The 1,152,770-nt window shown below is 46.2% G+C and overlaps 7 protein-coding genes, 3 long non-coding RNA genes and 3 pseudogenes across 38 annotated transcripts; 8 read left to right on the forward strand and 5 right to left on the reverse strand.

Annotated features, from left to right (window-relative positions):
* The first annotated feature begins 3,052 nt into the window (after nucleotides 1-3,052).
* LOC118609076 lies at nucleotides 3,053-3,172 on the forward strand (annotated as a pseudogene).
* A 19,838-nt stretch (nucleotides 3,173-23,010) lies between these two features.
* Nucleotides 23,011-208,374, forward strand: FAM107B (family with sequence similarity 107 member B). Of its 3 annotated transcripts, XM_016134397.2 has the most exons (5): nucleotides 23,011-23,421; nucleotides 92,025-92,082; nucleotides 198,394-198,577; nucleotides 205,121-205,271; nucleotides 205,670-208,374. In XM_016134397.2, the coding sequence occupies exons 1-5, from the start codon at nucleotides 23,011-23,013 to the stop codon at nucleotides 205,784-205,786; spliced, it is 921 nt and encodes a 306-aa protein (XP_015989883.2). In that variant the 3' UTR covers nucleotides 205,787-208,374. The 3 variants fall into 3 exon arrangements, with proteins under 3 accessions (XP_015989883.2, XP_015989885.1, XP_015989884.1); XM_016134399.2 differs by lacking the exons at nucleotides 23,011-23,421; nucleotides 92,025-92,082 and adding an exon at nucleotides 140,274-140,334; XM_016134398.2 differs by lacking the exons at nucleotides 23,011-23,421; nucleotides 92,025-92,082 and adding an exon at nucleotides 166,078-166,561.
* A 44,172-nt stretch (nucleotides 208,375-252,546) lies between these two features.
* LOC118609288 lies at nucleotides 252,547-252,665 on the reverse strand (annotated as a pseudogene).
* Nucleotides 252,666-335,916: 83,251 nt separating this feature from the next.
* On the forward strand, nucleotides 335,917-858,329 carry FRMD4A (FERM domain containing 4A). 10 transcript variants are annotated; one of them, XM_036227032.1, is made up of 25 exons: nucleotides 335,917-336,192; nucleotides 336,624-336,750; nucleotides 687,721-687,786; nucleotides 726,264-726,358; nucleotides 737,079-737,171; nucleotides 746,815-746,899; nucleotides 758,722-758,778; nucleotides 759,731-759,753; nucleotides 770,041-770,124; nucleotides 775,081-775,146; nucleotides 775,378-775,435; nucleotides 778,530-778,616; nucleotides 800,358-800,434; nucleotides 804,851-804,989; nucleotides 810,316-810,457; nucleotides 826,690-826,823; nucleotides 830,270-830,392; nucleotides 831,847-832,075; nucleotides 834,372-834,428; nucleotides 836,846-837,083; nucleotides 837,943-838,110; nucleotides 839,637-840,508; nucleotides 842,631-842,727; nucleotides 844,767-844,838; nucleotides 855,146-858,329. In XM_036227032.1, the coding sequence occupies exons 2-24, from the start codon at nucleotides 336,706-336,708 to the stop codon at nucleotides 844,834-844,836; spliced, it is 3,105 nt and encodes a 1,034-aa protein (XP_036082925.1). In that variant the 5' UTR covers nucleotides 335,917-336,192; nucleotides 336,624-336,705; the 3' UTR covers nucleotides 844,837-844,838; nucleotides 855,146-858,329. The 10 variants fall into 10 exon arrangements, with proteins under 10 accessions (XP_036082925.1, XP_036082923.1, XP_036082912.1 ...); XM_036227030.1 differs by lacking the exon at nucleotides 844,767-844,838 and having other exon boundaries at nucleotides 335,918-336,192; XM_036227029.1 differs by lacking the exons at nucleotides 335,917-336,192; nucleotides 336,624-336,750 and adding an exon at nucleotides 577,142-577,451.
* Nucleotides 799,118-799,980, reverse strand: LOC118607818. The gene is made up of 2 exons (XR_004952863.1): nucleotides 799,884-799,980; nucleotides 799,118-799,245 (listed from the first exon to the last, which is right to left on the reverse strand). It is a non-coding gene; the product is annotated as an uncharacterized LOC118607818 (long non-coding RNA).
* LOC107504841 lies at nucleotides 848,931-856,132 on the reverse strand. Its single transcript, XR_004952862.1, has 4 exons — nucleotides 856,019-856,132; nucleotides 852,484-853,650; nucleotides 850,916-851,226; nucleotides 848,931-850,385 (listed from the first exon to the last, which is right to left on the reverse strand). It is a non-coding gene; the product is annotated as an uncharacterized LOC107504841 (long non-coding RNA).
* Nucleotides 858,330-868,856: 10,527 nt separating the features above from the next.
* Nucleotides 868,857-907,100, reverse strand: PRPF18 (pre-mRNA processing factor 18). 4 transcript variants are annotated; one of them, XM_016134403.2, is made up of 11 exons: nucleotides 906,896-907,099; nucleotides 892,031-892,108; nucleotides 891,889-891,915; nucleotides 889,236-889,340; nucleotides 887,367-887,480; nucleotides 882,404-882,550; nucleotides 881,199-881,267; nucleotides 880,006-880,146; nucleotides 879,808-879,879; nucleotides 877,733-877,888; nucleotides 868,857-869,510 (listed from the first exon to the last, which is right to left on the reverse strand). In XM_016134403.2, exons 1-11 carry the CDS (start codon nucleotides 906,959-906,961, stop codon nucleotides 869,430-869,432), a joined length of 1,056 nt encoding a protein of 351 aa, XP_015989889.1. In that variant the 5' UTR covers nucleotides 906,962-907,099; the 3' UTR covers nucleotides 868,857-869,429. The 4 variants fall into 4 exon arrangements, with proteins under 4 accessions (XP_015989889.1, XP_015989890.1, XP_015989887.2 ...); XM_016134404.2 differs by lacking the exon at nucleotides 891,889-891,915 and having other exon boundaries at nucleotides 906,896-907,098; XM_016134401.2 differs by lacking the exon at nucleotides 868,857-869,510 and having other exon boundaries at nucleotides 876,271-877,888; nucleotides 906,896-907,100.
* Nucleotides 907,101-932,094: 24,994 nt separating this feature from the next.
* On the forward strand, nucleotides 932,095-932,212 carry LOC118609139 (annotated as a pseudogene).
* Nucleotides 932,213-942,504: 10,292 nt separating this feature from the next.
* On the forward strand, nucleotides 942,505-1,017,758 carry BEND7 (BEN domain containing 7). 8 transcript variants are annotated; one of them, XM_036228173.1, is made up of 9 exons: nucleotides 942,506-942,810; nucleotides 945,099-945,182; nucleotides 966,737-967,039; nucleotides 970,098-970,220; nucleotides 973,693-973,958; nucleotides 984,373-984,598; nucleotides 1,004,337-1,004,456; nucleotides 1,012,046-1,012,099; nucleotides 1,015,618-1,017,758. In XM_036228173.1, exons 1-9 carry the CDS (start codon nucleotides 942,750-942,752, stop codon nucleotides 1,015,677-1,015,679), a joined length of 1,299 nt encoding a protein of 432 aa, XP_036084066.1. In that variant the 5' UTR covers nucleotides 942,506-942,749; the 3' UTR covers nucleotides 1,015,680-1,017,758. The 8 variants fall into 8 exon arrangements, 7 of the variants coding, with proteins under 7 accessions (XP_015989897.1, XP_015989898.1, XP_036084066.1 ...); XM_036228174.1 differs by having other exon boundaries at nucleotides 1,012,049-1,012,099; XM_036228176.1 differs by lacking the exon at nucleotides 1,015,618-1,017,758 and adding an exon at nucleotides 1,013,749-1,014,891 and having other exon boundaries at nucleotides 942,507-942,810.
* A 64,092-nt stretch (nucleotides 1,017,759-1,081,850) lies between these two features.
* On the forward strand, nucleotides 1,081,851-1,101,783 carry SEPHS1 (selenophosphate synthetase 1). Of its 4 annotated transcripts, none has more exons than XM_016134415.2 (9): nucleotides 1,081,851-1,082,169; nucleotides 1,084,988-1,085,257; nucleotides 1,087,058-1,087,161; nucleotides 1,088,987-1,089,094; nucleotides 1,090,056-1,090,210; nucleotides 1,092,032-1,092,122; nucleotides 1,094,232-1,094,331; nucleotides 1,098,052-1,098,264; nucleotides 1,099,861-1,101,775. In XM_016134415.2, the coding sequence occupies exons 2-9, from the start codon at nucleotides 1,085,065-1,085,067 to the stop codon at nucleotides 1,100,073-1,100,075; spliced, it is 1,179 nt and encodes a 392-aa protein (XP_015989901.1). In that variant the 5' UTR covers nucleotides 1,081,851-1,082,169; nucleotides 1,084,988-1,085,064; the 3' UTR covers nucleotides 1,100,076-1,101,775. The 4 variants fall into 4 exon arrangements, with proteins under 4 accessions (XP_015989901.1, XP_036084071.1, XP_036084072.1 ...); XM_036228178.1 differs by having other exon boundaries at nucleotides 1,082,011-1,082,169; nucleotides 1,090,089-1,090,210; nucleotides 1,099,861-1,101,783; XM_016134414.2 differs by lacking the exon at nucleotides 1,081,851-1,082,169 and adding an exon at nucleotides 1,082,762-1,083,003.
* On the reverse strand, nucleotides 1,100,369-1,109,983 carry LOC118608703. Of its 2 annotated transcripts, XR_004953148.1 has the most exons (3): nucleotides 1,109,894-1,109,968; nucleotides 1,109,562-1,109,674; nucleotides 1,100,369-1,104,450 (listed from the first exon to the last, which is right to left on the reverse strand). It is a non-coding gene; the product is annotated as an uncharacterized LOC118608703 (long non-coding RNA). The 2 variants fall into 2 exon arrangements; XR_004953149.1 differs by lacking the exon at nucleotides 1,109,562-1,109,674 and having other exon boundaries at nucleotides 1,109,894-1,109,983.
* Nucleotides 1,109,984-1,110,068: 85 nt separating this feature from the next.
* On the forward strand, nucleotides 1,110,069-1,123,851 carry PHYH (phytanoyl-CoA 2-hydroxylase). 3 transcript variants are annotated; one of them, XM_016134417.2, is made up of 9 exons: nucleotides 1,110,069-1,110,324; nucleotides 1,112,899-1,112,956; nucleotides 1,113,970-1,114,080; nucleotides 1,114,692-1,114,860; nucleotides 1,117,190-1,117,271; nucleotides 1,118,920-1,119,101; nucleotides 1,120,853-1,121,002; nucleotides 1,121,579-1,121,710; nucleotides 1,123,521-1,123,851. In XM_016134417.2, the coding sequence occupies exons 1-9, from the start codon at nucleotides 1,110,123-1,110,125 to the stop codon at nucleotides 1,123,572-1,123,574; spliced, it is 1,140 nt and encodes a 379-aa protein (XP_015989903.2). In that variant the 5' UTR covers nucleotides 1,110,069-1,110,122; the 3' UTR covers nucleotides 1,123,575-1,123,851. The 3 variants fall into 3 exon arrangements, with proteins under 3 accessions (XP_015989903.2, XP_036084073.1, XP_015989904.2); XM_036228180.1 differs by lacking the exon at nucleotides 1,120,853-1,121,002 and having other exon boundaries at nucleotides 1,110,090-1,110,324; XM_016134418.2 differs by lacking the exons at nucleotides 1,110,069-1,110,324; nucleotides 1,112,899-1,112,956; nucleotides 1,113,970-1,114,080 and adding an exon at nucleotides 1,114,142-1,114,516.
* Nucleotides 1,123,852-1,140,600: 16,749 nt separating this feature from the next.
* Nucleotides 1,140,601-1,146,057, forward strand: UCMA (upper zone of growth plate and cartilage matrix associated). 2 transcript variants are annotated; one of them, XM_016134420.2, is made up of 5 exons: nucleotides 1,140,601-1,140,702; nucleotides 1,141,030-1,141,098; nucleotides 1,141,201-1,141,293; nucleotides 1,144,996-1,145,094; nucleotides 1,145,600-1,146,057. In XM_016134420.2, the coding sequence occupies exons 1-5, from the start codon at nucleotides 1,140,645-1,140,647 to the stop codon at nucleotides 1,145,692-1,145,694; spliced, it is 414 nt and encodes a 137-aa protein (XP_015989906.2). In that variant the 5' UTR covers nucleotides 1,140,601-1,140,644; the 3' UTR covers nucleotides 1,145,695-1,146,057. The 2 variants fall into 2 exon arrangements, with proteins under 2 accessions (XP_015989906.2, XP_015989905.2); XM_016134419.2 differs by having other exon boundaries at nucleotides 1,141,030-1,141,293.
* Nucleotides 1,146,058-1,152,770: the final 6,713 nt, after the last annotated feature.

Below are 1,152,770 nucleotides of genomic sequence, written 5' to 3' on the forward strand. Positions count from 1 at the left end.
GATATTGCTAAACTTATGAATCAGTAGGCCTGGGAGGGGCCTGAGCCTCTACATTTCTAAGGCCCCTGGTGATGCCCATGCTGCTCCTCCATAGACCACACACTGAGTTGTAAGGGCCTGAGTCATGATCCTGTGACTGATTTAATTTTGTCTTCTGCCAGGCTCAATCAGTTAAGTCTATGATAGAGCTGAATATAACAATAATGACCAAAACACAAATGAACAACAATGAACTCACTAGAGTTGATTCTTTCATGTAAAGGAAGTCCAGAGGCAGCTAGTCCAGGGTAAACATGGCAGTTCCAGAGTTATTAGGGATTTGGCTCTTATCTTTTGGCTTCACATCCTGGTGGTGGGTCCCATTCTTCACCGAGGTCCGAGGTGGCTGCAGGAACTCTGTTCCAGAGGGAGAAGGCATGAGAAGACCTACCTCTAAACTGAGCCAGCCTCCTTAGGGCAGCCTTCCCTGTTCCCCTCCTAAGTCCTTCCACCCTCACACTCACCCCTGAGTCCATGTCCCACTCAACACTCTGCCTATATAAGTTCTGCTGACCAGAACTTAATCACGTGCCAAAACCTAGCTGCGAGGGAGTCTGGGAAATACTATCCTTTGGTTGAGTTCATTGCTGCCCAAATAAAACTGGGATTTTTTTTTTTTTCAGAGAGGAAGAAGGTTGAAATAGTTTTTGGCCACAAGCCACCTCTGCCACACTTTTTTGCATAAACTTTTCCTTCCCTTGAATTTTAGTTATAATTTCTGGTTATCTTACCCTAAATAACTCTTCCCCTTCCTTGCTATTTACTTCCTTCATAAATGCCTACAGTTATGTCTTTTTCTTCTTTTTTGGTTTAATAAGAAGTAACTATATTTTTTAATTTTATTTTAATTTTGAATCGCTTCCTCTCTCATTGTGTGCATGCATGCATTTGTGTGTGTCTGTTTACTCAAAATTCAAAAGCATACATGACTTAGAGAGACAGTCCTACAGAAGTGACAAAACTCTGGGCTAAAAACTTTCATTTAAATAGTATTGGTCTGGGGCAGGCATTATTCTCGATCTACTCTAGATTTCAAAAATCACGCGAGATCTTGCTAAAATTACTCTAAGCAGATGGTCTACTTTCATTCCTAAATACTCATGGGAGACTAAGTATAACATTTAGAGCACAACTTAAAAGTTGTAGTTCTTTATTTGAGTATGGGTATCTGTAATCGACATTCCACTGAAGTGTTCAATTTAGAACTAGCTTGGCCTATAGAACAAGAAGAATGTTTGACTATCAGATCCCTAAAAAACAGCAGAGCATTCTGGGATTCAGAGGCCCTATCCATGGATTTGGGCAGGTCTTGGTAAGTGTCTTTTCTAAGCAGATATCTGAGTTTTTATCCTTCGAGTCTCAACCAGAAGAAATGATGGGCAGGCGCCCGTTCTTTCACAGTGTGTTTGAAATAAAACAATTCCGCCAAGAGAGACAGAGGAAAGGGAATGGGTAGGATGCATTATTAAGTTTTATGTTTGTGTTTGGTTTGCTTTTCCCTGACAAAAACTTTGAGGATTTAGGATTGTGTGGGCACCCCTGGTGGTGAAACCTGAAAACTCACCAGGATTTAAATTAAAACTTGAATGTGTGAGACTGATAAATTAAAAATGTAAATGTGAGCATCAGCAGAAGTAAGGTCGTTAGCCGTCAGTGCAGGGGATCCGTTGTAGGGCAGCATTTCTTCCAGCTTTTCCTGTGCTCCCCCTGTGCGGCTGCCTTGGTGCTCTCCGTACACCCGATTCCCTCCCAGGGGCGCTAGTTTACTCATGTGCTGTCTGGTTCTTCCAAAGTTTGGTGGCTGGCCTGGCCAGGTAACACCCCTGGTCTGGCACGCCGTGCGTTTTCTGTGAATGTGTATCTGCTTATTAAGGGGCTGTGGCTTAACTGTTTATACTGTGTCAGAGATGAATTAACCAGCATTTAGGACAAAAGAGGGAAGAAAAAAGAACACATAACGACCTATAATACAGGCCCTCAAGCCATTACCAAATACTTGGAGCTAAATATTCTTGGAATTAATCTATTTTTTTTCAGATCCTGTAAAGACAGTATGGTACATAAACAAGTCATAATGTCCTGGGAGCTCGGGGCAGCTCCCTGTAGCAGCCTCCCAGAAACCCAGATCAGGTTTTGTCACCAGGAGAAGTCCAGCCAGGTTTTGCTTGTCAAGCAAATTACAAAAATCAAAAAATGAAAAACAAAAAACAATCCCCTCCCCTCGCCCCCCACTTATTCTCAGACCTTTTTGGACTTCTGAATCTTGGATGAGAGATTGTGGCACTGTAATTCTGTAGTTATGATCATTAATTTAGACTTTGGGTCTTCTATGATGAAACCTCTACCTCCCCTGGACTAGCCTCCCTTAGACAGAACTTCTTTCTCCTGGAAAGGTGATGCAAAGCTCTGGGGCGGGGGAAGGGAGTGGGGGAGGGGATCGGAAACTGAGGACTCCAGGTGCCTGGCTTCTTTCTCTGGCCTCACGCCTTCCCAGGGCACGGTGCAGGCTAAGCCTTAAACACTCACGGAGGAACCTGCTCGGTGCAGGCTAAGCCTTAAACACCCACGGAGGAACCTGCTCGCCATGCTGTCTTCCTTCCGAACAGGTAGGTCGGTTGTGGTGACACTTCTCTCTCTCTGGACTGAAAGTCTGTTCAGACTCTGCAACCAATTGCCCGATAGCTGCAGCATTTACAGAAGCCGTTGTTTACAGGGCTCTTGCCTTTTCTCCTTTTGAATTTTTTAAAACCTATTTTGGAAAGAACAGATCAAATGTTGGCGCCTTCGTGATGGAGCCGTTACAAATACGTTCTGAGGGCTGTGCAGTTTCTAGCAGGCAGTGAATTTGCTCGCCTGCTAGATATCATCTAAGTGAGTGTGTTCACCCCAGGAATTCAGGTGTCCCCTCATTTACCAGTCTTCCACTGTCAGCCAAATATTTACTTCTCATATATCTCTATGCTCCCTCAGTCCTAAATTATAAGTTCCTTGTTTCTTTCAGAATGAGTCCAGAGCCTAAGGCCATGCCACCCTGAATAAGCCTGATCCCGTCTGATCTTGGAAGCTAAGCAGGGTCGGGCCTGGTTTAGTACTTGGATGGGAGACCAAGTAGGAAGATTAGGTGCTGCAGGCATAAATACTAAAAAAATAATAAGGGATTGTAAGCTGACAAGGTCCTTGCAATCTGTGAGGTTAACAAAGGGTTGCCTTGCCTAAAAAAAAAAAAAGGAATGAGTCTGGAGTTTTCTCCTTTCCAGATTATATTCATACGTGTGTACTTTTGCCATCCCAGAAAGTTCTGTGTCACAGCACCTTGACCTTGGGCTGTAAGTGCTTAAAAGCCTGGGTCAGACCCTGACTTTGCAAATGACCTTTGCTTTCTCTAATACAGTTTACTGGCGGTTCCCCAAAGTTTCATTCTATTGGAAAATCTTATTACTGTAATAGTATCTCGAATAGACAAAGACAGAAGTAGTGATAACAAGATGGAAAGAGTATTGAATTGGAATTTGCATCCTGGTTTTGCCTACGACCATCTGAGAAGAGCCATTCAACTTTTCTGACCCTCAGGTTTTCGTCTTAGAATGCAGCTAATAATGTCTACCTAAACGGGTCATTGAGAGGACTAAACGAAAAAATACACATAAAATATGTAAGGGTGCCTAGCTCAGCGCGGACACCTCAAGAGAATTAGTTGAATCTGAATGGCACTTTTCTTGTAAAGATTTTTATTGTCACAGCACTCTATGTGAAGGTGTGATGAGTACTGGCTCATTTTACAGACGAGGAAGCGAGGCAGAGGCAACATTTAGTGACTTGCCCACCAAGGCCCGGAAATGAATTCAGGTCACTTGACTTCTGGATTGGATATAACTTTTGGGTTGAGAAAGTCAGGGCGAGAGAGTCTGATCATCTGGAAAGTAGGACTTGCAAGTGATCTTTTGGAGGCTGGCACATTTACACCTTGTGCCTCTGCGTTCTTAAAGGAATGGAAAGAAACAATCAAATAAAAATGACTGAAATGACTGAAAGTGATTGGAATTCAATAATGAATCATGTTCAGGAATGACACTTGTGATCAGCAGGGGGCAACCTCTTTATTTGGGGTGACTCAATATTTCTGGAGCATCCTTTAATTCTACACACCTCTATGATGCTATTGCATCATGTGAGATGCAGGGGAATTCAGGTCAACTGTCTTGTCCAACAAGTATGATGCACATGTTCTTGGATGTTTTTATTGCAGCCACATCTATCAATTCTCTGGGAACGCCTAGGAAATTTACTCATCAGCCTATGTCTCTAAAATGCCTATTAAAACTCTTGAAAGTCAGCAAAGCAGAAGAAGCACTTTGTAAGTTGTGCTGTATTTGAACTAGTTTGACTATTAGTAATTTCCCCATCTGTCTTCCTTTTTCTGTTAGGCGAAGAAAATAATATAATATGATACTCTATTGTTCTTTTTCGAAGAGTTGCTCTTCACTTGTTAAAACTGTTAGAAAACATAGGGGTTGACCTTTTCCGATCTCATAGCAGTTTTCGCCATTTTCAAATAACCTATACGTATTGGAACACATTCTGAAATACAGCTCTCTCTTCTGGAGGGAGGGGGAAGTATGTAATAGAATGAGAAAATCAATGAGTATCTATGGTTGTGCTTTGTTTAAAAGCCTATTTGTGCCTTCATTTGAAACCTAGCTCTTCATGAGTAAATACTTTACTAAAAAACAAAAGCCACTTAAATGCTTTTACTAATCATTATATTAGTAAAATTCTTTCTGTAGCTGTAAGAATAATGATGATTTGATAACTGAATGTTTTTAAAGTGACCATCATGTGTGATTTGAGTCGAGGGATAATCGGGGCAGTGGCACTTACCAACTTTTTATTCTAAGATCTTGACTCTTTGATGACTAGGAAATGAACACAGGCAGGACCCCTGGGAGACCCTTTTCCTCAGCTTCACTTGCCCCACTGTACGAAAGCACAGGCCTCACAAAGATAACCACACACAAGCTCACCTTCTGTTTATGCACGTAAATCATGCCTTATACATCCAGTGATTCCCAAGTGATCTGGGGTTCAGTTTTGCAAGAGAAATGTCCATGACTTCAAATGCTTGTCCTGGTCCAACCTCTGCTCCTGCTGCGCATAACGTCGTCTCCCTGGGATGTTGGCATGGTGACGGCGCCAAAACGCCTCCACCCCATCTCCGTCCGCGTTGGGAAGCTTACGCGCTTTCGTGGGCGCCTCTCCCACTTCGGTCTTCTGTCAGAATAGTGACACGCATGCAGAAACTTTGCTGTTCCCGAGGAGTAGGTCAAGGGAGAAACTGTTCTTGAGCAACACACACAGCAGACAAAACGGTTTTGCTGATTATGACAGTGCCTGAATAAGCTCACGCCTGCGCGCGTTTTGTGCAACGTTCACAGCCACGGGATGGGGGAAGAAACTGCGGCGCCCGGCGCCCATTCCTAAGCACGCCGACAAAGAGGCCTCCTAAATTAAAATAAAATACAGTATTAAAAGTGAGAAAGAAATACGACATCTTGAAAATTTGCGAGTGGCACTGCCAGACAGGGCACGTGAAAAATTCAGACCTCACCGAAGGGTCTTACTGATTTTGTCCATCAGCAAAAACCTTGCCTTGAATTTGTCATTATTTTGGAATACTGGGGTAACCCAAGTCTGAGGGTTTTTTCCCCTCCTACATGCTGACTTTAAGCATATGATCTTATCTAGTAGTGACAGTTTAAGAAGAAAATAAATGTTTTAAAGAATATTAAGAATATTAAGTTGCAATGTATAGCAACTTAAATATCTTCGGATGGGGAGCTGGTATAGAAAATGATAGAATTATCGAAATAAGGTAATTGTATGCAACAATGAAAAAACTGAGACAGATTTATCTATCCTAATGTGGAAAGATCACTGGGATGAATTTTTGAGAAAAAAAAGACAAAGCAAGTTGCAAAACAGTTTGAATAACGTGATCCCAGTTAAAACAGCAACAAAACTCCTGCATATGTACATAAGTGTAGCAAAATGTCTCAAATAATGCTTCTCTCTCCCCTTCTCCTTTTCTCTGTCTCTCAGATTGTCTCTGTTTCTCTTTCCATACAATGCAATATTTATTTATTTCTGTTAAAAGGTGGTGTTTAATTTTATCGTATACTTTTGTGTAATTTTTTACTTTGAAAATAATTTTAAACTTAGAGAAAAATTTTAGTTTCGGGAGTAGTACCCGGAAGTCTTATATACTTTCCCTCAGTCACCAACTGTTAACATTCTACCAGGTTTTCCATCTCAACCATTTGAAATTAAATTGCAAAAGGTGTGATGCTCCATGACCTCTAAATACCTCAATGTGTGGCTCCTTAAAATGAGAACGTCCCCTACGCGGCCACCAAATTAGGAAAGTGTGCCTTGTGTGTATGTAGCTGGTGTGTCTCTTTAACCATCTGCAGTTTGGAACAAGTTATTTAGTCTTATCTTTCGTGACCTTCGCATTTGTAAAGTACGCAAACCAGTTACTTTGAAGAATGCCCCTCAGTTCGGGGGCGTCCGATGTGTTGTTATGATTGGATTCGGGAATGTTATGAGAATGTCACAGAAACAGAGGTGAGGTCTTCTCACTGCACGGTATCAGAAGGTACATGATGCCGATTTAAGCTAGGACTGCTGATGTTGACTTTTATCATTTGGTTAAGACAGTGTCTGTCAGGTTTGTCCACAGTAAATTAGTAAGTACTTTGTGATGGGATATTAATAAGTATTGATAAGTATTCATTAAGATGTTAATAAGTATTTTGCAGGGAGATAGTTTAAGACTGTAAATATCTGGTTCCTCATTAGACCTTTATGCATTAATTTTGGCATCCATAGTTGCTTCTTACTAGATCCAATTATTATTAAGATGGCAGATAAATAATTATACCACGCTACCATTCCTTCTACACTTATTAATTGGTATTCTCCTATAAAGTAGAGCTTTCTCTTCTTATTTATTTATATCAGTATGGATTCACAAATTCCTGTTTTATTGAATGAATTATAATCCATTACTAGCATTATTTACTTTGATGCTCAAACTGGCCCAGATTTGGCCAGCGAGAGCCTTTTCAAGCTCCCGTCCCCAGCGGTCTTTGAGAACTTCCTCGTTTCCTACCATGAGACATTCTAGGTTCATCTGATACTTTCTCTGCTCCAGCCTTGGAATCAGCCTTTCTCCACGGAGCTCTAGTTCCTTTCGGTTAAGAATTATATTTGGAAGTCAAGCTTTAGGCATTAAAAGACCTTGGTGCTACCTGGGTGCCCTTGATTCTGGGTCCTCTCAGTGGGTAGAGCTAATACACACATATACATTTACTATATCTCTATCTCTATCTCTATCTCTATCTCTATCTCTATCTCTATCTCTATCTCTATCTCTGTCTCTATGAATTTCAGAGACCCTGTGTTCACGCCAACGCTTCCCACTGCAGCCCAACATCACGTGACTTATTCCAGTCTTCCCTCTGCCATATTTGTACCTCCCTTCTTCATCAGTGGGAACCCTGGCTCCCATCGTCCTCCATGCATTTGATTAGTTCTTCTGGATGCAACCACTCTCCCAACCGTGCTTGCTATGTTCTCAGCCCCAGTGCTTCTGACTCACTTCGGCCAGTGCAGGTCCAGAGCCAAGAGCTCCCCCCAGCTCTGGTGGCGTGCCAGCTGAGAGTTCCATGCCCGTGTTGTTTTGAATGAATCTGGACTGTTTTACTAAGGGGCTATACTCCACTGCTTAACTGAGAGGTCTCCACAGACAGAATGTCAGACTTGCACCGCTGGCTGGAGCCTGCAGTACGACAGCCCCACAAAGCAGCCGGCGAGCAGGCCAGGGTCTACGCTTGCGCCACGCGGACAATGCACCATGCATTCCTCCTGGTGGGCACTTCTGTCTTGACAGCTCCTTCCTTCCCAGGAGCAGAAGGCCAGGGAGCAGGTTTCCTCACTCTTAGATCACGAGTCGCCTGCTGCGGAAGCCGAGGAAGCTGGCCGAAGTCCCAATGTGGGGGAAACAGCAGTGCAGGCCTTTTCTATTCACGCGCTGCTGCACGGAAGCGTCTCTGGGCTAGGGGCTTGGGAGAGCGAATGTGGCTCCAGGATGGGGCATCGTCGCCCCAAGAGATGTGCACACACTGAGTCATGGGCTTCCCATCGCTTCTGTCCCGACTTCGATGTTGGTGCCAGTTCACCGGGCTGCTCCACTGACCATACGCTTGGTCATTTTGTAAATATTTTCTCAACGATTACGTAACACTCTATTTGTGCCAGAGGAGGAAATGGGTAGAGAACAACATGTAAAAGTTAGCTTTTTTGTCCTCAGAATTTTTACCCCATAACCAATGAAGGATACCAGTCCAAGTTCAAGTTGGCTTGGCAGCCCTTCAAGTAGTTCCTCTACGGACCCACTGATCTTCCCATTACTTATGTCCTTGCTTATCGAAACTCACCAGTCTAGGGCCCAGTTCTGGCGCTGACGTCGTTATATTTTCATTCGTTCAATAAATATATTAGTATGTGCTAGGTATTCTGACCAAAATTTGTTCCTCACTGTCTATGAGTGGTTTGAAATTTCACTCTTAGATATTTGAGACCTTTGTGTCTGGAAGATTTTATCCACCAAAAAGAAAGTGTGTGATTAAAACATAAATAACTTTTGAACTTTTTCAGCAAATGCGTTGCTGTGTATCAGCTGAAATAAACTCTGTGTGAGGCCCAGATGGAGGGAAGGAGGACAGGAACATATCAAGGGAGACGACGACAAGGGGTAGGGAGGAACTGAAGCCAAGAATCACCTCAGCGGGTTTGCTGGGCTTGCTGGTTTCATCACTTAGCAAGTATTTGGATACAGCTCATTTCTTTACCTTATTTAAATCCATCAGGCCTGCCTATACCCTTACTTCCTTTCTCACCAAACCCTGATGAAATCTGTCTCTGGCTGCCTCCAGCGGCATGTGGCTGGAGAAAGGCACCCAACCATGAGGACTGTCCCACATCGACTGCATGAGTGTCAACTGCAGGAGGCCTCGGTGTGCCTGGCGGTCCTACCTCGTTCCCCGAGTCGATGAACACTGCTGCTCCCGGAGGAGGTCATTTCACACCTTCTGTTCTTTCCTAAGTTTCCAGCACCTCCTCACTGGTCCTCCCTCTCAGGTGGTGATGACCTTCATTCCAACTGAGGAAACAGACGTGTCCACAAGGGAACATCCTCGACTTTCCCTGTCAAATCTACCAACGCTCTTGCCTTTGGACTTGCACACTTTGCTTTCTCTGCTGCTACAAACGAGCAGCAGTCCGTGCTCCCTTCTCACCTGCACCCCTCTCTCTCCTGCATCTTTGGGTTCCTCCCCTCTCTGGATCAATCCCATTACATCCACATATGCTGGTATCTTTTTTTTAAATGTTTAATTGTGATGAAATACACATAACATAAAATTTACATTTTGCTATGCGCTGAATTATATTCCTCTCAAATTCAGATGTTGAAGCCCTAACCCCCAGTATCTCAGAATGTGACTGTTTGAAGAAAAGGCCTTTAAAGAAATCATTGTGTTAAAATGGGGTCACTAGACTGGCCCCTAATGCAATCTGACTGTTTTATCTTCTACCAAACAACAAACAAAAAACAAATCCTAAACCCCCCAAACGATCACCAGATATTGTTTCATATTTGTTTTCTTTTATAACAAAATATCTTAAGAGTTATCTCTACCTCTTTACCTTCAATTTCCTACACTATAAGACAATGCCATATTATCTAAATATGTATTTTAAAAAAACAGGCAAGAAGCTCTCTATTCTATATTCTTATGTGTTTCAAATTCTCCCCTTTGCTCAGAGAGATGATAGATTCTATACTGTGAACTAAAATTTGAACTGTAAATTGCTCTGGGGAGAAGGACTGAAAGTTATGTGAAGTGTTTATTTCTGATATGGCATTTTTTCCTATGTAGTTCACATTTTCTAACTGAATACATACATTACTTTTATTAAAATATGTCAACCAGAGTAACCTGAGCAGGTAAATTGTGGCCTCATCTTGCTTTCTTGTTTTTCCTTTATATCTCTTGGACTTAAAAAAAAGTAATGTATGTTTTATTATTTTTAATAAACGGAAATATTTTCAAAAACTAGCACGTAAGAGAAACAAGTTTGTACACAGATGTGATCTTCCAACCAGCAGATGGCAGTCTACTGAGAAATCTTCAAAACACATTTGGTCTTTCGTTAGGTCAATAGTTTGCTACTCCCTGATTATTCCTCACAAGTAGCAGATGCAGCCTGGCTGTCCAGTCTTCTCTCCAGCTGTGCCGGCAGATAGAAGATGCTCGGGAGAGTAAAAATAACAGCCAGTAAAGGCTGAGGATAACCGTGATATAATAAAAATTATTAACTTCTGCTTGGGAATTTGTTTTTAAAATTTCAATTTCTGGTTAGTTGTGAGTAAACATAAAAAGCCATTCAGTAGTAATCTTAGTTGTTGACATTTTTAATGCGCTATCAGTCATTTCCTGCACGAGCAAATGAAGTATATCAGGTATAATTTGCTTGTGGAAGCCGAGCATTCTGAAATGGTCTATATCGATGTCAATTCTCATGGCACTGCACTGATGATGTACATGCAAAAACCTAGGTGATAGTGCGCTTTAATACTAGATCCTTTAAACCTTTGAAGTCGTTTGTTCTCAGAAGTGAAATATAAAGACTATCAGGAAAACTGTGGGGTTCACTAGATCGAAAAAGTTTTCTGTGTGGTAGAAATTGAAATTCGTGATCTTCCCCGATTCATGTCAACGCGCTGCATTCATTTCCCAGGGCTGCTGTCCCAAAGTGCTCCAGACCAGGTGGCTTAAATGCAACAGACGCGCACTGTCTCACAGTTCTGGAGGCTGGAAGTCCAAAGGCCAGGTGTCGGCAGGGCCACGCTCCCTCTGAAGCCTTTCGGGGGAGAATCTTTCCTTGGCTCTTCGGATTCTGATGTTTGCTGACAATCCTTGCTGTTCCTTGGCTCGTAGGGGCATCGCTCCGATCTGTGAACATCACATGACATTCTCCCTGTGCCTGTCTCTCTGCCTCTTCTCCTTCTTTTAAAGACCTCGGTCACACTGGATGAAGGGGCCACCCTAGCTCAGTACGACCTCGTCTTTACTAATTACATCTGCGATGACCCTATGGCCAAACAAGGTGACATTCTGAGGTCCTGGGGGTAGGATCTCAACACATCTCTTGGGGGGCGGGGGAGGACACAATTTAACTCATAACACATATTAATGAAATTAACTTTCACGAGTTTTCTCCGGATCTACGCAAACACATTCTCCGTGTGTCCTCCCAATCACTGCGCCCAAGAGCCCCGTTTCCTTTAACTGGAGGGCGTTGGAATTAGGTGTGCTCACCGCACCAGGATGCCACTGCTTCTAGGTCCTCTCAGTGGCACGACTGAGGACTATATATGTTATGTATTATACTAACCCACGTATACATATGGGTTTGTATAAATTTGTTTCAGTACTACGTCTCTGGGGGTACCCCTATATCTACTATATAGCAACTCTGGCCTTCTCTTCTCTCCTCCCTCAAATTACTCTCAGATTGTCCCAAGGTCTCCCAGGAGCACGCACGAACGATGCCCTGCGAAACCCCCTTCGGGACAGAAGCTCTGGTTCTTCCAGCTGCCGGGAGTGTAAGTGGCTTACAGCTCCCAGGTCAGCCTCTCTCCCAGAACCGCCCCCTGCTGAGGAGCTGCCTCGCTCCACGTCCTGCTGCCTTTCTGGGGCAGGCTGTATTCAATACCTAGTCAGTGTCGGTGTATCGAGGCCCCCTTTGCCTGAGTTTGGAACAAGTCCTAAGAGCCGCCCCGGCTCCAGACCTCCTCGCGGGGTCAGCCGAAGCCTTGACGGGACCGCACTGCGGTTCACCTTCTCCCTTTGCCCAGTCCCGTGGCCGTTATTCCTCAACAGAGCTCACTCCCAGGAGCACTCCTCGGTACACTTTCCCCATGTGAATCTCTGACTCGGAACCTGCCCGTCCGGGAACGCAACCTGACCAGCGTGCTGCCCAAGTGGTTCCAGGACACGGGCTCTGCAGTCGAGCTCCGAAGGTGGCCCAGCTGCAGCCCCGCCACGGTCAAACGTGCCCCCCGCGTGGACGAGGGCTCAGAGGCCAGTGGAAGGAATTGCACTGGGGGAGGCGGTGCGGTCGGTGTTTCAGACATTTTTGAAAAGGGAAAATTAGTAATTATAAGGCATGTGGAATCGGGTAGCTATTGCTGGAGAAAATCAATGAATTGGAGAAGACAATGGAAGTCTGATAGCGATTAGTTTTTTCTTTTTTCCTCCCTCTCTTCCTATAATTCTCCCTCCCTTCATTGTTACTCCCTGTCTTCGTAATTTCTTTTCGATTATTTCCAGTGTTCTCTCTTTCTGGAATTTCTATTCACCAGATATTGAACCTCCCAAGTTCATCTTCTCACTTTCTTTTCTCTTCTCATTCATTTCCACATTTTCCTCCCTCCCTAGACCCAAGCTCAGAAACCTTCGGACTCAATTCCTCCGGAAAATAACTCTAGCCTTCCTTGGAGGTGGGAAGGGAGCAGTCCCCTGGCTCCCTGGACTAGAGAAAGAACATCGTGTCTAAGTGCTAATTAACAAATTATGAAATTATCCCTCATTTTCCCCAACCTCCAAATTACCTGGTGCCTCCTGTTTCTGAGCCTTTGAGAGGGCGGTGGAGGGGCAGTTCCGTGGAGAAGAATTAGTTTATGATCTTGTATTCTTTTCAGACATGGGGTTTCAGTCCAGTAAGACCGTTATCACTCTCCCTTGGTTTCCTTTTATATCTCTTGTCTTCTGTCGTTCTCCTGCTTTCCTCTTTGGCCTTATGGATTTTAACCCTTGAAATGGTTGGGCCTGCAGGGGGTAATCAGGTTTAGCTGAGGTCAGTGTGCTTGTAGAACCAGGATGTGACACCATGCGGGGGCGCGGTGAGGGGGTGACCACCCCCACCCGGGAAGAGTCCGGCCGGGAAGTGAATGGGCCGGAACCTCGGTCTCACACGTCCCAGGCCGGCGCTACGGGAAACAAACGTCGTCTGCTGGTCGAAAGTCCCAGCCTCTGTTATTCGTTATAGCAGCGGGAGCTGAGTAAGACGATTATTTCACTGTTACTTTAGTTTAATTCTTTTACTGTTATTTTACTACTCTTCCGTCATTTAGAAATTTGCATTAGTGCTTTGAACCAAATCCGGAAACACCCTTGCTTTTTATTTCAAATTCGATTTCCCTTTATTTAACACATGAGATCACACATGATGTTTTATAACCTTTAAAAAATCACACAGCATAATGATTAATTTGTGGCCAGAATGCCAGGGGACCTGCCCTCCTCATTCCTTTGTCGCCACCTGCTCACAGTCTGTCTGCAGGAAAACAAGAATGGCTAACACAGCTGCTCCTGAGGGAGGGTGGGGACTGGGAGGGGGAGGGTCTAGGTCCTAAGGGAGGGGGGATGTGAGTACCTGGGGGAAACTACTGAAAAAGGACAAAAGGCGTGAGGTTCAAGGCAGGTGCCTTTCACTGTGAAACTGCCAGAGCAAAACGTGATATCTGGACCGTATCTGTAGATTAGACATCATAATGACCTGGGATGGGATGGACTAGCCACAGGCGGAGGATATAATTCTATTGGTCTTTATTAACTCATTGGCATTGTCCCCAAAGGCTACCGATTGTTCTCATGGCCACTCCAGGGAGGAAGAACATACCCCTGAGTGGCGGCCTGTGGACCAAGAAGAATGATGATGAAAGGAGCTCAGAAATGGGCATATCTGTGGAATCACCGAGTCCACCCAAAGATCGAGGGCCCACTGAGGGAAGCTAATTAGGAACCTGCTAGATCAGTATTTCCTCAGAAGTATTGATGGAAGCGATAATGATGTCAATAGAATTCTGAAGTCTGGAGCTTTGCTGAGCATCAAACAGCAAAGGTCTGCTTTTTTCAGCCTCCCTGATGCATCTTTTTTAATGTCGGCTGCATTTTTAGGTGGAAAGCAGAGAAACTTAACTTTTGCTCCCTAAGGAAGATCATGTAGTAATCAGCTAGAATTTCTGTTTGAGGATTTAAAAGAGGAGTAAAGAAATCTGAAAATGTGAGGGTAGGGCAGTCTTAGTTCAAGGCACATCCCGTGATAGTCGAATCTAATTTTGCAACAAATTTGGGCATTTTCAGTGGTCTCGAAGTATTTGAGAATTTTTTACCAAAGGAAAAAACAAAAAGGAAAGTATAACCTCATTTTAAATTCACTTTGATTTTAAAATAAATAAAATAACTATGTGAAATCAAACAATGACAGTGTTCTTAGCCTGATCTAGAACTACAGCTGTTTCTGGGCCTTACACCTGAGTGACCCACTTCATGCCCCTTCCCTTAGCATTTCTGTCTTGGTCAGGTGACTGTCCATCCTCCAACCCTTCCTGCTACTTTCAGGGTCTGATACTAGACTCATGAATTTCGTTGTTATCGTTTGTCTTGTTGGGATGGGAGCTGAGGCCCTAGAACAAAATGAAGTCCCAGAGTCAATCCTCCTGGGACAGGAACTGATTAGAAAGGGAGCTCTCAGGAGGGAGAGGGAGCTCCTTCCCCTCTCAGGGCCTTGCCTCTACTGAGTCTAGATGGCCTGAGGGGTAAGACGGTCACTGCCACTTGGAGACTAGGCAGGAAGGAGGCAGGGAGGAAGCCCTGGGAGACCCTGAGGGGTGATCTGGGGCTTTGGGACACTGAGGATGATGATTACCTAGCAGCCAGTACCAAAAGGAAACAAAACAAAAGACTTTTTGAGAGGTGCGATTCCTTTTTGTAACCAGTAAAATCTTCTCAAACACCACTATATGTTGTATACCGCAGGGTTCTCCAGAGAGACAGAACCAATAAGATAGATAGACAGACATATGAAAGAAGAGATTTATTATAGGAATTGGCTCATGCAGTTGTGGAGGCTGAGAGGCCCCACCATCTGCCATCTGTCAGCTGGAGACCCAGGAGAGCCAGTGCTGTAATTCAGCCCAGGATCGAAGGCTGAGAATCGGAGAGCTGAGGGTGTAAATCCCCATCTGAAACTGAAAGCCTGAGAACCAGGAGCACGGCTGTCCCAGGTGAAGCTGCGTGTCTCTCCTCAGAGAGAGCAAATTCGCCCTTTTTGTTCTATTTGTTCTGTTTGGGCCCTCGACTGACTGGCTGATGCCCACTCATACTAGGGAGAAGGGTTCTTCTTCTCTTAGTTTACTGATTTAAATGCTAATCACAGATACACCCGGAAATAATGTTTTACCAGCTATCTGGACATCCGGTAGCCCAAATGACACATACGAACAACCATCACAATCGCAGACTAGTATTGGCTGAACTATGGAGGAGAAGGGGCCAGGGGTGGCTTTACTTGGGCTGGATTTGTAAAAGTGGGGGGGACAGTGCCTCCTGAGGCTGCTGTATCAGGGCAGGGATGGGTGGGATCGCCCAAGGGGAAGGTGAACGTCAGGGGACAAGGGAACGGGCTGTGCGGTCAGCTATCCTTCTCACACTTCATTACAGTGCTCGGCACACTCGCCCACACGCTGGCCTTTGAGCTCCGGGAAAGCGGGGACCCCATGTGGTTTCACGCATATCCCCATAGCAGCACTTGACTCAGGATCTGCTGTATTTGGGGTTCTTAATAAGTGTTGTTTAAATAAACGAGTTACCGTGTTAGTGTTTCCCCTCCAAGTTCTATATGGAAAATGACTAATGTTCTCAAGGAATTCTGATGATGGCACGGAATGACTTCATTCACTCTCCGGCGACTGACGCCAGCCCTGCTGATCTTCTCTTTAAAGGGGTCATTTGAGCCAAATCTTTGACTTTTATTTGAGTCTCTGTCTAGAAATGCTCACGCTGGCGCTATGTCACTTTGGGCTGTTTCTATGTTAGCATTTTTAAATTAAAAAATTAATATATGCATATGATTAAAAAAAAGTCAACCACTACAACAGGGTATATCATGTCATTCTCCCATGCTAAATGTTTAGTATCTTCTCTCCAGGGGCATATACTGACTCTTTGGGCATACTTTCATAAATCGTCTCTATAAATATAAACACATACATGATTATATTCATATGGGCATATTTATAGGTATGCATATGTATTTAATAACTTGTTTTTCCATTTGCTTTTGTCATTCAAAATATATCTTGGTGGCATCACACTTTCTGATTTCAAATGATACTACAAAGCTACAGTAATCAAAACAGTGTGGTATGCTCATAAAAATACATATAGACCAACAGAACAGAGTAGAGCACCCAGAAATAAATTCTCACATATATGGTCAATTACTATTTGATAAGGGAGCCAGGAATATTCAATGGGAAGGGATAGTCTCGTTAATAAATGGTGTTTGGGAAACTGGATAATCACATGCAGAAAATGAAATTGGACCCCTATCTTATACCGCTCACAAAAATTAACTGGAAATGGATTAAAGACTTAAATATAAGACTCAAAACTGTAAAACTCCTGGAAGAAAACATAGGGGAAAGCCCCTTGACATTGGTGTTGGCAACGATTTTTTTTTGGATGTGGCACCAAAAGCACAAGCAACAGAAGCAATCAACAAGTGGACCTGCATCAAGCTAAATGGCTTCCGTACGTCGGACGGAACCAACAACAGAATGAAAAGGCAACCTACGATGGGAGAAAGTATTTGCAAACCACATGTCTGATACGGGGTTAACATCCAAAATACATGAAGAATACATAAAACTCAGCCACAAAAGAACGCAATCTGATTAAAAAATGGGCGGAGGAACTGAATAAACATTTCTCCTAAGAAGACATACAAATGGCTAATAGGTACATGAAAAGGTAGGTACTCAATATCACTAATTACCAGGGAAATGAAAAATCGAAACCACAATGAAATATTACCTCACACCTGTTAGGATGGCTATCATTCAAAAGACAACAGAGGACAAGTGTTGATGAGGATATGGAGAAAAGAGAACCCTTGTGCACTGTTGATGAAAACGTAATTTTGCTTCAGCCACTATGAAACAGAGTATGGAGGTGCCTCAAAATATTAAAAACAGAACTACCATCTGATCCAGCAACCCTGCTTCTGGGTATACGTCCAAAGAAAATAAAAACAGGACATGGAAGAGATATCTGCATTCCCCTGTTCACTGCAGCATTATTCACAACGGCCAAGATATGGAAACAACCTGAGTGTCCATCAACCGATGAAAGGATAAAGAAGATGTGGTATGCACATGGACACAATGAGATATTATTCGGTCATGAGAAAGAAGGAAATCCTGTCATTTGCGCCAACACAGACAGACTTTGGGGGCATTACGCTAAGATAAATCAGGTAGAGAAAGACAAATACTGTGTGATCTCACTCATATGTTCAATCTAAAAAAAAAGCCGAACTCAGAGAATAGAATGGTGGTTCCCAGCGGCTGGGGTTTGGGGAAGAAAATTGGAGAGATGTTGGTCAAAGAGTATAAACTTCCAGTTCGAAGATGACGAAGTTGTGGGGATCTAATACACAGCATTGAACGTTCCTAAGAGACTGTATCTTGAGTTCTCACCACATACAAATGCACGCACACATTGATAATTATGCAGCGAGATGGAGATGTTGGGTAATGCTATGGTGGTAGTCATACTGCAGTACATTAGTGTATCAAATCGGCATATTGTACACCTTCAGCTTACGCAATGTCGTATGTCGATTACAGTGTGCATATTCTCTCTCTCTCTCTATATATATATGTATATATATTAATCATGATTTTCTATATTGCCACATGTAAACAGACCTCATTCCTTTTTTTAAAAAACAAAGCTATATTAAAGTAATACTTGCACCTGATTTAAATCACTAAACCATACATAAGGGTTTACGATGGAAGAGAATCATCTCCTGCCTCACCCCCTTACCTCTAGCCCTGCTCCCAAAGGCAACCTCTTATACCTAGTTCTGTCTTCACTTTTTCTCATGGATAGCACCATATTATAAATAACATATTTATACTTCTGTTTAATTTATTGACTTGAAATATTATCTATGACATCCTGCTGAGGATCTATCCCACTAATATGATTGTCTCGATCAATTTTAGACATTGTTTATTAATTTTCTAATAAGATAGGTAAGCATTTAGCTACTTACTCCATCCTATCTCCTCCTATGTCCTTCCATCTCTACTTACAATTCCCCCTCTGGTCACCTCTGGGGCCTCAAAGACTATACTTAAAAGTCTGTCTCTCTTTGCATCAACTAGAGGGAGCGTCTTCTCACTCTGAAGCACAGGAATATTAATAAGCCCACCCTTCTCTCCACTTGTATTACCCCCTCCACAACCATCTCTTCATCTTCCAAAATCTCTCAGCTCTCCCTTTGTTTTGCCATTGTCAAGCTGATAACGTTTTCATTCTATTTGTAACCACGAAGAAATCTTCTATTACTTGCTGGTACCTGCTGGTACCTAATATATATATGGACTCTTTTAGTAGCAAGTGACCAAAATTCAACTCGAAACAAATGAAGCAGAAAAAGAAATTAGTTTGCTCGCATAATGGCAAAGTGTAGGAAAAGATGCAGCCTCACACGAAACTTAATCCAAATATGTTATTAGGACTTTGTTGCTCTCTCTCTTCCATCTCTTAAATTTTGCTTTCTGTTGGTACCATTCTGAGTAAGTTCTCCCTTCAAGGAGGCAAGATGTTGGCAGTTTTTACAGGTTTTCACTCTTTCAAGTTCAAATCCAGTAAATCCAGTAAGTCAAATTTGGGGATTCATTCTGATTGGAACAATGTGTTCTCATGCTCAACCTGAACCCACTGCTGGGAGCAGAGGACTGGGTATGCTGGTTACCTGCCCCTCACCTCTGGAACCAGGACTGGAGCTCTACCTAGAGCACAGAAGGGGCTCCTCCATCAGGAAACCAGGGTGCTGTAATCCAGAGAAAGGAGGAAAGGAGGCTGGGCACCAACATAACAAATACCCATCCTCGACCACAAACTCTAATGACTTCAGAGTTCTGTTTACATAAACTCGTGAGCTGAATGAGCAGAAGATACAGAGAGTGGTGGTTCCTGTGATCTAACAGCGGCGCAATAAAGTTTTGAAAATGTCATTCGCTAAATGAAACACTGCTGGAGGACTAATTTTGCTTGAGAGCCACCGGTGTGCAACTATTGGTCTTTATATTAATTCTGAAAGTTAAAAAATGCAAATAGTATTTATATCATAATAGCTACATAGGCAGTTTTTACGGCAGAGTGAATTACTGTTCTCACATCATCCAGGATCCCTGTCATGACTACTGACTGCAGCACACAGATGACCCTGGTACCCGTCTGCAAAGATTCTGCCTCCTTGCTCTCCGCCCGCTGCTCAGAATCCAGCGGCACGTCAGTTTGCCACATACTCATACCATACCCTGAACGGCAGATACTGCTGCCTGCCCAATGCCACTGCCTCGCCCTTCCTTGCTAGGATCTTTTGTTTTCCTTGGTTGCTGGCATTGACGTTGCAATTCTTCTCAAATGTCTTGCGATCTATTTGTACTTTTACAAGAGATAGGAGTTTGAAGCTTGATTGGGAACTCCGTGAATGTTGGTGGCATTTATCCACTGATCAGTTCATTTTAAGCTAACAGGCAGGGAGCTTTCTGCTATTATGTTGGATCCTAAATAAAGACCAAGAGGGTCTTTACTTTTGGGGTATTGACATCCATATTGGCTACTCTTACTAGTTCATTAGACAGTTCATTAAACAGTTGATTTAAAAATCGATTAATTCATTAGTTTAGATAAGTTTAGATAAGACCCTGACACCACCTTAATTTTTATTTTACTTATTCATTTATTAATTTTAGTCATTTCATTCATTTATTCATTTTATTTATTCACCGTGTAGCAGATGGAGGAGGATATAGGAAACTTCTGACTTCCATATTCAGACCTTCAGTTACTCCCACATTTTTCAACCTACTCTTAAGTTTCACCATCCCTGCCAGCCAACTCAAGAGTTTGCATGGGATTCTACTTAGCATGCTGGCCATTTTTCTTTCATTAGTTAATACTTTATCTGCTTTATGTTCTATGGAATTTGTTGTTTTCTTTTATATTAACGGCCTATTCTCTTTAGCGTTGTGAATTTAAGCCTTTAAAAGAAGCCCATTACTACTATCTTAATGGTTCCTTAGAAAGCAGATGATATAAATATATGTGCTTAATTAGCACATCATATTAAACCTGAAGTCTCTGCATCCCTCATTTTAATAGCTGTATAGTAATCAATGGTATAGATGTTTTTTTCATATATTAACTTGTCTTCTACTGATTGACAATAAATTTTGTGACTCCAAACACTGCTGCCGTGAACATTTTGGACATACCTTTATGCACATGTATATCTGAGGAATAGATTCCGAGAGGTAGAGAGTTGAAGGTTGGCAAGTCCCTCTTTGGAGTGTGTGTGTTTTTGGAAAGTGATATTGTATAGTGATTAGAAGCGTGAACTCTGGGGCCAGGCTGCCTGGGCTCATAATCCTGGATCTCTTCCTTAGCATTGCTGTGACCTTGAGCAAGTTACTAAAGTTTCTCTGTCTTGTTTTTCTAATGGGTGGAAAGGAGAATTAATAATATCACCTTTCTCCTAGGGTTGTAAGGATTAAATGAATTAATTTGCTGAGATTCACTTCTGATAATAAAATCTCAGTAACTGTTATCTGTTAATGGTACCATTCTAAGTCAGACTTAGCAACCACACCAGTTCAAAAAAAAAAAACTCACTATATTTGGTGGGCTGGAGTGGGCACTCTGGTTAGTGCTCCCCTTTGGGGAGGTAACGTGGTGCCCTCAGCAGGGCTGCAAACTGGGGGACAAGAAGAGAGATACAGCTGACCTTAGGGAGGGGCTCAGAGCATTCTCCCCTAGTAGTTACTGAATGCAGCCACGTGACAGCTGCGCTGTTAACTGCTTTTCCCTCTAGTTCTAGACAGTGCTTGGCACATAGATGAATGAATAAATGAAAAATGAAGCCAGGTTTAAGAATTATTTTTTTCATCTCTTTAATTCATTCCTGTCATCCTTAAGCCTTCAATAAAGTCTCATTAACCTTACTTGCAGCCTAGCTTTACTGCAAGCATGCTTGGGAGGGAGGGGACCGAGGAAGAGGGGCACGTGAGGGAAGTGTCACTGAGTCATCCTGCCTGAGTTCAGGGTAGCAACCAGGGCAGAAGAGAAGTAAGCGCAATTCCTGGGCCTTCCTGGGAATACCTGTGCAGAATCCACCAAGAGCCTGGACTTTCTGCCACTCTGCAGGACTACCTGCACTTAGGTATGGAAAGGAGACCTCTCAAGACTGGGAAGTCTGGGGTGTTTAAGTTAGCCCAGGGCCTGCTACATGGTAGCCTCTAAGTAAATGGCAGCTTTTTATATCTTATTTCTAAATTTTGGTAAGAACAAATAAAGTCTGCATCTGATGCCATATCCACTCTTCCTCAAGTCGTACCTGACTTTTGCGTTATGGATGATTGCCCGTTCAAGTCCTCGTCCCAGTACAGCTGTTAGGTCAGCAAGGTGATTATCAGGTCCAATGAGACTTGGAGACCAGATAGGGTAGCAGGGATCATGGGCTTTCGATCGACCCTCCTCAGGAGCATAATTTTGCTTCTTGAAAATTTCAAAGAATTGGTTTCTGCCTCTGTAAAATGAGGATTAGTACTATAATATCTACCATCTGTCTGGGCTTAAGAGCACATCTTGACATTAAATTAAAAGAGAGAGCAACCGAATAAATTACAATGGGTAACAGGTCCTGAAATTTTGACCCAAAGTCACTGTTAATGGTAAAACCATTACAGTATTATATTTCTCTAACATTCCTAGCAGATGTTTGGCTACGGAAAAAAAAAAAATCTTGATTTTGAGTACTGTCTTAGAATATGGTTACATATTCATATATTAATGTCTTGAAAAATAGAAGATCTATGTTCAAAAAGTGGTTATTTTCTGAAATTAATAAATGCAATAAATGGACAGAGCACATATTGACACACATAAAATACCTGTGTTAATAGCTCCATTTGGCTCTTTTTTGTTGTTGTTCATTTTGTTTTTTGGTGTCACTGAAAATGAATCAAGAACTTAGCATGAATAGCAAAAAAGAGAATGAACAAAGACACATTTATAGTCATCAGGAGGGACAACATGGAGACTGAAGCCAGGAAGCCTGTCTGGAGCCAGGAGAGCTCCAGAGATGTCCCGATGGTATCAAACCCCAACGTGGATCTCTCCGGACATAAGATTCCAGTCTACCTCTAATTTTAATAATGAAACAGATGCCAAGGTCGAGGACCCTCTTGGGGTCTTCATTTGTGATGGATATCTGGGTGGTGTTTGTTTTGTTTGGGGGAATAAATATTTGAAGGGAGTAACCGAAGATGGTTATGCTGCTGTTATGATGTTATTGATACACAGGCTGACGCTATTATGGAGGATGCTATCAGGCTACATTATCTTTATGCCTCCAAGGTAACCTGAAGCAACTGTCTATTGACGTGGCACTACCTTACACTGAAGCGTCTGCCCGGCTTGGGGACTGTAACCCAAGCCAACCACAGACAGCTTTCTTTAGCCACTGACAGCATCAAGGAAGGAAGAGCGTGAAATCATTCGGGATGAATGCTTCCGAAGTGGGAATTAGTGGCTGAGTGACTCTCATGGAGGGTGGCCTTGCCATCTTCAGACCTATTTAGGGGCAACCACTAGAAAGTCTCTTCAAGCAAGGAAACAGGAAATAGTTACTATAAGGAAACTAAAAGTGATCAAAAGAAACTTTTCTTTCCCCTCTGAGCTTTGCCATGTTTCACTGCAGGTCATGTCAACGTGGAAAGCAAGGGTCGCCAAAAGACTGAAATTTCCATCTGGAACGATGCACCCATTCCCATGCTCAGCCCTGCTGGCCTGTTTTGGGAATACGAGGGAGACTGCTCCCTTCGACCAGCCCAGTGCAGCCGAGGCTCATTCCACTGTCTATGATCAGCCCGTGGCCAAAGCGGGCCGACATCCAAGTCACCCAAGAGGAGAAGGAAGTTCAGAAAAGAGGCAAGATTCCAGCACCCATTCAGAGAGAAATGGCAGCGCCAATCGGAATTCAAGTAACCACACTGCTGTCCAGCCTACTGGGACCTCTGAGGATGGGCCTGGGTCCCTGGATGCTGAATTGGACTGTGAAGTGGCTACTTTTGAGGCTCCTATCCCCAGAGCATCAATTATTGAGATGCCAACGGTGAGTATTCCCGATGCTATTGTAGGAGGAATGGTGTTGCAGCAGAGTGCTGGCCATTCGGTGAATGCTTTCAGGGAACAAACTTGTTTAACGTCATAACTGCATAAGACATTGAGGAAGTGTGTAAAGCGTTTTAAATTCTCATAAAGTTCTCAAAGGATGTAGAAGAAGGCGATGACAATATGCATTGGGGCCTTAGTAATGACCAATATAGGCCTTTAATTAACTGCCCATGGTGCTTCAGAGCCAACTATGTCTCAACAAAAGATTAAGAGTAATATAATCTTGGTTTTTAACTGGTCTGTGAATTTATTCATATGAAAATCCACACTATGAAAAGTTGGGTTATAGAATTTAAGAAATCGTGTCTATGTTAAATGAATCACATGATATCAAAATAATACGGGAAATTTGGACATGACGATCACTGTATGCTTAGCAGTAAAAGAGGAACTGACTGATACTACTGCTCATAATATGGAAGTTTCTGTGATTGTTTTCTGAGACTTAAAAGCAGGAGAATGAAGTTATTTGAAAAATATGGTGCTGCTGCATCTTGAGTTATTTATCTCGTTTCTTTGTTTTGGTATTACTGAATTTTAATTGTTGACTATTCTGATTGAATGGTGCTGCACAATCATTTAAAAATTCATGATAATTCCAATTTAGGGAGGCAGTCTAGAGCCAGGGTTTCTTAAATCGCATTTTCCAAAGATACTCCCTGAGCAATTTTTGGTCATATTTCTGGCCAAGTAGCTTAGGACCAGACTTATACAATTGAGAAGTCTTCAGGGATCCATTACTAAGATATTCTGATTTTTTAAAAAACATTTTTTTCATCAAGCTTAACAAATCATTTTTGTTTGACTTGCTGACTTGAATCCAAGAAGACTCATTAGCAATGAAAACTGCCAAACAGTGAAGACAGGGTTAAAAGATAATTTTAAAAAAATTTATTTAACATTTTACAAGCTTATATTAAATAATTAAATGGGCAGAGGATTTCACCAAGCCCTGTGTTATAGCAAGAACTATAATGTTTTTTTTTTTCTAGCAATACTAAACCGAATCCCAAACAAAACCTAATACATTTGTTCAATTTTCAGTTTATACTCATACTCAGATTAAGATATTTTTAGTAGTACTATAGTTAGCTGAGTGGACATCAAAGCCAACTTTATATTTGGTGCATATTAAAGGAACTAAGGTGTACTGTTTTGAATGAACTGGGAGGCATTCTGTTGAGTAGAGATTATAGTAACTCAGGACCCACCTTATATTGCAAAGTATAGCAGCAACTATAGAGAGTTGATTTGATTTCATCTTTCTGTTTTAGAGGCATAATAAGGCCTCAAGGTACATATGTATATTCAGAAATAAGCAATTAAATAGCATGATAACATCCATATTTGCTATCCACTTGGTAAGAGCTAACCCACAGAAAGACTACGGAGGTCAACAAGCTTTACAAAGGAATGAGACATAATGCAAGGCTGAATATAAATGTCCCAAAAAGAGACATGCATAGGACGGATCGAAGGAGGCTGGAGGGTCTGGAAAGGTACATTGCAAGGGAGGTGGAATCTGAGATTGGTCTACAAGGAGGGTCAGGATTTTTGAAAACAGAGATAAAGGAGAGGACATTGAAGTAAAAGGAAATTGTATGAACAAAACCATGGATGTAGTGGAAGGTAGCACAGGAACAGGTTCATCAGATTGGCTAAGTTGGAGATACCTGGGAAGGCAGATTGAGGCCACAAGCAGGATGTCTTGAATGCTGTAGTGAGAAGTTAATTTATTAGGCGGTGGCCAAGCTCTGAGAATTTTAAGCAGAGAAACGCGTGCTTGGGTTTTCACCCTGGGATGACATACAGGTAGAGCCACATGGGACGGAGAAGAGTTGGGAAGACTGCGGCCGAGAAGCCACTGGAATGATCCCAGCCCAAGCGCATCTATAAAAGGAACAGCAGGAAGGTGAGGGGAGGAGGGACCCCCATCAGGTAACGGATGCAGTAGTTGGCTCCAGGGTCCACACTGGCAGTGATGAAATGGAAACACTGCAAAATCGAGTGCGGCGTGTGCAGCAAGAACAGGCCCTGTGGAGAACGGGCGCTCAGTCTAGTTCATGCGTGAGAAACTAGCATGTACAGAATGCCCGCTGCATGCCGGCCATTCTTCTAGGTGCTTTACGTGGAGTAGCCCATCGAACCCTGGTCACAGCGAGGTGCATGTTCTTATGACTCCCATTTTACAGATGAGGACATTGACAGAGAGGGTAAGACACCTGTCCAAGGTCACAGAGGGAGGAAGCGGTAGAACCAGGACTGCAGTCCCGTTCTGTTTGATTCCAAAGTCCGACTTCTTAATTGTAACATGCTTCTACCGCTCGTTTTTATTATTTGTGTAGTGTGTGAAGATTTATAATCAAATATTCATAGGTGATCTCACTTGACATGCAATCAAATTTAAATTATATGTAAGCGTATCTGTGTGTATAATAATAATAATTTGCTTTTTATTAATTTGCTTGACCTTTTTCTACCTTAGTTTCACGGTGTGTACACTTTCCACTTTGCATCCTGTGATGACAGGCTTTGTTGATGACAGTGTGGGATTGCTTTGAGATCTTCTGATTAAAAGTGCCATAGGACTGCCCAGATTTTTCATTACCTAGTAATTTTGTCATGACATGTTTCCCTTCATCAGGTGATGAATGGGCTTCCTCTGTTATAATCTTGCCCCGCAGCAAAAACATTTCCCTTTTGGATGCGCTGATCTCATCATTTAATCTGCCTTGGTAGAGGCAACAAACAATACCTTTTTTTTTTTTTTTCCTGAGTTCAGCCTCAGGATATAACCATAGCTAAAACATGGGGATGAGTTAGTCCCTCTATCCATCATTAGTTGCCTGGTGTGCAGACAGAAAGATGATTCATTTAAATTTAAGGTAGAGAAGCCAAGGCAAAGTTTGTGTGTGTGTGTAATTATACACACGTGTGTCTGTATTTATAAAGTGCTGCCGATGGTCTTCAACCTTTCTGTGGCCATCTCTTCCCCATTCCAGGCCTGAAATCAGGGTGATGACAACCCTAAAATTGGAATGTGTCTTCTCTCTTACATGTTCTGATTATAACTTTTTTTGTTTCTGAGTAGTCTTGCAGTTGAAGCGTCTTATAATCGGTGGGATTGTAGAGCCAGTGAAATACAGAAGTGTGCTGTTCATTGTCTGAGCCAAGAGTTCCTGTGTTCTCACTCTGTGCCAGGATGGCAATAGCTCTGGGGAAACAAAGATGATTAAGACACAGTCCCTGGAATTGCTTACATTCTCGTGGAAGACACAGTTGGGTAAAAAGGCAGAGTCAATGCAGGAAGAGAAGACTGTGGCTCAACTTTGGATGCCACAGGACGCTATCGTCTTAGCCTCGGGAAGACAGGGAAGGCTGAGCTACATGGAGGAGAGGGGTTTCTACATCGTTCTTTTATAATTTCACACGGGACCCAACACTGCACCCTTCCCGGGTGAATGGTACTGGTTTTCTCTCCTCTCCGTGCCCGCTACTGAGGTTGGCAGAGTAAGAAAGACACAGTTCCCCACACTAAGCAGTTTTAGATTAGTTTGATAGTTTCAGAAAGTCTTTCTATAGCAGTTGTATGTTTTTATCTTGTTCTTACTTCAACAAAGTAGCCAGCCGGCCTGACTTAGAAAGAGAAAGTAACTGTGGTTTGGGAAATCATCCCTGGGTATTTTAACTAGAAGTCAGTTTTACTGAAAGAAAGGGAAACAGGACCCATGATGGAGTCGACAATTGCATTGCTTTCTATAGCAGGCTGGTTTTGCCTCCAGACTAAGAAGTGGTAACCAGACTATTTTAGAATCCACATGGTGGCTTGGACCAAGCCTCACAGGCTCAGGCAGTCACTATTTTTGAGTGTCTGAGACCCAGCCATCTAGAAACGGTTTTATCTTTCCCTACGAGATAGTCTCTTGATAGCCACACTTAAAAGAGCCTGATATGTAAATCAGAATGCTGTTAGTTGTAAGCCTCGAGGACTGTCAGGGTAGGGCGAAGCTACGATTTTTCTCCACGGGAAAATTACACATAAACGGAAATGAGAGCCAAAAATTTGTTGGAGATTATAGACTCAGACGAAGGGGGAGTTACACTTTTTTTATTTTTATATATATGTAAAGTATGCATAACATAAAATTTACGATTTGAATGATGTTTAAGTATATGGTTCTGTGGCATTAAGTACATTCACATTATGGTGCAACCGTCACCACCGTCCATCTCCAAAACTTTTTCATCTACCCAACGTGAAACTCTGTGCCCACAAGACACTAACTCCTCCTTCTCCTCTCCTCATCCTCTGGCAACCACCACTCTATTCTATGTCTCTGTGAATTTACCTACTTGAAGTACCTCATGCAAGTGCAATCACACAGTATTTGTCCTTTTGTGTCTCGCTTATTTCATTTAGTATAATGTCCTCAAGGTTTGTCCATGTTGAAACATGTGTCACAATGTCCTTCCTTTTTAGGGCTGAATAATATTCCATTAGGTGTACATACCACATTTTGTTTACACATTCATCTACTGATAAACACCTGGATTATTCCCACCTTTTGACAATTGAGAATGCGATTTTGAACATGGGTATACAAATATCTCTTCAAGATCCTGTTTTCAATTCTTTTGAGTATATACCCAGAAGTGGAATTGCTGGATCATAAGATAATCCCATCTCCAATTTTTCAAGGAACTGACAGACTGTTTTCTACACTGGTTGTATCACCTGATATTCCCAATGGCAATATACAGGGCTCCGATTCTCCAGATCCATGCCTCCACCTCTTGCTTTCTGCAGTTTTTCTTTTGATAATAACTATCCTAATGGGTATGAAGTGGTATCTTGCATGATTTTGATTTGCACTTCCCTAATGATTAGTGATGTTGAGCATCTTTTCATGTGCTTATTGGTCATTTGTGATCTTTTTTGAAGGAGTGTCTATTCTAGGCCTTTGCCCATTTTTTATTGGTTTTTAAATTTTTTGTTATTGAATTAAAAAAGTTCTTTGTGTATTCTGGATATGAACCTCTTGTCAGATATATGATTTGTAAATATTGCCTCCCATTCTGTGGGAAAATACTTTTCACTTCTGTGATATTGTCCTTTGATGTACAAAATTTTAATTTTGACAAAGTCTCATTTATTTTTTCTTTTGCTGCATGTGCTCATAGTGTCATATTTAAGAAATCTTTGCCAAATATAATATCATGAAGATTTTTCTATATATATCCTAAGAGTTGTATAATCTTAGCTCTTACATTTAGGTCTTTGATCCAATTTGAGCTAATTTTTGTAAATAGTGTAAGGTAAGGCTCCAAATGCATTCTTTTGCATGTGAATATCCAATTTTCCCAATACCATGTGTTTAAAAGACTGTCCTTCCTCCACTGAAGGGTTTTTGGCACCTTGTGACAAATCATTTGACCATACATGTGAGGATTTATTTCTGGGCCCTCTATTCTATTCCATTGGCCTATATATCTATCTTAATTCAGAACCATACTTTGATACTGTAGCTTTGCAGTAGGTTTTGAAATCAGTGAGACCTCTAACTTTGTTCTTTTTCAAGATTATTTTGGTTATTTGGTGTCCCTAAAAGTTCCACATGAATTTTAGGATGGGTTTTTCTCTTTCTGGAAAAAAAATATAGGGATTTCGATAGAGGTTGCATTGAAACTATAGTTCACTTTGGGTAGTACTGACATCTTAACAATATTCAGTCTTCTAACCCATGAACATGGTTTGTCCTCCTATTTATTTGTGTCTTCTTTAATTTCTTTCAGCAATGTTTTGTAATTTGTAGTACAAGTCTTTCCCCTCTTAGGTTAAGTTTATCCCTAAGTATTTTACTCTTTTTGATGCTATTGTAAATAAAATTTTCTTAATTCCTTTTCAGATTGTTCATCGCTAGTACATAGAAATGCGATTGATTTTTGTGCATAGACTTTGCAATTTTACTGAATTTATTAGTTCTAATCACTTTTGTGTATGTGCTTGTAGACTCTTTATGGTTTATATATATAAGATCATATTATCCGTGACCAGAGATCATTTCATTTTTTCCTTTCTAATTTGGATGGCTTTTTTTTTTTTTTTTTTGTCTAATAGCACTGGCTGGAATTTACAATACTATTCAACAACACTGTGTTGAATAGGAGTAACAAAAGTGAACAATCTTTGTTCCTGGCTATAGGAATTAAGTTTCAGTCTTTCACCATTGAGTATGATGCGAGTTTTTCATATATGGCCTTTATATGTTGAAGTTGTTTCCTTCAATTCCTAGTTTGTTGAGTGTTTTTTATGATGAAAGCATGCTGACTTTTGTTAATGCTTTTTCTGTATCAATTGATATTTTTTTCCCTTCATGCTGTTAATATGGTATGTTATAGTAATTTTTTTTTTTTTTGGTATGTTGAACAGTCCTTGCATTCTAGGAATATAACCCACTTGGTCATGGTGTAATCCTTTCCATATATGGTGTAATTCTGTTTGCTAATATTTCATTGAGGATTTTTACATCAATAGTCATCAGGGATACTGGTCTCTAGTTGTCTTGTACTGTATTTGTCTGACTTGAGTGTCAGGGTAATTCTGGCTTCATAGAATTGCCTCCTCTTTAATTTCTAGGAAGAGTTTGGGGACGACTGGTCTACCACATTTGGTGGAACTCACCAGTGAAGTCATCTGGCTCAAGGTTTTCTTCGTTGGGAGGTTTTGGGTTAATGATTCAATCTCTTTACTAGTTTTAGAGGTCTACTCGTATTTTCTCTTTCTTTATGATTCTGAAGAGGAGCTACTGAAATATGGTAATTACAATCAAGATCATCACTTTTAGAGCACTACTAATAGACTAGGCATGGTGTTAAGTGCCTTACATGGATTAGCTCATTTGATCCTTCTAACCCTTTTTATGTTAGTTCCTGATAATTCCAATCAATCCTCTGCTCAAAACCCTCCAATATCTCTCCAGTTCTCCCAGTACAAGTCAAGTCTTCACAGTGGCTCACAAAGTATCTCCTATTACCTCCCTGAACTCACCTCCTTCTGCTATTCCTTATGGGGAAACTAGGACTTGAGCATCTGATTCATTTCCACTCTGTGGGTAACCCTTCCAGCAGACTCAGAAGCTCAAGTCAAGAGGTCAAAGCATGACTTCCTTGGGCAATGCAGAACTCATGCTATCAATAACTAAACAGCTGCTTACTCTGCTCTCCTTGTCTAGGCTCCATGCTCATCCTTCCTCTTTTCTTGGCAGTCTTTGTTAAAATCTGAGGTAGCTTAATTAACTGAGCTTCAGCTTCCTTGGTTATAATAAGATTCCAGCCATGCTCTCTTGAAAATTCATCAAGGCCATGTTACTTCAAATTTGGTGTTAGACTCCCTGGACACCTATTAACAGAAAAACTCTTGGGGGTGTTCACCTCTACCGGCAACTGATCTCATTCAACAAATTGATTTTTATTTTCAATGTCTTATAGTTGTTTGGAAGTAAAGCCCTGGGAGTAGAGGGCAGTGCTGCTTAGAAGCATATTATAACTTGTACGTAAACATCTATCACTCTAAGTCTGCATCCTCCTTATTTGAGCATTATTGGGGGGGGGGGTACAACTCTGCTGGGTTGCATTTCCATTATCTAGTACAAAGAGTTTTCCTGCATTTTTTTGGGGAATGAAATCTTCCCTTCTTTTTCCTATAGGCCCTAATAGAAGAGAACAGAATTCTAGGCTACCTATAAAAACAAATACTCTATTAAGGAAGCTCTCTGCTAGAGAGATGGCTTGACATAATTTTTTAATAGAAAGTAACTTACAGATCCATGCAATCAGATGTTCAGATGTTAGTATTCTAGTTCCTTCTCATGCTCCTGAGCATTCTAAGTCCTGATAATTTTTTTTTGCAAGGTTTCTATTTTCAAAAGATTTTAAACACAGTGGCAGGACAGTGCATGACATATCCAGTGTACTCAGACAGGAATTTTCCAGTCCAGATATTCAGTTGCATCCCGACTAGGAAAGAGAAAGTCAGCTTCTTGGCTTCTCTTAATGTGAAATAAATAGTCCTCATAAAACCATGAACATTGACATTGTACAGCTTTGACTAGTGGAGACTGTCCATAAAAGACTGCAGAGAATGGCAAAAATGTGAAATTATCAGACAATGTAGAGCTGAGGAGCACATATGTTCCAAACTAAGAAATAAAAGTTGATTGTTTAATTTCATCCAATTTTAAAGCATCGTTTTCAAGTGAAGTTACTCCTGCATGTACAATTCAGATAAATATGATAAATATATTCTATGAAGCTGTTGCTATGTCGGAGGGAGAAAGGTACAAAAGGAAGAGGTCGACCCACTTCGGAGCAGCATCTATTTCTAGCTCATCAGAGAGAACGTGGCAATCTGCCCATGACCTAGTTGATCCTTTGCCCTCTTTAATAAAAGAGGAGGGTTTACTTTGTACATACGCAATGGCCTGGGGTGTCTAGCCAAAGAACCTCCAAGGAGATTCCATTCACCTGCATCTGTGAAACTGGAATTTCCATCCTCTGGATTATGTAAGATGCCGTTGTGCACCAGCTAAACAACAAAGTCCAATATTCCATTCACTGGAGATGCTATAAACTTTAAAATTTCTAATGTTCTAATAACCACAAGGGCTAGTTGAATGAATGTGCAATATCAGTCATGGGAAGTTAGAGGGGTTTTTTTGTATGTTTGTTTGTTTTTGTCCTCCCCCCGACACACAGCAAAGGACATGTGTTAAACTTATCCAAACTGCCTTAGGTTTTGCACTCACATTTTCTCCTTTCCAAAGAAAATAACATTCATCTAGTTACCATTTTTTCCAATATGAAGTTTACACACTTACTTTTGTATTCCACACCGGGGGACCGGGGGAGGTGACGGTTTGGAACTCCGAGGCAATCAGAAGGAGGGGGAGTCTATATAGGGGCAGGAAACCTGCTATGGAAAGTATTTAAGATTTTGTTGTGGAAAGCTGATGGGTGGGTGAGTGTCCCACGTTCAGTTAAGAGGAAAATAACAACTCAGGCGATTATTAGAGCCCAAACACATAAGCACTATCTAGTTGTCCATAGAAAAAAAAGAAAAGAAATTGCCCCTTAAATGGGCCACCTGCATGAGGAGAGTCAGTTTCTGTGACTTAAAATATCAAATCTCAAAAAGATGTTTCATATTATTTATTACTAATAGTAATTAATGTACTACAATTTGCAAATAATAAACTGAATTTAAATTTACTTTTCATATAATACAATGCATAGTCTTATGAAGAATTCAAATGTGATATATGTATACTTGTAATTAAAGTTAATTCGAAGTTATCTGTTTTTTAAAAAATCACTCATATACGGTCAAGTAATCTTTGCCAAATGCACCAAGAATATGCAATGGGGGAAAGATAGTCTCTTTAATAAAGAAATGATGTTGGGAAAACCAGTTATCTACATGTAAAAGAATGCAATTGGACCCTTATCTTATGACATACACAAAAATCAACTCGAAATGGATTAAAGACTTAAATATAAAACCTGAAAGTTTCACTCTTTTAGAAGGAAGCATAGGGGAAAATCTCCTTGACATTGGCCTTGGCAATGAGTTTTTGGATTTGACATCAAGAGCACAGGCAACAAAAGCAAAAATAAACAAGTGAGACTATATAAGTCTAAAAAATTTCTACACAGCGAAGAAAATAATCAATAAAATCATAAGGCAACCTACATATTGGAAGAAAATATTTGCTAACCATGTATCTGATAAGAGGTTAATATCTAAAATATATAATAAGGAACTCATCCAACTCAAAACATAAAAGCGAATAACCCAATTAAAATATGGACAAAGTCCCTGAATAGACATTTCTCCAAAGACATATAATCGGCCAATGGGTACATGAAAAGATGCTCAATATTAGCAATCATCAAGGAAACACAAATCACAACCACGAAGAGCTATCACATCACATCTGTTAAGATGGCTGTTATCAAAAAGCCAAAAGATACAAAACAACAAGGATATGGAAAAAAGGGAACCCTTGTGCTCTGTTGGCGAGAATGTAAACTGGTGCAGACACTATGGAAAACGGTATGGCGGTTCCCTGAAAACTTAAAAATATAACTACCATATGATCCGGCAATCCTACTTCTGAGTATTTACCCACAGGAAAATAAAATCACTACCTTGAAGAAATATTTGCCCTCCCATGATCACAGTGGCATAATTCACAGTAGTGAAGGTACAGAAACAACCTAAATTCTAAGTGTCTGTCAACAGACAGATGGATAATGTCATACACACACACACACACACACACACACACACACACACACGCACAAATATTATTTAGCCTTAAAAAAAGAAGTAAATCCTTTTTTGTTATTTGTGGCAACATGGATAAACCTGGAGGATATCATGCTAAGTGAAATAATCCAGACACAGAAGGACAAATACTGCATGACCTCACTTACATGTGGAATCTAAAAAAGCTGAACACATAGTGACAGAGTTGTTTGCTAGGGGTTGGTGGTGGGGCCGATGTTGGTCAAAGGGTACAAGTCATAAGGCAAGTAAGTTCTGGAGACCTAATGTACAGCATGATGAACAGAGTTAATAACAACATGCTGTATATACTTGAAATTGGCTGAGAGTATACATCTCAAGTGTTCTGACCACACACACACACAAGAGGTAATTATGTAACAGGATGGACATGTTAATTTGTAAATTACAATCATTTTATACATACATCAAAACATCATGTTGAACACCTGAAGTATACACAATTTTTATGTGTTAATCATTCCTCAGTAAAGCTGGGAAGAAATATCCCTCTCGGCCATGTGCTTTCTGGTACACTGGCTCGAGAGGGAAAGGAGGAGGCACGAAAGCTGGGGAGGTGCCGGCCCCGTTCCTGAGCGATGGGTGTGAGAAAACCACGCACACAGAGGCCAACCGAAGGGGGATCCTGTCTCAGGAAGCTCTTGGATGGGAGCGCTGGTGAATGTAACCAGGGATAACTGTTCTTTTTGACTGAGCTGCGTGTTTTGGGAGAGATACACTTGAAGCAGTGATGGAGAAAGGAGAACAGTTGAATAGACTCTGGTACTTAGCGAGGCGCTGGCTCTCCCACAAGGCTCTCATTCCTCAGCCCTTGACAAGGATTCCAGGACGCCTGTCTGCAGGAAGGACAGTCCTTTTGACTGAGTTTCTGCCAGGACTCATGTGACCTGGATGTGTAATACTCGAGTCTCTGTAGGAGAAGTAATTTGGTGTACTGGTGTTGCAAGCTGACCTGAGTTAAACTGGCCCACATAAAACAGTCCAGCAAACACTGGCAGCCGCCAATAATTAGAGGCAGGTAGGGGCCACACGTCTGTCCACCCAACTTGCTCCCTGGTGATATGTTGCAATAAAGAAAGTCTCACATGAATTCTGCCAAAATTTTTGGGCAGGCAGGTACAAAAAGAAGCATATTTCCCGATCCTGTATGCTAGAGAAGTTTCCCAACTTCTGTCCTTTTACACAGGATCCCTTTGCACAAATAAAATGAGATATAGGAATGTGACAATATTCTAATGGCAAAACCAGTAAGCTTTCTAGTCAGAGGGGATGAAGGACTCTTAATGTGGGTCCAGGACCCAATGGAGTTCAAGATCCAGGAAGCTACTTTAAAAGTACTGGACTTCTGAAGTTGCCGCATTCTTATACTTCATTTTGCAAAGGCAAAAATGCTTGTCAGCCATGTACTTGAACACCATTCGTTTCAAGAGTAAAAAATTACTTCTAAAATCTCTTACACTTAAGTAGTGAATCCTCTGGTTCGGATTTAGTTAACCTCATTGGAAATATTTGCTGTAGCCACCTATGAATGTAAATGCTTGATTAGGGTCCCTCAAATCCCAGCTAGCCACTTGTGAGCATTGACTCCAAAACTTTCTTTGTTCTCTGGAAGGAACATAAGGAAGAATTTGCTTGAACTTGGCCTTAGCACATTGTTAGGTGAGGATGGGATGCTTGGTACCTCTGTAGCCATCCTGTGAGTCTCAGTAAATAGAAGTGAACAGTTGATCTAGAGATGGCAGAGCAGGAAGGGTCCTTGAGGATGTCATGGGGCCACTTCAAGTGCACTGTCCTTAGGGTATACATACTGAAAGTGCTTAACCGAACTGTTTAAAAATTACAAAAATGACAAACTGTTCCAACAAGGGTGATCCAGACCCAACTATCCCTGGGAAATCTCCAGGTGGTATGACAGCCATTTCAAATTCAACGTGTTCAAAAATGAACTATTTTCCCCCCTAAACCTTCCCCATGTATCACTTAGGATGCTTTTGGCTGCAAGAAACAGAAGACCTTACTTACATTTAGACAATATGGAAATGGATTACCTTACTTAAAACAAGCCCCGCGGTAGCGTGGCTTCAGGATCGATGGGTTCAGCAGTCCATCGAAGCCACTGCGCATCTACATTCTTCCATCTCTCCGCTCAGCCATCCACTATGCTGGCTTCATCCCACGAGCGGTTTCCTCTGTGGATGTGAAGCAGCTACCAGGGGCAGCTGGGCCACATGCTTCCTCCCTCCCCAACCTCCACGCTTTGGACAACTCTTTCTCTGTCCCCATCTCTGACACTACCCCGACATCCGCTTCCAGGATGATGCCCTCTCCTGGAGTCCCCTGGCACTTGGGGTTTTCTTCAATTAAAGCACTAGTCAAACTGCGCCTCTTTGTGTGTCCGACTCTCCACTAGGGCAGCGGTCCCCAACCTTGGTGGCACCAGGGACCAGAGTTCCGACTAGAATCTAATGCCTGATGATCTGAGGTAGAGCTGAGGCGGTGATGCTAGCGCCGGGGAGCGGCTGCAGACACAGATGAAGCTTCACTCACTCACCCGCTGCTCACCTCCTGCTGTGTGGCCTGGCTCCTAACAGGCCACGGACCGGTAGCCGTCCTCAAGCCCGGGGGTTGGGGACCCCGGCACTAGACTGTGAGGACCTTGGCAGCAGAAACTGTATATTTATTTCCTTTTATCTATTATGGGTAGCACCTAGAACTATGCCTGGTGTGTACAGGGCACTTAGTAAATGCTTATTAAATAAACGATGAATCAATAAAATCAAAATCAGGGGAGAGGCTTATGATACATGAGCCTTCATATTTTCTTATCACTTAATCCTTGTTTGGTATTGCCAATATCTTTGTGTCCTACTCATTATTTTAGAGATAATGGAAATAATTTAAGACCACGCCAGTGGGTAGGGGACAACGTAATTGTTTCCCCTTGAAGAATGAACCACTTATTACTCCGGTTTGAGACCGAAGGCCCAGAAGAATTTATTTGGCAGTGAACTCAGCCAGAGGAAGCAGCTTCCTGTCCACTGTCCCCTCAGTCCATCCTCCAGAACCTCAGTGGATTTCCCACCTGGCAAGGAACTGATGTTCTGTTCTGCTTTATGTTCTGTTTTCCTATTTGAAAAATGAGGGTAATGAGAGCTTTTATGCTTTAGCACTGTAGTGCAAAAAAATGACTATGTATACAGAACTTTAAGCATCACAGGAAAAAATATAGACTATTAGTAACATAAATAATGATGCCATTAAAATGGGAGCAGAAGAAAACAAAGGGATGCATTTATCTCATGACTCTGTGACTCTAATGACAAGTGGAAAGTATATAGATAATGTTGTTCCCTTCATAAAACGCTGAGCTGTATTAAAGACATGGACAAAGATGGTTTATATTCCCCCCCTCCCCCCAATTCTGGCTTTATAATGCTTTTGGTTGGAAAAAATCTTTTTTATGGATTTGCAGATAACTCAATGTCTAAAAGATATTGTTAGTTAATCTGATTTAAGTATGGAACATATGAATTTGCACTTAATGGCTTACTTTCTAAATCTGAGACAAGAGCCAATGACTTACATATTACCGTTATGTTAGAAGATGTTAATGGGGAAGAAAAGAAACTTGATATAATGAGGAACGAATAATTTCAAGTGAAGTGTCCAGCAGGTTATTTGGTCTGTGCTTTCATAACGAGCGAGCAGCCTGACTTTGAAGGTCTACAGTCTTCCTTCCTTCAGTCCCCAGTTCGGCAGACTGTGGTGGGGGCTGACGTGTGCCGGGAGGTACGGGGCACGCCGCGGGGAACGAAGCACTAATTTTGCCTTTGAGTTGCTTGCTGTTAAGACAGGAGTCAGGCAAATCAATGGCTGCAAAATGAGGTGACAAGTGCCAAAGTGGCAGGAACACCTATCTCATTTCTATGGCTAAGCGTTAGAAGCATTTATACAAGTATACGCACTTTTTTCTTTCTCATCCAGTGACATTTCCAAAAGCCCTAATTTGATCGAATATCGGTTTTTCATGATCACAACCTCAAATTTCTCCCATTTTGCTGTCTCCTAACTCCCCACTTCCTTGCAGCCCTTTATCAGCCTTGACTTCTTATCGCTTGACTCATATGTGTGCTTCAGCATTTCTGCTGTCAGAGTCTCTATCTCCCAGATCATTCATTCGTTCGTTCATTCATTCATTCATCTGTTCACCTTTCAATTGCTGTTTCAGAGACTATCAGTTCTGGGGGAAAAAAAAAAACAGATAAGATGTATTTCCTTCTCTTAAGGTTGCCATCTGCCCACAGAGATAGAAACATCCACAAGAGCATGGTTGCCACGACAGAAATACGGGGTGCTAAGAAGGGGGGCAGAGAATCGATGCCGCACGAGAGCGGGGCCTCAAGGCTGAGAAGGTGTTCGCCAGGTGAGCAGGGCAGAGAAAGGCCTTCTGGCCAGCGAGTGGCTGACAACCTGACTCCAACAGGCTCACACAGGAAGGACATGTCTTGTCCCACCTAACTAGCAGTCCGGGGCCTGGCTGCCTTCAGAGTTTAAGGAAGAAGCAAAGAAACAGAATGACAGGCAGTGTCCGCTGGTAGCACCTGCGGGCTCTCAGGCAGACCCTCTCACTGTCACAAGCCTGTCCAGCTCCCCAGGGCATATATTAATTCATCATAAAATAGATGACAGGATTTTTTTTTCAATGAAACTTTTATTAAGAAGTTAAGGAAAACGAAACAAATATTTAAAGTGTTTAAATGAATGTTTACAGGGCTTAGATTTGCTGGCACTGTTTTTCTTTCGAATAACCTTGCAATGCATGTCAGCAACCGCAGCAGCCCAGCCCAGACTTTCTGCTTCAGATGAAAGTTCTGTATTCCTTGATTCCTCAGGGACCAGGCTGCTGGCACGCCCTGCAGATGGGGCCGGTGCCTAGGCCGGGCGTCCAGGGCAGGCTGTGCCTCGCTCCACTCCTGTGCCTTGCAGACATTCTCGAAGAGGCACCAGCACTTGTCTGTCTCCTAAGTGCCTCCTTGGCTTCAGGTCTGAGAGATGAGATCTTCTTGTCCCGGGCTAGTTTTAGAATCCACATTGGCTTGAGGTGTTCACTAGCCATGTTACAGCCGGTTCTTCACTTTAGAAAGAATTTCACCTGCTTTTGTGGGACACCATCTTTCCTGCGTGACCGTGGGAATTACAGTCACTGCCTCCAGAAGCCAAAAGCGCAACCCCTCACTCTGAGTTCCGAAGGCTCCCTGCTGAATGAACTGCTAGGCTGCTGACTCCTGACTGGGGCGGGGAGCGTCCGACTCACGGCTCACGTGCAGGACACAAGTGGGTGACGAGTCCTAAGCCAAGGTTGACCAGCAATCCCTGGCATGGCGTTAGCACCGTCACCACTGTCGTTTTGGATGACGGAGGTGCTCTCTGAGGCGTGATCTTTCAGAAATTCATTGCTAAGTTTCATAGCAAGAGAATTGCTTAACACACACAGTACCCAAAGCAAGACGTAATTCCCATCCATTCATTCCTTTATGCAACGAATATTTATTCAGAGCATAAAGTGCAACCAGGCGCTGTTCTAGGAGCTGCATATCCACCAAGTTGTGAAAACAACAGCGCTGTGAAGTTTCTGACCTACCAAAGGAAGTAGAAGCTAAATAAAATGAATTAAATAGTATGTTATAGATAGTAAAAACTGCGGAAGTAAAAATTAAGGGAAGGGAAAGTATGTAAAATGTTGGGGGTGAGTGGGGGCAGGAATTCTGAAGAGGGTGAGGAGACAGGATCTCTCTCCTGCGCCAGGCTGATGGCTGTCTTAGTTTGTTTGGGATGCTGTAACAAAATACCACAGACTGCGGCTTATAAACAACAGAAAATTTATTTCTCACTGTTCTGGAGGCTGGAAGTCTGAAATTGGGGTCACAGCACGGTCTGATTAGGGCTTGTCTTCACAGTCAGACTTCTCACTGTACCATCACATGGTGGAAGAGAGAGGGAGCTCTCTGAGGTCCCTTTTTAGGGGCACTAATCCCATTCTGGAGGGATCCACCCTCATGACCTAGTCACCTCCCAAAGGCCCCACCTCCAAATACTACCGCATGGGATGAGGGTGGGAAGACAGAGCATTCGGTGCACAGCGGTACCGAGTTTGTGTTCCTGCTCTGCTGATTGCTCATGCTGTTAACTGACGAATAGTTCTATCGCATTTTCTGTCCCTGTTGTTCTAGACCACGGCTGCATCTAGAATTATTTGTGGCGTTTTTAAAAACCATTAACACTAATGCTGATACTATTACTCCGAGAAATTTGTATTTAATTGAGCAGAGCTGGGACTCCTGTATCAGTATTTAAAAAGCTCTCCCCAGCAGTTCTAACGTGCAATCGGGTTTGAGAACTACTGCTCTGTCTCAAGGAGACTGAAACATTTGTGAAAGTCACACGCTAAGAACTGGCTGACAGCACGCCTGTGAAATAGACCATGACATCACGCAACAGCCTCTTCAAGTTCATTTACCCTCAAAATGTTCTGAGATCCTTAAGGAAAACAATGCCCATTAGCAGGTGTGAAGGACTCCTAGTAATTTCTCTGTAAAGTGAATGGCAGAACAAAGTAAGAAGGGAATAGGAAGTTTCTGTGATATCTTAAGTGTTTTTAAACGACTCTTTCACATTCAGTAAGTCATGCCTTGTCAAGTCGCCTTTGAAACTTAAAACAAAAATTGCCCTGCCTATCGGCACTTTATACAGCTTATTTCCCCTTTCTTCCTGCATATCAATGGCATCCTTCAAATTAAGCTCAAAAGCAGTTATATCCTTGATGACTAATTGGAAATCTTTTCCAAACTCATTTTCAAGTTCCACAACTTGTATCTCTAAGAAAGAAGGAAGCAGGGATGACAGAGTAAAAAGCAAAAAGATCTGGGCCCCCAGAGGTGTTATTGAACCATCCCTATAACAATCGCGCCTTTGGAGATAATATATACAATTTTATCTAAACCAATTAATTGTTAAGAGTAATTTTCAGCTAAAAGCATCGTATCTAATACAGGACGACTTTACCATCTCCATTTGCAGACATAAAACTGGGTCCGAACTGGGTTAAATGGCTAAAATCACACAGAATTTTGTTTGAAAGCAAAGGAAGCTTATTACTCTTTTACTAGTGGTGTGTCTGTCTTCTCTATGAAATTTTCTTTGAGAATATTTGCCCCGGCTATCAGAAAGCCCAACAGTAGGTAGTGCCCGCAGCATACTCTCTAGCATTCCGTTATACACTGGGTCATGTTGTTCTCTAATTGCTTTTTCAAAGTTCATCTTTGTCCCCAGCTAAAAGTCAGCTCTTTGAAGACGAATCCATAGGTCCTCTGGCCTAGCATAGCTTGGGACACACAGCAAATGTTGAAAACAGACAAGAAAAAGTGGCTGACACATGACTGAGTTTGGATTGTACTGATAACATTAATAATCTAATTTTATGGGGATAATATAAATAATTAAAAACTGCAGTCTTTTTTTTTCCTTTTAAGAGAGGCTGTCAAAAATTCATGCTTGATGTGATTAATAATAAAAGTATAATAACAAAAAAAAAAAAAAAGGAAAAGGAAAGGAAGGACCATGAGGTTTGGTGGAAAAAAGAAAGAAGAGACTGGTGGGAGGGCTTTATCCATCCTTCTTACAGAACTAGTTCCTGCCACATTATTCCAACTAGAGGTCATATTGTTTCCCCGTCATCTATAGACATCATCAGAAAAAGAGTCTGCCTGCTGTAAGACATCCTCAGTGGTAAGGTCTTTCCTTTAGTTGCTGAGATTTTTTTCCCCACGGTTTTCACTGCATAACGTAACATTTTTGAGGTCTTATTCACACATCACCATCTCTCTGCAGAAGTCATTAGGTAGTGGTTTCTCAGATCCCCAGGATTTCCCTCTCGATTTCTTGATCTTCATCAGGGGAATTTTGGATTTGCCCTATACGGCTCATAGAATAATATATCAGAGTTGTCTGGGGAAACAGAACCAATGGGTGTGTGGGTGTGTGTGAGTGTGTGTATGTGTGTGTGTGTGTGTGTGTGTGTGTATCTATATATATCTTAATATCTATCATCTATCTATCTTCTATGTATCATCTAGCGAGAGATTTTAAGGAATTGGTTCACAAAGCTGTGAGGATCTGCAAGTCTGAAATCCACAGGCCAGGCCAGCAGGCGGAAACTCGGGGCATCTGCTCTCTGCAGGCTTGAGGCAGAATGCCTTTTTCTTCGGGAAACCTCAGTCTTCGCTCTTAGGCCTTTGATTGAGCGGATGGTGCCTGTCCACATTATCCGGGGTAATCTCTTTTACTGAGAGTCAAACTCCCGCTCAAACAACTGAGGAAAGGACAGCTTTCACTACCGAGAAGTCCAGAGGCAAGGCAGGCTTTGCAGTGGCTTCATACGCTGGCTCAAGGACGGTACCAAAGACCAGCTCTTTCCACGTCACCTGCTTCTCAGTGTCTCTTTTCCTTTCTTTTCTTTTTCCTTCTTTCCCCCTCCTCCCTTTCCTTCCTTTTCCCCCTTTCCTTTATTTATTTATTTTTATTTTTTATTTAAGGCTGGCTCCCTTCACAGTCATTGCATGGCTGCTAGTAGTTTTTAGGGCTCTCGTATTCTGTTCAGCTGGAGGAGAAAGACTGGCAGGAGAGAGCATTTCTTCTCCAACCACTAAACCAGCCTTGGACTTCTCTTATTGTCCTGATGTCCAAGGAGATGGAACTATACTGCTTGGTTAGACAAGTCAGATCCCACCTCTGGAGCTGGGCCGGAGGCCGTCCTACCCACAGTGCCTTGCCGTTTCTTCGGAGAGGGGCACATGCGACTCAGGGGAGGCCCAATGACCTGAACATACATATTTTAGAAATTGCTTGGATTTATTTCTGCTTTAAAAATTTGATATAAAAATATGTTAGTTGGATTCAAGATAACTTCTTCTAGCTATTACACATATGGCATTTTATATGGGGGGAGGAGGATGTTGAAAACTTGAAGAACGACTCGCAAAATACTTTCTTTGGTTACCAAAATGAAAAAGTAAGCATACGCTTTTCCCTCTTTGAAGAGCAGTAAAATTCCTCTTTGTCACTGAAGAGTAGATATGAAGTAAAAAATCGGAACAAAAAAGTCATCTGTTTCCTCTTGTTTTTCTTCCACTCATTCACATACAATAAATATAACACGGATACAAAGAAAACTAAAAAAAAAAACTCTGTTTTACCATTAAGTACTAAATAATTACAATGGCTCTTTACAGTAAATCTAGAAGTGCTTTCTATATACAGTGAATCTTGCCCCTGCGTCAAAAATTCTGAGGAAGACCCACGCATGACTGAGGTGTGGAGGGGGAGAGAATTTGTTTAATGTACTCTCCATGCCTTCAGCATACTGGGGCTCTGTACTCCCGTTATTAACTTCCAGTTCCTGCTGCCACCTGGTTAGGAGTGTGTGTGCATGTATACATGTGTGCTTGTGTGCTTGTGTGTGGGTGTGTACAGGTACTGGTCTCTATTACCACTCTTTATTACTACCTACCCTTCGATAATACCATAAATAGCTTTTGAACTAGAAACTTGGTGCTTGGGGGCACTTGTACTTTTTAAAATTATACTTGGGCTGATAAAAATTGCCCATTCTTATGTTTCCTTTTATACAGTATGCTCTTAGAATGGCTGAATTTACATGAACCTTATCCACCTTATCTTACAATCATCAACAGATACTGTCACACACAGAGGTCCCCACACATGATAGGATTATACACCATGGCACAAAGTTAGTTCAATCAGAATTGGCAGCTCATGTTCTATACCAAACTCTTCTTACTACAATCCAGGTTTCCTGGAAGCTAGACACCTTTGCATCTGGACTTGGTCCTGGGGAGGAGGTAACGCTCTTGTCTGAACTTTTTGCAAGTGGAATGGGAAAGGGACACCTTTGTGGTAAAGTTGGGACCCGTCCAGACATCCTGTCCCTTCTAGGGGCTCGGTGCCAGGATGGTTCAGAGGGCCACCTTTGAAGAGATGAGTGAGGAAGAAACTCTGACGTCATGGGGATTTGCCAGGCAATGGGTTGAGTGCCCTTTTGCAGGCATCACTTTTCAGGCTGCAGCAAAAACAGGAAGGAGGGATGGTGCCCTTTCAGAGCAGCCTGGACGGCTCGGTGTCTCTGCAGGAATCCGCTGCATCGGCAGACAGGATATTGGGAAACCTGCAGGCTGGGAATGACATCAGCCTGAAGTGGAAAAATCCACCCTGGCCCAGTAAATATTAAAGGAAGGAGACCGGTAGATATTTCAGAAAACATCTGGAACCCAGAGCAAGAGAGAAACTGTGTGTTCAGTCTCTTTTCTAATTCCTTTCATTCTTTTCACAGCCTCCCAATCTTCACAGTCACTGGGGAAAGCTTTCTGGTCCTCTTTCTGACCCTTCACCTTCTTTGGAGGTGGGAGTGAGAGCTCGGGGCAGGTGGACTTCCGTCTGGGTATGTCACAACATTCTTTCAAGAACGCGACACTTCCTTGCCCTCTTGTCCCTGCAGCTCTGAGCACAGACCAGGGCAGGGGGACACCCAAGAGCAACTCGTAGAGCATCTGAGGATGGTCTTGGGCAGGGGTCACCAACCCCCAGTCTGTGGACTGATACTGGTCCGCGGCCTGTTAGGAACTGGGCCACACAGTAGGAGGTGAGCGGTGGGTGAGCCAGCCAAGCTTCATCTGTATTCTCAGCTGCTCCCCAGCGCCAGCATCACCGCCTCGGCTCCACCTCCGATCATCAGGCTTTAGATTTTCATAGCTCCGGTCCCTGGTGCCGAAAAGGTTGGAGACCGCTGGCTCAGGGAACTACAGACATCCCAGGCCTTCCCACCCTTGTTCAAAGGCTCAGCTTATCTTCTCACTCCACTCCACCTGTCTCCCTTCGAAATTCTGCCCAATGCCTGGCATTTCCCTTTTCAGGGGCAGTTCCGCATCCTTACAGTTAAGCTCAAAAAGATGCACAAAGAACAAGCTGTGCTGTCAAAGCCTGCTCAACCCCCTGTGGGGCAACGGCCAGGTGTTGGAGGTTATTCAAAAACTAAATGGTGTCCCAAAACACTCTTTCGTTTTAATAGCAAAGTGAGTTTCTTTAAAAACCCATATTTGTGGGTTTGCTTGGAACCTCCTCTTGCTTGGGAAGGTGGGAGGTGGGGTCTTTGTGTTTGGATTCAACCTTCCCCAGGGATAATAAGGAGGTGAGGGAGCAGATGCGCACATTGCATCTGCCCAACTGGGGCTCATCGCGCTCCTTCTCACTACCTAGTGGATCTCCAACAGCATATGGGGCCGGTCCCTTAACAGATGTGCTGACACGACACAGAATTCATGCAGGAAGAGGACCTGCTCCTAGTATCTGCAGACTGCAGCAAGGGTAAAGCCTGAGGCCAAGGTCCCTCTTTGTACTGCCCCTCCCCAACCCCAACTCTGTCTTGCGCCTCGAAGGGCTTGTAACACATGTCTGCACACGTTAGCTTGCAGGTCTTAATTCTGTCCTGTCCCACCCCAAAGAGCCACCCTTTGAATCCTCTTCGCGACTACAGGTGTACGCCCCTGCCACGTGGATGCTCAGGAGTACGGGCCTGGGGAAGAAGTCTCCACCTGGCGTGGTTGGGTTGGAGGATCTGAGTGCCTAGCGCCTGGAGCATGGTCCGGACGGGAGATGGGTGCCGCGTGGGCCCAGCCCCTGGCCCAGGGCTCCCTGCGTGGGATTCCCTAGCGCAAAGCAGCGGTCCTGGCTGTCTGGGGGTAAGGGCCAGACTCCGGGCCCGGCAGTTTCCTGCCGTCCTGAGAGTGTCAGTGACAGCCGTGTGCCATGTTCGTACTTTTCACAGCCCTGGACGTTCTCATCTTCGAAAGCTTTACAGTGCTTTAGAAATGCCTTTCTAGCAAATGTCATTTTTTTTTTTTTATCTTTCCATTGTGATGCAGCTCCCTTGGTTTCCACAGATGTCCTATGTCCCGAGATGTGGTTCAGGCCATGTGGTCAGGAGCTGTCTGGGGAGGACGCATTTAGAAGGCACTCGTGAAAGAGAGCAATTCGCTTCCCCAGAAAAGGCCTTGGAGATGCTACCAATAGCTTTTCATTCCGGCCTTGCCTCCGAATTGTCCTCCTGGCCCCAGGTGGTTCCTTCCTAGGTGTTCTCTTCACATGAGCGGTCCCCATCTCTCAGAGTCCCCAAGTGCCCCTGCTCCTCAGGATGATGGTGTAGATGCCTTGCCCATCACTGGCTTCCGTGATGGGACTGGAGCTTTCTTTTCTTCCCTCTTCCCTATTTTAGGTTTCGCTCCTTCAAGGTCTAGCCATGGGTGTGTTCATGGCTGTTAATGATCCCTCGGATTGTCATAAGCGGTTCTGGAATTATGCCTTATCTCAAAGACGTGACTGCTGGTGATTTCAGGCACTGCCGCAGAACAGCAGGAAGGGGATTATTGGGAGGACTGGGGTTCTCGGTGCCTCTGCTCTCTGGGATTAAAGAGACCAACAATGAGTAATTGTCCAGAGAGCGATACCGGCACATAGCAACTACTGTCCTCGAGACTCATTTCACAACTGTGTGAAGACCTCACTGTAACTGGGCAGTGAACTTTGGCCGTGCCTCTGTTCTCATATGGCCACTACATTATTCATTTGGCCGGGGAATCAGGGTGCTGGCTAATGATGATGAAGCTTGTATATTTTACTTAGATGACCTCACAGTCTAGCTGTGATCTACAGAGTAGATTTAACAGGAAGGAGGAATGAGGCGCTAGTATCCCGGAAGCCAGGCTGACAGACAGGGGACAGGGGTTGGGGTGGGGAGGGTGCCAGGGGAACGCTGACATCTGAGGATGTCATCATGCTGGGGTGCTGAGAGACCACCACACCAAATCATGTGAGCAGGGAAAGGCCGTCCAGTCACAAGCTACCCTGCAGAGTGTCACTCAAGTTCCGAGTCATCAGACGAGCTGACTTTTAAGAGCTGGCAGGTCATGTGATCTGGGCTTTCGTTTCTTCTGAATGGCACTGTTCTCTGTTGTACAAACACAGCCATTCCATCTCAGCGATTCACCCTTCTCAAACAGGCTGGCTGGAACACAACTGAAGTCTCCAGCCCTTAAACCGGCCCCATCTGCTAAACTCTGAGCATGCCGCAGGGCCCGTGGGCTTTAACTCCGAGACAAGCATGCGGGATTTTTTTCTTCTTCTTTTTCGTTTTTTTTTTAAGGAAAGTTACTCCAGATCCCAAAGGTGTAATCGGATCTATTCTCACACCTTGTTTTGAGGAAGGACAGGGGTAAAATCCAGGCCAGCTGGCATCTGAACAAGCAGGTCACGCAGTCCCACCGGGATGCACTGCTGTGGCTTTGATGTCCCTGGAATTTTACCTGATTTTCTTTGTGCTGCATCTTGGTGAATCGCTGTACCTTTGAAACCTCTGAGTACTGATCAGAGTTTGTAGCTGCAAGCAATGGAAATTAACTGTGCTGGATTGAAACAAAATCGATCATAGGATAGCTGAATAGTTTATAGAGTCACCACAGGGCTGAAGAATTAGGCTCGGGGCTGCATAGTCTGGAACCACATCCCCTACCGCGCTGCAGAACTGGTCCCATACAGACAGTTCTATGTTCACTGCTAGCACGGATACCGTACTGCTCCTCTCATTCTGCTGGCTCTGGGTATAGGCTGGCACCACTGATGTTGCTGGCCCAGGAAGGCAAATTTACCTAATGGCCTCTGTTTCAGTTCCATCTATTTTAAGCCACTAGCTTCCCATTCAAAGCCTTGGAGGCGGGGGGCGAGCATCTAATTACAGAAAGTCAGGGTAGGGCCTTCGCTGCAGCTATAGGTAAGACTGGGCTAGTGAGCCACTGATGTCTTCAGCATCAACAGTGGGAGGTAGGCTCTGCCTCATACTGGCACTCAAAGTGAGGAATTCCCAGGACAGGGGAGGAAGGCTCAGATATTGAGTGGCCAAAAAGAGTGACGGATGTCCACCACGCTCTGTTAGATCGAACCTTGACCTTCATATCCAACTTGAAGATATCCATTTATTCAACATACATTTATTAAGCACTTATTAAGAGCCAGACATTGCATTTGCTTCTGAGAATATAGAGATAAAAGAGAATGATCTTCTCAAGTAGCCCACAATCTAGTTGAGAAGGCGGAAAAACAGAGTAAGAATGGCACAGGGAGTGCTTTGGCAGAAGCAAGCAGTGGGATACCTCATCAGAGGAGGCGACACATAAATTGAATCTTAAAGAATAAGTGGGAATTGCCAGGGCAAAGGCGAGTGAGGGTGTTTTAGGATGAAGAACTTCATTGTGGTTGCGTATGCTCACTAGGAGGGACCTGGTGAGGGGTGGGGTGGAGTGAGCGACAGGCAGACAGAACATGAAAACTCTGCATGCCTTATGTAGGAGTTTAGATTTTATACCGAAGAACATGGAGGATAACTGGGGAACTTTAAGAAAAATCATTTTAGAAACATCGCTTTATCGTGGGAAGGCAATTGCATGGGACAAAACTGAAGATAAGGAGATGACTTAGGAAGTTACTGTAGGAATCTAGGGAGAAATAATGACAGAGAGATCCAAGAATAATATAATTTAGGAGATGCTCTGAAGGTAGAATTGACAGGACTTGGTAGCTGGTTAAATGTGGGATCCATAAGAGAAAGAGGAGTTACAGATGACTGCAAGCTTAATGGTTTGGGCAATGATGGAGAGAGCGATATCACAGTCTTGGGAGGGAGAAGATGTGTTTGGTTTAGGAAATGCTGAGTTTGAGGTGCCTACGAGGCACTGGCTCAGAGATGGCCAGGAAGCAGAGGGACATTAGATCTGAATTTCAGGAAAGCAGGCCAAGCTGGAGACCGAGGTTGGCCATTGTTGAGGTCACGGAAGTGTCTGGGATCACTCAGGGAGAATCTAGAGTGGGCAGAGGGAGGAAGGAAGTCCAAGGGTACCACCTGGGTGTGGATCAGCAGCGTTTCGAGCAAAGGGTAAAGAGCGCCTGTGAAGGAACTAGGAAAGGTCAAACGAACGAAGGCAAGAGGAAAACCAGAGGTGTGTGCAAACTGAAGGAAGAGCGGCTTTTAAGAGGGAGGAAGTAGAAAAGGTCAAGAGACACAAGAACTAAAATGTGCCTCTGATGTTGGTAGCGAGTGCGACCCCCACGAGAGCTGTTTCACAGGAGAGGTGGCCGCAATATGGCAGTGAGTCTAGGAGAGAAGGAAGGTTAGACGGTGGAGACGAGGAGTGCAGAAGGTCTCAGGAAGTTCGGTTACGAGAGGCAGGGCCTAAGGGGTGGTATAAGATCTGGGGAGGATTTGCTAAAGTCTGGCCATTACCACCTTTCTAGAATTTTAATTCCTGGTCCGATACTGATCTTTAAATACATGCAATCTGTAGTCCCTCTTTCCTTTCTCTCCCATCATCTCAGCTGAGAATAAAAAGAAGGGTAACTCACTTAGCATTTAACAAAATATTTAGTGAGCGCCTGGCATATTCCAGGCATGGTTTTAGGTTCGCGACTGAACAAAACTGATGAGTGTTACCCTGATTAAGCTCAGATTCTCCCGAGTGCGACACAGCAAATTAGTAAATCATATAGTTGGTAGTGATGAACTGCTAAAGAATAAAGAAGTAGGCAAGAGAAGAGAGGCTGGGAGTGCCGACTGAGTGACACGCAGTTGACATGTCACATGGTCTGTGCAGGGGAGGCCTCGCCGCCTTGCTCCCTGGGTCCGACTGTCTTGACGATCTGCACAGGATTTTAGCTCCCGCCTTGCTCTTTCCATTCCCTGTTCTCTATTCTGAGTCCTGCCCCTGAGCCCTCGCCTGGCACCCTGATTCTGGCTGGCATGCTGGCTGCCACTCTTCTGATCACCAGAGCCATAGGGAGCCCCAGCCTAGTACTGTCTGCTTGTTGGAAAATCCTAATATCCTCTGCTGACTGCTGTTGGTCCTCAGTCAGGTTCTGTCACAGTTGTTGCATGTCATTTTGTGGCCACCAAACTGGATTTCTTCCCAAAACCTATTGTGACTTTTTTTTTGTAAAGCATAAGTAACAGAAAACTAACCCGAGCTTGCTTAAGCTAAAAAGAGAATGTGTTGATTTGTAGCTGAATAGTCCTGGGAATAGACTAATTTTAGGCATAAGTATGACGAAGGATGTCATAAAGGCTGTCTAGCTTTTTTTTTTTTTAAAGACTTTTAGAGCAATTTTAGGTTTACAGAAAAATTGAGCAGAAAATACAGTCTCCACTTATCTCCTCTCCTTCCCTTCCCTGCCCACAGCTTCCCCTATTACTAACATCTGGCATTAGTGTGGGGCATCTGTAACAACTGATAAGCCAACATTGAGACATTATTATTAACGAAATCCCTGGTTTACATTAGGGTTCGCTCTTTGCGTACCTTCTATGGGTTTCCACAACTGGATAACGATGTGGACCCAGCAACGTAGCATAGTACAGAACGGTTTCAATGCCCTAAACGCCCCCTGTGCTCCGCTTATTCAGCCCTGCCTCCCTCCCTCTCCCTCCCTCCCTCCACCTGAACCTCTTTGGGCTTTGCCTTCTCCAGAATGTCGTGTTAGGAACCACACAGTCTGCAGCCCAGGCCCTTCCCTATCGACTCCTGTCACTGGCAACATCACTTAAGCTTCCTCCGCATCCTGCCTTGCGGGGGCAGCCCACCAGTGTTTAAGCCCGAATGCCAGCCCGAGGCGCGGACGTACCACTGACGTTTATCTATGCGCCTGTCAAAGCTTGGTTGTTTCCAATTTGGGGCAATTATGATAAAAGCTGCCATAGATGTTTATGTGCAGGTTTCCGTGTGAGCAGGGGCTTTTAAATCATTTAGGTAAATACCTAGGATCATGACTGCTGCATAGTATGGTAAGGCTATTTAAGACAACCTGGGGTCTGGAGTCAGATGTGAATTCATTTATTACCTTAGGAATAACTTGCTTCGTTTCCTGTGTTTCAGCTTCCTTAGCTATAACAGGGAGAACTCGTCCTGCCTTGTGGCTGGACAGCCGCATGCAGAAGTGCAGTGAAGTCCCAGCGAGGCCCTGCAGGGAGCTCGTTTCTCACCAAGCTGGCCCAGGGCACGTGATCCACAGTGGCGGCACCAGCTGCTACTTAGTGTCACGGGAGCGGAGCGCCTAGAGATGGAGCTTTTGTCCTTGAACAGGTCTCGCCCCGGGGAGTTCAGCTTTGCAACACTGCCATGGGTCAGGGGAGCCGATTACTTCTTCAGATGGAGAAAGAAGAGAGACGGAGGCACTGAGCTGGCGTCTGGTCTAAGGAAAGCCAAGACGCTAGGTGGAGATGGCAGTGCCCCTCGGGGGTGGACCGGCCTACTGGCCTGGGGAGCATTTCGGAGCTTGGGAAAGATAAACGTGTCTTAGCCCATTTCCCTGTGGAATAAGATGCTATTTCTGATGAAGGAGTGCTTTCCTTCCTTCTTTCCCCCTCTCTTCTCTCCCTCCTACTTCCCTTTTCTCTCCCTATCATCGCTACACTGTGACATATGAAAATATAAACCATACGAGGAAAATGAAAGGGCCTATTGTAAGGCAGGATGAACGGATCCCCTTTGCTTGTGCTCAGCGCTCAGCGCTCAGCAGAGACGAGGTCCTGGCCCCGCGGTGCTCCGGGAGCCCCTCCGGCTCATCTGTTCGTCTGCCTCCTTCATTACTCCTTCCCTTGTTCCTGTCCCCTGCGCGCTCACTGCACTTCACACTCCTCCTTCTTTCCCAGGCGGCGAGGTCCTTCTCCAGGCTGTCGACGAGGCGACCAAGTGCTGGCTTCCCACTGAGTTCAGGGAAATGACACCGTCGAGGCCCCAGTGGGCTCCTCGGCGGCTAAGTCACAGCATCACTCCGCATTCTACTGGTGACGCTCCCCACTGCATTCATTTAAGATCTATTTTTAGATGACCCTTTCGAAATTACAGCATTGACTGTTCTGAAATAACACTGCATGCTTCTGAGTGGAAATGAATCCCAGTAATAGTTACCTCTGGCCAGAGTTAAATTTTGAGAAATGACCACTTAATGATTTATGATGTTTGTACTTAGTAAAGGTTCTTAGTGTATCTTGGACTTTTAAAAAATAGCATCGATCTATAGAAACAGTACAGGAGAATTAAGTGATAAAGGTTTTTTTTTGTGTGTGTACTTACTGTGCTTACAACAAGTACTGTTCAATTTAGTGCAATAGGAAATTGGAAAATATACAAATGGGCAGAGCCTTAATCATGAGTCTATAAGAAAGCTACTCCAAACAGTTTGGCTCATCCCTTAGACTTGAGATGGGGGGAGGGAGAGATATAGTCATATCATTAGGCTGAAAATAGGTTTAAAAATTAATTTAAAAATATTTTTTAACTTTCAGAAGCAACAAAGTAGAATAAGAGTTTTGAAAGTCTACCACTCATTTATTTATTACCATCTCTTTGCTGTTTTATTTATCCTTCTATTAATTTATCCATTCATTCATTCAAAAAATATTACTTATTAGTGTCAAAAACTTAGCTATAGAAAATAAATTTATCTAGGAAGTCGATCGTGCTGCTGAACCACTGGCAGGGCACTTGTTAAGTCCAAGTGCATCCCCAGTTATTTCAATGTAATCTGGATGTAAATATGTTTCTACTGTGCCAAGACCTCTAGTCTCCCCGCCACCCACCAGATTTTCTCGCCGCGTAGCTTCTTCCCGTTGCTATCCAGCCTGCATTCTGGGGCCTGCACTTCCAGCGTTCTCTTGCCAACACCCTCCACGCCATCACTTCTTGAATGAAGTCTGCGCCTATCAGACTTACAACTTGAATCATTACAACCATCTCCTTTCTCCAGTTCTACACGTCAGTTTCTCAGGACTGCTGGGGGATGGTGCAATCGGGCCACCACTGTCATTAAAGTCGTCCATTCGTTCTGTGTGGCAGGCACGGTGTTAGCACAGGTGTGGCAGTGAACAAGACAGATGGATTCCGTGTCTTATGGAGCACACATCCTTGTGTGGAAACACACAATCAGAAAGAAAAAAACATACCAGACAGCCATAATTTCCTTGCAGGTAATGAAATTACACTTTTGTGAAAGCCAGTGACCAAACGGCTATACCAGATCAGGTGTTCAGAGTTCTCTCAGCTTGGTGGCTTTGGGTTGGATGCTGAGTGAACAGAAGCAGCGGTCATGGTCACGTGCTGATGAGGGGAGGAGCCTCCCTGGCTGAAGAAAAGGGGCGGTGCCAGCACCCTGGGGACAAGCTCACTGTGCTGAAGAAGGGGGTCCGGAGCAAGCTGGCGCACTGTGGCACTGTGCGCGAGAGGTGGAGTTTCAGAGCGGGCAGTGGCCAGATAAAAAACAGGGCTTTGCGAGCCAGGAAAGGAGTTTGGACTTTACTGGAAATTTGAAGCAAGCAAATAGTATGGTCTGATTTCTATTTCTAAAATCTTGGCTGCTATGCAGAGAGGAATTGAGGATGAAAGTGGAAGGAGAATTCTGGGAGGTCATGTCCGTGGCCACGCGGTAGGGTGACTTAAAGAGGGGGATGGAAGGTGAGATGATACTTAGATCTGGAGCTGGAGTAATTAGGGGCGCGGTGATGGCATTTATGGATATAGGAAAATTCAAGGTAGATTTGAGGGAAAACATCCAGGATCTCCCAAGATTCAGTAATTTCACTTCTAAGAATACACCCCACAGAAATTAGTGTTTATAGCCACCAAGAGACATGTATGAGAACGTTCCTAGCAGCTGCGTTCATAATAACAAACCGTAAATAATCTAAGTGCCCATCAAGAGGAGGATGGATAAATACCTTGTGATATATTCATACACAGAGTACGCACACCAATGAAGAAGATCGAACAACTGACACACACAACATGAAAAAATCTCACAGACATCATGTTTAGTGAAAGAAGCCAGACTCAACTTATATAAAGTTTACCAGAGAGTCGCCGGTGCGGGAGGAGGGAAGGAAAAAAATTTAAATCATTTCTTCAATTAAAAAAAAATTTATATGAAGTTCAAGAACAGAAAAAAACTAATCAGTGGTGACCGAAATCAGTTTGATTACTTCTGGAGGGGCAGAAATACTGACTGGGAAGAGAGGCAGGAGGAAATTTTCCAGTCTGCTGGAAACATCTGAATCTAGGCGGCTGTTGTACAGCGGTGTTATTCATTGAGCTATATACTTGATTTGTGTTAACAAATTATACTTCATGTAAATAATACCTCAATTTAATATTATATATGTATGGATATATATGCACACATATGTATATATGGCTATGTTATTAGATATATATTAGAGATCCAAAGATGTCATTTAATCAATTGGATAAAGTAGTCTATAGTACACCTGATCCTGTCTGATCTTGGAAGCTAAGCAGGGTCGGGCCTGGTCAGTACTTGGGTGGGAGACCACCTAGGAAGACCAGGTGCTGTAGGCACAAAAAAAAAAAGGAAAAATAAAGTCTATAGTCCCAATAAGATGTTAGGGTTGGAAAAGGATTTTTTCTCAAGTTAACTTTATTGAGGTATAATTTATATAAGATTCATCCCTTTTAAGTATATAATTCAATTATTTTTAATAAGTTTACCCAAGTCGCATAACCACAATGCAGTTTTAGAAAGTTTCAGAACATTCTCATCACGACACTAAGGTCCCTCATGCCCATTTACACTTAGTCTCTGTTCCCACTCTGAGGTGACCACTAATCTTTTTGTATTCATAGATTTGTCTTTTCTGAACATTTCACGTAAATGGAATAATATAATATGTGGTTTTTGTGTCTGGCTTCTTTCACTCAGCATAACGTTTTTGACATTCATTCACAATGTAATATATATCAGCACTTCATTCTTTTTACTACTGAATGATATTCTATACCATTGTAATGTCACATTTTATCCATTCAACAGTCGATAGACATTTGAGTTGCTTCTATGTTGTGGCTGTTATAAACAATGCTGCTATGAACAACCACATACAAATATTTGTTGAATGTATGTTTTCATTTCTCTTGGGTTGACACCTAGGAGTGGAACTGCTGGGTCCCATAAACTAAAAACTAACTTTTTAAAAAAACCTACCGAACTGTTTTCTGAAGTGGCTGCACTATTCTTCATTCACACCACCAAGGTCTCTACATCCTTGCCAATGCTTGCTATTGTTCACCTTTTTTATTACCATCATCTTTCCTACTGGGTATAAAGCAGTATCTCATTGTGGTTTTAATTTGCACTTCCATAATGGCCAATGATATTGGCTTCATAGGAAATAAAGATGTGAGACACATGGGCATAGAAATACTAATATTAAAAATAATATTAAAGTATTATTAAAGACCATAGGGCTGGATGAGATCACCTAGGAAGTGTGTACCGAGAGAAGAGAAAGTAGCCAGGACAGAGTGGTGAGTTCTCTAAGGTGTCAAGGTCAGGTGGAGGAGGAGCCAGCGAAAGTAGTTACAAAGGAATGGCCAAAGACTCAGAAGGACAATGTCCTTAGCCTTCTAAGAGGTCTCCAGTCTTTCAGTGCACCCTCCCCATGCCACGATACTATTCTCTGTAAAATGTAGATGTGACCGTATCAGTCCCTCCTTAAAAGTCAACATCGAATCCCTTAGTTGGGTATCTAAGACTTCGCATGATCTGATCCCACTTACATCTGCAGCCCTATCTCTTGCTACACTCACACATTCTAGACCACAGTAACACTAGCCACGCCCAGGAGTGTTTTGCTCCTTTCTACTCTGTGGCTTTGCACATGCACTTCCCTCTGGGGAGACCTGTCTTATCATCATCTCATACCATCTATTGCACCTAATATAGTTGTTGGCAAATGATCTGCACTCAGAAATATTTATTGACGAGCTGAATACATTAATCAATAAATAAAAATCGTGAATGTGCGTGTATGACTTGCCTTCTTATTGAAAAACTTTCTTGGCTGTTTAAAAATTTTAATCAGTCTTGCTGTCAGTTACTCTTTTTTCCTACTTATTTGTTGATAAAAACTAGTACTTAAATGTTACAACGATGTTTATAGTGTTTTCCATGTAGGCAATAAATTAAAATAATCACTTCCAATTAGTTTTAAATCTAGATTTCTGGGAAAGATAAGGTACGAAACTGAAAAACATGAGAATCATAAGGGAGACACGTGAACTTGGCCTGATCACTTCCTTTTTATGGGACCATTTCTTCATTTGAAAACAAGAGAATAAACCTGATGATCTCTCAGGTCCCTTACAGCTTCTCCATTTTAAGGCTGGCTATTATGACATATTCTAGAGGCCCGTACTAATGCTTTGCCAAAGAGAGGAATTTTTTTTTGCGGACTTCTATCTTTGCTGTCTACTCCTTCTCCACACCACTTCCCTCCACCACAAGGCATCATAACTAAAACTTCTTGTATTCTGTGGCATTTAACCTATAATCATGCCCTACATTCCTCATACGTTTCCTATAACAGTAAAATATGGTAATATATATAATAGCACTTTGGGGAATAATAGAGTAATATGCAAATATTGAATGTTAACATTACTACATCTCCTTGGGAGGGACTCTAGGATCCTAGTGACGCTGGACAATCATAGATCCATAAAGCTGACTGAATGACAGTCTAGTCCACGCCCTGGTTCAGAGAAGCTTTGCAGAACACTAGCCACTCTTTTGCTTTAAACTCTTTGGAAAGAAGTCTTCCCAATCTCCCTGAACACTGCACTTCAATGTCTTAACCCCTTGTGATTAGGGAATTCTTCCTAGAATCATCCTAAAGCACATTGTCTTCTGCCCAAAATTGTCTTGCTTAATCTTTTAATGATACATTTCCCCCCAACAGATCTGGAATTCAAGTTCTTTCTCCTTTACTGGGCAGACAGATATCTTGAAGAGTCATCTAAACAGCTGTCACCCTGCTTTAAGTCAAGGCCACCCCTGAATAGCTCCAACAGATGTATAACTGGCCCATCATAGCGGGTTATCAGATATTGGGGAGATGAATTCCACTTATTTTTCCCACCAGCATGCACAGGACTTCAGAGTGATTGAACACTGAAATACAACCCAATTTTGCAATACAAGCCTCCAGACAGCAGGTGGGGGACATCTTGCTGGACACCAGCCTGTGTGGCAGCCAACACTGACTGGCTGAGGACTGAGCTGACTTGGCAGGTTAGACTGGAACAGATGGGCTTCCGTGTGTCGAAGGGGGAGATGACGTATATTAATTTGTTTCCTGTGAGGGATCTGTAAAACTGTACCCCCTGCATTTCACTACCAGGGTATCAAATAAACTAAAAGCACAGAAATTTAAGAAAATGCCACCAGCAGTGCTAAATCTATAGACTTAAGTTATCATTCAGCTTGAGAAATGAAGACGTGTACTAACCTTTGGGCGCGGGTCCTACTAATTCTTTATCATCACTTTTATGATCATTTAGTAGACACTTCTTATTCCCTCTCCATCTGGATAGGCCGATGTAAGAAAAGTGCAATTGGGCTGTAGCTGGGGTCTGACAATGTTAGTGTCTGTGAGCCTCCATTTGTTACCATGGAATCTTGTCAGCTTGACCTTCAATTCATTCCTCCCCCGCCATGCTCATGACTTATAAAGCAATGATACAATGGATCTTTCATTCTGTGCATGGGGGGACACTTATTCTCCTTGTTAACATTTTACTCTCATTACAAATTGATGAGTATTTTCGGTGAAGAAGACTCTACTGACTCTAGTTTAGGTGTGGATGCTTTAACAAACCTAGGCTCACATTTATATGGGTGTGGCTAGCAGTCCATTCATTTGAGTCAATCGCCCAAGTGATGACAACATTGGTTCAGTACCAGTTGTCTTTGCCAAAGTCCTGTAAAAACACCAGATGGCCAACAACTCTTTACAGGGATAGTTAATTTGATGTCAACTGGATTAGGGGCTGCCCCAGTTTCTGGTGAGACATTACTGCTCAGTGTGTGAGGATGTTTCTGGATGAGATTAACGTTTGAATCTGTGGATTTAGTAGAGTGCTCTGTCCAGCATGTATGGGCACAGAGAGGCTGAACACAACAAAAAGTCAGGGGAAGGAGGAATTTTCCCCTTTTATCTGCCTCACTGCTTGAGCTGGGACATCTTCTGCTCTTGCGCTAGGATTTAAATCATCAGCTCCCTTGGTTCTGAAGCCTTTGGACTCAGACTAAACTACACCACAGGCTTTCGTGAGTCTCCAGCTTGCAGACAGCAGACTGGGGGAATTCCTGGCCTCCATCACCGTGTGAACCAATTCTTCATAATATATGTCCTTTCATATTCTATTGATTCTGTTTCTCTGGAGAACCCTGGCTAACATAGGGACATTCACTGAAATTAATCTGAATGGTTTATGCAGTTAATATAACCAAGTTAAAAATCTATTGAAGAAGAAAATGTTGATAAGCAGTGTGGTTTTCTGGAAAGAACATTAACTCTGGACTTAGACTTGGAATTGAACCTTGGCTCGGCTACTTACTTGCTATTTGATCTTGCGTAAATTGCATAGCCTCTCTGAGCCATAGTTTTCCTATTTTTAAATGGGAATTCTAAAACCCACCTCTCAAGGTTGTGAGATAAATAAGTTAGATACTACAAACTGAATTTGCCATAGTTGACCTTACCAGTCTTATAAACAAAATTTCTCCAATGCTATGTATATCTACTCTAATATTTCAAGAGCCCAATGATATATAATTTGTCAGAGTAATTTCCTGGTTTTGACAAGCAGACTATTGTCACTATACCCTACATTTAGGAACTAGTTTGTCATCATGGGTAAAACAATACTATCTTGGTAGATACCAATTTTGCTGAACGTATAAACTTTATTCAGGTATGTATGAAATGATGGCATTTTGTTTAAAAAATGCCTTATATATCTCTGAGACTGAAGTTGAAGGACCATTTAATATTTGTTGATAAAACCGAATCAGATTCATTTAGGGCTATTTGATTTTGAAAAGCTGGGTGAGAGTGACTGCAGGTACTACAGCTATAATCTTTTCTGTGACAGAAGTTGGTGTGATGGCTGGAATAATTAAAACGCTGTATGTGATTTGAATAATTTATTCTAGCTCTGAATGTCTAATATTTTATATTATATAAAATGATATTATATTATATATTACATAAAAATTAAATTCAACTATAATGCTAATATTATTAAATGTCATATATTACTAAATACTAGTTTTAATAATAAAATAACAATTTATTCAATGGTACTTCACACACAAACATGTTTCTATCAGTAAGAATGATATTTTGGATTAACTATGTCGATTATAACATAAAATATCAAGTATATTGTACTTCCATATTTATAATGCCTTACATGTTTATATAGCACTTTACAATTTAGATACTTTCACACACATTTACTTCTTAAAATAGCCCTCTCAAATAGTCTAGGCAGGTATTATTATCCTCATTTTGAAGTTAATGCCACTTATTAGGGCTCCAGCAAGTGAAATGATGTCTAGTAAATGGCAAAGCCGTCACTGAAAACAATTCTTTGGACTCCTGGTCCAATCGTTATTTTCCCACGACACGGCACTGCCTCCCTGACAAACTGATGAATTGTCCATCTCCGGGGGAGACTGGTTTATAGAGGAAAGAAATAGATGTGATTTGTTTCCTTGCTCTTGCTCATGGGTTGTTCAGAATGAAGTCAATACCTGATGAATAGTGATGTCCATGAGGAGAGCTGGCTGTTTTAAGGAAAATGAACTCAGAAAACCAGTCGTGTGACTGAGGTGGTATAGAGAGGGTAGTGATAGTTAGGTCATCACACAATTTGCCATAGAAACTGAAAGGGGTTATTATTAATAATTACATGGGGACAATAGGGGTAAGCCGGCACTGGCCCAGGGAAACCAGATGTTTAGTCACTTTAGATATAACAGTATCCAGGGAGTAATATGGCAAAAACAGAGGAGTGTATGAGCTGAGAAATAAATTTTGGGAGTAAAATTTTTAATTTACTTCCTCTCTCCTGTTGGATTGAGCTCCCAAAGGGCAGGCATCTGTCTTGTTCTTTTAGTGCTTGGCATCTACTAGGTGCTCAATAAATGAATCAATGAATTGACTGATATTTAGGTAAAAATCATTCCTAAAAGAGAACATGTTCAAAACACAGCTGGAAGCGAATACAGTTAGTGTTATACGATGGCTGGGCACTTTAGAAGCATCTGTGTCCTCCTCAGCTAATTGCTTTGCAAGCTTATCTGTGATTCAGAGTTTTACAAATAAATCGCCATGCACTAAGAGGGAAATAGGACCTCTCAGCCCAATATTCTAGCCTATGAGGATACATTGGGATGGGGAAGCCGTTGACACAGAGAAGGAATGTGTTTCTTGAGGCCCTCAGTGATGGATAGCCCACGTAAATTACCCCTGCTGGCCCAGCTGGGCTTCTGCGCCACGGAATTGATACCCTGGGGTGTTTCTTGTCTCCTTTCCCTTTCATTCCTATTTAGTGTGTTTTGTCTTTATGTTTCTCACTGGTTTTACTTTCAAGTTATGACTTCTACCACAGGCGATTAAAAAGAACACACACGCACATAAATGTAGGCATACACTAAAAACCACACGACGGAAGAAATAACCAAAGGGGAAGAAAGATAATTGTTGACTGTTCTTCAGAAAAGTTGATGGACTGAAATAAGTTTTGATCAATGAAACATTTTTGGCTAAAGAAAACAGTGCAAATGCAATTGATCTTAAAAGATTCAAATAATAACCCAAGCATGGCTTGAGCCTAGATCTGAGACTAGCTTACAACTGTTGTGTTGGCTGGATATTCCCTTTTACTTTTTGGGTTATTCACTAGACTTCCTTGCTCCATAACTATATGAGGATGGGTGTAGCAGTGAATGGGGTGGTGGGGCAAGAGGAGAGGATGAGAATGAATAATGACTGATGAGAGAGGTTCCTAATAACTGAAATGCTTAAAACGGCCCATTTTCCTTTGCTAGAGATTATTTCATCTACTCGTATCTGTTTAGAGCGTTTATATTTACACGAATCTTCCTAAAATCACTTTCTAAGCTTCTTACTTAAAATTAAGAAGTGAGGTGAGCTGCTAAAGCATGGAGGTTCAATTAAGTAGCTGTGTGTCCACGTTTTTCCCTAGAAGCCCCAGGAAGAGAGTGGGGAAGTGACTCAATGAAAAGAAACCTGTTATTAACGTAGCCACTACAGTGGACAAGCAGAGTGTAACAGCACAGGGAGACTCTGGGAAGTGTGTGAAATACACGACTTGGCACGATCCCATTAAGGGTTGGGGCAGCTGTGGTATTAACAAAGCATCTCCCAAGAGTTATCAGCTCAGGGCTGCTACGAGGAGCTGTTAATTCCCTGGTCCTACTGGCCTGCTGTGTCTCAGGCTAGTCTGCCTTAGCTCTAGATGCCCTATGGCATGGACGCAGCTACTAACAGGTGTGAGTCCAGGCTGGAACACACTGTCAGTCACACTGAAGATCTGAGAAACATGGCTCAGGCTCTGTGACCAAAGCCCAAAGCATGATGGTGCTATTTCTGGAACAGCATGCATCTGTTATTGAAGATCAGAGAATGGTCACTGTTTAAAGGATCCCCTTATGCAGGAGGGCAAAAGAGAGCAGCTGATAATTTGGGAAGCATGGAAGAATCATTTAATCTACCCTGGTCCTCTGTGCAGGGTCAAGCCACTTGCAGAAAGTTGCCTGTCCAGATTTCTAGCTGTCATGTGGGTAGACTTTGTTTCTAGGGGGAAGCACGACACGGTTGTCCTTAATTTTGGAATATCACCAAAAAATTTTTTGCCCCCAGAGATTTGACAAACAGCTGACTGTCCTTCCGGTTTAGTTCCGTGTTGTTCTCCAGCCCCGGATTTGGGCGTTGTAATGGACTGAATGTTTGTGTCAGCTCCACTCGTGTGTTGAGATCTTAATTTCTAATATGATAGTATCAGGAAGTGGGGCCTTTGAGAGGTAGTTAAGTCACAAGAGTGGGGCCCTCATGATGGGATTAGTGTCCTCATAAGAAGACACTTGAGAGAGCTGTCTCTGTCTCCGTTTCTCTCCACCCCCCTCCACCATGTCAGGACACAGTGAGAAAATGGTCATCGCAAACTAGGAAGCAGGTTCTCTCTAGACACTAGACCTGTGGGCACCTTGATCTTGGAATTCCCAGGCTCTAGAACTGAGAGGAATAAATGTCTGTTGTTTAAGTCACCCAGTCTATGGTATATTTGTTATTGCAGCCCAAACTGAGACAAAAGTTTGATCGAACATAAAATCCAGAATAAAAGATATTCTATGCTTCATAAGCCTTTGAGGAGTAGATCTCAACCTCTTTCTTGGTCTCCTTCTCTCTCTTACTGTCTTTAAGTGACCCCTACGTGTCTTTAATTTCGAGTAAAAATTCTAGCCTCTACAACACCAGCTCAAGGGGCCTGGCTCTGCGAGGAGCTAGACACTGCCGAGGGTCTGAGTTTCAGCTGTTTTTGCAAGGCTTGTGGGTTTACAAACACGAAGACCCACCCGAAGGCATGTGGCCCTCAGGTGCTGTTTCTCGCCCCTCTAGAGCTGGGTTTATTTTTGTGGAAATCTAAATCACATGTTTCTGTTTCATTTACACCACATTCCTACCAATGTTGTTTCCTTGCAACCTTTTGAAGTTATGAGACCCTTAGGGATAGATTCTACAAATGTACATTTTTGTGCTTTCATTTTCAAACTAGCTTTAGAAATGTTCATGCTTCATTGTTTTGGGCCAGAAGAGACTGGAGTCTTTGTGTGTTTGAGGCCCAGGGACTTTACTCTCCAGATGTGGACGAGTTTTTTCATCTCATCTCCTCCTTTAGCCTTCTGCCTGTCCTCACTGTTACTGGGCTCCTGGGGATTTGTGCGAAGACTAAGTGAGGGTTTCCTTTTTGGAGGGCTCTGGTCTAATCTCTTCATCTTAGAGAATACTCCTCTCCTGAAATTGAAATGTGAGCAGGCTCTAGATAATTTCTACAGTTGATCCAAAAAATTCACAGTGGAGCTGGTGTTCTGTCATACTAAAAGATAAACTATCTGAGTACATGGAAAATCTGCAAAACTAGGCTAGCAGCTTTCTGTGAGTGCCTTGAGGCTACAGACTGTATTTTATTAACCTTTATTCTACTATATTCAGACAGTGTCTGACATATTGTAAGTACCTGATGTTTAAAGAATGAGTAGATGACTACTCAGTAGATAAGAGAGATCTGTATAAACATATGTGAGTGTAAATACATATTCGTGCATGAGCTCATACATGTTAATCTCTCAAATGAACATGGCCTGATAAACCCAGATTCTAAAATGAATCAAGGAGCACCTTTTTCTTTTTCACTATTTAGGAGGGAAAAAAAAGACGTTCTCCCCCTACAATGCTGCTGTGGTCTGAATGTTTGTGTCCCCCAAAATTCATGTGTTGAAACCTACCCCCCAAGGTGATTGTATTGGGCAGTGGGGCCTTGGGAGGTGAAGAGGTCATGAGAGTAGAGCCCCATGAACGGAATTAGTGCCCTTGTACCAGAAGCCTCACAGAGCTAGCTCATCTTCCACTACGTGAGGACACAGAGAGGTGCCTGCAACCTGGAAGACAGCCCCCACCTGAGGATGCCGGCACCCTGACCTCAGACTCCCAGCCTTCAGACTGTGAGAACTAACTGCTGTCATTCACAGCCACCAGAGCTGTGGTAATTTGTTATCGCAGCCTGAAGAGACTCAGAGAAATGCTTAGCGTAAAAGCAGTCCAAATTATATAAATATTCAGGGTTTGTCAACGTGAGAAAAGCTGAATCAGAATAACATTAGCTGCTGAAATAAACACTGAGCTTTCAGAAGTTTAACCCTGTAGATTTTCATTTTTCACTCGTAAAAGTGAGCAGGCAGAAAGATCAGGGGAACAGCTTTGCCACCTTCAGCTCCCTGGGGGTTATCTACACTCCAGCCAAGAAGAAATAAGCGCATGGAGGAGCCCCATGAAGTTTTATGAGCAGCCCAAGACGTGGCATTGCTTCGGTGGACACGCCATTAGTGAATGCAGTCACATGGTGGCACCCAGCTGCACAGAATGTGGTCCCTGGCTGAGCAGCACTTCCCAGTGACAGCTCTACCTAGGGAAAGAGAGCATGAATTTTGGGGAACTGTCTGTCTCTGCAACAGAAACCAAGAAAAGTTCAGCCCAAATTCCTAAAACACATAGTGAGTTAAGTTCCCTCTTCTAGCGTTAAGAAGTCCTAAGAGGCAGGGCTTGGGAGTGGGTTGTCCCTAGCGACAAGCCTCCCTCCCTGCACAGCCCCTCCAGCGTTGCAAACACTGAAGCAAGAGGAAGCGTGGGTCCATCTTTTGTGGGGGGAGGGTGTGTGTATGTGGGAGGAACTGTTCCCTCTGGGGCATGAACAGTGTCTCATGCTCAATGTTTCTATTTAATAACATTGAGAAGTACGATCTAAGTTCATTACTTTCCTTTTTTTTTTCTAGGAAATTTTTTTAAGCTAGTGAAAATTCAGAGGATAAAGTAAACTTTCTATAGGCCTGAATTTTCAAAATGACTCTTGATGATTCTACGTCTAAGCTGATCTTTGAACTCACAAGACTCTGATCTTCTTGAATATTTGACAGAGAGTGGTAACTGAAGGTGGTCGCTGTCGTGGTGGTGATTAGACTCTAACAAACTTCCTTTTTGCTTCCTACGCAAATGTCATACACAAATGTCAAATAACTTATGAAATGTAAAAGAGAAACACAGAGCTCATATGTGGCCAAGTGTGTTAATAATAAAAATTGTTAAAATAATGGTGGGAGCTAACTTTCACTGTGCACCTCCCAAGTGTCAGGCACTAACTTAAGCACTTTACTTAGATGCGCTATTTGTATCTTTATAAGTTAAGTACTCAGGATCATCTTACAGATGGGAAGATTAAGGTCTAAAGAGATTTAGTAATTTGCTTCAGGTTACAAAGTAAGGAAGCATAACCCCACTCCCACCTACTTCCCACAAATGATGGAGAAATGTACACTGACGCCGATTCTATGGGGTAACTGGAGAAAAAGGCTCACAGAACAGTAGACATCTGGCATTAATAAAATATAGATTTGTTTTGCCACGTAACATTTTTCTTTGCTTGTTTTTTAAATTGGGCTACCATGTATGCTTTATACATTAAATACCTTTCAAAGCAATTTAACTGCATTGTTCAGTCTGAGGGAATGAGCTGGTTAGTGTGAAGAGATCAAATGTAGTAGCTATTTGCTGTCATTTCCATGGAAATGAAAACAGAAATTCATTCAGAGCAGTAGGAACTAAAAGATCTGTCGATTAGCACAGGACACAATAGGGTATTCCTTTAATGATAAAAACACTCAATAAACTAAAAATAGGAGGGAACTTTATCAACCTGATAAAGAGCATCTTTGAAAAACTCATGACTAATGTCATACTTGTGGTGAATAACTGAAAGCTTTTGCCCTAAGATCAGGAATGAGACAAAAATGTCTGCTCTAGCCACTTCTATTAAACACGGACTGGTGGTTCTAGTCAGGTCAAGTAGGCCAGAAAAAGTAGTCAAAGACATCCAGATGGCAAAGGAGTAAGTAAAGCTCCCTATCTGCAGGTGTCATGATGTTGTATATAGAAAAACCTAAGGATCTACTGAAAACTAATGTAACTAATGAACACGTTCAGTAAGGTTGCAGAATATAAGATAAATATATTAAAGTCAATTGTATTTCTATACACTAGCAATCAACATTCCCAAAATGACATCAAAAAACTGATTCCTTTTCTAATACCATCAAAAAGAATTAAATACTTAGGAATAAATTTAATTAAAGGTGTAATACCTGTACACTGGAAAACTACAAAATATCATTAAAATAAATTAAAGAAGACCTAAATAAATGGAAAGACATCCCACATTCATGGATTGGGAAACTTAATATTGTTAAGATGGCAACACTTTCCACACTGACCTATGAATTCATCACAACCCCTATCAAAATCCCAGCCCCCTTTCTGTGAAATTAACGAATTATCTTGAAATTTATATGAAAGTGCAAGGGACCCAGAACAACCAAAAACAATCTTTAAAAAAATGATAAGGTTGAAGGACTCATACTTTCTGATTTCAAAACTTACTCTAAAGCTACAGTAATCAAAACAAGATAGTACTGGCATAAGAACAGACAAATACATCTATGGAATAGAATTGAGAGTTTAGAAATAAACCCTTACATTGATGACCAATTGATTTTTTTCTAACAGCCATTGATTTCTGACAAAGATTTCAAGAAAATTCAATGGAAAAAGAATAATTATTTCAATAAATGGTGCTAGGACAATTGGAATGTCACATGCAAAGGATAAAGTTGGCCCCCTATCTCACATCACATAAAAAAAAATTACCCCAAAAAGGTCAAAGACCTAAATGTAAGAGGTAAGATTATAAAATTCTTAGAAGAAGATAAAGAAGTAAATCTTCATGGCCTTGGAGAAAGCAATGGCTTCTTAGGTATGACACCAAAAACATAAGCTATAAAAGAAAAATAGATCGATTGGACATTATCAAAATTAAAATTTTTTATACTTGAAAAGATTCCATGAAGAAAATGAAAAGACAGCCCACAGATTGGGAGAAAACATTTGCAAATTATATATCTAATAAAGGACTTGTATCCAGAACATGTGAATAACTCTTGCAAGGATTTGACTGAATATTTCTCCAAAGAAGACATATGAATGGCCACGAAGCATATGAAAAGATGTTCAATAGTCATTAGAGAAATGCAAATCAAAACCACAGTAAGATACCACTTCACATTGGGATGGCTATAGCAAAAAAGATAATAACAAATATTGACATAGCTATGGAGAAACTGGGATCTTCAGACACTGCTGGTAGGAATGTTAAGTAGTACAGCTACTTTGGAAAACAGATTGTCCCTCGAAATGTTAAATATGGATTTTCCATATGACCTGGCAACTCTATCTCTAGCTATGACTGTACAAAAATGCATGAATGTTTGTAACAGTATTAATGACAATCCAAAGTGAAAACAGCCCAAATGTCCAACTGATGAATAGATAAACAATATGTAGTATATCCATACAATGGCGTATTATTTGGCAATAAAAAGATGAAGCACTGAAACATGCTGTAATGTGGATGGACTCTGAAAATATTATGCCAAGTAAAAGAAACTCGTCACATAGACCACATATTATGTGATTTCACTTTTATAAAACATGAAAATAGGCAAATCTATAAATACAGAAAGCAGATTAGTGTTTGTTAGGGGTTGGAGGAAGGGAGGACTGGGGAGTGAATGCTAATGGGTATGGGCTTCTTTTGTGGTTGATGAGAATGTTCTGGAATTAGTGATGTTTCCATAACTTTGTGAGTACACTAGAGACCACTAATTGTACAGCTAGAAACAAACAAACAAAAATGATGTAAAAATATTTTTCTTTAAAACTATTAGATATTCCATAAAGGAGGAAAAAAGTGGCACAAACAGCATTTGCCAATGAACTCTAAATTCTTTGGATGATTCTGTTCTTTAAAATACTTGCCTGAAGCCTTCTCAGGTTTATTTACGACAATGGTGTCTGGTAAAATTTTGAGGGAATCGTTCTGTTTGTTATCATTTTCTCTTATTTCCCAAGTGGTCCTTCAGCTGATTAATGAATTGGACCTGATAAGGCCCAACGACTTTTTAAATTTAAAACCATCTTTTTACTGGGAGCAAGAGTGCAAGTGGGAAGGTGTTCTGGCACAGTCAAGGAATCAGCTAGTTACTTCGTTTTGCAGAGGAGGGCACCAAGACCAAGGAGACTGTGACTTGCCTGCAGTCATTTGGCTAGCTGGAGGAAGGGCCCCACCCAGGCCAAGGTCTCCTTCTCCCAGGTGAAGGCATGGCCCCACCCCACTTTCTCTGTGGGTGCCCAAATTGTGGGGTTCCAGAGGGGAAGACAAAGCCCACACTATGGCGGTTCAACAGACGGAATTTAACACAAACGACTGGTGACAAAGATGTAAGAAGAGCTGAAAAGCCTGTGGGGCATGGCGAGGCAACCCAGAGACCAGCAACGGCGAGAAGCGGCCACTCTCCCTGCGGCCAGAGGGGAAGGAGGAAAGAGACGGTGTGAACAAGCCTGGGAGCCCAGGAGGAGGAGGCTGCCGGGAGCTGGAACCACGGAGGAGACACGGCTGATGCAGGCAACGCCGCCTGAAGCAGAGAGCACCGGGTAGCAAACGCCTGGTCTACCCCCAGCCCACTCTGTGCCTCCCACTGGCCATCTCTAGCAGGCAGCCAGTGAGCGAGGGAGCCTGGAAAACGCAGTGCGTGGAAGCTGCAGAGAATCAGAACAAACAGGCAAACGACCTGTATGGGTTCCCAGAGGAAATTACTAGCATTTTTGTATCTTTTATTCACCACAAAATATTTACATTAATTGAAATCAAAGACTCTCAAGGGAAAAAAAACCCACACTGACGGCAAAGTATCATTATGTTGCATTAGGACATTTGTAAATACCATCATCTTACTATGAAGGCCCGTCCCTCCTGTCACTAGCTAATGCCACGGGATGGCATTCAGGTGATGAAGGCGACGCGGACCCCAAGAAGACCTACTCTCTGGTTTTACTTCTGTGTAAATAAGTACAACATCAGAAATGTTGCTTCATATTTTGAGTATGTTTCCTTATCTGCAGATGAAGCAATAAAAAGTTTTGGTTCTTGCTACCTCTCAAGAGGCTGTGTATAATAGGGAGGCACACACGAACAGAGTTCGCATTATCACTAATCGACTCCACCCACCACAACAATCCAAGCCAGCAGCGCCACAAAATCCTGTTTGTTTTCCCACATCCCACTTCACAAAAGCCAGGCAGGTTATAAATCGAGATGCGCGTTGTATATTGAGGGGCTGATGGAGAACCAGTTAGGTCTATATTTACCACTGGACACTAGTCTTACTGGGGGAGTTTTGACTTGAGGATGGTTGATGCCTTCTTCTTGCTACTCACAACATCATGCTGTTATTGAATCCGCAAGGTTGGAGATTCAACCATATTCCTTCTCCAGGATACAGGCAAAGACTTCCCAAGAACTAAAACCAACAACTCATCAACCTTGCATCAGCTGAAAGGTTTCCTCCAAATCCCTAAGACCCATCCACGTACCAGGAGATTTCTTTGGGTTCTAAGGAAAAGTCCCTTCATTATTCAGAAGAGATAGAGCAGTGTGCCCCAACTGTTCAGCTGTCCATCACGCAGGATGCTCAGAGGGGGGTTTGCTCTTTTCCTGAGGCCTGGTTTGGGGCTCAGCCAGGACTTCACAGCAGACCACACCCTTTCTGTCTTACCCAAATGCATCTCTTTGACAATAGCAGTGCTTTATTTGGCACCCACCATCTGCAAGTCACTTTAAACAGTTAATTCTCAACTTAATGAGACCCTGCATAGTGGCAATATCACAGCCATTCTACAAAGGAGAAGACTGAGGAGAAGTTCAATGATTTGCTTGAGGAGGAGCGGAGATTCGAGCCCACGAGTAGCTGATACCAGGACCTGTGTTCTTCCCACCTCGCCACCGCCGTGCCTGGCACCACTGCGAGCCATCTCATCGCCATATCCCTTTTCTAGCTCCCTCTCCCTGGACCGGACCTAGTGACCACTTCTAGCGAACAGGCGATGGAAGGGTCAGTGTGCACTTGTGAGCAGCACTGCGACCTCCTACTTGCTCTTTTCTGGAGCATCTGCTCTGGAGGGGAAGCCAGCTGCCACATCGTGGGGACGCTCAAGCAGCTCCGTGCAGCGGTCCCCACGACAAGGACCTGGGCCTCCTGCCAACGACCAGTGAGGACCTGCCCCGTGAGGGAGCCGTCTTGGGAGCCACTCTGAAGCCCTTAGGCGACTGTGCTCCCAGCCAACATCCTGACTACAACCTAGCACAGACCCCAGGCCACAGCCACTCACCATAACCACTGCTGAGTGACCTACAAACACTCTTTATTGTTGTTTTAAGCCACCAGACTTTGGGGTAACTTGTTACATAGCAACGGAGAACTAATACGACCTCCTAAACTGATGTTCTTATCTTATTTTTTTATCCTACTGTACTTTTCCTTTTTTTTATTTCCTGAGAGATTTCATCAATTTTATCTTCCAGTCTTTTAATTTCAGCTGTCATATTGATAATTTCTGATGGTTCTTCCTTGAGTTGATTCCTTTTTGCACAAGTCTATCATCGTTTTAAGGATCTCCTTTATCTCTGTAGATGTTAATGATTTTTGCAATATATTCTCCCCTATTCTTTGTACCGTTCTCCTCAACTGTCTGCTGAGCCTTGCTTGTCCATTCAGATCTAGAAGAGAAGCCAGAGATGGGGCTCAAACACTCTGCGAGCTCTTTTTGCAAATTAGTGATTTCAGCACAGAACATGTGGATCACTAGCTTCTCATTGCAAACATCCCAACGTCAACCTTTAATGTTCTTTTCTCTGGTGTAGGTACCTGAAGAAGGGTCTTCTGACTGCTGGCCTTGAGGGTAACCTGGCTATACGGTAAATGTGATGGTTCAAAAATTTAGCACAGCACAACTCAGGTGAAGTGTAGTTTATCTCCCATCGTTGATCCAGCTCTGCTTCTCTGGCCTCCAACACTGTTGTAGGAAAGGAAGTGAAAACTCTGTTTTTTTCCAGGTTAAGTCCTAATCTGGTCAGTTTCTTTGGATAAGGTCTCCTTCCTCAGCCAGTTCCTGAGAATGAGTCTGGGTTTCCAGAAGGAGGGGTGGGGGTTTTGGATCTGTGGGCCTCCATCTGTGCCCTCACTGCCCTCTGATGAAGACTGGCAGGTCTGAATCTATCCTGGGCCTGCTGAGGTGTGACAGTCTCTTATGGCCTACTGAGCCATTTTGTGGTTCATTTTTCTGGATTTCATGGTACTAGCCATTGGTATCTTGTCTTAAAATCTCAGCACACTGTTACCTCTGTGTCCTGAACCAAGGACACCAATCTTCTGTGCCCATACTGAGGCACACAGAGACTTGTAAAGTCCCTGAGCTAACAGAGACTGTGGGGGGCCAGGAAAATGGCCTCAGGGATCCCAATAGCCACTTCCTACCACCAATGCTGAGCTAGCCGCACCCCAACCCCATGGGGGACATGGCTGAGTAAGAACCGTCTCCAAGATGCTTGCAGGAGCCCCTGAGCTGGGCAACCGTAAACCCTGAAGTTCTGCGCTTTCTGTTCAACCCATTTAACATGTCCTGATCCAGAATGCTGGTGCAGAACAGGGGACACAGGACAGCAGCGCCTACCAGGCTCCCCGATCCCGTTCCTCACTCTCCAGAAATGGCAGCAGGTCTGTACTATTTCTTCCTACTCAAAGACTCTCCCTGTGTCACAAATTCCTCCAGCCCTAGATGGCATTCCCTACCCCCTCTCCTTGGGGCCATAATGGGGACTATTACAAGGAAACTTTTTGAAGTCCCATCAAATATTTTCAAAATGTGCAACATTATCCATACTGTGAACTGAAGCTCCTCACAGCTGAAGTGTAGCTGACATTTAGGGAATTGCCGGGCCGAGCGCCATGAACAACACGGAGGTGTATTGTCAATTGTTGAGAGCGAGTCATGTAATAACCCATTATCTCCCTCACAATGGTGTGGTTCACTTAATCTGCTCAGCCAGAAGACAGCATGGATTGCGTGAGATTCTAGGCCTGTCCGAAGAATAAGCAGTGCAGGGAGTCCAGTCTTGGGGGTGGTGGTTTCAGGGGGCAGGGCCATCCCGAAGCTCAGCAGCCAAGACTGGGGCTGCAGGAGAAGCCTGAGTTCAGGAACAGAAGCCCCCTTGGAGATGAGTGGGTTACCACTAAGAAAAATGCCCGAAACTACAGCCCAGGGGAATATGAGTATTTTTCTAAAACAAAGCCCTGGCTGCATACTTTTGAGAAAAAGAATTTGGGGGGTGGGGAACACTTCTCAATTGAAACTCGGACCATTTTGTTCCTTAGACCTTTTCACAGTAAATCATCAAGCCCCGGACTCACTACTATACCAATGGTCTTGGCTTCCAGTCAGTCCCCCCTATTTTGGTGACTTCCTAAAGTACCTATAAACCTGTGCTTTTATTAAGTGATACTGACGGGCTAGGGTTGAAAATCCTGTCTTCCCAACTTGGTAAACTTGGGGGATTTATTGCTTTCTGGCAAGAAGCTATGAATGTAAGCCTCAGACTGCTCCGGGGAAAACCATGTACATGACTGGACACTAATCAAATCAAAATTTCTGGCGTGGGGCCTATGCATTGCTATTTTTAAAACACTCACATACATACGTATATGAGTGGAAAGTACGGAGTTCCCATGTGTCCCCTCCGCCCTCCCCCACCCCCACTTTCTACTATTATTAACATCTTGTGTTTAGTGTGGTACATTGTAACAACTGATGAGCCCATATTAATACATTATTATTAACGAAAGTTCATAGTTTACATTAGGGGTTCACGCTTTGTGTTGCACATTCCATGGGTTTTGACAGATGTCTAATGACATGTATCCATCGATACAGTTTCATGCAGAACAGTTCACTGCCCTAAACACTCCCTGTGCTTCACCTAATTCTCCCTCCCTCTTTTGAACCCCTGTCAACCACTGACCTTTTTACTGTCTCCATAGTTTTGCCTTTTCTAGAATGCCATAGAGCTGGAATCATGCTGCCTTTTCAGACTGGCTTCTTTCACCTAGCAACCCATATTTAAGGTTCCTCCACATCTTTTCAAGGTTTGATAGTTCATTTCTTTTTTTACCTGAATAGTACTCCATTGTCTGGATGTGCCGCCATTTATTTATCCATTCACCTATTGAAAGACGGTTGCTTCCAAGTTTCAGTTATTCTGAATAAAACTACTGCACAAACATTCATGTGCATGGTCCTGCGTAGACTTAGGTTTTCGACTTATTTGGATAAATGTTAAGGAGCGTGACTGCTGGACCATGTGGTAAGAGCATGTTTAATTTTGTAAGACTCTGCCGAACTCTCTTCCAAAGCGGCTGTGCCATTTTGCACCCCTGCCAGCATTCGGTGCCGTCAGCGTTTTGGACTTTGGCCATTCTGCTAGGTATGTAGTGGTATCGAATTGTTGTTTTAATTTCCAATTCTCTAATGACGTATGATGCCAAGTATCTTTTCATACGCTTATCTGCCATCTGCATGTCTTCTTTGATGAGGTCTGTTCAAATCTATTGCCCATTTTTAAATTGGGTTGTTTTTTTGTTTTTGTTTTTGTTTTTGTTTTTTATTATTGAGTTTTAAGAGTTCTTTGTATATTCTGAATACAAGTCCTTTATCAGGTATGTGTTTTGCAAATATTTTCCCCCAGGCTATTGCTTGTCTTTTCCTTCTCTTGACAATGTCTTTTGCAGATCAGACGTTTTTAATTTTAATACAGTCCAACTTCACATTTTTTCTTCAAACATACTGCCAGGGTTAAGAGCCGATGCCCAAAGAAAAGTGTAAATATGGCCTGGCTGCATTTTTGTTTCACTACTTATCTCCAAAGGCTGTTTCCCTGGAAAATTCAGCTCCACAGATCACGAAATAAGTGGAAAATCATTTTACAGCCCTTTCTGCAGACATCTGTCTGAAATGCACATGAAGTCATGAAAAAGGGAAATGGTCAAGTTGATCTGGGGTTCAAACCTCCTATGGTGAGGAGACTAGGCAGCCATAACAAAGTGACAGTAAGACAGGAAAAGGAAGGGAGACTATGGGAACAGCATGCCTCAGCTGGACTCTATCAGCAATGCTGGGGGCTGAAGGCTCTGCCATTATTAGCCATTAGCACGTGATCTGCCTTCCACAGTCTGATCTGAATTTGTAATTTTTTTTTTTCTCATAAGCTTGCTGTCTCCTCCACAAGATGGGATTCACTGAGAGACTAGTAACTTCTTTCTAAGTTACTTAAAAAAAAATCTAAAATCTATGACTATTTCACTATTAATAATGACAGAGGGTAGAGAGCCATGCTTATGAATAGGAGAACACAACTTGGGCCCTCCTACTTACGGCAGTAACATGGCTCCTCAATCTACCCCAGCTGCTGCAGCTCACACAGTTCCCCGAGTACCAACACTGGCCCTTGGGGAGCACAGCTCTGGGAGCAGAGCCTTGTCCTCTGCAGGTATGGGTTCACCTCTCTTCGACCTTGGGGACACCCTGTTGGTGATCATTTTCCCTTTCGTACTGGTTCCAAGCAGAGATCTCTGGGAGGTACCCAGAAGCACAAACTTTCTGAGCTGCTGCACGTAATGATCACCTCATCCAGAGGTCTGGACTCTCTGTGTCCTTACGGAGAATCTCATTGTGGGAAGAATTGGGGGACGCAGATGAAGAGTGGTTATGACAGCTTCTGAACTCACGTAAGAGGTGGCTGTGATAGAATCAGAGCTAGGCCATTTAAAATCATCTTCACTCCTTTTCATTCAGGTAAAATAGACAGAACAAATTTACCACTTAAGCCATTTTTATGTGTACGGTTCAGCGGCATTAAGTACATTCACATCATTGCGTGACCACAACCGCCATCGGTCTGCAGAACTTTCTCATCCTCCTGAACTGAAACTCTGCCCCCATTACACACTAACTCCCCATTGCTCTTCCTTCCCCCAGGTCCTGGTGCCCACCACTCTATTTTCTGTCTCAATGAATTTGCATATTTCAGGTACTTTATATAAGTGGAATCATGAAGTATTTGTCCTTTTGTCTGGCTTATTGCACTTAGCATGTCTTTGAGGTTCATCCACATTGTAGCACATATTAGAATTTCATTCCTCTGAAAGGCTGAATAATATCTCAGTGTCTGTATGGATATGTATCTTTTCATATTTAATAATGCTGCTGTAAACATGGGTGTACAAACATCGGCTTCAATCCCTGCTTTCAATTCCTTTAGGTACATACCTAGAAGTGGTATTAGTGGGTCATATAGTAATTCTACATTTGGTTTTTTGTTGCTTCTCTCATATTGTTTTCCGCAGCAGCTGCACCATTTTACAGTACCACCAGCAATGCGTGAGGGGTCCGATTTCATCACACCCACACCCACACTTGGGTATGTATAGATAGATAGATAGATGACAGACAGAAAGACAGACAGACAGTAGCTATCCTAATGGGTATGAAGTGGTATCTCATTGTGGTTTGATCTGCATTTCCCTCATGATGATATTGAGTATCTTTCATCTGTGTATTGGCTGTTTGCATATATTTTTTGGAGAAATGCCTATTAAAGTTCTTTGTCCATTTTTGAATTGGGTTGTTAGTTGCAAGAGTTCTTTATATATTCTGGACATTAATCTCTTATCAGGTGTATGATCCGCAAATGTCTTCTCCCATTCTGTGGGTCGTATTGTTTTGATTTCATCTTAGGTATATCCAGTTTAATTTTAAACATCCCAACTGGACTAGAGACAGTCAGGGACCTGTCTCTAGGAAAACCCACCTTTCTGAGGATGGGCTATACTCTCTCAATGTTTTGAGAATAAATTGAAAATCACTTGTTTGTGGATTCTCTTATGACATCCAGCATGTTGTTAGCCGTCAGTTCAAATCTGTTCCTTTTTGTTGGATAATTTGTTTATCGTGTTTATTTTGCACAGAAGTTTACCCAAACTTTGACAAATTAGCCTCTCACAACATGGACAAATGTAGGAGAAAATAGTGATTGGATTTTTCCATTTAAGCCTTAAAATCCCTAACTCCTTATTTGGGGACTTCATTCAATCATCTAACATTCTTTGAGGATCAATACATAGGCCATGTGGATGTGTTATCTCTGAGCACAGGAAGGGACTCCTACCATCTAGAAAATGGGTGTAATGATGGCTGCTTCTCTTAAAATATGGTTTACGCAAAATGCACAGGGTTTTCTTAGGGCCAGCTGGGAAGAGAACTTAGCCTTCTGTCCCACATTTTAGCATTTCTCTTTTCCTCTCCCCCTTCAAAAGACTATGTTTTAAAACCATCATGCCTGGTTCTCTGCTCAACCATCTCTGTTACTACTGAACCTAGAAACCAACCAGAAATCATAGGCTCGGATGTCCAACTGACTATGAATGTCAACTTTAAAAAAATCAAGGCAGCATTTTTGAAAACAGGACGACTTTAAAACCAAACCTGACATCAAGCCCTGATGTAGGTGTGATAAATGGAGTATTTTCCTTACTGATTACTAAAGCGGAGTTGGTCACTACATTTCATTAGAAATGAGTCAGTATCATTTTTAAAAGACTATTTTTTGTTTTGTGTTTTGTTCAAACTCCAAAAGATATAAACTTTACTCTGCTATGGGGGAGCTGGTCTTCCAGGTGTGATGCATCAAACACATGACTTTCTATTGTATTTTTTAAAAGATAATAAATTCAATTATTAAATCAAAGCTGTTATGGAAAAAGAGCAACATTAAAACACAAGGTTAATTTAATCACATCTGGCCAAGGAAAAATGCTGAGCAGAGGTCTTTTGTACACACATACACATATTACTTATACATATAATATTGTGTACATACATAAATAAACAATGTATCTCTCTTTGTTGCTTAAGAATTACATTAAATGCACTTGTTTGTGGGACAATTGTAAATACTCCTACATTTAGTTATCAGTGTATTCCCTATTTTTCACTTGAAAAGAAGAACTAAAAACTATTTCCGCAATATTTTTTTGGGGCGGGGGGTGGGCTGCTATTGCTAGCAGTAGGAACGCTAGATCTCTAAAAATATTTGTTTTAAACCATTGCTAATGTTGTGATAATTGTTTAAATTCTATTTTGTTTGCTAAGAAGTACATTTGAGTGTGCTTAACTACCCCTTACACTTCTTAAGCCCTCCATGGGAAAGGAACTGCTACACTGCTCTCAAAAGGCCACTGGAGTTTTTGTTTGTTTTGCTAGTTTACTGTGTAAAACAAACTCATAGATACAGACAACAGAGTGGTGGTTAACAAAGAGGAGAGAGAGGAGGGTAGGGCAAAGTAGGAAAAAAGGGGTCAAATGTATGATAACAGAAGAAAACTAGACTTCCGGTGGAAAGCACTCAATAGAGTACATAGATATCAAATTCTAATCTTGTACACTTGAAAATTACATAATGTCATTAACCGATGTTATCCTAATATATTTAATTTTAAAAATAAATTTTTTAAAAAGGAGAAGAGACCACCAGAGAGACAAGTTCGCAATGGGCTAGTGTTGCAGAATGTCATCATTATGACACCACACGATTCCCTTTTCCTTCACCCTTTTTGTTAGAGGAAAGAAGAAAATAAAAAAAAAATCCTTGCCTGGGGCCAGCCTTGCCTTCTGTCTGGTCTCCCTTCGCTGTGTAACACGCGGCCGTGGACATCCTGGATGGCCTTTGCATTTGTTTCTGTTCCCACATGCGATGATTCTGTGAGAGACAGGAAAACAGGTTCGGAGCTGTTGTTACCGTTTCAAATGGCAAAAAAAACCCCAAAACGAAATTTGTTATAGAGAATGAAAAGACATTAGCACAATGTAGGGGAACAGGAGGTTAAATGAGGACATTAAAGAATGTTTTCAGAGAAGTGGTTTAAAATCAGATGAACCCAATTCTTCCTTCCATAAGAAAATGGCACTAAAGAGGGATTTTCGAAGGAAAACATGCCTGGATTTCACTTCTGGTTCTTGACTGGTGTCCGCTTGAAGCGCTGGCTGGTAGAGCACGCAAAACGCCGTGTTGGGAGCGAGGTGGGACGTGGGTGCGTGCGCGTGCGTGACAGCGTGAGCGTGCGTGCGTCTGTGCGTGCGCGTGCGCGCGTGCCCTGGTGCTTCCTGCAAGCCACGTGAAGTTTACCTGGTTGCTTTTTGGCGCCCGTCCCCAGTGCCATTTTTTCCTCCTGCTTGTAGCAGGCATCCAAGTGACCAGCTGGGCCTGCAGTTCCTTCAGAGCTGATGAGATTTCAAAGAACTTCGGCTGTCAGAGCTGCCAGTGGGAAGTGGAGGTTAGTTTTCTGGGAATGAGAGTGTCATTGTTGTTTGTGGCAGAAAATGCATGCCCTGGGAAACTGCAGCAAATTATTCAACATGGGTCCTGCTCAGGATACAGAGATAAGCCCAGGCTGGGTTTTTTAGCTTCCACCCCCGCCCCCAGCCACATTTTTATTGTCATTTCAGAATCAGGACATTCATCTTTTTATTGGATTGTGTCTGATGTCGGCACTAATTACTCTCCCTACATTAAATTCTCTACAAACACTGAAATGCCCCAAGGCTTCCATATGGAAGTAAGCCATCCACTCCATTTTTCTTGAGTTCTGAAAGTTACAAGCCTGGGAGCCAGGTGCTTGCTCTTTCATCCCCCAAGGTACTCTAGAGGATACTAGGAGTTTATTGTGACAGGGTTTCCCTCCAGCTTCATAAATTGCCCAAAGAAATAGCTCACCTTCAAAGAATAGTCTCTTCACTGGGGATTATTTCTCAGCTGTCGATTTTCTCCTGGATTTTGCTTGACCTCATTTTGCCAGCTACTCCCTCTGCATCACAATTGTCATTACTGCTTTTTTTTTTTTTAAAGGACTCTTCACTGTCCTCCCCACTCAAAGGCTGTCCACACGCCAATCCAGTCTGCATACTGTTTCCAGACTAATCTTCCAAATGGGCAATCTTTATGCTCCACTGCGGGTTTCCAACAGCCTTGCAAATTGAGTAGAAAGCCTTAACCGTGGCACTCAAACACTGTACAGTGTGTTCAGCCTATTTTCCCTCCCCTACAAATGCCCTTGAATGGCCAGAACCTGCCTTATTATTCTCATCACACACCATACTTGCCTTCTATCATCCACTTAGTCAGCAACGTGTCCTACCTCCTATCTCTACCTGCTTCACAGTTATGCCCAGTTTCCATGCTCCAACTTACACCTATTTCTGTCATTAAGATTTTGCTAGTTCCTCAAAGAGACGTGGTTCTGTCCTTCTCAGAACCTCCACAGCATGTGCTCCTGCCACTTTTTCGATGATCACATCTACTTTGTATTACAGGTAGTTTACGTTTCTGTCTTAGCCTCAAAGAGGGCAGGGCAATGCTTTCTAATTTGTAGTTGCCTGAAAGCTGGGACACTAGTTTGTATACAGTAAGCAAGCGTCAGCAAGTCGGCAGGAATATGGGGAAATGAACCCCATGCTGAAAATCAGACAGATCTGGAGCCGAATATTAGCCATATGATTTTGGTCAAATCACATAACCTTTTTGAGCTCTCTAGCATACCCAAGTATAAAGTGAGTGTGATAATACTTTTCTCAAAGGGCTGCTATATAGCTCATGTGAGATGATATATACAAAACATCTATTTAAATTATAAAGCACAATACACATATAGGTGTAAGCAGTAAATATTTGGTGAATTAAATTTAAAAGTTTGCAAATAGTTTCCAAAAATCTCCAAGGCACAGGCATTCTAATTGCCCTCCAGGTTTTGCGTTAGCTCCAGCCACACTTAGTGTTGCTTCTTTCTGCTTTTACTCAAATAACTAAATCGGTTGATTCTTCCATCACTAAATTCGAAAGACACAGGGAACTGCTCACAGTAGATTTTTGCTTCTCTCCGAGAAAATCCACCATGACTTAACTTGGTTTAGGAGTACTACTGCATGAACCATTTGTTTACATGCATTCTAAAATTACCGTGGACATATTTTTAACCTTGGTATTTGTGTTTCAAGGTCCAAAGTTGAATTAGGGCTCGGCCAGTGTGCGGCAAGTGGCCCCACAGCAATGAAGGTGCAAAACTGTAGAAATAGTCTAGGTAGGGGCACATCCGGACTGATGTAACAAGCTCTGCAGTAAGGGGAGACAGCTGCTGCTTACCCTGAAGCCCACAGGCAACCTGTTTTGCAGACGGATAAAATAGCTTTCAAGGGCATCCTTCCATTTTTCCTAGAAGTGAAGGCATCGTAAAGTGGCTTTTTTCATTTGCTTCTTCCCAGTTCCTCTAAAACTACTGAGAGAGAGAGGAGAGAGGAGAGGGGAGAGGGGAGAGGGGAGAGGGGAGAGGGGAGAGGGGAGAGCGAGGGAGGGGAGAGAGGAGAGAGAGAGAGAGTGTAAACATAATTCTGGAACATAGTACTTTATAAATTATTGGTGCCCGAATGCACATTTGGCCTCTGATTAATTCCCGGGCAGGCATAGCACGTCTTCCAATTCCGCGCGCACGAACCCCTGCGTTATTTCAAAACCCCACGGTACTTGCTCTGGAAATGATTCCAGATTCCAAGGCACGGAAATCTGGGGAAACAGCCCACTGCCGTTTCTGTGACTCAGTTGGGTTTGGAGAATGTAGGGTTGGGGGTATACAGTGGGGAGGAGAGGATAGTTAACCATGAAAAAATGAAGGAGCGCGGGGACCAAGGCAGCCTTTTCTAGCTCCTTTTTTAAGGGACCAAGATGTTATATGCTTTCCATCCACAGCCTCATCTAGAGGCCCAAGAGTGGGATTGGCTCCCATTTCAGTCTTAGGGCTGAATATCTTTTTTAATTTTTCCTCCCTGCACCTCCCCACCCCTTTCTCTCTCTAGACTGTCAATTTATCAGCCGTCATCTAAATAAAATTGTTAGGCCTGGTCGAAGAGTGGAGGTTGTGGACACAGTTGACTGGGAGCAAAAGTGAACAGGACAGAAGGGAGCAGACTGTGACAGTCTTCGGAGGAACGAATCGCTGGGACCAGTCATGGTGCTCCTGCTCACAGCCAGCGGGCCCGTGGGCTTGGGCTCCCCCATTCCACACTTGTCTATGAAGTATACTGATGAGTTGGCAAGTGCAACCTGCATTCAGAGCCAGCTGCTGAATCCAGGTTGGATACCTCTCTGAGATTCATTAACAAGGCTAGGGACCACTGGACTTTTTGTTATGGTAAACACAGGCAGACAGACACAGACTGATTGGTAGCTGGGATTCCATTTGATAAAAGGCTTAATTAAGTCACCCACGGCTGGGTTGAGTTGTTAGATTTCCAAACAGCAGAGGGCCGTGGGGAAGGCTAACTACATCACTGTGACGTCTGTATGGCTCTTCATAGTCCCGTGTGCTAAATGACCTCTCTAGGTTATGTCTAGCTCTAAGATCTATAACTCTATAAACTACTTCTATTTGCTATTGCTCACAAAATTCACAGACCACATATTTTATTCTCCCTTGGCACATAAAGGATCAGAGAGGTTAATTGAATCACCTAGGCCCATGCAGCAAGCCAATGCTCATTCTAAAACCAAATTTGGGGAATTTGAAGCTCAGGGACCCACTGCCTCACCTTCTTTTATTGATCAGTTACATACAGCAAAGGTAGGGCAAAAATGTATCTAAATTGATGCTTCTGAGAGTGAAAAGGGACACCATTAATGATCATCTGGGACATCAGGCATAAACCGTGATATATGGGTACTTCAGGTGTAGGGGGAAAGTTAAGTAGGTTTTTATGAGGGCATCAAACAGGCCTTAAACTTGAATTCTTCAACATTTATGGGGCGCTTTAAATTTATAAACATTTGTATTGCTTGCCACTCATAAAATCCACCTGTGTGATTAGGCTGGCTCCCTTGTACCCAGAGGAAGTGCCTGGTGAAGCTGCCCACCCACCCCCTGCCCCAGTGTGGCGCATCTCAAGTAGAACAGTCTTAAGGTTCCAGTATGTCCCTCACCACCCCTCCCACTAACACGCCAATCTCCACTACTTCCCCAAAGCAACAATTATTAGGTGGTTCAAAGGGAGCTAGGGCCTCCGCAGAAACAAGTCTTTGGTGTGCCCCGGGGTACATCTCGTGCGGCTAGCCCTTTACCCTTCTTTCTAATCCTTCTTTCTCATCTTTCTAATCTAGTCTAATCTAAACTACACTAAGCTAATCTAAGCTAAGCTAACCTAATCTAAACTAATCGTTAGCTGATGCCTGATTCTACCACACAGGATCAAAAGGAGACTCCTGTGAGGTTGGTTTCCCCAGCTGACTCCTCCCCGTGTGGATGTAATAACAAAGGGTAAGCCAAAATTGCAGGATGGCCCTTTGCCTGCAAACCTGTAATTGTCTCATTCACCAAACCCCCTCTGGTCTGGCTGTGAATTATCTATTCCTGGAAGAGACAGTGAAGTAGAGTGGGTTAGAGCAGTGGGCCTTGGATGTAGGCTTGGGTGTGAATTGGATATAGACTTGGGTTAGTAGATGCTACTGTGACTAGGTGCTAACATTTTAAGTCTCTGTTTTCTGTAAAATGAAAACCAGGCCTATTTTATAGGGGTTTTCATGAAGAATAAATTAAGTATTGTACGTAAAGCTTTCAGCTTGCTGCCTGGCCCATAGTGAGACTTTGTCATCATGGCCAATGCCTTTGACCCCAAAGCCGCAGACTCGCCACTCATCAGGTGGGCGAGAGAGCTTTGCTCAGAGCATAACCTGCAGAATGCAGAGTCAGTGCTTGATCATGCCTCAGACAGTCTCCACTTGAATTTTTCTTTTAGAGACTTGGAGGACTAAGCTAGAAAAGAGTATAAACTCAGAGTGCAGATTGCATCTTACTCATTTTCCCATTGCCTATAGTTATTGAAATTATATTTTATGAACCCCAAATTAAAATAGTCTGACCATTGCAAAGTCTCATAAAATCCAGGAAGTGTAGATCCTTTACCCATTGTGCTTTTCACATAGCTTGCCCTCATGCACGTCTGTGGAATAAATAAATGAATGAATCATGACCACCATCACTGGAATATATGTATGTATATACACACAAACACATATATATTTACATAATTTTTTCATCCTGCTCTCCCTGATATATCTGCTATTTGCTCTGTCACTCAAGGTCCCAACAGGAAACAGGTGGTCCTCAAATTAGAATAATTTAAGGAGAGCTTAATAAAGTGACTGTTTACAAAAGTGTGGCTGGGGTGGAGAGGAACCACAAGGGACATTCTCAACAGTGGACATCGCTGCTTGTTGAATGACAATGAAAAAAGGAAGCAGGCCTGCCATTCGACTTGGTTTTCTAGATGAAAGCCCAGATTCGACCCCTTCCCCAGAAAGCACCTCTCCTCTCCCTGAGAGCAGACCAGAGCAGACCCACAGAGAGAGGTGGGAGAGTCCTGGGGAATCCGAACATCTGGAGCGTGTGGGCAGCGGCCGTGGGCTGCAGAGGACCAGCAGGAAGGTGGGTGGAGGGTGCTCAGACCAGGGAGTGCTGTCTGGAAAAAGGCCACATTCATTGTAAAGGAGCTTTGGGCATTGCTTAAGTTGACACTCAGACTCGCAGTAACTGCCCTCCTCTTCCCTGAAGCTCTGACAAAGAGATGCTGAAGCAAGCAGCACGTATCCTGATAGGCAGGGCAGAGGCTCTGACGGGCCTGGAGAGGCCGAGCAACCAAAAATCTCTTTACCAGACTTTTCCTTTGTCGGCGTTTAGTTTCCTTTTGGTAGGCCGTGTGCATTTGCGTGTGTGTGTGTGTGTGTGTGTGTGTGTGTGTGTTTATGTACACACATGTTTTTATGTGTGTGTATACCTTTGCGTTTATGTGTGTTCGTGCATGTGTGTATATGTGTATAAAAGTTTGTGTCTCTGTGTTTGTGTCTATGTGTGTGTTTGTGTAGGTGTGTATATGTGTGTTTGTGCATATGCATGTGTATGTATGCATAGTCTAGGAGTAAGTGGTTCTGTCAGGCTATATCCAGGAGAAATATTGGGCAAAAAGCATTTATAGGCAGAATGGGAATGGGAAAGGGAATGGAAGGAAACCACCCTTGGCAGCACCTTTCATTATAACCTGCCTCCCCACCCACCGGCACACACACCTCCTTCTCCTCTGGCACTCCCAGTGGACTGGAAACTGTATGGTTGGCCCGCAAACCATAAATATTTGCTGAGTGATCACTGTGTGCGGGGTGACAGAATTCTCTTCCTTGTGTTGATTTTGCATTGGGTGGGTGCTTTGAAGCAAAAGATAAAAATACCGACCTCTCCTCTCATGATGATCTCTTTCCAAATAACAAGAATGTTGACGCTTCTGTTATTCCGAAGAGCATGGCGTGTTTTCCCTGCGCTCTCCCTTGCTGCTCTAGAAGCACGTCCATGACTTTGGGCAGGGCCGCTGTCATCTCCATTTTGTTAATGAGGAAACGAAGCACAGGTAGGATGAACTTGGTCAGGTTCCCATTGTTATGTGGGACTGGAAGACGGCTCTTCCAGCTCTCATTTTCCCCCAGACGTCATTGCCTTTCTAAAATGATATTAATAAGGATTAGTGGAAGGACATTATTTTTTCATTCTTTTATTGGTATCACAACCTGAAAGGCGAGAGCTCTATTCTGACCCAGGGAAGTCCTGAATCCATTCTAGGAGGCTTCCCAGGTTTTCTTAAGCATAGGTCTTCGGTGAGGGAAATTTCTGAAAAGCCATGAGTTCCATGATACTATTGTACTTGAAAGAACTGGTGCAATTACATTTAAAAAATAATGTTGCTTTAAAAGTCGCTTTAAGAGGTATGTTTGGTCAGGACCCTGCATGTTGGTAGAGCCTGGGAGAGGCCAGGACAAGAGGTTGCTGGCTCCCTCCCTCCTTCCCGCCTCCTCTCCCATTCTTTGGCTGCCAATGAGCAACCCCAGTTTAGCATTTCCCCCCGCCCCCCAGGACTGATACAGAAAATATTTTAAGCTCATTTGGGCAGTTAATAAATAGCACGTTATGTCAATTCAGGCTTCAGAAAAATCAGTTGAATTTTGGTGCTTGAATCTAAATTTCCTGACCATGGCTTCTGACTTCCTAGAAACATTTAGGTTTATCCAAAAAAAAAAAAAAAAAAAAAAAAAAATCCACCTTCAAATTTCCACTTTTTTTCTGGAAGGTTCTACAGGAAAACAAAAGAGTTGGGTGCCACTGTCTAGGGGTGTAACCTCCTCATAGGCATAATTCCAGCTTCCATAAATGTCATGGCTTAGAATAAGTTCTAAAGTGAGACTGGTCAGGATATGGAAACCAGACCTCAGATCTGAGTCTCTGACAGCACCTCTCCTCCTCCTCTGCTTTTGATCCCTAACTAGAGACCCCTACTACCTGGTCCCTCTGCCGGAACTCTGAGGGACGGTTGGAGAAAATTGGAAGGTGCTCTTTTAATGGCTAGCGAGGCAAGCATCTGGCCTTGCCTCTCTTTATACTTGTGTGACTATAAGTCTTCAAGTTGCTCATGTGGAAAATGAGTGTGAAATGAGAAATGTTTATATTATGTTAGTCTCTGCCCCTTATTCCTGGCACAGAGCTCCTAAAACCCTTGTAAACAAGGATGCTAGGAGAATCTTTGTTCTAATGTTTGGTCTTTGGCCCCAGTTCTTGATATAGAGCTCTTAAACATTTGTAATTTCCTAAGTGATAGGAGCATCTGACACAGGGCTCCTAAATGTCCTGGAATTTCCTGGTTGCTAGGAGTGACTTTTATTCTGAAGAGGCGGTTCTGGGTGCGCTCCTGGATGGGGGCTGGTCACCAGAAAGACCAAACCACCATTAGAAGCTTGGACATTTAAGATCCCACCCTCCCACTCCCCCTTCTCCTGGGAATGGAGTTTATAATTGCTCACGCCCAGGTGAGGAAGCCAACATAAAGTCCCAAAAGGGTGGGTTTTGGAAAGCTGCTGGGTTGGTAAACACGTCTCCACATCCCAGATCCATGGAGACAGAAGCTACTGTGCTTGGGACCCTTCCAGGCCTCACCTTATATGCCACTTCATCTGGCCGTTCATGTATCTTTAAAAATACCCTTTGTAATAAATTAGCAATAGTAGCTAATAGTAGCTAGTTCCTGGGTTCTGGGAAACACTCTAACAAATCATTAAAATGAAGGCGGGGATGGTGGGAACCTCCAATATGTAGCCAAATTGGACAGAAGCTATAGCTGACCTGGGGACTTGCTGCTTGTGACTGGCATCTGAGGTGGGGACGATCTTGTGGCACTGAGCTCTTAACTTATGGGATCATGACTAACTCAGGTTAGTGTCAGAATTGAATTGAGTCGTGGAGACCTGACTGCTGGCGTGGAGTTGTTCTGTGTGGGAGAAAACCCCATACGTCTGGTGTCAGAAGTGTTGTGAGTGTGAGTGGAGGAAAACTGCATTTTCTAAGGTAGAAGGGCACCTGTTCTGGCCACCATACAGAGCTATCGAAGGACAGCACTTTTCAAATTGAGGTACTGAGTAGAGATGAGGTATTACTACTTCATGAACTGATATGAAGACAATGAAAACTGGTGCCCAAATTTCCAACAAAAGCTCTTGTTCACAATGTGTATATGAAATCCTTTTAGCACATTCTTTCTCAAACTTGCACTGTTTTCCGGGGATATTTGGGTGTCTGCCCTGCAGTGCTTGAAGGCACGTGATATGCATGCATAGCTTCCTGAAGTTTCAGTTTTATGAAAAAAAAAAGTTGGAGGAGAAAATTTTTTCTTTAAAACAAGTATTTTCATTCAACAAGTATTTATAGAGCACCTGTGGAGTAGAAGTCATTGGCAGCCGAAGAGCCATGATTCTCTCACTGGTCATCCTTGCTGCTATAACTATCATAGCCTGGGCAGGTGAAGCAAACGTCATTCATTTCTCACAGTCGAGAGGTTAGGAAGTCCAAGTTCAAGGTGCTGGCATATTTGGTGTCTGTTGGGAACCCACTTCTTGCTTCATAGACAGCGGTCTTCTTGCCATGTCCTCCTGGTGGAAGGGGCAGGGGGCCTCTCTGGGGCCTCTCTTACAAGGGCACGAACCCCATTCATGAGGGCTCCACCCTCATGACCTAATCACTTCCAAAAGCCCCACCTCCTAATCCCATCACCTTGGAGATTGGTATTTTTCCAGCATGTGAATTTTGGAGGGACACAGCATTCAGACCATAGCCATTATAGGCAACCAGTCTGACCCCTTCTGTTGCCCAGTAGTTGGAGAGTTTATTTCAATCCACATATTTTTGCAGTCATTTTGTAACTCTAAACTTAGGACCAGCCTCTTGAATTACAGCCGTAAAGATTGTGTCAAACTTTCCTATGCTCTTGGTTCTGAAATTTCCACCATGTGAGAAATGTTGTTTTGCTCTGTGGGTTTTTTTTTTTTTTTTTTTTTTTTTGGCCCGGGGTTCTCTAAACCTTGAAACATACAATGGTCCGCTTTTGAAATAGCCTTTCCTAATTCTGAGGGGCGATCACTCATTCCTCTGTACGGGCTATGTTCTTCCTTGCCCAGAGTCTTCTTCAGTTAGTCCTGCCACTAAATATAGCTATTTAATAGCTAGCTGTTCTTTCCGCTTGAGATTATATTTTCTATAAATAACACTGGCAAGGAGCAAACATGAAGGAAGGCAGCATGGCTGGCGGTGAGGGCAGGCACTCTGACCCAGGCAGGTGCCGCGACTCTTGCCCCACTTAAAGGCATGCATGCTTAGACAAAGTCTTCGCCCCTCCAGCGCCCCTTCTGTATAACGGGGACACAAACATCAAAAGCTTTTTCAGTCTTTCCCACGAGAGTGCTCCCTATCCAGGACTCCATGTCCAAACTTCCTTGCTATTCTATAGTCATCCTAAACATTTGTACCAGTTCTATGTACCTTTCCCCGATGTACTGAAATTTGTTTTAATATACAAATCATGTCTTTCCTCCCATATCCTTGATTGAAATTCATGTTCCAGAAAGGCTTTGCATACCTCTAGCATATTCCAGCATACCTCCAGGAAGTACCTATAACTTTACAAGTGCGGTTATTAAAATGACACTCGGGTTGCAAATATTCGGCAGGGATGCGTAAATAAGAACATGATGGCTGTCAAAATATTAAAACACCTTTCCATCGACTGGTAAGTAACTGCTTCCAAGCCTGTGACTGGCGTCCGTTTCTCACATTACCTCTCTCCCCAGACCCTTGAACTGCATGGTCCAGGCACTAAAGAGACCTTCAGGACCCTTCCTATTCTGATTAGCTGGTGGCCTGCACCATCCTTCCTGTTAAATATTTTGACTATCATCCCACATTGCATGTAACATATATGAGGCTCCTGGCACATACTCGGCATGAAATAAGCAGTAGGCATTTTTAGTCCTGTGGCTTTGGGAGTGTATATTTTGAACGGCACTGTGGCCAGCATCCTTCCCTCCCCCACTCGGGACCCAGCCCTCCCTCCCTATCTCCCGAGGTTCTGGTGAGGCTTCCAGTTGCAGCACCAGTAGCTCTTGAGATGGGCGGTGATATAGGTCCGAAAAATCCCAGTCCCCATTTCCTGGTAGGCATGTGCCTGTGACTAGGAGTAAGTACTTGACCCAGGACAGACCATTCAGAGTCCACCCCTAGACTACAGGCTGTAAATGCAGGGACTGAGACGTTTCTTATCCCGCCTTGAAAGGCACTGTTCTGTGTACTGGGGTCCAGAGACACTTCTCTGAAGTCTGAATGAACTGAAAGGATGTGGTCAGAGCTTCTAGTGGCCCTGACCACGTAATGAAGGAAGAGCCTGAGGACTGACACACAGGCAGAAATGGACGAATGGAGGCGATGAGAAAAAGAGAGGCCCTGATGATATTGTCTGGGTACCAGACCCAATTTCCATCCTGGTCAACAGTGATTCTCAAACCTGGGTGTGTATCGGCAGCACTGGGAGAGCTAATGAGGAATCCTGAGGCCCAGGCTCGTCCACGAGTGACAGAGCTGAGTCCTCTGTACTTCTGCCGTCTTCCAGGTGATTTGGATGCACACCTGGGGTCGAGAACTACAGCCTTACAAGCATGTGATCCCGTGCATCTCCTCTGTTGCCGTAGTTACTTAGGTTTCCTGTAGGCAGAGATAAAGAAAAGCAGTTAGCCCTCTGGGGCACCAGGCAGACAGTGAATGAAGCGAACCTCTGGTCCGCCCCAGTCTCCGTGACCTTTGGTAGCTTAGTGAATTGTGGTTTTTGCTCATAATGAATATATTCTCCATGGACTCAGTGTTGGCCAGAGTGAGGGGAGGAAGTGGCTAAGACAAGAGTGACACCTTCCATCTCTGGGGCTCCGCTGCACTGCAATTACCTGACGGACTCTCCCTGCCTTGCCTTCCCCTCTGAAACCCCAGCAGTAGCCTGGGCGCTCCCGGCTGCCGTTCCTGGCCACCCCATGCCTTTCCCGTGTGGCCCTGCGAGGCGTGCCAGGCCTCCTTCTCTTGTAAAGTATACAAAACACCTTGGCATTAGTCCTCAGAGGAAACACGACAAGCCCAGTTGTTTGCCACATTTTAATAGCACCTCGGTACATCGTCCCTGTCACATTCCACTTAATTACGTTGTGCAGTCCATCATGGCGCGTGAGGTACAGAAGTCAATAATCAACGCACCCCACTCCCAGCTTCCCAGAGCCACGGTATCAGTTGGGACTCGTTCTGTTACAAGTGACAGACAATCTGATACATAGAAGTGGTTTTGATTTGAAAAAAATCAATGTAGCTTTTAAAAAATAAAAAGGAATATAATTGCTGAGAAGTCCATGGTTGAGCTCGCCTCAGGCATGGCTGGATTTGGTTCAAGTGATAATATGAGGACTTGGTATCGGTCCATCTCTTGGCTCTGCCTTCCTTTATGTGGGCCTCTGTCATGGCTGCATGTGATAGAAGTAGCTCCATCCCTCACAGTTGTCTCAGGTTCCAGAATCAGTGGGTAAGAACAGGAATCATAGTCCTAAAAGTCCAGAGAAAAAACTCTCATTAGCCCTGGCTGGGTCATGTGACCACTCTAATCTAATGGCAGGGAAATGCAGTGGACTGATGGGCATAGCCCTGGGTCACATGACCACTTCGAACCAACCTCAGGAAAAATTGCATCACTCTGGGTCACATGACCACCCTGTACCAATCACTGGGGATGCACTGGATTAGTGGTATAGCCCTGGGTCACATGACCACCCTTGGAGTAGGGGCCTGGGGGCCTGTGCAGGGCATGGAGTTGGTTTTATAGGAATTACAATTCATTAAGAGTGGGAAAGGATGACTTTAACGAGGAAATTAGGACACACTTACTAGACAGAGTGAGTAAATGCCAGGCAGTAAAATCAACAGCTGTCTACTACAGTTGGACCGTTGTCATTTTATATTAGCTTTGTTGGGAAAAAGCCAGTAAGAACAAATTCAGAAAATCACAGACTTCCACTGAGAAGAAACATAAGAATCTAAGGAGCTCAGCCTTTTTTCTCTAAATAGAACAGAGTTTATACTATCGAAGACAGATGCTTGTTTATTCTGTGCTGAGAGCTCTCCAGCCCAAAGTATTCCAAATATCCTTCCATCTGCAGATGATTCTAGGGCTTTGCAGTTTTTACTAGTTAATGAGAAAATTGGAGGAGGGGCAATTTAAGAAAAAGTAATAAATATGTTTGGAGGAAAGCTAAAGGGCTAAGTTATTTCACCATTCTGGAATTTAGAGCAATAAAAAAGTAAACAGTTTTATTGGCTCAAAGGAGAATCCTTTCATCTATGAAACAACTCTATTTGGGTTACTTTGGCATCTTGGGAGACTTTCCCTGTGGCTCTATTATAAAATAGCTTCTCATGTTTTTATTATATAATGTCTTGTTGGGCCTCATGCCCTGAGAAATTATTTGCTGCACTTAGTTGCTGTGCGATGGAGCTTTTCTATCATTTACATGTCTTTTGGTATACTATTAATTTACATCCTCTCCAGAAATGTAATTTTGAAAGCAATCATTATTAAAATTTCTTATAACATAAATTTGAGATAATTGGACTGAAGGCGTGTTTACTCAAATTGCTCATGGCAATACAATTCGATGGGTTTCAAAAGCAGAACAGATCTTTAGAACTGGTCACCGATGGCGAACATTTGAAGATGATTTTTTATCACTGGGAAAACATTTGTTCCCACAGAACAGGTGAAATCAATTCTCTGATAAGTTGATACTGATAATGATTTAATGAAACTAATCTTTATGAATTGAAAAGGACATTTAAAAAAATCTCTCTAATTGAGCTTGAGAGACTGGTGGATTCTCAGCACCAGAGATGAGATATTACTTAGAAACTGCAAGCTTAGGACAAACTGGGGAGTGTTCCTCTGGTGAGTGATCCCAGTTTTTGAGTTCCATTCTTCCACTCTGTTTACAGAGTAGCTTCAGGTATCATTCATGGAGCACATATTCGTATGATTTATTGTGGTCTAGACTATCTTCTCTATCAGGCTAAATTCTTAGGAAGAACAAAGTATGCAAAGAAAGTGTGCCTGCCTAGGAAGGAAGCTGCTTAGGCAGTTGCCCTCAGTATAATTCAAAGAATGCTATAAGGGATCCTGCCTAGACATTAAGGTCCTGGTATTCAACCAATATCGTTCAGTGAAGGAAAAAATAAATGAAGGAATCAGCATAAATTCATCTTGCAGACAAAATTACATAAGCACCTTGTACACATTCCTCTCACTCCTAGCTGGGTCTGCTTTTATCAGTGCTATAGCACTGACAGTTGTCATTAAAGAATATCATTCCAGAATCCAGAGAAGAATGTGTTCATCCAGAGACAAAATTAACTGTGAACTGTGATAGAGTTTTCAAGAGAACATGAAATCAGCTCTTTGAATTATGAAAAACAAAAACATAATTCCCTTTTTGCATCATACCGGCAGAATTTCTATCTTACTGAGAAACCCACCACCACTATGTCTAGGTAACTGACACCCCCAAACATACTAGTCACAGAGGGCCCGTGGGTTGTATTACTCCAGGGGCAGCATTTATAGACACCACCATGGGTACGGCACCCTGCAGTTTGCAACCCAGCGCCCGCATAGCTATTCTATTCAACATCCATTGTTCATTTGTTACTTGTTTAAAGCCTAAATTTTTAAAAGGGCTTGATCTATTTTTTTTTTCAGATCTCGATCTCATATAATTAGTAGGTTTGCAAAAAGTGATGCCGTGAATGCATGCATTATTTTGACTTTCTCTCTCTTTTTTTTTTTTTTTTGGTTTGTGGGCGGGGCTGGAACTCAGGAGGAAGATGAATCCCGAGAAGAACCTAGATGCCTCCAGTTGGAACAGAGGACGCCGTCAGGTAGAGTGCATTTCATGTGAAGCCTCCTTTCCTGAGCTGCTGTTGAGGACAGCAGGGCTCACAGCATCCAAATGCTTTGCAGATTGCAGTGGAAAGTCTGTATGCTCCAAGTGATCGGAAAGATGGCTAGAAATGTCACATGTGATGTATTCCAGGCATAGCATCTGGACAATCTGGTCATGACGCAGAAAATGGCCTTTTCTCTTTTTTTCATTGATTATAATTCTTGATGAATACATACTTTCAATGAAGTAGATGATGATAATGTTGAAGAAATTTCAAATTCTATAATACTAAAATAAGAAGCATAGTTATTCACCGATTACCTTCAAAATGTTATTTAGATACATATGCTGAGTTTTTTTTATTTGTGTATAGTTAAATATGCAGCTTTGTTGAGCTCTTTACTCCATAACAAGACTTCCTATGAGATAATACAGAAAGAAACTAGTGATGAGTGAGTTTATAACTTTGCTTCTGTATGATCAATGTGATCAGTAATGAAAATGAGATATCATGGTCATAAAAATAAACCTTACTTGAATTGACCTAACAAGAATGAACGCTAAACCTTAGTACTCTCAGCTGCTATTTCCCCATGGCTTTTTGTGTAGTGCTTCATGCGATTAGAGGTTAGAAGAAGGCTCCACATGTGTCTGCTGCTAGTGGAGGCTCATGGTCTTGCGATTCAATGGAAACCAGGGAGCAGTACTAAGAAAATGGAAACAATAACAAAAAGAATATGCAAAGTGAGATGGGAAAGGTTGTACTCTGCTCTGATCTAGATGGAAGAGAATTAGCAATTAACCAGCTCCTCCATCTCCCTCCACACCCCTCCCGTGTCTGTCCCCACCTTCAGCAAACATTGCTCTAGTTTAGTGCCCCCTTGTAGGACACTCTCCCCTTGCAGATCCTTGCGTGGCTAGCATCATCTTATCAATCAGTCCTCAGCTGAACTGTCCAGGCCCGTGGGCCACCTTATCATTCCTCCAAGTTACTCTTCATTCCATTGCCCATTTTTATTTCCATTTTTTGTAACACTTATTATGAACCAAAATAACTTTCTATTGATTGGTTTATTTACCAATTGTCTCCTAGAAAGTAGGGGGACCTTGCCCATCTCCGTAGCACCTTGGACAGTGCCTGGCACATGGCAGTCATTCAGTAAATTCTTCCCGAGTCCCTTGTGTCCACAGTGCACAAGGCATTCTCTTTCTCTCCGTAATGGAGATGAGAGTGGGATGGGCTCGATGCGAGCCAACTCCATGCCTATTTTGGATTTCTGGGATCTAAAAGCGAATAAGACATGATGCCCGCCCTCAAGAAAACATACTACGTCTGAGAGACAGGCAGGGCTGGAGCGTGAGAAGCAACGCGGAAAGATGGGTGCAGGCAGAGCGCTGCGGAGAGCCCTGAGGACAGCCCGCTAGACCCGCGTGGGGGAAGCGGGGTGCGAGAGGCCTCCCGCGGTGGCGATCCTCGTAATGCGTTCCGGAGTTCGAAAGTGGGCATCGGGGGGCAGAGCTGGAACGTGCGTATCATGCCCTGAAAATTGTTCCGAGTGCCACTCTTGCACACTTACTGTTGATTTTCAGTTCCACAGCTAGAGAAGGCTGGAATGATGGCCATTGCTGGCTCAACGCAAACTTGGCCAACCAAGTGACTTTGGGTTTCCCCGTTGTGGTTATAGATGGTATTATTTGCTCTCTTGGGATCGTGGCTCCTAGGTTTTGAGTATATTTGTTCACATCGAAAGCCTCGATTGGCCACATGTTGTAAAGGCACCATGACTCCCCAAAGCTTTTCTAAGACATGGGTTGACTTAGTGAATTCTACCATGACACCCTGGGATGAGAAATCGGATGCTCCATTTTCAAACAGTCTGCTAAGGTCCCTAGGCCATCAGGCCCTTGGAGCATGTTATTGGAAATCTGGTGTAGCGATAAAGACGCCCCTCAGCCAAGACATTTAGAGTCGGAGATCCCAAAGGAACATAATGCCACAGAAAAGGAGGGACACGGTTTAGTTAGAAATCTATACTTCCAATTTCCTTGTGATTGTGTTATGTGGTTTTAGATTTTGAATTGTGAATAAATGGCTTCTTTCCTTGTTTTCTTTGAAAACACCTAATAACCCTCTTCTCCAAGTGGAATTTAAAGCAGAAAATGAGGAGCTTCTCATGATTTCTAAAAAAATGCTTGGGTCTACTGACTTTAGGGTGCGCTGTAGAGTCCCTCTTCTTTACTCAGGACGCACTCCAAATGTGTTTTTACACCGTGATTGTAGTAGACTCGTGCCTCTAGTTTTAGTCCATTCGATTCAGATCTACAGTATTTATTAACCATTCCTTGAAATCCTGTTCTGTATAAGTTGTGTACTAGATTATTTGAAAAGTATGAACATATAATACATTAACTTACAAAATGTTCATTGAATGTCTACTACATGCTAGTTGCTGTGCTGGGAATTATGCTTCACGTAGAATGGTAAATACAGACAGACATGACTCCATGTTTCTTGGAGCTTGCGGGAAAATGACAAACATTGCCATTATACATACGATAAGAAAATACAAATTATAGAGAAATTATAGTCTTTAAACAAGTAACGTAGAAGTTATAGTTAAGGCGGGGTGCTGTGGAAGTCTTGCCTTCCCAGAGCTCGTAGTAAAATAGAGTCTGTAAAACATGGACGCAGAAAGCTAAGACTCAAGACAGGATATAGTGTGGCCTAAAACAGAGACAGGAGGAGGGAGGAAGGGGAGTGCTAAAGAGGTGAGAGAGATTCAGTTTGGGTGGTCGGGGAAGCTGTTTAAGAGATCGTGGCCTATGAGCTGGGTCCTGAAGGATGGACATGGAATCCATTCGTGGAGAAAGACACATTAGCCAGGGTATGTATGGAGTGAAAACCAAATACTGTGAGTTGAATCCAAAGTGATATCTCTTTGGAGTCTGGCCCATTTTTTGACTGGTGACCCAATCCTTAGGCATCGGTCACTTTATCCTGTATCCTGAGGTCTGTAATTTACACTTGCAGGACCCACCCACCCAGGGGGTAATGACAGGTTGATTAGGAATGTGTTTAAACTTTGCCACTGTCATTACCTATCCTTTGCTCTCTAATGGTTCAGCGTCTCTGTACATTTGAGTTTTTTTCTGTTTTTTTTTGTTTTGTTTTGTTTTTTAGTAAGTGGCCTGCCTGTAATAGACAGAAGCCTAATGCCTACTCAGGATCAGGTGACATTTCCTCTTGACTTCATAGACATATTAGCTGAGGGGATAGGGTAGCCCACTTATAAGTCCCTTTTAATGTGATACAGTGCGGGGTGGCTGTCGGCTGGTGCTCCACTTCAGCAAGACCTGCAAGGGGCAGGTTCATCAGATGGACAGTGTACCTTTGCCTCCCGCCTGCCCCCTCCACGCCCTGCTCCTCCTCGGTGGGGTCTCCTCCTTAGCACATCGGCCCCCAGTTTCTCTGCCATCAGAAGGACATGCAATCAGGCACATATACCTTGGTACAAATCATATCCTGTGTTGCCTCTGCAGATCTACCTATGGAATGAAAAACATTTGGTGGCTCTTAAAGAGACTTGAAACATCAGCAAACTGGTAAAGAAGAGGGGGCTTTTCTAGCTGTAGTCACAGTGCATGGTTAGCCCCTTTCTTGACCCAAGCATAGGAAGGCCCAGAATCATGGGGACAGTCAGAGAAGACTCTGTGCTCCTTAGAAGCTGTGTCCATTTACAAGTGATGTTGGATTCTTTATTGAGAGGTGCTGTTTTAAGGATACAGTGCACCCTTTTGATATAGCATTCAATGTAAAAACAAAGAAAAAGATGCAAAACTGAACCTGGGCTGTGCGCAGGTAAAGGAAGAAAGAGGTTATAGCCCCGTGAAAGGCGGCGATGAAAGTGGAGGTATCGTGGAGGAAAGACGTACGTGCTTAAGCGTTCCTTTGATGTGCTCGTGGTGCTGTTCATATAATAAAGAAACAAAAAAAACAGAGATACTTTACTAAGAGTTACAAGAAGAGGTTATCATTCCAAACAGAGATAACTGTATGTCTGCAAGAAGGCACAAATTAAAGCTTGACAACACAGCCCTCTGGGGATGAGACAATCTTTGGGCCTAGCCGAGGACAGGAGAAGGAGCCAGTTTATGTGTTCTCACCGGGTTTATGCCTCGTTTTTCAGCAGCTGCTCTGGAAGTTGTGAGACTCACCCCCTCTTAGGTCTGTCTTTCCGCGGGCAGTCATTCTTTCCTTTTTGCCTTCCCATGGAATCTGTTCCCTTCCCAGAGCCTCGTATGGTTACTGTGACATTCATTTTTAGAGAAATTTTATGATGAGACTTCACTTAATCTCTTTCTATTCCGCTGAAAGACCCTTGCAACAAGCCAAGTGTCACACATACATACAACAAAAGCCTGTAAAAGGTATCACTATTGAATAAGATTAAAATTGAACGTTACTTTTTTGGTACAGAGACTCAGGCTTATAGCTGACATAGAGAAACACAGAGATCTTGCCCATACTAATCTTATTTGTAGCCAAAAAAAAAAAAAAAATGATATAGTACCAGTTTTCTAGAGAGAAGGAGATGAGCAATCTTTCAGAGGTGGCACATCTTAGTTTAATTTATTCATTCATTCCCTTGTGGGCAGGGAGACTGATGAATGGGTCAGCTATGTTTTCTAGAAAGAATTTTTTAAAAAAATGAATTGCATCCTTTCTGGTGGCTCTGTTTAAAAAAAAGTAAAATGTGTTTTTAAAACGTTGGCTCAGTCTTGCCATTTTTGTTGCTATGCATTGATTTAGAAGCAGGCCAAGTAATTTTGAATGCTGAAATATCTTTAAATGTGTTTAAAATTCAAGAAGACTTTGTGTCATACTTACTAGCTTTTGGGCTGCCCTCAAACCTGTGCTGTCAGGACCCCAAAGTACAGCACTTTGATCAAAAGAGGGGAGAATCCTAAAAGTCGAAGCCATTTTATCACAGTGAAAGCGTTTCGTCAGCACGTCCTCTGCTTGCTAAATGTCGCCCAGTGCCGAGTGGAGCCCAGCACACACAGAGTGGGCTGCCTGCCTCATCTGCATGCAGTCACATTGTCATTTCCTGTGGTTTGTAGATTTCTCAAGTGTGAAGTAACGAGCCCCAAACGGTTAAAACTCTTCAACTAAAAATGGATGCAACGAGGGGGGAAAAAAAAACATATGTATTTTTGTAACCTTTATGGGGAAGTGAGACCAGGGTTCCACCAGCAGCAGCTTAAGCCATGCGGGGTTACCGTGTGTGTGGGGCCGGCCCCCTACAGAGGTCAGCCTTTCTGCCTCCAAGTCTTGAGAGGCGACAAAAGGAGACCCATTCTCTGATAATTCAAAGTATCTGCTTTTACTTTCTTGACATAGTAGAAAATTCAAAATGAGGTTTCTCCCCCAACCAACTGTATTGCAGTCTCAGCCCGCTTTGATTATGCAAAAAGTTATCTTCCTTACTGATTTTTCCAAGGCTATGGCCAAAAAAATGAATAGAAAACTGTTCAGTTAGGGAAGTTAGAAAAACAGAAGAATGTTTTACTTCCTTTTCCTGAATTTACTTTCTTTCCATCCCCTTCACCTTGGAACAGACAATCCGAGGGTTCTGGGAGGCGTTTTATGAGGGACAGTGTTACTGGAGATGTAGGTGACTTCCTGTGTTTGATGTTTGGTCTGCACGGCTCACGTTCCCACCCGCCGCTGGGTCTTTGTTCTCAGTGAGGCTTTTCCTGAACACCTCGAGCAGAAATGCAGCACCTCCTTGGGCCTCTCACTTCCTTGCCGTGCCTCGCTTGTCTGAAAACCACTCACCGCTGTCTGGTACTCTAGCTCCTTGACTTGCTCTTTGTGGGTCTCCCCTTCTAGAAGGTAAGGTCCACAAAGGCAGGGGTGTTGGAGCATTTTTATCTGCTGCTGCACGCAGAATGAATGCTTAGAACAGAGCCTGACATATAGGGGCGCTCAGTATCTGTTTGTGGGTTGAAGAATGTATGTTTGGTCTTTTCAACTCTTGCTAAAGCAGTTGGATCAATCAGAAACGGAACACCGAGTGTCGTTCTCTATTTGTTTTCTTCCCCCAGCTCCTAGCACAGTGTCTGAAATATGGAAGAACTCAAAATAAGTGGTTGTTTGACTGAAGTACACATGCACGCATGGATGATCGAGTCTGGCTTACGACACGGCTTTTGGCATAAAAACTGTTATTTGGTTGAGGATGTAACAAACACAAAGCAAACCATGCTAATCCCTGGGGCAGACACAGTCTCGCCTTCAGGGAGCTAACTGAGCTTTGTTTTTTAACTCCCTGAAGGTATAGTGAAGGGTTTCTCTTCTTTCCCTTCCCTTAAGAGGAGGACAGACGGTCTGAGGGCTCCTGGGAGGCCTTTCACTAGAGAAAGTGCTGGTGGGATCGTAGGTGACTTCCAGCACAGTTCTCATCCCTGAACTCCTTTGTGGGACTTCACCATCACACTTTTATTTTAGTTGAAGGAATCCCACTACTTCATCCCTCCTTCAAAGAATAATGAATGGAGGTTCCTGTCATGTGCATTCTTCCCAAGAAACGAAGGCGGCAACCTGCTGGATGCAGGAGGCTTACCTGAGGAACACAAACCTGTGAAGGTGACATATTCTCTGTTCCAAGAACTAAGACACCACTGAACAGGAAGCCATGGGCTCTAATGCTCCGACATATTCATAAAGAAGAAGATGTTTCTAGAACTTACTTACAGATCCTGCATTATCAGTGTTAGTAGGAAAACAGTCTCTTTTTTGGGCCTGTGTTGGACTTGGCCTAGACTCTGAGGCGCTGTTTCTCTGGTGCCCGGGGTGGGAGGCAGTGGGAGGTGGCCGGGGAAGGCAGCAAGGCCACGCTTCCGGATGGAGGCGGAGGGGCCCTTCCTGGCCCGCCGTTAAAGATGCTGCTGTGTGCTCCCAGCGCACTGCCATTTTGCGTGGAGAGGGTGTCAGACTCATGAAGCCTGCTTTCCACGGTCAGCGCCTTCCGAGGCAAAGTCCCACCGTGTGACGTTGCCGCCCACCTCAGGGTCTCCGGAGCTCGGTCTCTGCGGCTTCACCTCTCTCCACGGCCAGAGAGCTAATTGTTTCCAGACTTTTTTTTTTTTTTTTTTTAATTCTGGAAATTCAACAGACCACTTATTGCTCGTAAATGGGAAAACAGGAATAGAAATTAAAACGAGGGTTTGGTTTAGCGCGCTGTGTTCGGGTTCACCTAACGGGGAGTTGATCAGCGGGGCGCCTGCGACTTGACGAGGAGCCGAAATGCACCTGCGGAGCAAACGTCTCGTTCTGATGTTGTGCCCACATGCCACCATGAGACACCTGCCGTGAGACACCCCGGTAGCTCACTACTCTCCATCCAGTCCTATGCCTCCGTAGCATAGTGAAAATGGAACCATGGAGCTTTCCAGAAGTCGATCCCGGTCTTCAAGCGAATCGGTTACCAGGAATGAAATTTTCAGCGTGTTGATGCTTGGAGCAGAATGGCCTAATTTTTGTGAGTGGGTGCCGCAAGATAAATTTCCGTGCTATTTCACTTTCTTTCATGATTGTTTGTTTTTTTTTAAAGTCTGTTGTTGGGCTTTCCTGCGAATCCGTCCGGGGAGAAAGGACGGCATGACTGTGCAAAGCAGCAGGGGTCGAAGCAGCACGTGTACTAAATGACGCTAACTCTGAAGGACTGTCCTTAGCCGTTTCCATCCTCTGCCCGCGCCCACTTCTCACTTCCTTTCCGCACACGTGCACAGGAAGTTGGACCTTGTGTGGCACGGACGGGGACATCGGGGTGTACCTCGCCTCCCTTCCTCGGGACCTGGAAGGTGAAAATCATCATCTGGAAATTCCAGCTGCTTATTGTCACAAAGGCTCTTAGGAGAGAGAATGCGAGGTGTTTCAGCCTCAGAGATTGTCCTGTTGTCGTGGCTACTGACCCGTGCTTCCCTGCAAACGTGTAAATGCAGTGGCGTTTTGGCCCCACAGACCGCGGTGGTCAGCGTCTTTGCTCCCCCGCGCTCCCCACCCGCATCTTGGCTTCGTGGCAGCCACACCTCCCCACGCGCTCGCAGGCCCCGGTGGCCCAGCCGCCGCTCTGAGGTCAGCACACAGGAGGGGCCGAGGCAGGCAGCGTGGTTGAAAAGACAGTCGGGGCTTGCCCTGGGGTCGTTTTTGTACAGCGCCTCACCTAGTATTGAGGAAAATATTGCTGTCTGTATCAAGAATGAGGGGAGGCTGCTCCAAAGCCCCCCAGGAGTGGCCCTCAGGCCGTCGCTGATGGGACTTGGTGAATAAGGACCCCTTCGGGGGGGCAGATGTGGAGCACGTTCTCCTCAGGCTCCTGGAGTTGCCCCAGCAGAGCTCGGCCACAGTCACCCACAGAAGTAGCTGGCAAGACAAGGCCCCGTGCTGGCCGCTCATCCCATCTCACCAACCCCCCTCCCCTTCACCTCCACATCCACTGCTTATTGGGGGAACTCAAACCAAGAGAGGGTCCCTTGGCACAGTCACCACATCAAACATACCATAACATATTTAAAAGCATCAGTAAGCCGACTAAGATCGCAAAAAAAAAAAAAAAAGAAAAAATTCAAAAAGAATTAAAATAAAAACCCTAAATGCAAAATAGCGGCTTTGATTACTGCCACATTAAGTGGTGAGAACGGTGGCCTTCTTAAGCTTCCTAAAATCCTCTGTCCTTTTCTGCATGCTGTGCTCTAGCCTAACGTGTCCCTTGGGGAACGAACGGTGATTAGTCGGAAGGAATGGGATTTCTCCCTCTTGAAGTTGACCACTGCGAGGCGTGTTTGCCATATTCCGACTCAGGCTGAACACGCTTGATTTGAGTTTAAGAGTGGATTTGAATCACAGGAATAACTTATTCTCGATTCCCAAATGTGGGTCTGCACATTCAGCCTAATTTCTGACTGGATCTCTGTGAACTTGAATACCCATTTATCCTGTTTTGAGCTTGATTTTTTAAAACAGTTTTGGAAAGAGCACCTCAGGTTCCTCATCCTTCATCACATGAGTGATGAAAGAGGCGATAAAATACAACAGTGAAATGTTGATGAAGACCGTTCTCTTAACGAGTTATGGCTGAGGGCCGATATGCAGAGTACATTCCACACAGATATTCAGACACAGTGACTAATTCTGAAAACCTGAAAGGTACTCGTAACCGCTTATGACTAATGTTAAAACAAGGCAAATTCAGCATGTACCCTGTGTTTTGTTTGGCCTGCAATTCTTAAATTAAAAAAAAAAAAATTGGTTGCCAATGTTTAAAAACTGGAAAATGTCCTGTGAGAATCTCTTGAGACATCGTAAGAACTGCTAACCCAGGCCTGTGTTCCTAAGTGGTAGGGGGAAAAAAAAAACTCAGCATGCTCTGCATCCTTGCAAGGCACTCTCCCATCCTGCCTGTGGTCTGAGGAGCAGGTAAGATTGTGTGGGGGCCATTGCTATGGAAACCGGGCAGGAAATGCTAACATCAAGCTGGGTAGCTCATACCTAGGCCAGTGATTTTTATACACTTCCCCAAAGCTCCTGCAGTTACCTTTTCTTTTTTTCTGTGTAAGAGGCTAATACTATACTATTCAGAGGCTTCTCATTATTTCAGTAATAGAGCATTACACACGTTTTTGCAACTAGCAACAGGTACCACCAGGAAACGGCATCGCTTAACGGACAGGTGTGGCCGAACAACTAGAAGAAAAGTTCCAGCCAGCACCTCGACGGCTTAGGGCATCGAAGCCTCTGAAAAAGCTGCAGGGCCATGAGCTTCTTCTCTAGCCCTTCTGCTTGCACAGGAACTGAGAGGGCTACAGCAAAGGCCTCCTGTTGCTGCCCATGCTCGGCAGGACCGATATTCTTCCCTTTGTGAGCGTTTGCCCGTCTGGCTGTGTGCCCGGCACCTTCTAGATGGGCGTCAATCCAGCATGACCCCAGTACGTATAATAATAATCATGGAAAATTTCAGCTTTCCTATCCAAGGAGAAACTGACGAAAGGGACAAGCTGCCCTTGGCCTTTTTTCCGAGCCATAGAAGCAGAACAGTTCAAGGACTCAAAAAGCCAGGTGCGTTTTTTGAAGGCCCAATTCCAATAGCCGGCCATAACTGTGAATACTGTGGCGTCCGTTCATTTGGTCACACGGTTAATTTGTCCTTGTGTCTGCGAGCATTTATAGAGCCTGCTCTCTATGCCGGGCACCGAGAGAGGGCCTTAGGTCTCGGCTTTTTCTTTTATGTTCAGCCATTGCCTGTTACTGCCCTCAGTCCGAATAGCCATGTTTCCAGAAGTTTATGCTTTACCATTTTTTCTGGTTTGAACTCTTTTCATAGGTTCACAGTTTGTAGTTCCTCCCAACAACCTGAAAAGGCTTAAAGAAAATGAATAATTGTATCACTGTAGGTGACAACTTTCTCTGCTCCCTACCACTTACAACCCACGGATTGTACACTGAATTAATCTGGTCCAGCTGCCATCTGTGATTTGAACATATTCAGGGTCAGATTATCTGATTTGCTATTTTCCAACATCTGAACACAAGGCATCTGGTAACCACGCTTGCCTGCTACTCTACAATAATACGAGCTAGCTTTTATTAAGTATTGCAATGCATTAGGCACTGTGCTAAGTGCTTTATGTGAGTTTCTTATTTAATCCTCTTAACAGCCTTGTGAATAGGTACTCTGTTATTTCCACTTTGCAGATAAGAAAACTTAAAAAAAAAAACTTTAAAAGTTAATTTATCCCAATATAGGCCCGGTGAGTGTACAGCCATTTCAGCGACTCTGCAAAAATCAGTTTGTGTTCTGGACAGAGTTGAGCTTCTGAGCAGTCCCATGCTGACAGAGTGGACTCTACATCTCTCTGATTTGAGCTCGTTTATCAGCAGGGATCTGAGATCTGTGTCCTTGAGAAAGCCTAACCCCGCTGCCTTCCCCTAAGGGCAGAGTGCTGGGGTAGAACGGCTTCTTGGTATTTGCCCAGAGTATATAAAGTCATACTTTGATTGAATCGAAGATTTGGTGAAGTTGAGTTTCTGTTTTAAATCTGCTTTCACTCTGTTAGAAATTATGTTTAAATCCGGTGGAATCAAAGATAACAAAATTCCCCCAAACTTGGCTTTTCTTTCAACTGTACGATTTATACAATTTTTGTTGACAGAGTCAACATCCATCCTGGCTTCAAGTTTCAAGGTCGTGTTTGATTCCTTTCCATTTAATCTCCATGTCATTCTTATTGAGTCTCTGCAGCATTTCTGGTATCTGTTTCAACTTTTCTGGTCCTGCCTTCAGCCTCCAGGTTAGGTCATTATTTCTTCATCGCCAAACTAAGTAGTCCTTGACCAACACGTATCTGAACTGTGCAGGTCCTTTTTTCTTTTTTTTTTTCCAATAAATACTATAAATATATCTTTTCCTCCTTATGATTTTCTTAACAGTATTTTCTTTTCTCTACCTTCCTTTACTGTAAGAATATAGCGCATGATACATAAACATACAAACTACATGTCGTTTATGTTATTGGTAAGGCTTCTGGTCAACGGTAGGCTATTCATAGTTAAGTTTTGGGGGAGTCAAGTTATACACAGATTTTCATTTGCGGGGGAGGTTGGTGCCCCTAACCTCTGCATTGTTCAAGGGTCGACTGCATTTTAATGGTTTCCTAGCTGGCGTTTCTGCCCCTGGCTTTACCTGCTGTTATACATCCTACACATCACCTTCAGAGTGACGGTTCAGCTGTTAACGTCACATCTATGCTTAAAGGTCAGGGTAAAATTCTACAGTCTCGATGAAGCTTTGAAGTACACATCAAGAAGTAATCTCTCCAATGTCTCTCTTGTGGCCGATAATTTCCAGTTACATGTGGACATGTCATATCCCTGCCAGTTGTTTATTTAGTATTCACAGTCTCTCCTTTGGCCGCAGGAGCCCGATATTGTTGGGCACACCTACGAAGCTACATTTCCCAGCCACTTTTATAGATTGAGCTGGCCAGCGATATCCAAAGTAAGTCATCAGGGGATGTATTAATTCATTTCCCCCAGAAGTAGATCCTGAGACCGGGTTCCAGCACAGCTAGTTAACTTTGTAGGAGGTCTCAGGAAGTGCAGATAGCAGAGAGGGAAAGTGAAAGCCACGCGAGGCAGGCAGCCATGCAGAGGCTGGTGACGGAAACAGTCACTTTGGTGACTGGAGTTTCATCCTGTTGGGAACTCCGAGATGCACCTCAGCTACTGACTCTTTCAAGTTGGGGCATTGCACACTGAAGGGGTAAGAGCAAGGAAGTATGGCTGGGTTTTTAATAGACTTTATTTATTTATTTGTCTATCTATCTATCTATCTATCTATCTATTTATTTATTTATTTTTAAAGCAGTTTTAGGTTGACCGTAAAATTGAGCGAAAGGTAAAGAGATTTCCCACATACCCCGTGCCCCACACATGCATAGCCTCCTCCATTATCAACATCCTGCACCAGAGAGGTGCATTTGTTATGATGATGAGCCTACATTGACACGCCCATAGTTTCTATTAGGGTTCACTCTTGGTGGTGGACATTCTATGGGTTTGGACAAATGTGTAATGTCATGTATCCACCATTACGGTATTCTGCAGAGTATTTTCACTGCCCTGAAAATCCTCTGTGCTCTGCTTGTTCGTCTTTCCAGACTCCTCAACCCCTGGCAACTACTGATCTTTTTATTCTCGGCACGATATTGCCTTTTCCAGAATGTCATGTAGTTGGAATCGCGCAGTATATAGCCTTTTTGGATTGGATTTTTTTTCACTTAGTAATATGTATTTAAGGTTCCTCCAAGTCTTTTCATGGCTCGATAGCTCATTTCACTTTAGAACTGAATAATATTCCATTGTCTAGATGTGTCATAGTTTATTTATTCTTTCACCTGCTGAAAACACCTTGGTTGTTTCCAAGTTTGACAATTATGAATAAATGACTGTAGACATCCGTGTGTAGGTTTTTGTGTGGACTAAGTTGGATAAGTTTTCAGCTCCTTGGGGTAAATATGAAAGAGTGCAATTGTGGGACTATGTGATAAGATTATGTTTAGTTCTGTAAGAAACTGCCAGACTGTCTTCCAAAGTGGCTGTACCATTTTGCATTCTCACCAGCAATGAATGGGAGTTTCTATTGCTCCACATCCTCACCAGCATTTGGTATTGTCAGCGTTTCACATTTTGGCCATTCTGATAGGTGTGTAGTAGTATCTCATGGTTGTTTTATGCCTGGGTTTTTGGGGGAAAAAAAAGTTTTAATTTTTACTTTGAGCATATATTACTTTTTAAAAATTTAGTTAGGTAATAAAATGAGGGAAAAGCTAATGATTTAAAGGTAAGTGAAAAAAAGTAGGATGTAAAATTGTTTACTATAATTACAAATACAAAACAAAAACTGATGCATGGCTTCATCATAGCTACAAAATGTAGGAAAAAACCAGAATGCTCACAGTAGTTGTTCGCCTTCCCAGTCCTAGCTCCTAGTACTCCAAGTGTACAATAAATATTTATTGTTCTTAAATAAATATTGAGATTGGGGATGAATTCATCTATTTTCCAAATTCACTATAATGAGATGCTGTAAGTTTCATAATGAAAAAAAAAAAAGCAACTATATACAAGTAAGACTGCTTTTATAGCCCCAAAACAATAACATGGGGAAAGGGGCTTTAGTGTTGTTCATAGAAAAGATGTCAGAAGTAGCTCCTACTACCATAGGGCTTCTGGAAGACTCCTTTAAGTGAGCACACCCTTTCTCCTTCCTCCCATCTGGAACAGTGACAGTGTATCATGGTGGCCATCTTAGGCCACATGGCAAGTGTGAGGATGAAACCACAAGTCAAGGATAGTGGAGGAAAAACACACAGCACAGGACAACCCTGGGTCTCTAGTGACCATAAGGTCACCATACCAACTCTGGACTGCCTCCCCGAAAGCTTCTTTTCTATGCAAGAACAAAAAATAAACACTTCTATCTCATTTATAGCATTCTCATTTGCAATACCGTCATTCGTAGCCAAACCCAATCCTCTCTTGCATTTTCCTTACAAGAGTTGGAATCTTCTTGAGGCGAGGATTGTATCTGTGCATTTCCGTCTTGATCAAAGCACTGCACACAGTACGCATAAAACCAAATCCTCAATAAATCTTTCTGAAATGAAGGAGACGAATTCATCAAACTTGGGCAACTAAGTGTAAAACACTGTGGCGAATGATTTGGGCATCCAGAGATGAATAAAACCTTGTCTCTGCTCTGAGGGAACTGATAATAACGTAGCGTGTATGTGTGTGCATATGTTGTCACTGTTTGCACCCACACCTGGGTGGACAAAGGGGCGAAGGGGTCAGCTCTTCGTCTGTCTGAACAAAAGCCGGAAGCTCATTTTCTTCTTCTTCTCAGATCTCGGCATCCTTGGCTCTTCGGCGTCTCCTGGAAAAGCTGGGTCTTGCCTGGTATGACCATGACGTCTGAGCTTTGAGAGCTGTTTCCTTTTCCCCTACGCCTAAGAAAGATTATTCTAGTGATATCTGAATAGCTCGAGTTAGCTGTGTGTGAGCACAGAGGAAGTGGTTCCCTAGCAACGGGCGCCTCTGAAAGCCTCTTAGCACTCAAAGCTTCTCCCTGCTTTGTGTTTTCTCTGTTGCGTGTTGGCTGTCAGCAAATGGCCAGAGAGGCTGCACCTGCTCTGAATTAGGGCGGTCAGTTAAGCTCCAGCAGTTAAGTTTTACTAAGTCGAAGGGCCCTGTTCCTCTTTTGGTTAAGCTTCCTCATGAGGTCTGGCGCCTGTTTTGCCCCTGGTTAGACCGTAATTACCTCAGATCATACTTCCTTTTTTGTTTTTCAAATTTTGACCAGAAATGGAAAATACTGAGACACCTGAAGACAATTTTAACTGTTTTTTTTTTTTGAAAACAGTAGTTGTTGCACTTTTTTTTTTCAAAGAGCTAAATCTCTTAAGAGAAAGTTTATTTTTTTTCCTAAAGAGTCCATTCTCACCCCATTCTCACTTTGTTTTTCCACAAAGGCCATACAAATTCTTCAGTCCTTGTATTTGTTAGCATCTCAATACACAGTTGAATACACAAGATGGTTGGGGAACTATCTTCTTACAACCGTTGCCTCAGTCTAGCAAAAACAGATTCTAGAGGTGGTCATCCTTACCGGGTCATTGGTCCTGTCCCTGTTCAGAACCAGTACCCTATTTGGGTCCAGAAATGCTGGCTGGAAATGCCTCAAATAGTGTGGATGAGAACAGTAACCTTAGAGGAGACGGTTGTACATTTTTTGCCTACCAATCAGCTGGTGCGGTGAATATCTGACCAAGCTGCTGCTGGTGCATGACAGCATGCGGCTAATTATAATTGTGCGGAACAGCCCCTAGAGTTCTTGTCATCTATACCTTTTAAAATATTTTCGTTCACTCATTCATCTAACCAACAAGTATTCGTAAGTGAGTGTGTCCTATGTGGAAGGCATCATTTTGCGGCTTGTGGGAAAAACATGAATGCCCCTGTAACTTTAGGAAGGTCTCAACTTAAAAAAAGGAGGTAAGATATGTACCCACGTAGCTAGCGAGCAAGACCATAGCCTAAACAAAGATAACGGTGCAGTTATACATGGTCTCTTTAATCAGTTCTTTCTATGAGGGGCAGTGGTGGAGGGCAGGGTGAACCCGACTTTCTGAGTAATCCGCTAGAGCGAATGTGAGGGCAGAGAGCTGAGGAGTTACATCTGTTCTGTAGATAAACAGAGGGTCTTTAAGACTATTCATCTAGCTCTTTCTATTAATCTTACATGTATTAAAACAACAAAAGGAAACAGCAGGATCCCCTGCGTCATAATATTTTGTTTGCATCCAAATGGCTATTTTTAACCAATGTTAATAAGTGCTTGACATATGTCAGCCCAAGTGACATAAAACAGAAACCAAGAAGAGAATTTATCTGGGGTCTGGGAAAAATGGAAAATAAATCCTAGCTCAGGGGAAATTTGAATTGCCACTGTTTATCATGTTTCTCCGCCCAGCATTATTTTCCATTAGTAAACGAGAAAGGAAGAAAAATGCATCTCAGGAGCCAAACCCTCTGGGAGCCAGGCTATCTCGTTAATAGCCATGTTCCCTCACAAGCTCGGGAGTCTATCCAGGGTAGTACACACCGTCATGATCACGGTCATGGTTAACCAGAAGAGATGAGTTCTAAGTCAAGGAGATGTGGAGAAGAAAGCACCAACCAAAATCAGACAGCCACGATGTGTTCTTTCTCAGGCTGGCTGAGAGTAAAAGGGGACAGAATCTAAAAGCCATTCTTAGTGCATCCAGGTGACAAGCCTTTGGGGATCATTTCAGACTTACTGAAATAGCCACTGCCTTCTGTGCAGTTGACACCTGTTTAAGATTGATGAAGTGGAGAATGCGAGACAGGCAATAAAGGAGGTTTTGTAGCCAAATGAGTGATTTACACACCAGGGCAGAAAGGACAGCGAGGTCCCAGCCATGAAAAAAAAAACTTAAAAAAACTAAAAAAAACCCCAGATCTCCCATGATGCTTGGTAAACATGTACCAGGCTGTATTAGTGAGAGCCTCCAGAGGAGAGGTGGGAAAAACCCAAGATCTGCCAGGTAAGATGGCAGGCTGGAAGTCCAGGAGAGCCGATGGTGTGATTCCAGTCCAAAGACCGGCAGGCTCAAGACCAGGAAGAGCTGATGTTTCAGTGTGAGTCCAAAGGCAGGAAATATTTTCTTTTACTCAGGGGAGAGTCAGACTTTTTGTTCTAGTTGAGCCTTGAACTGATTAGATGCAGCCGACACACAGTAGGTAGGGCAATCTGCTTCGCTCACTCTGCTGATTTAAATCTTAATCTCAACCAAACACGCCCTCCCAGAAACACCCAGAGAAACGTTCAAGCAAATATCTGGACACCCCATGACCCCGTCAAGTTGACACACTGCACAGGCATATGCCACCTATGCCCATTCAAATAAAGTAAGGAAATTAATATGTATTGAGTCCTTGTTAGACTCTATATGCCCATACTTATAAATAAGGGCTAATTTATTGCCTGCTCGCACAGCTGGGCACGAAGATGATGTGAGAGGGGATATGTAAAGAAAGACCTCTCCTGTCTGTCAGACAGGAAGAAAGATTTCTGCGTTTTGTAAACATGATCATACCGATGTCCATGTTTATATAGCATTTCTTGTAGTGCCCGCACAATCGTTTTATCGAATCAGCCGTTGAAATACCTTGACACAGGAGGGGACAAATAAAACTTTCACTCTACATGCATAGAAACTGAGTCACAAAGTAAATGACTTGCTTAAAATGGCAAATCTGAAGCAAAACTAAGATGAGACTGTCACATTTTCTGGCTTCTAGCGTAGAGGAGACACCAGCCATGTTTGTAAGATTCATGCCTGATGATGTATATGGTGCCGAGGGGCCTCGGCAGGGGAAGGCAGTGTAGGCAGGAGATCAGGGGCTTCCCAGACAGGCCGGTCAGCTGCGGATCCCGGCTCCAGCTTTGGGAAATTTTCTTAGCTGCAGAATACGATCACAAGACCCATCTCATCGGTTTTGTGGGAAGATCACACGATGTCATGTGTGGAATGCACGATGCCGAGTACACGGCAATGGACTAAATAGTGAATTAAGTGAGAACGGTGTCGAGAAGCTAGTAAACATTCAGCAAACGTGAGCCATCATCATTACTATTGTGTTAATGATGCCGATTCCCAAATACGATGCCCTCTCCCCACGTAGCTCCGCCACGTCACCGTCACTGCAATAACCGGGTTAAGCAGATGGAGGGAGGAGACAGGACAGGAAGGCGCAGAGGGCGAGGAAGCACCCTTCCTCCTGACGCTTGATCTCTCTTCCTCGTTACTGGCACCATTAGGTCATTTCCAAGTAAGTGACATTTAAAAAAAAAATAGTTTTTAAAACCTTACAATGGACAACTGTTTTCTTATGTCTTTGCCCAAAGTGACTTTAAATCGCCCTCTGAAATTACTTCCTGGCTGCCTGCAGTGGCTGCTGAGGTCCAGTTCCTGAGGGTCAGTCATCTGAAACTGGGTGGCTTTACACCTATTTGTTTAGCCAAGTCTAGTGCTCAATGAAGCAATTTGTATTTTTCCAAACCAATGTTGGCTTGAATTATTCAGAAGTCTCATGTGGCAGAGGATCTCAAACTCCCAAAATGTGTTTTATCTATTTAACTATCAAAAGTGGCAGTTAGTGTGTATATACATATATACATATATATATACACATATATATACGTATATATGTGTGTATATATAATACATATATATGTATATATACACACATATATACGTATATATATGTGTATATATATGTATATATATATGTATATATATACACACACACACACACACACACACACACATATCATATGCATAATATAATGGGGGCCATTACAAAGATTCAACTTGCTTATTTATCTACCTAGGAAGAAACTGCAGAGTGTGTAGGACTTTGTTGATGATTAATTATATTATTTAAGCAAACACATTTGGTTAAAGCACATTTTCCCCTTCTGCTAAAGCTTCTGGTAAGGAAAGCTAAGTAGTCTCTTCATTTGCGAGACAAAAGAACATTCATCTAGTAGGATATAATAGAACCGGCTTAAATCCTTCGAATCTAAGCCTGCTTGGAAATGGAAGCAAATTATGCAGGGTGAAATCATTGCAATTGGATTGTAACTCCTTTATACCAAGTTTTCTATTTTAAAAAAGAATTGGGAAAATGTCAGAATGGGGCGTTTCCTTTGGAGGGAAAGGACTCGCCAGTAAACTTTGAAGTATTTTGTCTCCTCTGGCCCTAGTATCACTAACTAGATGTGTGGCCATGGGCAGTTCGATGACTTATCTCATCTGAGCATCAGTCTCCCTGTCCTTAAATTAAGCGATTGGAATGCATTATCTCTAAGGCCCTTCCAGCGCTAAAATTCCACAATGCTAGCTAGCATTTGTGCAAGGTGCCATCTTAGGAAATTCAGCAAGCAAAAAGAAAACGTGCCGGTTTCATTTGCACTTGGAGGAAAGCACCCCATTATCACCTAGCGTCTGCCACCCAGCTAGGTCCTAATCAGACTCACGGGAAAGCGCTGCTTTGGTTCCCAGAAACAGCCAGAGAACTAAGGCAGGTGGAAGTCTGTCTCCCTTGAGAGATGTGGCTCCAAAGAGCATTCACCTAGGATGTGCCTGTGAGCAGGGGAGGCAAATGAGAAGGACAGACGTCCTTCCGCGATTCTGGAGATTCATGCGCACATCCATTCAACCAGCCCTTGTGGAGAGAAGTATGTGCTTAATGGTTCAGGATCCAGAGTCAGATGCCCTGGGCTCCAATCCAGCTTCCACCACTTCCGGGCTTTGTGGCCTAGAGCAAGCTACCTGATTTTGCAGCTTCCTAATCCGTAATCCTCATCTCAAAGACTTGTCCCGAGGGATAAAGGAGTTAATACCTGTAAAAATATTGGTAACAGTGCCGGGCACAGAGATGTCATTCAGGAAGTACTGTGTGTTCCTTGTCTAGTTCGATGCAGACGGGAACTCAGAGATGTTACTCTGGACAAGATAGCAGTGGTCATCATCACTGCTTTCTTATTTTCTTTGCAAACAGTTCTTTGAGGAACAAAATTGCTCAGGTCCAGTCCAAAGGTTATTTTACCCTGTTTTAACTTTCCAAAGCTTTGAGGGGTCATCCACAGAGAGGTTATATTTGAACTTTGGAAGTAGTTAGATTTTCTGTAGGAAGAATATCAAAGAGCGTGATGCTTCCAGTTTGACTGGAAACCTTTCACAAGTCCTTTCATTTCTAACCATACAGAGGACTTTATAACCTGAAAGCCATCCGGTTTGAAAATAAACAAACATGAAAAAAACAACCTAAATATGCTACATAAAAAATAGTAAAAGATTTTTTTTTCGTAAATGCACAGCTAATTGTTAAAGAAATAATGGAAATTCTTAGGGGCCAAAAACCAAAGAGGCAACTGAAAACCCAGTGGTAATCATGTAAATCGATGCTGGGCAGACGGTCTTGGAAATCTCGGGGCTCGGATTTGATGCCCATATGAGTAGGGGGATGTGTTAGTTATCTTTTGCTGTATAACTAATTACACAAATTTGACTAGAAACAACCCAGATATTTTTTATCTCACAGTTTCCGTGGAACAAGAGTCTGAGCTTGACTAAGTGTCTTCTCCAGTGGCCATGATCAAGGTGTCAGCTGGGCTGAGGTCTCCATCGGGGAAGGAGCTACATTCATTGGCAGAATTAAATTCTCTGTGGTTGTAGGACTGAGAGCTCCAGTTTTCTCCTGGTTGGTGGCCAGAGGCTGTCCTCAGTGCCATGCAGGCTTCCTAATACATGCAGCCCCCTCAAGGCGGCTTGCTGCTTCAAAGGAAGGAGGTGGCTCCAGGAGGGTGGTACTAAGGTCTTATATAAAATAATCGTGCACTCACGTGCATGCCACTCCCTGTGCCGTAGTCCATTGGCTAGGAGCAGTCATAGGCCCTGCCCACATTCGAGGAGGGGCTATCACACAGCGGGGGTGACCACCAGGAGAGAGATTGTAAGGGAGCATCCCAAGGATCTAACCGCACAGGGCTGAGCCTGGGCCCTCTGAGAGGCATGGTGTTGGAAATGAGCCCCCTTCATTCAGCCAGGATCTTGAGGAGCTACACCCTCGTTTAAAGGGAGATACCATGGAAATCTGTCTGTCTTGGCAAGGACTGTGGTGGGGAAAATACCTTCTCCTGAGAATTCATGATCACAGGCTATATGATGCATGCGTTTGAGATTCAAGCTCATTTCAGAGTCCTGTGACTCTCCAAGTTGAAAAATGACGATATAAAATATCCTAGATCAGTAAATTCTCAGATACCTGGCAAAAACAAATGGAAAACTTCTTTGGAAGCGTGTGTCCACATCCTTTGAAAGGATATCCACAGTTAAAACATCATTGATGACGAAGTTCACAGTTCCAGACATGAAACTTGCAAGGAGATCATTCATTATGAGTTAGAGGTAGCAAGCGGTCTCAAGCAGCGGAATGAGGTCTCCAGAATTTGCAGAAAATGATACGTGTTAGGGGCTGAATTGTGCCCCCTTGAAATTCATATGTTGAAGGCCTAACCCCCCAGTACCTCAAAATGTGACGCATTTGGAGGTCGGGCCTATAAAGAGGCGACTAAGTTAAAATGAGGCCTTCGGAGTAGGCAACAACCCAATCTGACAGAGTCCTTGTAAGAAGCTGAGGCTGTAAGACGCAGACACTCACAGAGGGAGGACCACGTAAGACACAGGGAGAAGGCGGCCTCAGAGGAAACCAACCCTGTCAACGCCTTGACCTTGGACATCTGGCTTCCGGAATGATGAGAAAATAAATTTCTGTTGTTTAAGCCACCCAGTCTGTGATATTTTATTATGGCAGTCATAGCAAACTAATATAATACAGAAAAGGCTAAAAAATAAGAATGTTAAAAGTTACTAAGAAGGAAGAAAAAGAATAAAAATATAAGAATTAGACACAATGTCTTAAAGGTATAATTCAACTATAGGAAAAACGAACCCAGTCTACTTTATAGTACTCAGGCTCCAGGCTCCTTCATTTCTGGGCATGTGAGCTAAGACTGCATCTTTACCATCTTTGCCTCTTCCCTAAGTTTTATTTATGGCCCACGAAGTGGTATGAAGACCAACCAGAAATGTTTTAAATTTCTTGTGGGAAGTATAAGAAATATGAGGTTAATCCTGCAAATCAAATGTCTGTGGAATCACTACCTTCTCTGATTGCCTTGCGGGGAAAAAAAAAAAACTTGTCAGGTTTTCAATTGAAAAATTATAATTCTCAGATTTGGAAGTTTATAAGGGATTTGTCTGCATTTATCCATCTATTCATTTGCTCAACAAATATTTGGTATGCTCTCTTATAATGTTATTTAACGTAGTTTGTTTAATGAAAAGTAATTTAGTTTTTTGTGGATTGGGAATTAGCTGGTCCGTTCATACTTTCATTCATCGATAAGTTAATTTACTTCATATATTTAATTTAGTTAATTTGTGAAGGAATCAACAAAATAATTTCAGTCATCAATGAATTCCTCATGTTTATTCCAAGGCACTGCAGGATACCGGAGTGCCTTTCGAACTTTCAGGTTGATTAAGATTTGCTCAGGATAGTTTTAGCGTCAATTGTAGCTTCTTGCATTATTATTTGAAATCCAGGAGTCCAAGTGTAGTATATGTCCAGATTCTCTTAAAGTATTGTGTGAAGATTCTCTTTTTTATTCATCACAATGAAAGACCTCTATAAATTACTCATGATCTCTTGAAGGGGGGGGGGTCTTCATTCAATGAGGTGCTTTTGACTAGCTGTGTGATTTTAAATACGTTATTTATGCCTAAATGGGCCTCCAGCTAATCTATGAACCCCTCTCCTCTCCGGCACTCTTTGTCGTCCTACACCCCTTCTTCTCTGTCCTCTGCTGGTCTGCCACATCCTGCACTTCTCTGTTTCTATCTCACACCAACCTAACTTCCCTTTCCCAGCCTTTCCCTAAGGAACACTGCCTTTTGGATTTCCTTTCCGTAATAAGTTTTACATGAGGATTTCTGAGTCCTCTTGGAGGAGATCCTGATCCAGGAATCTGCACTTTTCTTCCTGGGCTTAAGACCCATGCAGTCCTACAGGGACCTGAGCTTACAAGGGCCCTGCCCTGGGCTTAATGCTTTGTTGTGGCCATTTTGAGTGCTTAATCAATTTTTCTAACAAGGAGCCACAGATTTTTATTTTACCCTGGACCCTATAGGCTATATAGCCAGTCCTGCAGTAGAGAGGGTGCTTAGTGAGTCAGGAGTTGTGCAATTCACAAGGAAAAAGGACCTATCAGGGCTGTTAACAACATCACCGAAATAGGGGACCAGGAGGTTGGGGGGGGAGGGTGACGTGGGATCGCCTTTCAGCAGTGCTGTTTTCCCCTGGGAATTTCCTTAAATTAGGTCGAAGGGCACAGTGCTAGTCTTCTCGTAAATCAATCAGGGATGTGTTCAAACGATCCTAGTCCATTCTAACCTACTCACAAGGAATCTCTGCCAAATTCTAGAAAAAGAATCTGTCTCTAAAAATGGATTGATTCTAAACGTTGTGCACATGGAATTTTCACACTGGTTCATCCGTATATAGGTGACCTGATATAAAAGACGGACAAGTTGATCCCAGGGAAACCACAAGCAAAAACTTGTCCTGTAGAAATAAAAAGTGACGTGTAGTTACTTTCCGTGGACGTTGGCTGGAAGGAGGTGTCGTGACAGTGGTTCAGGACAGAGGACCTGGGTGGAGAACCTGGAAGAGGGGGTCTGCTGGAGAGGTGTCAGCGTGGTGTCCAGGCAGAGAATGGGGACAAACATCGAGATTCCTGTGTGAGGAGAAAACAAAGGAAAACAGGCGAGATAATTGCAGACTGCCTCGGAAAAGAATTGTCTGTGTCGATTTAAATAGACTGGTCTTCCTTATGATCTAGACAGTAGAAACAGGCAGAGCTGAGGTTGCCAGGCCATACCTTTCTTTTTGCTTTGTGTTCATTGTTTTGTTGGCTCTCAATAAATGTGAAATAGTAACAAGAGGCCACGAGGTAAACCATTTCAGACAGACTAGACTGCATTATAATTCATGGAATTCCAAACAATCGCACTCGAAGTCGAAGTCTCTTTGTTGAGGCTCTTTTAATACGCAGAACTGACTGCTTTTGAAGAGAGTTCATTTCAAAACATGATTTTAAAAACGAGAGCTGAATAAAATATAAATGTAATATTCACCTCTGCCCAAGTGCATTGTTTTGTCTCTTATGTGTTGGGTTTCTTTGGGAGCAGTGGGCATTTATTTGTAGGCAGTCGTATATTTGGCTAATGATTACTGTGGTCAATCATGCCGTTCAGATATATTTCTGTAAGTGTATTTCCATTGTGTCTTTAAACCTGAGGGCAACGCGATGGCGTGTCGAATTCGACAACCAAGTTTTACGTTGCATATGGAGCATCAAGTGCTTATTTTAATACGAACCGATGAAGTGAGCAAAAGAAGTACATTTTGCATGTTTTCTTGAAAGTCATAATTATTGCACTGAGCTTGAGGTACAGAGAACAGGAAATTCTGCAGCCAAGGAAACCTCCATCCACACACAACATCCTGTGGAAGGAGATAAAACTCCATCAAAGAGACTTATATGGTCCACATCACTCATTTATGGTGTAACCTCAGGAACATACATATGTTTTCATGTAGCTTAGATCAAAAGGTTGCTTGTACTTGACCTGCATTTTTTAATATTAATACTTTAAAAAGTAAATTTATTGTTTAACAGGGCTAATATTTGCTTTTTTTTTTTTTTAATTTGAAACTTGCGTACTGGTAGTTTATTTAAGTTTTAGACAAAAACTCGATGCCTTCAGTGGCCAGGAAAGTAACAGAAACTATGAAGCAACTGTTTTTGTATGACTATTAAGTGGTGGAGACTGGCTTAGTGGAAGTCCTACCCAAGGCATTCAGTCTGTTTTGTATTTTTTAAAGCAAATTTAAAAGTCATGATTTTTCCTTAATTTTTAAATCTTGTTTTTCTATATATAATGCCAATACATTTTTAAAAATCACTTTAAAAGCTCTTCCATCCGAAGTTCTCCTAAATTTTTAAATACTGTTTACAAAGTATGTTTTATTTTGTCAACTTAAAAATCATGAATCTACATCGATTCATGCCAATTATTAATTTGGACAATACAAACATTTCAAATACAAGGCACACACAATTTAACACAAAAATATGAATATTGCGGATTGCATTTACTTAATCATCTTTAGACTTAGTTTTAATCTGACCTGGAGTTAAAATAAACGTACCCACCACAGAACCATGTTTATTTCATTTTTCTTTCCACGTATTTTCTCCGGGCATTTTTGGGAATACTCTTCCGAGGAAGGGAATCTCCATCCAAGTGCAGCGGACCTTCTTGGAGACCGAGCCGCATGTACGTGGGGAGATGGGGAGTGAACTGGAGAGCCACAGGCAGCCAGCATAATTTTTTCCCCACCAATAGACTGCCTTATAAAGCCTCTAAAAAAACTGAGGTGAAGTTTATGGAACATAAAATTAAGCATTTTAAAATTAAAAAATACAGTGGCATTCAGCACATCGGCAGTGTCGGGCAGCCACCCCCTTTATTTAGTTCTAAAACATTTCCATTCCTCCAAAATCAAGCCCTGTGCAAACCAAGCCGTTACTCCCCACGACTCACTACCCAGCCCCAGGGTAACCGCCAATCTGCTTTTCTATATCTATGGATTTACTTACTCTGGATATTTTACATAAACGGAGTCATGCGACGTGTGATTTTTATGTCTGGCCTCTTTCTCCTAGAATGTTTTTGAGGTTGATCTGTTGTCGCATGCATCAGTACTTGATTCTTTTTACGGCTGAATCATATTCCGTGGTACGCGTATACCAGAATTTGTGTAGCAGTTCATTCATGGGTGGATACTCGTGTTGTTTCTACCTTTTGACTATTGTAAATAATGCTGCTATGAACACGCCTGCACGTGAATTTGTGTGAATTTTTGTTTTCAGTTATTTCGGGCATATCCCAACAGGTGGAATTGCTGGATCCTATAGTAATTCTACACTTAGCTTTTTGAGGAACTGAAAACCTGTTTTCCACTGCCGCTGAACGATTTTACATTTCTACCAGCAGTGTACGGGGGTTCCAACTTCTGGACATCCTCACCAATACTTGTTATTTTCCATTTAAAAAAAATTATAGCCATTTTAGTGCACGTGAGGTGGTATCTCATTGTGAGGTATTTGCATTTCCTTAATGACTAATACTGTTTGAGATTTTCTTATTGATGGCTTATGCCAACGGGGGACTCCAAGTCGATATTCTACATCCTGGGCCATGCTCATTTTTTTTTCAACTGTGTCCTCTGATGAGGGCAAATGATACCACGTGACCTTCTTGCTAACCTGGATTCCATTCCCCATCTTTGCTCCACAACCTCATCGGACTCGGCCCGTCTGTTTGTTTCATGCTTGCCTTTGCTCGGAATTCTTTTAACATTCTATCGGGCAGAGCTGCTGCTTGAAACGGATATATCTGGGTGACATCCTTTAGATTCGGCATGTTGCTCCTGTCTGTTTAGTGGCATGGTCACCGTCTAGTCATTCTAACTATAATATTCTAAATGTAATAATATTAAACATATTGGGAGGTAGGAAATTTCAGGCTGTGATAGAAGTATGTTTTAGTAGAATCAGATTGCAATACTTTAAGAATTAATAAGCATTTCTTTAGGAAATTTTCCTTTTTAATCATATGACCACAATTTAGACCTCACTGCTTAAGTAATGGCAATTTACCTAAATTGCCGGGGTGGTTACCGGTGCCGAGGGGAAGCAGGCCCACTGGCGCCTCCCTTATAAATAGCCTGTCTGAAGCCCACCTTCGGGCCATGATCATATCTAATTAGGAGCTTCCCGGGAGCAGAGAGATGTTGATTGGGACAGGGAACATAGCCAGTTGGTGCAGAAGAAAATCCAGATAATAAATAAGGGTTTATAACGTGATGGCCCAGAGCTAGCGTGAGGTACAAACGGCTCATATGGGAGTAGGTCAGAAATGAATTCAGGGGCCAATGATCATGTCCTCAGCGGTACTTTTTGTGTATGGCCCAAAGAGCTTTGCTGAGATACACGGAGACTTACAAGATACCTAAAGCTATAAAACCATCCATCTCAAATGCTACAGTCCATTTCCATGAAAGTCAGGACCTGTGTGATAACTATGACCCCAAATGAAAACCCGAAACGCAGAAGTCTTGGGGGCGAATATTCTCTTCAGCATTTAAAATCCGAGATCTCCAGCTCTTGGCCAATCGTGTGGTACAAGGGAAAATTCTGAATTTCCCAAACATAAACAGCATTGTTATTAGTGCTCCTCTAATGAATTATATGTCGGAGACAGAGGAGAGGGGAAGGGAATCTCAGTTAATTCATGCTACAAGAAAAGTCTTGTGCAAATCCACGGCTAGCAGTTGACCAACCCTTAGAAAACTAATTAAAATCATCACCATAACAGGAGATGGCTTTTCTCTTCTCTTCTGCTTGGGCAGCTTCAAAACAACCACCGTCTTAAAAGAGTCTCGAGTGTACTTTGAGGGGACCTGGTATCTCCAGCCTCCCCTTGGCCCTAATGAGGGAGGAGGATGCGCTTGGCTTTGATGTACAGCTGTAGGTTTTCTAATGAGCTAGGCAAGAGATCAGATTCCATTAGGACGTCTCCTTTTAAGCCTTGATTATTCAGCAGCCCTGTTGAAATTAGCTGTTCATTTATCCATGAGCAGCTGCATGCAGGGTTGGATGGTTTTGCTTGTAGTATCAAACTGAATGGATCTGGGGTAAAGCACTCCTGAATATTTATTTAACTCAATTATTCCTCTGTGCTGATTTTTTTCTTATTCTAAGCAATAGCCCTGGATTCTGAAACTACTCGAATTTCACCCTAAAAATGACCGAGAAATGTGATCTGGATTGTAAACGGCAGCTCAGTTCTAACACGAGGCAAATCCTTTCTGTCCCTTACGCCTGTTTCTCTTCCGCCAACATTAATGCCTATTTTGGCACATCATGTCACAGCTGCAAAGCAGGGCTGGTCCCTCCTGTTTGCCTGTTCTTGTGAGCTCCCTGCGGGGCTGCCAGAACAGTCACATTCATGACCGTCAGGCCCCGGCAGGGGCAGTGACAAAGTCCTTCATTCAGAGCAGGGGCTGTGCTCTGCTCACTGTCCTCAGGAGGTATGTGGGTTGGGATGAGGCTCTGTCAGAGGGTCAAAGAGGAAGGGATGAAGGATGACCCCGAGACGGGGTGCCAAGCTGGAAAATTGGCAGGGATGGAAGGGATCCTCTCTCTTTCTCTCTCCCGCTCCCCCAACACGCACGCGCACGCACACACACACACACACACACACACACACACGATGTGACATTCTTATCAATGGAATTATTGTCACGCATGGTCGTCAATGGGCCGCCAGGAGTGCAAGTGTTTCTTCTTACTGATCAAGATAAATAAACTTCGTTCTGAACGTGCTTTTGGTTTGTAAGATCTCTGTGTTATTGATTTAGCAGTCCCACTGCCTACATTCCCCCTACATTGGTCAGCTGCTTGAGTTATTTTACCACATTTGTCCTTAGCGGTGGCCAAGCATGGAAAGCTACTCAGGGACCGTTAGGCTCCTTGGGAACTGACCCCGAAGTTCTTTGTACTTCGAGGTAAATCGGGCTAAACGAAACCATAGCCCCATGGGAACTGGCCCTGCCATTGCTTCTCCGGCCTTTTCAGCCAGCGCCGGAATGGCATCCACACTTCTCACGCCTCCCGATGAGTTCCATGGCTGTGTTCATTGTTTGCATAACCACAAGGTTGTTCGTATTGTTAGTAGGCCTCATTCGGAGCTTCCAGGGTTTTTTAATGATCTTCCATGTGTTTTCTGAATTGGGCACCAACCCTACCTGCTTCTACATTGTTTTCTCATCACTAGGAACTGTTTGGGGCCGTGTACCATGGAAGTTCATGAGTCAGACAACTGATAGTTTACAATGCTCCATTATTCAGAAGAATGCCTCGTAACCGATGTTGGCAAGTTCATTAAAATGTGGTGCCTTCAGCAATGTTTAGAGTTCATGTTGAGAGAGATGAGTTTGACATCTTTGTTCAACAATAGAAAAATGGACTGTCTGGTTTGCCTTTAACGTGCAAAGCCCAGCTGCGAGATATTTAGTACAAAGTCTGAATTTATCATCACTCTCCATACGTGTATTTGTTCTGCGTCTGTGCCCATCTCTTTATCTCTGTGCTGTTCACCCTCCTTCAAATATCCCTGCCTTTTCTCTAATAGATGTCCTTTTAGCAAATCTGGACTTAGCCACCTGGATTAACTGTCACTCCAAATCCCCCTGTGAGATGTACAGGGTGAGTCCCAGACACGCTGGACTCTTGCAGCCAAAAGGCTGTTCTCTAAACACTTCTGCTTCTACTGATTTTTTTTTTTTGATTACTGAAAATAAAATGTGTTGGCTTCAAACGTATTCATTCCAGTTTTTATTGTAATACTGTGATGTAATTCAACATTAAATGAGTTCACAAGATATGAGCGCCAAAAGAAAGAGGGTTGTTACTGTGAAAATCAAATCAATTGCTCAGAAAGAAATGAAGACGGTCTTCGTGAGACAAATGCTGTCAAATTAGGTGTGGGCAAGAGGGTCGTATAAGACATGTACTAAATACCAAGGAAGATTCTCTGCTCAGATTGCTTTACGATCCCCTCCGCACTCTGGCTCCCAGTTAAAGAAACAAACTGGAAATGGTGTGCTTAATGCACTATGGGTTTGATTTGTACAGGAAAGAAAACAAAGGAACTCCAATTAGAAGGTTTATGCTTAAAAGGAAACCTTGGCCCTGACATCAACTAAACTGGTGAACAAATGCCCAGTATATGTTTAGGTAAAATTAGGTGTTGAAGGCATCTATTATTTTAATAAAACTTACCTTTCTAACTGACCATCTGCCTGACCCAACAGCTAATAAGAGGCTTTCTGGTGCACAGACCCTTTATTCTAATACTTAAGTGCAGCCTCCTCCAGGAAGCTTTCTCTGACTGTCCTCCCCAGTCTGTGTTAAGAATTCCTCATCCTGGCTCCCAGCTGTTTGTCCGCCACAGCATCTTATGAGGTCATAACTGTTTGCTTGGCTGTCTGTCTCCTCCCCTGGGCTGTGAGTTTGCGGAGGGCAGTGAACTTATTTTTAGTCTCCATATTCTTAGGTCCTAAAACATCGATTGGCCCAGTGTGGATGCACAAATGCTCATTAAGTGAACTTCAAAACACAGACTTCATTAAAGCGTTGATGGAATAACCAAGATAAAAACAAAACAAAACATGCGTATCACTTTATGGAAGGACGTGGAAAAACTGTTGGCGTAAGGGGGTCTCCTCTCTGATATTTAAGATGTGTTACGTAGTGAGCTTAAAGAGAAACCAACCTGAATATATGTTCTATTGTCAGTGCGCATTGTGTTGACGTCTCCTCACGGCAAGATACTTCTGTAGGCCTTTTCCACCCTGAGGAATTTCCCCTCTGCTTTCTTTTAACTCCCCCTGTGCTATGTTCTGTTTCCAGCCGCTAAGGAGCAAGCTGGAGTACAGGGCTGGTGCCACCCCGTGTTGGCTGGGACGGCCTCAAAGAATCCGAATCCTTGTGTTTCAGCTTTTGTTTATTCTTCCTCTCCCCCACCCCAGCCTCAAATCCACATATGCTGCTAGTCTGGGAATCTAGGGGAGTTCTCAAAGGCCATGTATCCTGTTTCCTTTAATAGACTTCCAGCCTAACTAAGCTAAGCATTCACTTCCTTTTCGTCCTTTAAATTCTTTAATTCCTTGGTCTTAACTCTTTAATCAAATGTCTTGCTTTAATTTCCCCTTGCCCCATGGCATTCGGCTTACGTCTAGCCACAAAAGGTCCCGTTTCCGTATACGGTTTGAAAAGTGGCCCACAAGAAAAGTTCACCCGAAGTGAACGTTACGGTTTGAACACCTAAGAGCTTAGGACCCAACAGTCTGCAGAAGGAGTCAGTCGCAGAACACAAGTGACGCAGGCAACGTTTAACAGAAAGATTTAAAAATGAATCGTTTAATGTAAGCAGCAGTTTGATGGGAGCTGTGTAAGCATGCACACATGGAATTCAGCCTCTCCTCCTTCCCCTTTGCTGTGGGCACGGCCTCTTTTCCTGGAGGGCCCTGAACGGAATGCCAGATTTTCAAAAGAGAACCTAAGAAATAAAACTCTCCTTTTTGCAGATGACACAAGCAGCTACATTAAAAATGGGGTTCTCCAAATACTACCAGAATTAACGTGAGAGTTTATGAAGTCCATAGGCTATAAGGTCAACATACAGAAACCAATTATATTTTTTATATACTAACCATAAATAATTGGAAATCTAAATTTTAAAAATATATTTGTAACGGCATCGACACCATGAAATATGTAGGGATAACGTTAACAAAGTATTCGCAAGGTTTGTATATCAAAAAATACAGAACCTTGTTTTATTTTTAATTAAAAATTTTTATTTTATTATTTTTTACAATTTTCATTATGGTGACATTGGTTAACAAAATCCAGTAAGTTTCAGGTGTACGATGCAACCATAAGGCATATATATACACACATCGCATTGTGTGCTCACTGCCCATAGTTAGCTTTCTTTCTGTCACCACATATTGGACCCTTTCTGCTCCATCCACCTCCCCACTGCCTGCTCTCCCCTTCCCTCTGGTAACCACTACTCTATCGTCCATGTCCATGAGTCTCCGCTTGTTTGTCCTATTTACTTGTTGCTTTTAGGTTTATATCCTAAAAGCATGATCATGTGCTTTTCAACTTTTTCTGTCTGGCTCATTTGTTTAGCGTGACTATCTCGAGGTCCATCCATGTTGTCGCAAATGGCAGTATTTCATCTCTTCTTATGGCTGAGTAATATTCCATTGTATGTATGTACCACAGCTTCTTTAACTAATCATTTAAATATTGTAAGACATTTTGGTTGCTTTCATGTCCGGGCCACTGAGAATAATGCTACTGTGAACATTGGCATGCAAATATGTTTTTGGATATGAGTTTTCAAGCCTTTGAGGTAAATACCCAGCAGAAGGATTGCTGGATCATATGCAATCCTTTGTTTTTTAGGAACCTCCATACTGCTTTCCATAGTGGCTGCACCAATTTGCAGTCCCACCAGCAGTGTATGAGGGTTCCTTTGTCTCCTCATGCTCTCCAACACTTGTTATTTATTACTTGTCCTGTTTATAACAGCTATTCTAACAGGTGTGAGATGGTATCTCATTGTGGTTTTGGCTTGCATTTCTCTAATAGCTAGCGATGTCAAGCATCTTTTCATATGTTTGTTGGCCATTTGTATGTCTTGGGAGAAGTGTCTGTTTAGGTCCTCTACCCATTTTTTAGGCTTTTTTGGTTGTTGTTATTGAGTTGGATGAGTCCTTTGTATATTTTGGATATTAGGCCCTAGTTGGAGGCATTGCTTGTAAATATATTTTCCTATTCGGATGGTTATCTCTTTACTTGTTGAAAGTTTCTTTTGCTGTGCAGAAGCTTTTTAGTTTGATGTTGTCCTATTCATTTATTTTAGCTTTTAGTTCCCTAGCCTTTGAGGTCAAATTCATAAAATCCTCTTTAAGTCCAAGGCGCATGAGTTTAGTTTCTATGTTTTCTTATATGCAATTTATTGTTTCAAGTCTTATATTTAAGTCCTTAATTCATTTGGTGATAGCCAACAATCTAGTTTCATTCTTTAGCTGGTGTAAAAAGTACAGAACTTTGATGAGAGAAATCTAAAAAAAAAACGAATAAATGGAAAGATGTAGAATACTAATGGATTGAAAGACTAAGTATTAAGATGTCAGTTCTCCCCAAATTGATCTATGGATTTAACGTAATCTCAATTAAAATCCCAGCAGGTTTTTTTTGGAAAAAAAAAAATTGACATGTTGATTCTAAAATGTATGTGGAAAAGCCAAGAACCTGGCATAACCAAAATAATTTTGAAGAACAAAGTCGAATGATTCGCAGTGCCTGATTTTAAGACTTAACAGTAGTCCCCCCTAAAGTTTCACTTTCTACAGTTCCAGTTACCCGTGGTCAACTGCAGTCTGAAGATATTCCATGGAAAATTCCGGAAATAAATTCGTAAGTTTGGAATTGCGAGCCGTCCCGAGCAGCACGCTGAAATCTCATGCTGTCATGCTCCCTCCTGCTTGGGACGCAGATCACCCCTTTGTCCAGCACGTCCATGCTGCCGAAGCTCCCTGCGCATGCGTCACATCGGAGCCATCTCGGTTCAGACGGACTGCTGTGTTATCACAGCGCTGGCATCCAGGCCACCCTTGTTTTGCCTAACGATGGCCCCAAAAGCACAAGACAGCGAGGCTGGCAATTTGGATATGGCAAAAGGAAGCCGTAAAGTGCTTCCTTTAAGTGAAAAGTTACGGCAGTTTAAGAAAACACACAGTATATATAGGGTTAGGTACTGTTCTTGGGTTCAGGCCACTGGGGTGGTCTTGGAACCCATCCCCCACAGACAAGGGGGAGCTCCTGTGCTGTAGGGCAAGACGAATAATACAGTGTGGTATTGATGAAAGGATAAATAGGTACATGAAAATGAATAGCACATTCAGAAGTAGACCCACACTTACCGCCAGCAAGTTTTGCCATTCCGAGGCTTAATCGCTCCAGTTCTCCACCTCCATTGCCACATGACCATATTCTTGTATCCCCTGTTTCTGTGTCCCTTCCCCTCGCCTTCTAAGGACACCAAGTTATATCAGACTAAGGGCCTGACCTGCTCCAGTATGACCTGAATTGATTACATTTCTAATCACTTTATTTCCTAATAAGGTCACATTCTGAGGTACTGGAGAGTTAGGACTCCAGCATATTTGGGGGGGGGGCACTTTAACTCATAACACCATAAAACCCAACAATCACACTCCTAGGTATTTTTACCCAGGAGACATGAATAATACATAGGTCCTCACAAAGACCTGTATGAGATGTTTATAGTAGCTTTATTCATGGTCCCCCTAAACTGGAAACGATTCAAACATTCATCAACCATACATGAATAAATTATGGCATATCTACACAACGGAATATCACTTGGCAGGACCAAGTACTAATACATCCAAGAGCTTGTATGAATCTCAAAACAAAATAGGACCCCAGAATCTTTGAGTTCACTGTACGCAATCTGTATAGTAGACTCTTGAACAATGGGGGTTAGGGGCTCTGACCCCCAAGTTGTCAATCCTCATATAATTTCTAATTCCCCAATAACCTCGTTGTCCCTTGGGACCAACAGGGGATTCAATCCAGCACCTGAAAATCATTGGATGCTCAAGTCCCCTATATAAAATGGCATAGATCAATACCCTCCCCATCCAAGGGCTCCCAACCATGGATCAAAAACAAGTACAGCTATTTATTGAAACACATCTACATATAAGTGGACCTGCGACGTTCAAACCCTTTTTTCCCCAAGGGTTAGCTATATATAAACTATAGCTAACTGAAGGTTTCTAAAAAAGATTGTTAGACATGGTAAGGTTAACTGAAATTAGTGAATGTCAGCGTGGCTTTCCCTGGCTAGAAGTTGGGAGAGGAATTCTCTAAAGAGTCAGGGTCTGTACTTTGGGGGGAATGTTCCTCTGATAATTACAGGGAGCAGCCCTTAAGACAGTCTGAGACTTAGAAAACCTAAATGCTGAGCAGCTGTGGGGCCCAGACCCGGCTCCTGAGTGTGCCAGGATGTCCCCTTTTCTCAAATCTGCCCTCCTGACAGCCTCCCCCACCCCCGCCCCCAGCCGGGTTGTGTTCTGCCTTCCCCGCGCACACAACTTGTGCTAGGGTTTTCGTCCGTCTTGACTTTAGGCTTGTTTTCTACATTCGTCTGAAAGCAAATACAGACAGCTACTTCCATGTTTCCTCAATTCAAAACAAAACCAAACAAAACAAAACAAAAAACCATCAATTGTGACATTATGATATATTAAGCTTCAAATGCCAGAATGGACGATGTTATCTTGAAACATATTGACATATACCTTTTTAATTTTCAGACTGTGTCTTCTGAATGAGTTGGCTCCTTCTTGAGCAAGACCAGGGCTCGCTCTCACTTCCTGTTTCAAGTTTAGGAGACATGTACCTCCCCCAGGAAAAGGGCCCCAGCCTTCAGGTGCAACCCCCTTCTCTTTGCAGATACTCTTATCTTAATACGCAACAGGCACTTACAAGGAACATGACAAGAGCCCCACGCATGCAGCAGGAAGCTTTGTTTCCTGAATCTTTAATTCACGGCGAAAACCAGGGCGTGACCTTCAAAAAAAAAAAATCTTAAAATATCCCACGTCTTTTTCTCCCTGCTAATTTCCTTTTCCTTCCCAGACTCCCTGTTTCCTCTTCTTCCCTTCCACCCGCCTCTCGTCCCCTGCCAGTCCTTCCTCTCCACCTTCCTCCTTTCCTCTCCTCTTTCTCTTATTGTTCCCACGCCCCTTCCTTGTCTTCCTCCTGCCATGCTCACCGGCTCACCTGCCCATCTTATTTTTACCTTGTTTTCCCCACTTTCCCTGTGTTCCTTAACTATCGACTCGAATGTATCTTTCATTACTGCAGTTTTTATTTAATAAAGTTTTGCGCTCTCCAATAAACCTGGAAGAAAATCTGCTACAAATTCGCCAACAATAGCCTCACCGGGTCCATCCACGTTTTTATACCAAGCGGGTCTAGGGGAGGAACAATACCCTCTATCAGGGTCTTGGTGTGATTCCAGCTCATGCATATGCATATTCCCTACCTCATTAGTAGTCTCCCAGGCTTACTCTGTGTCATGGGAGAAATCTCCGTTAAGACGATACCCCTTGTCTTTTTATTTGCCTCGCTATTTTTTGAAGCACACATTTCCGATCGCTCCACAGAACTGCTAATCAGGTTCTTTTCCTATGTATAAAACCGAGTCTTAAGAACAGTTATTCCAGCAAATGTGCAATGTGCCCTAGGTTCTGCTTGATCAAAATTCCCAGTAATGATACCCAGGTCTGCCTTTGTTTTTTTAAAATATCATCTCTGAGGACTTTTATATAACATAGCAAGGAAATCTCTAACATCTTTTAGGATTTAAAATAACTGTTATTATAAAAATGTTCGAAGGAATAAACTGTTAAGCTAAGGTTCTGGAGGGTAATTATTTCATATAATTGGAAAGTAATATTTTAAATAATTCTGTCATACCGATGGCTCTCTCATGGTGCTAACCACTGAAAGGATGACATCGTTGACTCTTGCCTGTCTTTAAGATTTACAAGGTAATTAGAGGAAAAATATGTCTACAGAAATCCTAATGCACAACGGAGAAGTTTGTTAGCTTCTCAAGTGCTTTTTAAATTTTAACTTATTCATCTCCCAAATCTAGCTCACTTCTTTGCACACCTAGATACCTCATAAGTGTTTTAGACAGATTAAAAGTGTATTAAATATTATCACAGTAAAAGAGAGGAAGCAGTTAATCTAGATTACAGAAGTCAGGCAAGGCCTCCTGATGGAAGTAGAACTTGAGCTGAAACTTAACGCGTGGGTAGGATTTGGACCCGTCGATAGGAGGGGGAATCGCATGCTGCCAGAGGGAACGGCATGGCCAGGCTTCAGGGGTGGGAGCAAGCGTGTGCATGCCACAGTGAGAAAAAATCGGCTGGAACGGAGCGTTCGCTTTAGCCAGGTCAGGGCTTAATGATTAAAAGGCCAATAAGGGTAATCATTAATTTTCTCCGTACAAGATCATTCCCATCCGTTTACAAAGGGCATGACAAGCATACACACAGACCTCAGCATGCCATTGATTCCTTCCATTTTAAAAAGAAAACCAGACAATTTAAACAGAACCTTTCTTGGTGCTATATTCTCCTGCATCCACTACTGCCCGAGAAAAAGGTGCCTATACCCGCTGCCTCCAATTCCTCTCCTTCCATTCTTTCCTGCAGCCCTCCCCAAAACCCCACCCACCACTGCTCAGCTCCACCAGTGACACTGAGGTGGGCCAATCCGACAGTCAGCTCTCAGTCCCCACCTTACTGGACCTGCCAGCGAAGTTCGAGACAGCCGGCCACTCTCTCTCCCCTCCTTGAACTGCCGGCCTCACCTGGCTTCCCAGACCCGCACGCCTGGTTTTCGTTCTTGTCGCTGGTCATCCCTTCTCAGTCTCAGCCGCTGGTTTCTCCTCATCTCCCCGCCTCCCCATGTTGGCGTGGCCCAGGGCCCAGACCTCAGTCACTTCATTAGTGAGACGCGCAGTCCTCTGGAATTCAGTATCATGTACCCACTGATGACTCCTAAATTTATAACTCCAGCCGGGACCTCTCCTCTTAGCTCTAAACTCATAGCCAGCTACTCATTTGGTATCTTCAGTTGAGTCACAAAGGGCATCTCAGACTCGACATACCCCGAGCTGAACTCCTGATGTTTTCTCCGAAAGCCCCTCAGAGCTGCCTCCTTCTCAGAAAAATGGAATCCATCCTTCTAGTCCTCAGGCCCAAAACTTTCGACTCACCCTTGACTCTTTTTCCTCCCATTCCACGTCTAACCCAATTGCAGATCCTGTTGGCTTTACCTTCAAAATATCCACAGTGAGAATGTTTCTTATCACTGTGGTTCAAAGCACCACCTTCTCTCTCCTGGATCAATGTAACAGCCTTCTAGCTGTTCTTTCTCCTTCTACCTTTGTTTCTGTGGAGTGGAGTCTGTTTTTAACTAAGCAGCCAGGCAATCCTTTTAAAATGTGCGGCAGACCAGGTCTCTGCTCTTCCCAAACCCCTGCAGTGGCTCCCTCGCTTGCATAGAGTAAAAGCCAGACTCTCCCTACAGTAAGTAGCCTGCATGGCCTGATGTGATCTGCCCCCTCCCCCCACCGCCCACCATGACCTCTCAGACCCCAGCCTCTATCACCTCTCCTGCTCACGCTCTCCTATGGCTTCCAGCTGTGCCTTGAATTTGCTCAGTGTGCATGCGTGCACCAGCCTCCAAAACTCTGCACTTGCTCTTCTAGCTGCCAGGAGAGCTTGTCCTTCAGACGTCTGCACAAAGAACTCCCTCACGTCCTTCAGGTGTTTGCTCCAATGCCACCTTCTCAGAGAAACCCGCCCTCGCCACCCTATTTAAAATTACACATTTCCACCACCGCTTTCTATCCCCTTTCCAGCTTGACTATTATTTTTTTCTATAGCATAGTAATAACGAAGGCTAGCTGACAGACTGTAAGCTTTTCTATTTTACTTTTCTCCTTCCTTCCTCCCTTCCTTCCTTCCTTCTTTTCTTTTTTTCCTGTTTGATTCCCTCTCCTAAAATTTACATCCTCTAATAGCAGGGATTCTTTTCTGTTTTGTTCACTGTTGCGTTCTCAGGGACCGGAACAGTGCCTGAAACAAAGAATGTGCTCGAGAAATGCTTGTTAAATAAATAAGTGAAGAAATCCCCCATTTTACTGTTAAGAAAACTGAATCTTAGAGAAGCTGAATAATTCAGCTAAGGTCACTCAGCTTGTAAGCAGGGGATATAGGACCCGAACTCACATCAGTTGGACTGTGGACCGAGTCGCTGTGTATCACGTGGCCCTTCTGGTTGGCAAAGCAAGCCATCTTTATCTTACACAAGGCATGGCACTGTTCTCCAAGGCATTTTTTGTTATGTTATTTGATGAATTCTCTATAACATGAAAAATTTGATTGTTCCCATTATTGGGAGTCATAACTTGCTCAAAAATAAATAAGGATGATAAAAGAACATTAATTGTAAATCAACATGTCACTTTATAGATTACTAAAGGCTTCATTTGTATTTTGAGAAGACAGGAAAAATCAGAAATCAAATTAAATTTAGTCTACAAAGTCGTACAGTAGGTTAAAAAGTTCATGAAAAAAATATTCAGAGTCCTTCATAACTTGGCTTATCTATCTTCATCCTACACGTACAAAGAAAATAGCTAATTAGGAAACAATCATCTAGACATATATTTTGATATTATTCATAAAAAATAACATTTAAGAGTCAGCTCTTTCTAAATTCTTAAAAGTCTACTATTTCTGAAGATATGTAATGTGCTTCCTTCAGATTATAATTCTGATCAGCAACTACAGTTCATTTGCAAATGCATTATTCTATAAATTCCCTCTGCCTCTATATGTTCAGCTAGGATTAACTCATTAACATTGGCTCCTTAGGACAACTGTTTAGAGGGGAAAGAAAACCGTTTCTTTTTTAAAAAAAAGATTTAAAAATGCTTATATTTAAAGCGTATAAGATGCTGATTTTACATATACATAGTAAAATGATTACTACAGCCAAGCTAATTAACATATCATCTCCTGACATAGTTACTGTTTTTTTTCTATGTCTGGTGAGAGTACCTGAAATCTACTCTCTTAGCAAATTTCTAATATTCAGTGCAGCATGATGAACTCTAGTCCCTATGCTGTCCATTAGATCTCTGGACTTATTCATCCAGCCTAACTGCCACTCAGCACCCTTTAACCGATGTCACCCAGTTGCCCCTAGTAACCATCATTCTGCCCTCTGGTAACCGCCATTCTACTCCTGTTTCTATGTGTTCAACATATTTAGATTCTACTTATAAGCGATACCATGCAGTTTTTTTTCTTTCTGTGTCTGGCTGATTTCATTTAGCATAATGTCCTCCAGGTTCATTCGTGTTGTTGCAAAGGGCAGGATCTCCTTTTTAAAGGCTGAATAATATTCCATTGCACATATATATATATGTGCATATATATATATATATATATATATATCACAATTTCTTTATCCACTCATCCATCAACAGACGCTTAGGTTGCCCCCCATGTCTTGGCTATTGTGAATAATGCTGCAGTGACCATGAGGGGTACAGTTATCTCTTCAAGGTACTGATTTCATTTCCTTTGGATATATACCCAGAAGAAAAGCCACGGGTCTGGATCTGAGGCGGGACGCGTTGGACAGTTTGTGCTGGACTGCCTCGGCGGACGTGGCTTGCTGGTGCTGTGGCCGGAGCGATCGAGTCTACTGTGAGGTGCCGTTGGCAGGAAAGCAGTGTCGTAGATGTCTGTTCAATGAGGATTAAATACGTGTGATCCAGGCAGAATCTGATAGAGGTGGAGAGGAAAATGTAGATCTAAGAGAAATGACAGGCTAATGGCTCTGTCATTTTTGTGACCTCAGTGGATCTGGATCCTGAGAGAGGTAGTAAAGATTATGTTAAAGATGTAGGCCCGAGATGGTCAGGGGTCCTCTCGAAAGTGGGGCGTATAGATGAGTAAGGAAGTAAAGAGTGAAAAGAGAAATCCCGCTTTTCACTAGTGACGCTGATAAACTGTCTCTCAGAAAGATTGAGAATACCTCTAGCCAAGCTAAGAATTGTCATTAGCAAATCATTCTTTTTTAAAAAATTAAATTTATTGGGGTGACATCGGCTAACCACAGTATGTAACTTCCAAGTGTACAGTTCTATAACACGTCACCTGTCTGTTGCCCACCGCCGGCAGTCTAGTCTTCCTCTGTTTGACCCCTTTTGCCCTCTTCGTCAAGCAAATCATTCTTAAAATCAGTGTCCAGAGTACTGGTTCCTCTTATTCCGTGAGAAAATTTAGATTGCTGATCCAGTTCCTTGAAAGTTTATGGAACTCTCTGGGTTTTCTGTATCATTCCGAGTCAGCTGTAATAAGTTGTCTTTTTCTAGGAATTTTTTTCATTTCATCTAAATTTTCAAATAAAATCGTTCATAGTGTTTCTGTATTCTCTTTTTTTGCCTTTGAGTACCTATAGTTATGTCTTCATTTTCATTTCTAATAAATTCTTTTTTTTTTTTTTTTTACTAATTCTCTTTGTGTGTCTTTTTCTATCTGTCAGAATTTTGGACAGAGGATTATCAATTTTATCTGTCTTTTAGAGAAAAAGGAGGTGTTTCCATTATATTTTTGCATTCCTTCCTTTATTCTTTTAAGTAGTCATTTATGCACTGATGTAAATGATAGCACATGGCTTAAGCAGTTGTCGTAGACAGAAATGATTTGGGAAAAGCAGGTGCCCCTCGAAGTATGGTCTGCTGCTCTGCGTCTCAGCTGTTGACTTGCAAAGGGAGGGAGGTCATCAGCGCGAGCTGGAATGAGGACAAGGCAGGTTGTTCCGAGCGAGGACAGTGGCTGTCTGAGAGGGGGTGGGTAGGATTATAAAACATCTCTCCAAACTGCCTATAGCTGCCCCGGAAGGACTCTCTAGACTTTGCTCATTCATTCCTTCTCTCTTTTTCTTTACGAAGTAGAAATCTGTACTCATATTAACATTGTCCAGCTAAAGCTAACATTAGGTTGACTTTTCTTTCATGTTAAATTTGGGTGGAACAAATCGAAGAATGTTATCGCTGGAAAAGCCCAGTAATTATTTGCACTTCAAAGGTGTGGGTGATATAGTTCTCTGAGCAAAGTTAATACGTAGACTTTCTCTGGCAAGATTTAACTTTAGCTGCAGCTTGGACTTGCCTTGTAAAGTCAAAATGGTCGGAGCAGGCCCCCTCTCCAGCCAAGCCCGAAAGCGACAGGAACACCATTGGTGGCGTAATTTTCATATAGATATACCTTAGTGTTTATACATGTATATACACATATATATGTATACTAGAGTGATGTGATTTTTATACAGAAGATTATATGTCTATATCTAAATTCATATCCGTATCTCTATCTACGTCTTGCTACAGAGTCATTAACGGTTAAATCCAGAGGAAACAGTGAGTTAAAGATCTTGTCGGAAGCCACAGGCCCAGTTGGTAGCACAGCCAGGATCTCTTCTGCCCTGGCCTAGTCTCCATTCCACTACCACATGCACTTATTTCATTGCATTGTTTAAAGGGTAGGTAAGTATGTATAAATGGCATTCAACTAGTTATTACCAATATAAGTGTTTTTTAAGGGATACTTCCTGCTAATAGAATTGTGTGTATCTGGAATGTATATTAGAAAGAAGGAAAAAAAAGTTGGAGCAAAATATAGAATGTTCTCAGTGAGTTGGTCATTTGTTTTATATATTAGTTATTCGAATTAGGAAACATAGGAATTACCTTTATTATCCTTAAATGCAGAGATGGTTTGTTTACTCATTAATATCTATTATTATTTTTGACAGGATGAAGGTGTGAGTATTTTCCACCCTCTCTTTGCTTTTTGAGACTTCAGTTTTAATCTACAGGAAGACTCACAGGAAATCCTTTTTTTCTGGTTTTTGATTTATGTAAAGAAAAAGACGTAAAACTCGGGTCTTTGCATCACTCAGTAGTTGTTTATGTGACTAACAGCTGTTTCTCTTGATTCTCAGGTGATATTTAGTTACAAATTTGGATCACCATTTTGTGGAGTCCCTTTGATTTTAAAATTATGAATAACAAAGAGCAAGTGTTTTGTAAAAACTAAATTAAGCATTTTAGGCAAAACATATATTAAAGGTTTTGAAATGAAAACTCCTAAACAGTGTGCACTTACACGATGAACTCTTGCTCTGGTGGTGGGTTTGCAAAACATTTCGTGGCGGATAACTAAAAATATTCATTTTTATTATTGGTACTATTAGCATATTTGATGAGATTATTCCATTCCTTTGCCCACAAATGCTTATGCCAAGAAGTTATTTTAATGTAACAAGATCTTGCTTATAGCACATTCTTTAAAAAAAAAATTTATTAGTTTCAAGTATACAATACATTGGTTAGACCTTTATGTAGTTTGTAAAACGATCCTCCCCTTTTTGATTTGGGTATATCATTTCGATCCTTTCTAAGTTCTACTAATTTTAAAAGGTACATACATACTATATTTGTTTGGCAAGTCATACATCTTTTCACAAAAATATTCCAAAAATGAATTCTATAAGTCTCTACATTGAAAAGCATTATCTTCATGGGTTATAGAATATAATGCAACAACAGTGCAAACTAGTTGAGCAAAATAAAGAAAATGCTATTATATTATGCTATTTAAGTGATAAAATTAGTGTGCCATATTAAATATGTCTTTCCCTATCTTTTAAGTATTCAGGTCATCAGGATTTAATGAAAACTTACTACCTATTGAGCTGCATGGGAGCTAGGATATTACCTGATCAGAATTCCTTTTTGGCCTGGCTTTTTCTGATTTACCTAAGTAACTGATGAGCTTGTATGTGATACCTCCCCAAGGCTCCCATTTTCTGTCTGCTCTGTCATTATATGTTTTATACTAAGGAACATCTGTCTGTCTGTCTGCTTTTGGTCCATCTATTTATATTCCTGATAGTGTGGTGGGCAGAATTCTAAGATAGGCCCCAAGATTTCTAGCCTTTGGTATACACACGCCTTCTTGCAATCATTTAATCATACAATAATCTAGGTTCTGCTATGAATGGATTTTGCAGATGTAAAGAAGGTCTCAAATCAGTTGACTATAAGATAGAGGTTCAGAGTGGGCTTGACCTAATCACATGAACACTTTAAATCTGAGTGTAGAGGCAGAGACGGAGGGAGGCAGAGATTGGAAGCACCGGAAGGATTTAATGTGCCATGGCTGGCCTGATGATGGAGAGGACCACGTGGTAAAGTATGTGGACAGTCTTTAGGAACTGAGAGTGGCTCCCAGTTGATAGCCAATAAGTCCTATAACCACAAAGAACTAAACTCAACCAACAGGACCTCGAGCTCCAGATGAGACAAATCATGAGTCCTGCCAAATTCTTGATTTTCAATTTGGGGTCTTTGAGCAGAACACCCAGCCAGGGAGTGCCTGGAATAAAGCAAGGATGAGCTAATATATGGGTATTATCTTAAGTTGCTAAGTCTATGGTAATTTGTTATGTAGCAACAAATAACTAATATATGGATGTAGAACCTGGCCAACCTAAGCTTCTTGAGTCCTAAAGCCTTTGTTGTTCCTTTTTTTTTTTTTTCCCCTCCTCTCATTCTTATTTGAAACCAAAGGGGAGAGGGGAGTAGAAACCAAGTATTTATTTTGCTCTGTCAATTTAGGACGTGAGGCCGGAACCAATTTATTGAATCTGTTGTGGGTTTTAGGTTCACTCACAAAGGGCTTTTGGCTTGTTTATAATCAGGATGATTCCCCCCGAGACTACCGTTATCACCTGCCCTGGTCGCCCTCCACTTTGTACTTCCACAGCTCAGATTCAGGGGAAGATTGTTTGCAAAGATGGCCACAATGATTCCTCCGATCTTAGCACTTCTAACGTGACTACCCCGTCTCCCATCAAGGGGTAGAGTCCATTTCCCCAAACCGTGGATTTGGGCTGCCTCCCTGATATTTTGAAGGACAGAATGCAGCAGAGTGACCCTGAGGCTAGAATTGTGAGGGGGCTTCCAGCTTCCTCTTTCACTTTCTTGGGCCCAGCTGCCCTGTGAGGAAGTCCCAGTGAGTCTGCCGAGAGCCGTATGAAGGGCATCCGAAGCACACAAGCAGATGGCTCCAGTCAACATCTGGACTTTGAGGCCACCTGGGACAAGCCCGTCCCTGGCCCACCTCCCAACTGACTGCAAATGCAAGGCAGAGCCTAGCTAAGACCAAATGGAGCAGAAGTGAGCTGCCCCAGCTGAGCCTTTTCCAAATTGCCAACCCTCGGCATTATGAGCCAATCATTCATTCCTATTTCCAGCATTACATTTTATGGCAATTTGTTATACAGTAATAACTGATATAGATATTTAAAAACGTGACTTTAAAAATATGATTTTAAAATGAAAACTTTCTCTTCGAATGGGTTATCTATTCAAGCATCCATGTACACCATGTGAAATTTAAGATACAAAAGAGTATACACATGAAAATAAATCTGCCTTCTCTAAGGCTTTGTTAAGTTTTTCCTGTCTCTTTGGAGCACTTCAGGATGGTGGTTAGGGCATCAGGCAACAATTTCAAGATTATGCACAGGGAAAATGACCGAAGTAGGAGATAAAAACAACATAACTTGTTCCAAATTGCTTTGCTTTGCTTTACTTTATGTCCCCAAATATTCGGCTCTGCCTTCTTCAGTTTTCTGTAGGAATGAATTAAAAAGGCCCCCAAAATCCAAAATTAAGGGTAAGGTTAAAGCTGAGCCTGCGAGTGACCTCGTGGGTAAGTGTTAGAGGATGGAAAATTATTGTGTATGTTTTCCAGTAGTGTGAGACTAGAGAATTTATTACCGATGATGGGTAAAGTGACTCGAAGGGTTATTCATAGAAGTATTTTTTTTTTTTTGTCTTGTATTTGGAGAAAGCAAGTCAGCAAAGGCCCCCTATGCTCCTGATACACCATGTCAGCTCGGGAGCAGAAAGCCGGGCAGAGTACTAGGTACCTGGGCCACTGGCTCACCTGACCTTTCCTGGAGTTCTGTCCATAATCAGAATTTGGAATCTACAGGACATCAGACTTGGGCTGAGAATTTGGTGTCACTTGGCATAGCCTTGGGGAGCCTCGCTGCACCCTAAAAATCCAGGCTTATTCATTTGACAAACATCTATCATGCACCCACTATGTTCCAAGCGCTTTTGGTAGATGGTATGGATACAAACATAAATATCCCTTTGGTCCATAATCTTAAAGTTCTTTTTTCTGGAATCTACCCACAGAGACTCCAGGAGCCCCAAACAAAATCGGATACTTGATCCTACATAGATCAAAATCCCCTCAAGTTTCCTGAAGAATGTGAAATATTTAGCCCCCAAAACAGTGGACTTAATAAATGGGTGTTGTTGTCCTGTCTCTTAATGAAGCGTTGACTCAAGAAGTTCAAAGTGATGTTTGATCTCTTATTATTTTTTATTTAAAAGAAATTATGGTTCCCGATAAAAAGGGAAGGGCCATGGCTGAGAGCCTGTGGGCACTTCTACTCTAGACTATGGACTAAGCTGCATGTTTGTATTTCTCTCAGAAGGCAGGGAAAAGGCTGTGTGGTCATTTATCACATCCAGACACTCTGCCCACTGTCCCGGAATCATAGAAATTTGTCTAGGCTCATTTGTGGGTTAGTGCTTCTCCAAGATTAGAATCTTGAGTTTAATGCATGCCTCTTGTGTTAGTCTGCTTGCGGTGCCACAACAGCGGCTTAAACAACAGACGTTTATGTTCTTACAGTTCTGGAGGCTAGAAGTCCAAGATGAAGGTGCCAGCATGTTGGTTTCTGGGGAGACCTCTTCTTGCAGATGGCTGCTTTCTAGCTAGGTCCTCACATGGCCTCTTCTCTGTATGTGTAGAGAGAGAGGGAAGGAGGGAGGGAGGGAGGGAGAGAGAGAGATCTCTGGTATCTCTTTCTCTTCTTATAAAGCCACGCATCCTACTGGATTAGGTCCCCAATCTTATTACCTCATTTAACCTTAAATACCTCTTTAAAGGCCCTATCTATAAATAGTCACGTTGGGGGATAAGATTTCCACATATGAATTTGTAGGGGACACGATTCACTCCCTAACACTTCTTATATGACCTTATATGACAGACTGTGAACATATGTAAAACACAAGGATATAAAGATATCAAATTCTGCTCCAGGAGGGCACACACTTACACTACAGCACGATAGTTATAAGACTGCACCGGGAGTGAGAGAGACAGAAAAGGCCCATTCGGTTTGAGGTGGAGAGGGAAGTCTGAGCCCCAGGTTCCTCTGAGAGGAGAGGTGTTTCTTGGGGTGGGGGGTTAAGGTATGCTAGGCTGAAGGGAGGCTGGGGAAGAGCGTCACAGGCAGTCTTCATAGTCACAGTGCAGGGCCATTTAGCAGACCTCACTGTGGACAACTGAAGCCCTAGGTGTTCTGGGGATGTAGGAAGAGCTCATGGAAGTGGTCAAGGTTATATCAAGAAGTACGTTGCCCTTCGGGGTACTGTACTAAGGAGTTTGGACTTGGGCGCCTCCTAAAGAGGTTTAGGCAGAGGAAGAACCCGAGCATATCTGCATTTGGGAAGTTCATGGGAGAAGCAGCTTGGAGGAAGAGTGTGAGAACAGCGCCACATGTAGTGACAGCCTCAAAGGTCAACCCCGGCCGTGCCAGTGCAATGGGGATGGGGCCTATCTAGGCATTCTGCGGAATGCACAGGACTTGGAATTGACTCCTGTGTGAGGGGGGCAGTGAGGGGAAAATCTAGGCCGGATCCCAGATTTGGGGTGACGACTGGAGAACCCATTATCGTCAAGACTAGAAACAGCACAGTGCAAGGATGGGGAAGGAAGGCAGGCTGGTGGAAATGTCATGAAGTTCACACAGGACAGTTTCTTGGGCTGGGAAGAAACTTCTCTAAATGCTGTGGCTGGTGATTCCACCCCTCAGTGGGCCTCAGGGGCTTAGGGGTGGCTGGCTCTTAAAGGGCGGTGGCTTTAGAGCTTCGGAGTAAGTAATTTGTTTATTGAAATCCATAATTGATATGACTTTTGTGTGAGCATGACCTAAGCTGTTTTAGTCAGAAAAGCTTCCCGATAAATAAACCCTTATTATCTGTTTCCAAGAAATTTAAAATGCTTTTCATCTAAAATCCATCAACCTGCTGACCATTTGTGACTCCGAAACAGGTATCTCCCATTTTGGTACCTGCTGCAATTCAGGTAGGTGGTAATCAAAGAGCCTTAGGGGTTGGGCAGAGAAGCAATTTGCTGTGACACCTGAGAGAGAGAGAGAGAGAGAGAGAGAGAGACAGAGAGACAGAGAGACAGAGACGGAGAGAGAGACAGAGAGACAGAGAGAGAGAGAAAGTTTAATAAATCCTTTCCTAGCACGCACATTAAAATCTTCAACTATCCTTTGATGAGCAAGGGAGGGGAGGAATATGAATAATTTCTCAAGTCACTGCGTTTTAATCTCCTGCTTGAAATTTGTACAATTACAGCAAATCTGTTCCCTTTTCCCTCCTTGATTCCTTTTGAGTTTTCTTCCATGACTTATTGGCAGGATTCCAATGGGAAGAGTCATCTCCGAGCGTCACAGCCGTGGAGTGGAGATGGAGGCCAGACATCCACTAGCCACCTTCGATTTCCCCCCATTTCTCTCTCTCATCTGGTGACTTAGGTTTTTTCTTCCAACATTCCTTCTCTTTCGAGAGTTTCAGAAGCCAACCAAACTAAAGTTAACCGAAGGAAAACCTCCTGGAACCACATTCCCGGCTTGACTTTTCTCCGCGCTGCCGCGTCGCGGAGCGCAGTCCACGCAGGTCGCAGGGCGGGGAGCCGGGAGCCCGAGGCCAGCGCGGCGGGGCGGGGCGGGGCGGGGCCGGGGGCGGGGCGACGCGGCCTGGCCCCGCCCCCGGCCCGCCCCGCCGCTTAATTCGGACGCGCGGGGCCGCGGGGTGTGAAAGAGCCGCCTCGCGTCCGACGGGCCGCCGCCGCCCCGGGAGCCGCCGCCTGCGCCGCCGCCGGGCCGCCCCGAGCCGCCCCGAGCCGCCGCCGCCGCCCGCAGCGAGCGCCGGCGCGGGAGCCGCGCGCCTTTGTGCGCGCGCAGAGGTGGGTTCGCCGCCTGCACTTACTTTGCACACAAAGACTGCGAGCTCGGGGGAGGCGGGGTGCCCGCCGGGGAGACGGTGCGGCCCTCGCCGCGCCGCGACCCCCGGCCGCAGGGTCCCCCGCGCGGGCAGGGCCCCCGGTCGTCCCCTCCCCGCGGTGCAGACCGGGAGGCGGGGGTCGCCGCGGGCCCGAGAGGGCGGCGCGCAGGGCGGTGGGAGTGCGGGGCGCGCCCGTCGCCCCTCGTCGTGCCCGGCGAGGGCGCAGGACCGGGGCGTGGCGGGGGCCCGGCACGGTGGCCCCGAGCCCGAGGGTCGCGGGGGAGGCGGGGGTGCCGCCGGGGAGGGGAGCGGCGCTGCCTCTCCGCTTGGCTTATTGTTGCTTCCTCGGCCCTGAACACGGAGAGACCCCGCCTGGAGCGGGGATGCGCGGGCCGCCGGCTGCGCCGCACGCGGCCGGATGCCGAGCCCTGGGCGCCCTGCTCGCCCCTCGCTCGCCCGGGGCGGCCGGACGCGGGCCCCGGGGCCCGACCGAGGCGCCGCCTGGGCAGACAAAGGAGGGGCCGCGGGGGGTTTGCCCCGCTGGTTTAAAGGTGACAGTGGCACTGCTTCCAAATAGTATGTAAGTAACTTTTCCATTTTGACACTTCTCCGCTCCTTCTGCGCCAGTGAACCCAGTATCTTAGGTGGCTTCTGCACCCCGAGAAGTCCTAAAAATTTGCTTTCCCGTTTTCCCCAAGCATCTTCAGGTCCCTCAGGGATCGCAAAAGCACAGGTAGCTAAGTTTTAACATGCCGTGTAGGGGATGGTAAAGCCCCTTCTAAAACGTGAACAGGAATCCTCTTTAGAGGATACATTGCACATCTTACTCTCTGCATCAAGGTACCTTTCCCTTCCTTCCCCCTGAAGTTAGTGCCGGTAGAGCAAAGTTCCTTCTTGATTAGAAAGGGTGATAGTCAAGCATGGTACAGAAAAACAGGATGAAGCCTGCTAGACTTTCCATTCTTAAAACTTGTGTGGCTTTCTCGCTAACAGATACATTAGTTTTCTCCTTTAGCCATGCTCCCCCTCTTACCGCTTTGGAGATTTTAGCTGCCCGTGTTTTGAGTTGAAATAGTATCTGGGGTGCCTGTCTAGAGATTTCTTAGTGCTAGTAGTTTCAAATTTAAAACTTTTAAGTATAAAATTATATAGATTTAATAAAACATTGGAAAAATAGAGAAAGGAAAAGTCACTCATGCACCCAAGTACCCAAACATACCCCGAGGATGAAGGTATGTATCTTTGTTTGATTTGTGGCCTGGCAACCCTGCTGTGTGTTTGTGTGTGTGCGCGCACACATGTTTGTGAATAAATGAGGGAGTTACTGATTCTTCCTCTTTACCAGTCACGTTAGACTAAAATATACCGAATAATCATAGTTCTACTGTAGTGGTTTGCTACTTTTGCACAGATTAATGCCAACAAGTTGTTTGAAATAGTTTCTCATATCCTTGAAAATGACCACTTTAACAGAAGAGGAAAGGAGGAAAGGAAAAACAATGTAGGTTCCACTTAATTGGGAAGAATAGACTGACAGAAGTTTTATGGACCGTATTTGGATTTCAGCAGTATTTTGATTTGACTGTTTTTAAATAGAAGTCAATCTTTTAGCTTTTAAAATATTTAAAAAGTAATATTCTGAGATTCATAGGAATATGTTAGAAAGACACTCTTTTTGTGGAACAAGGAATAGCAGTGATTTTACAGCTGGGTGCCTGCTTGCTTCTGTTCAGCTTTGCATTGAGAAAGAAAATAAGAGGCATTTCTGTGAGTCGCGAATAGTTTCGATGGTGTGTGTTTTGTAGGGGGAAAAAACAACCCCCCAAACAGCCCATTGTTCAACTACAGATTTAGCCACCGAATGCTTTTGTCGTCACATATTTTTATGTTAGACGCTTGTAAAATTTTCGGACGTTTCACTTCTCCAGTATGCCAAGTGAAAAGAGGTTTTGGAGACAACTGTTCAGAAGTAGATACATCGTTAGGATGATGCAATACTTTTTGAAGTTAGAAGAAATCAAGGGAGGAAGTGGTGGTTATGTACTGTCAGGTGCAATTCTTTGTTCCCGGCCCTAACTTGGGGCTTCTTAACCTGCGTGCACACTTGGGCTGCTTTTCTAATGCAGTGATGACCTGTAAGCAGCTGCGTGAAGTGTGTAGTCTGCTGTAAGGATCAGCATTCCTTCCGAAATAATGGTACGTTTCTACATACAAAAGTCAAAAGAAGCTCAACTAGGAAATACCAGAATCGGAATGTCTGAATCTTATTTTTCAACCCTCCTATGGCCTTGGGCTGTGTAAGCCACACAGCCAAACTGGACCTCAGGTCAGAGTCTAGTAGCTTTACTCTTTTTTTTTTTCCTGTAATGTTGCCTCTCAGAGAGGAGAGAAAGTTTGGTCATTGTCCAGTGTGATGGCCTTCTTATGGCTATTTGTGATGGCCAGCCTCCTGTCCCTTGGACTGGAGAGTTTATTCCAGTTTATGCTTGAGAGAAGCATTATTAGAAGTCGTGATTCCTCAACTGTAGTGGTGTGGTCATTGCCCTTTCTCCCTCCTCCCCCTTTTCCTCCTGTTGATTTCTTAATTGTTTAAAATATCACAAGTAAAGGTGCAAGAGAGTTTTCCTGATTTGCTTTGGGGGTGGTTGAGGGGTGGAAGACTTCTCTACAGCAAGGGGGAATGTGGTAGGTTATTAATATGGCTTATTGTTAGTGTCCTGTCTGCCTCTCCTTCCAGAATTCTCTGTGTAAGTGTTTTGAGAAAGTGGGTCAGGAAGTTTGGTTATTTGCAATCTAGATTCCAAGGTTTGTGGACGTCCCCAGATATCTTGGGTGAGTCGGCACCCCTCTTTAAGTCTGGAGAAAGTAGCTGGGGCACCGACCTACTTGGCATCTCGCTTCGGGCACGCGTCATGTGGGGGAGGCTCTGCCCTGCCAGTGAGCAGGCTGTGGGCAGCACAGGGCCGTGTAGTGCTGGGGTGACCCACTGAGACGTCTCTGCATTTGTGTGATTTCTTTGTCTAATGTAGACCTGTTTTTGCTTTACCTTCTTGAAGTAAAACATTTGTCTCCCCTTTTGCTTCCTAGCACAGGAGGTGCTGGGCCTTATCCATCCCAACTTTTGCTTATGCTAAGTACTCAAAAACTCAGCCAAAAGGCATCACGCTTTTACGCATTCGATATTATTGATTCTAGTACCGTGTCGGTCAATGGCTTAGGTTGCCATTGAGTCCTGGTAAATCGGCAAAGGGCTGGTTCTCGGCTGATTGGGGAAGCTTTGCTTTTCATTCACGCCTTCACTTAACATTTACTTAGAGTCACTTATGTGCCAGCAGTAGCCTGGCAATGGGTATACTGCATTCGACGAGACCGATGGGGTCCTTGTCCTCATGGCAAGACAGGTGAGAGAGATATTTAAAGAGCTGCAGGAAATTCCACAAAAATTGTGCAATGATAGTTCTGTTAAGAGCTGTGAGGGGAAAACAGCATGTTGTGAACTAAGACATCTTGGACAGGATGATGTAAATCAGAGCTAAGGCTGCAGATTTGGTTTCCGACCAACCGACCAACCCTGAGGTGAAGGCCTGGTGGAGGGAGGGGCGGGGGAAGGAGCAGGTTTGCCCGGGGCTATTCCTATGAGATCGAGGAGGTGGGACCTCACTGAACAGGTGAGGAGACTGTCGTCTAGAGGAGGGGCTGGGGAAATACGATTTGTTCCACTGTTCTCACTGAACATAAACCCCGCGTCCTGAGCTAGCTGGTCCATGGGATCCCCAGAAGCGGAGGGCCTAGGCGAGGCAGCAGGGGCCTGACCACATCTGTGCCCCCCAGAGGTTCTGCTGCACCTGAGAAGGTTTGACGAAGGTTTGACACAGGTCTGTGGGGAAATTGTGGGAAGGCACATTGAAGAATGTATTTCAAACTCGGGTGAACTGTAAGAGGGAAACTGGGAGAGAGGCAGAAAAAAGGAGTGTCGCTTTGAGCCTAGGCGAGCCCGTTAGCGGTGCGGTTCTCCCAAGGCCGTCTCGCAGGGTGGAGAGTGGTCACCATCGCCTGCGCTCCAGCGTCGTTTGTGCTCGGGGCGGCGGGACAGGGGCATGGTTTGGTGACGGTAATGTTCTGTACACACGGCGAGACCTTGGGGCCCCGGGGTGTGAAGAAAAGCCCCCCAATACAGGCCGTGAAGTGGCAGGAGCCTCTGGGCTCTCTGCAGTGGTGTTCCTGGTTGTGCTCTTGAGTCGTAAATCCTTAGCAGCCCTTAGTCTGGGATGTCTTCAGGGGGGAATGCTGAGGCACGGCAGCCTTCTGGGCTGAGTATGTGTTGGGACGTCTCCTCCAAAAATCAGATAGAAGAAAATGCAGGTGGGCCAGCTGTCCGCAGCCTGGCCGGTTCTAGGTATGTATAGTCTGGAGGCTCTTGTCACCTCATTCTCTGTTGTTTTTTTTTGTAGTCAGTGCTGACTTATGTCACACTGGAACATCTCCAGGGTACAGCCCTACTCTGTGCCAGCCCTGCTCTAGAGGGATGGGATTGGGGCACCTTTCTTAATGCGGCGCAGGGGCACGATTTGGAACTTTGAAGCCAGCCACGTCCGAGTTCGGGTCCAGGCCCCAGCACTGCGACCTGGAGCAAGTCACAGAACCCGTGGCGGCGCTGGCGCTCTCATCCGTGAGCTGAACTTCGTGAGATCTGCCTCCTGCAGCATTGTGAGGGCAAGTGCAAGGCCACGAAGCCCCGAGCACACAGTCCCGACACAGCCAGCCATGGCATTGAGGCCGTTCAGCCACTGCCCATGGCTTTTAGCTCAAATCCTTAGTAACCTGGTAGCTGCAGTGCCGATGTGCCGATGAGGGACACGTGGGGAGCTGGGGACTCCCTCCCTTCTCCCCTCACCCAGCGTCGTAAAGGTGTCCTGGCTTGGATATCGGAAATGGCGTGTTTTATTCTATTCTAGGACACGAGTTTTGTCACAGTGAAGTGTGTGGGAGGGAGGGCTATGGCACCGTGCTGCAAGCTTTTCCGTGTTGTTATTAATACATGAAACACACAGCACACTGTGAGAGGTGAAGTGAAAACTCGCATTTTATCCAGGTTTTCAGGCCTCTGGGCCCGATGCATGCTAATGAGATTATAAAAAACTGTACAATCATAAACTCCTGCCGTATACATAATCAGAAGTTATTTCTGAATGTCTAATGTAGACATTAAAATTCCTATGTCCTAGGGGAAGTTAAGAATGTCATTGTGGATATGGATATGTAGAGGGATTTCCTTTATAATATTCTTTTCCCTTGTAATTTATTGTCATTTATAATAGGCAAAGCTGTGGTCAGGGTCCTTTTATTCCCTTTCCTTTTTTTAAACAATTATTTTTATTTTTTCCCCCCTTTCCTTTTTAAATGGATGCCCAGAGTGGTATGGTGAGTTGGAAAGAGAGAGGCCTAGTCTTTTTACATTTTCAGAATCCTAGGCCCAAGCTCACCATTAATTAGTCTATGATTTTTGAGCAGAGTGTTTGTTTCTTCATCTATGAAAAGAAGATGATCACACTTGCCTACCTCTTAGAGTGTCTTGAGGGCGAGATGAAAGCTTGCATCCTTCATAACCGGTGGAGTTGTCGTGTGTGGGATTGCCCCAGGATTCTAAGGGCATGCAGGACACCCCTGTAAGATAGGGGTGCTTCTTTGAAGGTGACAGGAGGCAGGGTGCAGAGTGGTAAGGAGAATTGGTCACGTCACCTGTTAGGTTCCCGCTGTGGTGGGAACATTAGTTACTCTGCGCTCGGGGAATGGGCACGTCTTGGGGACTCGGGGTTCCAGCTGGGTCAGTCAGGTAACCTAGAAGGGCTGCCAGATTCTCATCTGCGAAATATAATAATAATAAGTGTAATAGTATTATTTTTATTATTACCAACTAACAGTTCTTGAGCTCTTCCTGCCAGGCCCGCGCTGCGCTCAGCGTTTTATGAGATTCCTTCCTTCATTCGGCCAGGCAGTTAGTGAACTTTCCTGCGTGCCGGGCACTGTGCCAGGGGGTGTGTGGCTGGGGCGGTAGGTGGGACCGGCAGAAGCCCTGCCGACGTGGAGTTTACATTCATGGGAGGACAGTGTAAATAAATCCATAGATAATATGATGCCAGGTAGTGCCTGTGCTGTAAGAACTATAAATCAGGCCACGCTGGCGTCTGGTGGGGGGGGGGGTGACATTATAGTGGAGCGAGGCCCCTCTGAAGAGGAGAATTTGCTCTCTGAATGAAGCAGGGGCTGAGCCTCGCTCCCATCTGTCCCTGCAGAGGCAAGTGCAAAATCGCGGCCCGGGGTGGGCGACGGACGGAGCTAGGGTGTGGGGAGGGACGTGAGATGGGGTCCGAGTGGGGGCCGGGTCATGTGGGGCCTGTCGCCCATGATCTGGACTCGGCCTGTGGGGAAACTGTGGGGGGCAGGGGTTCTGAGTAGGGGCTGGTAGAGATCAGACGGGCCTTGTGGTTTGTCCGTACCCCTCTGGCCTGGCTGGCAGCTAAAACCGTGTACGGGGCCAGAATGGAAGCCGGGGGACCTGTCGGGGGCTTTTGTGAGCCCCCGGGGATGTCGCCATGACCGGGATGGCGCTGGTGAGAGGCGACTGGATGGATGCCTGGTACATTTGGAACCTGGGGCCTTCTTCCGTCTCCCGGGGGAGTGAGAGGGAACGGAGTCGGGAGTGACCCTCACCTCTTTCGCCTGGGCACCTGGGTGAAGGTGGTGCCGCTTATCGCCATGGGAACCCGGGGAGGGCGGTGTAATGCTCACGTTCGTGCTGTTGTGATTCCCATTCCACAGATGTGGAAACCGGAGCGGGGCTTGGCACAGAGGTAAGGAGCCTGCCCCAGGGAGAAGCCGGGTCAGGGTTAGGGCCCAGGTCCGGTCCTTGTCCACACCTGCCGTTCTCAACCGTTTTTGCCATACCCTGGAAAAGATATGAACCAGCTCTCGTAACAGATTGGGCTGAAAATACCTGTGCAGACACTTTCGAAACACGTCTCTGTGTCTCTCTGTTTTTAGTGCAGCTGTCCTGAGCTGTAATTTACATACCGTACAGCCCACCCATTCCAAGTGTAAGTCTCGTCATTGTCAGTGAATTCGTGCGGTTGAGCAGCCATCACCCCAGTCCAGTCTTAGACTCTGCAGTCAGCTCCTCTTCCCATCCCCAGTTTGGGGCAACCGCTAATCTTTTTTCTGGGCTCTTGAGTTTTACCCTTTCTAGAAATTTCACGTACAGCATGAGAGAATCATACAGTCTGTGGCCTTTCGTGAGCGGCTTTGTCATTTCGCAGAATGTTTTCGAGGTTCATCCATTTCAAGGAACATTCTCTTTGTCTTTGTCAGAAAGAGATGAGCCTTAGATGCTGGTGAAGACACCAGCATTCACTGAGCACTTACTGTTAGGCCCGGCATCGTTCCATTCGTTATCTTCTGTAGTCTTCCAGGGAATTCTGTGACACCATTTCTAGCATGGAGAGGCTAAAAAGCTCGCCCAGGTTTATAGAGCCGGGATCAGACTTGGGCTTTCTCTCTGTGTTCCCGTAACTCTGTGTATAAAACTTGCACTATTTGTCTTTGGGAAGGGCTTGGAATCCCAGTTGGAATAATCCATTTGCCAGGTAAACCTATAATTGTTTTTTTAAGGAGAATATTTGTATTGCATTTTTATTTTGGCATCACTCTGTGGAAATTTTAGTGTCTTAAAGTGATCCATTTGTGAAGTAGTTTTCTTAGCCATAGTGCGAGCATGGTCCCAAATAAAAAGCACACAACTGTCATGTTGTGCGTTGGAGTTGTGTTTTAAACATTATATTTACCAGAAATGCCATTTTTGGGGTATGAAGTATCCCAAGGCTATTGCCTTATTAATGGATGGAATTTAATTAGGCATCATGCATTTTTCATGATGTTTATATATTTTATATGAACATATTTTCTCCTCTAATAATTCTGTATTTAAAAAGTATTTTTTCCTGTTCACATGTAATCCATACTGAAAGATTTCATATTCCCTGTTGCAGAAGGAGACTTTGTTTAGTATAAATATCTGAAAATTCTGAAAAGATTTTAAACACCTCAGATCTCCCAGTCTGTATTTTAAAAAGATTATGAAGTAATTTGGTAAAAGCGAGTTATGTAATTTTAGCCTCTTTGGAATAAGGGCTGACTTTACTCCAGGATTTCACCCTTGGTCTCTGGTAAGGCACTTTTTACTGGCATCACAGCTTTCTAACTCTAAAATAGAATTATGGCATCATTAAACTAACTCTTAGAAGAAGCGTAGCACATCTTTCATTTTTAGAGATTTTTAATTATAGTCCCAGTTTCTTAGTTCAAAATAGCAAATAAAAAAGAAAGCGGCTTTTCATTTTAGAATAGCTGGTTTTAAGAGTAAAAAATTAACAGTATTAAATTTTGACCTAAAAAGATTTCCCTCGAATCTTTGTTAATCTCTTTATATGGTTAGAACCACAGGGCAGTCTGCTATGTTTTAAAAGATTAACTAGTGACATGCCAGGTCTTTGAAATTGGTGTGAGGTGACAGCCATTGTTCTAGGCCCACTGGACAGTTCCCGGAGCAGCAAGTTAAAAACCCTATGACCTGACCTAGCAGCTTTGAGAAGGTAGGACCTGGGGGCGGAGGCAGAGGTTTCAGAAGTACACTGCAGAAGCCGTGTCTTTAGTGGCCATCGGACTCTGCTTAATTTGACTCTTTGTGGCCTGGCTGGACAGCCGTGCAGGCCACCAGCATGCAGGGCCCAGAAGCGGGGAGCAGGTCCGACATGTTTCTCTCTGCATTCCCGGCCTGCTTCTGACTGGCACTAGCCTTGAGGACAGAGGATGGATGCTATGCTGGAAAGCCAAACCAAATGAGATTGTCATTGCAGGAGGTGAAAATTAATGGAGCTGTGTATGTCAGATGTGTGCCCTTTAGGTCACGCCTCAATTATATATAAAAATAAAAGGCAGACCAAAAACTAAGCAAGATGAAATGCTCTAGGGAGTCGAGGAGCTGGGCTGGATCAGCACTCAAGAATGTGAAATGTGCGTTACACCAGGCATCTCTCTTTCTTCTCTCCCATTTCCTGGGTACCCTGCTCGCTCAGGTGCTCATTCACCTGCTCAGAGCAGTGGTTTTTATGTTTTTTACATGAATGGATTTCAGATGAAGCTCTTAGCTGCTAGAAACCTATTGGCAAAAATTGCTGAGAGAGGAACCTGTAAAGTTCCTCTAGATAGACCCAGAACTGCCTCTCGTTCTGCCAACCACAGTTCCTCTGACTCTTCTTAGCTGAGAGCTTCCCCTTCCTGTGCAGGGGTATGGCCCAGTTTCCGCCCATGGGCGCTGCCTCTTCACCTGGGGTGCAGCCAAATGCGCAGGTCCAGAACAGCGGATGTCAGGGCTGCGGGAAACCCAGATATCCGTAGAACCCCCCCTCTCCCCCGCATCGGCTTCACCTCCCTTAGCTTACAGATGTCTTTTGACAGTTGGTTTTTCCAGACCAGGATCTGAACAAGGCTCACACAGGGCGTTGGGTTGCTGCACCCCTGGAGGCTTCTTAACTCCAGGTTGTCTCTCCCTTCCTCACACTTTTCTTCCCGTGCTATTGATTTTTTGGAGAGTCAGGTCCGTTGCCTTGTAGCATGTCCCACATTCTGGACTTGGTGGATAGTTTTCTCTTTAAACCTGTTCCACCAGTATCTGCATGTCTATAAACAGGAAGTTAGCACTAAAGCTTGATGAGATCCCTGTCCAGCTTTTCGGGCAGGATTAGTTTGTTAGGGGTGGTATTGTGTACTACTTCCCATTGCATCATCTCAGGGAAATGTAGTGGTATTGAGGTTGATCTTTGGGTTCATGGGGAGGCAGCTTGCTCCTTCCGTGGTGAATTTCCTCGCCCACCTTTCTCCTGGTGTCTGCCGGCATTCATTGAGGACTATTGCCCAAAGCAATTATTTCGTTAGAAGTTGTTGGTTCTTCTCTCTTAATGAGCATGTTGGTAGAGTTGAGAGGAGATTTAAACTGGCCAAGGTGTCAGAGAAACTGTCAACGTTGATGTGACTTCCCCAAGTTACATCTAGGGCAGAGGTCCCCAGCTCCTGGGTCGTGGATGGTACTGGTCCGTGGCCTGTTAGGAACCAGGCCACGCAGCTGGAGGTGGGCGGCGGGCGAGCGAGTGGAAGCTCCCCACTCCCCAGCGCCAGCATCACCGCCTGGGCTCCACCTCAGATCATCAGGCATTAGATTCTCATAGCAGCACCGGTTCCTGGTGCCAACAAGGTTGGGGACCGCTGCTCTAGAGAATTAATAGAGAAGCGACGGTCGGCCTGGTTTTATATAGGCATCGAGACTACTTCCTGTCATTAGAGCTCATTACCATTTGCACAGTCTTCGACAGATATTAACTGTGTTAGGTTACTTTCGTTATTGCAAGTCTTGTTTAGCAGCAACGTTAGATTCTATTTATGCTTATTCCATTGCTTACGTGAGTAGCTGGCCCCCACCTAAATTAAGAGATTATTAGGACATGGATTTATGAGATAGATAGAATTCTGCGTGATGCTGCAGACCGTAACAGTTTATCTCTTTCAGTAACTTTAAAATTTCCTGGCATATAAGGGCATTTATGCACCTTCCTTCCTTGTAAAAGAAAAAATAAGTCATTGATGAGTGTAGAAATACAGGTGCGGAACGGTAAATCTAAAACAGTTTGGTTTCTGTTCCGCCAAGAGGAGAGAAGTGGACCTCTGGCGGCCACTCTGCCTTCATTGTTCAGATCGGAAAGGGTAGATTATTGAGTGTTTCCAGCAGGAAGTAATTGAGAGTTCCTTTTCAAGGAGGGTGGTGATAGCAAATGAATTTAACTCATATATGCTCCATCATGGCCAGGCGGCCCTCGGAAGCACTACGCCAGCGATCCGATTTGGGGACAGCTTCAGCATGTGGGGGCCACTGAAATGGAGGTAATTGACTCTTTTTTTAATCGCAGGCAGGCCTTCCTTTTGCCCAATGTGTTCCCGGAAACCACGCTGTGAAAAGGATCGTCACCGAGCAGGGTCTAGGATTCCTGCAGGCAGTGTTAGCGGTTGTGCTTGTGACCACGCACTCGTATCAGAGGAGTCGTGGCCATGATCAGTAAGTCACCAAAAAAGGTCTGGAAACCGGAAATCAAAAAGAATTCAAAATTATAAACTACATTGCATTGTCACAGAGGATTTGCGCTTCGAGAAGCCATAGAGATCACCTAACGGAGACTCCTCGTTTTTTGGTGAATAAGCCAACACTCAGACGCGGTAACTAGCTTGCCCAAGACCACACAGCTGATTGTGAGTAGAGCTGGAGCTAAAACTCATCCCAGAATAGCAGTCCCCAGTACGTGAGTGTTTCTTATGCACCTGCTAAATGCTTTACGTGCATCGTTTTTCTCATTCTCACCTTGTGACGTGGGACCGTAACTGACTTTATTTTACTGACAAGGACGCTGAGGCGTAGAGACTTATCCAGGATCACACAGAATCCAGATATACCCACTACAAACAGTGCGCTTAGCCACTCTACGCCACTGCCTTTCTCTTCGCCCCTTCTTTCCTTCCTTTTTTTTAATTATTATTTTTAAAAACTTTATTATTCCTTATTAAAAGAATGCCTAACTCCTCACAGTTCACAAACATTGCCTTTCCAGGGCCTCCATATCCTTTTATTAAACTTGCTAGCTCGAATTTCTTATAAATAAGTGCTTTACTGGAAAGTGACACACTGGGTATGATAAATATTTAAATAATTGGTCATTTTGTTTGGCTTCTTGGCATTTAAAAGACATTTCAGATGATAGATGGTTCAGGACTCTTAAAAGATGTCTAGCTAGATTTGAACTGCTAGCTTTTCTTTCCATAAGTACACTGTGCCAACCCAAAGCTTAAAACAAGTAATTCCTTTGGTCTTTCTTTAAAAAAAAAAATCACTGTCTATCCTTTAAATATTGAAAACATCACCAAGGAACTGACTCGTGGTCTGGGAAGCACAAGTTTCGTACATGGGATCCCCATTTTCTTCTCCTCCCTCTCTTCCCTCCTCAGTCTCATCCGGGCAGTGTGCTGTGGCAGAGGTTTCATGAGGCTGTTTTGGGGAGGAGGTATGTGAAGGGTGACGGGCAGGTATGTGAAGGGTGACGTGAGAAGTCAGCCCCCTGAAAGCAGAAGGCGTCTGGTGATGGCGTTCTGAGCACTGTCGGCCTCTCGTTCCTAAGACTGGTGGCCTCACCTTTTTTCCTGCCCACACAGAGCCTGATGCACATGCCACAGAGGTGGTTATTAGACTCTGTGATCTGCGTCAGGAGAGGGGGAAATGTGGGGACCCTGGTCAGGACCCAGGGAACATCCACTCGGACGTCTCCTGTACCCTGGGCCACTGGTGACTTGAAACGATTTGCGATAAAACATAGTTGGCTTCGCAGCTGTCCACGCATATGCCCCAAGTAGGTTTTTTGTTTGTTTGTTTTAAATTCTTCTCAATTGCAATTCTTCACGAGCTTCCTGTTTCATACTTAGAACTGAAATCGTAATGACTGGATGTAACCAAGACTCTCTCTCTCCCCCTCCCCGTTTGTGTCAGAAATAAAACCGCTTGCACACGCAGCCTGGGACATGTTGCATACATGTGCTTCTTGCTGAGCCATCGCACATAGCTGACTAATTTCGAATTCTGACTATTTATAGCCTCTTCAGAGTAATTGTAAGGCGTTCTCTGTACAAACATCCTGTAGTCTAACATGACTTTTTAAACGGAGGTAAATTATTTCTTTTTGACAGACGGATGATTCATTCGATAGCCCTCTCTAAATACACACCCCACTGTTCCGCTGGTGTGTGGCTGTCGCCATCAGACGGAGCCCTCGTGTTCCCAGCAGCAGTCATGAGGTTGAGTCGGTCCTGAAGCCTCATCCTACACGGAGCTCTCGGCTTTCACAGGGGAAATTGGAGCTCAGGGATGCTGATGAAACCAGCTCTTACAAAGCTCCTCACTGCACATCGAGAGCTACAAGTCTCTTCTGATTTCTAATTCGGTTCAGTTTCCTTTGCTCCCCTGCTTCGCCTCCCCCTGCAAAAGATTACACGCAAAATCCAAGACTTCCTAGGTACTGGGATGATGGTGATGATTTTAATGCAGAAAAAATAATAGTGTTTTTTTTTTTTTTAAACACAATCAGTTATCTTAAAAAACTGTCTCTTTTTGCTGTTGTTGTTGTTCTTAATTCTTGTCCTGGGACATGTTAAAAGCATTGCTTATTCATACCATAAACAAAAGCCTAGGTATTTATTTAAATGTATGAGCACTATCTCTGCTGACCGTAGTCTCTTCACATTTTGATATGATTTCTTTCTAAATACGTAAACATATGAGCATATATTTCTCTAAATAAATATGAGTTCTTTGCATGATTGTGGGAGGATGCTTCTCACGTTACCATGCCCCCAAAAGCCTTTTCCAGTGTTTGCTGTCGTTTATTAGTTCTAGCATTGGCGTGCTGGAAAGAACACGAAGCTTATTTTAGATGGACCTGGTGGTGTGTGGTAGGTTCTTTTACCTCTTGGAATTCAAGTTTTCTCATGTCTGCGATGTGAATTTAGGCAGATGATACAGGTGAAGCACCCAGCCCGGTGCCCGCACATAAGTTAACAAAGCTGGTGCCCCCCTTGTGTGTGCCGCCCCCATGACGGGCCTCTGGGTGGGACGTCAGACGTGGCTGGTTTCACGCACCCGGTGGAACAAAACCGCTCTGCTCCGTGAGGGCTCGGGCGAGAGGCTGTCCCAGTGGGGATGAGTGCCTGCTTCACCTGCACCACCCTTGGGCCTCCGCTGCCAAGTGCTGAGCACGACCCAGAGGCAGAGATGGGGCGGGGGCTGGGTAGGGAGTGGGAGGCGACGGGCCGGAGCTGGAGCTCCGGGGCCTGATTGGAGAGTGGAGGAGAGACCGCTGGGCTCAAAGGAACATCCATCCGATGGCCGTCGTGGTCAGCTCGGGTGCTGTAACAGACACCGTAGAATGGGTGGCTTAAACAATAAACGTTTGTTTCTCACAGTTCTGGAAGTCAGAAGGTCTAAGGTCAAGTGGTTCATGGATTTGGTGTCTGATGAGGACCCACTTCCTTGTTTGCAGGTGGCCGTCACATGGTGGAGAGAGACCATCTTTCTTAGTTTCTTCTTATAAGGGCACAAATCCATTCACAAGGGCTCCACCCTCATGACCTAATCACCCCCTAAGTCCCTCCTCCATGCTGGGGATTTGGGCTTCAACATATGAGTTTGGGGGAGATATAAACATTTGGCCCATAGGAGTGGCCCAGGCGAACGCAGGCTCAGAGTCTGTGGGCAGGCAGGGTTCCTGGAAACAGAACATGTTCCGTGGAGGAGGTACATTTTCAGTGGCCAGGATGGAAGTGAGAAGAAGGGTGTGATTAGAAGTGAGAGTGAAGCTGTGGGTCAGGAATCTGAGCCAGCAGAGGAGAAAATCGGGTCAGTAGGTCACCAGCAACCAGGAATCCACAGCGAGGCCAAGTGAAGGTTTCCGCCCAGTTCATTAGTCGGTCCGTGGCCTCCTGCAAACGCAGGAGCTGGTCGCTGGGTGGGGGCACCCCGCACGCCCCAGCTAAAGGGGTCCAGGATCAGCGGTGCAAGGCGGGAGAGGGGCCCACCTGGTCCTCACAGGGCGGCTCGTCTCCTGTTTGGGCGCGGTGTCTCTCTTGTCCAGGAGTTGGTGGGAGAGCCTTCACCCACACCGCACCCAACCAGACCTGGTCTGGTTGATAACCAGGACAGCCATCCCACGTCCACGTCCTTGCTTGCAGATAGGCGTCGGTCGTGTGTCTGAATAAAGATCCTAATAAGAGGTTTGACCCAGCTGAGGTTCCGTGGTGAGCCCAGCGCTTACTGCCCGGGCAGGGGAGCGTGGCTGTTGCCCCGCTTCGAAGAATGCTCCGCGTGACAGCTGTCAGTGTTTGTGTTTTCGGGGACCGTTTTGCAGTGACCCGCTAGAGCCGTAAGCTTCAGTGTAGTCAGTCACCCCAGCAGCATCTGTAATTGCATCTCTGCCTGGGGTTCTCAGGAGGCAGCTCCTCGCCTGGGGCTCCCCGGGGTGCTGTAGCCCCGCCTAATTAGCAAGCACCTCAGTGGCAGGGACCCGTGAGAGCGGGGGATGGGAGAGAGGAGGGAGAGGACACTTTGCCTCCTTACTGGTGAGCCTGATGAGAAGGGTTTGGGGAAGTCTTATTTCAGTTCCTGGAAATCAGGGCATGAGAGAGGGGAAGTAGGTGGGGTGGGGTCAGCGTGGCCCAGGGTGCCATCCGGGCGGGGCCATTAATGCACCGGAAGCTGATGTTCTTCCTTGACCGTCTTGGTTGGGGTATCCGCATCGCACGGGACACTTGTCGTGCGTTGAGACTGCTCTGTTGTGCTGAAATGAGGTGACAGACTTGGAGAGCTTGAGCGCCCCGCGATGAGGGGGCAGGACACATTACCCCCCCCCCCCGCCCCCCGAATGTGCTTCCGCACCATGGATTGCTCGGCGGTCACTTCATCACGGACAAGTGGTTGGAAACCGAGGGCGGTGGGGACAGTGTCTTCTTAATCCCGTCCCACGGAGAGTCGATGCCTCTTCCTGAGTCGCCGCTGACGGACCGGATTCGGACCCTGAGAGTTGCTGTCTGTTTAGATGGGGCTGGGCTGGGTTCAGTCATACAGTCACAGAGCACGTACAGAGGGCTTGGCCTCCTCAGGCTTCGTCCCACACTGTGCGTCAGCATCTGAGCTGTGCAGGAGTAGCTAGGAGTTCCTTTTAGGGGGCATCGTTTACTTCCGTTTTTGTATCGTTTTCGTCCCATGTTTCCTGAGCTTAAAACCCTCCTCAAGAACTTGTCTTGAAACACACACACACACACACACACACACACACACACACACACACAGAACAATAGCAACAGATCCTTTTAGGGGAAAGCATTGTCTTGTGTTTTCCGCTGCGTCCGCAGACCCTGGATCCCAGGAAGCGGCCGCGCGGTGCACTGCAGAGCCCCGGCCACGTCCACACACAGGAGATCCGCCGGCGAGCGGAGGGCCTCGCGTGGCCGCATTGCGCTTTCCTCTTGCTGCTGCCTTGCGGTGTGGCCCTCTGCCCTCCCTTCGTGGCGGCCGATGCTGGCAAGTGGACGTGTGGGTCGCTTGGGCTGAGCTTTTTCTTCCTCCCCCATCCCTACCTACCCTGTCTTTTGGTTTGAGTGGGGTGGGGTGTCAGGTCACAACTTCCATGACCCTGTTTTTTTTAAAATAAATAAATAAATAAATAAATAAATAAATAAGTAAATAAATAAATAAAGCAAATGGAGAACTATGCAACAAGGTCGTGAACGCAGGTGAAGGAATGTCGGGGAAGGGCGGCTGAGGGGCGAGGGAGGGGGGTTAGAGACGCACACCCAGGCGGGTGGGCCCGCATCCTGTTTTCAGAGTTCTGTGGTCCGTGCTGTGGTTCTGCCTTTCACGTCACTTGTCACAGAGCAGCGGTAGATTCCTCCCCTCTGGCATATTTCATTCTGGGTTACACGTGTCTTCCTGGAGTCCTTTCCCTGGGTCTTAAATAACACACTGTCTTATTAGCTGCGTGGCGAAGGCTACGTCCTCTGCTCTGTCCCTGAGTGACTTTCCCCTGCCCCGTTTCTTTGAGTAGAGAGGTGGGGTGACTTGGCAGCCTCTGGAGTCAGACCACTCAGGCTCTCCTTCTGGGTCTGCAGTCGAATAGTTTTATCCGTAAAATGGGCGTAATAATGGTGCACACTTCATAGAGTTCTCCAGGAACACAGCAATGCCTTAGCAACGGGCCTGCAGAGAGGAAGCACTCGATAAAATGTTAAAAATGTGGGTTTGTTGTTGATGAAAACATGTACCTCAGCACTCTGGTGCTGTTCTCAGAAGAATGTTATCTGTCTCCTGAAGGCGTGGTCATTGTCTGATCTCTCATCGCGACCAGAGGGAGCCCTTCGAGAACGAGGCTCGCGTTTCTGGGCAGGGGGTGACATCTGAAAGTGTCCCAGAAAACCTGGATCCCTTTGGTGCCTGCGGCAAGGAGTTGGTGGTTAATGTTAAGCTCTAGGGTTGAGGACAGCTCTGGTCTCACGCATTCCAGCCTGGCGTTGTCACTGCTCTCGTAAAGACTGTGTGGGCAGCGTGGCCAGACTGAAACTGTCGCCCCAGGCGAGCATCCTGCACAGCCTGACACAGCCCTCACCTCCCTGGGGCGGGCCTTCTTTACGGTCACGGGGCGTCGATCACGGGAGTGTGGACACCTGCCGGTGAAGCCAAGGTTAGCCGTCCCCCGAGACTCCCCCGGTGGCTTTAGAAGGCTGAGCAGGGCATGTGCTCTAAGCATCTCGCAGGCCGGTCGATGTCCGCTAGGTCAGTGTGGAGCTCTGAGGCCTACGTCAGCCGCGTCTTCAAGAGTTGAGTGACTCGGAAGCCGGTCTCGCCTGCCACCTCCCTGACCTAGTTTCCAGCCACTTTCCTTTCGCTGGTTCTAGCCATGTTGGCCTCTGTTCTCTTTTTCCTAAACAAGCCAAGCACACGCTTGCCCAGGGCCTGTGGGCCTCTGCAGACCTACCGATCCCAGATACTCGGAGGCCCGGCCGGCGTGCCCCTGGCCTGCTGCACCCTGACACCTGCTGTGTGTCCTCCTGACACCCGAGCAGATACACCGCCGATATCGTGTGTGCCCCTTTGTTTCCTGCCTGTCTTCCTGCTCCCCAGCCTCACCACTAGGACATAAAGTCCACAAAACCAGGGACTTACTTGTGCTTTGTTCTCTGAGTGGCTGCTGTAACCCCAGGTGTCCGGTCACCAGGTGAGGTGACTTCTCATCCTGTACTTCCAAAGCAGCACAGGTAAGCTTTCTTCAGTCTTTAATCTCCAAGGATAATAACTGAAGCTGTCTTCCCGATAATGAAGGAAATATTTGGGGAGAGAATCCTGCAGAATACATTAAGGTCCATCTTGGTATGAAGTCATGTTTGGGAGGCCAAATGTGAGGATCAAGTTAGCATTTTCTTTGAGTGAATTAAAGTGAATTAAAGGTCAGTGAATTAAAGGCCAGGCATAATCCTATGCCTTTGTCCTTTAACGGTTGTTTTTTGTTTGTTTGTGCGTTTGTTTGTTTTAATAGAAAATAGCCGTGCGTTCTATGTACTTTTATTTGTGGGAAGATGAATAAAGGATATGGTTTGCTCATTGTTTCTTATGTAAGGTCCCAAGCAGGGAACTTCTTTTAGACCCTCAAGCCATGTGCCATGATATTTTTTCTTTCTCTTGAGAAGGAAAATGGGATGCTACTTTTTTTTCTGATAATGAAAAGTATATAACTTTTTTTTTTTTTTCCTGTCCACTAGGAAGTTCAAAACCACATTTAATACTCCGATCTGGGGATTATTTTTGTTCGACCATGTCACACTTTTGCTGGTTCATTTGTAGTATTCTAATTCTGTTTATCTAGTTGTATACGACTTTTATTTTGAGGCACCCCACATCTTCTCTAGAAAGAACTGGAGAATTGACATATCTCCCCTCTCTTCTCCTAATGAGAGGTATTGAGTGGCCAACTTTGTTTTGAAATTCAGCGTGTTTTTACTTTGATAATGCTACTGAGAGAAATATCTGTGTTTGCTTTGGTAGAATTTCCATTTCTTTGGCTAATAAGCCCGGGGAAGCAGTTCTAGATCAATTGCCAGCGTGAGTAGATAAGTGGGCACTTATAAATAATCATAGTGCAGTCTTGAGGTGAATATCTCACTGGCTTTATCTGGTTTATTTCAATTGCAAGATTTTGGTTATCTTGTAGTTGAAGACTTTAAAATAACTGTGTATTGTCATAGGAAAACCAGATAACTGGCTTCTGACTATTTAAATACAGTTTCTTAAGCATTGCTGTTTCCAAAGGATTTGGGGTTTTTCGTTCAGTAGCTTAATGCCTCCCCGCGTTGGGTGATTTACAGTAGTTGCCGTGGACGTTTACAGGGAAAGCTTAAATAGCTAAATCTGCTTTCGAGACGCTTACATTCTAATAAATTAGTTTCCAGAATTGGTGTGTCAAATTGGTAACTTATTTCATAAATAATTAAGGAAATATCTTTCTCCTTAGTCTGTTTACTGAACTGAGCTTAATGCTTAATCTAGTGAGTAGGTCTTTTCTAGGTGTCTGTTACTGGAGTTTTCCTGAGGGACCTGTAGAAATTAATAGAAAACCTCTTCTGAAATAGTAGCATTTTTCTTTTGTTCAACAAGCATTTCTAAGTAGATAATCCTTTCTGGCGGTGGAGGGTGCATGTTGTGTTTTTGGTTTATCAGTGGTTCCTGTGGGGTACTGATCCTAAATGAAGAATGTTATTATTTTATGACTGGGACCTCGGCCGCTTCGCCCCAAAAGGGACCCAAAAGTGACCCAAAAGTGAACCATTTGACAAGGAATCTCCTGGCAAGTCTGAGATGGATTTTTTTTTTTTTCCCCAGTGAGGACATCCGAAGGAAATGTATATCCATAATAGGGAAGGAACTTGTTTATTCTAGATTTTTCTTTACTGTAATTCTGACATCAAGGAAATTACCCCACGAGGTTTGGCAAAGTAAAGATGAATAAAGTGGATTGAGTTTATGGACTGTATTAATTCCACTGATACTTACTAAACTCCTGCAGAAACACCCAGCATCCTGGGCACAGATGAGTCTGCAGGATATTTCTCCTCGGGGGGATTACATCTGATTAGGGTCGTTGGGTGCATGCTCCAAGTTAATAGGTATGTTAGACCAGGTAGCGGCTCACTCTGTTAGAGGTAACATCGATCCCGTTTTGCTTAGTGACCTTTCCTGATTGAAAGAAAGCTTTATGCTTCCATGTACTAGATCTGGTCCTAGGGTCTGAGAACCTCATGAAACCTGATATAAACACAAAAATAGGTGTGAGCTTTAGGGCTGAGTTCAGTTGGGAAAGAAAGCATTCTTAGGTGGGCTTAGTGGTAGTACCCTTAATAAAACTCAGTTTAACTCATTGTATTTCCTGGCCTGCTGCAGCCACAGAAATATTTATTTCCTGGAAATGTTTATTTGGAGGAAAAAAGACTTTAATAGTGTAGTGGTATGTGACTCTAAGACTGTGGATTTTAAGTAAATACTTTTATTCTCATTTGTGGTGAAAACATCAGTCCTACTTAACCAAAGTTCCCACTGTGGACATGTGTTATCATAAATAATAGGTTTATAGATCTGAGTTTATAGGGCTTGGCACTTGGGGAAACCAGACCTGACATTAGGGTAAGAGAACAAGGCCCCTCCTACCCTCTTCAGAGCTAAATTCCTTAGATCTCAACTTAAAAAGCAAGGGCAAATACTGTGATAATAATCAGCATATCTTTGAAATAAAAGAAGTTTTTGAAAAGAAATAATTTTCGATCAAAAGAAGCCTTGAGTAGTTATACTTTTTGATCTACGGCTTGAAATCAGTGCTTAATTTCTTCTTTTTCCTAGTTGTTAATAGAAGTTACACATTACTGATCTCAAAATACTTTGGGAAGATTTAACCTAATAAGATTTCTTTTCTTTGTTAAGTGATCTGATCATTTCTGTTCTTCTTAACACAGTTTGATAGTGTTCTCAATTATTTCATCAACAAATATTTTTTAAATATTGCCGCTTTCTTTAATTTTTGTAGTCAACATCCTCATTTCTGCTTTATAGTTGGAAAAAAACCAAAGATTCAGTACTTAGTGTACTGTAACTTGAGTCCACTATTAGGATTCTAATTGTTTTAGGAAAAAAACACCCAGTCTTTCCTCCCATCTTTCCTTTACTCTCTCAGCACTGAGACTTCCGACACCAAGGGCGTAAGACTTTTTCCCTTCATACTATTCTCTGGGACACCAGCTGGGAGTCCTACAGTTTAACTCCACCCTGACACTATCTACCTGGAGACGGTGTCAGATCCCACAGGTTAAGGGCTCAGTCCCAAGAGACTGCCTCTCTCCCCTTCCACCCTGCTTCAGACGCCAGTCATGGTTAATGGGTCCCTGGGTTACTCACAGCTTCTGTCTGACCTGGCTACGAATAAGAGGTTCCCATGACTCGGTGCTTAGGTTCAATTAATTTGCTAGAGCAGCTCACAGAACTTGGAGAAACACATTTATGAGGTTATTAAAGGTAAAAGATACAGACGTACAGCCGTAAGGTGAGAGCTGGCAGGGTCCCGTGTGCAGGAGCTTCCGTCCCCGTGGATTTCGGGGTGCCTCACCCCCCCAGCACGTGGATGTGCTCTCCAGCCCGGAAGCTTTCTGACACCTGTATGTAGAGGACTTCCATGGAGGCTTCCTCACGTAGGCAGGATCAGTTACTAACTCAGTCTTCAGCCCCTCTCCCCTCTGGAGAATGGGCAGGGGCCAGGGCTGACCAAGCTTTGTACCGCGGCTTGGTCGCTCTGGTGACCGGCCCCCACCCAGGAGCCATGCAGGAGCCCACCCAGAGTCGCCTCTTCAGAACACAGGATGCTCCTAGTGCTCTTATCACCAAGGAAATTACAAGGGTTTCAGGAGCTCTGTGCCAGGAACCGGGGTCAGGGACCAGTATGTGTTGTTTTCTGTTGTCTTGTGCGAATGCTACAGAATGCCGCTATCAGTATTTCTTCCTAGTTGTGCTGATTTCGCTGGTATCATGTAGTATAGAAAGCCTTCCTTTTTAAGGGACATTTTCCAGTTGTTGACTGTTTTCTACCTCAATGTTTGTTTTTTTTTCTTTATTGTGGTAGAATATACGTAACATAAAATTTACCATCTTAACCATTTTTTAAGTATATTATTTAGCGGCAGTAAATGTGTTCAAATTGTCGTGCGGCCATCACCACCTGCCATCTCCAGAACTTTGTCTTTCCAAAAGGAAACTATACCTGTGAACACTTCACTCCCCATTCCCCTCCTCACACTGCCCCTGGGAACCGCCTTCTACTTTCCGTCCCTGTGAACTTGGCTATTCTTGGTGCCTTATATATGGGGAATCACACGGAATTCATTTTTTCTGTGATTTTCTTATTTCACTTATTATAAGGTCTTCAAGGTCCATCCTCATAGCAAGTGTAAGAATTTCATTCCTTTTTAAGGCTGAGTAATATTTCCTTGTACGTCTATACCACATTTTGTTTATCCTTTCATCCTTCAGTGGCTCTAACAGTTTTATACTGTGGGTCACAGTCAGCATTTTAAAACAAAATGCAGTAGAGAATGTGCCCAAATTAGGAATCAGTACTGTTTTGTGAAATGTATGTTTTTTATACTTTTTTTTATAGGCAGAGTAGAGTTGAATTCTTAAGTATCTACCAGGTTTCATGACACTTCATGTCGAGAGCTGCACAGTCTTTCCTGTGTGATGGGAGGGGCAGAGTGTGAACGAAGGAGCCGGAGGAACTGGTCGCTCGTGCGCCTACTTTTTATTTTTAATATCACATGTCCACAGTGATACACTTGGAAGGCATTCAAGTGAATCAGACGTGCGCCTGACAGCGTTGTTTATAAACAGCTTCCAGGGTTTTCCGTGGAGCCTCCTTCTCCCGCAGTGCCTTGAATGACACAGGGCCGCGTCACGGGGAGAGGCCTGCGTCTGCCGCGTGGCGAACTTGGGACCAGAGTTCAAGTGCATTGTGGACCAGATCTGAAGTTAGCTCACCAAATCTATGTCTTGTGTATGCCTCTGCAGTTATAATTTCACACACTCTCCTTTGATCTAGGTTTGCTGTTTCCTGTTAACATAGTAACAACATCTAGAACTGGAAGGAAGCTTTTGTGGTGGAGAGTGATGGGCCCTTCAGCCCAGAGGCACACAGTCGGGCAGAATTGGGATAAGAGCCCCAGGCCCTTTTTCCCCTGACTGGCTTTTCCCCACTATATTAAACGCTTACCCCCAAATAGAAAACTATCAGCACGTTTCATGAGTGGACTGTGATGTCATGAATTCTGAACCTCGAGAATGTAGCTTTTAGTCGTCTTGAAGCCCACACACTGTGGTTGTTATGGTGGTGGTGTAATGATTATATTACAACTCAGCCTCCTGTGGTTGGGGAGGTTATTCATAAGTGGGAAAGGTGACTGGAGCAGGGTCAGGGTGTGAGTGTTGGGCTTGGGGCGATGCATATGCAGGCCTGGGGAGTCCCACTCTGGCGCATTTGAGCTGTTTACATATATGTGTTGTCACAGTACTTGATGAGGAAGCTGATTCAGTGGGGGAAGTGTTTGCTTTTGTTAATAGATTTCAACTAATGCGAATAGAGGAAAATTGCTTTCAAGCACGAGTTCGCACATTCTGCTTGTGCTGCCAGAGACAGCACATTGCATTGGTCTGGAAGGTCTGTAACTGGTACAGAGTTGTAATAGTTTGTTGTCCTTCATTGTTTGCCCTCGTTTCTATGCCTTACGAAGTTGCTACATCATGTTGCATTGGCCTGGAAGGTCTGTAACTGGTACCAGAGTTGTAATAATTTGTTGTTCTTCATTGTTTGCCCTCGTTTCTATGCCTTATGAAGTTGCTACATCGTGTTCCATTGGTCTGGAAGGTCTGTAGCTGGTACGGAGTTGTAACGTTTGTTTTTCATTGTTTGCTCTTGTTTCTATGCCTAATGAAGTTGCTACAGTGTCTCCTTTTGAACTTGAATTCTGATTTTTTTTCTTTCATTTCCAGAAAGTGAGCTTCTGGGTGGGGTCGGGTGGTGGTGGTGGTGGTGGTAAATTCTTGTTTTTAGGTGCTTTTCTTCACCACCAGAAGGAACCACTGCTTTTGGGAGGTGCATTCTTAATGTGCTCTTTTTTATTTGTTGCCTTTAACGAGGAGCCTGCAAATATCCAAAGAGGGTAGCTAGCGTTCATTCTCTGTAACCTTTTGTCCCTTCTGCCTTAAATAAGTGACAAGTGTGAGGCAATTTCCTCGGCATATGTTTTTTTACTCCAAGATGATTTTCCAAAACTTTGTCTATGATTAAAGCATAAACAAGAAAATGTGTATCAGAGGTAAGAATAAGATGGGTCACTGAATAACATAGTCCTTCAAATATGTGAACTGGAACTCGTGGGTTTAACAGAACAGCAGACCTATACAAGACTAAATCAGAAGGCACATTTTGTTATAGTGTTGGACATCATGTCTTTGCCAGGGGGAGAACTCTGCAGTAGGCTGCCTCATTTGAAACCATCAACTCTTTTTCTCCTAAGATTTCTTCAAATGCCCAACCATCTCTGTTATACTCTGGATGAATTGCTCTTTGCTTACTTTTTAAAAATATCTTTTTATGTTAATTAAGTTTTCGCTCCATTATTTTATCTATTCAGTGTCTGGACTTTTGATGATTAAACTACATTTCCTTTAAAGATATCCACTTCTGGTAAAATGTGACTATTGGGTGAAAATTATACAACTGATATGTATTTTGAAGTTACTCATTTTAACAAAATACTACTTGATTTGAAGTTGATTTGCTCATTGGCTTCACTTTCTCCCTAGTAGTAGTAGATATAAAACACACACACACACACACACACACACACACACACAAATATGTGATAACAAAACACTGACATGCCCTCAGTTCAGTTTGCTTCCCATTCCTTGGCTGGGTTTCTGATGGGCCCTGGCCGGCCCAGTCTGCATGACCGTGTGCTGGGCCCAGGCTGGGGAGTGTTTGACGATGCTGCTCCCCCAGCACCCGGGGAGCGCACTGGTGAGACGCAGTTCAGGTTCCCTTCATGAAGCCCGACCTTGAACCGACAGGCAGGGCGGAGAGAGAGAACTTGCGGGCCGTGTGAGCGAGGACGCAGATGGCCCTTGACTCCCAGGTTCTAAGGGTCCAGTAACGATCATGTCTCCTCGTGGCATGTGAGCTTACTGTCCTTTTTGTTGGGTTAGAGCCCTGCACTCTCAGGCTTAACTCTGTCTTTCTCAAAATGTGAGAGCAAGGTTGGACTGAACAGAAGTACTCAAGTGGTTGGGTCAAGGGGATCTTTTTGCATTTTGTAAGTAATACAAAAAAGTTTTGCTGAAACAATATGTTTTATTGCTGGTTTTCATAGGGCATAAATCTCCAGATGGTATAATCTAAACACATACCCCCTCCCCCCAGAAAGCACAATTCATCACGACACAACACAGCACATACCCTCCCCTTCTTCCTTCCATGGTGATAAGATAACTTCAGCATTTTATTGTCAAGAAATATATTTTTATACTTTATTTCTATATTAGTTACTGGTACTTACATCAGCAAATCCGTGAGGATTTTCTGGATACAGTCATACACATTATTATGAAATGTGAGAGATCTAAGGAGCATCTTGGGGTCGGGCAAAGAGTCGACTCTCAGAACAAAAGTGATTATTGTGAAACAGACACCTGAGAATTGCATCCCAAGAAGAAAGGGCTTTTTTTTTTTTTTTTTTTTTTTTTTTTTCATACGAGGACCAGAGGGACCCATTCTGGAGCTTGGGAACTTTCTAATCTCTCTTCTTCAGCATAGACACACATCTTTATGCCGAAGAGCCATCTCGGTGTGTTACGTGACACCTACATGTATGTCCCACAGACACCGTGGGGCACCAGCTCCCCTGTGCTTGCCGCTTAGTGTGCCACCAGCCACCCACCGTGCAGGCCACCGGGGGTGCGCCTTCCACCCCTTCCCACTCCGCCTGCATAGCTCTGTGGGAGCCCCCGCCCCAGGACTCCTGGGGCTTTCCTCCTAGGACGGCTCTGTGCTTCCCCTTCTCGCCCTGGACTTCCAGACTTTTCCACTGCCCCATGATGAGCCAGCGTCTCCCCGGGCCGTCTTCCCCTCCTGGTCCTGGCTGACCCCGGCCGTGAGTTCGCTGCTGTCTCAGGCCCTGTGAGGGCAGCGCGTGCCCTTGCCACTCACGGGACGGGGCCCTGCTTCCCACGGCCACCTTCCGGTCCTTACCCCTCTGCTCCCTGCCCCTGGAAGGCTCATTTCAATCAGATTCTCTGTCTTCTACTCCTCAGTGCTGCCATTTACTGGTCATATCTCCTCCTCCTTTGAAAACTTGGGCCCCTGAAAAGTGATCGTCTGCTCCAGGTGTCAGGATTCGTTAAACAGCAGCCAAAGGTGGGTGACCAGCAGTCCCAGTTTGCCTGGGACTGGGTGGGGCTGGGTGTGTGTGTGGGGGGGATTTTCAGTTTTAAAACCTTCCCAGTTTGCCTGAAATTGGGGCATTTCCCAGGACACGAGACTTTGAGTGCTCAAGTCAGGATGAGTGGGTCCCCCCACGGGGTCGCTGCTCCTGATCTTGTTAATGCCAGGAACTGCTTCTGCCCTGCTCCGAAATCCAGAGATGCCGCCTGCCGGCCAGAACCTTCTGTCCTTCCGGTTCACCCGACAGACTAGAACCTTCTGTCCTTCCAGTTCACCCGACAGACTAGAACCTTCTGTCCTTCCGGTTCAGCGTCAGATTTCCGCCCTTCCAGCTCCACCCCCAGCCCCCTGGCCCCTGCGGCCACCTGCGCGCCAGCCGCCCTCGCCTCTGCTGCTCTGAGTCCGCGGCCAGCCTGTGCCCTTCTCCACACACCCGATTCCCTTCCGTCCGCTGTCACGGCACATCCCAGCGCGGAGGGCGGCGGCCCCTCGTCCCCACTCCTGCTCCTGCACTGCCACGTTCTGTACCCCGGGGAAGGTCACACAGGTGCCATTACATAACCCTGCTCCCCGATTTCACCAGGGCCTCGGCGCTGCCCGGAAATGAAATGTTTTCCTCATCGGCAGCCTCGCGTTCCGGAACGACTGTTTCCCACCTTCTCAATACTTCACAGTCAGCCCGCCCTTCCTACCTGCCCTTCGCTCTCCGCAGATAACCGCCCACTACGAATAAAACAGCCCCGAAGGCTGTTCTCCCTTCTTCCCACGGCTGCTGCCCATCCGCCCGCTCCTGGATCCTCTTCTCATTTCCCTGTCTGTGTGTAGTGCAAGGGGTCCCCGCTTCACTTTCTGAAAACCACGTTCGCTACAACCCTCCTCGCCCCACTCCCGTTTCAGTCTGTCCACCACGCGCCTCGACTGGCTCATTTCCCCAGTTACTTCTCAAACCAGTATATTCTTGTTTTTTTTTTTTTTTTTTTTTTTATCACAACCACTTCACTGAAACTGGTCTCAGAGGCAGAATTGGCTACACAATGTGCAGGGCCACATGCCAAATGAATTCCTCATTCAGGAATTATGAAGACTTTCCAGCCGGTGACAGCAAAGCGTTAAACACTTTCAGGACCCCCCCCCCCCCCCCTCCCCCCCCCCGAGCATGGGGACTGCAGAGGTCCCAGGCTGTGAAGCCAGCCACGGGGAGGTCATCCCGCTTGTTGCTGAATCCGGAAGGCGTTTCTTGTTCTCTTGCTTGACCCCTCAGCGGTTTGGCTGAGAACTTACTGCTGTTGAGAATTGTCGTCCTTTCTGGGACATGTTTCTCTCTCTCAGTTTCGGAGACTGTGCATTCCCCTGGTTTTCTGGATACCTCCCTTCAGTCTCCTTTGCAGGCTGCTCTTCTTTACCCACCCTTTCGTATTTGGGGGTGGGGGGGACACCTTTACCACTCCACTGAGGAACAGCAGCAGTTTGCATAGCTTCAGTTGCGCCTGTGGATTCTTGGCTCCCTGATGTATGTATCTAGCCCGCATCTGACCTCCACGCTCAAGCATCTACGTCTGAGTTGTCCTTTACTTTATAGGTTCGCTCACACGTTTTATGGACATCCGCAGTGCGGCGTCTAAAACTGATCACTGTGTTTTCTCTGATCCGCCAAGCTCCTTCCTCCTCAGTGCAAGTTTGGATTTATGTAACTTATGTATTCCTGCTGTTGAGCTCCTTCTGGTGAATCTAAAGCCTGAGCTACCACACGTCTGTAAAGGGTCTCCCCGTATTTCATCCGGGTTATCGTCCGGGTCCTCTGCGGCCTCTGCTCGGCATCCTGGGCTTCCTCTGCTCATTACTCTCCTTCGTAAATGTCTGCTTCCCCATTAGAATGTCCGCATCATGAGGACAGGGACTTTGTTTGGTCACTCACTGCTTTATCCTCAGTGTAGAGAAGTGTGCATGACACCTGCTACATACTTAGAAAATAGTATTTCAGAGAGGGAGCTTTTGTTTTATTTTCAACCTGGTTTGGGTGTGATAGTTTTGTTCCTTCGTAGCAACTGGATAAACAGGACAGTGGCATGGTAGAATTCCTGTTCTTGAAATCCTAGGAATGTCCGTAGTGTTAATTGTAGTGTTAATTGTAGTTTTGGGCCTTTTGATTGCATTGTTGATTAGAAAATAAAGTTAAATAGGAACCAAATGGGTGTTCTCTTATTTCCATTGAGTTCTGGGTACTGGTAATTGGAAGCAAGCCTGTGTCATTTGGCCTGCAGAGTTCACAGAATTGCTTGTGTAATTTTGGTAGGAAGAAGTAAAAACAGATGACTGTGACAATAAGTGTGTGTCAGGTACTATCATCTGAATCATTCTGTTCTTACCCAGATATAGTTGGGTAACTTTATTTTTTAAACCAAGAAGTGAATGGGTAGCTGTGGTTAGAGATCTGCATATCTGATTTTCTGGGGTCCTTGCAGTAACTGCTTTAAAAAGTGTTTGGTAATGGAATGCTTCAATATATTATTTGGAGACCTCATTATTTAGAGAGTAAACATGGGTTACAAGAGGAAGGAGTCCATCTGAGGAGACAGTGCAAATCTATAACAGTTTTGGGAGCAGTCTCATTTTAAGCAGATGTCAGTTACAAGCAAACAAAATAATGCATGGATTTACTTAACTTGTTAAAGAGATCTTTTTTTTCTATAGCCTAGTGGTTCTCAAACTTTTTGGTCTCAGGACCTGTTTACACTGTTGAAGTATTTGAGGCCCAAAGAATTATGTATTTATGTTGGTATATCTACTGATGTTTACTTTTTTTAGGAATTAAAATGGAAATTTAAAATACACTTAAGATGAACAAAAATAACATTAAATCCATTACATATTAATAAGACCATTTGTAATGAAAAAGAGATTTTCCAAAACAAAATGGTAGTGAGATGACATTGTTTTACATTTGTGCAAGTCTGTCTAATGATTTTTTTAAAATGCAAAACAACTGTTTTCCAGAATCAAAAAAAATTGTTTTAGTGAGAAGAGTGGCATTGTTTTACCTTTTTACAAATCTGTTTCATAATCAGCTTTAATAGAAAATGACTGGGTTCTCATAACTGCTTCTGCACGGTCTGTTGATAGGTTGTTTTGGTTGAAGTGTCTGCAGAAAATCCAGGCTCACACAGATTTGTAGTTGGGGAAAGTCAGGAGCATTGCAATAACCTTTTCAGATAATTATGGATATTTTTGATTGATGCCACACCAAAATTTGACAACTGGTAATTTCTTAAGGTTAGATAGATACTGTGTGGATTTTGAAACCATAACAATGATGTTTTCCTACTCTGTTACATTAAAATTCATTAATTTAGCTTGCATTTTGAATAGGGCCAAAGAGATATTTGAGTCAGTTATAACACATTAATTTAATGGAATATTATGCAACCATATTTAAAAAGTATTTTCTCACAGATGAATGCTTACAAATTTAATAAACAAATTGTCTACTCAGTATGACCCCAATTTTGGTAAAAAATGAAAAGAGGTGTGTGTATTAATTGAAAAGAAAATATATTAAAATATGGATTATGTTTAGTGATACATTTATATATTTTTTACACTTTTCTGTATTTTCCAAATTTTATACAGTCAGCATATCACTTCTCAATCCAAGCAAAATAAGTTTTAAAAAATACAGAAATAAGTGTTCCTTTTAAACCATTTCCTTCATCCATAGACCATTTATTATAAGTAAAACCCCAGTACTTAAGTGGTGACAAAGATATGTTTTCTCCCTCCTAAAGTTTTTTTTTTTGTAAATAGACAAATGTACCTTTTTTTGTGGCTATTTTAACCCCCAGAACTTTTCCTCTTTATTTTAACAGCAATCAGTTGATTTACTAGAGAAACTTTATTCAAGACTTATTCAAGAAAAGCTTTAATTGCTCAACTTTATAGCAGAGACATAATTTGTTTTTCCTCCTTTCTGTTGCACCTCAGGCAAGTACTGATTCTTGTCTAAGTAAATGGCAAAAAAACCAAAAAAACAGTGATACTAGAGCTCCTCTCCTAGTGTACAAGTATCTTGGAAATTAGCGAGTAGCTAACCTCTTGGTGATTGCGTCTGAGTCATTTTGCCAGTGATGTGAGTGTGACCCGTTTCTCTTTACAATGTACGGCTGGAAGGTGAAGTGGCTTCAGAGAACTGCAAAGGGCAGCTCACATCTGGGCAGGAGCTCCCTGCTTTTACCCCTGGATTTAAAAAGGATGTTTGCTCACTGTTAATGTCGCTGACACAGTATTGTCCTAAAGTATTGTTGCTTCACGGCTTTTGTCCTGTTTGTGGACAGGAATCCAAATCTGCTGATGGTCTGTTTTCCTGAACAATGGAAGACTCCATCCTGTTGGCATTTCTTTGTTTTATATTCCGTATGATATATTTAAGTGGTTATTCAGATGTCTGCAGAAGCTACAGAGCATCCACGAAGCAGGAAATTGGCAGTTTCATCCCCTCTCCTTATCATCTTAAGGACGGGAGGACATCACTGTGACATTTCCAACTGAACAGCAGTTCTGGGGCTTTAGTTCATTTGTTAGCCACATGTTTGCAGCCTCTCCAAAGACTGTGTACCAAAAGGCACAAGTCACTTTGAAATGTAAATTGTGATGGCAAAGGACTAAACTTCCCATTCTAATATTGTCCTACACGAAAAGACCATTCTGTCCTCTGCTAAAACCACTTGAGAATATTCTCCTTGGGGGCATCCCCAACGGTTAAAGTCATCATTAAATTTGGAAATATTCTAATGTAATTTCCATCAGATTTTATGAGTTGAACATTTTGGAGGCTACGAAATGCACTCCAAATAAATCCAGTGGCCTCTCTTTATTATTGAAACCACCCTTTGCATTTGCTCCTTTTACGTAATAAAAGGCTGGATGAGGAAGGGCGTGCAGAGTCCACTAGGGAACGGGGAGCATTATTATCACCGTGTTACCATAACCGTACACCGCAGCGGTACCCTTGCCTGCCTGCGACGCGGCAGATGAAACCGGAAACCCTCGCCCCAGTCTGGTTCCTGACCACCCCCCACCGTGCTCCCTGTGCGGCGGCCTGGGCTCTCGGGTCCGCTGGCCCCTGCCTCGCCCTCTGCACCTGCCGGTGGCTCTGCCTGGAGCGGGACTCTTTCCTCACGCAGCACATGGCCTGCTTCCTCCAATACCATGCAGGCGCCTGCCGCTCCTTGATGAAGTCGTCCCGGAATATCCACAACAGCACAGCCTGCCGCTCTGTGTATTTCCTTACTTGTTTTTTTTTTCCCCCATAGTACTTATCAGTAGCTGACATATTCGTTTGCTTGCTTGTTATCTGCCTACCCCCCAAGAATATAGGCTTCACACGGGCAGGAACTTCGTTTCTTCATTTCCTTTGCTGCCAGTTCCACACTATTTAGAACAGTGTCTGGCATTTAAGAGAGACACAGAGTAAATACTTGAAGAATGAACTCACCAGGCTGTCCCTTTGGGCCACCGTATGCAAGAGTGCATTTGCTCTCCGGATGTTACACCCGTTTTGAAAGGCAGGCAGCGAAAGGCTTGTTGTAGCGTAGCTTGACTCAAATTGTGCCAAACCCTGTGCCGCTCATGCAGTTGACGGTCAGATGTTTAGAGAGCGAAATTCCAGGTGGACGTCCAGGTAGTTGGCTGTTTATGCTCCCGTCTTCTGAGTGCCTCCCCTAACAGTAATCTGCTCTGTAGGTGGAGAAAATGGGCGTGAAAAACCGGCGAGGTTGGCAGAAGCAGTTCCGGATTCCTAAGTTGTAAATAGTGGGCCCCTGGCATTCTTCGACGTGAGTTTCGGTTCGGAGCGGAAGCGGTGTGCACAGCCTTGACCAGATCCTTGCTGAGAGTAATCAGCGTGTCAGTCGTTTATCGCAGGCTCAGTCGGAGAGCTGATGGCAGAGGTTCCTCCGCGTGCCTCAGACAGTGTCCGTCAGGCCTTACGCGTTCTCAGGGACCTGCTGCACCACGTCTGGTTTCTGAGCCCTGCGTTAACTCTCCTCCCGCCAGCTCATCTTACCAGACGAGCCCTCCTTGCTGCAGGCTGGTGTCTCCATCTCTCCCAAGTGTGGGCCCTCGGCGCTCTTGACAACATCCTGCTTGGTCATTGCTGACTCTGTCCCGCCAAACCCTTCTTTCCAGCCTTGCCTCAGCGAAGCTGTCGCTCTGACTAACCTGTCGCTCCTGCTGTATATACGATTGAGTTCTGAGTCAGAACATGATACTAACATGTTACAGATCTGGGTTTGGTTTTTATCATAAGAGTAAACACTTAAAGGGATTCTTGCTCATCTTTTATATCCTGTGAGCCTATGATGGACATTCGTTCCAAGTGAAAAAAAAATTATGAAAGAAAATATAAGAAATCTAATACTGATGGGGCCAACTTTTGATTTGGGAACACTGCGGTCACTCAGTCTGAGGATGTAGGGCGCATAAGGGGCACTGAGCCAGGATCGTTTGATCGTCTGGGTCGAGCTGTCAAGTAGGGCAGTGTGTTGGGTAGCGCCTGGCCGGCCAGATGAAATGAGAGCGGGCAGGCAGGGGTTGTGGATTAGAAACCTGGAGATTGTGTGAAAAATTAACGGAAGTAGAATTTTTCAGTCTGGGACAGAGGACGCTGGTGTTTAAAGTAGTACAAGTCCCTTCAGGTTAGAGAAGGCTCTTAGCAGTTCCTTCAACCCAACGTAACACTTCTTTGATGGCTGAGTGAGAAGCTAAGGTATAAAAGGACTCAAGTTTAATACGACTGATTGAAATTGCTTGGGGGAACTTTTAAAAGGTACTAAAGTTCCTATTTCTTTTTCTTTTTTTAAAAAAATTTCCCTGGTGTGGTTTCCACTAGAATGGGGGCTCCTTGGGGGCAGGTCTGCCAGGGTTGCCCGCCCTGTGTCCCTGGTCCTGAGGGCTGGCCCAGAGGCGCTCGGTGGAGGTCAGACGGCCAGCGTCTGGTTCATCTTCTTCTCCCTGGGGAAGGAGGGAGAGGAGGCGTGTGGACCAGGTGGCTCTTGCAGCCCCTGCCATTCTTCCCGCTTTACGTGGTGGGCGGGGCTGGTCACGATCAAGTCCCCTTTGGCGGCTCTCTCCTGAACCTGGGCTCCAGTACTGTTCTCGAAGTTCCAGAGGTGATTCTGATAATGCTGGCCAGGGTTGAAAACCACAGCTGTTGATTGTTTGAAGGAAGGTGGAGCTTAACCTTGGCCAGTGGGTTCACGTGTAAGTAAACAAAGTCAGTGTGCCCTTTGGCAGGATGTTATTTTTCTGCTCTTCAGTTGGACCCGTACGACTCAGTAGTTACAGGGGTTTTCTTCCCCTACATCTTCGGCTGCTGCTTTGGGGTTCTTTTCACATTTAGCTCTTGGCAGCTAATGAGATTTAAGCTCTTTGGGCACATTTTTATTATACTTGGCGGAACATATCATCAAGGTGTTGCTGTGGTTTAGAAGTTTGGCAACAGAGGGTGGGTGGCCTCCGGCTCCCAGCACTGGCTTTAGACTCTTCCTGCTCAACCCCCCACCTGCCCCGCAGTGTTGCAGCCCACCCCGCGCTCACCAAAGCCCACTAATGAGCATCTCAGACCCCGCATCCCAGTAAGGAGTACAGGGAAACCCGGATGAGGTGGGCGGTTGCCGCTCGGCCCCTGTGTGTGATTCTCTTCCTGACAGTTCTTGAAACTTCCATCCAATTCTGGTCACTTCCGGGCTGTGTAATCATTCAGACTCTACTTTGTACACAAGTTACCTTTCAAAACGTATGCATTTTGGCATCTCTAGAAAGGTAAAGTTATTTATCTTTTACACCTCAGGGTGAGATAATCAGGGGACTTACCTCCTGACTTCTAAAAGCTGGAGAGAGTAAACAGGAGTTTCAAAAATGCATACAGATCCGCACGAATTGTGGGTGCCTCAGTGGGGGAGTTCAAGGACATTCAAGGGCACTGGGGGACAGGAATGACAGTGGGAGGAGTCAGGAGGGCATTACCTGGACTGAGGTAGAGTGGGTCAAAAGATGAATGTAGTTTTTTTTTTTCTAAAACATAAAGAAAAAGTGATTTGCCTAGCCCCGGAACAGAGAGAGACAGCTCGCTCTGATTCCACCCTCCTCCTGTGCTGTGGACTGCCTTTAGCAGGGGGTCAGGTACAGCACAGAAGTGAGAGCTCGGACCTCGGGCAGGTCACCCCGTTGCCTCCGCTGCTCCCGCCAGTAGCGATCACGGTACCTCCTGCATAGAGCCGTGCTGGAGGGGAGATGCGCTTTGTTTAGAGTGGTGCCCAGAGCTGCTTTAATCTGCAGTAAGCACTGAATGAATGTTAACTCACAGGAGGAGTAGAATGTCTGCAGGTTGCCTGGGAACCAAACTGTCCCTGATAATATAGTTTCTATTAACAAATTTTAAACAATTGAAAAAAATCCCATTGTGAAAAAAAGAGGTTGCAGTAGAGCACAGACCCAACCAAAGTGGATATTTAGTAGGGAGAAGTAGAAAGAGTAGAAATTAATTTTACCTAAGACCAGTGAGAACAACTGTTTATTTGTACCATGACCAGTTTAGGACAAATGGAGAAGTTTCTGGGCTGTGCTCTTTGTGCCGAACTTATTGGGACATTGACTTGCTTTAGCAAATGCTGACTGAATACGTAGTAGCTTCTGTACACCGGAGGTACCATGGTGTACGAGAGAGAAATGGCCCTGGCCCTCAGCTACATATCTAGAGGGGAGGTGACCAAGTAACATGTACCCAGCAATAAACGAACGGGACAGTTCCAGACTGTGAGAGTTGGGACACCAGCTTAGGACCAAGACTGATGGCCGAGGGGCCCAAGTGAATGGGGTGGTCTGGGAAGGTGGCGTTTAAGTAGTGAGTAAAAGGACGAGGATGAGCCAGTGGAGGGAGACTTGGGATGGGGATGAGCTGGGAGGGGGGAGTTGCGTGTGCGGAGACTCAGCCAGGTAAGAGGTGAAGGAAGGCCTGCGTGGCGGGAGTGCCGGGAGCAAGGTCCGGGGAGAGACTGCGCCAGGTGGGAGAAGGAGGCCCAGGTCAGATCAGGGAGGGAGGGCGGGCTGTGTCGGGGGTTTGGAGAAGCTTTGGAGGAGGGACCTGACCTAGTTTACATCTGAAGAGAATCCAGTGGGAAGAAAGGGACTTCTAGGTGCATGCAGGTTGCCTGGTTTGACATTTTTCCATTCAGTAACAAAAACAGTGGAACTGCCTTTTTGGCCAGAGAACCGTTGATATCTGGGTATATTTGAGAAGTTTAGTGCCAAGGTGGCCTTCTGAACTTTTATCCTAATTACATGGTAGCTGAACTGTGGAGCCTGGCCGGTGGTCCATAGGGATTTCCCTCACGAAGAGCACACAGTAGGTTGCTCATGGAGCCAGAGGGCCGCACAGCTCTGTTGTGTCAAGACCAGAACTCTCGTTCATTCGGTCAGGGCTGTGGCAGATGAGAATATTGTGACCCTGCCAGTATCTGGCATGTCGAATGCTGACTGGATTTATTTCCTTTTCCAGTCACAGCATCCCGGCTGAGCCAGGAACGATCCAGAAACTCTGTGATCAGTACTCGTAGGTCTTCAGTGCTTTGGGGAGGTGTAACCCTGGATTACTGTATTGTAAACTTATGATGTCAAATACTTTCAGATCAGTCGGTTCTGACGATTGGGAGCGCTCTTTGGAAGGCCATTTTAAAGTAATCGTCATTCACCAAACTGCTCTTTTCAATGCTGGCTGCTGAGAAGGGACTGTAATGCTCCGTTGCTGTTCTCTGTGTCCTCACTCTGCGAGGGGCTGCATTCAGACACAGGCGTTGATGTGGAGCTCTGGTGGGTGGTAGATCTCTTAGGAGCCACTCTGTTATTTTGTATTTCAGCTCTAGACAGGTAAAGGGCAGATTCTGCAAGTTCCCTTCGTGGGGGATGGGAGAACAGGTGTGGCTTCAGGAGGCCTGTGTAGTGAAGCTTGACTGTGGTGCCTGGTAGGGAGGGAGGGAGAGGGGTGGGGGGCAGAGAGAGACAGAGACAGAGACAGAGACAGATTGAGAACACGAGGGACAAAGTCTGCAAGTTTTTATCAGACTGTCCTGACTAATGAGAGCCTCTGATCTGGGGCTGTTTTCTAACCAGGCATTAAATTATGTTAGTGGGAATGACATTAATGATTCTGAGTTTGTAACATCATCAGTACTTAATTTAATTCAAATAATAGATGTATTAGTAAATCTACTTTTGTTAGGTATTATTATTTCATCTGGTAATTAGTTCCATAATTAATTTTTTTTTCCCAAAAGTGAAAAACAAGCATTGTATCTCTTCAGACTATTAAATAGCTATATAACAATGTCCTGTTTTGTGAACATTTACAAATTCGATTTATGGCATTTAGACTTATGGGTGCTTTTTTTCCAAGTCAAGCTTATGGGTTATATTCCCCTTTGGTTTGGAAAACTAGTGATTTCTCAATAGTCAGAAGGTAGTTTCTAATATAATAATTAGTGATAGCTGTACAATATAAAACAAAGAGCTACCATTCCGAGCAGACATGGTCTGCTGCTGCTATGACAACTAACAATTTACGCCTAACATTTTTGCTTAACTTGTTCCACCTTAGGGGCACACGTATACAGTTTTTATATGTTTTTTATTGTTGTTGTTGTTTAAATGACCTGATTTAGTAGTTAGGGAATGGTATATTTTTGGCATGTTTCTCACCATCTTGATTAAATTAAGTTGGTCAATGTACTTAATCTGTTTCCATTGACCAGACTATCTCTGTGCCTCCATTTACCCACGTGTGTGTGTGTGTGTGTGTGTGTGTGTGTGTGTGTGTGTGTGTGTGTCTGCGGTAAGTAAACGGAAGGGAAAGCATTAGCCAGTTAATGTAGCCGGGAAAGAAAGGGAGACTGTAACTCTATTTTGAAAAATTCTGTCGACACTTATTAGCTACTTGGTACTGGTACTTCCTGTTTCCAACACTGAGTTATAATGCAATCCTCCCTCCATCCTGAGATTGTTTATTGCCTTCGGCAGGATTCCTGGCATATTTGAGGCCCTGCCCCTCTAATTTCTACCAGATCCTCAAGCCACAACTAGCCCAAGCCATCCACACAGCACTACCCGCCTGTCTCTCTCCTGCCTTCATCCTGTCGGTGGTAAAGACTTTGTCTGGTAAATAAATTTATCCCTAATGATTGTTCCAGGGCACTCCTGCTTGCCCTCTGAGTCCTAGCCTTTATGGCGCTCTGCCTGTCATTGTCTTGGCTTTGAATTAAACGTGACAACTCCACCCCGTCTTGTAAATGTTAGCACCCACTTCCCTTCCTTTAGCAAATATACTTATGATGGGTGTTATGTTACTCATACCTCCAGTCTGATGAGAGCGGTCATGTTTCCTGAGGTCAATGAAAAGTATTCCTAGGAGAGGTATGTTTGAGGGGTGGGGCAGTGGCAGGGTAGAAGGAAAAAGATAAAGTTTCTGACTCTGAACAATATATAAAGAAGTTTCTGCCTATAAACAGATGAAGCCAGCTTACCTGAGATACTTTTGTGACCTGTACTGGTGGCAGCTTGTGTTACTGGATCATGGTGCTGATGAGTCCTTACATGCCATCCAGAGATAGTCATGAATCCATATAACAGCCCTGAGAAGGAGAGATAAGGACACGAGGCTAGAAGGCCATAAGATCCCCTGTAAAGGTTTTGAAATGCGTTGGCCTGTGTTTGAATTCTGGCCTTCCCATGGGTAATCGAATGAATTTGGGCAAATTTCTTAGACTCTCTGGCCCCCAGAACCTACCTCAGAGTGTTACTGTGAAAATTCAATGAAGTAATGGATATGGGCATTTAGGACTGTGCTAATGTTATTGAGTAGTTATTTTGAGTGTTTTTATTGTTGAACTCAGGTCATGCAGCCCGTAAGTGGCAGAACCGGGTTTGAGTTTCTGAGGCCCTAAAGTCTAGATTTTTCTGTTCTATACTGCCATCGCTGTTGCTAGTCTCTTTTTTTACCAGGAATTAAAATAGATCAGTTCTTCCTTTTCTTAGCATTTCCTTTGTGGTGGGGATAAATGGCCTTGGACTTTTTGGTTCCAGGTACTTGGGACTGGAGAACTTCCTTTTACTCATTGTTAACTCTAAGTGGAATTTGGTTCTGCTTCTTAAAAAATTATATAAACAATTATTGTTTTGTTATTAAGAACTGTATTATGAGTTACACCGTAATTCTTTTAAAAAGGCAAATGCCATTGAAATGAATTTTAAATATCGATGTACAATATCATTTTATTTGTGGAAAGAGAAACTATTGAAACTGCTTTTAAAAAATAAAAATATTAAGAAGGGGAGAAAATATTTTCTGGGTCATCTCTATTTCCCACCTTTCATCACAGCAGAGAAAAAGCCTTACCTAACTAAGAACAAAAAACATCCTCTAATCTTTAATTTGTATTCCTTTACTAATTCACAGATGGCCAGAAGGATTGGAGGTAATTCTTTAACGATTGTAGTAAGGATGGTTCAAAGATTCAGCACAAGAGAAGATGATGGCTTTAGTATCATTACTAGTAGCCCAGTAAAACTTTTTAAAGGTTATGGTTTTTAAGTGTTTTCTATTTTGAAGGGATAATGATGATTTGACAAATAGCAGCCAATCCTATTTGCATTTCTGTTGGAAATTTTCTCTTGCCTGCCTTTAGTCTTCCGAGTGCTGCCAAGTTATTGTGGAAAGTTTAAATAAATGAATTAGGGCAGGATTTTCCAAGCTGCATCCATTAGTGGGTCATAAAATCGATTTAGTGGGTCATGACAAGCGTTACAAAAAAATGAAACAACGAAAACATCAGAGTGTACAGCATATAGTAGAAGCTGTGCGCTGCTTCCGGAGACTTTTATTTCAGTTACTTTTAGTGTACGTGTTGGGTCTCTGTGTATAAAGGGGATTACAGACAGCATAGTTTGGAAGCCATTGATACAAGGTAGCTGAGAAAGTTTACCCACTTTAGAGCAAGTCTGGGCACAGTAGGAAAGTGCCCTTCGCGTTGGGTTTTGTGTGTCGCTATCAGACAAAGTGAAATTCAGGAATGGCAACACAGAGACTTCTTCCCGGAACTAATATATTTTATAAATGGAAAATAAGCTTTATGATTTCCATTTTGAAGATTTGTAGATGAAATTAGGAAAATAAAGTGAGTGTCCTTCCCAATTAGCATGTCACGCATGTAGATTTAATATAAGCTGAATTTAAAAATCTTAAATTGTAATCCCAAATACTTGCAATCTTATTCAGTTTGACATTTGTAAGATTACAAACTAAAAAGTAGAGAATTTATTTCCAGATTTTGTTCTTTGAACTCTGAATTGCCCTGAACCTTTCTAATTTTTCATGGCTCTTTGACTACATTTTACTTTGAACACTTAATTTAATTAAGCACAGCTATCTTAATTAAGCTTTAGAGGTTAGTTTTTTTTGTTTGTTTGGTTTTTTTTTTTAGGCATTAGGGAAGTAGTTGGCTATCTTGATACATCTATAGTTCCTTGTTAGGGAATTATTTTATAATTGTTCTTCCGGAAGCAATTAATGATTTCCTTTATAACCAGCTGTAAAGAGTGGATAAGTTTTTATTTGGGATGTGTCGACATGTCATTTCTCCTTGATCTTTTCATTTAATTAAGTTAACCATTAACTCTTATTTGTATGGATTTTAAAACAGATAACTATTAACATAAAGCCCTGAACTTTTTGACAAGAGCTGTGAGAGAAGTCAGAGCTAATCGGAAGTTTCTGGAAGCTGAGTTCTCGAGTCATGGATCCTATTGCAACGAAAGAAATGAGAACATTTAAAACTTGAGTAACTTCAGGGAGAGGGAGAAAAGCAGAGTTCTCCATTTCATGTGGACCTGGTGTCAGGCATAGCGCTTACTAGGTATCAGCCTGTCATGTTCTTTTACTTAATCCGATTGCTGCTATATGATTTAAGTAGTTCCACGATGTGTCAAGACTTGGAGAAAACAATATCTGACTGTAGTATTATGTAGTAACAGATTCAATTGAAATGCCAGAGTGAGTAACCTGATAGAGGTTATGTCGGCACTTGGGGCAGAAGTGTCATCTCTGGTGGCTAAGGACGTGGGGCCTATCGACAGACACAATGGCAGGTGGTTTGAGTCCTGTATACCTGGATGGGGGCAGGAAGGAGCGATCGCTAAGGCTTTATATTTTAAGAGAGAATTTACTTGAAGATGGAAGCTACAAAGTAAATATGAGACAGTAGTCATAAATTCATAGTAAATATTGCAGAAATCATAAATTATCCTTAAAAGCATCCCGTTTGAATGAAGATGAATGAAATCACTCAACTTCTATAGGATCTAGATTCTGACTGATATATTTATTCCTCATCACTAAAATTAAGCTATTATTTCTCTCAGGCCTCTATTTATGCCAGAAGTATATGAATTTTTAAAATCTTGAATATTTTCTAAAACAGTGAGCCTCCCTGCCATTCCATTAAGGAGAAAGGCTTTTCAGACATTGTGGCACCTAATGTCTGCTCGATTCAGTGCAGGCTTCTTGTTTTTAAGCACTGGCTTTTCTGTGTTTCTTGTTTGCCAATTAGGCTGCTTTCATTTTTTCCAATTCTCATTTTCCTCTGCCCGTTACCGTACATACAGATAGTCGGAGCTTCAGCACAGCTCCACAGAGGGTGATCAGCTCAAGATTCTGGGTCGGGTGTGCCTACGAAATGGGGGTAACTGAAATGACTCCTTATGGCTAGTCAGTCTCATGGAGCTGAGGGTGCTTTGCTTTTGTTTTTCTGTGACTCTGTGAGACAGTCTGTGGGAAAATGGTAAGGCCTGTAGCCTTAGAATGACAAGCCTCCGGAGGGAGTTGAATTAATGTGCAGAGGTCAAGCAGAGAAAGTTACGAGTCAGTATAGTTTACTCCCTATTCCGGGGCCCACACCTACCACAAATGTGTTTACATTTGAACTTTTGCCAAACCCTCCTTCGTTTAAAAAGGGAGGTTTTGTAGAGATGGAAAAGCTAATGCTAAAAGGGTTTCTTTCCATTAAGAAGTCTGTCTTTGTTGCTTATTAAAGCTTTTCATTATAGATGCTGTGAGGACTAAACACTTTAGGAACTTGTCATGGCTGTAGTTTCCCTTTCGGCTTTGGAGCTGAGGTCCAGACTAGCTCCATGATCTCACCCGGGGGAGGGGGGGGGGGGCGGGGGGCACGTGCGCCTTGTCAGGAGGTTGGAGTGCCTTTGAAGGCAGTTGAATCGAGTGTGTGTCTTCATCTGTTCAGGCCGCCATGACAGACGACTGTAGATTTTGTGGCATAAACAATAGACATTTAGTTCTCACCATCCTGGAGGCTGAGAAGTCCAAGATCAAGGTCCTGTCTGATTTGGTCCCAGCTTCCTTTGTAGCTGTGGTGGTCACATGACACATTTCTGGCCAATGAGTGCGAGGAGGCCCCCAGGGGCTTCTGGGAGTGCCCGCCCTCCCAGCTAAAATGAGAGGCTTGTGAGGCAGGACTTTCCCAATGGGCTATTCCCCTTGGAAGTGCCAGGGGCAGAGCAGAGCTGGGAGAAGAGCCCAGGGCCCCGATGTCGCCACTGGGCTCTGAGACAGTCTTGGGCAGGCCAGTCCTGATTCTTGTGTGAGGTGCAAATGAGCCTATGTGGTTTTAGTGGCTTTTAGTCAGGTGGAGTTAATGGGTCCCAACACAGCCTCGCGATGTAGCCCGCGAGGGAAGCCTGCCTCCTTTTGGATCTCTGAGACCTCCCCGGGCTTCCCACCCAGGCAGGTACACACATCATGCTGTATTTGTGGGGCCCGCTTGTCTTCTCCGCCAGCTGTGAGCTCTGGGCATCTGGGGCCACGTTTAACTCGTATCTGGATCTTTAGGGCCCAACCCAGAGCTCACACAGAGGAGGGACACACGATGATTGTCTGAGTACACAAATGGGTACTCGCGGTTCTGGTCTTGCTGACAGTTGTTGGTTTAATGTTCCTGCCTGGGTTTTGTTGTCGTCCATAACAGGAGCGTCTCTCTGTTGTTCACAGAAAGCCCATGAGAAACCTGAAGAGAGGTAAACGGGAAAACAGACTTTAATTAGAGGTACCTGGGCTGTGTAAATAGCTGCTCTCTGGGGCTTAGTTAGAGCCAGACTCCTCTGAAGACCCAGACGGAGGAGACATGCCCCATTTTCATTGTGGAAGCAGAAATCAAATACCAGTCCATTTATATTCTTATAATTATGAAGCATTTTAGCCATTTAGAAAAACATGTAACTATTGTTTCTGGCATGAAGGTGTCCTTTTTGCTTTGAGTGAAAAGTGAAGTTTTCCAGACAAACTCCAGCAGTGAAACAGTTGAGTGATTGGAAGTCAGCATATCCTTCCCTAGGAACAAAGCTGTTTGATCCAAAATATGGCTGACATTTAACAGATTGAGATGAAAAGTTGTAACATGATAGTATTATTGGCTCTTATTTTATTAGTAAGGAAACAGACCCAGAGAAGTGTTAAGTCAGGATATAGGTTTGTGGGCCTTTTATTTGAGGTTCTTTCTATTCTACCACATTTTACTGTTAACTTATTAAAATGAAAGTGTCAAATCCTATTAGCCAGCAGCCACCAGGAACACATGTGTATCAAAGTGAAGGTTCATTCGTTTAGCTTGCTGCTTACGGCTGGATGGAGCCCAGGACATGGGGATTTTCTTGGAAAGGCAGAGTTTGGCTGGTGCTTGTGCTGGGTGATTTGAAGCCGGGGCTTAGGGAAATGGGGCCAGACCTGGGTTGGATGTGGTCAGGAAGCAGGCACAATTCAGTGATTGAGTATCTTAACAATTTTAATCTAGGTGGCAGGAGATGAATGTGGGGGTTCGAGTTGTCACTTAGTAAAGAATAAGCAACCACACATGTTAATGGGGAAAGGGGAATGTCTGGTCATTCTTGTGGTGGTGGTGTGGGCTTGTCTTTGTCCCATTCACAGCATTCTTTATATTCTGATGGCAATATTGGGGTCTGATTGTCAGTAAGTTGGTCACTTTTCCAATAGTTTGTTATTTAATTATATCCTGAATGCTGATTCTTGAGGGAAAAATCAATTTTAATAAGAAAAGGATGAAATAGTAAATGGAGAGTCCAAAGAGTGTGTCTGAAGTTACTGTGTCAGAGCAGTCACTGTTTTTTTTTAACATTGTAGTTGCTCAATGATAATATCTCAAGTTAAAAAAAAAAGGCAGACGAGTAGTTTTTACTACGTCGACAGGCTTTTTTAAAATCATCACAATGACTTTGTACCCTTCTGGAATTTGGCAGGATATAGAAGCCCATAGAACTGTGGTACCGTTATTGAAGTATACTTGCAATTTAAATATGTTATCTTCAGAGATGCCATCTAGTTATTGATCACAAGGCATTGTTAATGGTTGGCGATAGTGTCAGCTTTCCCCCCAGCCCACCCCCTGTCTCCCCTATCAGTAGAAAATGAAAAAAAATCAATGTAGAAAGTTCAGCATAGGAGTCAGAGGTGATAGAGGCTGTGTGGTATCGTGAAGTGTGGGCAGAGAGATACTTGTTCTAGTCCAGGCTTTGCTACCTTCGCTGTGAACTTAGCCAGGTCATCTGCAATAATGGCCTCAGTTTATTCATCTGTAATCACGAGGATGTGGAACAAATGGTCTCTGTGTTTCTTAAGTTTCTGTCCATAAGTCCTGTTGAAGATTGTCTCCTCTTTTGCAAATATATGTTTGGTTGCTCAGTTAGACTAGGTCATAACTTTTAGGGACATATTATTCAGCTCTTGAAGACAGGCATGTTTGAGGGCTCTGAGAGCTTAGTCCAGCTAGAAAATGTTTCTAGTCCGTGTAGTTTCCTTCCTCCTAGGAGTAACCAGGCCTACATTAACCATTTCCCAGTCCATCCGCTTTGAAGTTCCCTGAAAGGAATGACTGAGGTATTTCCTCAGAAAATAACGTATAATAAAAGTACTAAGGAAGGCCTCTTCATTCAGAAATTTCCAGTTTGGGAATAAAGCCTGTTAGCATTTATTAGCAAATTTGGATTTTGTGAATGAATATAAAATAGACAACTATAAAAATTTAAGAATTATGTGCAGGTTTATGAAATAATACAGAAACCAAAAAAGTAATAGAAATTGATCAAAAGCTGCATAATTTCAATGAGGGTGGGCCACGTGGTTTGTAGAGTATGTTTATAGATGGTCCCATGATAGTTTCACTTTAGTTGGCAATAGCAAGGCCTTCTGTATTTAGTCGGTATCATACTCCACGCTGTCACTGGTGGGCATTAAGGCTCCTGCTAATGTGGGCTGGTATGTAATGTGCTCATAAATCTAAACATGTTTTTATAGCCTTCAGAGGTGTTAACCAAGAGGTATGTCAGTGGCAGCGCCAGGGATAGTGCCAACCCCAGCCCCTCCCCTCCAAATCAGTAACTGTAACAGCAGCGCTAAAATGCTACAGAGAAGAGGGAACAGTGGGCGGGATGCACCTTGCTGCCGGTTCAGGGGAAGAGCTGGTTCAGGGGAAGAGCTCGAGCACACTTCCGAAAACTCTGCGGGTTCATCTAGCGAGGCGCCAGCGCAGAGGGTTTGAGAGCGTCGGTCTGGACCTGGCTGTGTGGTGCCGCCACTCATCGGCTTCGCAGCCTTAGGCGAGTTACCTAGCCTCTCTGGGCATCAGTTTTCCCATCTGTACAGTGGGATGAATGTGAGTGTCTACCCTATCAGGTCGGTTGTGTGGCACTTAGTCAACATGAGAACAGACGTTGCTGGGCCCACCTCCAGCGATGCGGACTTAGGAGCTCTCACGTCCAACATTTGCGTTTGAGAAGCTCTTTGGTGGTGCCGATGCTGCTGGGCCTCAGACTACACGTTGTCTAGCTTCTGTGCGCACAAAAGCACGTACTAGAAAATAAAGGACACGCTGTTTTGGAACCTGATGTTTTCCTTCCATTTGATACATTGCGACTATTTCCCCTTACATTGTTTATTCTGATAATATGATTTGAAAGCTGCATTGTTTTCCCTTATTAGAGAATCAGTGGTTTCCTTTTTTACTCACTATCATAGATCATAAAGTATTCTTGTCCATACATTCTGTGTACATCTCTATCCCCTTGGAATAAATTCCTGCAAGTGGAATTACCAGCTTCAAGGGTGTTTACGTGTTTAAGCCTTTTGTGTGTGTGTACATGTTTACTGCCAACAAAGTCTTCAGAAAGGAAGTAGCAAAAATTTATCTTTTAATGGAGTAGTCTGAGAGTAGACAGTGATTTTCTAAACGTAAGAGAATGAGGAGAAAAAACTGCCATTAATTTTACAAAACTCCAATGTATTTGGGCTTTGGTGGGAGAAGGCAAGAAGTCTGTCTGGATTTATAGAGAAGACAGAGGTAGATCAAGAAAAACTTGGTGGCACTGTGGCTTGCTTTCAGGGTAGGTTTAGGATTCAGACCTGAATTAATATAATTACGGTCACACACACACACACACACACACACGCTAGGTATAGTTGATTTTATATAAGGAAGAATAAATAGTACTTCATTTTTATTTATCAGCTATAGTATCTTCATGATTCTTGGATGTGGGATCTAGAAGCCCCGTGGACCAGGAGTTTTGGTTTAATAAAGTCTAGCCCACCCTCCGGTCTATGTGAACATCTGTAGCTCTGGGCCGAGCAGTTGAGACTTTCTATGGGGACTTGAAGTGAGGGTGGCTGCCCCTGGGGAAATTCAGAGTAGATGTCATGTGCAGAAGTCTGTGGTTCCTAGGGACGGGTGAGTAGGAGTGGAAGCCGAAGCGGGCTGTATGTGGACCGTAGGAGGAGCACTCTTCCTAGGTTCTTCTGGCCCTAATGGTGGGTCCAGGGCTCTGTAGCCCTTGGCCCTAAGCTGCTGTGGTGGCGACAGCTGATAAGCCGGATTCTTCTGCATTATCAGAATGTCAGAACTAGTAAGGGATCTCAAAGGCATGTGGTCCAGCCTTCTCTTTTTACAGATAAGGGAGTAAATAATTCATTATGTTCAATTAAACTTCACCTTGTAGGTTTTTAAAATCAGAGTGTCAGCCTTGCAGCAGAAGTGGCTGGTTTCTCCTGCCTCACTCTGGAGGAGCTGAGCTTTTCAGAGTTGAAATGGTCCCGTGGTAGACAGCAAAGCCGACAGCGAGGTGCCTGTGGTGCTTTTGCTCAGCCTGGGGATGCCCAATTGATTTAAAACCAAACCTGCAGTAACCCCATTACAGAAACCTCACTGCACCCCCCTTCAGATTGGCACACTCCCGTGGTCCCCAGACTTCAAAGTAACCTTGGCTATAGGGGAGTTGTTTTCTTGAGCCAGTCCCATGTTTTCTATAATTTACACACGTTAGTGCAATTAAAAAAAAAATGGTTTTCTTCTTTTAGTTAAAAAACGTGACAAATATTTCTTTTAAAAAGCAGCACCTGCTCTGAACACCAACTGAGGCTTCTACCACTGGGTGACACTCTTAGGCCACAGGACACATTTTGCTGGTAAAATTAAGGATGCTTGAACTTCAGATCTCATCAAGCGGTGTTGTGTTAGAGAGAAACCTGAACCGCTTAATGGCCATCTATCAAATGTTACTAGATAAGTGTAATTTATCAGTCTAAGGCAATTTTAAGGCCAGTGAGTTTAAGGGGATCAATTATTGGAGAAATCTGATAATTGGTCGGCATTTCAGTTGCTTAGAGGTTTGTGCGGATTAATGGGTCGCATATTAATGAAGTGCTAATTACTTCCCAGGACTAGATATGCAAGCCAGTATTTGTGTTTATTTTGCACCAGACAACAATCTGAGTTACCTTTCTGTGGCGAAAGACTCCTGGCTCATGCACAGCAATTAATGTTATGGACTTTTAGCGAGGGTTTTATTGGGCCATCCTATTCAAGAGGGAGCATAATCTGGTTTACAAACATGGGTGTTTAGTTCCTCGTTCTGTATCCAGAGTGGCAGGCACTGTCTCTGACTCCTTCTGAGCTTCAAGAGCAAATGAGGACAGAGACTGTGTTCAAAGCACAAGCTGACCTCCCCTGACTTTGACCCCTTCTGTAAATCTGAGCTCTATACTTGACCTTGAGTAGCAACTGGTCAGATTTAGAAGAACAGTATGTGGAAAGCACACCACGATGTTTCTGGGGATAAGAAATGAGTGAGTTTAATGTGAGGGGTAAGAAAACTTCCAGTTTTAATGGAAGCAGACAGAAGTATCCTAAGGGAAGTATTACCAGTGTCCTGTGGGCATGGAAAGGAGGGGAACCTCAAGAGGAAGCAGGAAAGGCTTCATGGAATGAGTTCCTTCATTTGGGATCTCTCATCCTTCAGCGCTCGCCCCATCCTTCGATACGCCTTTGTGGAGTGCCCACAGTGCGGCACAGCATGGTGCTGGGAATGCCGTGGGGAGGAGAGCCAGGTAGGCTGCTGGCCTCCTTGGAGCTCAGCCAAAGGCACTACGAGTCGGTGGCCCCAGCTTTCTACTAGTTCTTTTGTGTCGCCCAGTCACTATGTGGCTACTTCTACTTTGTGTGTGTGGCTTTGCATGAGGCATGTCTCAGAGCTGTGGGGAAGGGACTTCATTCAGTCACAAGTCTCTTCCCTTCCGAAGGGACCACACATCTGCCCTTCAGACAACATGGAGACACATGTAAAACTGACTTATGATAAGTGGTGTATTCATGGGGGGAGGGAGCATCAGGTAAACTCGTACTCAGTCGTCCGGACGGGAGGGAGATGGAGGCTGAGGGGTGGCCACAGGAGGACTCGTGGGGAGGTGCGCTTCACACTCACGGTGGAGATTGCTCACCTGGTGGAAGGGTTAAGAGCGTATGGGGCTCCAAAGTCAAGACAGGAGAGCACAGAGCTAGGGACTTGTTCCTGGAGATCTGTTGTCACCGAGAGATTGAGAGGGAGGAGGGCCAGGAGAGGGTTGTCCAAGGGGCTGGCTTTCAAACGGAGAAGGAGATGGACAGTGGTCTCGAATTCCAGGGAGAGGCTGACGGGATCGTACCCTAAGAAGCCAGGAGCCCTGGCAGCCCTGAGGAAAACCACTGGATGTGGACTGTTTCGTGAGTGGGAAGTGGATGTTCATTGCACGGGATTCGTTTTCCATCATCTGTTTCTGTTAATGATCCCGCGGTGGCTTTTTGTCCTTGGCTGCCTCACAGATTACAGCCCGGTGGACAGGCCTTGAGGGCCAGCGCACAGGACCTTTTATCTGCAGGAACATCTGCCCCGTGGGTAGCAGTTGGTGAGGAGGGTACTTGCTGGGGCCATTCCAGGTTGAAATAAATATCTCCAGATGCGTCCATTTTCTTGGGAATAGGCCCACGTGCCTGTGTTTGGTTGAGAAACCATCATGCGCTTCCGATAGCACTGAGCAGATGGGGACGTACGAAGCCGAGACGCGAGCGGGCCCTGACGCCCTGCTGTGGGCTGCCTCCGTCCAGCTGCCGCACGTTACCTCCCACTGCGTGAGGCCAGACATCCGGTCGCCCTTTCTCCTCTCAGACGTGGGCTGCTGTCGGCCACGGCTGAGCGGCATCTCTCTTCCCATCACTCACCCTCACAGACTTAGGGTCCTGTTGTAGTCTACCAGGGATTCTAGAATCTTCCCTGGAGGCAGAAGGAGGGAACGTGCAGAATCCCTGTCTTACCTGAAGCTCTAGGACTTGGTTAGGTGTCCGAGTGAAAAAGTTCCCAAGGATCAGCCTGCCAGGACAGGGGTGCTTAGTTGGCTAAGGACGCTGTAGGATTCTGGTCACCCCTTTAACCGTGTTCACTTCCTGCCCCCACCTAGCACCTTGGTGAATTTTTTCTTGTTTTGTTTTGTTCTGCCTACAGCCTTTTTTTCCTCACACTACCAGTGTATCTGTGTTTATGTTTACATCTTCTCCTTACATTTTGTCTTCACACTTTTAGAAGTTAGCACAAATATCCAACTTTATAGCAAAACCAGATTACTCAAGAATTGTTTTTCCTTATTTATTTATTTATTTATTTATTTATTTTTAATGTTTACTTTGACTTTGAGCTTATTTTGGGGCAATATTGAAAACTCCTCTTTTTAGCAAACCATTGGACTTTCTGGGACGCTGGAAGACAGAAGGGCTTCAGTTGCAGGATTGATTTGCTGGTTTCCATGGAAAGCAACCCAAACTTCACTTTTTGACCATCAGCATCACCTTTTACTGGTCCAGCACTCATGGGATCTGGGGTCCCCAACTTCAGTATAAGCACACCCTGAGACCCTGCTCCCGTGTTTGCTTTCTGGATGTCTTTTGTGTGAATTTGAGTAATTTTTTTGTGTGTGTGAGTGTAAATGAATTCTTAATAGTATAGAAACTCGATTTTAAACATACAGAAGCAATAAATTTTATGTTTGATAGCATTCAAGTGAAAGGCAGAAGCAAAATATTTCAGGGCTTTTTTATCTGACCTTTACCCATTGCTTATCTGCCTACACCTTTCCACAGCCATGAATTGAACATTATTCAAGACATTGTGCAAAAAGATCTTGCCTATTTTGTGTTTTGGCTTTTTGGTAGACTTGTTACCCGCCAATGGGTCCTTAGTTCAGATTTCACCAGGGCCGTGGGAGGTTAAGTAAATTGTGAGCAGTGATATGATTTACTTGCTGTTTGAAGAGTGAAATGTTATATCAGGCTAAACTTGGAGGTATTATGTTTTTATAGCTTCCTCATATTCCTCGTATAATAGCTCTTTGCTCAGAATAGTTGTTTCCGACAGATCGTTGAGAAATCAGAGCGAACACAGGTAAGAAGACCCAAGCAGAGAGCCTGGGGGATCATCAGGATTTTCAAGACCTTGGCGGCTCAGGCTGCAGGCTCCTCTCCGTGCCTTGGCCTTGCCTCTCGCGGAGTTCCTTTCTCTCCCTGTCCCTCTCTGTCACCCGTCTGAGCCCAAATCGGAAGAATGAGCAGAGACCGAGCTCGGGTTCATCTATTACACTTTGTCTGAACTAGCATACTTGTAATGCATGGCCATCCATTTTCAGTTTCACGGGGTATTAATTAATGGGGAGTTAGGTTAGCGAATTGATTTGTTGAGACTATTTAACTGTCTAGTTTATTGAACATCTGCCGCATGGACAGGTCTTGTGTATGGTGAGTGTCTTCTTCTGTAAGTTTCCTTTATGGCTCACAGCAACTCTGTAAATGTAGGCGTGCCAGCTCCGATTTACAGTTGAGGAAATCAAGACTCAGGCATAGTAATATGGGCAAAATCACATAACTGGTTAAGGGACATGGCCAGGACTCCGATCCAGGATAGATGGTCTTTAATTTAAGCCTGGTGCTCTTCTCCATTATGCCCCGTTACTTCTCCTGGTCCGAATGAGGTTTAAAATGGGTGAAAGGAGACAGCTGTAATAAAGTAGCAGCAGCCAGATGGTCTCTAGATAGTAGGTTTACTAGCTGTTTAATATGTACCACTCCTATTGAGTCATACTGTACATACAGAGGGCAGAAGCCAATAAAGTACGCTGATGGGTGAATTTTCAGAGTGACTACACTTACGTAACCAGAACCTGTGTCAGGACACAGCACATTGCCAGCACCCCGGAAGCCCTCGTTATCCCCGTCTATTCACTACCCACTCGCAAGATAACCGTTATCTTGGCATCTAACACCAAAGGCTGGCTTTGCCAGTTTTCGAACATTATATACCTGGATTCATCCAGTATGGACCCTTTTTGTCTGGCTTCTTTTGCTCTTTGTTACAATTGTGAGATTCAGCCATTCTGTTGCTTGCAGCTGTTGTCCGTTCATTCTCATTGCTGCGTAGTATTCCACTGTGTCCGCACACCATGATTTATTTATCCGTCCTACCGATAATGGACATGTGGACTGCTTCCAGTTTGGGGCCGTGATCAATAGTGCTGCTGTGAACATTCGCATATAAATATTTATGTGTTTTAAAGAAAATGCGTCCTTCCCACCTTTTAGCCTCACGTTAATATGGTCTGCAATATGTGTTCTTTTTTGGGATTATTAAACTATAATTGTAGGTGGTTTTCTACAATATTTTGGAAAGCTAGAGAAAATCTTCCTGTTAAAATGAAACCCAGTTCTTCCTCCCCATTATCCCAGTCCAGAGAGTGGAATGCTTAAGGGCATCCCTTTGGAATTAGACCCAAGTTCAAATCCTGGGCTTGTCCCTTAGTAGCTGCGTGACCTTGGGCATCAGTAAGAGTGTTATTGTTTCTAATTATTTTTATTTGTTGCCAATGACAGTACTGGTAACAGGACATTCATTGAGGATTTACTCTCTCAAGGCACTGCAGTTGGTATGTGTTTCTCACTTCTTAATAACTCTATGAGATAATACGCCATTCTTTTTTTAACTGGTGAAGAAACGTGCCAAAATGCACACGTGCACAGTACATAGGAAAGCTGGGAATTTAGACCTAGGCAGCGTGACGTGGCGCCTGCGTTGTCGAAGCTGCCTGAGCCTTCTTCGTAGACTGTCGTGGATGATAACCCTACCTCCAGCATCACTGTGAAGGGTAAAGGATGGGCAGAAGCCCAGCATCGAGGGTGGACCTACAGTACAATGCAGAGAACAGATTCCTTTCACAGTGTATCCGTAATGCTTCTGCTGTGTACTGTTACTCACAGTGCGGGGGGTCCCAGGATGTGGCATCACTCACTGCTCTTCTCCTGGGTGTCATTATAAAAGGGGACACTTCGTTATTTGTGGAGTCATCGCCACCTGCTGGTTGGTCTCAGCCTGACCTGGGGCCAGCCTATCTTTGATACTGGCTCGTGTTCTGTCTTCCTCTTTTTTTCCTCTGTTCCCATGTTCTAAATATGAAATTTTGCGTCTTTTTTTTTTTTCCTAAAAATACATTTTTTGAGGGATGAAAAAACTGATGAGAAAATGAGTTTGGTATTTTCCCAAGAGCGTCACAGTTTGGCATTTGCACAGCAGCAAGTTTGCAGCTAATTCCTTGGGTGTTTGGCGGTCCCGCAGGAGCGGGGTGGGGCTGGGCAGAGTCAAAACAGTCACGGTTCTGCGCTTGCGCATCCTTCGTAAACCTTAGTTTAGGCTAGGGGCACTTGTCCAGTGCCCCTGGGTACCAGATGACGTCACAGTCTCCTGATCCAAGACTGAATTTTAGGATCGCCTTGGGGCCAGGCGAGTCAAGAGTTTGTCAGTGAAAAGGCTTTGCTGTTTGGGAGAAATTCCTGCTCACTCTCTTACCCTTTCTCTTCATGGCCGTGGCCATCCTTCCGCTTGGGAACCGTGGGAGCTGAGGCCAATGCTTGGGGACCCAGGGAGGGGAGCCTTTCTTTCCCCTTCAGGCTGACTCAGGCCTGAAGTCTCAGTGGATTTTCAGAGGATTGCTAGAATCTCTTACAGACAGCCTTATTTTCAAAAGAAGTCGATTATTAATGTTTCTAGGTTCAATTAGATTTTAAATATTTAGGTAAACCTGAAACTTAGAATAACCTCTAAAGCTGATTTTTAAATCTCATAGGATGAGATTTTAAATTTTACCATTTTTATGTGCAAATATGCTGATAAACAATGGAGCTAAAATAGTTTGATGGGAAACCCAGATGCAGTGCATGTTTAGTAGCCCCGTTGTGAAATGTTTCCGCGGGGATGGTTCTCCACCACCGGAAATCCATCAGCACAAAACACTCTGCCTAGGCACGGAGCTGGGCCCAGAGTGAATTTTTGAAATGGAAAAAAATAAAGAACAAAGACCCCAGATCCATCCATGAGGATGGGGTTTCTTTATCTCTAGGAGAGGAGTTTAGGATTAACATCACTTGTTGATTTGCAGAACTGAAAAGCAGAATTCTAACGGGTGGCGTTTTTCAGTGTGTGCTGTAAGTGTCTGTCTAAAATGCAATTCTGCGTCATCATTCATCTGCTTAATATCTTCCGGTGGGTCCCCTCCACCTCGGAGTAGGCCCCAGCCATCAGGCCTGTGTTTTCTTGCCACACCCTTCCAGCCTAGCTGGGGCCAGCCATTCAGAACTCCGCGTAGCACTTTTAGCACTTTGAAGGTGCGAGAGCCCTTTTTACACTTTCCAGAAGGTTCTTCATGTGTGTAGCACAAATGGGTCTCCGAACCATTGAACGTTACCAGTGAGAAGGCCCGTGGGTCATTTAGTTGAACACTCAGTTTTTTGAAGGAACCAGGCACTAGGGAGGGTTGTGTGCAGGTTTCCCAGACTGCTAACCCTGAAACACGGTGGCTGGGCACAGAGCGGGGCAGAGAGCAGCTTCGGCTGACAGAGTTCGCACAAGCGTGCGGGGGGCCGGGGAGGGTGGTTAGACAGCACAGCGGCCACTTTCGTTCAGCCCGTTCCTAAAACCACACTCAGCCGAGGGGAGGCCTGGTGGTCAGGAGGGTGATTCGGCTTTGTGCAAATTTCAAGACAGTTTTCTTTCTCTTACACTGAGTCAACCCTTGTTTTTGTTCGTTGATGTGATACTTAAAAAAAAAAAAATTGCTTTATGAATCAGTCACTTGACCAGGGGAGTGGCGATGACAAGAACGTCTTCATGTTTTTTTCCTGGAAGAGTGCTTCTTGTCGTAATAATAAGCACCACGTGAAAGTGCTTTTACTTCCAGACGTTTCTGTTCGTCTTTGCAGTCAGGCTCCTGGATCACAGTGAGCACACGGCCACCCCCCATCTCCACGTTCAGGGCTTTACCTGTCGCTGGAGGCGCTGCACAGTTCAGGGGCTCCCTCTACTGGTGGTTCAGTGTGGCTCCGTCACCTCTCTTGAGTCCTGTTTATTGACCCGGACCAAGGGGTCTGAGGAATGTGAACAGAAACCAGACGTGGAGGTCAGAGAGCTTGAATGCAGCTGGGGAGTTAGGGAAGCCTCGTAGGGGATGCGCCGTGTTTCTGGATGTGGCGGGGTGAGTGAGACTCGGCTTGTGGCTCCCAGGGTGGGTGGGAAGAGGATCAGCACCCCGGCTGGAGGGAACGGTGCCGTCGGGGTGCTGGTGGGTAGGGCAGGGAGGGCGCGGACCCGGGGGCCAGCGAGGGCGCTTTTCCGATCAGTCGGAGGGGGGACGTGGGAGGCGCAGAGCTCCGTTAGGGTCAGAGTGGCGTTTCCCAGGCCTGGTGCTGGCGAGGAAGATGGCCGGCAGAGAGGTGACCGGCCGAGAAGATGGTCATTTATATTTGGGTGGTTACTGCCTTATGTTGGTCATGGCTCTGGGGTGGACAGTTCCTGAGAAGTGACCAAAACCAGCTCCCAGATCCTTCTCCGGCCGCCCCCTCTCCCGTGTGCACACAGTGTCAGAGGCTGCTCCTGGTCAGTCACACCCTCCTCACTGAATGACCTTTCCCGGGCCTCAGCGTGGTCTAAAGCATGAGGCGTGCAAGGATTCCTTCAGCCTGCTCCACGGGCGGCTTAACGTCCATGCACTTGACTCAGGCCAAGGGGCTTCCATGCCCTGCTCCCCAACTCCAGCTGCGAAGAAGGGCAGACTGGTGAGAAGGAAGGAGGAGATGTCCGTGCCTTTATTTACAACAGAACTCCAGCCACTCCGGTGTCTGCTCCTCTCCGACAGGCGACACAGACTGTGAGCTGTCTTACGGCACTGGGAGGAAAGGCTTCCCAGACACCCAATCTAAAGAGAAATCAGAAACAGAGACAAAACCAAGCTAGACCTTGTCTCCTAGCCTCAGACCTGAAGCCTTTCATTCTGCACACTGAAAGCTCAACTCGGGGCCCACGGCATGTCTGTCCCCCGGCGCCGACCTCCAGGAAGGACTGAGTGGGGGACATCCGCGTTGCTTCTACTTGGGGGGATAGTGGGAGTGGAGCGGCAGAGGGTGCGGGCTGGCGGGAGGAAGATGGGTGAAGCGGGGGGCCGCGGAGGTCAGGTCAGTAAGACAAAGGCAGGAGTCGCCCAGGCTGTGAGCACTGCCTCGGCCGTCGGGCCATCCCCGCTGAGGTGTCCAGCAGGCATCCCAGACTCAGCCTGTCCCGCAGGGCCCTCCCGATCGCTCGCGTCCGCTCTGCTCGCAGCCTCCCCATCTCGACAGCACTAAGCTCCTCGTTGCCCAGGCCAGGACCTCAGAGGCCTCCCCGATTCCTCTGCGTCTTCCCCGCCTCGTCTCGAGTCCGTAAGAAAATCCCTGAGGCGTTACCTCCGAAGCACGTCCTGATGGGGGCGCTGCAGCCGTCCGGCCCAAACCATCCGTCCCCCGCGTCTCTGTGCTCGCCGCCTCCCTGCTCCTTCCAGCCCGCTTCAGGCCGTGCTACACTCAGCTGGCATGATCTCTGAAAAACACGAGTCAGGTCTCCGTACTTCTCTGTTCAGGACCCTGAGTGGCTCCCTGTCGTCCCTCACGGTAAAGGCCAGAGACCTTACAATGGCCTTAGGTTCCCGCCTCATCGGTCACCCCGTCTTTCACCCCGCCACCCAGCGGTTACTTCTGTGTCCTCACGGCCACTCTCTTCCCTCCGGCCACACTGGCTCCTTTGCTCTTCCTTATACCCATCAGGAACCCTCCTGCCTCATGGCCTTTGCAGGAGTGGGCTGCGCTCTCTGTCTAGAATGCTCTTTTCCTGCGAGTCCGCAGCCCCCCTCCCCAACTGTAATACTGACCTTAGGATTTAGTGATCTGCTTTGATTGAGTGTCATGGAGATTACCCGTGGTTGGGAGCCAAGAAATACATCCTTTTATGGAAGCGTGTAGGCTTCTGTGTCTACTGATTAACTAGAATGAAACCGCTGTTGGCTCTTAAAGGCAGTTGGGACCGCAGAGAGATGTGTACAGTACATTTCAGATTTCAACCGAGGGCCAACATAGTAAAGTCAAGCTGGCTATGATGGGATCGCTGAGCCACCGTATGCGAGGTTTGTAATTCTCCATTTGGTGAAGGTGGAAAGCCTTCTCTTTTAAAAGATCAGTGCAAGTAGCGTTTAAGGAATGTTTGGTGTAATTTGTTACACGTGTATTATTACTTGATAATTTTCAGCCTTGATTATATATTTATACCTAAAATATTTAAACAAATGACATAGCTACAGTTTTCTTATTTTAGTTGACTTATTTATTCTTTGGATGGTTATCTTTACTTTTACATTAATTTTTGAAAGATTTTTTTACATAAATATTAAGCATCATAATTTGGTAGATAGATAGAACATAGGTTTTGAGATCAGAGGACATTCATTTCCATTCAGTTTAGTTTGATCTTTACGCTACTGGCAGTATTAACATAGAAGAGTTATTTTTGTTCTATGTTTTTGACTATAAAGTGAAACTTCTAGTTCTTCTGCTCTTAGCATTACTGCTAGAATCAGATGTGATCAAATGCCCACAATACTGTGTGCAAAGCACTGGGTCATTGTTGGCTGTCACTTGGGATAGCATTTTCTATTAGATGCATTAGCATTTGGCAATGTTTTAGGACAGTTCAGAGATTCAGAAAAGCATCGTTAATGACTTTGAAACCAAAACTCCTGCTGGTAGCTAATGGCCACCGCACTTGTTTTATTTTTGTTGTTGTTGTTTGTAGACATCTTTGTTATTTCCCAGTGACCCCACCACCACCACGCCAGAGTCCGTGGAAAGCACACCCCTGTGTTCTCGCCTTTGTTCACCCCTGCCCTGTGTGTAAACACACATATTTGCACGTGTATGTTTGATTTCATGGGCAGAAATAAAGATGGAACCTGTCTCCCATCTTGGAGCTGGTTCGTGGAAGATCTCTCCACTGTTTCTGTTGAGTACAGATTTGATTTGGTTCAACATTTAATCCAGCTTCTGTCATGTGCCAGGCACTTTGCTGGACCGGGGTTTTAAACTGGAAAAGAGGTGGTTTCAGCTCTTTGTCAGGAATAGCCAGAAACCTGTGCTTAGCCTGTGTTAGGACGCTTTTGTGACAGACGTACACTTGCACTGCTGCTGGGGCACCAAGGGGCGGTCGTGACTGTTCTCTAGACTTCCGGAGCTGGGGCGAGGGGCAGTGCTGGGCACGAGTCTGTTCATGTGGGGCTCGCTGGTCTGTCTGACACCACATCTCCAGCAGAGGTGTCTGCCCAGAGAATCAGTCAGCATGCCCTCTGGACTTTCTAGGGAAGGACCAGTGTCAAGTACTCTGTGCACATAGTCAGACCCTGCATCATCTGATTTTTAGTTTGGAAAATAAAGTCATCGTACAGGGGTAGGGAAGCATCAAATGGCGCATTAATTATGAAATATCTGCCAGGCTTGCTTGGGGGGCAGGGCTGCAGCCTTGGGGTCTGTGGCAGTTGGATACCTTCCAGATGGACCCATGGCAGAAGTTCCAGCTCGATGCTCAGCCAGACATGTTCCTCCCAGCTCTAGTCCCCAATGAGTGTTGATTTTTTTCTTATCTCATTAAACGTAACGTAGTTTCGCAGAGCACCCACTGCGTGTGGGGTTAAGCTTTAGATGTGGTGGTGGGAAGCATCCTGTGTGACCTGAAACTCAAGACAATGGGTAGTGACCAGAGCCAGGCCACGGGGCGCTTCACGTTGGTCACAGGCAGCACGGGAGAAGGCGGGCACCCTTCCCTCTCCTGGATCCCCCGGCTCCTTTCGCAGAGCTTCGGCAGAGCTGTCAGGGAAGTGGGGAAGCGGACCGAGAGGGGTGGCGTGTCTGGCGTGTGCGCTGTGCAGGCCTCTGCGTTCGCGCGTGACGTCCTAGCAGGACAGACCACTGATGAGTCTCGTCTTTCTGTTTCAGATAGTCCATTCGAGGACCCCGACCTTAAGGACGCATATCTCATTCCCAGACACATCATGGCTGAGCCAGACTATCTGGAAGACGACAATCCTGAGCTAATTAGGCCCCAGAAACTTGTCAACCCCGTGAAAACGTCCCGCAACCATCAGGATCTTCACAGAGAACTTCTTATGAATCAGAAAAGGTGAGGCGGCTTCTTGAGCCAAGTTTTCCTTCGCAGGTTTCTAAGGAAACTAGATTTAATTTGAATTACGTTTGTGTCTTGAACATGGTTGAGGCTTTCTTGTTCCTTCTAGCATCTCTGAGCCAGGACAACCCTGTCTACTTCTCTGTCCCCTTCTCAAGTGGGCACATTTTAAAATTTGGATGGAAGGGTCCGGATAGAAGGGCAATGTTCTAAGCCAAAGAGAAATACATTATTTCTTAGATTTGTAAAAATTCTGAATTTTCCCCTTACATCTGAGAACATGTGGGAGTCAGATATAAATATTGCCCACTTTAGTATTTGTTGAGTGGTAGGAAAAATCTAGACTTTACAATAGTTAAGATCACTTTTTCTTGTATCTTTCTCAGTTTTTAAGTAACGTTTTAAATCATCACTATCATCATTCGTATTATTATTAATTGTTCCGGAGAGGAGCAAAACATCGACCTTCAATTTCCTTTGTAAACCATTTATTAGTTCCCCGTGTCATAAACAATTTTGGATGTTAGGTTGGCGTCCTCTGTTATTTAAGTGATGCTAGCCAGGTCCGGTACACCGGGAGAACAGAGAACACAAAGTTGCTGTATTTGTTAGGGCACAAGCTTACTGTCTTTACTAAGCTTCATTTAGAACTATTTTCAGATCTTCCGAATGAAACCGTTGATCTGAATTATGAAGCTGTCTTGATCACTCATCTGCCTGCTCTTTGCTAAGCCCTGGTAGCTACCCATCAAACTGGAAGATGCGCAGACCAAGTTGAGCATTAGGGTCATGTCCTTGAGCAGCGGTCCCCAGCCTTTTGGCACCAGGGACCGGTGCTCCTCTGAGAATCTAATGCCCGATGATCTGAGGTGGAGCTGGGTTGGTGATGCTGGCACTGGGGAGCGGCTTTGCTAGCTCACCCACCACTCACCCCCTGGTGTGCGGCCCAGTTTCTAACAGGCCCCGGACTGGTATTGGTCCATGGCCCAGGGGTTGAGGACCCCTGTTTTAGAGGGAAGGCCTAATTAAAAATGATTTTTTAAAAAATAAGGGATGTGGGGGCATTTTTAGAGCAGTTCTCCTTCCTGACTATATCTCTGCCAGGACTCGTAACTCCTGTCCCAGGGGCTCTTTGTCAGCACATCCTCCCTTGAGACTGTAGGGATGTGATTAATGCTTATGAAGTGAATGCATGTTTGATTCTTTCTGAATAAATGCTCAGTTTCTACCAGTCTTTGTCACATAAAAGAAAAAAAATAGGGATTTAGTGTCATCATGCCCAAAGTAAAACAGGACTCCTTGATTTCCTAAATAGGCCACAGAGTTGGGCAATGATCCTGCTTGGGAAACCATGTCTGCATTTGGGTGGAAAGACCAAAAGTTTAATGTGTTCCAAAATAGACTTAGCTACATGGTTTTCTGAACTAAACGGTTTTCTGATTCTCTTTGCTTCTTGGACCTCAGTTTTCTTACCTGTGAAATGGAGGTATGAGAATGAGTTGATCTCTAAGAAACATTCTAGCCGAAACGGTATTTTTTATATATATATATGGCTATGAAAAGGCTCCCAAGTCAGAACGGAGTAGGCCAAGGTAACACCGAAATTGGCCGTTAACTGTTTTCTGAATTATAGCCTACAAATTATTCTGCAAAAATTTATTTAATAGCCTTGGTCATAGTTCTTAAAAATATATAGGTTTGTGCAATTGAATGTTTCCAAATTTTCTATGATAGACACTTCCTGTGAAAATGGACCCTCCTCTCTGTCTAGCTCTGGACCTCGCCTGCTTTATCCAGTCGCCCCTCAGCCAGGCCCAGGTCAGCTGGTTCAGGAGAATGCGGCATTCCCGCAGGCCCCCGGGTAGAGAGGGTGTGGGCCTCAAGGCCAGAGACAAATGGCGTTATGCTCTTGGACAAGTCCCCCTTCTTGAGATCTGTTTCTTCATATATAAAATAGGAATAAAAATATCTTTCCTATAAAAATTAAAGTAAATAATAACATGTATGAATGCCTATTCAAATACCTGGCGTATGGTCCCATCCATCGCTTCTTTCACTCCCCGCGAAATATTATCTGGAAATTCCTATTTCTTTCCACCCTTTTTCTCGGAAAGTTTCTGATCTGGCTTTAATGTAGAAATACATTTTTTTTAAAAAGTAAGAAAGAAAAGGTAGGTTCTGAAACCTAATGAATATATGTATTTCATTCCATATCTTTAGTTTGTTCAAGGTAAAATCTTAGTCTGGTTAAGTCTTCTTATTAGAAATACAACTGGTTTTAGAGTGAACATTTCTCTTATTTATCTTCTATAACATATACTTTTAGAGAGAGAGGGGTTTTTATTTCTAAATTTTAATGCCAAATGGGAAGTATTACAACAATATATATATTATTAAATAATATATATTATTTATTATTAAAGAATAATCACACTTAATTATTGGTTTCTACCATAATGAAAGTCTTAATTATTTTCCCGTAATTTCCCATATTTTATTTTATTCAGTGATCTTTCTAGTAACCCGGTGCATGTTATCGTGGGGTTACCCTAATTTGACGTGTGAATAAGATAAAAATCAGCGTCACTGGCTAAGGACTCTTCTTGAGATCTCACAATCGTATTTTGGAGTAAAAGGCATAGACGTAAACGTAGAATTAAAGGCAGTTTAAAGGCAGAGATGAATCCAATACAGTAAGAACAAAAGCGAGGAAAGGGGTAGGGACGGGAGAGGGAGACGGAAATGAGGCCCACACACAACAAGCTCCCCATGGAGCCCTGGACCTTTTCCCTGCAGAGCCGCAAGCATGGCTCAAAGCCCTGTGAGCAGTGAGTTCAAAGAGCTTTTCAAGGTCCTTTTTAGAGATCATAAGATAAAAGCAAGAAGTCACTGCTTAGGTGAACAAATACTCTACTGATAAGTATTCTGAACTCTCACATATGTAATTTTGCTCCTCTATTTGCCATCTTTTGGACCCAGCTAAATTTCAGGTTAAAAGTCTTTACCTTTTGTTCACAGTTTGCCACTAGGTCCGATATGAAGACCTTTTTCAGGTTCTCAGTTTCGATAGGTATTTCCAATGGCATAAAAAGGCAGATTTCAAGAGGCAAGGTTTTTTGTTTTTTTGTTTTTTTTTTTTTTGCTTTTTTGTTTTTTTACTATTGAAAGATCAGTGTTTAAGGGGCCTTAAAAAGTAAAAGTGTTTTTAATATAATTTAGAGAGATTCTAACTTCTTTACAAAAAGTACTCTTTGAGAGCAAATATAGAATATTCAGGTATTCAAACGCATTCCTAAAACTGGTTTTTTGGCTTGTACATTTCAGTCAATGGTTTCTAGTGCCTTGAGTTTTTAGTTGATCTTTATTTGGCATACTTTGCTGGACAAATATTTTTTCAATAAATACTAGTTGCTGTAGAACATGGAAAAACATGGGCAATTGTGATAGGTATATTTACATTTGAATCCACTCAGGTAGAAACGGTTCAGGCAAAAATGTAGACAGCGTAGGCCAGACCGGAAAATTCCAAGGTCCAAGGTCAGAGACCAAGGGCTTGAAATCCAAATCCCCCCTTCCCCTCCACGCTAAGAAACGAAGCAGGCCAGATGTTTGGCTCTGTGGCAGGGGAGCATGATCTGTCAGGGTCTGAGCCAGCCTGGCCTCTGGCTCAGCTCTTCCCGGTGAGGGGGCAGTCTCACTTTTATAGGTTCAGGTCCGTCTGGAATGGAGGTGGAGGCAGAGTGATGTGGACCCTCCAGTCCACCCCGGGGTGTAGTCAGTGGATTATGTGGGAGCTGAAACATACCTTTAGAAGTCGTCTGTACATTTCATCACTGGTGGTGGAAATATAATGGTGGTGGAAATATAAAGTCTTGCATCTTTTTTGGAGGGCGGTTGGCAGTACACGCATCAGATATAAAATGTGCAGAGGCTTAGCCAGCAATTCTGTGAATGTAGCCAACAAGCATTTTTATAAGAGTGCAATTATGAATGTACAAGGAAGTTCATCTACACATTACTTTTATTGGGGAACAATTGGAAGTGACCCGAGAATGCCTATCAGAGTGGGAGTGGCAAGGTCATGGTGCTTTCATGCTGTGCCGCCTTGCGCAGATAGTAAGAATGAGAAAGAGCGTTTGCCGAAGACGCAGACAGTGCGGAGGAGTCTAGACTGCGCCCTGGTCCCAGCGGGCAGGGCCTCTACCTCGTTCAGCTTTAGGAGCCCCGGTCCCATAGGATACAGTATAAGTGGTGCTCCCAAGCTCTGTTACCAGGGAGAGTTTCGGTGTGCTTTCTCTGTTTTGCACGTATGTATATGTTACCTCACTATTTTTATTTTTATTTTTTTTGCAGGGAGCATTTATTAATTTAAAAAACCGGCTTGGCCCACTATCATAGTCACAGCAAGGAGGCCTAGGCTCAACTGTTGATCTCGAGTAGTACAAAGCCATCAGGACTTGAGCACCTGTCAGTCCTACAGGGATTGAGAGTGCTCATTAATTATACATGTCAACTGATTAAAGAAAATCAACCGTTGTCCTGCACAGAACAGGATTGTAGTTTTGATGAAATTCGGGGACGCTCATTTCCGTCTGTCTGCGCCCTCTGCAGTCTGACCCAGTTTTAGATGCAGAATCATCCAGGCGGTACTCGTGTGACTTCCCACTCAGCACAGAAAATTAAGCGATCCACTGTGATAAAATATTAACCAAATTTGTAGGACTTCTCTACTGTTATAAGTGAAGAACATTTATCATGTAAGCACCATTTCCTGAGCTTTCTGTTACTAAATATTTTATCTTACTGCTATCATGGTGTAAAATCTTTGAATAGAAAATGAATACGATACATTAATTAAACCCATTCATATGTTGCAGTAGAATGTCAGCTTCTTGTGTCATGTATCAAAGTTTGTTCAATAGCTTTTATATAATCCTGAAGAATTTAATAACAGTTGAGGTTAATTTTGCCAGTGAAAAATAGGGAAAGAAAAATGTTCGAAATTTAAATTATGCAGCTAGCTAAATCCTTAATCCTAAAATTTAAATCCCTTAATTCTGTCCGTAGTGCCATACTAAGGCTTTTTAATAGTCATACAAACGAGTGGGTCTTCACCCAGATTATTTACAAAGTTTCCTGTGTTCAATGACACTTAGGTTTATTGTGAACAAAATACCATCAGCAGCTTTTATTGTGCTGATTAAAGATTTAATGTCCAGGATAGCCTGTCTCGATTTTTGTCCCTCCCCCCATGCAGTCTTATTAATTGTGAAACCATAATTAGATCACAGAAGTAGCCCATCTCTTTTTGTTCACCGGAAATTTGACTGAATTTAATATTTTTCCTTTTTTCTTCTTTTGAAACCAAAAATTTTGGTAATGAAAATTGGCAAAGTAGAGACGTTATTTTGACTATGTGTCCTTTATCTTAAACGATATATTATACTGATCTTTATTATGTAACAAGCTGAAAAAAATTATTGTGATTTAAAAAAATACAAAGCTAGGAGCGATGCCAGAATTTTTTAAAGATTATAACTCAATAAATGAGGACGTGTGATATTGAGAATTAGTTTACAGATGTGATAGCGTGAACTTAAAAGAGACTGAGACAAGTGTGAGGTTGAGATTCTTTTAGCCAGAGCACGCATTTTGGAAATTATTTGACAGTTATTCAGGTAACTCTGTGTTGATCAGTTAGTTCCATTACTTGATTAAAGCAGTTTAGAGACTCACCACCGAGGTAGACGCCTCTGATGTACAGACTGGCGGTTGTCATGGGCGGGAAGGTGCGTAGGCCCCTCTCAGTCCGAGGCCCAGCAAAGCATGAGTCTAGGAGATGGCTGCCCAATTTATCTCTCGGGAATGTAGAGCTTCCCTGGAGCCTGACTTCATGCATTATCAGTAGTCACCCACACATCTGAAATGACTGAGCTGCAGGGAGCACTGGATTGGGAGTCAGAGGGTCAGAGTTCTCAGTGACCGTGACCTCAGGAATGATGAAACCTTGAACGTGCCCTTAGATGTGCAGCAACCCTCTCACACATCTGACACTTTAGATTTTGAACAGACTGGCTGCTCTCTCAGCTGCCTTTAGCGCGCAGCATCAAGGGCTGGATCTCAGGAAGCTTTCCCTAAGACTCCAGGTGGAGTCGTCTCGTCTCCATCTCTGTGTCCATCGTCTCCGTCTCCATCATGGGTGGCCGTCACGCCCATCACATAAGCATGCCGTTCCCGCCTCGCCCAGCCCATCTCGCCCTCACTAACGTCCTTCGCAGAGCCTGGTATCTGGCACATAGTAGGTGCTCAGTATATTTCGGTCCAACGAATGGATTTTACTCACTCTCGGAAGACCCTCCTGCCCTTCCTTTCACACTCGTGAATTTCTGAGACCCCTGGTGTTGACCGTTCACCGACCGGTAGTAGGTGTCACAGTCATGCTCGTTTCGTAGACCCCTTTTCTGTGGCTGATGCCTTCCATTCCTGAAAGATGTGTCGATTAGATTAAAACTTCTGAATTTTGTTAATGCTTTATTTCAGGGGTCTCGCCCCTCAGAACAAGCCAGAACTGCAGAAGGTGATGGAAAAGAGAAAACGAGATCAAGTGATAAAGCAGAAGGAAGAAGAAGCACAAAAGAAGAAATCTGACTTGGAAATAGAGCTATTGAAACGGCAGCAGAAGCTGGAGCAGGTAGGGGTCCCTGGGGTGGAAGTGGCCCTTTGTTACTGAGATATTGTCGACATACAAAGATATGTGTGTATTGAGAGTTCAAAAACGAGGGAATTTCAGCTTCGCTGAGACCACAGGGCAACTGCGTGTTGATCTTAGGATCTTATGTCCTGAGCCTTGGTTTTCAGATTCTCGTCGTCTCCTGGTGTTGCTGACGTGAGCAGCCGTCGGTTGCGGCTCGTGTGCACTTACCCCAGGACGTATATACACATCTATATAATTCTTTTGAAAAACAACTCGAGACTGGAAGAGAATTTCTTCCATTGGGAAACAAAGTTTTAGGCACTTGGAAAAAGGAGGAATGTTTTGAAAAGCCTCTCAGTTTGTAAATAACTTCCCTTTTTCTGAATTTTATTTAGCTCGAACTTGAGAAGCAGAAATTGCAAGAAGAGCAAGAAAACGCCCCGGAGTTTGTGAAGGTTAAAGGCAACCTTAGGAGAACAGGCCAAGAAGTGGCCCAAGCCCAGGAGTCGTAGGCCAGCGCCGTGGAGACTGCGCGCCCTCCCCCACGCACTGGGCCGTGAGCAGGCGCCTGCCCACCGCAGAGCCCCTGGGAGAGTCCCATCCAGCGGAGAACTGCTGCTTAAAAACGCTTGGCCTTGGTTCACCCGCGGTCCAGCCCGGGTGCATCAATTACCTGTGGCTGCTGCAGTTCCTGTTCGCCAAAGGACATTGACCAGCGCTCACATTGGGATAATGGACCTGTGTTCAAAGACCTAAAAAAAAAAAAAAAAAAAAAAAAAAAAAAACAGGAAGAGGGCACTGGAATAAATTCTTGAGAGAGTTGCACTACTTGGTTTTTCTTCCAATCCAAGTTTAGTGGGGGCACAGAGCCTTTTTTCTTTTAAAACCTAAAGGGAAATGAGTTTTATTCTTCCTTGAATCATCTGTGAGATAATTTAGATAACACAGAAATGCTTTGGGTATGTTACATCCAGTATTTGTCAATTCTATTTTGAGAACCCCCAAATTTTCTTGTTTAAAATATCCTTTCACCCATATTAGGGTTCACACCCAAGAACGTTGATATGGAACACAACTATTACTTTTGTTGACATCAGTAGGGTGAGAAGGTTTAAAAACATGTAAACAAAAACACATTAACAAAAATACATAAATGTCTGTCTTGATCTTATTTTAATTCCTTTTGTTTATGCTCCATGGTAACATTCCAGTTCAGAGACGGCACATAATACAGATCCAGTCATTGCGTTAATAACTGTTAAGGGTTTTTGATTTTTTAAAAAATTTCTTGCTGAGCTAGTCCTTTTATCTGAAACAATCTCCTCATCCTTCGGAGACTAAAAACTAGCCCATGTAACCCAACTTCAGTGTCAAAAGTCGAGGGCTCAGACCTTTGATCCCTCCTAAGAGCAGTGTGGGGGACTCCCACTGGAAGCAGGGCGAGGAATTCTTTGGGTATTTTAACGTGAAGCCCATGTAGATTGGTCTCAAGGAGCCCTAGTTTGAATGAAGACTCGTAGCATCTGTCCGTGTTGAATATTATTAGAATCCACACTTTGAAAATTTCTGGGTATTGGTCACCTGCTTGTTGCCTTTTTTTTTTTTTTTTTCCTCGCGAAGAAAGAGTCGTTCTCCACTCTCTTAGCTACAGCGACGCTGTCGAGGACAGTGACACCATGACCGCTGCGCTGCATCGCAGGAAGCCAGAGGCAGAGGGGGAAGCTGCTCCGGTGCCGTGCTCTAGCCGGCGCGAGCTCAGTGCCAGCAGAGCCCTTGGGCGGAATTCCCTTCTGCTGCTGGTGCGGGACCTTCCACGTGGGGTGGTCTGGAAGAGTGTGTGTGGAGTCAGTACGTCCTCCCTCGGGATGATTCAGCCGGTAATTCCTGTATCGAAAACTCCTCTAAAGGCTCGTGGGAAGCTGGGTCCCAAGCTTTTGCATCCTTAATAAGCATAGTAGAAATGGGCTTTCTGCAGCAATGCATTAGTCTTTATTATAGTTGACCATTAGACTCACAGTTAGTCCTCGTGTGAGCAGGGTAAAAATAAAACGCGGTGATCGTGTACTGCTGGTTAGAGAACGTGTGGATTACACCTGGAGCAGACTGTTTCTCTCATCACCAAGTGATGAGAGAAGGGGGTGCTTAAGATAAAACGTTGCTCTGTAATGGTTTGCTTTTGAAAGATGGAATGGTAACTGTTTTCTTCTATCGTTTTTCTTTTTGAGAGAAGAAAGTACATTAACTGATCATCTTGAAAATACCTTTCTGATTGCACATTGACTGGAGTTCTTTCTTTGTGTGTACATGGACGAGTGTGAAGTTTCAGGACTGGCACATACATAGCCTTTAATCTAACTACATGTAAGATCTTTAGATTCTATAGATTCTATGTCCTTGAAGCAATTCTGTCACTAGGTAAAATTCTCAAGGGCCCTAACAGGCTCTTTTACAAGGACCAATCCTGTTCCTAGAACTTTCCTAAAATTCATTCTTCAGTGGGAAACAAATTACAAAAATATTTCCCTCTCAATCTCACAGATCTGCAAAATTATTTGTAGCTAGTAGTACAAGGTCTGGCCAAAAGAAGACTTGTAAATAGGGTACAGTGATGTCTTACGCCTAAGTAGGGAGGGTGTGGGAGAAGTTCCTGGAAGCCATCAAATCTGCCGGGCTCACGGGCCTGAGTTTAAAAAGGCGCCTGTTCCCCACCCCACCTCACCCCCATTTTAATACTGTACAGTCCGAACCCCCGGGACTCGTGAACATCCAAGCAGGTTTTGTGCTCTGAGCCACTTTTTGACAAAAATGGCTCCATTTTTCCACTCTGTGGTTTTCTTAAAATAGTTGTTTTATAATCTCTTAGTAGTAGTGTTGCTTTCTAAGCTATAACAGTTGACTTTATTCTTCTACTCTGAAAAATCTGGTTTGAGTGTATATAATATATATAAAAGGAGCCTTAATGGATTTGTTTTCATAATTTAATATTTTTTTGTATTTGCTCTTGTATAATCGTTTTTAACAGAAGGTATTACAGAATCGAGGGTGGAATTCTTAGAACCAAAGTTATTCTTAATAAAAATCGCCACACGCTTGGATCATGCAGCTGTGTTGGATCTGCTTGAGTCGGATGACTGGGACTGAAGGGTGGAGCGGAGCTGCATTCAGCTCAAGGGCTAGAAGGCGGTTCTAGGGTCTCTCTGAGTGACTGTCCTTCTGGACAACCTTCTCCCTAAATCAGTCCTTTTGCTTTGTGTCAGTCAAAACAATTTATTATGTTGAACAAATTCACGTTAAGGTATTATGCTACATGTTGTATAGAATATGTGTGATTTTAGCAGCAGCTGTCAGTGCAGATCAAAGTATTCTGCATTTTAGATAGCTCGGTAGGACAGTGGGAGTTTTTTTTTTTTTTAGGAAGGGCCATTTTTTAGTGCTTGTGAGCTAGCACACATGGCATATCTGAAATGTGACCATAAAATTATTTCGCTAATGCAACTAAGTTAATGTTGGCCTCAAAAAAAGTTACTTTGGGAAGCCGTCTTTACTATTCCAACCCCAGGTTATTATTCGACTTAATCACCCAATGCCTAGTGTCTTTGGACTCTTGAAAAATCAAATCTATTCAGGGCAGTGAACATTTGCTGTATCTAGGGCCAGTGCAGAGGACGCGTTTCAAACAATGATTCCAACAGTAGCAGCATCCCTAGAATAACTAGGCAGTTTCCCAAGGTGACAGTTTCCAGGCTGTCCACTTCACTGGGCCACTATATATTTATTTGTTTCTTATAGTAGTAGTAATAGATTTGAAGGAAGACAGGGCAATTCATGTGTTTGGTAAGACTTAACATGCTATTGTACAGCTAAAAGAAGTATTAGAATACTACTGGGCTTACCTTACTAGTATTAGAGAAACAAATAGTTTTCTTTCTAAGGCCTCAGGGCAAATGAGATCTCGATGAACTAGCCTCACAATTACAATTTCTACTTCTTTTCCTCATGAGAAAAAGCCGTCTGATTATCAACTGGGGGTGTCTTGAATGCCTCCCCGCTTGCTCCTAGGTTTCCTAGCAAGACGGTAATTGCCACTCTCCTCGCTGGTAGAAAGGGTGCTTGGTGATTTCTGGAAAGTATGCTGATGGCTGCTGGGGTGTTGTTGCTTCCAAGTCTCTCAAGGTTAGGAAAGATATTCGTGTGTGTCAGTGTAAATACGTATTCATGTCTTTGCATTAATACTTTATAGCTATTGAAAACCATAAGTTCGCATCAGTAGCCACAGTTGTAACCCAGAAGCACATTGTAGCACATTGTTCCGCTTTCCATGTCTGTAGCCAGCTCCCTTCTCCAGCAGGGAGTCTGGCTGCCACCCTCCTCCATGCGCACATGTATCCCCTGAATCATCTGGTCTGTAACGCATCCATTCCCTGACTCTGCTCAGCCATCATCCTCGCCCTGACCTTGCCTGGCGGCGTTCTGACTGAATTAATTATTCAGGAAGGAAAGAAGAAAACACCATTTTTTCTTGAGCGTTCTGAACATTTATTGTGAATTTCATTAAATCGCCTCAAACAACTTAAACTGCAATTACAGATTTAGGGCGCCTGATTGTGTTGAACCTTTCAGACTCCTCAGACAGCAGGGGAACCGTGCTTGGTGTGTGAGGGCTCTCCAGAGAAACAGAGGCAATAGGAAATAGCTATAGAGGAAGCACACGCATATAAACATATGCAAAACAAGATTGACCATGAAGGATCGGCTCACGCGATTCTGGAGGCTGAGCAGTCCCACGGTCTACATCTGTAAGCCGAAGACCCAGGAGCGCCAGGTGTAGTTAGCCCGATCTGGAGGCCCGAGAACCAGGGGAGCTGATGGTGTAAACCCCGACCTGAGGGCAGGAGACGGAGAGCTGGGGACCTCCCACCCTCCTCCTGTGCTCCACGGGCCCTCAGCAGACTGGCTGATAGGCATCATGCTGGCGAGGGCCATCTGCGGAGCCGACTGGTCAGCTCAGATGCTGCTCCCACTCGGAAACGCCATCCAGGGACACCCAGACGTCGCGTCTTACCCGGGCGCCCTGTGGCCCAGTCGAGTCCACACATAGAAGTAACCGTCGCAGTCGAATGCAGTCATCGACACATTTAGGAAAATAAGTCTGTTTTACAAATCAAATTTTGAGCTTTGTGTTCAATAATTTCTTACTTTAAAAAGACTTTTCCTACTATTATGGCCTTATTTATCATCATATCCTACTAGGGATTCAGTTATACTTTATTATATGTCCTGGGCTTGTTGTAATCTTACCAAGCCTAATGAACTCCAAGGGCTTACTCTGGTAATCTGGGTTGTTGGCCCATTTTTACTTAGGACATGGAGCCTGGTGCAACAGTCCAAGCTGATTCCGCCATGAGCCACAGGCCTTGGGTAAGTTCTTTTAAATTCATTCTTGCTTCATCGTGAGATTTTAAATACCTCGCTATTTATATTACTTTAAAATTTTTTTTTTTTTTTTTTGAAACTGGGTGTCTTTCCCAGAAACAAAATATGCCTTAATTATGCATGGGCAGCATTACCTAGCTCATTGTCCTCCATTTATATTGTATTGTCCATTAGTATTATTAAAAATTTAGGTGTGCCTTATCGATATCTTATATATAATTAGTAGGATCTGATTGGGACAAGAGTCATCAAGTCCGTGTGATGAATTCTTTGGTTTGAGACATTTGCCTGTGTAGTAACAACATACTGTTGTTGGGTCTTTTTAAATTTGTTGTTGTTTGTCATCAACTGGATTCCTTTTCTACTTGGTTATTATGTGACCACTGGTAGTGATCAGTCATCTTGTACTATAGTTTTCTAATTTCTTTATCTTTCATATTTCTTGTGTTTATTTTTTCCTGTATGCATAGCTAGAAATAAGCACATGGCCATAATTTATGAAAACGTTTATTCTTAATAGAACAAAAAAATATACTCATATACAAATATTCCCATATACATAAATGATAATCATCTTACTTTGTATTACAATTCCTTTTTCTCTGGGGTATCATGAATCTGTGGCCTTTCATAGATTTCACTTAAAATTTTCATCTCTTTTTTTTTTTGGATGCTCAGAGTATTATAGCTTGGCTAGTAGAAGCTCCTCAAACTTATTCCTTTGTTTTTATTTTTTGAGTTTTATAAAGTGTTGCTTCTAACAGGAAAGCACCCTTAGTTTATTACAACAGTAGGTTGTTTCAGACCATCTTTTTTTGTCTCCTGACATAAGGCATAGGACTATGTGCCTTTCAAAGAGTCCTGGTTCTTCTTGTTGGAGAAGAGAAATAGTGGTTGTACTTCTAAATATTTACTGAGAGATTTTCTTTTAAAATAAGTATTTTCAAAGGGGAATTGCCTGACCAGATAATGAAAACACATTTTCAAGAAATAGTCATTTAACTGGGCTAATTACTGGCCCAGAATAGACATATAGATCATGAAGCTGAATAAAGTCCAGAAAGAGACTCATTTACATATTGAAATTTATGATTGTGGTAGAATTTTATTTCAAATCAATTAGCAAAGGATAAACAATGGAAGGTTGTAGGGTTCTTAGAACCAAACAAATATGCATTCATCTATGTAAAACACATGTAAGACTAATTTTTACGTTTATTAAAGTGTTCAGCATAAGAATAAAACTACAGAAGTATTAGAAGAAAATAAAGGGGGATATTTGGATATTTTTCATAATCCTGGGAGTGGGAAAGACTTTCAAGCAAGGTATCTAATCCAAAATCTACAGTGAAAAAACTGACAGATTTAACTAGTGGAAATTAATTTTGCATGAAAAAGGTTAAAAGACAGAAGACTAAGATATACCACATATATTGCAGCAAATGAATAAAGCTGTATTACATGCAGAATGTCTATCAATGTCGATCCAATAAAACATGAACAAATATATAACAGGCAATTCATAGAAAAAGAGATACAAATGGCCCATCAACACATGAAGAAATGCTCAGTCACTAGTATCAGGAAAATGCAAATTAAAATAACAATGAGGTACTTTTACCCAAGTAGTCACAAAGCAAAAATTAAATGATTAATAGCCATTTTTGGTGAGGGTGTGGAGAAACAGGTACTAATATTCATACCTTTGGTGAGAGTACAAATTGATAAGGTCAACTTTAAAATGTGTATGCTCACACTGATTAGAATGGAAATAATGAAAAAGACAGTGTTGACTAGGATGCCGGTGAGAATGGGAACAAGTGTGGCCACGTTGTAAAAGTCTGGTGGTTTCTTACAAAGCCTCATGTGACACAGCAACACTCCTAAGTATACACCCACGAGAAGCAAAGATATATATCCACACACAGTCTTGCACACAGACGTTCATGGCAGCATTATTCGTGACAGCGAAAAAGTGGAAACAACCCAAACATTTACTAACCAGTGAATGGATAAACAAATGCGTGTCCATGCAACAGAATATTATTTGGCCATGAAAAGGAACGAAGTACTGAAATAGGCTACGACATCAACAAACCTTAAAAACATGATGCTCAGTGGAAGGAGACGAACACAAAAGGCGATATAGTGTATGGCTATGTTCATATGCAACGTCCAGAATGGAAAAAGACTATCGGGACGGAAGGTAGATTCGTAGTTGCCTGTGGCTGGGGACAGGCGTGGTGGGCATGGGGAGTGACTGCAAATGGGCACAGCTTCTTTTTGGGGGGTGATGGAAATCATTTAAAATGGGATGGTTGCACAATTCTTTTAAGATACTAATAATCACATTGGTATGAATATACCAATGCCACTTAAAAACGGGTACGTTATTGTATACAAGTTACCCCTCAATAAAGCTTTTAAAAGGCACGTATCCTTCGATATACATTTACATTTCTGAGAACTTGGTTTTTGGGAATATTTATGCGCACAAAGATTGTCGTTCCAAGATATATTTGCAGCATTTCTCATAGTTTCTCTTAGAAACAACCCATCTATCTATATGGTAGTTACTAGATTAAGTTCAATACCTCCCTATTCCCATAATACATGTCTTGAGAAATGATGAGTATTCTATTATTCTACATACATAGAAGACTTTGAAATGATACTGTTGCATTAAAAAGCTGCAGAACCACACACATAGTATAATCTCATTTACATGAAAAAAAAAAGTATGTGTCTTCACACATGCATATGAATGCTTACACATAGGACTGGAAGTTTGTCATGCCAAAAGTGAGGGAGGAATGGAATTGGGGTGAGAAATAAAGGGGAGGGGCTTCTGTGTTTAATCTGCATGTTTGTATATTGGAAAAATTTTGTGCAGTAAGTGTGCCCTGGTAGAGAAAAAGCTTGGAAAATATGTGTGCTTCATGCAAAATTATTTCTTAAAATTTAAGTGCTGTTTACCTCATAGTCTGCGTGCAGAGTGCAGGTGTGGTGAGAAATGGTGACACTGTGATTTCGATGTCCCCAAGTAACAAAGGAAATGTGAGCCCGTTTTAAGGAACCATCCAGAATCCAGTTATTATCAGCGCACAGACCTACAATTGACAGAAAGTCAAAGAGAAAAGGGTCCAGTGAAGGCATAAAGAGCTCAGACCCCAGCACTGCAGGGAGGAGCTGCGACTCTTTGCTCACACTGGAAGGATGGAGCAGAGACCTGAGCAGGGCCCCTGGCCTGGGACCCAGGTGCAGCCATCACCATGGAAACAGCTCCGCCTTCCGAGTCTGTCCTCTGCTGCTGGAATTCGAGGCGATGCGGTTCCCGGATTGCTTTTTCCTGCTATCATTTTCGTTGGCCAAGGCCAAGGTGACCGGGGATGTGAGGAGATGCAGCTCGGTAATGAACTGGTGCCCTGTGTGCCGGCCTTGGGGGAGCTCTGGGTTGGCCAGTGAAGGCCTTCCTGGCACATGGTCGCTCTTGGCCAGTGGTGAAACTTCTATTGACCTTCTCCCTGGCTTCCAGGTGGAGTCTTCACCATATTAGAATACGTTCATCACTCTTTGTGCGCCTTCTGGATGAACGCGTAAGTCATAAGCTTAGAGAAGGAGCCAGCCACGGACTGACCAGGCGATGGCCCTTTCGGGGCGGGCTTAGGCTCGAATGAATTCACAGCACAGATCCCAGGCGGCCGCGAGGCCTGCTCTGACCTCACTGTTGGGCCTGAGGCGCACTCACGTGGGGACCGCCCTTGTCATTTGCCCACAGCGATTTGTCCATTCAAGAAACCGTCGCACCTGTTGACAGCCTGGTGCCGACGAAGATGGCAGCAAGACGACTAAAAACGTAGCAAAGCGAGACGAACGGTGAGCCAGAATCGGGGTTCCTAGGTAGCCCTTTTGGGGCTATTAGCCAACCTAAGGCCGTGAGAAGGAGAAGATTTACTGCGTACACTCAAATGAGCACAGACTGTTTTCTGGCTACTGTAAACTGGTTTTTATTGGAGGAGCCGTCCCCGTCTGCTGCTTGCCCTTTCCGCCCTTCTTTCCTCCCTCACTGATTTCTGTGTTTCTCGAAGATAAGCAGCCAGGTCAATCAACTAAAACTGCTTGCACAGTACGTTTACAAGATATCTCGCTAGGAGCAGGTTCCAGCCCTTGAGGTCTTTATAACCTCACTCAGAGATAAGACGCTGCGCGGGATGTTAATAGATTATAACAAGCATTAAATAAAATAAAGCGCCACGTGAACACCTAGCAGATAACCAGAGAGGCAAATGAGGAGAAGAAAAAGACACACCGCACGGCTGGGCCCAGCAACGTCCTCTGAGGGAGGCCGGGGACGTGAATTCGAATGGAGTGTTGAATGCGGCTCTGCGCCTCGATCTTCCTCTGCTTACAGACTCCTCCTCTTTAGGGAATAAGACGGGGACGGTTTGAAAACCCAGGTTCTTATGCGTGTCAGTAATAGGAGGAGGCATGACAGCCGCTTTGCCAGGGAGCATCCATCGTTGTTAGTTTCCAGACGGCGCCCTGCCGTGCTCGAGGTTAGGCTACGGGGAGTTTAGATTTGCTTCCTGCTGTGGTTTGCTGTGGCTCCGTTAAAAACGGCCAAGTGGCAGGCCGTGCCCCCTGCGCCTGTCTCTACATGGTTGGCACGCAGGAACGAATGAGGTTCTGGGAGACAGGCACTTTGTGTCCAGGCTCTCGGTCCATTTTTATGCCGATGCTCAGCGTTGGGAATACAACTGAGCAAAATCGTTTTCAGTACCTGCCTTTTTGGAACTTAAAATCTAGTGAGGAGACAGAAACGATTCGTAGAATGGTACAAACGCGGAGAAAGTGACAGCGAGGGTGTGTGCTGCAAAGCCCGCCGAGGAAGCAGAAGCCCAGGCGGCGAGGGTGAGCAAGTCACCAAACGAATCGAGAAACTACTAGACAGGCGGACAAATCATGGACACATCTGGCTGGAATGACGCAGAATTGGCCTTTGTCGTCTTCCTTTTTTTAATTTTCAGGCAAGGGAATTTAACCTATAATCAACACTCGGATGATCCCAAATGCAGGCTATTTATTTACTCTTACTGATAAGCTGTTAGTCTTAAAAATAAGTCCCCTCCTCATTCTCAGCATGATTAATTAACTCGCCACCTTCTCTTCTCTCTCTCCTTCCTCCTTACATAGTGAAACAAAAAAAAGATATCTTTGCTGTTGATGAAAATTATTTAGCCAACCCAGGCAGTGAGGTGTCCGGAGCCAAGAGAGACCCATGCTTTCCTAAGCCCTCCCCTCCACACCTAGGGTGTGCTCACACTTTATTTATTGGGTGTCAGCTTACATTTATTGAGCACCACTGTATGCTGGTCAGCATGAAGATGGAACACGAGTAGGACAAAGCGCCCTTTCTTGAGCTCGTACTCCTTGGAGGCCCCGCAAGTGAACAGTGTCCCCGACATGCAAGGAGCCTCCCTGTAACATTGGCCTTGACAAAGATGAATGTGAAAAGTGTTGTAGGCGCCGTGAAGGTGCGATTTACAGGAGTATGAGGGAAGTTCGAGTCCACATGTCACCAGGAAACACCATGGTCGTCTTGATGAGTGTCACCATATGAAAACACCCACAGGCTCACACACCTGTTGTTTGTGTAAGAGCAAAATACAGCGAAGCCAAAGCCGACGGCCAGCTCCAGGGGCTTGGTGCTTTTTTCACTAGCTTGGAACTAATAGCTGGACTGATTCTCACAGGCCGACAGCCTGAACTGGGAGGTATCAGGGGCTGGCTGCCTTCAGTGGAAGTGGTGTGTGTGTGTGTGGGTGGGTGTGCGTGTGTGTTTGGGAGGAGGGGCTGCTTCCCATGACCAGGGTCAGATGGAGTTCACGTTGTGTGTTGGTTTGGCGTTTTGGGGAAAGTCAGTGGGCGGTGGAGTAAGCTCGGGGACAGAGGCTGCGTCTGGAAGCTTCGCCCCACCACTTTCTAGCCTCGTGACCCCGGCGGAGTGACTTCTCTGGCTTCAGCTTCCTCATCTGAAAAATGGGGATGATGAATGTGTCTGTCTCACTGAGTTTTTGTACGCGCTAAAGGAGTCAATGCACATCAAGCGTTAGCGATGCATCTTGCGGCTGTTTCTTTATGTTTGTTATCTGTGTGTTGTGTTTACGAGGTCTGGGCAAGGCAGGGCTTGGTCATCAGAGACCCGTGGGGGGTGGGACATCTCTAGGGCCGTGTTGCCCCCAGAATGGCTGCACAGGACCAGGGCGACCCACGTGATGAGCCATAACACCTACGCGCCCCCAGACTCCTCTTCTAAAAGCCTGCAGCACTGACCTTTAAAATCCAGCCACAGTCGAGATCTGTTAAAGTTCCAGTGTGCCGTTACCTGGGGAAACGTGACAGACACATCCGCCCGCTGCCGCTTAGCAGAGACCGTCCCTCGATGCTTCCTCAAGCACTGGGAACAGCCAGGATGATCCCTTTTGGCTTGGGAAGAGAGGAGACGAGGCCAGGCTGTGAGCAGTCTGGCTCGAGGGCGCCAAGCAGGAGCCCCGAGGAATCGGGAAGAGGAGGTAGGTGGGGAGGGATCGGATTGCGTCGGGGTGAGGGAGAGCCTCTGGGGTTGGAGGCTGGAGTTTGGGGCCGAATGCCTGACGCAGAGTAGGTGCTCACTAAATATTTGCTATTAAATGACAGGTTCTGGAAAGAGGAATCTTGGGCATCTGCAGGCATGGGCTGTCACCAGTGAGCCCAAGGCTGGCTTAGTTCAGCTGAAGTCGGGGGCCAGCAAGGAAGGCAGGCGGGTGGTGTTGCTGGCCCATTCTAAGGCCCCAGTGAAGCCTCTTTTCCTGCTACAGCTTTAATGATGGGCCTCTAGGAATCAAGCTTCCCCTGGGGGTGTCTTCAGTGATGGGCGAAGCAGCCAAATGCACCCTCTTTCCATGCCTTCTGCACCAGGAAGGCTGGTCACATTAGACTTTTGCGAGTTGGGATTTGACACTTTGTGTTGGGAAATTTTAACCCACAGTATCAAGTGGTTGTGAGGCTTAAATAAAACAACAAATCCGAGCCCTGGCTCAGGGGCTGGTCTTAGGACCCTCCGTGCAGGGTTGCGGTGGCTGCTGTTACTGTCCTTAAAATGGTGCGCGATGCTGCCATCTAGTGTGCATCAGCAGAACTTCGTTCGCTTTTTTTTTTTTATTAAGTTTATTGGGCTAACGTTGGTCAATACGATTACATAATTTTCAGGTGTACATTATAATTTGACATCTATATATTCTATTGTGTGATTACCACCCAGAGTCCAGTTTCCTTCGGCTACCATATATTTGATCCCCTTTACCCACTTCGCCCTCCCCCTACACCCCTATACTTAAGCCCCTCTGTGTCGTCTACCTCCCCACTCCTCCCCCGCCCCCTACCCTCTGGCAACCACTAGTCCATTGTCCATGTCACCGAGTCTCTGTTTCTCCTGTTTATTTGTTGCTTTTAGGTTTATATCCCACATATAAGTGATATCATGTGATTTTCACCTTTCATTTGCTTTTTAATTAGAATTGGCATTCATTCATTATTACTGCTATCACGTACTCAGTTGGTCTTAAATTTTTTTTTTTTTTTTTTTTTTTTTAGAACACTTATCTTCTGTTCTTGGTCTGAGGTGAACTAATGTAAAGCAGACCCGTCAGTCCGATAGGACAGGTTCCTGCATGAAGAGAAAAAAGCCCTCTTTTCCCGTCCTGGGGCAGCCTCCTGCTGCGGAGCCGCGTGCCAGTCACCGGCATCCTGATGTCCGGCTTCCCCCCTCTGTGAGATGGGCCAGCCGACCTTTTCCTGCCCACAGCCCCGTGTCTTCGTGAGGGTCGCGGTTTCGCCCACTCGTTCGTGGGCATCACACCTTTCCTCACGCCAGCTACGCCGGGCTCTCCTCCTCCATCTTCCGCTCCCAGGTTCTCTCCTTTCGCGGTACTGGCGGGTATCTCCCAAAACAGATCTCAGCGTGGTACTGCCTCGCTCAGAAACCCCTCCCTTGTCGACGGAACGAAGTCCGATTTGTCTGTCGTTGAGGCTCTGGCCCTTCACGCTGGCCGGCTTCATCGGGCTACTTACGGTTTTCCGAAATAACAGCAGGTGACCTCCCCCATGTGTCAGGTGTCTGCCAAGGGCTTTTTCTGTTAATCTTCACAATAACCCCAAAGCTACACCCTCTTCTTACCTCCTGTTTATCTGTGGGGCGGAGATGCAAAGAACAGACCTGATAGATGAGTAACTAGCTGCACTGGAGCTCAAACCCAGGTCCACCTGATGGCAGAGACACACCCGAGCCCCGAGGGCACGTGGCCACATTGCTTCCTGCCTCTGCGCCTCTGCTCCTTCCCCCGCCTCACGTCTGGCATGCTTGCCTGCCCACAGCCACCTGCCGAAATCGCATGCATCGCTCACGGTGTGTTGTAGACGTTTGCGACAGTCCCAATTGTCGAATGAAGGTTTGCCGACTTGCGGCAAATGGACAGAGGAGGGGAAAGCGTTGTGCAAAGAGTAAAACATCAGGGGGACATAGGCCAGCAAAGATGCTTTTAAACTTTCTTCGTAAAATGTAAACAGATCGAGAATAGGACGTATTCGTTTGTGCCTGAGCGTTTTCTCCTTTCTGATTTTAGGCCAGTTTCCACACCAAGTAAGGATTACTTCTGCCCTTTATATCAGAGGTTCCTACGTGGGGAAATGTTCTGTTACTGAGAAAAAGATTTGAAACTATCCTACATAGACTTTGCATGAAAGCAGGGCTGACCTTCCTCACAGAGCTTTAAAAAGCTTCACTGAAATGACTCCACCGGGGGCAGTGGGTGGGGAGGATCTCCACGTGATGGAAGGGATGCCAGCCTAGGAGTCAGGTGGTTGGTCATAGCTGGGCTCTGCTCCTTACTGGCCGACTCTCACTAACCTCAGTGGAACAAGGGAGCTCCCTAATTATTTCTGCGGTCCGTTCCAATCCTAGGACTCTTAGAGTCATATCTTGGCTCTGCAGCCTCATTAAGTGACTTGGAGTCACTTAATTGATTTTGGAGATTGATTTCCTTGCCTATAAATTGGGCCTGATCTAACTTATCGGAAAACGGTGGGGAATGCAGAGAAATATGAACGTAAATTGCTTGTGCAATTTAAAATCGAATGAATGTAGGGAAGAATGACAGCACATAGAAGGCCAGAGGTAAGTTAAAAAGGATAGATCCCTGGCGGTGGCCAATTTTCTCTTTTTGGAGGATGAGTTAGGTAGGTTAAACCCGAAATCGCTTTTCTCTGGGGTGAACAGTGTAGCGTTTCTTAAGATACAAATTATAAGAAAGATATGAGTAAAACGATAATTGACAAAGGACTCACCTCCAGAATGTATATAGAAATCTTATGAAATAATAAGGAAAGACAAAGAACCCCATAGAAAATTGAATCAAAAGATGTCAACAAATAGTACACAAAGGAAGGAAAACTCAATAGCCAAAATAATCCATGAAAGGTGGCCAGCCTCATTAGTAATTATAAGAATGCAAATTAAAATCATAGTATAATACCATTACAGGCACTCGAGATTTGAACATTTTAAACAACTGATATGTTGGCAAGAATATGGGGTGACAAGAACTGCTACACACTGGGCGGGAGGAAATGCCATTGCAACACTTCACAAAGTGCCACTCTGTGTCGTTGAATAGTGCGCGCTCTAGGACCTGAGAATTCACTTACGTATGGATGTTGTATTAGATTTCTAATGCTGGGTAAAAACAACTCGCCACAACGTAGCAGCTTAAAATGTCACACATTTATTAGTTCACAGCCCTGTAGGTTTGAAATCAGACGGGCTTGACTGGGTTCTCTGCTCGGGCTCTCACGAGGCCAAAGTCACGGTGTCAGCCGGGCCGGCCTCTGGTCTGGAGTCTTAGGGAGGAATCCACTCCCAGGCTCCTTCAGGTTGTTGGCAGGACTCATTCAGCTCCTGGTGGATTTTGGGCCAAGGTCTCTGTTTCCCTGTTTTCTGCTGGGGTGTGTGTATGCGGGGGGCTTACTCTCAGGTCCCGAGCCCTCTCTTTAACCAGCAATAGTACCTCAAATACTTCTGCTTCCTACCTCTCTGACCTGTCCTTCAGGGGCTGGCTGGAGAAAAGCCTGTGCTTTTTAAAGGGCTCATGTGGTGTGATTAGGCCCCTAGGGATAACCCGCCTTTTGATTAACGCAAAGTCTCCTGATTACCAACCTCAGTTACATACGAGAAAATCTCTCTGTCATCACGGGTTTGCTGTCTCCTCTCAGTCACAATCCCAAGGATGAGAATGGGAAATCTTGGGAGGCATTTAGCCAAACACGAGAATGTCCATAGCCTAATGTTCCATTCCACTGTAGGGCAGAGGAATGAAGATGGAATCCATCCTGTGGAATCTCTACGGTAGAAATAAGTGAACTGCAACTACATTCACCCACAGGGATGAATCTCACAAACGATGTTAAGCAGAAGAATTCATCACGAGGCCGTGATTACCGTTTGGCTCCTTTTATGTAAAACGCGGGCAAAAATGAGACTGTTGCGTGGGAAAATGCATTGCGTTGGGGACGCACTCACATTGCGGTCACCGCGTGAAGAAGGGGAGGGAGGCCGTGGGTCCACGGGCCGTGCAGGGGTCGGGAAGGAGGACATGCCCGGGACGCAGACGCCAGAAGCGTCTCCGCTACTCTCCCCTGCTCCGCGCCTGCGTCCTGGCGTCACCAGCGTTTGCTTCGTAATTATTCGCGAGGCAGATGAGTGCTCGATACGGCCTTCTACAGGAGGAGACGGTTCGTGCGAAAAGCGTCTCAGAGCGTGAATTTTCAGTGAAACCTCATGATCGTCGTTGCAAGAAAAGCCTTGGTCGCTTAGAAGAAATTGGACACTAACATACGTGGAAAGGAACAGGAGGCCGGGAGCTATAGTGCCAAGAAGCCAGGCAGGAAGCTGTCGCAGGACGTCGGTCTTAAAAGGAACGACGTCCCAGTACTCTGCAATATACTAACCAGCATTCCCAGTGGGTTCCAGCAACCACCAGTATGCACTGGCACCGATATGATTTTATTGTTTTAAGGGACAAAGCAGGGAGGGGAGGGAGATTTAGGACTCATGAATCCTGCAGCCAAGGGATTTAGATCAGACTTGCTTTACCTTTTAGTTTTGTGAAATCAATAGCCCTGCCATCAATTGCATCGAATGCATATTGGCCTTCCTTCCATGTTTGTCGCTACAAACCCGAGACCCCTTGTCTTGGCTCCTTTTACTGGCCATCTACCGTGAGGCTAAGAGAGTGCAAGCCTCTTCTTACAGGGAAGTTCATGGCATTTCCCTGGAAATCTGAGTGTCTGGCCTGCTGATGGCTATTTCTAAGCCCTCTTATCTTTGATTATTTTTCCATTCTTGAGTTAATTCAGTGGACGTCTGAGAGGCAGAGGCTGTAAATGGCCATCCTTAGAGGATTCTAAAAGGGCAGTCGCAAAATGGCAGGCTCGTTATAATAAGTGTATGCTGCTTATTCGAGGGTAGGAACACTGATTTGGGTGTACAGAGTCTTCTGTTACAATATGTTTGTTAAGAAACAAAGCCCGTTCCCTTCAGCGTGCCAAGCGCACGTCCCCAGGGCCGGGCTGGGCCTCGTCCCAGGCGCTCGCACAGCTTACCCCCTCTTCACTCAGTTCTCTGGCTGGATGCCCCCTCCTTAGAGGGGGAGTTCCTGAGCACCCTTGCCCTCTCTCTCCTCCCTTGCTCCCCCCCCCCCACCCTTAGTGCTTATCACGCCTTGACATTGTATTATGTGTTTATCTGTTTGCCTTTCGCCTTTTCCTCTCAGTCAGGGATCATCTCCCAAAGGGCAGCGACGTCCTCTGCCAACTTCTCTCTCCCCAGCACCTAGAGTGATGTCTGGCACCCAGGAGCACCTGTCGGTGTTTGTGAACGTGAAGACCTGTGACGGTGGAGGAGGGCGATTGTCCAGCTGGAGTCGCTGACCGGTAGCCCTCATTCCCCTCTCTGTAATGTCAGAGTCACACAGCGATTTGCCTTGAACTTTTAGTAGTTTTTCTTTACTGGATAAAAAAAAAAAAAACAACAAAAAACTTGGCATTTCATTGCACAGTAATAAATTGACATTTTGGTTAACATATAAGTCTTCTGCGACATTGAGTCATGAAGCCTGGGCCAGCCTTCTAGGTGTCTGGGGTGTCCCTCTGAGTATAACCTTTTGTTTGTTAGAACATAGCTTGGTCTGGCTGCCGGACGATCATTCAGACATAATAAGGCAATACAATAGTTCCCAGGGGGCGCGTTTGGTTGGTTTTGTCCTCGGCTGACATGATTTTATTAATACCAGCAGTCACCCTTTACCATTCTTTTATTTTCCGGTACAATTAATGGCAAGCCTCCGGATGAAAGGAGCTTTATAATAGAAAAAGATCATTTCAATCATGCTCTGACTCCCTCCAGCTGCCTGTTCAAATAGAAACTAACTGCCCCAGGTGTGTGTGCATGTGGGGGGGGGGGGCGGGGAATTACCAGGTGTAGAATTTAAGTGCTGACCTTCTGGAACAGTGTTTGGGCAATGGCCGGCCGTCTCATTGGCACGCTGCAGGTACTACTGGTACTGAAAGTCCTCAGGAGAAAGACGTAAACCAAGATAAAGAAAAGTGACCAGGAAGGAAGTGACAAGGAGCCGAAGAGGTAGAGAGGGGGAATGAAAATGGGAGAATTGTTTTTGTTGCGAATGGACTATCGCGATGATAGAAATTTGCTGGCCGACCTCAGCGTGAGGCCTCCTATCCGGAGCATTGACCACAGAGGGCCAGGACCGGTTCTCCCTTTTCTGTTGATTTCTGGGGATAATAACACAGAAATGCCTTGAAGTTGCCACGGTCGCTCTGGAGAGGTTCGGCTCTGGAAAGGGCACTTCAGAGCACAGGCGCGCGGCTGTGAGGGGCTTCCAGTTTTAAAGGACCGCTGGTACCGGCGGGCAGCCATGTCCTGATGCTAGCCCCCGTGCGGGAGATGCTCCGTGCAGACTCTGGAGGAGGACTGAGACTCGCTCAAAGCGAACGTTTTTGGCGAAAGCAGTGTTAAAGGAAAATCCCTTCTCTCACCGGAAATTCCAGACTTCCCTCTTGGTTTAGCTCTCCCCGTTGGCACCAAAACCAGATGCGATGTCGACTGATGAATGTTAAGGTTAAAAACCCGGGCTTGGGAGTCTGAAAAACCCAAGATCCCCTACTCGGTAGTAATACGAACTTCGACTAACTGCCTAGCTTCCGGGAACCTCGATTTCCTTACCTGTGAAATGGGGAGCTTCTCTCACATGGGTCGTCAGGTAAGGGTCTTAGTACCAGGCCTTGCATGTTTCTAAATGGACAATAAATAATTGTCTCTAATGATTACCATGGTTACGACGATAACCATAACACGGTGATAAAATAACGGGAGGACATTTTAGCCCACGCAGACTTGATTCCAGATCTCCTGGCTAAATTCTCCCAAATCAAATTCAGGAACCCCCTCAGCAGTGTATACTTGTGATCAATACAAGCTGGATGTGATTAATACAACCCATCTTTCTTATAATCTCTGGTTATAATTTAAAAATGGAAAGCTTAGCATATATCGTCCTTCCTCAACCTTCCTCCAGAGACCCGAAGAAAAGCCTCTAGATCTCCCCAGGGGGACCCTCTGCCTTGGTTCCTCTATAATTTCATGGTTCTCACTCGCCTTAAGCAGAGTCCCCAGAGCCCTGAGCTGGGTTCTGATCGGGGGAGCCATCCATAGTGGCGCTTGCAGAGGCCGGGCTCTCTCCCCAGAGTGTGCTCCACTGCCTCTCTGCCTCATCTTGCCGTCTCTGGGCACTGCTACTCATCTCTGCGTGTCAGCCCAGCCGCAGCGAGTCCTCGGCTCTGGTCCCGCCAGGCACCCGATGCTGCACCCTGTGCGTGGCTCTCGGCTGTGCTCAATTCACGGTATCGTGGGTGGTGGGTGACCTGTCCCCTTCCCCCACTAGATAGTGCATTTCTGAAGGTTCAGACTGTGTCTTGTTCCTCTTGGTGGCCTCTCTGCAGGACCCAGGGCCTGAGAGCAGAAAGTACTGAGCAAGTCAGTTGAATGAACTGATGAACGCGAATCAGTATCTCATAGGAGAAGCGGGACGCAAGCGCTAACCTTTCTTCCCATCATGCCCCGTGGGAAAGCTCGCTCCAGCCGGACCTGAGCAGCCCTGTGCTTTCCCAGCTCCAGCTTGCTCGGCCCTTGCCCTGTGCTGGGCCCGGCATATCCTCCCTTGTTTCCCCTGCCTGTCCAGGCCCTCTCCACCTCCGAAGCCCTGGCCGGAAGTGCTGCGGTCTGCATATCATTCAGTCCCACGTGTAATGTGTCTGCTTCCCCTGATCTTTTACAGGCTGCTGAGGGTGGAGACCGTCTCTTTCCTCTCTGTAGTTTGGCGCCTAGTTTAGTGCCTGGAACGTGGGGTTTATTCCATGAATGTTCAATGAGTGTATAACTGAAAAGCATACACTTAGCGACCTCATTATTCATTCTGGACTCATGCGCTACTGGACTCTTGGTTGCCTTTTCATATCTTAGACTGCTTGAAATTACCTTTAGTGCCTATCCCAGGGCCGAAGATTTAATAGGCCCTGAATGAATATTTTGGGTTACCGAAGGTTTTCTTTCCTTCCTCCTGTGTGTTAGAGCATATATTTTTCTGTTCTTAAATGCATTAGAGTTATTCCAGAAGTGAAAGACAAATGCTTCCTGCACACATTTACATCGAGGCTTTCTCAGAGAAACAGTATTGCAGAGATCATAGAGAAGTGAGTAAATACAGGAGTAGTGTGGCTGAGTGTCAGAGAAGCAGTTTGGCACTAGAGGTCCCTGTGTCCATCCAAGGGCCCTGCCCAGGATCTCCGTCAGCGGCTTCTGACTTGGAACAAAAACTGAGGAGCTGAGGAAATGCGAACCAGTACATTCTTTGTGGCACCGCAAATTAGATCTTAGACGTCAGGCCTGCGCCGCCGAGCCTCTGGACGGGGCCACAAGAAAAGAACTATTTTCTTCCCCCACATCCTAAGACCCAGTTCACTTTTATTCTATTTATATCTGGCTCTTGAGTTCGCCATGTGACGCTGCTCGGAGCCTCTAATTTCACCCCCATCTGGGAGGCAGCCTGGGTCTGTGCGCCAGTCGCACACTGAAACATCACGGCGGGATGTTTACGTGAGGAGTGACGCTCCCCGGTCCTCAGGGCAGCCTGTCAGGCGATGACATCGACTAACGAGTGTGATCTCCTTTATCCCAGGAAAAAGCAGCCCATGGATTGGGGGTGGGGAGCACTGTGCCTCACAGCAGTGCAGACTCCTCCTGAGGGGTTTTGGGGAGAGCGCGTCCCATGGGGCATTAGAAGAGGCCAGTCGGATGCGCTAGGAGGTGTGATTTCCTTAGGAGGCCAGCAGGTCCTGCCGCTGAGGGCAAGGTGAGCCGACCAGATCCAAATGGGCAGATGGTAGTTGGCGTGTGTTAAGTGGACAGGTGACTCCTGTAAGTGCAGGCTGACTTAGGTTTAGTGTTGTGATGTGGGCTGGGCCACCAGAGTGGCCTCCGTATGCACACTAACTGTAGCAGGCATGAAGGGGATGGGAATGAACTCAAGGATCACCCTGGCCTTGGAGCCGAGGCTGGGCCTTTGCACCCCTAGCGTCAGGCCTCCCTACCCCCACAGCCATGAGGTAACTGCATTATTCCCATGCAACTATCAAGTGCCGGAGAGGAGAACCTGGGCAGTTATGTTATTTTTCCCACCGAGTATCAATAACTTGTAAGACAACGAATCAGTAGAGGAGCACTGGGTAAGAGCAAAGGCTAAACGTTGCTTCTGAAACGAGAAACGAAGATTTAACTTGTTGGGAAATAAAGGCTAGGAAGAAAACCTTTGAGGAAATAAGAAAGTCAGGTTTCGGTGTTGGCCGTGGAGGTGGAGCCGTGGAGAAGACAGGGCGGGAGGTGGGGGATTGCTCGTGGCCTCTCGGTTGCTGAAGCGAACGCCACTTGTATGAACTCCCAAGGGGCAGCGCTGCAGGGCTCAGGAAAGAGCCTGCCGGCTTCTCATCTGCAGCAGCGGGGCCTCCAGCCCCACCCCAACCCCACCCCGCAAGCACCCATCCCTGCCCTCCATGTCTCTGGCAATGCATGTAGTCACCATCACAGGACTGGGGAGGAGGCCTGTGCCGGCCTTGGAAGGGGGCTCTGGGCCATCTGACCATGAGATATTGGGGTCTAGAATTGAGGGCACAAGCTCTGGGACTTGGGGGGGGATCCTCTCAGCCTAGTGAACCCCACCCAGGTAGAAAGAAGGTGGTGCTGGGGGATCTCCAGGTTTCTATTCTTGGTCCCTTTGTCCCTAGTTCCATGTCCAGTGGTCCCTGAGCCGGGGCCTTCCCAGCTCAGGGCCAAGGAATAGCCCGAGACTGACCTAAGCTTCATTTTTCTCACATCCAGTGGCTGAGTCTTTGAGGATTTTTGCCAAATCCAGAGGCTTTGGCCTTGGCACAGGATGTGTGTGGCGAGGAGACGGTAACCTAGCCAGTGCTCGGTCAATACGAGCTTTCTCCTGGGGCAGAGTTGGGACCTGGGTTGGAAGTGGTAGAAAATTGTGCGAGTTCATGGTGCAATTCCACGTAAGTGCTGGCATCCTGACTTGTTCCAACGTGATCTTTGAGTCCTCTGAATGGGTTTTACAACCGGAGGCCAGACGATGACGATGACCATGGCATTGCCCTTAGCTGGGAGGGTGAAGCGGGGGAAGAACCGAGGGTGGGGGCGGGGCGGGGCGGGGACGGTGCCCTAGGCATGTCTGACACCTCGGTTTCAGAAACACCCTGCCAGACTGTAGACAGGCTCGTTTGCCAGCCTGGAGTTCTGCTTAGGGTTTTGGCAGGGCCTCAGGAACTGGGAGGGAGGTAACGGTTTCACATGTCGTGGGGGGCTCCGGGCTCACCCCCCCACCACACGGAAGCCACTCAGGAAGCTGGTTGCGAGGTGCAAATCAGTGGCAGGGAGGGGCACCAGCGAGTTGCGAAGGCTTGAAAGTTTGGGGAAAGAAAGCGCAAAACCTGACAAGGGTATCGGTTCGGGAGAGGCGATATGCAGCCTTGGATCCGGACCGGCTGAGTTTTCTCAGCATCTTGTGTCTGGTTCGGTGACCGACGTGTACAGCCTCCTCTGCCGTGCGCGCTCCGAAGTGGAATCCAATTAACCTTTCGCGGTGTGTCAGCTGGGAGGCCGGAAAGCGCGTGTGCCCCACCTAATTCGCCGTTGTCACGATGGTAAGAGATGAAAGCGTTTTCAGGGACCTAATCATCATTGTGTTTTTATAGCCTGGCAATTAGCTTCTCGTTTGGGCTGGAATCTCCAGGCGGGGCTCCCTGTCACGCCTTGCCTTGCTTCTGAGCCGAAGCCCTCGCCCTCTGTGCGCTGGTTCTGCGGGTCCCTGGACCCATCCCACACCCACCCCCACCCAAACCCTCCTCAGTGTGTTTACAGCAAAACAACAGTTAAGCATCAATAACAAGAATGTCGGTTTCAAAACATTGCGATCACTTTTCTCTATGAAATGCTTTTCTTTGGAAGAGGTAGGGACTCTATTTTGCCAGTAATTTAAAAATTTGTTATTTCTGGGAGATTGGGGTATTCCGGTTATAAATTGCGATGTATCCAATCATTCCCAAACTTCAGTGGCTTAAAACAATATTCATTTTATGGCGACTGTATCAACTTGCCAGAGCTTTGGTAACAAAGTACCACAGACTGAGAGGCTGAGACAACAGACAATTTATTTTCTTGCTGTCCCGGAGCCCAGAGGCCGGAAGTCTGAGATCAAAGCGTGGGAAGGGTTGGTTCCTGCCCTGCGTTCACTCCCCGGCCTGCAGACAGCCGTCCTCTCCTTGCATCTTCACAGAATCCTCGCCGTGTGTGTGTGTGTCTGAGTCTTCATCTCTTGGTATAAGGACACCAGTCATATGGGTTTAGGGCCCACCTAGTGACCTTATTTTAACTTAATTACCCCTTTCAAGGCCCTTTCTTCAAATATAGTCACGTTCTGAGGTACTGGGGCTTTGGACTTCAACTTAGGAATTTGGGTGGGACACAAGTTAGCCGTAATGGTCATGAATGTACAGTTCGGATGGAGGTCAGCTGATGACTTCTTTCTGCTCTCAGCTTCTGGGATGACTAGACAAGTGGGAGCTGGAGCACCGGAGGCCGCCGAGACGTCTGTCTCTCCGTCGTTCCTCTCCCCACATGCCCCCTCCAGCGCTGGCTGTTTCTAGGGGAGCCCGGCTTCTTACGCGCTGGGTCAGGTGGCCAAAAAGCCAGGCAGATGCGGCAGAGTCTTCACGCCGCAGCCTGAGCCGTCGCCGCGGTCTGTTCTCCTCCTTCTTGCCTCTGCCAGCCTCACCTGGGTGCTTCTCACCTTCACTCACCTTGCTTCTCCCTCCTGACCGGCTCTGGAGCCCTGATCTCTCAGTGTACCCCGCCTATTTCGGTTGGTCCCGCCAACATTTCTAGAATGGCCCTCGCAGGCCAGGCACAGTGCTGGGGGCCAGGGGTGCACAGATTGTTTCTATCCTTCACCATGTCGGGGTCCAGGACCCACAAACAGAGTTTGAACATGTAAAGGAAATTCCGTGGAGTACAGGAGGCGGCCTGGGGAGGGGTCTGCGGATGGTTCGCTGCCCAGACCCCTAGTGCCGTGTGGAGTTCGCCAGGCAAAGACTGATGGAGAGAGCTTGCAGTTGGCATGGGGCACAGGCTTGACCGAGGTAGCGAGGTGTGTGGACGCCTAGGCACCGCGCAGTGGAGTTCTGGAGGGAGAGGTGTGGGTGCGAGGTGGCAATGCTGAGTTGCAGGGGCCAGAGGGCAGCTAGGGGGACAGCTAGTGGGGGCACCCAGAGGGCAAAGGAGGCTGTTAGTTTTGTTTCACACATGTCACTCTGGGGGCTGAGAGGAGGGACTTGGTGGTGGGGGCGGCCAGACACCGAGAAATCTGTTGGAGATTCTTAGGAGACTCCAGGTCATTGCGAGTGGGACCTAGGGCAGTGGTCATGGCCACGGGAGAAGGGAAAGATCTGAGGAATGTTTTCGAGCTAAACTGGCAGTGCTTGGCCGCTGGCGTGTGTGTGTGTGCATGTGTGTGTGTGTATGGTGTGTGTGCGCGCGAGTGTGTGTGTGTGTGTGTGCGTGCTTGTGTGTGCGTATGTGTGTGGTCGTGTGCGTGTGTTGGGGGCACGTCCAGGACCCTACTGTCTTGCCCACTTTCACCCAGACGTTCCTTCCGTTTGTCCTGCCCACTACTGTTCTTTCTGGAAGAGTCCCTCTGGCCCAGGCTGCCTTGCTGCCCCTTCAGCCAAAATGCCCCTTCGGCAGGACACCTATCCTGATTCTCAGACGCAAGAGGCTGATCCCCTCACCAGGAAGCCGCTCTTCACCCAAGCCTCCCACTAGTTGGATGAGCCCCTTGTTGCATCCTTTCCGCTTTAATTTAAATTTGCAATCATTTAATTTACAATTCCGTGAGTGTTAAAAAAAAAAAAAAACTTATTCCGACAGAGAAATTCATTCCAAGCGGTTTATTTATTTATTTTTTGTGTGGAGATTTATTGCTTCTTTCATCTTTTTTTCTGAATCACCTTTACATTTTAGAATAATTTTAGGTTTAGGAAAATAGTTGCAGAGCTGGGACAGAGTCCCCATATATCCCTCACGCATTTGTTTCCCGTAGTGTTATCTTATATCAGCATGGCACATATGTCAAAACGGAGGCATCGAGTCTGGTACATTAGTATTAACTAACCTCCAGGCTTTATTTGAACCTCCCCCGCGTTGGCTTTACGGCCTTGCTTTCTGTTCCGGGGTCTCATCGACGGAGGATGCTGTGGTACCCCCAGCTGCCACGCCTCCTTGGTCTCTTCCCGTCTGTGACCATTTCTCAGTCTTTCATTGCCTCCTGATCCTGACAGTTTCGAGGGGTCCTGGTCAGGTATTTTGTAGAAAGGCCGTCCACTCGGGGTTGTCTGAAGTCTTTCTCATTCAGCCGAGGCTGTGGATCTGGGGAGAAAGGCTGCAGAGGCGAAGTTCCCTTCTCATCCCTTCGTCTCCGGGGTACGTGGCACCCACGTCGATGATGTGGCCTCCGTCCCTCAGTCACGTGCTGTTTGCAAGGCGTCTCCGCTATAGAGTTGCTTTTTTACTCTTGCCCTGGTCTCATTTTTTGGAAATGATGCAATTTGTGGGTTTTAAAATGCAGGATATTGTTACTTCCTTCTGTCTCCAGGGGCTCCATGCGGAGCTTGGTGATGGGTGTCGCTTAAGCAGTCATACTCCTGGGCTTAGGCTCTAAGTGACTCGAGGGCGATTATAGCATCTTTTGAGCTCCAGGTGTTCCTAACCAAGCACTGAGTCACGTGTAGCCATGTCCCCCACGGGGGACAATGTGACATGCGGCACAGATCACGAGCCTCAGAGTCAGAACTGGCTTCTCATCCTGGCTTCCCCATTATTCGCTGTGTGATCTAGAACAAATGACTTAGCCTCTCTGGTCAATTTCCTTCCCTTTAAAATAAGATTCCTATAGCCCCTGAAGGCAGCTGAATTGGGGTTCACCTCTGAACTGGGGGAATTACTATTTGAAGTTCTATCTGAATTGGGAGAATACTCTTTGTTTTCCCTCTCTGCATTGGGAGAAGCCATTCTGAGTCAGAACTGATTTTCTTAGTATTTCTTCCCTGTTGCTGTTCAGTACCTGCATCTACTTATTTTTAAAATAGACACCCCTCATGATAACTTTCGTTACACTTCCGCTTTGAATATTTTGCCTTCACGTTTCCCATACATGCACATAAAGGATCTCTGTGGTTGTGGTTCATCATCTGATCTGGATGTAAAGGAGGGTCTCGAGACCCAGATGTCTATCTGAATGTGGGAAGATGACAGGTACCCTCCAAGAGGAAACAGAAGGATGCTTCCTGGCCCAAAGTTGAGAGTGAAGGTTCTAGAGAAACACATCCCGGATTTCGTCTTGCACACAGGACATGGGCTATGCAGTGTTGGGTTTGCTTCTTCTTGAACAAGTCTTGATCAGGATGTCCATGGATATAGGTATCCATGGTACAGTTTCCATGATGTCCAGCTGACATAGCACAAAATCTTGGAACACCGTGGCCTGATAAATTTCGATCTTTAAATTACCTTAGGACCCCACAAGGCTCCTGCTATGAAATAAAGAGTCCCACTGCCATGACAATGATCACTTGGCAAGGTTTTCGGGAGAATTAAATGAGTCTTATTTCATTTCTATGAAGTGCCTGGTACCTGATAAGTGATAAACCAAAGTTCATTTCTTTCCCCTTATAGTCTTTCGATAATTTACGGTCTTAAAATAATTTCTTAAAAAATTAGATTTTTAAAAACAGTAATGCTACTTCCCCAGCAATCTCAGAGATTTATTTTAGGCTTAGGCACAGTTTACAACTCTGTATAATAGATGAACCAATGAACCTCAGTTTAGCAGAGGCCAAAATAGAATAACTACCACAAAGGGATTTGAAAACTGACTTGTGAAAAATTCTTTCCATGATTATAGCAACCGTATTTTTTTTTTTTTTTTAGTTGAGTGGAAAACAAGTCACAAGAAAGTAGGTAAAATGATTCCCAGAGAAACGATAAAATCCATAGAGCAGGACAAGAGGCTATTCTTTGGACTGCCAGCGGAAAAGAATTAACGCCATGGTCTGCCCTGAATCCAAAGCACAGCTTTTGGAAAATAAAGATTTATGATCTGGGTATAAATAGTGACGAATTACTTGGCGATACATGTTTTTCTGGCCCAACCTGTCAAAAGCAACGAGCCGTAGTCTGTCCCAGAGTTCATCTGGTGGCAAGCATTCCCTATAAAATATGGAAGCGCGTGGAACACAATTTGTCTGAGTCTTCGTACAACTGTCCTCCAATTACTGTGCTCCTGTCCCTGTCATCGCTGAAAATAAATGGGCTGATAATTACAGCCTCAGATAAGCCTCATAGCCTGCATTTTCCTGGCCGTCGCCAGCCTGTGTCTAATGGGGTCACATCGGGAGTTGTCGCCCAAATTTTATTGTCTCCTACTAATGCCCCCTGGCATCTCTGCCACCCTGTGGCCTCCATGTCAGTGTGGGGTTCTCCCCACATGTCTCAGGGGCTCCCTAGGGCACGCCTCACTTGTCCCTGAATAAGGCTGCTCCTTGGCCTACTGTCCTTGCTCTGGGCAGACAGTGTCCCCCTGGGCACATCTGATGTCCCGCTGTTTTTCCTGAGCCTTACGGTCTTCCACGGGTACCACCGCATCTCTCTCCGGGCACCGCCCCTAATATACTGCCTGGCGCCAAACCCGTGTGGTGGTTTGGGGCAAGATGGGGGAGCACCAGCACCTCTCTTCGTTCCTCTCATGTCGTGTGTGCCTGTGCATCTCGTGTGCCATCTGCCATGCGTGTGCCATGGAGCTTCGCAGCCATTGTAGTGAAGCAGCCTGTCTAATCTGACTCGAACTTCCTTTCTCCCTCAGACCCATCTGAGAGCCCGTGTACCCTTCCTCCAACCCCCGCGCCCCCTGCCTGCCCCCTCCTCCCCCTAGAATGAGTTCTCTCCCAGGAAATGCCTCAGTGCCCAGGGCAAACAGCGAATCCGTCCCACCAGTTAATCGGACAAATTCGACAGCTGTAAATCCCCAGCCGAGGCTCCAGCTGGGACCTGCACTGCATTCCGTTTTAATGACAAGCTTGCGGCCCTTTTGCAAAGGTGTTCATGGTACCCGTGAGTCCCTTCTTGGAAGGGGCCGAGATGAGCCATGCGGACTCTGGGGCGTTGTGGCCCTTCTCCTGGCCGCCGCCAGGGCATGCGTACCGATTGCGTGATCCCTTGACCCTGGCTGTGTTGCATTATCCGCCCCCACCTGTTTTTGCCTGTGTCTGGCTGGCCCTGTCACGAGCGCTGTCTGTGTCCTAGGAGAGCCGTCACGAAAGTGCTGTTCCTGCAGGCCGTTCTGAGGAAATGTGAAGACAGAGTGCCTGCATGACATTTTCTGATTTATGTTGCTTTTTAATTAACTTTATTTACATGTCTGACTTCAGAGAATAGTCTTTTAAAAAAAAAATTATGGATAGGGGAATTGAGAAAAAAATCCAGGAAGGTAAAAAAAAAAAAAAAAAAAAAAAATCTCTGAGCCACGCCAGGGTGTCTTTCTTAAAGTCTTCAATGACGCCCCTGGGAAATGAACTTGAAGCAGAGGTTGACAATGGAGAAGACGTTAGCCCCAAACAGACCGAAACCTGTTTCCTGCCAAAGGCTGGGCGCAGTTCCTGGGTTCTAGCACGGGCTGTCTGTCTTCTTCCGAGATCACTTCCTGTCATGTTGTTGGTTTTCACGAGCCCTGAAGGACACGAGTCCAGGTCACAGATGGCTGGTCCCAGTGAGTCGTGTCTCCATCCACTGGGTGTGGATGATCGATGAGTGCGTAGGGAAGACTGCCCTTCACCTTTCCAGAGGTTCCCATGGACCCAGATACGCCAAGCCGAGATACAAAGAAATCGCGTGAACCACTTATGATAGCAGAAACAGAGATATTGTGTGTGTGTGTCGAGGTGGGGGGGACCCCAGAATACCAATATCTCAATAAATAGCTGTTTTATTTTTTCTGTGTTTACTTATAGTATAAGAAGCACAAAAAAAACAAAACAAAAAAAACCAACCCCAAAAAGTAGTTGATTGAATGAATGCACTAAAGTGACTAAACACACATGTAAATAAAGCTACTTAGGTAAAAAGCTGTTGTTGCTAGTGGATCCCCCTAATTTATTCAAAAGGATGAAAAAAAATGAATTGAGAGAAATCTATATTATTTTTACACATCCTGACTGAGTTTTTGTCTCAGAATGAGGGATCTTACACCCTTTTATTTTTAAAGGAAAATAATCAGTTTATTGCTTGTAAAGAACTTTTTTTTTTTTTGACTGTAAAAGCAATATACACATATGGTAGAAAATCAGTAAAAATAGGAAAAAGAAATCGCCGCCAGGTGATTTTTTTTTTTAAATAGCGTCCTCTTTGCGCACGCGTCCTTGAAAAACTACATTTGGTGATATTCCACCGGCAGTGTTTACCCCTGGCCTTCTCACTCATTACTATTTCCACGTCATCTCCTCGGCGCCATTAAGGATTCTTTGAGGGCCTCGTTTTAACTGGCTGCATAATAGTTCATCACAGGTAAGAGATTCTCCTACTGCCGAACATTTGATTCCAATGTTCGTTATATAAACATCTCTGTAGTGAACAAAACGGCGCCTTGATCTTTGCTTGAGTTTCAGATAAATTCCTCAGGGAAGATGCTTAGATGTCCCGCTCTTAGCGTGAAATTGGACACTTTGTTGTTGTTGCTTTTAATTTTAAAATTACTTTTCTTATATTTTGGTGGTTATCATAGCTTTTACAACATAAAGGAGGTTTTACTTCTCAAATCCTCATTAGTAATTGATCCTTTCAGCTCTTTTTTGGATAAAACAAGGTCCTTAAACACTTTCTTAAATTTAACCTTTTCCCAATTCATATACTATCATTTCCATATATTTTAATTCTCACTTTATTTTATATCCTGGAAAACTTTTGTTTTCAAATAGTCAAAATTTATTCATTTTTCACTCACATATTTACCTGTTTCAGTGTGCTTCATTCTTCTTGCAACTGTGAATGTTACCTGGGATCATTTTTCTTCTTCCTGAAGCACTCCTTCGATTTTTCGTAGTGCAAGTCTGCTAGTGATAAATTCTCTGCTTTTGTTTGTTTGAAAATATCTTTATCTCACTTTAATTTTATTCCATTGGACATAATTGCGAGTTATTTCATTCCCTTGTTTTCTGTCTTTCATTTCTTATTTTTCTATCAGTCTAACTATTGCTTCTTGAAAGGTAATTTGCCTTTTTTTTTTTTTTCAGGCTGATTTTAAGATTTAAATTTTTACCTTTTCCTTTTTTTTTTTTTTTTAACTAATATGTACCTAGGTGAGGATTTCTTCTCACTTTAGAACTTGTTTAGCATTTGTAGGACTTGGATTTATGACTTGATATCTTTTATTAGTTTTAGGCATTTTTAACCAAATATTTCTTTTCTTTATTTTCTTTCCAATCTCATTGTGTTACTCTAAATACGTCATATTAGATCTTCACAGAGTAACCTATGTTTCTTCTACCTTCTTTTCTGTATTTTATAGCTTCTCTCTGTGGTTCACTCTGGATAGTTTATTCTTAGCTCTATTTTGTTCATTAATCCTTCCTTTGTCTATCTAATGTGCTATTAAACCCGTCCTTTGAATTTTGAATTTTGGTTATTGTATTTTTCATTCTAGAATTTTAACCTGTTTGTTCCCTTTTTCATTTCAAATAGTTTCATACTCTCTGTTGAAATTCTCAATCATGTTGTTTATCTCCCTGAAAACTTTTACCATAAAGTCTGGTAGTAGTCGTCTCTTAACTACAGTATCTACAGTCCTATAATTCTGTTTCTCTTGCCTGTTACTGCTACTCAGTTTCATTCATGTCGTCTTCGATATTCATTCATGTGCTGGGTCATTTTCGATTGTGGATTTACAAGATTATTTATAGAAATAAGATGAGGCTTAGGGTGATTTTATCTTCCTTCGCCAGCAGGCTGGACAGCACTAACCATCTGAGAATTCTTCGATACATTTTCAGGGACTATGATTGCCCTGAGGCCTAGGAGGTCCTCCACCGCTCCCCATCACACTACTCCTAGGAAGTAGTTCTTTTCAGTCTGACCCCAAGAGAGGGGATTCACCAGGACGTCCTCCCTGTTGGGCTCTGGACTCTAAATCTTTTGCTCAGTCAAAGGCAGTGCTCAGTCTTTTGGAGATGGCCTTAGAAATTGGCAAACAGTTTTAGGGGACCTCAGCCTGAAATACCAACTGATGTCCCCAAATCTCTGTCTTCTCCCAGGTCCCAGCCCAGGAATTCTTCATTCTCTCGTTAGCTCTCTCCTCTCCCACCATGGCTAGGAGCAGAGCTGGGAGCACCCTGGTGCAGATGGGTCTCTCCACCTGCTTTGTCCTGGATCAGCACCGGGAAGATACATTGCAGAAAATCCATTTTACTGTCTGCCTGAAATAACATATCTACTTATATCTTGAATTTTAAATTTTATTGTTGTTGTTTTTTTCTATCTTAAAGTTAAGTCTAGTGAAATCCCATCCTCGATGGTAACGTCTTCCTGCTTGTGTTTTCGTCAGGTCAGAGTCATCGGATCTGCTTTAAGTGCCGGGGGGAGGGGAGGCGGGAATCTTCTAGTAGGGCTGGGTCCTTTTCGAGCCTCATATTTATTTGGGGGAGAATACCAGGTAACGACCCAGGATAACTAAAAGGGGAAAGTATTAGGCCAAAACCACAGCTTCCGTTATGGAAGCCGGTCATCACCCTGGTGGGTCTCCATTCTGATCCCAAAGCACCTCTGCCTTATTTTGTCCCCACCCATCAGGTAGACAGAGAAAATAACCACATTATCCAGAAAGGAATAACACATGCTTACGTCTCTTTGTTGCTTTTTACCCCTGGGGACAGCACAACATACTTTCCAGAAAACCACATTGGTGATACCTTAGCCACAGTCTCACAAATTCTACAGACATTCGGGCCCAAGGGTGCGGAACTGCCCACGATGTTCGGGTAGGCGGGACCCGACTCCCTCCCTCACTTACACTTGATGAAACATCCGGCCGTCAGTGGGAATGAAGAGAAGAAAATACAAGTTGGAGCAATCGCATTTTCTCATTCTGCTTGCTTTTCTTTAACAGTGTCTATTCAGGGAGAAATGACCACGGGGCAGCTGAGAGCTAGGCGGGGTGGAGAGGCTTGGCCACACCTGGGGAAGGCCGGTGGGATTGTGTTTGAAGAGTGATGCTGCTGCAGCCAGCACTTTGGCCTCTCTGCTGCCCGCACATTCGCTCCTGGCCTGTGGCAAGTGCCTGGTGGTAGGTGGGGCGGTGTGGTGGGCGGGGCACGCTGTGCAGGGCGGAGCACGTTCTGCAGGGCAGAGCCGGCCCCGCTCACGCGGCGATGGGAGGAGCGTCGTGGCGTCGTGGCAGAGCTGTACCCGCGGTGCCCTGCATCCGTCCCCGGCCTGGCGCTTGGCCCGCTCTCCCCGTCCTGGTTTCCCTCCTGTCCCATGATGACTGTTCGTTGACTCGAGTGTAACCCCTGCAGTGCCAGGTGCCACGCACATGTCACCTGCGTCTAGGCCCCGGCTTCTGCCGTCTGCCCCTCAGGCAGGCAGGCACCATGCTACGTGCTGGGGCTGTGGGAGTGAGCGAAGTGCTCCCTACTTCATGGGATTTACGTTCCAGTGGGAAGGGACTGGTAACAGATGCGAGTGAAAGGTGTGGTAAGTGCTTTTAAGGAACAGCAGACTCACAGGGGGAGGGCCTTACGGACCGGGAGCTTCCTACAGGGCCGCGGGGAAGGACTCTGATAAGGCCACCTGTGAGCAGAGACCGCGGGAGGTGGGGGAGGCGGTGTACCTGCCGGGGAGACAGGTGGTCTAAGGGAGTCCATGGTGCAGTGCCATGAGGCCATTGCAAGATCCTGGATTTTACTGTGTGAGATGGGAAGCCACATTGTAAGCAGCTCCCTGCGGCTACTGGCTGGAGAAGCCCCTGGCTGGACACGGGCAGCCGCATGTGGGGAGGCCAGTTAGGAGGTTATTCTAGTAGTTCTGGAATGTTCTGGGGATCAGCATCCAGTGTTAGTCCCGAAGTGTATTCTTTCCTGTTTGAATCCCTACCTCTCATCGATTCTCTGGTGTCTGAGGGTTGACCCCTTCCTAGGGCCTGGGCCTTGAATGCTCTCTTTAGGTAAGTTGCCTGGAGCCTCAGCACTTCCTTTTCTTACCTGTCCCCTCTCGCCACCCCAAGGAGCCAGCCTGTCCCTGGAGCCCAGGCCTGGGCCGGGCACTGCTACCTGTCCACTTCGCGGACACCTGAGTCCTCCCTGCCTCCGGTGCCATTTCTTATTTCTTATATCTAAGAACATCAAATTATAACAAATTCTGTTTGGGATATTTAAACTCAAAATAACGTTGACGTTTTAATCCACCTGCTTTTCAATACTCTGAACTACTTTAATATTCCGGAAAATGTGAGATTAAAATTTTCCATACAAACCTGTGGCTAGAGGTACTGTTTTTCTCCTAGCTTCAGGCTCCAGTAAGAGTTGACACTGGATATCATGTCTTTATTGACAATTTTGATAAGTTTTTCATCATGAACATGTTTACGTTCACTCAGATTTTTTTAAAAAAATACCGCAATGACATTATTTACTTTGATTCCTGGATTTTTCAGCATCTTCTTCTATTTGGCATCCTGGGTGACCATTTGCCTCCCCGTAATTCCAACCCTGGCGGAGGTGGGGGGTCAGCCTGGTGTAGCAGCCCAGATGCGGGAGGCGGTGGCTCGGGCCAGGTGCTGGACGTGGGCGTGGAGAGCATGTTGAAAGGTGTGAGTGAGCAGAGCCTCGCAAGGCAGCAGCGTTCGGGCTCCTTGTTGCTATGAGGGCAATAATTTACTGCTCCTTACTCTGTCTTCTTTGGTGTTGTGGGGTTAGGACGTAGTTTCGCTTGACTAGTGTAGTTTTGGGAAAGCTGGGTTTTGACATGGCATATTCATTTTTCACGTTGGGCCAACTCTTTTTATCCACAAAGCAGCGATTTTCCTTTAATGTTTTGGATATGGAAATAGGAAGGAAATATATCGTGGAACTCCATTCCCCTTTATCATAGTCAGGCTATGCGGACTGAATAAATGCAGCACCGAAGGCAGCTGATTACAATCACGTCAAGGAAATAATCCATTCCATTAAGACCTGCACTATAAATAAACCATCATGGCTTCCATTGCCTTAAAGGGTCATTTTCCATCTGAGACCCACAAACGTGGGTGGAAACTCAGCCCACGGTGACTGCTATGAGCCTCTGACGAGTGACTTTTATTAAGTCTTCCTAATTTTAAATAGCGATACGTAAGGGGTGTAGAATAATGATACTCTGAGCATAGTTCCTGTGGCATGGATCGGGACATATTCTGATGATCTTTTTTTTTTTCCCCCTGAATGTCTCATTAATTTTCTTTCTTTCTTTCTTTTTTTAAAGGCAGCTTATTCTAGTTTAAATGACAGGCTCCCAGGGAAAGAGCATGTGCAAATGATCTTTCGTTAGAAATGAAAGGGCATGTCACAGATGCCTCACAGAGTGGGGTGGTGAAGAAAGCATTCACTCTTCACACGGAGAAATAATTGGCTCTGAATTAACCATGCGATGAAGACTAAAACGTGATTTCCAGGCCAGGGGTCCTTCGGGTACCTTCTGTTCCTGGCACAAGACAGGCAGGGCCGCCAGGCTTCCTTCTCTCTCAAGGTGCCAGGTTGTGACATGGGACATGTTTTGAATCCTAAGCGAGCGTCGTATTTGGGGGCCACAGTGGCAATTACCAAATTAACCGTGACCGTATTCTCTTTGACTCATTCGGGATCCAGTTTTGGCGCTAACGACCATCAGTACCTCACATACAGTGTCTTAGGAGGACTGGTGACATGAAATGCCTCTCTCTATTACATTTATTCAACAAACATGTGTTGCGTGCCCCCAATGTGCCCCTAATGTGGTGCTAGAGCTGGGGGCTAGGGGTGAAAGTACAATACCTAAAAGGACATTTCATTACACACCTGTGGATTTAAAACCTTAGGGTGTGTTTTTTTGAGTGGATCTATTGAATCGTGCTTTGTAGAGAGAATCCTGGGATTCTAGATGGCACAGAGGTGCCTGTCGTGACAGCTCGGGCTGCTGTAATGAAGTAGCACAGACTGAGACTTAAAGAATAGATGTTTACCTCTCACGGTTCTGGAGGCTGGAAGTCCAAGGTCAACACGCTGGAAGATTTGGTCTTAGGAAGGGCTCACTTCTTGGCTTGTAGACAGACGGTCACCGTCATGCTGTGTACTCGGGGATCGCTCTGTGGTGAAGAGGGAGAGAGGAATCTCTTCTGTCTCCCCCTCCTGCTATGAGGGTACTCATCCATCACAGGGGGCCCTACCCTCATGATGTCCTCCAAATCTACTTTCTCTTAAAGGCCCACTTCCAAATACCGTCACATTGAGTGAGGGGTAGGGCCTTGACGTATGAACTGGAGGGGCCACATGCATTGAGCCCATAAGAACCCCCCTCAGAGGGGGACCCTGCCCAGGAATCACCTGGAAACAGCGGGGGTGGGGGGTGGGGAGTGGGCGGATCCCTGCCCGAGCTCCTAGAAACCTGCAGAATGGAGGGGGCACTGCTCTGGGGGCGAAGCCCCTCCCTCCCTCTGCCCCTCGGTCCCCCCTGGGCGGGCCTGTGGGCAACTTCCAACCACAGGGAGGGGCGACTTCTCCCCAGCCGGGCCTGCTGAGGGCGGGAGTCCTCGCTCCTCCTGCCGAATCGGGGTGCAGTGGGACACCGCTTTGAGGTGACACGTATCAGCTGCTCACTCATTCCCTCACACCTCGCCTCACTCCCCCGGACCACTTCTTGGCTAGTAAGGACTTTCACCGCCCTTTCTCCTTCAGCTGTATTTCTGAGAAGAGAGAGCTACTCTGTCATCTGTGACAAGGAAGGGGCCCTTGCAGAAGTGAAGCTGCCCCCTCCCCCCCCCCCCGCCCAATTCCCCAGCAGCAGGAGCCTGGGGTCCCTCGCCAGCGCGTTCTGCCTTCCGCTGCCCCTCCCGACCTGTCTCCTAGATACCCCCCCCCCCAGTCCCTCGTCATTCATGCGTCTTCCTAGGAGCTGAGCAAGGCCCGCGCCATGTGACCGGCACCCCCCAGTGAGAACGGCGGGATCCTCGTTTTCTCTCAGCGGCTGTCCTGCCTGCACCCGTGGGTGGCCGTCCCTGCTGTGCGTGCGACAGCGCCAGAGGGCGGCCCAGAGGTTCGCTGCGTGAGGACGTGGTTCCGTGTAAAAGCCCCGACTCTGGGCCCGGTCGCATGCTCTTCGGGCCGCCTCCAGGGCCCTCACTGGCGAAAGCGGAGGGTTTCACAGGTGCCTGGGGAGCCAGGGCGCAGACCTCGCCGCGTGTTCGCGTCTCCGCCAGCGCGCCCCAGGCTGCGGCTCTGGCCGCAGATTCCTGCGGGATTTACAACAGTTCTTACAGCAGAATCCTCTCTTCAGATAGCAGAGGTAGAAACTGTACTCCCAAGTACTGTCATCCTCATCATCTGGGGAGCCTGTATTTGCAAATTCGCCCACTTGCTAAAATTTATCTGTAACCCAAAAGCCAATACTCGCTGTCACTGACCGGTGTGCATAGATGTGACCATTTCAGCGGCCGCACGTGCATGTCCCGGCTAAGGTTGAACAGGGCTCTGCCTTTTTGTTTCAGCCTCCTGGGGAGATGACCAGGAGGTGGAGCTTCGGCTCAGGGGCCCACTGGCAGGGCTGGCATCCCCACCCTGGACCCTGACAGTGGGCCGCCTGGGCAAGTCACGTGACACTCTGAACCTCGCCTCTCTTTTGTAGAACAGAAAATCAGAATCTACAGGCCGAGCTGTTTTTTAGGAATTAGGATTATGATCTTTGTGAGTGTGCATGTGTGTGTGTGCATACATATACTTCCCCTAGAAACAGTAATCCAAAATTCACGGATATAGAGTTCAGGTGACTTTAGAGAACATAACCATGGAGAATAACCAGGGTCAACTAGAAACCAGAGGCCGAGTTGGCCAGGAGCCCTGGTAGCTGACCTCTCGACCTGGACGTGAGTATGGAGAACCCGGCTGGGCAAGGCCTGGCCCGTGACCCTAAGGAGCCCCTCTGTGACTGTTAGGCCAGGGGGCTGGACACCCCTAGTCAGAGGGACAAACTGCCCAGCTCGAGTAGGGCAGGACATGCTCCTTCCTGAAGATTCCCCACAGCTCTTCTAGGGGGAGAGGCTAGGCAGAATCAAAGGACCCAGTTCTACCCGTGTGGTCGGGATACCTGATCCAGAAGTCCTCTGCACTTGGCTTTCTTCTCTGTTTCCTTTCCCGGGATGAAGGGTGGTCGTTTGAGCATTAAATGTCACAATGTATGTGTGTATGTGTATGTGTTTGCACGTACATGTTCATGTGTATGTGTATGTGCATTTGTGTTTTGTGAGTTTGTATGCATTGTGTCTCTCTGTATCTGTTTGTGTATGTGTGTGCACGTGCATTCATACATGCGCGTTTATATGTGTTATATTTCTCTATGTCTGCATACGTGTGTGTGTACACACATGGGTGTTTGTGTATGTGTACATTTGAATGTGTTTGCGCATGTGTGTTTTTGTGTTATGTGCACATTAGTATATATCATCTCATATTTATGTTTGTGTATGTGTTTTTACATGTGTACAAATACATTATTACATGTGTGTGTATGTGTTATGTTTCTCGATATCTGCATTTGTGTTTGTGTGTACATGCATGAGTATGTATGTGTATATTTGAATGTGTTTGTGTTTGTGCACGTGTGTGTGGGTACTTGTGTGTGTGTTGGAGGTGGGATATTATGATTCAAGGGGCAAAAGTGACCAGGACAGTGGTGAATTTAAAAGCAGAAGAGAGACGTGAATGTCCAGAGTGAGGCAGCTTCCATGGCTAGAACTGACTTAAGAGTCGTCAAAATCCTTTCCTATGTCAGTGTTTGAACCACCGCCCAGATGGCGTCTTCTGCGTGATCAAAAGGAGTCAGATTCCCTCCCCTTCCTTTTATCGTCAGCTTCTCTCTTCCCCGTGCACCTTTCCCTCCCCGGCACTGCTTCCTCTGCCATCACCCCTCTCCTGCCCAGGTCCCGAATGGGTTTCTTTGCCAATCACTGTGGCTTTAAAGCCAGCTCCGGCCACATGTCCCTGCCCTTGTGCCCAGCCTCACTGTCCTATTTTATTTGTAGAGAAGTGAGACCTTCATGCATCCCCAGCCACCCAGTGGGGGCCGAGGGCCAGTGGCGCCAGGTCCCCCTTCCCTCCCGTGGCTCTGGGAGCCATCCCTCAAAGCTAACCCTGCAGGAGACAGTAGGGGTGGCCAAAGGGCAGGGCAGGAAAATGAGCACATCCAGCATCCTCCAAGGAAGGCATCCTCGAATGCGAGGACACCTGCGTCAGCTCCACGGTGTAAAGGAGCCACGTGGGGTACCGTGCTGACGCGCCTTCATTCGTTTTTGATGTGACAGGTTGGCTAGAGGGGGCTGAGGCTCGGCTACCATTCTGAGGGATGGATTAGGCACCTTCAGTGCTCATTCTTTTGCTCGCTCTTTTAACTGATGGCTCATCACTGAGTGCCTACCTACTATGTGCCAGGCACTGTTCTAGGCGGTCGGGACCCTGGACTCTCCCACGACTCGGTCACCCAGGATCACCAACTGGCCTTGGAGAAAAGGACTGTGTGTTTGAGACCAACAGAACACCCTACTATTTGGAGTCCTCACTGACTGCTAGGAAAGCCCGTGGCTCAGGTCTCCCTCTCCCTCTCAGCACCCTTCTGGGTCAGGGTGTGTCTCTGGGCTGCCAGGGCTTTGGGGGTGGTGATCGGTCCCTCTCGTCTGGGAAGGGACCGAGCTGACTGTCCCCAGATTCCTCACGCTCCAGCCAGAGTCACTTGGCTTCTGTTTTATTTGTTAGCAATTTGCCAGACTTTAATGGGCAATAAGTTTAGAGTGTTTGTTTGTTTGTTTGTTTTAAATTTGTTTGTTTCACTTTAAAGATGGAAAACCCGCTAGCCTACCTTCTCAGCTTCGTATTTGGGAGCAAATTATGTGTGACTTTCTATCACTGCCTCAGGCTCAGCCAAGGAAACCCACTCGCTTTGTTTTCCCCTTGTTTTGTCTGGGGGACAAGGAGAGTGATAATTGGTGATAGCGTATGCAGAGATCCCTTTATATATTCCAAATAATTTTATATACGATATGTCTTTAGATATCTGTTTCCTCTCTCAATAATGGGGCAAAACAATGATTGCAGTTTCCGGAAGAAAGAAGCCAAAGTTTAGAGCAAGTTAAAATGGATGGTTTCTGTGTGATGATAGAGCAGGGCGCAAGAATATATTTCTTTAGCACAGTCACATTATTAAAAAAAAAAAAAAAAAAAGTCTGTATAGATTTGGGTCTTCAGCATATTAATAATTAAACGGGGTAATCAGATAAATATTGCAGTAATATCCCCGTCCCTTCTTCTTTTCCTCATGGACACGTTGACATTTTGCTATCCGAATGGCTGACAAATCTGTTTACCACTGAAAAATAAACTGCTTTTCTAACCCAAAGGAGCACCCAAGCAGTGTCTGCTCTTATAAGAAACCCTAAGATATATACTTTGATTAAAAAAAAAAAAAAAAAGTCAACAAAGGGAAATACTGGGCTTTTCTCCTGAATGCTGCCAGTAGCCCTAAAGCAAAGGTTGAGACCACGAGAAATTAAAAACGACTACAGAAAAATCCCCAAACCCCACAGCACTTTGTACCACAAGGTGCTGACGGTATATTTTGTACAGAAGCAAAACTTTTTTGATAGATCTAAATTTCATGTCTGTTTATTTCCTCTTTCATTTGAAAAAAAAATTTTGTTTGTGCTAATTTAAAAATTATCATGATACGGTTCAGACGAAAAAAAGATCATGTCCTGTATCTACGGTTAAGATGCAAAGGGTCATTAACAGCCATGTACTGTCATGCAGCTTAAGAATACTATGAGAACTTTATGGTCATAGCTCCTTCTTACAGCCTTCGAGGATAAACACTATTTTGATTTTTGTGTTCATCACGCTCTTGCTTTGTGTTGTAGTCTTAATTCCTAAGTAGAAATCCTTAGACTAGATGGCCTCCTTTTGTATTTTTGACCGTTACATGAACAGTATCCGACTGTTTTTATTCTTCTGTGCCTAACTTTTTTTTTTTTTGCATTCCATGTTTCTTAGAAAAATCTATTGGTGTACATAATTGTAATTAGTTCATTGCAACTGATCTGTAATATTCTGTAGAATAAATGGGTCACAATGTATTTATCCATTTCCCCGTGAAGGACATTGATTTCAGTGTCTTTGTTTGGGGTTTTTGCATGACAAACAGTATTGCTAAGAGCATTCCAGGGGCATGCTCCCTGGTGCTCCAGGGTGAGTGTTTCCAGGGTGAGTGTCTCCTAGGCTAGACTTGCAGAGAGTCTTTCAGTGTGTTCATCTTCAGCTTTACCAGATGATGTCAAATTGCTTTCCAAAGTGATCGTAACCATTTACACTCTTAGTAGCAGTATATAAAAGCTCCCCTTGTTTTGAAAACTTGCCAACACTTGGCCTTTTAAATTTAAAACGTTTACCTTTTTGGGGTGCATAAACTGATATTCATGGTGTAGTTTTAATTTGCATTTTCTGGATTACTGTTAAGGTCAAGTATCTTTGCACATTCAAGCATTGGCCGTTGTCTTCATTCCTGGAGAAATCTTCATACCTTTTGTCCATTTTTGTATTAGTTGTCTTTGCTAATGTTTTATGAGGTTTCTTTTACTGATGCTGGGCACTAATCTTTTTGTCGGTTATATGAGTTGTATATCTTCTGGCATGTGGCTTCGATTTTAATATCTTCAGATTGTTGTTGGATAAAGAGATGATCTTAATTATAACATCAAAATTGTCAGTGTATACTTTATGGTTTGTTCTTTCTGTATATTGTGCCGGAAGGCCTTCTCCACCCAAAACTCTGAAGATGATCGTATATAAAAATTTTCAAGTGTTGCTTTCTAAAGTTACTTCTCTATTCTGCCTGGAATTGATTTTGGTTCTGTATTGTGAAGTACAGATCAAATGTTATTCCCCGCCATTTCTGAACAGTCCATTGCCTTCCCATGATCTGCAATGTCGTTCCTGGGCTTTCCATCATATTGCCTTGATTTAACGGCTGACCCCCATTCATACCCAGGTACAGAGGGCGAAGTCGATCATCAAACACCTCAGGTCAAGGCATGTTGTTGTTACTGGTTCGTGCCAGCTCCTCTATTGCCTACCCTCTCTCTCTCTTCCTGATCCTCCTTCTCTCTTTGACTTCCCTTTTCCATTCCCATTTGCCTGCCTCCTTTCCCCATAAGCAATCTTTCTTAACAATACAATGTGTATCTTTTTGCTTTTGTTTGTATATGTTCTTACAAAAAATGTATGTACACATATTACACACACGTGTGTGTGTATGTGCATATATATATGTATGTAATCAGGTCTATTTAGCTATAGTCAACATGTAATAAAATTCACCCATTTTAAGTGTACAGTGGGATGAGTCATGACAAGGGTATATAATCATGTAACTACCACCACGAGGTACAGACTATTTCCATCACCCCAAAAAGTTCCTCCGTGGGTCTTTGTACCCACTTCCTTTCTTCTTCCCCTAGCAACAACTGATTTGCTTTCTGCTTCTACATTTTTTCCTTTCTTTCTTTCTTTCTTTTTTTTTTTTTTTTGCCCCCGATGCTTTGTTTAGATTTGATTGGCAGCAGATGAGGGTGGACGGGTTTTTTCTTTTCTAGAATTAAACATAAACAGAATTATTTTATCGTCTTGTGTGTCTGACGTTTTTCTACTTGGGATAATGCTCTTGATACCCACCCACATTATATTATGCCTCAGCAGTTCATTCCTTTACATTGCTGTGAAAGTTTCCATTGTATGGATATAATACTATTTGTTTATTCATTCACTGATTAATGGATGTCTGGACTGTTTCCTGTTTGGGGGCTATTGCAAATTAAAAAGCTGTCAACATTATGTACAAGAATTTGTGTGGACATACATCTTCATTGTTTTAGGTGGCTATCTAGAAAGAGGATTTCTGGGTTGTATGGTAAGTATATATTTAACTTGATTAAAAATTGTCAACGTGTTTTCAAAGTGACTGTATACTGTGAATTCTCACCAGCAAAAAATGAGAATTCCAGTTTCTCTGCATCCTCACCAGTAAAACTATTGTCAGTCTTTTAAATTTTTGCCATTGTAGTGGCCAATGTTGTGATATCTTCTTGTATTTTAATTTGCATTTTCTTAATGACTACTTATATTAAATGTTTTTTTCATGGGCTGTTTGCCATCCTTAAGGCTGAGAATTTTTGGTTCAAATCTTTTGCCTATGTTGTTTTTTTACCATCTGATTTTCTTTTTCTTATTGAATGGTAAAAGTTCATTACATTTAATTAAAAGTCCTTTATCAGATGTTTGTTTTGCATATATTTTCTCTCAAGATGTGACTTGCCTTTTAATTTTCTATCAGTTTTTCAAAGAGCGAAAATTTTAAATTTTGATTCATCAAATCAAATTATCAAGTTTTTCTTTGATGCTTCAGGTTTCTGTGCCCCATCTGAAAAATATTTTTTTAAAATTCAAGTTCAAGGATAAGTTTTCCTATATTTTCTTCACGAAGTTATATACTTTGAGCTCTTACATTTAGGTCTTTGATCCATTTTGAGTTATTTTTTGTATAGTATGAGGCTGAGGGTTAGTTGCAGCCTGCTGGGACTTTGAGGTTGCATTATATATGTAGGTTAATTCAGAAAGAAGGGACATCTTAACAGTATTGATTCTTCCCATCCCTGGCATATCTCTCCATTTATTTGGGCTTTAAATTTTTATTCTCAGCAACGTTGTTCAGTTTTCAGTATGTTTTGCTTCCCGATTGTTTGTTGATTGCGTCTAGAAATGCAGTTGATTTTTGTTGTGTACCTTGTATTTTTCAACATTTTTAAATCCCTTAGGAGTTTTAGGATTGTTTTAGTGGATTCCTTAGAATTATATCATGCCACTGTGAAAAAAACAGTTTTCTTTCTGTTTTCCATCCAATTTAGTCCCTTTTTTTGGTCTTGTTACACTGGATAGACACAATGTTGAATAGAAGTAGAGATGGGCATTCTTGCTTTTTTCCCCAAATGAACATATTCCTGTATGGAATTTTGTCAAATGCTTCTTCTGCATTAATTCGAAGTGATCGTATGGCTTTTCTTTTTAAACTTGTTAATATAGTTAATTGTAATGATTATTTTCTTTCATGTTAAATCAGTCTTAAATTTCTGGGATACGCCTCACTTGTCCATGGTGTATCCTTTGACAGATTTGGTTTGTTAAAATTTTGTTAAGGATGCTTTCGACTATGTTGTGTTGGCTTCCTGTTGCCTCTGTAATGATTTGCCATGAATTTAGTTTGGTATCATGGTATTCTGACCTCATAAGATCAGTTGAGAAGTATCCATCTTCTGTTTTCTGAAAGTTTGTGGGTCGATCCGGTATAATTTCTTCTCTAATGGCTTAGTAGAATTTATCAGTGAAGCTGTCTACTCCTCAGCAAGTTCCTTCCTGAATCTCCAGTCTAGCTCAGGGCCTCCGGTTAAACTTTCTAAAACACCTTTCACCTTTTCCTCAGAGCACCCAGTACAATTTATATCGATGTATGTATTTGTGTGATTATTTGGTTCATGCCTGTCTACCAAGGTATAAGCTGGGAGAACGCCTGCCTCTTTCTCTGATGATTTGCCAGAATCTGTCATGAGCTTGGCATAGATTAGTTACCCAGTGCATATTTTTTGAATGAATGAATGTATTCCTGTTCCACGAGACTCCCTGATAGTCTTATAATAAATTCTCCCTCCCCCCTTTTATTTTAAAAAAGAATACATTCATTCATTCATTCATTCATTCATTTTAGTAGTTGTCCCTTTTTTTGCAGCTTTATTGAGGTATAATTGACAAAATAGGAAGGTTTTTTGGATTGAGCTAGCTCAAGTTGGTTGCTCTTTCTGGTAACTGAAAGTGTCTTAGAAGTGGTCAGGGGAAGGCTACTGCTACTTTGTGGGAGGAGGAGGCTGATGTTTTGTTTCATGGTTAAGTACAGATAGAAAGCTCCAGGCATCTGAGGGTCACGGGAAAACACAGCGATAGGAAGAAGCCAGGTGCTATGGATCGAACGTTTGCGTGCCTTCGAAATTCATGGGTTGCAGCCCTACCCCTCAATGTGATGGTGTATGAAGGTGTGGTCTTTAGGAGGTGGTGGGGGTTCGATGAGGTCATGAGGGGGTTGGATGGGGGTTAATGTGGGGCCCTGTGACGGGTTAGCATTGAGGAAAGGCCACGTGAGGACATTGCGAGAAGGTGGCTGTCTACAAGACAGCAGGAGAGCCCTCACCAGGAATCGAATTTGCTGGCACCTTGATCTTGGACTTCCAGCCTCCAGAGCTATAAGAGATGAATGTCTGTCGTTTGAGCCACCCCGTGTGTGGTATTTGTTTTAGCTGCCAGGGCTGAATAAGACAGCAAGTCATATGCGTTCTGTTCCATTCATTCTGCTCAGGCCTGTCTAGACCAGTGTCCACCATGGAGCCGCTCTGTGGGCACGCAAATGAGCAAGGCCAAAGAAAAGACGCACCAGAGGGGTCGGGGGATGAAGGGGTCGGACCGAAGCCATCTGCAGCCTGGTGTCCTCTACACCCTCCCGTGTCTTCACCTGGCGTCTGTAGGTGTGTGCCTCGCTTCCCTCCTTCCCCCTAACTTTTCTCCTTCCTGTCCCAAAGACATAGGTGTGCATGGGCACGCACGCGCGTGCACACACACACACACACACCCTCTCCAGCTTCTCAAGTACATTTTCAAACACAATAGATGACATGGATAAAGAAAGTTTCTACTTTTTAACACCTACATTTATTAAAATATAAAGAAATAAGGATCAGCTCAGAGCGAAATTTTACTTCCCACATGATTTCTTCTTGGTAGGAATTCACAGATACCCTCAATTCCCCGGCTCGCCTCTACCACCTCTAACTTAGAGGGCTTAATAGGATGGTTTCGGGCGATGTAGAAATCCCCGTGGTGCTTGCAGCCAGACTTGTCTAATTCATTGCTGTTGTTCAGAGATCCGTCATCAACTACCGAACCTTGAAAATCTCCAAGTCATCAAAAAAAAAAAAAAAAGAACCCTGGAGAAGAAAGTCAAGGAAAATAAATGCGTCCTCAGACGGCCTTTGCTCGCTCCATTTGACAAGTGTAGATTATATTGTTAGAAATGCTCTCCAGTCTGCAAGGAAGGGTCCTCAAGAGGAGTCTCTGAAGAAATGTGCCGTTATCCACTGCTCTGCTGTTTATGAAATGACATGGATGTGAAATGAAAGGCTTATCGAGACGTCTGGTCCACCATGCCAGGACAGGCTTCCTTCGTTCTAGTACTTCATTCAGCCTGCAGTGTTTGGGCATTTTACTGCCTACAGTTGCTTACACTCAACAAAGTTACACAAGGCCAGGGCAGAGTCCAGTTTATTTTTATTTGCAGTACTTGGTAAGTGTACCCAGTAAATGCTTATCAAATGCTTTTTGAATGGTATTAAACTGATAGTTTATCTAAAGCCAGGTCTTTGGCATATCGAGTGTATTCTAGTTTGTTCATTAATTTTTATTATCTGCAATATATAAAGCACTGGTTACCTTATTATCTGATAAATTTTGAAATATACATGAAAACAGATTCATCCATCTTCATAAGTATATAAGATGAAACCATTGAATGCTTAATAACTGACCTCATGCTACTTAGTTAAAAAAAATAGAATCAATTCTCTTTTAAAAAATGTAAAACAGACTCTGTCTTGTCTCATTTTTTCCTAAAAACAAGTCTTAATAGACACTATAGGCAAACAAACAAAATGACTTATGAGAAACTGAAAACTTCTAAACCTATAAAATGCTCTTTATAATAATATATGACAAATCTTATAGAAAAATTTGAAAAGATATGTCAGGCTTCTATAAAATAGAGATTGAAATAACCAAGGACTTTAAATTTTGTCTCTACACGTACAAAATGTTATCAATGGGAAATTTTTTTTTTTCAAAAATAAGTACATAAACATGCCATGTATGGACTATTTTTAAAGAAATGTTTGCTTATGGTCAATGCCTGCATTTGGGTACAATGGCTCTTAAAGATCGACCTGCAAGGAAGGGGCTGTTATAAGGTGACTTCTGTGTCCCCAAATTGTTATTTTGCTTATTTATTCTCCTCTGGAAACTGTGAGGGGGAAAAGTGGAGATTTTTCTTAGGCACCACTGAATAAGGCATATGGTAAAATTAAGAATTATAGAAGCAGCGACTTGCCCGCTACACAATGCCAGAGCGCTTTCATATTCCTTTAAAGTCTTCCTCGGTGTGTTATTAAATAGGATTCCTTTCCTTAGAGCCCCCGTAGGAAACAGCCCTGCGGCCTCCAGAACAAGCCACAGCCTCACCTGTTTCCCGGAACCGCTTAAGCCTCACCTGTCTCCCGGAACCGCTTACCTGTGTTAAGTAGAACTCACTTGGGTCACTCTTGCTGTGATACTCTTTGACATCTTCAGTGATATACGATTCTTCTCTTGATTTCAGTTAACAGTGCTTGGGAAATCCAAATCCTTACATCCTATTCCCATATCACAGTACATCTTTAATCCGAGTTCACACCGATCATTCTGCCATCACCTTGTTTTTCTTTGTGACGAGAAATCTTAAGGGAGAAAACGCCTCAGTGAATCGCCACGCGGAGCTGGCTTCCTGGGCTACGTTCCCCGGGCTGCTGCTGCTGCTTTTTTTCTTTTAGGCGAGGCAACCCCTGGTCGACCTCACAGATTGCAAGGATCTTGTCAGTTTACAATCCCTTATTTTTTAAAAAACTTCCTATGCCTCCAGCACCTGGTCTTCATAGGTGGTCTCCCATCCAAGTATTAACCAGGCCTGACCCTGCTTAGCTTTGGAGATCAGACAGGATCAGGGTTGTTCAAGGCAGCATGCCCATAGACCCCTAGGGTTCTTAACACTCTGTTTTTACCATCTTGATATTCTTAATACCTACTGAACAAGGGGCCCACATTTTCATTCGGCACTGAGTCCCTCAGATTATGGAGCTGGTCCTGTTGTTACCCGCCCTGCCAAGCAGAAAGCTGAAATTGGATGAAATACTGAAAAAGGCTGCCTCGATGGGGCTGAGATACGGTTTGGGTTTTTCGCTGTATTTGTTCATATCTGCTGAAGGGAGTATCTCAGGGGAATCCCCATTCTTTCTGGGAAATAGAAGTGGGATTCATTGAGCTGCCGGCTCTTGTTCCTTACAATGTACCTGAAGTCTAATACCTGCTCCAGGCAGCATGAAAGGAAAAAATAAAAAGAGGGAGAAGCACACAGAGGCAGCGAAGTGCCTGTTGCCACACTCTCCCCGAAGATTTGGCTCCCGTAGAACGCAGAGTGTAGCCAAGTATTTTAACGCCACTGAGTGTTACATTCTGATAAAGCAAAGCAAATACGGTCCATATGTTTCTGAATCACTTATACGTAACTCATCAAAATATTATTCTTTAAAGGCCCTTTGAGAAAAATCCGAGAAGCCCATAGACGTTTTCCTGACCCCTTTATGTGAAAATTAAAAATAGATAATTGAGGGTTAAGCCAAATACCCGAAACCAAGAAGTTGTAGAATGTTGTTGTTGAGGATGCAAAATGTGGCCAAAAGTTTTCGGTTAATCAAGGTGTCCGACTTTGCGCTCTCCTGCTCTCATCTCCGGCTTGGACTCTGTCATTTTCAGCACAAATGTGGCAGCTCCCTTCAGCTCTGGCTGACTTGCACGGCGTATAAGTCAAGATACACCGGTCACCTCCTCAAGACTGCCTGCCATTGTAAAGCACAGCCCTCAGTGGTGGATCTAAACAGAGAGGATAACATATGGTCTCTGATGATCAGATGGCAGGCAGTGTGCCTTCCATTCCTACCTCTGGGTTTTTGGCTGTTTTCGGTGCATCCTGTAGGACCGTGATTGTCAGAGCCGGGTTTAAGTGCCCATTCATGCCACCGAGGCTGCCATTTGCTCTTTGCTTCCCATTTTGATCCCCAAGGTACACTCATCTGAACCACAAGGGATTTTTATTTAGCAAAAGGCAGACTTACAACTCTACGCTCTTTAATGGAATTATGACATTGCCCAATCATTGCAACATTGCGATGATAGTATTTCTTTTTTTTTTTTTTTTTGAAACCATGGTATGGGTGCAACCCACCAAAGGATAAGTTTACGGATATGTCTTATACATGTTTATACCCTCTTATACTTCTTAGCACATTTCCTTACCACAGAAAAATCTCTCAGTACATATTTCTGTTATGAACACAGTACTTTCAAAACCATGAGTGAAAGCACAGATGGTTTTTTTTTTTTTTTTTTTTTTTTGGTAATAATTTCTAAGTGAGTGCCAGAAAAAATTTTAAAAATCTTTTCCAGTCCTCGACGTTATCAACAAATTTTCTGCTACACAGAAATAGATATGTCAAATAATCAGGCCTAGCTGCCTGTTTTGATCACCGATGTGTTCCAAGAGTTTAGAACAGTGCCTGGCATACAAGGGTTCTCAAGAAAAATGTGTCGAATGCCTGTCATTAGGAATGGATGGTGGACGTTTCTAGAAGCCCTGGCTCCTCACTAAAGGTGAAGATGAAGATTCATCACCTACCTTAATACCTTTTTGCCCTTATCCCAATTAAGAAAAGCAATTCTCAAAAAAAAAAAAAAAATCTCCCTCTGACACAAACTACTATAAGTAGGTCAGGTGTGGTCTCTAGACCTAGCATATAACAGCTTTGGAAAATATTACAATTGATAGTAAAACATAGCTGTTTGAATTTATTATTATTTTTAGGAAAGTACAGTAAAGAAGGAATTGACAGCTTTAGAAGTGTATTTTCTTTTTCCACAGAGCTCAAATTACTTTTTTTTCTGGTACATTTCCTTCTAAATCTGAATCGGTTTATTTATACAAATACAGTCACTGTGGTATCTGAAGCGACGCACATCCATTATCATATAATTTATGTGACTATGGGGATAAGGTTTCTTTTATAATCTTTTGACTGCAACTCCACTATTAGCTTTTTCATTTATTTTCCCAAAAAGGAGATTTCAAAATTCGGAACAGAATCACGAGACCGTCAAGAGCGATACTGGATTTTTTTCCTACTTTCTTATTAATTTTTGTTAAGATAAATTTTACGACCTCTAAATGTGACCTTTGTCCCTAGAATCTGATTTGGGGTCGTATTTCAGGAGGCAGTGCAGCAGTGACCCAGAATTTAGGACAGGGACGTGTCGCTGCTGGCATGCATGGACTCAGTTTCCTTTTCTGTGCATGGGGCAAACACACTGCCATCCAGCCTGGCTTTGCCTTCGGCTGCTGTGATCTCAGAACCCCCCGCGCACACTGCAGGTACCCACCGACTGCAGCTATTGGCGGTTGGCATCGGCTCTCCGCCACCTTCGGCCTAGATCCTTTTCAAAATGCCACTCTGCATGGAGAACACGTCGTTTAAAGTCGTTTTTGTGTGATTAGGGTCAGTTTTAGTGGTGTTAGAGGAGATTAGGGCAATTCTGTGGCTGGTCTGGTTCTAGACTGAAGGACCTGGGGGCTCTCTGCCGTGTAAGCACCCTAAAAAACGGCAGCGTTCCTTTGCTCTTTGGAAGAGTCTCTGCAGTGTAATGACCAGGAGCCACACCCTGGTCAACCGGTGCTGACTGATTATTTCATTAGTTCCTTTGTGTTTCACAAACGGCTTAGCAGTTAGGTTGGGCTATGTGACTAGTTCTGGCCAGCGGACTGTGTCACCCCTGGGCTAGGACAGTCAAGAGTGGTCTCTTTCTTCCTCTGGTGCAGTGACTTTGTCACCTTTATTGAGTTGGCAGCCTCATAAATTGGAGGGACCCTCAATCCCTGAGTCAGCAGGTAGGAAAGAGTCCCCAGAAACCTGCATTGGGCCCTTATTGTGTGGAGTTGCTGAGCTCAGGGCTTCATCTGACATTAATGTGCTATGTGAGTACTGTATTACCAGCATGTGGATGGGAAGGGCTGACTCTTAATTCAAGGTCTGACTGACCAGTGGAACCCAGCATAAGTTTTGAGCACGAACCTATACTGTCTGCCTTATGAGCAAGAAAGAAAGGAAAAATACCCCAAAGAATTGAAAACAGGGATGAGAACGGGTATCTGTATGCACGGATTCACAGCAGCATTCAACTCACGCGTCCATCGATAAACAAAGTGTGATAAATACATGCAATTGAATATTAGACAATAATATTGAAAAGTAATGAAATTCTGATACATGCTATGAAATGAGTGAATCTTGACAATATTAAGGTAAGTGAGATAAGCCAGCCACTAAAGGACGAATACTGACTCGACTCATGTGAGGTGCCTACAATAGTCAAAGGCATGGAGGCAGAAAGTGGCGTGGTGGTCGTCAGGGGCTGAGGGAGCGTGGGCACCGTTCAGCGGTACGGAGCAGCGTTTGGGAAGATGAAAACGTTCTGAAGGTGGACGGTGGTGCTGATCGTACTGAATGCCACCAAACTGTACAATTAAAAATGGTTAAAGCGATATATTTTATGCTATGTGTTATTTTACTGCAGTTAAGAAAAACAAGAAAAAAAATAAAACGAGAAACAGAAAGTATTATTTAACTTCAGTTAAAAACAGCTCTGATTCTCTCGTCTCTCTTGGGCAGATCATTCTCTTGGTTTCTCAGTTCTCTTTCCCCAGGGTCTCCACGCGAGCTTTCCTTGTCCAAGGCCGTTGCCCCGTCTCTGTGACTGGACCGAAGACACTGTGAGCGCGGAGACTGGGCCTATCCTGTTCACGGCTGTGTCTCTAGGACAGTGCTGCCCGGTCCCCGGAACGTGGTAAGGTCGCACTCAGGATGGCTGAGCGGAGGGCAGGGACTTCCCCCTTTCCGTTTGTGCTCTCAGAAACTGCCAGGTGGGGGCAGCACTGCTCCAGTGAATGCCTCCCAGACACAGTGGGTGTGCGGCCTGGGGTCCTTATCCACGCCAGCCTGGGACATGCAATGACGGACCGATTGGGTGGAATTGTCTGTTTGCCATGCCGTCAACCACCAAGAACGAAAGAGCTACCCTCAACGTCATCAGCTTTCTTCAATTACTTGTTATATATTTATTATCCATTAATTCTCAGTTAGTCTTAAATCCATCCATCCATCCATCCATTCATTCAATAAATATTTATTAAGTGCTGGCCATTATCAGGTACTCTTCTAGACAGCAAGTGAAGACAAAGATCACAAGTCCTGGCCCTCGTGGAGTTCACGTTTTAGTGAGGGGATACTGCCCCCCGCCTAGATAAATAAATGAGTGAACGTAGAATATATTGAGCTGGGGACAAGAACGGTTGAGAGGACAGAAAGAGATAATTCCATCAAGTCCTCTTTTTTCTTTTATTTTTCTCTCTGAAGTTCCATCTTGTTCTTTTGTTTGGGACATATTCCTGTTTCTTCAGTTTCCCTGACTCTCTGTGTTAGTTTCTAGATAAAATAGCCAGCTGTCTCGGTTTTGAGGGAATGACCTTGTTTTAGAGGTGAACCTTTTCTTTTTGTTCAGTCTGGCCCTGGCTCTGGTTGTCTCTCTGACCTCTGCGATGGTCCAAGCGGCCTGCGTTACTGTCAGTGGCTCCCAGTAGTTGAGAGGCTGTCAAGACCTGTCATTGCCCCAAAAGGGGGTTTTATCAGATTCAGGCCAACTGGAAGCCAGACTCTTAGGCAGCAGCTTTCAAAGTAAGTAAATATATACAGTCCAGTGGGATTGTGAGCGTAAGCCAAGTGATCTAGAGGTGTTTTCTGGGTGGCGGCCACAAAAATCAAGGTGCCAGAGGACAATTCCATTTGAGCCAACAGCAAAACTTCGTAAAATCTTGCCCAATGTTCCTTGCAATATCCTACCTGTGTTCAATCTTGCTTTATTCCCCAACCTATCTACAACTTCTCCCCAAAACGGTTTGTCCTGAGGATTTGTCCACGCTTGCCCCTACCTTGGGCAGCTGTTTCTTCCAAACCAAGCCTAGTTTCTCTGGCTACTTTAATTCCTTACCAGCTCTCTAGACCAGTGGTGTGACTGTATGAATATGAGTGTGTGTGTGTGTGTGTGTGGTGTGTGGTGTGTGAGTGTGAGAGGCTGTAAACACTAATATGTATTATTTTACAGGGACAGACCTGAGGGTGGGATTGGTTAACAGGTAATCTGGCCAGAAGTGCGGCTGCGTGTCACAGGAACTAGGAAGCCGTAAGTCATCTGTCATCTCCATCCTGCTCTTTCTGGGTCCACTCATTTCCTCTTCCCTCTGCAACCTTCTGTATTCCCCACTCAGTTAACCTGCTGTCTCAGCCGGCCCTGCACTTTCTGCTCTCCATACCTGCGGTAGATAGAATGTCCCCATGGAATGCATGTGTCGAAACCCAGCCCCCAGTTTGCTGGTGGTAGGAGGCAGGGCCTTTGGGAGGTGATGAGGTCATGGGGGTAGAGGTCTCATGAATGGGTTTAGTGCCCTAATAAAAGAGAACCCAGAGCTCTCTCACCCGCTCTACCACGTGACGATGCAGTGAAAAAGGAGCTGCCCGTGAACCAGGAAGCCAGCCCTCACCAGACACCTTGACCTTGGACTTTCCAGCCTTCGGAACTGTGAGCAACGAATTTCTGTTGTTGATGAGCCACCCAGTCTATGGTATTCTGTTAGAGTAGCTCAAAGGACTAAGATAATATCTTTGCCTGGTATTTGGCTTTTGCATGCCCCGTGCATCTAACTTTACATGAACCTTTGGCTCTAACTCCATCTGACTGCTTCCGAATCTGTTTCTCAATACCGAATTCCTGCATGGGAAGAGCTAACAGCCCCGTCTAGATCAGGCGCTGCCTCCACCAGTCCTAGCATTTGCAGGAGGTCACCCCTTTCGAGCTGTGCGTGAGGTAGACTTTAAAGAAGGGATTGTCGATGGGAAGGAACGATGGGTGTCTGTGGTCCAACAACACAAGTCTATGTGGTTTGTGGTGACACTTCATCAATATTAGGAAGTTCCAGCTTTAGATTAAGACAATATCTGGAGTTTATTATTCCTCTAAAGCAACTAAACTAATCCTGTGAGCCGATTAGTGCGGAAGTGCAGAGAAGCTTACCCTGGTATACCTCATTCCTTCTGGCTCTTCATGCCCATAGGGCGAGTTCACAGCTGAGTTTAACCTTTATTTTGGGTTTTTCCTGGTTTTCACCCAGTTTGGTCAAAATATTAGTTTTTAACTTATAATGTCAAGGGTGGTCATAAACTGATTATAAACTCTAAGAAAATTTTAGGAATCGTACAGACTTCTAAAATAAAAATGAGCTGGTTACTTTGTGGTGGTTCATTAACTCTGGGGCACTGAGATAGTAATTAATTTTAATAGCTTCAAAGCCACTAATTAATATGTATTGAGAGCCAGAGAGGTATAGTTAATCTGGCATAATGTAAAAAAAAAAAAAAGTCTTTTTGCTTCTAACTAATGTGTTGCATGTTCATCACAAGACAACAATCATTTGCATCATTGAATTGAGAAATGAAAATGAAACCATTTTTATGTAGACAAAGAGTTAAAGAAAAATCTGTCTTCGTAGTTCTTATTCTCTTAAATCTAATTGAAGACTTCAGAAGTGCTACTAATACAACTAAAACTCATCTGTCATTGAAATACAGAAAGACAAGTTGACTGTGACCTTGGACCAAATTGTAGTCTTGTTTTTTTTTAAGAGGAAATTGAAGCCCAATGAAGGGGCTAAGTGACTACGTTCAAAGTCACATGGCCAATGGGGTCTCTTTTCTGACTATCACATTTCCTTGGCAACTGTTATGAGGTTGTTAGATTCTCTCTAGGTAGAGCAGAATGTTGCTTGGTAAGCGGGCCCATCAGTTTTGCAAATGGGAGAGATGGTTTCCACATTATTTTTGGTGCTTCGCTAATTAGTTATCTTAAGATTCCCAACACACAGGATGATGACCAACTTTATATTATTATTTTTTTAAACCATATAGTGTGTTTAAATGTGTTTTAAAAGTTATGTATTTATGTTCTGTTCTTTTAGGTTTTTATTTCTTAGCTTCGAGTTGTGTTTTTTTCTCCCAGAAAAAACAAAACAAATTCTCTTATCTGGGAATGATAATCATTCAGACAAGAGTTACTGGGAAATAGGACCAGTATGTAAGTACTAAATACTAATCAAATCACGGATGAATAGACCCAAGAATAAAAGATTCCCAAAACACTAAAGTGGAGAAAGAGCCTTCTAAATAAAGAACAGAACAAATTTTCATATAGATTAGAAGCATCGTGCTATAATCATTTACTTTTAAAATTGAGGATATCATAGATATAGTAATATGTAACACTACTAATCTTAAGTGTTCATTGGGATGCATTTTTGTATATATATTTGTGTGTGTGTGTATATGTGTGTGTGTGTGTGTGTGTGCAATGTAACCACTACCCAGATCAATACCTACAGCATCCCACAAGATATCCCTTCCTAGTCTATGCTCCATCCTTATAACGTTAACTATTGTCTGACTTCTAGCATCTTGGAGCATTATATTTCATATCTAAATGGAATTAAAGTTTTAAATTAGGAAAGTCTCATAATTTATTTACCATTTATTAATTTAACAAATACTTAATGACCACTCTATAATGAGCTTTACACAAGTACTAGAGACTCAGTGGTAAATATAACAGAAGCTATTTCTTACTATTATAAATAAGTCTATGATCATGTTTATTGTGTTTTGAGTCTTTTTTTCCCTTAAGTTTTATTCTAATTATGTATTTCTATGAAAGGTATTATATATATATATATCAATTTTTATTATCTCGTAGCTTTAATACTGGGTTTGAACTTTAAAAAAACTTTTCTTTGAAGTATAACAGGTTTGACTTAGGGCGTAGAAAGAATTATAAGAACAACAGGATGTAACTATTTCTTAGTCTATTGAGAATTCTGGCCGTCAGGACCAAGTAGCTACAGTGATAGCCCCTCATCAGCACATGCTCGTGAAGGCAAAGTCACCAGACGGAAGTAAGATGGGGTTAAGTTCTTGATACGAGTTACGTCCTGAGTCAGAAGAAGAGGGACCAAGGCTGGCTGTAGGAAGAGGAAGATGGAACGTCCCAGGACAGTTCATGGGCAACAGCTGTCCGTAGGTGGAGATAAATCTCCACGCCTCACTTCATTTTTGAAAAGTATTAGTTTTGCTGTAAGGGCAAAGCGAGTAGGTGAATTTTCACTGTTGTATCAGAGATGTCCCTGCGGTCCCCGTATCAAAACGATGACTGGATGCTTGCCAAGCATATTTCCTCAGAAAAGAAGACCCTTCAAAGGTCACCATTGATTTCAGGTCCTATTCTGGGCTACTAGTATTGGCTAGTTCAGCCTTACTTTTGACAGTCAGTTTGTAGCTTTGATAGAACTGAATTTAAATGCAGAAAGGGGAAACACACACGTCTCAGTTTTTATAATCTTAATAAAAATAAAAAGAGATATCTACGTTCATTCTTTCTAACAAACAACAGGCACAACTGAAAACAAACCAATCTCTCTCCATGAGAAATGGCTCTGGAAAATGGGACTTGATCTATGTAGATTTACGGGATATCCAGAAGCAATCAACAGACTGGCCATTTACCATTTGCAGAAGTGGCTTGGAAAGGAAACAGCCGAGGAGTTCCCAGACTAATGTCCCAAGGAGCTGCTGAGAATTTGCTGTCTCTCATTTTTTCTCAGAAGGAATGGGAAGCTTCCCAGATAAACATTTGTTTCAGACAATTAAATCAAGAGAGTCATGATTGACATGTTTTCATGCTACTCTTTCTTGGTCTGAAGTAGAAAATCTACCGGATTGGGGCTAATTTGCAAATGAAGGGGTTTATTTTCCCTTTGGTTCGTGGACATAATTGTCTCTATTAACGTTAATGGGCATTTGGGGGCCTGGTCTGAAGGGAGAATGGAGGGCTTATACAGGAGTGCTGGCTCTGTGCTATTAAATCCACAGGGAGGAAATTCAGGGCACATTTCCACACCCAACTTCTACACCATGAAGAAAATAGAAGCTGTTTGAAAGCGTTCGCATTGTTCTCTATTGATGCCTTAAAAAGAAATGAAATGAAAACCCAGTGCGCACAAGGACAATTTTATGTGGCCATCGAGAAGATTAAGAGTCATCTTTGAAAGCACCACGAACGTCTCGTTTTGAGTGATGGAGATGCGTACGGCAATAAACGGGCACCAACAACAGGGAGTCCAATTTCTGCATCTCGTAACCAAGACAAATTCACATCCGAAAGGTCAGGTTGGCCAATAAAAAGTTCCATAAAATTCAGAGTGGCAACCGAACCTCCTGAGACATGAATATGATGTAGTATCAGGGAATCGTCTCACAGCGAGGGTCCCTCTTTCTCCCTTTCTAAAATTGTATATCAAGAGTGCTATGGACATCTGGACACGATAATGAAGTTACGTTTAATTATGAAGTCAGCTTTATTAATGACGTAACCATCACGCGGTGTTGTGTACGATGTGAAATGTTAAAAGGGCTCCGGCGAACAGAAGTCCACTCAGGATATGATTCATCTCTACAACTGTTAATTGTCTTCCTTGTTGCCTAACACATATTTGGCACTCAGTAGCGTTCATCGACTGAAAACATGTGGGATTGGGTGATGAAGCTATTCAATTCACTGTCTTAATTAAGAGACACAAATGTGGTTCTTGCTCTCAAGAAACCACAACCTAATAGATACCCGTGCACAACTGAAGTGTCCTTTTTCTAGCTCCAGTGGTTTATATCCAAATACAAAAGCATATTATCCTAAGTGCAGTATTTGTTTTTAAAGTATGAACCAGATGTAAAGGGAGAACATAGACGGGAGCAGTGAATTCTGTCTGAAGGGATCTGAGGAGCCTTTGCAGAGGAAAGACCAGTTGCCTGAGACATCTTGGGGTAGGGAGAACAAGGAAAGAAATGGGCAGATAATAAGAGATGTGAAGATCCAAATCCTCTTCAGGGAATAGCGGCAAATAGCTGAGTGTAGCCAAAGTGAACTGGGTCTGCATGGGAAGAGAGTGGTAGGTAGATGCAGGGAGATGCAGGCGAAGGATGGTAGAGGTGCGAGCGCCAGTCGAATTGTAAAGGAACTTAAATATCATTTGAAGGTATGCGAATGTTTTTCTTTTCTTTAAGGATGGAATAATTGATTTCTTAAGAAAACGAGATAACAGCATGATTCGATCTGAGTTTTAGAAGGATAACTCTTACATAAGTGTAGATAATATATTGAGAGAGAGAAAAAAGATTGTAGACAATGATGTTCGTTCTAGCGGTCATTGTAATAACTTAGGTGGTGATGATGATCTGAGCAAGAGTAGGATCATTGGCAATAGGGGTGGGGAAGTAGTCTGCCTAACCATTCATCTATCTATCCTCCCATCTCCCAGTCCATCCATCCATCCATCTCCTCATCCATCCATTTGCTCAAGGACTGATTGTGAAGTGCTATAGCCAACACCAATACTTCCTGAACAGCTGCTTTGTCTCCTTCATTTTTTTCAACAAACCTTGACTTCTTTTTGATACTGAGTGGCCATTTACTTTTGGAGAGGCTGGGCAGTTAATCTTATTTAGTCTAAATTATTTCTTCATAATTACCTCCTTCAAGAATGGAGAGAAGGAATGAAGAAGAAAGGAAGGAATGACGGCCTGCATTAATACCGCTTCCCTCCTTCCCTCCTTCCCTCCTTCCCTCCTTCCTTCCTTCCTCCTTCCTTCCTTCCTCCCTCCTTCCTTCCTTCCCTCTTTACTTCCTTCCCTCCTTCCTTCCTTCCTTCCTTCCTTCCTTCCTTCCTTCCTTCCTTCCTTCCTTCCTTCCTAATTTATGGAGCAGCTTCTAACGTACAGGCACTGTTTTCAGAACTGAGGATCTAGCACGGAGATGAATAATTATGATTTCTCCAATTAAGATACTCAGATTCTATTGTTGGAAACATTTTCCTTGACTGGAGGACACCGAAATTAACTGCATTCAGACTAGTAGTGCTCATCCGTATCTTTAACCTTTCTCCTAGGCACTCTCTCTGCCTGGCAGTCAGGCAGGACCAAGGCGACTAATCATTGTTACGTGGGGTCACTGAGTCTGCATGGAGTACAGGTGTCCTACTCACCATAACCGGAACAGATTTTGCTTGAAATAGAAATCAACTTTCATTTTTACAATAACTAAGGTTGTTACTGGAGCATGCCATAGCCTAGCCTGACTAAGGCAGTGATTATTGCTAGTACTCAGGTACGAGCTAATCGGAGCCCAGGGAAAGGATAACTCGCTGTCAGCGGGAGTCAAAGGAAGACTTTGGAGATGATTCTTGAGCTGGGTCAGGAAAAATGAACAGGAGTCAGTTGGGCAGATGCCTAAGTGAGAGGCTTCAATGGTGTGGGGAACATCCCGGGCAAAGGCTTGGGGGCTTGAAAGGCCAGCCATGTCTGGAGATTTCTTTGGCTGCCTGTAGCGTGTGTGGCTGGGAGGATGGCTTCCGTCCGGCCAGGAGTTAGTTCACTACACAGACTGTGGATAGTGCGAGACAGAGAGAGTCCTAAGTAAAAGGAGCAAATCAAGTGGCAGAGCTTTTACTTAATCACGACAATTGGGGGCAGAATTAATCGCTTTGGACTTTCAGCCTCTGCTGTCACGAAATACCCTTGAATGAAGGGATACAACCTATTAGGGTCTTTCAGACAATTCCCCCTGGGACCATGGAGATCTCTTTAGAAAGTCGAAACTTTGGAACGAATGGTGTAAATAGGGATTATCCAGGCAGAATTAACAAGAGCGGGCGGATGCCATTTGAGCTGTATATATTTATAGTCTAAAAAAAGACACCTAAAAATACTCTTTGAGCAGTGACATGTTTTGTGGCAGATTTAGTTCTATAGAGAGGGACAATTACACCAATCACCAGGCATAATTATTTTTAAAATGTCTTCCCTGTGGCTCACAGACTTTCTAATGAAGAACATGCTGTCATAGAGCTTAGACGTCTTGAGAAAATGAACAGGCGAGAGAATACTTTTTCGTCGTTCTGCAAAACTAAAGAGAATTTTCCCCTTCCCTCTTTAGTTCCTGACATTTTTTAAAAGAACATGGTAACTAATAAGTGATTTCCTAACACTCACGACAATAAACTTTTCTACTTGAAGGCAGAAATGTGCTAGTTATTTTCATATTTCTCCCGAAGTGGAGTGCGAGGCAGCAAAAGAATTTATTCAGTCTCATAACAAATATTCGCCAAGTGCCTACTCTGAGCCGGGCAGTGTTCTAAGTGCCGGGGGTAGAGTGGTCAACAAACTGGGCAGAAACAGTGCCTGAAGAAACTTGCATTCAAGCGGAAGAAAGAGAAGATAAGCAAATAAATGAATAAATATAAGTGATGTCAGACGGTTTGAGGGGGCTATGTAAAAAAAATAAATAAATCAGGGAAGGCAGAGGGCATGTTGGAGTTGTTGCCTATTATACGGTGGTCTGGGAGGGCTTCCCCTCAATCAAGTGACATTTGTGCAGAGACCCAAAGGAAATAAGGTAAAGGTCATCAGGTGGATATCTGGGCAAAGAGAGATCTGGGCAGAAGGAGCGGCCCCGAGGTAGGACGATTTGGCATGTTGTAGGAGAGCTAGGAGGCCAGCAAAGTGCGGTGGAGTGAGTAAGGGGAGATTAAGGAGACGTAGGGCGAGAACAGTCTTGGGGACAGATCCATAGGGCTTGCAGGCCACTCTAGGAACTTCGGCTTTTGTGCTGGGTGTTGAGGGGGCCCCCGACAGTTCGAGAGGAGAGTGTGGTCTGGCTCTTATGGGCTAAACTGCGTCCCTGGGAAATTTGCATATTGGAATTCGAACCCCCAATCCTTCAGAACGTGACTATATTTGGAGATAGGTCCTTTACGGAGCAAATTTAAGTAAAATCAGGTCATATGGGTGGCCCCCAATCCCGTATGACCCCTTGTAAGAAGAGGAGATTAGGACAGACACACAGAGGGAAGATGGGGTGGAGATGGAGAGAGGCCTCTGGAGAAACCAACCCTGCCCACACTTTGACCTTGGACTCCCAGCCTCCAGAACTGTGAGAAAACTAATGTCTGTTGTTTTAGACCCCCCAGTCTGTGGTACTTTGTTATGGTGGCCCGAGCAGGCTAAAAACACCAACTTTTATTTTAAAACAGCTTATCCTGTCCTCTGGGTGAGTACAGACTATGGAGGGCAAGGGGCAAAAGCTGGAAAAAACAGGTAGCTGCTATTTTAACAACCCAGGTGAGATGTGATGGTGTTTAGTTCTGAGAGGCAGAAGTGCGAAACGGTCAGATTTGGGATATACTTTTGAAGGTAGAACAGAGGGAATTTGTTCTTGGCTTAGATGGTGGGTGTGAGACAAAGCAAGGAATGAAGACTGTCCCCAAGGTCTTGGCTTGAGCAACTAGAGAGATGATGCTGTCACTCACTGAGGAGCGAGATTGGGAAGGTGGTGTGGGAATCAGGAGTGTGGTCTGGCTGTGGGACTCTGACATGCTTATCTGAGAGCCAGCAAATGCATCATCAAAGCCAGGCAATGTGGACTACTAGAGCTTTAAGAGGCTTTGTCTACTGAGCAAGCAGCCAGTAGGCGACTCACAATGCTCATTGAATAAACGAGTGGAGAATTGGAAGATGAAGGTTTTTGCTTTGTCCTTTTTTGACTTTGGGAAGAGCGTATGATCTCCCCGTTTGCATCTGAAAAAATGTAAATGCTACCACAGAGATAACGTGCTTGAAGCTATAGTTTTACACATTATGATGTGATGGCAGCTCAGGGGTTCACAGTGTAAAAATGTATGTGGCATTATTGTTTTGAGGGAATTTTCCAAGTGTATTTAAATAGGACATACAATTTGAATAACAAAACATTGGTGTTCTGTAACCTGTCTAGAACAGTTTTTGGTCCTTCCCTCCCAGTATTCCGTCTTATTTAGTCCATTTTCCCTGTCTACATCAGGGCTTCCAGGGGAAGCACCTTTCAAGTGTTACCCTACGTCACATGGCTAACTGACAGTGGCCACTCAAGTGACTCCGTTCATAACAGTGAAAACCTGCTTCAAGATGACACAGAGCAGGTTAGAAAAATCCCAAAATTCCACTCAGCTGACGCACTGTGACACAAACATGGATTAAGTTTTTTTTCAGCTGTGATTTTTTTTCCTTGATACAATTTTAGTTAGATTTTAAACGTACAGACACCTTTCAAGAATAGTGCAAGGGACTCCTGAATACCCTTTATCCAGTCACCAATTGTTTGTATTTTAGCCTGTTCTCTCTCTGTACACACACACACACACACTTTTTCCCCCTGAAATATATGAAAGTTGGAGACATCATTCCCTTTTATCTGTAACTACTTCAGTGTGTAGTTTTAAAACATGTAAATATCCTATTACATAACCTATTACATAATAGGATATTATGTAATATCCTATTACATAAAAATCAAGAAGTTGAACATTGATACAATGCTATCCTTCAGTCCACAGTCCAACCATATTCATTTTTTTCAGTGGTGACAATATCTTTTACAGCCATTTTTTTCCCCCTGGCTTATGATCTGATGATGCCTTTATTTGTCCTAGCTCGTTTTCCTTCTGTAATAGTTTCTCAGCCTGTCTTTATCTTCCTGACCTTGACATTTTGAAGCGTAGAGGCCCTTTATTTTGTGGACTGTCTCCCTATCTGGCTTGTCTGCTGTTTCCGAATAACTAGGGTCAGGTTCTGCATTTTGGCAGGAATAGCACAGTGATGCCGTTGAGTCCTATGGGCACGTTGTGCTGGGAGACACAAGTTTGTACCCGTGTTGGGGATGATGACTTTGCTCACTGGGGGAAGATACTGTTCATCAGGTCCCTCCCTTGTGAGTTACTATCTTTCCTTCATAGTCAATAAGTGATTTGTGCAGAGATACCACGAGACTTAAATAACCATCCCGTTTCTCATCAAGCTTCCACCTGCTAATTTTAGCATCTGTTGATGACTTTCTGTTTCCAGGTCGATTGACTTTTATTGGTTATCCATTGACGGGTTTACGTATTCAGGTCGATTAAGGCGTATGACATCTATTGAACTAAACATTTGTAGGATGATTTTTTTTCTAGTTCTGTCTGTAGAGTTCAATGGATCATAAGTGAGGCACCCGTGTACTCACAGCCTTCATTCGTCATGAAAGCCATGATTAATTAAAACGCTCTGGCAGATGTCATAAAATTAATGGACCTCCTGGGAAGCTTAAGTGGTCTGTTTCAGCTCTCATTTAATATTTGAAGACTATCTTATAGAGTTGACAGTTCTGTATACATAGAACGTACATGATCTGCATATATATTTCTGGGTGGCATAACATAAGTGTTATAAAATAAATCCCTGACATGTTTTCATTTACCTTTTCCATCCAAAAATGGAACGAGCAGCATTCCAGTTGCTTGAAGGTTTCATTTATGTTTTAATAAATTGAAATGTGGCATAGCTAAATGTAAAAAATACCACTTTCTAAGCAATTTTAAGGCTCTACTTCTTATGACAGCAGAGAAGTATATGGATGCCATCACCCACATATATATAATGCCTCCTCCTCTTCTTCCGGCGTGTACGTTTTATATTAGAGCATGCTTTACACTTTTCCCCTCAGTTTCGTGACAGCTATGCAAAACCCTGAAAACCGAATTAAGTCACAAATTATTTATGTGTTTCAATGAGAATTCATGCAAAACAGTGAATATCATTGACCCAAGAATATCAGACCGATTCATAAACAATGTCTTATAAATAATACAATTACTTTGTAATTATTCAGCAAAATGAACAAAAAAATGTTCTCAGAAGTTCTCAGTTCTCCTCTATGTCTCAATGGCTTCCAGGTTACCAGGTTTTCTCAGGCGACTGTCACATTTACATGTCAGTTCTTCTCTGGCAGGGGGCCCGGCTAACTGGAAAACCTCTGCCTTAGCCCTGCAGAATCTGTTTACCAAGAGCTGGGCTGTTCCCAGCCTCTTCCCAGCCCTGCTAGGCACCCACACAGACTCAGGGGCTGCCCCTGAGGGGTCTGGATAAAAGAACAGGATGAGGACTTGTCGACATGGGCCGTGCGCACAGTGTGACAGGCCAGTCCCGCTGTGCCATTTGCCGGGGCTTTATGCGGGACCGCATGCTGGGTGTGGTGGGCCTGGTTCCTGTTTGCATGCTGTCGTGGAGTTTATAGGCAAGTCTCAAGCATCACTTCCAGTGAGGAATGTCAGAGTCTTAGAATTTTTAATGTGTTTGTGTGTGTGCATGTGTGTGTGTGTGTGTTGCAAGATTGAACTCACAATCTGTTCACGGACGGCAAAAAACAAGTTATTCAACTCTGAGCTTTGTCGTATGTGCTTAAAATGAGAACTCCTAGGGTACAATTTGATTACTGTGGAAGGGGCGAGCCTGCAGAAATCTACCAGAGAGTGACAGCATTTCAATATGACGATGGTCCAGGGTTAAGCCTTTTTGTACTGACGGGAGAGCTAGTGAATCTTCAAAGGGAGTGACACACCACAGACCTCGTGCTTCTGCTGGGATTGCCAGCTCGAGGAACCCCTAGCACCCTCGGCCTGGACTGAATCTTATTGCATCACAAAAGGCTTCTTTTCCAACATGATCTGTACTTATGCTTTATTTACAAGAACAGCAAATCCGGCCCCACACGAGTAAATCAATTCTTCTGTAATATTTGGTACCTGGCTGAGAGGCTGAGTAGTCCATAAGATGAATATGTCCTTTTTACATATGCATAATATGTTCCTGGTAACATTTTCAGTGTTCTTGAAGCTTTCCAATACTCACTCTGTTTTAGGAGAACTAAGTTAGAGCTCAATCACATAGTAATTTCTTTATACAGAATCGAACAAGGCATCTATAGATCCAAAGTGAAATCTTTGCTCTCTCTGAGAGCTTGCTCATGGGGTCCAGGGAGCCCAGTTGCCTTGTTCAGGCTGTCCCTGTAGATACAGCTCTCCTCCAATGCTTTTTTATTGAACGAGTGGGCTAATAGGTCACTGGTTTATTAAGTGGAAGGGTTTATAGGCAGCTGGATGGTCAATAACATTGGCCATGCATAAATCAAATAATTAAGTCAAAGGAAGCCCACACAAGGTAGGCTGACAATTGCATTGGAAGTAACTTCCCAAGGGCACTTTGACTGGCTGGATTTAATCTGCGAGACTCCAGGTTGTTCTGGGGTTTCACTTGGTTGGCGTGGTAGCTTTGGGTTTTGGGAATGTGCAGAAATGCACACATCACAGCCCGTGACGGGGTACTTGTGTTGACTGCCCCTCTAGAGTGATATCACGCTGTCACATTCAGTGAGCCATTCACTCCCCAGGGGCACTCCACAAGGGACTTCTGAATCTGCCTACACTCAGCCAGGGAAACCGAAGCCACCACCCACACCTCGCATTCCTGCAGAGCGCTAGCTGTTTCAGAGGGTTCTCCCTGGCTGTTTTATTCTGGGGAAGAACAGGAATGTTTTCAGAGCCTTTTCTTATCAACTCAAGGCAAGGTCAAGGGCAGGAAGTCAGGGAAACAGAGGAACCCCCATTAAACTCGGTGCCATCTTTTCCTTTGGAAATCGTAGTGATAATAACGCTGCCGCTTATAAAACACCTGTGAGGTACCAAGTATTGTGCTGTAAAGTCTATGCACGCTGACTCAGATGCTCAAAGGAGCCTTACGGGACAGGTAGTCTCACTTTACAGATGAACTGGGCTCTGCATCTGAAGTGCTAAGGTTGGGATTCCAACCTGGATGAACCGCCTTCAATAAATATTCAGATGGAAGAACCAGCCAAGGCCAGATGCCTCTGAGGGGGGAGTAGACCAGCTTCTCTGTGATACACGTTTCTAGGGCTCACTTCTCAGCTGCGAGTGTGGGCAGTGGATGCCAAGATATGGGGACATGAGTTTCCCAGGGCTCTGTGGTCTCAAGAAGACAATAACTATTATTTGTGCAGTGTTTAGTAGGTGCTGGTCATTACTTTAAGTTCTTCTGTGTGTAATTATGTGATGGATCCTCACCTATGAGATAGATACTATAACCATCCCAGTATACCTTCTTAGGTAGCCAGTAGCCTCCTCAATGTGTCAAATCTTGATGTGCCAATCGAAGCCCCATAAAATTCCATTTGTGTAGTACTTTTGGGTCAATGTGTGCATTGCCTCGTAGAATCAAAGACAACAGTAGGGATGTTCATTTTGGATTTAACAATTATCTGTTTTAATTACAAGGACTTTTTTTAAAAAAAATAATTATTAATTTTTTTTTTTTAAGCAAAACTCTTCAGTGGAAGGGCACAGAATCTCAGAAAATCCTTGACTCTTCAAAGGAAAATCTGAAGGAAGCCATCACACCTCTGCTGCCTGCTCAACGCCAGAATTAATTCCTGAACAGAGGGAATCGTTGCCGCCGAAGGGCCCTGCAGAACACAGGCCTTTATTTGTAGCAAAGGGTATAGCAGGCACTTGGACATTCTTGATAAAAAATGCAATTTTTATTACTTACAAGATCTACTGTGTCTCTTAGTCCCACCGTGTAAGGCGCCCACGGGAGGTCTGAGGGAGGCTCCGAAGCCAGTGGCAGTTCACCTGTCAACAGATGTAACAATCCAGTTACTAATTTACACAAAATAACATGTAATTTAGAGTAGAACAGCAATAAAAAAAAAATCCCACAAACATCTATTATCAAAAACATTACATATTTTAAAAACTCATAAAATTATTTCAGATGTTCTTACTACTCAAGCAATACATGTTCCTTTAGGAAAAAATTAGAAAATTCAAATAAACGAGAAATGTGTGTTTTTAATTGTCCATAGCCCCATGACTCAGAAAAAAAATCTTTGGTGGTTGTTTTTCATCGTTTTACTTCCAAGGACATCTGCGTTTTCCTGACACAGGCTAGCGACTGTGCGATTCGCTTTGGCTAATTACTATTGCTAGTCAGGAGCTGCTCTGATTTCTAGTCACTTCCAGTGATCTCCCTGCTGAAGGTGGCTCAGAGGAAGGTGAGATGGTCACGATACTTTTACCAAATGGTAGAAAAGAAGACGAGAATCCATAACCAGAGTGGGACTTAAAGATGGCCCAATTCAGCGAGACGTAAACAGTAAATCGAGAACGAATCCAGGACCCGACTACGGCCTCCGCTGTGGTTTGTTCTCTCTCTCACCAGGTGACTCCAGGAGCTCTGTCAATGACACACACGTTCTCTGACTTGGCTTAATCCCTCGGTGTCTTCATCTCAACTCGAAGCAGTAACGTCTTTTGGCTCCTGTCCTCAGATGAGTGAGTTTTCTACTGAGGAGAAGCTCCGCTTAGACCTTTGGTTTTTAAGCAAAGGGTTTTCAGCGGAAACGCAACGGGTTTTTATATGTTTAGCTTTTGGTGTTCGTTTCAGCTTAATTCTCGTAGTAACAAGTGAGGGACAGAGGGGTCGTTCGAAGGGACAAGACTCAAGGGGCAGACAAAAGAGAGATGGTTGCTCACTGCCGGGCAGGTGGCCATGGATGAGACAAAGAGCAGGGGGTGAGAAGCAGTTCTGGGGGTGCTATGAACAGGAACCGATGGACAGGTAGCAACAAAAGGGATTAAGAAGCCAAATGACAGGGTCTGGGTTCAGGAGAATCTAGGTCGTCTGCTTTTATAATTTAAAAATAGTGGTATTGGTTTTTATTGAAACATAATTTCTTCTATTATTTGGCCATTTAGACACATCTAAGAGTGACTATTATTACCACCTCCCTTGTCAATTACTGTTTTAATTGACGAATCTAAACTTCACATGACGTGTGCAGTCTTGAAGCTCGATTCCCGTGATGTAAGTATATTCAAATAATAAATATTCTTACTTTATAATACTCCATGAAAGTAGACTAAAATTTTAGAACTCAGTGTGGCTCTGTCAAGACTAGAAAATATGTTTTTGGTTAAGTTAAAAAGAAAAAGGAATCCTTGGTCAAATGACTGTTAAAATATAAATAAGAACTGGAATGAAGAAAAAATCCAGAGAGGGCTGTATAATGCACCGTGCTGGCAATGATGCTAGTCATAATTTCGATGGCCAGGAAAAGTTGCAGTATTTCTCATGCCATCCAAAGGCTAATGTCACAATTTATGGACCATATAAAATGGTTTATTTAAACTCCTGGGAAATTTAAAAACTATATATACCAAGATAACACTTGAGAAAAATAAAGAACCCTGTGTTTTAATTCTGCGAGATAGTATAAACATTATTAATGGGTGTGAGTTCACAGCTCCCGGAGCTCTGGTGCCTCTGCATCTTCTCCAACCCTGGAAGAAAGGACAAAAGCCACATGCACAGATTCTTGTAAAAAAAAAAAAATAAATGTTCCTTGGAGGCAGTAGGAGTAGAGGCGATGTGCATGGAGGAGCAAGGCCCCCGGGGGCAAAGATGGGACCAGGAGGGGTTGTTAGGGAATTTGGTTGGGGCAATAGACTGAATGAATCAATCTTGAGAGATTGGAGACTAAGAGAAGGATAAAGGAAAGGAGATGCTACTAAGAGTTGCAGGGGCTAATTTTCTGGTCTCCCTTAAATGTTTGACAGGAAAACAAGGACTGAAATTCCCATCTGGGCTCTTCCTCTTTCACTGTGACCCCAGTCCACAATTATGCCGTCAAGGTCAGGGCTATAGAAGGACTATTAAAGCAAAGTGACAGGAGACTAGCTCCACCCTGAGGTAGATCCAGGTTTGAGAACAAAAGCCCATTGGTTCTGCACTTAACGTGAATTGTCTTATTTAAGCCTCGGAACAACTGTCTCTTGCTGATGCTATTTGATCTCACTTATAGGCAGGGGAAGCTGAGCCCTGGGCCGCACAAGGGGACCGGGTGACTACAGATCCTATTCCGTATCCACCCCTTTCCTTTCTTCCTAAACAAGCTTTCAGTTAAGGATCGATGTGTCTTTGTTCTTTCAGTCTGGGAGCCGATCACAAGCCTTCCCCCTTCTCTCTTAGGAGACGTTCAGCAGAAAAGACGTGCCATGAAGTGCCTGCCCTGTGTGGCTTTGCAGACCCATTTGTTGCACCTCAGGAGTCTGAAACTCTCTGTCTCCGATCTCCCCACGTGAAAAACGGACATAAAAATATTACTCTTCTCGGTCCCACAGAGAGCTTGCGAAGGACAGCAAGTCGAGGTCTTCTATAAAACCCTGCAGGAGAAAAACACTTAGTGAAATTGCTAAGAATCAGTGTCTGTCCCATGATCGTCCCGCGGACCTCTAGTCCCTCTCTTAAATGAGCACATGGGCAAAGCAGGGCTTGGCAGGGACGCTGGTTCCATTGTGGAGGCAGAACTCAGAATCTGAGTGGCACTTCCGCTGTGCGAGAATTGGAGGTGAGAAGGGATGAGGCCAGAAATGCTCTCCCAGATGTCTACTTAGCAGGCAAAGGTCTTTGACTCACACTGTGATTGTGGACTGTAGGGTCAGACCCCAGAGACTAAACTCTATCCAAACAGACACGTGACTTGACCGAGCCTGCCCAGAGACACCTGTCATGTTACACACACAAGTTATCCTTTGCTAGCTTCCTCTTCCTGAGATAAGTGGCCATGGCAGTAATATGGACTTAAATTCTAGGTATCTAATCAAATAAATTCAGACTGAATCTCTTGCCATATTAATTTCAGAATAAATGCAGCAGAGGGACGCTTCTTCCTTTGCGAGCTTCCTTATAATTCGGCGTCTGCTTGGAGAGTAGTGACTTCTTTGGTGCCCAGAGTAGTGATTTCTTTGGTGCCATAAGTTACTCAAAACCCATGTGATGAATAAGAGAACTCAAGATATTTGGCAGCGGGAAGGTCACCTGATCTTGTGTCTTTCTGGTCAGGTAGCCTTGTGGTGGCAGATTGCCTAACTTCTCTGCCTCTGAGACCAAGAAACTCAGAAAGTGAAGTCTCTCCATTAAGAGAGTAATAATTTGAAGGAAGCTTCTTTGCTTTTTGTTAGAGGTGATCCATGGCTGATCGGACTCAAAAGAGGAGACATATTGATTTGGTGTCCTCTGGCTGACTGTGGTGACGTAGTGAGGGTGACTGACCAAGCACGGAGGACAAGATCTTGGTATCTTAGCAAAAGAAAACAAAGTGAAACAGATCACAGAATCTAGGTTGAGATGGGGCCATCAGTGAGCGGTCCTGGGCATTTTGTCCTGGCAAGACCAACAGTCCATTTCAGACCTTGGGCCCTTTCTCGGAAGCTCTGGAAAACTCCCCGAAGGCATTGTCCTCTCCTCGCTCAGAATCTGTAAACCTTCTGCAGGCTGACTTAGTGCCTAACCCTAAGCAAGAGAGAACACTGACAATGAGCTCAGTGAGCCTTAAATTACCCCCTTTATTTAAACATTTAAATGTGTTTCATTTGTTATTGTGGTTGGGTTGTTATTTTTAAGCCAGAATGCTTATCCATCCTTACACCATCATCTATTTTGGGCTCCCGGGAGGCAAGGAGCAGAGGCAGAAATCATCGCTGGCTGTGGCTTTCTAAATTAGTTCAAGGGCTCCAAGAATCCACACGCACCCTAAACATCGTGTGCTGACTGGATAATAATGACCTCGACACTTATGTAAAGTTTGCTGATTTTACTGTAAGGAGTTAGACACAAACTTGTTTATAAACATTATTAAATTCAGAGTAGCGTTTTGCCTTACTCAATGTGTCCTGAGATTATAATGATTATCATGATATACATATATATATATATTTTTTTGAAAAGCATAAAGGGATTTTATTGTTGAAAACAGATGGAAGCGAGTAGAATGGAACAATGAGATTGAGACCCGCACCTAGTTCTCCAGACCCGCAGCCCATTTATTTAGTTCTTGAGAGTTGAACTTGTTCCTCTTACAGGGACCAACAAGGATGGACTATGGAATCTAATGACTTGGGTATGAATTCCAGCCCTGCTCTTGAATTCTTAGCTATGCAACCCTGGCCAAGTTCTACGCCTCCGCTTGCCTCAGTTTCTCATCTGTAATATGGGGACAATAGCGTTTATCATAAATTTTGGAATGCAGTTAGTGTTGAACAATCAATAACTTGTTTTTGTGTTTTTGAAGCAGTGATAGCTGCAACTTTTCTGTAAGAGGCTAAGACTGAGCACTTGAGTTTGATTTCACAGCAACCCTCTTATTGGTCAATGGACCTGCTTTGCTTGAGCTCTGCAATGGGGAATTTCATAAGCGGAAAAAACCACCTACCCACAAAAAACAAGATGCTGAAATGATCCCCAGGAAACAAGGCTGATAAAAAGATTAATTTTTGTTCTGATTGGACAAACTCGGCCCATATTTAATAACTCCTTTATTTTTTTAAAATAAAAAGGAAAACGGGAGAAGTCAAAGCCTTCCGGACAGACCCGCCTGAGAGTATGAGATAACCAACCAAGTGTGACTGCTGAACATTCAGGCTCCCGTCGGGCTGCCTGCCTGTGTCCTTCAACCTTGACAGCAGGTTCTGGAAGACAACCTGGCAGCCCTCACAGCCCATTAAGACAGCAGATGCAAACACACTCAGAAGCCAACTGCCGAAATCAGGTTAATTTCAGCCTCATCCTGCGGCTGTCCTCTCGCGGCCAATGCCAACTCAACCCAGAATTCTGCAAGGTTAGGTCACGGTAAAGCTCTCACTAATGGCCATTTCTCAGAAGGGCGGGTGCTAAATAAATGCCCAGCTGTATGGCTTCTATTTGGAATGGAGATTGCCAGCCTATTATTAGGAGATGGAAGTAGGGCAGAACATAGAAAAGTGGAGGCAAATGCTCCGAAGTGGAGTCAGAGGAAAAAGAAAATGTCTTAGACTCGCACTGTTTATGGAACAACAAGATGTGTTTGTATTTTGCCACCTGGACAGTAGTATGTGTCCATGCGTAGAAACAGGAAGATGCACTTGAGTGGTTCAATAATCACCAAGCACAACTGGATTTTAGATTGCTCATTCTATCTTCTTTCTCTATACTCTTTCTCTTTTTTTGATGCTGTGTTTTTAAAAATACTTTTATTTTTCAATTACAGTTGGCATACAATATTATATTAGTTTCAGGTGTACAACATGGCGATGAGACATTTATATATCTTATGAAGTGATCACCACAGTAAATCTAGTACCCATCTGACACCATACACAGTTATTACAATATTAATGACATATTCCTTCTGCTATACCCTATATACCCATGACTATTTTGTAACCACCGATTTGTACTTCTTAATACCTTCCCCTCTTTCATCCATCCTCCCAACTCCCCTCCCATCTGGCGACCCTCACGATGTCCTCCGTATCTATGAGTTTATTTCCATTTTGTTTATTTTGTTATTTTGATTCCACGCGTACGTGAAATCACATGGCATTTGTCATTCTCTGTCTGACACTCAGCACAATATTCTCTAGGTTCATCCATGTCGTTGCAGATGGCAAGATTTCATTTATTGATTGATTCATTGATTGACTGATCAATTGCTAAGTAACGTTCCATTGTATATATGTGCCACATCTTCTTTATCTGTTCATCCAGTGATAGATACTCAGATGGCCTCCATATCTTGGCTATTGTAAATAATGCTGCAATGAACATATGGATTCACATGTCCCTTCAAAGTAGTCTTGGGTTTGTTCGGATAAATACCCAAAACCGAGGTTACTGAGTCCTTCTTTGTCTCTTGTTATAGCCTTTGTTTTAAAGTCTATTTTGTCTGGTGTAAGTATTGTTACCCCAGATTTTTTTTTTCATTTCCATCTTCATAACATATTTTTTCCATCTCTTTACTTTCAGTCTGTGTGTCTTTTGAAGTGAGTCTCTTGCAGGCAGCATATGTAAAGGTTTTGTTTTTTTTTTATCCATTCAGCCACCCCATCTTTTGATTGGAGCATTTAATCCTTTTTCATATGAAGTAATCGATGATAAGTATGTCGTTGTTGCCATTTTATTATTCATATTTTTAATCTTTTTTTTCTTTTTCTTAAAGAAGTTCCTGAAACATTTCTGGAATACTGGCTTGGTGGCGATAAATTCTTTTAGCTTTTCCTCTTCTGGGAAGCTCTTTACCTGCCCTTCAATTCTAAATGATAGCTTTGCTGGGTAGAGTTATCTTGGTTGTAGGTCCTTGCTTCTCATCACTTTGATTATTTCATACCAATCCCTCTGGCCTGCAAAATTTCTGTTCAGAAATCAGCTGACAGTCTTATGAGAGCTCCTCATAGATAATTAATTGCTTTTCTTTTGCTGCTTTTAAAATTCTGTCTTTGTCTTTAAACTTTGGTATTTTAATTATGATGTGTCTGGGTGTGGGCCTCTTTGGGTTCATCTTATATGGGACTCTCTGTACTTCCTGGATTTGTATGTCTTTTTTTTTTTTTTTTTTTTGGTGCCATGTTAAAGATGCTTTCCATCATTATTTCTTCAAATAGGTTTTCAATTCTTCGCTTCTCCTTCTCGTTCCCCTATGATGCAAATGTTGGTATGCTTGATGTTGTCCCTAAGGCCCCTTAAACTATCCTTATTTTTTTTTTAACTCTTTTCTTGTTGCTGTTCTAATTGGGTGATTTCTGCTCTCTTATCTTCTAAATTGCTGTTTTGATCCTCTGCTTTATCTAATTTGATTTCCTCTAATGTATTCTGTACTTCATTTCAGTTATTGTATTCTTTATTTTTGACTGGTTCTTTTTTGTGTTCTATCTCCATTTATATACATATATATATTTTTAAATCTCTTTGTTAAAGTTCTCACTGAGTTTATCTACTCTTCCCCTAAGTTCATTGAGCATCCTTATAACCAGTGTTTCGAACTCTGCATCTGGTAGATTGCTTGCTTCCATTTTGCTTAGTTCTTTTTCTGGAGCTTTGTTCTGTTCTTTCATCTGAGAAGTGTTTCTTTGCCTCCCCATTTTGGCTGCCTCCCTTTTTTTGTTCCTATATATTAGGTAGAGCTGTATGTCTTATGGTCTTAGTAAAGTGGCCTTATGTAGTAGGTGTCTGTGGGGCCCAATGACACAGTCTTCCTGGTTACCTGAGCCGAGTGCTCCAGGTGTGTCTCTTGTATGGGTTGTGTGTGCCCTCCTGTTGTAGTTGAGCCTCGGTTGCCGTTTGCACGTCAGTGGGAAAAATTGACCCTCGGGCTGATTGGTGGTGAGGACTAGCCAGTGAGGGACTGGCCCTATAGATCAAGATTGGCTTTAGCAGGACTCTAGTACCTTCCTTGTCTGCCTTTTGGGTATGCCGAACTGGGATGCAGGCTCGGGTGGTGCTCCGGCTCAGCCCTGGGGCCTCCTGGTAGGGGCCCTGCTGCAGGCCAAGTTCAGCTGCAGTCTGTGCCCTTCCTGGGGCCACCTGGCAAGAGCCACCAAGTAATCGGCAGATGGATGCCACCTGTGCTGGCCTTTAAGGCGCCTCAAGAGTCCAAGCTGTGGACTGAGGCTGGCTGCTGCTAGTACCAGGCTTGGGGCTGCTCAGCAAGAGAAAGGGGCACGCCGAGGCTAGGTGCTGCTTGTCTGGGTTTTGCAAACCCATGAGAGATTCTAGAAAAGTCTGCAGCATGAGCCAAGACAGGCCTTTTGTAGGAAAAAGACACTGGAAGCGGCTTGCGTGGGCCCGCACGTTGGAGGGGGCGGGGTCTCAGCGACTCGCCAGAGCTGGGCGACCAGGGGCAGCTACGTCCGTGGAGGCGCAGGCGTTGTGCCCTGTGTCTGCACGCTGGGCGGAGGAGGGCTCAGCAAAGGAACAGTGAGTGCCCTCTGCCAGCACTTCTGACTGTGAGAAAGCCGCTCTGACAGCCCGCGCGCTGACGCAGGTCCACTCAGCCCTCCCTGGTCCGTTCCTCGCGCCGTTGGCGCCGCTGCCCCAGCGCCGGAGCCCGGAGCGAGCGCGCGCGTCAGCGGTGAGTCCGCGCGCGGCCCTGAACGAGAAACGTGTGGCTCGCGCCGCCCTCCGTCTCACTAGTCACGGTCTCCACTTGTTTTCGCAGCCAGAAATTATGGGGCCATCTGTTTCCGGTGCCGGAACCCGGGCTGGGGAGCCTGGTGTGGGGCAGGACCCCTGGCTCCTCTGGGGGACACAGCCCGGATAGTTGATTCTCAACTGCCACACGCAGGTGGGGGACCTGCCCGGGTCGCGTCTCCACCCCTCTTGCCAGTGTCAAGGTGGCCTCTTCTGTGTGTCCCCAGTTGTAGGACTTCTGTTCAGCCAGACTTCGGGTGATTCCCAGTGACGGCTGCTCTGCAGTTTAGTTGTAATTTTAATGTGTTTGTGCGAGGAGGGAGCGCGGCGTGTACCTGCTCCGCCATCTTGGCCAGAAGCCCCTGAAATAAAAATCTCTGCTCTTGCGCGCTCGCTCTCTCTCTTTTGCCCAATCATTGACCCAAGTTTGTACTGAACCTTGAGAAAATTTGCCCGTAGGTTTTCTTTCGTGACTCAGAGTCTAAGTTATTTGAATTTAAAATTTGGGAAGATGAAAGAATTTGGAGGCTGCCGTCTTTCTGGTAACAGTACCTCAGGGAAAATGCCATTCTATTACCTTGAGAGGAAAAATGATGTACTTTTACTTTCCCGCCATTAAATTTCTGATGGTTGTGTTCCTCTGATGGACAGGTCCTCTGCCCGCCCTCTCTCATTTTTCCTGGTGGTGCTCCTACTCTGTCTCCCTTCTTTTCCCCAATACCCAGTTCAATGTAGCTCAGCAAGTGGCCATGTGCACCTGCTCCGGGCTGGGCATGTAGCTGAGCTCTGGGGATATGGGATAAACAGGTCTGATCTTGGCCCATAAGGAGTGCGTAATTTAGTGGCGTAGGATGTGCCTGACCCTGGAGAGAAGGGGCTCAGCAAAGCGAGTGGGAGAACCTCAAGCATTCGCTCTTCACTCTGCAGTTCTTGCCTAGGACGTACCCGAGGCTCCTTTGGGTGCTGAGTGGGCATGAAGGGTGAATGGAAACCTGGTTCTCTGGACGTTTTCAGGAGTGATGGTTTAAAAAGCCGTGCTGCTCATGGTTAAGAGCCTGAGCATTGGAATCAGACAGGGCTGGCTTGGAATTCTGGCTTTGCCATAAACCACTGGGTGACCTTGAACACTAACCTTCTCCGAGATCAGTTTCCTAGGGCTGTTGAGTGACCTATTGTAAGACATGCCTAGCACATAGTGAGTGCTTAATAATTGGTAACTGCTATTATTTTCTAGATATTTATGCTTGGCGGGACCACGGTCTTAGGAGACAATAGCTGGAGTGGGTGCCCCGTGAGCCGAGGGTGGTGCCCAGGAAGGAACCAAGTTGGATGTGAGGAGCTGGGGGACACTGACATCTTTGCTTTGGCAGAAGCTGTGTTTTCTCCTGTGGGAAGGAAGCAGCCTGTTTAACCAGCCAGATAACCAAGCCGCACAGTCCAAGAGCCTTTTAAATGGAGCTTTGCAAATGTGTTCCGTGCAGCCTGCGGTAATGAGATTCATACTTCTTCAGTGGTAATCTTCCACTAGACAGCATTTTAAATCTTTTTTTTTATTTGGTGCACAGAACTGAGGTCCAGGATATACATATTTTCAAGTGTCATTTTTAATTTAATGCATGATTGAACGTATTACCACTGGCACAGCTAAATAGTTAAACTAGAATCCATCAATTTGTCCCGAACTGTTGACATGCAGGGTGATGCTACGGTTAAATTAAATTCAAATCCAGGACCGAGAGGCAGCTTGGCTTCCTGGCAGCCCTTGGGCCCGCTTTGTCAGTGAGGCCTGGCTGCAGGGGGAAAAGGACAATTTAAAATATGAGGTGCATTTCTCACCGCCCCTCCGTATGCTTGGAGAAAGTGCTGATTCTGTTGCATATTTGCTTATTTTCCCTGACCGAGTGGCCGAGCAGACCAGGTTCTGGCAGAAGGGCGCTGTGAAAATGGAAAAGCAAATCACTGCTAATAGGAAACACCTGGTTCGCAAATCGTAACGCTTCAGGACTAGAACGGATTTGGGAGACCCTCGAATGTCAGAGTCGGGGAGACCAGCCAAAGCTTCGCTCCCGCTCGGAGAGGCTAGAACACCTGCCCGAGGACATCTGAGATGAGAACCGGGCCTTCCGACCCAGAGAGAACATTCTCTCTGTGTTTCACTGTGTTTTTTACATAGAGACGTGGCTGAGTGGGCCCTGCTGCTCATGTCCACGAAACCCTGGGCAAACGAATGAACCGCTCTGAGCTCGATTTGCTTGTCTGTAAAATGGGGCCAGTGTCACCAGTTAGCTCATAGGATAGAGAGCTCGAGAAGACTGAGTTCTAGGTGTGAAATGATTAGCATAGTTAACAGGCACTTGATAAGAGCTCAAGATATATAAACTTTTCTTATTGTTGTTTACTAATAAAAATAGCTTACTTTAATTATTGACTCAACATTTTCTATGAATTTTTTTTCCCCAGGGGTAGGGATGCTTGTGCTACCGAGTGTGTACTCTGTAGCCCGAGTCCTCTGGTGTTCCTACGTAGAAGTATCTCAGATGGCCCATGCATTAGTCTCCTGGGGCTGCCGTAAGATCCGCCGTAAGTTGGTGGGTTAAAACAATAGACATTAATTTTTTCACAGTTCTAAAGGAAGAAGTCTAAAGGTGTCTGCTGGGCTGCACTCCCCCAAAAACTCTAGAGGAGGATCCTTCCTAGCTTCTTCTAGCTTCTGGTGTTTCCAAGAATTTTTTGGCTTGTTCCCACATCGTTCCGATCTCTGCCTCCATCTTCACATGGCCTTCTCCTCTTCTCCATGTGCCTATCCTCTGTGCGTCACTTATAAGGAGATTTGTCATTGGATTTGGGACCTGCCCAAATAAGCTAAGATCTCATTTCATCTCTGATCTTGTGAGATCCTTAATATCTGTGAAGATATAATTTTTCCAAATAAGGTCAAATTCACATTCACAGTTTCAGAACGTGGACATATCTTTTTTGGGACCACCATTCAACTCACCTCAGCTGGCTATTGTTGGGGTGAGAGCTGGGTATTGGAAATGGGACAAAACTAGAAGGAATTAAACTCATAGACTTGGCATTGGTTGAACCTTGTATTAACTCACCATAATCTCTAGTAGTTGGAGGAGTGAAAATAGAGAAAGAGAAATGTGACTGGAAAGATTTATCGTTCGACCGATTAAAATGAAACATGGATTGTGACTAGTAAATAATGTGGGATCTCATTCATTCACTCATGTAGTCATTCAACAAATGTAAATTGAGAGCCTACTATGTCCTGGCTCATGTCAGAGATAGAAAGATGGGAAAGACACTGTTTCTATTTTTATGAAGTCAATAGTCTGGGGAGGAACAGACATGAAAGTAAAAAAAAAAATTATAAAACCATATAGAGAGTCCAAAGCTTGAGCTATTCTCAAAGTGTTCTAAGTGCAACCTAGTCCGAGGTGGAATGCAGGAAAGAGAGGGACTGAGTGGTCTGTCAGTTCAGACTTCCTGGGGAAGGCGACTGAGGGAGAGAGTCAAGTCAGACGCAAAAGGTGCCGTGGAGAAAAGGGTGGGAAGGGTGGAAGGGCTTGTCAGGTTCAGGCGCTGAGTGCGTGAGCAAAAGCAGAGGGACAAGTCAACTGGTGCAGGGACCTAGAGCCCATACAGGGTTCTCACAGCATGGAGAGAAGGCAGGGAGTGCTTGCCGAGTCCACGGAAGTCAGCAGGGCAGATTACGGAGAGCCTTACTGTGCCAAGTACAGAGCACAGCTTTTATCCTAAGATATCCTTGAGGGTTCTTCAGTAAGTTAAGCATCGTAGAGCCAGATTTGCTTTGTAGAGGACACACTCTTGGCTTTGTAGAAACGGCTTGAGGGAGGAGGCAAGAATAGGGGTGGGGGCGGGAGACCAGTTAAGGAGGATTTTGCAGAAACTCAGTTGAGAGATGATAAAGACCAGAATTTAGTTACTGAATATTATGAGAGAAAAAGAGAGACAAAAATTGCCTTCCAGATCTCCAGGTTGGGTGACCGGAAGGATGATGGCGGCACCAAATGAGTGAAGGGCACAGGGAGAGGCAGGTTTTGAAGGGAAGATCATGGTTTCCGCGGTGGGGGTCTACAGGTAGGACATCCAGGGAGAGGAGCCAGGTGGAAAGGTGAGTTGGACATGAGTTTGGGATTTGGGGAGAGGGCTAAGCTGGTGCTATCGCTTTGTAAGTTATCAGCATCTGTATTCATTTTCTGAGGCCTACAGCAACAGAAATGTATTCTCTCAGAGTTCTGGGGGTTAGAAGCCCAATGTCAAGGTTTTGGCAGGATGGTTCCTACTGGAAGCTGTAGGGAGAATCTGTTCCCTGCTTCTGTGCTAGATTCTAGTGGTTGGCTAAAATCCTTGGCATTCCCTGGTTTGTCAACACATCCCGCCAATCTCTGCCTCCATCTCTACATGGCCTTCTCCCTGATTCTGTCTCTATGCATGCTTCTTCTCCTTCTCTTGTAAGGACACAAGTCATACTGGATTTAGGACCCACCCAACTCCATATGACCTCATCTTAACTAATTACATCTGCAGAGACCCTATTTCCAAATAAGCTCATATTCTGAGGTTCTGGGAAAGACATGACTTTTGAGGGGACACTATTAAACCCAGTACAGCATCTGTGTAGGAGTAAACGAGATTATTCAGAGACAGGGGAAGCAAGTTCAGGGCAAAACAGCTACTTCTGAGGGAAGTGCAGGCTGAGGAGCCTGTGAATGAGAGAAAGAGAGCCAGGGACAGACCCAAGAGAGGACGAACAACAGACGCCAAAATGGAGGACGGGAACGGATGTTGTCAAGTTAACTGGCAGACAGGGCTGTCATCTGGAATCGTCACTGAGGGGAAGGGGGGCTGGCCAACAGGTAAAAGACCGATTGGCAGAGCTGAGGACCCTTTTCAGGTATAGAACATGATGTGGTCATGCTGTCCGATCGTCACGATTGTGAGCTTTTTCCCTTTGCCTCTGGGAGCAGAGAAGCAGGATATAGTAAGGATGCAGAGATGAGGGTTTGGTGGTCAGTGGGCAGGAGGGATTGGGTGTAAGAGAATCAAATAAAGGAGAGGGGAGGAACTCAGGTGATCAGTCTCGGAGCCCAGGCTGTTTGGAGGGGAAGAGAGACCAGGAGGTGCTGATCCACTGGAGAAAGAGAGGCACTGATGGGTTAGATTATGAAATGTAGCATCAAGTGCCTAAACATGCATGCTAAATGGCTTCTCACTGCAACCAAGTTAACGTCACGTTTCACGAATTCGCCGTCAGTCCCACGCTAGTGAAAGGGAAACATGGAAGGTGAGCGAAGGTGTCGTTGTGCGGGTCGAGAGATGTGGCAAAAAGGACATTTAGAGGAGTAAGGAAAATACGTGAATCTCAATGGATCGTTGATGACCCAGAGTCACTCAGATCATCAGGGGCAGAGCAGGGGCTAGACCAGGGCAACGGTAACGTCCGTCATCTTGACTCGCGTTCACGATCCATCACCAAACGCCGATGGCCGTCCCTTCTCAGTCCCCTTGCCGCCTGGCCCATCCTCTCTTTTCCACGACTTCCAGCTCAGCGCACGACCTCGCCACCTCAGGCCAGAGGTAACCTGTCTCGCTGTTGTTGACCACACTCCTGGTTCCCTCTCTCTCCCGACATTGTTTCGTAGGCCTTAGAATCATGGCGTTTGCAGAGAAAAATAATGAGACCGTCAATAGGTTAGAATGTTTTGATAGATCTTATACCTTTTCCCCCATTCGAAACTCTTTGTGACCCCCCCATTTCCTATGTGGCCTCTGCTATCTGACTTAGGTTACTGTTCTCACATTATTTTTTTCTACAAATTGCCCTTTATAGTCAGGCTGGCCAAATGGTTCCTTTGCACCTTAAATAACCCTAATTAAACTCATATACCAAAATTTCCTACTTCTCCTCTCCAACTATACCTAGTCCATGTATTTTCAAGCCCCAACTCATGTCCTATCTGCTTTGCGAAGTCTTCCATCACTATTCTAGCCTTCTACCAGCCTATTTTCCTCTACTTCCTTTGCCTTCTATTTACTGCACTGCTCACGAGGCATATTTTATATAGTACTTTGCATTGGTTATTTTTCATTTATATATATATATATTTTTTTTCACAGCTAGATTGAAAAATTCTTGGGGAAGTCAACTTGGTATGCTGGAAAATCTCAAAGGGAGAGTAACATAACCTGAGTTATAAACCTAGCTTCATATGTTATTAACTTTGCGTTTTTGAGTCAATCACGGGACGCCCATGGTTGTCACTGTATAGATGTAGGACTTACACTTATCTCTCCTGCCTTTATTGCAAGCTCGCTGAGATCCGATGCGCTCACACAGGGAAATGTGCTGCCCTGGTGAAGTGTATATGTGTTAGGTGCTCTGCAAGTGACGGGAGCTTTATTCAGAAATTCCCCTTTGATAATTGTAAAATAAGCAACATCTAGCGGTGAGTGGCCACTTTGATTTCCCGTGTGGCTCGGAACACAACACCTGGTCAAGAGAAGTTATGCCCAGAATACATCCTCAGAGATGGTCTGTTTTTACAATTTTAAGAGAAAGTAGACTCAATGTATTGTATTACTGTTTTTTTTTCTCCTACTTCTTATTTGCTTGGTGTCAGGTGCTACAAACAGAGCAACGGCTGCATACGTACTTGACGTAGAGAAAGGAGGTTTCCATTATGTGTTTTCATGAACATGAACCAGAAGTCTCACTAGGGTCCCTGAGTGATTTTGCAAATCCAAGTTCCTTTGGGACTATCCTGCAGTGGGCAGGAAACTCTGCTAGATTCCTTGGTTTCTGCTTTGTTTGGATTTGCATATTTCATTTCTTGCGAAGCCCAGACTCAATGGGTAGAGTTGAGGGGAAAGAGATTCATCTGCAGCGGAGACGTAGGACACAGCAGGCCCCCCTCAGCCTGCTGCATGCGGTGTGCGGAGCGAGGTTGGTGGCTGGCCAGCTCCTGGTGTGACTTTATCAGCTGCGCAGCTGTGGGCCCTGGCTTGCGTGCAGTGGTAACGTTCCAGCCCCTGAATAACTCGTGATTAGGATGAGATGCCCCGCAGAGGGGTCAGATCTAAACCATGCTGCTTATGGTCAGTAGCAGCCATTTTTTATCACTGCCAGTCACATTTTGCGAGCCCTGGACACTTCTCCTTTTATAGTCACAGTTTCTCCAGGCTTGTGCCCTCTACTCTCTGGAATTAGATGGAACCATTGATGCCATCAGTCCTGGGACTGGTTGTGCCATGATTAGAAACTGAGAAAGTTTCGAAGCTGACTTTTACACCCTATTCTTCTTATACGATGCCTGAGCTTGGGGTGTTCTGATCTTAGAGGGAATTTCAAAGCCGAGATAACTAATTAAACTATGAGTCGGGGTGGTAGGGAAAATGGATATCAGACAAGCCAGCAAGAAGGTGGTAAGAGTATGGGGCCACCTGAAGTGCGACATGTAGGTCACCAGGACATCCATTCATGGCTACCAGGTCAACAAGTCCTGCGATTTGACCAGCTGAGGATCATTCTTTTGACTTAAGGCTGTTCCTTGTTCATTGGTGGGGTAGCTGGCTCGTCTGTTTGCAGATGTGTCTGCTTATATCTGCATGCATTGATCAGACCACTTCCTGGGGGTAGGTTTTGCTGGAAGGATGAAGAAGGGAGATAGAGGGCATTGGACATTTGAGTGGCGTGAGGAATGGTGAGAGGGGCCATCGGCGAGAGAGGGTAAGGAGACTGGCACTGACCTCGTGCATTTTCCTAGGCTTGCCACTGAAAAGGAACAGAGTGATGGGAAATCAGGACATCTTGGAGGACAGTGACAATGAGAAAGAAGAGCGTGGTTAGAATGCTGCTCTCCAAGAGAGAGACAGGGAGCAAGCCAGCCCGTAGCTTAAAACAGAGCATTGTGTCGATTAGGTTCCAGGGGCCCTTTCTTACATAACGTGTTCCGGGTCTAAGACACAGCCTGATACAGGTTCTCGCTACCCTGACCCCAACAAAACACTTCACAGATCGTTGGTGGGAGCTGAGTCCTTTTTCTCAGCTCTCCTGACGCCATGTGGATGTAGAACAGGACTTTTCCACAAAGTCATGCGATGAGGGTCGATTAGTGGAAAATACAATATTACACCTACTTACATACATAACAGGTATGAACTGTTCTACAGTCCTTGGGACATCAATATTACTATGTCTCCTTTAATTGCCCAGATGAAATTAAAACTAGCCTGTGAAAATAAAATAAAAAAAATGATAAAATTACATTATTGCAGTCTTGGTTAGAACTAGAAAAATTAAGGATATGATGGCCTTGATGGGGTCAAATCTTGAAGTAGAATAAACTTTGTCGATAAGACAGGTTCAAGAATTCAAAGTGTAAGGGTAAGCAATTACATACCTCAGCAAGATAACAAAGATTAAGCAGTGCTTATATTTGGTGGTTCATAAAATACAGTGGACCAATGACCCTTGGCCAAAGGAAGAAACCTCATCTTTTAGTTGAAATTTTTACATGCTCTGATGTTTGTAGATACCAAGATAGTTCTTCCTAAATTTTGACTAATGAAAGGCATAGAATACTTTGAAGGAGAGCTTGTGTCTCCTGCATAAACCTCAAAGTTTGTTAAAAAATAGTTGTTAAAGGAAATTGTATTTGTTCTCTTAAACTTGTAAACTCTGCCATAGGAACTTGACTATAGTCACTAATAATCAAATTTCTATGATTTTACTGACCACACAAATGTAAGCTGGGTCAATTCTCTCATTGCTCAGAAAAAAATCTTTCAGAAGCCAGGATTTGTTTCCTCCTTGAGAGCCAGGTGCATAGGTCAAATAAGATATTGTTTATGTCCACGACGTTAAATGTTCATCCTCTCATGGCTCTCACCAGAAGAGAGGTGGGAAGCCTAGTCCTTCTTGGGGATCTCTCCATCTCTGAATGATTAGGGGGACCTCGGAGAGCTTACACGGTCAAAAATGAGCACAGTCGAACCTGTCCTTTAGCCCGCATGAGAGTACTATACTGCCAGGATGTGTTCAGCCACCAGAACTCAAGATGTCGAAACCGGGTCTTATGACTGCCAGTAAGCAGATCTGAGGGACCGAGAAAATGCATACCACCCCTCCCCGCCACTCCTCTTAAATCAGACACAACAGCTTCACTGAACTTATATATGGATTTGTCCATCTGTATCCAATTAGGACTCTGATTGATTTTACCTAAATAAAAGAAGGAGGTCTAGGTTATGTAATGAATATAGGGCACTTGCTATAATCACCTCACATGCTTAGGGCTATCATGTTCTAGAATAAATATAGCCTAGTAAATAATGTGTACATGTGTTGGGTGGTGTGAGTGGAGTCCTTCCAGGATTTGTGTGGTCCTTAGGACTCAATGTCTTTTACACAGTGCAGCGCATGCTCTGAAGTCTTGACTAATGCCCATCAGGGTTACTAACCCCACAAGCAATCATCCCTAGAAGTGACACCTTAGTTCTCCCAAGGGAGCCAGATCAGCAAACAAAACATATCAAGACGTTCTTTGCTTACCCGGAGCTGCTGAAGATACATCAAATTGGGGAAATACGCCTTTGACAAGTGCCGAAGTTGAGTTTTTGGCTCATCACCTTTAACCGAGGCTCCTCATTGGACTTTTTCAAGGTCAGTTTCCCCACCCCGCCCACCAAGCTCTATTTCCATTTTTGGATCTCACAGTACATGACCAGTGGTTGGCGCCCTCTCTCTTCACAGTAAATGCTCCCCAGTGTGAAGGAATCTCATAAGCTCCCCTCTTCCATTAAATGCTGTCGACTAATCGACTCATTACTTTATTCAGTCAGTTCTTTATTTAATAAACACTGCTTAAACTGGTCTTGACCATTAGCTCAGAGTTAGTCAACAGATACTTTTTAAACTTTGGGGATAAAATGATGAGAAACACAGACTTTTCCCCCTCACAGAACTCACAGTCTAGCAGGAAAGATAGACAGTAAGTATGTAATGGCAACTAGTTACATACATGATTACAGGTGGGTGAAATGCAGTAGAGGAGAACTGGGTGCTCTGGGAACATGTAGCAGGGAGACCTAACCGCATCAGGGGAAGTCAGGGAAGGTTTCTTGGCGGAAGTTTAAGCTGAAATCGGTTGAAAGCATTGGCATATCAGGGCGAAGCATGGGTCCTGCTTTTTGGGGGTTTTAAGATGCCCCTGGAACACTGACTGACTTTGTTACTGTGTTCTAGTGACCACTTGAGTTGGTTACTAACTGACTTCACTTGCCTCTGCCTTTCTGGAGGCCAGTGATTCAGTGAGACATGCATTAGGAGACATGCACTGTGAGGCCTGTGCCCATGTCGAGGGCTCAAAGTCCTTGACTTTGAGCGATAGGCTTTATGGATTTTTATCCCTGACTATCCTGAGTGTTAGGGCAGTCAGCGAACTTATTAAGAACCTTCCTTTCTACCCTAGCACTTGCAATTAGGGTAATTCAGGTTTCACACTCCTGTCAGACTCGGTTGGGGGTGGAGGTGACAATCAAGTAAACACAGTCCCTCTTACAATGGCTTCCAGTCAACAGCTCCTTCTGGGGGCGCAGCTCATACATCCTCCCCGCCCCAGCCAGGGACTCTTGGGATCTCTTCCAGCTCCTTTCCTGACTGTCCCCGAGTGATCTCATTTCTCTCTGCGTGGTTTCTTAACTGTGTCAACACCTCCGCTGGAGTGCCAAGTGGTGCCTCTTAATTTTTTTGATGTTAACTTGGGCCTAGGCTATTTCGTTTGTTGAAACAAGGCTGCCATGTGCTGTGGGTTACCGAGAACATGCTTGCTGCAGTCTTCTGCCCTTTGAAGCAAAGTTCCGGTTTACCAACCCGCCTCTTGGACAACAACTCTGGGAAAGAGAGAACTAAGAAGTCGTGGAAGTGCTTGTACCTGGCACTGCGCACCTGACGGCCTCTTTCCCACCTCTGCTGTCCCTAAGGCACACTTCTTGGGCAGCGATGTGGACTCTTTAGCTTAAAGAAAGAGGTTCATCCCACGTGGAAGGACATCATGTCTCTGAACTGAATGCAGATAATTTGGGGGAGGGGGAGCCCCATCGATTACGCACCAGTTTAAAATTTCCAAAGCTCGTGTGGGAGCGGCTGCTATAAATCTTGTTATCTGCTAATGGGATTTGAGCCTGAAACGCCCACATGCTGCTTTGAAATTCTCCTCCATCTGTTCCTTTCTGCGAAGCTTATTTATTTATTTAGGACAAGAGAAGTGGCCTACTAATGTTGCCAGCTGAACAACTGGGATCGTAGATCTGCGGAGGAGAGAGATGCATTCTGCTGGGGGTGGGGTTCCCGATCTGTGTCGCCTTACGTCCGCTCCTCTAGGGTCCTCGGGTGAGAGGGTTCTGGTCGAAGTGGAATCGGAGGGACAGTGAGCGAAAGTTACAGTCAGTGAGTCGTCCGTCCGCAGCATGGGGATCCCTGCTGGTTAATGGTGTCGTGTCAACACAGGTCACGGCCACATCGGGTCATGGCTTTCAGGTCACCACACAGCGCAGACCGAGAAGGGACGGGCAAGCGCTGTCCACGCGACTGTGGACAAGAAGATGAAATCGGCACTGGAGATGCGGTTGTGCATTGACGCAACTTAGTCCTCAATCAGGAAAGAATTTGTTCCTTAATTCGTCTTTGGAAAATTTCACCATGAAAGTTAGCTTCCCCCCACGCCCCCCCCCCCGCCCCCTTTAAATTAATTTCCAGAGTTTTTCTCTCATCTCCTTCTTGGTCATGAGTCGACGACAGCTAGAAGGCTTCTTTCCTCAGAATCACTCCCGTTCCCTTTCATGCCAGGTGGAGTTTCCATCCCAACTCCCACTCGTAGGCCCTTTGACCCGTGTCTTGAGCTGTAGTGGACAAAACGGAGCTGAAGCTTTCTGAGCCCTGACCTTTCTCTCACTTGTCCCCTGCTCTTGATTGCAAGACTTCTACAGACCCACTTTTCTTTTCTCACACACACACACACACACACACACACACACACACACACACACACACACAAAATTGGAGAACCGAGTCTTGGGGTGATTTCATAATTATAAAGCACTTCTTGGATATTGAGCCCTTTAGTAGATATTTACTGAGTGCCCAGGATCAGCCAGGCACCTGGAGAGGCGGAAGCAAAAACATAGACAAGATTTTTGCTCCCAGGAAGCTTATGGTCAAGTGCAAGTGACCTGTATTAAAGAAATAAATGCACACACACACACACACACTTAATTTCCCATTGTGGAAAGGAAGAGACCAGGGATGGGAGCCACCCAGAGGAGGTGACTTTCAGGCGGGAAATGCTCTGGTTCCCCATTTGTGTTACATTTCGACTCCAATTCCATTAACAGGCGAATGAGAATTATGACAACGCTCATGCTATGAAAAACAGATTTGGCTGGGTATTACTCTCTATCCCTGTTACCTCTGGTGCTTGGTTACCGAGCTCAGAAAACTACAAAACACTCAGAGACAAGTTATTTTTAACATCCTGTTGTCAGAGTAACTCATTTGGAAAGTGCTACATTCATAGTTCTACACATCCAGCCTTTTGTAGGAAGGTGCCGAGGTCCCTGGGGAGGGGAGAAGGTTAGGCAGGAAGGTAGGAGGAAGCCTTTGCTGATCACTCAGGCTCCAACTATGATAGTGGAGGGACCTTTCTCCTCAGTTCCTTCGGGTAATTCCAGCTGCCCTGTGGGGTGGGGCCCACAATAACTAGCTTGGGATCTACCACGAAAATCTTTGAGATCTACTCCTTGGGAACCCCAGAGGAGTGTGTTCCTAAGACTCTATGAAGGGGGAAAAGTCCTGCCCAGGTGGTCAGTGTCCCCACACTGACCACTTAGGGGGAGCCCAAGAATTTGCATTTCCATCAAGTTGCCAGGTGATGCTGATCCGAGGCTGCTGGTCCAGCAAGCCGTCTCCATTATCTCTCACTTGGGTTCTCTCTGGTCCCTCTGTGCTCCCCTCAAGCTTCTCGTTTCTCACGGGGACACTTACTTTTGCCCACACTGCTCATCACTCTTTTTCCTTTCTGTAATCCTCCCTGGCCTCAACCACCATCTCAGCTCACACTCTGGTCATTTCTGCAATGAGTGAAACGAAGGAAAGATAGTCAGTCGCTTTGCTTTCCCCATCATGCAGATATTACATCTGGAGTTTAGGGGTGCAGAGAGGGCTCCCCCATATCTAGAAAACATATCCTTTCTTCCAGTGTCTTTCACTGTCTCCATCGAGACTGTCTCAGCCCTACAGTTATTCCATGGCTGCAATTGTTTTCTTTCTCGCTAATAGTTTCAACCTAAAACAAATTGCAACGTGACTGCATAACATCTACGTGAGGGCACATTTATATCGAAGTTTCATTATGGATAATTCCACTTTAGTGAATGTGGTTTGGATTTATTTGACAATGAATCCGGAGAACCCCAAAAAGAATTTAGGGGCAATGATTTATGCATTAGAGTTTGGATTATGTAGCTGGGTTAGGTTATTAATAATGGCACGGACTGGTGCTGTCTTCAATGTGAGTCGTGTATAATTTAAAAATTTCTCATAACTACATTAAAAAAAAAAAAGCAAACGAAATGGGTAAAATTAATGTATCTTTTATTTAACTTAATATATCAAAAATGTTATTATTTCTATGTATAATCAATCTAAAAATTTATGAATGACATATTTACATGCTTTTTAGAAATCCCAAGTCTTTGAAATCCAGTGCACATTTTATACTTATGGCACATTTTGGCCCGGGCCAGCCATATTTCAAGTTCCCCATTGTCACATGTGGTTAGCGTCTTCTGAAATAGCACAGATAGGGCATTGTTCTTTATTTCTTCCTTGGCTGCTCATGTTTAAATAATGTCATTAAGTTAAAACAGTCCTTCGACAATGTTTAGCACAAATCCCACATTCCACAGATAAGAGATTTGAGTCCTGGGGAGATGAGGTGACTTACGGCGAGCTGGGGACAGGCTGGGCTCTGAGCCCACGTCTCCTGCTCCCCTGGCCAGGGGTCTCCCAGACCACACTCCATCCCTGGGACGTGGTGACTCACGATACTCGTCTAGACGGGGAACAGGCCAAACTTGGCGGTACTGCCTCCAGCTTGAGATGGGACCAGTCTCCACTCCTTCCCCTGACAAATCCACTCACTTCGTTTATTTGACTGTCGACTATGGGCTAGACACTGGGAAGGCAAATACACCCTGGAGGAACCCAGTTGGTGGGGGACAGACGGCGTCACCCGTGGCATTACAAAACGATCCGTCAAAGGTTTCAACGTGAATGTGTGTGAGTTTCAAAAGTCTCTGAGATCATCGAGGAGAGGACGGACGAAGACGTGCTCTGTAAAATGGCATGAGTGCAGAGGTGAACCTAACAGAGTGGACAAGGTCCTAGGCTGAAATTTGGACCTTCATTCGTCCATACAGTGTATGTTTATTAAGGCGTTAGGCACTGGGAAATGCAGTGACAAAAGAAGACATGCTCGGCATATCAAAGAAGGTTACTAGCTAGCGGGGAAACATACCAAAACCAGTGTGTTAAAATGAAATAATCAGTTACAAGCTATGAGAAGACGGCAAGAAACAAACACGGGGACACAGAAGACGATGGAGTGAGGGACAGCTGGGAAAGAGAACGTCCTGGTCCGAGATTTGTATTAGAGTAAGACTAGATGCTTTAACCACAATAGGAATGCTCCAAAATGGTAAAATTCAAATGAGTTTCATCAATCAGTAGGTGGCTCATCTTCATACAGTGGTTCAGGGCCCCTGGCCCCTTCCACCTTGTGGCTCCTCGATTTTCAACACATCACTTCCATTGTCACCATGCTCTTCTGCATCGTGGTTTTTCCAAAGGGGTTAGCAAGCCTGTAAGTGATGCATGCTATTTTAATTCACCATCACTTGACATATCAAGCTGCAAGGCATGCTGGGAAATGAAGTCTAGCTGTGTGTCCAGGAGGAAGAGAGAACAGCTTGGTGGACCTCTAGCCAGTTTCTGCCTTGGATTCCAAGGATTATGAGAACCTATCCTTGCAAAGAATGGAGGGAAGGATGTTCTTGTCAGATGAAAAGTGTGTGTAAATGTTCTGAGGCAAGAAAGAGCTTGGCATGTTTGAGGAGCTGAAATAAAAATAAGATGTCTTATAAAAATAAGCATGGTGAGCAAGGGATGGAGCAACATCCCTTGAGAGAGTGGTGAAGAAATGGGTAGGCATCAGGTTAGGAGAGGGGTTTGGGATTTAGAATATTTTCACTGTGATCAAATATCCATAACATCAATTTTAACCATTTTTCAGTGTGCAGTTCAGTGACATTAAGTACATTCACATTGTTGTGCAGCTGTCACCACCACCCATCTTCAGAATTCTTTTCATCTTACAAAAACGAAACTCTGTCCCCGTTAAACACTAACTCCCTGTCCCTCTCCCCCAGCCCCTGGCTCCCACTAATTCACTTCCTGTCTCTATGATTTCAACTACTGCGGGCGCCTCACACAAGTGGAATCACACAGAGTTCATCCTTACGGGACTGGCTCATGGTCCTTAGCAGGCCTTCAGGTCCACCCATGCCGTACGGAGCTGTCAGAATTTCTTTGCGTTTTAAGACTGAATAATACTCCATTGCACGCGTATAGCACATCTTGTTTATCTATTCATCCATCAGTGGCTGTTGTGAATAATATTGGCTTAAACATTGGTGTACAAATACCTGTTCTCGTCCCTGCTTTCAATTCTTTGGGTGGATACCAAGAAGAGGGCCTGCCGGATCGTACGGTAGTTTTATGTTTGATTCTTCGATTAGCCATCATACTGTTTTCCGCCGTGGCTGCACCATTTTACACTCTCGCCAGCGATGTGTGAGAGTTTCGCCAGCGCTTACAATTTTCTGTTTTGTTTCTTGATAATAACCATCCTAATGAGTGTGAAGTGATATTGCGCTGTGGTTTTGATTCGTATTTCTCTAATGATTAGTGATGTCCGGCATCTTTTCTTGTGCTTATTCACCACTGTATACTTTTTTTGTGGAGAAAGGTTTATTCAAGTCCTTTGCCGTATTTTAGCTGGGTCGTTTGCATTTTGTCGATGCCGGCGGCGGTGGTGAGGGCTTTAGAATTTCGCTTTTCATTCTAAGAGCAATGGGAAGGCATCATGGCGCTCGAACCGATGAGTGGCATTTTGGGAAGTATCTGCGCCTTTCTCTGAGTGATCTGCAATAACACTGGCTCCTGGGTCCAGAAGCAGTGTGGGTGGCTATGGTGGCTAGGACCTAAAAGCGTCGTGTAATCAGCAGAAGGCCCGGATTCTATTTCTCCTCCCACAAACTTCAGCAATGTCCTATATTTCTAGGCGTCCCATATTTCCCGTATACTGGGCTGAAATGGGCTGGGAGCGGGGCGAAGGCAGCTCTGAGCCTGTGGAGGGAGACCCATCTCCAGGACCCACTCAGGTCCCGCGGTTGTTAAGGTGCCCGACGAGGGCAGCCCAATTAGTGCAGGTGGCGATACGGGTTTGCGGTGATGGCAGAGACACCTGTTCCTTGGGAAGCTGGTGACATTGTTAATTCATTTCACACCAGCCTGACAGGAACAGCTGGGTCGGAGTCAGAGATCAGTGATGGGGAAGCACTGGCATTTCCACCCTCCAGAGAGAGACAGCCCCCCTCCCCGTGGAGTTATTTCGGTCTTATGCAGCTCGATACCTTCGAGTCAGAGCTCACCGTTAGACCTAACGTGGCACTTGACAGTCTCACCAGTTTTTTATGCTTTCTCTTCTGCTCATCAGCTCTTGTTTATCCATTAAGATGAGTGGTTCACAAACTTCAGTGCATCAGAATCACCTGGACGGCCTGTTTTAAAACGCAGAGGGCCGGGCCCAGTCCTCCCACAACTTGAGTCAGTGGGTCTGGTGGGGTCAAGGACGCAGTGGGACTGCCGTTTGAGAACCACTGCACGAAGACTCTCGACTAGCCCTGAGGGGTCACCCAGCAAGGTGATTCAGAGTTCTTAAATTAGCGGGAATTGTAGCCGCCATTCATGGACACCTGGCAATAGGCTGCCCACCTTCTTCGGTGAGGTTTTCTTCTGCACCCCAGTAGGCAGGTGTCTCTGTGTGTGTGCAAACACAGACGTGTGAGCCCTTGACCTTTGGAGAATTCTTCAAAGACCACTGTTTCTCTGTTCAGAGGCAAGTGAGAGAATCCCTGGCCTGAATGTGTAAGGGAGAAAAATCACTTATTCTTTTTCTATTGTTTGTTTCATGCGATGGAAAGGAAAAGTGACATTGTCTTATTACTCGGGAGTACACGGGAATTAATACCCGTTAAAATCTTTGATTTCATTCATAGTTAGTTTATCGAAAAATATTAATCAAAGAGCTACCTAATGCCAGCATGCTGGAGATAGAGCAGCGAACAAAACAAAGTCAGCCCTTGATCGAGTGGAATCTTTTTTCTAGTGACAGGGTGGGAAATAAACCAATAGAAAGTAACTATGCTGTGGCAATAGATGCTCTGGGAAATAAAGTAGAATACGAGTAATGTTTGTATTATCCGGTGGGAGTGGAATAATTTGCCACTTATGTGTGTGTGTGTGTGTGTGTGTGTACATACACGCACACAATGGTCAGGGAGACATCTGTAAGGTGACACTTGGGCATGAACTTGAAGGAAGTAAAAATGTGGAAATCCAGAGAGAGGTTGCTCCACACAATGCAGACAGCACATGCAAAGGCCCTGTGGCTGGTGTGAAATAATGAAAAAGGAAGGCGTGAGAGAGAGATTCGAGGAGGTAATCAGGGCCAGCTTGTATAGGGCCTTATAAGTGAGTGTAAAGGTTTCAGTGAGGTGGATGCCATTGGAAGAAGGTACAATTGAGTTTACATGTTAAAAGTCTGCTGCCGAGCGGGGCATGCACTGTAGGGGAGGAATGGGAGAAGCCGGAAGTCAAGTTAGGATGCACCTGAGGCCAGCGGTGATGCTCGATTGGATAAGGATGTAGAGCGAAGATGGTGGCAGGGGGTGGGGTCATGAATGAGAGCCAATAGGATTTGCTTATGTAGGTGTGAGGCGGGAAGAGGATGCAGGATGACTCCAGGTGTTTTGACTTGAGCTATTGAAAGAACGGAGTTTTTCCATTTACCAAGATGAGGAAATCTGCAGAAGAAGCAGGTCTGTGGCCCGTGAGCCCAGGAGAAAAAGGAAACAACACAATAAAAGGAAAACTATATAGGATATAAAAGAAAACCACCCAAATCCTACAGCCTCAGTAGAGCTGAAGTTTTTATTTTTAGTTTTCACGATTCTTTCCATTTCATATTCGTATCGATTCCTAGTTTGCAAATAATTATAGTTAACATTAAGTGGTTAATATATGACAGGTACTGTAAGACACGTTTCTCAGGCATTATCTCACAGAATTGGACAAAAGCTTAGACAGGTTGGGTAGTGCCCAGTTAGAAAATGGGGGGCTGGAACTTTCACCCAGGACTGTCTGACTCCAGAAACCCTCAGTGATTCCCTACTACACTTAATTTCTGTGTGTGTGTGTGTGTGTGTGTGTGTGTGTTTATCTATATAGCCCAGAGCACCGTAAGTCTTAAGCTCATTCCTCCCTTTCCATGTATTTTCAGGGCCCACTGTCCCTGGAATGCCTGGTGGACAACTCTGGGCCCCACCAGGGACAGCTGTGTTTCTGCAGTGAGGTTGACCGACTTGTTCCAACCTGGAGAGAGCACCAGGTGATTCGAGAGTGCCTCCCCAAAGGAAGGAAGCAAGGAGCTTCTCACAGGCCTTGGGGCAATGGTGGGATGAGCTAACATTCAAATGAAGCCGTGTTGATGGGCTCCAAGAGAGGGAGGGCGGTGTATAAAGCAATTAACGACAGCCAGTGCTGAGGGCGGACTCAGCGCCCTGTTTCCTTGGAAACTACAGGGTTAAGGGAAATGTAGGATGTTCTACCCACCACCTCGTTATCTGCAGCACTGCCCCCTGGGATGGAGATCCGGGCTGCTTCCCAGATGCCCCGGATCTCCCAGGTAGGAGTGGGGTATTCCGTTCTTCCTGAAGTGGTTCCGGACAGAAAAGTTTCTGCAAGTCTCAACCGTTGGGGAATAAGGTATCTTAATGCTCCGTCGTGTGTGCTCATTAACACAAGCAGTTTTTCGCGGGTTGGCAGAATGAAGCCGGCTTCGCTGCTCCCCGCCGTCGGCCCTGGGGCTGCTGTTTCCCTCGCCGACCAAGCTGGCCCGCTGTGGCCCTGCTCCTCTCCCTTCTGGTAAGTCCCGCTAACATCGGGCTGCTGATGCCCGTTCGTGTTTTGGGGTCATGGCGCGGGGTCACAGTACAGTGAAGACGACTGTGCAAGGCCGTACTGTCAGGAGGACTGTTTTAAAAACTTATTTTCTGCCTCAACATCCCAGGTCTTGCTTTCCGCCATTTTCTTTGTTCTCTCTCTCTCTCTCTCTCTCTCTCTCTTTGGGTTTCTTCGTCTGCTCCTGTTACATGCAACGCAACAGTCTCAAATGTGCTCCACTTGCTCTTGCAGAGCAGTCCTGCTTTTCGTTTCGTTTACCTTCTTCCAAACCATGTCTTGGTGACCGAATGCGCCTCACCTTGCCCAGGCAAAGAGGCCCCCCCAAGGCGGATGGTGTGACAGGGCTACGTGGGCTCAGGGGGGTATGAGAGGAAGTGGGTGGGGAGGGAGGGACGTGAGCTCAGAGGGTCTCTGGGGCACGTTCGTGGAAGAGCCTAGCCCCTCTGCCATCATGGCAGTCTCTGCAGGTGCAAAGGCAGGTGTAGCCTGTTCTCATTTGAAAAGCAGATGCTTTTCTTGGAGTTACGATGGCATTGTATTAAACGAGATTTACCTGGTTTAGAGTCGATGCAGCCAGATTGGGGACCCGGGGTCCTTTGTCTTGACGGATGTGGGAAGAGAGAATTGGAAGGAGGCGGCTTGAGCGATGGCATTATCTGCTCTAGCCAGGGAGCGGGCACCTCTCCTGCTTGGGCACAGGCTGTTAATAATTGAGAACTCCAGCTGAGCTGCAGAGCCGACCTAATCGGAGCAAGGAAACCAGGGCCTAATCATCTCATGGAGCCGCCTCACATTTATGGAACGTAATTTTTATTGAGGGCATACTTTGTGCCAGGTAGTGTGTGATGCTTTTGGGGAGAAAGGTGAATTAAAGATAGACTTGTCCCCAAGGTTCATTGCCTAGGGGGAGAGTCAGGTAAGAAAATGAACAATTTAGATAAAGCGAAACAATTTAAATAAAATGAAAGCAACAGGGAAGAACTCCAGTAGTAGTGCGTAGGAGCAGCTGGACATCGGAGAAGGAATGGAACTTACTCTGGGTTAAAAAGTCAGAACCATTAGGAGATGACGTTTGCCCGAAGACCTTAAGGGGGGGAGGGGGCAGGCGGGGAGTGATAGAAAGCTCTGGGCAGAGGCGCAGGTAGGAGAGCGGCAGGCAGTGAGGTGGGAGGAGGCGGCGGCTGCTTGCGAAAGACTATTTGCCGACCGAAGAGCTGACCGTTGTGGGGGGGGGGGCATTAACACCCTCTAAGCTGCCCTCCTTCTTGACAGAGGTGTCTGGTTCCCCCTCTAATGCCTGTCGGACCTGGCTCAATCGATGTTAAGCTGACCCACGGGGTGGGGGGGGGGGTGTGAAGGGCTCCGCATTGCCCTTTAGGAAGGAACTTCTGGGTGTTTGCGGGCCGCGTACCAGAGGCAGGAAGACCAGTCAGAGGCGGTCTGGACAGAGGCCAAGGACCTGGGTGAAACTGGACCGAGGGGGGAGGGGGAGAGTTGGAGAGGAGCGGAAAGTAAAGCACCAGAAAGCACACCTTGTGAGGGAGGCAGGGCCCCACTGAAGACAGGTGCAGAGGCTGGGAAGAGCCCCAGACTGTGAAGATGGGAGCATGAGCCCGGTGCCTAGGGAGCCACCAGGGGGCACGCCGGTCTCTCCCCCCAGTTACCCAGGTCACGGCTGGTTCACAGTGGGTTTCTATTGGGTCGGGCTTGTACGTCTGCCCTGGTGGGGGGGCCTGTTGGTTAGTTCACCCTCATTTCACACGTCCACCAGCGCTGCCGCGTGGCCGTGCCCATCAGGGCGTGACTGATGCTTTGCATCGCGCTGCCGGTCTGGCGGTGTGTAATTAATAACCGCTAACAGCTCTGTTACAACGCACACTCAAGAGCAAGCGGTCTCGTTTATCTTCACCACGTGAATAAGAAGCATCGTTTCATGAGATGCCGGAAGAATTTGCTGAAAGGAGTGCCCACGATCTAGTGTGAAAATAACCGAAAAAAAGAGTCCCGGCTTTTTACTGGTGCCTGACGTTACTTATTCTCTCCGTGACTATTTCTTGAGCCCCTACTATGTGCCAGGCGTTGTATTTGGCACTGGGGATACAGCAGTGAGGGAGGGAAGCAAGCCATTCGGGGGGAGCTGACTCTTGGTAGCCGAGGCAGGCAACAGACAAGTGACAAACAGGCCAGGTAATGAGATCGTGGCAAGCGCGCTGAGGACGCCGAATTAACAGAGCGACATGACGGGGCGTGGCAGGTAGCACAGGCCTTTCTAATACGGTGACAGGGAGGCTGAGCCCAGAAGGATGAAGAGGAACCAGCCGGAGAGGCGCTCAAACGGAGGACACGGGAAAGCCACAGAGCTGGGGGTGAGGAGGGGCGGGGCCAGTGGGGGGCGCCCGCGAGGGGATGCAGAGGAGGTGGGCTCCCCATCACAGAGCCCTTAACATGCTCGTGGAAGGTGACTTTATTCTTAAAGTGGTCGGGAGCCGCCAAAGGGTGTAAGTGGAGGAGAGACCTGGTCTGCATCCTTCCCCTGCTACTGAGCGGGACGCGTGGCGCAAGGGTAGGCGTGGAAGCGGAGCCCGGTACGGAGGCTGAGGCCGGAGTTCAGGGCAGACGGCGAGGCCGGGAACGTTGTCGAGGCAGCGTGGGCGGGGCTTGTCGCTCGATTCGGTGAGCAGGTTGAGCGAAAGAGAGATCCCGAAACTGGGCCAAAGGCCTTTGGGTGGAGGGTGGCATCGTTTACTACAACGGAGCATCCACGTAAGGTGCGACCTGGACATCTGATGTCCGATAATGTCCCTTGGCCCTCCCAGGGAGGCACCAGAAAGGCAAAGTGGGGCTGTGAGCCCGTGGCCCAGAGGCCAGGTGTGGGGCAGAACATTAGGAGTCGTCTGGATGCAGGCTGTGGGACTGGCTGGTGCACCTCACGAGGAGAGGCTCAGGGAAGAGGAGGAGGCAGCCAAGGAGGAGATGGAGCAGGAGCAGCTCGCTGGTGGGGAGAAGGGAAGTGTGGGCGCACAGCACTTACAAAGGAAAGACCGAGGTTCAGGAAGGAGGTGGATCTGATGCTGTTGCCACAGAGAACGGTGAGACCGAGCAGTGGGTTAGCATCCTCGGGGTTGGTGACCTTGACGTAAGCATGCAGAACTTCTGCTGTGTCCCTGCTTGTTTGAAGACTGCAGGAAATGGCAGAACCTAGAACTTCCATTTCGTTTCAAATTTCTAATGGCCCGTCAGTCTTCCTGGGGGCACTGATCAGATGAATGTAAAATGCTGAAGATATGTTAAAACAGTTCATGGGCCAAAATCTTTTCTAAAAGAAAGGGTTTAATTGAACCACAGGATAGCCAGAAAGGGTCCAGGTCCTGGGGCATGCAGTCTAAACCAGCAGCCGTAGGGCTAGCTGGAGAAGGCATCACATCTGTCCTGGAGTTGACGGGGCTCTCTGATACATAAGGTCTGGGGAGGAAAGACGTTAGTTGTTGTGGAAGCTTTTACACTGGCCATAGATGAAGGAGGTGGGATCTGGTGAATCAGAGCCCATTCTGGGATAGTCCTTACGGAAGATGTGTTTGCTGTCCTGGGTTGGCTGGAAAGTTCATGCGTGAGCCAGGTGGGGCGGCACCTGGTGGTTGGCCATTCAGCTGTTGTCTCTAGGTAATTGTGGAAGTCGTCACCTGGAAGTTAATGTCAAGTCTCGGCGTACATTCAGGAATGTGAGCGGTCTTCTGTGATTTTGGCCTGAAGCTGTTTACCGATCAGCCTCTCTTGTCTCTTCCTTTCCCCCTTCTGCCCGCTGTCATTTAATTTAGGACATCGCAGAATTTTTTTCTTGTCAGTAACAATGGCGGTAAGAGCCGAAGATGGCTTGTTGTCTAAAATGTCACGGGGCGGGCATGCTTTACGGTCCCATCCGTCCTTTCTTTAAACAGCTGTCAGAGCGGACAGCACAGCGTGATCTGACGTAGCATGGGTTTCAGAGGACAGGGCCACACGCATCATCATCCGAATAACAGTTCAGATCTGACTGTTAATTTGGCTCAAACCGTGGAGGGCGCGGTGGAAGGCATGTCGGCAGCTCTGCTGTGCTAGGCTTCAGGCAACTGCGATTAGAAATCCATCAGAGCTCACAGCGTGGATGCCTCTTTCTTTGTTCCCGCGTGGCCCAGGAGTGTGCGCAGCTCTGGCTTTGATGAGATGTGGCCATTTTTGAAAAGATGTCAGACTGTGTCTGGCATAGCACTCTGGTGATCAGCCCAGGAAACGGCCGAGGAGAGTGACAGACCCCCCCGGTCTCGCGACTGCCGTGGGAGGAAGGCAGGGCTGCAAAAGAGGACTTCAGGGTTCCGCTCCTGCGTTCTGTGTGTGTGTGTGTGTGTGTGTGTGTGTGTGTGTGTGTGTGTATGTGTATTTTACATCCAAAATTAAAAATTTTTATTAGATGTTATATATATTTTTAATTTCGTGATAGAATTTAAAATGTATCACCCACCATTAGGTCACTATAGAAGTGACATATTTTGAAAGTGACTGTCATCTGGCCCTGATGCCCAATGAGAATGAACTAGGACAGCTCGGCTTTGGTGGAAGGGGTAGAAGGGGAACCGTGTCCCCTGCTCTTTGCTCATAAAGATCACAGCGGTGATGGCCAGGTGCTCAGGTCACGCTCAGTTGGCGCTTCCCAGGCTAACAAGGTCTGAGGTGCCAGAGTTCCCCGCCCACGCAGAGACCCACGCAGCCCTTTTCCTCTGTCACCGTGGAGGCTGGCCTCGCGCAGATGCCGTGGGCAGGCCCTGAGCATCAAGCAGAGCTCGCTGCCCAAACGGATCCCCTCACTGTGGCATCGACCTCCAGCTGTAGAGGTCTTTCCCTCTGTGTTAAGCACTGGCCTTTGTCATTTGAAATGCAGCAAAGACAGTGTGCTATTTCTGATGGTGCTGGTCAGGGAAGGGGACAGTGATCCAACCTTACTGTACATGGATTTCTGGATGGTTTTCTTCTGTGACTAGGGAGATGAGGTCACTTAAATGGCATCCCCTTGTTCCTGTCTTCATTCAGCAAACATTTAAGGTCCTACTGTGCCAGGCACTGTTTTAGACGTGGGGGACAAAGCCCTTCCTCTCACAGAGCTTATATTCTGGTGTGTGTGTATGGTGGTGGTGGGGGGGTGGCGCAATGGAGAAATAGGTAAGTAAAATAAATAGTGGATGTAGATAGGAGGTATGGAATTCCAGTGGGGGCGGGATTAATGACTGCCCTTTTCAGTAGGGTGGTCAGGAAAGGCCTCAGGAAGCCCGAAAGAGGGAAGCCCTGAGGTTATGGGGGGCTGAGAGGAGTTCCAGGCAGGGGGACCGGCAAGTACAAAAGTTGTGAGCTGGGACTCTGGCGGTGACTGAGGAGCAGCAAGGATGCAGGTGGCGGGAGCGTGGGAGGCAGGGTGAGGCGCAGGGGGTGAGGTTAGAGGCCTGGGCAGGCCGGGTCATGCATGGCCCCTTTGCAGGCCTCCGAGCTGAAGAGCTGCATGGTCAGACTTGAATGGGAAAGTGTCATTCTGGCCGCTGTGTTCAGGATAGACGAAGGTGTAAACAGATCAGCTCTGGGAGGCTCTGGCCCCAACCCAGGTGGGAAAGGACAGCGGGGGCACGGCAGAGACAGGTGTGTGCAAAGGAGGATGCAGAGACCCCGGAGGCAGACGCTGCTCTCTCCGTAACTCGGTCCGTGCCAGATTTTGCCTCCGTTACATGAGCTCCAGGAAGACGAGGTGTTGTGGGGAGGACATTTCTGTGTTCGCTGAGACAGGAGGCAGGGACTCACGGAAGCTCACCTGTCGTGTGGATGCAGATGGCGGCCATGGCTGGCCCCAGCACAGTTGCCGAGGTCCAGGGAGGCAGGTCCTGTCCCCGCTCACCCACGGACAGGAAACCGCAGATGGCCTGGATCTTTGATTTGCTGAGCCATTTGCAAAGCGTGTGTGGCTGTGCTGCTTGCTTCCTGGACAGTGTCTCCAGTATGGGGGATGTGGCATTCTGTCTCATTCTGTCTACAGCTCCTTTAAACAAACACTCTGTAGTGGTACAAAGCAGAAACGGCCTTTCTGTAAACTTGAAGAAAGTTGAGGGTTTGAGATGCACTGTGTGGGTTTGTTTGTTTTGTTTTGTTTTGTTTTTTAATTTAAAGCTCCACTATGGTCTACTGTAAATGTGACAAAACATTCCAGTGACAATGAGCTAATTTGGCCTGTCTTCTGGGTCTATTTCCTTAGAAAAGGTGATTTTAAAAACGCTCAGAAGATAGCCTTTTTCAGATTTCTTTTTCTTTTTATTTTTTTTACACATTTACACATTTAGCTTTGCCACTACAGCTACCGGAATGACAAACGTGTTTGCCCTTTCATGCAGAAAACCCCACTTTTGGAATTCGTAGATTCACTTCCCTGCATGTGAAATAACAGCATTGTTCAAAATGAAAAAGAGAAAGTGGATATGAAAGCAGGGCCTCACCCACACTGCGGGCTCCTGTGCTGCTAAAGATGTGCTCTTCCTACTGACATGGTAAGGTTATTAGGACGTGTTTGTTATTCAGTGGAGGGAGTAAGAAGCAAAACAGGGCAGTGCTAACTTCTGCATAAGAAACGGAGGAAAAGAGGTATATATGTTCACGTTTGCTTGCATATGCGTAAAGAAACGCTGGGTGGTCGAAAATAGTGAAAATGGTCCCCTTGGTGGGTAAGAGGGACGGAGTGGATTAGGGCATGACGCCAACCCCCCGCAGTGTATTTCTTTGTTAGAGTTTTGATATTAGAGTCATGGAAATGTTTTATCCCCGCAGAGATTTTTGGAAAATAAGAAAAGACACAGCCAATCGTGTTTAGGTTTCCGTGGCTTGCAGCTTGGCCTCTGACGGTAGCACAGGGAGGTGCAAAGAGTTTCGATGATCGTTTAATTTTTGAACGTGGAAGGCAGGGGCTCAGATGGGGCTCCAGTGGGAGGAAGACCCAGGACCCTAGTGAGTTAACAGCTGGTGGTAACACAGTGTCCTGACAGCCCTGTGAGAGGAAAGAATGGGAAGCTTGGATGAGCAGCTAGCTGGGGTCGGGGGGAGGATTGGAGAGGGTCAGGGGAGCCCCCACAGGAGAATGGGGCTGGAGAAAGATGTAGGAGTAGAGAAGTTGGGAAGAGAAAGGATGTACAGAGGACCCACGCTTGGGAGAGTTCAGTGTGTCAGAAATGCAAGTATGGCTGCTCACATGGGCAAGGGGGAATGGTGACGTGGAGTTGGCGGGATATCAAAGGTAGGGGAGACGTGACCCAATCATAAAGGTCCTTGTTTGTCATTTTGTGATACATGGTGCTTGTTTTGCTACCAATATCCTGTCTCCCTTGATATAATCTCCCATTTTTTGCCTCACATATGGCCTCTTGAGTTAAAGACTCTGCTTACCAGCCTCCTTTGCAAGTTGGTATGACCCTATCGTGACATCCTGGCCAATGGGGTGTCTACGAAAGTGATGTGTGCAACTTTCAGGAAGGGTCCTTTTTCTTCCCTTTCCCTTTCCTGCCAGCCGGAATGCAGATGTGATGGCTAGAGGTAGAGCAGCCACCTTGGGCCATTTAGAAAACACATGTACAGGTGAATAAAGCAATGAGACTTATGTGCCTACATAACTTCCCTTTTGGAGTTCTGTCTCAAGCTAGGAACCCTGAGTTTAGCCTGTGAATATATTTGGTTTGTACAATGTCCTTGAATAAACGTCTCCTTGTTCTTCCTATCTATGTGGTACATTCTATATGTTTGGTAATGTTTTTGAATCATTGAAAGGCATCTCCTTTGAGTTTGATATCATGTGTTGAAATCAAGTTAGTATTGCAGAGCAGCTAAAAGTGTGGATCGTAGCACCAAATTGCCAGATGTAAATCTTGCCTCTGTCACTTACCAACTGTGCGACCTCAGATACGTTATTTGTTTTCGATAAGTCTAAATTTCCCTGTCTATCAAATGAGGAAGCCGATAGTCCTTCCTTCATAGTCTGGTTGAGAGGATCAATTTATATAGCACAGGGAAAGCAGTTGGCCCAATTCTTTGTGCTTGGTAATTGCCCAGTAAATATTAACCGCTATTACATTTATCGTTTTTTTTTTTTAATTTTATTTTAGAGAATCTCTAAGCACATTTCAAAGATAGACTCATCACCATACATGAAACTCCTCACCAAAAGTCACATGAGTCGATTACATGTAGCCTCCCTATTTATAGGTACAGAGAAGTGAAAAGTTGTAGCTCTCTCAACACATGGGCACAAGGAGAACCTAGATCTCCTGATTAAGGATAATAGATGTGAAAGGACTTGGTTAGTCGTTCAGAGGTTAGGAAGGAAAGACTCTGGTATTATTTCCTTTGCCTTGTGTTCTCTGAATGCTCACAGGCTGGCAATGAGGCTCCTGCCCTTCCTTCTTACATTTGTGATTCCATTTACATCTTCCCATCTGGTTCCCCTGGGTGACAGAAGCATTGCTGGAGGGAGACCCTTTCCCCTGGGCTACCTTTACCACCAAGCACTGAGCTCCCGCTCTGTCATTTCTTACCTGCCACCCCCCAAACTGGTACAATAAACAGGCATTTGCTCTCATTAGCAGGAGAATAAAGTGCATATAAAGTATTCAGTATGACATTTTAGGAGTGCTCTTATGTGGAGGTGTCTCACAGCTGACGGGCAAGGCACAAGAATGCTTCTAGAAGATCTATGTTGGATTTCGCATATATACCCCCAAATTCAGGAAAACTATTTGATGAAGACTAGGGGTTCTGGAGTAAGACTGCCTAGATTCGAATTCTGCCTCTGCCACTTTCTTCCTGTATGATTTTGGGCAAAATTCCTCATCTGCAAGTGGGGGTGACAACCCTGCCCTGCCGTAGAAGATGTGTGATAGGAGCGTACTGTACATAGAGTGAGCATAGCGTAGCCCCTCGCCCTGCTAAACACGCGGTCAGTGTTTGCTGGGTTGAGCAAATGATGTCTTTCAAAGACAGTTTCCCCACCCTGAGTCCTTAGCTCTTATTTGACTCAGCTATAACCCAGTGTGTTTTTTATATGCTTGAGTCTTCCTCCCCAATGAGATCATATGCCCTGTAGTTTCTTTCTTTCTTTCTTTCTTTTTATTAATCTCAGGAATTCTCTGCAAAGCCTACCATCCGCTTGCATCAGTTAGCTTTCGCTGTGTAATAAACTACCTTAAAACGCTTTAACATACAATAATAACTTTATTTAGCTCATCATTTTGCAGGTCGGCAACTTGTGCTGGACTTAGTCAATTCTGGACTAGCTGGGGCTCGTCCGATCTCAGCGGGCCTCACCCACGTGTCTGTGGTCAGCTGGAGGGCCAGCTGAGGAGGGCTGTATGTCACAGCCTCACCTTGGATGGCCGGATGGCTGGGGCCCCTCTGCCCATGGCCTCGGATACTCCAGCAGACTAGTCTGGGCTTGCTGACAATGACTGTATAGCCCAAGAGCACCAGAGAGGCACAAGCACTCTCCAAGATCCTGCTTCTGTCACATTTTTTTATGGTCCTGTCATCCAAAGCACGTCACGTGGCCAAGACCAGAGCCGATGTGGGCAAGGACACATGAAGCTTGCAGACAGGGGTGTGTGAACAAATTAGGGCCCATTATTGCAACAGCCTATCAGAGCCCTCGGAGTAGAATTTTTATCACTGTTTGCCAGTTGAGGGGTTACAGTCTAGACCCTTTCCAAGCTGAGTAGCTCTCGGAAGCCGCTGAATCTCTGCTTTGTCTTCTGAGGCCAACTCATCCCAGTCAGCTCTCTGCAACATCATGGGTCTGTCCTCTTGTTGGCTCTGTCCAAGGAGAGAAAGTGTGTCCCTCTCTCTCCATGGAGAAGCCCAGGGATCCATGTTTCAAAGTCTGGGGGTGCCACTCCTTCAGTGGCTTGCACAACTGCACTCATTAGCTGTGCAATGCACAGCCCATGCTAGTGCTGAGCGGAGCCTCTTTCTGGCGGACGTGAAGGGAGTCTAGCTCTACCGGAGAGCTGGGTCACTGTGTAGTCAAGACAGAAGGGAAAGTCCGCAAAGCCCCAAATCCTTATCTATTTTATGAGGAAGTTAGTCTCTAGGCCTCATCTCCATCATCTATAAACTGAGCCCCTTGCACCAGAAACTCTCAGGGAAGTTGCCTTCCCGCTCTAATCCTCTCAGTGGTTCACAAAATATAAAACACTAGTTAATGCCACTCTAGTCGAAGGGGAAGAATGAAAAGGGGAACTAGTGTTTATCTAATGCCTATAAAAACCAGGCATTATATATATATATATAGATACACACACACACACACGTATATATAATATAATATAACATAATATGCATGTGTTATCTCTGTTTAATATTCACCCAATTTTTGCAGAAGTGGCCACTGGGATTCAGAGAGAATAAGAGACTTGTCTGAGGTCCTGCAGATGGTAAATGACAGGGCTGGGATTTTAACTCTGGTCCCTCGGACATCAGGGCACTTTCCCCTCTCACTGGGCCACAGCAGAGCCCAGGTGGATGGCAAACGACTTGTCTATGGCATGCTCCCCGAGTACTCTGTCGATGGCCGCAGCTTGCCCACAGGGAACAGCAGCTGTCGACGTGAAACCTGGCCGGGAAACGGGCCTCCGCGGCGACAAGGCGCTCGGCACAGCGTCTGGAATGAGATAACGAAGCAGCTGATCCACTGGCTGGAGGGCAGATCACTGGCTGAAAGCCGACTCTGTGGGGGAAATGGGCTGTTTACTGGAGATAATAAAACAGGAAACATTTCAACATTAAGGTATATGAGTCTTGGCAGGGGAAGATTTGATGACTTAATGATGAGCACTGGAGGCTAATTTGAAAACAGCCATCTCCAGCTATACCTAAAATAGTATGCTGGGCTATTAACATGGAGTGTGCCGACAGGCCCGGAGACAGTGTTATTTAGATTGGATGGGATAGGGCGTGCTCAGTGCCAGAGGACAGCTTTTTTCCTACTCAGGATTGATGACATGGTGCCAGGCCTGTTCAGGTCGGTGGCCTGGCTGTGTGGGCGGCACCTCTTGAAGACTCGGTAGACTGGAGGTGGCCGTCAGCCCTGTGGGAGGGGTCCTCTGTCTTCAGAAAGGGGCCGGGGAGAAGTTGGAGGGTCCGCAGCTCCGTGCGCCCTCCTCACGGCCAAGTGCCCACCCCCTCCACTGCCTCTGGACTCCATACAGCCAGCTCTCAGCTCCCCGGATCAAGGAGCAGAGCGTGGCCGAGCTGCAGAGGATTCAGTGTTTCGACCAGTGTGCTGAGGCACCAGTCCGAGGCTGATGCTGGGGTGTGAAGATGGCTTAAGCGCCTTCCTCATCCCGGCTCACCTACAGGACAGGTACAGGACGAGACAAACAGGCAAGATCAGTGTGGCAAGCGTAGTGAGTGCATAGTGCCCAGCACGGGCAGCTGTGGATGGGGATGCCGGCCCACGCTCGCATCAACCTGGATGGAAGGTGTCCCGCGGAGGCTGTTGTTCCCACACTGGACAGGTGGAGGCGACGCTGAGGAAGTGCTGGCTGACCGTGGGTGGCTACGTCCTCAGGGCCCATAGGGCTCCTACCAGGAGACATAGGGGCATATGCCTCCCAGGGTATAAGAATTGTCACCAGAGCCGTGGTCTCCCGCGTCCAGCCCCACTCTGCCTGAGGAGGCTACGTGGGGCGAGGGACCTTTGGGTGTTTGGGTGGGGACACTTGGCGGCCATGGGGCAGCAGCTGTTCACCAACTGGACAGTCTAGGTGTGGCTCGCTTTCATCTTTTGAGCATCCCGCAGCTGCCCCTGTGTGCGCACACTCAGTCTCCTTGGTCACCAGGGAGAGCTTCCTGGAAGAGGGCACATAAATGAAAAGGGCGAGATGAGGCCCCTTGAGGAAGAGAGATTGGTTTATACAGAGCCATGGAGCTGGGTGGGGGTGCAGAGTGAGGGATGAGACTGAGGATGTAGGTCGGAGAGGCCTTGAATGCCATTCTAGGGAGCTTGGAATGCTTTCTGTGGGTGAAGGCATGTGATTTCAGGGTCTTAAGCAGCCAATGATAATAATAACCGCTCACCAAGTACCTACTACGTGCTGTGTAATATACTAAGTGCTTCATAGACTTAAATCCAGAAATGACATTATGAGTTAAGGATGATCATCCTCCGCTTTACCGAAGAGGAAACCGAAGCACTGATGAGTCGGCTTTCCTCAGGCTGAACAGACAGTGACCAGGACAGCAGGGATTCGTACGCAGGTCTGTCTCCAAAATTCACACGGCTAACCGGCCAGGTTCCCGTACCACCTCACACACAAACGGGCTTAGACTGGAACCTCCGCTCACAGTGTGGAGGGCAAATTGAAAACGCATGAGATCGTGAGCCTTGCCCTCTGAGTCCGGCACGTCGTCGGAACTCATTAAATGAGGAGACGAGCAGGAGCAGGCGGCCAGTTAGAAGTCAGCAGGTTCATGGGAGTGAATTCAGTCTCAGGTGTCCGGGTGACTTGAAAGACGATGAAGAGCTAACAGGCCTGACACCCTGAGAACTGAGTGGTTTATGAGCCACCTGTTTCAGACACAGCAGGTGCATGAGGGCAGCCAACTGGGTGTCCAAGGAGAAGCAAGGAAGTTGAAAGGACGCATAACTGTTTTTCTTTTTCTTTCTTTCCTTCCTTCCTTCCTTCCTTCCTTCCTTCCTTCCTTCCTTCCTTCCTTCCTTCCTTCCTCTTTTCTTTCTTTCTCTTTTCTTTCTTTTCTTTTATCTCTTTTGGAAGCCATGTGTGGGTAAATCTGATGTAGATGGCTGCTTCTTGGTTCTCTGCTGACCTGTGCTACAGTTGGGGGTAGCGTCACCATGCCTAAGGTCTTTTGCAGCTGAGCATGCTAAGATTTTAGAGTAACAATAGCCTTTAGTGGGGACAGTGGATCTTAAAACATGACATTAATGTAGGTGTCATGTCCTTTCAGTTATAGTTGAGGAGGTGCTGGCAATTCACCCTTCTGCAAGAGCATCTTCTAAAGAGCATCCTACCTAAGCCATGTTCTCTTGACTTCACGTTGCTACCTGATGATAGAGAAAAAGAGCAGGACTGAAAACCCACAGTATGCCCTGTGGCTAAGATTTGCATTTAGGTTGTCACTTTCTACCATTGTGACCCTGGGCAAATTGTTTAATCAACCTCAATCTCTGTCTCTGTCTCTCTGTCTCTCTTTCTGTCTCTCTCTCCGTGTGTCTGTCTGTCTGTCTCTCTCTCTCTCTCTCAATTTCTTCATCTATAAAATGGATTTCATAATAACAGCTAGCCATTACTATGCAGAAAGCATTTCACATGAATTACCTGGTGAGTCTTTGCAACAATCCAGGAACTTTTGTTATTCCTTCTTTAGTCAAAACTATTCTTTACGATGATACCAGGACATATGTGCACTTCTCCACTCTCATCCTCCCGTGGCTGTGGGGTGGAGTTTTCCAGAAGCCGCAGGACGTGTGATATCACGACTGATTGAATGCAGCAGCAGATATGAGAATCCAGCTGTTTTCTTTTAAGCCAGACGCCGAAGAGTTTTTGCAGAAAATTCTAAACTATGCCACTCTTCTCATTAAAATGTTTTCGGACTGAAAAACATAGTCATTTGGGTAATGTAAAGGTTTTGCTGTTATTTTAAATAACAAGTAGCTATTTAAAAAATTTCTTGGTTTTAAGTTCTATTGTGGAACACACTGATACGATTCAAAAACAAAGCTCTCTGGGCCCTCATGCTGGAGACTTGTAGGCCTGGGGAGCATCTCTGAACCCATGACAGACGGGACTTGGTGGGAAAACACTAGCTTTCTTGTCTCTCACTGTCTCGTAGAAGATTCTGGGGTGGAATTTTGGTTGCTCTTAGTGGTAGCTGGTTTGCTAAGGGGTCCTTTGTTGGCTTCCTTCCTTTCTCTATTCCCTTACCAATGTTTCCAGCGTCCACTGCTTAGATATCGCTGACTCGGAGTCTGCTTCTTGGGACACCCCAACTGGGCCACATGGGGTAATGACTCTCAGCTCCCAAGTCCTCGTGACCATCCTGGTAGGTCCTCCACGTTAAGATGCTTCTGCTCAGCTATATCTAAGAAGGCTATTTTTGGAAGGAATATTCGTAAAGTGCACGGAACAGAGTATACAGCTAATGAATTTTCATGGCGTGGATGCTTAGACCAAGGTCCAGAATGTTACTAGCATTCCGGAAGTGTTTGCACAAGGTCATCTCTGGTAGATACTGTGAAACATTTTTCCAAGTCGGCTGTGCAAATCTACATTCTCTTCAGCAGTCCGTAAGCGTCCCACTTCTCCAAACCTTTGCCGGTGCTCGACGTTGCCTGTCCTGTTTGTTTTAGCCGTTTCGACGGGCGTGTAATGGTATGTCGAGTGATGGTGAACCCTTTCATTATGTTTATGGCCATTCGTAGATCCTTTTTTGTGTGTGTGCGAAGGGTTGGGCTCCAGTCTTTTGCCGGTTTTTCTATTGGGTTATCTGTCTTTACCTTATTGATTTGTAAGAATAACTGATATAGTCTAAATATGAGTTATTTATCAGATGTATTTATTGCAAATAACTTCTCCCACTCTGTGAATTTTCTTGTCACCCTCTCGATGGTGACCGTTGATGAACAGAACTTCTTAAATGTAGTTATTAATTTTTTTCTTTAAGTTCAGCATTGTTCATGTCTTATTTAAGAAATCTTTGCCTACACCAAGGATAGTCTTCCGGGACTGTATACATGAGGCTGTACCTGGACCTTCTGTTCTCATCCATTGGTCAATTGTCTTGCCAGTGTCTCTTCTATTCTTATATTATCTTAATTACCACAGCTGTATAATCGGTCTCTATATCTAGAGGTGGATATTCTGCAGCTTTGCTTATCTTCTTTAAGATCACCTTTGCTCTTTTTGGCCTTTTTTTATTTCCATAAGTATTTTGGAATCAGCTTGTCAATTTCTAAAAAAAAAAAAAGAAGCAGCAGCAAATTCTGGGATTTGGTCTGGGATTGCATTAAGTCGGTAGGTTTATCAGGGGGAAAATTGCTGTGTTTACAATATCGTGTCCTTCGGTTTGTGAACATAGCATGCCCCTCGATTCAATTTTTAAAATTTTTCTCTCAGTAGTGTATTTTTAGTTTTCCATGTAGAAGTCTTACATACCGTAGGGGCTATTGAAGCTCTGAGCTGTTTCCGAGGAAAGAAAAGGATCGGTTGAGATGCTAGACACATTCTACTGTGTGAGAGTCGAAATGTTTTTCAATAAACTCAGCAACCGCCAAACTAGGCAGTCATTACCACAGTAAGAATTTGGGGGCGAACTTCAATCCTCCCATACAAAGGGGGGGGGGGAACTTCTGTGGGATGAATTGTGTCTCCAAAATGATGTCGAAGTCCAAACCCCCTCTACCTGGGCATGGGGGCGTCTGAGGCATGGGGGTTTTGACATCCAAATCAGTGATGCAGGGAGGTAAGCAGAGACGTGGGAATGCATGCTGAGTGAGCCAGCCTGCAGCAGCTAGAGATGGGAGGATGTCTTGTCTCTGTCTGGAAGGAAAAAAAAAAAAACCCTCCCAGGCAATTCAGAGAGAATTTCCCTTCTGAGAACTTCTCCGCAGCTCCTCCTTTGTACCCTATTAAATTCTCCCTACCCCTCCCTCACTCCTTGAGCTCTGCCTGGCAGGTTCAGGTTTTGAGATTAACTCTTTCCTGCCCGTTTCTTTGTGAAGGTGACTTTAGCACACTGGTTTAAAAAGCTCTGACAATTTATAGCAGGGACTTCCCAGTCCACAGGCGAAACAGCCAGCCAGTTGGCGGGTCTGTCTTCCCAGCATGTGAGAGGCAGCAGGTGATTCTCCAAACCCCTAAGCGCCATCTCGCTTGGCTGTGGCTTTGTTCTCTCTATTCCGTGCCCGGGACAGGCTGCAGCTCTGTCTAGCGACAGCACCACATGGCATCCTTCCTCTACCGCCACCTCGGAGCAGCTGTACGAGTGTCCCTCGCCTGGCGCAGCCGACCGCCGGGCGCTTTTGAAACGGGATCAACAACACGTGCAGCCGATCGGCGCCAGCGCACACTCACACATACGTAATGCGTGTGGTCTAGCCACCGTCTTCCGCTGTGGCGGTCGGGGCGCAAACCTTCCCAGGTCGCCCTGGCGCGGCCCGCGGCAGCCAGTGGGGTGCGAATGGGCTCTGGGTGACGTGAGGAGGAGCTCTGGGCGTGGCGCCCAAACCCGGCCGCCCTCTCGCCCCTTCTCTTCAAGTGTAAAGATGGCAGACCTCGCGTTGGTATTGCTTTGGTGGGCAGCGGGGATTCTCCCGGGCTCCTGCGACTGTTGGCGTCATGCTCTCCTGAAGAGCAAGCTGCTCTCTGATCTTTCCCGAGCTCTGTGCCAGGCATGAATTTGCTGCTGCAGCTGCTCAAACCACATTGAGTTCTGGGAGGAGGAGGCATGGGCGCTTGCATTTGACAGCAGCTTGCGATTGGCTGAGTCACGCTGGCCATTGCTTTCCTGATTCTTCTGCTTGCATTTGCTTTGACTCTGTGTGCCAGTAGAGGCCCGAAGGAAACAGATGGACTATTCCAGTGGAATATTTGCAGAGAGTTAATTAAAGGGACTTTTTATAAAGTGGAGCAGGGAGTTATCTGGGGGTACCCATAAGGGATGGTTGAAGGATGCTTTGGTGAGCTGAAACCATTGTCTCCCATGAAGGGGGCAGGGGAGAGAGACAGTCTGAGAACCTGGGAGACTGCTTATAAGGAGAGAGTTGCCCAATGGGAGCTGTGACCTTCAGGTCAAAGATGCAGCCACTCCAAGAGGGGCTTGAGGCATAAACACCCTAACCTCGCTCTCCTCCTGCTCTCCAACCTCTTATCCCTCATCTGCCAAACCCAGCCCAAAACCAGAGCACAAGGGGACACTTACGCAGCCTATGTAGGTCAGCCTCCTGGGGGATCAATGAAGGCTACAAGGTGGATGTGGAGAAACAAAAAATCACCAGCAACTACACTGGAACATGCCGGAGTGAATTCACCCCACTATGCATGGGCACAAGAAACATCTCATTGATTTGGTTTTCTAAATCCAGATAAAACTGGCTCGCGATGCCATGATTACAGTAGATCACCAAGCAAATGTCAGTCATTAGGAGGAGTTTCCCCTTATGACAGTGGGTCATATAAAAAGCCTGGCTCTATGTGACTTTGGGAATAATTGGAAGGGGCCTTTTCCATAGCTCACAGTGGTCCCTAGCTATAGTAGCCTAGACACCTGTGGTTTTGCCAGCATATTCCTTCTTTTAGCAAACAGCCCCTCATGTCCACTGGGGAAACGATTCCCCTTTAGTTGTATACTGCCCAGGGGGATTGCCAACCGAGTGGTCCTTCCGTGGCCACAGGGTGGGCATCCAACCCAGCAAGCCGAACACTCAGTTTCCTACGAGTTTGAATTGGAATCCAGTGCTTGACACCTGAAAATAGCTGGAGCCAAAGCATCCTAACTGCAGAGCCCTGAAGAGAGAAGACGTTGCTGGTTTTCTGAACATCCTGATCTGGCCTGATTGATGTCCTTTCCGAGACCTGCAGTTTTCTCTTGCATGCTGTGAGACACCTTTGATCCTTTTTAATCACCGGCACTGTTCTCATTGCTTACACCCGAAGCATCCTGAGAGCGATACCGTTGTTGCCATGGCTACATCTGCTTTTGTTGCCTTGGTCCTCTGGCCAGCTGCTTTGGGAGAGCTTCCAGGAGGTCCTCCTAGAGGACTTCCCCAACCACAGGCGTGGCCGGAGGGGGTCCTTGCTGCAGCTCGTAGATCTGCAGGCTTGGTCCAGCCTCCCTGCCATCCTGTCTGGAGCTGCCTGGGCACACAGGACACGTCCCCACTACTTGTACAAAGTGATGTCCCTTTGCATGCCTCCTTCCCCTCCTTTTGTCCTGAAGAATGAAGCCTGGTTGGGCCAGTTCCCTCTCTTCCAGTCCTCAGATATCTCTTTTGGACATTTGGACAAGTCACTTCTCTTACCTTGGTAACTTACATTTTGAAACAAGATCTGTTAACTCCTCCAAGGCAAGATACGTCTTGATTTCTCAGGTTTAAAGGCCTTGGACTATCTTACTAAATAGCAGAGTGCTGAGAAAATACATCCTTCTGTGGTAAGAAAACGTTGATGCAAAACCAAAATGGGACACAAAGTAATTCATTTCTCAGTTTTCCCTGTAACATTACTTTCTTTTGATGGAATGAAGCTAAATCTACAGCATGACTGTGATCGATCGATCGATCGATCAATCGATTGATCTATCTAACTTACTACTAAGCTATAAGAGTTTCTCTGTATGCAAATAAAATATGTTTATCCATAATCGAGCATGCCATTATATATAAACAGATTTTTCTCTTATAGCTGCTGGAGAAATGAATGAAACCATGTCTATAGTAAACGAATCCCTAGCAGTTCACTGGCACTATCTTTAATGATCTTAGTCAATATGATTAAGACTAAAACCCACTGTTTTGCTCCAACTTCTCTCGTTGTGCCCATTTGTCTGGCTACAGAGTTCATCATCTTTCCCTTCTCAGTCCTCCATGTGAGCCTCTTTCTGCCTGCATCGGCTCCCTCTGGTTTTTTTTTTTTTTTTCATATCTAAGTCATATTTCATCACCTGAAAGAAATTTTCCACGATAGATTGGCCTTTTGCCTTTATAAATGTACAAAATAAATCCAAATTCATTTTCACTTCTTTTCCATTCGTGTGTATTTATGTCTGTCTATATATCAATCTATCATCTTTATGCTCATATAAGCAGAGATTTTGTTTTGTGTTAAAAACTCAATTATGAATAAGAACCCGTTTGTAAGTAAGTAGGAGAAGCCACCCGAAGGACAGAAAAATTCTTCTTTGCATTGGGTATGCCAATTTGCATTAATTAAAGTTTAGACAAACAGGAATAATTTTCTCTAATTTGTGGTTTGAAGAAAAGGACTTGAAACCATCTATAATAATTTAATGGTAACAGATTAGGACTCTGTTGACACAGGAATCATGAGAGTACGAAAGGACACAATGCCAGAGATAAGCAAAGTTCATGTATAGAGAGCTTATTGTCATTAAAAGTGATATATCTGTTAGTCTGGAAGATTGAGACATTTCTTGAATTGTTGAAAATTCAAGTTAGTATTGGGAGAAGTCAAAGAATACTGAATTGTGATATGTGATTATGAATCACAAAATGTCTAATTTCAAAGTTAAAAGAGAGAGAGAATTAGTTGTGTTTATGTTTTATGTCCCAGGAAGCAAAGGCTGATTTTAGTGTCTCTTGGGGTTATATGCCATCGGATACCTTTCTCAGAACGCTCGTAGATTTACGTATGTCTGCAGAGCTGATTAAGACCCGTAAGACCCAGTGCTGTGCTTCGTACCCCTTCTTCTTCTCGGTGTCTAAATCCAACTCCTTAACCCAAATATAAAAGGAAACACTGGCCTGAAGGTCCAGGACCTTTGATCGCCTGGATACGAAAAAGTCCGTCTTTACGACACTCAGATGTCACAGAGGTTGAAGTTCTGTTGGAAAGGATTCCGTTATGCGTTGTCCATTTTTCATGTGTGTTTATTAATTTTGCAGACCTTTATTGAGTATCAGTATCTTCAGGATCCTGCAGGAGAACATAAAGATGCAGGAGACATGGTTCTGCCAACGGATATACAGCCCAGTGTGTTAGCAAGTAACTGCATCGCAAAACAAGGCGTGTGCCCCCAGAGGGTGTACACACACCCAGGGGGGAAGGAGGGAGGACTTCACACAGGAAGTGTCTGCGGAGATGCTGTCACTTACACAGGGACCCTGAGAACAGTGGAGTCCAAGGGTTTGACACCCTCAGCATGACTTTGCTTGGGTTTGGCCCTGTTTATAGAGTCCTAAGTGGAATGTAAAATGGTGAACACACAGCCTGACATTCGAAAGCCGGCCTTGTCACCCGCGTTCTTACGGAACCTCGCTGCATTTTCTGAGCTTCCGAGGTGGGGGTGTTGGCAGGCAGTCTGACCTGTTCGGTTGGCCGTTTGCCCCACTGCCTCCCTCTCGCTTCGGAGGCCTCGCGGCTTCCTTTCAAAGCCCGTTTGGATTCCGTTTGAGGCCACCCTCTTGCTGCCCTTGTCTCTGGCTTGTCCCTGTCCTAAGCTGTCAGTGCACCCACCCCCTGAGAAGCCTGGGAAGTTAAGTAGCATTACAGATAGCTTTCGGGTCAGGCCATTGGTCTCAACCCCGTTATAGATTTTCCAGCTACTTTCACCTGCTGCCACTGTATGTGTCCCTAGAATTTCCCTGTCACTACAGGAATCCATACCGACCAAGAGGGAGAAGATCAAAAAGGAAAAAATCAATTATATTGCATTTCTAATAAGCCCGTGTCCCACAGCCTACCAGGCTGTCAATGGTTCTGGGCCTTCGGGCCAGTGCTGCTCTTTACATTCGGGTTAAGGAGTTGGGTTTGGACGCTGGGATTAGGAAGGGGTGTAAAGCACAGCCCTGGTTGCTGCAGGAGCAAGAAGGATGCTGTGTGAATGTCTACACGGCCAGCCAGGATTGATGACTCAGCAGTGCTGACTCCGGCCTCCCGTTCAAAGCGATAACAGGGATTTGTCCCCTGAGCGAGCCAGTCCGCCACCTGACTGGCAGACGCCCTGCTCCAGAGCTCTTCTGTCCTCTCCCTATGCAGAGGGGCCATGGCACTCTGAGAAGAAGCAGTTGAATGACCCAGTATGTAAATGAAGTTCTCGCAATGGACTTTGGAGACTCGGCAGAGCAGTCCCTCTGCAAGTTCTACAGGAAGGGCTAATTTTCTTTATAAAACGCTTTAGAAAGTGTGAGCCTGGGAATGGTTTTAGAGGGCCTTAATGAGAGATAATTGGGATGTAATGAAACCTATTTGATCACTTTGATGGAAAATAAGGGAGATGAATAGATAATATGTACAATTAGTCTTAATCTTAACCACGTTTCGTCCATATACCCAATGCGTAGCCCTAACAGCAACTGCAAATGAAATTAACAAAACTCTAGTAATTAAAGCAGAATTCTCAACATTTATATATTTTTGTCTCATTTATGTGAACAAATGGCATATAGGAGCATTAATATTTAACATAACTGCATGGTTAAGACCATTTCACAATAGATGGCTAGAGGAGTCTAACATTTACCATCTAGTTATTAACCCTTTGGGCATATGGTATTTTATGTTGAAGGTTCTCTGCATTTTTTTTTACAGGGTCTAATTAGGTTGTATGTATGTTTCCATTTGGGAAACCTAATGGGGAGGGGGAATTGATCTTCAGACATTGTGTAATTTGTGTTTTTAGCTCTTATTCTAGCAAAAATAGGGAGCGAAGGTCTCCCAATCACTTTTTTGTTGTCTCAGCTGTCTTTGGTGCTTGTGTTGAGGCCAACTTAGGGTGTCCTAGGCCCCTCCTGTTAGCGACCCAGGGCTGGTTTGACTGTTTCTCAAGTAGACACAATGTTTTAATTGTATGTTAACAGTGCACCTGCACAGGTATAGCCCTGGGAGAAATCATTACTAAGATGGGAATTAATGTGAAGAATAAGCGACAAGCATGGAAATAAATCACTTAATGGCAACTACTTCATAAGACAGTATCATAATATTTAGAAGAGAAAGGGAGAGCTGCATTACACTTTTTTCTCTTGGATTATTTGTAATTTTAGGATAATTTCTCTCTGGTTTCCGTACTACAGGACTTGAATAATTTTAGTTTCGAAAATATTCTGGAACGGAAGATTTTCTAATATTGCATATAATTTATTAACGAGTTTCCCCTTTAATATTTTTAGTGTTCTTAAGTGAACGTCTTCCTGAGAACTTTAATAGAAATATCATATTTTGTACATTCCTATGAAATGCTAATATTGCTGTCATTTTTATATTAGTAAATATTGTAAATACTTAAAATATAAAAACATTTTTAAAAATAGCAAGTCAGCGGTGGATTTGCTTTTGGTCATAGATACTAGATCTTTCAAAATAACTCCTGACATTCATTTCCAGACTCCTTTGTGCCTCTTTTATATTAAAACACATTGCTAGGATAGGGTAACGGGGGTCAAATATGTGGTGACAGAAAGAAATTTAACTATGGGAGGCAAACACACAGTGTAAATATTTATATGCCTTACTGTTAAAGTGTACAGCTGAAACTTATTGGATTTCATTAACCAACGTCACCATAAAAAAAATAAATTTAAAACAAATTTTAAAAAATTAAAAAAAAAAACCTCCCCATTGTTAGGGGAGGTTTCTCTTGATTCTCCTGAAAGGGCAAAGTCCGAAGTTCACCCTGAAAGATGCAGACATAGAGAATCACAGTTTAGAGATTTGTTTACTCCATTCCACAGCCATGCTGAATTTATAAATCCAAAACTTTCTTTGCTCACAGCTCTTCGTTTGACTTTTCTGTCTTGACGTTAGCTCAGCGTGAAGAGTAAAGAATGCTAACTTCATGTTTTGGGTTGTGTGTCTGCAATTTGTTGACCTGTTAGGGCCCAACCCCTGTGGGATGGTGATGGATTTATTATTTGTTGTCAAGTTGCAGGATTTTTTCCTTCTGGCTGATGCTCTGCTCTCACCTGTGTGAGCAGAGCCAGAGCTCTCTGATCTTTGTGGTTATTACCTGGATGGCTGACACCTGGTTCCTAGTTTGACACTGGATATACTGTATAGATCACTGTTTGTAAGAAGTATGCGTTGCTTTAAGTAAATACGGTGCACGAAAATCAAGGTTTACAAAGAGGAAAATCCAACAGTCATATATTTTACAAAAAAGATAACCAGTTTTGAAAAAATATTTTTTCATAGCATTTTTTTAAAAAAGTTAAATCCATATCTGTTTCTAATTTACTGTTTCATTTACCAGTTAGAAACAGCATTGCTATCTCATTTGTTTGGATTTACATAAACGGAGGTTAATTTCACAATTATAAACAACACGGAATATTAAGACAATTCTCTAGGGAAAATCGAGCCAAAAATTACCTTGAAAGTTTTACAAAATCGAAGGACAAGTATACCGGAATCTGTATTATCACTTACTCATAAAATATTCAGCTTTTCACATACGAGTTTGAAACTCTTTTTATCCCCAATTATGAAAAGTCACAATAATAATTAATATTTTAACTAATTTTCAACCATGTTCTATAAATTTTATTATATTTTACTCATAATGAATTATCGCAATAATGTTAATTTTGGGTAGTGTGAAGTTACATAGGCACGGAATGAACTAAAACTACTTGAAATGACGAAACATTTAAATTTCTGACCAGGTTAAAATTTCATTTGATTTTAAATATGTGCAAGTGTAAAAATAACACAAAAATTATGACTAAGGATTCAGAATCCGATCCTGTTGTAAATAGAGTAAACACCAGACTTTTGCCACTGAAGGACAGAGGTTGACGTAGTGTATTCATTAAAATATTCTGACATTCCTCATGCTGGTGTCACAGATAGGTATGTTAGAATTGAAACCTACATTTTACTTTTTACCTGTTCCTTTTTACCTGTGGGCCTATTATTTGTAGGAAATCGTAGAGAGTAGGAAAACTGCCAGATCTTGGTAAAAGAGTCAGGTAATCAAGTAAGTTAAATTATAACTCATGGGTTATGTAATGAGACATTGTGTACGTAAATGTGGTCGTTGACAAGTGGAGCTCCCGGCAACTAACCCAGAAACAGTCATTAATCAATGATATATACACAAACAGATAAGACATATTCACAAGAGTCAATTTGAAATATGTTAGCAAAGCATTTTCTCCTCGTCCTACTTACTTTTCATGCTGGCCAAATCATTAGCATTTTCTCTTCTTTGATCAACCATTGGCCTATATCCATGAGAAGGCAAGAAGCCCAGTTGAACAATATAGCCAATATTTTTAGGAATATCCCTGGAGAGTAATTCCATTTAATCATTTAGGGGAGAAATATTTAGTGAAATGACATTAATCCTCTGTAAGATGACATAGTACATAAAATTAAACCTGATTGCTGAATTGTTTAATAAAATTCAGCACCAATTCCTAATCAAATCTAAGAAAGGAAGGAATAACAATATTCTCCTTATTATAATTAAGAAGGCCACCTTAAGATCATGGGTAAAAAATCACACTGAATTTAGAGATATTCAGAGTGCGTCACCCTAAACCTGGTACAAAACATAGGCGTTTTTTTCATTTGGTATAATTCTTTATTGAGCATCTGTTTTCTAGTGCTGAGGAAGCTGAGCAGAACAGACAGAAATCCTCGCTCTCTGAAGCTTTTACTTTAGTTTCGGGTGGGGGTGGGGAGCAGCGTGCGATGTGGGAAGGAGGCGTAAGGAGGGAGATTAGAAACACACACGGTGGTTTTTCCTTTATCTAGTTTTGCTTTCCGTGGTTTCAGTTACCTGCAGTCACCCACCGTCCAAAAATACTACGCGGAAAATTCCAGAAATCAGCAATGCATTGGTTTAAATCGCGCGCCATGCTGAGCAGCGTGCGGAAACCTCGCGAGTCTTCTCTGCGTCCGGGACCTCCCGGCGCTTCACGCTCCCAGCCGTTAGTCGCTGAGGCGCCATCTTGGTCGTCGGGTAGACTCTCGAGGAATCGCCGTGCTTGTCCTCAGTAAACCCGTGTTTTACTGAATAATGACCGTCAGGCATGAGAAGAGTGATGCTGGCGATGTGGATACGCCAGAGAGGAGCGGTCAAGCGCTTCTTTTAAGCGAAAAGGTGAAAAGTTCTCGACTTAATAAGAAAAAAAAAAATCGTATGCTGAGGCCGAGGTAAGAACCAATCTCCTATTCAGGAGATGGCCTAATTTAAAAATTAAACTTTATCATATGTATGTATGGGGGAAAAACAGTATATATAGGGCTCAGCATTATCCATGGTTTCAGGCATCTATTGGGGGTCCCGGAACATATGCCCCATGGATAAAGGGGGGATGGGGGACTGTCGATAGAATGTCAGATGGTGAAAAGTGTAACGGAGAAAAATAAAGCAGAACAGGCTTGGGGAGCACAGTGAGGGAAAGGTAGTTTTACATAGGGGGGTGGTCAAGGAAAGCCTGGGTGAGAATCGGACGATTGAGCAAACACTTGGAGGAGGCCAGGGGGTGAGCCACGCGAACAGGCTCTTCAGGCACCGAGGACGACAAGTGCAACAAGTGCAAAGGCCCCGAGGCAGCAGCGGTTTGGGTTTGCTCAGGGAACTGCAGTTTCCTGTAGGCGGAAAGAAGCTAACGAGGCTCAGAGCAGGAGGCTAGACAGACGGAGGAGGAAGGCCACACAGGGCTTTGCGAGGTACTATTGGGACTTTGGAGGGTTTTGAGCAGAAGCAGGATAACATATGACCTAAGTTCTCAAAGGTCACTGTGGCTACTCTTTCGGATTGCGATTAGGAGGCCATTGCCATCACCCGCGTGAGAGAGGATGGTGGCCAAGGATAGGGTGGTGGAGTGGAGATGCTGAGAAGGGGTAGGATTCTGGGTGTATTTTGAAGGTTGAGTCAGTGGGTTTAGCTAATGAAATGTGGATATGAGTTTCTTTTTGGCCTGAGCAGCAGGAAGTAGCTTTCACAATAACTATTTTGTAGAGATTTATATTTTCTTGACTATGTAATAGAGTCAAAAAAAAAAATAAGTTTTTAAAGAAACTTTGTTAGGAAACTATGGTTATACCCCTAGAGCTAATCAACCAAAATCTATTTAGAGATAATGGAACAGTGGAGAAAAACAGCTGGTCAAAAGCTAGAATAACAAAACCATCTTATACTCCAATGCCTTTATTATCCATCTAAAAATATAACAAAAATATAACAGTAAAAGACTTCCAATTTGCAATAGCCACAACACTGAATTATGTGTTAATTAAACTGTGTGAGGTTATATAACACCTATCCAAAAAAAAAATCTACACAAATTTAATGGTGAAAAAAGGCCCGAGCACACAGAGAAGTATGTCCTACTCGTGGATGGAAAGATCAAGTGGAAGTGGCAACGATTACCAGTTTAATTTGTAGTTTTAACACCAGTTAAAGTAACATGAGCATTTTATAGAATTCAAAATAATTGATTCTACTGTATGCTTGGGAAGATAGACAAAAATATTAAAGGGTTAGTGATGAAATAATTATCTCACAATATTTTTAAAAAATATTTATTTCATTTTTTAAAAAAATAACTGAGCAAATGTAACACTAGATTAGAAAGAGACCATTGAAATAAAATAGAGCCTGCATAAATAACTAAGTATATATAAAATAACATAATATGTGGCAAATGAAAATAGCAGTTATAAAGAGCATAATTATACATGCTGCTAGAGTAACTTAATATGGCAAAAAACAAATTTACGTCTAAGAATTAAAATAGAAAATGAAGCCATATACAAAGTGATAGTTTATTTATCCAACGAGGGAAACCATTTTTGATAATTTAAGAAATTATGAAGAAAAGATGGGCAAAGTATACACATAAAATCTAAATATCCATATGATTAAAACAATAGCAAACTAAAGAGTATTTTTAAGTACTTGTAAGAAGTCCAAGTATCACATGGGTAGTGTTATTAAACATTCTTTAGAGTTTCTGATATTTTACAAATGCAACAGATGCAATAGATAAAGTATATAAAGAACTTATAAAATCAAAATTGCACCAAATCTTCTATAGACAAATATACACAAAATTCGTGTATGTATACGCACACAAATGAGTCACACCAAAGAAAAAAAAATTAACCTCATTTAAAAGGAAATAAATAGCAATTAGATTTGTTCCGAAGTAAATTATCTATCTAAATTAAATATTAAGTAACATTAAATAAGCCAACATCAGGGGGGAGTGCTGACAGATCTTAAAGGAAAGGTGACTCTGGCAATAGAAGTGACACTATAAATGGGCTCATTTCTTCAACAGGACAGTATTTCAGGCAGCATTTTCACAGTTTTAGCTTTAGTCTAGGAATCTCATGATGAAGAAGTTACTGTATGAAAATAATTTAAAAAGAAGATAAATGTTACCTGCCTGAAGGCTCATTAGAGTAGTATAACTAGAAACCAAGTGAATGTTCAATGATTGAGAAAGATGAAGTAAATTGAAGTTTAATAATCTCATGCAAGGCTGTTCATTTCTGAGTCTGAGGTGGGAAATTAGAAGGATGTTTATCAGATAAAGACCGTAGGGAAAAATAGCAGAATACAACATTTCGACCATGATCCAAATATTGGAGAGCATTTACCTCGGGTTAAACCTGGGAGGTGCTGTTGAGAAAGGTAATTGAGTCAAGTGAAGGAATTTGGGATGCCCTTTGTGTGCAATTTTTAAAGTCAACATGAAAGAATTAGAGAACAAACCGATGGTTGCCATATGGGAAGGCCGTCAGGGGAGGTGTCAAAAAGGTGAAGGGGATTAAGAGCTAAAAATTTCCAGTTACAAAATCAGTAAGTTACAGGGATGTAATTTACAGCATAGGCCAATGTAATAAGTTAGTATAGAGTCAGATGGTTACTGGACTTACTGTGGTGATGACTTCATTAGGTATATAAATGTCAAATAACTATTTTGTATACCTGAAACTAATATAATAGTGAATTTTAATTAAAAGAAGAATGCAAACGTCTGCACATATAAACAGATTAATTGGAGGTGTTCCGGCGTTGCAGGAAATGTACCGATTTGCCCATTTCCTGTGCTTTGGCCTCCTTAAGCAGTATTGCTCATTTCGTTTTGGAACCGGGGTGGCAAAACCAGGGAGCCTGTTGGCATCTTCATTCTGGGGGGCCTTGTTCGGGGGTTGGGGCTGGGGTGGATGGGGCTGGGGAAAGTTGACCCAGGCTGCTTGTGATCTAGGGTTTGAGGACATGATTGGAGTCTCTCGTGGAAGTGGACTATTGGGCAGAGGACAAAGGCAGACGCCAGGTCTACGGATCCAGCCACCGTTAGCAAGGACGTAGAGGAGGAAGGCTGCTGGTACCAGGTCCCCTTAGGACAATACAGGATACCTGTGGGCTGTTTTCCTCTGGTGTGGAGCCCAGAGGGCTGCATTGGCTGCTGAGAGGCCTCTGTAAGCCCCGCCCCCTCCCGGGGAGGCCCAGGAAGCTCCCAGTGGCAGTTTTACTTCAGAGCAGCCTTGAGTGAGGTCCCTTGCGTTCCTGTTAGGCAGCAGCTCCCAGTGAGGGGCCTGGGAGCGGCTGGAGGTCGGAGGGTGAGCCATCCTTCTGGGACCAGCAGCTGCCAGGGCACGTCCACAGTGTTTAAAGGGCAAGAGAGGGAGCAGAAACGCCGGGAAGCTCTGCTGAGACGAGACCCCTGGGCGACGGTGCTTCACGCCCTCCTGAGTGGGTTAAAACATCTGGTTATGCAGCTTCTTCCGTTGTCTTCACGCTGCTCTGCATCTTCACCTTTCTTTTCGTCTCAGGGGAACAGGCAGCCCTCTCCCCTCTGGAAAATAACCCCTCCGCCTGGGCTTCCGTTCTCCCAGACTCCTTCCGAAGTTACCATCTTCTTGTCTTTTTGGTCCTTCTGGCTTCTTGTTAATGCGCCTTAAAATTCGCCTGGGGCTCCCTGCCTTACGACAAATGACATATTCTCCTTACCCTACCAGGTCCTCGGTCTATACCTTCTTTCTTATTTAAGTAATAATTTCTAAAACCATCATGATTTTAATTATTGAAAATATGATGTAAGGACAAGTCAGCAACTTTAAAACAGGGAGGAAAATAATCACTCTTAATCCCACCATTCTAACAGAACTAATTTTATTTTGGTAATTATCATACCCTTCATGTCCCTTACAGGACAGCTGCATCGAGGTGAAATTGGTACACAGCAACCTGCTATATGCGAAGCTCGCGGTTTGATAAGTTACGACACCTTTATACGTCCACGAAACCCTCACTGTAATGAAGAGACTGGCCGTACTCACCACCCTTGAAAGTTTCCTCCTGCCTCTCACAGTCCCTCCCTCCGTCCCTCCCTCCCGCCCCATGCTGCCTGCTCACCCCTTCCCACCCCACCACATCACCAAGGCAACTGCTGATCTGCTTTCTGTCCCTGTACGTTCATTTGAATTATCCAGAATTTTTATATAAATGGAAGCACACAGTACGTGTTCTTTTCCATCTGGCTTCTTTCACCCGGCGTAATTATTTTGAGATTCATCCATGTCGTCGGCTGTGTCAATCATTTATTCCCTCTCAAAAAAAAAAAAAAAAACCCAAAAACCAAAAAACAAAAAACACAAAACAAAACCAAAAAAAACCCTCCCAGCTTCTTAAAGGTATAATTTATATTCGGTAAAATTCACCCATGTTCCATGTGCAGTCCAATTAACTTTGGTGAATTTGATGCAATCCTCACCACAATCCAATTCGAGAACACTTCCACCACCCCAGAAAACCCTTTTGCCATTTGCGGTCACTCCCGTCCAGGCAACCAGTAATCTACTTTACCTTTTTTTTTGGACAGTTCCTGTAAATGGAATAAACAGTATGTGGTCCTTTACATTGGGCTTCTTCCACTGATCATATGCTCGGGGTTCATCCATATTGTCACATGTAACAGTATTTCGTTTTTATTGCTGGGATAGGATCTCATTAGACAGCTATACCGTTTGTTCAAACGTGAACCCACTGATGGACATTCGGGTTGTTCCAGGGCTTGACTGTTACCAATATAACTGCCATTAATGTTCACGTACAAGGTTTTGTATGAACATTGATTTTCATTTCTCTTGGGATGGCTGGATCATAAGGCAGGCGTATGTTTAATTTTTGAAGAAACTGCCAAATTTTTTACAGTTTTACGTTCCCACCAGGTCTCCCTGTGCTTCCTAACACTTGCTCTGGCCAGTCTTTCTAAGTGTAGCCATCTAACTAACAGGTGTGTTGTGGTGTGTCATTATGATTTTAACTTGCATTTTCCTAATGACCAATGTTGTCAGGCTTATTTGCCATACATATATATTCTTTGATGAAACGTGTACGTTTGGAGCTCTTCTACATTTTCCATTGGTTTGTTTGTTTTCTTATTATTGAGTATGGAGAGGACTTTATGTGTTCCGGGTGCAATACCTCTGCCAAAAATATGCTTTGCAAATATTTGTAGTTACTCTATGGGTTGTGTTTTTATTCTCTTGATTGTATCTTCCAAAGAAAAGTTTTAATTTCGATGAAGCCCAATTTAGCTTTCTCTAAAGTCCCAAAGATTCTCCCCCATAGTTCATCTATAAATCTTATGTAGCCTTAGGTTTTACAATTAGTTTTTGATATATTTTGAGAAAAATGTATGCATTGCAAGAAATGAGTTGAAGTTCATGCTTTTACATGTAAATACCCTATTGTTCCAGCACCATTCGTTGAAAAGACTATCCTTTCTTCACTAAATTTTTTTTTTGTACTTTTGTTAAAAATCCATTGTCTATGTGTATGGGTCACTTTCTGGACTCTGTTTAGTTTTGTTGAACTATTTGTCTATCTTTATGACAAAACTGCACTGTTTTGATTAAGTTTATAATAAATCTCAAAGTTAGGTAGTGTTCGTTCTCCAATGATTTTTCTTTTTCAAAGTTGTTTTGGCAATTCTATGTCCTTTGCATCTCCATATCGATTTAGAATCACTTCTTGATTTCCGTAATAAAAGCTAGATGGGATATTGATTGAGATTCTGTTGAATCTATAAATCAATCCGGTAGGTTTAATTGCTCTCAGCAATGATTTGTAGTTTTCCGTGGACAGACCTTTCACATCCTTGTCAGATTTTATATTGCCTGATGCTATTATAAATTGTATTTTTAATTAGAATTTCCTGTTGTTCGTTGTTGGTGTATAGAAGCACAACAGATTTTCAAATACCTCTTGTATCCTTCAACTTTGCAAAACTTATTCTAGTAACTTTTTTGTAAATTCCATTAGATTTTCTACATGAAAGATTGGGTCGACTGTGACCAAAGGCTGTTTGACTTTTTCTTTTCCAATCCGAGTAGGTTTATTTCCTTTTCTGATCTTATTGCACTGTCCAGAATCTCCAGTATAATGTTTAGAAAAGTCCTGTGAATAGATATCTTTCCCCTGTTCCTGATTTTAGGGGGAAAGCATTCCATTTTTCACATTAAGCATGATAATAGCTGTAATTTTTTCAGATGCACTTTATCAGATTGAGAAAATTCCCTTCTATTCCTCATAGGCTGGATTTTTCTTTCCTCGGGCATAAATGTTGAATTTGGTCCGTTGCTTTTCCTGTGTCTACTGAGCTGATGGCATAGTTTTTCTTTTTTAGTTTGTTAATGTTCTGAACCACACTGGTTGCTTTTGGAATGTTAAACCAACCTTGTATTCCTAGGAAAAGCTCTGGTTGGTCATGATGCATTGTCTTTTTAATATATTGTTGGCTTTTCCATAATTGTATTTAGAGTTTTTGTATCCTCGTTCATAAGGGATAATGATCCTTATCTTTGTTCCTCTGTGTGTGATATATATTTGCTCCCTTGTGGTTGCTTTCAAAATTTTCTCCTTATCACTGATACTGAGCGATTTGATTATGATGTGACTTGGTGTAGTTTTCTTCATGCTTAGACTTTGTTCAGCATAAAGTTTGGGAAAATTTTAGCCATTATTTCTCTCAATGTGTCTCCCTTTCTTCAGAGATACTAGTTACATGTATATTAGGTGCTTGAAGTTGACCCACAGCACATAGGTGCTCATTTTGCTTTGCTTAAAAAAATTTTTTAAATCTCTGTGTGTCAATCGAAATAGTTTCTATGTTTTCAAGTTCACCAAGTTTTCCTTCTCTGAGGTCAAATCTCCATTAATACCAACAAATGTGAGGTTTTCCCCTTTTTCATTTTTGAGTAGTTTTTAATCTCTAGAAATTCATATTGGTTCTTTTTCTTTTTATGTCTTTCATGTCTCCGATTAAGTTTTTGAACATATTGAATACAATTCTAATAACTATTCTAATGTTCTTTTCTGCTAACTTTACCATCTGTGTTAGCTCTGGATGATTTCAAGTGGTCCGTCTTCTATTTAGTGGTCATACTTTCCTACTTCTTTCCATACTTGTTAATTTTTCATAGATGCTAAACACTGCAAATTTTATTTTATTTTATTTTTTTTTTTGGTTGCTGGCTAATTTTGGATTTCTTAAGTACATTTTAACTTTGTCTCACAACACAATCACGTTACTTAGAAAGCGTATGATCCTTTCAGGTCTTGCTTCTCCCATTCCTTAGGCAGACACAGGGGAGCGATCCATCATCCATCTATGGCTAATTATTCCTCACCACTGAGGCAAGAACCTTCTGAACGTCTTGCCTGACACATTACGCATCCTACCTTCCGGTCTGGCTGGTGCGAACGGGCACCATGCTTGGCTCTGTGTGGACACCAGTTACCCGTCTTCCTAATTCTTTTCAGTGATTCTTTCCCCGGCTTCAGATAGTTCCTTCTCGTGCACGTGGTAGTCAGTACTCAACTGAATCCTCAAAGGGGACCCTTTTACAGGTCTCTGAAGCTCTCTCCTTCTGTAGCTCTCTCTTCTCTGGTGCTCCGCCCTGTGAACTCTCCATCCGGGTCCTGCCTGACTCTCAGCTCTGGGTCTGTTACTTAGAGCATCCACTTTTTTTTCCACCTGGGTTTTCTTCTTTGTTCTGTGGCCTGGAAACCCTCTTAATTCAATAGTCTGGGACAACTGTAAGGCTTATCATGGGTCATTGTCCTTAGTGGTCCTATGTCCAGTGTTTTGGTAAATATTAGTTCATATATTTTGCCCATTTTTGTTTGTTTCTAACAGAAGAGTAGACTTTGTCCCTATTACTTCATCTTGGCTGGAAGCAAACATCCTTCACATCCTCTTAAAATAGAAATATTTACATGGTTCTAATTAGATTGTATGTATCGTTTCATGGTCAAATAAACATTATAGCTCAGAGAGAGAGTTTCCATATTTCTAAATAGTTTTCATAATTGCCATTTTAGTAGCTGCAAAATATTCCACCGTGTGCCAAATTTATTTGAGAGCCCTTTATACATTAAAGAATGATTTACGTTATACTCCTTTCCAAAAGATTTCAGATGGCTTGCTGACAAAAAGGCCTACTAAATAAGAGTGATACATTACGAGTTAAAAGGAAGAAAACAAGGTTGAGAAAAACCAAGGAAGTAATAATGCCAACTATGATAATATCTTCTCTAATTGAAAGTAAAATTGAGCTTTGGGTATTTAGGCAGCCAAATGTGCCAACTGTGACAGAAAAGGAGACTTAAGGGGGACTAACAGTTATCGAATGCCTATTGTGTGCAACTTAACAAAAGGTATTATAATGTTTTATTTAGTTTTCACCTCGCCCTCATGGTATTTACCCTGGGTCACAGAGCAAATGACAGAATAGGCATTCTGATTTCCAAGAGTAAAATGTCCCAGCAGAGATTCTGGGGCAAATGCGGTCCAGCACACAAGCTACCTCAGAAGGGACGAATACTTTCTTTGTACTAAATTCCAAGAGAACTTTTTCACATGGGGCATTTTAAACAGGTGAGAGCAAGTATTCCAATGGCCAATGTCTTCACAACAGCTTCATATTAAATACAAAAGAGGTTTTTTAATGGCTTTTTTTTTTTTTGGTAATGACATCAGGACCTTTTAGGGTAGGGGGAGCCACACGGAAAGGAATTTTGTTGCTTTCTTGGGATGTAAGGTTAGCAAAGGATGGGATTTAGTTACTTAGAGGAAATAATGGCTGTCCCCCACTCTTTCTTCCGTCTTTGACCTTGATTCTCTTGGACAAGGTTTTTTTTTTTTTTAGAAAACTAGAGAGCTCATATCTCACTGGTTTATTTTTCATCCTGGGAGGAAATGAAAAACTTAACTCCTCTTCCTCACTAACTGGTTTCTGCGATCACGACTCTGCCGAAACCTCTGAGCATCTTCGTGGAGCCCCCTTGTCCCTGGGATTCTGGGGCTCCCTTCGTCTCTGACCCCTCCTCCGTTTGTCCAAGGCCACTTGTCCTGATGTGCTTCCCATCGGCTACCCTTCCAGTCCCCAGGGATGCCGCTGTCCTTGTCCCTTCTCTTTGTACTCAACATTTTAGCATCTCCGTTGGTGCCCAGTGCAATGTTATTGAGCAGCTTCTGCTCACCAAGCTTGATGCTCTGAGCTACGGGAGTATGTTGGTTTCCTCGCTCTCTAGTAGGGGGATAATAAAGTGAGTAACTGTCATAAAAAGCATACACACACACACACACACACACACACACATTAAAAGTGGCACAAACACATGTGAATGCAGAAATGGAAAAATCAGGAAATCCTTCACGGAGGGTTTTGACATTGAAAGTCATGTAAACATATGCACTTTCACCAGACTCAGTTTCTGTACCTCCCAGAATTGCTCGCCTCCCCCCACCCCCCAGCATGGCCCTGGGGTTTAGCTGTTTGCTTGGTGGGGAGCCCAGGTGCTCCGGCTCTCATTCTAACTCCTAGCCCCGCCTGCTGACTGAGCCTCCTCCCGAATGTGGGCCAGACTCAGGGACAGTGTCCAAATACGCACTGAGGAAGAAGCCGCCGCAGCTCCAGTGTCCAGGTCCTGTCCACCTGGCCCACAAAGGCTGTGGCTTCTCCCTGTGTTCCCAGGCTCAGATGCCATGCTCTTCCGTTCACAGACGCCTAGAGGGGCTCGTCGCGTAAGTCTCACATGCACAGGAGTTCACGCCCTGCACAGGTGATTTGACCAGCAGAGCAGCTGGTGGGCAGGAGCAGGCTGGTCATTCCCTTTTACTTCCACTCCCAGATGGCCCCTTATAAGTATTGAAGTTCCACAAATGTCCAGAAGCCCTTCCTCATGACTTCTCAACTGCGGTCTGACCAGACCGCCACCTGACACCCACTCTCCTCCCTTCCCTGCTTCACCTGCTCAGCTCCTTCACTCTTGATGCCCCAAGATCCACCTCCCACTGATGTCTTCACAAGTGAGATCTGCCATGGGCTCTGCCATCTAAGGAATCTGGGCAAAGATGCAAAGTGCGGCTTCCGTGCAGATGATGGAGAGAGAGCAAGACAGGTGTGCTGGGGCCTAGTGTCAGTGGCTGACACATCTCTCTCGGGCCCACCTGTCCACCCTGAGCAGGTCCTGGGCCTCTCTATGCCAGGAGCTGCCCCCTTTTGGGTCCTCTGTGGGATGTGCCCTCCCTCTGCTCATACCCACAAGTTGCCATAACCCCAGAATTAACTTTTTCCCTTATGATTTCTGTATTTTCCAAGCAGGTAGTCCATGTAGAATTATAAAACAAAAGTTATAAAAAGGACATCCTGCTTATTCCTCAAGTTCCAGCTCAAACACTGTCATGTTCTTGAAGCCAAAAGTAAACCCTCCTTGCTCTGTGCAGCCCAAACTATTTGTCTTTGAGTCACATTGTGTCACATATTGTCTTGTATCACAAGTGATTCTCAGGTATCACTGTATCTACCACACGGAAAGCTCATGAGGGCAGGGACTATGATTTAGAGTCACTTCTACAAAGCTTATCATAAGTACTACACACAGTAGGCCGTCAGCACGTATCCGTCGAATACGTCTAGAACTCTATTTGCAAGTTTAAGGTAATGCTATAAATGTGTTTTTTAAACAATAATAATAATTATTATTGTAAAATATTTTTTTGAATTGTTTTATGAAACCCACCGGCAAGTCCAGAATGTTCTGATAGCTCAGTGCACGGCCACGCACGTGAATCAGATGATGCTGTGCCTCTCCAACCACCTGATGGCAGGGAGTGATGCTCACGGTCTCCTGAGGCCAAGGGCGTTAGAATTCAATCAGACATCATGGAATAGAGGTTCAAGCCTATTGAACCACCACAGGATACACAGAGAGAGAGGGGAATCTTTTCACTCAGTTAACGAATATTTTTCAGCACTTACTTTGTGCTAAGCACTGTGATGATCAAATGCTTTTAAAAGTATAAATTATATAGGGACAACAGCTATAGGCTATTAACTTCTCCCCCTCAGGCTTCTATTTAGAAAGCTGATTTCTATATCCTTACATTTCACATTGTCCATTTAATTTTGAAGAATTTTTGTAGTTGTTACAGCAGGTGAGTAAAAGAAGAGATCAGAAAAGGACATGAAAAAATATTGTTGGAGGTATTTGGAGTGGCTATTTTTAGTTGAATAAGCAGGCTCCATAAAAAGATATAAGCTTGGTAGTGCTCATAAAAAAAAAAAAAAGATGCTTTAATTTTCTTAAATTTTTGACTCTGGGAAGCCTTTTGAACCGTTCATTAAGTAACAAGACTGGACAGACTTCCTTTATTTTAAATTTTGTTTTCCCATTGACATTTTCCAAGGAAAATGCTGCTCGATATGATTTTCAAGGCTAATTTGCCTTTTTTTGTCTTAAGCAGTGTCCCTTGCTCCAAATTAGCCTCTCGTGCCTCCCTGAGCTACAGAGAGAGAGGCTTCCTTCAAAATTCCTAACAGGCAGCCTGGTAGAGAGATGGGAGGGAGGGAGGGAGGGATGAAGGGAGGGAGGGAGAGAGGTAGAGGGTGTCTGTCTTCTGTGTACATGTAGTGCGGGCAGGGAGATCTGAACGCTAACGGAACAGGCAGTGCGATTACACGTTCCTCAGAAGTGCGTTAGCCCCGCCGGGAGCTGGGCTCGCCAGTCCCCTTGGGGAGCAAAAGTAGATTTGGGGATGGTGGCAGGGTCAGTTCATAACTGACTTCCCCCTCACTTATGACAAGGGCATCTGCTGCTCTCCAGTGACCGCCCGGTGCTGGTGGTCAGGCTCTGCGCTCCGGCTCCCAGATTACTTGGTTTTGCAAAAGGGACACACCTTTCTGCAGGAGAGAAGACACTGACCAGATCGCAAGCGGTAGGTTGTGACATGCAGGCTGTTTATGCAGCAGAATTGCTGAGAGATGCAGAGGAGGGGGGCGGGGGTGTTCAGGCTGGTTGATTTATCTGCGGTAGGGAACGCTTTATTTTAATCGTCAGTTGGAAGAAGAGTTGCTGCTTAGGCTAAGGTGTCAGTGAAAAATTCTGTGTTCTGAGCTTTTATATTTGTGTTTGGTTCCTGCGCTTGTGCAGCGTTGCGAAGCTAGGCAGGGCTCACCTTTCAATAACCTGCAGCTTCCTATTTTCCTCCTTCTTTTTTTTTTTTTTATTCCCTCCCTAAGCCCAGTTCCCACCCCTTCTTCCCAACATCCCCCTGACCTTCCCGCCACCCCACGTGAAATGTGGTGGCCCATCTTCATCTCGAGCCTTTTGCACCCTGACTCAGGATTGCTGGCTGTTTCTCTGCAGGTGTTTGTGGAGGCTTTGAAGTCTCCCAGGGGCCCAGAAGGACTGACTGTACAGGAGCGTGTGTGCATGGGAATCGGAGACCATGGCAGTGCAGCTGGTACCGGACTCAGCGCTCAGCCTGCTGATGGTGAGTGCTCCGGGGCACCGGAGGGGAGGTGGGGCCCAGGCAGTGCCCAGCACCAGCCTGGTCCACTGCTGCTGCTGCTGCCGCCGCCGTTTGCTGCAGACATGTTAAAAATCGCTCTGCTTTATCCTGCAGGCTCTTTTGAAATGATTTCTTGGGTAAAGGGTGTCAGCCATGACAAAGCACTCTCAGGGAAAAAAGAAGCATGAGATTTGCCGTTTTAGAAACTTGTTGCTTAATGCTATTTTGAGAGACGTGCTTGCAAACAGGTGCTACAAGCCCCTGGAAATAGATTCCCACCGACGCCTCCCCCTGGCTCTCAGCATCCTTTCTGCCCCCCTACCCCACCCCCATGCCTTTTGCTTCTAAATCAAGGAAATCATGTTTGTTGGGTGTTTTTTTTTTTTTTTTTTTTTTTAAATCTTCTCATGGCAACTGTGGACTATTTTGCCCACAGGGCGATTGAATAGGATCTTTCTTGGTGCCCACAGATCTGCTCTGATTCCCCTATAGAAGCAGCCGAGTTTGTTTGTGCTGGCCTTTTGTGACGCTGGAGGTGGAGGACACTCATCTCCCAGCTACGATTGCTAGGGAGACACTGGCAGGCCTCCTCCAGGCGTGTGTCCACGAAGGGACCACTGACCTATTTTAAGCCGCTGTGTATTTCTGTCGTGTGAAGGTCCTTGCTCTGAGCACACGCGAACAAGGACAGTGGCATTGCCTCGTTTTAGCGTGATCGACTCTCTCTGCTTGACACGTGGTTCAGAGTTTGCGTCCACCAACACATTGCGCCTCCCTGCTCAGGAGTAGCCCATGGGCCAGGGCAACGCCGAAGCAAGCAGCCCCCGTCATCGGTGTGGGAACGTTTCTCACAATCGCACAGGGGATTTTTCCGGGCAAAGCATAAGTGCTTGTGCCGTGTATATTGATCTATGTTTTCTGAATGAGAAGGAGAAATGCAGCTTTGCAAGGCCTCCCGAGTTTACTAAGTCCACCTGGGTGAGAAGGAGAAATGCAGCTTTGCAAGGCCTCCCGAGTTTACTAAGTCCACCTGGGAGAGAGGCACGTGGGGAGCCTCCTTCCCTGGTGGCCAGCCCGGGCAGGTTAAGAGGGGAGCAGATATCCTGGTTCTTTGTTACCCCAGATGTCAGTTAGGCCACAGAGGCACTCTCTGCGCCTGAGATCTCCTGGGCCTCTGCTGATGTCCGACTTCACTGGGGGAGAGGGATCAGAACAAACAAAAGAGATTTTCCAGAGAAATTACTCTTTGCTCATCTTCCTTCCTTCACTACCTCTATCGTCTGGTGATGTTTTATCCTCGCTGTCTACCTGTGGTCACATACGTGGGTGCAAAGGTGCTGCGTGTTTCCGACTGTGGCAGGCACAGAAGTGGCAGGATCTGCGAGGACCAGGAGACCCCCGGGAGACTGGGAGTCTGGGTCGTATGCCCATGCATATTACCTCGTATTGTTAAATAGCGATACATCCCGCATGACGTGAGCAGAGAGGGGAAACGTGTTCTTGAAACATAGTTCCAGGGAGAGCTGGTCCTGCTCGGAATTCTCCCCGTGCTGCTGAGCACTCAGACCTGTGTCGGTTTTACGTGGGCCCTGAGGGTAAATCCTCAGTACCCCCAGCAGGATGTGGCTCAGCATCCTGTCCAGCTGCTCCCTCCACATACATGCTCACGTCCTCCTGTTCCTGGGCCTCTCAAACGTGATGGCTGCTGTCCTGGAGGCCTCTGCAGCTCAGACTTTATCTGCCGCTGTCAGCAGCTTCTGCCCTCAGCTCTCTCCCGAGCGCTCACCTCCAGCCCAGATTAAAGGATCACGTGCCTGGCTCTCATGGAGGCCGGGGAAATCACTCTCGACACCGCGATGGACCATTAGGTTGAAGAACCCCGGAGCGCCGTGTTTTAATTGGAGTCAATGGCATGTTTTCTGGTTCAGGACTGGTTCAGAGGGGATTGTCCCCTATGGACTTCATTTCTTTTTTCGTTTCTTAAGGGTTAAACCCCAAAGTAATTGCTTCCCTGACCTATTTGCATGATGAGTCTCAGAATTTATAGGCAAGTCAAGGAGGAAAGAAAGAAGGAAAAGAGGCTCTTTAGCAGAGTTGCTTGGGCGGCGAGTTCAGGAAGAAAGCTGTAAATGTTATTATTTATTAGCTAATCAATCGACCAATTGGATCTCAGTATTTACGGAGTACTCGCTGACTGGGGTAGGTAGCATGGCGTAAAAGCAAGAGTAGGAAGGAGCTTGTAAACACCTCATCTGGGGGATGGAGGGGGGTGTTGATACCAGGTGCCCTAGTCGCAATTGTGATTCTGTGGCTGGAGTCACCCTGGGCTGTGGGGACCTGGAGGAGGGCGTTTGACCACGCCCCTTGCCTTTGGATGAGGAGGCACTGGAAGTTATATTATATTCACTGCAGGCTCTGACGGTTCAGGGCAGAACGGTGTTTATTTGGTTATAAAAAGGGCGAACCTCTTGTTCTCTTTCCAACTTTGCCACTCACCGGGTGATCCTGAGCATGTCGCTTCCCCTCTCTGTGGCTTAGTCGGTCACCTGCTAACTAAGAGGTCACACTCCTTACTAGGGTCCTTTTCAGCCTGGGGCAGAACACCTTCATCGGCAGCGGGCACTTCGTACAGCATTGTGTCTTATTTATACACCAGCATATGAACAGCGTGGCATTTTTAGGTGGTGGAATGTGTCCTCATCCATATGGCTATCATGCCAGGGCAGGCATGTTTCATATTATTCGCTGGGATAGGTGATCATTAGAGTTCACTCACACTCCACCAGCAGGAGTGCTACCACATGGGAACCTGATTAATTCTGTTGGACAAGAGCAGGTGGCCTTTGAGAAGTACCTGAGTGCTTCTGACTTTCCAAGCTGGCGCTGGGATCGGGCATCTGGGAAGGGTCCGGGGTTGTGAGCACAATGCTGACTGTCTTGCGGTAGGAATGTATCACTGATACTGTCACTGCTGAGTTAGCACAGCGGGTGACAAGCATCCATGCACGATGGAGCTCCTCAATGAGGAAGGGTGGGGTCAGAGAGAAGACAGGTGCTCATGCTGCAAACTGCCTTGCAGGCCATTTCTGCAAAGCCCATCTTTGCAGAAATCCTGGCAGTGAGGAAAAGATACTGCCGCGTTCACCACACTGTTGGGAGCCTTCAGCCTGATGTGACTAATCGTGGAGCAGGAAGCTCGTGGCTGTGTGTCACTTGCTAAAGTCACATGGGCCGGGGACCGCTGCAAGGCCTGGAGTGTGCTAGAGCTGGGGATTTGTTGATCATTTGTATAACAAGGTAGAGATGCATCGCTAAGGGGCTACAGAAGTGGTGTTACGACATTTTGGCTTGTAAACTCTGAAAGCTCAGACAGCTGTATTAACATAGTTTTTCCTGTAAGGCAGCTGGTTGGGTAATAATGCAAATCATGCTTTTCTGCAAAGTGTCTTTACATCCTCATCTCATTCAATCCCTTCGGGAACCATCGATAACCAGAATTTGGGAAACTGTCAGTGGTCACCCAGCTGCAATGGATGGTGTGGGGGTAAAAATTGAGGTCCTTAGACTTTCAGGCCAGTGCTTTCTCTAATACCATATCAAAGCTCAGGCAGTTGGCTTCCAGGGATTTCCAGCACTTTGGATCAGCTCCTTATGGGGGCCTCACCTCAGAGCCAGTTTGAATTTCCCACGTTTCGAGGCGGGTAATCCTGTCTTCTTGTTTATCATTATTCTTTTCCATGTTAAAATGTAAAATCAAACAGTGATACCACAAGTCTGCCTTGAGATATCTGGGTTGACTCTAACAAGAAGAAATATAGCTAAACCCATAAAAGATTTGCCATGTTTTCAAGATCTTATTCTCTTGGATTCTGTTTCTAAGAAATTGATAAGAGTCACATTTTACTATAGGAAAATTTAATATGTAAAAACTCTATAAATCAGAGGAATGATTGAATTACGGTGGCGTCTGGACATGTGTTTGGGAACATGCAAATGCCGCTGGTTTGGACAGAGTGTCTGTAGTTGACAAAGGGCTGCATGATCGGAAAGACAGGTTGGAGGTGTGACAAAGGGCTGCATGATCGGAAAGACAGGTTGGAGGTGTGACCAAGGTCCTAGTTCGATCACCATAACTTAATTTTTCTCTGCATTCAGCCTGTGACAGGTCTTTAGCCAGAATTTCCGATAATGTCATAGATTTCCTCCAGATCCCAGTTGGGAAAAGTCATAGGATAAAACTGAGTTCTGTCCTGAGGAATCTTGCTGTTGGTAATAATAATCCTTCTGTTTTGCAAACTGCTGTTATGCCTGTTGTGGAACCAGGTGTTCTCTACAAACCAAGTGAGATGAGTCCAATATTTTTCTTTTACACCAGGGGTCCCCAACCCCTGGGCTATGGACTGGTACTGGTCTGTGGCCCGTTAGAAACTGGGCCGCACAGCAGGAGCTAATTGGTGGCAGAGAGAACGAAGCTTCATCTGTACTCGTGGCCGCTCCCCAGCGCTGGCATCACCACCTCAGCTCCACCTCAGATCATCAGGCATTAGATGCTCATAAGAGCACCGGTCCCTGGTGCCAAAAAGGTTGGGGACCAGTGTTTTACATGATGAAGCTGATGAAGCTGAGACCCAGAGAAGTTAGATGGCTTGCCCAACATGGCTTGGCTAATTGGGGATAACATAGATACTCCTCAGGTTTCCATGACAGTTAACTCATAAGTTTGAGAAAAGTGATATTGAAGACCTTTATGGAAATGTAGAGAATAATAATTATGTGGAAATACAGGGCGTAGCTATCTAAAGCACTGTGAGCAGAGGAAAGCCGTGGGACTTGGGCCCGGGCCTTGGATGTTTGGGTCTTTATGGTTTATTTAAAGTAAGATAATTTTCTAAAAGTCTCTGGGAAGTGTCACATCATGGTTACATCTCAGTCAGTAGCTAAAATCCTTTTTAAACTCAATTATCACCTGCTAAGGCGTCATAGCCTAATGGGTATATCTCAAGCCTTGATATTCATAATTTTTGTAGTTAGTGTTTAATCTATAAATGTGTCTGTTTCAAGTTAAAGTTTGAAATCAATGACAGTCAAACCATCTCTCTCAGATCCTTTTTTTTTTTTTTGCTAAATATATTTGTATTTCAATTTTATGTCAAATCTGTCTCTCCTATAAGTGACAGAGACCTACTTAAACTAGTATTAGGGACATGTATTGATATAACCATGAGGCCAATAAAGGAAATAGCTCCAGGAAAAGCTGGATCAAGGACTCAGGGCGACAGAGTCATGCCCCTATTTCTCTGCCTCTCGCCACAACTTGATCCTACTTCACTCTGTGTTGACTTTAGGTTCCAGCTGATTCTTCTCTCCTCGGCAGCTCCAAGGTTACTTGTCCTTAGAGTTAGAAACCCAGATAAAAGAGCAGGACCTTTCTTAGGAGGTCATCTCTGACCATCCGTTTGGCACTGTTGGATAACAGGCTTGTCTCAGGCTGATCTCTGGGTCCTGGGGTGGGTTGCCTGATCAAGTAGGTTGGCTTCTATGTCTAGACCTGTGGTGAGGAAGGAGGTAGGTCAACAGGCTGGTGGTACCTTTACCTGAGTCACATAGAGTGGGGAGGGTAGGTTCCAGAAGGGAAAGAACTCGTTACCAGAAGAGGGGAAGGAATGTAGCAAGGCAAAAATAATAGAAGTCTATGACAGTGGCCCTTGACCTCTTGCACGTATAACATTATAAGGTTCCTACAAAACTAGTCAGGGAAATAAAGCATCAGTGAACCCTAAATCGTGAGTTCGGTTTTAGGTTGAACAAGTCTTACCGTCTATAAAGTGGAGGAATAATAGCTACCACATACGATTTAACATACTTCAGGAACATGTGTATGTAAAGGTACTTAGCACTGTTCCTGGACCACAGTAAATATAGTAAGCATTAGCTGTTGCTTGGTTTATCTTAAAATGATATGGAACCGCCATCGGCCTGAACTCATCTCGTTGGGCTCCTGAATGAGCCACAGCCAGTCTAAAAGAAACAGTTACCCAGTTCTCTCCTTCTGTACCCCAGTTTCTGGGCGTACACCTTTAGATAACCAGTCAATGGTTTTAGAAAAGCATTTGCTCGCAGAATCAGGCAAACCATTCCAGTCATGAGCACATTTAAAATTTTATTCCCGTCTTGAATAACTAACGAAATTTTCTTACCCTTCAAGGGGAGATGACTAAAATATGAGCTGCAATATGTTCTCTCTGGCAAATGCAAAATGCATGCCCTCCAGTTCTGCTACACGTGCTTGGGCGGCTATTAGTGCATCTCTGCTAAAAATTAACTGCACGCTGCTTTGCAAAGTTTCATAGTGATTTGGACAGCATGTGTTACCGGTGCAGGTAGCATTTTCTCATTGAATTCTATGCCAAAATATGAAGTCTAACGGAACATATGGTATTTAGCCTGATCGTAATCAAAGGTCTTGGGAACATGCTTGACTAAGACCATGTGGAACACACCGAGTTAGGAGACTGAATTCCAGTGTCAAAGTTACACTGGCCTGTGCCTCAATGCTGTGTAGTAACGAGCGCTCTTTATGACCCTGGATATTGAAATCTTAGTCTCACAGCCTAGACTTGAAGATGCAATTTCCTGAGTGGGCAATCCCGTGCCTTTCCCCAAGCAATGTCATGCATGCCCGTGGTTTTAACTCTCGTCCGTGCACTAATGACTTCCTAATCGTGTCTGTGGCTCAGGCCTTGTCCACACGCTCCTGAGGACTGCCAGTCCAAATGCTTGTCAGATTTAACCTCCAGCTCATTCCACAGGTACCTCAAGCCCAATATCCATCAAAGAGAATTTGCGATCTTCTCCCCAGTCTTCGCATCTTACCTTCACTGGTGGTGACCTGTCATCCCAGGACTCACCTTTGACATCCTCCTCTCCCTCATCCACCTTGTCCAGTTAGCACCAGGTCCTGTTGCTTCTGCTCCCTCATTTTCTTTCCAATCTGTCCCCTCCCTATTCCTCTCCCCACCTGTCATACCTGTTCAAACCTGTCATCTCTCCCATCTGGTCTATCTGCAGAGCTACTCACCTGGTCGTCTTCTTTGACTCTCTTTGCATGATGCCTGTCCTGTGTACATTTTCCAGAGTGATGCCAATACAATTAAGATCTACTTTCTCTACCTAGAATCCTCTGAACACACCTGATTGTATATGAGATAAGGCTCAAGCTTTTTCATACACCACATTGGCCACTACAAGTTCTGAGCTCTTACCTGCTCAGCCTTAAGTCCCACTGTTCTCGCCACCACCCCTAAAAGTTCATACTCTAGCTATGTTGAATGACATCTCCTCCCCCACAAACCCCATACGGCTCAAGCCTGTGCGCTTTTGAATGTGCTCTTTCCACTGTCTGGATCCTACTCTGTCCCCCTTTCCTAGTTTCTCCTTTATTTCAAATATATCCACACTAGACCAGGCTCTTGGAGGAATTTTGGGGGTAAATACAACACGTGGCCAGCCCTTACCCCAGAGCTTACATCTCATTAGAGAAATAGAATTACAGAAACACCACATGAGAGGAAATGGCCCTGCATTACAGGGTGTGGTTCCAACAGTGTCTGGGAAGGATGTCAGAGGAATGGGGAGGTACAGCAGGGCAAGACCCGGAGATCTGGGTAAGACAGAGTCCGTGGAGGAAAAGGACATGAAGCCATTTTGTTGCAGTCGTATTTTTTTTTTCTCGGTTTTATTGAGATGTAGTTAACATGTAACACTGTGTATGTTTAAGGTGTGAAATGTGTCGATTTGGTACATTTATGCGTTGTGGAAGGATTACTGTCTTAGTGTTAGCTGACACTTCCATCACCACCTCCCATCTTTAATGGGTGTGGGGTTGGGAAGTTTAACCTGGTGGTTGTATGCAGGGTGCACTGTGTGCGGGGGGAGGGGCAGGGGGAGGGCGGACAGAGAATGCCAGTTTAGAGACAATTGCACAGATCAGGTGGGAGGGGAAGAGGCAGCGTGCTGGGACCTGTGAGAAAAGGGGAAAGTGGACCAATTCAAGGAGCATTCTGAAGGGAGGATCATCAGGACCGTACGATGGATTGACGGCAGGAGCCCATGCACAGGGTGGAGTCAGCTGGGACTCCAGAGGAGTGAGAGCAGAGGAACGACTTGATGATGGGAAATTCAGTTTGAAGAATGGACTGTGATGAACTTAGGACCACCGAGAAGGTGCTTTGGTAACGATGGGGTTTTCCAGCAGTGATGACTGGTGGGCGGGCAGCTGGAGATAGGGGTCACACTAGGTTATTAGACTTGGACGGGCAGATCCAGGAGTGGGACTAGAAGCACAGGAATCCTGAGAAAGGCTATAGGGAGGCAAGACCAGATGAAAGGAGAAATCCAACAGCCGTGGTCGGCAGAGTTTGTACTACCTTGTGATACGGGGCTGTGTTTGGACTAGATCAATGTCACCTTGACATTGGCATTGATTTTCCTCATGATAAACGTACCACATGGCCTCATTGAAGCAGCCTCAGCTTTTTTGGTAGGGGCAGGCTAAATGCAGTTCTATTGGATGACTGTACTTCCTCACAGATTTCCCTGGGCATGGCTGGGCTAGGAACGTACGCATGCAAACTGTTACTGAATTTCAGAAAGCAGTGGATGCAGCGTGTGTGTGTGTGTGTGTGTGTGTGTGTTCCAATTACTGCATAACAATTACCCCACACTTTGTGACTTAAAACCGCCATTTTATTCTTGCCAGTTCTGTGGGTCAGGAGTCCCAACAGGTGACATTGGAAATGGCTTGGCTTGGCTCTATAGTGTCTGGAGCCTTAGCTGGGGTGAGTCAAAGTCTGGGGTGACTTGACAGCTGGTGCCTAGAATCTCACATGTCCGGCAGTGGGCACAGCTGTCAGCCAGACCACGGCTTCTTCCGCCGACCACAGAGCTTCTCCACGTGGCCTGGGCTTCCTCAGCATAGCGGGACAGCTTACTTACATAGTGGCTCAGGACCCTGGACTGAGCATCTGAGCTCGTGAGGCAGAGCTGCATGACCTCTTCTGATCTAGCTTCAGAAGTCCCATGGACTGACCTCTGCTGCATTTTCTTGGTTACCGACCAGTCACTGCAGGCCAGACTCCAAGGCAGAGGGTGTAGACCCCGCCATGATGAAAGGAGGTCAGCACGTTTTCCAGTGTGTTTAAAAGCACCACAGTGTGTGCTCATTCTAAGTAACTTAATTTCGTGGTCCTGGAGGGTCCTTTACTTTTTGAATTTCTCACAGCCTGTCCATGGGCATTTGTTCAGAGGGAGCAATCCATAAATATTGATTGATTGAATGATAGGTTGATATCGGAAGAAGACAATTTTTAATATTTTATCTATTAGCACAAAGTTGCCTTTGAATTTTTGGACTATCATCTGAACTCTAAATATCTAGGGAGTAATCATGGGTTTAGTGCTTCCATAGTATACCTTCAAAGAATACCTAGAGAATGTAGAAATCACGAGAGACGCCCTAATCTGCCTGCTCTGTGACCTCTAAGGTCCCCAGGTTTACTTCCTGCCGACGATCAGGAGCTAATAAAGCGATCACGCTGCCTCCATTACATGTTTGGTATTTGGACTAATCACTTCTTTTGTGTCTTTATTGCCCACGCGTCAAGGTAAAAGAAGGGACCTAGCTTGGCGTTGGGACTGAAATGCTTGTTTCCCTCGCGAGGAGTGCGAGTATAATTGAGCTGTAATGAACATGGCCGAGGTCGTTTCCCAGCGATTAATGAGAGGGAGAGCGCACTCATGCCTGAGGCTTGGTCTCCGTCATTACCTAGTTGGTCATTAATATTGTCCGGGAATGCTTTATGTTAGGCCTTTACAACTCCTGCCATATGCTGCTTCAATTGAGAACATGAACATTACCTGTATCAACAACTATTTATTTCCTCTCCATTCCCCACGAGTCCTGAGCGAGGCAGCCTTTTTAATACACGCGCCACAGGCCTGAAACACCAGGGGCAGGACGAATTTACAGCTTCCCTCCTCCCCTCCTTCCCTCCCGCCACCCCTTCCCTTCTCTCTCCTCCTCTTTTCTTTTTAAAAACATTTATGGAGGGTCACAAGCAGAGAGACATCACGGGGAGCACCAAGGATATGGGACATATGTGTAAATGCCACCTGGTCCCTGCTCTCAAGAAGTTTAGAATTGAGTTAGGAAGTCCAATAAACAGTTTCGACACAGCGAGATAAACGTTAGAGCAAAGGAATCATCCAAGTGCCTTAGAGCGGGGATCCCCAAGCCCTGGGCCGCGGACCGGTACCAGTCCGTGGTCTGTTAGGAACCGGGCTGCACAGCAGGAGGTGAGCAGCCAGTGAGTGAAGCTTCCTCCGCATTTGCAGCCGCTCCTCAGCGCGAGCATCACTGCCTCAGCTCCGCCTCAGATCATCGGGGATTAGGTTCTCATAGGAGCACCGGTCCCTTGGGCCACAAAGGTTGGGGACCACTGCTATAGACAATGGAAGACAGATAATGGGAAAGTTTTAGGCAAAAGGATGAAATAACGATTTCTGCATTTGTGTGGATGACTCCGCCAACCACATGCAGAACACTGCTGTAAGGAAACGGATAAGAAACGATGAGGCAGAACCACGGATGGGAAGTCGGAGGGTCAGGGAGTGGGCGGAAAGCCCATGAAAGAGGCAAAGGAAGAAAATCAGAGGTGGAAGGAAGTCCAGGGGCACAAACTCTCTCAGATGACGGGAGGGTAGAGGATGTCCAGGAAGACAGAGGAGCGATGATGATCAAGTGCGGCAGAGAGAAAATAAAAACGGGAAAGTACTGGTCGAATTTGCCAATCGGGGCGGCGGCGGTGAGCCGAGGGTGAGATGCTTCATAATGTGATAAAATCAGAGGCCGGGTTGCGAGGGATCGGAGGGGGAAGATGAGGTGATCGAGTGAACACAGCAGACGGAGAGAAGAGACACTGAGGAGCGGGAGGAAATGGGGATTTCAGAGATGGGCTTATTGGGGAGCATGGGAGAGAGCCTGGGAGAGATGGAAAGGTGAAAAATCTGAGGGGGTTGGGAGGGGTGTTGGCAGCGCGACCCCTCCCAGTTCCTAGCATTACGTCCCTTATTCCTGTGCCCAAAAGCAAAAGAAGAGGAATGGTGGAGAGAGCTCGCCTGTGTCTCTGGTTCTATCAAGGAGGAAGAGCTCTCCCAGAAGCTCCCCAGAATACTTCCTCTTGTTTTTCATTGGCCAGAACGGAGTCGCTTATGCGACGTGTTGCAGACGGGTTAGTTCAGCCCCCACCCACAACCCCTGTCTGGAATGCCCTCCTGTACGACGGAGGCTGAGGATCTAACAGATGCATTTCCCAACCTCCCTTGTAGCTAGGGCCCTGCATGCCGTCTGTCCCTCTCCAGACAAGCTCACCCTCACCAGACGCAGAGGAGCGAAGTGAATACGCTGAAGGTGCTGGTGCAGGAAGAGCCTCTTGCAAACAAGATGGCAAAGTGTCAGGTTCTTTCGGACCAGCTTTTGCGGAGTAGCAGAGGTAGTGGCTCAGTGGCACTGTGAAGTCTCCGGTATGCTAACAGTCTCAAGGTATGCTTTGGCATCAGTCTCAACTCCGTGCCAAATGACCTTAGTTATCTGGTTTCCCCACATATCCTTAAACTGCCTAATACCTGTAGTTAATCCCTTTCTCCTTATACCAGTTAGAGTGGGTTTTATTATTTGCAACAAAGAACCTTGAACGATGTACATAAAACCACTCCGACTGGAAGGGAGACTTGGGAAAAGAGAACCTGGAATTTTCAGGCTCTTTTCAGGAGGGATGAAGGTTCGGGGTAATGGCTGTTGTGGAGGGGACCAAGAAGATGTGTTAAAGATAAGCGTGGACATAGAACAGATGAGCTGATTATTTTGCTTGGTGCGTGAGGTTTTCAGAGGGACATCAAAATATCTAAAATATAACCATCCTTCTGTGAAAGTGGTCTGTGTGAAAGAGCTAGTAGTACAAAACCTAAATCTATTTAATCTCTGTTGTCACTGCTGACAACGGCCTGGGAGACACCAGTCCAAATTCCAGGATGACAGTTGCAAAATAGAATCCAGTGAACAAAAGAGAAGAGAGGGAGGGAAGAAGGGAAAAATTGTATTTTTTAAATAAATATTATAATTTCAGTTATTATGTAGACAGATAATACACTGAAAGTGTTTGAAACTCCTGGTAGATATCTATCCATTTGAATCTTGGGTCCAAATAGTTTCAACTACTAATAACCATTTTTTGCAAATTTATTTTCTGGTAAGATTTTGAAAATAAAAACACTTGCCTCCTACCTTAGTTCCCAAATCCTTTAGCTTCTTACGTAGCGTACATTCTAGAAGTCCTCTACACATCTACCTCTCCCCTTGTCATTCCCTAGAGTGCCACCTCATTCTCTGTAAAAGCTGTGTAATCGTATATTGTATGAAGGCCTCATAATTTATTTAATCAACCCCTTCTTAATGAATATTAGGCTATTTTCAATATTCTGTAATTACAAGCAATTCTACAGTGAACATTTGTGTGCATCCAGCTTTGTGCAGATGGCTTGAGTATATACCATGAGATAAATTCCCGTATGGAGAATCCTGAATCAAGGGGATATCATTTAAATTTTTATAGACACTATCTTTAAAAGGCACCATGCAAATTTGTTTCTTAAAGTTCTACTTTCGAAGCTCTAGGAATATAAGAACCTATTCTTAACTGCTGGTAGGGAATATAAGGATTAAAAAAAAGTAAGCTATTCTCCAAAGGGTATTCAGAATCATACTGTATAAACAATTACAGCATTAAACGTCTGCAAAATTCAAGTGGCAAATGAGCAGTGAATATCAATTACACATCTGCTGTATCTCAAAGGCAGATGGCCTTTTAATTTTATGTCCCAAGAATTATACCCAAATTTCATCTCTTCCTCAGAATGCTCACCCTTCTTTTTTTTTTTTTAACTTTCATGAGAAAATGGTCTATTGTACTTTTTCACAACCAACTAATTTTAACCAAAAGCACAAAGAAACTATCTTACACATTTTACTAAGCAGACATATGGACGTGAGATTTAATCATTAATGTATATTGAGTTCCAATAATTGTTTAACACTTGTTTGGAGTGCCAAACAAGACTAGTTATAAGACATGATCCCCACCTTCAGTGATCTTATAGTCTGGGTTGAGAAATCAATATATGAAATTTAAATGATGAAAGGCCAATTTTTTTTTTAAAAAAGAGTAGTAAGTGTTAAGTGGTATAATTTAACGATTCATGCTTGGCAGTACAAGAAGGAAGGTTTGCTTTGCATGGGAGCTGTCAGGGGTTCTCTGAGACAGATGGGTGCTGGCTTGGCTATGTAAGGCAGGCGGGAGATGATGGGGGGAGCCCTGGGAGTGAGGCGTGGTCGCCCTTAGCAGATGGAGCTGAGTAGGGCCTGGGCTGAGCAGGGAGAGTATGGACAATGGCTGAAATAGGTTTGGATGGATGGGGTGGGACCACGTAGCAAAAGTCCATGCTTGGTAGGGACATATCGGAAATAACAAAGAATGAGTGTGATATTCTGGAAGGAGCATTTGGGGGGAAGAAGCTGGGTGATGTATGCAGAATGGTCCCGTCCAACCAAAATGGCTCATCCACTGGGCTCTTGCACTCAGCCGTTTGAGCGTGAAGTGAACCCTTCTTAGTGCCGGACATGAAAAATGCCACTCGTCTTATGTTCCAGAGCTTTGTAAAGTTACCTGAATTCGTTGAGCCCTTGAAGAGTGAGACCGATGTTCAGGACCTGGGCAAAAGTTCAAGGAACAGTTCTTTAATGAAAGACTTGGAGTCTTTTGTCAGGCTGAATAAGAGGGCCTGGGACAGGGGCCACCCGCGGGGAGAGGAGAGGAGCAGAGGAGGGCGTGTGGGATGTCCGTGGCGCATGGGAAGAGCGACGAGAGGTTCAGAGGGTTTAGCTACACGGAGGGCGGTGAGGTGGGAAGTCTGGCCAGGAAGGGGTCTTCCTGCAGGCTTCAGGGAGCTCGTTTTGAATCCGGTTATGAACGAGCGCCCACTACAGATCCTGGAGCAGCGGAGTTACGTGGTGAGAGAGGATTTTACTGGGGAGAGAAGGTGGAAGCGAATGGTCAGTTGGGAAATGACCACGGGAGGCCCGAAAGGTAGCAGGGATCCCGAGCGGCGAGGTGGTGAGATCTCTCCAGGGCGCGGAGCCAGGAAGAAGGGCCAGTGTGTGGCTGCTCTGTCGAATGCCGGCTCGCGGAGCCCTAGCGACGGTGACCTGGGGCTACGTCGGGGGCTTTCAGAACTCGAGGCAACCCCCAAAACACCTGCGGAGCTTGCTGAAAGTTCGAGTTCCAGGGCCTCAACCGCGGAGATTCTAACTTCCTGGGTCTGGCGTGGCTCTGTGACTGTGTAATTTTAAAAACCACCCCAGAGGATTCTGTTGCGGGTGGTCTGAGAACCACACGCTGAGAAATTTTCTGAGCCTTAACATGTCTGTCTGTGAACTACTGACCGTGGTTTGAATATAGGCTTACAGAAAGCATTTTTCCCCCCAAGGAAGAAGGGCATGGAAGGAAAGACAGTGTCGGAGAAGAAATACTAAAATCCTTGAACTCTTCAGATACATAAAAATCAGGCATCTACTGAGTAAACATCCACGGTTCTTCCCAATGTTAGCTGTGGCCTATGACAATGTCTTGTAAGATGGTTGTTCTAAGGGTTATTTTATAGGTCATATTTTTAATTTATGTGAAAACGATTTGTCTGGTTTCTTCAAAATCGACCTGATTTTGTCAGTATCCTATAATTACGGAGTAGTCTTTTGCTTGTCTGCACCAAAGAGACACCGGGAAGTATTTTGTATAACAGAGGCAGTGATGGTCTTGAACACACTTCCCAAGGCTTGAGTTTTCTCAAAGAGAGCACTTGTCATTCGACCTGAAAATAGACTTCAAAGAAGTCCAGTAACTGCTCAAAGACAAGAGAGACATGTCCAGAAAGAGAAAAACCTTTGAATTTAAAAAAGAGTTCGCTATTTCACATGAAAGCAGAGCTATATTTTCCTCTCAATCTGCTCCTGCATAATTTTATTTTACTTTCCTAATTATGCTAACAAAAAAAAAAAGAAGAAGAGGCAAAATCCAGACTGCTATTCACATTCTCACTACTTTCCTCAAGAAAAACAAATAAATTGGTCATCGTTATCGATGCCAGAGAAAGGGGAACAAAGATGGGTTGTGTGGTTTTTTTTTTTTTGGTGTTTTTTTTTTTTTTTTTAGTTTTCCTTGGCATGTTTCTCTTCTCTTCCCAAAGGCATTGCAAAGAGTGTCACTCAAGACCAGTGAAAGGGATTTGGATGAGAAACTGAGTGTACAGTTGGTACCAATCAATAACACAATTTGTCCATCAATATAGACTTTGAAATGCTCTTCAAAAATGGCCACATTTAACGGTGGCTAAATGATTAGAAAATAAAGTTTCATCGATCAGGTCCTCCTCTGTTCGAAAGACTGAGCTTCAGAGGACTGAAATCATTTACTGTTTATGTCAAAGGCTTTTTTGGGGGTAAGAAGAAACTGGTGCATCTTAGAGATTTTCCTACACAGGTTTTGCCACTGGCTTTCAACAGGTGTCTTGTAACGAATCCAGTGGAGTAGGGAGGAGAAAAATTAGTCAGGATATCAGTAAAAAAAAGAGAAAATGGGAATAGAGTTGGTTCTGGGAGGAAGGCAAGTACCTGTTTCTGACCCAGACAGGACACCTGGGACTTACGGCCCCACTAAGACAAATCCCTTTATCATCTCTGGAGTTTGGTGAGAAGGAAAATTTGGGGAGGGAAATACATATTGCCCCACAAAATTTCTCCAGTATTTTCTCCTCATTTCCGAAAGAGCTTCATTGGAATCCATAGTCCCTGCCACACAAGCTGTCACTCTGGGAAGGGACCAGTTTTGTTTCCTCCCTTTGGGGTTTTCATTCGCAGTTATCAAAACAGGTGTAACAGGTTGGAGAGGTGTTTCTCGCCTCCAGCCTCCAGCGTGAGGGGCTCAGGGCAGGTTTGTAGTTCTGGCTCTGGAAGGTGTGACATTAAAGAAGAAGAAACACAGGCTTAGCATTTGCTCTTCAAGATAGATTTCCAAATCACTGCGTAAATGTCACCTGTGACAGCCTCGAGCCAGAAGAAGTGGAACGTGTCTTGTGCTCACACTCTTTCTCTTTTCATGGCTCATTTTTCGGGAGAGTGATTTATCACCTGGGGATGTTCTCCTTGGTTGATATTATTCAGCTCAGGCTGTTATAAAATACCACAGTCTTGGGTCGGGGGTAGGGTGGGGGCCTTAAACAATAGACATTTATTTCTCACAGTTCCAGAGGCTGGAAGTCCAAGATCAAGGTGCTTGCCAATTCGGTTGATGGTGAGAATTGTCTTCTGGGCTTGTAGAGAGCACCTCCTCTGTGTCCTCCCAGGGCAGGAAGAGAGTTCTGATGTCTCTATCTCTTATAAGGATACCAATCCCATCAGACTAGATAGAGCCCTACCCCTACGACCTCGTATCACCTAATTACTTCCATAAAAGCCCTATCTCCAAATATAGTCACATTGGAGGTTAGGACTTCAGCATATAAATTTGGGGGGACATGACAACTGTCCATAACAGTTGGTTAACATAGCTTCACGCAAGGCCTAGCCTCTTTCTAAGGTATTGATTTTCATTTCTGTGTAGTGGTCTCTGATTCATCCTTGCATTGAAATTAATAGCTTTGCCCCCACATATACACACCGAAAATGCTTTTGAGTTCTGAGTTTCAGATGTACAAAATGAAATCCTGGCTTTTGAATAATGAACACATCGTTCTACCTTTTCAAGAGCTGGAGAAATTTAAATTAAAAATGTTAGCTACTACACCTTAAACGGAGATGACTCTGAGGAAAGCTTACTGACTCCCTACCTCTTCATTTCTTCTTTTTTATGACACGTGCATTCTCCGTACCAAGGCAGAGGTTCAAATTATACACTTACATCAAAATGTCAGAACAGACTCCTTTAACTCTTTTCCATGGAGAAAATGAGCAAATGCCTGGGGGAGAGACCCTCTGTCCCTATGTACCCAGAACTGCTTGGGTATTGCTGCCGTCTGCTGTTACAATACCATTTTGAAATGAAACATTGGTTCTTTCCCATGCGATCTCAGTTTGCTCAGCTGTTTGCTACATTATAAAGCATTAACTGGTTACTATTTCTGGTTCCCACTTAGAGCAGTCTCTGGGCTTCTTGGGTAAACTTTACTTTCCCACGAGGATGGCATTAATAACCTCTTCAGTGTTCAGGAAAGACATTTCTCTGCTCCTTCTGCCCTTTTCCAATTCGAACTTGTCTAATTTTATTTTCTCTCCTACTTTAAAACATGCCTGTAATTCCCTTCATGAAAAATTTCTATGTTTCTCATGTGACAGTGGCTTTCCACAGTCTCACTTTTTATTTTATAGTTACAAACGAGGCATTTACGAAGGTACAGGTGTCTAGCAAGGGGAGCCCTGCAGAGCACACCTGGCATGCAGGAATGCTGAGATTACCAGGTGTGTTACCTTATTGCTACCATTAAACAATGTGCAGGCATTTCCTTGGCATGAGGATTATGTGACTTCTAATGTACGTTCTATAATAGTACCGAGGACTCAAGTATTTGTAACAAAAAGGGTACAACCCATATTACTTATGTATATAAACTACTTTACTACTCTTCAGCAATTTCCCGTGTGCATCATTCTACCTTCCAGTATTTTATAATTAGAGTTGAGCGTACGGGACATACGACTCTCCTTTAGGCACGTAACGTGTTTTGGGGAAATAAACATAATGGAACCTGGCAGATGCATCGAAGGAAAAGCATAGACTCTCCTGAGCATTTTCACAGACTTCAAATCTTCTGCTAAATTTTTTTTTTTTTTTCACACCAACCAAGACCAGGCATGTGCTGGGAACAAGGATTGGTAGTGGGGAGAAGTGCAAGGTTGCTTTGGATTCCCCCAGAAACAGACCCTGAGACAAGGATTCGCGCACAGGTGGTTTATTCAGGAGGTGATCTGCGGAAATTCTTGCAGGGAAGTGGGCAGTGAGGCTAGGAAGGAAAAGGAGCGGGAAAGGGAGGCGTTGGAAAATCAGTGTCCACTGTGAGCATGTGCTGCTCGGTTTTTGGAGACGGTGTGGACCATGCTTCCGAGTCACCCCAAGGCCGGGAACAGGCAGCTGGGGAATATACCCACCAGCCCTCCATTCATCACGGGTCGAAGGCTACTCTGGGGCCGTTCCTTCTCCAGCACTTTTGATTGACACTTCCAATATGCTCTGCAGCGGAAGAGGATTCTCCCACTGCCAGACCAAAAAGGCCCTCAGGCAGCGTTTTGAAAAGGGTACGAGTGGTGGAGGAGGGAGTCTAGCAGATCACAGAGAAGCCACTGTGGCTTAGCTGGACTCGACATGCTCTGAGGCCACAGGAGAGGGACGACTCACGTCTTCGTGATTCATGCAGTCTTCGGTCTAGCTGGAGGCTAAGGCTAAGGCTCCTGGTAGTAAATAATGGGAGGCCGGCTGTCTATACATGCTGAGGGCGAGATTATCCGTTTCTACTAAACCTGCCCCTCCCAACCTCACTGATCGTTAGGAAAGTGGAAATTAAAGCCACAAGGAGGCAATGACCTCACGCGCATTAGAATGGCTACTATTTTTAAAGAAGACAGTAGGCAACAAGCATTGGCAGGAATGTGGAGAAACTGGAATCTTTGTGCGACGTAGATGGGAATGTCAAATGGCGCCGCTGCTGTGGGAAACGGTACGGCGGCTCCTCGAGAACCGAGAAGAGAATCACCGTGTGATTCAGCAGTTCCGTTTCTGGAAATACACCCAGAAGGACTGGCAGCCGGGTCTCAGAGAGAGATCCGTGCCCCTGGGTCATTCGCAGCCTTGTTCACAAGAGCTGAAAGGTAGAAGCGCCGAGCGTCCACTGACAGATGACTAGATAAAGAAAATGTGGTCCGTACGTACGTACATACGACGGAATACGGTTCAGCCTTAAAAAAGAACGAAGTTGGGACGCATCCTGTGGCCTCGATGAAACTTGAGGATGTCGTGCTATGTGAACTATGCCGGTCACAACAAGACGAGCACTATGAGATTCTACCCATGTGGGGGTGTTGAGGGCAGTCATACTCCCAGAGAGAGAACGTAGAATGACTGCTATCAGAGGCAGAGACAAGGAAGAGGCAGGAAAAGATGACTTCCGCCGAGCACCTCGTTCCTCGCTCTCTTCACTTCCGAGGCTCAGATCCCTTCGTTCTGCTCACGAACGCTGCCGGTGCCATCTGGTCTCTGCGGCCCCAGCCCTGCACAGCGAGGCTCGCTGACGGCGATTGTGTGCAACCGTAGACCTGCCGCAGGGTCCTGACCCTCCTCAGAAGGACGAGACGGATTTCAGGGCTTCCTCCCTCTTGTCCAGGAGGGCTCAAGATCAGGACACACTTCCCAAGCCGAGGACCCGGAAGCCAGGTAGCATTACCGAGCACCTACTTTGGGGTTCTGTTCAAAGTGGCTATCTGTGCTGCCAGGCCCTAGAATCCACAGCCCACCGACCAGCAGAGGCAGCAGCACCTGGCAGCTTCTTAGGGGTGCAAAGTGAGCAGGTCTTAGCGAATATGTTATATGATTAGACATTTATGTATCTTATGATGTGAACACCACACCGTCACCATGCAAACTTATCACACTATTATCGATTATACGTCCCCTCCCCTCTGGCGACCACCAGTTTGTTTCTCTGCGTCTGTTTTTGTCTGGTTGTGTCGGCTCACTTGTTTTGAGTTTTCAAATTCCATATGAGTAAAATCGTTCAGTATTCATCTTTTTTTCTGTCTAACTTATCTTGCTTAGCATAATACCTTCAATGCATATTCAAGTTGTCGCAAATGGCAGGATTTCCTCCTTTCTCGTGGCTGACTAATATTCCATTGTATGCATGCATACACCACATCTTCCTTACCCATCGATCCACTGACAGACACTTAGGTTGTTGCCATATCTTGGCTCTCGTGAATAGTGCCCCGATAAACATGGCGGTGCAGAGATCTCTGTGAGGTCTCAACTTCAATCCTTTTGGATATTTTACCCAGAAGTAGGATTGCTGGGCCGTATTCCATCATTCCTTCCGTGAAGTCAGGACGGTGTTGCCTTCCTCGTATTGATGGTTGACGATACTCACAGCGTATCGCCAGTGAGGGAAGCTCGCCTGAGACTTTGGTGCGCATTTTTTACTGGAGCTTGGTCGCGTACTTCCTGTGTGGCTGACCTTCGGTCGTCAACCCTTCTGGAGGCAGAACTAATATGGCCCAAAGCCCCTATCATAAATCATACTGCCCAGGAGCCAAAGCCACTCCTATAGAGCATGACAGCGGAGGGGCCTAGAGATCACCTCCCAGTAGCTGAGGACAAAGGTAAAACCCTCTTAGGGGAAGGTTAATTCTTACTTCCCAGCACCTCACTTCCTGCCTAACAGTCAGGCCTCACTTTCCCCTTCCTTTCCCTCAGAGAAGCTTTCCTTTCTCCTCAGACCGAGCCGTCCTTTGGTTTTACAGTCTCAGAAACACCACGTTCTTTTCCTTCATGGTATTTCACGCCATTTACGCCCGTGACTTGAGTAAACGTGACGTGAAGGTCTGCGTCACTCCTTGGACTACACATCCCATGAGGGCAGAGACCGGAACTTCCGCGATCGCCACCACACACCCAGCTTTCAGCACAGTGCTGGGCTCGTAGGGTGACCTAAGGAACCAACAACTATGGACTGGGGCCTAGGGTATATAAAAAAAAGATGCTTGCAGGCTAGCTAAACCACCTACGTGACCTCGGAGGAGTGAATTAAGGGCTTATATGGTGTGTGGTACAGGGCTCGGCAAAGTAGGCTTGGCTCACAGCCTTTCCTCTTTGAGTGATCGAGAATGATTTTGTATACATTAAAGCAGTTCGGTATCAGATATGAGTGACCTGGGGAAGACCTCGAATTTAATGTTTTGCTAAGGAAATGCATTCCAGTTGGAAAGAGGGAAAAGAATGCTCCTGAGCTGTTATGCATCCGCCGACCCTAACAGATCTTTCTGGATTACATCACACAGAGTACGCGTCTAGGTTTGGGTCTCTCTCTGAATTCTAGGACAAAATTTATTCCAGAGATCATTCTAGAACCTTCTCCTTGTGCTTCCACTCTCCCGTTCCTTCCTCCGAGCTGTTTTCTTGCAGTATAGCATGTGGCGAGCACCCCCCTCCCCATTCCACTATGACTTAGCTCTCTTGCTCCTTCCTACCCCCAGCCTCCTCCCTCTGTCCCATCTTAGGCAAACTACACATATTGAGCTCTTCTAATCTTTCCTGACAGAGTAATCCTTCTTAGCCCTTAATTATTCATGAGGCTCCCCTCCGAATTGCCTCCAGGCCGCTGGCTCTTTTCTGGCAGTTGGTGTGTCTTGTCTAAAGCAGCTCGTTTAGTTCACACAGGACCCCCGAAAGCACGGATGAGGTGACGGCCGGAGTGAGGGAAGTAAGGTGTGCTACGGAAATAGAAGTTAAGACGACCCTCAACTTAAATTCTGGCTCCCACATTCCGTAGCCGTGTGACACTGGCCAAGTTACCTCTTCCGCTACCTCGCTTGCAAGACGAGATAAAAATAACACTTGCATTGTCTGAGTTGTTATAAATATTAAGCGAGGTACTGGGCTATAGCGAGTACTCCCTCTGTGGGAGGTTTTATTATTAGCAGCGGCAGCAGCAGCAAGCATGCCCTCCGGCTCTCTGCGGCTCCCTACCCAACAGCTCCTCCCAGGGCCAGCCACACACCCACACCCCTGCCACATAATCAGTGAGGTCCTCTGGGGTAAGGTTGTGCACCTGGCAGGTCAAGGTTAGACTGCACCAGGAGCAAGGAGAGGAGAGGAGCTCCTTCCTTTCTGTGGAAACTTTGGCGGGAAGTCGTCTATCGAAACAGAATGGGTTAAAGGCTCCCGAGTTTACCCAGATGGCAAGACAGCCTCTGGACAGCTGTCCTCGTTTCTGGAGGCCGAGTGAGTTTCCATGTCCCAGGACTGTGCCAGTTTATGCCCCGGAAGACCTGTAGCCTAGGAGATCCCTCTCAACCCTAGGAAAATGGGAACAGTAGTTCACCCCACAGTGAACCTCCCCTCTTTCCCCTGTACCTTAGGGAATGCCACTGTAAACTTAATCTGGAAACATCATTGCATCATCTGAATAATCCAGAGGCTCCCTCTTGTCCCTTCCCAGCATAAGCCTGACTTGCCTGCCAGCCTCATCTGGATGTCTTTACCCCCTCCCCCTACTCCCTCCCCCCTCCCCCACATCATGCTCTTGACAGCCCCTCCCTGACCTCCTTCATTCTGCTCATCCTCCCCTCTCCGAAGTGCTTTTTCCTATAAAATCTGCTAACACAAATCCACCCTATCAGAGAATACTTAATCCCCAAATCACAAATGGTTCCCATGATTTTCCTTGAATCTGGCGTATTTCACTGACTTAATGTTACTCGTTCGGTCATGTAGGCATTTGAGCTTGGGCGAGATGACATAGTGCATAAGGGGGTGGCCTGCACGTTCTTCACCTGCCTACCCCGTGTCCACCGCCACCTTCAGGCAAGAGAACACAGACAGTGATGTGAAGTCAGGAAAATAATGCAAGAACTATGACATCCCACGGAACCCGAACCATTTAGAGTTTTCGTGGGTCCTGCTGGTGTGACAGCAAGCTTAGATAATACTGAGCGAGTGAGCATGACCGTGTTCCGATCGAACTTCACTGGTGGGGTCGGATTTGGCCCTTGGCCCCCACTGGCTCCTGTCTGGTTTATCGCCCTCATTTTATAGATGAAGAAACCAGAGAGAGAACGCCATGTGCTGCTTTGTGGCCGAACGGATATGCTAAAAATCTCAGTTTTTAACTCTCAAACGCTCGGCACCTGCACCTCTTGCCACCACGCGCCTGGGTCAGCCTCCCCCTGGGCCTTAGTCCTGCCTGCTGGGCGCAGCGACATGGTGGCAGCTGCAGGAAAAAGGACAGGAGGTAGAGGCGGTGGAGCCTGGCAGAGCGTACACACAGCGCTCCTTCTCCGCCTGGTTGTCGAGGGCACCTTCACACTCGTGTGCCTTCAGAGTCCTACGCCCTTCACTTCTGCTCCAGGGATGATTTCCTAAAATGAAAGAATACCTGCATTCTTTATGTTTTCTTCATCTTTCTAAGAAAAAAAAAAAATTAGAGAAAGGACATCCGAAGAACGCCTGTGGAGAGCTGGGGCTCCCTGGCTGTGGCAGAACGGTAGTTGGCAGAGTGCAAGGGACGTGGCAGGCAGCTTTCATCTCGTAGGCCGTTTCTGTGCAGTTGTTCCCTGGCATCCAGGATGCAGGCAGCCTTGTGAGGAGAAGTGCTGCGAGGCTGTGTTCAGCCTGGGGAGGGAGGGGATAGGAAGAGAGAGGGCGAGGAAAAGCAGGAGCGAGCAAGCCCCAGCTCTGTGACCTACTGGTGATGCCTGCCATGGCACAGAGGTGAGCAAGCCCCAGCTCTGTGATCGATCAGTGATGTCTGTCATGGCACAGAGGTGAGCAAGTCTGAGCTCTGTGATCGACCAGTGATGTCTGCCATGGCACAGATGTGCGCAAGCCCCAGCTCTGTGATCGATCAGTGATGTCTGCCATGGCACAGAAGGAAGGCAGGCGGCACACAGTTTGTGTATTTCCATCGCTGATTTAGGACAGGGGGTGAGAGGTTGCATTCGCTTTCTTCTCCCTTACTGTTGCTCTCTGGGACTGAGAGGAAGACCAAGCTGTCAGGAAGGAAGATACTAGGATGGAGAGATGCCCAGCAGGGAGCTGAGGCATGAAGGAGAATGATTGTGAGTCATGGAAATGACTCTCAAGAAAGTAAACGAGAGGATAGATGGAAATTCATCATTAACCCCCTTTTGGCATTGAGCACTTGGTCTCTCTTCTTCTCATTTGGTTTCCCCATTAGCATTTTATGTTACTCAGCAGCCAGAGGTATTAACCCGTTTTGCTGGTGTGTCTGAGATCATGAGTGTTGCAGCTGCTGCAGAGAGATGAATCTCACTGATAATCAAGGGCAGAAGGAGGCTGATAACGAAGGTCTGGGGATCAAAAATGTGGCCTCTGGACAGACAGAGCCACAGGCCTGAGAGCAGGGACAGGTCTTTCTAAGCAGATGCTAAGAAGGCAGAGAAGAGGCAGGAAGTTACTCCCGAAGGTCACAGAGCAGGCCGAACCCCATGCCTCAGAGCAGGAGAGCAAGCAGTAGCCCTCTGTGTTGGGCTCAGGCTCCTGTTTTCCCGTGGGCATGTGCCTGCCTGTGAGCAGCCTTGTCGGGTCAGGCCGGAATCTCATTGCTGTGGCCACAGGCCTTTACAGGAAATACCCTCCGTGGACAGCTGTTGCTGAGTCTGCGTGTGTTACCCAGACCCCTCTTAATCTTCTTTCTCGTGGTGGAAGGAGCAGGTGAACTATGGCAGTCCCCTGCCCTGCCAAGCAATTCAGTTTTTCATTTTCTCTTGTGAATGTAAAGACACTTCTTGTTAAGTATTTGAAAAGGAAGAAACAGTAGTAGGAAGAAATTTTTCTTAATAAAGTGCTTAGACACCAAGAACTGTAATGCACAGCTACACACCCATACGGATGGTTTCATTTAGCTTGTTTGACCCAGTTCAAACTGCTGCATCCCATTCTCTGAAATGGTTTTTGATATAATATATAATAGAGCTTTTAGCAATCTTATAATGTTGAATTTATGCGTATTTTCACATATGCAAAGGCTTTTATTCTATCAAACATGAATGAAACCACCGTGTCTGTATTCCTGCCCGTCTCTGTCTCCCGAACTCCCTCTAAGGTAGAACTGCTCATTCACAGCCCTGCCGCAGCCGTATTTTATATGCTTTGCCCCCTCTCTGACTCCTCCCACCCCAGCCCCACTGGACAAAGCGTGGCCCAGAGCTTACACAGTGCTTTTGATGTATGGCCCTGATGGACCAGCCACAAAATGTGAGCTGGGCGTAGCAGCTTCCTTGCTCTGGAAATGGGAAGCATGGGGAGACAGAGGCAGCAGAAACAAAAATGGAAAGTTCAAGAAATAAATGGGGTCAGAGAGACTACAGTGGACTGATTCTTTGCACCGCAAAGCGAACAGAAACAAAATCAGCCTGTATTTTCCTCTTGATTTATGCCACTTGACTTTTTTTTTTTTTTAAGCAAATCTGAGCTTCCCAGTGAGTTCGATTAGTGGAAATTAGGCATTTCAGCAGCTATAGTAAATCCTCCTAGTGAACTAGGGCATCGCACAGAGGCAGATGCAAAATCCTGGGGCAGCTTGCCCACCTGCCTGCTGCCACCATCCCAAAGGGCTGAGCCTCTGAGTTACCTGGGAGGGGTATATCATGTTCCTTCCTTATCTCTTCTGCACCACACACTTATCCCAAAGCCTGCATTTAGAGAGGCAGGCCCCTCCTCCGAATCACAGCTTCAAGGAAGGAGAGAATTAATCTCATTACTAAACATACTTTGTCATTGACTCTAGTTTCCTCATTTACCAAAAGCAGGAAGCCCAGCTTACCCTCATCCCCAGGTGGCCAGGGTAGCTAGAAGATTAATGTGGAACCCTGGGCGAGACATGCTGAGCTACTCAGAGGGCAAATGTTATGCAAATGAAGGATGCAATAACAGCCAGGCTTGGCACACCTGAGCCCACCATAACCTTTGAGCAGTCTTCTTGGAAATAAGATGAGAGCTGATATTTAATAAAGCTTGTGTTTTTGAGAAGATTGTGGTGGGGAATTTTGCTGAGTAGATTTAGGCTTCGGTGACCTTTCTATGCCATTACAAAGAGTGTCAGCAGGTTAACGCAATGCAGTTTGCTCACTGTTGTAGAAAAAAAACCCTTTATGTCTTTATTAGACTTTCCTTTCCTTTTTTTTTTTTTTTTAGAGATACTAAAGGCTTCAATTTCACTAGTTTGTCCTCTTGAATCTCCCCGAATCCAGGGCCAGTTTAGGTTACACATGAAGGGAGGACAGTAACCATCTCTTGATCAAGGGTCAGTGAACTATAGATTGTAATGCTTTGCAGAGATATTGCATTTACTGCAAAGCCGCAGGCACGGCCTTATTGGGGGACACCTAATATGTTTGTCTACTTGTTCTTTTTTTTATTATTATTATTAGTTTATGCTAGTCCACTCGGAACTCTGGTCTTCGAAGCTCTGACTTTTAGCATCTCTGATGGCTTAAAGCAAAGCTTGCCCATCTCTTTTATTAAAAAGTAGGAAATAGATCATACATGCAAAAGAATGTATAAAATGTACATCTAGTTTAAAGAAGAAAAATGAAAGAAATATCGCTAAACCTACCAGTCTGAGTAGGAAGCAGAATATCAGCAGCACCAAGAGGTCCTGGGCACCCCTTCTTGACCGCACCCTTTCCCACCCCACCTGGAGCAGGGAGTCATTCTATTTTGTGTTAGTACTTCCATTTCTTTCCTTAGTGATTGCATTGTGTAGCCATCCCCAAATGATACATTTATTTTTGCCCATTTTTGAATTTTAGGTAGATGGAGCCATCCCGTATGTATTCATTCATCCCTGACTTTCTTCTTTAACGTAACTGTATCTATGAGATTGCTTCACATCCATATAATGTTCAGCTGTGAATATGCTACAATTTATTTATTCACTGGACTGTTGATGAACATCTGGGTTGTTCCTGGATTTTTGCTGGGATAACAATGCTGAGTGGACATTCTTGAATATGTTTCCTGGCGCACGTGTGCAAGAGTTTCTCCAGGGTTTACACCAAGGAGTGCAATTCCTGGGGCTTGGCATAAACATGATACACCTAATACGAAATGCTTCCAACAAGGCTGTGCTAATTAACCTCTATCCTGTAGTGGTCAAGCCTCACCTACCTGGTTTGTCTGCATCTTCATCAAAACTTAGCATTTCCAACCTGATAGTGCAAAACGACAATCAAAGTGTGAGATGATTTTTGTTATTTCCCTCATTGTCAGTGGTATAGGGCATTTTTGTTCAGAGGACATGCACATTTCCTCTTCTGTAGAATTTCTATTCTCTTGAACATTTTCTATCAATTGTCTTTTTCTTCCGAATTTTTAGGAGCTTGTTACAAACTCATATTATGCATTTTTTGTCAGTTACAAATGTCATAAAATCTCATTCACTGCCTTATATTTTCCTTCTTATTAACATAATTTTTAGCAAACAGAAATTCTTGACTTTAATGCAGTGAAGCTTACAAATCTTTTCTTTATGGATTTATGTGTTGTTTAAGAGATTCTACCTGGCGGTCATATGGATGAACTCCTATTTCTTCTAAAAGTTTTATTGTATTTGCTATGAAGCTGAATAAAATCTACCAGGGACTTATTTTTGTGTAGCATTTGAGGAAAATATGCAATTTTAATTTTTTTATGTGAAATGATGTCCCTGCATTATTTATTGAATTACCTATCCTTTCTCCATTCACTCAGTACCCTTCTGTGATAAATCATATCACCATATATGCATGGGTAAATTTCTAAGAATTCTATTTGGCCCATTTGGCCTATTTCTCATACCCAGTGCCAATATGTCACTGTCTTAATTATGAAAGCTTCGTAAAGAGTGTGATATCTATAAGACAAGTAATCCTTCCAAGTTGTTCTTTAGGAGAATCTTGGTTATTCCTAGCACTTTCTGTTTTTGTATAAACTGTGGAATCAGCTCATCCAGATCCATAAAATATCCCTTTTGGTGTTTTCAATAATATTGTGTTGAGTACATGGATCAACTTTGGGAAAATTAACATTTTCACTACATGAGTCTTCTTATCCATGAATTATTTAGGTCTCCATTTATTTAAGTCTCTGAAGCCTTTCATTAACATTTTATCATTTTCTTGATAAAGCACCTCTAAGTACTTAGATTTATTTTTGAGAAATGCATAAGTGTGCGTACCTATTGTGATGGTAGCTTTAATATATAACATTTAAAAATTATTAAATTTAATGTTATTTAAGTTTATATTTGTAAACTCCCCTATGAATCATCTATTCATGGATTCGTTTGAGTTTTATGTCAGTGGTAATTGATGACAATTTGGGGTATTTTTCATTGCAATTTTTGCATATGTATGTTTGCATTTTTTATTTACTGTGTTAACTAGGACGTCTAATAGGAGTAGCTGTTGGGGAGATTCTTAGCTTTGTCCTGTCCCTTCCTCGTCCTTGGAAAACTTTCCCATGTGGACTTGGCCTCATCCCTGCCTCCAAACCAATCTGATTCTTTGGAAGGGTTAAGTTTTAGTCTTACTTTATACAGAGCAAACCAAGGGCTTTTCAACTCCCCCTGCTGGGGAAAGATTGCGGCCTCCAAAAGACCCATCTGCAATAATGAAAGAGAGTTGTGGCATCCGGGCAGGTGCGCCCCTGGTCTCTAACTGGAAAACACAGCTGCCTGGCTTCTGGGGTATTGTTCGATACACAGCCTCCCTGGGGAGCAGGGAGTTGTCGTGTTTCTCTCTATGTAGCCCGTTCCCCATTGTAAAACTTTTGGTTTCACTGGCATACTTTTTTCTCAAGCCATTACTTAAGAGAGAGCAGCATGAATATGAATGATGCAATTTCAGCAGAAAACATGTAATGGCAACACGCCGAACTGCAGAGGCTCGCTTAGCCCGGAGCGTTGATAGCACTGCTGAAGAACCCCAAAGATTTTCATCCTGCCTGGGCTTTCATGTAAAAGACAATGAGGAGAGAGTTCAGTGAGAATAGAATCCAAAGCTATAATATCCTCTCTCTCTCTCTCTCTCTCTCTCTCTCTCTCTCTCTCTCTCTCTCTCTCTCTCTCTCATTCTCACTGTTGAGAAGATGAGCTTAGAAATATCTACCAAGCATTTGCAATTCCTTTTCTCAGTCAGCCAAATACAAATCCATTTGCTGAGTCCAAGAAGACCTGGACCTTAGATGAGAATGCCAAAGCTTTGAAAAGCAAAATGTGGAAGGGCAATTTCTGATCTTAAATTAGCACCGTCAATCATGAGGAGAATTCTAACGGTCCACATGTTGTGTTGCATGGCTGTGATATTTTAGGAACTTTGAAGGTTTTTTTCACAGATCTGCCATTTTGTGGTTTCAGTTAGATCTGTAAGAAATCCAAACTGGGCAGACCAAAATGTCATTGCCATCATGTGATTGATTATTATTTGGCCCGGGAGGTAGATGGGGGCTCTGATCTATTGCTTGTCAATCAGCTGGCACTGACCTATGATCTTAAACTGTAAGAGGAGAGAGTTAGATTACTTCAGAGGGAAAGTTGGTGTGGGACAAGGAGAAGAGCAAGGAAGCTAATCTTTATTGAGCGTACGCGGTGCTGTGCTCTGCAGTATCTGTTTAACACACAGTACTTTCCGTCATCCTCAGAACAGCCTTGAGACGTCTCATTATCCCGTTCTGTTGTGTCACCTGCTGATGGTCTCATACAGCACGTGGTAGGACCAGGGGACAGACCCGTGTCACTGTGACGCGGCCCTCTTTCCACCACATCACGGCTGAGACAGGAGCAGCAAAGTCAGTTAGGATTCTGCTTCCTGTGTGCCGTGATGGGTGGGTGCTGTGCCCCTGGTGAAATGCAAGGACGTTCCATTCCAGGTAAAGGGAAGGCTTACCTCAAGGCCTCCAGGGTTCTCCTTGGGGGGTGGGGGGAGCTAGCTGAATCTCACTGTTCAGACCAGTGTTTTGCACCCACATCTTTTCTCATGTCTAGAAAATTTGTAGCTGGCATAAAGCTTGTAGCCCCAATGTGACTCTGAACCCTAGAGAGAGCTTTGTGAAGACAAGAATTGGGCTCAGACCCAACAGTATGAACACAGATGCCAGGCAGGTGAGCTATGGGAACCCCATTAGATGGATTCACTTTGGGAGTCTGTAGTATGCTTTGCTCACTGCTCCGACTCTGACCCTTCCCTCTAGCCAGACTGAGATCTCTTATTCTCATGCAGAAAGTCTAAGGAATGGTAAACTCTGCATTACTTGTATATTAAACCCTGCTTTACACAACCTCAGATATTCAGGTGATTAGGAATTCAAAATCAGCACAGAGTGCTCCTTCGTTGACAGTAAATAATTTTCATGCGCCTTCTGCATATCTGGCCCGATGGGGAACCTGGGTATCAGATGTTCCCTAAGATGTAGTTTCCGCTCTAGAGCACCGTCTCGCAGAGTTCTGTAGTAGTGCAGAGGAGAGGCCAGTTCCCTTTTCCTGTGGATGTTAAGAGGAGGCTTCCCAGAGGAAGAAGCATTTAAAACAGGCCTTATAGGATGAATAGGAGTTTTCTGGGAAGAGAAGGCAAGAATGAGAACTGGAGGGAGATGACCGGCACACAAACAGGATAAGTACTGCCCGAGGGCGCATAGCGCCACACACGTTTAATAGTCACTATGCATATTTTATTGCTGAGATCAATGCGTTCAGCTTTGCAACAGTGTTTTGTAATTGTTCTTGTTGTTTGTTGTTGCTGCTGTGTATCCCAGGTACGGCCATCAACATCTAAGTGTTACTTGGCATGTCTACGTTAAGATTAAGTAAGTAGAGATCATTCGATCGCGATACGCATTGTGACCATTTCGGTCACCTCAGGAAGGCATAAAGTATTAGCAACCTAACCTTTATTGTGACCTACTTTGTGCCCCTCTGTGGTATTGGCTACATATGCAGTGCCATTTAAATATGATAATCCTATGAGTTGAGCATTTTTGCTCATATTTTACAGTCGACATAACTGAGACCCAGAGGTAGAAGGCTGTAGTTGAACTGTTTTCATTTAGATAACTTCTCATTCACTATTTGTTTGACCATATGCCATTTACCCCCTCCAAATGTCCCTAATCAGTGAATAATGATAGTATACATATCAAAAGGCTGTGGAAGGATTAATTGAGATGATCTATGTTCTGCCCTTGGCCAAGTGTGTATGTGTTTAGTGAATATAGCTATTTTTAGGTGTAACTACAGGGGTTGAGAAAGTTGTTCCAAACTGATCACTGTTCTATCTGATTCCAAAGCATGTACTTACGTATTTTGAAATTAAAGCTCACATTCAATGACCTGCAGGCAGATTTGCAAAATAAACAAAGCTGTTGAAAGAACACTTATAAATAAATAAGCGAAGGTACACTTATCAGCAAACAAGCGAAGGCCAACATTACACACGTTCAAAGGAATTCTTGTAATTATGAGGCGGTGAGTAAATGAATGTGAGCATAAATAAATACTCAAGAATTTTGAAGACCAATATGTGAGGTTAATCACCTCCCCCCCCCCAAAAAAAACTTCCTTTCTTGAATTTTTTCCCCAGTTTCTCTGTTTACTCCGCCCCACCCCCGCTCCCCCTCCCCCAGATTCTTTCACCTTCACCATGGATATAAGAATATATAAGAGAAAGCACGCTATAAGTCTGTAATTAGGTGTGCTATGTCATTTCTTGTATATGTGGCCTTATGTCTTTTTCATGATCAACTTTTCAGCCTTTGACGATATGAACTCTGCTGCCTTAACGACTGCGAAATTTGGCAGGGGCCATTCCAATCTGAAGCTACCCCAACCCTGAAACCCCGATAAGTGAAAGGCAGCTCCTGGGAACCCACATCTGAGCTCGAGGGAGTCAGTTGAGAATTTGGTGGGAGGAGGAGCTTGCGAATGGCATTGAGCGGGTACCACACTCTTTGCTGATGCTGCCGTTGGATAATCCCTTCGAATTCATGCATTTGAGCTTCAGGCCTGGAACTCACGAGGGACACCAATGTCGTCCGAAGACGGCTCCAAGGGTCCGGTGGTCCTGGTATGTGGACTTTAGTCTTCACGATCTTTTCTGGAGGGATGCACTTTGATGTTAAGTCAAACCCTGCTTTTTCCGGTTGTAACTAAGGCTTAAGTGGTGACTCGGGGCGCAATGATCTGGAGTGAGAGGAAAGGAGGGCCCACCAGCCTGTGTAAGGAGATCTCTCTGAAGGCAGCAGGTGGCAGCGAGGAGGTCGACCCTGTTCGTAAATTCTCACCCCTGCTGGCAAACAAACTTGCACATACCTCTGTTCAGATGTACTGTCATCCAACCTGTATCTTTCCAATTACAAAGTTCTTGTATGAGCTGGAGTCTGGGCTCTGTCGATTCCCCATTTCTTTCCAGAGCTGGTTTCTGCATTTTGTCCAGGAAGGTCCCCCCCTATTTCCTGGATTGCGTTTGGCTCCATTTAACTCCATTTAACATTGGCGGTAAGTCGAGCGGATCTCCTTGGAAGCCTGTGACAGGGCTAAGTTAGAATGTATTAGTTTCCCCATCTCTCCTCCCTTTAATCTGCTGAGCTGTTGCTGCTTCCTCATGGCTGTGGCAAAGGCGATTACTCATTTTATTAGAGCACTTGCCTGGAGATTTCTCAGGCTTCTGGAAGGATAGATGGACCACAGCAGCTAGTTCATCTTGACTGCAAGTAGGAGGGTTGACTTCGCAGGCCATGAGCTTCTTTGGATCAAGCCCCCAAATCTTTTAAAAGGACACTAGCCAGCCCCTAAAAAATATCCTCGCACACACACTTCCTCTAATGTATTGACTCACTTGTTCCTCCATGTCCCCATATGAGTTGACCACGTCTGGGTTGTGATCAAGTGAGAACAGGCAGACGGTTGGTCACACTGCGTTCGGGGAAGAGCGACTTAGAATGGGGATTTAGTGCTTAACGCACGGTTCCAGTTTGGGGAGGTGAAAAGGTTCCGGAGGTGGACGGTGGTGATGCCTGAACAACAGAGTGAATGTCCTGAATGCTCCTGAACTGTACACCTGAAAATGGGTAAAATGGTCAGTTTTACGTCTGGCATCTTTTACCGCAGTCACGATAGGATTGCCGTAACAAAGCGCTGCGGGGTGGGTGGTGTTTACGAGAGAAATTCGTTTTCTCACAGCCCTCGAGTCTAGAGGTGCGAGATCGAAGTGTCAACAGAGATGGTTTCTTCTGAGGCCTCTCCGGGACGTGCCTCCTCCCTCTGTCTTCACGGGGTCTTCCCTCGGCACCCGTCTGTGTCCTCATCGCCTCTTCTTAAAAAGACACCAGTCATATTGGATTAGGGCCCACCGGGTGACCTCATTTTGTCTTAATTACCTCTTTAAAGACCGCCATCTTTAAATAGCCACAATTTTGAGAAACCAGAGGTTAGGGCTTCAGCATATGAATTAGAGAACACGATTCAGCCTGTGAGAACAATTTAAAAAAAAAAAAAAGAGTAGATTGCACTTGGCTATTAGAAAACCCCCAAAATTCCAATTTCTAACTCAGTGGTTCTCAAAGAATGCATAAAGATTGTCTGTAAGCTCTTTCAGAATCTGCAGAGAGGGACTTTCGGAATTGCAATACGTGGGTGTTCTGAGAGAATGGATCCAGTCACTTAGGTTCACTGCCAGAACTAGAACTGTTGGTCAGCGGGATCTGTTTGGAAACGATTATTGTCTTTAATTGTAAGGACCGATTTGTGTAAATTTAGATTGTTAATACACGCAAATCACTTACGTGGTAGGGTGGACCTTGGTAGGTCTGAGAGAGAAGGAATTTCATACTGTGTGCATGGCCCGGCAGGAGGGGGCCTCTCCAGGATGCTTTTCTATGGAGTTGAGGTCACCGGGGAAGCGAAGCAGGCGGCTTCCTCCCCTCCCCATGAGCTGTGCTCCACTGCCCCATTGCACGCCCTGGCCCCAGATAGTATTGTCCTTAAAAAAGCAGATGGCCAGTATTTCCTGGGTAGTCATATTCTACTCAAAGTAGATGAAGAGTCATCAGGAATCCTGGGTTAGCTGGCCTACTGTACCACTAATTAACATGGCGATGTTGAACAACGGCAGGTCTGTGGGCCTCGGTTTCCTCGTTTGTAAAGTGTGGAGCGTGCACTAGATGGCAAGGGTGTGTAGGGGTTACGAATGTGGGCTTGAGACAGGCAGACCTGGGTTGGAAGGCTGTGTGATGCTGAGCAAGTTCCTCGTTTTTGACTCTCAGCTTCTTTGAAATGGGGAAAATCATAGACTCTCTCATAGAGTAGTTCTGAAGATTAAACGAGATGTTGCTTGTGAACTCGAGCATATGGTGAGCACTCATTATCAACATCCCTACCGAAGCTTCCACTCCAAGTTTGGAACATCCTGGTTCTGTGATTCTAAATCATAGGGGGTGAAATTCTATCTGATCAGATCCATAACTGTCTCCCTTGGAAGAAGTGTGAAGGAAGAAAATTGTGAGTAGTGAATCTGGACTCTGCCTGAATTTTATAAAGGTTGGAAAACCCTACTTTCTCGGGGAAATAGTTTACTCTGATAGTGAGTTTGGGTTGAATCTACCTCATACTCTCTAAATCCTCACAGATCAAGGTCAGCTGCATTGGAGCGTAGGCCAGGTGGTCAGCATAGCCTGAAATGGCTGGGCCCCTGCCAGGTGGCCTTGCCTTCCGCGGCCGATGCACCAGGGAAGCCGGGCACTGGAGGGAGAGGGTGAGGTACCGCCGCACAGCTGTGATCCCCTGGGAACAGAACGCCATCCATTTCATTCTGAGAACACAAAATTAAATGGGGAAAAAAAAAAAAAGTGGAATAAAGACTGTTCTGCTCTCCCGGCTGCCGGTCCGCTTGTAACATTTGTCAGACAGGAGGGAATCGATCGCTTCATTCGGTCTGGAGAGACGGCACAGCCTGCTTCGCGTGTCCGGCTGGAAAGTGCTGGCCCTGCTCCAGCTCCCGGCCGGGGGCAGCGAGGGTCCTTTCGCCATCTCAAGCACAGAACCCCTCCACACCTGCCGCTTCTCCGAGCCTTCGCGTCTGTGCTTCTAAGAAAATAGGGCCTGGCCCTGCTTATTTATTGCAACACACGTTTGTAAGAGTAACCGTGTTCGAAGATGTTTAGAGAAGTGGCTAAAATGTGGACTTCCATGCACGTGGGGAGATTATTGAATTTTCATGTCAAATTATAGTGACTTCAAATAAGTGTTTTCAAACAAATTTTTCGAGGGGGGTGAGGGATTACTAATTGTTTTTAAAGTCACATACTCAGAGTATCAGCCTCAATAGCCCACTGGGGAGTGTGGAGATTCGCCTGGCTGTTGGGGATGCTAGCATCGTAAGGAAATTAAATCGTAATGGTGGAAGTTCTTTGTACGTTGGAGGAACAGGGGCAGTTAGAAGGGCAGTCTAGACAGAAGGCATTTACCCCTCATTGGTTAAGTCTCTGGAGATGGGGTTTCAAGCAAGAACTGCCTTTTATCTTTCTCTCTTAGACTCAGTTACTGAGTGACCTGAATTTGGGGACCCACGGAGCGGATGTCTGCCCAGAGGATCCCCAGTGTCAAACTCTTACAGTCTCTTAATTGCTTTTAAGTGTGGGGCCACCCCCCCCCCCACACACACACACCTGTCAAAGAGGTCCCTGTAGTTAGAATGTCAGGAAAGTGATTAACGTTACGGCAGTGGGCCATGGAGCTGGGGTAGGCTTGATGGACAGGTCTGGGGTAACTGGGTACCATTCAAACAGTGGCAAGTCATGATGTGCCCCCTTGGTGCTGTATGCAGCCTGCCATGTTTACGACCCAAATGCAGAGTTCAGAGTGCAGAGCTCAGGCCAATGGGGGGAAATGACCTTGAGGAGTCAGAGAAAGCCTGACGCCCCCTGTTCGTGAACCCTGCTGGGCTGGGGCCCCCTTCTCTGGCAGGCAAAGAACCTGTGACTCAACACAGGCCGCTTGGCGTGAGGGGAAGAGAGACCAGAAGGGAGCGTGTAGTAACAGTCGGGGGGGGGGGGACGTGCAGTGCCAGCGTTTGCCGAGGTGACCCTCTGGGTCTCAAACCCTGATTTCTCTGCCCTTCCTGTGGCACAGATCCGGACTCAGCCCTTCTTCCCCGATGACTGCAACGGCTTCTCCTGAGCGTGTCATGTGGTTGGCACAGGAGGGCACTGTGCCCGCAGCACCCCCCACCAGTGCGGGAACTGCGGGAGGTAAAGAACGGAGGGGACAGACACACTGCCCATCGACCCTCAGCGGGAGGTCCAGGCTTGAAACCAGAGAGAAGCTAACACAAAAGCAGGCAGAAAATAAAGCGCCCTCCGGCTCTGGGCACGTGAGCGTTCTCATCGATTCCTCCTGCCCGTGGGTGCCCGTGACATAGGGTCCAGCATTGCTCACATGATTTTATACAACTTTGAACTCCCCAGGCAGGAATGGAAGCCAGAGGCGGAGGGCCAAAGTGACACATTGGACTTCGAAAATGGGGACACAGAGTTCTCGCGCTGAAAGGCCGAAAGGAACCGGGGACGTCTCATTAAGGGATTCTGAAGGGAGCGTTCCCCCTGAATAGGTTTCCCAAGAGAGTGGTGAGGTGTGTGCCAAGTGGCTTCCTGTGGGGGCTGTGGGAAGGCTCCTTCCAGGAAGTGTCCCAGTCGAGTTAAACTCAGATTGTGAAGCTGGTCACGTTGAGTCTCTACTCGAGTGTCCTTCTCCAGCTCTCAGAAGGACACGGTGCCCTCGGACAGCCAGCGTCTCACTGAGGTGTGACTTTTAGAGCTGAAAGGGTCCTTGCAGGTAAACTAATACGCTATTTTCTAGTGAGGAGAAAATAAAAATCCCTTAGAGGTCATGTGACTTGGCCGTGTCAGACGCTGGCAAGACCAAAGCCAGAGCGTAGGTGTGCCCATGCACTCTGCCATTTTTGCGTTTTTAAAGACCTGGGATGGACTCCTGATGGAAAAGTCTTAAAATTTTACGTAAATGCAGAGATGTGTGCATTTAACCGCTTTTATCATCTAAGGGCAGTCCAGTTATACGTAAGGAAAGGCAAAGACTTCGGAACACATCGAAATGACTTCAGTGTCATCGCAGTGTGAATTGGCTCGACTCCGTGTTCTTGGACATTTTCCTTTGTTCATCCTCACACAGGCTCAATCCTCGACATACTCAAACAGCCGCAGTCCTGTGGCTGTTGGGGAAATACAAATTGTGTTTGAATGCTTTGACCAAAGAGAAAGGTACTATTGCCAAACACACTTCTCGATACCATTTGTCCATCTATGCCGTATAACATTGAGTTAGGTTTTTTTCATATAACATTGAGTTGGGGTTTTTTTGTTTTTTGATACTTTCCTTATAATGTTTACGTGGATTTTATTATCTTTAGTCCTGATGGGAGAGCCTGAAACTTTGGTAGTCACAACTGTTTTTCAGTTTGTCTGGGTGCCACGACCTGATCGTATGCCCTGGGAGGTCAGCGACCCAGGAGAGGCTTCCTTGACGGTCTCCATGTGCCAGGGATAAGGCCGAGGGCCTGGCACCCAGGAAGTATGACGCACCTCTCATATAGACAGGGTGGAACTGCCTGGCTCTAGCCAGCAGTGAGAGGCAGAATTTGGGGTTTGAAATGTTGCCCTGGGCAGGAAGAATCCTACCATAGACTGTGGGTACAGGGATACCTACCAGAATGGCAAAGATTGAGGGAGAGACAGGGGTCAACCTAGAAACTCCGATGCCAAGTGGGGCAGGAGTCAAACCTGATTTGAGATTCACAGACTAAGCTGGAGCAGGGAGCGTCTCATGACTCCTGGGAACAGCCCTGGTGCACCTCGGTCTGCCTGCTTGTCTGGTAAAGGGGTTTTCCAGGTGCTGTACTGGCGTGGGGTTGGGCTGGACAGGAAGCACTTGAAAATTCCGCATTGAACTATGCGTGAATTATGATGTTTCCAAAATGTGGAAACAGATCCTCTTCCTTTGCCCCTTCCTTTGTCCATCTGTCCTCTTCCCCTCAGCACCCTGGTTGAAGTTCAGCCATTGTTTTTTCAGCCCCGTTGATAAATATGAAGAGTGCTGGCTGGAGTCGGAATCTTTTGGCTGAAGCCACGTTGTGGTGATGGCTCTCACAGCCTCGCAGGTGACCGGCTGGGTGCCCCCTTCTCCTCCTCCCAGCTTCAGGTGCTCCACAGCCTCTCCCCTCCCCAGGGTGGTGTGTATCTTTCCTAAGGTAAAATAGCAGAGTGAATAAGAGCATGGGTTTGACACCTGGCTTTGCCACTGTGTGACTCGAGCCGCATGACCGCACCTCTCTGTGCTTGCTTATGCATAAATGAATTCACACATGTGCCGTGCCTAGAGCTGAGGTCCGTCCTCAAGACACGTTTTTGATCCTAAGCTGCAAAGAGTTGGGGAGAGGGTGGCCCTGGAGTTCTGGCATCCCCTCCCAGGAGGCGCTCACACGTGTGGGCTCCTCAGGCCTGAGGGGATGGCCTTCCTGGCACCTGCTCCAGCCCTTTGTTCGCCCCATGCTTCGGGTACCAGTCTTCATCTGTACACAGCCCCTCCCTTCGGTATTCTCTGCATTAGCGAATGTAATTAACATCAACACTATTTATTTTCTCCACGGCAATCAACATTACTCATAATTATTTTATTGGAACTTGTTTCTTTCCTTCAGACTCTAACCTCGAAAGGTCAGGGATGATGTCTTTCTCATTCATTGTGGTATAACAGACTCAGGCACAATATAAGGGCATAGTAAGATTCCTAAAGTCTTTATCGAGTGACTGAATGAATCTCAGCTTCAATATGAGAGGGTCTGAATCTTGATATTCAGAGATTTTATCAGAGAACCCAAAGTCCTTATACTCGTTCATCCAGAGGACATGGAGTCCTGTCACTAATAACCCTGGAGCTAACTCTGACCACCCATAGCCACGAGTTGAAGGAAATGGAGATGAGGTCCCCCTATGACTGGATCTGGAAGGGTCCATGAAACAGTTAGAATTCACTTCTACTTTGAATCCAGGCTCTATTTAAGTTCGAAAAGATGAGCAGGGAAGACTGCTAATTTCATTCACTTAAAAAATATCATCAATTTATGTGAGCTGATACACTTTTGTTTAATGCTTCACATGCAAAAATAATTTTGTTGAATTTTGTAGGAAGCAACTGTTGTGACTAAGCTGGTTGAATCCTTGAACGTAGATCAACAGAATAACAGGGAACTTTCACTGGCATTTCTCATCTGTCTGTGTAACTTCAAATCCTCATAGTTCTCTAAGGTGGCAGGGTCGGTTACTTCATTGCTCCCAGAAGAGGTATGTTTTGAAAAAGCAACAGGAAGTTCTTTCAGAGCCTAAGATGTGTATCCGAGTAAAATTTTGCAAATTAAATTGATTAAGGTATTAACTTCAAACGTGTCTGAGAAAGTGGCATTCAGGCCCCTTTGTGAATTATGGGCTTTGAATGAGTCAACCTTATTGACCACCCTACATTCAGGGAAAGACAAATGGTGTGACTTCAAGGTGTAAGTCACTGAAATTGCCACGACTTTGATGGAAATTATTCATATGAGGCAGCCTTTAGAGCTTCTGTTTTAGAGAAAACGATGCTACCTTCCGAAAATTCCAGAGCCGCAAAATGGCAGAACACTAATGGAGGTGTTAGTGTGGCTTGCGAAGGTGGCTTGTGTGCTTTAGCTGTAGGTCATCTTTGTTTCTACTTCCATTCACTCATCTTTCACCGTAAGAAGGCAAAGGAAGTCAGTGAAGGGGACAAAGGTGATAGAGTGGCAAAGACGGTCCTCCCCAAAGACCCATGCACACCGGGTCTCCTTTACAGTCGAGCTGGTGTCATGTGACTATGGCCTGTGGTGGGAAGTGATGTGGACTGCGTTCTAGATGAGGCTGTTAAGAGTGGATATGCGTTCTCCATCTCTCTCCTCCTGCCTACAGGAACCTTGGCAACCACATGTTCCTGATGGCAAAGCTACAAGATCGGGAGGATTACTTGAACTGCTTTAGGGTTGGCATGAGCAAAAAATTAGCCTTTATTTTATTATATATTTTTTTTTGAGCTATCAGGATTTGGTTATTGTTGTATCATAGCCTATCATAATATGACCAGCGTAATAGGTCCCTTTATGATTCTTTTGTCAAGGTAGTTGGGGAAAGCTAAAAATACTGTAAATTTACTAATTAAACCAATTATTAAATAATACCCATAAAAAAGTTCCACTGATAAGACCTTAGAAATTTCATGATGTTGGCCCTCTGCAGTCTTCAGGGCAGGACTGGTTATTTTTACCTCGGTATCCACTTATAAAAACATGTTTTTTTAAAATGAAGAGTATGTCATAGAACACCAGGAAATGCCTTACCGTCCTCTCGGCTTAAGATTTTTATGAGTTTTTGATCATTAAATAGAAAAAAATTTCATACAGAGATATTCCAAACTCAGTATTGTAAGAAGATGCTGCTCTTAAGATTAAAGAAGGTTAGGATAGAACATAGCTATATCCTAAACAGTTGTCACAGTGGCATCCATCAGGAGGACCTTTAAGGGTTTGCTGTATCAATGAGTAATGATAATAATTGTTCCTGGGGTTGACATACCACAGGCAAAATCACTCATTTCTTATCAAAGGCAATGGATAGGTCATGGATTTAGGAATGTCCTGATTCTGGACCATTTCGGTAGGCAGGTTATTAGCACCCCAAAGATGACTTCATCCTAATCCCCAGAACCTGTGAATCTGTTACCTTCCGTGACAAAAGGTGCTTTTGCAAATGTGATGAAGTTAAGGACTTACATGGGGAGAGTAGCCCGGATTATCCAGGAGGGCCCAATGGAATCACATGAATTTTTAGAGGAAGAGAACTTTTTCTGCTGGGGTCAGAAAAAAATTGAAAATGGGAGGTAGTCGGAAAGATGCTTCTTTGCTGGCTTTGACCGTGGAGCAAAGGACCATGAGCCAAGGAATGTGGGCAGCCTCTAGAAGCAGAAAAAGACAGATTTTTGTCAAGAGCCTCTGGAAAGGAATGCAGCCCTGGCGATATGTTGATTTTAGCCCAATGAGAGTCATGTCAGACTTCTGACCTACAAAACTTCTTGTTTTACAAAAAAAAAGATAATAGATTTTGGTTGTTTAAAGCTGTTAAGTTCGTGGTTATTTGCTGTAGCAACAACAGGAAGCTAAGAGAACCACGGAATATTCAGGGTTGCTCAGAAGGCAACCAGTTGCCAATGCGACTAGCCTGTGATATGGTTGCATTTCAAGCATATCCTTTTTTGGGTGTATGAATAGTGTGGCCTGAGTAATGCTGCCCACCTGCCCCTCACTCCTTTGCAAAGAGCCACCACCCCACCCCATGGCCTTGGCCAACCAATAGCCTCCACATAGCTATTGTAGAATGACTGCACTGGTCAGTATGCAGTCAGCTTAACATGAAGAGAAACAGAAATTTATCTGAGTTACCTCTCTTGTCTCCTAATTTCTGTACCCAAAACCTCAGGTGGTTGGTTTAGTCACTGGTTGCCTGTCCTTGGCTTTTCTCCCAAAGAACTGTGCTGAGTGGATAACTGTTACCCAATGGTTGCTTCAAATATGCGACTGTTTTTAAATGGAATTGCCATTTGGACCATTTATAAACTGAGGGTAAGCACAAAATGTGTAGAAACTGAAAAATTAGACTTGGCTCCCTAGATGGTTTGACATTGCAGGAAATGCTGACTGGTTGCTATTGGCTATTGGCTTAGCCCGGGCAGAACATTGCCTCTATCTTGTACATGCACATGAATTGGAAACGAAAAGCCACCAAGCTTTGCATTTCCATAGGGAGAATGTGTAGATTTCATAATGCATCAAATATTTCAGAATATAAGTGGCCTTCTCTGAATATTAATCTTCACTAGTTTGTTGGAGCCCCTGGCAGGTAGGTAGCACATGAAGAACTATAGCAATTTCATTGCTATTTTTTTTTTATGAAGATGAATGAAAAAATAAATGAACTGAAAGAATTTTACAATACATGATATTTGCAGTGTTTAGGCCTATTTGCAGAAAATAAATAGATCTAGGTCCGAAGCATTATGGATCAAGAGAATCCAGGGTGTTGTTCATTGATTAGACAAGGACGTCTACAAAAAGAAATCACATTCAATGATCTGTCATGTGTATTATTATGAGCAGTACAAGTGACCTATAACGTTGGGAAAACCTGCCTTTGGCTGCATGATTTTTTTTTTTATTGAAAAGTATCATTTGTTTCTTAGTTTACAGATATACCATGAGTTGACAGTTATATTTTAGATTTGAAGTAAAAAAAAAAATCACATTTATGTATAATAATTATTTTTTCTTAGTTGAAACTCACACCTGCACATTTAAATAACAATAAATAGCACCCTTCTCATCATTTTCCAAGGCACTTTGACACATATGATCCCATTTGATACCCATATCAGAATCATGACAACACAGGTAGAGTAAGTACCATCTTACAAATTATGAAACCCAGGTAGGTTATTCCATGAAGAAACGGCTAATCTCAAGATATTTGAGATCTAGGCATCCTCTATCTAATGTTAGAATGTATTCCTGCCTTTGTAAAGCAGTTTCTTAGAATCCAGAGGCATTATTTCCTGTACAATAGCCCTACATAGTAATGAGGTGTCTAGGCAGGATCATCAATGCCATAATAAGGCATTTGAGTCTCCACAAAGCGAAATGATCTTCTCCAGGAGACACGGCTAGAAATCAAAGAGCCAGTCCTCAAATCTAAATTCTGAAAACGTATTCACCTGCTTGTATTTATTTACACTAACACGTACATGATTTATAAACATTCAGTCCAGTGGCTTTAGAAGTTTGAAAGAGGTTATTTGTTAACTTAAATGAACTCCTCATTAGCTGACTTGCAGATACTGAATAAAAAATGAAGAGAGTAGTCCATTCTGGAAATAAAAATAGATATTCTGGCCAGAGAGCCTACGCCAAGTGGCTTCTGAGTAAGGGGAGGGCCTTGAAATTTGACAGAGTCTAGCTTGAGCTATAGTGTCTTTATCACTTGATATGGGGCAAGTTACTTGCTGGGCCACTAGTTTCCTCATCTTTAAAACAGGTCAACTGCACCTATGTTCCAGGGATGTTATACAGATTAGATGAGACAATATATAAAGATACACCTTTGAGCTACCTGTGTTTTTCCTTGCTGCTTCTCTTCCTCCAGACGTGTGCTTCAAGAACCACATGGCACACAGAGAGCCTCATTTGTCTGAAAGAGACATCTGATACATAAAATAATAACTTAAAGAAATCCCGAGGTCTTGACCTCTTTTTTTTTTTCAAACCTCCCTTTCTGTCTTCAGCCATAGACTTAATTTGTAGAATTTCATCCAATTATGCTTTTGTTCTGATTGTTAACTGCATCTGTCTGCCAGCCCCAGGCATTGATTCTCTTCAACAAAATGTGCTTTGTCAGTACGCAATGCTAGCAACACTGAAACTTAAAGGCTGCTTAGGAGTTTCAAAGAAATAGGTCTGTTCTTCATTATTTCCACGACACAGTGTGGGGAATTCATGATACTTAATGCCAGCTCAAGGATATAAATTGTATACTGACTACAACATGCACATTTATACACATCTATCACCCTAAAATTCTTAGTGTTCCCCAGTGAGCAGTAAAAAGATGTAATTTATAATAGTATTATTTAACTTTTGACTATATCTCCAATTAAATTTCTTAGAGTCTCTTCATAATAAGAAAGAAAATAAAGGCATTTAAACTAATGTGTACTCCCAAGTATGAAAATATGATTTTTTTCTCTTCCATTTTTTTTCTCTTTTATGAATGTATTCTATTTATGTCATTAATCTTTGGGGGAACATTTTTCAAACAGCTTTTTCTGCTTGATACTTTTTTGAGTGTTTGTGTGAAACCACCTTGCACAGAAAGACATGCACACACACACACACACACACACACACACACACACACCTCACCCACTTGGAGATCTAAGCATCCAATGAAGCAGAGATGGGATAATTTGAGTAGTTTAATGGTATTGCACCTGCAAATATTATTAATAATCTTAAGGCACCCCCCAAACATCATCTGACTTAGAAACTACTTGAGAGATAAGCAATGGTTTTCAATTAGGGGCAGTTTTATCCCTCCAAACCTCATCCCCTCGATGAAAAGACATTTGGCAATGTCCGGAGAGATTTTTGGTTGTCAAAATTGGGGTAAGATACTGCTGGCGTCTAGTCTGCAGAGACGAGCATGCTGCTAAACATCAGCATAGGACAGTGCCTAGTACAAGGAACTGGCCAGCACAGAGCATCCTGGCATGAAGACCCAGCTCATGTATTTCCTACCCTCTTCAGGGATACTCACAACAGTGGGGAAGCTGGGATAGAAGAAGAGGCAGAAATAATGCGGCTCAGGGCCATGTGCTCTGCTTCGCAGACCAAGAAGGCTCCCGAAGCTCGCTTCATCTCTGCCCAGTCACCCCATCTCTGAACTGGGCGTGGTAATAAGCACTAGCTTCACGGGAGGGCGATGTGGAGTAATGAGCTCATCTTGCAAAGTGCTTGGCAGATGAAATGTTCTTGAGAGGTGCTGTGATTGTGCTCATTAGTTTTCGTAGACACTCTGGGAGGGAATTTTTAGCAAGGAGACAGGTAATTAATGCAGCGGCTCTTTGAGCTTCGTGCGATGCTCGCTCCAGAGGGAAGAGCCTAGTGCTGCTCTGACCACTTTTTTTTTTTATGCCCAAGATGGCTTATTCCTCTGCCCCAGTCTCTCCCCAGCCCCCTGTGCCTTCCCTGGGTTGCCTTTCCTGACAACTGACCTGGCTGCTGGAATGCATGTCTTAATTAGGTTTGAGATTTGCTTATTGTCTTAGTCCATTGGGGCCGCTGTTACAGAATCCCATGAACTGGGTGGTTTATAAACACCAGACATTTATTCTTCACACTTCTGGAGGCTGGAAGTCCAGGATCAAGATGCTGGCCTATTCAGTGTCTGTTGAGGACTTTCTTCTTGGTTCAGAGACATCTGTCTCCTTGCTGGGTCTTCACATAGTGGAAGGGTCACTGTATGTCCTCTTTTGTAAAACACTAATCGTCTTCATGGGGCTCTACCCTTATGACCTAATCACCTCCCAAAGGCTCCGCCTCTTAACACCATCACCCTGGGGGTAAGGTTGCAGCATATGAATTTTAGGGGGACACAGACATTCAGTCTGTAGTGCTTACCCAGGGAATGGAAATTGTGTCTTATGGGACTCCAGCGAACCCCATGAACATTGTTCTTCTCTCCTCTGCCTACACTCTAACCCCAGAATACTAGGGAGTTTAGAGGGTCAGCTCCGGGATTTGAAGATTGCACCATGAGATGATACCCTCTGTGACCTTTTCTGCAGCACCTTCCTGGGGCAGGAAGGGAGATGGGAGCTCTGAGCCCACTGTGAAGGGGGTGACTTTCCAGGTCAGGGTGAAGGACATTGATTGACAAGGAGCAGTGAACAGCTTGGAGAGTTTGAGGTTCCAAAGTGCATGAAACGGATCCACTTATTAAAGGTTTTGTAAAAGTTAATGAGTCAGAGGAAGAAGATGGCAATTGAAGGCAAGTCTAAGTAGCAAGCCTGCTCAGCGACTTCACTTGATTTGTGTGGCCCGCCCCCCGCCTCCTCCTGAACTGGCCAGAGTCAAGGTCATGAGCTCTGTTTCTGTGCAGGGGCCTTGGCTCTGCCAAGCAAGAGCTTTGCTCAGATGGTGCTGGCAACGAGGGAACTGAGCTGGGTCGTTGGGCTGTCATGCCAGCTCACAAGAGTGGACGTTACTGGCCTGCTTTCTCAAATCAGTGTGGGCTGAACTTTATGGCTCTATCTCCTTTAACATAGCCATCACCAAATAGCACACAGGGTCCCGCCTGGTGATTTTTCCTGAAAGGAAATTTCTGAGCAAGGATGGACAAGGGATCCAGGCCAGGAGGATGCTGTGCTGGTTTATTTACTCCTTCTACCGGCTCTGATAGAGTGAGAACAGCGTGGATTCTACTTGCTGCTTCCTTCTTTCATGGCTTGGCCTTTGATTTTCCTGAGTTGCTGTTCAGTACGCCGACTCGTTTAATTTACTAGTAAAAGAAAATGTTCTATGGGACGGGGTGCTCCTCACCATGACGCTAGCACTCCGAGATCCTTGTCATGCAGGACAGAGGTCTGAGGCCCCAGGCTGGTGATAGGCTGTATGCGTTTTCCCCATCGTGGGAGCGTTAGCATTTGCATTTGCCTCTTAACCCCTCGAAGGGAAGAGGCTCCTTTCAAATTCCTTCTGCTACTCGCCACCCAGGAGCTTTTGTGTATTTTTAAGTCCTGAGTCCTGGCGAGAGTCTGAGTCAGGAGAACGAGGCGAGGGCAGTTTAGCGCTCTGCGGATGTGCACTCCATCCCTGCCCCCTTATGCATAACACTGGCCATGCCGCCAGCACATACGCATTCCCAGAGGCCCGTGGAAAAACCTCACCCCAGAAATATCTTTAGTAATATTTACACATGATAATTATCAAAAAGTTGTACTGTGCCAGGCACTGAAATTTTAACATGTACCACTTAGTGTAGTTGGTATTTGGACCTCATTTTTATAGAACCGAGATTCAAATAAGGACATAACTTTCCCCTACTCTGCGTTAGGGTCCAAGGGAAGGAAGAACCAGGCGAGGTGGGTAATGGAAGCAGTTTCTCAACCTGGTTTCCATGTTGAAATTTGGAGAAAGCCATGGACTGACACAGTGACCTCTGTCTGCATTTTGCGGTTTCGGCATGTGACGATTTTCTACTTATGCATCAAAGATTACTCTTTAAATTTTGGAAGCGGGTAAAAGTAGAGGAAGGATGTTGAGGAATGATTAAAAGAGATGGAGAGGAACAGGAAATGAGGGTGGGTGGGTGTGTGTGTGTGTGTTGGACAATAGTGTGAACAGCTGCCTCTCCCCATCCCCAGGCTGGTTAACAACGCCCCCTAGAGACCAGTACCTGCATTGTATCATCTTAAGATATTTTGCTTTGGATGTTGAGTGGCCATTAAAGAACCTAGTAGAGTGAATATTAAAAAGATCTTCACTAACTACATTAACGCTGACAAATAAAATCTCTCCTGGTTTATCTGTAATCTCTCGGGTTATAGATGAAGGGACTAAGGGGCAGAAAAATTAAATGATTTACCCAAGGCCACACAATTAATCGTCTGCAGGGCTGAGGGGAGCCCAGGTCTTTGCTGCACGGTACTTCCTGCCTTGCTTCCTGGGGGCTGCAAGGCCTCAGGTTGAAATGGGACAGGGTGGCATGCTCCTTGGAAGAGACAATATTTGTCAACGGCAGCTGTCGGGAAACTGCTTCTCTGCCAGCCATGTCAATGACGGAAGCGGCAGCCGTGATTTGGGTCCTCCAAAGGGAAGAGGTGGGCAGGGGGGCTGTCGGCGAGTAAGCTGGTTTTCGGTTTAGGACTGCCTGCATGGGGAGATAAGAGGCACACAGTCTGACAGTCGGTTTTGCAGCAAAGCCAACTCCGGGCACAGAACAGAGCATTGTTTAATCACGTTCTAGAATAGTGATTAGGAAAAGTAATCCCCAGAAAAGTGTTTGCTTTAAAGTGACTTTGGAATGTTGGACAGGCATCTCACAGTGCCTTAGGGATGCTTCTTGACTTTGAGCTTCCAGACCGTTTTTTTTTGGTTTGTTTTTTGTTTTAATTTTTTTTCTTCTCCTAAAAGGGAAGCTAGTAGATGGAGAATAATACTTAAAAATAAATACCTCCTCCTGCTCATTGCACTCCTCCGAGATGTAGTAGTTCATGGCACAGGGCTGATGTTTTGAACTTGGAAGTAAGGCTGCTCGGGTTTGAATCCCTGCTCTGTCTTTTAGCCTCTGTGTAGCCTACACTTAATCTCCACTTCCTTCCCTCACTTTTCTACATGGTACAGTGTGGATAAGGATAGTACCTATCCCATAGGATTGCTCATAAAGATCAAACAGGTTACCATTTACAAAACATTCTTAGACGTGCATGGCACACACAGTCAGTACTAGATCTGTGTACATATTTGTTAAATAAATAAAAATAATTAAGAAGCACAAAGCCAAACAGCAATGCAGAGGCAGCGTTAGGACTTGAATGTGGCGAAGGCATCATACAGTTAGGACACGGTCCCAGGTCCCCGTAGAGAAATCGAATGTGACCCATGTGTTGACAAATGCTACAGCTGCGAAGGTAAATCCACTCCTTTGCCAGTGCGAATGAACGACCCAAACAGCACAGCACCTACCAGCCTCGGGTTGGTAAGTACCGGTCACTTCTTTGGATACCTATAGTCAAAGGCATGAGCTGCCACTGGCTTCATGGCTGGAATTAGCTCCCCTCAATCATGCTTCCCGGTTGTTCCTGGGAGTTCCCCCCGCAAAAGGTGCCTCACATGCTCTCCCACACCTGTCAGTCCCTCCTCGAGCCCACAGCCCCAGGACCGCTGATCTCGGAGCGGCTTGGAGCGGCCTCATCCCTGCTCCTGCCCTTCACGGGAAAGCCAATGTCCAAGTAAGCCAGTTCACATAACTGAAATCAGCCCTGGCAGCCAGCATGTGCTCAGAAAATGCACGCCATTGTTAAAACTGGACCATCACCTCTGGATGCCTCTCAAGCTCCTACGTCTTAGGGTGCTGCAGCTTGTTAGTTTCACAGCAGATGTGGAGGGAATGGATGCCTCCTACTCAAACCATCTGTCTTCGTGGTGTGTTGCAGCTAGCATTTCACCAAGTTTTTCTTGAATAGTTGGGTCAGTTTCTGGCCCATGCCTCTCACTCAGAATCTCATTATGTCTCTCCCGAAAACCTTTTCTAGCTCTCCCTTTCTTTATCATCTCTAACTCAATCCAAGAGGCCAGATCATAGTGACAGCCAACAATTATTGAGCTCTGACTATTACTTTTAAGTGCCCAGCACTGGTGATAATCATTTAATCCTCTCAGCAACCCAGCAGGTTGGACTGTTAGCATCCATTTTACATATAATGAAGCCGAAGCCCAGAGAACGTACCTTTCCCATGGTACCCAGCTAAGAATTGGGGCAGTGAGAATTCAAACCAGCAATCTGCTTCTGGATCCCAGCTCCCAGCCCATACACCACACTGATGGGGCACAGACATCATACTGCCCTCATCATACTTTTTACCCTCCTTTCCTTCCTACCTTTCCCAGTGGTACCAGGATTCCTTCTTCACTCCTCAGTTCCAGTATGAATCTTTCCCTGTATCTCAGGCTGATGGAAACATTTACTGGGGTGGTTTGGGGCAAAGGAGTTGGTTATATGTTTGGAGCCCCAGTTAGCCAGCAAAACTAGCCTTTAAGTGGGGCTGGTATCATGAAACACAAGTAGTTTATTCAAATGGCAGAGATGTTAAGCCCGTGACCCAGAACGGTGTAAATAGCTCTTATATGTTATCCTTAAAGACTCTGTCCATTGTTCTACACGCATCACTATGCTCATTTAATAACTGTGTCATAATGTTCGCTGTGTAATTACTTTGTATCTATTGGTTATGCTTGGTAAAGATCTCTTCTTCACTTTTCCATAGGTTCTTTCATTTCTTGGTTTCTCCTGGTGCCCAAGTAGACAAGAGCATTTACCTTAGCCACATTAAAATGTGGTCCACAGAATTCACATTTTATTCGTTCATTCATTCACTCACTCACCAAATATGTATTTAGCCCATCCTGTGTAAGAAATCCATACCAAATGAATAAGCAATATAATAGAAATAATCTTCCCAAATACTTAGCCAATATGTTCTGATGCCCTCTTAAACTTAAGTCATAATTTCGTGTAATGGAAGGAAAGATTGGACATCGTCTGGGACAAAGAGACCATGGACCACTCTTATGGCTGAAGACCAGGCTCTAGCCTCTCAGTGCCATTGACCAGAAGCCGTCTTGTGTTAGAATTCTCCAGGTAGTTAGGCACAATGCTTTTAGAGATCACTACTCCAACATACTCGTTTCACCAGTGAAAAAAAACTGAGACCCAGAGAGGTGAATGACATACCCGGAAAAGTTACTGGCAGAACGGAATCTGGACCCCAATGCTCTACTTGAGATCCAACATTCTGGACTGTCTTCTTTGTTATTTGGATAAATGTCCAGGTTTTTATCCACAGTCATGTTTTATGTTAACACATTTGTATGGTCAAGGAAATCATTTGACAAAGTCTGTGCTTTGCCGTTGCTGGGTGTTTCTCTTAAGAACAAGGTGAAGATGGTGAGCAAGGCTGTTCTGTCCCTTGACTGGAGGTAGCCAGGGGTGGCCCATTCGAAGTGGTTAAGATCAGCATGTGCCTTGACTAGTCATCATTCTGGCTTCAGTTCTCATCTTAAAAACGATTCAACCCTATCATTGAAGGGTCAGTCCCAGAAAGAAAACACTCTTGACTTGTGACTTAATGAGTATTTAGGGCGACTGATCATCCTCTGATTGGATCAGCGTGTGAGCCCTGAGCCCAGAGGACACTTAATGCATTCCCCTTGTTGCCACAGCTTGACCCCTTGATGTATAGTCACGGCTGGGTGTCAGCGTTTGCAAACTGGACAGGCTCCCTCTGCTAGATGAGTTGACTCGTGGGGACTTAAACTCCTGATGAGTTTACTCAAGGAGAAATATCTCCATCCAAAACTTGGAACACTCTGAAAGCAAGTGAGCCCATATGGTACAGAGGAGAGGGACGGCGATGGCCGGAAGTGGGACCGTGGTGGCCCTTGTACCTCATACATCTCTTTATTGTCTCTTGTGCTCAATTCGATCCTGTGTTGTTTTGTGCAGTAACGTGCTGGGCAGGCTTGTAGCCTAGGAGCAATAGACTGTACCACAGGGCCTGCATGCGCGGTAGGCTGGGCCTTAGAGCCTGCGTGCATGGCGGGCTGTAAGTGCACTTCATGATGCTCACATAATGACAGAATCGCTTAATGACGCGTTTCTTGAACATTTCAAACGTGCTCTCGTTGTTAAGCGGTCCATAACCATCGTGCGAAGTAAAGATCAGCTTTTATTTATTTTTCCGTATGGCCAGCCTAGATTTCTAGCATCATTTGTTGAAACAGATTTCCTTCCCCCCCGCCCCCCCCCCCCCACTGAATTTTGTATTAGTGTTCTAGGGCTTCTGTAACAAAATACCACAAACTAGGTGGTTTAAAACAACAGAAATTAATTTTCTTACCGTTCTGGAAGCCTAAAGTTCAAAATCAAGGTGTTGGTAGGGCCGTGCTCTCCCCGGAGGCTCTGGGGCGGACCCTTCCTTCTTCTCAGCTTCTCATGGTCGCTGGTACAAGGCTGCAACCCTTCAGGTCCCTCAGCTTGTAGCTGCATCACTCCAATTTCTACTTCCTTCTTCTCAAGACAGTCTTTCCTCCTCTGTGTGTGTCTCCATTTCCTGGTCTTGTAAGGACACAAGGCATATTAGAATTAGGAGCCACCCTACTCCCTGTGAACTCATCTTAACACAACTAATCACAGCTTCAAAGACCTCGTTTCCAAAAAGATCACATTCTGAGGTTCCAGGCGGGCATGAATGGAACCCAGTACAACTGCTTGGGCACTTTGAGAACATCAGTTCACCATACATGTGACTTACAGTCTCTGATTTGGTTCGTTGCTTTAAGCTTAGAAAATCTTTGCGCTTCCTGAGGTCAGTTTAAATATTAACCTCTTTTACCTCAGTGTGTTAAATGATTTAACTTTTTAAAATCCGCAGTAGATTTTGGGATATGGTATATGGTTACACTGTTAAGTTTTTTCTTTCCATAAATAACCATTTCTTCTTTTTCCCTTAGTGCCTAGTATTTATTTTGTATTTCAAATTCTAAGAGTGCATGCATGACTGTAGTTTTACATAAATGCACTGTGTGTATGTGTGTATAATCACATATGCTTTTTAAAAATAACCATTTTCTTCTTGTGGGATAATTCATCTCTTATCTTTTCTGTTGCTTCCTTTAAGTTCTCGTAAGTATATATATCAGGGCCAATTTAAGACCACTTTGTTCTAGTACTGCTTTTGAGATTTGTACTGGTATTAACCATTATAACTTTATAATTGGCTTTAATAATTACTGGGGAAATCTCTCATCATTTTGAATTTTTTTCCTGCTTCTTCCTCAAGATGACCTTTTAAATAATTTGTTCGAAAAATTTTAAATCCATTTTAATTTCTCCTGAACTAAGACTACCAATGCATAGTTTTGGGAGAACTGTCACTTTTTCAGTTTTAGTCATACCATAGTGAAATTTGTATATGCCTTTTTTTCCTGTATTTTATACTTTTCATTAAAGCTTTACAGTTGTCATCATATGGGTTTCTATTACACATTTCTTATTAGCATCATTCCTAGATACTCTCTACTTATTGCCTTCTATTATAAATGGAGTCTTTCTTTTTCCTATTAGATTTTAAACCAGCTACTACTGGTGTATAGGAACATAAATATTTTTTGGTTTATTTATATTTATACAAAAACTACCTTTATTAATTCTATAATTTTTAAAATTACTTCTATTCCCTTTTGGCATCCAAAATTAAACTCTTTTTTTTTTTTTCATTTTGTCCCTTCAATAATGATGTATTTCTAGTGTCTGGATTAATCTCCTTTTCAGATCTGCAGTTTGAGGGCAGGTTAGTGTCCGAGCTCATCATTAGATTCCTAGTGTCTGGCCCATGCCATTCCGCGGGTCTGATTGTCTCCTGCCTCCGCCGTGTGTTCCCTGGAGCTCTTGACATCGTGGCACGTTAAAACATATGATTCCCAATAAGCAGTGCCACCAGGGCTCTTCCTTGGTCCCCATGTACATCTCCTTCTGGACATCGTAGTCCGATACAATGTCCCACCACCAGTTTCTGTCCTAGTTTGTGCATGGGGGAGAGCTGACAGGGGCAGGACCAAGGCGGCAGGTAGGAAGCAGAGGGGACCGTCCAGCCGTCAGCTTGTGTCAGATCAATAAGCAGAGAAAGCAGACAATGGGAGAAGCAGGGGTGGCTTTTCTCCCACTTTTAGGAGGATGGTTGGTTCATTTGCTAGAATTTTCCATTTCCTTGCAGATATGGAACACTCCCCCACCCCCCAACTTAGATATTTAGCAAAATTTGATAGCCACGTCTCATTTTAAAAGGGTTGTCAATTCTTAACTTTTATTCATACTTTATAGGTATTGCAATAAGAAGCTGGTAGAGCTTGCTTCTTGGGCTGTGCCATTCATAGCAGGAAGTTAAGCAGTTCGGAGGCCAGCGAAGGAGGATTTGGGAAACTAGGGTTCTGTAGATTAGGGTCCTCTGTCAACAAGGAAAGGAGGGTTTCCTCAAACATTTGTACAAGCCTTTAGTGTCCCACCTGCCCTTCCCCTCGAAACCTAGGATACCATTCTTATGAGAATTTAATTAGCCAGGAGGAGTAATACAATTCACAAGGCATTTCTTTCAGAGCGAGTATCCTGAGGTCCAGAAGGTGACAAGAACTCTCATATTCTAAAGAAAGGAAAGCAGGTGACTGAAAGTGATCTTTCTGTCCTTAGCCAGCTCCTACTTCAGTCACGTATGTATACATACATACATACATACATACATACGTACGTGCGTACGTACATACGTACATACATACATACAGGAGAAGGCAGGATCGAGATGGCAAGGGAGTCGGGCGTTCTCTGGAGAGTAGCCACATTGTTCTGTGTTTTCCCTCCTGAGAGGGAACCTCCCTCTCCCACCCCAGACAAAGTGAAGGGCACTCCGAAAGAATCACTCGTGAAGAGTGAGGTTTTCTTCCAAGAGGAGGAACTGACCTATCGTCCTCATTAAATGCATTCTGAACCGGAGAAGCCTATAGGCCAACCCCAGGGTGTGTAGGGATGAGTTTCTGGATGAAATCGACCTTGGTTCCTTGGAGTCCAGGGAGGAGAAAGGCACTGTGGTATTGCGTGGATTTGCCTGTAAGAAGGTCTAATGGTGAAACGTCGATCGGAGCTTGTTGAGGGGCACAGGTGGAGGAGGGTTGGCCTTCAGTTCCAGAGTTCAGGGCCAAGGACACTGACGGGGTTTTCTCTTGAGTCGGTGGGTGTCATGGAAGCCAACAGAGGAGTCTAGTCATGAGAGCTTGGTGAGAAAGTGCGTTGCCTGAGGAAGGGGACTGCAAGCTGGAGGTGCCTGAAAGGCACTGTCTCAAACGGACCCACGAAAGGACCCTAGGAAAGAAAGAGTCAGCATTTGGCTGACTGCCTCATGGAGGACACAGAGCCAAATGACATTACCAGTCAAGTAAGGTTTTGCTCGCTCCCCCAGCTTCCCATCCTACCTCCTTCCTATCCTTGGTTCCAGAGGAGTACGAGGCAAAACTATGAGGAGAGGGATGAGGGAAAGACCAAGATAATGGAAGACTGACAGAGATCAAGTTCTCTCCAAAGTTCACATTCATCCTGGGGAAGGAGGAGGCTTTAAATGGAAGGAAAGATCAAAGTGCTTATTTCTACGGGGAGTTGACTTTGGGGTGCCTGATGAGGTTCTCGCGACACCAGAAAGTCCTGGTAGAGCTACAGGGTCTGTCCAGGACTGGGAAAGAGAAATTAGACACTTTTTTTTTTTAAAGAAGGGATTTTCAAACAATAAAATACCATTTTCCCATTCACTACACTCTCCGCGTCAAACACACTTGTACAAAAATCCATATAAAAAGAAAAAGTCATGTTGGAACTCTTTGCCAAATTGCTAAAAGATCGAGGTAGACAAGGTTTCTTAAATTCTTAGAATAGACGTCCACTATTTATCTTGAATGCTTCTTGCTGTCATATCCTGCAGGAATAATTAATAGTGATGTCAACTCAGTTACTTGCTCTTCAGTGGTGCTAACCTTGACCAGAGCATAGACAAGACAATGAAAAATTTTTTTAACATGAGTGAAATCTCCGCTCTAATAAAAGAAAAGATACCTGTGTCTTTTAGAAGTGGATATATCTTTTCTTGGTCCATAAATGTAGTCAAATGAATCTATTTGACTCAGAACTTTTAAGAATCGTATGTGATTTTAAGATAAATTATGGATGGTAAAATATTATAATCTATCGAATAAAATAAGAATCCGTGAGTTGACAGTAATATAAATAAAACAATGAATAAATAAAGGAGGAAAGAGGGAAAGCTCTTCCTTATAGTAGAATGTCAACTAATAAATGTAAAATTAATAATGATGAGGTCAACATCATTTGCCAACCAGCATAGTAATAATTCATTTTAGCATAGTAGATCAAAGTTTAAGGACTAAAGGATGTTTACATGGTCTCAAAGTGTCTCCCCCACATGATACTTTTTTGTTACAAAGAGTAAGATAGGAACATTACAGTGGCGCTACCTGGCAGACACTACCTTAGCCAGTGAGGGAAGCTGACTGGACACAGCACTAAGCAGCAGCATGTGCCACTCGATGCCATGCCTGAGGGCTCAGCATCACTGCTGCAGTATTCCTGCCAAAAGGCATAACGTGAGTCTGATTATGAGGAAGCATTGAAAATCCCAGATTAAGGACTGTTCTCCAAAATAACTAGCCTGTATTCTTCGAAAATATCAGTATCATAAAATACAAAACAAAAAAAGTCAAAAGCTGTTATATATTAAAGAGACTAAAGAGACATGAATAACCAGACTGTATTCTTCAAAAATATTGATATCATAAAAAAAATTTTAAGAGTTGGTGACTCTAGATTAAAGAGGCTAAAGAGACATGACCACTGAATGCAGCACACGCCTTGGATTTTGATGATTTCCTGTGGTTTTGTCAGAAAATTTCTTGTTTTCTGAAAAAACATACTGGGTTATTTATGAGTACATATTTCTTTAAATCAATCTTTAAAAAAAAGGATATTAAAGGGAAAGAGAAAAAGAAAGCCAAAGAAAATGGAATAAGATGTTCACATTTGAGGAAACTAGAAGAATATATAGTAATTTTTTTTTTATTCTTGAGTTTTTATGTAGATCTGAAGTTTAGTCAAAATATAAGCAAAAATTTTATTAAAGTAGAAAGTATGATACTCATGTCTCATTATCTATTATGTTTTAATTGTCATAATAAGAAGCATGTATATAGCAATTTTTGCCAGGCACTGTTTTAAGCTGTGTGTGTGTGTGTGTGTGTGTGTGTGTGTGTGTGTGTGTGTGTGTATTCAGTTCATCTTTATCTTCTGAGCTAGGTGATATTTTATTCCCCTTTCAGACTAGGACATTGAAGGAAGGTGAAGTTAAATAATTCATTTGTAGTTACCTGCTAGTAAATGGTAAAGTTGGGATATGCAGAATTCACGTAAGGATGGCGTGAACCAGACAGACCTCTTACCTCAAAACTCATGAATTTCACCCAGAATCCCTCTTTGGAAGTTTCAATTTGGAGCTTGCATTAGTCCTTTCCTTTGGTAGAGCACATTATCCTGAAACTTGGTGGCTTGAAATAGCAGACACTTGATATCTTAGTTTCTTTATTAGGAATCTGGGCACAGCTCAGCTGGGTGCCTCTCATTCAGGGCGTCTCAAGAGGTTGCCGTGAAGCTGTTAGCTGGGGCTGTGCTCTCACCTGAAAGCTCGGTTGGGGGATATTTGCTTCCAAGCTCATTCACTTGGTTGTTGGCATGTCCGGGTCCCTCACCACATGGGCCTCCCACAGACTGCCTGGTGACATGGCAGCTGGACTCCCTCAGGGCGAGCAAAGCAGGAAGGCAGGATGGAGATTATTTCGTGTGTGCGTGCGTGTGTGTGTGTGTGTGTGTGTGTGTGTAAGTAAGTAAGTAAAATGAAGGAGAATGCGTGCCCAAGCAGAAGCCATAATTCTTCTTATAATTGAATCTCAGAAGTGACATCCCTTCTGCTTTATATATTATTCATTAGAAACAAATAAAACCGAAAGGGGATTACTTGGGCATAAATACCAGGTGATGCAGGTCACTGGAAGCCATTTTACAGGCTGCCTACCACAGAGTTTATGTATTGGTCGTGGACATGTTTTTGTTTCATTTTACCTATTTTCATTGGGCATTATGATCTCTTGAGAGGAGCCAGTTTTTGAACACAGCTAGAAAACCTGTGACAGGGAAATGGAAGGGTAAAGAGCACAAATTGGCCGCAAAGTACCTGGTCCTATCCAGTACCATTAGGTCTCTAGGTACTGGACATTACTCCCACCTACCATCAGGTGACCGGCTGTGACTTTGGGCCACCCCCAGAGAGTGCTGGTTCCCTTCCTGCTCATCATGTCCACGTCTTCATCAGCGTGTCTGTGCTGGATTAGTGGCCCCCCCGAGGGGCTAAATCTGTTACTTCCCGCCTAGCACAACCCTGAGCCAGAGACTGGATTAAAAGAGCCCTAGCTCATTCTCTAGGAGAGCTCGCTTGGTTTGGGGCCACAGCAGAGAGTCTGACATGTGGCCAAGTCGTTTGCACACTTAGCTGGTTCCGTAAGACAGGCTATCATACCTGTGCACTTGTAATAAAGACCAGATTTCGAACCTGATAACCTCCTAGGATTACAAACTTAATCTTTTCCCCTTAATTGGAACAATCCTTTTGCAGGGCAATACCTAGTAACATAGTAATACAGACAACAGTTTATAACACAAGACACCATCTTCTCCCAGTTATTTCTCCTGTCATTTCATACGACACGGTTCCTCTTTCTTCCTCCCCCCTCCCCGCCTCTCCCCTCCCACCCCCCCACAAATTCAGACCGTTGAAGTTATTCTTTTGGAATAAGCATGATTTGTGGGAGAGGGGGCAGAAAAGCACAAATAAGAAAATAACCATCTCATTTAATTCCATCACCCAGGGGATAGACCAAGTTAACAGGTTGTTGTGAGTTCCCTCCAGTCTTTTTTTTTTTTTTTTGATGTACATACGCTTTTATTAAGAAATAAAACGAGAAGCGTATTGTGTGGCCTCTCATTTTCCTACTTAATATTTCATGAACGTTGGACACAGCTGCTTAGCCCTGCATTGCGAGCACATAGTTAATCATGCCCCTCATTGCAGGTGTTTAGTTTGTTTCTAAGGTTTTGCCCTTAAAAAATAATGCTACCATGAATATGCTTGGGCTAAATTATTGTGCTCATTTCTGATGATATTCTTCAGATAAAGCCTGGGTGAGGAGAAATGTTATGGGCTCTGAGAGCCACGAGGAAGCTCTGGAAAGGGAATTGGCTGCAGGAAGTGGATATGAGGTCAGGGCCACCCTGGGAGACCGTGGGCAGTGCAGTTGGAGGTTCGATATGTGGCTTCCCTTCATCCCAACACTAGCTCTTTGATTTTAGCAAAGTCATCAGCTTCCGAACCTCAGTTTCATGACCTGTATAATGAGGTTAACGATTGTATGTCAGAACATATGTCCAAGGGCTTTTACCAAACTTGTCCCTTAAAAAAGAAGTCATGTCCAGATCCTGGAGTCCCTGTAAAGTGTCAGATTTCGGGATACTGTCTCATTTACTTAACACAGAAAACATGGCATTGTTTAAAGATAATATAATGGCCTGACATGACTTCGATCAGTACTTGTTTGGGATGCTTACAGAGGGTTTCTGACAGAATCAGTGAACAGGAAAGAGGAAAATGAATGGAACACAGACTTAGCAATTATTTTTGGGACAGCTCCCTCCTCGTTGCAGGTATGGGAGGCCACTGCAAACAAGCCTTCTGAAGATTCCTTTAAAAGGCAATAAAATGAACGTGGTTACATTGTGGAGCTCATAAATATACACCTATATATATGAATAAATAAAACACCTGTCCTAATGTTATATTAATGGGTATTCATGTCTTGGGATAAAATTTCCGGTGACAGTGTGTTCTCTCTCAAACAACTGAGATAGAAATGGAGATTGTACTCTGGAAAAATTGTATCGAATGACTCAGAATTGGCTCTACAGATAATGAACACATTGATGAATAAAATTATGTCATGATAGGTGAGACTGGAAAAGGCGATATTTCTACATCGATGTATTATTTAAATAGTATGTGGTTTAAATATGGATGCGCAGCTGAATTAATAAATTAAATTTCGTAAGTCATATTTGCTTTAGCTGCAGTCCTAAGAGTTTATGTAATTAACTGGAGAGAAAAAGAAAAGTGTTGGGTGAATCTTCTCATTAGCTAAGATGGGTGTCCTGATATCTGAGCAGATATATTAGTCATCTAACACACAGCGTTGTGTGAGAATAAAAACATGATGTTTACAAGGTACTGAGCTCTCTGCCTAGCACATATCAAGTGCCCCATGCCAGCTCATGCTATGTGGGTGGTTAGACGGCAAATGAAAACTCCAAATCAGTACTTCTTGGGGTGCTGGGGATGGGGGGAAGAGGGAGGGTTTTAGGGCAGAGGGAACAGAAGGCAAAATTTACTTATTTTATCATTTGGCTTAGACTAGAGTTTGGCCATGTGCTGTTGCCTGTTTCCCCAAAAAAACCCATTTTTTTCTAACTCATGCAAGTGCTGTTTTGTGTGAGGGCTCTGCAGTTTTCTGACTTGTACAATGCTCGCAAGCATCGTACAAATTACAGCTAAGCTATCCTGTTCTCTCACAGCAAACACAAGCATGGTGTGGGGCCCGGGCTCCAGGGCAGGGCTGAGACTTCAACCTCCGGAGCTGGTCCGGTGCTCCAGGAGGCCTCCCACTCCCTCTCATTATCTTAATTTCAACCGCCCTGAATGGGGCTAGTTTCCCAAGGCATTTTGAAAGGAAGAGACCAAACGCGTCTTTCCTACCAGCTTCCTGGGCCAGGTTGTGACATATGGGTCCTTGGGCCGCTCTCCAGGAAACCGACTCTGGAAAGGCAAGAGCAGGAGAGGGGAGGAGAGGGAGGGAGGGAGGGTGTGCGATCTGCATGTTGAGCTAGCTAGTTTAGCAGAAAAGGGGAAACGGCAAGAATTTCAATGGGATCTTATTTCTTTTGACAGGCGCTATGAGCTGAATTTTCAATTTGCCTTTGCTCTGGGCACTGGGTAAATGTCTATATCCCAGCGCCTGAGGCCTGAATGCAGTCCTCAGGTGCCAGTGCTTAGCAGTGGGGACGTTTGGGACACGACGTCTTTCTGAAGCTCTCTCTGGTTGCGTAGGTAGCAAACTGACTTCCACTGGAGATGGCCATCCGGTGGTCTCTTTGAGTCACTAAACCCTGTGTGGCTGGCAGTTTAGACATGTGGATGCTGGAGATCAGCTGGTTCTATTACACCCTCACTCATATTGGCGCACAAAGTGGACAACTGCCGTCATCGTTAGACGTTTTTGGAAAAGCGTCCTTTGAAGAAGGTCTCCGGGGCTTCACGTGTCCCCAGAGCCTACCCTGTCTCTCCAGCTGTGCTGTGTGTTTGCGACTACAGCTTCCTCTCTTCCCAGGCCCCGTACCCGGACACCCTCTTCCCGTCTTGCCGCCCACTCTCTCCCCCTTGAAGAGCCATCTTTCTTCTCCTACAAGCGTTTACTCCCCCACTGCCACCATATCGTCTCTCTCCTTGGTTTCTCCTGAGGGTCCTCACCTCCTTCTTCTGCCATACGGCCTTTGGGAATGGGGTTAAACAAGTGGACTTGATGTTTTGTCAAAATAACTTAATTACTTATAGTCGGTGGGTTAAGGGCTGCGTATGTGTGTATGTGTGTGTGTGTCCTTAGTCCTTTTAGAACCTGTGTGGGACTCAGAAAATCCTTTCTCGATACTAGTAGCATTAATGTTTGTGTCCAGCTATGGCGTACTGTTTTATTCTTAATAAATTGCCTTTGCTTTCATTTTTTTTTTTTCTGTAACATTCCTAAATCGAAGACCTAGATCTTTAATTAGACCTGAGAAAACTCGAGTGACCAAACGCTGGCCAACAGTTTCCTTAGAAGATTACTACGGAGCCTGGGATTGCATCTGTCTTTGGGGAGTAGGGGTCTGGTCTGGGGGAGCTCCTGCGAGAGCTCTCAAAGCCTCCCTTTGTGTCTGTTCACAAGAGGATTACAACAAAGGCCGGCGAGGGTCAGGGGTCGTCTGCCTGCTCTGTCCTCTCTAGGTTTTACGGCAAAGGCAGCTTTGTTCATCCCTCATCGACATCTAATACGGGCTCTCAGAGTTGCTCTGGCCCCTGGCAGCCAGTGAGGGCTGGTTGTAGCTTGCTGGGGATGCTGCACGAAGCCCTAATGCTTGGGGGCCTTGGACAGGCGTAATTTATGTTCTGACAGTTCCGGCTGCCAGACGTATGAGTTCAGGGCGTGGGCGGGGTTGGTTTCTGAGGCTTCTCCTTGGTCGTCTCCTCCCTGTGTCTCACGCGGCCTTCCCTTGTCTTCTCTTCCGTGAGGACACCAGTCACCGTGGATTGCAGCCCACCTAAATGACCTTATTTAACTTAGTTCCCTCTGCAAAGACCCTGTCGCCAAATAGAGCCACAATTTGAGGTGCTGGGGGGTGGGATTTCAGCCTATGGAGGGGGGACACAATTCGGCCCACAACTAGGCTCAAGCGGCTTCCAGAAATCACTCTTCTCTCTTCGAATGCCACAAACACTGACTCTACATGTTCCTCTCCAAGTACAACCTGGGCGTTTTATGTGTCAGAACCCAGTTTTTCCACACGTCAACCTTTCAGGGTAGATATTATTACGTTAGTCCCCATTTTCGCACACGTGGAAACAGGAGGAGGGCACGCCGCCCTGGGCCTCAGAGCTGGTGGTGGGCCCTTGAACCAGAGGGCTGACTCCAGCCACATGCTCTTCCCCTGAGCTGACCCACCGCCCTGGCTCCACCCACCACCCTCCCCCACGTCACTCATCCCGACCCCAAGAAAGGCTCATGACTTCATTTCTTCCTCAGGACCCAAGCTAGACTCTGGCTGTGCAGTATCTCTGGGTCAGCTCTTCACGAGATGGGAGTGAGCATGAGGCGTCAGGACTGCCCCCATTTCACACTTTGGGTCCCAGGACATTGAGCCTTCTGTGCAAGATTCTGTATTCAAGAGCTCAGAGGTGCTCTGCCTATCAAAGAACAATGTTCTTCCGGAAGGATGGTGCTTATGTAGATCCTAATAAAGTGAGGGGGAGAAGTCATCTTTTTTATCTTGAGGAGAAAAGACATTACAGCCATTTGAGGTGACCAAAATGACTCATCATGGTTCTTATGTTCAAATGAGACTTGCATAGGAAAGGCCATACTCTATCACAGTGGAAAGAGAATCGTTTTGGAGTTTTAATCATAAATGCTGCCTTACTGGGTGTGATGTTTTGGCTTCAGTTGCTTCATTTGAAATATCGATATGTAATATCTCATTGCAGGGTAATTTTAGGATTACAGATTATACATGTAAGGTGCTCAGTTCACTATCTAGGTCGTTCATTTGTAGCAAAAATAGGCTAAACTCAATAAACTATAGGGACAAATGACCCCCAATTTTAGTGGTTTATCACTACAAATATTTGCATCTCGTATAGTATGTGTACCCATGATTCCTCGCTCTGATAAAAGAGTGTTTCTTATCCCCAGTGCTCTCTGAATTATCTTGTACAAGCAATTAAATGCTTCAGTTTGGAAGCAACATAGGTTGCTTCTGCTTAACGCTTATTACCTGGAGCTAGCCCCAGGGCTCCACCTAACCAAGGTGTGTGAGGGCGTGACACACAGACCTTCCAGTGCCTGCAAGGTGAGGCCAGGAATAGCCAGGGAGTGGCGGGTGCCGACAGGTCACTAGCTTAGAGTGAGTGGTAAAAGGCGCCAGCTTTCTCATGGTTTGTTCTGCCTTTTCTGAAAGGGATCGTGTTCTGTTCCATCTGCTCTCTCTCATGCAAGACTTAACCAATCATAATTGACGTGGACCCATTGATTTACCCACGTGTCTCCTCGCCCCCTGGCCCTTGGGGGACATTATCTGTGACTATCCCAGAGTCAGTTGTTCTTCTCGGAGCTGTTGTGATGGAGCTGTGTAGATTCGGTTATAAAAAAGAAGGCATTTCGACTACATCGAAAGCAAGATTTTGTGCACGTGTGAGGTCGTGTGAGTGTCATGTGTCTCAGACAGAATGAAACTCGGAGACAGTTGTTTTTGTTTGAGACATACGGCTGAGGGCCACACTGTTCTTCAGCGCTGACCCAAATGTCCTTAGATTGCAGTCCCCATGCCAACTTCTCCCTTTTTCTTTTTTAAGAGTTGCAGTAAAATGCTCGTCACACAAAACTTGCTGTTTTTAAAAGTTTAGCTCGGTGTCGTTAAATACACTCAAATTGTTGTGCAATCGCCACCACCATCCACCTCCAGAACTTCTCCCTCTTCTCAACTGAATCTCCCTGCCCATTACAGTAACTCCCCAATCCCCTCCCCCCGGCCCCCAGCCCCTGGCAACTGCTTTCTACTTTCCGTCTCTAAGAATTTGACTGCTCTTGGTACCTCACACAGTTGCAATCATACAGAAATTGTCCTTTTGTGACAGCCTTATTTCACTTAGCATAATGTCTTCGAGGTTCACCTATCTCGTAGCATGTGTCAGAATTTCCTTCCCTTTTAAGACTAAATAATATTCCATTGTGTGTATAGATCATATTTGGTTTATCCATTCATCCATCAATGGATACTTGACTATTGTGAATAATAACTGCTTTGAACATTGGTGTGTAAATATTCAAGTCCTTGCTTTAAATTCTTTTGGGTGTCTATCAAAATGTGGAGTTGCTGGGGCTTATGGTAATTCTATTTTACATTTTTGAGGAACTGGCCTATATATTTTTTTTTCCATAGCAACTTCACCATTTTACATTCCCACTAGCAATGTCCCTTTTATTCTTTATGCCCTGGCTGACCTCTCCATGAAGAGTTCTGGAGTATCAGTTGTTTCTTTTACATTATTGTACAAAGGACACGGTCCCTGTTGCATCCCATCTATCATGAGTTTATTTGGCATTTATTGCCTCCTTATCCTTATTTTACTTTGTAATTTTGTTCAGAGGTCATGTGTTAGAGGCACAGGTTATACTTTAAATCCTCACAAAGAGCCTGTGAATGTGGAAGTTATCTTTAGTATGCCTTTATTGGACTTTTGTCATTTTTTTTTATTACTGTTAATACACTACCTATACCTATGGGCTATCTATCACTGAATTCCTTCAACATTCTTAGTAACGACATGTAAGAAATATCTGCAAAACTTAATATAGAAATGCAGCCCCTTAGAGAGATGTGGGAATAAAGTTAATTTGAGAAATGTGTTGGATGTTTAGTTAGTGTCTGACTTCTAGGTGGACTAGAAGTATTTGACTATATGCTGCTGTATTGAGATAAAAACGCACTTGGGGAAGATAGCTTAATTTGTGGATGTCTCCTCCCCCTTGTCCACTCTCCATGACTCCGGATGGTAATAAATATCCCATCAATGGAGCTGTCCCTGTTTTTCTCAAAATAATCTATCTCCTTCCACTTTTGAAATGGTGAGTTTTTTTCCACATCTCTTAGTTCCCAAACCTGAGGGGGTTTTAATTTCCTAAGAATGTGAGTCTAGCCTGTGAGGAAAGGTCCAAATGCTTAAGGAATAATCGAAACAAGTTCTCCTACAGTGGGATACTCTCCACCAGCATTGTCTTAGCAAAGAGAAGGCCCCTCTCACCTGTGTGCTTAGCATTCCAGGAGAAGCAGCTCCGTGGTGACCCAAGCCTAGGGTCACCTAGATCTTCCTAGATCATGCCAGAAATCCCTGCGTGGGTGGTCTTGGAGTCCTCAGGAAGCATCCTCCCATCCTTCCAGGCAAAGATGCACATGAAAGTGACAGTTCTTCTGTTCTTTAATTTTATCTTATTTTTGCCATCTCTGTTCCTGTTTAATTTTGTTAGCTTTTTTTTTTTTAAGGGCAAAAAAAAAAAAAAATCCCCTCTCATACTCTGTAGAAGGGAATTAGAATCATTGTGAAAATTCCATGATAGCTAATAAAGTAATTTGAAAGTAATTTATATAACCTCTGAACGTAAGTGTTTGAATTCATGGGTGTCTTACAAACCGTGGCAATTTTCGTATTTGTGTTCTGTAAGAATAGAAGACTTTAAAAAAAATAATTAAAAATAAACTCATAATTGAAATTTCTTTTATGCTAAATAGGAATCTTAATTATTGTAGAATAATCAGCCTCACCGAAATACAAGGTTATCCTCAAAATGCTGACAATGGCAAAAAGGTTCTAGTAGCTATATCAAATAACAGGTTTCCATAGTTATAACTGCTTCACTGTCGAGTAATTTAATATAAAGAGCTCACATCAAAGTCGAGCTTGTTTGATATACATTCTTTCTTCTCTGAATGGAAACTGACTGGCTATTTTATAAATATGGTGACATGAAATTAAATTTTACATTAGCCGGCTATTTTATTATAGGCTATCTTAAATACATACCTTGGAAGCACTGCATTCTGGTGGGAGATATTCTGCTCTCATTAAGCCGGCAGAAACCTAGGTAGACTGAATTAATAGCTAACAGAACTGGGGTAACTGCCTCTTCATTTGCAAAACGCTGAGCCATTAAGAGGATCAATCAGTAGGGGGTGGTGTAATCCACAAACGCACACATTTTTAGCTTGCCTCTGTTGATGCATCTGAATGCAAAATTGTGCAGGTTTTTTTTTTTTTGAAGTACATTAAAAGGAAAAATACCCCAGCAGGAGCTTAATAAAACACGTTTTCCCCTCCTCCTTTTACTTTTTATTTTTGTGCCAGGCTTCATAGTTTGGAAAGCATTTGAAGTCAGGGCTCTGAATTTTAAGCAGGGAAGGGAATGAGGCCAAGCTGTTTACCTACCTTGTCGTGACAACCAGATAGGATTCCCTTCCCCACTGCCCTTGTGGAAGGTGTGACATGCCCCCAAATGACCCCTTTGATCTTGTGAAATGGGCAAATTTACTAATAGTAGTTAAACCTTATGCAAGTAGGAGGAGGAGGAGGAGTGTTGGGGGAGGGAGGTCGGTATAACTGGTGTGGTTTTGTGAGTGGGTCCCAATCTCCAGGGCATAAACTTGAACCTCCATTAGGAGACCAAAGCTGTCACGTTGCACTGAATTAAGCTAAACATGCTAGTGTTGCCCCTAACAACCGTTGCTAGGCGACCTTTGCCAGCATGTGGAGGGGTGGGAATCACTGCAGATCATGGCACTATTCATCATCATACGCCAGCAATCTGGTTCAGGGAAAGGCCTGACACAGACATTGAGTGTGCCACACGATGAAATGTCATGCGCACGCTAGGAGAGAAGACTTTCAAGGAAGGCCTGGGAAATCGGAAGCAGCCGGCATGCCGCTGATATCTCATTCCTGCCTGTGCGATTTCTGACCGAAGCTTCTAACATGGTGTTTCAGTTGTATGACAACATTAGATTTACCGTGTGGCCATCCTGCCTCTTTTGGGGGAGACTTGGAAGGGAAGGGAAGATACAGAGGGTGAGAAATAATGATGGCTTCATTGTTCTATCTTGTCTTGGGGTAGTAACAGTCAGCGTCATACTGTATATTATCAATATACAGGTCAAATGAGCACATTCTTAGAGCATAATTGACATGACTTGAACACATGACTTGATTGGCAGATCACCCAATATCTCATGATGTAATTCCCTTTCTGAGGTGCAAAAGGCCCTAGTAAGACTCGTTGCTCTTTTAAAGGTGTTCCATTTATTCCAGCACAAAAAATGTCACCACAGTTCATTGAACAGATTAGCTCAATGTAATCAGAACCCAAGTGGGTGTTCCCCCAAATCACACCACTCTGAGTTGAGCGAATGCTTGGAGCGGAACATTTTCTTTTTTTCTCATTTTCTCTATCTACTTGGCCAATCTGTGCAGTCTCAGCAGTCGGGCTGGGACTCATGTGGTTTGAGCAGTCACGTTGTGGATCAATAGAATCCTGCCTGACCACGCTCTGCCTTTACCAGTTTTAAAGGAACAATTCTCAGCAAGACATTTTTTTTTTTACCAATTAAAAAGCTATTTTTAATTAGAGTGAATGAAGGCAGTTTGGAAATATATTACGCTCTGTAGAGTTACACAACCTAAACAACATCCCTGCCTCATACATTTCAACCCTCAAATGATCTGGCTACATTACCACAAAGGAAAAGAAAAGAAAGCATCTTCCAGACATTTTTCTATGAATGTGCCAGATAATTAAAATGACAGTAGCTTCAGGGTGAAATATCCTACCTGCCTTCCTGTGTTCTCAATATTAGAATTACATTTAGAAGAGACTTTAGTAGGTCACTAGGAGGGAAGAGTAGAAATAAATCAACGGGGGAAAAAAAGTGAATCTTACTTTAAAAAGAACGGGGAAGGAAACATATTTAAAGGGTCCTCTGGAGAAGTGATAGGTCAAATTATGTTATTTTTTCCCTAAGGAAGAAATAAAGTGGGTGATGATCTGACTTCTGGATAGAATGTCACACATTGGTTCAGGGCCCTAGCGCTAGGATCAGGCCCACACTCATTTATTGTCACTACCGTTTACTGCTGATTCACTCTAGGCACGTTATTTAGTCTAGATATGTGTCTATTTCTCCTCTAAATTTGTGATAATTTCATGTTACATATATATGATATATAATTGCAAGATTAGACGACACATTGTATATAAGGCACTTAGTACAGTGCCTGCCACATGGTAAGCTTGCAACAGGTGTTAGGGTAGTTGACGCCGATTTTTACTGTAAATTGCTGGGAAAGAAGTTCATTGGCAGAACTTCGGAAGGAACAGTGGGTTATGTGAATGTGGGAAGTGATGCTTGCAGCCTGCCTCTCCCATTAGAGACACTGAGCTGAAAAGGCGGGTCGGAAGGGTCCCGTGAGTGGCACAGACCTACTGTGGAATCCTAGGATGACACACATGGAGAAGAGGGTGAATGTGACCTAAACAGGTGCAACAAGGCCACGAATGCCTCGCCGCTCAAAGAAGCTGTCAGAGAATGGAGCCTTCTTCACCCGTAACCTTAGCAGCCTCAGCGTGGTCGATGCTCACAGACCCAGAGTAAATACTGGATTCCCAGAAGGGACTTTCTGTGGTCAACATAATGAACAGAGTCTGCCCAGCTCTTCATAGCTCCTTACATTCTCCTATTTTGATCCTAGCAACAATCCTATGGCATAAACAGGCCTGAGCCTCTTGCCTTCCTGTCTGTCTCCAGAGGAAAAACAGATGCTCACAGCCTGCGACTTCTGATTAAATGAGTCGGCCTGGGAAGCATAAGGCCTGGGACCCAGTATGGCTTCTGTCCCTGCATCCCACTTCCTGGAGTCTCGACTTACTGTGACAACGCTTTCTTGGGCCTCTGTCACGTCCTTGTATCCTATTTGGCTTCAGTGCAGCTCCAGGGATAGAGCCGTGTGGGCAGAAACTCACTTCAAGCACAGAACCTTGGGTTCCCTCTGTTTGCTCCTCCAGGATTTCCTGAGAAGCTTCCTGACCTTAAAGTGGGAAGGTTAACACCCTTGGAGGTGATACTCAATCAGTGGATATATGCCCCAACTTCCAGTCTTTAGAGGGATAATTTGGGGGAACATTCTACAAGGCTTTTTAGAGGGTCCCACATGAGACCGAGCTCCTTTCCCATAGCAGTAATTCGCTCAGTAATAAGCCTTTTTGACTCATCTGTTCACTCACCTACCCTCTCACTGCTAATTCTTGGGATTTCCTCTCAAACTGCTCACACTCTGCGTTCTGGGAAACCCAAACCAACACAGCTTTGCGAACCTCTAACAAGGAAGCTCTCAAACCAACATTAAGCTTCTGTAATCAGGAAGGATAAAAGTCAGATCATTAAGCAAGTGACAGTTTAATACTTAAAGCGTCTTATTTTGTATATTTTGGAAAACCGAAAAAAAAAATTCAACAGGGCACAAGGAAGACTTGCTTTGCCCATGAGTTGTTGAATGGGTTTGTCTTTCATGGAGCCAGGAAGTCTGTGTCCTTGTGGATTTTATGTCCCTTAACTGTCCTGCTCAAACGCAGGATGTATTGGAGTATTGGAGTGCTGCTCAGGGCCCCCCTCTGTTTCCACACAGTCTAGTCTTTTTGCTGGATTCATGCAGAACTATAAAAGCTCTTCACTCCCCCTACCCTGGAACATCCCACCACGGAGCTCTGTATGAAAAGCCGGCAGGGGGCTGGTGGGAGGTCAGCAAGGGCTGAGCTCTCAGATTCCGGCTTGACCCCCAGCTGGGCTCCCCATCATCACTCAGGGAGGGGTCTGTGCTGGGGATATAGGGTTAGAACTGCAGGTTTTGGTTCAGGCTCCTTTCTGCCGACTGTGTGGACATGAGCAAGCTACTGAAGCCCCCTGGGTCTCTAGCCTCCGCTTGTAAAAAAAGGAACTAAGATAACAAAGATGTGTGTGTGTGTAGCCAGTGGGGTTGTTGTAAGCCCAAATATGGAGATATGTGTGAAAGCATTCAGAAAACCAAAGGAATGAAACAAGTGTTAGTTATTAGTTTTTAGGAGGTGGGAAAGGGGAGCTAGGAGAAAGAGAGAGGAATAAAAATGACGGGAATGCCGCTTATTTAGTTCCATACCCTAAGGCCGTGGCTTCCTCTGCCTGATCACACCGGTCTCCCCTCCATTCCCAGCCCCCTTTTAGCCTGGACCACTTGGGTCTCAGCCTAAAGGTCACTTCCTCCAGGAAGCCTGCTCTGACCACTCCTTTGCTAATTCTCTGGCAGATGCCCCTTTGCTCTCGGGCCACCCCAAACTTGACACTCAGAGCCCTTCCTTCATTGCCCGTGTTTGTCTGCATTCTCTATGGCACCGTGACCACAGCGGCTCAACACCACAGCACCTCAGTGCCTAACCCGGTGCTTGGCACACAGCGTGCTCAAAGCAGGGGATAAATGACTAAGATGAGAGCGGACATGTTTCTTTCATCACATCGGTTGTTGAGATTTAGGAGACCCAGTATAGTCAGCCTGAGTCATCTTAACCTCATCAGTAATTAAATACTGTAGTTATCAAAACACCAGGAAGCCAAAACCATCGGGGTGAAATAGTTTCCTGGTGGAGGAACAAATCATTTATTTGTGAGCATTAGGGTTGCTTCATTCAAGTTTGGAATGAGGGGCTCCAGCTTTTCTTGAAGGGTGAGGAAGCCCTGAACTCTGCACTCCTGGGAGGTCCGCTCTGTTATGTAAATGCTGCTTATCGACAACCCGTCAGTATGCAAAACAAATGCCATCAACAGCTTATCTTATCCGTGAGCTATGCAGTAAATGTTAAAAAAAAAAAAGTTCCCATTCCATCTGATTTCTCTTAGCGGAAGGGATATTTTTCTTTAGTGAGTGCTGAAGGCACAGTAAGCATTATGATAATGAGACACAGAATCTTGGGAAATTCCAGCATGGACGATGTAGGATGCACCTTTTAAAAATACCTTACAATTTAAATTTGGTAAAATTGCTCCTCTGCACTTAGTGTCTAAATCATTTTTCAAATTTTCTTTGGGGCAAATCACACTAGGTCCAATTACAGCCCGGGAGCCAATCTCTGCAGTGATTCAACACACGCGTATATTTCCTTGTAACTTTCACGTTGGTATGAAATACTTTTATGTAGTACGTGTGATAACTACTCCTCATGGTGCAATGATAGCTACTGATCTTTCCTGTCCAGTTAAGTTACAAAGGGTATGAAAGGTGTGAGGTGAGTCACTGATGCATTTGATGCCGTGATCGTAATCAGTGTATACCACTAAACCCTGTCCACTGCAGCACAATACACAACAGTCACGATTTGGAAACAATCTAAATGTCCATCTGAGGATGGATGGATAAAAATGCAGTATATAGACACCCCATGGAATATTATTCAGCTTTAAAAAGGAAGAAAATCCTGCAATGTTCAATATATGGGTCGACCTTGAGGACATGATGTTAAGTGAAATCTGTCAGTCACAGAAAGGTAGATACGCCATGAATCCACTTAAGTGAGGTGTTTAAATGTGTCACATTCAGAGAGTGGAATTGGTGGTTGCCAGGTGACAGGGGGAGGGAGAACTGGTCTTCCCAGTCAACAGGTGTGCTTCCAGTCAAGCACACCTTGGAGCCCTGTGGAACAACATGGTACGCACAGTCAACAATTCTGGATATTTCACAATTTAAGAAGAGGCCAGATCTCTTATGAAGTGTTCTTACCACAATGAAGTAGCATTTAAAGACAAACGAAACAAAAAAAAACCCCACCTCCTGGTGGGCTCCAAATCCTAAGTGTTTTGGCAATAGTTGGGGTTCGTCATTTCCTGTGGTCATTCTTTATTTTCCTCACCGAGGCAGGGAAGCAGGTTGAGAAGAGTAAGGAGGACGTCCACCCAGCAGCCCTGTATTGGTGTCAGATGCCTGACAAACGTCAGTCAAAGCGGAGATTATGCACACAGCTGGATGTGAGTGTCCAGCTTGGGGGAGCCGTCTGGGTGGAGAAAAACACCAGGACAATGTCGGCATGCCCATGCCACTCAGAGCCTGGGCTGGTGGGGTCCTTGAGGGAGTGAGTGTCGCTGGCGAAGGAAGGAGGCTCAGCCAGGCACCGCGACATCCAGAGGTTAGCCAGGCGCCCCTGGTGCATCCTGTCCACCTTGATTGACAGTTCTGTTGGGGGGTTCTACCTGGGAAGAGATGCTCCCTTACAGATTTATGAACGGGGCGAGGCCGAGGAATGGAACGGCACCGAGGAAAAGCGATTTTGTTTTGAGGGTGTTTTCTTTTTCCTTTTCTTTTTCTTTCTTTGCTTTACTTTTTTTCTTTTGCTTCACTTTTTTTTTTTTTTGTTTTTCTTTTCCTTTTTCCCCCTTTTTTTCACTGTTAGATTGCAGGCAAGTGCAGCAAGAAGAGCAAAGAAATTTTCCTTTTAGAAAATCCTAAATAATCTGAGAGACTCAGAGGCCCCATGAAGGACAGTCACACATGGAACTAGAGGGTTTGTTTTTTTTTTCTCTGTTTCACCCTTGTCCTGGCCCCGCTGAATGCTTGTTATAGGATTTGGGGAGACTCAGATGCGCTCTCTTTTGGCCTGTGTTGTTGCATCTTTAATTGTCAAAGGTTGAATTTCTGCATGACTCTTAGAGGGTCATGGCCAAATATAGTTTGGAATAAGGATAATGATCCCTGCTTATTCTATATGCTGCTGGCAACGTCATTCTAATTTTTCCCTTTGCCTCCCCAATGGCAAAACCAGCCAATAGCCCTAAGGACAGAAGCTATGTCACTGTACACTGGGCTCCTCTGTTCATTTCTGTGAACTCTGCAGCAACGTGGCCGTCTTAGGCTAACCGGAGAGTGGTTGGTAGGAAGCTCGCCTACCGAACACGTGGCGGTGGCCGTGTCTGTAATACACGTGTTAACAGGCATGACAAAACGTTCAGTGACCAAACCCCATGGAAGCAGCAGGTGGGCAGCTGCTAACGTGGTCTGAGAGATGTATCAGGGTGTGATACAGGAAGTAACTCGAAGTACAGCACTTCCTGGCACTGCAGAGGTGGGTGTGAATGGGAGGATGGGGGTGGCCCAGAAAGGCCTGCCACTGAAGCCGCATAGACCCAGAGCGCATCACTGCAGTGAGCAGTTATAGGTGGACCGCTTGCTGACCACATGTATCTACGCGGTAGCCAATAAGAAAAAAGTAACCGGAGCTACGAAAGTACAGTTGATAAAGATAAATGATTTAAAGCCTGGGCTTGGGGCAAGTTTAGAGCAACGCTGAGAATTCCCTGTAATCATGGATCCCACGTGAGACGCCGAAGTGATTGATCTCACGTAGCACCACGGGGACTGGTAGAAGATGTGAGACGATGAAGGTTGCAGAATTTGATCATCGAGGGGGAGGATCTGAACACCCGACATTTCCCAAGCCCCTCTCCGCTGAAAGCTTCAGCCGTCTTAATAAAGAAGGGTTGGCCCTTAACATCAAGGCCATACTGTAGTTGTTAAATTCTGTTTCTGGAACAAGATCAGGCTCCTTTTGCTTGTAGTCCACATCTCACATTCACAGCCCAGAGTACACAGGACCTGCTTTGGCCTTGAACGTGCCTTCTGAATGCCCAGTGCCCGTGGGCCCCGTCTGGAGCAATAATTCTGATCAGCTCTGTGTGACAAGGGCTGGCTACTGCCTAGGAGAAATTTTCTCATGCATATTTCACCTCAACCCTGAGATTCCTCTGTAGGGTTCAGATGGCCAGTGAGGAGAGGAAGCTGCTGACAAGAATCTCATGCTAGCACAAAGGTAAAGCAGATCAGTCTCTGTTGTTTTGGTCAGTGGGATGGGCCACCTCAGAACTTACAGACTTTTCACGAGGGACTGACACAAGCCAATCTAGAAACAAGGTTGCAGTGGTAGATTCAACCAGTGCTGAATTTTCCCCCTTCCCTGAAGTCCTAGTGAACAGGTAATCAATATACTAGATGCTTATCTTCAGAGATGCTATGTCAAGAGCTCAGACAAAAAAAGATGCATTTCATGTATCTCCTCGCTATTGCTGAGCCCAGCGAGAGGACGGAGTGCTTTCTGCTTAGCCTCACGAGGTAGCTTTCTATGGCATCAGCTTGGGATTTCTTTCTTTGCCCTTCATGTTGGCACAATAGCAAAGAAGAGATGTTCGAATTCTCAGCAATGGCAAACTGTTGCCTGTTTAGAACTTTTTCCCTATGTCACATTGATTTATCATCTCAGACTAACTTTTAAAATCATCTTCCCAGCCTTAAATGTTGAATCGAAACTTGAAATTGATTCTGATTATTACTTACAGATCTCCAAATTGCAAAACCCCGTCCACTGCCTGGCAGTGCGGTCTAATTGTGATCGCCTCCGCCTCCCTGTGCTGAGGGCATTCTTCTGTAGGACAGCATTCTTCTTTGGCTCACCTGTTTCTCTTCTTTTCTAGTCTGTTCCTATTCTTGTGGATTTGCAAAGCTCTTCCCTCCTACACTGAACTAGGGTCACAAAAGTACTCAGGATGATTGTGTTTTATGTGAGGGGAGTAACATGAGATCAGGTGGTTTTGCGTACATATATTTGTAGGCCTTGGGAGAGATAAAAGCACATTATTATTCTATCCTATTATTCTGGGAATATTATTGATGAGTATCAATGGCCATTGTTTAATGAGTGCTCACTTTCATTTCCCGGTTACCTTTATAGACATCACTTTTAATTCACATCGATTCTGTGAAATGTTATACCCATTTTACAAGTCAGGAAACCGAGTCAGAGGGATCAAGAAAATGGCAGAGAGACATGCAACTGTTGTATGTCATAACTGGGTTGGAACACAGATCAGTTTGATCAGAAAGTCTGTATTTTTCTTTCCCTACTCTATCTGTACAACTAAAAATTATTTTATCCACTTAGGAGTGCCCGTAATAGCTCTTATGAATAGCAATAATAATAGCCATGATGAAAATCAACAACTGCAATTTTAACAAGTAATGTTTACTGAGCACCTGCCCGATGCCAGGACCTTTGTATTACCTTTGCAATCCTCGCGATAATGTTCTTGTTTACATACAGTTTTTATTCTGATTCTACAAACAAGGAAACTAAGACCTAGCCTGGCAAAGGGCATTTACTCAGGGACACACATCTTGTACTTGGCAGCTGAGCTTTACATCCCATTCTACAGTATCCAGATTCCAAGTTCTTCACCCTTTCTCAGTGGTGACAGCAATGGGCAAAAGTATCCCTAACTTAGGGTTTGTTTTTTTTGTCCCAGGATGCCCAAGGTAAGAGGGTCTCAAATTTCTCATTTGTGAAAGGAGCCACTGTAATGAACCTTCTGTAGATTGGAAAAGAGAGGCACATCCTTGGCTTGTGTTTTGCTCAGGAGTGTTTACAGTGCTGTCGTTAGGAAGATGGGCAGAGACAGTGTGTGGAGGTTCTCTGAGCAGCTGAGACCCAAACCTCCCTGACAGCTAGATCAGTCTCTCTCTGGAGGCAGGGCTGGAGTGAGGCAGATTGGATTTTCCAGTTCTCCAAGGGCAACTTTTACAGTTCACAGGGCAATTCAAGGTTTGATTTGGGGCAGAATGATCCCATGTGGAAAGGACAGGCTGGTTAGATTGTCTAAGCATTCAGTGCTATTTCAATACGGGGGTCCTGGGGAATCAAAACTATGGTTTTATATAGAACCCGATGACATTAAGTTGCTTGGTGTTTGAGATAAAAATCTGCATGTGTGTGTGTGTGTGTATTTATGATATACCATGACAGCCCTGTGTAATTGGCCTTAAGAAAAAAAACCACGATATTCAAATTCATTTTACAAGGACGTTTCTCTGGTTGCATATTTCCATACATGGTTTTAGTTTTTAAAATGGCACCACTCCTGGGCAATATTTTGAATAGCACAAATGTAAGCGGTGGTGTAGACGTGCACGTGTGTGCACACACACCCGCATGTCCACCCTGGTAACCAGCTTTCAGGTAACATGTTTAAAACCCTGTGTGGGGGCTTACGTTGTCTTCACTTCACCGCCTCTATTAGAACCTGTTTTTCTGAAGATACTTCTAAAACGTGAACTATGCTCATCGAAAGATGACGTAATAATTGTGTCCTGGATATGAACAGAGTCCATCTTCCCATCACTAAAGGAGGTTTGTTTTTATCATAAAAAACGTTTCCCCAACGTGGGTGCTGGAGGAGGGTGACAGAGACGAAGACATTCACGTGCACAGAGAATCCCAGCGCTGCTCGTGTGAGGCCGTGGGGTGAATTTTTTGTGCTTCCGTTACACGGTGGTCCAGCTGATACTGTGGGAATGCTCAGCACTGGAAACTAAGTCACAAAGCCATCTTGGGAAATCTGATGTAATTCCAGAAAATCAACCTGCGACCCCTTCTTGCCTTTTTTGTTTTTGAACTGAGGGCTTGAACATAATTTTTCTAAATATGAGAAATTAATTGGGTGTATTTCTCAATGATGGAAAAAAAAGAGAGCAAAAATTAGCAATTTGTATTAATCTAAAACCTAATCTACTCTAATGCAGTTATTCCAGATTCATGAATCACAAGTCGATTATAATTTATTGTTTCATTGTTTGTTTTCTGGCAAAAATGTCTGCATATTACAAACCGTAGCTACTATGACCCTCTTATTTCTAAACCCCATTTTCTCAAACAAACCACATTCTGCATTTGGGACCATAGCTATTTACTTTCTCCTAAGAAAGCAGAGTTAGGAAAATACTATTTTCATCTGCGAAATGAAACATTTGTAAACTGGCTTATGTGTAAGGGACCACATAATCAGTCATTGGAACCAGTGTGCTTACATGAGTGAACGGGAGTGTCATTAATGATTATACCTGAACTATAGGCTTACAACAGCGGTTCCAATCAAATGGGGACAAATGGTCGGTTCCCGCACTTGGGTGAAAATACTGGCATTCTGTGCTGCCTGTGAGCACATAACTAGAATATGAATCCCCAGGCCATGAGTTTTCCAACTAAAACCACAGTCTTCCGACATTCTTGCCTCCTTCGAATCTAAATTGATTCGATTAAAGTTTGATTTGATTGAAATTTCTGGTTGGGAAGCTTTGGTAGAACAAACAGTAATGATTATTTTCAACAAACGTCTAGCAATGCTCTTCAGTACGTGGTACGAGGCGGGAGCCTGTGCTAGGCAGTGGGGAGGCGATCGTGTGCCAAGTGGATACTGTTCAGCCCAACGTGCAGCTTATAGCCTTGTGGAGGATGGAGATGAATACATGGACCATTTCAGTATTTTATGACGAGCGAAGGAAGAATGTCATGAGAAAACAGATAGGTGACACTTCGCACAGACTCGCTGAGAGAGGCGAAGGATGCGTTGGAGAAAGGAGAGAGAGAGAGAGCTAAGCGAGGGTTGTGAGCTGGGGAAGGAGCGTGTTCCAAGACCTGGGACGAGTGAGAACTTGGCCCCTTTGGCAAATTAGAAGGAGGTCAGTCCTCCGGGAACGCACAGCCCGGGGTGGGGTAGTGACCTGGCCATAGGTCCGGCTAAGTGGGCCCCAGCCTCAAATGCCTCAAAAACTATGAGGAATTTCGACTTCACACTCAGAGTAAGGAGGGCACCACTGAAGAGCTTGAGAGGCCGTAGCAAGCTTTAGAGAAAGACCTGTCAGTCTACACGTGCAGGACGGACTGTGGGCCTGGGGTGGGGGCGCACAGACGGGCAGCCGGGAGGGAAGGAGGATAGTGACAGTGACAGAGAGAGTCGGGACACGGAACCAACAGGACCCATGGGTGGCTTTGATGTGGGGCTGAGGGAGGGCAGAGAATCGAAGGATTTTCCGGTGAGTTGAAGTGTGTTCCCCTGAAATTCATATGTTGAAATCCTAACCTCTAGTGTCCTTCTAAAAAGAGGACATTTGGACACAGACGTAGAAGGCAGTCATCTACAACTAAGGACAGAGGCCTGGAGCAGAGTCTTCCCTCGGCCTCCAGAAGGACCCAGCCCTGCTGACGCCTTCCTCTTGGACTCGGAGCCCCCAACATTGTGAAATGATAAATTTCTGTTGTTTACGCCGCCGAGTTTGTGGCACTTTGTTAGGGCAGCCCCAGCAAACTAATGCAGAAAGCCCCTCTGGTTTTAAGCTCGAACACATGCAATTTTAAGCAGGAGCAGAAGCGCACACGTTTACTGAGGGGCATGGCGACAGCTCAGTCTGACGTGCTGGTTTCGGGGTACTTATCTGTGAGTCAAGGGCTCCAACTGGCCATCGGGCAGGCAGGGCTCGAGGGAGCCAGCTGGACTGAAGTCGTGGATCGAGGCGTCACCGCGGGTAGACAGGGAGTGAGGCCATGGGAGTGGACCGCAGGACGCGTGTGCGGGGCGAGAGGTGAACGGGAGGAAAGCCCTCCTGCTACTTTGGCCCAGGCTCCGTCTTCACATGTCCCACAGGCGAAAAGGCTCTGTTACGCGTTATTTTAGAACATTCGCTGCTTGCAGGAATTAGCAAGAAGGGAGCACGTAGCAAGGTCGGGGTGTCAGGTGGAATGGCTGGCCACCCAGAGGCCAGTCTCAGCTACCCCTCGGGTTAAAGAACGGCCCCTTTGAGATGGTCCCAGAACGGACTCAGAGCTTCTGACTCACACCCACAAAGCTTATAGACGACAATACCTAGAACCCCAATTCCAAATTATTAATTTATAGTAAATAGAACCAATACGTGTATCTGCCGAAGCAGCCTCTTCTGTCACTTCGGGAGAGACACAGAGGGAAACGTGATCAGAAGGTGCACATGGAACCAGAACGAGGGGTCAGTTTAAGGATTCGAGTCGGTATCGACATCAGGCTCCGGTGGCTTATGCAGCGCTGCCCACAACCAAGGGGCGATTGCCGGGCGGACTGTCTGCCTTCGGGTCCCCATCGGCCGTCAGCTGAGCGCCCTCTGCCCTGCACAGTGCTTGGGAGGCACCGTCAGCTTTCATCTCCGTGACTTTCCTCGCTCCCATGGATGGTCCCTTCCATCCAGCGAAGACACGGTTTGTCCTTGGAATGCGGGAATCTCCAATCAGATTAAAGACTTGTCTTGCTGTCCCGGGACCCGTTCTCGTACTTTGAAATAATTCTGTCCCTCCCCGTTTTAATCCGTCCTGTGCTGGTTTTAAAGTTTCGCTTCCCTCGTTTCTGCACGCTTGGCCAGGAGGTAGGAAAGGGTACGGGGCCGCTCACTGTAGCGCTCATTGCATCTCCTTAATTAGTTATAAATGTAACATTTTCAAAGCAATGATTTTGGCAATGAGTATTCCAGGCTACACGTTTTACAGCAAATTTTAAAATACATTAATTTTTAAAATATTATTTAGTCTCATCTGGCTAATAGCCCCTCCTCTCACTCTTCCTACTAATTCTAGCAAGAAGGCTGAGGTTCTGTAGAGTCAGGTGACTCTCGCTTTGGGGACTCTTACTTTGAGAGCCTTTTATAATTCAGATGACAGGATGTGATGGGCAAGGCAGTGCGCATTTACTCAAGGTTTGCTATTTTGTTTCCTGAGACCTCTTGAGTATTTTCCTTTTATTTTGAGGAGGTGACTAATGGTTTCCTCTGGGGCTGCTCTCCATCAGTTGCAAGTTAGATTCGCCGACGTAAGTTGACAGAACGTCAGGCCTCTCTCCCCGTAGCTTCAGGCCCCTGAAATTAAATTAATCAAGTGTCTCCTCTTAACATAGCCTGTTATCAAAAGTCATAAGCTCTAAGGAGATAAACACGAGTCTCTTTCAAGCTTTCTCTTTCATCTTCTGCTGCTTCTGGGTGTGCTGAGGGCGGGGCCCTGAACAGTTGAACCGACACTTGGTGTCTTATCCACGTAGGCTCGCTCGCGAGGCGCTGGAGTGTCGGAGCCCTTCACAGGGGAAAAATATCTTCAAATTTAGTCAAGGTGCAATTTTCACAGTTGAAAACGCTTCCCTGGTAAATGCGTTAGCTTGTCTTTTAATCGGCGGGACCTCACGTCTTTCTTCCTGGTCTGAGCAGGGGCGGAAGGGAGGGAAGGAAAACAAAGGGGAAGACCACGGCTGTGCTCTCGAAGGGCCCCCGTGTGATGGGGGACGCCGCGCAGGCTGGCCGCAGGCGCACGGTGGCAGGTGTTCTGAGCCAGCCATGGGACGTTGCAGCAGAATGGGGATGTGCAGACATTCCCCCGCCCCGGTGGGGAGCAGCTGTGCAGGTGTGCGCGTAGAAGCGAAGACCTCGCTGCGTAAGTCACTCCTCGGAAACAGGTGTTTCTGTGGAGCTGGCTTTCTGCACACTTTGGGGCTTGCGGGGGGCGGGGGAGCATGGGTTTGAAAGGGAGGGGCTGGTCCTTTCTGTCAGATGGAGCAGAGCAACGCAGTGAGATGGGCGGGACTTCCTCCCTGAGAGGAGCGACGGACAGCGACGGTCACCTCAGCGCAATGCCAGTTTTTCAAGGGGAGCGATTTGAGAAAACACAGGGCCAAGCCTCCTGCTACAAAGGATCGGTTTTAGAGGGGAGTTCCTGAAAATCCTTTCAGCTCGCCCTTAACCAGAACGAGTGAATGGGAAGTAGGAGGTGTCCATGCCACGGGTATCTGTGGGCTTAAGAGGAGAGCTCCATCGCAGAGGTGAAGGGTTGCCGGGGGACCCCCTCCTGGTCATAACTGGCTCTGCCATGCATCACATTTGGCTGTTTCTAACCTTTCTCCAGGAACCCCCAAGAAATGCATCAGAGCCCATGGCACTGGGGTCTGCTTTCTTTCAGAGAGTGAACGCCCCAGATATAATCATGGATTTGGCCTCCAGGCGAAGTTAAGGGGAAGTAGGAGGAAGTTTCTTTCTTCCCACAGTAAGAGGAGCCCTTGTCTCTGGTACTGATGGGGAAAGGTGGTATGAGGCAGAGGGGTCTGCACTGACCTAGCTGAGCACTTGTGCCTGCTCCCCACCAGAAGTGGAGACCATCAACGTCCTCAGAGGAAGAGGAAGTCACCAGGCCAATGATTTTCACTAGTTCATTAATTTCAGAAACCCCACTGCAATCAGCAGCAGCTAGCAGTGCTGCCCGAAAAGCATAAGAAAACAGTAAATAATATTTACCTTTTCGGGGTGCTTTTATTCCAGTCGTTTCCTGGGCTCACTCATTTCAATGCCGTGGTTTAATTCTGTAGCGGGGAGGGGGCAAGGAGCACAAGTCGGTGGAAGGGGTCCTGTGAGGAGAATCACATTTCGAACGTCGTTATAAGAAGCAGCTTCTAATTTCTAAGTATCTCGTCCTGCTTTTGATTTAGAATATCCATTGTTACGAATGGCTTAGTCTCTCTCTCTCTCTCTTCCTTCCTCCTCCCCTCCCTCTAATCGAATCACATTTTCTGCTCTTCAGAGATGATTCTGATTATTGAGCTACCAGCTCACCATCATGTGCCTTCTTCAGGTGTGCTCTGTGATGGGCATGAGCCGAGCTGGTATTTTGCATGCCAGGGGGGGAGCCCTGCCAAGCTGTGCTCGTACTGCATAATGAGACCTTTTGCTAAGTGAGGCTCACTAGGTTTGTTGGAAATTATTCTGCACTGCTGGTAAAGAACCCAAACACACAGGAGTTTCAAATGATTTCACAGCTGATTTATATGCACTAAGAATAATTAGCATCATGTAATTTTCCTTGCTAGAATGATTCTCATTTGAATATCGAACGATATGTCATTTAAAAATAATTTTATACTTCACTGATGAACTAAAATTGAGACATCGGACACATACAGCACGTGTATTCCTGGGCAAGCAAACTGTCTTCTCTCTTAGGGAGGCAGGGATGGCAAAGCCCAGTGGAAGCAATCGCCTACCTGGAAGAGAAGCAGCCATCTTTTTAAAGCCTGTTTTCTAGAAAAGTAAACCTGGGCCTTGCCACGTAGTAGCCAGCTGCACCGGCTCCAACAGCATGGAGAAGTTCACACCCAAAATCATGGATGTGAACACTCTACAAACTGAGAAATACAGACACAGTCGGAGTTTCCACTAATCTGTTTAAGAGGAATGGTTTTAGAGCTACAGCAAACCGACTTGGTTTTGAAGAAAGGAAGGTATTGAGATTCATCTCCCCAGATCAAGCCATCCAGGGCTGGCCCTGGCACACTGCGATCAGAGAGCCTGTCCTTGGGACCTGCCCACACACAGGGCTTTCTCTGTGGCATCTCATCCAATTTCTTAGGCTTCCATCTCCACGGTTCTCCAGAATATGAAATCAGTCCTCCATTACCTTAAAACTGCCTACAAGTCTCCCCTCCTGAAAGCCCCCCCCACCCCACCCCCCCATGAATAGAGCAGTTAGTCTGGACCTGTCCAGGGTAGGCCCTGTGCCAGACTCCCACAGTGGTGCTTATCTGGTCAAGAGGGTCTACACCCTGACAGGTCCCAAGCATTGGATCGGCCTTGCCTCTGCCCTCTCTGTAGCCCCCAGGAACCAGGGTCAGCACCCTGCTTCCCCTGCAACTAAGTCTTGCCAGAACTGGCTGCATGCTCCCTCGTTTTCTTTGTTGTTTGGGAGTGGGAGGTTGGGATATCTTTCCTTGGTCTTCCCACTCCTCACCCCAGTCAGTATGGTGGGGTTCCTGCTCCCCAACACCACGTGTGCCTGCTTCCGTGGCTGTGCCTTGCCTCTGAGCTCTGGAAACCCCATGTAACTCAGCTCACCCCTCTGATTGCTTCCGGAGTGTCAGGACTGCCCAATGGCCCCACTCAGAGCCCCCTCATCTGGCTGGTCCTGTGTGGTAGGACGTCAGGTCTGACACTCTCACTTCCTCACTGATTTTGGCATGTTGAAGCGTCACTTACTTGCAGAATCAGAATGCTTTCAAGCTAAGTGAATTTCCTCAAATTGGCAGGGTTTCAGAGAGAATGGCAAGGCAAACATTTTCAGGCCATACACCACCCCAAACACACAAAATCGGTTATTGGCAAAAAGGTCAGAGGTAGAGATGGGGCCATCCCGGCCCCTTTTTGGAGCACGGGGGACATGACTCATCGTGTCGCTTCTCAAGAAATGAAACTCGCGTTGCCCTTCCCACTGCAGATGCGGTGGCGTGTACGCCAGCAACTGATTCTTTTTCCAAATGTTGTGACTAGTAATATTAGTACTATTATCAACAATGAAAGCAAAGTTAAAATCGTTTGCTGGGATGGGGCCGTAGACACGGATCGGTTTGAGGCTCGATTTGATGGAGTTAATTCACGTCGACCCGGCATTGGGGGCCTCTTTGGATGAGGATAGTAAGTGATAGTTGGTCAATGCTGAACAGTTTTGTCTCTTACAAGGGCGAGCGCAGACTGACGTGAATTACTAGGACATCAATCCTGGAGCAATAGCAGAGGAGAGACAAGATCTAGGCCTTTCAGGTCCAAGCACTCATCATGAGAGTGGGTAGCCGGGCTACAAAACCCACCTCTTCCTCCACAGACAGTCTCCATGATGACATCCATAACAGACCATGCAAAAATGCATTCGAGGAACCTCCACATTTCCTCTCTTGTCCTGAAAAAAAGGGGAAAATACTTACATCACTCTTAACCGAAGTACTTGAGAGCTTCAGGCAGGACTAATATGATTCATCTTCAGAAGGCAGGCCCTGACCGGAACCAGATTCCCTGCGCCCTGCTCGCGGGTTTTATTTTCTGAGTCTGGACCGTGGCTGTCTATGAGCACTTGCCCACTTCCTGTCAGCACCTCTGACTTTTTCAGAGCCTCCACCTGAAGGTATTCTGTTTGGCTTGGCTGTGTCTGTTTACTCCTCAGTTCTTGAAAAACCAAACGAAAGCAAAAATGTAGTTATTGGAGACAGCCAGGATTACATAGGGTGACAGGACTCAGTTAAAAGAGCAAAGGTTTGTAGCATGAGACTTGACAGGGTCCCAGGTTGGCCACCGCCTAGGACAGTGATCTCGGATAGATGTCTTTCTCTCTGAGCCAGTTTCCTCACTGGATAGCATAGGAATATCCCAATAAAATAGAAAGAATAATTTATTTTGCAAATATGTGGATAGATTGGAATATGCTGGCGCATAGTAGGTGCTTAGTGGATATTTGTGGAATGTGGTGGATTGGCTAATTTCACACATGCCGGTCCTGCTACAGGCTCTAGGACATGTAGACCCTCGTCCACAGCAGTGGGCAGAGCGGACAGAAAGGGTGTCCCTGAACAGAGAAGAACAGCCACCCCTGACAAAGAGCATCCGGAGACTCATGGTGCCCAGAGTCGCACAGAGAACTCACCTCGTGCTCAGATAATGCAAAATAAAGCAGAAACACTGGATTTCGCAATGTCATTATCGTTCTGTTTCTGGTTCTCAATATCACACGGACTGAGCTCTGCGTATTTGGCTTTCTCTTGCTTATTCTTCGGCTTCCTCTCACTTCCTATTTTCTTGGTCCCCTTTCTTATCTTTTTCTTCTTCCCATCCAGAGCGACTCCACAGCTAAGATCGCCCTTAACCCAGCCCATTGAGCTACCACAACTTAAGTGAATCACGTGAAATGGCATGAGATTTTTGTATAGAAAAGAACTTCGTGAACTGTAAAATCTTATGCAGATGTAAAGGATTATGTAGTCGATGATCGATGCTTGTAATTATGACTAAAACCCAGGGGGTGACCCTAAGGATGGGAACTCAGAAGTTTTGAGTTCAAATCTCAGGCAGTTAATGAGCATTTAAGTAACCATGCCTTCTGGGTGGAAGAAGAAATTAGTCCAATGATGAATTAAATTCTCTGCTGGTGGGAATGAGCGGGTGGATAGAAAGGCAATCAGTGTGCATGATCTTTAGGAAAATCTTCGACTGTATTTCACACCAATTTAAACCAACTAAATCATCAGAGAATTGGGAAATGATCGGAAGTGGAGAGCAAAAGAAAGGAAGAGAGTAGAGATAAATGATGACCCTGCTCGCCTTCGGGGCACGTTTCCGAGAGTTTCTGAAGGAGGTCCTGCAGGTGGAAAGAGCTCTGCTCTGGGGGAGGGGTCTGGACTGCAGAGAGTGGGCTGGATTCCAGCCCAGGGCCCCTGTGACCAGGTACTCTCACGTTGGCCACCACCTGTCAACCCTGCTGGGTGGTGCAGAGTGGGAACTATGGGTCCTCTCCAGATCAGTATTAAGGGCTATTTCATTTCACATCTTTTTAAGTGTCTACAGGAAAGACGGAACATTCCTTTTGAAAACGTATTCTGTATAGTAAAATGTGTAAACGACAGCAACAACCACAAAAATGAGTGCATCGGGGTAATGTCAGAAATGTGAGGAAGTGGAAGCAACACTTGAGTAAACGATTTTTACTCAAGGAGATGACAGATTTTCGGGAACTGGTCCAAGCCCATTCCTGTGTTCCCGGCAGCCAGTTAGGTTTCTGGCACATAGTAGACACTTAGGAAAGGATGGGACACTGGGAAAAGGGGAAAAATAAAAAAATAAAAAATAAAGAGGAAATAAATAAAGAAATACAAAGAGTTTAAGGATGTGGTCCCTATCTTGGATCTCCCCATCTCATCAAGGAGAAGGGCTCGCTGGGGAAGTGGTAGCTGGTACAAGACTGAGAATTTGCATTCTCCTTGGAAAACTTAAAACGCAATCCTCTTTCTGTGAACAGAGGTATTTCAGAAAACACACAAGTTTATTCTACTTTTAAGCAAACCGAGGGAGTGTCCCTGCTTGGAACTAGAAGTGAGATTCCTATGAAATTGACCTTGAGAAGAGTAAGAAAGAAACCAAGAAGGAGAGCCCTACAATGTTGGAGTGTTTAGGAAGAGAGGAGAGACAATCGAATTGAGTTTGATGACGTGCGAAGTCGATTTCACCATGAGTGGTGAGGAGCAGATGGATGCTTCTTCAGCAGGTCTTAGAATGGTGGAGGGAATTTTGGAAGAACCAGTTTTTGTGAAGCTGTTGGGTTTCCCACACCCAAACACAGAGCCCACATCCTAACGCAGCAGAACCGGGCGGGAAGTGTCACCATCTAAAAAGTATGGCTGAACTTCTTTTCCCAGTGGGGAAGGCAAGACTAGCAAACAGGATTTTCAAAAGGAAAAGAAAGGACAGCATTGTTTGTTCCTTCCACGAAGAAATTGGAATGACCTGCTCAAAATAGTAAGGTTTTCTAGCTAAGGATGCAAGGCGGCCAGAAGGCACAGAGAGCAGCAACTGAGAATCCTGTGACTAAACTCTTAAAAAGTGTGAAATGGTTAATTTCACAGTAGGCGTTCCTTGTTCTTTGGTAAAACTTGGTGAATTTACTGACTGCTGGGTTGATGTGGACTTTCACTCCCTTGTTTATACTGTTCTTTCAAGCTTTCCACCACGCTCTTCAAATAGAAATTCTGAAGAAAAGCTTTTGACGTGAGCAGGAGAAACAGCTGAACACCTGGCCATAGTATTCTGCAAGGGATTGTGTTACTGCATCGATTTTATTAACTTTGCTTTTCTTCCCACATACTCAATGCTATTTTCCTCTAAAAGAGGAAAAGCAAAAAAAAAAAAAAGAATCTAAAATCACTTTTGTTATGTAGCTTATAAAGTTTAAAAAAAAATTACAGTAAGAAAAGAAAGCCTTTCTTTAATGCTTTGGCTAAGATTAGGCATTCTATTATTTTAATATTCATATTCTGGTGTTAAATTAACTTTGAAACAATACCCTGCAAGTCAAGTAGCAGACGGCAAAGAAACCACATTGCACATGCGAATTCATTTTTTATGAGTGAGAAATATTGGTCCCTTTCAAACCCGAGTAGTTCATATTGATGGCTTTAATTATTTTAGGGCCTGGCTTGTTTTTCACTTAAGTGTATACGTGGAATTTAAAATAACTCTTGAGCCCCTGGAATGTATTTATTTTCCATGGTTTTTCTATTAATGTCAAGACAATGGCTTCTAGAGTTCATGGCATCTACCTTTTTTTCTACTTAACTGACTGCTATCATGCCATTTTAACAGTCCAGCTGTTGGAGGTTTTAATTTCACATTATTTTATCTTAAATCTAATCTGATTAAGTGACCCAGTTCATCATGCTTGCGCTTTAATTCAGCCACAATAATAAACTGCAAAAAATTGGGATAATGTGCTTTTTATTACATGCCTTTTAGCTTTATTGGTGTGATTCAGTCTTACAGATTATAGTAAAGTGTAAATTAGCAAGGGGCTATTACTTAGATAATTCTTTGTTCACATGTAGGCACAATACAAAGATTTTTAAAAACCGCTATTGTGTTCCTTCCTTTCTGTTTTTCCCAGAATGCTACAAGTTTGGTTCTGTCCTTGTGGTAGAATGATGGTGGACTTCTAGGCACATGGGAAATATGTCAAATACAAGGTTATCTATGGACAGCAGGACTCTGAATATCAAAATTCAATAAGTATTGATTAAGAATCTAGAGAGACCCTGCCTGAAAGAAACTCAGAATTTTTAGAGAAGTGTGATAGAGAAAAATAGAGATGTATAGAAATAATAATGCTGTACAAGGTAATATATATTACATGCTAAGTTGCAAATGTTTTGAGTTCGGAAGAGACAGATTATATAGAATTTGAGAGGTTGTGCATCTCCAGTATGTGTCATTCCAAGGGCTCCGATGACCACCTTCCCGAGGTGACATTCTCACAAAGGGTGGGGTTTACACAAGCAGAGGACATGAAATGTTGGCATGTTGGGGTGCTTCTGCTGCTTCTGGCTCTACCGTTTCCTGGCTGTGTTTCTGTTTGAGTTGACCACCTCAGCCCATGGCGACCTTAAGATGATCTAGTCAAGTCAGCAAGACATCACTCCAGGGACTGGTCACTTCAAGAACCTTTGGCATTGCTTAGAGCTTGACTAGGGTTTAAATATTGGCCCTCCTGCTTACTGACTGTGTGATCTTGGGTAAGTTACTTAACCTCTCTGAGCTCATAGATAACAATAGCACCTACTTCACAGGGTTTTTGTGAAAGTTAAATGAGATTGTGCTTATAAAGCAGTTATCAGAGCACCTGGGCTACAGTGTCTTAGTCTATCCGAGCCGCTACAACAAAAATACCATAGACTGGATAGCTTAAACAACAAACATTTACTTTTCTCACTTCTGGAGGCTGGGAAGTCCAAGATCAAGGTGTAGAGAGATTCTGTGTCTGATTCATAGACAGCCTCTTCTCCCTGGGTCCTGACATGGCTGAAGGGAGGAAGGAGTTCTCTGGGGTCCCTTTAATAAGAGCAGTAATCCCACATAGGAGGGCTCTACCCTCAACACCCAATCACCACCCAAAGGCCCTGAGGATTAAGTTTCAATGTATAAATGAGGGCAGGACGGGGAGGGGTGGGGAGGTACAATCATTCCATCTACAGCAGTAACTGTGAAACAGCTATTCACTCTTTCACCATTAGGGTTCTGATCCACCCCAGATTCTTGAACCCAGCCTTTGGTTTGCCCTGAGCAATCCCTTTGAGGATTCCATGTGCTTGGGGGAATCTACTCCACAGCATGTACCTGGGCCATCATGACAAATCCGTTCATGAGCAAAGCCCTTCTGGCCTCTCTCCCTTAGTGACCATAAAGCACAGTGACATCCATTCAAATGGCAGTAAGTCCATTACAGTCTCCATGTTTTAGATACCTTCTCTAAAAACAACTTACCTACCGTGTGGCCGACGACCAGCATTTGTCACAGAATTATTTTCTTGCTCTGTGCAACTTCCTGTGCTGGAAGGATATCTCTAATTTCTTTTCCTGGTGCCCAGGGTCTACAGAAGGAGAGCTAGCTGAGCTGTGTGGCTGGCCCTGCAAGGACGAAATGGTTTCGAGTATCAGGAGTCCAGATCTGTTCTTCCATTAAGGGGGAAATAAGATCACTGGAGACTGGGAGCTCAGAGGTGACATCAGATACAGCCTCCTTCCTCTCTGATAAGGCAGTGGGGATGGGCTTGGGGGACACTTAGGTGAAGCCAGAAGGACAGCTGGAGTGGTCCCACCTCTCATTAGAAGCAGGAGGTCTAAAGGTGCAAAGGAGCCATGATGTAGCATCTCTTACAATTAATATTCTCTCAAAGGCTTTCTTCCCAGGGCTGCCCACCCAAAGGCCCAGTGCCTCTGAATTATGGTGCAAAGGCTCCTGAGCAGCCCTTGTCACTAGGGTCCCATAGGGACGGCAAGGGGGTGGCCCTGCAGAGGGGGGCCACCCTGTTTCTTCTCCCAGAAGAGGAGGGCCAATTCTGAGCTATCCTGGGGCACTCAGCGCAAACAAAGACTTATTATCTCGAAGCATCAACGGGGATGTCTGATCATACCCGCGGCATCATTCTGGAGCTCGATTCTGCTTCATTATCTCACCATCTCACCTCGGTTTCCACTAAAGAGAGGTGAGGAAAATCCTGCCGCCCCTTTTCCTGGGCTGAGGCACTGCGGAGAGGCAGTCGGGGCTTTTAAGTGCTTCGCATTTAAATATCTCTCGTGGCAGCCCGTCGGCAACTTCCATTAGGAAGCGGAATCATAATGTGTCACAATGTCTGATAGTTCTTCAAGGCACTTAATTCGACTCATTCGTGTGATTCTAACATAAATGTTAGATCTCAGCTCCACATACTTTGCCATCTTGGGATCATGGAAACCCATTACCATCCAGCCTGGCCCACAGCAGACGCACAACTCTCATTCATTCTCTCAGGGACAGTGGGTAAAGCTGTAGGGGGACCCAAGATAAATAAGCATTACCCCCTAAAGATCTTATCATATAGCAGGGGAGGGGAGGAGGGGGTTCGTGAGGAACAGTAGGTGGCCTTTTGCAAATGATATGCAAAATTTGGTCTGAGTCCTGTCGCAGCTCTGTAGAAATATTTATGCATCTTGGTGTCCTCGTCTGTGAAGTAGAGATTGCCCCTCTCGTAATAACACAGTCGTTCGAAGCAGAGGTCCCAAAGCAGATGGTGTGAGTCCCAATCCTGGATCCGTCACTCAGACCCAGCTGACCCAAGGACTAGCTTGGAAACCCTGAGCAAGTTACCTAACTTCTCCCAGCTTCCGTGATCTTATCTCCACAGTGACATTTTGACAGTACCCACATCACGGTCCCTGGAAGGATTAAATGCCCCATGCACGGAGAGTAGATTTGGCACGATGTAAGCTCTTGATAAAAATTAGCTATGGATATTAGTCATATTCTCAAAAATTATAAATTATTTTACTAGGATTGATAAACCAAGGAAATGTGGCTGGAACAGAAACCTAGCTTTTTATCTAAGCTAAAAATCCCATTTTCTTTTTCCTTTACATTACTACGTCCCTGAAATACAAATAACCATGGCACAAAGCCCAGTGTCAGTGCATTAAGTATTTCGAAGGCGTCCAGACATCCCTAGGGGCTGGGACCCTGCCTTCGGCACCTGTGTTTCTCTGGCACCTGTCACAGAGGCTGGCACATAGTAGGTGCTGAGTAAATGAATATGAGCACCTATAAAGCGGCAGGACATCCCACGGCATGCTCAGGGATCTAGGTCCAGGATGCCTGGAGTTAAGGGGTTGTTATTAGTTTGCTAGGGCTGTGACAAATTGCCACAAACTTGGTGGCTTAAAACAACTGATTTATTCTCTCACAGTTCTGGAGTCCGGGAGTATGAAACTGTAGGGGTGGAAAAACTTTTTCCTCTACCCTCTTGGGTTCAGTGCCTGGGGCCCTGCAAACTAAACTGACCAAAAAAAAAGTAACAAGAGAAAAGGCATATGCATTGTATTTGGTGTGGTCTTGGAACACCTGGGGTGGGTCCACTCAGGGGCCAGGCTCTTTCCATCCACCCTGAAAGGTCTTCCGTATTTTAACACCAATGCATGATTCGATTCCCTCAGGGGCTAGCTGAACGTCAGCCCTGCTCGGGGTCTCCGTTTCCCACTTGCGAAAGGAAAGCTCAGTGTTCAGAGATGACCTGGATTCATTCCGGCCTCATATTCTCAGCCTGCAGGCAGAGGGCTGTAGGGCCCCCTGGGGAAAAAGAGGGCGAGTGGAGAGAGGTAGGCAGGCCAGCAACTACCCTTCAGTCCAGTGAGGAGGTCCCCAGAGGCACCCTTCTTTGTCCTCCAGGCAAGGTGTTTCACAGTAAGCTTTAGACTGTTAGGAGTAACTAAAGCCCTTTGCCCTCCCGCAGCATCCCTGCAGTGGACAGAATGAGAATGAGCGAGCGTGAACATGCGTGGGCGAACTTGTGCAGGACAGCCAGCGTGTTACTGACATCGTCTATCATGGAGGTGACGTCGCTCACCACAGCCCCGGGGTAGCTGAGAGCTGTGGGTGGCCTGATCAAGCTTTATTCCTTTGGCAGAAACCTCACCTGTGACCTCTGCCATAGAGCGTGTGGTATTTAAACAATAACTCTATTATATTAAGGTGTGGTATGTACCGTCGTCTTCAGATTACAAAAGTGATCAATGCTTAGTGTAGAACAATGAAAATTCAAACAGAATAAAGAAGGAAATGAGAAAGGAAGGAAATAAAAATTGCTAGTACTAGTAGTACCTACTGATACTTTGCTTCTTGACTCTCTTATGTGCCTCTGTGTTCTGTCACATATAAGATGACAATAGCTAATAAATGTGCCTCTCCTGCCAATGTAAACTACCGTCCTAAGAACTTACAAGGCTTTTTGCATCAAACCCTCACTGAAAACCTCAGGCGAGGAGGGTACTACTGTAAGAACAGCATTTTCCAGGTTTTCGCTGAGTTCGCATTTCATGTACAGGTATGTGTTTGACATGTCACATAATAGCATGAGCCTCTTTCATGCTATGAAATATCCTTTCATGGTTGCATCGCATTGCAGAGTGTAAATACCGTCTTCATCGACCCGTGCCACTCTCGAATACTTCAGGTCGCCTCTCTGGCTCTTCAGCGTGGTAAATGACACTGTGACGAACACCTGTGATGTCCCATAACTTTTCTTGAGAAATCCGATCGGGTCTTTAGGCTAGTTCCCCAGAAGTAGAGCTATCAGGTCAAAGGTTGGGAATGATTTTAAAGCCACCGACTGGTCTGGATTAAATTGCTTCCCAGAAGTATTGGACCATTTTTGATTCTTCTCGGTGGGAATCCTGTCGATCTTGTTTCTCTTTTTAAAGCTTGGGCTATGAAATAGCATTTTAATATGAAACATTTGGGCCCACAAATAAGAGACAGGGAAAAGAAATGAGGATTAAAGTCGGCATCGAAGAATAAAAATATTACAATTCAAGACACAGGCCTTTAGTGTGGAAAAGACAGCTGTGATAATGGGGGGTAAAAACCTGCAGGTGATGGATTCCTTTAATTTTTTTTTTTTTTTCCAGTTTAAGTGCTGGCTGGTTGTCAGTTTGTTGCTGGTACGGGAAGAGGGAATTTGAATTTTCGTGCTGAGAAGGTTATGAGAATGTCGTGTGTCTGTGTGTTTGTGTGAGAGTCTGTTAGATTGCTCCGAATATTTAGCTTTGAAAATAATCGAACCAGTCAATTGCTGGGCAGTAGCTGGGCATGCCGTACATCAAATGGAGAGGCGGACAGGGTCCCTCATACAAGGCCTGGCCCCTGAGCCAGCTTTTATCTGCCCGAACCTGCTCCCTCTAGAATACCCTGTAAATCGCCAAAAGCAATCCGAGTCTCAAGAAGGGACAAGTTCTGGGGTTAGTCATTGTTCTTGTTTAATAATCGCACAGCCCATCCGAGCAGTCCACCAGACCAGACATGAAACCGCCTGTCCCCCAGGGAACCACGCTGAAGGCTGGGCCACCCCAAAGGGTCTCTGTTTACCCTTGCTCTGTTTATCCCTGGTTCCCGAAATCTTTGTTTCATTTCAAAGGCTGGAAGTGTGACCGCTCCTACTGCTAGGCATTCGCTGGTGCTTGTGCCAGGATAAGTCCCTTCCGGGGTGACTGGGCCTCGTCGGGGTCATGTCCAGGAAGCTCAGGCTGGGCAGAGTAAGTTTACGGGTTAGCCTTTCCTCAGGCTGTAGCACAGCATCCGCGTAAGTGCACGCTGACCGTGAGGAGAAGGGCAGTTGCGATCGGCTCACGTGATTGTGGAGGCTGAGCACCGTCTGCCATCTGAAAGCCGGAGACCCCGGAAAGCAGGCGGCATAGTTCAGTCCGACAGCCTGAGAGCCAGGAGAGCTGATGGGGTCAATCGCAGTCCAAGGGCAGGAGGAGATGAGGTGGGACGTCTCAGCTCAAGCAGCGAGGCAGGGGCAAAAGAGCGAATTCCTCCTCCCTCTTTCTCCTTTGGTCTCCGCCAGCCCTCGATGGGCCTGGGTCATGCCCGCTGTTGGGGGTGGGGATGGGTGGGAGACATCGGCTCTGCCCAGTCCCCCGATTCACCCACTAACGTCATCTGCAAACACCTTCACAGACACACCCAGAAACAGCGTTTAAGCCGGGCACCCTGTGGGCCAGTCAGGCTGATGCACAAAACTAACCACGACGGTGATCTCGGGAGGCGATGTTTAAGATTAGGAGAAGCATCCTTTTGCATCCCGGTGAAACAGAGGCTTCCTAGCCTGCAAAACTGAACACGACTTCTAGGTAGCCTGAGTCACCTAGGTCCTGGGGAAGTCCTGGCATCTGAGTCCACATTAGAAGGAATGTCAGGAGCTCGACCAGAGAGCCAGGGAGGCAGACTCTCAGAGCGTCAGGAAGTTCAGTGGAATACAAGTCAATTGTGCGCTGGAAGTGGAGTTCCATATCCTTTCATTGCTTCCAGAACTTTCTGCCGCATCTACACTGGCCTGTAGAGTAGCCGCTACTGAGTCCTTGAAATGTGGCTAGTGCAATTGATTGAATTTTTTATTATTAAATTTCAGTTCATTTTAAATGGTCACCTGTGGCTGTCGGATGCTGCACTGAATAGCACAGAAGTTAAAAGCGATAAAATGCTTTTTGGGTTCGTGGCTAATGGTGTGGAAGGCTCTAATCCTGTTTAGGGTAAACTTCTGATTTATACAAAGAAATAATGAAGTATTGTTACTATCTATTAAAAGAAAAAAAAAGACTGAGCGAGCAGAGCATTGGTAAACTGAGGCGGGGGCGGATGGCTGAGGGTGGAGAGACAGTAATGAATTCGCTTGAAATGCAGCCGAGTTTGGGTCCCTCTCTGTGCTTTGCTGAGGTGTTGGATCCTTTCCTTCCGGGCTAGAGCGGTTATTTTGGTGGCTTGGTGCTTCCACGTCCAGCAGGCTTGATTTTTCACACAGCTGGGTCATCTCAGGCAGGAACGCTCTCTCCTTAACCTTCTCGAGTTCTCCCTGCTCATCCCACCTGCACAGATGTGAGTGTGACTCTTCCGTCTGTCACTCCGGGCGCCAATCAAGGATGGCGGTGTATGATGCGCCCAAGCAGGAAAATAAACAAACAAACAAAATGCAGCTTTACGAAGAGGAAGGGAGGGCCCCCCCAAAAAGGACTCCAGGGGCCCCCAGTGCCGCTCGCCTTTCTTACTCCTTGGCAGAGGGGGTCTTAGTCAACTCGTTTTACAGTTGTGAGCCAAGGCAATTAGCCCGTGGCAGCTCACCTTGCACAGGCTGAGGCAGTCTGTTGTAAGTTTCCGTTCTTACGTGAAGCCGTATTACCCTAACGAACAATTATTTATGAATGGAGAGAGTGATCTCTTTGTGTGAGTCACCCTTTCTTCTTTGTTTCAGTGCTTTTTCAGGACAGACACTCAGTTAGATAAGAAAGCTGACTCGCCCAAGTGAAATGATAGCTTTCCCCAAAACTGCAGAAACGAAAGCAAGGGAAGACTGCGAAGATTTCTAGTGAGGTGGAACAGAGCCATGTGACTGGGCATGTGACTTTGCAGGAAGCGCTGACTGATTCAAAAACCGAATGACCAGGACTATAGCAAAAACAAGAGCAAATTTAGCAGGGCGACCGTCTCTTACGCTTATTGGAGACGGGAGAAAGCCGCTCGGCATTGTTATTGTGAATTAACATCATCGCCGCCGACTTGCTAGGAATAGTGTTCCCTTACGTCAGACCTTTCTTGGACGCCCCTTCTCGTGCATGTGACATCGGGGGGACATTTTCTGTTAACCTACAGGAAGACATGTTGTCTAAGAATTCGGCTTGCTTCAGGAGAGAGCCCACCCCTACCAGATTTCGAGACAGAAAATGAGGAAATAAGGATATCGATTTCTTCCCTTCCGTGTCTTCACCTCCGTTTTGTTTTTTGGTTTTTGTTTTTTTTTTCCACTCCAGAGCCCCTCTCCTGTGTCGTTTTCCCCTGTCCGAGGGGCATTACCGCCTCCCGCTTCCGGACCAGTGTCAGGCTTGGGTGCAGATAGGAAGGGCCTCCCCCTGCTCGCATGGCCCCGCCCACCACGGCCTTGAACCCCGTCCACTTGGCTCCCCAAATCCAATGGCGCCATGTGGATTTTGCGAACACGAAGGTCCTCCTGCTCGGAGTCGCTAGGCACGGTGTGAGGAAGTAGCGTGCCACCCGCGAGGGGTCCCCCTTGCTTCCCAGAGTGGGGAGCCTTGCAGGATGCTTTGGGAACAGTGGAGGAGGAGAGCGGCAGCTGCTCCCTGGGATAGTGAGGAGTTTCTCTCCTCCCCGACCGCACTCCTTGCTGGGCATTATGAAACATACATTATGAGGTCGCAGAAACTCAGGGAACTGAAGGAAAAAAGACAGTATAACTCAAACGAGGCTGTTGCTGACTGAGACACCTATAGGATTTTTTCCTCAAGCTTACCCCAAAACAATTCTCCAGATACTTTGCCTTCCCCCTAAGAAAGTCCACTTTTTAGTAAGTTATTTCCACCAGGGTCCAATTAGGGTCAGAACCCACACCAGTTATTTCCACCAGGGAGAATGTGACATGCAGATGTGTTGACTGGGGAGCCTGGAGGACAAAGAGGGGAAACAGAGTTTCAAGAGGCAGCCATTAGGGGCACGGTTACCACCGCCAGTGTGGGGGAACCGAGAGAGGGGGTCTGGATTATGGAGACCGAGGCATTTGGGGGAGGAGCCTAGGAGTTAGGCCTTTGAGGACTGGGCCACGTGGTGTAGGGGTTGGGAGCAGGGAGGGGGTGCAGGGCGCTGGAGCCTCAGCTCCACCAGTGTTGGAAAACACACTGGGTTCAGCTAGTGCTACTGGAACCAAGTGCCCTTGGCCATTAGGAGCAGCCAGAGTCTTCCAAGAACAGAAGGCAAACAGGAAGGAATAATCCCCTCTCCCTACCTGGCCTGGCAGGCGCCCTCCTGCACTCCCTGTGGGCAGAGCCTAAGAGAGACCCTCAAGGCCAGGATGGGTAAACCAGCCAGGGCCCCGGGAAGAAGGGGGCAGAGGGGTGGATTTGAGATTGAGAAATGGTAGTTTGATTACTGGACAGATTTTACTGAAGGTTCTGTGGAGGCGTCTGAGAGGCAATTTCCATGTTCAGCATTTTATGATTTCCTGCCCTATCCCTCCCCAAATAAATCTCCATGAAATCTCTCTTTCCTCCAGTCTTTCCTCTTACCCCCTTATAGCTGCCTTATCTTTTTTTGTTAAATGAACCAAGTTACCTGCTCTAATCCTATATCCCTACCATCACCCTGCCAATAAAAATGATCAGTCTCTTCCTTAGAAGGCAGAGGAAGTCTGTACAATATAGTTTTTCCATCAAAAATAATATCTTTTCTTCACATTGACAAAAGGAAAAAAAGTGAAAGGCCGAGATTAAAAATCGAATGAGATCAGAAGAAATGAAAAGAAACAAGAATGAAGAAATGTTCGAAATAAGAAAAGTAGTAGAAAAAGTCAGGCAAAGATAGACAAATGCTGGATGGTATTACTACTTATTTGTGGAATTAAAAATAAGCCAAACTCGTAGAAACAGTAGAAAAGTCAAAAGTCCTTGCCGGGGAGTGGGTGAAGTAGGGAGAGGCTGGTAAAAGGGCACAAACTTTTACTGTAAATGAATAATATCTGAGGATCTAACATGGTGACTGTGGTCGATAACAATGTATTACATAATTGAAATTAGCTAAGAGAGTAGAACTTACATGTTGTCACCAAAAGTTAATTAATTAGTTAAAAAAAATTAAGAAAACTAAAAATCTGATACATATTAGAGTTACTATAAAATAATGGTTAAGGGAAATAAATGAGCATTAAAACAATAGCTAAAAACGTAGGAGACGAAAAGTTTTAAAAGTGAAGCTTGAACAACGTAAGAATAAAATCAACAGATAGTACTTTAAAAGAAAGCTAGTAAAGTGGAACAAACTCTTGTTTTGGATAAGAAGGGGAAACTAATTTTAAGTTCATTTTAAGAGAAGAGGAAAGAGGGAAGGTAAGGTAGAAACGAAGAGCTTGAATGTAACAGAAATTAGCAACTGCCATTTGTTAGGCTTTTGAAGAATGGATGACAGGTGCTGTGCTAGGTGCTTCCAATGCATTATTTCACCTCTGCCTCACGGCTCCATTAGGCAGGCATTGTTATGTCCCTATATTTCGTAGGTTGGAAGACTGAGACTTCCAGTAGTCTCACAGCTCGTAAAAGTATGGCACTGGGATTTAAATTCAGCGGGAGCTGTGTAGATGCAGAGCCCAAGTCCGGAGGAAAGCCTCAAGATAACGTGCCGTAGAGAGAAGAAAAAGCAAATTAATCGGGATGTGTTATGTCAGTGAGGTCCCAAAGAATGCTGAATTACTACTGTAGTCACCAAAACGTTTGTGATGAGACAACATGAGGGCAGACTCAGAAAAGAGGATAAGCAGAAAAGGGGAGGAAACAGGAAAATCAAGGCTCTGGGGCAATAGTATGGTCCCCTGTGAAACTCCCCGGGTCCTCACTCTCCCTTTGCTCTGGAGCCCTATCCATTAGAGTCTGGGCCGTCTGCTTTGACCTTTGCCTCAAGCTTCACGAGATGGCCTAGGCGCCTTCCTTAGGCCTTGCCTTTGTCTTGCTGGAGAAGGAGGACTTAGGAAGCCACCAAGGCCCTTCAGAGGCTCTGGGTGTTGTCCTGTTATGTCACGGTAGTGGCATGGCAGGTGCCTCAATGTCCTAGGTCTCAGCAGCTCGTAGGTCATGTGGCATTGATATCCACACCTCCCTCACCCCAAGACTTTGTGCTCATCCAAGAAAGTCGGCCCTTGCAGAGACCTCCTTCTCTGGGACTCCCAAGGGAAGGACTTTTCTACGTGTCCAAGCAGTCACGTCCCTGTGCTAGCAATTGCTGCGGGTTGTGTCACCGCCTCAACTCTTAGGCTTTGGGGGAGTATTTTCAAAGTCTGGGATTTCCAGGGAACTATTCAGGCTCCTCTCCTTTGACGGACCTGAGGCGAGGATTGGGAAGTGACCGACATGGCATGGCTCGTCTATCTCGTAGACTCTGAGCCACCAAAGAGCCCAGGAGGAAATATCGGGAAACGAGTGTGAGCCAGCCTGACACGTGGCAGGTAATGAATACGCAGGACTTTCTTGTCCCTTTGGAATGTCGAGGGGTATCTGTTTCTCAGGGCTCACTCTCTACGGTTTATAAGCTACAGGCACTCAGACAGGAAGTTGGCGTTTTAGGTGCCAAAGTTTACTTGTATGTTCGTATGTGTTACACATAACTTCAAAGCAATATAATGGTATAAAATAATGATGATGATAATAATGATAGTGGTGATGAAGTAAGCCTTGCCGTAACCAAGGTGACTGACTACATATCCTATTTGCCCTGAATAATTTGGGATTCTTTCTTTTGCTCCAACATTCTTGCCGTGTCTCCTTTCACTCTTAAAAGTTGTAACACAATAGCCATGACATAATAAGCGGGTTTCCAATTTGTGTGCTGTGTGAAATACGAGGTTCCCTAATCGTGAGGTTAATGAGCTGAACAAGTGAACGTCTGGGTTGGGCTGTCGGTGGCAGCCTAGTTGTGGCGCCACCTGGTGGCGGGTTTCTGAGCTGTCTTAAATGTCCACAGGGACAGTACCGGGTATTCAGACTAGCTGAGACTTTGAGGGCAAGTCATAGCAATTCTAAGAGTCTCTGGATTCGTTGATTCCTGGCTCATGGAGATTGGGCTGGTGAGTTTGCGGGGTTGCACGGACCCATCGTAAAGAGTGTTGCCTGCCTTCTCCTGCCCGGCCTTGGCCTCCGTTCGACATTACCCCTCCTCAAGACCAGGACTTGGCCCCGCCCCATTTAGAGAATGAGGGCGGGGCACAGAAGGTGGGGGTAAATTGCCTAGCTCTTCAGATATGAACTCATGGTGTCGCAGGTAGCGTTCCTAAACACAAGAGTCGGTAACGCGTGTCGAGAGCTTTCTATGAGCCAGCAATTCAATTAAAAAAAAAAAAAGGCATTACTAATAAGACATCAAATAAACATAAGCAAAAGTACCCTGCAGATCTGCTAAGACGCACACCTTCCAAGCCCATCAAGACTGATGTTGCTCACATCTACGATGCAGTCAGGAAATCTTATTTATGGTTTATGCTAAAATTTTTCTTCTGTTACAAAAATAGAACCTTTAGAACTTGATTTAAATCGAATGTCCGCCTCTCCGATTTGATTCTTTCACGTTTCTTCATGCATGCCAAAGGTATTTGATAAGAGGTACATTTTAAAGTTTTACAACCTGTCTGGAACTCCTGCGGCCTGAGCTATTAGCTCCGTGGCTGAAGGCCAACCTGTTAAGAGTCGCCAGGATGGATTCTTGGAGGGCAGATTAGGTTTGAGTAATCAAGCCTGAGGTCATGTCAACCATTGGTCCAACTCAACCCCAGATCTCTCAGGTTTCTACTGATGAGAGTCCAACTAATCCTCTATGATTGTGGATGTGCAAGTGCGTATGTGTGTGTGCACACATGTGTGCATGTGCACGCACAGGTGTGCTTGTAGATACTCTGGAAGGGTTTTAATATGGGAATCAAAATATGTTTTTGCTGCTCCTGGCTGTCAACTGACTTGCTTCCCTGGGACTCTGTTGAATCTCTGCCTCTGTTGATCTTTCACAAAAAGCTAATAAACGAGACATAATGGCTGGTTTCTGAACATACCGAATGAAAAACTTCAGTTGTGAAGTGGAGGAGAGTAAATTGGTTCAGATTCTTAGTTTGCGTAGTGGGCACAAGAACCAATGGCAATATGCAGTCGGCACCTTCTCTCTGGGCTACCTGCATGCCGAAGGCTTTGCTGGACCCAACCCAAGGAGTGGCTACTGTGAATTTTATCATGGAGTACACCCTCAGAAAAGGAGCCGGTTTCATTCCGGTCTTTTCCATCATGAATATTACTGCCTCATGCCTGGTAATCTTGTTAGATATTGATTGGACCCAGCTTGATTCTTCCTGTAACAGGGACACCTGGAGATCTCCCAGCAAGAAGAGTTAGGCTTGGTGTTCAAAACTGAGCATGTTTATTTATTATCTGAGGAGAGAATGGAATAAATGGGGAGCCTTAGGGAAATAATTTTTACAGGTAGTTTTCAGTCTATAACTGCAGCCCTGAGTCTCTCTGCTATTCCCTGATAGCAACTGATATTTTTTTATGCAAGAAAGCACAAGACAGATGATTTATTTTTGTGAGAAAGATTTACTATCTCATGCAGATATGGTTCTCTCCCAGGTATGCTTTTCTTTTTAAATTTCCCTGAAATTCTGGACTAGATTTTGGAGATTTGGTTTCCGACTTTTGCTCCTCCATTTCCAATTTACTGGATTATAATAGGCAATATCCTAACCCCTCTGGGTGTTTCCACTCAAGCAAAAATAAGAATCAGGACATCTAGCCTACATAAAATGGAATGTCAAGGGAATATGGTAGGTTATTTTTGATGTTAGGGAAGAAAGAAATAACAGATATTGCTAATAATAATTCTCATTGTTCTATTTAAAACTGCCTTGAGAATAAGAATTGCCATTTAATTTTTAAGGCATGAAGGGAAATCAAAGAGAGCAGAAAGATGATTATTTAATCATTTGACCAATCTGATGTGGAGCACTCCTTTCCCAAACCAGGATGTGGTTCATAATTTTTATCTAACAGTTGCAAAATCAGGTGAGACATTTTTTTAAAGGACACTTGAAATAAAACAGTATTTTTAGGAGAACAAAAAGAAGCGTTTGCATTTCATTTAAGGAGGTGTGACAGAGGGGGCTGTGAAATAGGAGATTTCATGAAGTTCACCCCCTTGACGCCTCAGAAATGAAAAGTTCCTAAAGATAAGAACTTTGTTGTTGTTGTTGTTGTTGTTTTGTTTTGTTTTGTTTTTGTTTTTTCCCCCTGGCACCCCAGTGCCTCACCTGGTGCCGTGAGAAGGAGCAGCTCCGTGTGTGGTTGATGAGTGAGTGAAGGAACGCACAGGTGGGCAGGTTAAGGAAGAGCAGGTGAGCGTGCTGGCATCGTCTCGGCGGTTTGTCGTGTCCTCAGTTCTGTTTTTGCTCGACGTTACAGACGTTCACTAGGAAATTTGGATAGTGAGGATAAGTATGGAAAGGAAAATAATAATCGTAGAGGATCCCCTTGTAAACATTTTGGCACAGTTCCTTCTGTTTTTCAGGCACACACACACACGGGTATTTTTATATATGTCTATAACATCATTTTTATAATGACATCATAATACAAATACAGTTGTGATCCACTCTCTCCAGCTCATATTCTATCGTGAAGAGTCTCAGATAAAAAGTCATTAAAAATTTGATTCAGTAACCCTTGAAATAATTACATTTTCTTATAGGTTGGACATTAACGATTTTACCGTGAAAAATTTTCTGTAACAGTTTCCTTGTCTGTGAATAGTTATGCCATCTTAGATGACTTCCTTAGGATAATTTCTAAACCGAGAAGGGAAGGCCATTCTTCAAGCCCTTGATCCGCTTTGCCATGCATTCATGGCCCTCTTGTATTTCAACTTTTGCCTCTTCATGGCCTTTGCCTCCAGGTGCCTGTTGTATTGGGGAAGGTGAAGCTCATCTCTTCTGTCAGGAAGCACACACATCCATTCCCCCGCCCCCCCAGTCACCTGCTAGGGGGATAGGAGCAGGTAAAGAGCAGCTTTAGAAATCTGCATAAGGTTTTCTGGGGCTCTCAATATTTTCCAGCTGGCATCCAGATGGTGGTGCAGCTGTTGTGAAAAGCAACCGTTAAAACACCGAATGACTGTATGATCCAGCAATTCCACTCCTAGGCATATACCCAGAAAAAATTGAAAACAGGGACCCAAATAAGTATATGTACATGCATGTTCGCAGCAGCTTTATCAACAATAGCTGAAAGGTATGAAAAAAAACCCACATGTCCATCAACTGCTGATTAGATGAACAAATTGTGGTCTGTACAGTTAATGGATATTACTCAGCCATAAGAAGGAAAGGAGTTCTGACGCACACTATGACACAGGTGAGCCTCAGTAACATTATGCAAAGTGAAGAAGCCAGGCAAAAAAAGGTCACATATTATATGATTCCATTTATCTAAAATGCCAGAATAGGTGACTCTAGAGAAACAGAATGCAGGTTGGTAATTGCCCAGGGCGAGGGGAAAGGAGGAATAGGGCAAGTGGTTAATGGGTCTCCTGTTTCCCTCCCCCCCTTTTTTGAATGGTTGGGGATCCCATTCTTATTTATGTCTAGGCTTAAAGGAAAGGAAACAGATAAGCACTAATGAGGTCACAACTGTTAACTTACTCTGTATTTTCTCATGACTGTTATTATTCATTACTGGTTTCCTTTTTTTATTGAGCTATAATTGGTATAACCTTATCTTCGTTTCAGGTGTGCAACATAATGATTCAATATTTGTATATAGGGCAAAATGGTCCCCACAATAAGTTTAGTTAACATCCATCCCCACAGGAAGTTACAAATTTTTTGTCTTGGGATGAGAACTTTTAAGATCTATTGTCTTAGTAACTTTCAAATATACAACACAGTATCGTTAATGGTCACCACACTGTACATTACATCCCACAGTTTATTAATCTTGTAACTGGACCCCCTACATCCCGTTCACCCACCGTCACCTCTGACAACCAGTGATCTCTTCTCTGTGTCTCTCAGTTTGGTTTCATTTGTTTGCTTGTTTGCTTTTTTAGCTTCCATACATAAATGAGATCAGGTGATATTTATCTTTCTCTGTCTGACTTATTTCACTTCACGTAATGCCCTCAAGTTCCAACCATGCTGTTGCAAATGACAAGACTTTATTTTTTATGGATAAATAATATTCCATTGTGTGTGTATGTATGCATGCATGCATGTGTGTATGTATGAGTGTGTGTGTGTATATACACTCATACATACACACATACATATATATATGTGTGTGTATGTGTGTGTGTGTGTGTGTGTGTGTGTGTATATATCCCACAAATTTTTTTAACCATTCATCTACCAGTGGACACTTAGGTTGCTTCTGTATCTTGACTATCGTAAACAATGCCACAATGAACATGGGGATGCATGTACCTTTTCGAGTTAGTATTTCTGTTTTCTTTAAATAAATACCCAGAAGTAGAATTATTGGGTCATATGGTAGCTCTGTTTTTAATTTCTTGAGGAACCTCCCTGCTGTTTTACACAGTAGCTGCCCCAATTTACATTCCCATGAACCATGGACAGGAAGGGTTCCTTTTTCTTCACATCCTTGTCCACACTTGGAATCTTTTGCCTTTTGGATAACAGTCATTCTGTCAGGTATGAGGTGATATCTTATTGTAGTTTTGATTTGCATTTTTCTGATGATTAGTGGTGTAGAGTATCTTTAATGTACCTGTTGGCCATCTGAATGTCTTCTCTGGGGGGAAAAAAAAAGTCTATTCAGATCCACTGCCCATTTTGTAATTGGTTCATTTGTTTTCTTTGGTTATTGAGTTGCAGTTTCCTTTTGGGGGCACTGGAAATATTCGGAAGTAGATATCGTTGGTGGTTGTTCGACATTGGGAAGGTGCTAAGTGCCACTGCGTCTCTCCCTTCGAAATGGATAATTTTATGTTATGCAAATTTCACTTCAATAAGAAGAAGAGGGGAAAATGTCTGAATGTTCCCATGAAACTCAAACTCCTAGAGAGCCGAGGTGCAGCATGATGCGTTCGGCACAGTCTTAGGTAAATGGGAGTCAGCCCAGCAGCACGCTGTGAGCTCGGGCACTTGGCAGAGGAGGAGGGATGCGCAGAGGCCTGAGTGAGGACGGGCACGTGTGTGAAATGGGAATGACGAGTCCTCTGTGAAAAATGGAAGAGGATATTTGCGAAGGTCCACATCCTAGAAGTTATTCCCCCTCCCGTGAAGGTTCAAAGCCTTCAACATTTCCCACGTCCCAAGCCCACGCAAGCACGCACACACTCACACATGCACACCTGTCTTTGCATGACCACAGAGAGCAGGGGCCACCCCTGGGTGGCAGCAGGCATCAGCGGCAGGTCAAGTTACGGAGTCCACAATGGATGGAGGGGCATGCGGTTCCCTGAGATTTGCACTGCCTTCATTTGTGCCTTCACCAATGCATATAACTACTTATATAAATCTGGCTCATACAAAAATCTATTTTTAAAAAGTCTGATCTTCAAAGAATTAGAAAAAGAATGAGACCTTCCATAGTGTACATGGATCGGCCTTGACCCAGAAGAGACGTCAGATAAGAATGGGCTGGAGCAGATCAACAGTCGTAACAGAACCAGCTGAGAAAAAGAACACAGAGGACTCAGACAAAGGCAATGCCTTTCCCTCAGCCTCACCAAACCGGCAAGTGCACCAGCGGCTTAATAAGAAGTCACAGCAGAACTTCCCAGCAGTAACTCTAAGCGTGCATGTTTGTTCAAAACACAACAGACAAAAGTTGCACTCTCACCATGACTGTGTCCGTGTCCCATCTCATACCTGTATCTCCATGCAGATGTGCACATTCATGGCTGTAAGTCTCAGGTCATCGCCAGGGTGCCGGGCTGGAGACAACCGACAAGCAAGGCTTCCGTCATTCATGCCACAGTGCGCAACCGTCGATTTTCGATGAATCCTTTGCCTTTTTAAAGCCTCAGGTTTGAAGAACCTCCTGAATTACTGCTGCTGAAGCAAACGAGGAGCACAGAGATCTAAGTGACGATTTCTGATGGGCGCTCCCCCTGTGCAATGGTGTCCAAGCGTAGAGCTGCCCTTGGAGGCCATGCGCTGTCTTTCGTGATGGTGCCTCAGCCTTGCATCTCTAGATTCTGTCTGTCTTAGAAAATGTAAACCACATACATGTCTAGGGCCCCATGAGGTCTTCCCCACCCCGAATTCCCCTCTTTAACTGGCCTCTCCACGCCCCACATCCTCACAGCACTGTTCACTCCCTACGTTTTTATCGCTGAGACACTGCAAAATGAAAAAGCAATGCACTATGACGTTTGTGTTTCGTGACAGTTTCGTTGCTGATGGATAAGAAAAAGTCTCCGGATCTGAAACAGATGAGCGTCAGCAAGGACTCTGTCACTGCGTCCAATGGCACAGTTCTCAATGCAAGTTCTCAGTCCCTCGGTGCATTATTCTTGACTGATAGATCGGTTGATCGATTGGTCGATATTGATTTCCTGATTAAGAAGGGGAAAAAAAACAAGATAGGGTACGGTACATTGGTTTACAGATAATCAAAGTGTGTTTAAAGATGTACTGCAATAAGAGCGTGTTCTTCCACAGATCATGATTGCCAGAAATTGTATTCACACATAACACAGAATTAGCCATGGTGAGCCCAGAGTGGAATTTCCAGACACAGTTTTTAACTTGACCTAGATATTGACAAGGATAGCAGTGCAGTCCTTGATGTTAGAGTCAGCAAATACAGGCTGTTGTTCTTTCTTTCCATTTGTGGCATTACTCTCCGTGCAAATATATTTAGTCCACGTTGCTATGTACACAGCCCTGACAAATGCAGCTTGTTGGAGGTGATTATGGATGTAATAGTGAATAAATAAATCATCCTCTGGAAGATTCTGGTGACCTCTGGAAGAAAAGGTTGACTCAAAAATGCTTAAAAACTCTTTCAAGGAATTCATTATGTTTTTAAACTCGTTAATGGAGAGACAGGAGATGTCGGTGCTGGAAATTCACGGATAAAAGTCACACACCTTGGTGATGCCACACTCACTGATGTGTTTGAGCTTATTGTCTCATTGTGGAGAGAGCAATAAGGCTCTTCTCTGGAGAGGTTTAAAGAGGGGAAGAAAATAAATAACCCGAAGAGGTCCTGAAGCTCTCTTAAGGCAAGAGGTTCAAACCAGAAGGTTTGAAGAGGCTGATGCTGGATGAACACAAGGAATCCAGAGGAAACTTACTGCCCAGAAGGGCACGAACTTAGCAGGTTTCTTTGAGCAGAACTTGTATTTCCTGACTATATATTCAAAACTTTCCCATTTTTCTAAGCCAGCTAGGTGACGAGTTGTTGTTTTTAACAAGCTGATCAATCGCTTTTAACATTTTTCAAATAAGATAGACAACATATTTGTGAGTGTGTGTGTGCGTGTGCGCACACGCACACTTATGTTCAAAATGGTGGCATGTAGAGTTAAACAAAATCCTGATAACATCTCTCATAGAGAATAAGTGGAAACGACGTCCTTTTAATTCCAGATCCCAAAGAGGGATTTTTTTTTTACAAGGCCTGGACAAGTGAATGAAGTAAGATCCCCTTAGATGATAAGGGGATAGTAGCTTGGAGATAAACCATCACCAGGGAAGTAGCTATGCACCTTTGGCTGAGGCTCAGAACTCTCAATTATCAGCAACTAAGGCTCAAAGTGTGATCTGTTAAGACCGGTGGGGATTAAGACCTGGGCGACATTTCAACCGGGGATATGAAACATATCCAGGGACAGTCTGGTGGAAGTGCAAGCAGGCTGCTCCTGGGAAAGTGATTTTAATTATAGAATGAAGAGAAAATAGAAGGCAAAACTGAAGCAACGTCTAGGAAATTAGTATATAAAGAGCTACAATCATTCATAAGGAGACGGAGCACTTACCGGAGAGGAAAGAAAGATCCAGCCAGTTGAACTGAAAAAAAATCCTATCTAAATATGAAAGGGAATGTGTTCCGAAGCTGTGTTAAATGTCACACATTCTAAAAATATGAGATAGATTTCACCAGCCCTATCGTTAAAGACTGATGATTGGGATTTTGCTTTTATGATGCCGTAGCAATTCGGATGGTTCTTAAGTCTCCATGGCAACAGCCCAATGCTACTTTTTGTTCTTCGATGTAGTCACATGATGCCTGATGTTGCAGAGGAGACACAGAGAAGTAGTTGATTATATTTCCTCATTAGTGACAAAAAGACCAGAGACCACTATGAAGGACTTGGATCAGCAGTGGTTGTGAGTCTTGTAACTAGAGCCACCCCATGACAACCTTTCTTCAGCAAACTGGCACTAACACTGGGTGTCAACCTTGGCCTTGACGAGCCACTGCTCGATATCGACAGTGTTATTGTTTCATGAATTAGATATCCATCTAGATGTTTCCTCAAGCACATGACTCCTTCTTCTTGTGATGCCCTTTGTCTTAGAAGTTGCCGCCAATATATAAACGGAGGTCATTAACCACGAAAAGTCTACCCTTCTCACTCTAGGATGAGCAGCAGACCGGTCTTTGAAGGCAGGGTGATGCACTTGTTGAGAGAACTTCAACGACCTTAGATTTATGTGTGATAGGTATCGATGTGCTGCATGGCTTAATGTAAAGTCGGGGAGAACACTATGAAGCTCGTAAGCATAAGACAGACAGAAATCTCTCCCAGGCTCTCATTAAATTTATAAGGATTTTCTTACAGGGGCAGACGCAAGTTCCAAACACTTCCACCATCACTCTCATTAATGAGCATTAGGCTGAGTTAAGATCCATCTAAACTCACCTTGACGTTGCCTGTTTTTCAGTGAGAGTCAGAAGTTTATGGGCTCCACTGATGATACCAACATTTGTTATCCGGACTGAACCAATTCTCTCCTTCACATTGTTTTTTTCTTTATATGAGAGGACATTTGTAAAAGAACAAAGAATGTTACCTTGTGTACAGAAGGTCGTCAGTAAATATTTGTTCTCCTCTTCCTCTTAGCCCTCTCTTCATCTAAAATCTTTGCCGTTTCGGAATTTGGCGATGGGGGTTAAAATGCAAGCCAGTGACATAAGCATGTTCAGAGCTAAGGATAATGTTCTGGCGATGCTGCAGCATCACCATCAGTGTAGGAGTATCGAGTATGAAGTAGGAGTATTATTAAGCTCTTCCTGTGGACAAACCACTATACATAGTGACGGAAATAAAAATCATGAGAGCCAGTGCTTGATTGTCAAAAGGCAGCCGAAGGTTGAAAAATAACAAAGGTAACCTAAGCTACCTGTCACATGGGCAGCATGGACAAGAAGTGGGCTGGGTTGCACGTGGACTTGGAAGAGAGCTGGTGTTTATTGAGAGCGAATTAAGTGAAGGACGTTGGGCCCTTTGCCTGCTTTATCTCATTGGTGAAAGGGGAGGTTCTGGATAAGGGAATAAAAGTAGGAAGGTGAAAATGGTGGGCCTAGAGGTGGGAATGATTGAACACTAACAGTGTCATGGGTTTGGCAAAAGAGGAGATAAATAGGAAAGAAGGCGGTGGATGACTCTAAAAGCCAAGCTAAGGAGTTTGAGCTTTGTTTTCGTGGAAAGAGGAGCCATTGCGCGTGTGTTAGGAGGGAACGCTGTGTAGCCCATGGTAAGGTTTAAGAAAGAAACACTGGGAGAGGACCCGGAGGGCCACCGAAATGGTGTAGGCACCGGATCATTGGACTTCGGCATAGGAGGAGCGATGGAGGGCAGGGACGAGTGTCAGGTCGACCCGGAAGCATTATTACCACCGACGACAGCATTCGGAAAGCCTGGGGAGGGAGCTCGTTTGGGGACGAGAACGTCGGCGTTGAGTTCTGATCGCACTAAATGTGAGGGGAGTACAAGTAAACGGAGCTTTCACACGCGGTGTTGGAGATGGCGAGCCCACATTGTGGGGGCTGCGCGCATGCCCCTCCCCGCCTTCTCTGTGGGGAATTGGGAAGCTGCGTGGCCCATGAGGCCGACAGCGCATTTTATCCTCCCTCCCAGGAACAGCAGAGACTCCGCCACACGCAGAAAATGCCTTCTGCTTGGGCACCATGGAATTCTCTCACCTCACGAGGGCAGAATCGTACCTGCCTTTTATTTTCTAGCCATTGCCCTAGGGGAATATGAGCATATATTTCTCTTTAGTTCCATCTCGCCTTGTTTAATCTTTCTTTTCCCTTGGTGAATTATGGACTCAAAAAAAAAAAAAAATCCACAAGTCTGTTTCTAACCGCGAAATACGTCGTTCAGCGGTTGTTCACCGAGTCCCTTCTCTGTGGCCGGCCCGTGTCCTCCCTGTCACTTCCATCCGCCCCACCTGGCTGTCCTTCTCCCTTTGTACATCGGAGAGTGAGAGTCGAAATGCACGGGCTACAAGTCAGAGCAAGTGTCCGCGGAGAGAGTCCGAGTCATCCCACCAGCATTCGTGTGGCTGGTCTCAATAAAATACCCCTATTTATAAAGGACCTACACGGCTGAGAGTATGTTGGAGGAGAATTAGGAGCGCTGAGAACTCGTGTCATCCTAGGAAATTCAGTGAACTCCTCGACACTCAGTTTACCTATCTGTGAGGTGGGTCGATATAGAATGCAACTCTAGTATCCTGTGCTTTAACATCATGGAGTTAGGTTTAAAATGCCTTTCGCAAGTAGCACCCTTTTATTTGTAGAAGATACGCTGTTTTTCACTGTGAATTATTTTTGAGGACACCACTTATGTTCAGGGCCACCACGAGCCATCAGAAGCCACAGAGTCCCTTGGCCGGATCCCCAGTTCAGATCCCCTGAATCCTGTGGGTTAACCCTCCTGCTGCAGCCTCAGAGGCTGAATAACCTTCTCCTCTCTCGGGAGGATCAGGATATAATGGAGAGAAAAGAAGATACACCATCTGTTCCCGTGGGTCACATGCGGGGGACATTGAATGAAAGAGCGGCAGGTCCCCAGCCGCGTGGGTCCGCGCACCCCTACCTACTCCACTGCTTCGTTGGTCATGCACTTTTTGCCGCTGGGCTTGCTCCTGCCATTACCCTCGGCCCAGAATGGTTCTGCTCTGGCGGCAGTCTTGCCTGCTGCTCTTTGAACGCCGTGTCCATGCCTGTCTCTGTATTGCCACCATCACCATTCCGTCCCACTCGGGATGGAATCCGGCCCCCGCTTCGGCTGCGTCTAGCCCAGCTCAGCCCCACGCCTTCCAGACTAGTCCGAACTACACTTCCCTGTGGGCCGGGCTGGTGCCACCCCTCTCAGCTGATGCCACCATCACATCCTGAAGATGCCGCTCCCTGGTGCTGCTGCTGCTGCTGCAGACACTGCTCTCCTGTGGCTGCTGGAGCGACTTCACCCAGGCCGCCCGCTCCTGATGCTGCGGCCCCTGTATCCCCAGCCAGCCCCATAACAGCAGGGTCATGGCCACACCGATCAGGCCACCTCTAAGGCGAACTGTTCTCCCTGTAGCTTCTTACCCATGAAGCACACTTCCTCTTCATGCATGAGGTCTTTTTTGCTTGCCAAAATATGTCTTTGACACTTTAGTAATATAGTTCTCTGTTTCGGCGCACTTAGCCCAAGTCCTCCAGAGGTTAACTTGGATCAGGAAAACAGGCCCATGTGGCCGGACTTGGCAGGCTTCTGGTGTCTGTCTCTGCTCTAGTATTCTGACTTTTAGTAGCTCTCTTTGCACTTAGGGTGGTACCTCTTTCCCCAAGAATACCCTACAGAGTTTGGAGTTAAATCACTTGTGTCTTTCCTGTGGATGTGTACGACTGAATGGAAAAGCAAAAAGAACATTTAGTTTCTTCTGTGTTTCAAAATCCTTCGTCTGGGGTCTCTCAGGAAGCAAGAGCATTATGCAAATGGAATTTTCCGGGCTTCTTGAAACAGACATGCAGATTAAACCCCACAGTGGCTTTGGGTTATACTGTATTATATATATATAATAGGAAAAAATAGGAAGAAAGTTTAATTCTGAGCTCTATGCTTAGGAGAAACCTGTCCAGACACAGTCTCTGGCAAAGGATGATTAATGTGTGAATACCTTGGGTTGGTTTCACAAAGAAAAAGTAAGCAAAATCAAGGCCCAGCACCCCAGATTCAAAGCATTCTTCTCTCCTGGGCATTGTTGGCTTTCATTCCAAGCTCTCTGGTTGTGTAGCTGTCTAAACATATTCAGACATGAAAAAGAAATATCCTAAACTACTTTAGTGGTCCTGTTTGTTTATGCTACACTGTGCTCACAGAGTTGCACCCTGGTGATCCTTGCATGAGGATACAGCAAGGAAATCCAGCATTTCCTTTAAAAAGGAGAGACAGACAGATACAGAGAGAGAGAAAGAGAGAGAGAGAGAGAGAGAGAGGAGAGAGAGGAGAGAGAGGGGAGAGAGAGAGAGAGAGACGCCTTTATTCCCCAAACTTCTGTCTCTCCATTTCTGGCACATCCCCATGTGTCACACATCTGGGCTTCTCTGAAAGGACACTTCAAGAGATTGATTTCATTGAGAAGTGAAAAAGAAGTTTTGTCTTGCCCAGCCTGGGCATGTGCCTCTGCAAACATTCAGGGTGTCCCTTAGGAGACGGTCGCCATGCCTTCTTAGAGAACTTCAATCTTTGTTGAACAAATAAATTCACTTAAATTGGGAAGAAAATTCCATTTTTTAAGGAAGGTTTTGGAACATTTGAAAACTAGTAATTTTCCCATTTTACATGTAATGCAATAGAAAGTTGGCTGAGGGAAGCTAGGGAAATAACCAAGATTATACAACAAGCTAGATATAGCAAGTGAGTTCAAGTGTGAGAGCTTTGATGACCTAATTTAGAAAGGTCCAGTCCCTTTCCTCAGACCATGACCAGGTGGTCACTTCATGACCATGCTCAGAAACCATAGCAAAGTTTTAAAATATAGATGTTTTTCAGTAACTGTGTTCCAAATTTCATATTCTTTTTCGGGTCTTATGATTAAGTACGTTATGTTTAAAGTCAATACTCTCCACCTTCACAGTTTAGTTTCTCAGATTCGGGCTCAGGTTCTGATGTAGAAAAATCATATTCTGTTAAAATGGAGGCAGCAATATTCTTCCCGTCTAATAAAAATGCCATTGACTTTGTGACCTCAGATACAGATGCCTCTTTCTGTTATGAAAAAAAGTCTGTCATTGGTTTTTAAAACATACACTTGGATATCAAGGTTAAGATACAGTTTTCAAAATAGACTACAGTTCCAGGTATTTGGATAAAAGATGTCCATCAATATTTAGCATTCGTTTTGTGATTTTGACACAGTAAGAAATTGAATCAAGCAATTATTTTCCTTTGTGCCTCAGGCCAAAACTGGCCAACAAAATTTAAGATGCAGGATTGATTCGAGACACTCCTCAGCGCTATGAAAATAGTGCACGTTGAGGCACATTCGTTGTTCGAAAGGTCACATTCTAAATATATTCCCATTAATCAGGTGGTCTCACTACTATTAATTGAAAAGACCATCACGTACTGTGCAGGTTTGCACACTTGGCCTTGTAAACGTAAATAACTTAGCAGAATGAGCATTTATATAATAGGAACGAGTTTCCTGCAGAATTTTAGATAATACGCCACTTTTTGAGACAACACCGATGGTATAAAGTGAACCTTTTGCCTACTTTATTTGGGCCTGGCATGTCAGTCTTTTTTCAAAGAAGGTAACTTATAAATTAAGTTTTAAATTAAGAGAAATAACCTGGAGATCATTTATCGGTGCTCTGTACGCCTCGGTGTTCTTGCTTTGGTCCTTAAGCATCATGTTGTTTTCTGCCCCTGAATTTCCTTTGTACGTGGAGGCCTCTCTGCCCGGAATCCTCTCTTCAGTCCCATGCATCTCCATGCCCATGTGCCATCTCGACGGCCCTAAGCACCAGCATAGTGACCCCCGCCGTGTGGCCTTGAAGCCACAAAAATAGCCTCCTTGATGACGTTTTAACCCACAAGGTGCATCAGTACTTCTCCGCACCTTCGGTTTCGCTTCGGTTATCCATCCCTTTGTTCTCATGCTCTCTCAGCGTGATGTGGACTGTGCGTTAAAGTGGTTGTCATCGCCCGTCCTTGGAACTCAGGAGCCGTGGCCAGTGTTCATTAGCTTGGTGACCTCAGGGTGGAGGCTCACCTCCCCCCACCCCCAATTCATATGTTGAAACCTAATCCCCAGCGTGATGGACCTCTGGAAAAAGATTAGGTCATGTGGGTGGAGCCCTCACGAGTGGGATTAGTGGCTTTATAAAAGGGCCCCGAGAGAGTTCCCTTCCTTATTCTACCACGGGAGGTCACAGTGAGTAAAAGGCCGTCTATGAACTTGGAAGCAGGTCTTTACAAGACACCTGACCTTGGACTTACAGCCTGTAGAACTGTGAGAAGTACATTTCTGCTGCTTATAAGTCTATGGTATTTCTGTTATAGCAGCCCGAACAGATTAAGACATTTCTTAACAGTTATGTCTGGCATGCGGGACCCCTCCCCTGTCCCAGTACCAAGCCTAGATGAGCTCAGTGGTCAAAGAGGCGATTCTCAGGTAGATGAGGGGTGGGGGCAGCTCTCTTTCACACCCCCAGAGTCTGGGATGGTCCCATTGGAGGAAAAAAGTTCTTTTTCCGTTTACACAGCTTGAACGTTCAGAAATGTCTCTGATTCAGAAACCGCCCAGATGCCCGTCCTTGTTGGTAAACAATTGTAGGACAACTTTGTGATTTGCCTAAGGCCTGACCTTCCTGAACATTTTTCACTGAGAGAGATGTAAAGAAAAAATGTTTCCCTAACATAATATCCTTCAGTACGATGCTTGATTTTGGAGCTTTGAAACAAGTACCCCGAGAGAAACAGGAGGCTGGGAGCAGGCTAGAGGATGCCCTTCCTGCAGGACGGTGGGCGGAGAGGGTTAAACTAGCTTCAGAAGGGAGGAAAGTACCAGCAGCTTCCTCAGAGCCTTCCACTCGGATGCCCCTTGCTCAGCATTCTTCTCATCTGAGCTCCCGAAAGGTCTTCTAAGCAAACGCTGGGGTAATGATCTGAGGCCGCAGCAGCTGTTGGTTTCCTCCCTCTTGACAAAAGCACTTAAACCAAAAACCTTAGTCAAAAGAAAAAATGGAAGAAAGAAAAAAAAAAAAACATAAATAGCTTGAGTCAAACACTTTGCAAAGTAATGTCACTCTTCATACTTTTTCATAAAACACAGAGGTCAGTAGAGACCCATTTCCAGGATCATGGGGGAAAAAAAAAAACAGTTTTATTTCCCCTTCCGTGTGGCACTTTTTCCAGAAAGACAAGAACTGCTGAAGGAAGAAGTCTCCCAGGGCTAGATTCCAATTAACTGCTGCACTGATTGCTGATAACTCTCGGCAATCACTGTTCTTCAGAAAATGGCACAGAGAGTCTGAAACATCATAAAGACAAGGTGACTGATCAACCGAGACGCGGAACCTAACGCCACTCTTTTCCCCACCGCCGCCTGCAATGTGCGAGGGAAAACAGGGCGGGAAGAAAAACCTTGAGAGTGAAATGCCGTAGGTCTTCCGCTTGGTATTCGAGGACATAGAAGTGCTGGTAAGTGGGTCTCGAAGCTCAGACGTTGACTCGGAGGTCTGGGGAACACTTCCAGCTCCATGGAGGCGGTCCGCCACTCTAGCCGACGTGCTTCCAGAGCCGTGGCAGAGTACGGGAGACTCAGAAGGTGGAAACAGGAAAAGAAACACCGTGCGCGGGGTTCCGCTTCTCCTGTTGTGGCAGCTCTGGGGTTTTGGATCAGGCATTATGTCCTTTAGCTGAGTAACGGGCACACTGCCCCGTGCCTCTCCACAGTTGTTCAGGGGGTGGCAGGGTTTCGCTGGTCTACACTGGACTCAGCTGATCTCGCTTACAAATCTGTAGGTGAGATCTCTCCCCCTCCTCCTGGGATCGAATGTCCTTCCCATGGACAGTGTCCCAGCTTCTGTTTGTATCACATTCGTTGACATTCCCTCGGCTAAAAGAAGTCACGTAGCCACACCCAGAGAAAGTGAGAGGGTGTGTCAGAGTCTGGAGGGCCAGCGGCCTGGATGACAAAATGCGTGAAGACAGAGACTACGCGATGCAATCTACCTCGATACCTGATTCTCTCAGACTCGGTTCTCTCATCCGTGAAATGGGCAGAGTCCTGCACCTTTGGAAATTAAACGAGATGGCACTCGAAAGTGACGGGCTCGAGGCCGGAACAAAGCCGATGCCCAGGAAACGCTCCTTTCCAGCCACCTTTCCAACCCTGCGACATGGAACTTAATACCCGTCACGCAAAACAGGGTTATCGGGAGGTGTTAAAAAGGTGACGCACGTGAAAGCGTTTGAAAGCATGTCAGTTGCTATATAATTTTTTTTTTTTTTGTATTGCGATAATCATATAGAATGCTTACGCTTACACAGATACAAAGGTAAATTCAAGCATTAGGCTATTCAATCACAGTTTTCGCTGAGCATTTTAGCCTGGAGTGAGTGGAAATTTCCTCTGTGATACGTTTTGATATTTACACTATGAGGCAAAGCAAATGTGTGAGGTCTAAAACGAGGGGCAGAGGCAAAGGAGAATGAGAGCAGGGAGGAGATTTATAGCCTTAGCTAAGTAACTCCCTTAGTGTAGCCCAGGGTATCTGGAGCCAGTCCTGGAATAAGGTCTTTTCAATTCTTTATCACCCTAAAGCTTAAGTCTTGATGAGGATATCTCCCAAATAGAAGCAGAGAGTGATAGGTCACAGAGGAAAAACCTAAATGGTTGTTAGGTCGCAATCCTCTTACTTCAGTAAATCGAAACCTGCTTACGGAACAGGGCAATACAATCCTCAGATAAGGACCCTTCATTGTGCAACTGGCCGTGGTCTCCAGAGACTCCAAGTGGCCTAAGGAAATTAACCTTGAAGATGGCAGAGGGGTAGGGAAGAAAGGGTCACCGTTGTAATGCCACGGCGAGAGGAGAGGGCCGAGCCTCTGACTGTGGCCTAACGGGCTTCGTGGCTTGTCCAGGTGCTCCTGGTCTAGAGAGGTTTGTTATGAAGTTGTCGTAACATCAGAACGGGGAAGAAGAATGACACACAGCACAAAGGGCACTTGCTCAGAGAGGCTCAGGGACGTTGCCTCCGTGAGCCAGACCCCCCCTCCCCCTGCCCCGCCGCGCAATGGAAATGCCTCAACTCATTTTAGCTGAGTCTCCCGTGCCCTGCAGTGCAGACTTCATGGATGCTTCGCCCGTCTCTGTATATTTGATATCCATCGACTTTTTCGTCCAAGGCCGAGTTAATCCAGATGGTAAATTCGGCCCTTTTTGAAGCAGACGGAACTCTTTTGGAACATGAAGTTGCAGGTAGAGAGCGCCCCTGTTGAGAGAAATCTCGGCTGGAGAAAGGGGACTTTTCGTGCTCACTTCTGGCTATGTTGGTGACAGCGATGATTCTCCAGCACGTCAGGGTGGCTAATGATCATCTGATAATTATTGTGCACTGACGTTGCGTACTCACTGCCAGGGTTAGAATGTTTCTCAAAGCCACCACCACTGCCACCTCAACTCCTGCTCCCCGCTCACCCCCCCAAAAAAATCAAACTACTTTATGCATATACACAAGAGATGGAGTTATCGGTTCTTAAAGGACATGAAAATAATAGGTAATAAATTGACCGGTACGTCCCATTTTACAGATAACTGTGTATCTTAATGACATAAGACTTGTGCTTGTAAGCGTCTTATGTGATAACTGGTTAGAGGTGGACGGCCAGTGAAAATCGGTTTTGTAAATAAGTGAGGTACGAAAAGTAAACACAATGGCTTAAAATAATAGAGTTTTAGACACTGAATTTGTAGCCCCTGACTAATACAGAACAGACCATTCAGTACGCATTTAAGTCTTTGTATGTCTGATGTTGGTGGAAGAGATGAGGAGGGAAGTGTTCTCACAAGTCGCAGTTTACTGAGCTTAACGTAGGTCCAGTCCATTGTGTACAAATTACCTAACCAAATCTTCTGCAAAATAGCAGCACGAGTACTCACGCCCTCACAGGGTGGCCGAGGAGGTCGTGCGAGCTCGTGCGTGGATATCACATAGTGTGGTGCCTAGTACAGGTTAAGGGTTCAACAGCCGTTGTCATCTCTGTCACCACCATCAGCATCGTCTCAAGATCCGGACGTGGTTCTGGGTCCTGCCTGTTCCCAGGGCTTTGGTTTGTCAGAGACGTCTCAGACCACTGTGAAAAACAAGGCGGGCGACCCCGAACTCCAGGGTCTGGGGTTACATGTTTCTTACGCGGTGTGATGATACAGGACATCCAAAATTCCGTCCTCAAAGCTCTTTCTCTGGTTCCGGAAGACTGTTCTGGTTCTGAAATCTGTGCTTGGAGTTTGTCGGAAACCAACCATCCTTAAACATGTGAATCAGTCTACATTTTGTTTTGTTTTCTTTTAACCCTGATACTGTTCTACTCTGTTCTACCCACTTTAACCCTTTGGGAGATTTAGGGTCAGGCAGAGTCGCGATAAGCAGGGTAATCAGTTGTGCCGAAGACAAAAAAATAAAAAGAAGGATCAAGGAATGAATTCTAGGGAAGCGGGTCCTCATTGGTGGTTCCGGTAGGGGGTCTCTGAGATTAGAAAGGGACAAAGATGAGATCAGAATGCTTCAGATAAGAGCCATCAAAAGTAAACAGCAAATAATGGCGATACCTCATTGAAGTCATTGAGGAAGGGAGCAGGATGAAAGCTCGGCGGGGCACGTGGGATGAGATGTCTCCACAGTGAGCGGGGCAGCAAGCCTGATTTCATGCCCAGGGCTGGGACGTGGGGCAGATGAGGAAGGATGTCTTGAAAAGACAAGAGTGCTCCCCGCCCCCCACCACACACACTTTGCAAATCAAAGCCTTTGAGGAGCTAGAGGAAGGGTATGGGGAAGAGGAGACGGAGGGAATGGAAGTCTTGTGGAATGAATCGTTTTTGCCTCAGAGCACGTGAGTCCTGGGTGTCCTGTTAAGAGAAGGGTTGCAGAGACAGTGGGGCTCTACCGAAAGGGGGGATCGCGTGGGATGCTTTACAGTCCTGTAGGGAACCACAGTAACACGAGTAGAGGTTGATATAAATAATTAAGAGGCAGATGGAAGGGCTTGATGAGTTGGTTGGGTTTTGCATCAAACCGGCTGGAGAACATAAGGGCATGGGGACCATGGCTTTCTCTGTTCCATTTTCCACCATGTCACCTGAAACCAGAACAGATCCCGGCACATAGTAGGTACCTTGCAACTATGTGTTGAATGACTGAATGAATAAGACAGAAGATAAAGGGACCCCCACACACTAGGATACTGAGTAAGGAAAAGTAATATTAAAGCCAATAAGAGAAGAAACAAGGTCCAGAGACCACCCCCCCCCCCAGAAATGGCACAGATCTTTCATGGAAGGATAGATGGTTGCACTCAATATTTTGGGGCTATCGAAGATTTGCCGGGATGTCATGACTCTGGGCAAAGGAAGTCAGTACTGGGGTAAGTGGGTTTGGGGTTGCAGTCATGCACCTGCGGTATGGTAGAGCAACGCTAGGAATGGAGAACTGGAGACTAGACAAAGAGATGAACCCGAAGCTAGTGTAGCCGGTGTAGACTCTGTAGGACACAGGTGTGTGAATTGGAGGAGAAAAACGTGGGTTCATCTAGAATTAAGAACAGGAGTGCCTATACAGATGATGTATCATAGAATCGCACGCTTGAAACCTACTTAATTTTATTAACCAATGTCATCCAAATAATTTAATAAATTAAAGAAAAAAAGCATGACTGAAGGAAGAGGCAGGGTGAGAGGGCCAGTCTCTGACACCCCCTGGCGGACAGTGTGTGGATTGCCCCAGACATAAACGCAGCAGGTAAGAGGGACAAGTTCTACCCAAGGAACGAGGGGCAGGAGATATCGTCTTTAAATATCGCCGATGAGTCCTCATAGGGCGCACACGTGTGTCACCTGTATAATGTGCAAGTTTCCGTAACGGCAGAGATGGTCTCAGCTGCAAGGAGGCAGTCACCAGGGTGAAGGAGCGAGGTCGAATTACTTCCACGTAGAGAAGTCCTCAAGAGTAGGGAAGGTCAGGAAGAGCTCATCTTTTCGGCTTCATTATGCCCTGACCCGGGTCTCAGCAACAGGTTTCCATTGTCTCCTTTTTACAAGTGACCAGGCATGCTGCATAAAACACCCCGTCCTGGTGTATTCGGAGTCTTGGACAGCACACACACTTGCTCTCCAGTGCCCTGCTGTTCAGCAGCCAAGTCCGTAAGTCCTGTTTGGAAACTTTTCCTGGGAAGAGGCTATGCCGATATAGTGCTAGACATCTGGTCAAATAGCAAAACAAACAAATAAATAAAAATGAAAAGCGGTCAACTAACTATCCCGATGTTGTGTCAACGCTGGGGGAAATAAACGGGTATTTAGAAATCTCCAAGTGGCGAGATTTCTTCTTCAGTCCTCTGCTCTCAAACCGGAAAGCCATCTGAGTCACGGTGGCACCGGGGTCCACTGCTGTCAGGGGTCCTGAGTCTTCAACGCAGAATGAAGGAAGAGCAGAGGCAGAGCCTTCAGCTGTCAGCGCCTCGGAGAGCAAACCCCGGGCGGGCGAAGCTCGGCCGCTCGCCTCCTGTCCTGCGGTTTTAGTTCAGATCACTTTGCTGAGCTCCAGTGTGGTACCTAAGACAGGGATCATTTGTCAAGTGAGCAGGGTACACAGAGAGCTGTAGGCAGATTATGGAAAGAGAGGGAGGAGAGAGGGAGGAGAGAGAGAGAGAGAGCGGGAGAGAGAGAGAGAAAGAGAGAGAGAGAGAGAGAGAGAGAGAGAGAGAGAGAGAGAGAGAGAGAGGGAGGGAGGGAAGGGGGCCGGGAGAGGAGCAGGCTTCTCCAGGAACAGCGCTTTTCAGGCACTGGGGATTCAAGTTAGACAGGGCGGCAGTGCCGGGGCCACCAGGGAGTGGGGAGTGACGGGCGCCTCCGGCAGGGCTCTTTGCGTGCGGGATGCTTGAGGACGGCACAGGGAGGGAGTAACTTGGAGAGGAGAGCAACTGGCATGAGGATTCCGCCAAAATGGAAGGGCTCCTGTCTCCGATGAGGACGAAGGTAAGGGGAGCCGATCTCTCTCCCTCTCTCTCTCTCTTGCGATTCTGCTCGGAGGTACGGAGAAGGCAGCCGAGGAGCCGGGCGCCTCCGCGAGAACCGGAGGCTCACTGAGCTTTTGTCTTGTTTCAGAACTAGGCTGGTGAATGCAACTGGATCTCGCAAAGAATAGGCTCGCCTCAAAGGCAGCGCTACGTGTGGGAAGGGGGAAGGAGGTGGTGGGGAGCGGGGAGAGCCATCTGTCAGTGTGGACAATGGGAGTCTCGTGAATGAGTTCTCCTCTCGGTTGATCAGACAGCCATATTTTAGCAGGATTTCCAATCGCTCTTCCTTGGGAGGGGGGCGAGTGGGGAGGTGGGGGGCGCGTGCAGTCCGGGGAGCTGTTCATTGCAGGAAGTACCAATCGCCCAGGCTACATTGCTCCTGAGCGGGAGCAACGTGTTGAGAGCAGAGCACGCCCAGCTCCCGCTCGAAATAATCTCTTCTTCAGAGCAGGAAGGCCAGGGAATCCTCTCTGGAAAGTAGGTTAATGCATGTCGGAAGGCAGTGAGTGTGTTTTCGGAGAACTGCCAGGCGGGCGGCAACGCCTGCAGAGCGCTGGGCTAACCTGATGTCTTGAACTTGGACCCGAAACATTCACAGGGGAACGGCCGACAGGCTCCCGGAGGAGGCCGGGGAACTTGCTCTCCTCGGGTGGAGCTTGCTTTTCCACTTGAGAGAAAGGGTTGCCTTGCACACGGGGGCTTTCCACTGAAAGCTCAGGTGGATCGGAAGGCTATTTGATTTCTGCCGTCTCCACACAGAACTCTAAATGGGGGTACCGAAAGTTCTCCATCACGCCAGAGGTATTACTTTTCTGATTCAGAAATTTCTAAAAACAATCGGGGGGAAATTGTCTTCTCTGTAACCACAAGGCAGGGGTACGGCCAGCAGAGGAAGGGTTCCACTGACCTCATCTCTTCGATGCTCTCTTTAGTGCGCCCGGCACAGACAGACGCTTTTGTCATTGAACGTTTTCGTTCCTGCTAGTTAATGAGCATGACCACAGTGCCGAATAAGACAATGTTAGGACCAGGGTCTTAAAGTGGGCGAGCGTCTCATCTTTCGGGAGAATTCCCAGCCTCCCGGGCGTGTTCACCAGTCGCCTGATCATCATCGTTCATTCGAAGGGTAGCCCCAAGGGAGAGTTTGTTACCAGGGGTTCTATCCCAGCTCCTCGCCCCGCTGGCTGGTCTGAGGGGAGGGTCCCTCTGTGACCCGTTTTATTTCTCCCCGAGCGTGGAGCTGAAGTCACAGTGCACGCAGGCGGCGTACCTTGACCTCGACCCCGACCCAGGGAGCCGTGGGGACAGGAGGTAGCTTCATCCAGAGGTACCACTGCAAAGAGCACGGCAAACGGCACTAGGTTCCTATTTCCCGTTAGTGGCAGGATGGGGCTTCAACACTTCAGCGGATGGCATTGTATAGCCTGTTTGCTTGGCCCGCCTTTGACGTTGCCACTGAGACGTTGTGTCCTGGTGGTGTGCACTCTCAGGCTCCCCTCGGATCGGTGGGTCTGAGCTCATAACCTGCGGCAAGTTGAGCAGGGTTGGCAGAGACTGCTAGGGGAGTTCCCTATGCAAATGAGCCAGGAGCCTGGGACCCAGGCTCTCCGTAAATCATGCCGCAAGCCGATTACAGTGGCATGTTGTAGTAGGGGTCGGGCTCCTCGTAGATTATGTTGATCAGTTGCATTCACATCATAGCTTGTTCCTTCACTGTCATACCATTTAAGGAACATCGGAACGATGGGGGTTTGGGTCCCACCAAAGTTCAAACATAAAATCAATGCTATAAATCTAGTAAACTGACTCTCATTCAGATCTTTTCATCTCGGGGTTTCAAGGTGTGTGTGTGTGTGTGTGTGTGTATGAGAGAGAGAGAGAGAAATTGCTTCTGTGAATACTTTCTTAATCTTTTTTATTTCTGATTCTGGAAATCGATATTTCCATATTGAAGAGTCAAATTACACTTGACTTAGGTGACTTATAGTATCATCATGACTCAGGAAACAAGACCCAACTGTGTAAAACTGTAAAGCAAGGTCCCACTGATGAGACTCAGCTTCAGTTCCAAAACTGCCCTGTCCTGTGTTGTTGAGCTTGACCCAGTGATTTTAAAAAACTGACTCAGAGACTTGTGCCGGTGGCAACGTGTTATCATTTTTAACCTTTGATCTGCATTATGCCTTTTTAAATCGATTCTGGAATATCTTCCTCCTTTAGTAAGGATTTAGCTTGAAGTTTCTGATTTCACAGGATCGTGATGGGCCGGACAAAAGAAGGCTCCCGGTGCTCAGCTTTGGTGTGTTATGGTTATTTAATACCTTACTGACAGTTTAAAGCAAGTGTTGAGGTAAATTGGACATCATGTGGTAATTTCATTATGTCATGTAATAGACTTAACCAGTCCACATCACGGGTGCTTAATGCATTTTTATTTTGCGGTTTGCATAACTGGCTCATACATATGCATGAGATTAACTGGAAGTGGCAAACCGGGGTGGGCAAAAGGCTCACGGGTGTTGAAACCAAGGCGGCGGCACAGAGGGCGTGTGAGCGTGCCCCGTGTCCTGGGTGGTGGCTGCAACTGGAATACCTAGAAACAGGGTGACAGCTGTGTGTAGTCAGCGATGCATGGGTTTAGCGTGGCCTTTGGCTTTTGGCTGGATCCACTTGGGCACACGGCTTATTCTTCCTTTTATATATCATGCAATCTCACAGAGTCTCTAGGCTGATGGATACGCTCCTGACCGGCCTCCTGGCAGGCCAAGACACAGGCCTCGGAGGTCTAACCATAACAAATGATATTTGCAGAGGTGGCGGGGGAGGTGTGGGGAGAGACACACTGATTGAGTCATTTTTCCACTGAAGGTGTAAAGGAAAATATTTTATGATTAACCCTCTTCGTGTACTTTTTAAATGGAGCCTTTTTAAATTTGATTTTTAATCCTCCGACCTTCATAATTCTCTTTAATCCGCTGTGCACTGCCTCTCCCGTGAGTGAGGTTGGCAAAAAATCACCCTCGTTTTCAACTTCTTGGGCTTCTTGCTTCCCACGGCCTGCTGCAAAATTTGCAACGAGCACCTGGCCACGGCCATGTGACATCACGCCGAGTCTGTACTTTTCGTGGATGTAAGGAGTGTCTTCTGAAACAACCGCATCATCATCATCAAAAAAAAGAAAAGATGATGGAAAAGGAGCAGGGAGAGGGGAAAACTGAAAAGGAAAGGAGAAGAAAAGGATGGGGAGGAGAAGCGCGGAGAGGGAAGATGGCCCGGTTGCAGGTCCGTGGTTCTTGTTCTTTTAATTTAATTGAGATATAATCGACATATAGCACCGTGTGAGTTTAAAGTGTACTGCAGAGTGACCTGACATACATACATACATACATGCATGCATGTGTGTGTACGTGTGTGTGTGTGTGTGTGTATAGTGAAATGATTACTGCAATAAGTTTAGTTAACATTCATCATCTCATATGGTGTCAAAAAATTGTGTGTTTCCTTCCGATGAACACGTTTAGAGTCTATTCTTTTTACTTTCAAATACGTGCACCATGCAGCCCTGCTAACGACAGTCATCATGCTGTGCCTAGATCCCCAGCCCTCCTGAACCGCGTGGCTGGGAGCCTGTGCCTTTCTCTGCCTTCATGCACTTCCCCTGCTCCCCACTCCCTGCCTCTGATCTCTTTCAATTTGGGTTTTTTTTTGGGGGGGGGGGTTTGGTTTTTGTGATTCCACATACAAGTGAGATCATACAGCATTTGTCTTTCTCTCTCTGACGTATTTCACTTAGCGTGATGCCCTCAAGGTTCATCCATGTTGCCACAAATGGCAGGCTTTTCTTCTTTGTCATTGCTGAATAGTATTCCAGTGTGTGTAAACGTGCGCACACACGTTTACAGCATTTTCTTTATCCATTCATCTGTCAATGGACACAAGTTGTTTCCATCACTCATCTATTATACACAATACTGCAATAAACCTGGGAGTGCAGATATCTCTTCGATATCGTGATTTCATTTCCTTATGGTATATACCTAGAAGAGGAATTGCTAGTTCATATGGTAGTTTTATTTTTAATTTTGTAGAGAAGTGGGGGCCCATCTTTTGTATCCAAATAAGAACATAGATTTTTTTAAAAAATCGAATTCTTACATATAATAAATGGAGAGTGGATTGAACCTAACTTGTAGAGTAGATGTTAACTAGGCTTGCCGTGGTGATAATTTTTCAATACATACAAATATCGAATCATTATGCTGTACACCTGCACTTAACAGAATGTTGTGTGTCAAAAAAATTAACCTCTTTATAAAAGATGAAGTATTCACTTTTAAAAATTTCAACTTGACAACTCAGTAACTATTTTGTGTGGTAACTAGGGTTTTTAGAATGCTGCGATACTGTCGCTTTTAGTATCTGCTATCCTTTACAATTAGCCAGCTCCCTAGAGAAGATGCTTTTTATCTGTCTGAACGTCTCCTGCTTCTGCCATGAAGACATTGTGTCATTTACTGCCCTGCAGTGACTTTTTAAAAGGAATGGCTGCTGATTTGTGGGATAGAGTAGTTTTCTAAAGGAAGTCTTCCAAAAGAATCAAGCCATTTATGAAAGGGACACTTAGGGGGAAATGGAAGCCGAGCTTATAAAGAACGAGCATTTGAAATCAACACAAGAATTGTGTCCTGCGAGTCTCTCTCTTGTATACCCAGGGCAAGTACCACACATAGCTGTAGTTGGTTCAAGAATCGTCTGTCTCAACCACTCTGCAATTTTGGAAACACATTAACTACAGAAGTAAGATGCGAAAATGCTAAAATTACAGACACTATAGACAGCAAAAGAAAAAAATCAAAAGAGCAGAGTCAAAGGCTATCTGGCTCTTTAGATCAGTTATCATACAGTATATAAAAACCTTAAAGTCCCTTAGAATTATGCTAAATCTGCTTGGAACTTTGCCAAGTCTCCGTGGAGAATAGTGCCTGAAATGATCCAGTGTGTTCCACCTACTTGATACATGAGTTCTGATTAAATATTGGAATCTCCCTTTTAAAGAGCTCTTGAAATAGACACCAGTAAGCAATGAAGCAGGGTGTCACCTGGGTAGGGTAGGACTACAGGGGAGGGGGTTGACGATTACTTTCAAGCACATTACATACGCAGAAGATTATTCACCAGCTAATGACAGGCTATACTTTACCTTAATGGAGGCTTAAATAAGAGGAAACCTGTTGGGACCAAAGCATGGCAGGTTTAGATTAAATTCAAGGCAGTGTTTCTCAGCATTAAAATGTTTTCCTGAGGAAGACACACAGTTTCTAGTCTCAAGGCCACCGAGACAGGTAAAGAAGATCACACTTGAGAAGCCAGGAGGACCCTTTAAGACATTCCGTATCTGCATGGGGCTGTGGCTTTTCACCGTAAAGCCAATAAAACCAGAAATAGATTTGTTTATGAGGCATGCATCAAATTTCTTTACACAGGGCTCCAGTACTATAATGCTTTTAGTGAACCACTGAACTCATTTGGGTGTGAACAGGAAGCAACTTTATTCTCTTTCAAAGAACTCCTTTCAAGGCATCTGTGATTTGTGGAAAGGAAGTTGTGGACTCTAGGATAATTTATTTATTTGGTTAATGCAAAGGAGAGTTGTGAGACGCCACAGCCTGTCCTAATCAGACTGTGTGGGTTCAAACCCTAGCTTCACCACTCCCTGGGGGGGAACGTTTCTGAGCCTTGGTTTCCTCCTGTGTAAGATGTTCACAATGATATCAAAGGTTGTGAGAAATGAATGAGTTAATGCTGATAAGGTTTTGGCACATCGTAATAAATATTTGCTCTTACTAGTATGAATTTATGAATGAATATCAGATGACATGTGCAGAAAGGCGAGTCCTGACACACGTGTGGAATGAATTGTCACAGTCCTGAGTACCATAGGAATGGCAGATGATGTGTCTTCGGGATGATACTGTTAGCTCAGACACAGAAGAACCCCGCCTGCAAGATCCCTGTGAAGTTGGGTCGTCGCCTGTCAGGAGCTCAGAGTAAGGCAGATAGATGCCCTTGTAGTGTAAACCAGCTCTCATTACAACAAGGCCTTTCACAACAAATAATTATGATAGATCGATTGTTTAGAATAAAAGACTGTAGATTCAGCTTAGCCAAAACCTTTTAGCTCCAGGACCCAAGAAAAATCACATTTCTGCACTGGTCATTGGGTTTTGTCATCACTAAACTAACCCCTGAATTAAAAAATAAAAAAAAATCATTCTTCCTTTTGTGCTTCAGATCTTGCAAACTCGAACATATATGATATCATGTGATCTTCAATACGGTTGTTACAACCCAGAAATCAGCCAGCGATAAAGCTGAGCCCTCCCTCCCGAGAGCCGGTGGTTGGCCATGTACCAGTACACCGCTGCCCGGGACCCGTGTGAGAAAGCCCAGGTGTCGCAGCTGGACTTCCAGGCTCATCTTGACCCGCCCCCCACTCACTGACTCTGCCTCTTGCTCGTCACTGTGGTCTCCAACATTTCTCTCCTAGCCGTTCTCAGGCTTCACTGAACAGGGCAATCACCGGAAGTGCGTTTAATAGTGCAGGTCCCCAGGCCTCTCTTCCAGAGACCTTGATTCAATAAGTCTGAGATGAGGCCCTAGAACCTGCATTTTGTCAAAAGGCTGGAGGACTCTGCTTTGGGTAGTCCTGTCACCACTCGTGTGGAAGACACGTGGCCTCCACTCAGCCTCAGAGAAGGCCTTGCAGCTCCCCGAGCACGCCGGGTCTTTGAGCGGGCCCTGCCCTCACCGCCCGGCCCTGTCTGTCCCCTCTGCTGGCCCTAACCTCCCCGCTGGGAAGTCTTTGACACCCAGGACTGGGGTGGCACACAGCACGCTCTGCTCGCCTCAGCCCCAGCCTTCCTCATGCTCAGTAACCAGCTATCTCTTTGCTCGCCTTCTGGTGGACCGGGAGCTTCTTGAAAACAGGCTTCACTGACTGTGTCTTGCTCACCCCGTCTGCCTGGTATGTAGCATGGTGCCAGCAAAAGTGTAGGCTCTCGCCACATATTCGGCGACTAAGTGCAGGACACAGAGCACTTACCGCTCGCTGAGGGCTCATGTAGGTTCGGTAAGCTCTGGGCTTTGAGTAGATGTCATGCTACCAGGGCAGCTGGTTAAAAACAGAGGTCTCTGCACAAAATAGGATGGTCAAATTCCACGGGGTGAGACCCCGCCTAAGGCAAAATCTTCAGGGCCCCATAGCGGGTAGTAGGTTGTTTTTGTTTTTCTTTTCCTATCTTGTCTTTTCTGGTTAGAAATAATAGCTAGCACTGGCGGAAGGTTTTCATGGTCACCAGGTTAGGAGACTGTGTAGAGAGGAGAAGCCATAACCGACTTCGGTGTGGGGTCACGTTATTCCTGACTTACAGTCAGGGCTTTTTAGTCCAAGGTGTCTTGATGACTCTACTTTTGTTGAAAAAGTAAATGACTCTTTTTCCAGTTAAAACCAGGCTGTGTTTGCTCTAGGCAAATGGGAAAAAATACTGACTTTTTCTTTTACTGCCGCTGTATCCAATAGGGAGTGTAAACTAGCTAAAAAACGATAAAACAAGTTAATCCCTTGCATCCTTACAAAACAATATTAATCAAAACTTCGAAGTAACCAAACTAATGATAACATAGTAATACAGTGTAATTACATATTAATATACTAATATTTTAATATGATATGGCATATGCATTTCAGTAGATATTTATTAATATATTGATACACATGTTAAGATTTATACGATATTAGTATCGGTTGTAAATATATAGTATATTAGTAAAATATATTGATATGTTAATATACATTAATATAATATATTTTAATTAGAATTATAATAGTTATTGCCATTTATTGAGCATTTACTATAAGGACAAGTATTTCACTTTTTTTATAATCTGATCTTTACAGTAATTTTGAAAAGCAGGTACTTTTAACATCATTTTGTAGATGGGAAATGAAGGCTCAAGGGACTGAGTTCCTCAGAGCTATGGAAATCACGAGTGCGAAAGACAGAAGTTTGAACCCAAAGCTCCCTGTCCCCAAAGCCCATCCTCTTTCTAACATCTCCCTGCTCCCCATAACCAACTTAGAAATGAACAATCAGTAGGAAAAGAGGCTGAACTCGCCATCACCTGACTGTAGACTGCGGGTAATGGGAGAGTGAAGTGTACAGTGTTGGCTTATTCTAATCCACCAGTACATTTAGATTTAACCACGTGAATCCTAAGACAGCTCAATTCCTGAAAGCCTTATCATAGGAGCTGCAGAAATTGGCTATAGAGTTCCCTGGGGTGCAGGAGCCTGGGGCTCCTCAGCAGTGGCCTGAGAAGCCGCCCCGGGAACAGGCCCAGGGTCACTCCTTCTCACTCTCCCCAGATGGAACAGCTCTCCTATTTCCTGACAGTGACGCCTTTGGCACCATAAGTCTAGGCCTGGGCAAGGGCAGGATGCAAGGCTTGCTCCACACCCGAGGGCAGATGAAAGAGGCAGCCTTTTTCTGTCATGTGCCAACAAAAATCCTGTTGGCCCAGGAGAGTTTATGAAGTCACAGTGGAAGCTGTGCGGATGGCCCTGATGAATGAGAAGATGCACGAACCATTAGCTTCGTCAAATGGGATGACGCAGCCCTGGTGGCCACTCCCAGGGGCTGGTGGGTCAGGCTACACTTACAGGGAGAGGCTGTGGAGACGAGACTCCAGGCCACTGCCTCATGCTGTATAATTAAACTGGAATATGAGTTTGGCAGGGAAAACATAACATGATAGAGAGGGGAGGAGGTCAGATGAGGATTTCTGATGTATAAAAAACTGAGGAATTGATTTATTGATGGTAATTCTATTCATTTTCTGGTCAGATGTGTTTGCTATGTCCCAAGCAAGGTGCAAGGAGAACTCTTACCAGCATAACCATCGAGGAGGAAAAAGTAATCTGGCAGTTCTGCTCTCTCATTTACTTGTTCATTCCACGAGGACGTATTAAGTGCTCAGATCGAGTGTCAGGCAATACACACGTTTCCTTCTGTCAAGATTGTGTAAACAAAAGGCGAAGGGTTAGAGGGTCCACACACAAGACAAAGCAGCCCAATCACTTTCCCTTGAAAACAAATTGGAGCTCACACTCTAGAAGCTAGAAGCAAGAGACGATCATTTTTCCAGAGGCCACACTCCTTTTTGTGATGCTTTAAACACAAGTGGATGATGGCAATCGGGTAAATTAACTCCACAGTGATATTCAAAGGGAATTACTACACCGATGGTAATAACTGAGTGTCTTTAAAAGGATAAACACGCCTGAAGGAGGAACCTGTTTAGCCTTGTAACAGTTCCTTTAGCATGAACTTGGGACATCTTTTCTAGATGAGGAAACTGAAATGTAGTCATTTCTCCTACGATTTCTAAGTAAAACACTGTATTTAACACTAGGGAAAGCAGCTTAGAAAACACAATGTAGGATACTATGCAATTTGATAAAGACCGAAGTCTTGACTTAAACAATGGGCTTTGAAAATAGAATAACTCCACGTACACACATGGACTTCCTATGATTCTTCCGTCGCTACAGACTTTTGGTGGGAGATTCCTCTTTCCTGGGTGTGCATGTGTAGCTATCATTGGCTTTCAAAACCGATGCTTCTGAGGTAGGCCCGGACCTGGCATAGAGAACCTCTGGGTCTTCTCCGAGGACCCCAGGCCAGTGCCGGTGTTTGCGGCAGGAATGGAGCAGGGCTTACACATTCCTCTACAGGCCATAAAGCAACTTTTCATTTACTTCACAGCTTGAGTAAATCATGGGTCACTTTTGGGTAGGGCTCATGGGTCGGTCCGTTACGGGTAGGTTGAAAAGATATTAACATTTACCCCAAGTGACTTCATTTTCAATTTTAGGGATAAATAAGACAATGAAGCATAGTATGTGCTTTGGAGTGAAATAATCTAACTCAGGGCTAGCCAATAAAAATATAATTCGAGCCATAGAGCAAACCACATGTCTCATTTTAAATTTTCTAAGGAGCCGCGTTGAAAAGTGAAAAGACACAGGCATCAGTCATTTTAATAACATATTTTATTTACCTAAATATGTCCAAGGTATCATTTCCTTTTATAATCAGTATAAAAATGATGAATGTTCTACATTCTTCTTTCATCCTGTCTTCCAAACCCAGTGTGCATTTGATGCTTACAGCACATCTCGATCCAGACTGGCCACATTTCAAGTGCTCGCTAGATGCACGTGGGGAGGAGTAGCCACTGTGCTAGACAGGCAGATCTCACTGGTACAACCAAGGAAGCCATAAGCTGCGGTTTGTCTAACACTGGTGAATCACAACTGCTGTTCTCATCGCTTATTTTGACAATGTAGTCTCTCTCCAGCGCTGTTTTGTAGTTGGGATCGGCCCAGCCCCGGACCTCCTGTGCAAGCATATTTGGTGAGATGCATGCCCAGAGTGCTTTCGCCTCGGTATTGAAAGTCGACAGTCACACACAAAGAACGAATTAGCTCTGTGTCCTCATTGTGCAGGAGGGGCGTCGGGTCAGGCCAGAGGGGATGTGTGGGCACAAGGGAACAGAGCAGTTCTGAGCCATTAACACGGTAATTTTCCACACTTTCCTCTGGTCATTTGAACGTTAATCTTGAGTTTCTCTTTTTGTGCCATTCCAAGCATTGTTTTCGATCTCTCCTATTCATTTAATTGCATTCCTGTAGGGATTATCTATTGCTAGTTGCTGCAGATACCAAGGCATTCTCCATAGAAGCATTATCAGCTGAGGGGGCATTTCCTCCACTCCCTCCAAATGACTAGGTTCACGTTCTTGTCCTTGTTTGACCAGCATCATGTGAGGCCTCCAGAATTTTCACCCCTGAACCACACCCCTCTCTCTCAAGTTTCTTGGATCCTCACCCAAGTTCTTGTTAGTTTTTCTTGTAGTTTTTTTTTTTTTTTCCAATCAACACTTGGATAGTCCCAAGATATTTTCACCTTAACGTAAACGTGAACTCGTGGTTACCCCCTCAAACTGCTTCTCACTGTGTCCCCTATCTCACCAAGGGGCGTTCCCCTCCATCTCCGCTCAGTCCAAAACCCGGGGTCTTCACCTACCCCGCCTTTGCCCTTGCTCGTCACATGCCACCAATGTCCACATCCTGTTACCTCCTCTCTTCGATATGTCTTGGGTCCGTCCCTCCCTCTCCATCCCCATGGCTGCCGTTCCAGGGCAAAGCGAAGTCGAAGTCGACTCAGGTGTCTGTCACTTCTTCCATGAATCCTTCCCCGACTTGAGGGAAGACCTAGGGTCACCTCTCCCTACCTCTCCACCGTCTTGCCCATCGCCCCTCGTCCACATGTCACACCTGCTACACAGGTGTTCAATAGGTAGTCGATGAAAAAGGCAGACCGGCCGTCTAAGGATTAAGCTCTCAGGACTGTCGCACATGAAGAGTGAGTTTGGCTAGATGCAGAGTTAATGAATCTCACTCTGCTTCATGTCATGTGCACGTCATACCCTAGAAGGCTACTATTCACCTACAGATGTGTGAGTGCCGGATGCGTAAGACCAGGTGGCCTTCGCCTCAGCCAGAGCAGTGGGGCTCCCCTGCCACGGAAGCCGTGTCGGTGTCAGTGTTGGCTGGGCTCTGGGATGGTGGGGATTATGATGTCATCTGCTGAGTCACAGCTGCCATTATTAGTGCATGAGAAGGGGTTTTCATCCCCATTTTAAAGCTCAGGAAACTGAGGCTCCAAAAGTCAAGTAACTTTCCTAAGACCCCACAGCTATTAAGTGGATAGAGACAGGATCTAAACCCTTATTTGACCACAAACCCCACACTCCTTCCACTATAACAAATGCCTCCCAAATTTGTCTTGTGGTTGGCAGTATTCTGAGTATAACTCACAGGTGACCAAATTCCTCAGGAATAAGAATGAAGGATGAGCCAAACAGCAGTAGGTCCTGGGCTCTGTGTGAGTGCAGCAATAGACTGGGGTCCTCAGAGAAGACTCAGAGGCTCTCTATGCCAGGTCCAGGCCTACCTCAGAGCACCTGTGGCATACCCTTTCATGAGATTGGTCTGACGTATGGGACCTCTTCTGAGCAGCATAAGGGAGATGTTTTCCAAGTTGGTTTTTAGAGTCCGGTTAGACTTCTGTTGAAGCTTTCAGACCCAACCCTCAAGGCTCCCAAAGGAGTGGAGAGGTTTGTCAGTGAAAATATACATGTTCCATTGTGCTACTTCCAGGAGCTTTTCCTTGATCAAGCAAATGAACCACCACCACCAATAACGCGGGCTACTTCCACGTGGGGGTATTTGCTCATCCAGATGGCTGTAAATTTCTTTTGCATTATAGACAAATGTTTTCATGTAGAGAGTCTTAATAGAATACCAAGGGGGTAAATAAGCCTCTTTGATGGGGAAACCCAATGAGATCATCGGGCAAGGCTTGTGCTCAGTTTTATAAGCTGTATTCCAGGAGTCTGTAGAAGCTTCAAAGGTTTCCATTAAAAAGTTTCCCAAGCAGAGTTGAATTTTATGTAAAGTGACTGGCTTGCTAAAAGGTTTTATGTATCATAACTTATTTCAGATATACAAAAACGCACACAGAGTATAGAGCTATGTCCGTATCACCTGGCTTAAGAAATTCAACATCACTGATGGAGCTGAAGGCTCTATGTACCTTCCCCCTCTTCCAGAGGAAAATGCCTATCTCGAATTTGGTATTTATCATCTCATACCCTTATTTATATTTTTTTATTACAAACGTTTATAATAAACAATGAATAATAGTCTGGATATTGTAGTGCTTTCCAGAAATGGTGCCTGAGCATACGTAGTCTGTGTGTGAATCTTCTGCAGCTTGTTCCTGTCACTCAGCGGTTTGTGTGTGTGAGTTACCCACATGCAGAAGTGTGGCAGAGTAGTTCGTTCATTCTCCCTTCTGCAGGCATCGCCTGAGCACAGCAGTGCGTGAATGTGCCACCAGTTACATACCCGTCTTCTTGTGTGTGGTTGGCCATTCCTCTCTCTTATGAATCACTGCAGACAGTATTGCCACGTCCATTCTTACCTACATCTCCTTGAACTCATGCCAACACGCGAAAAGAGGATTGCTGGGCTGGGAGCTATGGACGCCCTGACATCTACTAAACTGCTCCCCAAAGACAGTGACTATTAAAACATGTTTCGTTTCCCCGTGTAACACCTCTATCTTTGTTGTGTGGTATGTGCGTGCACATACACTGAAGGATAGTTCCACAAAAAGGAACAAGGCAAATGTTCCCGTCTCCATATAGAAATTTCTTCTGCTTGCATTGCATCCTGACAACAGAAGAGAGAGATTTGGTCACTTCCCTCCCAAATCTCCACCCATTATCACTCCGCAATTAATGTGTACTTTCAATATCACCGTCTCAATAACCTAGCACCCTCCCTAGTGTGAATTGTGTTACATGTGTGGTGTTAACATATGTTATTGATTTATTAATCAGGATGTGCTGATCAGGGATTACTTGATTTTATTTCCTTTATGCAAAATTTGTAAAACTGTAAGGAAAGCTGTTAGACTTGGCTACTGAAACCACATCCCTGAAGTCCTAGGGAAAAGAATCTTGATGTGGAGGGGTTGCAGCTAATCTTTCATTTAATCCTTTGAGCTTTCCCTTCTCTTCCTTGAGGTCCAACTTCCCCGGGGATTGTTCATCATTTGTTGGCACCACTACTCAGCTGGCCTCAATACTGTTCCTCGGGGACCTTTAGTAGAATTTTTAATTTTACATTTCAGCACAATAATCTTTAAGATGCGCAGAGTACAACCATCTTGATGACCACCTCATAGCCGAGCACGGGCTTATGGTTCCACTATCCCCATATTTCTTTCAGGCTGATGAGGAGAGAGCATTTAATAATAAATGACATGGTTCTGCCAAATATAGGTCAAGGGCATCATCACCTTGTATGACGAAAGGTAGCGCAGAGGTCTGGGCAGGAAGGAAATGATAGGAGAATCGACTCCTCACCCAGCACATGGTAATGTAGGCATGCCTCACGTGAAAGAACCTGCCACATGGCTCAGCGATGTAGTCAGCCAAGAGCAGCAATTGCGTTTCAGTAAGAAATCGTCAGGTTAAAACAACAGTGTTAATTTAAATTGTATTGATCATGTGAATCCATATAGTTAATGTATACATTTGACTTTATAGTCATGTCAGAACTCTAAGCATAAAGATATTTTTCTTACGCTTCTATACATTTAAGTAACTAAAATTTTGATTAAAAAAAAAGGAAAGTTAGGTCAACACTGGAAGTCTGGGAATAGGTTGTTCTTGAAAGGGGTCCACATGTTTCCAAAGTGCAATCAGACCTCTCACTGCAGCTGAGACCCAACTAGAGCATTTCCATGTCACTTTGAAACCGTCAGTGATAATCAAAAGGGACCTAGGCACATTTTCTTCTGTTAGGAGGGATAATTCATTCATCTTCAAGACTTTGGGTCCTTGTGGGGTCTACGATTCGCCCCTTTCTTTGGCAGAAGCCCTCCTTCTTCATCACCCTGCGTTCTTGCAAAGCTTTCAGAGACTCTCAAAATTCACCCCCTAGAGCTTGAAGTCAGAGAGACAGAGCTTCCTTGCCCGACTTATCTGGGGTCATTTCTGTTTCAGGCAGGCTCTAGTCAAGTATTTCAAATACAAGTTACTTAAGACAGGGAATTGGTTCCCCAGGTGCTGGAAGACCTAAGAAGCCAAGCTGGGAATGGTGAAGTGGTCACAGGAAGCTAGTACGCCTCAAAAGGCCATAGGGACACAGAGAGGAAGTGAGGTTCCCAGAACACTCCAGCCTGAGCCACTGCTCAGAAGTGAGAATCACCTGCAATTGCCTGCAAGGAGCCAAGTTTGTGGGGGAAGAGGCAGCCGGAAGGGGAGGCAGCATTTCAGGAAGCAGAGAGGAAGGTGACCCCCTCCAGTCTTCCCTCACCAGCCCATGGACAAAGCCAACAGCCAGTGAGCCTGGGGATCTTCTTCCCTGTGACCCGGAGCTTCCTCCCAAATTCTGTGTCCTTGTCCCAAGATCCTCCACTTCTCTGAGATAGCCGACCCTGGCATTGACCCTGACATTGACCCTTTGTGGATGACTCCACCTTCTATACACTGGTATGGCTTCACCCTAGGGAAGGAAAGGCAAATAGGATTCCTGTTTTCTACCACCTATGATAGATTGCTGTGGCGGCCTGGAGCCCCATGCTGAAGTTCCTGTGATGGATCGATGGCTAATGTCTGTCATGAGTGCAGATGGTGAGTATCAGCACTCATATTTGGTATATACCATCCTTATCTTCTGGATCCCAGAAAAGTCTTTCAGACAACATACAGATGTTAGCATCTGTATGTTGCAGCAAATATGAATCTTAGTCCATCCGCAAACTCAGGTATGCAAGGATGTCTATTTCTTTATTTTCTGAATTGAATTAATTTGAATCCAAGTCTTCATCCCTCTAGATGGGCAGGGATTTCAGTCTTGTCACTCCACTCACATGGTGCATGGAAGGTAACCAAAGGCCTCTACACGCCAGTCTGTTGTGGTCACCACTGACTGCTCACTGTCAGGTCTGCATGAGGGAAATCAGGTAGCTCTCTGCTCTCCTGCCTTGTGTGGGGCCCAGGAATCTTTGCCATGCCCTAGGACCCCAGTGCTCAGGGCCCAGCATTCCCAGGAGTCCCTTACTATCATCTTCCCCTTGAACCATGCCTCCTTCCTGGCGCTCTGCTGGAGAGTGGGGTAAACATGATCTCTACTGCTCTTGGAACATGGACACACCTGTCCTCTACCCTGTCCTCAGGCTAGGAGAGGTTCTCTTCTCTTCATTCTTAGATGCAGATGCTCAACAAAGGGCATCCAAAAGAAGACATTTGTCCTTAGGTGTCCCCGTGGTGGGCATGACCAAGATGCTAGCCAGGTATTTTTATTTCAGTTTCACAGACTGACTCGCTAACTTTAGAATTCTCTAAGGAGCACATGAATATACATCTTGGTTTGTCTACATATTCATTGTATGGCAAATTGTAACGTATTTTGAGATAGCTTAAATGAATTACATTGGCCTTCCCTTTGTGCTTCTCGAAATCCCCTCCCCTCTCTCTTCACCCCCTGAGAACCTTGGCGGCATCTTTTCAGTGAGCTTGGTTTTAGGAAACAAGAGCTGGGGTGGAAAGTGTCCTGCAAGCAGCTTCTGGCTTGGGACCAGAGTGGAAACTTTGCTTAAGCGAGGGGCCCAGTGAGTGGCCTGTTGCCTTTCTGAAACACAAAGGAGAGACAAATACAAGGAGAAAAGAAATTAATTAAACATCCGAAAATTAACCTACAGCATATCCAAGAAATGTACCCTGGGCATAGGAAGGAGGGAAGGAGGGAGAAAGGGCTACAAGGAAGGTGGACCGCCCTCATTGAGGAAGATTCTGTTTCTTCTATCAGACTTGCATAGTCCTGCAATGGGAAGACGCTATTCTGGGCCCAGTGGGGTATGCCAGCAAATAGACCACCAGAACTGCCTCATGGAGCTTCAAACTGGGAAGTCGAGACATTTCAAGAACCTCTGTCTTAGCATATAAAATCCCTAAGCACTTGACAGGTCCGATACTTAGGATATGAGGTGTGATTCTAAACTGAGATTTCTGTAGAAAAAGCCCATCATTTCCATGAATGAGTACGAAATCGGTGGAATAATTTGTGGAGTAATTTTTAAAAGTGCTGATGTATTTTCACCTCGTAGCACTAGCTAACGCTTATCGGGAGAGGAGCAGGAGAGGAAAGTGGGGTTCCCGGCTGTGAGCGTGTGTGTCTCCTAGGAAACCACGTGTGACAGAGTGTGGTGGGCTCTCCGAAGTGAGAGAGGAGGCGTGAGGAATACGAAGGCGAATATGCACAGGGAGAGAGAGAAATAAATCATTGGCCGAGCCCCAACTAATAGAGAAAATACGGTTCCTTTAGTGGAATCTTCTGGAACTGCCGACGAGGTCAAAGTGGGCGTAGGATGAAAGAAATAAAAATAGGTACATTGACGAGACAAAATACAATCTTAGCCTCGTTAACGTGCAAAATACTAAGCAATGTATACGTGAAGTAATTGCATCATCTTTACTTTGGCTTTGCAGTCTAAATGAAAGTAATTATCCTCTGAGAACGAAGCTGATGCTACTTACTATCAGCAAGTCACAGGCGTTGATTTGCTGTAACTAATGGAGGCCGGGAAGTAAATGTGCGACACGTTCCTCCTCCTCTTTCTGCTTCCTTTTATGATCAACAGTGCCGACTTAGGACCCAATGAAAGAAAGAGCTGGCTCGGATGGGGATGCCTCCTGGAGACATGATGCATACTAAGTTAGCCACCTGTCCATGCCCCCTTCTCCCACCCTTCCGAAGGGTGGGAAATGAAGCTACATGTTTAAGGTAACCAGGGAGATATTTACAAGGCGTTTATATCAAACCCACTGGATATTTCTGTGCCTCTGAGATAATTAATGTTGTAATGTTAAGCATCCAGTGACCTGATGAATACTGTAATTTATTTTTTCAATTGAAATTCTTCTGACATGAGTTTTCCGTGAAAGCAGTGGTCCCTGAAAACCATAAACAGGAACAGCTCAGTAAGTGTTAGGAATTTGGCTTTCGGCTCGCTTGTGATGTTTATGGTTCCCTAAAATCTTCTTTGTCAATATTTTGTCATGTCTGTGCTTTGGTGTGTGAATTAGGTTTATTTTCAGTGATGTGGATATAATCACGTATTATATAGCTCATTTATAATCACAGGCGTGTGAGCATTCACATATGTTTGGGCATGTATACTGCAAGTAAAATCTTAATGTTAACCTCTAATAATCCAAGAAACACATTAACACTGTAAGGTCTTCCCTCAGACCTCAAAGTTAAACATTCTTGGGTCTATAAATTCTCATGGAAATGGGGAAATTTTATTTTCATTGTTGCTTTAAAAGGGGTGGGGGGCATCTCTTGATTCTTAATCCCTTTGAAGATGTCTTCATTGTTCATTCATTGTTTGCGAAGGAGAGTTCCTGGTTCAGGCCACGACCATGAGTTTTTGGTTGACTCTGTTGAAAGATGGAATGATAGTTTTCTATATGCTAGAAATGAAAAGAATAAAACAGTAATGGCATTTAAACTCCCGGAAGGTCATTAATCTGGAAACCGAAGAAGGACAGTTAACATACGTTATTTTCTTTCAATATCTGACTCTACCTTATGGATTCCAGCGTGGTAAATAAGGTCTGTGTGCCCACCACATGCATGGGGGTCCGAGTCTTCTCCAGCACCTCGGTAATGTTGTGCCAGTAGCACAGTGGTATAGGGCAGGGGTCCCCAAGCCCCAGGCCTTGGGTCTCACTTACCAGTTGAGAACCAGGCCGCACAGCAGGAGGTGAGGGCCAGTGAGCAAGTGAAGCTTCATCTGTATTTGCAGCCGCTCCCCAGCGCTAGCATCACCGCCTCAGCTCCACCTCAGATTATCGGGCATTAGATTCTCACAGGAGCACTGGTCCCTTGTGCCCAAAGGGTTGGGGACCACTGGTATAGGGAGCGCCTCTTACGGAAATGATAATAGCCAGCATTATTGAGAACACACACTACCCCAGACAATGTTCTAAGAACTTACTAGAATTAAATTACACTGAAATACTTTAAGGTGGGAATTACTGAGACCATCTACTTCTTTACAGACAAGGAAACTGAGGCACAGAAACATGAACCGTCCCAAGATATTTTAGTAAATGGAGGATCCAGGATTTGAACCCAGGCATGTGGGTCAGAGCCCACAGTCTTAGCAGTGTTCGGTGGCATCTCTGGTCTGGAGTTATGACTTGGTCTCAGCATTGAGAGCCAATTGACTCCCCTTAGGAAGGTAACAGATGCCCATCGGCGTTGGCTCTGGACCATCTCACCCCCTACTTCTCTTTCAGACTCTCACCTGCTTTGGCTTATATGCTATTCTTCAACTTCAGGTTGGCGTGAGGAAAGGAAAACTTGTATATATTTTCCCAAAAGACGATATGTCCTATGGCTCATAAATTCTGCAAAATCCAGGCCATCTTTCAATGAACTGGCCTGTCTGGCATTTTGTTTTATTTATTTATAATTCATACCTTGCGCCCAAAAAAGAGATGAAATCGCTCGTGATAAAGACACGTATACATGTGCTGATTAAATAAAAATAGAAAACTACAGACTTGAAATGAAGCACATACGTGATTATATTTACTGTGATTAAGCATGACATTTAGTTATTACTCTGACATTTGCCCCAACTGATCACATACAGAACTGCATATTTATTTTCAACCTAATAATTGACTCATTTTTACTGGGAATCTACTGTGTGCCAGGCAAGTGCCAGGAGCTCCAGGTGAGACAAAGATGCTTAAGACATGGCTACATGTTGATGTTTAGCCCCAGAGAAAGGCTGGCACCCATGAGCCAACAGCTGAGAAGTAGGTTGCAGATAACACAGTGACTTACTGTGTCATAAATGTTATGAGTAAGGGTTCTGAGAGGTTTAAAAACCAGTCAGGTGTGGGAGAGGAAGTAATCCCTCGGTTTTCAGGATTCTAATAGGTATCAGTTACTTCCTTATATATTGATAATGGCCATGACAGGAGTCAACAGTTCTAAGATGAATAGAGGGCTGATCAAAATGCTAGGTCTTGTTTTGCTGTGTATTGCATTACGGTGTTGTATTGTGTTGAACTGTACTGTGTTGTAATGTTACTGGGCTTCTAGATCTTCAGGGGACATAACTACCTTCCACACTAGGAGTCTTTTCCTTCCTGTCCCGTTCTTGTCATATGACCGTCTAGCGGCCACATTCAATGTCGCCAAGGCATTGTGGCAGATATAAGAGCGAATGTTTATTGAGCACTTTTTGTGAACCATGTTTTAAGTGTTCCCCATGTATCAAATCACCTAATCCTTTAATAACATAGCTCTGAGAGGTAGGTCCTGTTACTAACTGTGTTACCAAGATGAGGAAATTGAGACACAAAGTTTTTAAGGAATTCGCTCAAGGCCACATGGCCCGTAGATAGCAGAGCTCTTCACCACCAAGCCTTTTGAGATGATTACCTTGTTTCTAGGTTGTATTGTTAGGAAAAAGTTCTAAGGTTCTTATCTCAAATCTGCCTTCACGTTTCCACAATCCACTGATCCTATTTTATTATATCAGCATAGAATAAATCACCCTTCTTCTAAAATGACAGTGTTCCTCATTCTGTGTTAGAGACTTTAAGTCCTTCCTTCTAAGGAAGGTGAACATAACCCCTCCCCTCAATTTTGCAATCATTTTCTATCTTTCAGACAGCATAGTGAGAAATTGAGAGCCTGTCTTCCGGACCTAGGCTGCCTAAGTTCAAGTCCTAATTCTGTCAGTCATCAGCTTTGTGACCCTGACCCTCTTAGAGCTCACCCTCCCTGTATCTCAGTTTTCTCACATAATAAAGTTAATACAAATTTTGAAGATAAAACTACTAAATGAGTATTATACCTGCAAAATAGCCTTGTCACAATATTTTAATCATTTACATATATAAAATATGGCTGAGCACAGTGCAAGTAGGTGTTGTTATGGCTGGGATCCTTCCCCTGAATCTGGAGGAAAAACGCTTAAAATCAGGACTCAGAACTGGACACGGGATCTGAGACACCGAACCTCTCAGTGACCTATAAATAGAACTCATATTTTATGTCTGTGACTATTGGTTAATTGTACACATTATCCCAACATAGAGAAGAGAGCGATGAGTTTATCTGGGGGAGGTTAATTAAGTGACTCCTCTAAAGTGACTCAATAAATCAGGAGTAGAATTAGGATTAGGATTCTAGTTTTCCATGGCTTTCTTGCTTACTTAGCAGTTCTCTGTGGTTATCACCCTCATTATGTGTACTATTTACATTTATTGCAATGGTCCTTTTGTCTGTATTTGCTTCACCTTTCAGTTTAGGTGTAAACTATGTCCATGGTAACACCATTCTCTAAGTCATCCCAGGAATGAACCTTCAAGTGGCCCTGGATTCCTTTTCCTTCTCTGCCACCAAAATCTATCGACCACGAACAGTTTCTCCAGGCCTCAGTAAAACGAAAGAGCAATGTTAGATGGTTTCGAAGGACCTTTTAGTTCTAAGAGTTTGTCTTGCCAAAGAAAATTAGAGTTAAAGCAGTTAAAAAACACACACATACACACACAGAGATTTTAATCAGAAACTATTGCAATAGGGGGAAAGAGACCCAGGGAAAATAGAATCAGGCTCCATTCTGAATCCAGCACGGTCAAGGTAGGGTTTATGGCCAAGGACCAGGGTGGGGCTGGTGGATGGAACATCACTAAGAGGAGACGTCAGGGGTAAGTGGGGAATCCAGCTGACACAACTCGACAGGATTCTTGCTGAAGGGGAAGCCAGGGGGACCAGACATCACCTGGGGGATGACGAGGGATGAGGAGTGATCAGATATTGACGGTGGAGACCTTAGCTAAACCAGCTTTTCAGGATTCTTGCTACAACTGGGTGACGCAGGACCAACGAGAACACACGGAAAGACAGCGAATGTCGAGGTCTAGAGAATCTGACTAACGTTGAACCGAGGAGAGAGTGGGCGTTGGTTTCCATGACCTTGTCCCAGTCCAGTGATTTCCATCTCCGCACTTTCTCTCGACCGTCTTGAAAGTTTCACCACCCCATTCCCTGTTCTTCACCACCGATCCCAGAACCGAACAGAATGTGAAACCGTCGAGGTTCTTGCTGTTCTCAAGCTGCTCCCCACTGGGCCCAAGGCTGGGGAAATTGTCCCCTCCCTTTCGGGCTCGTAGATGGCCATGCCATTCATCGGAACAGATTCCCACGTGGCACCCCAGCGTGACGATACCCTCCTGAATGACACGAATTGTGCTGAGACAATTACCAGGCACGTGGTAATGCCGCCACGGCAAAAAAGGAAACTGCTGTAAAGACATGTTCATTGCCAATGGAGTGGTTTAGAGCAGAAACCCATCAGGGTTTTGCACTTTTCAACTTACGGAATGTAAATTACACATGATGCAGAGCAAAGATAATTATTTGTACTGTTCGAAAGATTCACCTGAATGCGCTATAGATTAAAAAAAAAAATAAGAAAGAATTCTTTGAGTTATTAGACTCCTACTTTCTCTCCTCCCTTCTCCCCTGTCCCACTCAGAACCAGTTCCCACCTGAACCCTTTCCTCTGAAGATACTAGTGACTGTGTGACTGAGTGTGCCGTGGGTCCCATAAGTAATGCTGATTTGCATTTTAACACAACCTCAAGCCCAATAAGCAAACTTCCCAGGAAGGCATTTTGAGTATCAGCCAGCAGGTGGGAAGGACTTTGGGGGACCCTGAGTCCTCCCCAAGAGTATGTGAGGCCTCCTCTTCCACTTCATTATGTTGCCCACACCTCAGCGTCTTTTGGTTTTAACATTTTGTTCCAGCTCTTCTAAACGTATACCCTTCGTTCTCCCTTAGTGAGAAGGATACATATATTCTAACTTTACGCTTCGTTTTAATTTCACCAACTACACTACCGTGGCAGCCAACAATGGCGGGAAGATCCAATCTCAGATATCTCTGAGGCATGGGTTTTAATTCTACCCATTAAAATACTCTCTGGCTCTAAGTTCTCCTCTGAACTCTAGCCTCAGTTTCCCCCATCTATACAGGAGGGTGTGGGGGATATGTTTTCTCTCTGGGTCTCTCACGGGTTAGAAAGTCCTTGGTGCTAATAACGATTCAACCATTGGTTTGTACGCAAACTCTTCAAATCCATGTCCTAGAGCTAGATTTCCAGTAAAAAATGCCTATCTCAGGGCTTCTGCTTCTCTTCATTCTCTTACCTGTATGATGGGTTTTTGACAATATTTGTGCTCGAAGAAGCAGTTACCATGAGATCTCAGTTCCGAAGGGTCAGCATTTTACTGGGTCACATTTTTTGCTTAAATTGATTGACAGTTTCCCTTAATAGCTGAAAGAATGCTATACTTAGAAAACCTGTGCTCAAGAGTTTAGAGAATGTCACCTGAACATGTATATGAATGATGTACATGTCGTGGATACCCATTATTCTGTGACAGAGAGGAAGCTTACACCGCAGGCTTAAGATGAGAATGCTGGAAGCTTCTCACCAAAAATCTCTTTCCTGTTACTACTAACATCTAGTTTGAGAAAATATTTTCCATTTCTTATAATGTCTCCATCTGCAACAGAGCTTTTATCATACATTATTGATCCAAATAAAAGCCAGTCACCCAAATCTCTGCTTTTTCAAGAACCTTCTTTTGTGACAATATCATCTATTAGAGCAAATATATGTTTTGGAAATTAGATTTTTTTTTTTTTTTTAGTCAACTAATCTTTATTGAATTCAGTCACTGTGCCAAGCATCAGAGAATCTGAAGGCGCAAGAAGCTGGTAATATTGTCTGTCTGTCTGTCTCTCTCTCTCTCTCTCACACACACACACACACACACACACACGCACACACGCACCTCTAAACCACAAAGACCCCATGTTGGAAAGCTCTGGAGAGAAGAAAGTGGAAACAACCACTTTCTGTGTGAAAGTGGAGAGGAAGGAAGCCATCGATCTTGCCTGTGGGCGGGAGCTAAGAGTGGGGAGGGCTGGATGATAATCATAGGAAAGGTGACCTCTGAAGTGCACCTTAAAGGAGAAATGAGAACAGGACATTAAGGCAGTACAGGTTATGGAGCCAAGGGGGAGACTGTCTACAAACCACTGGGAAGTGTGTCGTATTTTAACAACCAGTACAGCCATAGCAGTTGTACGAGCTGAATATCATGGATGCTAATAAGTAGGTTAAGACTACCAGACTTTGAATGTTCTATGGGTTCGTTGTCAAAGCAGGTTGGATTTATTTATTTTGCGATCATTGTCATCAAACATTCACTGCATGACTGGACATAAATCATTATCTTAGGGAGAAGGCAAGCCACTTACGAGGCTGTAGAGTCTTTTCTACTAGGCATGATGGTCTCAGTTTCTGCTCTGTCCTGCCTACCATATTGTGAAATCCCAGAGAGCAAAGGTGCATCGTAGTCACCTTGATTTTTCCAACACCTAACACTGGGATAGGCATATAGAAAATGATCCATAAATGTGAATGAATGAACAAGCTGATTCTTGATTCCTTCAGAATCCAGGGCTGGTTGAAAACTCTGACCCATTTCCCATTCCCTTCAGGTAAATATGTTTGACACCTTTGGTCCTTTGGCTTACCTGTCAGGATGCTGAGGTGGTCTCTGTATCTCACGACTGGCTTCTTACTGCGAAGAAATGGTCCGGGCTTGCTTCCTGGCAGGTGCATGCAGAGCAGCTTTGTTCAAAGTGTTTTGGTATGCCCAGTGAAAAAGCGCTTGGGGCTTAAATAATTCCATCTCATAAGAGAAGAAAAAGAGGCAGGTGTGAAAATGTGTTCAGGTAGAATTAAAGTTAAATTAGGGAACAGAGAGGGAAGGCAGCAGGACATCCTTGCATGTTCAGAGGTAAAAAGAATATATAAGCAATTGGCAGCTAATGAGAAGAGAGATGATGGACGGGTGGACGAGGGAGCTGGGGCCGGGAGGTGAGGGCGGGGACCGCATCTCAGAGGTGTTTGCATGCGGTGAGAGCAGTGTAGCATAAATTTTTATCATGCCTCTCTACTCATCTCTACTCAACTTCAATCACTTCACTCATATTAGGCAAACAACTTCTCGATGTTGAAATCAGTGTGTGCTGATAGCTCTCATGTCACGAGGCAGAATTCAAAGGGTGGGAGTTTCCACAGGAAGAAAGGGAGAAAGGCGCCAAACCAGCTCAAAGCTTCCGTTCGCTCAAACCCAACACCTTTTGTCACTTTTTGTCACTTCAAAACACACACATTCCCAGGCAGAATTAAAAGCCCGGCTCAAATGTCTCAATGCCCTTCCCTGTAGACGGTGAATCTCGTTTCAGAGTCAGACTGCATCCTTCCACTGGGTAGGAGGGCGGGGGCAGTTGTTTTCATCGAGGAAGATGATATTTAACGAATCGAGGTCCACATTATACTTGTTCTGTGCCAGTCGAAGGGCAGCCAAGCTGAAGTAGGGAGACCCTCCTCGTGGGAGTCGCTTTATGAAAATGCGTCCATGTGTGCTGGCTTTCAGGGGATCAGAATAGCAAGACCCTTGGTGGCTTCTCCTGATGGCACGGCTCTTACTGCGTGGGACTAATCAGCAAATGCTGATGAGAGGGGGAGGGGGAGTGACATTAATTATGACGAGTTACCTGGCGGGGTGGTGGCCGAGACGTGTGCATCCACGGGAATTGCACGGCGACGGCTTTGCTTCACAGGCAGTGCCTGAATTCCTCTCACTTTCACATTTCTGCAAAACGCGTAACACTAATTATGAACACTCGCAACCTGCCGTTTCCTAGGGATTCATTAATGAGATGATAAGAAAACCTTGAGCAGCATCCCTAGAAAGGGCAGTGAGTTGGGCTGACATTGACGGCAAGGGTGAATCAGGGTTAGAAAGGGTCCAGGATATGTTCGCAATTAGTTGAGCATTTAGAATTTGACCCCCGAGAACTTGAAAAAATGAATCAGAAAGCTGAATTTTCAGTTCAATACTGCTGGTATACAGAGTGCTTGTTTTCTTATTTTTAAGATAATGTTTTATGGAAATAGAATAATGGTAAGTTACCTGTGCAACTTCAAGTCCTAAAAACAAACAAACAAAAAAACAGCCCTTTAAAATCTTTTTTATTTTCCTTTTGCGTAATTATAAAGGGTATCATAGTCTGAGCTTTGCCATGATAGGGTCTGTGACAATGCTTTTCTAACCTTAATTGAGTCCTTGTCTTCATTCTATTTTTCTCATATTTCCTTTGTCAACAGCCAGACAGGAGTAGCCTATATTTTTCCCCCACTGCCCAAGTCTCCATCGCTCTCTCTCTCTCATTCATCTTTCTACCTACATGATTGTCCATCTATTCATTCATTCACCCACCCAACTAGTCATGCTTTCTATGGACGGCTCATTTCAAAGAGATTTCAAGACTTACAAAAACCATGCTTTACAACAGAAAAGGAATAAAGAAAAAAAAATACAAAGGGAAAATGGTGAAAGGAAACCCGAGATTAAGGTAATCTGCAGAAGTTTTTAGTTTCCTCATAGAAACTGTCAAAAGGTAGATCACAAAAGTGGCCGCATATTTTCTGGGAGTCACAACAGACAGACAAGATCAGCCTGTCCCAGGAATCGCAGGTCATGTCGGGTGCTGAAGAGAAACAAGTCTTTCAAACGTCACCTCATTGTCTCCTCTCTCTGCCCATCACCACATGCTCCCAACAAACTATTTTCCCATCTGATTTCATCCTATGTGGGACTAACTTTTAATTCCAGAAGTGGAGAAAGAGGTGGGCCCTTGTCCTCTAAATGACGGGCTTTTATTCAGAGAATAGAGGATCATAAGACACAGGGAGAGCAAGCATGCTTTAAAGCTATGTCCTATTGTCCGAGACAGTGAGGAAGAATGGGGAGGGTCCTAGACAAACAGGGGGGAAGGTCTATCATGCGCACCTTGCCATGCAGGATATAACACAGAAGAGAGAGTGGACTGTCGGGAGCTGGCTCCTTCTTCCTCCAGCCAACGAAGGACCAGCACGTCTGTCGGCCAGATCTCAGCAGCCACCGATGGACTCAGTGAGGTCTGGCTGGCTCAGGCTGACCTGCAGGAATGTCCATCAGGACCTCCCTATATGATCCCTGGTCCTCCTTTGTTGTTGAAATGGCCAAACATTAGAGACAACTGTGCTTCCCGGGCATGAGGGACCCACAAATGCTTTGAAAACCTACGGGCAAATGCCCACCTCACTTTTACATCCCTGAACATTGCTTTGGCTCAATCTGTTTTATTATTAAAATCAATCTATTTTATCATTTACTCAATTTTCATTCGCCAGCTTTATATTTAAAGCCTGTAGGCTTTTTACAAACTGATATTGGCTTGCCCCCAAAATAGCAATTTCCCTAGGACCCCTTAGCAAGACATCATCTTTTCCTGCGAACTCACTATCAGTGACTCATACACTGTGTTGAAATCACTGTCATCAACAGTGCCCTTACTTCCTCAGTCAAATCTTAAACCAAATCTTCTGAAGTTTGATAAGAATGAAATTACCCAAATTTGGCTCATTTCCCCCCTTATTATTCTGCTCTTACCTGATGAGGGCATGAGGATAAAACAAGGCCAGCTCTTTATAAATGTGGTAACTAGGATGGCTGCTCTGTCCATAGAATTCTAATGGTATAAGAAACTACTGTTGTTGAATCTACTTGAAGCCATAAGAGGAGCTCAACTCCCATTCGCTAGGTCACAGAGGGGCCAAATTGTGTCTCGGGTGGAATAAAATGAGCTTCCTTCCTTCCATCAGGTGGCTCACGGAGGGCAGGACTGAGCTGGTGATGAGTCACCCTTGTCGCTTCTCACCAGCAGGCCCTCTCGCAGCCAGGCCTGCTATGGTGTTTCCTGCTCCTTAGCTTTCCCGGACAGCCACAGCCCGCCTGCCCGCTGTGTGCAAATAAAACTCTCAACACCAAATGGAAGGTGTTCAAGAGGGGGAAGGGGGGTGGTGGGGAAGACTTGAAACCCAACTGTCACAGTCAGCTTGGGCTGCTATCATAGTGCCATAAACCAGGAGGGCTTAAAGAACAGACATTTGCTTTCCACATTTTAGTTCTGGAGGCTGGGAGATTCAAGATCAAGGGGCAGGCAGCCGTGAGTGTCTATGAGAGTCCACTTCCTGGTTTTCAGGTGACTGCCTTCTCGTAACATCCTCACCTCACAGGGCCTTTTTCCTTGGTGTGTGCACACAAGGAGAGAGAGGCAGACAGAGACAGAGCTAGAAAGAGAGAGGTGTTTTGCATCTTCCTCTTTTTTATAAGGGCATTATTCCCATCACGGAGTCCCACCCCCATGACCTAATCTAATCCAATCCTGATCACCTCCCAAGGGCCCCATCCCCAAATACCATCATGTTGGGAATTAGGGCTTCAACATACGAATTTGGAGGGGGGCACTAGGACTCAGTCTGTAGTAGCAGCCACCTCCGCTTTCCTCCAGCCTCCCACTTGCAGGGCAAGAGCCTCGCAGATTCCCAGGGGCCTGCGGGGAGGCTCGCAGCACCCGGGGTCCATTGCTTTTGGCAGCCGTGTCAGCAGGGTCAGTGATAGGAAGAGGGGAACGCTGCCCGCCGTGTGCTCCTGTGAGCCCTGGGCATCCATCCACAGCACCTCGCTCCGCTCTCCTTTTCCTTCAGTTTTTCTCGGTCTGATTGGTTGACAGCTTGGAAAGCATGGGTCCCTGGGAACCTCCGTCTGACTGTGTGTTCGAGTTTTCTGCCCCATTGGTCAGGGATAAGAAATTGGAAATTGCTTGTGTGACCGCATACCGGAGGGTAACCGCCAGCCCAGGAGGGCTCTTCAGATGGGAGGATGGAGGTGGGGTGTTTTGATCGGGAGTGAGGAAGTTATTTTCATGGTTAAAAGCACAGGACAGAGGTCCATGATTTCAACAGCACATCTTCCAGCCTTGACAGCGTCGTGCAGGCCTTGCTGGAAAGGAAGGAATGAGGCTTCCTGAGTCGGCGAAGGCAGAAAACGGGCCCATGCGCTGGTGGTGTAGCGTCTTCTGAGCTGGGATTTTTAAAAGGTACTTTCGTCTATACCCACACGTCTTGTGATGGACTGTTAAGTGGGTCAGAAACTTCAGAGGAGAGGAGCCTCACAGCTGGGCCACCAACCCTTAACTGAGTTATGCTGTCTGTCGCATTCGTGTTTGGGTCTGTGTCCTGGCCGACAGTCTCTAGAATGGTCGCGGGAAGCTCATTCTCAAGGCTGAGTATTGAACCGCGGTGGCCCAGGAAAGACACCAAGTAGAAGAGACAGCAGGGTGTCTTGGGGCGGAGACTTGCCAGCAGCTTGAGCCAACTAGCAAAACAGCCGGAGGATGCTCTTTGCTTCTCCCGCCTTCTATCTTCGGTCTGCTCCGGAGAGCCCTCTGCCTGTCCGCATCGCCTCGGCCTCTCTCCTCTCTGGCGGTTTGGCCAGCCCTGGAGTTTTGGGTGTGGCGTAATTAGAGGAGAGATTCGAGAACTCTGCAATTCATTGTTTCCTTTGTTCCAGCAAGAGTATAATTTGGGGATCCGAGCGGGGAAATTTCGTATTACAAATGCTGCAGTTAGGCACTCACCGCGTAACAGGGCCAATTATAGGAGAACTGTGGCTGTGGTACGTGAGGATTTAACACTCTCTGGTGCGGCTAACCTTTTCCAAAAGAGAGGCGGCCCCGTGTTTCCCCTTCAGAAGCCGGGCATACAAACCAGAGAGGCAAGATCCCTCTGTGGTACCTCAACCTCAGACCAAAGCTCGAGCCCCAAGTTGCATGTCCCATTGGAGAACTTAAAAAACCATAGAGGCTTGATCCCAGGCTAAATAGATTTCAGGCCCTTCTGGGAGCCAGGAATTAAGAGTTTCGAGATGACTATATGAAGCCTTGCTTCCTTTGTTAAATAAATATACACATATTTACAGAAGTATGCCATGCAGATATGTAGCAATACCTGCGCCTGTGTTGTGTGGCTTATATGCAACATTTAGGTGTGTGATCATCACATCATAGGCCGTTATGAGATCGTACTTAACAACATCACCTGGCACTGCTCTTTGCAGACCAACCATTGCAATAAATCCTAGAGAGGAAAATGAAGATTATTGACTGTGGCAAGTGTCACAGAGGAAGATTTTTCCAGCTTGGTGGCGTACAAAAAGGCCTCCGGATTTGGTAGAGATGAGAATGGGAGACATCTTAGGGAGAGAGAAAGAAGAATTGATGACAGCAACATCTGCGGCCATCCCCAGGGGCTCAGGGAACAGGAAGCCTTGGGTTAGGGAGCAAGCGAGGTGGGCACACAAGCCCTGAAGCAGCCCGAGTCTAGAGGTCGGACCACAGCCTGGAGAGGCGGCCAGCATCCGCGACATGCAAGCGGCTGCATGCAACAGCTTCCTACAAGCCTCCGCCCTGGACAGCCAGCTGCCAGGTACCCACGAGATGGAAAAACGGGACACCACGTGGGCAAAGACCTCGGCCAACTTCAAATATCAACCACTGACGTCTTGTTGTGTCATGCTAATTCAAGCTGTTGATATCACCTCACCGTGAAAAAGAAGGCTTCCTGTCTTCTATTTCAGATATTTCCCAGAAGCGCTAAAGGGTACGGAACAGGAATAGGTCAACTCAGCAAGAGTGCACAGGACCGAGTACCCAGGGCGATGCACGCACGGCCGCACTGGCAGAGCTGTGGGAACTGACCCTCCTGCCTGGGATGGTGACCCGATGCCAGAGAGTGGCCTCGTGCCCAGCAGATGGGCCACCTGGAGTTTTCCTTCCCAGCAGGGCACTTTCTGAAGTCAGGCTTTGGTGCTGAGTGCCCTTTCAACTCTAGTATCGACTCCCTCTGTGACCTTAAGCTCATTCGTTAAACTGCTGATTCTACAATTGTGTTCTACAGTTCACATATACCCAGGAATAACAATGGTATTGTTATAAACTATTGGCAATTCCTAATCAGTAAGCAGCGACGAAGCCCTCAGGGGGAACTTTTGTGCGGTTGTTTTTTTCCAGATGATTTAGGGAAAAGAAAAAAATGTCGTTTTGTTTTCGTCCTTTGAATTGTTAACTAGATATATTATCATAAAATGCTTCGCTACTATTCGCAGTGGTGAAAAAGGGAGATTAAAGGCTGTTGGGATGAAGCGGCTGTTGGTGGAAACGGCATTCCACATCACACAAGGCACGGGGTTGGGGTCGGAAGGATGGGGAGCAGATGAGGAAACGCGGCGTTTGGGGGACAGCACCTGCACTTCTTATGGGCAGCCTTGCAAATGAAGCTCGTTTTCTCAGCTAGAAAACAAGCAGTGTCTCTTCTATTCAGGCGCCGGGCACTTTTCATATTCATGATCTCACCTGGCCCTTCCAATCCAGCGACTGACGAGGAGTGTAGAACCCATGAGGTTACGTGAGGGCAAAGGAGGGCCGAGTCACCCTGGAGGCGGTGTCAGGCCTGAGGGCCGTGATGATGACGACAGCGGTGGTGACGGCGGTAATCCGTATGCATGGAGCTGCCGCGTGCATTTTCTTGTTATGAGACTGGACGACTGGTCTGCAGTGACATATGGGACGCTGAATTGGGAGGCAGAAAGCCTCAGGTACTAGATCGCTCAGCTACGATATGCAAAGCCGTGTACAGACCAGCAAATTCGTTTAATTTTCACAGGGAAAACGTACCGAAATTTACATCAGATGTGGCTCCCTGGGATTCTTGGGATAGTATGCCTATGCAAATGGCGCCTGTCCTCAATAACTTCACATTCAAGTAGAGGGAAGAATCGCATGTGCCTGTCACTATTCAAGAAAGCAGAGCATACAAAGTGATGGGGAAAATGGCCCAACATATAAAAGTGAGTTCAGAGGAAGCAGAGATGGCCAGGGGTACTTGAGGAAGGCTTAATGGAGATGAAATTTGAATAGGTTTTGGAGGATGGCTTGGATTTCAGTGGGAGATGAACCGGAGTTATTCCGGGAAGAGGCAGTGTCTGGATCAAAGGCAGAGAAGAGGAAAATGTGACCATGTTGAGGGAATAATGAGTGATCCAGGTGGGATATAGCAGAGGACACAGGAAATAGGGTTCTTAATGAAAAAGCCGAAAAGGTAGATAATTGGTCCAATTGTTAAGGGTCTTGGAGGCAGAGGTGGACTGTCGCCATATTCTTTTAAAGATAAGGAGATTGAGGCACAGAGAGAGCACAGTCACGAGCCGAGAAATGGCTCTGAGCTGTCTGACGCCAGAAGCCGTCCTCAGGTGCTGTGTGGCAGGGCCTCGGGCCCAGGCGCTCAGAAACCCTCCTCCGCTCTTAGTTTCCTCAAGGCGTGGCAGGCCTCATCCGTACCTCACAGGGCCAGCGTCAGTCCGTTTGCTTTTGGTTCTTTAACTGCAACCAAAAGGAAACGCATGACCTCAGGAAAATAAGCAGTCTGGAGGTCAGGTGAGAGCCGCTGCTGGTTAATTCGGCAGCTCGATAATAACTTCCGGAACCAAGGCATGCCCGCCTCTGCGCTCACCGTCCCCATCCTCGCGGGCCAGTGCCCACGCCGGCTGGATACTCTCTCCACTGCCCGCCTGCTTCCCCTCCCCATCTCAGCTCAAGTGCAGCCCCCCAGGGCAGCTGTTCTGACTCCCTCACGGCGCCCACTCCACTTCCCAAGCCTCCAGTGGTGCCCATGGGTCTCCTCCCCCTAGCAGGGCTGCTCCTTCTCTTATTAAGGTGACCCCGTCATTAATGTCTGGCCTCCCTGTTAGGCTCCAAGCTCTGGGAGGGGAGAAGCTCGGTGGATATTTGTTCTGTGTCATGTCCTCTAGTGCCTGCCACTCAAAGAGTTGTCAAATGAATCAATGATACCTTTGTGTGGTGTCTAGGAACCCAAGAACCACAATTAATAAGGACCATGTCAAATTATTCATTGTGATTTATTCTCCTGTGGTGCCTTTTCACGGTGGCTCATTACTATTGGATTCTTCCCCAAGAAGCCTTCTCCACTTTCTCCTTCCTATAAAATTAATGATTTATTTGGATATCCATGCACTCACCTGTCCAGAAGGAGATTCCGATTATTCTACTACCTTGGGCCATTTCTCTGGCAACTACCTCAGGCCCATGACTGATGCTTCCCTAGCTGCTTGGGGCAGTCTTGTAGCTCTAGTGCTGGTGGAGTTGGAAACAATGGAGAGGAATTGAGTAGGTAAAAGTGAATAGGAGTTGGTGATCTTTGGGGACATGTAGGATGAAGAAGGTGGTCTTAAGGGAGGTTTTTTCCTTAAGACGTTTTCCATCCATATGAGATGGGTGAGTGGGTGGGTGGGTGGGTGGATGGATGGAGGTTCAAGTCACTGGGATGGAAAACCATGGAGAAAATGAGTCATCCAGACCAGACTTTCATGCGGTGTTCCATAATTGGTTTTATAAAGTGAAGCGAGTCTGCATTCACCTCTGCTTCTTGTTTGCTTCCATTGTACAGTGCTGGGCCCTCTGCTATCCTGCTTATCACTATCCTCCTTGTATCGGGCTTAATTTAGTAATGTTTGCATGTCTTCCTTGGACCAGCCTGTATCCTCCGAGATAGCAAGAGACGTGCATGTGTGCACGTGCGAATGTGTGTTGTGTGTGCATGTGTGTGCATGTGTGTGTGTGGGGGGGGGATTGTACTCCCTGTAGCAGAGTACTATATTGACCCTAGGAAGTGGTAGATAAATATTTGCTAGATTTGGCTGGGATGCAGCATTGTGAAGGTCAGACAGCCACACTTTGGTAAAAAGGTTCAAAACGCCCACCTCATCATTTCCCTTCGTTCCCGGTGGGGCCTTTCATGGTTGCATGTCTAGAGTTCATCCAGCAAGCTTATTCAAACACACAGTTGGACCTTTGTAAGCCTCAGGCTGTGCATCAGAGCGGCCAGTCTTTGAATGTCCTGGAAGGAAGCTCGTCACCCTTTTGTCTTTGGAAGGTAGGGATACATGCTCCCCCCACCCCCTTTCCTTGTCAGTAGGTTTGCAATTATTTTAGCAGATCTGAAATAATATTTCAGAGGCAGCGGAGAAACAGCTGGGGGACATTACTTGTAATTGCTTAATATTGTTATCACATTTGCTTACAAGGAAAGAGAGGCAACCCGCCATCCATCAAGGGACAGAATATTCATAGGCAGCAATCACGGTGCATGCTTCGGAATGTCGTGGCAACCGTCCCGTGGTCCAGACTTGATTGCTTGCTGCTGCGTTCTGGTCATAGCTGAGTTGCTTCATTAGCATTACTTTCTCCAACCTCGTTTGTAAAAGGAAGTTGGAAAATAGCCCCACAAAGTGTTTCATGCTCCCCTGCTCAGGAAAACTGATGTAATAAAACAAAGTAGCCTCTTCCCTTTCTCCATCTTTCTGCTAATAGAGTCTATAATTGTATTCAGATGCATACAGTCCTACTGTGGGCCACCAAGGGAGGGCTCACCCAGAGGTGACAGACAATTACGCACTATCCAAACCTGTCTTTCTGCAGTGAGAAAACGAAGCCAGGAGGCATATACTCAGTGTTGGGCAGAGTCCTGTTTGATGATCAGATACTCCTGAGTTCAAATCCATCACTTCCTACTAAGGTCTTTACCTCTGTCTGAGGCTCAGTTCTTTCCTCTGTGAAACAGGACGAACACCTGCCTTGTGAGCAAGTATCGTGAGACTCTCAGATCAAGCAAACCATGGTTGTGGTACCTGGCACAGAGAAGGTGTTCAGTTCCTGGAGACTGTGATTGCAATTATGCCTAACGTCACAAAAGGGGTTTGTGAGAAAGCTGGGATGCAAATCGTGTCTCAGTCTGGTCTGGTAAGGAGGCCCTGGAGTCCCGGCATTCGTGATGTCTGCTCAGTACACAGTTTTCACTTATTTTGTGTTCAGAGACTGACACTGCCCAGGTAGTGGGAGCATACCATTGTCAGATAGTGGGCTTCGGGTCGAATGTTCACCCTGAACCCAGCGGTCTGTAGCCTTTTACAGAACCCTCCAGGTCCTCCCACGGCACAGTGTAAGAGTAAATAGGTCGTACTGTAAGTTGCAAATAAAATGGACAATCAGTCTGAGAGACTCAGGGGGCTGCCTAAATGAAGACGAAGACCACTCCGCTCAGGTACGAGCAAACCAAAGTGACCGCTGAGCACGCCAGGGAAGATAACATGCTACACAGAGGCGTAATGATGATGGATATTTAAACATGAACTTCGGCTCCATAAAAGCCCAGTGGCCCCTCTCCTAGGACTGGAGCCAGAGCACATCGGCATTCTTGACGGCTCAGAGAGCTAAATGGGATCTCTAGTCTACAGAAGGCTTTCCTACTGAAGAAAGGCCGGAGTGTGGGGTGTGATTTAAAATGCCCAGACCAGGGTCCTTTCACACCTGGAAATACAGATGGAAGAGTCAGGGGCGAGCCCAGCAAGGTGGCCCTGGGGACTGCAGAGGAACCCGGCTTTCTGGAGAAGCCCCATTTCCCTGTGTAGGGAAAGGACCGAGAGCTGTCAGCCCTGTGGGTTTCAGCTTCGTCTTCACAAAGTTAACCCTCCCAGCCTTAAGAGAAATGGAACTGGACACAGCCGCCGAAAGGTTCAGCCAGAAACCCAAAGACGCTGGCACGAGAGAAAACTCCGGAGCAGGGCAGAGTCCCGGGCACGCCTGACCCGCAGCCGTGTCCCGTGAAGGAGCTGGCATGCACCCGCCACCTCTCAGCAGGTCAGACCCTGGAGCGGAGTAGCTCCAGCTTGATCGCCTGGCTCAGGACCGCAGGGCCAGAGCGCGCCGACGTCTGCCTGAGGTCGGGCTTGTTGTCCTTAATTTTCGCGGCAGCTACCTTTGAGTCATGGAACGCTGACTGTGCAGTTTCCCATTTAATCCCAACTTTATCTATAACATTAATGAAAGGAGACAACGAAGCTGAGAGAGGTTAAGCAATTTGCCTGGGGATCGAGTTGGTAGGTAGATGAGCGAGGGTGGGAGTCCAAGTGTCTCTCCTTGAAAAGCCCACACTTGTACCTCTGACCGTGTCATAGTGATAGTTCGCCCCGATAGAGAATGATTCTGCGCCAGGCACCCTCTTTCCCTATGTTCACGCGACGCTTACGGATACCTGATAAGGTAAGACACTTAGACTAGCATCACGTCCATTTAACTGATGAAGAAATCGAGGCCCCAGGAGGTTAAGTAAAGTGCTCAAGTCTGCACACCTAACGAGCGGCCAAGTTTCGAATCTAGCTGGAATGGCTCCCAAATGCATGCTGTTATCCATGACGCCCATGGCTGTCGGTGTGTGGTCCTGGGAACGTCGCCTCCGAACTGGTTAGAGATGCAGAGTGTTGTGCGTCACCCGGGTCTGCCAAACCAGAGCTTGTGTTTTAGCAAGATCCCCAGGTATCACACACGCACTTTCAAGACCGAAAAGCGTTGACCCTGGCTACAGCAGAGTGAGATCGCGCCAACGAAACGCCCTCAGGTCTCGCTGCTTCCGAGACAGGAAAGAGAGGCGAGTGTCTTTCCCTGTTGTCACATGGAGGCGCATCGGCCAGGAGACAGTCCTTGGCGAGGAGGTTGTGCGCTGTTAAGGGAGCAGCAGCTACTATAACAGATAATCGAGTCTCCACGGCTTAATGTCATAGATACTTCTCACTCATGCAAAATCAAATCGGTGGGAGGCCTCTGCTTCCCAGCAAGCTGGGAGTGATGCCCACGAAATCCCCTCACACTCCACGGCCACCTCTGCATGCCAGGGAAGGTGAGAAACGCGACCTACATCTGTTCTCAGGGGGACACACAGCCAGCAGTCTTCACCACAGTCGGCTGGAAGCTTTTAGCAATCAACTGTCCATTTTTTCATTCAGTGAATGAACACGTGTACATAACATGGAATAATGAGTAAGAATAATTTATTCACCCATTCATTCATTTATCTGACAAACATTCGATGAGGACCGGTAGGTAGAGGAACGTGGAATTACAAGGTGATAAAACGTCCCTCCCAGCATCCAGAGGGGAAGATGACAAGCCGCCCAGTGACTGGAGACTGAGGATGGCGACAAGCAGGAGTGCTCTGAGAACACGAGAGGGGTATCGCATCAGGCAGGGCCATCATGGAAGGCTTCTTGGAGGAAGGGATGCTGAACCAGGCTCAGACCTGTGGAAGGAATAACCAAGGCAATGAGTGCTGTGTGAAGACTCGAGACTGCCCGGCAAGCAGCATGTGTGAAGCTTCAGAGGAACTCGGTTCGTGAAACTGAGACGGTGGTCGGCAGAACGGTCTTATCAGAAATGGTGAGGGCCACGAGGAATGCAACTCAAAACGCTGGGGCGCCTGGCTCCTGGTCCGGTCCATGCTGGCGGAAAAAGGTGCCAGGAGATCGGACCACACATTTACATGGCACCCTCATGCCTAGTCACCTAGAAAACGACACATGCCCTCCGCCGCGAGCTCCCTCACTACCTACCCTTTACAGCCCTGCAGGAATGGAGGTGCAAGGTGCGTTGAACACCCATGTTTTATTATAGTCCTGGAAGAGCTGTCAGCTGCCTCACCCTGGGTAACTCGCTGCTTAGAGAGGGATATGCAGGTTTCACACTTTGCCCTCAGTCTTGGTTGTTGCTGGGGATTCTGAAAAGCAGGAAACCGTATCTCCACTCAACTGTCGGCCCCAAATGTGTCCTTTAGAAGTTCTGTGGGACAGGAGACAAAGTTCCGTCTTTCATAATTAGAGCGTAATTAATAACTTGATCAGAACAGAGAGCAGTCCGCGTGATGTGACCTCTTCCCGTGTGCTGGGCTGCAGGCCCCCATTAATCAATCACAGGACATTCTGAATGCAAAAGAGACAGGTTGGTTTGAAGCTTGGTGTTGGGATAATCAGGCCAATGGTCCCCGATCTGCTTCTAAAACACTGCCAATACATCACAGCCAACTTCACTGTCACCGGCCCAGCCTCTGTTCCTGACGAACCTCTTGGGGATGGAATGGGCTGTCTGCAGAGCAAGGAAGCTGGCGCCATCCCGCCTTCTCCCACCGCAAGTCCTGCAAGTCGCACCACCCACGAGGAAGTTCCCCGGAGGTTTAACCCCATCCCAGGGCCCCACGCTGTTCCTTGCAGACCTCAGGTTCTTGACTGGACGAGTGAAAGGGCAATTCCTCTTCTAACCTTTTCTCCCCTGAGGATGCTCCTGCAAAATGCTTCTCTCCAATCTCCGTAGCCTTGTCATCAGCAGAAGTGAGAATGAGTCATCCTCTGCCATGTCTGTCACCCCTCTGAACACGGGTGCTCACCTGGCTTGCGCTGGCTGCTGGCAAGTGGCTCCTGGATCCCTCAGCCCTGCGTGTGGCCACTTCCCTGAGCTGCACGCTCAGCTGGAAACCAAGACCTCCCCCAGCAAAAGACGCCTCAGTCCATGGGGATTTCTAGTTCGTCACTGTAGAAGCACATTTGGCTGATTACGCAGTAAGGACATTTGTGAAGTGAAAGGTCGCTCAGGAGGTTATAGTATTTCCACAAGAGACAGTATTGCTGGATTCAGGGTTATGTGGCCAGGAAAGATGCCCGAAATCCCACCACCTAATGGATACCACCGCCTCCACACCACGCCCCTGCGCTGCAGCTTGCACCCCAGGGCTGCAGACCTGGGCACTGGACACTCGGATGGCTGCCATCGCTGGCCCAGGGCCCCACGATCTCCTGGTGCTATGTCATTGGGATGCCTCTCGGTACCCAGGGTTCCTTGGCACCAGCTTCCCACTCCACGTCTAAGGCCGATGCATGTGCCGACTGCCAGCGCCCACGCCCTACCTCCCAGGAGCCTGGGAAAATGCGTGAGGAGCAAATGTTTTTAGCTTCCAGGGCAGGAAATTGCCTCTGGCCCATCCAGGGGGCATACCCCAAACAGAAAGGAGGGTAGCGGTTGGCTGCTCCTGTTCCACGCCTCTGCGGGGTGAAATGGGGTTGAAATACATCAACACTGTCTGGCTTGTTAACAATTTCAGGACGCGACGATGGGTCCCTTGTCCAACTTCCCTCAGGTCTTCACTTGCAAACACCTGCTGTTGTCTCCTTTCCTCCTGGCTAATGGGCTCTGGCACTCTGGGTGTCGGAGAGAAGAAGGGCCTGGGAGTTTCTATTTTATTTTTCTAGCAATGGAAGTTCTTTCAGTTAAATTTCTGTGTGCGATCTCCCTACTTTTGCAGATTGCTTCCAAAAACGGGCTCATTCATTCTCATTCTCTTCTCTTCTCTTCTCTTCTCTTCTCTTCTCTTCTCTTCTCTTCTCTTCTCTTCTCTTCTCTTATCTTCTCTTCTCTTCTCTTCTCTTCTCTTCTCTTCTCTTTTCTCTTCTCCTCTCTCTCTCTCGACCGCCATTTGCGGTGTCTTTAACACTGGCCGTACAGACCACATTTAGGGCCAAGAATTCCTTGGATGCTTGTTAAAATTCAGATTCCTGGGACCTAGATCCAGAATTATGGTGTCGTAAGTGTTTCCAAAAACTGGCCTAGAGCTTCAAAGTCACGATTCTTGGGCAATTTCACAGTCTCTCTGAATGCCATTGTTTCTGTACTCGCCTCAACACATCCATCACCCAGGAGATACACCCTGGCTGTCCTAGACTCTCAGGGTAGGCTCAGTGTGCTCCGTGAGTCAGGAGGATGCTTTATGGGGGTGAGTCGAGGCTTTGCGTCAGTAGATGCTCACACTGTGCATGTTGAGAAAGGAGCCAGCTCTTCAAACTCCACTTCTACACTCTCCCCCAACCCTCCCTTCCCCTAGGCGACCAGTCTGTCTTGATTGGAGTGAACTTCGGCCCTTATCTAGCCATGCTGGCCTCTTGGTAGGGCCTCTTTTCTCTGGCCCCGCTGGTCAAAAAGGAAATGCTTTTTGCCTGAAGCCTTAGGAGCACAGATGAAGCTGGCTGTTAAATTCTAAGTTACAGTCTCAGAGACCTAAAGCCACTGTGATCCCCAGGGCATTGGAAAAACCACCCCCCTGCCATCAACTTCTAGGAAATAATACTCCTAATTCCTTGGGAATGGAGGACAGGGCCCTGATAGTAAAGAGGCCAGCAGACCGTCACTTCTACCATGTCATAAAAAGATTCATCTTTATAGCCAGGACTACCCCCTTAGCTGTGTATGGAGCTCTCACTCACTCAGCAAATATTACATGCGTGCCTACTATGCGTGAGGCCCTGTGTAGGCCTTGCCTCATGATATTCTCTTGCCTTCTCCTGCGTCGGTGGTGAGGAGTCTGTGGAAAGGAGCTTGCAAGAAGCAGGCACCAAGACAGGGTTACACATGCGAAGATGCTGTTAGGGGAGATGCCTGCATGATAGGGAGGAGCTGGGACCCCTCAGAAGCCAACGCAAGTCTCACCCCGAGTGAAGCAGAGAGGAAGAGCTGTGACCCGAAGGTGTGTGCTGCACCTGCCCCCCCTGTACCCCCGATTTCATATATTGAACTCCTAACCCTCAAAGATTAGGGGCTGGGGTCTTTGGGAGGTGCTTAGTTAGGAGGCTGGAGGCCTTGTGAACAGAATCAGTGCCCTTATAAAAGAGGTTCCGAAGAGATCGTTCACCCCTTTCTGCCATGTGAGGACATAGCAACAGGTCTGCAACCCAGGAGAGGGACCTCGCCTAACCATGCCGCTGCCCAGATCTTGGGCTTTCAGCCTCCAGAACCATGAGAATCAGTAGACCCTTGAACAACGTGGGGATTAGGGGTACGGACCACTTTAGACAGTTAAAAATCTGCATGTAACTTTTGACTCCCGGAAAACGTACCTATTTATAGCCTACAGTCGACCAGAAACCTTACTAATACCCTAAACACATAATTTGTGTCGACTAACACATAATTTGTATATGTGTCCTATATTATATTCTCACAATGAAGTAAGCTAGAAAAAGGAAAATGTTATTAGGAGAATCATAAGGGGAGATAAAATATGTTCGCAGGATTTGTTGAAAAAAAAAAAAAGAATCCGTGATAAACGGACCTGCACAGTTTACACCCATGTCGTTCAAAGGTCAACTACAGATGTCTGTTGTTTACAAGCCACCCGGTCTGTAGCAGTTTGTTATAGCAGCCCAGACCGAGATGGGAAGAGAAGTTTGCGTGGAGGCGTCTCAAACCGCTGTGCTGCTGCAGGAGTGCTTGAGGTACTGGAGCTTCAACTGGCCACCAGACAGATCCAGCCCCTTCCAGGAATGGGTGCACCTCAGCATCTCCGCCGTCCTCGGTCGCCGGTAGGCAGCAGCCCGTGGGATGTGAGGCCTCAGTGATTTCGATGCATGGCAGAGGGCCCTGCGTCGGTTAGGCCCTCTGCCGTCCGAGGTCCGCCAGGTGCACTCTCCTGGCGGCGACAGACCCGTGCTGTAAGCAAAACCAGAATGAAAAAGGGAGCACCAGCACATTTCAGTATGAGGCCAGGTCTAACACGAGAGGAAGTTGCATCCGTTTTCCTGAGATGGTTCGGTTTGCTCGGCCAATCAATGGCCATTTCCTGTCTTCTAAAGGAGAGGAGTGACTTAGGGCAGGTGGCTGTCAATTATGCTGGGCGCTGGTTTGCATTCACTCCGTCCTTCATGGAGGAAGGCGGGCAGGGCAGGTGTTTTTATAAGATGACCTTTGTTTGCAGAGGAGGAGATCTTTGCATGCGAGCAAGCCGAGGCTGCTTTCTACTTCAGTCCTACAATCAGAAGCCCCCTTGCACCCCTTCTGCTACCTCAGATGTCAGGGCTTCCTGATCTGGTAGATACCAGGATAAGCGAGCATTGGGGTAATTCTCAATATCTGCTTTCAGTGGCGGTAGAAGGCACAGGAGGCATACCCCTTGATTAAATCGGTTCAACCCATCAGGTCCGGCGGGTCCAATTTGATATTAACAGAGGAATAAACAGGTAGAAACTGCCCACCGGTGTGCATTCTTAACTCAAATCTTGAGGCGGAAAACCAAGGTTTCCGGACAGCGTTCAGGTTTCCCTAACAGATGCTACGCACGTTTCTGGAGTGAAATACGTCCCTGTTTTTCTGTGTCAGCTGTGGCTCCGAATAGGGCAGTGCCATGAGGGAGGGCATGAAATTTTCATAACTGACCCCTCCATTTACATGCACGAAAGCAGAGAGGGCCCCAGGAGAAAAGCAACATGCCCGAGATCTGAAGTGTTTCTAGATATCAGCACTCCTCGCCAGCGCTTCGAAACCGATACGTGCAGACAGCATTTACAGAATTTCCCTTCGGTCGTTCTGTCAAAGACATTTACTGAGTGGCTATGATGGGCGAAGTTTTCATTAGAGAATGTGGCACAGCCAGAGCTGCCGGTAGACAAGGGGCTGGGGTTCAGGGGCGACAGATAGACTTTTACATGGATTCCTATGCACCAGGCAGAGGAGAGGGCTATCACGTAAGCAACATCTTAGTCTGTGGTGGAACAATGGTAAGACTAGACATGGTAAAAGTGATTACCGATTATTTTTTCTATACAGTTTATGATTTCCTGAGAGCTACGAGATAAACTAGCAATAGCTCAACCACGATGGGTTGGGACCTTTACGCTAATAATGGTCAAGGAATAGCCGGATATGGTCTACGCCGCACCCTACAGAGGTCCCCCAACACAGGTGGCTGCCACACTCTTGCATCGTGTCCTGCCTGGGTTGAGGGTCTCTGAGTGTATAAACTACACGCTGGATTTCAAAGACGGGGCTGCTCTAGGCTGTGCGCTTCCAGGACACAGGTTTCTGTGTTTTATCCTTGCAACACAGCACACTTTCTGTGCAAGGTGGGCTAAGATGTTTGCTGGCTGGGTGAGAAGATGAGTTAAGTACGTATCGACCTGTTCGGGACTGTAAGCAATCGTTTATGATTGCACTCAGCACCCACTGTTAATATCCCATTCATTCTCCTACGGTTCTCTTGTACCTGCTCAGAAGTTGCTCTGAGGCATCCAGTGAGCCGATGTCTGTCATGGATACTGTGCTAAAGCCCCCCCACACACACACACATATGTGCTAATCCTGGTATCTCAGGCAGGGGTTTTGCAAACAGAGATACCTACCCATGGATCCAGGAGATTCAAAAACTCTGACGGGGGCTTAGCTCTGCATAGTCAGAGTTCTCTTGCTTACTGCTTCAATTTCTCAAAAACTTTAGTCAACCCCACAGAAATGCGTTCCATCCTTTCTTTTCCCCGATCGTTACCCGGCTGCCTTTCCTGCGTGGAGTCGTTTTCTGAGTTGCTCCCTCGTGGTCAGGTTTTCAGTGGTCCCCGCTTCCTGTCCGCTGTGGACTATCCTCTCCTAAATTATAGGCTAAAAAGGAATGAGAACCGAGGAAACGAGAATGAGCTTTTCAGAACTGTGCCTAAAAATAAGAGTGAATCTGTTCTGAGCGAGGGCGTGCAGGGCCGTCTCATGAGGGACAGACACAGGCTCTGGGGCAGGGACGTGGCACCGTCTCTGCTGGCTCTCCTCAGGGCTCCTGCTTCCCGCTGGTCCCTGGCTGCATTCGAAGTGAGTGGTGTCCCCAAGGAAGTGAACTCTGAAAAATGAGGTTAAGTACCATCTAGGATAATGAAGTATTTGGAAAGATAGAAAGCAATTGGGGTGAGGTTAAGATAGTATTTGGCCAAGGCACTCAGATCTGCCCAACCACACCTCCAAATGACTGTTTTTAAAAATATGCGCACGAAGAACCAAGGATGATGGAGGGATGGCTCACTGCTCGCTGGGCTGTGGTCTCCTGCTCCACTGCAGAGCTCCGATAAGCTGAGTCAGATACCCTCGGAGGACCCTCTAAGGCTGCTCAGAGTGCTTTGGGACCATGGCAGAGTGATGCCCTCCCAGCCCGACTGCATCTCAGGGAGTGGGACCCAGCTGCAGGAAAAGCCAGAGCTTGCTCACAGAGAGGGGAGCCCAAGGGAAAGACTAAGGAAGAACAGGCAACAGATCCCCCCCCCCCCAAGTCTAGGGGATGGGGCTTGCCTCAGCCACCTTCCCTGAATCTGTGTCACAATGCACAGCAGGCTGTGGACAGGGGCGAACTTGCAGAGAAGCGTTGGGGGGAAAACAGAGGTCCCCAAGGAAACCATATTCGAGTGTGCCGAGCCTTGAAAGAGCTACCCACTGAGACTGTAGCCCCTCCATGCGCTGGCGTCTGGCCAGCCCACAGTAGCTCCCAGTATCCTAGGCGATAGGATGAGTAGGGGTGGTATGAGGTGCAGAAGAACAGACCTTCTAGACTCTTGACCCAGGTCAAGGTCAAGAGATCTGACTCTAAGACAAGACTATTCAGTAGGAAACAAGGGTGTTCTCTTTAACAATAGAAATCCACCGAAGAAGAGGAAAAACAAATACACACACACACATACATGTATATTGCTAATTAGAGTCTTACCACTTAGCCTTGATTTGGAAAATTTGAAGACATGGGCAGCCAATGATTTCCAAAAATGGATTTACTATGTATCGTTGCCTCTTTAAAAAGGAATGCTTAATTCCATAATGATGATGACAAAGAAAATGAACATCGGTGCACTTCAGAGCATTCTTTGAGCTGGGTTCCCCTTAGAGTTTGCAGAATACAGTGCCATTAAAAGAGGTTTTAAGTACGCACCTGTAGCAGGTAGAAAAGACCTCCTCTCCCCCATCCCCACGCTCCCTTGGGGTGTATTTCACAATTGGCACACACGTAAACAGAGCTCCATGTGATACCCTCTGTGTCTGTCTCTGTAATTATAACCATCGTATCCACTAAGGAAAAATGGAGATGGGAGCATAAGACGGGATATCCTTCTGAATTTGGAAAGAAGGAAGCTTTATTCATAACCGTCCTGCAAGCACAGCCTCAGGTGGGAAGACGGTGAGGTCCCAGGAGAGCTCACGCTGTCTCGTAAAGGCCATCTCATTCTTTCGAAATCAATTGCGAGAAATCGCAGACAGGACCCCGCGAAGTGTTCTTCATGGCTCTCCCTTCTCCGCACTCATCCATCGCACGTACCCGCCAGATTAATTCTCCTAAAATGCCACATTAATCATGTTAGTCCCGCTCGCCCATCTTCATAGGCTCTAATTACTTAGAGAATTCGATTCAGAAACGGATCCCCGCCCCTGGACGTTCTCATAGCTGGCTCCCTACTTCAGGCACCCCCCCACCCCCGTCCCCTCGCTTCTGACGAACCAGGCCGCTAGCGCGTCCCAAGTAACTCGCGAACTTTCTTAACACCAAGCATGTGCTCACGCTATTCCCTGGGCCCTTAAATCTCTTTAGTCATTCTCCCTCTGCCTTTTCAAATCCTACCTCCCGTCCTTCTGTCAATCATCGAGCACCTACATTGTGTCCAGAGCAGTGTGTAAAAAGCCTGATCTCAACTCCGCCTGCCCTACAGGATGTCCTCCAGAGCACGTAGCACTTAATTTTTCGTCATGAATCTGTCAGTTAATCATAGAATCCCGTGACAATCTCTTAGGCTATTTTTTTTTTTTTTACACTGTCTTAGTCCGTTTGGGCTACTATGGCAGAATGTCACAGACTAGATGGCTTATAAACAACGGAAATTTATATCTCACAGTTCTAGAGTTGTGAAAGTCCAAGATCAAGGTGTTGGCAGATGTCGGCAGTGCCCGGAGAGGGCCCCCTTCTTGGTTCACAGACAGTTGTCTTCTCGCTGTGCCTTCCATGGCAGAAGGGGCCAAGGAGCAATCTGGGGTCTCTCATAAATGCACTGATCCCATCATGAGGGCTCCACCTTCATGGCCCCAGACACACCACACTGAAGATTAGGTTTCAACATATGAATCTGGGGGGAAACAAACATTCAGCCTATAGCATATACTATTTATTTAAAAATATATATTTACCTTATTTCTCAATAAGATTTCAAGTTCCTCAGTGCAAGGATCATGACTTATTCATTTTGGTACCTGACATAACGCTCTGCCTGTGGTAGGTATGGTCAATAAACATTTCATGTACGCATGAACTAATTCATTAATGAATAACAATGTCTCCTCTCTGATCTTTCTCACAGTAGACCCAACACCTGTAGCACTTCAGGCTTAGATATTCCTCCAGGAAGAGGGAGCAATGCTGCTTAAGTATCCCTTGTCTTTAAGGAAAGATTGTGTAAGGAAGAGTAATCCCTGAGTGAGGCATCTGTGCACTTTGTAACTATCGAGTGGCAACAACAAAACTGTGAGCCAGATAACAGCTTGGCCCACGCCTCAGAGAAATTCATGACATACAGGCCTGTGACTTTCAAGAAAGCGGACATAAATGAGAGTGAAAAGATTGTCTATGCACCCAGACGACATTATGCTAAGTGAAAAAAGCCTGTTGCAAAAGAACTAATGTTGTATGATTCCACTATATGAGGAACCTAAAATAGTCAAAACCATACAGAGGGAAAGTAGACTATGGCTTTTCTGGGGCCGTAGAAGGGGGAAATGGGGAGCTGTTCAATGGGGACAGAGTTTCAGTTTTGAAACTAGCTCTGGAGAGGGGGTGCACAATAGTGTGACTATGCTTGACGCTACAGAACTGTACATTTAAAAATGGTCAGGATGGCAAATTTTGTGTTACGCATATCTTATGACATTTAAAAATATTTTTTAGATAACTATTAAAAAGGAAAAAGTAATTTGCTCACGAGAGGATTCTAAAAGGTGTATTTGGCAGATTAAAATCATTTCAATAATGGCAAAATAATTTCCTATGTGTTATCAGCATAACAAAGGGACTCACAGGTGTTTTTTCAAAAGAAATGAAAAATCTGCTTGAATATAGTTCTGATGACTAAATAGGTCCTTTCTGGACAGGTCTTCCAATCTTGCCTTTTTAAAAAGTAGATGCATCTATCTCTGTTGTCCAGAACATTTACTTCTGCATTCTCTTCTTGAATGATAAAAAAGAAGAAAACCTTAAGACTCACTTTCCAATTTATGAAATCCCTCACTTTTGCCCCTTGCAAAGGCAGGGCTGTCTCAGACATCCGCGGCACCCCATTTCCGTGTTTCCTCGTGGGCGAGAGGGACTCTTTCTTTCAAATGTATTCTCTCCGTTCTTTGTATAAACCAGTTTCTCTTTATTTTTGTTCTTCTAAACTGGACTACAAGATCTTAGCAGCCTTTTCATAAAATCCTACTTATATATTTGAAAGCGGTGTTTGTGTGTGTCCATAAGTTGTTGGGGGTTTTTTCCATCTCTACTTTTGGAACATTTTCGGTGGCTCGTGGATAAAACACTTATGAGCACAGTAGAGACCATTTGTTGGTAAGAATTAGTAATAGTAAAGACTTTTATGCACTTATATTAAGCAATTTATGCCAATCATGAGCAAACTTTGCTACAACCTTTTCTGGCGGTTTAGACACAAATGGGAACAAATTCGCCTATGTGTTTAGTTGTCCAGCAATAAAGTATGTTCAATTTTGAGTGCCTTTGCAAACAGCAATGAGACACCTCCCGTTTTTACTTTCTTTAGAAAAAAAAACGAGCATAATTCTATTTCCCTTTCCTCATAACACGAACTTTCCATCCTTTCGTTAAGTTCTGTGTGAGATGATTTCGTTTTTCCCCTTACAGAGGCGCAGGCACATGACACTGGCAGCTCCGTGAGCCGACAGTGGTGGACGACTGGCCGTTTCACCATTCTGAGTATTAGAACTGGCTCATGGGGACGAGAGTGACCGGAGAGAGTCTCTCGCTCTATGTCCCTCACCTCTCTGCACAGGCCAGGCTGGGGTTACAGCACAGATGTGAGGGACAGAGCAGGGCCTCTGTGGAGCCCCAGTGCTGGGAAGGAGTAGGTGGCTCTTTGTGACATCACCTTCACTTTCTGGGGAGCAGACCATCTTGGAGAAGAGGGAACCTCCTTAGGGAACGGATTAGGGCTCCGGACTTAAAACAATTCTAGTGGCAGAGACTGAGGTCTGTGCAATTCGTATTACCACTCCGGGACAGAGACACGAGCATCGCATATAGATATGGCATGAGAATGGCAAGAGGCACTTGGTGTGGGACGCAGAATGACAGCAGACCGACCGCTTAGCTCATGCTTGCTTCATCACACAGCATGGAGGAGCTAGAATTGCCACCACACTTTTCTTTAGTCGGTTGGCTTACGCTTAGCAGGACTCGTTGACATTATGGAATTCCTACAGCTTAGACTGAGTTTCGTCATCTCCAATGCATCATTGCGACGTCCTCCTTAAGGAATTTGGAATTAAAAAAAAAATCTTCTAAGTGTTATAATAGAAAGTTAGGGGACAAGAAGGGAGGAAATGGAGGAAGGGAGATAAATATTTGGGTGACCTTCCAACTAACCATTCCAAGTAAAATTTTGGCCCATAATGTGGATAGACAAGGTAACTGCCCCTCCCCCTCCACACACACACACCCCTTAGAGAGTGCTGTCTTAATTTAGCAATTATGTACGAATTGGAACCTGATATTTAAATGATGCTAATTATATCAATTAGGTTTATAGTCAACTGCATAAATAGTAAAGCTGAGGCTTATCCAGGTTACTAACAGTGGCCCAAATGGGTGTTTATTTCTTGCTCATGAGAAACCATCCGCAGGTAGGCGATCCAGGGCTGGCCTGGAGGCTCCGTGGTCCGCAGTGACCCGGCCTCTTGTACTTTGTTGCTCCACCGTTCTCAACATATGACCTCGTGGCCCCAAACGGCTACTTGAGATCGACACACGCCATCTGCATAACACAGTGCAGCATGGCGGAACGGGGTAAAGCCTGTGGCCCAGCTGTTTAAGGACACTTTCATTGGCACCCCGTGACGAGGCAAGGCGTAGTCACAGAACGTGTCTGCGTAAGAATGCACGTGCGTACCCTTTCAGATGAGGTCACCGCTGACCCGATTCGAACACGTGTTTGGTCACGGGGCGAGGAGGATGGGATGACGCAGGTTTGGGCTGACACCATGGTCTCTGTCACTTTAGCAGCAGAGCCTGCCGTTTGTTGTCTGAGACCACTGGGTAAAGGAGAGGCTCATGTCATGAAACCAGGTATGGAAGGCTCCCAAATAGAACAAGGTAAATCATGTCATGCTCCTCCTCTACCACCTTTTTCTTTTTTTTTTTTTAAGGGCCCTTGATTTTCTGTGGGCTGGGTTTAGAATTTTAGAAAATAAAGCTTCAGGAAGTAGCTGTGACATGTTGCCCGGCATTAAACCTCCCATGCACATAATCACCGCACCAGATATAATTGGGAGCTAATTTCATATTTCCTGCATATCATATTGGAAAATTGAGCTGTCAGATCTATTTAAGGGCTACATGCCAAATGCGAACACCCAAGCCCTGCTCTTTTCAAGAATACATTTCTGCAAGGTTCTTCCCCCCCCCCTCTCTCTTCAAGATGTAACAATAACATTGTACTAGGAGCCAATCCATCTAATTGAGCGAACCTTTGAAGTTCAGATATTTGCTGTGTCTAAAATTTAGAAAACTTACAGAAGACAGGGTAGCTGAGGAAAATCTGCTCATAGGTATGCTTTTCCATTAAAAGCCCCTTAATCTCCAGAGCTTTTAAACTTGTGAATTGTAGACCAACATCTTCTGCTCTATGCGAGGTTCGGTGGGGTCCGGTTAATCCGTGGTCAGGGTATCCTGACATACCTGTGTAATCGAAGCTTAGTTAATAAGAAACAAGCAGGGCATTAGTCTGTCTCTGGAGCGAGGTTAAGGTACATGCTGAGAATTTATAGCAGGACTGAAGCCTTCCTGCTAGTGTGGGGCTGTGGGGTCTGTCATTTATGAGAGAATCTCCCAATCCGCGGACAACCTCACCTGCGTTCTTTTCCTGTGGCTTTTCCTGAGCTCTTTTACACCTTGTGTTTTTTCCCAAAATATGCTAATCTGGGAGGAGGTCTGCATCTTCTGTTCCCTAAAAACACGGTAGTCCTTGGGTTGCGCTTCAGTCCAGTGAAAAGCAGCTTGGTTTCCTCATGGAGGGTCTGAAAATAACTGAGAGATGATGTTCATCCAATATCTAGTGGGAGCTGTGCTTAAAACTAGATGGGGTGACCTTGGTAGGAAGTGCCAAAATGGAGAGGAGGGAGGGGGTAGAGGACATACCGATGTGGTTTGCTCTGTGAATAGTTCATGGGCGTTTACTCATGAGGATTGGCGTGTTGTGTTGCCTCAGCATGAGCAGCCTGGCTTCACACTTGAAGGTAGCCATCCCCAAGCATGGAGATGGTGACCATAAGCCCAGGTCCAAACATGACCAGGATCAAGGAGGTAGCATGTAGCACCGATTTTTCTCTTCATCTCTTTTCTTGACCATGTCGCCCTTTACTCGATGCCCTTTCCTTCCATTCCCAGGGTCATTCTTTTCTTCTCTTCTCCAGTCTCAAAAAAAATCTGTTAAAATTAATTCACACCTAAATTGTAATACAGTGTAAATGAATTTCATTGGAATTTCATCCAGTGGTGAGTATCTGACGAAGGATCTTTCGAGCGGCAGATCGCGTAGGCCTTTTTTAACGTACTCAAAAGACTATGTGACAAATAAGTCTTTTAAGGAAAAAGCCTGGGAAATGTATTATCAAAGTTAACTATTACAAGTCAGTTCTACTGTCAAATCATTGTCTCCATGAAGGATAACCGTAGAAAGTTCTGGAAAATCCAATTGTTTTCATGAGATCCGGCATTGACAAAAGGATTATGAGATCACAGGTGAGAAGCTATCTAACTTCACCTCGCTATCACCTAGACCAGAGGTTTTAATATATATATTTTGGTTTTAAGTGGAATTTTTAAAAAATAGAAGCAGTGTGAGACTTCTTAACATATAATACATAGAACACACAAAGCAGCAATTTTGGCAGAAACTTGTGTGGGCATCAAGGGGATAGGTAGAGGGAATGCCAGAGGATCTTAGAGGTACCCCTGAGACTTGAGACCTAGAGTCTAAACACCACTGCACCATCCAACCCACAAATCCTGATGTTCCAAAAGCTTGGTCTCTGAGATGCTAAAAGAATTGCCCACAGTTACACAGCCAGCAGGAGCAGAGGTAAAACTGGACCCAACACTCCCAACTTCTTGTTTGGAGTTTTCCCACAATAGCAACAAAATAGCTAATTTTCTCTTAGATGTTTATTTTTTTTCTGATTATTAGAAAACCTAGAAAGTGCAGGAAGTCAAGGGAAATAAATGAAATCCACCTAAAATCCCATTAATAATAATAATAAAAAAAAGTCTGTTCTATATTTCCAGCTTGAAATAAACGTCAGTAATCTCAACTTCAACAATCTTAAACAGATTTGACTTTCCTCATGTTGATTCAAATGCATAGTTGATCCTGAGACCCAGTGAGTGTATAAAATCCGATTCTAGGTCATAAATGCATACAGAAAGGTTGAGCTATTTCATTTATTTAGATTTCAGAGGAGGAGAAATATATGGTAGAAATAGTCTTCTAAAACCTCCCAAATTACTTTTCCCAGAACCCAAACCTAGCTAATCCTTGTAGATAATGACTGAATAATTTGAAAATATTTGCAGCAGGGAACTTTTCTTGGCCTCGCTTCCCGAGTGCCCAACTATATCAAGCTCTGGTTACAGCTCAATATTTCTAAGGTGTTCTTCAAAGCTCCAGCATGGATGCTACTTCTAAATAAAAATGAGGTGGCAAACGAAATGCTCCTTTTATCACATGCATTAAATGATTTTAAATTCATGAGTTGAGGTGAATCAAGATGAGAGTGGAAGAGAGGATGATATAAATGATAGGAGCCACCAAACACCGCAGCTGGCTTTGCTGCGCTGACTGTACATCAAGGACTGGAGGAGCCACTGAAGGCTAGCCCATTTGGGGTGAAAACCTGAGCTCCGTGCTCCCCCGGAGAGTTTGCATACGTGCAGGGGCAGGAGATTGAGGGGAGAGTCAGATGTGGATGGAGGGAGAAGGTGCTTGCCCTAAAGCCAGGTAGCTCTGCTCCAAATTAGGCTCTGTCACTGAAAAGTTATTTAATCTCTCTGACCGCTAACACTCCCATCTACAAAAGCGGAATAATAAAAATTGCACTCATCTTGTGAAGATTTAGTGAGCAGATACCCATACGTTCCTTAAAGAAGGGGCTGACATGTAGTGTTCAATGAATGTTAGCTAATTTGAGCATAATTATTACATGGCTTTCTGATTTTTACACTCTTTTACTTCCTGTCGCTCCCCTAACCCTGTCCTGCAAATTTAGATTTAAAAATCGTTTTACTGGATGCATCTGGAAGACCAGAAGAAAGTTGATTTTTTTGGCTTAAGCCAAAACTCAAGCCTGAATTGGACAGTGATGGAGTAGGAAGCTCAGTTGAGCCGGAGAAAGCCCTGTGTGCCTGGGTACCCCCAAAACACAGATCTAAGAAAGGGCACGAAATTTCCCAAGGCAGATGAAGGTGGCGTCCTTTTACTGGATACTGTATGCTAAGTGGGACGAGTCTGTTATTTCCTTGCTGCTCTCAACAAGGCATGTTTCAGATGAAGGAAACAAGGTTTATGCAGCTAGTTCAAGGGCACACAGATGGTAGGTAGCAGAGCTGGGGATCCAATCCAAACACAGTCAATGTCGAAGCTCATATTCATGCTCACTGTGCCCTACTGCCACCCAGACAGCAAGTCAGACTGAGGCCATACTCTGATCGAAAGTCTTGGACCTTTCGAACAGTAAACAAAGATGTTCCAATGGGCGTGAGAGATGCAACGGGACATGAGGCTGGGTCATGGGGTTCCTGAGCACCACATGCAGAAGAAGTACGTATCAGTCAAGTGAGGAGAACCACTGAGAGCTTTGGGATCTTGGCAGGAATGATACTACTTCCATTTTAAGAATGTAATTCTAATGGCAGCTTATGGGGATGGATTTGTTGGAGCAGAGACAGGAATCAGGGGTGACCAATTTGAAGGCTCTCACAATAGTTCCCTGAGAGCTTCCTGGATCAGGAAAATGGGAATATCTATGAAATTTCTTTCTAGTCCTATTTTTCTGGTCCAGAAAACTGTCATTGAACTAACAAAATATCTAAGACATAAGTCATCCATACATAAAACAAATAGGGGCACCGACTTTGGAATCTGACTATCCAAAGCCTGGATCTCAGTTCTGCCAGATGGTAGTACTTTATCCTTGGACCTTCACCTTCTGAGATAACAACGGTCTTTGCTAGTGTGAGCCGCTGTAACAAAACACCATTGACAGGGTAGTTGATAAACAACAGACATCTATTTCTCATAGTTCTGGAGGCTGGAAGTCTGAGCTCAGGATGTCCGCATGATTGGGTTCTGGTGAGCACCCCCTTCCAGATTCCAGACTGCCAACTTCTCATTATGACCTCACATGGCAAAAAGAGAGCAGGAGACTTCTCTGGGGTCTCTTGTACAAGGGCCCTGATTCTATGGATGTAGGCTCCACCCTCATGACCCAATCACCTTCCGAAGGCTCCCCCATCATATTCCATCATGCTGGTGGTTAGGCTTTCATCATATGAATTTGAGTGATGCAAACATTCAACCCGTTGCAATGACGTGATCTTAAACGGCATTGTGAAAATTAGGATTAAAAAAATGCATCACTTAAAAGCAGTTACAATACGGTTGCCTAACATATAGTTAGTGCTCAATAAATAACAGCTGCTTTATTATCATTATAATAATTAACATTTCTTACTGTCTTAGTCTTTCTGGTCAATCAGAGAATAAGTCTACAGAGAATCAGAATAAATGAATTTAAAATTTTTTTTATTATGACCCCGTTTAAATAATTACAGATTTTCAAAAATTGTATTTCCAATGTCACTTATGGACCAGTAGGGTAGAGAATCTGTCATGCATAGCATGGTGTCATCCACAAATAGACATGTTTTTGTTTTCCAGTGCATGAATAAAATGTGACGCAGCTGACTAAGTCATGTTGCTAACAACCTCCTCTGGGTGGGTAGGAAATCATGCATTCCTTAACTTTTTTATTTCACTGCCAATTTGGCTCAGATGCTGTGTCTTTCCAGGGTCCCCAACTGCTGGACAGCAAGAGTCCAGGTCTGCTTGTTTCTTCTTATGGTCAGGCAGAGGGCGCATCATGTAAAAACAGTTGCTTGAAACTTACTCTCTTTACGTGATTTACCTTTTTTAACTTTGAAGAGAAATATCTAATATTTAAAAACTTATATGCACAGTTGGGTTAAGAAGGAATTTTCCCCAAAGTTGCCCAGAGGATTTCTGTTAAGTCAACTCCTTACATCTAGTGGGGCTTGGAGAGCTCAGTCTCTGTCTACATAGCTGCTGCCAGGGAAAGAACTAATTAAGTAGTCTTGGCACTATTTTTTCCCCCAGGAACAGAATGGTGAGGGTTATTTTTACAGCCTCTCTCAATAGGGCGCAGATGATCCAAATTCACAGTGTGACTCTCATGTTCAGTTTTTCATTTTTGCTCTTCAGCTCTTCCCGGCATTCTCCTGGTGTGTCAACCCATGGGGAGTGAGAGCTCTGGTCTTTTCGCCTCGCTGCACTTGGGGCTTGCCCTGGGCTGGGGCTCCCTTCTGGAAGATGCTCGGTGCGATTCCGTTCTGGAGGAGCTGGTTATTGTTTGTCAAGCATGTTGGCCTTGCTTAACTGTGTGCGCACTGTATGTGAGCTAACACCTGTCCGTGTGGTCTTTGTTTCACTGCTCATATTGAACGAGGATTTTATTCACCGTGTGGGCTGGGAACAATGATTTCGGAGGAATGGATCCAGTAAACCACACTGGCCCACACAGGCTGAAAGGTGCCGAAAGTTGAGATTACATTTAGAATTATGTTTATAAAATAATCTAAACCAAGTGATCTCCTGTTATACCCTCTTTATGCATTTGCTCTATTAATAGCTCATGTCCCCATGGATAGTGCAAGCATTCCAATTCAATTGACAACTGTAAATTACTACACAAGTAGCATCAAATCAGTGAATGGCCCTGTGCCAAATGTTATCACCATTTTTTCAATGGGACAAATCCGTTCTGAATGTATAAGCGATGGCTAGCAGGAGGCACTCAGTCACAGGCAGACTCTTTTAACCTTGAACTAGTTCCTGGGGGGCGGGAAATATTTACTCTGGAGGATTCCTTGGGGGGAGAGACGTCATGAGTTGAACACAAACGAATCTTAGAGTTTCATTTTGGTCTCGTTTAGTTATTAAACTCTTTGGGTTCTTTTTCTTAGTTTCTGAGCCAAACAGCCTTATCATTTCCTTAACTATCACAGTCATTAAAATTCGCCCTTCAGAGAAAAAGTACAATAAGAGCCTCAGAGTCACAGCCCCTTAGTGTTCACACATGCACACAACACACAGGCATGTGCACTCACCTGCACACACATACCACCATGCACATGCATGTATGCACATGACCATGGCAGTAGCCCTGCAAATCTTCAGCGTTTCTCTCCAGCGGGCACACAGGTATTACTCCTGGAAGCTGGGCAGTCTGCTTCTCCAGCATGTGTACACGACCCGGGCAGGGCCGAGGGCTCTCAGAATCCCGACAGAGAGAGGCAAGGTGGATTTAGAAGCACACAGGACTCCCCAGGAAGGCTGGCCTGAGCCACGCGGTGCTCACTGACTCGGCACCTGACTCGGCACCACACCTGCCCCTCTGTGCAGTTTCATACGTGGAGTGATGGGGGAAGAAGATGCATCCTTTCAGTGCTGGGTGATACGGGACTGAGAAGGTGACCCCAACCTGCTGTGCATGTGGGAGATGGATGACCACCTCTGTGTTCCCGCTGAGGGGAGACTGGCCAAACACAGAAGTGGGGATGTAGCTGTAGCAATGCCAAACACGATTGCATTTCCATTCTAATTGCATTTCCTTCACTTCTGTGATCCTCCCCCCCAGGGAGCCTCGTTAACACGGTTTTAATGCCTCACATGTACTGGCCCTGTCACATCAACCAGCCTTCTTCGGTCCCAAGCACCTAACATCTGCACGGGGTGGGCTATGCGACAGGAGACCCTGCCTTTGGGTTCGACCAAGGGCCAAGCAAAGAAACGGATTCCGCGGAGCCAGACAGCCCTGTGCTGTCTCGAATCGCTTACCCCACCCTGCCTTTTCCAGAAGGCTCCACCGGACAGTGGCTTTGTTTACATGTTCCGCGCCCAGGGGTGGGTTCCGTTACACCGCAGTGGCCCTTTCTGTGAGAGCTTCCCCCTCCAAACCCCCGGCACCCCTAATTTGACAGTCTAAGTCAGCCGTTAAAGCTGTTGCCTTTTTAAAAAGCATTTCCTTTCTGGCTCTAGTTTCTTTCCCAAGGAAGTTCGCTAGGTGGCAGTGGACGGTGAGGGAAAGGACTGCCTCTGAAGGGTGATCGGGAGCCAGTGCCACTGGAGGGGGCGGGAGATCCCAGGGAGAACTTGAAAAAGTCCTTCAGGGAGTGGTGGGCTTGACTTACATTGCTATTGGAGGACCCACTGCGGTTTCAAGGGGGAACACCTAGCTTTTACTAAATGAAGGAATGCAGGCGTTATTGTTAAACCTCTCCTTAGCACTCTACTGATAGCTTCTCTTCTGGTTGTATCCATAATATTGTCAAAACCAAAGGCATTCATCGATAGCCTGTAAACCTATTTCTTTTACAGAAAAGGGCGGTTACAACTAGGTCCCACTCATTCAGTCCAAACTTTCACTGTGTGTGAGTGGTGTGAGCATGTGTGAATGTGTGTACTTTCTTCAGAAGGCAGGAGAGCCTCATGATCACTTCAAGGGTTTAAGTGTCATTGTGGTTTGATTCATTTCTCTACATAACCATCATCCCCCTTTCTCGATCAAGAAGGACGCCCCCCCACCCCCCACCCTTCCACCCTATTAAACTCAGGTCACAGCTTTCTCAGCAGTAAAGTCTGGAATCTCTGCTTGGGGAAGACACCGAAACCTTAAACTTATGAAGGACACTAAAATCTTAGTGCATACACTCAATTAGTTTATGTATATGCTGCCTGGTTTTTAACCTGAATGCCCTGCGTTCAGAAGGGAAGAAAACCATTGTAAGTCACCTGAACAGGTGGTTTCCATAAACTGCCGAGTCTTGCCCGCGGCCAGGGAGGTTGACGTCACTGGATCTGGAACGCAAGCACTGTCACTTCATTACCTGTGTACCTCTCCTCTCCATCGATAGCCCAATCCTGGTCCCAGCCTGGGGACCTTAGCAGCAAGGATGCAGGGAGCTCTGTTTCTGGCCAAACATTCTTGGACACATGGCACCATTGCACTAGTTATGGTACTGCTCTGATCCTGATCTCAGACTCCTGCTCTAATGACTGGGCATCTCCCATCCTCTGGACCCCTTTTTACACCCCGGTCTCTGCCATTCCCTAGGCTTGAGCCCCTGTCTTGATAACCAGTCGAACCCCCTGGAGTCTAGCCTTGCTCTTGCCAAATACTCTCCAAGGTCTGCAGCCCTACCTTTGTATCCTAGGACCCCACTGTCTGGTTACGGTGCCAGCTGCATGCCCATGACTTCTGAGTCCCCGACGGTATCCTCCACTGAGCTGTGTGAATACCATGTGACTCCAGTGAGGCTCATAACTAAGAACCCCAGCTTTGCTGATGTTTGCACTCAATAGACTTTCAGGAAGGGTTACTGTGCTCTGGACTCTGAGCTGAATACTGGAGGTACAGTGGAAATAAGACATGGTTCCTGTCATGAGATCCATATTCTACTTTGTCACCTTCTCCTAAGGTTAACAGCGGAGTCTGTTCCCAATCCTGCTGACCTTTGCTGGAAGATCCTTTGCTAGACTGTTCTCCCCCCGAGTCAGCCCCGTCCTGTTGCAGCAAACTGGGCTGTGCCTGCAGTCATCAGAGTGTCCAGTTCAGCTGGAGGTGAATCTTGTTCAATAGCAATCCACATGCAGGCTGGGGCTACCTTTATGCAGTGTGAGAAGGGAGCCAGAGTGCTGAATCCTCAGCTAGTCTCTGTCTCCCTTGGTCTACATGATCCAGTGTCCCCACAAGCAAGGACAACACAGAACAGACATGAAGAACCTGCCTGGCTCGGGGTGTGAGATCCTAGACCATTCAAGTGCTACTCGATTAACTTGCTGTGGGAGAGATGAATGTATCAGGAGTGTGAAATCACCCCCACCTTTGCTTTAGTCATGTCGGTGATCAAGAGATCTTTTGGTGCCATTGGGCAGAGTATAAGCTATCCCTTGCTAAGACCATGAAGTCATCTGAGGCTAAGTGTCCTTAAGTAGCGGACAGTTATACCTTCTGGAAAAAGTGCTTCTAATATCGTGTGCATTGTCTCGTAAGTGAGCAGCATAGGTTGTTACTAACATCGGCACTTCCCATGGGGCTTTACAGGTACACATCATAAATCTTAGCGACATACTGGCTGGAAAGCCAGTCATTAAATGCCCAGCTCCCCCTTGTTCTCCCATTGGAATGAGGCGGTTGTGAAAAATACCCCAATGGGGAAATGAAGATTGGAAAAGTCAGTTCAAAAGAAGTTACTCTCTAGAAAATAAATACATAAATCTTTACGTACATGGTACAATTGTCTCAGGCCGCTATTTTCTCCAAAATTGGGTTACAGGAGTGATTTGTTTTTAATGCTGTGTGGTAGATCGCTTTTCTACTGCATGCATATACACGTATGTGCACACACACGTGTGCACATGCTCCACTTGACTGCTTTTTAATGCATTTTCAGAAGATAGAATGACTGACGTAAGAACTTAGGCATGCAAGGAAATACTTTTTAGGAATCTAAGTAATCTTCTCCCACGGTTTCTTGAAGTTATATCCACACTTCGAAGTTCCAGTAGGTTGGGTGTCATTTCACGTTTTGCTAGTGACTCGTGTGTTAACTTGGGTACTTCTGTTTAGCGAACTCTGAAGCTTGAGAATTTATAATAATGGCAAAAAGATCTATTGCAAAGTACTAAACCTATGCTGCAAAGTGCACTCGATGCAGTTCATAAAGTTAAAAATATAGAAAAGGTTACAAATAGTCCCCGGGTCTGATTGCCCTATGGTCCGGTGTTTACTAAGAGCCCTACTCCCTGACCGGTTGGCGAAGCCTTCAGCACAGAGCAGCTGGGGCCGTGCAGCCTGATTTGACTCCATCCTCTGTGCCCCGGGTTCTGCATTTCCTCCCTGGGCCTCGCTCAGGTCCCTGCAAAGTGGCCCCTTCCTGGTGCCCACAGTCATGCTGAGTGGAGCACCCTCCTGCTCTCCCTCTGTGACTCTGCAGAGCTCAGGGCCAAACTCGCCCGGCATGCTCTTTGTCCCGTCTGCAACCCCCACCCCTCAGATCCGTGGCGCACAGAGCTATCGGAGGCATCACTTTCTGTGAACGCTGCAAATATTTCCTCCTGGGTGGAGGTGGACACGCAGTTCTCTAGGACTGCAGGCAAGAGCAAGAATATCTTCTAGATCGAGCGCTACCTCGATGACCCTTACTCAGAAGCCTTTTGCTTGACCGTTATTTCTAGACCTCTTCTATAAACACCCTCCGGGCTAACATCTGCCCCTGTGGCAGTGTGCAACTAGTGTATGCTTGCCATGTGGGTCACATGTTCACAGCACTGCTATCCCCTCCTGAGCCATTTCCACAATTCCTCTTCTTCCCCGAGAACATCCGCTTTTCTCTGTTAGGAGAGAGCAAGATTTACTTCAGTTTCATGAAAAACCTGTGCAAAGTAATCAGGAGCTTGTAGGCCCATGAGGTTCAACCCATGGGCTCTTAAAGAAGACAGAGGAAGCAAAACAAGGTCTGGAAATTACCTAGACATCTGGGCTGTGAGCTCTCACTCTCTGGAGCTGGGCCAGCCCCCTCCGATAAACCCAAACCGTTGGCGATGGCATCTCTCAAGGGGCCAGGTAGATATTTTCCCACAAGTGAAAAATTTCCAGTAAACCTAGAGCCTGATTTTTTTTAAAGCTTGAGATAATAAACTTTTTTTTTTCAATCCACAATAAATAAGGTATTTGGAGGCCAAGACCCTAATGAGATAATCCCCATGAAAGCTGCCACTGAAACAAGTGTGTTTGAAAACTTATTGAAAACATAGAATGTGCTGGCCCTGTTCCCAGCATCCTGGCTGAGAGGTTGGGGGAGACGGTCTTTGTTGTCCCTAAAAAGGTGACAGTTCAGAGCAGGGCCAGCCCATCCTCCCTGGGAACCTTGCTGATATGTGTGCGCAGGGCTGGCTCGAGGCCCCGAGAGGGGAAGGAATGAATAATGGGTGGGAAGTCCCCCAGCAGCAGTCACGCTGCCCACTGCTCTCTCGCTGTGCAAACAGAACCTTCCAAAAGCCATCGCCAGGGGAGGGGCCTGTGGGAAGATACATGAAGTCGGGAGCCACCTTTATGACAGTAAAATCAGCGGGAAAGTAAATGGGCTTCAAGCGCTGGGGACATTCCAAGAAAGCGGCTTTGAAGTGGTGGTGACCACAAGTTGACTGAATGAGCCCCACCGACTTCCTCATAAATAAGAACTCATCTTTACTGGCCTTCCCCATCACCTCGCATCTCTGCCCTCGCCTTTGCCCTTTCAAGACAAGCTGGCATTAAGCTCATTATTAGAGCAACAGGGAGAAGCAATAGGAGCCCAGTCCCCAGCATGCTTGGGGCTCACGTCCCTGACCCCCCATATGAGCTGGGGGCCTCGTACGGTGACTCATCCTTCCTGTGCCTCTGTTTTCTCATGTGCAACACTGAGTGGCTCGGCGGCCCTTCCAGAAGCAGACCCTGAACCCAGCATCTGAGTGGGTGTGATTTATTGAGGAAGCACTCCCAGGAAAACCAGGAAAGGCACAGGGTGAGCAGGGCAGGTGGGTGAAGGAGAAGGCACCCCCAGCTTCAGCCTGTGCCGTAGGCAGCTCTGTAAATCACACCTCTGAGCTCGCACCTCTGGAGGAAAGGGATCCAGCAAGCAAGTCACTGTGAGAGTGGTGGGCTGGACTTAAGTCCCCACGCACCCCTGGCTCTTACCTTTGAGCAAAATAGCTTCAGCAGCCAGAGGGCAAGCCTCTGAAGAAGGCAGCAAGTGGGAGCTATTAGCAGTCAAGCCTCCAAAGGCTGGAAAAGGGGATGAAGAGGACCAGGGCGGGTACCAGCTGAGGTGTCTGCTACCCTGTGGGACATGAGTACCTATTTCATAGTGTTGGTGTGAGGATTAAGTGAGTGGATTCCTACAAAGTGCATACCTGGAAAAATCTACATAGTAAATTTCAGTTACTTTTCCTGGTTCTACCCAGTGAGCATCATGCTCATTGTACCCCATCTATCACTCAGTGTGCTGGGGACAAGGCCAGTCCCAAACTATGTCTCGAAACATGCTGGTTTCAGTGGCAGCTTTCACACTGATCATCTGCCTCATAGGATCAGTCCTCAGTTGTACGACGCATTGGATGATGACATGCAGCTGGGAGGACTGGGGAATCTGTCGATGACAAGAACGAGTCCTTGGAAGGACCACAGCAGGCTGGAACCGTGGGATGAGCATGAGAGAGAAAAGTTAACCAGCCCTCGGTGGAAAGGCACAGAGGATTTAGCTAATAACAAGCTCCCCATGAGCCAACACACAGTTGAAACTATCAAAGATGTTAGTACAGACTTTAGCTGCGTTGGTGGAACTGTCATGTTTTGAGCTCTGTAAGGAGTGGTTGAGTCTGACTCCAGGCTTACCACCCCCTCTGGAGTTTTATGAGAAGTTCCTATCACTGCCTTAAAGGGGAGCATCAGCACCCTGCAATATTATACTCAGATCAGGAGAGGTTGAAGGGACCACGCATGGTTGGCTAGACAAGAAAAGTTTAGACTATCAGGACAGCCACTTTCAAATATTTGAAAAACAGTCATATGAAGGAAGATGAGAAGCTATGAGGGGCAGGTCTGATGGAAGGAAGTTACGTGAAAGTTTTTATGACTGTTCAGATAGGCTTTCTTGGCGATGTCAAACTATGCTCCTGTGGTCAAGGAGGGCCACAGACTTTAAACTCAAACTTTGGACCATCTACATGTTCCAAAGTCAGTTTGAATTCTCAGAGGTGTGGCAGGACAGACCTTACCCCATCACCCAGGACACCAGGGCAGGTGTTGACAAGCAGTGCAGGTGACTCAGATATGTGAAGGAGACCCCTTTCTTCCCCCAGTTTCCAAGAGCCATAGTTTATCAAAGGTCAATAAGGAATAGATATACATGATAGTCAGATCCATAGGTTGATGAATAGATAGATGGATAAATATAGAGACAGGCAGAGATATGTAGGTAGGTAGGTGAATGAATGGACAGACAGATGAGTAGTTGGACAAACAGGCAGAAGAATGGATGTATAGATGTAGGCTTGGGATCCAATAGAAATAAATACAAAAAAAATCTATTGTAGCTAGTCTTGCTCCTGGGAGACAAGTGAGTGGGTACTTAGCTACGGTTTGCATAAGGCTTAGGGCTAATCATGGCACACTTCCAAGAGGCAGAATAGATGGGTCTGAGCTCTGAGCTAAGAGAGGTGTCTGAGCAGGGGGGAGGCAGTGTCCTGACCGCCCGGGCTGTGTTGTGTTTGCATAGTCTTCGATTCTACTTTATAGTCGTTTCAGCCAAATCTCCTCACAGCATCCCTATTTTTCTCCCGCTACTTTACAGATAAGAATGTTAATTTAAGAAAAGGCCTAGTGAATTAGCGTCCTAGACTGCTAAGTAGCTCTGATAGCTTCTGCTATCCTTCCAGACATCGAGATGACTTCAGGAGTGTAAAGGGATCTGATCCCCACTCTGGTGAATGACAAATGATCCCCAACTAGAATTTGCTTTTTAGTATCCAACAGAAGCCACTGCATCGTGAGTCTTCACAGGAAGTTCTCTTAGCCTCTTTCTGTTTCCTCATCTGTTTTAATAATGTGGCATGCACAGTACTGTTCAGATTCATTCTTGATCGGAAATTACTTTGAAAATCTATGCTGTATATAGGCTGTTTAAATCACAGCCCTCTTCTGAGTTAGGATGCATGCCACCACATAAAATGGATTTTCACAGTTAATTTCTATTTCCCAGAGAGGTAAATTGAGTAAGTGTATTGGGCGGGTCCTTGTTCCAGCCCTTCAATTCAGAAGGCGGCTTGCCACTCGATTCCACCAGGAACCGCAGGACTGTCTAAGTCATTTCACCTTCTGGAGGCTAAATGCCTCTGCCTGACGCACAGAACTGCTGTGAACATGAGGTACAAGTCAGAGAAACACATCCACAATAATCATAGCTAACATTTACTTAGTGATTATGTGCCAGGTGTACGCTAAGTACTTTTCCTATGTAAACTTTTCATCCTCGCCCCAACCCTTGGAGTTGAATACAGTTAATAACACACCGTATAAATCACATACCACATGTCACACACCCACTTCCTAGAAAGGGGACCAACTTGTCCCTGTTTCTCAATGACCTTCCTAGGGTCCTGCATCACAGTAGCCCTTCTTAATTCTGAGTAAGCCAGGTGTCTGTCTCACACACACATACTCACAAACAGTTTCACACAGACACACACACACACACACACACACACACACACACACATGCACAGTGGCAAAGGTACCATATATTTCCAGAATTCTGGAGTTGGAAAGGACCTCAAGACATGCCTAAGAAATCAGAATGCTGAGTTGTAGAGCAGCGAAATTGTTTATTCACCTCCGGGCTGGGTCATGCTGCAGGCAGGGTGAGGAGTTTCTCGGAGTCAGATGGGAACCCTGAGAATGCATCTGCTCAACGATGTTTATGCCATGGAGATCACCCACAATTCTCAGAAAACATACGTCGTATGAATAAACTCTCAAAGGGGATTTACACCTAATAGATTGTTGAGCTAGGCTTTCTTGGCAATGTCAAATTATGCTGCTGTGGTCAAGACTTTACCCAAAAATGACCCTGAAAGAATCAATGTTGGAAACATCCTTTCCCCTCTGAGCTAAAGATGAGTGGGTTTGTGATAAAATACTTTTTAACTAAATTCGATTATCTCAAATTCTATTCGTGGGATATAGCCCTATTTTCCATTTAGAGAAGGGTAAGATGAAAATCACTGAGAAGTGTATCATGAATTTTTTAAAATTATTTCTTTCTAATCTTTGTCTAGAATATGTGAAAATTGATTCAAATCTTTCTGTTGACAGACTTGGTGTTCACATTAGTGGATTTGAGGCACTATAAGAAACTGAATTATCAGAGATTAATCAAATGTTCAGTCTACTAAGGCAGGAAAAGCAGGCTGGTATGTCTGAAAGGCAACCACACCACACTTTCTGTTCAGCTTTTAGTTAAGTAATTAATCAGTATATTCCATTCCCCAGTCTGCCTAATTAGTTTCATTTCTTTGGAGATAAATAGAAAAGCATATCACTTTCATTTATTTTATGCTTATACTAAATGTGTGCATTTACTAGAGGAATATATATCTAAGATGCAAAAATATACCTTTAAATATGATGGAGGATTCTTGAAAGACCTAGTCGGGAAAGGCTTACTGCCAATCAAGCTGAAGTTGAAGGCAGAGCATTTTGCAGTGCTAATTGAAACGCTAGAACAGGGCTTGCCTGCTACAGTCCTGCCCCACCTAAAAAAAAAAAAAGAGAAAAAAAAAAGATGTGTAGGTTCTCAAAGCTGTGAAATGAACTGATAATTCCCGCTGCTGAAATGGACAGGTAATGAAATCCCTCCAAGTTCATGAATTACACTGGGGACCAGGCAGGTGACCCATTCCCAAAATCGTGACTACTCCAATTTCACAGACAGGAGGTTTTCACGGGACAGCGAGCAGACATGGCTGGGTGGGAAAACGCACACCCCCACGCTCCCTCTGGTGCCGCAGGCCCCGCTCTCACGGCGGCCAGCAATGCCCCGAGCACAAGGCCCATCTCTTTTCCCAGCACAGCCCTGGGCATCGAGTTGAAAGGCAAGCGACTCTGAGACCCGCTCAGACTCCCTTGCTGCAGAAAGGGTTTCTGATAAGGGAGTGTACTCCCTGCAAAGTGTCAGAGCCTCACCCAGGGGTTGTACCAAGGTACAACAGTACCAAGACTGGGACTGCCGACAGCTACCCTTTGTGCAGTGCTAACTGGGAGTCAACCGATGTGCTGCATCCTTTACTTTCACCATTTCGTGTGAAGCCCACAGCTGTAGAAGTGCCGAAGAAGTTAGGCTCAACCTCCTCTCTGTCTCCAGCATCTCTGCACTTAACCACTGTCCTGCACAGCACCAGGCAACCTCCCCGTGAGAAGGTTTCTGAGCATGTGATGAACTCTTCATGATTTACAAACAGATGGAGGAGTGATTCTGCTAGTAAAAATTAGGAGAGTTTATTCCGGTGTTTGGTAAGGAGGTGCTCCTTAATGGTCCCAGGATTTTGTTGTTGTTCAGGTATGGTGAGGCCAACAGATCAGGAGATGACTGCCATCGAAAAGAGATTTTGCTACCGTTCCTAACAGGAGGGGCATGGCATGCCTTGCAAGGCCACACAGGAAGCACCACGAGGCAGAAGGAGCAAGGAAAAGGCATGAGCAAAAAGCCTCATTGTGGGGTTTTTCGCGGAAAAGAATAGGCAAGGCGAGGTATGCAGCAGAGCAGGCATAGTGTTGGATGCTTTGATTCGTTTTGGCAGGCTCCGAGCTCTGTGGTCGTCTCCAGGTACCCCAGTACCTGGCCCTGGGGAGATTTAGGCTGAGGGATAATATAATGTCCCTGACTGCAGGAGCCTGATCCCAGGACGTAGGTGGGGCTTAGATGGACTCAGAGTCGGTTGGTTTGCAGACCAAGCTGTGCTTGCAGCAAATTGTTTGCTGCCTCTAGAAATTAGGGAGCCACGCGGTCCAGAATTTCAAAGCATCGTAAAATATAGAAAATAAAAAACGCGATTAATACAGGAGAGCAGCTAAAAAGCCCCGCTGTGCCTCTCTTTTTACTTTCCCCCGTGACCATGTGGGCAGCAGTCGTGGCTACGAACACTTCGTGGGACGATTTTACCATTTTCAGAGCACGCTGCATACAGACTGTTTACAGGCCTAAGAGGCCCGGACATGAGCCCATTTGCTCTTTTCCCTGGGTGTGACCTCTCATGAATGAGTCTTTATTAGCGCTGGTGCTTGAATCATGGAAACACGTCTTTAGAAATATGATCATCTGCTTCTTTAACCCGTTTTCGTCACCTGAAGCTTCAGTTGGACAAAGGTGGGGAGGGAATGCCGAACACAGTTACTGATGTTGCTGTTGTAAGCTTTTCGTGGTATGACACTCGTACCAAGTTTTTCTGTTTTGTTTGTGTCTTTTGAGATTATCTACCTGCTCTGCTGACATAACTGAAGGAATTGTGGCCAAGAGAGGAATCTGCTCTAAACGTCTCCTCATCCACTGGTGGGCACTAAGCAATAGTGGTTGACAGGAACAATTAGGGACACTATCCAACTCTCTGTCACTTCACAGAGGAGCTCTGCCCTAGGTGTGGCTTCGGACCGAAGCCATGCCTGGAGGGGCTGCTTTGTGGCCTTCCCTCCACCTGGGGGCACCTGGGGATGCAGTTCCTTTTATGCTGAGACAAAACCTAACGGGGACAAGAACAGCCCATTGCACTCTACCCTCCCTGCTCACCTGTCCTTCTTGTGGCAAAGCCTGATGGATGAGGGTGAGTGCTCTGTGGAATGACAGTTGGGTTGCTCTTCTGACTCCATGACTCACCAACACAGTGACCAGGGCTGGTCACCTAACCTCTCTGTGCATCAGGATTTTTTTGTTTTTCCCCCTTAATCTATGAAATGCAATGATAACAACAGAACCTATATCACAGAGTTGATGAGAGGATTAAATAACTATTCCAGGGACCGAGTGAGGGTTCAGAAATGTCGGTTGTTTATTCATAATCTTAGGAACAGCATTCGTACAAGTGTGGCCCCTGGACCACTGAACCAAAATTACCTATGGTGCTGTGACAAGGGTCCTACAGAATCACAGTCTTTAGGGGAGGTTCCTGCATTCTGTTTCTCTCCTGGTTCTTATACTCATGAGTGCGAGCCCACCATAGCATTTAGGGTTGCAAAGCGATTGCGGTAGGAGCTCTGCAGTCAGGTATACATGACTTCATATTTCACCTTAGATTTGTGTGATGCAGAACAGGTTACTAGATTTAGCTTCTGGGAGCTGCTGTTTCAGTAAATCGAATACCTTGTTCAATATCTTGTTCAACAAATATTTATCAGTGATGCTATCTATGTATAAGGTACCCTGCTAGGTTCTGGGGATAAAATAGGAAATATTCTTGAAATTTTTGATTAGATCTTTGTCAAACTTTTGCAGGACGCTGTCAGTAATTCACAGTCAAGCCCTCCCAAATGAATGACCACCCATCATGAACATTGAAAGGTCTGAAAACACCATGAGAAAGAGGATGTGTAGAGTCAGCTCTGAGCTGCAATGCCATTCCGTTTGCATTTTAACAGTGCCTCTGAAGAGCCGTCACTAACTCAAATGCACCAGAGCTTCAGATGCCTCCTCCTCACCCAGCTGCAAACCTGAGGCTCTGTCTCTCTGCAGTGCGGATTGCAGGGAGATGCCATAACGATGAGTCAGTGGTTGACCACTCGGCCCCAGAGGTAGCATAGCATGGAGAAAGGAGCATTGGGAGTTAAAATAACTGACCCAGGTCTGTCACCAACTAGCTAGCCAGTGACCTTGGCATAGTAGTACTACAAACTCCTTGAACTGCTGAACCTTCTTCTGTAGAGTAAGGATTTTGAATTTGAAGACCTCTATAACCTCTTCCAACTTAAATAACCCATTGAAAATCTATACCATATGCCATTAGGAGTTCCAGGCCCTCCTTGAATAAGTGGTTTCTAGAATCCCCAGTATCTATCCGTCATCTCCCATTCAAGTCTGTAGGTCTTCTAGTCACTCTTGGGAAAGAAAGATTGAGATCTGTAGAAAGCCTCTTGCATCGGTGATCAGCAGACATTGTGCATCTTTTGCAGAATATGAGCCTGGAATATTAATAAAATATCCTAGGTCATATCTGTGTTTTTTAACAATTCATAGAAAATCTTTGGAAAGTGTGGTATGAATTAAGACAGATGTACCATAATAAAAACCTACATATTGAATGGTCTAGGACAGTGTGAGACCGTAACTGGACCATGACTGGAACCAGATGACCGGCATCGGAAGTCTGAAGTTGCCACAGTAAGCTCTGTGTCACCTCAAACAAGTTGCCCACCCACGCTAAGCCCAAGGAGAGTGAGACTCACCTCCTGAGGAAACTGTGGAGATCGAAGACAGGAATGAAAGTCTAGGGCGTGACATAGTGTCTCACATGGCAGGCGACACTCGCCACATGGTAGTTATTATTCTAATTATCATCGTGACTGTGTTATCGTACTTTCACGTTTTCCGTGACATGGAGCGCACTACGAAGTTTTCACCTCACTCCTAGAGCTGGCACTCGTTTCAGAGGAGAAGTCACTTGCCGCGCCCGCTGCGATTCCCACCCCGCTCTGCTTCCGAGGGTCTCAGTCGGAGGTGGCCTTCCTGTCTGCTCCTCCCTCTGAGCGATCCAGCTAGGTGCTCACGAGACCCACAGTGTGGACACCCAGGCCCTGGGTGAGGCACATCGGCCCTCACCCCGTTGCCTACTGTAGTAAGGTGATGAATGTCTCGTGGCCTAATTTTTGTTTCGTTATTGGCCTTTTCACCTACATGACACACACGTGAGGGGGGAAATTGATATCTGAAATGTCATTTCAGCACCAGAAATTGACTCCTATGGTTTTACAAGTCATGAAGAGTTTATTAAAGACTAAATTGGGAGCTGAAAAGGACTCTGACTAGGAGCAGCCCATAAACTTAACGGCACTGATTCATTTATGGGCCATTATTACGAAATGAGTAATCTTTATATAAAAGCAGCAGACAGCTGTGATTTGGCGAGGGCGATGCTTGCTGTGTCCCCTTACAGAGATGACTACCCACCCACCACCCACGTCTGAGCCAGCCTAGGCACCCCGCAGCATGCTCCCCACCTCAGTGTGCTCCCCACAATGCCTTTGCTTCAAGCATCTCTTTGGACACATTCATCTCCTTGAGACTGGTCCCTTACTCTGACGGCACAGCCGGCAAATGATTGGGAAGGCAGTGGAAGGGGCATAGAGATCTCACCTGGGCGTGGACCACCCCAGGTTCTTTTCCCAGTCCTGCCTCCTGCTGGGAGGACTTGCTCTCTCTCAGACTTCTGTTTCTTCATTTGAAAAATTGGGGGCTTGCATTACTGGCATCCAGTGTCCCTGAAATAATTGCTTGGGAATTAAAAGGCCATCTGGTCCAGCAAAGTGTTGTCGCTCAGTCCCCAATCCATTTTGGGCTTGTCTTCTTGGCCCGGGAACCAATGTAGCATGAGGAAGGAGTGAGGTACCAATAGAGAACAGCCCCTGCTTGTCAAGTCGCTGCTCTGGAAAGTGAGAGGGAGGCGGGTGGGAGGTGCTGGAGGGTTCACAGCATTGTGGGCTGGGGCTTCCTTCCTACACTAATTTTTGCATAGGAGCCAGTCCAATGACTGCAGGCTGGAAAAACATGGAGGAAAAGAGAGGGGGAAATAGAACATCATAAGAGCCTTCAGTTGGTGCATAAGGAACAAGTTAAAAAGTGGGAAAGTAGCAGAGAAAGTAGATTGTTTTGAAATGTCTCTCTGGGTGCCAGACACTATTATCGCAGTCTTGTTGAATATTGGGGTGTTTGAGAGACCAAAGGACACACAGAATCATGTCTCCATGGCCTGCTGCTCTATGGCCACAATAAATTTGTTGCCTAATAACGCTATAGATTTCGCCCATTCCCTTAAGTACCATCACTATATAGGCTTGATTATCTGAAAATCAGTGAGGATATCAAGATGGAATCGGGAACCATAACTGTCATTATTAGAAATGTTAGAAAACACCGCTATCATTTTTGTCTCATTTACTATTGTTTCATTTTTGAGACATAAACAGACCTAACATTTATTGAACACTTTATTCAGTACTAGCCCCTATTTCCAGGGCTTTTGGTAGCACTGCGTGTTTAATTCTCATGGGGACCTCATAAGGTGTTTGCCTTTGTTATCCCCGACGCGTAGACGGGGGAAGTGAACCGGGGGAGTTTACTGTGCGTAAGTGGCAAGAGGCAGAGCTGGGATTTGACCCTCCTACAGGGAGCTACTCTTCAGCTCTGTGCTGCAGAACCCCTGGACTGTCCTGGTGTCTAAGGGAATCAGTCCTTTAGCACCTACCAGGAGTCATGCTCCCCTCTTCCAGCAAAGAATTCTTAGGACTCATCCAGAATATGGAGCCTTAATAGGAACAGCAGCTGGAAGGGGCTGAATGCAGATGTGCCGTCTCCAGAGAGGGACAGGGCCCCAGAGTCGAGAGAGAGAGGCGAACGTGGTGGAACAGGAAACACGTGGGTTTGGAGCCAGAAGACCTGCATTTGAACTTCACTATCTTTGGACTTTGAGTAACTCGCATAACTGCTCTGAGAGTCAGTTCCTTCACCCATCTTACGGGGCCATGACCACCACCACACCCTAATGAGTAGAGTTGCTGTGAGGATCTCAGGAGTAAACAGATGTCCAATGCTATAAAATGTCCCAGAGAGCGCCTCGCACATAACAGGTGCTCGATAAATGGTTGTCGAATGAGGCAGTTTCCACTCAGGCAGTGGGTCACCTGAGCTATTGCCCCTTCTGCAGGGGGGCATGTCAGCTTTCTTCCTTGTGCCACCAAAAATGAGTCCCATTTCCCTGCACATGGTCTGGCTCTGACTAAATGTAAGAGACAAGGAAGATTTGACACACAGTAGGAAGACATCCTGAGAGCCAGGGTTTTAAAGCCTTGAGCATGTTTTCATAGGAGTATGAAGGTGGTTCCTACCCCATTTTGGATTGGTTTGGAGGTGATCTTGCCTAGAGACAAGGGACAAAGCAGAGTGACCCTCTGGGTCCTTCCTATCCTTGGGATTCCAAAAAATTGAACCTGAGAATGCCACGACCAGGGCTATTATTCATTCAAGGTCCAGCAAAGCAGACAGTGGAAAATGAACCTCTGTCTTATATTTATTATGTTTGTATTTATTATGATTATTCATTCATGGAAATGATCTCTTACAATGTGATGCTGTCTGCTGCAGAAATCTAATGACAAGGGTCATTAATCCTTGAAGCCAGGGTGATCGTCAGGCTGAAATTATTCACCATTGTGCAATATCTTGCACAATTGAGCTCATTTTATGAGACATTTTCTCATCTCCTTTCCTACCCTATGCCTAGCTCATGTGTGGGTAAGTGTGCACACATGCACACATCATGTAACACACATATTTCCTAGCAATAAAAAAAATGCTAGTAAAAATGAGACTGGGACTCTTGAGTATTTCAGAAGATGCAATCTATGATTTAATTATACAATCCTCTGAGCATCCAACAGAAATCTTCAGTCCAAACAGATCTGCTACCCCCTTGTGTTCGCTTCTAAAAATTAACACATTCATAAGACCTTAAGGGGACGTTACTCTAAATGGATTCGTCCTCACAAGATGCAACATCAAGTTCCCATGTTGCACCTCAGAATCGACACGAGTAACCTTCAAATAGCAGGACGAGGAAAAGCCTTTCCACTCAGATGGAAGGGCACGCGGAAGTTGACCTTTTGCCAGCGCTAATGATGATGACTGCAATGCTAGGCACACATTAGCATTTACAAAGCACCTTCACACGCATTATCCCCTTTGAGCCTCATAACAACCCTGAGAGGTCAGGGGAAGAGGCATTATTATTGCAATTATGATTATGATTATCACAATTATGATAATGAGAAAGCTCCAAGGTTCCACAGGCATCAAGCGGAAAAGAAGGACCTGCATTCCCTAACCAGGTCCAAATCTCACATCTCAGCGAGTGAGCTTTTGTTAGAAACAACAATTTGAGACCCAGAGTATAATTCTTACTACATGTATTCCTTATCTTATGGGCTGCCCTCCATCCCTTCCAGTATTTTTAATCCCTGGGGGTACCTACCTGGTACCATGGCAGAACCTGGGGTTCCTGGAGTCCTCTCACTTCCCTAAGTGTTTGAGTGACACAGAGCTGGCCCCTATGAAAACTGCAAAGTTCTCCTGGGCCCAGGCCCTTCAGTAGGAGAATCAAAGCTGGAGAAACCCCAAAGACCGCCTCCATCCCGCCCGCCTCCTCTCCAGGCCCTCCCCTCTTCATCGCTCTGGTCTCTTAGGGCTCCCTTACTTGAGAGCTCCATGAGGACAAAGGACCACACCTCATTCACCTTAGTATCCTAAGGCAGGTCATCTGGTTCAGGAAATATGTGTGGCATGAACACATGAAGAAATTAATCAAATGATTATTTAGAAATACAGACAAGTAGGGTAGCAAAAGGCAAATTAGTGGATTTTATTCATCTTGATGCTTTCACCCAAAACTAGTAGTAATGTGTTTGACAACTATCTATATTTTAGCTTCTTAAATGATGGCTTTTACCCAGCCTGGAAAAGGACAAAGTGAGCCCAAGCACAATTAGCTCTTTAGCCATGCTCAAAACCTACCAGGTTCTTTGAGAGCATGTGGACTGCCTAGGAGAGACGGCTAGGGACTCATACACAGGCCTTTGTGACACAACTGTGGGCTGCTGCCTCAGACCCATGCTGGGTGGATGAACAGAAAGGGTGCCTGGTGGGTGCGTGGTGGGTGAGCGGTGGGCCGGCCTCATAGCAACAAGGCTCGGTTTTCAGAGCCTTGGAAGGAGAGGATGGACCCAGGAACAGGTAGCCATTCAGCTAAGGTCAGATTCTTCTGGTAAATTAGTACCTTCCTGTGGTTAGAGGCAGATGGGGTATCACAAGGCAAACAAGACTTAGGCTAAATTCTGCCCAACATGTGGACAATTATCAGCAAACAGGCACCCACACAAACACCCAGCCTACTCCCATAACTTGGGGAAGTCCCACTCTCTGTCTTTATTTTGTATTTTTCTTTCAATTAAAGTTTACATCTCAATATTATTTGATACTAGTTTCAGGTATACAGCATAACGGTCAGAAAATTACATAATTTATGGTATGATCCCTCGGTAAGTCTACTATCCACCTGGTACCCTCGCGTAGTTATTATAGCATCATTGACTATATTCTCTTTGCTGTACTTAACATCCCCATGACTATTTGGTAACCAATTTGTGCTTCTTCATCCCTTCCCCTTTTCACCCTACCCCCTACCCCCTATCCCATCTGGCAACCATCAGTTTGTTCTATGAATCTATGAGTCTGTTTCTGTTTTGATCGTTCATTTATTTTGTTCTTTAAATTCTACATGTAAGTGAAATCATATGGTATTCATCTTTCTGTCTGACTTATTTCACTTAGCATAATACCCTTTATGACCATCCATGGGGTCACGAATGGTAAGATTTCATTCTTTTTATAGCTGAGTAATATTCTCTTGTATATACGAGCCACCTCTTCTTTATCCAACCTCTATCAATGGACACTTAGGTTGCTTCCATGTCTTGGCTATTGTAAATAAAGCTGCAGTGAACATAGGGGTGCATACATCTTTTCGAGTTAGTATTTTGGATTTCTTTAGATAAAGAGCCGGAAGTGAAATTGCTGGCTCCAAAGGCAGTTCTAGTTTTCATTTTTTGAGGAACCTCCATACTATGTTCCATAGTGGCTGTACCAATTTGCAATCCCACCAACAGGACATGAGGGTTCCCTTTTTACCATATCCTCGACAATACTTATCGATTGTTGATTTGTTAATGATAGCCATCCCGACAGGTGTGGAGTGATACCCCATTGTGGTTTTATTGGCATTTCTGTGATGATGAGTGATGTTGAGCATCTTTTCATATGTCTGTTGGCCATCCATATGTCCTTTATGGAGAAATGTCTATTCAGGTCCTCTCCCCATTTTTTAATTGGATTGTTTGGGGGTTCTTTTGGTATTAAATTATATAAGTTCTTTATCAATTTTGGATATTAACTGCTTATCAAATGTATCATTCTCCAATTGGTAGGCTGTCTTTTTGTTTTGTGGATGGTTTCCTTTGCTATGCTAAAACTTTTAGTTTCATGTCTACACCTTTATAATTGTCTTTATAATGATGTAGGAACATCATTAATTCAGGCTTGTGTTTCCTAATTAATGTTTAAAGGAATATACATATATATTCCATTATATATGCACTTACATACACAGATACTATATATACTATACATATACATATATAACGCATAACATATTACACACACATGCATGCACACAAATATATATATAGCCTATATTTAAGAATTTTGCATCATACATACCCAGTGAAACTTCATTCATTCATAGATAAAATATCTCAGCTGAAGTTGGACTAAAGTATACTTTGTCACTGTTGGTTTTGAGAAGCGGTATGGTATCGTGGAAGGAGCAATGGCTATAGAAGCAGATCGATGCAGGTTCCAGTTTTGATCTGTTCTCAGTGGCTGGGGAAGCGATGTCAACTCTTTAGCTCTGGCTTTCTAGATTTGGAAAACAGAATTACTAATAAGTAACACATAGTGTTGTTCTGATGATTAAATATGCTAATGGAGGTAAAGTATTCCACATGTGCCTGGATCGATTTAGGTGCTAAGGAAATAAGATCTCCTCCGCTCCATGCCCCTCCTCTTCTCAATACAGAAAATAATCAACTGAACAGGATTCCACCGGGACATAAAGTACTTATTAGAGAGAAAAAATAATAATTTTAAGACAAGTAGACTATTTATTGTTTGTATGCAAATGTGATTGTCATTTAAGATAAGCCACATCTAGTTATTGCTGGTGATCTTGCAGAACCTTTTCTTGGCAGTGCTTTGTTAGCTAGTAGTTGGCTTGAATTATTATTGCTTTAAGAAAAAAATTATTAAGGGCATCTTTCTTTGACTGTATGTTATAGAATATGTAGAGTGTCATCTAATTCTGGGTACTCTCTGCCCCACTGTCTGCAGGATTTGCTCTATTATAGGCTTCTGCAGTATCTAGATTATACCATCTGAGGCTAGGTTTCCTGAAGACTGAAGGCTTTCCTCTTACACAGCCTCACATCACCCAGCCTCATGTGGTTAGCCATGTTATCTGCTTAAAATCCCTGTCTGCCTTGTATGAGTCTCTCCCTCTCCCTCAGTAGAATCACCTCTGGTCTAGCTGTGTATAACCACAAGTAAACAGATGAACTAATTGCTGGATACTTTCTGGACTCAAAAAAATATTTAATAGGAAGGGCTTAGGTTTACAACCAAACATGTGTGCACATCAATCCGACAGCTTGCTAGAGGAGATATTTCCTCTTCTATGTGCTCACGAGGCATGAACTCTGAAAGTGTTAATCTCCAGGGGCGTTACACCAGGGCACAGACGGTGCTGTCATTCTGCCTCGCAGTTTATAGCCTTCATAGTGGCGGAGATGTTTTCTCAATGGTTGATTTTGGTCACTGTTGCTTTTCTCATCCATGTATGGCCAACATTTCATCCACGGAACAGCTGATAATTCATCTTGTTGAAGACCCGGGTCTTAAACATTTACACCGCCTGGTCCTTACCTACAGCTTCTGGACAAGCAGAGGTCGGAAGCACAGAACTCAGGTCAAAGTGAAGTTGGCACACCCTCGAGGCTCTCCCCCACCTCCTGCCTTCCACTACTTCTTGTTTTGCTCTGTCCACTGAGATCCTGTTCTATGACCTGCATCTTTATAACTCACCTCGAATACCATTCTTCTCACCACCTCAGCATTTTGTTGGTACCATGATCCCGCCTACACAAAACTTAGAGAGAACTTTTGGTGACTTAACTCAGAGCAGTTTCCAGTCTTCTAACACCTGAGTTATCAGAGATTTCAGGTTGACCATTTGGATGCTCATAACAGGATCATGAAAAATCCATGAAGACAGTGTGCTCTTTCCCTGAACTGCCCTTCACTTCATCTCCTCCCCCTGCAGCAGCCCTTGGGCAAGGCATAACACCACTGACCACATCGGCCATCATGAGAGGTCTTTCCCATCATGAATACCAGGCAAGTAATATCTGACAAGAGGCCCCAGTTAGATTTTGGTTTTGAAGGGCGTGTTCAAGGCCCTTTGTGTTTCGTTTCAACCACACTACCACAAAGCCAAACATATGAAGATGAATCACCTGGGAACTGGAGGAGTGTTACATTTCTTGCAGACAGCCCTGCGGGTCTAGTTTTTCATGACCTAGAACACCTAAGATGCTTCTAGGGTTCATCCCATCACACAAACTCCTTGCAACCCTTCCCTCAGCTCCATTGACAACCCAGCATGCAAATCACCCCCACCCAGCCTACTAACAGGATTGTAAGAAGTACACCAATCAGCAAGACCCCCAGAGAGGGGACCTGAATAGAAGATACTGCCTGGCACTGACATCCGAGCCAAGAGATGGAGGCACCCAGGTTTGCCTGGGAAGCTGGTATGGGCGCAGGTTCCAGAGTGTCCTCACAGAGCAAGCCTTGTCCTTGTTTCTTTTTTCTTTATCTGATACTATGGGTTTAGATCTCCTTTCTTTTGACTCTTTCTCATTCCCTTTATATAAATTATAAACACATGTATAGATTCGTCCAGTACTCGGTATCCCTAGCTATATTTTACCAAGACTTGCATTGAAGAAACAAAGCTCATAACTTGGAGGGCCAGAGTTGGGGGAAGAGGAAGAGCAGTTTTCCAGAAGCACGTTTTATTACTTTTATGGCTCAGGTATCTCCATCTCGCCTCATTTTCCTTTAAGGCTAAATATGTAACAAACCGAGACGTACTGATATGGGATCTTGGTGGGGAATGAGGACAGACAAAAAGCTTACTACCATAGTTTCCTTCCTCTTAAAAAAAAAAAAATCTTCCCCTTTTCCAGAATAACTGACAAACGATCCTTTGTGGCGATGGCTGTGGTGCCGCTTCTACTCCCGTCAAAGGCCTTCTTTACATTTTGCTGAAAATCAGAGCTTCGCGGGTCTGGACGGCAAATGTGGATGCGTGCGTGTGGGACTCAGAAAGCACTGGGCTTTTGAAAACCAGTTGCCTTTAACTCACAGCGTTTTCATCTTAACGATATTTTAGACTTTTAATTTTCCAAAGAATGCTTAGAACGAAGAAGAGCGAGGGTTATGTGAACCCTACATTATGCCAAAAGTTGCATAGCCACAGTTGTTAAATTTGTATTATTTGTATTATTTATTCTCCCTTCTCTTGGCGTTTTGGGGACATTATCACAGAGAATTGGAAACTGCTGACTTCCCAAGACCTTTTGTTCCTGAAGTTAGCCCAACATCTCCTTGGCCCTAAAATGTCTTGCCTCTTGTTATCCACTTGGCCGTCAAACCCTCATTTTGCTGCTGGTCTCACCTAAGTCCCCAGAAGAAAGCGGTCTCATCGCAGGTCCATTTGGACGCCCAGCCCCTCCTCTGGAGATGTCTTGAATATATTATGTACGTTATGAATAAATGTCCAACCCTCGGAAAAAAAAATTCATCGTAAAGAATGAATGGTCCATTGACTTGAAAATTCCCTAGAGAATTTTTATTTTAAGGAGGACATTAGCCTAAGTCAATGTCTAATGGGTGGAATTTCAGATGTAAACACCAGGGCTTACCGAAGGCTTATTACATGTTGGCCACAGCCCTTGGTGCTTTGTGGTAAAGCCACAAAATTAGCAGAAGCAACAGCGCAATCCCAAGAAAGAAATTCTTCCCAGCGCCTCTTTCTTTCATTCTCCCTCTTATCCGGGCCATCAGCTCCCACCTCATCCGAGAGTGCACTCCAATGTCCACCATCACTCAGTCTTCTCATCAAGTCTCACTCTCCATCAATTAATGCTTGCCTTGGAGAAGATGCCCAGTAAGCACATAACTTTCCACACACAGGTCGGGTCATCTTCTCCACCCATTTCCCCCTGTATCCTAAGCCGCCCAGAGCATCCACCGCCCCAGGCTACTCACGTCCTAAGAACAGAGGTTAGGAACAATAATAATTTGGTTGTCAACTTGTTTATCTATTCCATCCCTCTATCTTCCCCTCCTGATTTAGAAATGTTTTCTAACCCAAAGTAGGTCTTTTTGTCTCTTGAATTGATTCTTTATATGATGAATGAATTGTCAGATAATAAAATTTTTTTAAAAAATCACTGGATCATTTACAAAAAGAAATTTTCTGTTAAAAAAATTTTAATGTAATTCATCCTAAATCAATGTTTTCTCCTGTGTTTTGGTAACATTGGTAAAGTGTATGAAGGGTGAACTTACCTTTATGCTGAAAAAGCTGGTTTTATGCAGTGGGCAGTGTTGATACGAACTGTGTTTAAAGAGACTTCCTCCCCAGCCTGTTTAAGAGGCCGGCCTGATTTAATTCGGGTCTGTTGGAGAACTGGTTTCCCTTCCGACTACGGCATGGCGTTTTGTGGGGTTGGGGATGGTAAATCAGCCCCAGATTTGTGGATTTGCGTTTGCTCTGGACCAGCTTCTGAGAAATTGGGATCTAAATGCCCTTGCAGGCGGAATGGCCACATGGAGCAGCAGAGAACCAAATCAAGAAAGTGAGAAGGACCGAAGCATTCATAGGTCTCGGCTCTTTTCCTGGAAAGGGGTGTTTGCCTTGGGACACCGGTGACCTCAGTCTATGCCTTTTCCCTAGAGAATAATTACTAAACATTCACGGTATAGATCTGTCTAGTCTTGCAACCTTTGATTCCCTTCGATTAATTAGTGTCCCACTCTTGGTCTGAAATCCCTGCATCTTCTTCTAAGAAGCTTAGGAAACTTCCCTGGGCAATGAATCTGTCCACTCGGTGGGCTTGAAACATACCTTTCCTGGTCCTGCTGATTCGGTGTGACTCTGAGCCTCTCGCGTCTGCAGAAACTGTGTCTGCGTTTGTTCACCGCGGCATTCCTAGTGCCTAGCGCGGTAGGCATTCGCTAGGCAGTTGCCGAGTAAGCGAGTGAACCGAGAGAGATAGCACCACAATGCAGTAACCATCCAGGGCTCGGACGCGGATCAAATGAAAGATTAAGCTGAGGATGTTTCTAGCCATCGCTTTGGAGCCTCCCTTATTGGAACCATGTAGTTGTCCTTTCTTATCTGTGGTTTCGCTTTTCACAGTTCCAGTGACTCGGAGTCAACTGCAGTCCAAAAATATTAAATGGAAAGTTCCGGAAATAAGCAATTCACGAGTTTTAAGTTCTGAGTAGTGTGATAAAAATTTCGCACTGTTCCACTCTGTCCTGCTCTGTCCACCGAGAATGGGAGTCATCCCCCCTTTGTCCAGTGTCTCTACACTGAAACAACCCCCATCTGTTAGTCACTCAGTAGCCGTCTTGGTTATCAGATCAACTGTCTCAGTATCACAGTGCTTGTGTTCAGGTCACCCTTATTTTACTTAATAATGGCCCCAAAGAGCAGGAGTAGCGATGCTGCCAATTTGGGGATGCCAAACAGAAGCCGTAAAGTGCATGTATGTATAGGAAAAGGACATAGTATACATAGGGTTTGGCCCCAACTGCAGCTTCATGCATCCACGAGGTGTCTGGAAACCTGAAGATAAGGAGGAACAGCTATACTCCCATTACAAGATGGAAGACTTTACCTTCCAAAATTCCAGGAGGACTGCTTGGGGGAGGAGGCAGTGGAAAGGGGGGTAAATGAAGTGCTGGATTGCACCTGACAGGTGTCTGTGCAAGGTAGAGGGTCTCCGGGGAGGAGCACAGGATGGGCACGGCGCCACGTTCGGAGGGAGGTGGAGAATGCCAGGTTGGAGGGAAAGAGGCTAAGCAGTTCTGGTCAGTGTGAGATTTGAGGGGAAGGAAGGTCTCAATACGCTGTGACACCTTGTGTGGACCATCCCTCCGAGAACGGCCATGTTGGGAAGGCCTGTTCGTTCTTCAAGGCCGATGGCTATGGATCTGTGTTGAATGGATGGCCCCAGAGGCAGCCTGATGACACTTAATCACTGTTACTCTCAAAATAACCAACGACAGAGAGCAAAAGTTAGAAATGTAAATAAAAGGCCAGGAGAATACTCTGTAAAGGCTGTTTTCTCCCAATGTTTGGTTTCATGGGTCGTGATATAGTAAAAAGGTTTTTTAAACCTAATGTTTAAGTTTTTCCCAGGAAAGCCACTGGGTAGAGGAAGGGGTCACTGTCCTACATCAACACTATCATAATAGTAACTTAAACACCAGAAAAATGGGAACTATATACTTTTAAAATAAAATACAGTCTTTAAAGTTGAATATGTTTAGCTTCGTGCAAACTCCCCGATGATTGTTCTTATTTTTCACGTCTCGTTGTGGACCGATGAAAACTTCTTTGTGAGCAGCTACCCTGAGGCCCCAGGGCACGCAGACTCCTGTGACCTCTGAAGAAATGCAGGAGCCCTCTCTCAAGAAAATGTGCATGTGCACAGCAGCTTTTGGGGAAGAACTTCAGAGAACCCTTTGCATTGGTAGAGAGATCCTGTCATTTGAATCAAACCTTCCATGGCCAGTAGTTTTTGCAATCCGATCTTAATTTTATAGCTGTGCATACTAAGGCCTGGTATTCAGTAACTTACAGTCTACCGCCCTGTGAATTAGTGGCAGGCCGAGGAATAAAATTCACATGACCCAAGTTTGACATCGACTCAGCCAAACTATTTAACGCTCTGAGAATGTAACACAGGGGGCACACGCTATTTCCCCAACAATACAACTTTCTCCACCCCCTGGAGGCAGGAGTAGGGATTGGGAGTAGGGGTGGGGGGAGAGAGAACAAAAGCCAAAAGCGGGGAGGCACTCGTGACATGCGAGAATAATGCGCCCGCAAATCACTGGGGATTTCTAAGAGAAAAACAGAACTGGCTGAATGAGACAGCTTCCTGGGCCTGGGGGAGAATCCAGGAAACAATCCCAGTTAGCCCTAATAAAATTAACATCCTCATATGGGAAGACGCTGAGTTCAGCTGCTACCCAAAGTCTATGATGATGTGTGTGTGAGAACTTCAGACTCACACATGCATCAGTAGTGTCTAATGTAAAATTTTGTTTCTGTACAGTTTAATTATTTTCGATGGGGAGGGGAGGAAAATTCTCCCATCCCTATCACTTTTTTTCTATTTCAAGGTTAAGAGATCTGAGAGTATCTACTCAGCACAGACCAAAGTCAGATTTAAATATAAACGTGATGAACAAAACACAGTAATACAGAAATGTACTAGATTGTAATTTATCAAAGCTTTATTGAATGAGAATTTTTCTGTACCACACTCGAATGATAAAAATCACAGGGAAATAAATACATATTGTTATGTATATTATCTATTCTTGATCATAACAGGCCTACTCTCTGGAAAGCTCCCCTTGGATACGTGGTATAACCACAACCTAGAGGAGCAACCCACAGAGCAGCTCACTGTCCCTTCCGTGGACACCAGCCAATGGGTCTTTGTGCTCCCTGGGGTGTGAGCCTAGAAAAGGTTGACTTTATAACATGACCCGCAATTCCGGCTAAGGTGTTAGTGACTTCATACCTTACTCCTCTCAGGCCTGTGTGTGTGTGTGTGTGTGTGTGCGCACGCACGCGCGCACCAAAAGATAGTCCTAGAAAGCACATTGCTTAACTTATTAAAATGGACTTCTAACGGTAACATTTCAGATGGAATGACCTCCGGATGGGGAAGACATCTGGGAACTTCCCTAGTGCAAGTTCGGTTCTGCTGCGCCTCCCATTACTTTTCGATACGTGGAGCTGGCCCTGGCCCACCGCGACCACTGAGACGGCTGTTAGTGGACATCACGTGGGCGCGCGGTCATGCCAGGCTTCTGTGGAAGGCGGCAGGCCAGGGAACCGGGTCGCTCATCGTAGCTCTTGTTTCTGCTGTCGTAACTACGGCTGGTTTTTCTAAGTCTAGCTTTCCTTTAAGTTTCGTTATGCAGTGTTTTCATTGTCCCTTTCCTCCTCTAGGCTGGTTTTTATCATTTAAATGTTTGCTATTAATGTCCATGAAAGACTTACTTTTCTCTGTGAAAAGTCCCCCTTGCTGACCTCCAGTAGGAGCAGGCCCAAGTGCCCAGCTCCCCACCCAGTTCCTAGCGTGGTTCTGTCTTACCCAACCGGGCCTCGTCCTCCTCGGTCGCACAGGTCTCTGCATCCCTGAACCAGTGGGGTCCCTGAACCTTCTCCCCTCCATGTGCCTCTAGCTGCCTCTCCCTGCTAAACGCTCGTGTCCAAAAGCCGTGCCTCCCAGGGGCGCTGAGCCACCACGGTCCCTACTCCCAGCCCCACCAGCATGCACACAGGCCCCGCACTCCTCCCACTTCCTGTTTCCTCTTCCGTTGCTGTCCAGAAGTCACAGGATGCGGCGTCGGGGGCCAGGACTCTGGTCACCGCTAAAGCATTTCATGGAGAAGAAAGTGCTGTGACCCTTACCAGGCTTGCCCCAGACCCAGTGTCTGTGAGCCGGGGGCCGCACAGAGGAGCAGCAGCCTGTTTTCCTGTCTCCTTCCCTGTTTTTTAACGTGACGCACGGTCGAGCTGCCGTTTACTTAACTTTCATTCCAACGGCCTTTCTGATCATAGAAGTTTCTCCCAGATTCTGTTTCTCGTTGCTTCAGTTTTGGGGGGGGGGGGGCTTGAGTGAGTTCTCATCATTTCCCGTGACTTAGGTGTCTGAGTGAGGAACTGGGAGAGACTGCATGAAAGTCTCCACTCAAATGCTGCTTCCAGTAAGAACTAGAAAAAGCTCGATTCAACTGAACGAGGGGAAACTACCCTTCTCCACCTGTAACTGGTAGAATAGGATGTCAGTGATGGGTATGAGCTAAGACCTTATATGCACCAACAACGTGGGTTTAGTATATGCTGGTCCACCCCGATGAGGCAGTACTACAAAAATGCTCTAAAATGGTACGGTCCCTGACAGCTGTGTTGTGGCATTAGTATGCCATGCTCACTGCAGTTTTGCATTCCGAAATCGCTCCTCCCGCTATTTCCATGAATGATCCATTTCCTCAATGTCAAAAATAAGAACAATATTCTTATGGCTGCGCTTTACCAGGAGCGCCACAGCAAAATGCCTTTTAAAACGCACGCAGAAGAAATCATAATTTCCTGAGAATACGCGTTGGTCGTTTTGTAAAAGCTGAAGAGGAGCTCGGGTGACCATGGCAGTGTCCAGTGGGGGAAGTAAATATTCAGATGCCAGCTTGCTCATGGCCCTGTAAAACAGCAAGAAGTATTTCTGAGGCTCCTGGAAGCGGCCATAACGACGCGTAATTTAAAAGCACGAAGGGAGGAAAAATGGAACTGGGAACACATGCGTTCTTTCAGTAGAGCCGTCGTTGGGGAAAACACCAGTATAAAAACAGGCTATTTTTAGGGCCTCAATATCTCGGCTCTGTGAATGCTTCTGACTCATGTGAGGACGACACACTTGGCTACTGTTGGGCTGCGGCTCCCCTCCAGCGGGGGGGCGGACACAGTGGCATTCCATCGCCAGCACTTCCCCTGCGCAATTGCCAGTGCGCTTCTGATGGCAAAATCTTTACCCTTGGTATCGACTTAAGTAGCAGGAAGAACACGACTTGACTTCTCAGATCCCTGGTAGATATACTGCTGCTTTTAAGCTTCCGAGCCATTTGGGCTGGCTTCAAAAGTCCCAGGGAAGCTGTAAAATTTCTAATTTAAGATTCTTAATTTTTAGTGCGCTTAAAACTCCTGGGACAAGTTTTTCATGGCACGCATCTAGCAAGCAGATTTAATTCTCCTGTTTTGACGGCAATGTCCTCCCGCCCCCTTCCCCCCCCCCCCCCCCCCGCCCCACACACACACACACACACACACACACACACACACGCAGCTAGGAAATCCCCAGGAGTTTACATACAAGATTGGGTGCTTTAAAGCAATGCTATCCTGGTTTGATTGGGTAATAATGGTCAGCTAGTTATAAAGAGATCATTACATGGCTGGTGTTCGGTTGGACTCTCGTGGGTTTCAACAGAACAGAACCTAAGGAGTTTATTACTAAATGGAGGATACACAATTAAAGCATGTGATGCAGGACGTTTATATTTGAGAGGGAGCCTGGTGGAAAGAACTCCCATCTCCCGTGAGCACGGGCCCTACGCACCCTGCCTGTGTTTGTCTCTGGGACTCTCCCTTACCGTGCATCTATGGCTCGGCATCCCCGACCTCACCCTCAGTCCCGTGAGTATCCTTTGATACATCTCTTTAATCAGATACACGTAATTTTACGTAAATGAAATCTTACCGATCTAAGCTTTTTCACAATCCGATTTCCCTGTGAACACTGCATCTCAATAACTTTTTTTGTCTGTAAACATGATCTACGTTATCATTTTATCGGCTATGTAAAAGTGAATGATTTCAACACATATTTAATTTCTTTTTGAAGGGCATTTTAAGTGGTTTACGAGTATTTCACTGCTATCAATACTGTGTTGTATATACATCTCTGGGTACTTGTCTGACTATCTCCTTGGGATAAAGCTCTAGAAATTACATCTTGGGTTCAGAGGGTATACACATTTTGAGTTTCGATTCATTTTGTCAGAATACTTTCAGTTGCGAAGAGCAGGAAATCCAATTAATGGGATTTAAAAAGTAAGGAATTGAGTGTGTCATATAACAAGAGGTTTAGAAGTTAGGGCATCCGGGGGTTGTCAGCAACTCAGCAATGTCACTGAATGCAAGGTCTTTTTCTGTCTTGCTCATCTGTATCTTCAGTGTATCAACTGAGTCCTCAAACGCGTCCCTTATGTCACACAATGGTACCCCAGTTCCAAGCATCACATAACAATACTGGTATGGAGATGGGCATTTCCACCTAGTCATCTCTTTTTTATCGCAAGGAAACTATTTTCCAGGACCTCCCAGCAAATTTCCCTTTGCATCATGTAGCCTGAATGGGCTGGGCAACTAATAGAAATCAGTGATCTGTCAGCTAAGAAAAGTCTTGGGGTGAGGAGAATATTGACAAACTACTTTCCAGAAAAGTTACCTCCATTTCTGTTTTTACCATCAATGCCTGCTTGTCCATCTTTCGACAATCTGATAATACACACAAAATGATACCTTGGGTGATTGGGGGAGAGAGTAATTTCTTTTTGCTGTTGAGATATAATAATGATACCTTGTTTTTATATTAATGTATGTGATTATTGAATATCTTTTAAAATATTTATTGACTGTTTTTGCCTCTTCTTTTATAAAATTGCCTCATCATATCCTTTTCCCTTTGTTCAATTTTTTTTTTCTTATTGGCTTATAAGTACTGTGGGTATATTAAGAAAAATAAATCTTGTGTACTAGGATCACAGTTATTGCTGATTCTCCCACTAATTTGTTATCTGTCTATTGACATTATTTATAGTAGATCTTTCCATACAGAGCTTTTAATTTTTATGTAGCATATTTATCAATTTTTCTTTTATAGTTCCTGGCTTTGTGATCATGCTTTGAAGTCCATGCCAAGCCACAGATCAAAAAAAATATCACCTGTGTTTTCTTCTAATACTTCTTCTTTTAAGTGGCTAGCCATCTGTCCTAGAAAACAATTAGATAATCCATCTTCTTCCCACTAATTGGAGAATGCTAACTTCCTCACATACTAATTCCATATATGGAAATGATTTGTGTACACCAGATCAAGGCATTCGACCACTATTTACCAATTTTCTCCAAACCTTACTCATGGTTGAAAGTGGAAACAGATGAATTAGATTCCGTGCTTGTCTTTAACCATGTTGTGCTTAGTATTAGTAAAAAGCGCCAGCAGGGACCAAGAGTGACCAGTTCGATTCCCGAGCTGTCCACTTGTAAAGACCGTGTACCCATATGACCTCAAGCTCAATACTTGGCTTCTCTGTGCTTCAGATTTTTCTTAAGCAAAATAGGATAATAATAGTACGTATTTCATAGAACCGATGTGGTAGTTAAATGAGTGACGTCATGTAAAATGCTCAGAGGAAGGCAGAGAGGGAGAGGGAGAGGCGTGCTAACTGCTGCTTTCACTGAGAGGCAGAGTGTCACAGTGGAGGTTCAAGGCACAGCCTCTGGAGAGAGCACATGGGTCGGAATCCTTCTCCCAACCCTTACTTTGTAGGTAGGTTCAGGTTACTTAACTTTGCCTCCATTTTCTCATCTGTAACATATAGATGCTGGTAATAACATCAACGTCATAGTGTTATAACTGTTAAATAAATGGATGTATATAGAGTGCTTAGCGTAATGCCTGACACCTAGCAAATGCAAAATGTCTAAAAGCTATTTTTATTATCCGAGAGAGATCGCCACTTGCTTCCAGACGATTTCATATCCTGGCAATAGACCAGACGAGGATGGAGAACGATTTTGGGGTGTTCATTACTAAAACAAACAAACAAACAAACAAACAAAACAACCGAATAGGCAGAGGAATTGTCTCCAAGAAATTCTACCTCTGGCTTCTACATCTTTCTGTCTTTTGGGGTAAGACTGGGACCGCAGAGGAGACAGGAGCTAACACTGCCAACCGGTTTCATTTACACACAGACATAAGGCTCCGCGATGATGTTTATAAAACATAACTGGAGTCGGACCAGCTTTGCTCTCTCTTTCAATCCTGATATGCTCTGGAATGAGGTTTCTGCTTTTTACTTATTTTTTTTTGAGCGAAGTGATCAGATAAATCAGGTGTGCTTGGCATTTGTTGTTGTCCTTTTCTTCTCAGTGATATCTAAATCCATCATTACCATCTTGACTACAAGGAACATTTTTTGTTCGGCCAGGGCATTTTTTCCTCTGTTCCCACCCACCTCCTAAACCAGGGTCAGACTTCTATGTGATGATGGCAACCTGTGGTTCTCAGAGTGCTACATGTTGCCTTTGGATCTGTGGTTTAGCAGGTGGGTGCGTGCAAACTTGCTCAGCCAGTCTGCTCTCTGCAAACCCTATGATTGCAGCTTTTTCCTTCACCAAAGGGCGACATGCTGACCTCTGAGACCCCCGTGCTAGGATGGCCGCAGCATTCCCGCCAGCCCATTCCCTTCTGGTCACATGAGCTGTAGAGAACGGACCAGGAGAATCCAATGTGCGCTCACCTAGATTACATCCTCAGTCAACAATGAACGTCTGTATTTATCCTTTCTGTGAAACAAAGCCAATTTTTTCTCTAGTTTCTACCACACTACAGAACACAAGAAATCTTGAATGTGAATAGTAACATAGATGCTAAAAAAAAAAAAAAAAAAAAAAAAAAGCTTTTACATTTATTCTCACTCAAACTCTTTTATTTTCTGCCAGATTTCTATTAATACAGATTAATCAATGTACCTAAAAGATAAATGAGAGAGATTCTGGGATGAGAAATGAAGATTTTGCAAGCGTGCATTTCAAATTGCATATGACCAACTATAATTTGTTCTTGAAAAAAGCAAAAGATGTGTAAGTGCCAACTTAAGATTGACTAAACCAATGAATTCTTATGTGATAGATGAATTTAGAATGAAAATAGCCAAAATTCCCCCCAAGGACTTGGGAAAAGAAGAAGGAGAAGAAGCAGACATTTGGGGATGGACTATATCCTAACTCTCTACCTCCTCCCTCAATCGAGCCTGGATTTTTCTAAACATTTCTCTCCAGTTCCACCAATTTAAGGAATGAGAAAGTACATACATGTACGCCAGGCTCACTTTAAGTCCTGGATGAAGGTGAAGGAATGATTTCATTTGTAGGGAGCTAAAGATTATTTCCCCGATCAAAGCTGTTGTTCTATTTCTGGTTGAGGTTTATATTTTTTTAATCATCCATCACATAGACAAGGAAACTGAGCTTACTTCCGAGAGACTCATGCGTCAAATAAGTCAAGACTGAATAAACACAGTAGATGGGAAAGAGTCCTCTGCTATCAGAACTGGCTGCAGTACTGACTGACTTCTGTCTGGCTCAATTCGTGTTTCCCTTTTCTTGGAATTCCTTGAGTTTAAACAATACTGGACACAGAGCCTGGTGTTTATTATTTCCTTACTTGTCAACATGACATATTCTCATAAACCCAGCTCTAGGGTAAAGAGAGTGTGTAGAGAAGATACGATAGTCAGATTGTGCTGAGGAAGAAAAATCCTCTCTCTTATTGCTTTCATTTAATTAAGAAGGTTGCTGTATTTATTGGAATTTATAAAGGTACCAGCATGTTCTCTGAGAGGAAAATGACCGGGTCTAATATCCGTATTGACAATATTACATTACATAACTTCCACTGACCTAAAAGCAAAATGCCTTAATTGCAAAGCGCTTTGAGGCCTTATCCCCTAAGCCTGACTTAAGAGGATTCTTGCATCTTTATTGTCTGCTGCTTCTTAGATATGACGAGCCAAAGGAGATGCAGAACACATCAGTCCACTTGCTAAGGCTTCAGGGTTTTGCGACTGAACATAATCAGCCTGGCAAGGCTAAAGATAACCACAGAAAACTCACTTGCTACCTGGGAAGATGTCGGGAACAATGAATTTTCAAAATATTCTATCAGCAATCATTTTATTTTCCTTTTGAATTTATGAGGAGCTCTTTCCTCTCACCAGAAGAGAGGAAGAAGCAGCAAAGAGCTTAGCCAGGCATTTGAAATGCCTGAGTGTTTGCAAGTGAATGACCCCCCACCCCACACCCCCACCGAGCAGATGGCAGGGCTGGCTCTGATGGGCTCTGGGGTTTGGATGGGGTGGTGGGTGCTCGACTGGCAGTTTAGAAAGCCAATGGCAAACCAGTGATGCCGTGCACACAGCAGGAGGCCCGTGGTGACTAAGACTGAGACCGGTACTAGGGAAATACTGGAGAAAAAAATCTTTAAAAAATTTTTTTTCAATTTAAAAAGGGAACGAAGTAGGAGCATTGAAGCCGAAAAGAGCAGCTGGCATTAGAAATGTCCAGCCGTTTTAATCCTCCAGTCTTTTCACGAGTTTTGTGAGCAAACAGGCATATCTGACCATCCTTCGGTGCCTGCCGAGTGTTCCAAATTCATGGATTGGAGGTCTTGAGTGTGTGCATGTGCACACGTGTGTGTGTGTGTGTGTTGTGTGTTTGTGTCTCTGTGTGTACGTGTGTATCTGTGCGTGTGTGTAGTTGGAATAAAGGAGGGATGGAGGGTAGGGGGAAGTCAGAGAGAGGAAACCCCAGCCTGTGTCTATCCCTGAGGGTCTCGGTGCCTGGATGGAACACACCACACAGTCATGAACACAGCATCTGGAGGGAAGAGACCCACTCATGCATATTCATATAAGGTAACCTGATAACCTGAGCGCCTTGAATTTTCCTTGGAAGAAATTAGAGCATTAGCACGTTAATTTGTTAACAAAGTGACCATAGTGGAGTAGCTGGGGACTAAGGACCAGAGGATACTTATGCGGTTGAGGTGGGGTTTTCTCTGGAGTGAATCGGTTCACTTCCCACCTCTCCTGGGAGAGGCAAAATTGAAGACCTGGCAAAGTGGACTTGGGATGGGAGTGGGAGCAAACATTCCCTTGGGATCTAAGAAGACAGCCTCCCTTATCCACTGGAGTCTGTGCAGGTTCCAGGAGGGGTGGGGGCCGTGCACCAGCCTCTAGCATGGTTCTGCACCCATAAGGCGATTTTAATTTTCCTTTTCACTCTTGTTAAATCTTCAGTAGAGCCCTATCAAAAGCATTGGGCTACTGTCTGATATCGTGTGGAAAAGCAGGGCAAAGGTTGTGTCCGTTCTCAGAACGGTTACACAAGTGAGAGAGAACAATGTGCCCTGTTCCAAAACCGGAACTGGGGTAGCAGTGGCTGGGCCAGGAGAGGCCATCTCTCCAGGGTCACTGCAGAGAAGGTGGTGGGGTCATAGCAGTTGACAAAAGAGCAGGAGCTGAGGGACCAGAGCTGTTTGTTCTCGAGCGTACTGACGACGGGCCCTTCGGAAGTGCCCAGAAGGAGCAGGGGTCTTCTTCATGGAGGTGGGCTGATACCGTGATGATCTGGGTATGAAAAGCCAGTGTGACCTTGCTTAGATGTCAAAGGTAAGGTGACCCCTAGGTGATATGGGGTGAAAAATCAGCGACTAAAACCAAGTACGTTAGTCTCCCCTGATCCCCAACTTCTCGTTTTTTTGTGGTTTCAGTTCCCTGCCGTAAACCACAGTCCAAAAATGATAAATGGATCATTCGAGAAATTAGCAGTTCACGGGTGTCAAATCGCACGTCGTTCTGAGTGGCGTGATAAAATCTCATGGCCCCTGTTCTGTCCCGCCAGGCCGTGAACTGTCCCTCTGTCCAGCTTCTCCGCACTGTGTATGTTACCCACCTGCCAGTCACTTAGTAGCCATCTCAGGTATCAGATGGACTGTCGGGGTATTGCAGGACTGATGTTTAAGATGCCCTTATAATAGCTACGCCACAAGGCCTATGTCACTCCCCTCATTCCATCTCGTCATATCTCACCTCATCACAGGAAGGGCGAGTACAGGTACAATAAGTTATTTAGAGAGAGAGACAGAGAGAGAGATACCACGTAACTTTTATTACAGTTCATTGTTACTTGTTTTATTTTATTACTAGTGTCGTTGATCTCTTACTGTGACTAATTATAAATTAAACTTTATCATAGGTATGTATTATAGGAAAATAACATAATATCTATATATAGTGTGGTACTCTCTGCGGCTTTCAGTCTTCACTGGGGGTCTTCGAATGTATCCCTCGTGGGTAACAGGGGACTGTTGGACTGTCGTACTCAGTGTTATAGAATGAATCTGCATCCCCCAAATTCACATGGTGAATCCCACCCCTGGCCCCAATGTGGTGGCATTAGGAGGTGGTTTGGGGTGAGATGAGGTCATGAGGGTGGGACCCTCGTGAATGGGGTTAGTGCCCTCGTAAGAGTCAGGAGAGCACTAGCTTCCCCTGTCTGCTCTCTGCCATGTGTGGATGCACAGGGAAGGCTGCCACCTGTAACCTGAAGAGGGCTCTCGCCGCACCCCAGCTGTGCGGCCACCCTGATCTCCCACTTCCAGCCTCCAGAACAGTGAGAAATAAGTTCCTGTTGTTTACAAGCCACCCAATATGTGGTATTTTTAGTACAACAGCCTGAAGAGATGAAGCCACTCAAGGAACAGAAGGAAGAAATCTCCCAAGTTGGGTGAGGATAGTGAGCTCAGGATCACGAGGAAGGTACCCTGGAAGTGGGGTCCTAGGGAAATGGGGACATGGAGAGGAAGAGCTGTCCAGGTCCAGCCGGGGAAATCCGCCGTGTGATTCACATGCTGTCCAGGCTGTGTGGGGTGCCTCCTGCATACCCTTGCCCCAAGACCTTCACATCTTGAAAGGCCTTTACTTCTGCCGGAGCAGAATTACTCATGGTGACCTAATCCTCTTGGGCGTAGCTGGTCAGCCATGCTCTCTTGGCCATGAGTCAGTGGTCCTGGGTCTCTGTTAGTATGGTGCTGTGTAGAGAGATGCAGTTCTGTGACCTCCTTTTCCTCATAGCTTTTACTGGCCTAGGAGGCCAAAGAAAAACCAGAGAATCAGAGGACAGTGTTTACGGGGTTCTGACCCCACTATCTCTACAGGAACCCTTCCAAATGTTTCCCCATATCGCTTGGGAGCATCCAGGAAGATGTCTCAGGTGTGTGTCTTAGTTTCCAAGCGCTGCTCTAATCAGTCACTGCCAACTGGGTGCCTTAATACTACAGACATGTTTCTCTCACAGTCCTGGAGGCCGGAAGTCTAAAACCAAGGCGTTGGCAGAATGGGTTCCCTCCGGAGGCTCTGCGGGAGGGCCGGGTCCATGCCTTTCTCCCAGCCTCTGGCGTTTGCCAGCGACCCCGGTGTTCCCTGGCTCGTAGGCTCACCCTCCATCATCACACAGGCGTCTCCTCTCTGGGCCTGTCTCTGCATTTCTTCTCCTTTGCTTGCAACTTTAAGTTAAGGTAAAAATCCAGCAGTCCTTGAGGGAATTTGAGGGGAAAGAAGATTTGCTTAGACCACTCTGAATTATGAGGAGTGCAAAGGACACAGTTTGGCTGACCTCGTTCCGAACATGCCAACAGCCATGCCAAGGGGCTTCCGGCCAGAGCCCACCTTTTGTTCCTAAAGTTCCGGAATGCTTGCCGGCAAGGTTCTCAACCTATCTTAAAGACTCCACCTATTGTGAAACTACACCCTTTACCATTAATTGCTAATTTATACCTACAATAATCTCCTCGCCCCCTAAGTCTCCCATTGCACATTTGTAATCCTAATGGGCTTCCCGCTTTGTTTACTATCTTTAAACTTCTTTATCTGAAAAAGGTAGGCGAGAGGTCTCAGGTACAAATTAAACCAGCACATGAAACCAGTACGTTGTGACTGCAGCCCTGGGCAAAGCCAACTCATCCTTCCCATAGAGGCCGGCTTCTCAACTCCTCCGCACGCAAGTCTGTGAGCCTCAGGGCTCTGAACATAGAACCCTGGAGGCCATGGCCATTCCACGCCTCCTGCTTCTGAGCTACAAGAAGATTCTCCACGTTCTGTCGCTAGGAGGTTTTGCTGTCCTCCGGCCAGCTCTCTTGGCATTTTTGAGCAGACTAGAGGAGCTGAAGGCGCAGTCAGTAAATGGAAACCACCAGGGCCAGACAGAAGAACAGAAATATTGTTGTCATAGTAACAACCAGGGAAAGCCCCATTTTATTTATAAAAATCATTGCTGTTTTAATTACTGTAAAACTCTGCTATAATGTAATAAGTGGGGTATTTCAGGAAACAAAAAATCAGTCATGCAAAATAGGGAGATTGTGCTATAAAGAGGCTGAGGCGGTGAATAAGGCAGTCTCTCAAAGCTCGCCGGCCAGAACTTCCTACCTTTCTTGTTTTGCCGTCCAAATCCATTGCATCCCCAGCACTTGTGTGACTGGACTTGAATATCCATGGGACCATCTGGGGCCTGCAGCTGGCTGGGACTCTCAGGGCAGTGACAGCCACCCTGGTCATATCATGGAAGGCTGGTTCATTCTTCAACCTGCTTCCGGGCCATTGGGCCCTGCCCCACGCCCGCCCCCCACATTCCTCCTATTTCCCTGTTTTCTCCTCCCCCATAGGAACTCGAAACACCTCCCATTATCCTGGGGGCTCACTAACAACACAGAAATGATGTCTATCGTTTACCGAGCAGCTGTGTGCTAGGCCGTGCGCTAAATGTCTATGCATTTTGTTATGAAGCGGTTAAACCAGCTCTATGAGGCGGGTACTGCTGTCCCCACTGGTGGAGAAGGAAGCTGGGACCAGACTTCGAAAGTCCGCCACCAACTCCCGTGTCCCGCCCGCGATGCCCCTCTTCTCTTCCGTGTCACTCCAAAGCCTCTTTCTGCTTCACGCCACAGTCCCTTGCCGCTCCCTGGTATTCAGACCCCGAAGAGTCACATTCTTCCAAACTTTCTGGACTTGGAAATCCCTCAAAGGGGAACTTTATGAGCTGGAAAGTACTCTTCATCCCTCAAGTTTCGCCTTTCGTGTTGCAGTCGGTTTTGTTTTCTGGATTATTCAGTACTAGCACAATGAGGTTCTTCTTCGAGCTTTCAGGGCCCAGCTGGGAGAGGAAGCGACATGAATATTTAAATCATCTCGCCTCACAGCTGATGTGCAGCTGGTGAGCATTAAAGACGGTGTAAAGATGGCTTAGAGTTCACATCAACCCCCTTGCATATGTATTTATTTACATACATTTTGTGTACGGTCTTGAGGTTTCCCTGGAAGCCAAGGACTGAGAATCCTTGTAAAGATGATCAACATTGAGTCAAGAAGTTTTAAAAGGAGACGCTCCAGAAGCCATCAGATGCTCGAGTGTAGGCTCAGGCTGTGGTGATGGTGTGACTCTAGACCCTCTCGTTTCCCTTCTAGCCATTTGCAAAAGCAACACCAAGTGAGTCACCTCAGGCTTCTGGGCTCCAGAAGACAACCTGTCACTTTGTCGTAGGCAGATGAGAGACATCAAGTTCTGGGCCACTTTCCAGTGTAGGCCACAGTGTTCGAGGCCTGGACCTATTGTCTCCTGCAGACAGACACATGAAGCTGTCACTCTGCAACTCTCCACAAAGGCCACTCCCTCCAGAGCTCCCTCCAGAAAAGCATTCCCATCAGGGGACAAGAGGAGAGGGGACAGTGCTCAAGGACTACATGCTGGTAGGCGGGCACGCGAAGAACTTTCTTGCCGTACACTGGAGCTGGGCCTCCATGGCAAGTGTCATTCACAATTGCGTCGACATTGTCTTTGTTGCTGAGATGCTTGTTTACAGCAGCCATCACTGCTGAGGAACCAAGGACCTGTTCTCATCGTTCCCACCAGGCAAAGAGAGCGACAAAAGCAAAATCCCAGAGGATAAAGAAGTTAAAGCAATTTGCAGTGACACATTTCTGCCAGGAAACACCTATTCTTTACTCAATGAATCTGTGTAACAGAATTGAAATTTTGACACGAAAACCATCAAAATTCTGTTCAGATTGAGAAGTCACTGTGCCTTCTGGGAGGTCATTCCACCGTATCCTAAAGTGAAGTTAAAGACGGAAGCCCGACCACCGCGTCCGACCAATCGGAAGGAGTTTGGGTAGCGTGCCCCCAGGGTGTAATTCTGCAGTCTGCAAAGACCCTGCTCTTTAATCTCCTGGGACCATCCCTGACGCCAGTGACTACTGAGTGGGAACTTTATATCTCCACATTTGGACCCACCGCAGTTTTCCTCATGAGCCTGAGAGCAGCCACAAGGCCATTCCCTTAACCAGCCTTTGGGATGCTCTGGGGCAAAGCCAGGAGGGACCTTGAATCTCCCTCCACCCAAGAGGTCTGGCTGTGGAAGGTCAAGGGCCTGACCCTCACCCTGAACAAACAGAAATTACTTCCTCCATGCAGACCCGCAAGGCTGGGACCAGAAGCCAGATCACCAGAAAGAAAGTGAAGCAGATAATCACCTCCACTGTGGCATTAACAAGTATTAAATTAATTCTGCCTTTTGTTTTCTTAGAACATCGACAACTTAGGCCCTTTGGACTCAACTGATCTAGAAAAGACTTTTCAAAGATAGTGACAGAACAGCTCCGCATGCTGCCCTGTGTCCTTTTTATAATATTTTCAAAGAGTCCCACAGCATAATATAGACGAGGAAGCACATTAACAAGCTGTCACCTCAGGGTTTAATGCAGAGAGGAAGTGTCACAGCTTCTGACCCCTGCAGTCGCTTTAAAGCAGCAGCGATTATGACGTCCGATTGCATCTTCAGCACATGTTTGAATTACTTTAACACACGCGTGGAGGAAAGTGAATCGGAATTCGTGTGTATGACAGAACACATCAGAGCCGATCTCAAACAGCTACTGTATTTGGTTAGTAAACCTGAAATTACATTTCAGTGATTCAATCTACGGAAACAGCATTTATTTATATATCTATGCCATAAATATTTCATTACAAATCTGTTTAAAGTATATAAATCACCATAAAACAGGGAAAACTGTGATCCGTGTGTAACAGAGGTACTAACCATGAAAAGAGAGAATGCACACACCTGGCCAAATCAAGGAAAACTTCGTGAAGACAGTGGCATTTGAACACCTTGGAAAAGCAGTACATTTTCCGTAGGAAGAAGTCCAAGGGAAGCGTCTCATCAGACTTTGCACACAGGGGATAGGAAGAGCAGGGGTCTGCTAGCGAGATACGGCGAGCAGAGCCATACGAGCACAGCATAGATCACGTGAAGTACAGTGGCAGAAAAACCAGAGCACGTAGCCTGACTATGAAGGTATCACTTAACCAGTAGACAAGGGACAGGCATCAAAGGGCCCTGAGCAGAGAAGTACTATGGTTAAAAGCATCACTTTATAAAGCTTGTGGTGGTGACTCTATTACCTTCCTGCATCAGCCGTAACAAAACACTGCAGCCTGGGTGGGTTGAGACAACAGACATTTATTCTCTTACGGCTCTGGAGGCTGGAAGTATGAAATCAGCCTGTCAGCAGGGCCATGCTCGCTCTGAAGGCTGTAGAGGAAAATCGGTTCCATGCCTCTCTTTTAGCCTCTGATGGTTGTCAGCCGTCTTCGGCACTCCTTGGCTTGTAGACGCAGCACTCCGATCTCTGCCATTGCCTTCACGTGCTGTCCGATCTGTGTGCCTGAGTCCAACTTTGCCTCTTCTAATATGGACACCAGTCATATCGGATATTGGCCTCCCCCTAATCCAGGATAATCTCAACTTGATGACGTCTGCAAAGACCCTCTTTCCAAATGAGAGCACATTCACAAGTTCTAGGTAGACACGAATTTCCGGGAACACTACTCAGCCCAGTCAAGTAACTAAAAGTAGGAAGGATTGACATGGGGACAAGACCGGCAATGGAGAGGTCGGTGAGGATCCCAAAGCAACAGACCAAACGACGAAGGCCCAAGCTAGAGCAGCAATACCGAAAGTTCATCTGTACATGAAATATTGAAATATCGGAAACACTACAACAAAGCGCGACTTTTCAAAGAACCTCATAAGACATGCTTTTTGAAAAATGTCAGCAACCCAAGTTAGGCTTCCTTACAAAGCAGTTCTGATGAATTTGAAGGACAGAAAGAGCTCTGTTTTGTTTTAAGAAAGCAGAAGTGTTTTAATTGCCCAATTTCAGCCTGAAAACTAAAAAACAAAACAGAAGAATTGACTGTGACTCTTACATACTCCATGACTTTTTCAGAGTACTGCAAGTTGCTGTTCTCAGAATTTCATTATGATAAAATAAGTCATTTTGCTTTCTCGCAAGGGAGTCATATAATTCCTTTAATTAAGGGGAAGTAAAACAGTTATTCCACTCTGAAGGCCTAGTGCACGCTCCTTCGCAGCCCGGAGAAATATGTTTATACAGGCTAGTTGGGGAGACACCTCCCCGTGCCTTCTCCCCATACCCTGAACATCTCTTTTCCGCCAACTCCCGTCAACACCTCATTAAACGGAGCAGCGCTGTGAGCCAACACTGAGCCACTGTGTCCACCACAGGGCTGAACCCCATCTTCCTCTAACCTCGGCTCCAGGGAAGAATGCTTTTGCAGAGTGGTCAACGAGATGCCTGAGCTAACCTATGGCATCTGAGGGGTCCACAGGTCTGTTCGTAAGGGAGGGAAGTAAGAACGCTGCACCTGGAGATGTGATGTCTGGATTTGGGCCACTGGGTCCAAGCTGGCCTCCAGCAGACGGGCCAAATGAGGCCAAAGTCCCTGCGGCCTGTGCCCTCCTCTCCAAAATGCAGTTTACACTCCTCTCAACTTTAAGGATTGCATCACTCTTGTGGTTTTTTTGCTCCAACATTAACTTCAACTAAATTCCTTTGGTGCCATGATTGAGTCTCTCCATTACACAATGGAGATGCTATTAAGATTATCTTGTAAATAAATACCAGACATTTTCCAGTAAGCCCCACCACTACCATTTTTTAACCAACTTTGCTTCCTCACAAGAACCCTTTCTGTCTTGTTCAATAGAAGAATGACTTACCCTCAGTGACAGGGAACAAGTGATTGTTCACAAAACTGGATCGCTGTCCACACACACAAGCCCAGTGTCGTGGTTACGTGACTGACTCAGAGCCAGAGGGAGGGGCTTGTACTGAGCCTGCACCATTGGACCTCTCTGTTCCTGGGTTTCCTCATCTGTAAAAGGAGGAGGGTAAAAATAATAACCACCTCATAGAGCTGTCGTAAAGATTAAATAAGTTTATATTTAATAGGCACTTAGAACAATGCCTGGCACAGAGTAAAAAATTAGATGTGAGATGATAGATAGATAATAGATAAGCAAATGAGCAATCGATAAGATCTTACTTAGAAATTAGAAATGTACATTCTTAGATGTGAAAGACTTGCCTCACCTATAGAATATGTAATATCTAACCCATTGTGAGCAAAAAGGATACTATTAAACAACAATACCAGTAAATGGTCTAAGTACAGGTCATAAAAATGGCCTTCCAATAATTCACGAGTCTAAGCATTTCCAGCTTAAGGATTAATAGCTTGGTATTTGCAGTCATGACAAAAATCACTACAACCTCAAGGCAAGTTCAATAGTAAACAAGCTCAGTAAATATTTACTATGTTTAATTAAGTTAAATTAATTAAATTAATCATTTAGTTTGCTGGCTGCTCTTCTGTAATGATTTTTTTATATATTCAAGAAAGTAAAGGCGTCTACATTGTCCCTTTCAAAAACGCTTAAGAAATGGCATCCCGAAGGTCAATATTATTATCATTTCCTCCAAACATGGCTAGTGACCTTGAGAATAAGAGGAAACATATATAGAGATTAGCAACAGAATAAAATAGAGACCTGTCATAAATTTAGGGAGACAGAAGGATCAGCCTGACTGATGAAAGTTGTCGGTTGCAAGACTTTGCTCAACAAAGTCTCAGGGGACTCTGCAGCCATACTACGGTGTTGACGTTCTCGTATATCTTGGCACAGGGTGGAAATTCTAAGCACCTTTATTGCCTATGCTGCTGATCCGTTATGAGATTAGCTTCTGAGTTTGGTAGATTTGAAATTGAGTAGCTGACAAATGTTATCTACTTTACACGGTCTACATCTGATTAGGTGTCATGGTCCAAAGTCTTTTAAGCTTCAACATTTTCATTGCTTTGATATCTCTTCTCAAGGCCAAAAAGGGAAATTTTACCAAAGAGACTATTTGGATGAATTACCCTTTGTTCTTGCTTAGCATGGTTTTAATTTTCCTTCATCCTAAAAGGTGCATTTTGGGTATGTAATACAAAGATGCAAAAGGAAACAATACAGATTCTCGCAAACTGCTTTTAAATGTGGACTTTCGTGGGTGGTGGATCTCACATCTTGTCGCTTATTGTTAGTTTATGCCCATTATGGAATGATTATGGGACACGGCTGGACCCATTTGGATCAATGAAGCCTTGGTTTTAAAAAAAGAAATCAGTATTAGTATGAACTAGTACTTTCAGTTATTAAAGGAGATTATACGCTGAAATAAAAACGAGATGCCATTTTCTCTCATTACGTTTCCCCAGGTTGCAAAGTCAGTTGTCATGCCTGTGGTTGGTTGACTGAGGCACTCTCTATATTGGGAGGCTGTAAATTGGTACGGTCTCTATGAAGAGTAAAGTTTATAATATATATTTATTTTTAAGGTACATAACCTTTGAGCCAGCAATTGCACTTCTAGAAGTCAACCTTATAAATATTTTGGCTCATATGCAAAATACATTTTCATGTTGTGTTAGCAACACATTCAAATACTCATTAGTAGGGGCTAGGTTAAATGAAATATTTCAGACAGAAAAGTACTATTTATAGTTGTAAATATGTTACCATTTGTGATATATATTATATCTACATTATATATATTTTATACAGGCATAAAATGTTACCATTTGTATGTGAGATGTATATCATGCAAATAACAATATTTTGTGTGTGAATATATATGTGTAATATATACTAAATGGTAATATATTTGCAATTGTAAATAGTACTGTATTATCTGGAATATTTCATTTAATGATTTTATACCCACACATTTTATAAATATACACACACACATACACACACAGAGCTTCTCATTTCAGACTCTAAGTGCTTTACCTAGCATTATCTTGCAATCATTCTCAAAACAACCCTGGAAGGCATGGAAACCTTTCGATCCTGTGTAACTTTTACAGATGAGAGTCATCAAAAATGTCTGCAAAAGATTTGGGAGAACGTGGCAAGGCTCTATGCTTCCACAACCTGCGTGTGAACGCTAGAAAGCCTGGTGGTAGGGCTGACAAGGACATGCTGGCATAGTCCCAGAGTGCCCTGCTGGTGCCAATCTCGGAATCTCTACGAGTCCCTTTTACTCCAGACAGTACAGCCAGTGACAGGCAGCAAGCCTGAAAGATCATGTGCTTCTCTCCATCATGAGCCCAGAGCACCCCTGCACGTGCCTGACACCAATTTCACTGCCTGTGAGTTTTAAAGGTCTTGAAATTCACCCTTGTGAACAGGCCGGGGAGGAGGGTGTGGGAGGCAGGGATGGAGTGGAGCGGGCAGATGTGGGGGAATAGAGCCTTTGTACTTGTCACAGACGCTGTCAAAATCGAACGTGCATTGTGAGTGGGGAAGACAAGACTGGTCGTGTAAGCCGTCGGACACAAACTGGGAAGCATGGGGCAGACACTGTGAGCAAGGTCTGCAGATACCGCTGCCCTGATCCACTGCAGTGCCAGCCTGCGGGGGGCCCTAGAGAGGCGAGCTTTGAAATAAACATCTGTCCTCCGAGAGACAGCTAGACCAGACAGGCGAGCTTTTATAAAGAGACCCAGACAGGCAGCTGCAAGCACATTAGTAGCAATTAACGTCGTTGCTTCTACATGGATTGTGGTGGAGACTATAGACTGGGTCTATGGGACATAACTGAGTGATCAGAATGGAAGCCAGTGATTTGGCTTTTTTAAAAAATAAATCTCGATCATTATTTAATCATTGCTACTCAGAGTCACCAGTCGAGGCGTTAAAACGGTTGACTAGGTTATCGTAATGGCCAGTTCTGATCAACTCAGGGCTGGTCTGATCCATTGCTTCGTATCTGATCGGCAGGTAAATGGCTTTGCCGAGTAGAAAATCACTGTGCTGGGGTGGACAGAGGCCATTCCAGAAAGACATCTTGGTACATTCACTTGCCTACCGCTACGGTCTTGCACACCATTGTGCCTAATGGAGATCGTTTGATGTGAGTGGAACTATGATCTGGTTGAACCAAGGACCTCGCTTGTGCCAAATGCTCACACTTTTGAAGTGGGTGATTTATTAGCGGGGCTGCAGAATAATGTAATTCTCTCTAGAAGGATGGTTTGTCCACAGTTTCCTCAGGGAAGGCTGGAGGCGGGGGCGGGGGGCGAGGGGGACTGTGCACAGAGAATTCAGCCAACCCCCACCTCCCAAAGACAATCCTTTTACCTGAGTTTCATTGCCAAAATGTTGGGCCTGCTGGTGGAGACTTCCCACCGACATGAGCATAGGAATCGGTCACCTGAGATTCAAATAGGAGGAAATTCAGAATTTAAAAACATAACCGTAAATGTTACTGTTTCAGTGTGCAGAACAAATTCTAGCCTTTGCTTACTATATCGGGTATGTCGTTGATTAATTGGTCTCAAGGGGCAGAGTCTAGTGGTGTCCGAGCCTTCTCTGGTAGTCACTAGGCTTTGATCAATAGGGAAAGTGTTTTGTTTTTTTTCCCAACTATGATTTATACCATCAAAATGATGTCTGTGGGATGACATCAGAATCCCATGCTGCCAGTATTGAGTACTTGGCTGCCGCTCCCTTGGACCCAGTGGTCTCTGGGCTCAGACCCCTGGGATCCATGGGGGCCCCGGGCCATGTCCCCGTGGTCACCGCTGCGAACCCCGTCCTCAGGCGGCGTGCCCTGTACCTCATTCCTTCTTGCTCACGGCCTTTCCCAAGGGGTGAGAGGAATGTTCTCCTCCCCCCCTTTATCAGTGAGCTCTCCCTCATCGCCCACGCCCCGGAGTGAGTGCTTCCAAGAGGGAAGTACACTCCTCCATAGCCCCCAGAAAAGATAGTTTACCCATGGTTTCTCTTACCCACGGTCAACTGAAGTCCAAAGATATTAAATGGAAACTCCCAGGAATAGGTAACTCATAAGTTTTCAGTGGTGTGCGGTTCCGAGTGGCGTGATGAAATCTTGCACGGTCCCACTTTGTCCCTCCCAGGACATGGCTCATCCCTACGTCCAGAGTTCCCACACCGTACATGCTCCCTACTCATTCATTGGTCACTTAGTAACTGTCCAGGTTATCGGATTGACTGTCGTGGTAGCATAAGGCGTGTGGTTCACCCTTATTTTACATGACAATGGCCCCAAAGCCGGTCACATCACTTTCATTACAGTATATTACGGCAATTGTTCTACTTTATTATTCGTTATTGTTGTTAGTCTCTTACTGTGCCAAATTCATACATTGACCTTTATCATAGATATGTATGTATAGGAAAAAACATACTATATATAGGGTTGGGTACTCGCCATGGTTTCAGGCATCCCCTGGGGGTTTTAGAATGTATCCCCCGCAGATAACGGGGGGATTGCTGCATGAAATCACTGCACGTCTTTCCACGTCTTCTCGAGACTGTAAGGTCCTGAAGGAGAAGATGTGTCTTGATCATCTCAGCAGGACTAATACCCATCCCAGTTTCTGGACCATTTGCTGAATAAACATTTATCAAAAGGAGGCATGAATAAATAAACAAGTACATGTTTGGATTTGATATAAGCATCAATAAAATGTTTCCATGGTTACCAAAAAATATATGTATCAGGCAGAATATAGTTACCAGAAAAGCTTCCACACTCAGTTTGCCAAGCCATCTTGAACCATGTTCCCACTGATTGATAAGTGCTGATGCCATTGAACGTGCCTTATAGTAAATAACGCATCTTCGGTGGCTTTCCCGCCTTTAGACTGGTGCAGTGCTCCTAGGGTCCCAGCTTACCGCACGTGGCTCAGCATCCACTTATGCCAGAACTCATAATGACTGTCTCTTGTGGGTGACATTCATGACCCACTACCAAGCTCCTCATTCTCTCTTCACGCTAACTTTCTTCTGGTCAATTTCTCCCTTTTGGAAATAATTCAAATGACTTAGTTCCTGAAAGTAGGATGTTTTGGGTACGTCCTCTTTAGAGGCCTAGCTCAAGGATACTACCCCCTGACACTGCCCAGATTATTTAGGTTCTTGTCCTTGACGTTTGTGTCTATATTCTAGAAGCCATGGCCTTGGCCTGCTCTTAAAGCCTGAGGAATGGTCCTGGAAGACAGCCATGTCAGGTCATTACTGGGACTGGGAGGTTGACTGCCTTAAATGACAAACACGAACTGTTCTCCGTTGACTGACATTTCTTCACCCCAGGAAGAGGATGAATGAAATGAATAGATCTTTTATGAAGTTCCAGCTCTTTTAAATGCTTTGTCCAAATGTAATGCCTAAGGGAAGGTGCCAGAGAAAACTCGATTTTTGAGAGCCCTCCAGAGGTTCCCGGGAGACCAGAACAGTATTTTATCTGTGTAACACCTGTCTTCCCCAATGACCTCCTGGTTCTATGACCAATGGTTTATCCGTCACCCTCTCACCTGGTGAGAACAGGCACCTGGCTTTGTGAGTACCTTCAGGGCAGCCATGGTTTTAACAAAAGGTGGCAGCTACATGGCAATAGCTAGCTGAGCCCCTGCGACCGATCTTGCCTGCGCTAGCCATCATTGCATCAGGTGCAGGCACGGAAAAGGCATTAGCTGATAGCCAGGCCTGCGAATACGAGTTTGCTCATCAGGAAATATATTTTCTCTGCATTCTTGCTGTTGGTGTCACAGCATGGCGCCCTCCCTGGTGCCTTTGCCTAACGAGAGATGCCGTAACAAAGCCTGGTCTAGTTCCTCTGTGAGAAGCCCCGAAACAGAATCCAAAGAACATTTATGTACAATTTATGACCAACTGTCAAGTTAACCTACTCCAAATATGCTTTAGAAATAATATGATGCTTTTTATCCACTTTTTTTCTTTCTCTTTTACGTTCGGGTTGCCTTGTTTAAATGTTAAATGCCAAATTAAGTGGGTCTGTATCTCCTTTGGGAAAATGAAAATTCATAGAAAGATACTAAATTGGAGAATTTCATCTGTTCCCACTTTAGAGAGCTCTGACAAGAAGATGGGAAGAGATATTTTTTATTTATAGTTCCTTCTCAAGTTCATGTGGGCTAGCTGCTGCTTTATCATCAGTATTGACTACTAAGGAGTCACCCTGTTTGGAGTCAGAGATTGGAGTTTGCATGGATCACGCAGCTTGCAAATTGTTTGGGGAAAGGACAGAACTCCCTTGCAGGCCAAGGCTGTTTTTCATAGGGCAGTCCCAGCAAGAACGGCTGACTACTGCAGGCTTGACAGCCAAGTGTTCCTGAGAGATTTCCTTAAAGCCTAAAAGAATTGTCCAAAGCCGTGGCCTTTTTGTTAGGATATAAGATTTCAGGCTTGAAAGGGAAAGAAATTCCGACACAGACTGCAACATGGATGAACCTTGAAGGCATTATGCTCAGTGAAATAGGCCAGACACCAAAAAACAAATATCGTATGATCCCACTTACACGAGGTTCCAAGAGTAGAGGCACATCCATAGAGACAGAAAGTGAAACGCTGATCGCTGAGGCTGGACAGCAGGGAGGATGCGGAGTCCGCGTTTAATGCGTACGGAGTTTCGCTTTTACAAGACGAGGAGAATCCTGGACACTGGTCGCACAACCACGCGACTGTCCTTCGCACCACTGAACTTTACGCTTAAACGCGGGGAAGATGGTAAATTTCATGGCATGTGTATTTTACCCCAATTTAAATTTTTCGAAGTTAAAAAATAAATAAATAAGGAAAAGAAAAGGAAGCAAACTTTGGAGGCAGAACAGGAGAAACGACCTTTGCAGGGTTTAGTGGACGTTCTTTACAGCTGGCATAAGCTTGAGGAGTTGACACAAGAGATTAAATTTTCCCCCTGATGTTTATCTCCTCCTGCAGAGGAGGGGGCGGGGACGGCCGGGGGGGAGGGGGGAGTGGGAGGGATCTAATAATACTCGGAGGGGAAACTTAGTCCCCCCACAACGTGCGTTTCCTTGTTTTCCACAAGACTGTGCGCTTTTCTGTCATCGCGTACAGAGCAAGGTCTGAGGCGTGTTCCACAAAGGGCCATTGATGGCGTGTCTGTGTGAATCGCCCTAGCCTTGGTCACAGCCAACTTCTGGGACCCACTGCCCCCGTTCTACAATACACCCCAGTGTGCTTGGCCGTTTATGAAAGGTCAGAAATGAACTGAGAAATGGCTAGAGTCGAAAACATGTGGCCCTATAAATATCAGAGTCAGACGGTTGAGCCCATTTTTTCCCCCACTCTGGCTTCCCACCCCATCTCACTGTCTCTCTCCCTTTCAACCACTGTGGAGGCTCCCTGTGTTTCCCCCAGCACCTCAGGCTGTGAAGTTATAAAGAACAGGCAGAGGCTGGATTCTTCACCGGGTGACATCACTTTGCGCCCGTCTGGTCCCGTAGCACCAGAACCATTAACATAGCTTTTTATTTTATTTTATTATATATTTTTTTTAAATCCTGTACGATTTCTGGCTACAACGCTCTAGCAGCGCAGCCTGCAAGGTTCTGTTTTGTGTGAAGGGTTCCCACCTTCCCACTACTGACTGCATCCGACGCCGGCCGTCTCTTCTGAGCCGCGACTGTGCGGGTTGGGGCTGTCGGCCTGAGAGCGAATCGGAACGCTCGTTATGACTTTAGCTGCCAAACTGGAAGACTTCGAAGTGACGCTCGAGCACCTGCTCATGGACGTGTTCGTAAGTAAAGTCTTCGACTTCTTCTGTGCACACTAGATCCTCCTCTGTCGCCCCCAAAGTCTTCGCGGCTGTCCCCATTACTGAACCTGGTGCTGTCCTGCCATATAGTCCAGTTTCCACAGCGTGTCCTTATTACTGACTCATGTGCCTTAGGGAGAGAAAACCATCCAGAGGAGACATGCCTGAACGGGGCGGGAGGACCGGTGAGGATTATGGAGCAGAGAAGTGGCTTTTTAAATCAAGTAACTTCCTGAAGTCTGAACAAAGGGAGTGAAGGAATATAAAACAGTTGCCAGAAGAGACCAGAGCCGCTTCAGTAGGCATTCCCTGGGAGAATCATATTTGTTTGTGAAGTGGAGCGATCATTCCAAGGGGAGGAAAAAAGAAATAGGGAGGGTGGGCTGGAAATAGAGAGTTTTTCAGACAGAGAACTCCGCCGAGGGCAGTATAGAGTGAGAACCTCACTCCGCAGAGCCCCGGGTCCTGGATGCTCGCCATTTCCGTAGGTATTAGGTTGCCAAGATTTCCACAGGAATCGATTTTATGGGATGAGGCTGTTAGAGTGACTCGTTTTTTTTAAAGAAAAAACCAGCTGACGAGGACGTTCCTGTTCCTGCGATGCTTTTAGTTAGGAACACACTCTTTGAAAACCCCTGGCATGTGTCGCAACTTAAACGTCGCTTCTACCCCGAAGCAACCGCGATCATCCTGGGTCTTTCCCCGGGGCTTCTTGCCGGCGACGGGCCTGTCCGCTTGGTGTTATTGATGGGTCTGGGGAACTGAGCCGTGCAGGTGGTGGCACAGCTGGGAGGCGTTCTCCTTCCAAGAACAACACCGGCCATGCCCTGGGAACGGCCGCGCGGTGCACGGTGAGGACCAGCCGGTCTGCGTCTGGCATCCGCGGGCGGCTGCGAGGGTGGGCTCTTTCTCGCCGTGACGTCGCTGAGCTCCTTGGGAACCCGGGGAACCTTTCAGGAAATGGTGTGTTTTGGCGGGCGAGGGAGTCTGCGGCTTTTCCTTCTTCATTAATTTACGATTTTTCTTCCACAATCGAGGCCACGTTCTGCTGGCAGGATTCCTAGAGGGAATTAGCCTTTCCAGGGCTGGGGAGCTGGGTCTCAGGGACTAGCGTTCACTTGCCTAGAAGAGAAATGTGTCAAGAATAAAGCGTGTCCTGGATCCCCAGTGATGGGACACTCATGGCCGGCAGCGTCATTACTTGACGCGAAGTAGGAATAGAGATTGAGCAGCAGGATGGAGAAGTTTCTCTGACAGCCGATGTCCTCTGCCCAGCCACCGCTGCCTGCCGTGCCGGAGGCTGCCGGGGTTGGCAGTAGGGTCTCGCGTGGGGGCGGCCTGTGGCAAACCAAGTGCCTGGTGTGAGCTTGATCATCTCAGGGGGAAAAAAAATTAATCGGGGCCTTGTTTTATTTGAATACCACGAAGTCATTAATATGTCCCCCACCCTCATACCGTTTCCCCAATACTTCAACCGCCATGACGCTGTTGGCAGCCCCCCGAGACACCCCTCGTGGGAGGGGATGCAGTCACACGCTCCATCCTCTTCTGTAAATTCAACCCACGAGTTCCCGGACTCAGCCGCGGTCCTGGCTACCTCCACGTCCTCTCGTGCATTCTGCGTTTCTCCTCTAATTCGTCCTACTGCTGTTATTTCCAGAGGAACCTTCTTCCTGCGCTCTGTTTTTTCAGTGAATAAAACAACTTTTAGGCCAGTTTTAGGTCCACAGCAAAACAGAGCTTTAAGTTCAGAGATTTCTTATGTACGACCTGTCCTCACAAACACACAGACCCCAGCGCCACCTCACTACGGACATCCCATCCTGCACCAGAGCTGGACGCTCGGCGAGGCTGCACTCACACCTCGTAGCCGAAGGCAGCAGATTTCATTAGCGCTCACTCTTGGTGTTGTACGTTCTGTGGGGTCCGACAGAGGTATCCTCAACTGTACGGGATGGTTTCACTGGCCTAAAAATCCTCCGTGCCGTACCTATTCATCCTTTCTTTCCTCCCTCCCTCCCTCTATCCCTTCCTCCCCTCGAACCCTTGGCAATTTCTAATCGTTTTACTGTCTCCATAGTTTTGTGGGGATCAAACAGTATGTAGCCTGTTCAGATTGGCTTCTTTCACTTAGCAATATGCGGTTACGTTTCTAACATGTCTTTCTGTGGTTCGAGAGCGCATTATTTTTTTTTTTTTAGTGCTGAGTAATAGTCCATCGTCTGGATGTACCGCACTGAACTCTCTATTCATCTTCTGAAGGACATCTCGCTTGTCTCCCAGTGTGAGTACTTATGAATAAAGCTCCCCCGGTAAGCATCCACGTACAGGTCTTTGTGTGGACATAAGTTTCAATTAATCTGGGGAAGTACTAAGAAGCTCCACTGCTGGATCGTATGGTAAGAGTGGACTTAATTTTACGAGAAGCCTCCAAGCTGTCTTCCGTGACTGTACCATTTTACATCCCCACAGGCACTGCCAGCATTGGGTGTTGCCAGGGTTTCGGATTTGGCTCATTCTAATAGGTGCGTAGTGACATCTCATTGTTTCCTTCCTTTGCAATTCCCTCGTGACAGATGATGTGGAGCATCTTTTCATGTGCTTCCTTTCCATCTGTGTATCTTTCTCAGGGAGGTGTCCGTTCAGGTCTTTTGTCCTTTTTTTAAATCTGGTTGTTTTCTTTTTGTCGAGTTTTAAGAGTTCATCGTATAGTTTGGATACCAGTCATACGTCAGATAAGTCTTTGACAAATATTTTCTCCTGTTCTGTGGCTTGTCTTCTCATTTTCTTGACAGTGTCTTTTACAGGGCAGAAAGTTTTCATTTTAACGAAATCTGACTTATCAATTATTACTTTCATAGACTGTACCTTGGTGTTATATCAAAAAGGGTGGACCATATCCAAGGTTATATAGGTTTTCTCCTACGTGATTTTCTAGGGGCTTTAGAATTCTGTGTTTTACATTTGAGCCTACGGTCCATTTTGAGTTAATTTTTGTGAGGGGCATAAGGTCTGCGCCTTGATTTTTTTTTTTTTATTATTATTATTATTATTATTATTATTTTGCATGTGGATATTCAGTTATTCCAGCACCGCTTGGTAAAAAGACGATCTTTGCTCCATTGTATTACCCATGCTTCCTTGCCAGATTAGTGTACTGTAGCCACGTGGGTCTGTTTCTGGACTCTATTTCATTTATCTGTTGGTCTTTCCTTGTACCCGACCACACTGTATTAGCAGGTTTAGCTTTAGAGTAAGTCTTGAAATCAGGTAGTGCTAGGTCTCTGATTTTGTTTTTTTTCCTTCCATGTTGAGGTGACTAATCTGGGTCTTTTGTCTCCTGTGTAACTTTCAGAAGCAATTTATTTATATACACAATATAACTTGCCGGGATTTTTATTGGCATCATGTGGAACTTGTAGGTCAAGTTGATAAGTGACATTTTGACAATATTGAGTCTTCCTATCATGTACAGGGAATATTTGTCTATTTACTTAGTTCCTCTTTGATATCTTTCATCAGAGTTTTCTCGTTTTCCTCATATAGATCTTATAATTTGTTAGAATTATGCCTAAATATTTTATTTTGGCATGCTGACGTAAATGGGACTCTGATTTTAATCTCAAAATCCACTCGTTCATTGCTGGTATATGGAAAAGCGATTGGCTATATACTAACCTTGTATCCTATAACCTTGGCATAATGGCTTACTAGTTCCAGGACTATGTTCCCAGTTCTTTTAAATTTTCTACATGAACAATCACGACATCTGTGAGCAATGACCGTCTTCTTTTCCCAATCCATATACTTTTCATTTTTATTTTTTCTTATCTTATTCTATTAGGTAGGACTCCCAATATAACGTTGAAAAGCAGTGGTGAGAGGGACATCCTTGCCTTGTTCCTGCTCCGAGTGGAAAAGCTTCACGTTTCTCGCCATTAAATATGACGTTAGCTGTAGGCTTTTTGTAGATAGCATTTATTGAGGGAGTTCCCCTCTACTAGTTTACTGGGGGTTTTTACCACGAATGGGCGTTGGATTTTTTTTTTTTTTTTCAAATGCTTTCTCTGCATTAACTTCTCTAGCTAAATATTTTCTCCTGAGGGCAGGCCTCATTAAGAAGAACAGAATGCTCCGAATTCCTTCCTTCCGTGCACACGCCCCTAGTGAATACGGAGAGTGAGCTCCAGGGTTGCCTGGACTCGGGCCTCAGACCCAGCCCAGCACCCTTCCTGGTCCTGGGACCATCAACAAGTGTTTAATCTTTCTGAGCTTTGATTTCCTCATCAGTACAGTGTAGCTAATTTTACACAGTTTACAGGATCACAGTGAAGACTTAAAAGAGGTAATTCAGAGCAAGTGCCCAGGGCTGTGCCTGACTGAAGGAGGTACTCAGTGAGTTCTCCCTCTTCTGCTCTTTGCCTGCCTGTAGTATTGGTGGCTTTTAAGTCTCTGACTTAAGACCCCCCCCCCCCTTCTTTTGTTCCTAAAGCTCCTAACCACCTAGCCTTGAACCACCAGGGGCTTTTGTTCTGTCAAAGCACAGCATTTACTTGCTGCTTCGACTAGAGTTGTGGCTCTTTCTCCTGCCTGCTGCCGAAACGGCAGGAGGTACCTGGGCTCTGCAGCCAACAGGGCCGTGGAGCCCTGGGGGACAGGCCTGTGCTTGGCTTCTGCCGCTCTCCAGCTGGGCTTTTGTGGTGAGGCCTCTGAGCAAGGCGACTTCGGCATGCACCTCCAGAGCCATGTCCCGGGAGAGTGTCTGACATTGCACAGGGATCGCAGAGATAAAGCCCACATTAGAGTGAGGGCTCTGGACATCCACAGGCCAGTAGCTCTCCTCACGTCCTTGCTAGGGACTACAAGCTCTCTCGCAGGAGTCTAATTGTCTAGGAAGAATCTGTCCATCAGAGTGCCATTAGCCTTGGATTTCCTCTACAGCTCATAGCACGCTCATTAGGCCATCACCCCCCCTCCCTCAGGAGCAGCTGTTTCCATATTGACACTTCCTTTTCAGGATTACAAAAGGCCACTGGAGGGTTTCGTGGGAATGCAAGGCTTCTGCAGGATGAGATGAAAGGGACACATCAGACCTGGTGTTTCGTAATTACTTGTCACCACTCCGGGACTCCCGTAGCTGCCACGCTGCTGGGTTCATGAGCGAAAATAACACACGTGTGAGCGTGCACGAGCGTAGGCACATGAGGGTGCACCCCACACACACACACACACACACACGCACACGCACAACACCATACCAGAGTAAAGAGTACAAAAAGGGAGGTCAGTCGAAGTGCATGAATCGCTTTTCAGGACTAGCTCCAGAATCGTCGGCAGTGCCCTGGCTGACACAGTCGTCTCGTTTCTTTTGTCTGTCTGCCCTCATTGTGTGGCAAAGGATTTTGGGGGCTTCTGTCCAAAGTAGAGCTTGGAGCCTTTGCATTCATTCAGCAGCCAGGTCAATAGCAGACCCCTGGATTAAGCACCCTGTAACGCACACAGAAGGAAAAGAAACCAGGAAATCCGAGCAGGTCTCCTGAAACTTTCCTTGTTATGTTAAATAACCCACTATCTTGACTCAAGTCTGTTCATTCGGAAAGAGGCTGGGCAGCTCCACATCTCCCTTCCAGCATTCCATGCACACTTTCTCAAGGCTATGTGCTTCCAACACACTCTAGGCTTTTCAGTAATATGTTTAGACTGTGATTTCTTCATTACTCAGTTTTTGACATTTTATGCGGCCACCCTGAAAGATGAGGCTTTAACATAAAGCATTACTCCACATTCCCTACAAGCACACACATGTATCTTCCCCCTATCTTCTTAATATATCTATGTCTGTTTAAATCAGAATTCCATTTTATTATGACTATAAAATATTGTTTACAGCTGAGAAACATTGTATACTATGATGACATATCCTGGATTTTACAACGTTTTCCCAGGAGTTAATAATTGTCTTATTTCATTGTTGCTTAATATTCTGTGTACCCATCAATTATTGTTTCTCTAAGATCTTTAGGAGGGCTCTGTATCTCCACTCAGTTTGCTAAAATCATCAGCTACTCAACACATATTTCCTCCTTATTTCTGAGACCCTCTTCCTGGACCCTTCCTCCTCCCGCACCAGCTGGTCCAGCTCCTGAGTGTCTTGCATTGCATGTCTATGTCCTTGAAGCTCTTTTTTTTTCCCCATTAATCTGTAAATTCACCTCTTTTGCAATTAGTTCTCCTTTTCTTGGAACTCATGTTCTCTGCTCTGTCGGTCTTTTGCTAGAGACTATCATCCAGGAAACTGAGAAAAGGTGCATGAGAAGTTACATTATTTTGTTCTTGAATGTCTGCTCTCTCACCAAACAGATAACTTGTCTGGCAGATACTTGTTTGCTGTGGAAACCCAGAGCTATGTTTCCATGTTTCTCTCTTAAGTTCCAGGTCAAAATGTTCTGGTACCAGAAGCTCTATATGTCCAGAGCCACTCTGTTTCATCCCCCAAACTCTCCCCTCCTCCCATGTACTTACCTTTACTAATAGGACCATCCTTTCTCTTGCCCCTCAGTGGAGAAAAACGTTATGTCCCTCCCTCCACCAGTTATGTCTCCCCAACACCTTGTATTCAACCTCTCACTGCTATCCTAGTTCTGAGCTTAATCATTCCTCATTTGGACAATTGCAGCAACCTTGAAATGCTCTCCTAGCTTCTAATACACCTTGGTTCTCCATCCTACCATTCATCCATTAGCACTCAAGTTCAAAAAATTTAGGTTAGATGATGTCACTTTTTCCCAAAAAGTAACTTCGACGACTCCCTCTTGCTCACAGACTAAGATCTAAAATATATTCTAAAATGCTATACAAGTCAGAATTTGGTCTGCTCGTCATTTCTCACTGCTCTTGTCCTCACACATGTGATTCTACTATCATTTAATTGTTGCAACATGTTGCTATCTGCATTCGTACTTACAGAAGTTTAAAACTCAAGTAGAATGAAGTACCATTAGGCAAGCAGTGACAGAATCCCCAACCCGTCCTCATTATAGCCAAGGATTTGTCCATTGAAGATATTTTGCTCATTCTGGTCATGATCTCCTCCTGGGAAACCCTTTTGGCATTTTGGCTCTGGGGTATTAGCAGTCTTCTAGGGCATATTCAAGATAAACCATATTTTCATGATGTGAGACTTCCAGACTTCCATATTTCTAATGGATCACGCACCTTCTTTCCTCACCCTGAGAAAATACAGACCGTGCCACTTAAACCTGAGACCCCTGGGCAAATGGGCAGTTGCCCCTGGGAGCGATGTGTCCCCAGGCACAGGAAAGAAAGCTATCTGATGGCCCAAAAGAAAGCCATCCTCCTCTGCAGCAGCACAGGGACTCCTCACACCAAGCCGAACCATTCTCCTGTGGTAGAAAATGATACGTTAAACTTCCGGAAAAGGAAAACGTGGAAATCAGAAGCAGGTTTCAAAGTCAATCATTTGCCACCCAAGGCTTTTCTAAGGCACCCAAAATCTGAGCATTAAGCCTAGTAAGAAATCAAAAGTATCATCCATTGACTGTCCTGTGTCTCTTCCACTAATCCTGGGTAGTCAATACCACAGATAAGGACATTATTTATTTCGCCATCGTAGGGGCAATTAACAGTTCGCCCTGTGCAAATTGCACTTTATCAAGATGGTCAATCAATGCCGGTGATCAAAATCCATCCATCACTGATAGCACATGAAAAAGGGCTTTGCAGAATGGCCTCGAAAGCCCGTCTGTGCAGCCAGCCCCATGCCAGGTAGCTTAGTGCGTACTTAAGCACACAGAACTCTTATTGATTTCTCAGGACCCGGCTATGACATCACTCCTCAGAGCGCATGCGATAAGCTGTTCCCACCATGCAGAGTAGCCATTATCCCAGGCTGCAGCCATCGATCGCCTAAGTTAGCCTCCTGCTGGCAAAGGCAAGTGGGGGACGGACGGGGCAAGGCATGTCAAGGCCAGACGTGAAGGGCCTTCACGTGGAGGAATACAGTCGTCGGCTGCTGGCAGGCGGGCTCTCTGCCTGCCTCTCTTTCTTCAGGGTAATAGTTGAACAGTCCAGCCAGCGTGCTGATGAGCCTGGTGCTTGCTGTCCACGAAGCCAGGGATGCGAGGACAGGATATAGGCTGATCCTCCGCATAGGCACAGGCTGGTAATATGTTCCACTTGACGTTCTCTACAGCTGGTCGTTGCCATCAAGGTCGAGATTCTGGGGTGCCCAGCTAGCACATGAGGTTTCCATCCAGCAAAGGCCGCATGTTCTTCCGTACCCCTGAAGAGTGAAGGTCCGGTTTCCTTTGTGATGGGATGTATGGTTTTGAGTTGGTGGAGATAGGAGGTCTTAGTCTGGGCTTATTAATTCTCTTCTCCTAGTGACTCGAATGACACATGTGAAACAGGGAGTTTCGAGAGGTCCATGAAGAAGCCTGTTTGCCACCTAAAGCATGTAACTGAGCAGGGTGACTTGTAAGGAACTCAGATGGGTGAGGCATGGACATCTCAGCAGAACATGTATGAAGAGAGAGCGAGGGGTGCGCGGCGAGAGCCAGGAAGGCTGTTGTGGTGATGGAGGCAAGAGGGAAACAGTGCAGACTTGGGAGTGGAAGCTGTGTGTGTGTTGTATATGTGCGCACGCACACATACAACACACACACACACACACATGCATGTATGCATGTGCATGCACCACCTACAAATAAATCTCACATGTGCTGTTTCAGTCCGCCCTGCTGGGTGGGTGTTCGGTAACCTTCCAGGTGCATCCTGAGGTATGAGCTGCTTCCACTTCACTGCAGACATCATTGCGGAGAGAGGCCGAGTTTGAGGAACAAAAGAAAACTTCCGATAAGCAGAAGTTCCCTGCTATCCTCAATTCTTGGCCCAGTACCTGCTACCTAGCAGCCATACAGGCAAATACAGTATTTCATGGACTCTGAGGCCACTTATAATGTCACCTGGGCAGGTTACTTCACTTTCCTATGCCTCTGTTTCTTCATCTTCATCTAAGGAAAATAAGAGTGCCTATTTGATAATGTATTGTAAGAATTAAATGAATTAATATATTTTAAAACTTTCAGAATAGTGCCTGTGACGGCACGAGCCATAAATACAGGCACTGCCATTATTTTATTAGACCTTCAGAAAAATAATTGGTGAATGAACGACGTGGCATAAGCAATGAAAAGAAATAATAAAGCTGGTTCGGACAAGGGCAAGGCCAGCATCACAGAGCTTGGTTACCAAACACCAGAAGAGCACAATGCCATCTCGGCAGCAAGCAGCAGGCGTGTTCATCCAGCCTACTGAACCTCTCCCAGCAACGACCATCAGAGGTCAAATGGAACAGTGCAGTTTAAACTTATTTTCTTTGCCTGGCTGTCCACGGAGGATGATTAAAGGAAAGCGAGAATGTAGCCCAAGTAGACAAGGAAAGCAAGAAAGAGAGAGGGAGAAAGGAGAGAGGAGAGGGGAGAAAGAGGAGGAAGGGAGGGAGGGAGGGAAAGAAAAACTTATCTGCCTCCCCAGGCCAGCTGCAATTCACCTACAGTTATTTCCAAAGGCCCTAAGAGCAGGCAAAGTCCATCTGAAGATGGGGTTTGCCGGTGGTGTGCTGTGTCGTGCAAACCTTAGTTACAACCAGGAGAAAGGTGAACCGCAGATAATCTCACAGGCCCTGGGCATGTGCGGTCCGGTGATAACTGTGTGGCTCGGGATCTCCGTCCTGTTTTTGCGGATATTAGGTTTCGCGTTTGGCCTACATTCCAGCCACTTTTCAAACAGAAAATTATGGATGTAGGCAGTATTTCTGTTTGCATCACCTCGGCCACAGCTTCCTCTAATAAGATGTGACGTGAATCACCCAGGTTAGCTGAGCGAGGGGCTAATGGACGTGGCGATGGGATGTGGAAGGAAGACAGGCCTTCTCTTCCAAGCTTCCCTCCCTCCTGCTCAGGGAATCTTCCAAATGGGTGAGGACTTCGTTTTCTTCGTGTGTGTGTTTGGGTCAATGTCATCCTAATACCCCTTCACTTGTATCACGTGGCAGTCACAGACGGCTTCTGACTTCATTCAAGCCTACAGCTAGCTTCTCCGCTTCCCCCAGCTCAGGGCTGGCGTGGGCGATGCCTGCATGTGGGCAAGGTGGATGTCTGGGCTCCTATTCCCTGCACAGCCTCTAGCACAGCCAGGGGTGAGGTGGGCTCAGAAAAGCAGGGCAGGAAACTAACATATTCTCATTCATTCTCATTCTCTCTCTCTCTCTCTCTCTCTTTCCCTCCCTCCCTCCCTCTCAACTGACAGGCATCTAAACCTGACTCTTGTCCTTGGAGAGTACTTTTGAAGTCCCCGCCATGGTTGAGGAGTGCTCGCTGCAATGCTCTGGCACAAGAGACACCTCACTTCCATTAGTCATTTAAGATTCCCCTCTTCTGCCGGGCCCCACGCCCCAGCATCTTCCAGGCGGGGTGTCCTTGCCTTTCACTCACAGAACGCGCCTAAGAACCTAAGAGGAACCGAGCCCAGCTCTCTGAGGCAGCCACATCTCACCCGAGACGACAGGATAGAGATCGCTCCGCATATCCCACCCTTTCCTTCCCTTTGCTCTCACCAGCTGCTTTGGCCAGCCCGTTCCCTTTAGAAAGCTCCTCCTTCCCTCCCCACGGGTTTGGCAAAGGCCCTCGCACCAGGCCTGAGGCGAGGCGACATCGGTTCTCACCCGGTCCTTCCTCCTTCTCCTCTGATGGTTTGGAGGGCGAGGTCAACTCAGAGCTTCAAAATTAGTCTCAGACCCGTCTTCACAAGCCCCGAGCAGATGCGAGAGGAGGTGGGGATGTTTGGTCCCCATTGTTCTGGAGACCACCAAGAAAATCGAGAAAGAGCCCGTTTTAAACATCCCTCTGAATTTCCTGGGCTGTTAGAAGAGGCATCTATACTGACAGATTTCTACTGTCTTTCTTTCCTTAATGTAAGCACAGTTCCATCTTTCAGCAGAGAAAGAACGAAAATGAACTAAAAGTTAAGAGAGAACATTTTCACGATTGGTTCTGCCCATCTTTTCCAGGAGAGCTCTTCCGCCTACCCTCCCAGCACTCCTCAGCGCCCTGCCGTTCGCCCCTGACCCCCAGCTCACAGCAGCCTCAGGCTGCCTCTGGCCCTGGACTTCATTATGGCACCTACTGTGTGCATTGCTTCCCAGCTACCCAGCCCCTCCCCTCAAGCCCAAACCTCTCTGTCCTATGCCGCATTCTTTTCACATTCTGCCAGAAGAACAGAATTAAGCAGTGCAAATGAGCAAATGAACAGAATTAACCAGGGAGGTACAGTCCGAGGTAAGATGTGTAGACACATGGTCCTTCAGATTGACTCACAAATGATCATTTCAGGCCCTGGACCAGTGGTTGGAGTAAACCCTTGAGACCGGTACGTCAGACCCACTCTGAGCAGCGTCCTGAGGTTGCAATGACTCGTCCTCATCTGGGCACCAGGGCCCAGCACTCTCTCAGGAGATGACCCACCCTCTTCCCACAGCTTGTGGGGTGCACCAGCATGGCTAAGGGCCTGATTCATGAGCCAGCTATCACCCTGGCCCCAGTGGAGAGAGCCCTCTCCCGCTGCAGCCTTCCAAGAGCAAAACGCCTCCTCTTGGCCCGGCCATCACCCCCAGCCCCTCGGCCCCTCCTTTCGCCCCCTGCTGTTTGTGATTAAGAATGCCCATTTCCCTCCGATACCTCTTGCCTCAGTGTGGCAAGGCCATCGATCGTCCTGAAACGTGGTCCAATCGATCCCTGCACATTTTTGTTCCAGAGTGTGAATGTAAACATTTTCATTGAGGTGGAAGGAAATGTTCAAAACAAACAATCAAACACTCTGCCGGCCTCCAAGAAGCATCAGAAGCGGCAGCCTCAGGGACTCTAGGGCGGAAGCACGTCTTCTCCACCACATCTCCCCAGGGTTCATGGATGCCCTATCCTGGTGCCATCCTCCCCACCTGCCCCCTGGCCTTTACGCTGTCCCCTGGATGCGCAGGGAACCTCCTCATCCACCGTCTTGGCAGAAGCATGCTCTCTCTCAATAATACTCTGTTCTCTCTGTTACTCCTAATTCACCACCTCCCGGTCTTTTGCTCCAATATCCCTGGTCCCCCAGTGCTGGTCCTGGGCCGTCGTCCCTCAGATCTGTTCCTTAGCTTTTCCCTCCCCTGCCTGTGTGGCTGGTTCCACAGCTCTGTGTCAGGTCAGCTGGTGTCTTCAGTGGTGGGAGACTGGAGTGGGTAAGAAGGGAGAAGCAGGGCAGTCTTCCCCGCCACCCCCTCACGGCCGTGGCACATGACTCCAGCACTGGTCGGGTCCCACCTGATGTGTCCACAGTGATCCAGCCCCTGCCAGGTGGCCCTGGCGCTCGGCTCCAGGAACCAGCTCCTCCCCGTGCCCCGCAGGCCAGGGCTGGCGCTGGCTTCCGGCTGCGTCCCCTGCTCTTGTGGGCCTCTTCGCTCTGCCGTCATGTGTGCTCAGCCCCAAGGGACATCGAAGCAGCGGTTCCAGAGACCCCAGAATTGCTCAGTCTAACGCCATTTCCTATATTCGAAGTCTCTCTTTTCTGAAGGCAGAGATTTTTGCATTTTCCTCACGGGCCCCCTGGATAGATCTCCTTTCTGGAGTTCCAACCTGCTGGAATCCGACGAAGGGGCAGGCGAGGGTATAATGGACCAGGTCAAGCCCTGGAACCAAACATACTGACTTGATTTTCACCTTGGCTCTGACAGTTCTAGCTGTGCTACCATGGTCAACTTCCTAAACCTCTCTGAACTCCAGTTGTATCACCTGTAAATACAGATGATGAAACTCAATTCTGCTGTTGAGACAGCCTTTGGTACCTTCTGGCGACATTGCCTGGGACCACTGGGTACGCAGTAAATATTAGCTCCTCTCGCCTCTCCTAAGTGGTCGTATCTGCTGAGGTATGAGTGCATATCCCCTCCCAGGAAACATACTTGTATTATAGCAACGGCCTTCTGGAAATAAATACCTTAGACTCAATAATTAAATGTATAAATCTCAAACGCCCACAGCAACACAATCAGGAAGATATTATTGGACAAGCTGACCTTTGCGAGTCTTGAAATCTTTCTGAGGAAGTGACCATGTACTCTGTGCGGACTAGGGAGGCCTCTTGAGCCACCTTCTCTTCTCTGTTAGCTGGGAGGAGGTGCCGCTGATGTGAGAAATGATCCTGCTCCCCACCCCCCGGAGGGGAGGTGGAATGTGTGGGGCTTAAATATGTGGGAGTCCAGCCCAGGGTTATTTTTGTTTCCATTAACATCCTCTTCTATATGTATTTAAACCTTAATCAATTGCACATGGTTTTTTTGTTTGGTTTTTTTTTTTTTTTTACTTGCACTTAGTTGATCAAAGTGTCCCTTATGATCTGAACTATGCCATGAGGCCTTAAGCCCTTCAGTGAAACATTCATTAATGCCCCTGGGAAACAGGAAGTTGCATTTAGTCAAATATAAATAAAGCCAGCTCCCAGGGGCTGTGCCCTGGCCTGGGTCAGGAAGGAGACAGTGACTTCTCAGTCCATGTGATCCACTGCCTCCTCTTCAATTGCACTGGGGGAGGAAACCCCGGCCCTCGGGACGAACGGGTTTGGAAGATGTGCCTGTCCTTTGTTCAACACTGTTACGTGGTCTAGCAGGGTCATACCAAGGAAAGAGATTCTATGGATTTGGCCAAATAATTGGGTATCATTCCGGATTTATTTCCACCCCCAGTAGCTTGAAACCAGGGGTGTGTGTGGGGGGTGGGGAGGGCGTGCAGGGAGGAAGGGAGAAAGAGGAGGAAAGGCAGACGCCTAACCCACCTCGTCAGCGACGCTTGCAATGCAGGACGCGGAGACCCCCATCTCCCCCGTCCCCCACTCCCGCCCCCCGCCCCCTCGCTACCTCTCCGACTGCACATGTGGAACCAATTACCAACAAAGCCCGATTGTGATATATTTGGAATTTCCCACATCAACTTGATGCTTTCTTTAACTGCCTCTTCATGTGTGTCTGTGCCGGGTGACCAGACCCACGTTCCCAGCCCTCCCGCCTCCGCCCCCACGCACAAACCCCCTCCCCAGGGTCTTTTTCCCTGATCCGTTTTCTCGTGGTGTAAAATTCCACTTCTTCCCCCCCGCATCCCACCCCCGCTTCCTATTAGATTCTCTGAATACACAGAACTTTCTTTTCCATCATTTTTCAATAAACCGGTCTGTAGAGAGCGAAATCCAAGCTGGTTCCCAAGGCATATGAGTGATAGCGGGTAACACCGAAAAGCATGGGTCATGACAAAGGAAACGGCATTTCTTTCACAGAGCGGAGAAGAGCTGTGGATGCAGAAACACGATTAAAAGCAGAAAACTAAAATAGCTCCCATCCTGGAAGCACCTTACTTGTTTTGTTTTGTTTTGTTTTGTAGTAATTTTCTCTGCTGTGGAAAGTAGCAGATTTAGGGAGGAGTAGAGAAGGGAGGGGGCATAAGTGAACAATGTATCAGTTACAGAATATTATAGGAAAGTTAAAATTTTAGACTCAGGCCGAGAAGGTTGTCTGATGTGGAATTGTGCCCTAAGATGAGAAAATAATAGACAAATGTGATGGATCGACATGAGTTTGGACATCTATATTCAGAGCCTCGTAAAACCGAACATAACTTCTTCATGTTTATTGGCACACGTAAAAATAAATATCCTGTAACAAACGTTTGAACGAGGAGGTGCCAAATGCAAGTCGGTCCGGTATGTTTGATTTGATTCATCTGAACCATGCGATACAAAGCGCACAGACGTTTTCCCTTTCTTTCTCTCATACTTTCTCTTTGTGGACAGCACTCCCATATATAATTAATAGTATGCCCGGATTTATTTTTCCGTGCGTTGGGAAGCAGAGGGAAGAAGCAGCTATGCATGTCTGACACTCAGGGTCCTGCATGTAATTTACGACTGCAACGAGGAATCTCCCCCAAGGTCCCCACGTGTTATGTCCCTGGTCTTCAAATATTTTTTTCCTGTCTCAGGAAGAGAGTGAAATCAGAATGCAGGATTTCAGAGTAATCTCCGCACCAGATGGTGACGTTCCAAATAGTCTTTTTAAGGTGAGCATGTGACCTACTGTACCGCCGAGGGGCTTCGGCGTCACGTGGTGGAATGAATACTACGTCTGATAGAGCTCCGATTAGACAACTGACCTGGTTACCGTCTGTAGCCACGAGAAGCAAAGTTGACATTTCTGGATCACTCTCCCCAGAAGCGTCACTTACTCACGTCTGGGACAGGCAATCTCACAGAGGGACTGACTCACGGGGCGGGGGGAGGGGGGGACGGGCAGGAGGGAGCTCGAGCCGTGCAGCCGAAGGCTCCTTCACATTGCAGAACGTGGGCTGTTTTTTCTCTCCCCCATCCCCCCACCTCCCGACAAACCACATCTTGACTCATACGGTCGAAAGAAAAACTCTTTCGGTTATTTGATATTTGGGAAAACTCCAGGAGACCATAACTTAGTTCTGAGGAAGCCTCCTTCTCTCCCTTTGCTGGGAACGCGCGCGCGCGCACACACACACACACACACACGCACACACGCACTCACACACAGCTCTACACCATGGTGGTTCAGGCTGCAGTGACTCCAAACAGATCCCAACGACTTTTGCTGAAAATTCCTTATGGATCTCTGAGACGACGCAGCGTGGAGAGGGTAAGCGGCGTGGCGGGCTGTTTTCCCCAAGCGACTGTGCCAGAGAAAGGGAGATGTTTGTTTTCATTGCACATAGCATCTCTCTGCTAGTCTCGCTTTCCTGAAAATTTCAGATGTCTGGGACTGTGGAATACTAAGTCGTATGTAATGGTTTGTTTTTTTTTTTTTTTTCCTGACAGAAAATGATGAGAAATTTGAAACAGAAATTCTTGTCAGCCGTGCACATGTTATTTTTTTATTCTTTTGCGGGGGGGGGGGGAGGGTTGTTAGAGATGTAAATGGACATGATGGGGGTCGGGGCTGCCCTCGGAACGGGTACAGAAGATGTGCGTACTTGCTGAGAGAGGCATCGGGCTGTGAAAATTGTTTTCATCTACGGTTAGTGAAACAGATCCCTTAGTGCAGTAGGGCTGCAAATTTCCTCCCTGGGTGACAGTGCCTTCAAAGGAGGTGTAGATGACCTTAAGGAGCTGCGATGCCTAGAGGGTATATAAATTGTGCACACAGTTGGTTACAGTCCTCTCCATTGTTTTCTTGTTGTTGTTGCTGTTTCAAATACCTTGCTATCATTCTCGGTTTTGTTTTTTAACTACTATGGATTTTGGCTTAAAATTATTGTTAGTTTTCTGAAAGCATACTCACTTTATGGCAGAGAAAATCCTGTAAATGATACTAAGGATTTGTCCTTCTCGGGAGTGACTAATGCCATTTTGTGGGTGACCATAATGAATGCAAAGCTGACGGTCCTCAAGGGGCTGGACTTGTTTGTGTGGGATCAGCACCTACCCCCACATGGAGGTGGAGTGTTTGGAGGGTCTCAGAAACCCCCCAGCGTCACTGTTCGAATCATGGCGGGCCCCTCCGTGAGCTGTGGACGTCTACTTAAGACATCTCAAGTTAAGGTGTAATGTGAGATCAACAAGGCAAAGAGCTCTCTTGATAGATAAGCAATGGGACGCGTCTTGTAAAGGGGAGCAGCATTTAATTCAAATGATTTTTTCTAGTGTCTGCACTTACAATGCTGTGATTTTTAAATGTAAGGAAAACATAATTAAAGCTTCAACAAATATGAAGGGCTATCTAGACTTCCCAGTAGGGTTGATTTTCTGACTTTCGATGGCTTATATTTTTTTCTTCCATTTGAATAATAATGAAAAAAATCTTCACATCCTCTTCCGGTTGTGTGTAGGTCTTTATTCCGGGACATCCTTCTCATGCGCAATGCCAGGGCCACCAGCTCATGTGTACTCAGTGCCTACTGGGTGCTCCCCGTTACACCGAGAGCTTAGAACACAGGACCAACAGTTATTGCAAAAGTTACAGGTTTCTCAGGCTCCTAACGAATGCGATTTGATTTGTTGGTGCCAGTGAGAACATTTTGACCTGTATACGTAACTAAGTTTCCATAATATCTTCTATCCACAAACACTCACTTGGAAGCATGGATCGTGCATACCGGAGGTGCACAGTATGGGCAGTACTAAGAGAGTCATCCTACACATGGGCACGAAAAACCCTAGTAACCTAGTAACCTCTGTTTAATCACTAGACTCTCCAGCGGGATGTCTAACAAGTCATGCGTGTTTAATAAATCAAGATGCGTGCGTCTCCCATCTCTGTTATCCACGCGGTACGAGCACAGTGTCATATATAAAGCGTGTTCGTTGTTGCGCATGTCGGCGTGTGTATACTTGCCTTCAGAACACACAGATCTGTCTTCTGCCCTTGGGCACACGCCAGTGTCGCCTGCTCTGAAAGTTTCTGGCCCCTGCAGAGAAGCACAAACATCGTCGGAGCACCAGGTGTGCTGTTAATCTCCACCGCGGGATGTGAAGCGAGGCGGGGGGTAGGGGGGGGGCCTGGATCGCCGTCGCCCGCGGGAAGGGTGCCTTTGCATCCCCATGTGCCTACCATCTCCCCCTCCACTGCAGGCGCGAGGGAGACTAATAGGAATAAATGATGGCTGTCACCTCCAATTGGATGTTCCATACTGTCGCTGATTTTATGACAATGTTCAGCATCGTAGTCATACATTTATACAAAAAGAGGGGTGAGAAAGGTGAGAAACAGCATCTGCTTTAAGGGCTGACGCCGAGGACCAGCGCTCTGTCCTGGGGACGCCCCGAATTCAAAGCAGTGACAGTTTTATCAGTTACATCAGCAGCCGAGAGAGTGACAGTCGAGTGGGCCGAGAGTTAACGATGTGAAGGCCTCACACTTCTACGATGCTTTCTACACCAAGGCCCTTTCTCGTCCATTACCTCACTTTAGATGCTAAGATGACTCAGAGCATGGGAGTCATTGCCTTTGTCCTGTATGAACAGGGAAACCAGGTGTGGAGAGGTTTAAGCTTCTCAGGGACATACATGCATCCAACGACAGAGTGGGACCCAAATAAGAGACCCTGCCATTGAGCCCGTGTTTTATCACCTTGGCTCCCTGGGGAGATTTCACCTAGCAGCCCATCCCTGAGAAATGGGTTACAGCCAACTGGTCACCAGCGCTTCACATGAGAGGAAATATGGAAGGTTCACCAACGGCAGGGATGCCAGCGACCAGGAGAGTCACTCACAGTTTCCAGGGCGCTGACAGCAGTGTGCCCTTAGATGTCCAGGGCGAAACAGTTGTTCTGTTTCCCAACTGCCTAGAGGTTGAGTGGAAAGAAAAGAAATGCACCTTTTTGACTATGCCACTTAGATACCCGTCAAATCCTAATTACAGAGACCCTCGCGCAGGCTGGGAGACCAGGCTTAGTTCGCGTTCGTGGGTTTTCACAGACTGCCACGAGCCCATCACTGTGCCAGACAGGGCAGAAAAAATAAATATAAGATTTGCGTGTTTGGTAAAATAGGAGAGATTAGGGGTACAGGTTTATATCAATGGAACAATTTTAAGTCAATATAATAGGCATAGCTCTAGTTCAGCTACAAAATAGGAAACAAGGACAATTTAGACGCTACAGGAAGCAGCCAGGTAGGGCGGAAAGGCTTGTGGCCACACTGTCCCTTTACTAATGGGGGCCAAATGACCCAGGCTTTCTCCACCTGGGTTTATTTATCTGCACTGTCTACCTTTGAGGGCAGTTGGTAAGGATTGGAAAGGGAAGGACCTAACACAGTACCCAGCATATACAGGGAATCATTAATGGTAGGCATATTTTTTAAGCTTGCCTGTCTTGGAGTGGATGAATGCTTGGCTTGTGTTTTTAATAATAGCCTGTTGCCCACACTTATAGTCATACTTCATTGTCACCTGGAGAGGTCCTTGAAGGCTATCCATCTCAGAGAGCCAAAACGGTAGTATTTCCTGGCAATAACTTCCCTTTCATGGACTCCCAATTTTATGTAAGATGTGTAGAAAACAGAGTGTTTCAAATTTTTTGCACACCAATGCCAAGTAACTAAATTCACTACAGCCCAGATATTTCTACAGCGTTTCTTCCTTTTCTTCCTTTTAAAGTGGAATGGTTTTGCTCCAGAGGTAAAAATGAACTTCGTGGAAAATTCTAATGAACGTCAGAACATAACATATAAATGCGTTAAGGAAAGAGCAAATGTGGAAATTTTTTCTAGGAGTTTGCTCTGGGGCAAGGGGACTGGGTGACTGTATGAAAGGACTATGACCCTACAACATGAGGAAATGGTTTCATGTTAGAGATTACCATGACAGGTCCAAAACCTGAGAATAAGTGGGCACACCTTTATGTGGCCTGGCCCGTGTTATTGTAGTGTGTACATTTATTAAGGGTGCTCACCACCCCATTGCTTTATCCTCTCTACCGTCCAGACCCACATTTCCTAGGGTGGACTGGACATCTCTGTTCTCTTGAATGTCTCAACACCTCTGATTCTATATCCAAAATGGAATTCGCCGTCTTGCCCATGAACCTGCTTCCCGTCCACCCAGACTAGCACCCGGGCATCTCTCCCACTTCCTGCCTTTCCTTGGTCTCTTCTGCCTAATCGGTCACTGCGTGCTGCCAATTCTAACTGCAGAATATCTCTCACATCCAGCTGCTCCTCCCCATCCTTTGATTCAGGCCACAATCATGTTTTACTTTTTAATCGGTTGCTCCGTGCTCCAGATAATGTGATCCTTCTGAAACATAAGCATGAGTGTGTCACTTGTCTGCTTAAAACCCTTAAGGGCTTTTCTGCCTCAAGATAAGAACAAATGTCTAAATGTAATTACAAGGCCCTTCATAATCAGGGTCCTGTTACCTGCCCTCTCCAGCCTCACTTCTCCCCACACCTCGCCCTGGGTTTGTTATGCCCCAACATGCTGAACATGGGTGTGGTTCCTCCCAAGTACCTGCTGTCTCTTGCCTCAGGGCTTTTACATGGACTTTAGTCTGCCTGACACACAGGGCCTCCTTCCACCTCCCTAACCTTCTAATCATACCCTTCAGCCTAAACATAAGGTCCTGTGGGAAGCCTTGCGAGGTACCCCAGCCCCCACCCCCCTAGTCTGAACACATTCTCTCCCTTCAGGCTCCCATGACCCTCTGCGTATCTCTTACAAGAAGACGAGTCACACTGCATTGCATCTACCACTTCCCATCATGCCCATCTTCCACACGACGACAGGCTCCTCGAGGGTGGGGTGCACACCTGGGCTCCCGATTCATAAGTCAGAGAATGAATGGAATCCGAAAGCTCTTACATGCTTCCCTCAGCGAGAACATTTAAGTAGAGGGTCAGAATTAAGACATAAACAGGAACAGCCTCGTTTCTTATGGTAAATTGCCACAAGCCCCATTATCGCTGATGGAAAATGTGTTCACTCTTACATCTTAATACAGAGGGGGAAGATGGATGCTCTTCTCTTATTTATTCTGAACTCAGAGACAATACCATAAATCTTACAGTCAAATAGAGTGTGTGTATGAACAACTGACCAAGCCCAGAAGACATGTCTCTTCAGACTAATGTAAATTTGACATTTTTGTTGGAGGGAAAAAAAAAAAAAGAAAGCATTCTCTTTTACCACAATTAATTGAAAATGTAAGTGAAAGAGTTTTGGTTTTTTTTTTTTTTTTTATCTTGGGGAGACTGAAATGGTGTGATATTTCTGGAACGGTATTTTTAGCGCAGTATAAATTAAACCTTTTTGCACCCACATTATTCATTATTGGATGTGTTATTCCAGGTTGACGTATTGCCAGTCTATTATTTTGCAAACCATGACATTATCACAGCTGCAAAGCTGCATAACTTAAGCATTCAGAATACAACGGGGTCTCTAGAGTCGAGTGTGTGGCGCTTACATTCTGAATGTATTCACGCAGGGAAGTGTAAGACCTCACCAAAAACACATGCAGCAGACAGCTTTTAGTGGATATTTATTACCATTGAAAGCAGACAGCCAAGGAACTGTTCAGACAGATCAGCGCAGTCACACATATTATTACCCAACCCCCCGATCCTGCGTAAGACTGTTTCCCTTCTATAAATAGACACCTCTTTGGAGAAGACGGAGCATGGCTCTCAGAGACTCCAGGCTCTGTTGAAGACCGTTTTCCCCATGTGGCTCAGTTCCATGCAATTGTAAATGACTCCATCTTGGCGATCCAATGTTGATTTTATTTTTTACCATAGCTTACGTCACGTTAAACCAATGACTTGTTGTCTTGGCCAGAATGTTCCTACTGGTTCCTCTCCAGAGTTTTTGTTCCTTACTCCGTTGTGGAAAGCTGGGCTGGAAATCTGTCTTCAGATGGTCAGTACCGCCAGGAGCTTCACTGTCCTGCGCTGAACGGTGGCTGTCAAGCCGGGCATGAAATCGGGTTTTGGTTTTCGTCTTTTGCCTACCTGTGTCCAAATCCTGACTCTTGCTAATGTCAGAGGTCAAATGCCATGACTCATTGTGAATCAGTGCTTCTCAACCTTAGTTCGCATTAGAAACACCCCAGAGAGCTTTAAAAATCCCAACACCCAGGCTGTCTCCCAAACCACAGTCTATCAGGATCTCTGGAGAGGAGACCGACAACGCCTCGGTGTTTAAGCCTCCAGATGATTCTAGTGTGCAGCCATATTGAGAATTACTTTCCAAGATAAGATTATTACCCAGGTGGATCATCTGGGCACGATGCTTAAGGAAATTGGCCAGTTCCTGCACTTTTATTGTCTTCACATGAAAAAGAAATAAACGAGTTGATTGTGTTTGCTTTTTGAGTCAAGAGCATCATTCCCAGTAGGGGAAAAACCATTTAAGCTCCTCGAGAGTTGGATCCATCTTCTTGGGACATCCTATGCAGTGCCCAGCACTTTGAGGCCACCTTCTGGGTAATTAAGCCCAGTCTTCTGAAGTCATAGAGGCTAGATCTATTTTGAAATCGGATCTCTTATAGGCTGAATCTTATAAGCTGAAATCGGATCTCTTATAGGTGAATACTGTCCACCTGTAACATAAGTTTCTTTAAACACATAGTCGAAAACAATCCACTTTTGCTTGTGTAGATTCATCAGTGCACCTCTGAGAACAATATCATGTTATGTGTATGGAACAATCTAGAAGAAACTAGGCCATGGATCTTTTTTTCCTAATCTGGGAGTGGATGAACCACATCTGTAGATGTTTCATTCTCTTTTCCTTTCTGGTCACTCAATAATTAACTACCTCAAAGGACTTGGTCAGTGTTTCTACTATATCCCAGAACCTAGAACAATGCCTGGCACATATATAAGGCGAACAAATATCTATTGTGCGAATGTGAATAGATGAATAAAAGGAAGTCTTTATGGTCGTAAATCTTTAATCAAACAGAATTGACATCCAAAGAATAGGGTTGCCAAGTACCTGCCTTTCCCATTCAGGTAAATATTTGCGTCATGATCAGTCTTAACAAAGTGACTTGTTCGGGGATGCTAGTTTTTCTTTATTTATTTTTTAATTAAAGTATGGTTGGCGTACAGTATTATATTAGTTTCAGGTATACAACATAATCATTCGATGTGAAGACGCCAGTTCTTCCTGGTAGAAGACTTGATCACGAGAGACTTCTCGAAATCGGACTGTACAATTAACACGTTTGAGTGTGTGAGCACCCCTTGTCCTCCCCTGTGAGACTCTGTGGGGGAGTATTTTGAGATAGTCCATAACTAGGCCTCTGATCATTTTCCTCCACTACTTACTGACTTTTCTCAAAAATGCCAATATCGCATTTCCACATGGATAGATTGCTTCCAAATGTTCACTTCAATCCCTCTATGGAAACATTAATCAGGAAAACCAATAAGGCTTAGAAGCATATTGATCATTTCTGGAAAATTTAGTCTGAATTCAATCAAACGAAATCAGTCTCAGAACATAAATACCGTGGGAAATGAAACATCTAGGACCCAAACCCCTATTTATTAATTCTATACATTTTTATTTAGTGCCCGCCACATGCCGGGCGGTGTTCTAGACCCAGGGGATATGGCAGAGTCGCTGCTTTCATGTCGTGGTGATGAGGTCTCCAGAGAATAACGTAGCAGGGGAAGGGGGAAGGGGAGATGAGGCCCGCTGCGTTTTCCGCGACGAGGCTCAGTCGAGACGACGTCCGGGGAAACACACGCAGGAGCACGGGAGCAGGCCAGGTGACCATCCGGGAAAGCACGTGACAAGCAGAGGAGACGGCAAGGGCCCTAGCTGTGATGCTGGAGCCCTCTCGGCGGCTGTGAGGAGCAGCAAGGGGGCGGCCGAGGCCAGAGCAGTGTGAGGGGGTACGTGGTGAAGAGTGGCAGGCAGCGAAGTGCTGTGTCCGGGGCGAGGAAGAAGGATGCTATCGGCTGACGTGTTTTAAAGGCGTCACTGTGGCAACTATGCCGGTAGAGATACAGGTCAAAGCAGGGTGACCATTAGGTCAGCCGTGCAATAATCGTGATAAGAGATGACGATGATGGAGACCAGATGGACACTCTGGAGGGGATGAGAAATAATGAGTGGATTCTAGGTTTATCTTGAAGACGGAGGTGACAGGATTGGCCGATGGGTAGGGTGGGGAGTGGGCAAGCAGGAGGGGAGGCCAGAAAAGCCCCCGGGAAGCTGCGGACCGGAGTTGGCAGCGAGCTGGGAAAGGCTGCAGGAAGAGCTGGTCGGCACGACGCCGGAGCGGGGAGAGTCAGAGCTCTGTCTGGACGCGTTAAACTTGAGATGATGAGTAAAAATCCAGATGATGGACATTTCAAGGACAAGCTTTGTGTTTCGGTGAGATGTGACTGTGAGCGTGGTCGGGAGTGTGCTGGGGCCAACGTCTCAGCCTCTCACGTGCCGACCGCGTGCATCTCTTCCCAGCTCCATGCTCAGTGACGGCACGTGGGTAGCTTGAAACAGGCCTCGTTGGGAGAATTGACACCATGGAACATGACACACCAGGGCTCTTTTTCTCTAGAGAGTTGATAGGTAAACATTTACCAGTATGCCACTGGTGGATGGTGTTTAAAGCCACAGGGCAAGGTGATCTCACCTGGGGAACAAGTCTGGATGTGCACGAGGGAAGGTCAGAGAAGGAAGGCAGCCGGAGAGGTGGGAAGAGAATTGAGAAATTCTCAGAAGGGAAAGCTGAACTGCCCCGTGCCGCTGGTAGTCAAGGGAGATAAGGACTCAGAAATCGTGTGTGCAGACTGCACGCATCACAACCGCCCGGGTGTCATCTAGCACACAGATACACGGTCTCCACGCAAACAAGCTGGGTCTCAACCTCTGGGCCAGGTGACATGGACGGAACTTTGAGACACAGCACCTGAAGTACAGCTTTCCAGAAATGTGAGCACCAGTGAGAGAGAGAGAGAGAGAGAGAGAGAGAGAGAGAGAGAGAGAGAGAGCGAGCGCGAGCACAGCCTATGGAGGGAGAAATAAGGCAAACAGGAAAAGATTCTAACAGTCAGGATGATTTTTACTCAACCACGGGTCAGTCCCAGACAGAACCAGCGGAGGCCACGGTGGGGAGTAACAGGTGGAGGTCATGACCACCACGGCCAGCAGTGAGCTTCCCACCCACAGCACCCTGGAAACACAGTGTTCCTGCTTTAGGAAGGACCTCCTTAAACCACTGTATCAGAGAAGTGGAACTGCAATTGTCCCCAAGGCCTCATGCCACCCCCCACTCCCCAAAATAAAGAAAGACGAGAGAAGATGGACAGATTTCATCCCACATCAGTCACCTGACTCAAAGCCAGCATGCCACTCCTAAGTCAGCTTTCCTAAGATCTGTCGGAGGGAAACCTCATTCATTTTGTTTTGCTTAGTTGGCCTCTGGAAATTGTTTGAAAATGAGTTGATGTTACAGTGTGTCAGGACTTCATAACTCAGCCGAGTCCCAGAATATATTTAGAAAGTATAATTTAGGGTCAAGCCAGAAACAAGAAGTCCTGATTTGAACTCTGAATTTGGGAACTCAGACCTTACTTTGTAAAAGCAAAGGGCTTTGAATCACGTCAAAGCAATCATGTGTTCGACATCAGATTCTGTCTCAGATTCTGTCTTTGCAAACGCCATGAAGACCTTGGTCTTATCTGCCAGTTAGGGCTGAAGGAAAGGAACCGCCTTTAGTGATCTGAGCATAGTCCTTTATGCAGACCCCATCACTGAAAGGTTTTCTGTTCGGGAAAACCGGCGCTGTTCACCCGGTTACTGCATGCTTAGTTCCCGCCTTCACCCCCTTTCATTTTCCTTTTAGGAAGGAAGGGGCCTCTGGCACAGCAAATTCAAGCTAGTGAAAGAATACTTTTAACAGCAGTCCTGTGGGTGGATTCCTCCCACGATTCTGGGCCGACGTTGGTGAATGAGCTTGTCTTGTTTCTGAGGCGTGTGGACAAGCTTAGCCACCAGCGCTCCGGGAAACCTCGTCCTCTGCACGTGTGCGCTCACGCCTTGGCTTGTGTGCACAGCCGAGTCCCTCCATGTAGGCGGCAGTGCGCGCGCCAGGGTCTGGGACGCCTCGCCTTAAGGTGTCAACCCAGTGCAGGAGGGCAGGGGGAGGAAAGGGAACCCCCTCATCCTGCTGGACCCCAGCCCTGGGTTCTCACGTCACAGAGCATTTAGGGAGAGGAGCTGCGAAAGGAAGGAAAAGTTCTCTAGAAATGCACAAGGGGCACTTGCAGACTGGAAGTTGGCAGCGTAGGGTGATATGCTCACACCTCGGCCTCCAGGGGCAGCTCTGCGTCTGTCCCGGGGACCCCCCCCTCCCCGTGAGCCGCAGCCAGGCTCCCCAGGCCGCGCGCCGTCCCATTCAGAGTCACTTCTGGTGGCAATGCCCATATCCTGTGACGTTTTGTTCAGCCTGAGGCCGCTCACCCATCATCTTAATTTTCCTTTAGTTCTCGTACATTCCTAGACACGTGTTCGGTGGTCCACTTTGGGTAGTACTGAACCAGCCTGCACAATGGCAAACAAAACTATCTTTAGGTCTCTGTGACTTCCTTTTTCCTTCAGTCAAATGGCCTTAAGGTGGCATGAGAGAAACATGTAATGTGGCTTAGAGTAGGGGCTGTGCAGGGTTAGATTTTTCTTGCTTCTTTTGAGACCCACCAATCAGATATAGGCTATTTCCAAGAGCTTATATCCATCTCCTATGGTACCTCGAGGACCTAATCCTTCATCTTAATCCTGGGCTGCCTCTGTTCAGTCTGGTCATCCTATAATATAGGGCCTTGTACAGGCCTATATCTCAGACGCCTATAGGGGCCTGGCTGGACAAGTACATGTAGGACAGGAAGGAGGGAGGCACATTGCAGACTGGAAAACTCCAGTGCCCGGGCAAATGAGGCCAGCTACTCCTCGGCTTTGCCCCTGGGAAACGCGGGCCAGTATTCCTGGAAATTCTGACTTTTGAAAAAAAAATCGTTGTGTAATTTTTTATAACTATATATAAATGAGAGAGAGAGAAAATATCTCCTTTTTTTTTTTTTTAAATGCTGGCGACTAATCCAAGCTGAAAGAAAAACATTGTCTGGCAAACAAAGCATGTTTGCAGGCCACATTTGGCCCACAAGATGCCAGTTTTCAACTCGTACAATAAAATGAGCCCCATCCCGCCCTAAATATCTGTACTGCACATTCTTCCTCCCCAGTCTTGAGTTTCACAAGGAGACATCTCAATTAAAAAAAAAAAAAAAAACTAATCAGAATAGATCCACAGGCCCTCCAGCTAGCATCATAATCCTACTGCTAAGTCAGAATTATTTTTTAAATATTCCTTTGACAGGTCACACGCAATTCTAAATTGCATTTAAATAAATCGCATGCATGTCCTCCAGCTATGAGAAATAAGAAGAGAGCCTCCTCCTTGACGAAAGTATGGTTTTATGACCTAGCAGTAGAAAAAGAATGTAAGCAGCTAAACCCATAGTCTGTCCATCACTCGAAGGGCAGCTTAGGGCCCTCCACACTTGTTCGCTTTCAGCAGAAGGGCTCCCATGTTAGAGGGGACCATAGCAAACAATTTCATCCAGCGGAGCAACTGCCCCACCCCCTGGAGGTCTCCTTCGCTGCTGACTCAGCTTTCCGGAGCAGCAGTGTGTGGTCCTACTGGAAACCAGAGGCTGCGCCAGCGCCAAATGAGGTTCTTTCAAGATCAAGGTCGTCGGCTGGTAACAGCTGAACTAAGGTCTTTTCATTCTAAATCATCTCTTTCATCCTCGATGGAGGAAAATTCTGGGGTCTCAGCCAAGTCCTTGAGGAAGAACTTGAACGGATTCACAGCTCTTTTTCTGATGAAAACCTTGACTCTCCCCATAGAAACTCCTGGCCTTACCAGGATGTCCAGGTGGCATGGTGCCGCAACTGGGGGACAAGTCACACTTTTCAACTGTCCCTGATGAGTAGCTGCCCTCACTTGTCAGATCCACAGCAGAGGTGTATCTCTCTCATTTCAAGCTCAGGAGGATACCTCCACTTCTGCTGCTGTGGGATAAACAACAACAAATTCACTGCCTTCCAGCACTTAGCCAAAGACCCCCCAGGGGCATCTGACACCCAAGGGAAATAGATCAATGGGTGTTTTAGCTCTTTATTACTTTAATCCCTTTATACTATATCCTTGTGAAGTCAAATAATCAAATATCAATATGTGTGGACCTTATTTTCTTAACTCCCAGCTGAGATTATTCTATTATTTCTCTTTATTGAGGGCCGATGTTTAGTATCCCATTTTTTTTTTTTTTTAATAATAAGCATACAGCAACTTATTCTGGGCCTGAACTGGGGCCAAGTGACCTATGTCTTGGACAGGGCATGAAGTGGGGTGGGCAGGATTTACAGAGTATAAAACCCAGGCTCGATCACCAGTGGAAGCAATCTGTACCACAAGCCCCACAGACAGGTGAATAGGTCATAAGTCCGATAGTGTTAGACAGACCTGGACAAATCTGGGCCGAAACAGTCAGATGGAGACTAGAGAAATTAGAGACAAGGCAGACGCAAAGCAGAAGGTACTAAGAAGACTCCAAGGAATCTCGTGAGCCTGGGCTATGGGCAGGAAGGAGTCCCTAAAAGGCATCATCTGATTCAGAAAGCCCACAAAAGAAACAGCCTTGAAAACACTTCTGAGGCTTTTTAAAAATGACAGTTAAAGATATTGTTCTTTACCTTTTTTTCAATATCCACCCCGTTCATTCCTTTTCGGAAATAAGAAGTATATGATTCAATGTGCTTAACCTTTTTTTACCGTTGCTGCCAGGAGACCCCAGAACCAACATTGGGGTCCAACTTGCTCATGCTGGGTGTTTCTTCACATTTATCTCATCCTTTTAAGTAGCTCTTTTCCTTTTTTTTTTATTTCACGTTATTCGTAATTCCCTAGTTTACTCTTATTATCCAAGTATATACTAAAGTGCATGTATTTTGCATCCCTGCCAACCAGCAAGGAATCCCGAAACTTTCTCTCTTGTTTCTGTTAGTTTCTGTAAGGGAAACCAATACAGTGGAACCGTAGTCCATTGAGAGGGAAAAAAAATAAATAAAATAGAACAAAGAATGCTACTTCCCTTCTCTTGGCAGAACTAACGACCTCAACAGGTGTATCAGAAAGGCTTCCTGGTAAGCCGAGACGTGGGAACACCGAGCTCTGAACAAGGCAGCGCTTTCTCCCAGACGGGCGGGCGTGAGTTCATCTGGAGGGGTGAGCCCTGATGAAACACGCCACTCCGTCTCACCCCATTGTGTGCCGTGTGTGCTCAGTGACCAGTGCAGCTCCCGGTGGCAGTTGAAAGGATGTTTCCGAGAGGAACAGAGAACGCTCAACAGAGGGGGACCCCCAGGGGGAGGGTCAGAGGTGCATAGTCTCATCCTGCACCTCCAGCTCTGACGCCCACCTTTGCTCTGCCTCAGAACGACAGACCTTTCTGTCGAGTCCTCCCTCGCGGTGCTGAGGGCCGAAGCAGAGGCTTTTCAGTTCCTCCCAGGACGTCGAAAGCCTGTGCCTTGTCCTTTTCACCTACACTTCTTTTTTCTTTTCCTTTCTAAATTTTTCTGTCAGGGTGCTCCCCTCCGAACTGTCAGATGCACAAATAACAATAGCTTCCTGGGAAAGGGTGGTTGCCACAGGCGATGGGTCGGTGCCAAGAAGAACAGGAAAGCCGAGAACGCTGCTTTAGGAAAGCCGCAGCATTCAGAGAGCAGTTTCGGGATAATTGTCCGATTCCATTAGGGACTCTGACTGGGAATCCGTGGTGGAAGCCGGGAGAACTTTGAGCCCCACACACCCCCGGACACCTTGGTTTTCTTGTTTTATTTGCTTACTGTTTGAGGACCATCCATTGCTTGAATCTACTCTCTGACCTTGGAGTTCATGGAAAGAAAGATAGGAATGAAAGACGGTAGGTAGTGAGGCTTCCGCGGTATGTTAGGCTTACACCAAGAGTTAGAAATAGCACATCCCCAAATGCCGGTTCTGGTGCATAGCAGCTTTCTAAGAATTTTTGACGTCGTGATGTAAGATGTCACTGTCCTAGGGCTTGTCCCCCTTGCCAGTCTGTTGGCACTTCTGTTGCCCAGCTAGGTATCGGGGAAGCAAGAGCTTGCTCTCTGACTGCTACGACGTAAGGCCAGGAAGCTCTGGCAAAGGAAGGTCTGAATGCGCTTCCTTCCATCCTGGGGTGCACTAACAGGGTCAGCCAGGGGCAAGGAGCAGCTAGCTGGCGAGGGGCACGTTTTCCTCTCTCTCTCCGGCATATCCCCACACACAGCCTTCTGGGAGCGGGAGGAAGGAAATGCACTGGCCGCGTGGAGGCGCCAGGCCAGAGCCCACGGGAAGGAGAGGGAAGCGCCTTCCTCTCCAGATTGATCTCAGGGCTCAAGAAAACAACCAGGAGCAAATCGAGACAGACAGGAATTCACTGAGACCCAGGAGGCCTTGGCCTGGTAGACAGCAACGAGCTCCTACTGCGTGCAGGGTGCTGTGCTTTAATCCCCAGATGGCCCTGTGAGGCAGGCTTTCGTGTGTGCTTCCGCTTTACAGAAGAGGAAAACAGAACAGAGAGATTAAAGCATTTGCCCGGGGGTGCACAGCCCGCATTGGCAGATCCAGGGTTTGAACCCAGGCAATCTCACTCCAGAGAACTCTCCGGAGGGAAGCTGATGGGGGTCTAAATTGGAATGAGGCTCTTGGGGCCCGAGCCACTGAGAAACGTGTCCTTGAGAGAGGAACTTGGGTTGCTATGTTTGGCAAATGAAGACACAGGGTGGTGCTCAGTTTAATTTGAATTTCAGATAAACAGCAAATGGTTTAGGATAAGTATGTCTCATGTTATGTATCTGAAATTCAAATCTTACTGAATGTCCTATATTCTATGGGCAGCTCTAACTGTGGGGCCCCTGTCATTTCCCTGATTCTTTGTCTCCCCCTGACGTTAAGTCAGCTGTCTGCCTGCTTCCTCCTTCCGCTCCTCCCATGTCCTTCTGTGGGACTTCTGAGTTCTACTTCTGCATTCAGCCTTGCTTTCGAATCTGTTGTTAACTGTCATCTAGTGTTGCTTGACTACCCATAGTGCTGAGATGATGTTCAGATGATGCGAAGTGGTGGCCTGTGTCCTCTGGGCCAGTAGGTGTCAGGGCACATGCACTAGGAATCCTGGCCGCCCCCAGGGAGGTAGGAGCCACTCCGCCTGTAAAGAGGTGGCGGGGCTGGGCCGTGCCACCAGGGGCCAGGGATGACAGACCCCTGGCCCTGCCGCCATCAGAGGAGCTCTGCTTCTGAGGCGTCTTTTTTCTGTTTTCCCTTAAGATTATGTTCATCACTGAGAACAAAATTGATTGGAAATCACTGTTCCAGGCTGTTCCGTTCTAAAGCAGTGCGTCTCCCACGTCAGGGTACGAGGGAATCGCCTGAGGATTTTGGCAAATGCAGGTTCTGATTCAGCAGGTCTAGGGTGGGGCCTGAGAATCTGCATGTGGGGCAGGCTCCCAGGGTATGTTGGTGCTGGGGTCATCGTAGGACTCTGAATAACGGGACTAGAGTGTCCTAACTGCGGTAGGTGGACGTAGATTATTTTTCTTTCTCGCCTTTGTTCAGAAGTCATCTATCTATCATGTATCTATCTAGTGTATCTATCATATATCTATCTGTGCATTTATCATCTATCTATATCTATCTCTGTGTAGCTCTATCTATGTATTCCCTATCTATGTCATTTATCTAAATCTACCTATCATTTTATCATCTTTATACCAGGACTGTACAAATATTTGGGCAAGATCTAACGGTCTAACCCACTCAGTGACGAAAGGAGGGGACAGAGCACATTAACATGTCCTTTCTAGAAGGCATGACTTCCTTGGATACTGTGGATACTCAAATATAATCCATTCTAAAAAGGCTCTCTCTCCTCGATCGTCTACCAAGGTCAAAGAGTCCACTTCGAGATTTTTACCTTGGCCAGATTTGGAAGTCACAGGGACCTGAAAGAGTCCTGGGCCTTAAAAAAAAATTCTGTAACCCTCATGTGACCAAACGGGGATCTCTGTGGGTTGCGCATGATCCTAAATACATCCTCTACACAGATTAAAAGTACGTGTGGAGATTATTTTCATTTCCCTCTCTATTTTTTAAAATATTAAATAAAGTAAATAGGCCTGAGACACCAACCCTTGCCTATTATCTGATCCAATTTTTATCTTTTATCATATCTCAAATGTACTTGTTTCCGAAAGATTTAGAGGTCTTCCTTTTAAAAAAGAAAAATGGAGTGTTTGTTTTCCGGCCACCGATGATATCAAGTGCCCCTGCCTTGGAGAGATTTAATATTTTTTTCCCCTCTTCCTTTACAGCTGTGGCCTAGTTAATTGTAGGTGGGAAGCAAAGTCTGAAATCATCTGACATTCTACGTTTCTCAGACATCTTGCTCCCTTAAATGGTAGGATGTCCTCCTTAATGGCAGGAAGTCGGGGTCCCAGATCAGCAACATTTGTGTTTTTTTGTGCCTTGAGATGAAGAAGAGTAAGTGCGTCCCCTGCAGTTTCCTCCCGGCGAGGGAAGAGGGCCGAGAGAGAAACGAGAGAATGACCAAGAGATGAGTCACTCATTTCCAGAACAAGAGTCTGAGCTGTGGTTGAGGGCAGATGGTAACCTCTGAATGTTGTGGCCTCAGGGCCCCTGGGACAAAGGGGTGAGTGATTCCGGACCTCAGTGTGGCTGCTTCATCCCCGCCTTGGGGAACTCAAGCCCAGAAACATCACATCGCAAGAAACCATTTCCATTTAGAAATACATGTGCGTCGCTAATATTTGAGCTTTTCAAGCTGATAAGTGGGCCCTAGTGATGGGAAGGAAAATCCGAATCTTTGTAACAAAACATTTCTTTTAACTGCTTAGTTATTTTTCAGAGGCGGGGACACGGAGTAGTCGGGCAGAACGTCTTGAAGTGCTGATTTTCCGTTCTGCGTGTGGGGCGGGCGCTGTTTATGAGCCCCTACTGTGCGCCGACACTGTGCTGCAATGTCATTTCTGTGATAGATACTCAGAGGCAGAGGGCAGGTCTTTAGAAGCAGGTGTCAAAGAACGAAACTGAAAACGGTAAACATGGCGAGTGATACTGTATTTCTCACGTTCACATCTCTCAGTCATCCTAAACCCAAGAATTAAGGGACGCTGTGGACCTATTCCAGTGGTTCTCAAAGTGCAGGCCCTGGACCAGAGTTTCAGCCTGACCTGAGAACGCGTTAGAAACGCCGCTGCCCGGGGCCTTACACGAGGCCAAACCTCAGGGCCGAGGGCCGGACAGCTGTCTTGTAACATGCTCTCTGGGGGAGTTTAATGCAGGCGGATGCCCGCGAGCTGCTGGCCTGGACTCTCGGGCGGCATCATGAGTTACAGGACTTGTGACAGTGACCCTTTTCCTTGGCTGTGCCTCAGAACCCCTGGGCTGCTTTTTAAAAATAGTAATTTCAATTCCTTCCCCCAGATCGATAAAATGGGAGTCCCTAGGGGGAGGGCCCAGGGGAAAGCATTTTGTAAGAGCTTCCCCGGTGACTGCGATGGGCAGCTGGGGCTGACAACCACTGGTCCACGGGGAAGGAGGGACCAGGTAGGGAAGGTGGCCGACTTGGCTGAAATGCTGATACCTGGGGAAAGGGAACTGGCAGTCCTCAGAGCGGGGCCCAGGCAGGCCCTGCAAACTTGCTGTTCCAGGCAGTGGAGACGCCATGCCTGAAGCCCCTGGAGGCTTCGCTGTCATCAGTGGGCACAGTGGGGGTGGGGAGGGGCCTCATTTAAAGTCAGTCAGCAGGTCTTCTCTGGCTCGTCCTGCCCAGCCACAGGCGTGAGAACTGCCAACAGTCCAGCCCCAACCGGGACCGATTGAGTCTGGCTTTGTCTGTGGGCTCAGAAGCCTGGTGTCCAGTGGCTGAGGGTGTGTCAGGGACCCTCGCGTCCCTAGGTCGTGGTTGTTTTTTCCTAAACCCAGGTCGAGCCAGCGAGCTGGTGCCCGCGACCCTGGTCTGCGCCGTCTCCCGCACAGGCTATGGCCCCTTCGGCTGCGGTCCTGATACCTCGCTCATGCTAACCCTGCCCTAGTAGGGGGCCCATCTTCAGATCCTCAGAAAGGATCCTAATCCCTCCCCAGTGGCTTTGCACGTCCTCACACCCCTGACCCATGTTCAGGGTAAGTTAAATGTGGCCACAGCGTCAGTCTGCCTGCACCCAGTGTGGCTCACTCAGCGAGCACCACCCCTGCCCGGCCTCCTTCCCTTGGCCCTGGCCCTCAGCAGAGGAGCCGGCCTGCCTTACCACTAAGGGCCCAAGATCGTGACAAGCAGAGTGGTCAGTGCTGAGTATCCAGGACAAGGGAACCGTGAGGGCCACGCAGGGGGTGTTGGCCCCAAATGTGTTAGCTGGGTGTTGGAGCGGGACTCCAGTTCCGGCCTAGGAGGGAAAATGCAGATCAAGGAGAGGTCGTAGCTGAGCCTCATCATGCAAGTGAGCTCAGGTTCACCCGGGGTCACCGAGCGGGACTACTTAGGGCGGCAGGTGCTAAGTGTCAGTACTGCTTGACCGCCTGTGGGCAGAGGCCCAGCCTGCCTCAGGAGAGGCCCAGGGACTGAACGGGGCAGAAGGAGGAGGTGTAACGCTATGGCAGGTCCTCAAAAAACTAAATGTAGAATCACCATAGGATCCGTCCTGGGTAAACACTCAAAAGAAATGAAGGCAGAGATTCCAGCAGTTATCTGGACACCCAGGTTCATAGAGGCATTACAATGGCCAAAAGGTGGATACAACCCAAGCACCCATCGCTGGATGGACGGACAAGCAAAAGGTGATGTATATGGACGATGGAATAGCATTGGGCCTAAGAAAGAAGCAAATTCAGAAGCAAATTCTGACACTTGCTGTACCAAAGATCAACCTTGCTAGGTGAAAGGAGCCAGTCGCTAAAGCACAACTAGAATAGGATTTTACTTACAGGAGGAACCCCGAGTGATCTAATTCATAGACAGAAAGTAGGACAGAAAGTGATTGCCAGGGTCTTGTTTAATGGGGACAGAACGTCAGTTTTGCGTCTGGTGATGGATGGTGGTGACAGCTACACGATGATGCGAATGTACTTAACACCATTGAGTTATACATTTAAAATGGTCAAAATGGTAAATTCTGCGTTCTGTATATTTTACCACGTTTTTTTTTTTTAAGATCAATATCGGAAACCCAACAGGTTCATCCTTCCGTGGGTCACACAGGACAAGGGCAGGGGCTTGTCAGCCCAGGGCTGACCTCTGAACACACGGTCAGTTTCATGAAACCTCGCCACATGGGCGGCTCTGGATTTCCCGTTTTGAAATCCATCCTGAGTTTTGGTAGAGGGGGACGGCTCCCTTGAGAAAGTGCCTCGGGCCACTTAATCGTGGTCCAACTCAGGAAGGAGGTGGCAGACCTGCCCATTACGGGCGCTTGATGAGTGAGCAGCCCCAGCTGCGGCACAATGAGGCCATTGTCCCAGGCTGGTGAGGAGATGCTAAGAGAAGGCACTTAGCTCCTCAGCGGCCTCTCGCAGGCGACTCTTAAATCATCACCTTTGTTCCTGTATCAAGGGGCAAACGACCAACAAACACTCCAGCCAATTCCCTCTCCCTCTAGTGGACATTTACCTCAAATGATACCACATAGAGACTTGTTCTTAAAAGAAAAAAAAAAATCATTCTATTCTACTTTTCGTGACAAATAAGACCAAGTCTAAGCTGGTTTACCTCACAGGTTTTCAGATGCCCTCATGTCCCGGGTGGGTGTAACTACTTTTTTTCTCTCTCTCTCTCTCTTGAATCACTAAAGAGAGTCCCGTTTCTCTCCATCGATGATTTCCCTGGCCTTCCTGCCTCTCCAATTGCAGGGTTGCCAGTTGAGGAAAGGGACCTCTTACAAATTCAGGGACACACTGAGACTTGGGTTAAGTAAATGTTTCGTTTCCATGAGCCGCTTGGCCTCTGTCAGAAATTGGGAGGACGCAGATTTCCAGTCATGCATCCGTTGACGACAGAGACACAGTCTGAGAAATGCGTCCCTCGGTGATTTTTGTCACTGTGCGAACATCGAGTGCACTTACACAGCCCTGGGTAATCCAGCCTGCGACACACCTAGGCTGTCTGGTACAGCCTGTTCCAGGCCACAGGCCTGTATGGCACGTTACTGTACCGATTACTGTTAGCAATTGTAACACAGTAGTAAGTGTGCTTGTATGTAAACGTATCGAAACGCAGAAAAGGTACAGTAAACCTATGGTATGAAAGATAGGAAATGTTACACGCATATCGCATATCGGACGCTTCCCATGCATGGTGCTTGCAGGACTGGAAGCTGCTCTGGGTGAGCCCGTGAGCGAGGGGTGAGTTTTGTGAAGGCCTAGGGCATACTATTCACTGCCATAGACTTGATACACACTGTACCCTCAGGCTACACTGAATTTATTTTAAAAATGTCTCTCGCTTTGATAACAAATGAACCTTAGCTTACTATAACCTTTTTACTTTATTAACTTCTTAATAGTTTTTAACTTTTCGACTCTTGTATAACACTTAACTCAAAACGAACACCTCGTAACGATATCATGACAGCTACAAGGTCACTAGGAACCAGAAAGTGTTCAGTCCCATGACCTCAGGGGGCCAAGGCTGTGTAAGCGGTCCGTCCTTCATTGAAACGTCGTTCTGCAGCACACGCCTGTAGAGGGAATGTCAAAAGGCTGATGAGAATAACCTGGCAGGACCTGACTTCCTTCTCCCCTGTCACTCGCCTGCTTCCACGCAGGTCAATTGTGTCCCCATGGGTGCTTGACCACTGCTCTAAAGGGAAGGATATAAAACTTCCTAGCAGATGGAACAGGGTCTGGCCTGCTTTGCCCTCCCTTCAGCCTTCCATCCAGCCGTGCCCACCTGGTTGCCTGGTCACATACCTTTTGGTCTGCCTGCTCTCCGTGTACCTAGTTTCTTGCCTCCTTGTCGACCTGAACTCTGAATTCATTATTTATGGATATTGTGATGGCCTTCATTGAACTTATCGATTCACCTTGATCTTTAAACCGTGGATGATTCTGGATGTCTGTGGCTGGTGTCCTGATTTCCCTAATTATAATATGCCTAGATCTCCAACCCCAATATTGTTCTTGAATTCCCAAGCTCTGTTGCAAAATCCTAAGCCTACTATCCTCAGTCAGCCTCGATTGCCAACAGACCACACTACCTATAATTTAAAAGATTCTGAAAAGCAGCATTTCAAAAATATTTTTTATCTATAAGAGATTTTAATGGAAAGGTACAGCATTAAATTCTTCAGTGGTAGTCTAGGCAACTCACAAAATTACTAAGTTTATCCTGAAACAGACCCAACTTTGTATGTATTGAACTTTTAGGCTCATTTTGAATTTAAAATACAGAAGTTCAATTCATTGGCTCATCCAGCTCAACATAGGAAACTCATGGTCGCTTTTTGCTCTGTTTTCTGTGTTTGGGGTTTTCTGTCATTGTCGTTATGGGTGTTGCTTTATGAGAGGACTTTTGTTCAGTTTAGAAAATGTGATAGACTAGAATAAAACAGACATTTTTGAATATGGTCTCGGAGCCGTGGGCTTGTCAGAGTGCCGGCCTTTGGGCTCAGTGATGCTAAGGATGCAGAGTACTGGGCTGGGACAACATGGTGGTCTGCAGATTGCTCACGGCTTGGCTCTTCGGACGGCCAGACATCTGAGCATCTTTGTATCCTTTTTCCCCTTGAGAGAATCATTCTAAGAAACCGAGACGGAAAATGTGGCCTAGAAAATGGCTTCCTGAAGTCATTAGCTCACCAAGATTGCGTTTGACCCACAGAAGCTACAGCGACCCCCACCTACATTAGCAAGACCATCGCATTCTCATTCATCAGCCGCCTGCATTATCATCCTCACAGCGGGTCAGGTCTCCATTATGGAATAAGAAGGGGGAAGTAGGGCTAACACCAATATGCTGGCCCTTTCAGAAGCCGAAACAAGGAGAACAGTTCCCCCTGTGAGGGGCTTACGCTGCGCCAGGGGTAGATGTTACGAAGGCGTGTCCCCCAAGGGCACAGGGAGAGTGACAAGCCTGTGTTTGTATGTGAAACGCGCATTTTTAGTCACGCCGCATTTATTACATTCTTACTAAGTTCAAGACACAGGATAAAAGAAAAAATAGGATTGCTAAATTAGGAGTTTTAGACAAGAAAGAGACTTCACTAAAAATAACTTTTGACCTCTAATATATCGTAACAAAACATACAGCAACAGGTCCTCGAATAGCATCGTTTAGTTCAGCGTAGTGGTTTCTTTATAACATCGAGCTCTTGTTTACGTCAATTAGCCTATGGTAATATTGGTTTAAATAGTCATCCTTTCTCTTAAAGTCACAGACCCTATCGATGGTGTTCAGTGAGGACGTGCTGTGCCCGCAGATGGGTCCAGGATTAAGAGGAATTTAAGCTATGGGTAAAACCTGAGTCCTTCTCCCTATTCACCTCCTGTAAGTTTCCCTCGCCTTCCTTTATGTCTGGAGGAGAGACATTAGCTTCCCAGCTTCTAAGATCTCGTCACTTCCCACTTCCCGCTTGGAGGGAACGTGTTAATTATCTCTCAAGAGCTCTCTTCTGAGCATTAACTCCTCCTCCTCCTCTCCCGTGAGATGGAAGTGATTCTTGAGCTCTCGTCCCTCTCCACGGAGACCCTCACTCCCGATGGGGCCCCAGACCACTTCTCCTTCCAAGCGTCTGTAACGTCTGAATAAAACGAGGCCTATGTGTTTTCGCATAGGGCTGTGATCACACAAGCACATGTCGCAAAATATGTGCTCGAAAATCATCCCTGGCCACTGAGTTCGATGGAAACAGAATCGTAAGAGATGAAGAAAAGAGTTTCTGGGGGCCTTTAGTTTCTCATTCAGGGCCTGGACTGATTTAGTTCAGATGGCCCTGACTTGATTTCTGTTGGGGTCTGGCATGTATATGAGAACTCACTTTCGTAACAGGGGTAATTGATAGGATGACATCACTTTTACGGCCATAGGGCCTCTTGTATAATGGTTTGTAGAGCTTGGGGGAGATATTTCTAAACATAGCTCTTGGCATTCGGCTCTGGAGCACTTCAGCCAGAGGGCAGCTTCTGCCTCCCTCTACTTTCCCAGGGACCCAAAATATTTTACATACACAGCCAAGCATTTTTTAAAAATTATCCTCCTGCCCCCAAACGAGCGGAGTGCTCTCCCTCGCATTTATATAAACAGGCCCTCAAGTTCTCAGGTTGAGGCACGGTGACGCAATGATGACTCTCTGTCAGAGCTGGGACATTTTCCAGACCCAAATATGGGATTAAATGTGTTAGCGAGTAGCCCTGAAACGCTTCAGGATCTCAGAAGATTGTTTGAGTTTGGGTTTTACACGTCACCCGCTCACTTTACCTTACAAGTGCTATTCTAAATATCCCTCTTCCCAAAGAGCTGGCACTGGGATTATAAAGTGACAAATAGGAACTTCCAAAAGGGGTGGGACCTTCCGCCCCAGAAGATGGGCTGCGTGAGAGTGTCAGGAGCAGAGGGAGGGGGAGGGGGAGGGGGAGGGAACTGTCAATAAAGGGAGAGAGGATGCTGGGCCCCTCTGTAGGTCCTACCTCTGCTTCCCCAGAACCTGTCTGCGGCAGGCGTTTTGGGGGCTACATTGTTGGGGGGCCAGCAGGCCAGCACCCGAACGCCAGTGCCTTCTGCTTGCCGCCCACACTCCATCCTACCCAAAGGCCAGCTCGTAAAATTCACTTAGGAAAGCAAGAACGCTGCCACCTCATACCCACTAGGACGGCTAAAGTCAAAAAGACAGGCAGGAGCAGAGCGGGGCCGGCGAGGATGCGGGGGACTCGAAGTCGCCCGCGCTCTGGCGGGAGAGCGGAGCCGCTGTGAAGCTCAGCTCGGCCGCTCCCGAAAGGTTCGACACAGAGATGCCTCACCGTCCTGCAGTGCCACCCCCAGGTGTCTGTCTGTCTACCCAAGAGGAGGAGAAGCACGCGCCCAGCCGAAACCTCAAAACCCCCCGCATAAGTACCCACGGCAGCATTCTCCGTGAGTGCCCCAAAGTGGGCGCCACCCAAGCGCCCGCGCCTGGATGGACGGTGAACAAACGTGGTCTAGCGAGGCAACGGGTTTGTCTTCGGCAAGAAACAGAAACGAAGTGCCGATACTTGCCGCATCATGAATGAACCTCGAAGGCGGGATGCGAAGGGAAAGACGCCTGTCCCAGAGATCACTTTTATGTGGAACGTCCAGAATAAGCAAATCTGTAGAGACAGAAAGTAAATGAGAAGTTGCCAGGGGCTGGGGGAGGGAGGGAGGGAGGGAAAGGGGGCAGGGGTATAGGGTATATCTAAGGGGTGTAGGGTTTCTCCTGGGGGGTAAGGAAACATTCTAAATTTAGACCGTGGCGATGGTTGTAGAACCCTGTGACCGCACTAAAAAAAAGCATTGACTTGTACACTGTAAATGGATGAAGTGTACGATATATAATTTATATCTCAATAAAGTGGGATTTTTTTTTTTTAAGAGTTCCAACAAAGAATTATGGGCCACTCTCGTTTAACGACTAAACTCCCAGCTCTGCCCCGACCAGCATTCTGGTTATATGTGGAGATTTAATAGCAGAAGCATTCAGTGGATGGAAAGAACAAAATGTGCAATAGATTTAAACCTAACTTTAAGTCCCGTGTGGGGAGTCAGGAGGGGAATGTAGAATTAAAATGCGGATTTGTAGCTAATAGCTGAAAAGATCCATATGTGGCCCAGAAAAGTTAACCACACACAGGACCTGAAAGGAATCTGCTTTCTGCAAAACCTGAATACTACGGCCGATGGGTGTTTCTGAACACAACCCTGCTTTTTCCTCCCCGTGGTGGATGTATTTATTTTCCAGCACCTTCTCAGGCTCACTTTGGAATAAGTTGCCCGTTGATCCTCTTTAGTTCTTCCAAGAGAACAGATGCGGCTCACAGCGAGGCCTTAATTCTGGTTGAAATGTCTTGGTACTGGGCCTCAACTGGACCGGGCTTTGATGTTAGAGAAACTGCCCTTTACACTCAGATTCTATCAGTAAACGATAACAAAACACATTTGAGAGACTCTTGTGAAAAATGCTATTTATGCCTCCTGGTTGCTGACTTCTCCACCCAATCTTATGGCTGACATTTTGTAAAACAGACATCAGTCAATAGCCACCAAATAATTAAGATGGGTCACTCAGATTGCATTTCCGAATATATTTCTTTGGTTGCTGTAAATACACTTCTCCGTGCGTACGAGTTTCTGCGTCTTTGGGTATTTGCAAATTTCGTTCATAATTGTACTACATGTTACTTGCAACTTAAAGTTTTTCCGAGTCCTTCTTGAGGTAGCGATGATGTCTGAAAACATCCCTAAAGTCAGGCAAAGCCATTTATGGATTAAAAAAATATATATATTTCTCTGTCTTTTACGAAAACAGTGAATAAGAGTCTGGGAGGAAGGACGGGAACACGGTGGAGTGGAGTTGGAGGCGGGGCAGGAGAGGAACGGGCGGACGGGGTGAGCGCAGCTGGGAGAGGCTGGGCTGGGGGTGCCGGCCAGCGCCTGGCTCGGTCCTGTGGGCCCCGCAAGGTCGCACTCAGCTCTCCTGCCTTTGGCCTCCGTGGAGCGCCTGCCGCCCGCCAGGCCAGCACCCGAGGTAGAGGCCCCATCTTCAGTCCCTTCCCAAACATGGAGCCACAGGACCAAGAATTCAGTCCTGCTTGTCGTGTCCCCGGAGCACGCGACAGGTAAACCCACAATAACTGACCCAATCCTACCAACTAAATGAATCAATATTTAGACTCTTTTCACCCCAAACGTGGGCAAAAAATTCGTGAAAGGAGAGGCGATTGCCCTTCATTATGTCTTCCCAGCATCTCCGTGGTGTTGCTCACCATTCAGACCCCCAGGCGGCCCCCGATGCCTTACTCTGTGTTTTGTGATCAACCGTCTAAGTGGTGAACTGCCTAGAAAACCCCAACTTTCTATGATTTTTGAGGAAAGAATAAAGAAAGTGATTACAAGGAGTTGGGAGTCAGTAAGACAAGGCCAGGTCATGCATTTGCCCAGTGAGCACTGGTGTCAGGTCTCAGCTCCGTCACAATGTCCATGTGGCCTGGGAAGGCCACTCTGACCCTCTGCACTGTGATTCACCCTTCTGCAAAATGAAGACATACACACGCACACAAGATACACAGACACAGTCACACATATACCTGTATGCAGACTCACACAAAATACACAGACATGCATGCACACACAAACACATACATGCATGTGCACCGAGACACAAATACAGACAGACACACATATACATATAGTCACCCGTATACATGGAAACACATGTAAATACACAGACACGGACACACATGCACACACAGAGACAGACACACGTACACACAGACACACATATATACACAGAGACACACACATATACACACAGACACACATATGTATACATGCAAACACACGTATACAGAGACACACATGCATACTCTCACACACACACCTGTACCTAATGGCTCCGAGCTTTATCGATCCCTCTTAACAGCACAGGCGTCACGGTTGTTGGTCATGTGCTATCTGCACCCATGGCCTCTCCGAGGCCCTCTAGGCAGCTGCCCTGTGAAAGTCTAGATTAGCGACCTGGAGTCTAGGGCAGGATCAGAGATACAACTGAACAGCCTGGGCCGGTGAAACTGGGCAGGATCCTCTGCTAGCGCTGGGCACAGCCTGTCCCTGTCACCTGTGCTTCCAAGGGCCGGAAGACGTAAGACCCCTGCTGATACTACCAGGCTCAGAGTGCAGGCTTCCAGAGCAGGTGTCTGTGGAGGACGCCCCTGTTCCTGCGCGAGGAAAGACTTCAGGGCAGTTTCAGTAGGTTTCACTGTTCTCAGGAATTAATATGTTGATGTTATATGTGTTTGCGTGGTTTGTTTTTTAAAAGCTTATTATGGCAACTTTAGACTTAAAAGATTCTTAGACTGTAAGTTAAAGATATATTTAACTCTAAAAAAAAAAAAAATTTTTTTTAAGTCACATTATTTAATCAGAAAGTAAACAGTGCCTTTGAAACTGTCCCTATCTATTCCGTAATTGTACGCTTTGGATGAGAGCCTGGTTCACAGCCAGAATCCTCAGAGGATGGAGAGCGTGAGCTCAGGGACATGGGCAAAGCTAACAATGTGATTGCTGGCCTTCATTTTTTCTTGAAAATACCGAGGTGGTTAGCTAATGGTAATGGGACGATCATTTTTCACATACCACTTATCTTTTAATTTAGCTTTTTTCTTCTTTATGTCATTCTCTCTCTCCCTCTTTCTTTTCTCTTTCTTAAATAAAAATATCTCTGCTGCTGGGGTGTTGGCAGAAAGGCAGGATTCCTTAGTAGCCCCCCACCTTTTATTATAGGGTTTGTGGAAATAAATGAATAATATAATATATGGAAATGAGAGGGTACGTAGTGTTTTACCCCAGAGCCGTTACTCATGGAAAAATAACAAAGTTCATTAAAGGAGTATAAATGAAAATGGTCTACCTATAGTCATTACATTAATTAATGTGTCAATCCATAGGGCAAAGAGAAAAGGGATTAAGAGATGATACTGAGAAACACAAATTTCAAAATGATCTCAAGATTTTCATGTTATCAGTGGTAGGTGACGTCCCTAATTATGGTAAGTGCTCCAAAAAAATAATAATAAAGTATTAAAAATCAGTCACATTCCATGTGTAGTATAATGCCGTTTAAGTATATTACCTCATTTAATCCTCACGACAACCCTGTGAGGGCCTAGGATTCCTGTCTTACAGATGAGGAAGTAAGTCAGAGAAGTTAATCTGTCTAAGGCTATACAGCAAATGGGAGTGCCAAATTCAAATTCAGGTCTGTCTGACTTCAAGACATTTCCATTGGTTAGTGAGTTATATGCTCTACTTCTTTCCTGATAATACTAAAGGTTCAAGTTGAAGAGACATGAATGAATGAATGAATGAATGAATGAATGAATGAATGAACGAACGAACGAACGGACGGACGAACGAACGAACGAACCAGAAGAATGTGCAGAAGGCAGCTATGCCTCGGTAACTTCCGTGGTTTTTTTCAGGGACGTGCAACCAAAATGTTACTAAGACTAAACACACCCCTTCTCGTAACTGGCGGGGGGTGTGGTGACCAAGCCTCTCCTACCTGTCACCTCTCCCTCCCGCTCTGGAATCTATTAAATTAGGATGCAGATGCCTTTATGAAACACAGATGAAAACGAACTCAAAACAACGGAGTTGATGTCTCACATAGCCATCCCATATTTAGCTGCTTGCCTTTCCTTGGATCGGGGTCCACACAGGACTTACCGACGTGTAATAAAGTGACGAGAGCTTTGGGAGAAAACGGCCCACCATGGGGAAGCCTGGGATGTGTGGCCTTTTCCTTTTTTATGTGCTTTCCTCCCAGATCGAGGATGTTGATATTAAATCGATCAGATAAGTTTTCTTACAGTCCTTATACTCCTGACCTCGACTTGGGAAATCCCCAAAGAAAATGCCTGGGATTTTACAAACTGGTCACAGAAATAGCGATTTCTCCAGGGCTGGTATGAGACGGGGCTTTTTGCTTCACCGTGCAGACACTCGCTCTGGTTGTTCAAGTCTGAAAGAGTTAAGAGAAGAGACGGAATGCCTGGGGAATGTTGGCAGTGTGGCCACAGCCCTCTCCTCTGCTTCTCACCCTGGACGGACTCCCGGATCCACGAGAGTTCAGTGATGACTCTGGGCTCATGCTCTTCCCTCAATTCTGCCCAGAGAGCCAGCTTGGTGTCCCAGCCGTCCACCGAGAGGGAGGGATGTGCGATTATCTGGAGGGTGAGGGCTGTTTTCACCTTGTCCCTGGACGGTTTCCAGAGTCAGGGAGAAAACATTTTGATTTAGGAACCATTTGCTAATCCTTGTGGGAAAACAGTCCCTGAAGATTAGCGGGGCCAGTAGTGAGGGAAGGTAGGGGAGCGGAGAGGGGAACAAGAGCAGACGGAGTTATTTTGACTGCATGTTTCCCTGGCCTGATTAAATCTAGTGACATCTGAACTTTGCATTACTGAGAGAACCCAGCTCCGTTCGTGAGGCCTGGGACCGGAGGGTAAAGGCGGGGCCTGGAGCTGGCATGGCCGCCGGGGCGCTTGGCACCGAGGACTTGCTCTGTAGCTGGGACCGGCTGGTGTGGGACCTGACTTGCCGGGCGCTGAGGACGTGCCGAGGGGGAAATCTTCGGGTCCTGCAGCTGATGCTGAAACCATGGTGCTTCTCCAGGGCTATCTACCAGGTGGGACCTGCAGCTCCTCTCACGTTTCTCTGCAGCACGAGCAGTCGGTGGGGAACGGTGGCGAAGGGGCGGAACCTACTGCCGCGTGTCTAGGACTGCGCAGCGTGTTCTCGTAAACGGGGGCGGCGTTCCCCGAGCGTGCCCTTCGAGGCGCCAGGCGCTGGGAGAGGGGCTTCGCGAGCGGTATCGAGTTCCGTTTTCCAGACGACCCGATAAAATGGTTGCTTAGGTCATCGTTTCGGAGATGAAAGGGTACTGAAAGTCAGAGAAGGGCTTAAGGTGTCCAGAGTCACCCCGCTGATAAGTGACGGAGCCCTGTGACTTCGACCCAAGTTTTTCTGGCCACAAAGACAAGGGTGTTCTTTCCGTGATGCGTTCATGCTCCTCTCACGAGAGATGCTGTTTTCTCAGGGGTGTGTGTGTGTGTGTCTCTGTGTCTGTGTGTTGGGGTGGTGACAAGCCGGTCAGGGGCCTTGTGTCTGTGGGGACAGGCTACTCAGAGGGAAGAGTAAGAAGCAACGATAGCGAGTCTTCGTCCTCCCTTCCCTGTCTGTCCCTTTGGTGGCTCACATAGCCGCCTCTGAACCCAGACGTTTCCACAAGCCTCCTCTTCGCCAATGTGAGAAAAAGAGAAATTCTTCTGCAGGAAGGTGGCCCTTCTGAGTGCGTGGGCTGGGGGCACGGGGCACTTGAAAGGGAGAAGCAAGAGTGTCTGCTTTCCCCATCCATCTGTCCACACTGGTGACGTTTGGCTACGGGGACTTCCGCCCTGACAGCCCTGGCCCAGCCTGCGAGGAAGGAACCAGACAGGCTAGGTTGGCAGTGAAGTCAAAGGAGCAAGGACACAGCACGTCTTGAAGCAGTTGTCACTAGCTCTTCCTCAGTCGACAGTGTTCTGCGACCTAGCTTATTTCCCTAAGTCAGCTCGAGTGGTTCGGACGGACCTCTCCTCTGCGGCTGGCTCTCCGCACTGCTGGGAACCAAGCAGCCACAGCTGGGCTTTGTATTTTCAGGCGTAATTTACCAGGGTATAATCCCTTAATGAGCTGTAATGCCTAAACAATGCAGGACCCCGTGGTTACCCTTCCCCACCCCACACACCCACCCCTCCTCACGGAATGTCTGGACTTGCATCCAAGGGACAGCTCCTTCGAAGATGGGTCCCAGAGCCCCGGGTTGACCTCACTGAGGGGCGCAGCCCACCTACCCCTGCTCCCTCATCTGCCCACTGGCAAACGGAGCGAAGACCATCCACATGGTTTCTGAAAATAAGATTCCCCGCCCCCCCCGAATTCTTGTGTTTGAAGGGCACACATCCATGGTTTTACAAGTAAAAGTAAATATGTCTGTAATCGGCCTTCTATAAAAGGAACTCGAGTGAAGTCTTCCTAAATTTGACAACAATCCAAAAAAAAATTTTATGATATTTCCAATGACAAGTTGTGAATCTGAAAGAATTCTAGGGGGGAAAAAAAATCTCCCAGATGGGGCATTCAGTCAGTCACATGGTTGGCTTGTCCATCTGAAGATTTTTCTGAAACCCTGGTTGAGAGTCAAATCTCAAACAGCTCAGTGTTTGGGGGGTAGTTTCTTCGTCAAGATGATTCTGTCTCCTTAGCTGTTGCCATGGTTGTGAACGATGGCGAATGGCTTCTTACCTGGCCTCCCACTTTCTTTTTACGCCCCGTTTGCCTTCTCTTTTGACTCAGAAAGCTATATAAAAACCAAGATTCTAACCCGAGTACGCGGGGTGGGATTCCCCACCGTGGGGGCCCTTTTCAGGACTTCCCTTAATGTGGTAGTCCTGAGGAGAACACTGAGTTAGTTGTTGGCCACCGGGCTTGGAAGCAAACTTTGTTGCCACTTTGCCTCTGTTCAGTTCGTCAGACGCCTGCAGAGTACCACCCGCCTTCGCCATCTCTCTTAGAGAGCGGGGGGATAGAGCTTCGCAGCGGCGTACGACTTAAACGAGGCACCCTTGTGAACGGGTGCTGCAGATACCAACGTCCATGCAGATGGGAGGTGCCGTTCTTCAACATTTTTAGCTTGGGAAAAGTTCCCCGAGAGCACCTTCATTTATTAGTGAGTGAGCAGGGGACAAACGGCCATCTTGGTGTATTTCGTTCAGGCAGTTGTGACAGCTGAGTAGGGGAAACTGTCTGTGTTTCTCTTTGTTCTCACACTGCTCTCACACTCACAACACTTCGGGCACCCAGCGTGGGGGTTTTCCACACCGAGCGGTTGTGATGCTCACTGCCTAGACTTCACGCACAGCCCAAGAGACTGCCCGCACTTCAGACGCCAGTCTCCAGTAGGAGGTCCCCAGGTTACGCACGACTTCTGTCCGACTTGGCTACACATTGGACATTCTTAGGACCCCCTCCTTGGGTGTAATCATTGGCTGTAGCAGCTCGCATAACGCAGGGAACACTGGCTTACATATACCAGTTTCATTGTATGATACAGGACATGATACAGGATACGGAGGAACAGCCAGATGAAGAGGTACAGAGGGTGAGGTCTGCAAGAGTCCTGAGTGCCTGAGTGTCCGTCCCCATGGCGTGGGGGAGTGTCGTTCTCATGACACGTAGTTGTGTTCGCCAACCCGGGGGAAAGCAACCCGCGCCCCGTACTTCTGAGATGTTTACGGAGGCTTCTCCATGGGAGCGTCATTGATCATTAGCTCCATTGCCAGTCCTTCTCCTCTTCTGGAGGGGGGTGATGGGGCTGAAAGTTCCAGGCTCCTAATCAGGGCTTGGCTTTTCTGGCGACCAGGCCCACCAGGGGCCCACCCAGATCGTGTCACTAAAACAAAAGACACTCCTATCACCCCGCAAATTCCAAGGAATTTAGGAGCTCTGTGACGGGAACCTGGGTCAAAGGCCAAATATTAGAACAAAAGATGCTCCCAGTGCTCTTATCACTTAGGAGATTCCGAGGGTTGCGGAAGCTCTGGGCCAGGAACTGGGAGCAGAGACCGAGCTATATTTTTTTATTTTGTAGCAGTGTTTTCATGGTTTTCATTGGCTAAGCTGATGGCTGTCGAACCCTAGCTGGGCTTTAAATCAACTGTGCAGCTTTTAATACTGCCCAGGCCCAGGCCCAGGCCCAGGCCCAGGCCCAGGCCCAGGCCCAGGCCCGGGCCCGACTCCCAGAGATCCTGACTTGATTGATCTGGGGGCCCATGTATTGGTGTGTGTTGAAAGCTTCTCAGGTGACTCTCAAGTGCCGTCCAGCTGGAGAGCACCTGAGTGGAGGGAGGCTCCTTCTACTGTTAGGTGGTAAGCAGATGCTCACAAAAACCCACCGGGCAGCATCGGAGTCGCTGTGGGCCACTTTAAAAATGCGCATGTTAATTCCATGAGCCCCACCGTAGACTTAATGATTAAGAGCGTCTGAGGGTTTGGTCTAGCAATTTGCATTCTCAGCACATGATTCCCGATAAGAGCAGAAACCACTCAGAGAGGACAAAAAGTCTGATACAGCCCCTGAAAAAATAAGAGTCAGAGGTAAAGACGTGATAAGACCATCATGAGGATTAAATCAGTTCAAATTAAGCCCGTTTCTCGGCCCACGCGAAGCACTCCATAAGCGTTAGCTGCCTTTATGATTATTGCAAGAAGGAACACGATCACCCATGTTCACCAAAGCCGTGAAGAGGGTGTGACGGGTGACTCAGGGCGGCAGTGACCTTCTCTGGAGCAGGACTCCGCTGCAGCTTCGGAGGGAAACTGTCCGCATTTTCAGACCCCAGCCACGCTCCCCACATCCTGGCTCCGCTGTGTGTGAGGTAGCATTGCATTGCAGAGGCTCCAGACTCTTCTCTGTGGGGGCTTCCATGTTGGGGGTGCAGAAGCTTTCAAAGGAGAATTTTTTTTAATTATACAAATGTAGGTGTGCGAGGAAAATCACAGCACGTTACAGATATAGTCAAGCTGACAAATGTCGTAAGCATCGCAAACTCCAGAAAAATGACACAAGTTTAATTAATTAGCTGTCGAACACGTCTCTTCACACTTTCTTTTCCTTATCTATTTGGGCTTCCCACTCTTCGATCTCTCCAGAATACTTTGTAATATTTTCTATGGAGAGGGAAGATAAGTCGGCCTTTCCTCTAGCCCGGCTGATCAAAGTTTGTCCTTTCAGTGGTGTTGGTTTAGAAAACGTTTCTTTCCGATTCGCAATTTGTCATTGGGACTATTGTGCAGATTTTTTAAATTGTCGTCAAATTTTGGAAAGCCTTCTCTCAAGTTTCTTTTACATATGATCTATTATCGAACAAATTTGCCGTTTATAGTAAAAGTATAGGCACGTGCCCTCTAAGCACTAGAAATCTGGAAAAAGTCATTTGCCTTTTATTTCCTTTGATAAAGAAAAAAATTACGTGGTGCCTTTGTAATGGTGTATGCTGTATGCTATATAGACTTCTGACGGGGGACAAGCTTCCACTTTTGACTGGGGATTGTGAGAACTGAACCCTCTATTTAGAATTTTACCACCTGATCATTAGATGATTTCTCCTCTGACCAGCAGCTTCTGGATCCTAGCATTTTAAACCTTATTTCTCCTTCACGGAGGCTACATAGCCAGGTGCTGTGAGATGTAGTGATACCCGGTTAGGACCTGGCCCTGTGCCTTCATGGACAGCTTTCGGGTGAGGACGGTGGCTGGAAGCCATGCGTCCACTGGGATAGCTCATTTCTGTCTCTTCGTAAATAGAAGTGACTGCAAACCTCGTAAATACATCCTGCGAAACCCAAACGACATGCATCCAGACCCAGCTCCCCCTTATGCAAATTCCAAAAAAATGCCCATGGCTGTTCCAATGCTACCTGATCAATAGAGAAAGTATAATAGAGGGGAAGTTATGGTAGAAAGAGAGATTAGTCGTAACTGACGTGTAAGCGTCACTGGCTTCCCAATGAATCCAACTCTGTACCCTCCCACCCTACCCACCCTCCCACCCCCACCCAACATCCCTGGTTGTTCAGCATGAACTGTAGGAAAAATAAAATAAATAAGACCAACAACCTGAATTACTGCCATGCCACAAATTGCTTCTGGCCCCAAAGATGTAGAACATATGTATGGCATATGTAAGCCTGCTTTAGATTATTCCTTTTTTTAGGTTGGATGTCATTAGTTATTATTTTTATTTCATTTTATTTTATTTTTTTGGTCTGTTTGTTTAAACTGCACCCTTTGTGCGAGTTGTCTACTTGGTTTCTGTTTTTTTTGGTTTTTGGGGGGTTTTTTTCTAATGTTTGCCGGACAAAGCACAAAAGAGGAAGCATACCTGATCTTCCTGATTCTAGGATATAAGCTGTATGGGAGGAGCTAAAAGAGGGACAACGTCCCGGGCATGTCCCCACCTCCTTCCAAGAAGTGCGGTTTACTATCTGGTGTTAGAATCATCGGTGGCTCACCCATCACCGCAGCTTCTATAAGGGAATATGGAGCGGTAGCTAGAGCGGCCATCCAAGTATCAGAAATCGGGGGGAGTCCTCGTTTAGCTTTGTAGATACCAGTTCTAACCTAACGCTCTAACCATAGCTTTCTGCGGCCCCACAGCCAAGCCTGCAATGACCTGTACATAGCACATTTCCTACAAACACGACAGCAATTGAGCTAACATGTGAGATTGTCCTATCCTGGGAGGGGGGTCTGTCATTACAGAGAATGGCTTGTGTGTTTTCTTCTTAGTGGAAATTATGCTTCTGCGCTGAGAGTTTCTAGAAACAAGAACTGTTTTTGAACATGCAGCTTTATCAACTGTCGGCATAATTAGTCGTGATGATCTCTGGTGGTCAATTCCCTTGATGATGACCACTTCCTCTACAATGAGGTCGCATTTTCAATGATTCCTTTGTGTCTTCTTAAACGGCGAGTACAACCGGTCTGGAACCGATGGATTACGCCGTGATTCAAACAAATGTTCCCACATGTGGAAAGTTGGGCTTTGATTCTCAATTTGCTGCTTTTGCTGTTCCCTTTCATCATTTCGTCATGGCGATGTATGTTTTCAGAGGGCTGCGCCCTTCGTATTATTTAATGCCCGCATATGGCGTGGGGCTTAGCATTTTCTCCAGTGATCCACAACATGTGTTATGGCTAGCAGAGTTGAGGAGGAAAGGCTTGCAATCAGAAGAGCAATTAGTGAATGTATTAGGTTTGTTTGTAACTTTCGCCGAGTCCGTGCCTTTGTGTGTTTTAACCTCTTCTGCCGGTCGCGGGGGCTGTCGATGCCGGCCCGTGAAGGATGATGTGTGTACATTCCCCCTAGTGGGCTCCAACATCACACATCCTGCCTCCCGTAAGTGTTTTCTTATGTCGACACGGAATCACGTCTTTGCAATAGGATGGGAAGCAAAACTCATTCTCGAATTTTCTAATTGCTCTTCTTTGATGTGGACAGTATTTGCAAATAACGGAAGAGCTCGGTTTCCACGTCGTTCACAAAATATTTTTGAGTCTGACATGTGGTATGTCTGTGTCCTCCTTGAAAGCATTTCTCACTGGTTCCAGTGAGAAAATAACACTTTGAGATGTTTCAAATCTGCTCTCAGTTACAGCAACCATCTCACGTTGGGTCAGTTCCTCCCGACATATGCTAGTCCACGTTCAAAGCTTTGTGGACGGCAACTCCTCATTTTAGCTTCTGACCAACAGTGAACTGCCTGTGACTGGTGAGGGCTGCTAAGTTTCTATTTAGGCGGCATCTGGAGGTAGTAATCCCATTGTCGGTGATGTAGTCAGTTTTTTTCTGAAACTCTATGTTTGTTTTGGGGGCCTCTTGGGATGGGGCTGGTGGAGAATATGGGGAATCTGATTTCTTTGCCATTGCCTTAAAAAATGATGTTTAACTAAATGGAGAGTGTTTGTCTAACAGCCTCGAAATGTTCTATTTTTCACAAGCTGGTGCCTTTTCAAAAATCCCATCGATTTAGAGACAATTTTTTATGCATTCTAACATTAAGAAAAATACATAGGCATATCTTTTTAGAGTTTACAGAGTACTTTCAAACGCATTTTCTTATTTTCGATTCTCAGTACCACTGGGAAGTGTTATAAATAAGAAGACCACATCGGTTGGGCTCAGAGAAGACTGAGAGATGTCAGCAGCTAGGCTCTGGACATTCATTCTAGGACAGTGATCATTAAGGCAAGTGCCAGTAGATTGGGAGCAGTCTCTTTCAACAGACTCATTTGGAAGAAGATAGCGGCAGATGCTGAAGTCAAGTGTTCTAAATTATATTTGTCGCATTTACAACAAATTAGAGTATGGCATAGTTCTTCCTCAGCCTCCCCGCTAAAATGAAGATCCATTCATTTATTCATTCATGTGTTTGTTTGTTCATTCATCTAACAAATAATGAATGAACACCTGCCGTGCACCAAATACTGTGCTAGTAGTTTCTGGACACGGGATGGTGAACAAAAGCAAACAAGATTCCACACCCTCATTCCATATCCTTATATGCTAATGGTGGAGATGTGACAAGCCTTCATTTACTCAATAGCACTAATATGATAATTACACAAACTCATGTAAAATTAAAACTGGAGGTCAATACTTTGAGGACGAGGTACCTGGTGGCCTACAAGAGTAGAACAGTGAGATCTACCTGTTTACCTGTCGGGGAAGGCTTCCTGAGGAGGCAATACATGAGCAGAGATCTTAAAGACAGTGGGAGTTAACTGGGCAAAGGGGGTGAAGGGCGATGGGCAGAAATAGCTCCACAGACCGACCCGAAGTGGCTGCGGCAGATGGGAAGGCAGGAACACCGAGCCCGCGAGGCCTAACGATCACGTGTCCGTATTCAATGCGTGTGATGTGTTTTATATCGCAACAATGGCGATGATGCTGCCTGACCACTGGCCGCTCTTCACTGAGCATTGTCCCAACCCCCCATCGGACCTTGTGCAAACCAGCTGGCCTGTTTTGGAAACCTCGCCACCTGGCCTCAGCTGGACATTTTCTTCATTCCCAAGGGCATGAGCTCATTACCACACCAGATGGGTTCCCAATAAATGATGGTCGTGCAGTCTGATTATTTTCATGTCATACTGACTCCCTTTGGAAGTTGGAAACAGAGTCTAGGGTCTGTATCATCTTTCAAAGTTAAAGGAGAATATCCTCATTATACAAATCCTGCAGACTGAGAGAAAGCATGCAGTTTAGAACTAGGTGGCAATTCTGGCATAAGGGTCCACTAGCAATCACTTTTTAACTGTGGACAGATGGTTTATTTTTATCAGAGCGTACATCAATTAAGGTAACTTAGGCTTCTGCAGTGAAACCTTGGAAATCTCAGTGACTTAACATGATAGCAATTTATTTCTCACTTGTAATAAGTCCAGCAACGCTGGTTGGGAGACAGCTTTTCATAGGATCGCTCAGGGTCATCTTGTGACTCCACCCTTCTCTAAGGTCTCAGTGTCTTAATCTCACTTCCCATTGATCAGAACGCGATCACATGGCCGCCCCAACCGCCAGGGATGCTGGGAAGAGCAGATGGGCGGGCACCTGGCCTGCTTGTCACAGAGGGTAGCTTAGCCCGGGTTAAGGGCCTGTGCCCTGGAGTCAGTGAATTAGGTATAAGTCCCAATTCCCAGACCAAATCCTCTCATCTGTAAAATGGATATAACTCTCTTTTCTGCATGGTGTTATCTTAGGATCGAATGAGGCGTTATATGTAAAATGTAAATCAAGCCCGATAAATAGTACATGCTCAATAAATGTTAAGCCACCATTGCCGATATATTCATTTGCTGCAAAATAAAAGCAAACGAGTGGGATACAAAACAATACTCTTTAAATTCTCAAAGAAGCAAAAACAAAAAAACCGAAAAACAAAACCACTATCAAAATTTGCTTAGGATTATTACTCCTAAAATTATTACTTTAAGAAAGGCTTTGACAGTTTTGTCAGGAAATAAACAAGCTGTGACCCAAGAGTCTGCATAGGCAGTTTTGGTGTCACAGGTAGCAGAGGCCTCTGGGGACTCACGGCTGAAGAGTGGTTCCTAGAAATCTAAAAGGCCCTCTGTTTGGTGCACCGCCCCCTGAGAACCCGGTGTGAGTGCGGGGACTGCCTCCCCCACAGCGCGCAGCTCTGTGCTTCCCCAAGCGAGCGCTTTGTTTGTGCCTTCCCTCTTCTGGGCTTTTCCACGGCATCTGCTGGTCTGGGCCGGATAACCTGCAGTTTGTTTTCTCTTTTGGCCAAGTCAAGAGCTCAGGGCACCCCCAGCAGTTCCTGAGCAATAGGAAGTGCTTGTTGGTGGTCAGCCCTGGGGGCAAGTTGCAGCTGACACCTCGTTGGAGGGCTCAAACCAGGCCGGGCAGCAGAAGGGCTGAAGTGCCAGCTCTCACTGTGTGCTCAGGGGTGGGTGTGGAGGACGTGGATGAGCTCTCACTGTGCGCTCGGGGGTAGGTGTGGAGGACATGGATGAGGTCTCACTGTGCGCATGGGGGTAGGTGTGGAAGATGTGGATGAGGTCTCACTGTGTGCTTGGGGGTTGGTGTGGAGGACATGGATGAGGTCTCACTGTGTGCTCGGGGGTAGGTGTGGAGGACATGGATGAGGTCTCACTGTGCGCTTGGGGGTAGGTGTGGAAGATGTGGATGAGGTCTCACTGTGTGCTTGGGGGTTGGTGTGGAGGACATGGATGAGGTCTCACTGTGTGCTCGGGGGTAGGTGTGGAGGACATGGATGAGGTCTCACTGTGCGCTTGGGGGTAGTTATGGAGGACCGTGGATGAGGTCATAATGTGTGCTCGGGGGTAGGTGTGGAGGACGTGGATGAGGTCTCACTGTGCGCATGGGGGTAGGTGTGGAAGATGTGGATGAGGTCTCACTGTGTGCTCAGGGGTTGGTGTGGAGGACGTGGTTGAGGTCTCACTGTGCGCTCGGGGGTAGGTGTGGAGGACGTAGATGAGGTCTCACTGTGTGCTCAGGGGTTGGTGTGGAGGACGTGGTTGAGGTCTCACTGTGCGCTCGGGGGTAGGTGTGGAGGATGTGGATGAGGTCTCACTGTGTGCTCAGGGGTTGGTGTGGAGGACGTGGTTGAGGTCTCACTGTGCGCTCGGGGGTAGGTGTGGAGGACGTAGATGAGGTCTCACCGTGTGCTCAGTGATAGCTGTGGAGGACGTGGATGAGGTTGGTGTGGCGTTCTTTTAACAACTTCTGTTATATTCAGTTTGCCTCCTGTGCCCTTGAAGCCATAGGTGCGCCCTTGGACAAAATTGGCTCCGCTGTTGTGGCACAACCTGGACTTCCTCTGGAAGGTGTCCACAGGATATTCAGAGCATGTCACCTGATGACATCAACTCTGAACAACATAAGTCATAGGTATTGAACACGGATAGACATTATCGGATAACCATTGAGGGAGGGGGGTTGCCGAGAAGAAGGGATTCTGAGAATTCCAGCCAACGCTGTCTAATAAAATTCCCGCATTTAAGCCGCTTTATAAAGTAAAATACTTGGAGTGCTGGGGAATCTTGTTAACTCAGTCTAGAGTAATCCTTTCAGTCACGTCTACCTCTCATCCACCCAAGGAAGTTACTTGTCTAGACTGGTTATAACGGTCAAAAGTAAAATAAATTAAAGATGTGTATTTAGTTCTGTTTCAAGTGCTTTACATGTGCATTGATTCTCCCAGTGACCCTATGAGGTGGCAAGTGTGATTGCCCCTTGTACAGACAAGAACATGGAGGTTAGGTCACCCAGCCCGCGGTCACACAGCTCGGGAGAAACAGAGGCCAGGTCTGAGCCTGCTCCCCATCGCCCGCTGAGTAATGACGGAAAACGTCCGATCCCACAGTGCAGTGCAAGCCACTTCCCTGCGGGAGGTCCCTCCTGGTACCCACCCTTGGCTCAGACCGCCGTCTGCCCGCGGTCTCTCTTTCTCCCCCCAGTCATGACGCGTTTCTGGCCCTGTTTTAAAAGACAGTCATCAGATTGCCTTTCTCTCTCTTCTTCTAAAACTCTCTCTCTCTGCAGTTTCTTTGTTGTGTTTGGGATTGAAGGATAATAACAGAGTTCTTTCTTACCTCCCGAAATTTGGTGAAATTCCCAAATTTCTGCCTTTAGGCCTGGATTCTATTACTTTGGCCTAAGTTAGAGTTTCTTGATAATAATAGTTGACATTTATTTAATGCTTAATACACGTGTACTTCACATATATATGTTTAATCCCCAAGGGAACCAAATGAGGGCAGTACCATTATTGTCTAATTTTATGCACGAGGAAACTGAGTCACAGGGAGCTCGGCATTGCTTGTCGAAGATTCAAACCCAGTCGGACTTCAGAGTTCCGGGTTTGAAGCACTAGGCAATATGGCCCACACCGGGGTCCAGCATGAGAATCTGCCGACTGCAAAGCTATCGTCATGGAATCTTTATATCATCTCATTCTTCCTTCTACTTGCCCACCTCTCATCTCTACAGCCATGTTAAGTGTAAATTCAAGTGACCCTGTCTTGTGTCATTATTGTTTTAATCAATCAACAAATATTTCTTGATTGGGGCGGGGAAGTATGGTACTTATGGAATCCTACAGGTGAGGTACTTGCTATAGCTTTCAAGGTAACTGGTAAATCAGGAAGTTAGTAGAAGGTAACTAGGCTGCATGGCCAACTGAGAAGTCCCAGCAGCAGGAATCGGAGGAAGACGAAGAACAGACAGGATTTTCCTAGGCTGTAGGAGAAGGGGAGAGTTTCCAAATAGGAAAACCATTGCAAGCAAAGGAAAGGTGTGGGAGAAAAAATATGCAGTGTTTCTAGTTACCCTATATGACCCCCACCTTCCTAAGTGGCTGACAGTACAGAGGGGGAGAGTGGAAGTTGGGGGCCAAAGAGCCACAAGAACAAAAATAGAGATGAATGGAATGGGGAACTGAAGGCAGAAAAAAGCTAGCGATTTGTTCAGCCCAAGGAATTAATCTCGCAGCCAGAAATAGCACCATGGATTCCCAGTTCCCACTAGATTCTCGGTACGAGACACCATGCTTTCCCCCGGCAAAGGAGGATTCACACTACCTCCTTTTTGTTTGGACTCCGCTTATGATAAAGTATAAACCAAAAATCAGTGAAGCTTCATAAGCATAAACAGTTCATAAGCAGTACAGCCTCTCTAAGGGGCCTGCCTGTTTGTTTTATCTTTCAGCTTCAAGGCAGAGTCTCGTTCCCACACACGTCTGAACAGAAAGCCAGCCCTCCACTAGAGAGCGGGCTGATCGCATTGTTAGTAAGTGGTTTGAATTCCCCTCTGGTTGAGAGCTGGCAACTCTTTCCACGACTTTCTGAGCCAGTTACTTAACTAGAATGTTCTGGACAAATGGACACTCTGTTCTCAGGCTCGAGGAAGCGCCCAGGGCGGGAGCCACAGAGAGGCTCAGAACTGAATGTGGGACTCACGGGGAACTTCACGCTGAGGATCTCCTGCTCTCTGCCCCTCCCAGGCACTTGCCAAGGGCCGGACTTGGGAGTAGCCCATTTGTTTTGTTTTCTCGCAGTCCAGCCGTGAGCTATTCTCCAAATTGTTGGAGCTGCTCAGAAATTCCAGTCAGTTCATTCTGATCTCAAAACCCACTGCAAAATCAAGTTACAGTTTTCTGTGCCATGCGGAAAAGTACACAGCCATATACATCCGCAATTACTTTCCTTTTCCTCAGCTGGTAATTTTATTGTTTTTTATTTTTTAAAATATAATTGACACCTATCACTAAGTTTAAGATGTACAGCATAATGATTTGACTTACAAATACCGTGACGTGATTGCCATGGTAAGTTAGTTAACATCCATCATCTCAGATAGATACAAAAAGGAAGGGAGGGAGGGAGGGAGGGAGGAAGGAAGGAAGGAAGGAAGGAAGGAAGGAAGGAAGGAAGGAAGGAAGGAAGGAAGGAAGGAAGGAAAGAAGGAAGGAAGGAAAGAAAGAAAGAGAAAAGAAAGAAAAAAAAAGTGTTTTTTTTTTCCTTGTGATAAGAACCCTTGGAATTTACTCTCTTAAAAGCTTTCCTGTATCCCACACGGCAGTGTTAATTGTCACCACCGTGTTACACATTCCGTCCTTGGTGCTTGTTATTGTCTTCATAACTGGAACTTTGTACTTTTGGACCCGCTTCGTCCAGGGCCCCCTCTCCCTACCCCCACCTCTGGTAACCACATATCTGATCTCTGTTTCTATGAGTTCGGTTTATTTTTTATTTGTATTATTTTTTTAGAGTCCACTTATAGGTGGGATCATATCATATAGCATTTGTCTTCCTCCGTCTGACTTATCTCACTTAGCATAATGCCCGCAAGGTCCATCCGTGTTGTCACGAATGGCAGGATTTTCTTCTTTTTTATGGCTGAGTAGTATTCTGCCGTGTATGTGCTCCCTTCTTCTTTACCCACTCATGTACTGGGAGGCGCTTAGGTTGTTTCCCTGTCTCCGCTATTGCGACTAATGCCGCAGTGAACATGGGGGTGCAGCTGGTCGTTTTAGATTGCATCATGGCATGTGTGAGACGAGTAGAGATTTAGGTAGCAGAGAGATACAAGTCCAATTACCTGTCTCCACCAAACACAGGTCCATCATCTACCTGTCACATGAACTTGGCAAGCTACTTATTTGTAATTTTGTAAAATGGGGTCCAAATCAATTTTTCATAAAATTTACTTTGAGGATATGCTATCCTACTGAACGCACTCAGCGCATGGCATAGTGTATCCAAGGTCCTCAATGAACGGTAGCAGTTTCATTGTTAATTCTTTATCTATCGACTGGAAACCTAGTTTTGCGATGGAAGGCCCTTCGCAGCAGCTTTAGAGATGAATCTGAAGGCGCTTGAGATAAAAACCATCTTGATATTTTTCACATGCGTTACCAATTTTAAACCAAGAGTGGAAGGGCCTGGAAAATACAGAAATATTCTTCATATTCTACTTTACGTGTGAGAACGATGTCCTCTCCCCCTTCCCAGCGCTGACTGCCACGCATCGACCCCTCCTCCCCCAGGACCGTGCTCAATATGTGCACATATGGAACACAGTTTCCCTGTCGGGCCTTTCATACTGGAAATTCCAGAACAAAGTGGACCCGGGTAGGGCGCTGGCTGCTCCTTGACAAATCAGCCTGCCGTCAGGCGCCACCTCAGGTATTACAATGTGCTTTTAATTAAGGAGGGGACGTCAACCCTAGACTTCAAAGGTTCGCTCCCGGCCCCATGCGAAAGCCCGCAGGCTCGTAGCCCTACTCTGCAGGACGGGGGCACCTGGAGCCAGGGAGACCCTCTCCACACCTGCTGTACCACCAGCCTCACTGACGCCTCAGCACCTTGGGCTAAGAGCACGATGGATCACCCATGTTAAGTGGCATTTAAGAGCAGCATCGCTAAAATCGAGTCGGATGACCGCCTCCCCCAATCGAATATGATGTGGGCTCTGTTAAGCGCCTGTGACATTCGACAAATGGGGGCTCTCCAAGGAAGGAACGTGAGTCGGCGGCTTAAAGGATTGAAGTCAACATCCTTTCTTAGAAGAAATTTCGAATTGCTTTTGAAAGACTGCTTGCCGATTCTTTCTAGCCTGTGTGCCGTGGAAAGTGTCACAGATGAAAAGGGTGGCCGCAGAGCCGGGTTCGCGTGGAGACGCTGCGTTTCACACGGGTCCTCAGGGAGGGTTTGGTGCAAGGTCTCGGACCCAGGCAGCTGGTCTGTGACTGAACATTGCCGGTGACTCCAGCAGCCGCACAGGCTGCCCCGGGAGGGGTGGGGAAACACTGCCAGGGGACCCTGAAAACCCGCGTCTGGGAGGGGTCTGGCAGTGCCGGGGCCATGTTTCTTTTTCATTCGGTCCAAAAAATTGATTTGGACCCCTTTTTCATTTCTTTTCCGTTCCTTGAACGACCAGAGCCACTGAGCATCCTGGGAAACTGCTTAGGAAGAGGCCTCTCCTTTTGTGTGTGTCTGTACAAACACAGCCCAACCTAGAGGAACGCGGCAGAGACCGGGCAGAGAACCGGACCCTGCACGCGCTTCGGCCTGTCCCTACCCCGACCGACATCCTCGCGTAGTGTGGGTCACTCGTTCCCGCTTGCCTTTTGTTCCTGCAAAGGAATGAGGACCAGCCGCTGCCTCACAGCGACGCGCTGAGTCGCAGACCTCGTGTGCGGTCACGAGAAGCCAAGTTCTTAAATCTTGTGAAGGATGGAAATAGCCGAAGCCGCAATGGCAATGACAGTGCGCGGTTCTTTCGTTTCCGAGGGGAATCCTGCCAGAGCTCCCTTTAGAATCAAAAGGGAAATGGCATAAAAACGGGGTAGTAAATGTTCACAAGCGAATGGTAGGTGGGTACACAACTGCCCACCCGAAGCCGTCCCTGCTTCACAAGAGAAAGAGCATGCAGACGGAAGAGCCAGGTAGAAAACGCCATCGTCGCCAACGTGGAGTATGAGTACTTCCTGTAGGCCAGGTACCGGGCCGTGTGTCCGGGAGACGTTACCTACTAACCCTCGCGATGGCCCTGCCAGGCAGTGGCCATTACCGCTTTCTCCATCCTGCGTATGAAGACGCCAAAGCTTTAACGTTTACGTGACTTACAAGGGTCTCTCGAGTGACGTAGCCAAATTCGAACCATGGCGGATATTTCTAGAATCCATGCTCTTGGCCACGATGCTGCAGATAGAGCAGTTATTTCCGGGTGGTATAATTACAGACACATTTTTAACTTCCTTTGGAATGTCGCGATTTTTTTTTTTTTTTTACGATGAGCATATATTACCTGAAGAATCAGAAAAACTAAACGCATAAAAAGGGGGGGAAACATGTGTCGTGGGGAAAAAAAAAATCACACTTGCTTCGTCTAGGAGATGTTAAAGTAAACCAGATTTAATTAGCTCTAAAGCAAGCCGCTTCCAATTTAAGATAAGAATCTTCAAGAACGTCTTAAGAACTCCAAAACCTGGAAAAGCAAAGGAAACAGATGTTCTCACCTTTCTCTTCTCTGTGAAATTCTGGAGCATAATAACTGATCGTGCTTGACTAGGATGGTCACTGTTGATTAGAGTGACCTGCTCCGCCCCCAAAGGCAGCTGGCCAAGTCTCTTCTCTTCCCGCACCTCCTCCGGCATCTTCCTCTAGGAACTCTCCTCCGCCTCTTTCGTCTTCACTGCTTCCCCTCAGTTTGCACTCACCCGTAGGCCTTCCCTACAAAGCAAGTTCTCTCAAGGAGCTGTAGTCCCAGGAAGGCACACGAACTCCTTCCGTAGCGACCATCGGCTGGAGCGTGCGCTTCCAGAATCCCCTCATTCTCATTGCAGTCTTGGCCTCTGCCCCTGCTGTCCCGTTTCCCGCAGAAATCACCAGTGACCGTTCACGGTCACGTCCAGTGCTGATTTCCCATCCCCCTCGATGTTTCTGTAGCTTCGATCGCCTTTCTGTCTGGAGGCACTCAGCTCCCTCGGCTGGGTCTCCCTCCCCATCCCACCTCCCCCTTCCCCTAAATGGATAAACCCGAAGATCGCTTATCAGTCTTGTTCTCGTCCCTCTATACGCTCCCTTTGAATCACAGTATTTTTCACATACCACATGTTCACAGCATAGCTTACCCCTGACTCACAAATACACAGACACACACACACACAGACACACACACACACACATGGAGCTTACCTCCTACTGGGCAAAGAGAGATGACAACTCGACAAATAAGACAAGGTCATCGGGACAGGCATTTTGACATAACGACATCTAAGCTGAGAGCCAAACGATGAAAAAGAACAAGCCAAGTAAAGTTTTAGAATAAAACAGAGGGCAGAGGGCAAAGCGAGTGCAAAGGTCCTGAGGCAGAAACAAATGTGGCTTGTTCTAGGAAGAGGAAGAACATGGCTAGAACATGCTGATCAAAGAGGAGATGGAAGAAAGGGTGGTTGGGAAAATAGACTTCTCCATGAAATATTTAATTCCTACATCACTTGGCAACTCTGTTATTATCATTCTGCCTTGTAATTGCATTATTGACACAATGTCTCTCCTACTGTAGGCATCTGGAGTGGAAAAATCAGATCTTACTTGTTTTCCTATCCCCTCCAGCACTAGACCAATGCAGCATTAAATTAGCTGATTTTCAGAGAAGGAGATAAGACAGAAATGAAATCTGGTAAGACTTGGACTTACCTCACGTTAAAACCAGCCACCAAGTCTCCAATCAGGACAAAGCCAGAAATAACACCACACTGAAACATCAGTAAAGTTTAGCCAGAACAAGCAAAGTGAGTGTCCCTTTCTTTTTTGCCTCCGCCTGGCGTGGCGCCACTCATCTGGGACAAGATTTCAGGGCGTGTGCATGTTTTCCATCTCCACAGGACCAGCTGTGGGTGGAGGAGAATTCCTAGCTCAGGATAAGGTCACACTGAATTAACCCAGAAGGCTCTCCTGGGGAAGCTGTCTACATGTTGCAAAGTCAGTAATGCTGCTAATTAAAGAAACGTTTTCTGAGATGCTGTGATCCGTCATAAGAAGTGTTGACTCTTGATGACATGAAGAATGACTAGCCTCTTATTTCATGCATTCCAAACAGAAAAGTACACAGATGTGAATGTCTGCTCTCCACATCCATCGCTTCTGAAAGAAGACGCTGAGAAATCTCTAGAGTTTAGGGTATAGATTAGAGTCAGAAAAAAAAAAAAAAAACCAATGCGAAAGGAAAAGACTTTCATGTTTTTTTCCTCTACTCTCAACACTCTACAACACCACTTCACTTCTGATGCCAGACGAGTAAGTTTTCTGCACATCAAGCTGGCCGTCCTACAGTTTAACTCAATTCTGATACTGTCTCCCTGGAGATGGTGTCACGTCCCACAGATTGAGGGATCTGTCCCACAAGACCGCCCCAGTGTCCCAACCCCCTTTTCCAGACGCCACTCGCAAGTCCAGGTTGTCACCTGTGTTTCGGACCCACTAGAGGTCATAGGGTCCCACAGACTGCTCCCCGGGTTCCATCAATGTGCCAGGACAGCTCCCAGAACTCAGGGAAACGTGCCACTTAGCAGATCACCAGCTTGCTGTAACAGGACATAACTCAGGATTAGTCAGAAGAAAGAGGTACATGGGGACAAGGAGCGGAGCTTCCACACGCCCTACTAGCACAGCTCTCTCCCCGAACCCCCACATGTCCGACAACCCCTAAGCACTCTGAGCCCCGTGCCTCTGGGTTTCTATGGAGGCTTCGTCACATACGCATGATTGATTGAATCATTGGCTGTTGGCGATTGAGTCAACCTCCAGCCCCTCTCCCCTCGCTTGAAATCAAGGGCTGGGACTGGAACTTCCAACTCTCTCATCACACAGTTATTTCCCTTGGAAACTGGCCCCCATCATTTGAGGGGCTTCCCAAAAGTCACTCCCTCTATATCAACACCTTTATCTCTCTTTTCACTTAGGAAATTCAGAGGATTTTAGGAATTCTGTGCCAGGAACAGAGATTAAGTCCAAATATATATATATATATATATTTCTTATTATAAATCACAGTATCACCCCTAGGTTCAGGTATCAGCTTGATGACATTTATTAACTGTCACCCACTCTGGGCCTCAGTGTCCTTATCTACAAAACAGGGACTTTAAAAACCTGCCCCGTAGAGTTGATGCAAAGATCACACGTTTGCGAAATTGCTTTGTCAGTCATACAAGCGCTTGCAAAATGTAAGTATGTGTGAAGCTTTCAAGAAACCTCAGCAACATCAGTTCTGGTCTCCGTTATGTGGAGCCGCTAGGACCACATGGTCCCAGAACGCCTGCCGGTTAAGTCCGGCCCTGGACGTGAGCTCCTAGGCCCTGTGTACATTTCCCAAACCGGGCAGATGAGTGCACGAAGAAAAACCCACTTGAAGTCCTGTACTCCTTCCCATGTGACTTAAATTGCCGTGGAAGTAAACAAAGCCGTCCCTCAATGATTAAGTTTTAGAAAATGCAATCAGAGAGCCTCTCGTCTAGAACACGACGCTGGCTCCTCTCCTGCCTCAAATTCCCCTGCCTCAGTCAGACCTGCTGCCTTCACCGAGCTCATCGACCTTGAGAGGGAAAGGCCTTACAAGTGGTTACATAGTGGTGAAAGGCCCTTCGATTTCATGCTTTGACCTGTGCACATTCAACGGAAGGTTTAGTTAGCACTAAAAATGAGCGAGAGTATCTAGATCCTAAGTCCCGGCAAAGAGCCGTGCTTTAGGGGGCGTACCTAGTGTAAACGTCGCAAGGTAAAATGTCATTGTTTTCGCTTTCAAAAATCTTCCCTTTCCACGGGCTCCTCGGTTCTCCTGGTCCTTCTCCTCATCTCTGCCACCTGCTGTCTCATTCAGACCCTTCTCGCCCATCCTGTACCTTTGCGCGGCCTCCGACGCCTTCCCCCATCCTGCCCCGCTCTGCACCGCCAGCTCATGTCACTCATCACGGGACAAGGCATTCGTCTGCTAAGACAGCAATACCTTTCGTGGTTCCCGATTGCCTATTTCAGGGCCAAGCATTTGAATAGCCAAACGCTTTTTTGTGATGGAGAACCGTACGCTGAACTCCCAAGTATATAAAAGAGATCTGAAGAAGGACACTTTAACCGTATGAACAATATAACATTCGCTTATTATACAAGGCCATGTGATGACAACCGTATTTGGTTTCATGGTAACAAGAAAATTCTAGAACAGACGGATAAGCATTCTTTTCATGAGTAGACGTGTACAGGTCTGAATATTTGGAAAGAGCCGAAGGAGAGTTACCCTTATTGACTCTTGATGACATGGAGAATAACTAATCAGGCATTTGTGAAAATTTCAAACAGATCCAAAGCATCTAGGTAGACAGACGGATTGACTGAACACATCACTCATCTGGCGTGTATTCTACTTTGTCAAATCTTTTACGTGCAATTTTTAAACAGATTCGGTTTTTTTAAAAAGCACTTTTAGGTTTACCACAAAATTGAGAGGAAGGCACAGAGATTTCCTATCTGCCCTCCACCCCATTGTCAACGTTCACCAGAGTGGTACATTTATTAACCAAGGGTCAACCCACATTGACACAGCATGACCCAAAATCCATGCGCAATGGCCTTAGGGTTCACTCTTGGGGTTGTACGTAGACAGATGTAGAATGACATAGATCCATCGTGGTAATATCATACAGAGTCATTTCAGTGCCCTGTACATCCTCTGTGTTCCATGTATTTAACCCCCTCCCTCAGCAACTGCCGATCTTTGTATTGTTCCCCTGGCTTTGCTTGCCCATCCTTTTCATATAACTGTTATCACCTGTCCATGCTGATTTTTAACGGATAGATCACTTCGTTGCTTAGCCGAGAGGAGGGGAGCAAGAGAAAAGAAGTGGAAGTCAGAGGGTGGAAAAGAAAAGGCGAATAAAAGGAAGATTGGGTTCTATTCCCGTGGTAAAGGACCACTGAAAAATGAGTCAGTGGCCAATGAAAACAGAGCATTGTGGAGTGGCCCAAGGGAAGTCGAAGGCGTTCAGCAAGTAAACAACACAATTCCGTAACTTGGGAAAATTGTATTAGGTAAATAAACAAGTGGCTATTACACAGGAGCACCTGAAATGTTTGTTATGATAAGAAAATGCTCTTCTGTCCCGAGAAGCCTTTGGCATTAGCTGATTTCTGACAAGACTGAGGAGGCAGAGCAAGGGGTTCTGGGTAACCAGCGCATCTCAGCCTCCTGTTTCCAGGCTCGGGCATTTATCCAGCCCATCAGATGTGCCCTCTGAGTTCAAGAAAGCGCCTACCTAGAAAGCCCAGCTGCATTCGTTCTTCTAGCTCCGAGGTTCAGGGAGCGTTCGCGTGCGCCTCTGACTTCACCGGCTATCCCAGCCTCCTCTGTTCTCCTGATGGCCAGGCGCACTGGGTCAGGGCAGGGTCGTAAGCAGCCAGAGCTCGAAGTAGATTGGACCCCTTCCTTTGTCTTTCTGGATCCCAACTCACAGTTGTGGGGCCCAAAACTATTCCGCACTGGGGCAATCTTATGTTTTACCTCCCTGACCCACTTGGTGTAGCTCTCTGAGAGAGGGGAAGGCGACCCCTTGGGATGTGTAAATAATGCTTGGGCTCCGATTTATGGCTTTGGTTTCAGCCAGATGAAGGTGAAACTGGGGCATCTGACTCCGGCCTGGTCTGGCTTCTTCCTTGAAGCCTGGAGTAATTAATGAGCAAGGAAATGAAGGATTTAGTTCCTGGTGATAACCGGATAAGGAGAGAGTAACTCCAGCCAAATGCATAGTTCTCCCACACTGTTTAAATGTAGAGGTGGCAAGATTTCCAAAGGTGACCCTGGATATGTAATCAAGCACGCTTTATTAAATGACTTGTCACATGGAGCATGTAAAGTCTCCCAGCCCAGTTTATATAACATGCCGTTGGAGAGGCGGAAACCGGTTGAATTTGAACCTCCACAGAGCCCCGCCTGGCAGATTTGCAGACAGCGGTGCCCATGAGACATCTCAAACTTTACGACTACATATTTAAGCATTTATGAGACTTGAACTGTGTTCCATTAAAATGAAAAAAAAAAAAAAAAGATAGAGAGGCAAGGGGAAAAAAAAAAATCCTGAGACTTCCAGCAGGGGTAATTAACCCCAAATGTTTCATAAAGAATTTGATAGCATTCTGGTTTTAAACTCCTTTCCCAGGCCTGTTGTAGAAAGGAAAGAGAAGAAAGGAACCTATTAAAAATTCACCATTGCATTTTTCAAAAAATGTGTATGACCACACTACGCAGCTGGACCCACAGAACTCATCCCAAGGTAACCGATTAAAATTTTACTGGCGAGAAAATATTTAAAACGCGGACTGGCAGTTTTCACCAGACCCACCCAGGAAATGCCTTTCTTTTATCCTCTCATGTACTTACTCAGTGTCTTGCCTGGTGGGCCTAGGTTTGGCAACAGCCTGGGCAGCTGGGCACCTACCTGCCCAGCCTCCCTCCGGCTCGGGTATCTGTCTCCATTCCTCCTACCGCTCCGTCGCTGGGGGAGAGGGATAGAGGGCTATTGGTGACAGCAGAGATGCTTCAGTAAAGTTAGTGCTAATCCCTGCTCATGTGACCTCACATAAACATAGCCCCACCTGATAACCCTGGCCCCAGCCACGACGAGGGCCATGCCACTGGACCGTCCTCATCAGGCCGGGTCTCCACGGGACTCAGTGTTCCTTACTGGAGGGACCAGGGCCGCCGTTTATTTGCTGCCGTGTGCACAGGCGGAGAAGGCGCATCATCAGGGGTATATATTAAGCCTTCCCGTCTTACATAAGAAGTTTCCAGAACAATCAGTCAGCAACCGAGGCAGGATTGGTCTCCAAAAGTTCACTATCAACATATAAACAGGAGAGTTTTCTGTCTAATGCCAGGGAAAACACCTTGAACATTAAGTAGACCAAAGAATGTCATGTTCTGTCACACCCTGCTGATGGATGTGTGGTCCCCACCTCATAAAAGGTCCCCAAGAAATAAGCAGACCGCCCGATGTTTTTGACATTACCTGCCCGAAGGGAGGTGCTGGACAGATGGCCTCTTCTGGTTACTCTAGCTCATTAATTCTGTCTCTGAGTAGAAGAAACATCTGAGTGTTTTTACTGACGGCCACGTTATTTATGATCTTACCTCGTTCACTGTCACAGAGAGTGTGTCTTTCTGCCTACCTTAGCAGGACCCCTGCTCCAGTCCACTCTGAGTCAGACTTCCAACAACTATTTAACCCATAAATGCCCACCTACTTCCATATCAGGTATTTGTAAAGACATAATAGATATTTGGCTTTGGTATTATCCAAAAAAAAAAAAAAGAGAGAGAGAGAGAGAATTATACATTACTTTTTGATTTAGATCTATTGTCATCATATTGTTTATTTTGATCAAGAGCTGTGATTGACTTTTTTGTTCTCATTTTGGAAATTTTGCCGTGTGAAAAAAAAGCACAGTTCTTCACAAATGTCAGAAACTTGCAATATGAAATGTATAACCCACAATTGTAGAATGACTTCATGGCATTTTATAATTCATGAAATCCTGTCCCCCTTTGTATATAATCAGACGTTTTTGTGACGTAAACCGCAACACATCTTGTTTCTTTCAAGGAAAATAAAAGCAGAAGACACAGCTTTTTTTTTTTTTTTTTTAGCCCTTTTTTTGCCATCAAGAAAGAAGCTTCTTTGTTTTTTGCACGAAATTCAGAGATCTTTTGAAATTGGTGTGAAACAATTATTCACACCTTTTCTAGGCATCTCGGTCAATAAAGGTTCAAGCTGTATGTCTTTAGTCCATTCAGGCTCTGTAGCAAAATACCACAGACTGGGTGACTTAACCACACACAAAAAAATTGTCTCTAAAGATTGAGAAATCCATGATCTAGGTGCCGGCAGAGTCAGTGTGTGGGGAGGACTTGCTTCTGGTTCATAGATAGTTAGTTGTCTTCTCTCATGGTGGGAGGGGCAAGGCAGCCCTGTGGGGTCTTTATAAGGGCGCTAACCGCATCCCTGAGGGCTGCTCCCAAAACCCCCAAACACCATCACATTGGAAACTGGGTTTCAACAAATGAATTTAGGGAGATGCGAGCGTTTTAGTCGGCAGCACCGTGGGTCCCAGTAACAGAAATCAGGCGGGGCCCCGGCCGTCCTCACTCCTTCCCTGGTGGAGCATGGTACCTGCAGCCCCACGATCTCTTTCATGCGCCTTCAGGATGCACCGGCCTCTCAGACTTGGTTCGGATTTGGTTCAGAGGGCCCAGCCTCAGTCTGTCCTGTGAAGAAGAGCCCAGGGGCCCGGCATTGCAGCGGCCGCACCCGAGAAACCAGGGAGGAGAGCGAGAGCTCGTTAGTGCCTTTAATGAGCCTTCCCCGGTTTCATTTGTGGCTGACTCAGAAACTTTCTGAGTCATTTACCCTGTCGCCAAGCAGGTTTCAGAGCGGGTAAGCATCATTAGGAAGGCTGTGGCTTCTCCATCACAGAGAGACCGAATAAGAATGGAATGCCACCCAGAACGGAGGTCCCGGGGCCGGCCTGGGGATCCTGGGCCCCCGCCTTTGCCTCTGTGGCCTCCACTGGCAGCAGCTTTTAGAGGTCACCTGAACAAGGAGCTAAAGGTGCTTCCTGGGCGTGCTGGGCCCCTAACCTGCCCCTTCCCGTGACCCCTCAGTCTCGAGGTTATTAATGGGCCTGAAGCAGGGTCTGGTGTCTACAGGGCCCCCCTGAGAATCAAGCTAGGGTTTCAGCTCTGGAAGACTCTAACCTTTTCTAGTTACCCCCTTTCTCTGTCACTTGGCTCCCCTCATGTGGGCACCTCCCAGAAAGAGGGCGGTTCTGGGTCAGGATAAAATTGACCCTACCGATAACAGTAGGAGAGGGCTCACTCCATTCAGGGGTGAGTTCCGAGGCGAGGCCACCTAGCACACACCCTCACCGCAGCTCCACCAGCCTGAGCCCCTCACAGCACAAAGGCTTCCCTGCGTGACCTGTCAGGAGCCTCCCACCTGAGAGTCTGTCTGCTCCCTTTGGGTTTGCCTTGTTCTGTTTTTTTTTTGTGCCATCCCATTTCTTGAGTGGGCCATGTTTTGAGAAAGCAAGGCCACCTGACCTTTCCATCCGCGCTTCGTCTTGCTCTCAACTGAACCCTCGCGTCCCGTGGTTCCTGGGCACTAGAATTTCGAGTCCCCGGTCGTGCGCATCCTCCCCACAGGTTGGTTACAGTGAGCCCGCCCATCCCGCGTGAGAGGAGTTCAGGCCTCCTGCATCACGGATCCTGCTTTCCGTGGTAGTTAGGGGGATCCCGGAGTAGAGGACAAACCCGTCCACCACTGGGTGGGTGACCATGAACGAACACACTTACCCGCTCTGTCCCCCTGTCGACTTGAGGGTTGGACTGGACAGCCCTGGGCACCTTCCTGAGCTGGCACCTTCCGCGAGTCCATGGATAAGGCAACAGGGTCAGAGTGCGTGGAGAGGCAAGGTGGGTAAGCCCCATCGTGAAGCCGTCCTGCCAGACCCTTCCCCTGGGAGCATCTTCACCTCACCGCCGGGGTCACCCTCCACTCCTCAGCACCCCCAGAACCCACCAGCCGGAAGAGGTGATAAGGTGTGAAGAAGCAGAAACAGACCATTCCTACTGCAGACTCCCTGCATCGAGATTGAGGGAGAGAGACAGCTCCGGCCTGATAGATGGACAATAGGCAGACATTTAATTTTAACACAAGGATGTAATTTTTTTTTTTAATGGAACAAGAAATGATGACATATATGGTATCACATTAAATTTAAAAACGCCTGTCTTTTGAAAATGCCATCGACACTACACTGAAGAATGTCTTTTTCTGGGGACCGGCCCAGTAGGACTCATCCCACATTCTTGCCCCTTCTAAATAGAGCATTTTGTATATTCTTTTTTTTTTTTTTTTTTTTGTCTAAATGTTTTCACTCGAAACTATTTAAATAGTCGCGTTGCATATTCTTCGTTAGACAGCTAGGGAAGGCTAGGAGGGCTGCCTTTGTCCACAGGACTTGGGGAAGCTGACTGCCCATAGGAGGAGTCAACCCCTGACCTAGGCCTCAGAGTGGACACCGCTCTGAGTGAAGCCGTGTCAGACCCCAGGGCCGGAGAGATACTGCTCAAACTCCTTCAAGAGCACCAAGCAAACACAGACGGCAGTAGTATTTCTCTCTTTCTAACTCGTAGGGCCCAATGGCTCATGGTGGACAGAACTCCAACAAGCTATCAAGTGGTTTTCCTGTGTTTCATTCAGTCAAAGAACCGCCCTATTTGCTTTGCCAAAACAAGGGAAACTAACACTTTGACAAGCCGTACACATGTGTAACCCTCTGCACTTTACAAAATATTTCAACTATCCGTCAGGACATTGAGCCTTATTTTCCAACCGAGGTCATGAGATTGGAAGATCTTACTGGCAGGATGGGAAATCTGATTGAACAGAGGCTCTGTATCAACTTCCTTCGTGGCCGTCCCATGGCACATTTGGAGGCTGTCGGGGAAGATGGGCACTTCACAGCACTGTGAACTATCCTTGTTGTTGTTGGCTCCGCGGAAGGTTTGGTTCACTCTATATTTAGTCATGCCTGCCATAAAATTAGGAATACTTTTATATCATTGACATTTGACACAGAGACATTTTTCTGGAGGGAAAAAATAACATTCAGCCTCTCACATTAATGCTGGGAAAGTACATCACCCTCCCGCCCCTCCTCCAAAAATGTGGCAATTCCTAGAGTTGGAGCCAGGGACTAACCAGCCAGAAGTTTATATTACAAATAAATCCCACCCTTTATGCCAAGGAAGCATATCAAGGGACTGACAGTTAAGCTGGCCAGGCCAAAACGTTTCTTGAAAAATTAGAATTCCCAAATAATGAATTAACTTTTTTTACCTGGTGACAACTAGAGGCAAATGGAGTTGGTAATCTCGTGATAAAATAAGGAGGAATCTAAACTGTAACTAAAATCATGTGGTGAAAATAATTTTCAAAAACCCATGTTGCTTTCTCTCCCTGATCTCACTCTATGTTGATTAGTCTACGAGCCCCCGACAGCTGTTTCTGGGGTCTCCGCTTCCCTTGGGGCCGCCATTCCTCCTTCCTCAGGGGCTATCAACCTTGGTACTGTTGACATTTTGGTCCAGATAATTCTGTGTTGCAAGGACCGTCCTGAGTGTTTTAGGGTCGTAAGCAGCATCCTTGGCCCCACCCACCAGATGCCAGTAGCACCTCTCAAGTTGTGACAATTCAAAGTGTCCCCAGATGTTGCCAAATGTCCCCTGGATGGAAGGAGGCAAAATCTCCCTCAGTTAGAACCTCCATTAGCACCTCCCTGCCCCGTACGAAGCTTTGCCATGAATTAACCTGAGTGTGTGCTGTGTGAATGGGTTATTATGATCCATCAAGACCAGATAAGAACAAAGCAAAAATCAGGACATTGCTATCACAGCAGGCGTGGTTTCTGAGCACAAGAAAACCTTTTCTAAATCAAGGGTGGTTAATAATGATAAATATTCAGTTCCACTCTTTGATGGTCTTTAAAAATTAGGTTGGAACACTATCTGTAGTGGGTGGTTTGGGTAGGAGCACACAGATAGAATAGAATTCCCTTAAGGACCTTTTTCACATTTTTTGTTTGGCTTCTTTTATTTTAGCAAAAGGGATGCACAGCAAGGTATGTGAGTATACGAGAATACAAAGGAAAAGTAAATTATTTCGCAAAAAAAGTTTTTCCTTCTTTAACTAAACATCTAGGCATACGGGGGAGTAGAACAAGAATATGCTTAAATGAGAAATAGTGGAGAATGAAATTGAGAGATTAGTGGATCATTTGCAGCATAATATAATGGTTACAATTAAGAGATTTTCCTACCGATAAATCTTTCAGAACACGCGTGATACTAACTGCTCTTCCATCCCTTTGCCTGGAAATGGATTTACAGATTAAAGAGCTTTTTAAATTTTAATTTTAAGTCCTTTTTTTTTTATTTCAGTTTTACTAATCTTCACCATAAATATTAATTTATGAGCACCGATGCCCAAAGGGCCCTTGGCATACTCTCTCACAAAGGATAATGAACATCACTACCGCATTTAACCAAAAAGCAGCGTGAGTGTAAAAGAACTGATGATTCCTTACTCAATTTGAAGCAGATCTAAACCGAAAAGACAGTGTTCCTTACCCATGACCACATTTAAAGGGACAACACCCTAAATATAAGTAGGACGTTGAAAGACTTGACGCTGGGGTGTGAGAGAGGGCTTTAGTTTTGGCTTTCATTGTTTATAGAGTGGACCTGAGATTGGTTTTTAGTTTATGTGCTAATATTGTTTTCCCTTGTCCCTTTCTGCTTCATTAAGTACATTCTCCATGGGGTCAATTATTTCAGATCTTGCTGGAAGCACCTCTGTAATCAGAGAGAAGGAACCCCTTTACAACCCACCTGAGGCTTGCTATTAACAAAATTAGTGTTATTCTTTGCTCTCTCCAGTGATGGGTAGCTTCTGCACAGCAAGTGTTTGATGCTTTTCGGAGATGAAGAGCGGGTTACTTGACAAACGGGTTGCAAAGATGTCACCCCTAGAGGACTTTTTTTCAACCTCTTGTTTGCTGTCAGGAGCCTTTCCTTCTTGCTGAGAACCAAAGACTTCTTCAGCTAGCCCAGCCAAAAATGTTATCAGTGCCTGTCTCATCGTGGGCAGCATTAATTAAAGGGATCAGATGGAGCACAAGGAAATGTCAAACAATATAAGGGGAGAAGCTCAGTTAACACATGAGCGTGTTACATAAATGATTAAAGTGTAACAACATTAGAAAGATTTTATTTTTTTTTAAATGGAACATAGAGCCTTAGGTCTTTGGGACTCAAAGCAACCCGGCTATCTTTGGTCCAGCCCTTCTTTTACAATGAAAAACCGTCCTCCATCCACCCCCACATGCTAGTTCTGGATCATTCTTGCCACTCCACCACCCCAGGGTTGTTTGAAACAACCACTGCTATCTTGTCTGAAACAAGGAGTCCAGCTAAAGCTCTTGACTTTCCCCTGAGCTCACGTGCTGGTCTCTCCATGAAGCTTTCCTGGATGGACATGTCCATCTTACAGTTAGAGTCACAGGCCGCTGCCTAAGGACGGTGATACGTTCTGAGAAACGCGATGTTGGGGCGATTTCGTCACTGTGTGAACATCCTCGAGCGCACTTACACATCCCTAGATGGTCCGGCCCACCGCACACGTGGGCTGCACGGTACAGCCCGCCGCTCCCAGGCCACCAGCCTGCATGGCATGTCACAGCACAAAACAACACGAGGTGAAATCGGGCACCAGAGAAAATGATTCGCTCGAGGCATGAGGCGGACCCCAGGCGTGTGAGGCCTCCGCCTGCGTGACGCTGTGCGCCGTTCCACGGCACACTGTGTTTATAAGTAGAAAGAATATTCTCTAAAATAATGGTAAAAAAAAAAAAAAGTATAGTACAGTAAGTAAGTACAGTAAATAGTACAGTAAATAAGCCAGTAAGAGAGTCGTTTGTCATCACTATCAAGCGCCGTGTGCTGTATGTGGTTACATGAGCCGCACTTTTGCGTGGCTGGCAGAGCTGTTGGTTTGTTTACACCAGCATCAGCGCAAACGTGGGAGTGACGCACTGTGCCGTGACGTTACGACAGCCACGACCTCACGAGGCGATAGGAACTGTTCAATGCCGTTATCTTTAAGGGACCGCCATCACATACGTCACTGTCATTGACCGGGATATGTGGACCCTAGAGATAAGACAGACTTTGGCTTGAGTCATGATTTTCCACTCAAAAGATGCATTTCTTTAGGGAACTCGTGTACCTGCCTGACCTCAGGTTTTGGTCTTAAAAAAAGGAGGGTGCCGTGGCCAAGGCTGCCGTGGCTGGAGTGAGGATGTAACCAACCATGGGGTAACTGGCGAGCACATGACCCACTGCCTGGCATGGAGGGGGCACTCAGGAAAGGGCACTAGGTCTCTTCTCTACCGACTGGTCTTTGCTTCACGTCACCACTGGAAAATTGATATCAGAGATGAGAAACTTGTCTTCATCCATTCTCCGGATAAAAGGGCACAGCTTATGTAAAGATATTCTTAACACGTTGCGTGCAGATGATCCTGGGACTTTCTGGAACATCACCCATGAATGGGTCATCATTTCTAGAATGAGGATTGCCGTTCCATTCTTGAGTTTACACCGTTCTCTTCGTTACCCAATACTGAATTTCTTACAAGGTAGTTCTCGTACGGCGCATTTTTAGTTTATCTGGAAGAAAACCGAAATACTATTTAGTATTCTAGTCTAATGCTATACTCGCGAAAATGTTCTGCAAGTGATTGACAGCAAAGGGACTGACCATTTTCCTGCAGCAAATGTGTAGGGAAAAACTTGTGTGCTGAGGAAGCATCAGTCTTTACCACATAGATATTTGTTTCCCTCTGTCCTTTGATCAATGAACATTAAAGGACAGTCCACTTCTCTCCAATTTAAAAATGCGTCTTAGAATGGATGGCAAGAATGCGTTTAGAACCCTGTTTCTCCAGCTGTAAAATTAAGCTGTCTATCCGGCAATTAAATGAATGAGGTGGATCCCTAGATAGTTATCTAGGGAAAGAACTCAGACTTTTCTCCAAATTCTAGCATCAGCATGTTGAAATGGGTAGTTCTCTCTGGCTGGCTAGCACAGTTAGAAGCGAGATTGCCTACACACTAAAGTCTGTTTGTTGCCCTAACAGTCATTTGACTTAGATATGATAAGAAAGATAAATATGTCCCTAAAACTCAGCTCTTTCTAGCCCTCTTCCAAGCTTCCTTCCACATTTCTCACTACCCTCAATGCTGTCATCAGCGATGTTTTTTTAGGCATAAAACTCATCTATTTTCTTCCAAAGTGTGAAAATTTAATTAACCCCGCATACAGGTGCCTGCCAAATCCTGCAATACTTTTTATGATCGCATCTTTTAGATGTTCATTCATAATGGTTTTAATGTTTCTTTACAACCTTGGGTGATTCTGGCTGTTGCTATTTTCTGCATAATAGTTATCAAGCTGTCAAGGATATTATGTTTCCCCGAAGTTACACTGGGGATGTTTCTATATTTTGCTCAGTTACTCTCAGGGTTTGGCTTGCAGCTTCTCCTCCTTGTCTGCCTCACCACCTGTGGACCCCCCTCCCCAAGCAACGTGTTTGTTGTCCAAATCTTTGGGGATGCCAGGTTCTTACTTTCTGGGCCCTGAGTGACCCCGGGAAAAGATATACAAGACTCAGACAACATACATTGGCCACAATTAACCAAAATATCAACAAAAACAATGAAACGTCTCTTTACTTTGAAAAACTGGGAGGGAAAATTTTAAATGTAGACAAATCTAAGTTTATGAAATGTCTGGTCCCCTATGGCTATGTTCTGTACTGGTATCTCCTAGTTATGTGTAGAGTGTGACTTCTACCATGGGTTAATTTAGAAACCCTTCACTCTTGTAAAATGTAATTAGAAATGGTTTTTTAATTACAGTGAACGAGTCAATTACTTCTTTGAGTATTCCCACACCTGTATATTGCAATATGTCGACCACTCTTACTTTATGCGATAGTCTCAATTTCTTCACATAGACCGTAAGTTCCTTGAGAGCAGTCCCTTCTTGAGACACATGGTGGTCTTGGATGAGTCTAAGTTCAAGATGAGCCAAGAGTGGTTCTCAGAGGTTCGTGGAGGTGATACAGTGTTAAGCCTCATTCGTGGAAACATGGGGCAGGCTCATGGGAGGAAATGACCAGATGGGCCAGCCTTCTCCACCCGAAGTACGTGTAGCCTCTGTAGAGATACCAAGACAACACCACGTCAAGAACCTCTGGTTTTCCCAGGAGAAGTCTTCAAGCGATGAAGAGTCTGGAAACCAGGCTGTATGAGAAACAGGGGGATAAAAATGGAGACGTGTAGCTTGATTCTTAGTTAAAATTAATACATTCATTCGCCTTTTCCTAAACAAACATTCGTCGAGCACCTTCTGTGTGCCAGAGAAGGGACACACCAAGGCCAAAGGTGTGCAGACTTAGAGTTAGTCTGGGGACAGGACAAAAAGGTTTTCCCGGAGGACAGCGTAATGTGGGTTAGGAATGACATTTCTACAATTCCGCGGGAAAAAGAGGCCATTTGGCTTACTGTTTTTTTTTTTTCAATTGAGGTGTAATTGACATTAGTTTTGAGTGTGCGACAATAATGATTCAATATTTGTATGTATTGTGAAGCGATTACCACAACAGGTTTAGTTAATACCCATCACCGTGCACAGGTACACATTTTTTTTTTCTTGAGACCTTTTGAGCTCTACTCTCTTAGTTTCAAATATGCAATACAGTATTAAACCAATAGTCACCAGGCATTACATTATATCCCAGGACTTATTTGTCTTATAAATGGAAGCTCGTACTTTTTTGACCCTGTTCACTTATTTCACTCACCTTCTATCCCCCGCCTCTGGCAAGCACCAATCTGTCCTTTGTATCTGTGGGTCCAGGTGTTTGTTTACTTATTTATTTTTAGATTTTACATGCAAATGAGATCATACAGGGTTTATCTTTCTCTGTCTGACTTATTTCACTTAGCATAATGTCCTCAGGGTCCCTCTACATTGTTGCAAATGGCAATATTTCATTCTTTGTTATGGCTGAGTAATATTCCATTGTATATATGTACCACATCTTTATCCACTCACCCATCATCAGTGGACGCTGAGGCTGCTTCCATGTCTTGGCTATCGTACATAATGCAGCAGTGAACAGAGGGGTGCAGATATCTTTTTGAGGTAGCCCTTTTATATTCTTTAGAGAAATACCTAGAAGTGGAATTGCTAGATTACATGATAGTTCTATTTTTAATTTTTTGAGGAACTTCCAATCCCACCAACAATCTCACCAACAGTGCACAAGCGTTTGCCTTATTGCTTCTTAATTCCGGATCTTTATATTCCTGTCGAACTGTTTTTTTTTCCTCTGTCCAGAACAGGCATGTATACCCAGGCATGAGATGCATGGTGATGGGGCGGGGGGCGCACAGTGGGGGCTTCAGAAGCACAGGGAAGGAGCACCCAGCCAGCATCTGGGCTGGGACAGCCCTCCGGGCAGTGACGTGGCGGAGGCTGCTCTGTACTCCGAGGGGTACAGAGGAACCAGTCAGTAAGCAGCATCACTGTGAAGGATCCTCAGGGATGCAACAGCACGTCGGGACAGAGCGGGGACTCTGCCAGTCCTGGGACGAAGCTCCCGGTTGGCTAGAGCCATCCTAGTCCTGAAGGCTATGTGGGGACAGCGGGTTTTGTAAAAGACCTGAGTAGCAGGCCAGGTGTCGTGGGAGCGTGAGCAGCTCAGCAGTCTCTCAGACTCAGCTCTTTCCTGGCGCGGGCCTAGGGACTGAATGACCTCTCCAAGGCTCCATCACACCTTACTTATAATTTGAGAGCTTTTTCCTGGAACAAGTATGATTTAGGTGAGGCCCCCTGCTCTGAGATTCTACGGTGGTTATAGTGCCCATTTACCCTGTTTTGAGCTCCACTCCCGAAGTCCCTGGAGTCTTTGGCTTAAATAACATTGTCCCCTAAAGCTGAAACCCCTTATCGGTCTCTTTACCCTGGCCCTTTTGGGAATGGCTAGTAGACAGGCTCTTTGCCTGAGACTGGATTTTACAGTGGATTAGGGAGAATTATCTTCTACAGCCTAGGAACAGACGGCTCCTTGCTGGAAAAGCCATCTACAGGCAGTCCTATTTGCCTCCACAGGCCCCACCCGGCCTGCGGAGCTGATGACTTCCTTTCTGATCCCTGGGAAGACTCCCATAAGACAAGTAACCCTCGAGGCTTATCTAGCATTGACGGGCACTATCAAACACTTACCAGAGAAGTAAGACAGTGGCAGGAGCCCATGCTCTTGTCACTCGTCACCTCTTTATTCTCAGCCGGAGTCACACAAGCCACCAAATCCAGTGTCCTCCCTCCGATTAAAGCAGGCCGTCCTGAGCAGCGGGGACGGCATCGCGTCTGGCCCTGCGAATGCCTGTCTTACCTGGACTCACTCCACAGACATAATTCTCTACCCTCGAAAGGCCATCTCTATCTTCTTAATAAGTCAGAAGGGCTGCATTATCATTGCACATCTCTTTTTTTTTTTTTCCTGGAAATTCCACAGTATTGGAGAAAAAGATTCTCACTCTATGTCCTCGCATGGAATAATGACTATTATAATCCTTATCACTAATATTTATCACATGTTTATTAAGGACCAGGCTCCGGTCTGTGTGATTTTCATGAAATATTTAATTGCCACAACAAGCTTATAAGGCAGATGGTGTCCCCATTCAAGAGATGAGCAAACTGAGGCACAAGGATTTAACCTGATTTTGCTCCATCGTAGAGCTAGCAAGTAGCATAACCAGGACAGAAACATGCAGAGCTGTCTCTGCACTACCGACTGCTGTTTGCCTGCTGAGGTTTAAGTACTGAAGGTTATAAAAAGTGTGCATAAGTTCACACTTGAGAACACCTTCCAGCCAACATCAGAAACTCAGCCTCTAGCCCAGAGGAGGGAGCTCTGGACTCCTCCCCTCTTTTTAATCAGGTGGAAAACTTAGGCTAAGTGCCAGCTGTTACTGCAGGTCTTCTGGATTCTCCTTCCATTGGTGATGCTCTCGTCTTCATAAATCAGTTTTCACTCCGGACATGACAACATGGGCGGACTTGATGGATGCCAAGGCAGGACACCTGGACCTGGAGCTCAGGATGGTCTCCAGCAAGAGCTCATGCTGGACCACACATGAGGAAGTCTTCTGGGCTGCCCGCTGGTCATTCCACGGGGAACGAGACCAGACCAGACAAATCGTGAAACATGGGGCTGTCGCTGATACTATGCGGCTACAGAAATTTTACATTTTATGTGTCAAGTGGTAACTTAATTTAAAAGTAAAAAATTGCTACTGGCTGCCTTCCCACAAATAATTTGTAGCTTGCTGTGCAGCCAAACACTTCTCCAAATAATAAGGAAATAAGATGTGAGACGAACAAGATGGCTTGGCGCAGAAAGACGAGGATTGCGAGCATGTCCAGTTACTTTCAGATCAATTCCAAATATGCCACCAAATGCTCGATCATGTTCCGAGCAAACCGGAGGTCCTACCAAATTAAAAATTCCATGCGACTTTATTCTAAGTTGGCCTCCTGCTTCCTATTATTCGGTCATACATCTCTGAAAAGGCAGGAGGAAGAGGAAAGAAGAAACAGAGAAAGTCCTCTATGACATACACCCACTGGGCCTTCCGAGTGGCTGGGTGTCCAGCTGGCCTTGGGGTGATGGAACAGGGCTGAGTTGTAACTCCCAGAAGTTCTGCGTCTCCTGCCCAGTGACACTTCTACATGTCCTCAGGGTGGCCCTCAGCCAGGCTCGGAGCTGTGTGAAGTCACAGAACAGGCTATTAAGGAGAATATAGAAGCTCATTTATTACTGAATATAAAAGGAAATGAAATGGAACCATTAAAATAAAAAAACCAACTGCTCATCTTTTAGAAAGTCTTTATTTTTTAACTCCACGGGTTTTTAAATGTAGATCTAGATCATTTGCCTTGGCCCAAGATATAAATGCCAATCCAGATACATGTGCAAATACTTGGATTTTCATTGATTAGAGTTCAGGATTTTCTTTTAAGAGAAAAACTCAATTGGGAAATCAACTAAAGATAGATACGTTAAGTATAACCATCCTTTTTATTCCAGCTGAACTTCTATTTTTTAAAACTAGATCATTAAGCTGTCATTTTAAATCCTAAATACAATTCAGTTAAATTCTGAAAATGAACTCTAAAAGTGATACTAGGAAAATAATCAGTTTTCTTACCATCACCAGCTTAACTTAACATGGTCCAAAAAGAACTTAACTTTCTCGAACATCCAATACTGCCAACTATTTTAGAATTTAAAGATCTAATTGTGTTCGCTTTCCATATGTTGTTATGAAACTACAGCATTCTCTTCTTTACTGACAGTCTCTCCACATATCTAGAATTTACGGAGTCTTCGAATTCATAATCTTGTTAGCCTCGCTTTTAAAAGAAGACAGCCTGATGCACATAACTTACTCTTTTCCCCAATCCTTTCCTTCTGCAGAGGGTGTTTGTTGCCTATTTGAGAGTTATCTTGCTTCTCCTTGTAAGAACTTGTGTCCAGATAAAAAGAAGAAACCAATGGAACCCAACTGAAATTCAAATTTTTTACTTCTTGAGGGGGTGTGAAAAAAAAATCATAACTGATATAGGATTCAGGAAGCTGTAAAATTCAATCTTCAAGTAGAAATTCGTGGGCAGACATGAATTTAGGATAGGTCTAGTGTTGTCCGTGGTCTGAATGTTCATGTCCCTGCAAAATTCGTATGTTGAAACCTAACCCCCAAGGCAGTGGTGTTAGGAGGTGGGGCCTCTGGGCGGTGATGAGATCACTAGGGTGGAGCCCCCATGAATGGGATTAGCGCCCTTATTCAAGGCGCCAGAGAGCTCCCTCACCCCTTCTACCATGTGAGGACACAGGGAGAAGCCAGTCATCTGCAACCTGGAGAAGGGTCCTCCCCAGAGCCTGACCCGTCTGGCACCCCAATCTTAGACTGTCAGGCTTTCAAACTGTAAGAAATGAGTTGTTCCTAAGACGCCCAGCTTGTGGTGTATTGTTACAGCAGCCTGGACTGACTAAGACGTCCAAGTTCCAGGGTGGAATTGGTCGTCCTGACTAGATGATTTTGCATGTTATGGGAGAGAGCAGTAAGTGATACGTGGGCTTCGTTCTAAATAGAAATCGTAGAGATTTACGTTGAACTCTTTGGACTTGGAAAGACTTAACCGTGCATCTTCCTCGAAAAGGTAGGGGATGTTCGGTAAGTCACAGGAAGAGGGGCATCCTCACGCAAAGTGATGCTGTGGTAGCTGTTTATTTCTCTGCTGTCAAAAAAATCTGGAGCTTGGAGGCGCCTCTGGAGGTCTTTATTCCCTCCGTTCTGTGAATCGCCGTACCTTTCTCACCTCGAGCATGTCGTTCTTATTTGTGTGTACAGGGAAATGGCCCGAGTAGAAGAGGTCACGTGAAAACAGGCATGCTCAAACGACCCTCTCGCTGCTGCCGTTAAAGCTGCCCCAATGACTCCAGTTGGGGCCCGAGAGGAAATGCTGTGCTTTACGCTAGCGTCTCAGGGGGGACGGCATTAAGAATAAACATCCGGGCTTCTAATCACCAGCTTTGACTTCTAAATTGCTGGCCGACTGTTGGCAGTGGGCGTTGCGTTGCTTTTCTGTTATGGACTGGAACCGCTGTGGGTATCGCCTTGGCATTAATCAATACCCATTACAAAAGAGAACAGCCTGTTACATCATCTTTGCCCCTCCCTTCCCGTGTGCCATCAGGGTTCCAGACAAGACTATTCCCCACAGTAAAAACCTCACATGTCTGAACCGGTCTGGCTGCAAATGACCCCAACCAGGAGCTTTTCACGGACTCTCTAGGGGCCTGTGCTCCCGATCCACCAAAGCGGGTTGAGAAACGCTTCCTGATACGCAGCCTGACTTTATCCTCTGTTCTGTTTCTTCACATGGCTCCCAGTTAATGCCCAGTGCACAAAAGCAAAAACAGGCCCAAGTGGAATATACTCCTTCACTACGGTTTTCAAATCTCTGTAGCCAAGAATTTCTTCTTTGAACCAGACACTTTCTAAAGGGAAGAAATGCAAAGTTGGTTTCCCGGAGCGGCACATTTTTACCACGCGCTGTATTCAATCAATCAAATAAATTTACTGATTGGTAACACATAATTATGTGAAGGGAAACTTTAGACTAAAAAAACCAACAAAGACACAGAATGAAACCTTTCACTACAATGAAACATTTCATAACGTGACACTGAAAATGGATTTTTAATGAAGAGAGAGGAGCCGAAATTAAAGAGCTTTGGCATTCTCCCTCTGGCATAAATTAACTTTCTTGGAAAAGTGGTCTGAATAAACAAGGGTGGAAAGTGGGAAATGATCAGATAAGTGAGGTCGAATTTTTACACACAAAAATAAACATATAGTCAGCTTTGGGTTGACTGTAAAAATTGTGATAGAGGAAATCCTGCATATAATGTATGTTTTTCTCTATCTCCCTTGCCCAGTGGTCAAGTTCAAGCCCCATCATTGTTGCAGTGACTGACTATGCATCATGACCAGTGATGTGATCAGCCCCAACCATCCCCATGATCTTTTGAAGTGGCCGCAGAGTCACACCAATTGTATCACCAGGGGGACATGCAGCCTATATCAAATGAAGAGACATGCTCCGGTTGCGTTCTCTATTAAGTCATTCCTTCAAGAAATGTCTGTCGAGAACCCATCCTGTGCAGGACCCTCCTCTCAACACTGGGGATGGAGCAGAGAACACAGCATGCCCATGTCCTCTCTCGTGGAAGTTCCAATTGGAGAGGACCCAGGGAGACAGAGAGTAAACAAATCTGTGTTCTGCCAGATAATGGGCAATGCCCTAAAGAACATCCAGCATTCAGGAGGGCGATGGCACGGAAAAGGGCATTGTTTCGACTGGGTGATCAGGGAAGGCTCTTTGAGAGAAGTCCCATACGAATCAAGACACTGTATCTGGGGGAAGAGAGTTCCAGGCAGAGGCAACAGCAAGGGCAGTGGCCTAGGAGTAGGAGCATGGCTTGTCCGGTGACTGGAAGAGAAGCAGGCAGAGGGAAGGGAACTGGGAGGAGGTGAGGTGCGGAGAGAGAAGGTCCTGCAACTTTGCTATATATATATATATATATATATATAAAATTAGATGGGGAGCCTTGGAGGACTTTGAGCTGTGGCCTAATGGGACCTGGCTTATGGTTTTAAAGGACTGCTCTGACACTCTGAGAGGCCAGGCCCTACAGCCCACCGTTTGTTTTTGTCATCCCCTGACTGACCAGCATACGATGTATGTCCATGAGACCTGCAAATAATACAAACGGGAGGCGGGGAACATTCAAGATCTAAAAAGGTTTTTTCTTACCTTTTAAAACCCAACAGAATAGCAGTCTCCACTGGGAAGCCTTCCCCGCCCTCATCCCAGCCATGCCCCACCCCCCTCCCGATGGCTAGACACCCCCAGATGACGCTCCCTAATGCTGCTTCGGTCATGATGACCCTCTGTGACCTGTGGGATTAGTTTTCTTTCTTCCCTTCAGTGCTGAACCATTCTTAACAACAGGATGGTAGCTTCCTCAGACTCCAGCAATTGTCAGCAATAAATAGCCTGCATTCAAACATTCCCCCATCCCCCAGGGCTGGCATGCAGTATTTGAATGAAGTTTCTTTGAGTCAGTGAATTCTTTAGCAATCTGTTAGGACCGATGAGCACCAATAAGGTGAAATATATTACACATCACCCATCTGTGTATAGATAGATAAGGCCCACCTTTCCAGTGGTTTAGGTTAAAAACAAATCTGATATTCATCAGACCTTGAACTTAGTGTGAAGGATCCTTGTGATATAGCTGCTTTAAAAAAAATAAATAAATCAATGAAGTTTTATGGTCAAAGCAGGTTGAGCCATTTGCTGATCAGATCCAACACACACACCTGGTTTGGATTTGTGTGTGTGTGCGTGTGTGTGTGCGCGTCCATGTGTGTGTGCGTGTGCACATGTGCATGTGTACGTGTGCATGTGTGGACAGAACGACATGATCTTCTATTTCATCAGAACAAGGGCCCAGCCAGCAGCGCCTACACCTGAAGCGTGATACCTGATACCTGTAGGTTGGAAGCAGAGAAGTCCACACTCAGGAACACCTGTCTGCATCGTGTTCCTTGACATTTTAAGGACATTGCTAACCCTTGAAGATGTACCCTGTGGATTCCTCTGAGATGAAGGGGAAGACCCGATTTAGTTAAATATCACCTTCGAGGAAACGTGTGGAAGCTTCTACAATTCAAACAGACTTTTTTGGATAAAATCGTACCCTGGAAAGCCTCACTCGTGTAGACCTCCCAGTCCGGGGGCTTCCACCACGGTATTTATTTTTTGTCCAAGGTGTGCATGCCTTGTTACTTCTTTCGAGAAAATACTTGATTACTCTAGGTTATCATTATAGGTGGAATGCATTTTTTTTTCATCTCATTTTCTCACTTCTTACAAGCATAGCTTAACCAAAGAATGAACTACTCACAGTCGGTTGTAATACTGAATAGCAAATCAGTCCTACTGTTTGAATGCAGTCTATTTATTGCTGACAATTACTGGAGTCTGAAGAAGTCATAAATAGACAGACACGGCAGAAATAGTCACCATTTCTGTCATATGCCTCATTGTAATGATTCAGTTCTACTAACTGTGTCTGAGAGAGAGAGAGAGGGAAAGAGAGAGAGAAATTACAAAGCACAGAACTTGGTCTCTAAAAATTTTTTTAACTGGCATCATATAATTCTAATTAGATCTCATATTTTGGCTTTTCTAGTCAGAAGCCATGTGATGTTATCATTAGAAAAATAGAAGAATTTTACCTACTACTTTGAGTCAAGCTTTGGGGAGAATGAGAGCTTTTAATTTTTAGAGCAGAGTCTACATATCTTATAGATAGAAATCAGTCTTCTCTAATATTGCACAATAAACTATCTGCCTGCTCCTTGTACTGACTTCTATGTGGCATTAAGCAAGTCACTTAAGAGAGGTCTCCAACCCCCGGGCCGTGGAACAGTACCGGTCCGTGGCCTGTTAGGAACTGGGCTATACAGCAGGAGGTGAGCAGCAGGCAAGTGAGTGAAGCTCCATCTGTATTTGCCCTGCTCCCCAGTGCGAGCATCACCGCCTCAGCTCCACCGCAGTTCAACAGGCGTTAGCTTCTCCCAGGAGCATCTGTCCTTGGTGCTCAAAAGGTTGCGGACCGCTGTTACATAAAATAAAGGAATCGGACCACACATTCTCAAACAGATTTTCCGATTCTGGAAAACTCTTTAATCTTTTTCATAGTACATGTACTGACATTGCTCTTAATGACCCCTGCCCACCTGCTTACGTTCACAGCACCTTAGCGTCTAATTCTTCGCTGCATATCACCAATATCAGAGATAGACAGATAGATGGATGAATTGTCACTGTCTTTGTCAACATGGGCTGCTATGTTGGATTCGGCAGCAGGCATTTGTTTCTTCCAGGTCTGGAGTCTGGGAAGGCCGAGACCAAGGTGTCGGCTGACTCGGTTCCGGGTAAGGGCTTTCCTCCTGGCTTGTGGATGGCCACCTTCATGTCCGCACGTGCCAGAGAGAGGAAGCTCTGGTCTCTTCCTCTTCCTGTAAGGACACTAATCCCATCACGGGGGCCCTGCCCTCATGACCTCAGCTCAACCCAGTCACCTCCCTAAGGCTTCACCCCTTAATACCATTACATTAGGGGTTAGGGGTTCAAGACATGAATTTAGGGCAGGGCAGGGGGGAGGGGATACAGCTCAGTCTATGACAGTCACCATATAAAATTCCTAAATTCTCAACACATAAGGAGGCAAAGACTGTCATGACAAACAACATCGAATAATGTAACAGCACTGGACCCCCACTGAGTTTGAACTTCATTTCTGCCACGTGCTAATTCTGTGACTCTATCCTCTATCACCAGAAGATCACCAGACAGACCTTCATGTTTAATTTCTGGCCTCCTGGTAATAATGTCAGGGAAATACTCGTTAGTGAGGTTAGAGTGATCGTCCCAAAATACATCTACGCTATTAAAACTCACCTTCTGAGAATGTGCCCAATTTTGGATGCAACCAAAGGATCGATCTATTGTATTATAGGTTCTCACCTCTTAAGATAATTCCTATCATTACCTTCGAAGCCTACATTCTGGCTGAATGGTTGTAATACACTCTCCAAGGAATGGGGCAGGAGCGGAGGGGGGTAGGCTTCATGTGAGGGAGGCATCGCAGGTGTTCTGTTGAAGGACATCATCTCAGCCCTGAGGACAGTGCCACAGTAGTGCCCTAAGCAGGCCAAACGTTTCCATGGACAGGACGGCATTGAGTCAGTAACCACACCGTTTCGTTTCCTTCAGAAAATGCCTAGATGTTAGAGGCAAGCTCAAGGGACTGGCTTTTTTTTTCTTCATCTCGTTGGTTTCCTGAAGGTTGGGTGCAACTCTGTGACTGCTTACACTTGAGGGCTTTCTTCCCTTGTATAGACTCTTGACTGCTTTGACAATCCTGCTCCTCTTCCGATAGATAAGAGAGGTTTGAAACTGTGGAGGGAGAGTTTCTGGTGTTCCCTTTCTTTTTTGTGCTGTATGAACCGGGTCAGATGCCATCCAGAGGCGTTGTTTCAACACAAAGTTTCTTTTAAAGTTCTTAAGATTTCAGAACGGGTATCCTTCCACTTAATTGCTACTTTGTAATTTATAGGTGGGTGTATTTTGGCAGGGGGCGGGGGGGGGGGAGACAGTATCTATAGGCCATTGTGAAGCATTTTCTATACTCTAAGCCATCAGATGTTCTTCTTTGAGATATGAGTACCGCTAAGCCTAACGTATTTCTAAAAGTTCGGAGCTATTTCTACATTTTCTCTTACTCTTGGACTCTTCCTTTCAAACCGTTCATGCTGTGACTGCCCAGAAGTAAAGTGGGCACATCATTAGAAAATACAGGCGTCTGGCTACTTATTAACTCATTAGTACAATGATGAATGAACAGCTTCAGAGCAAAACAATGCCCAACTTCAGTAAGAACAAAGCCCCAGACAACTGGCTCATTTCAAAGTCATCACATTAGAACAAGGATTTTCTTTTTTAACCGTCTATGCTAGAGGACTTTTTCGCACATCAACTGCACTCATTAATGTTATCTCTTAAAGTCACATATCTACGATAATTGCAACTTTTAGAAGCAAGTGTGGAAGAAACCAGAGAATACAGTATCTTTCCCTCAGCATCCAACCAGATGTCACTTGGGAATTGAGACAAAGTTCTTAAATGTGAAAAGAAGCCACCCAAAGCAAAGATGTCTGCATCTGGGTTGCAAAGACAGCAGATAGAATGAAATCTGGGAATTAAGGGGACACGTGTCATTCAAATACGTATTTGAAATCGTTTTCTTTTTACAAAGCCCATTTTGCTTTCTTTTACAATGCTTTTGATTGATATTCATGACCCATACTTAGCATAGGTCATTTATTGCCTAACTCAGAGCTTTCCATATAGCAGATCCTCAATAAACACCAGTTAAGTGGATGAATAAATAGATGAATAAACCACTCTCAAATCCTACTTTCAAAGTCCAAATTCCTAAAACTATGATTGTGTGACTGCTTATTCATGATGTGAGAGGTGGGGGCTGGGATGTGGGTTATTTAGACTAGAAATATCTTTTGGCATGTATTCATTCAACCAGAATGTACTGCGCCTAGACTGTGTCGGGCACTGTTCAAGGCTTTGGGATGCAACAGAGAACAAAACAGGAAAACCATACCTTCATGGAAATCCCAGCCTAACATGAGGAAAGAAGACAATGGACAGATAACTAAAACATATTATTTTAGGAAATAACAAGGACAAAGGAGAAAAACAAATCAGTAATGGGAAGGAGAGCGTTCTGGGACAATTTTAACTGAGGGAATCTCCTGTTTAATAGCGGGTCAGCTGCATTCTCCCCATTAGAAAGAGTCTGCAGACTAAAGTGACAGTGATCACTGCACAGAGGGTTTTAGGGTTCAGCGTGTGTGCTCGCACGTCCCCTCATCTGAGCCTCTCTGCAGCCTCGGGAGGCCCCCGCAGTCCTCATTGTATGGATGATAAGACTGAGGGTCAGAAACTGGTTAAACAGTTTGGCCAAAGCCGTACAGCCACTGAGAGGTGCCACCAGGAGCCGGCCCAGGTCTCGTGCCCCTGCCGACTCGTAATGTGAAGAGTGTCCACCTGTGTCACGCCTGCCTGCCAGCAGGAAAGGAAGCCTGTGACTGTGTGTGTGTGTGTGTGTGTGTGTGTGTGTGTGTGTGTTGCTCAGAGTTGCCATTTCGTGGCATTTGGTATTTATAGATTGTGGGGCTTCTTTTCTCCCCAGAGGGAATAAAATACAAGATGTGTTTATTATTTGATAAAATCTGCGAGGAGTGTTAATATAGGACGAGAGACAATAATTGGGTGAAATGGAAGAATCTCCCAGCAATCTGGGCATTACCCTCCTCATGCGTCTGTACTTACAAGTCTCGGGCACCAGGTAGGAGCCACTGTCTCTGCCGCATTTGCTGCCACATACATTTGTCATCGGGGCCACCACCTGACCTGACTCGTTATTAATCCAGCTGAAGTCCCATCTTGGCGGTGAGCGTCTTTGTCAGAGAGTACAGTGTAACCCTGCTATACAGAAATGATTTCTTTTAAAAATTTAATTCATAATTTAAGTTTTGGGAGCCCAAACTTTGGTAGATCCACAGAAACTATTCTTTTCCTACTTAGAACCATCCAGAATAAAGCCTCAAAGCCAATTTGTCAAACACAAAGCTTTCGTTTAATGGTCTCGACCTCAGTTTATGTAAAAGTCGTAAGATTGTGGCCTGTTTGCTTTAGAAAATGACTGGAATAGTTTCCTGCATCCTCTAAAAACAAACAAAAATAATCAACAAACATTTACTGGAAAACTGGCATGGCTTTAGTAAGGTGCTAACTGAAATCTGGAGGAAAGCGTAGACTCGGGGAGCAGACAGAGAGGTCCAGCCTCCAGTTCTACTTCTCACCAAGTGGCTTGGGCGAGTTGCTGAGCCTTTGAGCCTTAGGCCCCTCTTCCGTGATGTAGGCACAAGACTCTGAAATGCTATTAAAGAGATTAAATGAGATACAAACTGTTAAGTGTCTGGCACACAGTAGCTTGTCCGTGAATGACGCTAGTGTCAATGTCAGACTTCCCTCCAGGATAGCGGAGACCTTGGCTTGGGCTACCATCCCCCACAGCTGGAGGTGAGTGGGCAGGGCTGAACCCCGAGAGCAGATGTGAGGCCCAGGACTAGATGAAGGAAGCCTCAGGAAGTGAGGGACTCTCCAGAAGACCCAGGAGGAAGGCAGAAGGCAGCACCGGAGTGGGAAGAGCAGAGCGGTGGCCAGGCAGCTTAGAGTGGACGGTTCAGAGGACAGAGTTGAGACCGGCTTCCTGAAACAGTCCACGGAGGAGGGAGGATGGGACGGAACCTTCTGAAGGACGCCGGGGCCAGACCGGGACAGGCAGTCATAGAGGGCGCAGGGTTTAATAAATAAGAAGCAGGCTTCTATCTTGCAGAGATTTGCATTTCTAATTTACCTGCAGTCAGCACCAGTCCAGGTAACACTTCCTTCTCGAATCCCAGCCTTCTGTGCTGGTTAACATTGGACAACGTCGTGTTTGTCCTCTGAGTGTAAATTACTAGTGCTGCGAGCCTCCCTGAGCTGCCCACCCAGTCAGAGGGACCTCGGGGTCAGGAGCCCAACCGCCCACCCAGGCCAGGGGTTCCCACCACTGCATGGTCACAGGCGAGGCCCGGCCCATGCGGGGATGCTCCTGGTGGCAGGATATACCCATCCACTGCCTCACAAGGAAGCCGCCCCTGTCAGTTAGCAGCTCTGAGTTACGCCGTCTGCACAGTCACCGGGAAGTCTGCACTTGGTCAAGCCCCCAGTGTGGCCCTCGTCCCCCACCAGCACTGACAGCCCCTACACTCCCTGAGAGCAGCTCTAGGGACTCAACAACGCCATGCCCTTCAGCCACTGACAGTGACCCTGAACGCCTCCCCGTCCTAATTGCTCTCATCTTGACATAGCTAAACTTGCAAACATTCATCTTAAAATGTAGCCCATGAAACTGAACACAGTAATTCATACATGTTCTTCATCCACTGGTCCTGTGAAAGCCCTGTCGAGAACACTGTGATTTATTTTCTAGGCTGATAGTGTGCTAGCTTTGGGGGGGCCACTGCATGACCCTTTAGGCTCCGATTAAGCTTCCTGCCAATAAAAATCAGGATCAATATTTTATAATACTAACTACTTTTTTCATCCTACGTATGAATGCACTAGGCTTGGTGAAACCTACATTTCTCATCATTAGATCCATCATTCTCTCTTATTGGACATTTTTGAATACTACTTTTTGGCTCTCTTTTTAAGTTTTGGTCATTTAAAAAATCTGATAAGAATTCTTCATAATTCAGCCAAGGCGTTAATAAAAACAGGTGCCCATTCATAACCAAGGCCCTGTGGCACACAGCCAGAAACCAGCGAGACTCATTAGGTACAGTTGTTTGACTGCTAATAATAGTGAATGCCATTGATTATTGAAATTACTAATAATATTAATCGATCATACCGTTGGTAACATTACTGCCGGTGCTCAGCACAGGTAAACCGAAAACATTATTCACTGTAACTGTATTATTTCATTAATCGATGTTTTTCATATACAGTTGTTTTACTAGTTATGAACCTACCCATGGTAAAGATAGACCCCTAATGTTCGTTTGTTACAATCATTTGTTACAATTACAGAATTCAAATACATAGGAGAGACATTGTAAAATATTTCACTGGCACGAACGTATGCTCTGCCTACTAGCCCTGGCCACAAGGACCCGAGGCCAGGGCTCACTGCCAACTCCCGGCTTTCCAACCAGTGTTCACTGGCACCTGCCCCTTCTCCAGCAAGGCAGGGGCCACAGCTGACTGACTTGACAGGTCTTTCATCCAGACCATGGCCATCTCCTTCCTAAGAGGCACTGGTGTCCCAGGGAGGTGTATGTGGGGTGAGCTTGAGTGGCGGGGATCTGCAGGTAGCCAAACCTCATTTCACCTTCCAGGCCTCATGACCTTTGTCTTTCAGAGGCTCCGCCCTCTTCCCCTGAGCCTTGCTTCCGCAGCCTCTCCCCCTCTCCCAGCCCACCCCCATCTCAAACACTCTGTACTTACTTACTTGTTTATCGGATTCCCTCACTGGAATGTCAGCATCATGAGTGCAAGGACAGGAACTTTGGGGGACTTTGTTCGCTGGCTATATCCTTAGGACTAAAAATAGTGCCCGGCCTCAAGTAGGATCTCAATAAACATTTATTAGATGGAGGAATGGGGATCATGTACTTGAGGGGATTTATCTGGACCCCTATTTGAGTGTTTCCTGACTTTTTGTTACGATTATAGCCTTCCATCAACACCAAGGACCCTAAAGGCAAAGAAGAACAAAGGCAGGCACCAGACCCTGGGGAGCATGGTCCTAATGAAAAGAGGATGCTTATGGTTCGGGCACCATACAATTCATGCGTGAAAGTGTACAATTCAGTGACTGTTAGGATGTTCACAGAGTAATGTGACTATTACCACAGTCAGCTTTAGAACATTTTTATCATCCCCCAAAAGAAACCCTGTACCCATTAGGTATCACCCTCCACCCTGCAATCACCCCCTCAGCCATGGTCAACCACTGATTTACTTTCTCTGTAGATAGGTTTATCTCTTTTGGACATTTCATATAAACTGAATCAGTTGTCTTCTACAACTGACTTCTTTCATTTAACGTAATGTTTTCAAAGTCCATCCATGTCGTAGCATGCATTTATCAGTACCGAATTCCTTTTGAGGGCTGAATAATATTCCATCATATGGATATACCACATTTTGTGTATCCATTCATCAGTCAAAGGACATTTCAGTTGTTTCCGTTTCTGCCTGTTATGACTGATGTTGCTATGCACACACTTATGCAAGTTTTTGTGTGCTGTGTGTTTTCATTTCTCTTGGGTATATGCCTAGGAGTGGGTCCTTTGGTCACTCTGTGTTTAACAGGTTGAGGATCGACCAGATTGTTTTCCAAAGGAGGCACACCACTGTGCATTCCCACCAGCAATGTATGAGGGCCTAATTTCTCTCCTCCTCACCAACACCTGTGATTGTGGGACGCTCCTTTTTAGTCTCATTGTTAAGCTTACATTCCTCATAAATTATGCATTCTTTGCCATTATATAAAGAATCCATTTGTCGAATTTAAATTATTTACCATCAGGGATAAAAGGGAAAACCAAAAATAGGAAGCATCTGGATTGTGCCGTTCGTTTCGTAAAACTGAGCTGCGTCGAAGAAAGCTAAAGCTGTCATTTTCAGGGTCCAGAGAGCTGCTTTTCTCTGTTTTGGTGCCTCCGCATTTTGAGAACCAGGATGCCCATAGATATGTGGGTAGAGAGAGCAACATTTCTCTCCCTGCTTTGCATGATGTGCCAGCATTAATCGCGAGGGACTCCCTGGGATGCTACCAAACTGTGGAGCATTTTTAGGCTTCTGCAGATGGAAATGTCAAAAACTGCATCTTCTTATATATGATGAGCTAAAAGAGTCTCTGGTCCACTAATCAATCACTTTTCTATTTAGGGGCATCTGACACTTGTTCAGTGACATAAGATGACCGAGGGTATTTTTCTTTATTCTGTCCCCAATATGATGTTTTCCATAACATGAAATGAATTTAGAGTCACAAAAGACTTACTGTTCCCCCTCGACTCTCTGCATTCATTTGCAGAACTTTCTTTTTATAGAAGTGATCTTCCCACACACAAAAAGCGTACATAGCTTTGCTTAACACTGGTTAACTGTGAAAGTTGAGCCTCGAGAAAAACTCTGTGAACCACCCTTTATCATTATTAACTTTATTTATGTGGGTTTTTAAATGTTGTCGTCTGAGTTTTTGTTCATTTGTTTTTCATTTGCTTTCCATGCATAAAACTGACAATTCACCTCTGAGTTTGAAAACTCCAGCCAGCATCTTCCCCCCAAGCTGAGGGAAAAAGGATATGATCAGAATGCTATTTTAAAAAAGGTCAAGCTTGGGAAGCCCTTTTCATTTTCTTACAAATTTCCTTAAAAAGACAAGATTTCATATCACTACGCTCCCAAAAGCAAGGAGTTTCTGATAAACAATGAGTACAACAGGATGTTCTTGGTGACTCCTGGCACATGCACATGGCATCTGTCACACACGGGTGCCCAGCCGAGTACACGACTGTTTATTGGTTCTGGTTGCTATTATGCTCATTCACATATTTTGTTGAAAAAAAATACCAGTTATTTTACCATTAAGCCCTTTGCAAATCAGGATATATTCACCAATTTCATCAGTATCGATAGAGCAAAAGAAAGGGAGCTGAAGAAATTAACAGCTCGGCTTTCTGTAGGGTGAACAACCAAGTTCGCCCACATAGCAAGTTAACCATTGCTGCGTAACAAATCATCACAAAAGACAGTGGCTGAACACAGCCAGCGTTTATCCAGGGCCTGATTGTGTATGTCGGCAACTCAGACCGGGCTCGGCCGGGTGGATGTCCTGCCTCCTTCACGCATCTGTGGTCAGCTGCAAGTCAAGCGGGCGGCTTCGCTGACCTCAGCTGAGCCCCTTGGCCTCTCTGGGACCTCAGGTGGGACAGTAAGCTCGGTTTGGTCTACTGGGTCTCTTGTCTTCTAGTTGGCTAGCCCAGGCTTTTTCTACAGCACCTAGGTAGTGAGTGGCCTGGACACAGGGAGAAGGGATTGTGGTCCTTTGTGCAATAGATCACAACCTATTTCATGACTGTCCAAGAATACGCTAAGAACATTAAAATATGTCATTGTGTTGTATACTTGGATCACAAAGCCTTTTTTTTTTTTGGATCTAAAAGAGATCGACTATGCTCGTAACAAAGGACTCTCTCAAATTTTCTCTTTTGCTGTGAGTTTTGTGTTTCTGATGATTCTGAATCTGATCTCAACATGCCATGCAATTTTTACGTGTTTTCGTTTTTCTGGCCCTGAACCGAGACCTCCTTTTTAGTTGAAAAAAATAATAGTAAGGCAATTTTTCTGCAAAATTAGTAAGATGGCCTTTACCATGTCACTGCAATAGTGATGGGTTTGTGCAATTTTTGTTTTCTTTTTTCTTACACAAGAGAAACCATGGCTTAGGACTGTTTGCACTTCCATAATAATTAACCCATCTTTTAAACGAGCACCCAAGAGCACCTGACACCTTTTAGATGAACATGTACTCATTTTTATGCATTCACTAGTGGGTATCTTATGTTTCTGTGTGCGTTTCAACTGTTGCTACAAAAACTTATCAGATTTTCGAAGGGAAAGAAAGACACTGTAGATGTGGGGAAATTGGGGCTTTTATACATTTGCCGATGGGAATGGAAATTACTTCAATCACTTTGAACAGCAAATTGGCAATACCTAGTAAAGGCTCACATCTACAAAAGCAACTCCATTTCCAAGTGTTCATCCTAGAGAAAGTCTCATGTATGTACTAAGGAGATACCTTCAAAGATAATCTTCACATTCTTTCAATTATTCATTCAGTGAATATTTATCAAGCACGCGCTATGTCTCAAATATTATTTCAGGTATTACTCTATACCGAGGGACAGAACAAACAACAATTCTGCCTTCAAGGCGCTTACTTTCTAGAGGAGAAGGACAGAAAATAAGTGAAATATATAAGGAAAATATATGGCAGGTAAACTGATGATTATTGCTATGAAGAAAAATAAAACAGACAGAATACAGATTATTGGGGAGGGGATTAAAAACTTTAGTGGGAGGGACAAGGGACAGCCTCCTTGAGAATGTGTCAGTCTAGGGTTACTACATTTAGCAAATAAAAATAGAAGACAGCCACTCAAATTTTAATCTTGGATAATCGGCGAATTTGTTTTAAGTATAAGCGTGTTCCATGTAGTACTTGAGACATCCTTACACTACACATTTACTCATTGTTTTTCTGAAACACATTTAACTGGACCTCCTATATTTATCTGGCGATCCTAGTGGCAATCGAGGGAAAACTTCAATAAGGAAATAGATTAAATAGAAATTAGAAGAATGTTGCCGAATGAATGGAAAACCGGGAGGCAGAGGAAGCAGGAAGAGTAAAGGCCCTGACCAGCTGTAGCTGTGAACTCTTAGACGCACCTTGTCTGTCAGTGGAGAACGGACAGATGAGACAAGTCAGAGAAAGACAAGCGCCACATGGTGTCACGTGTATGTGGAATCTGGAGACGCCAAAGTCATAAAAACAGAAAGTGGAATGGTGGTCCCCCGGGGCTGTGCGGGTGTGAGAATTGGGGCAACGTTTTTAAGGGTTCAAACTCGCAACCAGGAGATAAACATGTCCTGCAGATCTAATGCTGAACATAGTGATTATGAGTGATTAGAGTTGCTAAGAGACTACAACACCGCTGTTCTCAGTAATGAGTATGTGACTTGACGCAGGTATTACAGGGGGAGTCACACTGCAGTGTACAAAGGTATCCAACCAACACATTATACATCTTATACACACAGTGTTATATGTCGATTACATCTCAGTTTTTAAAAATAAGGTAAATAAGGCAAGGTATTCAGTTTTAATGGTGGTTGTCTAGCAGTCTGGTATTTTTTCCATACTTTTCTGAATGCTTGTAATGTTTCATTTTTTAAAATACCTTTTAAAGAAGGACATCAACATTTTAAATTAAATAATTTTGTAGTACGAGGAATGGTGGACAAACATAAAAGTCAGGTTCATTTTCTATTCCCCTCTACAGTCTTTTTCTTATAGAAAATGGAATTTACTTTAGACTCCTACGCAACGGACTAAAACTCTGGGGCTCTGCGTTAGCTCCATGAGTGCCGGCGCTGGCTTGCTGAGTGATCTAGGCCTGGAAGAGACTGAGCAGGCAGGGGAACCAGAAGTTCACATGTGGGTGCGGATGTGCTGCACCTCACATGTGATGATGAGACGGGGTGGCCCTTTAGGGGCACACGATGTGACCGGTCGTCATTCCCAGTAGCACCCATTTAAAGCATGAACGAAGTGCGGGCTCCTTAAATGCATCTGAAGCCCTTTTAAGTTACTCACAGACGAGCAGATTGAACACTCTGTATAAGGAGCGGGCACTCAGTACACTCAGCGGGACACAATTGTTTAGGACAAAGATAGTTCCTATGATTTACTCACAGGACAAAGATAGTTCCTATGATTTACTTAGAGGACTTGGCTCACCTGGATCTCATTAAAACTTATAGCACTTAGGTATAAGGCTTAAAGCAAGAACCAACATCTACTGTGGTAGGCAAGGGGGTATCTTGTATAGGCAGAAGCTGCCAGCTTTTATGCCTTTAGTTGATGCAAATAATGCAAATAAGAATATTAATAGTATATGTTTTATTAAACACATGCTCTGTGCCCAAAACTCCATGTACATTCTGCAATGCCATCCTCATGGCAGCCTTATGAGTAGGAAACTGAGGCTGAGAGAAGTTAAGAACTCATTAGCCTACAGTTACACAGCTGGTGAGTTGTTGACCTGCGGTTCAAACCCAGGCAGTCTGGTGCCATAGATTGCTCACTGCTACAATCATTTTCTCAACCTCTTTGGGCAGGAAAGTGGATGAGAGCACTTGTTTCAGCTTGCCGTGTAGACAGATTAGGAAGGCCCTGCCCAAAGGCTCAGCTTGACCCTTTCAGAGTCCCCTGGGGGTGAAGGGCGGCACCCGAGACGTGCCTGTGCTAGCCACAAGGATTACAGCGAAAATAGAGAGACTCTTCTAATAACCAATGCAAAAGTACAACCGAGGCGTGTGCCAGGTTGGCCAGTGGAGGCCAGCAATGACTACACGATGCCCTGTCATGTGACTTGGCTCCACTGGAGAACAGATCCATATGTCTGCAGTGGGCTTGGGCCGGGGATGATTTTGATGACCAGGGCAGCTGGCATCAGAAAAAATGTCGCCTAGATGGCTATTACCTTTGGTGCTTTCTGCTTACCGTTCCTTCCTCAGGCTTCCCCTCCACCAGAAGCCAGTCATGAAACTCTTCTCACCGTGAGCCCTTGGTTGGTAGATTTCTGCTTTGGCTCAAAATTAAGTCTCGGTGGAAAGAATACAGTTCGGAGGCCTCAGAGGCAGACCTAGATTCCAACCTGCCTCTCTCTGGATGTGGACTTTTAGCAAGTTACTTCATGTTTCTGAGCCTCAACTTCTGGATCGAGACAATGGGAATTAAGACAGTCATACGTTACTTACGGGAATACGTTATGGGAAATGCCTCCTTACACGGTTTCATCATTACGTGAACACCACTGAGTGCACTTGGATAAACCTTGACAGCATAGCCTACCACACACTTGGGCTGTGTGGTATACATGACTGTCTTTGACCAAAACATCGGTATGCAGCACATACCTGTAATACCTACTGTGCAGTGTTGCTGCAGAGATTATAGCTAATGCATGTAAAGTGCCTGGCGCCACTCAATAAATAATAGCTGCTGTTATTATTATTATTATTAGCGTAGGTTATAACTATTTTTGAAGGGCAGTTCTCCTATAAAAAGAGCACAGGAGGCTTTCCCTGAAGATTCTCAAGCTACTCTCCTTTCTCTCTGCTGATATATCCCCTCTTCTACCAAGAACTCGAGACCAAAATGATCCCCAGGCATCCGGGTTTCTGCATAGGCTCAAGTGTTCAGACCACTGTGTTTATTTGCTTTGTTGTGGACTTTTGAGAGAGTAAAAAAGCTAGTGAGGTAGGAAAAGAAGGTCTCCCCAAGACCATACTAGAGAAGTTAAAAGAATGCACTTGAAGGAGGCACCTTAGGTTTCTGAAAGCAGTTGAGGCGCTTTAGAGTCCATTAAGCGGTGACTAAGAGGAGAGGCGCGAGGCAAGGGGATCCGTCTCGAGACAGAGGGTGCACCTGCTGGATTGCTAAGTGTTGTCCTCAGGCCTCCGCGAGGGTTCTTAGGGATCTCCAGAACATACTACGAGGCTGTGACGCTTGCTCTGCAGCGTCGCGGCTGAGCCCAGCTCACTCAGGAGGCAGAGCCCCTCGCAGTCTCAGACGGACTGTGACAGAGGCCGCCTTGATGAAGACAATTGCACGGCGTCGTGTAGAAACGCTGGTCGCACGCTGTTCTCCTCCACCACAGAGGCTGCTCCTGCTTTGATTAGCTGGATGGATTTAATTATAAACATCTCTTGGGGAATTATCACAACGCTTGGCCCGAAGAAAGTGGCAAAGCAAAACCGACTTCGCCATGGACAGATGAACAAATTCCGAGGACTCGGAATGAAATGAACATCTTCAAATAAAAACGAGCCAAGCGTTGCCATGACTTCTACCCGTGAGGAATCCCCAACACAGTGAGGAACGCGAACACGTGCAGAGATGGTCCCAATGAAGTGCCGGACGTAGAGATACGCAGCACGTGACCCCTGGGAAGGCGTCCAGGAGACTGAGAGAGGAGGGGGGCGGGGCTTAGCCAGGTGCACGGCAGGCAGGGAGGCCTTCTGCCCAGGGACACACTGAGAGCAGAGGCAAGAAGCAGCAAGGACTTGCACGGGCTTCTCCCTGCTGGTTAGCGACATGCTGGCAGAGAAGTGTGCGTGATGAGGCTGCACGGGCAGGAGGGCCCTGTTTACAACAGGTTGTGAGCAAAAGGAGGACAGGGACCATGCAGAAGCTGTTCCCGGCCACGTCCCTGCCCCGACCAGTGCCCACTGATGAATACCTGCCCAGGACCTTTGGCTTTGCCCTGGGTGCAAGACGAGGTTTTTTTTTTCCCCCAGAATAGAGCAACAGGGTTTTTGATACATAAGCAACTAGTTAGAAAAGGGATCCAACAGAGTTAAATTCTTAAAAATCATAGTTGCACATGTGAGGATGTTCATTCATTCACTTTATTTATCCTTTTAATGAATATTTATTGAACATTCACTATATGCCAGGGACTATTCTAGGCTCGGGAGAGTCAGCATTAAACAAAAACAGACATAAATCCCTGCTCTCGTGGGAGGGACAGATAATACATAAACACATAAGCAAATAAGTCATATGGTCTGTCAGAAGGTGATAAGGACAAGAAGGAAAAATAAAACAGGGGAGGGTCTGGGGAGAGGGCAGCCGTAGGAGGGTGAGCAGGAGGAGTCGCTATATGAATGGTCATAGATTGCTGTGATTTCCGGCATTTAAAAACCGAGGGGCAACTATGGAAAAAAATAAAACTAAAAAATAAAACTTCCCTCCATTCCTCTCAAAAAAAATAAATAAATAAAAGAGAGATGGTCAGAAAAGATCTTACTCATAAAGTGGCATTGGAACAGGGAGCCGAAAAGGTGCGGGTGTGATTCTTGCTGGTACCTGGGGCTCTAGTGAGCCTGAGCAGCTGGGAAGAGGGCAGGGAGGCCAGGGTGCCTGGAGGAAAGTGAAGGCCTCAGCGGTAAAGTGGAGGGTCCTCACTGGCCAGCAGCAGCAGCATCACCTGAACTTGTTAGGAATGAAAACTCCTACACTCCCGACCCAGAGCTATAAATCAGAAGCTCTAGGGGGCATGGGATGGTGAGCCCCAGAATCTGTCTTGACAGCCTTCCAGGCGATCCTGATGCTGGCTTATGTCTGGGGATTACGGCCGCCTTAGAGCTAGGTCCCAAGAGCTCCTTTCCCTCTGCAGTATCCTTCCCAGACAACCTCATCAATTTCCATAGGTTTAAATGCCCTGTATGTATAGTGTCGAAGAGGCGGAAGTTTTTCTCTGCCCTTCTTGTTTCTTCAGGCTAGTCTAAGAATTAAATCGACATGAAACAGATTAGCAGGAGAAAAATAACCAAATTTAATTACACATGTACATAAGGAGGTCTCCTAGAAAGGAGGACCCAAAGAAAATGACTGAAGGAAGCAACTTTTATACTTTTTAGGCAAAGAAACAATAAATGTGTGAGTATTGGACGGGGCAAAGAAATTTAGGTTTGGGTGCTTAATTAGTAAGGAATCTAAAGTAGGGTTTCAGCTTAGGACAGTAAATTAGTAAAAGGTAACAAGGTTTGTTATTCAGGCTTCTCAAGCCCGAAGGCTCCATCTCTGATGCTACGATGTCTCTCTTTCCTCCTGGTACAGAGAGTGTCCCTTTCACACGAGAGATTTATTTCCTGCTCTCATAGGGATGGAGTTCGCTTTTTTTTGCATCAGGTGCTCTTTAATTCAAAATAATCAATATGTCACTTTGGCATATTTGGGAGCAGGCTGCCCCTTGAGCATCACCAACATTTAAACTATTCCACCCAGATCTCTCTTTGTGAGTTCTAATCGTGTGTATCCACAGTCCCCTTCTCAACACGTAGCCTAGCCAGCTTCCTGCCTGGTGAAGTCAGAACCCTAGACATTTGCTGCCCTGAACTCACCTTATTTAGAACGTGAATCGTAACGAATTTTTGCCATTCCGATTTGGGGTAGGTACGGTTTGTATTTGGTGGCGGGAGAAATCATCGCATCCCAAGCCATCACTCCATGACAGCTTCCCGCCCCATCTCACCTCCAGGAGACTGATGGGCCTTTCCCGCCCCCCGCCCCCCAACAGCACAGGGGCCTGTGTGCTGTTTAGTCCCCAGGCTCTCCCTCCCACCATGCCTCACCATCTCAGAGTGCTCTTACTGCTTCTTTGAGGGACTGACTGTTTGACGTCACTGGCACAGAAACCTTCACGCTCTTGGAAATTACAACTGAAAAAGGAATATTTGCTGAAAATTTTTTTTTCATTGAATTTCACAACTATTTCTATCTTAGCTCCCTTTTGGAACGAGGGAATGGGCCCACAAATAAACAACAAGCTGAGATACACTGTGTTGGGGCAGGATTTAAGGGATGCAATGCCTCCAAACACTGGCCCGTTGGAAGGTTAGACGAGTGAGGATTAATAATGCAAACTTGGAAGTCAGACTGCCTGAGTTTGATAACTGCCTGTTGCCCACTTATCATCTGTAGGACCCGAGCTGGGTTATAAAACCTCTCCCTCTCTCTTCATTCCTTCCCCGCTTAATGGGCCTCATAATAGCACCAACCTCACAGGGCTGTTGAGAAGAGTAAATGAGTTATTGTATATAAAGCACATGATCAGTGTCTGGCGCTTGGTAAGTGCCAACTAAGTGTTAATTAGTTATTAATATGTATTTCTATGTAAACAGAAAAGGTTTGGTGAGAGAGCAAGCCTGCGAACTTGAGTGTGCTTGCAACGTACACGGATTTTTTGCTGTGGTGCTCACTGTAAGCCAGCTGCTCTCAGGGGCTCCGAATTACATAAATAGCTTGTGACGTTTTTGACTGATTCTTGTCTGTGTTTCAGAAAGACTTACGCTGGGTTTTTCTTGCCATTAGTTGAGATGGTCTAAACCATAATCCAAACCAGGAAAGAATAATAAGCAATAATCTAATATGATGAGAAAGTAACAAGGCTATAAAAAATAGCTGTTAAAAAAAATGACATTGCTATTAAAAAAAAAAAAAGAAGAAGAAGATAAAACACAGCTATTAGATGAGTTCTTCGTGTACTCCAGGGACCATGGTTTTAAGTACTCACTCTTAGACCGTAAGAGGAGCTGGGAGTCTTTCTTTTTGATTGAAGTGGTTCATTCATTATTGGCCTTTAATTGACCTGAGAGTAAGAAGAAAAAGGATTGGGTATAAAAATAGAATGGGGTTTACTTAAGACCAGTCAAACACTTTAACCTGCCCCAAAGGGGTCTTTCTTTATCCTTAAAATCTGGTTGCAGTATAGAAGGAAAAGATGCCAGGATTATCCTCTAGAAAGGCAGAAAGTGGAATGTAAATCTATTTCTATTTGGTGCAGGGTAAGAACTAATGTAACCATAGACCTTACTGTCACCTCAAAGGTATCATGCAACTCCCACTGCAATTGGATCCATAATTAATAGCTGTGTATAAAGTAATCTGTGGCTCATTGTGATTGGCTTATGTATTTCATCTGTATACTAAGTGGCAGTCAAGCGTGGAAGATAGTGCTCGGGTCTGAGAGAGTGACTCTGGGTTCCCATGCGATCGCTTAATCTTTTTAAAACCTCAGGTTCCTCATCTATAGAAAGGTACAAAAACAGTTTCCATCTCACAGGCATCCTGTGATGATCCAAACGACTAACATTCAGAACGTTTTTAATACTGTGCCCGGTACAGAGTATGGACTCCCAATAACGTTAGCTACCAATCTTATCGGTTGTATGGTTTTGGAAATAATATGTGTTGCATCCACATTCTTCACAAGGCTGGAGAGATTTTCGTCAGGCCCATTTTAAAGGTGACAGAAATGGGTGTTAAGAGACTGGTTCAAGGTCGCCCTGGACCTTCAGAGCAGGAGTCCAGCGCTGCTAGGAAGGGGTTGTGCAGCCTAGATACATGCGTGCTGGCATCTGTGCTCAGTGGGGCAGATGCACACGGGCATGCGTGAGAGCCACCTTCCTCCACCGGCAGTGACACTCTGGCAGGGATGCGAGCTGAGGCATCTTCTCTGAATTGCCCCACATCCTGCCCAGAGCTTGTCAGAAAAGCTGTGATCTCGGGTCTGAGTTAAGAAGCTGGCGCTTTTTATTAGTGAAGTGGGCATAATTTGGCTCTGCAACTTTGAGCGCGCGCGCACGCGCACACACACACACACACACACACACAAAATCACATTAATTTACTTCTCTAAACCCAATTAAATCTGACTGTAGCTTAACTCACCAAGGAGGCAGGAATTCACTCACTTTTTCCTCTCCCCCAACTCACATTGTACTCAAGACAGGAAAGAGGTCTTGCCATCAATCCAGACTAGTTGCCACTGAGACGGTCAGTACTCAAGAACTTGAGGTCCATTTTAAAGCCAAAGACCCCATCCCTCCTGGCCGAACCCCAAGATGCTTTGCCTAAGACACACCCCTTACAATGCAGTGCCCCTGCTCAGGTCCACATGCTGCCCCATTGGATGACCTCTTGAGAAACTATGCAGACATAGAGTATGGGCTTCTCTGATCACAGATGTCACCCTTGCCTTCTTCTGTGGGTGCTGTGGCCTTTCTCCATCCCTTTGACAACCCCCATTCCCAAACCTGAGTGCCCCCCCTCACCTCTCCTTGAAGAGTTCGACTCTTCAAGGCAAAGCTCCCTAATTCTATGTGAGAGAGGCAAGGGAAGCCCCAGGTATTTGGGTCTCAAAATCCTGCTCGCCTTCTGGAAGGGCAAAAGAAAAAGTATTTCTCTTTCTTTCCGAACCTTCTCCAGCAGTGAAAGCAAAACACCAAGGCACATGTCCCGAAACCAGCCTGCTGTGTTTCTCCTTTCAGTTAGACTCTTCAAAAAAGTCCCAAACTGGAGCTGAAAATGGAAACACTGTATCCTTTCATCACAACCGCATGTTGGAGCTGGCGGATGGACCGACACTTTGCAAAGATCCTTTGATTGTTTATGCCTTTGCAAGTAACCGCCTGAATCCTCCGTGGTGGACCTGGCAGCTGTTCCGGAGTCGACCATTATGGAATTCTGACTGGCAAAGCTTGTCATCCATCAGCTCCAAAGGTCACAACTGGTGAAACGGAGAATATATTTCCTTCATACTTTCATTAACTTCTGGATAATTTTAGTTTGAATTTTGTCTCATTCATCAAGGCTTACCATGGCCTATTTCTGTTAGTACTTAAATGCTTCACATATGTTTTTCTTCCCTAAATTTTTATTCATTCTTTGTCTGGGCCCCAGGCACAAAAGGCTTAGAGGGTAAAAAGATCCTATGCTAGGTACTAGCCGAGGTCTCATGGGGAGAAAGAATAAAACACAAAGGCCCTTAGAGGACTTGCATAGCCAGGCCCTGTTCTGAGTGCTTCACAAGTATTCATTAATTTTCATAACAACCCTATGAGGTAGGCAATATTATTATCCCCGTTTCACAACTGAGAAACGTGAGACACAGAGAGCTTAAGAAACTTGCCCAAGGTTGCACAGCTAGCACGTGGCCAAGGCAAAATTCAAGCCCAGGCTGTCTGACGTCAGACTGTACCCTTATCACGGGGCTGTGAATACCAATTGTGGCTAAGTGTTAAGAAGGAAATAAACAGGATAATGATACAAAGAGTAACAGGAGGAGGCCACTTCCCATGTGCTGATCAGGGAAGATTATGAAGGAAGCAGCATGTTAGCTAAAACCTAAAGGATGACAAGGCGCCAGCCATGCAGAGAGTGGGGCTGGGAAGGGGAACGAGCATTCGGGCCGGGAGAAACGAGAAGAGCAATAGACCAGAGAGTCATTCAAGGGCAGAAACGTGGCCTGTGTGGCACAGCGTAGAGGGACGGAAAGCTTGTCACGTGACAAAGATGGGGCGAGCGCTTCAGGAGCAATGAGGAGCCATCCACAGTCATTAAGTGGTGCAGTGACATGGTCCCAGTTGTCTCTAAAGTCACTGACTGCTCGGTGACCAGGAGGTGAGAGAGGACCTAGAATATAGGGGACCAGGGAGAGGGTGTAGGAGCTGGGGGGCAGGGGAGTGAGGAGGACTGTGGTGGGGGTGGGTGGCAGAAGACAAGGCTGGATGCAGAAGGAGGGCCTGGTGCCCAGGCGGTTCTGGCCATCTAAGGAAGTGTGGACTTGACTCGTAAGAGCCAGGGAAGCCCTGGACGGGTTTAAGCAAAGAAGTTCGAGGCTCAGATCCGAGTTTCAGGAGAGTCCCTCCAGCTGGGTGGAGGACGCGTTGCAGAGACGAGACCAGAGCCCAGTCAGGAGGCTGCTGGAAACAACCTGGTGAAAGGTGATGTGCGAGGGGCACGGCCAGGCCAGGGGTCACTGGTCTACAGAGATGACCCAGCACCAGGCGCTGTTAACACAAGTCAGACAAGGGGCTACTGTTAAGGAACTTCCCATGGCTATCGACGAGGAAGGCTTGGCGATAACCTGAATGCGAGCAATGAGTGAGTGTGGAAGGCAATGAAAGATCCTGTACCGTCTCTGGCAGAGGGGCGGGGGAGGGGGGTGCTGTGTGGGGAGACAGGGAACCTGGACATACGATCAATCGGCCAGTGGCTCGGGCTCAGTTTAGGCACATCCTGAGAATTCCACAGGCCACGATGGGAGAGCAGCAGGTGGATGTAGACGGAACCCACAGACCTCTGAGGATGGGAACCAAATATTGGAAGCCAAATGGTAGGTTTGAGCATTTCCTCAAGCATTCCCTGGGGATAGCGAGCAACCAAAAATTCACATTCCCCTGGGGGCCCCAGGACAGGAGGAGATCGGCTTCACTTACATCACGAGAGAAGTAGGCTTCACATTGGGACATTCCTAAAGACTCCAAAAGTCCCGCCGCGGCTTCCCATGACTCAGATTGCAAGAATCATGTCACGTCCCCTAGTCACGCCTATGTGATCAGAACAGCTTGAAATAAGATAGAAGTAATCTCAAGGCAAGGTGTTGGTCCACCTTTTCCCGCAATGCTACCTGTATATGGAGTTTCCCTTTACTGCCTGTGAGACCTCCTAAATTCTCAAAAGTTTTCATCAGAGATCTTCAGAGAACGCATCACCTGTGTCTGGAAACATCGGATGTGGGTGCTAGAGCCACCAGGGTCCCCTTCTGCTGTGGTGATGGGAGAGGCCGTCTCTCCCTTGACGCCTGGGCGGGTGGAGGGGGGGGGGGGAGGGGGTCCAGCCATGAGTGAGTTCTAGAGAAAGATTTTACCCCTGAGACAAGCCCGCTCTTCCACCTTCACTAGGCGGTGCGCTCCTGTTTCTTCCTTCATGAACTCTGTTTTGACAATTCATGAAAAGAAAAAAATATGTGTCTAGGGCAAATTGAGCTCCTGAAGCAATAAACATTTAGACACATCCTATGAATGGAGGTATTGTTCACGGTAGGGGGGAGTTTCCGAGTTCGTTCCTCTTTTTTGGAAGGAGAACGTGTCCCCGGCGTTCCTCCCCCGGGTCTCTGGAAGTGGAAGTCTCCTTCCCCCAGTAATTGTGGCGAAGAGATGACAATGGCCTCCTGACGGGGTTATCTCGCAGGACCTTCCATTCCCGGAGAGTTGAGGGGAGATTAAAATTCATGAGAACTGGACTAGACCGAGGGACAAGCGCAGCGCCTTCAGCCCAGTCCGGCCAAGGTCGCCTCGCTGCGCCTCCCATGGTGGGTGGGTTTGGGTGGGTTTGGGTGGGGTTTGCTGGGTTTTGCTGGGGTTGGGGGCGTCGTCTGTTTCAGATTTCCGTCCCTTGCTCCGACACAGCCTGTCCAGGTCCGTGACCTCCTTCACGACCTAACTTCGGCCCGACTGCGTGTGCGTGGCCGGCGCGGGGCCCCAGGCGTTCGCGGAGCGCGGCGGGCCGAGCGCGCGCGGGGGCAGACGCATTGTTTGTCCCGCGGCAGCGCGGCGCTCGGGGCCAGAGCAGGGGGGCTGCGCGGTGGACGGCTGGCGCCAGAAACCGCAGGCACCGGGAGGGCGCCGGCCGCAGGCGCGGCCGGGGGCGTGGCAGCAGGCGGCCGCGGGGCGGGGGCGCCGCACCACGCGGCGTGCGCCGGGCGCGGCGGCGGAGGGGCGGGCGCCGGCGGCGGGGCCGCCCTGGCGCGCGGACGGGGCCGCGGCGGGAGAGGCCGCGAGCGGGCGATGGGCTGACGGCGGCCGGCGGCGGGCGGCGGGACGGGCGGGCGGAGGCGGCGGGGCCGGCGGGGCGGCCGCGGGCGCCGCGGGGGCGGGCGCGGGGGCGGGCGCGGAGGCGCCGGCTAGGCCACGGGCCTGCGCTCCCGCGGCGGATGGGACGCGGGGCTTCGGCGGGTCGGCCGCTGCAGACGTGAAGTTCCTCGGCTCCCCGGGACGCGCCGCAAATAAAAGGTAATGTGTCTTTGTTTCCCAGCCGCGGTCGCGCGGGGAGGCGACGGATCGTGCGGCACTTTGTGTCCATTTTTTAATGCTGAGCCGGTGGATAGGACACGACACTTCTTGACGGGGCCGTAGAGTGTGCTGGGTCGCGGTCGTGACATCTTTTCACTGCAGACCCCACGTGCGGTCCACGCTACGCTCCCTTCTGCGGCCCCCCGCAACACACACACACACACACACACACACACACACACACACACTTTCCTGTGGCACTGAACTCTGGATTCACCCGCGGAGAAAGGGAAGGGCAAGGCTGCAGGCAGACCTGCGGGGAATTTTTTTTTTTTTTTTTTTTTTTTTAAGATTTTTGTGGAAATGACAGGGGCATCCCGTCCTTGCGGGCGCGGGAGGGAGCAATTCGGGGGAAGGGGGCTTGGAGGCGGGCAGCTGGCCACGAGCCGCGCTGCTAAAATGGACTGCTCTTTGCATTCCAAATGGCTGCAGTAAGTTTGATGCAGAGAGAAAGGGGAGGAGAGGAGGAGGAACCCCTCTTTGGTGTGCGGTCATATACCGATGACCCCACGCAGGGCTCCCCAACGGCAGGCAGCTGTCCAGACCTTTGGTACAGATTGCGTTCAGAAACGCCTCAGCGGGCCCGTACTTTGAAAGCGGTGGGGGCCGCCGCTGTGTAATGATCAGGAACCGGGGCGCCTTTCTCGCCTGCATGCCGTGTCAGCAGAGCAACTGCTTGCTTGGTGGATGCACGCAAATTCTGCGGGATTTCCGAGGGGCGGCTTCTCAGTAGACGTTCTCATTCGGAGGGATGCAGCCATGCCAGTCGCCCCGGAAGCTCAGCTCGCTGAGAAGGGCTGCCGTAAAGGACTCCTTGACCCCACGATGAATGGAGGAGGCTCTCTCCCCTGTGAATGGAACATCCCAACAGAGGCCGCTGCTTGCTGCTTGCTGCTTGCTGCTTGCTGCTTGCTGCTTGCTGCTGCTGCTGCTGCTCTGGCTTCTTTCACTGGGAAGCCCGGCGGCTTGGGGTGGGAAGGATTCTCAGAACACCTAAGACAGGCACATCTCTAAATCTGAGCTGTTCAGGGGTGACGGGCCTGCTCACTTTGGGAGTAGCCTTGGTTGTGTTTAGACACCTGGCCGGGCTGACTTGATCTGCGTTTGGCTGATGCAGTTTTGAACTCGAGACCTTCCTTTCACCCCAGCATCTGTTAAGTCTCGTCCTTTCCAAAAAGCATGACTGTGACTTGCAGGCAAGCACCAGGAGAGCCAGGAGCCAACTTCTGACTCCACCCAGGGAAGCCACTGCTGACCCTGGAGGAAGTACCTCGGGCTGGATGTGAAAATCTACCCCTTACACTTACAGAACTTAGCTGCCGTCTTTAAAATGGGCAGCAAAGCGGGGCTGGGCGAGGGCACCGGAGGACACATTTCATTGTCTTATTTCTGGTCTTCTCACTGCTTCAAGTTCAATCACAGCCTTCGGCCCGGTTTCATGGGAGAGCAAACCTGCAGATCAGCAGGAATCTTACTTTGATCCCCACAGTGGCACTTGTCTCTTGCAATCTAGAGGGTCAGGGGATGAGCCACTTCTGTGGGCCGAGGGTTCCGTTCTAGTGCAAATGAAATTTGGATTTACTGGAGGCACCACAGGAACAGGGGTAGATTAGAATCCATTTGTTCCTGAGAAGTTAAACAGCTACAATTCATTTACTTGGAAGCAACATTTGGGCATGCTTTGAAATCAACACTATAGGTCCATGAATGTGTTCTCCAGATAACTTAGAGTGAAGTGATGCCTAATGTGCAAAATTGTGTGGGTAGAAGTAACCTTTTAGGGGGAAAAAAAAAATAAACTATTCTTAAAGAGGAACCGTGTTAGTAGAAATGAGGATCAGAAAATCCACCCTCTTTTGTTCTTACCAAGTGTGATTTGCCAGTACTGGTGCTATATTCTTTTTGACACTCATCTCGAACTAATTTTATTAATAAGACTTATTATTTATGGCATAGGGCCTCTGTGTAATTTGTAGACATTGTTGCCAAGTCCCCTGATAGCCTGGCAGGTGGCTGGTGCCATTAGCATGATCTCGTTATTGGGGAAACTGAGACCCCTTGAGGTTCAGCGAGACGCTGATTTCATAATCCATGAGAACTGTCTCCCAGATGCGTATCATGCTCCATTTTATCGTAGCAGCAAAGTTGCAGTCTGAAGTCGAAGGCAAAGTCAAGTAGGTGCCCTTGCTTGGGTTCTGGAATTTGGGGGAAAGCTCTATGGAACAGTGGATACACGAGAATTGTGAAGGAAAGAGCTCTCGAGGCAGCCCGCCCTGAGCAGTGGGTGAAAAGTGTGTGGCTGGTGTATGATGGGAATGGCAGTGAGCAGAAGGGAAGATGTGGGAAATATTGTATTGAGGAGACCTGTCGGGCTCCCTTTGGCTTTTAGGACTTGTAGGATGGAGTGAGACCTCCAAGGAAGATCATTACCGACTTTACTTCAGAAATATACCACTCGTGGTCACATTATTGATGCTGGTGTGTGTGTGTGTGTGTGTGTGTGTGTGTGTGTGTGTGTGTAAAATACTTACAGTTCTATCCACATGCCATGTCCTTACCTATTTTAAGAGTTGCATTTAGTTTGACAGACTGAAAGACTGCGAAGATGATAGGCACTTTCAAATCTAAAGCTTTGTTCTTAGATAGTTTTGCATATGTAAATACTTCTTTAAAAAATGAAACAGTATAGCCACTGGAAAATTTCCACTTAACTCTGTCAAAATGATAAATAGACATGTTCCCAGTTAAATAGCAGATGAAGTTGTTTTAACACACTACACAGCATCAGAGTGCCTAAGTCTAAAGTTGTGACTAATTCATAACCTTTATTTTTTAGCCGTCACCTGATTTGTCAGTAAAATTTGTGTCAGAAATTCTTTATTCAGGCGTATTCATTGTGGAAAATTCCGGCATCTCGATTAGAAATGATTTCTGAGAACTCACAGGAAGAGAAGCCATGGGATAAAGCTCTTTCAATGATTATTCGTCCTAAAATATAAAAAGTATACTCTTCTTGGACTAAAGGAGGCGTAAAAAGGGCAAGTACCTCACCTGGACAGGATCGGCAGGTGCCTCTGGCCCACGTTCCCTTGTGACCTCCCAGGACACTGGATACTTGTTTCTTCCACCTTGCCCCTTTGCGACTCTTTGCTGTCCATTGCTCTCTGAAAAGATGTTAGAGGTTTCCTAAAAGGCAGGAGTTGAAGTGAGAAAAGGAGGAGAAAGGATCCTGTCTAGGATACTTAGGTACTTGAACTTTTCCTCCACTCAAGCCAAATCAGAGACTGAAGGAGTCCGGGGAAAGAGGCCGCTGAAAGCCCAACCGGTTGGGGAAGGGTGTGCGCTTTGTTCGCGTAGTTTACCTGTGGGGTCCACTCCGGCCGTAACCAGACCCGAGCACCTTGGTGGAGGCACTCGTTTTTTCCCAGGCCATTTAACCTCCTGGTAGCCCCTGGCTCGCCATTGCACACAAAGGCCTGCTGGTTTCCCCGCTCTCTTCTGGAAGGAGTTTTCCGAATCAGCATAAACCCAGCTTATCAGAAATTCTCTCCACAGCAGTTTCTTTTTGGTTCCCTAAATCCGTCAGCTGCCACCCTTCCTCTGTCCCGGGAGATCAGCAGTCTTTCTCTTACAAGGAATAATTGAGACACACCCTTACATTAGAGGCAGCCGGTTCCACCCCAGGTATCGTCATCCTAAAATGATCTTTATGCCTTCCTCAGAAGATGATCAGAGCCGTTTCTACTGTTCAGTGAGTTACAGTCATGCTTCTTTTGGATTCTGAGTGTGTGTGTGTGTGTGTGTGTGTTCAGTTCTTAATTATATCACTGGAAATGAGGTATTTCCCCCCAAAAGAGAAGTGCTCTTCTCTTTGAAGATGGAAATCAGTGCTAAAAATAAAGGCCATAATTGTTGGAAGGACTGTGAGGGGGTCTGGTTCAGTTCAGTGGCCTTTTACTACCAAAAACTTAAGAGCCAGTAGCCTCTGCTTAAACTGTACAGGTAACCCCCTCTGCAGGTGTTCACACAGAGCTAACTCCAATTCAGAGACGCAGCCTGTAGGGTAGAGCTGGTTACGAAGCCAGATCTCTCTGTCTGGTGGGTTCTGCTTTTTTGTTTTAAAGTGGAAACTCCGATTATTTCCTGATGCATCGCAAGAAGAGGCTAGCCACAGTGAAGAACACTCGAACCTGTCTCCCCAGACCGCCTCCAGTCACGTGCACCGTGGTGTTCCTGTCTGGGGAGCAGTTATCTGCCAGTCTGTGGTTACTGTATACTTTCTGTTCTCCCTGTGCTCAGTAGATCCTGTTTGAATAAGGAAAGCCCTGAGTGAACGTCCCCTACCGCATTCCAACACTGAAGTATTTAGAAGTCTTTAGAAGCCTGGAAATCCCAGCGGCTTAAAGTGAAATGTCACCTGTGAGGCCCACCTGTGTCCAATCTTGTCCCAGTCCATACTGTGGTATGGCGCTTTTTCCGCGGTTAGTGATACCTCGCCAACTTCGGGGCCAGAAGTCTCGGTACTAACACCAGTACTGAACCTTTTAACAGTAAGATGCGCTTCGCGTTGGCCCAAAGCAACCCCCTCCAACTTGAAGACTGTAACTCCACAGTTTCCATCAGATTCAGCCTGCGTCTGGTGATGAGTCTTCTTCTTGAAGGCTTTTGCCTTTCTTTGTCCTTGCCAGATGAGGGATGCATGAAAAAAATGGCGTGTAATGGGGAATTAGATTGATAATGCTTGACAGCGGATGGAAATAATCATCGGAGAGTTGCCAGGCTGTGCCATTCATAACCATAAAATGCACAATTATGCTCTCACCACACGCCTGCGAACAAGTAGTATAGATGTGACAAACTCAGACTCGGAAACCAAATAGCGTGCAGCCATCTGGAGTTAGGTGATGCACCCACGAACTGAGTCGGGGGGTGCATTGCTGGCTTGCCCATTGCTCTGCCCCCGTTGGTGATCCCCAATAAATAGTGGATATTTCTTTCTCAGAGAGAGAGAGAGAGGAAGAGAGAGAGAGTGCAAAAGAGGGGAGGGGAGGAGAGCGAGGACAAGAATCGGATTGGAGCCGCACACAAAGGAGGGCAGTGTTCTGCCTTCTCAATCCCCTTTTATTGGGATGGTTGAGTGTTTTGTAACAGTAACTACAGAGTGACCAGTAGCACAGATGTAGCCTGCAGGTCTTGGCAGAAGAGCAGAGACCTCAAGTACTGCAGAGGAGCGAGGGCTGAAGTCACACCAGATGTGCGGTGCGGTCCACAAATCGTGCACAGATGAGGTTTGGGGGTTATCGGTGAGGTCGATCATTTCAGATGGATGGAGTCTCAGGAAGGAAAGGTGGGGGTATATAGATCATTTTTGCAAATGAGGAGATGCTCACAGATGTTCAGGGACCTCGCCAGGGTCTTGGTCGCAGTGCCAAGACGAGAGTCCCTCCCTCCTGACGAGTCGGGTGCCAGGCGGCCTGGTGTGGCAGGACGGTGGAGCTGTCTGTCGAGCCGCACTCTGGTTTCTGGCTCTGCCCCTGACTAGCTACGAGGCCTCGGGTGAATTAGCGACTTTCTCTGAGCCCCAGTTTTCTTACATGTGACATTCAGAAGGGCCATGTCTGTGAAGCACCTACCATAGAAAAATATGGGAGACTCTTTTAGAATGAGAATTTCTGTCTTTGTATTTCGCCCTGGGCATCTGGCTTACTCATGTCACTGGGAGGCCAGCAGCACTAACTGCAGGGGGTTTGGGACACGTGGGGTGTAAGGTCAGTTGCCACGGCAGTCCCTGACATCAGTGTGGTACCACCTCACCTACAATATGCCGAAATGAATTTTACAAAGAGAAAACAGTGCTGCGGGTGAAGGACCTTTATTTAGCTCTTTCCGAGTTGGAAATTGTCGTAGGAAGTAGGAAGATTTTCAACTATTTTCTTCTTTACATTTTACCTGAGTGATTAGTGCAGAGAGTTAATGGCAGAAATAAGCCTAGACCCTGAATGTACTGGATGCTTGTGAGAGTTTTTCTTATCGCACCCACCCCCTGACCGCTCCGAAAATCCTGGCAGAGTTTCCTCGTAGCATGATACGTCAATGTGCCGATTTGCATAATATTCATCAAAAATTATTTATGCACTTAATAACCTTCTAGGTGTTAAATAAAATGAATCAGGCTGATAGATGGTTCATCCTCCAGAGTTGGATTAAACGGGCACACACAGGCATCAGGATCAGAGCATTAAACAAGAAGGAAGGCAGGGAAAGTATTTATAGAACATCATGGCCACATCCAGGACAACGGGTGTATTTTAGGTGAAGGCTCAGGGATGGCTTTTGGGCATCGTTTGTCTTGACAGGGTGGAGTGTGTCTGTCATCTTAGGGAGAAATCATAAGCCGGTATTCGTTTGTGGTTCCTTCTTCCTTTCTTGTGGAAAATATGGTTTCTGTTGCCCACCGCAGCTGGGTCTGTCTGCCATCCTTTTCTGAACATTGTAACTTAGTCAGTGGAGATTTTGTGCTATTTAGATACAGAGCTCTGTAGCTTCCAACTTGGAACTATATCTAAGTACTCAGAGAAGAACATCCAAAACCACAGTTCTTTGTTTCTTATGTAGCTAGATTCTTCTTTTCTTCTTGGCAGTAGAATTGATCTCACTCCTAGGGAACTGATAAAACCCGATGGCAGAATTTCAGACCCACTGCCGGTGGCTGTTGGTTTTTGATGGGACATTGGGAAAAGTCGGGATGTGGGCATGCTCGCTCGTTTGTCCTTAGGAACGGCGGGAGCGAGGACACTGGCATTCCCAGCTTCCCCTGGTGACCGGAAGTCGGGGATGAAGCCAGCCTTATTTCACCCTCCTTCACCAGCCCCTATCTGCGGGAGGTCGCCCGTCACACTGGCTTCGAAATGGCTGCGGCTTTGTTTGGCTATTTACTCATTTTCCCCACATCCAGTCCCCCAAGGGACCCTCACTCCGAGGGCACCCCAGGGCGAGCAGACGCTCTCCTGAGCCTCCCTTCCCTGTTACTAGTTCTAGGCGTGGTTTTTTGATTACTCCCATCCCTCTTCCTCCTAAGCCTTAAAAATCATTGTCCTGTGATAAGTGACTCACCACGTCTGCCTCACGCCCTCTTTGCTGTGTTCCTAGCATTCAGTTCTCCCGGCCTTGTACAATCCGTTTCTCTAACACCTCGTTCCTGTGTTTACTTCCCAGATCCTTTTGGGGTGAGGTCCCCACTGCCACCAGCACAGTTCAGGGCCTCGTCCTTCTTTCCTGGGTTGTTCGAAAATCATCACGACGTACCCCTTTACCACCTCTGTCTCAATCTCGCACGTGCGCGTGCGCGCGCACACACACACACACACACACACGCGCGCACACCAGCTTTCCACCACTCCTTGGCCCCCTCCCACCTTCATTCCCTGTGAACCACAGCCTCCGACATGGACTAAAAGGCCCGTCGCAGCCTGGCAGCTGCTTGTCTCCTCTGACGTGAACCACACACTGCCTCAGCCCATTCAGGCTGCTACACCAGAATGCCCCAGACCGGGCAGCTCATACACAGCAGAATTTTATTTCTCACATTTCTGGAGGCTGGGGAGTCCAAGGTGAGAGCCTGCTTCCCGGTTGATAGACGGCGCCTTCTCGCTGTGGCAGAAGGGGTGAGGGGTCTCCCTGGGGGGGGTCCCTTCTGTAAGGGCACTAATCCTACTCATGAGAGCCCCACCCCAAGGCCGCACCTCCTCCTAACACCATCACATTGGCTGTTAGGTTTCGACATATGGATTTTGAGGGAGACACAAACATTCAGTCTGTTGTATGTGCATACACATACACATACACCCTTGCCCTTCTCCAAGCACCTTTGACCTTTCCTGGATGTCGGCCTCTTGCAAATGCTCATCCTTCAGATCGAGAGGCTCCTCCAGTCCCTTCTCTGTGGGACACCCCTGCTTACTTCTTGATTCCACCTCCAACGCGACCTTCGCCTGTCCCTCCGCAGGGCATGAGTCTTCCTCTTTTATTCTCCCAAAGCATTCTCTCCAGATCGCTCTTCTTGTTTGATCTTGGAAATTGGAGTGACCCGTGTGCCTGTCCCTTCCCTGTAGCTTTCTGCGGGAAGGACCGTGCCCTATTTATCTTTGACACCACAGCACCTCACAGGATGCCTCTCATTTGGTGGGTGCTAAAAATATAAAGGAGTGAAGATCTGTCACATGTTGTGGCTTCTCATTTCTTTGTTTGCCGATAGCTAGAATAATTTTTTTTGCCTGCCCATGCCTGGTGTCCTTACCCGCCCTCCTCGCTCTGCCTTTTAGCCCAGACTTCTCTCTCTCTCTCTCTGCATGTTCCTGTGCCAGAGAGAAGAGACTAAGGATCGTGCAGCCCACCTGTTCTTCGCGTGAGGGTGAGCCTTGCAAACCCCAGCTGCAAAATGGCAGGAAGTATCTGAGTACCACCATTGTTGATTGATTGATTCATTCAGAAATCATTCAGTCAGTCAGTCGGCACACTTGCTGATGTGCCCCTGTGTCTCAGGAATGTGTCAGCGAACAAAACAGAAAAATTCTTGCCCTTGGGGGGCTTGCATTCTAAGAGGACGAGGCAGGCGATAAACATCATACGTAAGTAAATTACATCCTGTGCGAGAGGGTAGTAATTGCTATGAAGAAAAATAAAGCAGAGGGTGCGAAGTGGGGCGAAGTTGCCGTTTTAAACACAGGAGTCAGAGGGGCTGTCATGAGGAGGTGAAATGTGAGGAAGGCTTTGGAGGGCGTGATGGGGCAAGCTGTGTGTTTCTGGAGGACAGTCCGGGCAGGGTGGTCGGGGAGTGTGCATCTGGGGCACACCCGGCTCCCACTCGGGCTATGCTGGGCGGGGATGGGACTTCAAGGTGACGGAGGTGACCGCAGGGACACCACTTGGGTGGCTGTCGTAAGAATCCAGAACGTGACGAGGCGAGGGTGATGAAAAGTGTTCAGGGCCTGGGTACGTTAAGAGAGAACTAACGAGATTTTCTGGTGGGTTGAGAGAGGACGTGAGATGAGGCGGGAAGTCCAGAATTTGGGGATGGAAAGTTGCTGTCACCTGAGAGGGGAAAGCCGTGGGTGGAGGCGGCGTGGGGGGGAAGAGAAGTCAGAGTGTGAGATGCCGTATGCACATCCGGATGGAGATGCTGAACGGGCAGTTTGTGCACAGCCCTACCCAAGCCTGGGAGAGGCGCACGTCGGAGCAGAGGTCCAGCGTGGGCCTCAGCCACGTGGAGCGGATGAAGCCTCCATGACCCGGTCCTGAGCACGTCCCCCGTAAGCACCTCAGCCCGTGGAGGGCGTTGTTGAGATGTGCCGTGGCCCCTGCTGAGCTCTTCACACCACCATGATGCTCTGTCTTTTTTGGTTCTGTAAAAGGAATGTCTCTGTGGATTTATTGATATACATTGTATCCCTGACATACAGTAACCTGCGCATGTTTAAAGTGTACAGTTTGTTGCATTTTAACCTGCGTCTGCACCCGCGAAACCATCCGGCAATCAAGAATTGTAACTCCATACTTTCAATCAGTCATATCTGCTGAGGCTCTTTTATGTTTAAAGCTCCATGCCAGACACTGTGAAAGATATGAAATGTTCATTACTATCCCTGCCTCATATATTGTTCTGATTTAAAAGTTTGGCTTTCTCGATACAGCGATCTAATCACAAACTTATTTCCAGGTCTTTTCCGAAGCGTATGCTGGAAATACTCTCAAGTTTGGTCACCAGAGGGTTTGGAATGACACGTGTAAACCCTTGGACACCAGCATACTGGTTCAATCAGGAAAGAGGAAAGCTCAGGAACCCTGCTGTCTGTTAATCCGTTAAGATTCAGGCAAAAACGTATCCACCCCTCGTCCCTTCTTTCAGTGAAAATAACTCGAATGCTGGGCTCAGGTTCACCCTTTTTCACTATGCGTTTCTTCCTGCTGAAGGCTTTGAGAAACTGTTCTGTGTCCGATTAGAATTTTTTGTTTGACTAATAGATAGAAAGTAACCTATTTATGACTTTTACAGCTTGCTAAGGACATGCACCTTGGGTGTCCTTAGATCTCTCATTTGTGATGGCCATTGCTTTCAAAGGGACTGCATGATTTCCCGTGACAGCGTTTCCACTACCGAGAAGGGGGTGAAGGCAGGGGAACCCTCATTTGGTTTCAGAGTCTTCTCCTTCCCTCTTCCCACCCCTCTCCATTTCTTTTACTCTCCCAGCTTCATACTCCACCCCCATCTTTAAACGTTTTGGGGGAGCAGGTGCATCAGCTCTGGAAACGTGTCCTGTGCATGAAGCTGGGGCAGCAGAATCAGGAGCCCCAGGAGCAGGGTCCCCACAGGAGTATGGGCTGGTTCTGGAGCAGCTGTCAGTGTTGAGACCTCAGACAAGACGAGTGGAGGGAGGGAGCTGCCGGCACGCCTCCTGCAGGCAGGAGAGGTCCCTGCCAGTGAGGCTCCAGCAGCCTCCTTTCCAGAGAACTTGGTTGTGTAAACATGCAGGAGGCTGGCTCCATACACATGTCAAAGGGAGCTGTGCAAACGTCTGCCTACTGCAGGCTCCCAAGCTCTCCCTGTACCTTTTATTGGGGTGCTGGGTAGGGGAGGGGTAAGAACTGGAGCAGGGACCACCCCATAGGGGGTACCCATGTTCCTCGGATCTGCTCAGCTGTGCTGTCACTAGAAATTTGGGCCGATTTAAGCATGAGTCTCACAAGAGTCCACTGTTGGGCCACAGTGTTCCCTGCCCAAACCCAGACGGCTTAGCAGCCAGGCGCTGGACCCAGGCACATAGGATGTGTGTGGCTGCTTCGTGTCCTGTGCTGCTTCTGTGAGAGCAGGTGTCCCAGAGGGCCACCCTGCTTTTTTAGGTGGCCATTCTCCCGCTATGCTTCAAAAGTCACCAGAGAGTAAGGATGGAATTCTAGTCGCTTGCCGGTGGTCCAGAATACGCTTCTCTGCTCCCCCTCCCCGCCCCCCCTGCAACCTCAGGGGTGATGGAGAGCTTGGCCGTAGTGACGCACACGAGGATTGTTTGCCAGGGAGTAAAACCCTCCCCGAACTCTCGCCTCTGTGACAAGACGCTCCAGCCCCCATTGGTCAGCTCTGCCCATTCACCCTGTGGTCACGGGGATAATAGAAACTACAGAGAACGTGTGTGTCCCTGAGCCTGGACTTGGGGGTCTGTTAGCGCACACCCCACGGAATGCAAATGAAGTTGTGTCATACCCATATCTCAGAATCGCCCTTGCAGTGATGGATAAGGATGTCTGTTATTTGAATATATATTTATTAATTTATGCGAAAATAGGGTGCCTATTATGATAGTCATACCATTCTGTTTCAATCACATGTAATACCATTGTAATGTCAACAAAATATTTGCAATGAAAGTGTGACACCCTGTTGCTGGATGAGACCCACAGTTGTCATGTTGTCTCATCCCACCGATGACAACGTAAGCAAAACTTTTTTAAAATTTTAATTTAAAATGGCAGATTGAATTAGATGTTGGACCCCAAGAGGCAAATTCGTGGTACCAAGAGAACGTTGTGGAGGTTCTCTGTTACCAGGTACGTGAATACTAACCTGGCAACAGGCACAGGTGACCCACTTCACACAGCATCGCGTGTTAAAGAGAAGACATGTGATCGCACGTTTATACGAAGGAAGTTGTCAGGAAAAAGTAGAATCTGTTTGTGCCTACCAGTCTGTAGTGCGATTTTTTTAAAAAAAATTTCTGAAGCAGTAAGGGGATCACGTGACCTTTCGCCGCATGAAACCACACGTGATATCGTAACGAAAGCATTGTAAGTAAATATGTGAGTCATTAGAATGAATGTGTTTCCTTAGGATTCTCGTCTGTAGGTGTGCGCACGTATGCATGGTTCATACCTTGGAGAGAGTGGGTCTGTCCCAGCTTCCCCCAGGGTGCAGGGTACCACCGCCCTGGCTAACAGCCTTCTGGCCCCGTCCTGATCACCGGCAGGAATGATGAGCCAACGCGATCCTGTTGAATCTAGATGCGTCTTCTGGAATGTCCACTCACCGATTCCATTTCTGCCCATCATGGCAACGTTCTTCTCTCCCTTCTCATTGAATGGTCGAATTTCATCATCACCTGAGCATTAAAATGTCAAATTGGCAAGTCCCCACGCCCAGGCGTGCCCAGGACAGTTCCGTTTACACCTGCTGTCTTCGTGGAATCGGTAACGGTTCCCTTTTCACTCATAAAAGTGTGTCGGCATGGAGAGCAGACGGCAGGGTCCCCCTGCCACTAGAGTCTCTGCTGTTTAGGCTGGTGGGCGGTTTTTCCATCAGTCCCGAGAAGATGGGGCTTCCACATCTTTGCCCAGTCTGGTTCCTCCTCTTCGGCATTGCTCCATTTTATTCTTGTTTTCTCTGTGAAATATGGTGCCCGGAATTGAACACAGATTTCCAGAAATGGCTTATCCATAGCAGAGTATAGGAGGCCTCTTAATTCCATTAATCAGGGCACTTTGCTCGGTCCTGCGAACTGAGCATAGGACACAAAGCTACAAACAGCATGATCCCAATTTAAAAATTTTCGAAGCTACCGTCTTAAACGTCTTTGCCAGCTTTCTGGCACGCTTTCTGGGTCTGGTCACAAATCGCTGGGGGTCATACAGATGTCGAGAAAGATGGCTTATGTTTCGGTAGCTCTTCACGGGTTTCCAAGCGCTTTGTGTATCTTCGTAGGCTCTGCTTGTTTTTGCATCGGTTAGGAGTAAATTCATGCGAGAGCAGCGTTCGGCGGCCGCTCCCTGTTTCACGAGTGATTCGGCCACCCTCAGACCGCGGGGTACGCGGCTGCTCCCTTCACCGCACGTGGGGCGGTCTCTCAGCAGGACCCCTCGCTGCTCCTCAGACAGCCACCACTCCACGCCGGCTCTGCCGCACACCTCACGTTTCCAGAGCACGCCGCGTTCCCTCCCACTCCAGGCCTTCTTTGCATGAGGATCCTAGACGTTCCTTGCTGCGGGTGCCACTCCCAGTTCCCCAGTGAGTTAGGGTCCCCACCAGCCCCATAGCATATTACTCCCACCCCCTTGTCACGCGGAATACACTGTGAGAGCCTGTTAATGTGGGTAGTTCTTTCCGGGACATAGACGCTCCTTAAGTTTGGGGACAAAATCATGCCCATCCTATGTCTCATAAGATGCCTGAAACCTAATAGATGGACCATAAACACTTGTGGAATGAACACACACTCCAGTGGCCACTATTACATGTAATCCTTTACCGCATTTCTCTTATTTCATTATGAGAGATTTCTAGATTCCACTCTAGATTACGCGAGAGCTAGATGGCTCTCTTTTCTAAAAGAGAAGTTGCTAAGTCAAAAGATACAAACTTTTTATCCATTTACACTTTAGTTTTGTTTATTTCTTGTAGGGCATTAGTAGTCTTCTAACTAATTTGTAATGACCTGCTAATGAAAAATTTTATCTTTGAGGTATTAACCCCTCCTTTGAGTTGTAATCTTCCCTCCAAATTTGCATTTTTTTTTCTTTTTGTTTATGGTACTTTGCTGAGCGGGATTACTTTTATTAAAAAAATATTTTTTAATGTCAAATATTTATATATTTTTTCCTTTTGTCTCATCTCTTCTACGCTTAGAAAGACTTCTTAATAATTGCCTATCTATTTTTAATATTTAACTTTGTGAACCACCTGGAATTTATTTGGGGGAAGGAGATGCACTTGGTTTATATTCTTTTAGAGTTAGTCCTACCATTTCCCTTCCAGTTTGAGAAGATTGAAACAAAACAGAGTAGTTCAGTGGTTCATCTTTTAATAAAAATCCGTTGGCTCCCAACAATGAAAACACTCCTTTCCTTGATCTCCTTGCTTTGAATGTATCTTTAAAGGCTCTTCCATTGTCCTTGACTTTCTCGTTTTAAACCTGGGCTTCCATTTTTCACCTCTGTCCCTATAAGTCTGCGAGGGAGTGTACATGATACACCCTGTCGCTGACACATTGTATATATAATGCTAAAATCTAGTATCCTTTGGGATTTTCGTGTCCACACTTTGTGTTCCTTGGGCACCTCAATCTTCACGTTCTCATTCAACCTTATCTTCACTACGTGATCAAATGTTTACTTTTAAAGTCTCCATATCATACAAACGCTATTCTTTGAGATGCGTAGAGTCAGCCTTATCATTTTGTTGTTGTTGTTTTGTGGACTTTTAAAAACCGTTTTCCTTGAGTCTGTGGTCCCCATCTAAACTGCCCATCAGATCTCCTTTTGTACTATAAAAATTCCAGGTATAGTCATCAGAACCAAAAAAAAAAAAAGTTGAGCTATTTGCCTTTTCCTTTGGACAAAGCGTCTTCATTCCACACAAAGCGCTGTCAGTAGGGTGTGGGGGCCAAAACACCATGTGACAGAGGCCAGGTGCTTTCGCTCTTCTTTCCTGGCCTCCAAGAGGACTGTGGGATGTCGGTCTGGGATGCAGGTTCTTGCTGCTTCTTGGCGGGTTTTGTTTCATTGGGGCTTAGACCACACTCAGCCTCCTGTAAAGGATGTAACTGCGTGGACGCCTGTGCTGTGGACGGTGTGTGTGTGAGAAGAACACCTGAACCTAGCGGGGCACACGGGCAGGGCCCCGGCTGAGCAAGAGGCCTCCCTCTCCTCCGTCAGTGCCGTGCGCTGTGGCCCGGTGGCTCTCGCCGTGTGCATCAGCATTGTCCCACGCGGCGTGCGCTCACGCTCCCGAACCTCCCTTCCCAGGCCAGCTCCAGCATCTCACGTCAGCTCTGTCGATGGCCAGCTAGCCCCGGGCGACGTGGGAGCCACCGCCGCGGCGGGAAGGGACGGGGCCGTGTTGAGAGCAGAAGCCGCCACAATGAGCCGCAATGGGAAGTTGAAGTCATGTCTCTGGAATTTCCTCCTGAGCCATAAACTGGCCTGGGTCAAAGGGCAGATGGCGAGGTGCTGCTGTCAGACATCCGGATGCTTCCCATGTCCCCGCCTTCGTGGACCGCGCTTAGGGAGGGCGTGCTGGATGGCAAGCCTCTGTGTTCTGTGTTCGGGCCGCGCCTGGGATGCCTTTGAAATCCGAATTTTCTATTCTATGATAAAGTTTTAAAGGATAGGATTTCAGGCTCTTCAGGGAAGCACGGATAATTTTCCTAAATAAAGCGTGCTTGGGAAACATTCGTTCTTCCTTTTACACAATCCTAGCGAGTCTTGAATATTTCTTATTTTATTGTCTCATAAAGATATTGCTCTGAAACGAAAATGAATCACAGCTCAGTAACTTACTATGCACAGGGCCGTGACCTAGTAGGCACGCGGTAAAAGCCTGAAAAATATTTAGCTCTTGGCCGCTTTCCTTCCCATGCCCACCCCCGGTGTCTTAGTGATCACAGTTTCAGTACAAATTAGCATCAGGAAACATAATGGTACCATAAATATAATGTGTTAATTCAATATTTTTTAGCTTTTCATTTTTAAAAACCACTTTTTTTTTTTTTAAGTTCAGGATCTGTTACCCTGGAGTCAGTCATTCGCACAACTGCATTCGATTTCTATGAAAATGCTGAAAACGGTGGAACTAGGGTTATTTCTTCCTCTGCACACATATACCATAGTATATAAATCATTTGACAAAGGGTAGTAAAAAGTAGAAAGAGGACATCCAAGAAGTGGGAGAGAGGGAGGGAGGGAGAGGGGTAGGGATAGAGAGAGAGAGAGAGAGAGGGATGATAATCGTATTATCATGGATTTTACTTAGTTTCGAATTTGAAGAGAAAATATTCTTGATAAAGTATATTGTGACATGATGAACCTTCGTACCCTGTGCCTTTCTATATAAAGCACCCTAAAATCACCATTTGGGGGGTTGTCATTGCAAATTAGTCATTTTCTAGTAAAACCTTGAGGACGGGAACCCCCTGCCACATCTGGACGGTAGTGCCTTCCACCTTCAGGAGTAAGTCAGGCTGCTGTGGACAGGTGCTCTCAAATATGGAGATTTATTTTTAAAAAAAAAATTGAGATTCTGTGTTCCCTGAGCCACTTCCGGTCACACTTGGCTTCCTAGTAATTCCATCTGCAGGGAGGGAACGTGTCAGACTTTCAGTCTTGGGATTTCTGACCTCTGTGACAATCATTATTCTCATTCGTAAATTAATTAATTAGATTTGATACGTTAAAAATACAGACAGTCTAAGACGAATTGGCTGAGAAAGAAGCCTCGCAGGCTGCATTTCCTGTGGTTGATCTCGAACACTGACATTCATTTTTCTAGACAAGGTTTCTTTCTTACAGTTTTTTAACTGAAAAAACAAAACCGAACAACATTAAGTAATATCTGGGTGGGGTGGGGAGAGCCACCCATAGGCGTAGCTCCTAATTCCTGTCCGCGTGCATGGCGATTTTTATCGGCTGCCTTTTTAGGACACATACCATTTCATACTCTGCTGTGCTCACTGAAGCTAGTGTCATAAATGCATTTCCACGTTTCTGCGTGGCTTTTGTGATTCCGTGTGTATCTTAACAGCAAAGTTGGGTAAGTGGAGTAGACACCTCACTTTCAAGCTAACACTTTTCTGTGCATTGTTTAGAATCACAGCATGCTTGGCAGGCCTCTGCCTGGTATACCGTTGTATTGTAGTGACAGAATTTATGGCTGGCGTGGTAGCCAGCTAGCCGACATCTACGAGAAGCCTTGTTCTCCAAAAGGATTTCCTTTGAGGGTGATGCCAGCACTCCGATTGTGCCTGAACAGCTGAAAAAGAAAACAAGGAAAGCCGTATTATTTTACAATTGTTAGTATTCAAAAGGAAATTTTAGTAGGCTTGGCAAGGCAGACAAAGCTACAGATGTCCACTCTTTCTCTGGATACACCCCAAATGGTCACCCTTTCTGAACTGACAATAGGCTGGTCCCATCTTACTTTATTTAGTCCAGAACAACAAATGGGCCCTCTTTTGTTTTGGCTGTGCTGGCCAAAGAAAGTCGTTTGTTCAAACACATGATGATTCAAAGCTGAGTTTCTGTTTAGACTCACGTTTCTGGGCTGACTTTTTTCAGCAGCCTATTGCCTTCCAAAAAGGAGGCAGCTTGTAAACTCCCTATGGAAATAGGGAGCATGCTTATAAATTCCGCAGGACTTAGCCGTGGGGCTTCGTGGCAGAGAAGAGCGAACTTGGGAGACCTTGGGTAGATCTTAACCGATCATATCGATGCATGTTTCTTCCTTCCCGTGCTGAGCAGATAAGGTTAGATGAACATAATGAGAGTTTTATGTTCCAGATGAAAACAAGGTCCTCAGGGGAAACTTAGACGTGGGTATGAACTAAGTGTCACGTCACACTTGGCATGCCTCAAAATATTTTAAGAGAATGATACACCACCTCACATTACTATGATTAAAACTTTATTTGATACAGTAATGTCTTTCAGAGACCAATTTTCCTCTGCTTCTATAAGACCTGTAAGAAGGTGAATAAGTCACTCAAGTACGTGTTTATATCCTTAACCTTTTACACTACAGCGTTGGAGCCAGTTCATACTCGTCATTAATGTATTAGCGTTATTAAACCCATCATTAAAATTAAATTGTATAGAGTTAAAGAAATTACGTTAAAAACAAAAGAGGTGAATACTCAAAACATGTCACCGTCATCTACTCTTCAGGTTATTGGTCTGTTGACAGCACCCAGTGTTGTCAAGACGGTCGCCAGAAATCAGACGTGGCGAAGGTATTTGGAGTGCAGCAAGATAGGTTTTGGTGAGCGTGGTGGCCAGCGCCTATGAGAAGCCTTGTTCTTCAGAGGATTCCCTTGGAGGGTGACGGCAGGGCTCCAGAAAATGCTGCACGTTATGGCTTTGTTGTTGTTGTTGTCTAGAAAGTCAGTTATTAAATATTCAGCAGCACCCACTGAGCCCAACCCACTCATTTTTGTCTGTGAGGCCGGGGTGCAGAGATGAACAGAGGCTGGTCCTGAGTCCTACAGCCAGGAACCAGTGGGGCCGAGACTCAGCCTGGTCTCCTGGTGCCTGTCGAGGGACTTTTTCTATTACACTGCACAGAGGTGTTGGCTCAGGGTTGGGGGTCAGGCTTGGCCGTGAGCGCGTGTCTCCGGGTTTCCTGTGCCGTAGGTGAAGGCACTCTGGGCACTAGGGTCGGAAACGAGGAGACGGGAAGCGTTACACAGACATCGAATGCAGTTGCCAGAGGGGGGGGGGGTCTTCTGCTCCCGTATGATCAGTAACGGGACATGCCAGGGGCCGCAGAGGGCGGACACTGAGCTCTGCCTCTCCTGCGTGACGATCACGTTACTGAGTGGAAGGATGACAATCATGAGAGGCATGTATCGCCACTGGACGTTGCGCTATGTATCTGTTCATTTATTTCGCATCTTCTCGTAAGGATGCGAGCAGGGAGGGCAGGGACGTTGTCTTGTGGGCCGCCGTCCACCCCAGCATGTAGAAAGTGCTTGATCAATGTTTTTGAATAAACGAATGAATGAGTGAATGGGAGAACCAGTCTTGCCGCTTCTTGGCATTACACAGCACCAACTCCCAGGGGAGGTGTTGTCCAGAGGAGCGAGCCTGGTGGGGGCCACTGCAGGGAACCCTCTAACCATTTGTCAGGCTGCTGGACTCTCAGTGACCATCTTTCTCTTTCTTCTCAGATGACGGAGGGCCGTCGATGTCAAGTACATCTTCTTGATGACAGGAAGCTGGAACTCCTAGTACAGGTAAATGACTTTTGGCCAACTTTCTGAGTTTCTTCTGAGACTTAGTGGTTCAGACTTTGACTCAGCTGAGGGATGGGGGAGAAAGTAAACTGTTTTCAAATCCAAATCTGTTACAATCTGTGAGAGGAGAACTAGGACACACCCCGGTATTTGTGTGTGTGTGTGTGTGTGCGTGATTGCTATTTTTGTTCGTTCTGTTTCTTTGTACACCACCCCTAAGGCATTCAAGGCCAAATATACATCTACCCTATTGTTGCAAATCTCTAGAGAAGGAAATCCCACAACTGACATTAGCTATTCTTTCTGCTTGGAAGAAGTTAATTATAATATAACCTAAATAACTCTTGCTACAACTAAACCTGATTTAGTTGTCTAGAAGCTTATTTTTGAATTAAGTTTTCATATGGATAAGATGAAAGAGAAGCAATCTCTTGGCCTCTCTCGCCTATAAGAGCTGACTAACCCCTTTATCCCATCCTGGGGTCAACACTGCCATCTCATTTTGGACATCTGGAGAAACCAACACAGAGGAAATGAATTTTTCCTCAAACTAAGAACACAGTGGTGTCAGACCAGTCAGAGGTGCAATTGGAATCCTATAGACCGTGATCTTTTTGGCTTACTCTTGGGAAAAGGAAAAAAAAAGCATTGTTAGATCCTGAGCCCTAAAGCATGGTGAAGGTTCCAAACTTGATTTAAAGAACTTTTCACTTCAAATCTGTCGTTCGACTCCCACTTTTATAACCATATTTGTTGTACATTCTCACATGTCTCTCAAGTTCCTTCGGGCAGCGCTGTGTATCATCCGTCACGTTCTGCCATGAAGAAGCTACAGGTAGTTCATCAGTAGAGTGCAGTAGCACCCCATTCACTGAGAGGATCCATACAGCTTCCCTGGGACAATTCGCATGTAAATACTCTCACCTCGTGTTTCCTTGTACATGCTGCTTGGATTTCAAAATGTTCCAGGTTGCTAACTTAAAGAGTTAATATTTTTAATAGGATTTAAATTATAAAGGCATTATAAATGCAATGTAGGAAACAGAGACTATAAGAAAGAACTCATAATCACAGCACACTAATTCAACTACTGTTCTCATTTTAGCAAATCCCCAGCATTCTTCATACTTGTATTTCTTGCGTGGTTGTGATCGTAATGTATATATAATGCTGTATTTTATTTTTCTACCTAACATTGTCATTCACTCGCCTTTTCCAAGTTATTGTAAGTTGTCATCTCCGTTAATGGCTGCATAAATCCCGGAAATGGATATGCCATTATTATCTAATCATTCACCCATTTGAGTACATTCAAGGGCTTTGTTTTTTGTTTGTTTTGGTTTTTACAGTTTTTACCACTATGACAGGAAAATGCTATGACTAATTTATCCATGTGTGTAGAATTCTCCCACACGTTGGGTCATGTCCTTATTAGGCTAGATTCCAGGGCCTACAGTCTTATGGAGAGTCCAACTCGTGGTACGGATTTGGGGCGTAAGGCAGTAGAGAGGAGCTATCGAGGGTGCACGATCTCTCCAGTTAGCAGGATCTTGGGCTTTAACAAAGCACTTGGAACTTTAAGTTGTTCAGAATCAGTGTGAGTTCACAGGTGAATGGTCCAGTGTGACTTAAATGCTTCTTTTTAATGTCGAAGCTTTGGAGGCTTAGCAAGCAGCCACCATCTGCAACAGGAAATGAGACTTCAAGTGACAGTGAAGGTAGAGTCTCTTGGCCACCCTGCCCTGGGAAAGAATGAATGCAGGCATCTGAAATGGACTTGAATCCCGGGAAAGATATTTAATTCCTGACAGGCAGAGTTTTGGAAAGGCCGTCCGTCCTAAGCCTTTCGCAACCAGGAAAATGTTGAATTAGGCCAAAGAAGAGGAGTTCATATTCTTCTCTTCCCTTTTTAGAACATGCTTTACATTTTACTCCCTCTTCCTTCGAACACCATTTTCCCATCCTCATCCCTGTACTCGCTGGTTTCTGTGAAGTCTTCGGGTCACAGTTCAGAAGACGCTTTCTCCCCCTCCCCACAAGGCGTTCCTTTGCCCTGCCCTCCGCCCCTCCCAAGTCTGGGTTTTAGCTGTCCTCCCTCCCCTCCCCCAGTGGTTTCCCTCTTACAGCACTGCCACAAGTCATCGTCACACGCACTGTCACTGCCTGTTCACTTGCTGCATATCCCAGAGCCGCCGACAAATTGAGAGCTAAGTCTGCGTCTTAATCACTGTGTCCTCAGTACGCAGACCAATGCTTGGCACACATGTCGCTAAATAACTCCTTGTTGAGTAAACGAGTGGGTGAATCCTCAGACGCCCTGGTATGACTTCCCCAAAGGACTTCTTGCTACAGAATGATTGCTTCGTAGGGGATTTAGTTTAGCACCAAAAAAAAAAAAAAAAAAAGAAAAAAAAAAAGGAAAGAAAGGAAGAATGGGTTTAACTACTTTCTACTTTATTGCAGAGTGGGCTTGGGCAGAACTCGGGGAAATAAGGTTAAAGCTATTGAACAAAAGCCACCTTAAATATATGGCCTTTCTTTATCCTCTGCGGAGTTCTGGTGTCCAAGATTATGTTCTTTTGACAGAATCCATTCTAAAGGGAGTCCCTGCCCTCCAGCTCAGTCAGACCTACCTCTAGGTTTTGAATAGCAGAAAACATTTTGACTTCCTACCCTTCTTTTAGATATCATAAGCTCACAATGTGGTAAGGTTCGCTGCTGCCGAAGGCTTCGTTGTTGTCGAGAACAGTTTCAAAAGGTTTGTAACGAGCCTTAGAGGACGCACTGCCTCTCACGGTCTTTTGATCTGGAGTTGAGGCAGTGGGCGGGGTGAACGTTTCCACGTTTACCTGACAAGGTGTATAAGATGGAGAGTCAGGTTGGGAGGAAATGTGGAGGGCCACACGGGCTTCCCCAAGGGCGAGTGCCAAGCATTCGTGAGTAGCTTACCGGCTGAGGTGGGAGGTTGGGTTTTTCGGCCATGAGAGTAAGAGACGCATCAAAGGCTACACCTCACCAGTGGTGGAAGACCGAGCTGACAGAATCAACAGGTAGCCATCGCTTCCCAACGGGAGGCTGGTAACCAGCCAGCCCCCGAGATCACTTTCTGCGGTGGTGTAGACGTGACTAGTGTTAGTAGCATTTCCCTTCTCTGGGTCGCAGAGCAGAATGGCCATAATCCCAACACTTCATGCTTTCCCCAGATTTCTGTGGGATTACTGAGTGGAGTCTGTGCTTCCAAATCCCTGATCGCCCCATAGAAATCCTCCGTGATCCACACGGGGGCAGGGAAAGGGTGGAGGTCAAGAATGCACATACTGGGGTTTGCTATTCAAAAGGCTCATCCCTAAATCCACAAGCAGTTAGTTCCCTGACACCCAGGACCTTACCATGTCACTCCTTAAATCCGTAATTCCACCTAAGGACAGCTGGAGAGACAATGTGGATGGACATTCAGGAAGAAACCAGCCTTATCCGTAGGTGGAGGGGCAGGTTGTCCAGCCGACTCACCGTCCTGTCCAACCCAGACACAATGTCTTTGGCTCTGTTTTCCAAAATTGTTTCAACCTATTAGAAATGGACTCAAAAAAGCATCTAAGTAAGAGGCCGCCGTCACGTACGCCTCCCCGGCGGCCGCTTCCTGAGGCGTCCACAGCCAGCGGAGAGGATGCCTTGCGTATTTCGTGTTAAATTTCTCCAATCTCGTCTTCATACGGTGATCCCTTTAAAATGACGTTCTTCACTTCTTTTTCTGATCCGAATGCATGTTTAGGGGGAGCATTTTGCAAGCAGAGAAAGGGAAACATGGTTTTGCCTTAGAAAGAATAATATAAGACAGAGAGCAATTAGGTTCTGGGCTCTTTCTCTTGGTGTCTTAAAAATAGAATAGATGGTCACGAGATAGGAGTGGCTGAGGTGTGGCCCTTACTTGTTGGGGTTTCCTGAGGCCCACGATCCTGTGTGGTCTCCTGCCCTACAGGACAGGCTGGGACAAGAGAAACAGATGCGAACCTTCTGCCCCCAGAGATGCCCATCTCATGGCTTCGCCCAGCGCTCGAGATGAGCAGGTGGTCTGCTGTGCCGGCAGAGGGCCTTCCTTTCGACGACAGAGCTTTGCAAATCAGAGTCCTCTTCTCCCCTGCCACGGCGGACCCCGCTTTTTAAAACGTATTTTCCGGTTACGTTTGACATATCACATTGTATTAGTTTCGGGTGTCCAACACAGTGACGAAGCATTTATATTCCTCGTGAAGTGATCACCCCGATGCGCCTCGCACCCCTCTGACAGCACGCATCGTTACCACAGCGCTGCTGACTACGTTCCCGATGCTGTGCCTCATTTCTCAGTGGCTGTTTTTATCGTTGGAAATCCATTCTTCTTAATCCCTTCGCCTTTTCCACCCATCCCCCAACCCCTCTCCTATCTGGCGACTAGCAGTGTGTTCTCCCTGTGAGTCTGTTTCTGTTTTGTTTGTTCATTTATTATTCTTTTTTTTTTAGATTCTACATATAAGTGAAGTCATACGATCTTTGTCTTTCTCTGTCTGACTTATTTCATGTAACATAGTACCCTCTAGGTCTATCCATGTTGTCACAAATGACAAGGTTTTATTCTTTGTTATGGCCAAGTAATATTCCATGGTGTATATGTACCATATCTTCTTTATCCATTTGTCTGGTGGTAGACACCGAGACTCCTTCCATATTTTGGCTACCGTGAATAATGCTGCAGGGAGTATAGGGGTACATACGTCTTTTCAAATTCGTCAGACCCCACTTCTTATGTTGTTCAGGCGGCTGTCCAGCAGCGTGAGGCCGTGTCTGAGGATGACTGTGTCTCTCGCCTCTGACCACCTCTCTCAGTGGCCGTGGGCAGCACGGTTCTGCCAGTCCACTTCTGTTAAAGCAGAGGAACCAAGTGTCCCGTGGCTCTGAGAAGTGGAGCCAACTTCAGCTAGTCAGTGTTTTGTGGGATGAGGCACGGTGTCCCGAATCGCGGGACAGAAACATCAGGAAGGAGTTCACGCTGCGTGTGTAGCGAGTGTGGGGGAGCACTTGACATGTGGCCGGTCCAGGTAGAGGTGCGACGTCGGTGTGAAATACACACCATTTTGAAGATTTCATGTGGGAGAAAAAAAAAATGTAAAGTGTCTTACTACCGATTTTTATAGTGACGATCCCTTGTCGAAATGATAATATTTGGGGTGTATTAGGTTAAAGAAAAAAAATACATTTAAAATTAAGCTCATCTATCTCTTTTTCCTTGTTTAGCATGGCTACTAAAATTTTTCGAATTTTGTATCGAGCTCACATTTTCGGCTCACTTAAATTTCTGTTGAACAGCTGTCTCTCAAGGGTAGAGAGGGGATAATTTAAACAAGAGAAAAAGTTACGAACATAGAATTGTTCAGGATTACCCAGATGTGATGCGGGATGTTCTCCACAGTAATGACTGGGTTTTCCAGTTCTTTATGGAGTTTCTGTGGAGCATATCTGATTTATTCATATTAACTGTGTACAGTAGATGCTCTCTCAAATAAGGAAACACATTCAGAAAGGTAAAATAACTTCTTTGAGGCCACATAGTAGTACATACAGCTTGAACATGGGTCTTATTACGTTGTATCCTGTAGTCTCTCTTCACTGCACCATAAAAAGTATACACAGCAAAAACACGAGACATGATATCATAGTTCACCTGTAACGTGGCTGCTGCGTTGGCCCCTTTCACCAGCATTGAAAGCGACTGAAATAAAAGGCTTTGAACCTCATCTCAGGTCGAGGGCTGACAGCGGGCTGACCCAAGTCATTCCATTTCCTCGAACTCAGTTTCCAAGATTTAAACGTTTGACACGTGATGACGAAGGACTTTCACTTCGTGTACAAGCCCGAGGGTGTCAGGTGTGGCAGAAGGTTAAACCAGCAGATTAAGTCCTCGTGGCCTCCTCATCACTTTGTCTGACGAGGGTGCTGGGGATACTGCGTCTTACAGGGTAAGCAAATGCGGGTCCCTAGAAAGTGGCACTGAAGGCAAAGTAAATGTTATGACCTAGAATGGGCTTAAAAAAAAAAAACAAAAACCATATATGACTTTTTTTAAAACCTGGAACGCTAATCATGCTACACAGAGTAAGTGCACAGAACCAGATTCTCTGCACGTGTGCACACACCCACCCTCACACCCATCCTCAGCTACTTCTGTGGTTTATTATGTTCCTCTGTGAAAATACGAGGGCTTGTTCCCTACCGAGTAAACCAGGAATTCCCCACGAAGCACATGTTGCCAAGAGAAAAAAAAATATATATATATATACACACAAAGTCGATACCATAGCCTCTCGTTTGAGAAGCGTGGTCCAGTTTGCCCCTGGCTGCCCACTGATGCGTGAGCCAGGTCTGCCATCTGCTCCTGTCTGGTCTGGATTCCCCAGGAGGTCCCGTGTCAGCTGGGGGTGGGAAGCCATGTGCAGAAGCTGGGCACGGACCAAGGGCCTCGGCGTTATGACCTCCCAGGCCACCCAGGCCGCTTTTTGAAACAAGAGCCACCAGGGTATCAGGCAGCACTGCTCTGGGCTGACCTCGGAGTTCGCCATGATCGCCATCACCATTGATTAGGCTTTCTTGCTGCAAAGCCAGGCACTCCCATCAATGAGCCAGACAGATGTCTTTTCAACCCCTGGGGGTCGCTGAGAATATTTAATATTTGAAAGGCACATGATGAAGCAAATAGATGTTAGGGTATAGATTAGAGACATAACGTGACGGCAGCTCTACATGTAATCACAAGTTCATTTAGTGGCTTGGAGGAGTCAGAAATGGCCCATGAAGTACACCCTTGGGTGGCACAAGCAGCTGATGGGTTTCCCCCTCGGTGAGGAGAGAGGTACCTACCTGTCCATCTCCCTTCTCCAGCGAGGGCCTTGATGGGAAAGGTGGCGAGCTCTGCGTTGAGTGGGAACCAGAGAGGATTCCAGCCTCCCTGTGGATACAGCAGATTGATGCTATCAGCTGTCATCCAGGACCCCTACCAGCACACACACACACACACAAACACACACACACACACACACACACACACACACACACACACACCCCACCTCGAGGACCAGACAGCTCGGCCTGGCCGAGGGAGGGGAGAGGAGACCCACTCAGGGCTGTTGGGTTCAGCCTCTGGTTGCTTAGCAACAGCTCCATCTTTGCTCCCCTCCTCCACCTCACCCTCCTTCCGCACCCCCACCCCCCACCCCACCCCCATGTCTGCGCCCTTTCTCCCTGGTGTTACCTTTTAACCAGTCTTAAGATGGATTCGTTGGAACCTCTTGCAATGGCCAGCGTTTGGCTGACCTTGTCCAAACGAAAGGGCGTTTCCCATGGTTTAAGCTGGACGCGAGGCGAGGGGGAGACGGTGCACACGTCCTCGCCGCCCGGGAGTGACCCCTCCAGAGAGGGGGCTCGATGCTTCCGTTCTCGCCTCCGTGTTCCCGCCGAGCTGTGCTTTTCTTCCATCCCTTCGCGAAATGTTTCCACGTATTCTCTGAGGCGGCTCAGCCGGAGAACCTGCAGGGCCTCAGGAGGGGCCGGTGAACTCGGGGATCCTTATTCTTGTCTCCCCGCTCAGGAAAGTTCCATAAGAGAGTTGGGGGGGGGGGCGAGATCAGAACAAGCTTAACACACACAGCGCAGTTCAACAGGGGGAAAGGCACGCACAAACCACACGCCCCTGAGAAGGGAGTAGAAACGGCAAAAACCGGCCGCCTGGAAAGGCCGGTGGCGTGGGGCCCTGAGAGTTCGTGTGTTTGCTTATTTTATCCATAACTCACAGATTGATTTTCGGCGTATTACTCGATTCAAACACTTGCTCATTTGGTAAATGTCTATTGTCCGTCGACCACGGTCCTAGGCAGAGCTCAGTGTCCTCCCTGGGTGGCAAGAGGTCAGGTCTAGAGGTGATAAATGACTATTCGGGCTTTTTTGTACGACCGACTTCTCACAGATCCGGGGCGAGTGTTCTTCTTGTCCCTCTGGCGGGCTGCCCGTTCTCACTGCACCCCCCTTCTCTGTGCAGTTGTACCAGCTGTTCCCTCTTCTTCCTCGTTATGAGGGGGCGCAGGAGGATTTGGGGTCTATCTACTCACCTGGCAGCCTCTGCTGCTGCTTGCTGCATCCATCGGAAGGAATGGGAGGGAGGGAGAGAGGGAGGAAGTTCCTCTCCTGAGAAACAAGTATCAGAGGTGCAGGAGGAAAGAATCGAAAGGTCTGGGGACATCTCAGCTGCTCTATGTTTTTCCCGACTCTTCCATGCCGTGGGCCTTCCCCATAGCCCTGACTCTCTCTGCTTCCCTGTTTCCTTGCTTGCCTAGCACAGAACTAACAACTTAGCTATTAAAGCAACTCAGAAGATTTCCAGATCGTGCCAAAGCCCCTGTCCCACACCTCGGCCACCTGCTAGGTGTGCGTGAGTGACCACGGAGGTGGCAGGTCCAACTCTGCACACCCACCTCAAACCCATGGCTCCTCACTCCTCGTGAAACCCAGGGCGACTTTTTCCTGGAGCTGCTTTGAAGGTGAGCGTCAGGACCCAGACTTATCCGTCAACCCCATCCCCCTCCTCAAGTCTTGCCAGTTTTTCCCCCGCTTAAGGAAACGACCTTTCCCCTCCGCTCCCGCCTTCTCCCGTGTGCAGGTGTTTGCCACCGCGGAGCTGTCCTCCACCTCATCAGCACGCTCAGTGCCGCTGCCCTGTTGGCTTGCAGCCCTGCGGCAGCCTCCTCGCACGCTCCGGACACCCCAGCGTGTCCTGTACGACGCAGGGGGCTTCGCGGCTGCTTTGCGGCGTACCTCGGCTCAGAGCCTTCCGTCGCTGTCTGGTCTCTGGTACCCGTCCGTGACGTGACCCTGCCCTGCTCATAAGAGCAGAGCGTTAAACGGCGAAGGTGGTTTCGCCCCTGACGGCCTCCTCTCTGGGCGTACCCCATAGTATCACAGCTGCCACCCTCGGCCTGGCAGAACTGGGGTCCTGAGCCTCACAAATTCAGGGAACTGTATCCGTGACGATGGACAGAAGCCACCATGCAACCCTTCTGTTACCGTTTAGATCACTGGTTCCCCAACTCTTTTTGACTTGCAGAATCCTTTGTCCGGTCTATGAATGGAGGGGGTCTGAACCTCTCCGGCTGGTCCCCCACCTCCACCAGGGATTCACCTGAGGGGCCTCAGCAGTCACCTCAGGACTTAGAAGTCACTATTCTAGAAAGAAACCAGATGATAGAAAATAGCCACATCCTTTACTGTATGCAAACAAACACGTTCCTCAGCAGGTAAATGCAAATCAAGTTTTAATTATATAAGCCGTCTTTGAAATGCTTTGGGAAATTTTACAGCTCAGTGATTAATCGTCAGGGTAGCCGACAGAACGCTTCTCAGCACCAGACTATTCGTAGGGCTTCACATATGCTGAATCGTCAGCTGAGAATCAGGCCAGCAACTCCAGGTTTTAGGTAACTATTACTGTCCCCACTTTTCAGGTGATGATTTTTTAGATGCCGAGGAGGGAAGTGACTTATTCGATGTGGCAAAGCTGGTAAATTGTAGAGGCCTGATTAAAAACCGGGCCGTCTGGCTCCGGAATAAAAAGCAGCTTGTAACCTGTACGCTGAGAGCACAGGCTCTGGGGCCAGACGGCCTGGCTTTGAAACCTGGCCCAAATTCAAAGCTAGCCAAGGTCATGGAGCTTCCAGCTCCAACACTTAGTAGCACCATGACCTTGGCCAACTGCACAACTGCTTAAAGCTTCCGTTTCTTTATCTGTAACCTTGGATTGAATTTAACTGCCTTCAGTCTTCCTGCTGTAATTTTATCTGTAAGTTGATACCGCTCCCTGCCTCATAGACTTATGATTAGGAGTCGATGAATTCAAACATGTGAAGGCCTCAGAAGACTTCCTGGACCTCACAGAGGCACTCTCTTCGCTGGAATGGGATGCCCAGGCTGGACCACTTAGTAGCCATGGTAACCGGGGCAAGCCTTTCCCCTTTCCTGCCTATCTGCAAAATGGGAATGTTAACTACTCGGCCTTTAGGGGAAATGCTACATAATTTGCTGTGTGATTGTTCCTAGTAACTTGGTCTTTATTATGACTCTGTGTAAGGCTTTGTGGAGTATTTATAGAATTTATTGTACGTTCACTTGACAAGTGTTGGGTTGACTGTCTGTCAAAAATGTCTTAACTGTCAAAATTTCCAGGTTTCCCCACACATCGTCTCCTCATCTTTTCATGAACTGCTAATCCTTCCAATGTCATATGACAAGGTCATATGAAGACAGGCAGGATATATATAGACATACATTCACGAAAAGTACTGATACCATTCAGATAAGTGAATCGGTTTTGGCCTCCAGTTATGTCAAAGCATCCTAATCACTTGTCATTCTTGGGGATGAAATAGGAAAAAAAAAAAAAAAAGAACGACTTGGATTGTTTCGGCCTAGTGTCCTATAAATGACCCTATCCATGATGCTTTACACCGACGTGATCTTGGAGCACAGTGACGTACAAATGGCTCGCACGGGCTGTGACATGGGAGAGAGTGAAAACTGGGGACAGCCACTGTCCCTCGTAAACAGGTTAGCGCACGTGCACGAACAGCCCCTTCGTTACCCATTAACTCGCATTCTCGCAAGTCCCTGTGTCAGGGCTGTACCCGTCACAGAAGCTGTGCTACACCAGCCGGGTTTGGTAGCACAGAGTGGGATGGACGTTTGGGGGTGTTCAGATGTGTTCTGCGTGACTCCGCCCAGCCAGGCCTGCTGGCTCCCAGCGATCTCTGATGATTCCTGGGAGAAACTCATGGCTCCAGAAAGGCCTAGCTGCCAGTTCAGAACTCGTCAATACTTTTTTTTTTTTTAATTTTATTGGGGTAACATGGGTCAATACAATTATATAATTTAAGGTGTACATTATAATATGACATCTAAATATTCTATTGCGTGATTATCACTCAGAGTCCATTTTTCTTCAGCTACCATATATTTGATCCCCTTTACCCACTTCACCCTCCCCCTTTCCCCCCTATATTGACCCCTTTTATCCTTCTACCTCCCCCTTCCTTCCCCACCCCCTACCCTCTGGGTAACCACTAGTCTATAGTCCATGCCCATGAGTCTCTGTCCTGTTCATTTGTCGCTTTTAGGTTTATATCCCACATACAAGTGATATCACGTGAGTTTCAACTTTTTTTGTCTGGCTGATTTCGCTTAGCATGATTCTCTCAAGGTCTATCCATGTTGTCGTCGCAAATGGCAATATTTCATCCCTTCTTATGGCTGAGTAATACTCCATGTATGTATGTACCACAGCTCCTTTAGCCAGTCATCTATCATGGAACACTTCGGTCGCTTCCATGTCCTGGCCACCGTGAATAATGCCGCCATAAACATCGATGTGCAAATATCTTTTCAGACATGAGTTTTCAAGTCTTTAGGGTAAATACCCAGTAGAGGGATTTCTGGATCATATGGTAGATCAAGTCTTAGTTTTTTTGAGGCACCTCCGTACTGTTCTCCATGGTGGCTGTACCAATTTGCAGTCCCACCAGCAGTGCATGAGGGGGTTCCTTTTTCTCATGGCTCCAGAAAGGCCTAACGGCCAGTTCAGACCTCACCAATACTTTTTTTAAAAAAACAGGAGAATTTTAAATCTCATGTGGAGTCCTCTGAGGATGGCAATAGATCAGTACAATGATTATTATGTTTTAATAATTGTTCCTAGATCTGAAGATACATTATTAGATTAAGTGAGCCATCTGTCGGTATTATAAAAATCCTTAATTAGCCTTCCTAACTCCAGTAATAGTGCAGTGATTTATGAAATAACAGAGTATCAGTAGACTCACACAAAGGTGTGTTAGAACTGTAATAATTCTCCAAATCACCTCAGTTCTCCCATTTCATTTTATCACATATCCATAACAGTCAGAGAGACGGGCAAGTCACTCCCTTCTCCCCACTTTCCAGAGATTAAGAAAATGATATACAGGCAAACCTCAGAGACCCCGTGGGTTCAGCTCCAGACCACCGCAGGAAAGCGAATGTTGCAATAAAGTGAGCCACGTGAATTCTTTGATTTCCCAGTGCACATAAAAGTTATATTTACACTATACCGTAGTCTGTTAAGTGTGCAGTAGCATTATGTCTAAAAAAAAAAATGTGCAGACCTTAATATAAAAGTACTTTAGCGCCAGAAAACGCTGTCATCTGAGCCGGTTGAGAACATGGTACCGATAGACGTGCATGACGTAGGGCCGCTACAAGCCATCGACCTGTAAAAAAGGCAATAAGGCGACGCTCAGGAGAACGAGATGGGCCCGTGTAATCTAAAGATACCGTGATATCAAGAATGCCTTGCACATTGAGTTGGCTCTGAGACACACACACACGCGCACACACACACACACACAGACCCAGAGTTCATAAATCTTAGGGGGTAGCACTGTCATGTAACCCTTAGTTCAACACCGTGTTCTCACCAGATTGTATTTCTAAACATGAAAAAAATAACGGGCTTTCGGTTCATCTCCTCTGAGCACAGTGAAATTAAGTGTGCGTGTCCGGGGCAGAGCCGCCGGCTCCTCGCCGGTGTCCTACCCCCCCGTACGGTCTGAGTGGTCAGCGCACACTACCTGCAGCCCACCTCCTCACCCAGCAGCGTTCAGCACCAGGAAAGGAAGTTTCTCCTCCCGTCAGCCCTCTGATCGTGGAGGGAGAACCTTCCCGGTCCCCCGCCTCGCTGCCGAACCCCAGACCACACTTGGTTCCTACTCCCAGTCACTGCAGCGGTATGTGGGTCCCCAACATCGGATTGTGCCAGGGAGGAATGCGAGTTCCCAGGCCCGCCGCGGGCGGAGCCAGGGTGAGAGCCGGGGGCGGCCTGCCTCTGCACCTGTGAGCACTCCGAGCGCACTGCGTCTCGAGGCAGTCACACCTGAGCACAGAGGACAGTGCTGGCCTGGACACCTTTCTGGAGCTCCCCTGGGTGGCTTCCAGCAGTGGGTCCCCAACCTTCGGATTTAAGGGACCAGAAAATGTAATGATGAAGGAGAGTGGAGCTGGAATGTTTTCTTTCTTTTTCCTTTTCCCTTTTTTTTTTCCCCCTGCCAAGTAAGGGTATTAAAAACTATTGCTGACTACTATAATGTTCATTTGTATAATAAAAGGAAACACCGACCGGGGTATGAAAGCAGAGTCAAGAACAGCCTTTCAAAGTAGGCTATGTTTAGCTTAGGTACGTTTCATCTTATTTTTTGCCGTTTCGACACCGGCATGTACCAGGGCTCAGGAGGCGCTGGCGTGATAAAGCTCACCCTTTGGACGACGCCAGATCCAGGTGTGGGTCCTCTGGGTCCTCTCTCCCCATGTGAGTGGTGCGTGGCCTTGGGAAGTACTTACCTTTGAGAACCTTAGCTTCACTGTTGCTAAAATGGAAATTCTCATAACCGCCTCGCAGGATTGTGAGGAGAGCGAGAGGGAATGATGGTGTGAAAGACGCTCCCATTTCTGAGGAAGTTGCTGGAATTCAGAATGTCCCCCCTAGGAACCAGGGACAAAAGCCAATCAGATTCTTCATTGTACAACTGCAGCTAATGATGCAGGCACCTGAAATCGTAAGGCGTAGGAGCCCAAGCTTGTCGAAACAAGGCCAGAGTTCGCATATGAAGTCTCTGTTGGACCCAACTGCGACCTTTGACATCAGACCGCTTTTGAACTGCGTGACTCTGTTAGTCAACCAAGGCTGCCATAATGAAATACCGCAGACCGGCGGGGAGAAAAGGGGCCCTTGAACAACAGACACTTATCTCCTCGCAGTTCTGGAGGCTGGAAGTCCAAGATCAAGGTGTCGGCAGGTTTCGTTTCTCCCGAGGCCTCTCCTTGGCTTGTAGGCGGTCACCTCGCCATGTCCTCGCGCGGCCTTTTCCTGGGCGCCTATGCCCGGTGCCTGTCCCTCTCCTTGTGAGGGCACCAGTCCTGCTGGATTAGGGTCCCAGCCTTGTGGTCTTGCTTAACCTTCATTGCCTCTCTAAATACAGCCCCCTCGGGGGTGAGGACTTCAGTGTGTGAACAGAGGAGGTGGGGACACACGCCTTTCAGTCAGTACCAGCAGTCACGTTTACGGGGTCCCCCGCTGTGGTCCCTGGGCTCAGCCTCAGGCGTCTCGCTGGGGAAGTGGGTGCTTCCCAGGGCCGGCTCTCTCGCATCTAGCTCAGAAGGCAGCTGCTGCCCTGGGACCCCAGGTTTCACAGGGGGCGTCAGAGCTGGGTCAGCACATGCCAGCTCAGACCCGAGTCATCGCAGTGGCGGAAGGCGTCCACTGCTTTCTCATCTCAGCCACTGTACAGCGTGGTGACGGCCGATGGCTGGGAAGGCTCCCTTCCTCCCGCCCTGAGCCGTGAGCAGTGAGTTGTGATGTGGGCTTAACAGACATTCAGCCGCTGTCTCTGACATGCCCACGTGGCAGCCAGGAAAAGCATGTGAGTCTTAATCTTAGGCCGTCGGTGTTTAGTGAGCTTAGGGGAGGAAGAGAGAAGAATGCTAATCGTGCCCAAAGCCAAATTAACTGGGATCTCCCCGAAAAGGCTTAAACTTCACAACAGCGGCTACAGACTTCCTCAGGGCTATTTGAGCCGGCATTTTATGGCAGAGATCCTATTGGCAGAGGTTACTACTGCAGAGGGTCATTTTAAAAGTATTTCCTCCTAAGTATAATTTCCTTAATCTCTGTCTAGATGGACGACTAAATAAATACACAGTGACCACCTCCGAAGGTCCTTAGAAATGGTGATTCTTCCAGCCGAGTCCTAAAGTTGCGGTTAATCGTGGCATTTATCTTGATCATTATCAGACTGCTTTTATTCAATGTCATGGTCAAGGTCAGGATTTTAGACTTATAATAAAGGAAAGGAGGTGCTGCCCCCATCCCCTGGGAGCTTCCAGTGTAAAGAATGTCGATCCAGGACAGTCAGATATGCAGAAAAAAATTCACACGAGAAACGACGCAACAAAACAACAGTGCAGCCGCGAGAGATGAGTCGACCTTGAACGGTGCGATGGACCAGCACTTTAGGAAATAATTTTGTATTTTTCAGTTACGGTTGACATACAGTATTATATTAGTTCGAGGTGTACAACACAGTGATTCGATAATTACATAACTTACGAAGTGATTTCCCGACGAGCTTGGTGCCCACTTGGCACCATACGCGGTTATTACGATATTATCGACTCTAGTCCCTGGGCTGTACTTTATACCCGCAGGGCTTACGGAAGCGCCAGTTTCTACTTCTTAACGCCCTCCCCTAGTTTACTCATCTCCCCGACCCCCTCCTCTCTGTCACCCATCGGTTCTCGGTGACCATGAGTTCGTTTCAGTTTTGTTTGTTCGTTTGTTTTTCTTTTTATATTTCGCACATAGGTGGAATCGTATGGTGTTTGTCTTTCTCTGTCTGATTTATTTCGCTCAGCGTAGTACCTTCTAGGCGCATCCACGTTGCTGCAGATGGCAGGGGTTTCGTTCATTTTTATGGCTGAGTACTATTCCATTGTATATATGAGCCACCTCTTCTTTATCCATTCATCCGTCGATGGGCACTTAGGTTGCCTCCATATCTTGACTATTGAAAATAATGCCTCAGCGAACATGGGGATGCATAGGTTTTTTCGAATTAGTGTTTTGGGTTTCTTTGGACAAATACCCAGAAGTAGAATTATCGGGCCCTTCTTTGTCTCTTGTTGTAGCCGTTGTTTTAAAACCCATTTTGTTTGCGATAGGTATTTCTACCCCAGCTTTTTTTTTTTTTTTTGTCCTAGTTTCTATTTTCATGAAATATCTTTTTCCAGTCTTTTTCTTTCAGTCTGCGTGTGCCTTTCGGTCTGCAGCGAGTCTCTAATTGGCAGCGTACATAAGGGTCTTGTTTTCTTATCCATTCCGTCACCCTATATCTTTTGATTGGAGCATTTAATCCATTGACATCTAAAGTAATTGTTGATATATAGTCATTGCCATTTTATTATTCATATTTTTTATCTTTTTCTCCCCTCTTCTTAAAGAAGTCTCTCTAACATTTCTTGCAATACCAGTTTAGCTTTTTCTTGTCTGGGAGGAAGCAGAGATCCTTTCCCACGAGGTTGTGAGTAGGGGAAGGACTAGAGAAGGAAGGCAATGCCCTGTCTTCCATGGGAAGGATGATTTCTGGTGCAGTTCAGCCCGTTTTCCTCCTCCATCCTCTTTAAAAGCGTTCCCTGGGTAGGGTGCCGTAGAGGACAGGGACAGATTCCCGACAGCTCGGATATCACCAGAACACGAAGCAGAGGTTACGAGGGTGAGGAAGTGAACGGAAGATGCCCAGCGAGCGGTTCTGTGGACCGGGGTCGTGAGGGTCAAGGGGGGCACCTCGCAGAAGGGGAGTGGGGCTGGCATGTGACGGGAGGAAAGCAGGAAGTCACGGCGGCGGCACCTTCGCTCACGTCTCATGGGCAAGTTCAGGGCTAGACTGTGAGAACACCGCGTGGCTTTATATGCACGATGCCAGCAGGAAGCCGAGATTGGCTCTGAGGACTGGCGTGGCTCGGGACGATGGGAAGTCAGAAGCTGGCCCGTTCTGGCCGACTGCTGGAAGAGGTCGGCTGCAAGCATGACCCTCCGAGGCCTCGTAACGGCTGCGCATTCCCCGCTGCTGACTTTCCGATTCACGGTCGGGAATTCTTGGCACCTGTCACGGGAGCAGCGGTGATTCAGAGCCCAGCCGAGACTGCAGAACCCAAGTGTCAGGGCCCTTGAACTTGGCCAGGCTCAGCCCAGTGCACTTGGAGAGAAGTGTCTTTCCAGCTCCGTGACCATATTAAGGGAACAAGAGAGGAGACAGTTTTGTCGGTTTAAACTTGTGTTTCTAATTTTAGATGCTCTTTTCGAAAGGCCACCTTCTGAGGAACCCATTCCCTTCATGGAACAGGAGGCCCAGGAGGTTCTCGGCTCGGTGGGGAGGGGGAAGGGGTTGTGTCACATGGTTCAGGAAAATGCCTCTTAGGATGTTCCCATCTGAGGCATAGGCACAGTTGCCTGTTAAAACCTCTGGGGAGGCCTGCCACCAGGACACCTGCTAGCCAGTCTTCCCAGGGCCCCCTACGCATGAAAATCCCTCCCTCAGAGGCCACGAACTCCTTTGGGGCGGCTCAGCTTATTGAGGTCTGGTGGGACCAGGCCTCTGTGTCATGACACTGTGGGAACTGCTCCCTGGGACTCTGTGTCAAGACACCTGCACCCTGCATCAGCTCCACCAGGGGCTGATGGGGTGGCTCCGAGCAAGCCACTTGGTCCTTCTGAGCTTCGGCTTTCCCAACCCCCAGAAATGTTGGTTTCTATAGAGGTAGTTCTTCTTTCTTCCCAAGAAAGCTACCAACACCAAGGAAGTGACAGAAAATGTTTTGAGCTCTTCAGGAAGATGGTGTCACCAGTATGTTAGGTGAATGTCATAAGGGTTCCTTCCAAGAAAGACTTATGATGCTCATTCCTTAAAGGAAAATTCTGTAGTAAATTCCGTACTGAGCTGCATAGTGCCAGGCCCATCATAGGCACTCGTGAGATGTTTACCGAATCAATAAAAATAATAATAATATACAAAGAGTATATAACTGTATGTAAAAAGTATATAACAATACATAAAAATTATGAATATTTACATGTCAGGTATACTGCCAGATACATTTGTATATATATTTTTTTACTGCAATAACTTTTAAGGTTTACACATTTTATACATTTATTTCCTACTTTGTTCCTTTCCCTCTATCCCTCTCCCCCTTGGTAACCATCAACTCGTTCTCTGTATCTCTGTGTCTGTTTCTGTTTTGTTCAGTTTAGTTTTTCAGATCCCCCATATTAGTGAAAGCATATGGTATTTGTCTTTCTCTGTCTGACTTATTTCACTTGGCATAATACCCTCTAGGTTCCTTGTATGTTTTCAGTGGTTTTTCATGACAACTCTAGGAGAAACCGCTCGTATCTCCATTCTACTGTTGAGGAAACTGAGTCACAAAGAGTTAAGTAAATTGCTAAAGGTCACACGGCTCCGGGAATGAAGAAACTGTGCTCACGCCCAGGTTTGTCCGATATCGGAGGCTTGCTCGTAACCATGGTTTGCTGCCATGGAAAAGGAAACGAAAGTAGGTTTCTTTCTAGTCCATTCCAATGACCACCATCTCAGGCCTTCCCTTAGCGGCCCGACTCTTAGGTCTTGGGCAGGTGATGGTGTGCCGATAGGTGCTATGTGCACATGGCCATTACAGAAATTATCGGATTGTCTGGGAGTCCGTTCGCCGAGTCAGACTAAGGGAGAAAGCTGAACAGGAAAGAATTTCAGAGGCCGGAGTGAAGTCCGTGTAGCAAGAAGAGAAATGTTGCAAGAAGAGAAATGTTGCCCTTTCGGCTTAAAAGCAATTTGGCTCCCTCTCAAACTCATTTAAATCACACCCCCTTAGTCGCCTTCCTGGAATATGCTGTCTGTCACGACAGGACGGCCCCTGCTCCCGCCTGCCCTCTCCCTTGATGTGCCCGGTCACCCTGCAGACTATTCTCTGGACCAGAAATTTCAGCCACATCAATTCAGCCCTTCCTGTGCCCTGGGGGATGGAGTCAGTCTCTTCAAAGGTTTTCTGTCTAATGTCAGGCTTTCAAATGCTGGTACCCTTTGATTATTCAAAAATTAATGCTCGGAGGAGCTAAGAGGAGCCTCAGGGGTAAAAGGGTCGATTTCTCCCCAGGTTTCTTCTTCCCGGAGAAGAGGACAGAGCACTGAGCTCACGTCTGCAGGCAGAGTTACATTTTAGGGAAGTCTAAAGTAATTTGTATCCAGAGACTAGTTTCTTAAGAGAACAAGCTGCCTGTTCTGCCCTGTTCTTGGTTTTTTCCAAACCGGCTTACACACCCTCAGGGAAGAAAACTTCCTCCCACTGTGGGTCCACTTTGAACTTGACTTGTAAGTACCCAGAGCTGCTTATGTGTGTGTGGCCAGAACATCTGTCTGAAAAATCCCCTAGAATGGGGGACCGGGGTTCAGGGTTGAGGAGGGACTTCATTTTCTGTACTTTTCACCGTAGATACCTTTAACAGTTTGTCTTATGTGCCATATTTGTTTTTCTTTGTTTTTTGGATTTTTAAAAAGTTTCTAAGTACCTATAATTGCTTACTGGGGCATAGTTGACGTATGTCCAACAGCACATACTTAAAGTGTATACAGATCCTTTTGATGTGTGTGCGGACACCTGTGAACCAATCCATCTAAAGCTCTTGCTAGTTCTGTAACCACAGCCAACAAGTGTGTCTCCCCTGAGCCCACTTGGGACCCCCCCCAGTCACTCAGTATTCCTTGGTGACAAAGCCATGGGTCACAAGACCCCGTAATGAGATCCCTGGATGGCCAGGCCAGCACAGGGTGCTCATGGGCGCCCTGGAAACCATATTAAGAATGTTGAGGGCCTCTGTGAGGGAAAGAAAGGTAAGCGTTTTCTACTTCTGCATGTCTCGACCCCGAAACCCTGCGCCGGGGCATTCAGGGTCACAGATGCAACACGAGAGTCCGTCCTGGCCTTGAAAAGCTGGCAGGGGTGAGGGGGGGTGGCCAGCGTGAGCAGCAAAGCCGGTTCCCTTGTACACTGGGTGGTAGGGCACAGTCAGCACGGGTGGAGGGTTTCACTTCTTCATCGACAGCAAGACGGGAAGGCTGGGCAGGAAGCGCCCAGGAACGGGGCGTTTCAGCAGGAACTGAACCTAAAATAAATGCCGGAGCGGGGCGCAGGCGGCGAGGGGTGCGGTGGGTGTTGGGGGTGGACCCCAGAGCACGTGTCAGCGCAGGAGTTTGACCTGCCGTGTTTAGCAGGTTGTCCCGCGGAGCCCTCCCCCGTCCCTCTCTTTCTCTTGCTTCTCAGAAAGCTCCCTAATGTCATCTCGGGCATTACTCAAGAAACCAAAGCGAGTAAAGAGTACCAGGGTTCCGACGCTTTTAACATGGCGAGGTACAAAAGTCTCACTTCAGACATACCCGTCTTATTTATGCCTCTGACGCTCATGCAGAGGCAGCTGTTGGAAATCTAGGTACAAGGTCTGTGCCCTGCTGACTCGGCCATGGACCCTGTGTCTCATGGTTTGTGTACAGTGTGCAAACAGCCCATGCGGCGTTGTTTACGTCCCATGGCTTGGGGAACAAACTTAACCCAGATCACGTGCCTGTGGCTGGCCGTTCAGTGTCAGGGCGGTGATTTTTGTTTCAGAGAGAACTGGGTAGGGATAAACTGAGAGTCAGAAGTTTTGCCCAGTCCTGTGTCGGTTAAAATTGAAAAATCATTAATGTTTGCCACGCATGAAGAACAGGGCAGACGGCTCCGAGGGACATACATAGGACACGTAACCCCCCAGTTCAGGCTGGGAGGAAATGTGATTCAGTGTTTCAATTCACCGAGATTTTCCTTTCAGGTCTGGTTGTTTGTTGTTGTTGTTGTTGTTGTTGTTGTTGTTATTGTTTTATTTTGTTTTGTTTTAATTTTTTAAAAATCCCATAGTTTTCAGATTCCGTTTAAATAGCCTAAAATGTCTGACTCTTATTTATAGCATGTTGGGCTCCAAACGAAGAAGAGACTCTTAAGGTCAGATTTTTGAGAAATAAGTGTGTTTTCTGCACCGCTGGACTATCATCATATTTATTGAGAATCTTTGTTTTTTTAACATGTTTAGTATGTCATATGCAAGAAACTTTGGCGTGAAAGATCAGGTCATAGACCTGGAATAAATGATGGAATTCTGAATTAATGGTATCGAAAAAGACTCGTAAGTTTGTATACTTTATCTCCTGCCTGCGTTAGGCCATACCTGCTCAATTTTGAAAATTTCTCTCATTTTGCTTTTCTTCAAAGTATGCTTGCTACCCTGTTCAGGGGGTGTAGAGTTTCCGTTTTGCAGAATGAAAAGAGTTCTGGACAGTGGTTGCCTGGCAGGGTGGATGCGCTCGGCGCTGCTGAGCTATGCACTTAAAAACGGTTAGGATGGTACATTCCCTGTAACGTGTCTTTCAGCACAGTTTTTTTAAGTGTCCCTGATTCCCCGCAGCCTTCTTAGAAAGCATTCGGGTAGTCGCAGCCTTCCCAGTGAGGAAATGCTTCATGTCTGTGTTAATGATCTTCTCATAGAATTTCACGTCCCAGCTTCTTCAGGGGAAAGAAATAGAAGTGCTTAGTGCCACCTGTAAAATGCAGGGACAGGCCCAAAGAGTAACCCTGCTGAACATTTCTCTGGCTCGCTCGAGACTCAGGAAGAGAAGGGGAGGTGGGGGAGGGGGTCCTCAGAGGCTCTGAGGCCCCACGATTAGCCTTGATTAGCCTTCGGACCACCTTTCCTCTAGTCCTGCCCCCCCCCTCCCCCGAAAGATGCCGGAGCCAGCCCACTGTCCTTGGTGGCTCCCTGCAGATCCAGATAAGGCAGCGCCCTCCTCGGGTGAGCCAGATGGGGGGGGGGGGCGTGGCCAAGAGGAGCTGCCAGAAAGGGAGAGGTCTGCAAGGCCAAGGTCAGCGGCTGCTCCCTCCGCTGCTCCTCCTCGCAGGCTCACCTTTCCCCCAGAGAGCACAGTGCTTCCTGGTGAGTCCTGCTAAGGGTCATGCCCTCTGTTTTTCTGGAATGTTCTACTCCTGGCTAAAAGCGTGAACCTTGGCCACAGGATGCCACGCCGCCTGCTGGTCTCCCAGACAGAATGCTAGGACATGTAGGGTACCCTAAAGGGCATTAAATTACAGCTTCTCTTGGGAGTGGAAGTAGGTATTTTTCAAGCATTTCGCACTGACAGGAAGTGGTGTTGCATGTGCTTGAGAGGACTCAGCAGTCCGGCCGCCCAGGGTTGAATTTGGATTCTGCCCCTTGCTGGCTCTGTGATCTGTGTGTGGGTGATCTGTCCAGCCTGCGTGCCTCAGTCTCTCCAGACATACAATGCAACTGTTTAATATTTTTCTTGAGTTCCTCATAACTGCCACGGTCACATCTAATCAGGTCCCCCATCCCACCCGCCAGACCTGTAGAATCAGATCCCAACTTTGTGCCAGGGCCCAGAGGCCCACTGTCCTTTACGGATCTGTCCTCTGTAGGTCCTGCCCGTCCTCGGGTGTGTTTTCGTTCACCCAGCCCGGCTTTACGGAGTCACGCAGGCCCCGCCTCTGTGACAGCCTTCGCACGTTGTGTTGAATTTAGTGGGCTCTCTTTTGGTTTTTAATTCTTTCCTCCACCAGAAATGGGGAGTCGTGGCCTTGTGGTTAAACGCACAGGAGACAGTCAGCCTCCGGGGTCTGAAGCCCGGCTCCCCCATGGAATAGCTATGCGGCCTTTTCTGTAGGGCTGACGCTCACGGGGTACTGGCCTCCCAGCGGTGTTGAAAAGGTGAGCTGCAGTAACGTGTGTGTTACTGACCACCTCTAACCACCTTACTAGGTGCCAGGCACTGTTCTAAGGCTCTACCCGTTATAAACCTTTTAATCCTTGCGACACACAGATGAGATCGTGCTGTTTCCTTGAGAGGTTCATGTAACTTGCCTGAGGCCACACAGCGGCGAGGGCTCCGGCGTCTGGGGCTGGGAGCACATGGCACGGGGTGCCACGTAGCTGTGGCCGCTTCACTGTGAGCGCCTCAAAGTCGGGGACTGTGGCCTTTCATTGCATCCCCCGGCATCTAGCTCGCCACGCAGCACGTGGTGGGTGCTCCAGAAAGGGTGCAGCACCTCCTGGGGTGCCACGTGCGTGAAGCAGCCTGGGAGGTGTGGCGTGTCGGAATTCTGGTGACATTGCACAGAAGCATCCCCCGGGCCTCACGGGGCTTTCTTTGGAGCAGAATCTCAGTCCCCCTGTACACTGGGATCCGCCGCTTCCTGGGCCCCGTGCACACCATCCTTAAACTTCCCAGGTGACCCTCCTGTGCATGCAGGGTGGGGATCACTAATTTAGAACAACACCCACGGTGACATGTCTGCCCAGGCCTCCCGCCTCCCCTTTGAGAGCCTCCGAGTCGGCACAGAGCACCGGGGTCTCTTGGGAGGAACGCATCTTTAGGGCGCAGTGGGCAGTCCTTGACTTTGTCATTGCTGTTGGTTCACCGGGAGGGCACGTCCACCAGGTGGCCTGAAAGGACAGGCTTGGATGTGCCGAAGGAGAGTAGAGGAAGCATGTAGGAAGTACGGCATCTCCGTCGGCTTTCCGGGGACCTGAGCAGGGAGAGCCGGTGCTCCCGGCCCAGCTTGTCCCCGAAGCCCCGAAGCCCCCCCTCACGAGTCAGGGGAGGGTTTCGGGTTTCTTTCCCCTCTGTTTATTTTCCCCTCCACCCTCTGACTCAGGAAGTGAAAGTCCGGAGAATGCGACGCTAAGAGATTATTTTCCTGGCTCAGCTAGGAAAGTCCTGAGGTGGTGCGCGTGATGAATCCTGCCAGCGATGTGAGTCCGCCCAGACGTGAGGGCCGTCCCGGAGGAAGTCGTCCTCTCCCCCGGCGAGTGCCAGGGTGCTCCCCGGTGGTGACAGCTCAGGGGAACTGCTACCCAAAGAAGGCAACCTGAAATGAGGATGTCGATGAGATCGGGTGCGGAGGGGAAGTGCAGAGAGAGTGGATGGAATGGGCAAGCGCCCAGTAATCACGTGTCGGGATGTGGATTCCGTTTTGCATACACTGTCTTATCCGTCTTGACAGCATCTGTAAGGTTGGTGGCATTATACCCATTTTGCAGAAGAGAGGCTGAGGCTCTGAGAACTTAAGCTGCTTGGCCATGAACCCCACAGCAGTCCATGAACCTCAGTTCCAACCCAGGTCTCTGGCTCCCAAGCCCCCTGTTCACCAGCAGTGATCCTGGCCTTTAAGGGTCACGAATCGGTGGCTGAGTTTCCATATGGCCACCTGTGAGGTCAGCGTTACCAGCAGGGCTCTACTACGGGTCAGAGAAGTCATGTTTGGTCTAAAAGCCCAGCAGAGACTTCTCCGGGCCTCCTTATCTGACCAAGAAGTGTCAGGTGGGAAGACGTAGGTCTGGAGTAATTTTTAAAAATCAGACGTTGCAGTACTGAGCGCACATGCACGTGACTGTCTATGCGTGTGTGTGTGTGTACGCATGCGCACACACACACACATTCCGTATGACCTCGAACATGACCTTACGGAGTCGGCTTCCCTTGCCTTTCAGCCTCTTACAGAGTGTCGGCTGGCAGAGCTGGGGTGGTGTCCGTCTGCAGCCTCATGCTGGCTCTGCAGGGGGTGGGTAGGTAAGCCACAGCGGTCGGGAGTGGACGCCGGTCCCAGCGTCCCTGCTGCTGGTGCCGCAGAACTCCGCGGCCCGCACAGTCAGGACAGGGCCCCGGATCTCGGATCTCAGCCCAGGGTTCTCTCTGCCGCACCACAACGTTGGAGGAACCCTGGGAGGAAGCTACGTCGTGTTTTCTTTATTATTTTTCTCCTTCTCATCCGGGTGCGGGTGCCCTCACAAATTCTCGACTTCTTGGCTAAGAGCCTTTCAGAGAGGCTTGGAAAGGCAGCAGCCCGGACAACAGAATCTCTTTTATGCTTATGACCTGGGCCATTGGTTGACCCTTCCTCACAGAAGCGAAAAAAGGGGGAGGGAGGCCAAGAGTGACAGCTTCCCGCCCAGAGGACACCCTGCCTAGCAACCGGTGGCACTCACTGCCGCAGGGTCACGGCCCGCGATGATTCCTCGCTCTGCAGATTGACACACGATTATGAATGTAAAGTGGATCGACACGACTCTGAAAAAGAAGATGAGAGCCGGGGAGGGCGGGACGGAGAAGCCCACAGTCCAGTCCGCAGATGGAGGGTCGCCAGGCGCGAACGCCGGCGGCGGGGGGGGGTCGGGGGTCTTCCTCAGTGCATGTGCGAGTTTTCCAGTTAAATATTGCGGCCGGCCCTGCCAGGCGCCCGATGTACTTTGATGAAATGGTTTCGACGTGAAGAAGCAGGCAGGTGACCGGAGCGAAGACTGGAATGCACGCTTGCTTCGTCCTGGCCTTTCCTCAGGCCCAATGACAGACGTCACCACACACGGATTGTCGGTGGATGGGACCAACAGAACCCACCAAGAGGAGGGCTTGGCCCCACGCCGGCCCCTCCTCCAGGGCAGCCCTAAGGAGCAAGCGGGGAGCCCAGCAGCTGGAGACGCCTCGCTGGTGCCGCTGCCGAGGAGGAGGCACCTGACTTCGGAGGGAAGTCAGAGCAGGAGGAGAGACGAGCTCTTCCGTGGCCCGTGCGAAGCCGCAGAAGGACCGGCGAGTGGAACGTGGGGGTGCTGGTGTCCAGTCGGCGTGACGGCGGCTCCTGCTCAGGCCCTGTCTCCACCTCTCCCTCCATTCATTCCTTCCCTTGTTCACTCAGTCGACCAACCTGGCAGTCGTTTCCCATGGATCATGTGGGCCAGGCTTCGATACGCAGGGCAGCGTGCCTGCTCCCAAGGTGTGGTCGTGCTTGAAAAGCGACGGACGGTGGACTAAGATGGAGCTGGGTGATGAGGCGTCGGGAGAGGCTGCCGGGCCCCTGAGAGTGCAGAGCCGGCCGTCAGCGGCTGGGGCCACTGTGCTGAGGCCCGGAGCCAGTCTGCGAGATCAAGGCCGCGCGCTCTGCAGAGGGGTTGCCTCGTGGGGGCTTGAATGAGAGGTAGTTTGGGCCGTGAGGAAACAGGGAGAGGCACGGAGGCCATGGGAGCAGGTGTGCGGAAGCGGAGCCCAGCAGGAAAGCGCAGGGGCTCTCCCCGGCAGGTGGGAGCAGAGGGGCGCCCTCCTTCCTCCGGCCCTCCCACCCCCCTTCCAGCCAGCGTGGGCCTCCCCGGCTGTGTCCAGGCCACTCCCTGCCTCCTGGCTGTCTGATCCATACGTCTAAGATCCAAGAGGACTTGGCTCAGCTCACCTGCTTTCGCTTTTTCAAACGTGGTATTTTGGACGTGATCCCTCCCTCCCTCCTCATCAGGCCTCAGAGGGCCGTTACGCTCTGCCTGAATTGGGACCGACTTCGTACTTCTCAGGTGGCTTGGCTTCAGAATCAAGACGGAGTATCAGTGCCAAGCCGCCTAATGGCCGACTTTAGCATGTGTTAAAAACCTAATAAAATGTTGCCTTCAAAATTCCTGGCCCAATTCACTTAGCGAGTCTCTCCCAGAACATCCCACCAGGTGTCAGGAAGTCGCTTTAAAATCTGCCCCGGGCGGAGAGAATGACGCACAGAGTGTGCACGAGGCCTGTGCACCAGGCTTCGCAGCGGCCGGACTCGGAGACGGTCCCCGTGAGCTGCCTCTCGGTCATTCCCCAGGGGTGAGGCTGAAGCTGTGCTGTCTGCCGCCTTGTGTTTACAGGCCGGTTTCTTCCTGGGTGTACTTCCAGGAGAAGGCACGATCATCTTCAGTGGGCTCAGTCTTCTTTATGCTCTTAATCCCCCCTATTTTTTACCGTTTAAAATCGTGCAAGTCTCCTGCAACCCTTCTGGGATGCAGGGCAAGGGGGATGCAGGTAGATACTAAAATAATGTTTTTGATCCGAGAACGAGCGTGTGATAAGCTCACGGTTCTCTTCGGACCCCGAGGCGTAGCATCTGTTCCCAGCTACTTAATTAGCAGGGCGCAGGGGAGGGGCTGTCCTGCCTTCCCCATTCATTGTTGCCTGCCTGACTTTAATGAAACCGCTCTTTGGGAACAAATATTTTCCATCCGTAAGTTAATCTTTCTTTCTTGCCCTCCGGAGGAAACCAGGACCTGTGCATGTTTCCAATTCCCTCCCACCCCAGCCAGAGCACCTTTTTAATTATCTTAACAATGACGTCATCGGTGGAGCAGGGTGCACCTCTCTGGCACGTACCTGCCGACAGTTAGCCGCAGGAGCCGTGGGGAAAGGATCCGCCGGGAGGAGACTTGGGGAACGTCCAGGTTAAAATGCTGACAGACGTGGGCAAAGCCAGCGCTGTGGCTCGGGCATCGCGCCGAAGCCAGAGGGAGACTCCTGTCTCTTCTCTCTAAAGCCAATTAAGGCCATTTTAACCCTAGAGAAACAAGAGGCAGGCACAGATGTGAGAAGGTCATTGCTCGGCTGCTTGCAGGCCTGGGGGTGGAGAAGGTGTGCTATTTAGGGCGAGTCTGCCCAAGTTCAATTCCAAGGGAAGTCGTCTGCTTTCTGTTCTCCTTCCTGCATCAGGGTATTCATGGTTCCCGAGATAAGGGGACATGACCATTCACACCCAGAAGAGGATTTAGATTCTGATCAGAGTAGGTCCTTGTCACAGTGGTGAGGGGCTAAGTCATTTCTAGGGGGACTCAGTTGCTGATCAAAGGGAAGGAGGGGAACCTGCTTTCACCGAGCACCTTTCATGCGCTAGGGACTTTATAAATGATTGTTTATGGGATCCTCACAACACCGCGAGGGAGGTGTGACCATGCCCATGTTTCAAAGTGAAAGGTCAGCTTACACATCGGATAGAACTGGGTTTCCAAGCCCAACGGCTACCCAAACTTCATGAAAAGGGCACTTACAGTTTAAGATCAGTCACAGACATATATGTATATGTCTGTCTGTGGAGAGGTTATATATATATAACCAGAAGGCAAGCCACGTTGTTCGGACACCAGCCGTGCCCCAGGCTAAGGACAGCCGGTGTGACGTGAGCCACCCCTTCTGTACATTATATTGGAAAGGTAGCAGCCAACCTGCCTGTTCCCCGAAATGGTGCCATACATGCCCTTCACTAACAAAACTCGCAAGAGTGGCTGGCTCCTGCCGACTACGGGGTCGACCGTCGCCATGAATGAACGCAGGCCTTCTGGCCTCCACATGCACACCCCTGAGGCTGCTTCAGAGTTCAGTCTCCTGCTCTCGGACAACACCCTTCTCCACGGTTCCCTGAGCGTCAGTTCAAATGAAGGGAGTGATTCAGTGTGCGGTGTCATGAAGACCTCAAGATCGAGTTGGTCCTGCGCTGCTTGGCCCGCTGGAAAGGTACCCGGCCTGCCAGTTTGATCCTGGAGAACTCACATCACCTCCCTGTAGACCTGTGGGCAGTGTACTTCCCAAACGGTGATTTATATCTCACCGTAGGACAAGGTAGGGTCATCATAGACTATGCAGAGGAGGCTTTTTAAAGGAAAAAACGTGAATCCCAAGAACCTTCGCATCCCCAGATCGACTGGAAATATGACAGCCCTACCTGGGAGAGGCATTTGAGTACTGTGTGTCTTTTTGTGTTTTGGCCTCACTGAAACAGTTATCATTTCATTAATGCAGAGAGGCTGCCAAGGGGGGCCACCCGGAGGAGCTCGTCGTGACATTGCCCTGAGCAGGCTGGAGTCGGGGGGTCAGGCGGGGGGGGGGGGGGGCGATGTTTCTGTTTTAATCCGCAGGCATTCCCTAATGAACACCTGCGCCCACCCAGAGTCCCCAGGGGGGCCGATCCTGAATAAAGCAGGCTCCCCAGCCGCCTGGCAGAAGCGCTTTGCGTTTCTGGAGGAGCGATAATTATGTACGCTTGTCAAAACCTTCCCATTGGGCATCATTCAAATGCATGCAGAAGGCTGGCTTCCCAGACTGAGAGCAAGCCCGACTTTTCCAAACCTGAGACGGGGTGTATCGTAGCAAAGTGTGGGAGATAAAGTGTGGAACTCCAAGGAAGAGAGCCAGAGAATAAGCTAGGATAGTGTAAAGAATTGTATAAAGGGATAGTAGGTAGAGTCAGGGAGCGGGAGCACCCGGGGAACCAAGGAGGTTGTTCCCCGGTGTCCCCAGCCTGGCTGAAGTGGCAAGGTCTGCTGGAAGGAGAGAGCATGAGGAGGAGGTGCAGGGAAGCAATCAGGAGCTGATGGTGAGGGGAGATGTCGGGCGGGAAGAGGTGCACCGAGACGGGCCAGGAATGCAGACACTGCACATCCTTCCCTGGCTTTGCAAGCAGCGTCGCCGAAATGTGTATCGCCGCCTCTCGCATCTGAGCACGCGGCGTCTGGCCCCACCCAGCTCTGGTCACCCAGCTCAGGCGGCACCGCCGTCTCTGCCCCGTGGTTCTGTGCTGCGGACCAGCCCAGAGAGGGCGGGTCTCGCCCTCGCCAGTGGTCTGCTCCCCTGCTGGGCCGCGCTACCTACTGACACGCAAACTTTATTAGGCGCCTGCAGTGTGTCAGGCACTGTGCTAGGGTGCAGGGCTGCAGTAATTGCTGCAACCGGGTCCCTGCCCTCCAGAACTTACCGTCGGGCAGAATTCGACTGCACGTAGAAAAAGCAGCTCCCAACCCCTCCTGGTGGGGCCGTTCCTGCCTTGTGGATCTGTCCTCCAGGGTGGAAAACAAAGCCTCGGAGGTGGTCCCGGACTGGAGAGAGAGGGGAAACTGACGTGTTCCTTTCTTGCTTGTGGCCCCTGTGCCCTTGGGGGGCTGTGCGCTTGGGCACACCCATTTCTAAGCCCCCGCCTTTATCCATAATGCGCTGCAGGACCGCTTCGAGATTAAATGAGATGATACAGGTGAAGCGTGCTTCCTGGATCCCGGGGTGGGGGGCGCACCCCACACAAGATGATGGTGTGTGTGCGGGGGTGGGGGGGAAGGGCTGGGAAGCCCGGACGTTGGCCTCGTGGGTGCCAGTGACAGCTTTGTGCCTGCCAGGACTCCCTTGTCATTGACACACTTCTTCCCTTCTTGGGGTGGCTGCTAAGGTGACCTTTGTCCTTGGACAGGTCACTGGACTCTCTGAGCCCCAGTCTTCTCCCCTGGCAGTTGAGTAGGTCGGGTCACTGGTCTCTGGCGTGCATTCGCAGGTGCCCTGCACTCCCCTGACTGGAGGGTCTGGGCCACCCAGTTACTAGGGGTGTGCATTTGGCAGTTACCCCCTTGGCTCCTCTCTGTGCCTCGGCTCCTCCTCCGTCAGAAGCCGCCGGCATCTCCTTCCTGGGTAGAGGTGAACTTGTCACTTTCTCGAAAGCACCTCCTACGGCCCTGGGACCCTGGCTGCACCCAGCAAACAGAAAGGGGGCATTGGCCACACGCGTGGCCAGCTTCGGGGAGGTGTCCCACTGCTGGTCACTGCTAAGCTGGAGATAAAGCATGTGTGTCATGTCCACTAATGAGCTGGGGTTCCGGCTGGAGGGGGCCTCCGAGGTAGAGAGGTGCTCCCCCTGGCAGGACCCACCTAGTTTTAGGACTCCCACCCACTCAGAAGAATGAAGGCCCCATCATACTTCACATCTGCCTGCAGAAAGGAAGTAGCCTTCCCCAGCCCCAGGGTCCACTCAGACAGGGCAGGAAGGAAGCAGCAGCCTCCCTGCACATTGTGGGAGCATCAAGGGGGTGCCGGGGGAGGGGGAGGCAGACCCTCGTCTGTGTGCAGGATGACCTCATGCTTGCCATCACCAGCACGGCCCCCCAGCCCCCACCCTGGGATGCTGAGCCCCCAGGGGTGGGGCGGGGCAGGGCAGGGCAGGGCCAGGGCGGGAGCCCCGCTCCCAGCTGCTCCAGGAAAACACAATAACAGGCAGATTTACAGGAGAGGCCGCCTGCTCCTGCAGCGCTTGATCAGAGCCGCCCTTCTTCACCCGCTCTCCCTGCCTCCAGGGTTTCAGAAAACTTTGCAAGAAAGCGCAGGTTGACCACACTCTCTTCCCGCCCTCAGCAGCCACGTGGTCCCACCGGCTCCACTGCCGGGGCCCCTCCTACAGGGCGAGGAAGCACCTTTCGTGGGCCTTGGGGCACTGCCCGTGCCATTAGGGGTAGGCAGGTGTGGCCCAGCCATGGGACTGTCTCGGGCCAGCCCAGAGGTCCCTGCGTGCGAAGCAAATTGTCCAAAACAGCCTTGGGGAGGAAGGAGAGGTGATAGGGTCAGTCTTCAGACCCCGGTTCCTTGTGAGGCACAGATGGGAGCTGTTAGATGTTTTAAATTTTTTAATGTGATTGCGAAGTGGCAGTCCCGTTGACCTAGAGCCCGGGAGATGCCCAGGGGAGCGGTAGGTGACGGGCTGGGGGTCTGAGAGGAGAGTTCACTGAGTAGGAAGGCTGTTTAGCCATTGGCTGACCCAGGGTCAGCTCTGAGACAAAGGCTTATCCACCTGAACTTTCGCAGGTGACTTCCTCACGCATGTCGCTGGCCCTAGAAGGAGAGAATGCAAGCCCTGGGAAAGGGCTTTCACTGAGATCCCAATTTACTCACATCTCAAACAACCAGCAAATACTGGATTTTTTTGCAACTAGGCAGTGTATGCCGGCCACTGAGTCGGGGGGCGGCGGGGCGGGGGGGGGGGCGTGCGGTGAGGGCTTTGGGGTTTCAGTCTGAGGGTGTGTGCTAGTTTCCTGTTGCCGTTGTAACAAATCACCACAAACTTGGTGGCTTAAACTAACAGACACAGGCCCTCTCACCGTTCTGGGAGGCAGAGGTCAAAATCTCGCTGTCAGCCCAGCCATTCCGTCCCTGGAGGCTCAGGGCCGGACTTCGGTCCTTGCCTCTTCCAGCTTCTGCTGGGAGCCGGTGACCCGCGGTCTCGTCACCCCCATGTCCGCCTCAGTGTTCACCTGGCCTTCCCTTCCATGTGTCTGTGTCAGAACTGCCCCTTTTCTCCCATAGGATCCGTGCGATTGCGTTCAGGGCCACCTGGATGATCCAGGATAAGCTCCTCCGCTCACGAATCATAATTTCATCATGCCTTTTGTAAAGCAGCGTTCCCAGGTGCCAGGGGCGAGGCTGCAGATGTGCCGTTTCGAAGGCCACCGTTCAGCTTGCCGCCGGGTGGAGCAAATCACGTCACCCAAAATTCGCTGTGGTCGAAGCAGCATTATTCACAGTAACCAAACAGGGAAACAGCCCCAGTGTCCAGTGATGGATGAATAGACAGACAAAATGTGGTCCATGCATGCAGTAGGATGTGATTGTGCCTTGAAAAGGAAGGAAATTGGGACACGGGCTACAAGGTGAACGACCCTTGAGGACATTATGCTAAGTGAAATAAGCCAGACACAAGAGGGCAGATACTACAGGAGGGACCTTGGGGAGTCAGATTCACAGAGACAGAAAGTAGAAAGGTGGTTGCCCGGGCCTGAGAGAAGGGAGAATCGGGAGTTGTTGTTTTGCAAGATGAAGAGTTCCGGAAATAGGCTGCCAAGCAGTGCCAATACACTTAATGATATCGAACTGCACACGTAAAAATGGCTAAGACGATAAATTGTGTGCTGTTTAGTTTGCCACGACTTATAATTGCTTTTGCTTACATGCATCCCAACACAAGAGCATGCATGCCAAGAGCCAGTGAGGTACCTGTGGCAAATGCTAGAGGAGTTGGGAGGAGAAAGACACCGTTTGGAGGCGGGATGGTTCGGGAGGGCTTCCAGGAAGAAGTGGACAAGGCTTTGGAAATAAAAATGAGATTGGTATTTTCTTTAGTCTAATACACCTAGATTGAGCAGAAATGAGTGATTTCGTAGATAACTGGGCAGAAGTGAGGTTGGCTAGGCAAACTGAGATTCAAAGAGTGGCCTTAAATACCAGGCTGGCATTTGATACCATCCAGAAATTCATCATCGTAATCCATAAGCAAAGGAATGAGGGTCAGAAGGCATAACGAACTCCCAGGCCACACTCCCTTTGCGCCGGGCGCCGTCCTAAGCACCTTCTGCAGCTGGGCATCCATTTGTTTAATCCCCATAACATCCCTGCGATGGAGGTATGGTCATCCCCACTTTGCACCCGAGGATGCTGAGGCACAGAGAGGTAAAGTCGCGTGCCCGAGATTCTGTACGGTGATGACTAGATTTAGGAGATCCATGCGGGATCCAGCATGGTCATATGAAGTTTTTCCAAATGAGTGAACAGACCCTTGAGAAGACTGGGCAGTTTTTAGGCAAGAAGCTAAACTTAGTGATGACATAAAGAAATTTTAGGGCAGGAATCTGGTTCCATCATTTCATAGATGAGAGCACAGATGCTCAGAGAATGATCAGGCCTGTTCTGGGCCCCCGAGCGTGCTGGTATGTGCACGGTTTCCCACTGGAATCTTCCAGAACCCTAGGGAACTCAGATCTGGGTGTCTGAGTTGGACCGTGACAGACCAGGCGCCGTTCTGGATATGACCGAAGCCCGGATTTCCAGACTCTTGCCCTGCCAGCATTCAGAACAGCTTCCCCAAGCAGTACATCTTGAGCAGGGCACTTACAAAGAGGTTCTATTTGTCAGATCTAAGGAGAAGTAAAAGGTTCGAAAGACAAATGTGAAAAGAATCTAAAATAGGAAAGGAAAACGAGGAGAGAGAAGCGATTGCGTGAACAAAGCTAATTATAGGCGAGAGAAAGTCAGTCTTAAATGTAATGACTTCATAGGGCCAGGAGGCCACCAGTGACCCAGAACGGGCTGTCTCTAACCCAAGATGCCTAGGGCTTGCCCTGCTCAGGTCCACCTTGAAGCTCCTGCCCAGTGTTTCCTGTAGAACTTGACTGGACTCCGGCCTTCCTGGCCTTGCTCCCAGCCTGACCCCTGAGTACTCCACAGATGTTTATAGCACGAGCAATTGGCAAATTATAATCAGCAGGACTCTGTAAACATCCTTTCAAAGTACATAAGAGTACAAAGCTTTCTGCTTACCCAGCAGCTTTGCCTAAATGAGTTTTAAGAAAAGTTCGGGACAGCGTAGCACATTAATCACCATTGCGGCAAGGTAGGATGGTACCTTATTTGCAAGATCAGGAAATCACAGGGCTGATGCCTTAAATGCTTTCGAACCGACCATACAGAGAAGCAAAGTTTCAGTGCCTGGGCCGTCAGGAGAGGCTTGGTTATGCCGTGATGACAGACGGCCCTGCATGTCACAGTGGTTTCATGGCGAGGTTTAATTCTCACGCCACACACCCATCGGGCTGATGGGAGTGCTCACTCTCACCGACAGGGCAGCTATTATTATTATTATTATTATTATTATTATTATTATTATTATTTTGACACGTAACATTGTATTAGGTTCAGGGGTACACAGTGCTTTGATATTAATATAGGGTATGGCTTTTAAAGGGACTTCACATTCAGGAATTGTAACCTCAACTTCTTCTGGGGCCTGTTATCAACCCCTTCAATGCCTTTATTTCCCCATTCGTAAGTTGTGGGTACTAACTGTAGGCGTCTCTTCATTTTGACCTGTACATATGATCTGTAATAACTGTTGTATAGAGGAATGAGACTTTTTAAATTTTTTTTGACTAAAGACACACATCCAGATTGGTGCAGTCATTGAAGAGAATTTGAGACAATATTTATTCCAGCGATGTTGTTCTTGCTTGGAGACTTTCAGTTGCCTTCAGTTTATGAGTCAGCCAAGAAAATTCGTTTTCTCACTGTAGAAATTTCAGTATAAAAATAGGACTATGTCACCACGGAGAGGCCCAAAGCCAGTCTCCACAAGCTTCTGGGGCGGCATTCACGACTCTGGCGCAGTCTTCAGGGTGCTGAATCAGATCTTTAGCTTGACAGGCTCAGAAACCTGGTGTTTCATCCTCGGGGGAAGACTCACATGAACCAAGTTCAAAGTCAGGATCAGTACCAAGTACAAGTCAGGACCAGTGTATGTACCGATGTCAGTACCGGTGTCTAAAATACCATGTTCTGGAGTCAGGTGAGCATATAACCCTCGCCCAGGCTCGGCCCCCCTGGCTCGAGATGTTTGACCTCTCACCCAGGAAGTAGAGGCAGCGGAGGCAGGATAACAGGTGAGGGGTTAGCAGGTGACCTTGGAGGCCAGCTTGACTTCGTTTGGAATGCTGGCTTTCCTATGACCCAGCCTGCCTCACATCTGCAGGCCTGGATCCTCCTTGGCAAAAAGAGGGAGTAACACCATCGTGTGGGATTTTTGGCACCGTGGATAAGACGGCAGTGCCGCAGCCAGGTTTTTGGATGGATGGAATTAGGAACAGGAGAGTTAAATCTGTAATTTGAGTATTTAATGTGCTTGGCTGAAGGAACCCCATTTCTGTTACACAAAAGGCCTTACCCGCAGGGCCCACATATGCAAGGCCTGTTGGCTAAGACCACATTTGCTCCCCCAGCTCACCTTTTTTTCCTGAACTGCCCGTCCAACCCCCTCCCCACATACCCCTTTCCTTCTCCCCCATTTCTTTGGAATTACTGCATCTAATCACGCCACAGTATTCCAGCCCTGAGAGTACAGTCATGTTCCACGTAGCCTTTCGGCCAGCAGCGCACCTCATAAACGACACCGGCCCCGTAAGATCCTGGTGCAGCTGTAATGTTCCCGGTGACGTAGCCATCCTGACGTGACACATTCGACTCCTGCGTTGGTGGTGATGCCGGTGCGAACAGACCTGAACAGACCTCCGGCTCTGCCTCCCAGCCGTGTGCCAGACACACCCTGCTGTCACTCGATAATGACAGCAAACGACTGTCCCTGGTTTACGGATGTGGTGCACTTTCTGTCGTCGTCTTAGAGTGTACCCTGAGGAGACACGGGCCATACAGCTGGGGCGTGCGGGGGCCCCACCGGGGCTCGTGTAAGGGCGCCGGGGGCCGGGTGCCGTCCGCACAGCAACGGAGTCGCCCGGCACCACATTTCACATGTCCCCGTGGTGAAATGGTGTGCCTCTACAGCTCCTCTTCCTCCTGGGCAAATCTGTGTATCTCTGATCACTTCTTCTCAAATGTAAGTGTCAAAGAGAAGGAAACCTTTATTTCTGTCATTCCCGACTTCGGGCCGGGAACCTCACCATAACCCCCAAGAGCCCACAATAGTTACTTTATAGTCACGCCTCAATTTATAAATCAAGTTTAACCGAATGTGCTCACCGCCTCCTCTCCCTGTGCCCCCACCCACTAGACTTGCCTTCAAGTGACTTTTGCCATTTGAAACAAAAACACATCCGTTCCGAGTGCAAGAAGATTTATCACCCGTGAGGATGCTCTTACAAATGGGACGCAAGCTTCAAAGGCAAATCCAAAAGGTTATCAAAAATGTTTTAAGAAATAGCAGGCATTGTAGAAATACTGAGACTGCTTTGAGAGGGGTGGCAATCATTTAGACAGATTCTGCGACATCGCAGTTTAAAAATCAGCCATACTGTCTCACGTTTAGTAGCAACCTCTGCATTAAATGCTTTGTGTCTGGGCAGCCAGGGACCTTCTGGGGGTGGAGCTGGTGCTAGAATCACAGCCTGCATCAGCCCATAGCAAACACAGCTAGAAGTCTTGGATTCTACTTCGTAAGTCATCAGTGACATCTCAGACGGGCCACGTGCACCCCACCTCATTCCTCACGGTGGGCTTCTACTATTTATGAAGGAGGGTCTTGAATGCCCTGTTCGTTACAGAGATTGCTGTTTCACTTTTTTCCAATTGTAACGTGAACGGAAGTAAAGAATATTCAATGGCTTTGATGTATTGAGATGGATTCTCCTGTTGATTTATGTCTCCTGGGGAGAGGAAGCTCTGCCCTCACTTCAAACCCACCCCTGTCATTTCTAGCTGTTTCACTGAGACATTGATAGTCACGGAAGCCCAGAAACTGCCACCCTGTAAGCCCAGGAGCCAGACAGCAAAGGGGAAACCACCTGCATTGGTTTTTGAAAAGGGGCTTTAGCATTTACTCTATGCCCCAGACTGAAGTCTGAGTCCTTACTGGCAAGTGCTGTGTTCATTTTGTATCTCCTGCAGCATTGGCTAGTGCCCTGCACATATTAGACACTCAATAAACATTGGTTGACTTAAAAGATGTACTTAGCAAGGACCGCTATAACAAAGTCTTAGGTGGGGGGGGGGGTACTTAACCAGCAGAAATTTATTTTTTCTCTATTCTGGAGGCTGGAAGTCTGAGATCAGGGTGCCAGGCTGGTTGGGTTTAGTGCGGGCTCTCTTCCTGATGTGCAGATGGCGGCCTTCTCATCATGTGCCCTCGGAGTGGGGGAGAGTACAAGCAAGCTCTCTGGTGTCTCTTGTAAGGACACGAACCCCATCGTGGGGGCCCACCCTCGTGACCTCATGTAAGCCCGATCATCTCCCAGTGGCCCCATCTCTGAATACCGTCACGTTGGGGGTTGGAGCTTCGACACATGAATTTGGGTGACGGGCGTGGGGATACAGTGCGGTCTATAGCAGCACTCAAAAAGTGAAACTAGAAACCAGACTGTCATGTAACTCTCTCTCTCTCTTTTTTTTTTTTTTACCAGCTTCATCCATTTCAGCCTCCCCTCCACCCCACCCTTGGGCCACTACTGATCTGTTCTCTGTATCTATGAGGTCCTTTTTTAAATTTTTTATTTAGATTTCACATATAAGGGAGGTCCTATGCTATTTGTCTTTCTCTGTCTGACTTATGACGTTGGCAGGGATGTTCGGGAAAAAGAGTTCATGATAAAAACATTCTTAGGTCGTGGCTGGTCTTCTTCTTTGGAAAGGCAGACGGAAGGTGAATTTTCAGTTTATTCTTAAATATGATACTCAAGGTCCTTTGGCCTTAATTTTAACATTTCTTCTGGGAGATTACTTATAGCATTTGGATTTTTAATTATGGGAACATACAGTGTGGTCCAGGACAGAGTATCTGGAGCCAGGATTCAATACCAGCCCCAACTCAAACAGAAATATTTCCTCCCCATTCAGCAGGATTAGTAATATGACCACCCCATAGGGCTAAAGAGACTGGTGTTTGTAAAGTGTTTAGCCCATAGCAAATACTATATAAGTGTATGTTATATACATATGTAATATATGTTATATAATATGTAATTGATTAACTATATTAATATAATTATATATTACATACTATAAAATATATTAATAGATTTTAAATAAATATATTTTATTACGTTTAGTGTAGTATGCAATGTATGTTTATTGTGCTTGTAAGTTATATAGTAATACGTTAAATCTATATTATATATCATATACTTATATGTAAATATACGTGTAAATTATATAGGTAACAAAATACATATTGTACAATGTATTACAAGATTAACGTTGATACAATGATTAAAATGTATAACTACATAATATTCACATATACTGTCATGTTTTATGTGTTTTATAACACGTCTTGTACAATGTGTATATTTATTGTGTATGTACGTGGACAGATATTTGTATTGGGCGTCTTCCTGTCCGTTCAGTGTGACATGTCCTGTGTGGCCAGGGAGGGCCGCGGGGTTCCACGGCCCTGTGAAGAGCGAGTGCCATTTGTTGGTAGAACGAACTGCTGGGGGAACAAGGCAGAAGGTCCCCATCGGTTGATGGCCCTGCACTCGGCCGTTTGCTCGGTGGCGTCCTCACTGTCTGCTCCTAGGGGTTTTGTAAAATTCATTTGCAGGGATGTACTCGAGCTTTTAACTTGCGGCTAAATAATTACGTGCACCTGAAATTGCATGTTTTGGGAGACGCGGCCTGATCACGAACCCTTTTTCCATGTTGTTCTTTTTGCAGCCCAAGCTTTTGGCCAAGGAGCTGCTGGACCTCGTGGCGTCTCACTTCAATCTGAAGGAGAAGGAGTATTTTGGAATAGCCTTCACGGATGAGACGTAAGTGCCCCCGCGTGCCCTCAGGACCCGAAAGGAACCTTGAAATGTCCTGTCTTCGGCTGTCAGCAGGGAAGTCGGCCACAGGCCACTTGGGTCCTTTGGGACAGGGTCAGTCCAAGTTTATCCTCCGAATTTCAAGGGCCTTGTGATCACGCCTGGAATGGCCAAGGGATATAATGAGGGTGATGCTGGTGTTATGAAATTATTAGGTAAACTAGTTCCTATAATCAAACAAGTTCACATTCAGGACCAAACTGTTTATTTTTTTTTTTTTAAAAGTACACTTACATGGGTTTGTTTTCTATTAAAGTTAAATGAAAACCACTGGAAATTAAACTTTCCTCTCCAGTGTTGAAATAACAATAACAGGAAGTGAATTTGATGAAAAATTCAGAATGAAAAGTGTCTTTGCAGTTTCCCTGTCTATGCTAAAATAGAGAGAATCTAAAAATCAAAAATTCAGATCACATTTGCTTTCAGTGGTCTTTCTGTTTGGCTCTATAAAGTGGTGTCTTGCAATACAAGTAAGGAATATCTTTACCAAAATTTCAATTTTCTTTTTAATATACTGTTAACAAGAGTATGGTAAAAAACTGATACAGATTTCAAGGTGAGAATAAGCTGTTCTAAGAAAATGTTTCATGACATTCTTTTCTGTGTATGTGTATGTACATACATACACAGTCCTCCAAATCTTTAGAATTACAGAGATAATTTCTTAAAATACTGATAGGTCAGGGTTGGGTTAGTGGCTGGACAGGACAGTTTGGGAGAAGCTGTGCCCGGTCAACCAGCTAATGCCATCAAGACAAAACAGACTCAGAAGCAGAGACAGGGGGGAGGCAGCCACATTGGTCAATAGCAGAAGCGATCGGACGTGTCTGCCCGTGGATGCACTTAGCCTGCGAGCTGCAAATGGACCGGTGGCCATAGGATTTATTACCCAAATCGGGACCCTCAGAGTGAAATGGGGTATAAACTGGGACTGTCTCAGACAGCCTGGAACACACGACTGCCCTCTAAGTTAACCACAAGTAAGGTGGCGGGGTGATCGGGGAGCAGGAGCAGAGTCACGTTGGCCCCTGGGAACTGAGCCAGACAGGAGTGGTGGCCTGGCCTGGAGGGGTCACAGTGCCTTTGGGTGGAACCAAGTAAGCACAGCCATGCGTGGAGGCTGTGGTAGGAAAGAGCCAGGACAATAATGACAAAATGCTTAAAGACAAGTGTACACTGAGAACAGCTACTTCCACAAATGCAGATGCTTCTGCCCTTTCTCCTGAGAATCACTGTAACCCTCCTAAATTGCTATTCATACATCTGTCACTAATTAGAAGGAAACCAGAAGTTTCGGTTAATCATACCCCATTGTTATTTCCCCAAGTACAGCCTGTTACTCTTCTCAGAGGTCAACTGACCTCTAGACGCGTCCCAGTTAGACTTCCCTTTTGAATAAACAAAAGATCGAGGAGTGAGCGGGTGGTCCCAGGCCAACAAGGGAGAAATACTGAGTGTTTCAAATCACTGCTGTAACAGCACCGGCCAAGAGGAATTGACTGTAAGGTGTAGAAAGTCACTCTTCCCCTGGGAGGGACGAGAGCAGAAACCACATGTCACAGAAGGGACAGTATGGCGCCCCACCTTGTCCGCTTGTCCCATTGAGGGGCACCGTGTGCTCTGCTCTGAGCTGCCCGGTTCCCTGGGCTGGCCGGCATAGTGTGTGCACACGCGCGTGTGTGTGTATGTGTGAGGCGAGGCTGGAGGACCCCACCCCACGCCCTGGAGTGGGATTGGCAACATGGAGGGCTCTGCGGGAGGCGGTGACAAAGAGGATGTGAGCCATCTCCTGGCCCCGTCCACGGCGTGGCCACCCCCGGGCCCTGCACCCAGTCTGGGAGGGAGGGTCCCTCCCAGGGAGTGGTGGGCGGCCAGCAGCTCAGTGGGAAAGAGCCCCAGCTGGCAGACGGCTCCTGCCAAACAACCAGCAAGTGGGCCTGACTCATGAGGGGGAATCGGTGAGTGTCTGGGCCCCCCAGGAAATGAAGCACAGGGGCCTCCGAGGGACTGGGGTAGGAGACAGAAACAAAGGGCTTGGCCGTGACTCAGGGCAGACTCATGGCCTGGCGACACCTGGGCCCGACGGACGTTCGCTGGTGGCCTCTTCGGTAGCCTGAACTTCTTTCCTTTGCCTGGGAAAACAGTGAAGAACGGAAGCTGCCCCCACAAGTGGCGGCTGAGGGTGTAACTAGGTCTGGGCTGGTGACCATGTGTTGGAGAGCACGAGCCCGATGACATGTGCCCCTACACAGTAGCAGAGGGTCTTTTCGCGTTTTCGGATTGTGCGCGTGTGCCATGACCCGTAGTGTGAGTGTGCGTGTGTGTGTGTGAGTGATTTCTGCAGGTGCTACGCTGCATCTTTTGTATGAAATGCAGAAGTTTCATCCCTTATTCCAGCCCATGGGATACACACTACACATTGTCTCTTTCCACACGCAAACCAAATGAGACAAACACTTGGAAAGTTTTATAAACCGTAAAACCCTGTGCAAGCGAAGGGTGTTACCGGCGGCATCACGGTCTCTTACAGCAGAATCTATGACTTTGAGGTCGTGTGTTGGCAGCCGGGCTTTCAGTTTTAACTGCTGATGGTGGCATTTTGTAGGCTCTGGAGGGGCCTGAAGGAAAGATACACAGAGCCAGGAAACTGGAGATTTCGCTAAGCTCCTCTCGCCCCGTGAGCTGTGTTCATTAATAAAGCGTGTGAGTCTGCAGTGCAGGACTTTATGCCCAGTAGTAACAACATTTAATATTGCTGACTAATCTGCGATGCTACCCTTAGCTCCGCCTTCTCTTTTTTTAATTTTTAGTCTTCTTTATTTTGAAATAGTTAGACTTACAGGAGGGCCGCGCAGGTAGTAGGGAGTCCCCGCGTGCCCTTCACCCAGCTTCCCCTAATGCCGATGTCGTACAAACTAGGTAATTAACACTGAAACTATATTATCATATGATCGGCGCTAAACCGTGGCCTTCATTCCAGTGTCACCAGTTTTCCCACGAATGGCTTGTTCCGTTCCAGGATGCAACAGCACGCAGCCCCTTTGGTTTTTAATAAACCTGCCCTAATGAAAAGACGGAGGTGGTTATCTGCAAATGATCTGGATCGCGGTGACGCGTGCAAACAGAGACATCTTGGCCACCCTTATGGCAGCAGAGGGAGAGCCTAGCATTGATTTGATCCCCTGAGAATTATGTGTGTGTTGCCGGAGCTGTGGTCTTCAACCCTGGCCACACATCGGCGTCACCTGGGACCCCTGATAAGATGCCAGAGCCTGGGGCCTGCCCCCAGGATTGCGACGGAATTGGTCAGGGTGTGGCCCGAGCACCGAGAATTTTCTAGTATTTTTCTAATTTGCATCCAAGTATGAAAACCCGGGTTCCAAAGAAAGGGGGACGTTGGAGTCCATCGCCTCTGCTCCCTCCCTCTGGATGCGAGAAGGCGAGCAGATGTCATGCGCACTTTGAGCGCCCGAGCCAGGGGCCTGCAATGTTACGGACTCTCTCCACCCCAGACGCCCAGGGAAACTGGCCGTGTGAGAACCAGCTCAGACCAAGCCCGGCCTTCCCATCAGTCCAGATAGAGTAGCTGAGATTCCCACTTTCAAGCGCTGGCATCCATCATGTATTTAAGAAAAGTTATTTTTACGTTTCATTTTTTCAAAAATGTCCCTTGCTCTTTGAACATCAAAGTTATTGGGGCTATTTTTTTCAGAGCTCATGTTTCTGATGGTATAACTTAAACCAATAAAGCCCTATTTTTGTTTTCTGATGTATTCTCAGTCATAAATTTTGTTTCCTCTATTTGAGCTTCTTTTTTAAAAGTTTTAAAAGTTTTGTGAGGTATAATTAATGAACAAAGAATTTGCATGTATTGAATGTGTACATTTCAGTGAGTTTGGGCATATGCAAGTACCCAAGTTTCAATTTTTAAAATTTTTAAGAAGTTGTAGGCAGAGGATCTCATCCTCAAAAGCAATAACTAGACTTTCAGACTATTCTGCAGAAATAGTAGTCAGATGGCACCAATAGACAGACCCCAAGTCGAAGTAATAATCAGCATAATATCTTCCAATTGAGTTTGAATTTCCTGTCATAGATTTTAAGAATCGTGTGTCAGATGCTGCGTGTAAGTCATGCAGTTAATGAAAACCTTTAAGAAGGATTTAGGGAGTCGAGGGGGAAAGACAAGGCACGAGGTGAGCCGTCGCTGCACATTCAGCGTGGCCCACCGAGGCCGCGTTTCCACACAACAGCGCGGGAAACGCATATTTATTTCTCTTATTTAACCACAGGCCCCTTTGCGGTGTGTTAAGGAAGGATGTTACCGTCCTTCCACGAACGTTTACACGCAGGATGATTTATGCTTAAATTTTGTAGGGTTCACAGATACCCTGAAGCCAGAATCCTAGCTGAAGAACCAATTAAGGGTGCGGGTGCGTGGGTGTGTTTAAAAAAACAGAAACAAACACACAAAAAACATGCTGCGTTTCAGTTAATTGAGCCGCCGATCAGTACTTTTTGGGGAGTCTGATTGATCTGGATGATTAAAGTCCAGTGTGCCCTTGGCTGGGTCTGCAGACCCAGTGCCAGGACGGCGGGGACGATCCCGCACTCTGCGGTGTCCTTGAGTCCTTGCGCCTCTTGACTGGACCCGTGGCCGGCATGGACCGAGCCATCTGAACAAGGTCTGGTTGATGAGCTCTCCCAGTCTCCAGCTTACCTATGATTTAGGAAAGCCGTTTTCCAGTTGTAGAAGAGACAGTGTATCAGCTCACTGGGAGAGCAAATGAGTATTTAGGAGTGGGTGTGGGATGTCCATTCATTAAGAGCCCTGAACCACGAGACCAGGCTACCACCTCTGGGCCAGGGCTGCAATGGCAGCTTCTGGGAACGTGGCTTTAGTGTCCATGAGCATGTTGGAGGCTGGTGGATGTTGTGGCAGAGAGTGAATGTTATGGAAGTGACCAGGAAGGGGGTTTAGCAGAGCTCAGATGAAGAGCAATGGATGGAGCGTCTGAGGAGGCCCGAGGAGCTAGGTTTTCTTCTGAGTTTCTCCTTCCAACGTGGGTAGTGTGGTAGAGTTCAGGCCCTGGACTAGGGCCTCAGCGAATTGGAGGTTAAGGCAGGGATGACCATCACGCAGCTGACAACAGTGATGGATCTGTGGGGTGTATTTGAAGCCAACGTATTCATTCCTTAACAAACGTTTGTTTCTCATCTGCTGTTAAGCACTAGAAATACAGAAATAACGATGCTCTGACCGTTCACACGGCTCATGCTTTTAGTTTAGGAAGTAAATAATGAGAGGTAGTGTAGGAGGTGCTATAAAAGAAAATTTGGGATAGCTTTACGAGGACGTAGTGGAGCAGACAGTTGCTCCATAAATAAAAAATTAAAACTGTAAATTCAATTGGACCAACTAGGCCATAATTTAGTAGTCAAGTCTCACACTTTATTTTAGTCTGTATGTGTGTGACTCTCTCTGGTGTAGGTGCGTGCGCTCTCTCTCTCTCTCTCTCTCTCACACACACACACACACACACACACACACACACACAAAGACCACTAGACCACTGTGTGAAGGTTTCTAGCTGGATCAGTGCCCTTGAGTTGCCCTTGATGAGCACAGGTACTAAAAGCTAAACATCATTGCATCTGAAGAGCTCCCCACCTGCTCCCTCCATCCATGGACACCTGCAAGAATTTCATCCTCTTCCTTTGGATTTCCGTAGAAACTCATTCCCTGTGAAATCGGCGATCTACAGTGAAAACCTCTAAAGGGCGCGGCATATCATTCTCCCCTGGGGTCCGAGAATGATCAGTGCAGAGAGTCTGATCACACACCTCCACCCTCCGGTCACTCTCTGCAAACCAAGCTCTCCTGACCACCATCTCACCAAAGGTGCCAACACTTGGACCAGAAACCTACTTGTATTATACGTAGAAGCTAAAAGCAATCTGTTAAATAAATGCCTCCAATTTCTATTGCCCGGAAGCAATTACACATTTATTACTGACCCAACGGTTTGACCTGTTGCCACCATAAACCAAATGAGTGTTATCTTGCTCAGTTTTAAAGATGGTTGTCAGTCAAGCTATAAAAAATACTGAGTGTCTGCTGGGGCACTTTTTATGTTTTCCTTTGTTATTAGCAAATGCATCGATGTGCATTCTCAAGTGAAAAATCAATGAGAATAATGAAAAACAGGCTATGGGTCCTCTCTTTGTTAAACTGTACTGAGAAAATGCTTCGTCTCTTAGTTCTCCAGTCCACCCTGACTTAAATTAAAAAAAAAAAAAAAAAAGATTTGAGGAAAGAACTTAATGTCAGGACCGTGAGGTATCACGTAGGAAAGAAAAAGTTCTGGACAGTGGGACCCCTTCACACTGCCTGGTGCAGGAAATGCGCCTTTGAACCCAATACAATGAGCAGAAAATATTTCAGCAGGTCTTACTGCAGCCGGAAGTGGTGGCTGCAGAGCTAGGCTTTCCAGTTTGCTGGTTAATCCATCTCTCGGCTTTCGCCGGGACACTGGGCAGGTTACCCTGAGGACCCTTGGACAAGTCACTTGCCCCTTGAACCTTTCCTTTGCAAGTAGCCTTCAGTGGAAAGATTTTCACAGGCACATAAAACGCAGCCGACTTCCTTCGCCCTGCGGTCCCAGGACTCCAGGTGTGGGGAAGCCCACCTCTCCACGCATGCCCTGCCAGCCCTCACGGCCTGGGGCGGGGGCCCACAAGTGGGAGAAGTGGAGGAAGGAAATTCACGTTTCCTCGGAGACTAGTCAATTCAGGGAGATTCTGGCCTCATTGTTCTCTCTGCTTCCTGACCATTTTCTTCCTTTCTTATCGTTTCATTGCCTGATAAATGCTAAACCAATATATGCCTGGGAACAAAGGGATTTCCAGTTAAATAAATTTCATCGCTAACATGCCATTCTTTAAAAAAGCCTATTATGGGGAATAAAAATATCTAGAGAGGGCACCCACCCTGTATTTGTCCTCTGTTAACAGGGATAAAAAAGAGGGGGCCATGAGCAACCCCAGCAGAGTGGTGGCCAAGGGACACTTATGCCAGTGTCTCTCAGGGCAAAATGTACCCACGTCGAGGTCCCCCACCAAGCGAACTATGCCCCTCAGAGACCAAGCCGAATCCCCAGCAGTCTACACGGTCAGCAACGTGCATGGGGGTGGGGTCAGGTTTATCCCGTGAGAATTATGAAACGGTTGTTCCCGCCAAGACCGTTTATCAAGAATTGTTGTAAGTAAAAAGATTACAATTTCAGTCTACATGGTCATTAGATGGATTGCCGTTCTGAGTTTTCTTAGATTCCGTATTTATTTGGCATCCACTAATTACAGTGCCAAACTAGCAGCTAGAGTTGTTTACATCTCCGCCGCTGTCCAGAGCCCATACTCCAGATCTGAACCACTCCCCTTGTCTAATTCTCATTTGCCAAGCCCACTCGGCCCGGCCCGAAGTCAACCCAGGGCCACGGACTGGGCAGCTCGGGTCAGCCCCTCAGCCTGGCAGAATTATTCAAACTAGCCAGTCCTCGGCCGTCTCCCCTGCCCCGTCTTGCCTTTCCCACGGAAACCCCAGTAAAGGCCCCGGCCTCTGCCTCCTCTTTCCTTTTCTGCCTCATGGTCAGTACCGGCGCTCCCCCACGGGCCCCGCCGGGCATGGCGTGCCGCTCATTTCTAGGGGAACCGTGAATAACGTTATTCACACTTCTCCTCGTGGTCACGCAGTCACCTTTATGAATTAAGATCCGGCACAGATCAATTGCTTTTGGAGGCAGTCATCCAATCAGTGAGTGAGTACCAGCTCTTGAGCACCTAATATTTGCCAGGCATTGTGTATGCTAAGTTCCGGGATGATTCTTGTAAACGTTGACAACTTAACAAGTTAGTCAGAGAGACAGGTCAGCTAACTCATTGTGCACGACTGCGCCACAAATGCCTTGCAGATGACACAAACCAGGAGCTCTGGGGAAGCTGGAAAAGAAGCCCAGACTTAGGCAATCAAGGAAGACTTCACTGAACTCAGCCCTGAACGATGGCTAGCGTTCAGATAAAGAGAATGGAGAACCTGTTCCAGTTAGCACGGGCGTGATCAAGTTCATCATACAGAGCATCCATGTGGCAGGTGTGCGGGAGGCTGAGCACACGGAGAAGATCCTGGGAGATTTGGGACGTTTTCAGAGCAGAAAGGAAGTGGCTAGAGCGTCTTATTCCCTGATAATTAGGGAGTAGCTTATCACACACACACACATGCACACACACACACTTTATGAAGTAGACCTCTCTGTATTTTGTGGATGTAAAAAGTCTGAAAAAGAATGGGGAAAAAGAATACGTGAACAGAGTAGGTTCCGTGGGAGGCGGGAGGTGCAGCAGCAGAGGGGTGCCCCAGACGGGTGCCGTGAGGGTCCGTTCCCAGGCGGGGTGTGGCGTGGAGGGGGCGCATTGGGAAGGCTTTCTGCAGGAGGCACGGGAGATCTGGGCCTGGGAGGATGGGAGTCGACTCGGCTGGGGGAAGAAGGCGAGGAAGGGCATTCTAGGCAGTAGGAATGACATAAGTGTGGGCGCAGAGGTCAGTGTTTCCAGTATGACCACAGACGAAGTGGGCACCTAGGCCTTCCCTAAGAACCCTTTTCTAGCTGGACAGGGATTTATCCCACCTTTGTGGAATAAGTCCAGTCATTTTACTTAGAAAACATCTTTTTCTGTTATTTTTTTACCCTTAACTATACTCAGAGATGAGTAACCCAAAGGTGAAAAATAAAGTTTATAGAAAAAAATTTATTTCCAGATGGAGATTCTTGAAGGAAAAAGAAGCTGATCCAAACATCAGCCCTAGGCCACAGGGGTGGGCTTAATTGAAAGAGAGAATCTTTTTTTTTTTCCTTGTGCAAAAGGTGCAGTTTGAATGAAGTCTTAGAATGAAGATGGAAGCTTCTGGCATGTTTTCTTTCTTTTTTCAGAGGCAAGCGTGTGCTTGGAGAAGCAAAGATTTTAATAGGACGGTACAGACAGCTCTTGCTTCTCATGGTCCGCAGAATAAGCGCCAGCCTTCCACACGAGTCTGTGCGTTGTGAACCTCAGAGTCACACAGCAATGACATCCTGCCCCTCTCCAGCCTCGTCCCTTTCTCTTCATGTGACACTAAGGTGCTAGGTTTCTGTCCGCTTCAGGGCCTTTGCACGTGCTGGCCCTGCTGCTTGGAAAATCCCGCTTCCTCTTTGCTGAGGTGACTCCTGCAATGCTTCAGATCTCGCTCGAAACACCTTCTCGGACAACCCCCCCCCCCCCTCGCCCCCAGTCGAGATCAGATCTTTCCATGTTCTCATAAGTCACAGCCCTAACGCTATTCACGATTATGCAATTGTAGACGTAGTGGGCGAGTGTCTCCTTACCAGCAGACAGGAGGAAAGGGACCGTGTCTGTTTCGCTGCCCGCTGCACCTCCATGCTCTTTTTCAGCGCAGGCAGTCAGCTGACGCGTATGAGAGAAAGAAGAGACGGAGGGAGGGCAGGAGGGAAGAAATGCCCAAGCCACTCCATGTGTATGTCCTCAGGTATCTCCTGGTCCGCTGTTTAAAATAGCTTTAACGAGGTGTAGCCGACATGCACTAAACGACACATAAGTTTTGACGTGTCCACACCCATGAAACGATCACTGCCACCAAGATAATGAACATGCTCATCATTCTCCTGAAGTTTTCTTTGTCCGCCCCCCCCCGCCCAGAATTCCTCCCTTTCACCCCCACCCCAGGCAACTACCAACCTGTTTTCTGTGACCATAGGTTAGTTTGTACTTCCTAGAGTTTTATACAAATAGAATCATACAGTCTGTACTCTGTTTTGTCTGGCTTATTTCAGCCTAATTATTTTGAGACTCATGTACATTGCTGTGCACATCAGTGGTTCGTTGTCTTTAGTGCTGTGTAGTATTCCATTATATAATTATATCACAATTTGTTGATGCATTCCCCTTGCTGATGAACATTTGGGTTTGGGTTGTTCCAAGTTTCGAGCCATGAAAAACAAAGTCTCTGAACATCTGTATGTAAAAACCTTTGCATGGCCATATGCTTCCTTTTCTCTCGGGTAAATACCTAGGAGAAGGATGGCTGGGTCATATGGTAGATGTAAGTTTAATTTTTTAAAGAAACTATGATTGGTTTTTCAGCCCATCTGCCTCCAGAAAGATGTCAGGAAAATGGCTAACATGTTTCTGAAGTGTGTTGTGAGTCCCTCAGGAGACAGGCAGGCGAGAGTGTGGTGGGAAGGGAATTTAGGACGAGAGAGAGAAAGAGAGACAGACAGACAGACAGACAGAGAAAGACAGACAGAGACAGACAGAGAGACAGAGACGGAGAGAGAGGGAGAATGATTACATTTTCAGTGCCGTCTAGGGAGAGGGCAGAGGGCCTCCAGCCCCTGACCCTGAGTGTCACTCTCCTCCCTCACGACACACAGCACCTCCCACTCAGGCGGAGATCCCCAGATCAACCCTCTTGAGTACTTCAAATGTTGAAAGCCTAACAGCGAGTGAGGCACAGGTCCACGTCTGTCTGCAATCCGGCGCATATGCATACCTGCATCGCAAGAAACATCTGCAGATTCCAAAGCCGTAACCAGTTTGTCTCTCTTTTCTGCAGGGGACACTTAAACTGGCTTCAGCTGGATCGGAGAGTATTGGAACACGACTTCCCCAAGAAGTCAGGGCCAGTGGTTTTATACTTCTGCGTCAGGTACGTACGCTGGCTGTCCTCCCTTTTGCCTCATTTTTTTCTTTCAGAAGTGTCTGGGAGGGAAGAATACTTAAAGGGGAATCAGGTTGGCCTTGGTTTGTTGCGAGGTGCCCAGCTACGTGGTGGAGCAGCTGCAAACGTGGGGTGTGAGTGTATGAGACGTGCCAGTGTACTCACGTGTTTGTGCTCTTACGTAGGAGGCTTGTGCGGAATGAAGATCAGAGCCCTTAATTTCCCTTTTTCTCGGGGGGAAAGGGCGGGGAGTGGCATATTAGCTCAGACTACACTGAAGTTCTTACAATAACAGAAACACTTGGGTTCTGTTTTGGTGGCCGTTTGAGGCTACATGACAATAGCCGATGTATTCTTTCTGGCTGTCGCAAGTGCCACTTGGCCTCTCGAAACGTGCCTATTTCATCCCAAATAAAAATAGTCGAACCCCAGCCGTAGACCCCAGATCAGTGTATTTCCCAGGGAGGGAAGATATGGCATAATAAAATATCAGAGACAAAGGGCATTTTCTGTTCCTTAATCTATTATAAGAAGTTTCATTTGGTGACAGAAAAGAACAGGATTTGCTTCTTGTAGTTAATATTTGCAACAATCTTAGGAAGTTGACTGGACTTACCACGTTGGTTTGCAGAAGGTTGTGTGAAGCCAGAGAGGTTCGTGTCTCAGGTTTGGGGGCAAAGTACAAGCTGTAGCAAAGCCAGGGTCTGAGCTCCCAGTCGGTGGGGCCACCGGGCCGTTTCTGTCCAGAACCTTCATCGCCACACAGCTGCAGAGGCGTTTAGCTGGAAGGCCTCCGTCTTCCGATGGACGCTACCCCTTAAACCCAGGACATAGACCCAGCTCTTTTAAAAGGTCTGAACTGAAGTTCGAGGGCGGGACACACGTGATTTACAATTCAGTTCTTCCTAAAGAGCGTGGCCAGGAATGCGGTTTTAGACACAGCCATCCTGATGCCGTAGGAGGCGTGAGGAGGGCCTAAGACCAGAGTCAGGGGCCGCATTTAAGAGCCGGGCGTACGCGTCTTTACCGCAGCCGGCGGAGTGAACGCAGACGCGCCTTCAACCACTGTGTGATTCGTTGAACAGCTGCGAGCGTGTCAGAGCTCATCGCAGCCCTTTTCATGGCCGATGGGCGTGATGTCAATGTCGTGTTCTCCGTGACGGTGTCTACGTTTCCTCAGACAAGTGGAAAAGCAACCCTGGCCAGCCACGAGTGGCCTGTCGTGGAAGGTGGCCGAGCACACTTGCTGTGCGTCAGGCTGTTCCCTTCTTCCTGGGGCTTGTCGGCAGCCTTAACCAAGAAGAGGAGATACCGAGCTGGTGGCACGTCGGGCCCCTTTTCCAGGCTCCTGTGATGAGTCGAGCTGTTTGTGGGTTGGGGGATCCAGGCCTCAGAGGAAAGCTTGGGGCTCCACGAGATTGCCAGCTGAAGTGTTTGTCGCTGAGAATATGGAGCCGGTTCCAGATCATTCCAAGCCGACTTCTGTCTGTGAGACCGGACACAGGGAGGGAGCCGCAGGGGCCGACCACGCTGACCGCAGAGGGGGCCGGGAACGGGGTGACCGAAGACCCAGCGATGCCTCTGCTGTCAGCCTCCTGCTTCCTCGTTGGCCGGATCGGGGGCCACACAGGATGCTCCTTGGGGAAAGGTCTCCAAATGCGCCTTTAGGGAACGCGGCCTGGCAGAGAGCGGCCGGCCACAGGCAGAGCTCCCCGCTCACCCCACTGCAAAAGCGGGTCTTTCCGGAGAGCCTCAGGCTCCTATTTCCAGTCACCTGAGTCCTTCAGACTCAGCAGGTCCAAAGCCACATCCATCATCTTCCCTCCTAACCCTCTGTGGTCCCCTCGGATCTGTGGCGTTATCACCTCCCCCGCCATCTGGGCTTTCAGTCTCGAAGTCTCTCTTCTTCCTCACATTCTTATGTGCGTTAGTTCTTAGCTGCTGCTTCCAGAATTGCTCCCTGCCCTCGCCTCATCTTCTGTCACTTGGACTATTGCAGCCGCCTCCCAGGGTGGGTGTCCCCCGGGCGCTGGCCACAGAGCACCCTGGCTCCTAGAACCCCTAGGACCCCGAGTTCCCCTGTCCAGCTAGCTGAGCAGCACAGGAGCGAAACACCAACAATCTGTTTTCTCCTGGAACGGAGACAGATTCTCCCACCAAAGCGAATTCTGCATTTTTACCTTGGTTTTCAGCATGGGAAGAATTCCCAACATAGAACGTGATAGCTTTCTAGGGATGCCCAAGGCCATTTTCTCTGGGGGAGGAGTGCAGGCCTGGAATGTGCTGGAGTCTACACAGGCCCCCCCCCCCACCCCCAAGCTGGTCCAGCTGGGCGCTGTCCCTTTGCGCGGGTGCTGACCTCTCCCAAGAGCAGCCAGCCCAGCATCCGTCACTCACACGTACCTGGATGCAGCCTGATGCTCCAGGCCCTCAAAGCCGTCCTGCCTAAACACCTGTGTGTTATATCTGTTTATCGCGGGGACAGTTGGCCTCCGTGGAAAAGGAGAATAAAATTACCGGATAAAGGAGACCGTGGAAAACATCGACTGCCTGAAGCCACGTTTTGGAAATTCATCAAGTGGAAGTATCAGCCCCGTGTCACGGAGGATCTGAGTTTGGGCTGCCGTCCCAGTCTGATCTGTCATTTGACTTTCCTAGCGTCTTTCTCTGTAAGGCATATTCAAAGATCAAACATCCATAGGGGCGAGGGCGGAGTCAGTGCCTCTGTTGAACTGAGCAGGAAAAGGACCCACGTATGTTAAATAACGTGAATTCGAACTTGGAGAATTCTTCAGCCTCGAAGCCAGAGCAAGTCCTTTTAATGAGTGTTTTCTCCTCGAAGGGCCTCAGGGTGGTGTGACACTGCAGGACGTTCTCAAAAATGGCAGGAGGGGGGACGAAGAGCCCACCTCGATGTCCCCTGCTTTACCCTAAAAAAAGACCTGCTCTTGCCAGCTCGTCAGTCAGATCACCAGGACTGATCACAGTGGCTTCTGGCTCTTAATAATTACCCACAAAGGGAAAATGTCGGAGGGAAGGAAACTCTCCTTCATCCAGGGTGACCGTTAAGCTTCGTGACAATCCTGAAGCAGGTGTCGCTTTTCCTAGTTAAAGGTAAGGAGCGGCGGGCCCGGCGGTCGGGTGGACTCTCCCCGCAGCACGACCGAGGGAGCCGCGGCATGTGTTCAGTTAGGTCCGACCGCGTGCGCCGCGCTGCCCGCCTGTCACAGTGAAAAGCGGCACCACGACTGCTCATCAGAGCCTGCCTCGGTCGCGCCCTTCGCAGGCTGGGCCAGAGGCGCCCGAGTCGAAAGCCGTGACCTTGGCTCATCTCGCATGCCACACGTGGCCGCGTCTGCAGAGCCGGCGTCCGTCGGCGGGACGGTGTGAAGGACAGACGCACGCAGCACTGCGGGCGGAGAGCCACCCTCCCAGGAGGGAGGCTCCTGTTCCAGCCCTCCCCGCTGAGACACCATCGGCAGAGCGCCCCCTGCAGGCGAACCCACCGTCGCAGAGTCCACACTGCGCGGAGGGGCACCCCGTCAGCCTTGCCCGTGGTCACCCCCTGGCCACTTCAGCCCAAACCCAGCTCTGCACGATTGCAACCACCCCCTTAACCTGGACCTCACCTCACGTACGTGCGCGCGCGCGCACACACACACACACACACAGTTACACACGTAGGGCTGGGTCCATCCAGCTAGACACTTGTGCTCCCGAGGGGCCGAGTGTGGTCAGGGGGAAGTTGCACCCAGCCGCGGGTGGTGACATCTCTCTCAGAGAGCCGCAGTTTTTCTGGCCGGGCCCGCCCACGTGCCTGCTCGTGGTCTCCTCGTGCCCACAGTGGCATCCTTTTCTTCTCGCGGCAGACGCCGCACCAGACGCTCACGCCCTCTGCTCTAGGGAGGTTCCTCGTTTATGATTTTGCAGAGAAAACTAGAGCTCGCACGAGTGAGTTCCCTCAACGCCCTGCTCCTTTACCCGCAGGCGTGATTGTATCTGCCTCATCTCTGTGGCCTGCGCACCCACCCACAGCACGTGTGCACGCACACACACACACCCACAGGAAGAGCGGCCGCATCCCAGCCAGGCCGGCGGGTCCACGTGTCCCCCGGTCCCGGCCCCTCGACCACCGCAGGGAGCTCATCCCCTCACGTCTCCTCTCGGCTTCTCTCTGTCTTACGTGGCTGCTTCTCCGTGGGCTCCGCGGACTCCAGCCCCGCCTGACCTGCATCTTCCTCCGGCCGCCGCCCTTGGCTCCCCCTCTGTGCGCAGCAGGGCTCAGAAGACGGTCCGCGCATGCGCACGCGCCGCCTCCCTTCTGTCCCGTCGCCCGCCGCGTGGCCACGCGAAGTCCTGGGCCCCGAACGCCGCAGGCGCCTCTCAGCCCTCCTCGGCCTGCGGCTGCGTCAAACGATGCCACCCGCTCTCCGCCCCCGGACTCTCTCATCTTTCTGTGGCGCTTCCTCGGCACCACCGCCCCTCCAGCCCCCAGGCCGGAAGCAGGGTGTCAGCCTTGACATCACGGGTACCTCCCACCTGCTGCCCTCTCTGCCCTCGGCCTCTAATTCTTGTCATTTCCGCAGTTTAAGAAGCGCCCCTGCCCGTCCCTTGCTCTCCACACTCACCCCCGTGGCTATCATGAGGGTCTTCGCAAACCTCTCCTGGTCTTGAAATGTCTTCCGCGGTCTCTGCTTCTGCTCTCGGCCCCTTGCGGTCTCCCCTGTTTTACCACTGCGCATCTTTCCGGCATCGTCCTCTGTTCCCCGGCTTGTCATTTTCCTGGCTTCCCATTGTCACACGAAGGACATCCCCGGCATGCCCTGTGCGGTGTGACTGTGGCGTGCCTCTCCGGTCTCACCGTCGGTCCCTTTCAACAGAAGACCGTCATTCATTGCCAGGGCCCGGCTCCCCAAATTGGAGAACAGTGACTCCGAGAGTGTTCACCGGGCAGGCCTAAGAAATAAGTCAAGAAAAAACATAAGGGAAACTTGCCAGCCCGCCCAAGGAAGCCCCTCTGTCTTTTTATAGACACAAGTTGGGGCTCAGAACGATTCTCCCATGTCCGGGCTGTTCTTTTAGTTGTGCGCCCTCCGGCCAAGTGTCCCTGGAGCTCTGGGCATCTGCACTGGTTATAGGAAGATACATAGAGACGAGGTTTGGCTCCTCAAACGTAGATGTTCACACACAATAAGCTGAAGTGGGCGATGGGGAAAAAGGAGGAGAGGAGAAGCCGGGAGAGGGGAGGTTACAGCCAAGTGCGGTACCAGCCCGCGAGGTCTTTCCTGGCCGGTGGGCACACCGGCTGCTTTTGGCTGTCACTCACAGGAACAGTGCTGGCGTGGCTCTAAAACGAGGGGCCTGCTCACCAGCGCTCGCGAGATCTCCACGAGGCGTCCCAGTTAAGACTTTGGCGCTGGCGAAATTCTAATCGTCACAGCCCTGGCTGCAGACACTCAGAGCGGTCCCCGTTACACTTCTCATTACGACCGCCCCTCGTTGCTACCAAAAGTCAGCCTTCCAGCGTGACATTCGTGTTCGTTACGAAATGAAATCACTGGCCCATTTAATTAACACCTGCTGTAAATACTCCGTGATCCCCCAGTGCCAAAAGGCAGACGTGAGAAGACAGAGGAGGAGGGAGGGGCCGGAGGAAGGAGCCCGGCCGATGTCATCGGCTGGACGGCGTCACGTCTGCAGCCGTCTGAGGCTTCCCCAAGTCGGAGGTTTCGGGGCCTCTTGAGTATTTAACGTGCGCAACCACGTAGCGACATAGCACGTTTTTAATTCTGCGTCAGAGGGTGTGATAAAATATTCTCGGGTCAGGATCACCTGGGGCCAGGTTGGGTGTGACATCGGTCATGGAGCCCAAGGAACACTCTTGGCCAGGTGTGCCCTCGGCCTGGAGCACTGTTCCCTTCAATGCAGAAAGAAGCCCTAAGATTCAGTCTTACTCGATCTGCTAAAGAACACGTCCTGAAGTATAGGTTTTATTAGGATTCGCGTGTGGGTCAACAGATCGTGAGGTGGCTGCCATTGAAAAGACAGTTTGCTTCTTGTAGTTTCTAAGAGGGACGGGGTGCCAGGCCAGCAGGGCCGCCTGGGGGTGCACCAGCCTCTGTCAGGAGGGACAGTGACGGGAAACGGTGGGCAGGAGCTTGTTTCATGGTTTCTCCGGGCAGGACTGGGGGAGGCAGGGTGGCAGTCTTAGGGTCGGTTACTTTGTGTCATTTCATAGGCCCTGGGGCAGAGCGACTGTCCCCGAGTCAGCCGGTGCCTGGCCCTGGGGTGACTGGGGCAGGTGGACCACAGCCCGGGTTGTAGGAGCCCACAGAGGAGACTGGCAGGGTGTTTGGGCTCACAGGTGCCTCCTTCCCTGTCTCTAGGGGTTGGTGATGTCGGGAGGGCAGGGTCATCCAGCCCACTGATGTCAAAGCGCCAGACACCCATGGTCGGTGCAGAACCGGACTCGGAATTGTCCGTGCACACCCTCGGAATCTACGAGGAGTCTTTCATTTCCTCGGGTTTACCCAGAGACCCAGCATTTTCTCTGAGATCCTGGTCTTTGAGCCCTGCATTGGTAGTTAAGGAAATGCAACATCGCCACCTGCTGCCGAAAGGGGTGCTCAGGAAAATCAAAAAGAATGGAACTGGTTTGGAAAAAAAAAAGAAAGAAAAAGAAAATCTCGACCTTGACCCCAGACCGCCCCCATTTCCCGAGCCCACAAGAGTTTCTTGAGTTTCTTCTCGCAGGTGTGAACGCAGCTGCCTGAGTCCCTTTGTCTCCAGGCCTTTTTGACTCACCGGTTCCCTCGCACAGATGGAGAGTTCGGGTTCAGTCAAGTGTCCAGGGTCACAGAGTAATAGTCTGACAGGGTTTTCCGGGCTGTTTCTTGGTGATGCAGGTCAACAGGAAGCCGCTTTCCAGTTCCCGTCGAGACAAGGCGGTTTCGTCCTTTGCCTCAGAACGTGCTTGCCGTTTCCTCTGCCTTCCTGCCTCTCGGACAGCCGGGAACACAGAGCTCGAGGAAGTGAATGCTGTCGCAAAACAAAACAACAAAACAAAACAAAAACTGCCATCTCATCTCAGTTTTCCATTATTAGAGAGGGAATTAGTATGGTTCCTTAATAGATGGCTGAGAAAATCCGTTATCAGAAAGACAGAACGTCTTCGCTCCTTCAGTCTCAAGAATTAAAACAAATGTGAGAAGGACGTAAAGCGTTGCTTTGAAAATTAAGTTCCTCCGGCCCCGACAGACTTAGACTGAAAGTTATGGCAGCTCAGGCCGCTCCCTGTCAAACGCAGGAAGCCTCCGCTATGCTCTGGCATCAGGAGCCGGGGCGGGCGGCAGCTCTGTGCGACCACCTTCCCGTGTGGGAACGAGGAGAGAGGCCGAGGGGCGAGGGCCGAACGTGGCACGTGAGACCCCCTAACCTGGGCCTTCTTGACGTCTGGGAAGTCCTCTCTTTCTCCACCCGTTTCACTGTCCCAGGAGGAATCCTCACCACCGGTGGGTGAGTGAAGAGGTGAACAGTCGAAACTCAGAGTTTCGTTTGCAGACGGGCCGTACGCTCACCTGTGCGCCAGGCACTGCCTACGTGCCGGAGGTGCCGCCAAAAAAAAATGAATCAGAGGGAGGCCCAGCCCTGAAGGAGTTAGCAGCCTGGAAGGAGACGTTCCAGGGAACAGACAATCACAGGACCATGGGGGCAGCGTGGAGGGTTGTTTGGGGGTGAGAGGAAGAGCCTGAGCAGGGTCGCAGAGCAAGCGTCACCCACAGCAGGACGTTGCCTGCAAGTCGCCCAGTCCTCAGGCATTCTTCCGAGCACCCCGACTGGGATGGAGGCTTTGTCACCCTCTCTTCCTGCCATCCCCTCCCCGCCTCTCCCCTCCCCACCCCTCCTTTCTCTTCACTTCCCTGGGTCTCTCCCTCCCTCCCTCTCTCCCTCCCTCCTTCCCTTCCTCCCTTCCTTCCTTCATTCTTTATTTTGCTATTCTGACCACCCCTCTCCAAAAGCCCTTTACGGTGGATGTAGACTCTTAATTAAATCAAGCTTAACTTATTTTGCTTTGAGATGTAGACTTTGCTACTGCATTTCAAGTCTCCGTTATCAGAGAACTGCTCGCTTAACACCTTTAGGGAGGCCTTCATGTCCTAAAATACTGGCTCCAAAAGCAGGAGGCAGGTGCTTGTTTTTGGTGGAGGAGGAGGAGAGGGGTGGGAAGGTAGGGGCAGAGATCAACCAGCCTTCTCATTCCCAGGCTTTGCAAGAATGAGGGCCATAGCATAATTCCCAAAAATTCTGTAGACTCTCCCATGATGGCGATCGCACTAACATCCATTGGTGGGAAGTTTCTGCTAATCTCTGAAGTTACTCCGGGTTCGCTCACAGATGTAAGTGAATCTGTGTTGTATTAATGACAACAGCCTTGCGCACATTAGAAGAATGGTAGACAATGTCATTTACTTAGTCCGCAGGTGAGTCGCCCACTGGCGAGCCGCGGACGTGACCCAGCGCTGGGACACGTTCTGTGGGCCTCCCATAGTGTCGGGTTGTCCTCGTTGCTGTTGTCATTCCTGTTTTCATTTGAATTAGTTTCCAGGATTCGAAGGCAAGTACACTTCTTAGGTGGAGGACCCCTGACTGAGTCTCGCCGTCTCTTTTCCAGTCTGGAAAACAAGCCCAGAGAGACTATGTGACTCGCCCTAAATCCCACGGAGCTGGGACCGGGTCACTGGTCTCGTGACTTGCTCGTTTCGCCTCTCCCCCTCTTGGTACCCCCCCCCCGTTTCCCCGAGGCAGGTACCCAGTGCCCTCCCAGAGCCGTCCACCCCCTCAGAGCCCTCCCCCCTTGCAGGGTTCCGCATTTAAGTCATGTCCTCTCCGCTCGTCATGACTCACACCCCCTCGTGCAGCTGACCCGTCACTAGTACAAGTACTTTATCTAATTAAGGAATTTAATCGACTCCGAAGTCGATGTGGAAAGGCACATTTAATGTAAACTTAATTTCGGCATGTTTCACCTTGGGGAAAAAAACCCTATAAGCTCCATCTGGATAAAAATTCAATTCTCGTTTGGCTTAATATGCGTCAATAGCACAGTGTTGAGAACATTTGCCACAGTCCCCGTGGATGAGCAGAACTCAAACCATATACCTCGCCACCGCCGGGAGGACAGGTCGTAACTATTTCAGAGAGAAATAGGGCTTGTTGATCCATTAAGCAGAGGAAATTATCTTTTAAAAAATCCACCTCAACAATGATTAGGACAAAAAGGTAATGTATTGAAAACAAATGGTATTTAAAAAATGGGAAGCAGATAAGGAACAAGAAAGTAGACGGTCACGTTTACGTCCCCTCTAAGGAGTTGATTGATGGCAGGGCCAGTTCTTCACGCTGGTGAGAGGTGTCACGCAAGGTGGGCCTAACCTGCCGTACGTGAACTTGAAACACACTGCTTTCTCGCCAAAAGGAATCATGGGAAAACAACCGAGGACGCCTTTTTCTTTCATTTATTTGGGGCGGAGCCTTCAAGTCCCCGCGTCCCATCCTCTGGCTCAGAGGACCTTGGACGATCGGGTTGGTCAGTTGATGCTTCTGTGGTTCATGTGCAGTTTTTGTCTTCCAGGTTCTACATAGAAAGCATCTCCTACCTAAAGGACAATGCCACCATCGAGCTCTTCTTTCTGAATGCTAAATCCTGCATCTACAAGGTGAGAACGTCCCCTTCCTGTTCAGTTTCCTGTTGAAATTCGAAAGTATCATGTGAAGCTGGGAATCCCCTGCCGTTGCCCCTCACGTGATTTTATTGACTAGTAGAAGGAATGTATAAATTAATTACTATACATAAATGAGAACTCCGTGACACTAAAGGGACCGGTTCGATAACGTGACTCCTTCCGGTCCTGTCACTGTGTTTGTGGCTCCTTGGGGTGTCCTTTAACCTGATCCTAGGGGTCTCCCTAACCTGGCAACAGAGACAAATGGGAAGCCTAGGCGAGCATGATGAATAACACCAGCCAACGCCATTCTCGCTGGTCTGACGCATGTTCATCTGGCCATTTTTGGATATTCTGGCAGTATCTCTCAAACGGAAGCTATTGGCACTTGGGATGGGACAGTTTATTTTAATCGTGCTAAAATAGACGAAAAATTTACCGTCGTGACCATCGACAGGCAGACAGTTCCGTGGTCTAAGTACGTTGCATTCACGTCATCGCCGTCCATCTCGAGAACCCTTTTCACCTTAGAAGGCGGCAACTCGGTCCCCGTTAAACACTCACTCACTCTTCACCCTCCCTCACCCAGCCCCTGGCAACCACCGTTCTTCTGTCTCTATGAACTTGACCGCCATAGGGACCAGTGGAATCCTCCAGTGTTTGTCCTCTCACGACTGGCTTATTTCACTTCGTTCCTGTGTCGGAATTCCCTTCCTTTTTGAGGCTGACTAATATTTAATCATATGGGTTCACCACATCCTGTTTATCCGTTTACCCATCAGGGTATGCTTGGGCTGTTGTGAATAATGCTGCTATGAACACGGGTTCGTAAATATCTGTCCACATCCCTGCTTTCACTTGATTTGGGTGGGTACCCAGAAATCATACTGCTGGATCATGTGGTGGTTCTACTTTTTATTTTTTAAAGAACTGCCACTTTCCATAGTGACTGCACCAATTTTATATCCGTACTGATGGTGCAGAAAGGTTCCAGTTTCTCTACATCCTCACCGACACTTGTTGTTTTGGGGTTTTTTGATAGTTGCCTTCTAAATGAGGGTGGGATGGTATCTCAGTGTGGTTTGGATTTGCATCTTCCTACTGATTAGTGGTGTTGAGCACCTATTCAGATGCTTACCAGCCTTTTGTGCATCTTCATCAGAGAAATGTCTAGTCAAGGGACAGTCCTTAGTTGAGTGGGACAGTCCCTTGTTTCTGATTCCCCCAGCTGCTAGCAGTGTTTCCTCTCATTCCCTGGGGAGAGAATCTTGCAGCAGAGCCCCCCGGGCTGAGAACCACTCCTAGGAGAACACACTGAAAGTCAGCCCTGCTCTGCCGGCCCCCAGCATGCACCTGTGTCCCGGGAGAGCCACCTTCAGCACGCCACCTTGAGTGGCTCGTCCGCAACACGGAGAAGGCCCACTGACATGTGTCCAGGTCGCCCTATGACAGGCTCGGTGCCGAGTGCTTTCTTGTACATTGTGAGGCTGCATCGTCACAACACCTCTGAAAGGAATTCTGCGTTTCAGCCCTGTGAGGAGAATGAGGCACAGAAAGGTCATGAGGTCCTGAGGTCTCATGTCTACGCGAATGGCAGTGTCTGGACACCTGACTCCAGACCACAGAGCTCGGTCATGCTGCACCTGGGAGGGCAGACTCTCCCTAGGGTGGCGAATGTCCCCGAAGCCAGGGAACTGCAAAGCCAAGTGCACTGTTGTGAAGCGGTCCAGGGCTGTACCGAGTCCTCGTCCGGGAATTCCCACCGTCTCTGTTTCCACATAAGTAAACCCAGTTTGAGGGGATGGCAGGAACCCACCAACCATTAAAACATGCGCGCGCACGCACGCACACACACGATCTGAAATGGGGTATCAGCCATCACTCTGCCTTCTGGAAGTACTTCAGCACATTCATTGCGCAGAATAGTTCCACCAAATGCAAATATTCAAAGTAATGAGGGCCTGGTAGTGATCAAATGCAGCTCTGTGAAAGGAACTCACTTGGTGACAGCTGCTGAGCCAGGGCTTAAACTGGGCTCACACCCAGAGCGCTCAGACTAAAGTATTTTTGGTTTTTGCTGAATGGAGGGAAAAGCCACTAAATGTAGCTCCAGGAACTTACAAGCTCCTTCCTCTCTCTAAGCCTTTGTTTTCTCGTTGTAAAGTGGAAACAGTAATACCAACCTAACGTACCTCGCAGGTCGTGAGAGTAACTGCTGGCTTTTGTTTAATGAATATGAAAGCACTTTTGAAAACGATTGGGGATGAAAAGTGAGCACTGTCCACCAGGTGGCAGACGTGGGCAGAGAATGTCTGGAAGGTCACTGAACTAATGAAATCTCCTTACACCCAGGCAAGTGAAAAGTTGCCCCAGATCATAACACCTGGGCAGAGGAAGAGAGATCGTCTCTCTCTCAGGGTCGTTCAGTTCAGTCTAGTTGTAAATTCTTTTTTTTTTTTTATTAGGTTTGTTGGGGTAACATTGGTTAGTACAATTATATAATTTTCAGGTATACATTACAATTTGACATCTATCTACATATTCTATTGTGTGATTACCACCCAAAGTCCAGTTTCTTTCAGCTGCCATATATTTGATCCCCTTTACCCACTTCACCCTCCCCTTGCCTCCCTATATTTGACCCCTTTACCCCGTCTACCTCTCCCCTCCTCTCCCAACCCCTCGTAACCACTCGCCCTTTGTAAATTCTGAGCTGGAGCTGAGGACGCTATTGCTTCTGAGGACTCTGGGATTTATGGGAAATTAAAAAAAAAAAAATCCTTAGGACTAAATATTACACGCCCCCCAAGTACAGGTGGTGATGTGTTCAGAGACAGCCACGTTTGGGATCACAGCACCCCCAGAAGCAGTCTGGGGGCTGCATCTCTCCAGATCCCCCCCCCCCCCCCGTCCCTTCTCAGGGTCTGTACTAGAGCTGGGTCATGCAGCTGGCCCAGGGATGGCTGTTCCAAAGTTTGTATAGGAGACCAGATTGCATCACAAAGACCGCCCCATCATCGACAACCGTATTTTCATTTGCATAAACTGACACAGCGTTCATAGAGGTGCTTTCACCTGTGTTGTCTCGTTTGTGCTTCATAAGGGACATACTCAAAGAACCCAGAAGTGATTGAACAGGAAGTGTGACCCGTCTTGCATAGTTATAAATATGTGAAGACATTGGGAGTTCCAGTAGCCGAGTGACTATGATTTGAAGTTTAAATTTGGTGTCCTACAGACGTAGGTTCCCATCCTAGCTCCGCCTCTTAGTAAATGTGAGCATCTTCTGCGACGTCTCCAAGCTTAATTTTCCTCTTTGGTTTGCAAGGATGTTAAAAAGACCCTTCCGCGACCTTCTCGGGAAGATTAAGTGAGATAAAGCATGAACGCAGCTCAACAGAACCGAGACAGAACCACCCACTTGGGTTCAGGCGTGAGGTGTTTACATTGGCCGTGAGCTTTGATCCGTGCATGCTGCCAGAGGCTGGTGCCCGATGTATAATCTGCAGGCGGTGCTGATACCCGAGGCTCCGGCTGGCCCAGCACAGGTTTACTGTATCAGCTCCCTCCCTGTTTCCTGGCGGAACGGTTCCTACGGTGCGCTGGGATCCAAGTCGTTCGGATAAAATAAGCTGTTAATTCTTGCTCTTTCCAGGTCCCTCCGCCATTCACTTTCGAAAGCATTTGTATATATTTTTATCAAAGTAACATATGGTGCAAACAGGAGAGCGGGGGAAAAACAGAAGGCCGCGGGGGGAACGGAGGACCGAATGTGAGGTGGATCGACGGCGTGAGAGCAGCCGCAGGCGTGAGTCCGCGGGGCCGAGCAGGGCGGCTGAGGCCCGGACGCCGCGCTCGCCCCGGTCAGAGTCACCAGGAGTCCGAGCTCGGTGGCTTGAAGCGCACACGCTCCATGACGCAGCTTCAAAGCCGAACGGTTCTGAGAGGCCCGTTACGACGTCTCACCACTTTCAACAATTTTAGCTGTTTCTCCTCGTGTTTGGCCCCTCTGTTTCCAAATAATGGGCAAAGGGCGTTTTTCCTTGATTTATCCATTTTAGAGCTATTGAGCTTCTGCGACGAGAGGCGAGGATTCGGGTCTCCTGGACGGCCACCTGCACGGTCCCTTTCCCCATTTTCCCAGTGCGGCTTGGAGCCACAGCCGTCAGCGTTACATGATTATGACTAATGCAAGTAGCGTCCTGTGTTTGTGATCCCTTTTTTAGATAACCAGTTGTTTTACCTAAAGGTAATAATTGCCTTGCTGTTACTTGTTTCTCTGTACCCATCATTTCTTTTCCCAAAAGTGCCTACAGGTTCCCAAAGGCATGTCGACATGAATTTCCAAATGCATCAGGCAATAATTCCATCAGCGCCTCTCTTTTGTTTGCTTTTTTGCCATCGCTGCCTTTTTTGGTTTTCCTGGGACCTCCCTTTTGGAGCCCTCTGTCCTTTTTCTCCGGTCCGAATGTGGCCTTATTTGCAGCCCTCACAACAGGACACCTCTTCCCCCTCTTGACATGTCTGCGCCCCAGCTCTGCAGCGGGTCCTCTGTGTCCTGGATCCTCGGTCTTCCTGTGTTTTGTTTTACACCATTGTTTCCATGGAGCACATCCTGCAGCAGAGCCAGAGAGCGTGCACAGGGGAAGTCAAATGGGTGCCTGCGCATCCAAAAAAAGTCTCTATTCTGCCTTCACATCTGATTCGTAGTTGGGCTGAATATGGAAATGCGGGTTTCCCTCGGGATGTCAAAGGTGTTGCCTCACCTGCTTCAATATCTCATCTCTCTTGTTTTCCACCTCTGTCTTTTTAGTCTTCTTCCTAGGAGATTCCATCAATATTATTGTTAACCTCCTCTTACTGATTTTTTAACTTTGGCTGTTGTTTTTAATTTCCAAGACTTCATATTAGCTGGGAGATTTTATATATATAATATATACATATATATATATATGTGTGTGTGTGTGTGTGTTCCTGTTGTCTTTGAACTTTATATTCTCTTATTGCTCTGATAACATTAATTATCGTACATGTTTTTTTTTTTTTCCCTGTTTACTGCGGTCTCTGTCTTTTGTGTAGGAGGCTATTCTCAATTGTCTGTTGATCCTGGTCTGTCCATTCGTATTTAAGAATGAAGCACTTAAAAGCCAGCTGACGCCCCCGCAGCCCAGGTGGGGTTGGTCCCCCGGCGGGTGTCCCTGTGGAGTGACCTGGGGACTGGTTCTTTCCATGAGAGCCCCAGGCGTCGGTGTCTGGTCGTCTCTTCTCTGCGGCTCTCCGCCTGTCAGAGGAGGGCCTTCCCGGTTCTGTCCGGGGGCTGCGTCCCGGGCACAGACCCCTTTTAATTCCTGCACTTTCTGTCCGCTTCACCCCAACTTCCCGTTTATCTTGTCCAGGGAGCAAACCTGGGGTCCCTTCAACAGCAGCAAAGTGCGGGAAGGCTCTTTGTTTTATTATGTCTTTCCAAACTACGAATGCCACCCTCCTGCGGTCCAGTCTTCCCTCACCGGGCAGCAGGAAGCATGACCGCGGTGGATTTCTCTCTCACTTCCCCGTTTTCTACAAAAAGAACGAGACAATACAGTGGTCATGTGTCCAAGCCGTCGAAGGCTAGACTACCGTCAGCAGAGAACAGGGCTGAAACCGAACGGTTTAAGTGGAGCAGGAGGGGGTGTAAAGTAGGGTCACCGGCACCCCGCATGGCCACGCGCTGCCACAGCGCTTCCGATGTGTTTTAACTCAACCAAGGCGACAGGCGTGAGGGCCAGGGGGCGGCTAGAACCCGTTTAGAAGGCTGCCTAGTTCCGCGGTGCGCACGTCCCGTGGGGATTGTGCCTGGGGAACGTTGTGTGGTCCCTGGGGAGCGATGGGGCGGCGGAGCCGTCTCGCCTGCCAGATTTTCCATCTGGCTCTCTGTCTTTGGATGTGGCCTCCTTCGTCAGCGGAAGAGGCCTGTCTGTCCGTCAGCCTCCCAGGAGGCAGCGGACGCGTCACACCCCGCAGGAGCAGTCAGGTGGACGGGGATGCTCATCTCAGCTCTGGCCCCACCGTCAGGCGGCAGGTTTGAAGCCCGCCGGGAATCGCCGTCAAAAATGAGTCACCGCAGTAATTTTCAGTAGCCTCGCCAATGATGAGTGCTAGGTCATAAAAATGCCAACATCTGTTTAACTTTTTAGAAGGAATCCCATAGATTGTAGATCTTAAAGTTGTAAGGGAAAGAACGAAGTCTGAGATCCAGCCCCGAATTTCTTCACAGAGGGGCAAGGAAATTGGCTCCGAAAGGCCTCTGTCTCCCTTCAGGCCCTCATAGGAGTGATTTGGTGCTTCTGTGATTTAAGTTGGGCGAAGTGAGGGACTGGTCAGAGTGACTAACTGCTCAGTTATGAATCTCATGTTCAAACGGTATAACTTTGCCCAGACCTGAAGAGTTTGGCCGTCCACTCTTTATCTGTCACATTTAAATTGTACTTGATCTCAACACTTACCTCATGCAAGGATGATAACCAAAGAAGCAGGACCTGTGGACACCATCTGAAGATAGACCGAAATGTGTGTCTTTGGGCTGGACGAAAAGTTGGCACGAGCGTTTTTCTGAGTGAATTTTCACAATCACCTTCCATGAGCTGTCACTGAATCAGGCACATAGTCAATGTTCAGCAAATGGTTTTTAACTGATTACTTTCCAATCTCAAGGAGCAAGGATTCATGTGTTTCCTGGGAAATTACCAAGTTTGGTGCCAACATATACCCACTGAGAGCTGCTCATGTCAGAAAAGAAAGAGCTTAAAATTCCTGTTTTATGGGTGCTTGGGGGTCTTGTCCAGCCTGCTTTTCTGAAATGTCCACATGGGTCTTATTGGAGCTTAAATAATCAGCCATGGGCCAAGTTTGTCTCTTAGGTCTAAAATACTATCACTCTTGCTGGAATCGAAATAAACAGTCTTTATCCAAAATCTTCAAAGAGCTCTGCTAACGAGCACATGATGTCATCTCTGAAGATGAGAGAAACAAAGCCCAGCATCGAGTCCCACAGGACCAAGGAGGCAACATAAACATTAGTCTCAGAATTACAGAACCGTCGTCCTTATCTCTCGGTTCGGTGATTGCAGGTGTAGGGCCAGAGAATGGAGGGAAAGGAGGACGGACGGACAGGGACTTCCGTTTTCCACTCTAGAAACAAACTCACGGGGACGGTGCCCCTGGCCTCTGAAGACCTGCCCGGGGTCGTGACGTGGGCTGCATGCTGACAGCAAGAGCCGTCCCCGTGCCACAGAGAGAGGGGGTGACCCAGCAGCGCACCACAGTGGGTCGTTAGGCAACCACGAAGTGACTCGGCTGAGGAAAAACTGGCAAAGGGCTAAAAAGAGCAGCTGGGCAAGACCGCATCGGCCTCATCGCACGCGCGCACATACGCACGCACACACACACACACAGTGCTGCCGCCTCTATAAAAATACATATCTTACCGAAGATTCCTGTATATGCCAAAAAAATGCTGAAGGACAGAGGCAAAACGGTGGAGTTCGGATTCTCTGTAAACACCAATGCGCGACAGCAAATAACACAGACGTGCCATGTGTGGTGTGTGTCTAGGGTCTGTCTCCAAGCCAGCTCCGCATTTACGCCTCACCAAACTCGGTAAAATAATTGGGAGAGAAATCGTCCGTGTTCTGCTGCTGAGGAAAACGAAACTCAGGGAGATCAAGTGACTCGTTCGGTGTGCCAGAGCTGTCGGGGGGTGTGGGGAGGGCTGGTCCTAGCCCCGGGAACTTTCAGGTGAGAGTGGAAATGGTCTTAAGGAACTATCATCTTTAGACGTTTTGGGGTAAGAAGAAAGGCAGTCCCAGTTGGCAAGGAGGCGTTGCGGGGGCAGCCATGGGGCCAGCCCTGCCCGCCGTCCTGAGTGGAGTCTGCAAAGGCCGTTCTCACCGGCATCTTCTCCACTGTCCACGTGGCTGTTTAGTCCCGTTTTCCAGTAACAGTTTTCTCGTTAATCTTACGTGACATCTGGAATTTCCGTGGCTCCCGGCCACGGAGGGATGCTTTGCATTACGATTCTCCGTTGAGTGGCGAGGCCCCCACCGCGTCCCGCAGAGCGAGGTGATGGTGGCGAGATCTTGCAGGCCTTGGGGCGCTTGGAGAAAGCCCACCGCACCTGGCACGTGGCGTTCCCTTGGGGGCTCCGTTTGGAACACTTGGAGACCCCCAGATGGAAATCTTTCTGAGAACATCGTTAGCCATTATATAAGCTGCTGATAAATGACCTCAAGCCTCTTCCTCGGCTTCTTAGTCACCTGGGATAAAACCCCGCCAAGGGGGAGGAGCTGGGGCCATCCTCCCCGGCCCTGCTCTGAACGCACGTGCGCACACCTGCAGACAGGCCCGTTTTGTCTTCCTCTGCCATTTTTCAAAAGATCAAAGGAAGCAGCTCACATCATGCAGTGGTACGTGAAACAGATACACACCAAATGGCCACGATCACTGCCAGACTTCACGGTCTCGTCTCCCCCCGTTCCCCTACTGACCGGAGAGTCTGAAGGCAAAATTACTGCGTGCCCGGCGGACCGCCTGGATCCCCAGGCAAGATTCTAGCACAGCAAACAGCCCTGCAGATGCCCCATCCCGAATGGCTCGGAGAGCGCTGGGGGCACAGAGGAATGTCACACCACCGGCACCTGGAGGGGGCCACATGAGAAATGCCTGTGGGCCTTCCCTGAAGGGTCTTCTGCTCCTCCCTCTCCTTCCCCATTTCGTGCTTTGTCAAGGGAAAACCCGGCACCCCGGGAAAGTGTGGGGTTTTGCGCACACACCATCTGGTCCCATTTAGCTTACTTTCTCTGCTTGAGCAGAAACACATGAAAGAAGCCACCTCCGGTTGACGGCGGAGTCAGGTGAGAGGAAGGTAGAGCCATCCTCTAGATGCTCTGTGGCAGCAGGTGTCTGGAGGAGGGTCTCCGGAAACATCTGTTCACGCCTCTACCCGGGAACTCAGCTGCCAGGGTTTGAAGTGCAATGGGAAGTATGTGGCGTGAGCAGAACGTCTCCAGCTCTGTGCCATCATGGTGGAGTTTCAAAGGTATGATCACCTGGGACGGCCAGGTGTGACAGGGGGAAAGGCGTTAGGAACAGGAGACATCAAGGGATCTGGCAGAGACTGTGGGGTTGGCGAGTATTTTCTTCCCGACTGGGAACACGCCTTCCCGTCATCCTAGACTGGTCCCTACACTCCCCGTGTAGGTCTCTGTCCTGACCTCTCTGAGGACAGACGGCGAGATGATTCTTGAACGCGGCCAAGACAAAGGAGACATGGCGAGAAGTCAGAATGCAGCTCCCTTTTCCAAGTTTCTGCAAGTGTGTGTGGGATGTCTGGGCCACTTCCTTCCTGTATCCTTTTCCCTCGAATGGGCCACATTTCGCCTCTCACTGTTCAATATCCTCACTGGGAAACGGTCAGAGTCAGAGGAGGTGAAAACACCCCACCGAGAGGCTAGTTCCCACGCACCCCAAAGATAGGTACGGTGAGAGAGAGCTCGGGCGAATCAGGTCAGACGTTAAATGGTGCATTTTCAATAGCTTCACTCCGGAAAGTAGTACATCATAATTAGTGTTCACTGCAGGTTAGTGTCTAGCAGTCTCTGGGGACTGCACAATAGGTCGTGGAAAATAAGATCACATTTCCAAGACCTCCCTCCGCCTCCCTCACCCTGCTTCCCCCCACGGTGTCCACGGTCTCATTCGCGGGGTTGTTTTCTGAAGGTCGGTTCGGAGTTGCGCGTTAGCCAAGCCGCTCCTCGGACGTCAAACATTAGCCGGCGTCGACCTCCGCTGCGGCCCGCTGTAAATGTTTGACAGATTCCGGTGCACTCAGCCGATGCCCCGTCACGTACGCAGGAGCGACCGCGGGATGCCGGTGGGTCGGGACGGGAAGGAACGTAGCAAGGGCAGAAACGGTCTGTCGTGGAAACCCTGGACGGAGTTCCTGCTCAGTGTGCTCTGTGAAGTGGTTTACACCCCGGTGGGACCTGGTCATCCCCGCAATGCATGGCTAGGCATTCCTGCGCCTCCCAGCTCTGACGGTCTGCACCAGCTGCAGTGGCCCGAAGCTCCTGTCGCTGGTTAAGTGTAAAGAATTATTGTCCCCCATTCTTCTCTTAGCCGACACTTTTAAGGGGTTCCACAGCAAACGTCGCAATTCCTAAGCCCCAAAGAACCAGAATGATGTCTTTCTCGAGAGATACACAGACTTGCTTAAGGGCACTGTTTTGAATTTCAGGGGCCAGCCAGTTCTGGACCATAAATTAAAATCCAAGTCCATGACTCAGGGTTCCGCGTGTAATTCAAGTGGAAAGTAACTCTTGTTTTCGCCACCTTCGATGATGGCTGTGGTTCTGAGATGAGACGGCCAAGGCCGAGTCCCAACTGATTGGGAGGCGCGCGCGCCCTCAGGAGGCCGCAGGCTGCACGAGAGGTCGGGGGGTCGCGTCCGGCCCCACCGCTGCCTCGAAGGCCTCGTGACTTTGGGCAAGTCCCGTCCAGCCTTGCGTTTCCAGCCTCGGTGTAAGCAGGCGGCTGGGCGGGCTGGACCTGGGCCCGTCCACGCGCTCACTCTCTGTGCGCCTGTCGCGCTGTGGTGACGTGAGAAAGAGAACGGGAGGTAGACGTTCCTATTACACACTCAATGGCTGGAGTTTCTGTGCCGTCAGGTCGTCTGGTCATCGCTCGTTCGTGCCGATGGGCTCCGGGCGGCCCTTTGATCCGAACTACATGTAGCGATACAGTGTCGTGCACGCAAATGAGTTAGGAGAGTCCGTCTCATAGTGAGGGTTTGCACCACGCACACGCAGGCATGCACACGCACACGCGCACACACACGCATGTGCACACAAAGGGACACAAGGGCACTTCTGGAGGTGGAGGATATGTTTATTGCTTTGAACGTGGTGATGGTCACAGGTGTCTGGATATGTCCAAACTCATTAGATCATATATAGCAACATGTCCGTTTTTTTTGTGTGTATATATATATATATATATATATATATATATTAATTATACTTCAGTAGAGCTACTTAGGAGATTAGAGCCATATACATATTGGGAAAATATGTGTATTAGTTTTTTTCAAAAGGTGTATGGCCTTCGAAGACCACGTCCACAGATCATGATTAAATATCTGGGGGAAGAGCGAATGGGCCGGAAGCGTTCTTACGCTTCGGCTGTGTGATCGGGCCGACGAGCAGAACTTCCCGCAGGGGCAGACACAGTCCGTGCTGCTCCCACGCCAGGGCAGGCAACAGCGACGTGAGCCAAGCACGTGCACGGAAGAAACGTGACAACTGAGAACTGTATCTTGGGCGCTGTTTAGTTTTAACGTGCAGACCGACAGCCCTCTGAGAACATGTCCTTCGATAGAGCCTTACTCCTCCTGGTCCTGAGGCGAGTGTTTACAAAGAAAACGCAGTCAGTTTATCAAGTAGCCTTACTCGGCGACTCAGATGAACAGATTTGTACGAAGCCAGTACTGGCGCCTGCGCCTTCATTTCTCGGGAAGGTTGAAAGACGAGGCCTTGGAGACGACCACGTCGGCTCAGGGCGCCTGGGTCCATTATGGCCAAGAGCTGCGAAAGGCGTGTCAGGAAACGGCGGGGGCCGGGTGATACAGAGACGTTGCCTCGGGGACCAGAGAGAGTCTGTCAGCGTCTGAGATCCTGGGGACTCCCTAGAAAAGGAAGGCCAGGCCCCTCTTTGGGGGAGACCTCAGAAAGCAGTTGCTGTTAAAACGCCGTACCCACCTTCCTTGTTGCTCTTCCTTGCAGGAGCTGATAGATGTTGACAGTGAAGTGGTGTTCGAATTGGCCTCCTACATTTTACAGGTAAGTTCTCCGCCCCGCCCCGCCTCCCCGCCCGCCCCGCCCATACACGGAAGAAGAGGAGTAAGATTGCGCACCCACGGCCAGCGGCCACATCCACAGGCTCGGTGTCTCCTTAATCGTTTTTAGCCACGATCGGGAAAGAGCTAGTAGGGACGCCACACCGTGGCCGTAAATAGGAGCTTCTGGTATTCCACGATTGTGAGACAGTGTCTCTCTGTGCACATCACAATAACCTGAGCCGCGGGGAGACCGAGATCATTCCGTGACCGCTTTTTCTTCAGGTTTGACGCTCTCCTCCACTCTGGAGAAAGCCAAGTAAATAGCAAGAAGGAATTGCCAAGAGAATCACTTCACGCCCCATGGGAAGATAAGGAAAAGACCTTTAGCTTAATGCAAAAAAAAGGGGTACTGCTGACTATCAGCCACAATGGCAGGAGGAATTGAAATGACGTCATTCATTTGTCCCTTTGACAAAGAGTGATTGGCCACCAACGGCGTCCAGGGCGTTAGGCTAGATTCGCCAGAGGTTCCAGGCCACCGAGCGTCTTCAGAACAACAGGGACGTAGTCCACAGAAATACAGAACAAGAAGTAACACAAGACGTAGACCGTTCTACCCAGAACGCGTTCAGATTCATGGTCTACGGGCCAGAAAAAGTTGGGCCAGAAAAAGTTAGACCGGGACCTACAGGAGGCAACTTGCATCTTGTCAGGATGACTCACCTCCTTTGGGTAGAACTTGCTAAAGGCTAATTTGGCAGTTCGCGTTTAAGTGGCTAATGCTTGCCTCCCTTCTCAATGACCTTCCCGTGGCTGATCAGACCACAGTGGCCGTAAGCTGGGCTTATTCGGGGGTGGGGGGGGCGCTGTCAGAACTGCAGAATGTATTTCAGGGTCTGTAACACTGGACTGGAATGTTTCACTGATGTTGCATTTTTTTTTTTCTTCTACAGGAGGCAAAGGGAGATTTTTCTAGGTGAGTTGGCAAAAGTTTTTGTTGTTGTTGTTCTTGTTTAAAAATGTATTCTGTTGCATCTCCATTCATGGAAAGTATTCTATCATTTGTAAGAGAACAATGTATTAACCATATCTAGTATGACATCCAGCTCTCAAGTTGATTAAAGCAGATACACCAGGCATAGAAGATATAGTAACAGCAAGGAAGATGTTCTATAGTAAGTAAAAAGCCTAGAGATAACTATAAGGCTGAGATGAGGACCCAGAGTCACACATGGCCATGGTACGGAAGTTTGTCAGGTTGTCCCAGTGTTTCTGGAGCCTTGAGTCACCACTGGGGTGTAGATACTGCTGCAGAGAACCCTGGCAGCCCTAACACGGGGCTTGTATTTTATTTTTCCCTCTGTTTTAGCCCCCGACCCTCAAGAGACAAAATAGGGAGATGATGCTCAGGAAAGTATTACAACAAGAATATCTCCCTTCCACTTCTCTTCCTCCCGCAGACATTGTATTACGTGAGAGGGAACGTAGCCAGCCTTGACCCCTGGGAAACCTCCTGCAGTAACCCTCACTGCAGTCTTTCCGTTCATGACATCCAGCACTGTGCGCGGTTACCTAGTGTGGCTGACTTGCCTCTCAGTCCCTCGGAGCCACTGTAGACTTTGCAGAACACGGGGTTGTAGGCATCCCCCAGCAGACACAGTCCTCATTCCTGGGATTCTGTGGCATCAGACTCCCCTGAGGGAAGTCCAGGAGAAAGACCAAACCACACGCACAAGAAAATGGCCCATCGATAAGGAATTAGCAAAACTGGCATTAAACGCAACTCTCATACCTCTACTCCAGGAAGGGATGTATGTGGTTTCTCATGTTTTGTGGGGTTTAATCTGTAAGTGCAATGTCAGCTGCTTGGGTTGGGGGCCCACCTCCCCCCACCCCGCCTCCGTATCGTCAGCCCTCGCAAGTTCTTGCCGACTGGTTCTTCAGGTCTTAGCTGCTTTCTCTTTGCTCTCTGTGTGTTTCTAAGGCTTTCTAGCAAAGCCCGAAGGCCATGTCCTCACTCACATATCTCAGCAAGAGCACGAAATTACTTTATGATCTGAAACAAAGCAACCATTTTCTATAAAGGGCTGGACGGTAAACATCTTGGGTTTCGCGGGCCATACAGTCCCATTGTAGTTACTCAGCTGCCCCTAAGCAGCCACAGTGTTCCAATAAAACTTTATGGAGTCGAAAATCTGAATGCCGTATACATTTCCATGTATCACGACATAGTCGTCTTCTTTTGATTTTCCCTCCAACCAATTTAAAGGAACATAAAAGCCAAGCTGAGCTCCCAGGCCACGTGAAAACAAGCAGAGGGCTGGATCTGGCCAGTGGGGTGTAGTGTGCTGACCTCTGATTCTAAAATGCAGTCTCTTCGGCGCAGTTTGAATATTTTCATAAGGAGACCTCCAGGCCTCCTTTATTTAGGTTTCCCAAGTTCTTGCTAATAAAGCAGAGGTAGTCATTTTTTATTTTTAACTCAGGCTTTTTATAGCCTCAGTAGGAGGCCTTGAACACTGTAGGTGGCCAGTCATCATTCATCGGAATTTGTTGAATGAAAGAAACAATTTTCAGGATGGAGAAGCTACACTTTGTTGTGTGCGTTTTTACTTTGTTACTTTTTTATGCCTTTCCTTTGGTGTTGGAGTTTGGGGACTTGGGTATCTGCAGGTTGCAGAGGTTTCAGGAGTCCCATGAAACATGGTTTAACAGTCGCAGATCCAGTGGCTTCCGTCGGCTCGTCTACTTTCTCTGGAGATACCTTTCCCCCCGTTTCTTTCGCCAGCTCTGACCTCTGCTGTAAATATTATTTATTTTTGAGAGTGCCCTGACAGGCTGGAATGTGAACTGTGGACAGCATTATCTGGCCCTGCAGATCATGGGAATGTGTGGCCACAGGGGTCTCCGGGGGGAGGAAGCGAAAGTCTGGCTTGGCAGTCACTCATGGCCCCCTAACGAGCTTGTGGAATGCCAGCTTGTTGGCTTCAGAGAAACAAAGGAGCCCAGTTGGGCCTCATTTGTCAAAGTGCTGCCTTGCAGTGGGTTTGGAACAGCAGCTGCCTAGAGAGAGAAATAGCTGTCAGGGGACGGAGGGGTCAGACACCTCATCCAGAAGGTCAGTTTACCTCCCAGTGGAAACCTCCAGTCACCTCCCAAGGTGGAGATGATCTATTACATGGGACTGACTCCCTGATAAACATCCGTTGTCCCTAGCAGGCCCGCGGCTAGCAGGCTCAGGTGGCCAGGAGTTTGGGAAGAAGGGAAGTCATTCTAAATTCCTCCTGGGTGTCTCTTCTCATCCACCTCCAGGAAAAGCTCCCCAAACATTGAAGGTGACTACATGTGGTTTGGTGTCTGAACATTAGACATTTTAGATGTCCCATTCTCATAATTTAGTATTGTAGGAAGTTGTTAATGCCCTATTCATAATCTGTGGAGGACTATACAATGTTCATTTTATTTAACTGAATGGCTTGACTTGTTTTCATGCCCTATAAATATAATGTATCCCTGAACAACATTGATAAATGAGATACCAGTTTAAACAAGCAAAACACTGGCGAAGGCTTTTCTAGAACACTTGGTCCAGGGCTTCATTCTAACCTATTCTAGAATCTAGAGGATCAAATAACCTTTTAAACTAATGGTTGCACCCAAAAGGCAAATTAACTCTTTCGTAGCCTGAGCGTCCTGAATCTATTAACTTCCTAAGAGGCTGTTTTGCCCAGGATGCGATCAGTCGGTATATTTACATTTCAGTAAATATACACAAAGGGCATTTATGTAGAATGCCTGTTAAAAACCTACAAATTATGGGCGCAACTTTCCTTAAAGTGCAGGAGCAAGAGGGCTATTTTTACAGAAGAGAAGTCGAAAGTGCTGACCGACTTTCATAGAAAGAGAACTGGAGCACGACCCGGAGCGGTAACCACGCTTTCTCATGAAACCCGCAGGCCGTTCCCTTTCCTCTTTCGGACTCCCTTTTGCTCAGCAGACCCCTGAAGCCTTTATTCTTGCACAACTCCCTTTTCTCTCCGGTTCGGGGAAATGCTCACTTCCTTGTCTTATTGAACTTTACAGCGAAATATGGGGTTCAGCGTTGCTGAAGGAAAAAAGGCTGAGGTCCAGCTAGATAAGGAGAATTGCCCATGACAGGGAAAAAATAGTTGTCGTACATGTTCACGTTCTAACATATGATGGGCAGTTTGTAAGATAGCATGACAGGTCCAGGAAATGGTCTTATCTAAAAATAATATTTTCTCACTTGTATTATTTTCCGTAGTACAGCATGTAGTCGTGGTATTTCATTTCCTGGTATATATCTATGTAAAAAAAAAAAAAAATGAATGTCTATCAACAATCACGAAATCAGTAGAGTCGGCATTTGTTTAAAAACGATTGACTAGACTAAGGACTGTTAACCTTGGTAGCTTTATAGGTGGATATTAGGTCGAGAAGGGTCAATACAGTTTAAAAACAAAACATTCTGATTTGATAATCACTGCTGAACATTAGTCAGTTAGCTTACTCTCTGTGATTTATATATACTTTATTCAGCACAAACTCTACAGTGGTTTGAGTGCTAAGCACTGACATTTTCTACTTTAAAAAAAAATTAACCTTGGGTTATTGTAGGAAAATAGTATTCTCTTCTTTAAAAAGATCAATGGAAGGAACACCTCATTTAATGACATTCAAATTGTAGACTTACATTCTAATTCAGTAGAAGACTTATTGCTATACTGTATTAACTAAGGCATTTCAAAAACTTGATTTTTTGTGTCTTTTTTCCTGAAAGGACCTTAACTGAAAACCCAAGCTCCATACTCTAGTTTTGAGAATCATCTCACTTTTTACTTTCTGTCAGCCCTTCTGAAAGTGTGCCAACAAAAAAGATGTAAAAACAACACACAAAAAAATCATTTTAAACACTATTTTGCCAAATCAGTGAATTGATTAAAAAATATTTTATGCCGAACAACACAAACAAAGGCTCAAATCATGCTACCTTTGTTATGAAGAATCATTGATAAGCTAACAGGGACTGCTAAAAAACATCTGTTACATAGAATTTTTTGCTAACAAGATTTATTGAAACCAGATCACTACAGCTGTGTTGCCCTGGGCCGTCTGTTGGGACCTGGAAATATCTTTGTTACAGAGGACCGGATGTGCTGATGCTGACCATTAAAACAGGATTCTACCAGCACGAGATTTATTAGGGCCAGGAAGCAAGCAGCACCTGAAAAAGGCCGATACTAAGGAAATCCCCCCGTAAAGACCACGGGCCACATTTTGCTTACTGGCTCAGCAGAGCCGCAGTCATGTGCCTGAGGCAAGAGACAGAGCCCTCTGTCTGCAGACTTCTGCCCCAAGTAAGCACAGCGACCAGAGAAAAAGAAACTAAGCTGTGAACGAATGCTTAGAGGTCAGAGTACCCGACATCTGTACTAAGTAAGCTAAATGCTTGTCCGGGTATGACAGCGTCAGCGTCTCTGAGTTCAGTGGTGAGTAAGAAACCTCTCTGTGCCCCTAGTCTTCTGTCAAACTACAGGTTTCTAATTCTGTTTCTTTAACAAAAGAAAAAAAAATGCTTTTAGAGCAATGTATTAGTAGAAAGGAATAGCCGTCCTTCATTAACGAAGGCGATTGCTTTTCACACCCATTTGTGCTGAAAAACTTTTCACTTCCCCAGACTGCATGCTCATAGCACTCTGTGAGAGCAGTTACACACACACACACACACACACACACACACACGGGGGGGGGGGGGGGATACAGACCTTCTAATATTTTATCTTCCGTAAGCCATCAGACTGCATTCACTAGTTGAAAGATAAAATGAAATTTCTGTAACCAAAAAAAAAAAAGTTCCCTCTCAATTTTTGTTCTTTGTTTGAAATCCGTTCTTCCTTATTAAGGAGCATTTGTGAATTTACGTAAATGACGCGACTTACTGGTATCCGAAAATTCCAGGTTTGTGGGCCTTTTTTTTTTTTTTTTATCAAAGGAGACGATATTGTTTAGGCAGTTGTAGGTTAAAGGAAGAATTTTAGAAGACCAACAGGAAAAGCAGACGAAGAGCTAGTTTTCTTCTAAAAGACTTTTTAGTAGCAAACATTTGTAAAAAATTTCTGTCCTTAAAAAGAGGACAGTAATTTTCTCACCCAGCTAACAGACAGCAGTGAAACAGAGTTGCTTAATCTAACGCAGCAGTCTATCAATCACAATTTCCAGCCTACTAATATCGTTACTTTGCACTTACATAAGTGGTTTTACTGCTACAACTCAAAGCATGCTCAGTTTTAAATCATCGCTAGAGCATTTGATCATTTGGGGTCTATTTTCCTACAGTTTTTTAATTGGCCTCTCGAAAGAAAACAGCTGGTACTAATCATTTAGAGAAAGATTTGCTGAGACTTTTAGATAATTAGTAAAAAAAATACTCAGACAGTTGTGTTTGCAATAGTCAACATTTGGAATACAACTTACATAACCTAATAATATCTTGAATACCCAAACTTGCAAAGTCCCCTAAAATTGGAAACGCCGTAGGAAAACGTTATCTGTTAAGCTTAAAGCACATCTATCAGTCCAAAGAAGAGTTTTTATGGGAAGAATTTCAATTTGTATAATTCTCATATATTATTTTACCAAAAACAAAGGAAAGGGGTATGTGGTGTTTTTCCGTGATATAAAAAGGACTTTGAGGGAAAAGCAGCTGGAACCTTTCAGCCCACAAGACCTCCCGAAAGGAACAGAACTGTGAAAATTTGAAACAAAATGTTCAAGTGGAAAAGTTAACAATTGTTACCGAAAGCTTTTGTTTCATGCACAAAAGTCCATTTTACTGAGATTTTCAAGTGTGTAAATTTGCATTTTTCCAGCATAGAGAAGTATTCAGACCTGATATTTTGTAGGGTGACAGCCCTCAAATCCTATGGGAGTTTAGATATAAGGTTAAGAGAAAATTTTGCACTATGACAGCTTGTCTCTTTTATTAAGCACTTATTTAATATTAGTATATTTTGAGTTGACCTTCTGAATAGTAAAAAGGTTGATGGTTATGACACTGTTATTTTTTCACAATTAAGATTCCCAATCTAAAGGGTGACGAAGAAAATTAATCAGTTACTTCTCACGCTTTCAAGTAAAATTAATTATTGCCTTAAATTGTATATTTATTAAAAAGAAAAAAGTTTAACTTGTTTTGAATTTTGTAAATTTAATACAACGTTAGAAATTTACAGAACTTTCCTATCACCCTAGGGAAACTAAACTCAACTGGTCAAAGAGGATCTCTTTCCTTCGATAAGTTAGCACTTAGCATCAGAAATAAAGATAACGCAGTTTGTAAACGTGTTGGTGACTTTGCCCCACTACGGCTGGTAAGGGCGTGTGGTGTATTCATCCATGACCCGTGCCGGAATCCCATGCTGGAAAGATCTCAGGGGGTCCTGGGTGCTTCCCTTTGTCTGCAAATGGGAGGAGAAGCCTCCCAGACAGCATCCCTGGCCACTGGCTTCGCGAGCCCTCCCTGCACACCTGAAGGAAGATGCATGACTGGGAGAAGAGAGGTGGCTGTTTGCGTTCTCTTTGCTGGGACCCGGACCTCTTCTTGGTTCACAAAAGAGGAGGGAGGAAGGAAAGGGAAAGGAAAGGAGAGAAATAGCTTCCTGCAAGGCTCTTCGTGGTCGTCAAGGCTGAAAAAAACCTACAGCCTTTCTTAATGTATCTGTCTCAGAGTTGTTTAGACTCATGTACCGTTGAGTAAAGTAATATGGACCCGCGACGCATCTCTGACACAGGAGGGTCCCAGTGCTTCTGAATTCAGAAATCGGGGTGTTCCTTAGCACCCGTGGTGGGGGCTGGGGCAGCCCCTGCGATCCAGTCTGTTGTTAATGTGTCATCACTGGGGCAGGGACAGGCAAAAAGGTCAGCTATCACCCCTGTGAAAGGGCGAGGTTTGCTACCAAGTGGGGAGCAAAGGTTTGTTTCTTAGAGCTTTGTGCATTTGAGGAGTGTGGATAGTGAGGGCCTGTCATACTCTCTTTTTTACTTAGGAATTAGCTCTCCCTGGACGGCTTTATCCTCATGAGACGTTTATAAAATACCGAGGTGCCGGTGTGACGTTAGCACGGTGTTACCATCGCCCAGTTTCAGGCCAGTCCTGTGTGTTATTCTAGTGTAACTTCTGGCTTCCGTGCTCTGGTATTTTAGTGCATATCAGAACCGCTGGTGTCAGGAAGAATTTCTAGCAACTTCCCTAACCAATGTATTGCTACAAATCTTAGTTTTCTGCAGTAGATCAGTCACACTCCCCGTGTTTTATAAGCAGCTTAGGCAGTAAAAGAGGCACATCGTCTCAAAAAAAAAAAAAAAAAAAAAACCTGACTCAAGCACCAGCACCACATTGAGAGACCACCTTTTTTGCTGACCGCATTAACAGTTTGGAATAAAATCTGGTGAACATTAAAATTAAGAAGACTTTGATTTTATTCTCAGTTTAGCAAATGACTCTCTGAGCCCTTTTCCCTTCTTCTAAAAATGGAACACGACCGCTGTTGGAACTTGAACTGTTTGTTTTAGGGTGTTTTATCAGTTGATCAGGTGCACCGAAGTCTGGAGACACAGAAGACTCTGAGAGAGGAAGCTGGGAACTTCTAGCGTATTCCATTAGGTTTCATCTTCACAAGTCTCCCGAGGGAGAGTGACCAGCCTCCCATTAGGGCAGCGTTCTGATCTGCAGCCACGGAGTTTGGCCGGCTCGTTCGACAGGGCTGGCCAGCTCTAAGTTACTCCAGATGTTCACACACAGCAGAAAGGCAAATAGAACATTTCTACGTAGCTGTCCTTGGGGGGGAGTCTAAGAGTCATGGATCCCTTCCAGAATGGGATGGATTTGGACAGGCTTCACGCCTTAGTGATTTCTTGTTATATTTGTCTGTGTCACCTTGCCCTGGGGGGATGGGGAGGAAGCTCGAGAACCCACTGCAAGCTCCAGCAGGGAAGTCAAACCTGGGACTGTCATCAGGGAAATGTGCTTGCCAACAAACTAGTGTTTGGTGGGTAAGACGATCCCTTCCTCCTTCAGCTCTGTCCTTCCCCTGACATACTTTAGTGTATGGGCTGCCGAAGCTGGCACCCCAGATATACTTAGGTGTAATGAGTGTGAGTAAACCCAAGTTCAAACTGTAGTTTCATTGCCCTTCTCACAAGTTCACCCGATAAAAGCTCATCACTTAAAAATGCCTTTTGGTATTTAAGGTGCCGCTCTAAGCACAGATAAATCGCCGAGTCCAGTCCCTGCTCTCAGGGACCTTGTAGTCAAACAGGGGAGATAAGATGCAGAAATTCATCCCCGTGGGCCCTCGAGTTTTTGGCGAACTGAATATTTGCTTAAACTGTGCCTTGACAGCATGCCAGTAAAATGGGGAATTGAATTTCCCTGGCCACCAGGAGCTTACCTGTTTGAAAACCTCCCTCCAGGCGCTGACCTTTGTCTGCTGAGTCAGTTTGGACTCTTATCACCTTGGCAGTGAAGGTCCTCAAAATTTTGTGCCTCATCTGCCTGTTATTTAGCTATATTGCCCTTTACATACTGCCCACTCCAGTTGATCTCTTTGGTTCAGATGACATGGCCTCCGTACTCTGCAGTATTCCGCTGAGGAGAAGAATGAAATTCCTCCCCTGTTTCTCCATGCAGGCCTTCCCTCCCCCCAAAACCTGCTTTCACACTGGAGCTCCCGGGGGGCCTCTCTGTCCTCTGAACGTTTAAATTTGTTGTTCAGATCAACATGATCAGACAGACACTGCTCACATGGGCAGTTGTCTTTTAATTCACACCTCTAGCCTCCCGCACTAACGCGTGAGGGCCTTTGGGGTGCGGGCCGTGGCCCATCCTGTTTTGTATCCCTAACTCTGCCTCCATGTGGCGGGAGTGCCGTGAACACTTCCAGCTTGCTGGTTATGACTTGACAAAGCCTCGCCTTCCCGCTGAGAGGATAACAGTCCCAGTCCTTGGATTTCTGGATTCCGCCCAGAACGGGTTGAACTCTTCCTCCTGGTTGGTTGTTCGAAGCCAGGATTTGCAAACGTCGCTGCCACTGTTTCTTGGTCCACTTGAAAACATGCCCATTCCGGGGGCAGCGGTAATGTCACCCGCCCACCATCCGGGTGTTTCTTTGTCACCACGTACGTGAACTGAAAGTGTGGGCGTGGTTGTGCCCGGTGGCACTTGGTGTTCAGAGGGTGGCTGCCGGGTCGTTGCCCGGAGCAGCATTTCCGGCTGGATGGGGACTCGCGGGAGAGCACTTCCTCCAGTCGGCAGCATGGGCATTAGGGCGCTTGCTGTTCCCAGTGCCTCAGAAGTTCCACCTCCGTGACTGCTTCTTTGGTATTTGCTTATTGAGCCGCAGTCTCTTTGCTCTTTAGATATTACTGCCCCAGGGCCCAGGGGCCAGTGTTCGTCTTGCTGGGCGCGAGCCGCGTGGAAGCTGCTAGCGTAGCTCAGGTTAGAAGTGCGGATCCGAGGCAGAGCTCCCCAGGGTGAGCTTCTGCGACCTCCGCAGGGCCCCGAGGCGCTTCCGGGGCCCGTCGAAGCGAACACCCTGTGAACACCAGGACCACCCCAAAGTGGGTGCCGCTCCTCGCCCCTGGAGGTAGAGAGTGGCCGTGAACGCCCAGATGCTCCCGTCGTCTGCGGAGTGTCCAGACGGGAGTAAGGCGTGCAGAGGACACTTGGTTAAAGCCGGGGGACCTTAAAGCGCCTTCGGAACCTGAGGACGTGCGAGTCTGTGGGAAGGAGAATTCCTGGTGCCAGGACCTCCTCCTCCTCCTCCTGTTTCCAGGCCTCGCCAAAAGCGATATTTATCTGTCATCTTTTGGAAAACTGTTTCCAGCATGTGGCCGAATCCTAGCCAAGCGTCGTGCACCAAGGAGAGGGACATCTGTGAGCCCACGGTGGGGGGGGGGGCGTGAGGGGCCCCCCAGCATCTTCCCCCATGGTGAAGGGAACTGTGCGCCCCGATCCATGCACTTGGGGGCCTGGTCGGTGCCGCTCCGCACGCAGGTTCAAGGAGCCACAGCGACCGTGAGCTCTGGGCTCTGGATAAATAAATAAAGGGAAGCACCCCTCCGTCCCCGCACATTTCATCGGAAGGGAACAGGCGCGGGGTCTCCGGGCGAGGCACGGAGGGGCGGCCTGCACGGCAGGCGAGTGACTTTCTCGGCTCTCTCTCTGCCTCCCCTTCTCTTGCAGCAATGAAGTGGTGAGGAGCGACTTGAAGAAGCTGCCAGCGCTTCCCACCCAGGCCCTGAAGGAGCACCCTTCCCTGGCCTACTGGTAAGGGCGCCCTCTGCGGGCTCAGAGGTCCCGGGGGGCGTGGGACTCCAGCGGGGCGTGTCCCCCTCACGGCCACCGCGCCGGCCTGGCCCTGGGTGCGGAGCGGCCCCACATCGTATCCAGGGGCTTGGGCGTCTGTGAAAGGTCTTCTGTGTTTATTTAAATGGCGCGGTATGTGTGAGATCTCTCCTTTCTCCCTCTTCTTTCTTTTTGTGTTTGCAAAAGGAAAACCTTCTAAGATTTCACTTGGGAAGCCTCTGCCTCCTTGGAGAACTTTTCATGTGCGGCTAGAGTTTCCTCGTGGAACCCTTGTCGTCTGATGACAGGATGTGTGAGGGTTTGAGATGGGGGGAAACCGCCGGGTTTTTTGTTGTCATTTGGTTTTTCTTTTTGCAGAAGAGAGAAGTCGATTCTTTCATTTTTCCCACAACATCTCATATCTCCTGATTTAACTGCCATGTAACGTTATGCCGTAGCTCATCTGTCTGACCTAAAATTACTGATTCTGAATGAGTCGGGCATTTGAAAGGTGGTTTTGGTCACAGTCGAGTGGGGTTCGCTGTCCTGGGTGAAGTGTTGAAGCCCTGCCGGGCTCAGCAGCCTGGACCACGCTCCTTAGAAAAGCACGAGGCAGCTTCCCTGGTGTTCCTTGCGACTCCATAACAGAAAGCATCGTCACTGCTTTTGTTTAAAAAACAAAAACAAAAAGGAAAATCAGAAATCGCAGAACAAAATCAGCCCTGGCCAGCGATAGCATGTGACTCTCTCGAGCACTTCTGCAACGTGCCGTGTGAAGGGTACAGATTCCTGGCACTTCCGCTCGTGTGGACACTTCGCCAGTCCGCACGCTGGTCGTCCCATCGTTCGGGTGGCTTTAAGAGGTGCCTTCGGCCGGGGTAGGGAGTGTGGACGCAAAAGGCATTAGCCAGAGTGAACCCACTCAAAATCATTCCTCCCCAAGAGGCCGAGGGGTGGGGCAGCCGGGCCGGACGCCGAGTGCTGCCTTGGTGGCCAGGCATCCGCCATCCCTTCTGCATGGCTGCCATTCTTCTCCTGGTGACAGAGACATCGATAAACAGAGGCTTTCTGTCGTGATAACCTGTCCCCAAAGGATGGAATCTGTTTCACCTGCAGGGACTTTGCCTGTGGCAGCTTCCAAACTTCCAGCCTGGCGGTCTGTCTGCACATGTGACCACAGACAGATGGCATGCCCTTCCCTTGTCCATCAAGCGCTGCTGCCCTCCGCCCGGTTCCTTGTGCCCCTGGGCCTCAGCTCCCACGTCCCCCCACCTGCTCCTTTTCAGTGACCAATGTCGAAGGAGATAGAGACACAGGATGGAACTCTAGAGACCACTGGTTCCGCCTCAAGCCACAGATTTGCCAGAGGGGACTGTAATGGTTGGTGGGGGGTTGTCTGGAGGCGGAGTTGCTTAGATAGAGCTCGCTTCATCCCTCAGGCATCTCCCAATTCATTTGTTCCCAAGCATTTTTTATACCTGTGCTCATTTCAGAATTGGGAACTACCATCTCTCCTTCCCCTCTTCTCTCTCTCTCTCTCTCTCTCTCTCGCTCGCTCTCTCTCATCATGTCCACGGCGGGCTCTGTCTCACGTGTTATCACTGACATGGAAACTCCTTCCTCCATGCCCACACGTTCTCTCTCGTCACCATGAACGCCTTCACCCCCATCCACACCTGTCGCAGTCTTGCCACATCTCTCCCTCTGTGTGACCAGGCCGCACCTGCCTGCCCTGGGTCTCATTTACAGGTGCCAGTGGCACTCACAGTGCTCCCAGAGGATGGCAGGACATTGGAGGGACTTCCCCCCCCCCACCTGCACCCCGCCGCGCCCTGAGACAGGCACCCTCAGGCTTTACAGCCCAGCTTACATCCAAACAAGCCAGCAGCATGGACCACCCTGAGGGCGCATTGCTAAAATCACAACACAAAACGAATAGGCCTTTTCATCTCATTTCGTCATTATTGGCGGGTCCTCGTGGGCTTTCACCTTCTGAACTCCTTATTTGGATTTTTAAAAAGCAGAGACGTCAAGCAAGGGATAAATGCTGTCCACACTTCAAATAAACACAGACGGGAGACAGAGCCAGCTGCCCAGGCTCGCTCCGGGCTTCCCGTCCCCACCTCGGCGTCACCAGTCACCTGCGGGACTGACCACACGGCCCCTCGTGGGTGGAGACCCTCACTCACACCTCAGGTCCCTGTGTCAGGCAGGTTGCCCGCAGTCTCCAGCCGCCCGGATCGCTCCGCAGCGGAGGATGCATTTTTGCCCTTCTCAGGGGTCCGCCTCCTGCTCTCGCCGGCCCTCTCGGATGTGATGATGCACAGCCTTCCAGCCCATCACACGCACGTTACAGCCCTAGTGAGCAGAGCCGCGGGTCTCGGAGTCCCAGCCAAGTCCCTGGACTGTGGGGCAACGACCACCCCGGAGGCTTGACCTGCTTCTCTGCTGCCTCGATTCCCCACCTGTAAACTGGAATCAGCCCCACCAACCTGACCTGACTCCAACTGTAGTCGAGAGAGGAAGCGAGAAGTCACATGATGCAGCCAGCGAGGGATGAAAGGCGCATCGTGATGCTGAGTCATCGTGCGATGGTCCTTTCTGCCGACTTTCCCCGGGCGTTTAACAAGCTTGGGCGCTTCCCTCCACGTGATTTCGCTGTCACGTGGGAAGGCATCTCAGGGAGAAAGTCAGAGTTATGTGCTCAGGGCCACAGAACAAGGCAGGACCAGGGCCCCGACCAGCTCGTGAACGCCGGACCACCCATACCACCCAGACAGATATGTGGGGACGTCTTTCTTTACTTCTCAGTCACTGACCAGGGCAGGCCAATGGCTTCTTCTGTGACGGGGAGTCACATCGCCACCGCCTTGTTCTCCTGTACTTCGCCCGTGCATTTCCGGGGCCCCTTGTTTGCAGAGAGGTGATTTGACTTCACGGCACCATGCAGCCCGTGGCTGGGGCACAGTCAGCCTTAGTCACATGTCTTTTTCCTTCACTAAAGGACACTGTGTCCTCTCGCTAGTGTTTTGGGATTCTGTTTACTTTAGCTGGCGGGTTTCTGATCGTTATTCCACTGAGTCCCTACCACACACCAGGAAACCGTCTGCAGAGCTCAGTGCCCATGAGCCATTTATAAGCCCCGGAAGAGGGCCGGGCAGGGAGGGGGTCAGCTCGGCGTGTGCTACGACATGCCAGGCCCACAGCGTTTCGATGGGGACCACAGGGGTGGGGAAGGCTGAGGAAGGAGGAGGTCGATACTGTGGCCTCACAGATGGTCTCAGACAGCAGCAGACCCAGGGCAAGGTGGCGGTGGCCCGTTCCTGCAGCTGTCCGGCACGGCGAGGCCGTTCGGCCAGTGACCAGCGGAACAGCCGGCTGACGGCGTCCCTGGCGTTGGCCGGTGTTTTTCCTGAGCCCGGCTCGTGTTCACAGCGGCAGCGCTGTGCCGATTTTTCATCTCTCCGCCTCAGCCCAGGGATCGCCTCTCCCCGAAGTACGAAGGAAATAGGCTCCTTTCCCCACTGAGCTGCTTGACCTTGGGCCTCAGAGTCGACCTCACAAAATGCTAGCTCCTGTGGCCGGACACATGCCGACCCAGCCACTGGTTCAGTGAGGAAGAAGTCAGAATAGCAACCCCAGGACGTCCTGACGCACCTCTCAAGGTCTGGTGAGGCCGGTGTTGACCTTGAACGGGACAGGCCTGGAGAATTGTCTCAGGAGAGGGCTTTGTCACATGCACTGTAGAACTTGTACGGTGTGTGGGAGCTGAGGAGACACACGTCTGCGTCTGCCCCTTTCCGAACAGAAGGTGTGCGGACCCCCCAAGAAACAACTCTCAGCTAGAGAGAGACCCCTCGTAGCTAGCCAGTCCCCATCCTGGGCGTTTATAAAGATGCTTGTGAGCAGCCAGATGATCTTCTGCACACCAAATTTCAGAATACTAAAAGGAAGTGATATTTAGTAAAGATTAAGGTCGTAATTGGAAGGCAAATCAGTCACCCTCGGGTAGTAGGGAATGATCATACAGAATGTGTCACCCCCAGAAAGGGCCTCACTGAAAAGGAAAGAGATGGGCAGGAGGCGGCTCTGGATCAATTCTGGGATAAACAGTTAACGGTAGATCAAAAGACCGGCCACTGAGGCCCTAGGGTCCGGGCCTGGGTCAGGGTGCACCCTGGCGTCCCCTGGGCCACAGCTCCCACCTCACTGGGCCCAAAGGCAGACAGCAGAGGGCCAGCCCTTCATGCCTTCCCCCTGTCGAAGAAGCGTTTTTTCCTCATTGCTGCGTTCCAAGGCTTGAGCTAATCTCGTTGTTCCAGAGCTAGGATTTCAGGAGGTAGAAGAGTTCCCTCTGACTGTTTTATTTCCTCCTGGTTTGTGTTAACCAGGCCCAAATTCTAGGACTTTCCCATTCTCCTCCTAATTTAGGGCAGGTCGGCTGCGGGTGTTCTGTCAAGGTCAACGCCTCCCATGCCCTCATGATGCCCCGTGCAGACAGGGTTTGGGAAATGAGGCGGGAAAGAAGGAAGACTCAAGGGAGTTCGGCCGGAACGTCCACTCTGGTGTCCCGTCCGTCAGTCCCCTTCCCGTCCCTGGTCTGGGTCCCTCCCCACCGAGACGGGGCTCACCCCCTCTTCTTCCTCTTCTTTCAAGGTTTCATTTCTTGCAGGGAGCCCACACTCAAACCTGAGCTCTCATCTTATAAGTCTGAGACAAAGAGAGTGGAATGGACTTCTTTAGTTAATCTGTAGCTTAAGGCATCTATCTCCCTTAGGCCGAGTCTGGAAATGCCGCTTCAGGGTCCTTTGTCCGGGAGCTTTTGTCTCCTGGGGCGGCTCCCCAGGCCGCTGGGGCTCCGCAAACATCTCCCCTTGCGCAGGGTGCTCGGCCACAAACCTGTTCTGTAACAACGGGATCCTTTGCTTGTAATTTCAGCGAGGACCGAGTGATCGAGCACTACAAGAAACTCAACGGCCAGACCAGAGGTCAAGCCATCGTAAAGTAAGCGGCCCTCCCCGCGCTCCCGAGGTTGGGTTCGCGTGTTCACGCGGCGCGGGTCGGGGCGGTTCAGTCCCGAGTCTCGGGGTGCGGGTGGGGGGTGGTGATGGTTCGATTAATTTTCAAGTCAGCAGTTCCTCTGAGAACTCTATCCATGCACACACACGGGAAAAAGTGCATGATGCCGGCCCTGCCGAATAACCGCCCGTGTGTGTGCGTGCTTTGTGTTCCCAGCTACATGAGCATCGTGGAGTCCCTCCCGACCTATGGAGTTCACTATTATGCAGTGAAGGTAAGTGAGCTCTGGGTGAAGGTTGCCAAGCCTGTCCTAAAATTAAAAAAAAAAAAAACAAAAAACAAACTCTAATTTTCTTGAAGAATTTGTGGGGAGGGGTGGGTTTGGGGGTTGGAGAGGACTTGGTCAGGAAGATTGCATGCTGAGGGGGCAGTTGGGGCAATGGGACTTTTCCCCTAGGTTAATTAAGACTTGATCCAGTTACTGTCCAAAACTCAGTTTCCCTTTTGTGAAGTGGGTATAATAGATCCCTACTTCCTTTCCTTCTCGGAAGGACGCTGGGAGAGCAGGACGCAGAGCCTGTCGGTAGGAGGAGGATTCCCTCTAACCACGAGGGAGTGTAGGGAACAAATACTTGAGAGAGAATTAACAGTGCTTCTGGTGGGCAGATGCCAGGCGGCATCTTCGGAGGAAGAGAACTGGGCCCGTAGGCTGACAGGTGGAGCAAATGGCTATTTAAGAAGATACTGGCAAGTCCAACGAGGCGTGGACCCCACTCTGAATTCCCTTTAGTTTTATCCAGACTGTCCCAGACTGGAGTCTCTTCTTTGAAAGAGCAGATAAGGACAGCCCCGTGCGTCTTCGCCGATGAGAAAGGATAACTTCCCTTCCTTAGTTGAGCCCAGCGTGAAAAGTCATTGCCCAAAGGTCAGCCAAAGAAGAGCAGAAAACACTCCTGAACTCAAGGCGGCTCCGCCAGCCCACCGGAGGTCGTCTTGTCCTTCCGCCCGTTCCCCTCCCCATGTTCCCACCCAGCTGCGCTTTTAATTCCGTTTGGCCGGAACACGCGCCGTGTTTTCTCCGCCTGTGTGTGCCCCGCAGCGGCACGCACGGCACTCTCCACGCCTTTGGCACACGGTCAGTGGCCTTCCTATCCCCCTGAGCTGCGCGCAGCTCGCCGACGGCAAAGGCTGCGCGTCGCCTTCTGTAGTTTAGTCTTGGAACCTAGGGCGGCGCGTGGCGTCCGGTAGACGCTCAGTAAACATTCACCGCGTGTTAACTGAGCCTCAAATTGGGTAGTTGGGTGTGTGCATTCCCACGATGGGAACGAATGTCAGAACTGGATTTCTGGAGCCCAGTTCCGAGGCACGTGTGGGGATTCCAGTCCCACCCAGCAGCCCAGCTCAGGATCTTTAACCCCGCGGTGGTTCAGTTCTTCCCGATGCCCCAGCATAGCGCTTCACCCCAATGCGAGCCCCGGATCCTTCGTCACCATCATTCACGGAACTCGTAGAACCATCACAGTCGTCCCTGCCCTTCTCAGGCTGTCACGAGGAGTGTGACCTGGCCTTTCGGGCTGTCTCCTCTCCCAGATCAGAAAGGTGAATTCTCACAGGGGACCGACCCATGCAAGGCTGTACCCTCAGACTGTAGCCATGAAGTCAGTGGGCAGTCCGCTCCCCAGAAGGAAATTAGGTTGTTCATGAGAAGAGGCTCAAAATCCAGACGTAGGCAGAGGCTCTCCTGCCCTCTTGGAGAAAGAGCACACAGATACAGCAAGCCTAAGTCACTGTAGCCAGACTCACTGCTGGGGGGCCTTGTGATGTCACAGACGCCCTGTCTGAAGGTGCGATGGCAGCATCGAGTCACCTCCCACTCAGCTCTCTGAAACCGTGAGCACACAGAGGCACTTTCCAGAGACGGGGTTGTATAGCTTTAAAACTATTTTTAAGTAAATCGTATACCCCGCAACTTCCTAACACTCAAAATGTATTCCTTTTGCCCTCTGTCTTTCTGCTTACCTTGGAATAACTCTTGCCCCCACAGATATTTAAAAACCGTGAAGCCAGTTTGGGGTTTTCAAGACACCCACGATGGGGTGCATTAGGTTATTCATAGATGTGACAGTTAGGACAAATCAAGGGAAAGGCTGCCCGATACGCCTGCTGCCGACTCCTAGCACTGGGGAGGTGTAATTAACAGCTCGGTCATCCTACTCGGATGCAGAACTATAATCTACAGTCTGGTAGCAGGAGGTCTCTGTGAGCGGAAGAAACACAGAGATTCGGTGTTTCTCGTTCTGTCCCCTAGAATGTCTAGGCTTCTCTTTTGCTACTTGGTCCAACAGCTGAGTCGAGTCGCCGCACAATCCTGCCTGGCGCCCTGCCGTCCTCTTCCGGGAGGGGGACGGCTGGATGAGCACCTGCCCGCCCCGCACTGCCCTTGGCCCAGTGCCGCCGGGGGCGGGGGAGGGTCCTGAGAAGAGCAGGCCGGACCCTCTGCTTTGGCTTTTTTTGTCTTTAAAATTGCAAGAGTCTTACGTGCATGGTCCTGGGTGAAAGAAGCCAATCCGAGAAGCGGCTGCGTCATTCCGACCCTGTGACATTGTAGAAAAGGCTAAAGTGGTTTCCAGGAGCTGGGAGAGGGGGGCAGTGGGGCGGACAGTGGAGCACGATGGTGTCGCGGGGGTGGACACACATCGCCGTACGTTTCTCCAAAGCCGTAGACTGACCGCCGACGTAGACTGGCCCCTGACGTAGACCAGGGACTCTGGGTGGCCACGATGTGTCCGTGCAGATTCATCAGTTGTCACAGCTCTCGTGAGGGGTGTCCGTAAAAGGGGACCCTGTGCATGTGGGGTGAAGAGAGGGGTAGGTAGGAAATCGCTGTCCTTCCTCTCAGTCTTTCTGGGAACCTAAGACTGCTCTCAAAAAATGAAAATCTGTAAAAAATAGTTTCCAAGGAGTCGTCTTCGATAGTCCCAGGGACCCTTCCAGCTCTCGCCGATGACGGCCTCTGAGCTCAGAAGGTCAGCGTCTCCCAGCTTGGCCCTGTGGCGAGTGAGGGGCCCGGCCCTGAACACCTAAAGTCTTAGAAGGAGAACGAAGAGCAAGGCGTCCACTGCTGACTCGCAAAGGGGAAGGGACCATGGCCGAGCTGCTGGTTAGGGACAGAGCTGGGTCCCCAGCCCAGGGCCCCCTCCCTGTCAGCAGGTCACATAACTGAGCGTCATTCGATGATGACAAGTTTAGAGAAAGGCTCGATCCCTGTCAAGGGGTTTGCATTTTCCTTTGTCTTCAGGTGAACCAGGAGTTCTCTGCTTCCCGTTTATCTTCCCGTATATTTACCCGCTCTCCTTTCTCCGTCCTAGGACAAGCAGGGGATACCGTGGTGGCTTGGACTGAGCTATAAAGGAATCTTCCAGTATGACTACCACGACAAGGTGAAGCCCAGGAAGGTAAGTGTTTTTCCTTTGTGAGACGAAAAGGACTAGGCGAGAAGCAGTAAAAGGTTCCACCCTGCAGCCCGGGGGCCTCTGGGCTCACCCAGCCCCTGCTCATTTGAATGGGTACAAATGACTGAGCAGAAATCCAGGCTGAGCTCCCAGGGTGAATGCTGTTTCTCCCTGTCTCTAAGGAGACCTAAGCTGTTATAATTATTTAAGGCTTGGCTCTCCCAAAGCTAGGGGGCGAAAGGACTCCGAGGGACTGGCCTGTTCTTCTGTGCCCTTGAGAAAGCGGGGGGATGTCACCCTAGCATCCCGAGGCTAACCTGAGTTTTCCCAAAGGTTTCTTTTTTGGGGAGTGGAGGGAGTGGAGCTAAACGAAGAGATTGTAGGTCAGAAAGAGGCGAAAAATAAAGAGGAGTGAGAGGCATTCCTGCAAATCCAGTAAATATTTGATGGTGTATTAGAAATCTGGAAAAAATAAGGTCGTTCACCAAAAAGAAAGGGAAGCAGAGGGCTCTGGAAAGCCATGCTAAACACAGAGCAGAACGGTTGCAGGGGGCACAGCGCTCACCTTTTCTGCTTTCGTGGACACACAGTTTTCAAACCAGAGCAAATTGAACAATCATAATGGGAAAAATATCTCTCTGAGGCGAGAGCCGTCATTCGGATCCTCTGGCAGAGGCTCGCGGAGAGAAGACGGTGTGCAGTTCCGACCCTGAGATCCATGCTCTAAGTCTGTCAAAACCACCCTCGCTTTAGGGGAGAGAACGCGACCTCGGTCCCTCCTGTCGTCCCCGGCCTCTCTCTCACGCACAGTTTGGAAATCCACACTGCGTAGCTGGGCTCGTCCTCCTCTGTCCGGTTAACGTCTGCCCTGAGCCAGCTTCTTTATTAAATCGATAGGGGGGGGGTGGGAACTGGCCCTGTGTGGGAGAGGATTTTCACGCAATGCATCAGTGAGTCTGGTCCTGAGAAAAGGTACTGAGCAAACGGCGTGAAGGAATTCAGCCGTGGGAACGATTCCCGAGGGGGCTGAGCCTGCAGGGCACATTGTTTTGTGGTCCTCTCCCCAAACTCTCCAACGCAGGACGTGAATTGGGCCCCGGGGTCTGTCCTTCTTCCACATTCTCTTTCTTCCTGGTGCCCTCTGCCTCTTTCCCGAGTCACCTTTGTGTCTTTTGCTTTTTCTTCTCAAGTTCTGTCTTCAGTCCTTCTTACACCAGCTTTCCTCTCTTCCCGACCTGCCTGTCCGTTTTCCTGCTTGCAAGAGCCAGGGATGCTCCCAGGCCCTTTCACAAAATCCTGGTCACAGTACATCCAGCTCTTGATGGCCCATGTCGGTGGAAGGCCAAGGTCAACGCGGACACCTGAGATCCACAGCCGTGTTCGTTAAAACACAGCCGTTGGATTCTCTCCCTCAGAGCCTTTGAAGGACATGCTGACAAGTATTCGTGCCTGTTCCGTTTAATTTATTAATATGTTTAAGCTTGCTTTATTTCTCTCCTTGAGGTACTAAGGAAGATGGAAGAGGTAAGAGGTAATTCTTGATGTATGTAAAAGTCAGGGAGTGACACATTCCAAGGGCTTGATAAATTTAGAGTCTATTAAGACTGTAAAACAGGTTTCAAGATAAGAACTAGGAAGCCGGAGGTGTGAATAATCAACTATCGAATAAGAGAGTTTCCTCTCATTTGTGGAACTTATCCAGCTCATTTGACATTTTAAAATGTTAAAGGGTCAATATAGTTATTCAAGGTATCGGCGCCATTCGAACCCAGTTATTACTTGAAATAATACATGCTTCTGTGGCCTCTGGGGAAGTGGTTGAGATTCTCAATTCTACCGCCAATTGAAGGACCACTGAGTCATCAGAGTCACTGTTGATTCATTCGTTTATCCATTCATTCACTTTCTAAATGTTTATTGCGCATCCGTCATGTGCCAAGCCGACAGATGCCTAAGACACGCGTCATTCCCTCAAAGCCCGCCCGGGCTGTGGGGGGCGGGGAGCTGTGTGGTAATTGCATCAGGGGTCCCGCGTGCTGCGTTGGAGGCCTGTGGCGGTGAATTGAAGGATGGAGCTTGAGGAGGAGAGACAGGTCTCCACAGGCAGCAAAGTGGAGAGCTGCGTCTTAAAGGGCGGACGAGTCTCGCCGGTGGACGGACGGGGTACTGAGACGTGCAGGCAGGGGAAAGACTGGAGTGGAGTGAGGGAAGGGCAGCCGGAGGGGAGGCCGAGGCCCCAGCGCCAACTCTCCGAGCCCTGAAGGCTTTGCCCAGAGGATTTCGTCTCTGAGGCAGTGGGAGCCGCTGAGTGATGGACGCAGGGGAGCTCAGCTTCCGTATCGGATTTTCGCTGTCACAGAAGCCTCATCTGGCAGCAGGTGGAGGTGGGTTGAAGGCGTACAGGACAAGACTTGCAAACGTAGTCACGTGGGCCGGAGCCGGTGGGGGCGTGAGGCTGGCCCTCAGTAACAGGGATGGGGAAGGGGAGGCGGAAGCAAGATGTTTACATGGCAGGCGTGATGGATCGGTTGTGCGGGGGGGAGAGGGAGTGGCAGTCGGAGCAGGGGAATCTCGGATGGCTCCGAGGCTTCTTGATCAGCCGAAGCATGGGGCGTGAGAAGGGGAAATGAGTTCCATTTAGGACAAACAGACTTAGAGGCTTGATGGGACATCCGGGTGGCGGTGATGAGTAGGGAGTTGGGTATTCAGGTGGAGCTCAAGAGAACCAAGAATGTCTAAAGCATCACTGAACCGGAGACTGAACGGAGAGAGGAAGGGGAGAGGCTCCAGGCACACCTGAACAATCACCGCTGGGTCAGGCCCCCAGTCCGAGTGTGAAATTAAGACCAGGCCTTTGAAAAGCCCATAAGGGGAAAAGAAGCCCAAGAGGTATCCACCTCTGCAAAGACCTGAGATGAGGCCTCAGCCCCATCTCTAACCCAGAGCCATGGGCAGGAAGTCACAGCCACAGTAAGAGCGAGGCCGGGCGCCCGTCCCTCTGCTCACAGCCAGCCTCCCGCCGTGGCAGGAGGGCGAGCTCCGCTGCGTGTGAGGCACGTGTGAGTCTCTGCCTGCACACCGCGCCCCTTGGCTCCAGAGCTGTGACTCGAGAGCGATGGCATGCGCACACACGGTAATGACAACCAGTGTCGCTTGCGCGTGAAGTGCCCGAAGTCTGTTGTCAGCGCCCTAGGCCACGGATACTTTATCTCAGCTGAAAACTTGGAAAGTCACGTGACCCTGTGGGACTGTATAGACCCCACGGTCTCTCGCCCCGTCTCTGACCTGGCAGCTGAAAATTTGGAAAGCCTGACGCGCAGCTGGAGTGGAGGCCCGGCGGTCTCTGGTTCTTTTCCACACTCGGGCTCGGAGGCTCGGCCGGCGTGTCTGGCAGTGCCTTTGGGCACAGGTTGCTGGTGTGTCCTGAGACACAGGGCTCTAGGCCGGGCCAGCTGCTGGTGAGGGATGTCCCTCCAGGTGGTGCCACACCCTCCCACCCCTGCTGGGCAGAGCTCCCCGCAGGGAGGGAGGCCCCAGCAACGCTCAGGCAGCCCAGCCGGGACTGGCGCCCAGTTCTGCACACCTGGAAGGGACTTCTGCAGCAGCTGCACCTCCAGCCCGGGCAGAGGTCCTTCCGCACACTCCGACCCAGTTACTTACTGTGTCACGTGGTGCCACGATGCTAGGAGCCAGCGTTCAAGTCGAGGCAAGGGCCGGGGCAGGTGTGCTCTCTTTCCCCCGGAGGGCCCCGAGGCATCCTCTGGTCCCCCTGCTACGTACAGTTCCCGTAGCGCCAGCGAACCACGAGCGCGCCAGGGAGATCCGCACCCTCCTGCGAGAGTCACTCGTGCGTTCCCACGTGGCCCGCCAGGCAAAAAACAAAAACAAAAAAATGCGGTGGCTGATCGCCGTGCAGGATTGGGCGGGACGGGGGCTTGTTCCACATTCTCTGGTTGGGGCGCTGTTTTCTGTTTTTCCATTCTGGTCGCAGGTTCTACCCTTCACGGCTTGATCCTCGCTCTGAAGCCCTCGTGGCTTTGGGGGAGATGGAGTCAGAGCACTGGGTGCCTCAGGCGGGATGGAGGGAATGGCCCTCTGTCTGCTGCCTGGACCTTCTGCAGCCCAGCGTGGCAGCTGCCGATGTCTGTCAGAAAACATGACCGCCTCCTCTCCCTCGGGGCACACGTGACAGGAACAGCCAGCCGCGTGGGGACACCCAAAGGCAGCGTTTCGGCTTTTGTGTACGTTCAGACACTCAAGGTCAACGTCAGAAGCCTTAGACCTACCTGTGCAGAAGAATTGCCCCCCCTCCCCCCAAAAAAGCCTTTAAAAAATCAGCAACTAGGACGAAACAAAGAAGCGTGGGAATGCCGATACGTGTGCCCGTCTTGGCCGCGCCACGAGCAGGAGGGTCGTGGCCATAAACAGTCTCACAGCCGCCTCGCGTGGATCGTTTCCCGCCGTTTTCTCCCAGCGGCCCGGCTCCATTTCGGCGTGTGTACGAGCGTGTGGCCCCCGCGCGCCGTGTAAGGAAAGTGCTCGATGTCGCAAGGCACAGTCCTGTTGGTTCCGGGGAACAGCGAAACAGCGTCAGGTTGGCACCTGGGCACTCGCGGTCGACCTCGCGCTTCGCTTTCGTTTGCACTTAATGCCAGGCAAAGAAACTCGAGCCATCAAAAAAAAAAGAAAGAAAGAAAGAAATGTCACCTGTGTAAAGTGACCAGCAAGGGCGACGTGCCTCGCGCGGGCTGTTCTTTCAGACAGTCGTGCTGGTCCAGGCAGGACTTCTTCCTCTTCCTCCCCTGAGAACATTCGAGTGAAAATTCAGTGGTGGATATTGAAGAGGCATTGCAGAAGCGGGGTCACACGCGGCAGAGGCAAATACGGCCGGGCGGGATCTGTCACGTGGGGCTCCTCCCTCTTTTCGAGGAGGGCTTGCCTTTCTGAGGGCAAAGCCTGAGAAAGTGTGAAAGCTCTGATCTCTGGGGCAATCCGCCCCTTCTTTCCAGCACCAGGACCAAAGGCATTGGGCGCTTAGTGTCTCCCATGCTCAAGACTCACTCCCCCGCCCCACGCACACACCTTTGGGTGTCAAGCTGAGCAGCCTGCTGCCCTGTTGTCATTGTACTTGGCACTCTTCAAACACACCGGCCGACTGATCATCTGAAGCCATTCTAAATCGCGACAGACACGCCTTCCGAACGGGGTGCCAGGAGAGTTAGAATAAAGACCCCCTCCTGCAGGCTGTGTCTGAGGCCGTGAGCAGTAGAGAACAGTGTGCAAAACGCAACTCCAAAAACAAATAAACAGACAAACAAAAACCTCCCTAGAAGGAATATTCAATATCTGCAAATCATTGTTGATAGCTGCAGCCCACTCGCCAGCCCATATTTAATGAAATCTCTCCGTTGGGGAAGGATGTCAGTGCCTGTCCTGGTTACATATTCAGCAGACAGCATTTACTTATTTATTGGATGTGCATTAAGGGCGCTTTTATGTACACTTAGATGCACAGTTAGGAGCACGGCGGGGTGCCCTCTGGGACGCGAGGAAGAGGCACCGGAGTAAATGGTCCCCCCCCCCCCTTCCCGGTAGCCATCCCGTCTTCCTCTGGTTCCTAAGAGTATTTCGGAAGCGGGGGCATTAGCTCGGGGAATTGATGCATTACTGTCACCTCCCCAGATTAGTAAAGATTTTTGAACGGTCTGAGATGGTGAGACAGGAAGAGAGAATAGTGTTTACAGGAAACATTCCATTAACTGTGAACTGACTCCCAGTGGAGCTTGAATTATTCAGTGTGCTAAGCTCTCCATTCAGCGCACTGCTGACTTAGTGTTCCGCTTCTGTTTGGATGCACTTGACTTATCTTGGGGGTGCTGAGCCCTCTGCCTTGGCCGACCCTGGGTGCGCGCCTCCCTCATTCCATTATTTGTATTCCCCTCGGAAAGCACACCCCAGACACCCCAGGGAGGAAGACCGCACTCAGTCCGTTTTGCATTCTGAGCATTTTGCAGCCTCTGCTCTTTCACGGGGTTGATCAGAGGGCCTCCTCCAGCTGCCCCCTACCGGCCCTTCAGATCCCAGTGCCCAGCGGACCCGGAAGAGTTCCCCACGCCTGTGGGTGACAGGCCCTGGCAGAGGCTTGTGAGGGAGAAGCAGGCTGGGGGGTGAGAGGCGTAAGTCTCCAAGAAGGAAAGGAAAAAGAGCAATTGTATTCTAAGAAAATCGAGATGCCCTTTTCAAAGCATCAGTGCTGGACATGGTCTTCTCAAAGCACCGGCGTTGGGCATGGCCGAATTCTCTCTCTCTCTCTGCACTACGAATCCCAGTCTCTCCTCCCAGACGAGAATCACAGTCACCTGCAAGCCAGGAGCTGGAGCGTTAGAACTTCAGTCGAGAGTGTCGAATGCGGAATCCTCTCCAATAACATGGTCCCCGTGTGAGAATTATCGCGTGCCCGTGGTATGCCAGGCCTGGCAGATGTGACAGTGAACGACAGGGACAGGCCCCTGCCCTCCCAGAGCTTACTGGGAAAGGTGAACAGACGATAACGTGAAGTTAATCTGTAGCATAGAGTGTTAAACTCTACGAAGACAACGAGTCAGAGTACGGGAGGGGTGGATGGTTAGGAGTGACCTCTCCGAGGGGGACCGGACATTTAAGTGGCTCCATTTCTGAGATTATAGCATGCCAGGCTCCCTGGGAAGCAGAGTCCGAGGTGGATTCACAGGCAGGAAGTATACCGGGAAGTGCTGTGGGGTCAAGATCAGGAAGGAGGAAGGGCCAGGCGGAGAGACAGGCGGAGCTGTAAGGAAACCTCAGGTTAAGCCCTAAAGCTGGAATGACCCTCAGAGGCAGTGCCGTGCGGCTGGGGGCCTTTTCCCCAGCATCAACAAGGCATTAGATGCAGGCAACCCCTAGGGAAGGGGTCATGACCTTGGGCAAAGGGCCCCTTCCTGGAGAGAGAATAAATCCTTCAGTCCTGAAGGGAGGGGGCTGGTCAGTACAGCTCAGAGCTTTCCCCTCGGTGGTTCTCAGACTGTGGCCCTTGGGTCAGCAGCATCTGCATCACCTGGGAACATGTTAGAAATAAAACCTCCCAAGTCCCCACCCGAGACTTAGGGACCCAAATTCGGAGGGTGGATGAGACTCGGCAGTCCCTCAAGGAGATGCAGAGCCAGGCTGTCCTGTGTGGGGAGCCTTGCTCTGTGATCTTCGTTGTTTTATTTTGAGAAAGCATTTTAGTCTGAGCTAAAATCGATTCTCTTCCTAGAGCAGGTACACCTTCAAAAACAAAAGACGTTTTGTAAGCCAGCGGCCTCCATGTCTACTCGGAGGCCCAAAGTAAATCTCAGACCTCAGTGCAAGAGGAGTTTGGATGCCACGAACTCACTTCCGATAGTTTTAAAAAAGTCGTGGCACCTTTCTTAACCTCTCTGTGCGTCTCTTTTTATGTCGGTGAAATGAAGGCTCCAGCACACGAGAAATAGTCTTAACTTTCTCCGTCTCAAATGCATTTACGTCTCGGGGTTCCCTGTTCCCTGACGTTAGCGCTGTTGCCCTTGATGTAGCAAACACGGTCACTGTTTATGGCACTGAACACGCGAGAGGCAGCGTTGCCACCGACAGCAGACGACATGTCTGTTAAGAGGACATTGTTTTTGTTTCATCGTTTGGATCTGGTCACCTGGGGTCCCCTTCAGCTTCCACAGTTTTCTGCGGAGGCCGTTTCAGAGCCTGGCGCCCAGAGTGAGCCAGACGGCCAAGGACACCAGCTGGCCGGCTTGTCGTATTCCTGTGGAAGTTGTCTGCACGGTACCCGTGCTGGTGTCGGACTGTCGCTTGGAAGAAGGCGATGCTACGAGCAGAAAATAACAGCACTGCCCCACCCGGGTGGACGACCCTGAGAGGGAAGCGCCGACGTGGCCGTTCTTCTGAGAGGCGCACAGGAGGAGAGCGACGTCGTCAGACCTTCAAGAAGAGGCAGGCCCCCCTGGGTCCTGGGTCACGTGTGTGCAGGTGCCTGAGGAGGCCACCCACCTGGCCCCTGGCGTACTGCTTGCAGGGCTAACCAGTTCCAGGCCTGGCGTGACCCTTCGTGCGCCACGTTCCTGCCCACAGCACAGGCACCCTCTGACTTGTAGGGGCAAGATACATGTCGGTTCCAGCTCCGCTTCTGCGAGACAAGTCTCTTCCTCCTCAGCAAGCTGGTTGGTAGAGGCCATCAGGAATCCTGAGGCCGAGAGGATCGGGAAAGTAGAAACGGGTCAGAGGAGGGGAGCGAGGGGCAGGTTCGCCGAACCGCCGGGAAGGAAGGAAGGAAGTGGGAGACGGAGAAAATGCCAGTTCCTAGGTGAGTCCGTCTTAGACCGTTCTCCTGTGAGGTCTCCCAGGGCTCATCCGCTTCCCGCGGCAGTGCCTGGCCTCAGGCTTGTCCTCCCTACCTGAGCAGGCAGGTACCTGTGCCAGCGCTGAAGAGGCCATGTCCATGGCCACGGTGACCGTGAGGAGTGTCGGGGTCAAACACAGCGCTCGGTGCCTATGGCACACAAATAAATGCACGGCCGGACGGGCCGGCAGCCCCGCTGGGATGGAGCCGCGTCCCGCCACTCCGGGAGCCCCGCTGTCCTTGGGTGTAACTTGAAGAAGCAGATCAAAACCGAACGCTGTCGCTGGACCCCAGACCTCTGCAGAAGTACGTGCATGCAGTAGCCCGCCGACTCCAAAAGGAGCCGCAAACCAAGTGACTCACAAGCAGAGTTGGTTTTTCTGGCTTAAAAACCAAAGACTTTGTTCGTCTGGCAAGAACGTTGACCACCTGGGACTCAACGAGCAAAATGCTTTGATCCCGTACCGTTGTTTTAGAGGTGTTCTCCCCTAGGTAAAAATGCAGGCGGTCCTGTGACTTTTGGGGTCACTCCCAGGTAATACAAAGTCACACAGTCCCTCTAAGTAGCAAATAAATTGCGTTAAGAAATTCGAGGCCCAATTCTTCCTGACAACCAAAGCTCCAGGCTCGAGTTGACGTTAAAGCCCCACCCCCACCTCCCAGCTAGGCTCACCTGTCCTTCAGCTCACCTGACAGTGGCCAGCCAGCCTTCTCCCCTTAGCTACAGGAGATTCCGGTCAAGCTCCCCAGGTGACCCCCGTGGGCCCTCTCTCACGAGGTTTGCGGAAGGGGTCCTCCACCGCCCACTCCGGGAACACCTCTCGCCCCCTAAAATTCTCCCGCAGTCTCCACCTTCCTAGACCTTTACACCCCACCAAAGGGTAAGAGGTTTAGGAGTCCTCTAAACAATAAAATTTAAAAAACGTTTTAAAAAAATTTTTAGTCATGATAAAATAATGTGAAGTTAACCATCAGAACCGTTTTTAAGTGTCCAGTTCAATAGGATTAAGGACATTCACATTGTCGTGCAAACAAGCTCCAGAACTTTTTTATGTAGCAAAACTTAAGCTCTGTCCCCACTAAAGACTGCGTGTGGCCCCGCCCCCAGCCCCTGGCCTCTCCGTCCTTTCTGCCCCATGAGTTTGACCACCTGAGGGGCCTCGTGTAAGTGGAATCACACAGCATTTGTCTTTTGTGACCGTCGGGCATTGTTATCCAAACCAGGACAGTTTTGAGAGTAGGCAAGGGCACCGGTTAATAATTACGCCACCTCAGACCAACTGTGGAGGTCACAGGCAAACCAGGACACACGCTGGCCTGTCAGTCTGGCTAGCTCTGTGCTGGTTTTCCCCTCCCCTCTCCTACTGGACAGTGTGTTCGCGAGTCGCTTTAAGGAGAATGATCATCTCCAAGTTTCAGCCGGGACGTCTGTTTTCCTATCTGACGGCTCTGGTTTTGCAGTGGCCTCTTTACCCACAGACAGCACAATGTGTGACAAAGCTGTGCCGAGCCAACACCTGGGGAGACCCCAGAGAGCCCCTCCAGTAACAGCACAGGCCGTCCAGCCCCCCACCCCCACTGGTCCTTCCAGCATTGCCAACAGGTGCTTCTTGTGCTGCAAGTCTCATCAGTTCTTAGGATCGTCCTAAAAAGCCTGCTGGTACCGAATGTGGCCCATGGGCTCCCCCCCTCATCCTGGAGCAGACGCGGCCTTCCTGGGATAAGTGTACCTGCTCCGACTTTTCGGGGGACAACGAGCTGGAGGGGACCTGGCTCCATTCTCTCCAGGCCTCCTTGCAGCGAGCACTGGGACTCACAGCTGAGCGGGGCTCCGTGGCTCCGTGGCTCGCGCGGGCCCACCTGGAGGTCGTTACGCCCTTGAGTGGATGCTTACAGCTTCGCGGTTTAAAACGCCTCACCAAGCAGCTCAGCGGCCAGATTCTCGCCCGCCAACTCCGCGGAAGGCTGCGGGGTCACACAGCAGAGAGGACCCCACCCTGAGGTGCCTCGGCGGTGACAGCCGGAAGCCGTCGGGCTGCGGCAGGTCGGCCGCCGTCTGCAGAGACCACCACAGAGACGCGAGGGGAGGGCCCGGTAGGAGAACCGTGGACACATCGGTCTTGCGGTGGGTTGGGGGGGGCGCCTTTTCTGTGGAGGGGGTTCTGACGTGGAAGGGGCAGCCCTGGGACGAGGGGGTTTTGTCCTGTCATGCCAGCTCCTTTTAAGTGATTAATCCAGACTAGGATGTACCAGTCAAAACAGCAAGGTCGCAGCGGAGCTCCCGGTCACTCCCCGTTCCTCACCAAGCCCCCAGGCACCCACAGCCCCCCTTTTTCTGTCTCCCTGATCTTGCCTCTTCCAGACATTTCGTGGACGTGGGATCGGATGACCTGTGGCCTTTCGTGTATGGCTTGTTTCACTTAAAACGACGTTTTCAAAGTTGCTCCACACGTGGCACGAATCAGTCCTTTCTCGCGGCTGAGAGCTATTCCACTGCCCTGTGACGTTTGCCTCAGCTTTTCTGCGACAGTGTAGCAGACGTGCGCACACACACCCACCCTGGGTGGTCCCTCCCACAGCTGCCTGGCTTTGCCCCGAGTTTGCTTCTGCTGCCAACTCAGCTGTCACTCCTGATGACTCAGCTGTCACTCCGGCCGTCCCCAGCCCCTGCGACAACCCCCTGGCTGGTCCTCCTTTATATTTGTCCTTGGCACCTGTCATCCTCCGGCTCCCTCGTTGCGTAGCTTTCTCGTTTGCCTACCTCTCCCCTCACAAGAACTGACACATTTCTGTCTTTTTCCCTTGCCGTATGCCCGCTGCCTAGCATGGTGCCTGGCACACGGTAAATGCTCAGTCAAGAGTTGTCGATAAAAGCAGTCAGGGCAGAGGATCTGATAGCTTGTGACCCGCGCCCGATTTCGAGGACATCTCCGTGCAGTGGCCTCGCAGACCCGGGGACAAGCAGCGGAGCCCCCTCCAGGGAACGGTCTGAGAGAGATGGAAACGAGACATCAGGCGTGACCCGCCGCCGCGGGCCACCGGGCGCCTCCGGCTCATCCGGCCGCATTTTCTTTCTCAGAAGTGGGAAGCGTCAGACTGGGACGTGCCGCGTGTGGCTTCCGGGGGCCTCCGCTTTGCCCCGGGAGATGGCTGTCTCTGCTGAGTGTGTGGTGTTTAGTTTTGCGAGATTGTTGTTGTTGTTGTTGTTGTTGTTGTTGTTTAATGAACATGGTTCCAAGGGGAAACTCAGGCTGAACTGATTTTCCTGAAGGTGTGAACCTGTGTGACACCCTAGGCCAGCCAGAAAGGTGTCAGGGTGCATGGCCCTCACTCCTAGCGCCCACAGGTGGGGCTGGAGGACTCAGCAGGGAGGGTCCAGCCTACCCCTGCCAGGCCTGTGAGAGCCTCAGTTCCATGTGGGACGAGTGGCCAGGGCTCACTCCGGGTCCTGACCGGGACCCCAGCCTGAGCGGCGTGGGCTCCAGGACTGCAGACGACTCCTCCCCCCACCCACCCTCCGCTCGCCTGGGTGTCCAGTGTGGTACAGGCCAGGCCACCAGGAGGAGGATGGTTGGGGCTCTGTGAGCTGGCCCTCAGGGTCACGTCCCTTGCGGTTCAGAAGAGCGTTTTTAACAAGATGTTAGGTTCATCCACTGATGGCTCCTCACATGGAAGTTGCCTGAATCGTGGGAGCCAATATCTGAACCTTTATCATCTGTGTTCATTAATTCATTCACTCAACAGATAATTATTGAATGTCTGATAGGCCCCAGGCATTGTGCCAAGTGCCAGGAAATACCTTCAAGGAGCATAGTCTGGTAGAGAAGACATTTGAGTAACGAGGACAGTGGCAAGATGTTGTTGTTGTTGTTCAATGAACTGGCCCGGGTTAGGGACAGCCCTGGTCAAAGAAAGTGGCTTGGGGAAGGGTCAGTGTCCGCCTCCGCTCTCAGCCGCTCTCCCAGAGTCTCAGTGGCCCTGCCCACGGAGGAATTCCTCCAGAGAAACTGGACCGAAGCAGAGATTTAGGTAAGAGCAGCCCTCCTGGAGTCCAGAGAATTCTAGAGTGAGGTCCTCACCCGTAGGAGACAGGCTCTCAGTGCTGTTCATTCTGGGAAGGAAAGATTGTGGAAAAGATATAAAATTGCCCCAGCAAGAGCATCTACAGAGGAAAACTGCCTAAGTCACCCGTGGCCCCAGCTGCAGAGATGACTCCCTCCATGCCTCCAGCCAGCCCGAGGGGTCAGACCCTCCCGCAGAAAGTCGGGGCTGCAGAGGGGCAGCCCCCCCCCCACGCCCATCACTGCAGAGCAGCCAGCAAGACCACCAGCAGCCTGACTCTTTTCAAGCCTCTGCCCCCTGGCCCGGTGCCCCCCAGCCTTCTTGCTCCCTGAGACGCCTTTCTAGCCAGGAGAGGCGGGAGCTCACACCTACAGGCCGTCTGCCTCCTCCTGGTACCCACAGAAACCACGCCGGGGAGACCTCACCCTCCCGCTTGTAGTTACTTTCAAAGAGCGTTACTGGCTTACTGATTGCTTTTAACTTCGTCTCTCACAGCTAACGGGGGACTCTCAGTCCCTTTTTTAGCTTGATTACCCAGGTTTCAGTTATGAGTACACACCTTGGTTCCCACGTCGAGCTGTTGCCAACCCAGTCTCCATCCCACCCCCACCTTCTGCGCAGTCAGATGCCTCTACCAGGGGAATTGTGAGTTCCCGTGATGCCACACCTTTGGGCAGAGCTGCCAGGCATGAGAGTATCATGGCCCCCCCTCCGCCACCCTCCTGACAAAGGAAAACATAAGTTTTCCCCGAAGTCTGTCCTCCGAAGCAGTCAAAACGTAACGCCTTACAGCAATCCAAAAAGAGAGACATCTTTGGTGCAGGCGAAACGGCCCATCATAACTCAGATGTGTCAGATACACCTCAGACTAATTCCTTCTCTGAAGCCTCCCGTAGACATAAGTCACAGCAGGTAGAATTAGCTTTGAAGTATTTCCAAAGGCAAGCCTGGAGCCAAGGAAGGGTAAGCCACACACAACTGGGGTGTCAACGCTCGGAAACCCCAAATCTAGACCCAGATACCGCGAGGATGACTGGCCTCTCCACACGAACGTTAACCCTCGTGTGTGCCCCAGAGGCAAGCGAATGAGATCAGGAGGCCCGGGGTAAGACAGAAGAAGCACTTTCAGCTTTTCGTTAAAGTGCTGACATTTGCCAAAGCTTTATGGTACGTCCTTCTGCGAGAAAAGCCAAAACACACAGAAGAAAGTGATATAGAGAGAGGCCCTCCCGGGAGGAAAATAAGTAAATTGAGTCCAATGGGGAGGAGGAAAAAAATGGCCTGTTTCTCTGTAGGCCTGTTAAGTACTTGTCGGCCCTGTTTCTCTCTTTTCCCTAAAAATGACTCATCAGGCCAAAGCCGAAAGGTTTTTGATGGGTTAAGAAGAGGCCGTCTGTCCGTCAAAGGGCATCTGTCACTGAATTAACCGAATCCTTTCAGAGCTCGTGTCCCCTGACAGGAAGAGACAGCTGGCCAGAGGGGCATCTTGATCCCATTAGGTCTGGCTGCAGAGAAAAAGGTTTTTTTTTGTTTTTGTTTTTTGTTTTATTTTGTTTTGTTTTTTTTTTGCTGGGGTGGGTGACCCCCTTGGGATAATCAGTGCCTGGAGCTCTTTCAGGGCAGGTAAGGAAGGACATAGTGAAATGCCCTTCATGAGTGAATTATTGGGGATCATAGTTTGCCCACGTTGGAAGGCCTGGTTTGCTTCCCAGGGCAGCCCCCGGCCCCTCCGCCCCCTGATTCCACGTAATACTGAGCCACGTCACAACAGAGTACTTGCTTCTCGGCAAAGGTGTGAAGATTAGATGTCGTATCAGGAAAATGGTCACAACCGACACAGGTCAGAATTGCAGTGGACCCAGGAAGGAGCTGTTTAAGAAGCAGAACCGAAGAGCCCAAAGATGGTTTGGCCAGGGTTGGCCCAAGTGGCATGAACAAGAACCGGGGTTGGGCCTCTGCTTGGCTTGTGAAAAATCCAGTTAACACAAAGCATTTTTTTTTTTTAAATGCCTGTGGCACCGTATTAGCCATCTCTCAAAGAAAATTGCACAAATCTGTACTTCGGGCTGATAACATGTTCAAAGTACTCAGAACTTTATTTTTTACGTTATGAATAATACCGGCATGTAAATAATAGAGCGGAAAGGACATGACAGTGGCTTTTTACTGAACGCTAACTCAATAGTGAATGATAGTGTACTGGGCACCATTTTTGAGCATGTTGCGCGTATTTATTCAATAACATGGCAGCCCTACAAAAATAAAACTCTCGTTAGCCGTAGTATTTCGAGGATGAGAACGCGAAGACAATTATATTGCCGAGGACACACACAGCCAGTTAAGGGGTAGACGGTGTGGCCTCGAAAAGCATTCTTTTAATCAGTACTATTTATTGCCTCCCGTAAGTAGGAAATGTTTAAAACAAGCTACTTTGTTTTCAAATTCCCGAGAGAAGCCGTGTGGCATTCCGGGGCTTCATGGCGCCGCCCTTCATCAGCAGGCACAGGGTGGAGGAAAGCCGGCCACATACCCTTCCTTTACCAGAAAGGAAGCTGAGAGGCAAAGTCAGGACCGTGCCTTCCCAGCGGGCGGTCTCAGCCCTGAAAGCGGTGCCCTGAGCCAGGGGAGCGTAAGCGACGGCCGTGGATGTTGGTTATCTGCAGCAGAAGCATGAGCCATCTTAATAAGGGGTGCAGCAACTCCGTGGAGTTTTTAAAGCCTGTTACAGAAAGCATCCGTGATTTTTTTTCTTCTCCTAGTCAAGGTTACATTGTTGATAGGTGTGCAACATTATCAGTCGGCATCTGTATACACTTCCAGCAGCGTGCTGACCACCAGCTGAGTAGTTTCCATCCCTCACCACACATTCGACCCCCTTTTCCCATTTCGCCCTCCCCCCACTTTCTTCCCATCTGATAGCCACCCGTCTGTTGTCTACATTTATCAGTTTGTTTCTGTTTTGTTTTTTTCGATTCCACACGTGTGAAGTCGTATGATATTTGTCTTTCTCCATCTGACGTATCAGCGTGATATCCTCATGGCCCATCCATGTCGCCACAGATGGCAAGCTTTCATCTTTAAGGCTGAAGAGTATGTCGTGTGTGAGCATACATACACAACTTCCTCTTTACCCATTCATCCCTCGTTGGGCATTCATTCTTCGTTAGGTCGTTTCCATATCTTGACGATTGTAAATAAAGCTGCAGTGGACCTGGGTGCGTATATCTTTTTGAATTAGTGTTTTCATGTGCAGGTAAATACACAGAGGTGGATTTGCTGGATCATGTGGTTCTATTTTTAATTTTTTTGAGGAACCTCCATGCTGTTTTCCAGAGTGGCTGTGCCAATTTACAAATGCCATCCTGGCAGCCGTGAGGTGATTCTCACTGTGGTTTTGATTTACATTTTCCTAGTGATGTTGCACATCTTTTCATGTACCTTTTGGCCATCTCTATATCTTCTTGGAGAAAATGTCTGTTCCATTCCTCGGACCATTTTTTAATTGGCGGTTTTCGTATCGTTGAGTTATGAGCTCTTTATGTGTTTGGGATGTTAACTCCTTATCGTGTATATGATTTGAAGACGTCTTCTTCCATCCGGTAGGTCACCTTATTTTGCTGATGGCTTCCTTTGCCATGCAGAAGATTTTCGGTTTGATGTAGTTCCATTTGTTGATTTTCGTCTTTGTTTCCTTGCCTTTGGAGTCAAATTCACAAAACCATCGCCAGGACCGTAGTCCAGTAGCTTAGCACTTATGTTTTCTTTTATGTACTTAAAACCCCAGGACCTCCTCTCTTTAAGGATAAAGTAAAATATATTGAATGTCTGTGCAACTGATATAAAAAGAAAAAAGAAAATCATTGGCATGTGGTGTTAACCCTCCCTATACCTGAAAACATATACCTTCTTCTGTTGTTCCCTAGAATTGGTCCTCTCAGAAAAGCAGAACCTCCTCGGGGTTTATCTGGTGATATTATCTGAACACACGGGCTGGGGTTTGTGTGGTTACACTGACACTTTAATTCAATGCCTTCTAGTTGGGGTTCAGCAACTCCTTTTGTCTTGTAGCCCTCAAATTGTGTGGCGACTCGTGTTTGTTTTCCGAAGGTGTAAATCTGCCTAGAGATTAGTGAGTGGCAGCCCTGCTTCTAGAAAGTGAACAGAGCAGAAATAAAATGAAGAAGTAAATGTTTAGGTTCATATGTTGTTTTTTTTTTTTTTTTCACTGAGCTCAGAGACTATTCCTGGCCAAGAGTCTAATTCCTCTTATAAGACATCTCCTTGCTGGTGCTTAGAAAGAATTCAGCATTATGTGGACTGCCGGGGGCCTTTGAAGAAGTGATCATTTACTTAACGGCCAGCTCGAAACAACTTCGTTCTCTCTTGTCATCAGATCTTCCTGGCGTTAGAAAGAGCCCAGGACAGATGTCCCAAGCATGAGTCCCGACGGCAGTTATTCACCCTCTGCCGGTCCCTGAACCCCTCTCCACCGCACTTCCTTCATCTGCGGAAGGAGCAGGCTGGAGCAGATGGCCACTGGGATTCTGCATAATCGCCCCTTTAGGAGAAGCAGGAAGTTACTCAGAGAGGTCAGTAAGAGGCTGGGTGACTCAGCCTCGGGGACAGGAGGAAGAGGAGGCTCCCCGAAGTCCTGGTCAAGAGTCAGAGCCACTGGAGAGAGCCTCCCCCCACGCCCGCGCTTCCGCCTGATTCTGAGCTCGCCCACCCCCCACCCCCCACGCGCTGTCCTGTCCCGCACTCGGTAAACACTTGCAGGGCGGAAGTCTCACGGAGTCAAGGCCACTTTGCCTGTCTCTGCTGTGCCTTCACCCGCTCGGAAAGCAGGGGGGCACCTTAACCCTTTCCTGCCCCGACCTTCAGCCCCACACAGGTTGTTGGCATCCTGCAGACCAGCTAGGAGAGTCCAGCAACCAGATCCTGCCCCCCGAAGTGTTTATACATGGCCTGTCACCCTCGGGCCTCCCAGGTGGTATCTGTTAGCCACTCTCGTTTCCTCTCCATGGATAAACATTGCCCATCTCCTATTTTATACATTAGGACTTCGAGGCCCAAGTCACAGGTGTCTGGGCCAGAAACTGTGGATCCACATCTAGCACCAGCCGTGGTCCCAAGGGCGGTGACAGACACCGCCTCAGTAAAACCGCTTCCAGGCGGTTTCTCTATACGTTCGCTTCCAGGGCAAGCCCCAGGTATGAAGGCTGTGTGTTCCTCATCCTGATTTTTGTTGTTCGTTAGTCCTTGACTGAAAGCTGCTGAATGCTAAGGCTTCTCCGTGTGGACAGCCAGAAGAATCCAGGTCTTTAAAAAGGGAAAGGAGTAATAACTTACCGTTTACAGCCTACGAGGGAAGAAAAACCCCTGCGTAGGACTGAAAAGGGTTGGCTTTGTGCTTACGGTCACACCGTCGCTCCTGTGTAAAACTCATTCCGCTCGTAAAGTCCGCCAGCCGCTGGTGAGCAGAGTGCTGGTCCCACTGATTGGTGGCCCTGCGCAGAAGGGACACAGAGGTTATGCTGACGGGCCAGGTGCCCGGCCTCCTGTTTCTGGTTCCGTCCCCGACTTGCCGTGTGGCCTTAGGCAGTTGCCCCCGGGCTCTCTGGACCTCATATTCCCCAAGGAGAAAATTTCCCACTCACTCTTCGCGGGGACTCTAAAAGATCGAAGAAGGGGTGTTGGCAGAGCTTTTAAAGATGCCCAGGTGAAGCGCATTAGAAAGGCCTTGATTTAATAGATATTGACAAATCCTTTGATTATTGATAGGCTCTGTATTTTGGCTTCTAATTAAGTCCTCGGGCATAACTGGCCGTAGTAGGCATTACCCCAAACCCCAGGGAACTCACCCAGCCACAGGGATCCCCGTGTGTGTATCTGCTGCATCTTTATGTGGAGTCACAGACCGCGTGGGCTTCTTTACGCGGTGGCCGGGTAATGCTGGTTACGCCGCTGCAGCACTGAGCCCAGGAGGCTCTCGGAAGTGACCGACGGCCCGCAGCTGCCCCCGGCCCAGCTCGTCAGCACCCGTGTGGCCTGCTTCCCACGGGGACACCAGGCCAGGCGTCTTCCCTTTGCTCGTTGGGTGGTTTTACTCTGCCAGCTTTGCATGGTTTAGCAGGCAGGGCCTCTGAGCTCTGGGGCAGAGGGAACCCCGGGGCAGAAACACACAGCCCCGCCCCCCGTGAAGAGACAGTGTATTTGCAACAGGCGGTGACTGCCCTGGCTGCATCCCTCACCTTCGGACCCTGCCGTCCAGCCCTCCCCAGCCCCTAAGTAAGGAGCGAGGATCCGGCCGGTGTGGCCACTGTTCCTGGCACCCTGCAGACGTCCGAATGCCGTCCTGCCCTGAAAAACTGCCCTCCAGCCTCCTCACTCCCACCCGCCCTTCCCAGCATTTCATTTACCAAAAAAAAAAAAAAAAATTTGGTTTTGAATCCTTGCGTGCAGCCAACATGGGGGAAAGCCAGGGCTCTGCCCTGCTTAGAAAGTTTTAGAAAGTTCGCACAGACCACACAGCACCCCAGAGAAGGCCGGAGCCAGGGTGCAGTCAGTGCCCGGACGGGAGTCCGGGTGGCAGCGGGGGTGGCGGAAGACCCCGCAGCACAGGCAGGCGCTTGGTCTGGGCCAGTCAGCAGGGAGGAGGCCCTCCACAGCGCGGCGTGGGGAGCACTGTAAGGGAAGGCGGGGTGTTCTGTTTTCTAGGGAGTGGGCGCTGGCTCTGCTTGGGGTTCTTCATGGGGGAGCAGGGAGCTCTGAACCAAAGGCCCTGGGGGAGGGTATGCGAGCTCTCACACCTCCTGACGGAGAGGAGGAAGCTCCTGGAGGTCTGCCCGGCAGGTGCAGGGTGGGCGCCTCATCCCACGCCCTGCCCAGGACAGTCTGTGGCGCGCCGGCACCAGCCAGGACCAAAGAAGGGGACCAGGGACGGAGCGTTTGGCCCTGGTGCAAAATGCAAACGCAGGGCCCCTGCATCCAGACTCACTGAGGATTTGAAGGTGGTGAGGGCAGAGTGGTTGAGTTGAGTGAGCAGGGGCTCTCGAGTCACATGCCCGAGAAGGCGGTGCTGGTGAAGGTGGGTGCAGCACAGGCGCCGAGGGTCCCCCTCAGGGACCAGCCGTCTTCCATCCGTTTTCTTCAGAAGGAAAGGCGAGGGAGGGGTGGGGCGTAATTCTGTCCGCTTCCTTCTAGATTTTCACCGCGCAGGTAATCAAACTGTATTTGCTTAAACCCTGGCGTCGGGGCTCGAGTTAGGAACTTTAAGAAAAGGATCGTTTTGGTTCCGAGTTATTCTTTTACTTGCCAGGATTTGGGACAAGTGGGAACACGTAGGAATCACAATAAGGCCTGTGTTGGTCGGGAACTTCCTTTCCGCCGAGGGTCTGTTGCTGCTGAGGTGTGCAGCGGGACCAGGCGGTTATCCCTGTTTTTTACAGGCGGGGACACTGAGGCTACAGGAAGTGCTGCCAGTTAGTTACCTGAGGGCGGGCGGGCGGGCGGGCTGCTGGGGCGTGGAGGCGCCTGCAAGCCAGCAGAGCCGGTCAGGCTGCAGGGTCCATGTGGCTTTGGCCCGTGCGGTACCTCCCGGTGACAAGGGACCCAGTGGTTCCGGTGCTTTTCTGGCGGTGGCCACAATGGAGGCGGAACGTCCATACTTCTGTAACAGCCGCGGGTCAGAGGGGAGCTTCGGGTGTGCTCCTTGGGGGGATTTGGTGAGGCAGAGCACCAGCGAGGAGCCTGAGATACCGCCCTGTCACTGGGCCCTGCGGCCTCTCTGCAGGTGGCATTTCGTCTATGGCCTGACCAGGGCTTTGGGGCATTTGGCTTTCCTCGAGTCGTCACCCCACCCACTTGGAATTGCCGCTCGAGGAGGAAGGAAGTTACCCTTTTCCTTGGCTTCAGGGTGCCGGGTACCATGAGCCGTGTGCCTCAAGGAGGTGGCTCTGTAATTCAGGAGAGTAGAAGTCTTCCTGCTCAGGGTGCAGACAAAATAACCCTCAAATTCTGCTGAGCGCGTTACGAGGGGAAAAGAATGCAGCCATTCTAGAAATCGCTTTTATTCCAGCCGGTTTGACGGAGGGGTGGAGTCCCCTGGCCAAGCCCTGGCTAGCAGTGTCCTGGGCTGGGCGGGGCGGGTCGGCTGGGCTCAGGGAATCTGCAGTCACATCTCTAGGGAGGGGAAACCAGGAGGAGTCAGAGAGGGTCAGGAGCCCCAGGTGCAGGGGCTCTGGGGCTGGGGTGAGACTCCGAGAAGCACGTGCTTCTGGGAGGATGCTGGGAGGACCAGCTCAGGGTCCTGCTGTGCCCTGCTTTGAGCAGAGTAAACTCAAATTCTAAGTATACAGAAGGGATGCAGTATGCATCAAATGTATGTGTGCGTAACTCTAACCTCTTGGCGTTTCCCAGAGGGTTAGGTAACTTCTCACCCCCTGCAGGGCACCCCCTCAGGGCAGAGCAGCAGCCCGATCAGTCCCAGCCATCGCGATCCGGTTCGCTTCCCACTTATGGGGTTGCCCCTTGGAAGGAGGAGTACCCACCGGGGCCTGAGGGGGGCCTGGCGGGAACCCTTTCTACTGCCCCCTTTCCAGTGCTGCCTTCGCCCCCTTCCCACCCTGCCCAGGGAGCCCCCCGCGGCCACAGCGTCCTGCCCAGCAGCAGGACCCTTTGTGCCGCTTGGGCTTGACAGGCCCGTATTGTTACCTTGAGTTGCCTGCCCCCCAATAATAAGGTCAGGGCGGCACCCCCCCCCCCCTTCGCAAGGAAGCTTCCTGAGCAGCCGAATCACCAGGGCGAGTCCGAGCGCTTACACATCAGTGGCAGGAAGTGGAGTCCCGACGGGAGGCTGGGAACGCGGCGCCTCCTCCCCGTTGCAGCCCTGGAGGGAGGAAGCCCAGGGCAGCCCTCGCGCAGATGGCTACTGCGCCCTCCCGCCGGCCCGCCCCCGCTCCCCGCTGTCCCCTCCCCTGCCCGCCCCTCCCCTCCCCTCGGAGGGGAAAGGGAGCAGAGCTGCGAACTGTCTTGGAGAACTCAACAAAGCAAAGCAGCCGGCACCAACTTGAGCCGAACTTGCAGGAGAACCCACACGCACGTTGCCGGGTTTTGAACCGGAGAGCAGTGTCTGTGTGTGTGTGTGTGCGTGCGGCAAGAGGTGGAGGAGGCGCAAACAACTCCCCGTCTCTGCTGCCATAAGAAGACCACCGGCGGGGACCGTGCAGCAGCGGCGAGACCGGCGGCTGTGAGCCGGCCTCTCCCGAATTCAAACCGCGTTGTTTTCTGTCCAGATATTCCAGTGGAGACAGTTGGAAAACCTGTATTTCAGAGAGAAGAAGTTTTCCGTGGAAGTTCACGACCCACGCAGGTAAGCGAGGACGCGTCTTTTCTTCTGGGAGTGCGTGGCCCACCCGGCGTATGATTGATGTTCCTACTTCTGTCCTGTCATTGTGGCTCTCCGTTTCGGCGGGGGATAGGGTGGGTGATCGCGGAGGACGGGGTTCAGGTCAGACAGTGAGGCTTTGCTTTGCGCTGTGTGTGTGTGAGTGTGTGTGTGTGTGTGTGTGTGTGTGTGTGTGTGTGTGTGGCCAGCGACTCCACGCGCGATCATCTCATCTGCCTACACGTGTTACTAGCTCACGTCCCTTGGAGTTGCCTTTGCAAGCCACGGTGCCTTAGAGAAGGTCTGTGGCTCTTTTTAAACCGGACAGCGGGCTGAGTCCTTTTTAGAAGTTTTCACCCCGGGAGAGTCTGAAGGACGGCTCGTCCGTCAGAGCTTCTGAGACTGTCAGGTAGGACAGGGTGGAGCCGAAGTGACCCACCCGCAAAGCAGTTGTGCTGATGGTTGGATTCTGTGAGCCACCCTGTTAGGTGCGAGCCTTGGGGGTGGGTGTGAAAGGAACACGTTTCTTTCTCTCTCCACCTCACGCTGTTGCCCAGTCAGCACCGTGGAAAACCCAGTGCTCTCAGTCAGATGCCAGACAATGGGGTCCCGGTGTGCAGGGCAGCGAGCCCGGCTTGGAAGCAAGCACCCCTCCTTTTCCTCTCTTTGTCTGGAGTCTAGGGCAGCCCAGAAACAGCAGACTCCCTAAAAGCAGGCCTGACGCCCAAGAGGCCATTGTGTTTTGGGAAGTCCAAACTCAGATTGACAGCGTGAAGGCGGCCCTGGGCAGATGGGAAGGGTCAGCATCTGCGGAGGCGCGAATGTCGGTTTCAGGCTCTGTGACGCCCCAGCGCTGGCCTGGGAGCCAGGGGTCAGCTTGCCTGGAGCTAGGACCCGGGGTGGAGGCTTGTGAGCAGCGTGGCCCTGCGGCTTGTGACACGGAGCAGGACTGCCATGCGCCCGCCCTGCCGTGACTTCTGCGTGGAACAGCCCCTCACCGTCACCGCGGGACGAGCGCGCGGTGGACACGGCAGGCCGGTCGCGTCCATCGCAGTCGGGGCAAGACGGAGGACTGGTCCGGCGGGTCTCTGCGCCCGGCAGGGGCCGCAGGGTCCAGGGACTGCCTCGTGCGGGTCACGTCGAAAATAACAGTCCGGCCAGCAGGGAACAAACACACTGTACCAGACCCGTGTCTGCGGAGTGTGGGAGGAGGGGCACTTCCGGAAAAAGAGAGAAATAAACGTGGCCCCAGGGGTCGGATGCAGAAAGGGGGAGCTGAACAGGACGAGGACGACGCAGGAGCGTCTGAGGGGCCGAGCGAGGGGCCGGCAGACTCTCCGTGCCTGTGCTGTGTTGAGAGGTCCGCTAGCTCCGACCTCGGGCACCTTGGACAAATCCCCGCATGGCGCGTGTGTGTGTGTGTGTGCGCGCGCACGCATGTCCTCTGTGGCCTCCTCCGTGATATAACGCTGAATTCCCTGTCCTTCCCTAAGGCCCAGGGCTAGAGGAAATGTCCAAACCTCACATATGCCCATTACATGGGTATTTCGCCTGTGAAACGACAGTGGTCGATCTCAGATTCGTTGGGTGGCCTCCGCGTTTGGGCACGTAGTCGGGGTCCACTGCCTCTAAAGAACTCCTAGCACATTTGGGGAGACGAGCAGAAGAAGAGACGTGGTGTTTATTGAGTGTCCGCCGCAGCTCGGCACTGTTCTCAACACTTGTTCACGTTACTCACCTCACTGGGTCCTCCCTGTAACCCCGGGAAATAGCAACCTTCGTGATTCCATAGGAAACTGAGGCACAGAGGAAAGAAGTGGCCGTATCTAGGTTACAAAGAGCGAGTAAGTGGTAGAGGCAGGACTCGAACCCAGGGGGCCTGACCCCAAAACTCACGTGCCACCCTGCTACACCCTCCCCAGGGCAGCAGGCACCGAGCGCCGGAAGGCACAGGCCATAACTGCTGAAGGTCACCAGGAGCCAGGCTGGTCAGGAGAGGCTTCTTCAAAAGGAGAGAGGGCTGAGCCGAACCTCCAGGGGCGACCAAGCTTTAAAAAGCTCAAGGTGGCCCTCGGGGACAAAGATGTCGGCCAGGTGGGCAGAAGAGAGGAGAAAATGAGCCCGAGGCGGCGAGAGCACAGAGCAGGACTGGGTCCCCTGGAGGAAAACCGCCTGTTAGGCTAGAGGCAGGCAGGAAGGAGCACAGGGAGGACTGGTTCTCCGGCACGCGCACCCCGACCGGACGCCCGGCCCCGTTTCTGTGGTTCCCAGGCCTGGAACACGGTTTCTGAGGCAAAACAGAAAAGTGGGAAGAGCCTGAAGGGATAGATACGGGGAAGAGATCACTCACTCATGGGGCAGGGGAACAGCTCTCAGAGGGTCCGATTCAGGCGCCCCTGTGGGTCGCCTGGAACCATCCAGACCTGAAAGCTTCTTAGCTCTTCCTCCACCGCCCGCCACCTGGGAGGTGGACGCACCTAGCCTGCTGCAGCTCTCCCTGCAGTCCCTATGATTCGTTACTTTTCCTTTCTAATTCAGTTGCTTTTCCTTTCTAATTCAGCTTTTCTGGGAGGAAAAAAAAATAGGCATTTACTCCCAGGAGCCGCCATGGATAGTTCAGGTCACGGTTTCTTCTTAAATCTACGGAGCAGCTGTGGGGGTTTCTTCCTCACTCTCGCCAGCTCCTTTTCCGTTTTTTTTTTTGCTTTTTTTTTTTTTTTTTTCTGGCTGTGTGCTGGCATTTTTTCTTAACTCCTGGAGTCAGCATCACCAACCACCAGATTCGAATTTCCTCTCAGAAGTGGGTCTGAAGAAGACCGCCGTTAAAGCTTTAATCCCCAAGGGAAGGTGATGGGAGCAGCTTCAAACATTTTTCAAGGGCAAACGTGCCATAAAAAAAAAAAAATACACGTAATTATTCAGAAGTCATGGCTACGCCGTTTCTTCCAAGTTAGATATCTTAATCTTGAGAACACACATTTTCCTCTGGCATACACGTTAGATGCCTCAGACCCCACCCACTGACCCAGCACCTCGCAAGCCCGTCACACACGACACACACACACACACACACACACACACACACACGTGCATACAAACACATGTCCTCAGATCTCACCCGCATAACAACCTGCCTGTCTCATGACACATACCTCCGTGAGAACGTTATCATGTAGCTTTTCTCCCCCCAGTGCCGTGGATGCGGTGAACTGTGTCGGGACCTGTGTTTCGACCTCCATTCTTTCAGTCGGCTGTGCATTCGGCGTCTCCTCCGTGAAGGCGGCTGTGGAGGGAGTCGGGGTGGTGGGGAGGGACTGGCGAGGCTCATTTCTTCCTGCCTTCCCTCTCCTGATCCTTTGTACCCTCTCCACCCTCTGAATGTATTGAAATTGACAACTGGACTCTTTCAAGGAACATTTAGAGTAACTCTTAAGTCTTGATTCCCTCACAATTTCCCAGAGGCGGTGGCCTGGGGCCATCAGCCCGGCTCATCCTTCACAGCAGGCAGCACTGCCTACTTAAAGGACATTGTCAAAGGCTCTTCCTGTCTCTAAAGTTTATCTTGGCCCAATGCCAAGAGCTCCGACCTAGAATGACCCATCTTCAGGCAAGGCAGAGGCTTGGTCCAATTCTGAATCCCAAGGAGCCAGTAAATCAAACGATTAACATTATCCACAGTAGCCAAGACGTGGAAACAACTTAAGTGTCTGTTGACAGATGAATGAATGAAAAAAATTGTGATGTTTTTATGAAGCGGAATATTATTCAGCCTCAAAAAAGGAGGTCCTACCATTTGCAACATGTGTGAAACAGGAGGATATGATGCTAAGTGAAATCAGCCAGACACAGAAGAAGGGACCTGTGCAATCTCATGAGTGGAATCTAACAAAGTCGAATACTTGGGGGGCGGCAGGCAGCAGGGTAGGTGGGGAAATGGGTCGATGTCAGTCAAAGGGTGCTGAGTGGTACCGATGCAGGGTGAGTCAGTCCGGAGATCCGACGCACGGACAGTGTGGGGCCAGCAGTTAATCATGCTGCATCGTATCCTGGAAATGTGCCGAGAGAGTAGGCTTCAGGTATTCTCATCACAAAAAAAAGTAAGCATGGGAAGAGATGATGCAGTGATTAGCTTGACTGTAATCCTTTCATTATGTACAAGTGTATCAGGCCATCCTGTATACCTTAAACACAACTTTTACTTAAAAAGTAATGCGAAATGTCCTTCGGTAGCCAGTTTACCTGCGCGAGAGAGAACGAGAGTGTGTGTGTGCATGTGCATGTGTGCGCAGGCCCACCTGCCGCCTCACGTCAGGGCGTTGAGGAGCCAGCGGGGTCTCAGTGAGAGCTGATCGTTGCAGTTAGTCACGAGCTCGGCTGACCCTTCTGAGCCTTGCTTCCCAGGGCTTCTGTGACGAGGAGGACGTTCGGACACAGCGGCATCGCGGTGCACACGTGGTATGCGTGCCCAGCGTTGATCAAGTCCATCTGGGCGATGGCCATCAGCCAGCACCAGTTCTACCTGGACCGGAAGCAGAGCAAGGTAGGTCTCTGTCCTGGGGCTGGGAGGGACTCTGCCGTGACCACACCTTGCACCAAGCTGAGGGCAGACACGGGCCCCCGTCTGGATCGCGTCCTCTTGGTCTAGGGTGGGCGGGGAGGCACTGTGTCCCTTGTCCTGAGGTGTGCATGGGCACAGACCTGCCTTCAGGGCCATAGGAGGAATGAGACCAGTTCTTCCAGAGGGCACGTTCCTTGCAGCTGGTCAAGAGGCTCTGGGCTGACTACAGCCGGAGCCACTCAGGCCGTCGACTCCAGCCAGGTCGGAATTCCTCAGGAATTCCGACCATGGTTTTGACCCTCGAGAACCTCTTCTTAGGAGCAAGCAGGCAGGCCCTTCCTGGTGTTTAAACAGTGGCATATTGTTTTCTGTTTGGAGGAGGAGAAAGAAAAGTAACCGTTCTGGACTCATAGACACCTCCTAGCTGTTTAGGATAATGGCTGTGAAAACCCTCCAGGCTTTTCCAGCTGCCAGCTCCGTTTTTTAAAAATGCAAAACTAGAAACAGTGGAAAAAAATGAAAATAAAAGGCAACCACCCTGTTTCCCTCAGGTGGACCCGGAGCCTGGGGCCTAGGTACACGGCAATCGTTCAAGGGGGGTTGGACCCAGCCCCACTCCAGACGCACCCCTGTGGGTGGGAGAATGATGACTCCTCGGTTCACACACTGCTTATGTCAACACACGGCCCCCTCTTCCTCCAGCTTTGTCTGCCATGCTCCCCCTGCCTTCCCCCCAAAAGCCACTCCCGTTCATTACCCCGGGAGGCTGAGTGCCGTATCAAGATGGGCTCTGCACCTTTCTGCAGATCCTGCTGCCTTGGGGCGGGGCTGGGGGTGGAACGCAGAGCTGGAGAGGAGACGGCCCCTGGCCTGCCAGGGACCTGCTGGGGGCCACCACCGCGGGAGGTGCGCCCCATTGCGTGAGTGCCTGGGAGGGGGGAGGGGGCAGGACCCTGGCCGCCTGGGCCCCAGGCTCGTTGGGTCGGTGCCTCGCGGATCCTTTCGGCATCCCCTTTGGCCTTATTTTCAGTCTGGGTGGAGTTTCTCTTTCCGGGGCTGGGGGACGAGCATGGAGGGGGAGAGCCGGGGGAGGTCAGAGAGAGAGGGAGAGGAGGAACACAGGAAGAAAGGAAGCATAGCCTCGAGGCGGTGTAATGCAGCCTGGAGTCAGCGCCTGCCTGCGGCTCCTCACTTGCCCCTGCTTGGTCACTCCCCGGGGCGCATGGGCACAGGGCGGAGCAGTTCTGTCGTTAGGAACCGTGAGAGTATTCCACAGCTCTGCAGTGGTGACGGGCTCTGGCACGGGAGTCTGAGGCCTGATTAGATCAAAAGAATCGGGGGGGGGGGGGGGGTGGCCAGAGCGTTTTTGACTCATGCTTTGGTCTGAGACAGTGGGTGGGTGTCGGCATTTTGCCCTCCTGTGGCAAGAGCTGGGGTCAGAACCTTAGAACGCTTGATTCCAAATCCTGCTGTTCGGTGATGGGCGAGGGTGGAGGGTCTGGCAGGCCTCCTGGACCCCACTGCCAGGTCCTCGTGCAGGCAGACCCCCCGTGCGCCGACCCCAAGGCTTGGAACGTGGAGAAGGAAAAGCGTATCTCACCCTAATGATCAGGATGCTACGTTAGGTGTTTGAGCCCCTTCCCCTGTGCTGTTTTTTTTAGGGGCGTCTTTTGTTCCGTTTTGCATTTTTTTTTTGCTCAAAGTCTCAGGTATGTCTCAGGAGGCCCGTTCCTGTCTAGATCCCCAGGCTCTTACAGGTGGAGAAGCCTCGTTCAGCAGGCTTACTGGTCAGCCCACCGAGGCCGCAAATACACCTCAAAAAGTAATGGTCAAGGAACACTTCTTGACAAGATGTGTCTTTCAAGAGGCCAAACCAAATGCCCACAGCAACGGGGAGATTTCAGCCCTCTGTGTCCCTGGCAGCCCCAGGGGGCCAAAGGAAATGAGCCCGCTCCAGATGGAGAACTTTCCCGGTCCAGTTCGAAGGCTCACGGAGATGCCTCGGAGCCCTTGAGGTTCTCATGGAACCAGTTCCTCAGCCCGGGACAGGCGAGACCCGGGTTGTCCCCCCGGGGAAGTCTGAGGCTTGCTTTGTTTTCCCCAGTTAGGGAACAGGGAGGGAAATTCCTGGCGGGAATTATTGGTCCGTCCAAAGATGCAGTGTTAGTGAAGTTGCTTTAGGAGACAATGTGCGGTCTTTTATCATGGTCTTTTATCATCGTCATTCATTAATCCAGCACGCCTTCCCCTGCCCCACGCTTAGTGTAAATTCTCTTAAAGGCCCCCACGTTAAGTCAGAGGTGATAAAATTCCCCTTAGCAGTTACAACACCTCTTGTTTCCGGAATGTCATTCTTTATGCAAGGGGGCTGGTGATTCCCGTGGGTGGACAGAGTGGCCTCTGGCGAGTGGCGGCCGACAGGCCCGGGATGAAGAGCTTCCAGAACTTTCTGAGCAGCCAGAGTTGGCTGGCACCTGTCCGTTGCTTCACACTCTCCCGTATGGGGCCATGCCAACCATTCCTTTCTCTGAAGGGCCGCGGGGAAGCCAGGCCTCCCAGGCGATGCCTGTCAACCCCAGAAACAAGTGCGGTCTCGTAGTTGAGTCAGCAGGGGTGGCCGGCCAAGAAGGCTCCCGCTCCTTCCCTGGCGCCCAGTTGTTTTCTTCTCTCAGGGTCATTATGTAAATCGTTTAAGGAAAACCAACCCCTTCCTCTCTCCCTCCCTCCCCCACACGGCGTGTGCATATGTCTCTGTCTCACACACACACACCCTCCCCCTACCCAATCACCACAGACCGTGGAGAGGGGGCCCCATGGCGTGGTTTCTTGGGGCTCATCCTGAATGACAGGCTGCGAAGGCACCAGTTACGGTCGGTCGGTAACCCGTATGCGCTGACCCCAAGAGATCAGAAAAGTCCGCCGGGCCCCGGCAGCCTCTTCCGCCCAGAGCCGAGGAATGTCTTTAGACTTCAGAAGGAGGCGTCCGCGAGCTCAGCTTGTTTAGAGTACACGTTAGACACTTTTCCTCTGAACTCAGAGTGGCGCCGCCGCCTCGACTTGGCTCCCAGCCCCAACGTGGTTCCTTCCGTCTGCCCCTCCCCCGCCCCTCCCCGGAATCAAGTCTTCATCCCATCCAGATCAAAGGGGGGACAGTGAAACCTCCCTTGCAGAATATCGGTAATAACGCTTCATTTGGCAAGCTCCTCCCCCACCCACCCACACCCACACCCACACACACACACACACAGCAAACCGGTCCGAAGACGACCTTGCAAGGAGACTGTCCATCAGCTCCTGTGTCCCTTTATCGTCCTCTCTCCACAGGGTCCATTTGGTCAGTGTGGAGAGAAGCCAGCAGTTCCTAAAACTGCTAAGGACCCAGTCACCCTCAGGAAGGGTCTCTGCCGGTCCGGTTTCTGCATGAGATGGGTGTGTGGCGGGGCGGGGTGGCGGGGTGAGATGAAGTGGGGTCCGGGCGTCCCCACAGTGTCGGACCGAGTCGTCGTCAGTGTAACGTCATTTAGCAGATCAGGGCCGGGCCCTGACCGACACCTGATTCGTGCTCCAAGGGCCTTGGCGTGCATCATCGGATTTAGTCCTTGTCACAACTCTGTGATGTGGGTTTTCAGATCTCCATGTTCTCAAACGAGGATCTGAGGGTCAGAGGTTGAGGATCAAGGTCAAAGAGGGATTCGTTGGGAAGAGGCCGGATTCCAGGCCAGACCTTTCTGACTGGGCGGCACGCCGAGGTGGTCCCCGTCCATGACTGCAGGTGTGGGCTCCTTTTCATCGAAGCGTGGGCCATGGTCAAGGTCACATGCAAAGAAAGGAAGGCACAGACCATGCTTTCTGTGCTTGCCTGGAGGAGACAGCGCAGCCAGTGGATACGCTGTGTCGAAGGAAAGGCAAGGCCCTTCCGGCTTCTGCTGCCGATCAGAGCCCAGCCAGGGCCTGGCAGCCGGACTGTCTCATGAACAAGGAAGAAGTCCTAACTTCTTCCTTGCAAAAGGTGGCCTGGTCCTGAATGCAGGGACGGAAGTCGAGGTCAGGAACGGAGCTGTCAGCTGAGGAAGGGCCTAAGGGATGGAGAGAGTGGAGAGGAAGGCAGCTCACGCCCGTGAGCAGGACAAGCAGCAAGTCTCTGAACCCCCTCTGTCCCCCAGGCTTTCTTAACATGGCGGGGAGGGGCGCCTGAGCGCAGGATACAAATACGGGGAGGGAGGTGGGGCGCCTTCCCTTCCACGCCTCCGTCACTCACCCTTTGCCGGCTTCTGTGTACGGGGAAGACTCGGTCTCACGGGCCAGGCGTGAACACACGCGAGGTGGCTGCAACCTCATCTGCCGCCAGCCACGCGCGTGCTATTGTCAGCGGCCACGGAAAGATGAGCAGATGCCTGGGGTACACACACCAGCCCCGACAGCTCCTCTCATAAGTCCCTGGTCCCGGGAAAGCCCGCGGCCTTGAGCGCTGTCACACAGACCGATTTCCTGAAGAAGGAAGTAAGGCAGATGTCAAATTCAAGCGCAGGAAATGCTGGCCCGTTCTACTCACCAAAGGTAGTAACTGCAGCAGGTGGCCTTACTGCATACACACGGCAGCTTCCAGGAGGACCTGCTCGCCGGCTGCTCCTGTTAGCCAAATAGGGGCCGATCCGCATGCGAAATAAATGGACTGGAGTGTTAACCAGAATCCGAAGATTCGGGTGCCAAATAGGAGCAGAGCGCCGTGTTTGGGTGCTTATTGGTGGCACTCGAGTGTCCCGGGGAGCTTCTGCCGAGGGGTTTTACAGCCACACACGCCGCGCTCACAGGGTCAGGGGGCTGTCACTCCCCAGGCCTCTAAACTGGCCATGGCCACGTGGCTAACAATTTAGGAGGTGTAGATGCCTCCGAATATATTGGAATTTCGTAAGTTTGTTTCAGATAGCTCTGACGTCTTTCACAAAACTGAAAAAAAATTTTTCCTCCTTTAGATACAGAATAGTTATAATTGTTACTGTTTATTGAGAGATATAAACTAGGTAGAGAGGATGGGAGGGAGGGAGGCATGTCTGTTTGACTCCAAAGTCCCCGCTCTTAGGCCTGTGGACTAATAGGCTTAGGAAACTCATCACCCATGTCAGCTCTGGAGCCGTCCCCACAGCAGGCTTCAGTGACGAGTGACAGGGCCAAGGGACACACACAAAACGCCGTGGGTCGGGAGATGCGTGGGCTTGCTACATGTCAGGACTCCCAGCAGGCGAGTGGTTCCCGTTGTCTCTCAGAGGCGAATGCCCCCTGTGTGACCTGGCTGCCTTTCTCACTCTAGTCTAAAATCCATGCCGCACGAAGTCTGAGCGAGATCGCCATCGACCTGACCGAGACGGGGACCCTGAAGACCTCGAAGCTGGCCAACATGGGGAGCAAGGGGAAGATCATCAGCGGCAGCAGCGGGAGCCTCCTGTCCTCAGGTGTGCAGGCCTCGGGGTTGGGAGTGCCCTCCTGAGGATGTGGGAGATGGTCCTGCGGAAGGGTGGTGGCCTTGACCCCGGGGTGGGCCCAGGGAGGGCGGGGGGCAGGCGGCAGCCGAGGGGGCAGCTTGGCGGCTCGCCAGGAGCTGGCTCTGGCTTTGAGACCGAGGTTTTCCGGCCGGATGGGAACCTGAGCGAAGTGTCAAGGGCAGGGGAAAGGAAGCAGGGAACCACTGGGCGTGGGAAGGGATGTTGGTCGTGTAGGCGTCTCCAAGCTCATGACGGTCAGGTGTGTCCCCTACAGGGACAGCAGGTGGGGTTCACGCGAATGTCGTTAACGGAGAATCATACCGAGCAAGGGCTGAAGGTCAGGGATGTGGCACCCGGAGGCACTACATCCCGTTCGTCAGTGAACCTCTCGGGGACTTTGCAAAGCCCAGCTTACCCGTGACAGCTCGCACCGCAGAGGCTGGCTGTCGCGGAGTGTGGCAGAGCGATCAAGCGGCTTTTGAAACTGAGCGTCAATGGCCCTGGTTCCTCCGTCTCTTTCTGTGGGCAAGTCATTTTGTCAGGAGACGTTGGGAGGGACAGAAAAGCCCTGAGGCTTTCGTCAAGCCGACTTCGGGAGAAGGGCCGCCGTTGGCTGCAGTGACGGGAGGAGGAGCAGGCGTGAGGAGGGCAGGGAGCGAGGGGGAAGCGGTAGACGTGTGGAAACGGCAAAAAGTTTCGCTGATGCAGGTCACTCCCCAGGCCACATGGTCAGAGCCCGATGGTTCTTGGGGACAGCGGAGCCTTGCCTCCGAGCCGTGAAAGGACGGCAAGAAGTCTTTGCCCTGTGCCTTCATTTCTGTAAATGTGTCACTTCTGGCCACGTGTTCTTGTTACATTTGCAAACGCAATAATAGATTGTGCCCTCGTTTTCTTAAATAGAGCCACTGAAAATGCATAAGCTCCAGGCCCCACAAAACGCGGGTCTACCTCTGCTGGGTCACCGTAGGATTCCCGTAAACCCTCCCCCGCCTCAGATTCTTCAAAGAATGTTGCATTAATGTGGTGTGCCAGACGGTGGATATTTCTGAGGCCTGGGAGGTTTACAGGAAGACAGAGAATGGTGTCTTCTCTTATCGAGGAATGTGCCATTCGAAGCCTAGGCCACACCCAGCCCCTGCCGAATGGTGAAGGGCAGGCCAGAGCCCACCCCTGTGTTCGAACCCTGGACACTCCTCACCTCCGCTAGGATCTGGCATCTCAGACTCGGGCCTCGATTTGCCCAGCCACGAACCAGCCCAGCTCAGCCTAAGGTCTCAGCGAGGGGTGCGTTCCCGCTGTCGCGACACCCCCACTTGGATGTCTGCATCCTTCCCGAACGTGGCGTGGTGGTTCCCAGAAGGAGAATGACCATCCGGCTCGGGGGTCCCCAACCCCCGTGGGCACCAGAACTCAGAGGGCCCCTCAACTGCAGACAGTGGTTCTGCAGCCTGGGAGTGTTTGAGTCTGTAGGTCCAGAGTGAGCCCGAGAACTTGCATTTCTGACAAGGACCCAGGCGATGCTGATCCTGCCGCTCTGGGGGCGGACCCAGGGAGCCACTCTTCTTACTAAGTAAGAGAGGAGAGTCTGAGGTGGCTGTGTGGCTCAGGGTCACAGACAGGACCCAGGTATTCCCACGTTTAATCCTCGGCCCTGGACCGTCTGCAGTCTCCAGGGGTGCAAGGCAGTAACCCAACAGCAGGTGCAGACGAGGGTGTGAACAGGAGCCCCAAACCTCCTGTCAAGGAACTGACGTCGCTCAACCCTCAGAAATGAGATCCAGGCATCTGTCAGACTAGAAAGCAGGCCCTCTCTGTCACTGCCATCGGCTGGGCGTTAACCATGAGTCTGGTGGGCCGGAAGTTAAAAGAAAACCTCCCTGCTGAATTCACTTCCACGCCTAATAGAAGCATCTTTATCCCACGTGTTTGGTAACGTAAGCTGTTTGGGGGTTGACGGAGGCAGCTAAGGCCCCCTGCCCTCCCCACTCTCAGTGGCTTGCGGGCGTTCGTGGACACTGACCCCTCCGCCCTTTCCCTGCCTGAGACGGCCGCACCGCTGAACAGGAGGAAAGCGGCCCAGAGGAGAGGCCGGGAGGTGCGCGCTGTGCCCCACGACCCGGCCAGGCAGCAGCCTGCCCAGCCCCGCACGCGGAGCCTGAAGAATGGCCCTTGCATGCGAGGCTGAGGCTCCGTGGGGAGGTCCCGCTCCCCGGCTTAGGAAAGACAAGGGGGCAGTGGAGGGAGAGCCCATGAGAACACAGAATGTCCGTCAGTCACCCAGGGCCTTTCTAGGACCCGTAGATCTGCTCTTTGCTCCTGGGCTGCCGATTGCTGCCCCCTGGTCTTGTCTTGTGCTGGGAGAAGACGCCTTCACGAGGCAAGCCCCGGGTGCTTGGCCCCCTGCCCCCTGCTTTCGGTCCTTTCGCGTCCTCTTGCCCAACTGCTTGCTGAGAACGCTCTGAGTCACGCACTCCCACGGGCTGTGAGGGCAACGCTGACTTAAACACTGTTATACTCGCCAGACCTTCCTTCTATCTTCTGTTCAGAAAATGATACATAGAACCCAGTATGCTGTTCGATCAGTTAGTTGCCTTCTCTCCTTCATCCATTGCCTCGTACTTTAAAAGAAAAGTGTCTAATAAGTAGTCCTTAAAAGCATTTTGAGAAGTTAATTATTTGCAGATTCTTTGTTCTACCTCTAGCACAGAGCCTAACACCCAGTAGGTGCTCAGTACACAATTAAAAAAAAAAAATTTTTTTTTGTTTTACGTTTATGACTTATAAGTGGAAATTTGTGCATTTTAACTTGATCCGTTTCACCCACCCCCTGTGGCAAGCACCAGTCTGTTCCCTTTCTCTGTCTTGCTTGACTTAGGTTAATGTCCTCAAGGTCCATCCATGTTGTTGCAAATAGCAAGACTTCCTTCTTTTTTATGGTTGAATCATATTCTTGTGTGTGTGTGTGTGTGTGTGTGTGTGTGTGTGTGTACACCACATTACATCTATCCATTCATTCAGTGATGAACACAAGTTGTTTCCATATCTGGGCTGTTATAAATAATGCTGCTATGAACATGGGGGTGAAGTTGGCAAAATTCCCAGAAGTGGGCTTGCTGGATGATGTGGTGGTTCTATTTTTGGTGTTTTCGAGGCTCCCTGTGCTGTTGTCCACAGCGGCTGCACCCGTTTACATTCCCACCAGCAGTGCACGAGGGTTCCCGTTTGTCCACGCCCTCGCCGATACTTGTTATTTCTTGCCTTTTTGATGATGGCCATTCTGACAGGTATGGGGCGATAGCTCATCGTGGTTTTGATTTGCATTTCCCTGATGACTAGTGATGTCGAGCGTCTTTTTGCGCGTCTCTTGGCCATGCATACGTCCTCTTTGGGAAGATAGCTATTCAGATTCTCTGCCTGTTTTTAAATCAGATTGGTCGTGTTCTGCTATTGGGTTGTATGAGTCCTTTGTATATTTTGGACAGTAACCTTGAATTGTTACTGGACCGAACTGGGTCCAAATGCTTGGTAGTTCCAGCCAAAAGACAGCGCTGAGATGATTTTGTGAGAAGGAACTTTATTGCAAGCCAGCAAACTGGGGCACCCTGAGGCTCATTCTGAGAGCAGCGTATCCCCTGCAGTGTGCGCAATCCATCTCTGTCACGGGAAACCGTGTATCAACGTTGAGGTAGGCCCTGTCATGGCATGGACAGGTGGGGACATTCCAGCACATGCACGTGGTGAGGAACATGGCTCTGCATACATTCGTGTTCAGGAACTCATATTATAATGAGGGCATAATGAGGAAAGTTCGTGAGGTCCCTGGAGGGTTTTTCAGGGTGCCCCGGCCTGTCCCAGGCGGTTTCATCTGGCTCAGCCCCCTGGTCCTGCAGAACACCCTGGGCTGGTTCCTGAAAAACAGTTCTAGCAACCAGTCATCGTCAGGGTGTGCAGAGGTATGGGCAAACATCTAAGTCTTGGTCTTCCTGTGAAACTTTCGGCGACTTTGCAAGAGAGCATTACAGAAACCTTATACGTGTTAAAGTGATCTAGGTGAGGTGACAGGTGCATTGAGGCGAAGTTATAAACTCTAAACAAAGGTTAACCTGTGCTAGGTTACCTGCTAGTCTGCGTGAGCGGGTTAGGTTACGTGATCATCCGGCTTGTCGTGGTCCCACTTGTTTCTGCTTCTGGGGCCTTCGCTTTTGGTGCCCATTTCAAAGAATCATCGCCAAGACCGGCGTCGAGGATTCACGGTTGTCGACGTTAAATTTCGAAGAATACCGGCGAGAGTCTTGCACGTTGAGGCATTTCAGGAACCTTCTGTGTTCCCAGAGTGCGTGGCGTCTTGGGCCTTGCCAAGAACCCTCACATACCCGCCACCGGCATTTCCCCTCAAGATGCTATCCGGTCACTTTGGTCACGCTGGCATCAAACTCTTACAGGTTAAATCTTGTCAGATCAGGCTGCTGCCGTGAATCAGGTCCATCCCGGGTGTCTGTGGTTCATCCTTCCAGCGCCTTGTCTGTACTCGAACTGTGGTGTAACCGAGCCACCTCACGCTGTGATACTCCTGTGGCATAGGCATTTTTTCTAGCTCCCACACTTGGCTAGGCACTATACACAGCATTCGAAAAGTTACGGGCCCTCTCTCCGCAGAGTTTGCGTACTGTTCGCTGGTGTAAAACAGAGATGAAAATATTTCCAAGCTAGTCATAACTTCGGAGGCGATTTTCCTATTTAACTTCGGCCATGTAATTAATCACCTTTAAAATGACCGAAGTCCGGCATGTGATATCTGAGACTTCGGACGCTAAAGAAATGAACATCACTGCTTTCTGTTCAGGAAGTCAGAAGTTCACAGTCACTCGTGCCCTGAGCCAGCAGCTCGTATTACAAATAGGAAAGGTCTGCGTAGTTAAAATGATGTGTTAAGGCTTGGGGCCAGGACCCCCGCATTCTTTGGCGGTGATACATTGGGGTCCCCCACCCCGTGTGGAGACCCTCAGAGGTCGTGAGCCTGCTGAGCCTGAGCTGCAAGGCCCGTGTCAGGCGGGATCAAGTCCTCGCCTCCCGCTCCAGTACCGGATGGGATTCAGACCCCAGGAAGGTCTGGAACCCACATCCTAAGTCCGTTTGTGAGGGGGCTGTGGCGGCCCCTGCTCCCAGAACGCATCTGCTAAGAGACTGCCCGGCCTTCCCGGGGTCCCCTGGAAGAGGGGATGTTGAGGCAGTGCCCCCAAGCCAGGCAGAGCCCCACCCCTGCCCTCCACGAGCCTGACCCCCCATGGCCGGTGCTCAGTACACCTGCAGACTGAGCACTCCAGCGATGTGTTCCTTCTGCCCGCGAGGCGGTTGCTTTTGCTCACATGTGCTTCAGGTAACCAGTTTCTGGAGGTTTGGATAGAGTTCGAGAGGACAACTGTGGATTCAGACCGTTTGGTTAGGATGTTTTCAGAGTTCCCAAAAACAAAACAAAACAAAACCAAACCCTGAAATGGTTTTTTGTGGGAACTTAGGTTTATTCCTGTCTTCCCTACCCCCATTTCTTGAAATCTTAGAAAGGATTAGAGAGGAGGGGTGAAAAAATGGAATAGCAAAACAAAAAGCAAAGAAAACAACGGACCTGTTGTTGAAGCCGGGCTCGCCTGGCCTCTTCAGAGCTCCCGGGAGTGTGGGAGGGTGTGCGGGGTTGTCCTCAGCATTGTTTCGGGCTTTGCCGCCGCTGGGAACAATGCTGATTCCAGTGGGTGGGCGTGTAGGGGCCAGGGGAGGTGAGCTTTGCTCTCAGCCTACTTAAAGAAAAGGCACAAACTTGCTTAGGAAACACCCAGCGTCGTACAGGTCCTCCTGGCTTACTGCATTAACCACCCCAGTACTGTGCACCCTTTCTTAAAGAAACAGAACCAAAGGGCCAGTGTTGCCTTCTGGAATGGAAATGCAGGGGCGTGAGCGACCCATTCTCTGTAAAACAAAAGGACTTGCTGCTTCTGTAAAAAGGAACAAGATGGCAGTTGAGTCATCTCCCCTGCCGTCAGCAGGATTGTGAAGAATGCGGTGACAATTTGGTTTAGAAGGGATCTCTCTCTCTCTATCTCTCTCTCTCTCTCTCTCTCTCTCTGTCTCTCTGTCTCTCTGTCTCTGTCTCTGCAGTGTGCTGTGCTCTCCCACACCGCGCTGAGCCCGGGGGGCCTCACTGTGCCTGGGGCCAGACTGCGAGCATCTCTCCAAGCTTCCCGCATCCTCGCTCTCTGAGTGCGGGCACTTCCTTCCTCCCTTTGTCGGGAATTTATTCATAACCGATGAAACAATGAGGGTGCCAGCGATCTGGTCGCCGCGCACGGGCCGGCAGTGTGATACTCATCTTCCAGCTTTGTGGTCTCCGCTCCGGTCGGCTCCAAACACGCTGCCTGACGTTGGCACGAACCACAGTGTTTGGGCCTTGTTTTTTTTTCTATTTGTCTTTATCCTTTCTTTTCTGCGCTCCCTTTCTCTCCTCCCTACATCTCTCTCCATCTAGCCTCTTGAAAGTCTCTGCCGCCCGCTGCCCGTCCCTTCCCTTTCCGGTCTGCTGTCAGGCAGGACTCCAGGGTCTTGCATTTTGGCCCCTCAGCTCAGGGCTCTGCAGGTGGGCGCAGCCCCGCGGGCACCGCCCGAGGCTCAGCTCCTGCCAGCCTGTGTTTTCGCTGGACGATGCCACCAGCGAGGGCGGCGAAAGCGCTTTCTGTGGAACGGATGGCTCTGGACTTGTTGGAGCAGGACGGGCCTGACTCAGCATGGAGACAATAGGATGGTTGTCCCTCTCCAGCCTCATACTGGGGAAATAAAACCCAATAAATCCGTCCGTACGGATGCATGCACGCACTCAGGTGTTCCTAATAAAGGAATATTGATGGACCCACTGGGGAGAGCGAGGACAGAATGATAAGGGGCACCCTAGATGAACGGCTTTCCAAGAATGCAGTTTTAATCACCGGGAAAGAGAGGTCGCTGTCAGCTCTCGTAGGCATCAATCGCTCGGTTCCCGCTCGGACCAGCCCTCGCAGTATGGCCATAGAATAACAGACGCTTGGAGCCGGAAAGATAAGCCCCCTCGTTTCTCGGCATAAGAAATGGAAACCGTACATGTGACTCGTGAACAGCGGTAGTTCCCAGTAGGTCTTTACCAGACGCGGCCGCTCGTTTCCATAAGCGGTTGTTCCGCTTCTTGGCGCCCTCCCTCCCTCCCTGGCTATATTCATCCTCTTCGCCACGTGAGAGTCCGTGGCGCCGTGGCCTCTGGCCACGCAGACAGACAGACAGACAGACACCCCCGGCTGCCACCGCAAGGCGCTGGCTTTTCGAAGCGCTGCCACACGGCTCTTTCAAGTGAATAATTTTATTTTTACCATTTCCGACCCTGGAGAGAAGTTCTCCGAGCGAGCGTTGAGTTCTCTGAGCCGGTCCCGGCAACGTGGCACTATTCCACGCCGTCTCGTAGGACTTCGAATGTGGGGATCCGTAAATATCTCTTCATCGTAAAGAAGGGGTCACAACTTCTCCTCGTATGTGTTCCCGGGGTATCTGCTGGGAATATGCCTTTGGTTTTTTGGGGTTGTTCGTTTTTTTCTTTCCCGGAGGTCCAGATTGCCCCTTCCTTTGCTTCCATTTAGGACAGCAGATTTTTTCTTCTTTGGGGCTCTGTCTGTCTCGTTTCTGATTTCCTCTCCCCTCAGAGAGGAGAGCACCCCTTCTGTCTTCTGAGATCAGTGTCTGGTCGTCAGGGTTGCTTCTGCGTGGGGGCACACGAGCCACAGGGCCCGGGAACGGGCTCTCCGGAGCATGCACACTCGCATCGGGTGCTGAGTGGTCCAGGGTCTTTGGGAAGGTGGCGGGAATTCTCCACCCCAGCTGACCGGGGATGCTGTGGGTGTGCTTGCCGGGGGAGGGGCCCTGCCCTGCGTGCGATGCCCCCCACTCCCCCACACACACATCCTGGAGGCCGGGGTTCCCCAGCCGAGGGAAAGGGGGAGAGGGATGGCAGTTTCCCCAGAGGTGGCAGAACAGGTTCCCCCACAGCTCCGCCAGTCACTCCCACGGTGTCTGGGGAGCTCGCAGGGTCCCACGTACCCCCTGGAAGTGACTTCACGACCTTGAGCGCGTAGCCCAAACTGCCCGGGTCGTGTTTCGGAGGAATTAACCTCCTTCGAGGACAGATCTTTTTCTCCTCCCCACCGGGCAGACTTTGGGTGACCCGTTTCTATAAAAGCCTTTGGCTTTGCAGCAAAACCTGGTCATCAAATAGCCCCAAACAAAAGGCGGTGTTTTCAGTCTCGTGTCACCAAGTGGTGACGGGGATGAGGGGTTTATTAGAGAGCTGATCTAACGCTGAGCGAAAAGGCGGGGCGCACCTCACCTGCGCAGACCAGACTCGGGGTAACCCTCAGCTCTCCAGGGTAACGATCTGACTGGCCCGCGCCTCTCCCTGCGCGAGGCTCACTCCCTGCCAGCGCTCTGGTTGGCGGCTCTGTGAGGGCGGGGCCCGCACCCGGTCACCTGTCTCCCCCACCCCGCCTGTGCACGAAGGTGCCGCAGAGACTTGTTGCACTGTAGCTGCTCCTTCCCCTCCGGCCTTCCGCAGCCCCACGGCAGGGCCTGGGCCGGAGCGGCAGGTGTGACTGCACAGGACACTTCTTGCTGTGGCTACCCAGCCGTGACCGGACAGGCAGTGCCTGCCCTCACGGCATTTCCCTCGCAGAGGGGAGACAGACCAGGCGGAGCTGACCTTGCAGCTCCTCTGACCCCCCCACCCTGCCCCGCCCAAGTCCCGGTGACCTCGCCTCTAAAAACGGTCGCACTGTTTCCATGAGGATAAATGAAGCATAGAACATGTGGGGAGTTTCTGTCAGGGGTTCTGTAAAACTCCACTTCCTTTCCCTCCTCCTCCCCCCTGGTTGCCTGGACGTGGAGGGTCTGGAACATGATTTAGTACAAACAACGACGAGTAATTCACGTCGCCCTTACACGCCGAGCTCTGGCCTCGGCCTCTTTCAAGCGTTATCTAATGCTCCCAACTTCTGAAGAAGTCCTGCGTTCATTCCCACATTACAGGGGAGGAAACAGACCTCGGCCATGACACGTTGCCAAGTCCTCACAGGTAGTAAATCGCGGAGCTGGGACTCGAGCCCAGGCCCGTTAACTCCAAACTCCTAGACTGTAGACGTCGGCCTCAGGAGGCCGCGAGAGCTCTGTGCGTTTTCCAAAGCCCTGTCCCTCCATTCTTTCCCATAAAAACTGGGTACCGCTCTCAGCTTCAACAGACAACAGCAACAGAGTATGGACATGTTACTTATGCCTTTCAAAAACATTCAGGTCACCTCTGTTCCCTTGCTTCCCACTCCATTCTCTCTGGACGGACAGCCCTTGCCAGGGAGCTGGCCACCGTGTGGTCGAGCTGTCAAAGTTGAAAGCTTACTCTCGACCCATCCATCTTCCTCCTCCATTAATCCCAAAGACAGTTCACATCAAACTCTTACTCAGCACTCAAGCTTACAGACACGTGCTTCGGTCCGTCGATAAGATGGCAAAGTACGTCCTCCAGGCGCCGGTGGGTGGTGAGACCCTCCCTCGCCACCGGAGGCTGCCGCCGTGCGTGGAAGAAGGACCGAGCTGGCAGGGTGCTCGTCTTTCTAGAGGAGGGCTGGTCGAGAAAACAGGGAAGATGGCTCTGTGCGTGCAGTTCGTCCTGGAGAAACTGCAGAGATGACCGCTGGGGGCAAGAGGAAGCCGCCTGAGTGAGATGTTTCAGGTTTAGAAGAATCCCAGAGGTCGATTAGCTGGTCGTTTCTAGGTGGGGACCTCACGGCTCTGAGAGGTTAGTAACTCAGGGTGTTTTTGCATTTAATAGCAGGCAGGCGATGGCATCCAGGTTTCTTTCCCGTCCTTCAGTGCTCTCCCTAAGATAGCAGATTTACGTCTTTTTGACTTCCGAGGGGCTGACCTCATGACCTTGGCGTGGTCTTGAATGTGTGAGGGCTCACCTGTGGAAATGGATAACCCATCACAACAGAGAGCTTTATTCGCCAAGTCTAGGTGCTGAGTTGAAATTATTTCTGTGTCTGGAATCATTTTGGATATGCTCACAAATCTTTCGTTTGTGAGACTCCCGTTCACCTGGACCCCTAAGGCTCTTCTCTGCCGGGGTTTCTTCCTAGAGTGACTCTGTCACTTGATTTCTGGCTAGCTTGCTGGCCTGCCTTTAGGACGTCGACTGTGCCGTTCAGGGGTTGTCTAGAGGGCATGTGTGGAGGTGGCAGGGACCTCCTCAACTTCACAGAGCACTTGGGGCTCCTTCTCCTGACAACCTTGAGCTTCTCTCTGTGGAACTGTCGCCGGGGTATCCACCAGCTTCCTCGTGATTGTCCTGTTTGCCTGGTTGCAGGTAACGGCCCCGCAGGCTCTGAAAGAGAGCCCGCAGCCCTTGCCCCGACTAGAGGGTTTCTTTAGAAGAAATAATGGCACTGGAACCTCTTTCTAAATGCAATCTTGCAACATGAATGCACGAGGCAGGTCAACGTGGAGCTGTCCTGGCTTGAAGTGTGCAGAGTGGGGGCCCCAGGACCCACAGAGCCTCTTGACCCTGATCCCACCCTCATCCACAGCAGCCCCAAAGGCATGTCGGCTGCCTGACCCTGTATCGCTCCTTTCGAGGGTGAGCTTTGGAGCCCACGCGGTCCGTTGAATTGCGTAGCGAGGTTCTTCTTTTCGACCAGTGCCCTCCCGAGCTGTGGCGAGGACGTGATCGCAGCGATTCCTCTCTCTCTCCGATTCTGCCGGGGCGTGCGTGCATGTGTGTGCGCACATACGTTTGGACCCATCACGTTAAATCTTTGCCCAAGATCGAGGGGTTACCCGTTTCGGGCACCGTGGTGGCGTACGTGCGTTCTCTCACTGTCAGTCGTTAACGACAAATCGAGGAGGGCAGGTCGCTTGCCCGAGGTCGCACCTGTAGTGCGTGGTTTGGGGTTCGCCAAACCCAGAGCTGTTTTGCCCCCCCTCTCTTCAGCCATCCGGTTGCTGCTGAAACAGGAATGCACAGGCCCCAGGCGGGCCGGCTCAGTTCGCAGAAGGTGAACTTGGTGCCCGGCACCACATTCCTTGTGAAACGGTTTCCAGAATAAAGACGTGAGAGAGCCAGCCAGTCTTGGTGCTGCCAGACGTGGAGAGGGCCTCTCGAGCCGTCAGCCTGTCTTACGTGGGTTGGGAATTTAGGCTAATTATAATGAGTAATCATTTAGGTAGCACTAATGAGCTCTGTAACTCAAGACGAAACCTTAACGAGTTCCGTACCTAGACACAAGACGATCTAAAAATGTCATGTTTTCCTGCCCAGAGGTCGGTGTCACGTGACTCTTGCCAGCCTTGAGCGTATCGAGCCTTAGATTAGACTTCCCGCCACATCCTTTCCTATTGGGAGGTCAGGCAGGGGCGAGAAGGAAAAGAAGGACATTGTCACGTGAGCTCGAAGCGCTTTCATCTTTCTTGGACCCAAGTTTCCCCCAGCCTGGTTTTTTTGTTTTTTTTTTTTCACTCTAAAGTCTGACTTCCTTCCAGTATTATTGTGCATTCTTATTAATTCTTTGGATGATGGGACGGAGAGCACCTCATTCCATTTCCCCGTGTCTTCGGATGCGATTGGCGTGACATTAGGCGGATGTGAACTTGAAGGTAGTGCCGATCATGGACTTAAGGAAGTAGAAAACCGCAAAAAAAGGAGCCGGTCCCATCACGTGTTAATGAACTTGACACCGTGCGGGTTTAGTGTCTGAGATAGTAGAGGACTCATAAGAGTCGCACACTTTTGCTTGAGCTTGCTGTCGAATTTGGAAACCTGTGATTGACATGTGATAGAATCCAAGAAAGAGGTACGCAAATGAGTAAAGATGTGGAAGGTAGCTTCTGTAAAGAAATGGCTTCAGAAGTACTGGATTTCTGTACCAAGATCATCTTAGTAAAGGTACCCCTTAATTATGGCATCCAAGGGGGTGACTGACAATATTTACTTTTTTGCTCAAGGTAATTTTTATGAGCTGTTGTGGAGGCAGAAAGATGGTATGTTTCTGCAGTGAGATTTTCTCCATTTCGAACCAGGATGGGGCAGGGGAGAAAAATCGCCCAAAGTGGGGTCATGACATCCCGAGACACTGAGAATTCTTGATTATCAGGGTCATAAGAACCTAGGTGCACGGTCACAGGGAATATGGGGTTCCCTGCTCAGAAACTGAGTAAGTCAGTAGAGTGGTGTATTTAAGGGGATGATTTGAGTACAGCAGCGCTTTTGATGGAAAGGCATAGAACCCTTTCTAGCCTTATCATTCTGAGACGCCTTCTTTACCGCTGGGAGAAACAGACCAGTCGACTCCGAGAATTTTGATTGGATTAGTCTCATGTCTGTCATCCATTCACTGAATTGTGCAAAAACGTTTCAGGTGGAAATACCGTATTCCTACCCCTTGCCCCAAAAACACACTGGTGTTTTTATTGGGATTGCAATGATTCTATTGTTTAATTCCTGGATAACTGAGAACTTTAAATGTCTAGGTTCCAACCTATGACCACGGTTCATCTCTCTATTGTTTTCCAATTAAAAAAAAAATTTAAAATTATAGTTGACATGCAATACTATGCTCTTCAAGAATTGAAATATAGGTTCTATTTCATTGGGGAAAATGGGCTTCCTCTGCCTTCTCTGTTTTTTTATTGAGATATAATTGATATCATACTGCATTTTAGGTGTACAACATAATGATTTGATATATGTACATATTGCAAAATGATCACACAATAAGTTTACTTGACACACATAGGTACAAATTTTTTATGTCGTGATAAGAACTCGTGAGATCTACTCTCTTAGCAGCGCTCACATACAACACAGTCCTGTTAACTGTAGTCACCACGCCGCACGTTCAGCCCGGGATTCACTCGTAACAGGAAGTTTGTGCCTTTCATCTTTAACCATTTTCCCCATCGTCTACCCCCTGCCTCTGGCTACAACCAGTTTGTTCTTTGTATCTATAATTTCAGGATTTTTTTTTTTTTTTTTTTAGATTCCACATAGAAATGAGATCATATACTATTTGTCTTTCTCTGTCTGACTTATTTTACTTAGCTTAATGCCCTCAGATTCTGTCCATGTTTTTGAAAATGGCAGGATTTCCTTCTCTTCAATGGCTGAATAAAATTCCATTGTATGTACGCGCCGCATTTTCTTTATCTGTTCATCTGTTGATGGGCACTTTGGTTGTTTCCATATCTTGGCTACTGTAAATAATGCTGCAGTGAACATAGAGGGACAGATACATTTTCAAGATAATGGTCATTTCCTCTGGGTAAACACCCAGAAATGGAATTGCTGGGTCATATGGTAGCTGTATTTTTAATTTTGTGAGGAGCCTCTGTACTATTTTCTATAATTCCTGCACACATTTGCCGTCCCGACAACAGTGCACAACAATCCCTTTTTCTCCACATCCTCACCAACACTTGTGTTTGTCAATTTATTGATAATGGCCATTCTGACAGGTGTGAGGTGATAGCTCATTGCGGTTTTAATTAGCATTTTCATGACGATTAGTGATGTTGAGCATCTTTGCATGTGTCTATTGGCCATTCATATGTCCTCTTTGGAGAAATATCTGTGCAGGTCCTCTGCCCATTTTCTGATTAGATCATTCGAGGGGTTTTTTTTGTTTGTTTGTTTTTGGGTTTGTTTTTTGTTTTTTGGTCTTAAGTTGTACGGGTTCCTTATATAGTTTGGATATTAACCCCTTATCGGACATATCGTTGTCAAGTGCCTTCTCCACAAGGTTTTCTTTTCATTTTGTTGATGGTTTCCTTGGCTTTTTGAAAAATCTTTAGTTTGATATAGTCGCATTTGTTAATTTTTTGTTTTCCTTGCCCAAGGAGACATATCCAAAAAAAATATTACTAAGAGTGGTATCAAAGAGTTTACAGCCTTTTTTTTTTTTTTTTTTTTTTTAGTTTTGTGGTTTGGGGGTCTTGCATTTAAATCTGTAATCCATTTCGAGTGGTCCAGTTTCAGTCTTTTGCGTTTATCTGTCCAGTTTTCCCAGTACCACTTCTCGAAGAACGTCATCTTCACCCCATTGTATATTCTTGCCTCCTTCATCGTAGATTAAGCAACCCTCGAGGTGTGGGTTTATTTCTGACCTCTCCCAATTCCGTGTCGTTGATCTATGTGCTTTACGCCGGTACCATGTTGTTTTGCTTGCTGTCGCCTCGTCATATAGTTTAATGATCAGGTAGTGTGCAACTTTATTCTTCTTTCTCAAGATCGTTTTGGCTGTTTGGGGTCGTTCGTGCTTTCATGTAAGTTTTTTGATCAGTTACGCGAAAAATGCCTTTGATATCGTGATAAGGATTGCACTGACTCTAGATTGCTCTGGGTAGTGTGGGCATTTTAATGATGTTAATTCTTCCTATCCATGAGCATGGTATATCCTTCCATTAATTTATATCTTTAATTTCTTCAATGTCTTATAATTTTCTGAGTACAGAACTTTTACCCCCTTGGTTAAATTCCTAGGCATTTAATTCTTTTTGGTGCAACTACAAATGGGATTATTTTCTTATTTTTTTTTTCTAATAGATAATTCTTGGTGTATAAAAATGTAACAGATTTCTGAATATTAATTTTGTGTCCTGCTACTTTGCTGAATGCATTTATTCTAATAGTCTTTTGGAGGGTTCTTTAGGATTCTCTCTATATACTATCACATCTGCAAATAATTACAGTTTTACTTCTTCCTTTCCAATTCAAGTACTTTTTATTTCTTATCTGATTGTTGGGTCTAGGACTTCCAATACTATGTTGAATAGAAGTGGTGAAAGTGGCCATCCTTGTCTTGTTCTTGATCTTAAAGAAAAGGCTTTCAGCTTTTTACTGTTGAGTATGATGTTAGCCAATGGTTTGTCATATATTGGCTTTATATGTTGAGTTATGTTTCCTCTAACCCCACTTTGCTGAGAGCTTTTATCATAAATGGATGCTGGATTTTGTCAGATGATTTTTCTGCCTCTATTGATAGGATTCTATATTTATCATTCATTTTGTTTATGCGATGAATCACATTAATTGTCTTGTAGATATTGAACCAACCTAGCTGGAAGTCTCATCTCTCTCTCTTTGTTTAGGTCTTTAATTTTTCTCAGCAAAGTGTCATCATTTTTACCGTCGGGATCGTACGCATCTTTCATTAGCTTTCTCCCTAAGCGTTCGATGCTGTTCGATTCTGTTGCAGACAGCCTCACCGGAGCCCCTCGAAGGCTCACCCAGTCTCACCGTCCATTTCTAACACCTTCGTTCTCCGCGGGCCTGAGAAACAGAGCAATAATCAGCTTTTCCTTTTCCAGGGAGTCTGTGCCCCTTGTCTAGCCCATTAAGGTAGAAAAGGTGTAATAGTTTCCCTGCAGGAAACCTATTTCAGAATCTAAACATTGCGGACCAGAAATTATTTTTCTTGACCTAACTAGTAGTCCACTATTTGAATCATCATGCAGGTATTTCTGCCGTGTTGTAAACATACGTATAACCTTTATCAGGAGGGCATTTACTCATGACACAGTATTAAGTTAAAATTCTACAAAAATCTAATTTTATTTTTTAAACATATGTGTTTACATATAAAAAGGTCAAGAGAAAATGCATGACGGTGTTTATCTCTGGGTGCCTAGCTTATGGACTTTTTTGCGTGTGAGCATTTTCAAAATGTATATGATAAACACGCATTGTCTTAGTACAAAGGGGAAAAAAACCCAGCATTTTTAAATGTAAAAAGAACTCAAACCGCACATTAAAATTACTGGCTTAAACTTCACCCTCTCCTTCCTTGTGTAGTCTATTAAAATTTGCCGGTGCAATTAAAACAGGTATGCACCGTATCTTAAGATAATCAGGAAAGAGAAACTCCTTTTGCAGGTATGTAAATGCTCCTGCCTGTGCTTCCGGCCAGCAATAAATCCCGCTACGTGCTGAGAATTCGCTCCTCACACTTGGAACCTGGTGACACCTGCTTTGTTTCACACACTTGATTCCTAGGGTAAATGGGCTCCAGTTAAATTCCTTCCTGGTCCAGCTGTGGTTCCCTACCCCCTCTTCCCCTCACCCCCATCAGCTGGCCTAGTAACCCCTAGTTTATTGACAGGTTCTCAGGAATCAGATAGCTCTCAGTCTGCCAAGAAAGACATGCTGGCTGCCTTGAAGTCCCGGCAGGAAGCCTTAGAGGAAACGCTTCGCCAGCGGCTGGAGGAGCTCAAGAAACTCTGCCTCCGAGAAGCCGTAAGTGGTGGTTACTGCTGCGTCCCGGGGAACTCGGAGCCGTCCGTGCCCTCGTCCGTCTGCACGTCTTTACAGACGGCAATAGCGGGGATTGTAAAGAGAGCAGACGAGGGACACGAGACCGCCCCTGATACACAGATGGTGGGAACGCCCGGGCCCATCACGCGCCCATCAGGAACAGAGGTGGTGGGCGTCAGTTGATGCGGCACGCGTAGACCAGCCAGTGCAGGTCCTGGCAAGTGGGGGACCCCTCTAGAGGCCAAATGACAAGTAATAGTAACAGTCATGGTGGCAATTGTAAACAATAACAACGTGTGCATGCTGCACCTTAGTCTGTAGAGCATTTCTTCATACACTGGTTTCTTCCTTGAATATAATGGTTTGGCACTAAGTTTTCGTGTCCGACTTTTGTTTCTCAGATTTATCTTACTGAGATAAATCGTGCTGAGAAGCATCATGGGGGCTCAACAAGGAAACCAGGATCTCACGCAATATATAATCTCCTTTAAAACTCACCACCTTTTTAAAACAACGAAATCTCAGCCTCGTGATATAATTAAGTTTTATACAAAGCAGCGTTTCCTCCAGCCCACATATACGCTAGTCTCAAGTTTCATTGGGATCCAGAGGCTGTGACAGGCCACCATTGTATTTATTTGAATGTCCATTTCCACCCTCGCCTGTTTATTCCACAGCACGTGTGAAGAATTGAGTTTCGAGCGCAACACACACACACTCCTGTGCAGGCGTGCGTGTGTGTGTGTGCGCATAAGGACAGGATGGGGCGACAGCCTTCCAGAGAGACTGTAGTCCGTGTGACATTTCACAGAGCCACGTCGGTGAAAAGTCGAGAGTGGGAAACATAAAGAGGTTCCCTGACTGGAATCCCCTCCCCCAAATGCTCATGCCTTGCTGCAGGCAGAATGAACAAGAGGCCATGGAGTGAGATCACGTTACATTTCAGCTTGCCTTAATTATGCTCTGGATCGATTTAAGCCAGAGCCGGCTCAGAGCAGGCCCACATTAGCACACCCCATCGCAAATCTTAGGAGAGCAGGTGTCCTGGCCAGGGGTTGTGCTCTGGGACATAGTTAATGTTAGCAGCCTTTGTATAATGAATATGTGGGAAGGACTGAAAAAAAAATATATGGGTTTGGGTGTCTGCATTTAATAATTTGTAAAGTCCTTGCTTTGTTTTTAATAGAGGCAACATCCCTCAACCCAGCAGGGAGTCAGCCTTAGAAAATTGAAGGAACATGTCAGGGCATGGTCAGCAGGCCTCAAGAAAGGTCTGACTTTCCCTCTTCCAATCAAAAGCAAAATCAGGAAAACAAAGCTCCCGCTTCTTAGAATGCCGACAGCAGAAAACAGAATTTGAGCGGAAGAAACAGCCTCGGTGGCCGTAGGCAGATTGCTTCTGTGCTGGCTCCCGCCAGGGTCTCCCACCCCGTCTGTAACCAGGGACAGGAGAACCTCCTAGCGAACTCTGTTACGAATCACACATACACCCCACACCCCTCGCTGTTTGTCCCCCGGGGAGCGAGCTGGGCAGCCAGAGCGAGGCGGAGCGGGAGCAGCTGGCAGAAACAGCGAACACGGGAACATGGGAGGAACCGAGCTGAGCTGCCACAACGGTGCGTGACGTGCCTCCCTCCCCACGAGGCTCTGGTTACGTGTGAAATCAGATTAGACGTGGAGAATCGGGGCCTTCACTCAAGGACCGTTAAGCACATGGCGGAAAATCAGTAGCCTCGTTTTTTAACATTTTATTTTAAAACCGCATTTACTTTAGACTTATAAAGCTATGGCCGTGCTAACAATCACTTCTCCCCACTTTTTTTTTTTTTTTTTATAACTTTCAGGGTGAAAAAGAAAGTCCTAACAATATAAAGTCCTCAGTACGTGTCTTGTTTTTAGACCAGCTTTTAGGGAGGCGGATGAAAATACTGCAGAAGAAACAAAAAGGACTTGGGCGGCGTTCGAACACGTTTAAAAAAGAAACAGGGAAGAAAATTGCAGAGCATTTCATACTCAAATAGTTGGCCATTGTGCTCCGAAATGCTTACAGAGAGAGATAAAAAGGCCAGGAGTTCATTTCGCAGCCGCCTGCACGCAGATGGGAAGGGGCCCAGGAGAGCGGGGGGCGGGGCGGGGGATGCTTGTGCACACCAGATGCGCGCACACACGATCACGCCGTTGCACATGCCCACACACCCCAGGGCACATACACACACCCCAGTGTATGCATACACTCGGGCGCACACACCAGTGCACAGCACACACCCCAGCATGAGTGTGCACGCGCACACACACGCACAGTGGGGAGGAGGGTCCAGGTCGCGCCTCTCGGCGGGTGGGTTGGCGTGGACTCTGTTGGTTCAGGCTTTCCCTCCCGGGGAACACTCACACGGCGCCACCCGCCACAGAAGCCCTTTGTGCGAATGATGGACCGTGAGCTTTTCCTTGAGTCTCTGCAGCACTGGCTTTGCTCTGGGACTAAGAACCAGGTCTGGGCTGTACCCGGAGGTACCGCCCGTGCCATTCAGAGGCACACAGTGGCCCTCCCAGGGTCTTCGGGTCCCTGAAGGTGACTTCTGCACCTGAGGGGTCAACTCTACCACGCGGATTAGCTGCTGGCTCAGAGTCAAGTTTCGTTCAGCCCAGGCCCAGCCCCTGCCCTAGAGCCCGGTTCTAACCCGGACACATGGACCTCAGGGTTCGCTGGATCATGGTGACTGTGTCAGTCAGCTAAGTTCACTGTCGTTATCCTCACAGCAGGTAGATGTCCAGAGCCCCAGGTACATGACGGCCCTAACAGCCTCGTCGGTGACCTAGGTTGTAGTTTCGGTCGCTACTGAGACTCTTATCTGTGTAGATTTAATGTCTTTTAAGCTCAGCCTGTTTGCTGAACATCCAGCCTGAGTGGAATGATGATCATCACATTCAGGTTCTAATTTGCCATTTGCGTTTTTCTGGGATTTGCCACATAGATATCACTCTTCCCGCGAAAGCTCCTTGGAAAGACATTTTTAAGCTGAGATATTCGTACGAGAGTATTTGATGCAGAGGCGGCTGGGAGCCCAGAGCCGGCTCTCGCGTTGGCCCTGCCCCCGCCGGCCACGTAGCCCCGCCTGGCACACAGTGGGCGTGCAGGAAACCCTCGGGCAACTGACAAACGAACGAAATGCAGGTCTGACGCTTAAAACTCAGGACGATTTCGTGGACCTGGCAAATTTACTTTCAGGAGAACGCGTCGAAGTGCGCCTGTCCTGTAAAGAAAGGACGGCTTGCGTCCATGTTTAGAGAAAGGAAATCGCAGCTCAGAGTCTCACTTTGCGCGAGCGCCCTGCGTCCAGTCTACGCATCGAAGCGTCTGTGTGTCCTCACGGACCAGGCACGTGCCCCGCTCTGACTTTCCCCTCCCCTCATGCTGCCCACATCCGCAGGAGCTGACGGGCAAGCTGCCCGTGGAATACCCCCTGGATCCGGGAGAGGAGCCGCCCGTCGTGCGAAGGAGAATCGGGACGGCCTTCAAACTGGACGAGCAGAAAATCCTGCCCAAGGCGGAGGTGGGTCCCCTCCCGTGACCTTCACCTTCCCGCGTGGCGGGGCTTCCCCGGTCCCTCCAACAGTTCCTTCACTCTGCCCAGTGCCAGGAGCCCGTCCCCATTGCCTCCCGAGGATCCTCCCTTTCGCCTCTCGCTCAGGGACCCAGTTGGCCAGTCCGTGGCTCCCCTCGGTAGGACGGGTGGGGGGACCGGGGGACTTGGGTCTCTGGCTGGTTAATAAGTTATCCGGCCTCAGAGCCACAGAAGTACAGGGTCAGGTCCGGGAAACGTCTTCCCAGATTCAGAGTCCAGTTACCTGTTAAAACGCCCTTGAATGGGGCCTTAACGGGGCAGTGGTCACGGCCCACAGAGAAGGGCACGCCGTACATGGCTAGGCTTTTTAGAAAGTGACTGGGAGAAGGCGACGTGTTCCTGTAACAGGTGGCTCCGTGCGAAGGCAACTTCGCAGGAACACAGGTGCCCTGGATCCCGTGGGAGGGGGCGACCGGTCCCCTGGGCTCTGTGCGGGTCTGTGCGGGCGACCTCCCCTGCCCTGTGCTCTAATTGAGAGACTGTCCCCCAGCCCATGCCCCATTGTCCTTCACAGTCCCCCGCACCCCATCTCGTCGTGGGCTGCTCCTTCGCACTTGTCGGCCAAAGGCCCCGTGGGTCCCTGAGAGTTCCACGTGCACCCCGTCTTCCTTCTCTGTCCTCTCACGCCTCGTCCGGCAGGCACTGGGAGCAGCTGGCTCTTCGCAGGGCGTGGGAAGGAAAGGCTCCCGGCTTCTCCTGGAAACGCGCTTGGTGGCCCCAGCCACCCAGCAGGCGGCCCCCTGTGCAGACAGGGCCACCAGCCTGTGCTTGTCTCAGTGGAAGTAGCGAGAACTTGTCCGGGCGCCCACAAAACTCCGGGGCGACGCCCTGTGCCCGAGCTGTCAGAACAGCCGCCAGGTAGCGCCACACCTTGTGCCTGGCCACCTGTCCATCCTGACATTCCTCTCCCTCCCAGGGAACAAATACAGCCAGAGTCGGAAGGCTCCGGAAGGAGGTTTGAGTTTGTTGTGATCAGTTCTGCGTGACCGTCAGCTTTCCCTCTCACTCGTCCTTCCCTTCGGTCTTAAAGTGCTCGAAGGGCAGTCCGTCCAGCGTGGAGCCCCCAGCCTGCTGCGTGGCGCCCGGAGGCCGGGGTCTTTAACCGGCCGCCAGCGAGGAAGGGCTGCCGATCCTGGCAGACTTGCCTCCAAATGGAACGGGGACTGAGGGTGTAGAAAGTGGGTGCTCCCAGGGCACCCCGCTGCCAGAGATGGTAGCAGTGGGGCCACTGGAGGGGCAGGCGGGGCGGGGGTTGGGCCCTGGGGCTGCTGGGCTCCCAGGACTCGTGAGCCCCAGGAGTAAAGAAGGCTGGCCGGCCTTGGGGCAGGGCCGGGGAGCAGGGGGGCCCCCCCGAGTGCAAGCCGTGGCCGTCGCTCCCACAGGAAGCCGAGCTGGAGCGCCTGGAACGCGAGTTCGCCATTCAGTCTCAGATCACGGAGGCCGCCCGCCGCCTCGCCAGCGACCCCAACGTCAGCAAGAAGCTGAAGAAGCAGAGGAAAACCTCTTATCTGAACGCGCTGAAGAAGCTGCAGGAGATCGAGAACGCCATCAACGAGAACCGCATCAAGTCGGGGAAGAAGCCCACCCAGAGGGCCTCGCTCATCATCGACGGTCAGTGCCCAGCCCGCCCCCCCCCCACCACGGCACGCCGCCCCCTCTGCCCCGGGGGGCTGGCGCCAGTCCTGCAGGTGGGCCGAGAGAGCCCCCCGCCCCCCACGGCCTCGGCAAGCTACTTAACCACCCTGTGCCTTCCCTCCTCCACCCATAAAACAAAGCTAATAAGACCTCAGACCCGACGAGCGCCATGAAGAGCACTCAGGTCCATAGATGAAAGGGCTCTGTCGATCGAACTCTCATTATCCGTGTTTATGGCTCCCTGGGAGAGCCTGCAGCCATGAGCGAACCGCCTCTCCCCTGCTCCCCGAGAGGGCCCAGGCCCTGCGGTCCTCAGGGACCTGGTCAGCCTGCCGGGTTCTGGGCAGCAAGGAGGGTGGCCGGGCTACTGCACTGCGGGCAGCAGAGCTGCCCCTCTCTGCCCTCCTCTGTCTCAGGCTCCTGTCCCAGGGCCAAACCGGGAGGACTGGGCCACCCACGCTGAGTGTCTAGAGCCTTGAACTCCAGTCGGGAGGGTTTAGGAGTCTGGGTGATTATACCCAATCAACACGAGAAGGAAAGACCCCCACACTGACCAACAGCCATCCCGTCCCCCAAGCTTATGCTCCTTTGGTTCTTAAGTCAGCAAATGCTTCAAAATCTGTATCAAGTAGTCTTTCAACTTTTATGCACACGTAAAATACTTTTGCTCCAAGAAGGCAGACAGTGCAGAGGTGGGTACCAGGGCCCAGGGAGGGGGCAAGGGGGAGCCAGTGCTTCACGGGGACAAGCATTTCCGTGTGGGGAGAGGAGAACGTTCTGGAGGCAGGCGGTGATGGTCGCACAACAACGTGAACGTACTTAATGCCACCAGACTGTGCAGGAAAAGTGGTGAAAAGGATCAATTTTATTACGTTACGTGTATCTTATCACGGTTATATATGTGAATGTGCATAAGCGTGTACACACACACAGCCTGACAGCGTGGGCACACCGGGAACACAGGGGCTCCGGGATGCCAGCGAAGCTCGCCGTCTGCTAGGTGCTCACAGGCCACCGAGCCATAAGTTAATTCCTGGTTTTAAAAGGGAGAGACCGTTCAGGACCCCTGTGCTCTAAGGAACTTGGAATAACCATCTCTCCCCATCTTGCCCTGTGGTCCTTGGCCAAGTCCGTCATGTCCCCGCCACTTCCTAGCAGTGTGCTGTCCCCAGCCCTTCTCTGTCCTGTGCCTCTGTCCAGACGTCCCCCTGGCCCCTCGGGGATGCTCAGGGTTCTGGCCGTAGGGAAGCGGCCGAGTGTAGGCGGCGCTGCGGGGAGGTGTGTCTCACGGGTCGGCCACAGAAGGGCCTGGGTTTGCGGCCAGCCCGGTGACAGTGACAGCTGTTCCGTTAGGGACGCCAGCAGAGTCCGTCTTTAAATCGTTATCTGTCCTCGCGGCTGAGACCATCCAAGCCCACAGCTGTTCCGTTTTGGTTTTTAACCATTCTAGACTATATCATCTCTGTTTCGCTGCTTCGTGGAAATCATGTTTTCATCACGCAAGCCCACTGGAATTAGAGCAGCAATTAAGGGTCTTCTTAGTTCCTTAGCATGTGTATGTGTGTGTGTGTTTTTTTTTTCAAGAGATCAAATACTGAACTTAGCATCCGAAGACCCAGGACCTTTTGCTAATGTCTCCAGAGGAGCAGAGCACCCCTGGGCAGACCTGCTCCCTAGATGTACCTCGGTTTCCCCACCTGTTCAAATGGGAGCATTATCTTTACTGTCTCTCCCTTGGGTGTATCCACATGGTTAATTAAATGTTGTTTAGGTAAACAAGCTTTGGAGAGACAAGCTGTATTTAGCAGCTCGTTTTCTCTACTACTAATGACACAAGAAGTTTATTGAGAAGCCATTTATGGCCCTGTGAGCGAAACCACGTTCCTTACCCTACTTTCACGTTTGTAGAATGGGAAAGTTCCCGTCCTCCGGTTTCGTCCGGAACAGGCCGTGGGCCGGGGAGATGATGTGGCTTGCCCGGGCCCGGCGGCCTTTACGCTGGGCGTTAAGCTCCTCAGCCTTGTGGCGTCCTGTCGGACAAAAGCACACGGACCGGGACACACCGCAGTGCCAGGCGTGGGGACGTGAGCTAAGGACCCACCAGAGGGGCCGTCAGAAGAAATGCCCAGCGGCATTTCGATGGTGTTCCGTGGGTTCCTTCTGACTAGATAGAGGAGGACGTGGGACGGCACTGATAACCTCGCGACCTCTGCCGGTGGGGCTTTGTCAGAGGGGCGCGCGAGGCTCAGGCGTCTGCCTTTTGTCTCCGCAGATGGAAATATCGCCAGTGAAGACAGTTCCCTCTCCGATGCCCTGGTTCTGGAGGATGGTAGGTTGTCCGTTTCCTGCTTGAGAGCTTGGGCGGGGGCAGAGATGAACCTGGGATTAAGCTCTGCGCGTCACCTGGGGCGGGCCACTGGAAAGGCCAGAGCCGGGAGGAGGTGGCGGCCCGGTCCCCTGCCGCTGTCTCCTTTTCCAGCAGTCGCCGATTTGGTAGGAAGTGAGCGGGCTCCACGTGAGCCATGTCTATTAGAATTTTCGTATTTCCTGCGGCTGAGAGGCGAGATTTACGGTGATATCCAGGGAGTGGCACTTTGCTTTTTTAGTTCCCCGAACCACATTTTTAACTAAACAGAGAATCTGAACACCATACATAGTTTCATCCCGAGTACTCGTAATTTCTGGAGGAAAGGGGCAGACGTTGGTTTGGATCATAAAGGAAAGGATAGGAGAGCCTGGGGTAGCAGGAAAAACAGAGGTGAGCCCCACCTGGACCCCCCAGCCCACCGCCACACATAGGGGAACGGAACTGCAAACACACAGCCGTCTCCGAGAATGTTCCATGGCATTAACCCTGAACTTGGGCAGCCAGGGCATTAATGAAATGGAAATATATTAAGTGGCAGTTATTTTTTTTTTTTTTTTTTTTTTTTGCCTGGTAGGGAAACCTCAGGTGGGCAGTGATAAGTGGCTCTTCAGACAGGAAACATGAAAGGTCTACCCAAGCCAGAGTAATGAGGATAATTGCAATAATAATAATAATTGCTGTTGACATGGGGAAGGCCGGTGAGTTAGTTACCCAGTTGTCTTGGCCTTGCTCTTGGCAATTAGATCGTAATGTTTTTATTGTCAGCTTCCTTACATGGGCGGGGAGCAAGTGGGCCTGCAGGGAGCAGGGAGCCGCGCTTTGAGTATTGAAGACCCAGCCCTGGTGTTGGCCTCGCTGGACTCTAGTCTCTCCAGGGACGCAAACAACACAATTTAGTGAGATTCCTTTGTAATGGAGGAGCTGGGGAGCTATGTATTGTCAGTGGCTAATTTGGATGCATTATTTCTGGTTAGATTTCCCCCCATGTGCATGTTCCAGAGTCCCAGACGAGCCAGGGGTATCACTTGCCTCCCTCGGACAGCACCCCTCACCCCCAGCTCCCACTGCAGATTCCCTCCTTCTAGGGGTTCTTTCCTGGTTTGAGGGGGCCAAGGGGCATGCAAGCAGCGTGCATGGCCACGCTTTGGGCTTGGGGATTGAGAAGTAGAATACTAGTTAGGAATGGCTCAGGGTGAGGTGGACAGGTGCTGGGGTTTCGAGTTTGCTTCTGGGTGTTTCCCCTCAAACTCTACTCTGCCTCCACCGAGAACACTGCATTTTTCTGGCCTTTGTTCAGCGCCGCCCTCGCCTGGGCTAACGACATTGGCTCTCTTCCTTCACCCCTCCCTAGCCCCTCTCCTAACTTTGCCCACTTTTGCACCCTGCTGGAGGACGAGTTCTTAAACAGGGTTTTCACCCTGACATGTCCGTGCTTAAGGAGTCGCAAAGTTTTCTTGTGCCTGGAATCAGCAGCAGGGGCGGGCGCCTTGCCTAGCTCAGCGCACACAGTAGGCCCGCGTGCTTGCACGCCCGCTCCTCCACGCCCCTGCTTGCTGGCCGCTGCCGCCGCACAGGGCCACGAGCTCCTCCCTTCCTCTTCCTCCTCTGCCCGCCCACTGCTGAAGTCCCTTCCGGACCAGGCTCACCCGCAGCTCCTGCCCCGGCCCCCGGTCCACTTCCTCCGAAGGCCGCACAGCACGGCGCTGTGTTGGGCCTCAGCCCCTGCAGGCGGGCGCCGGTCTTCTGCGCCTCTGCCATGTTTGTAGCCGTCGGCTCCTTCCCAAAGAACCGGAGGCAGCTCCCCAACGTAAACATATGGGAACACGGTGAAAGACAATGTATGTAGCAACTTCGGGGGGAAAAGCAGAGAAGCCACTAGAGCCACCAGCAGAAAAGTACACTCAGCAGATAGGTTTTCGTTCGTTTTTCCTGACAAATGTTTATTGAGCACCTACTGTGTGTCAACAGACATGGAGGGTGTAGCATTGAACAAACCAGACAAAACCCTCGTGGAGCGGAGGCACCAACCCAGATCAGACGCGTCCTGTCTGTTCAATGAGAACTTAGAATAAGGACGTTTTGCTGTTGGGGAGGAGGCAGCCATTTGTCGATGGTGTTTAATGAAATTCGGGCTTCACCCCCAACTTGTAGCTACTCGGTTGAAACTTCTCCTCCCGTGTAATGCTGCTCAGCGTTTGGGTTGGGTTTGCTTGGGCCTGACCTGTCTTGGTACCCGGGAGGCGTCACGGGGCGCCTTCGAGAGCGGGTGCCAGTCCGGCTGCCGGCTGCCGGGGTCGGGGCGGACTTGGGGGTGGCCGGTCTGGGTCGGTGGGAAGGACGACCCCTCGCTCAGTCCCTCTCTTTCCGTCTCTGCGCAGAAGACTCTCAGGTCACCAGCACACTGTCCCCCTTACAGTCTCCTCACAAGGCCCTCCCCCCGCGGCCACCGTCGCACAGCAGGCCCGCCCCTCCCCAGTCGCTGGAGGGACTCAGGCAGATGCACTGTCACCGCAATGACTATGACAAGTCTCCCATCAAGCCCAAAATGTGGAGCGAGTCCTCCTTAGACGAGCCTTACGAGAAGGTCAAGAAACGTTCCTCCCACAGTCACTCCAGGTGAGCTGGGTCGGGCAGACCACCAGGGGGTCACGGTCAAGGCTTTTGAAAGCGTCGGGCTGTTCCGGATAGCACCCACCCATCCCAAAATCCACATCGGTGTGTCTCCTTCCTGGGGTGGCCTTTCGCCAGGGCCGTGCTCACAGCGCCCTCTGCTGCCCACCCCGTCGAGGTGCAGATTGTCATTCGAAGGGAGGGTGGGGGTTTTGGCTCAGGGCCAATGCGCTGGCAGCCGGCTTCCATGTTGTTAAATTCCACTGGAATTAATTAGGAAGTCTTGGGCAGCACGGTTCCGGAATGGCAAGTGAGAGTCCACTCGTAGGAATCCCACAGTGGTTCGCAACCCTAAGCCATCGGCCAGCAGAATCCTGGGGCCAAACAGCTGTGGTCTTGGCGGGGCATTATCAGCTCATTACTCGGCTGACCTTGGAAAGAGGGTTTTTTTCGGGAAGGCGTTTTTGGTCTGCCGCTGTTTTTCTCATTTCCTTTAATTGTGCCTTATGAAGCTCCAAGTGGGTGCCCACCCAGGTAAATATTTGTCGCTCAGAAGACAAACTGGCTGAGGGCAGAGGCGTCACAGGACAGACATGCTGCCTGTTCCAGTGGAGGCCGACACAGGCCTTCATCCCTCATCGCCCTGGGGGGTCAGGGGCAAGGACCCCCCACCTCCATCCCCCGCCCCACACCTCCGTGTCGTGGGGGAAAGGCCGAGAACCAGGGGAGCGACCTGAGGGAGTGAGGGCGGGAGCCCTGGGCGCGTTTCCCCCACATGGGGACGGACGCCCCGAGGCTGGTTAGCCCCCTGGGGAACAGGCTGATCCGTCCGGCGGTGACCGGCATGGCCTCCTCTGCTCTGCAGCAGCCACCGGCGTTTCCCCAGCACGGGGAGCTGTGCAGAAGCGGGAGTGGGGAGCGGCTCCCTCCAGAGCAGCCCCGTCCGCAGCCTCCCTCACTGGGACTCGCAGTCCAGCATGCCGTCCACGCCCGACCTGCGCGTCCGGAGCCCCCACTACGTCCATTCCACGAGGTGAGTCCACCCGGCCGTCGGCCACTCCCTCCCCGGACCAGGCCTTCCTTGTACAATTTGGCATCCCCGGCCCGCAACGGGCCCAGACAACGAGTGAACTAGAGTCAGTGAGGCAGGTTCTTCTTAAAATAAAGCGGAGTAGAAAGCTGAGCTGGCCGAGGGTGGCCGAGAGCCCTGTTCTGACCCTCTGTGCACAGCCAGGGGGCGCCGGGAGTGGCCGGAGAATCCCCTGCGGACAGTGGGCACGGAGGGGCTTCCCTAATCGAAAGCACAGGCAGGAAGGGCCAGCGGATTAGCCGGGACCAGAACCACTTTGCCCGACGGGGCGCCCTCTACTGGGTAGTCCTCAGGTAGCTTTCTGCTGGGGCCTGCATTTATCTGGGACCTTGTCATGCCTCAAGGCGTGAAGTCATTAAGAAGCAGAAGGACAGGCAAAAGTGAAGCGCTAGTGAATCATACCTTCATTTTTAAAAAGAGGCAAAAACCAGAGCCATTTTATCAAAAATTGAGTCCATGGGGACCATGCCTTAGAGGGCAGATGGCGTACGTAGCGAAAACTTTTTGTGTGGGACAGGGCGGAGCTGTCCAGGGCAGAGCGCCTGGTTCACGTGTGCATTCATGCAGCGAGCGTTCGTGAAGTGCCCGTCTGTCCGTACTAGATACTATTCTAGGGGATGGGGCGGTGAAACAGAAAACCCCTGTGCCCATCAGACTTACATTAGCTGGGGGAGGGTCCTAAAAAGAAACAGGTGTCAGGTGGTGATGAGCACGAAGAAGAAAAATGAGCAGGGCGAGTGGCGGGAGAGTGGAGGGAGAGGCCTCGTCTGGAACTTGGCCAGCGGGGCCACTGTGAATTTCACGTGCGTTCCCAGCATTGTGTGTCCTGCAGTATCGATGGATACTTGCAGGACGGACTCCGGGGAGCAGATGGGTTATAAACAGAGTGGGGCGCGCTAATTATTGGCATCGGGCATCCCTCGCTCCGTGTTCCACCAGCCAGCCTTCCCGGGAAGTGGAAACGTCAGTGTTCGGTTGAACCACATGAGGTGCCTCCGCTGGGCCGTTCTTTGACCTACCGAAATGGAGCGTTCGATTTGGTCTAAGATAATTCTAGCATAGGCATTCTCTTGGTTCTCTTGGTAGCTGAAGAGGCCCTTTCCACTTAAAAAAAAAAAAAAAAAAACCGGTTAGAGCCATACGTTTTCAGGGAAACCCTTCTGTGGGCGCTGTCTTCAGGCCTGCCTCCCACGGGCAGTCAGAAACCGCAGCAGAGGCACGCTGGGCGCCAGGGCTCAGCCGTGCCCACCCGCACCCCTCCGCGCCCACCCCCGTATTTACGCCGGGACCCCAGAGCAACCCCTTTTGGCCGTTGCCTGGCACGTGTTTGGGGCGGCCCTGGACGGGGGGAGGGGGGTGTGCTCCCCTTTCTAGGCCTGATGACTGCAGAGCTCCCACCCACGTCCCCCGGGCGCCCCTCCCCCGGACACTGCCCCGGGCCCCCAGACACTCGCGCCGTCTCCCCGCAGGTCGGTGGACCTCAGCCCCACGCGCCTGCACAGCCTCGCCCTGCACTTCCGGCACCGGAGCTCCAGCCTGGAGTCGCAGGGCAAGCTCCTGGGCTCGGAGAACGACACGGGGAGCCCCGACTTCTACACCCCACGGACTCGCAGCAGCAACGGCTCGGACCCCATGGACGACTGCTCGTCCTGCACCAGCCACTCGAGCTCGGAGCACTACTACCCGGCGCAGATGAACGCCAACTACTCCACGCTGGCCGAGGACTCGCCGTCCAAGGCGCGCGCGCGGCAGCGGCAGAGACAGCGGGCGGCGGGCGCGCTGGGCGCGGCGAACTCGGGCAGCATGCCCAACCTGGCGGCGCGCGGCGGCGGCGGCGGCGGCGCGCCCGGCGTCTACCTGCACAGCCAGAGCCAGCCCAGCTCGCAGTACCGCATCAAGGAGTACCCGCTGTACATCGAGGGCGGCGCCACGCCCGTCGTGGTGCGCAGCCTGGAGAGCGACCAGGAGGGCCACTACAGCGTCAAGGCGCAGTTCAAGACCTCCAACTCCTACACGGCCGGCGGCCTGTTCCGCGAGAGCTGGCGCGCCGGCGACGAGGGCGACGCGGGCCGCCTGACGCCGTCGCGCTCGCAGATCCTGCGGACTCCGTCGCTGGGCCGCGAGGGCGCCCACGACAAGGGCGCGGGGCGCGCCGCCGTGTCGGACGAGCTGCGCCAGTGGTACCAGCGCTCCGCCGCCTCGCACAAGGAGCACAGCCGCCTGTCGCACACCAGCTCCACGTCCTCGGACAGCGGCTCCCAGTACAGCACCTCCTCCCAGAGCACCTTCGTGGCGCACAGCAGGGTCACCAGGATGCCCCAGATGTGCAAGGCCACGTCAGGTGAGGGGGGGCCGAGAGGGGAGGCCCTGAACGGACGCGCTGCTCCCCGCCCACCTGTTGACGCATCCCCACGGCTTCCAGGCTTTCTTGAGAGTCTGCGGTGAGGAACAGGAGGCCGTTGATTCTAGAAACCTAGCGTCAGACGTGCGCAACTTGAGGTTTTCGACCCCCTCCCCCACCTTACCCTCTTCCATTCTGTCCGGGGTTTCGCCCAGTAACGGAGACCCTCGAGGGGGTGGCACAGGGCATCTGACGCCCTCGAGCGGGCTGGGCCAGCTCGTCCCTGTTTCAGCGCCCCCTGTCGGGGTGCCAGCAACATTTCTCCCGGTGAGGACGGAAGTCAGAGAACTCTGGGCAAGTCGTGTCTCGGGGTTTACCCAGCAAAGGCGCCCCTTTACCACGGCGAAGAGTGCCCCCAATAAGGTAGAGACCTGGGTGACACCTTTAGAGGAGTGCTGGCTGCGGGCCCCGAGTGTGGCCCCAGGAGACGCCGTCTAGCTGAGGAAGGAGTTCCGAGCGCTGCACTCGGCTTCACCTGCCCCCGCATGGGGAACGCAGGTTCGGGTTTAAGGTATTGTGGTGTTAAGAAAGAACCACAATAATTTCCGTGAAGCGCTTTTAATGCTGCTGCTACATCTTCAAATTGTCATATTCTTGTACTCAGAGTAGCAAGTAGTCTGAATCAGGTGACAAGGAACCTGTGTTTTCCCGGAAAACGTCACAGCCCCGGTCTGAGGGGATCCTGGGGATGACAAAACTGGTCCCGCAGCCCCCTGGCCGCTGGGCTCTGGGCAGCCGCGGTGCTGACCTGCGTGGTGTCCGCCCGCCGCCCCCACAAGGGGCGGGGCTGGCGGGGATGGGGCTCCGCCTCCCACAGACTGTAGGGAAGGGGGGAGGGGGGAGAGAGACATAAAAGTGATTGTAAAAGTAGAAAAAAGTGAGCAGCAAATGAAAAGGATTGCAAGTCAGGAGAGAGCCTTAAGTAAGGGCGGAGACCAGGATGGGGGCTGATCCTAAGGACAAAATGGAGCCTCATCTCCGGGGAACCCAAGGTGATCCTGGGGGCCTGCAGAGCACAGAGGGAGGAGGGGCGGCTGCTCAGCTGTGCCAGGCCACATGGCTCCTGCGTTGTCCCCATGTCCCAGCTGGCTTGTTGATTATGGCACATCGGCCAAATGACAAGTTCCAGATACGATAATGAAGATGATTCAGACGATCATGAGAGAACCATGGACTTCAAGGTCCTAGAACCTTCTCCACATTCCTCCTTTATTTGTAAAATACGCCCAGTGAAGTCTGCCATGCCCTCCCGGGGAGGATTCTGAGCGAGGGGATGGGTGGGTGTGTGCCGGGCGCCGGGTAAGGAGCGTGAGCCTCCGAGCCTGTCAGCAGCAGCAGCAGCAGCAGGGTTCTCACAGAGGGCCGAGCACGAGTGTCCCCAGAAATCACAGCGCTTAGATTTGCTTTACCTAAAGAGATTAGGCACATCTTGGAACATACTTAAAAAATTCTAAGAAGCTGTAGCGGAAGTTTCCTGATTTAAAAGATTTCGTTCCCAGGAAAGGTCAGGATGCATTTAAAGGAGGATTTACTTCCTACCAAATTTTCCCAACTAGAAAAATCCTGCCCACATCAATGAGCTCCTGGTAGTCAGACCGGAATGAGCTCTTAAAAGCCTGGCGCCCTTTGAATTGTCCCAGGGGGTAAGCCACAGCAGAGAGCAAGCTCTGAGAACCTTCCTGGAGGCCATCGGTTCACAGCGAAGGCAGAGTTTTGACACTGGAGCCACGTCTGAAAGTGCCCTGAGGCGTAGCTCCCTGGCATCTGGAGGAGGCGTCCCTGCCCTGGACTCCCTCAAAGACCGTGAGGGCGTCAGGTTCTTTGCTCCCATGCGGGCTGTCACCATCCCTGTGGCCACCTCCCAGGGGCAAGACGGGCAGCACCTGGGATCCCAGGTCCGCCTGACTCAGAAGGAAGCTGCGCGTCACTGGTCAGATGTGGGGGGCGGGTGGATGTTTCGGCACTGTGACCTTGCCACAAGGTCAGATCCAGCATTCTGGAAAGAAGCGCCCTCACCCGGCCAGAGACTGACCGCTGTCTTTTCTGTGCCACCCGCACACAGCTGCCTTACCTCAAAGCCAGAGAAGCTCAACACCATCGAGTGAAATCGGAGCGACCCCTCCCAGCAGTCCCCACCACATCCTGACCTGGCAGACTGGGTGAGTTCCCTTCAGACCTTTCATCCTCCTAAGTTCTAGAATGAGCCTCGGCCTGCTTTGTCGGGAAGCGCGTCATCAGTATGAGATCCTAGGGACGGCAGGGCTTATCAGCAGAATGACGAGTTCCAAAGAAGCCCCACGAATTGTTTCCTTCTACGCCTGTCCTTTCCATCGCTGTCCCTTTAGACGGGGGACTTCTCTCTGCTCTTTTAAAGTTGGCGGTGGCCCTGGAAATGTGGGCAAGGCGGCTGTCAGAAGTCCAGCTGCTGCTCTGGTCAGAATTCCAGACGGGACTTGGCAGGAGAGGAGGTGGCGGCCTTTGTGGGCGCCCCTGTGCTGGCCCCCAGCCCCGTGTTGCACCTGCTTCCCAGGGTGCCCCCTTAACAGAAAAGGCAGGAGGCTCAGATCTCATCTCTGCCCTGGCCAAACCGTTTGTTCTTAACACACAAAGGGTGTCAGGTGCCTTGAGACCTTTAAGAAGGGGCTCAGCAAAATGGTAAAACCAGAATTCCGCTCCCTTAGAGCTTTCAGTGTAGGCAGGCATCATAACCTCGTGGACATGTGGGATGTTCTCACCTGCTGAAGAATCTGGCGGGTGCACGTAGCCAGCTTTCCTCACCGTTCCTGCCTCTTCTGTTATTCCTGAGACATTGCCTCTAAGCGGACGTTATGTTCTATCGATGCTGGTGGTTAGAGGAGGAAGGGGTGCCTTTATCCGGCTTGTTTCTCGTTTGCTCGAGCATTGGTGGGGGGTGTCTGGAAAAATTTGACAGCTGTCTGTGAGTTGAGTTATCAGAAAACAACAGGACCAGAATTGGCTCCACTGATTGCATTCCTGGCTCCCATGCTTGGCAGACTTTTTTTTGTTTCTGCAAATTTATCTGTAGTGATATTAAACCAGGCTTTTCTGGGGCCTTAGTATTTGACAGAAGGTAGGGGAGCTGTGTACTCAAAGGCTGGGAGCTGCTTCTAACATACGTGAGATCAAATAATCCTCGCTGCAACCTTGCACGGGACGTATCAGATGTTTTAGTTTGACAGATGAGGCCGAGGGTAAGGAAATGCCTTATTCAGTCACACTGCTGGATGGAGCTGGCACGTCGGCCCTGCCTTCTGGCCCCCGAGCCCTGTCTCCTTCCTCTAGGCCAGTGGTTTTTAAAGTGCGTCCCCAGACGAGGGATCTTGTAGGCAGTGCGGGTGCTCGGGCCCTCTGGCGGGGCCCGTCAGCCTGCGTTTTAACAACCCTGCCGGCGGATCCCGAGGCCCGCTCAGGTGTGGCAGGGTCCCCGCGTCCATTCCCACTTCTTGGTCTGTCTGTTGGGCAGCAGCTGCCCTGTGCTCATTACTGATCACTCAAACGCTCCCTCTTACACCGGCCACACCCCGTCTCCGGTTTGTGCGGTCAGGCAACGCTGTGAGGCCCAGGGCCCAAGAGTCTCACCAAGATTAATTCACAGAAGAATGACAGGTCTTCTGTATCTGTCAGGTCCCTCCAGTGGCTGAAGCACCTCACCCAAATGAGTAACTTCGGGTTCCTGGCTCGCTCTCTCTCTGGAACCTCCAAATTTTCTGGGTCTCGCCCGCTCTCACCTGATCAAATGGTTTTTTTTGGCAGCAGGCTCTAAAATTTACAGGTACCCCCTCACATGCCTACACACTTGAGACGGTCTTGAACTTGCCTGTTTCACCACATGTAGCTAGTGAGCACTCCAGACCAATTTGAGACAAAATGATATTTTGGTTCTTGGAGTAAATTCTTCTAACAGATTAAGCTGAATTACCCTTAACCACTACTCTCTGTGATGTGGTAAGACAATGAGAAATGGGTGAACGTGCCGAAGCCTGCCTTCCCAATCGGAGAGGTCTCTGGACTCGCTCCCGGGGGCTCAAAGTTCTGCATGACTTCATTCGTCACTAACACGCGGGTGTACGGCCAGCTGGTCCTGCCAGTGTGTTAATGAGCTGCTGGTCTTGTCCGTGTCGGTCCCCCCTTTAACATGACCTCTCTTCTCTTCCTCCTTCTGCTTTCCTCCGTTCAGAGACGCAACAGAACACTCGCCCGTTATGGACGGGTCTGAGTCTCCAACTCACCAAAGTACTGATGAATAGAGGTATCGTAAGGGCATGTTTCGTTCTTACAGCCCTTCCCCCTCCGCTGCCTATGAGTTTGTGATCTCAGATGTGCTGCGTATGTGTTGCCCTTGCCCGCATCGTGATTTCCGGAAGGAAACATCTGCATGGTGTGGAAGCCATTATTTTTATGTCTGATTTCTAGGTACATGTGGAACTATATGTTTATATGTATGTTTTTATATCAGATGTTAGATATTCTTATGCTACTTCCCAGAGAAAGCCTCAGTGTGTGTCAGACCTTCCCAGGCCCTCCGTGCTTGCAGAAGGTTGTAGATGCTCTTACTGGTTTAGTACTCAATGTTCGTGAAACGAACAGCACCATGCAGTTCACGTTTTAAAGCCCCAAGGGCAGACTGGGTTGATCCAGAGCACCTGAAAATCACCCATGATGTCATCCCAGCATTCTGAAGGGACAGTCATGGACTCTACCAAATGCTGTAGGGTCCTGCTTTCCAAAATGTGGTCCGTAGACAAGCATCGTCGTCACCCGGGAGCTTGTTAGAAAGCTAGACTCCTGGGCCTGCAGAATTTGAATCTGCATTTTCACAGGATCCCTGGTGAATCGAATGTACTGCTGTGGTGACCACAAAACCAGTAGTACCCAGTCTGGGACCTGTCCTTGGGGACCAGGAGCTAACTGGGAGATAAGATACAGATTAAGTAGCATTTCAGAAATTAAAAGGGTCAGGACACCATTCAGAAGTGGATAAAGAGTTAAAAGTTTATTTAATCAAAAAATTGAACCTTGACTATTCTAGGAACCGTGCTAGAGACCAGAGTGCTAAGAGTTCAAGTTCAAATCAACAATTTGAAAATCTTATCAGGAGACACACATGGGCGTAGGAAACCTGCAGCACTTATGTATGAAGTGCTCTGAGAGTTTAAACAAAGTGCTAAAAGGAATCCGAGGGCAGAGGACTTCCGGCTTCACGGAGATGTTGCGTGAGTCTGGCCTCGGGCCTGGGGGCTGGGGGTTGGGGTCGGCTAGACAGGTTGAGGCCATGCCAAGGGCAGAAAGCATAGGCACAGCGTCTCATTTTGCTGTAGAGAAAGCTGGAGAGTAGGGTAGGACAAGATCCTGGACCAAGTAGGAGACATGTGGGACAGTTTTACTGCAAGTCCGACTGGCGGATGGCAGGTTAGGGAGACGGGGGCTTTGTCTTTGAGAGGAAGATGGTGCCAAACCAAATTCGACTGCATAAAGCTGAAAGGCCTTACTGGCTTGATTTCGTGATTCACTAATTGGGGAGCACCCCACCTCGCAGAGAGAAAGGAGCCCTGAGGAACTGCACCAAATGGAAGACTTACAGGCGGAAGCAGGGGACAAGGTGGCCATACTGGTGAGAAAGCAGGGGGTCATGGCGGGGTCACCTTCCTGCAGGGAAGACAGGGCCCTGCCAGGCAGATGGCCTCGCTAGTGCTCATCGGGCAATTCCTGATGGACAGGCTTCTGTGTCTAGTGGACCTGAAACTAACTGCGTCTCGGTTTGGTGATAAACAACTCCATTTGGGGCCTGTTGGCTTGTTTTTAACAATTGCTTTCCCTCGATCAGACTCTCAGCCTGAGAAATGTGGTCAAAACGTAAGGAATGAGGGCTACTCCCATGTACTGCTCTAGAAGTCTCTTAATTTTTTGCCAACTCTGTGTGGTATTCATGGGTCGTGACATCGGCTTTGCACCCTTTAGTTGGTGATCCTCTTTGTTCCTTTTACTGACGTCCTGTTCTTAGGGGGATCATTTGGGATCGTTTGCTTGATGGTTAGTGCTGCGAACAGGTATTTAAAGTTTTTGAGAAAATACAGTGCACCGGGGTACTGTGATTATTACAAGCAGGATAATTTCCAATGTCTAGGGTGCACTTTGGAGCCGTGGTGCCCAAGACCCAAACCAATGAGAATCAAATAAGTCAAAGAAAGACCCTGTTGAAGGAGTCACTTCAAGGCAACTGGCTGGTTTAGTGATCTTATGTAGCTGAGTCTCAAAGTGTCAATTCAGGTGCAGTAAGTGGTGTTGGTCCCAGCATTCTGTGGGTCAGGACTCAAAAGGTGACAGCCACGCAGGCCAGTAAAATTAAGGGTGTATAGCCTGCACAGCTTGTTTCATTCCGGTCACCCTTGCCTTGTGTCCCCTTTCTTCGTACAGAGCCAGGACACAAAGTTTCCTGGGTCCGGAGTGGTTAACCAGAGACAGGGAAGTGGGTCCCCACGGGTAGGGAGTCTGACGCGATGGAGAGGAGGCTGAGTCTGGCCCAGAGAACGTGAGGCGTTGGGACTTGAAGAAGCTCGTTGCCAGGCAGAACTGGAGAATTGCCAGCATCGCAGCAAATCCGACAGGCAACTGGGGGTTGCACTGACGCCCCGTGCAGTGGCCTGAGATGTGTGAACAGTGGCATGACCTTTCTAGGCCAGAGCAAGACAAAAAGGTGGACAAAAGAATCAGATCTTCATAGTGTAAGAATTAGGAAAAGGATGGTCAGAGAGGGAAGGAGGACCCGGAAGAGAGGTTCTCGATCTGACCTCTTGGGAAGCCGTCTACACTGATGTTGGCTACTTCTCTTCCTTATCAGTTTGACTGTGGGGTCTCCAGCTTTTGTCGAGGACCGGAAATCAGGTGGAGCCTTCTTCCGTTGCGAAATATGCACCCAGGGCTCGACACCTTCCGGTCTGGCAGTGGTGTCAGTGGTCAAGAGTTCTTGGTAGGCCCATTGCTAAAGAGAGTTTGTTGTAATGGAATTGACGGAAATTTGGTTATTTCTGTGATGTACAACATTTTATGGTAATAATAAGGATTATGACTGATAATACCAGGACATATCAGATTTCTAGGAATTTCATAGATTCTAGAATGCAAGGATTAGAATTCTTCACCTTGGAATCCTTAATTCCTAGTTGTGAACTGTTTGTTACACTAGCACTCTGTGCACTGGGAAACTTACTTTTCATAATTTCTAGAAGAGTATTCACAGTAAATTTCAGTGTGGCACAAAATGTGTTGAGTGACAGACCCAAATATTTTTAAATGTTTCTCTGGGAAAGGAAGTCAACAGGGGATAACACTCTGTTCAGTAATTAATGTCACAGCTCTTTATCTAATTTGGAAGTGATCTAGACATTCAATGACTACCCGTCATTTAATTTACCTCAGTATAACTTTAAGGTTTCAAGTTACCGAAAAGCTTTAGAAATGATTTTTTAAGTAGACATACCATAAGCATAATTACTGTTGAAAAGTTCACTTATAAGCTCTTATTATAGACATCTGATTTATTTGTTTTTAACAATCTGGCTTACTTGTGAACATTTCATGAGACATTAAATAGCTAATCATTTTATCTTTCTTGCTGACAAAAGGTACTAACCTCCCAAGATCCAGAGTCCCTCCCAGAAAGACAGCTGTCCCTGGGAGAGAAAGGTGGATAACCAACAGGTCTGGATGTGGGCAGGAAGGGACGATGTGAAATATCACCTGTATCTCTTGACCAGACACAGAGAGCTGACTGGTGAGAATTCGCATCCTGCACTGGCTCCTGCCAGTCTTCCCAGGAGCCCATCTGCAGGGTCCGGAGTGAGTATGGTTTAGAGCAGAGAGCAACTCTGGTATCTTCCAGAACTTGGCAGGGTTTTCCAGTGATTTTAATTTTAGTTTCCTCTTGGCTGTGTAAGGGAGTAACTGGTGGCAGTTACCGGAGGATCCCTCAGAGCCTCGTCACCCCTGGGAGGTGCCCATGTGGGCATCTGTCTGGCCACTAACCTGGCTGTCTTGTTTACAGCCCTGCAGTCTCATCCGAGTGGAAAGGTGGTTCAGAGGATTAGACTGCAAACCCAGGTAAAGGAGGATGAGGGGGCAGGAGGAGCCCGCCAGTCCTGGTCTTTTGTTTTAGGTGTCTCTTGTACCTAATTTTTTAGTACCCTTTTGCAATGAATCTTTTAAGGAAGCTACTGGGAATCCTGAAACCTTCTGGAGGATTCTGCATGCCAGTTAAAACGGGCACGTTTTAACGAATGCTCGTCTAATCAGAACATTCCCCATAATGGTTGTCATCTATATAAGAAGGTAAACTGAGGCAAGCTCAAATTAACAGAAATTGAGTTTATTTGGGAATAGCAGAACAATTGCAGTTCTGGAAATGCATGCTATAGCGAGCTACATGCACGTCCCTTGAGGACGTGGGGCAGGCTGTAGTTATGGGGAGGGAGTGAAAACGAGGGGTAAGTCCAGCCAGAGTCCAAGCGGTGAGTTCATCAGCTTGAGGATGGAGAGATTAGGTTCTTGGTAGATGCTCAGTGGTCAGATCAGTCTCGGTCTTCTGGTAATCAGCATTTACGGGAAGCTGGTCTCAGTTCTGAAGTTCTGTTCTGAGGGCGCATGCGCGAGTCTCCATTTCACAGCCTCCAGTTCCATTGCAGACTGAAATCCTTGCCCATTTCCTCTCTTGGTCAAGACCTTTTGCAGAAGGCGTCACTAACAAACCATGTCATTTAGGCGTTGTTTTCTTCCTTTTGTTTTTTTCTTGATCAGAGACGTTGTTAGATGGACGACGTGTCCCTTAGAGAAGGGCCATCCTCAGGTGTCTGGTCTCGTGGAGGAGGGAAATGGCAAGTGGATTTCATTGGCCTTATTTGAAAAATGAGACATGTCAACAGCCAGACTGCACACTTGGATCAGGGAACAAGGCAGTCCAGACATGGCATGAATGGACTTGGGGGTGAGACTGGCTGGTGTCCTCTGCTGATCTGAGAAGAGCTGTAAATTCCTGTGAGATCAGGTTAGGTTTCCTGTATGAGCCTGTCTTGACCATCTGCATTTTGTCCCTAACGTAAGTGACTCTATCTCTGTTTCCTACAGTTCTTTTTGATCAAGTCCCTATTAGAGGGTGCTGAAACCCAGTGTGTTTCTTCTGCATGGACTTCATCCTTCAGGGTGAGGAAAGAGTATGCGGTTAGGAGCAACTATTAAGGCCACATTTGAGCAACTTCTTACAATGAGTCAAAGCAGAGGATCAAGGCAGGGAGACTGTGTCCAGTATACAGGTGTTACTAATGCTTGCGGTGTTTCAAGATGTCTATTGGTTTATTTTTACCAAGCCTCAATAGACAATTGAGTACTTTAAAAATCACAAGAAAATAAAATGACAGAGGCTAGAAAGACCAAATTATAGTACAGATCTAACCCGTAAGCCCAATCCTGTTGGTAACCAGCTGAATAAACCAAACTTCCAAGATGTCAGCTAGGACTTACTGTACCCAGTGAGCTTGTTGTTGGCTTTGATGTAACTGACCTTTAACTTTCTCAGAGCGTTAGTCCAAGCACAGCAAGCGGTGCTGACGACAGATGCTGCCTGGTCCAGCGGCGAGGTAATCGAGGGCTAGGCTGCCTGGGTCCAGGACGGCCTCAGCGAGCGAGTCCGGGGGTTCGTGCTGGGCAGCTGTGACTTTCGCAGTAGAGTCAGCAGTGCTTCCAAGGGGTAAAGAGGAGTCTGATCGCAGCCTCCTCTGTTCTCAGTCCTAACGAGAGAAGGTGGGATCTGCCAAGAAAAGGGAAGCCAGAACGCCTCCTGGTGAGTCCTCTTGAACCTGACAAGGGAACTGCAAGGGAGCTGACTAGTGAGGCGTCTCTGCTTGGTTGGGGACAGTTAGGACAGTACATAACTGCCCGGTTATGTGCCAGCCACCTGGGCATTCATAGGCCCAAGGGGATAACTCCTGTCGGGGCACAAACCACTCCTGCTGATACTACTGATGGATTTTCAGGGACTGTTGCATTTGCCCATTCAAACCAGGGTTAAGTTAGGTTTTTGGTGTAGCAGGAAGTAAATCTAAATTCCTTGCAAAGGCAGATGCTGCTGGTGAGATTTTGTTCATGATCAGGGCAGATCTGATTTAGATAATCATCAGGGGTGCAGGTATACTATGCTTTGCATGTGTGTTTGTGTCTAACCGATTAGAGAAAGGAAATAAAGTACTGGGAAGCCTGGCTGCAAAAATTTAAGTTTGTAGCTGACATCAAAGGGAATCAGTATTGTTTATGGTGGCATCAGGAGGAAAAACTACTTACAGGAAGGACCAAGGGTCTCCAACATCATGGGAGATACGGAGGTCTAGATAGTGCATCTAGCAGCCTGAAATACAATCTGACAGCTAGCTTCTGGAAGATCTTGAGTTTGAGACCACCGGTGGCACTGCTGGTCCATTCAGGTCTGTGACCCCAGGGTCAGATGCCTTCAGGTTTAGCTAGACAGGAACTGGTGAGGAGTACCAGGAAAGGTCCTTTCCAGTGACATTCTACGGAAGTAGATCATGAGGTTATCAAGACATCAGGTTATATTCTTGTTCAGCATAGACTTCTTTAACTTGTGAGAGATGTTTCTAGAAATAAAGAACAGCACTATTTTAGTAAGCCCCACTGGGCAATTCGATGGTAAGAGTGTTGAGAATTATGCAGATGCATGGGTCTGCTGGTTACCTGTTTTGTAAGGAGTGAGCTTATGTTTTTCAAAAGGTAAGGACCTTGGTTTCTCTAGACTAGTGACACCGCCTTGGCCCAGGGAAGTTCCAGAGTCTCATAAAACTTTCCTAATTGGGTTTTAATGATGCCATGCCAGTCCTGAATGTTGAGGCTGGTAGGGGCAATGCAGCTCTGTAGCACAGGAAGGACTCTGCACAACAGTGGGGTCTCCCCATCTAAGGATGATGGTTTCAGGTAATTTCTTTACAAAAAAGGCAGTTGCTTATCAATAGGAAAAGCTTATCAATAGGAAAAAGCTTCTCTACCCAGTAAGAAACATATGGACCATGACCAATTCATAACCTTGTTCTTATCAATTGTTTACACAGGAAAATTCCTCAATATTGAACCAAATCTTATCTTCCTTGCTGACGAATTTTGTAACAGATAACATGAATTTACTTGACTAATAAAACCCGGGTAGAATAAAAGTTGTATATCTATCTATATTATGAGTTAATTTTGGCAATACCATCTGGAAGTAGAAAAATATTACACCTTACAATGTACATAAACACAGGTGCAAAAAGAGATCTGTTTTTACTTTAAAATATTAGACTTGAGAATGGTAACTATGCACAAATCACTGGTTTATAAAAGAACAGTTGGATCCAAATCGCAGTATTTAATTACACACAAATTGTCTTGAGGTTGGCAGGTGAGCTAGTGTCAATCCAGCCTGTTTCGTGACCACGTCCCAGGTGGGTGTCTTAAAGTTACCTACCCGGTGTGCACACAAACAGCTTTTCAGTGCTCAACCTGTGCCCAGCAATTCTGCAGCTTTGGCTGCTGGGACGGCCATTAACGAGAGACTCAGTATTTTAGGTCGTCGTGCACACATCACCAAGCTGTAGCGGGCCTGAGGGACGCGCCTCCAGCGGTTCCCAAAGCGAAGCTGCAGGCTGCACCGGCAGACAGCGACTTGGGGCGGTGAGACGGGGAACCGTCTGCCAGCTCAAGTGACCAGCCAAGCCCTGGACCGTGGAGTAACCCAGGGCTAAGGACAGGTGCTCTGCTGGCACCTATCAGTGTAGACTGACCCATTAACCTTGGACTGGAAAGCCAGTTACACTGACAGTTCAACGCAGAGTAGAGGCCGGAGCCACTGAGGAGCTTACCCACGGCCCTCGGACATGGCGAGAAAGGGAGCTCGGAGGGTTCGTAAGTGTCAGAGCCTGTGTTTCTTGTTGTCCATGAAGCTGTGAGCTATCTCCTTTGGGTTCCATCGCTGCCACCAAACTGTTAAAAAAACAAAATTCAGCTGAGTAACTTTTCAAGATCATCTTGGCTTTATTCTTTTAAGTAGCAACCTAATTCCTTGAGGAATTTAAAACTACTTGTCTTACAAATCTAGTCTTTATGACGACAGACAAGCAGCACTCAAAGCCCACCTGTCCTTTTTATCAGTCCCCAAATCTCCTCTGTTCATCTCAAAAGGCTTGCAGATATTGTAAAAATCTGGATTTAGGAAACCAAATTCCTTCGTGGGGAAACTTACATTCTTTCCCTGTGCATCTGAGAGAGAACTGTTCTACCCCGTCTCTCCAGGAACTCTCTTTGAAATGCAAACTGCAGAGAGGGTAATTCCTGTCAGAAGGGGAAAAAGGGTGGGTAGAGTCTATCTGGAACTAATGCAAACAAAAAAATCGACTTCTCCACAAATACGAATAAAAAGGTTTAGCCATCTGAGCAGGAAACCTTAACTTACTCCAACTTCCAGAAACACATTTGTATCCAACTGTTCTTTTTTAAGTTTGTGAGCTATGCATTATCTACCTACCTGTCTAAAGCTGCCTGGCCTTGCTGGGCACGCGCCCCTTTTTAAACCAGTGACTACGGCCAGAGGACTCCGGTCCACCTGCGTCACTTTTCCACCCTTGGCAAGGGGGAGGGGGTGACATGGTGGTAGAGAGCACCATTCAGACCACATGGCACTACAGAGAGACTCTACCGGGGTGTCACCCCCACCCCTGCCCCCAAGAGACAGCATCTGTCCACTGTGGGCTCCAAACACCTTCTGCCATTGTGCCTAAGGGACTGAGGAGCTTTGTGGCAAAAGTCAGTTTTGTCACAGCAGAGAGGGAGTGTGCAGGGTGGGTGTAAGGGAGTTAGCCATTTACCACCTAAATACAGCAACATATACTCACAGCCAGTATATGACCAAGAGACTTCGTGTTACTTTGCTTCCGAAGCCACACGCACGCATTAACGCGGGCATGCTTCAGGGGTCCGGGCACGGCACTCTCAATAAAGCCCACAGCTGCTCACACCCTGGGATTTTCCAACTTTCATGTTTTAAAAAAAAAAAAAACAGGTGAGAAACCCTTACAAAATCCAGAATGTCTTCATCCAATTGTTCCTTGTTCCTAGAGCTGTCCCCAAATCAGACAGACAAGTGGGGGTGACTGATCATTAATCATAAGCTGGTTCATGAGGCTGTGTTTAAGATGGTCTTTCAACTCAGTTGTCTTTGAAACATGCTGGATTAGGGTCTCTTCCTGTCACCCATCCCCAGCCATAAACCTCACACTAGGTACAGGGAGGAGACCAGGAGCAGGGGAGGAAACCTGACATTTATGAGAAGTCTTTATGGTGTTTCCAACTAGATCTTTCTGCCCCGACTGGCAGGTACTCCTGGGAGGTCAAACTTGAAAGACTAGCCTTTAACAACACACGGACCTACTAACTCAGTCACAGACCAATGTCATTCAAAGGAACATTACTTCAAACACTGAAGCTTATGGTCAAAGGCCTTGAGGCTCTGCCCCACAAATGAACAGCATGAATGAAATAACCCGAGTAAAAGCTGAAAACACGAGACACAAGACCCTCCAGGCCAGCGCCAGGGGCGGGTGAGAGCAACAGCGTGGAGTCCGCCTCCGCGGGCCACTCTCTGCCGAGCAGCCAGCCTCTGGGCACCTGCTGGGCGGATTCCAGCCCATCCCCGCTTTAGTCTTTATCTTGCCCTTACACAGCTAGTTTAGGATTACCAGAGACGGGCTGTTTTCTTAAAAATGACATCCCAAGGACGATTATTGGTTTCAACATAAGTATCTGTGCAACCCCTTCTTGATATGTAAAAATTACTTCTACTCAACCTATACCATGATGTCTACCTGATTTTTAAAGTTTTTTTTATAATCACAAACATGTTATTTACCTTAAACAGTTGGCATTAATTCAAAAATTTTTAAAACCCAACTCAAAATATCACCTTGGTCTCACTGTAGGGGAAACCTGACATTTCAAATGTGCTTTTAGGACAGAATAAAATTCTACTCATGAAATCTGGTTACCCCCGAGTCTCAGGCGAAGCAGCAGTTCTATAGAAAAAGAATCCTGAGCAATCCAGCCTGAGGGCTTCCTGGCCTTGGCCGCCTGGGAGAATCACTTGGGGGCTTTGAGAGCTCGTGTTGCTCAAGCACAGCCCAGACCAACCGAAGCAGCGTCTGTGGCTGGGGCCCAGACATTAGTACTTTTGAGATTTCCAGGTGATTCCAGCAGGCAGCCACGCCTGAGAACCGCTACGCAGGTAAGCGTTAGTTCTAATTCACTCCTTCGCCAACGCTCAAGGTTCAGGTTCCCTTTAAGTGGGTTTTCCTCAGTCTGCGGGAGCCTTCTATGTACTCAGCGCCGCATCAGGCCTAGGTCCTCGTGGACAGGGCAGACACTGACCAGTAAGTACATGGCCCTGCATAAGCACATAGCACAGCATGCTCGCAGAATGGGCTGGTCAATACCATTCCCACTAACTGTCCCCTCTCCTTGAATTCCCTGCAGGAGCTACAGCGATGGCTGTTTCCTGGATTCCTCCCTCTATCCAGAACTAGCTGACGTCCAGTGGTACGGGCAGGAAAAGGCCAAGCCCGGGACCCTCGTGTGAGCCAGCCGGCCTCGATCTGACCGCCTCAACGCCATTCTGAGATCACCTCACTGCCTCTCATTTGCCTTACCCAGACGCACTGTCACCCTGCACCAGCTTCGGCCCTCAGCACTTTTTTTTCTCCTGTCTCCGCATCCCTTCACCCTCAAAAACCTGACTGAGGAGACATTCTGGAAGGTTCCGGTCCCACTGTGTGTCCCCTGGCTCTCTTGCCCACAGAGAGCCAGGCAGCAATCCTCAATGGCACCCTGGTGGCTTCCCCCTGCCATGACAAGCCTCAAGCCAGGAACTGTCGGGGAAGCTGGCTGGCATCAAATTCCTACGGACAAGTGGCATGGGCAGAGAACAAGAAAGGGGATTCAAGTACAGGGTGATCCAAAAAGACCATTGAGCTGTGCGGCAGCCTGCCACCTGGAGGCCAACCAAGCGCTTTGAGCAAAAGATGCCTGCGGTGGGGATGTTCACTTGACACCTGAAACATTCCTTGGTGGAGTGGCTTTTGGGGGAGGGGGAGAATGAAAAAGGAAGCTTACCCTGTCAGATGCATCAGAGGATCACAATCAGTTCTATGCTGCCAAAGATTTAAAAAAATTAAAAAATAAAAACAAAAAATAAGAGGGGCCAAGAGGAAGACATTCTTTCTGCAGTTAAATCTCAAATTCTGAACTGCTACGACACAGCACAAGTGAAAGTCAGCCGTCTGTAAATTGTTTCCCCTTTTCCCTTCTCCTGTTCCGCCCTCTCCCTGAGTGGCGAGCCGGAAAACTAACCTGGAGCGACGTCACGTGGCGAGCCGCGGCCGGCACGGCTGACTCAGATCTCCGTGACTGCACGTGAAGGAGACGGACCTGTGGGGAGTAGCCGAGCGTTCGATCAGCCCTGGTCCTTACGGGGATCCAGCTCAAGTCCAAGACACGAAGCTGCTCTCCCCTTGGGATTTGTAGAAACGTAAGGTGGTGATTGCCAAAAGTGGTTCTCTCTCATTAAAACAACCAGTCAATGTGTATCCTATTTTTTTGCACAAGGTGTTTCATTTTGTTTTTGATGGGAAACCAAGGGAAAAGCACACTGCGATCCATTCAAAGTGTTTCACTGTTGTGGCTCATTGTATGTTTGTTAGCACTTGTGTGACAAAGAGCTCAGATCCGACTTCGGTTACCAGTGTGTCACTTATTCAGAAAACCCAATTACGCCCGTAGGTAGAAAGATTTTACTCAACGTGTCTACTAAGCAGAGCAGGGTTGAAAAAAATGTCAGCTCCCAGGGGGCCACAGGCCTACATCGGCAGCGGCCACCCTGACGTACCGTCTGTCTGCAGGTACCAAAAGAAGAGGAACAAAAGAAGGTGTGGGAGCTGCATGTTTACACGTGTTTTTGAGCTATGCTTAACACACAACTGGAAAGCCATCACTCTTCAAAGGCCTCAAAACTACTTTTGTAATAGTAACAAGTGCAAACTCTTAGTTGGGTCATTCAAAATGGCACAAACACGGTCTCCACGGAGGTGGTATGCTGTGCTTACTGGGGGATATTTTTTTCTCACTCATAATGACTTCCTATTGGAAAGGCAGCTGACAGCCAAGAGACAGGAGCTGGGGTGGGGGTAGTTTTGTGGGGAAGCAGAACTGAAGTTAGCTTTAGTGTATAAAGAAAAACCTTTGTTCTCTGTGTGTGTGTGATCTATGAGTAACAACAGACGCCACGAGACCAGGAGGGTGAGAATGGACGGTAAGGAAACCACTAACCGTGGGGCGCCCTCCGCTGCAGCTGGAAAGGGGCGGAGACTCGCGGCGCCTGGGCACGGCAAGGCGTCTGGATGATCCGCGGCCTGGTCTCCTGGCTCTGCGCGCGGCCGGGCTGGTGACGCCACCTGGTGGAAGGGATTAATATTCACAGAACACTTTAGGGGTAAACACTGCAGGATAAACGAAACTGGTTATGTTACTAAATGCTTCTGGGGGTTGACTGGGGTGGGGGGTGGGAAGGGTTCTTGCTCTCATTTTGATGGTCAGAGCTACAAACAGCAGTTCTTTTCCTTCCCCATTCAGAAACATCACACATTGGGCCATTTTTCTCTCAAAAGAAGATATGGGGATAATCAAAGTGAACTATGTGCAACAGGAAAAGTCAAAAGGAAATAGAGAAGGCGACAAGGTTACATAAACAAGTACGGTAGTTGGAAGGCATGTCTGAAGTCAGCTGGATCGAGATTTTAGCCCATTTTGGTGACAAGGAATGAGATGAAAACTAAATGCTTGGGTTCTGGATTCAGAAAGGAATGGAGTGGGAGGGGGATTGCAGTTCAAACATCGCGATAATCTGGTAGTAAAGACAGAGATTAAGTAAAACAGGTTTTACTGTTTAGCTGCGTTCAGTTACTACAATGTGTACATAAATTATCAGTCCTTTGAGACTGACATGATTAATGAACGATTAACGTGGTGGGAAACAATATAGTTATTGTATACAGGCACTTGCAAGCTCTCCAGAGATCCCTATTTCTTTAAAACAAAACGAGATGAACCATGAAGCCCTGGCCTACTATAAAGCCCCTACTGGATTCTGTGGATACGTGTAAGAAATCGCCTGTTCAGCCAGCACACTGGTGAACACGCCCACATCAGACTTTGTTGTGAGACAGGTGGATTTATTTTATTATATAGAGGTGAATGTTGGAACTGTTAAAATTCCGATTTGTTTTCATTATTAGTTTAGTTCTAAATATAGCAAACCCCATCCAGGTGCTATCAGATGACCAGTTACTGCTTAGTTAACTAGGTGTAAAGTTTTTCATACACATTAATGTCAATAGTTTATTATAAGCTGTGTAAAATGGACTCTAGTTTAATAATGGGGAAAAAAGAATTAGGTTGCTCCTGAAACTGTAGAGCATGTAAAATGATTTTACTGGATTCTGTTCAACTGTAATCAATGAAAAAGAGGTATGTTGTAGACAAAATTGCAGAATTAAAAAGAAATCTGCTTTTAATTTATTCTTTTTGTATTAAGAATTTGTATAGTACCTTTAAATTTTGCAAAACAGTGTTGTCAACACTTATTAAAGCATTTTCAAAATGAAAACATCTCAGTTGCCTCTTGGAGATTTTGTTTCTAAGTGACAGATGCTTACGCATGCCCTGGAAATCTGTAATTTGGGCGCCTATGTCCTCGCTGGGCTCCTTTTCAAAGTCAAGCTACAGATGCTATTCTCATTAGCTTGCTAGATGACATATGACAAGCTTAGTTCATTTAGTCAACACTAACTCTTCTTATTCTGATTTCCTTTTATTACTTATACAAAAATAATATATTCTCAATTTCGTTATTTCTCCTACTCCAAAAAAGGATTTGCGATGAGAGGTCAGTCTCTGCCCGGATGCTATTTTAGTACCTGTATCACAGCTGCTCATCACAAATAGTCCATGTGCCAGGCATGGGGAGCATTCCCACAGAAGAAACAGGGATACGGGCTCTGGGTGTCAGCCTTAGCCTGTCTCCACGTGGCCCCTGGTTCTGTGCAGGGGGCAGAAGTCCAGCCAGGGAGACAGGCGAGACACTCAGGCTCTTTCCCACCGCTGCTGTTGGCCTCTGCACTCACACCACAGCTCAAACTCCGCCACCCGTCTCCACATCCCAGCACCAAAGCAACAGTCTCCTGGGCCTTCAGGTACAAAAAGCCCCGCGTTTATGGGCAAAATGGTAACCAGCTGACTTTAGTAGAAACTGTAGTGCAGTTGAATCCTTGACCCCTAACCTAACCCGGCATGCATCCCTTCTCTAGCAGGAAACCAGAAGTCTGGCAGCCAACACCATCCCGGGGTGGAAAGCCCTCCCTGGATGGACGCCCTGGCTGAGGTATTTGCCGCTAGAGCAGGCTGACTAACCCCTGCCAAAATTGAGAGCAGCCCGCCGAGAACGTGAAGCATGCCTGGAAGGACGCCAGCTAAGACAGCACTTCACAGTTCCTAAGCCTTCCTGGGGAGGGCAAGCAGGGCCTCTGTATCTCAAGATAACCTACACTAATCTCAACAAACAGGGATCTTTTCAGTCTTTCGCATGTAAGTATGTGACAACTCAGGAAACCAGTATCTTCCCAGTGAGCTCTATCATCACAGGAAAGCAACTGGCGCACAGGCAGGTGGGACTTTTCCGGTTTTTTCCACTCCTTCCTACCTTCCACCACACATGCACTCCTCCCCGCCCCCACCCAGTGCCGACAAGGCCATTCCAAAGTTGTTATTTTGGTCAACAGAGGACACAAAATAAAGACCAAATCCCAGCAGAAAGCATTAGAAACAGCCAGGATTTTTCCTTCCTCTTCTCCCAGAATACCAGTTCAAAAAAGCTCATACATAAAATTCTCTCTAAAAGGGGGGGGGGGGGGGTAGTGGTGTCAGAAACCTAGTGACGAGGGCTAGCGAGCAGGCGGCAGGCCACCGCGCAGTCGTTCACTGCACGTCCTGTGCGAGCCAGGTCTTCGGAAGCTTACACTCGCGTGGATCAGACAGACAGGCGACCACAACGAAAGGGGAACGTCAGGTCGCCGACACTAAACGGAAGGGGATTAAAACGGGTCCCAGGGGTGAGAGATCGACAAGTGTGTGACCGGGATCCCTCGTACGAGGAGGTGACTGACTGGTCAGAGATGGCGGAGAAAAGGCGACAGGCCCTGCAGAGGCCTGAACGAAGCCACGCTCCCGACAGTGTCTCAGGGGTATAAACAGCAGACTGACACGACGCGTACATTTACAGCTGCATCAAGACTGTTTTTATCAGAAACCCTTCGCTTCATAAATTTTTATCCCAAATCTCGAAGTTTTATTTTTCGTTCTTCCTCCATTTTCTATCAAACTCACTCTAGTCATGCTTTCCTTCCCTCCCACTGTACCAAAACCACTCGTCAGGGCCAAGGACGACTCCCGCAATACCGAACCCCTGATTAACTCTGCTACTTACCAGCGACGCTGGCCACAGTCAAGCCCGCCAGCTTCCTTCGCTGTGGCCCCTTCACTTGGATCCCAGGTTCTCCTCCTCACCACGGCGCAGGGCTCTTCTTTCTAATCCTCTTGGCGGTCATCCTCTCTCGCCCTGACTTCCTGGGCTGCTTCTCTTCATTATCCGCAGTCACTCTTCTTGTAGATCTCGTCTCGGCTCGTGGTTTGAAATGTCATCTCTATGCCAACGGCATCTGTACCTATCCCCACATCCTGGACCTCCTCTCTGAAACCTGCATACCCCACTGGCTACTCAGCATCTCCGCACGGGTGTCTAATAGGCTAACATGTCCAGAACCGAACTTCTGACCTTCCCCTCCAAACCTGCTCCATCGACCATCTTCCCCAGCTCAGTTACAGGCAACTGCTGCCTTTCAGTGCTCAGGCCAACAACCTCGGACTCACCCATGACTGCGCTCTCTCTCACACCTCACATCTGCAGTGGAACAGATGTAAAATCCTTGCACTTAAAGAGATTTCTATTGTATTTGGGGGTAGAAGAAGGAAAAAAAAGAAAAAGTAAATTACATAAGATAGTAGAAAGTGATAAGTACTCAGGGATGGTGGAAGATTTAGCCTCTGAGAAAGAGAAACATCTCTTCCTCCAAGTCAGGTAAGAAAACTGCTGGCAGGTGCAGATGTGGAAGGAGGCTTTACACTTGCTCTATATTCACCCTGGTGTGAGAAAAGGTGAGAGATGGGAGCAAGGGAGGGTCAGGATGGGACATGGCCACACGGATTAGAATATAAAATAGCCCGAGAAGAAAAGAAAATGGAGAATGTCCCCCAGGCTTCACTTAGGGACCAGACGACACTGGACACCCGGTGGCTGCAATTCCCTCCCGGCATTTACCAGCCGGGGCATGGGAGGAAGCGGATGGGGTGACCCAGGCTTCGGTTTTACGCTGTGGCGTGACGAAAGGCTAGAAGAGCAAGACGGCAGAAGGGCCTGGTGAAGAGCGACTGAAATGACAATGGAGCCAGACGGACCAGAGAGAATGAAGCCAGGAAGGCGCTGATGAAGCAGGAAACAGGGGCATAAACAGGACGCCTGGAAGAGGCCGAGGAAGGGCAGACTAGAGGCAAGGGCAGGACTCCACGACTAGACAATAAATACTCGTTTCCCCGTAATTCCGTGAAGGGAGAATCACCCACCCTAATGATCTCACAGGGAAAAGTCGCCGTGACGCTGACGTGGGCCAGCGGGACACTGCGCCTGGGGTTGCTGCGAAGAGGACCCGGGCCTCATTCTCTTCGTGCGGGATCTGCAAATCTGGCTGCTTGCTGTATCGGGACTAAAACCACACCTAGTATTTTAACAGAGATGATCTGATAAAAACAACTGTTAACCAGATAGCGAAGAGGTGACAGAGCAAATAAAGGGACACAGATGTCACAGAGACAAGCACAGGAAGCAGCTACCGTCCCAGGGATGGGAAACAAAGACGGGATTATCGAACCACAGAAGCTCGAAGCAGGCGCCCTGTGTTGCTGGCAGTCAGACTCGTGTGGACGCGGCTCTGCTGGCACCACTCCCCGGGGGCCCCAGCAGGACCCCCCGAGCCGGGTTCAAACCTCTAAAGAGGGGGCGCCGGCTGATGGTGCTCTGACCTCTGAGTGGCAAGACCACACTGGTTCTGCAAGTGTGGGGACGCTGCGAACTGGAGCCAGCTCCTCCAGAAATTAACTGTCACCGCTGAACTGAGATCAATGGCTGTGCCATCACCGTTAGGGACAGGAAGCAAACAGAGAGGAGCAGGGCCCTCCTCCCCACTCTGGGTTCCAGTCTCTCACGTGCCCACTACTAGTGGGACCTAACAGAAAGCCGGCCGGCCAAGGACAGTCGTGGCCAGCAGAGTCTCATCACCAAGCAGGTTGCGAAGGCACAGGGCAAGCTGAGATTCCAGCTTCACGACAAAAAACACAAGCATCTTTTTAACCTGTGAGTCACTCACTGCCTCAAAAAGAACTGTAGGAGTAATAAGTCAAAGCCTATCAAGATACTTTTCCCAAAATGATGAAATCACAATCATGTTATTTTCTCAAACATCTTTTACATCCATAACATATTTTCAGAAGACAGTTGATTCCTCTCCAAGCCATTTCTTACTCTAATGGAAATTTGAAAATATCACAAAAGAGGAACAAGAGCTAGATGCTCTGTCCAATAAACTGGGAGACGAGACTCTCAACAGGCCAGGAGCACTCCTCCGAGCCTGTGCTCGATACCTGGTATCCCTGAAGTGCCTTTAACATTAGTTTGATTGGTGGCTTTTGTGCGGGTGAGGTGACCTGTGCCAATATTCACAGAACCTATGCAAGTGAATGCTGTCGCGTCTCACTAGGATGGGGCGAAGTTGAATCTCTGCAGGACACGTGACCTCAGAGCACCATGACACACTTATCACGAGCCTCAACGATTCTGAAAGCCAAGAAATCCAATTAAGGTGTATGTTTTGCTTAGGGGCTGAACTCAGCAGATATGAGCACACAGCTGCGGGACCTTGCCTGGCAGCATTATTCTCACAGAACGTGAGGCCCAGAGGAAGGCAGCTATGATGGTTGATTTTATGTGTTAACTTAATTGGACATGGGGTGCCCAGATGTCTGGTTAAACATTCCCCTGGGTACATCTGTAAGGATATTTCTGGATGAGATTAACAACTGAAGCTGGAGACTGAGTAAAGCAGATGGCTGCCCCCAGTGTGGGTGGGCCTCACCCAATCTATTGAGAGCCTGGGTAGGACAAAGGCGCGGTGTGGGAGAATTCGCGCTCTGCCTGCCTGCTTGAGCTGGACCATTGGTTTTCTCTGGGTCTCCAGCCTTTAGATTCAGGATGTAATTTATACCACTGGCTCTCCTGGTCTCCAGCTCACAGAGAGCAGATCATGGGACTTCTCAGCTTCCAAATTCACATGAGCCAGTTCCTTAAAATTAAATATATACATATTTTTTTCCATCTCCTATTGGTTCAGTTTCTCTGGAGAATCCTGACTAACAAAGCAGTTCAAGGTTTATACAATGGATCCGTGATACCATCAAAACACTGCCTCTGCCATCTTTTGCATCTCTCTCTCATCATCAAGACTGAGATGGCTTGAAAGCATCTAAGCCTCATGACCACCTTCCAGGAAAGAACAGAGAAAGGGCAAAATATGTCTGTCAGCTAAGTCTGTCTCTTTCTCAGAAGAGCAATAGCTTCCTTCTAGAAGTCCTACCCAAAAGACTTCTATCCAAGTTATTGGCAGAACCACATCACATGACCAGCTTGAATCCCAAAGCCTCCTAGGACAGCAAGTTGCTTCAACTGCACACACTGCAGCCCTGAACACATTCAGGTTCTGTTAGCAAAGAAGAAAATGAAAACAGGATGAGCAACTCGCACTGATATAGCACATAAACTTGCACACCAAAAGGTAAAAACAGCCAAGTCTTAAACGATGACCTCGTAAAACCAAAGTTCAACAAAAAATGCAAAACTTACATGACTTCTTCTCTCCTATCTTATACACAGGACATGTCACTATGATGGTACCATTAAACGAGAAAAAAATTACATTAACATACATGATTTGACTTTTATACAATTGGCAAAGATAGCTGACAAAAGTTATGTCAATTACCTGGGCTAGTTATGAGATTATTTCCCCTTTGCATAAAAAGCAACCTAGCACAAAGGCAAGGCATAGAGTGGGAAAGTACTTGTAATACATTACCAACCGAAGGACTCATAGCTAGAATTTACGATGAACTATAAACCAGTGAGAAAAAGGCAGGCAATTCAACAGAAAAAAAAATGAAAAATAAAATCTTGAACAGGAACTTCACAAAAAATAATATCCAAATGACCACTTAACATATAACAAAGGTGCTCGACTGTGTCACAAGGGATATGCATATGAAAGCCACAACGTGACACCACTTTAGCCCTCCAGAAAGGCTCAGGTGAAATTAACAGAGGATATACCACGTGTGGCCAGGACGTGGAGCACCTGGAACTCTCAGACCTGCTGTGGGAGTGAAAACTGGTATTAGCCCTCAGAAAAACTCTGACGGTATCTTCTAGAGCTGAGTACATGCATACTTTACGCCCCACAAATTTCACTTGGTATATACCCTACAGAAATGTATATTCAACAAAACCATATACACAATGTTCATAAACTAGAAACAACTCAAATGTCTGTCTACAGAATGGATAAACTGTGGGATACAGCAATAAATGAACCACAACTACACACAACAAAGATGAATATCAGAAACTATAAATCGAGACAAAGAAATAAATATAAAAAGTCAACCTTACTGTTTGACTCCATTTATAAATGGGCAAATGGAAAAACAGGCAAACTAACCCATGTGGGGAATGACTACTAATGGGCATGGGTTTCTTCTTGGGGTGATGAAAATGTTCCAAACTTTGTGCTGATGGCTGCACAACTCTGAATATTCTAAAAACCATTACTCACTTTAAATGGGTGAATTTTATGGTGTTAGAGATCAATAAAGATGTCTTCTTTAAATGATGTTAGAAATCAGAACCAAGGCTATGACTAGAAAGAGGTGTGAAGGGGTTTCTGGGGCATTAATAACATCTTTCCTAACCTGAATGCTCATTACTTTGAGAGATGTTCACTTTGATGAATTTATCATGATGTGGTATATATACTCCTGCATGTATATTTCAATAAAAAATTTACATGAATAGAAATGTAATCTAGCCGAGTCTTGGAAAATAATCCTCAAAGAGCTGAACTCTCAACAGATACTCAATACATAACATTAGGCTCCTTATATCTCTCTCTGCCTCAATCCTATCTCACACTTTAAAGGATCTCCCCTTTATAATACCTCGTTTAATCTCGGGTTACACATTACAATCAGCCTAAAGTAATCAATCACCTACCCTGACAATGTTACAGCTGCTTGTCTTGGTTCTTCCTACCCTCTACAGACAAGTCTCAGGTTTTATAATCTGCTAAATTTCACACTAACCTTGAGAGATAAGTGCTATCTCTGTATCTTTGTATTTTAAAAAAATTATAAAAAATAGAGTCCTTTTGCCCTGATTTCACCCACCAGGTTATTTCCTTCCTTAACTCTGATAATTCCTTTTAATGGTCATAATGCATTAATGGGTTGTAAGCCAAATTATAGTCATGACCAGCATATTTTTTAAAGAAACACAACAGAAAATATAAGAATGCATTGCACATAACATGGTAAGTGCTTGTTTCAGAAATATACGCATATATGTCATACTGAGTCTCCATTTGTTATTGTTTACTGTTGAGTTATGGTCAGAAAGTTTCAAGAGCTAGAGCTTTTGTTCAACAGGCCGGCAGGGACTCTGAGCCAGAGTTCAGAAAGGGAAGGAGAGTTGGTGCAGGTGACTCGATGGCTGGGTTTGGAAGCCCAGTGAATAGACCCGATGGCCAGCAGTGCTCAAGAAAAGCTCAAAACCTCTCCATGGTGAAGGACACGGTAGGCATGGATGCTGTGAGAGGGCTGGGAAAGCTGGTGATTATTTCGAAGCCGGTGTTTAAGGACAGCAAGAGAGACTAAACAAAAGGGAACGGCCTGGTCGGACAGACGAACCACTACTGGCGACACAAGGGTTAGTCTAAGCCGCGTTGTACGAAGCGCCCCAAAATTTACGACGAGGAAAAATAGGTAATCAATGCCTTCATAACTGAATTTTTTTAGTGAACGTAAAACACTTTTTTTTTTTTTTAATGAGCATGGTTCCAAAATCCTGAATGGGGCCGGCTCACACCACAGCTGCTGCTGCTAACCATGCCGCATTCCGCCTAGTTATTCCACACCGCCAGAACTTATTTTTAAATTTCAAAAGACTTTAAGGTTACTGTTAACCGTTAAAGTACTCGCGCGTGGTTATAACTCAGGCAATCTAGGGGCAGAGTCTGTGATGAAAACCAGTTGCCGTAACAGTGTTCCCAGAGCGACCCTGGGGGACTTGAGCTGGCTGCTCATGCTGGACAGCTGGAAGCTCTTACATAAACAAGCCCTGAGAAAGTGCTTCGGTTCAAGATACCCATACATCCCCATACCGTAACGCTCCACCGGGACCAACTTATTCTCCCAGCAGCTTCATGGCAGCGCACTGGAGAGGGTGGCGGAGGGGGAGGCACGATCCACTAGGCGACGCCCTTCAAGAGATTCAGACCAAGAGCCACACCTCAACTTCATGCTCCCCTTTCACCGAAACGGCCCCATTCAGTTCTACTACCTTCTATGTTAAGAAGTATTAATGGGGGTTACTGTCAGCTGCAAAGGACCCAGTGACAGCAATCCCCAAATCAAATCTACCCACGACTCTGAAACCCGTTTTTCAGTCTTCTCCATGCTGTTTACTTTCAGAATAAATGATTACTTTAAAAGGAAAAGACAGCTGTGTTTCTCAAGTTTTACTGAGGTCAAGTCCCAGGGCATCTCAAGTGCTCGCGGGTCAGCAAACCACTGGAGGAAGAACGTGCTATTAAGAAGTGCGCTGCTACCAATCCAACTTCCCATTTCTCCCAATTGAGAGTTCAGAGCCCACAGCACGTCCGTAAGGACTGTGATTAGTGACAGTTGCCCTCCTTCCTCTGTATATCAGGACAACATCCCTCTTCATACAAGATCCAGACCGTCCTCCCTCCCTTCTCCTATGTGTCAATTATCTTTGGCCTCAGCTTTATTTTCCTAATTTTCCCCAAAGACTGAAACCATGGCCATGACTTCCAGATTGCCGCCAGCTACATGCTATGACGCTGAGAGATGCTGCTGGCCTTGACAGCTGGCAGGAACACTCCCAGGGTAGACCATGTCTACTGCTGAGGGAAAACCAGTGTTTTCCTAAATCTGAATCCAGAAGACACGACTCCTTTGGTTAGGAGGTGGGGAGGAAGCAAGGGAAGGACATAGTTATTTCGGGATTGTGACTGAATTTAAAAGATAATGCCTTTGTTTCAGAATGAACTAAAAACTGAACATGTGGTATCTGCTGAACTAAAATGTTTATGATTTGGAGTAAGCAAGAGTTTTGTTTGTTTGTTTGTTTGTTTTTAATCTAGCCACATCTGAAATCTTTAGATTCGGGGAAATGAAAAACTTTTCTATGAGGGATCTACATCTTTGAGCCTGCCTCCCTCTACCCACATGTAAAATGGTTAACATTCACAGCAGTGTGGAATACGTTACAAATATTTTTTTAAACCATCTATCTATACTGATCACTTTTAGAAGGTTATTGCTATCACATATGCAATTCCTTCTTTATGGGGAATATTAACTAATAGCAAATGGGAAGGCAACACGAAATTATGTGACTACCATGCTGTGGCCTGTGAGTAAACAAAGTGATCTGGAGAGTGTTCACTCCACAACATTCACAAACGAGCCCCACACAACATGGCTACGTAACTACAGTCTAGACCGTTGCCTTACCTTATGAAAGGCTGCCTCTCCTTTGCCCTAGAAGCTACCCTAATTTCTAACTAATTTAAGAAAGTTTCCAGAATGCGGAGTGGGATGGGGTAGGAGGCGAGGAACAAGACTACCGATTCTGTCCAGGACAGCGGGCCTCAGCCCCCGTCATGCCAACACCTAGCACGACCGATCAGCCAGGCACGGCCAGAGACCCCGGGTGGCCCAAACCAGCTTCCAAATCTTCCCGAGGGGCAGAGCGAGCGACTGTGAAGCTACATCCGCCTCCCCACTCAGCTGACCCTCCAGCCCACACACCTCTACCCTTCTCAGCTCAGCACTGGCAGAGAGTGGAAGCGGCATGGAGCCTGCACGCGGTAAACGCTCAATGCACGTCTCCGCTACCACTGCTGCGGCTGCGGCCACCAGCACTGTCGCTGCTGTCATGTGACTGCACACTGCCCGACCGTTGTTATCTGGCTTCACCTCATAACAACAATGACGCGATGACTAATATTTCCCGGGCCATTACTTGCCAGGCGGTGTGCTGAGCATTTTACTTAAACACAACAATAACACCGTAAGGTTTGCACTACTATTACTACCATCTGCAGATGAGAAAGCAAGCTCAGGAAGACTATGGGACTCACTCGTGTCACACGGCCAGTAGGTGGAGAGCTGAAGCCTGCAGCCAGGAAGCTCTCACTCCGGAGCCCACTCGTACCATGGAGGCCGCGCTCCACCTGGTCAGGTAACATTCTATTCACCCATCTTCCTCTATTAACAGAGTCTTCTTAACTTTTAAAGTACAGCGACTCATCACAATCATCTGGGTGTGACACTGCACGATTCAGAAGTTATCATTTGGGGAAATCAGACCCAGGACCTACTGTCTCGGGCAGTGACAAGACTACTGGCCCTTTTTCTTCTGCCTGTTGGGACGGAGCTGGGAACAGCAATCTACCACAGGTCCCATGAGGATGAAACACGTGGGCAGTCCTCGTCTAGGAAGAACCAGCAGAATGTCCCCATTCTGGGCTGGCTTGATGATCTATTTCCTCACCTTGACCTTAATGCACTGGGGTTACTGTTGGTATAATACACCATCTTTGTTTTTCAAACTTCTACTTCCTGTTAATTTTATCTGTCCCAAGAGATGACAAAGACGAAAATTTACAACTACCCCTTAAAAGATAAAAGCACGCTTTGTTTGAAACACATGAAAAAGAACACTTAATAGCAATAAAATTTACATTCGAATTCTACTGCAAGATGGCAAAAGTTCGGCAACATTTAAGGGCTATAAAGTTTCATTAAATGGTTCCATATTTTTGTTGAAACATATAAAAATATTTTCTAAAAGTACGACATAAAAGACAAGTGAAAAATCACTATTTTTACAGAAACAATTAAGTCCGTCCTCCAATGTTCCTTTTTAAATATCTAACTGCAACTTTCAGGTCTAGACAGAAAGACTCATTTTAAACCCCTTCTGTAACTGCTGTCTACACAATTATGAGGAAAAGTCTTTTAGAACTTAACTTTCGACTATTTAAATTAAAGCAAGACACAGAAATCAGTCTGCGGTCAGATGTGATAACGAGAACCTGCACAGTTCTTAAAACCGAGAGTTGCATCAGGTAGAACTCGGTGTCTAGAGACGCCATTTTTCCTCTTCCCTGTTCCTGTCCGTAATTCCAGCAGTCCATACCACAGTCCCTTAAGTTTCTTATTGTTATATGCACATCATATGCACATCTCATAGTGCATTGTACTCCACACATTTTGATGGATCTGTAGGAAAGTGCTTCTGGCAAATGGTCATTAACCTCTTCAATCCCTAAGAAAACAAGGAAAATACAGGTTGGTTACAATATAGTGAAACTATTCCCAATTGCTCTCCCCTGTACTCCCTCCAGTTTACCAACATCCTCATTAAAACAGGCAGCAGTCCGCAGCAACACTACTCAGATGTATACTCAGAGAAATTCTCACTCACGTGCACCCAGAGATAGGTACAAGATGGTCACAGCAAAATCGTTTACAGTAACAATATCAAAAGAACTGCAAACAACCCCAATGTCCACCACAGGAGAATACACGAGTAAGTGTTAGTATGCTCTCAAATGGAACATTTTACAGCAGTCAAAATGAACTAGAGCTACATGTAACAACCAAGTCTGCCTTTTCCCACCAGGTTCCAGTAGAAAACTGAGCCCCACCACTTGGTTTAAAGCATCTGCTGATGTAAAGAGACAGCTCCTCTTCTGTGTAACTAAAGGGGGTTACGTATGTGTCAGCCTTGAGAGAAGGAATAAGCACCCAAACCATCTTCGGTGTCCTACAGTCCAGATGGAGACCTCCGGCTGAGAACAGCTGATACCTGAATCTCAGAAACAAGGGTGAATGTAAAAGGCAAGTGGCCAAAAACTGCATATCGTGTAATACCAATCTAATAAAACTCCAAAACAAGTTAAAAAATATATATATTGCTTAGAAACACACACATAACATGGTAGAATTATTTTTGAAAAAGAAAGGAGATAACCGATTCTCTCTCTTCTGTAAATAAGTCAGTTTTTATCCAGCCTATAACTTCATAGTGAAACTTTCAACTGATGACAAAAACTATCACACTTAAAGTTCAGTCTGTTTCAACTCATCCTCTATTCTATGATCTTTTAAAACTCATAACTGGCATTCTGTTTTCAGTTATTCCTCATAGCTTTCTCATCTACCAGTGAGCAAACATGCCTCCGGGTCACTCAAATTCATGACAAGAGCAGAATTGTTCTCTCCCTCTGTTCAGAGCAATTCTGGGAAGAGTTCTGCAACCCACAGTGAATTGTATTAACTCTACTGTCTACCAGCCTAAAAATGTCCTTGTTTACAAGGAAGGACTTTGTTAAGTATCTTACAGAAATCTATGTATCTACAGCAATACTGATTAGTCATTAAAAATCACCACCACCAAGAAGAGCAGCACTTAATTTTAACGACTGCCAAAGCCATCCTGGCGCACGTTAAAGTTTCTCACTTTGGGTTCGCAAAATCCAAAATCACCCAGTTACTATCACAGTAACAAGAACAATGAAATCCTCTCAGGGGCCCAAGGCCAACCATGTTCAGGCCTATATTAGATACCGAAGATGGAAGTGTACATAGCACACTGCCAGCCACTCAACTAGTATTGCTCCCAAATTCAATTTCTTTCCTCAAAATTATACACTGAAATATCATCTGCTCTTAAAAGGAGAAAGAACTTATGACCTAGTGGGAAAAGCACAGTATGTGGCTATCACTACACAACCCAACAACTGAAGAATCCCAGGAGGGTAAAAATCCACCTTGAAAAGTGTGCAGATACAGCAGTTACCTGAAAGTCCATCAAGCATTCAGAACTCTGCAATTACCTAAGTAGTCAAACAACTCTTAAGCTCAGTGAGATCACCAAAACAAAACAAGTAACAAAAGTTCCTACAAAATCTCTTTGGTCCATAGTAAGTAGACAATGCAATTACTTCTATAAACTGAGCTATAATCTAATAGATTCGACATTAAAAAAACATGATTTTCAAACATGTTAAAGTCCTTTGCAGATTCAAATATTATCCATACTCTGCTATTTAAGAATTGAAAGTGTGGAGGGAGGTTATCTTTCGGTTGTTGATTTCCAAGAGGACTTTTGCATGCGTTGTGAAGAAAGACCATGCAATTTGCTTTGGTCCTCATTTTTTAATTATCTGCACTAATCGGGTAATTGCTTTAGATAAAGGCCATTCCTTCTCATAGTCCAGCTTCTCCCACTGTGAATTCTAATCATGTGTATGCAGAATTGTGATCTATAGCCAAAATATAGGTGATATCATTAATTTGGCATCTGAAGTTTCCTAAAGGAATAGGTGAGGAGAGGCAAAGGTAAGAAAGAAAACGCCCTGATGAAACACAAACAGCTTCAGTCAGCAACAAAACATGGCAAGAATTATGATGAGCAAATAAGAGGCAAACTGATGTTAAGACTGCTGGAGGTAATTTTTCTTATAAGGACTGGAATCCTAGGTGTTTGTTCTTTATAGAAGGTATCTGTGATGCTTACTGACCCTCACGAGCAGATTCTATGATTTAAAATACTAGTTTAAAATCTTAGCTGCCAAAAAGTTTGAAAATCAACAGTCCAAGTCATAAATAGTTTACATTATGATATCTTTTTGCAGTAAGGATAGTACATGGATTTTTAAAGGGGCATAATCTCAGCACAACATATGGTTATTTTCCAAATGGAAACAAGTCGTTTCAATGGGAGCTGTCAGGATTTCTATTTCAAATTGCTTGTGGTTCCTAACCCAATAAGACAATGCGCTGCTTAGCCTAACTTACTGCAAACAGGTTCTTAAAAACTGGTGCCGTTTTTAAATATAATTTTTATTTTTACCAAAGTAAAACATTTATTTAATAAATCTTTATTCAGTGCCTACTATGTATTGAGCACTGTTCTAGGCTCTGGGAATACAGAAAAAAATTCCCGCCCTCAGTGGGATTATGTTCTAATATGGGAAGACAGACAAGAAACGAAATGAATAAGTAAAATACCTACTATGTCAGATGATGGACGTGCTGTGGAGCAAGAAGGCAGGGAAGGGGTCTGAGTGGATGAAGGGGGGAGACCGGAAGGTCTGTGCCTCCTACTCCAAGTGAGACAGGAAATGCCAAGGGGCCTCGAGCAAGAGAGCAATGTAACATGGTCTGTGATTTATCTGGATCACTCTGGGTGCTGTGCAGGTACGGAACAGAAAAGGGGCAAGAAGAGAAGCTCAGAGACCAGAGAGGAGACACTGCAATCATCTCTCCAAGAGAGGACGGTGGCTGGGCCCACATGGTGGCGGTGGAGGTGGCAAGAAAGGATCCGACTCCAGATATCCTCTGAATGTGGAAGCATCAAGGTTGCTGACAGACAGGATATGGGCTGGACAGATAGAAGACTCTAGAGGCTGGAAGCCAGGGAAATGAAGATCCCAAACTTCTTGTTCTCCCACCTACAAAACGCCTTCCAGTTCTTCTCACTGCCTGCCCCACATGGAAATCAGAGGGCAAGGGAGCCCGTCAATGTTGTTCATAAAAGTCAGGTGTCCGGGGCACAGCACAAGGCAAGGAAGGGTGGAATGGGAGAGGCAAATAGCCATTTCATTTCAATTTTACCTTTTCTTCCTTCTCTTCTTTACCGACAAGTAAAGAATGCCCAAGATGTGAATCTTTTCAAGAAACGTCTTAAAATGACTAAATTATAAAGTCTCTAAATAATCAAGAGCTCCCTATAATCTGTATAAAAGAAGCTTTACCCAAATCTGGGCCAAAGGCTACAGCTGTATTTGGCAGAACGAACAAAGTACTTGAAGTTTCTACCATCAATTTAAATCTCACCCTGAAGATCGAGGCTACCTAATAAGCTATAAAACTTTTCTATGATCTGCATGAGAAAACCTTCCCTGTGGTTGTGTTTAATTTTTGTGAGAAATGGAACACTTCAAACTTCCAATTTAAATTCTCTAGGTTTACATAAAACCAAAAGATGAAATTATGTTAGTGATAGCCACTTGTGTTGTTTTCTTTCATATTTCATAAAAGAGATGTCTCACCGCATCTCTAAATAAAAAAAATTATTTCACATATTGCAAGATTCCACTTAATGATGTCCAAGAATAGGCAAAAGTAACCAATAGTGACACAAATCAGAGTAGTGACAGACTCTGAGGGGAGGAGGAGGCTTTAGGCTGGGAAAGGCAAAAAGGAACCTTCTGAGATGCCGCTAGAAATGTTCTTCATCTAGACCTTGTTGTGTGTCCTGATATATCTTATACTTACCAAGAATCACTGAGCTCTACAATAGCAGACTTTCACGCGCCACACTGTTAGTTGAGGTATATTCTATCTCAATTTTAAAAGAAATAATGACCTTGTTAAATATCTTTCACAATTACCTCATCAGCAATTATCTTCAAGTAGAAAGGGCTGGGTTTATGCATTTACCGGGGGGCAACGAACTGTGGCCCACAGGTCCCCCCAATGCCTCTTTCACAAATGGGGTTCTACTGGACACAGCCATGGGCTGCGTCCGCACCGCAGCTGCAGAGCAGAGTGGTTCCCCACAGAGACCACGCGGTGCAAAGCCTGAAATGTTTACCATCTGACCCTTTAAGAAAAGGTTTGCCAACCCTGGACTTAAATTTCAAATAATATATTTAAATTGTCCCTTTTTTTAGGATAATTCGAATCAGTCTCACGTAAATACCAAAGTGACAAGGAGAGTCATAAGACAGCTTAGTCAATTACTCAGTTAACTGTAACCGAGAACATCACAGAACTCTAACGAGGGGAGGCAGCATTCCTTTGCCTTGAGCTGCACTATGGATTTAATGACACAGATCATAAATTGGGATTTTATTTGGCCTTCCACAATGCTAATTTTTTTAATTTGGTGCTAATGTTTTAAAAATAGCAGTGCCCACTTTTCAAAAGAGCGAGCAAGATTTTGGCTGTTGATTATAAAAGAGAAAGATGGAGCAACACCGGAACCATATTCCTCCAGGGTAACAATGAGCTAACACGGCTGACATGGCCGAGGCTAAGCACCAGCTGACACCCCTCACAGCGCTTGCTCGCATCGTCCACTTTTCTTATAGTAGAGCTGGGAGGAGATGAAATACCACTTCCATTTGTGCTACATGAAGAGTAGGAAAACAAGAGAGAGACAGGAGCCGGGTGTTTCTTAACACTCAGTCCACTTTGTTACCTGACTGTCATGGGTGTGCAAGTTTACAACCTTAGGTTTAAGCAATGGTCTCTAGGAAAACTGCAGAAAAGAATCGGAACTCCAAGGGCCAGAAGGACCAGAAAGGGCAACAGTTAAAACGCGATGCCTGCGAACAGCAAGAGGTAGGAATCTCCGCCATATCTCCCAAAGTGGCCCTACTCCTATCTCAGGGCAATTCTGCCTGTTAAAAGGCTTCTTTGAACTATTTTGAAAACCTCCTGAGTCTATAATTATTTCAAAATAAAATGTTTTTTAAAAAACCTTTTTCTTACACTCATTAGAAATCTGTCTTCTTTCCTGAACTTTAAATTGGTCCTTAACTGTACATGACAAGTTTAATCCCTCTTCCACCAGAAAGCTCTTCCATTATCTATAACGCTTGCCCAAATCTCCAAGAGTCTCCTTCTCAAGAACTCATGTCCTATAGAGTATTCACTCAATCCGCAAATAGTCACTGAGCACCCACCGTGAGTACAGTACTGTTTTAGACTCTGGGGGTACAACACAGAACTATGTTCTTGCCTTGTGGAACCAACACCTAATTATTATGTCTAATAATGTAACATATTAAATAATAATGTAAGCCATCATTAGACTTTGCAGTGGCCAAATCATACTTCTAATCTTATTGCTCTTATACTCCACTAAATTCCAATTCTTTCTCTTATACACTGTTCAGATTGTATGCTCAAGCAACTAAGTTGCTGGATCCAAATTTCTTTATGGTCATCCTTGCTAAATATTATATTTTTATTTATCTTTTTAGTGAACTAGAAGGAACAAAATTTTAAAAATACATATTTTAGAATCTGCCCTTTTCTCCAGTCTGTCAAGTACTTCTAGAATGCCAATTTCTTTTCCACCATAACACACACCCTTTCCCTTCTAGTTTTGTGTCACCTATAAATCTGATAAACACACCTCTCTCAATCATCTGAATCAGTCATTAAAATGTTGAACAGGGCAGTACTGGGGTCACCCAAGTAGACATGGATCCATTATTCAGTACACCATGCCTTCTTCCCTAACGCAGCCAGCTATGAGCCACCTGACTGAACTGTCATGTCTACATTTGTCCACAGAATATTGAGTTTATATCATATACCTTCCTAAAGTTGAGATATAATATGTTCATCGATTTTCCCTAATCATCTTGTGGGAAAAAGAGAATTTTTTTAAATGAGAAGGTAACATTTAAAAAGAATGAACAACAGGAGGAGGATACGTCATTACATAGCTTCCAATATAAACCAGAAAGCTTTAAAAATAAATACTAACCACATCAAGGTAAAAATCCTCTGCATAGCCAAGAAACCATAAACGAAAAGGCAACCAACCAAACAGGAGAAGATATTTATAAGCAATACCTCTGATAAGGAGCTAATATCTATAACATATAAAGAATGCATATATCTCAACAACAAAAAAACCCCAAACAACCCTATTATAAAACAGGCAGAGGACCTGAGCAGACACTTTTCCCAAGACATACAAATGACCAACAGATACATGAAAAGATGCTCAACTTCACTAGCTATAAGGAAAACTACAATGAGATACCACGTCAAAGCTGTCAGAAGGGCTACAATCAATAAGAAGAAATAACAAGTGTTGGAGAAGATGTAGAGAAAAAGGAACCCTTGTACAATGCTGGTGGGAACGTAAGCTGGTGCAGCCACTATGAAAAAACAGTATGGAGGCTCCTCAAAAAATTCAGAATAGAATTACCATATGACCCAGCAATCCCTCTTCTGGGTCTCTAGCCAAAAAATTTGAAAACACATATTCGTAAAGATACATGTACCCCATCCCTATGTTCACTGTAGCATTACTTACAGTAGCCAAGACATGGAAACAACCTAAGTGCCCTTTGATAGGATACATGGGACAGTCATCGTGGTTACCAGAGGGGAAGGGGGAAAGGAGGAGCATTAAGAGAGTAGAGGGTGTCAAATATATGGTGACAGAGACTAGACCATACAGGTGGTGAGCACAGAATATGTTATACAAACAATGTATTACAGAATTGTACACTTAAAACTTATGTTTTTAACCAATGTTGCCTCAACAAATTTAATTAATAAATATACAGAAACAAATAAATAAAATGAATGCTAGGTATACTTTAAAAAAAGAAAATCAGCTTATGGGGAGGTGCCATTATTTTAAATAGAAATGCTATTTAATTAAGACAATTTATCTAATTATATGAACTTTTATATGCTACATGAACTTGTATATGCTACAGCTTTGGCCATGGTATAAGCTGAACACAATGAGCAAACTTAATCACTGGAAACTGTTTTCTATTGTTAAAGCCAAACGATTTTAGTTTTTCCAACTAAAAGCTTTTTACCTTTAATACAGTCACTGGTGGTTATTTAAAAAATTTCCATAAGTATATTTGAACTCTACAAATTCTACAGTTCATATCAAGGAATCAGGTTGAAATCATTTTGGAAAATGCTAATATATGTGAATAAAGCATAAAGCATAACACAAATTAACATTTGCCACTTGGAATAGAAATACAAACAAAAAGATAATTCATGAATATGGTAACGATTATTCTCTGGCACAAAATCTGAAATCGTTTTATGCATTTTAAGTAAATTTTAAATTCTAAGTAAACTTTCAAAGTATCGTCTTTAAGCTTTGGAATTAACATCCAGCAAAGTCATTATACGACTCATCCTGGGATTCTTGACAATCTGGCAAAAGCTAAGAATACAGCTGATTTTCTTCCCACTAAGAGGAAAAGTTTTAACCAATAACAGTACAAACAAGTTTACTGAGGCATTTATAACTTTAAGAAAATACACTATAAACACTTTAGACCTATTCATGTAGAGCTGTTGTTAAACATTACTTAAAATTATATTCATTAAAGCCAAACTTTTTCTATTCACATCTTTTTATCCTAATAAAAGTTAAATCTACCTTGAAAGTAACAAAATGAGATTTACTGCACAGTACTCTAAATTCGTTGCTTTCACTGAACTCCCAAAGCAAACTGCAGTTTTATTTCAACACTCAGATAATTAAAGCACACCAGCACCCTGTTTTGCACCATATATAAAGCTTAAAGGTTTTAATTTTATTCACTGAAGATGTCTTAAATACAAGTATTTATAAAACGTGGACTGGCATCCTATTGTGCTATGATCTGCTCTAATTCTTCTCTCAAATATTACGGTTTTGGAATTGGACAATGCTAACCTCCAGAGAAGTTTCTTTCCCTCCAAACTGCTTACCTGAATATATTTCCGCTGTGTTTCATCATTTAAAACATGCGCAACATGCTTGGAGAAAATCTTTTCCCTACCAGTTCTGGCATGGATACCAACCATAGTCACACCAATGGGCCAAGGGGCATTTCCAATGGCCATCTGAAGATAAGCATCATTAGCCTAAAAAAAAAAAAAGTTTAAGGAGGGATCAGAAAAGCCAATACTATATTGGTCCAAATTTTTATTTCAAGTATTTCACAGCTCTTTGTGATGTAATTTTCACCGATCTCTTAGGTATGTTGAAAATATTACTATTCCCTTATTCAAACAAAAGAAATTAAAATATGAGATGATGACTGCCCTGCCCTAGATCATGATCGTCTATGGAAAAACAGAAACCAAAGCTAACCCTGTGAGTAAAAAGGCAAGCATCTCTTTGCCGCCTTTGTGCACTGGAAATCAATGCATTTCAGATCTGGAATGACTAGGTAGGTAATTTGATGTACTGACAGAAAGTCTAGTTTGGATCTCCTTTCGGCCTAGTCTCCTCTGAAGGTGGTCACGCAGAAGACAGAGGCTAACTAGCTTTTCATAACCCAACCTGAAACTGTATCCACTCCCTGTGCAATGCTGCAGGCCTCTGAAGCAGTGGGGGCTCTGCGTGCTGGGACTGTCACACAGGGTCCACGGCAGATGTGTAAACAGAGATTAAATGCTGGCCCTTGAGTCAAATAGCTAAAGGATGAGATCGGTTCACTTTGCCCCTGCAAACCTCCCACCTGCCAAGAACCTTAAAATAAAAACTGCAAAACATAAAGACAGAGACCAATGAAGACAAATGGCTCTTTTTCTAAACTAACCCTGGTGACCTGTTGAGGAAGAAAAAGAAAAACAAAACAGAAAGCAAGAAGATTCTAAAAGACCCTGAGGTTTTCAGAGAAGCCTATACAGGCAAGCTTTAAGGAGATTTTAATTTCGAAAATCAAACACCTATGTGACTGATATGTAGAGCTGATTTTTAAAAAATCAGGTACTAATAGGCTAACTGGAAGATCCTTTCTATCCTTAAGATAAATTTCAATTTGCTCTATTCAATTTTTTATAGCTGAATTTTAAAAGGGCACATACACATTTTTATCACTGATTTTCAAGTGTGTAAATTTTAACATATGATATTAACTGATAAAATTTCCAATATTTAGTTTCCTTAATTAAAAAAAAAGAAAAAGAGCTGTCCAAATAGATTATTAAAGTTTCTTGGTTCTTTTTGTAGTTTATACAAAGTAAACTTCCACCTGGTTCTCATACATAAGAATGAGAAAAATTAACAAGAAAAGCAAGTAATTTGAATTCTTTATGCAGGGATGGTGGGTGACCTTATCCATCCAATGCAATGGTACTTAGTAAGGACCATGCAACTAACGGAAACTATCCAAGAATAAAATTTATAGCCATAAAACAAAAGTTTATTTGATAAACTAACTGGTTCTCACATAGGAGTAAAAACAATACTTTAGCTCTGATCATGGAGACCAGCCAGTCACCCAGGGCCACCAGCAGTCCCTGACAGAGTCCGCTACCATGCAGTCTTGAGGTGGGGAGATGAACTCTGACAGCTGGGCCCAGTACACTTTCTCACAGAAACGAGTACGCAGGGTGGTCAAATTCCATTGTGTCGTTAGTACAACAGTTCAGCTGTGTTATGGATTACGTAGGTTTATAGCTGGCCTGTGAAATGAGTCTACATAATACCGTTTCTATGGGGAAAATTTGTTCCAAGCCATAATCAACAATTTGTAAACTTTGAAATTCAATCCCATTCATGAAATGAACACTGCCTCTATCCAGTTCATGCTCTGAAGAATCTTTATACCTACGTTAAACATGACTGGAGACTACATTGTAGTCTTAAAAGTTTAATATGCAGTGTTCAACAATAAGGCTGACAATACATTAGAAAATAAAAAGTTTTACTACTAATTCACATTTATTCTTACATCTCCTATGTAAAACACACCCACTCTAAATGAACGTATTACGCACACAATGCAAATAAGGCCGTAACCATAATTTCAATACACAGCGTGGTAAAAATGTACCTTCACGTATTCTCTCTGTAACATGAACTTAATAATATCCGTTATGGATTCTTTAATATCAGCGGGAAGATTCTGGAAAAGAAAAAAAGCACAACCAATTTTGGAAGCTACTGTGTGTAGTTATAGACTGTATTTATTCTAATTATATATATTCTATTTTTTCAATGTTAATAAAAGCCATTTTTTGAGAAACCTCACCCTTTTCCGTAGCTTTCTGAAAAGGGGCCTGAGATAGGACTCGGTCTGTTTCTGAGTAGCGCTGTTCAGTTTCCCCTGCACACTGCGTTTCACATAATCTTCTCTGGCATTCAATTCTTTGGCCCAAACACCAAGAAGGAACTATTGAAAAAATGGGTAAATTTAGACTGTGATGCCACCCAGTGGTTCAACAAGTCTAAAAGTTCTCTAACACAAAAAACAATATACTATCATCCTTAGAGTAGATTTCTTAACTGATTAAAATACCATTCACTAATAATTAATGAACTATTTCTGCTTATTCTGTCATGTATGTTTTGAAGTAGTACCTTTGGCAAGTCACTTCCCTATTCTATATATATCTCCTTAGCTCAAACATAATCCATTCTCCTATAAAATAATTATCAAATTACGTGGATAACTATTTGATAGAAATAAACTTTTACTTATATTTCTATTACATAAAATTCAACCCACTTAGATTATCAGCCATAATATCATATATGCTGTGATATTTAATCAATCTTCTAAGTATGTTATAGTATTTGGACTTAGAATTTTGAAGACTCGTATGTTGTATTTAAACTGTAAATACAAGTAAAAGCATTCCTTGCATTTAAATCTCTTGGACTAAACAAAAATAATTTGTGAATAAATGCTAAAATGAATCTGGGATTTGCACACACTCTACCTAAGCCACCAAACAGAAATGCTAAGGAGATAAAATGAGCGTATCATAGCAAGAAAAAGCGGCTATTTGTATTACTGAGAAAATGAATAGTGTCTGAAAGGTTACTGACGTGTTTGCGTTTTTCACTGCCAATGTTCTCCCACTTCCTTCCTTTCCTTACTGTCATCGACTCTCACAAAAGCTTCTGGACCCCTCTCCACATTGCACTCCTTCCTAGAGTGTTTAAAAGAAAATCAAAACTCCCTGAACTTCTTCATTCCACTACTATGATTCTTTTGTGTGGTTACTTTAATAAGTCAGCTTTAAAGAAAAGTAGCACAAGCAATGTAAATATACATTGTCTTTGATTAACCTCTATTTCCAGGTACACAGCAAAATCATAGAGCGTGTACATGCCAGAAATGATAACTGAGCTTCCCCTTCCCCGTCTTTAACCCTTGATGATCGAAAAATAAAAGAACAGTTATTAACCACCCAACAGCCCCAAAGTCAAAGTACATACCTTAAGGAATTTGGTAATGATGTCCATGTCTTTGTGATCGTCACCTTTTCCCAAAGACTCTCCCAAAGCCTGAAGAGAAATAATGCCCCTGCTCATCAGTAAAGAGCAACACGTGCACACACGTGCCACCCCGCCAGCCTCTGAACGGCTCCTGACCACCCGGACCGTCTGATTTCTGTTTTAAAACCTGACGGAATTTCCAGTAAGTTAAAAAAAACCAACAATTAGCCATTTGAAATTAGAAAGCTTGTTAGCTTTTATGAATCAAAAGGCAGAAGAAGGGGTAAGAGGAGTGACTACTAATGGGTATGGAATTTCTTTATAAGGGAACAAAAATTAGATTATGAGAATGACACCTCCCTATGAATACTAAAAACCACTGAAGTGTACACTTTGAATTGGTAAATGTAGGTATGTGAATTTCTCAGTTGTTAAAAAAAAAAAAAAAAAAAGGAAAAAGAAGCCCAGAACAGGCTGTTCACACCAATTATTCCAAAAATATGTAGGGTCCTTCAATAGGGGTTGGGATGGAGGAGGGTGCAAGTAAAAGGACATCCTTTTTGACTGCGATCTCACTCGGAGAAGAGTACAACATGTGCAAGAGCCAGGAATGAAACGAAAAGCTAACAATTTACATTTTATTAAGAGCTTTAGAGTAAGCCATATTTTTTTGCTTGAGCTACAGTTAGATGATACAACACTGCTTTTTAATTAAGACTACACATATCATATCACATTCAATGTATTGGCAGAATTAGAAAGTTAAAGACTGCCAAGCACTGACAGGGATGTAGGGATACAAGACTCACACTGCTGGTAGAGTGTAGACTGGTATAGCCATACTGGAGAGCAACTCAGAACAGTTAAATATATATAAATCCAGCAATCTCACTTCTGAGTCCACAAGATTATTTGCCACAAAGCTATCTGTGGTATAGAGAGCCAGGAGTTATCTAGCTGTCCATCATTATGGGGCGACAAAAGTAGAGAGAAGTGAACGCCACAGGGCATGAACTATTCCTGAGCAGTGAAAAGCAAAGGGTTAGATGTACATAAGGCATCAAGGATGGATATTAAAAACAGTTCGAAGTGTAATGACCAAAGACAAAAGTGTGCTCTGAACTGAATGATATAATAAACTCAACCATCTGCTCCAAGGAATGAAAGGTGTGACAGGAGTGAGGTAAGGTAAGTGCAGAGATTACCTCTAACTCTTCAATCGTGGTGTTTTCTTCATGAACTTTCAAATCATTCTGTGTGTCTTCCTCTCCAGGTTCTTGACCACCCACAAGTTCATTGAGGTACTGCTGATCAATCTTATCCAAAGCTGCTTTCAGATCATTCCTCAATCCCTGAGAAAGGTGAAAAATTACACCTAGTATGAAAATAATTGATGTTTCACCTCTGTTTTTCACTAATAGTACAATTCATCTTGAACTTCTGCTTAAGATAGCAAAGTAGGCAAACACTGTGCTTGCTTCCTTCCATGACCATATCAAAATTACAACTAAATTGCAGACCAATCATCACTGAGAACCACCTGAGGACTACCCGAACAGCAGTCCTACTAAGGATATAAAGAAAAGCCATGCTGAGACCAGTAAGAGGGGTGGAGATGTGGAACGGGCAGGTCCCACACCAATGGAATATTACTCAGCCATAAAAAAAGAATGAAAGCTTACCATTTGCAGCAACATCCATGTACCTAAAGGGTATTATGCTAAGTGAGGTAAGTCAGAAAGAGAAACACCATGTAATTTCACTTATATGTAGAGTCTAAAAAAAACAAATGAACAAAACTCAGACACAGAGAACAAATTGAAGTCACCAGATGCAAGGGGGGTTGGGAGAATGGGTAAAAAAAGTGACAGGATTAAGGAGGACAAAATTCCAGGTATAAGAATAGCCACAGGAATGTAAAGCATAGCGTAGAGAATATAGTCTGTGACACTGCAATAACTGTAGGGTGTCAGATGCACACTGGACTTACAAGGGCGATCACCTCATAAAGGTATATAAATGCCTAATCACTATGCTGCACACCTGGAACTAATATAATATTGTATGTCAACTGTAATTGAAAAATAAATTTTATTTAAAAGTATAATTCATTTTCTCCACAAGGAGTTGAGCTTAGAAAAACCAGAGACTCAAATCAGATGTCAACTTATTACACAGCTATCATCACTGTCCAAAGTTAATTCTATGAACACAACATTTAAAATTTAAATAATATACACACATTATCTATTCTGATGGCAGAAGAATAAAACATATGAGTGACAAATCCAAATGAGAATATTCATGAATGCTGCTATCTTCTAATGAGGCCTAGGAAAAGCTGACCAGGTTTCCACTGCAGACTCCAAGCATTTTCCCAGTTCACTTAAAATATCTAAACACACTGCTACTATTATGAACTCTCAAAACATTCAGAAGTGTTAAAAGTATAAAACTAGTGTCTCATCTATATCCTAGGCTACCACTACATTTCTAACACCAGCAAATTCCATATTCTATTCACATCCAGTTTGTGACCATTTAGTAAAAATGGAAGCCTTAAAGCTGGACCCTTAGCTTACACCATATGTAAGAATTAACTCAAAATAGATCAAAGACCTAAATATAAGAGAACTATAAAACTTAAAAGAAAATGGGGAAAAGTTTCATGACATTAAATTTGGCAATGACTTCTTGAATATAACAGAAAAAGCACAGATAATAACAACGACAACAAAATAAGTTGGACTTCACCAAAATTTAAAATTTTTGTGCATCTAAGACACTATCAACAAAGTGAAAGATGACTCATGGAAAAGGAAAAAATATTTGCACATCAAATATCTGGACCTCCTACAATTTAACAAACAACAACAAAACAACAAACAATGTGATTAAAAATGGATAAAGGACTTGAATAGAAGGCATACAAATGGCCAATGAGCAAATGAAAAGATATGCAACATCACTAGGCAGAAGGGACATAAAAATCAAAACTACAAGGAGATAGCGCTTCACACTCATTAGGATGGCTATTACCAAAAAAAAAGAAAAAGAAAAAAAAAGAAAAAAATCCGGAAAATGAGTGGAAGCTAGAATGTGAAGAAGTGGAAACCCTGTGCCTGCTAGAATGTGAAATGGTGGATCTGCTGTGGAAAACTGCTGACGGTCCTCAAAGAGAAATACACCCACACCAAGACGCAGTAACATACGTTAAAATGCTAAAAGTTAACGACAAGTAGAGATTCTTAAAAGGAGAAAGAGTAAAATAGGGTTATGTACAATGGAACTCACATAAGACTATGAGCAGACTTTCAGCGGGAACTTTGCAGGCCAGAAGGGAGTGGCATGATATATTCAAAGTGGTGAAAGAAAAAACTTCTAACCAAGAATACTCTACCTGGCAAAGTTATAATTCAGAATTAAAGAGTTCTGCAGAAAAGCAAAAACTAACAGAGTTCATCATCACTAAACCAGCCTTACAGGAAATGTAAGGACTTCAAGCTGAAAAGAAAGGATGCTAATAACAAGAAAACCTAAGAAAGTATAACTCTCACTGATAAAGGCAAATCTATAGTAAAGATAGTGAATTACTCACTTATAAAGCTAGCGTGAGGATTCAAACAAAGTAGTAAAAATAATTATAACTACAATAATTAAAGGATACACAAGATAAGATGTAAAACGTAACATCAAAAACATAAAATGTGGGCGGGGTAGTAAAAGTGTAGAGCTTTAGAATGTATTCAAACTTAAGTTGTCATCAACTTAAAACAGACTGTTCCACTTATCAAACAAGGCACGGGAATGGAAGGTACAGCACAGTGACTAGAGTGAATAAGACCGTCTTGCATATTTGAAATTAAGGTGCTAAGAGATTAAATCTTAAAAGTCCTCATCAAAAGAAAAAACCTTTTAACTATGTATAGTGATGGACATTAACTAGACTTACTATGGTGATCATTTTGCAATATATACAAATATTGAATCATTATGCTGAAACTAATATAATGTTTTATGCCAATTACACCTGAATTTTTTAAAATGTACAGAAAAGAAATTCTGTATTATGTGATACAGGCTGGAACTATATAAGAGCAAAGCAGATTGTAATAAAAAGCTAGAAGATTTTTCAAGTAATGAAACATTAGTAGAAAAATTAAATCAGATAATAAAAATTTAATAGTTCACATTAGTATTGTATCCTATCTTTTGATAAGGAAAATGACTCAGGATATAGAAGAGAAATAAATGATGATACGAAGCATTACAAAAATTACGCTTTCCAAGATTTAGGTTAAGAAAAAGAAAAGACTAAAAATAAAGAAAAATAAATTGCTGTTAACATTACTATAAATGAAGAAAATTTTAAAAATTCATTTGTGCTTTGGAAGAAAATTGCTAGACAAAGAATCACTACATAATCCAGCAATTCCACTTCCGGGTAGACGCACAAAAGAAGTGAAAGCAGTATTCACAACAGCCAAAAGGCAGAAACAACGCAAACGTCCATCAGGGATGAACGGATAAAGAAAATGGGGTTCATACACAAAATAGAATATCCAGTCTTAAAAAAGAAGGAAATTCTGACACATGCTACAACATGGATGAACCTTCAAGGTTTTGTGCTAAGTTAGAAGGCCAGGCCAAGGGAGCCTTCAGATGACCTCAGCGATAGCCCTCACCCGACGGCAATCACATGCAAGGTCCCAAGTAAAACACTGCCCAGCTTAGCCCAATCAAACCACAGAACTGTGAGAGGTAATAATTAACTTTAAATTATTAGATTTCATAGTGGTCTGTTACAGTCATAGACAACTGTAAAAGGTTATTTATAGTAATAATTTTAAGCTACTATATTTTGGGGTGGTTTATTAAGTAGCCATAGATAACCACACTTGTTTCTTAGAAATTGATAGAGCAAGCAGGTAAGTTAATAAGGCCACAGAATATCTGAACAACACTATAGTAATTGACATTTATCCAAGGCAAAAAACTTACTCTTTTCATGAGCCCATGGACTATTTACCAAGACAGACCACATAGTAAGGCATAAAACAAAATCAGAGCCCGAAATGTAAAAGCTACACCAATTAAACTTTAGAAGAAAACACAGAATATCTCAAGACCTTGGGATAGACAAAGATTTCTTAAGTAAAACACCAAGAGCAAGAACTATAAAGCAAAAACTGATAAAGACTACTTCATTAAAATTCAAAACTGCCCTTCGAAAGACACCAATAATAGGTAAGCTACAGACTAATAAGAGAAAATCATAACAAAATATATATCTATATCTCACAAAAGACTTAGAATATATGAAGAACTCCTACAATTCAAAAATAAAAAGACAACCCAATTAAAACACGAACAAAACACTTTTACTTATCAGGGAAATGTAAATAGAATCACAATGAGATACCATTACACATACAAAAGAATGGTTAAAATTTAAGACTAACAAATGCTGATAACATTTGGAAATACTTGGCATTTCTTAAAAAGTTAAGCATATATTTACCCTACCTCTTCGGCAATTCCACTTCTAGGTATTCACCCAAGAGATGTAACATATTTACCCAAGAGAAATAACATAGCTTCAAAAAAGATTTGTATAAGAATGCTCATATCAGTTTTATTCATAACAGCCCAAACTTGAAAACAAATTGTGGTATATTCATATGACCGAATAGCATCAGCAATGAAAAGGAACAAACTACCAATATCCACAATAATACTGATAACTCCAAAAAATATTATGCTGAGCAAAAGAAGCTAGACACATAGTCTATGACTCCATCTATGTGAAATACTAGAAAACAAGAAAAATTAATCTACGGTGATTAAAAGGCGGTTGCCCAGGAGAAGGAAGGACATGGGACTGGCTGAGAAGGGGCACTGGGAAACTTTCCTGGGGGATGAAAATGTTCTGTATCTTCCTAAGTGTAATACTGGTTACATGCTTATACGTCTCTGTCAAAATGCACTCAACTGCTTAAGAGATGTGCTTTTAAAAAAATTTTTAAAAACACATTCAGCAGCAATCTAGCAACTTTTTTTTTCCATTTTTACCTATAATGATGCAATTAGTCAAACCGTGTCAAACTCCATACTATTCTAGTTTAGGTGGTATAATGACGTTCTTCTAGCTTTGTTCTGACTTCTTACCTTGTTAACTTCTGGTGTGAGGATCTCTATTTTTCTTAAACGCTGAAAAGCATCATAATCAGTTTCTCCAAACAGTCTGATTGGTTCTCCTCTTTCTCTCAATCTTCTGATAACCTATTTAAAAAAAAGAAAATCAAAAGACAGTAGTAATTCCTTATGTTATTAGTAATAATAATTCCTATTTAGGTGACCAAACACTTATTTTGAAATGTCAATGCCAAAATTAAATTGTTTTTTCTTTAATTTTCTATGAACAGATATACTAAGTTATTGCCACACCTTAAATAATCCTAACAGTTTAGGTCCTCTGGCTGACTGTTTCGGGAAAGTACATAAGGAAAACATTAAGATAAAAGTGATGTTTATACAGAGATGATAAAGTCTGGAGTCAGCTGATAACTCAGTGACCACAGTCTAGGTCAGCATTGCAATACTACATTTAGACTGAACACTTGTCCCTCAGAAGAGAAAGTGAGTTATAATCACGGTAAGGCACATACAGGGCTTTCCGGGGCTGATAATACTCTTATTTCTTAACTCAGGTGATGATTATACAGGTGTTTGTTTTGTAACTATCCAGTACATTACACATATGTATTTTATACACTCTTTATATACATGTTATAGTTCATAAAAAGGAGAAAAAAAATATAATAAAAGTTGATCCACATTTCCTTAAAAATACCAAGAACTTTACCTGGAAACATAAATAGCATCACACTTAGAAAATGCTGGTTGGGCTCCCAGTGGATTAACTGAAGCTTGGTATTAAAAAGAAACTTAAGAAGTAATCTATTGCTTCCTCCAATGAATGTAGAAATGACCTCAAAAACATATCTGTCAGGTCCCTATCTAATGAATGATAAATGACAGAAATCACATCTTAATTCTGGACAGATACGTTTTGTTTATTAAAATGAACTAAAATCTACCTCCCTCAAACTCTACCCATCTTAGTTCTACTTTATGAAACCAGAGAATACTTCTTTTTTTTTAATTAGAGCTGCTGTCAACGGTCTTTTTAAAGTCTCTAATATTCTTCTTCTCAGGCTATGGATTCAATTCCTTCATCTAATTTTCACATGATAGCTTCTAGAGTCAGCCAGCCTTTCCTCTGAAAGTTTCCTTTGGTTCAAAGTTTATTTTTGTTTTGTACTTTTATGTATAGTTTGAATTTTTTACATCACATAAATATTTTAAAATTTTTGGTGTTTTAGGAAATAATAGCTGATGTTGACCATGGTATGGGCAAACACTACAGGTGAAAGTATAAACTAGAATATCTGTTATAAAGCCCTCTGGTAATAAGTATCAAAAGTCTCAGAAATATAATCTTAAATCCTTAGTACATAAACTCCAGAAATCATGTTTCTAGAAAATTTTCTAAAGGAAATAATCATACATTATTATGCCTGCAATGACGTCTATATAAGGACGCTCATCTTAGTATGATTAAACAGGGAAATGCTGAAATAATCTAAATAACTATTAATAAAGACTGGTTTGAAAAGTATTATGGGAAAATATAGTCGTAAAAAATTACATAGATCTCTATTTTGATCTAGAACGATGTATTGAGAAAGTTACAAAATAGCACATTTAAAATTATTTAGACAAATAATATATACATTTAAAACGTGTTTAGTTTTTAACGTTTAGAAGGATAGATTCTTTAAAAAGTTTAAGATAACAGTATCAAGAAAAGCACATTAATTTAGAACCTCATGAAGAAAACTGACTAGCAGCACAGTATTTTAGTTCAAAAAGTCTTCTTACATGGGAACTAATGACATAAAACTTTCTGAAAAGCAAATGCTGTGGAGTTTTCTTTTTCTCCCCGTAAGACGCTCTCTCTATATATAAACTTACCTCTTGCCTAGAAAGAGTCATAGGTAATTTCTCCTCTGCAAGTTCAAGTTCTAATACTGGGTTCGATGAAGTTAATGGTTTCTGGTCCTCATCTTTTGGCTGTATCTATATTAATAGCCAAAGAAACGAAATTCAGCATTTAAAATATAGTTAACCTTTCACATTCTATTATATTAGTTATGCATAGAAGGTCAACACATTTTAAATACTGAAGGTCTTCTAACGGTTCCTCTGAAAAGAGCTCATAAAAAATGTACAGCTTTCGAGAGCTTGTCACGCTTGCCCGTTGCGGGGACAGCGCAAGGAGAAAGCAGGCTCGCCGGAAACGGCACTCTGGCTACTGAAGAGTGACACGAGTGTAACGGTTTCCAAAATCAGAAGCAGAAAAGGTCTGAAATTTAGACTCACTGTACCCCTGAACTCTGTAGAATTTTACTTTTTTTCCTAAAAACAATCGACTTTTTTCTCATTTAGAAAGTCACCTTACACGGTTATCTGACCCTTGCTCTGGGTTGTAATGAAGGCCAAAGAAAACAATTGCTTTCTACGGAAACCGGTGAGGCCTCGCGCTCCAGCTTCTTGCTACCCTCCATTTTGAAAGGTATTATTCCAAGTGCACAGAAACCACTGCTGGACCCGTAAAAAAACTCCCAGTGCTACGAAGAACTTGCCCACAAACGGAGCTGGGAACCCTGCGGGAAAACAATGAAAACAGCGCCCCTCTACTCATACACACAAAGAAAAAAGTGGGCATCCTTGTCAATCTGAGCCTGAGAGGAAAAACCTCTTCATACATTTTCTTGAGTCTGCTGCCCAATCACAGTTCAGGAAAATTGAGTTCAGCAAATTTATAAGCCCCACTGTGTGATCTATAAAAAGATATTGAAACATGGGTTTCCCAACCGACCACAAGACAAATTTAAAATGGCAAGAGAAGACCAAAAAAAACATAAAAGACTAACATTAAGAAGAAAATTACCATTCAGCTAAAAAAAAAAAAAAAAAAACAATATGGTTAAAACTGTATAATACACACATGATTCCACAGTTTATGGTTAAAGGTTATTTATCAGTGTTAATGGTGCTAGCAGAAAATTGAGGTAAAAAACTAAACTTTCATATTTTCACAAACCAAATCAGCATCAAGCGTTAAAAAAGGTAACCAGTTTCTATAAGGAATGAAAGTAATACATGCTATAATTTCATTACTACCAAGAAAGAAATATTAAAAATGTTTTCGAAAGAAAAGCCTGTGCTTTCTTTCTAGCCGAAAATTTCTCCAAAAATCTCAAGATGAAAAGCATTAATTACGGAATGGCAGTTGACAGCTTTCAGGAAAAGATCTAAGACATTCTGTCGGCTGGACTCAACATTACGAGCAATACCTTCACAGCAATAATTCTGCCTCAGTGCTTCATCTAAATAAGAAAGTATTGCCAAATCACAGACACAATCTAATAAGCAAAGCAAAACTGCCACTGTTTGAAATTACTTTCCTACCTTATCAAAAAAGTTGAAAGGTTCAAATTTAGAGATCTGGGAAAGCACAAGTCAGCAGACTAAACTGAGAGTAAGTAATTCTTATTCCAAATCAAGTTTGAGTTACACAATGGTGGGCAAGCAAAAGATGAGAATTCTTCTTTCTGAATATCTATTAGATGGTTATTTACACAAAACATTTTATTTTCCTAAATTAGAAGCAAATGAAATCAATATATGTATGGAAAATATCGAAATACAAATATAAACTTTCAAAGGGTAGAAACCTATCAGAAACACAGCTGCATTTTTAAAGCCTGCCTTCTCCCAACACTATAAAATAAAGCCAAATGCACATCCACACCATCTGCATTCCTCATGCTTCCCTCTAGAAATGCTATGCCAGACAGACTAACTTTCAGAACTTTCCCCATGACATGCACAAGAGTATTATTATATATTGATGTTTCACAAACAAAAAGTGGATTTCAAATTTATGATTTGGCCAAAGTATTTCATAAAGCCTCTGAACTTCGGTTTAAAAATTATTAAGTTAGATATAGTCTTTTAAAAATAAAGATAACTTCATCTCATAACCTTTAACCCCTCCCAATAAAAACCCCATTATTCAACTAGGTTAGGTTAATCTCAAAGATAATTTCAGTCATGCTTCTAATACACACACAGTCTTCCAGACAACTCATTTGTTTCCAACAAGTATTTCAAGATTACATTTTCTATCCAATAGACTGAGCAGTGTTTGAAATGTGATTCCTATTACACGAAAGCATATAAATGTTATATGGCACTATCTCCAGGCAGAGGTACTTGGGGCCAAAGGGAATGATTAACAATGCAAACATAAAAACAATGGCTTAAAATATTCAGGAGAAAGCAGAGAAAATACCAGTTAATATCACTGTTGTTGAATCAATGTTTTAAACCCTTTAAAAATAGACTTTTATTGGGAGAGGTGGGGAGAGGAGTGGAGGAGGTGATGCAAATGAGGCAGTACCAGACCCCGGACTTAATTTTTAAAAAATCAAGCTTTGATCTCAAGCCACTTCATGCTGTCCACGAAAAGCCAAACCATTCCAAGCCAGAAGTCATGCATGTATTTTCCTGAATTCAAGATTTAAAAAAGGAAAGAAAAAATAAAAACAAAAACTCATACCTCTCCAGATGGCTTCTCATTTATAGGCTAATGTATAATATTGATAAATTGAACAGAGATCAATAATTTTGTCACTTTAACAACAGCTGTATAAATTTAAACTCAGAAATATACGATTTAACCTAAAAACAGACATCCATACCTTGTAGCCACATCTTTCATAATACGCTTCCTCTTCTTTCTTTGCAAGTTCGCTACGCTTGAAATATTTTTTATTTTCCTATTGAAGAAAGAAAGAAGTTAATAATATGCCTAGAGGAAAATTTCATGTCCCGTAGTCAACAACATGAAAACACTCTTCAGTTTTTCAGGAAATTAGTAACATCTTTTGGTTCCAGAGAGATTACTTCCTGAACATGCAATACCATCTGTCCTCCACCCCTAAATACAAAATACATACTTTTCTTGCAGGCATATCCAACAGCAAAGAGAAGAAACTAAACAGTATTTTCCAAAGGTTCACACTGTTTTAATTTCCCCATGTTTAAGTTCAACGATATATTCTACAAATGGCTTCATTGCGAACCATATAAAATAGGATGCTTTAATTATTTTCTCCTAATAGAAACAATCAAACAAAAACTACAGTATTTGTGGCTAACATCTTAAATCTCATTACCAAGAGAGCTCCAAGGATGTATCCAAATTCTTTTTGTCATATGGAATCTCACTGTATTTATATTAGTAAATTCCTAAAATAATTGAGACATAAAATGGTTTTGAGAGTCTTTTTATTAAAAAGATGGTTTAAAGGCATTTGTTTTAATATGGTTAGATGTTACTAGACAAGCTCTAAATCTACTGTGGCAGAAAAAAAACATAAGTTTTTTCCATACTATATATATATAACTTTATTCTAGCTGATACTCTAGAGTTCCTAATCCAGAGGCTTGTTAACTATTTTACAGCTCTTCCTCTTAGATGTTATTCCATTAATGACTTTGCTCAAATAAATATACTGCCTTCTTTTATTAGTAGTAATTATAACAGTACCTTAATATCACTTCCACTCTGGTATTTAGCACCTCTTAATTCCAAAGCTCATTCACTCAGGCAATGATCATCAGTGGATGCTAAGACCATTGACAGGAAAGGTTGATGGTGAACAATGGGAAGCCCAGACTGCCAACACTTGAACCCACTGATTGAACTTGGCATCAAGAAAACATTATGCGCCTCCTCTGTTACACACAGCAAGTACTCAGCACCATCTATAAAGAGTATTCTTGCCAAAAAGCTAAATATGAATCTAATCAAACATTTAGCTGTAATTTTCAGTTTAGCAGAAATGTAGGGAATACAGGAATAAACTAAACAATTCCACGAGGAAAGAATCAAACACTGGGAAGTTTTATTACAATGCTAGCCCATTTCTCCAACAAGTTAATGACAAAAAAAAAAAAAGGAGGAGTTGGAGAAATTAAATTGTTCTTGATTAAAAGACACCAAGAGTCATAACAAACATTTGCAATGAGCAGACTGTGTGGATCTGATTTGAACAAACCAAATGTGAAAATATATATGTACAGGTTATAATTCAGCTGGACATATTTGAATGTAAGGGGAGTATCTGATGATATTAAGGACCTAATTTTAATTTTGTTGGGTGCCATCATATTTTGCTTATATAAAAACATGTTCTTATTTTCTAGTGACAAATGTATTAGTGGAAAGGTAGAGAGGGGTACATTTCACAATTCTATTTTTTTCTATGTTTAAAACTTTCACAAATAGTTCTTTAAAAGTTCATTAACTCAATACACATTTAGTGACTTACCTACCATACAACAAACATAGCTTTACAGATATAAAAATTAAGAAGGTATTACCTGGAGTAAAGAACGACAGTATCTGAGTATCAAAACTACCCAGAGAAAAGTGAGGGCGAATCACATTAAACTCCTTCTAGATGTGAGAAATCTGAGAATGCGAAAGGCTAGGTGACACCCCCGACTCAGTAAGCCTCATGAGTAATCGCGGCACGACCAGAACTCCGGTCCTCATTACTGTCTAGCATTCCAAGCTACAGTTGCTCACTTCTGAAATGCTACTTCAGCATCATAAATTGCTCCTTTTGACTATGTAGCATACCACTGTCATATTTCAAATAAATATGCTGGCAAACACATATGGTATCCTCTAAGAGCAGGTATATAGGAAGAAAGTAAAGGACTCTCCGGGCCAGAGTCCACGGTCCAACTCTGTAACTATGGTATCTTTTACTACCATGTCTCAGTTCCACTGAACGTACCTAACAAAATCTTAAGCCTAGAACATCAATTCTTGAAATGTGGTTCACAGACTTCTGGGAGTCCCTTTTCAGAGGCTCTGCAGGGTCAAATTTATTCTTATAGTAATACTGAGACATTACAGGTGCCCCTTTTCACTGTGCACACACTTGCACTGATGGTAGTAAAGCAATGGCAAGGGAAACTACTGGAATCTTAGCATAAATAAAGGCTGAATACCTTATTTATATAAGTAGCAGTGGCCAATGTACTCCTCACCACTGCGCACTTGCTGGTAAATAAAGAGGCCAGTTTCTCTTGCATTTTGATAAAGTACAATTTTACTAAGTCTCAACGCTTTAGTACCTAGCCTTTAAATATTTGGCATAATGAAATGAAACATACAAAACATTTCTGCTGCATAATGAAGTGGGATAGCTGTTTCAAGAAAAGCACTTGTGCTATTGTTTGATTACTGACTAGCAAATCTGGCAGACATTTTCTCAAACCTGAACAAAGCAAGCTTGTCATTTCAAAGAAAACAACAATAGTATTTATCGCCTACAGTAAAATTCCATCTTTCAAGTGAAAATTAAAATTGTGAAAAACATGCATCCATCACTGTGAACTTGATGGTTTCCCAACACTTAAAGGCTTTTCTAATGAACTAGGGGGGATAATGAATGTGATGGTTTTCTTTCGCATTGTCTAATTTTTTTATATTAGAGATGTCTAATGAAACACATCTACATTTGCAAGATGTGCATAACTCAGCGAACCATGATGTTACAAAGGCAAGACGTTACAAAATCACACATAAGCAGAAGATCTATGAGCTGAACAGATCAGAATAGATGGAGAGAAGAATATATCAGCAGATTTTGAATACAAGAAGTTCATTGTTACAGGTCATGATCCGAACTCTTAACTAATCTTTAAGAAACTTACCATTTGCCTACTTTGGTTGTAGTATCGAAGAATAACCACAATTATCTGAAAAGGCTATTAAAATACTCTTTTCCAATGACCTATCTGTATGAGGACAAATTGTAATCATTTAATTGAACAAAAACAACATATTGCAACAGGCTGAATGGAAAGACAGACAGGAGAATCCAACTATCTTCTAATATGCCAGAGAGTAAAGAGACCTGCAAAACTGTTAAACATACCACTCTTCTAAATTTCTTTTGTTTTGGAAAATATAGTCAGTTTTCATAAAAATGTATGATTTATGTTCTTATGATGGATTTCTATTGTATCGCTACATGGCCTATCAACAAACATTTTTATATTTTCCAGTTTTAATTTCTGATAACAGTCATAATCAATAAATACACCCTACATAAACAAAAGCTCTCTGGAGCTATCAATAGAAAGCACATAAAGGGGTCCTGAGAACAGTGAGACCAGGGTCCCAGAAGAACACCCCCCTCACCGGCATTCCTCATGCCCACACCGAGTGTGCTGAGCAAGCTGGGAATCTACCTGCGCCTCAGGGCTGCCCACCAACCCTGGTGTGCTTACCCGTCCAGTTTTCTCTATTGTCTACACTGAGCATTACCCATTCTCCATTCTCTCAAACTTCTCCCTTCATTTCTCCCCTCATTTTCAGCAAGTGACTAAGCCACTCTACAGAGAAACGGGACACCATCAAACAAGAACTTCTCCAAATTCCTCCCAGCACCAGTCCCTTCCTGGATCTGCATCAAGCCCTTCTTCATTTCAGAACGGAGGAGGAGGCCCTCTCCCAGTCTGCCGCCGGTCCCTTCCAGCTGTATTCCAGAGAGCAATTCCTCCTGCCTTTCTCAGGGACGGCTAATCTAATCAATTGTCTATTTTTCTCTTCTGCATCTTCACCTTTTCCCTCCCTACTGGCATGAGACCATCATCACTTAAATATGCTCAAGACTTCACGACTTTAAGGAAAAACTCTCTACTCTTTGCTGGGTGCCATGCTATGTACCATTTACAGCAGAACTACACTAAAATGCTTCTCTGCCCTCTCTCTCCATTTCCTCATCTCCAATTCTCTTTGCAGCCAGCCAATGACTGGGTGTCCCATCTTGGATATTTCTCTTCAAGACATAGGAAAGAAAAAATAAACAAATGAGACTTCACCAAATTAAAAAGTTTTCATAGGGAAAGGAACCATCAACAAAAATAAAACCTACTGAATGGGAACGATACTCACCAATGATACATCCGATAGCCAATATACAGAAGGCACTCATACAATTTAACACCAAAAAACAATCCAATTAAAATGAGCAGAGGACCTGAACAGATATTTCTCCAAAGAGGACATATGGATGGCCGAGAGACATATGAAAAGATGCTCAACATCACTAGTCACCAGGGAAATGCAAATTAAAACCACAATGAACTATTACCTCACACCTGTTAGAATGCCTATCATCAATAAATCAACAAACAAAAGGGAATCCTCACACACTGATGGTGCGATTATAAACTGCTGCAGCTATTATAGAAAACAGTACAGAGGTTCGCCTAAAAATTAAAAATACAACTACCATATGACCCAGCAGTTCCACTTCTGGATATTAATCCAAAGGAACCAAAAACACTAATTCAAAAAGGTATATGCACTCCTTTGTTTGCTGCAGGATTATTTATCAGGATATGGAAGCAAACTAAGTGTCCACTGATAGACAAATGAATAAAGATGTACATATAATAAAATGGCATATTACTGAGCCATAAAAAAGAATGAAATCTTGTCATTTGTGACACCATGGATAGACTGAGGGTATTATGCTCAGTGAAATATACCAAACAGAAAGAAAAATACCAAACGATTTCACTTATATGTGGAATCTAAAAAACAAAATAAATGAAATAAAACAAATAAACTTATAAAGATCATTTTGATGGTTGCCAGATTTGGGATGGGGGGTGAAAAAGGGGAAGGGATTAAAATGTACAAATTGCCAGTTATAAAAACAGTCAATGCGAATAAAATACCTAGTAATAAATCTAACGAAACATGTGAAGGGCCTATATAATGAAAATTATAAGACCCTATTAAAAGAAATTAAAAAAATATAAAGAAATGGAAATATATTCCATGTTCTTGGATTGGAAGAATCAACATAGTTAAAATGACCTTATTATGTAAAGCATTATACAGATTTAATGCAATCTCCATCAAAATCCCATCGGCATTTTTTAAAGAAACAGAACAAAAAAAAATCATCAAATTTGTATGGAAACACAAAAGACCCCGAATCGCCAAAGCCATCCTGAGAAAAATGAACGAGGCTGGAGGTATCACTCTGCCTGACTTCAAATTATACTACAAAGCAACAATAATCAAATGGCATGGTACTGGCAGAAAAACAGACACAGACTAGTGGAAGAGAATCAAGAGTCCAGAAATAAACCCATGTTTATACGGGTAAACAATTTAAAAAAAAAAAAAAAGCCAAAAACATACAGTGGAGAAAGGAAATCCTCTTCAATAAACGGTGCTAGGAAAACTGCAAAGCCACCTGCAAAAGAATGAAACTAGACTGTTGTCTATCACCGCACACCAAAATTAACTCAAAATGGATGAAGGACCTGAATATAAGACCCGGAACAAGAAAATGTATATAAGAAAACATAGGAAATAAACTCGAGGACCTTAGGCTTAAAGAGGATTTTATGAATTTGACCTCAAAAGCAAAGGAAGTAAAAGCTAAAATAAATAAATGGGACCACATCAAACTAAAAAGCTTCTGCATAGTGAGAGAAATCATCAACAAGGTAAAGAGACAACCACCCAAATGGGAAAATATATTTGCAAGCAACACCTCCGATAAGGGCCTAATATCCAAAATATACAAAGTACGCATATAACTCAACAACAACAAAAAAAAATGCAAATGATCCAATCAAAAAACGGGCCCAGGACCTGAATAGACACTTTTCCCTAGAGGACATACAAATGGCCAAAAAATATTTGAAAAGATGTTCAACATCACTAGCTATTAGAGAAATGCAAATCAAAACCACAATGAGATATCATCTCACCCCTGTTAGAATAGCTATAATCAATAGGACAAGTAATAACAAATGCTAGAGAGGGTGCAGAGAAAAAGGAACCTTCGTATACTGCTGGTGGGACTGCAAATTGGTGCAGCCACTATGGAAAGTGGTGTAGAGGTTCCTCAAAAAACTAAGAATTGGTCTACCATATGACCCAGCAAGCCTTCTACTGGGGATTTACCCAAACACTTGAAAACTCATATCCATAAAGATATCTGCACACCGATGTTCACAGCAGCATTATTCACAGGTGCCAGGACATAGAAGCAACCAAACTGTTCCATGATAAATGATTGGCTAAAGAAGCTGTGGTACATGTAGACAATGGAATATTGCTCAGCCATAAGAAGAGATGAAATACTGCCATTTGTGACAACATAGATGGACCTCAAGACAATCATGCTAAGTGAAATAAGCCAGACAGAAAAAGTTGAAAACCACATATCACTTATATGTGGGATATAAACCTAAAAGCGACAAACAAACAGGGCAAACAAAGAGAGATACATGGACAATAGACTACAGGTTACCAGAGGGAGGGGTAAAGGAGGGAGGAAGGAGGCAGATGGAGTAAAAGAGGTCAAACATATGACTGACATTAAAGAATTTAAAAAAAAAAGTCAACAGGATGCAAAGTACAGCATAGGGAATATAGTTAATAATACTGTAATAACTGTGCATGGTGTCAGATGGGTATTAGGCGCACTAGGGTGATCTCTTTGTAATTTATATACATGTCTAAGCACTATGTCATACACCTGCAACTAATATTATTGAATGTTAACTGTAATAAAAAATTTTTCATTTTTAAAAAAGAAAATACACCCATTTGCTTCTTCACATTTGCTTTCATATGCATGAAACAACTGTCGGATACAAAAAAAAAAAAACAACAACTGGTAATATTACCTGCTTTGGAGGAGGTGAACTGGGCAGTTGGGAGTCATAAGTAAAAAGGAAACTTTTTACTGTATACTCTTCGGTATGTTTTGAATTTTGAATGATCAATAAATTTAAATCTTGAAAGTAATTTGCTTTTCATTTTAAAGAGTTATATTGAGAAAAATAAAATATTTTACTTTGTATTATGTGACCCTTTGCTTTATGGCAACAAAAGGTTGTGAAAAACAAAACGTTCCCATCATGTCTCAAATGTCACTCTTTGTATACTTTTTGTTTAGAAATAAAAGAGCAGTTTGTGAGAAAAGCAACTAAAGCATTTTTAATTATAAAGCATTATTTTATAAAGTATATTAAAGGTATACTTTGAAATATAAAGTGCTGTGGATGCATTTATGAATTAAAATTGCAGGATTTTAAAACTCAAACATGGAAACTCACAGATACAGAGAACAAACTGATGGGTGCCAGACAGGAGTGGGGTTTGGGGGCTGGGGAAAAGAGGAGGGATTGAGAAGTACAAACTGGAAGTTTCAAAACAGTTACGGGGATTAAAGTACACACAGGGAATACAGTCAACATGGTAGTAACTGTTCGGTGTCAGGTGAGCACTAGACTTACTGGAGCAATCACTTCATAGTTATATAAGCGTCTACCTACTATGCTGTACGCCCGAAACTAATATTAAATGTTGACTGAAAGTGAAAAAATTTTTAAATTTTAATTGAATTAAAAAACAAAGTATAAGCATCAGTATTGTACCCCTTTTTAGGTAACTCAGGTTAGTTAAAGAGTGATCTAGAAATAGAGCCATAGTTAGACCTTCGGACTCACTCCTTTTACAGTTTTAGTTTCCTTTCTAACTATATTCCAAAATTTTGACTCTAAGTTTCTTGAGTTAACTACAGAATATACATAAAGTCCTACAAACACAAAAGTCTAAAAGTGGCTGGTATGCATTCGAAGACAGCATATGGACTGACAGTTAACTTTCTTTGGATGCTCTCTTAAAGCACCTAACATTTCTGTAGACCTTTCATTCTGGTAGATTTTAAAAACAAATTGAAAAGGGTAAACGTGAACAGTACTTCTTTAAAGACAGAACCTAATTCCTACATGGTGCTTTACAATTGTAACTCTTGGAAAAGGTCCAAGTTGCACTTTCTGAATTATCAAACTGAGATTCATAAGTCTAAAGTACAGAAACCCTTCTACTGTATCACCTGAAATGTCTGCTCATACTAATAAAGGAAAATGAAAATTAAAAACAACATGCAACCATGACAGTTAACATTTCGTTATTTGAGAATCATTATTCCTTCAGTCACGTAAGATTTTTTTGTTTATGTAAATGGATACAAACATCAGCGGTCTAGGAAAAGTCACTGGAGAGCTAACAAATATATGGCCTGGATATGCAAAGCAAGACAGTATGTGTGAGGTCACAAGTCATATGCAGGGTGAACATCTTCTGAAGAATGAAAATAAGCCTTAAAGTGTCTAAAGTAATAACCAAATGGTAGGGCGCACAAACAATTTAAAGAGATACGATGCTTTTCAAAGTGAAAAGAACTGTGAAGTATCGATGAACACTGTTAGCTAGGCAATATGTTCTCAATGATGGCATCGAAAGTAGAAAACTACATCAATATCTACCTTGCACAGGTGAACTATTTGTTTTCTAATTATATGTATTTATATAATTATATACAAAATATATAAAATTACATAATGTTGCAGGAAAAAACATCGATCTTACTAAAACTTTTTAAGATAATAAAGTTAAACATGCACCTGCTATGATCCAAACATTCCACTCCTAAGCGTTTACACAAGAGAAACTAAAGTATATATCATTAACAGGTTTGTGAATACACAAACTGTGTATAATGGTGGAATACTGCTCAGTAACAAAAACAACAAAGTCTTGATACATACAAACACGTGAAAGAATCTCGGAATTAGACTGAATGAATGCGTATGAGAGAACACATTGAAAGAATCTTTCTACATAAAACTCCAGAAAATGCAAACTAATTTAAAGTTACAGAAAGCAGATCTGTGGAAAGGCTGGAAGTGGGGTGCAGGAAGGGGCAGGAAAATGGATTACAAAGGGGCAAAAGGAAATTTTGGGGATGAGACAGACATGTTCACTCTCTTCATTTTAGAAAGTTTCACAGGTGTGCATACATGTCAAAACTCACCAAACTGTACACTTTAAATATGTGTGGTTTGCTGTATGTCAATTATACCTCAATAAAACTGCTTAAAAAATAAACTGAATACCACAAGGAAGAACTACTGAGAACTAGGAGAAGGAAGAGGAGAATGAGGAGGGAGGTGGGAAAAGGAAGGGGTAGGAGGGAGGGATAAAGGGAGAGGAGGGGAGGAGGGGAAGGGAAGAGAGGGTAGGAGAGGGAAGAGGGAGGGATGGGGGAGGGTAGGGGAGGGAGAAGGAAGAAGGTGGGGAGGGGGGAGGAGAAAAGAGGCGAAAAACAATAATGAAAGAAAAATTAGTAGTGGTAGCATTTACAGTGCCTGACTCTAAGACTCACCATAATGCTACAGCAATCGAGAAAGTGTGACCCTAGCATAATGATCTACAAACAGATGAGAACAGATAAAGCACCCAGAATGGAGCCACACTTAAAACAATTACAACTGACCCTTGAACAACATGGACTTGAACTGCAGGGGTCCACTCATATGCAGATTTTTTTCAATAAATACTGTAACTGTATTTTCCTTATGATTTTCTTAATAACATTTTCTCTCCTCTAGCTTACTTTGTTGTAAGAATATAGTATATAACACATATTACATATAAAATACATTAACCAACTTTATCGGTAAGGCTTCCTGTCAACAGTTGGCTACCAGTAGTTAAGTTTTGAGGGAGTCAAAGTTACATGAGGATTTTGGACTACACGGAGGCTCAGCACCCTTTACCCCCATACTAGGGGTCAACTGTATTGATTTTTGACGATGTCAAAATTATCCAAAGGGAAAAGAAAAATAATTTCAGTAAATGGTGCTCAAACAACTGAATGTCCACATGGAAAACAATAAACCACACCCCTACCTCTTATTCAAGAAAATCAATTTAAAAAATTTAACTCTTTATATAAAACCATAAAGCTTTTAAAGACAGTATAGGAGAGTATCTTACTCTCGTAAGTAAATGTTTACAAGTAGAATGGCTTGATTATTTAGCAGGTATGTGTTTATATTTTAAGAAACTGCCAAGTGTTTTCCAACAAGTTATATACCATTTTATATTCCTAGACAGGACACAAAAAATAATAACCATTAAAAAATTGATAAATTGGGCTTTATCAAAATTAAAAGGTTGTGCTTTAAGAAAATGAACAGAAAACCCACAGTCTGGGAGAAAATATTCATAAAACATATCTGGCAAAGGACTGGTACTCATGATATAAACTCCTTCAACTCAGTGTAAAAAACCCAACCAACTGGACTGAAGAATATGCAATTTTACCAGACACTTCATGAAAGATATACAATGGTAAAAATGAAACACAGAAAAATATCTATCATCATGAATTATGAGAAAGATACAAATTAAAACCATAAAGGTATCACAACACATCCACCAGAATGGCTGAAATTAAAAAGACTGACTGCACAAATTGTTGACAACAATGCAGGATATCTAACTCTCACTTTGCTGGTGGACGTGTAACATAGTCCAACCACTTTGGAAAAAGGTCTGCTGGGTTTTAATAAAACTAAACGTATTATGTACTCTATGTCCTAGCAATTCCACTCCTGGGCATTTTCCTAATAAGACTTGTAGGAGAAGGTTCACATAAGAAGAATGGATTAACCAACTGGGTATATACAGACAACAATGCTATTCAGCATTAAAAAGAATAAACAATGGATGCATGCAACATGAATAAAACTCAAAAACATTATTTTAATTAAATCAAGTGGTGCATAAAAGAACACACAGGATTACCCCACTTATGTGAAGTTCTAGAGCAGGTAACACAAACTGACAATGGAAAGAAGTCAAAATAGTGGTTGCTTCTGGGGCACAGACTGACTGAAAGGTGAAATGAGGGTAAAATTCTGTATCGCAATGCAGACTGGGTCATACAGGCACACTTAAAATTCATTAAGTGGCACTTCTGTTTTATTTGTTCATATGTAAATTTTTGCATACACACCAAAAAAAGTATGAATAAACATGGATCACTAGCTGATGATAAGCATGCCAAACTGTTTTGGGGTAAAGTATACCAATGTCCGCTACTTAATTTGAAATGCATAAAGATGAATACATTGTTTTCATTACCCTAAATGCTGCTGAAAAACACCTGTCCACATGGACTGCTGTTTCAGAAGAGCCGCTGCACCTTTAGTCAATTCAGGCGGTGTCCCGGCTTTTTACTATTGATCTGTGACAGCTGGAATAGTAACTACTTAGCTTGTGCGTGCCTCTTGGCAAACCGTGGAGAAGCTAAAATAGCCTGCTACCTATCCTAAACTGTTCTGCCTTGAGGTTTGTTTCTGCATTGCCAGATGAATTTGATGAGTGGATACAGAATGATGGATAGTTAGATAATAAAGCAAATTAATAGTCAAATGTTAATTGCAGGTTTAACTGTAGAATCCAGGTGGCAGGCACATGGGTGTTCACTGTTCAAATTCTTGTGAGTTTCCTGTACTTCTGAAGATTTTCATAGTACAATGTTGGAAAAAAAATCTACTTTGCAGAAGTCAAAATATGCTATCAACATGACAGCAAACCCATTAGTATTTTTTCTACACAGTACTAAAAAAAACTTTTAAAAGCTCCTCACTGCCAAAGAAAGGAGCTGCAGAGGGTTATAGAAGACCGTTAAAAGTAAAGGGATCAACAAGTGTAAGGAAATGCAAGTTCAAAAATGAAAAAGTTCAGCAGAGCTGCAACAATTCTAATTGGTGCTAGGAGGTAATGGGCACAGAGATTTTCGCCAGCACAGAAATTACTAGTTCTTGACCTTTTTGAGTCAGAGATTGCTTTCATAATATCATAAGCAGGTGAAGAGGGGGCGTATATATACATACATGCTAAAATTTTAATAAACTTTTAAAGAGTTGATGGATACTCTTAAGTCCATCTAAAAGCTCCATTTAAGAACTCCTGAGAGTTTTAATTTTGAAATTAGAAGTAAATACGAAATTAATGTGAGACAATTCAGTGTGAAGAGAAAGTGGCCTAGGCCTGAACTTTAAGGAAAACCAACAGTTAAGGGACAAAAAACAAACAATTAAATAACAACCACCAAAAAAAAAAAAAAAAAAAGCCGCCTGTCAAGGAGATCAAGAATAAGCAGCCTGAGTAGCCGAAGGAAAAACAGGAAGCTGTAGGGGAAGAGCTGTCAAAGGAAGAACCCAGGAGCATCGAACGCTGTCAGAAAAACGGAGGTCACTGCCGCCCCCCACTGGAATGGATTCAGTGTAGTCCTGGGGGCAGAAACCATTTTGTATCAGGTGAAAGAATGCAAGGGAATTAAAATTTATTTTAAGAAGCTTGGCAGTAAAGAAAGGACAACTGCTTAAAAACTGAAACGGCTTTTTAAAGATGGGAGAGACAGCTGTATGTTTTGGCGCTGACGGGGAGAAGCCAGGAGAGACTAAAGACACAAGAAGAAAGGATGAGTGATATTAAGGTTCCTGCTGATGCTAAGAAAGACGAGTGGGACCAAAGTGCAGGCGGAAGCTTTGACTCAAGCTGTGATACCTTGTTCACTTATCAGGGGAAAGGGGAATTTCTTGCCTTTTGGCTTTTTTTCTCTGTGGAATTGAACGCATGTTCCTTAAAGAAAAGGTTCAAGCAGTATTTTCTTTGTAATCCTCTGTGGCAGAAAGTAGTATCATGCATATGGGAAACATTCAGTAAATATTGGTTAAAAATAAAAAGCTAAAATTCTACACAAAGCCCTGCCTCATAACTACAAATAATAAAACTGCTAATGATGTCCCAATGAGTTCCTTGAGCAGACTGGTTTTCCACATAAATAGGGCGTTGCATTAAGTGAAGATTCACCAATACAGGGCCTCCAAAGCATTGGTATTCTGGCAATTATCTCAGAGTAGTGACACCAGGCAGAATGTTTTAGGACAGGTGATTCGGCTTATTTTAGGAGCTTCTCCCATTTAACAAGGTATTCACTATTTCAATTATCAGACGGATAGTGAAAAGCTGAGACACCACCTGAACTGACCAAATTGAGAAGACTCTTCTGGAAGAGCAACAGAACACAGGCAAGTGTTTTCCAGCTACAGATAGGGCAATGAAAACAGTTCATTGATGCCCAGCTATTAAAAAAAAGTGAAATAACGGATTTAAACAAATGACTGAATCACATGTAGTTAAGGTAAGAATTGTTTCATTATTTTTTCATATACATATCAAAGCAAAATATAAAAACTTATTTTTTACTGTGGCTGGTACAGTGAAAAAAGTTTGAAAGTTACTGACACTATGATGCAGAAAAAGGCTATAGAGCAACTGATTCTATATAAAATTAAACAGCTGCATATCAAAAGACTCTTCCCATGCGTACAAAAGGAAAAGATGTCCAGTTACACATATTCTCTTACACAGACACACCTTGGAGCTCCTAAAGGTTCAGTTCCAGACCACCTCAAAGCAGTGTCTCAATAGAGCAAGTTGTAGTGGTTTTTTTGCTGGCAGAAGGTCTTGTCTTAAATTTGTTTAAAAAAAAAAACAAAAAAACAAAAAACAAAAACCGCAACATCCATAAAGCGCAATAAAGCGAAGTGCAATAAAACAAGGTATACCTGTATTATTCAAGAGCACTAACCTACCTGATTATGCAAATACACACATTATAAACCCTGAGAGAGCTCAGCTTTTCATGATTCAATTTTCCCTCTAAAGTACTTAGATTTCCACATCCTGGCCCTTCCTAACATCGACTATGCATTCCAACATCTAAATTACTTTTTTCAAATACTCCCAAATCACTCATCAGAAGATCCCTGAGGTAGAGATAAAAACATTAAGTTACAAATATGGACAAGCTTTCCCTCCTTATCTGCTAAATAATATCCTATTTAATTAGCACCACTTTATGGTTTTTAAAGTTTCATTAACTACGAAATCTGCCATCCACCAATCCCACCACACTATATCATAGACACTGAATATACATTACATCCACAGATCTAACCCGATGTTATGTTCTCAAAATGTGGTTCCCAGGTCCCTTTTGAGAAGGTCTGTGAGGTCAGAACTATCATTTGCCTGTTCACTCTGTGGACATTTGCACTGAGGGTGAAAAGCAATTTTAAGTCCCCTGAAGCCTTATTAAGAATCGAAGCAGTGGAACTAGCGTGTACGAGCAGTCACTAACAGTAAAGGCGATGGGGAGGGCAGAATAATATAATAAAAATCCGGATTTTACTAGTAGAAAGGAATCCAAGACTTTCAGAGACGAATTCTGAGCCTGCCCTTCCTCTGTTTCAGTTTGGCACAAACCCTTTGTAAAACCAGAGACGTGAAGAACCAACAGAATTCCGAAAAATACCGACAATTGGGAGTGGGTATAAGAAGCAGTTAGGAAAACTGCGGGAGAATAAGGGGCAGCTGGAAAAATTTTTTTGCCTGTTCTCCTGCAATTCCCCCACTTCCTCCCTAAGGCTCCCGACTGAGGTGGCAACGGGTGGGTGGGCCTGGAGGGGCCGCGCCTGCATCCTCTCGGGGCAGGTCCCCTCACTCCCAGGCCCTCCCCCCACGTACACACATTCAACTCCTCGGTCGCCAACGCCCCCACGACCCCCAGGAGCCTCACCACTAAAAGGTTCCTGTCCTCCACCAGCTGCCGCTTCCGGAGGATCTCCGATTTCAGAATGTCCATCTCGCTGCCCGGGTTTAAGCTGAGTTTCTCTCCCCGGCTCCTCGGACCAGGCCTCACCCCACCAGGAGACCCGAACCTGCCGAGAACCCACCACAAACTGCGAACCCAAATACTGGAGAACAACACTGAAGAGGCCACTTCCGGCGGAAGCTGAGGTGAGCGAGAGGAAGAAAGAGAGCGCCCCGCCTGTTGTGACGGAGCCGCTGTGGATTAGCGCCCCCTGGCGGCGCCCTCCGGCGGCGCGCCTGTCGTTTACCACAGATACAGAGGAACGTGGACTGAAACACGGGCCTCTGAATCTTGTAGAAGTCCACGTGCTTCAATTTTAATGATAATACACCTGCTTGTACCTGCTAGTTTAGGTCCAAAAGCCTCCTCGCGGAACACCTCGAGTATGTTAAGTGAGGCCAGATCCTTACTTATACCAGAAATGCACATCAGAGTTTCTGAAGTTACCTGCTTGCCAACATTAATGTACTAGAGTGAGAAAAATATGAACAGAACTACTCTAATATAGAGTGAGAATTCATTGCTAGCCTACTCAGTTACCTTTAAAGTTAAGCAACTACGTCTATGTAAGTATTTTTCAGAAGTAAATTTGTCTTTCCTCCCTCAGTTCTAGATTGCTTACATATCCTATGATAATTGAACATTTACCCAACCTGAAATAATCATTTTGATCATATATTCAGCGGTCAAGATTTTTTGGTGGAATTATTGGAGATGTAATCAGAAATTCTTTTTTTTTGTCCAACCCAGAAGAAGAAGTAAATTGGGAAGAAAACTTATATCATAGATTTTAATTTTAGAAAGACCCTAAAAACTGTTTGCAATGCCACTGACACTTTAAAACAATGCTTCTTAAGTCATCGCTGAACGATATTTGACATGTTAGCTTTTCCCACTCAAAAAGAAAATAATGTCATTTAGTTCAGTCAATTGATAATGGGTAAAACAGTTTATCAAAATAAAAGATGACAGAAAATTGTTGACCTCAATTAAGAAGTCGTTTTATTGTATACATGTGTATCTGTTGCATCTAAAAGATATCTGACTTTTGCCAGAAATAAATCAACATAGGAAGCTAATTTATTCTCTAACCAAAAATGCTTTGCTAATTTTTAGGACTTTTAAGAGCTTAAGATATTTTACAAAGAAAATGTCCTGGAACTAATAAATATGGTAACATTCTTACACGGATGTCTGTTTTCTGAGTCACTTATAATTCAATAAGTAAATAATAATTTATTAGGATTTTCCTGATTTAGGGATTAGAGATTATGACATGAAACCCTGAAGGATAGACACAAGGGATAATTAACAAAAGGAAAGTTTACAAAGAATGCAAAAAAAAAAAAAAACAGTTGGCCAGATAGGAGAAAATTAGTGTGAACCAGAGAAGATACTAGCTACTGTAAGCAGGCTCCTTTTTAAATTTTCTTGATTTTTGATGTTTATGCAAACATGTGCGTTAAAAGCTTGATTAAGGCCTGAGATGGAAGAGTGAGAAGAATATTTGAACTAGCAAACCGATAAGTAAGCTTTTCACAATAGAAGCGGGAACAAAAGATGACCAGGGGAGTTTAGAAACACTGAAGAGAACCAATCGATCCTGACTCTAAGGGAGAATGTATTGATTTTTGAAATGTGCATCCCATTCCACCACAATAGATTCAAAAAGTAAACTATTGGGTACAACCCAAATGTCCTAAATTAATGAATGGTTAAATAATTTATAGTTCATACATACTTATGGAACATTAAAAATCATTTTTCAAAAAAATATTCAGTGATATGAGAGAGCTCATGATATAATATTTACTAAAAAAGTAGAATTAATAAAACTAGGAATATATAGTCCCCATTTGGTAGGAAAAGAAAATAAATCTAGAAAAATGATTTTTAAAAAAACCAAATATCAGATTATCTGGTGATTCTTTTTTTCTTTATCCCATAATTTGGTACAAATTCCATAATTTTGAAAAATATCCAGATAGCAGCCATTTTGTTCTATTTAATTATTATTGAAAGTCTTTATACATTTTTCAAGTGTAACCACTTTAGAAATTATGTATGATTAATTTTAAATAATACCAACAAAAGAAAGCAGAGGATTAAACAGAGAAGAATTTTTTTAAAATCTTTGTAATTATTCTATGAGCTCTGTACTACCCTAGGCTCTGTGGCCTAATCCAAATATAAAATGTAATTGTACCCTTGAGAAATTTACCAGCTAACTTGGCAATCACCAGCTAACTTGGCAATCAAGAAAGAGCCTGAAAGGGTAAATTAGGTAAAATAAATATGATTTAAGACCATATGGGGGGGAGACTATAATAAAGTATTCACAGAAATTAAAGACCAGTCTTTTCTAAAAGAAGAAATAGTAAAAACTTGATATATGGTTGATGAGATTATTCCTCTACTGGAGTAACTCATCCTAAGAGATTGTATTTTTGGAGGCTGGAATACCAAATTTAATCACATGGCCTGGGTTTGGTTGCTGTCCTAAAGGGTATGTGTAACTTTTTTTTTTTTTTAAGCTATGCAAACAGTGGCCTCCAATCTTCAGAACAACCTAGAAGACTTTTTGAAACCCAGCCTGCCAGCCCCGTCCCCAGAACATCTTGTTCTGGAGGTTTGGGGTGAGGCCCAGGGATCTGCTTTTCCAACAAGTTCCCAGGTGAGGCGGCTGCTGTTGATCCAGGGGCCACACTTTGAGAACCACTGATCTAAAGCATTATTTTTTAATCTTTCTGTGGGAAAAGAAGTGGGTGAGTCAGCAATTTGGTCTGCAGAGAGTCTTGATAAACAAGAGTGGAGGAGGAGGCGCGTGTCTGCAGCATTGCCGTGGGCACCTCTCAGGGTGCCCACTTGCTGGCTGTGATGCTTCTGGAAATTTCCTAATGGAAGAAGGCAGGCTCCCTTTGGATCCAGCTGCCTTCACATGCCTGCTTAGTGTGGTTACGGCGCCGGCAGGTACCTGACCCAATCGGACCAATTAGAGTCCATTCCTTAGGAAATGGACAATGGAATTGAGTAAGGTTCCCAAGATGAGGGAAATATAAAATATGAATTTGAGAGTGGTGGACAGCCGTGTCAGTGGCTTGCTAGAGCCAGACCAGTCCCCACTGAACTGCAAGAGTCCACTGCTAAATTTTTAAGAATTTTGTGAGTCAGCTGTTAAGCACAGCCATTATTAAAGTCGAATGTTTACTTACAATTAAACACACTCCATTATTAACGAAGGTAATAAATACACAAAACCTGTTACTTCTACTTATATTACCACATTTTACTATTATTTATGCTGTTGGAATTAGCTATGATTATTGCATCTTTGTGGTGGAAATACTATATTATGTGGCTACTGTGTATCTTCTCCTGACCCTACACTTGAGGATGCCATATTGGCAGCTCAAAATGAGCCATGGGGGAAGTATTTACACCATAGAAAAGGGCAAATGCTAAAATTCTAGACTTGCTTTGTTGTTTTTGTTGATTGCCTCAACAGAAAGAAATGAGAAATGGAGAAAATGTTAACACAGATTGGGGTTTCTCAACCTTGAGCCAGATAATTCTTCTTGGGGGAGAGGGATGTCTTTGACGCTACCCATAAAATGCCAGTAACACCCCTTTTACAGTGTGACAACCGAAAACGTCTCTGGATATTGCCAGATATCCCCTGAGGAGAAAAATCTCTCTCCACTTAAAAACCACTGATACAAATTAAATGTAAAAATGTTGTGTCTATAGCTGTTACATAGTAAAGAGGACAAAGATATGAGAAGATATTCTTCCAGAATTGGAAAACTGTTATCTGAGCTAGTAAAGATGACTCACATCACTGACGAACGAGGGAAGTTTGGACGTGCCTCTTTGCCGTTTCGCTTTTGTCTTATGACTTTACGCTAAAACATCAAACACCATTCATGTCAGAGCCAGACTCATTCATCAGTTATAACCACAGGTTGGCTCAGGATATAAGTTCTGCAAAAATCGGTTAAAACATTCTGTGAGAATCAATTGGCTATATGGAATTTACAATAAAGATATTGTATAGTTTATTGTTATTTATAAATTGTGTCCTCCATATCCTTTATATCAGTAAAAATTATATGAATATATGAGCATTCTTCTTATTCTCCAGAGAGCCAATTTTTAAATATTCATCAGCATAGCACTGGACATTTTTCACCACCTGCGTGGGCTTTCCCAAATTGTTTAGTAAAGAAAGTTGGAATATCAAAAATAGAAATTAAAACAAAAAAAAATTTTAAATGATTAATTTGTTTTAAAATAACAATAATAAACATATTACACATTAATACAAATAATACATTTTTGTGAAAATTGCCGTTTTCCAAGAATTTAGGCAGAAGAGTGGCGTGCTTTTATATTATTGCAGCTCATTAATGTCTAGCCTAAGTAAAAGAGATCTGGATTCTCACATCTGCTTCTGCATTCAACCTGTCGTAATAAGTTATTTTGTTTGAAGAATATGAAGAAAATGTAGCTTCACAACTATGTAGTTGGAAATGAAGAGTATCTTAATCAAATAACTGTGGACATGCTTCTTTGCTATTATACCCACAAGTGGAAGTTTTCTAAAAAGTTAGTTGTAGTGCGGAATCTAAAACCATATTGATAAACTTTTCACACTGTTACATTAAAAATTCCATTGGTGTACCTTGAACTTTAAATGGCTCTTTTACTCATGCATAATTTTGTAACATCATGATTAATGCAGATCTTCCAAATGTTAACACACTTTATTACAAAATATTTTTTAAATCACATTCATTAATATTGCCCTTCCATCTCACTAGAAAAGCCTTTTAATTATTGGTAAGACATTGAATTCATGGTGCCAGATACAATTGGCCAATTGTAGAAAGCTAATTTTTACCGAAAGCTCATATTTTATCACTACCAACAAATAGAGTCAGTTGTTTTCTCTAAGTGACAGGCTGACTTTGTTCATTAGCAAGCACCCATTTGCCAAATACTCGAGGCTGAATGACCATCATTTTTCGATTGGTTAGTCTTTAGGTAAAAGTAGTGTCTCATGAAAAAAAAAGAGCCACTTCCGCTCGCAAATGGAACCCTCGCGCAGAGCTTTTCCTGACGCCAAGCCTCACGCGTCAGTACGCAGCGCAAGGGGCTCGCGTGTACTTCCTGCTTCACCCCTTGGAACAGTAAAAAGATGCCTACTCAAGTGTCAAGATATGATAAAATTGATCATTTTTGCTGCGTTTTAAAGACTTTTTAAATGAAACTTTTTTTTTTTTTTTTTTTGCATCTGTGAGTACATCATTGGAAGGAAAAATGTGACTGCCACAGCTTTCAGTCCTTCCGATGCATCAGCTAATTTACTGTTGCATTTGTACCTTCAGTGCAAATGTCAGCTTCCCAAAAGGTAATATAAAATTCCACGTTTTGCTTATAATTTTTACGGAGCAGGGTTTCCTAATAGGAGAAAAGGACCTTAAAGATCACATGGAAGTATACATTTCCAATAACGGTGACGAGAATGGTGAAAGCGTGCAGCGGATTGATGCTTCTGGCCCGAAGAACTAACTGCTCTAGGAACTGCTGTCCTACCACAAACGACTAGAACAACAGGCAAAATACATGAAACAAAAGTTTTTCAGACATTGGACAACAGGCAGCAAAGGACTGTGATTTCTAGAAGGAAGGAAACAAACGAGGTGAGCCCTAGCCCTGAATTGCTACCTGGAGGCAGGTTTCAGGGACCGGCACTATTGCAGGAAACCCATACAGAGCCCAGCCGTCTCATTGAGTTGAGGAAAAAGAGACTGCAGTTCTGGGAGAGAGAGGAAGCTACACATGCGGGCAGAATACTAGAAAGGAGAGAGATCTGAAGAGGGGTCCTTTCAAGTCACTGGCAGAATCCTAATCTGCAGGTGTTTAGATGGAACTCCCCAGGCTGAGTAAAGAACCGCCATAAAACAGTGAACCATACACTGCCTAGAGCCCCACGCAGGAACAGGCATACAGCAGGCATGGGATAGAGTCATCTGAGCGGAATCACTCAAGTAATGGGGTTAAATTATCCTCGACAGAAGCCTGCTCTGACTCACCCTAAGAAAGCAGAAGCACAAGCCTTCAAAGACTCAAACTGCATGCCATCTCAAAGGCCACTATGTTTGAAGGACTACAACAAAATCCAGCACCTAACAATATAAAATTCCATTGTCCTGAGATCCAAATAAAAAGTACCAGGCATGTGGAAAATATAATTCAAAATCGAGAAGAAAATCAATCAATAGAAACAAATCTAGATACGACAAAGATGATAAAATAGGAAAGCTGCTAAGTCAGCTATTATAAATACGCTCCAGATGCTCAAGAACAGAGAGAGAAACGTAAACATAACAAAGAGAGAAATGGAAGAAAACAAGACCCAAATGGAACTTCTAGAGATGAAAAATACAATATCTGAAATTAAAAAATACACTGATGACATAAACAGAAGATTAGGCATGCCAGAAAAAAAAAAAATCAGTGAATTGAAGACATCACAGTATCCAAAGAAGAAAGAGAGAGAAAAAAAATTATGTTTAAATGAATAGAGCACCAGTGATAAGTGAAACAGTATCAAACAATCTAATGTATCTGTAATCAGAGCCCCAGAAATGTCATAGATAGGGGGATATTTCAAGAAATAATGGCCAAAACTTCCCCAAATTTGATGAAAACAAGAAAATACATAGATCCAAGAAGCTCACGAACCCAGCAGAAAACTATACCAAGGCACAGCAAAATCATATTTCTGAGAAACAAAGATAAAGGAAGATGTTAAAAACTGCGCCTCAAAAGTTAATATATAAAGAGGAATGAAGAAAAAAATGACTGCAGACTCCCTATTGGAAATGATGCAGTACAGAAGACAAAGAAGTGACATTTTTAAAGTACAGAAAGAAAAAACTGTCGACCTAGAATTCTACACTCAGCAAAAATATCTATTAAAAATTAAGGTGAAAAGATTTTTTTTCTGACACATAAAAGTTCAGAAGATTCATCAGCAAATCTGGACTACAAGAAATGTTAAAAATTTTCTTCAAACGAAAGAAAACTTATGTAGAAGAAAAAGTGCAGAAATGCTAAATGTGTGTAATATATAAAAGCTTCTTCTTAATTTTTAATGTTAAAAGAAAGGTAAATGACTATTTAAATCAACAATTACATTAAATATTATTGCCTAAACAGTACAATTGAAAGGCAGAGATTATCAGACAGGATTTTTTAAAAAAGAAACCGAGATCCAACTATATGATATCTGTAAGAAGCCCACTTTAAATATAAAAACACAAATAATAGGAAAGGATACGTGCATACAGCTACTGATAAAAAGAAACTGGAGGAGCTATAGTAACATGAGACTTAAGTAAACTTTGGAATGAGGAATATTATTAGGGAGGAAGAGGGATATTTTATAATGACAAAGACGTCGGTGTATACAGAGGACCTAACGATCCTGAATGTGTATGTACCTAAATAACACATCATCAAAGCACAGAAAGCAAAATCTGTCAGAACCATAAGAAATAAACAAGTCCACAATTAGAGGTAGAAATTTCCACGTATCGCTATCACTAATTGTTGGAATAAATAGACAGAAAATCAGTAAGGAAACAGTAGGCTTGAACACTATCAATTTATATGACCTAATTGAAATTTATACAACATTCCACCCTGAACTTCAAAATGCATGCATGTTCTTTTAAAGTCCATTTGGAACATGCACTAAGACAGATCATATTCTGGGACATTAAATAAGACTCAATAAATTGAAAAGAATTAAAACTGTACAATGAATGTTCTCTGACAACAAATAAACTAAACTAAAAATCAATAACAGAAAAAATATCCACCAAACCCCCCAAATATTGGAAATTAAACAATGCAATTACGAATAACCCGTAGGATCTAAGAAGAAATCTCAAGGGAAATTAGAATGTGTTTTGAACTGAATGAAAATGAAAACACCGGATGTAAAAATCTGTGAGATGGGAACAGAAGCTTCCAGGCCCTGATAGGTTCACTGGAGAAGTTACCAAATATTTAAAGAAGCATTAACACAAATTCTGGACAGTTTCTTCCAGAAATGGAAGGAGAAAGAACACTCTCCAACTCATCTTATGAAGCCAGCATCGCCCTGCTACTAAAACCAGTCAAAGACAGTACAGAAAAAGCAAACTACAAACCATGAACTTAGGCACAAATTTCCTTACTAAATGTAAGCATTAAATCCAACAATATATAAAAAGAATGATATACTGTAATAAAGTGGTTCAACATCCGAAAATCAATCCGTGTAATCCACCATATCAATAAAGAAGAAAACCCACATGAGCAAATGAATTGGCAGAGAACAGAAGCTTTTGACGAAATCCAACACTACGGCAAAAGCCAGCAAACAAGGAAAGAACATTCACCAAAAACCCTACAGCTAAGATCACGTCTGGTAGTGACAGACGGATGGTTCCCCAGTGGGTTAGGGAAACAACGCAAATGTATACCAACTAACGAATGGGTAAAGGAACTGTGGTTCAATCCATTCAAAGAAATACTACTCTGTGATGAAAAGGAACGAACAGCCGAGACATGCAACGGCATGAAAAAGTCTCAACACGTTATACTAAGTGAAATATTCCAGACACAAAATGCCACATACTGCATGATGCCGTCGGTACGAATCCTGAAAAAGTTAAAACTATAGTGATAGAAAGCAGATTAGTGGTTTCCAGGAGCTGGAGGTCGGGGGTTGGGCTGCAAAGGAGCAGGAAGAAACTCTTTTTCAGGGGATGGAAATACTTCTATACCATGAGGGATTAAATTAAATTAAATTTCACAATAACCTTCCAAACTCTCCCTAAACTTCCTATTACCTGGTTTGTTCCATACTCCTCCAATGCATCCACCTCTCAGCACCCTCTGGCTCTCTCTTCTCCTTGCCAACACCACACCCAAAATATACACACTCCACCGGAAGCGTGGGAGGAGGGCACTATTTGTGACAGCAGCTGCTACAGTTCACGGCACCCAAAAGGAGGGACGAGACACGGCGAGCTGGCAATAGCAATGGTCATGAGAAAAGCTTGGCTATGAACGGTTCCCGGATGTTAGGAAAATCTGTCAAAACACAGCTTTATGCTGTATCTCATCGTTTTAAGATGCTTTTCCCCACACATTTAACTTCTCTGAAACAGGGATACATCTTTTGATTGACGGCTTCAAGCGATTATAATTGGGGGTAAATTTTTTTAAACATGGCATCTTAGAATTGATGACATCGTTCTGACTCTGAATTTCCAGAGGCAATAAGTGGCCGAATGGCTGGACACGGGATGCGTGGGATTTTGCTGTGGCTTGCAAGGGTAAGAGGACCAGATGACGGCCCAGGCAGATTCCGGAAGACTGGAGTCCATGCCCTGAGCCAGAGCCTCCACGTTACACTTAAAATTAACAGCCCTGCACCCACCTCTTCCTGTCCCTAGTTAAGGCTGAGGCGATGCCTTGGCAAATGGTTCCGACAGATTCTGGAATAAGAATTCGTGCGTGGAAATTGCTGGAAGAGAGAGCGATAGGGAAAGGTAACGAGAGCAGGCCCCGTCTCCAGCAGGTGGCACCATAAACAGAGAGGATGAATGTACAGGCTTGGGCCTGGCTCAAGGAGGACAATGACTGACCAACTGCATCATGAAATTAGGTCACTAAGTAAGGAACTTGCCACGGCGCTATGACTGGTGGCCGCGAGGACAGGGCCGCGGTGCTATAATCACTTAATCTTTCTGGATTTCAGCTCTTCATCTGTAAAATGGGAAGATGATAATAGTGCATAGTTAATGGAATTTCTGTGTTGAATAAAAAACAATAACACAGGTAAAGGGCTAAAAATAGTGCCTGGCAGACGGCTAAATATTAAATAGTTTTATGCATCGTTATGGTTATTTCCATAAATCTTTCTTATTTTTATTTCTTAAATTTTATTTTAGTTTTAGTTTCAAGTATACAGGACATTGGTTAGACATTTAAATAGTTTGTAAAACGATCCCGCCAATTGCCCTTTCTCTCCTCTGCCATGACATTCCTGCTGACTGCATTCCCTGCGCCGTGCTCCCCATCCCCGTGACCATCTATCAACTACTAATTTGTACTTCTTTAACCCTTCCCCCCATCCATACATATTTCGTAAATTCCTCCAGTGATTAATTCTTCCTTTCAAAACACACTTATTTAGCAGTTATGATGCTAGGAGCTGAACAGTTTATTGTAATTTGTCACTCTACTTTATGTGTTTTTAATCTGCTTGGAAATGGCCAGTGGGAAATGCCAGTTCCTTGTAACTTTTACTCACCCTCCTCAGTACATCTTGTTGCTGTTCCATCGCGCTGCCGGTTAAGGAGTTAGTTGAAAATAGGGCCAGAGTGTTTACTCTTTACGTTAAAACCAATACTATTAATTAATCATAGGCTATACCAGATGTTAGCATGCCAAGAATGATGTGGAAAAACGCACAGGACTGGAAAAGGAGAAGGAGAAAGTGGCTTTGTTGCTTCACAAGGTGTGACGGCAGGCCAGTTTGGTTTGCAAGATAAAGATAATACTTTACTTAACTGGCAGAGATTGTAAAAGAAACAAATGGGATATATGTCGAAATGCATAAATTGATGTCATAAGTGGACTTTAAATTATAGTAAGTTTTTATTATCAAGAACAGCGGGGTAAAGGGGCTCAAATATGTGGTGACAGAAAGAAATCTAACTACGGGAGGCGAACGCAGTGTAAATACCTGCATGCCTTACTGTTAAAGTGTACAGCTGAAACTTACTGGAATTTGTTAACCAATGTCATCATAAAAAAAAATTTAAAAATTTAAAAATTTACAAGCACAGGGTACACCCGAAACTAATGTTATATGTCAATTATACCTCAATTTAAATTTTTTTTAATTTAAATTTTAAATAACATGACTTTCTTTTGATCGATAAGCATTTTTAGTAATTAAATATGTTTTCGTAGTAACTTTCTATGAAAGATCACCCAAATTTAAGTCTCAGAATTCCTAAGAGAAATAAGGGACAGAAGTAACATATTACTCTGAGTTCATATACCATATTTTATTGTATTGATGAGAGGAAATTATTCAAGATGTATTAGTGGGCGCTAGTGCTAGATCTAGCATCCGTACCTCCCACCCCCCGAATTCGCATTTCTCCCCTAGAATTCTAAACCCCTTACCCTTTCAAAAAGGCAAACCTACCCACAGAGCAGAGGTTTCGCGGCCCTGGCTACTCCCTCGTATCACCTGGGAGCTTTGGGAAAACGCCGGGGCCCAGGCCTCACCCCAGACCACTTACACCTGCGTCGCTGCCGGGGTGATTCGATGCGCCTCCAATGCTGGGAATCACGGCTCGAGAATTAAGTAAGCATCGGCGATGCCAACTGGAAAATCACACAAGCGCTACGATACGCTTTTCAACGTCCGCGTCTCTCTGAAAGGGTTTTGTCAAGTGCGTATGTGCTCCGTACATACATAGCGCTCCGTACGAGGCATAGCGCTAAATATTGACAGTCGCCGTGTCCTTTTTTTTTTTTTTTCTTTTTTAACCCCCATCACCCTTTATTTGCACCTTTCTTGTCGTGGTCAATACTCTGCCTTACTGCACGGCTCCTTTCGTACTTATTTAAGCCATCTTTCAGGATGTACGCTTCTCGAAGGCGGGAACCACGACAGCGCCCTTTCACGTCGGTCCTGCGCACATGGTTTTAGGTGCCCGTCTTACAGTGTCGCCTCGGAACCGCCGGGCGTCTCATCTTCCCAGCCTTCGCTCCCATCACACAGCGCCCCTTCTGACCATGGCCAACTCCCACCTCCACACGCTCTACTTTCGTTCTCCTAGAGCTCTGTTTACCAGCCATCCTCATTCTTTCAAAGATTTTATCCCCGAAATATTACTGGGACGGCCGGACAATCCTTCCTCTCCCGCCACGGTTCCTCCCTGACATTTTCACCTGCCCCTACCTCCTACTGTCCCTTCGCCTCATTCCCTCCCCCTATCACTAACCCCGTTCTTCTAAATTCCCCAGTAAGGGTATTAGCTCTATTCAAGGATGTGTGCTGTCCACCGGAGAGAGCCGGGGTGCTCAGGAGTGTTGTTTCAGGTCAGCGTCAGCGAAGAGATCAAGGACAGCTAGACCTTGAAACAGGAAAGAGCAGCAGCTGGAGGCAGAGGACCTGCTCATTCCATATTGGATAGGCGGGGGAGGGGAGGGGCGCAGGCGAGGAGAGAGGATGTGGGCCGCTGTCAAAATGCCCAGGGGAAGAGGTAAGCCAAGAAGGTAGCCAGCAAGTTCAAGGATCCAGCCAAGAGGAGACCGGTCGGAGGCAGGGACAGATTGAGAGGAAACAGATAGCAAAGTGCAGAGATAAGTCTGTGAGCAAGACAGTCAAGTGAATATATTGTTTACAGCTAGTTCAATGGCACTCCGCACTTTTTGCTGTGCCCTGTTGGTCTTAAGTGTTCATACGTAAACGCTTTCTGACTCTGCTCTGTGTACACCTTTCCCCTGAGTATTAACAGGTTGGGACTTTGTAGGGTAAAAGAGGTGAGAATTACTACGAAGCTATAGTCCTTATAGTAGTAGACTGATGTGTTAGTTTCTTATCTGTGGCTCCTACTAACAGGGCTAAGGGGAAAGTGGCTGCCACGAGGAGGTGACGTCAGGTGTTGTGGGGTCTGGGATGGGCCAGGCAGAAGTGTCGGCTCAGCGAGGTGATCGCAGGGGCAAGAGCAAGTTGTCGAGAAGAGAAATCACACGTCCATGCCTGAAGGCCAGCATCAAGCGCGAGATCAGAGGGATGACGAGGCTGTGGCCACACATGGGAGGCGGGGCAGGGGGCCGAGGGCCTAAGGGGTCAGAACTATTTTCACGCAGCAGAGTGCATCGTGAAAGAAACATCTGGTGTTCCCGGCTGTGCGCAGTGTATCAGAGCAGCCATCCGTTCAGACTGAGCATTGGACTCACGTGCTGGGCAAGCTGGCCGGTGTAAGGACACTGGTCAGGTTAACCTCCTCCGACAGGTCCCTCCGATCAGACAGGGTGAGTCCAGAGTTGCCCGCCTTGGTTTTCACGATGGAAGGTGGACTGCTCTCTGGGTGTGCACGAGTATCCCTTGAGCATCCTTCGGCCTACACTCCTCCCACTGGACCACTGGTCCTGGAGGTTATGGTTCCATCAACCTCGCTAGTCATTTATTGGGGGCCTCACGTAAGACTGCTGGGGTGACGCTTTCGAGTGCGTACTCGAGGACAGCTGCCGAAGTCTGAGGTGGGGCAGCACGTGCGGGGGAACTGACTGAACATGGGAGGCACTCGGAGCTACGCACCCTGTGGGTGTGAAGCACCCTGGGCTCTCCGGCAAGGACGGAGGGGGAGTGTGGCGATGGGAGAGCCGGGTCTCCCGTCCGAATCATCCCCCTGCTATTCGGCACCGAATGCCGATGGCCTCGCATTGTCACGCCCCTCGCGGTGCCAGAGGGAGTCCAGTAGACGTACCTGAGCAGCCTGTGCTCCTACACAAATGTGGCCAGGAGCTGAGTTCACAGATAGTCTGGACGAGACCAGGAAGGGGTGGGGTAAAGCCATAAATATCACAGAAGGGAGTATTCACGGGACATGAGTTCAAAGGATTAGTATACATATAAATTCAGGGGTAAATTTTGGACTACTCACTCATCTGTTCATCTCTGCGGTCATTAAGGTCATTGAGGAAGAGTGCCATCTTCCCAGCTTCCTCTGAACATTGCTGTCCTCAATAAATACTGTAGCTGCATGAGAACATCTGGGCATTGGATGACAGTGACGTCCAAACCGTCCCAGCAGAGTCGTTAATGCAGACAATATTTCAGAGCCCACTGAGTCACAAGACATAGGGTCTTTGAGCTCAGCCCTGCCCTGACCATTTGGGAGGTACAGGATCCACTCAGGGGCCAGTACTTTCTCCCTCAGCAGGGCTTGGTGAGGTTGAGTGACAGCTCCATCAACAGCTCTTCCTTGGCCTCGTTACAATCACCCTCCAATCTTGCAAGGTAAACATCACCCCCTGAGCAAATGGAGACATGGCATGATTAAATAACTTTGCTGCAGTCACACAGCAATGAGCAGAGGACACAGAATTTGAACCCAGGTCTGGCTTATTTCAAAGTCCACGATCTTATGGACTCAGTTAGTACCATGTCAAGGCAGAGATAAAGAACAGTCCTGAGGGACAACAAAGCTCAGCCGAAGGCCAATGGTTAGGGCTTGTTGATTTCAACAGTAGTTCCCATCATGGCCAAGGGAAGGGAAAGTGACTCCTACAAGGCATGGGCACCTGGTGTGCAGTAAGTGGGTCTTCCTCGGGGTGCCTGGAAATAGACATTGTTGTCGTTGTTTGTTTGTTTTTATTTTTCATCAGGACCAAACCTGCTATTGGTGGTTAAATGATGACTTTCTCAAAATGACTATACTTACACTCATTCAAGGCTCATTCCAGGATCTAGGAGACAACACAACACCAATCGATTGATCAAAATAATCATTTAGATCAGAGAAGGAATTAGTTTAAGTAGGAAGTTAGAATTACAGACTCTAAAACCAATATAACCATATTAGAAAAATTTGGAAAATAAAGAATATAAAATCACACATAATCTCGATTCTATCACACAATTACCTTTACCATTTGATACAATTTATGTACATATTTTCTGTGTATATCTATAGACTTCATAATAATTGTATGCATATTATTTTGTATCCTGCTTTTTAAAACTTAATATTATATCATAAGTATGTTCTCATTTTGATAAAGTCTTTATAACAGTTTGTTTAGTTAATTACATAAAATTTCATTAAGTAGGCTATAACCAAAATTTATTTAAATCATTCCCTTGCTGTTGGATATTCAGGACATTGCCAGTTTTTGCTCCTATAAATTATTCCACAGTGAACATCTTTATGCAAATAGCATTTTATTTGCATAAAGTATTTTAGATTCATTACTTCGTATGTTTACTACCACTCTAGACCAGATCTTAAGCACCACGCACCATGATTAATGGACTAACTTGCTGGCCAGCCTCCCCTCTCTCTATCCTGCATAACTCTAAGAGATTAATCACCCTACAATGCCACTTTCATCATGTTGCTTTCTTACTTAAGGCATCCTTATCTGCCTGTCTTCCACATAGTTCAATCTGACGACTCGTATACCCCTTACAGACCAAAATGTGAAGCTTGTTGGGCCCCGAAAGGCTAAGCAGCTTGAGCCAGGAAACAACCTGGCGGGAGTGGGACTAGACTTAGGGTACACCAACCCAGGAGAGGTTGAAGAAAAACTGAAGAAAAACTTGGCCCATGTTGAGTTGAACCCACTCCGGAGGTCTCACATGGTGAGCGTGGGCACAGCACTGACGGTCACTGAGTAGTGGGGACACACGCAGTCAAGCAGGTCCAGAAGTCGGAATCCAAGAGAAGTTTATCCAGGTTGAAGTAGACTTTGAATGAGCAGAGTCAGACACCCCGGGGCACAGGAGTCAGCAACAACTAGACAGGGGATCGGAGCCCAGCGGAACAGGTCTTGGTGATGACGTGGCTCCAGAACTACCAGGTTGCTAGGGCGTAGACGAGGAACCAGGGCAGATGCCCAGCTGTGTAAACCAGGCCTTCGCGGGGAGGTGGGGAGGCTGTGCCCACATGCGGCAGGCGGGCCTGCAGGCGGTCGGGGTGTGAGGCAATCACCACATCCAACGTGTGGGTGAGAGCAGTACATCTGGAGCTCACGGACCGGGGTTCTTTATCTACTAGCCACGGACTGAGAAAATCCACCACTCAGAGGTCGCAAAGACAGCACGCTGAGGCAGGTGCCCACTGTCTGGAGGCGGCAGAGACTGACAGCCAGAAAGATGCTCCCGCAAAGACAAAATACGTAAAACACGTATACATGTATATGTATGTACAATCAGACGCTTGCGTGTGGTACGTCCACTCCAAGTGTGTGATTAACTGAGTTCCGGTTAACACATACGCATGCGCAACCACCACCCGAGTCCAGATACAGACATTTCCATAACGACAACTCTTTCCTCGTGAAATTGACTTTTTGCATTTCTTCCCTTCTCTTCATGTTTTGCTTCATCTTTTAAAATTAATGGACTTTATTTTTTAGAGCAGTGTTAGGCTTATAGAAAAAATGCGCAGAAAGTACTGAGTTTCCAAATACCCCTTCATTCCCTGCACTGAGCTTCTCCTATTATTAACAGCTTTCATCAGTGCGGCACATTTGTCATAACCGATGAGCCTGTACTGATGCCTTAGGATTAACTCAAGTCCCAGGTTTACCTTCGGGTTCACACTCTGTTGTACATTCCATGGGTTTTGACAAATGTATGATGACATGTATCCACCATTAGAGTAGCATACAGAACAGTGTCGCCACCCTAAGAATCCCTGTGCTCCCCCTCTTCATCCCTCCCCCTGACCTCTGGCAACCACTGATCTCATTACTGGCTCCATAGTTTTGCCTTTTCCAGAATGTCACATAATTGAAATCGTACAGTGTGTAGCTTTTTCCAATTGGCTTCTTTCACTGAGCAATACGCAGTTAAGCTTCCTTCGTGTCTTTTCATGGCTTCATAGCTCATTTCTTTTCGTTGCTGAGTAATATTCCATTGTACGTATGTACATACAGCCTGTTTATCCGTTTACCTACTGAAGGGCATTTTGGTTGCTTCCAAGTTGTGTGCAGGTTTTTTGTGCAATTTCAACTCATTCGAGTAAATGCCAAGGAGCATGATTGCTGGATCATAAAGTAAGAATATGTTTAGTTTTATTTTTAAAAAATGCTAAACCGTCTTCCAAAGTGGCTGTATTCTTTTGCATTCCCACCGACAATGAACGAGTTCCTGTTGCTCCGCATCCTCACTAGCTACCACTATACACCTATCATTCTGATGTTTTGATTTGCAATTCCTCAATGACATACAACGTTGATCACCTTTTCTTATAATTGTCATTCGAATATCTTCTTTGGTGAGGTGTCTGTTTATATCTTTTTCCCATTTAAAAAAAATCGAGTTGTTTTATCATTGATGAGTTTTGTGAATTGTGGATATGTGTTATCAAATATGTGTTTTACAAAAAATTTTCTCCCAATTTGTGGTTTATTTCATCTCTAAACAGTGTCCTTTGCAGAACAGAAGTTACTAAATTTTAATGAAGCCCTACTTATCAGTTTTTCTTCTATGGATCGTGCTTTTGGTGTTTTATCTGAAAAGTCATCACCAAAACCAAAGCCACTTGGATTTTCTCCTATTTTATCTTCTAGGTGTTCTGTTGTTTTGTACATTTAAGTCTATGATTCATTCTGAGTTACTTTTTGTGAAAGATGTGAAAGGTGTGTAGATTCATTTTTTTATATGTGAATGTCCAGTTGTCCAGTTCTGTTTGTTGAAAAGATATTCTTTCTCCATTGAGCTGCCTGTGTTCCTTAGTCAAAGATCACTGGACTCTATTTGTGTGGATCTATTTCTTGGCTCTTTATTCTTGCCTCTGTAGATCAAATTGGGAACAACTGATACCTTGACAATATTGAGTCTTCTTCTATCTGTATGTATGAAATATCTATTCATTTATTTAGATTTGTTTTGACCTCTCACATCAGAGTTTAGCCATTTTCTTCATACGGCTCCTATACATACTTGCTTAAATTTATACCTAACTATTTCATTTTGGGGTATAAATGTAAATGGTATTGTGTTTTTAATTTCAAACTTTATTTGTTCATTGTTGTAACACAGCAATGATTTTTGTACATTAACCTCATATCTTGCAACCTTGCTGTAATTATTTATTAGTTCCAGGATTTTTTTTTTTTTTTATTCCTTGGGATTTTCTACATTGACAATCACATCATCTGCAAACGAAGACAGTTTTATTTTTTCTTTCCCAACTTGTATTTCTGCTTTTCCCTTTTCTCATCACATTAGCTAGGACTTTCAGATGATGTTGGGTAGGAGCAGTGAGGGCGGACACCCTTGCCTTATTTCCAATCAAGTGGGAAAGCGCCTAGTTTTCCACTATTAAGTATGACGTTAGCTGTAGATTTTTTGTAGATACAGCAGTCCCCACTTATCCATGGTGGATACATTCCACGACTCTGAATGCCTGAAGCCACAGATAGTATCGAACCCTACACATACATACCTATGATAAAGTTTAATTTATAAATTACAAGTTATGCACAATAAGAGATTACGAATAATAATAAAATAGAACAATTATAACAGATACTGTAATAAAAGCTATGTAAATGGCTTTTAGGCCATAATTAGGTAAAATAAAGGTGACTTGAACACTGCGATAATGCGACAGTCGATCGGATAACCGAGAGGGCTACTACGTGACTAACAGGCGGGCAGTGCATGTGATATGGACACGCCGGACAAAGAGATGACTCGTGTCCTGGGCGCGACGGAGAGGGATGGTGTGAGATAAAACGTATAAATTGTTTATTTCTGGACGTTTCCATGTATTATTTCCATGCTGCGGTTGAGCACAGGTAACTGAAACCGCGGAAGGTGAAACTGTGGAAAGCAAAACCACAAATAAGGGGGTTGGGGGGGGGACTACGGTATTCTCCGTCACGTAGAGGACGCCCCCCCTCTACTTCTACCCTGCTGAGAGTTTTCATCATAAACGAGTGTCGGATTTTGTCAAAATCTTTTTCTGCATCTATTCACGGGATCATATAACTTTTCTTCATTAGCCTACTGATGGGATGGACTATATTAATTGATTTCAAATGTTGGACTAGCCTTGCATGACTGCAATAAATCTTATCTGGTTGCGCTGTATACTTTTGTTATGCATTGTTGGATTCGATTTGCTAATATTTCGTTGAGGAGGAACTGCTTTTCAAGCAGCAGTAAAACAAATATTATTTTACAATAATCCACATGGATTTGTGCAAAAAAAAAAATTCTTTTTTACAGTCTTTGCATAGGAGGATGATTAAACAGCATGTTAACTGGGACGGTATATTTGAGAACGTAACGTAAAGGGATTGTGTTGAAATAAGTGACATCCACATACCTTTCGTATCCGTGCCCGTCTCCACCTGCTGCTTTTCCCTCCATGGGCTACAGCTAGAATCTCGGCTCAATTCTTTCCATTTCTAGTTGTCACTTTTCCACTGGGTGCTTCATGGTCCCTGCCCTGTGCATACTTCAGTGGTCGGACCAGCATTTGAGCACGGTTCAAATACAGATTTGGGGGTTCACCACTCTAAGGCTCCCTGCCTTCCGGAGTCCTCTCCTTGCTTTCCATCTGCTTTTCCAGTTCTAACACTGTCCTCCGACAGCACCGTCCAGAAGGCTGCACCTCCCCCGAGCCTCCTCGGTGATTGGTGAGCATGTCTGGGCAAAAAACTGCAAGCTCAGAACCATAATGGTGTAGTTCCGATCTTTTAGGTGTAGACTTTCCGATTTCTGCCTGCTTTTAATCTCTGTTGTAATATGTTCAAACAGTTGTTTTTTTTATATTTTCATACAGACTTTATTTATCATTGTTATCTGTGGGAAGGTTAGTCCAACCCAATACGCCACCATCATCAGAAGCCAAATTTCCCAGCATTACTGTTTTGCTCCGTACCGGAATCAGCCCCTTCCCCATCCCATTTCTGTTGTTTTTGATAGAACCGGAATTTTGTTCAAATGTCCGCCCTCCTCCCACATATCTCTGGAGGTGAATCCTGATTCGTCTACGTCAGTGTTACAGTTCATTTCCCTTGCATCAGCGATATGTTAGGAAGGGCCATATTTCAGTCAGGAAACCAGAAGCTTCTTTTTGCAGTCCAGGTATAAAGGGGTTTTAATACAGGAAATTAGTGGCTTTACCCAGAAAAAAGGTCCAAGGGAGCAACGCTCAGAGAAATCGGCACTGACCCTCTCAACTTGAAGCGCTCAAGCAGGTCGTTTTCCAAACTCACCTTGAAGTTTCTAGGAGTGTCGCCTCCACTCACCACTCTGGCCGTGATGGGCTGGAGAACAATGATCTCTCTCTTGCTCTGGCTCAAGGGAGCCTCTCGGCGACACACCCCAGCCTGGAACCATACAACAAAGGGGATTCTGGCTGACATAGCTCCTGGCTTCTTCCTCTTCAAAGCAAAGGAGCCCTTAGAAGGGGTCTTGGTGCTGCCAAGTCAACGGGGCTGACCCGACACAAGGCTGTGACCCAAATGAGCCGAGGGCTCGGGGCGGGAAGGGAGCTAGAGAGCTTCCGGAGGTGTATTTGCTGATAAACTAAATAAAACGAAGCTTCACAAAGAGCAGTCCCTCCTCTTCTTCCACTGGATTTTTCCTTTTCCCATGTGACTCTTGGAACCAAAGCATCGAGCTTTTGACCATGAGAGGAAACGGCTGAGCTGGAGGCCGAGGTGGCGTCTGAAGCCAGCCCAATCTGGACTTCTCGTTATGTGAGAATCAGTGTGATTATTTCCGTCATTCTCAAGAGGTTTTCCTGTTACTTGTAACAAACACAGCATATTATTGAGATCACGGAGGTAAATCCCGGAAGAAACCATTTAAAGGGGTGAAAGTGGGAGCCTTTGGGGAGGAAAACTGGGGGTAACGAGACGGGCCATTTATTCTATGCATTGTGCTGTACTTCACATTGTCAATAAGATAACATGCACTATTTGAATAAAAAATTAGATTAGAAAAGAGACAACCCAACACCTCATCGCCATCCCCCATCATGCTTTTCTTGACTCGCTCTGCTCTACAGTACAAAAAGAAATGGCAGCTAAAAGCAACAGTTCTTCTTTGTTCTTAATTCAGGCCATCTTCAATTCTCACTGCCTGCTGTAGAGCTTCCTGAGTGAACGCCATTCTCAGCCCCCTCAATCCACCGTCTGTCACTGAAATAATCATTCCGAACGGCAGATACGATCACAACCCTCTTCTATTTAAAATCCTTAAGTGGATGCACGGTGTCTCTACACGATCAAATCCAGATTCCACGCTGTGGTACCCGAGACCCTGCGCGGTCTGGCCCCTGACACTCTCATGCACGTATTCTAGCCGTTCTGAAACGTTGCTTTTCTCCAAACACCCCGCGTTCTCTCGGGCCCCCACTCCTTGGCACGCACCGTTTCTTCGTTTTGGAATGTCCCTCCTCACTAAGCCCTTGTCAACTACCTCTCCTGTGAAGATTTCTAACTCCCTAAGTTCCTTCTCCCATCTCTCCTTGCAGATAAGCTGCAGGTACCTATCGTCTCCATCAGCACGAATTATACTACACACCAAAACCCAGAAAGTCCATGAAACGAAAATATTTTTAGTACTTCATTTGATGGCAAAACAGAGTTGAACTTTTAGATTAATAATCTCACCTTATTCCCCTTCGTGGGAAGATCCATTAATTTTGCTGCAGAAATATTAATGGGTTTCATTACAGAGTGAAGCCTCAGACCCCACCAGTAGTGCTAAGTAGCATGCAGCTTATGCACCTGTGGCCCAACCCAAAAATGACTACTGCAATATTTCTCATCCCACGAGTTCTAGAACTTTCACTGCTCATCGAGAGGTGAGGTCTAGTTCCCTTCCCCCTTGAAATTGGGAGTGACTTTACGACTGCCTCGATGAACAAAAGCAGTGTAATGATGCTGCTTTTTTTTATGACTTTTCTCTGACTCCCAAGGCAAAGTCCTAAAAGGAGATAAGCCTGTTTTCCTTTCTCTCTCAAAATGCTTGCCCTGGAAACCCAGTCACCATGTTGAGAGGAAGCCCGGCCACGCGGTGAGGCCACTTGTAGGTGTTCTGGCCCACAGCCCCAGATGAAGTCTCATCCACTAGCCAGCATCGACCGCCATGCATGTGAGTGATACCTTCAGGCGGTGCCTGTCCTCAGCCTTTAAGCACCTCAACTGTTGGCCGAGTGGGACGAAGACAAGCTGGTGCTGCCAAGCCTTGCCCCAAACCCATACTCATAAGGAAAATTAATGTTTTTGTTGTTCCAAGGCTCTAAGCTTTTGGGTAATTGTTCTGCAGCCATAGTAACTAGAATCCTCGCAAAAATGTCAAAGGTTTCGGATATGTATACTCTAATTGTGCATTTGCATATCAATTTTTCAATGGAATTAGAAGTTCTTTGTGAACAATAACTAAGTCTTTTCATCCTGGTATTTGCAGAGCCGGTGTTTAAAATTGGGTGGGTCTCCAAGGCCTGTCTACTGTATTAATATCAAATAGATGAGTGAATAAAGTAGTGTCAAACAAATGGTTATTTTGAACTAGTTTTTAGAAGATTATACTTTCATTCAGCTCAATCCATTACTCAAAAAATCACTTAGAATGACTTATCTTTATAATTATTTTCAGTTGATGAAAATATTATTAAAAGTTTCATTAATTTTGCTATCTTGATTTTAGCCCAAAGTATTATCTGCTGTGATTATATACTTTATCCATCAAAATATGTTCCAGATTACCCTTGGCTGCTTCTAAAAGTCAAATGCATCTTTTAGGATGAAGATTTCCCACCACTAAGGATTACCAAAATAATGTGACATAAACTCTGAAGATAATTCTAAAACAGAAGATCCCATGTTATTGCAGAAGGCAATGTTCAAATGCAACGCAATGATGTATAGATGCAAATATTTCAGCATCCACAGTGATAACTTTGGAAGAAAAATTTTCATTAATTTGGAGTATACGTTCCACTTCACATGAAAAAAAATGTTTATCTCATGGCCACATGTCACGTCACACATATATTTAACTACATAAGGGAAAAGGGAAGAAAGGAGGTAAAAAATAATAATCATGTCATTAAGACATGAACAGATAATGTCTATTTTTCAATGTCCCCGTCGGGAATAACTGTTTTAGCTCTTCCCAGGGAAGGATACAACGATGGGATAAACGAGGCACAAGTTTTACAGCTCTGCTGCCCGACGCTTGGTCAGAATCTAACGGGCGCTGACCGCCCCGCTTGCCCTCCCTCCTCACCCTCGTGCAGATGGCCTAGCTAGGTGGTGTGTAGGTGTATCTCAGGGGAATTCACATTCGGAGGAAACATTGCTGCGGCAGCAAAAAATGTCATTAGATAAATGTAAATATCAACCACAGTGTCTCAAAAAAAAAAAAAATGCCAAAAGGGAACAAACCTTACAACCCACAGCAAAACTTCCTGAAAACTGTTTTTTTCCTCCCCTCCGATGTCTCACGGGGCCCAGAGGGAACACCGCCTCCAGGCCCCCTTCTTTCTCCTCACATCCCTCCAAAACCCCCCTCTCCCCCTCCCTCTCCTCAGCCCCCCTCCACACAGACGCCTCCTTGCTCCTTTTTTGCCCTGCCTGTCTCATCTCCTGAATCCATTTCTTTCTCATCTCGCTTCTCTCTGAGATCAATCAGACTGGCCTTGGCTGCATTTAACTCACTCTCTCTCCCATTAACCAACCGCACGTGCAATCCCGGGGCCAGGAACACAGGGCAGGTAGAGGCAGAATTCTCCTGTTCAAGTAGGGGGAAAAAGGTTGCGGATCCTCAACTATTAATTTTTTTCTTATCATACCCACATCTTACGAGCCGAATTGCATTTCATGAAACAGTAGTGGTACGGTGGGCAATCTTAACCAGATGCCCTGCTAGGACTTCATGAGGTACGGCACAGCCTGGCTACAGATTCCAGGCGAGTAGCTCAGGGACCACATATCACTGATACACATTGCTGCAGCCTGGGTAAATTGGTATTGATTCAAATAGACAGGTAAAGTCCCACGAGGAGCTATCTCATTCCTGGGGTCCCCCCGCCCCCGCCCCCCCCCCCGCCGCTTTCACCTCAGCACCACTTTTCTAGGTCTAGAAGGGAGTTTAAAGTCCCGGAAAATGTCAAGAACCTGGCAATGAAAGTCAACCATCCCTTCCTGTGTCCCCAGCCCCTCCGCCTCTCTGGACTCTGAACCCTGCTGAAGTTCTGGGGATCGAAAGGTGGAGAAGCTGCAGCAGCAGAAATTCCCACTTATGATAGGGTCACCTAATAAAATACAGGACACTCGGTTAAATTTGAATTTCAAGTAAAGAACGAATAATTTCTTAGCTTGTCCTTAAAGAGTCTATGGAAATTTTCCTGTCAGCACACCCTGTATAAAGGAGCTCAAAGTCTCTCCTCAGTCCTTGGAAAGGGGAGTTGGGAATTTCAAAGCAAAGTGCTTGTAGGGATGTTTAAAAGTCTGAAGAAAGCCTGCTTTGCTAAATTGAGAAAACATGTACTCTAATAAAAGATACTACACTACCTGGAAAACTTCAAGAGGGATGAGGGTAGGCATCAGCCAAAGTGCTCAAAAAAAAAAAATTCACAAGAATATAAAGTAGAGCATAAGAAATATATAGTCAATAACATTGTAATAACTATGTATGGTACCAGGTGGGTACTAGACTTAACGCGGTGACCACTCTGTAAGGTCATAAACGTCTACTCACTACGTTGTACGCCTGAAACTAAGATAAGATTGTATGCCAACTATAATTTTTAAATTAATTAATTAATTTTAAAGACTCATGATTCTTTTTCTTGAAAAACACTAACACAGATTGAGTAGCAAAGAGAAAATTCGAAGTGATAAATTCAGTCCGATCTGGTTAATTCTCACTTTTTTTATCTTCAGTCCCTATCATTCTAACAGAAAAAAGAAAAAGAATCTCACTCTAATTCTTCAAAGATTGAAACTATTGCAGTGTTACTTCATAGTGCTAAATCATTATTTTGAAAGCAAATATGGAATATATTTATACTTTGTTATACAAGGATAAACTATTCTAGTTAAATTAGTAAAAATTACTAGAAGTGTATAGATGCATCTACATATTATTAATTACTAATAATTAAATTATGAAACCAGAAGAATCACCAAATCGCCTAAGTTTCATAGCAGATATCCAACTTGTTTTCTTTTGCTGTTTTTATAAACTACATTACCCCCATAAGATACAGAACTTGTCAAAGCATTTTTGAGCAAAGGTTCAAGGGTTGCACTACAAAGGATTCTGCAGATGTGTCTACTACGGCCAATCACCCTGAACAAGCCCGATCCTGTCTGATCTTGGAAGCTAAGCAGGATCGGGCCTGGTTAGTATTTGGATGGGAGACCACATAGGAAGACCAGGTGCTGTAGGCGTTACATAAATAATAAATAAACAAACAAACAAATAAATGAAATAAGGATTCTGCAGATGAAATGAGACCCTCTGGCCTCAGGATGGACAGGGCGTGTGCCCGTTCATGGGCAGCAGCCACCACAGGGGGGCGAGGAGTGCTGAGCGACCTCCTGTGCCCAGGGCTATTCCCTGTCCCCTGGAATGGGGGACTCATGGGGAGGTTGGCTCACTGATGAGATTCAGCCCCAGGGGAAGCAGGGCTGCTCTGAGAACAGAGCAGGGGAAACAGGGAGAGGCATTTGGAGCATGTCCGAGGACTGAAACAGGACAAGGCTTTGGACCGAAGGCCCAGGCAGTCCCCAGCTCAGCCTCTTCTGCTTACGCCTCCTCTGAAGGAGTCCAAAAATTATTCCCCACCTTGAACCCTCAGTTTGGAAGGAATGCTGTTCTGCTGAAACATGATGTCAGAGATGCGATGGTTAACCATGTGCATCCACTCAGTGGGCCGTGGGAGCCCACATTAAACGTTCCTTCTGGACGCGTCTGCAGGGCGTTTCCAGATGGCGTTAGATACACTGCTAGGACCTTATGAAGCGCAGCACGGCCTGGCTATAGCTTCCAGACGAGGCCTGCAGCTGGGTCAGTGGACCCGGGAGATGGCCCTCCCTGGGGTGGGCAGGCATCACCAATCCACCGAGGACCTGAACAGAACCAAAAGGCAGAGAAAGGAATGCACCCCCGTTGCTTCCTGCCTGCCTGCTTGAGCTGGGACTTCGGTCTTCTGTCCTTGGACTGGGACTTATGCCATCGGCTTCCCCGGTTCCCAGACCTTCAGACTCAGGATTATGGCACTGGTCTTCCTGAGTCTCCAGCTCCACACGCAGCTCATGGGACTTCTCAGCCTCTGGACCACGTGAGCCGATTCCCCAAATCTCTCTATCTGTATGTACATCTATGTGGACCTCTGTATCTAATTCTCTCCACTGGTTCTGTTTCTCTGGAGAACCCTAACACAAGAGTGAAAACAAGTCCAGTAAAAAACATCATAGATGGAAATGAACTTGGACTCACCAACCTGGCGACATGCTCCTGCCCATCCTTCCTCCCCACTCACCTATCTGAATTCCATCCCCCACTTTTTCGTTTAGTATTTTAGAAGTGACGGCCCATGAAAAGACAGCAGCTTGTCCCCATTTTAGCAGCTAACCAAACTGCATGCTCACTGAAGGCAGGAGAAGTCTCTCAGAGATGCGTAGTTCCCACAGGGCCTAAAATCTAGAAGCAAGTACTTCGCATATAGGTAGCAGTTTCAGTGAATTAATGAAGGCCATCTCCAAATTAAATGCCGACATTTAAAAATACTAATGAGCATCGCATTGTTAACCTCAAAAAAGAAAACTGAGTCACACAGACACCATCCTGCCGTTACAGTTCTCCTAGACGCCTTTAGAATGAGACTAATACACAGACCAGGGAAGTGTGGGGCAGACGGTCGTCGGGCCCCCTTCGCCAGCATTAAATTAGCCATGAGAAAATGAATTAAAGTCTCATCAGCATGTCATACACATTGGCAAAAAGGATCAATAAAACCATTTTGACGAAATTCGTCTCCCTTTTCTAAAGACTTGTTCATTTGATCTTTATCCCAAACCTTCCTTGACGTAATTAACCAAAGGTCGAAAACTAAAGATATGAGACATGCAAAAGCCTATCAGATTATCCAGTTTACACTTAGGCCACGTGTACTATTATGTGTTCCCTGCAGAAATATTTTCCAGAACTTTGTCTAATTCATTTTCCAGTAGACTGCCTCTAATGTTTTAGTCTTTTTCTGAGGAGCTTGTCCCAGTTAGGCACATCTTAGACACCTGACGATTTTTCTGAAACTTCTATTTCAATATGTCATATTTAAATTTTGCCCCATTACTCCTACTTATCCCCTTTTCTCATCACCATATTGTATACTTTTCATATTCCTTTTTAGGCATAATTTAACGATGCTTCACACATTAACTTCAGTAGACAGTATATGGTATAAATTACAGAAAACAGCGATGTGTGAAGACATTCTGTGGTGAATAAATTAAAACATTAATTTCAGATATATCAAACTAACACTTTTTAAATTCGTGGTTCCTACAATTTTCAGACCTGTTTGGAATGGGGGAATTAAACGGAAAAGATTAGTTTAAAACCTCTACTTTTATTTCATAGGCTGGAGATCAGCCATTGCCATGAATATTTAAAAGAAGAATTTTTGAAAGAGAATTTAACACAGAGGGCCTCCTCTGACTTCAGATGTTGACATTCAGACACAGAGGTGGAAAAGACATAATCACCACCAATCCAGCAGGTAAGAGGGAATTAAAGCTATTGCCAGTCTCAAAAGGACTTTATCACCCCCAAATACATGTACAACGAATCTGAATTGACTGAAGAAGGAAACATGTTTATAGAATGAAGGGAAGATTTTAAAAAAGGAGAACCTAACTCAAATTTAACCAAAATTTTTATGTGAAAAGAAAACTATTCCCAGCACAGGCTCTCCTGGGATTCTGCGGTTTCTGGTTTCCACAGGGATATACACGGAACTGGCACCAACAAACACACACACGCACACCACGCACACACACACACAGACACACACACACATACACGCACGCACGCACGCGCAGACGCGCTTTCTCTCTCTCTCTCTCTCTCTCTCTCTCTGTTTTTAGGTAGTGAGACTTGAGAAAAAGAATCAAGTTTATCCTCATTCCCAGTTTTATTTTTCTCCATAGTACTGACCATTTACACCGTACTTCCATTTATTGCCTATCTCTTCCAGCCCCACTACCTAGAATCTAAGCTCCATGAGGACAGAAGTGTTGTTTTGTTGTGTGTTGTTCACTTCAGTATCCCCAAGGCCTAGAAGAGTGCCTGACCCGTAGTAGTGGTTCATCAACATTGAAGGAATGATCATCTCCGTTTAAGGAATCAAACAGAAGGATGTGTATATTTCTCTGTTAAAAAGCGCTAGGATCCTCCTCCCCCCAAATTTCGTTCTACTATTAGATGTTCTTTAAATTCCCTAGGGAGGCTTTGAGATAGTATTAATCCTTAAAATACAAACTAGAAAACATCTCTGTCTGTCTAATTAGAGGTGCTAAAGATGAAGGCCCGCGAGGGCTGAGGTAGTGTCTCAATTGTCTTGGTATCAGCCCCTGACAGAGGCCTGGCATTAGGCAATAAATGAGGGCCGATGGGGAGAGCTGCCCTCGGCTGTGCTAGCCACACAGGTCTCAGCACCTCCCTACACTAACTCATTCACTCTTTACGATACTTCCGTGTGGGGTACAAGTACTATCCCCCGTTCCCAGATGAAGAACTAAGGCATAAGAGAATAAATAATTGACAGTCATCAACACGTTGCCTCTCGCAGGCAAACCCCAACCCTCTTTGCCTTGCTCTGTAAGCTGGAGCCAGTGGGACGTTAGGCTGTGTCAACAGAGGGCCCCAGAGGGACACTGCATGGCCACAGCCCCGGAAAGACCCTCCCTTACGGGCTCTGACCTTCCACACTCTTAATTCAGCGTGGGAGCCCAGAGGCCAGCTCGGAGGTGTCCCAGCTGCACCTCCGGCCACGGTTCCCTAGCAGGTAGCTGCTTCTGCAGACCAGCTCTGGCTCCACCTCCTGGAAGGTCTTTTGCTACCAGCAGTCTGCGTGTTCCCATGTCCCTGTGGTAGCCACAGCTTCTCTGAAGAGGACTGAACCCCAGGCTTGGGGCAGGGGCGGGGGTCCTTAGTTCCTTTACTGTGCCCCATCCCTCAGCCGACAGGTAGAGGCTGCACCTTGTGTACCCCTTAGATGCCTTTACTCCTTCTAGCAGCTAACCCTTTCTACCAGTTTACAATTCTTTATATTAATTGTCCCTGGATATAGTGCTGGGAGGGAGCTGTATTCTATCAGTCCCTAAATTGCCCAAGATCGTGCCACTAGGAAGAAATCAAGCTGGGCTTCAAATGCAAGAAGTCTAATACCAGAGGGCACACTGTCTGAGACAAAATCCGGGCTAACTTCCCCTATGGCCTGGACTCCTCTAATGGCACAGGAAGTGTTTACTTCCCTAGGAGTTTCATTCAATGGCAAAAATGAGAATCGTGGTACCTGGGTAAGGTGTTCAATTTCATCTTCTCAAAGATGGCATGGACTAATACCACACAACTCTAAATTTCAATATTTCAAATAACTTTTACATGTAGGATTTCACCCAAACAACTTTGTATAGTTGATAAGGCACATATTATTCTTCCTATAAAGAAGCTGAGGCCACGGATATTAAAATTTTGCATGAGAAGTTAAATTCATTTCCCAACTCCCAGCCGGAACTTTGTTTATATCATTGTCTTGCCTTGAGGTTTAATTACTCGGGAGTCAATCTGACTAGAAGACTGAAAAATGGATCCCCCAAAGATCCACATCCTAGCTCTTAGCACCTGTGAGTATAACCTATACGGGAAAAGAGTCTTTGCAGATGTGATTAAATGAAGGATCTTGAGATGAGGAGATTATCCTGGATAATTGGGGCGGGACCGCAATGCCATCACAACAGCTGTTATAAGAGAGAGGCAGAGGGAGACTTTACGCACGGAGAGAAGGTGTGTCGTGAAGACAGGCGCAGAGATCGGAGTGATGCGGCCACAAGCCAACGAATGCCTGCAGCTCCCAGGAGCTGGAGGAGGCAGGGCGCAGAAAGAGGCAAGGAACCAATGCTTCTCTCGAGCCTCTGGAGGGAGCATGGCTTTGCTGCCACCTTGATTTTGGCCCAGTGCTACTGATTTCTGACTTCTGGCCTTCAGAAGTATGGGGGAATAAGTACATTGTTTTAAGCCACCTTTGTGGCAATTTGTTCTAGCGACCTCAGGAAACTAAAACACTGACAAATTCGAGTTTTAAAGAAAAGTATACGGATAGAAAATAACTTGCCTAACACGACATAAAAAGATCTATAAAACCAGCTGCATAAAAATTCAGAAGGACATTGAGAATGAAAACACAAGCTACAGACTGGAAGCAGACATTTGCAGTGTAAACATCTTACAAAGGACCTGTGTCCAGAATATAGAAAGAACTCCTTCAAATTCATAAAAAAAGACCAACAACACAAAAATATCTTAAAGGGCAAAATACTTGGAACAGGCTTATTACTAAAAGGATGTCCAAATGACAATAAAGCATATAAAACATGCTTAATATTATCAGCCAACTGGAGAACGCAAATTAAAATCCCAATGAGAGAGTGATCTATCACTACACCCGATAATGCCAAGTGTTGGTGAAGATATAGAATAGCTAGAACTCTCATACACTGCTGGTGGGAGTGTAAATTGGTCTAACTTAGGAAAACCATTTGACAGTATCTGCTAAAGCTAAACGTATGTATATGCTAAAATTCAGATATTCCACTCATGAATATATACACGTGATTAAGTATGCTTATGTCCATCAAGAGACATGGACTAAAATGCCCAAGAAAACCCACCGACAGCAAAATGGATAAAAAAAATTGTGGCACACATCTGTAATGAAATAATATACAGTAATGAAAAAGAACAAACTACTGCTACACCTAACAACATGAATGAATCTCGCAGATGTAATATTAAAGCAAAAGAATCATACGGTACACACTGCATGATTCCATTTACACGAAGTTGAAGAACAGGCCAAACCGAGCCGCAGTGGCAAAGGTTGGAACTGTGGTTTCCTGGGCAGAGGGGCGGGGGCTGTCATATGCTGGAAGGAACCACGGGAGCCTGCTGGTGTGCTGGAAAGGGTCTGTATCTTAACCCCGGGGGGAAGGGACTTGCACAGGTGTATATGAAAGTAATAGACACTGAGCTGCACACTTGAGATTTTTGTTCTTTACTGTATACAAGTTAGATGTTAATTAAAAAAGAACACTAAAAATGGATGTTAAGAAAAGGTTAGAAAGGTATTAAGGTTAATGCATCACCTTTAGGATAGTAAGGAAACCAGCATGCCAGTTGTTTTACTGAAAAATGGTCTTATGAGAATTTCCTCATTTGTAAAACTGGAATATTAATAGCTACCAGCCTCATATCGCAATTAATATATGAATAGAATCAGATAATGTATAAACATCCTTGTGTTCTTGTAAGAGGAGCCCCATACGAATATAAGGTAATATTATTTGTGGGGCCTTCCAAAAAACTCTTTTTCACTTAAATAATCTCTTATGCAGAGAATAAGGGAGAGGGGGGAGGGAGGAAGTTGACGGGAAAAAAGGGGTCAGATATGTGGTGACAGAAAGAAGTCTAACTATGAGACGTGAACACACAATGTAAATATATGTGTGTGTACATAAGTGTGTGTATATGTCTTAACGTTAAAATGTACAGCCGAAACATCGAATTTTGTTAACCAATGTCACTATAAAAAATAAATAAAACTAATATTGCAATTTAAAAAAACTCATAAGTACTACTTTCTTTCTTTTAAACAAGTCGTTAAAACCCATAAAGTAAATGAAAGCGGGAACTTGAGTCAGGGCAGCATCAAATCGATATATTGGGGTTAAAATAGGACTTCCTATCCTTTCCATGACCCTTCTGATGGGCAAATGTCATAAAACTGAAAAGTTAGTATTTATACTTATTAAATCTTTCCGAAGGTGTCCGGCATCTACTTAGTGACAGGATTTTCAATTCTAGAGACTCCAATCAAAGATCGATAAACAGCCTTGAGCCCAATAATACCATACGGCTTATCTGCTTCTTTTTGAGGGCTATTGGTAAAGCAATTAAACAATAATCTGGTTGTGGTCATATCTATCTACATAGAGTCCCTTTAAACCTGAGCTGTCCAATATGGTAGCCAGCAGCCCCATGCGGGTATTGAGCACTCAAAATTCAGCTAATCTGAATTGATTTGTCCTATAAGTGTAAAACACACACCACTTTCAAAACTTTCTCCAAAAAAAAAGTAAAATATCTCATTAATATTTTTATATTGATTACATGTCAAAATGATATGTTAAATATACTTGGGTTAAGTAACATTATTAAAATGAATTTAACCTATTTATTTTTATTCTTTTTTAGTATCGCTAATAGAAAACTTTAAATTCCATATATGGCTTGGGTTATATTTCTATTGGGCAGCAAAGCTCTAAATAATGGTGGAAATTTTTATAATGCTATTCTTTTCAAGACAGAGTTCTCAGAAAGAGAGTTTTAAGAATTAGGGTTAAGATTACTTAATGTTTTCTGGACAAATCTTTGTCTAAGATCAAAACCTTCACTTAATCTTTAAGATCAACTGAGTTTTAGAATGGCCATATGATGTTGGTCTACATGAAATCACAGAACATTTGACACATATATTGACATGAATATTTAATAACATGTAAACCTGCAGTTCTAAAACTTTCGAGGGCTTTGAACTATAGAGGCAGAGAAATGACCTTAGTTCATATACAGGACTTCCCAGGACACCCCAACACAAAAACTATATTCAATTAACCAGAAACAATGCTGGTATGGACTGAATCATGCCCTGCCAAGTTCATGTTGAATGTGTTACCCCCAATGTGATGGTATTTGGAGGTGGGGCCTGTGGGAGGTAATTAGGTTTAGATGAGGTTATGAGAATAGGACACCGATGATGGGGTTAGTGTCTTTATAAGAAGAGAAAGTTCTCCCTTTCTCTCTGCCATGTAAGGACACCGTGAGAAGGTGGCCATCTGCAAGCCAGGAAGAGAGCCCCCGCCAGGACCTGACACTGCCAGGGCTTGCTCTGGGATTTCTGTCCTTCGGGACTACGAGAAAATTAATTTCTATTGTTTCAGCCACCCAGTCTATTGTGTTTTAAGGCAGCTCAATCAACTAGTACAGATTTCTACCACTTAAAGCAATCTCTTTTTATTATCACAATTAATTTTTAGTAACTATGACTATATACATTTTTGTTATATAAAGGCATGGTGATTTGCACGATATGGAGAATAAATAAACATTTGCTGATTTTCTCTGTAAGTTAATAGGGCAGATCTGACTTCTAGCTTTGGGAGACCACTTGGCTCACAGACCATCTTTGAAGAGTCAGGAAAAGGGGTCAAGGAAAAGAATTATTGCTTTAAAACATTATTATTTTGAAATATTTTCTTAGCTATATAAAAAATATTTTCTTCAGTAAATGGAATTCATATTTCCACTTGAACTGAACATGCAAAGTTGTTAATATCTCCCCTAGGGATTCGCTTCTTGGTACGGCACAATCATTCCATCATAGTATAAGCGAAATAAAATCTCATTTTATGCTCTGAGGCATGAATGATGCTAAATGTTCCTCAGTCAGTATAATACTCAGCTTTGTGACTTTTGGAATAACATTTTAAGAAAACATTACAAAAAAAGAAAAAGAAAAAGAAAAAGGAAAGGGTCCCAGTGTGAGGAACAAAATCATATCCTTTGTTTTTCTAGAAGCATTCAAAACATCTTTGTCTTTTTAACTGCTTGGTTTTAAGAAACAAAGAGAAAGAAAATGGAGGTGAATCAAATGGGGTAGTTGATTTAATCCCTGTCATTACTTTAACCCCTTCTGCGACCTTTCAGGGCTCCGAGGGGTCGAAGAACTCCAAAAAACTCTGTGCAAAATTTTGTCGGTCCTATACATATTTTCTGGGGAAATGGTCCTGAGCTTTGAAAATAATCTTGAAGAAGACAGTGACCAAAAAGGTTAATGACCTCTTGTTTAAGGGTTTGCTTTAATGAACTGAATGAACGAGTCTCCTCTCACCTGGCCAGGTATAACCAGCCTCCCCACTTGGTGCATACTACCTAAGACCTCAGAATGTGCACCAGGCCTTCCTTCCACTACTTCGTAGTAAACTCGTTTCTTGGTTTTGTTTCCCAGTGTGCATATGTCTATGCCAATCGCCTCCAATATCCCCCTTCCTCGAAGCTGTCCTACTCTGTGCATCTCTGTTCAATAAAAGTGGACCCCGAGTGGCTGTCTTCTCATTTGAGAGCCGCCCTAGAACCCATTCCATGTATCAACATACCCTTCCCTTCTTCCTCTCTACTCTTTGGGGCCACCTGAATTTGCCACAGTACTAGATGGGTTGTTTGTCCCTTTACTCTCTGTATTTGGATTTAGAAATGATCAGTTCGGGAGGGACTTTAAAGCATGTCAGATCCTTTACAGCCATGCCCAGGTGTTATAAAACTCTTATCCATTTCTACCCTAAAGATGTGAGAAAAAAAATGGGGTGCCCTTAACTACCCAGACAAGAATATGATATAAAAGTAATAAAAGCTTTCTGTTGACGTCAATTATGTTGGCACTACTACATCAAGTGGCGGAGTCCTCTGCACCTGCCTTGGCCATTTCTTTCGTCCCTAAGAGTCAGCAGAACGGTCAAGCACCCACTAACGTGGCACCCCTCACCCGTCCAACTTCTCCGAGCCCCCCACATTCCAAGTTCTTTCCTTGAATATAACTCCATATCTCCCTACAACTCTCCTTGTTTCAGGGTAAAGAATTAGAATCACTTTCTACACTCTTCTCGACACTAAATTCTAAAACCTCTTCGGTTCCTTGAAGAGCATAGAGGAGTAAGTTTGGGGTATTTGTTTTTTCTAAAACTTGCCTAAAATCGGTGACTCTGACCCTTGGACATCCTGGACCTCAAGGCGAGGAGGGGCTAGCCAGGAGGGTCCGCGACACCCAGGACTATTTATAACAAGGTCCGCCCCAGGGAGCGGCGGCCGGAGGCGGGCGAGCCGCGGCGCCCCGACTCCCCGACCCCCGCGGCGCCGGCCTGAGGACCCCCGGGGGAAGGCCGGCCGGGCCGGGCCGAGGGCTCTGCGGCCTCCGGCTCCTCCTCGGAGCGCGCGCGGCCAGGCCGGTCGGTGGGTGGCGGCGGCCCGGGCCCCCGGGGATGGCGGCGGCCGCGCTCCGCCAGCAGGTGGCCCCGGGGTCCCGGCAGCGCCGCCTCCTCCCGGCGCCCCTCCTCCCGCGGGGGCGGTCAGCGCCCCGACCCGGCTCGCACCCCGCCGCCGCCGCCGCCGCCCTCGGCCCGCCCGCCGCCCGCCCGCCGCGTCCCCGGGGCCGCGCTCGCCGCCGCCGCCGCGTCCGGAGCTGCGCCCAGGCCGGCCCGCGGCGACATCCCGGGGCGCCCGCGGCCCCGGCCCGCCCTCCCCGCCCCCAACTCGCTCGCCAACGGAAAGTTCGGCTCCGGCCGCGTTTTCCCAGGCGCCGGGGAGCCGCGGGGGTCGGGGGGCGTGCGCGGGGGACCCGGAGGCGGCGGCCGGGAGGGGGCAACTTCTCCCGGGAAAGCGCCTCCTGCCGAGCCCCGCGCGCCGCAGCCCCCGAGCGGCTTCGAGGTGGCTCTTCCCTGCCCGCGGCCTCCCCCCTGCGGATTCCGGGGACGGACCTTGGTCCCCGCGCTCCCGCTGCCGGGTGACAAGCGCCGGCGCCGCCGCCGCCGCCCCTCGGCCGCCGCCGCCCGCGCGCGGCCGCAGCCCTGCCGCCCGCCGCCGGCCCGCACCATGGAGTTCTCGGAGAGGAAGAGGAGCAGGAAATCCCAGAGCTTCAAACTGGTGAGCCGAGGTAAGCGGCGCCGCGCCGGGCGGCCGGGCGGCGGGCAGGGACGTGGCGCCGCGTAAACAGCCCCGCGCGCGGCCCGCGCCCCGCGCCCCGCGCCCCGCGCCCGGACCGCGCGTCCCGCTCGCGGGCTCCGGGACCCCCGCGTCCCCGCCCCGAGGCGGGCCGCGGCCGCTCCCGCCGGGAGGCCGGCAAAGTTGTGCCGGGGGGAGGCGGGAGGTGGTGATTCCGCGTAAACAAGTCGGAGGGCACTAAGGAAATTAGCAAACAATGACACTTGGGGAGCAGAGGGAGCCCTCTTTGGTATTCCGCTCCCGTGGCCAGGGTGGGGGCTGGGGGGCAGAACCGCCTTTCCATCAGGCCGTGCGGACGCCCATCCCGACCAATGGTTGTGGGCTCGGGCTTTTTTTTTTTTTTTTTCCCCCTCCAAAGAGAAGGGGAAAAGGTGGTGTTGGTTCTTTGGAGAATGAGAAAGGAGCTCACGAGGCGTCCGAGACCACGTAAGAATTGTCGACGTCCAGCATCTTTTCTAGATACGTTATTTGGGTTGGAGAGGTGTTTTAGAATAGATCGCTTACCAGATAAGTATCATTAAAAAAAAAAAAAAATTCAGCCAGTTCCTGACGACTTAACAGGTGTACACCACCAGTCTCTGGGTTTGGGTTGATGTCACCAGGGGAGAGGAAAGTTGGACAGTGTCCTCAGCTGAACAGTCTGTGCTCGGTTACTTGTTAGAGTCTTCATTTTACTGATTTGACTCTTTAAAAAAACGATCAGAACTTAAGAACAGATGTAAAAATATGTCTATCAAAATGCATTTTGTCATCTTAAACAGGGGGCAGGCGACTTTTTTTCATGGTACTGTCTTAAGTCCTAATATTGAGTTTAGAACTACCCTGTTTAAATATCTTCTTTGAATGGACTCGAGGTCAAAACCTAAGCACAGAACCTGTCCACTTTCCTCCCTCACTTTTACCCAGCGTTGGCATCAGAGTAGGGAGCATGGGGATTGTTTTAACAACCCGGAGAAGTCTCATGTAAGCTCATGAAAATTAGAGGGCAATTGCAAGTAATAGAGCTTTTCAAGCTAAGCTAACTATGATGTGAATTCAATAAAACCTGCTCTTAGTTCGTCTGAAAATGGTTTTATTATCGACATTTTGAAGATCTACTCATATCTGTTTTCCCTGATTTAGTTTGACACTGTTTAATGAAAGAGACCTGAAATAGTTTTACCTATGTAAAATATTTGGCTCTTTCCTTTTTCTACGTACGTTTTGTTCCTTAGCAGTGTCGATTACTCAGTCATTTGGACTTTTAAAATCTCTCCATGTGTTACTGACCTGTTGGTCTATCCGGTTCATTCAGGAATGCAGGCTGCTTTCTTATTTATGACCTCAGGAAACTTACTACTTTATCTTAAAAGTGAGAGTACTTCTTAGATCTTGTCCTGTGAGGTCCAAGGCCAAAATAAGGGAATAGCCGTTAAGAAGAAACCTGTATTTTCTTACCTAGGTGATTTTCTTTTTAAAAATAGGTTGCCAAAACACAGTAGCCTCTATAGAGAAGCTTGTAGAATATTGTGTTTTGAAAGTTTGACTGACATAGCAAGTTTTTTTCTTTTTTCCCCTAAATTATGGGTCTGATTCTTCTCTCTGCTCTGCAGGTGCTTTTTTAGAAAATAAACCATTGCATATTAAAGTGCAGTAGTTGAATGCAGAAGACTCACTTGCGTAAAAGATGAGAATCTTGCTTTCCTATCCAAATTATACTATATTCGAAATCACAAATCGGTATTTTCCCAGCGTGATTTCCTGAAAGCTGCTCAGAGGCAGAGATTTTTCTGGGTAAACTGAGTGCCAGGTAACTCTAAAATATACCATTATTCGTGTGCTCATGACAATGGGTTGTGAAAATAAATCTGAAACCCTCCCTGGCATATGATTGGGCAAGATTTCTCTTTTCTTTATAAACGTTTTTGTCATTTGAAAGAAAAGAAGCCTAGTAATTGGCATCTGTGGGTGAAATTTACTGTGAAAACCGTGTGATCAAACAAATCCCTTTTCTAAAGTCAAAGTAATATTTAAAGTTTGTATACTTCTTCAGAGTAAGCGAAGTTTTAGGGATCTTTTTAGTGACTACAAATGCCGTGCTTGACTGAGTTCTGGAAAATTATATTTCTCAATGGAAGTATAGGTTAGCCATACTATATATAAGAAGGTTCTAGTCTTTATTGTTCATTCGTATCTTGCACACCATTAGGATTCTAATTTTTGATTGTTTTCTCATCCCAGATTATCACCATGAGGTATATAAGGTCTCAGAATTCAGCAACGATGTTAATGGGGAAGCCAAAGAGACACAACCCATTTTTTTAGGTAGGTTCCTATGTCAATTAATTTCTCAGCAAAAAAAAAAAAAAAAAAAAAAAAGTGGCCATTTGCAATTAGGGGAAAAAATAAGAGGGGATTGTGCCAGCATGGGAAATGTCTGCCATTGCTTAATGTATGACATTCTTTGCAAGACCTTTTATTTTACAGATTGCCAATATATCCCTTATTAACATTGCTAAAAGTTGTAATTTCAGACATAAATGTTTATTAGTGTCTACACACAGTGCTAATTATCACTCGCTCCCGGAGCCAGATGCTGACGGTGCATTTTTGTCGCTCTGAGTTCCCCCCATTTACATTGCATATTTGCTGGCATGCTTCACTGGCAATAGTTTGTGTAATTGGGGTATTACATCTTTGACATCTGGATAACAGAAATTCAATTTCCAGGAAGCTGCTATTTGTTTGGTTTCCCTTCTGCCTTGGGTGGGATAGAGGATTAATAACGCTGCCTTAGTATAATGTCCCTTCACCTTTGCGGCCTGGTTGCTAATCCTGCCATGACAAAATTAAATTAAATCTACAGTCAGAAAGCGTAAGGACAACAAAAGTGCGATTGTCTGCGTAACCTCCTCTTGATAGTCCTGGTTATCCTTGCGCAGCTCCTCATTTCCCAGGCTTTGCGTTTATTTCATGCCAACATTTGGGGTCGGAGACTAGCCCCGCTTGGCTCCCACCGTCCTCGTTCCCAGCTCAGCTCTGGGACAAGCAGAGCCAAAGCAGCATCTCTGAGACCTTCTGACAAGTGTAGCTGCATGATGGATGAATTGGTAGCCCAAAATGTTGCCACTCTTTCCACGTGTAGTTTTGGGTACAAATACTGTAGTACGTGAAGGAACTTGCATATGTAGTTCATCCTCTGCAGACCATGAGCCAAAACTCACGTGACTTAGGATTTCGCCTCTAGGAGTGAAGGGCCCGTAAATCAGAGGGGAGCGTAAACGGTGGCATTTGGCTCTGACGTTGCCCATGCTGGGCGCCTCTCCACCACTGGCTGCAGGGGGAGGGCTGGATGCCACACAACAAGGAGAAGGGGAGAAAGTCTGGGCAAGAGTGAATAAGAGCAAGGGCCAGGATTGCCATATCCCCGGGGAGAGTTGACAGGGCTTAAGGAAGCGGGTCTGCTGCTCAGACCCAGGGTAAGCAGTGCCACAAATGAAAACAGCGTGAAAGCCAGGGCTCACGGTCCTCTGTCGCCGGGATCTCTTTTTTTTGTTGTTGTTGTTGTTTGAAGAAGAGAAAGAGTGGCTTGCAAAGGACTTAAAAGTCAGACAGACACTTAATAGAGGTAAAACGGGAGGGAAATATCAGCATTTCCTACATAAGCGATCATTGAAAAGAACGTAGATTGTTCCGTCAAGGGAGAGAATATTACTGAGGCCAGCCTGCTCTCGGCACCTGTTGACTGGTAGGAGAACTAAAACCCAAAAGGCTGATAGTCACATGAAACGCTGTGAACCAGAAGGAGAGTGTTCTGGCGTCGTGCTCTTTGTTTCTGAAACTTAGTTGGAATTCTGTATTTTCGTTTCCCTAAACTTAATCGTTTGGAATTCTGTGTCTAGGTACCACTCGTTTCAGCCATTTGAAATGGAGAATTTGCCTAGTAGTAGAAAATTTACATTTATCATAAAAATGGAACCTTGTGTCTTGGTTGAGTATTCTCCAACGAAGCAGGCTCCCCCCCCCCCCTTCCTGCTATGTACTTGGAAAACAAAAAGGGCGCTTTACAGCAGGTTAATTCTGGGTATGAGAGAGTGGAGGACGAAAAACAGGAAGATGGTAGTGCTCTGTCAAATGCAACTCTTGAAGGGAGAGCAGACTTTGCTGCTTTCATTTTTCCCAGCTCGAGTTCAGGAAGATAAGAGAACAGTGATAAAAGCCCGGGATAAGCTTTCCAAGTCACCTGGCAGGAGAACCTTAGACATCCAGAGAGACAAAAGACCGAACGTGAGCCTGAAAGTGCGCCTGGTTTACTTCTGAGTCTTTTGCACATTCTGGGGAAGGCGTGATATGGTTCCCAAAGAATGTTTAGGGAGAAAAAAAAAAAAGCAGAGGAGCAAATGATTACGCAAACATAATTTCTGGAGCAATTGGGAATAGTTATGGATAGTATACGAACTTAAGAATTTTTTTTTTTGATGATGTTATGAAACGGACCTTTTTTATTTTTTACCTTATAGTTACTCTTCTCAAAACAGAGATTTCAATCATGTTTGTTTCGTAAGTCGCCAGCATCTATCCATAGTAGAACTGCAAGAGAGTTTGTTAGCAAAACTCCAGAAGAACTGTTTCACGTACAATGCGGTCCTAAAACACAGCCCTTCGGAGGTTGCATAGGATTTTCTGTGGTCAGACAGTTTCGTTACCCCTGACGCTGTCTGTGAGAGTCAAGTGCCTGTCCCAGGGAGGGAGTGTGCTCCAGAGTTTGGCAGAGGTTCCCGCATGAACTCTGTCTCTCTGGGATATTTGTAGGCTGTGTAGGGCGCCCAGCACAGCAGGACGGCTCCACAGTGGGAGTGGCCTGGCTGGGTGCGTGGGGGCCACTCGCACATTTTCAGTGTGATAGCAGGGTCAGCAGAGGTTTCCCTCCCCAGTGGGCATTGACTCTGCCAACCTGGCTGTGATGGGCTGTGGGAAAGATTTGAGCACGGTTTTACAGAAGAGCTTAACTCCTTTCAATCAATTCAGCAGGTGTTTTTGGGGAAAATACTATGAGCTCAGTGCCTTTCTGGAATGAGAGTGGAGTTGGGAGTAGCCAAAGAAATGGATAGGACAGGGAACCCTGCTCTCCAGGGTGGCAATCCAGCCGGGGAGATAGGACGGATTCGGGACACAGTGAAGGAGCAAGCTTCAGCCATCGTAACAGCCACAGTTGCTGAGTGCTTACTGTGTGCACAGCACTGAGCTGAAAACGTGAATGATCTCGTTTACCTCTCAGAGCAAATCTAAGAGTCCTTATCATCCCTGTTTTGTAGATGAGACTTAGAGGTGCTAGGTGGCCCGCCAGCGGTCTCTCAGATAGCAAGTGCCACAGCTGGGACCCCGTGCAGATGTGCCCAAGCCGTGAACACCCCACTGTACCACCTCTCTGTGTGACCGAGGATTAAATGACAAATGTGAACCTATGGGGCAATGAGCAAACGCGGATCCAGTTTGGGGTCTGGTGGAGAGCTGCTGCAAGGCTCGGCCTGGGATTCGGGGAGCACGGGATTGCGCAGAGGGAGCGGGGGGCGATTGCGGGCGGCAGGATCGGGTGGGGGGCTCGCCGCAGCGGGACACGGAGTGAGGGTCGCACCTCGCGGTTCAGAGCGCACGTCCACGTCTGTCGTCTTGTGATTTCTGCAGTGTTCCCGTGAGGTAGTTGGGGGGGGTGTCATGGACCCCGCTACCCCGAGGAGGAAACGGGCTCCGAGTTCAGGGGCTTTGCCCATAAACAGCAGAGGCTGGAGCAAACCCAAGCCCTGTCCAAAGATCTTTTCCCTCTACCAGGTCGAGACAGGCAAGTTCAAGGATCGCTGGAGAGACCTCGGCCCGTGGCAGGGCACTTTGCGAAAGTATTTTAATGAGACGATTTATTATTCAGAATAATAACACTCACGCTCAATAAAATCTCTTTCTACACATTGAATGCTGGTTTCGATTTACAGTTATAGCATATGAATTTGAAACATGTCTATTTTTTAAGTGTTCACTTATTCATTCAACAAATATTTATCGAGCTCCAACTGTGTGCCAGGCCCTGTTCTTTTTCACATCCAGTTCAGCTGTGAAAGTTTGAGAAGACGAAGCACAGGGCGCCGTAGCCATGCCAAGTGAGCAGGGTCAGGGTCCCCGGATTCCCGATTCTCTTTTCCGTGGCCTTCCTGATGACAGCTGCCCCCGCCAGGGTCCCCAGAGTCTCCTCAAAGATGACACACTCGATAACTTCCTTCCCACTTCTCCAAGTGATCCCGGGAGTCAGGCCCTAACCGGAGTGTAATCTTCCTCGCTGAGCAGCGGGTGGGTCCACGTGTGAAGCGGGCGGGCTCTTCCCCTGGTGTCCAGTGGCCTGCCCTCCCCCCACCCCCAAGGGCTCAGGGGCTGAGCCTCCTTCCAGGAGGAGAGAGGCTCTGGTGTTTCGCTGCGGCTGTGGAGGGAGTTCCGAGAGCGAGAAGCGACCCCCCATACGGTGACAGGCCGACCCCCCATACAGTGACAGGCCGACCTCCCAGACAGCCACAGGCTGAGAGAGCCAAAGACAGACCCCGCCGCCCAGCACACCGCTCTGAGGCTCCGCCCTCGGCACCGCCGCCCCGCCACGTGCTCGGGTCCCTGACCTGTTTCCTGCCAGTTCTCCCCTTTTTTGGTGATGGAGCGAAGGGGGCAGAACACTATACGAGTGGCTCTCGGGCTTAGGAATGTGGCCAATAATAGCAGGTGTCACTTATGGAGAGCTGGCTGTGTGTCAGGCACAATGCTTCTGACTTCGCATGCGTTACCCCGTTACTTGTCCCAGGAAAGGTATTATTACCCCGCTCAATGGGTGAGGAATTTGAGGAGTTCACAGTCACTCAGGGATGGAACCAGGATAAAACCAGGGTCTGTCCTTCTTCAAAACCATGCCCTCGACCCCATGAAATGCTTTGTTCAGTGAACCGCCACGTGGAAGTCCAGTATGTCCAGCAGGGGACAGGGGAGGGGGCTGCCTGAAGCAGGGCTAGGAGACCCAGGGCGCCTTGTACCGTGCCCCACACTCCTCCGACCCCCACCCCTGCGTGCCTCTGCAGAACTGTTAGGGTGCCCTCATCACAACTTAAAAAAACCTCTGGCGTAGATGGTTTCCAAGGTTTCCTAGCAGAGTCAGAGATGAGAGAGCCTCTCGAGGAAGCCTCGGCGCTGGTGGCGTCTTTGAATGTTAAGTGCGCAGACGAGCGCGCCTCTGTAGCTATGGCTGCAGACTTAGCCGCCCGCAGGTGTAGCTCCCTGCCCAGCGTTTGGGAGGCGTCTGCAGATAGGCCTGTCGCATACTCCCATTTATTATTTAGTTAATATCGCAACTGCATCTTGAGGCCAGCGTCGTGTCTGTTACACAGACGGGAAGCTGAGCTCATAGACGGGAGTGATTTGCCCAGGGGCACGCAGGAATCGGCCGCCTCGCCCAGCTCTGCACGCTTGTCCCTGTGTCGGAGCTGCGTGTCCCACTCTGCCCACCCGGGCTGACCTTAGGCCGTGACCCCTCGTCCTCTCCCCAGCACCACGTGAAGGGAGCACCATAGGCGGAAGGAGAAGGGTGGGCGAAGGCCCCGATGTGGGAGAGAGCCCAGGGCCCCTTTGGGAAGAAAGCGGCTGAGGCTCGTTTAACTGCACCGCACGCCGGGCCCTTCCCACGCTGTCTCATATTCGCCCCGCGCGCCAGTTCCGAGAAGGTACAGTCATGCCCGTTTGGGGATGAAAAATGGGCCTTTGGAAATGTCAGTTTGCCCAGGGTCATAGAGCTCGTAGATAAGAGCCTAGATTTGGACGTGGCTTCCCACATCCTCTCCTGTCGGCCGAGCAGCCTCTGAGGAAGGCGGGCCCCGCTGTACCCCGCCTTTGCTGTCCGCTGCCCGTTTCCGGCTGACCTTTCTAGCCTTGCCCCTCTCTTCCCCCTCACTGAAAACACTGCTCGTGTCCAGCTGGGCTCTCGTCATCCCCCCCACCCCCCCGAAGCACCGTGCCCGCCGTCACCTCCGTTCCTCCCGCCTGCCTGGTCTCCCCGGCCCTGTCTCCTCCCGTGTCTCACCCCATGTCCACGCTTTGTCTAGTACACCCCGGTCTCTCCCATCGGTTTTTAAAACTCAGCGACGCCTTTTCAGTCTTGTACAGCGCAGTAGAAAGAAGTCAGGTTTACAGTCAGAAAACCTAGCTTGGGATCTTAAGCGAACAGCTTGTAACACCTTGGACAGAACTCTTGAGGGCTTTATCTTCTATAATAGACTAGCAATGCCGGCCCGAACCCTCGTCGCGTTCCCCTACAGCGCACAGGAAATCCTATATAGTAGAACGCTTCTCAAAGTTGAAAATGCTATATATTTGTTATTATCCCATTTTCCCCTTCTCCTTCAGAATCAAAAGGCATCTTAAAAGAAAGTTCAGATCTTTGTTATCTAAATGCGTGGATATGTCGGACACTGTTGTATGAGACTCTGCAGGTTTGTTTTAAAATATACTGGTGTGTTAAGATGTTAGAGACATTTGGTGAACCACACAAAAATAGGCCCCATTTAACGGAAAGAAGCTTTTTAAATATACCAGACTAGCACAGAAATTTGGGATTTCTGATGTTGATTTGTGAGAGTCAACTTGAAATCTTTTCGAAAGCCAGCTACACGTTGAAAACCAAATTTAAAAGCAGTGTATGCTCCGCCGGTTTCGAATTCTGCTGTAATGTCGCTACAACTTTTCAGAGGTGCTGAGGATAGCAGTGACCTATTTCTAAATTGATTTTGACATTGTTAGATCTCACGTCCACGGGAGGCAAGTTTCAGAAAACAAAGGCATGCACTAAACAACAGCAGACCTTGGCGAAAGTCATGTTTGTGAGGGGACGGCCCCCGCATGCGGCTGCACGAGGCAGGCCCGCTGGCCAAGGCCCGAGTCTCGGGGGAAGCTGTGTCTTTCTGTTTCTCATACAGGCTTGGTGAGGTTCAGCAGCCGCCCAGCCAGTGAAATGTGCGAGGTGCTGTGATAGCTTGCTTTTCCTACACGATCATGACCAATTCACTTTTTTTTTTTTAATCCAAGAAGGACAGAATCTAAGGAGATGTATTAATAATTTAGTCTCTCTGGTTCCCATGGGAATATGGATTTTTACTTTTGGGAGAAAAGAGTATGGCCATCTATAAGATAGAATAAAGATTTTGGAACAGTGTGTTTTGCATCTCAAAGTTAAAAATAGATCTAGGACATTTACACAGCAAATCTGTTATTCTTTTAAGTTAGTGGATTAGTGGAGAGAACAGTACCTGGGGAGGAATGTAACAGCTTTGGAGGGGCGGGGGCGGGGCAGGGGCTGGCAGAAGGAACAGTGCGGAACCTCAACGATTTAGATTTATCCAGGGGGTGCCTTTGAGCTCCTTGGAGCATTGCGTGCAGCCCTAAGGGTAGCTCCCCTGCCGGAGTTCTTCTTTGACTGTGGCTTATTGGTCGTAAGCATGACCGATAAGACCCTCGTGAACTGCCACCTGTCTACTTGGAGCTTATTCCTGACACCCCGCTTCTCGCCTCCCAGGCTTCGGCCACACCTGACCACTCTTCTTTCCTGCAGCGGGCCCTCCTTCTGCTCTTTTTCAGCCAGGCTCTTGCTCACCTTGGTAGCCACACGGGCCACCTCCTCAGCTGGGACTGGCACATGTGCCTCGTCTGCCCTCTTCTCTGCTTGGCTCTTCTTATCTCGAAAGACTCCCACGTTGATGTAGCTTCCTCCGGGTAGTCCTCCAGATTCCCCTCTCACCTGCCCTTCACAGCATCCTGTGCATGTCTCTATCGAAGTTTACGTCTCTCTCTCTCTCTGTCCCACTGAGTCGTGAACTCCCTGAGGGTCACTTCTGCCCCCACTGCCCAGCACTGTGCTGGCCACGTAACACACATTGACAGATGCTCAGCGAATGAGTGAGGAGTCTGATTTTTAAATTCAAAATAAAGTGGCGAAGTTGGCCATTTTGAAACTTCATTACTCAGCTTTTACCTCTTAAGTTCCCACCCTGGCTTTCGAGGTGAAAACGTACACATCCTTCTCGCAAGCCAACTGGACCTCACTAATCAGGAATAAAGTCAGTCGGCACTGACAAGGGAATGTCGTTTTTCATTACACATTTTCCTTTTTCGGTGGGTTAATGGCAGGCCCCTTCTAAAGTTTAACCCTGAAACTGGAGGCACCACCGCGCCCTTGTGCGGACGCCGGCCTCGCCCCGCGGGGCCTCGCAGACTCCTGCACGACGTGAAGGCGCCTATGGAATCGAATCGTGCAGGACTGTGGGCCTGGTGCCTGCTCTGCTGGTGTCTGCCTAGAGTGACCTCTGTCACCCTTGTCTGCACGATCCTTCAACGTCCCTCAGTTCTCGGCTTGAATTCCTACAGCACAGGACTGTTTGTTTATTCTGTTCCTGGCACACGGAACTTAACACAGAGTAGGCTCTCAAGAAGTAGTCTGGAATAAATGAATGAGTATCATTTAAAACACGGTAAACGTTAGCTGATCTGAGCGCCACAGCCTGTCGAGTTGAGACAGTTTTCTTGTGCGGGACTGTCTTGTGCCTTGCGGGAGGTCTCGATCCCAGCCTCTGAACATTGGCAGCATAAATATACATAAATTTGGGGAGCACCCCATTTAGTCACTGTGACAATCAGAAACACCCCTACATATGTGAGCTAGAGTGTGCTCCTTCGCAGGCCAAGATCATGGGGTCATAGCTAAGAGCAGGGAAAAAAAAAAAATTATTGCATTGCTGTAGACCTGAGACCCTTCCCTCGTGAGCTGTCTCAGATGCCGGCACGAAAGAGAAACAGATGAGAGGCTGTGGTGGACCAGTCAGCCACAGCACCGTACCCAGGAGACAGAGATCCAAGGGCACGTTCTGTTCTTGGTTAGGTTGCTGTACCTCCTTTCTAGATACAAAGGACGGCTTATTGCATGCATACGTAGTCATATATTATAAAATCATTAAGAAGTTTAGACAGATTTCCTTTCAGTATTCCAGACAAACAGTATCCTTATAAATAATAATCCATAAAATTGCTTTGTTAGTATTACTTCTTATTCAAACATGTACAAATATACTGTGCTATTTGAATTCCAAGGGTTTTACAATGTTTTTTTTTTATTTTTTATTTTTTTTACTTGGAAATCAGATTTTATATCTGAAAGGTTAATGGAGAAAACTAATTATGCTCTCTGGTAACCAAATGTGTGATGAGGCATTTGTCTCTGTAATTAACAGCAAGGAACTTTTATAGTTTCATAAAATCGAATGCAGCGTTGAGCATTTGTTTGGACTGGGCGTCCAAAACAGAGATGTTCATCGATGATATAAAGTCGAGCTGAAAGGCAGTGCAGGTATCTGTGCGTCTCCCAGCATTTCTCACTGTTGAAATGGAAGCCGGGAGATTAATAACTTCAGTTTGTCATGATGAAATAAGTGATGTGTTCTTGGAACAGTGGTCTGGTACATAAGTTACTCAGTAATTCCAAGAATTTATTCTGTTCCAGGAATAATATTCTTAACAATTTATTTCTGCAGAAAAAGTTGATGCAACATAATAGCCTATGCAGTTGCTTGTATGGCTAATGGAATTATATCTCAAATATGACTTTATACCGACATAGAAAATGTAAAGAACCCCTCAAAAATGCAAGGTCAAGGTACAACATGAAAGTAAAAAGGCAGGAGATGCAAAAGTTAAGGTTCTTCTGTTAACATTAACTCAGTCTCCTTGCACATATATAATTTTTTCAATTACTAGTGAGACTTTAATGGACACCTTAATAAGCATTGCATGAAATACGGTTCCGGAGGAGTCGCTACAGGAATGTTAGCTTCGGCGTTCCCGGTGAGCTGCCGTTTCACCGTGTGCTCTGGCCGAGGGAGCCCGTGTCCGGGGCGACAGCGGAAGTGCGCCCCCATCCGATCTGTCTTCCTCGGGTTGACTTTGGTCCTCTGGGGCAAGCAACTTCATCTTCTCGCTTGTCAGATGGGAGAAGCGAGTCCCCGTCCGCAGCCCTGGATGACCTAGGAGGACGGCGACGATGAGCTGTGTTCCCGTGGAAACGCCTTCGTAAGAAGACGTGATTGCATGTGGGCACCAAGCGGCCGGCCTCTGCGTGGCACCCCCACACACTCCTGAGGAGTGAGGGGAGTTCTCTCGCAGATGACACGGACGGTCTTTGACGTCTTGCTTTATTTTTATACTTATTGGTTTGTTTGGTTTTTTTTTGGGCTGTCCTCAACTGTAGCTTCCTGTCATATCTGATACTAGAATTTACTTATTCTTACATTCATTTGGTAGATATTTATTGAATAGCCATGAGGCAAGCTAGGACAATTTAAAGCCTATCTGGTTGTGATAAGGGAAACTAAGGCTTCTGTGGGAATGCAGAACCTGGGCGGGGGGGGGGGACCTGCCAGGCCTGGAGCATTAAGGGGTAAGACCCTTGAAAATGTGACATTTAAACTGAGTCCTGAGACAGGTATGGGGGTGGCGCTGAGGATGCGTGAAGTCCAGGAAGTGGGAGCATTTCCAAGACCTCCCTGATCTCTAAAGCAGAGGGCCCCCTGGCTGTCCACTACAGCCACTGGTTAGATTTGGGTTTAATTTGTCTGAGGTGAGGCCCGGGCACCGGTATGTTTAAAGTTGTCCAAGTGACCCTAATGTGCAACCAGACCTGAGAGATGCCACTTCAGAATAAAGGGAGATGTGGGAGGCACGGAGGCTGGAGAAAGAGGCCAGGGAGGCCGAAGCAGGGAGCCGCGGGGAGGTGGGGGAGGGCAGGCAGGGAGCTGGCTCCATGCTCAGGCCCTCGGCATTCCGCAGAGGTCGGGCAGGCAGGGGCTTGCAGGTGGAATACAGATCGCAGGGGAACAATACTAAAGGCGAGAATGGGGTTGGGGGTGGAGAGAAGTGGAAGGACTCAGAGTGATTTAGAAGTTACAATAGGCAGGACTCAGTGAGCAATGGCCGTGAGAGGGAGAGGAAGAGAGGCGTGTCCCAGGTTTCTGGCGTGTGCAGTGGAGTTGCTTTTGAAATGTCTAAGTGGGTTGTCCAGTAGGCAGTGGGTGTCTGGGTCTGGAGCCTGAAGTGGAGTCAGGGCCGGAGTCCTCATATGGAGAGACGTGGATCCAGAGAGCATGGAGAACGAGAAGCCTGCCTAGGGCCGTGTCCCAAGAAACTTTACATTTAAAGCAGTTCTTGTCACACCAGTGCTTGTGACCTTCAAGCAAGTGGGTCCTGAAATCGATTTAGCAGGTTGTCAACAACACTGACTACAACAGTAACGATGGTAATGATAGTAACAGTGACGTGGAAGAGAATAGAAATTATCAAGAGTGTATTTCATGCACTAAGGATAAATCCGTGAGACTTTTGTTTTAGTTGTGTGCATGGGATACATATGTGTGTGATTAGGTCATCATGAAAAATGTATTTCTTGCCGTGAACCAGGGTCAAAAAAGTTCGGAAGCCGCCGATGGTGGTCTTACCCCTGCAGATTCCCCGTTAGTCCCACTCAGGGAAGCCTGCCACACTCCAGGTGCCTTTGGACACAAAGGCATCAGAGTTCCCTCGAAGAGAAAGGTGCTGGGAATGTGGTCCAGTTCTCATTATTAATATTATTGACATTGAAGACGAAACCATACAACGGCATGCGCATTTAACGCGAAATATTTAAAAATATTAAACGACCGAAGAACTGTAATGCAGCCAGTACTTAACCTTGTTCCCACTTAACCGATCGTGGTGTGATATGTAAATTAACTCTCGGGAAGGAGAGGAGCAAAACATTCTTTAGAAGTTTTCTGTGTAGGAGAGCGGAGGATCAGCTTTCCAAATTATATTACAAAAGACTGTCTCTTCCTAAACAGCAGATTACGAACATTTATCTCTTGTTGAATGAAGGCAAGATTTTGGTTATACGGCTATAGGAATATGAAAGTGGCTCTTAATCTGCAATTTGTTATAATTTTTTTTATGTGCATCATCAACCTTTGAAGACTTTGGCTCTGCATTCAGCGGAATCTTGAAAGCACGTTTTCCCAGTTTTAATATTTGGCTTTTGTGGAACTAACAGGATTCCCGTGAACCATGTTTCCAACTGAAAAAGGAAATAATCTGAGTCTTATTCTTCTGAGTCCGAGACAGTGCAGCTGAGCTGGAATCCGTAAGGAAGTTCGGTCCGGTGATTTCATGGTTTCCACCGCGTGTGTTAACATCACTAGGTGGTTACAGTGCTGACTAGTTCACACAGCGCCCAGCACATGTCATGACAGCTTCCTGGACACGGCAAAGCTCCATTGTTTTGTGAGTGGAGCCCTTCCAGCCATTCAGCCGGTCCCTCGAGCAGTTTAGTAGAGTGTGCCAAGTGGTTAGACCTCGGAGGCTGACGGATCCAGTGTAAACCTCTAATCTCAACGTTTTCTCCTAAGTAGACGTGTTCTTCAGTAGTCGAACTCCTCCCTGCTTATCAGGATTAAGTGTAGGCAGAGTGTTTGCCAGAGGGCCTGGTACATAGTAAGCGTTCCATACGTGGCCTCGTTCACACTTTCCCTGCTACCCACATCCACATTCCTGTTCAAGTACATCCTTTGTAATGAGCTTCAGGAGGAAGTCATCTCAGCGCGTGGACCACGGGGGTCGCAAAATAGGCCACACCCAGCACTCCTTCCTCCGCTTGCTTCTGCTGCTGCCTCTAACCGCCTGCTTCTCCTTCGCGCCCAACTTCTGTCTTTCCCGAGTAACACGATGGTAGACGATTTTGTGTCCGAAGCTGCCGCCAGCAGCGGGAGCCTTGTAGCCAGCTTTATAACTCCAAAGGGAAGAGGGTGTACGCAGTTCCTCTAGATTATTTTTTCTTACAAAAAAAGTAATGCATGTTCATTTCAAGATGGTTTTTAAAGTTAAAATTGGCAAAGTTGAGAACAAGATAAAAAGTAGAAGCTCCAGTTCCGATCGCACTCGCCGGTGATAACCACTGTTAACAGTGTGTGTGTGTGTGTGTGTGTGTGTGTGTGTGTGTGTGTGAGACAAACTAGGAGAATGGCTTCACGGCCTAGCGTATGTTGCCACTCTCTCTGCTTCGCCGAATCGCCATGTTTTCGCTCGCAGACTGAGCGCCCAGTTTGAGCCGGGCAGCGAGGCCCTCGTTCTCCAGCCGCGACCGAAGCGATCGTGACCTCAGCCATCGTCGCGTCCACAGCGTGCCACACGCACGCTTCCGGACGACCGTAGAGGCCTGCGTGACTCCTTACGGATTTGTAAAGATGCGCCATAACTTCACACGCCAGTATACAATAATTCATGTGTCTGATGCTCCGTTGATAAGTGTTTGGATGGTTCCCAGATGCTGCTGCAGTGACTGCTCCTGCACGTGTCGTGGGTACTTGTTTGGATATTTCTGTAGGAGAAATTCTTTTATGTGGAATGGCCAAATCTCCCTCGAAAAATGTTCCCCTCCAACAGCATGTGAGAGTGGCTGTAACCCTACACCTTTTCCAGACATGGGCTTTATATGAATCTTTGGTCTTTGCCAAATTAATAGACAAAGAATTCCACATTATTTAATTTTCATTATATTGATAATTAAGGAGATTAAGAGATTTAAACAGCTTATTTCTCTTGTGAATTACATATTCACGTCCTTTGCCCATTTTTCCAACATCAGTATTTGTCTTCTTCGTGGATTTATAAGACCTCTCCTGTGTATCTGAGATTTTAAGTCTGTGGCCTGGTTAGTCCTGAACATTACTTGAAGTGGTGGCTTCTGACCTAGTCACTTAATGGTGGCTGGAGTTACACATCAAAGGAACATTAAGTTGGACAGCCATGTTATATTTATTACAAAATAAAAGTTAGTTATCCATGATGTAAGAAGGTTTGGGGGAGAGATGCGTTGATAAACTGAGCTGGTTGGGTAATTCTGGCCGTGTCATATCATTCTCTCTTATTTTTAGGGTGAAGTAAAAACATCAAGGTCCTTCCATTTTTGTCTTCACCCATTCAGTGCCTTAACTTCAACTAAGCTTATTCACCATCACCCGCTTTGTCTTCCTTGGCCCTCGAGCTTTGTTCTGCGAGGTTTTCTCTTTCATCTTCCCAAAAGCACTTATAGAAGTCCTGGCCATCTTCTATGCACCATCTCAAATCTAACCATCTTCCTGAAGCCAGCTATCATCCGCCCAGTTTAAAATACTCTCTTCCTCTCCTTAATTCCTGGAACACTTGAAATGTATGTGGTGTCCAAGGCATTTAAAATATGTCCTGTTGGTTTTGCCTCCGCCATCGTGGACCCTGTAAATGTATTCCTAGAAAGCGTAGCTGGGGACGTCTAGAAACCTGACTTAAAAGCAGCAGCGCTTTGCTTCCTGTGATGGTCCAGCTACCCTTCCGCTGGCCAGTGCCTCCTGAGCCGGCAGACGTGTGACTTTGGGTGCCCAATGTCATTCCACGGGCTGCGGGAATCTGCGCATCTTGCTTGGGTGGAGAGCACAGTATAATGTTTGCATTTTATTTTTGAAGATAAAAACAAAGACATCAAAGAAAATTGTTCCTTATTCTCCTCTTAAGACTCTGCTCCCAAACGTCTCATGGCTGTTCATCTCCTTCGTCTGTAGCCGTTCTTTGAGGGGCACATTTGAGAAGCAGCATGACGGCCCGTTTCAGCCGCGGGTCCTCGGTTCACGTCCCGGCCTTCCCCTGCGTTCCGGCTCTTCATGCCAGTCGCAAGCTCTTTCAGCCCTGTTGGCTTAGAAGAACTGTTTCCCAGCTAAGATCCTTGGCATCCTTTCTCAGTACCTGTCCTCAGCTTGTTCGAGGCGGTGGGCGGCCCGCACTGGGTGAGCATGCCAGCGTGTTCCAGGAGAGGCGTCGCATTCTGGGAACTGCTTGGGCATGCGTTTGTCTTCCCTGCTGGACTGCAAACGCCTGAAGGGGAGAGACGGGATCTTATCTTTCTTTTCCTTTTTCATCACCCAGGATCTCATGCTTAGTAGTAGTACACTAAATATTTACTGAATGGATGAATAGACCTGATGTTATCTAAATAGATCATAAAGCAACTTGGTCGTCCTTTAGAGGAAAATGCCATGAATGCATTGGGCTGCTGAATTCTTTACCACCTATAACTTTTAGTTTCGCAGGGTTCTCAAACATGGCAATGAATTCGCAGGTTAGATTCTCCTTATCACAGTCTTTGATTCAACCAATCGAATGATTCCATAGCCACTTCTTTGCCTCTTGCCTTCTCAGTGGCATCTGGACTATGCTGTGTGGCGCCCTTGGAATTCTCGAAGCACTCCAAGGACTGTTTCTGGTATGTGGTCTTACAGCACACTCTCTTCAACAGAACTGCGCTGCTCTTCATTTATTGGGGTTCCACTTCGGGTTGCGTCTCAAAAAACGGGCTCACTTGGAAACTGTCATGCTGTTCTGTAAGCCAGTGCTCTGCAGAACATTTGCGCTGAGTTAGAACGCCAGTCTCGCTTGTCCCTTATAAATAAACATGCCGTCGTCCGTGAGAGCGGCCAGGTGGGACCACAGTAGCATCTGCACATCAGTGTGGGTTTGGAATCAGGATGCCGACCTCAGGTCCTCTCTTGCACACAGTCTACTTCAAATTCTTTTGCTTTTAGACTCATTGGTTGAGGTTTGTGGTGAGAGCCACAGCATAGGCACGAAGGACCCCAACCCTGCTTCCCTGCTCCCACCCTCTCTGCCGTAACGTGACAGGCTGTAGTGTAGTCTTTTCTGCAGCATGGCTCCGTGCCAGCTGCTACCAGTATTTGGGCGGAGATATTTGGGCCAGTTAGTCCAAATCCTGGTCATCTTAATATTTCTCACTGATAACTCAACCTTTCCTGTTTAATTTTAACATGTCATGACCCGAAAAATACAGGGAGTTTTATAGCATTTTTAAAAAGTACAATCACAGGGTTGTCAACCACCACTGCTATCCACTTCCGGAACTTTTTCAGCATCCCGAACAGAAAAAGCATCCTTATGGGCACCACTTCTACACATCTGCTCAGATGCTCCTGCACATTTCCTAGCATTTAACTGGAAGAGTCGGCTCTTTAAGACCAATGCTGCCCAGCCTGGAAGCTACAGTGTCAGTCCATTTTTTCCTTGTTGATAAAGAACAATGTCCTTCCCATAATAACCCATAATATACTTGAAAATAATTAAGTCACTCAATAGCCATTTATTTCTCAGCGAAACAACCCAACTCTTTTAACCTTTCTTGTTCCTTTAATCTTTGTTCTGTTGTTGTTGATTTTTTTCATTATCTTTTTAAGACTCTCAACAGCCTCTTTAAAGTAGTACAAAACCAGACATGATACTATATAATAAAAGTTGACCAATACTGGTTGGAATCAGGGGACCAATACTGAATATAGTGGAGGAATTGCCCCTTAGTTCTTTGAGTTTCTGTCAGCCCAGTGTTGAGGCAAGTTACCAAGTGTGGTCCCCTAGCTGGGGGATTTGATGTTGGGATCGGGTCCGACCCTGGTGACTGCCACCTGCCTCAGATATGGAGCCAGGAGGAGTAGGTTGACTCACCAGACTTACCAGCCTGGAAACAAACGAGGTCACAGCCCTTTCAGTACTGAGACGGGGCCTTGAGCTTTCTGCATGTTGGGTTAGTAGGAAACCTGGTGTCTCCATATGAGGCATCCTTCCACCCCCTGAATTCTTAGTGAACCCCGTGGCTTACTCAGTCCAGAGGGCCAGCTACTACAGGTAACAGTAGTAGCTACTACAAGTAACAGAATAGTTCTGGAGTACTGACCTGTCGTCAGCTTTATGTCCCCAGCAACTGTATTTCCAATCGCCTGCTCATTATGTAAATTTTCTTTGTCAGCACTAGGCCATTATACCCTCATTCCCCGGCAACCTCTTTTTCCCGATTCTCTGACTGGCATCAGTATATCTGCCAGTCACCCGAGCTAGAAACCTCGGAGTTGTCTCTAACAGAGTCTTCCCCTTCACCACACCTTCCCCCATCCGTACATCCAGTTATTCGCCAAGTCTGTGTGATGAAACCGAAGTGTTTCTCTCTCCGGCTTCCCCCCCAGCAGGTGACACAGACTGCCGTGGCGTCCACGTAGCCGTCAACAATGACAATCATTCAGGTTTTCTCTCCCACACCACGTTCACCATAGCTTTGCCAGAATCGTGCTTCCCAAGGATGGATCCGATTATTTACTATCCTCCTATTAAAAGAGATAATGAATTTAAAATTACCCACAGTGATAACCCAATATCTCCAGTGTAAAATTACTCTTCCTCAGCCTGGCAGGTGAGGTCCTTAATGGGATGACCTCGCTCCATGTGTGAACTTCATCACCCGCCACTTCCCCTTCGGCATCTTAAACGCCCGGCGCTCAGGCTGCTGTTCAGGGAGAAGGGCAGACAGTGATGCAGCCCTGTGGCGTGGACTCCCATAGCAGTGAGCTTCCTTCTGGGGCCGGAAGAGTCACGTTTGGGGGAGCCACCCTCCCCAGCCTCAAGGGAGTGGGAGGTGAATAGCGGCCTGGGAAAGGCAGGCTCCTCAGGGGAGGTCCCTCGGCTCAACCAAGGAAGCAGAGTCGTCTGCACATAGTACGGACGTCTGCTCTCTGAGTTCTAGGGAACCCGGGGAGAAAAGGTGGGGGACAAAAGGCTAGGAAAAATCAGGACCATTTTTCAGAATTAATTTGAAGGGATCTGGGTGAGAGATGTTGAGAGATAGGGGGGTACCTTTTAATTCATACCAGATCTTTATATATCTCGATAAATGTTTGCTGAGCGATTTATTTCTCGCATTTTTTCAATCCATTCTATCGATATATTTCTTATATTTCAATGTATCTTATATTTCTTAGTACGACGTTTAATTCTACTGGATTCATTCCGGTTCTAATAAGCCATTTCTTTCACTTGCTTAAAAAGGAGTATGGAATACCTACTACACGTCAACACAAGTTCATCTGTGGGGCAGAGACGTGGTGACCGTCTTCGCGAGCCTCCATAAGAGGTCATACATGTAGATGGACATACGATGTTTACATAGACCTCTCGCTATATTTGTGTATGTTGCCATCTCTTCCTGTCACCCCAGACCATGATAATCATGCTCCGTGTAGCATTTCCTTCTCTCTTGGCCAAGCAAGGGGAGATCCTGTGTGATGACGGCTCTGTCGCAAGACCCCGTATGTATTATACACATTCTTTTTGTAAAGGAACGCGATCTCGTGGAGCCTTGAAATTCAGCAAAGGACAGAATCCAGGCTGCATCTTTTTTAGACCATGTCCAAGGAGCATAGTTACCAAGCTCTCAAAAGGATTCCTGTTCTTTTACCTATAAGGGAGCCGCATAGCGCGGTAAGATTTGGTTTGTTTTGTCTAAAAAGATACGGCCTCTTCAAGTTGAGTGAAAAGATAGAGAGGTTTGGAAAGAAATCAGGAAAATGCACGGTTTCCTTACAGAATCACGCTCCTTTAGACAGCCCGTCACCCCTATGAGCCCCCTCTTCCTGGCGTTTACGCATGGAGAAGACAAGGACCTATTAGAACTGGAAAGACAGAGGGCGGCTGATGCTTTGAATCTCAGTCTCTCATGTACTTCACACCATTTTTTTTTTTTTAAATCAAAGAATTTGGGCTCCTTCTGTTAAAAAACGAACATGGGCGTCACGGTGAGGATGGAATGCACCCACTTTTTCTGAGGAGGACGGACATAGGCGACTTTCAGACACCTGTTAGCACCTTGTAACCACGAAAGCCCCGCCTCCCTCCCGCCTGGGCTGTGCGCGCCTGAGCGCAGAGCACAGAGCACAGATCTGGTTCTGACCTTCGTTTTACACCTTGGGAAGCTGGAGTCTGAGCCACGTAGGTGACTTGTTTCATGTCAAGTAGCAAGTTAGCGCAGTTAAAAAGAGAGTCCTGGTCTCGGGAACACCCACTGGCCTGTCCACGTCCCACGGCAGCTGGGGACAAGCTACTGCCGGCTCATCCACGGCCAGCGCCACCCCATCCCAGCTTCTGTGGGTTGACTCAGCTTTTCAGTCACGTTGCTACTTTTAGTCCCCAGGTCTCACTTCTGACCCTCTGCTCCGCCTGTCCCAAAGGTGCAAGGAAACACTCCCCGTTGCTCTGTGGGAGCCGTCGTTGTGTGAGTGCGTGCGCATACGTGTGTGTGTGCGTGCACATGTGTGTGCAAGTGTGTGCATGTGTGTGCGTGTACACGTGTGTGTGTAACCCGGCTCAGGACCTCTTGTCCCAGGAGGTATTTTCGGGGCAGCACCCACCCTGCTTTTACGGCTAAAGGAAGGACAGTCAGTTCGGTTACCCCAGGGACCATTCCTTCCTACATGTCCAGTTGTCCTCTAGGGACGCCCAGCCCGCCGCCTCCAAGAAGCCGCCCCAGTCAGCCCTTCTGCAGCCTCCCCCCAGGCCACCACTCTCCTCTCACTGATTTCTGCAGTTTTCTGTTTTCTGTCCTTTGACATGTCCTCACAGCCAGGTAGACGGTGAGCTCCCTGGTGAGCGGAGGCGTCAGGTCCGCCTGAGCCCCTGCCACCGCCCTCCACAGCATGGTTTCTTCCTCACAGGTCCCCCCAGGTCCTCATTTGCCATTGTTGTTTGTTCGTTTTCTGTTTTGACTTTGAAAGAAATGTGTCAAACGTCTCAGGACAGCCGACAACTAGAATCTCCCTTTATACTTTTCCCTTCTTTCTTGGATTCAGCCTACAGCTTAGGATTCTGGTCCTCCACATGAAAATACAAAGTATGCAAACTTGAGCTGGATTTTCAGTCTCATAGTTTTCAGCGGTTATACATTCTAGAACTCTGAAACTAAGGTCGTGACAGAGCAGATTTGCTCCTAGAAAGTTCCAGAATCCTCACGACAATTTCCTCCCTCAAGACAGCACCTTATCATAGAATTCAATTACCAGAGTGAGGTGGAACCTTAGAATAGGGAGCATCCCACTGCCGTGATGCACAGGGTCCCGGTGGAGAAGCAAGCTGGCACTGAGTCCAGGCCCGGCAGCCTGTGGCCGCTCTCGCCAGGGAGCCAGGCGGAGGGGGAGTGGCAGCTGCCAGCCGGGCCAGCCAGCATCAGCCTTTGATGCGCGCAGGACTTCCCTGATCCAGAAGGCTGAGGACAGAATCCCTGCAGGAAAGACGCTTTGTCTTGCCCAAATTGTGCTGTCAACTAGCCAGGAAAGTAGTTCGGGTGCTTGAAATTATTGCCACTTCTGCCTACAGATTTATCTTTCGGAATTCCTGTGGGAGCAACTCCAGACACGCCCTGTTCCATAGACATCTCGAGGAGGTTGTAAATTCCGCTGGCTCCGCATTATTTAAATCGTGCTTGGTCATTCTCATAAAATCTGCAACTGTGATTTATTATTTCTACATTGTAATTTTCACAGGAGTTTGATGTAGAAATGGTTTTATTAAAAATTAAAATATTTCTCCTCTCAAGCATATACCAACACCTAACAATATTGTAATCTGTGTCATTTCTGTATTCACCTGTGTTAGCTATTAAAGGCAGAATTAGCAAATTTTATTACCATTTAAAAATTTTAAGATACTTATTTCAAAATAGTACATAAAAGTTCCTTTATAGTCAGTAATGTGTTCATAAATTAATTAGCTGAATAGCTAACTAAACAACACAAAATACCTAGATTCATTATGCAATTACAGATTCTGCAGAGAAATCTGGCTCGCATGATTGCGAGTGCAATAAAACATCATTATATTAAAAGTGCTGTGTGTATTTGAAGGAGCTGTTTTTCCTAATAGATACTTTCTGTGGGCCTTTTTTTTTATCTCATAGTTTAAATTTTGAGTGTTTGGTAGAGTGACTGCATGCATGTTTACACATACCCTGGCATAATAAGACTTTTAACACTAGACTTGAGGGGGGAAAAAAACACTTTTCTTAAGCTTTGTAAAGAACTGGCTGATGTATAATTTAAGAAGTTAGTATGTTTGAAATAGCTCCTAATTAACATCGGCATCTTCTAATGTTCTTATTTATAGAAAATATTTTATATCTGTATAATTTTAGAGTCATCTTTAAGTAATACTAATTAAATACCCCCAGTGCATCACGGAGACACCTTTAAAAAAAAATCCCCCAAGGGAAAAAGAATCTTATAAAAAGAAGTTAACGTAAAAGTTCTGGAGACCTGTTACACACTGTGAATATCCTTAACCGTGCACTTAAAAATGGTAAAGGTGGTGAATTTTATGTTGTGCTTTTTACCACAATTTAAAAAAAAAAAGTTAATGCACAGGTGAAGTGGGGTTTGAAACAACTCGTTCCCTTTTGCACGTAGTTCTTTCGAGTGGAGGGGGCAGTGGTTGTTGGTCCTGGCAGGTCCAGGGGGGGTGGCCTAGAGGACGGGGCTGGGGGGCAGGGCGGCAGTGAAGGGCTGCACTTCCCCTTCCGGTGCCTCTGCAGCCAGGGACTCCCCCCAGCCACCACCACCACCGCGGACATCACTGGGTCGAGTCACAGTTCCAGGGGTGTCTTCCCTGTGAGTTGGCCTGAGAAACACAAGGCCCTTCTCCCTCAGCTCTGTGATCCCTGCTCCTACACTGTCACCCCGGAGGGCGATGTCCCCACCGCCTAGCGCGCTGGAGCGAACCCTCTGCTAATGGTGCTGTGCCAACAGCCGGAATACGTAATCTTTGCCATTTCCTAAGAAGGGCCGGGTGGGAGTCGGGGTTGGGTTTGGTTTTGGTAGTAGATTATGTTTTGTTTTTTTTTATCATTTGCTAACTTACAGCAATATCTTTGGCCCTGTTCCCATTAGGAGGTGAAAGCATGGAAATTAAAAAGCAAATTACGGGAATGAGAAGATTATTGAATGACAGCACTGGGAGGATATATCAGCGTGTGGGCAAGGAAGGAGAGAAGCTAAAAGAAGAGCCCCAGGATTTGGACTCCATCTGGCCTCAGCGTTTGAACTCCTCTGCTGAGGCCCCGCAGAGCCTCCCTGCTTCCTCCCGGGGCGCCTGGAGCGAGTTCCCACCCCAGAGCGGGCAGTTCCCAGGGCAGACTGGCCCTCGCTCCAGAACCTTCCAGAGCCAGCCCCACACCGCTGGGAGCTCCAACGGTAAGTCTGCCATGAGACACTCTGAATGCTCTTGCGGTGGGGTGGGGGGGTGTCCCAGCGGGCTTTGTGTCTGACTGTGCGCGGTACAGTCAGCCCTCACGTAAGGTCATTGTCGCTAGGTAGGCTCTTGGAAACGGCGACTTTAAGAAAAGGACATGTAACAAAGCCAGTTTTACCCGCGGCTAACTGATAGAAGCAAGAGAGTTAAGTTCCTGCAGCCTATTTCTGGTCTCCAAAGCATCACCAAACTTCTAAATAAAGACCCCACATACTTCTAGGGACCCCCTCCCTCCCCCGGACAGGACGCCCTTCCATCACAAGGCCACCACACACCCCACACTCACTGATGCTGGGACAGGTAGGCACGTGGGTGAACCTCCCGTGTTCACCTTTGGGACGCAGGAGGAATCCGAGCACCAGAGAGAAGCCACGCGGATGTGGGGAGAATGGACCAACCCCACACAGACAGTGGCCCCCGCTGGGAACCGATATTTTTTTTTCTCATCAACATTATTATAAGAAAATGACATTATTTGAGGACCTACGGTACAGTAAACCCTCCCTTAATCACCTGCCTTCGCTGAGTTATTTTAAAAGACAGAGAAGACACAGAGCAAGAGGTTGCAGACTATAAAAAACAGAATCGAGATGTAGGAAAGACTGAGGATTCGATGGCAGATGCGGTGATTTCGTAGAGACTTAAGCCCTGTAAGAAATTAAAGCTATCATTTGCGGATGTGCAGATACTATTGTCACATAAACTGAGGTTAGGGCAGAAAGGGCTCCCCTTTGTCACTGAAAGAAGCTTGCTGGTCATATGGTGGGATTAACATGTCCTCTCGCTCACTTACTTACGCCTTTGCTTTTCTTCATTATCGGAGGAGTCTGTGGTTAAAGGGAAGACCCACAACCTAGCAGCCTGGTACCTTCTCTTCAACCTCGCACTCCAGCTCCCTACCTAGATGGTCCTCATTTTATAACTTGCTTCATTAGGGTTCACATTTATTCCTTTTAAATTTTCTTAATTTAAGTTTCTCGTTGTTCAGAAAAAAAAAAAATCAAATGGCAAAACAAACGATTTTTTTTTCCAAAGGTCAAGATAAAAATTGATGATTTTTTCCGATCAAGTTAATTTCCATCCAGTGACATTGGATGTCACTTGTTCTATAAATTATGTATAGATGTGCAGATCTAGAGTTCTCACAAAGAGAACAAGAAAAAAATAATAAGAATGCCTTTTCAGTTTCCTTGAAAAATAAAAGATTTTTTTCCCATTCATTATCCTTCAAGATAAAGAGAACTGTTTTGATTTTTTTTTTTTTTTTTAAACACAATTTGCAGTAATCAGTTCAGAGGCACTGCTGATGAGACAGTGAGCGACCCCCAGAGATGTTCCAGTGTCTTCTCTCTCTCTCAATATTACATAAGCCAATATCGAATTCCCAAGCTGGCACGCTTCCGGGTTAGAGAGAGAGGGCTCTTGCAAGACTCCTCTGTAAAAATAAAAAGCCAGTTCTCTTTCAAATTAGAAAATGATTTATAACAAGCTGAAAAGGGTTGGTTTTATCCTCTAAAAAAGATAAGGCAGTGCTTAGAATAGTGACGCGGGATATTCTACCAGGCCCTCCCTGTTGGGTCTACAGCCACGGAAGAACCGAGAGGAGACATAAGGTACCCTGAGATGGAGGTGGAGTTAGTAAACCCCACATCAGTAAGTTCTGGGCAACAGAGTTCTCTTTTCTATTACATAACAGGGAAGGTGATTTACTTTGAAAAATGTTCCGTTAAAAGCTACCAATGTAAATTCCCTCCTATTCATTTGACAATAGGTCTCTCAGTGTTTGTTTTCATGTTTTCAATGGAAATTCGTTATCTATAACAGTTTCTACTTTGGTATTTCATTGCAGCAATTTGCAGTTTTAAAGTTACAGCATCTATGTTTGCTGCAATTTTGAATGTGAATAATTGTGCCACTCCAAACAGTAGGCTATCTTTAAGTACCCCATGGCTTGGCTGTGGTGAGTTTTTCTATAGTAGCCACAAATAATGCATAGCATGGAAGTTACATATAATGTGTACTGAAAGATGCGAACTGGCCTCCTCCACCCGTGAAAACCCTCGGTGATGGCAGCGTGTCATACAGCGCACCTTACGGGAGTGGGGCCCCCTACCCATGCCGGAGGGACGCCACTGAGAGAAAGGGGTTCTCTCAACGTCCCGTTGTTCTAAGGACAGCAGGAGGTTGTTGGTTTACTTGTATGGGAAGCAGACTAGGATAGCGTTTTTCTTTTTAAGGAAAAGATATGGGACGAAAATAGTGAAAAAGAGACTAAAATAAGGGAACTTTAAGAAATCAGGAATGGAAAAAAGGTGTAGGGAAATTGCCTTTGTTAAGTTGGAGAAAAGCCAAGTACACCGACACCCACCGGTCCGTCAAGTTCGATTGTACCCTCCCGTACCCTGCTCCCCCGTCTTCCCCACCCCGAACACACCAGACCCGGAGGGTGTCCTGAAAGTTTTAATGTGTTGACACTTCTCAATTTTTGAAATGATATGCTTAATACTAAAATTATTCTTTAACAGTTAGACACATTCATTTCTTACTACAAACTCGTAACTCATGCTGCTACCAGGTTTTTTGGTCAGGCTGTTCTTGGAGCTAGTTCTTTGTGCAAAGCAGTGCGGGCGTGTTTCTCGTGAATTTTGTGTTTCTCGTGAATTTCGATGGCATTGTTGTCTGAGCTGAGCTGGCGTGGCAATGGGGAGACCTGCTGGGACCGTGTGCTGTGTGCAGCCGTTCGCACGGGCTCCACCGCCCCCTGAAGCAGCATGCACCTTGTGACATAGAGGCCTGGATAATTAGATAAAGTCAGGCCCCGAGATTTACGTTGTGAAAATTACGGGGTGCATTTTCCTTAGGCACAGTTTCCTAATAACTGCACAGGCTTCAAAATCCTATCAAGATGCCCACTCCCCCCGCCCCCGGCCCCCCGCCTGGCCTTTGTAATTTCGTTGTTGTTGTTGTGTGGAGTGTGTCATTCTTTTCTTTCGCACTTAGGAGAACTTCCAGTGGTGAATTCTTCAGCTGGATCAAACTGCTGCACTTGTAACTGCCAGTCAACGTTGCAGGCCATCCTCCAAGAACTCAAGACCATGCGGAAATTAATGCAAATTCAAGCAGGTACAAAGATCAGGCCTCGGATCGAGTGCTCTGGTTTTCAGTACATACCTGACACCTTCGGTCGGGATGTCGATTGTGGTTTTATTATTTAGTTCGTCCCCCCCTTGCTGTCTTACTGCAATTTTTCAAGTGTCCGTTTCCTCAGCTTTTTCTCCAACCCATTTGTCCTTTAGCAAATCTAACGGCTTTTTTATTGTCGACGATACGACCGACTCCTGTACTCAGGTACACATTCACCCCGTGAACTGACACCTCACGAGTGTCAGTTTGTTAAATTTTAAAGCGGTGACAGGCGAAGGTGGGCCAGGTTCTGCGGCTCACGGCCCTGATGTGAACCGACAAAGAGGTTCAGATGAGGAAGACGAGGCTGCCTCGTTTTACCTCCCAAGGGGCTCAGTGTGGGGGTCGCCTGCATCCTGACAACCCCCACTCCTGCACGAGTCCCTCTGGGGGTTGGTGTGGCATGGGGAAGCCACACATTTGTGTAGATGTGGCAGAGTCTTCTGGGAAGCACGGGCCCCCTGGTGACAAGCACAGGCTGACAAAATATGGCTCTCAGGCTCTGCCGGTGGCTTTTCTCCCTAACATTCGGGACACAGATGCCCCAAAGACACCTCAAGTTTTATCTTCTCTGTTTATACAACGCCTTTTTTGCCCTCACTCCTGTTAGACAAGTTGAAGAACAGAAAAGCAGTGAATTTGCAGTTTGGGGTCAGAGTTTGTTGTCTCCTCTTTATAGCTGTGTGACTTCTCTGAGCCTCGGATTTCTCCTCTGTCCCTGGAGTATTAATATCTAACTCTCAGGGTTGCAGGTAGACTTCCGATAATGATTATCTGTGCTCAAAGGTGGGAAAACAGTGAGCTCTAATCAAAACCAGCTACAATGTCAGTGCCTCAGAGTATCGTAAACTAAATGATATAGAGCATGATACAAGCATGAGTTATCTCGTTAGCACTGTTACCAAACCCACAGAACACTTCACAGCGGTCTGGATGTCTAGATCTTCTGGAGTCTAGCAGCTCTGTTTTCTAATCGTCACAATGGAGGGGGGGAGCAGAATTTTTTTTTTTTGTCACAGGCACAGAAAATCAGGTGTTGCAGTAAGCCTTCCGTCTTGTCAGGGGAAGCTGCTCCTGGACCTTAGCCTAAAGCAGGACGGCGCACGTTGTATGTGACGGGCAGTCCCGTCCCTTCGTTGTAGAGGTTTTCACAGAGGTCATCGTTGAGAAACTGTACTTGGTGCCACTTAGTGAGCTCTAGTAAAATTGAAATATTCAATGATATGGTTTTGATATAAAAAGTTTTATACATAGACATATCAGTCACCCAAGATTACACAAAAATAAGGTGAGCAAAAGGCTCTCTGAAAAGTGGCATCTAATTTTATGTGCTGGATTTGATTTGATCTCACGGAAGAAAAAAAATAAGCATTTTGGTCAGGCCAGTAAGTATTTAACTCGCCTTGTTCCGCCACAAGAATCTGTGTTTTTATTAACCAGGCAAAGGTTAACATCTCCTAAATAAGGAGCTCAGAAAGAAAGGTTACTTCATTGTGTACAGATTCTTTTCTCAGAGGAAGAATTTGTTAGCAACAAAGAAAATATGCATAGGAAATCGTAATGATTTATTTTGTTACTTAAGCTTCTTACTACTGAAATGGCAAGCTACAAACTGTAACCACTTAAATCCTTGACTGAAGCTATTGTAGAATCTATTAAGTAAATGCCACTTTGTCGCCTTGTTTTCTTTTCTGAACCTTTGCAGATTAGGGCAGGACATGAGTCCAAAGGCAGAGAAGAGCAGAAAGGATCAACTCAATAAATTACTCTTTTATAATTTTCTTAAACTTAAGAATATGTGTCATGTGGCTAGATTTACTTAAGGGTTATTGCCTGTAAGACTTGGATTTAAATTATACTTAGGGCATTTCACCTTTATTTAAGGAGAAGACAAGGAGTAAAATCTGGACACAATAAACTACAGCTGTGTCTAAACTTGCCACAGGAGAAGAAAACTCAGGTAGTTCCGAAACCAAAATCATCTTTGGCGTGAGAGGCGTGTGTCCTGGACTGTCCCGATCATTGCTTCGGCCATCCACTTGGCTTCGGGGATGCAGACCTAGCCTTGGGTGAAAATCCCGAGAGAACAGAGAAAAGTTCCCAGACTGGTTTGCACGTCAGAATCACTTGAGGAGCTTTAGAAAGATCTCGATGCCCGGGCACCGCCCCTGGACATTTCGATTCAGTTTGTCTGGAGTGAGGCCGAGGCACTGACGTTTGCCAAGCTGCACGGTGATTCTAACGTGTGGCCAGGGGTGAGAAACCAGTGAGCTTCATGGATTACTGCAGGGGAGGTTAAAAACTTTTCAGTTTATGTGCAGTGCGAGTAGCTTGTTTCTAACACTTAGTTATAAATTTCTTTCCAGCCTGCAAATGAAACTATCAAGTTCAACGTATAAATATTCTTTATTTGCAAACCTATAGGGAATGATCCATATTCATGTGCATGTAAAGATCTTCAGCTTTCATATAACGTAGGTATATTTCCGTAAAAAGGCAGGTATAGCCTGTGGTCACATTTAACCAGCCATATTAATACATGAAGATTTTAAATGGCTAACAAACAAGTTCTCAAAGTGCACCTGTGAAAACTATAATTACCATCTATGTTTCCTTAAGTATATTTTCAAAATTAGGGCTTAGTTCTTGCTCAGTGCTGTTCATCTTTGGAACTCAAACTGTTGCAGGATTTTGCCCCTTCGCTTGACTTGGACAGAACTCTATCATTCCTGTTTTTCAGCCACATAAAACTGAGGTGTGGAGGGGCAGCCTGGTCTGAACGAGCAGCATGGTGCTATGCAGATAGTGTGTGTGTGGACAGGATAGGTTTGCGAGGAAGAGGTTGCTGGACCTGGCAAGTGACTGGCAGGCTTCGCCCACACACTCCTGGTACTTGCTCACTAGGTGCTCCAGACAGATTCATGTGATCGGTCTTGCCCAAATGATCGTCCTTGTTCAGTCTTTGTCAGTTTTAATGCTAGCAACTCATCAGTTGAACCCAAATAAATGACAATTGGAATATTGCTGAGATTGGCGTACCAGAAAGCATGGACATCAGCACCTCAGTCAGTTATGTGAAAACATCACGTGACTGGTAGCATCAGGCTCAGTCGTCTTCTCGTCCCTCATCCTCCTTTTCTTCCGTCAAAGCAGCAGCAGCACCGTCTGCTTGTTCACCAGCATCTGGGTCAGAGTTCTCTCCTGGGCGTTTTTCTGCCCCGAGACCTGTAAACACTCCAGAGCCTGCACTGGGTAACCTTCGGGCCCAGCGTGCTTTATTGCATCGGGTGCACTTCGCACTCGAGTGAGCCCCACTGCGGTCTCAGCTTGCAGAGCACATAGGTGGACGGATGTCGCATTTTCCTCAGTTAGACACAAGTGCCTGTACCATATTTTTGTTTATTGTTCACAGTTGGAACCCAAAACAGACAACAACCCCCAATTTCCCTTATATGCTCCCAGCGAACTGCTGTCTCCCGCAAGAGAAATAAAAAGAAAAAAGTGCCCCCAAAGACCGCTGAACCTCTTACTGTGAAACAGAAGCCCGGTGTGTCGGAGACCGAGAGGAAGTCGGTGGTGGCCTCCGAGCAGCCGGCCCTGCAGGCCGCCGCGGGCACCGCCGCCGGGGAGAACCGCGGCCTCGGATTCGGCATCGTTCTCGAATCACCTTCCTCAGATGTAAGTCTATGTTTTCTGTGTAACTGTCAGGAATTTTATAGTATTACTGAACTTTCCCCTTAACTCATGCTGCCCAGGCAAACTGGAAAAACTTGCAGAATACATATGGGAAAGAGGAAAGGAAGATGATTAATAGTCTCCTTGCTTAGAAGTTTCTCTTCTGAAAATCTCATGCCTCGATTTTTTTAAACATGTTTCCATTCTGTATCTTTGAAAGAAGATGGAGTAAATAATCTGCTCACTGATGTCTTTAACATTTTTAATTTTGAAGTGGCCGTTTTCAATTTCCTTGGTGTAGAGAGCTAAAAGAACATAATTAAATCCTTTGTAGATAGGCATAAATGAACCGAACCTTACAGATAAGGTCACACCTTTCTCGAAACACAAACTAATAATAAAAAAGGAGCCATAGTGCTAATTCTGTTTTATAGATGCAAGCTACACTGCTAATTAGGCCTCAGTGCCATGTCATTTACTTGTGTAATGATAGGTTCACGCTCTGCAAAGGTTTTTCTATTTTAATATCATAGCGAGAATGTTGCTACAGTCCGAGATGTTGGGTGACAGCTAAGATATCCATCTGACCTGCCATTCTATATTCAATCGCCATCAACCAATTTTTTATTGGTGCGTATATGTGCAATCGCATCCTCTCTTTACAATATCTTTATCTAAAAGTACGCTGATGCTGTGAACCCCAACTTGTTGGGAGTTCTTAAAATAAACCGGAATGGGTGATCTATTATTATCAGATTGCATAGGATGAGAACCCTGCTGAGAACTCCCACAGGCCTATATGAGATTGGAGTTTGTCCCTACCTTTTAAACTTTAAATAAGAAATAAATTGCTTTTTTTAAAAAGTGTTCCCTTTCAAACTGTAGAAAGGCAGGCTACTAGCCTGTATCCGCATTGGATCTTTAATAAAGGGAAGTGACAAAAATAATCATCTTAGGACTTTTTAGACTAGAAGATCATTTGAACTTTTATTCAATCCTTGGTGCCAAAGGTTTGATTTTTTTTTTTCTTTTTCTTTTTTTTCTTTTTCTCTTTTTTTTTTTTTTTTTTTTAATGAAGACATGCTATAATTTTTAAGAAGTTCTTCTAGACTAAAAACTTTTTTAAAAAATCATTAATGGCACTGTTCTCCCCTGGACCAGTCAGCCCCTTTGGTCAGCCCGTACTCAGGCCCCAGGCTCAAAACCCACATATTTGGAAATAGGAATTATTCCACTATATAATGTGCACCCAACCTTCAGCAGTTCTCATAATAATTTTGCATTTTTCTTGGCATTCTTTTCTGATAGTTATTGATGTATCAGGCAAAATCATTTGAGTTGTATAAACTATTTTGTAAATGGGGCGATCTGATGCTAATAACCAAACTTTTCTTTTTTAATTTTTAAGCTTCAAATGTACTTCAAAGATAAATTGAGGAATGTTTGGTAAAGGCCCTATGTACATTGGTGAAATAGAATTTTTCTTATCTTTACCAATGTCACTATTATAATTTTATTTAGATACCACATAAAAATAATTTGCCTTTTATTCGTTTTAATTTTTGCTAACGAGAGCTATTAAATTTAATAAAGCACATTCAGAATTGTCCATGAAAACTGAGGTAAGTGTTTGTTACCTTGATGGAAGAATAGCAGACTTCTACAGAAAAGCAAAACAGTATGTATGGATATTATCTTTACAATGTCCAGCTGATATGCCATCTGATTCATCTAGTCAGCAGAAACTAACTGCACCTAGAGGACCATGCAATGAGTCCCATCACAGGATAAAGGAGTTTTGTCCACAGACCGTTCGCTGGCATTCACGAGGCTGGCCTGTGCAGGCCCCGGGAGGGGAGACTAACTTCCTTAGGTGATAGGACCATCAATGCTAAGGCATTCAAATTTGGCTGGTTTTATTATTTTTTAGGCAGGAGCCCTTTAAAATTTGGTGGAAGTCCAGAGGAGAAAACAGAAAATATTTAATAATATTTAATAAACTTTTCTATAAAATATAGTTGGATGTATATAAGGGCATGCAATTTGTATATTTAAAGAGGGACCCTGAAAATTAGGTCCAAAGTTGTAGGATAGACCAAGTGGTCCAGTATTGCTAGAACAGCCGGTAGCAGATGATCATGTAAAAGTAGAACAGGGCCAGATACTGAAAGCCCTGTTACACCAGGCCAAGACTCTTGGCCTGTATCTCTGGGTGCTGGGGGGGATCGTTGCACATTTCACGTGGAGGAATAATCATACCTGTGCTTTAGAACGCAAACTAGAGCAGCCTTGTGGATGACAGATGAAAGGAAGATACTAGAGATAAAGAGACTAGGCAGAAGATGATAGTCAGCCACACGAGAGATTAGGAGGGTCCGTGCGTGAGTAATGAGCCTAAAGAGAAAGAAATGAGAGACGTTTAGGAGGCGCCCACACAGAGGACGTGGTGACTCACTGGAAAGTAACCCCCAAATCCCTGTCTTGGAAAACTAGCTTGGTTACCGCGTGGCACTGACTTCTTTAACTGAGGAAGGGAAAGAAAGAGCAGAAGCAGCCTTCAGCTCTGGATGGGAAGTAAAAGTAAGTTTAGAATGTTCATTAGACATTTGGAGCACAGAGGTCAGGAGAAAGATTAGAGTTACAAGCAATGAAAAAATGACACCTAAAACCGAGGCTTTGTTGCTTTTTTAAATGTAAAAAAAAAAAAAATACTGTAAATTTTTAAAAATTCACAGTGTATAAAGTTATCTTTTTTTATGCTGTGACCTTTGGAGTCACCCAAATACAAATTTGTATATCTATGCATAAACACAAACGGAAGGGCCCACATAGGGCTGTGGATCGTTGCAGGTAGACCTCTGATAATGATTATCTGTGCTCAAAGGCGGGAAAACAGTGAGCTCTGATCAAAACCAGCTACAATGTCAGTGCCTCAGAGTATCATAAACTAAACAATATAGAGCATGTGGGAAAATCCTATTGCGGTGTCTGGCACATAAAAGGTACTCAATAAATGTTATTTAGTCTGCAAATAATGAAGTATCTTCATTTGCATCAAGCACAATATACCAAATGAACTTATGAAACTTTGGGTCTAGGACTTGGCTTTAGTCAGAACTCTCTCCTCAGCTCAACTCCCATTGTCTCATTCTTGTTATTCCTCTCTGCACCGCCAGCCCCTCCCCGAAAGCAGCCGTATAATTTCAACAGTCCTCCTCTATAGAACTTTCTGTACTGGTTTGTAGCTATTTACATGATTTCCCCTCTCTCCTCTCTAGCTTCTCAAGGGCAGGGACTATATGATAATAATAACATTAGTGTGCTATCCTTTGCTAAACAATTTTTCACACATTTCATCCTTAACTCTTTGAGGCATGATTAGTATCCTCGCTTTATAGATGAGGAAACTGTGGCGTAAAGGACTCAGGCAGCCTGCTCGAGCTCACACAGCCGGGTCCGCAGTGAGGCCTCATCCTTGAGCGAAGGACGCCGGCACCTGTCCTAGCACGGCTCTTAACGGTGCCTAACGCCCAGTAACGGTTCATGGGACAATTATTACACGAAAAGGGAATGGAAAGGTTAGTCTAATGCCGTGTATGCTCTTTACTTGGAAGTCCCTGGCGGAGGAGAACCCGATGGCTTAAGGGGACAGGCTCTGAGGCCAGGCCGCCGGGGCTGGAGGCTCGGCTGTGCGTCCCTGGGCCCCCCTCAGTGTCCTGCCCGTAGAACGGGGACAGCGAGGGTGCTCACCTCGCGCAGCGGGTGCCGAAAGAGTTCAGTGGAGTAACCTGTGCAAAGCACTTTGACTGGTACCTGCGACGTTAATAACAGTTCTTTTTTCAGCCTTAGCGGTCCTAGCTGAGTACCGTTATAGGGATAAATGTGAATATTTAAGTAAACTTACATGTATATATAACTGAATAGATGCCATTTTTTAAAAAAGAGTGGTCAGAAATATTTCTCTTTTGGGGCAGGATTATCTGACCCATTTTAAATTAGTACATTACATAAAACTGAAACCTAAATTACACAGAAAGGCCAAAACCCAAAACCATATTTCAGCTTTGAATACAATGTTTAATTCTTTCTTCATTGGGTTCACAACCCAATACTCTACTAGTACTCAGGGAAGACAGGAATTTTTTACAGTTGCTGTTTTTTCCTACTTAGTTGGATAGATTGGTTTGTGTTTTTCAGGGCAGATACATAGATGGCTTAGGTTTGCTTCATTGTTGTGGCTTCTCGTTTGGCATGTTTTTTGGCTTTGGTGAAACAGTAAGATCAGTTTTTTAAAATATTTTTTTACAAGGTAAAATATATTTTTCTATTTAGTGTAATGATTATGAATATTTTCTAGTGATTCTTGATACACAGAAGTTATCAGAAAATAGATCCATAGATATCCATCAATTTAAGATACTTTCATTAATACTTAATTTATGGCATTTTTCAAGTAAATAATTTAAAGTGTATTAGTGCTTTCAACATAAATAGCTTCTGAATTCAGAATCTGTTTTCCTAACTTCTTCTAAGCCCAATAAATAAAATAACCCACTGGGAACTAGTAGAGCAAATTAGTCAAGCAAGCTATTTTTAAGTATATTCATTGGAACATTGCAATCAGGGCAGAATATGCTTATTAGTGTAAGTTCTAGCACTGACTGCCTGGGTTCAGATCCTTACCTCGTCACTTATTAGCTGGATGATCTTCCGAAGTAATCTAATTTCCCGAAACCTTAGTTTTTACATCTGCAAATGGGGATAATGATAGTTACTTCATAGGTTGAGAATTAAGTTCAAAACTCCAATGTAATGTGTGTTTGTCTAGGGCCTGGAATATAGTAAGTGGAAAATAGTATTAATTATAGCACCAGTTCCCAGACGTACTGAAATGAATGAAAAGTCCTTGCCCTTCAAAGAGTATATGAGGGAACAAATAAACAATGATTAGATTGTCATAGGACCTAAGCTCTAGCATCATCTGGGCCTGAGAGCAGGACTCTCCCCTCTGCCTGGACAGCCAGGCCCTCAGAGCTGAACATCTTAGAGGCGTAATTTCTGTGAGTTATGGTGGAAGAAGTAGCTTGCAGTCGTTAAAATCTTATGTATTAAATGTTTTGGCTCAGATACCTTTAGCATAAATCCAGCTGCAGTCCTAGAGTCATTAATTTGCCACCTGAGAAAGGAAAAAATTTAAGATATCTCTGCAAGACTTTGGAGGGTCTTGTTGTATAAGCGCATGACTAAATTTCCAAGAAACCCAGCTGTATGGTCTTTGCTAACATTAAATTCTTAGTCCCACCAAAATTTTATCAGAAAATCTGTAAAGGATTGTCTCTTTAATGACTTCTTGTAATTTTACCCTGTTCTAAATTAAATACAAGCTAGCACATAGACCGCACACACTTTTCGACAGGCGCCTTCCAGGATTAATCCTGACAGGAGCCCGCCGTGGAGACCCTGCCTCATTGCCGCTGCGCTTCTCAGCTCTGCCGCGTCCCATGTCACACCTGGTGTGAGCTGTTAACAGCCGTGGGAACTGGACCAACCAGAGCGAGCCTGCCTCCCAACCTAGTGTGTTCTTGAGGCCACTCTGCCCGTTGGCCACGATCTTGGAATAACATTTAATACACGGTTAAGAGCAATTCTTGCTCAGTCCACCTGGAGTGGACCTGAGTTGTAGGAAACAATTTGTTTTTCCCAGACAGAAGCAGATCATATTTGTGAGCAAAATAAAATCAGTTATGAGGAGCTTTTGCATTTTTAAAATTCTCTTAAAAACTAAATTTCATTTTCCTAAAACATCTATAATATACTGCTAAAAAAGTACTGAATGAGAATAGAAGTCAATGTATATGATAGTATTGTGAATAGAAAGACTAAATTGACAGGCTTTAGACATTCTTATAAATTCCGTTACATGTTTTCGTTCCAGAATCAGTTAGTCTTATTCCACAAAATCCTGCCTCTTTATCTGCAATCTTCTTCTAGGTTTCAGTCTTAAACCAGTCTGAAACTTGACTAGCTAGCCAGTCAAGTATGCAAACTCTTGTGTATAATTTATTAATTTACAATTGCATATCTGAGTCTAGCTAGCACTTTTCACTCTTTTAACCTATGTAGGACCACACGTCTTACTAAAACTCGGTATCAGCAGTACCTTATATAAAATAGCCTGTATCAGAAATGTCCCCTCTGTGATTAAGTTGTACGATCTCTTTTAAACTGTTTTGCATATTTTCCTTCAGATTATACAGGGGAGTCACATGATATGTTCATAGGAACTTAAGGGAGAAAATCTTCTAATTTACCTGGTTAGGGGACCTCCCCCTGAAGCTCAGTCTTGACCTCAACTACAGTTGACCTTCGAACAACGCGGCAGGTGGGAGTCACTGACCCCCGTGCAGTTGAAAGTCCATGTATTATTTTTGATTCCCCAAAACTTAACTACTGATATCCCTCAGCGTCCGCCGGGTATTGGTCCCAGGACCCCCTATGGATTCAAAGATCCGCCAGTGCTCAAGTCCCCTGTGTGAAATGGCGTAGACCTGTGCACACAGTCAGCCCCCTGCACCCGCGGACTCCCGGCCGAGACCTGAGACCAGCACAGGTGTTTACTTGTAAGTGGAGCCGCGCGGTTCAGACTCTGCCGTTCCAAGGCCAGCTGTACTTCCGAGCAGAGGGAGCCCACACCGCAGTGGAGGGGAGTCAGGCAGGGCCCAGCGGCAGGTTCAGGGTCCTGGGACCACGCGCTGGCCCCGCCCTAACTCTACCCAGCTCAAGGCGAGACATGTGAAAATCCAAACCCACAGTGGGAATTCAGGCTCGTAGCTCTTATGACGACTGTAAATGTCGTACATTCTGCCCCATACTTTGCATGTCATCATTTAAAGCTCCTCGGTATTCGATGGAGTTTATGGACTATATGATTACTTCAGTAATCAATAAAATGTGTATTTAGCACACTAGCTATCTGTTTTTGCGCAAGTATCAAAGAGTGACTGTCAGAGGCAATCAAGTTTTTAAAACGCTGTTCATTTGGAATAGAGGTGGTTTCTATCAGAGCCATTGTCAGGAAGCAGAGAGATCTCATTCAAACTAGAGACAGTAAACAAAAAGAGACTCAGTGATACAATTAAAGAGGTTTAACCTGTTTTTAAATATATGTACAAGGTTGTCGATCATTACATGGTGATAATCCACATGGTTATATTTATAAAATGGAGTAAGTAAAAAGGTTTCGTAATGAAAATTTGAGATTAACCTCTTACGTTTTCTTTGTATCTCAGAAAGTAGAGCTGCCCTCTCTTGTTTATAAGGACTGGTTTGCTTTATGGCACCTTGTAGGTATAACGTTAGTGCCCATCCACTGCCAGCTAAGAAACCTGCCTAAGGGAAAGGACGTGAATAACGGGAAAGGGACAGAGCTTAGTCAGCTCTGCTCGTGCTGCTTCCCCAACTCACGAAACTGACCCCCTCGTCAGGGGCGCCTACCCGGGCCAGTCTGTGTCCCGCGATCCAGAGAGAATGCTTCAGAGTGGTATTTTGCCGGCCCTCGGAAGCGGAGCAGGGAACGCCGGCAGCTTCTGCTTCGGGATAGCATCTCGGAAGTCGAGATTCTGTGGCCATTCCGCAGTGAGTCCCAGCGCCACAGAAACCCCAGGAGCCTCTAGGTAGTTAGTTTCAGGAGTCACCGCAGACGTCAGAAGCAGCAATCGCAGCTCCGTCTCTTAAATCCTACCTCGGGGCCCTCCCCCTCCTGAGCCTTCGCCCCTCACCGGCCACATGCAGCCGGAGGCGCTGCGCCTCTGCCAGAGCAGCCATCACTTTCCCTTTGTGGGGTAGGTGTTTGTGTGAACGTCTCATCTCCCAAGCCTGACTCCAGACTCCTCACACACAGAGGGTGCTTCATAAACACGTGTTGCAGGTCCCTGTCTCCTGGGAACTCAGCTCCTTGAGTCAGCACAGGTCCTGTTACAGGCCTGGGGTACCGAAGCACTGCACGCAGACTTTCCAACCCACTCCCTCATTTACGCAGGGACAAAAGATCTCTGAGTCAGTGCTAGTCGTCTCGACTGAGTTCCTGCATCACGTTTTGTATATTCTGACAAATATCTATTGGGCGCTAACTGGGCGTTTGGCACCCTGAATACAAAGTAGTGCGCATCCTGATGAGAAATACAGCCAACTGACTAAACAAATACAGTGTGAGAAGGACTATAAATGTAGCTCATAGTAAATACTATGAGTGTGTGAGGAAGGCGTGGCCAGTTTTGCCTGTGGCTAGTGCAGGTCAGGGGCCCAGGGAGTCCAAGGGGAGGTTCCGGGAGTCTCCGGCCAGGTGGCCAAGTGCTGAGCATCTACCTGTGCGATGGTGTCAGGACCCAGCGGAGATATGTGAGTGAGACAGGTCGGTGTCTTTCCCTTTCCTCTTTTGCTCATTGAAAAAGCTTCTCTACGTCCCTAGACTCTCAAGTAGCTGTGAGTGGCTGCTTCCGTAGACAGCAACTGGTTTTTTTCATGGCTTTCACATAATATAGAAGCACTTGGCAAAAATCTGTGATCAGTTCATCTAGAAGAGAAGGTCTAAATGGAGATATAGGGTGTCCCAAATAAAATCTGGTAATGAATAGAAAACTTCATCTTAGATTACGACGGTAAAACCCTTTCACTCCTGATATTTCCGCGTTGTCTCATTCAGCAAGCGTGCAGCGCGGACCCGGCGCGCGCCGGCTTCTGTTCCGGGAGCCGGGGGGGGGGGGGGGGGGTCGAGGGGGGTCGGGGGGGGTGGGGGGGGGGGGCGGGGACCAGCCCCTGGCGCGCGCCCGCCGCCTCCGCCGCCCTTTGCCAGCAGCGATGACCCGACAGCACTGTGTTCGCGGTGATATTCACCAAGCACTCAGAGACCGCGAGCTGCCTGGCACAGCGAAGCGGAGGCAGGGGATGACTTTCTGCACCATCCCGTCGAGAATTCCGCCGGGGAGGGACGGCGTCCAGACTCCTCCCCGCGCCATCTGAATAATTTAAGGCCGCCCCACTCTGAACATAGTGTGCCAGGCATTCTGAGAAGCAACCGGACAAAGTAATCATTCCTATTCTCTGCAGGAGAAAAACTAATCCCGAGTCCTCATATTTCTAATATGATTTCAGAAATCTAAAGTAACGCCAGGTTTGCAGAGTGATAAATATTGTTACCAAGAATAAGCTTTTAAAGCACATCTTACTTAAGTGAGGCTTTCTTCTGACCTTTTTTTCCTAATGAAAAAGTTTACCAATTGCATTTCTTCCTATTAAAGTTATTATTTTAAAGTCATGTTATGATAACAGTAAATGGCGATTTAGATTATGACTAAGAACTTTTATCTATATAGCAAGAATTTATTGAGTGCCTACTATGTGCCAGGCCCTAGAGGTACAAAGTCTGATTTCCAGGCGTCAGGAAGGGATCCAATGTAACCAATGATGACAATACAGTATAACAAATACAGTCAAATAAGCTTGTCCAATAAACAGCAGTGACCAAGAGCGCCCAGCCACACGCTTCAGAAGGAAGGAGTTAGGAAAGGCTTTGAAAAGAACATGATGTGAGCTGGGTGGAAAGATGACAAGGCGAGTTGGAAACATCCACGGCCCAATGACAGAGTGTGTTGTCAGTGTGTGAGCGTATACGGTGGCGTCCAAGCTGGAAGGCACCCCTCAGGTCCGATCCCGCGTCCCAGTCATGAAGTCCATGACAGGGAGGGGCTGTGACTGGTGCCTCGGTTTTCCAGGGGTGCTCTGGGGTATAACTTCAGATTCCTCCCCAAAGTAGGGGTCGGGGTAGGTTTAACCTTGCCTGGGGCACCTTCTCGTCATCTTTATTTTATGTATTAGTTTACAGAAGTTTTCATTAGAGAAAAAAAAAATACAGTTCCACAGGTAAAAACCACTGGCCTAGCACAAAAAGTGTGAGACCTGTGGGGGAATCCCATATTTTTGTCCTTAGGCAAATGAAATTAAATTGTTTATTGTAGGAGAAAGTGATCTGGCCATTGTAATGTCCTGATTAGATTTAAGTTATTTTTAAGTTATTTGGGCCTGAGTTCCTTCATTTAAAAAAATGAAGGCGTTTCACCCAAAGTCTCCTCTGGTTTTAAAATTATATGATTTTATGATTATCCAGCTTTTTCAGCGTTCTCCTTTCCATTGGTGTTGACGAGACAACATTGGCAGGGGAGCCTCTTGTTTTGTGAATTCTAACGAGTAGTTGGTTTTGTAAATGGCAAATGCTGGCACACGAACCTGAGGCTGTATGCTTTGCAGGCTGCGGACATTCCTAGTGATGTTTTTTGTTTGTTTGTTTGTTTTGTCGCACATATGCCCAAAGTCAAATGCTTCAAATCTTGCTTTTAATGAAATATTTATGTTCTTTTGGTAGCCAGAAGTGCAACTTGCTGAAGGCTTTGATGTGTTTATGCCTAAATCTCAGCTGGACTCTATATTGTCAAACTACACTCGCTCAGGAAGCCTTCTGTTTAGAAAACTGGTGTGTGCGTTTTTTGATGACAAGACTTTGGCTAACTCCTTACCCAATGGGAAGAGGAAAAGAGGACTCAATGACAACCGGAAAGGACTAGACCAAAATATTGTGGGTGCAATAAAAGGTTGGTCTGCATCATTTCATTTTATGGGTTCTCTGTCGAGCTTTGCTTCATTCCGTAAAGATGCCGCTGAAATTGTAGTAAACTGAGGAGAGGCGCATTTAATTGGCCGTTGGCAATTTACCCATGGCTTTTGGGTGTGGGCTCTGTAACTCACCACCCCAAATACCACTAGAATTCGGTATTACGAGGTGATGTTCATTTGCTAATACCATAATTTAAGAGCCAGTTTGATCTGCTGCAGAACCAAAAAGAAGTTTTTCTTAATTGATTTTAAAAGTGAAGGTATTTTTCCTCTCGGTAATTTCTAAGAATTTCATCAAAATATGATTTCGACTTAAATTTGTAGTCATAAATAAGAATAAAGCTATGATGCTTTTTTTAAAAAAAAAAAAAGAAAGTAAAACAGTTCTTTCCGTAGGTCAGCCATTGTGTTAGCAGGTCATTGCTTCTAAAGACATTTTAAATGTAAGCGAACCCTCCGTGAAGCCAAACCCTGTGCATCCCCACACACCCCCGGCCGCCCCTGCTTCCCTGGCTCTGTGACACGGGCTTGTGCCGGTCACGTGCAGAGACCACGGGAGCCTCCCCCGTAACGCCTGTGAACCTGGGTCTGAATCGCCACTGCGTCACAGTAGCCAGGCAGGTGCGTCTGTGCGTAGATCTTCACAGACGTCCAGTGTCGCATCCCAGACCGATCTCTTAATTTTAAAATGTCCTTACTTAGACTCTGATAAATGTTGTTTTAGGGAATAGACGTATGTGAGTGTTATTTCCAAAAGAATATAAATGAATTCTCAAATGTGAACACAACTTACAGAAAGATGAAATTGCGGATCAGGCCTTTAGTCACTTAGCGATACTGGCCAGGAAGCTCCTCACTGCCTCAGTTCCTGTGTTGTGGGCTCGAGGACAGGGACTGGACGCAGAGTCTCCCTCCCACCCTGGACCCCGTTATCCTGCAGAGGGAGCAGATGAACTTAATAGTGCTCTCAAGGGTACTTGGAAACCCACGATTGACTTTACAAAATAATATGATTTTTAAATGGCGTCGGCGAGTCCCAGACACCCTTTGTTCCTGGCCAGCGGGACACAAGCCTTCATTAGCAGAGAGTGTTTCATTCCCCAGCAGAATTTTTTTCACTTAAAGCGACAGCTGAGTTGTACTAAATAAGAAAAGCTACAGAGATATCACAGTCGGTGTCATTTCTGAAAAGAATGATTCAGCCTGAAGTGACACTAAAAACAAGATTACAGAATTTGAAAAATGGTCAATGATGTAACTAGGACTTGCTGAAGTGAAGAAGGGTCCCATTCCGATTAAATATGGCTGGGCCTTCTGGAGACATGAAGGTCAAGGCTGATGGTACTTTTCATGGCCGAAGCTTTTAAGCACACTGAAAAGCAGCCAGGATTTGTTTTAATTTTCTTTTTTTTTTTTTCAGGACAGTATATTAAGATTATGAAAGTGTCTAGAAATTGGGGAACCATAAATGACCATGTTCCAATTTAATAACAATAGAAGAGTTACCCTAATAATAGATGGTACTGAAATGTATCATCACAAGTAGGCCGATATGGGTTTATTCTACTGTTTTCAGTCTAGACTGGACGTTATACAATAGTTTGAAAAAGTGTCTCGCACACAGAAATAGGGACGACGCCTTAATTCTTCACGGCCCTACTCTTTTGCTAGAAATAAATACAGCAATTAGTCTTCTGCTCCCAGCACATAATAAAGCAGATTATTCAAATGAAAGAACTCAAATTTTCTATACACTTCTTATTCTGTTGAATTAAATCTGCATTAAAATTCTTTCAGAACCACAAAATAACTATAAGACAAATCTACCCACAAGCCACAAACAACCGAAATCAACAAATATTGTATATTCACTTGTTTGATGGCAGTGTTTATTCATGGACATTTTTATTTTTTTTCCTGATTACAAAAATAATATATTCTTGTAAAAATTCCAAACCATATAAAAAGTATAGAAAGCCGAAAGGCCTCCATAATTCCACTCTTCAGAGGTTATTGTGTACTTTCCTATAATCTTTATTTAAAGTATGAATGTGGTACCAGGTTTGTCTTTCTTATAAGAACATTCTCTTCATACTGGTCAGCCGACATTTTTCCTGATTTATTGATAACTTCTCATAAGCACCTTGAGGACAAGCTTTGTCTTAAACATGTTTTATTACCCGTCGTACTTTACTGAGAACTTTACACAGAGTAGCGTTTTCATAAATATGCGTTGGGTGAGTGAATAGATATAGGCTTTTATTTTTCATCTTGTCTTTGGTCTTAGTTTGTCGCCCTGATGGGTCTAGTAAAAACACATCCGTCCCCGTATCTTCTCACAACTCATTTGGAATGATCAATGCCAAATGTTATAAATTTCTTTGCGGTTAATAAAATGCCAGTGATAGTAAAAAAAAACGGAAACCAAATTTGAATATAAATTTGAATACTCTTCTTTTAATTTCCTAATACTTTCTTCCTTTACACCTCATACTTTCACTCACTAAAAGTTTATTAACCCACATACTACCATGAAAGTGGTTTTTGGAATTAGCTATTAATTGAAAGTCTTTTAGAATAACTATATTCCTATTTTTCTTGCTACTGGTAGAGATAAAATAGAGAAATTTATTTCCCTAACCCAGGTCCTTTGAGTAATCTGGGAAAGTGATAAAATGGTTTCTTTCTACATAATAGTAGCAAGGCTACTCACGTTTCTGCTGTCTATCACATACTTTGAAAAGATTCTGCAGATTTTAAATATTTAGTCTTCTCTGTCCTTTAAGGGATAGTGCACCAATACCGCATTAACGTGAAAAGTTCTACAACCTAGGAATATACGAAGACTGGTTGATTTTATAAAATCTTAGAGGTAAAAATAACAGTGGGGTCTGGATTTTGTTCAAAGTGATTACGTTAGTTAAGACAACAATGGGGAAAAGGTGAATAAAAACCTGTAAAGGGCTTAAAAATAGGAACAGAAATAGACTGAAAAAGGAAAGATTTTATTGTGTGATTATTAACAAAGCTCTTTGTAGTGATAATTAATATTCCCCATAACAGTACCTTGAAAATAAAATATAAGCTTCTTCGTAGAGATCACATTCTTTCACAGTCTTATCTGCTTTATGGTAGCTCACACTTAACTGATAATTCATCAAAAATCCATTTGTAGGTATGACCCAAGGATCCTTAGTTAGAGACACACCTGGACACTTTGAGTTTGACTCAGAGAAGCAATGTGTGGTCTTGGGTCTCGGCGCTGAGGATAGCGTAGCATCTTGGATTTGAGTCAGAGCAGATTTCACATGGAGTGGAGGCTAGCACCCCGTTGTGCCCTCCTCCCGTCAGGCTGTGCCCGCCGAAGACCATCCGGGTCTTGGTATCACACACCAGGAGACCAGGCGTGCGACTCAGTGAGAGCCGTCCGACTATGGACAGAATCGTTGGATCTCTCTCTGAATGCTCTTCAGAAAATGTAGTTGCCTCAAAGCCACTTTTAGGACTCGGGCGGTGATTTTTAATTCAGCTTCGTAGTGATGGGCTGAGAAAGTCTTGTTACTATCAGACTGTACAGGTTCTTCAATCCTCTTGCATTCAAGGGAAGTTACCTATGCCTGTCAAGTGAGAACCAGTCGACTGCTCTTAATTTTACTCCAGGCACCACGTGCTCGCCACACACACTGCCGCTCTCCTGGGGGGTAGTCAGGGCGACGGTCCACCAAGACAGACACCAAGGACTACAACAGCTCCAGGACTCCTTGGTTGGTGGCGCCCCAAAAACTGGACTGTGCTGCTTATACAATTAGAAGGTGCATTTGACACCCCCCTTTCACAGGCTGTGCTAAACCGACCACCAACATTTCTGAATTCTTCCCAGCAGCTCTAGAGACTTGCAGGGTCTATATTTGTCATATCAGAATACCTTTATCTTCCATTTTTATTGTACATCATCATTCATTTCCTTGGAATTTAATCAAGAAAATTGAATAGCTGTTTTCTGTTTGATCTCACATAGACTTAAATGGCTGGGAGTATAATTTACATCTGATTTATTATTTATTGCTTGATAGTAACTTCTGGGTTTTCTTAGAACCATCTGTAAGAACAAAGCTGAACTATCAGCTTGTATTTGAATACCCTTACGATGTTGATGATTTTACTCTCACTTATAGGAGAGAAAATCGAGGCTATGAGAAATTAAGTAAACTGACTTAGCTTAAACTGCTAGTGAGGGGTCGGGCAGGATGGCTCTAACCCCAGGTCCCTCCGACCCCAAAGCCACTGCCTTGCACACCTCCTTCCTTTTATGAGGAATATTTGAAAAGGGAGAGAGAAAGGTGTCCCAACTTTAAGCTTCTATCTTAAAATTTAGCATTTGGAATTCCTTATAAATTCCACTGGGAAGGCTGACATACTAATTATTTAAAGTGACCAGTGGGTGGTTGTGTGTGCAAAGCATACTCAGTGAATTTGGGGGTGAAGTACAGCTGCACTCCAGTTTATTTACTAGCTTCGAGGGCAGGGCTGCCATTGAAGACAGTGAGAACCAGGGCGCAAAACAGAGGTGTGATTTCTTCCCAAGGGAAAGAGACACTTCTGAGGCTCTTCCAGGGCAGAGGCCTGCCAAAGAAGAGCTCGAAAGTCACCTTGCATGTAAGCAGTCTCTCAAAGGATGTAAATTAGATTCTAGCTTAAGTGTTTGGCAGTTGGAACCCACCGATGAATGCTTTAATTCAAGGATCCTTTTGGAAAATGAATAATCATTGTCAACTTCTCTGTCCATATTTTTACATATAAGATCAGCTTAAAACAGGACAGAAATGCATAATATGTAACAACGAAGTCACATATGACAACTAGATAATGGCGGGAGATACATCGTTTGCCTCTCGGCTCTGTTTGTAGCTGCCACCTAGTTGTCGCTGCTTGTGTCTCCCCACTTGTTACGGCGGTCCAGACACAGACAGGCGATGTCGCATCTTGGCCATTCACTGCGAAGAGCGTCATGAGTTCGGCCCCTTTCACAGTAATTCCCGTACTCTAATGTGCATCAGAATTACCTGAGCTCTTGGTCCAAAATCCAGATTCGTGGGTCCCGTCGTCAGAGATTGATTCCACAGATGGAAAGTAGCACCAGAAACCCGACTTTTGAGCAGGCGCCTGCAGGTGACCAACGTGGGTCGTTTTCAGGCCACCTTGAAGAGCAATGCCATCCAGCTCCTGATCCTAACCGAGGCTTGCACGACCTGCCAGGGCGGCATCGGACAGCCCTCCTGTGAAGCGGCCTCCTTCCACGGTTCCCGAAGCGCACCCCGCTTTCCGAAGGCTGTCCGACTTCTCTCCTGGGGCAAACGAGAAGGTAGCATGTGCCAGCGGCCCTCATCCTCTGAACCTCCGGGGCTGAAAATGATTCTTTCTGTTATGTCACACGAGGGTCCTGGTTTCAGACACACCTGCTGTGCCTTGCCAGGAAGTGACTGGGTAACTGCCAACTTCACCAAGGTGGATGGAAGGCGTTCCAGACGTCGGCGCAACCCTGACAGGTGGATCGCCAAACAAACGCCCCGCGGTTTTCCACTCAGCCTTATCGCGACAGCCCGAAGAAAGCGGACTCTCCGTTCTCACACGTTCCTGGCCAGGCTCCCCGCCGACTGCACGTTTGGGCACCTCTCTTCGCCAAACCATGTGATACAGAAGACCAGGCGTCGGATGCCGTTCCGATACTGTATGAGTCACGAGAACGCCAGAGCGTTCACAGTGTATTCGTGGACCTCGCAAACTTAAATCCTCAGCTTGAAATTTCTGTTCACAACACTGGCGTTTCTTGCCCGCCCACTGAGAGTCAGGAGCTGGTGGCGTACAGATAAGTGAGGCGTGGCCCCTGGCCTGAAGGAGTGTGCGATCTATGACATGTAAACAATGAGCCCCAACACAGAAGCAGACTCCCAGGCAGGGTAAAGTGAATGTCGAGTGCCCGTTACTGAACGGAGGGGGAAAGAGGATGGAAATCCTCCTAAGAGAAAGCCTCACAGAGTAGGCGACATCTGAACTAGACCTTGAAAATGAGCAGTGTATCAAATGCAAAGGGAGTGAAAAAGGCTAACCATGGAATAAGTTTAATAAAGTCTATTCTAAGTGATGGACCAAGAGTCCTTACCAACCTGTTTAAGTGTTAAACTTGTAAATGTGAATGCCAATGAAATGGACTCAAATATAGTTCCCGCCAGGGGCTTTCAGCCAGAACGATGCTTCTTAAAGTGGCTTCTTGAAGTTTCCTAGTCCCCATCCCAGACCTAATGAACCTGAACCTTTGAGGTTGGGGCCACAGCGAGTTGAAAGACTGTCTCTGTTCTGTCAAATTGGTCTTCCCTAAGCTCAAAAAAAGGAATTTTATCTTCCTCAAAATAATAGATCCATCTTCTTGCTACATAAGGAGCAAATGGAGATATGGAGAAATTTGTTAAGAAAAAAGTTGTGGCTTTTATTGATCTTTCTTTAGCCTATCATATGATGGACGGGAACCGGTTGTGGGTTAACTTGCAAGAATTCAACTCTAACTCCCAGGTACTGAATTCTTACAAAACCTGCATTGTAACAGCACCGTTACGGTTGGCAAAAGCAGCCTCCTGTCAAAAGAGACATTTCTGTAGCACGGACAGGGCCACTACAGCGTGACTGTGCCTCGCACATTGTGGGCGACCTTCCCGTTGTGACACTGTCGGTGTGTGTATTTATTGTGACAGTTTTCTGGCAGAAGCAGGCACAGTGCCCCGGAGCAGGGACACCTGTGTGATTTGCACGATGGCAGCACATGTGCGAGCCTTGGCCCAGAACACAGCAAGCAGCGTCTCCTTTCCCTTTAAGTCCCTGCATCGTTTGGCCGATCTAAGATGCTCACCGGCATCCTAAGGTAATGCCACACCTCTCCTATTTCCTTTTGCATCATAGGGAAGCAGAATTGTATAATATGTCCAGAATCGGCCAAATTACATTTCTCATAGCTTTCCTCCTAGACCTGTAGCTGGTGCCAGTAATCTGGCAAATGTTTCAATCCCACAAGTTTTGAGTATCTCATACAAGGAATGCATCAGAAGTCTGAGAGACTCAAAAATTGAAATTTGCTTGTATTTCTGCCCTAAAAGTGTGTATGCAAATTATCATGGAACATTTGCAGTCACCGTAGAACTATGGACTAATGGTAAACCCACAAAAAAAGTAAGGATATGCATCAGCTATTACGAAAACCCCTTAAAAATCCATAGGCCATCACTTAGCATTGAGCTGAAAGCCCCATTGATTCTGGCTGCCTTGAAGACATCTTTGTATAAGAGCGAGCATGGCTGCACCTATCCTGTTAGAAGCACCTAGAAGAGAGAGATGAGTCTCTAGGAAAGTCAGGGCATCCCCTGACTGCCCTCCCTGCAGTCAAAGCTGCTGTTCCGGTGACCATTTCCGGGTTCTTTCTCGCCTCTGGCTCTGGCCCACGGCCGACTCCTGGTGCTTCTCAGACCCTTCACCTCCCTTCATCCCGGAGTAAATCCCATCTTGGTTATTTTAAGTACGCCCCTCCCCGCCACCTCTTCGTGACCACGCACACCACTTTGAATCGGCGTGGCCATGCACAACTAGGTGGGGGCCAAACCCCGCTTGGAAATTCAGGCCGAAGTCCAGAGCAGTGGGGACGAGGACATGCAGGGCATTCCAAGTTCATCGCAGGGCTTGAGGCCTGGCCCGGCCTCTGTCTAGAGTCCAGTGTGGTCCAACTTATGCACAAATTGTATCACTTGACTGGTGACACAGGGCTTCTAACATTAACGCCCACTTTATTTTAAATCACAACCACATTATTTTTGACAGAAACGTCCACATTCTCCTCCTCGGCAAGCTCGAAGGCTCGGGATCACCACCGATGCCTTTTTTTCCTTTGCCACTGACCCCACTCACCCCGGCCCCGTCGACCCTCTCTGACCTGCCTCGCTCACGCATTGCCCGTCACCTTCTGTCACACCATCCTGGTCCACCTGTGCATCACCTTGTCCCAGAAGTTCTGCAAAAAACTTCTCTTGAAATATAATCGACGTATTATATTAGCTTTGGGTATGCAGCATAGTGATTTGATATTTGTGTATATTTCGAAGCGATCACCATGACAAGTCTATTTAAACATCCATCACCATAAAACACTCTAAATAGCCTCCCTGTGCCTCAGTTTACCCTTCTCGTCCGTACTGTGTACTAACAGCCAAGTAACACTTGCTGAACAAAATTTCGTGACATTTTCCTACCTAACCCCTCTTTGCCCTTTAAATCAAGTCCCAACTCCAGCCTTCTCCAGACTTCTCGTAACTCGATGTCTCTCACCTGGCAGCTGTGCTTCCCGGGGCTCCTCCCAGGCGAAGCAGCCCAGCCGACATTGTTCCTCAGGCGTGACAGACTCTTCTCGGGCTCTGGGTTACGCCACGTTCCCCAAGGCCCCAGTGCTCTCCTCTCCTCTCTCTCTGGAGACAAATCCGATTCATTCTCTAAACCAAGCCTCGTCGCCTCTACCACGAGGCCGTCCAGCTGCCCGAGCCTTCGCTGCCTTCCCCTTTCGCTCAGTTCTCATAGTGCACGTTACTCTTCATAGTCCAGCAATAAACCTGAACCCTGCGCTCTACTATTCGTGGTTTGTGTGGAGGAGAACTCTATCGTTTGTGTCCCAAACTGGGACACTTGAGAGTGAAAACGACGCTGTTAATCACTGCACTGGGAAAACAAGCATTTTGAACTGTCCCAGGCAAATCAGGATATACGGTCATTCCATTTGCGTTTGGACAGCTTATTCCCAGCAAAACTGTGAGCTCCTATAGGGCAGAGTCCGTGTTCTGTGTTTGATTTGTATATTCTTTGGCATGTCACACAGTGCTACTCACATAACTAACAGTCGATAAACAGAGGAAGGAAGGAAAGGGATGGAAGCAATCAGGCAATTCATCTTCACTGAAAAAGATGGTTTCTTAAAAATCAGAACTCAGCTCGACTAGGTTGGACACCTACAGGGCACGAATAACAAGATAACCACACAGCTTCTCCATGACGCGTCGGAAGAAGGCAGCTGAAATTCAAGAAGGTAGAATACAATATAAGTGTGAAGATCAGAAGAAACAACAGCAATCGGCAGATCGGGTGGCACGCAGCATTCAGGGAGGGTGCAGATCTGGCCATCAGAACACCAAAGGGATCCCAAACGTAAAACCCAAGTTGTATTCAGCGGGGGCTCTGAACGCATTGACCGTTGTTAATTATCCAAGAGCAGCCCACGCAGTGTGCACGATGAAAGGCGATAAACCGCGGCCTCGGCGGCATCGCCCCCGTCCTGCGTCCCGGCGTCCTCCCCTCGATGCCCCCCACGCGAGAGCCCGAGGTCAGCGGCGGCAGGGACGGGGCGAGCGTGCCACCTTGATGACCCGGTCCAGCGGCGGCAGGGACGGGGCGAGCGTGCCACCTTGATGACCCGGTCCCCGGGGGGCGAGACCCCCACCACCGCCGCCGCCGTCCTGACTCACGGGCACGGAGCGGGCCTCGCGGGCGCGCGCTTCGGTGCCGCCCACCCGGCTCTGGGCGGATGAGTCCCGGCCTTCAGGATTTTATTTTATCTCAGTTCCTGATCTGTGAAATAAATGAGTTGTACTAGTTCCAGAATGCCTTCCAAGTAGCATTTCTATAAATCTATGATTTTTGAAACATGTCTCTTTGCCAAAAAAGGGGTAAACAGTAAGACGTCATTACATCGAAGCTTGTTATCGCCCAGATCTTAATATTGAGCAGATATAATTTATTCCCTTGAAATACACCAAACAGACCAACGTTATGTTGGAGCTCAGATAGCCAGAGGAGGGCATCCATCATTTTCCTAATAGCTGTATTATAAATGAGCTCTGCTGTGGGCTTTCTTAAATCGAAATAAATTAAAATTAACCTTGTTTAATCTGAGAGACCACTAAAGGCACTTTCCTTTAGACAGAGATGCCTTAGTAGCAAAAAACGAACAAAGTCAGACAAGGGGTGTTGTTTCCCTCCAGACAAGTCTGGCCTCGAATTTTTGAGGGTCGTGGTGCTTAAACAAGCTTGTTCAAACCTCGAAACCCCACCAGTTCAGGGATAATGACAGGAGCATTGTGGGTGTGGATTTACTCCTGACTGCCATTGAAGATCTTGAGACATTACCTCCTCTCGAAAAAAAATTTTAAAGGTATGGGTTGGCTAAATTTTAAAGTCTCTTCCAGTTCAGAAATTCTACAATTTAGTAATTTCCATCCAAAATCTCAGAAGTAATCCCATAGAATAAAATAAGTATGGCTAGGAATCAATTTTATGGATATCTAAGGTCCTTTTCATTACAACAACCAAGAGTGACAGTCACAAGACTTGGCACTAAGAGACAGAGTACTCAATAGTCCTCGTGGTCAGCTTTTACCTTTTACTCTGCCTGACTGGCTGACTGCCCTGCAGTCTCCTACATACATAATTCAGTGGGATATTCTAATTTCCTCAATAAATACATTATTGTGTGCATTACTGTGTTTCCTTAACTTTAAGTTTAAAGATTTAATTTTAGGGTGCATTAGTTGAACTCTGCAAAATCTTACTGTTAAATCAAATCTGAAATGAATTTCTGGGCTCAGTATATTTCAAGACCTGTGGCTATTTACTGCAGAAATTTTTCCTTCGGTTCTTTCAAGCAAAGTCATAGAGCAGAGAAAGAAAAGAGTCTCAAGTTTGTCCTTTCCCGAACCATACATCTATGCCGCCTATAACGCGCCGGATGAGAGAGCTGGGATCTCTGCCCTTGCTGGGTGTATAATCTAGATGGTCACTAGATGTTGTTATTTAAAAACCACTGGTTAACGAGCTCAGGGTGGCCTTGCCCGAGAAGGTCGCATTTCAGCTGAGACCGGAAGGACGATGGCCTCAGGTCTTCACCCCGCCATGCCCAGCTCTCTTTAAAAGACTGCTTTTGGTGCTTATCCCAGCAGAGGGTATATGTAAGGAGCATCCTTGACATCCGGCCAGTATTGACATTTTCACAGCATCGTCCTAGGAGAAATTTTCTGATTTGTTCAGAGACTGGTTGAAGAATGGCAGTTGTCCCCATCAGCAGTAGTCTTCAGGTCAGAAGTGGAAATAATCGTATTCCTCTTCCTCCTGAGACATTTTCCAAGACATTTTCTCCCCACCTGACCTGTGAGATGTAAGAGATGTTCTGTTTATGTCACACCCTTCTCCTTTATTGTCTTCTTAAGAATCTAAATGTCTCACTCGTCTTTTCTCTCTCCCTCCTGCTCCGGAGTAACCCGGAGTTGATATGACTCTTTCCCGCTTGCGTCATTCTGTTCTGCTGCCGCAGTGTGTGTCCATCGATCACATTGACGAATCTACACACACAGCCTCATACCGCACGTTTTCAACTTTCTGTCTTTGTCTTATCTACACACACAGCCTCATACCGCGCGTCTGCAACTTTGTGTCTTTGTCTCCTCCAGGATTCATCTCGCGTATTCATTTAACTGCTAACCGTTTTATAAGTAAAGCCATTTCTCTCTCCGGTCTCCTGGGAGGAGACAGGTTGCTTCTCCCTTCTCAAAATCACCTCTGGCAGCAGTCACCTTCGCGTTCCCCTCGGCTCACGAGTGGCAGTTTCTCTAGGGGCTGCACCAGGGAGTGGACCTGAGTCGCAGATGTAAGCATCGTCAGCTTCAGTAAGTGTTTCCACATGGCCCTCTAAGGTGACCGATCACATTCATCAATTCACCGGCAATGTTTAAGAAATCCTGTTTTTCCTTGTTCTTGCCAACATCTGGTACGAACAGACTTCACGTGTGGCCAGTCTGGTTGGTCTCCGATGGCCCCTCAGTGCTGGCTTCCCTGATTCTCAGTGAGGTGACCGTCACTTCATATCTGTTACTACTTGGTGAGTTTCCTCCGCGAATTTCCATCCATTTCCAGTTTTCCCATTAGGTGGTTGTGTTCTTATTGACTTACTTGAATTCTTTTTTTTTTCAGTTCTATGTGTTACAAATATTTGCTTTTATTTTTCAACTTGTGAAAACTTTGCGTAGGATCTCTTTTAGCATACCAAAGTTTAGATGATCAGATAAATTATTTTATGCATTGTGCCTATTTTAAGAAATTCACCATACCCTGATGATACGATGACATTTCTCTGAATTTTTTTCCAACAGAATTTTAAAGTTTTATCTTTTCTGTTTAGATCTTTCATCCCCTTGGGATATACTTTTGCCTAGAGCGAGGGAGGGACTCGACTGGTTTTTCCCAGTGGGTAGTCAGTCATTCCAACGCCACCCTTCTTTTTTTTTTCACACAAATCGTAACTTCACTTCTGTCATATGCCGATCTCCCATTTCGCACGTCGACCCTTGGTGTTTTATCTACCTCTGAGCCAAAACCGTTCCCCTTCTCACCTCCAGGCTCTGAGCTAGACACAGAGGCCTCAGTTCTAACCTCCCCAGACAGGCCTGGGCCCTGCTCCTCGCTTCCCTTCCAGGTGGAAACACCTGAGCTTCCCGGCTGTCGTGACGACTCCTCCTAGCACCCACGCCTCAGGGCTGTCTAGTCTGCACGCACTCTTGCCTGGGTCTGGAACATTCTCCACCTGCTTTCTCCTCTCTTTATCTAGCCTCCACTCTTTCTTGGGTTTCAGCTTAGGCGCCACTTTCTCCGACAGCTTTCCCCAACCACCAGCACCAGGAGTGGGTTAGACGCCCCTCTCTGTGTGTCCTGTACCCCGCTCCTTAACAGCAGCGTCCCTCTGTCCTCTCGGCTGCGTTTGCCTGCGTCCTCCCGAGGCCAGGGACCATCTGTTCACTGACACCTACCACAGTCCGGCACATGACAGGTGCTGGGTAGATATGTCTTGAATATATATGCGTGTTCATGGAGAAGTGGGGTTAGATGTGAAGGACCTCTATTGTGTACAGGGTCAGAAAACTCATCCAGTGTCGTCGGTCTTAATAAGAATCAGCACAAACAGGTGACATAAATCATACGCCAAAGGAATCGTGCCTCTAGAGGTCGTCTGCGGGTGTGTGCCCCTTGATGTGCCTGGGAGCTCTGTGCGTGTGGAGGCCGGAGACAGGAAAGCGCAGGGGAGCCTCGTCGCTCCCTCTCGGTGCTGCGAGGTGGGGGGGGCGTCACAGGGTGGTGGTCACCGACAGGTCGCTGCCGGCGGGTAAGATCCAGGCTGTGCTCCGACCCCTTAAACTGTTCTCTTCACGAGACAGTGTCGCTCACTCTCCGTTTGGAAGCCGCCGTCCCGCGAGGCCGCGCGTGGACAGGGTCAGAACGCCCCGCTCCTCCGCCGGCCGCGCCGCCCTCGCCCTCGGTCTCCCCGGCTCCCCGCGGCTCTCCGCGCGTCCGCCGCGCCCTCCGGCAAGGAGCGTGAGGGCGGCTCGTGTCGTGACATTGCGGCCTGGCCCCCTCGCCCTCCCACTGCGTGCTCTCCTGGGCAGGACGTGAGACGGTCTCGCTCATCCTTCTGCGCAGCCCGCGGCTTGGCTTCCTTCAGCTCCGGCGCCCACGCCGGCAACGGGGTCCGGGGCCGGGTGGTGTCCCGTGGGCGTCCTTACGCTTGGCCAGCCCCACACCATCCGGCAACATCCGGCTCAATGCCATGCTCATCGAGCAACCTTCTTTTAAATTCTTCGCCCTGGCGCCTTGATTCCAAAAAGTGGGAGTACCAGGTTACGACATCAGGTGTTTCGGAAGCCGGAAAGATCATCACCCCTGTTACACGAGACTTGTCATCCTGGTTGATTTGTCAGTCTCTTGTAGGTTTCATTGTCGTGAGCTTTCTTCTCAGGCCTGAGTCCCCTGGTGGCCTGATAAAACCCGCACCGCCGGGGGCCAGCCCCCGGGCCCTGCGCCGTTGCCAGCCTGTTCCGGCCCTTTCCTGTCTCTCATGGTGCCTTCCCCGCCGCATCTATTGTTACATCAATCAGTTATTAGAATGGATGTCAGGCATTACAGTTGATAGGTTTCAGCTCTCTCCATGGAATTGGGGGATGAAGCACCATGATACCATCAAAGAAAACAAACTCCATGAGAACCATGTAAAATTCGAGCCAGACTCATCGATCTCAGAGCCGAAAGCACCTGTCGCCATCTTACCCAGGCCCAGCCTCCCTCTCCCTCCCTTGCCACAGGCTACCTGGCCCCTTGACTTAGGGGAAGGGCGATCTCCCAGAGCCCGCCTGGTCCTCTCTCCCCTACCGCCTGCCGTGCTTCTGTTCGATGTAGCTGGAAGTCACACCGGCATTCGCCACGTCCACATGGAAAAGGTCCTTAGCTCTCGATTGGCTCATATTCGGAATTCAGTCCCCTTTCTTCTACACAATCCATGTGCTCATCCATAAGGTTAAGTTAAACATTCAGTCGCTTATGTGGAAAAGAGCGCCTGCTGGCTGTGCCGCCCTGGGCCAGCGGTGTACCCCGCCCGCGCTTCGAGGTGTCATCTGCAGCGTGGGATCACGACACCCGCCCCGTCAGGTCACGGCAAAGATTAAACGGGATAGATATAAGGTGCTTGGCACATGAAAAGTTTCAAATAATAGCTGTAAAGAGGAAAAGAGAAGAGGAGATCGTGGGAGGGGCACTGGCTTTCTCTCAGGCGTGAGGAGGTGGGGTGCCGGCCGCCTCCGTCTCCTCCTCCCCCTGCAGCTGGTCCCAGGGTGCCCTCTCCTTTGCTCCAAGTCGTCCCCAGGACCCCACTGCAGACGCTCTTTCTCGCCCTCGTCCCTGGCCCCTCTCGACCTCCGGGAGCCTGGCAGACCTAACAAGGACCCGGCTTTCTACTCTGCTGGATGGCGACCTTGATTTCCGCTTATCTTTGACCAGAAGTTAAAACCGTCATCAGATCAAAAGTGAAACTCTCACTGGTGGCCAGAGTCTCCACCTCATTCAAAGATTTAAATGAATCCTCGAATTAAAGCTCTGCTGTCTTATCTACTCCTTCAAGCATCCGTGCGATCCAATGACTCCCTTTAAACATCCATGTCCTGCTTTTCCCAGCATCGTGAACCAGAAAAATCCACCTGAAGGGTCCTCCAGAAACTGCCATGTGAGCAGAGAGCTGCTTCGGGAACCCGACCCAACCTCTCTGTCCTCCACAAGTCAAATCCAGACACACCGCACTCCGATTATATAAAATGCCACGTTCCCAGGGAAGGGTCTGCTCAGCCACCACTAGCTTTTTCATTATTTATATACAATAAAAGGGCACAGCCCAGATGAATGCAAGCTTCTGAAAAGAGTCATTATTCATGTACAGATCAAGTTGAACAGTTGTCATTTGCCCAGTGACTTAACATACTCTTTGTGCCTTGGGACCTCAGATTAGATTAAGAGGTGTAGATGCTTTAACTCTTTTATTTAGTTTAATTGTTGGCCTTCATCAACTTGTTCAGACTACTTGGACTTGCTCAAAATGAGCCCTCACGTCGCCTTAATGTATTAAGATAGAAAAGGACGGAAATTTCTTTTTAGGGCCTATTGCATCCTAAGGATGAATGCAAATTGTTCTACTATGATTCTTAATGACCCACTGTTAACATAGTAGGAAGCCCAATGCATTAATGCAATACCTCTGTTCACATCATTACTCCTAATGGAACTGTTACCAGGATAACAGCTTGACCTTTAGCTGTAGATTCGGATAGCAAAAATATATTCTGCTTACTCGATACCTCTATTCACACAGCATATTGATCGTTTTCAGATCAATGCAATGACAATCTTTTGGCCTCGTTCGAAGGCCTCATCTGCACATGTAAGAGAATAAGATTTCGTCTTCGGTAGATAGAGTCTAGTTAAAAGTCTCTCTTAAGTGTGAAGGTAATCCACGAAATAGAGTGTCAATAACAGGCCCAGTGGAAATATTTGTGTAGGTATTTTTCGAGAAAGACTAGTGCTGTGTTTTCCGTGGTCTCAAGACACAGATCCAGGAGTCAGAGACTTCTCTGGCTTCTTTTTATTGAAAAGGAATATGTCTTAACTGAAAGGAGAAAAAAAATAAATAACCAGAAATTGTTGCCTTTTTAGTGAGTAACAGAATATTTAAGCACAAGATTAGATTAGAAAGATCTGATTGGAAGCCCCTCACGGAGTGGGAAAAAATATTCCGGAACCTTCCTTCCCTTTGGTTCTCCTAAACCTGGTTGTTGACACACGCGGCTGGGAGTCATTTTTACGTGGGCATAACCCAAATCTACTTTGTTAATTTGGAACCACTGCTTTCTAGTGGATGCTTATTGGGACACCTGTATTTCACAACCTAGGAAAAGAGGAGTTGCTCTGGAAATTGCTTGTATAAATAATATTACAAGGAGGGGGAAGGTCACCTGCTAAGACAGTCATTTCTGTGGTACACGTTTTCATACAAACTAATGGGGTGCTAAATACAAATACTTTTTTCTGTTCATTCAAACAGGAACTTTGAGAACCTTTTGGCAGTTCTCTGATGAGGAAACATTAGTGTGGGCATCTGAATGGAATGAAACCTTGTTTCCTTAATTATATTCTATTAATTAAGACTTCCTGCTACTTCACTTAGGCCTTTCTCCCCAGTTAGTCTACACTGGTGAACTACATTATTTGCTTCCGTTAGAAGCAAAACTGGACAATGTTTGTCTATTCATCAAATGCCCGAGTCCTTTCTCAGTTCACGGCACTGTTGTCGGTGCTTCGAGGGAGGCAAAATAAGCGGAGACCCCGAGGTGTCTCTACCCTGGTGTGAGAGATTCAAAGGCACGCCCACCCCAGGGGTCCCGTTTCCTCTGCAGGTGTCCCGGGGGAGCCTGCTCACTCGCCCCACCCTGGCGTTGCAGGCGAGGCAGCCTGCTTGGTGTTTTCCCCGATCTTCGATCCTGCTTCCGAACCGTCATGCCTCCTCTGCTCATCTGGCCCTGGGATGGGTCCTTTCCTCTGATGATCTTATCACAGCTACACGTCTTCCTCCAGCGCCCACGTCCACTGCCGTCTTGGGTGGCTCCACTGTCCACCGCGCCGTCCACCCCGCCGCGTTCCAGCCCCTCCCCGACCGCACCATCGCGTCCTCGTCCAGGACCGTCCTGCTGCTGCCGTTCACACCCCAGCCTTCCACTCTCCATCGCTGTCACTCTGTGGCACCTCCTTGCCAAGCCTGTTGACATTTCTGTTCTCTGGTCTCTATAAATGTTTCCAAGTCACCGAGCCATGTTCTGGCTTCCCTTCTTTCCCAGATCTGGGCGTGAAGAAAGTTGTAACTCATCCCAGGTGGCAGCTTCACCAACGTCTTCAAGAGCTTTGTGTCCTTGTCCTTCTGCCAAAACTGTCCAGCAAAATCCCAACCCAAGACCAACCCCACGGCCCGGTGTCTGCACTCCTGAGGAGGGGCTGCCAGGCGCCATGGGGTGAAGAGCCTGCCCCTGCAGACTGTCACCACTGCCACTGCCCCGCCTGGCACCAGCCCCGCCTGGCGCCACAGTCGGCTGCTTGCCCTCTCCCGTTCTCCCCAGAGGCCACTCGGGCTCCCCGCACGCTCCACGGCCCGCACTGCTGAGTGCGGTGAGCACTCAGGACTGACCGCTCCGACCTACAACCACGTCCCAATCGCCCCGTCCTCCTTCCTCCTGACGGACAGGAAGAGTTTCCCCCATTTCTGTCCCGACCTGTCGTCACCTCCCGCTCCTCCGGGTGGTTCCTTCGACTGTCTCCTTCCTCGTGTGGGATCCCGTCTGCTCCCACGGCACTGCCGCTGCCCCGCCCCTCCGCCCTCCTCCCCTTCCAGCCTCTCTTCCTTCCCCCACTGGATCCAGTTGTTTTGGAGTGGCCTCCGAGGTCACCGCCTTTGATGGCCTCCCTTCCTGGGCCTCCTTCTGCACAGACTGTGGGTCCCCCCTCTTCGTCAGCACCACTCTCTGTCCTTCACCAGACCCCTCCCAGGTCCCCTGGCTGTAGCCCACCCTGGGCTCCCTCGGGGACCCTTGGGCGTTAACCTCCCTTTAAACACTGGGGTTCTCTCTGGCTCTGTGCCGGGCTCAGCACTCTCTCTGTTCACTCAGAAAGTTCTCCCCGATCAACGGTTTCTCTCATTTTAACTACGACATTTGTGCCCCTCAAACTGGTAGCCTCGGTCTGGGCCCCTTTTCTGAACTGAACAGGCTTCTGCGGAAATATCCACCAGCCATCTCCACGTGGGTGCTCCACGGACACCCCAAACTCGCTGGTCCCAAACCAAGCCAAATACACCCCATCTTCCCCTCACAGACCTTCCCTTCTACGTGTCCCAGGCCATGTGATTCACCAGAAATGCGCCTTCTACATCCTGCTCTGGTCACCCCACCCTCTCCACTAACACGGCCCCAACCCAGACGGTCGCGGTGACTTCCCCAAAGGACCCTCTGCCCTTCCGGCCGCGCGCCCCCCTCCCTGCCCCACACACTCTTCCCGTGCGCCCGCACTGTTTACGATTTCGCGTTAGTTCCTCAGGATAAATTCTAGGAGTAGGAGTCCCAGTCCAAAGGTGCGGCCGTTTCACGCCAGTCCTTACTTATTACCATCTTATTTCCCGAAAGGCTTTTGCCGGTTTCTGCCAAGGGTAACGTTTGGGTGTGCCAGGTCCCCACAATTTTATCAATATTAAGTATTAACGTGTGAACTTTGTATTTCTAATTGTATAAAGTGTTTTGCATTTTGCAGGCTTAGCTGAACATTTTTCCTAAATTTATTTTTGCTAAATACACTTTGTTATCTATAGAGACTTTCAAAGATGCTCTTTTATTTGAATGAGTTCTTTCTATGGGGGTAGGCATCGAACCTTTTCGGTCACAGCGCAGTTAGCTTTTCTCCTTCTGATGAAATGTTTACTTCTCATTCAGTAGAAGCTGTACAGTTTTGTACAGCTGAACCTGTCAACATTTTCCTTTGTCATTTCTTTTTAAAAGAAGTCTTGAAGCACTAAAATTACCAGTACCATCGTGTGGCAATGTGACTGCAGACTTGGCCTTGACCTTACAGAGAGCAAGTCACAAAAGGCCAGGTTTAAAAGTGCTGGGGAGTGGCGTGTGGAGCAGGACCCAGCCCCTGCGTGCGCCTTCGCGCCCTGCGCTGCCGCCGTAACCGTCCGGCCTCCCTTGCATCCTGCCGTGTGACCCCATTGTTTCTTTTCGTGCTTAACAGGTAACTCTTGCCCAGGACACAGCACAATATGCAAGAGGTTGACTCAAAGTAGACACAACCGCATTCTATTTATGCTGATTGAGTTAGTAGGCATCACCATGAGAACACGATCCTTCTGTACAATGTCACATTAGATTTTGAATTAACAACAAAGACGTGAAACACTTTAACACACATGCTGTGTTTTGTCAGGGGGCCAGTGGACCCGTAGGAAGCATTCTCTTCTCTGCCCATCAGTCTCATACACACGGACATGGAGCAAGCAGAAAAGGCACTTTCGGTAAAAACTGCTAAATATGGATAGTTGGTTTCATTTGGAAGCACAGTAGCCCGGGCCCTGCCAATCTCCACCTTCACCAAAGGAGTGTAATATGGATATCAAAGCTATCTGCTGCAGAATTGATATCTTTTACATTATACTTTTCTTCTTGTGATATAGTCCTGTGTCTGCTTGACCTATTTTATTTGTTAAAGCACTTAATATTTCACGTTTTCTTTCAGTCTTCACAGAAAAGTACTGTACTGCTAACCATGTGGATAAACTTCCTGGCCCAAGAGACTGGGTACAGATTCTACAGGATCAAATTAAACTGGCCAGAAGAAGGTTAAAAAGAGGCTCAGGTATGAACAAGCCGCAAGAAAACAATGGAAGGCATTTATTGAATGGAGCTCTAGGTGCTGCATTGTCTCATCTTTTGAAGGAGACGCTCTGTAAAATGTGCTGTGGTTTGGTATTTTAAAGTCTTAGCCCAGTGAATTTTGAAATTCACCTGAAGATTAAATAGCAAGAGATAGATCAGGCCATTTACTTTTAATAGTACAAAGGAAAAAGGTTGCTAATCTCATCTGCGGGTTTACATGTCCTAGGTCTGAAACTGGGTTTCTCTTTTGCAATTTGTGTCTATTGCCTATTGATTTTTATTTGGATCCATGTGACTTTATAGCCGCTTCAGGTGAAACAGTAACAGTAATCATCCCACCAGAAACGCCACATGAAATACAAAGGGATTTTAAGTCAAATATTTAGTGTGTGTGTGTGTGTGTGTGTGTGTGTGTGTGTGTGTGTGTGTGTGTGTTTTAAACTTTATAAATTTGGGTTTGTTGATTCTGGGATTATCTTCCAGGAAAAGCGAATGCTTGTTGAATTATGACTATTTAGTCATTTAAAGTCCCGCCTCCCCAAAAGGACAGTGGGTTAGTTTACCGGTGGTCTCCTTTGGAGGACAGCTTTCTGCCATCATCTCTAGGAGGCCACAAACCTCTATACACGTTTTTAAGTCCTGATCGAACCTCAGGACGCCTGGCCGGCTAAGAGCCTTCCATGCCTCTGTGGCTGGAGTGTGAGAGTCTGGAGACGCACCTCACGTGCTGAAATGCTGCGGGCTCGGATGTCGCGGGGTCCGCGAGAACAGCGGTACCAATGCGCGAGGCCGTGTCGCAGACAGATGCCTGTACGTGAACTCACGGGGCGCAGCGGTCACTGTGAGCAGGCCTGTGGGGGAGCACAGCTGACGGCCTCGGGGGGAGCCCCTGGCACAGCCTGGCGACGCCCTTGACGTAACAGTGGGACACACGGGCCAGTGTGGAACAACCTACAAGCCCTTTTCCCAAAAAGCAGCCATCCAGACTCTAACACATTCAGCTGCAGGGTCATCTGTGGAGGCTTAAGCTCTACCTGAGCATCCCCTGAACGACTTGAGATAGAGTTATATAAGAAATTTACTCTAGGTCCCAAGGTCACGTTCAAAAAATAAAATACTCAGCTGTAGCTGAAATTTTTTTTTAAATCATTCCTTCATTTTTTTTTTAAATGGTTTGGTTTCTTTTATACTTAATTGATACTGTTTTTACAAAGAGCAACAGACTACTACTATTTTTAATTGAGAAAAAAAAGTACTATCGCCTCAGGTACTAAGTCATAGTGGAATGAGAAAAGCTGGTTTTCACGTCTCACCTCTGCTCGTTACCAGCCCTGGGCCCTGGGCACGCCACCCAGTCTTTCTAACCCTCAGTGCCCCTCTCAGGAAGTGGACGTAGAAATAAAGTCCGCCTCAGAGTTACCGCGAGGCCCCAGGTGTACGTCGTATACCTGGGTCTTTATAAACGAAGCCAGCGCACCGCACGCAGGAGTGCCTGGCAGTGGTGGGGGCTGCTGAAGAGGTCACAGCTCCGTGGACGCCTCGTGTCCTAGGTCAGGGGACCAACCAGCCTGCTGCACCCCGCAGTCTGCTTTACCACTGCTGTCCTGCGGGAATTATTGGTAATGCCCCTTTTCCTCTCAGAGGTTTTCGGGCTTGGATAATAAATATCTGGCCGTCCTCCTCCTAGGTCTCTCAGCTTTCACCACCTTCTTCTTCTCTTTCGTCTACACATCATCGCAGATGAACTCGGCAAGGTATAGGGAAAAAGGACAGGTCTGAATTCCTGGCTCTAATCTGTCACTTAGAAATTCCTGGGGCCTCAGATGCGTCACTCGACCGACCTCTCTGAGCCTCTCTCTGATTCTCCATTTACATAGCTAACAGCTACCTCAGGGGCGTTTTCAGAGTTAAAATTAGACCATGTAAGCACTGCCACCCAGACAGAGCTGATGCGTAATATGCGCGGTGTTGTCCTCCTTCCCATTGCCAACCAAAAAGCAAAACGACTCCTTTAACCCTGCCATGTCTTAAAACCACTAACATCTCCTGATGCTGTCGGGCAGATTTCTTCTGAAACGGTTACGCCCCTGTGGGCCCCCCTGTCCCATTTCACCGTAGACTCTAGTACACTGTGCCCTCTGACCTCATGTCTCCACATGAGCTCCTGCTGTGCTCATGTGCGAAGATCAGATTTTGCCTCCTGTTTCTATTGATGCTTCGACTTGGCCTCCATATTGGACTTCACTCTGTCAGATCTCACCCTCTGGACACTCTCCTCCCTTCGGTTCTGGGACTTCATTCTCATTTCCCCTCCAGATCCTCTCCACTGCCTCCCTCTCTTCCACCTGTCCCCTAAACCCAGCGTTCCTGAGTGTCCACCCTCGGTGCTGTTCTTTCTGAATCCTCTCTCCTGCTTGAACTGTCTCATCATCGATGGCAGCCTCAGACATGGCCATGGCCGAGACCCTAGACTTCATTCTCTGGGCCTCAGCTAATGAAATCTGGCCATGCCCACCCTAACCAAATACTTCTTCTAGCTTCCTGTCACCCCGAAGTAAAACCCCTCTACAGCCCTGCTCCCAGCGTGGCAGGCAAGTTCCTTCAGAGTCAGCCCCTCACCAGCCTCATCTCCTGCCGTAGGCTGGTGCCTCCCCTGGCCGCACCAGCCTCTCCCTGTTCTGAACTGCGCTGGGTTCTCACACACGCACTTTCCATCCGCCTGGAAGTCAACACCCGCTCCCGTCATAGCATCGGGGGGACTTTCTCCTGGGGCCCTCATAGGCAGCCCCAGCACTTACTCTGCCAACAGAATCGTCTAGTCACCCCCCTGTTTGCTCCACTGACCATGAGATCTGCAGACGCAGAGACAGCATCTGAGCCACGTTTTCGCCCCAAGTGTGTGAACAGTGTGCGGCGTAGCGTGGAACCAACGAGTGAACCAAAGAATCGACCAGTGGTAAAGAAGGGACGATAGTCCACGACAAAGACGTCTTATTGCTTAGCTCCTCTAGGCCGTGTGAGATCCTGGAGAATAGTCCATCGGTTCCTTCCCCGAGCTTCAAATACTTATCCCAGAACCCACGGGGCAGCGATGTCCCTGAGCTCTGTCCTTGGGGACAAGGTCCTTAGGGCTCCTGTGTCTACCTGTGGCTGCTCACAGGATGGCCCCAGGGCACCATTGCTTCCGCCTCCTCAAGCCCTCTTTTGACTTCCTTCTCTGCCCCTGCCCCAGCTCCTTCGTCCCCTTCCCAGTCTCCTCTCTTCTCCCTTCGTCTTCCAAAGGCTCAGAGGCAAGTGTCATGGCGCCTGACGTCAGGCAGGGCAGGGTCAACGAGCAACTCCTAGGAAGAGCCACTCTAGCCAGTGGGGCTCTTAGCTCCTTCTTACACCAGAGGTCTCGTGCCTCAGCCTGGAGTCACTTCGCAAAGGTGCCTTTTCATATGTTAGCCCCTTTAGATTTCAGGCTGCTGGACAAGGTTAGGGTGAAGGAACATTTTTTTAACAGTTGAGTGACACGTGTTGCCCTTTGACCATTGGCCAGTCGGTTCACACAGCAGTTAACCCCTTAACCGAGCACCGATGTCAGGCTGCTCAGCCGTGGCTCCTCAGCTTTACACCCAGACTCCAGCGTGACGCCTGAGTGGCCTCTGTGCTAGTCTTCAGTTGGTCTCACGTTGCCTGAATTCTCCCTTGGCAATCTGACCCTTGGGTTACGTGAGAATTTCCATTTGCCTGTTGATTTGCGGGGAGAAACTGTTGACTGCTCCCCGCCTCCCCCGAAAAAAGGATGCTAAATATAGTATTCAGGTTCGACAGAAAGATCTAAAATTTATCATAGTAAAGACACCTAAATTTAATACTCAGCCCAAAGGAAAGGCCAAGGGCCAAAGCAGCCCAAGATCCAGCCACCCCGCCCCCCGGTGGTTCCTCCCTCGCCAGGCCCGGCTGTGCCACCAGCTGCTCCAGCTGCTCGCCTGAAGCGGGCGCGGGGTCCCCTCCCGTTTCACCAGGGGGTGGCGGGAGTACAAGGAAAGTGCGAGAAATGCTGGAGCTCCCTGGGTGCTTGAGGGGAAAGAACAAGCAAACGCAGACGCCCCGGAAGGAGGAAGGAGAGGGCTCTGCGCACAGAGCACATGTCTCTGGCTGAGGAGATGATCGCGAGCGAGCTGGAAAGGTGAAGTCTGAAGGGCGTCCTTTCACGGTAGGAGACAGAAAGCGGGGAGGAGACTGTCGAGTGTCCGCTGAGTGTGCCGGAGGGGCCTCTTCCCAGAGACACAGAAAGAGCCTTCCTAGCACCAGACCACGTGACTGAAATAGGACGCTTGGTTTAAAATTTGTTTCCCCATGCTATACATTTTATACATCAACACACCTTTTTTTCTTTTTTTTCTATTTCAGATGCTGAGACCAGGTATTATGAGTTCTGGTCTCCATTCCCGTCCCTTCTTCCTCACAACAAACACACGTGCACACAGTGGGGGCTTTCCTCTGCATTCCTCTTTCTCCTTCCCACGCACAGTCTGGCCCGTGGACACACGTCTTAACTGCCTCAGCATCCGTAGCAGGAATTCACGCGACGCATGCGCACTCCCACACGCGCGCACCTGTTTCTATGGAATGGGACCTGACCCCTTTCCAGGCGTGGGGGGTGGGTGGGGGAGTAGCCCTCACGCATGCTCAGAACGCCATCTGCCCTGTGCTGCAGTTGTCGTCAGACTTGATTTTGGACATTTTCACCCCCGGGCTTAGATTACCTGCCTAGATGTTTGGGATTGGCGCCTTGGCACTTTTCTGCCTGGCTAGCGGGTTCTGTTAGCATCTGAGAAGTGGAAGGTGCCAACGAGACCAAACCGATCGCGACATACAGATCGGAGCAGACCAGAATGACAGCACGTCAGCAGCGACCTGCCAGATAGTGTCTGTCTCCCCATTTTGTCACGTCCCGTTACACTTCATTCTCCTCGAGCAGCACAAAAGTAGGAGCCTAGCAAACGCAAGCCGGAGCCACTTGTGTTTCCGTGGTCATGCTGACAGGAACTGAGAGAAGTCTGGGAAATCTTGGCTTGCTCTCCTGCTCTTTGTCTCGATTATTTTCATTCAAAAATGATAATGCGAACATTATCTCAGAGATATTCCACAATCTCAACCTTATTTATCATCATACTTGGGTCGATTCCTGAAATTAGGTACAGACTCCACCTGGGCAAGCTAATTAACTCACTGGTTAAGGAAGCCTCTAGAAAAAAGAAGTGCCCCGTGCAGATCTGAAAGGTTGTTATATGAATGCAACTAGAAATGCATTTGGGGCTTTCATCGCTTGTAATAATTTTTTTTTCTCTAACTGGAATGATTCCCTTCCTGGTGTGGATTTTTATCATTTCCATTAGATTATTTCCTCAGCGCTGAAATTGCAATTTTGTGGATGCATTGGGTCTAAAAGTAAAGCTGTCACTGGTATTAAATTTTTATTGGACTTGCTCGATCTTTTCCAAATTTCACAATTTGACTGTCCCTGGGGAAGAACGATTGTGAGCTTGTTGTTACAGAAAGATGTTATGATTGAATTTAAGTAACACAGTCATGTTTTTCATCTATGATGCTGGGCTGGGCCCTGTTCACAAAGCTAACAGATACTAATTTATATGTGTATTTTTGGCTGTATATATATACCGTTCTTACTAAAACAAGTCATTGCACTGGCCTGTTTTTAAAGTGAGGATAACTGAATTAAAAAGGGAAGATCAACTTATACCTAAAACCAATTTTTGTTATAACTAAATAAAAGCAATTATATATGTAAGGTGAAGGCAGTTATGAAGTATAAAATGAACTAAAATGTGAAGATTTAAAAATTAGCTCATAGTAATCATGTGATATGGGTTTGGACTAGTCATAGCAAAGAGATGAGGAGCCCAGGCATTTGCCTGATTCACATCTTTGGTAGGATCACATAGGGGCCATGTGCTACCTCAGGTAAATTTTTTAACCTATTTCTCAGTTTCTCATTTGTTAAAATGAGCATAATAACAGACCGACCTTGCGGGGTTTTCTAAGGATTAGATGCCACAATGCATGTAAGGTACTCAGTAAACGGTAAGCATTCACAAATGGTGATGGCTAGCATTGCTATTATTACTACTGAAGAATTTTTTTAAACCCTAGACAATGAAAGAACTATTGCGTAGTTCATCTTACCTATTTGAATGCACTCAAACCAATTGGAAGAAAATTATGTCTTCTAAATATAAAAATAATATGTTTGTTGTATTTTAAAGATACAGAATAATTTAAAGGACAAAATTTTAAATACCCATAAGCTTTTCGTCCAGGAAGAAACAGTGTTAGCATTTTAGTATGTCCTATATTTCATCTATGAACCTATTTACAAAATTTTATTCTTGCCATTCATCTTATTGATGGACTTGAATGTTTTATTATTAAATATTCATCTACAACATCACTTTTAGTGATTTCTACTCTTCTCCAACCAAAATCGGTCTTGACTCTTCTGTCTCTCCTCAGTGTTTCCTCTCTGTGGTGGACTGAGCAGGTGGGCAGACCGTGGGTCTTTCGCTGATATCAGTGTGTAGCAATCTGAGGACGAGACGGGAGAGGGTGAACCAGAGCGGAAACCTTTGCACCCTGATTGCGTTTAAAGCAACAGCAATAGAAACGAGGACGTAGCATTCCTTTGCACCCCGACAATCGAGCGTTTCAGCGTGGCGCAAATGGCAGCCCTCGCTTGACTGGCCTCGCCCGCACACAGGCAGGAACCTTCCCATGGGGCCACCAGCCCTGGGACATAGGAGCACCACCAAAATGATCTGCATGGCCACAGTGAAATGTTCTGACTTGTCCATAGCAAGCTGGGGAGACCGACAAGCCCCTCAGTTCTCAGGAGACATATAGTACCTTCTCTTACATATTTAGTGCAAGGTTTCCTGTGACAGAAGGATCTACCTTCGGGCAGCTCTTAAGGAAACCGAAACATACCAGAGATGAGCAAAGGTTTGCACTTTTGCACAGAGACATGACAAATCTTTTGAAGAAATGCTTATTCCTTCTGATTTTCTCGATGACTGAATTGATGCCAACTTACATTAACAGCTCTAGAATCTGGATTTCCAGTCATCTCCAGAGAAAGATTCATTCTTGAGATTTCCTAAGCCTGCCGTACAGAAATGGTTCTGGGGATGACCAGCAAAATTCTACCATAGGAATTCACTGACCTCCCTGATCATATTTAAACAATTCACCCCAAATTCTGGCCAGATATTTAAGCCTATATAAATAAATGAAAATGAACTGTAATAATCAGTGATTGATAGAATAAGGTTCATAAGGTAGAAATAATTTTTAATACAGGATTGATTTTGTCATCGTCTTTAAAAATACTTTATTTAAAAAATGGTACTAGAATGTGTAATGTGAACTGACTAGAGCTGAAAAGGGAAAAGAAAGATGAAAACTATTACATATACTGGAGTTTTTAAATTGTACGAATGTATTCGGTAGAGTGGATGTGCTCCCTGAAACTAATGAGATTTGTGTTTTTATGTTTGTAACCAGCAGAGGTAGCTGACGGGGATGAAAGACTGGACGGCATTTCTCTACCACCAACAGGTAAAACACATTTGCATTTTCATCACCCACTGGAAAATACAGCACATGAAAATATTTGCATTGAAAATGTTTTTAACATTAGAGATGCAAATGCTCAAGCAAAAATGCGTGTGTAACAGACCCAGACCCTAGTAATCGAAGGTTCTCAGTGCCCTGCGTGCAGATATTTTTCACACTGAATGTGAAGAGTTACATTTTTCTCACACTCTGTTTTCTATTCTTCAAAACCTCAGAACGGCAAGTCCTAAGAACTTCGTATCACAACATGTTACCTCCCAAAACCTTTGGACATTAAAAAATATTTTACCAGGAAATGATATTTCTTTTTAGAACAGGGGGATCGCCAGTTTTATGATGAAATTCATGTCCATTCTGTCCTCCCTCATCTCCCCCAAAGGGCCTTGAGAGGCAGTCAGCCATCGCTCTTCACAGAATGGGCACCTGGCGAGTACTGTTTAACTGAGTGACTAAGCCAATCTATCTAGCATGGGTGGCGCAATGCTAATGTCATAACCAGACTGGCCGAATGCAACATTTCCCTGGAGCATCTGCTACAATGTTAAGCCATAGACATAATTCTGAACTCAAGTGATACTTCTGACCCTGGCCTCGAGCCTCTGCATCAGTTTATGCCTGAGAGCCTGAGGGACAGGTGTCTCAGCGAGCATGTGGCAAACAATTTATTCCCTCCGTTCGCCCCAGGACTCTTTACTGACTGATCTCAAGAGAATCCCTGAAGATCCCCTGCCCACAAAACCTCAATGCCCCCAAAACTCTCTAAGTGAAAAAGCTCAACTCAGTGTTTTCTCTAGATTCAGGCTGGTAAGTTTTAAATGCAATTCAGCAAATATGAATGGAGTAGCTCTCTGTGTGGGCACTCTACGAGGTCTTGTATTCATCGGCAGCACATACTCTGAGATGGTAACCAAAGCAGAATTCACAGGTGTGGGACAGACATACGTTACTGAACTTCAGAGCAATGAGAAAGCTCACCTGTGTAAATGACACAGTGCTTTCTGTCACCGAGTAACTAGGCAACAGACCGACGGATAAATAAATGAAATGAGTCGCACAGTGCAAAACGGGCCTGCTCATATCAGGTTCTTACTGTATATAGTCATCATGTAAAAGGGATTTCTCTTCTCGTTTGGCTGTGTTTCCACATTTATGAATCAAGAGAATCGAAATGCATGATCTCTATTGTTCCTTCCCATCCTGTCCTTCTGCAAATAGCAGACAACTCACATTAGCCGTGTTCTCATCACCCCAGCCCGCTCCCAGCAGCAGCGTGAAACACGACAAACAGTAACGAACGGGTGCCCTTCGGGGGGCCCCCCGTGCTGCTCTGCCTGTGCTGCCTCCCCCAGCCCGGCACCCCGGGCATCTGCACCACCCGTTCTCACTGTCATCCGACACGGTGGGCTTCTTAAAGTTGTTATTACTTGAAAACAGTCTCCCTTTGCATTTTCCCATCTGAAGATGGAGGCAAAGAGAGGCTTCGGAAGAGAAAAATGCATACGGGGAGGGTAGGGTGGGGGCAGAACAACCTCCTGGAACTGAAAAGAATTCTGAGGAATCGAAGAAAGAAGGAACGTTAGAGATCATCTAGTCCCATTCCTTCTTTTTTATCCAGTCCTTTTATTTTACAGGTAAAAAAGCCTGAGGCCCAGAAACACTAAATGACTTTCTCAAGGTCTCACAGCTGGTTGGTGGCCTGGCCAGAGCCCAGGCCTCTCGACCCTCGGCCAGTACGGCGCGTAGCTCGCTCACACCTAAGCCAAAGCCAAAGCCAGCTTTTCTCTGCATGTTTCTTAAAGATCCTAAGAGTCGATGGCTGTACTAATCCCTTTAGGGTTCCGTTTCAGTGTCTCACAGTCTCCCTTAGCATGTCCGTCGCAAGTCCCCCTGAAGTCCACTGGCGTGAGAGCTCCTGGGATTCTCTCTCGGCGCTGCCCGAGGCCGGGGTCCTAACGAGCACAGCACAGGAACACCCCTGCAGGTCTTCTCACTAGACCGCTGATATTTCGTACGAATTACTAAACAGCATGATAAATAATACGGGTTATCGTTTAGAAAAGCGGGAAAGAAACCACAGATTGGTACCCAAATTTTGCAGTAATAAAATGAAATGACCTCGATTAGACTAGCCTGGCTCTTGATTGCCGCTGAAGTAAAACTCCAGTCTGGTGGCTCCTCCGAACACAAGGTCACCACTAATCCCTCCTTCCTCGCCTGCGTCCCAAGGACACGGATTGAGGGGGAGCCCACCTGTCCTGCAGAAGGAGCTTCATCCTGGGATACGAGACTCACTAGCCAGACCATCCTTACTGTGTTTAGGCTGGCAACCGTTGGTCCTTTTTAAAGATTTTACAATGCCTTTATCAGCCTTTTAAGGTCCTTTTTCCTTCCAAGTTCATGTGCAAGAGTAGGGAAGTGGTACGAACCCCTTCCTGTTTCTATGACCCAGAATCGAGCAGGTCAGAGTTAGAGTCTGGCAGTCAAATGACATTCGTTTCAATCCTTTACATCTAAGCAAACTTCTACGTGTTTAGTGTTAACGAAAACAGATTCGCATATTTTCTTAACTCCATTTCCCTCAACCCCCATCACGGAGCGTTGTTGAGCAGCTCCCAGGAATCGCCACTGTCCTAGGTTCTGGTGAACACGTGCCTGCCCTCCGCGAGCGCCCAGCCAGTGTGACGGCCCAGTGTGACGGGCCGAGGGTGCGACACTGCCCCGCAGAGAGCACTCAGATAGCCACAAGAGCCGCGGAAAACCACCCGGGGTTTGGGAGCGATTTGCGGTGGGGTGGGGTGGGAGGGGGGCGGGGGGGGTGAGTATAGAGAAAGTAAACTCGTAACCATGCTTTCTAAAATTTAATAAGGAGGCTTTTGAATTTGAAATGGAGTACTGCGGGGCTCATCTGGGCTTAGCATTTCTTGTCATAAATTGGCATTCTTTGACATACTTTTAAAAATTTAATAAAGTGTAAGGAGGAAAATGTGAATTAATTTTACCACCCAGAGACAATCATTGTTGGGTGTTTTTTTTCCCCAGACTTTTCTCTGTATTTATTTGATTTACACAAGGGAGATCAAATATATAAAATTTTATTTCCCGAGTTGTTTTTTTTTTTTAACCTAACAAGCATTTTCCATTTTATTACAATTTTTCATACTCATTATTTTAATAGCTGCATGGTATTTTGTCTTAAAGGTAAATCATATTAAACTTAGCCATTTTCTATTACTGGATAAAATATGGACATACTCTAATAGTAGCATACATTCTTGGGTTTTCCTGTAAAAAAAATCATTACAAATTTCTAATGGCTGAAATTGCTCACGTAGCACAGCTAACGCCTTGGCTAACAATTAGTGATTTCAGTATGAAATGCAGACACCTCGCCAGCGGCGCTCCTCACCAACCCGAAACATCTACCTCTAGTCTCCTCATAGCAAAGTGTGCGACCCCTGTTCAGAGAGGTAGCCCCCTTCATTTTCTTGTCTCTGTTGTAGGTAATATATTTGACTCCAGGAGAGAAAGCATGGAAGACACAGAGCCAGATTTCACTGCCTAGACTTTCACTTAGTGACCATGTCCGTTAGCACACGCACCTCCTCTGTTCGAAGTTCCTCAAAGACTCGCATTAGCATTCCAGGTCACTGCAAGGTGTGGCTGTTCTGTGACGTGTCCCCGTCCTGTCTGAACAGTTTTCCTGAACTACCTTTGTAATCTGTGATGATCGAGCCTCCGATCTCGTGTACGATTTTTTTAAATCATTTTTTTAGAGTTGATTTATCACCCTTTAAGTCCGACGTCTGACCCAGTGAGTCCATGCTCCATTAAAAAGCAGCAGCTCTCTCTCCCCTGTTTTTGCTTTTGTGTTTTTCAATAACCTCACTGTGAATATATGGCGTTTTGGAGCATATTTATTCTAACTTTAATCGCTTGGATGCAACATAAAGGAGAATGGCTCTTTCCAGGGGTTGAGGGAGCAGTTCTGAAGGCCAAAATTAATCAGATCTTCATCAGCTTAAAAGATGAAGAAGATGCTCTGGGAGACAGGACAGTTCTGATCCATTTGGTGAAATCATTTGTGACATCAGTTCCCCCCAAAATCACCTTTTGTACCTGAATAGGTACAAATGATAAATGAATTCGTAGGAAAGAAAAACCTTTCACGTGGGTGGTGTCGACAGAGTGAGAAAATGACTCATTAAAAGGTGAGCAACTCAAAGCCACCAGTTATCTGCATGATTGCCTGACTACTATTTCTAGCGGATGGTTTTCACTGAGTGAGTAGTTGGCATCATGTGGCAACCAGCCACGAATGTATTTAATTTTTTTGTATTTTATTTGGCTCCTAGTACACTTACACTCCACTTAATATAAAGCCAGCAAATGAACATCTGGATCTATTTTAAAGAGATATCGTGTGAGTATTTATTTTACGGAAATATTTACGTCTGGATTCCTTTTTCTAATGAGATGGTAAATTTAAAATACTATTTTATTTAGAAACAATGCATTTATACCTCATTTATCGCATTAAGCAAAAAATTACCTTGAATCTTTGGTACTTGACCCAAAGGCCAAAATTTGACTTGAAAGAAGTTGTACTAGAAACACCAGGCCCCGGGGGTTTGGGGGGTGGGGGAGATTGCTGTGCCGGTGTTTAACGCACTTCCCTTCCGCGGCACGCACTTTCTTGAGTCATAGCGTGTTAGAGCTCAGAGTCATTGCCGGCATCCCTTAGTCCCACCCCCTCACTCTGCAGGTGAGGCAGCTGAAGAGTGAGGTTCATGGTTGCCCAGGGCCAGGCGACCCGCCAGTGGCCCAGCCAGGCCTAGCACCCAAAGGCCTCACTCCCCTGTCCAAGGTTCTTGTGCCACATCACACTGAACAGCTAAGCCTGAGCGAGGACGGGAGCTCTGGAGAATCGGTTTCCCACTGAGGACCAGGTTGTCAACCAAAGGTGACAGGAGGCATCCCTGTTAGGTGACAAAGCCTGTTCCAGGTGTGGCCTGTGGGATCCATCCAGTTGCTAGACAGCTACATCTCACACGTGTGTGCGTTTCCATTTGTCTTCTTTTCGAAGCTACCAGGGAGATTCAGAGCGATTATTGCCATCACATCCTTAGTTAGCCTTTTGCGTTTGAGGCCAGCTCATACCCCCTCCCCTGAAACCAAATGTCCGATGGAGTACTGTGAACCGGGGCTTTTGTTTTTCTGCAACATAGGTTTTAAACGTCGTCTGCTGCCTCTCAGAAGGAAATATTTCTCAAGGGAATTGAAAAGATTAATTAGTGACCTGTCAACTCTATTAAAATAAGATGAATGTGTTGCTAATAAAGGTAGAAACATTCACCTTACAACAGAGGCATCTCTTAAACACACACCAGGAAACTCTGAAGCACTTCCTTCCAAGGCCGGGTGACAGCTTGGGGTTTTCACCACTGAGGGAGCAGGGGTGGTTCTGCTCACAGGTATGTGAGGCGGAGCCCCCACTGGGAAATACACATCCTAAAACTGCGAGAGTGAAGTCATATTTTGTAAATTAGAATTGTATTTGTGTTTACTTACCGTGACTACTGTTCAGACTTTATTCAGAAATTCTTTTTATAGGCTTTCTTAGCAAAAAAAAAAAAAAAAAAAAGTTCCATATCTATGAATAATATCTCAATCTTCTGTATATATGTTTTATTAATATGTAAATATTTAGATTTTTAAAAATTACTATGTTCTTTAAAAAAAAAAATTCAGCGCAAGGCTAGTTGTGAAAACGGTGTATAACATTTGTGTTGTGATATCACCCCCAAGACACTCTTTACGTCCATTCTGGAAGACTACAATAAATTACTTTAACAGACTGTGCATGCTTCCTGCCTGTGCTCCAGGCCTCTTGTGTTTATGAAGAGGAGTCAATGCTGGTCACTAATTAAAAGGTGGTTATTAATTGTCTGGTGCTCTTACACGGGAAGTTTTATCTCCTTATGAAGTTAATTTAAAAAAAAAATACATAAACTAGATTGCTACCAGAGGGAGCGTCCTCAAAGGCAGGAAGTCACAGACTCCGCCTGGCAGTCAGATCAACGGCCGTGGCGCGTCCCACGGTAACACTTGAGTGTTAAGCACTGATATGCGTGAAGCTTAATTTTAAATGAATTAGGTAGCTTCATAATCTTCACTTAAAAGGTTAAGCCCTGCTTCTATGGAAACGACACATCAGAAGGACAAATCAATCTCCTTTCACGCAAAGTGGCCGTTAAAAACATCATCGCTCTGTTCTCCTCTCTGAACACAGGAGGGCGCTACTCTTCGCTGGGCACTGGCCCCATCCCACAGGCCTTCCCAGCCCCTGCCCAGAGCACCCCCAGGGTGCGTGCTCTGCCAGGGCCCTCATTTCCACAGCCCTGTGGAGTGGTGGCGCGGGGTGGAAGGGAGTCATGGCTACATGAGAAAGCAGCTGGACCACAGGAGAGAAGGTGACGGTGTGCCTGCTTGCAAAAAAAGAAAATCTAAACTATAGCCCGGATTTCCCGTACCTGTACCTCTTGGAAGCCGGGAGCTGGGCATGAGCCTGCGCCTCCTGCCACAATGCCCCCCAGGTTTCATGTGGCCCTGTGTGCCATACTATTATCTGTCAGAAGGCCCATGGCCCTCGGGATGCCCTTGCTCCCCCACACACTAGCAAGGACCTGCACTTTATACGTCGTCTGGCTGACAGCCCTAAAGGGCTCTCCAGTCCAGTGTGAGGGGACCCACTTCCACCACAGGAGGCTCCCACAAGAAAGGGGACTTGTTTGTGTTCTTGTGGAGTGAAAGCTCACACACAGGCCCCCATCATCTCCCCTCCTGCAGGCCCAGCCTCACCCAGTGAGGTCACGGTCCTTACCAGGTTGGGATACAGGACAAAGAGTGGTCAGCACCTGGGCCTCGTGGACCACCTCAAGGAGCTGGGAGGGCGTGGGGGACCACGAGGGCATCCTAAGAGGTTTGATCAGATTCCTACGCAGTCCTGCTCCATCTGGCTGACGGATGGCGCAGTCGCTGGAGAGGGACGAGCCTGAAGCAAGGAGTCCATTAAGAGGCTGTCGGAATAGCCAGGGACAGCTAGCACCCACGAGCGCAAAACCCCAAAGGCCCAAGACACGTAAGCAAGAGAGCGCCAACGGGACCGGGTGACCGGCCAGCCTGGGGTGGCGGGGGAGGGGTGCAGCTTTAGGGAAGAGGGAGGAAATGTCCGAGCCCCCCCCCCCCACACACACACACACGCCTCTCCGGCTGGGGAACCGCGCGGGTGCTATTTACACCCTCGCCAAGACTTGGAACACGGGGAGGAGCAATTTGGAGAAGGATGGCATACAAGTTCGGGTTCAGGTGTTACCCCCACTGAACACTCGCCCGCCGGGCACTGCGCGGGGGGCCGGTGCCGCAGTTGCCGAGGTCGCCCCTGCAGCCGCAGCCCGTGCGTGACCCTCGGGCGACAGCAGCATGTGAGGCACACTGCGTTCCTGAGCTGCAGAAGGGAACTTAGACGGGGCGGCGCCGGCCCACACTCGTGGAAGCTCCCCTCGTCCCACACAATTCCAGCCTCAACCAAATTTCACTACCACAGAGGGATTCGTAACTATCAGCTCGTAAGTAGCCGCCGGTCTCCATCGAGTCACGGTCTTTTAGTCCCTCCCGTCATTAACCACTCTCTGAAACGGTCTTGCTTATTCAGGTGTTTGTTTATCTCCTTTATTCCTCTGGAATCGCGATGTTAGGGGTCTTACCTGGAAAGCCGTTAAGCTTTCAGGCCCGAGGGAAATACGTTTTCAGGGCACCCTCCGCCACTGGCACGTCTGCCCCAGCCAGAGGGGACTGGAACAGACGAGAAGTGTTCACTGCTACGTGCTTCCCTGTCTTCGGTCACCTGCACTTGCCTTGTCCCTACAGTGCCACTCCAGAAATGGTGGCAAAATCGTGCCAGTGGATTCGCCAAAGAGATTCTGGGTGTAGTTATGGATTTAGAGCAACACTTTAAATTTACACGAGTCAATGCCTTCTGTATTTAGTAACCTCAAAAGCATGAAATTAATCACCCCTCCTAAAATACATCTATACATGTATTATGTACATACATACGTGTGTTTATTATTTACTTAACGACCATTCGGTTATCAGGGAAATTAAGAGAATGTAAAAGAATCGAGGGAAAAGCCAAAGAATGATCCAGAAAGGGCGCTCGGGCGGGACCCCCCGCAGCACGCTGCGCTTTTACACACACCGATGTTCCAGACGGACTGGATTCTCGGGGGCCTTTTTAATTGTCTCTCCATATTTGTGCCATTTTTATCTGTGAATGCTGAGAGATCGGAGAGTGTTTTAAACCTAAACTTTGAGACTAAGCGGCGTTAGCTAATGCCTTTAAAATACCTTCCCGAAACGAAGCCGATGCGCGCGTGTGGAATGGGGGGGTGGGGGGAGAGGGGGGCGGTGGGGAGGTCGGAACACAGCTCTCTCGACCGACGGTTGTGGCTACTCTTCGCCACTCCTCACCGCAACAGATTCAGAATGTGGAGGGCCCTCGATGCGCACAGGGAGAGAAGAATCCATTTTAGAAAGGAAATCGAGCGCCCTAAATTGGGTCAATGAAAGTGGCGGACCACTTGCATCATCTTCCGGGAGAAGGAGTGTCTGCTCTGTCCCAGCGATGGAGGGAGAAAGACAACACGTTATACTAGGCGGGACTGACTCTGCGGATAACTGAATCACGCGCCCTCCAAAAGGGACGCGTGTCCAACCGCCAGAGAGAGAAAAGCGAGAGGGGGCCGGCTAACGAGCCCCGCGCCGACCCATCCCCCCCTTGGGATGAACGTGGTCACACCGCATCGTGCCTGGGACAAACGTTTCACCAGAGCAGAGCGATGTCACCTCCCACCACGCCTCCCTGCCACCGACACTCCCTGTAACACGGACCTGCAGCTGCGGGCGGCTTGGACTCTCATTAACATTGTTTGTTTTTTTTTTTCCTATGGTTTGTATCATGTGTGTTTTCCCCTATGCGCCTCTACGTCTGTGTGTCTGGGAGCAGGAACCACAGTTGGTCTGTCCCTTACTGTGTCCCCGTGGCTCTGGCTCACCAGTCCTGGTGGAGGGGGCATATTTTAAATATCAGACGAACTCTTGGACACCGGCTGCTGACCATATGAGGAGGTACGATCCGAAATGCACCGTGATCACACCTAGGCTCACATCGTCACAAACAGCTTCAGAACAGGAACGAAGCTCTCAAAGACCAAGAAACGACTTTTACTTGGAAAGAACCCAGTAAGTTAGGAGAGGAGAAGGAGAAGGTGGTGGAAGTTGACGAAATTAGTCTGAATGCGTCTGAAAGATCAAATACAGCGGAAAAGCCAAGGAATGCTTTAAAAACTGTGAGCGGGAACTTACTGCCTTCCCCTCCTTCTCACATTTAAACATTTTATAAAACTATAAGAATTAAAGCTGTGGTTTTGGTGCAAGAATAGACAGGTAAACAAAATAAAAAAACAGAATGGAAATTTAAGGAAAAACGTGTCGATATAAACATACAGCATACATTAGAGGTATTGTCATAACAAAGAAGCCCCAAAATAAAGTGGCTCAAATAAAATATGAATTTTCTAACTCAGAAGAGGTCTAAATTGGGTGGGTGGGCCAGGGTGGTGCTGGGCAGCTCTGTTCCATGAGGTCATCTGGAAACGCGATTGTATCCATCTTATTATTATTGCCACCCTGTCCCCCAGGAGACTCCCATGTTCATGTGGTCAGAGCTGGCTCACCAGCATACATCCGTTTTTAAGCCTGAGGGAAGGGGGTGGGGAAGGATAGCAAAGGGTAGCGATTTCCTTATGAAAACCTGACCTTGAGTTTGCATGCATCACTTCTGCTTACATCCCATTGGCTACACCTAGAAACAAAGGAAACTAGGAAATAGAGTCTCTAAGCTGGATGGCTCCCTGCCTAGCTAGGGCTTTTCATTCTATTACTTCCAGGAGGAGGGGAGAATGGATAATGGAAACGGTTATCTGTTGGTACTACAGGTGCCATTTTCATTGATGGGAAAGGATGAATTGTTTAATAAAGTGTTGAGAAAAACTGCCTGGCCACTTGTAAAAATAAGTTTGCACATATACAAAAATTAATTCAAAATGGATCATAGCTTTAAATATAAAAGATAAAACTATAAAACTCTCAGAAGAACACATAAAAGTAAATTTCCATACTCTTGGGTTAGGCAGTGGTTTCTTAGATATGACACCAAAAACACGAGTGAAAAAAGAAAAACAGAGGAACTGGACATGATAGAAATTAAAAACTTTTGTGCTTCAAAGGACCTGAAGAAAGTGAAAAGACAACTCAGAGAAGGTCAGAAAGGATTTGCAAATCATATATCTGATAAAGTATATGGAATATAAAGAACTTTTATATCTCAAAAATAAAAAGACAAATAACCCAACTTAAGAATAGGTAAAGATGTGAACAGCGTTTTCCCCAAAGAAGATCTATAAAGGGCGTGTAGGCTGATAAGCTTATGAAAAGAGCACAGGCTCTTGGGAAAAGATGGACAGCTCCTCAAAAAGTTAAACCGAGATTACCACATGACCTAGCAATTAAACTGCTAGATGTATAGCCAAGAACTGAAACATATTTGCACACAAAGACTTGTACACAATGTTCAGAGCAGCGTTATTCATGATAGCCAAAATTTGGAAACAACTTGAATACCTATCAATGAAGAATGGATAAACGAAATGTGATCTATCCATGCGATGAGATATTATACAGCAATAAAAAGCAATGAAGTACTGATACATGCTAACGTGGATGACCTTGAAAACATTATGCTGTGGGAGAGAAACAAAACACAAAGGCCACATATTCTGTGATTCCATTTATACAAAATGCCCAGAATAGGCAAATTCATAAAGACAAAAAGCAATTAATAACTGCCTTAGCCAGGAGAGGGAGGAATAATGGGGAGTGACTGCTAACGGGTACAGGGTTTCTTTTTGGAATGATGAAAATGCTTTAAAATTAGATAGTGGTGACGGCTGCACAAATCTGTGAATGTATTATAAAAAATCCACACTTTAAAGGGGCACAGGATGTGAATTATCTCTCAATAAAGCAGTTATTAAAAAATAATAATCGACCTTTCTACTTCACTCTGCATGTGGCAATTAATTCCAGATGTTCAAGGATTTAAGTAAAAGAAATTATAAAAATACTAGAAAAATGTTTTGAAAACTTTTAAATTAATATTTATAATTAGCACAAGGTGTGGTCAATTATACATATACATATATATACATATATACGTGTGTGTGTGTGTGTGTGTGTGTGTATACACATACAATGGTTATAGGGTGGCCGAATGGATAAAAAAACAAGACCTTTACATATGCTGCCTACAAGAGACTCACTTCAGATTAGAAGACACACACAGACTGAAAATAAAAGAATGGAAAAAGATATTTCATGACAGACCCAGAGGGTATTGTGCTGAATGAAGTAAGTCAGATAGAGACAAATGCCGTATGATTTCACGTACATGTGGAATCTGAACAACAAAATAAGCAAAATAGAAATAAACTCATAGATACGGAGAACATTTTGAGGGTTACCGGATTGGGATTGTGGGGGTCAGGGGATTCGCAAAAAACAGGGAAGGGATTAAGAAGTTCAAAACTGTAGTTACAAAATAGTCATGTGAAGAGACGTAAAGTATAGCATAAGGAATATAGTCAATAATAGTGTTATAACTATGTACAGTGTCAGGCGCGTACTAGATTTATTGGGGTGATCACTTCGTGAGTTTTACAGATGTCTAATCACTATGTTGTATACTTGAAACTAATATCATATGCCAACTATAGTTGAAAAACAAAAAATATTATTTAATAAAAAATAATAACAAGAATTTTTAATGGCGTGGAGAAATAGTCATGTTTCCTGCTAAAGAGTATGTTCAGCCTGATCGCATTTTTTTTATTATTTCAGAAACACATTTATTTTTATAAAGTTAGATGAGCTATTGTGAGTAGCTACAAACACTGAGGAATTGCAGCACATCCAAAACTACATGCCAACAGCCACTGACGGCATTAAAAAGTTATAGACAATGCGCTAATTAACCATCAGCCTGATCAATTTTGTAAAAGAAATATTTATACGCACGCTCAGAAAAAAAGAATGGAAAGTTGTTAATAGCTGTTATCTCTGGGTAGTAGCATTATATATGATTTAAAATTTTTTCTAAAGTGAACAGTTATCATTTTCAAAATAAACAACTAAAGATAAAGGAAGAAAAAGGCTCGGTGGTCTACATATCCACATATTTGTAATGCTTGCCACTCGGACACTGTTAGGAATACCTGAACTATCGACGTGAACGCTTATAATTCAGGCTTCTGAAAGACCACATAAACGCCAGTGAAAACTTCAGCTTGTTACTTCAATAATGTGTACCTCCTTGTTGTCCCAATAGTATATACATCGAACCTATTTATAGGATTCTGGGAGTTAATGCTTTACTTTGAAGGGGGAAAAAAATCATTCTGCAGCTGACAGAAAAAGGATATCCTCTCTGTAGCTTGAAAGGAAACTGGAGACGGTGCTTTATAAAAAATGTATTAGTTGCAAGACAAGAAGAAACCCATGTGAGGTATAAGTGCGTTTGACACATCAGTTCAAAACACGATTCCGTCAGGGCCTCTGGGACTTGGAGAGAAGGACTGCCTAAGAAACGTAAAACATGGGCCGGGTTGCCATGACAAATGAGCACAAGATCCTGGGCATTCAGGCTCTGTTCTCCCACAGGCTTCTCATTCACCTGTGCAACACTGCACAGGCTTCACAGGTGATGTGCTTTGCAAAAACATCTGAACACCGGCTAACAAGTGGAGGACATGTATGTGCCAGGCACTGCTCTAATGCCATAACATGCAGTTTTACTCGTATAATCCTCAAAGTTATCCTAAGTAGATACTATTATCCCCATCTAACAGATGAAAAAACTGAGGCGACTTGGCCCAGCTCGCATAACCGAGGAGGAGTTTTTAGACAAGGTTAGAAGCCAAGAAGTAAGACTCCAACTCCCACATTCGGTGGAAAGAAGGCTTCGGAATAACCTCTGAGGTCTGAGCCTCTATGATCTGTCCTTGCAACACTCTTTCTTCTTAGTTTGCACAAAAGCGTGGAACCAGGAATCATGGCATGGATTTACCGAGTGCCTCTTATGAGCCAGGAACAGTCATAGTATATACAGAAGTAATTCAGTTAATCTCCATTATAAACCTGAAGTGCTATGGCTGTTCCCATTTCACAGCTGAGGAGACTAGGTGACAGAGAGCTTAACCGACTTGCCCAAAGTCACACAGCTAATAAGCAGCAGAGCCGGGACTCAAACCCAGGCACCCTGACCTAGAGCATGTGCTTCTAACCTCTGTGCTATAGGATGTCCTTCTGTGAGAATGTGTTAGATGCCTGTTCTATGTCAGGCCCTGTTTTATTCGAACCATCTCCCCAGCACACTGCCAGAAAGAGGCTGGGAAATAGCTCCTGTCTTCAACCTAACAATAAGTTCTTTATTAAAAGGTTTCCAAGAGAACATAGCAGAGTGGCTAAAAGACAGAGCTTTGTAATCAGAATGACCAGGGTTTAAATACTGGCTCTCCCACTTACGTAGCCCTGGTATCTTTTTATCCCTAAATTTCCTCTCACTCTCCCTTGTCCTTCCATCCCCCAAAAGAATTAGGGGAGACTGAAATGGAAGTCGAACTATCCCCAGAATAATGAAAGCCGCTGAAATCACTCAGAATGCCCACTTCAGTGGGGAGGCATTTGCTGTAGGTGGCAGGGGTCGGGGAGCCCGAAAGAGGTGATGTCCAAACCAGGATCCTCAGCATGTGGTCCCCAGACAGGCAGCAGCATCAGCACCACCAGGGAGCTTGTTAGAGATGCAGGGCCTCCAGCTTTGCCCTACCCCTGCTGACCCAGAAGCTCTGGGATGGGGCCACAGGTGTCTTAACCAGCCCGCAGGTTGTCCTGATGCACAGAGCAGGTTAGGAGCCACAGCCCTCTGACACCCGTGAGATCTGGCAGGACCCCTGCCTCAGAGTTGGGACGCAGAGAGCATGTTACTTGTGGCTGAGAACAATGTGTGGATTTGCTCCCTGAACAACTCAGGGCAGATTCAAAGCTTTGCCTCTGATGGGGTTACTGCCCCCTTATATTCTGAGCGGAGAGAACTGGTTGGTATCACAGAAGGAACCAGAAGCACCAGTTCCCCCAGCAACCCCACGAAGGCGAGGCAAGCCTGGGAATGTGGAGACTCCGTGTTCCTACAGGGAAAAGTCGAGACCCAACCTCCTCTTGATTGGCTGCTGGGAGGAGGCCCCTGGAGAGCAGGGGGTAGTAGTTAAAGGCAGAGAATGAATCCTCTCACTCCCTTAAGCCGCATAATCAGCCTGCTGTTCCCCTCCCAAGTCCCCCCCAGCGGCTGTATTCCTCCTGGACCTCCCTTTGTGTGGTCGCCCCAGAGAGTCACATTCAGCGGTCTTGACCAGCACTCTGCCCTCAGGAATGACCCTGAGTCAGCGAACATTATGTTCCAGAAGGTCGTGCAGCACCAGCTGGAGAAGAAATCAAAACCTCAAGATCCAAAAGGCATTAAGCAAACCGACGACTACGTCCTGGACACTTACTGTGCAGAGGGCCCTGCACCAGGAATGAGGACTTAAAGAACCGACACGTGGTCACTGTTTTCAAGGGGTCGGTGAGGAGATAGGACATAAGCCCACCACGATGACAGTGGCAATACAAGCTCAAGGAACTGATACAGCTCACATCTCACTGTATCTGTAGCTCTCATTATACAGACATAAGCTCTTGTTATACAGATACAACGAGAGACCACAAGGTACTACATGCTGTTTGACCGGAAGGATGTACCAGACAATCAACAAAATTAGGAGCTCCAAGGATGGAGATTCATCGAAAGGCTTTGTGGAGGAGGAGGGCCCCAGGCTGAGTCTTGGAGGGTGGAAAGAACTTTCACAGATAGCGAGGAGGGGTGGAGGTCACCCCAGCAAAGGACCAGTACGAGGAGGGGGCTCAGCGTGGGAAAGGGCAGCATTCTCGGATCTCGGGAGTCTGTTATCACGAAGGGCAGGAAGCTTGGTGAAAGCTGAAAGTATATGTAGAGGCATGGAAGGAGATGAAGCTTGGAGCCCAGTAGCCCAAAAGCTTGGAAACTGGAGCACGGAATTCTGAAATTTATTCTCTAGGCCAGGGTTTCCCAATGTGTAAGTATGTTCCTCAGAATATTCTCTTGGTAGAATCTTAATAGATGTTATAGGACTAACAGGTCTGGTACCAATTCCAGTGTGGAAGGGGTTTACCCAAACCAACAAGCAGTTCTCAGACCTCAGCTGGGTGTCCTACCTTGCATCTCAATTCCTATGACGGCATCAGATTCCACAGGTCAAGGGCTTAGCCCTACAAGACAGTCGCCTCGCCTCCACTTCAGACGCCAGCTGCAGGCTCAGGTCATCTGTGCTTCTGACCCACCAGGTATAAATCAGAGGTTCCCAAGACCCCCTCCTCGGGCTCGATTAATTTGCTGATGGCTCACAGAACTCAGGAAACATTTTGCTCACTAGATTACCAGTTATAACTAAGAAACAACCAGATGGACGTGATGCACAATGTGAGGCATGAGGAAGGAGCACGGAGCACCCATTTTCCCTCCAGGCGTGCCATTTCCCCCCAAATCTCCACACGTTCATTAACCCCCAAGCCCTCCAAACCCCATCCTTATGGTTTTCTGTGGAGGCTTCCGTACACAGGCATCATTGATTAAATCATTGATCATTGGCTACCGATTTAATCTCAAGCCCTTCTCCCCTCCCAGGAGGTCCTGGGTTGGGTGAGATGACTTGTTCTCCAGGCAACCAGGCCCCACCCTTAGGTGCTATCTAAAAGCCACCTCATTAACATGACAAACAACACCTTTGTTGCTCCCAGCACTTAGGAAATTCCAAAGGATTTGAGGACCTCTGTGCCAGAAACAGGGATGAAGACCAAATGTATACAGGCAGACCTTGGAGACAGTGTGGGCTCGGTTCCAGAACCACAATAGAGTGAATGTTATAATCAAGCACGTCACAGGAATTTTTTGGTTTCCCAATGCGAATAAGTTGTTTATACTATATTGTAGTCCATTAAGCGTGCAACAGCGTTGTCTATAAAAATACTGTTCATCCCTTAGTTAAAAATTACTCTTACATAAAAATTCATCAAGCTATAAAAAAAATATTTTATTGCTAAAAAATGCTAACCGTCACCTGAGCTTTCAGCAAGATGTAATCTTTTTGCTGATGGAGGGTCTTATTTTCAAATTGTTAAAAAAAAAAAAAAAAGTATATGCAAAGCACCATAAAGCAAAGCGTGATCAAACAAGGTATGCCTGTATTTCTTCTGATAAATGACAAAATCACAGGACAGAAGAGTTTTACAGTCGCCGCAGTCTTAGACATTCCGATTGGGCAGTTTCACAGGTCTCTTACCTGCAGGACCTCTTGAGCTGTGACTCTCCGAGCCGCAGATGGGTGCAGCATTTTCCAAACTCGTTTCAATACGGAACCCTTTTTCCAGGACGAGGTAACACAACTCCATTTGTAGGTTCCCGTCGATGGGTCTGTTCCTCTCGGGGTCTCCTCAGCAGCCCGGTGAGAACACAGCTTCCGAGGGCTTATTACACATCTTCTGAAGCCCAGTGACGGCCCAGGTGGGTCCAATGTGTGATCAAGCGCGGGAACGACCGGTTTCCATTGCTGCAGCTGAATTCTAAGGTGCCGTGGGGGTGGGAGGGAAAGGTGAGAGGAAGAAGATGGAGGAATAATGAACGAGACCACACGGCTTGGCTATGCAGGTGCCGAGGGGACACGGAGGTGCCCACGGAATGTGGGGGCGTTACGGGGGTATAGAGTTGCTGAGGAGATATGGGGGTGCTGAGAGAACGTGGGGGCCCCTGAGGAGATGGGTAGCTGAGGAGACGGGGGTGCTGTGGAGATGTGGGGGCACTGAGGGGACGTGGAGACACTGAGGGACAGGAGGGCGCAGAGGGGGCATGGGGGCGCTGAGGAGATATGGGGCGCTGAGGGGGTATGGGGGTGCTGAGGGGATATAGAGATGCTGAGGAGATATGGGGGCGCTGAGGAGATATGGGGGTCCTGAGGGGGCATGGGGGCGCTGAGGGGGTGTGGGGGCGCTGAGGAGATATGGGGGCGCTGAGGGGGCATGGGGGCGCTGAGGAGATATGGGGCGCTGAGGGGATGTGGGGTGTCAAGGGGATATAGAGATGCTGAGGAGATATGGGGGTACTGAGGGGGCATGGGGGCGCTGAGGAGATATGGGGCGCTGAGGAGATATGGGGCGCTGAGGAGATATGGGGGCGCTGAGGGGGTGTGGGGGTGCTGAGGAGATATGGGGCGCTGAGGGGGTGTGGGGTACTGAGGAGATATGGGGGCACTGAGGGGGTGTGGGGGTGCTGAGGAGATATGGGGCGCTGAGGAGATATGGGGGTGCTGAGGGGGCATGGGGGCGCTGAGGGGACATAGAGATGCTGAGGAGATATGGGGCGCTGAGGGGGCAGGAGATATGGGGGCGCTGAGGGGGTGTGGGGGCGCTGAGGAGATATGGGGCGCTGAGGGGGTGCGGGGGCGCTGAGGAGATATGGGGCGCTGAGGGGGTGTGGGGGCGCTGAGGAGATATGGGGCGCTGAGGGGGTGCGGGGGCGCCGAGGGGAACAGAGGTACCTCGGTCAGGAACAGCAGAGCACCCTCCAAAGCACGGGCTCCTCCTTCCTTGCAATCCCGCGAGGCGGGCGGGAAAAGACGACCTCCGTTTTTCCTGGTTTAAGGAAACCGAGGCTCCGCGACGTGGCCAGGCGCCGTGTTCCTTGGACGCTGCCCCACAGCCAGCGTCTCCTTCCGCCCCTGGGGACCGCCCGTGGGGCCGTGGCCACCTCCCTGCGCAGAGCTGTCCGCGTCCCGGGCAGCGGCGGGTCCGGCCCAGACTGCGCTGGGCCTGGGGGTGCTGAGCGCCCCCGGGACACGCACCTCCGGCTCCTCCTCCGGGTCCGGCTCCCCAGCCTGCGCGCCTGCCTGTGGGGTGCGCTAACCCGGTCCCCCGGAGTCAGCCACAGTCGCTGTCCGTGGCTTCCAAGAAACTCGACTTGAACCAGAAAGGTTAACAGTGCCCTGACCTCCCATCTCCAGTTTCGAAATACCGCACACCTGCTGTGGCATTGGAAAGATATAACGAGCTCGACTTTAGTCACACGATCGTGTCGGTGATGAACACCCAAGTGGGCATTTCCTGCAGGCGTTCGGAGATGCACGGCCAGTCTCTGGGATAGAGGGCAAGGCAGAAATGGGAATTTAGGAATCTTTCCATTGAAATCACAGGTGTAAATAAAATGTCTCATCATGCAAGGCGCGTTGTGACAGCAGGCGCTGAGCGTCCTCTGGTGATCTGAGGTGAACAGATTGGTTTGAAAAGTCCTCTGGAGAATAGCTTGGCGGAAAGGCATTTGAGAAAACAGAACTGAGGTACCCGATGCGTAGAGGCAATCTCTTAATACAGAAAGGAAAAGTGATGGGAAAACAAAGCTTTCACTAAAAAGTATGCAGTGTTTGATCCCATTTTATTTCTTAAAGACGTATTATGTCTTTGCGTAAGAGTAGGGAAGCGTCTACATCAAGACATTCGCCATGCTTACCATACAATTCGCCATTTAAAGTGCACCGTTCGGTGGTCGTTAGGGCATTCACGAAGTTGTACAACCATCATCACTATCTAATTTCAGAAAATTTTCATCATTCCCCAAAGAAACCCTATACCCATTAGCAGCCGCTCCCCATGAACTGCTCCCCATCCCAGCCCCAGGCAACCACTCCTCGCTGTCTGTCTCTATAGAGTTGTCTATTCTGGACATTTTATATACTTGGTATCATGCGTATGTGACTTTTGTCACTGGTGTCTTTCACCTGGTATAATGTTTTCAAGGTTGGTACACACTGTAGCATGTATCGGCACTTCATTGCTGCTTGTGGCCAAATAACATCCCACTGTATGGACGTACCACGTTTTGCTTGCCCTTTCGTAAGTCGACAGGCACAAGCTGCCTCCATCTTGTGGCAATAGTAAATAATGCTGCAGTACACATCTGTGTACAAGGCTTTGTACGAATGCGTTTTCAGTTCTCTCGGGTATATACCCAGGAACAGAATTTCTGGGCCTTTTAACTCCCCATTTAACTTCTGAGGAACCACGGAGTAGTTTTCTCAAAGGTCTGCACCATTTTACTACATTCCCGCCAGCGATGATGCTTGTTAGCTTAACATCTCTCCTTAGACTAGAGAGCACACAATCTAAGGGGGTCCAAGATGTACTCCCCTCCCCCCTTCAAATTTAATCCTTTTTGTGATTTTTCCACAAAGGAAGTATAAACATGCAAAGATTCTCTATCATAATAATAATACGAAAGCTGACATTTACTGGATTTTTAACCCTAGAAAGAAAGGCTCATGTACATCTTTTGGCATGCATTGTCCCACTGAATATTTACAGAAAACCCCAAATTTGAAACCTATTCTAGAGTTAGAGAGAATGAAGTTCAGAGGCAAAGTCACTGGCTGAGCGTTATAACACTGCCCCAAAGCTGAAATTCTTAACCATCCATGGCAACATCTAAAAACCCACCTCCCTCTGCCTCTGAGTTTTTCTGGCTGTACACCTGAAAAACGGTTTCAATAAAGCCCCACCATGAGTCATCTACATATTTTCTCACTGGAAAAATATCTTTCTCGAGATGATTTTTCACAAGAAAGTCAGACACAATTTATCATACTCTGACTGCTAACAAATTCGAGAGATGCAAAACTGATAGCATATGCATAAATAATTTGACTCGGCGGTGTAAACATTAATTCAATACTTTTAAAAAAATGAACAGCTTTGTTCCTCTGAGTTGTTACACTGCTTCTCTCCTTCTGGATTTTTAATTGGTTCATTGGTGCCAATAGGAATGGTTTTTTAAAACTGATTAGCCCCGAGAAAGACTTTGTCACCAAATAAATCTAAAGTTAGTTGTACTTTCAATTTTGTTTAGAGGTGAGATATTTTTTTCCGACTATGCCTTGTTTCCCAAAGAAAGCTTGGTGTCTTTTGTGTTCTAAAACACGTCTGCTTCTGTGATTTCAAAGGGCCGCAAAACCAATTCTGTTTGTAGCCGGCCAATTTCAGCTCCTGAGAAAGGCCATGGAGAAAGCGGTATGTGAATAAGATCTGAATAAAGCATATTATTAGGTCTCAAAGAGAATCAATAGAATCTAATGTCGTCTTCCTTGGATTACATCAATAAAGCAACATTGTTAGAAGGCATTATAATCTTGTCTTCTCTTGTTGGTTTGAAAGCTTGTTTTTTTTGTTGTTGTTGTGGTTGATTTGCCTCTGGGCTGAATGTCCCAAGAACTAATTTGTTTGGTTTCGCAATGCATCATAGCTGCGACCATAACTGTGAAGGCTCCGAACACCTGGGGAGATAAATAGATGTTATTTTTATTATCTGTGCTTTATAAATAAATTTTAACCTGGAAAGATTACATGGCCTCAGTCACACAGGCAGCTGCCTTTGGAAGGTGGATCCACTCTTGGGCGCTGAGCCTTCTTCATCTGCTTAAAATCAGGAGACGTGTGGGGGATCACGACCCATCCCTCACTTCACCGCTTGTGAAATTCAGGCCAGTTGGGTGAAAGGCTGTTCTGGGCTGAATCCTCTCCCTTTCCCAGAGTTTGTATGTTGAAGCCCTCACCCCTTGTACCTCAGAATGTGACTATATTTGGTAATAAGGTCTTTAAAGAGGTAATTAAGTTAAAATGAGGTCATTGGGGTGGGCCCTAATCCAATGAGACTATTGTCCTCACATGGGGAAACTTGGATGCAGACACGCAGAAGGAAGATGACGTGAAGACACAGGGAGAAGACAGCCATCGAAGCCAAGGACGGATGCTTCCCTCACAGCCTCCAGAGGGACCGACTCCGCCCACACCTGGATCTCTGATTTCCAGCCACCAGAACTGAGACAGTACATTTCTGCCATTTAAGCCACGCAGTCTGTGGGACTTCATGGCAGCCCGAGCAAACTAAGCAGCGCCCTCTGCGGCCACTTTATTGATGATGAGTCAGAGGTCGCAGGTCCCTAGACATACAGCCCGACGCCCCGAGATGGCACCTGCGAGGCTCACTGTGATAGAGCCAGAAATCAGACACGCGGGTCGCCTGGCCCACGTGAGCCTTGTGTCGATCTTAGATACAGCAGAGGGCCAGGGGGTGGGGAGTGGGGATGGGGGAGGGTGTTATCCAAAGCTTCCGTCTCCTCCCACTGCACATCGTAATGCAAGATTTGAAATCCGAGCCTTCGGTGCATTGGTCAGGGGTCAGGTTGACATTGTTCCTTTCTCTCTCTGGTTCTCTTGCCTGGGAAAGTTTCTCCAGGGAAACCTTCCCTCACGACCCGACGACCTGATTCCCAGAGGTTCTGCCCACCCAGGTCTTCTGTTCGGACTTCCAGTGATTCTTTGAAAGAGGCCTCTTTGTGCCTGTAAAGAAAGCTCCCAGCCACGCTACTCTCCCTGCTGGGGAGCAGTCCTGCCTCTTCCCCCACTCCCCCCACCCCCCCACCCCGTCCCGCACCCCCACCCCCCTCCCCCACCGACCCTAACTCCAGTCTTTTCCTGAAGGAGGTACAGAGCGGGACAAGACCCTGTGCTCAGTGCTTGCCGGGCACCTAGGGAATATACCGTCATCTCCATTTGCTAGATGGAGAAACTGAGGTGCGTACAGGTGAAGAGCTCACCCCCAACCCACACGGCTCACAAGTGGGGGAGACAGATTAGTCTTCCGGTCTCCGACTCTGCGGCCTGTGCTTTCGCCTCTACGGAGAGCTATCGGTCGTCCCCCTTCCCAACAGTTTCCCTTCCCGTGGTTTCAGTTACCCCCAGTCAACCGAGGTTTGAAAACATTCAATGGAAAACTCCAGAAGTAAGCAATTCTTAATTTTTAAATCGTACGCCATTCTGAGTAGCGTGATGAACTCTTGCACTGTCCGGCTCTGTCCATCCAGGATGTGAACCACCCCTTTGTCCAGGGTTTCCACACTGTAGATGCTCCCCACCCCTTAGTCATTTAGTAGCCATCTCGGTTATTAGGTCGATTCCCAGAGAGAGAGAGAAAGAGAGAGAGGCCACATTCATGTAACTTTTATTACAGCATATTGTTAAAACTGTTCTATTTTATTATTAGTTATTGTTGTGAATCTCTTACGGGGCCTCATTTATAAACTAAACTTTATCACAGGGATGCGTGAGTCGGAAACACAGTCTGTGGAGGGCTCGATACTGTCCACGGCTTCAGGTGTGCACCGAGGGTCTGGAAATGTACCCAGTGCTGTGCCATCTCGTCTCTGGAAGCTTTAAAGTCCCATCGCCGTGGTGGCTGACTGAGTGCTTTCCATGCTGTTCTAGAACACTCGGAGGGTGGTCTGGCACCTGGGAGACCAATGAGGGCTCTGTCCCTGCTCTGTGACGAGGTGAATACAGAGGGTGAGCACCCGGAAGCATTCATACCAATTTAACTCCAACACTAGGTCGGAGAAATTCAATAATCAAACAGTAAAGGGGCTTTATTGTTTTATTTTATCGTCTTTCGTACATTTTTTTATATAATAATTTCACTTTTCTCGTCCCACATCACACCCCACTGCACATAAGGAAAAAATGATCCTTCGCCACAGATAGTTTGGGAAGCACTATCCAGAGGCCAGCAAAATTGAAGGGACGTAAAGATAATGGAGAGGCACAGAGCTCAGGTGTTAGGGACTGAATGTTTGGCCCCCGCGCCCCCCCCAAAAAAAAAAAATAAAAATAAACAAATTCATAGGCTGAAACTCGACCTTCAGTGCGATGGGACTCGGAGGTGTGGCCCTTGCCGGGAAGCTAGGTTCAGAAGAGGTCACGAAGCCACACGGATGAGCGCCCTTCCCGTCACTGGAGAGGAAGGGAGACCGGCGCTCCCTCCCCATGCTGGGAGGACACCGGGCGGGCGGCTGTCTGCAAGCCAGGGAGAGATGCCGCCACAGCACCTGGCCTGCAGACTTCCAGCCTCCAGCGCCGTGAGAAGGAACTGTCTGTCCCGTCTGCCCCGGTCGGCGGTGCGCTGTGACAGCCGCTCAGATGGACCGAGACCGCGGGCCTGCTCTGGCAACCCAGGAGCACCGCTCCGGCAAAGCCCCCTCCTGTCCACTGCTGCCTCCAGGGCCAGCGCTTCTTCCCTGGGCTCTGTATCAAAACCGGCCCGGGTTCCCACCACACGGCATGACAAAGCCAGTTCCCCCGGGACGTGAGCCTGCCCGTACCAGGCGCCGCGTTCAGATGCAGGTGTCAGGACACACCACACCTGATGCTCCTCCCGCTGCCCGTCATGGCGGCTGCACCTGCCCTCGTAGCTCCTCGTGCCTGGCCGCCCCTCAGGAGTCTTTCTCAGGAAGGGAGGGCTGGGGCTCCCGGTCCCTTCCCTCCCACAAAGCTGGGCCCACGTCCACATCCCTTTTGGATCCTCTTCTACTCCTTAGCAACTTAAAGCTCCTTGCAGCGATAACTTCCTCCTCCTCCATATACATGGTAAGCTCCATTTTCCCACATTTGTATATTAAATTTGCAGCAAGACCGTTTTTATATAATGCAATGCACACAAGACATTCGTTGTTGCTTTAGAAAAAAAAGTCCAGATGCTTTCAAAGCTGAAGGGCCATCCCAGCTCTTCGCACTCTTCACAGCAAACCTCGGCCTGCAGCCTGGGCCCTTCACTTCTCAATTATCCTGAGAGATGTAGGTCAGGGAGGAAGCAGGCCCTCGAGGCTGGGGGTGGAGCAGCGAGGCAGGAGCCTGGCCCTGCCGCTAACTAAGATGACCTTGGACAAGTCCATGAACGGCCCTGCACCAGGCCCGCCACACTTTATTTTTTTTTGGCCTGAACCCAGCCCCCCACTCTGCCCTACCCCTGCCCCAGGATGTCCTGTTAATATGCAAGTAGCCACAAGATGAGCAGCAGAGAGAAGGAAGTGGCCCAATGAGGAATAGCCAGTCCCTAGAATAAGGGCCTCGCCCTCAGGCTCAGGGCCGGCTGTGGCCTCCGGGCGTTTCCTCCACGAGCCCTTGTCTGCGTACTTGGGTCCGCTTCTCTCTCCTGCCCACGGCCTCATGCTGCTCTCCCCGCTGGAATGCCTGCCTCCTTCCTCCCCCCTGCCCTGCGCCCTCCCCTGCATCCTGCGGACACACTCTCCTGCCCCCACCCCCGACTCCCCCTCCAGCACACACCCTCGATATTTACATAGCATTTACTGGGCAGAGCACATTCATGGCATACTCAAAACATCGCTGCTTTATTGGCTTCTGAACAAATTGCCAGATCGGGGGAGCCGAGTGTAATTTTTACCCCTGCCTCCCCTATCTTCCTAATGCCATTCACTGTCCCTGGAAGTGGCACTGTCATGAAGGCCCACAGAAGGGAGTGGCTAGGGGGCGTCACATGCTTTACACACATACGGGACCTCCTGTGACCCCAGCAACCTCTGCATACACACGGACAGCCAGGCTCCCTTGGGTGCCTGCGTGAAGTCTAGACACCCTGGTGTGTCAACCCGTCATAAGAAGAAACAAGCCCAAGGTGGTCACGTGCTGGCTGGGGCTCAGCCCTGGGCCCGTGTGATGCCACCACCTCTCACCTCCACTGACCCCCGCTCTGCCCCTTGACCTTCCCCCTCGGTGGTCTGGGCTCTAGGACGCCCGAGCAGGCAGGGCAGGTGGGGAGCCGGAATCCAGGTGCCCTGCGGTGCCCAGGGAGAAGGGTCCATACCAGGGGAACCAGCTCTACACCCAGGAGCCAACGCAGGCTTGCCCTCCCCCTGAGAGCAGACCCGAGGCAGCTGCCGGGCACCGGGTGGCTCTGCCCCAGGGTGGGTCGGTGTGGCCCAGTGACATGGATGCTGAAAGGGGCTGAGGGCACTGACAGGTCAGTCCTGCCCCAAATGCCGATAGGACCCCGTGAAGCGTCGCTGGCCCCTTCAGCCACCTTCTCCTTTTGCATCCGCTTCCTCACTGCCATCCTGACACTGGCCCGGAGGACACCGTCCAGCCCCTCCGGGGCCCGCTGTCGGCTTGCAGGCCACCGAAGGAGCACGGGCGGCATTCAGAAACCCGTGACAGGGCCTCTGTGCGCTCGGGGCTTTTCATCTCCTTAATTGAAATTGATTGGCCTCTTGGGAGGCAGCTCTGTGTTGGCCCTGAGCTGCAGCATGTGAATGACTTCTGCTTCCTTCTTTTAAAGACTAATTGCCACACCGGGGCATCTAATATTCTCCCTGAATCCTGGGCCCCTTTCCTGACCAGGAGCAAAATCAGAAATAAGCACACTTACGAAAACAGCTAAGAAAATAAACATGCCTGATAAAAATAAGAGAGCATGTCCTTGTCCCATTGTGGCTTAGCATTGTACAAAGGGCAGTCAAAACCCCATTGCCAGGGACAGATGTAATCGGATGGGGAAGGAGTCACGGGAGGGGGAGGGGAGCGTGTGCCTCTGAAGCTCACGAGATAAATAGACTGGGCTGGAGCATATGTGAGGGGCAGCTGCAAAAAAAGATAAAAAGGGAAGAAAAGTGAAAGCTCTTCTTAAGTTAAAAAGGAAACTGAAGCGAGAATTGTTTACGCATCCAGATTTGTGCTCAGCAGGGCAGGCACCCCAAAGCGGCTGGGGCTGGTTCGCAAACCGGTCCGGCAGGTCATGTGTCTGATAGAGCCCCTACTTACCCGCCTGCTCACGCGGGTCCTGTGCCAGCGGGACGTTTCACCAGCTGGGTGCCCGGCCCGCGGCCTGCGAGCGGCCAGGCCGGAGGCTGGAGGCCTGGCCCGCCTGGCGAGGAAGCACGGCACCGCCGAGTCACGAACTCGTTCTGACAGACTCGTTCTGAGATCAGCTCGCTGCCTGGCCTTCTAAAAGTCAAGCTGAAGGGGGTCAGGATGTGCCACCCCCAAATATGCCAGTTTGTTATAAGGATTATTCTAAGCCGAAGGCAACTGGGAATCAGCAAGGTGCAGAAGACGTTCTCTTCCCTCCCCCTTTCTGCCTAGAGGCAGGGCCTACCTCTCCCTGGTAAAGGTGTTCCCCGTCTCTTGCACTAGGAATAAGAGGGCGACTCTTATCACCAAGAAGGAGAAGTCACTGAGACGAGTCTGCATAAACAGACCTTACTAAAATCACCCTTATTTCCCATTAGTCCCCCATGTACATCCTAATTGCTTCCCCACAGTGCATCATTTTTGAGGCCCAAACGCCCTTTCCTGTTGTTAAAAAAGGCATATAAGCCCCAAGTCAAGTCTAACTGTCTCCTTGAGTTTCACTTCTCTTCTATGAACTTCCATGCGAGTTTTAGTAAATAATAACCATGTGTTTCTTTTCTCCCGCTTACCTGTCTTTTGCTGATTGAATTTGCAGGTCCCCGGGGCACTGAACTTAAGAGGGTAGAGAAAAAGGTTTCCCACCCTAACGATGTTCAGAGACCCAGACTTAAAAAGCAGGGATCCAGCTGGTTTGCTGCAAAAAGTTTCATTTTTAAACGAATACAAATTTAAAGTGGCTCTTAATCTGCACTTTCCCTAGCTGCAGGAATGGGATACAAGGGTGAAGGGTGAACGCTATGAAAATGAGGGCCGTGTCTGTCTCTGTCATCAAGGAACTAGTACCGAAGGGTGCCTGACACAGAGCGGGTACTCGGCAAATCAGTGGGTGGATGAACGGATGGCCGGACGAACGGATGGGTGGGTGGATAGATGGATGAACAGACGGACCGATGAATGGGTGAATGGATATCGGATGAAATAGGATTGGAGCAACTGTGTAATGTGGAAGGTAAAATTGTAGTTTATTGAATACGGTCTCCCATAGAATACCACCAAGACACCCTCTTGATAAGGCAAAGCGGTGAGAGAGGTCACTACCTGGCAGTCTTGACAGTGTTTCTGACGAGGGCAACTACAGTCGGGATGTTCCTCGGGTTTGAGGTGGCCGTGGTGTGGATTAGGATTGGGTCAGGCCCATGATACAAAAATTCAGGATTGTGGGCACAGCTGGGTGAGTTGTTAGTCATCTGATGTAAATTATTGAAAAGTTAAGCAGTGTTAAGTGGGTTCGGGGGAAGTTCCTGAAACCGTAAAGTTATTTTCATCTTTTCTCTTCCTGGACAAGTGTTTCTTCTGCAATAGTAAATTCGTGGCAGTAAAGACAGTGAGATAAAATAACGTTACTAGAGGCAACGTGGTCACATTAGCACAGAGGGAAGTAAGCTACATGGGCACCGATGGCTTCAGTCCTCAAGCCGATGACCTTAAACAAACCGTTCTCCTTCCGCAATGTGACAGGTGGACAAGTGAACCATGTTTGTCACTTAAGTGGGCTCAGGATAGGTATAGGGACTAATTCCTGGTTATATAGGGCTGACACACTCTGAACCATCCAAGAGAGAGGTAATTCAGATATATATATATATATGCCTTCGACTTCGACATCCTCTGCCAAAAGCCCCGAGAAACAGGACCAGCTGCATAACTCACAGAGCCCAGTGCAAAAATGAAAATGCGGGGCTCCTTGTTCAAAAACAAAGAATTTCAAGAGTTGGGCAGTTCCTCAAAAGCTACACATGGAATCACCGTGCGACGCAGTAATACTCCTCCTAGGTATAGACCCACGAGGGCTGAAAACAGGGACTCGAGCAGATACTTACACACCCGCGCTCATCGCTGCCTTGTTCACAATGGCCGAAGGGTGGGACCAGCTCGTGTCCATCGAGAGAGGAGCGGATAAACACAGCATGGTCTGTACGTACGATGGAGCGTGATCCATCCGTAAAAAGGAATGACGCCTGACACGTGCTACGGCATGGACAAAGCTAGAAAACAGTACGCTAGGAGAAGCAAACCCAACACAAAAGGACAGGTATTGTATGATCCTGCTTGTATGCGATCACCAGAAAAGGCAAATTCACGGACAGAAAGGGCATCGGAGTTACCAGGGCCTGAGGGAGGAAGGAAATGGAGGGTCCTTTGCTTAACAGGTGTGGAGTTTCTGTGGGGGGTGAAGGAGAAGTTTGGGAGCTAAATAGTGTGGTGTTGGCTGCACAATATTGTGCGTATATTTTTTTGCTACGTCATGTATTTTTTTGCCACAGTCGAAAAAGGATTAAAGAAGAAAGACCGAGACTTTCAAGAGGGCGGCAACGAAGCATTAGCGCAGGGGCTTTCTCGGTGCCAGCCCTGCTGAGGGGACAGAGACCCTCCAGTTCAAGCGGCACGCCGCATTCTGGAAGCCGAGAGTGCTGCTGGGTCACCTAAGACCAGGATCGAGGATGCACTCGCTGCTCAGCGAGGACGAGACCCTGAAGCCCTCAGCTCCCTGCTGCCACCCATGCCCTGCTCCGAGCCCTCCTCGACTTTCTAAGGTCAAGGGCGGGATGCAGAGTCAAAGCTCGGGAGACCTCCCAGTGTCGGCCCTGGTGTGACAATGTGTATGGATGGGGTGTGTTTCTTCCCGCTGGTGCCGTTTGCAGGGCAGACATGGGCAGCCGGGGCACAGCAGGAGCAGCCGCTGCTGCCCACCTCCCCTCGCCTGGCACCCCTGAGCACCCCGCGCCCCGTTTCTTCCGTCTTCCCCTCGCTGGGCCTTCCTTTCACGCCCTGGCGTGCTCTGCGGCTGTTTTAGGGGGGACATAATTGAGTAATTGAGTCCCCGGGGAGGGATACAAAAGGGGGATTAGAGGGTGGCGGAGACAACGTTGGAGACCAGAGTGGCCAGGAAGGATTTCTGGCCTTGTCGTTCCATTCAAGCAGAGTCCACAAACGACAGGTAGGAGGTGCCCGTGAGAAGTAGGAGGACAACAGAAAGGTGGGCAGGGCACGGCCCCGCCTGGGGAACCTGCTGAAGTCCGACTGCTGCCTTCCCTGCACACGCCTTAGGCTCTCCGTCCTTCCTCTGGGGTTTACGAGGCAGAAGGATGCCCTCCTGGTGAGCCAAACCAAACACAGGCACCACGAGGCGAGTGTTCTGAGTCCCGAGGCCACCTTCTGCTGCTCCTCCTGCTCACAGGTGGCCTTAAGCTCTTCTGCCTCCAGGTGACCACCCAACAGGAAGGTGGGACTCTGCTTGCTGGCGGAGGACACGCCCCAAACAAGACATTTCACTTTAAAGTCATAAGCAGTCCTCTGGCTTCGACCTGGCGTACCGGTGTAGGGCTCCCCCGTCACCTCAAATCCTCTCCTCATTTCTGGGACGTCTCAGGGGGCATGTCACGGGTATCGGTGTGGCCTCTCACGGCCATGTGGCGGGCACTGCTTTCTCTAAGTCTGGCTGTCCACAGGGAGACACGCTGCCCCAGCCCCTACAGGCCTGAAGGCACCAGGAAGACGCTTCACACCGGGCCTGCCTCCTACTCCCGTGTGCACAGCCAGGCGGAGGCTGCTCTGCGTTGCCCTGGAGGCCGACACTGCCGACCTGCCAGAGAAGAAGGAGGCCCGAATCCCCCCCCGCCCCTTGCCAACGCTGGGCCATCGTGCAGCTCACCAAGTGCTCCTAAATGCCTTGAGGGTGGCCTTGCTGTGTTCCACAGTGCCCTTCGGGGCCTGAATCCTGGGGATTTGAGTTCGGTCTGTGATGCCCACTCCACCAGGAGCACAGGGCCTGGGGGTGTTGCAGCAGGGAGATGCCAACACATGCCCAGACCTCCCCCCCTGCGCCTCTCGGAGCATGCTGAGTTTCAGCACCAGAAGGATGAGCCTGGTTTGGGAGAACGGAACACGAAACTGCGCCATGCTCCCCCCACCTTCGTTAGGGGTTTGGAGTCCGACCACCCTTCTTTCAATCACACATTGAACAGACCTGCTTTCTCTCTCTCTCTCTCTTTTTTTTTTAATCAGAAGGCACTCCCTTTGGAAAATATGCTAAAATAGCTCCCCAATAGAAGGGGTTCTCCACTTCCATCCCCTGCTTTCCCATCCCCGCCCCTCCACCATTCACGAGAGCCTTCCCTTCCAGAAACGTGCCCTTAATAATAATAGTTAATGCTTACTGAACCCTGTCTCAGGCACCGTCACGCGATCTCGTCTGACTCTCACGAAAACCCCGTAAGAGAAGTACTACCATTCTTCTCTCCGCTTCACGAATGAGAGACGTGTGCAGAAAAAACTGCAGAGCTGGCTGGCGGCGGGGCCGGGGCGCCTGCTTCTCCACATGCCGTCAGAATCCACACCCCAGGCGGAATTCAGAGGCTCTATCAGGAGGCGTCAAACACGGTTGCAGTGGGCTGACCTGTAATTGCCAGGTGCTTCGAGCTGTCCCTACTACACAGAGCTCAGTAAAGGCTGAGTTGTTATTATTACTTCAAATTCCATGCTTTTTTCATTAGACTATTTAGTCTCCCAATCTTTATTGAGGGATACGAATGCATTATACATGAAAATAAATGGATTCTTTTACTGTATCGATACAAAATGCTTAGATAAGCAAAGAGATCGACAATAGTCCAAACTGGTCTATCTTACAGGCCTCCTTGAATGTTCTCAGGGCAGGGCAGCCAATGAAACAAAGGCCCAGAAAAAGCGGGGTTCATGGAGGCGTGAGGTACATGTAAACCTCTCCTTCCTCCACCCCATCTCCTTCCTTTCCCTCCTCACCAGGCTCCGAGGGTAAATTCACCTTCTTTGGCCTTGCAAGGACAAATTTGCTGTACACACCCATACTCATTGTGTCTCGTAGACTAGTCTGTTGTCTGGTGCAGAGATAAGGGTCTAAAAGCCTGTGTCTGAAGATCTGGAGTTGCTTCCTGGCTCAGCTTTGTACCATGGGACCAGGCACAAATCCCCTAATTCCCGAGTTGCTATTTTATCATCTGTGAAAAATATATGAGTATGAGGATCAAAATAAAAATGTGCATTAAGATGCAAGATGCTTTGCAAACCGTAAATCACAATGCATGGGAGAAATAGTGTCCCTTTGATTGGCCTGGTAGAGACTCTGGGTCTCGGTGTTCCCAGCGATCATATTCAGGGGAGGGGTCACACCAGGCTTCCTAAACATGTTCCTTAAGAGGGTGCCTAGAGTGTCATCTTCCTTGGGCAGGTTGGGGTTGGGAGAAGGTGTTGGGAGACCCTCTCTGCTGAAGATTTCAGCAGTGGCAGAGCGTGAAGGAGGGAGCTAAGTGTGGGGGCAGGGAGGATGGGGAGGGAATGATGGCAGAATCCCTAATAAGTAATTTCTTTAGAACAGCCCAGTGCCTACTGGGGGCAAATTGGAGAACAAGTGGGTACCACGCCAAGTCTGAAACAAGCTTCTCAGGCTGGGGAACTTGACCGTACTCAAAAGAGATTGGAAATCCCTCAGGGACAGGATTCATTCAGTGGAAACACTTGTCTTGCAAGACAGAATCTCAACTTAGGTGAAGGGTGAGTGTCAGAGAAGAGACACACATCGCTGTGGAAATGCCCAGTCAGCCTGCTCCCCTGTGGCATGCAGCGGCTTGAGAACAGAAAAATGTATAATTTAGCACCTTGTCACAGGAACCAGGATTCTGCCAAATGAGCTCTTCCCTCAGCCTGGGGCACGACTTCCCTGTTAATACCTTTGCCTGAGTACTTGACAGACAATGGACACTGTGGGCAAAAAAGTATTCAAGGGCTTCCAGCCCAGGCCTGGAGTGTTAGTGCAGAGAGGGCAGACCCAAGGGTGCAAAACAGGAAAGAACAACACAGAGGGGAGGGAGCGAGAGGGAGGAGCCCGAGGAACAAGCTGCAGCCCTCGGAGTGTTCTACACCTTCAGGCTCCTCCCAAATTGCTTCCTTTCAAAAACTCACGAGACCCAAACAGCCCATGAAAATGTTTGCCAACCACGCTGTCAGACTGGCTTTTAGGTACATTAAACACACCACAGTGAGCACTGACCCACCCTCCCCCTAAAACGCAGTGGTTTGCACGACTGTCAGCCCATGGTAAAGGGCGAACACAAACCCGGCCTGAGCCAGATAAAGCAAAACCAGGTAAGCAACTCTTGTCAGTCCATCTGTGCGACTGGCCACTAGGAGGACAAAGGTTCGGACACCACAGGCCAGTCCTCCCAGTCGATCTGCTACTACATTACCACTGTCGTGGCCTCGAGCACATCTTGTACTTTGTACAGAAAATGAGGCCCTGGGGTTTCAGCTTAACCGGTGCTCACCGGCAGTACAAAGATCAGGAAAGCTACGGAGCTGCTCAGACAATGGGAAGCTTTCAAAGTCCAGAACTTACCTGCAGGGACATGTCCCCAGCTTCCTGCACGTCCGTCCCCGTTTGACACCATCTTCCCCCTCTTTGCTCACCCAGCCTTCCACCAGCTTTACGACTTAGTCCCCTGTATTCAATCCCCCTTGGTTTGAAGTACCTAAAGTGATTTCTGGTTTCCCTCACCAAAAACCTATTGATAAACCCCTTTCCCTTTTTTTTTTTTTTGGACATTTGTGTCAATACCCAAGTTTTCGTCCGGGCCCCTGTCCCTTGTCCTCATTTTGCTGAGCTCTTCGACAAGATCTTCCTGTTTTTAATTGTTCACTGGTCGAGGCTTCTTCAACCACCACCCTCGCGACACTGGCAAAATTGGCTGCTTGCCCCTAATTGGGCTCCTCTGCTTTTAGACCAGTCGTATTAAACTGCAAAACAACCTCAAAGCCCCGAGCGGGCTGCATCCCTTCCTCTGGGGACACTTCTGGGCCCCACGGGGCCGTTTGTTCCACTGGGTCATTAGCAGAGGACATCTGCTTCAGCAAGCCTCTGCCCCTGCGGACAGGACTACGCACAGCTAATGACGGGGTAAACGGGTAGCGACGAGGCCCGCTCGGCGTCAGCGTGATTCTGACGATGTCCGCATCTCCCAGACCCCATGGCACTGCACGTCTTCCTTCCTCGACGATTCCTCCAAATCCTCCTCGGCCTACTAACGCTTCAAGTCTATATCGTCACCTCCCTTCCTCCCTCCCGCGCGGCACTGAGTTTCATAAAGGGTTATCCCAGCTTGCCGGTCACACTGCACACATCTGAAATACCAGTTGCCTTAGTCTCTAGTTGTGGATGTGAAGAGGTCACAGGCAGCCAGCAGCCTGGGAGATCAAGAGCAGGTTTTACCTTACGGGACTGCAAATGCCACAGGCTAGAGCTACTAGATCTCTGTTTCACATTCTGTAATGCTTAGAAGAGTTTATTACTTGTCCAAAGTCATGGAAATTGTTTAGATTGAGGCAGAGCCGGAATCTGAACCCAGGCCTTTCTGACGCTGCAGCTGCTGCTGGCTCTGCCATTCAGAGGTAGAGCCCCTAAGAGTGACCAGGGGAGCCCAGAGAGGCTCACCAAGGGCAGCAGTGACCCATGAAAAAATAAACAAAACCACTGGGTTTTACACCTCTGAGAAATTCTGTCGCTGCTCTGTCAACATGAGGCGCCTCTCAGGTGAACATTTCATTCAGGTGGTCTTAGCAACTCCAGAAGCATCATCGTGAAGAACTCCAGTTCAGAAGGGTCTTCCTCATTCCAGTTCTCCTGAATCCAACACATACGGGAATGTGGTCACGTGAACAAGGGGAGAGATGAGGCGGGGTCCACAGGGCGGAGAAGTGAGGGGAGACTGGAAGCAGGGAGAGGATCAGTTTCACTTTTACATACCTGTTACGACAAGCACGCATCATTTAATAATTCAAAACACATCAAATAAGAAAAAAAAAAAAGAGCTTGTGGCAAAGACAATACTATACATTCACCAAATTCCTTTTTATCTTGTTGTTCCTGCATACATAAGAAGGTCACATTTCCCAGCTTCCCTTGCACTTAGGTTGGGCTTATGTGACTGGGTTCTGACCAAAGAGATGTGGGCAGAAGCGTTGTACATCCCTCCTAGACCTGACCATAAAAATCCCTCTGTCATCTTCCATACTCTCTCTTCCTCTTCTGTGGCAAACTGTTGAAGCCGCGTGACTAAGATGACACCATTTCAAGATGGATGAAGCCTAGATCCTTGAATCAGTTATTGGAGGAGAGCCACCAAAGAGAGAAAACGGACCGACATCAGAAGATGACCCGTTGTATCAAGCCACTGAGGATATGGGGTTTCCTTGTTACTGCGCCTCAGCCCTACCCAACCTGACTAACATGGCACTTGTACATGCCAGAGATTTCCAGTGTCCCACAGAAGTCCTGAGAGAACCTCTTCAATACCTCACACATGGAAACATCCTTTCAGTGTTTCTGCTAACTGGGTTTTTTTTTAGATTCTAAGTTTATATGAGGATGTATTTCTTAATACAGTCCTTTCCCTTCTATCTCTGAATTACCTTCTCATTCTCACTTTGTTGTAGTGTGTTTGTTCCAAAGGGAAATAAATCAAGGACTTTTCAGAAAGGAAATAGTAAGTGTACTTTACATTCTTGTTTAAGCCAGACGTGAAAAGGGAGGGAATTTTATTATAATTTTATACCCCTTCAGAGACCATTCTGAAATGTACTATCTTAATATTTACTCATTGTCATAGTAAAACCTCGGATAAACCATTAGACACTGAGTTGTTCTAGACAGTCAAGTGTTTCACAGACCTAGAGCTATATATTTAGGCAATAAAATGCTGTCGGCTTTAAAATGTTTTGAAGAAAATATTTATGGAGCATATTAAGTGAAGGATGGTGACATGTTCTGCCTTCTCTAAGTGATTCAGGATTAACCCAAGTTCCCCGAATGAGCCGTGCTCCCTTGAGGGGCTCGTGCATGCACTAATCTGTGCCTGGAACATCTTTCCTTTCCTTTGCCTCCTTAAATCCTCCTCATCTTTTGGATGTCAGATGAAACCCCTATTCCCTCAGGCACAATGGTATAAATTTACTAAAACTCATGATCTGTTCGCTTAAAACAGGTGATTTTTGTGGTATGTAAATTATACCCGGATGAAGCTATTAAAAACAAAACACACTGTCGAGAAGGCGAAGCATAACACACACATCCCTTAGATGTGGGCTGCGCTATAGTATAGAGATAGAGAGGAGACGTACCTTTCCACTGGAGAAATCTGACCAAAGCTACGTCAGCCAGATGATCAAGGTCAACAATAGTGACAGGTCCTATTGATAATACCCCTTGATATGATGCCACTTCACTTCTGTGGTCATCCTCCCGAAAACCATAACCCCAATCTGATCATGAGGAAAAAACTTTAATAGAGGTGCATCCTATAATATACCTAACCTATACTCCTCAAAACTGTCAAGGTCATCAAAAACAAGGAAAGTCCAAGAAAACTTTCATGGCCAAGAGGAGCCTAAGCAGACCACTACCCGGATGTGGATCCTGGAACAGAAAAAGAATATTGGGTACAAACTGAGGAAACCCGAGTAAAGTATGGGCTTTATTTAATAATAATGTAGCAACATCGGTTCATGACTTGCGACAAATGTACCACAGAATGTAAGGTGTTAATAATAGCAGAAAATGGGTGTGGGGTTTTGGGAGGGTCTCTGTACTAGCTTCACCGTTTCTCAGTAAATCTAAAATTGTTCTAAAAGCTAAAGTCCTCCCTGCTTGCTGTACGTTCATGTAGCAGTCTAGACTATTGACTAAATGAATTAACATATCACCATATGCGATTCTATGTGTGTTTTGCTCACTGTTGTATCCTTGGTACAAGGTTCTTGACAGATGTTTAGTCATAAACATACAGTCAGTGCAGTGTCATAGAATGTAAATTCCATCACGGCAGGAATTTTCGTCCTCACCTAGAAGAGTGCCTGGCTATTTGGTAGACACTCGATATCAAAAACTTCCTCCCCCAAGTAAGCCAACGAATCCTCTCCTCCGTGTTTAGAGTTTGAGATAAAGACATCTTAGCTCAATCTGCCTGATTTCTTCAATAAAGCCTATGGAAGAGTCGATGGCAGGTCTGACTCGCTAAAGCAGCACGATGCAGAATGCCTTCTTAGCTCAGGCCCTCGTCACTAGTAAGAGGGCCAGTGGCCTCGGATTTGCCCTGAGGTGACAGAGGAACAAAAGTCAGATGATTGCCTCAGACCCACGGAGGCCCGCGCAGGGCTGGGCCCCGCAGCACGTGACCCAGCATCTGCCCTTCCTAAACCTCCGTCGGATGTGGACCCTGCACCCCCTCGCCCCCAAGTCGGAATGTCACTTTACCAGTTGCCATTACCTTTGAAGTCCCCTTTTCGTGTTGGGAAGAACTTTGACCTGTCACCGGAGCTGGGTGGGACGTCCCGGGTGGGCAAGTCCTAGGCTCCTCATCTTTAGTGAGCTGTGTCCTAGTTACACTCTAGTTACACTCACATGAAGAGAAGGTGGATGGGAACAGGGTGTCCTAATACCCTCCTCTTATAAGGATACCAGTCAGATTTATTGTATTAGGTCCCGCCCACATGATCTGATTTTACCCAAATTGCCTCTTTAAAGGCTCTCTCCAAATACAGTCACATTCAGAGGTACTGGGGGTTAGAGTGTCAGTATATGAATTTGCCCATAAGAGCATGTAAATGCCTAAGGAGGTTCTGTTGAATAATGCATTCGCACAAATTCAACCAACTTTGCTTAACTTATCGGAAATAGCCAAATTTCATCATCTTCATTTCTACTCTCACTGCTTTTAAAATTTCAAAAACAATATTTACAGTAGTATAAATCTCAGCATCGCTAAGCTGGTTTTCTCCTAATTTTTTTAAAAAAAAAAATACTCCAGCTCTGTAATCCATCTCCAAAGCAAGGCAGATATCAACAAACAACCCGACACGTCACCATCGTCCGCAACGAACAGCAAGAGAGTCAGCAGGAGACTCCAGCCCCCGACGGCATGTTGAACTCACATCGCACAGAGCGCCACGAAGCGGAAAAGGCCAGTGCTCACATTGGGCATGTTGCCTTGTTGTTGTTGTTGTCTTTCTATGTATCAGTATATATTGAAATCAGAGTCACTTCTTTCCTGTTACTTTGTATCATACTCATGTCCTAAAAAGTATTCACTGACATGTTGAATGGCAGCATAATACCACCCGGTGTTTCGCGCCATCATTTACTTAACCCATTCCCAATTGTTGGACATATATAGGTTGTTTCCGGTTTTTAACAATCACAGGTAACGCCGACAGACGTCTTTGGCATATATCCTTGCCTGCATTTCTAATGATTTTTTTTTGTTTTTTTTTCAGGCTAGGTTCCTATAAGTGGAAGCATGGCACCCTGTGATCACACGTTTGTTTCTAAGGCTTTCGGAACACAGGAAAACATCTCTCTTTACAGGTTCCCTCCCAGGCTCCCCCCTCCACCCGATACAACCCAACGTTTGGTCCTATGTTCTCACCAGGGTGTCCTCGCCCCCTGCCCACCTTTCCGCTTAAGCACAACACATACTCCCAGGGACTACAGGGCGCTGTGATAGGTGTGGGGAATAAAGAGGCAATACAGCCACTAGTGGGAAAGGAGAGTGAAGAGGGTCATAGAAATGATTGCATTCATGAAGCACCTCTCCTCTAAAGAGCTCAAAGGTTTTCGGGGACACAGTCTCATTAATCTTAATAGGTCTTTTATTTTTCCTTTTGATACGGAGGCAAATATAAGCCTTATTACTTGGCTTGTATTTACGCATTCATGCGCTTCTATTTTCCCAATGTTCCTTAAAATGGCTTTTATATCTAGGGCTTCTGGTTCACGTAGATGACAAAAAGCCCCAAACCGGGTCTATTTACCTCTCACCCTTAAAGACCTACAGGAGGAAGAGAGGAAAGACAACGAGTCCCATTTTAAGAATAAAAAGTGAAGTGGAATAACCCATCGCAGGCGTTCCTGGCGGAGAAACAGGCAGACGCCCTAAGCGAGCGTTGCACACAGGGCAGTTTGCTTTCTTTCAAGATTGCTTGCTTTCACCTTTTTGCATAAATACAGTCGACATTTCTGACCTCGTAGACATTTTTTGAAATGGATTGTGGTAGACAGACTAATGACCTCCCCCCGCAAAACATCCATGTCCTATCGCCAGAACCTGTGAATACGTCGCCTCACACTGCAAAGGGGACAGACTTCGCAGATGTGATTATATTAGGGATCTTTTGATGGAGAGATTATTCTGGATTATTGGGTGTAATCACAAGGACCCTTAAAAGAGGGAGGCAAGGCTTGCACACATCAAAGGACGTTATCGAGAGAGTGAAAAGACAACCCAAGAATGAGAAAATATCTGCAAATGATGTCCGATAAAGAATTAATATCCAGAACACATAAAGAACTCCTACGGCTTAACCAAAAGACAACGCAGTTTAAAAATGGGCAAAGGGCTCAAGTAGACATTTCTCCAAAGAACACAGACCAGTATCCAACAAGCAAGGGTGTTCAACATCATCGGTCACTAAGGAAATCAAAATCACAGTGAGAACCCACCTCATACCCACTAGGATCCCTATAATCAGGAAGACAGACACCAATAATAAATGTTGGTGAGGATGTGGAAAACTTGGAACCCAGGCACATTGGTGGTGAGTACTTAAAATGACGCAGCTACTAAGGAACAGTTTGGCAGATCCTCAAAAAGCTAAACATTGTATTGTCACATAATCCCACGATTCCACTCCTAGATTTATACCCGAAAGAACTGAACACAAGAACTTAAACAGATACCGTACTCCAATGTTCACCGCAGCATTCTTCAGAATAGCCCCCAAATGGAAACACCCTGAATGTCCATCAACAGACAAATAGATAAACAAGATGTGGTATGTACACACAATGGGATATTATTCAGTCACAAAAGGAATGAAGTTCTAGTACACGCTACGACATGGAAGGACCTTGAAAACGGTATGCTAAGGGAAACAACCAAACGCAACAGGACAAATAGCGGATTATCCCACTTACATGAAATAGGTAGGCTGGGCAAATTCATAGAGACAGCGAGTAGGTTTGAGGCTACGGTCTGCGGGGGGGCAGGCATGGGGAGTTACTGCTCAGTAGGTACCGAGCTTCTGCTTGGTGACGCACGTCCTGGAAATAGTGTGACAGGTACACGACATTGTGAGCGCAATTAGTGCCACCGAATGATACACTTTAAAAATGATTACATGACAACTTTCGTGTCATAAATATCTTAACGACAATTTTAAGAAGAGGGAGGCAAGAGGTCGAAGTAAAAAAAAAAAAAAAAGATGTAAGGATGGAAGCGAGAGGTTGGAGTAAGGCACTCTGAAGTTGGAGGAAGGGGTCAGCAGTCGAGGAATGCAGGCAGCCTCCAGGCGCCGAAAAAGCTTAGAAAACGTTCTCCTTTGGAGCTTCTGGAAGAAACGCAGCCCTGCCGGCATCTGGAGTTTCGCCCTCAGACTCCTTTCCAACTTCTGACCTCCAGAACCATAAGATGATAAATTTGGGTAGTTGTAAGCTACTACATTTGTGGTGATTTGTTACATCAGCCGCAGGAAACTAATACATGGACGTAAAACCTTATCACGTCACCAAAGTTCACTAAGCACAACACAGTACTTTTTAGTTGCCCCATGTGACTTCCAGAGTTTCCCATGCAGCAGCCCTAAGGTGCAGGTCCGAACTCTGCTAGCTGGCAGGAGGAGCCACTCACTCTGCGTCTGACCCGCGTGGGGTCAGACTGGAATTCGCCGAGTGACCCGGGCTGCCACCGGACGCTGGTGCCCTCTTATGAGAAGTCGTGGGACGGATTCAATGAATGACATCCGAAGAAAAATATCTCTCTCTCCAAAAACACGCACATTTAAATTATAGCATGGATGAAAATTATGCCCGCGAGACCCACGTGGGACTGTACGTAGGGCCACAGTCTTGTGTTCGCTGGCTCTCTGGTCTTGCCCCGGCTCTACATTCCCGAAGCACCTGGCCCGACCTCTTATCACGCCGTTCCCTTGAGGGCTAAAACCAGGTCTTACTAAGCTTGGCATCCAGAGCACAAGATTTCCATTTTCATCCTTCTCTCTCATTATGAGAAGGCTTTCTATTTGATAACCTACTAGGCGGGGAGATAATATTCTGGAGAGCATGCTAAAACGCTGAACAAACCAGGATGTCCCAGGGACATCTATATCCTAATAAGAGCCACCTAGACATATAGGAGCATTAACTTTCAAGAACCTACAGAACTTCAATATCTGGCCCCCATATCTCTGGGCCAACATCTCTCCTAACACCAAGATCTTTATTCCTAGGCTTATCCAGGGGGTGTTTCTCTAAAAACGCCTACCTATGGCTGGTTTCAATCTCTAAGATTCTCTATGCTGAATTCCAAAGCTACTTCTTATCCATTTGTCACCCTTACATGGCTTTGCTCTGTGAACTTGATAACTGCTCATCAAGTTACAGACAGGTGCGGCGGGCTCAGATACCTGAGCTCCAAGCCAGGCGCTGCAGATGCCTTTCGGGTGCTAACGCTGAGCGGGCACAGGGCTCTGCTGGTAGGGGCTGGCAACAGCCAGCAGCCCCCAGGCTGGGCTGCGGTGTGCTTGATGGAGGCAGTGGATTTCCTGATACACCCAGAGGTGCCCTTTTTTGCTGTGGTAACCAAGGAGTGGTAGGCTCAGGTTGGGACTGCAGCCTCCCAAGGCATTATTTACCACTCTGCCAAATCACTTCTTTCTCAGAGCTACCTACCTAGTCAGCCTTTGGTTTCTTGCACTTTGCTTACAGGCGAAGGTAAATAAATGAAAAGTGGTAAATCCACTGGCCCTTTCTTTCTTCCTGCTCTCCCCATAAAAATCACACCTCGTATACAGTGCATCAGTAAACAATAAACCAAAGAGACCTTTGTCAAAAAAGAACTAGGCGAAAAGTAAAAGAGGTCTGACAATCTGTCCTTGCCACTTAATAAAACCCTTCTCCAAAGTACTTTTATTTTTTTTCTAATTACAGAAGGAATGCATATTTACTGTAAATAATTTGGAAAATAGAGAAAAACACAGAGAAAAAAATACAAATCATCTGTGATCCTACCATCTTGATATAACCACTGTCTCTTCTCCAACACTTTCTATACTCTTACCCTGCCTTTTGTTCATAGTTCTGTATAATAATAAGAATAATTATTATTATTGTTATTATTATTATTACTTATTGTCTGTCCACCTCATTACAATGTAAAGTCCATGAAGGTGGGGAATTTGTGTTCCCGAGCACCGGGAACAGTGCTCAGTAAATATTTACTAAATGAATAAACATTTCGGTGTAACAGCGTCCAGTCTCTTTTTTTCCTTAAAAATGCATAAATTATTGTTTCTAAAGCATTACTTTTGTTCATTTTAGACACTCTTCTATTACCAAGAACCCCAAGGAGAACGTATCTGAAACACTCATGATTTGAAAAGCAGAGCCCCACTTGACTCAGCTACACATTTGTTTTCCTCTCGGTGATGCCCGAGCCGCAGCGTGGGGGAGCGGATGGCGGTCTCAGTATCCCAGCAGGGGCTGGAAGCCTGCACGTGGCGCGCTTAGCACACCTCGGCGAGTTCCCCTTCGGCGCCATGCAGCTGCTGGCGTGTGCACGGATGAACACCAATGGGCACCGGGTTTGCCCAGAGGTGGAGTTCAGCAGACTGGACACCGTGGAAAGTCAAGGGCGTGGAGGACTCAAAAAGCCAAGGCAAAATGAAGGCACCCGAATGGCGGTTGACTCATTCTGCAGCCGACTTCGTTCCTCACCCTCGGGTCTGCCCTGCCTAAAAACAGGCGAGAGCCTCTGAAGCGACCTACGTCGACATGTTTTCACCTTGCATTGGCGTTCTCGGGACTCTTCATCTACACTGTCATCTTTCTTCTCATCTCAGAAACAAAAACCCTCCTTCCTCCCCATGGCTCCTTCTTCCTGTGTGTGTGTTCTCTTAACGGTGGCCCCTGCGGCCGCCCGAGGATTCAACTCCGTCGGTTGTCTTCTCTCTCTGCTCGTAGCTTCAGTCTTCCCCATACATTGATTCCTTCTCCTCTTTATATAACTGTCTTCAAAATACCCAGTCCTAAAAAAAATCCTCCTCCTACTCACAAGCAGGCCTCCACAGGGTCCAGGCCTTCTTCACAAGCTCACTGTCATAACTCCATCTTTTCCTGTCCAAGAGCTTGTCCTCTGACAGCTGAGAAGTCCTCCCCCAAACCCCTGCTCGCGTCCAGGCTCAGCCACAGACCACCTTTCTATTCCACACTGAGGTTAGAAGAAGATCTACGAGTTCCTTAATGTGCCACCCTGACACAGATTTTTTTAAAGTAGAATTAAATTGCTCCATTAAAAATAAAATTCATATTCGAACACTCTAACACAATAATGGCAACCCTCTTGAAAAACACTGATCGCTTCAGTGATGCACTTGCCGTATTTCCTATAGCCTTTTCGCCTCTTCTTTTTCCAGATTTCCTCCCCACTTCTGTTTCTGGAGGTTTTCTTTTTAAAGATGGCCAATAGTTTTAATCAATCCATTCACTTTCATTCCCAGTCTCTAAACAGCTTCACCAACACGGTCTTGATCTTTGGACCCTGGAAAAGCCCCCAGTGCGGCCACAGATTAGACAGACAGCACAGTTCCTTCCCTTAGACCACCTTCAATTTCACAGCGTCCTCAGATCTGGCCGAACTTAAGGAGGATGTGTTTACGCCCTTCCCTGTCTCTTTCCTGCAGTGACCTATGTCTAGAACATAAATTCAAGTTTAAGTACTCAAAAAACTTAGTAAGAATACTCAAAAGGTGCCAAAGGATCTACCTCCCTGTCCCCATCACTCCGTTTCCTTGCTACACCCAAGCGACCACCGTCACAGCTTCTTGCAGCTCATGGACTGTTGATGTCACTTGCCAATTCAAACAGGTCACTGTGTATACCCTGTAGCTTTAGACTATCTTTTTGTTTGTTTGTTTTTTAAATCCACCTATTCAGCATACTTGAACTGCTACTCCACCTTCAGAGCCACTAAAATGGCACTGTCTCCTGATAGTCTTTCCTGTCCCTGCCTAGCCTGTGTCAGGTGAGGCTCCTTCATGCTCATGACACTAGGTACTCCCCACCACACACACACCTTCCCTCATGCTTATTAGGCAGTGGAATTTCCCCTGCCTGTTTCTTGCCTTGGGGCAGGGACCAGCATCGCACCTGGCACACCTGGAATGCGTTCAGGAAATAATGTTGTGTCCGGATACCTGCACATATCGCAAATTATGCACTAAGTCCTGGGAACGCAAAGGTAGATAAACCATGGTACCCACCCCGAACTTTCTGGCATCCTCGTATAGTTTATTCCCCACTCCAGAAGGCGCAGAGAGAAAGGTCCGCTTCTATTAATTCTACTTTAATCTACGTTCCCTTGGTACCACAATCAGTATTTCTCATTTACACGATCTGTCCTTTCTCTTCCTGTTACGGAGTGGTCTATAGTCTCCCTTTATTGCCAAAAGGTGGCCCAGGACTCCCATCAGCTCAATTGCCCAAAGCGTCAAAAGCGACGATTTTACCTTGCCTTGCCTTTTTTCTTTCTCCAAAGTGGATTCTGACTGAGGATGCTCCAGAGACAGCAAAGAGTTGGCTGGCCAGAGTTACCTCCTGTTTTTAAAACTTCTTTCAAAAAAAAAAAAAAAAAAAAAAAAAACTACCTACACTTTACAAATATGATGTCTTGAAACACAGGCAGAGACAGCAATGTGTGGTTGCTTTGGGGGTATCAGAGCAGTGAAGAGGTAAAAAGGCTCAGCGGAGTCCCTTCAGGGTCTCCGGCCAGCTGCCAGACCCGGGCCAGGCTTGCTCACAGCTCTGAGCTTCTCTTCTGTGACCGGGACTGAAGAGACTCTCCAGTGTGGGGTTGGTGACAGCGTTAACTGAGTGAACAGCAGCCAGCATCTAGCATCTCATCTGACACATCCAGAGGGTTCGGGATTGCTGAGAGGGGTGGTCACTCCTGCGTTTCAAGGACATCTTTGATCCTACCATTTCTTCATCATCTTACATTTTAAAGCTATCTTAACTATAAAATCCTACTTAAGTAAAACAGAGTGTTGGCTCCTTGCAATGGCCTAGGGCAAACCGCCTTATCCCAACAGTATTTTTCTCGTGTCAAAAATGACGAGGTCGGTCTAAAAAAAAAAAAAATGACAGACTCTCAAGAAATAAAATAATCGAACGCAATGGGCGAAGCTTAATTGGATTCTTGTTTTTAAAAATGGCTAAAAATATTCTTGGCTTTGCCGATATTTACGTACGACTGCCGATCCGATACTATGGAATTAGTACTAGTTTTCTCAGGTGTGATCGTGGTTTTGTGGGCGTGCTGGAGAATGCTGTAACAGGAAATGCATACTGAGGTATGAGGGTTGCAAACGTTCAGGAAAAAGAATATGTGAGTTTGAGCGTTCTCTGTGTGTGTGTGTGTGTGTGTGTGTGTGTGTGTGTCTGCGTGTACAGAGAGATTAAGAGAACTAGAACCACCATATCTTTTGTAAATTGGTCTCTGAATTTTCTTTTCGCTGCCACTAACATGCATGAAGACCCATGACCAAACATTGAAAAAAACGTTAAATCAACAGTAAGGTTATCTCAACAAGAAACACATGCTTCATCTCCTTTCTTAACGCCTTGCAGGCTCTACTTTTGGCCTTTAAAATCTGTATATCCTGTCCCGTCTGTAACACAAAGTCTCAAAACTTCTGGTGTATTGAAAATGTTATCTGTTAAAACTTCTTCTCCTTAGCTTCCTTCGGCCCTCTTTTTACTAGCATTCGGACCCCTCTTCCCAGGGGCGCCCTTCCTGCTTCCCGCTGTGCCTCTGCTCCTCGGCTTTGATTCTCAGCGCCTGCGAGTCTTCCCTTGTCCTCTCCTGCCTGTTCATCCCTTACCCAGGTGTCCCTCCTTCCTGGTCGACACTATGTTCCTGTGGATTTGTCTCCTGTTCTGGGCGGTTATTTAGTCCTCTAATTGGCCCTGCCTTCCCCGCGCTTCTTACTGCCTCTCCATCTTTTCCGTTACCTCCTGTGCCCTCTGCTCCCTGGGGAGAGGGACCCCCTGGTGCTCCCGACCACGGCCACCTCTCTGCCTTCCCTCCTCACATGCAGTCCCCTGAGCTCCTGGCGTGGTTGTCTTTAAAATATTAGTACACGTATGTGCGTGTGCGCGCGCGTATGTGTGTATGTATATACATATATGTATATATATGGCGGTTAAGCATTTTTAACCAAAAATTGAAAGGCAGCGACAGAAGGAATTTTCCATCCGAGGGCGTATACCAATGGGGCCTGCCCAGAAACAGTCCACGGCCAGCTCTAGCTTATTGGGTTATTTATTAGGCGCTTTGAGAGGGGCCGGCAGGCCCGCCCCAACGCTCTTTCTTGGGCCCCCCGCCTGGCCCCGGCCGGTCCGCACCTCCTTCGGGGTTGGGCTGCAGGAGTGCCCCGCCGCTCCCCCATCCCCCCACGCCCCCCACGCCCCGCCCCGCGCCGCCCCCGCCACTCCCGCGGCTCCCTGTCGCTTCACCTTTTCTCTGGCTCACAGAGCCCTTGCATGATAATCCTCCTGTATTTTCCTGAACTTCTGAACCCTTCTTGAGTCTTTTACCTCCGGTGTTTGGCAAGCAGCCTTGGATTTCTTTATCTGCCCTTGGCCTGGCGGGCTGGCGCTTGTGCCCAGCGAGAATCGAGAATCGAGAGAATCAGAACGGCCAGTTTTCGCTGATCCTCCGTCCTCTCTCCCTGGTGACCACAGCGACGGCCCATGCCGCATTTTTCTTTTTCTCAGTTCTCTCCTTCTTTTTAGTTAACCAAACTTCTCCTTTTGTGTCTGTACTTACAATCCAGTGTTTGTTTGATGTTTTTTTCTTTTTTCCTTTTTTTCCACCCTCTGGTCTCCATTGTGTGGGCTACTTCCCCCAGCCCCCTCTTTCATTCTGATCCTAGGTAAACCTAACCCTCCTTCAATGTCATACGTCACAGATTACTTCACCACCTGGAGAAAGGACATCCTCGCAGCCTGCACACCGAGCTGGTCAACTTCAGGAGTCCCATGTTCAGATGCTGCATTTAATAATCCTGTAATCCTGCTCTGCTCCCAAAGGTGGAAGGATTACCCCACCACCTCCCCGCCGTGTGCAACTGTACGTTCCTCTGTCCACACCCCAATCTGGCTCCGTATTTTTCTTGGCCGGCGCTGACGCTGCTCGTTAGCCGTACCAAAATAGCATCTTTTGTAAGCGTGTTATTTCTCATTGAAAACATAAAAGCATGTGTTTCTTGTCCCGCTTAGTGCAGTGCAATTGAAAAATTAAATCAAAGGCTCCCATTTTGATCTCTAAATATTTTTAAAGATGTGTCATGTACTGTCCTCCGAAGGCTCACTAACGCACTTATTCCAGGAAACTAAGGTTCACTAACGGGCCTTTTGGGATTACAGTCGAGAGGCTCTGTACTCCGAATTCTCTAAACAAATTCTCTGCCTTCGAATATTTTTCAGATGACAAAATATCCTTTCTAAATGACTGGGTGATCGGTTCTCTTCAAATCAACCAACAACTTGTGTAACTCCCTGTTTTTTCCTTCGGGGATGAGTCTCCTTGTTTCTTGTCGAAAATGAAGGAAACTAGTAACAGCAACACTTTGTACCTCCGACTCTTCTCCGAAAGCTTTCCCCTCTTCTCCCACATCCCACCTTAACATCTGCCGGCCTCTGGTTCCTTTTCTAATCTGAGTCTATGATTAAAACTCACTAAAAGAAAGCTGTTCTCTGCTAATTCCCATTAGCTGTCATCTGCCAGTCGGTCGACAGGTATTTACCAAGCAATTCTATTGGGCAGTCATTCCTAAACAGGCCTGGCAAATCCCCACGATGCCGAGGCCTTGAAGCGAGTTGTGAGGAGGCACCCTCGTCTCCCATGGCAAAACGCTGAGCACTCCACTGGTGGTCCACCCATGCCGTAGGCGCATGGTGTCAGGGAGGAAAACTTTCCCCTCTACTCTCAAGTTCTGTACGCAGAGGCCTGCAAATCACACTAACAAAAGACGGATTAACAGGAGACGAGGCATGCACTTTTTATTGGTATTTTACAAGCACAAGAATTCATAGAAAAGAAGTGAAACTCGAAGAGGTGGTTAGAATTAGACTGAGGGCTTATAAACCATTTCGACAAAGGAAAGGGGTTTTGGGCTTCGAGGAGAATAAATCATGGGGAGTAATTAGGATGTGCATGGGGAACTAACGGGCAATAAAGGTGATTTTAGTAACGTCTGTTTATGCAGATTCGTCTCAGTGCTGACTCGATGTCTCCAGCAATGAGTCATTCTCTTCTTCCCAGTGAGAGGGACGCTGTCACAAAAGGAAATTTATGACCAGCTTTTATAAGGAAAGGCCAGGGAACTCTGCCTGCATCAGTTGATGCGAAGCTGGCTTCAGCTCAAAGCGATCCGTGCGCCAAAGCGGCACGTTCTGGTCACCTTCAGTGGTTCCCCAGTGAGCGCAGCCAGGGCTGACACTCTCCACTGGCACCTTGCATCGGGCTGTGCTTTTTGATGATCGTTCCCGCTTTCCCGCTGCGTCTACCTCAGCTTTGAGAGGTGAATCCTTTTCCTTCTCCAATCCGACCTCCAAACGACTCAATTCGATGACCTTGTGCAGGTCTACACTCTCACCTTTCTTCTCTCTCTGGCTCCTTCAGGTAGCCGCCATTGAATTTCTTCTCCTCACCTTCACAGTGGGGCCCCCTGGTTTCTTCTCCCTCATCTCTCCTACGAACCCTGAGCAGAAGAACTCAAGAAACTGAAGCAAGGAGAGACCCAAAGGAAGCTCAGCTCTTGCAGCCAAGGGCTAGTGCCTGCTCCCTTTGTACTGAGATCCCCTTGTCCTGGAGTTCAACCGCAAGCTTGCCTGGGCGACCATCTCCTGTATGTCTCAGGCATTCCTCAGATCTAAACCCCGCCCTCATTTCCACAAGGGGTGCCCCTGAGCTCATTTTCCAACTGACTCTTCCCATACCATTAAGATTTTCCCCAAACGTTCCAATGTGAAGACATCTGAGCACTTCTGAGCAGAAGTAAACTGAGGACCTGCAGAACGACAGATTTTCGGAGTTGAACAGCCCTGGAGCAGGGAGCATTTAGTCCCCCTGGGCAGTGTGCAGGTCGTGGGAGTGCGGTTACTGATTTTGCTGGTTGACAGTCCACGTGGTGGTACAGGACATGCCTCAGAATGAATCAAGTCCACTCAGAGGTTTTACTCACATGTTTTCCTCTGCCGGTGATCCTTCATAGTGCCCAAATTTCATGATGTTATTTGAGTGGACTTGAACTGAAACAGCTGACGTTATCTGATTAATCAGGGTCAGCTTTGGCTAAAATGATTAACGGATCCAATCCTGTTAGTACAATAGTCTGCCTGTCAGGCAGTGGTTACATAACGCTGTGAAGGGCTGGGGGAGACTGTTGGTGTACTCGTTTCTGAATACTTAGTCATGAACTTTATTGGAGGGAAACATAGTGGAATATTATTCGGCCATGAAAAGCAATGAAGTACTAGTACATCCTACAATATGAATGAACCTCGAAACATTATGCAAAATGAAAAGAAGGCAGATACAAAAGGTTACATATTGTATCATTTCATCTATAGGAAATGTCCAGAATAGGGGAATCCACAGAGAAGGCTGGCAGATGGGTGTTTGCCAGGGGTTGCAGGTGCGGGAGCAGGTTAATGAGGGAGTGACTGCTTAATGGGTATGGGGTTTCTTTGGGGGGCAATGGAAATGTTTTGGAATTTGAGGTGGTATTTGCTCAACATTTGAGAATGCACTAAATGCCACTGAATTGTTCACTTTAAAATGCTTAACTTTATGTTATATGACTTTTACTTCAATTGAAATATAGAGAGACAGACAGGGGGAATGAGAGTACATCCCAAGTCCGATGGTTATCTGGCCTGCGTTCTTCACGGTCGCTGTGAGGGGCCTACGTCAACATCCACATTCCCTTAGGGATGCGGGGTGTGAGGGCTGGACAGCTCATATCCCAGTCACGGCCATACGATCAAGGTAGAACTCTGGCTTCCTAACTTCAGGACTGGCCCCCTTTCCACGACTTTAACCTAAAGAACAATTGTCTTGGTCCTTGAAATCACGTCTGCAGTAACTACTTACTGAGTGCCTGCTACGAACCAGGTGCCGTAGGCCATCTCACCCGAGACTGCGGTTATGTTTACCCAGCCCCGTCTCCCCAGTATGTGGCTATCATCTTGCCCCTAGGTAACACCCTGCTCTAATTTTGATCTTGAATGGGTCCAAGTGAGGTAGATCTGAAGCTGCTGCCACATGACTTAAAAGCATTGCGTGTGTGTGTGTGATTACAAAATAACCAGAAGACTAGTAAGGTTAAAGGCTCGTTTGACAAAAGTGTGAAGTTTGCACGACTCGCAAAATGTCAAATAAAGCTGCTCTAAGCTCAGAGTGAGTCGGCAGATGACGTTCAGGTCAAGGCCACATGTATGAACTGAGAACCCACAGTGTTCGAGGGCCACGCACGGCCTGGCATAACAGGGAGGTAAGGATGACCTGGCCCCCCAAATTAGATGTTCTCAAGGACAGTGTGGGCACAGGAGCGCACAGCGGTGTACTAAGTGTGCACATAGAAAGTACACACACGGTCTGACCAAGGGGCCCGGCTTCACTGTCCCTCTGTCGGGGCTGCACTGGAGCCGGGTCTGGGAGGACGGGGGGGGGCCTCTGATGGCGGACACGGTGATGTGGCCCAGGCAGAGGGATTCGGTGACAGATGTGGGGGTGGGAGGTCCTGTTCAGGGGCAGCATCTCCAGTTCGGAGTGGGAAGAATGGGAAATGGGGGGAACCATACTGGTGTTTTTACTCTCCATTTCAATTCTAGTCTGCAGTCGATTTTCTTTTCGGTTCCATGTCCTAGTTCTCAAACTCTCCAGCAACGCCTATTTACATGTACACATAGATACACACACACACTCTCCCTCTCTCTCTCTCTGAACTACCTATCTCAGTCTTGACCTTTGACCTAATGTTTTCTAACACACGAGTAGTTTGAGTGGTCTCCCTGGCCCCCCAAATCCTTGCCTACTTGATCCTTATGCTAACATTATTTTAATCAAAGGCAGAGACTGTCATTCTATAATTAAGGCTAAGGTTTAAAACATAAGTACACTCAAAGAGGTGACATCGTTTAAACATATCTTAAACATAAGGCACCAAATAAAAAATAGATAAATCGGACTTCATCAAAACTAAAAACTTGCGTGCTTCAGAGGACGCTATTGGGAACGTGAAAAGATGATACACAGAATGGGAAAGAGTATGTGCAAATCGTGTATCTGATAAGGGCCTGGTATCCAGAATGTATAAAGAACACTTACAACCCAACAACAAAAAGACAAATCACCCAGTGAAAAATGGGCAGAGAATTGAAAAGACATCCCTCCAGGGAAGATATACGAATGGCCAATAAAGACATGGAAAGATGCTCAGCATCACTAGTCACGAGGAAAACGCAAATGAAAACCACGTGATAACAACTACACGTCCTCTAGGATGGCCACGGCCAGAAAGACAGACACTACCCAGCGCCGGTGAGGAGGAAGAGACGTCGGCGGGCACCCTCACGCACTGTCGCTGGGGATGTAAAATGGCGCGGCCGCTTCGGAAAACAGCTTGACAGTTTCTCGAAAAGTTAAACGTGCAGTCACCATATGGCCCAGAAAATTCCACTCCAAAACATATACAATCAAAGGAAGTGAAAACATATGTCCACACGAGAAACCTGCGCAGGGATGTCCGCAATAGCATTACTCATACGAGCCAGAAAAATGGAAACCACGCCAACGTCCGTCAGCTGACGGCAGCACAGGGACCGAGGACCGGTCCATGCTCCCGCAGGGACGAACCTCGACGACGTTATTCCGAGTGAAAGAAGCCAGACACGAAGGCCGCATGGCGTACGGCTCCTTTGATGGGAAAGGTCCGGAACATGCAAATCTCGAGAAACAGAAAGTCGAACCGTGCTGGGCTGAGGGGAATGGAGAGGGACCGCTCATGACGGGCACGGAGTCTATTTCGGGGTGGCAGTGATGGTTGCACGATCTGAGAATAGACTAACACCACTTTACGGGGGTGCGCTTTAGGGTATGTGTATTATATATATATAAAATCCTAAGGTATAAACGACCTTTATCGGCTTCTCAGAGCAAACCTTAACTGGGAGGAGAGAGCGAGGCCGAAGCAGAAGCCACAGGCGCCCCAGGTAGGCAGTGCAACGGGCAGAGACAGGAGGACTAAGGCGCCGTGCCCTAAACCACCCTCCCCCTTTCTGTTCACGGGCCATTTTCTCCTGCCCACCTTTCTTCCCCCTCCGCAGAAGGGAAGTAACCTCAACCACAGGAGGGAAAGTCACCCACATCCATGCTCTTCGCCTTACGAGTTGTTTCAGCCACCAAGAAAACAGGCAAGAGACTTTCGAAAAGTGCAATCAACAAAATATGTATATATATTTTTCTCGCAGCTAAGAAAGGGAAAGGATAATGAGAAACCCTGGCTTCAGGAAGTGCTTACTTGCCAAAAAATTTATCGAAAGCATGTGGTCCCAACTCAATTGCCTGGATCTACACACACAAGGCTCAAGATGACAGAGTAAACCGTGCGAGTTTACATAAAACAGGTTCCTCTGAGCCCGGCGGATGTCTGCTGCCTTCCGAGAGGGGCATTCGGGCAGCCGGCTTTCGCTACGTGGCACTGTGTGCACTTAAGAAGGCAATTCTGGGAAGCGAGGGCTTGAGGAACATCCTTGGGAGACCTTCCCACTTGGATCAGGTGTCTGAACCTGGCCCAACTAATTACACACCTTCTTTCCTAACAAAAAGAGATATCCATTCGGTAACCCGAGAGAAGGGTCTGACTTTTAAATTGTTAACAGACTTTGGACTGAGCAAAATACGTGAGAGGGAAAAGCAAACATCGTTTGGACGACTGTTGAGGGAGGCTGGACAGTCTCCTGAAAGATTCCTAGTCTGATTAAACCTCTGCCATCTTACCTCCTACACAGCTATCCAGAGCAACCTCCAGAGAAAGGCAAACTGGAGGTCTCTGTCTCATGATCGAGGTTCATGGTACATTTTCTGCAGCACGGATAATGAACCACACGCGGAACATAAAACGTTTTTACAGAGGCACAAAACGTTTTTCCGAGCAGGTTAGAAGGAATCACGTCTTTCCAGTTTGTCGCTTTTTCTCTCCGGGAGAAAAAAGTTGGCTCGAAGAGAAGACACAGGCCGGGGGATCAGGAGGAGTGAAGAGAAAGTTAGCATGCAGACACGACCAAAGTTCGGGGACCAGAGAGACGGGATGAGACGGGCGCGAGGGCAGACCCTTGCTAAGGAGTTTGAGAAGCAGTTGCTGTTAATATACATGATTTGCAGATTTTTTTAAGACATCACCCAATACCTCACAGCCTTAACCTATAGTCACCGAGAAGCAGATGAACACCAGACTAAACCAGAATTAAAAGAAGCACAGAACCACTAGACAATGCCACCACCTGGCCTCCACCCAGGCACTCTGGCGATCTCTGCCTGGGGTTTTAGAGAAACGCTGAGAGTGGTCACCAACTTCTACAGCTTTTTAATTCTAACTTAAGTTACTGTCATTTAAGTCTTTTCCTGGACAGACTCTCTTCTGAGACCTTGGTCTTTAAATTCATCTAGATGCACTTCTATTCTTTTATTTTTCACTGTAACTTCTTGGTGACTTTTCAGATTGTACTTGGGGTTCCCTCTAGGGCAGGGGTCCTCAATCCCTGAGATGTGGACTGGTACTGGTCCATAGCCTGTTAGGAACCAGGCTTGATAGAATTTAAGCAGCAGCAGGTGAGCCAGCAAAGCTTCATCTGTATTTGCAGCCGCTCCCCAGTGCTAGCATTACCGCCTCAGCTCCACCTCAGCTCATCAGGCATTAGATTCTCATAGGAGCACTGGTCCCTGGTGCCAAAAAAGTTGGGGACCACTGCCATAGGGTACAGATTCTCAGAGCCCCAAACAGCCAACAAAATAGCCAGTAGCCACATGCATTTACTGAGCACTTGAGATGTGGCTACTCTGAACTGAGATGTGCTCTGGGTGTAAAATACACCCAGATGTGGTAAGATATTTTAAATAATTTAGAAATATTGGTTTTATGTTGAAATGGTACCACGTGGGGTATAGTGGGTTCAATAAAACAAATTAAAATTAATTTCATCTGTTCGCTTTTTACTTTTGTCAACATGGCTGCTAGAAAACTTTAAATTGCATCTGTGGCTCATAGAAACTGGAGTCCAGGGCTCCCAAACGCATGCGACCATGCGACCATTTTTCACATAACGTCTTGCCCTAGTGATATAGTTTATCTCCTCCACGGGCCAAACACATAATAAAGCTCACCAATTCCCTGGAGCTGCTTGTTTAGGGAATGGCAGTAACGTCAGTGGTCTGCCCAGAGGTATCGCCCACCAAAAAGCTCATGTACAGAAACAAAGCAGCAAGGCCCTGCGAGGACGTAGCTCATTATTCTGACAGCTCTGACATGGTCAAGGTCAGCCAGAGCGACTTCCACGGAGGTGTTCAGTGCGCGGTAGTTTTAGCAAAACCAACATGAAATTACTTTTTATCATTTCGCCATATCCCACAGAATGGACGTTTGCAAAGTATCTCATCGAATACCCCAGGTCATATTCCAGATTAGAGACCAAACGTCTGGCCGCTAATGATATACCAAATATTTATCGAGTGCCCACTCTGCCAGGCACACACTTCCTCCTCACCGGCAAGCTAAATGGGTCGGTAGTAGTATGACCAGCCCGATTTCATAGGGGCTGGGAAGAACGGAGAGGCTGGACCACTTCTCTGAGGTCACTCAGCTGGAGGCAGGAACTGGATACACAGTACACTTGGCTGTGCTTTGCTGCACCTGGCAAGTGGACAGACTTACTTAACCTTCCAGCTATTGCCGATAGTAACATACAGTGTTCGCTCTAGACAAATGACTGCTATAATGTATTCTAAAGAGTCACATAGTTATTTTATGCAATGTTAGAGCGTTAAGGTTATAACGTGGAAACAGAAACCCTCGCTTTCCCATTTTTTCACATCTACAGGTAGAAGTTTGCTGCGATGTTTCTTTCAGTTTAGTTACATGGATGTACTGGAGATCTCCCAGGCACCTTTCTCGGACTTTGCCTTTTATGTCTCTTCTGAATTTACATATTAGAGTTTCTGTTTGCAGGGATGGGAACAAGACTCACCCGGAAAAAGCTTTGAGCTTTTCAGATTTCTGGGCTCAGTCGCACCGCATGGCCCTGTCAGAGAGAGAAGGGTGCTCTATTCAGCGGTGATTTCTGCAGCGCTGCCTGGCGCCCCACAGCAGTTAATGTCTGAAGATGTTTAGCAAGTGGTTAATTCTTACCTTTTTCAAGATATAGAGAAGAAAACAGGCACTGAAGGACTGAGCATCTCCTTCACTGGACCAGAGGCGAACTGGTGAGGATCCTGACTCAGAGCGTTAGGCTCTGCTGCCTCCTACTGGCCAGAGTGAGCCCATGCACAAAAACTCCGGGGCCAGAAAATTGTCATTTCAGTGCTTCTCAACTTGATTAACACATGGACTCTTTTTAAAGGGGGGAAAAAGTCTCATTTAAATATACCTACAATCTCCAGATGGAAAACACTTCTAAACCATGCAAATGGGGAATTTCAAACAGCAACCAAGCCTTACATCCTAAGGGGAGCTTAAAATTTCCACGCAAGTTCCTGCAAGGATCTTTGTTCTCAGGATTATGTACCTTGTGTAGTTCCCGCAATAAATCGTGTAGTAATGATGGCCCTCTCTATTTAATTTTGGTGCCATTTATAATTCCATTCTTACAGAAATGTACTCTTCCCTTAGCTTCTGTGAAGCTGTATGTATTTCTCTTCTCTCTCCTATATGTGTTGTCATTTCCCCCAAAAAACAGGGAAGGATGCCCTGACTCTGTATTTTCCCCTCTGATCCTTTCCTGTTATGAGATCTCACTCTGACAGCTTTCGGCATCATGCAAAATCAGCCCCTCTCTCCTCCAGGTGACCATGTCACCTTAGCTTAACAATAGCTACTGTCACCTTGTTTAACGGTGTCTCACCCCCTAGACCTCCAGCAATTTAAGGACGGAAAGCCACATCGTAAACGTTTTTGAATCATACGCTTGTTTATATCACTCAAATGTGAAAATATGCTCAGTATTATTAAAGGAACCCTCTTGACTTAAGATGTTTGAATAAGAGGTTTATGACCTAATAAGACACAGACACAAACAACTGGGACACAAGACAGAATGTGAAATAAATGGCAGGTCACACAGCTGATAAAGCCACCAACACAAAGGAACGCAAAGAAGCAATTGCCTCCAGCGGAAGGAAATGGCGTTTTGAGGCTGATCTGGAATGATAAGCTATAGACGTGGGGTTTGGGAGGTGGGGAGTGTTGTCACATATGGGAACTATTCCAGAGAGAGAAGAAATACAAATAAGATAACATACAAGCCTCTGAGACAGGAAAGTGTTTGCATCTTTTATGAGCAAGAAGTGTTATTTTTCCAGAGCCTAAGCTTCTTTCAGGGTAGGGAGAAAGAGAGAGAGGGAGAGAAAGAGATGGGGTCAGGACACCGAAGGCCTTAAAAGTCGAACCGAGGAGGGTAGTAGGATACGGTGACCAGGCAGAAACCAGGCGGAGTGTCTGTGTAGGCCAGTGGAGCACACGCCCCCCCTGCACCTAGGTATCTGGCTGTGTCCCACTTTTCCATGAGAGCTGTGCTACTTCTGGGGGAGACCGTCAGGCCCTGGAGTCAAAACATACAGAGGCATATGACCTGGGCAGGCAGCTTTGAGGGTGGGTCCACGGAGGCTATGTGACTTGGTCAGCCAGGCAGAGCCCCGAGGCTGAGCATAAGAGGGGTTCCAAGGGCCCCAGAGCAGGGGCCCCAGAAGAGGGCTCGTCCTGAGGTGGAGTGTGCAGCCGTGACAAAAAGCCTGCATGCAGATTCCAAAGAGCATTCTCTTCTCCTCTGGACACTTCAGGACATTTTTGGAGGGACACCCTCCCTGGCTCGCCCCCCCCCACCTCGGACTGGGTGTAGAGAGGAGGCAGCATTCTCTTCATTACACAAGAGCAGTGGACCCCAAATTTGAGTGTGCACCCGAATCACCTGGAGGGCTTGCGAAAGAGGACAGCCGGGCCCCAACCCCATGGGGTCTGAGTTGACAGGACTGGGGTGGGGCCCCAAATTTGCACTCCCAGTAAGTTCCCGGGTGAGGCAGGTGCCTGATACTGCTGGTCCAGGGCCCAGCCTTTGAAAACCACTGTGTGAGAACATCCTTGGGAGGAAAATGCTAAGGGCGGGACCTGGGCGTGTTCTGTCCATCACGGGGTACCCAGCACCTCGCAGCATGCCAGAGACACCAGAGGCCCTCCGGAAACATGTGAGTAAGACCTGTTCACAAACAACTGTATCGTTGGTCGCACATGACAGATAAAAGTGCCACATCCCACATATTCGTAGAAGGTAAAGGTTGCACCTGCCTTCCACACAGAGACTAGCGTAACGAACACCCAATTTAACGTTTTAATAAATTTCCTTAGATTTTTTTTAAAACAAGAAAATGTCGCAGATGGAGTTCGTGCATAGCCTCACCTCGGATTTTTTCCTCTCGCAGAAGTCAGCGTGTCTCGCATCTGGTGTGATTCCTTCTCATCCTTGTCTTTGTACATCATGCATATATATTCGGTATGTACTTGTATTATTTAATGTTTCTAAAGGTTATGAGTGCATCGTATGATGCATTGCATGGTGCACTTCATCTGTTCAGCATGGGTTTACTGTGGTAAAATATCCCATAACAAAACTTACCCTTTCAACCATTTTTAAGTATATAGTTCAGTGGCATTAGGCACGTTCACTGTCGTTTAGCCATCACACCATCCATCTCCAGAACTTTTTCGTCATCCTGAATTAAACCTCCGGAATCACTAAATAACAACTCCCTTAACAGCACATTTTAAGATTCCTTCATGTTGATACACTGAGTGGTCTTCAATCATTCTCATTGCTAGCTGAGCATTCCATGATCTGAGTATGCAACATTTACTTTTCCACCGCCTTTTTGATGGAAATTAAAGTTATGTCCAATTTTGAGCTATTGCAAATGTCCTTGTGTGTGTCTCATGGTGCACACGTCCACCTAGAAGAGGAGTAAGTCAGAGGACAAATGCATCCCCAGCTTCGCTAGACCGTTGGATTGCTCTCCAAACCATTGCCTTTTTCTGTTCCTGAAACGAGAGCAATTCCCCCACATGCCTGCCAATGTTTATTCTCACCAGACTTTTGATTTTTACCAACCTGGTAGATACAAAATGGTCTCTCGTTTTAATTTGCATTCTCCTGATCACCTGGTCGAACATCGTTTATTAGCAACTCAGATTTCTTTTATGAATTCCCTGTTCACATCTTTTCCATTTTTTCTATTGTTTTTTTTTTCTACTTATTGATTTGTAGTTCTTTACATATTCTAGAGAATGTTCCTTTGATTATGAGTTACCAATATCCACTCCCAGCCTGTGGCTTGTCTTTTTTTTTTTTTTTTTTTTTTTTGGTCACAGAAGTTTTAATGTAGACAAATATATCAAGTTTCCTTTCTGATTTGTGCTTTTTGCACTTTAAGAAATCTGTCTTACTCTAAGGACATAACTCTTGTATTTTCTTTTACCAATGTAAAGATTGATTCTTCCTCTATGAAACCTCTAGTGAGCTCATAACTAGCACAATTATATTACATTGATATTTGGCTATAAAAAGCATAAATGCACTTATACACTTGTATCATTTCTATTTGTAATTTTTAGAATTTCTAATTTTTTACTTAAAGCTGAAAAATTAGAAGACACACTGGCCCTTCTTGACTTTGATGGGTCTCTGGCATTCACCTTTCACATCCAAGGTGAGGACCAGAGCACCTGGCATTAGCTGAGTTATGGGCCCCTGTGGGAATAATAACTGGGCTTCACCTGCAGGACATGTAAGCACCTTGGACATGCATAGGCATTTCAGAGAGGGAGTCATTGCAAAGGGCAGGACTTTCGTCAGCTGGGTGGGGTCTTTTAGTCTTGACACAGGGTGCTAATAGTTGGCTACCGAGGACTTGAGCACTAGTCGAGTCTGACCATTTGGTTTAAAAGGCGTGTGCCTTGACTCCATCGGCTGTGGGGTGGTGGGGCCCAGGTTTGCAGGCTGGGGTGTGCTCAGGCCAGAACTTGGGAGAGGTGCTCATGTGTAAGAGGGTGTAGAAGCAGAGACATCAGTTTTAGCAGCTCAGGCTGTTTCAGCAAACTATCAGAGACCAGGTGGCTTAAACAAACATTTCTCTCAGTTCTGGAGGCTGGAAGTCCAAGATCAAGGTGCTGGCAGATTTGGCGTGTGGTGAGAGCCCTCTTTGTACTTGTAGTTGGCCACCTTCATGCTGTGTACTCACAGGGCAGAGAGGGAGTGAGCACCAGTCTCTTCTTCTTTTTCTTCTTCTTCTTTCCTCCTCCTCCTCCTCCTGCTTCTCCTCCTCCTCCTTCTCCTTTCTTCTTTTTTTTTTAAAATAATACTCATCCCATCATGCCATAATGTGGGCTCCACCTTCAAGACCTCAGCTGAACCTCATCACCTCCCCAAACCCCCACCTCCTAACACCGTCGCAATGGGGACTCAAGGTTCACCATATGAATTTCAGGGGGTCGAAAACACCCAGTCCACATCAGAGACCACTGCAAGCAAGCCACATGGGCAAATGAAATGTGCAAATGATGGACAAAAGTGAATGGATTCGAGCGATACCCTGAAAAGTTGAGTCGACTGCAAGCCAGACTGAGCAGAGGAAACCACCACCTGCACAGTGTGAGGGCATCCCTCCTCCTCGAAGGAACCCCAGAATCTCCGGGCCCCGAAAAGGATCTTAAGGCTCACGCAGTCCAACCGCCTGCCAAGCATGGAAATGCAAACATCCCTTGTCTCTCTTGGAAGAAAAGAGTCCCGCGAAGTGGGGAGGATTGGCTATAGGCTAAGAAATTCGACCCAAAGGGGGCCAACCCTGAACAACGTGCAGGACCAGACATGGTCCTGCGTTCCAGATGTGGGTGCTCCGAGAGACTTCAAATCAGGCCCGTTTCCGCCTCCGCCTTTACTTATTTATTATTCCTCATCTCGCATCCTGTCTGTCTGGTTTACAGCAGGAGGCTGAGGCGCAGTTCACACCCAGCTATTTGCAGGACACCCCAGCAGAGTCGGTGCAGGAAAGGGCGGGACCATTGGGGGGGATGTGCTCCGTTTATAATGCTAAGTGGCCCCTGAGCAGAGGAGGTAATTAAGGAAGGTGGTATACTGGGGGATAAAGCGACTAAGAATTGGAAATAATGACTGAATACATAGCCGCTTCTTGGCTTAAAGAACAGTGAATTCTAGTTATTTTAGGGCTTAGTTCTAGAGCCAGTTTTCATTTAACGGTTTCTTAGAGCAGGAAATAGTAAGCCTGATACACACGCCTGCATATACCATCCCGTTGTCTTAAGCTAGCTTTTCTGCGTCTCTCCCTTCCTCACTCCTCCCCCTACCAAGTACTGGGGAGAATGTGGCTTCTAACAAGCATGATTCATTGCAGTGAGACCACGGACAGAGGGTCCCAAACGCTGGGAGGGCAGGGAGGAGCCAGCTACTGTAATTCGGAAAAATGTGAAGGGATGCACCTCAATCAAGGTCCTTGAGAACCTTCACTGATTACACTGTGGAGTCCCTCAGGGGCAGGAAGTGGAGACAGGGTGTCCGGCTCTAAGCAAGAGCAGCTCTCCTTAAAAGAGGAGGAAATGGAATGTTCAAGCGAAGAGTTGGATACATAATCAGGACTGGATGGACGCCAAGGGCTCAGAATTCGGGAGGTGGTCTATGCATTTTTTTTTGAAATTATGTGCAAAACTTGACCTATTTTAACCAGTGGGGATGGGAAGAGAGAGGGATGTGAAAACGCAATAAAAGAAAATAAACCCACCGAAGTGTCCTGTGATAGATGATCGGATAAAGATGCTGTGATCCATAAATACGATGGAGTATTACTCGGCCATAAGAAGAGATGAAATACCGCCATTTGCGACAACGTGGAGGGACCTTGAGATGATCATCCTAAGCGAAATAAGCCAGACAGGTAAAACTGAAAACCACATGATACCGCTTACATGTGGGGTATCAACCTAAAAGCAACAAACAGGGCAAACGAGCAGAAACTCGTGGATGTGGACAGTAGACTAGTTGGTTACCAGAAGGTAGGGTGGGAGAGGAGAGGGGGAGGTAAATGGGGGTAAAAGGGGTCAAATAACTAAAATTGGAAGTTATGTAAATTACATCAAGTGAATAAAAAAAAAATTAAAAAGAAATAAACCTGTTTTTGGCCTAGTGCTATCTTTCATGTATCAAGGACAAAAGAAAATGATAATTTTGTAGCCTCTGATACTCTCTAGGCGCCAAACAATGAGCTCTTCATTTTACAGCACCAAATTAATCACTTTTGGTGCTCAGGAAAAGCGGGATCCGCTGGGGAAAACACCATGGCACTGTGGGAGCCTGTGCAGTGTGGGGAGGCGCCGAGCCGGAATTTTAGAAAGTGCCTCGTTGTTAATTGTATTTCAAAGGACAGTACCCTCCTGGGCCGACCTCGAGGGGCGTGTTTCTGTCCATCCTCATCGGCACACGTGGCCCCCTGCGTCGGTGCTTTGACTGCGCTGGAACACCTCGTCTTGCCAGGACAGTTCTGCCACTGCCCTGAGTCCGACCTCAGGGCCATGTGTGGGGGATGCTGCAGGACGCAGGTCTCAGAGGGGGCCCCGGCTTGGCGGGGAGAAGAGAGACCCCGGACAAAGCCTGCGAGGGACTTCAGGACGCTCAACTCCAACAAGTGTCCTTCATTTGGAAAAATCAATTAACCCCTTCTAAAATCAAACACAGAAGTGCCAATGTCATGATTTGAATTTCCTGTGACCTTTTCTCCCTGACCAAAAAAGCTATAGTTCTTACTGAAGGCTGAAAAACATCATGAATGTAAAGGAATGATTATCGAGATGACTGAAGCGTTAATGAATTAATGGAATAATGTATTCCCAGTATTTCAAATTTCTCTTCCAAATTCAAATTCTGTTCTCACACAGCATTTGCCAGCCCATCGCTCACTTTTAGGGTCACAGACTCCTTCGAGGAGCTGGTGAAAGCTAGGAACGCTCTTCCCAGAAATGTACAAGTAGACATGATTTTGCACATAACTTCAGAAGGTTCATAGATTCCCCGCCTCCCCTCAAAAAAAAAAAAAAAAAATCCCGGAAACCTCAACCTCACATTTGATATTACAGCAATTCCCTTCATTATTAGCTGGGGTTCTGACTTGTTCACAGGGCCTGCAAATCGGCAGCTGCGCCAAAGATAAGGCTTGTTGTTAACCCCAACTCATTGGGTGACAGTGGTGACATGGGAGAAATGATACTTAGAAGTAGGGAGAAAGCGTGTTTATGTCGTGCAAGAAAAAAAAATTATCGCCCTTTCAACTGTTCCCACATTTACTGGGATTTGTATCGCCTGGAGATTTTATAGCATGGGGGGTAGGGAATCAAAAAGCAGATCCCGTTTCTCCCACACAGACAGGGCCCTGGAACCTCAGTCCCTGGGCAAGTCATACTGACCTGGAAAGAAGTGTTGCTGCAAGAAGCTTACATAGGGGTCTGGGGAAAACAGAGAACGCCCCCCAAAGATCCAGATGCAGCCTAAAATGGCAATGAGGGGTCTTGCTCCTCTTCGGAACTGGCCACCAGGACAATGCAGGGCTCCAGTCACAGGCTTCGCCTCGTGACAGCCCAGCTGCTCTCCCACCTGGCCTGCCAAGCCCCATCGCCCTTCCCAGGCCCTGAACTGCCTGCCTTTGGCCCTCTCGATTCTGGATCTGAACTTCCGCCCACTCCACAGACGCCTGCTCTCGGCAGGGGTCAGATGCTTGCCCCCTGGCCCGGAGCCCTGCTGGCAGATAATTCCAGGGCTACAAACAAAGCCAGGCCTGCGGGTGATGGGGTGGTGTGGAAGGAACCCTCCTGTTACCTGCTGGGAAGCAAGGGATGGCCTAGTGAATCCTAGTTCTGGCCTGGGCTGAGATGGGGACAGAGGATGGCCGGAGGTGTCTGGGAAGGTGTCATCCTAATGGGACTGAGTGAGCGTTGTGGGCTTCTGCCTCTAGGTGGAAGATAAGGGATGAGATGCTGGTCCAGCAGACAGCTATCCTTCCATTCACACCTCATCTGTGTGAGAGGATACTGCTGAGGGCCCTGCTTTGGGGTCGGGGTTGAGAGCACACCCACCTGCTCTTTACCAGAGAGAGCATGAGAAGCTGGCTCTGTTGCCCATTCGCTTACTGAGTGCCTCCAAGTTTTGAGCGTGGGATTGGGAGACAGACGGGCTGGATGCAAATCCCTGTCATCCCCTCTCTGCCTTTGAGACCCTGGGCAAGTGACTTATCCTCTCCATGCCTTGATTTCCCCATCTGCAAGTGGGCATAATAACGGTACTACTTCGTGAGGATTGAATGAATTAATACGTGTAGAGCTCTTAAAATTTCCTGGCACGCAGCCAGCGATGTTAAGTGTTAACTGCCCTCCCCGGCTCAGAGCGCCCAGTGTAGCGAGGCCAGCAGAAACAAACCGCCACGATGGAACCCGCCGACCGCACGCTGGGCTGCCAGAGCACCCGTGCTTGCTCCGCCCAACCCGCTCCCACCCCGCCCTGTCCCCATGCGCCCCGAGGCCTCTCCTCCTCCCTCCCTTTAGGACCTTCCCCTATCACTGTCCCTTCTGTAGTCTCTGCCGCTCTGTCGGCTTCGCTTGGGCTCACGCGCCTGCTCGAAGCGTTTCAGGCTCTAAGAAACCAACCCCTCTGCCTCCCCCTCAAGTAAATGTCCTGTCTCTTCTTTACAACACGCTTCTCGAAGGAAGTGTCTACACTCGTTATCACCACATCTTCAACCCCACATGCTCCTCAGCCCACTCCACCCTGTCTTCTGCCCTGGCCCCAGCTCTCGTATCTCCCCCGCAAGCCCGCCAGGGACCTCTTACACCGACGACCTGTTTTTCTGTCCTCAGCTCACCTCGCTCTCCTGTAGCACCTGACAAGGCCTACACCTCCTGTCTTCTTAAAGTTCCTAGTCCCCCAATTCCAGAACATCACTCTCCTGCCGTTCCTACCACAGGCCGGGGCACGCGCTGCTCCAGACAGTCTCTACGAGGAGCTCAGGGGTTTGGGGGGACGGGCGGGGGATAGGGAGAGAAGTGGAGGAGCGACTAGGTGTGCAGAATATCTGCAAGTGAGCAGGACAGGCTCCATGGTGAGGACTGAAATGGGCCGGCAGAGCCACGCTCCTCCTGGAGGTCCTCGGGGGAGAATCCATCTCCTTGCCTTTCCCAGTGTCTAGGAGCCGCCCGCCTCCTTGGCTCATGGCCCCCAATCACAGATCGCTGCTTTCTTTGTCACATCTCTTCCGACCGGGCTTGCCTCTCTTTTATTCTGCTAAGGTTCCTGGCGATTACATCGGCTCACCCAGTTATCCAGGATAATCTCCTCATTGAAAAATCCTTAACTTAATCATGTCTGCAAAGTCCCTTTTGCCATGAAAGGTGAGACTTTCTTAGGTGAGTAGGATGTGGATGTCTGCCGGCCACCGATGGGGCGTTTATTCCCTCGGGAGTAGCCAGAGAACTCTGGAGAGAAGGCTCTTGGAGGGAAACCTCACGGGTTTACGCCTCGCCTGCCGGAAGTGGGGCCGAGGTGGTACAAGCAAAGAAACAGCTTGCTGAGACGCTGGCGGAGAAACAGAGGCTGATCTGGAGGCCCAGAGGCGGCTCAGGTTAGCTACATGGCTGCAGAACGGGATGGAGCGCCTTCTGGGGATTAGAAAGGAAAAGTTTAAGATAGACCATGAAGGTTTATTTTTAAAAGCCATGTTAAGGAGTCTATAATTTATTTACTTGACCGGTGCTATTACATTAGCCTGTGCTATCGTTTCTTTAAAATTTTCTTTGAGTCGACTACTCACTTTTTGTCCTGACCGAACAATGTCCACGGAGTCGCGGGTTTTACGCTATTCATTCTAATGTGTATTGAAATGAATACGTAACTATAAGACTAAAATGTTCTCCCACACACCCCCTGGCATCATCTGCGCACGCCGGCGGGTGAGTACGGCCTTTGAGAAATGGAGGCCAGAGGCGACAGAAGCCACACAAAGACTTCACGTGGGGGAAGAACACAATCAGGTTTGCTTTTGATAACTATCGTTCCAGCTGCATTAGTCGTTTTGGACCGAACGGACACAGATGAACGTGACAGCGAAAAGACCACAAGTTAGGATACCTCCACGACAGCAGAGCTGAGAAGATGAACAAAGATGGAGCAGTGAGGGGGAGGGGAGGGTCTGGGTTCGACACATGTGCAGGAGGCAGAACTGACCGATGATAGTGAAGACTGGCAGAAGGGAGGAGTGGGGACAAGTGCCAGGGTCCCGGCGTGTGCGGCGCAGCAGGTGGCCGTCCACGCGCCAAGACCGTAACTGGAAGGGGCGCGGTTGGAAGGGAAATGATTATTTTGGTCTAGAACATGCTGAATTTGAAGTATGTGTGGAACCCTCATGTGAGCGTTTGAATACCTGAGTCTGGGCTTTGGGACATCCTCTAGAGCAGGGGATGCTCTAGATGCCCAGGCCCAGGACTGGTACTGGTCCATGGTCTGTCAGGAACCGGGCCACACAGCAGGAGGTGAGCGGTGGGTGAGCCAGTGAAGCTTCATCTGCATTTGCAGCCGCTCCCCAGCGCCAGCATCACCGCCTCGGCTCCACCTCAGATCTTCAGGCATTAGAGTCTCATAGGAGTGCCGGTCCCTGGTGCCAAAAAGGTTGGGGACCACTGCTCTAGAACACAGCTGTCCTGTAGAAATATACTGTGAGACACAGTATATTTAGGTTATTTAAAATGTTCAAGTGGGGTGACAGAAAGAAATCTAACTATGGGAGGTGAATGCACAGTATAAATACATATGTGTGTGTAAGTGTGTGTGTGTGTGTATGTGTGTAAATGCCTTACTGTTGAAGTGTGCAGCTGAGGCTTGTTGGATTTCATTAACCAATGTCACCATAAATGAATTAATTATTTTTAAAAAATGTTCGAATAGCCATGTTAAAAAAAGTAAAGACACAGATGAAGTTAATAATGTATTTTATATAACCCAACATATCCAGAATGTTGTATTTCAAGATGAATCAATAGCAAATTATTGAGGTATTGTGCTTTCTTTCTTTTTGTTCAAAATCTTCAAAATCCAGTGCATTTTTCCCTCTGGGAGCACGTCCCAGCTCAGACGTTCTGAGCGCCTGACAGCCACCGGTGGGGGGTGGCCGCCGTGGTCCCTGGACAGCACGGCTCTAGAAGCCACCACGCACGACATGCAACGTAGGAAGGGCGTGAGAAGAAAGTCCCAGACGAACCTGATGAACCTCGGGGCTGGGGTGTGCGAGGGGGACTGGAGGACAGTGAAGGAGGAGGCATCGGAAGGTTTAAGAAGCAGCCCAGGAGGTCAGGAAGAGAAAGAGGGAGGAGCTGACGACAAACCCAAAGCATCTCAGAAGAAAGGGGGACAACTTTGTGAACTCACATGCTGCAGGGAGGGCCTCTAGGCTAGGCCCTTGCGCTCCGGACTGAGCCCCAGTTTAAATCCCGGCCCAACCGCCTACAGCTGGCCACTGTGGCAGAAGCTGTTGACACTATGGATGCCAGCCCGCCTGAGTCCACCTGAAGCTTCTAGGACAGATTCCAGCCCGTGGACAGCATCCCACCTCAGTCACCAGCCTGCCCGGTCCTCAGGGCTGCTTCTGCTGGCAAGGAAGTGTGAGTCTTCCCCTAGTCTAGCGAAAGGGAGGTGGAGGGGACTCACCGCACCCAGGGACAACACGTAGCCACTGAAGGATGAGAGTCAGTGGATAAACGCCTCCGCCCCCGTCTGCTGGTGGCACAGTTTTAAGTGGATGTATCCGTTTTCCATTGCTGCTGTAACAAATTACCACCAACTCCGTGGTTTGAAACAACACGCTTTTATGATCCCTCAGAAGTCTGACAGAGCTCTCACTTGGCTAAGATCAAAGTGTTGGCAGGAGGAACTCCTTTCTGGAGGCTCCAGAAGAAAATCTGCCGTTTCCTTACCTTTTCCAGCTTCCAGAAAGCTCCTGTTCTCCTTTATTTGTGGCTCCTTTTTCCATCTTCACAGCTGGCAACGTCGGGCCAAATCCTTCCCATGTGGCCATCTTTCTGGTTCTCTCTTTCGATTCAGTCTTCCACTATTAAGGACCCTTAACACATCGGGTCCACCCAGGTAATCCAGAATGACCTTCTAAATTAAATTATTTGCAAACTTAATTCGATCTACAATCTGAATTCTTCTTTACCTACATTCCAGGGGTTGGGATACAAATGTCTTTGGGGGGCAGTGGTGGCATTATTCTGCCTGCCAGAGGGCGTTCCGTACAGTTTCTCAGAGGCAGTCCTGTTGCCCATTAAGGAAACCCATTCATTTACTTTTTCTTTGGCTTTCCCTTCCCTGTCTCATTTTGACTACTTCTCGACTTGTGCTTTCTGAGATCACCTCCCAAATAAACTCCCTTCCCCAAAATCCTCATCTCAAGATCTGCCTTGGAGGGACCCAAGGTAAGACAGTGACCTTGGGTAAGTTACTCATTCTGAGCCCTAGTTCCCTCCACCAGGAAAGGAAAATACATAATAGCACCTATCTCCTGTTGGGAGAATTCCTGAGACAATGTTCGATGTTCGTAAGACACTGTGCAGTGGGCTGTGTGGTAAGGCCCCAAGAAGACTCGGCTATTGTTGGAGGGGTGACAACTGGATCATAGCAGGGGCCAGGCTTGGACAGAGACTGTCCTCCCTCCATGACACTGGCCCTGATGGTCAGAGAGAGGGCGGGGTGGGGTACAGTGGGACAGGGTGGGTGGTATCCTCTGAGGAGACCCATTCTCTTCTAGAGGTGCATCTTCTACTGAGGTCAACAAAGTGTGGTCTAGACTTTGGGGAATATAATGAACATTAGAAATACATACTTCGGGATTTTTGAGCTTCCAGAAAGGCCTAGTTGGCAGGAAGGCCGACTGGGGGAAGAACAGAGAGAAGCTTGCAATGAGGGCAAGGGAAGGGAGGGAGGAGAGATCCGGTGGGTTGTCTGACCCTCAGGTTGTAGACTGGCTCCAGACGAAGCGAGGCGTCTGTGGCTTAGTCAAGTCTACAGCCTCTGCTCATGAGAATTTGACTCAGTGTTCTGGAGCTGCTGGCTCCAACCGCGCGGGCTCGCTGAGCTGGTTCTGAGGAAACTAGCCTCCCGCAGACTCAGCAGAGCGCAGCCTCCTGCTCGCCCAGCCGTTCCAATAGGAAGCTCTGCCGGGCTCTGTCCAAGGTCTCTCACTTTTTCCCCAGAACCTTCCCTCCTAGTTAATCGCCCTTCTTTCCGAGGCTTCAACCCCCATTTACATGCTGATGAACCATATTTGCATCTCAAGGGCAGAGCCCACCCCCATCCCAAAGCCAGAGCTAGATGGACCAACTGCCTCCAGCCTAGCCCATCTGGCAGGCACCCGAAATCAAAATTGCCAAAGCTGAACTCACCCCAAAACTTGTGTGCCTACCAATAGTTCCTATTTCAATTAGTAGCATCACTATCCACACAGTCTCCCAAAACCAGAAATCTGGGGGGTCATCTAATGCTTCTTCCTCCCACTGCACACTGAACCCCCATCCTCATCTGCATTCCCACTGCTTCGGCTCAAATGCTTAACCAATACAATTACCTCCTCACTAGAGAAGTGGCCCCATTTTTCTGTCTGGGAGAAGGCATCCTCCCAGATGTGGCACAGCCTTATTACAAACTAAACTTGTTTAAAAAAAAAAATACATATCTATCTATATCTATCTATCTATCTATCTATCTATCTATCTATCTATCTATCTACCTGACAAACTCTGACTGTGGCATAAAAACCAAAATCCTCAGCATGACACATGCATCTTCACACAGGACACTACTCACCTCTATTGCGTCCCCTTCCCCAATTCCCCAACTTTTTCCCTAGTCGTGACTTTTTTTTTTTTTTTTTGGCTAAAAATACAAAACCAAAACCACACAAAACCAATTTGAAAAGGGAAAGGATGAGGGAAATAGAGATCTTTGCATTCTCCTGCCCTGATTCTGGAGGTCTGGAGTACTACTGCTTGGGGATTGTGTGTATCTGTGTCTTTCTGGGTGATTCAGAAGCAAATCCAGGTTTGTCAATCACAGGGTTATACTGTTCGTACAAAATTCCAACAAATCACATCAAAGAATCCAGGCTATACTACGTTCTTTCCTAATTTACTGGAGGGGTACGGAAAAAGGACACAGGAGAGGAGGAGGAGACTGCGGGCCGGGTCTCCCAGTTTGCATCACTTCTGCACGCTCACCTGGATGAAAACGCTGGGCGACTGCCAGGCAGAGATTTTAAGAACGAAAAAGGGCATCTGTGTAGCCTGTGAACCTGATGCGCAATCTAAAGGACCTTTCCGTTACCCAAAACACCCCCGCCCCAAAATACATTCGGAAAATCTTAACCACTAGAAAAATGTGCTGCTCCGCGCGCCTCGGTTTTAAAGGAAGCCCTCACAGATGCCGTCTGAAAGCATTGTGCTTTGTTTTAGTTAGCAATGCATTAGAAAGTTGAAAACCCGAAAAAAGTTAACTTCACAAGATGAAGCTCTGCTATCCTTGCTAATTCAAACACACACAGTGGTAGGCTGCCATGTTTACTTGGACGTGTGATGAGCAAACAATTTAACTACGGAAACTTAAGCCCTGACTTCCTATCAAGCATATTATAAACGTTCAAGAAACTTTGCAGGGCGCTTGCATATTCACGAAGGCTCTTATTAACTCCTGAGCTGAGCCAGGCTAAACAATAGAAGGGAGAGGCCATGAAGTCGTTATCTGCAAACGCGCCGTTTGTGATTTTAAATCTTTCCTCTTAGCAGAGGCGTCTTTTCCTCTGCTCCCACTCTTTTTCAAATTCTTTCCACGGTCATTGTGTTCCAGAACGACACGACGGGCGCGCGCGGGGAGCAGGTCCAGCGTCCCGCAGGGCGCAGCGCGGCTGAGCGCGGCCGGATTGGGGGAAACATTCCCGGCCCTTCCAGTGGGTCGAGGGAAAGTAGGTGGCCCGGGCGCCAAAGGCTGCGGCTGCCAATGCAACTCGCAACTTTTGAAATCAATCCTTTTTGCATCATGCAACGGATGCCACCGCTCCACGGCTTTGCAACCCCCCACCCCTCCCCCGAGACCAATCATTGCCGCGCTCGGGCCTGCACAGCGCCCCCGCCCCCTTCCCGGGCCGCACGCAGCCACCGAACCGCTCCGGCCGCGGCCCGCCGCCCCTTAAAGGGAGGTAGCCGGCCCTTAAAGGCCCCTCGGCGCGGCGCGCGGCGAAGCGCGGCGGCCCGGTCCCCCGCAGGGGCCCGCCGAGCCGGGCCGAGCCCCCGCGGCGCCCAGCGCGGCCCGGGCCCTCCCGCCCTCCGCGGCGCCGCCGCCGCCGCCGCCGCCGGGAGCGGCATTTTTATTCAGGCGACGCTTAAGGGAGCCCGGCGCGCCCGGTGCATTGTGGGAGCGGCGGCGGCCCGTTTTCGGGAGGAGGCGGAGGGCGCAAAGCGAACCGGTAAGCGCCCGGCTCGGGGAGGGGGGGCGCGACGCCAGGCTTAAAGGGGAATATTCGCGCGCAGGCCGCGGGCGGCCGTGCGGATCCCCCTCCGGGCCGCCCGGGCCGCCGGGAGCCGTGCACGGCCGGCGCGCGCCGGCGCTGCCTGCAGAGGGGCCGAGCCAGGGCTTGGTGGGGCCGCTTTAAAAAAGAAGCACCGCCCGCGCCGCCGCCGCCGCCGCCGCGCGGGGCCGGGGAAGGAGGGAGGGAGAGAGGGCGGGGGAGGAGTGCAGGGGGAGGGCGGCGGCGGCGGCGGCGACGCAGGGGTTAATTTTTTCGCCCGCCGACATTTTTGCGCGGCTGCGGCCCGCGCGCGCGGCGGGAACCCGGGCCGGTCGCCCGGGCGCGGCGCCTCCGGGCCGTCCCCGCCCCCCGCGCGCGCCCCGCGGCCCGCGGCCGCCGCCTGGGCTCGGGGCCCGCGCCGGGCCAGCCCGCGGGCCGGGGTCCCGCCGCGCTCGCGCTCGCCCCGCCGCGGCCGGTGGGCCGTGCGCTCCCGGCGCCCTCCCCGCCGCGTGGGCCGCGCGCCGTCCCCGCCGCCGCCGCGAGCACGGGCATGGCCCCGCCGGCGGCCTCGCGCTGCCCTCGCCGGCCGCGGCCAGCCCGCTGCGCCGCACAAAGAGCCCAGGGCCGCCCGGCCTTGAGAGGCGGCAGCCTGCGATTTAAGGTGTCCCCGAGCTCCGCGCCCCGCGCGCCGGCGGCCTCGACGTGTGCTTCCACGCGAGCGCCCGGCCGCTGCACCCACGTTGCCGCGGCCCCCCCACTGTTGATGGCCTGAGTTTAGGAGCTTGGGGGTAGGTAGGTATCCGGCCGCAGCTGCACCCTCTGCCACCCCCACTTACCGGGCTTCCCCAACTGTCGGCCCGCTTTGCCATCTGGTTTAAGACACATTTAAACGTAGCCAAGCAGGAAAGGGTTAATCTTTGTCTTTAAATATTCATATCATTGTTTTAAAGGTGTAAACAGACGGCTTTGGGGTTGCTGCTGACAGCCTCTTATGCACATATACTCCCCCCACATTTAATTGCTCTTTTTCCCAGGCACCCCACCCTCACTTCCCCTCCTCAAAATGTAAGTTTTTTTGTTTTGTTTTGCTTTGTTTTGTTTTTAAGGTTTGGATATGATAAGGTTTCTCTCTCGTTGCATTTGGAATTTTAAAACTCCTGAATGATTTTCTGGACTTAAGGTGTTTTAAACTTTTTTTTCCTCTTAAAATTTCGGAAAGATGTCAGTGATATTTAAAAGGAAGTTGGTCCCCTAAATTCCAGATTTCCCTCCCCGCCGTTTTTTTTTGGGGGTGGGGGATAGGGATTGGAGGTAGGAAAATAACTGGATGCCTCGTGAGGTGGATACTTTCCTCCTAGTAGGGGTGAGGCAGTGTTAAACGCTAGGCATTTTGAGAAGACAGGGCTGTTGTATTTGTTCCAAGCCCTTCCAAGTCAAAGTGCCGTTGGACTTTTCCTAACTCTAAAATGGCTTCAAAATTCCCACCTCTGCCGGTCGCTTGGCTCTCCCGCCGCCCTCATTTTGGACAGGTGGTTTTCTTGGCATGTTGGAAGGTTTACTCCTGCATAGTTGTAGCTTTATTCACTCACCCCAAACATGTTTTTGTAAAGATTGTTGGTATTACTGTCAATCACTTACAAACTGGGGCTTTGTAAGATTTATTTTAAATGAGTGATGTTCTTCCCAGTGAATCGAAACCTCTGTAAGTGGGAATTATGTTTTTGACCATAAATGTTATAAGGGAAACTGATCCTGAAATTTGGGGTGTCTCTAATTCTGTTCCCAATAAAGCATAAATCTGAAGGTTTGTAAACCCTGGGAGCATATGTGAGCTTTTTGGTTTAGCCCCAAAGGTTTCAAACTCAGAAGTGCGTGTTTCAGAAAATTCCAGTGGTACCGGGTACCATTCATGCTAGTGATTTAGTCCAGCTTAATTTATTTTAGTTCTGCAGTGAAACAGTAGTGAGCAGTAACATATTTTGTCAGTGATGTGTGTGTACCAGTTTGTTGGGTGGGATGTTTGCTTTCTAGGAACTAGCACTGCATTAAAACATCAGAGAACTTTCCATCACTCTCTTGAAGAAAATGAACCTTGTGTAGTTAAACAGGCATTCTCATTTTCAAGTTGTGTTCTCTAGTGGCACTTCCTGTTAGTTTTGGACCCTGTCGTGTACTTTTGGCTCAGTAAAAACATAATTTCTTAAAATTGAATTTAGCATCATGAATATCATCAAATGCATTTCCATCAACATCCTTTTCCCACAAAGAATCTGGTAGGCATTTTGTTTTTCTACGTGAGATAGCAAAAGTTATTAGAAGAGTTTTCCAGAAAAGTCACTTGAGCCAGAACATCTAATTTCTGTATAGTGCTTCCAGGTTGACAGATGAAGTGACTAGACATTTTTCCATAATGCTGCCTGCGAGAAGAACCTTTGGGACTTAACATTCAAGATGGCACTGTGTCATGTAAGCCAGCTGGCCCATAGTTATTCAGAGGAGGTCTTCCTTCCTGCCCCGCAGACCCACAATGATAACAACCCGGACATCAGCTCTTCTGTAGAGCATGTCTGTGATGGCATAGTCACTTTTTAAAATAACTTATTCTGGGTTATGCATCACTGTGACAAACTTGTGGCCCTAAATCACTGTTTCCTTGTGGTCTTACTGATTTTAGTCCTTTTCACATTTACTTTTCACTTTCAGGTATTCGCTTGATTCTTGGCCAGTACTGGTGAGAATTCTGTTAATGGCATCTTTGTGTTCTGGTGCTACCCAGGTGGATCTGTAGAGAGACCAGCCGACTAGGAGAGGGAGGGGAGGAGCCCAGCTGTGAGGCGTGTGAGCCTAAGAACCATGTCTACGCGGGAGTCCTTTAACCCAGAAAGTTATGAATTGGACAAGAGCTTCCGGCTAACCAGATTCACTGAACTCAAGGGCACTGGCTGCAAAGTGCCCCAAGATGTCCTGCAGAAGTTGCTGGAATCCTTACAAGAGAACCACTTCCAAGAAGATGAACAGTTTCTGGGAGCAGTTATGCCAAGGCTTGGTATGTGAACCATTGTTTCTCTTCTGTTTCCCCAAGTAAAGCATCTGGCTGCAGTGCAGTCAGTGAGTCAAAAACCAGACTGCTCTCCTCCCATGTTGCCTTTTTTTCTGTAAGAAGGATTCAGAGAACAAAGCAGTGGTAACTGTGTTACATTATTGTAACTTATTTGGAGGAGGAAGTACTTGAAAAGATAATGTTCTCTAACCCCTTTTGAACTATTAAGTATGCAATTCAGATAATTATATTGCAGTGAAAGCTTTTTTTAACAAATCAAATTGAATTTTCTGGTTAGCCAAAGATTAAGCAGAAATCCCTTTATGCCTTTATCAAAATGTTTCTCGGAATGCTTGCATTCTCTCCAATGCCTTAAGAAAGGTGGCGCTTAAGCATCATCGAGCAGTACCTTGAGGTCAGTGACTGGGGTGGGTGGGGAATGACTTGGGGGGTTCCAGGCTCGTTTGGGGAGGAGGGAGAAGAAAAGTGCCCCAGACACAGAAGGGGCGAGGGCTAGACTGGATCTGAACTTGACTCCGGGATGTCACCTGGAATTGAGAGCCATGTTGTTTTCTTTGCTAAATTCCTGATGTCGTCAGTGGTTGCCTTTTCCCAAACCTAGAGCTCAGAAAGAAATTCTAAGCTATTAGGATATTGTTTGCTAATTTTCATTGTGTGGTTGTTAAGGACGGGATTCAAGACCATGATCATTTTGCTTTTTGAATGTTTGGCATGTGTTCTAGGAATTCGGATGTTTTGTAGTTACAGTGTGTGACTTGATCAGCTTTCTTACATTTTTATTTCATTTACTTTCACCTGCTATTTTATGGTGGAATCCTGTCTTACAACATTGGTATTGAACCCAAGGTACTCACTCCTCTCTTCACTGATACGTTTTAAAGCAGGTACATAAAGTAAGGTCAGAGTTGCTTTGGTTGGCAGAAAGGAAAGCTCACAGCCCATGCTGTAGGGAACTCAGGGCTCCCTGGACCTCAGTATGAAAACATCCTCATTTGGCTGATGTCTGAGCGTGGAGAAATGCCACACGAATGAGTTGGATTGGATGTCGGCTTACTTGTCAAGAAATGAGAATACAGACAGTCCCAGTTTATGATGGTTCAGTTCATGATTTTTCGACTTTGCAATGGTGTGAAAGCAGTACACATTCGGTTGAAAACATACTTGAAATTTTGAGTTCTGATCTTTTCCCGGGCTGTCAATATGCAGTATGATGTTCTCTCATGATGCTGGGCAGCGAGCTGCAGCCCCAGTCAGCCAGGTCACAAATGTACACAGCCGATGCCATGCAGCGTCTTCATTGTGTTCGATGATTTTGCCCAGCTGGAGGCTAACGTAAGTGTTCTGAGCACGTGTAAGGTAGGCTGGCCAAGGCTATGATATTCCATAGGTTAGGTGTATTAATGTGCATTTTTGACATAAAACATTTTCCACTTACAATGGCTTTATCGAGATGTAGCCCCATCATAAGTCGAGGAACATCTGTATAGTGAGAAACCACTTAGGTAACATCGTCAAGAAAAATAAACTGTTGAAGGGGGCAGAAACAATGAAATAAACACCGTATGGGTAGAGTAACAATTCCTCTCTGTAACTTTGCCCTGTCAACCTTACTGAGCACTTTGCACGCATTGCATCATTAAATGCTTTGATAACCGGGTGAGTTCATTCACTCCTTCCAGCAGCCCCATGAGTATCTCACACAAAACTTCCTGTTCAGAACATTGATGGCATAAGATGAAATGGCGCTTCCTGTTGATTTGTGGATGATGACCTCCATCTTTGCAGGCATTGGGATGGATACTTGTGTCATTCCTTTGAGGCATGGTGGTCTTTCCTTGGTTCAAACCACAGATTACATTTATCCTATCGTCGATGACCCTTACATGATGGTAAGTTTGACTTTGTGTCTGTTTACATCTGGAACTGCTATTTGTTCGGTTTTGGGTTGTGGCTGGGGTTTTGTGTGGGGGGCGGGGTTCTTGCTGCCCCGACTCCCATAGTTGCAGCCGTTTGATCGTTTCCTGCTCACACGTGGTGCTGCGCATGATAATTAGGCAGACGTCCCTGAGCTGCTTTGGTACCTGAGTGTGCGTCTGTGTGAAAACACCTTCTGTCTGCTAAGTGTTGCTGACTGTCATGTGTGTAGTTTTCTTTCTTTGACATTTGTAAACTCGCTCCATTTCAGGCCAGAGGTGTTACCATACTCTGTAATAGGTCCGATCCTAGATGTTTCCTTTCAGAAACAGAGCGTAGCATCTCATCACAATTAAACCTCTCAACCATTTATTCTGATTCTGGTCCCTCCCTCCCTCACCCCATGTGCTCACCGGGTAGAGGGCATATCCGAACTGCTGGACTAACGTTCCTAGCTGCTGATCTTGCCTGGCTTAGATGTCGTTCCCAGCTGTTCGCCGTGTGCTGCGGCCAGCAACCCTCTCATCTACCTTCCGTCCTACCAGCCAAGAGGAGCCAATGAAGGGATCGGGAATGTCCCGCTATTAGGAATTACCGGGCGTTCTCCTGTGCGGCAGGAGTATTGGGATCAAGCTGCTGACATAGGGACGTAGGCCATGAGGCAGCTAAACGGGAGGTGGGGGTCTTCACCTCTCAAGTGCCGTGGCGAGCACACGGCTCACTCGAATCATGTTTTCCCTCCACACATCCATCTGGTCTCCAGAGCAGTACTCCTGAGAGAGTGAGGTGTGCCACACCCCCAGTGTCCCACCTGAGCAGGAGCCAAAGATGGCCAGGACTGGAATTCGTCCTTTCCCTCGCTTCTCTTAAAAGCATCTGACAGGGCCCAGGAAAGGGGCAGTTGCTGCAGTCCTGACCAGCAGTCGCACCTCCAAGTTGCAAACCACCTGTCGCCTTGTTATTGTTGAAAGTGAGTCGCAGGAGGCTCACTGCCAGTCTTCCAAGACATAAAATATCTAACCAAGCAAAGACAACTACTGAAAACGAGAGTCCTTGGGAGCTCGGTTGTCCTTATGTCAGAAGGAAGGCTTGTCCCTTTCCCCTTCACGGTCCAGAGGATGGTAGCTTATATTAAAAGATCTCCCATGGCAATAAAATAACCTTTATTAGCACCACACTTCTATTGAATACTATTTTAAATTTCCTTAATGAAATAGTTTACTGGGAAGAGCTTCTCTTTTTCTTTAGAAATTAATCTGACTTCGGGCCTAGGTGTGTTCTATTTCTTCAATTATTTTATTTCTCAATCAAGGTGATTTTTCTGATTATCTTCTATATCCTTGAAAAGCTACAAAAATTTCTCCATCCAAGAGTATAAAAACCATCTTCTCTGTAACCAATAAAGTCCACATTTTTAAAGAATCTGTTTAGGAAAAACAGCCGTCTTCAGAGGTCTCCACCCCGCACAGGTCTTCCTCCCAGACCGTCCGCCCCAGCCCTGCCCCGCTGCCCTCCCCCCGGTCTGTTCCCCACCCAGACAAACTTCAGGCTTCTCCCAGTGTTTAGAGTGGGAAAGAAGAGATGGTAACAGGATGTCTGAGAAAGAGTGAACGGCCTAGTGGTTCTGTGATGAAGGAAAGGTAACTCGTCTGCAAATCACAGAACCTGAGGCCCACATCCCAGCAGCTGCCACTCCTGGAAAGTCCCTCGGTCGTAAGAGGCGCCGCTGAGGCCTGCCCTTCGTTTCTGCCCACGGAAAGCCCCCCCGTCGTCCTTTCTCACATCTCTGCTCTCTTCCAGGGCAGGATAGCATGTGCCAATGTTCTCAGTGACCTCTATGCAATGGGGGTCACAGAGTGTGACAATATGCTGATGCTCCTTGGAATCAGTAATAAAATGACCGACAGGGTAAGTAGGAGATGGGCCAGCTGCTCGCTTGTGTGTTGTCTAGGGCACGTCACTTGACCGGTCAGCCCTTCTCTTCCCATCTGTAACGCGAGGAGCCCAGGCTGCCTGCCTCCCGTATCTCGTCCAGCTCTCGTCCACTTCTTGGCAGTTACCACCGAAGGAAAACCGAGAGTCCAGCCTGTCCGTGTTCTCATTTCCGCTACCTGCTTCCCTCTCTCCTGGGCAGCCTGCAGCCAGGACATGTGTGCCCATTTCAGTACAGTGTAGGCCTCAGCACTAGCACCTCCGGGCCAGGCCTGTGCACTGGGCTAGCCTTACAGACCTGGGGCTCACGCCCCCCAGGGCCAGGCATCCCCCAGGGGCCGGCGCCCGCCCCTATGGTAGCTGGTCGGGTCATTCACATGCACAGCGATGGGGCCAGGGTGTCAGATGTGTTCCCAGGCTTACCCGGCACTGTCTGTGGCCTTGCTACCTGTACCTTTTCTTTGCCCCAGAGATGAATTCCCATTTAGATTGTTTTCGACCCCAAGAAAGAAGTTGGCCCTGCCTCACAGAAATGAGTTTTCAGAAGGCCCTTTCCTGCCCACTTTTCTGTGCTCTTGGGCCATCACGTGCACGGTGCGGGAGGGCATGCGGGTGTGTAGTAAACGAGCCTACGTGTTCTTAAGGACCCTTTAAACTAGGGCCGGCTCAGATTTCCAGCAGCCCTGTACTCTCCCGGGCACGCCCCGGCTTTTGCTTCTCCCCTGGGCTCCATTCACGTGGTGACCTGGCATATCGTCTAGCTTTTGAGAAGATGGCTGTGACGTAAACTGTCTCCTCCTTTCTTCCTGCGGGGTCTGTAAACTTTCAAGACTTCCTTTAGGATTTTATGATCCTTTTTATATCTACAAGTATAGACTCTTTTCTCGGTTTTAACCTGAATTACATGACTTTTAATTTGTGTCCTTTTAAACCCTAGGAAAGGGATAAAGTGATGCCCCTAATTATACAGGGTTTTAAAGATGCAGCAGAGGAGGCAGGAACGTCTGTGACGGGCGGCCAAACAGTGTTAAACCCCTGGATTGTTTTGGGAGGAGTGGCTACAACTGTCTGCCAGCCCAATGAATTCATCATGTAAGTTGGTTTTATTCTTTGTCACCTGGCCTGGTTCTCTTTCTTAAGATAGCTTTATTGAGGTAGAATTGGCATCCCATAAGATTCACCCATTGAAAGTATACAGTTCAGTGGTCGATAACATAAAATCCAACATTTCAGAATCTATACTTCATTGTTTTCTTTGTAGTCAACAAGACCGTGCAACCATCACCATTATCCAATTCCAGAATATTCCAGTCACCCCCAGAAAGAAGGCCTGTATTTATAAGCAGTCACTCCGAATTCCCTCCTCCCTCCACCCCACGGAAACCCCCTCTGCTCTCTGTCTCTGGATTTGCTGATTCTAGCTGGCCCTTTTCCTCTTTGCCCCAAGGTAACTCCCGGGTTACAGTCCTAACCTTACCGCCAGAGTTTGCCTTGAAATATCTCGCTTTTATTATTATTTTCACACAGCTCTAGTATATTGGTAGTCTTTGGAAACAAACGACATCCTTCTATTTATAGCATTCTTTTTTTAGTAGTTTGATCACTGAAAATGTCAAATCCTAGAAAATGCGGCATTCCTACACACGCTGCACTTTTTTTTTCCTAAACGGGAAAAGGGCCAGACATTACACGTAGATAGAATCATATAATACTTGGTGTTTTGTGTCTGGCTTCTTGGACTGAGCGTAATGCTTTCAAGAGTCCTCCATGTCGCAGCATGCACCAATACCTCCTTCCTTTTAATAGCCGGATGGTATTCCATTGTATGGACATATCACAGTTTATCTGTTCATAGGTGGTAGACCTTTGGGTTATTTCTGCCTATTACCACTGATGCTGCTGTGAACATGCATGTGTAAGTTTTGTAGACGTATGTTTTGATTCCCTTGGCTACACCTACCTGAGAAATACCAGATCACGTGGGAACTTTAACTTGAGCGACCATCAGACTGGTTCCCAGCAGCACTGCAGGACAGGGATCCACGGCTGTCCCCACAGCCTCTTCAGCTTGTGTTGCTGTGTTCTGATGATGGCCGTCCCGGTGGGCGCAGGTGGGCTCTCGCTGTGGTCCGCTCTGCATTTCCCTCGCAGTCAGTGACACTGGCAGCTTTTTTATTGCTTTTTGGCCATCTCTAGACCTTTGGCAAAGCAAGCACCATCTCTAGATCTTTGGAGAAGTTTCTCTCAACACAGGTTGTCACTTTCCGTGTTTGATATCTTGTTGAGAAAGGCTACCATGTTCTATTTTTGAAGGAAGTAGAAACTCCACGTGTTTCTCTCGTTTTGTGAGTAGGCACTGACAGGCACCCTGTTCACGTGGCTCAGAACCCAGAAGGCATAAAAGGCTGTACCACGCCGTCCCTTCCCGCCCGCACCCCCAGTGTCCCTGGAGGCAACTGCTTTGACCAATCTTTGGTCATCTGGGTGCCAAGTAGGCAACTTATTGGTCAGTCTGAGTTTGAAACTTTGATGCCAGAGTCACCAAAATATTAGATCCGCAGTTTGAGCAAATCCCACAGCCTGAGAACCGTGCCTCGGGAGCATGGCTGACTCGGGGCCTGGGGAGGCCTTTGTCTTCGGAGGCTGAGGGTTTGCCTCTTCCTACACTTAGGACGGGGGGAGGGGAGTGGGCGGTGGATGGGGCAGGTCACAGATGGGCCCTTCAGGCCCAGCAGCAGTAGCTCCAGTAGCAGGGTGGGAAGCTCTAATACCTGTTGGTAGTTGGCTTCAATTTAAGTACGTATTCGCAGATGCAGAGATGTTTTTAGCAGCCTTTTCTTCCTCGTGTTTACCGACGGTGAATTTACGGCCTTTATTAATTTGACCGGACCCTGCCCTTGTTCTTTTCTTCAGGCCAGATAACGCAGTGCCTGGGGACGTGCTAGTGCTGACGAAGCCCCTGGGGACGCAAGTGGCCGTGGCCGTGCACCAGTGGCTGGATATTGTGAGTGCCCCTGCCTGTGCTGGGGGGCTGGGGAGCTGAACAGGGTTTTCAGGGGCGCGGTAGTTTTGTTGGAGGGTTTGGAGAGAAGGGCATTCATTTACACGTCAGGCCGAGTATCCCTTTAGTCTGCTAGCTCTGGAGTGTGCTTTTACTAGAAGACGCATCTGCTTCTGGTGCACAGCAGAAGCCCTTCCCTTGGACACATTTTAACATGTTTCAGGTCTGCATCTTCTAAATGTCATCACGTTGTCTCCTGAAAATGAGCTCCTGGGAATTCAGTGTCAGTTATGTCCTTATAGAAATTACAGGAATCGTTCATGTTCCATATCATAGTTTCATGTATTAAATGCTTAAAGTAGGTAACCCCCAGCTCGAGGCTTCTGAGAAGCTCTGTAAGGAGAATTTGGGAGGCAGCAAGTTTGGTTTATTTGGTACCCAGTTAGTTTTATCTTTCGTATCTTAAACATCACTAAAAAAAATAACATGGAGGGAAGTGCGTGGAAAGTGCAGCGCGTGGGTATGAAGAAGGCAGGGCTGTTGACACTTTAAGTTATGTTAGTCACGAGGGTTTTGGTTTTGCCTTTCTAAACTAATTAGCAACTCAACATTTTGATAAACAATTGTCTCATGGAGAAAGCATCAAGAATATGAAAATGTGTATCCTGAGACACTTCTCCACTGAGCTATAATCATACTTCATTTAAGATTTCTCTCATTGCCATAACAACTCAAAAATTAATAAGATTGTGGTATAGTTCACATATCTTGGTGCTTTTAATTTCTGCAACTGTCATCTGAAACTATCAGTCCTGATAAACAGTTGAAAAAGAAGAATAATTTTGTTATTCATTAACCAAGTATATGTTATCTTGTTATAGCAGAATAGAGAAGATCTCAAAGGCTACCATAGCTTTTAGTTATTTTTCCCTTCTTGTTCAGTGATGATGGGGAGATTTCCCATCCAGTATGATGTAGATCATACTCCCATCCAGTATGATCATCTGCAGATCTCACTGGAAGGCCACTGCAGGGCAGTAATCCACAGAGTTGTTTGCAGTACAGCTGCCCAGGTCTGAGTAATTTAGGAAGAGAGGCAGAGGCAGGTAAGGCAAAGGTGCATCAGAGATGAGGGATTTGGGTTCATTCTCTCCTCTCCACCTCCACCGTGACACCTCTTTTGTTTTTTTTAAACAAGTTTTAAAAAATGCTCAGCATCAAACAAAGCAAGTTCCAGAGACTATGTAACAGCACAATTTCCTTTACATAAAATTCAGAAGCAATCAAAGAGCATATTGTTTAGGCATCTGTATGTATGAGAACACTGGTTTTTTGCAAGGTAGGGGAATGACAGGTAAAACATTCAGAACAGTTATTACCTCCGAGGGAGAAGCAGGGAACACAGATTTAAGCTACTGCATTGAGTGGTAGGTTATTGGGTATTACTAAAAAATGAATGCGTGCGTGAATGACGACCATCAACGTACCATGACGACAGTATGTCAGGAGCCCATATTTACGTTGCTGGCTTCTCTTAAAGTCAGACGGAGGAGACAGGGAAGCACCCCTTTCTCCTTACTAGGCTGATACCCCATGTGGTCACCATGGCTGCTATCGGTGCGCATGCAACCCAGGTTGCTTCGCGTCTACTTGTCCATCAAGGGGGCTTAAGTGGTCTGGAATTCAGGTAAAATCAGTAACAGTATAGTTGTGTGAAAAATGAAAGCCATCAGCTTAATACGGGAGATGGGTTGGAGAACCAGACGACCTTCACAACTACCCACAAGTGATTCACACACTGCCACACAGAATCTGTGACCCTTGTTGCCTGCGCACCTCAGCCGTAGGCCCTGCCGGGTTTGCGTGTCCAGTAAATGGCAGCGTTTGACTACAGAAGTGTGTTCGAGAACCAGAGGATACCACGATGGTATGTCTAGCGGACATCCAAAGTCACAGTCGGGGGGAAAGTTAGAAAATTTAATATTGCAACAAAATTAAGTAAAACTCCCCAAAGAATAGCTAAAGAAAAAATAGACTTTTTCTTTCAATGGTTAGAAGTAAAAATTAACCACATTTTTTCTCTCTTCTCCCTCATCTGTGTTCTATTACTAGCCGGAAAAGTGGAATAAAATTAAATTAGTGGTGACCCAAGAAGACGTGGAGTTGGCGTACCAGGAGGCCATGATGAACATGGCAAGGCTCAACAGGACAGGTACTGTGGTGGGAGGCTGTCTGTTGCAGGGTCGACAGGCTTTCGAGATGGGGCCAAGATGGGAAATGTTCCAGGTCCTGCTGGCCATGCACAGTCTCCTTTTACTCATTCAACATTACTAAATTCTGTTTTCCATGTAATTCTAGTATACATTAATTTTTAATGGCTAGATGTTTTGCCAGAGACATATACCATAATTAATTTACCTTTTGCCTACTTCTGAGCAATTTTATTTTGAGGCGAGGCTTTTCCATAATTCTTTTCTGCGTTCCAGGAATATTTCTTTGGCTATATTCCAGAGTCGAATAGTAATTATTTAATTCTTGGTCCTCAGGTGTCTCATCGCTTACAACTGTGGCGTTCCGTTCACGTTTCTGTTCCTGTGTCACTTAGACTATTTAAGGAGCCTTTTTCCTTTTTTTGGTTCTTCAAATTAAGTAGTTTAACAATGAAAGATTATTTGTAATGGATTTATTTTTATCCATATGGATTATTATTTTGCTTATACTTGAGCACTTCAGATTCCCCATCCATATTTTTTATACATTTTTTACATTGTTGGTAGGAATACAGTGCGGCAGAATGCTTACGGAGAAGTATTTGGTCATATCTAGCAAAAATTAGGCATCTGCTTATTTGACCTAGCAGTCCCACTTCTGTGAATCTGTCCCAAAGCAGCAGTGGCCAAGATATAAAATGACATGTGTACAAGGACATTCATTGGAGCACTATTGATAATTACAAAAGAAGGAAAGAATCCAAGTGACCATCAGTAGGGGGCTGAATTATCTATCTAGTCTACCTGTACGTGGTAGAATACTATAGAGCTGTTAAAAGGGACGAGATCTTTATTACTAGGATTTGATCAAATGAAAAAAGCAAGGGACAAAAGCATGTGTACAGTATGATACATTTTATGTATTCATATGAATATGAAGTGATACATATTTTATACTTTCAAAAAGAAGCAATGGAAAAATAAATCATTAATAAAAACTGTTGCATGTCAGAGAATAATAGGGAGGAAGCAGACTTCTGAACGTGCATCATTTTATAAGTTTGACTTTGAAATGTTTTATCTAAATTTCTATAGTTGAAAAAAATTAAGAGCATATCTTATAAATGAAAACCAAATTAAAAAGAAAGATGCCTAACATTTATCAACTTAGTGGAAAAACCACATGGGGAAAAATTATTTTAGATCACTCTGAGCCTGGTATTTTAGGTGTATATCCTCAGGACAAAAAAAGTCTCATTGTGTTCAGTGGGTTTGTGTTTATCAGAATGTTGGTAAGATAGATAGATAAAGCAAATACCTTCATGTGGTTAGGAACAAAGATGTTAAGGATAAGAGAAAATATCAAAGAAGCCAAGTAAAAACTATAATCTTTAATTTGGGATTATCAGTATGAATTTGGGATTTTTCTTGAGAAATACTTATTTCTGTACCTGTTGAAAAGGTCTAGAAGCAGCGATAACCCATTAATAATGAATTCCTGGTGCATAGATTCCGATCTGAAAATTACCATTTTCCACTAAAAAATGCCAAGACTCCTTGGGGAAATGGCTGATTATAACCCTGGGACAAGAATACAGAAGATAAGCCTGAGACATCCTGTCACTGAAAGTAATGGAGCTGTCAGTAACTAATGGGCTCATGCTACTTCACATACCTTGAAGACGCCCCCACAGTCAAATTGGTAGGGGCGGGACAATTTGAGTATTGAAAAGGAAAGTGACCATAGTCAGTTGAAGTACATCAAGTATCTAAAAGTCAGTGAGATCATAATGATAATTACGATGTTTTTGGTCATCTTTAGAAGTTGGCCAGGGCACCAGCTTGTTCTGAAAAATAAAGGAATCAAGCACATATTTTACTGTACTTGTATGGACTGCATTTTGTGGAAACTAATTTTTTTTTTTAATTCTTTATCGAGTCATATCTGATAAGTGTAGGAGAAATGATTGAATTACAATTTTGCTATTTTTGCTGCTCTTATTTACAAAACCTCAACAACAATCAGTGGCTGCTAAAACTAGTCATCAAGACAGTGATATTGGTGAGAGAACAGAAAAATGATCAGTGGAACAGAAGAGTCCAGAAATAGAGCCACATCAGTATAGTTCAGCTGCCCTTTGACACATGAGCAACGACAGTGTCATGGAGAAAGGATAATCTCTTCAGCAAATGGTGCCTCAGTGGTTCATCCACAGGCAAAAAGTGATTATAGAACACAGGCCTTACACCTTTCATAAAAATTAACCCAAATGCATTGTAGACCTAAATGTAAAATGCAAAACTGTTAAATTCCCAGAAGATGACAGAAGAAAATTTAGGTGGGTTTGGTGATGCCATTTTAGATACAACACCAAAACCAGTATCCATTAAAGGAAAAGCTGATAAGTTTTCATCAATGTAAAAAACTTATGCTCTGTGAGGATAAAAAGGTAGGCCCCAGACTGGGAGAAAATCTTTGCAAAACACCATTCTAACAAAGGACTGGTATTCAGAATATACAAAGAACTCTTAAAACTCGACATTAAGAAAAGATCTGAACAGACACCTTACCAAAGAAGATATACAGGCGACAAGTAATCATATGAAAAGATGCTCCACATCATGTCATTAGGGAATTGCAATTTAAAACGAGATGCTACTACACACCTGCCAGAATGGCTTAAATCCAAAACCTTGATAGCGCCAAATGCTGATGGGGTTGCGGAGCAACAGGAACTCTCTTTCACTGCTGGGGAGAATGCAGAATGGTACAGCCACTTTGGAAGACAGTTTGGTGGCTTGTCACAAAACTAAATATACTGATGTATAGCGATCCAGCAGTTGTGCTCCTTGGTATTTACCCAAATCGAAAACTGTCCACCAAAAAATCTGCACACAGATGTTTGTCACAACTTTATTCATAATTGCCCAAACTTGAAAGCAATCAGTAGCTCTGTCAGCAAGTGAATGGATAAACAAACTGTGGTCCATCCAGACAGTAGGTATTTATTCATTTGCTAAAAAGAAATGAGCTATCAAACATAAAAAAAAAAACACACACACACACACAGAGGAATCCTAAACATATACTACCAAGTGACAAGCCAGTCTGAAAAGACCAAATACTGTGGTTCCAACTAGGACGTTCCGGAAAAGACGGCTGTGGAAATGGTAACACGATGAGTTGTTTGCCAGGAGTAAGGGGGGAAGGAGTAGCTGGGGCATGGGACTCATAAGGCGGCGGAGTTACTCTGTCTGATAATGTAATGATGGACACATGTCATGTGTACATTTGTCAGCACCCGTGGACTGTACATCAGGCAGGAACCCCAGTATGAACTACGAACTTCAGTTAGTAATGAATTGGTTTTGGCTCGTCACTTATAACAAATGTAACACAGTAATGGTAGATGGGAACAAGAAAATTGGGGGAGGGGACATAGGCGCCTTCCTGTACTTTTCCACTCAGTTTTTAAATGTAAACCTAAAACTACTCCAGTTGCTGTTAATTGAAGTGGCTGATAGTTCTGAGTGGTTCAAATAGAAATAAATCAACTTTCAGAATTTCACTCTGAAAGATGTAGTGATGTTTTTCCCTGTAATGAGGAAGTTTGAGATGACAGCACATGTAAGATTTGGACGTGAGGAGAGGGAAGACTTTTTCCGCAGAAAGCCCCTGTGTGTCATGCCAGACACTGAGCTGCTCTTCGGGTCTCTCTCAGCTGCGGGACTCATGCACACGTTCAACGCCCACGCCGCCACCGACATCACGGGCTTCGGGATTCTGGGCCACGCGCAGAACCTGGCCAAACAGCAGCGGAACGAGGTGTCCTTCGTGATTCACAACCTCCCCGTCCTGGCCAAGATGGCTGCTGTGAGCAAGGCCTGTGGGAACATGTTTGGCCTCATGCATGGGACCTGCCCCGAGACATCAGGTACAAGGATCCTGGGCCCAAATCCGAGGATTAACTAGTGAGGCTAATGGAAAGTGCCATGAGAAGGAAGAAGCCAAGTACGCGAGCATGACCCCCTTTTGTGCGAGGTCAGTGCCGATTACCTCGGCCTTGGTGAATGTTCTCAGCCCCTCCTGTGCTGTAGGCTCTGGGGCTTCCCGCCATCCTGTGTGACTGAGCAGTTACTTCAGTCCAGTGTTTCTGTGTTTGGTGATGGAGGATGGGATGAGAGGGAGGAAGGTTATGGCAAAAATAAGTCATCGCTCGGTTTTTCATTGGAAACCTAGCATTTGAAATAGCTGTAGTACCCATAGTTTACGTCGAACACTGTTTTTTCCTCTTGGGGAAAAAAAAAAAGCTTAAAATTTCCGTTTTAAGAGTGAAGTAGTCTGTCTCCAGAGCACCATTTTTCTTTTTGACCCATTTTTTTCTTTTTCCCTTTGACTTGTATACCCTCAAGTCCACCTTTTTTCAGTCTCATTTCTATTTCCTTTCCTCTCTGCCTCAGTTATTTCCCTACCCTGGCAAAAGAGTGAAATCATCTGGGAATTTAAAAGTTTACATGCCTGGACCTGACCCTCGAGAAACCCAGTTAAGTTAGACTGGGGTGGGCCTGGTCATCGATAATTAGAACAGCTCCCTGGAAGGTTCTGGGGTGCAGCCAGAGGCGATGACCAGCAAGCCTTGCCCACACGTCAGCCCAGCAGAAGGGCTGTGGTTCTCTGGTAGGCCTCAGCTCTAAGGAGCTTGTCTTTTAAAAAAAAAAAAAAAGAAACAAAATCCATTTTTCTAGAAATAAGCTCCAGAGAGGCAACTGAAGTGTGGCTCGGTGTCCGGCCAGCACAGTGTTGTCACTCGGTGTGGGCACTGGGCAAGCATTGGACGAATTCAGGAGTATCGCTAATGAATCGAATTCGTGTCCTTCGTTCACAAATGAAAGGTTTCTACTTTTTTGTAGAAGTATAGTATGCCTTTTACCTTGCTACTGAAATCGCAATGAAGGTTTAGTTTAATGTATTCCATACCTTTTTGATGACAGAGCCAGTGAGAGAACTTAGATACTTTGAGGCATACACTCTTTCATGATCTTAATTTTTAAACTAAAAAAAAAAATTTTTTTTATAAAATGAGAAATCCCTGTAGAGAATTCAATTGAAAAGGAAAAAAAAAAGTTTTTAAATATTTCATCGTAGCGTGGAAAAAATAGCCGCCACGTATATATGTGTTCTTGAGGCCTCAAACGCCTTCATCCTACACAGCACAGCGTTCAGTGATTCCCAGACGGTCCTTTTCACACTCCAGAGTTTGTTATTGTGTGTGCTTTTTCCTATAGCAGGTGTTTTCCAGGAAGTGGCTTAAGGACAGTTTCCTCTGTGGCATTGGGGAAGGCAGGGCGGAGCAGGCTTGAGCGGAGGGGCGGCTTGCGCGAGGAGGAGGCGGGCGGGTGCGTTTGCGAGTGTGTTAACGTCTGTGCCCTTGAGGGCCGCACTGTGCGGGAGTGTCTTAGAAAGAGCGGCAGGGAGACGCCACACGGCTCCACACTAACGAGCATTCTTCTTTCTTTTTTTCCTTCGTCAGGAGGCCTTCTAATCTGTTTACCGCGTGAGCAAGCTGCTCGGTTCTGTGCAGAGATAAAGTCCCCCAAATATGGTGAAGGTCACCAAGCATGGATTATTGGGATCGTAGAGAAGGGCAACCGTACTGCCAGAATCATAGACAAACCCCGGATCATTGAAGTCGCACCACAGGTGGCCACTCAAAATGTGAACCCCACACCTGGTGCCACCTCTTAATCCAGACCGAAATAGCTATCTGGTTTTGTTTTTAAATAGATCTATTTCCTTTATCATCATTTCAATTAAAGACTATAAACAACAACAAAAATCTCATTGTGTCTACACATCTGGTGACCTGAGGTCGATTTGTGAAATGGATGCAATTAATAAAATAAAATCCATTGCCTTTTTTTCCTGTTACATTAACTGAAGATGCACCTAATCTTGAGGCAGCTTCTGAGTTGAGACTTATATTGTTATCCAATACTGTTGATTCATTTTGAATCTTTAGACACTTATCTCTTGCCGCATAGGCTCTTTTTAAAGGTGCTTTCACGTAGCACAGACATTACTGATCGTAGTGTCAAATCACAGTTTGTCTTTCATTTCACGTGTATTTATCACCAGTCTGATCTTTTTCAAGCGTCTCGAGTGGTATTCTGGAAAGACGGAATTGGTAAGTGACACAGCGACCCCTCAGCCGGGAGAGGGTTGCACGGTTCTTTCGCGTCTGGTCGGTAAAGCCTGGTTTTCTCCTTCATCTCTGACCCAGGATGATGCTTCCTCATAGTGCACTCACTCAAGGCAAGTGCTTAGCTCTGCATGGAAAGCACTTGGAAGACAAAAAAGAAATTTTATTTTTTTTTTGTAGCCTCCCTAATATTTACGGTAATGCCATTAACTGTTTTCTTTATTGATAGCAAAAAAAGGATACTTTTTGCAATGTAACTAGATGTTCGACAGTACCACGAGGAATCGCCTTCTGAAAGGGGGTTCACGTATAACGCTCATTTACAATTCAATATATAATTACACAGGTAATTTTTAAATAGAATCAATAATGAAGACTGTTCTGTGGATGATAGTGCTTAATACCTTTTATATTTTGTATAGTGATTTCAGGTCTTCTGTTGTCATGGAATCAGCTGCTTAGCCTAATTCTGAGCATTATTTTGTCCTTCGCGCCAGTACTTCCGTGCACGCTTTTTGTGATGTGTTAAAAATCTGCATTGCCAACCTTGCAGCTCGAACTTAAAATTGTTATTCAAATAAATATTTAATTTTTTTTTTTATTGCTCTTGTATAATCAGATGCCCCTTTTAGTATTATTTTAGAAGCATTGGGAGGGTTTTGGCTAAAGTACAATTTATTGGGGAAAACTAGATTTTAGTTTTATAAAACTTTTAAGTCTTTCACGGGACCTATATTTTCTTGAATTAAATTTTGTAGTTCTAGAACAAATAGGCAATCTAAAAGTGTTTATCTGTGTTACTTAGAGAAAGAGGCTTCCTTATATTGTAACCTACTGAGTGATCTGGAGGGATTCCTGTCATTAAGCACAAGTGCACTGATCCCTCAAGTGTCTGCATTAAAGAAAAAGCTCCACGTCACTGCAAGTTTCCGAATGCTTCCCACTTAACAGGCACCTAAGCCATGTGAACCGGTCAATTTCTTGCCAAAGGAAGCCGCCACTAGGGAGAGGAGCCCCTGGAAGAGGCTTCATCGTGGACACACCCCCTTCAGGAGCCAAAGGGCAGCCTGTCTGGCATGTGTCACTGGAACTCAAGCCATAAGGACGGTGTGCGGTACCCGAGGGGCTGCTACAGAACTGAAATTAATCGGGACATTTTATAGGGATTTATACAGATAGATGTTGGTCCTCAAAAGCTACAAACCAGTGGTCTGCAAAATAAAATGTGTTGGAAACCTCTGAGTAAGATGAATATACTGTTGAGCTTTTTTGTTAAATACCCACTAGTGATGACTAAATCTGAGCGACTTTCAGTGTTGATCACATCTTGAAGGCTGATTTCCCTGGTGGCAGGCCTACTGAGAGCATGCGGGCTAAAGGGGTTACGTGCTTGAGGAGATCACCGTCGTGAAGCTTCATGTTTATAATGAAATGCTGGGTGTTTGAGGTCTGTGTCATGTGCCCTGAGGAGGAAGAGCTGATCTTTACGGGGCGTTTCTCAGCAGTCCAGCTCACCTGTATTGGAATCCCCCGGAGATGCTTGTCAAAGGCAAATTCTTGGGCCCTGCCCCAGACTGACAGACTTTTGGGGTGTGGGACTTGGGGATCTTTTAAACCAGCACCTGAAGTGGCTGTGCTCACTAAACTTAGAACCGCAGGTCCCAAGGAATGGTGCAGAGGGCTGGGAGAGGCAAAGGAGGGACTTCAAATTGGCTCTTCTGATAAGCTTCCCTGCGGATTTTTCTTTTGTTATCTCGACTGTTCTGTTTACTGACACCCGGGCCCAACAAAATAAAAGCCCAAGCGTCTTGAAATTGAATCAGGTGATTGTCACTGAGTATTTGTGTTCTGGGAAAAATCTGTGCGGACTCTGAACATTCAGCTAACGGTTCATAGGCAACTTGGCTTCTTGGAAGCACTTTAAACGTTAAGGTGTGTTCACCTTGGCATAGTGGTTTACTTTCTTTAAACCCTAGGATAGCTGCATGCCAAAATGCAGTTCATTACAATGCACAGAATTAGTGAATACAGCCTGGAGAGGCTGGGTTGGTCCTTCCAGAGACGGGAGTTACTCGCCAGGGAATATCAGGCTATGTCAAAGCATTTATTGTGATTCAGTCCAGGAAAAGAAACTGAAATATTGTGCAAGCAAATGTATACTTTTTTTTTTTTTTGGCTCAGTATTTTAAAAGAACTTAGTGTATTGTAGTCTCCAAGTTCTATATCCCTCATGATGAGTAAATGCTTCAGGTTTTAGATGTATGAGCCAGCCAGCAGTTTTCAGTGTGAGTTTAGCATTGCCTTTAAAAGAGTTATATCTGAATTCTGCGTTTAAGGTGTTGTCTGGTAAAGACAGACCAGAATAGCTAAACTATACTGTTCTTTATTTTAGAATAAAGCAAGCATAGATACCGATGCTTCAGGTATATAACCGTCGTGTGCATGTGTGTATGTGTGTGTCGAGCTCATTTCCACACCTAGCCCACCCTTTTTCTCTAAATCAGGCAACAGCTGCATAGACAACATCATTTACTTTCAACAGTAATTTATACTTTTTCTTATTAAAACTCCACATATGAACCATGCAATTCTTAAACATGACAGACTCCATAAGGAAAGAGTAAAACAGGAATACCGTTTTGCCTCTGGTCCAGTCTCCGTGTCTTGAATGGGAACGGGGGTGGGTGGACAGGCCTTCATCAAGCGAAGCGATGAGTAACAGGGTGCTTGTCGGTGTCTAGACTTGCACAGAATTTGCTGAACTCTAAGCCTGCTACCAATGCCTCTTTCGGTTAGTCAGTGAATACTGGGTAAATAGACCTTGGACCTGGTCTCTGTAGGGCTTCCTATATTTCCCACTCTGAATACAAAGGTGATAATTTCATTGGCTTCTGATTGTCCTTCCTCGTCCTGTTGCCTTTGGAAGGAGTTTTATGCCCTGGAGGACTGCCTGTAATGAAGTCCATCAGAGCTTCAAGAAAAGAAATGCCCCACTATACAAGTGCGCTGATTACGGAAAAGGCAACGTATTTTCTACTCTATTTCAAAACCATTAGCATATGCACAGGGAACCTCATGGCGACCTATGTATGCTATGTTGAAACCATCAATTACCAAGTCCTATATTTTGCCAAGTTCTTAAAATAGAGTTGTATAAAATCAGTGTCTAGAACATAATCCTGGTTTGTTTCATTTTGAAAAATTAAGAAAATTATAGTAGTTGAACCCCCTTCTTTTTATTTTTTAAATAAAAAGCTAGAATTTACTTCTAGCACATTAAATAATTCAGAGGAAGTAAAAAGACATATACATCTAAATAATTTCCCAGATATTAGAATATAACAGTTAAGCTGGGCAATCTTAAAAGTTATAAAATTAAGCAGTCCTTGTCTATGCTGGGCCAGTCAGAGCTGCCTAGTACTCCGCTATGTTAAGTTCTGGGGTACTTAATGTTCACGTGTATTTATTTCTTTTCTCCAACTTTGAAAAATTTTAAAGACAAAAGTTGGGGGAAACAAACAAACAAACAAAAACAGTAGAATGGATACTCCCAGAAATGTTAATATGTTACCATGCTTGCTTTCTCTCCATACATAACACATATACATACAGGTGAGCAAGACTAAGAGATGGAGCCTTTTAAAAATTGGCATGGACTATAGATACCATTGCGAAACTTGTTTCTTTTCACTTGATAACATAGCCTGGACATAACTTCCTATCATATATTATGATAGAAATACCCTCATTCATTTAACCCTAATGCTGTATCCCACCTGTAAGAAGCCATAGGAAGGCTACTCAGTCACTGACCGTAATCGATCCTGAAGATACTTTCGTCTCCAGCTCACTCCCTTAAGGTCTGTTGACCACTAACCCTTGACATGTTGAAAATCTGAATGTTGTACTTCCACACCTGACCTGTAAAGAAATATTAGAGGATTTTTTTTTTTAAGTAGCTATTTACATAGCCCTCCATGGCAATCTGCCAGAGTCCATTTCTGTTCTAGGCAACACGTGTAGACTTTTTAAATCTATGAACAAGAAGTGCTTATGTGGCCCAGCGGGGAGGACAGGCTCTCTACCCCTCACTGCCACATGCGGACACACAGCCCAGCCTAGGCCTCCAGGTGTGGTGCAAGGACCTGCTGGTGGACTGTGATCAAAACTGTAGACAAACATCCAATCCTCAAACTTAAATCATACACAAGCAGGGATGCTCCGGATGTGACTGACGCATCCGGAGAGCTTTTCCCTCCCCTGGTTTACAGTATTTCTCTTGGACCCACCAGCTTCCAGAATGTCCCTGTTTTACCCTTCGACTAGATTCCAAGTTCTCAGAGGCTGGGCCTTTGCACCGGTCTCTCGAGTCATGAAGGATCTGTCAAGGGATCACTGTTACCGTCCCTTTCCTTTCACTGGTGTGTGTCCTCCAGGGTCACTGGCTTAAGGTGGCAGCATCACAAAACACATGAGCACCCCCGAATCACTGCATGAAGGACCGTGGCCCAACTCACGTTAACTATGACATGACTGAAAAGTTAACTTTTATTTTGTAGCGCTATTAAGATTTCAGGGTTTACTTGTTGCTGCAGTACGGTTTAATCTATACTAATACAGAAATCAACAGGCAATTTCCAGAAAAGCCAACACCAGTGTATGTATATATGAAGACTTGTTCAGCCTCAGTGGACAGGCAAATTAAAACACCAAAAAGAAGTTTTTTTTTTTTTAAACCTACTTAATTAGCAAGGACTTAAAAATGGATGAAGTCCAGAGTTTTCTTATCGATGCTCATGACTACCGTCAAATGGTTGAAAACCCCAATAACAAGTTTTTAAAATTATCTGTAACTCTAGAGAGTAGAATGGTGGTTTCCAGGGGCTGAGGTGGGAGAAACAGGCAGATGTTGGTCAAAGGGTACAAACTTACATGTATAAAATGAGCAAGTTCTGAAGATCTAATGTACAGCATGGTGACTGTAGTTAATAGTAAAATATTTGAAATCTGAGAGTAGATCTTAAGGATTCTCACCACACACACGCACACACACATACACAGAGAGATAACTATGAGAGATGATAATGTGTTAACTGATTGTGCTCATGTCACAATGTATACATGTATCAAGTCATCCATCCCCTTGTACACTTTAAATATATATACAGTTTTGTCCATAAAGCTGGGAAGAAAAATAAAATATGTAACTACATTACAGGAAATTGTGTTTTTAGAGAATACTTATTGATGGTAAAATGCTTATGCTACAATATCAGGTTTAAAAAGATACCAATGCTGCAAAATATGTATATGTATATATTCCAACAATACAAAAACGGAGAAAGATATATGGAAATTTAACAATGGTTTTCTCCTGGAGAGCAGGAGCACAAATGAGTTTTTTTTTAAATTCTTTCTCATGAAATTCATTCTATATTTTCAACTTTCCTACATGCATATGTATTATACTAGATGGTGAAACATCAACCCATTTAAATATATGTACTTATATATTTAGATACATATTAATAAGATTAATGGCAAGATGAAAGAGACACGAAAGGCCACGGAAGCACACAATTTCCTGAGAGCACAGGTCCCTTTCTTCATTCCTGGGCAATTCAGCTTTAGGACAGAAACTGGTGCTCCCTGAGCAGGGGCCCTGGCTCCACCTCTGTCGCCCTCCTCTGGCCACACACACTCCCTGCGAAGAAATCCCTCCAGCAGATTGTTAAGCTCTTGCTAACCAGATGCGAACCCTCTGCTACCACAACCAGCTGCCTGCTCCCCTTACCACTGTTCCCTGGATTTCAGATAGCCCGACACAAATCAGATCCTCAAGGAGTGTCTAAGGTTCGCTCGTTGACTTATCTTCACGTCATGCTAGATAATTTACCCGAGTCCTCTTGACATTTCTCAATCTAGACAACTCCATAAGTGGTAATTTTATCTCTTCATCTTTTCCTGGATTCATATCTATCTATCTTTTAGCTTCTAGTTCATGCTGAAAGATTAACAATGTCTTTGCACCATACATCACCTCGGTTCTTCACATTTGTTTTAATTATGGCTGACATCGGATGAGGACGTGGAGAAAATAAGCTTGCATCTCTTTGTCTGGAAGTGATTCATAGAAATTTTGTTTTATAGCTACAACATACAGCTTAATTATATTTGTGTCCTTAGAAACATCTCAATCTTGTTTTCCTTAAGTTATTGTCATAAAAGAAGACAGCGATTTTCATGGGACAGATTCTGAAATTCTAATTCAGATCTTAAGAAATGATAATGAGTACACTGTGTGTGTGTGTGTGTGTGTGTGTGTGTGTGTGTGGTCGCGTGCCCAATCTTTTTCTTGTTTCCTTCATCTTACCCCGCCTTCACCACAAAATACCAGAGGTAGGAGTTCTCAGCAGGATGGGAGGAGGCAGTGATAGGCAAAGTCTCCTGGAGAGGCTTTTCTCTGGGGTTAGGCCTTACCCAGGGAATCCAGAATGAGCTCATCTTGAGATCCTTAACTTAATCATACCTGCCCAACCACTTCCCAGTTAAGGTCACATGCACCCTTTCCAGAAGTTAGGAGGGAGAACGCATCTTTTTTAGAGGGGTGAGGAGATCAGAAATTTCTATTTTAAGATGTCTGTTAGAAAACCTAGTGACGACGTGAAGTAGGCAGCTGGATATACAGAGTTTGGCTTTTATTGGAGAGTCTAGGCCAGAGCTGTAAACTTGGAATCAATCATTAGTTTACAGAAGGAACTTAAAGTCATGATGTTAGGTAGTTAGGCATGAGTGACAGGAGCCAAGGCACAGCTCTGTAACCATAGAAACCTCCTCTGAAGACCTTCCTTGAGGACCTCCCACAAATACCTCCCTTTTAGGGTTATAACTTACCCCAAATCCTAGAGCACAGAGGCAGGCCATAAAAGCTGCTGGCAAAACCAGCTACAAATGCATGCGCAGAAAGTACTGCCCATAACTTCAGCCTCATTATACCATCATTATAATATCATGACTATGCCTGGAAGCTCATTAATCTACTTATAAGACTGAATTTTGAGTAATTACCTGCATAGTAGGCAAAGGGTTATATAGTAGCCAACTGTCAGTCAAGGTGACCTCACATAGGGATCATCTAGGACCTCCCATCACAGCCCAAATCCAAACAGACCTTCCCATTTCTGCATCTTTACAGCCCGCCCACCTGGAGCTCCGCTCCTCCCTCTGGGGCGTACTGTCTCCTCTCTTTACCTCTCAAATTCCACAGGGCTGCAGGCTTCCCTGGCGTGGCCAGGCTCCTTCTAAATTGTACTTTCAATAAATCTTACTGTTACTAAATCTCCACCAAGAACTGAGGGACAACACCCAATGCCACTGTTCTCCTCCCCCTCCCCCACACAGCTGGGAAAACACAGGATTTCACCTGGCCCAGCACCCAGGGGTGAGGATGAGATGAAGCAGATTACTGAGAGAATTAGCGCTTACAGAAAGGGAGGGGAAAGGGCTCAATTAGAAGCCTGGGCAATGAGAAAGCCCCCGCCAAGCAGGCTGAGAAGGAGCAGGGAGTGAGGTAACTTCAGTGTTTCACTGGGTCCAGTAAGTTTAGAAATGAGAATGGCCCCTTGGAGGCTGGACGCGGTAATTAATTGCTGAAGAACTTGACAAAAGCAGTTTCAGTGAAATGACGAGGGTAAACGATCGACTGGTTTCCAAAGAAAATGAGAAGAGAAAAAAATGGAGACGGTGCATTCATACAATTTTTTTCAAGTTCTGCTGCACGAGAACGGAGATATGTGTGATAACTAAGAGCGGGGTCAACAGGGGCCTCTTATAAGACAGGGGGGAAAAGAGCATATTTGCATGTCGACAGGTGGAAATACCCAGCCAAGGCGGAGAGGAGACTCTCTGGCATGAGGCTGGGGAACAGTCCAGACAAGCGATGGGAGTTAATGTACAGGGGAGAGCAGTCCTAAAGCCGAAGAAAGCTGAGAATGGGCAGAGCCGCAGGCAGATGGCAAGTGTGCTTGGTTCGCTTGTGTTATGGGTTGACCATTTTCTAATAAGCCAGCATTAAGTATTTACTTCTGATTCTGTTAATCAGGGTGTGGTAATCTGATCAAGGAAATGCTGTTCACCAGAGTAATCTGATCAAGGATATGTTAATGGTCAACTGTTAACCAGGGTGTGGTGATCTGCTCAGGGATGTGCTGCTGGTGGCTATATAAACTGCCTCTTTTGGGAGCTCGGGGCTGACCTCCTCTAACCCTGCGTGGTAGAGTCAGTCGCTGGTCAGCTACTAAAGGCTCACAATTCATCTCAATTGGCTCCGTGGGTCTTAAATTTGATCAAACCTGGATTAAATAAACTTTAATCAAACTTTGATCAAACTTGGATTAAATAAACTTTAAAACTTGCTACCAAAGCACCTGGCCTACAGTTATATCTATCCTTCTCAGAAGGGAATGGTACTTTTTTGGGAGGTGTGGTGAGGTGGGGAACGGCATTTTTGAATCTGAAGTTGGTTAGTTTCTCACCCACACAATGACATCTTCTTAAGTGTGCACAGCATTTGAACAATTTAATCCAAGGTTTTCTTCGGTCATACTCTTTTTTTCTTAGCTGCTCAAATGTGCCTATTATTAAAAACTCATTTTCTTTAACTTCTTATATATTTGGGGGAAACTATTTCTTAGATGATTTTGGAAACTGGTGTTTCAACATTTGTTTTCAAGATTACTTTAATTAGTTAGGTACACCAAGCACACTTTAATAAGAAATAAATACCAAACTTGGGAGAAAGAAATGATTATTCTGGTAATGTTTACATTCCATTAATGTTCTGTTTTAATAGTTCTAAAAACATTTTTATTTTAACGTAATTACTAAAGATCCAAATTGCTATTTTAAAAAACTAGTAACATCCATCAAATTACCTCTTCATCTAAGGGAAAATTATTGTTTTTACAGCCAACAATACTGCATTGTATAAGTTAAACTGTGGTACGAGAGTAGATTTTGTTATGTGTTCTTACCATAAACAACAACAACAACAAGATGATAAAGTGTGAGAGGCAGCTTTGAGAGGTTTCTTTTCATGGATGTTTATGGCCCTGATGGTAGCGATGTGTTCACACAAATCATCAAACTGTCAAAATAAAATAAAATAAAATTCTAGTTCTTTAAAATTATATTTGGCTGCGTGGACCAGACATTTCATTCCCTCCCTCCCTCCCTTCCTTCCTTTTCTTTCTTCTTTTTACCGGCTAGCCAAATGGTTTCTAATATTTCGGACCGGACTTCCCCTAACTTAAACGCCTCTCTTGAATAACAGCACATGTCGCTTCCAAAGCTGTACAGTGGTTACCTTGTCATTTCTTTCAGCAGCTCAGTGGAAAGTCTCGCAGTTAAGAACGTGGGCTGCATCCTGATTCAATTTCGCCCTGGCGACCCTACCACGCGGTGGCCTCCCTGTGCCCTCAAGGTGAAGGGTCGGCCCGGCTCCGCCCACTGCCCATGGGCCCTCTGCAGGCCGCGCTGCTCGCAGAGATTTAAGGGGCGGAGGTCCGGGTGCTCCGGGGCTCCCAGCGGTCACCATGGAGAAGGGGCGCGGTGACCACCGCCTGAGCGTCGTGCTGGGCCACCTCAACCACAGAATGCCCTTGGACGTCGTATCCCCTGGGCCGCCTGGGGCTCGCGAGGGAAGGGAGGTGGCCTCCAGGCCTCCGGGGTGCTCCCCGCTCCCCCTTCCCCGCGCCGGCTCCGGGGCGCTGGCAGCCCCGGCGGGCGCCGGGGACGGTAAGTGACACGGGGAGGTGGCGCATCCCCAGGCCCGGGTGCTGGCCGTCGCGGGCGATGTGGCCTCACTCCAGCGCCCGCCCGCTCAGGCCGCTCTCTGCCCGCTCGGCACGGAGGGCCCTGCGCTCGGCAACTGCGCGAGCCGCGGCGGGCGGGCCGAGCAGGGGCGCGGGGCGCACAGCCCGCAGGCGCCCCGCCCGCGCCCTCGTCTGCTCCTGCTCCGAGGAGCTCGGGGCGGCGGCCCCCAGGGGTTCATGCCGTGCCCTGGAAGAAGACTCGGTGCCCTGCCGGCGTAGGGTCCAGAAAGGTGCCGCTACAGCGCATGACACACGTACATCAAATTAGAGAATGTTTCCTGCTGCTCAGATTACGTGTTCGCTGCCAGCGCGCTCTTTGCAAAGTTCGCTGCAGAACTCTGAGCTTGTTCCCCAAAGCGACCCGATTCGCCACTGTCCGGCTGAGTTTACTTAGTATTCCGAAATCTCTCCTGAGACGACCGCTCCAGCTGTTTCTTTTACTTTAACTATTGCTGTCCCAGTGCAGCCTCCGGCTGCTTTTCAGATGAGGCATTCTGATCCTGCTAATTCTTGTTCTAATGGCGTCAAGGTCAGAGCTGCGTGTTTTCGTCTGTATTTCCTGTTTGTTTTTTTTTTCCAAACAACTTTGTGACATTCATCTTCCACCACACAGAGATGGTTTACACAAATTAGTAACACGCACGTTATTTCTTAAATTCCGACATTTTAAAAAACATTACTGCAGACGCCTAGGCTGTTAAAACATCACGGTGGATATCGGACTCTGAATAGTTAAGTGTGAAGCTGAAAATACTGCGCAGGGTTAACTAGAGTAAAATTAAAATGTGTGCTCAAATGCCCTAAGCAGCAGGGCAACTAACAACAACAAATAAATCGCTGTGGTCCATTTTTATATATCCATATATATGATTATTTTTTGGACAACTACTCCCCTTGAAAATGTGTAGTTAAAGCATAAAAATGGAGATAAATGATTTAAAGAAATTTAAGTTCTTCTTAACACCTAAGACCTATGTACTGTCCCATACAACTTTCTGTCCAACAGGGTAGTCACTAGCCACATGGAGCTACTGAGCACTTGGAATATGACTAGTGCAGCTCAGGCACTGAAGTTTCCATTTTAATGATCTCAGTTTAAATAGATGAGGCGAGCGGCCCTGGCGACAGCTCAGCTGAGATCTTCAGTGCATGTGTGTAAGATTTACAAGTCAGTAGACTACTGGAAAATTTGTGGCCATTTCTTCTCAACTCGTTCTAAAGAAATGTGGATTCTGGAATAAGTAATAATTTTTGAAGTATAAAACAGTGCAGTTTTTAAATACAGATAAGCCTAAAGGAGGAAATAAATATGACCCATAATTCTACCATTCATAGATCTATTGTTTGTAAACTTTCTGGTGTTTCCTTCCTATGCATTTACATAATTATATCATTAGGACCATACTGTATGTACAGTTTTCTGTATCGACTTTTTCATGTTTATTGACTTTATATAGTAAACATGTACTAACTTTATATAGTAAACATAGTAAATGCTTATTAACTTGATATAATAACCATTTCCACATCATTAAAAACAAAAACACATGAGGACAACAGCAACAAAAAAACCAATGCAGGAGTAGGAGACAGGTGAAAATAACTTTGAACTAGAATGCTGACATCTGAACTGTCTTGGCAACCACATTTTTCTGAGAATAGTTGGCAAAAGTCATTAACTTCTCTGCCATATGGAAAACAGATAGTGGCTAGTAATTCTGGCTCCTAGCCTGCTGTTATTTTTAAGTATTACATTGTTCGAAGTTATATAAAGACATCATTTAAAAGTAACATGTTCACAAAAAGTGGCATTTTGAAAATAACTCTTTAAGCTAAAGATACAATGAAAAAAGAGAAGGACGAGAAGAAACAATAGCTACTATGTCCATCTGTGGTTACTGGAGAAAAAAGAAAACTAGTTCTTTATTTAAAATTGTCTTCTTCTGTGTCGATAATACTTTTCTTGGAGTCATTGTATATCTTATACGTTTTTAAAAATGACCAGCCAAACCATCTCTAATATTTTGGACTGGACTCTCACTAAATTAAATACCTCTTTTGAATAGTACATGTTTCTCCTTCCTTCTAGGATTGAACCTCAATTTTCATTCATTCAGCAGTTTAGTAGAAGGAATAGTTATATGAAATAAAATAGATAAAAGCTACAAAGAGAGTGGGTCAAGTCTTGACTTAGCCATTTTCTGCTGGGTGACCTTGGACCAGTGACAGCCCCCTAAGGCTAGATTTCCTGCTCTGATGGGCAAGATCTATAATAAAGTTCTTGAGCTCCCCGTTATATGGCTTATATGGCTCTGTGCAAATGAACTGATGTACAGTAAGCAGCGGTAGGCAAACTGTCAGGCTGTGTGTGCACCATTGTGCATGGTGTCTATTTAAGACTAGTCCTCCCTTGTGAGACCTAATTCAGGGCAGACTGCTGTTTCTAGAAAAGGCTGACTCCTTCATCTTACTTTTTTGGCCTTAATTCACATCCTAGATGGCTCGCCCACTTCAGAGGCTATGTCTCCTGCCACTATCCAGCCAAAACAATTCCAGTAAGTAAATCTAATTTTAATTTTTAACCATACAGTGTATATAAAAGCTTTTCTAATGGTAACTAGGATATAAAACACGATGTATCATGTCGCTTGTTAAGAATTCATTATGCAAAGCCTCCACTTCAAGGACTTGTCCTAATTAGAACAACTGTGGAAAAATTTTGAAGACCCTGACTTTAATTTTATGTTCGTATGTTCAGAAGGGAGAGAAAGTATCAGAAAAGGCTCAGTCTGGTTTTTAAAATTCAGGCAAGGTATGTCTCATATAAATTCACCTGTCGTGTAGTCATATTGATATGTCGGCTAGTGTCTTTGGTTTGTCTTAAATTATCTTAGAAAGAGAAGACATTTGACCTCCAAGGAATACTCTCATATAGCCACAATCTCAACTAGGGAAATGAACTGGGGGATTTGAGTTTGCGTGTACACTTATTTGGATGTTGTTATTTTGATTTCTTTGGAGAGTTCATGAATTAGACAATTAAATGTATAAAATCTATTGACTTTGTTCCCCATCTGAAAAACCATACATATTCATTACAGAACATTTTAAAATTGGAGAAATAGAAGGAATTTTTAAAAATCATCCATAATTCCATTACTAAATGTTAATTTTTAACATTTTTTTTTGTTAAACATTTTTTCTTCACCGTTAAAAATTTCTTTGTTGTATTTCTTTGCAGCTTTTTTTTTTTTACAAATAATGTCTTAGTTTTATAAATTATAATCATATTTTATTATAAGCATTTTCCATGCTATTATATGCTCTTCATTTTTAATCCCTGAGTCATGTCCCATCGAGAAGATATAATTAATAAATTAGTCTTCCATTTCTTGGTGACAGTGGTTGATGTTTTGGAGTTAAAGCTTTGAAAATTTTTTCAGATTGTTTCTTTAAAGTCTTCAAAGTAGAAATGCTGGGTGGAAGGGTATGAACTTTTCTTGGGTTCTTGATACATATTGTTAGGTTTGATTTGAAATTGGACTTATTTGTGATTTTTCTCCGTTAGGTATACCCAGGATAATAATGTTCTAAGCCTAGAACAGAGAAGATTTTATGAAGATAATGGGTTTCTTGTCATTAAAAATTTGGTATCGGATGCGGACATCGCATGCTTCCGGTACGGTCACACTGTTCGTTATTTCACAGAAATCTGTGCTACACGTGTGTGATGGGAATGTGTTGAGAGCAGACGTTGCTCAGTGACTTGGCTTCTTAGGACGCAGTCGGGGGGGGGAGCACGAGCTCTGGAGCCAGACCGGCTGGCTCTCCGCTCAGCTCTGCCACTCTGTGCTGGGTGTCCCGCGGAAATACGCTTCATCTTGTCGGGCTTCCGTCTCCATGTCTGTAAACTGGGTACAATAATAGCACTTACACCCTTGAGTTGTTGGCAGGACTAGAGTCAAAGACAGAATAGACTCCGGAAGGGGCCTGGCACATCATGAGTATCTGCTGTTATTCTTCAGATGTAACCAAATCACATCTATTTCCCAAGTGGTTGCTGAGCTAAGGAATATCTGAACTCTGGGAGTGGATTCCAGATGCATGGTTAGGAGGTGAGGACTTCTGAGTTGGCCATTTTCTCCTCCTTCCTATCAGAACTATTCAAATCTGGGCTTGAGGCCAACTTAGTGCAGAGGATACTCCCAAATCTGCAAATCTCCCAGAACAGGGCCAGGTAAGTGCTTGGAGCCAGTGGTAATGACATCATTTGCCAATTTAATTTCTTAGGAACGCCTTTGAAAGAATCTGCAGAAGTGAGGCGAAACCCCCTGGATTAATGATAATGAGAGATGTGGCCATTAAAAAATCAGAATATAACCTAAGTGAAAAAACGGTTACCAAGATCCAGAATTTCCAGGAAGACAAAGAACTCTTCAGATACTGCACTCTGCCTGAGGTTCGAAGCCTGCGTTTTTTTTCCTATTTAAGCTTCTGCATGCTTGCCTCTGCCATCTGCTTTACCCGGCACCTTTCTGCTGTGGCCCTAGAGCAGTGTTTCTCAATGGGAGGTGGCATTTGCAGTGCCTGGAGACATGCTTGCTTGTCACACATGGACAAGGAGGGATGGTATGCTGTTGGCTCCCAATGGGTAGAGGCCAGGGATGATGCTAGGGGGCCCCCGGGATCCTGTCATGCACAGAATAGCCGCCTCCCCCCAAATAATGACCCCACCCCAAATGTCAGCAGTGCCCATCTCAAGGCACCCCCACTCTACAGTTTGCTAGTTTGGTTGAGAAGGGCAGGAATTCTGTGTGAAAGAGAGAGAGACCTTCTCACACTTGATACAGCGGGATAGACAGGGTGAAGTTGCTGAGGCTAGTCACTTGGAAATCCATTTCCTTTTTTTTTCTTTTCGTTTTATGAATCTGGCCAGTGGAGCCGTTTGTTCCTAAACTAGTTTCTGTTGAAATTGTTCTTCTTTAAGAGTAAATGACATTTATGAAATTATCTAAGCAGTCCAGAGGAGCATAAAATGAGGAGCAAAGTGTCCCACCCTCCGCCCCACTCACTTCTTGGCTTTTTTGTGTATGCGTCTGGAATTATTTTGTGTATATGCAGGCGCGTTTGCACACCCCCACGTCGTGACATGAGAAAATACTAGTTGGCACCGTGCTTCTTCCTCTCAGAGATCTCAGGCATATTTCCATGGTGTCTGTGAATCTACTTCATAGGTTTAAAAGTGCCACAAGTGTTCCATTGCATAACTTGCCACAGTTCACGAACCGTTCGTTGGAATGGTTTTAAAGGAGACACCACATACAGTGCTTATTATAAATGACAACCCTCAGCGCTGTTAGGGAATTTGACTCCCGAAGAAAGACAGTGCACGGAGCCAGCTATGATGTTCAGCCCCTTGCTGGGGACCAGAGGGAAAGCGGCCCCCCCTGAGCCACCCATTCAACCCCCCCTCCAGTCTCGTTATGGACATGGATGTTTTCTGGAGACCAAGGAGGAAAGGCTCGAGGTTACACAGCTTGTGGTAAATGAAGCATTATCAGGATTTTCAGATCTTCTGTTTCACTCAAGTATGAACCGTGTATCTGGTGGTTCGTGTCATGATCTTTAGGAGGTATTCATTATTTTAACATGTATTAGGGAAAATAACCAGCACATCTAACCCATGATTTTAAGAATATTATCAATCAGGCATGTAAAAGAAGTGAGTTAAATAAATTATTAGCTAACTATATTGGGTAATAATGTGAGGTATAGCAGAAATGGCGAGGATGGCTCTTGAATGACTGAGGTTTACAAAATACTGGTCTAAGTGAAAACTAAAAAAAAAAAAATGACAGGCTTTATAAAAAATACACAAATGCAAATTGACAATATTCCTTATCAAATCGAATTAGAGTTTGAATATCCGCTCTTTCACTTAACTGGCTCTGCCAACTTGGGCAACTTATTAACCTCAGGCTTATTCATGTGGGACATTCAGTTAACGGAGGGGAAGGGCGTTAATGTTCAGGGGTCACTATGTGGCCGATGCATACCGTCTCTGGCAGGTAGCAGGCATCCGATGTCGACAGCACCCAGGCTGCCAGAGCCCGGGACCAATTCCGCCCTCCCTGTCACACGCTCTCATTGCGGCTGCTGCTTCGTAGCCTGTGTCTCGACCACACACTCATTGTCACTGTGTAACGTATTTCTTTCCACCAGACTGCAGACGACGTCAGGGCAGGGACCTGCCTATTCCTGCTCACTGGCGTGTCTCCATTTCCTGTCGCTCCGCCTGGTTTGTAGAACTCAGTGAAGAGTTGTCGAGTGGGTGGCCGCAGATTGCAAAGTGTCTTCTAGCTGCTGTTCTCCCTTGCTCTGAGCTACCCATGACAGCGGCAAGTGGATTGGGACCTTTTATGGTCCCTTCCTGTGAACAGTCTTGGTGAAGAAAGAGAAGCCAGGCTCTCACTGCGTAATGATCCACAGCTCCTACAGAACGAAAGTCATTCCTGTTCTTCCCAGTGAACTTCTCGCCAGAGACGTCTCCCTCTCTCGTAGAACAAGTTGTTAGGTTTCCAGCTGACTCCAAAAACCCGTTCGCTTCATAGGTTCTGGATTGCCAGTGATTTCCGGGTGCTGACTTTTGTGCTTTGTTTGCACTGTGAAATACAAATTGTTTTTTTAAACTATCACCATTTTGACTCTCATAAGGATAATCATTGTTTGTACCACTTGCCTGTACTTCTGAATTTCCATGATTATTTTTTTTTCCCCTTTTCCCTTAGATTCTGAAATATGTAGAGTGCTTCATTGGACCCAACATTATGGCCATGCACACAATGGTGATAAACAAACCTCCAGATGCAGGTAAAGGGCTCTTATTTGTTAAGGAGAATAAAAAAAAAAAAAAAAAAAGTTTAATTAACATTCAGAAGATTTCTGTTCTAACAACAGCAGTTATAGTGTATAACTGCTACACTGTGCATAAATGAATGTGTACTGTTGAAAAAGAGAACAGGCCCTAAATGGAGTCACTTGTGCTAAGCCTGTCACGAGACTGAAGCTCGATACCTACTTACAGTTTCAGTTTCTCCCCGGAATAGTCTTAACCAATCAGTCTGGAAGTGCCCGGTCAGCACTCATGAGGTGCCCTGCCTGACAGACCCCCTTCCTTGCCTCAAAGGAGGGTGGTCGTGCCTGAAATGGTCCTCTTTGCCAACTTCCTCTTCCTTCCACCATCTGCCTACAAGAGCCTTCCATTTTGGTTAGCTCTTCAGAACCCATTCTGTGTGTTAGATGAGATGCTGCGATTCGCAAATCACTGACTAAAGCCGGTGAGATCTTTACATTTACTCAGTTGAATTTTAAAATAGTACTTTAAGTCAAAATAGCTTACATCATAACAGAATTGAAGTAAAATAGTGATTTCAGGTGTTAACTGTAGGGTTATTGCTGGATTTTCAGATGACTGGCTTTTTAAAAATGCAATTTAAAAAATACAAGAGTTTATATAACATAGGCTTCTGTTATTCAACGTCTCTAAGTTTTGCTACCCATCCTCACCTGTGATAGTGTGAATTCTGCCTTCCCGATCTGAAGACATTATTATTATTACTAACAAGATTGAAACTAATTTTGTAAGTCACATGCTACAATTGTTCCTAAAATTTCTTGTGCTTGCTGAAATGTAGCTCCTAAAAACCTCACTTCCAGAGAAGGAGAAACTGATTCGGAAGGTAGAAGTCAGGAATTTGGATTTTATTAGCCATCCTCAGAGACTGTCATGCAAATGGCTGTTGGGCCTTGCTGACAGTCTGCACACCAGCAGTAGTAAATCGGCCAGCAGAGGCATTTTCACCTCTTCTTCCTCCCAATGGCCAGGAGCGGTTCATGTGACCGCCCGCAGATGGACAATACCAAGTCCTTCTCTGCCTGTGTGTCTTGCCTGGAGAGGTCAGGCGGCCTGGGGAATCAAATTCAGGGAGCAAAACCAGGGAAAAATGTAAACGTGGTCGTCGTATCTTTGATTTTACACAGCAACTGTATGCCAAGTGTTTCTAGTTTTGTGGAAAAACCTCTTAAAGGGCTTTTATCTATTTAGGCAGTTAATTAATTAATTAATTATTATTTTTTTTGCAATAGCCACTCAGCAGATTACGAAGGGACCTCAAAATTGACTACCGTCTTCAGTGTAATTAATCAAACTTGTTTTTTGGACCACTAGGCTCTGCGCCCAAACCAGAGTTAGAAAAGAATAAAGCACAACAGAGATAATGACATATTTATGACTTGCCAGAAAATAGTGTGTGTAAGTACTCAGCCACCAGAAACCCAGAAGGAGGTCTAGGATCTGGAGTCACCATGTTGATCTGATACTTCAATCGGAGGCTGATTTTCTAGAGTGTTTCATTTGTTGGGTTTGGTTTTAGTAGGACTAGGTTACTATTCTGATTTTTCAGGCAGAGGAGGAGAATTCTGAGACTTGAGCGTCCTTTAAAAGCAGGTCCCATTTCAGGCAGGAAGACATCCCGTCATCCCCTGCACCAGGACTTGCACTATTTCCCGTTCAGGCCCAGCGATTACATCGTTTGTGCTTGGACGGCCATGGAGCACATGGATCGGAACAATGGCTGTCTGGCTGTGCTCCCAGGCACACACAAAGGTACCCTGAAGCCGCATGACTATCCCCAGTGGGAGGTACGTATGCCTAAGAGCTGAGTCTCAATCAGAATCTTTTAGTGTTTGGATTTCCCACCAGTATACATAACGAGCTATACCAATGAGAGCACTTCCTTTCATAGCAAATAGTTGTTCTTGGATTTGGAACTAGGATCAGGGAAAATTCAGGGATGTCAGATAACATCATTTTCGCATGTTTGACAAGGGATCGTAAGCTAACCAATGTGGGGAACTTTGGATTGGAGATTATAAAGCCTAACTACAGACGCGAGACGTAAACACTGCAAGACCAGCTGTGCATGCCGGACACCAAGTAAATCTTCCAGACTGATGTATGGCTCTGGGGGTGAAGAAGAGAGGGATCGTCTCCTTCCAGCTGGAGAGACCAGCAGGGGCTCTGGAGAAGACTGAGCAGCATTCCGTTGTGTGGCTGTTGATGCTGGGGGACTATTAAGTGCTTTTAAGCTCAGACTAGTTCAAGAATGATAACCTTGGGGCGTGGCACAGGATGTATTGGAGGTGTAGGAGTCCAGAGGCCGAGAGACTGGCGAGGAGACTTAGTGTTTTAGGTAGAAGGCAATAAAGTCTTGAAACCCCATGATGATGGTCAGAATGGGAAAAGCACCAGATATTAACACAGGAAGGATGAATGTGGTTCTGTAGGAAGTAAAGAGTAAGGCTTTAAGGACGTCTGTCTCCGTTAGACTTCCTGCACTAATGATCAATGCTAAGTGAAAAAATTTGAGTCTAGATTCTGATATAAAATCTGAAATTGTGAGATTTGTCAATCAAGATGAGGTTGAGAGGGGGGTTTATTGCAAGCAAAAGGGAGTGTTCGGAGAGCTGCGTCATGCTTACTCCGTGGAAGTCTGGCTAGCCCTGGTGGGCAGAAGTGGCCATCATCACTCTGTGGGAAGAGTGGGCGGGGGGTGGGGGCACTTGGTATGGGCAGTTAACGCTGACTGTCTGATCTCTTCCATCCTCTGCTCAGATTCAAAGTGGCCACAGTGGGAGGTCAGATAGGCTTAGCTTGGGTCACATTTCCTCCCTGGTATGGAAAGCAGTACACTCGATCAATGTCCCAACACAGTCCAGCAAAAGGCAGCCATTCCCCAAAAGGAATCTGGGACAGTCTGAGAGAGGAATGGGATGCTTCCCTGCCCCCACCCTAAAACCACCCCCCCACCCCGCCCATAAAGGCTTGTCAGCTTTAAATCACTCCTTACTGTACTTTTTAATGAAGATATAGTCATTACCTAAAGCTATAACTAACTTTGGAAATAATTACAGACAAACACAATGTTTTAATTTACTGTTCTTTACTTTAGACATGAGATGAGTAGTTTCTGAGCTAAGAAAAATGTAGCATGTTCTCTCTCCTGAGGACTAGAAGAATGATTTATGCAAAGTGCCAGGTGAGGGAAAGAATGTTTATGGATACAGACTGGAAAGGTGGTCTCTTGCATTAACTGCAAAATGCAAAGGTGATCTAGATCTTCAGTTATAATCAGTAAGGAAAGATAGGTGGAAATTCCAAATTTTTCATTTGGTGCAAAAGCCTCATGATTTTAATATCAAAACGTGATTTTCTAAAACTGGACATCTGAGAAGCTTCTGCATATTTACATTTTTTTTTTTTTAAAGACTCTAATTGATCTTTTTCTTTTGGAAGGGTTTAGAGAACCCTTGCTTATCCTGATGAGCCATTGATAAAGTCTGGAATTGCTGGCTTCCTCAGATACAGGCTTGGCTTCTCTCATTTGTTCTAGAAAGGAGTTAACATCCTGTTCCACGGGATCCAGGACTACGACAAAAACAGTGAACTAAAACACCTCGTGATGGAGAAGGGAGACACTGTTTTCTTTCACCCTTTGCTCATCCACGGATCGGGTAGCAACCAAACTAAAGGATTCCGGAAAGTATGCATTAACATCACTGCACTTTCCAAAGATGAATAGTTAGAAACATAAGTGTCAAACCACATTGAAATGTAAGATTTGTGACTTTTAACTGAACTGGCATTTAGGCCAGTTCATTTACCAGGAAGTATATTTTCCTACCTCATGCTTTTTCGCTCCTATCAGTAGAAGCCAGGTGACCTCAGGATCCTTAGAAAAAGCAAATGCTCAAAAGCTAAAGACCTCCTACTTATGTAATTACATTCCCTGCCTCATAGATGCCGTTTGAAAGTAAATATGGCAGCTAGTCAAAAACCTCTTGTAATTTCTCAAGTAGCCTTGAGCTGCGGAAAAAAGAGAAGGCAGGGTATGAGGGGAGAGGGATAGGGGGAAAGAGGGAAAGGGGGGAAGAGAGAGAGAGAGAGAGAGAGAGAGAGAGAGAGAGAGAGAGAGAGAGAGAGAGAGAGAGAGAGACAGACTGGTTTAGGAGACAGGGGAACAGCGTTCAATCTAGAAATCAAATGTTGAAATAACTGCTTGGTTGCTGATGTGAACAGGATTTTTTTTCCCTAATATTAATCGATTCCCTTTGCCCAGGCAATTTCCTGTCATTTTGCCGCTGCCAGCTGCCACTATATCGATGTGAAGGGCACCACTCAAGAAAAACTTGAGAAGGAAGTGTTAAAGGTAGCAAGTAGAAATAACGAAATGGACCTTTTGAACTTAAAGGTATGTGTATGAAATGACATGGTAAAGATCTCGTTGTCCTCTTCAGGCACTTAATACTTCTCATGCTTGATTTAATTTGAAAGTATGATGTGCTTAGGTTGGGAGCTCGCTGCAGAGATGTGTCCGAGACCCACTAAGAATGACAGTGGGGCTTCCGTGTGTACTTACTTCCTCACTGTGGGTGGCCTGGGAGTGGGTGCTACTTCTTGATGTGTGTGCGCTGTCCTGCGGTATGCAGGCTACCTGGTTCTAGGACAAGCAGTTAGGAAAGAAAATAGAAGACAGACTTAGAGGCAAGCTCAAGGTTTGCACTGTCGATCACAGGCCTCCTTTACCTGTATAGGATAGAGTATGCATTTGGAAATCCAGTAAGACTCCCAGAGAGCAATTCTCAAGCATGTTTTTGTTTTTGTTTGTCACTTTGCAATGGGTGTTTAATGAGAGGCACTGCTTGTATGTAGCACAGATTAAAAGGCACTAATGCTTATCAGTAAGGGGCACAAGACAATACTTTATCTCCTTCGCTAACTCATACACATCACTTATAATTATTTGTTTTTAACTAGTGGGCATTCAATGCTGATGAGGATCAACAGAAAAATTATCAGTCAAGGCAAATAAATAAATATATGTACTTTGTAGATACATACATGTTAGCCTCTGAAGCAAGAAGCTGAGCTTACTTAAGAATTTGCAGAGATGTGTCCTAAACGCATGCCTGTACTTTGAAGAGCGCTCGCTGCGTAGCAGTGGTAGGCTGCCACTCTGTCAGCGATCATCCTCTGAGCACCTTCCCAGATCAAGAATCCTTCTTTGTCCTTTGCCCCCTCTCCCTTTAGAACCTGTGAATGTGCCCCACATCCGAAAATGCCCCGATTTCACATTCACACATCCTAGGAAATCTAGTCCTTCTCCCTTTGTCCAGGACTTAAAATGACCTACAAAGGCCACATACTTTGTCAGCTGGGGCTTCCATCCAACAAGCTGAATTTTAAGGCAGGAAAAAAAAAAAATGTATACACTACGTTTGAGGTTTGTCAATGTTGTATGAAATGAATTACCCTAGTGTTTATTTTAGCTACTCTCTATGTTACGGTGTATAAACTTTACTTAGAACAATAGTACAAAGTCTGCTTTGTTGTTCTTTGTAAGGTACCAAAACACTGTCATGTCCATTTCCTTGTTTTCTTCACCAAAACCCTTTGGACAGTCTTTATAGCTCCATGCTCTCGGTTAGAAAGTGAAGAGTCCGAGAGGATTGGCCTAAGATACATGAGTGTCACAGCAAGACCTTAGGGTCAGGTCGAATTCCAAAATCTTTCTTCCCACCATACCTTGCTGGTTGCTCAAAAATAAATGAGACACAAGAAATTAGAAAGTCTAAGTTGTCTTATTAAGAACAAAGGAAAAAAAAAAAAAAACCCTATTAGCTCATGACACCATTTTCATGATTGTGATCTAATCAGGAGCAGACCTCTCCAAGGGAGTCAGGCAAGTCGCCCAGCCCACTCAGCGAGTTGTGACACCTGTCATCATCAAGAGTGCCAACGAAAACAGGGCTGAGAGTCTGGGAACCACCCTGCCCTAATCAGTATCATTACTTAACATGATGTTACATATTGACAAGTAAATTAATAGGAGTCTCAGAATATGGTTTATTCCCTAACAGACAACGAAGGAAAAAAATCTATCTTGGAGGTTTTTTAAAAACCATTTAAAGCAGTTAGATGCTGGAAATTTACTTTATATTAGGGTAAAGAGACAAATCGAAGCGTTCTGCACACTCATGTCTGTTTGGCATTATTTCCAGGATATTTGGCAATTTCAGGCACGGCTGGTGAAAGGAGAAAGGATCAACCTGTGAAACAGCCCTTTGCTAAAACTCTTTTGGTTTTAAAGAAAACCAAAATGAAAGAAGGCGTCTAAGGAAAATGTTTTCTTCATGAGATGACATTATCTTTTCAATCACTTGTTAACAAAATCACAATGCATGTCTGAGGTACTAATTCCATGTGGGTAATTTTGAAGTGCAGCATGTTGCTTTCTTTAATGAATGTTAAAACAATAAAAGTGAAATGTTACTGTTCTAAGGAAAATGATTTAGGATTACAGTTAATAAAGGCGATTGGTGTATAAGTGAAGTGTGTTAAATCTGTTTCATTCAAGTAGCTCTTTCCCCAAGCAGAAATGAATTCTTCGGAAGGTGAGGGCGTGGCGAGCTTTGCATGCCTCTCCTGGAAAACCTGTCGCCAACTCATTTCAGGTCATGAGCGATTTCTTTGCCAGTCTAGAACAATGTATGTATAATACAGGCAGATTGACGGAAGGGCAGAAGAAGGGTATCATGGAGTAAAATTAAGAGTGGCTACTCTGAATTTTCCTAAATCTCTGACACAGGATCCCTTCCAGGACTTCTCTAACCCAATTACCCTCCTTCTGAAAACGAACTGGACTGCCCGAGTCTTCCTAAAGACGAGGGTTAACGCACGTGCCTGCGACTTCTTACTGGGTAGGGCAGCTGAACAGCTTCAGCACTGATGAATGAAACCTAAGCTCTTTCTAGATACAGGGAAATTTTTAGATACTTTGCTTTGGATTCCGAATGAGCAAGAACTGGGGGAATTTGTTTTAACAGCGTCATGTCTATCCCAGCCGAAAGCAGCAAGGAGACATAGTCTTTTTTTTTTCTTTCTTTTTTTTAAAAAAATTCCAGTTAGATTTTTTGTAAGAAAGAAAGAAAGAGTCCCTTCGCGTGTCATTCTGGTAAGCGCAAGTTTTCCTAAATCTAGTTTCACTGCATTTTTGTCGGTTTCTCCAGTTGAAGTTCAGTTCCAGCTGGAAACTGGGGAGGATGAGATTATAGGGTCTAAGGAAAATGGATTATGGAATAATTGAAAATAAAATGTATACGAGGAATGCCATTTTCACTAAGGGAGGAAGACAGAAACAAAATGTGGTCTATACATACATAACGATGGGATATTATCCAGCCTTAAAAAGGAAGAAAATTCTCACTACGGCATGGATGAACTGTGAGGACATTATGCTAAGTAAAATACTCCTGTCCTAAAAGGACAAATATTGTATGATCCCACCTCTGTGAGGGGCCCAGAGTAGTCAAATTCATAGAGACAGAAGAAGGAGGTTTCGGGGGGGCAGAGGGAGAGGGGAACAGGGAGCTAGTGTTTAATGGGTGCAGAGTTTCAGTTTGGGAAGATGAACACGTTCCGGAGGTGGCGACGGTTGTGCAACAATGTGAATGTCCTTAATGACTCTGAATCGGAGACTTAAAAACTGGTTAAGATGGTAACTTTTATGTAATGTGTATTTTACCGAAATTAAAAGAAATAAACAAAATTTAATCTTGGAAACAGAAAACCCCTCCAAATTTCATAAGATGCTAGGAAGAAGTACACACCCAACTTTGACAGTCTCATAGAAAAGGCTTCTCTTACTTGGAAAGACTAGAAAGGGGTGCCCAGATGGAACCCCTGCATTAACTGCACGGCTGCTCGATCTAGTCCCAAGCAGAGAGTTAGGTCAGTCCTTCCTGTAGCCAGTTTAACACTGACTCCAGGGGCTTTGTGACTCAGCCCTGGGGACCTGGGCACTGGAGACGTGGCTCACCTGAGGAAACAGCCTTCTCCTCACCAAATGCCTTGGTTGACCTTCTCCTGATCTTACACCTGCCTTTCCTGGCATTTCCCAGACCAATGACAGAGCCAAAGACACACAAACGAAAAACAGTGCCCAGCTTGCCACAGGGGCTCCCGGAAGAATCCCCCTCGACAGGCCGGAGGTGAAACCCCAGCTCCATCATTTATTTGCTCCCTGTGCAAGTCACTTCACATCTCTAGACCCCAGTTTCTTCATCTATAAGATGAGGCTTCATGGGGTGCCCTTGAAGATTATTTTAGACCATTGAGCATGGTATTTTCCCTCGTTGAGAAGCCTATTCAGACTTCACTTGGCAAAGATCTCAGACATGAAGTCCGTGCTACCAATAAAAAAAACCCCTCCAAGATCAGTAACAACTATGCCGAGGATGTTGTAGGACCTCGCAAGGAAGAGGGGGGAGGGGGCACCCCAGACCAGCTTCGGTTACCCATGCTGGTAATTTCATGTTGGACGCTCACTGCTCTGCTGGGACCAGACATCTTCCTTCAAAATGAACATAACAAAAGCAAAACCACTCACACTTCTCCCATCATCCTGTGGTCTGGAGACCCTCGGATTGTTCCCATTCACTCCTCATAATCCAAACACCAGGGTTACATATATAACAGGTGATGTTCTGCTTATTATTAAGATAGTTGCCTCATTAAGTTCACATTACTTGAAAGGGATGTGGCAAACTCGGGCGAGGTGAGTGGGAATAAAAATAATGAAGACTTAATCGACGGCAAAGACAGCTTTAGGAAAAAATCTTAGGCTGACCAAAATTTTGAGTGATCTGAAAAACTGACACATGTTCCTTTCATACTTGTGACTCGGCCCTCAGAATTTCGCTCCAAATAGTGTCGCAGCTCTCCCGGTCACACGCATTCCCGTTCATACGTCCCCTGCGCAGAAGACTCCACTCACACAAGTGCACACCCGCCGTCAGTTCTAACACCCGCACCGTTCGCACAGGCACCCTTTCATGAATCCCCTCGGCAGAGACACCCAGACGCCGGCCGGCACGTATGCGGGTATACACGCCCTGACGCCACCCACCGGCAGCTCCGGGCTGCATGCCCCCAGACTTGTCTGGTCACTGTTCCTGCTTCTCTCAGCTTTCAGCCAAGTTCTCCACGTAAATGCCCTCCGGCAAGAATTTATCCAGTGGCCCTGATGTGCCGGCACAGTTGTGGCCCCCCTGGGAGAGACAGAGCTGAATAAGAACTGGCCTTTGCTCTCAGGGAGCACAGAGGCTACTGGCCTTTGCTCTCAGGGAGCACAGAGGAGGGGTTGGGCAGGGAGGGAAGTCACGAGTTCTTGAGTTCTTCGTACTTGACATGCAGGGCATGAGGCTGGGCTTAAAGTGACGCAGGGAGCAAGGCAAGTGAGGACAATGGGGAGGGAAGGGAAAGTGGGGGACACAGGAAGAGACGGCATCTTCCCCCTGGAGAGGTCAGGAGACAGGGGTGCTGGAGAGAAGTGTTTGAGGATCATCTTGGAGAATTAGAAAGACTCAGAAAGACTCCAGCAGGGCAAGGAGGGCAAAGCTGCTCATCAGACAGACAAGGTGGGGAGAGAGAGAATCTGCAGGGCAAGGGTATGGGGTGCCGGAGAGGTGAAACCCGGCGGATGAGTGAAACACTTCATGCCATGCTAAGTCATTTGGAAGTTACTCTACATTCAGTTTTGAGTCACTTAGAATGTTTTCGGTGGCAGGTAAAGGAAAAAGTGGATTTGGGAGGTTTAACCAATAAACACAACGGATTCAGTCACATAACCGGAAGCCCACAAGAGAGGCACGATATGCTCAGTGCCATCAAAGATCCAGGTTATTTCCACCTGTGCTAAGTTGATCATGTCACACCCACCACCTAAAACTCTCCAGGGATCCTCAGCACTTTGATGGCGGCCGCCACCCCCTTCTTTGCCAGAAGAGCCAAGGTTCTGTCTGAGTCTTTGTCAGCCGTGAGCTTCAGAAATGGAGTCCAGGGGTCTCCGAAGCCCACAGCACTGTAGAAAGATAAATCCCACAACTGGTCATGGGGTAGATGAGAGAACGACGAGACCAGAGACAGGACAACCAGCGTCAGACAGTTTGAAATGATAGCCTCTATTCTAGCAGGTGCATTCAGCAAAAAAGGGGCAAAAATGGATGCTATTCAAGACACGGAAGTGACGGACATTGGGCATTTGATGGAGGAGTCTAGGTGACCCCTGGTCTCTCTGGGACACTCCCTCTTCTTTCTGCCAAATTCGCCTGCGAGACCTCAGCAAAGCCACTTTGGGACTCTCCAGAAGGTCTTTCCAAACCCTCAGAGACCCCACTGCAAAGGCACGCCCACGTGCATGCCATTCCTTTGGCCAACCCATCTTCCTCTGCTGAATCCTCTAACCCACCAGCAGCTCCTTCTCACTCCCCTTTTCCTGGTTCTTCATGTCCCTGATCTCTAAATCCGTGCCTGCCTCGCATCTTCTGTCTTCTCTTTCTATTCATCCCCGAGGTCAGGGAACTCCAGACAGGGGGCCCTGAGGGCTTTCCAGGTGTGTAGAACACAGAGTTTTAAGGGGATTAAGACTTAGCTTCTCAACTTCCACGTGGCCTCTCTTCAAAACTGTTCTGCCCAAGAGTGGGCTGCACGGAGGTGTGGGTTCTCCTCTCCCTTCTCCACTGTTTAACAAAAAACCAGCACCTCTTCCTACAACCTTTTTGAACCTTAGTGAGATTCATTGCTCCAGGGAATAAAAAACTCCAAGGGTAGCTGCAATCTGGTTAGGTAGCAGGCTTTTCCCCTAAAGAAATAAGCAAAATACGAAGCTCTAGTATTTGATCAAAACATATGTAAAGCATGCTTGTGATGAAATTTTTCTAAAATATCTTATTAGCAAATGTTCAATTTTCCAGAAATTGAGAAAGCCAATGACTCATTTAATGACAAGTAACAAATCCTTTTCCAACTCTGGTGGGTTTCCAATTCTCAGCTTTTGTCAAAATTGAAAGAAGACGCAATAAACCTGTCAGCTCATAGGTCCTTACAAAATATTGGATGATAGATCACTATATGATTTTTGGCATATAACTCTGAAAACTTTCAAAGAATTGAGTGACACTACTATAATAAAACTCTTTGCTTCATCTATTTATTTATGAAAAAGAGCTTCATTAGCTTTTCTTTCCACAAACATAAAAAAATAGGAAGAAAATTGTTGCTAAATCTTGTCCCAATCAACTAATAAGTAATAGTCATCCACATATATAAAAACTCATTTGCAAATAACTATACTCATTTTGTGAAGAAATGTTTGATGACCAACATCTATAAATAATCGTTTGTTGTTTATTGTTCAATGTCTAATAATTATGTGGTTCGTCCAGTTATGCACTAATATAAAGTATAATGACAACTGAATCCAGAAGAAAAAAAAATTAACATTGCAGATTATGGTTTCGGAAAAAAAAATATACTGGCAGAAAAGTATGGCAAGGTGAAAAATGAAAGACGAGCTTAAAAGATATCCTGCTCTGAGAAAATGAAGTGGAATGGGAAGGCTCGAGGGCCTTGACATTTGCTATTTTATAAGTCAATTAAACAAAAAATGGATAAGCAAGAGGAGGAAAATCAATGAAAACAAAAGTGAGTTCTTCGAGAAGATTAATCAAGTCAAGAAATACCTAGCAAGACTTTTTTTTTTTTTTTTTTAAGAGAGAAAATATACATTTGCAATATTAGGAATGAGAAGGACAGCCGTACATGTCATGGAAATGCAAAAAGGTTGATAGCATATTATGTACAGCTTTCTGCCCATAAATGTGACAGCTTAGAGGAAATAGAAAAATTCTTTGAAAGGCACATGTTTCCAAACCTCACACAAGCATAAACAGAAGCTCTGAATAGCTCTGCATTTGTTAAAGAAATTGAAACTAACTTAAAACTTTTTACGAAACTCCAGACTCAGAGAAAACTCCAGGCTCACATGGCTTCACTGGTAAATTTTATGGACATTTAAAAAAGAAATAATATGAATTTTACACACATACTTTAAGAAAACAGAGGTGAAAAAAAAATACTCCCTAACTCATTTTAGGAGGCCAGCATTACCTTGATATCAAAACCACTGAAAGATATAACAAGAAAATGACAGACCAATATCCTTAAACATCAATTCAAAAATCCTAAATAAAACGAGAGCAGTAAAACTCAACAATATTAATAAGGATAATTCAGTATAACTGAATAGGGTTTACCCCAGGAATACAAGGTTGGTTTAATTAGAAAATCAATGTAATTCATGACATTAACAGAATAAAAGAAACACCATATGATTATCTCCGTAGGTGCAGAAAAAGCATTTGACAACATAACAATAACAATGACAAGCCTCTAAGCATATTATGAATTGAAGGAAACTATCTCCTACTGAGGAAGGACATTTGCAAGAAACCAATTGCTAACATCATACTTAGTGATGAAAAAGACTGAACACTTGTCCCTGTGATGGTACTCTTCCACTTTTATTCAACATTGCATTATAGACTTTAGCCATTGCAATAAAGGGAGATAAATAAAAAAACATGCAGATTGAGGGAAAAAAGGATAACTGTTTTATTCATAAATGACATGACTGTGTACATAGAAAATCCTAAAGAATATACAAAAACTACTATAATTAATAAGGGATGCATGATAAAAGGCAAATATACAAAAATAAATAGCATTTCCATATATTAGCAGTAGGCAATTAGAAAATAAACAAATTTAATTCTATTAAAAAACCATACAATACTTAGGGATATAGTTAACAAAAGCCAAAGCTTCTAAAATGAACAGTACGAAACACTGCAGAAAAAAATTAAAGATCAAAAATGGAGAGAGATCTCATGCTCACTGATTAGAAGACATCATATCGTTAAATTAAAAGTTTCCCCAGTTTTTAATATACATATGAAAATGTAGAATAACCTAGAATAGTGGAGGAAGAACAAAGTTGGAGGTCTTATACCATACGTTTTCAAGATATTATAAAAAAGGCATGGAAATCGAGGAATGTGGTATCGATATATGAGGAGACAAACAGATAGAAGGAACAGAATAATCCCACAGACATGTAGCCAAACCGATTTTTGACAAAGGCATCCAAGCAATCCAAGGGGAAAGGGACATTTTACCATCAAATTGGCCTGGAACAACTGGATATCCACAAGGAAAAGAAATGAATGTTGACGCCTATCTCATACCACACAGAAAAATTAATTCCAGATGGATCGCAGACCTAAACATAAAACTTGTATAAGAAAATGGAGATGATCTTTGAAACCTTGGAGTAGGTAGCGTTCTTAGAAAATAGAAAGCGCAAACCATTAAAAAAAAAAAAGAATCGTACTTTATTAAAATTAAAAACTGTTGCTCATCAAAAGACACAGTCATGAAATGAGCAGGCAACCCACAGATCTAGAGAAGTATTTACTGAAGTATTTATATAAAACATTTAAAACTGACTAAGTGTTACATTGAGAACATAGAAAATTGATAAAAAGACAAACCAATAAAAATGGGCAAGAGACTTGAATGGGAATTTCACAGGAATATATACAAATGGCCAAGAGGGATGTGAAAAAGTGCTCCCTATCCTTAGTCATCAGGGAAATGCCAACGAAAACCCTAATGTAACATGGTTTTAACACCCGCTCAACGGGCTCAGTTAAAAACACCAGCACCGCCAGATGCTGGTGAAGAGGCAGGGAAACTGGAACTCGTGTACTGCTGGTTCCTCCCACTCTGTACTACGAGTAACAATGGCGACCATGCAATCTTCGCTCTCCACTCAGTTTCATTCTTTACCTTGTCAGGACCCCAGAGAGAAGAGGGGGGCTCCCAAACGGTCATAGTCCTCGTCCTCCCATGGGCTTATACGGAGACTCGAATGTGATTCAGGTGCTGGGACGTGGCAGACAGTCAATCACACGTAAGCTCCCTTCTCATCTTCTCCTCGAACGGCTGACCTTTCGCTTGGAAAGGTCTGTCCCCATCCCTTTCATAGCACAGGACAGCCAGTCCTGCTTCTCTTGCTCCCCAGCTATTAGCAGAATAACGAGAGCCTCAAAGATCAGCGTCCCTCCTGTTTAGCCTGCCAGTGGCTGCTTCTCTGCTTGTCCGTCACTAGCTGCCGTCCCTGAAATTAGCTGTGCCAAAGAGCACAAGTGGCAAGGACCCGAGAGGCTTTTCTTTCTTTCTGAATCAAAATAATTTCACCAGAACTGACGATTTATGCTCTTAAGGTACTGTAAAATTATGGAGTAGTCACTTCCTTGTTTTATTCAGGAAACACAAAATCCAAATCAAATCACAGGAAGAGTTGTTTCTGAGCTAGAAGACAGCAGCCTTTCTTGGGGTTCTCCGGCAGAGAGAGCTGGCGTGGGGGCCTGTCCTGGCAAGCGGTTGCCACTTTGCTAGCAGAGATGTTAGGAGAATTGATGACGCAGATGGCGCTTCTGCAACGAGGCACCAAAGGCTACTGTTTTCAGGACTGACTTATATGCGTAAGGCTTTGCAAATGGAGAATGAGATTATGCAAATGGAGAATGAGATTTTGACCTCCCTTTCCCTGAGTTGGGCTATTTTTTAAAAACGTGGCTAATCAGACTCTATCTAGGTCATAGAACAAGACATCATTTCCCCTAATGTCCCCGCTGGTCAAAACAGATGACCGTGAATTCAGAATCCTTCCAAAGTCAGACACGTGAGGGTGATGATTTTCCTTCTTCCATGTGTCCATATCGATATCTATGCTTCCTTTGTTGGAAGTTTTGCTTTTTCAAAGACAAGACTGATAACTCCAGTTCAGGACGCCTCCCCTGGTACCCTTCCTGAGGCACACTGTGTTCGCCCTTCAGAAACTCGCTCTTCCTTTACACCAGGCTTTCTTATAAGTTCTCTTGCCTACAGAGACCTAGACAATTCTTGTCTCTACCAATGCCTTTGGTGCTCACAGCTTCTTACACTGTCTTTTAAAAAAACAAAAAACAAAAAACTGTTTCCAGTGAGTTTTATCTTCCCAATTGGACTTTTTTTTTTAGGGCAGCAGCCCAATTATGTAATACTTACTAAATTATGCTTGTTCCTGAAAATAGAATTGGTTAATTGACACAACCATTCTAGATATAGATTCTCTTGCCATTAAGGGACCAATTTGGATCTTCCCAAAATAATCCACGGAATGTTAATAAGTGCTCTATGAATAAAGATGGCACAATCAATTAAGTCTGGGGAATGTTAAAGAAAAACAGATTTTCCAGCTGCAGGTCTTGTCAGAGCCTTTAAAATGCTCCTGTGCATTATGAACCTGGTGAGGAGGAGCAGGATAGAGTCTGTAGTATTTGTCAAATTTGTTTGATCCTGGAATCCCTTTATCTTGTAGCATCTTGTAGCACTAGTGTGTCCACAGTTTGTGGAACCTACAGCCTAATATATCCCCAGCCCTGGGGTGCACCTAGAATGCCATGTAGGATGCTCGTTCCAAGCAAGATGCACTTTGGCATCTAGTAGGAGGAAGAGGGCTGGGCCCTACCTGCCGTTTTCCAGTCCTTTTGGTCCCCCGGGCCTGTGGTGCGGGACTTAGCCTAGCAGAGTCCCCACACAGGCTTTCCTTCAAAGGTACCCCCATGAGGATGGCAAGGTGTGTCTTCTCCCTTTGGCAGGCTCAGCCCCTCCCTGCCCGGGCTTCCTGAAGTGACTCAGTTCCTCTCCTCTCTGGGCCTGCCTCGCGCGGTGCCTTGACACAACTCTGTGTCTGGCTCAGTACTGGCCTGGCCGCCCAGACTGTGGGGGGTTCAGAATACAAGCCATACATTCACTGGAGTCCTGGACGGCCAAGGCCCCCAGCCAGCTGGGCACACACTGCTTATCCCACAGACCGCGGGCCTTGCCAATGTATCCTTTCCTTTCCGTTCCCCTAGAGAGAGCCCATCCTGAAACCAGAAAGCAGTTCTGTTTCATCTCAAGAGCAAGAGAGAGAGAGAGAGCCCCTCTGTTCAGAGGGATGGTCAACTCTCCAGGGGCCAGCTTTGGCCCAGGGTATCAACGACCCTCTGATCCTCCGTCCCTACAGAAATGTGCCAGACCCTGCCCTCCAGGTACTCCCTGGCTCGGAAAGTGGCCCGATCCCACCGGTGGAACGCAGAGCCAGCCTCTGCCAGTCTCTGTGAAGTGCTGGGGACACCGGAATAATCATGGGCTGCGAGGGATCCAGAGCAGAGAGGCAGCCGGGCATTGTCGTGGCCACGGAATGGCTCAGAGAGAGATGAGCTGGCTCTAGAAGGATTGGAAAAGTTTTTTTTTTTTTTTTAAATAGTACTTTGGGCTTTTTTTTTTTTTGTCCTCTTGATTATAAAATAACTGCTTGTCCACTGCACAAAACTTGAAAAATACACCTCTCCTTCCCCAAAAAAACTAAAAGAATAAAGACTCCTATTGCAAATTTTTTTCTCAGTGCACATATATGTATTTTTTAATTAAAAATGGATGAATTTGTGAATAAATATGCATTCTCAGAACTGGTTCTCAACTTCAGCTGTCTGTCACAATCAGCTAAAACGTCTGCATAAAAACAGTGATGCCCAGACCTCAGACACACTGAATGAGAACCCCAGAGGTTGCATGGATAGATATGCTAATTAGCTTTTTGTGGTAATTATTTCATAATGTATACATGCATCAGAACATCAAGTCATACGCCTTAGAGACATATATGATTTTATCAATTATACCACAATAAATTTGAAAAAAAAAAAAGATTCAAGGATTTTTTAAATCAGTACTTGCTGATAAAAAGATATGAATTTTTCCATTTACACTCACACACACACACATGCTCAGAATCTCAGGGGCTGAGGCCCAGGCACTGGTGTTTGTAAAGCACCAGGGCGAGCCAAATGTGTCGTCAGGTCCCAGGACCACGTCTCTAGACCTCGAGAGGAGAGCTAATGCACCTCCACCCATCCCAGGAGTGAGAACGTCTGAGTCCCCCCATCTGATGGCAACGGCAGAAGCCAGAGAAGTCCCCCTCCTGCTGTACACCAGTGGTCTTACAGGCAGCAGCGCCATCTGCCTTGGCTGCATCTTGGGAGATTGGTCTCAGGACCAGGGTCTGATGAGATCAGGGTCTGCACTGGACTCTGGCCTCAGGGACTTGTGCCAAAGTCAGCAGCTGAGTCAAGTCTTCAGTTCCCAGAGTGGCTGCAGTTGCTAAGCTGTCGTCATCAATTAGAGCAGTGAATCCTTGGACGTGGGCTTCTCACCCTGTGTTGCCTTCAGAAGAGGGGCTTCGAGCCACCCAGACAGGGATGCTCTTTAGATTCCTGACAGGTCAACCTCAGAACAGTGGAGATTAATGCTGTGTTGCATCAATGAGCCCAGGCACCCCAGGGCCACTCCCAAAGCCTAGGGCAGCTCAGGAGACCGGCAGCTCTTCAGTCTCTTGGGTCAAAGCGCGAGAGGCTGCAGAAGAAGGTGGGAGGCAGTGCCTGTTGGTCGGAAGCACAGACTCCTGGAGCCCCCAGGCCACCATGCTGGCATGGCACAGCCCAGAGGTGAAGGCTGGACAGTGAGTGCTCTGCTCTAGCGGCTGCTATGGGTAGTAGAGCAAAGGTCCTTCCCTGCATTTCTTTGGGGAGAAATGAGTCCCAGGAGACTCTTAGTCTGGGGCCTCAAGCCCAAGGTCTGATGAATCTCAGCAAACTTAGCTATGAGGTCTTTCTGGTTCCATGGACAACATGCCCAAGGAATGCTGAGTTACAACCTGCTCAAGGCTACCCTCACTGACCTGAACCATCTCTCTACCTCTGTCCTCCCTCCTCCGCCCCTCCTCCCTATCTCACACGACATGCCAAAGTGATTCGTTTTCAGAACGATGAAGATCTATCCATTGAAGGTGATCTTCCAGTGGAATGAGCCAACTCATCCTTCCCTTATACCATTTACTCTACTCTGTTCTAAAGTGATTCTTCAGTAAGCCAGGAGAACCTAAAATGGGACACCTTTCTGGTAGAGCATTCAGCTACTTATTATACCTTTGTAGCTTCTTCTTGTCTACAACTATTACATCATTATATTCCCATGTCTTTCAAATGGATAGAAACGCTTTCCAATGGATACAAACTCTTCTCTCACACATATACCATAATGTGTGTCCTGCCTTTTTATTTAGAGTTTCCAGTTTTCCACTTTTGTGATAAAGATACTTTACACCTCCTTATACACGAATCTTCGTGATAAGTATGGAAGTAGTGCTTCAGTATCAAAACTGGACAGAGGAGGCAAAGAGGTGGGGAAAATGTTAGGCAAGCTTAGTCACAACGGACCCCTGAATTCAGAGTAATATTAAAAATGTTTGATTGACCAGTCAGAATTGAGGCCGGCTGTGGGAACAGAGCAGGGTTCTGGAGGTTTCCTGATGGGCTAAGCATTACGCCTGTAGGCAATGAAGTATGCAAAGTGAGAGTTGTAGGGCAGAGCCTGGGGGACCTGGGGCAATAGAGGGCATTGGAAGGTGGCTCAGGAAAGTAATGATTTACCGACTGGTGAGGGAGTATTTTGACATTGCAGCAATAACAGTGTTTGCCAGTCAGAGATAGGTGATCTCATGATTGACTCCATGCAGGTATACGGTGCCCCAGGCCCTTTGCAAAACTCTTCTTGACTCCCACGTCGTACACCTTAGTGATGATGGCAGAGGGCAAATGTTTCTTCGCTTCCTTGTGCGAGATGCCAGAAAAGCGAGACCGAGAAGGGTTTTCAACGTTCTCTAGACGTGAGGAGGTCTTTGGTCACACTGGAAATAGGGCACGAGGCTATTGCTAATTCACTCTCAATGGACACGTCTCCTGTCAGACTTAATTTCACCTGGAGGCTTCTAGCCAGTTTTCCGAGGGACTGATAACACCTTCACGGCGCATGAGGGGAAAAGCCATAGGAAAGCTCCACGAGACGCTGGTTAGGCCTTAGAGGAATGAATGTCTCTCACAGGAAAGGGTTTCAGAAAGGTTGTCCTGCTCACAAAACCCCATTTTCCACAACCGCCTGTGTCAACATAATCAGCCCCAGAGGGATTTCAAACAAGTTGAAACTTTTGCGAACTGTCACTCTCTTGTCCAAAAAAATAAGCCTTCACATTCACATCTCAGGTGTTTCCTCCTCACGACTGAGGACAGGTGTTCATCTCTATTCTGCATGGGGGCTCCTGAGGAGTCGGAGTTCTGGGGTTCCCCTGGTTCCGAGGGTCGTAAGTCTCTCTTTTGGTACAATCTTTAACTAACCCTATTGAATGGGCAGGGTGGGAAGTGGGGCTCAGAAACAGAGTCAATTGAAAATGAAGTGAAAAAAGAGAACGTGATATATTATTCACATTAGGTACAGGCAGTAGGCTTTTATATATTTATTTTGGGGTAACGCTTGCCTTTGGGCTATGGCATCTAGTGATCTCATTTGAATGGATCTCACCAAGGGTCATTTCCACTTGGATGAGCTGGACACACAGTCCCTGGTGGATCACGTGGTATGTTGAGTCAATGCCTTTGTAAGGGTTAAAGCTGCACCATTAATTGCATTGACAAGTTGAACAGGCAAGGAGGACTTTATTCAAAACTACTATAATAAAGAAGAGACTAAACTCAACTCCACTGTAATAAAGGGCTGGAGAGTTTTCAAAGCCGGGGTGCGGGGCTAGTAGTAACCTGTCTTTGCTAACTGGCTTTCGCAATTGGAGTAAGGTGTCACCAAAGTCAGTCATGTGTCCTCCTACAGGACTGGGAGATGGGGGTCTTATCTCCTTCAATGTCTTCCTCTCAAAAAGGTGGTTCCCAGGTCCTGTAGAAAAGGCATTTCCTGGGTTATAAAACTAAACAGGCTGGGAGGAGATCTGTATGTACTGCAAAGGGGCAGAGTAAAAATTTATAATTCCAAGTTTCCTAAAGTAAATGCTCTAAGAAAAGAAAGGTCCAGAGCCTACAGGCAGAAGGAAACCTCTCTGAAGTTTAGAAGCGCCGAAGGGTCTGTTAAGGCTGTCTTGCTTGACCTCTAAGGCAATCCACAAATGAACCACAAAATTTACTCTTCCTGTTTGGAAAGAGCTCTGAGCCCAGTGATACATAAACTTGGACATCTCAGGTCTCTTTATAGGTGCATTCTTAGGAATAGTCTGTTGAAATGAACTCATATAACTGCTTCCTTTTAATGCTCTTAACCAAGAGTGTTTTCATTAAGTCAATAAACATTTATGAAGTATCTATTCTGTGCCAGACATTGTTTTAAGTATGAACAAGGTGGAAACTTCTCCTAAAACAGACCTCACAGCACTGAAGGAGAAAGAAGAGTAAATGAATGTTTGAAATAGAATGTGAGAGTTCTTCAAAAATGTTAAGTGCGGAGTTACCACATGACCCAACAATTTCACTCAACAGAAATAAAAACATGTCTACACAAAAGTTTGTATAAGAATGTTCATAACAGCATTATTCGTAATAAACAAAAAGTAGAACCAAACGTCCATCAACTGATGAGAGTGCACTGATAAACTTATAAATCAAATCTGATCTATCTGTACACAATATTATTCAGCAATAAGAAGGAATGAGTTACCGAGGATGTTACAACATGGATGAACCTTGAACAATGTTTTAAGTGAAAGAAGCCAGTCCCAATGGGCCACATATCGTATGTTTCCATTCGGACGGAACGTCTAAAACAGGCATTGTTTTAGACATGGCGGGGCAGTGGGAGGGGTCCCCTTGCTCTTGGGGTCTGGAACCCTGCCTGACTCTGAGGCAGGGCATTCCAATAGTAACTCTGGGTGCGGGTCTTGGAAAGGCCACTTCAGAACTGTTCCAGCCCGGGGCCCCCACGACGGGCTTTGCTTCTGTGAGGTTTGCAAGGTGCCCAAAACATCTTGCGTGCCCCGACAATGTCTAAATCTATAGAGACAGAAAGATCAGTGGGTGCCTCGGGCTTTGTGGGTTGGGGGAGTGACTGCCAATGGGCACGAAATTCTTTCGTGGAGATAGTTGATTTATAGTCACAAGATTACGGTTGTGGGGAAATGGAAAGAGCGCTGGATTTGTCCGCAGAAGGCCTGGTTGTGATCCCTCAAGTACCATATACCTGATTTGTCCAATGATGCATCCTTTGAGCTTTCTCTTTTCCCTACCTCACTCGATGATCTCCCCATCACCAATATATGCAGCTTGAGTACGTGCAGTTTAACGATGAAAAGTATGCATTACCTTAGTGAACGTAAATCTTTAACTTGTACATAGAAACTACAAAATCACTGAAACTCCCAAAAGTAATTGTCCCATGACAGAATCTATCAATTACCCCAATGGTCATCAATCCTCTGTGTCCGGGAACTGGCCGTCCTCACCACACACCTCAGCAACTTGTAAGCACCCTCCAGGTGCAGGCAAAGACAATGCCTTAGGAGCAGAAACAGGTTAAGCAATAACCGAGCCAGTCTGTAAGGCTCTGAATTACCTGTAACCATGGCTCCCCACACTTTGCCGGCATCGCCTCTTACCTGGACTTTTGGAACAGCCTTCTCTCATTCTCACCACTTGAGTCTAATCCCTCCCTCCCTCCATACTGCTGGGAGGGTGGGTGGTGTTAGCAAATGAAACCACATGTCACTTCCATGCTCAAAATCATCCCAAGGTTCATTGCTGAGTCATGATAGCAAACACACATGCGATGCTCTGTGCCTGAAGGCACCATTCGAAGGGTGTGGGAGGCATTCCCTCGAATCCTCACGTCGACCTATGCGACAGGGGAAGGAATCGGGCGCAGAGAGGTGAAATGATTTGCCGAAGGCTGTGCAGATGCTTCAGTGCAGAGCTGGGATTGAACCCAGGGGGGCCTGGCTGGGGGTCTGTGCTTATAGCCATCACACAAGACTGCCTCGCCAAGATGGAGGCCACACTCCTTCCTGCGACCGAGGCCACAGCTACCTCCGGCCTCTCTGTCTCCTCTGCTCTGGCGTTACTGAGCTACTTGCAGTTCCTCAAAAGGGTCTCGCTCTTCTGGGCCTTTGGACGACGCTTTCCATCCCAGCTGGGCTCTGGAAACCGTGGTCCTTCAAGACTCGTCTTTGGAGATGTCGGACAAGGTTACCCAAAGCCGGTTGGCCAGGGGCTAGCGCAGGTGCCTGGCTTAAAACAGGCGTCGAGTAAATGTCAGTGATTGAAATGAATAGGACTAAGAAAGGCAAGAGGAAATTAGGGTACCGAGGATGTCAGAGGCATTTCGCATACACGCTCCCGCCCGGCAGTCCCATCCAAGTCACTGTCCTGTGGCCTGTCCCTCTCCCAGGCCCTGCCTTCTGGTTAATCTGACAGATAAATCCTACGGATGTGTCCTCGTGTGTGCTGCTCCTCCGGGGCGGTACTGCGGGGCCCACCCCTCGTTCGGCGGGGTCAGCCGGTGTCGAAGGCCGTAGCCCTGCGTGCGTTCCCGGCCAACGAGAGCCAGGACGAGTTAAGTGCCGGTGGCATTTTCCTCCACTGGAAACCAACGCGCTTATTTCGTTTCCTCGGCTATTTCTCTGCCATTAACGTTCTTTTCCTAGCCGACGATCCAAGTACACGTGGGACGTCGCCATGCACCCCCAAGGAAAGCGTGCCCTCCCCCTCCCCAGGGGAGGGCCGACTGCCCCTTCCTCAGTGTCTTGAAAGGGCTCTGGGGCCGCAGGCTAAGGTGGGGAACGGCGCATGTGTCTGTGACGGTGTCACACTAATGGCGGTCCTCCCGTCTTTCTGGTTCCTCCTTGCATGACATCCGGGTTAGAGTCCCCCTTGAGCCCCTCTCCGCCGCTCCCACGGGCTTCGGCCTCCGGGTCGAGGGTCCCCAGCTCCCCTGCAGCCGACGCCAGGAGCTCTCTGAAACTTGCTCTTGGTGTCTGGAATCCTGACTCTGAGGCTGGGCATTCCAACAGCAACTCCGGGTGCGGGTCTTGGAAAGGTCACTTCAGAATGGTTCTAGCCCGGGGCCCCCGCGACGGGCTCTGCTTCTGTGAGGTTTGCAAGGTGCCAAAAACATCTCGGGTGCCCCAGTAAGGACAGCCAATGGAAGCCACGGCCGGGACCCCTCCCACTGCCCCGCTCAGTGGCATCCTGGTCGCCTGCATCTCTCCTCTTATTCTCCTGACCTGACACTGCAGTGAGGATCCGGCAGCCTGACTCTGCAGAACCCTGTTTGCCCTGTGGTTCCCAGACCGAGTCTCGGCCTCTCCAAAGATGGTCTGGAAACAGCTGCTCCTGGTCTCCTGCCTCTCAGCTGCTATGTTCCTGTCCAGTGAGTGTGGGGAGACCCCAAGGATGGACTTATGTTGAGGCTGCTCATGTGGCCCAGGGAGAAAGGAGGGTGCTTATTTATAAGACAGGTGTGCCTGGTGTGTGTGTGTGTGTGTGTGTGTGTGTGTGTGTGACAATACAATGCAGAGAAAACAGCTTGTCTCATGGTTTCCTGGGGAGATTGGCTCTGGGTTGGTGTGTGTGGGCCCCAAGACCCCACACCAGAGCCTGGCAGGTTACAGAGCTTGGGAAGGTCTATCCTGGCCTGGCTGGGGATGAGGGTCCCCTAGTTGTGCTCCAGCCCTCGCTCTCTGCTCTCGTCCCACAGTGCTGCAGGAGGGGTCCAGCGCATCAGTGGGAGTCACACAGGTCGCCACCGGACAAGAGCCTCAGGAAGGTGAGTGCAGGGCCCAGCCGGGAGTGCCGGGGGAGTGGGCCAGCCCCTGTGGTAGCCCTAGTGAGCTCTTCCTGGTTGTCACTGGTCTCTTTCGGGTTTCAGGCGTGAAACAGGTTTTCGTGCCGGAATCAGATGCCTTGAATTTCCTCAGGAGGAATGGCAGGCGGTCCCCCAGACCCCCACAGGAGATCAATGGTAAGGACGTTGGTGGCCTGCCTTCTGCTGGCCCCCCGGTCCCTTCTCTCTCCCAGTCAGCTGGACTGCAGGAGGCCATGGGCTACATGTAGGCCCTCGGGTATCGAAGTGACTGCTGCTCTGACTTAGAAATCCCGTACTGCTTTAATGGTTGGTCCCGTCTTTGATTGACTATCATGCTGTCAGGACAAGGAACAAAAAGGGACAGTGCCACGTGCACATACCAGTGAGGAGAGATACATCCCGATTTCAGAAAGTTAAAAACACCAAGAGGAAAACCCGCATTTTCGTCGCGAACACGGTGTCTCAGTGTGTTCTTCCTGGGGTGCCGCGCCCCGCACGCGCGAGGGCACGTGGACGCGGAGCTGGGGCTGTGGGTTTGAGGACGGCTTTGCTGCTAAGTGGCCTTGGCCGCTTCCTCTCCCTGGGTCCAAGTTTTCTTATTTACAAGCCCCTGAATGTGTGGTGTTCTGCCAGCGGGGTTTTTTTTTTTTTTAGTTTTCATTTCCAATGCACTTGGAAGGCTTTTGAGCTTCGGCCCGAAGTAGGCCCTGGCGCCCCCCAGCCTGGCACGGACCTCATTTCCGTGACCTGCTGACCCTTGAAGGCATTGGCCTTTACCGCCTGCGAACGAGTCTTCCAAGGACTCTGAGCACTGACTGTCTCTGTGTCTCTAGCGCGATTCGCGACTTGTGCATGTGTCTGAATAAAGTCTTTGTGTTGCTCAGCGCCCTCGGCAAGGTAACTCGCTCAGTGAAAAACAACAAGACTGCTTTCAAAGGATGAGGAAGAAGTGAGCAGAAAATCCTGGGAGCTGCGAGATAAAATTACTTTTTAAAAAAAATTGGATAAACATTAAGCACATTGGGAAAATCTCCAGGCCTCATGTGATTTGGGATTTAAAAGGCAGCAAATGTCAGGAAACACTGAAAAGGCTGATGGAGGTTGGGCAGGTCTTGCTAGAGATCAGAGAAGTGCCTTCTGGCAGGCTCTACTAGCGGGAACGGCTGGGAGTTTAGGAGAGGCAAACAGCTTCCATCCTCGGAGGCCGAGCGTGACTAAGCCAAAGGTCCCTTGCCTCCAAGAGAAGCTCAGGCATCAGTTGTGGGGGGCCCAGGACAGATGGTGAATGAATACCTAGGATGTACCTGAGTTCATCTGCTGTCACCTGGCCAACTGCTGTGAATGGGCAGAACAGTGCCCAATTATGGGTAAAAGGAGAGTGACACTTCGATAAACTTGAATTTGAAACCAGGAAACAGTCATCTGCCATGTCTAAGCCTCTGGGTCAAGATGAAGGTCACTTTAGGGAGAAAAGAGGCCCAAAGATGATGAAATGCACGTACTTGAGAAGAGATGTGCACAATGCATAGTGTCCCCCAAATTGAATTCTTATTCATTGCTGAGCCAAAGGTCCAACTTGTGACACCTTTAAAAACTCAAGTTGGGAAGACGGTTGTTTTTCTCCAGTACACAGCGATGGGAAATGCTTCCTTAGGAACTGGTGGTGGCTCATGAGGCATCTGCTTCCTGGAGCCTAAGCGCCCCATGCCCCCCCCGCAGCAGCTCTCTGTCCCTTGGAGCACCCCCGGGGTTTATGGCAAGTCCCAAGGGACATGCTGCCATGCACAGTGGAAGCCTGAGGCTCTGGCTCCAGCCCCAGCTCCACCTTGACCACCTGTGTGACCTTGATTAGGACACTGCACCTCTCTGAGTTACTCTACCCGTAATATAAATAACGACCCATTCGTTATTCTTAAGAGCTCTTTCTTTCACGAAGGATTTGAGATGGTTAGCGTCACTGTTCCCGTGGGGAAACACTGCTCTCGCTTCTCCCAACGCCGTCCTGTTGAGTGTGGCCGGAGCCGGCGGCTCTCCTCGGTCTTTCGGCTTCCGTCATCAACTGCCCGCTCCTCCTGCGCCTGCAAGCTGGCGGGGGTGACAGGGCTTCAGTCCCTACCCCTCCCCGCCACGTGTGGGGGGAAGTATGTATAGCTCATCTCACGGGAGGACTGACGTGTTCTGAGAGACCAGTTCCTCCGGCACCAGACATGGCCTTCCGGTTGTTATGGATTTTTTCAGCCGAAGCCCAGTGCAAAGAAATATCTCGAAAACTAAGAGAGCTTTAAATAATTTCCACTGGATAACCACAGCTCTCACACCAAATGTGAAGACTTAAGGGCAGAAAGGAATGAACTTGGAAACTAGCTTACTTTATATCTAAAAATCTAAAATCTAGAGCTATTTTTTTTTTTTTTTTCTCCCTGGGCTAAATTAGCGCAGGTAAGGAACAGCTAACTGCACCTGCTGGGGAGGTGAGACGTGGCAGTTCGGGTGGGGATTCCCTCTGGGGCTCGAAGCACTGTTGGTGAGCTTTATTATTCAACTGCCATGGGACGGTCACCACATGTATGTGTTCTCGGCAAGAGGTTTCGCTTTTCACTGGGGTGCTTCTTCCAACCACAGAAGTGCACCTCTAATTTCATAGTGCAGAACTAGGATTCCTCATAATAAGGTTGACAGCCAACTTTACCGGAATGCATTGCTTCACAAAACAAGGAGATCTGCAATTGGTATTTCCATTAGGAACTTTGCCTGACAACCCCATATCCTGCACTAGTTTTCATCGCTATGTAACGAATAACCCCCAAACCTAACAGCTTAAACCAATTACCTCCCAAATTTAGTAGCTTAAAACGACCATTATTGTCTTACAGTTGCTGAAGTCAGCAAACTAGGTATGGCTTAGCTAGTCTATCAGCTAAGGCTCAGGGTCTATCAACGGGCTACAGTCATCTCAAAGCCTGACTGTGAGGTTTGTTTTCAATGATCACACGGCTGTGGGCAAGTTTCAGGTCCTTGCTAACCACTAGTCAAGGACATCGGTTTTTTGCCACAAACGGTGCCTCTCCGTAAGACAGCTTACACCGTGGCGGATGGCTTCCCTCTGAGACAGAGAGAGAGAGAGAGAGAGAGAGAGAGAGAGAGAGAGAGAGAGAGAGAGAGAGAGAAAGGGAGAGAAGCCTAAGTGGAAGCCACAATCTTGCTTGTAACCTATCTGCGAAGTCACATCCCGTCACTTTTGCCATATTCTGTTCATTAGCAACGAGTCACTAGGCCAGCCCCATATAAGAGGAGACAGTCACCCACGGGCATGCGTCCCAGGCAGCATCTCAGACCCCCGACCACATGCCGTCGCTGTGCACTGTAGAAGTCTAACTTAGTAGTCATAATGCCTTTTAGTAGAGGGACAGAATCTCTTTTAGTTGCCTCTGTAATCCCAGTGCCCAGCATACATTCTGGCTGTGACAGGTCCTCAAAGACGCTAAAAGGACTGGAAGGTGTGACTTCGTGCGAAATGAACTTCACGTTGGATTACTCCCTCATAGGATTCATTCCTGGCCATTGGACTTCTGGTTTCTAAGTGTCCTAGTACTGCGCTAACTCTGGGCGACGCTGAATCGCTCCACTCCTTGGGGTCTCGGTCTTCTCATGTGCACCATGAGGCGGCCGGATGGGAAGACCTCCTAGGTCCTTCGAGTGTGAGCGTCTACGGCAGGAGTAACGCATTTCGGTGAAGCCCCATGCCCACCCCCTCACACACAATCCCTGTCCAACCGGATCACGTCGTTTAGGCAGAATGCTCGATGTTCCCCTCAATGTGCGCAGCGGCCCCTGTTCTCACCTCTTCCCTTTCCCCAGAGGAGAACAGGCAGCACCCGGGGGCCAACGAGCGGCAGGTAGAATATTACGAGGAACGACAGTACGAGTATGAGAACTTCGCGGAGGAGCAAATTGACGGTGAGAGCTCTTAGCCAGCATCCCCGGGGAAGCGGGGCTTTGTGGGAAAATCACGGGTTGCCTCCACTTCTCCCTGAATTTTCATTAGAGGAAGAGAAGCTCTTCCATGTCCATGGGAGTGAAAAGAAGGGAGAAGGTCATAAAATGGCCGGAGAACTTGAGAGGGGATAGAAGAGGACAGAACCCCTCAGTTGCCATAGGCCCAGGGGCTGTGGGGCTGGGAGAATTTGGGGCCGACTGTGCTTTCTCCTCGTACGTGGGGATCACTGTGGTGGCTGGTGTTCTCTATCTTAGCACCTGCACTAGTGGCTTAGTTCTGGAAGAGCTGGGTTGGGAGGATTGCAAACTGACTTTCAAGGCCTTGGAACTACTCGTCCAAGAAAACCAAGGCCTTCGTTTACCTAGTCACTATAATAAGCATCTCATGTGACTGGTGGAAGCCATGCAGGAAAACTCAGAGCACTGGTCCCCTCTGTCCTAACACGACTTCATCTCTCCTCCCCAGAATACGCGAGAAGCCAGGAAGCTAATGAGCAATGGCGCTGGAGGGGTTACAATGGCCTATACCCGCCCTATCCCTCTGACCGCCGCCGCGTCTGACCTCATCACGACAAACCCGGAAGACGGAGCCCGAAACACACGTACACACCCCGGGTGTTTAATCCCAGGTGCTGGAGCAACTCTCTCCCCACAAACAGACCCCTTCAAAGGGCCTCGCATTGGGACCTGATGTAAACACATGGGCCTTCTGTTCTGATGCATTAAAATGCCCTGGGCTTTAGCTTCTTTGCAGGTGAATGTCTATGCGGTGGCCTAAACCAAACCTACGTGTTTCTCCTTGCTTAGTCATAGTTCCCAAAGTAAGACAATGAAAAGAATCACAGTAAAAAGATTACATGCTTGCTTATCGCTTACAAATAAAAATGCTGAATCAATACCGTGATTTATCTTCTTGAATCTCAAATAAAGCAGATGTCAACCTGTCTCCCCTAAGTGACAATGTTATTCGTGCTGACTCGGGCATTTCGAAGCTTGAGCTCAGGTCTATGGCTCACCACTTTCTCAGTATGTCTCGGCGGTCACAAGAATGAAGGAACAATGTGAACACACCGTTTTGGTAAAATCACTCTCTGCGACACTGGCTGAGCCCAGGTGCTTCTCTGAAGTCTTAACGTTCAACTGCAGTTTTTCTAAATGACATCAATCAAAAGAAGCCAGGGTTACAGCAAGGACAGCTATAACCCAAACCAGAACACACATAAAATTGAGTTTTGGTATCATTTCCTTTTTTATTCACAGTGCCTTTATTAGAAGACATAAAAAGCAGCACAAACTGGGTGACTTAAAACAATAAAAAGTCATTCTCTCACAGCTCTGAAGGCTGGAAGTCTGAAATCAAGGTGCTGGAGGAGCCGCTCGCCCCCCGAAGGCTCCAGGGGAGGCTCCTCCCTCCCCACTTCCGGCTTCAGGTGGTCCCGCTGTTCCTTGGCTTGTGGCGGCTTCACTCTAATCTCTGCCTCCACTGTCACATGGCCTTCTTCTCTCCCCATGTCTCCACATCGTCTTCCCTCTGTCTTCCCGTGTCTCTCTTATAAGGACACCAGTCATGCTGAATTAAGAGTCTGCCTTACTCACGTCATCTTAAACTGATGACATCCGCAAAGTCTCTATTTCCAATAGGGTCACACAGCCATCGGGGATTAGGATCTCAACACGTCTTTCAGGGGGACACGATTCAACCCACAGCGGTCCCCCTTTCCCCTTTCCTAAGCACTCTGCCTTCCTGCCCCAGGCTCAGTCTCTCTCCTGCTTCCATCCTTACTCTTGACGACCTTCAGGAATCCCACACTGAGAACGCGGAAGACTCAAGAACAACTTAAGCAGGCACCTCTGTGGGGTCACAGCACTCAGGAGAGGGAGGATTCCAGATGAAGAATAAGCATCCACTGTTGTCCACTCCCTGTCTGTACCCCTGGGCCCTCCGCTTCCCCATGACTTAGGTCCCTGGTCAGCTCATCCAGCCTGCTTTAGAGGTCGGGCTTCCGAGGCAGAATAGGGCCACTTTCCTCTGAGGAAAAGTGCCTCAACTGTAAAATACTCCACCAGAGGTGTGGCTATTTATAAGAGAAGGATGCTTTGCAATGAATGCACGTATTTTAAATAATTTTTAAAAAGTAGGAAAATCTTTAAACACATCCTAGTGATGAAGCGATTATGCATTTTCCGAGTGACCTCATTCATACGGTCAGCGCTGTGTTTTCTCACGCAAACTCTGGGCAGGTGCTGAACCGGCCTTGGCAAGGCAGGAAGGGCACTGGGCAAACGCCACTGTCAACTGCTACCAAGGCTGACAGAAGAGAGGGGCCATTCTCTGCCCATTCCTGCATCCACAACCTGCTGACTCAGGCGTGGGGCACAAGTCCTGTCGGCAAAGCAGTGCCCAATGATTCAGTGACGTGGCATTACCATGTTAAACATGCCTTAAGTGACAGGACCGGGAGCTGGACCGCAAAATATTTTCATTATGCTCTTCTGGGAATCGCGCAGGCATGTGCTCTAAAGTTATGTCACCAACACATACCTCAGGGTGTCCGTGGGTGTCTAAAGTGGATCGAGAATGCTCCCAAAGAAAACCAGGAGAGTAAAGAAAAGTTCCCGCAGGCTTGGAAAAACGTGCGCAAAATATTCAACTGAAAACTACATTTCAGCACTTAAAACTCTTTACACTTTTATTCATCCTAACTCAATCTTTTTTTTTTCTTTTTTAAACAATACATTTCTACTATAAAATTATTTTGGTTATAATTATGTACTCAGAGTAGCAAACTCGAGCAATACAGAGTCCATTTTGCAAAAGGGGCGTCTTTCTCTTTGTTCCCCCAGTTCGATCCTGAGGGGAGCCCTGCCAGCGGTCTGCTGTGCACCCTCCCGTCTGTTTACACGCACGTCCCTCGTTCCTTAGAATGGCACTGGAACATGTCATCACCAAGTCCACACAGCCCCACTCACTAGCTGATCTGAGCTGGCCACAGAACTGGCTGATATCGGAAGCTGAGCTCTGAAAGCTCCCTCTTTCTAACAAGGTCAAATGTCGGTATTTGCCTTGACCAAGCAGCTCTATTATCATATTGTCACCAGGTCCTTTGTTTCCTTCCGTTAAGCAAGGAGAGTGTGATAGGATGGGGTCCCTTTTCCTGGGGGATCTGGGGCAGCTGTGCCCAGCTTCCGCACACTTCTTGGGGTGGGGGGTGGAATGGGTATGCAGGGTATACTGTGCTAAGTTTTCTCTCATAAGCCCCATTTTATATTTACATCACACGGCACTCGTGGGGTGTGTGTGTGTGTGTGCCTCTCTCCTTTTGCATGTTACTGAATATGCTAGAGATCACTTACTCTTCTCTCAGTAAAGTTCCTGGACATAAAGTGCTGGATCATAACTTATACACATGCTAAACCGGATAAACCAAAGAGATGATGTACTTAGGATCACTGGACATCTCTGCCAGCCCTTTCCTAAACCAAGCCGAGGAGAATACAGGCAGAAAAGTCAGAGAGAATCCTTGCAATGCATACTATTCGCGGTGTTTCCTCAGACGGCCGATCTCACCTTTAGTTCGATTCTCTGAATCAGTCCTCACTAGGCTACTGGAATCGCCCCTTCCACCCCAGCAGCTGCCCTACTCCCTCTGGGCCCGTTCTCCACAGAAAGACTCTTTAGAAACTTGCTGCTCTCCATGGCCCTTACGCGAAGTACCAGGAACTTTAAATTGGAACGTGACAGCAGTGGAAAAAAAACAGTATAAAATAAAAACCATGCAGATGCCTCTACATTCCATTATTATTTTACTTATTACCTGAGGAGACACATTATTTGGGAGGAATGAGTATTTCGAATATTGATTATAAACCTCAAAAGAACAGCATGGAGTTCTGCTATTTGCCTTCCATCTCCCCAGGCTCTGATCTAGACAGGAGAAATCAGTCGGCCTGAGTGGAACAAAGGTCCAGATGTCCCTCCTGCAGTCACGGGGCAGGAGATGCACGTGCAGATCCCACTTGCTTCCCGCCACATCCCCCAAAGCGGCAGACCAGGTGGCCTTGGCAAACTGGCCGGGTACACCCTCTGGTTCAAGGTCTGTGTTCTTGGGGGCTGGGGCTCCTCACAGTCTCTACCCTCACCCAGATTAGAATTTCTTGCTAATGAGACTGTAGCTTAGTTTACCAAGTGGAGCGAGATGGGGAGCCGACCGACTGGGGCAGCAGTGTAGGCTCAGCCAACTGCCAGCTCAGACCTGAGCCAGGACTCTAGGCGGTTGGGCCAGTGATACAATTGAGCTTGAACTCTGCCTACCCCAAACTGCTCTCTTGCTTGGCCAGGGGGCAGACACCTGATCCAGTCCCTGACCCTTCAGGTTTAACCCCAACTCAGGAGGCGCTGTCCGCTTTCACACACACAGTGGTGGGGCCATACAGGCAAAGCATCATTCTCTCCCCTTGGCCAGGACACAGGAGCCACAGTCTGGCCTGTCACAGGTAACAATAACATCCCCCGGCCACCATCTCGAAAGGCCTGCCCTGTCTGCAGAAAGGAACGCTGGGGCCACACAAATGTCAAGAACCAAGAGTGGTCTGAGTGAGAGGCCACTTTAAAAGAACAAACAAAATGGCCTGTCTTTGCCTCATCAATGACCTTGCTTGGTGAGCTGGCTCTAGATAAACGACTCTGGCAGAAATGAGGATTCTCTTACCCCATTCTCCCCAGCTCCATCCTTAAACAAGGGCCCCATTATTCCTCAGGGTTTTCAAATTCCACCCGGAATTCCTTCTCTAAAAGCCAAAGTCATTTCTGGGCATGGGGAAGCCTGCCAAAGGTAACAGGATCAGGATTCTGGACAGCCACATTTAATAGGAAATTAGTAATGGAGCAATCTGTACTTTTAGAGATTGGCCTTGTCAAAAGTGTGGTCTTTGGGACATTCTTTTAACTAACTCTGCTCCATTCTTTCATCACTATCCCCTAGTCCTTCAGGGGTTTCTGGTAAGTGGTTGAAAACAAAGCCATTAAAGGATGGATTGGTGAAACCCCATTATTTTTTATTCACTAGTTTTCTGTGTCTTTTTCTTGGACTGTGTGTGTGTGTGTGTGTGTGTGTGTGTGTGAGAGAGAGAGAGAGAGAGAGAGAGAGAGAGAGAGAGAGAGAGAGAGAGAGAGAGAGAGAGAGAGAATGAGCAAGCATGAGCACACACGCACACACTCCAGGGGGAGATATTGCAACTCATTATCATGTATCTTTGCTTACTTAGATTTTTGGGGAGGAGGTGATAATTTCTGTGAGCCTGAGAATTATTCCCAACTCTTGAGTATCCATCCTTCAGGTGACCTGTGTACATCTAAGTATCTAGTTATGCTTTTTCCCTCCATTTTTATTTTTTAAACTTTAAAATTCATTATTGACCAATGATGCCTACTTTACCTATTAAACAAATTTTCTATCATTTAAAAAAAAATCTGTATAGTTATAGTGAAGCAGTTTTCATAAAGCTTTCTTAAAGAAAAAAGCCTCCTACAGGAATGGCAATGCTTTTAAAGAGACATGTCTGAAAAGAACACTGATTTAACATGTAAGACAAGGTAAAAAATATTTTTCTAGATAATTTCTCATTAATTTAGGTACTCTAAAAATGGCAACCTCATTAATATGAGGCAAACCTAGCTTATGATTTTATTAGCTCGTGTTGGTTGTTTATCATATACCCTGAACGGAATTGTGGTACTTAGGGGCAAGATATTTTATATTTTGTAAGTGGATTTAGATGATAAACACCTCAAATATATGATTAGATTGGCGTCCTGAAATCACTGTTGAAAAACAGTACATTCCTTTAGTAAGTCATGGAAGACAACTTGTACTTTTAAGTACCTGAATGACGCTCAGCTGGACACCACTATTGTTTTGGTATGATTAATAATTACATAAAAGTAAATTTAGCATCACGACCTGATGATATACTCAACCTTGGCCTTGAATTGGCTGCCCCCTCTCAGTGCCCACTTAGCGAGGATGTGGAGCAAATGCAACTCAAATACATCGCTCCAGAGAAGGCATGAGAACATGGACAGAACCCACACTATCATTTAGAGATCTTCTTGTCCAACCTTACTCAAAATACTTCCTTTGATACTTACTAATGAAAGAAAATGTTTTCCTCCAGATTGGGAACAATAACAACAACAAAATCATAAAGACGGGAATAACAGGCAACATCTTAAGATATCTATAAAAAAGGTGCTAGACTAATATGTTAAGTTTCAGTCTGAACCTAGGATACAAGGTCAATAAACAAAAATGTATTTCTATATACTAGCAAGTAATAACTGGAAATTAAAATGGAAAAAATACCACTTATATCATCAAAACTATGAAACATTTAGAAATGAAACATGACATAATATGTATGGACTGTACACTGAAATTACTAAACAGCATTGAGAAAAATTAAAAAGACCTAAGTGGAGAGATGTCTTTATTCACAGTTAGAAAGTCTTAATATTAATATCAATTCCCCCCAAATTGAGCCGTAGATTAAACACAAGATTCCAGCAGGGTTTGGGGCACAGGAATTAACAAGCTGATTCTAAAATTCTTCTGAAACACCAGAAAAGATAGATCTAAATTACAGTGACAGAGGTCAGTGATAGCTGAGAGCAAAGGATGTAGGCTGACTGGGAAGTGGCATAAAGCAACCTTTTAGGGTGAAGAAAACATACCGTTATCTTGCTTGTGGCAGTGGTTACATGGTGTATGCATTTGTCAAAATTTACTGAACTGTACACTTATAATATGTGCCTCCTATGGTGTGAAATTGAGATCTCAATAAAGTTGCTTTTAAAAAGTACTAATAGAGAAGTCTGCTCGAGCGACACTACAGACTTGATTCCAATTTTAGTTGCAACCCATAATTTTCGAATCACGTTATCAGTTTTCTAATCTGCAAAACGGGGACAACTCTCCACCTGGTCCTGCTTTGGGAAATACTATACAGCTGCTCCTAATTATGTGTGGATTCACCGAGTTGCTAAAATTGATTTGTAAGTACAAAACCAAGCTATGCGGTGCTTTTGTGGTCACAGATGGACACGTGCATGTGCAGAACATGAGATATCTGTTCCTGCTCTCCAGCTTTTCTGCAAAATATAAGTCGACATTGCAGATATGGTCTGGCCCATGCAGGGTGGGGAAGGGCAGGGCAGGTTCTTTTCAATTTTCATAAATTCCACAGCTTTTCCACAAACCATGGTCAACGTAAGCCAACTAATTTCTTCCATCTTTTGTGCTTCTCTATGATTTTCTTTCGACGTATCGTCATTTCTTTTCTCAATACTGGCAAATAATAGAATTTCATTTTTTTGAGCCATCTACTGTTCTTGAGAGCTGTCATGTTTCCAAACCTTCACCTACGGGATCAGAGATATCACCGATACAGAGGAAGCTCTGATGGGTTGCTATCAGGGACAGACTTAGGTGAACAAATTTACTCTCCTGGTTTTCAAAAACTGATGTTATCAGACACGTTTAATCTGCATCAAGCTTTACTTCTATCATCTATTTCCACATGGAAGTCCAACTTATGCACTCTCTTCCTATCAACTTTGTCGTACGCATCAGTTGACTTGT

The sequence above is a fragment of the Rousettus aegyptiacus genome, unplaced genomic scaffold, assembly GCF_014176215.1.
Source record: "Rousettus aegyptiacus isolate mRouAeg1 unplaced genomic scaffold, mRouAeg1.p scaffold_m13_p_10, whole genome shotgun sequence".
NCBI lineage: Eukaryota > Metazoa > Chordata > Mammalia > Chiroptera > Pteropodidae > Rousettus > Rousettus aegyptiacus.

Excerpts from the sequence above, each read along its gene's own strand:
- FAM107B (XM_016134397.2), top strand. The coding sequence starts at position 23,011 with ATGTCAACGTGGAAAGCAAGGGTCGCCAAAAGACTGAAATTTCCATCT. Across the intron at positions 23,422-92,024 it reads CAATTATTGAGATGCCAACG|GAAGATGAATCCCGAGAAGA; the intron begins GTGAGTATTCCC and ends GGAACTCAGGAG. Across the intron at positions 198,578-205,120 it reads CTTCTTATGAATCAGAAAAG|GGGTCTCGCCCCTCAGAACA; the intron begins GTGAGGCGGCTT and ends GCTTTATTTCAG.
- FRMD4A (XM_036226989.1), top strand. The coding sequence starts at position 606,597 with ATGGCCGCCGGGGCGCTTGGCACCGAGGACTTGCTCTGTAGCTGGGAC. Across the intron at positions 746,900-758,721 it reads CTAAATCCTGCATCTACAAG|GAGCTGATAGATGTTGACAG; the intron begins GTGAGAACGTCC and ends TCTTCCTTGCAG. Across the intron at positions 804,990-810,315 it reads TGGACCGGAAGCAGAGCAAG|TCTAAAATCCATGCCGCACG; the intron begins GTAGGTCTCTGT and ends TTCTCACTCTAG.
- PRPF18 (XM_016134401.2), bottom strand. The coding sequence starts at position 906,961 with ATGGACATTCTGAAATCGGAGATCCTCCGGAAGCGGCAGCTGGTGGAG. Across the intron at positions 891,916-892,030 it reads ATGAAAGATGTGGCTACAAG|CCTATAAATGAGAAGCCATC; the intron begins GTATGGATGTCT and ends ATTATACATTAG. Across the intron at positions 880,147-881,198 it reads TCATTACCAAATTCCTTAAG|TTCCTTCTTGGTGTTTGGGC; the intron begins GTATGTACTTTG and ends TTTTTTCAATAG.
- BEND7 (XM_016134411.2), top strand. The coding sequence starts at position 942,750 with ATGGAGTTCTCGGAGAGGAAGAGGAGCAGGAAATCCCAGAGCTTCAAA. Across the intron at positions 945,183-966,736 it reads GACACAACCCATTTTTTTAG|GAGGTGAAAGCATGGAAATT; the intron begins GTAGGTTCCTAT and ends TGTTCCCATTAG. Across the intron at positions 984,599-1,004,336 it reads TATTGTGGGTGCAATAAAAG|TCTTCACAGAAAAGTACTGT; the intron begins GTTGGTCTGCAT and ends GTTTTCTTTCAG.
- SEPHS1 (XM_016134415.2), top strand. The coding sequence starts at position 1,085,065 with ATGTCTACGCGGGAGTCCTTTAACCCAGAAAGTTATGAATTGGACAAG. Across the intron at positions 1,094,332-1,098,051 it reads GGCAAGGCTCAACAGGACAG|CTGCGGGACTCATGCACACG; the intron begins GTACTGTGGTGG and ends GGTCTCTCTCAG. Across the intron at positions 1,098,265-1,099,860 it reads GACCTGCCCCGAGACATCAG|GAGGCCTTCTAATCTGTTTA; the intron begins GTACAAGGATCC and ends TTCCTTCGTCAG.
- PHYH (XM_016134417.2), top strand. The coding sequence starts at position 1,110,123 with ATGGAGAAGGGGCGCGGTGACCACCGCCTGAGCGTCGTGCTGGGCCAC. Across the intron at positions 1,114,861-1,117,189 it reads GATACTGCACTCTGCCTGAG|ATTCTGAAATATGTAGAGTG; the intron begins GTTCGAAGCCTG and ends CTTTTCCCTTAG. Across the intron at positions 1,121,003-1,121,578 it reads AAACTAAAGGATTCCGGAAA|GCAATTTCCTGTCATTTTGC; the intron begins GTATGCATTAAC and ends CCCTTTGCCCAG.
- UCMA (XM_016134419.2), top strand. The coding sequence starts at position 1,140,645 with ATGGTCTGGAAACAGCTGCTCCTGGTCTCCTGCCTCTCAGCTGCTATG. Across the intron at positions 1,140,703-1,141,029 it reads AGCTGCTATGTTCCTGTCCA|TGCTGCAGGAGGGGTCCAGC; the intron begins GTGAGTGTGGGG and ends CTCGTCCCACAG. Across the intron at positions 1,145,095-1,145,599 it reads CGCGGAGGAGCAAATTGACG|AATACGCGAGAAGCCAGGAA; the intron begins GTGAGAGCTCTT and ends TCTCCTCCCCAG.